The sequence below is a fragment of the Ceratotherium simum genome, chromosome 13 (assembly GCF_057802395.1).
Source record: "Ceratotherium simum simum isolate JZ-2026a chromosome 13, ASM5780239v1, whole genome shotgun sequence".
NCBI lineage: Eukaryota > Metazoa > Chordata > Mammalia > Perissodactyla > Rhinocerotidae > Ceratotherium > Ceratotherium simum.
Genome location: NC_141912.1, coordinates 45011764 through 46118909, shown reverse-complemented (window position 1 = coordinate 46118909; position 1107146 = coordinate 45011764). Strand labels below are relative to the sequence as shown.

Genomic DNA, 1107146 nt, shown 5'->3' with positions numbered 1-1107146 from the left:
AAGTACACAATTCCACTTCTTTACTGCCTTTAAGTTTTCTCTCTCTTAGAGGGAAATGTGGTAGTTTCCTCCTCTGCAATTTAGCTAGACATACACAGGAGGCTGCTACATCATGGAATGAGTTGAGTATAAACTGGTTCTTACAGCAGTTATTGTTCCCCTTTGGACATCTTGGTTTATTTTTAAGTAGAAGAAAAAATGTAGAATTAAATTAAAAAATTAAGAAATTAAATTAAAAAAGAAAGAAGTTCCTTATTTTAGGCCACATAAGGATTGCCATCCTGGATCAAACCCAGTGTACACCCCACCAGTACAGTCTCAAGGGTATTAGGAACATATTATGGGAAGTTGTGTATGTGTGTGGGGCCGGGGGCAGGGGGGTGGCGGGCAGGTGGTCCTCTCTGACATAGCTTTGGAAAAATTAGTATTGTACTTGTGAAGCGCTATTTTCTACCAGAAATTTCCACCAGAAACTTTCACTATTCATTGAGCTTTTGGCCTTCAGAGTAAGGCCAGGCCTGTCCTTAGGGAAGTCCTTAGGGAAGAGTGTGAATAAAGTGAAGAGAGAGAAAAATGGCAACTTGGCAGGCCCTTCTGGGATTTGTGGAAGAGTGATAGGAAGGTGAAGAAGGAGAACCTGAAATCCAAATCTGTATTTCTAGCGTAATGGTCTCCAAAGTACTGCGGCCTCTAAAATGAGACCCAGGAGACAGGCAGATCTTCAGTCTTAAATCCTAGATTAATTAACGGGGAAAGAAGACTTTAAATTCACCTGGAACCAAAGGACTTTTGGAAAATGGTGGTCTTCAATCTTTCCTTTTCCCCTTACCCCATTCCATGCGTCACGCAACTCCTTGACCATCAACACTTATCACAGCATCAGTGATTCTCAGTGGGATTCTCAAAAAACCAAACCAAGATGGCACAAACTATCTGGCCCTTAATTTATCAAGATGCCATATAACCTGAAAACAAAAACTAGGAGAAGAGTGTTGAATGTGAAAGAGCATGAGACTAACTGAACCCCTACATAATAAAGACCACAACAGGGCCAAGTTCAACATCCAAAAGAGACATGGAGCCCAAAAGCTATCATGTGGTTATTTAATTCTAGAAAAGGGAACTATATGAGGGTGTTGAGGGGTGTAATGCAAGGAGCAATTAAAATGTAAATTGCCCACTAGAGACTATTTTAAAATTGTTTTTTTTGGAGTACCTTGCAAGGAGCTCCAATGTCAATAATAAAAGACCCTATCAATGCATCAAGGCAGAAAGCCAACTAGATAATCAGTGGGACCACTTGACACAGAGCTACACTGGGAGATGAAATGGAGAGAACATGGAGAGGCAGTTCTTTTTTCTTTTTAACCCTGTGAAAATGAAGAAAGCCAACATGGACATCCCTACCTTCTCTTTTGAAAGACATTGTCATAAACAAGCACTCAAGCACAAATAGGACTAATGGACTGAGGGCAACAGATAGCAACAAGAAGCATCTTGAGGGGGTAGCCACTGGATAAAATTCATGGTTAAAAGACGAGAACAAGCTTCCATAAGAGGGGCTGTAAAATGCCCCATATAGGCAAGAACACAGCCTCATTGCACTCACAGAGTATTGATTCTCTGAGATACTGGCCCAAGTCTACTGTGGTCAAAAAGACCAGCCAAATGCCAGGCTTCCTCTGGAGCAGCCTTGGCCATGACACACAAAGCCTTGCACTTTTCTGGTGCAAAACCAGGGTGTGGTCACCCTGTCTGCAGTTCCAATTGACATATCCCAAGGAATATTAATGGTGGTAACAGCCACCATGTTGGGTGCCCACCCTTGGGTCTTCACATCCTAAACAGTATGTATTTGCGTTATCTGAAATTCTTACAACATTCCCATCATGTATTCTATTTTTCATTTACAGATGGGGAAACTGAGGCCCATAGCATTTAAGCAAGTTGCTTATGTTCAGAAGCCAGTAGGAGCTAGGATTTCAACCCAAAAGACTGACATCAGGTCTTAGAGGTGAGGAAGACAGACTGAAATGAAAAATAATCTTCCTCAATCTGAAAGGCAGAGCTGTAATATGATCAAACGCAAAGTGGTGAAAAGTGCTGAGAGTTGATCAGCAGGTAGAAGTGTGAACCAGGTGACACATTGTACGGGAAACCCTGAAACAGCTAGAATTAAAAATACAAATTGCTTAACAACATAAGTTGGAGGCTGTTCTGTATCAGTATGAGAAGAGCTTCCTCAGCCGCTTGTTTGTTTAAGACCTGCACAGTTCTCATTGTGTGGATGTACCTTTATTTACTGATTTATTTATAAATATTTTTAATTGAAAAGAACACACACACAGTAAAAGAAAAATCAAGCCATTCAAAAGTCATTACAGTGAAGAGAAGGTGACCTTCCCACTGCAAACAGTCTCACCTCCTCCCCAGAAGGCATCGCCATTAACAATTTCTTGTATTCCAGAAATTTTCCATGCATACACACACACCCACACACACATCCTATTGCACATGCATGTTCTTTTTTAATAAGAATACAGGATACGTGGGTATATATACATGCATCGTATTTATTTTATCAAAAATGGGAGCCTGATATTTTTTATCTTGCATTTTTTTACTTATATCTTGAAGAGCTTTCTACAACAATACGTGTTTTACATTCTTTGTAACATCTGCATAGTGTTTCACTATTTGAATATAACTTAATTCACTTAGCCAGGCTACATTTAATAGACATTTAGGGCATTTCCAGTCTTCTGCTGTTGAAATAATGTTGCAGTGAACATCCTTGCAGGTATCTTTAACATGTGTGAGAAAATATTTGTAGGATAAGTTCCTGGTGGTGTGATTATCAGATCCTGGGGATATGTATTTAATTAATTTATTTTAATTTTTTATTTTGAATAGGAAATACATTTACATGGTTCAAAAATTAAAATACTATGACAAAATAAATATTGGAAAGTCTCACCTCTCTTCCTGTCTCTCATCATTATACTTCCTTCACCATCTCTAAGTAAAGACTTCATTAGTTTCTTGTGAATCCTTCCAGACTATTCTTTGTTCAGATGCAAGAAAATGCAAATATTCTCATCTCCTTCATTCTTACCCCAAGAGTACATATTATAGGGGCCGCCCGGTGGCAGAGCAGTTAAGTGCGCGTGCTCCGCTGCGGTGGCCCAGGGTTCTCAGGTTCGGATCTCGGGCGCGCTCTGACGCACCGCTTGTCAAGCCATGCTGTGGCGGCCTCCCATGTAAAGTAGAGGAAGATGGGCACGGATGTTAGCCCAGGGCCGCTCTTCCTCAAGAAAAAAGTGGAGGATTGGCATCGGATGTTAGCTCAGTGCTAGTCCTCCTCACAAAAAAAAAAAAAAAAGTACATATTATATATGTTGTTCTACATCAGACATTTTTTACTTAAGATCCTACAGATCTTTCCGTATAAATACATATGGCTCATCTTCATTTTTTCACAGCTGCTCACTACTCCACAGTGTAGATATTTCATAACTTAATTAGTCCCCTTTTGATGGACACTAAAGTTATTTCCAAATTTTTGCTATGGCAAACAATGCTGTTATTAATAAATGAGTACATACTTCATTTTACACTCATATGAATAGATGTAGGAAAATACATATAACATGCTACCATTTGTGTAAAAAATTAAGGGAAAACAGAATTATGTATCTGTATTGGCTGGCAAATTTGTAATAATTCCTCAGAAGGATAAAACAAAAAACTAATAATAATGTTCCTTGCTGGGAAGGCTGGAAAGTGAATGGAGGGGAACAAGGTAGGAAGAAAATTTTTCTCTGTACACCTTTTTATGTTTTGTTGTTTGAATCCTGTGAATGTGCTACAGCGCTGCACACCTATTTTGAAAATTATGGAATATGTGTCAAAATCTGTTTATGACAGGTTCAGATGAACTCATAGGGATAAAATTTTAAATAGATACATTTTTAAATAGGCTGTCAGGGCATCTTTAGGCTCTTGAAGGAAAGTTATAAATGGCCACAATGCTTCTCTTCCAAATTCATCCCTTGGTGCTCTACCTGGCTTGTAGCACAATCATCAGCATCAATTTTCATGAATTTTCTCCCCAGGTGGTTAATTTAATATTTCTCACATTGTCCCCTTTTCCTGAAACTCTAGGAACATTAAAAATACCAGTTCACAGACTCTTCCTATGGAATTCAATTGAGAAATGTAATCGACAGAAAATACCTCACATCATACATAGATCCAACATCAGGTGAAGAGACAACGTAAGGCTGTGGAGAATCCCTGGGCAGCCCTGGTTGGCAAAGCCCTGTTCTCGGGCCCATGTGTGAAATAGAACCACACACTGCTTTGTGCTTCCGGCTCCACATTTCCTCCAAGGTGAATCCTCTGAAGCTGCTCTCACTTCATTCCTCTTCTCTCAACTGCTACTTATGGGAACACCCAACAGTCTCCCACCACTTGGACCTTCTGGAAATTTTAGGACCACATACTATATTCTGGTGCTGCCTTGTTAGCGTTTCTTGAACCAAGCTCCCTTTTCAAGCAGTCATGCTATGATCAGCGGGAAGCTTTGGGGGAATTCAATCCATTAAGTTTCACTGATCATTTTTCTCTCTTCTCCCAATCTTTGTTTCCCCTCCTCTCTCTTCTAAGAGAGCTTCCTGTGACGATTAGGTCCCAGTGGCTTCCCTGCCCCTCAGGCTTACAGCTCCCTTCTGTATTTGTATTACAGTTTTATTACATGTGAGTTGATTATATACTACATCACATTATATTACTTTATACCATATTTCTTTCTATAATTAGAACAAAAGGTTAAAAAGCCTTTGCTTCTTTTAGAGAGTGAACCCAAAGTTGAAGTTACAATAGATCCAAGACTCCACAGCATTCCAGGTATTCATATGATAAATATTAATATGAATAAATCATACAAATAATATGATAAATCATATGAATAGTAATTTTGCTTTTTCACATATTCATGTGATGTGAGTTGAATTATGGCCCCCAAAAAGATATGTTGGAGTCTTAACCCCCGGTACCTGTGAATGTGACCTTATTGGAAAATAGAGTCTTTGCAGATGTAATCAGGTTAAGATCAAGTCATACTGGATAACGGTGGGCCCTAATCTAATATGACTGGCATCCTTATAAGAAGATGAAAATTTGAACACCGACAGACACGGAAGGAACACAGCCACGTGAAGACAGAGGCAGAGACTGGAGTTACACTGCCACAAGCCAAGGCACACCTGGAGCCACCAGAAGCCGGAAGAGACAAGGATTCTCCCCTAAAGGCACTGGAAAAGCATAGCCCTGCCAACTGTTTGATTTTGGACTTCTGGCCTCCAGAACTGTAAGAGAATAGATTTCTGTCGTTTTAAGCCACACAGATTGTGATACTTTGTTACGGAAGCCCCAGGAAACTGATAAACCATGTAGTCGTTCATTTCTAAAAACGTCCTACATGTGCTCCTTCCATGATCTGTTTCCACATATTCCCAGTCAAAATGGAGTGTCATTCAAGCATCTTCAGAGAGGCTGTCCGCTGCATCAAAGGTGGGATGCCCTGAAGTCTGAGAGCAAGTGGCCTGTTCATGCCACCTCCCTGGCATCCCCGAGTCTCTGCCCTGAACGGGCACAGGTAATGTCCCGCCCGGGAATGCTCAGGAGATCAGAGGTCTGGCTCTATATCATTGTTCTGCACATAATCCCACGTCCAAAAGCCTCCCCAACTGTTTTGCCCTGGCTCCCGGCATTTGGAAAACGTCTTCCTTTGCTTCCCTCCACCTCGCCATGCAAGGAGTCACACGGGCTTTGTCCACCCCAAAAGCCTTTGAGCTCTACAGTGAGGAGAAAAGGGCAGAAAAGGCCCATTTTCAAAGCCATTTGCCTGGAGAGCACCTGCAGGACTTATTTGGCAGCTTCCTCCTTTAGATTTCCTTTCAGGTGATCATGGATTTGGCAGTGGGGCACTTGGCTACTCCTCAAAGAACACAAATCAAAATGCCCCGTTCTCCTACCCCTTAATTATGTCATCCGGTTACTCCCCTAGAGCCAGTGATGAAAGGAAATCTGCTGAGTGGGTGCTCAACAGGCAGTCCTAAAAGATTTAAATTGCCACTTGAAGCTGGGCTGCTGAAAGGGGTCTGTGCATGTGTGACTTAGGCGGGCGAGGACAAGACACCCTTATTCAGGGTGGGGCTGCTCAGAGCACACCCAATGGTGGAGGGTTAGGCAAATGTCTTCCTGTGGTTCACCATTCATTGCTGACCCAGAGGCTGAGGCAAAAGCCTGGGCAGTGTCAGGACTGTGGGCTGCCCCCGGGAGAGGTGTTGAGGATTCTGCTTCCTCATGCCACATGGTACCGTCTACGACCACAGACCAATCCATTCAGGACCTATTCTGAGGAGACCCAGAAAAGTCCTTTACAGCAGTCTCAGAACATTAAAAGGCTCTGCTCATGTGGGATTTAACCTTTCAGATCCTATTCTAGCCAATTGGTGCCACTCTTTAGCATCCATCTTCAGTTATGTTCCCCTACTTTCATCCCATGGAAATTTTCTGAAGAAGTGCCTGTGCCATATTGGTTACTTTAGATGGGGAGCTCTGCTTCCTCATAAAGCTCATGTTTTTATTATGTTTTCAGAATTTTTAGAGCCTCCCATTCCTCTTGGGCCATCTCCACACTTGAAGCTTCTCGACATGGCATCATATTTATTTTTCTCTGAATTTCTTGAATATATCTTCCTAAAGTCTACTACAGGCATCCTAAAAGGCACAGTGTTCCCATAGCTTTTAGCAACTCTTGAATGAGAGGGACACTTTCTCCATGGGTTTCCATGACTTTCATTTCATCAACCTTCTTTCTGTTTGAAATTAGATTCAGAGGATGTCCAGAGAGTTGCTCTCCCCCATGTTTTCACCTTTTGTGTCAGATTTGTATCCACAATGGAGAAGTGTCTTCCACACGCTTCCACTTTGGGGACTGACTATTCCCCACCCTTTCAATCACATCTGTTTCCCTGGGAACAAAGTGATCTTCAGGTATCTCTGATAAACAGTCAGTTATCTCTGTTGACATCAGGGGTACAACGTGACTAAAATATTTAGAGGAGGGTAATCCTTGAGTTAGGGGCTGGGCAGGAGTGGAGTGAGGAGTCTCTCAATTAGATTTCTCAACTGAATTACTGGTTTTTTTTTTTACCCTTAGTGAAAAAGTTGGGATTTTTAAAAACTTATTTCAGGAGGTACACTGCATTTTTCATGTACTTTTGACAGTTGGTCACATTTTGGACAGTTGCAAATCCTTATTAATCTCTGGAGAGACAAAAGAATAAGAGGTACATGACCCCCAATATGTCCCCTCTCCCAAATATTGTGGTTGCCATAGTTCAGCCTTAAATCCCATTCCTCATACATGAGGCCATCTTGTCTTTCTTAGTTATTGGGCATTGGGATCCACATGTATTAGAAAAAGTAGTCTAACTGCCATAACCAATAATTGCCAAAAATCAGTGCTTAATGAAATACAAGATTAATTTCTCATTCAAGTCACGGCCCAGCTGGAGTGACTGAGTCCTGAGTGGTCTCATGACTATTGCATTCTCCTTTGCCAGAGACTCAATGTCTCAGTCTTCCTTGCACTAGGGGTCTCTCGATTCTGGCCAACGAGAGAGAAGGTGAGTCTTTGGGGCTGCCTAGGAGAATGGTCTTTCATGATAAAAGGAAAGCATTTTTCTACTGCCTCCTTCCAAGTCCTGCTGGGGATCTGGTGTCAGCACACAAGACTTTTTTGCCAGATAATTTCAATTCTAGACTGTCTCCTGCTTCCAGGCTCTCTTCTCCCACTCCTGCTTTTACATTGCAGTCAGTTATCTTATAAAAACACCAGTCTGATCATATGACTTCTTTCTGTAAAAAAGCCTGGCTTCCCGTGCCTATAGGATACCTCCAAATGCCTACGTTCAAGGATAAGGCATCATCCATGAAAAATATGCCTGGTTCTGTGGCAGCCATCTATTGACATGTGGCCAATAAGCACGTGGATGAAAAGCCAACATGCTGAGGAATAGTCAAGCAGAGGGATGGAAGGAGCCTAGGCTCCTGGAGCATCGCTGAGCTCCTGAGCCAGTTCTACACCCTCTCATTATGGACCTCCAGACTCCTTATTATGGGAGATAATTAAGTCTCCTCTTTTGGTTGTTGTTATTTGCTGAGTTAGACCCTTCAATGTCTGGTCCCAATCTCACTAGTTAGCCTCAGTTTCCTCCCTTCATCACAATGCATCTTGCCCTCCAGCCACTACTTAAACATTCTCAGGCCTTTTCTCTTTATTTTTGCTCCTTTTCCTGCCTAGAATACTCTCCTTCTGCTTCTGTTCCAGGCACATAGATATTCATACCCCTCCTTCAAGATCCAGTTTTGATGGTTCCTCCTACATACAGCCTTCATTGCTTTCCTCCATGCGTGCTTCGTCTCCTCTGGGCACTTTGTTCTACCTCAGTGACAAGCCGAGTACACATTTTACCACGACTATTTGTTAACATTCCATCTTCTCCATGATTAGGAACCACTTGAGGTCAGGGGCAGTGTTTTACGTATTTCTGAGTTCCTGGCACCCCACACAGGACACTATATTTATTATACTATATACTAAAATTAAATTATACTGTATTTATTGACCTCTATTTATTAGGTACACTATAAGTACTTAATAAGTGTTTCTTGATTGATCACTTGGTAAAGGATTTCCTCTCAGCGATGATACCCCCACACCAGGAGCCCATCACACTGTGACCACAGCTCACATCACTTAGGCTTTCTTCTCCCCACGTTTTCTAGCTCCATGTTGTCTCATGAATTTCTGGAATGTTAGAGTTGGAAGAGACTTTAGGGTTTTCCTAAGGTTTATTACAGCAATAGCTATTGAATGAAATAAAGGATTCCAGAAACAAATATACTTGGGAAACACTGAGTTAAACAAAATTTAAACAAGTCCTTCGTTGTAGCACTTCTCAGAGCCGATAATATGCTAATATGTGCTGGAAATTTCTGAGAAAGGATATGGTGACGTATTCCTGCCCCCCACTGGGGAACCCTTTTCTCTCAAAACATTCCCTTGGACTCAGTTCTGTAGAACACACCATGAGATACTCTGATCCAGGACAAGCCCCTCATTCTACAGGTGAGAATTTACTTCCTTGGGTCACAGAGCCAAGCCAGCAGTGAGGCTGCCTGCCTCCCGGCTGTCTCTCCATCCCACTCTGGCTCCATCTTGATTTTCTGCACCACTTTCTGGCCACACCACTAATTTAGCACTTTGAATGGTTGGTCATGTATGTGCTTATGTCTAGAACTAAATTATAACTTTCTGAAAGTGAGGGGCCCTTTCAACCCTTTCTAACCTCCTCCTCACTCTGCATAGAATGAGGCATGAGGTCAATATACTCTTCCTGAAGAGTGAATGGTGAATGAATGAGTGAGAGAGGTGAAAGTTTATCACAGTGCTTTGAAAAGTGATCACATATCTTTTTGGGGACTAGAATAGATGCACCATTATTCTATGTAACACTAAAAAGGGAAATACTTTCCATGACCTCACCACAATACTTTCTCATCATCAATTGTAAGGAGTATCCTAATTTCAGGGGTGTTAGAACAAAGATAAATGTGTGTCTTAAAATTAATTAAATGTAGCAAAGACATTTACTCAAAGTAAAACTCAGTTCTACAGATAATCTTATTCCACTGGATACTCATTTCAAAATTGCTCAAAGCCTCAGGGTGGGAGAGGAGGGGACAGGGAGTGGGCAGCAGGAAAAGCATGGAGTCACAGGGGTAAAGAAGAGCAGCTAAGGGAATTCTGCCAAGGGCCAAAGTTGTGAGTGTCTTGAGGTTTTTGAGGGCGGTGGCCATTGCTGTTGGGTAGGCTCCAGCTGAAACCCAACAGGCAGGACACACAAATGGCATCAATTAATCTGAGATTGGTAATGACATGTTTGTTTTGGATTGAAGGAATGCCATTGTGGTTTCAATGCAGTGGTTGGTTGTAGTGGATGGAGGGTGGGGAAATGTGTGTCCTGGACACAGTCATGCCATGGCTGTTGGGAGCCATCCAAGAGGGTTCCAGGGTGTTTTTGGAAGTTGGGAGCTTCTTAGGTAGTTGGGAGTTTCTGGGTAAAAGCATTTTCTCAAAGAACCTCAAAGAAAAGCAGCAATCGTGTATTCTGCACCTGTGAACCAGAGGCAACTACTCACCTGCCGATGGCCGCGGGGCGTTTCCAACGGGCCCTCTCTGGTTGGTTGGTGGGAACTGCAATGCTCCAATGCTCTAGAGTTGATCTGCACTTCTTCACATCTTTTTTTTTTTTTTTTTGGAAGCCTTCTTTCTCTGACTGTGTAAACACTGGGGCCACGGGAAGTCATTTCCCCATTGCCAGAATACAGTCCAAATTCACAAGTTTGACTTTTCAAACCAGACCCATGCCCTTGGTGGTCAGGTTGGTTTTCCTTTGGCCAAACACAACCTTCTGCACTTGGAGAGGGCAGCCTGGGGTGGAAGGGCACTTACAGGGCTTATTAAAAAGGGCACCAAAGTCTTCCAGAAGAGAAAATAGCTCTTTCCAGAGAGATTTTCATGATTAAGTGCAAATGAATCTGAAACACATGGATCAAATTTCCCTGAAATTACACACAGTTTTAAAAATTAACGGGGGAAAGAGAATGGTTTTTCTGGTAACCCCAAAATATCTGAAGAAGAAACACACATACTTGTGCACATAAAATAAACCAACGATGGTGTCTGAGGCCTCCTATAAATGCAAGAGCTTGTCTTTCCTTGGTGAGTATGGCTGAGGTCTATCCTCTCATCAGCAAACGGGAGAATCTGCCTCTGGGAGCCCTTTTCAGCTGAGATGCACTGCAATTTTGAAAAAGGAGGCAGGGCAGCTGGGGAAAAAGCCCATTTTCTGTCGGTTAAGCCTCTCCATTAGTTACCTTTACCTTTATGAATGCTGTTAAGATTTGGGCTTTAACATACATAACTTTAAATCAGTTATATCCTTCATGGTTCCATGATTTGTTGGCTCCATATGTAACCTCTTGGCCCATTAAATTGGCTCCAACTCAAATCCTGTGGTTCCTTTACTTTCAGCTTTCGTTTTGCTGAGACGGGGCATAGAGCAGAGGAGGGGGCAGGCAGAAGAAATGAGAGGAAGGTAGAGAAAGAAGAAAAAACAGAATGCTTTCTACTGAAATTTCTAAATGTGGAACTCATTGTCTGTCCCGGCTTTGATGCAGAATGAAAAACTAAAAGTTTAAATATTTGTTGAAGTCTGGGTTTCTCCCTGCACCCGTCCCCCCGTTCCCTCTTGTAAAATTAAAGCTGAAGCTAGCAGTTCACGTCTAGCTCTTGAAATGTCACCAGCAACACTGCTATTATTCTGATTTTCTGGGCAACGCCCGTCGGTTCCCTGCTGCAGCTCAATTAAGCTAACTCGGCTTCTCTCGGATCTGGCCTGACAGCTGCATTGAATTTGGGTTCATTGGGTGATTTATCCAGCCTGCTGATGTACAGCCGCATGATTTAGGAGTGCAAAAAACCCTGGAATGCACCAAAAAGCAATATATGCATTATTATGAATAATAATAATAAAGATAAATGTCAGCCCCAGGTGACTCCTGTGGCCCTTGCCACTCCATTTAACATTTTAACGGTGGCATGTGGCCCCTGCGTGGCACTTGGTTCTGTCTGGTGCCTTCAAGGAGGCTAAGAAAAGGTTATTTGTCAAATGCTGGGTTGGAGTTGGAGGGGGTATTTTTAAAGCTCTAGGTCAGACCAGCCCAGCTGCATTCCTGTCCCTGTCATTGAAGGAGCTGAACTTTGTCACATTATTAAGCTGTCAGCAACGCCAGGGCGTTGTTTAGATTTCTGGTGGGAACTCCTCACACATGCTCCAGGGCTCCATGGGGATTTTATCAACACCATTGTAAAACATGCACAAATGAGCTGCGCTGGAATCGCCCTGGGAAGAGCGGGCTCCCTCGGCCTCATCAGGCAGGAATGGAAATACCAGAGCCGGGATCTTGTGCCACCCACAGGCACCCTCCCCAGTGCCCTCTGCAAACACCCACTGCATGGCAGGTCCCTTTGCTCTGCTGTGTCACTTCTCCCTCAGTGTTGATGGCTGGTGGTCCTGTGTTGGCCCCATCCAGACTGGATGCTGAGAAGCCCTGAGTTCAGATTCATGTGAAGCTGATGTGGTCCAATGGGGCTGTGGTTGAAGGCCAAGTTCAGTCCTTCAACCTCCGCATTTATCCCTCTTTCCCTTACAGTCCAGTTCTTCCCTCACCCCTGAGGGCCAGATGTTCTTGTATTGTTAGTCTTCCAGGCTGGGAGCTGGGAAACTCTAGATACAAATTAGAGAAGTTGAACTGTCAAGAATTACCAGGTGCACTGTCTCCACAAGGAAGACCTGTGCTCAAAGGGGCCTGGAATCAAAAGCTGGACTTCAAATTTTAGCTATCAGCAGCAAGACTCCAGGGAAGGGATTCGGGGCTGGGGGTTTCCAGCAGCCCTTGCATCACACCACTGTGTGCAGCCCACACTTCATGCCCGCGTGGAGCTCCTTCAAATAGTGTGTGAGGAGAGGGGTGTGGGCAAATGCTAGTCGCAATGGGACACCTGCAACGTAGCTCCAGGACCCCTCAGGTCTTCGAAAATACAGCTAGGAAAGCAGCGATCCCACCACGGCCGGCCCCACTGCTGGAAGGGAAGAGGCGAGCCCCAGGACAGCCCGGGACACTGGATCTGCCCAAATATCAGGCTAGCTTTGAGCAGTGTGAAGAAACTCTGTACCCTACCGGCTCTGTGACCTCAGGCCATGACCATCTGTACAGTGAATATAACAGTATCATGTATCGTGCAGGCTGATGTGAGGACCAGGAGAGATAATGGAAATAATGCTGAGTCTACCCCTGAAGGTAGCAGGCACGTCCGCCACTCTGTTCTCTAAAGAGAGCAGAATCTGAGCTTGGGTACTCCTCGGCACTCCTGGCTCTTTCTGCTCTGACTTGTGGCTGCTCCGTGTTCCGGGCCTGGCTGTGCCACTAACCAGCTGTGTGAACTTGGGAAACGCACTTGACCCTCTGGCCAGCAAGGAAAGTGCACTAATGACTCAGTTCTCCTCTAACTTCTGTGATTCTTTTTCAAATTGCATGATCGAAAACAGAGTTAAGGAGTCAGAGCCACTGTTCAGAATCCAGGGGCCGTACAGGGCTGAAACAATGTAGGCAGTGACACTTACACAGTGGAGCGACCCACACCTAAGTAAAAACACATGGCTGCTTCCCCTTGCCATTCCAGTGCACACCACATGTGGGTGGTCCCCGCAGGCAAGTGGAAAAGATCGTGTACCTGCTCAGAGTATTTTTTCCGTATAAGAAGAGCCCCAGATCTTTCCCCAGACCTCCCACTGCCGACAATTTGGTCCATCACCCGGCAAAGAACTCCTTAGAGATGGGAAATTTCTCCTAACAAAGCCCCTTGTTACCACCATGGGGAGCTGGCTAGCTGCTTCCACTCAATGCACCACCTCCTCGATTCAGAATGGGAAGAAAGATGATCGCACCTGCCCTGCCTAGTACTCAAAGGGCTCGGGTGATTAAGAATAATAAGTGGAAATGGACTTTTAACAATACCAATCTCCAAGAACATTACATAAAATAATATGCCTAAAGTTCTTGATACAGAGGCAGGCATGCAGTAAGAGCTCAATAATTGTTTGCTGTTATCATCATTGTTAATCTGTCTACCTTCTAGACGAGTTAGTGCTGGATGCTGAGCGGGATGCCATGAAAACATTATTTCATTTAATCCTCACAACCTGAAGGGAACAATATTATTTTGCATATTTTACAGGTGAGGAAACTGAGGCTCAAGAGGATGCTTTCTCTCAGGTCGTCCAGTAGGGGCAGAGATTCATACCCAGGCTCTCTAACTCCGAAGCCGGTGCTCTTTCACTTCTAACTAAATGAAATAGTGTGTGTGGAAGCACAATACTGTTGATAACTCTTATTAGTATTATTTCACTAAAGACCCTGGCTTCCTGGATAATCTCTATCAGTTAGAATTTGTTTGGCCACATGCAACAGGACCCTCAGCTGTCAGCGGCCCAGGTGATTAAGGCATTACATTATCTTACATAAACCCAAGAATGGAGGAAGGTGGTTCTAGGTTCAGTGGCTCTGTGAAGTTAGAACACCAAGGAGCTCCACGGATTGTATAAGACTAGAATTCCAGGAGTTCTGTGGAATCATTTCCAGGATTCTCTGATCTTCCCCTCATTGCTGCAAGATGGCTGCCAAAGGCGCAAACATCATGTCTTCACACCACAGCATCCAAAGAAGGAAGGAAGGGAGGACTCAGAAGGGCTTTTTCTCATGCATCTCCCTTTTTTTATTATAGAGAAAAATCTTTTCCAGAGGGCCCTAACAGACTTCTACTTATGTCTTATTGGCTGAATTGAGTCACTGGTTAAGGGGAAGAGAGTGGCTATAATTAAACTAGAACCACCATATCTATCCCTTGGGACCGCAAGAAGAAAATTGGAGTTCTGCTTAGCAAGGGGGAAGGGGAAAAGGCTGTTAGGTAGTTAACAATTCCTCTACATGGTTTTCAAGCCCCCGCTCCTGTCCCCACATCATAGCCCACTATCCTTCTGCAGCCCCACATTTCATTGCTCTCCCATTGGACCATGCTCTGGGCAACCAGTCTCCTCATACCCGTAAGCCACCCTCAGGCCTACTTCCATGGTTCTTCTCTTGGGGTTCCCCTGTTTACAATATCTTTCTCTCATATCTTTTGCCAGTGACAATCCTATTCCACAATAAAGGACAATCATAACTCATATTCATCCCCAATAAGTGCAGTCCATACCAGCACGGCCTTTGTGTAAACTTGGAAACACTTACAATTTGAAAGAGAGGTGCTCTAGCATGGCGGTTAAAAGCATGGACTCTAGAGCCACTTGTCAATATTTGAATCCTGCCTACTGTCTACTAGGTGTGTGACCTTGTACAAGATGCTTGGTCTTTCTGGGCCTCAGTTTCCTCATCTGTAAAGTGAGATTAATAATGGCACCTACCTCACAGGACTGTTGTAAGGGCTGAAGGGGTTCATGTAGAATGACTCGGAGCAGCGTCAGACACACAGTAAGTGCCGTTTGTGGACTCGCGCTTTATTACTCAACCATCCCTTTCATTACTTATCCTAGATCATAGGCCTGAAGGAGAACATCTAGCTCAGTCAATTCATATGGCAGTTATGGAAATCGAGGTCTAGAGAGTTGAAAACTGACTTTTTCAAGGTCATAAGGGCAATTACATACTGTTGGCAAGTCAATGAAATATGGACATTTTGATGTCAAGGGTGCTCTTTGAGAAACTTTGTGAAATGTTTCTGAGCCTCTGGATCAGGGTTTCTCAAAATCTGGGACTTCACTACCACCATCAGAATCCCCTGGGAGCTTGCTAAAAATTATAATTCTTGGACCCCATTTCAGATTCCCTGAATCAGGCTTTCAACAGGTAAGGCTCAAAACTGCTATTTGAACTAATTTCCCAGACGATTTATGGACCAAAGATTGGTACGCACTGCTGGAAGGGTTGGCATTTCCTTCAGACATAAGGCTTACATGGATAAGGCCTAGGACAGGGAGAAGGACATCTCTAAGGACCAAGGCAGAACTCCATGGAGACACAAAAGTGGGTTTAGGAAGGCACAGGGTAAGATCTCTTGGCTCTAGTTCAGTCACTGTCCATGAGAACCACGTAGGATTTTAGAGACTGAGAAGTATGGCCAATGCTATGAATTTTCATGAAGGAGTCACGTTGAGGAAGGAGAAAAGATGGGAAGGGGCAACTTACTAAGACCCGACCTATCCCTCAGTTCTCAGTCTTGGGCATTTTTCCCAGGGCTAATTCCATTTAAAATGTCATTGGGAAAGTCTGACTACTTGGAGGACAAATGGGATGAGACGCCTGTATTAGTTTTCTCTTGCTGCATAACAGGTTACCACAAGCTGAGCAGCTGAAAACGACGCACATTTATTATCCCACAGCTCCTGTGGGTCAGGAGTCTGGGCACAGCCTAGCTGGTGCCTCTGCTTCAGGATCTCTCACACGGCTTCAAACAAGGTGTCATCTGGGGCTGAGGTCTAATCTAAAGTTTCGACTGAGGAAGAGTCTGCTTCCAAGCTTACATGGTTGTTGGCAGAATTCAGTTCCTTACAAGTTGTTGGGTTGAGAATGTCACTTTCTTTTTGGCTATTAGCTGAAGGACGCTCTCAGTTCCTGGCCATATGGGCCTCTCCAACATGGCAACTCACTTCTTCAAAGCCAGAAGGAAGTGACAATCTTTTGTATCCTAATAATATAAGTGCAACTTGATCACATAACCAAATCAACATTGCCATATTCTATTGGCTAGAAGCAAGTTACTCAAGAGAAGGGGATTACACAAGGCCATGAATACCAGGACATGGGGATCATTGGGAACCTACATTTTGAAAATTTTCTCTCTCAACCAAAGTGGTTGAAACTTTGAAGAGAATTGTGGAAGATGTAAATACATTACATGGGCAAGATTATATTAATCCATATATATCATCTCTCAAATTACTTTATTATATTAGCTAGTCACCTCATATTTATCCATGAAATACTACTGATGACTGACTAGAGGTAGGCGTTTCCAGGAATACTAGATGTACAAAACAGGGGACTGCCCTCAAGAGGATTTTAGTCCAAAAGGAGAGATAAATTATTATAACACCTGCTGTTAAATTCCTATTGCAAAAATCCTCACTCGGAAGCCACCTCTGGGAGCTACAGCACAGGATCTCCTAAAGGATCCTATTAAACACAAATCTATTATCCCAGGAGGGAGAATCCAAGTGATATGTTATATCTCAGCAGGATTTGGCTGACAGTCACAGAACAGGTGTAAGTAGAAACACAACCTCAGATATGATGGCAGACTGATGGGAGCCATACTCTCCAGCTCTTGGAGGGCTATAGAAGGACCCCTCCATGAGTGGGGAGGGAGCTGTGGCAGAAAGTGCTGAAAGGGCATAGGCAGGCAATACCAAATGGACATTCTTCACCAATAATTCTGTCAGGGGTGGACTCAAGTTTCGGCCAACAAAAAGTTAGCAAAGAAAGGTGCTTGGTAAAATATTGACTCCTTTAGCCAACATCCCCACCTCCAAATGAAAGGAAGTATAAAAGGAGGGTCATTGATTGATTTTATGCATCCAACAAGTATTTATTATATGCTTTCTATGTGCAAAGCATGAGGATCTGTCTTTGCTTCTGTGCAAGTTGTTGTGGGACCCCAAGCAAGATAATTCCATGCCCCCCTTGTAACACGTGGAGAGAATCATTCTACAGCTCACACAGGAACCCTGCCAAGCAGGATAAAATATGGCCTCAATCCTCCTTTCATGGAGCACTCTGTGAGAAAACAATGAGAGAAACCAGCCTGACATTTATAAAGTGGGAGCCTCAAGTGAAAAGCACTTCTTGGAAAGAGAGCAAGAAGAAAGAGGCTGAGAAGTTTGGAAACAGAATTTGATAAAAATGCTGAAGGACTGCTCCTTTGAGGGATTTAAACATGTTCCCTGAACTCTAATTGATGTGGGAGAAACTAGGATGTAGAGATGAAAAAACCATCTATTTGAAAGGAGGCATGATGCTTGCCTCGCAGTGCCAGGCCAGGGACAGGCTGAGTCTGGGCCTGGGAGGTGGGAGGGACAGGTCTCTAGCTGAGGCTCCTGGGCAGAGTCAACTGCTTTATGAGATCCTGAAATCACGGTTGGAGGAAGAGAGGAGAGAATGTTTGCCCTGAGCTACCTCATTCTTTTTCTATTTCAAGCACCTAAATGTCTTTAGTAACATTACAAGGTGTCTATCCCACATCCAATCATTTTTTAACTTGGCCTATACTGGTCCCTCAAATTCATGACAGCTCATGGATACCCCTTATGTAAATGAAGAGTGCCAACCAGTGTCTTTGACCTGCACCAGCCTCCCACGCTTGGGGCCACTCTCCTTGGTTTTCAAGAACTCTCGAAACTCAGCTCATGCTGTAGAGCCAGCGTGGTGGAAACACTTAAAGATGGACAGCTGCACTTCTGGCATTCAGAGCTTCATGACAATTGCATCTAGAATGGACCTCTAATCCCAAGGACTCTGGAGGGAAAAATTTGAAACTTCAACAGAGCTTACAAAGCTTGAAACTCTTATCACAATACAAAACTCAGGACCAAATGAGGGGAGAAAGTGTTGCTCTATTAGTGGCAGAACAAGGTGTCTCTTTTGGGATGAATACTACCATCTTACAGAGATGCTGAGTGACAAAAATATGTAGGGGAAGGGGGAGAGACACAATCTAACTTGGTGGGGGGTCTCTTCCTGAGATTGTGTTCATGATTTTCCTTTATTTTTTAGTTTCTCTCCTAATTTTAATATTTGTGATCTTTACACTGTCAGAGAACAAAGATATGCATAACACATATGACAATTTACTGTGTTGAGTTTATGTGATATTATGGTGTGTTTTCTTTCACATTTCTGACATTCACCTCCCCATCCCAATGGTTTTCCTTCTGGAACTTGAGGACACCACGTTAAAAATTGTCAAGGTGGCATGCTATGATACACAGGTACTGGGAGGGAGAAGGGAGGGTAAGATGGCGAGAGGATACACACCCACGTCAAGTCTCCCATGCTACTTTGAAGCTATACTTACGACCTGAAGCAAATCTATCTGATTTGCAGAAAAGTTACTAGAAAATGAGGAATCTCTGAATTTTAGAGTAAGAAGCAACTTGGAGGCCCTCTGCTACAATCCATTCATCTCCAAAACCTGAAAGGGTAGATAAGTTGCACAGGTAACAACAAACAAGGAGCAAAATTAAGATACAATGCCAAATGTGTCCAGCTCCTGAGCCTGGATTTCTTCCCCATGCTGGGCCACCCCTGGGAAGCTCGGACATTGACACCATGGGGAGATTCAAGCAGCAAACACATTTCTTCTCAGGCCTCTTGAAAAGACCACTTTCTACTTGAGTATTTAAATCTCTGTCCTGTCCCTCAGTGGGTAGTATGTCCTGACATCTGTTGTGTCTCTTCTCTGGTGTCCACCCCCATATGCCCAGCTATCTTCTGGGCCCCAGTGGACAAGAAGTTGCTTGGCCAGTTGAACCGAACCCATTGGTGGCAGAGTACCTACCCATCGCTCTGTCGTAGCTTTCCCTATGGTAATCTTATAACAGCTTCTTAAACACAGAAACAAAACTAACAATGGTTAACAATAAGAATCTCAACTGAAGGAAATGTGAATATTTAAAAAGCAAAGAATATATTTTAGTTTGAAGAGCAGAGCTGATCTGGAAATAATCTGGTTTCGATATGCCTCTAGTGTAACCCTTCGAATATAAGACCCTTGCAGAACTCACTATCTCTAATTTCTTTTGTTGCAATTTTCCAATAAAATCTGGCAGTGGCCCAACTCCTCAGAGGACTAATAAGGATAAGAATGTCCCTGATTTTCCTTTAAAATGAGAAATCATTTCAACGTGAAGAGTCCAGCCCCAACTGGCACAATCCCCCTGGGTCTCTGGATTTCAGGAAAGAGACCTTGGCCTCTCTCTGGCCATCCCAACAGCCTCCCAGACTTATAATTATTTAGTCAGCAGCCCAGAATTGTGGCCTACTTAGTTTTCTCTAAAAGCACTTAAGGGCAGTTTAATGAAAGGAAAGAGCAGCAAAGAAAGGGGAAAAATGCTTTTTTTAGGAACAGAACAAAATATCATGTTTTCTTCTCTCTCTCTCTCTTTTTTCCCTTTTTGCAATATTTCTCCTCAGAGAAAATTATAGTCTTTAAAGCCAGCAATGTGCTCTGTATGTTTTGCTTATTACAGTGGTTAAAACGAGAACCATGGGTGATGGAGTATCATTATAACATTCTTGATACCCCTGATATATTTGTGCAAACATAGTTGTGGGCAATGCATGCACAACGATGAGCCCATGTTGTCTGGAGAAGTTTCTCCTTGTCTTTGTTTACTTGCATGGCCTCTTGCCTTTCTCTGGAATCCAGAGTTTATATTCCTTTTTACAGTTTCTGCCTCTTCAAACTCCATTTTCTTTAACTTATCTTCTTTTCCACCTCCCTCAAGCAACGTTGAAGTGTTTCCCTGCCAAACAATTTGCAAAATAAATGGGTCAAGTTAGAAACGGAATAAAATGGAGGCTGTAATCACAGCGTAGGATTTCTAGTCCTTACCACTTCATTCTCTTTGGTCTGTATCTGTGTCTTTCTCTATTTTCTGTTCCTGTCAGTAGGATCCCAGAAAGAGGCCCCCTTTTCCTATACAGGGGGCTAAGAACCAAAAAATAAGAAAATAAAACCATAATACCATTCAATTTACAATATTGCGTAGCACTGAACCAAATGCCGTTGGTACACAAAGGAATAACACCCTTCTCCATTCCATTCCCTGCTCTAAGAATGCTTGCAACACACAGAAAAGAAAGACATGAATCATTAATAAAGCCAGACAGGTCAAAGACCACAGGAGTTCAAAGGAATAAGGGCTCTCTGAGGGCTAGAGAAATCTGGGAAGGCTCCATGGAGGAGGTAGGCCCTGAAGGGTGGATGTGGCCCCAGAAAAGCAGTGAGAAGTGAGGATAACTTTTCAGACAGAAGGAGCAGTAAACTGTAAAGGTAGGTCAGGCAAGTCACTGTTGTTCTGTGGGTCAGTTCTACAATGGGAGGCCTGCTGGATTCTCCATAAGGGAACCTTCTAAGCAGGCATTACTTATAACCTATATTAACTAATTTGCCCACTTTGTTGGCCTCTGGTGCTAATAAGGCAAATTTCGTGAGTTTGAGCCCTCTTCTTAAAATTTTGTTTCTACTTAGTCATTGGATTCTAACTGTTTGGGGATACAAACACTTTGGGATTCTGACAAAAGTTATGGACTCTCTCCTCAGAAAAACTAACATAAACGTGAAATTATGCTTGCAATTTCAGGGGCCCCCCTGAAGCTTCTTCATGAAACTCAGGTTAAAATGCCTTCACTAAACTGTCCCTGAGGCAAAGATTGATTTTTATTCATCTTAGCAGCCCAATGCCCAGACAGAGCAGTTGGTCAATAAAGGTTCAATGAATGATGTAAGAATGAACTCTGTGTCTCCCTCATTTTTTGGCCCCCAGAGATTTCTATCAGTCCACTCTCGTTGGGCCACAGACTCAAGTTACCTGCTGATCCTGGTACCCATGTGGAAGACTCTCAGAGACTTGCTTGTTGTGGTTTCTGCCCCTATCCTGGTGTCTGAGAATTTGTTCCTTTCTTGAATCGACCTTCTCATCGTTGTTTGCCCATCCTGCCTCTTATCTCCTGAGGGCTGGGCTCTGTCTGGCGTCTAAGATGGTAGCCAACCAGTTCAAGAACTCCATGGCAATGTGCTAAAGGAGGAGAAATGGAGAAGTCTCTCATTCCTCTAGTTTCTGTCCCAGGTTAACCCTATGCATCTTCATAGTTGCTTTCTAGAGGCAATGCCTCAGTCTTCTTTTCTGATCCTGAAGTACCTCCAATGAGGAGAACTGAAGCCCAGTGGACTGGGATGTGTGTCCTGGGAAGGCTGGAGGAGAAGATACTTTGTGGTAGGAGGAAGCTGGTAGCACCTCTCTGGTCATACTCCATGTTATGAAAGATTATCCAAAATTTGGAGACAACACAAAAGATTACTGAGCTCCCTTTCAGAGTCATAGTAGAGCATTGTCTCACAACCTTTCCTAAGAGCCATCTGATTCTGTCCTGGAAATATAGCCTTTTTGACTTATTATCTACTATTAAGAGCCCAGACTTTGTAAAGTTAGATGTTAATTTTTAGGAGATTGATAGACTGCATATAATTTTTATCTGGCAGAGATGCAAACAATGTCTGCCTAGTAGAAAAGATAACTTCAATGTTACAGTTTTACTGCGCTGTAAGATATTAACTAATTTTGAATTTAAAGTTCCTATCTTTTTTCAGCAGTCTTTCTTTTATTGACTATATACGCTGCTGTCTCTTTTATTCTCTTTTAAACTAACTAGTTTTAGCATCTTGCAGGTTTCTTGACTGAGCTCAGTAAATCCTTGACTCCTATTCACCCTATATTGTGTGGGAATTATGATTTTAATTTTTTTGAAAACTCAGCTACATTCAGCTATGGGCAGAGACCAGTGTTGGAGGCATTTCAACACCCAGAGCGCTGCAGAGCGACACTTCTCAGACTCTAGTGCACACACGAATCGCCTGGGAGTCTTGTTAAAATGGAGGTTCTGATCCGGTAGTTCTGGAGTGGGGCGCTTCTCACAAGCCTCCAGGTATTGCCGGCAGTGCTGGTCTGTGGACAGCACATCAGTGAGTCTGTAGAACGCAAACAGTATTCAAAAGACTGAATGAATCTGTGGATCTATGTCTCCTTCCTGTCCCCTGCTCCCCTGTAGGCACAGCAGAACCAACCCAAGACACAGTCCTCACTACCAAAAAACTGGGTTTGGTGGGGAGTTTCTGGGAACTTTTGGGGGAGGTTTAAGAGTATGTAGAGTGGTGTGGGTAGGAGGGTGGGACAACATAAAGGAAATGAAGTGATTCATGCTCAACTGTGATTACATGAGCAGTAAATACCATCAGAGAAACCCAATCTCCCCACTGCAAAGGGGAACATCCAACTCAGAGCGCTGCTCTCCAAGCAACACAGCCTCCACCCTCTCCTGACAGGACCCGCCCAGGCTCTTCTCCAAGGAGCTCTCCAGGCTGTCAAGTGCATGGGCAGTTCTCAGCCCTCATGTTTTCTATGGCAGTTGAGCTGTATGCACCTCCTTTGGAAAGAGGAGAGGCGGGTCCCTTCTGTTTTCAGTGGGCACATTTCAACACTTTGGTGGCCTGATTCTGCACTGCTGCATGCTGTCTTACATCATGGTGCACTAGTGTTTTTAATCCTTCACATTTCTTGGAAACACACACAGATCTCAGAGACTCCAAGAAATACACAATTGGTTTAGTTCACTCCTACTCAGGGGCCTCTACCAAAACGAAGAGGAGTGTGTTCCCAGGGAGAATGGAAAGCTTTGGTTCTGGCTCTCAAAGGCCTGCTCATGGACTGGGCTGCACTGAGATGAGGAGGAAAGAGAGAGAGAGAGAAGGAGGGAAGAAGGGAGGGAGAGAGAGAGAGAGGAAGGAAGAAAGGAAGGAAAGAAGGGAGTAAGGGAGGAAGAAAGGAAGGAAGGAAGGAAGGAAAGAAGGAAGGAAGGTGGGAAGGAGGGAAGGAAGGAAGACAGAAAGGGAATTGTTCACAAAGGTAGATCTATTCCATGAAAGAGCTGTCCTACTCTGAGAGTATGTTCTGTCTTTTTGGAGGTGGTGTTAAATGTCTTCATTGAAATGATATTGGTAGCAGATGACAGGTTTTTTGTTGTTTTGTTTTTGTTTTCTGTGTCCTCATTCAGTAAAATAAAAAGTTGGCAATCCCATGTTATCCCTCCAATTTGGGGTGAAATTGTTCTACTCTGGAAAGGCACACACCCAAGAACCACTCACCCTGGACTCTCAGGCTACAGATGAGATGCCTTGAGTAACTGGGTCCTCTCTTCCAGCTGTCTGGAAAACCAGCCCTCGACTCCCATGGCTGGCAGTGTGGGAGCAGGTAACTCTCCCAGACATGGGGGATCCCATCTCCTCCCCCCTTCACCAGTCTGCTTAGAGGGAAGAAACACTTGACAAAACAGATAACAGAGCATCTCTACAATAGTTTAATATGAAGTTTGGAGACTGGGAATGAGTTAGAGTTTGAAGACCTGGGAGGGAGTCTTGGTTCTTCCACTTAAAAACTATGTGAACTTTTACAAGTGGTGTAATCTTTTTTGAAGCTGAAAAAACTTTCGGAGTTGCCAAGAGAATAAAATCAGTAACACGTATGAAGAGCCCTGTAAAACATAATATAAAAGAGCTGTGAAAACATAACCTATTGTTGCAAGATCCCTCCCTCCTACCAAATTTCCACATACCAATGAAACACTGTTGGGTTGATAGCTAAGATTTCTGGCTCACTTGTGCCCACTTTTGGTGTGGGGACAGTTAAACGATCTCAGAGACAAGCAGTCTGATTTTCAATTATTTATTAGATTTTGTTGATCTGGGGTCTGTCAGGACATCAAGGGCTATCCAGGTAATTCAAATGTATATCCAAGGTCAATAACCACTGTTTACAGAAACTGAGATAGAGAAAAGATATCTAACCTAACTAGGTAAGTCACAGCATATCAAATGCTCTGACATAATAATCCCATTTAATTCTAAAAAAACTTGAGTATTACTCTTCCCAATCATACGTGACAAACAGAGATTCTAGAGATAAAATTATTGCCCAAATTCACACCCTCAGAGTGGCTAGGACAGGATGCTATTGGAACCAACACTGACCCCTAACTCACTTGCCATGGGGGAAATTCTTTGGATAATGTACCAAGGGTCAGATTGTCCCAACTTGACCACTTATCAAGAGTGCAACTTTGGACCCATCCCTTCTGATAGATCCTATACAATTCATAGAAGAAATATAAAATCTTCTCAAATAATTTCCAGGGAAACAATTGCAAAACACAAAAACAAAATACTTTGCAATTGTAAAAATTATTATCACTAACTTTCTCTAATGAACTAACTCATCCTTAGCCAAGACTTGCTCTTTTTGCTGTCATTACAATGTAAATGCAATGTTATTTATTTTTCTTGATAGGGCTGGTAAATGGAACTGCTCTTACCTGAAGGGTTAAATAAAATATTTTTATACTACTTGTGTTGAGCATTAGCTAACTCCCTGGACTAATATTGGAGATTATCCCATCAGTGTACATTAGATGTAGCATATGCATCTGTTACTGATGCTAAACATCTAATTGGGGGAGTGGAAATGTAATATAATAAAGAGAATGTATATATGAGGAAAACTGAACTCAAAAATGCTTTAAATTACAACATGATGCCTTCCACTTTATTTAATCAAGTCCTTTCTTATAACTCAGTTAAAATGAGAGGGAAGAGAAGAGAGAGAGGGAAAGTAATACTAAAATTTATTCCTAATTTTAACTCTGAAGTATACAATAATCATAGTGATTTGGTAAAATAGTTTGGAGTTTCCAAAGCAAAAAAAGAATAGTTCTGTGTTTTTCCTGTAAGGTCTCTCTTCAAGAAGATAAATACAGAAACTTTACCTTAATCATTCTAATATTCCAACCCAGGAAAATTAAGATGTTGGTAATGTTAACATATATGCCATAGAAATAGACTTGGACCAACCTTGGTGGTTCTGGATGACAAGGGTCAGTGCCAGAGGGTTTACTGGTGTTCTCAAATACCCATAGATAAAAACAAATTCGACTGACCAAGGATTTCAGTCACATCCGGTGAGGGGACTCACGTTAGACTCAAGAGCCACATGTCTGCTTCTATATGTTAGAGTATGTTTGACTTAAAAATGGGAGGAGGAGGCAGAAAATAAGACCTAAAAAGTCCTTGATCTTGTCCATCTCACAAGCCAGCTCTCTTTCTTCCTGCATATCCCTCCTGACCCAAAGTCACCGAAAGATAGTGGACACCAGTAATGACTCTGCCTCGCATAGCAGTGGTGGAAGCCACACTCCTTTCTTGAGGGCATCCCTGTCCTCAGTACAGGGAACTTTCCACTCAAGGGAGATCTACTAAAACAGAGGTCAGCAAACTACCCCTGTTTTTTTTGAATAAAGTTATATTGTAGCCATGTTATTTGTTTATGTATTGTCTAGGGCTGTTTTTGCACTACAAAGGCAGACTTGAGTAGCGCAATTGAGACCACATGGCCCACAAAGGGTAAAATATTTACTATCTTGTCCTTTACAGAAAAGTTTGCCAACCCTTGTCCTAAAAAAAGCGCCAGCTATGGAGCACCAAGATTGGCATTTTATAAACTCCAAAACCCTGGTTCTCAACCCTTCTATAACTCCAGCACGCCTAAGGGAAAAAAAAACATATTCCCATCAGTAATACAGTCTTACTCCTGTAGGAGACGCTCCCAGTACACACATACATGAGAAAAGGACTTTCCATGAAGCTAGTGAAATTTAAGCTCCAGGGTCGCTCACTTGCCCAAGACCTCGGGAGCAGCCCCAGTGATGTGTTCACATGGTTATATGTTTTTATAATTGAAAAAATAAGAAATAGAGACCATTGTGTCTTTCCATTCCAGCTTTCCCTCCACAATCTTCTCCATGTCTTATGTGGTGCTGGAGGAATGTAGAGATTTTGTGGATCCAATTAAACAGAAGTTGAGTTGGGGAGTAGGGGATACATCTAGTTTGGATTCAATGGGATGTAGATAGAGACAGAGAGAAGCTATCTCATAGCCACTTCTCTTTATCGTGAAGTTATTGCCAATCTTCCCAAGATAGGAATGACTAGCAGGAATACCCCTATTGTCCACTGCACTGACCCATTGGTGTGACACAAAGGTGCAAGTTTAGTTGTTCTAGTGCTATATGAACATGTCCTACAGCACCCATCATTTTGTGGTTGTAAGAGAGAAAAAGTCTTGAAATACGTGAAGCCAGAAGCTAGTCTATGGGACATTCTACCCAGCCTTACAGTTCATATATGAAAAGAAACTTGATCAATTTTCCCAAATCTGACAACTGTCTTAAAATGACACTATTGAATGACACTATTAATTACAAGTTGTGATGTTGAAAAAAATTTTCGATCAGTAATAAAAAATTTTTTCAATCAACTACACTAAGGAAAAGTCAAACTATCTATTTCTTTCTGTAGAAAATATTACAACATTGCAATTAGATAAAGAGATGATCAAAGAGTATGCAGCCAACATACGTAGGAAAATCAGTATTATAGAGCGCATCAAACCGTGAATTAATAAAAATATCATGTTTTCTGGATTTTGTGATGTTTGTGGTCATCTTTTTAAAATTAGTAATATCTTGTGATTCTATCTTCATTCTAAAAAAATTATATACCCTTTTTCATAAATAGGACCCCCCAAATCAGCTTTAGACCCACAAAGCCTGGCCTACTCACATACTTAAACACACTGGTATTTTATTAAAACACATATTTTTTCTTTTCTTTTTTTGATGCTGGTCCTCATAACCCACTACATTGATGCTATGGCCTAGTAATGAGTTAGGATTCCCAGTTGAAAAACTCTTCCTTAAAAGTCTATACAAATGCACTGTTTTAAGTGAATCCCTTACTAAATGGATCATGTCTCATTCCGAGCTACCTTGCTACGATGGTCTGGATGGGATGGAAAGAGCATAAATCTTAGAGCTCAGTTGACCTGGATCTGAATCCTGACCTCACCTTTTTTGCCCTGTGTGTTCCTGAACATATTTGACTTTCCTGAGCCTCAGTTTCTTTATCCATCAAACAGGAGAAATGGTGCCAACTTCACAGGGTTGCTGTGAGGGTGAAATGAAGAACCTGATGTTCAAGGTGCAGTTCAGAACCGGGCCTACAGCAGGCCTTCAGTGCTGGTACTTCCTTCTCTTCACCATCCGCATCTCCCTGATCGCCCCCAGCGGCTCCCGCGCAGAGAGCACGGCTGGCAAAGAGACACTCAGAGGAAAGCCTCTATAATTAATGTCATATTCACTCAATTTCAGGTCTAGACAACATTTTTCTAAAACAATTGCTTCCAAGGACCAGTAATAAAAACAGAACAATGTCAGTCATCAGAACTCAGAAAGGGGAGGATAAATACTGCCTGACGGGTCCATTCTAACTTTGATCAGAAATTCTGCATTCCTCGGGGAGACTTGTAGTAAATGATTTCCACACTTCTCCATGGCTGTGAGTCCTTGCTGTGCATGGCCCTGTGTCTGAGAAACAAAAGACAGGAATGCAGGGAGAAGATGACTTTAAGACTCTCCTTTCAAGGGTCCAGAAGGCTCAGCAACTGGGGTAGCAGATATTAATTGCCCTCCAGAGATCATTGTCCTGGATATGGTGTGAGATGGGTACTCTGAAAGCTATGGGCAGCCCCAAATCTCTGAGCTAGAGTATTTGCCCAACCATCGTCCCAGGGGTCTGAAATCCCATCCATCTGCTACTTGGGGCAGCTACCTGTCGCCCTGGAGCAGCAGAGGACAATGTAGAGGGGAATTGCAACTTTCCCTGGTATTGGGTCTGTTGAAGGGGGTCTCTACTCTTCCTCGTTCCACCTCTGCTCTTGTTTCATCTGCATTCTCCCAAACTAGTTAGGAGCAGGGACAATGGAAGGCACTGGCCACAGCCACCAAAGTATCTCGACTCTGAGAGGGTGTCATTTTGGTGGAATTCCATGCAAATGGTGCCTCCTGGAAATGAGCAAAGTTGTAGTCCAGGTGCTGGCCATTTAAATCCACCCAGAGAAGTTTTTTCACATCTCCCTCCATGGAAAGAGAGACAGAGACTAGAAACAGAGAAGTGGAGAGGCTAACAAGAACAAAAAGAGAAAAAGAGATCCAGAGGGAGACACAGAGCGAGGAAGCTGGAGACAGAGGCTGAGTGGTCTTTGTTACAGTCCAGGGGAATAAACCCAGGACTCTTTAGTAAATAGAATTCAGCAAAGAAGCCAGCAGATGTTCCCATGAACACAGGGCACAGACCACCCAGCACTTAGACTCCTTCGCCAGATCCTGGCGTTTTGTCACCCGAAGGAGCTTTCTCAGTCAGCAGGAGCCCTGGGAGTCATTCTTGTCTGCCCCATGATCTTAGATTCTCATATTTGAAGGAGGACAAGACTTTGTGATCCAAAAGGAAAATCTGCATCCCCCCGCTCCCCACACACACACACCCTTCCCTCACCCTACCCTGTTTCAGTAGCTACTGATATTTAGAATAACACTACTCATGGCAAGAAGCAGCAGCTCAACCCAACGTGGCGTGCCACCTCCTGGGCAAGCTCACACACCAGGCACCCAGCCACCCATTTTAAAGTTTCCCACTATCTTCCAAAAATAGGTCTTCCTCCTGCAATTTCTCCAACTCAATCAAAACCCCTCTTCTCTCATGAGTATTCTCAGCTAAGTACAAAGGAGAATTTGATTTAACTAAATCTTACTCACATGTGAGTGACTGACCATCTTTCTCAACCTTTCCAGGAGCATTTACATTGTAAAAAAGCAACTTACGATGAAAGCAAACAAACAGAAAACCACTGTTACAGGTAGAGTTGAGTCTCTCATTGGTAGGTTACAGGTAGGGTGTCAAAGGGGAGGGAGGAATTTCAGAAAGGGTGGGAGCCTTCATGGAAGACTGAGCTCATCTCCTGGTGCTCCTTAAGTCACATCGTGAGGCCAACTGCTTACTCTACCTAGGGCTAAAGCTGCTTCAGCACCCAGCAAGTCATACCTCCCCTTGGGTCAGAAACCCGACATAACTGTTTTCTGCCATAGCCCCTAACAGGAGAGTCAGCTGATGTAAGGCAGCAGTTCTTAAAGTATGAACCCAGCAGGAGGGGCATCACCGGGGAGCTCATTAGAAATGCAAAACCTTGGACCCCTCCCCAGACCTACTGAATCAGAAACTCAGGGAGTGGGGCCCAGAAATCTCTATGTCAACAAGCCCTCCAGGGAATGCTGATGCACCTCAAGATTGAGAACCACCTGTATAGAGCCTGGTGAACTGGGAGCCTCCCTCTTCCTTCAGCTAGTTGAAATCGTGAAAAACTCAGTTAACTTCCGTGAACCTCAGTCTCCCCAAATATAAAATAACGTGATGGGATTTAATCAGTGTCCTATGGAAAAGTGGCTTCACCAGATGCTCCCTAAAAAAATTATTTTATAGCCAGATTATTCTGGGAAATCCCTTTTTAGAAATCCATAATACATATTAGCCTATTAAAGACTCCAAAAATCCAACCACGAGTAAAGAAGTCCGTTTCACTGTGTGTAACTTGGTGCTTGGGAAACACATCTGAGCATGGATCCTCTGTATTAGTCACGTCCATCAACATGCAGAACGTGAGGGTTTAGTGATCACCAGGGTCTCCTCCAGCTGTAATCTCCTGCACGTCCACTTCAGAGTGCTCCAGGGAGGCTGCTCTCTCACCTCTGGCCTGTGTCTGCTGCAGCTTAAGTAGAATCAGCTCCAATGAGCAGACGCTCTGCTCCCATAGGGCCTGCGCCGTATACCAGAGTTTACCTATGTCATGATTTATGTGCATTCACTGATTTTGTCAGTGCCGTGTACAGTCTTACCCTTCTCTGCCACCTAGAGAAAAACCACAAGGTGGAGGGGGCATTAAACAGCTTTCAGGGCAAGAGATGAGGCATGTGGGGACCGCAGGATAAATGAGGAAGACATCCTGGGAGGAGGGGTGGGGTGGTGGAGAGTGAAGCTCCTACCAGCAGGGTTAAGTCGATGACATTCCTCAGCCATCTGCAAGACTGCCAGTGTCACTTCAGTTTCTCATTTTTTGTGTGTGTGTGAGGAAGATTGGCCCTGAGCTAACATCTGCCAATCCTTCTCTTTTTTTGCTGAGGAAGACTGGCCCTGGGCTAACCTCCATGCCCATCTTCCTCCACTTTATATGGGATGCCGCCACAGCATGGCTTGACAAGCAGTGTGTCGGTGTGCGCCCGGGATCAGAACCGGCGAACCCCGGGCCTCCGCAGCGGAGCGCACGCACTTAACCACTTGCGCCACTGGGCCGGCCCCAGTTTCTCATTTCTTAACCCTGCTTATCTCAGAGGGCCGAGAAGATGAGTCACATGAGTGGAACATCCTGATCTCTGAAAGCAAGTGATGCCAATAATAATAATTACTAACTAATAATCATTAGAATGTTCTGCAATTTACAGGTATTTCTGCATATATTCTTCCTTAATCTTGGTGACAAAAAAACCTGTGAAGCAGGAATTACTTCTACCCTCATTTTACAGATAAGAAAACTGAGGTTCAATTGGGAGTTTTTCCCCAAAGTCTAGTAGCCTGTAACTGGGAATAACTGGATTAGATACTAGGGGTCTTCCACCACCGCAAGTGACAGTGGTCTCCAAGGGCACATAATCTACCCTTCTAAATCAGTTTCCATCCAAAAGCCCTCATTGGTTTGTGCAATGTTGGATTAACTTCAAGGCTGCCCACTGCAGCCCTGACAACAGCACCTTTTCTAGCAGTGTGATTGTTAAGAACATGGTTATAGAATCTATTGTTTGGGATTGAACCCCAGCTTCTCACACTAGCTGTGTGATTTGGGGTTTTGCGGGACTAATTGTGTGAAGTTTTTAGCACAGTGCCTGGCATGGTAAGTGCTCCCTGAGTGTTGGCTGCACATCCACTATCGTGCGAAGACAAATGTTAGCTGAGTTCTGGCACCAGGATGGATAATAGTAAGCAGTAGAGGGATGAAAAGTCACAGATTATGCCAAGACCAAGGAGACTAGTGACGCAAAGAACACTGGATTTGGGACTCAGGACTTTGGTTTGCCATTTAATTCCAGGTGGCCTTGAGCAAAGAACCAAAATGTTTGGTTTTCTCCTCTGCTTCTTGGGGGCTGTAGTGCCTGATTTGCTATCTATACAAGGCTGTTTGAAGGTCAGACAGGACAGGCCTGACCGCTTATAGCAGACACTGCTGTTTGCCTACCTCATAGCCACTCACCCCAACTTCTTGATAACGGAACCCTGACTTTGTTCATGTGTCTGCCTCTTCCACGTAGTCATGTAAGTGAGGGGATGTGTTCTGGTTGGTCTAAGCTCATAAAGGCCACGCCGTTCCCCCTGACAGTGACTGGTGGGAGTCAAGATATGTAACACAGTTCTGACCACTGAGATGTGAGATGAGTCCTCTGGGGACCTGGGGAAAGGTTTCCCGGATTTCCAAAAGAGGCAGAGGGGAGAAGGGCATCTCCTTCCCCTGGACGTGGCCATATCTGCATATGGTTCTGGGCCTGCTGCTGCAGAAGTCTTGCTACCATACTTCAGGGCACACTTGAGCATAAAGGCAACTCTCTGAGGACGGCAGAGCAGAGGGATGGAGAGAACCTCTTTGATAAGAAAGGGTCTTTGATAATGTCATTGAGCAACTTAATTAACTAATCCTAGGACACCCTATCTTTGAAATTGTCGTGTGAAATAGTGAGTGTATTGTCTGCTTGAGGCAGCGGGGTCAGGGTACTGTGCTGCTCGCTGCTGAGAGCACCCTAATATACCCGGTGATACATCACCGTAAAGTACTGTTTTATGTATACATGGAACTATTATCTGTACTGAATGCTCCAAACTCTCTACTTAAGCAGGAGAATATTAATAAATTACCAAGAAAAGCCAGAGTGGGTTGTAGCACTCGGGTGATAAGGCATAGATCAGTGATGCAGAATAGAATCTAGGAACAAAGCTGAGCCTGGCCTTCACAGTTTATTGCCTCCTAATGGTGTTCAGAGCTCTGCCTCCCCCATTTTTTTTTTTTTTATGGTCAACAAATGATGAGTGTCCTAAAGAAATAACGCATAATAAAGGAGCAAATTCTGCCACTTTTCCAAATCCATGTGTACTCTCCTTTGACACCCAAATTTCCAAAGCTCACATCTATTGTGGATCAGAACATAAGTAAACCAACTGAGTGAAATAACCTGGAAGTCACAAGCCCATTGCTTCCTTTTTTTAAGTGAAATGGAGAGATGCCGGCTGCACCAAGTGTTCCATTTTCTAAATAGAATGCTTTATTTGGCCACGCCAGATGTGGCCTAATTACAGAGATTCAATTGCTTCTGAAAGGAAGAGAAATTAAAATGTAAGTAGTAAAATTGCATAATTTTACTAAACTGAACATATGACAGGATTTTTTTTTCTTCTAATAGCTGTTCATCCTTACTATTCTCTCTGGTTTGATGACAAATGGTAAATGTCTTCCAAATTTTTTACAATGGTAGGATTATGTTTGTTTTACATTTTGGGTTGGGAAGTTAGGCAACTGTTCCTGGTAAAGAATTAGGATAAATTCATAGAGACAATGTCGATTGAACTTGTGACTCTCAGTAATCACAAAGCCCACATTCACTCCTGGCAGATAGTAAGTGCTCAACAAACATGTTTTAAAGAACTGAAGCACAATATTCTATTTATTCCAAGCAGAAGACCCTGAGCATCATCTAAAGGTGGCAGTTTAATATTATATGAACAGCTTTGAGATGTAAATTATAATAAATTACTAAAATAAACGTCGTAGTCATTGGAAAACCTATACTTTTTCAAAATATATGACAATGATAGTTGATGTCCATGCTGAGCCACTGGGATTCACAACCTCTAAGCACCTTAAATGGAAGCATTGTTATAAAAAGCACGGACTTTGGAATCTGCCCAACTGGGATTCTGTCCCTGGCTCCTCCGCATAGTAGTTGCATGGCCATGCGCAAGAAACTCAACCTCTACACCATAGCTTCTTTGTTGGCCATATGGATGAGGAAAATAGTGTCTACTTTATAATGTGATTGCAGGGATCGACCCAGATAATGCATGAAAAGTACTTGCCAAGGTGCCTGGAATATTAGTTCTTGTCAGAACTAATATTCCAAAATATAATATAATAAATGGATGAATGAATGAATGAATGAATGAATGAATGAATAAGCTATGTAGATGATAGCTTTCAAGTCCAATCTACGATATAGAGCCTAGTTCTGTATGACCAATTCATGGATGATACACACGGGAACTAGATTCTTTAATTAATCAGGGTATGCTTCTATTATTGTGCCTACCTTATTGGGTCATCATTATTTGTTTGCAAATTTCTCTATAGCTGGAAAGTGAAGGTCAAGCGGGCACAAATAATATTCATCTTTTTATCTCTAATATGCAGCTCAGTGTTTGACACTTAGTAAGCACTTAATAAATGTTTGTAAAATGAGTGAGTGAGAGAATAAAGAATTTTGCCTGGGGCCAGACCTGTTTTCTATAAAATAGTGAACGGTAGACAGGGAATCCATTGGTAGTTACTAAGACAAATCAAGATGAAGTCACTACAGAGAGCCCTCTCTGAAGGCTAAAAACTATAGGCTCCCACTGCTGGCCCTGCTGCCACAGGAAAACCACATCATGTGGCAATTTACACTGTGTTCTTCTAAAATCAAGAGATTCAAGACAGCCTGGCTCCTGCCGTCTTATGAACAATTCTGCCCCAACACACTGGCTACTGTTCCCTCTATTGAATTGCAACTTTTTTTTTTCCTTGGGTATCGATAAACAGCTGCAGAGTCAAATTAGTACTGCTTACTGTCAAATTAAGATGGAAAACGATCCTTTCTGTTCTTTGTTTACAGCATCTGTACTGCTTGTCCCAAACCTCCAGAGTAACTAAATGCGAACGGACGGCTTCTGACGGTGGATGCTGTCCCAGATCAAACAGAAGGCAGATTTTGTTTGTCTTCTAAAATAAACTATCTTTTCAGGTTCATGGGCTCCGAATAACAGCTATCATGTTTCGCCAGCTGGTTTTTATTCCTTTGCTAATTTTACAGCTTGGTCTTTTAGAAGGAGGGCGCTGTCTTTGTTCCATTCCTATGGTGCTGGTTCAGTGCCAGAGGAACAGAATATTCATAGAAGTTAGGAAGCCAAGAGAGAGAGGAGAGTGTGTTTGTGATTTGGATGCATGGATAATAGTGTTCTAAAAACTCATCGTAAAATAAATGGTGTTTATCATCAAAACCTAAATACTGTAGCAATCTCTAAACAATAGAGTTTTTAAAATCTTGGTCCCATCACTCAACATTTATTTTCCTTCCAGGCTCTTCCCCATTTGCATATTTGATAGGCAGACCTTCTATATATTCCTATAAGTTCCTTTCTTAACATGTTGAACAAAATCGGTGGCGTGCCACTTAGAAAAGATGGACATCACTTTGATTGATTCCACCACTTTGGGGGCATGTTTTAAAACCAGGCAAATGCATTGTCTTGCTTACACTCTTCTATCTTGTTCCTCATCCTGTTATTAAGAATCTTGCAAGTTGCCTCACTGAAATCCTGACATGCTTCTTCTCTTGCATTTTCTGGATGAGTCAAGCAACCCTCACAACAAAGGGAATGACATTGTGCTCACAGGAAGAGTTCAGGGAACCCACACTGTCTCCTGGTGATGACAATTTCTTTCATGCTTTCAAACCAGTTTCTCAATAGCTTGATCTAGAATCTCACCCAAGAACCCCATTGTGTTGATCATTCTACAGTTATTAGAATGTATCTTCTTACCCTTTTTGAAAATAGGACCAATAATTTGGGAAATTCATTTACCATTCATTTCACAAAGAGTAATTTTACATACACTATGTAATTTAATCTTCATGACGATTTTATAAGGAAAGCACCATATCACCACTTTATAAATAAACTATCACACAGAGAGGTTGATTTCTGGAACAAGAAGTGAAACCTCTTTGCCATCCTAGTCCAGAGTCTCCTGCCATCATGCTCTACCTTCCCTTCTGGAATTCAAAGCATTGGACCTGGCTTCCAAGTCATCTCTGATGTGACCCCACGCTTTCATTTCAGATTTCCACTCTTCTTCCATCTGAAGCTCCAGTTAAAGTGGGTTACTGCCTTAGCCTCCATGTCTGTGCAGTCCTACCTGCATGTTCATGCCACTCCCCGGTCCTCATCACACATCCAGGTTCCATTTAAAATATCAAGCTTCCACAAACCCTTCTCACGTGAACACACATATAGACACACAGAGCTGTTGCAATGGCTGATCAGTCATTTGACAGTGAACAGAAAGAGCACCTTGCTGGGAGGGCCTTGGGCTTTGAAGTCTTCAAAACCAATGGGCTCAAGACTCCAACTGAGGAAAGTACCTAGAGGACCCCCAGGGGCTGGAGCAGACCATCTAGGAATATGGGCTGAGCAGACATAAGGCTTCAAATACATTGCTTCGCCTTTCTTCTCTCACTCTTGCTACACCTGGAAGTGCAGTTCCCTCCATCTTCCTTAGTGAAGCAGGTACAGTAGAAAACATCAAATTCACATAGTCCCTGGCAAAGTGACAGTCTTAACCTGTCGGAATCCAGTGGGAAACTGCAGCTGGGACCTTTGCTGTTAACACAGTATGCTGGTAGTTTCCTTAATCTGTGAGAAGCTGGAGCTTCTTGTCCAGTCCACCATTCATTCCATCATTCCTTCAATAAGAAAATATTAACGACCTACCACTGAAAAAAACTAAAGAGGACAAAAAGATGGATAAGAAATGCTCCCTAAACTCAGGAGTTTATAATTTGGTGTGAAAGAGAACCTCGAAGATCACAAAACAAAACAGTAGTACAGAAGGGTCTTATCAAGCATTCAAAAACAGAACAAATACTCTCAAAGTTCAGAAGAAGGGGAGATGTTCCCACTGGGTTTAGAGACAAGTGTGAAATTGAAGAATGGGAAGGATTTTAGGAGTAAAGACAAATGTGTGAAGACAAAAGTTGCAAGATGAGTTCAGACAATGGCAGGTGGATCTAGGCTACAGCACACATTCCATGCAAATCATGGTGACCAGTCAAGGCAAGACTAAAGACATCTATGAGCACTAGGCTAATGAATTTCTACTCTTCGTATTCTTCTGGATAGATGATGGAGAGCCATTGAAAGTTTTTGAGCAGTGGAGTGACATGATGAACACAATGTTTAGGAAGGTTAATCTGGTCATTCTATGTGAAATAAAAGAACCGCACATGCCATATGCTCTAACTTCATCACAGTTGGAAATCCTTCTGAATATTCTGTGAATCTTCTCACTTCTTATTCACCTATACTCATCACAAGTTATAAGGAAGTTTGGAGTGGAGTCCCAACATCTTTTTTTTCTTGCTGTTTTCTTTATTTTTTTTTAAAGAACAGTATGTCTGTGCTAGTTCTAGTTATGAAAAAAATGACTATGGTTGAATCAGACAAGCTCCTAAAAATTGGAGGGAACTTTAAGCTGAGAACCTGGATCTGGTATAGCACAAAGTTCATCATCATCATGATCATCATCATCACCATTGTCGTCGTCATCATCACTAACAACTATTGAGCACTCACTCTCCACTAGGTCCTTGCTGAGGATTCATTTATTCCTTATAATACTATGAGGTAGAGAAAAGTGGCTGACCTTTACCTTGATCAACCCAACAGTTTGATTCTGTATTCTCTTTGGTTTATGCATAGTCCTGGCCCAGAATGGAATTTCCAACCTATGTCCTGCGACCCAACTCAGAGCTCAAACTGGGTATAATCTGGAATTCTGATTTGGTTCGATCTTTGGACCTGATCAATATTCAGATCTGGATTTCTTTCTTTCAGTCTTCAAGTATTTCTTGAGCATCTGCTTTGTGCCCAGCACTTTGGTGAACAAGATAGACATGTTTCCTGTAATCAAGGATAATTTTTGCTCGAAATGCCTGAAGGTAGAAACCTTCACCCCCCACTCATGATAACAAGGAAACCAGGGACTAAGACTTGTCTCAGATGCTAATTATTGTGGGAGCTTGGCCAAGGCTCTAAACCTCCCCGAGCCTCAGTTTCCTTGTGGTTAGAAAGACAGAATTCACCTGGAGAGTCTCAGCTCTTCATCAGAGTCTATGATTTCCAGAATTTCAAAAAGTGAATTCATGCTTCAATCAGATGCCTTCCCGTCTCCCCATCTCAGCCTTTCTGCTCTCCAGGGCTGAATGGTTTAGGCTTCAGTGGAGTGAACTTGCCACATTGGAAGCCCTTCCCCACTGAAGTTAATTGGAGTTATTCTCATCTAGGCACACCCACATCCCAAGAGGGCCTGGTAGGTCCAGCCTGGCTATTTGCTCAGTGTCACTCTGAATCTAAACTTGTTCCATTTTAACTTGACATTGTTTCTCTGTTTATTTTAGCTAATAAGCAAATCATTCACCTCATAAAAAACTCATTTTGGAGATGGAGTGGGATTCAGGAAAGAGCGATGCTGGTCATTCTTCCTGACCTCCACCATTAGCAGAAGTATATTTGATGAGAGGTGATGTCATTCCCCGAGACAGAGGCTAGACATACAGGGATAAACAAAGCTGCTATTCTCCTCTCATTGGACGAAACTATGCCAATGGATTTATGTTATGTTCTTCAGAAAAAGGAACCCAAGAACCCAATACCAGTCTCATTATACAGACACCACAAAGTCTCTTTGAATGTAGGACTCTGTTGACCTAGAATGTGCTATTAAATTAGAAACAGGATTAAATAAGGCAGTTGCAAATCACAAAGCGTTTGAGCTGTCATTCTTTTCCACCATCCTTTTCTTCCAGATGAGCATGAGACTTCCTTTGTTCAATGACATTTGGCATCTGCCAACCCAAAGCCATTTTGATTTTTCCTATTCATCTGTGATTTCAGCTCTGCATCAGAGACCTATCTTTTTCCTTTCTTCCCTACATAAAAAAAAAAAAAATGTATAAAGGAATCAAGAAGTTGACGGAAAGACTGGAACTCTTTCACTAAGAAGCAGCGGGAAAAAGTATGAAGAATGCAAAGAAGGTAACACCTTGGGCCAGCCATTATTTTTTCTGAGGCTCAGTCTCCTCCATCAGAAAATGGGGATGATAGCTACTTCCAGAGAGCTGAGGAGACTTCAACGATACACTGTATAAACACACAGCACTCTTTCCTTCACATATTTATTCACTCATTCAGTACTTAGCGAGTGCCTACTCTGTTCTACACAGGGATGACTTTTAACTCCCTCAAAAATACGAGAACACAGACCTAGCTACCAATCCTGTTAAAATGTACGCAAGAATTAGTTGCAGAAACTCAATGTTCAATAATCACTTGATCTGAGTAACCGTTTTCTCTTTATCTTCCCCCTCCCACCCTAAGCCCAAACTTCAGTGTGGAGAAAAACTTCTCTCAGTGGCCCCAACTCAACTCCTTTCTCCATAAATCTTTTTTTGAGTCCAGGAAATCAGACTGGGAAAAAGCGTCTGGAGAAAAGACACACATGAGAAAGAATGGACAACTTTTGATTGATTTGGTTCCCAGTAAAAACTTAAAGGGTAAGTTCATTCAATCCTGCAAATGTCTAGTAACTGCCTATTAGATGCACTGCTGTGCAGTGTGGGAGCTCAGAAAGAGCTGAGTTCTGGTCCCCATTCCACCACTAATTGGCTCCCTGACACAGCCAACTCCATTGCCTCTCTGGGCCTCCACCTCTATTAAGGGAGGCTGGAATAGACGGTCACTAATGACCCTTCCAGCACTAACATTTTATGACGCTGATGAGCACAGGGAAAGAAACCCAAAACTAGCTCCTGCAAAAATGAAATAGCTTTGCCATTTCTGTTCTTTATTTGACCACAGTTACTTAAATTATTTAGAACATATTTTCATGTTGAGGTCTAATTACAGAATTTTCTTTCTCTTCTTTCCTTTTTTTTTTCTCACTGTTATTGCTTCCATTTTAATCCAACTTGTTTTGTTGGTTTCCTCCGGTGGAAACTTTTAGCGCTGAGTGCATTTTTATGAGTGTCTTTAAAAGAGAGATTTAGATGCAGTCTCTCGGCCCTGGTATGGAGTTCCCTGAAATTTACAGGGAAAGAAAAATATCTAGTCACTTTGAATCTAGGTCAAACCAAATTTTAATATCCAAAGAATTTAATCAGAAGCCTAGAGTCTACATTACTCTTTTAAGATACCAGATTTGGCAAGTGTTCTGTTTTGTTATGAAGGACCCTACCCATCTCAATTCTAATGCAGTACATATTAGCATTCAAGACCTCAGGAAATCTCATTTTGCTTTAAATTTAACTCTATATGTCCTAGCATTTGTTAGATAAAGAAATCTCTGCTTCAGATGTAGTCTCATAGGTCGTATCAGATTTGTTTCTCTAGTTTATATTGAATCAAGAGTTATCAACTAAATGGTTCAACACATTCCAAAAGTGAATAACACCTCATTAATTCAGATCTCACTAATTTAGAATTTATGCACCTTGAGGGTACGTAGCCAAATCTAAACAAATTAGTAGTGTAAATGACATTTAAGGAATTTTTAATGTTCTTAAGAAGACATTAAATGCATTAAAAAATCTTTTGCATTAAAAAAGATGCTAAATACAAATGATCCTAAATTAATCTCCAAAGCTGACACAGTAGCCCTTCTTTGCACAATGTATTTTTAGCCCTTATTTGCGATACTGTTTATAATGGAAATTATTTTTTTATACATTCTACAATTCTAGCTTTTTCCCTTTTGGGTGTACTGGTGCCACAACTTAACAGAAATTAATGATATTGCTGCTATATAATACGCCATGTTGGAAAATGTGACTTGTTGGATTATACTATGAGATTTGCTTTATATGACTCACCCCATGGTAATGATGAAAGCATTTGTGGTGGCAAGAATATTTGAGGTGAGTTTGGATAAACACAGAAGGAAAGCATGTCCTCAAAGAATTGATCTAATCATCTGATTATGAGGCAAGTCAGGCCCAGAGAGGCAAAATGATTTGCCTGAGGTTCCTCAGTTCAGCAAGAAGTGGGACAAGACTTAGAAAGCATGGCTTCTGACTCTCGGGTCAGCATTTTTCACTACCCCGGTCTTTACCTTATGAAAGGAGCAGACCCCACTCCAGGTCCATCTTGCTCTTATGCTGACCCAGTGCCTTAACATCAAGATGCCACAGAATCACTTATTCAAGGTACACTGATAGCCTGCCTACAAAATTGTTCAATTCCCCCCAAAACTATGTATTTAGCCTTTAAGATTTGTTTTTGTTCCAAGGCATCTGTGGTAGCCTCATATAGACACAACTATTGGGGGTGGGTAAGATATATACATATACGTATATATGTATATATCCTGTCACATTATTTAGCCTGACCCTTCTGCCCATCTCCACCTCCTGCTCACTGGTAAACCAAGGGTAAGCAGGTATTTTAAGGAAAATATCCTGGGAGATCACCAAAGCAACCTGAATTTCTTCAAGTCGAGCTGAGAGCCACAGGCCACAGTAACCTGATTCTTGAAATGTTCACCACCGATCTTGTCAGCTGTTTTTTTTCTGGTTTGTGATTTTCAATAAGATCCCAAACAACCAACAGAAGAAAAAAAAAAGAAGAACAAGCCAAGACAAAAAAATCCCTAACCTTCCAAAACCAGCCATTTATCACAGTCATTCACACAACGACCTCAAGGGAGGTCACTGCTGCTTAAGAATTGGCGACAGTGCTGTGGTGAGCACCAAAAGGCATTTTTGGCCTAACAAACCAATTAGCCAATGATTGTATCCACTTCCTTGCTCCTTCCTGAATTTCTTAAACATGTGTTTCTTGGAATCCACCTCTTCTGCCACATAAACCCAAGTGACAAATCATCAACCCCGAAGAGCCAGTGCTCCACAACAAACCACTAGCATATGTTGCAACTGCCAGAGGGCAGGAGGGAGTGATAAGCCAGACTACCAAATTTGGTAAAAAAAAAAAAGAAAAAAAAAAAAACTATTTGTATTGGCTAAGTAGTATATTCCAAAGTGCAGAGATGGCACTTACTTATTTGCAAAATGTTCTAGGATGTGTTACAGTTAAAAGGAAACTTGGGAGAGGGAGGGTATCATCAGGGCAGGCTGGATGGCTCCCAGGGAGCAGTCTCCACAATGGTCCTCAGCCTGGCAGGTCCAGCAGTTAGATTTAACCCACTTGTACGCAGAGATGAAAGTTCAGTTTCTTATGGACAGGTGTTTGATAACCAAACGCATAGGGGGCTGATGTATAAACCAGAGGCTAATCTATTAAGTAACAATGAGGCCGACCCTCTTCTGGACCTGGCATCCTGGCATGCTCTCACCTCTCCCATCCCTGTCTGGAATGCTGTTCCCCAGACACCTGGGAAACCATCTTAAGAACCTGAAGGTGGTAAGCCAGAGAGCATGGACTCAATAAAAGCAGGAAGATGGCCTTGAAGGACCTTTGAACCCAGCCAAAATGTCCCTCTTCCCTTAGTGGGCCTGGATGACTGCTGCACATTTCCGTCTTTCGACAATTCCAAGCTGCCTGCTTCCCTTGTGTTCTCATTCTTTCCTGAAGCTCCTGGAGTCTGTAAGCAGTGGAGACAGTATTTGAAGCCATACATGTCTCTCTCTGAAGCCCGTGTACCTGGCACTTCAAAGATGTTCTTCATGTCCTCTGATATTCTGGATTTCCTCCCTTCCTTGGGTCATTTATTTTTTAACTGAGAGAGTGAAGGGCAAGGCTCTTGCTAAGCATGGCAGAGAAAAGAGGGAGAAGCGAGGAGGCAGGAGGGTCTGTGCACACTTTGAAATAACAAGATACAGACCAACTGCAGCAGTTGAGAGGACAGAGAATCCTGAGAACCAGCTTTTTTTCCAGTTAAAACAACAACAAAAATAACAACAAGAAAAGTCCACCTTTTAGGTGCTAATCTTTCTAAAATATTTTCACTGATTTGCTACCTTAGTCACTAAAGCCTAATAAACATAAGTGAGTGTTTTTTAGAGTATTAACTGTATGATGACCATAGAAAGTTATAGACATAGCTGTAGTTAGTATAAAGGATTATACTGAAATTTGGGTCTTTTCTCTGTCCCTTTTCCCTAATGTGAACCTGTTTTCTTGTGATTTCTCCTTAAGCTGAGCTGAAGTAAAAGAAATTTTAGTTCTGTGAAGATTACGAGTGATTAAGATCTGTTTAACTAGAATTTTGCAAGCACAGGGATTTATAGAGCCTGATAAATTCTAGCTTGGGGGACTGTGGCGATCATGTCATCCAACTGCCTTATTAATGAGGAAATGAGGCCAAGAGAGAAGTGACTTGCTTAAGGACGCTCAATAGATTAGTAGCAGAGCCAATATCTAAATCACATCTTTCAACTACAAATTGAATACTTTTTCCTCTTAGTGGGAGTGAAGTTGACACGTGACCAGGAAAGCCATCACACTGATGGGAGAGAAGGACATAGGGATGTCCTCACGCCTTTCTATGTCTGTGTTGAAACCTCAAATGCAAATATCAACAACTCAAAAGGTATTGGAGACACCGCTCCCTCACCCCTGTGATCTCTGGCCTTGTAGACTTAGGCAATAGATAATGTTTCTGGGTCTCTCTTTCCAGAATTGAAGGAAATGAGGATGTTGAACAAGATCTTTGTTTGGTAATGGAGCCTTGTCTATCCTGAGCACATCTCGAGACCCTCTGTAGAGAGAATGGAGAACAAAGGAAGGAAAGACCCAACATCACCCCATGGACGGGGGCTGCTGGGGTCAGGCTGGGTACAGGAGGGGAGACTGAAGAGCATAAGACAAGTGGCAACTAGTTTCAGAGTCTCTGCTGAGGCTGGGCTGTGCTGCAAGGTCTGAGGCATCACATCTGAGAGAACTGGTAAAGAGTGAGAAGATCTGAGGAGAAAAAGCCTAGAAAGATACCCAGAGTTGATGGGTTGCAGGAGTGGGAGCTTTCTAATGGCTGCCGTGGCTGCATATGACAGGAAGTGGAGGAGGGGAAGGAAACTCTGGCAATGGCTTCTCTCCCTGCCTCACCCCAGCTCTTTAGACATTGCAGATCAGAAGGGGGCAGAGGTCCAAACAATCTTTGACTCCATGCCCAGGGCAGATCCAGGTTATATGGGGCCTACAGCTAATACAATTAGATTTTAAGGAAAAAAATACAAAGTTATGTTACAAATAACAAATTTTATTGCAAATTATGTTACAAATGTGAATTTTTATTTAGAATGAGAAAAGAAATCACAAGATATTACAAAAGTTAAAAAAAAAGCCATCAAATATCACAAACATCGCAAAATCCAAACCAATACCTGTAGTATTTTTATCAGTTAACTTTCTGACACAGCTGTATAATATCGGAGGTTTTCCTACATTTTTGTTTGCGAATTCTTTTTGACGCGTCATTCTTTAGGTAATGATTTTTAAGTATTATTTTCTATGCAGAGGGGGAAAAAGGCAATTTTCTTTCTTCTAGCATGGTTGATCAAAATTTGTTTTTTGGTATTTTGGGGGAACGGTTTTGATTAGACATTGATGAAGTGACTAAATCTTCCACATATAATTTTAGGCACCTGATGATGGGGAGAACTTTCCACAGCACGGCTTCTGGCTCCACACATTCATATCTTGCTTCTTCCCCACTACTCTCATGGTACCAGTGCGAGGTGCCCTAGGACACAGTCAAAATGAGCGATGACTTCGACCCTGCACCTTTATGCCTTGATGTGGGGTGAGCCCACCCAGTGAGTATTAGGGGTATTCCTGTCATTCCTATACCGGAAGGGTTTGCAATAACCTAACCCCACACACGGAAATGATGACAAACCACACTGATACACCCCAATAAACCTGAACTTATGTACCCCCAACTCAGTTGCCCTTTATCTAGATCCCCCAAATGCCTATGGCCACTCCAATGTCACCTGACAGGAAGGGAGGTGTTGGAAGGAAAGTGAGTGGAAGAAAAGAGACATCCATCGGTCTTTAACTGACTGCGTTAAAATAGCTTACTTTTGCAAATTTTACAAAGACATATGAGCACTAGGGCCTCTCCCATGCAAATGGAGGAAAGACGTCTTGAAACTTAAGCCTCATCAGCTTCATAGTAAATCCAGGCCTTAAATCTGGAAATGCCAGACCTGTCGATAAAGTTCAATACGCCCCCACTCCCCCCAGTAGGCTGGCTCACCTGATGTCTGGACTGAGGAGCTGATCTTCTTAGGTCTGTAGTTAGGGGATGGTGGCGGGGGGGGGGTCCCAGATAATCCTTAAAGTGAATCCATATGTGGCTGGCTGAGTGGGGAACAGGGTGAGGAAGCAAGACCAGCAAACATCTATATTCACAGGTGGATTAGCATCATGGGGGAGGAGAGGAATGAGCAGCCTAGTGTGTAGTGTGGGGAGCGAGGAGGGGGAGGGAGGACAGCACAGACACACACACACACATGCACCCCCACACACACCAGCCAGCTCCAAAGGAGTGTCTGGGTCCTCACTGTGGAGACAGGGGCTGCAGTGTGAAGCTGGAGGAGAGGATTTCTTTTTTTTTTTTTTTTTTTAGGAAGATCAGCCCTGAGCTAACATCTGTGCTAATCCTCCTCTTTTTGCTGAGGAAGACCACTCTGAGCTAACATCTATTGCCAATCCTCCTCCTTTTTTTTCCCCCCGAAGCCCCAGTAGATAGTTGTATGTCATAGCTGCACATCCTTCTAGTTGCTGTATGTGGGACGCGGCCTCAGCATGGCCGGAGGAGTGGTGCGTCGGTGCGCGCCCAGTATCCGAACCCGGGCCGCCAGTAGTGGAGCGTGCGCACTTAACCACTAAGCCACGGGGCCGGCCCTGGAAGATAGGATTTCTAAAGGACTTGGTAAGTCATGGGGCATTCATGTCACCACCTGGTCGAGTCCCAGTTGATTGAAGTGTGTCACACAGAGTGGGGTAGTGGCCCTTTCACATCTGAACAGAACACAGAATGGCTTGCCACCTTGAGGGCTGGCCACTCACAGGGGAGATGGCCCTGAACATGACGACAGTATTCTCGCAGTGGGTGCAGGCAGCAGGGCAGGGGAGGGGACTCCATTGGGAGGGCCTCAAGGGGGAGAGGAAGAAGCAGAGGACACCACATGGTGACCACTGCTGGCACACAGGATACATTCTCCCAGGATCAGGTGGGGCTCTGCAGAGGACTGAGGCCTGTATGAGCAGGTGGGGGCAAAACCCAGCGAGGGTTATGCTGTTGCCATTAAGGCATGGGGAGATGTGAGTTCCATTTCCTGTACATTAGCATCTCAGCCTGGTTTCTAAGAACCCCATCTAAGCAATATTATTGATCTGATTTTGAAGATTGAGGAAAGATGTGGAGACCCTCCCCAGGCACACCAGTTAGGTGTGAGAGGGTCAGATTAGAATGAGATTCTATTTATTCCTTCATTCACTAAATATTTATTGAGCTTCCACCATGTGCCAGACACTGTTGTGGGGTAAAATAGAGAGTTCTAGCTGATAGACTGAGTAAGGAAGTGCTCCATCTCCTGGGAGCTGGTGTACGTACCAAGACAGGGACACAACACCACCTGAAGGTCAAGGGTCTGGACTTTGCAGCCAAACTGACCTGGGTTTAAACACATAGTCACCCTTTACCAGCCATGAGAACCTAAGCAAGGCTCTGGTGGTGTGGCCCTCACCTGAAAAATGGAATAATAACAATACTTGCACCCAGGGTAAATATGAGGATTAAAACGTACAATCCACAGGAGTGTTTAGCACCATTGCTGGTGCACAGGAAAGGCTTGGTGAGTGTGAGCTATTCATGGCCTCTTCATAGAATTATTCTCCCATTGTCCCCACTTGGAAGTTACACTGCAGCTCAGAGCTGTGACCCAGACCAGCGCACATGTGACTGCAGGAAAGAAAGCATAGCCTTCCGCAGGCAGCAGCAGGGGACAGCGCTGTGGCCTCAGTCACACCAGAGCATGCTGATAGCAGCTGTGGGGACCTGGCAGCCTGCTCCTCCACAGCAGAGAAGGGAAGTGACAAAGGCCATGGAGATAGAGAGCTGCACACACGAGCACGCAGATGACACCTTCTGGAGACTCACAGGAAAATCGGAGGAGGGGGTGTTTGAAGGATGGCTGGGGTGCCCGTAGTCACTGGTGGGGCAGAGCTGGAGAAGTGAGCTTTGCTGAATTCTGTTTCTCCCTCCAGGCTGGAGGCTGGGGAACTGTGGGCTACAGCAGAAGTGCCCTCCTCTAACTAGGCCTGGCAGGGAGGTGGCACTGCCTGGGGCCTGACGGGCGAGTAGGAGTTTTCTAGGTAGGACACCAGTTTCAGGAGCCACCGCTGTCCTGTATGGGAAGAGGAAGAGGCACAAGAGATGAAGTTGGAAAGTTAAGTTTGAGCCAAATAGGGAAGAGCCCCCATGCCAAACTCTACTCAATCTTGCGGTTTTGGGGGGCCTACAGGAGGTTTACAAGCCAGAAAGAAAAAGCAGATAGAACACTCAGATATGCATTTTATTAAAGGTTCCCTGTGGCAGTGTTGAGAGTAGATTGTGTAGGTGTGAGAGGTGGGGGATGGGGCGTGGGCAGTAATCAGAAAAGGTCAAAGTTAACTACAGTCTGTCCTGAGAGCTGCCCAGTGGGAACACAGGATGTGCCTTCTCCTCTCTTGGCAGGTGTTCTAACCTTTCTTTCTCCAAGGCTGGGTGTGCTAATAGCCCATCACCACTAGCCTTCTGTAGGGAGCTTCGGATTCCTCTGATTCTTCATCCTAAGGACACATGAGCCACCACATTGGCATCTAGACTTTCTAGAAGTCCACAACAAGGCCATTCCTGAAACATCTATGTTTTAGAGAATAAAAGAGCTTTGGAACTAAATAAGGTGAAAGAACACTGTATTTTGAGGCCATCTTTCTAATGTCTTAGATATCAGAGTAAGCTAGATGCGAGCATCTGGGACCCAAGCCGTGTTTTGATGCGTGGAATGATCTAAGACACCGAGAAATGATCTGAGAACATTAAGAAATGTTCCTTTATGCCCAAGTTGATTCTCGTTACCAAAATGATTTGTCCCTTAGAAGGGAAACAAGAAGAAACCATGACCTGGGCGCTTTGCCTTTTGTTTTTTATGCAGCCACAGTGTCAGAATGACATGAGAAGAGGATGGGAGAAGATGGACGCTTTTGTTGGAAGCTCAGATCCTGGAGCTCCCCTCACCCATAAGCCCCCCTCCCAGCAGTCTTACTCCTCAGCCCTCCTGTCTCCTTGCTTCCCCAGACCACACTGTGCTCCTTCTTACTTCCCCATCTTGCTTACACGCTCGGCCACATCTGAAATACTCTCCTTTCTTTTCCCCCTCATCCCATCCATCCCTCCAGGTCCAGAGCACTCTCCACATCTTTCACTGGTCACCTCTAATCTGGCCAGTCCTCGCAAAAACAACTATAGCAGTAAGGACAGTCACCCACGCTGAGCCCCCACCAGCCAGACACTACGAGCGCTTTACTCAGCTGTGCCTCATTCTACAAGGAGTAAGGAGCACCTTCCACATGCCGGGAGGACCAGCGGGAGCAGGCACAGGACAGACTGGGGTCCCTGCCCTCACGGGCCTGTGCAGTGCTTCCTATCGACACAGGGACCTGGGAGGAGGCTGTCCTGTCCATGCTAGCCGAGATAACCGAGGCTCAGCCGGCTAGAGCATCTTCTCCAAAGCCATACAGCTGCTCAGCGGGGGAGCAAGCTCTGGATGCTGGGCAGTGTGACGCATGCTCTCCAGCCCTGTGACCACAGGTCACCTCCTACAGCGCTTGTAGTGGCACCGCATCAGGCCCTGAGTGCCGACGATGTTTGCATATTGTTTGGTGTGTGTTGGACTGAGCCCCTTAACTGAGGTCACTTAAGGCAGGGACCCAATCATTTGTGTCATTGTTTCCCATAACACCTGGTGCCACACTGAGCCCAAAATACTTGGGGAATGAGGCAAGGCAGACCTTATCTGGCTCCCAAGCTCTTGTCTCACTTTTTACCCATAAATTCAGCAGCAGAGGGCGGGCCAGCTGGGATCCTGGACACTGAAACGCCTCCGGGCTGCCTTCCTGGTCTCTAGTCCCCACCGTCTTCCAATCCTCCTACAGGCTTTCGAAGGCTATGGGGGGGGGGGGTAGGTGCTAGCTAATCCACTTGATATCAAGAATCTTCTACTTGTACTATTGAATCATGCCATGTATGCCAAAGATACTGTGGCTTTTTTTTTAATTCCCAAGTAAATAATGAGTCACAAATAAGTCATATAGCACTCGTCTGTGCCAGACATTGTTCTAAAAGAGGGCTTCTCAGTCAGATGGCATTGACATCACCTGGGAACCTGTCAGGAATGCAAACTGAAGGGAGACTTGGGGTGGGGCAGGCCACCTGTGTTTTAACAAGCCCTCCAGGTGGGTCTGAGGCACCAAAGTTGAGAACGTCTGTCCTGAGGGCTTTTCATGTAGAAACTAACTCACTGAATTCCCATTCCAACCCTCTGAGGTAGGTTCTATTGTTAACTCCACTTTGGAGCTGGGGAACGGAGGCACAGGGAGGTTAGGTAACCTGCTGAAAGTCACACAGCCAATGAGGGTGGAGCCAGGATTCAAACTCGGGGAGATGCGCTTCCAATTCCTCACGGGAAGAGAGTGCTGACCTCAGGGAGTTTGGGGAGCTCATGGTGGCATCTGCCTTACCCCTGGAAAAATGTCTGGAGACAAGAGGCTGGTGCGCACAGGACAGGGCTACCCGGACACTTTGGTGGGCTAGGGGCATGCCCGTTTTCCTGGAGGTCATGTGGACCTGTGACCTGTCGCTGGCCCCAAGACAGTGAAGAATAATTTGCCTAAGTGTGTTTGAAAGTGGTGCTGTAGAAAAAACAAAGCTCTTTTAAAATCATTCTCTGCCAAGCCCTGATTGTTCCATAATGTGCTTCGCTCAGGGCCTGACAGTAATTTTCCGGGCTACACTCACATAAGTCCCATGATGAGGAGCTCAGTAGAATGCTGCCACAGCCCCTGGCCGTGGAAGGATGGCATCTATATGGCACAGGGGCCTAATTTGTCGCATAAATATGGGATCATTTTAGCTAAAGGGAAATGACTGAGAGGACAGAAAGAGCATCCAGGAAACATTCCGCCCCCCACAAAGGCTCTTCTGCCCAGCTGCGATGCTCCATCTGGGGTCCTGGGAGAGAGCTGTGGTGGCCACCATGAAATGGTAGCACATTCCTGTGGCTGATACCATGCAATTTTCTTTCAAAGTATGCTTAAAGATTTTACTAGCTTTGGGGATTGGGGTAGGAGAGGAAGAGAGACAGGGAGATAAATAGACAAAAATAGACAGAAATACAGAATAAAGATGTGAAACTGACTACAATAAATTAAGCAGAGCTGGCATAAAGATCCTTCATCTTTCTTCTGTGCTGGTCCATCTCTTGGCCTCTAAGGGACCGGGATTAACATCCCCCAAGAACCGCACTGTGTTGGGTGCTTTCCGTGTATCACTGGGCTCAATGCTCCCCACAACCTACCAGATGATATTATTGTACCCATTTTGCAAAAAGTTCAAGAGACAAAACTAGGTTTCAAACTTCCTTCTGTTCACCACCAACCCAACACTTTCTGCTACATTTACCTTATCGCAATGAGTCTTGATTCTTTTGCCTTCAAAACAGGTCCCCAGATAGAACAATAATTGGGACTTAAAAACTAAATTATAAATGCTTCTTTCACTCTTCCCCTCATTCCCATAGCTTGCTCCTGTACTTTTTTGTCTATTCTCATCTCGTGGACACATGAACGTGTCAAGTTAGTCCAGGTGGGAATGTTCATCTATCTATAAGGACATGAAATGGCATTGTTGTTAGGGTGCAAGTGTAGGTTCTCTGACCCCATCAAAAACCCGCTAATGATGACCCTCTTCCCCTGAACCATAAGGGCTCAGGGCTGTTCAACGAAGGAATATTTATTAATTTCGAAATTTTCAAATTAAGTGCTCAAGTTCAAAATGGTAGATTGGGCTTACTTTACCTCTCCTACCTCCCAAATCTCATTGAAATAACAGGAAAGAAATACAAAAGAATAAATCCATAACAAACACAAAAGGGTCCCAGCAGCAATCCATAACATTTCACAAATGCCTAGAAGACAAAGATGGGATCGTATTGATGCATAAAGCTGAGTGGAAAATTGACACCCCAAAAATACACACAAGAAGAGAACTGGCCTGGAGGTGGAGGCACCATTCCCAGCAAAGCCCTGATGAGACCCCCAAATCAGAACCTGAGCTATGAAGAATGGCGGGGGGCCTGTGGGGTCGTTAATTAAAGGCCTCTAGGAGTTTTACAGCCCCCAACTCTCCTCCACAGAGAGCAACTGGCTGCAATGGCATTTGCTGTGTAAAAAAAAAGAGAATCCATTTGCTCTTGGCTTCTGGAACATTCTCCCCTGAGGGCTCCTGTTAAGTGATGCGGATTTGGTCAAACTACTTGGCTCTGCAGCATATAATACTTTCATAATCACAATACTTTACATTCTTTGTATTGCTTTTCAGCTTTTTAAATCAACCTGCAGACAAAACTTGGAATACCTAGAATATGAATCTTATAAACCTTGAAAAGGTAAAGTAAATACTACAGCTCAGAGAAGGGAGGTAGGAGGGTGGAGAGGGGAGGTGTGCTCTCGCCCCCTGTTACAGTCTTCCACGCAAGTGGGAAGTAAGCACCTACCCTGTGTCTGGACTGTTCTGGGCCCTGAGAGGCATCAAGGAACCAAGGGACAGACATCCTCACCTCTGTGTCACTTCTGTTCTAGTGGCAAGTCAATGGATACCGCCTAAAAGTTAATGAATCACAAAATGAGGACTTAAGTATATTATTTACAACTGTGAAAGTAACCACAAGAGTGGTTGAAGATAATAGTATTATGTACAAAAATCCATGGAAGAGGAGAGAGAGTGTAAATGTGCTAAAATCCCTGTCATCGCAGGGGGAGAATGGCTGCAGATTAAATTGGACAAATTCAAGAAACAGATGCAGAGGGAATTATCTCAGCTTGTGGTAGGAATCACCAGAACAAAACGCTGACATGGTTAAGGAGTTACATCTAGGGCATGGTCCGGGACTCGGGACCGGGGGAGAGACACTTACTCTCCACTAGGCCTTGATACTTCTCAGGGGTTGGGGAGGAGATGTTTTTGTTCATGTGCACATAAATAAACATTATACATAGATAAAATGATTAAAAAAAAAAAACTTCACAAATCCTGGGAAAAATGCAAGGTAGATATTCTCATTCCTATTTTACACGTGAAGAAGCAGAAGACGGCCCTCGGTCCCATACTTGTGATTAGAAACCAGGTCTCCTACCACTGGCTCCAAATTTCCCCTACTCCCCTGAGCCTTCTCGTTTTGGATGGAGACGAGAATTGGTTGGAATAGGGTTGGAATAGGGTTGGAATTCTTGATTCATTGCAGTGGACTCTGGGCAGCTCACTGTTCATCTTTAAAAATAGGGAGAATCTGATCAGCATCCCCCAGGCTGGTGCATAACAGGCCCTCAGAAATGTCAGCTTCCTTTCTTTATATTTCTTTTTTAGCCCATCCAACATTTGGAATATTAATACCATTTGTCAATCATGTTTTCTTCTTATCATTTTATGTGATTTATCACTAATTCAGACTAAATGAATCTGGCAATTCATTGTAACGTGCAGCCTTGACCATATCAAAGGGCTTGACTCAGGGAGGTAGACAAAGTCAAGTTTAAAACATTTGGCAGGAAGACATGATTCCACTGACACAGCCAACCAGTGTACCAAGTGGGTGAGTTGATGGGCAGGCAGTGTGAGAGGTACTGGGAAGACTTTAACGTTTATCCCCCCAAATATCCCTTTCTCACTCACCATGCTGAGATGTCACCCTCAGAGTCACTCCTTTGGACTTTGAAGAATTTTGGATTTCTCTGGTCCCCTGTGCAAGTGCAAGTGTTACAACCACCTGGCAGGGGTGGCTGTCCAGCTGAACACCATCTCTGGGGACTAGACCACTGGGGAGGGGCCTGGGAACGGATAGAGAAGAAAGAGGGAGGGAAGCAGAGCAGCATTGAAGGCGGAGGCACCGTGGACGATTCCACAAGCGTCCCCAGGTTTCTTCTGCCTGTTATAACCGGAGAGAAGCAGCACTTCCTCTTGAAGGAAGGGTGATTAGCATACAAGAGTTCACAGGATCAAGCACCAACTATGTGCTAGGTAGGCACCGTGCTAATGCTTCACAGGAGTTAGCTCATTTAATCCTCACAACAACCCCACGAAGGTGTCACTATTATTATTTCCACTTCACAGATGGAGAAACTGAGACACAGAGAGGCTAAGTGTCACACCCAAGTCACATAGCTGTGTGAGAGCCAGGATCTGAGCCCAAGCAGCTCGACTCCAACGCCATGCTCTGCACCATCACGCTAGAAACACGGTTGCCACCCTGTAACACACACACACACACACACACACACACATCCTGGGAGGACTTTCAGGGAAATCCGGCTTCAAAAAATGTTAGTTGCCAAGTTCTGGCTTTTAGAGCCAGTGAAACAATGAGAAGTTTTTTTTGTTTGTGTGTTTATTGCAGTAACATTGGTTTACAACATTGTGTAAATTTCAGGTGTACATCATTATACTTCTATTTCTGCATAGATTACATCATGTTCACCACCCAAATACTAATTACAACCCATCACCACAAACATGTGCAGAATTACCCCTTTTGCCCTCCTCCCTCCCCCCTTCCCCTCTGGTAACCACCAATCCAATCTCTGTCTCTATGTGTTTGTTTATTGTTGTTATTATCTACTACTTAATGAAGGAAATCATACGGTATTTGTTTGTTGCATGTAAAAACACTTATCTGGGCCGACCCCGTGGCTTAGCAGTTAAGTGCCCGTGCTCTGCTACTGGTGGCCCGGGATCCGATCCCAGGCGCGCACTGACGCACCGCTTCTCCGGCCATGCTGAGGCCGCGTCCCACATACAGCAACAAAAAGGATGGGCAACTATGACATACAACTATCTACCGGGGCTTTGGGGGAAAAAAATAAAAATAAAAACACTTATCTGATACTGACATAGTAAATTTATTCTCTGTCACTCCAGAGGACAGAACTAGAACTGAAGGGTGGGACTTACAGGAGGCAGACAGTTGCTCAACATAAGCAGTATAATAAGAAAAATGGGCTGCTGTGGTAGGTAATGGGCTCCCTATCAGGGGAGGTATTACAGCTTGGGCAGCTCCAGGCTAGGGATGGGCTGATGGTCTGTGCCCCAAGGACAATGTTGGAAGAGATGAGAATGAAAGCCCCTCCCAGCCCTGGCAGTCAATTCAAACACAATTCTCCAGATCTGCCATGGTAAAGCAGTGCGCTGAGCCAATAGGAGAAGCACGATAAACAAGACCCGACCCAGCCTCTCAAGAGTTTACGATGTGATTCTCAGATTTTCTAATATCGTCTACATGGAGTTTCTGGGAGGAATTTAATAAAGAACAGTGAGGATTCATTCCTTTCATCTCCTAAGGGTAAGTCTGCTCTGACCTGCCCAGTCATCCTTTCTGTTCTCTGTCTGCTTCCGGAGAGAGCAATGAGGATTCAGGCTTATTTAAAAAAAAACAAAACACATGTATAATATATTCAATGTCTTTGCCTCCACAGAGGAAATGCTCTGTGTTACTGTAAATAATAATTTGCAGGTCAGCAAAGGTTGTTAAATGTCCCCGATGCTTTTTCTCACTTCCCTCCAGACTCTCGTAATTACTACTGATCTGAACCCAGCGGGCAGAGATGCACATTTCTCTGTCCAGGAAACAGCAGTAGTGTGGTACCCTCTTCCCACTGTGCGTGAAAGCCTGTATGTCTGTGTATCGAGCCCATCCTGAACCCATATCAGAGCCGTTCACGTCCCTGCGTGGAAGCAGCCACATGGATACTTGGCAAGCTGTTGCCCAAAAGGCCTAAGTCTGCGGGTCATGGCACCTGGGTTCTAAAGCTGGCTCTACCACAATCTCATGACTTCACACCCAACCTCTTGGGCTTCTGTTTCTTCATCTGTAAAGCTGAGAGCACAATCCACTCAGGCATTGCTTAACGTTCTGAGAAATGCGTCGCTAGGCAATTTCGTCATTGTGCGAACATCATAGAGTGTACTTAGACAAACCTAGACGGTATAGCCTACTGCATACCTAGGCTATATGGTACTAATCTTATGGGACCGCCGCTGTCTGAGCGGTCCATTGTTGACCAAGATGTCGTTATGCGGCATATGACTGTACTTGCTCTGACTAATACATACTGCTATGAGAATTCATGCTTTTATTCAATATTTTATTCTAAATATTTATGGATCGTCACTAAAGGCCAGGCACAGTTGTAGTGCCTGAGGAGTCATAAAAAAATAGGCAAAAGTCACTCTCTCCCTGGAACTTCACTGGGGGAAGCAGATGAACACGTGAAGAAGCCAAACACACAGAATTTCTAATGGAGATAGGCGCTGTGGCAAAAAGTAAAGCAGGAAGGGGAACAGAGACCACCGGGGAGTGACCAAGGAGGGCATCTCTAAGAGGGCACTACTGGGACTTAGCCCCAAAGGGAGTAAGGAAGGGAGCCCAGAGAACACTTAGGGGAAAAGCATTCCAGGTGGTGGGAATGGCAAGTGCAAAGGCCCTGAAGCAAGGTTGAGGCGGTGCATTCACAGACCAGGGAGGCTACTGCAAAACGAGTGGGAGGAGCGCAGTAACTGAGGTCCCACAGCAGCGGGACCAGACAGGGTAGGGCCTTGTAAGGCCTTTCACTTTGACTCTGAGTGAGGCGGGAGCCCCTGGAGGGTTTTCAGCAGAGGAATGACAGAATCTGACCTGAGTTTTAAAAGAATCTCTCCAGCTGCTGTGTTTAGAAAAGAGAATCAAATGAAATAATGTTTCCTGTGGTGTTTTGAAAAGCACGAAGTACAACATGAAGAAGAAGTACAGGAAAAAGTTCCTTTCCCCACCCCTTGAATCTTGTTGGTCCTGCAAGGACTTATCAAATAAGATACAGTGGGCGTGACGTAGGCCAGGTCCAAGCCCTGGCTTTCAAAAGACCAGCGGTGCAGGAGAGTCCAGGGCTCCACCTCCTGGGCCAGTGTTCTCTCACCGCTTCTTTGAGCACAGTTCTCTATTGTGATCTGTAAGTCCCTAGTGAGGCCAGCAAGCCCTAGAGATGCAGTGCCTTGCTCAGCTCCACCACCTACCAGCCATAGGATATTGGGCAAGTTGCATAGGCTCTCTGAGCCTAATTTATTCAAAATAATAAGTTCCACTATCCAGGACTGTTATGAAAAATAAATCAGATAATACACGTTGAGAACCTAGCACTGTATCTGGTACCCAGTTATGACTCATTTAATTATTATCTTTCCTTTGTGGTGCCCTATACCAGGCTTGACCCTAACACAGAGTGTGAGCTTCCCACTATGGTGGGATTACAGCTTTTCTTTCTTCTTGTAACTTTACCTTCTTGATAGGAATGTTCCACCTCTAGACCCTCCCATCTGGGGATGAGATCACAAAGCTAGGGGACTGTCCAGGGAGGGTGTCTACTAAGATGTGTACAGCTTGTGGGAGGGGCTGTTAAGGGAGCCCGCCTGGAACAGAATCCAAGTTTGCTGATTCCTGTTTATGGGACCCTCTGCTGGGCAAGGGCTTCCCTGGGGATGGAGAAGTATAGAGGTTTGCCAGACAGCGAATGTTTGAAGAAGGGAGGCAACCCTAGAAGCCAACAATGAGATGCAAATGCCTCGCATCCTACACCCTCCCCCCATCAGTTCCCTGAGCACTGTGAGGCCCCCAATACTTGTTTTGGAGAGAATTTCAGTCAGTGTTCAGAGGAAAGAGGAAAAAAGAAAGAAGGCCAGTAAATCAGTAACAGATTTTTCTTCCTATCAGTTGGTTTAAAGTATTAAGTCAATGTCAACCAATCTAGAATTTCTAAGTTGTAAATAAAAAATTGAATGGTAAGATTTTTATCTGAGCCACATCATGAAAGCCACTATTCAGAGTCCTGGTTTATCACACTCCTCACGTAGTCTGAACTAAGGTACGGGGGCAACACCTCACGCCAGTCCAGGAAATTCATTGGAAAGTTTTCATTTCTACCTGGCTCGGTCTACGGTACTCAGATATGGCACTCCTACTGGGTCTTCTTGTTTCCCCTCCAACTTATTTCCCTCAACAGATTTCTTGCACCCTAATGCAATGAACTAACCACACAGAAACAGTCAGACCAAAGAAGGACACTACAGGACATTGAACAGGATTAAACAGTCAATCAACATGCCCAGTACCATACTAGGTACTGTGGAGAATAACAACAACAAAAACAATAATAGTAAGGACAGTTACTATTTATTGAGCACCTATTAATGACAGGCACTGAGCTACCCACTTTTCCTATATTATTTCTAATTCTTCCAAAAAATGGACAAAGTGGTTATCTTATCTCTGTTTTATACACAAATAAACTAAAACTTAAAGAAGTTAGGTAAGTTGCTCAAAGTTGCAAAACTAGTGAGAATAAAGAACTATATGATAATTTCCTCATTCCCAAAGAGTTTTAAGAAACACTGTTATTGGTAAGAGCCAATTATCCAGGAATGTTCTCTTGTTTCTAGTCGTACGTTGACATTCATTCAGCCAATAAGTATGTATAAAGTGCTTCTATGTGTATCTGCAAATACAACATTGACAACAGAGAGAAAATATGTAGAACAACTATTTATTCGACTTTGTGGAACACAATGGAAGGTCAGAGAAAGAGGACAGTGTGCGTCAGAGAAGCCTAGGAAGTTTTCATGGAGAGAGTGAGAACTGAGTTGGGTCTTGAAAGATGAAAGAAAATTATTCAAAGGGCAATCCTAGTCAGGGAAACAGGACAGGCAAAGGCATTTAGGCACAAATAAGCGTGACAGGAGAAAGCAGGTGGAAGGAAGTAGAAATGTCATACGTGAAAGAATGAAACTGTTCCCACCCCCTACAGGGACTGGGCAAGGGAATGGCACTTGTACAGGGATTTAATTGGACTGTTGCAAATGATAATTCCAATGCTTCAAAATTCTTATTTTCAAAAGGTTTGAGAGTACTTTTAAAAGTCAAAGATTAATGGGGGGAAAAAAACTCAAACAACTAAAATTACTCTGCATTAATACTTAAATCACTAACCCTACGATGAGAGAAGCAGTCTACCAAATGATGTGGTGGCGAGGAAAGTGTTTCTGCTCCTCTTTGTGGATGGAAACTGGAATTTCTTTGAGAATTAATCTTTGTTCTCAGAAGATTCAAGCGTGTATGTGTATCTGTTCCAACAATACTCCAGAAAACTGGAAAAATAAGCAAGTGTAACTGCCCCTTGTCTTGACGTGGGAAGCTCTACAAGGACCAGATTTATTGTGCCCACATCTCCAGTGCATTAGTCTGAAGGTGTTGGAATGTCAAAGACTGCCTTGTGATGCCCTACTGTCCTACTTTCCCCTCAGCAACCTTCCAAGATGGTAGATTATTCCAGATTGAATAAATTGGACTTAGGGAAAAACTCACGTAGGGTGAGGGATGGATCCTATGATGAAAGAAACTCGTATAGGTGCATGGCATTTCTCAAAATGTAGAAATTTACACAACGAAAGTGAAAAGAAGGAAGTGCTCCGGCAAGGAGGCAGAGACCCATGGACAGAGACGGGGGGCAAGATTTGGAACTGGGATAACTTTCAAGGGGACTGTCCCAGGATGGTTTAACTTCTTGTACCCTTGCACTGGGGAAAATGAATACTTAGGCACAGTTTTAAATTATTGCCTTTTGTGGCAGAGTCTGTTAGCTGTCCTCCTTATGCTCCCCTTCCATTGTACAAAACCATTTCTGGGAAGGAACTGCTCAACAGAGGCTTCATTTCTCAGCTCTTTTTGCATCCAAGTACAACCATGTGGAATGTCATGCGGCATCTCCCAGGACCCACTGACTGCCCTCAGCATGGAAAGATCTTATTCCTTCAAATTCTCCCTGGCTTCTTTATAGGGAATCTATTGCTAAGAATATTTCCATCATTGGGATAATAATAACACACTACAATTAATAACTTACACTTTAGAGTGTTTGTGCACATGTATGACCTCATTTGATACCAACAAGAACTCTATGATGTGACTATGGCACCTACCATTGTCCCCATTTTAGAAATGAGGAAACTAAGATTCATGTGTTATCAAAATCTAAGTGGTACAGCCATAACTGAACTAAGACACAGCTGAAGAGATGCTCTGTAAGAGAGAGTTGGTGGGTCAATTCCAGCGAAATTGCTTTGCTTTGCTCCTTGCCACTGCTTCTCTCATGGTATCCAGGTTCTTTACCTTCAGAGAAACGATACAGTTCTCCCATTTTCACACGCAAATAGGCAAGACCAAGGAGCCGTGGTTCCTGTGGTTTTACTTTGAATCTCAAATCAAAATGACAACTGGAAAAGTAGAGAACAGTTCAAACTGACGTCAAAATGTTATGGCAGTTGGCTAACTCTCTGAATACAGGAGTCTTTTCTCATGTTACTTGTCCAGCTCTAGACAATGGATCCACGAAGCACCATCTCTGAGCAATTATCCAGGAATATTTCATTGCCTCCAGCCATACATTACATTCATTCAGTCAGTCAATAAATATGTATAGAAGGATGTTTCTCAACATTTTTTCATTATGACTCTCCTAAGGAGATGTTTAGACATTTTTCACCCAATTTCCCCACGAAAATTTAATGCCACAGATATACTGTGTATCTGTTTATGTACTATGACCCTTTGAAGGGCTATAAACCATTTCTAAGATTTTTTTCATGCCCCTCCCCCCAGAATCATTTTCACCACTTGGCGCATTGTCAGCTCCAATGAAAATGCATGGTTTAGAGCACTTACTATGTGTGAAGAATAAAGTGAGGAAAACAGAGTTGTTTCCTGCCCTCAAAAGCTTACAGTCCAATATGAACTAGGCTTTTTCTTGCATCATCAACAATCCTAGTAAAGGAGAGACACCAGAGGCCCTGGGTTAACTTCTGTCTAAACTGCCAAAGGCAACTTTAAGACCCTTCTCAATCCAAGAGTTTAGTGGCATTAGATCGGGTTTCAGTTCTGAGCCATCATCAGTGGGGGCTTTACAAACAAAAAAATTGCAAAGACCTGTGGTCTGTGTGGAAATGTGGTTGGGAGGAATTCACCACACATTCACGGCACAAGGAATAATTTTTGTTAAAAAAAAAAAAAAAACTGTTTATAATGAAGCACGAGACAGAATGGAACAAATTCCTCCAAAAAGTAAAAAACGGTTTTTTTCAATCACTTCCATTGAAAACCCATTCAGCAGGATTTAAATAGTCTACCCTACTCAAGATAATGTTTCACTTTCTTTAACAAGGGAAAGAATTTCAAGCTGAAAAGCCAACTGTTACTTCATTACTTTAATGGAAATCCCCATCACTTCTATGATCTACTCAATCATCGTCTTATAGGTTGAGTCACAAAAAGGTAACAAACACTAAGAAAGGGACTGAATGCAAAAGTCATTTCATTTCACTTTAGCACCTTAGAACATGTTATTTTAAATGCTTCTGGTAGGGGTGGGAGAAAAATTAAACGCATGTTATGCTCCTTCATTCAGCAAATATTTATTAAGTGCTGCTTTGTGCCAGGTACCATGTTAGGTGTTTAAAATAGGAAGTCCATTAGGGAAAGAAGTGGTACTTCTCTAGCATCTGTAGCGTGCCTGGTCTTGTACTTTATATGTGGGAGTTTCCAAATGCATTATTGGAAAATTATTACACGGGGAGCAGGAGACCTGGGTGCTAGATCCACCTCTGGCTCTGGCTGTGTGAACCTCTGTCAATTGCCTAATGCCTCTGGGACTTGATTTCCCCATCTGTAAAAATTAGGGGGCTATGCTAAATGGTAGTTCTCAACTACTGCTCTCATCTGGGGAGCTTCAAGGATATACTGACACTTGCGTCCTATCCAAGACCAACTGTCTCAGAATCTCTGGAGGCAGGACTCGGGGGGTAGGTATTTTTTAAAAGCTCTGCCCAGTAATTCTTCCAGCTTTATCTTCTTTGCTAAAGACTAAAGACAAAACCCTTGAAAGAGATTCACCTAAAAACAAGATGGCCGCTCTGACTTCCCCGCCATGGGCAATTCTCAATGAAAAGAAGAGGGTAAGGTTTGCCTCCATTACTTCCGGTTCCTGTTTGAGCATATTTGTGCTTTCCTTCTTCCTCTCCCCCATTACCATCTGTTTCCTGACTCTCTTTCTCCCCTGATCCACTAAAGTATAGTGCCTGCTATACATTTCTTGGTAAAACACATAGTAGTGTTCATTTGTAGCTAAAATAGAATCCATCTCAAGAGTTCCTGTTCTCAGGAAGGATGACCTATAACAGTAAAAGGAAAGACCCTGTACCCCCTGAGAAAGCAATTACAGGCCTCAGCAAATAGGTTGTGACACTTCTAAGAGTCGAGCAAGGCTGAAATCAAACCCTGTAGAATAGTACTTTCCCTGGCCTTGTGAAAGAGGCATATGCCCTTGACCCCCGGTGGAAAATTAGATAAAATTTCTCCAAGATTTAACCTAAAAAGCTAAGAAATTTGGAATAGAATGAGAAGTCTTCTGGTCAAAAACTTCCACCCAGTGCTCAGGCTCCCAGGCCCATCAGGGACACTTTTTACTTGACGTTTTCCAATTTGTGGACATTCCTCCAAAAAAATAGAAATTCCATTAAATTAAAATGTCCTTTTAAAGATGTCCATACACTGAAAACTCCAGGTGCCTCTGTAAAGTCCAGTTGTTTTATTTCCCTGAAGACACAGATCCGAGCTGTCTAACTTACATCCCCAATAACTTGAATCCAGAAGGTATTCAGCTAATGTTCCCTTCTCTTTCTTATGAAAGAAGTATATTTTACATTGTAGTTAAAATGGGGTATTTTTCCTTAATACCCTTTTTTCAGCCGCCAAACCAAAAACCCTTCAAGGGAAGACAAGTGCTCTCATTTAACTTTTATTCTCTATCAATTAGCAGCGTGTTTGGTACCATAATGAAAGAATGAATGAATGAATGAATAAATGAATAACTCCTATGGAGGCTTCTTCTGTAATTTTTCTCTTGTATAAACCATTCTCCCTTCTTTATTCCCCAAACTGCACTATTTTCCACCATAAGAAGACTTGGACTACTTCAAGATTAAGGAACCCTATGGCCATGCCTAAATGCCAACCATACCATTTGTACAGTGACCAAATGGCACCCTCACTGCCCTTTTTGTGTACCCCATGAAGTTGTTGCCCACAGGTGTGGGACACTACGACACCCTTATAAAGAACTTTCTGGTCTGCCTGTCCCATCTGGCCCCATGAAAGCACTCTGAAGTCTCAGTTAAGAGAAGGTTAGTTATTCATTCAGATCACATTTATTAAACTATTTTTTTAGTTTTATTTTGCAATAATTATATATTCACAGGAAGTTGCAAAAATGTACGGAGTGGTCCCATGTACCCTTCACCAAATTTCTCCAATACGCCAAACTAGTTTGCAGTTTGACGGAATAACTTTTATCAGGTATTTTTATGTGAGGAAATGGGACCTAGGGTGACCAACTGTGCTGGTTAGCCCACAACTGAGGTGGTTCCCAGAACGTGGGAGTTTCCGTTTATAAGCAAGGACAATCCCAGGCAAACTTGGATGAGTTGGTCACCCTAAAAATATCCATATAAAACTGGCCAGCAAGCAATATTTGGGGGGAATATATTCCCACCGCTCTTTCTCGTCTCTTCAAGAACTGGTTACCAACGCCCCTACTCTGCTCTCTGGCTATTAATTTCTCCTCTGTGTCCAGGTTCTCACCTCCTACTAACTGGATCTCTCTCTCCTCCCAGACCTCTGTTTTAGAATGATCCCCTCAGATTTTCCTGAGCCTCCCTTGGGCTATCAAAATTTGTATTTTCTCAATTCACACTGCTGGTCTCAACAAGATATTAGGAGAAAAGCCTTTCATTCCAGTGCAGCGAAGAGAGCCCTGGACTGCATGGTGGGAGGCAAGAGTTCTAATCTCTCTCCTGCCACCAGCTGGCTGAATGACTTTGTGCAAATCATCTTCCAGCTCTGGACTCCTTACTCTGAAAATAAGGGAATTGGTCTAAAACAGGCTCTCTCACCCTACTGACAATACTGACATTTGGGGCTGACTATTCTTTGTTGTGAGGGTAGTGCTGTGCACTTCAGCAGCATCCCTGGCCTCTACCTTATAGACGCCAGGAGCATCCCTAAGCTGTGACAACCAAACATGTCTCTGGACATTACCAAATTTCCCCTGGGGGTAAAATCACCCCTGGTTGAGGACTGGTCTAGAATATTTTAAAGTCACTTCCAGTTCTGAAAGCATTTGATATAAATTAACCCCCAGTGATTAATAGTTTCCCCTCAACCTTCCAAGAATATTTGCATTTTCAAAGTATAACCTATTTGGAAAAAAAGTCTAGAAGCATCTTCACTGAAATATTAAAAGCAGCTCTCTCTATGTTGTGGTCATAGAGGTTTAAGTTTTCTTTCTTTTTTTCTCCTCTTCCTCTTCTTTTTATTCTTTTTTTTCTTTTTTTGGTTGAGTATATATATGTATTAATATCTACATGTATCTTATGTATTACCTGAGTTATTTAAAATACTACATGTTTTTTAATCCAAATGAAATCGGTTGGTAGGTTTCCAAGCTAAAAGAGCACTAGGGAGCATGGGTTTAAACAGGAGAGATTATATTAAAACAGGATCTCACCAAGTCACATAGTTTTAAGCTATTAGACCTTTTCGTATAGTTGTATTTACTTTGAAATTTGTATGCCGTATTTATCCAAATCAGATTTTTCTGGCAAACAAACAAACAAGAGTTTTCAAAATACTTTTCACACCAAAAGCAGCCGCCCAGTTCAGGGTACCTCAGCTGGAATGAACAAAACCTCATCAGCTCTCACCTCCCAGAAGCACAGTCAACCAAAACCCATCAGCTTCTGACACTGGACCTGTCTGTCTGAGGGAGGGTCCTAGAGACCAAACTTCTTGTAAAAATCTAAAACACTTCCAAAAGCATATAGATTATCCACTTCATACAAATATGCTAAAATTTGATTGAATCATATGAAATTATTGATAGCTGACTATTTCTGACCTACAAAAGCTGCAATTTCATATGGTTTTCTCCTAATAATACTCGGTAGCTGTCAAACAGATGAAGAATCACACCCATCAGCACTGGTCCTTCCACCAGGGGCCTTGACACAGGAAGTGGGTGGAAAGGTAGAGAGAAGGGGTAGAGTTAAGGCCTGCAGGGAGGAGAGGTAGGAACCTTGGCCTCTAAATGAGTGGTAGGGGACCACGGCGGATGATGGTGTAGCCGTAGCTAACTTGACCCATGATGTCACCAGGAGGAAAAGGCTCAGAATCGTGGCTGCACCCTGTGCAGTGTGTTAAGCTCCTTGAGGGCAGAAACCATCTGCTGTTACACACATCTGTTTGTCTCACTCTGTGCCTCTCCTGCTGCGTTACACACAGCAACAACCCAGTAATCACTGCAGACTGATTATGTGAGTAGGAACATCTAAATCGTAATCCATGATGAAATGATTCAGTCTGACTTTCATTCACTCATGGATTCCTTCACCCAAAGTATATTTGCTACCTAGTACTTGCAAAGAAAAATGGTAGACAACGTGGATGCTTCACTAATTCTGTCCCAGCTCTCAATATTTCTAGCCTATGCAAATCGGGCCTAAAGAAGTAGTTTCAACACTAGAATCCAAGTGCAATGTGGTTCCATGTGAATGACTTTATCATTGAAATAAGTGAACTGGGGGGAATTCCCTCAAAGCTACGTTCATGACCCCAGTCTCTCTGACAAATGACAGTACCTGGTTAAAGTGAAGGAAAGAGTCTGCTCGGAAGAAAAAATATATTTACTTCACTAATGACTAAATCTTCTCATGCTCAGCAACTCATTTTTAATTCTCAAAAATGATGAATTTTGGGCCAGCCCTGTGGCTTAGTGGTTAAGCTCGGTGTGCTCCGCTTCAGTGGCCTGGGTTCGCAGGTTCGGATCCTGGGCACGGACCGATGCACCACTTGTCAAGCTATGCTTTGGCAGCGTCCCACATACAAAATAGGGGAAGATTGGCACAGATCTTAGCTCAGGGAAAATCTTCCTCAGCAAAAGAAAAAAAAAAAAAAACAGATGAATTTGCCCCTATTGTCAAAAATACACGGGGGCCAGCCCAGCAGCGTAGCAGTTAAGTACCCAGCGCTCTCTGCTCCAGCGGCCCAGCGTTCACAGGTTTGGATCCCGGGCATGGACCAACGCACCCCTTGCCAAGCCATGCTGTGGCAGTGTCCCATATAAAATGGAGGAAGATGGGTACGGATGTTAGCCCAGGGAGGATCTCCCTCAGCAAAAAGAGGAGTATTGGCAATGGATGTTAGTTCAGGGCTAGTCGTCCTCACAAACACACACAAAAAATACACATTAGCAACAAATGCTCCAAAAATATTCTAATATACCAAAGTCAGATTGAAGCATGAGGAGGCTAATTCTAAATCTTTTGGATTATTTTTGGGTGTTTTTTCCCTTTTACAGCATTTATGGTTTTTGAGCAGAATTCACTTGGATCTGGCTTTCCCATTAACGGAAAGTCAATTAGATTCATTCTGAATGATTAGAGCTGCTAGCTCTGATTTGAGTTCAACAGAATAAATAAATCATTCCTCAAGGGGAGGCTGTCTTTCCATTTTCTATAAGAATTTCAACAATATTCTCAAAGTCTGAAAACCTCATATGTTTGGATCATTTTCCTGTTTTGACCTGACATTTGCATTACTAATAACTTCTTCCAACATGGCTTTGACTGGCGTTAAATGACTGTCAGAAATTGGGCGGGACCATTCATAGGAGGCACAACCACACAGCAGTAGCGTGTGGTCCTGCTCCCCAGAACTCGCTGACTCTCTTGGTTACCATGATGGAAAAACCTGTAACTTCAGCTTAGTTCCATTATCTCTTCCCAAGAGAGCCTGGCCTACCATATGCTGCTTTTCTAATCTCTTCTTTAGGCATCCAAGATCTCCAGAGAAAAAAAAGACCACCGGAGGACAGAAGGAACTTCAGGACAGGGCAAGGTCAACAGGAGTTGGCAGATTTGAGTTCACATGCCACCTTTCTGCCTCCTCTGGTACCCAGAGCCAGTCATGCTCCGGTTGACCTCATCTACAATTGCAGAGGCTGAATCAGATAACCCTGCTTCAAGTCCTTATTCTCTGTAATTCTACGGCCACTCATGAAAAAATTATGCCCCTTTTCTTCTGCTCCCTCCTTCCCTTTCTTCCAATCTTTCTCTTCTCGCTCCCTCTCCCTCTCCCTGTCTCTCTCTCCTTCTTTCTTTTCCATATGGCTTGCTAAAGGCTGGCAAATACTTCCCAGCAGCCAACTAGAAGTCGTTACCAGAAGCACCACAGCTAAACAGAGGGAAATGTTTAGGTAAGCATTATAATGGGCATGGAAATAAAGAGACCACAATTCAAAGCATAAGTCATCATAGATGAGAATGCACATGTTTGGGGCTAGGTTTATGAGAAATGAACGGGATGATGCTGTGCTGGCGATTCCCTGGGCTTGTGTTTTCTTAATGCCAAGAGTGATTTATTTTCTGGTAAACAGTTGTGCTCAAGTAGGGCATCCAATTACTACAAACCTTGTTTGGTATGAAAACTAACTGCATAGAAAAATATTGCCTTAGCAAGGTTTAACTGGTTGTTAATCCAAACATGTGGCAGAGCCCGAATTCCAGGGCTCAAAATATCCTCCGCATTCTCAGCAGCATCCGAACGTCCAGAGGAGATCATAATCATCACTCTCAATGAGGCGTGACTCAGAGGTAGCATATGGAAAGAGGACATTTCCAGAAAAACCATGGTATGGAAACCAAGCCCTCTGGGGGAAGCAAGGCCTCCCTTAGGTAGAAGTTCTGCTCAGCTCCTTTGAAGTCCGAGGTTGGGCTGCTTTGGGAAGATGAAAAAAAAGTTTTTTAAATCCTCCTTTCCACACAAATCTCTTCACATACAGCTCTGTTCGCTGGGATGTTTCATCACCTTAAGAAATATATTTAAAACAGACACAAGTAAGAGTATCCTTTTATAAGTGAAGCAAAGCTCGAGGCTTTTATTTTTTTAACAAAAAAAAATTTAATTGCCTCCTTCAAATTCTCTGGGTTTGCTTCTCAGCATCCATAAGATCTAATTGTCATACTTTAAATATTTTTTGTAAGTAAAAAAACCTTGAAAGAACTCAAAAGAAAGAAAAATGAAAGGTGGGGGGAGAGAAATCTGGTCATCAAGAAAATTTAGGCTTTGTGTCAAAAAAATGTTTTAAAAAGAGAAAGAGGAGATAAGTTTAATATCCGAATCTTCCCGTTTCCCACATCTCTTTTCCATGGGGTTTCCTGCTGTGCTAATAGTTTTCAGTTGCCTCTATGAGGTGTCTGGTGACCGTGTATTCTGAGCGCTACAAATGCACCCTCGGCCTGCGTGTCCTGGAGGGTTTGTTTAAAATGCTTTTCCTGTTTCAAGGTGGTAGTTGGCAGTCGGAAAGATCCTAAACGACTTTGGAGCCATTTGAGTCGAAAGGAACGTGAAGTGTCAGCTTACCCCAGCACACAGACGAGCAGCTTTGCCACAAGGCAGCAGGCTCCTGGCTCCGTGCACTGGGTTCCCCGCCACAGGCAGGCGATACACTCAACTCCTCGAGTCATGGCGCCCCAGGGGGACTTGGCCTACAGAAATCCTCCCTCGGCCGTCCCTCCCTAGCTAGCAGGCAGATAAGTGAGCCATTCCACCCCGTTGATTCACGCAGATCACGTTAATTTAAGAATTCCAAAGATGGGGATTTCATAATCTTCCTTGGTTGTTCATTCCAATGTCTCACAACCCTTCCGCCAGGACCTGCATCTTCATCTCTAATCTCTAATCTCCCCTGATGCAATTCTAGCCTCTCCATTTTTTTCTGTCTTCACTAGAAATGAAAAACAGCCGGACACCATCTTCTGCATAATAACCCTCCATAAACTGGGAGACCATTATTAAATCACCCGGGTCCTTGTCTTCTCCGGGTTACATGACACCAGTGCCTTCAGCCTTCCCTCATACTTGCTGGCTTCTCTTTTTATTTGCATGACTCTGGGTCACTCAAATTGTTGAGGCCCATACTAGACATTTTATGAGGATTTGACTAATACTAACTAATGTGTGTGTGTGTAGGAGGGAAGTTGAGCTCACATTCCCAACAAGTTACTTTTTTACACTTTTTTATGGTGAAAGATATCAAAAAGAGTTTATATAACATATATGCACAGTTTAAAAAACAAAATAAAGTGAGAACTCATGCACCCAGCACAAGTTATTTTTTCTATTAACACTGACCTTGTGTTTAATTTTGCTTAATTTGAGAAGAGGCCGAGGGTCATTTTTGCCATTGATTACATTTTAAATTACATTTATATTTACACCCCACTGACTATATTTTAAACCAATGATGCAAGTGTAACTCTTACACATGTTTGTTATAGTCTCTTTCAAATTGGACAATATTTAGCATCAAAAATTTGATAAGATGGCCCATTCTAAAAAAGCTGAACCCAAATCAGAAAGTGTTCAAATGGGGAAGGTTTTCAGAGAGCCAAGTTTACTAACAGTCTAGTTCTCTGTTATTGAAATATTCATGTCTGAGCTCAAATACAATGTTTTCATCAGGAAATCTCAGGAAGCAGGCCACTGAATCATGTTTCCATCGGATGAAATTTGATGGTATCGTTTCCGTCATCCTAACCAATTGCCAACAATCAGACGTGCCGAGCATTCAAGTGAGTTCAAGATTCAAGCCCCATAGATTTATCGTCATGACTTTTCTACTTCTTATCAGTCAAAACAATGCTGCTTCATGAAAACATTTGAGATTAAGCAACGTTAACAAACCACTACCATTTTGTATACTTTAGGGAAAAAAGGAGTCAATGAGGTATTATTTATCATTGATCCTCAGCTCTTCATTCATAGTCAATCTGAATTTCTGCTTGAGTCAAAAGCCCAAAAGCTTCCTGGACATTAAGCCACAACTTTCAGTTCAGCTGACACGAAAGGATGTGCAGATGCTTGCTCTCAAGAGGCAGCTCGGGTTACCTCTCATCCACAGGTGGCCCATGCCCTCATCGCAGAAGAAGCCTCAGTTTACCTTCCTGGCTCTACTTCTTCCAGAACTCTCCGTGGCTAACTTTTGATGTCATGGAAAAGAATCAGAAGTAAAAGCTATGCTCTCACCAGTCTCATATCTATTTTCCCTCAAGCAGACTGAGGTCTTTCTCGTTTGTTTTTATGTTTTGGTTCGGTTTTTTCGTTTCCCTCTCCTGCCAGCTGCTTCATTCGCGTGGCTGGGACCACACCTAACCTGTTTGTGTTTACAGGTCTTCCTCTTACGACCTGATCAAGGTTTGTGACTTGGAAACAAACTTACTTTTGTTTCTTTCAAGATTCCGGATCCAAAAATTGAAACCACTGTTGAACACAGACCTCAGCTGGCTCCATCACACGTTCCCAAGAAGCCGTGCAGAGGTTGCTTCCTGCACCCAATCCCTTTATCCACTACCAACCCTTTCCCTTGGCTTTGGGTAAAATATTTTTAAACCATCTCCATGCTAACTGTGAATTTATAAAGACTATTCACTTCCTTTTTTTTTTTCTCCTAGCTAATGCCCACATTTTATTTCAGTTCCCCTTGCTAAAATTGAGAAACATGCAGGATTTTTTATTTCTCTTTGGTAGCAACTTCACTGTGGACACTTCTTGTAAGGATTTCTCTCTACCTGTCAGAACGAAGGCCAGACTATTTCCCATCCGTCTAGCTGCTCTAGGCTCCGGAATGAGGCTAGACCCACCAGGCAGGCTCTCTGCTGGATCCAAGCTAGGGATGAGCTGGGCCTACCTGTCTTGGAAAAGAGAAGGGCCACGCAGCTGACACCATTCTGGAGCATTGGGCTGGCCTTTTAAGAGGGAAAGGGAGAAAAAGAGAAAAAATAACATAGCAAAACTGATCTCAGCACTACCCGTGGAGTCATTAATGTGGTTTCTAGCAAACTGCTCATAAAATTCATGGCAGCAGCTAATTGCTACCATGTTCTTCCTCATATACTCTCATATTAAATTTGAAAGAAAGAAAGAAAAGCCCTTTCAAAGCCATATTAATCCATGCACAGCAGTGGAATGCGTGATCTAAAGTGAGCCTCTCGCGTCACCACAGCTATGTGGGCTGGCTGTCAAATGGTGGATTTCATGTCACTCACAATACAATGAACAATGCCTTTGCCAGCCGCTGGCTCTGCCTGGGCCCAGGTCCCCCAAACCCAACAGCACTAACCAGCACGGAGTGCCGTATGAGGGTGCACATGTGAGCGACAGCACATGTGCGTGAGTGTGCATATCAGCCTCCATGCTGTCTCCAGGGAATTCAAGCTAAATCTTGGCATCTATCTTTCTGCCTCCACGCCCCCGACACATATTTGCTTGAAAGTTCTCAACAGAAGAGTGGTGGCCAGTGGCCAAACTCTGGCTGCCGCCTTACCCTCACGAAGTTTTTTCACTGCGTATGCCATGCAATGTGTAAGACCAGCCTCGCCTCAAGGCAGCTCTTGCAAGGATTTAAAGAACCACAAACTCAACAAATCTATCATACTTTCTGAAATTCTCACTAGTAGAAGGCTTCTATTGGAATTAATTACTCCGAGCACTCATCGAAACTGGGCCGCTCCTCGGCTGGTCTGCACTGGTGTGGCTCTGTCAGTTTCTTACGGTCAGCTTCCAGTTTGATTGGTCATGACATCCATTCTGATTGGGTGTGGCATCCATCCAAATGGTCTTGGCATCACTTCTGATTGTTCAAGCCAGTGTCAAACTGATTGTTACATATTGTAAATGTACTAAACGCAATACATCTAGCCAAGAAACCAATATGTTCAAACAATATATCAGAATAACTGGGTGACACCAGCCAAAGGCACGGCTAGGTCTGCAATGAGCAGTTCATCTGAGAATTTCCTGCTGCTGTATGAGAATATGACCCTCTCCCAAGTATACTAGAGATGTCATTGCAAAATTGCTACAGATTAATGTTTCTTTTCCCAATCCTGCCTGAGGGCTGAGCAGGTAAGCTAAAGAGGACGGATGTCAGTCACCCTGGTGGGGAAAGACTGAGCCTGCAGCATCTTACAGTGACAACTTTCTCTCTCTCTCCTGCCCCAGCCTCATGTCCTATAGGACCCAAACACTTTTCATTGCCACCCTAGACCCATTAGGGCCCAAGCCAGCCCTAACTAAGCCAGACAGTAAATTAGAAGCCCCATTCCAATCAATGGGCATGTGTGAAATTAGTTTAAAATTAATCATATAAGCTGATGGCTCATAGGATCAAGGTGAGCATTCTGTGTCCACCAAGCCTCTGGCCTTAGCTTCATCCTCTCAGTCATTGTTCCTCCATATCCCACTGTTTCCGTGGGGACGGATGCCCTGCTCTGAACCACAGCCCACTGATGAGAGTCTCTACCCTAACAGAATATTAGTGACACCCTCTCACTTCCAGAAGTAGCTGAAGGCTTCCCCTCTTCTCCAAGTGGCTTCTTCAATTCCTCCATCCCTGTGCCACTTCCAAGAGGAAAGTTTCTAAAATCGTGGAGTCTTGGGACAGAGTTAGATCTCTGTTCTAGGCAGTGAAGCTCTGGATGGGAGGAGATGAAATGGGCATGAACATAGCCAATGTTCTCTTTCTCTTCGGTTCTTCATTTTGTGTGCATCCTCACTATCAGAGTAGTGAGAGTAAAACCAGAGATAGGCCTGGGGAAGAAGCCAAAGAGACCCGACTTTAGGACTTGGATTAGAGGAGAAAAATGGGGTTCTTACAGGTCACACACGACCCAGTCCAATGCCTCAGGGATGACACCAGATAAGGATATGGGGCTGAAGTTTGAGTTAGAAATATAGCATGTTCCCTTTGCCCCTTTCCTCAGGAGCCTGTGGCAATAATCAGCAGCTGGTGGAGTATTAGAGGTTGATAATCTTTGACAAATTTATTTCAATGAACACATCTTTCTAGCCCAGCCTCTTTCCTTATGTTCAGGAGAGTATTTACCATCCTTTTTCCCACTGGCTGGGCTTCTGCTTCTAACGGACATACGTTCCTGGATGCATAAGGCACCCACCCTCCAGACAAAGAATATTGCCTCTGCCCAAATACTCACTGCTGAGCCCTGCCCACCATATTGGCATCCTTGGATGCTTCTGTCAACACACATCCAGCCCAAGTTCAGGCATCGACGTTGTGATACACACGCAGCCATCCTCCTTGAGGGCCAGTCCCAGAGTCACCTTCACATATCCTCACATACTCCCCTCTTCTGCTGCCACATCTTGGAAGATTCAGATTGCCCTGCAGCCACAACAATGGAAGTGCTTGGTGTATGTCCAAGAGTAGAATGGTTGTCCCTGAACACTGCTACATATCTGTGACTGTGGCAGAGGGATGTAGCAAAAAAAAAGAGAAAATTATTGTGCAAATGAAATTCTCAGTGGACTGGGGTCCAAGAAATAATGTTTATGAAAGTCTGTTGAGAGACTTGCTATCTTCCCCAAAGATTTTAAGTTGTCTGCTATCCAGAAAGAAGGGTTCTCATAAATAATATAAGTCAAGTGGTCTAACCTCTACAATCTTTGTGTGTTATCTTCTGTCTAATGTTCATATAAAATAACTCGAGCCTTTATCCTCTGTAACTGGGGAATCCAGTGTGTCTCCAGCATTTCTTAGGATTTCTACAAGGTATTTACAATCTTCTAGAGCTTGCCTATACCCATCAGCCCTAAGGTCTTGTTCCTGGTTTCCCCCTAATCTCTGATTTCAGTCTGTGCTCTTCTCACCCACACCACTACCCCCAAGTGCAGATCACCCTCCTTTTATCCCCCAAGGCAAACCCAACCCTTGCCTTGTGTGGAACAGACTTTGAAAGTTCGGGGATAACACAGTGGGATTACAACAGAAGACAGGAGAAACTTAAAAGTGGATATCAGATACTAATGTTAATAAAGTTGGTAGTCTAAGCCCTTCATGAAGAACCTCTTACTGGCTGTCTCGCTCCTTGGGTCTTGATGGCTGCCATGTGGCTCCACATCTTTCACAAATCAGAGTTCCTCTCTCATCATATTTTTTCCCCAAGCCTCTGCCTACTACCTCCCTTTCCCCAATAGTGAGCCTTTAGGTTTACCCAAAAGACACCGATATTCTTATAAAAATTATGCAAAGCCATCTTAGGCCTCTCTTTGACTCAAATGCATCCATATAGATAAAACATGATGCTTAATCAAAGGCTCAATAAAGTGTTTTCTTAAAAAAAAAGAGCAGCTCCCTATTTAATAAGTCTGCCTTCCTTCTAGGAGGTGGCATGACTATAACTTTGAGAAGCAGCACCTTTCTTTTTTTGGTTCCACTGTGATAGGTTAATCCTAGGATTTATTCCAATCACTGTGGAGGGCTTTTAGTGGTCTTAGTTTTCTTAAATGTTTCCAGGTGGAGTTTAAAGGTGTCCTTGTATCTGGAGGAGAGAAGGGGAGACCTCAATTACAAACTAAGATAGCCTTTTGTTTGATGCATAAATGAAGAAAAGTGAAGATGATATCATGGACCATATTCTCCTAGGTATTCCCAAGTCTTAGTGGGATGGGTCTTAAAACTGGAGTTCAAAAGAAGAGGACTATTTTTTAGAAAGGGATACTGAATAACACAAGTCAAGGAGATAGACAGCTATGTTAAAATTCACAAACCTGTTATTGAAAATTGCTGGAGAACACATGAGGGAGGGGACAAGGACAGGAGGAAAGATGTGTTGTGGTGGGAGGAGGCTGTTGTCAGCTGGTGAGCATGGATGATGCCACCCAGATGCAGATGATGGGAGAGGCCAAGAGCAGAGCCTTTAGAAAATGCTAGAATTTGAAGGCATTATTCCATGGCCTGGCAGGTCAGGCAGGGAACATGTCTCACAGGGATTGGGAAGATCTTAAAAACGAGCGGGGAGGCAGTTATTACTGTGATGTAAAATTATCTAATAATTTCAAGTGAAACAAAAGAGGGAACTAGCTCAAGTAGGCTAAATGGTTTATTTGGGGGGTTCATTTATTTTTAGCCAATGGTACTGGTTCCTGTACCCCTTTCTAATAGCAGGGGACCTGGTGTAACTTTAAAGAAAATTCAAAGTTGGTCTGGCTTGAAGTAATTTTTGAAGACTTTATCATCCATTTGAAGCCAAAGAATCACAGAGGAGACAGACAGTGCGATGTCCCAAGTCTGTTGCAAATGTGTGCATTCTGACTAAGACTAATACAGATCTCAAGAAATCCCCTCTCTTAGCTCAATACAACACAGTCTTCTTGTGGTTTCAAAATAACCAAAATAACATTAGAACCACCCACGTCAGAGGATGGAAGCAAGAAGTGCAGGGTGGGGGGATATTGGCAGAAGGCATGGGATTGACTGGAGATATTTGGGTATCCTTGTCAGTGCTAGGGGCTTGTTAAGCTCCATTTTAGAACCAGTTGGCTTGATACTTGGGCTTTTTTCCTATTTGCAGAGGAATCCTAAACCATATAGATCCTACCTTTGGCTGAGAGAATAACACAAAGGATCTAAGACACCAAGAGATGACCTTACTTAATACATACGGAAAGCAAGCCAGCTGATAATGTCACTCAATGCAGAAAGGCAGGAGGCTAAAACACAGCCAGTTCCTGGAGCAGCTCTGATTCCATACCTGGAATGCTTAAGTGGGAAATCCCTTCATTCAACAGAAGTCAAGTGACATCTCCAGCTGGTTTTTGAAAAAAGAAAATGGTAATGCAATTGAAATAAACCAGTATTCTTGCACAGGAAGCTCTCAGAAGAGCATTTAAGAAATAGGGACAAAAGATGAACATTAAATCAAACGTGAATATACAAGTTTGTTTTAACTGGAAGAAGAGAGTCAAGAAGGTCAATGTCCTGATAGAGTGACCAGCCATTCTGGTTTGCCTGGAACTGAGGGATTCCCAGAACATGGAACTTTCCATGCTAAAACTGGGAGAGTTCTAAATAAATCAGAACAGTTGGTCACCCTGGTCCACAATGAGTGAGGCTAGTGACAAAGCAAAAGTCAAAAGAGATTTTTTTGTGTGTGGCAGGCTTGGACTGACTACACAGAGACGTCTAGGGGCTGGTTTCAAAGCCATTTATTTGAAGGATGATATAATGAAAGCAGGGCTCTCTGACTCCTACTTTGCTTTTGTTCCGTCTGGAAAGAAGAATGATCTTTGGGCCAAGAAGAATAAAATCAAAATTGGTTAGGGGTCTACCAAAGCTCAAGATGGATGTAGAATTAATAAGAGTTGATCCAGCTGCTCAAAATGAAATCAAGAGTGCTAGCCCAGGAACTTTCAACCTGAGAGAAATGGCAATAGAAACTAGCAAACCCCTGTGGACAATATTTAAAGAAGAGTTCTCAACCTTGAGTGTACTTGTTGTCCTCCTGGGAAGCTTGTTGAAGATGCAGGTCGCAGGACTCCACCTTCAGAAAGGCTTATTTGATAGGTCTCAAAGGTAGGGGTATGCATTTTCAATAAACACTCCAAGTCATTCTCTTAAAGGTGGATCTTTAATGGCCCACTCTTTGAGGAACACTCTGTTAAAGTACGTTGGTGAACAACAAGTTGGTGAGCAAATAATTGGTTAACACCAACAAGTGGTGAAGGAACAAATAAAGAAACAAAAAGACAAGAGATTTAAAAAAGAGAAAAATATATAAATGGATGTGTATATGCATGTGTATACACATATACATATTTTAATTTTCAAATAAGAAATTTCTAAGATGGATTTCACAAAATATGGCCTAATGAGTCACTTGCCAGTCTTATCAGATGCAGGGCGCTGGGTCTCTGGGAGGACAATGCAGCTGGTGGTGGCAGAGGCCAAGTTTGGTCCTCTGACGTCCAGACTCTCTAGAAACTTTTGGGCTCAGCACTATTCTGAACCATCTGTTTGAAGTCAATGTCTCTACCAAAAGAATGAGCTTTAAGGTAAAAACTGAAGACACTCTGTCAAACCAAAGCATAATACATATCACTTGGGTGTATTTTTGTCATCAGTGGGCTAGACAGTTCCAGGTACGCAAATCAGAGTCCTGGAAACCACACCACTAAAAAAAGCCTCGGCTAGAACCTCCCTGCCACCCAGACAGCCTATGTTCTAATAATGGCATTTCCTTCCTATCTGGTTGCTAATTCTCTGACATGCAAACAAAGAAGAAATGAGAAAAAAAGCAATGACCTGCCGATTAGCTCTGTAGAAAAATACCTCCCAGATTAAGATTTTTATCTCTTCTTAACTTTGGTTTCTGAAATAATAACTACCATGTGCATAGCACTTTATTCCTTAACAAAGCCTTTTCTCATATGTTATTATCTCATTTCATCCTCCCACCAGCCGCACAAAGTAGGTGGGACAAATGGTCTAATGACGCCTGGGCCCTACAGGCTGAGAAGGGGAAGAGTGCAAATAATCACAGCTGGGACTTGAACTCAGTCTCCTCATCGCAAATCTGAAACCACAGCCCTCAAACTGGACAATCATTTCCTAAATCTTTTGTGGAAAAAAACGCAGTGCAAATTACTTAATGTGCTAATTCCTCCATTGAAGAAATGGCTCAGATAGTTGTGGCTGCTCTCCTGATCACCGTTATATTTGTGTTTGCTTTTTCTGAAAATTAACTTCATTAGGTTCCCGAGTGGCAGGCGGATGCCAACACGTATCTGCAGGGAATTACAGTTCTGGGCTGGAAGGAAGCTCCGTCTTGGACGTCTTGCAAGACCCATCAAGGAACCTGATGGAAATTGAGCCTGTCGTTAATGAGACAGAGCAATTTGGCACAGAGAAAACAATCTCCTAAAATGACTGTGTCATCAACCTCGTTGTACTTCCCGCTGAAACAGAGCAGGGACCAGTTCCCAGAGGGCAGGTGCCACGCGGCTAAGCATTTACATGCTCCACGGTGCCTAGTGCAGTGTCACAGGCAGAGTGGGTGCCAAGAATGTCCGTGGAATAAACAATTCAAGATGACTACACGCTTTGTGAGATGAAAAGGGGTGCAGAGAACAGAGCCGAAGAATAATAAACTAGGGTCTGAAGTGTTCATTCCAGCTCCAGCCTTGTGGTGAGAGCATTTTTCTCTTCTTTCTCATCGATGAAACACCGTAATGAAAAAGAGGACACGCTAAGCATCTTATTTCTCAATAATCTGTACAAAATCAGCCAGAGGAAGGTAGGCAAGTAAAGCAATTAAAACAAAGTAGGTCCACAACAGAGAGAACGCAGTTCAAATTCAAAACTGAGAATCCTAGCTTGAAGAAAAAGCAGTTCAGATAACTTCTGGTGGTAAAATGGTTCTTGTGACTAACATGAGGTTGATTGTACGCTTAAGGGTTAAATGCATTACCAGCTGGTAAATGACCTTCTTGAGAGAGAAAAGGGAAGCAAGAGAGGCCAATGCTTCAGAAGTAACTTGTTTAATAAAAATAATCTCCCCCTTGCATTTCTGACAACTCTGGGCGGACAGTCACACCATCTCACCTCAGGTCACTAGACGCGGCTCTGTCAAGTCAGAGGAAATTATAGAAATCTATCATGGCTGAGTTTTCTGAACTGGTTATTACTCGTTGCTTTTTATCTTCCAAACAGTCCCTAAATTTAATTGCTTTGTTGTAATGGATTAACCTCTGAGGTCCACAGTAGCATTTATATTGTGTTCAAAGGGAAACTCACAGGTTCTGAGCCCGTTTTCTCGAGTTCACTTTATCAGACCAAAGCGTCCCCGCTCAGTTCTGGGTAACCCAACAGAGGTCATATGGTTGTCCAGACAAAGAGAAACATAAGGAGACTCTCATTTGCCCAGAAGGAATCAGTGCACACCCTCCAAGCTAATCTCAAGATGGAAGAGGAGTGGGCAATGACCCTGGGGACTGTCACTCTGCAAATAGATATTAAAAGCACAGGTTTTAGAGGAGGGGCAGACATGGGTCTTACTCTCCTGCCTCACTTATCTCTCTGTCTCTTCCAGACCATTCCCAACAGCAAGCAAACAGGTCATACTATTTACCACCTATAAAAAGTGCCTCTCTTGGCCTTCTTTTCTTTGCTATTCCTTAAAAACAAAATTCTTAAAAGTATAACTACACTCCCCTCCCTCTCTTTTCAAACTTCTCTGATCAGTCACCAACAACCTTCCACTGAGTCAGATTCAAAAGACACTCTTTGGAGTTCATCTTCATCACCTTTGTAGTGGCATTTGATACAGAGGACTGCTCCTTCCTTCTCGAAACATTGCTTCCTCCTAGAGTCCATGAAACCCACATGGAAAACCTAACTCCCCCGGTTTTTCTGCTACCTCTCTGGCCATTCCTCCCCACGTCCCTTTGCTGGTTCCATTTCGCCTACTTACCCATCAATGTCAGTGTTGTTTCCTGGGTCTTCTTCTCATTTCTCTCTACCCTCCTACCCTAGAAATTCTCATCTGTCCCTGTAGCTTTAAATGCCATCTATACACTGATGACTCTAAAATACACACCTCTAGCTTCTGACTTCTTTTCTGAACTTCAGACTAGCATATTCATAGCTTATCTGGCCCAAATCTAAATTCTTGAGTATTCACCATCTCAGAAAATGAGTCCTACCCCTCTCTTACCTCCAATCCACTGGTCAATCCTGGTGATTCTACCTCCAAAATATATCTCAAAGAAATCCACTTCTCCTTCTCTTCCTCTCCATTGGCAAAACCTAGCTCAAGCCACCAACTTAGCACAAGAGGCTCCTAACGTGTGTTGAGGCTTTCACCTGGGCTCCCTTGCCATCCACTTGTCACAGAGTAGCCAGTGACTCCCAAAGCTGCCTCACACTCTCTCTGCCTACTCCAAACTTTCTGGCCTGCTTTCTGTTCCTCAAATACACCAAGCTCATTCCCACCACAGGTCCTTTGCACTTGTTATACTCTCTGCCTGGAATGCTTTCTTCAGATCTTCTTATGCCTGGTTCCTTCTTGTCATTCTGATACTAGCTGAAATGTCACCTCAGCAGAGAGGCCTTCTTTGCTCTTCCAACTCAAAAATCAGAGAGACTTAAGTTGAGGATCTAGCTCCCCCACATCCTAGCAGTAAGGAAAACAATAAAGGGAGGGAGTAGGAGGCAAGTGTGCGAGCAATGTGGAACACTAACGTGCCCTCAGGTTGAGTTCTGGCTCTGACACTACTTGCTGAAACCAGCTCAGAGACAATTGTGGTAGCCCAGGAGAAAGGACAACCCCTTGCGCCAGGGGTATGAAGAGAAGCTGATGGATTTGAGAAACAATTTTGAGGTATAATTGAGAATACTTGGTGATATTTGTATGTGGAAGATGGGGTAGGAGTTGAGGATAACGCCCAGGTTTCTGACATGGGAACTTGAGTGGATAGTAATGTCCTTTACTGAGGTGGAAAAGAACAAACCTTGGAGGAGAAGCCTAAGAGTTCCTTTTTGGACATGATAATTTTGGGATGCCTGAGAGATACCTAAATGAAGAGTCAAGTAGGCACTTAGAGATGGGGTTGGATTGCAGAGGAGAGGTCTGAGTATTTCCACGTCTGCAGTAGGTACTTGAGATTGGGAGTTGTCAGCATAAATGGTATTTAAAATCGTGAGAAGGGAGGAAGTTGTCTAGGGAAAGAATATACAGTGAGAAGAGGACCAGGATAGAAGCCTGAGATACTCCAGCATTTAGAGGTAGTATGAAAGATGTAAATCCAATAAAAGAGATGAGCAGGAACAGCCAGAGAGAATAGGGAATCAGGCATCCTAGGAAACGGCCAAGAGAAGAGAGTTTTGAGAGGCAGGGAGCTATCAATTATCTCAAATGCTGCAGAGATCATCGGGAAAGATGTGCCCTTTGGATTTTGCACTGTGGAGGCCATTTCCAGCTTAAGCAAGAGCAGGTTTGAGCTAGTGGTAGGAGACTACAGACTCAGGTTGACTGATGAGAAATGCAGGCAGACTGTGTAGGCAATGCTTTCGAGAAGCTTGGCTATGATGGTAAACAGGACAGGGTGGAAGCTAGTGAAGGTGATGACATCCAAAGAGGGTTTCCTTTTGTTTGGGGAACTATTTACACAAGTGGGAAGCTAACAGAATGATGCAGACAAGAGAGAAAGGTTGAAGATATAGGAGAGGAATGAGATTATCAGAAGAGTGATGTCCCTGAGACCCTGAGGAATGTTGGGTCTAGAGCATAATGCAAGCTACATATGTGATTTTAAGTTTCCTAGTAACCATATTAGCAAAAGTAAAAAGGAAAGAAGCAAAATTAATTTCAATAATGTATTTCATTGTACACACCATATTCAAAATATTGTGATTTCAACATGCAATCGATATAAGCAATTATTAGTGAGCTATTTTACATTCTTTTTTCATACTAGGTATGTTACTCTTACAGCAAAATTCAATTCATGCCCGATGCATTTCAAGTTCTCAATAGACACTTGTGGCTGGTGGCTACCATATTGGATAGCCCAGGCCTAGAACACAAGTAGAGGGATTGGCCTTTGATGGAGTGAAGAACATTTTCTCCACTGAAAGATAGAAAGAAATAAGAGCACAGATGCAGGAGGGTTTGAACATTTGGTGGTAAATAGATGAGGGAGAATGGGAGGAATATTAAGACCATTTAGTACAACCATCAATACATTACTTAATCTTTCTGTCAATATACCTCTTCTCCCTTGAAATTTCCTTTGATTTCCATACTACTTTGGGAAGTCACGGGGCTTCTTGAGTCATGGAAGGTAGATAGTTTTGATATTGGAAAGCTTCCCATAATATCTAAAACAAATGCCTTTTTAAGGAATGTAAGGGCTCTTTTACACATTCTTTTCTCATATGTTTAGAGAGACAAAGCATTATGCAGTGGTAAGGCAAGTGTAAGTTCCACGTTGTGGAAGATCAGAATTTGCCACCCCAAAATCCATCTCTGTGGCTTGATTATTTTTAAGAACAAAGACTCAGAAAGAAGCTTTGACCTTCCCTCTCTAACTGCCTAAGAGGGTTTAAGATAGACGGCCTCTCCCAGGAAGGCGCTGTCACCATAGATAGCTTTAGGTGCGGCAGACAGGAAAGCAAGAAGGCACTCAGCAAGGCCCATTTTTTATCAAAGTTCTCTTTTGGGTCCCATTGTCTACAGATGGCCCAGCAAACATTTGTTTACCCAACATTTGCTTTTCCATCTTCATGTGAATTGCCTTCTGCCGCTTTGAAGTCCCAAACCACTACCCGCAAGGTCCTCCTTTGTCTTTAACTAAAGATGGTATTTAAGGTGGTGGCTTCAGCCATTTTGGCGAGTTACTCAGTTTTCCTAGGTTCCTGCCATGTATACATGTTATTAAATTTTGTTTGATTTTCTCCTGTTGTTCTGTCTCATATCAATTTAATTCTTAGACCAGCCAGAAGGACCTAGAGGGTGGAGGAATTGTCTTCCTCCCTTACAGTGTCCTAAGCTCAGCCCTGCCACTGACCTTCATCATGCTGGACACTTGATAGGGATGGTCTGAGCAACAAGCACAAGAAAGAAGAAGAAACACTATAAAATACCTAAATGCCCACATACGCAATCAATAATACTAATTAATAATAACAACGATGATAACAATACACGTAGGACCAACCACATCCTCCTAGTGTTGGCAGCTGATGACCCCCCAAACCTATTTTTCACTCATGTAAGGATCAGCGAAACCCCAAGTGTCACTCTGCCTAAGCCTTTTCCTCCTTTTCCTTCAAACCCACATGGACTTGGAGGTAAATCTAATCCACATGTTTCTGATTCATTTACACTTAACTCATCTAAATGTTGTTTTCTAACAGCTATTTGATGGCCAAGAAGTCTTTCTTAAGCTCCTTTCTTAGAAATAGGATATTGTGGTTTGCCAAGAGAAAAAAAGCTGAGCCCCAAAAGGTTTGAATTCGACTTGAAACTAAGAAATCGTGAAGTTTCGACCAAATTTGGCCTGATGCTTTCTCATTATTCCTAATAACCTTTCTCTCCCACCTGATTTTTCAACTCAGTTCAGTGATGGACAGAGAGAAAAGGCTTGAGCTAGGCAGGGTTGCTGGTCTAGGATCACATTTGAGACGAGTTAAACTAGAAAATGGGATGCCTTTGGAAAGGATACTTTTTCTGTCAAGTTATTTTCCCTCCCTTGAAATTCCCTTTACCTCCGTGGTTTACAATAAGCCTCTTGTCAGCTAAATGGCTGCTCCTTTACTCACCCCAGGGCGCTTTCCGTGTTCACAAACTGCTCCCCCTAGGGTGGGGCTATTCATGGTCCTTGGAACCACCACTTCTTTCTTCATTTCCCCTTCTCAATGAAAGCTCTGTGTCAAAGGGTTCAGGAAAACAAAACTCCCAGAGCATGAAGAATTTCATGGCCCTGCAAAGAAACAGAGGATACCTTAGATCAGATGTTAGGCTGATAAACTCACCAACTCCCTTTAACTTAAGACTTTAATTAAAATGACCCTTGTAATGGGGATTAAAAATAAACACTCATTCATGGTTTTGCTCTGGAATCCCATAACATCTACATGAATACACTTCGTCTGGTTTAATGTAGCTTCCTAAGACACACTGCCCAGATGGATTTTATTCCTGCCATTTGGAATTAAGACAAATCTTTAGCAACCCTCGCAGGCATAGAGACTCTGATCTTCCTCCATGTTTGTTTCTCTTTGGGCAGCTTCCAGACATGGGCCATTGGATGCATGGTACACTAGCAAGATGAGTTTATGAATTCTCTCTAGTGAAGGAGCGAACTGTGTAGTCTGGCGGCAGTAACTAGGACAGAATAAATGTCAAAGAATATATGTGTTGAATTAATGTGCATCAACAAAACTCAGTAAGTCTACAGACCTAGTGGAATAGAGAAGAACCATATTCATAGTGTACAAAGCAAAAGAAGAAACTGAAGGGGTAGGGAGGGGAATGGAATGAGGAGAAATGAAAAGAGAGGTACCTAATAAAGTCATTTTGCATAGCCAACCATCGGCTCATTTCCTAGAGAGCAATGAATGACCATTTCTTTTTTTTTTTTTAATTTTTTGTTTATTGCAGTAACATTGGTTTATGACATTGTAAAAATTTCAGGTGTACATCATTGTACTTCTATTTCTGCATAGATTACATCATGTTCACCACCAAAATACTAAATACAACCCATCACCACACACATGTACCGAATTATCCCTTTCACCCTCCTCCCTCCCCCCTTCCCCTCTGGTAACCACCAATCCAATCTCTGTCCCTATGTGTTTGTTCATTGTTGTTATTATCTACTACTTAATGAAGGAAATCATGCGGTATTTGACCTTCTCCCTCTGACTTATTTCACTTTGCTGAATGACCATTTCTAGAAAGTTTTACCAAGGTGACAATGGATAAGACAGGATAACCTAGGCTTTGTGAAATATACCAATATAAGACTATTTTGTTATTATCTGTCTGGAACAATGAGAGAAGACCACACTTTGGTGTGTATAAGTGGAATTTTTCCCCAGGTGACCTGATGTTCTCCCTGGAAAGAAGTTAGGATAATGGAAGAAATGAGGCACAACCGTTGGACTGGGAAAAAGGATTTTCCTATTTTTTCTCAGAGGCCAGGTGCTCACTGGACCCAGACTCCAAGACATAGATTCTCTGGATTCATTCCAGTAGTGGGAATCAGCTGTCTCCGGGAAAGTGGAAGGAGCTAGCAGCAACAGCAATGGAGAGAGGTGGCCCATTCCTGTGCAGCCAGGATGCAGGGCCACAGTTGTGATGACCTACAGGCTGAAGAAGGTACGTCTGGAGTTCCAGTATCACTAGTAAAGACCAAGAACAATCTTCCATGTCCCTGGGAATTTGAGGTGAGCAGTGAGTGCTCCATCCTGAGGCTGCAGTTGGGTCATCAACAGCAGGCACCAGGGTGAGACAGCAGAGGGGCAATCTCAGAGTATTCCGCTCTGAGCCAGAAGCAAGATAAAATGATGGAGCTTAAGCATTTTCTCAGAGCACAGCCTCCTGTAAGACTCTCAGACACAACAGAGGGACATCTTGGAGGTGACTTCTGTCCAGTAAGTATACGTGTTCTAACTGTTCATGTTCTAACAATTTGGACATTATTAAAGTAGAACTCAGTTCTTTAGAAAGCCTGGGAACATATGTAGGTGACACAGATAGTGCCTTCTTGAGGGGCCCCAGGCAACTGCTTAGTTTCCTGTCAGTGTCTTGTGCTTTAGAAGGATTCCTCTACATTTAAAACCACCTCTCTGTCCTCTTCTGCCTTCACATAGAATCTTTTCCTGAAGTAAAAGGATCAGAACTGAAGGTTGATTTGTATTTTTAAAAAGGTAAAGAAGGTAAAGCTTGTGTAATTCAAGTTCTTGATGTCCCCAGATTCTCCAGCCTAATGGGGTGATCTTTCCCTGAATTAAACAACCATGTGAGCTCCTATTCCATGTTCAAGAGGAATCCAGCTACCTCACCTGGGGTCTCCTTCTGGGATGCTCCTTGGGCGCCCCTCCAGCTCTGGCCAGCCCCTGACTCCCTATTTCCTGTTCGCTCTTCACGGAGGGCAGTTGAGCTCTTCAATCTCATCCCTTACTCTTTGCGGATAGAGACTCTGCCCACATTCCCTTCAACAACGTTCTAAAAAATCAGTTGCTGCTCATTAACTGATGGACTACAACAAAGTAAAAAGCTTCTGCACAACAAAAGAAACAATCCATAAAATGATAAAGCAACCTACAAAATGGGAAAAAATATTTGCAAATCATATATCTGTTAAGGAGTTAGTATCCAAAATATATAAAGAACTCATACAAGTCAATAGCAGAAAAACAAACAATCTGATTAAAAAATGGGCCGAGGAACTGAATAGACATTTTCCCAAAGAAGACATACAGATGGCCAACAGGTGCATGAAAAGATGCTCTACATCACCAATCATCAGGGAGATGCAAATCAAAACCACAATAAGATACCACCTCACACCTGTTAGAATGGCTATCATCAAATAGACAAGAGATAAGTGTTGGCGAGGATGTAGAGAAAAGGGAACCTTAGTGCACTGTTGGTGGGAATGTAAGGTGCAGCCACTATGGAAAACAGTATGGAGGTTCCTCAAAAAATTGAAAATAGAACTACCACCATATGATCCAGCAATTCTGCTTCTGGGTATATATCTGAAGTAAACAAAATCACTATGTTGAAGAGATATCTATAATCCCATGTTCATTGCAGCATTATTTACAACAGCCAAGACAGGGAAACAACCGAAATGTCCATCAACAGATGAATAGGTAAAGAAAATGTGATATATATAATGGGATACTAATCAACCATAAAAAAAGAAGGAAATCCTTCCATTTGTGACAACATGGATGGGCCTTGAGGGCATTATGCTAAGTGAAAAAAGTCAGACAGGGAAAGACAAATACTGTTTGATCTCACTTATATGTAGAATCTGAAAAACAAACAAACAAACAAAAAACCCACCACACTCATATAAAAATAGATCAGATTTGTGGTTACCAGAGGCAGGAGGTAAGAGGTGGGGAAAATGGATAAAGATGGTCAAAAGGTGCAAATGTCCAGTTATAAGATAAATAAGACCTGGGGTGATCCTTCCTGGGATGTAATGTACAACATGATGACTAAGTTAACACTGCTGTATGGTACATCTGCAAGTTGCTAAGAGAGTAGATCCTAAAAGTTCTCATCACAAGGAAAAAAACTTTTTTTCTGTTTTTATTTTTGTATCCATATGAGATGATGGGTGTTAACTAAACTTATTGTAGTAATCATTTCAGAATATATGTAAGTCGAGTTATTACGCTGTACACTTTAAACTTATACAGTCCTGTATGTTATTTATATATCAATAAAACTGAAAGGAAAATAAATAAAAGCCAACAGTTACAAAATTTTAAGGATACATATTTTTTATGTGAGGTAAAAATTTTTGTTTTTCACTAATATTGATAAATGTAATTTGGGCAAAATAAAGTTAAAATTAGTGATAAAAGTATGGGGGAAATATCAGTTCTTGAAATGGGACAAAAGCTTGAATCAAAATCTATCAATAAACTCTCATGAATTTTTATACATTTACATATTCCTTATGGTCATATGATTCACATAATCAGGACACTATGTTAAGCCTTGTCTTCATAAAAAAAATATATATATGTATATATATACACACACGTGCATATACACACACACCTGTAGTCAGATTAATGCCTCATTTATCTGACATTGTTAGTACATTTCCCAGATAAATAAAGCTCACCCATTTAAAGTTATACATTTTAATTGAGATCACAGAACTTTCTAAAAGAAAATATACACTACTCTAACTTCTTGAACAAAATATTCTCAACATAATGTAAACTGTAAACAGTGAGTCTTGATGGTTTTCATTATGTACATCGGTCATTTTACTGGGCCCTCAGATCCTGCTGAAGATCTCTTAGCAATCATGAGGCTATTTATTATTTTTAAACTGCATTCTAAACAGCTGAGACAGTGAGACCTCTCCTCCTCCTACAGCACCTTACATCTGGTGGCAACTTTTGCCCCCAGTATAAAACCTTAGAGTTAATCTCTAAAGACAGTAGGTGTTCTGCCTGGAAAGGATCCAGGTGTGGGGTTGAGTCTGAGGCCATATTAAAATAAATCATTCGGTAACTCTAGCCATCAGCTCCATTAGATTCTTAGTGAAACAAAAAGGCAGCTCCGCCCAGGAATAATATACACCGAGGGGCAATATCCCCAAATGAAGCCCTTTTACTTTGCCTCTTGTGGGCTCATCAGCCTGCTCCATGCTCATCATAAAGGAAGCTGGCACCCTGCCCACATACACACAGTAGGCAGCCTGTCCTATTTATGTGAGGGGCCTGTTAGGCAAACAGCCCTGTACAAAAGCAGGGGGCCCTACAACCAACGGTCACCCAACACCGAAGAAAAGCTGATTCAATAAAAGAGGAGAATCAGGTGAATAAAGAGATCAGTCATAATTCAGAGAACAGAAGTGACATTTTTAAAAAGTGTAATTAGTATTCGCAGAGTTTTAGGAAGATAATGCATTCAGAAATCAAGAACAGGCTGCTGCAAAAAAGAAGCACTCAAAGAACAAGAAAGAATTTCTGGAAATTAAAAAGTAATTTTCAAATTAAAACTGTCATATCAACAATAGAACAAAGTAGGCTAAAGACTAAGGCGGTGTCTGGAAGCCATAACTGTGCAAACATCTCATAACATAAAGCAACAAGACAAAGAGATGGAAAATGTGATAGCAAAGTTAAGAGACAAGGAGGAAAACTCTACTAAATCCAGTATATGTCCAATAAGAGTTTTCGAAGGAGTAACAGAGAAAAGGGAGAGGAGAAAATCATCAAAGAAAGGAGGGAAAAACTTCTCCTGAGCTGAGGAACGATAAGAATCTTCAGATTCTTAGAGGCCCATAAAATCTCAGGAGAAGGCCTAAAAAGATCCCACCTAGGGGTGGGAGAGATTTCAGAATATTACAAGATAAGGAGAAAAGCTTAAAAGCTTCTGAGAGAAAAAGTAGTTTTTATAAAGGCATTTGAATTTGTTGGTTAACAGTAGATGCTAGAAGTCAGTTACGCAGCACAAATACACAAATTTAGAGACCAGTAGGCACCCAGAAAATGCACCTGCGTGTCATGCAAGTAACCTGGGGGCAGACACTGCTAGTTTCTTGCCTAATATTGCTATTACCTTCTTCTTTGCTAACAGAACCCCAATTTCTTGGGGAGGGGGATATCAATGTACCCAGCTAAAATTATTCACATCACCAGACTCCCATGAAGTTAAGAGAGGCCACACGACCCAGTTCTGGCCCATGAGCATAAGCAGAAGTTGATAACTGGAACTTCCTGGATAGCTTTTTCAAAGGAACAGACTAAACAGCCTGACTTTTTCCTCCATTCGTCAGTTTGCTCTTCCCTTGCTTGCTTCTCAGAATGTAGACTTGATGCCTAGAGGCTTGCAACCATCTTGTGACCAAAAGGACCAAAGCCCACATGAGGATGTTAATAGAGAAGGATGGAAAGAGCCTGGATCCCTGATGAAAAATAAAATCCTAAAACTATTAAAAGAAATGCAGGGAAATTTTTAAAAAATCATTTTAGATAAGAAAGGGCCATTCTAAGTGTGACACAAAATGCAGAAGACAGAAAAAGAAAGATTAATAAATTTGACACATTAAAACTTAAAAATTTCTGGGGCCCGCCCCATGGGGCAAGCAGTTATGTGCGCGCACTCTGCTGCGGCAGCCGGGGGTCCGTGGGTTCGGATCCCAGACGCGCACCGACGCACTGCTTGTCAAGCCACTCTGTGGCAGCGTCCCATATAAAGTAGAGGAAGATGGGCATGAATATTGGCTCAGGGCCAGTCTTCCTCAGCAAAAAGAGGAGGATTGGCACAGATGTCAGCTCAGGGCTGATCTTCCTGACAAAAAAAAAAAAAAAATTAAAAATTTCTGCCTGGGAAAAATAACCCCACAAAAAGTCAAATAATTAAAGACAAACTGTGGGAAAAAACCCATAATTGCAACTCATATCATAAAAAGTTAATGTCCTCAATACATAATGAAAACTCTACAAATTGCTGCAGGAAAAAAACAAAAGGACTTGACTCAAATAGAAAAATAGACTAAAGATAAGAACAGTTCACAGGAGAGAGAATACAATCACCCTGATATGAAAAGATGTACAATTCATAATAAGATTAGTGCAAACTAAAACTACAGTGAAATTATATATATTCTTGTATGAGCTTGTATATTCATAAAATATTCTGGACAGGTAAATAGGAAAATTGCCCCTGGAAAGAGAAAGTGACTGAGAGATAACGACAGATGAAACATTTGCTTTTCATTGTATACCTCCTTTTCTAAGTTAAACGTTATATTTTGAGACAATTGTAGGTTCACAAGCAGTTATAAGTTATAATACAGAGAGATTTCTTGTACCCTTTACCCAGTTTCCCCCAGTGGTAACAATTTGCAAACTGATGCTACGATATCACCCGGATATTGATATTGATACAGTCAAGACACAGAGCATCTTCATCACCACCGAATCCCTCGTGTAGAGCTTTTATGGCCCGGTCCACTTCCCTCTCACCTTCAACCCCTCCCTAATGCCTAGCAACCACTGATGGACGTTTCAAGAATGTTACACAAATAGAATCATACAGTATGTAACCTTTTCGAATTGGATTTTTTCACCCAGCATAATTCTCTGGAGATTCACCCAGGTTGTTGCATGTATCAATAGTTTGTTGCTTTTATTTATTTTATTTATTTATTTATTTTTTTTTTTGAGGAAGATCAGCCCTGAGCTAACATCCAATGCCAATCCTCCTCTTTTTTGCTGAGGAAGATTGGCCCTGGCCTCACATCTGTGCCCATCTTCCTCTACTTTATATGGGACGCTGCCACAGCATGGCTTTACTAGCAGTGCATCGGTGCACGCCCAGGATCTGAACCTGCAAACCCCAGGGCCGCCAATGCGGAGAGCACGCACCCAACTGCTGCACCACCGGGCGGCCCCCAATAGTTTGTTGCTTTTAACTGCTGAATAAGTTCCATGGTTTAGGTATATATCGCAATTTAACTATTCACTCATTGAAGGATAGAGGGGTTGTTTCCAGTTTGGGGCTATTTTGAATAAAGCTGCTATAAACATTTATGTATAGGTTTTTGTGTGAACATAAATTTTTCTTTCTGTGGGATAAATGTCCAAGAGTGTCATTGATGGGTGGTATAGTAGTTAAATGTTTAGTTTTTAAACAAATTGCCAAAGTTATGGCTGCACCATTTTACATTCCCACCAGCAGTGTGAGAGTGATCTAGTTTCTCCACATCCTCTCCAGCATTTGGTGGTGTCACTATTTTTTTGTTAGCCATTCTGATATGTGTTTAGTAATATCCCATTGTGGTTTTAATTTACGTTTTCCTAACAGCTAATGATTGTTGAACAACTTTTCATGTGCTTATTTGCCATTTGTATATCCTCATTGGTGAAATGTCTTCAGCACATGTTTTAATTGGATTTTCTTTTTAGTTCAAGAGTTCTTTATATGTTCCAGATACCAGGCCTTCGTCAGACATGTAGGTTGCAAATATTTTCTCCCTGTCTGTAGCTTCTCTTTTTATCTTATTAACAGAGTCTTTTGCTGAGCAAATGTTTTGAATTTTAATGAAGTCCAATTTATCATTTTCCTTTTACGAATCATGCTCTTCATATCAAGTCTAAGAACTCTTTGCCTAGCCCTAGTTGCTAAGGTTTACATCTACATTTTTCTCTAAAAGTTTTGTGATTTTGTATTTAAGTCCATTATTCATTTGAGATATGTTTTGTGTAAGATGTGAGGTTTAGGTCAAGGTTCCTTTTTTGGAGGAGCTATGGATGTCCAATTGTTCCAACACCATATGTTTAAAAGGCTACCCTTCCTCTGTTGAATTGCTTTTGCACTTATCTCAAAAATCAGTTGGGCATATTTGTGTGGGTCTATTTCTGGGTTCCCTATTATCTTCCATTGATGTATATGTCTATCACTCCATCAGTAGTACACAGGCTGGGTTACTACAGCTATAAGATAAGTCTTTAAATCAGGTAGACTGATTCCTCCCTGTTTATTTTCAAAAGTGTTTTAGCTGTTCTAGTTCCTTTGCCTTTCCATATAAATTTTACACTTAGCCAAAAAGCCAAGAAGTAATTTCATATAAATTTTAGAATAATCTTGTCTACATCTACAAAAACCCTTCCTAGGATTTTGACAGGGATTGAGTTAAGCCTGCTTATCAATTTGGGAATAATCTGCGTCTTTACTGTGTTATCTTCTAATACACGCACATGGTATATTTCTCCATTTATTTAGATGATCTTTGATTTCTTTAATTAGTATTTTGTAGTTTTCAGCATATAAGTCCTGAACATGGTTTCGTTAGGCTTACATCTAAGTATTTCATTTAGTTTGAGTGATTTCAATGGTATTGTATTTTTTCATTTTGGCGTTCATGTACTCGTTGCTAATATATAGGAATACAACTGATGTTTGTATGCTTGTCTTGTATTCTGCAACCTTGTTGAAATCATGTATTAGTTCAAGGAGGTGTTTTTTTTAAGATTCCTTAGGATTTTGTACATAGATAATCATGTCATCTACAAATAAGTGCAGTGTTATTACTTCCCTTCCAATCTGCATGCCTTTCATTTCATTTTCTTGCCTCACTGCACTGGCTAGCACTTCCAGCACCATACTGAATAAGAGTGGAGGTTTTTGCCTTGTTCTCAATCTTAGGGGGAAAGTATTCAGTCTTTCATCATTAAGTGTAATGTCAACTCTAGGGTTTTTGAAGACGGTCTTTATCAATTTGAGGAAGTTCCCTCTATTCCTATTTTTCTGAGCATTTTTATAATGAATGAGTGTTGAACCTTGTCAAATGTTTTTTCTGGATCAATTGATACAATCGTGCGATTTTTTTCATTAGCCTGTTATTATGGTGAATTACATTAATTAATTTCAGAATATTGAAACAGCTTTGCATCCCTGGAAGGTACAAAAGACAAGGATTATTAATGCAATTTGGTTGTGTTATTTTTGAGCCTCACCCAAACTGTCCTTTCTCTGGACTCCACCACACATCCTCCCCAGCTGGAGAGGTTGCCAAGGCTGGCTGCAGTGAACACGGATCCAGGCAAAAATCACCGGGCCATGGTGCTGGCAAGTATCACAGGGCAGCCAGGATGCCAAAAAAGAGAGTACTGTGGATACATCAGGCTGAGGGGAGGAGGAGTGAGGAGATGTGCCCACTGTGCCAAGCTTGCTGCCTGCAGGGCCCAAGGAGATATCAGACTTTCGTTGGCCAACAATTCCTACTTGAGAACAATATGGCTGATTAATTCTGACTAACTTTGCCCATAAGCTTGCAAAGCATGAAGGGAGAATGCATTCAGATATTGTTGGAATGTAGTACTCATACACAGAAACTCACTTCAGCTTACTCTGCCTTGCTACATTCTAAGAATTCAGTCTACATTTTTATTTGTGTGGAATAAATTGTCCTCAAAAAAATCCCACACTTTGTCACATTGATCCAGTGCTAAGTCGTAAAAATACCCAGGGACCTCAAACATTGCTCGTAGGCTAGGATAATGCATCTGAGAGAGATGAAACTTGGAAACTATTCCTTCTAGCCCAAAGTCTGTATATCATTTAAGCTGCCTGCAAAAACAGGCAAGATATGGTGTGTGGAGGATCTTTCTCTTCTCCTAAAACCCCCAGGGAAGCCAGAAAACAGAGGCAAATCTTCATTCAGAAGCAAAGGCCATCTATAAATCTAGTTCTCTCACATGAGTCAGCCAGAGAGGAATTTATGTATGTCTAGTGAACATGGAACAACATCGTCCAGCATTTGAGATTGAAAGGGCTCCATTTGCTATTTATCTTTCCTAGATCAGTGTTTCTCAAACTTTTATCATTATATCTCCCCCTAAGAAGGATTTTTGGACATTTCTTTCCTAATCGTCCCCCTACCCCTGTGAGATTTGGATACTACAGATATATTGTATACCTGCTTATGTCAATGGGTAAGGTTGAGCTTGGAGAGCCACAAACCGTAGTAATATCTAATTCTCCCTCCCCAGTCAGGTTTTGCCCCCTTGGGAGCAATATTACCCTGTTAAGGATGCACGTCGTAGATAAATGAGTGTCTAAATTCTTCACAAAAGCAGAAGAAAGGAGGAAAGGCTGCTCCTGTGTCTTCTCCTCAGAATTGCAATGACAATTATTGTCCTTTCTCTGGGTGCAACTATTGGTATACTTTAGTCCAGAATCAAGTAAAAGGAAATTTATTACAATCAAGGAAACATCAAGGAAGTCAGTTTCGGGAAGTCTTGAAAAGCCTGGAAAGTCATAACCAGGCAGCTACTTTCTCCTCATCTCCAGTCTCTTCTGGGATCTTGAGTTCCTCCCAGAGTAGGTTCCAGGTGAAGATTCTCACCTGTTCCTCCTGGCCAGCATCATGTGTCTCCTGCACAAATCCAAATGCCTAAATCCCTCATCCACACATCCTTCCAAAGTTCCTTCACCATTATGATAAGGAAGAAGAGTAAGAGAGGGCGAGATATACGGCACCATTTGTTGCGATATTTGATGGCTGGATTCAGATGCCGTTTTTAAGGGAACCAGCTTAATGTTCCCTTAACATGGCATAAAACTCGGTGTTATGTCTCGGGCACAGAGTCCAACAGATTTTTCATACAAGAGCCATGACTTACTTATCAAGTATGTGTGCAATGTGTGAATAAAATTGGGTATCTGATTGACCCACATTAGACGCTTCTTTGATTCATTTCCACTGGACTTGGGCAGCCATAACTATGATGTCAGGTAGCAAGGAGACTGGCAGCTGAGCATGCTGGGGCACCAAGGTTTGTCAGGGAAGATAGCTGCTGAACTTGAGGGAGCCTCTAACATTCTCTTCACAAACCGGTTTAATGAGGAGTCTCAACTCACTCGGGGACAAACATGAAACAGTTTCCTTTACTGAGTATCCACCACCAACTGGGCTCTGCTGACCTTCCCTTTAACCTTGGGTGAGGCACTCTTAACCATAAAGATGATACATACCTATCCTATCAGCTTTATTATCAAAGCAGTCTCATGTTCATCTGTAAGAGTCAGTGCTTTCAATTTTAAATCTCCAATTCCATATTCAAGGGGAAGCTCTTCTCTTTCCACCTTCCCAACCTCAGGGTAGGCTATACTGGGCTCTCAAGTGGCTTGACCGGGGAATGGAGCGTGAAACACAGTCTGCTCTCACACAATGCCTCCTTCCTCTTCTCCACTCTTGTGTTGGGGTGGAGAGCAGAGGGATAGAAGCTATATATCTTCTAATGTGGCTGTTCACAGTGAGCTTTCAGACTTTTCCAGACTTCACTTTGGTTGGTCGTCATTGCTGATTTGGCTCATTGTCTATCAACTCAAAATGGTCACATGGTGATTCCAACAGCCTTGCTGATAAGGGGCTCAATTTAGAGAAGCTCCCCTAGGCATAGGTGGTCTCTTGGGAGACTAGGCCACCTCTTTCACTTGTCCTCCAGCCAATGGATTCATCTTCTTGCTCTGATTTTCCAAAACTGCTTTGGTCTCTAGCAAGACTATGGCTTCAAATCCCAATTACCCTTCCTAACCGCAAATCTGGGGTCCATGACGTGTGCAGGGTCTATTTTCCACACTTTCAGGAACTATAGAGGGGCAGTCCTTGTCTCTGCCTGGCAGCATACTGCACCACCTCTCCCCAGGGTTCTTTCTGCTTCTCTGGTCAACGTAGTATGGGTTCTCAAGCCTGGTGACTTGATGTCACATTCAGAGAATAAAATGTTCAACTTCTACTTGCTGGACTTACTTTCAAGGAGTCCACATGAAAACTTATGAGTGATTCTCTTGAGATCTTCATCCTTTAATTTCAGAGAGCGGAAACCCCCTGGGAAGGGCAACAGAGGATGGTTTGAGGGGTTCATGGCACTCCTTCAAATAGACAGTCTCATTCTACCACTTGTTGCCCTCTGAGATCTACTGGGAGAAGGGTTAGAGAGTAGTAGAAGCTATGCTTCTTGGCAAGCGCAGTGGTGGTGTCTGACCCACTAATCACAAGAAAACAGGATCTCACCCTGCTTGTTGCATGGCTTCTTTCCAAGGCTCTCGGTTCCTTCTCCCCCAACAACGATAGTTTGCAAATATGGCTTTGGGTTGTCTATGGTAACAGATATGGCCACCACTCCAGCTGACCTCAACTCCATTGCACAGTTCCATCTGGCTTGACCTCTGGGTCTCAGTGCAAATTTTTAAGAGGGGGAATCTGATTGAATCTCCTTTGGATTTTCATTACTGATTCAACCAGATGTGAACAAAAGAACAGGTCACCAGGTAAAAACACATCTTCCTAGGCCCATTCATTCATCAGAGATTATGTTTAGGATCACTGCATCATCATATCAACCAAACTGAGGAGTTTTAGAGAACAAAAGGAAGAGTTACCAATAATTCCCTAGGGAAATAGGCATAAATTGGGACTGTCCTGAGCAAATCAGGATGTATACTCACCCTACCCAGAACTTCCAAAGAAGGAAGAGTGGATAGACAGGTGTACCAGGTACATTTATGACATGGTGGAATACAAATTAGTCAAGAAGCTCCTGAGGGAAGGAAATGTGTCTTGTACATCTTTATATTTTGGAGTCTAACATGGTTTGTCAGATTGGAGGCACTTAATAAACACCTGTTGAATGAATGAAAATTTAATAAGTTCCAAGATTTTGTTGAAAAAATGTAGTTAATGTTTACAAGTGAACCTGAAACCTTTTTTCCTAAAAAAAAAAATGGAAAATGCTCAAATCATTCTCTCTGAGAGACATTTTTATAATCTTACTGATCACATTGCCTATAAAACGTGTTAAGAATTCTGAATCTTGGGACAATGCCCTTCTTGTAATTTAGCCTAAAACATACCTGCATCTTTTATTTCTAATGAAAGTCTTTCATTTGCAATGTTGGTGATCCTCAAGTTTTGACTCAGAACTTCGGCTCTTATCCACAGAGTTATGTTGGAAATTCTTTGTCAGGGACGTAAGAAGAAATTGCTGTCTCTCTTCCTCATGGTTGGACACCCTCAGCTGCAGGGTAAAACAGAACAGGAAAATGGAATATGGTTGGGGTAGTGGGACGAAAGGATACAGAAGAGAGAAAGTAAGAGAATAAAAGGCAAGAAGACACCCAAAGACAGGAGCAAGGCTACAGCCAGGAAAGAACCGACAATAACCTGTGAACATCATCTCTGAGGGGTGCCAGGTGGGTGTACCTCATGGTGTCTGTGGAAGCCCACCAACTCCCAGCTATCCTCCTTCCCGGGGATTCCTAGCTCCTCTCCCAATCTAGGCCTTTCTCAGGGATCTGCAGTCATTTCCATACACCTGTCAGAAGCCATCTCCAAGAACAACATCTTTGGAACAAGCAGAGGAACCTGCATGAAGCTCGGCTGACCACCTTGCCCCTCCCCACTCCAGTAATCAGAGCATCATTCTTCTTAAAGCTCTGTTAACACAACCATGCGCCTCTAGCTCTATTCTGGACAACATCTCTGACCCCAGAGGTAATAACAGAAATAATAACTATAGATTCTATGCAAGGAAATTTTCCTTCTTTATTTTAGAGGTGAGACCATTATTTTATTATTTATTATTTTGTTTTAAATGGGTTTATATTTGATGATTTTCTACAAACATAGGATATGATTTGTATAACAAGAGAAATAGAAAAGATACGTAAAGAAAAAATTATATCACCTACTCACCATCTCTCCTTTCACATTTTTTTTGAAGTCGCATTTTTTAATTTCTCTAAATTGTCACAGATATTGTATTTTGTTGTTGATTCTTGCATTTATGAAGGTTCAAATTGCTTTATCTTTTTTTCCTCTTAAGATTGTATCATTTTAATTAAAATATTGGCTGAGCTATGTCAGTTTCTCTGGGAGGAAAGCCCATCCCTTCCCCACTCCCCAGCTCTTGTTCCGTGAGAGAAGCTTGAACACCACGTATTTCCCCCCTCTGGGTGACAGCCGACTGCATCATAGAGGATCATAAAGCCTCAGAGGATTTAACTTGGCTTTAGAGAGTCTTCTTGAGAACTCAAACTTAATCAGGACAGGAAAATTATTACAGAGGTGTTCTTGATGGCCTACAGGATGAAGGCATGTTTGCATCCGTCAGTGACGACAGGTATACCCCACTATGTGTCACTGCCAACCTCAGGCTCCCAGCATTTCCCTGAGGCCTAGTTGCCTCAAAAGCCCAATAAACAGTCCAGGTTGTTTATTGGAGAGGGGCTCTGTCTCCCACCCACCACTTGCCGTTGCCCTGGGTGGCCTGACCACCCTTGCTTTAGGTTGGCAAAACGGCAAAGTCAGGGACATGTTTATGCAACACGCTGAATTGTCAGCTGTAAGAAGAAAACAGAGAGAAGGAGAGTCAAGAAATCAGTTAGCCTGGGCATGAAAACGTGAATGCACTTGTATTATAAAGACAATAGAAGAGTTAGAGGTTTGGTTTTGTGTTTAAGATTTTCGAATGTTTTAAACCCATGGAATACCATTTTTTAGACCGCAGGTTGGCAAACTCTGGCCTGTGGGCCAAATCTGGCCAGCCATCTGTTTTTGTAAATAAAGTTTTATTGGAACACAGTCACACCCACTTGTTTATATATTGTCTATGGCTGCTTTTGTGCTACAAGGCAGAGTTGAGTAGTTGTGACAGAGACCATATGTGACCCACAAAGCCTAAAATATTTACTATCTGGCCCTTTACAGAACAAGCTTGCCAACTCCTGTTTTAGACCAACATTGACACACAGTCGCATCTTCCTCACTAATTTAACAGGAGGACGATTATATATCAATACAAAAATAGAACACATGACCCTCCCTCATAGTTTATAAACGTGTCACTGTTTTTCTGCTCCCACAAGCATTTCCTGGAGTGGTGGTGAAGAGCAGAGAGTTTGAATCCTGCCTCCACCCGCCAGCTGTATAACTTTGGGCCAGCCCCTTAGCCTCTCATGCCTCAGCTTTCTCGTCTGTATATGGGGGTAGTGATGGTGCCTCGTTCATAAGGTTGTAATGAGGATTAAATGAATGAGTTCACGTAAAGAGTCAAGGACCAGTGCCTGGCCATAGCATGGCCTCAGTGAACCCTGGCTGCTAAGTGGTTCCTTTTCATCACATAGCCATTCCTCTACACCTAACATTCCATGAAACACACAGTTCTCAGAAAATGGGGAAGAAGGAGAAAAAGGAATAGAGGGTAGCAACCCATTTGCTATTTAGCAAGATCTAAGTACCTACCCCTAATTTGTTTTCCCTAAAAATCATTCCTAACAATCAATGAACCAGATGTACTAGAACATGGCACATACATAGTACGGCTCCTGTAAATCCAGATGAACAGTTGAAAAGAATGACTATGCTTAGTTGCATTGAAATCTGCTCAGTTCACTGTTTCTGGATCCCGTTATTACAACTCGCTCTCACGCTTCAGTGAGCTAATTGTTCCTTGGATAGAATTACCGGCCTGGGCTCAGCACCTAGCTCTTTTCAAAGTGCTTAATAAATTAGTGGCTCTCCACATGTACTTACCCACGTGCCGCAAAGTCAGACACACAGGAGCTGGGCCGACCTGGGTTTGAAAACAGGAAAGCTAATCAGGTCATTGCTCAAAGCGAGTCTAAAGAGCACGGGAGTAATTTGCCCCAAGCACCCAGTGCCGCGTTGCCCCTTGACAGAACTGCTGAATCAATTAGCCTAATTAAATGAGGTGGAAAATTACTCCTGCAAATAAGTTGCCATGAAAGGCAAGTCTTAATTTGGCCTAAGGGAAAGCAAATAGCTCTCCCCCGTGTCTTGCCAGAGTCTATGAATGGGGAATAATTGGCAATTTATGTGTGTGTGTTTTTAAGGCCACGGTACAAATATGTTTTCATTGACAAGCAGCTGAGGCTTTCCCTGGGATAAAGAGAGGGTTCTAATTAAGGGATACTGTAATTGTGTGTGTTGGCTGAAATGCCGCATGTGTATGGTGGCTGCAAATATCAGGGCCTGGGACCCACCCCACTGTGAGGAGTGGGGGCTGAGGTCAAGATGGCCCCCTGGGAGTGGCACCTAATGTCGGCCCAGTCAGCCTCTGCATCCTTCTCAGGGGATGCTTCCCCCAGCTCACTAAACCATGCAGAGAGGTTCTGAGGACGCCATTGCAAGCAACCCAGAAAAACACGCTATGAAGTTAAAAATTAAAATTAAAAAGGGCGCCTTCATTCCATGGAATCCACTGCAGGCCTTAAGAATGATGTTGAAGAAGTATATTTCTGAGTGTAGGAAAGTGATGGAAATTACTTGATAAGAAAACAACAGTTTCATGATGGTCTGTGTCAGCGTGGAATGTAGCTGCCTTGTGCTTCCACAACCCAGCATCTGACCTCCGGGACCGTCCTGGCCCCCCGCCTGCTCCCAGCCCCAGCCCCATCTGTAGGGGGGACTCTGAGACCCCTGCATGGCTGAGGAGGCTGCAGGTCCCTGGGATCCTCAGAAAGGGGCATCTACAAACGCAGCAAAACTCTCTCTCGCCCACGTTCAACTTCTCAGGATGTACAACTTTGACAAGTCTTTTTTGCCAAAAAGTCTCCTTGGGATGTCTTTCTCAAAGATCTCTTCCCCAACAGGGATGAGGGCTCAAAAGAAAGTAGGCTATGGGGAGGAAGAAAATCCCTGCTACACTTGGGTAATTTAAAAATAAAAATATTTAAATAATCACAGGATGTGAACTTCTCCTAACACCCTGTTCCTAGGTGCCAGCTTGGACCCAGAGCAGTATGGTTCTGAGCCCAAGGGGCAGTTCAGATGAGCAAGGTCAAAGTAGGATTCTTGGTCGACTTGGCTTCCTCCTCCAGGTGGGCTCAACTTGGCCCCTCCCAAACAATGCAGCCCTTAAGCCTTTACTGTTTGCCAATTTTTACTTGTGAGCCCAGCTCATCTCCACTGTGTGCTCCTGGAACACTGGGCAGGGTCTTACACTCTCCTTCCATCTAGCGGGGGACAAATGAATGATGAGCTAATGACCCCGAATGGAGGAGAATCAATAGACCTCAAGGATCCTGGAGAAGAAGATGCTTGAGGTGATGGAGGGACTCAACAAACACAATATTTCAATCAACTGAAGACTATGGCTGCATTCCCTACAGACACCAAGAAAGTTCCTACCCGTCCCTCTGTGCCATGACAGGCCTCAGTTTTGGAGATATTAAGTTTAAGAAGCAAGATAGCTTTGAGTGAAGAGCATCAGCTCTGAAACCAGCCAGAGAGAGGGAGGGTGGGAGGATGGAAGGGTGTAAGAGGAAATGGGGGACGGATTGCTAACACTAACTCCATACCTGCCACATGCTTTGCTCTTCACAGACATTACTTCATTTAAACCTCCCCCAAACCCATGGAATTTATCCTCCAAAGAGGGGCATTTTAAAGAGAGCCTTCTTTGATAAAGCTCAGAAGTCATATAATTAAATGTTCCATTTGATGGAACCCTCAGCCCATCTCCAACCCGCACTCCCATCTCTGAGCGTATTCCATCCTCAAACCCCCTCCCACCCCTAAGATGAGGCTTGGGGTTGGGTAGGAGGCAAGAAGATGTCTTCCTCATAAACTATTTGATAATTTTTTAAAGCTAACCCTTTGATGATTTTCTTTTGGTGTCGTAAAATTTAGTGTGAATGCCAAAATCTCTACCGTGGCTACCAAAACGCCAAGTCAAATTAACATGTTACCCACTATTATTCCCACTTTACAGATGAGAGTGCAGAGAGATTAAATAACTGGCCCACATTTCCAGAACTAGACTGATGGAGCCATGGCTCCAAAGCCACATGTGTTGGTTGGTGTGCGTGCTTGCTCTTCACTCCACCGCACAGCCTCACATTCCCGCGGGACTCGAGGTTGAGCAGCACAGCCCAGAGATCATCCATTCAGCCACCTCCCTACCCCACACCAGGACTCAGATCTTCTTTGAGTGTCCAGGCTCAGGAATCAGCTTGAACAAGTTCCTTAACACCTCATGCCTTAACTTCCCTGTTAGTGTCCCAGTAGCTTATTGTGTGGAATTAGTCTGAGGAATGTCTGGAAAAAAAGTGGAATGAAAAAAAGGAAATCAGAAAAGATGCTACAAGAAAAAGCTTCTTTTCTGACTGGTGCCATTTTTCTCAAACCCACATGGATTTCAAGTAGGCCAGATGTTGCCTTTTTTAGCATCACACAAGGATCAGGTAAACGGATCCATGGTACCAGTCTCTATTTTCCATTTCCTTTAAAATTATTTAAATAATGTGTGTGTGGTCAGTTGTTTAGGGGGTGGGAGAAAGTCTTGAGATCGGGGCCACAAGAAGATCTAGAGAGGAGAGTCTCTGAGAAGGGCTGAACTGGACTTTGGGGCTATTCTCAGGCTGCAGAGTTTTCACCAGGGCTTGTGGGACTCTGAAATTCCCGCTGAAGCCCTGTTTATTTTCCCTGTTCTTCATTGATGAAGTTTTCATTTGAAACCTGAAACACACGAAGCAACAGATCCTTCCATCTACACTCAAGCAGAGGGCCAGGATGAACCAGAATTGACTCTCTCTGTTCAACTTTTTAGAAATGGGGACGGGGAGGCAGTGGCAAGGGGTTTATTTTATTTTGTCAAAGGACAACAAGCTTCCACAGTTAGTCATGGCCCCATTTGATAAACACGCAGGAGACTGAACAGAACATGTAGATATCTCGTTGCTCAAGCCCTGAGGTTACTCATGGACCAAATGATTCTAGTGTTTTCTCTTCCCCTGCAAGTCTAACAAGTATTGGTTGTCCCGCACTTCTTAGCGTCTGTCAAGACTATTTTTTCAATCTGAAACATGTACCCTAATTTGAAAATGAATGGGTTTTCTTTAAAGAAATAATATTTGCCACCTTTTAAAGAGGTTTATTGCATCCCAGGCTAAGACACAGTAGCCAGAGGTTTGGATGGAGAGGGGTGGAAATGGGCTGGCTGAAAGTCTTCTCTCTGGACTCAGAGCATCTTGGCGTCCACTTTGGTCTGACTGTGACACAGGCCGTGAGACTTGGCCACTATGGAGCCACAGACATGTCTACTAAAGAATCAGCAAGAACACGAAATTCGCATCCAGACTGGTGATCAGCAAGACAGAGAGAGATAGGCAAAACAAAAAAGCACAAAACACAAAAAATATTTTTAAGCCAGAAATCTGCCCCATTCCTAAGTAAGACAACAAGGATCCAACAGCCATATCTACACTTTCACCACTCCGCAGACTAAGTCAAGCCCCCCCTAAATTATGCCTAAAAGGGATGGTGCTGCTCTGGGTCTGTTGTTCCCTCATCCCGGGAACCCAGGAGGCCCAAGATATGAGGGGTTTTCCCAGATAGCATTCTGGGGTCGTTTTTTAACCTCTGTGTCTCTGCTAAATCTGCAAGGCTCTGTGGGGTTGGGTTGGAGCCAAGGTGGAATTAAGTGGAATTGTAGAAGTTTTCCGAATAAGCAGTTCCCTGCTATTAGCAACTTCACACCTACAACTAAGGCTCAACTTTCCCCCTCCCTTCCTTAGCCAAGAAAGACATATAATAATTCTGTTGTGGGAGATAAATAGTGTGTCTATGTATTCACATGCGTGTGCAGTGGGCCGTGTATCCATATGCTCACCTACAGAGGAGAACTGTGTGGTCTTATCCTTTTCATTACCATACTGCAGAGTTGGCCAAGCCCCAAAGAAAACATGCATTGTGGATACTTATATGAGCGTTTTCAGCATGCATGAGAGTGTGTGTGTGTGTATAAATATATATAATATATATCCTTTCTCTTCATACTGACCCTCCAAAGATTTTACCAAATCTGATAACCATTCTTCTCCATTCCTATTCAAACCAGGTTTTCTGTTCTGTCTGCTTCAAATATCACAAAACAAAGGTTAATTTTTTTTAACAGCCTCAGTCACAGGACCTAGAGCTGCTGTTTCCAGCTTTCCTTGCTGGCCTTGACCTCTCTGGGATATCTCCTACCAGAATTCCCCAGAAACATGCCATCAACCAGGATGCATGGCCAGGCAGCTCGTGTTCCTTCTGGGTTATGTTATAAATTTTGGCTGAGACATTAACTCATGTCAACATGTTACTTTTAGTGACATGTTTGTCTTTTCTTTGTTAGCTTTGGTTCAAGGCCGTGAATCCATTTGGAGAAGCAAAGTTTCCAAGCCTAAGCAAAAGGCGTCTCACACGCTTCACGGACTTTGGGGTTTCTCTACGCCTGCCTCCTCCTTCCATCACTCTCCCTTCCCCCTATTTTTCTTAGAAGCCCAAGTGAAAAGGATATTTCGTGATCAAAGTGAATTCAACTGGCAGGGCATGAATGAACACAAACCGATGAGCTCCCAGTGACCTCTGTCCCTGGTCGGATCTTGATGAGATCCACCCCCGAGACCCATGTTTGCTGCCTCTGGGGGGATCGCAGCCATTTCTCCCCTTTTTCATCTGCTCTCTGCAATTCTCTTTTTATATTTTCAATGACAGCAGCGGTCTACGCTCAGGTTTTAACCCTACTGCGTCGAGTCTCTTCTCTCCTTCTTCGTTATTCAAAATATCTGTGATCTGTTTGAAGTAGGACTCTGGGGTACCTACAGCATCCCTTCCAGTTCCGAGAGTTCCAAAGCCACCTCCGCTGACCCCAGGGGGGCTGCTTTTCTGCTCACTTCCTTTTCCCCTTGAGAGAGCAATTTCCCTTGGCTGTGCTTTCATTACTTGTCGTGGAGAAGGAGGCGCCACAGCAGCCTGGCTCAAAGACGTGGCTTATCAAAGGTGAAGATGCATTATACATTCCTCAGGCCAGCTGAAGGGGGCCAGCTAGAAGCCAGTTTACAGGTAGCAAAAGGAACATGGTTTTACTGCCTCTTTCTTAAAAAAAACATTCTCTCAGGTTTTGAACAAACAGTATTAATATACAGCTTGTACAAGCATCTTAATCATCAACCTTAAATCTAAATCAGCTTTGGCTGTCTCAGAAACCCATTCACAAAGGATAAAATTTACCACTTTTAGGATACTCTAAAGAATTAGTCACAGGTTCCGAAGAAATCTACAGCAGGAGACAGCACGCAGCAGTGCCTATAAACCAGAAGTCAGCAGCTGCGATTCTAACCCCAGAACTCCTTCTGTGTGACCATGGTCAAGTTATTTAATGACTTTAGCTTTCAGTTTCCTCATCTGTAAAAGAGAAGGCGGGTGGATTAAACCTCTAAATTCCTGCAGGTTCCGAACATGTTCCCATCAAGCACACAATATCAGAATAAGCATGTATTCTCCCAAGGAAACTACTTTGAAGGAAAAATATATTTATTTGGATATACAAGTTCTGGTGTTTGTTAAAAAAAAAAAAAATTTCATTGCTTTATAGTCACACCTCGTATATTCCAGCTTCTGTTAGAAGCCTTTTATGACTCTGTCATTCATAAATTTGTCCAAACTCTTTTTTAATCCATTTACATTTCCTGTCTGTACTGCCTCTCAGGGTAATGAGTTCCATAACTTTATTACGTGCTAGGCGAGGTATTATTTCCTTGTTTGCCCTAAACTTACCTCAAGCTTCCAAACTGCCTGCTTGCCCTATATTTCAGAACTTGATGAACAAGTTCATCCATAGTCTTTGCTTTATAAACTGGAGTTGAAATCATTTCGGGCTGCTTCATAACGCAGTAGCCCATCTCACATCATTCCCTTAAACATTACAGTTACTTAGACAATAAATGTGCGTGCTGATGGCATAAGGAAGTTCTGGTTCCAAATGACTGAGAGTCAGGAGAGCCTGGAGGTCTAAGGTTGAGGCTTTAGAGTCAGGCAAACCTAGGCTCAGATTCCAGCTCTGCTGTTTGCTGTGTGGTTTCTCTGAGTCTTATTTCTTCATCTGGAAAATAGAAAACAGTACCTACCTCAGAAGTTGTGGTAAGAGATGACTAATATAATTTTTGTAATGTGCTTAACACAGGGCCAGGTCTATTGTAAATATCTCCCCAAATCTAAGGGTGGTTAGGTGATAGTTAACAAAGATCACGACACTAGATAGACTTTAATGTGCAAGGTGTTCTAGAATCATTGCTCATATCGTGAGCAGGGCCCAGATAAGTGGTTGACAAAGAACAATCTAAGCTTCAATGCCTGAGATGATGGAGAGGTATGGGTGGGAGTGATGTTCTGGACACTAGCAAGTGGGTAGAGTTTAAGGGGAGATCTTTGGCAACGGATCAATAGGAAATGTGATCTCAGCTGGAAATAAGGGGGCACCAGATCATGAACAATAAATATATACAAGGTGGTAGAGGAAACTTTTAAACCAAAAGAAGGAAGGGGAAGCCAATTATGCTCCTTCCAAGACAATGGCCTGAGTCTCAGAGAGTAGAAATTCAATTTCTTGCTCTTGCTAACCAGCTGTGAGACCTTCAGCAAATCAAAGTTATGTCTAAGTCTAGGTTTCCTTGCACATAGAATAGAATTAGTGTAGTTCACTGACTTACAAACCATACTCCTTGGAACTTGTATTAGGGAAGAGAGAAAAGAAGCAGGGATGTGGATAGGATATGAGTCTTTATCCCTAATTCAATCCAAGTAGTTATACTTGTAAGGTTCTAAGATTGGCTCATAAAGGAAAATTGCATAGAGCCAAAATTCACTCTTTAAAAACCCTTAAGTCATTCAAATGTGAAAAGTTCAAAGGAGCCAAAACCAAGTGAAGAAAAACAGGGTCACCTCTCCCGTCTCACACTTACTCTGGGGTATGCCATGATTGAGCCAAGAGGCAGGCTGAGTCTCTCTCTGGATCTCTGTCTTTGTCTCTGTCTCTCTCCCTTTTTCTCTCTCTCTCTGTTTTTCTCTCTCTCACACACACATACACATACACAAATATACACAATTAAATAAATGAATGAACTAATGCTACTACAATGAGCTTCCATTTAAGATTTAAAATTTGGTTTGTAAAAATGCTTCCCCAGCTATCAGGAAAAATAATTGATACCACTAGATTAGGTGCTGAGGTGGCTGCCACTCTGAAAAAATGAGATTCCAACAAGAAGAATGTCAGCCTTAGATTCAGGAGTCTTATTAGACGGATTTGGAGGGAATCCATTCACATAAGGGGAAATTGGGACAATTGACTTGCGCACCTAATCAGACAACCAACAGGTGTGGGAAGTGGATGGAAAACAAGCCAAAATATATAAGCATTTCTGCATGAATGCTGGAAGCCCAACAACAGCAAAAAGAAACACTTGGCATCCAGTAGATCCATAACTCGACTGGTGTCCCCACAAGCAACTGGTTACAAGAAAGGAATGCAGAAGATTCTATAAGCTATTCCCTGAAGACATCATCCCAATGTGTAGCCAGGGCCAAAAAGACCAATAAAATTCCAGGCACATCATCAGCATGATTGCTTTTTAGAAAATATATAGATACTTTATCCAACTCCTCAAGAAAAGCATGGCGCAACCCAACTAGGGTAATTTGCGTTGTTCTCATTCTCTTACCTTGGAAAGACATAACAAGCCAGGTGAGGCAACTCAGAAAACAAAGAGAGAAATCAGAGCAAAAGAAGCAAGAGGAAGAGAGTGAGGGAGAGAGAAATGAGGGACAGACTGAAGTATTTCAAAGAAGGGGGTTGAAATAATTAAAGTGATAGGAGTTTCTTCAACAGGGAACACTTGGAAGGGATGTTACCAATATCTGCAAAATATCCGCGAAATTACAAAGGAGAAAACAAGATGGCCATGCTCTTTCCCTGGTGGCTCCCTTCCTTCTTCCCACTCATAGGAGCTTAGAGAAAGTAGTATGGGGACTAACAAAAAGCACACTCTATCCACTAAAGCAACGTATATTTAAAGGATATCTCACAGGTATAATGTTCACATTTATCCACGGGAAACTCTTGGAACTTGTTATTCCATTATGAGAATCTGATAGATGTTATAAATAACTCAAGACAGGTTAGAAAAAATTATAGATAAATTTGAGAACTTGATGTAAGGAGACTGCAGCTCTTCATATATTCATATATCTTTCGCCAAAGAACAGTCAGTTTCTTAAAGGGAAAGTTGTCTTCAACCAGAAGCATGATTCTGGAGAGCATTACTCAAGTGCGTTCACATTTCTCCATTAGTTTGCTGGTTCCTGGAGGCAAGGACTAGGTCTTATACTCCTTTATGTCCATCTATAGCTCCTGTCTAGCACACTGCCTTCTATTTATTCAGCAGTCATTAATGTTTGCTAAAACAAACTTAATTCCATTAGTTCATGGCAAGAGCTGGTAAATATGGTCTCTCTACAAGCCTTCTGGGTACTTTCAATGTTCTCTTTGGATCCATAAGATTATCCCCTAACAATCTTTACGTTTCTTGTCACCTGGAGAACATTTTTTTTCTGTGATTTTTTTAACTTCTTTGCAAGATCCAACCTATCTGATTTCCCAAGCTTTCCATCTAAGCCTTTTTATAAAAGTGTGCAATTTGAATAACAAAATAAATTCAGCCTTAGCCTATTGTGATACTAGGAAATAGTACCAATCAACTTCAAAACAAATCCCAGGGTTAGTGCATCCAAATAAAACAGCAGTCAACCAACAGTTTTCTTCAGAGCATGACCATTGGTGCTGAACCTATGAAGGAAAAGGAATATCCATGAGCTGTTGGCATTTGTCATCATCCTCTTTGAAGAGCAACCAACCAGGACACAGGAGATGCAAAGTCTAAGTCCAATTCTATCAGGAAAGCATCTGTGGCCTCAGGTGAATAATTTAGCCTCTCTGGACCTCAGTTTCTTCATCTGTGAAATGCAGAGGTTACTGACTAAGGTCATAACACCCAAATCCCAGAGTTCTATCCCCTTAAATCTATGGGTTAAGAAAAATTCTTTTTATAGAATATGAGGTTTTGATCTGTATTTGGGAAGACAGATTCTCCAACTTACTCTAACTTATTATTGCTCCATAAGATATTTGGAAGCCCAGAAAAGACAGTGTGGCGGGCAAGGGAGTAAGGAGGGTTGTATAAGGCAAGAGTTTAATAATAAACCCCTCTTAAGCTCCCCTGATGCTAGAAGAAAACTGGTTTCCTGTGTGATGTGACCATACTTCATATCACATTTCCATATTCATATGTATCAATGAGACAGCCCTCCAAGAAGAACTATTCCTTCTGAGAATGTTCTTAAGGCCCATCCTCTATTCCACTATTGGATGAAAAACTCCTGGAGAGTAGAGACCTTAGGCCACAGTCCTGAAATGGTTCAAGAGGTAGAGAAGCAGAGTCCTGTGTGAAAAGAATGGGGCTAAGAGAGCTGTAAGAAGAAATGGGCTGTGGAGAAACACGAGAAGTCTTGCTGAAGAAGTCAGAGATGTGTGGCTCCTTCTAGCTGCAAACCCACAAGAAGAGAGAAGCCTGTCCTAGAAGATTCTACAATCTTCTCAGAACTCCAGTTCTTTATACCAGCACATAGGACTGAAATAAGTGAATGACATGTCAGGCAGTGCAATACCACTGGGCCAAGACAAAGAAAATGAGAACAAGAAAGGGCATGCTCTTTAAAGGCTCATGGACTAGAATGGTAGTGCTTGGCTCATGATAAATGCTGTAAGAATGTTTGTAAGTAAATAAAATAAAAATAAAAGTCCTTGTTGTTCAAAACCCATGTGAAATATGAGCCTGCCACAGACATCTTGAAATGTTTTCAGCAGTGTTATCTACAAGACTTTCTTCATGCGTATAAACAATAGGCCTGAGCTGTGACTGTGTTATGACAAGAACGAATCCTGAAAGGTTTTGTTCACTTGCCGCCAACTTCATATGAATTGAAGGCATGCTTTGCCCTGTGGCAAAAGAGGATACAACAAAGTAGAATGTGTGGTCTCTGCCCACAAGAAGATTGCAATCCAATTGTTAAGGTGAATTATACGTGTGCCCAAAGTTAAATATCCACCCAAGAGATACCATCAGACAATGTAGGAAATACCAAATGACTGATACAGACAGGAAGTGCAATAAACAAGGAGAGTGCGGAGGAGAAGGTCAGGGAAGGTTTCACGGAGAAGGGCTTTGAATTGTGAGTATGAGGGGCACAGTGGAGAGGGAAGGAGAGACTTCCAAAAAGCTGGAAGAGTGAGTATAGGCACCAACATTGGAGGAGAATGAGCAATTCAAGCAGGCTAGCATGGAGAATCACCATTTGGCAGCAGTGAGAAATAACATTGCAATGACTGGGTGGGTCAGTGCGCCAGGCTAAGCAATTTGGATTTTACCCTATAAGTAGCAGAGAATCCTTAAAAGTAAACTATGTAAGACAGGCTCTTTGTCATCCGAATTTCCCTAAGTGAGTCTAAGATATTGATCATTTCTGTCAGTGGTAGTCCTTGCTCCTAGTAGCCGTGGAAACACTATTCAGAGGTGCCCTCATCCGATGATATTTTAACAGATCTATTTCCTAAGTTTCAAGCACCCTTGCAACCTTGAATAAGACCCTAGAATTAGAAGAAATCTAAGAAGTTACCAAACTCTATTTCTCAATCAATGCAGAAATTTTTTCTACAAGACACTCAAGAGCAATGTATTCCCCCGGCTGGCACAGTACACTGCAAGTAGGAGGAGCTCAAGAAGGGTTAGTGAGTGGACAAACGAATCCAACCATTTCATGGTCATTTGGATCTCACTTGCAGGGTTGGGCAGCATTTACTCCTTAGAAAGTTCTTTCTTGGAGTTAAAGTCTGTCTCCCTATTTCTACCACCCATTGGTTCTAGCTCTGTCATCCAAAAAACATAACAAATCTACTCATTCTTCCATGTCACTGCTGTTTTGGAGACATTTACTGGGTCCAAATAAACATCTTCAGATCCTTCATAGAGCTTGAAGGAACCAACCCACTCTTGTGAATAATGCTGGATTCCCTTGTCTCCCTTTTAATTCACTGAGAAAGATGGGTTGCATAACGGGTTGGATTATAGGTTCTGCTGTGGTGGGGAGGGGAGTGTCTCCCAGAGACCAGATCCATGAGTCCCTGAACCTTTGCATGTTTCCCCGGTGTGTGTGCTCTGTCTCAACTGCAGCCGAGGCCATGTGGCCACTTTCCAATGAGCCTGATCCCTTCTCCCCACAAGCCCCTAGACTCCCATGCTGTAGAGTCTATGGATCTCTCATCCTCTCACTGCTTCCATTTCCATCAGATGGCATTTCCCCAGGGAGGAGCTTTCTCAATGTTCTGCTGGCAGCCTTTGCTGCTAGCATCTCTGTCTATTCTAAATCTCAGCCATTACCATTTAAGCCCACTTCCTCCAGCTTGGTCCCCAGCGCCTCACGCAAGCAAAAGCAGCTGGTTCCTCATCCTCCACACCATAATCCTTCAAATCCTCGAAAGCCTTCCTCGAAAGCCTAAATCACAATTTCACCAATGTCACCACACCCCTAAGCTTCGGGGAATGCTCAGCCACAAAACAACCCTTCACCTTCTAAGGCAGAGGATCATAGTCAGCATTTCTGAAAAACAAAACAGAAAATACCTAAGCTCATCATACTTAATAAACATAAAAATTGTTTCTGGAACTTTTGTTTTTTTATATACAGTAATAGTTTTTTTTAGTTATATACATATGTATCCTATATCTATACACATAAATATTCTTTATGCACTGAAATGAAATGTTAGGTGTTTTTGTTATTGTGGGTTTTGGTCAAAAGAGTTTGATAAACACAGTTTTCCACCTGCCCAAAGCTACGGCTGTCCCTAACTATGTCTGAGCCTATAGCGCTTCGTAATAGAGGGTTTCTGAAGATGGACACCACATCCATCTTGTTCACCATGGCATCCTCACTCAGTATCTGCATAAAGTAGCTGTCTATAAATATTTGCTAAATGAATGAAAACCACTCACTGGCTGGGTGACCTCTGGGACTTAGTTCTTTCATTTATAAAATGAGTTTTCAGCACTTCTTGGTGAACTCTGATCCCCTCAAACCCTACCCTATGAATCCATGACCATCTCTGGGTCCCAGAAAATGCTTTTGCAATGGCAAAGATGGGCTCTGGTAACTCCTGTCTTCCCCCAAACTCACGCTGTACGAATAACCACCTCTGGGTAGGAAGTGTGAGGATAAGCTGGTGCTGAAAATGAGCTAAGAAAAAAAAATAAGGTAAATCCTGCCCAGTGTATGTCAGGCTGTGGTTTGTACTAGATTAATGAAAGGCCCACATGGCATAGTTGTGTTTACAGTGAGCTTATAGGAGTTTTCCCTTAAGGTAGGGAAAGGGGATTGGGTTAAACAAATTATTTAGCTTTTCCTGACCTGAACCGGCAACAGTGATGGGGAGCTGTAGCTGAGGAATGGCCTTCCCAATTTCAGCCCAGATTATGCTCACCTTGAGTTCCTTTGCAACCAGATGTTGGTCTTCCATCGGGGAGGTAGAAGGCAATTCCTAGGTGCTATCTAAGAAGGTCTAAACCCCCAAATTGCTTCCTGTGGTAAAATTGTACCTTGTCCAATTGTGTAGAAGTGACTTCCAGCTACAAGGCAGCAAGTAGCTGGTATTATAGGAATTAAATAATCACCTACTTGCAAGTAAGCAAATTTGATGGCCCAGAACTAGAATCCTGTTATCTTCATTGCTATCACCCAGCTCTTCTTCCTGAAACAGAAAGACTTCATGGAGTTACATGCAGCCCACATTTACAGGAGGGTAATATCCTATAGTTCTGTTAAAAAGAAAACAGAAATCCTATCTACTGAGTCTACACAACTTCAAAAATCTAGTTTGAGTTAACATTTTACTGAATGGATTCAATGAATGACATGTTGCACTGGCATATTTGACTTTGGTCTGAAAGCAAATTAATTTTAACTACAGCTTGGGGAGTGTGGATATAATTTAGCTTAGTTTTTATGGCTGATTTTTTTCAAGTCAATCCATAGCCATTGCCAGTTTCCCTTTACTCTCTGAAGATATTTTTAGGTATGAGACTATATTAACAGGATGTATGTAATTTATTGGCAGAACTTTTCTGTCAACCCGTCAGTCATTTTTGATTCCAAATTACATGGGCCCAACTCAGGTCTGGGATGCATTCACATTAAATGATTGTGGATCATTTATTTCAGAAATGATAGGTTGGAGAAAATGTGCTTTGCACATGAGAAATGAAATCCCACAGCACATCAAGTTTCCTGTTTCCCTGAGATCCTCATTTTTCCATTTAGCCTCTATTTTAACTTTTCCTCCCTCTTACTTAAAGGTCTTGAGAGGATCCAAAGACAGACCAGGAAAGGCCTAGCCACCCACTCCCCGGCCCCAGGTTGAATAAGACCACACTCCTAGACAGTAGGAAGGAAATAATCACAAACAAAACTGACACTTTGTATCACCCTTGGGAGTTCAGCAAGGTAATGAGAGGAGGTGTGATGACCCACATTTTGCAGGCTCACCTGGATTAGGTGACTTAGCCAAGATCATACAGGAAGGAAAAGGGGAGCCAGAAGATAAACACGTGCTCTCAGGACCCTGCACTCTTTTCCTAGAAATGGTTCCCAGTGTTTGTGTGTCTCCCCATGGTTTATGTTACCGAGTGCCACACCTGTATCGATATACCAAACTCCATATCAGTCAGGGCTCAGTCAGAGAAGCACAACCTCCAGTGGTGATGTGGAGGGTGGGATAGGTTCTGTGGGTAGGCCTCACGGTCATGGAAGTGAGTTATGCAGCTTCTTTAAGTCTTTTCCTGCTGTCAGGGTGGGCAGTAGGGAGGAGAAGAAGGAGATGACGTGAGAGAGGTCAAAACAAACAGGACCGGGGTGCAGCTCTCACCGCCTCCCGTCTTGACGATGTGGGGCCCTTTCCTGCAGAGCAACTGTCATACCTGGCCCAGGAGCTGGAGAAGCTGAAGGAGGAGGGCAGTGTGGAAGCTGCCCTGGGCCAGCGAGGCCAGCCAGCAGAACAGCGCCGAGAGCGTCTGCTCATACTTTTGTTAACAAAGCTGGCATGAAAACAATTACACAGATTTGCCTTTGTGACAGTTCTTAGATACAGTCGTGTGCCGCATAATGGCGTTTCCGTCAACAATGGACTGCATATACGACAGCGGTCTCATAAGATAAGTACCATGGAGCCTAAGTGTGCAGTAGTCTATACCATCTAGGTTTGTATAAGTACACTTTATGATGTCCACACAATGACAAAATCACCTAATAATGCATTTCTTACAATGTATCCCTGTCGTTAAGAGATGCATGACTGATTTTTATTACTATTTAGATATTTAAGTTTTTAATAGAGGTATAATTTACATATTGTGAATCTTATGTGTAACTCTGATTGGTTCTGACAAATGCATACATCCACCTAATACATACCCCATCAAGATATAGCATACTTCCATTACTCCAGAAAGTTCCCTCCCAGTCAACACCCCTTCCCACTACCATCACCAGAGGTAGTCACTGTTCTAATTTCTTTGGCAATAGATTTGCTTTGCCTGTAGTAGAACTCTATATAAATGCAATCATACAGTATTTACCCTTTTTTGATATGGATTCTTTTACTTAACATAACATTTGTAAGATTGTCTATGCTGTTACATGTATCAGTAGACCATTCCTTTTTATTGCTGAGTAGTATTTCATTATGTGAATATACTGAAATTTACCCATTCACCTGCTGATGGATGTTTGGGGTGTTTTCACTTTAAGGCTATTATGAACACAGCTACTGTGATTAGTTTTGTACAAAGCCTTTGGGGGGTAGGAGGACATGTGATTTCACTTGGGTAAATACTGAAGAGTGAAATTATTAAGTCATAAGGTAGGGGTATGTTTAACTTTATTAGAAATTGCGAGGCTATTTTTCAAAGTGAGATGTTATGGGCTGAACTTCACCCCTCCAAAATTCATGTGTTGAAGTCTTAACCCCCAGTACCTCAGAATGTGACTGTATTTGGAGATAGTCTTTAAAGCAGTAATTAAGTTAAAATGAGGCCCTTAGAATGGGCCCTACTCCAATACAATTAATGTCCTCATAAGAAGAGGAGATGAGGATACAGAGACACACAGAGGGAAGACCATGTGACAATACAGGGAGAAGCTGGCTGTCTATAAGCCAAAGAGAAAGGCCTCAGAAGAAACCAATCCTGCCAACACCTTGATCTCAGACTTCTAGCCTCTAGAATTGTGAGAAAATAAATATGTGTTGTTTAAACTACTCAGTCAGCAATACTTTGTTATGGCAGTCTTAGCAGACTAAGACATGTTAATACCATTTTTATACTCCCAACAGTATTGTATGTGAGTTCTGGTTGCTCCACATGCTCGTCAACACTCAGCGTTGACAGCATTTTTATTTTTAGCCCTTCTAGTGAGTGAATAATGCACATAATTGTGATTTTCATTTGCATTTCTCTGATGACTAGTAATGTTCAGCATTATTTTGTGTGCTTATTGGCCATTCATTTACCTTCTTTTGAGAAGTGCCTGTACAAGTTTTGTCTTTATTATTTAGTTGTAGAAGTTCTTTACATATTCTGAACACAAGTCCTATAACAAATAATGCATTGCTAACATTTTCTCCAGTCTAAGACTTGCCCATTCATTTCCTTAACAGTAGCTTTTGAAGAGTAGAAGTTTTTAGTTTTAATAAACTCCAATGTATCACCTTTTTATGATTCTTATTTCCTATGCACTCTCTAAGAAATCTTTCCTTACTTCAAGGTCAAAAAGATCATCTAAAAACTTTATAGTTTTAACTTTCATGTTCATGTCTATGATCCATTTCAAACAAATTTATGTATATGGTGTGAGGTATGGAATAAGGTTCATTTTTTCCATATATGTTCCAGCACAATTTGTTGAAAAGGCAATTTTTGCCATTGGATTTATTTGGCAACTTTGTCAAAAATCAATTAACCATATACACATTAGGTTTACTTCTGGAGTTTATTCTGTTTCATTGAATTGTGAGTAAGAACAGAAAAAGCCAATCGGATAGGTTGACGTGCCAGGACAGGGCTCCCTTCAAAGGCTCTCCCACTCAGTGAAGAACACCAGCATCCATCCTGTGGCACCAGCCAGTGAGAGACATCATTACCTCTCACCTGTAGGAACATCTAGCTGCCCAGGGGCTACCTGCATGCTTACTGGCCTCTCTCCAAACCATTTTCTACACAAACATCAGATCCCGTTACCACTTAAAATCCTTCAGCAACTACTCATTTTTCTTAACATAGATCCTTAATTCTTTTCTATAGTTTGTAACAAGGCCCTTTATGGTCTCTGCTATAAGTATGCTGGACTTCTTCAGTCCCTTGTTTTCTCCTGGCATCAGGACTTTTCATACTGCTCCCTGTGTGGCTTCTCTTCCTTCCTCAGACAGCTGCTACTCCTCCTTTAGCTCAAGTATCACTTCTTCAGAGAACCCTCCTTTTACCTCTCTAGTTAGATCAATCCCTCTCTTATAGGCTCCTATAGCACCTCTGCTTTACAGCGTTCATCACAGTGGAAATTTTTCATTTTATATTTTTTATCATTTGATTAACTTCTCTCTTCCTTGTTGTCCTCTACATACCATGAGGACAAGGATTGTGTCTGGATTTTTCTCACTAATATCTCAGTACCTAGTTCAGTGCCTGACATGTAGAAGTTGCTTGGTAAATATTTGTTGGGTGAATGAATGAAAAGTAAAGAAGCTAAGGAAAAGGGAGGACATGAACTTGCTTCTCTTTCTGTTAGCCTCTCATTCCCCCACCACTTGCCACCGCCACCATGTCCAATCCATCTTCAAAATGTAGATTCTGCCTAAGTCTGATCACTTCTCACCATCACTGGCCACCAGCCTGGTCCAAGCCACCACCAATCTCAACTGGACCACTCTAAGAGCTTCCCTGCTGGCTTCCCTTGTACCCTGTGTTAGTCCATTCAGGCTGTTATAACAAAATACCACACACTGGGTAGTTTACAAACATCAGAAATTTATCTCTCACCATTCTGGAAGCTGGAAGTCCAAGATCAGGGTGCCAGCATGGTTGGGTTCTGGTGCAAGCCCTCTCCTGGCTGCAAATGGCCAACTTCTTGCTGTGTCCACACATGACGGAAGGGACTAGGAAGCTTTCTCTGGCTGCTTTTATAAGGGGACTAATCTCATTCATGTGGGTGGAGCCAAAGGCCCCACTTCCTAATACCATCACCTTAGGGGTTAGGTTTCAACATATGAATTTTGGAGGGACTCAAACATTCAGACCTAAGTTCATTTTGGAACTATCAGCATGAATCTTTTAAAATATACTCCCCACTTGACACCATGCAATGGCTCACCACAACAATCAGGGAATATTCGAACTTTTTATTACTCATCTAAGATGCTTGGCTACCATTTCCAACTCATCCCCTGCTACTGTCACCTTCAATCATCCCACTGGACATTCTTCCATTTCCTCAACACACCAAACCCAGTCCTGCCTCAGGGACTTGGCCGTTGATACGCTCTGCCTGGAGTTCACTTCCCCCATGTTGCTGTCTCCCCTCTTCAGGCCTCATCTCAAATGCCACCTCCTCAGAGAGGCCTTCCCTGACCATCCTAGTTAAATTAGTCCCCATCCCACCCCCATCCCTTTCCATTGCCTGATAACCTTTTTTCTTTTATAGGAACTTTGACTTTCTGACATACTACATCTGTCTTGTCTTATCTTCCAGGGCAGACTGTAAGCCCCACAAAGCAGACACGGACTTGTTCAACACTCCATATTGAGAACCCAGAAAAGGAGCACACAGAAGGTATTTAATAATTTATTTATTGACCAGAGAAAGGAAAGAGGAGAGAACGAGCGTTCAGGCACTGCTAGGCACATAGCAGCTGCTTAACAAATAATGTTATTATATTTCTAAAGATATGTAATTATTAAAACTATAATAAAGTGATCTTCAGGTGATTACAATTCTCAGCTTAAGACACGTAAAAGTGGAGTTTAAAAAACAAGTATAAATTATAAGCAGGTTAAAAACATCCCTATTTTCAGGCATTAATTAGATTACTCACTTTAACCTATGGTTTCCTTTTCCATTCGTTATTACAGTTTTTAAACTGGTTGTTTATTGAAATCTATATCCTGAAATTTTTCTGGAAAACAAAAACTAAGTGGTTGAAAGTCTTCAGATGAAATAATATAAAGTAATAATTTAAATAATTTAAAGTAATGATTTAAAGTAATCCTCGTCCCTGGATGTCTTGCTGTGCTACAGTTCCCATCCCTAAATTTCCATGAATATTCCTTTGTAGCTAAAACAATCATCTTATTTGATTGAACTAAAATGATCCTCTTGTTTAATAGAACTCCTTCACTGGGTGTCTATACCTTGCAATTAATCATAAAAACCTGAAAAGTACAGCTCTTCTGTTTTGTGAACTTTTTTCACTTAGCTGCATAATGTGAAAATCTTCTCACGCCAATAGACAAATATCTGAATAATGTTAAATGGCTACATATAGATTGAGTGGTTAAAACATAAAATCTAGCCAGTATTCTATAATTTGACTTTTAAGTTTCAGGGTATTGCTGTTCTCCTCATTTTACTGGAGTTTTTTCTTCTGTTTTTGATTGAAATCTCAAACTGGATTTTGATTAGAAGACAAAACCTGAAAGTTTTCCCTTAGAAAAATAGAAAACTTGAAAAGGCAAAAGACTTAGAATGAAATGATTCAAAACAGTATGGGGGCATTTTATGTGTTCATGGTGTCAATAATATACCTGTGCGGGGAGCGGGCTTTGGAACTGTACGAAAAGAGAGCTGATGTCACAGGGAGCTGCGGTCACACAGCCTGTGTCCTGCTCAGTGTGAGAAGGGAGGTGGACGGTGCCTGTCCCTTCTGCTGCCTTTGGCAGAAGACTATGCTTCTAAGAGCCCAATCGCAAAACTCGGATACTAGCTATCCCTAAATAGGATAATTGGATCTCTCTTTCTCAAATCATAGGTTTGAGAAATTCCTTACTAAAGTGTGTTTTCCCTAAAATTAATTCTATTTTTAACTTTCTTTTATAGCTGGTGCAAATGCAGCCCTGGGTACTTAACTCAGGTAAGTGTGCTTCAGGGTGGGATTGCTCATGCTTCTCTCAGCTTGCTTTTCCCCAGTTGTTACTAAGCCTTTGAATGGAATGGATTTTAAAGGTTCAGAGTGTTCGCTTAACCACATTAATTATACCAGATAAATGGAATTTCCAGAAGTTTAAGTCATTTAGGAGGGTAATGACAGGCAAAGGTCTGTGGTCTAGAAAACAGACGGAATGAAGACCAAGAAGTTTCTGGGGTGTTAGTACAAGTCACCACACCACTCTGAGCCTAACGAAAGGGTTGGAGTCAGTGTTCTCCAGTATTTCCCTAAATTCTGAGATTTTGTGCCCCAGTTGTCTGTGGAAGAATTCAAACCACTTTCCTAAAAAACTGAATCACTTATTAAGTAAATTTGCAAATTCTCACTTTTCTTGGACATGTTGAAAAAAAAAGTCATTCCTTTATGACTTCCTTTAAACTGCTGTGCAATGAGGAATTAATTTTACTTATACTTGAGCTTCAGCCCTCATGAAGAGAACATTCTCAGCACGGACGTCTCTGTGGATCAGCATAGCCTTGCTGTCATTTTAAATAATTCAATTGAGTTTAATAGCAAGTGTTTAATTTAACACATTGACTGAGATTCACCAATCCAAGGCACCATGACTAAAGACACTGTGGGAAATAACGGAAATGGATGCATTTCTGTCTTGTTTCATTCAGATGACTATCTGAATTCATCTCCCTTGCCTGAGTTAGAGAACTCTCTAGATCTTCTCTCTTCTCATTCCTGGTTGCCTTGGGCACATGTATGCATATGTGATGTGTGCTTATAGGCCTACAGAAAGCTGAACTGATGAGGATCCAGCAGGACATCAGACAGGAATTGAAGGTGAGAAAACAGAGAATTAACTTAAAGATCTTTTCAAAGTGTTGCTCACTATTTCTATAGCAAAAGAGCAATTTTAACCCCCCAAAATAAGATGAAGGCTCTGCTACCTCTCTTGTATCATAAAAATTTGGGAAGAGGAATCTTCAAAGATGGAAGAGACCTGTGTGACTGAAGCAGTCATGTTGACATTTTATGGAAGGGAAGCCTATTAGAAGACAAATCCCAGAGCCTAGGGGAAGGAGGTTTGCTGGAATTGTTGCTCAATATCAGCTAAACCTTGAGTTCTGCAAGGTCTGGTTGGGCAATGAAGGGGGCATAATGTGATAATATGGTAATGAGTTTGCAATTTACCTTTCTTGACTCAACCTGATTTCACACTTAGTGCTGATTTCACACTTAAAGTATGGAATAGGAACTTGGAAAAGAGGCAGAGAGATCTAATTTAGGGCTGATGTCCCATAGTCAGATTGGTCCCAGGTTTTAACTTTTAGAGGACACCTCCTGAGGAATTGTAATACAGACACAGGGGAAAAAACTCAAATCTAATGCTTTGTCTATGTCTTTAGAGTTGTGAAAAAAGATTTTGAAAGCAATGACATCAGTACTCAATCCAAGCAACTCAACTTAGAAATATGTCGTCCTAGGAGAATCTACACTTTTTCTTAAATCTCCATTGGTCATTTGGCCCTAGAGAATAATCATTTGTCATCTAGGTAGAAGTCAATTCCCACAGTCTCCTGCTGCAATCCATTTTTTGAAGAATGTAAATTCTATGTGGAGCTTAATTGCTTCCATCAATGTTTTTGTGAAAAAGGCAAAAACAAGAGAATATAACATGGGAATATTGCCCATGAATATCTTATAACCTGCATTTTGTTTTACTAGTAGGATTTTTTAGCATTTAATTATATAGAGTTTAATTTATATTATTTATACACATTTCAATGAATTTTCCATATGGATAATATCCTCTTTGCTTCTAGTACTTTTTTCTTAGTGGCAGATATCCTTTACATTATTACATACTTTAAATATTTACGTACGTACATGCATAATTACATACTTTGGAACTTCAGGCACTGAGCTTGCAACGTTATAATGCATTAAATGACACTTAGATAGAAAATTAAAGAGAGATTGTAAAAAATTTAATGAGAGTAGATGTTGTTTTGTTAAATGCCTAAGTGTAAGAGTAAAAACATTTTAAAACTAAGCTTAGCTTGAAGCTTCCCAGCAGCCTAGGCAAAAAGGGAAACATGATATTTGTTAATGAGACAAAGTCTTTCCCTGGTGCTAAAATATACCCATAATATTACACAGAGCCCTCTATATGAGACCTTGAAAATACAATGGATGTCTTTAGCCTGAGTTTCATAGAAGACACAAAACCTGTCTTCAATATGGCGATAAAATAAAATCTGAGGGCATATTATCCATCAAGATGGACAGGAAACTTGAGCACTAGCTTTGTTCCGATAGTGTGGGCTTGGAATAAATGAGATCCTATCATGATCCTGGGCAAAACCCAGCTCTTCCCATGGCAGTTTCCAGGGCAATAGCAATAACACAAGCAGTAAAGGTAAGATTTCCCCAGAGAAAGATGCAAGTCCCAGGAGCAGAACCCAATGCATAGATGAGGCCTGAGCTAAGTAAAGATGACTAATAGGCTTACGTGGTCAGGGATATGGGTTTCCTTCTGCTACCAAGATGCAACTTTGCAAGTCTCAAGGTATTTGTGCCTGAAAGCAGAGAGAAGAGTGTAGTGCAACCACCCAACCCAGGTGGAAGTGACAGATGGTCACTTGGCAAAATAACTGAACTTGGTTAAAACTTTGTGATTGTGAATCATAATTTTCAACACAGGAAAAACAAGCCCCTGTGATGCAGGTTGTATCACAAAACTCAACTCACTCTTTCTAAACTACTTACTCTAACTACTAACTACCAACTATTTTCTAATCTACTGCCCCTCTTTTTCCCATTTGTAACACATACTCCCAGCAACCATTACCCCTAAAACTCCTGAAATTTAACTCAATATGGATTGTCACTCAAGTGTCGTTTATCTAATCTAACAGTCTCTGTCTTTTAATTAGCATGTACAGGCCATTTATATTTAATGTAATTATTAACATGGTTGGATTTAGATCTATCATTTTATTATTTTCTGTTTGTCCTTATATTTTTTCCCCTTTTTCCTGCCTTCTTTTGGATTATTTGAACAATTTATTTGTTCACTTTTTGACTACATTTCACTGTATTTTTTTAGTGGTTGTTCTAGGGATCACACAACTAACTTTCACAAACTAAATAAAGTTAATATTTTACTTGAAGTGAGATATAGAAAACTTCAAGTAATATTTAGATGGCTTACCACCATATATGTCCCTTTACACATCCCCTTTTTGTTATAATTGACATATATATTGCATCTGCATACACCAAAATTATAATTTTTTTAACAGCCATATGTATTTTAGGGAACATAAGACAAAAATAGTCTTATAGTAGTTACCCATATATTTACCATTTCTGTTGCTCTTCTTTCATTCCTGAAATACAAAATTTTCCTCTGATAGTCTCTTCTTCTTGAAGACATTTCTTTAGCATCTTTTACAGTAGGTTTGCTGGCAAAAATTCTCTTAGTTTTCTACCACCTGAGAAGGTCTTTATTTCATCTTCATTCTCCAGGACTATGTTTTTTTAATGTATAATTCTACATTGATAGTTCCTTTCTTTCAGCACTTTGAAGATATTATTCTACTGTCTTTTGGCCTCCCATTATTTTTGATGATATATTTGCCGTCATTCGAATTTTTGTTTTCCGATATGTAATATGGTGTTTTTCTCTAGATATCGTAGAGATTTTTTCCCCTTATCTTCAGTTTCCAGCAATTTCATTAGATGTATTTGGGTTTGGTTTTCTTTGGGTTTATGTTGTTTGGGGTTTGCAGAGATCCTTGAATCTATATATTTGTATTTTCACCAAATTTTGAAAGTATTAGATTTTGTTTCTTCAAATTTTTCATACCAATCTCTATATTATCATTCCAAAACTCCATTGACATAAATTTTAAAACTTCTGATATTGTCCTAGAGCTCCGTGAGATTCTTCGCATTTTTTTCAATCATTTTTTCTGTTCTTCAGATTGGATAATTTCTATTAATCTATGTTCAAATTTACTCACTCTTTTCTCTGTCATCTCCATTTTGCTATCGAGCCTATTCAATAAATTTTATTTTGGATATTGTACTTCTAAAATGTCCATTTGATTTTTTGTGTGTGTGAGGAAGATCATCCCTGAGCTAATATCTGATGCCAATCCTCCTCTTTTTGCTGAGGAAGATTGGCCCAGAGCTAACATCCATGCCCATCTTCCTCTACTCTATATGGGACACCACCACAGCATGGCTTGACACACGGTGCATCGGTGCGCACCTGGGATCCAAACCTGCAAACCCTCGGGCTGCCAAAGCAGAGAGTGTGCACTTAACTGCTGCACCACTGGGCCAGGCCCCATTTGATTTTTTATTTGTATTTCTCGACTGATAATGTCTCTCTTTCCATTCATTTCAAAAGCGTTTACCTTTGTCCCAAAGAGCACAGCTTTAATAGTTGCTTTAATGTCTTTGCCTGATAATTCCAGCATCTAGGTCACCATATGTTTGACATCTGTAAATTGTTCTTTCCTTTGAAATTGGTCCCATTTTTGTGTTTTTTTATATGTAAATTAATTTTGGATTGCATTTTGGAAATATGAATATTGTGTTATGATACTCTGGGTCCTGTTAAAATCGTCTTGAAATGTTTCATATTCTGATTATTATACAATCAACCAGTTTAGGTTCATACTACAAGTCCTGCCTTGCTTCTTGTGGGTATTGGTTCCTGCGGCACTTCAGTTTTCGTAGCCTTTGCTCTGCTTTTTGGTTTGTCCCACTCAGAAGTTAACCTGGACCTGAGCAGTTTATGTGTTGGTTCATTTCTCAAAGACTTTTGCTATATGCTTCTTTGGCTCTGACCTACACATTCATAGCTCAGGGTGAGCCCAGGATTTTTGTTCCTTGGGGATTTTTCTCTTCCAGCATTCTCCCCTAAGGCATTTCCTCCATATCTTCTACCTCCTTGTGACTCCTCTCCCCAGTTCTTCTGGCAATAAATATGGGTTTCTCTCAGAGCTTTAGCCTCCTATGCTGTTATGTACTTCTGTGTAGTACATACGCAGTGAAGCTGCCTCAGGGGAAAGTACAAAAGAAAAGAGAAAAAAATGGATTTCTTCCACACATTTTGGACCACAGGAGCGCATCTTCCCATTTTTTTCTAAACAGAGATATGGGTTTTCTCTTGAGATTCTAGGTACCTCATCTATCACCTTGATGGTAGTATAGTTCCACAGCAGGGGCAAACCTTGTGGTGGCCAGGATAGAGAGAAGATAATAAAAGGAAGAAAGAAACGGGGATTCCCTCAAACTCTTATGCTCACCGGGGCCCCTTTTTCTGGTCCTCTGACCAGAAAGAAAGAGTTTCTGCCAGAGATTTTGCTGTTATTGCCCACTGAGCAGTCCCTCACGATTCAGGCCACCCTCACTGTCAAATCAGGGCTGTGAGACTGGTAGAAGGTAGGATCTTCAAGCTTTGTTTCCTTTTCCAATATGCCTACTATTGTTTCATTCTTCTTTCGCTGGCTTTATTGAGATATAATTGACATATAACATTGTGCAAATTTAAGGCGTATGATGTGATGATTTGTTATACATATATATTGCAAAATGATTACCACAATAAAGTTAGTTAATACATCCAACACTTCACATACAGTTATATGCCACATAACGACATTTTGGCCAATAACACATTGTATACACAATTCTGTTCCCATAAGATTAGTGTCATATAGCCTAGATGTGTAGTGGGTTATATATACCATCCAGGTTTGTGTAAGTATACTCTATGATGTTCATAGGATGAAACAGCCTAACAATGCATTTGAAGGTATCCTTGAAGAACGTATCCTTGTCATTAAGTGATGCATGACTGTTATCTTTTTTTTTTCTTTGATGTTATGAGAACTTTTAAGATCTCTTCTTAACAACTTTCAAATATACAATATAGTATTGTATATTTGTACCATGCTGTACATTAGATCCCCAGAACTTATTCTTAAAACTGGAGGTTTATATCCTTTGACTATCTTCACCCATTTTCCCCACCCCCTGCCCCTAGTAACCACCAATCTACACTCTGTTTCTATGAGTTTGATATTTTTCTATATATCACATATAACTGATATCATGCAGTATTTGTCTTTTTCAGTCTGACTTATTTTACTTAGCGTAATGCCCTCAAGCTTCATCCATGTTGTCACAAATGGAAGGATTTTCTTCTTTTTTATGGCTGAATAATATTCCACTGTATATATGTGCTACCTTTTTTTATCCATTCACCCATTGATAGACACATAGGTTGTCTTCATGTCTTGGTTATTGTAAACAATGCTGCAATGAACATGGGGATGCAGATATCTCTTTCACATAGTGATTTTATTTACTTTGGCTATATAGCTGGAAGAGGAATTGCTGGATCATATGGTAGTTCTATTTTGAATTTTTTGAGGAACCTCCATACTGTTTTCCACAATGATTGTACCAATTTACAATCCCTCGTACAGTGCACATCCTTGCCAACACTTGTTATCTCTAGTCTTTTTGATAATAGGCATTCTAACAGATATGAAGTGATATCTCATTGTGGTTTTGGTTTGCATTTTCCTGATGATTAACAATGTTGAGCACCTTTTCATGTACCTGTTGGCCATTTGTATATCTTATCTGGAAAAATGTCTATTCATGTCCTTTGACCATTTTTTAATCAGATTATTTGGTTTTTCACTATTGAGTTGTTTGAGTTCATTATACACTTTGGATATTAACCCCTTATCAGATATATGATTTGCAAATATTTTTTCTCATCTGTAGGTTGCTTTTTGATTTTGTTGGTGGTTTCCTTTTCTGTGCAGAAGCTTTTCAGTTTGATGTAGTCCCACTTGTTTATTTTTGCTTTTGTTGTTTGTGCTTTTAGTGTCATATCCAAAAAATCATTGCCAAGACAATGACAAGGAGCTTTTTCCCTATGTTTTCTTCTAGGAGTTTTATGGTCTCAGGTCTTGAATTTAAGTCTTTAATCCATTTTGAGTTAATTTTTGTGAGCGGTGTAAAAGACAGTCATCTAGTTTCATTCTTTTGCTTTAGACATGTTTTTATAATTTATTTCTAATTTAATTCCAGAGTGGTCAGAATACATACTCTGTATGATATCAGTCTTTTTATATTTATTGATACCTGTTTTGTGGCCCAGAATAGGATCAAGCTTAATTAAAGTTGCAGGTACTTGAAAAGAATTTGTCCTCTGCAGTTGTTGGGTGGGGTATTCTACAAATGTCAATTAGATAAGTTAATTGATGGTGTTAATAAAGTCTTCCATGCTTTAACTGATTTTCTCCTTGTTCTAGCAGTTACTGAAAGAGAGTGTCAAAGTCTCCAATTATAATTGTGGAATTGCCTTTTACTTTCTTAGTTCTGTAAGTTTTTTGCTTTATATTTTCTGAAGTCTTGTTATTAGGTTCACATATATTTTAAACTATAATGTTTACTTTATGAATTAACCCTGTTATTTTATTTTATTATTTTTTGTGTGTGTGAGGAAGATTAGCCCTGAGCTAACATCCATGCTAATCCTCCTCTTTTTGCCAAGGAAGACTGGCTCTGAGCTAACATCTATTGCCAATCCTCCTCCTTTTCTTCCCCAAAGCCCCAGTAGATAGTTGTGTGTCATAGTTGCACATCCTTCTAGTTGCTGTATGTGGGACGCGGCCTCAGCATGGCCGGAGGAGTGGTGCGTTGGTGCACGCCCGGGATCTGAACCCGGGCCGCCAGTAGCGGAGCGCATGCACTAACTGCTAAGCCACGGGGCCGGCCCAACCCTGTTATTTTAAAATGTCCCTCTTTGTCTCTGGAAATACTCCTTATCTTGAGTCTACATTGTCTGATATTAGTATAGTCATGCTAGCTTTTTTATGATTAGTGTGTACCTGGTATATCTTTTTACATCCTTTTACTTTTACAGTTTACATACTTTTAATATGTATGTGTTTTACGTTTAAAATTGGTTTTCTATAGACAGCATACATTTGGGTCTTTTTAATTCAATCTGATAAATTTTACCTTTTTATTGAAGTGTTTAATCTATTTACATTTAGTGTAATCATTGATGTGGTTGGACTTAAGTCTATCATCTTTTCTATTTATTTGTCTTGTCTGCTTCTGGTTCCTTTTCTCTTTTCCTGCCTTTTTTTTAGATTGGGTATATTTTAGTATTTCATTTTATCTTATCAGTTGGCTGTTTATCTATACCACTTTGTTTTTTGTTTTGTTTTTTAAGATTTATAATATGTAACTTTAATTTATCATGGTCTACCAAAAAGTATTTTATCATTTCATATCATGTCATATATTACATAAGAGCCTTACAAAATTATACTTCCATTTTCCCACCTCCTCTACTTTGTATTACTGTTATCATACATTTTACTTCTACATATGTCATAAATCTCAAAACAATGTTATTCTTTTTGCTTTGAAGCATCTACTGGCTTTTAAGGAAATTGGAGGGGAGTTCTTCTACATTTATTACATATTTAGCATTTCCAAATCTCTTTATTCTTTCTTGTAGATCTGTGACTATCTGGTATCATTTTCCTTCTGACTGAAGATTAACTTTTCTTCTACTGATGGTTTGGGGATGACAAATTCTCTGAGCTTTTGTTTATGTAAAATGTATTTTTTTTTTACCTTAATCTTTGAAAGTTATTTTTGTAGGATACAGAATTCTTGGCTGAATTTTTTTTCCTTCAGCATTTTAAAGATGCTTTTATCCTGGTTTCTAAGTTGTGTCATTTCTAGTGAGATCCCAACATACAAATTTATCCCTGTTCCCCTGTTTGTAGGGTGTCTCTTTTCTTTTATGATTTTTCCCTTTATCTTTGGGTTTCAGCATTTTGATCATGAAACGCCTAGGTTTGTGTTTATCCTGCTCCAGGTTCATTGAACTTTTTGGATCTGTAGAATCATATTTTTATCATTTTTTTTAAACCTCAACCTTAATTTCTTCAAATATTTTTCTCTCCCATTCTTTCTGTCTTTTCTTTCTGGGATTCCAATTATACATATGATAGACATTTTTGTCCCACAGATCACTGATGTTCTGTTCCTTTTGTATTTGTCTCTTTTGTGTGTGTGCTTCACTTTGGATTGTTTATTTTCTTATCTTCAGGCTCATTGCTCTTTTACTCTTCAGTGCTCAACCTGTTATTAAGCCCTTGTATTGAATTTTTCATTTCTAATATTACATTTTTTAACTCTAGAATTTCCATGTGGTTCTTCTTTTGTATGTAATTTCCATTTCTCTGTTGAGATTTACTATCTGTTTCCTCATTACTCTCATATTTCCCTTTAACTCTTTGACCATAGGTAAAATAGGAGTTTTAAAATTCTTCTCTGCCAATTTCAACTTCTCTGTCATCTAGGTTTGTTTTTCTCCTGGTTATGGATCACATCTGTTAAATGCCTACCAGTATTCATAAAAGAGCAACAAGGGAACAAAGCTCTTTCAGAGAGGAACTTACTGTCTAGTGGAAACAAGAAGGCCACAGAAGTGTAAAAAGGTTCTAAAGGCAAACCTTTCCCAACTTCATATTCTTGCCAACGATTAGCCCTTATTGGAAGCTGAATGCATAATGGGATGAGCAGAACAAAGATGTTCCATATATCCTCAGTGTTAACATAAGCACTGCCAACTACTCTTTGGCCTTAAAACATACTCCTAGAGAGAAACCAAGAAGAGAAGTATCATTTTCAAAAGTGGGACAAACAAGAGGTAGCCTAGAATCCTAAATATTGTCCCTGAAAAACTTAAATTTCACTATGTGAAATTTCATTTACCTAAAAGGTAAATTCTACTTATCATGTTGGTCAGTTGGTCAGCATTATTTATTGAGCGTCTGCTGCAGGAAGTGCATGATTTGGTTCTTGAAAAGTCATACAGACAATAGAGCATGGACAAATGAAATTCAGAAACAACTTAACATCTGATGTTTTCACCAATAGGAAATCGTGAGCATCATTTCTCATATAGAACCACACAATCTCAGAGTAGGAAGTAACTAACCTCTGAGTTAACAAAGGAGAATCTTAAGACATGAGGCATTGTCCCATTTCTGGCCATTTAAATATGACTGGTCTCCAACAGACAATGTATCAAGCACATAAAAACCATTTTGGATGGACTCAGCTGTTCCAGCTTTAACTGTCCCTGTTCCAGACTATCCCCTAGGACCAGTGCTTGATCACTCTTGACCTGCTCCTGCTGCTGCTTGATCACCCCCTGGCTCTGTACTCGAACTCTTAACAGCTGCCTTTGGCTCTTTGATTTCTGTACTCGCCTTAGGAGAAGAAAGAGCCCTGGCCTCTTAGATCTCCCACCCAGGCCAACACTACTCTCTGCCTTTCCCTACTTTCACCCGGGTTCATGCACTGAGAAGGGATTTGGCCAAGGCTTACACAGAGAGTTGATGGTAAAAATGCACCCAGAATAAGGGCAAATCTTTGTCCAGATACCTAGTTCCTCCCTCCCCCAAGACTGAAGCAGCATAGCACAAAAAATTTAGCAAGTTATCAACTTCTCCTGCTGTTTTGGGGAGAAAGAAAGGTGTTTCCAGTTCACTAGTGTTTTGAAACACCATGAGTTTTCAATGTACAAATCACTACATTTTCATTTACTTACAGTCTAAAACATACAAGGGAAAGATAAACAGCATAAAATAACTCTTTAAATGAAAAAATTTAAACTCCCATTCTATCTGCCCCTAACACCATCATTGCCACCACCACCATTCTCAACAGCAGCAACCAATTAGATGATAAAGCTTTTTTAAAAATCATATCTGTCCTCCAAGTTCTTACAATCTTACTTAAAAGAATAAATATTTTTAAAAATCCAGAGATAACCTAATCATGAATTGTTTTCAAGAGTCATTCAATTCTCAATGTTTTTAAGCTCTTGCTAAAAGCATTAAAGTTCTTATTCTTTGAAAATGAATTTGGAACATCTAAGGTTGTGTTTTGTTAAGATCAACACACCATATTATTTTGGTCAATTTTGTCTACCAGTGAAAAAGCAAAGCAATCAAACCACTGATTTAGAATTGTGTAGATACCTCCAAAAATGTACAGCAATCAAACTGATTATTTAAAGTTGCTTGGATACTCCCAAAAATGTAATCGGCAAAATTGTCTACTTTTCAATGATTGCATAAATGCAGACTTATTAAGAAAGTCCTCAGCAAAAAAAAAAAAAAAAAAAAAGTCTTCTTTTGTATCTCCTTCCTTGTAGCAGAGTACTGGTTACTAAGAATCTCAGATGAGAAGAGAAATATCTATTAAAAAATTGAATTCCTGTCTACACAATGCCAAAACATCTAGTAAGTCTGGTTAAAAAAATGTCAACCCAGATGTTTGGCACTGTATAGATAAAACATCCAGATGACTGGCTGAACTTGTGAATAAACTGCTGAAATGGACCAGACGTTCTGGCTTCTTAGGGCTTCAGGGCCCAGGGGTCCTTGGGAACATCAGGAGAAAGTAAATGTCCCCACTGGACCTTCACCACCTGCATGCCTTCCCTGGAAACTGCAGTGAGTGCGTAAGCCAGCAGGGTTTAGATTAAAAACGTCAATGATCGCCTTAGAAAAATCAAATGAAAAGTACAAGAAGGATGTAACGTGATATTTATCTGAAATCCATGTTTTGGGAAGTCACTGAGTCACATCTATCTTGAGGCATTGTGGTTGCATTTCTAAATATTCTCACCCTCAAGACTTTCTCTTTCAACCCAAGTTCTGAGCTACCCTTTCCCAACCCAGGGTGCAGTGGTTTTTTACAGGCAACAGTTAAAGCTGAAATCTAGAACTTTCTCTTTCCCCCATCACTTTGCCCCTCGCTTGCTCCCTTCTTCGTATTTCCTTTTATAGCTTTCCTTTCCTATGGTGTGCAAAGTGGGAAAGCGAGAGTAAGAATCATGCCAGGGATTCTTCTGGTACAGTGCAAGCAATGGGCAGCCCTGGCAGAAAGGCCCAATGCCAGACGCAACAGGGCAAGCAGGAGGGACAGCGGGCACAGGAAGGGACAGGGCTGCCGAGAGACGCTGCCGTCAGGAGAAGGAGACCCGTGCAGCTGCCAGCCAGCCGAGGCTCAGAGCGGCACTCAGGAGAATATTAACTGACAGGGTGGGACAGAGCCACAGAACCTGGAGTCCCCTCCAGCAGATCTCTCTAAAATGGTGCCTTGCAGGAAACTGAGGGCAGCAGGAAGCAAAGCATCTCAAAAAACATCATGTGATTACTAAGCTCTCGACTGTATTTAGAAAACAGCTTTGGCTTCTGTCAGAAAGTTCTGATATGCATTTAATCCGTTATATAATTTTTGTTTTCAGAGAGGGATTTGTTTTGTTTCTTTTTAAAAACGTCATTAAAAGATTTCCTTCATGTCAGTATTTTCTGGAGCCTTCCCTGGGACACTATTTGCTGCTCTGTAAAAGAAAAAAAAAAAGCTATGACTGTTTTCTTGTCTCCCTCCAGAGACACTTATTAAAACAATCTTCCAACTGCCACCGGAGGAGGAGTTACTGCATCTCTCATCAGGATACAATTAATACGACAAGTGAAGTGATATGAGAAAGAAAATAGAAAAAGAAGTAATTCCCAGCATCCCTGTGAGGTTGGCCCTACACTCTGCTGGGCTGGAGGAAATCAGAACAGCAAACTTGAAAGTTGTAAGAACATCAGCTACACTCCCACCCCCACCTCAAGACACCCAGGACACACCCCGATTTCGCTAATACCGAAAGATGGCAGAGACAGACAGGACAACTCAAATACAAAAACAAAGAGTATTATTTTCCTCTCTTTGGATTAAAAAAAAAAAAGATCCCTTCTCCCATTTCTAACCACCCCCATCTCTTCCTCGCCTTCCCCTCGCCTCACCCCCTCCTCTCTCAGGGATTGGCTTTATTTAAAAAACTATATTTCTGCCCAGGCATTCAAAACTGCTGAGTGCCTCAAGCAAAGGAGTAGAATAAGCATGTTTCTTACTGCTTCTTGGCAACTCTGCAGCCCAAGACCTGCTTCCAATTAGAGATCATGTGGCTTCAGTTTAGTATTATCATGAAAATGAAATTACCACTTTAGAAAAGTCAAGTTGTTTTGGAAGTGAAAACTGCAGGTCAGAGCCCACCAAAATTCCAAAAAATTTGCTCAAGAAACATCTCGTTGAAGGGTCAAGATGGCCTGGCTGATAAACATCCTGGGGTGGCGATATGCGCCACTCCACTGGCAGGCCTCCCCAGGCCCCGTCGTGAAGGTCAAGCTCATTGTCCTTCTTCAAGAAAAGGCATGCCTCTGATGGCAGATCCAAGCTCCCACTCTGCTTGCTGAGAAACAGCATCAGCTTCTCTGATCTGATCCGCTGACGTGCTTGACCCCACAGATCTCAACCTCTCACCTGGCTGGGACAGTCTCCCTTAGCTGGCTCTTCCTCTGCTAAGTCTTCCATCTCTCCTCCCCAACAAGATTGTAAATTCCTGAGAGCAAGGACCGTGTCTTTACTTTTTTGTAGCTTTGTAAATTCTTAGAACAAGAAGGAATCTAGTCCAATCTCTTCATTTTAAAGATAAGGCCTATTAACTAGTTTCTGGCAGACACGCTATGACAACCGAGTCCTCTGGCCACATCAGGGTCAGCCCGGAACCCACAGAGGGCCTTACCACCAGCACGCCCTTCAAAAGTGCTGTGGACCGGCCCTGGGAAATCTTGTGGACCAGCCCAGTGGTTAAAGCCCTTGAGATTCAGAAGGACTGGGTTCATCCTGGGGCCATCACTAGCTAGCTCTGTGACTTCAGACAAATTGCTTTATCTATTTGAGCCTTCATTAATTCATCTGTGAAGCTGGGAAAATATAAATATCTACCTCATGGTTTGCTTAGGATTGAATAAGATAGTATATGTAAAGTATTTAGTCCATGTGCACATAGTTAGTAAACACTAAATAAATGGATATTGTTTTATTATCATTATTACTTGGCATGTTTGATGGATCCCAAACAGAGGGTTTCTTTTATAGAAAACTCTACTGCTTGTTATATGAAAACATGGGTTTATCTGAAGGAAATGGCCTATATCAGCTTTCTGGAATCTTTGTTATTATGAAAGTCCAGGAACTGGAGTAAAATAACAAGGGAGTTGGGGAGAGGGTGAGTGGGTTCTTCACAAAACAACTTGAACCAACCAACCAGTAGATCAACAACTTATTGAGCACACTTTGTGTGTCAGGCACTGTGTCTGGTGCTGGACGAAATTCAGGAGATGTTCAACATGGGCTCGATCTTCAAATGCTCACCATCTAGTTGGAGATATAGAATACATAGGATGAGAACCTAAGTCCCAGCTGTGTGGAGTGTGGCTCATGGGGCTATTGACAGCAAGTACTACAGAAGTTCAGAAGAAATAATGATGGCTTCCAGGTGGGGTGGGCATGGAAAATGTCACAAAGAAGGTGGAACTTAAGGTAGGTTTTGAAGGACTGAGAAGACTCGACTAGGTGGAGATGAGGAAGCAGTGCTCCTCAGGCTAAGGGAAGAGTCTGTGCAAAGGTCCAGATGTAGGAATTTCAAGGTATGTTGGGTGAGACCAGACAGGCTAAAGTTAAAAGTACACCTATTGGCTTAGGGAACATAACATTAGAAGAGTTGCTTGGAAATGTACTGTGAAGAGCCTTGAATGCTTTGCTTATTACAAGGCCTCAGTATGATTGTTCAGAGTATGGTGCACCTTAGCACTGTGCAGTGTACAACCTAAACAACTGTACTTAGCAGTTTGGCTAACTCTTTGGACTTCATCTTGCAGGTAACCATGAGGCACTGAAGTTTTTCAGTAAGAGATCAGGAGCTGATTTTTATATACGTTGTTGGGGACAATGCACCCAACTTGGAAGAGTTTTAGAAATGGACAGCAAGTCAGTGAAACAACTGACCACCAATTTGGATGTGGAGAAGAACAGAAGCCGTGGTACTTTAAAGACTTGACTCTTTACATTCACAATCTTAGCTCCTTTGGAGTCTAAAGAATCCTGGTCCAAGTTAACAGTTTTTCAGAGCTGACTGGGGGGAAAAAAATCTCAGAATAAAACATATCCCAGTTGTCTAATGTTTATTGTGGACAGTTCTAAAATTCTCCTTAACTAATAACACAATGTCTGAAGGAGGTTAGGGGAGGAGGGGCAGCCTATGGGGCTGAGGGAGGGGAGCAGCCGTGGTACCCTCTAAACCTCCTCAGAGAGGCCGGAAATGAAGGAGCAGGTGGAAGAGAGGATTCTGTCACGGTTACTACATTTTCCTTTTCGCCGTCTTTGAGAACAATTGTTCTGTGGCCTATGTCAAAAGTAGAGACAAATCCATGATTGCGCCAAGAAAAACTCCCCCAGATGCAGCGTAACAGAGTCTAACACGAGGCGGGGGGCAAGGAGGGAGTGTATGATAAAAGAAAACAGCGGTGTGTGGTCCTCCTCACAGACGTTGGCTGTTGATGGGTGAGCTTTGGTACCAAAGGCTACTTCAAATGCCATTCAGCCCCAAGCCTTTAACTCTGCTGTCCTGGGAAGACAGCCCCACTGCACCCCGAGGCTCCCAGCCTCCCCCCGCTCTGGGATCCACGTGTCGGGCTCCCATTGAATGCCAGGGAAGACTGAAACTCAAAGGAGACCAGAGATTTTCTGCAAGCCCGCAAGGTGTGGAGCAGATGCTGGGGGTGGAGGGTGCCAAAGGGATGGAAACAGATGCCTGCGAGTTTCTGCCGTCAACACCTACTTGTAGATTCAAGTCTGAGCCGTCGTTTGCAAATGCCCGTGTAAAATAATCCATCTCCCATGACCTCAACGGAGCATGACTTGGCTGATGGGACAAAGCATCCTGAGGAGAAAAGCAGCTTGCCCAATCTTCACAGAAGACTTAAAAGATCCCAACATGGGCCCCGCTGCTCTAAGGCAGGAGGACTATATAGAGGTCGGGGATCCCACAGCCACACCAAAGGAGCCTCTTCAATCCTGCTGTTGACAGAAGGGCAGGGGAGGGGTGAGAGGGAGAGCACGGGGACGGAGGATGGCTCCTCCACACACTCTTCCCAGGCCCCTAGAAAGCATCAGGGACCGGGGTCCCCTGTCTCCTGCTCCCCCATCTACCACACTCAGGCACACCCCCAAAGTGTCATCTGTTTCCTCAGGAGACACCAGGCCCAGGCAAACCCCCTTGACCCCACAGCTTCCCATCCTCCAGCCGCACCCGGCCCAGGGCAGACCCCTAATGGGCGGGCCTCGGTGTCCCGGGAGAACCAGCCACGAAACCAGAGCGGAAAAGAAAATGACCGGGAATTGCTGACAGCAGACCCGTGTCTGTGGACTACACATGCGGGGGAAACGCGCAAACACAAACCGTGGCAGCTATCAGAGCAGGGTCCTGGGCGGCTGGCATTCCAGCGCGAGGCCACAGGGCACGGCAGCAGGGATCAGCTGTGTTTAACCGTTTTCTTGCATTTCTTGTAAGCGGTGCTCGGATCATTTCAATCAGGGCCTCGGGCTGGACTGCGGAGCGTTGCAGAGGCGCTCAGCGTGCTGTGAATTCAGGATAAGGAGAGGAACGTCATGAGGCTCCAACTGACAGTCAGCACGGCTCACTGTGACAGCTGGGGCGGCCCCAACTTCCTCTCTCCTTGCCTCCTCCTGTTTGCTGCCCTTTTCTTACACACACTGGAGATGTGTGTGTATGCATGTATACACATATGATATATAAAATACAACACAACATAGCATACATAATACATACAATATAATATATCCCTGTGTACCCGCAAGAGGTCCAGACCCTTAGACTGACTTTCTGGCCATGGTCAGTTTGACCAGCTCAGTGCTTTGATCAGAGATTTCTACCCTTCCACCGGGAGCACTTACAGTCAGTGTTCCACATGTTCTTTGTGGGTGGATTTTTTTACTCAGTTCACAAAACCAGAAGCTTCCGTGACTGTCACATGTACAGTCAATCATCAACAGGCTTCCCAGGTTGGGAAACTAGTTGGTCCCAGATCATGACTTTCGTCCAGCAGAGGCCGACTCACACTTGAGGATGGTGGAAGGGTCTCCTCTAAGTTCCGCAGGCCCATCTGCCTCCCTTTCTTGGCCGCCTCCCCCCGCCCCCACCCGCCTCTCCTGCCCGCCCATAGTGTTTTAAGAATGAGCTGTTTCTCCCCACAGTGTTAGCTTCACCCAGGTCTCTAGACGGATGCCAGCAGAAGCAAACCTCACCCTGAGCTGCCAATGCCTAACTCTCCTGGTCTTTTGTATCACTGGACATTTAGAGATAAAATTCTGACAAAAGTCTCAGATAACTCTGGGCATTCAAATCATCCATTCTGAGTTTGTGAGTCACCCAAGCTATCATCACACCCCTGAGTCACCCCCCCCTCCTATCGCTACTGTGTCTCCTGGTGGGCTTGCCTTCACCAAATTCCCTCAGGAGGTCCTATGTTTGTTCATTCATCAGCAAAAGTTGATTGAACGTGCTCTACGTGCCAGGCGCTGTTTGTTCCAGGCCCTGGGAATAAGGCCGTAAGCAAAACTGCCACAGCCTGTGCCCTCATGGATCTTATGTTCAGATAGAAGAGAAAGAAAATAAATACTCCATAACACGACAGGGGGCGATAAGTGCCAAAGATAACACCAGAACTGCTTAAGAGGATTGAGAGCAAACTGTTAAGGGGATTGGGTAGCACTGTAGCTGGTGAGGGGCCAGTCAGAAAAGCCTTTCTGAAGGGGAAATCCTTGCAGAGACAGAAGTGCAATGAGAGCGCATGCGTGACGACAGCTCTCAGTTACTTAAAAAAAACAACTCTCAATTCTCCCTGGCAATGCAAGGTAGTAATAAAAATTAAAGTCCCTCACGTTATTGCAGGACTTGATCATTTATCATGTGCTTTACACTTGCAGTTTCGTTCGCTTGTCACAACAGCTCTATGAGGTATTATTCACACTTTCAAGTTGCTGAAATAGAGGCCCAGAGAGGGAAAGGCCATTCAGAGAAAACCCAGGGGCAGGGCTGGATTAGAACCCGGGTCTCCTAATTCCCAGCCAAATGCTTCCTAGGAGAATACATCATATTGGATAATCCTAATATCAGATGTATTTTGCTTAAGACTTCAATCAAAATGACGTGCCTCAGAATTTAGAATTAATTCTACTCAGATATATGGCACTGTCTGTGTGCAGCCCTGATTCCCTTCTAGCTTGACCTAGAACATATCCACGTGGTTACAAATGGGCCATTGAGTTACTGAATTATCCTAGGTATCTCACTCTTAGATAAATAGGAGCTACATTTAATAAAAAATTCAACGAAAAGGAGATGAAGAACAGAGTGCACACACTATGTCTACTATATTGGCTGTAACTCCTGTATCCATATATGTGCATTTGCTTCCCCGTGTGTGTTAATAAGCAGATTTCTTCTGGGTTTTGGACACATGGGTCCCGACTTTCCCTGCACGTAATGGATTATAAGGTGGAAAATCACCAGTCCTATGTAACTTTGGACAAATCTTTTCCCCTCTGTGGCTTCAGTTTCCTCTTTTATAAAATAAACATTTTGAATTAGATGGTCTCCAAGTTTCTTTCCCCTTCTGGCATCTTACAATTGTATACAAACATGGATTTTTTTAATAATAAATATAGATTTAGTTAAGGATCTTAAGTAAGCCCTTTTTTCCAACAAAGGTTGGAAACCTTTCCCCAATTCTTTCCAACAAAGGTGCTCTTCCCAAGCTAAAAATCTTCCTGAGCTTTTCTGAGGGTGTGCTCATTTTTTCTAAATCAGTGTCAGTTGCTAACTAAGAAATTGAAGCAGGGTAAAGCCCTTGGGGATGAGTATGGGAATAAAAGGAAAGAACAGGAAAGGGACAGAAAACAAGAAAAGGAGAAGAAAGAAAGAGAAGATGAAGAAGAAAAAAAAGAAGTGACGGGTGGTAGGTGATGGAGCGGTGGGGGCAGGGACGGGAAATGTCCTAGAAAAGTATTTCCAGAGCTTTGTGATCTGTTTCTTGTACGTAGCATACGGGCTTCATTAATAAGAAAGTGTGTATGTGCGTGCACGTGTACTGAAGCATGTATTAATCATGCTGGTGACGAGCAGATGAAATCAATGACTCCTGAAACTTCCTCTGAAATCAACTGGAGAGACCACGTACGTGATGTTTCCTCAAACTGGCACCAACGTATTCATCCTTCATGGGCTGGTGTCCAGGACTCTTTCTTCTTATGCTTACCCCTCACTCCGGGATGCACCCCCAATTCTCTTTCCCTATCCAAGCCTATCACTGGTTCTCTCCTGCAAGAGGAAGATTTGCGTCATCTCTCTAGCCAGCTGCATCCAGGGAAAGCTTTCTCTCCTCAACTTGCACACTTTGTCTATATGCTTTGAACTTTTTATTCCACTTTCTTCTTTCTCGTTCTTTTTTTCATTGAGGTCCTTCCATTCATTTCACCTTTACCCACACCTAGAGCATCCCAAGTCTTACAGAAGCAATGTTCAAACTGGGTGTGTGTACTCCTATGGGGCCCAAAGAATTCCCAGGGGGTGCACAGGCATGACTAGTTTAAGAGAATCATGTTCCAGATCCTCAACATCCATAAATGCTCTTAAAACCAGCACCTCCAGTCTGCCATGTCTGCTTTTCACTTCCCCTTTCACAGGCACCATTTTCCTACTTGACAAAATATGGTTTATTTCTTGCCCATTCAAGTCTTGCTTTGGGGCATTACCTTGGTGAGTCAAAACCTCGGGGCCCAAACAAGAGGACAATTCAATAACGCCTTGTTCCAAAAGGAACTCCTTGACAGCAAAGCAATAGGACTTTAGAAGGAGCAGAACCTTATTACTTCCAGGACACCAATTAATGGCAGAGCTCTGTGCTTTTAACTGTGTGACTATCCAGCTATCTATGAATTAGAAATGAATAGTTGCCATAGGAACATATCAACAAGTGTATTTGAATTGAAATTTTAAGTCAGATTTTTTTCTGACAAAAAATAAGGCTGATCTGACTGATTTATCTAAACATGTGAACCACCTTTGCCAAGGGGGTTTTTTATGACTGGAAATTTTCACAAACTGAATGAGCTCTAAAGTTTTGACAAAAGATATATTTAAAGCACATACACAATATGCCAGAAATTAGAACATTTGCAATTATTAAACTTATGATTAAAAATTGTAGATGTTAGAGGATTATAAGAGAATACTATGAGAAATTATATGCCAACAAATTGGACAATCTAGAAGAAATGGATAAATTCTTAGACTTATACAACCTCCCAAAATTGAACCAAGAAGAAATGGAGAATCTGAATAGACCAATAACAAGTAAAGAGATTGAAATAGTAATCAAAAACCTCCCAAAAAATAAAAGTCCAGGACCAGATGGCTTCTCCAGTGAATTTTACCAAACATTCAAAGAAGATTTAATACCCATCCTCCTCAAACTATTCCAAAAAATAGAGGAAGATGGAACACTTCCTAAATCATTCTATGAGGCCAACATCACCCTGATACCAAAACCAGACAAAGACAATACAAAGAAAGAAAATTACAGGCCAATATCGCTGATGAACGTTGATGCAAAAATCCTCAACAAAATATTGGCAAACCGAATACAACAATACATTAAAAAGATCATACACCATGATCAAGTGGGATTTATACCAGGGACGCAGGGATGGTTCAACATCCGCAAATCAATCAACGTGATACATCACATCAACAAAACAAAGAATAAAAACCACATGATCATCTCAATAGACGCAGAGAAGGCATTTGACAAGATACAACATCCATTTATGATAAAAACTCTCAATAAAATGGGAATAGAAGGAAAGTACCTCAACATAACAAAGGCCATATATGACAAACCCACAGCTAACATCATACTCAATGGGGAAAGACTGAAAGCCATTCCTCTGAGAACAGCAACGAGGCAGGGCTGCCCACTCTCACCACTCCTGTTCAACATAGTACTGGAGGTTTTGGCCAGAGCAATTAGGCAAGAAAAAGGAATAAAAGGAATCCAAATAGGTAACGAAGAAGTGAAACTCTCACTATTTGCAGATGACATGATTGTATATGTAGAAAACCCTAAAGAATCTGTTGGAAAACTATTAGAAACAATCAACAACTACAGCAAAGTTGCAGGGTACAAAATCAATCTACAAAAATCAGTTGCATTTCTATATGCTAATAATGAACTAACAGAAAGAGAGCTCAAAAAGATAATACCATTTACAATTGCTTCAAAAAGAATAAAATACCTAGGAATAAATCTTACCAAGGAGGTGAAGGACCTATACAATGAGAACTACAAGACATTATTGAGGGAAATCCATGATGACATAAAGAAATGGAAAGATATCCCATGCACGTGGATTGGAAGAATAAACATAGTTAAAATGTCTATATTACCTAAAGCAATCTACAGATTCAATGCAATCCCAATCAGAATCCCAATGACATTCTTCACAGAAATAGAAAAAAGAATACTAAAATTTATATGGGGCAACAAAAGACCCCGAATAGCTAAAGAAATCCTAAGAAAAAAGAACAAAGCAGGAGGCATCACAATTCCTGACTTCAAAACATACTACAAAGCAATAGTAATCAAAACAGCATGGTACTGGTACAAAAACAGACACACAGATCAATGGAACAGAATTGAAAGCCCAGAAATAAAACCACACATATACGGACAGCTAATTTTCGACAAAGGTGCTAAGAACATGCAATGGAGAAAGGAAAGTCTCTTCAATAAATGGTGTTGGGAAAACTGGACAGCCACATGCAAAAGAATGAAAGTGGACCATGTGCTATCGCCATTCACAAAAATTAACTCAAAATGGATCAAAGACCTGAAGGTGAGACCTGAAACTATAAAACTCATAGAAGAAAATATAGGCAACACACTATTTGACATTGGTTTTAAAGGAATATTTTCGGATGACATGCCTACCCAGACTAGGGAAACTAAAGAAAAAATAAACAAGTGGGACTTTATCAGATTAAAGAGCTTTTATAAGACAAATGAAACCAGAATCAAGATGAACAAACAACCAACCAGCTGGGAGAGAATATTTGCAAAACATACATCTGACAAGGGGTTGATCTCCATAATATATAAAGAACTCACACAATTGAACAACAAAAAAACAACCCGATCAAAAAATGGGCAGAGGAAATGAACAGACACTTCTCCAAGGAAGATATACAGATGGCCAATAGGCACATGAAAAGATGCTCAACATCACTAATCATCAGGGAAATGCAAATCAAAACAACACTAAGATACCACCTCACGCCTGTTAGAATGGCTATAATCACCAAGATAAAAAACAACAATTGTTGGAGAGGATGTGGAGAAACAGGAACCCTCATACACAGCTGGTGGGAATGCAAATTGGTGCAGCCTCTAAGGAAAACGGTATGGAGATTCCTCAAAGAATTAAAAATAGAGATGCCCTATGATCCAGCCATCCCACTACTGGGAATCTATCCAAGGCACCTGAAATCAACAATCCAAAGAGGCTTATGCACCCCTATGTTCATTGCAGCATTATTCACCATAGCCAAGAAGTGGAAGCAACCTAAGTGTCCCTCGACTGACGATTGGATTAAGAAAATGTGGTATATATATACAATGGAATACTACTCAGCCATAAAAAAAGACAAAATCGTCCCATTTGCAACAACATGGATGGGCCTGGAGTGTATTATGTTAAGTGAAATAAGCCAGAAAGAGAAAGACAAACACTGTATGATCTCACTCATATGTGGAATATAAACCAACACATGGACAGAGAAAACTGGACTGTGGTTACCAGGGCAGTGGGGGTGGGGGGTGGGCACAAGGGGTGAAGGGAGTCATATATGTGGTGATGGACAAACAAAAATGTACAACCCAAAATTTCACAATGTTAGAAACCATTAAAACATCAATAAAAAAAATTAAAAAAAAAATTGTAGATGTTGTGGTAGACTGTATGTTCGTTTCCCTTGTTTGCTGCCTCATTCTTATAAGAGGAATATATTTGAGTCAGCCTTGGCCACGTGACATGCTTTGGCTCATGGGATGTGAGCAGAAGCGATGGACGCCATAGCTGCACAGAAGCTTTAAGAGTCACCACATGGTTCAGCCAGAACTCTCTTTTCCAGCTGCTACAGGAATGGCATGTCCAAAACACAGGTGCTGCTTCAGCCCAGATCCTAGAAGGAAGAAGACATACGGAACAGAGCCGTAGACAACCTGCCACCAAGGTATCAAGTAAGCAAGAAATAAGACTGCTCTTATAAGCCACGAAGATTTGGAGTATGTTTGTTATAGCAGCATAACCTAACAAGAACCGACCAGTATAGATATCAACTAAAAAATATCTGAAAGGGTAAATAAATTTTCAAAATTTATGGGGTAAGAGAAGGTTGCAGACCTCCATTTTAGATCAATGACCATTTTCCGTTAAGTAAGCCACCTTTCACACATTCTCCAGGTTGATTAATCAAATGTTAGATCTGAGCACTGGAGATAGAAAAATGAAGAACACATATTCCCAAACTCAAAGAAATTACAGTCTAATGCAGCAGAGATCTACAGGTAAGTTACCTCTCTGCCTGATGAGCATGACCACAGACATGGGTCCAGAGAAAAGAGGTATCACAGGAAAGGGAATGATTAAATTTTCTAAGGTAGAAGTCATTCAAGAAGAATTACTGGAGAAGATGAAATAGGGAAGGACTTTTCAGTCAGATACAAATGCATGTGTAAATTCCTAGAGATGTAAAAGGATGTGGTATGTTTACAGAAGTAGAAACATCTGGTATCGCCAGAATCCGCTTTTCAGAAGCAGTGGCAGGAGATGCAGTCTGTGGCAGACAGAGCCTAGATGCCCACCTCCAAGGTTCATACCCTTCTATGACCCTTTCCCTTTGGGAATAGAAATGGCCTATGACTTACTTCTAACCAATAAAATATGGCAAAATTGATGGCAGTGATTCTATTCCATTACATAAGACTCCTAGCAGACTCGCCCTGGGGTCTCTCCTTCCTTTGCTGGCTATGAGAAAGTAAGTTGCCAGGAAGTAAGTGGAAGCCCACGTGTCAAGAAACTGCAGGAGGCCTCTAGTAGCCAAAGGTGGCCTCAGTCCTGCAACCACAAGGAAATAAATTCTGCTAATCATCAGAGTGAGCTTAGAGATAAATTCTTCCACAGTTGAATCTCTGATGAGACCACAGCCACAGCTGATAGCTTAACTTCAGCTTGGTTGAGACTTTGAAGCAGAGAGCCAAGCTAAGTCATACCCAGACTCTTGCCACATAGAAACTGTGAAACAATAAATATGAGTTGTTTCAAGTATCTAAGTTCATGGTAATTTGTTACACAACAGCAGAAAACTAAAACACAGCTAGAGGTGCAGGAAAGGTCTGTTCTAAGTAGCTCAGATTTTATTACATGACCAAGAAGGAGTCAGGGGGATGGCTGTAAGAAGGGAAATCACACAGAGGTAAGTTTTAGGACAATCTCTCTGACAACAGGGTGGGAGAAGGATTTCAAGGGACAATGTTAGAAGCTCTCATCTTCCACAAAGCCAGGCATGCAAATGAGCATGTGACCTCAGATCAAAATATCAAGAAATATCAAGAAATGTGTATTTATTGAACATCTTCAGGATGCTCCGTCAGTGAGGAGGAATATAGAAAGAGTCACAAGGCATGGTCTCTGCCCTTGAAAAACTTTACGTCAAGTTAGGAAGCATGGTGGATATGCAGACAAAGCTCTGTTTGTTTTGTTTACTTTGTCTTATTAATTAACAATAACCAACAAGTGGGTGATACTTGAGAGGAGGGATGGATCAAAGTCTCTTCCCGCAGCAGTGGTCAGGGAGGATTCCTGTGAGAAGTGATTCTGAGGTCCCTGGTGAAAGATGGGTAGCATTTGGATGAGCAAGGGTAGTATTTAATGGCCTGTAGACAATTTCTTGTTGAGAAAAAAATACGTGTTTTGGAGAGAAGACCTAGAGCTGAGATTTTTGGCAAGGACTTTAGGGGATGAAACTTAGGTAAGCAGTTAGGAGAACTTTGGCCTTCTCCTTCTTGTTTGCCTATAGTGTTGACTACAGTTTGTAATTTGATGAAGGGCCACCCTTCATGGAAGTCTTCACGGAAGAGATGAGACACTGGCTGGTCCTAAAGGAAGGCAGGACTTAGGTAAGTACTGAGGAACAGAGAGAACTTTCTTATGGGGAGTAGGGGATTGCCATAGGTGTGGCAATGGAGTGGGGGTTCGAGGGATATAGAGAAGACCCATCTGTTAGAGAGAAGGGTTGGAGAATGTAAGGAAATAGTGAGCAAGGATAAGAAAGTTGGTCGGGGCCAAATTTTTACCTCAAAATCTTTAAGACCAATCAATATCTTTTTGGTCCTGCATGTTCTTAGCCCATCCATGATCTCATCATTCCTGGTTTATCACCTTTTAATAGCTTCCTATTATCTTTGGGATAAAATCAATACTCCTTCCCATCACCTACAAAGCACCACCTCTTCTGGCCTCTACCTGTCTCTCCAGCCTCAACTCATACCCCCAAGACCCTAAGCACTCTGAGCTCATTTCCTCAGAACCCCCAACTTCCTCTGTCCTCAGGTCCTTCACACAGCCAGGGTGCGTGGGTGGAGGAGAGTGAAGGCATATTCTAGGTAGGAGCTCCCTGAGCTCTCCTCCCCTCAGTTTGGGGTCCTTCTTTGTCATAAGCTTTCCTGGCACCTGTTTGCTTCACAGCACTTATCACTCAGTGAGAAGTGGTTGAGTGTCTGTGACTCTCATTAGAATGGGAGACCTAGTCTGTGTTGTTCACCACCACATTCTCCAGGCCCAGTGTCATGCCTGGCACAGAGCTGGCATGAAATAAACATTGGCCCAATGAGTGGGTGGATCCATGGACCCACCCTCTGCTGGAGTTTCACTCAGCACAGATGACAAGGCCTGAAGCTTGAACGTGGTGCTCCTCCCACTCACCCTGTGCTGGGCTCTGTACCCAGAGCATGAGATGAAGACACGTTACTGCAGCTTTCCACCCATTCACCTGGGACAGAAGGGCCACCAGACGCAAGTACACACCACTAACTCACAGTGAGTAAGGTGCTTTTACAGCCATCCCTCAAAACAAGGAAATGAAAAGGAAAACAGTAAGGTCTGGCTTGGCATCCCCTCACTCCTTATCTCCATGGCTGCCTAATGCTTTTATTGGCAAGTCCTCACAACAAACTTACGGGTTGTTTTTTTTTTTAATCACCATTGATAGATAAGAAACCAAGCAATTTTGATACGCCTAGGGTCACATGGCAAATAACAGTGGAACTAAAGGGTCGAACTCAAAACCACGAGATAGTCAACATATTTATTGAACAGGCATTGTTCAAATGTGAGCTCTTTGGTTTCATCCCGTGATTTCATCCCAATTGTATGTAGACTGAGAGAAACCCCAGTCTGGCAGAGGACTTAATACTCAGACTATAAGAGGATTTAGGAGTTGCTGGGGTTGATGCCAAACCTAATGCTAAGGACAGACAGTGAGTTCAGAGGAAATGAATGCCCGAGAAGGGTGACCTTTTTGAGAGAGGGAAAGAGAGGAAGGAGAGAGCTGGTAGGACTCAGGCTGGGACGCTGGGAGTCCCAGGAGGCCCCTGCGCAGGGAGAAGTGGATCAATGTTTGGTACTTTCCAAAACTCAGAAGAAGGGTGGTTTAAAAATGGGGCCACTAGACTGAGTTTGAATTCTGGCTCTAGTACATCGTATTTCACGTCTTAATCTAGTTAACCAGTACCTACCACCTGAGATTTTTACACAAATTAAATGAGGCACTTCATATAAAGCAAGGGTGGCAGACTACAGTCTGGAGGCCAAATTGAACCCACTGCCCCTTTTTGTAAATAAAGTTGTATTGGAACACAGCCATCCCCATTTGTTTACACATTGTCTGTGGCTATTTTCACACTACAGTGGTGAAGTTGAGTAACTGCACCAGAGAGCATATGGCCTGCAAAGCTGAAAATGTTTGCTTTCTGGCCCTTTACAGAAAGAGCTTTGCTGATCCCTGATAGAAAGCATTTATTACACCTTTAGTGTACTAATTTAGCACCAAATGTGTACGCATTTAGTAAAATACATTTAGTACACAGCCTGGCACAGTATAAGTGCTCAATAAATCTTAGCTCTTAGTATGTAATCCCCTCCTGTCAGAAGAAGGCTCAGAACTGCTGAGCTCGGTAGTAGAAAAGAAACAGGGTTCAAAAAGAGGATTAGGTGCCAAATGAGGGCTGTCAGGAAACCTGACCCCAGAGGAGTGCGTGCCCGGGACGCAGGAAGTTCAATTCAAGGAAATCTGGTGTCAAATCCAGTGTCACAGGTTGAGGTGGATATAGAACCAATGTTGACTGTAATCAAGAATGGAAAGCTAAGGACAGTTACTTTCCTCATGTGTGTTCCCTCATTCAGAAAATCCAGAAAGAGAGGTCTGGAGAGAAAAGCTTTTCAGAAAGGATGCCTTTGACCTTTGGGTGATGGTTGTGACAAGTTATCCAAAAGTGATAAAAACCAGCTAGCTAACCTTCATTTTAATTAAGGTTGGGGACTGTCTAGTCATTGCAGTCCGTGATTTACATTTTAGGAAAGTTAGATTTAAAATTTTCCATTTAATTTGTGTTTATAACCCAGCAAATACAAACTAGAATGTAAATAATGAAAATCAGGGCAGTGCTACTTTTGTACAATCAAATGACCATTTGGGTGTGTCTGAGGAGTGGTAGTTATTTTATATCAGAAACTCTTGAGCAAGCATGCAATTTTAACATGAAGCAGCAAAAATAATCCTGTTACTAGAATTTTTTCATTTTACCGTTTTCCTCACTCAGTGACATCTAACACAGGGATGGCAAATACTGGTCGTATGTGCTTCTACTCCTCTGTCCATGGCAGAAGTACTAATTAATCTTGGCACATTTTCCCACTGATCTCAGACTGCTTCAGAATTCTCTGGAATGCCGCGCTCTAGGAATCTCCTAGGTGGCATTCAAGATGAAATAAAATTGCCATCCCTAAATGCATGGCACATAGTAGATGCTTATTACATTGCTATGGAATGCCGAATAAATACGTGAATTAATGAAAGGACAAACAGGTAGGTGATTCAATAATGGACTTTTTTAAAGGCGGCAAACTGCTTTGTTTTTTCGTATCTTTGATCACAAGAGAAACCAAGTAAGGGTGGGGTTGGAGCAGATTGTGGGTTGTCACTGGAGAAAAACAACTTCAGCACGTCCTTGGAGCCTTGAAATAATGGTGACAACCACATCTCTAAAGAACCAAATATGGGAGGAAATGGCTGTGGAACCGACTTCTTGCAATTATCCGAAGCATGGGTCAACACAGTGAAGCCTCATTCATTTGTTCATTCAGTAAATCTTAATTTCGTCAGTCAGGACCCCAGCAGGATATAGATAATGGAGGAAACAGATAGCTTCAAATGGAGTCATTTTATGAATTTAATGAAGATACTATTACAAGGAATAGTGCAGTGCCCCGGGATCAGAAGGAGGGGGCCATTACCATCCCTGGGCCTGAGAGGAGCTGTGGATACAGTCAAGGGACTCAGTCAGCCTGTAGGCTGATGTACCCTGCTACCCACATCTATATCCAAAGGTAGGCTAGAGGGCCAGAGAGCCTGTGTCAGGCAAGTTTCTCCAGAGAAACAGAACCAAGAGATATATAGAGATGTATATGAGGAGATTTATTATAGGAATTGGCTCATGCAGCTATAGAGTTCAAGAAGTCCCACAATCTGCCATCTGCAACCTGGAGCACCAGAAAGTCGGTGGTATAAGGCCTGAGAACTGGGGGCTGCTGGTGTAAATCTTGGAATCCAAAGACCTGAGAACCAGAAGCTCCGATGTCTGAGGGCAGGAAGAGATGGACGTCCCAGCTTAAGAATAGAGAGAGAGAATTCATCCTTCTTCGGCCTTTTTGTTCCATTAGGGCCCCAAATGGATTGGATGATGCCCACCCTCATTGGTGAGAGTGGATCTCTTTACTCAGTCTACTGAATCAAATGCTAATCTCTTCCAGAAGCACCCTCAGAGACACCCCCAGAAAAAATGTTTTACCAGCTATCTGGTCAACCCCAGGCCCAATCAACGTAAACTTAACCATCACATATACTTGATACATAAACTTAACCATCACGGAGCCCATTGACACAGCTCATATAAGTCAGCTCCGAGGCACAGAGCAAGGCGGAGAAGGGTACAGAGTGCATGTGGAGGGGCACACAGACACCCAACTCAAAGCTGGGCAGCACGCTGGTGAGACCTTGTTCTAGGCGCTGAGGACTCAACAGTGAGTAAGACAAGATCTTTGCTCACAGGAAGCTGACAGTCTAATGCTGGGAAGAGAAGCACTGAACTAATGAATATATTAAAATAAGATAATTTCACATATTTTTGAAAACCCAAAGCTGGCGGTATTTTACCAATACTGTTTCTGTTACTTTTTCCTAAGTTGAAAGATGAACCATCACCAGCAGATGATACAAATGCCAACAGAGAACACTCTGCCTAACTGGCTGTTTATTCCTAAAAAAGAAAGGAGGCACAATTTTCCTATCTTGTCTTTTTATCACATGCTCACTTCCAAAGTTATTCATTCTTTGATAGTTTGAGAAAACAGATTTTTGGTTTTGGAATGGGTGCCTTGTTTAATCCTGGTTTCTGCAATCTTGGTAAGTCAAGGAGAAAGATATGTCCAGCGGGCAACACAAGAATGTTTTATTTGCGTAAGAAAAAGAAAATAGATGTATTTTTTCCTGAGTTGCAGGAATAGAGTCTTGACCATACTTTGGTGTTTAACATCCGTTCATCTCAAGAAACTTTTTATTTCCAATCTGTTCTGGATTCTATCCAAAGAGAACTGTGACATTTCTCTTCACCAGTAATGTTTCATAGCTGATTACCCTCCAGGATCTGTCTTAAAGATTGTAAAGGGAGACAGGCCAGGGGTTTTAAAGCTTTTCTTGGGAGGGATCTGAGGAAGGGGCTGGCAAGTGGTAAAGAAGAGAGATTATTTTTTTTTTCTAGAGTGTTTTTTTTTTTTTTTACCAGGATACCAAGTCCTGATCCCAAAATCGACCAGCCATGCCTGAAGTTACGAAAGTGGAGAAGGGCTGGCTGAACCTCAGAAAAATTTGCAAACAAATTCACAGTATGATGGGTTCGCAATATTGAATTAAGTCTTCAGCAATCACAAATCTTACAACACATTCCAGAACAATGAAAAAGGAGAGAGAGAAATAAAGACCCTCAAACCAGCTGACCCAGTATTTAAAGCCTTTTTAATTTAACAGAACCCATTTTTTTATGGTATCCAGGATATGTTTCTGGCTTTTCAAGCTGTCACATGATCTCCTGTCCAGATGTGCGGGTGTATATCTGGGACTGGACCAGCCAAAAACCACAGCACTTTCCTTCAGCTTGTAGCTTGTTACTGTAACTCAACCATACTCCTCTCGGCTACAGAAGCACCACGTTAATATGTGGTGTAACAACAATAACACAGGCGGGGATAAAGTTAACCAAAACATTCACATGAATCTGGAAAAGAGGAGAGGAAGGGGTGAGGCGGGAGGCGAAGGAGAGCCAACTCAGATAGGTTTATTTGTCAGCTCCACACAACACTGAAAATGAAACCTCCGAGTGCGTGGTGGTCTGAAAACTTCCCTTTTTCTCACCTACCGTGAACAGCTTTTACCCGAGTACAAGACTTCCTGGAGCTTTCTTCAGGAAATTAGCAAATGCCTCTGTTTGGAACATCAGGTTGCAGGAACCCACAGCAAGGCCAGAAAGTGCCTCAAGAACCACAGAGTACAGGGCTTCTCCTTCAAAGAAATTTCTGGAAGCCCAGCCTTTACCACAGAAGGGGCGGGAACAGGGAGCTGGGGGCAACTGTGGCTTTGCCAGTGACCTTTGGGGAACTAACTCATCAAGCTGCTCAGACAGCTTCTGGCAATCGGTTGAATTCATTAGCCTTGGTTTCTTCATGTATGAGGTGGGGACAGTAACAGAACGTGCCCTGAGGAGGTGTTTTCAGGATTCCATGAATCACCGTGAAAGAACTCAGCGCAGTGCCTGTCACACAGTGAGGGCTTTGGTTCATTCTTGAGTCCACAAATATTGACAAAGCACCTACTGTGCACCTTCTATACTAGAGGTTTGGGGACATCTGCGAACAAAACAAAAGATCCTGGCCACCAGGACCTTACCATGAGCAGGGAGAAATAAACATAATAAATAAGCCAATGAATCCACGTGTGCGAAAGTGACACAGGCTATGGCAAAAAGGGAGAGGTAAGCCGGGGCGGGGCGGTCAGGTGCAATTTAACAAGGTGATGCGGGCAGGCCCCGTGGAGAAGGTGACTAAAATTAATTAAATAGAATAAATGTTATTTACGATCTTAACTCACAAAGGACATAGATCCACCCAGCTGGCTCTTCCCCCAGATTTCTAGCCCTAACAGTTGAAAACAAGCAGCTTCATCAGAATGAATGTGAGTGGCTGGAGACTGTGGGGGGTCTTAGAGACCCCCCATTTAAGATCCTGCCCCCAGTCAGCTGGGCCCCCACGGCGGCCCACCAGCTAGAACTCTGCCTGTGACTGCTCGTGGAGTTGGAGTTGGGATGTGGCTGGCTCCAGTTCGCCTGTGGGGTTTCTCTCATCTGTAAAGCTGGGCGTTAAGCAAGTAGAGCCCCACGTCCCCTTTCATGCTGTTGACTCCCCACTAAAGAGGCGTGAAAGGTGAGAGCCAAAGATTTATTAAGGGGGGCTTTCTATTCTTTTTTTGCCTTAACTCCTACCCTCGCAGTGCCACACAATAGTTGCCAGAAGGGAAGTCTATTACGGGCCTCCCCCCCACCAACCCCTTCCGCTTCGGGGCACTCTTCTTTCTTCCTTAGAGCGTCAATCCTTCCAAAGCCTCTGTGCTCTACTCGGTTTGACTTCAGCTCGAGTGGTGAGAGGGAAGATTTATTTCCACAACTTTCTGTGCAATACGTTTCACAGAAGACGTATTGTTCCGAGCCAGATTTTCACCAAGGCGGTGGAAGAGGCAAGAAATCTCTCCCCAGAAATAATGTCACTTTTCTTCAAAATCATTGACTCTGACAAAGAAATAAAAAAAAACTTACAATCATTTCAGTTAAGTCGTACACAGATATCTATATTTTATGTATAAATATAGGTGGGTGTGTGACATAATACACATTAAATCATATAATCTCAGGGTCAGAAGGGCACGTATAGTAGAATTCCTTCTTTCACGGTAATGTACTCTGAATTACGCCTACATTAAATATAACGTGGGTTCCAGACAAGGAGAAACATCTACCATCTGCAATCCAGTGGGTCTACTGAAATTCTGCAAATGGCACCCAACAAAGCCAGGATCTTAATTCACAGCCTTAATATCACAACTTATGATAATTAAGTTAATTTAAAAACACTTTTATTTAGTTTGGTGAGTTTAAAGGTAAAGAAGTTAATAAAAGGACTCACATTGAGTTTTAGCGGTGGTTCTAAGCTCTGGCGACACATTACAATCACCTGGACCGTGGTATTTTTATTCCATACCTATAGAGAATCTATTCACAAAGTATTCCAGCATTTGCTATGCTAGGTTTATTTTTGCAACAGTAAGAAATATTCTGCTTATGAAATAATGAAAACTTGTGGCAAGAAGGCTCATATATAATTTCCCCTGATAATGTCTAAAATATAACTCACTCTTCTCTCTGCCCTATAGTCATACTCTGGTATTTTTAACTGGCCTTTGCAAAGGACTTTTTGGTTCTCCTTGATGCAATTGTGTGGTGTAGTCGAAAGAATCGTGGTCTAGGAATCAACAAACATGGTCTTCCCCTGCTCTGACACCACCTAGCTGTATGATTGTAGGTGAGTTGTTTACTTTTCTGGCCTTAGTTTGCTCTTAAATAAAATGGGCAGATTGTCCTGGGCGATCTTGAAAATCCCTTCCTTTAGAAAGAAAGCATTGCAGTTATGGAAGGAGTCAGAGATGGGAGTTTGAATCCCAGCTCAGCTACTTCCTAAACAGTTGACCGTGGGCTTGTCTCTGGTTTCAGAACAGCCATTGGTAAACACATAATGAGAAAATGAATTGAGACCCCATACATGATAGCATCTTTGCAAAATAGACACAATTAAATAGTCATTTCCATTCCATTTGGCTCCCTTCATCCCCTCAGGTCCCTTCTCTTGCCCCATGAGTTGAGGACTCAAGTAAAGTACAAAGTGGTAAAGAAACCCACCCAAGTGACAAAGGAATTTCTCCTTGGCACATTTTCCTGTCCTGTAAAATTATTTCTTTCTATCCAATTTGCCCAGTGGAGACAGAATTGCTATGCTATCAGCAGGCTTTCTATATTCAATTCACTTCCTGGAGTTGATGACCCCCTTTAGGACCCCAGTGGTGGGCATTTTGAACTATGGGGATGACATTTTGGAGGCATCCCCCACGTGGAAATATCCAAATCACATTCCATAGTCACCCACTGGTTTTTCCAGCGTTAGGTGAGCCCAGCTTCTCTCATCCACTTCCTTTAGTTGCATCAGGGTCAGGCCCTCTGAACAGCTATCCTTGGGTAAATCTGATATTCAAGTCCTTTTGTGGGAGGGAAGAGACTATTGGGAGAGGGCAGGAAGGAAAGAAGACATTTGCTTGCCATCCCCGAAAGCCCTTCCAATAGCCCAGGTGTCCTGGGAATTGGTCCAGCCCTCCACGCAGAGAGCTTTCTACCCTGAATGGAATGATCCTTTTGATTAGCCCAATGTGTCAAACCCAGGGGTAGACGAGCCAAGCATAATTCCTTGCCGCTTTTAGCCAACTTATAACCATAGAATATAACTTTGGTTTGTGGATGGGTTTGTGAGCCTGGCAATTGGAAAAACATCTAAATCTGACTTGTTCCCTGAATGAATATGATTTGGGGATGTGGGGGTGGATGGGAGAAGAGAAAAATGAACTGGAGCTGTGTGAAATTCAACAGTTTCAGTTCACAGGGCTTTGAGTTAACTTATTTCAGTTTCAGTTCATGCAGGTTTCCCTCCCTTGGAGAGAAGCTTTGACTTTCAGGTTGAAAGAAGCTAAGCGGAGCTGAAACCACATTATTTGACGTACTCTCAGGTTGAGTCGAGGAGAAGAAAGAGGTGGAAAGGTTGCCCCAGCCTCATTCCAATTCCTCCTGCAAAAACTTGCCTCTGGTTCACCTCCAGAGTTCTGTGATTCCTGGTCAAGTTTCCTCCCAGCTAGATTCAAGTGGAACTGTGAACCCAAGCTCTCATATATTTAGTTTATTCTGGAGGCCCACTCCCTGAGCCCAGGTCCAAGCTAGGAGAGCAGAGCCAGTCTGTGAGAGAGGGGCAAGACCTATCTTGAAAGACCCATCTGCCCCCAAATGTCACCCTGTTAACCTTTCTGAAATCCCCCTTGGGGCCGGGGATGGTGATCAGCAGAGAATCTGGGTTTGAACCCCACCTCCGCAATTTACTATCTGTATAATCTTGGGTGGGTTGATCACCAAACTCTTGACGAAAACATTAATGATTTTTAAAAAATTCCTAACATTTATCTTACTACCCCAAATCACATTGTTTCTCCAAGCTTGGTTAGTCAGTCAACACTTCTTGTAGAGACTTATTCATCTCTAGCCCAGTTCCCTAAAAGTGCTAAGTGGAAGTTAGTGAAAACGCTAAGATGGAGAAGTTAGTAACGGAGTAGCTAAGAAACATTTAAAGAATGGAAAACTGTTAGGCGCTTGAGAGAGATGAAGATGGGCAGAGCATGAAGTAGCTGGGTTTAGGGGAGCCCAGGAGGAAGCAGAAGGTTTATGAAGTGGAGCTGGAGGGTGTTGAGACCAACCCCATCTATGCCGCCATTTGGCCGCAGACAGGAGATACCCTCACACAAATGTGGTCAGCTCCTTGGAAAAACAAAAGGGCCCTCACTGGAGTCCATGACTGCAGCAATCTCTCTCACTCCTACCCTTTGTCTAAGGCCATCTTTCACTCCCAATTACATCCTGTCCTCTCTGAGGTCTCTGCCTGAGGAAGTGGGTCACGAGGTGGCCAATACACCTGCCCCAAGTTACGTGGCATTTCCAAATAGAAGGAATGAGGGAAAGAGGCAGACATGGAGAGAAAAAGAGAGATAATCCTCCATGGAGGGAGAATAATTGCTCCCAAGGTTGCTTTGATTTCCAGAAATTACTTATCGTGCATCCAGACACAAGTCCTGCTGCAGGTGGGTCTCCTTTAGATGGTGAACACTTGGAACGAGGAGTGATCGGGTCCAGAATAAGAGGAAGCCCTCTAATGAATACAGAGAGGTCCCAATCAGAGAGAAGGTGACTTACCAGATGTTTTAAGTAACTGGGAAGTCTACACTGCACGGTGGGAAGAAGAGCCCTAGAGAGATCCTATCAGGGATGGTTTTCTCTATAGAAGAAAAGCAGCTAAAACTTGCAAGGTCTGACCTGGGATCCAGCTCATCTCTGACAACATAAGTCATGCAAGCTGATTCCACAAGCCACACATGATGCACAGATCTTCACAGGCACATCTCAGACTACTGCCAAGTAAATCCGAGAGCTAAGCCAGCAGAGCATGCACCCCCCACCACAGGGAGGGGAAGTCTCTACCCTGCTATAGTGCCCTGCTGGACCAGGACTCAGAGAGGCCATGGATTGGGGAGAAGGAGGTGGTTTTAATGAAAATCATTGAGGCGTGGATCCCAAAATCTTAGCTTGGACCAAAAGACTCCTCTTTCTCAAAGCAAAGGTGTCAGAACTGCCTTTCCCCAAATTCCCCAAACTCCCTGTAGCAATGATTACAGATTGTCCCCCAATACCTATTCTCCCCTTCTTCCACAGCACTTAGATCCATGACTTTTGTGGGTCACCTGGCTGCCAGATGAAAGACTATACTTCCCAGCCTTCCTTGCAGTTGTATGACCATGTAACTCAGCCCTGGCCAATAGGGTTAAAGTGCTATGTGTAGCTGGCTGGGGGTGGTTTAAAAAGCAAAGTTGTGCCCTTTTTCCCTGACCTTCCCCCCAGGCTTTTTCCTTCCCACTGGCTGGAATGTAGTGATAATGGCTAGAGCTCCAGCAGCCAATGGGGACCATGAGATAACCAAGAGAAGCCACACGTAATGGAGGATTCAGATTAAAGATGCCTGAATCCCTGATGCCATGGAGTGTCGTTGTAGCCCAGGACGGACCACCTCCAAACATCCTGAATGTAAGATGTAAATAAACTTCTACCTCATTGACAACCATTGCTCACAGCTAAACTTAGTCAGAACCGATACATTCCCTTAATGGGCTTCATGTTTTCTCACTTTATTTCCTCTTCCAGTTATTCCAATTATTCAGTTAACAAAAATTAAAGTAATAATAGCTAGCATTTATAGAGTGCTCATTACGTGCCAGGCACCATTCTAAATGCTTTATGTGAATCAATTTATTTGTCACAACAACCTAAGAAGTAGGTACTACTTTTTTTCTGTTCAAGGGTATTTATTATAAGAATGTTTGCAATAGCAAAAAATAGGCAGTGACAATGTTGGTAGGGAACTGATTAAATAATTTAGTGTGTGTATGTGTATGTTAAAAGCATTATGCAGGTCTCTATATATTGCTATGGGAGCATCTCCCAGGTGTGAGGGTAAGAGAAAAAAGCAGAGTTAAAGTGTGCTTTTACAAATCAGGAAACTGAGGCATAGAGTACTTAAAGAACTTGCTCAAGGTTGTATTTCTTATAAATGGTTTGATACTTGAATCCAGATTATCTGATTTCAACTGTGAAAAGTGATAGAGGGGATGGGTTGGCCTGGGTCTCCAGCCATCAACTGAGTTCACAGTGATGGGGGAATCTATCCACTGAGCAGAAAGTTGGATCAGATGACTTCTGAGATGCATTCTAGTTCTAGAAGTTCCATAATTGCATGACTAAGAGACATTGTAAGATTTTTAGGCAACCATTGAAGATTCACTCGTGTGTGTTACACTTCTTTTCCTGAAAGACAGAGAGTGAGCTGGAACCTTGTAGATATATTTTCAATGCCTTTGTTCCAGGATGATTCTAGATTCGTGAGAAACTCAATCAGACTTGCATTTCCCCAAGTTTCTGGTTAATTAAGCCTCTTCTCCATCCACTCATGATTCATTCAGTCAAAAACAAATTAACTAAATCCTTTCCATGTTCAAGTCGCTATGCTAAATGATTAGGGAGACTTGAAAATAAAATAAAATAAAAATAACATAACGTAACATAAATAAAATAAAGAACACAATATTGTCCATGCCCCCCGAAATCTGTAAACTCTTAGCATAAAAGAGTCATATAGAAAACTCTAGGGCTTGAATTCAGAAGACCTTGGTTTAAGTCCTGGACCTTAGGAAAGTCACTTTTTCTCCTTGAGTATGAATTTCTTCATATTTGAATTGGGATTGATAACACTTGGATGAAAGGGTTGGCATGAAGATTTAGTAGCATGAGTAAAACACATTATAAATCAAGAAGCACTATAACCATGTATAATTCTTAACTGCGCCTCACAATCTACACTTCTTTTGATTACATTTTCTATATCCTTTGTTCCTCATTATGATGCTACAGGATATGTCACATGGATAATGTTACCCCATTTTACAGACAAGGAAACTGAGACCCAGAAAGAACTTGGCCAAGTTCGCACCTATCACAAAGAAGAATTGGCTCTTAGAGCAGACACCGGAAAGCTGAAATAGTGACTGTGCTGTCCCAGATAATGAAGCAACAGAGAGGAACCCTAGCAATTTTGAACACGGTCTGTTGAGCTAGGCTCTCTAAATGTGAATCTCAGATCTGCCACTGCAACCTGTGCAACTCGAGGAGAGTGGTGTAAGCTCTCTGTGCCTCAGCCTCCTCATTTATAAAATGGGGATGTAACAAGATAAGAAGAGTGATAAAGGTTGAGTGATTCTCTACGATATTTTGCTCATGTACTGATAGTTTCGCTTCCAAATCTCTCCACTTACAGATGGCACCTTTCCTAAAGGACAGATCTGTGCTTGGGTCAAAGAGCATTTAAGGCTGTCCCCTTTTGCCTGTTCTTCCTTGAGTTTGTGAGGGTCTGTCACCCACACTTGTTGCGATGGCCCAAAACCACAAAGGAAAAGGACATCACAAGAGGTCCGTTGTTTCCTCAGCCAGGGGCCAGAAACTCAGGCTGTGAGCTCATCCCGTGCAGAGAATTTCCACCTCTGAACAAGGAAGGGAAGAATCTGCTGAGCACCAGGGGCAAAGTGGGGAGGAGGGATCCAATCCCAACTCTTCAGGCCCAACTCTTGCCGTGTAAATGCTCCCTGGCTGCACACAGACACTCACGGCCGCACTGGTGTATACATTTACACTGGGTCGAAGCAGATGAATTGGTTCAATTCACTAACACTCTTGTTGAATTTGGAGCCCTGTGCGCCCAACCGCCAAGTGAAATGGCTGTCTTAGAAAGCGCCTGTGTATTGTAAAGGAACATTGCATGCATTTTAAGCAGAGATTTCCTCTGTGTGTTTATTTCCAATAGTACAAGCGCCAAAGGGTATAAGTTTGCTGCATCTCATCTGCGGTTGTTGGGACAAGATGACTGGCCTGCCTGAGGACATTGAATGATGGGCTACAAGGAGTAAATAGGAAATCAGTGGGGTTCCTCTGCTCCCCGTTGTTCAGCAAGCAGGGAGAGGAAGGGGCTAGTTTTATGCAAGAAGGAGAGCTTGGAAAATCTGAAGTGCACAGTGCTTGCCGAGGGTATATTTTATCTGAGCCATCACTGGAAAGCCTCCTGTTTGAATATTGCTTTGCAGGTTAGAATTCTTTCACATACATTCTGTCTGTCACTCGGCAGCAGGAAGGCTACTGGTCTTGTCATCTGGTTACATCCTGGAGCATGTGTAGGATGACCCGACGCTCAGGTTGTGTGCACAGCCTGACGATGGCAGGAGCTTTCACCTTGCTTAACTGATGCCACGTCCCAGGTGTGTGATCTTGGACAAGTTACTTAACCAATCTATGCATCTCTTTCCTCATGTCTCTACTTACAAGGTTGTGAGGATTAAGTGAGTTAATGTTTGTAAAGTACTTAGAATAGTGCTTAACACATAGTGAGCAGTCAATAAATATTAGTGACGATGATGATAATAATGATGATGATGATGATGGTGATGATGATAAGGGTGGTGGTGGTGATGGTGATGGTGATGATGGTGAGGATGCGTCTCTCTCCTCCTTTTTGGTAAAATAACAATAATAATAGATTCCAATCACTCGAGGTCCATGGTGTGCCATGAAGCTACCCTGATGGGCACTTTATATATAGCGTCAAAGATATATATATGTTTGACAACCTCTATGTTACAGTTGGGAAAATTGAGGCTCAGGCTGGTGAATTAACTGGCCTAAGTTCACAGCCCTAGGAAAAGGCAGAGGATTTGGATCTGTGGATCTTCGATCCATGCCTTTTCCTCCATACCCCACTGCACACATCTCCGCTTCCTCTCCTGCGCACTTTAGTCATCTTAAATACTTTCTAGAAAAAGTGGTGTATAATATAAATAAGTGAACATACAAACAGATCTTTTCAAAATTTAGTTCTTGACTGTTTTTCTTTCCTCTCTGAACTTGGTTTCACTTCTATCTTTACTTTTATACCACCTCCTACCAGCCTATGTTCCCAAGTTTCCTGTTTACAATGTCCCTCATTAGGAAAGGGTTTTGTGAAATTGAGAAGTTTCTTCTGAGACCCCAGGCTATTTCAACACTAGTTTGGAAATCCTGGGTTCAGAGGCCAAGGTATTGATTGGAAACGACAAAGTTCCGTGACTCATTCAGTGGGCCGGTAGGTATCCAGCACGTGGCATGTGCCAGGAACCGTCCTACATGTGAGAACAAAGCCCCCACACTGGCAGAGCTGCGTCAGGAGTAGGATGCACACAGCTCCGACACACAAAAGGGAAATCACGATATCGTCCCTTCTTCACTAAAGCTACCTTCTTTATACAGAAAGCCATACATTTAAAAGCATTCATGTTTTCAGGCCAGTCTGGAGTCCAGAATTTCAGAATACAGCCCTAGTTGGGAGAGACAAAGAGTTGGAAGACCCAGATTCAAGTTTGCTTTCTACTTGCCTCATCTGTAAACTTGAGCAAGGATAGCCCCTCTGATCTTCAGGTTATGTCTCTTCAAGAAAGATGATGCCCAATCCCTCCATCAGCGTGGCTTGTTGGCCTGATACTTTTAACCATCAAATAAGTTTCACATCAGCGTCTCATTTAATCATGCCAAGCCTGGCCACCCAGGTCATGTGACACACGGACTCCCTGGATCGCTCTGGAACACAATGAACTAGTAGCCGACCACCATGCACTGACCATTCGGTGACCCCAGCCCCTTGTGCAGATCAGGGCAGAGAATTTTGAGACAGGAACACCACCACCAGCAAACGCGCTGGCTGAGAATGAGTGGTGACCGAGGCCATGAGAGGAGACTGGCTAGTCCCAGACAAGGTAGCATGTGCCTCCCAACTGCTCTTTCTCACTCTCAGTTGCTGCTTAGTTTATTGATAGAAATAAATTAGCCAGCGCTATTTAAGCTAAGTGGTGTTTGTGTGCAATTTCGCTTGGTTTTCACCTACTCATCAACATCCTGAACCTGGTCCTTGTTTTGACCTTTTGGTGTAGTTCTTCAAAATAAAACATTGGCCCTCCAAATACCACTACAGGGTCTGTGTGTGGTCAGGCTGCTTCCTCCCTCAGTCCTGCTCCTAACTGAAGCAGTTTAACTCAGTCTTTGAGTGTCACCTTAAAGTCCTTAATTCACTCATTAGCTGTGTGACCTTGGGAAAGTTACCTGACTTGCCTATGCCTTGGTTTTTTCATCTCTAAAATGGGTATGATAATATTTGGGGTTCTTTTAAAGATTCAATCAAATAATGAATGTAAAGAACTTAGGACAGAAAGAACTTAAAAATGGGCCAAAAATAAAAATAAATAAAAGCCACAATAGCTAACCTTATCAGGTCGAGTCAGAAGGAAGAAAGGAGGGGGCTCAGGAGCAGCTGCAGTGTCCAACAAACCTGGAGCATTGGCCCTGTACAAAAGGACACGGTAATCTAACCTGGTTTCAAGTGCCCACCAAGACCTGGACACCTTCCAGATGTCTTGGGGTGGCTACACACTTCCTGATTTTACAGGTGAGTAAATAAACTATGGCTCAGAAACACTACCATGCTGACTTCACACAGGTAGCCCTGGAGTTTCTTGAGGAAGGGGCCACTTGGGTCTTATTTGCCGCTGTGTTCCCTGCCCTGTTACCTGGGACATAGTTGTTACGCTGTCTGCCTTACCCAGCAGCATGTCCCTCCCAGATGACCCATGTCTGGTGGGCAGGAAGTGAGATGACACCTCAGCAAGTGGGCGTGGCAATCAAGGGAGAGGGAAGTTATTAAAAACCCTAATTATCAGACTACTTCTCTGTCCCTGGGGCCTGCTCTAGGACATGAAAAGGACAGGCCAGATAGTAGCTCTTTTGTGGGGCTCTGAGGTCCAGGCCCACCTCCTCCCCATTAGGAAGAAAGTGTCACTGCCATGGAGTTGTCCAAACATCCTCCCTCTCGTGCGTACGGCCTCCTCCCTCACCCACCAGCAGGAATAATGCCTAATGCACACCTCCGGTCTTCTGCCTCTGACTCACCTCTTACCATCATCTCAACTCCCATCTGACAACACTCCTCGTGTGACCCTTTCTTGCACCTGGAATTTCCTCCTTTTCCCTTAATCTCAGGGATAAAGACTCTTGGTGGCTGCTGACTGACACCACTTCTTGGTCAAATCTTGTTCCACCCCAGGGTGTCGCTCTCCTCCTCCCCATCTGCCTCCCCTTTTCTCACCTCACCGTCCAGGCTCCACCCCTAGCCACTTCTCGAAGGGTGGGGAGGCTGAGGATGGGCCCCTGAGCTGGAAGTTGCCTGGCCCAAGCCAAAGCCGTATGGTTACCGGGGACCTTAGACACAGCCATAGTGGACAGCATTGGAGGGTGATGAGGGATCGGGCACAAATGGATGGAGCCAGCATTGGCAGAAAGTGGTCTGGAGAAGGTCTCATGGTGGAGGGCCACATGAGCTCAGTCACATACGTCAGATTTGGACAGGCTTAACTGAGTGTAGAAAGAGATGCCCGACTGAGCAAACTTGAACCAACTGTTACATCTGAAAGGGGACTGGGGGACATTGCACCAGCCTGGAAATGGTGAGACAGAGACCCAGAGGTTCCATAAGGGGATGTGACAGCTCCCCAGGGCACCCAGAATCTTGGAAAACACATGGGTTTTGAAGCCAAATAGGCATGAGTTCTAATCCTGCCTCTGCCCGTCTGAGCTGTGACAGCTGGAGCAGGTCATTTAACCTCCCCAAGCCTCAGTTTCCTTATCTGTGTAATGGAACTGTCAATACTATCTCAACAGGGTTGATGAGAGAATTAAGTGGCAAAACCTGTGTAAATCACCGAGCCCTGAGCCTGGCATTCATTCTGAGCTATGTAAATGATTCTCCACTGCCCTCAGGATCAAGTGCAAACCCCTCAATCCATGCCTGTGAGCCTTAATATAAACATATCCATTATTATAATTTAACATTATATTCAGAAATTCATTTTTGAAAATTATTTTCATTATTCACATCACAAGATATAAAGCTCAACAAAACCTTGGCCATTAGGGATGCAAATAAAAACAGGCCCAGGCCTGACCATTGCAGGGGTCAGGATGAGGTCAACATGAATTGTCACACTTATCAGTAGAGGGCAAGGGTGTGTAAAATTGCAAACCCTGGACTCAGGGGTCTCCCCAGGGTCCTCCTGGCTGTCAGATTCTAAGTCTCACTCGGGGAAGGCCTGGAGGACTAGAAGAAAGAATCTACCCCTCTGAGCCTGAATGGGATTGGGGAAAGGGGTATTGCCATGGGGTTTGTCTGCCTCACACATTTTGCGAAGTCCGGCTCTGGTCCCAGGCCATCCTGGGACAGGAGGAGGCGTGTAAAGGAAGTGGCAATGTTGGAGTGGGGGCAGCAGCAGGTTTTAGAAGCTGAGTGCTTTCTGCCAGCCCCTTCACAATAGGGCTAAAAACTGAAGTCCAAAGCACTGTCAGTATTCCAGAACACTCCGGAGTCTTCGTGGAAGTTCTCAAGCCATTAGCCAAGCTAAAACACTCTCAAACATTTAGAGGGAAAAAAATGTTGCTGTCTTTTGCTTCCAAATTACAAGCTACGAATTTTGGGACCCATATTTCACCTGCCTTCTATCTCCCCTCCCACGTGAGCCGAGCATGCAGAGGATGCTGGGTGGCTTCTGCATCCCTCACCCCAAGTTCCAGCCTTCTGGAGAACCAAGTGCCAGCCACCACAACTTCCACAGGCTGGACTGCTGAGGGGCATCCTGGTCTTGGTTAGGATGTGATTGAGAAGCTGCAGAGATTGAGAAGCAGCCAGGCCCTAGCTCTCCCTTCCCCTGCCCAGAGCATCTGTCTCCTGTCACATCTGCTTATCTGATTGACTGCAGGTCCATTTTTGCAAGAGTATGTTAAGGCCAAGCCAAGATAGCGGCAGGAAGAAGCTAGATTGCTTGCAGATCCCACAGGGGCTGCCAGCACACTCTGGTCCTGGCCATGCCTGGACCTTGGTGGGGCATCCATGATGCTGGCACCAGAGCTCAGCTGGCCTCCAGCGAAATCAGGCTCCAGGGAAATCTGAGCTTCCGTCTTCTTGGAGCTGTGTTGACACTGGGTGCATCTGTCCTGTTCACATTTGTGCCTTCAGAGGAGCATGTGAAAACAGGGAAGAGGTGCCCCAGGCAAGTCTGGAGAGGAGCCCAGAAAAACTGTGCCGAGTACGTACGAGACGCCATGCTCACAATGCCAAGTGTGGGAATACTGAGTGGCCCAGGTAGGTGGTAGCCTTGAGCTATGGATGCACCCTCCCCTATCCGCAATCTGAGCCAGCTGTCTTAATAATGCCTGTGTGTAGACATCAAGGCTGCCAGGTGAGAGTGTGGATGGCTCAGGGAAGCTTGTCCCAGCTGCTACAGACAGAGCCCAACCCAGCCCTGGGGTGCAGATAGACTAACATCATCTTTAAATGTGGAAAGACCACTCTTCTCAGTAGCTCCTTCGCTATGAGTACCAAACACCTTCTCTGTCCACTCAAGTGGTGGCCAGGATGGTAAATGATTACTCAGAGTTGAAGAAACCGTTTCAGCGAGAGTCCTGATCCCAGATCTGAAGGTGACAGAGGGATTTCCCTGAGAACAAGGTTCTCTTCCCCAGAGCTACCACTCCAGCTTCTCCCCTCTGGTCCTGTGGCTCCTGAGATGCCAGCCCCATGGCGGTTTCTGTGACAGAACTGATGTGGCAGAAGAGCCTCCAGCCTCCAGACTGTCTGGGCCCAGCTTTCCACCCATCATGTCATTGCACTGACCAGCTGGGGGAAGTGAATGCTCTCAGGATCCGTTGGCTAAGGCTTAGGCTGAGTCTTGGATGGGCGAGGTGGAGAAAGAGGTTTCCTTTTCAAATCTGATTGAATTATGTTTTTATACCATTACAGCTATAACTATTTTTATAACACTTAGAATGCACATGGGCAAAGATTCACGTTGACCACAAACAAGAACCTCATAGAAGACAGAGTAGTGACCCCCGCTACTTGGTACCTACTTAAAGGATGGCTAAGTGCCCCTTTAGACTCCTCACCCAAAACCTCTCTCGTCACCATCCAAGGAATTGCCATCTTTAGAGTTTCATTCCTTTGGGTTTAGATAGTGTCCTCTGTCAAAATATAAAATTCCTGGGCGGGATAAGACTGAGTATCAGTCTCCAGCATCTTAGCATTCATTTATCATGCTTTCATCACCCTCACCCGGCCTTCACAGGGGCCCCCTCCGTGGCTGCCCCGCCGCCGTTCCCTGCTCCCTCCCATCCATCTTCTCGTCTGCTGCCAGCAGTTGCTTTTGTGAAAAAACCACATCAGTCCTTGTCGCTTCCCTGCCTAAAAACCCTTGTTAACTGCCCTTTTCCTACAGAACTTGAACCCTTTAGAATTCGAGGCCTCCTGTGTTTGGGCCCCTACATGGAGATGGAGACCCTTCACCTCCCTCACCCACACCCTGAGCATTTCCCAGATGAGCCAGGCTCTTCCGCATCTCTCTTTCCCATGCTATTCCATTGGGCTGCGTCCACCTCTCCCGCTGAAGAACCCTACCCCACCCTTTGTGATCCACCTGAAATTTTATCTCGATCATGCTGGGTTTCACATCCCGTCTCACTCCCTCTGTGCACACTCTGTCCTGCCCTCCTCTTCGTCCCACAGACTCAGTATGGAGACCTCTACAAAGACACTCAGCACATGGCCCCATGATTATATATGAATATAACGAACATTATATTCTTTCATATATATACGAACACAGCGGATATAGTAATGTTCCTTTACCCCTTTCAACTGTGAGCTTTTATGGGCAAGAACTGTGTCTTATTCATCTGTATGTCATACATCCCACCTGGTGCATAGGCATCCTTCAACATATATATGTTCTCTTCCACTCCTGGCAGTCAGCTTGCAGATTTTTATATGGGAAAAAGGAGTGATGGGCGGAGGGTGCAGGGTAAAAGCAGTAAATATAATGTACATTGGTCTGAAGACAACAGCAATCACTGAAAGCCTGGATGAAACAGAAGAATCCTAAAGGACAAGGACCCAGAATAGGCATCACCCACCTAGTCATGCTCTCCAGGCCAGCCCAAGCTTAGCAGAGTGCTAGCCACTGACAGCTTTCAAAATCTCTCTGCCAGAGTTTACACCATTTTACCTTGATCCCTAAGTTATTTAGAAGTATGTTTAAATTTACCAATGTGTGTTATCTTTTTGTTATTAGTATCTAACTTAATTGCATTGTGGTCAGAAAATATGATCTATGTCTTTCAGATTTTTTGAAATTTAGCGACTTTTCTTTATTGTCTAATATATGGCCAATTTCTACAAATGTTTACACAGGAAAGAATCCGGACCTACAGGATACACCCTGTATGTCCACCAAATCGATCCTGTTCAGTGAGTTGTTCAAATCCTCTGCATCTGTACTAACTCCGGTCTGCTTGATCTAAGGGCATCGTGTCAACATCTCCCACCGCGACGGTGGGATTCAGTCTTTCCTCCTAGTCCACTCATCCTCTACAAACTTATCAACTCACGTTTGCTTCCAAGAGTTGTCGGCTCCAAGGAAGACAGGGTTTGCAAACTACAAAGCTTCACGTGCAGGTTAACGTTTATTGTTGAAAATTTTCACAACACCCATCATCATCTTGAGAAGAATAAGGGCGTTTCCAGTAGCTCTCACAGGTCATCTTCCCACCTTCATCATCATCATCGTTCTCCATTGCTGAACACCTGCTGTGTGAGGCTCTTCTCATTTCGCCCTGGTTTTCCCCTCAGATGCCCATGAGGAGGTGTCGTTAGTCACAGAGGGAAGAGCCTAAGTTAATGAACCAGCAGAGCTTGGAGTGGAGCCCAGGTTGGCTTGCCTCCAAAACCTATGCTTTTATGACGTTTTGTTCCATTGCTTAAATTCTTTTTATAATGATGAAATATTTCATATATACATATAATAGCATACATAACACTATACAGAAGGTATAAAGAATAACAAAACAAAATCCATGTCCCCACCACACAACCTACAACAGAGTACATTCCAAATGCTTTGAATCCACCTGCATTCACCCAGTGCCCATTCCCTTCACCTCATCTCCAGGGTAACCACTCCTGAATTTTATGCATATTTTTTCACCTTGTTTTTTTTCTCAATAGTTTTACTATGTATGTCTATACATAGGTATGTGTAATGATATATTAATGATTTGTGCATAATTCTTAACTTTATTCAAATGAGTTCATACTACACATATTCTTCTGCAACTTGGGAGATTCATCTGTATAGACATGACTAGAGGAATACATTTCATTTTCACTGCTGTATAGTATTCCACTGTGTGAATATATCACCGTTTATTTATTTCTTCTACTATTGGTGGACAAATGAGTTTGTCCCTACTTTTTGCTATAGCAGTGGTGCTATAAATATACTTATCTCTTGGTATACATACACAAAAGTGTCTCTAGAGTATAAATACTAAGAGTGTGTCTTAGTCAATTTGGGCTGCCATAAGGAAATATCATAGATTGGGTGACTTAAACAACAGAAATTTATTTCTCATAGTTCTGGAGAAAAGTCCAAAATCAAGGTGCCAGCATGGTCGGTATCTGAGAGAGCTCTCTTCCCAGCTTGTAGATAGCCACCTTCTCACTGTGTCTTCACGTGGTGGAGCAAGAGAGACAGCAAGCTCTCTTATAAGGGCGCTAACCCCATTATGAGGGCCCCACCCATATGGCCTCATCTGAACCTAATTATCTCTGAAAGGCCTCATCTCCAAATACCATTACATTGGGGATTAGGGCTTCAACATATGAATTGGGGAGGGAGGCACACTTCAGTTCATAGCAGAATGGAATTGCTGGGTCACAGTTTACGCATATCTTCAACTTTACTAGATATTGCCAAACTGTTGTCTAAAGAAGTCAACTCACAACCCTTGCTCCCGACCAGCTTCCTAGCTCAGCCATCTGCCTCCTTCAATATGCCTGCCATTAACATCCTACAGTCAGATTCAAATTTTTTCTCTCTAAGAGTTTGAGACTCTTATGTGTCATGACCTGTTTCTCTTCCCTGCCCCCTCCTTGGGCCACCCTGCCTCGTTTGTTTCCTCCCCACCTCCCCTTCCCCCCACCTTCCTCGTGATGACACTGGCAGACACATCCACACCCCACCTGTGCTCCAGGAATCTGGAGTGCTTCCAGAGGCAGAGCACAAAGGAGCGTTTGTCTCTCAAAGGCACCTGAAGAAATGGTGCCCCAACCTCCCCACAGTTAACCCCCACAAATGAGCCAAACAATTACAGAATCAGTGGGCAGGAAGATCTCAGAAGTGGAAGAGGTCCAAGGAATTGTCATCTAGGCCCCCTTCACACAGGAGGAAATGAAGGCTCAGAAGGAAAAGTGCTTTCCCCAAGGTCACCAAGCCAGAGAGGGGCAGCAGTGCAGGCACCCCCAGTCCTGTGCTGCAAGCAGAAGTTACTATCCAGGCAGTTTGTAGGGACAGCAGTGATATTATTCCATCTCTGGGCTTTGGATGCAAGCAGCTAGTCTCATCAGAGTCTAAAGAAAAAAAAAAATAAAATTGCCTAAAATGAATCACTTGTTTGGGGAATTTATTGTTGAGGGCTAATTTTGTGTCCAGCCAAAGTTAATAACTATCAATATATTATAGCAAGAGGTTTGCTTGTAGCATATGACAATTAATACCTTGTTACTCACTTTTCCTTTATTAATCAGTATTTATTGAACAGATGCTATGTGCCATAGTCTAGGCACTGGGAATACACCAGAGGGAAAAAATGGGGAAAATCCCTGCCTTCTTGGAGCTTGCTTTCTAGTGGGTGATGACAGACAATAAACAAACAAAAACAGAAAAAGACAACAAACACATAGAAGCATCGGTGTGTCTCCGTCTGTGTGTGTCAGGTGGCAGCCCACACCGTGAAGAGCAAAGCTGGGTAAGAGGGAGGACTGAGAACGGCAGCCAGCAGGGGGCGCTGGTTTTAATAAGGGTGCCGTGGGCCAGCCTCTGGGCAAGGTGGTGTCTGAGCTTCAAGCAGAGACTGAATGGTGAGAGAGGAGGCAGTGTGGTTATCAGGAGGAGCACTCCAGGCTGAGGACACAGCCCTCTCGGCATTCAGAGAAAGAGCAGGGAGACCCACGTGACTGGAGGGGGGTAAGCCAGCGGGGGCAGTAGAAGGAGATGAAGTCAGAGAGATGACAGGACCAGATCACGCGGGGCCCTGCAGGCCGTGGTGAAGCCTTTGGATCTAACCTAAGTGGGGTGAGAAACTCTATTAGTTTCCCATTGCTGCTTTAACAAATAGCTGTAAACAAACAACCTTAGTGGCTTAAAACAATATATATCTATTATCTTTCAGTTCTGGAGGTCAGAAATCTGACATGGGTCTCCCTGAAATCAAGGTGTCATGGGGGCTGGGTTTCTTTCTGGAAGCTCCAGAGGAATCCCTTTCCTCACCTTTTCTAGCTTCCAGAGACTGACCTCATTCTCCAGCTCGTGGCCCCCTTTCTCCACCTTCAAAGCAGCAACAAGGGGTCAAGTCCTTCTCACACGACATCTCTCTTCCATCCCCACAAGGCTACATCTTGCCCTTAGCAAGGCACGGTTCTCCACTCTGAGGGACTCAAGTGATTAGGTCGGTCCCACCTGGATAATCCAGGGTACCTTCCCCATATCAAGGCCCATACCCTTAATCACATCCACAAAGTCCCTTTTCCACCTGAGGTAACACATTCACAGGCTCCAGGCAATAAGCCATGGACATCATGTGGGCCATTAGTCTGCCAACCACCAAACCACTGGAGGGCTCTGAGTAGAAGAGTGCCTTGCTTTCTAAAGGGCTGCTAGGTGGGGAACAGACCATGGGAGGCAAAGGTGGAGGCAAGGAGACCGGTGAGGGAGCTACTGCCATTCCCCAGGCAGGAAGGGCAGGGGAAGTGGACAGGGCCAGTGGCGGTTGTGAGAGGTGGTCTTACTGCAGGTATATATTACAGGTAGAGCCAATCGGATTTCCTGACAGACTGGACGTGGAGGGCAACAGGAAGAAAAGAGTTGGGGTGATTCCAAGGATTTTGTTCAGAGCATCGGAGAATGGAGTTGCTGTTGGAGGGGAAGACTCTGAGAGAAACTAGGGATGGGGAGAGGTGAAATCAAGAAATACTTCCACCAACAAAAGTTAGGCTACGCATCTGCTCTGGCCCGCAGCTTTCAGGATCTTACATTACAGTTGGGAAATCAAGACACACGAGATAACACAACTGATGACTTACTGATACATCGGAACTTATTCCTACTATGAGCACTATCCCCAAAGCTGTCATCTCCAGAAGCCATAGACATTTATTCCAAGGCTGCTGCCAAAATATTCTTGGAATTCCTTTCTAGGAATTGGATTGATGTATGGACCGTACGTGAAAATCAGCCTTCTCATTTCTCCTTCAGAAGGTCAGTTTAAACATTTACTTTATTCACCAGACCTGATTCGACTTACAAAAAATTAGAACCATTTTTCCCAGGATGACAATCTGCCACCACTGAGGATATTCAAATCCCCCGCTGTGGCTGTGTCACTGGAAAAGTTGGCTACAATCTCCAGGGAGGATGAATTCTACACCTCAGAACTCTCTTCAGTGGAAAGGAGAGCCACCTTGCTCCTGGAGCTGCAGCTATCGTGCCATTAATATGGGGGGGTGGGTGCGGTCTTCTCAACAGCCCAGCACTCATCTGGATGTATAGATTCAGGTATCATATGGTTTAAAAATTGTGTTACTTTATGATAGTGGATCATCCATAAATTTCACAAGAGACATTTTTCTCTGGTTTCAATACCAGGCATATTTCTGTTTCTCCTAAGCTACTGGATTGTTCAGATCCTATGGTCCCAGTGAACATGTAACTAGTCATATTTCTTGCTTCATTCTTGGGGCTAGAAAAATCCTCTGCACCCAGTTTTCTCAATTGTAAAATGTGGGTGCTAATCATATCTTCTTAGGATAGTTTTGAGGAGGAAATCAGATATTTCATACAAAGCACTTCACACATTTTCTAAGAAACTCTTGAGAAATCCTGGCCGAGATTTATGTTAACCTCGACCCATGTGCGTGATCACATTTACTAGATCACTGCTCATCTTTTGTTTTGTCTTTCCCTGGAATAACCGACTGCTTTCAGGCTTCATCTGATTTTGTTGTTTTCTTCTGATTCTCATCTGGTTTTCCTAAAATTCCCTTTGAGTAACTTGGCTGCCCAGTTGGTTGTGGGGCTCGGGTGAGTGAGCAATGGTCTTCTTCTCCTTCCCCTCTCTTCGCCTCTCTCCTCTGACTGTCAGGCCATCCCAGAGACAGGCAACAACCTTGACCAAACCAACATCTTATAAATTATCAGCCTCCCTGCCTTCCTTCATGACTAACATACAGATGTCAACTGTTGCCTGGACTTGACCCGCATAGACCAACACAAAGATTTCACAGGCTCCGGTTGGGAAGCTTTGTCTTTGCTGATACCTGGATGTTAGGGGAGAGAGGAGAGATCTATCTGTGTGAAACTTTGGGTCTCCATCCCTTTCAGTTAAACCAACACCCAAGTTTTCCATTACCTGAGAGATATCCACGTGCTGACCCCAGGAAGACTTTTCTTCTCTCGCAGGGAATTTTAGGGACATTTTAACAGGGGGTTCCTGGAGTCTGTGGCTCATGCTTCAAGTTTGATTCACCAGTGCTCAGTTGTTTGGAATTTTAGCCCAATGGGGGACACAGTTTCGACTAGAATATCTTTTAGAAGCAGCCACCCCCTGAAATGACAGTGACTAATCATCCTTTTTCTCTGTTTGGCTGTGGGTTAGAATGGGCCCTAAGGGCAGCTTGAGGCTCCTCTCCACCCTTTCCTGCCCTTTCTCTCCTCCTCCCCTGACCCTACCCCACCCTTAAAGAAGAGTCATGACCCATAGTTGATGAGGCCTTTGTCCACATTAGATGACAAAGTAGATTTAAAAGTTTCTTGCTCTGTCCCTGGCACATAATAGGCGTTTTATTAATGTCAGGTTAATTGTTTTTCCCATCCCCACGTTTGCCCACCAAAGCCATAAAGTTCAGACCCCAGCACACCATGTGCCAACACTCAACTGGCTGTGAAGGTGCCCATCTTCTGGAGCCTTCCCCGGCCTGTTGACAGCATCGCCGTCTCAGTACAGCTGCCGATGGACCAGCCATGCCTGTCTTTCTGTCTGAGGCTCCGGGACTTTGTAGAAACTTCCAACCGCTTGATTTGACAAATGACTTTCTGAGTGGAAGGGGGTTTTACATTTAATACATATCATAAGAGACATCAGAGCTATGCTCAGGAGATCAAATAGTTTCTTCAGCTAAGAATGTAAGCATGATCCCCATTAATATCTTTCCAACAAAGGCCCTGGGCTCCCCACCCCGTCACTCTATGATCTCAGTTTATTAATACCGCAGTCCCCTCCCTCTGGTTAAGCTGCCCTCACCACAGGCTCTCATTCCAGTCTGATGTATACCCTCAATAGAACACACCTCCTTGGCAAGCATTTAATGTAAAAAAAAAATCCTCCATCATCATAAATTGTAAAATCAAACAACTGAACCCCATCTCCTGGGAAATAAAATCTGAAAAGTTAAGAAGGAAAAAGAGAGAGCTATGATTATTTTAATCTTATTCCAGATGCTCAAGTGCTCTCCCCAAACAAAACCAAAATTAAACATGAGCCCTATTCAAAGAGATGATGACCGTGCAAGTGTGTAAGACAATATTTGGCAAATAGTAGATGATCAGTTAATGTTTATTTAAAAATAAATAAGTACACACATACAAGCAGCCTGTGGATCGTGCTCAGCCAAGCCCCAGCCTGAATAGACATGATGGGTTCTTGTTACTAAAGTTCCCACACGGACTCAGGGGGCTGTGATTTTCAAAAGCGCGTTCATGCTTATTAGCTGGTTTGACTAATGCAGCATATCAAAGCTTGCACCTGGCCTTGAGAGACTGTACCTCTCTGAGGACCCTCGAAGAATGGTTCAATGCAGACACCCCACATAGACACACACAAACACTGAGAAAATCATGTTCTCACAAGATTTCGGAACCATCTAAAGATTTTGGCATCTCTGTCAGCACTACAAAAATTGCTGAGATGGGAAACGCTGATTCCTTATCAAAACTGGAGTGAATAAAACCTCTTCTTTCTCACCACCACCAAGAAAAAAGTGTCAGAAGGATACTCGCCTTGTAAGATGGATACTTAGGCCCCAGAGAAGGCCAAAAGGGAAAATGTACGAGTCAGAAAAGCTCCCTTTAAGTTAGCCAATCCAACCCCAAAATCAATGGCAAAGACATAATTCTCTAGACCTCAGTTGATGCATCTGTGAAATAGGAGCAAAGAGGTTGGCTCCATCTACCTGCCAGGATTCTTGGGAGAATAAAATTAGACGGCGTGAGAAAGATTTTTGAAAAATGGAAACTTATACCCACAAACCAGCAGCAATAGGTAAAGAATGGGTGACATGAGAACCAAGGAGAATGGTTGTTGGTGTTGAGCTAAAGGGGGCATTCCTTGTCAACATGGTACTAGGTGACGGTGTAGACTAACATCCTCTCCGTCATAAAGAACCTCGGTAAGAATCCACAGAGGTGCTGCACATCTGTTAGCTCGACCTGAAAGTGTATCCTTCAAAGAAACCATTCGACTCGCAGAGACCCTCAGAGGGGACAAGGAGCTTCCTGAGAGCTTCCTGCGTAAATTTGTCTCAAGTTCTGCCTCATTGCTCTGGGTTTCCTCCCACCACCCTCTCTGTGGTACTTCCACGAGCCTTGCAGAGTCTCATGCTGGGAAGCAAATGGCCCTTTGCCTCAGAGTCTGTCCCCTGCTGGTGGGCGCAGTGCCCGAGAGGAGGGAGGATGGCCTGCTGTGGTAGCTGGTGGCAGCCCTGGACGGGTGACTCTAGCATCTCCCAGCAGCCCCCACGCAGGGCCCTGAGCAAAAGGGTGAGGCAGGTGAAATCCTCCTGCGTGGTTTTCCCGTCTGCTTTTCAGTCCCTCCCCCCAACAAGGCCCAGACCCCCTCCAAGAAGTGCTGCCCCAGCTTGCCCCTCCTGTCAAAGCTCCTTAGACTCAGAGCCCTGAGACCCAGGAGGGACTTAGAGATCACCTCATCTGGATTCTAACCTGGGTCCCTGAGCCCCCTAAATGTCCTAGCAGACAGTCATGGCAGTGCTAGAGATATTCTCAATATTTTAAAAAACCTTTCATAAAACATACGTATGCCTGATATGAGACTGGACAGGCTAATTGTGTCTCAGGTCTCTTTTAGAATGAATGATATCAATTCATTTTGATCACTCTGGTTAGCCGGTGCTGATAAAAGTTCTGATTAGTAATTTGTAATTTAACAATGGGAGCAATTATTACTTAGTGAATGCTGTTTGTAGCATAGACAAATTTGTTTTCCAAACAAGGAGTCCATTGGGGAAAAATATAATGAAAGGGCTCTTCAGCGGCAAAAAGGCCAAAAATCACCAATCTGTCCCATTTTACAGGTGAGGAAATAGAGTCCCAGGAGTTACGTCTCTCCCAAACCCGAGCAGCTTCTCTGGGACAGAAGCAAGATTGCAAATGACAACCCCGGTGTTTTGCTTCCAGCACTGTCTGCACAAGCTGCTCGGCCACATCCTGGGTCCTGTCCCCTCTACATAGCCCAGCGAATTACCAGGTGACACCAAATAAGGAAACCAGATCTTGTTAGCCAAGTGATACACATATGTCAACTGGTCCTTCTAGAACTGTGCTATCCATTAGGTAAGATACATGTGGATGTAAAATTAAATAAAATTTAAAGTTCAGTTTGTCAGTCATACTAGCCACATTTTAAGTGCTAAAGTCATCACATGTGGCTAGTGGCTACCATATTGGACAGTGCAGATAAAGACCATTTCCGTCATTCCAGAAAGTTCTACTGGGCAGCACTGCCCTAGAAGTAGTGACTCTAATAGAGAGGAGTCTGGAGCTGTGGTTGGGCGGGGCATGGAGGTGCTTCACACGTCACCCAGGCTCTGCCTGGACTTATGGTCTGTGGGTCACTGAGGACCTGGGGACCCTGAGAGGGAAATAGCCTAAAAGACCACCTCCCTCCTGGACTGGCCCTGTGGTTTCCATAAACAGAAGCCTCTCTTGGGATTCAGCCACCCTGAATATTTACTCGTCACTCTGTCACAGGAGAAAGAGCACTAAAGTGGCAGTCAGTAGAAGGGAGTCTCAGCCGCAGTGTTGCCTTTTACGTGCTGTGTGTCTTCAGCAAGTAGCTACCCTTCTCTGGTCCTCAATTCCCCACTAGAGAAACAACCCTGTGTTCTGAAGTCCTAAAATTCCGCTCTGCCCGATCATCATTTCATTCATCTCTCTTAGGGATGTGTCTCATCTTTCTTGGGTGTGTGTGCATTTAGAGAATTTTTCATCTTAATCAAGAGAATAGTGGAGAGGGCAAGGGACATTGCCTTGGCCAATGCCAAAATACGTTGTAACGTAGAGAAAACCCTCTGAAGAGATTCTAAGGCAGCAGAGGGCCTTTGGGAAGCTGTTTTCCATGCAAGAATCCAGTAGAGGGGGGTATTGCATAGAGGCGAGTTCCTAAAGGGCTTTGCCTTAAGCTCGTTATTGTGAGTAGACAAACTGGAAGGGCGGGCAATGTGTCTTTCGTCCTTGCAGAACCCCAGATCTGCTCTCCGTACACCAAGACTTAATGAGTCACAGCCAGAAGCCTCTGTACGGGCCCAGGAAAGCCCCTGTGCTCTTTCTGTGCATTGAGCCCTGATGAATTTTCCCTTCCCACTTCCAAATTATAAAATTGAAGCTATTTTCTCAGGTGCCTTATTTAGCAGCTGTCAAAAGTTGGAACCTGGCAAGATCAACAACTTTTTAACAGCTCAAAATTCACGAATGTTCCAGGTGGGTTTTCCCCTTCTCTGCCCTCCCTCTCCTTCCTCAGAGCCAATTCGTATTCCACCACGGCTGCCTGAGACCCTGGCCGTGGGCTTCTTCTGCTAAAGAATGCCTTTAAGGAAATACAATTCCATTCCCCATTCACTTTTTCCTAACTGCCTCATTTTCCTTCCCGCTTTGACAACGGGTCTCAAATCCTCCTCCCCAGATGAAGGTTGGTCGGCAGCCAGGGTCCACAATCTCTCACCATCTTCTGAGAATAAAACTCACCCAGCCTCAGCAGACAACTGAGAGCAAAAGGTTCGTCGGAATTTCCAACTCCTGTGATTTCTCCCTTCAGTTCTTCAGAGGTAAAGATGAGGGTAAAAGATGTCAAGAAGGCCCCTGGTTGCGAGCGCCCACGGTGGGGGTGGAGGGAGGCAAGAAAGGCACGCATCCTTTGCAACTTCACAGTGAGATCTCCACCGAAGGGCTCTTGTCCTTGTAAATGTCCCATGTAAGGCGTAAGGTTTAAGAAGGTACCTGAATCCAGTCTCACCATGCCCTGGTCTTTCCATTTCTGGGAGGAGACTGGGGAGAGGTGCTGAAGACAGCGACCTCGGGCAGTGACACCTTCTGTTTAAACCAAATGCACCTGTCCTGGGGTGGGAGGCTGTGTATGGCAGCTCAGCTGCTGTCTTCGAGTAATCGGAGAGAACATATGCTGTAGGTGGAGGGAGATTTCATTCCCTGAGGCTGGTCTCTAAGCCGAATAGACAGAGGAACAAGAAACGGGGAAATTCTCAAGCAAAATTAAGGTGTATTTGCTGGTCAATCTGAGTGAGAATCCTCAAAATATTTTCTAAAGCTCTGAACTGTTTGGAGAACACAGCCACAGTATATACAGAAATAAATGGCCCATGTTCATTCGGAGAGCCTGTGTGTGTAAGGGAAAGAAGTGTCCAGGCTTTGGTGCCAGATTCAATTGGTTCAATTCCCAGCCCCATGACCATCTGCTTGGATAACCTTAAACAAGTCACCTGCATCCCAAGCATCCTGAACCACCTGAGCCTCCACTTTCTCATCTATAAGATACAATGGGACCTACTTTATAGACTTATTATTGCAAGGAATCAATGAAATAATCTGTGTAAAAGCACGCAGCACTGTGTCTGGCATGTAGTAAGCACACACCAGATGTTAGCTACTATCATTACTTTGCTAATAAAATAACACCATAACGTTCTTCTGAGTTAGAGATAGAGATGAATGAGAAAATCCTCTCTTTCCACAAGCTCTGGGAATTTCTTTAGGATTAACATTCGGATGCCTGTGTGACTGAAGACCGACCCACAAAGAAATGTCATGGGGGATTTTGATAGATGCTTCTTAAAATTTGTTTCCCATTCTACCCAGCAGCCCTTGTGTGTTTGGAGTTCTACAAGTGAAGCCATGTGGTCAGTATAAATGGCAGAGTATTAATCAACCAAAAACCAAATATTTCTCAGATCCAAGGGCAATAAAACCCTGTGAAAACACCCCACCCTCACCCCGTAAATCGAAATCAGACACAAAAAGATTGGCCCTGTCCTCATTCTAGCCCTCACTATAATATAATGACCCTACAATTTCATGCTATGGAATACTTTGGACCCCACTTAGAGCATCATAGTGGAGTACGAGGGCATTGTGCCAACAGCCCCGCATTGGGTTGGGGACAGCCCTGGTGGGGTTAAACAACACGTGCTTCAGTTCTCATCTTGGTTCCTCAGCCACGCTCAAGGTGGTGTTCGCTGGGCAACTCAGCAGCAGCAGAATTCCGGCAGGCTCTAACCCCAGCCCGGCTGCTCCTGCAAGTGAGAGTTACATCATGAGGCAAGGAGAGCCTTGAGTCTGCACAAATGAAAAAAAACAAAAAATACAAAAAGGAAGGAAGAAAGACCAAGGTTTCCAAGTTTGAAGACCTCAAGATTGGTTAGAAATTACCTATGACACATGTCCCAAGTGATCGATAACATGTTGCCACCATCATTGAAAAGCAGGGGGGCTGGTTTATTCATTCATTTCACAAACTTTGATTAAGCACCTACTATGTGCCAGGCCCAGTGCCAGACCCTGGAGGATCAAGAATGAACTGGACACAGGCCTCGCCTTCAAAGACCTCACAAGGGGACAAGGGGACGTGGGGGGAGACTGACTATGCAGGGTGACAAGTGCCAGGCGGGGTCAGCACAGTGTGCTGTGGAGCCCACAGGAGGCAGACAAGCCCCAGACTGTTAGTGACGGACAATTCTGCCGAGAATCAGGAGGCTAAGGTCCTGAGATGGGAGATTCAGCGGGGCCTGGGGCATGGGAGGACTCCTGGGGATGTGGCGGAGGAGGCAGGCTCAGGTCAGAGCATCTGAGGCCAGCGAAGATCAGAGGGGTCAGGTGCAAAGGCTCCGAGGTGTGCCAGCCAGTGTTGGGGGAGCCTAATTCCAAAGCCTTCATTCTCCTCCAACACCCACGACTTCTGTGAGGGATAACTGCACCCAGATCCACAACGCACGAAGTCATAGCACAATTAGCACTGAATTGGAAAGAACAGAATTTAGATGCTTATTCTGGAACCCAAAAAGACCTGCGGGTATCCTGTGAAGTTTGTCTCCTTGACCCTCACACGCTGAGATGAAGGCCACGTGCCAGGCTCTAAAGCTCTCTAGCGAAGCACATGCCCAGCATTCTTTGATAATCGTACCTGCCCTCCCTCCTAGAAAGTCAGGAAATCTTTCTTCACATGGCCCCTGTCATACTGTGAGCCAATGGCCTCTTGCTCGGCGTGTGTCATGAATAGGGCCTAGTATTACATATTAGCTTAATAATAACAACTTTTAAAAAACCTCATAGGAAAATAGAAAGAATGAAATGCCCCAGACATAGCCCTTAACCCCTCTCGCTAAGTCAGCACCTACGAATGTAAATGCCGGTTGTGAGCTGGTTGAGGTAGTCTACGTGCAGACCCGAAGCCAGCTCAGCCCCACACTTAGGTAGGATTTGAGAGGCGCCAAGAAACCTGCCCTCGGTGGCAGAATTCCAATAAGTTATTCATATTTTGAGTGAAGGTAGTGGGAGTTTGGGGTTTTGTTTGTTTGTTTTACCTTTTTTTTAAAGCACTGGAAAACTTCTTTAAAGTGAAATCTTGCAGAGCACCCCATATAAATCATAACAGCAAATTCTAAAATAGTGTTTACTAATATGCCAGATGTTGTAACTCATTTAGTCCAACAATAACCCTATAAAGATAGATACAATGTGCTGTTGTTGTTAATATTTTACAGATGACAAAACTGAGGCCCAGAGAGGTTAAATGACCTGCCCAACAGCACACAGCTGGTAGGTGGTGGAGATAGGTTGAAACCTGGGTGGTCTGGCTCCAGAGCCCACCCTTTACTGACCCCATTGGATGGCCCCAGTGTAGGAGGCATATAAAAGCAGCATGGCCCTGGTTGGAGCCTGGGAACTGGGTTCCCGGGATCCGTAGGGTGACCCTCAGGCACATTCGTGGAAGCTTAGGACTCCATGAAACACAGTTTTAAAGCCACTGGATTGAGACATTATCTACCAAGCAGCACTTTAAGATAACACCTCCTTCCTGGAAGGAGTAACAAATTAGTGCATTAGTAGGAAGTGGTTTTCAAAAACCAGGTTCTTAAGAGAATGGTACTTAGAACAGATAAGTGGTGACGGGGGAGATCCCAGCTGCAGGGCAGAGACACTGGCCAGGGCAGACCTGGGGTGAGGGGGGGCTGGACTGCAGCGTCTGCACAGCAGGAGGGGAGGTGCCTCCAGGACCACAAGCTCCCTGCCTTGGAGGAAAGCTGGAGATCAGGCCAACAGCAAGGTGCTCGTGAGGCCCATTTGAAAGGGCCTCAGGTCAGGCAATGTTTTGGGTACTGAGCACTGAGCTGTGGGGTACCTCCCTGGCAGAGGCATAGCGTGACTAGAATGGTGGGGGTGGGTGAGAAGGACCGTCTGACGTGAGAGCGTCAGGGCTCCCCATGAGGCGACACTCAGAGTTTTCAGTTTCTACTTGATAGAAATTTTGCAATTTTTACAACTGCAGGACAAGTAGAACCAAGACTCATATTTCACCATTTGCCTGGCAAATTTACTATATTATCAAGATTCCGACAATTGCATGCTGTTCAAGGGTGATGGGCTAGACTATCTGGCACAAGAGGCACGTCGTAATGGGGATGGCGGGACGCACACTGTCCGTACCTCGCGTCTTATGTTCGATACCAGAAGCCAGTGAATTCTGTGGGTTATGAGTCGCTGTGAACCGGGGAGCACATCACAAGTTTTGATGTCCCCATGTGTATACTTTCTGTTTTTTAATCACCTCTGAGCCACATCTTCATCTCCTGTAACTTCATGAGATGAATTACTTGAGGTTCATCATTAAAAAAAAAGGGGGGGTTGAAATTTGATTGTTTAAATGTTAGGAGTTTGAGTAAAAACTTTCAAGATAATGTAATTTAAGAGCTGATGATACACACAATTAAATCTTGATATTTTAAAGGAACAATTAAAACATCTAGTGAAACTGAAAACCAGAGCTTTGCCCTTTGGTTTCTAACTGAGGAATCGAGTCAGAAAGTGTACAGTCTCTTGTGGAAAAAATAGACACAGGGGCCAGATCTTGTCAGTGATAGATCACACCTGGCCTCATGTCAGCAATGCAAGAGATAATCGAGTATTGTTTATTGAATGAATGAATGAATGAATGATAAATACATATATGCAAACACTCAAGCAAACAGTCCACACAAGTTGAAATACAGGGCCCAATCTTACCATAGTTAAGGACTATTTCTCTATTTAAAATTTTGATGGTTTTTTTCTCCTTTTTAAATATGTGTTTGTTAATTTTAGAAATGAGTTTATACAAGAAGAGAAACTACTTTAACCTTCCTATGGCTGTATCTCGCATGTGTTCAGCATGGTCACTCAGATCCCTTGAAACTGTCCGTATTTTCAATTCTCAGAGCACCAACAGGCTGTTAAGGCCCGAGGTAAAGGTCGCGGTCTCCTGTATCTCACACCATCAGGATTTTCACTCTCTCTCAGGTGCTTTTGTGGAAGAGAAACCTGATTTCAAGAGACTGGTTCTCATTAGAAGATGATTCATTCGGATAGACTGAAACCAGCGTTTGTGGAGGTCCCTACCTATGCAGGCAGTGGGACCGACCCTTAATAGTTGTTATTTTCTTTAATCCTCCCAAGCGTCATTTTGCCCATTTCAAGAGATGAGGAATTGTGGTCAGAGAGACTCACCCAAGCCACAAAGACAGGAAGGAGCAGACCTGGGATCCCAAGTCAGGTTGAGTCCAACGCCCGTGATCTTTACATGGAGGGCTAACAGCATTAATTCGGGTGGGGATAGATAGAAATGGACACCTTAACAGGGCTAAAAGCCAAACAAGGGGTGCCAACCAGGAGGGCTTTTAGGCTGGTGGGTGGGGGTGACATTTGGGGTACCCTCCTGTTGCACCTCAATTCTCACTGTGTAGCAATTTGACCAGTCAGATGCTGCTGAGGGGGCCTCCCAACAGGGCATGAGCCCACTCTGGTCCCCCTCCAGGCCACCCTCCACACCCAGCCCGAGTGACTGAATGCAAGTCTGATGAGGTTACTCCCCTGATGAAAGCCCTTTAGCACTGCCCATTGTACTCAGAATAAAGGCCCCAATCCCCACGTGCCAGAAGGTCCTGCCTGACTGGCCCTGCCCACCCCTTCAGGCTCATCCCACTCCTCTGCCCGTGCTCTCTGCTCTCCAGGCACAGGGTATTTACCTCCTGCCTCCTGCCACAGGGCCTTTGTATGTATCCCTTTCCCTGAGGGCCCTATCCACCTTGCTCTCCACCAGGCCAATTTCTTCCTCCTTTTGCCTGTCTTGGCTTAAATGTCCCCTCCTCAGAGAAGCCCCTTGTGATGGCCAGGTTAGGCCCTCCCTCTACAGTGCATTCCAGAGCCCCCTGCATTCATCTATCGTTTCACTCATCACTGTTAGAAGGGGATCGTTATTTGCATAATTGTGTGTTGAATGTCATCTCGCATCCCACCCGGAGGAGGAGATTCGGATAAAATGACGCCTGTGAGGCAGAAACCCACCAGTCTTATTCATGACTGTATCCCCAGCACCTGCTTTAGCACCTGACATGGAGGAGATGCTCAATGCATGCTGATTCCATCCATAAGGCAATTAATCACAAAATCAGAAACTCGCTGATCTGGTTTCAGGGCTGAGGCCTAGGAACCCCCAATTATGTTTACTCTCTGATTTCCCCGAGTTTTATCAGAACCTATGTGTGAGGAGCTGGTGGAGCAAAGGTATAGCACACATGTTACAGGAAACCATTCACCACTCCATGATCCCCTCTCCCTACCACGTTTTAATAAGCTTAATAGGAGCAACAGCTAACATTTATTAAGTGCTATGTTCTCACCAGTGTGTTAAGAGATTTTCATACAACCTAAGTCTACACGGCGTGATCCCCTTTAACTTAAGTCAGATCCTGTCCTGCTCCGTTCACCTCCAGATGCTCCATCTCACTTACAGTAAAAGCCCCAATTCTAGGCAAGGCCTGTAAGGCCCAGAGGATTGGCCTCTCTCTGACCTCATCCCCTAGCACCCTCCACCCCTCCCCCTCAGCCTCAGACACACCGGCCTCCCTGCAGCTCCGCGAAAACACCTGGCAGGCAGCTCCCCTGGCCTGTGCGCCTGCTGTTCCCTACACCTGGACCCCTCTTCCCCCAGACAGACCCAGCTCTGGGTCTGGCATCTGCTTTAAATGCCGCCTTCCCTGACTCTCCTGCACTCCCTCAGCCCCTTTCTTGCTGCATTTTTCTCCATCACATACCAACATCTCACATACAACCACTATGACTTATCTATTTATTTCTAGTCTGCCTCACCCCATTGGAATGGAAGCCCCATGAGGGTAGGATTTTTGCCTGTTTTGTCCACTGCTGTGCCCCATGTTCTGGCACATACGAGGAACTCAGCAAATGGTTCCTCCACGAGTAAATGTTCTCCTTTCATTCTTACGTCAATCCCAAGGGATGCATGAGCCACCCAGACACCTTCCCTGCTGCCTGTTTCTGCCAAGGCCACCACCACCCCTGCATCTCTCTGGTCGGGTGCGAAAGAAGAGAGGCAGGAAAGTCAGGCCTCTGGACATTCTGGGTTCACACCACGGCCCCCAAAGCCTCATCCGAAACAGGGGCCCTGTTTCAATTTCCCACCTCTTTAGCCGAGGCTAAAGTGGGTTTCCTTATGCATTAGTCACTCATTTGTGGGTTGTTTTAGCGGTCGCCGCCATTTGCTGTAGATGGGGGCCCGAGGTGAGCAAGGAAGGTGGCCCTTGTGGAGCTCAGAGTTAGAAAGCCACCCCCAGTGGCCATGTTAGCCTCTTTCTGCTCAACTGTTTTCCTGCTAATTTATTTTTCTAATCTCAAATATAGATTTTGTTACCTTTCGAAATGTGGGGCATTTAAGAAAAGTAGTATTTTAAAGTGATGCTCATGGCTAGAACTGAGAGAGATTCCTTCACACCTCTTGGTCGCAACCTCCTGGGGTGAAAGGGATGCACTGGTTCCGAATAGAAAACACGCCTTTTCTTTTTGTGAGGAAGACTAGCCCTGAGCTAACATCTGTTGCCGATCCTCCTATTTTGCTGAGGAAGATTGGCCCTGGGCTAACATCCGTGCCCATCTTCCTCTACTTTATATGTGGGAAGCCTTCCACAGCGTGGCTTGATAAGCAGTGCATAAGTCGGTGCCCAAGATCTGAACCCTTGAATCCCGGGCCACCGAAGTGGAGCGCAGTAACCACTACACCACCAGGCCGGCCCCCAGAAAACACAGCATTTTTTTAAACCGGGGGAGGGTTGTGTTTCTGCACATAGGATAGGTTCTGGGCGCTGGGAGAGCAGTGAACTTGGTCATTTTTCATTTCAGATGCCGTCTCTCTGAATTCTTTCCCCCACCCACGACTGCTCAGGGTTGCTCTTACTTGCTCCAAACATGTTGCTCGTGTTCAAGGCCTTGTAGTTATCTTACAACAAATACCCACACATGCCTCCTCCTTGCCCACATCCCGCCCTGGGTCTGCTTTCCCATCCCTTCCACTAGCTCCACGGCTCTGTCGTTTCCCAAGCTGCCCCTTGTACCTAGGACAACCAATTTCTTCTGCTCCATCTAACCACTCTGCTTTCAAATCCATCCCTGTCTTTAAATCCCTCTTCATGCATCGTGGAAACCTACTGCTGTCTCACAAGGAGGCCCCTCCCTCCCGCCACCCCAGCCGGGGAGTCTGAAGAGGAATGAGTAACAGTAGAACCGAAATTAAACGTAGGTTTCAGCTACCCTGAGCGAGGCACACTTTCACCAGGTGTATCAGATCTTGCCTCGCAGGGCAGGTGGGGATCTCAGGAGCCAAACGCCAGGACCTTTAGTCCCCCACACTTACAGCCTAGACTGTCGGAGTCGGCACCTGCTCCTGAACACAGTGTGGACTTGCCCACTGCTCTGGTCAAAGGAACTGTCTGGGCACCGTGCCCCAGTTAATTCATTAATGCAGTCCTTCAGCAATGCAGCACACAGAGATGGAGAGGTTTGTTTCTTTGACTGCTGAAGGTTTTACAATCTTCAAGAATGCCCTATTCCATTGCAAGTATTTTTGCAAGGTATTATGTCTAATTGAATGGAATTCGATTTGATAAAACTCAGTTCCTTTATTTGAACTCCCACGGTATTTTTCAAAGTGGTAAAAAGAGCATTGGACTAGGATGAAGGAGAATGGGAAAGGAATCCTGTGTATTCTACTCGCTGGATGATTAGCCATAGGATGGTCACATGATCTCTCCAAGCCTCTGTCTCCCTTATCCATCATACGGGTGTGATACCAACTGCCAGGCCTACAACACAGGAGTTGCTGTATCTTATTAATCTCAGCAGCCTCGGCAATCAATGCAATGCCTGAAATATGGCAACCTTTCCAAAAACATAGATGGAATGAAAAGATTATATTTAAATTGAGAAGGTAGTGACAATGGACCTTTTTGTTGAATCAAGCATTATGGAGATGAAAGCCTCATCTCTACTTAACGAAATTCTGTGTATTTTCCAAAGCCTAATTCAAATGCAGTTTTATTCATGCAGTGGTCCATCCCCCTAACCCCAAGATAGAAAAGAGCCAAGGGGGTTAGATGGCGTCTGGGACACCAGATCACACCTTGGAGGTATAGCCCACTGGAGCAGAGTCTTGGGGGTTACCATGAGAGGAGACTCAGTGCAGGTACTGGAGTCTGGGAACCTGGGTCCTGCCAGGAAGGAAGGACAAATGAAGGAGCCAGAACCAAAAAGGACTCTGAGCCGTGGAGAGCAGAAATGGAGCAGAGTTTTAGGATATCTGAGAACAAAGTTGGGAGTTTTGGGGAGCAAGTAGAGAGGTATCAAGGGGCAAGCAGACAAGGACAGACTCACACTCTCAGTGTCTGGAATGCTCTCACACAGCTGAATCATGCTGGACAGAGAGCCTTTCTCAAATCCCACAGCACCTTGCACTTCTCAGGGCAGTGCCCACACTGCCGGTCTTTGTGGTTCTTTGAGGAAATGCATACCTTCCCTCCCCTACCAAAATATAAACCCTTGAAGGCAAGTCCAGGTCTTACTCATCTCTGTACCCCCTTCCCAGCCCACACCCAAGGACTAACCCAGTGTCTTGCATATAATCAGTATAGTAAATATTTGTTTGATGGATTAATAAAAACCTTATACTATTTGGTTTCAAATATAGCCAAATAAAACATGGTTCCAAATACTATCGAACTTTTCAAACTGGTTTACTCATCTAGTTCTATCATCTGAGTTTTGAATTTTCTCCCTTATTCTTCAGCATTTTACAGCATGCTTAGTTTTCTTGTACAACAAAATCACTGCTAACTTGACTGTGTGTTTCATACCAAATAAAGTAAGAATGGCTACCGTTTATGGAGCATTACAGAAAAATAGCTAGCTGTTGGTCAGAAACATTTGGCACCCCTTCCGGAGTATAGAGTTATTGCTAAGAGGTGGCTGCTAAGCAGGGACTACATTTCCCAGCTCTCCTTGCACCTAGGTGAGCCCATGTGTCTAGTTTTCGTCAAAGTGATGTGAAGGAGAGTGGACAAGTCTCACCTCTGAGGCCAGGGCTTTTAAGAAGCAGATAGGGCTTCTCCACTCTCTCTTCCCCCTTTGCCTCCTGGAAGTAGAGGATTTTGAGGTTCCAGGGGTTGGGGGAGTCACAAGATGGAAGCCTGAATGCCTGAATGACCACATGGAAGAAAGCCTCCTACTTTCCCCATTTAGATGGGCAAGAGGGATTTACAGTATGGAAGCCTGGATCACTGAGTCACCATGCGGAGGAAGGTCTCCTGCTTTCCCCATTTAGTCTATTACATGAGCAATAAATAAATTTTAATTATACTAAACTGTTGGAATTTGGCATTTAACTATACAACAGCTAGTGTTACCTTAACTAATACAAGTATTATGCCAGGTTCTTCACACAAATTGCTTCACTGAATGCTTGTAATAGCCCTGCATGGTAGGTACTGTCACCATCCCTCTTTCTATTTTCCAAATGAGTAAACTGAGACACGCGGGGGTTAAGTTACTTAGACATAGTGTCACAGCTAATAAGTGTTGAAGCTGGAATTTGATGGAGATTTGTCTGGCTCCAAATGCTGTGTTCCCCTCCGCCCCAGTTCTGCTACATCATCCTGTCTCCCACCCATCAATGATCTTGGACGCTGTCTTTGACATCATTTTTAAATTAGGGGTTTCTGCCCCGGTTCTGACCTATACTTTTTACAAGCAGTTGAGATATATGTCTCCCCTTTCCTTCACAGGTCTCCTTCCATCACGTGGAAGAATTATGTATTCCAAGCCCTGGAGTGTTCTACAAAGACCTTAATTTCTTCCTCACCTGTTTTGACACAATTTTTTTTTATTACCAGAATTGAATTCTTTCTCTAAGGAAATATTTAAGCTTATTACTGCTTGGCTTCTGTTTTTCACCAGTTATGAAGGATAAAGAGAGAATTCATTATGGGTTTTGAGTGGGGGGCAGGAAAGAGAGTGGGGAAAAAAGAGAAATTATATGGATTCATCAAATCCCACCTGGCCCGTGTTTGCTCCAGAAAGCTCTCTCTCGAAACCTTTGTACTAATTCTCAGGCACTTTGTTGATAAAATGTATGCCACCCACGGTCATGTCTGTGTTAGTTCTGGTTTCTTTTTCACCTTCTGACTCAGGCATAGAAAAGTTCAAATGACTTATCCAGAGTCATATAGTATCAAGGGACAGAACTGGAAAGCAAATTACAGCAACATGAAAAGGAAGAGAAAAAAAGGTCAGTATAAACTCATCTGCAAAAAGGAGCTTATAAAATGACAGGGTTTTTTGTTTTTTGACCTTTTACATATATGATGATGGTTATCCAACTTAGAAAGGAAGAGAAAAGAGTAGGCAACCCAGAATTTTTTTTCCAATAATTGAAACTAGCTCCTTTAGCTACTTAGATAGTAACCTTTCTAAAATACATATACTTGTTGCCTTCTTAAAGTGAATTAACTATCCTTAATGACTCAAGATAAACAGCAGTTATTGAACTGGATTGTTAACTGATGGATGCCTTCAGAGAATATTGAAGAAAACAAGGCTGTTGGTCACCATACTAAATGTCCTCAAAGTGGTGTGTTTTTCCTGGTTCAGTACCTCCATCAGGGCAGGGAGTTGGGTCTCTTTTGTTCAATAATGTAGTTTAAGCACCTAGACAGGTGCCTGGCACATAGTAGTTGCTCAATGAGTGCTTTGCTTTCTAATCATTCCATATCCTCTTTTTATAGCAGGTCATCTGTTGCCATCATTCCCTTTGCCCTTAACTTGCTATTTCTAATCTGCCATGGGTTGGGAAACTTAAAAACAAAAGTACATAGATAGATAAAAGAAATTGTCATGTAACTCAATAGAACTTTTAGAACTTTCTGCAGTGATGAACATTTCTCTGTGCACTGTCTACTTACCACTATGGAGCACTTGAAGTATGGCTAGTTCAGCTAAGGAACTGAATTTTAAATTTTATCTAATTGTAATGAATTTAAATTAAATTTGAATAGCTGTATGTGGCTAGTGGCAACTGTACTGGACAGCACAGGTCTTGAACAAGGTGTTAAATAAGAGTCAATAAGGACTTGTCTGAAGGCAGGGGACAGATATTGTGAAAACTCAGCAGCCTTATATATATATTTTTTTTTAGTTTACTTCTGCCCTGTTCTGAAGGGATAACAAAGCTGGTCAAAAGGCTCTTCAGTGGACCTAGACACTGAAGGTGATCTGGCTCGAGGAGGACAGTTCAGCCTTAGGGATAATGTCAAGAAGGGCAAGGGGGGCTGAAGATGAGAAGCACGAAAGCTCTGTCAGGGATGCTCCTGAGCCAGGCAAGCCTGGAGACAAAAGCCGGTCTTTTCAGGCAGAAATCCAGCGTGGTCTAGCCCTTCCATACTGGTCACTCAGGGCCAGGAGCAGGGCAGGCAGAACCTCCTGAGACGCCCAGGACCAGCTCAGCAAAGAGTACTCTCAGGCGTAGAGCACACACTTCACTTGCCACCAGCCTGGGCAATGACAGTGCGTTGATGTGGGGTTTTTGTTTTCCTAATCCCCAGACTTCTTCACAATTTTTTCCAACACAGGGCTTCAAGCAACCAGAATTGGCATAAAAACTCTTCTCTGACCCCATCCTAGGAGGCAAGGATTATTTTAGCTGGGAAGCGTCAGGGTCTATTATGTGACTAGCTATGGGGCTCTTCTGGGGTGTCTGTGTCCTGCAGAGGTGACTTGGTGGCTTTCTGAGTAGGATGGAAGATGCTCTGCTTACTGGAGGGAGTCCATCCTTTGTATCTTTGTCCCAGCTAGTCCCTGGAGCTAGAACAACCTCAGCAATTTAGACTTCAAGGATCCCAAACCAAATTCAAGGTCCATGGTGTCCAGAAATGGCATCTGCCTATCTTTATGCAGGGAGAAAGAGCTTCATCACTGGGCATTCATACATACATACCTCTTTCCTGGTTGTGGAAAACATTGCTTATATGCGACCTGCAGGCACACACCACTGACCTAGACTCCCGGTAAAATGGACAGGCTTGGCCTCAACCACGCACACTGTGGCACCGGGTGTAATTCCATAACCAAATCCGTGCAATTCTTTTGTTTTTAAAATAAAGATATACCTATATCTATGCATAGATGTAGATCCATGTATGTATGTAATATGATATGAAAGCAATAATGATCATTAAAGAAAATGTAAAAAAATATATAAACAAGAGCATCCAAAGATGCCCATCCAAAGACAACCTCAGTTAACATTTTGTTGTATTTCTCACCTGCCATTCCTTTATTCACAGAGAGATTTTCCCCTCTTAACCTAGTTGTAAGCATTTTATAATCAGTATCTGTGTTTTGTTATATCACGAGTATTTCCCTTATAATCATACAGATTTAAGAAACTTCATTTGGAATGTCTGCAGTGTTGTGCTAAGAGGAGTTCCATATTCACTGAATCATTCCCCTCTTTAAAGACATTTGCTTTCTAACATGGTCCTTTCCTAAATTATGATAGCAAATCATTCTGTGTGCAAAGCCTTGCCCCCCACGCACATCAGTTTTGGGAAACTCTCCTTAGAATAGAAGCACAGAAAAGGAATTTCTGAGTCCAGATTCATGAAGATGGGGAGCCAAGGTTCAGGGTGGACCAGCAGAGCCAAGTGTGTGAGCAGATAATCTTGACCTTCTTGGTGTTCCAGCTCCCACACACAAGACCTATTGCATTAGGATTACCTGGGCCTTTATTTAGAACCCAGCTTCCTAGGACCCACCCCAGACTTATTGAATCAGAATCTCCTGGGTGAAGCTGGGCATCTGGATTTCTAGCAGTCGCTAGGTGACTGCTTGATAATCACAGCTTCTGAGCAACAGGACTTCCAGGTGGGAGCACATTTTGGAGAATGCCTTCCTAAGCTTTCTGTTTATCTGTTGCTATTAAAACTACAGATGGGACTGGCCCAGAGGCATAGTGGTTAAGTTCGTGCACTCCCTTTTGGCAGCCCTGGGGTTTGTGGGTTCAGATCCCAGGCGCGGACCTACACACCACTCATCAAACCATGCTGTGGTGGCTCCCATATACAGAATAGAGGAAGACTGGCACAGACATTAGCTCAGGGCCAATCTTCCTCACCAAAAAAAAAAAAAAAAAACCCTGCAGACAATAGGCCTATTCCTATCCCTGTGACTTGGCAGGGGGAAAAGCTCGAAACAGCAATCAGTTCATTTCCTAGGTCCTTTTGAACTATTCACTTAAAAAATTTTTTTAATCATCCCACATAAAGACATGGAAATTGAGATCCCACTGCTTAAAAGCCCCACCTTTACCTTACATGATCTTTGAAAGTTAGCCCTTCCCCATGTGGATTTTTATTCTTTTCCTCAATATTGTCCTTGCTGAACCTGTCTACAATTTCTTCTGCCAGGATGCTGGAGTCTTATTTTCTCTTTACTGGGGAATAGGCAGAGAGTCTCATCAATTCTAATTATAAATCTCAAGGACTTCGCTGGAATTTTAGTAATAAAACGTTACACTTCCACCAAAGGAAAAGTGTTTGGGAACCACTGAAAGGGTCCTCCAAGGAGGAAAAGTGAACCTGGCTCAGACCCAGAATATGCAAGCACACTCACATACTCACCGTCTCCCTGAACCCCAGCGTGCTTCGTGGTGTTCCTTTATTAGGGAGCGATGAAATCACACAAACCAAAACTGAGAAATAGACAGAGACAGAAATCCAGTCAAAAGCAGAGACAAATTTGGAGCACACGGGACATCCGGCCAAGCTGAGTGTGATCCCAGAGGCTGCCACACAATAGAGTTAGGGAAACATCTTGCCTCCCACATCTTGGCCCCGGGTCAAAATCTCTTTCTCAAAGGAGGCTCTGAAAAGGCGTCTGAGTATTAATTTCTCTGTTGTGAGAGGTTTTAGTGCTGCTATAAATTGCTCCAGATCACAAACCGGGCCTCAGTGGAGGTGTCCCTAAGCTGCTTGAACTTGGTAAGATCTGAAAAGAAGAAACTTCCACCCATGTCAGGAGGAGGGGGAGCCAGACTATGGGCCATTTTTAATCACCTGATGTGGTTAAGAGGCAATGGCTCTGGTCCCACAAAATCACTCAACAGAAGCGAGCCTGGAGCACGTAGTGTCCTGGTAGTTGAGAGATTTTTATGGAAGCGTTTCTCAAAAGTAGGATGTATTGAGACCCAGAGACTGCGGTTCAAGGTTAAAGGGCCCAAGTCAGGGAGGGGCAATATTCAGTTGTCTGTGAGAGGCTTCCTTTTAATATTAGACAAGCAGTTGGCTGAATCCAGATGAGAAAGGTATAAAGTCAAGAGGATGGCCAGCGCGGCTGGTGACCTGGCCAGGCCACGGATGCAACTTCAAAGTAAGAAAGTTCCCTAGAGTTTGACGTTGCTGCACCCACATCTCCAACAACACTCGGGCTGGTGCGTGGCCTGGAACCATGAACCCACCCCAGGGTCCGATCTATACATCCTCCGAGATGAAGATAACACAGGCCATGGCAGAGCAGCCAGGAGCAGGTTCCTGTGATATAGCTCATTTTCTAACTTTACGTCAAGATGCCCCTTCTCTTTAGAGTGCATAAAAAAGGCAGGGAGAAGTCCCAGGATTCCTGGGATAGCCAAAGATTCCTACGGTGGTCCAGGATTCTGTGATATTCAAGCCCCTTTCCCCACCAAGGGTTTCCGATATTGATGGTTGTAGGACCTGTTGTGACTGAGACTCTCTCCCAGAGCACCGAGCCTGGCTCCATCATGGGCCCCAGACACAACGCTTTTAGTCAGGGCTGAGCAACCCTGAGATAAACTCTGTACTCCTAGGGTGAAAAGGCCATGGTTTCTTGGCCCTTCTTTTGGAATGAATCACAGAAGGAGGACCGCGCATTTGTTCTTTGTGCCTACGAGCCAATGACTCAATTCTGGCAGCAGTGTTCTTGTAAGATGACCCTTGCCGGGCCCCATGAGCAAAAGAGATAGTGAAATGCACTAATTCAGTGAGCTGACTACGGACACACCTCCCCTCAGAGTGACCTTTGTAGCCCGTATTATTGTTCCCAAATAGTCATTCTCCCCTCCACCAAAGCAGCAGCCAAGTAATGTAACATAAGCAAGTACTATAATATAAGTAAGATATGCAAGAAATGTTTATTGTTTTAAACCGTTGAGTTATCAGGGGTCTTTCTTACTGCAGCAAAAGCTAGCTAACACAGCCCCATTCCTTAATAAGCACAAGAACATGGGACATTCTTTCATCCAGCATACCTCTTTTAAACACCTACTATGTGCAATGCACTACTCAGGGATAAATGTACAAACCTTACAAATACAGAATCTGACCACAGGCCACCGTTCAGCTTTATCCCTTCTGCTACAGAAACAAATCATGTCACTCTCCTACTTAGACCCTTCAATGGTTCTCCAGATAACTCACAGTTAAAGCCCACGTCCTCCCTGATGGCCTGGAGGGCCCCACAGTGTCTGGCTCTTGTCTCCTCCTTGACCACACTTTCCACCTCCCCATCACCCATTCCCGCAGCCACCCTGGCCTCCTTGCTCTTCCTTAAATATGCCAAGCATGCTCCTCCTTAGAGCCTTTACACTTGCCCTTCTTTCTTCCTTGACTGCTCCCTCCCTCGCCTCCTTTAAGCTTTCGCTCAAATGTCACCTCCTCAGTGAAGCCTGCCCTGACCACCCCGTTTGAATTGCATCCCTCACCCATTGCTGCTCCCGCACCTCTTCCCTGCTGTAGTTCTCTCCACTGCACTTATCACCAGTCCATGTCGCAAACAGTCTGCACCGGCAGTTCTCAGAGTGTGGAGCACAAACCCCTGAAGGTCTCTGAGACACATTCAAACTATTTTCCTAATAAGACGAGGATGGTATTTGCCCTTTTCACCGTGTTGACATCTGCACTGATGGTACCAAGGCGATGCTGAGTGAAAGTGCTGGCACCTGCGCATGAATCAAGTCAGCGGCACCAAAATGTATTATTGGTCGTTGTATCCCTCATTGCCACACACTCACAATAAAAAAGGTGCTGGTTTCACTTAAGAATGTCCCTGAGGAAACCACACAAGTTATTAATTTTATTTAATCTTGATCCTTGAGTACATGCCTTTTTAATATTCCAAGAAATATGCATAAAGCCCTTCTGTCGCCTCCCAAAGTATGATAGGCATCTCAAGGGAAAGGGCTTGTGTGATTGTTTGAGTTGCGAGCTGAACTAGCTGCTTTCTCCATGGAAGACATTTTCCCTTGAAAGAATGACTGACAGACCGATTATGGTCATTCAGATCTGGGTATTTGACAGAGATTTGCTGGAAAATACCTGATGGTATTTGCTGCAAAGGATGAAATACAGGCTTTCAAGCAAAAATTAAAATTATTAAAACCTGTCTGCCCCTTCCCAATGTTTTAAGAGTTTTCTGATGAGATTGGTGATGATATTAATAAATGTGGTTTTGGTGTTGGATAATGAAAGGTGTTAACATTTGGAAGATCTGCATAACTTGGTGAACCCACACTTTCTAGATGATCAATTCATGATGCATGGGTAAAAAACACATTCAAAGTGCGAGACAGACCGACACATTGTAATGAAATAGAGTATTGATGGAGTTTCAGATTCGTCATGGCAACTAACATTTAAGAAACTACTACTTGTCGAGTTCCAGGCTAGTACCAACGACGAATATCCACAGTTAAAAGGGTATTAAATTACTCCTCCCTTTTCCAACTACATATCTGGGCGAGGCCAGACTTTCTTCATCTACTTCAGCCAAAACAACATATCAGCACAGATTGAATGCAGAAGCAGACATGAGAATCCAGCTGTCTTCCCTTTCAAAATAAAGAGATCTGCAAACATGTGAAAAATGCCACTGTTTAAATTTTTGTTTGGGAAAACATAGTAATATATTTTGTAACAATATATGCTACTTATACTAAAATGTAATGAATATATTGTTATTTTTAAATTTTCATGCATAAATATTTTTGATTTCTCAGTTTTAATTTCTAGTACTGTAAATATCAATAGCTATGACCTACATAAACAAAAGCTCTTTGAGGTCCTCAATAATTTTTAAGAACGTGAAGGGGTTCTGAGACCACAGAGTTTGAGAACTGCTGCTATATATAACTTGTTAGTTATTTTTCGTCTTCCTCTTTTAGAATGCAAACTACAATAAGGCAGGGGTTGTTTTCTGTCTTGTTCACTGCTGAGTCCCCACAGTTCAGAAGAGTACCTGGCAACAGCAGGCTCTCAGGAAAGATCTGTTGAATGAATGAAGGAATGAATGCCCCCAACCTCACCTTTCACGCACCAGGCCCTCTTAGCTCACTCTCCCGTGAACATCCCTGAGGCACAGCCCCCAAGGCTGAGCTAAGGCCCCACATCCACCCATCCATCCATCCATCCATCCATCCATCCATCCATCCATCCATCCGCTCTAAAGCATTTTCCACTTTCCTGCCCTCTCCATACCAAACCATTCTCGTCCATTCTGAACTCCCACTGCATTGACCTGTTCCACTCGTCCTGGCCCACAAGGCCAGCACTCGCCTTGTTTGTGTGCATTTCCTTTTCTTTCCACCAGACTGCAAGATCTTGGAGTGCTGTGGGTCAGGATCTTTAGTCTCTTCCTCAGCTCTAGCCACAGTGCCTAGCACTGAATAAATGCTTTTTAAATAAGTGAATGATATGCAAAATGAACATCCATTCACATGAATAGCATATTCACACACGTTCAGAAGAATTGTTTCTAACAACAGCCAATTAAAACCTTTCTCCAATGACAGCCAAGATCCCACACATTTCTCTACCGATAGCTAAGCCCTTTCCTTGCTCCTGAAGGTTCTCTAGCCAACCCTCACTAGCCAGTGCACAGACCTAGTATCAGGCTTCTGCCTTGTGGTCGAAGGTCCAGGAACTGGGCCCAGGCACTGTTCCCCTGCCTTGGTGACAACAGTAGCATTTCTGGAGCATCTGCTATATGTCAGTCACCATGGTGATAGATATATATAAACCAGGCCTCCCAGCAACCTAATAGGGAAGACCCCTAAGGAACTAGAGGCCATGTCTCATTAACTTGTGCCTCCAGCCCCTAGCACAGTGCTTGGCACGTGGTATGTGTTCAGTCAATGTTTAGAGAGTAAAATGAATGAATGAATGAATCCTACAAGAGAGGTGTTCATATTCCATTTTACAGATGAGCAAACTGAGCCTCATTGGCCACATTACCACCCCTCCACATATTCAGGGCCACTGATGGTATACACCTGGTTTTGTCCCCACAGGCCTCTCCACCCAGTTGGACAAACCTAACTTCCAGGTCACAGACCCTCCTGGTCTTGGTTCATTCCACCTTTCATTCAGCAGCAATCTCTCAGTTGCAGCCACCTGAGACCAGGCACCTCAGCCCTTCTACCCAGTCATCTTCAGCAGAACAAGCAGGCGCATTTTCAAAGTGCATTAAACATCTTACATTAAACCTCTTGATTTCAGCTGGTTGGTCTAGACCAGGGACTAATACCACCAGGGCAGGTAGCAACCCAGAGGGCAGCACACCCAGGCCAAAGGAAGCCATCCTGCTTTCAACAAGCGTGAAGCTAAGAGCGCTTCCTTCAGTCCTCCTCAGCTTCTGTTGCCGGGGGAAGAAGAGTGAAGAAGGAGGTCGGGGAAAGGCAGGCTGACCTACACACTCAAATGGCACCCAGCCTCCCCACCCTGTGGCTACAGTTTTTGCCGGAAGGTAATACATATGCGGTCTAGGCAAGTCCCGTGGCTAACGCTTTGCTTCCTGAGTGCTTCTAAGAGCTGCACTCAACCAGAGGAAACAGAGCTGGGAAGGAGCTAGGAAGGCCAAGGCTTGCTTCCTTCCCCAAAGCCCATGGCCCCCTGGCCTGGCCATAACCATCCTTTGCTCCGTTATTGCCACTTACAGCACAGGGAGCAAGTGGCTCCTTGTGCAAGCTGACCGTGCAGTGGAGAAGGAGCGGCAGGGCCCCAGGCAGGATTGGAAAGTCCGGGACATGGGCATTTTCGAGCTCTCTGGAGCTCACAGCAGGCAAAGGACAGCACCTACTTGGCAATTGGAGAAGAGATGACAAAAGGGATGGGCCCTTCCCCTGCAGCTTCGGCACAGAACAGAGTGGGTGTGGTGCCTTCACACACACAAAAAAAAATCCTTTTTAAATGATACATTTCAAAAGTAGAAAATTTGAATAATACATAAAAGCACTAAGAAGGAGATTAAAATTACCTGTGACCCCACCCATTACCTAGAATTGATTCTTGCGGATATTTTGTACAAATCCTCCAGTCTTTCTTCTATAAATATCTTTATTTTGTAACATATTCATCTCATAACGTTCATACTGTTTTGTACTCGGGTTTTCCACAAAACACTACGTGGTAAACATTTTCTTCATCACAGTAAATTAGACTTCGTTGCTTTAAAAGCATACATAGTGTCCCATCATCATCTTCAATTTATTTAAGAGTTAGTTTTTTTGTGTGTGTGTGGGGAAGATCAGCCCTGAGCTAACACCCGTGCTAATCCTCCTCTTTTTGCTGAGGAAGACCAGCTCTGAGCTAACATCTATTGCCAATCCTCCTCGTTTTTTTTCCCCCAAAGCCCCAGTAGATAGTTGTATGTCATAGCTGCACAGCCTTCTAGTTGCTGTATGTGGGATGCGGCCTCAGCACGGCCGGAGAAGCGGTGCGTCGGTGCGCGCCCGGGATCCGAACCTGGGCCACCAGTAGCGGAGCGCGCGCACTTAACCACTAAGCCACGGGGCCGGCCCTAAGCATTAGTTTTTTTTAACTATGCCCTGTTATTGAATTTTTTCACTATGCTAAGCACTATGCCGAAGATCTTGAACATAAATTGGGCACTTCAATTATTTCTTTAGGAGGATGCCTAAAAATGAAATTATTGGGTCGAAATGTACACATATTTTAAAAAAGTTTTAAACAGCCTTATGAAGGTATAATTGACATACAATAAATTGCACGTATTTAAAGTGCCCGATTTCACAATTTTGGATCTATGTATACACCCATGAAACCATCGCCATAATCAAGATAATGAACATATCCATCACCCTCAGGGGTTTCTCTGTGCCCCTTTGTAATTGTAATCCCTCGCTCCACTCCCCGCCTCCCTAGCAACCACCACTCTGCTTCCTGTCACTAGAGATTAGTTAGCATTTTCTAGGGTTATACATAAATGGAATCATACAGTATGTACTCTTTTTCCTCTGGCTTCTTTTACCTAGCATAATTATTTTGAGATTCATTCACATCATTGCACCTATCAATAGCTCATTCCTTTTTATTGCTGAGTGGTATTCCACAGCATGGCTAGAAAGGTGCACACATTTTTCACATTCTTGACGCATGCTACCAAACTGTTTGTGGAGGCTTCTTGAGGCTCTTTATCACAAAAGCATGGTGATTTGGAGTTGACCACCCCTAAAAAGCTAGGATTGGAATTCCACTCATTCCCAGTGTACCATTCTGCCTCCTGAATTGCATAGCCTCCAACACGGATTACCAGGAAAAAATGAAAATGGCCAAGAAGAAATGGAGGAGAAGAGGGGCCGGTGAGGGCAGCAGTGGGGTTGTTGGAGCCCTGATGGTTCATGCCTCAGCCCTCTGAGCCCTGAAGGAGCCTGTTCCCCAGATGCCACATTGCTAGCAATGGAGCCTGCACTGAATCAGCTTTCAATCACTGGCAGTAACAGGCGCGAATGAGCAGGGACAATATGGTTCTAAGACCACACAAACAAGGTGTGTGTGAGGTACGTCTGCTCTCCCTGTAACCATACGTGAACACTGTATTGATACAGACAAATATAACTATAAAATAGCGAAAAAAAAAAAAACACCTGTATTTGCTTTGCTACTAGACTGTAAAACCACTTGAGGGTAGATTCTGTAGGTGACTCATCTTCCTACATAGCCTCTCACTCTGGTAAATTCTCAATACACTTTTCTTGAATGCTGTTGACTACACCTTCTTTGAAATAGCTCAGCCCCTGCCCAGCACCATGGAGACAGAAATCAGGTGACCTCAGGGAAGATCGGCTGGGGGCCGGGGCCTGATACAATCGGGGAAGGATACCCCCTTCTGAGGAAGATGAACTCGAGAGTAGCTGTGATAGTTAATTTTACATTTCACACACAAACATGTTCATTAAAAAATCAGGAGGAATACTCATGACAATTACAGTCTTCATTTCTGTAACTGGTCACATGGTCATAGCTGTCTTAATGACTACCTTCTTCCACTACCCATTCTGTATTCTCTTTGCCTTCAGCAAGCACCTCGGCTGGTCATGGTTCTTTACATGGTGACCCAAACCTTCATTCCTGAAGGGTCTGGGCCATTGTAGTCCTTCCTGGATTGGGTTGTTGTAGTTTTCCGTTGACCTTAATCACGGGGCATGGTCATACTAAGAGACGCTCTAAGGGATCTCCCGTTTTCCGGACATACTCTCCCTCACCTCCATTGTGGGACACCAGTCCAGTTTCCCCTTGGTAGTCAGGACCAATCACCCCAGCCGACACCATAATTCTCTTCTTTCCCTGTTGATTCAGAGGAATGAGGAGCATAAAGTGGCCAGGTGGTGGTCTTAACTTCCTGTTCAATGGAATCGTTATTGTGTCTCTTGGTGGAAGAATTCTTTCCTCTGGAACTAAGACCTCTAGGCCACAAGAGCATAAAGTCACAGGCACAGGAAGCAAAGATGCTGCTAGTGGGTCACTAGGAGTGTAGCCTTCTCCCCACTCCCTGCCCGCAACCTCCTCTGCTTCCTTCAACATGCAGCCCTGTGTCTTCTTCTCTTCAAAGCCACTTCCAAACTCCCCAGCGGGAGTCATTCATTCCCTTGAGCCCTCCCCACACCTTGTTTTCCACTGTATTGAAATTGTTCGTTTATTCATTCAATAAGTTTATTGGGAGGCTACTGTGTGCCGAGTACCCTGGTCCTTCCCCTCGTGGAGTCCAGAGTCTAGAGAAGCAAAAGACACTGAAGACGGCTATCAGCCCATATGTTAGGAGCAATGATGGAGATGTGCCAGGGATACCACAGGCCTACTGAGTAAAGGCGCCTATCTCTCACGGATTGGTCAGGGAAGTAACAAAGGCTTTCTGGAGGGGTTGGGCCCTAAAATGAACCTTAAAGAATGAATAGGAGTTATCCAAATGCAGGAGTTACAAAGGAGGCAGGGAGCAGGGAGAAAAGGCAGAGAGGTGGTGGGGCTGGGAAGAGATGTGCAGAAGGGAGAGTCAAAACACTTACCCACCAGGAGGACTGGAGGCCAGTCAAGACAAAATGGCTGAATAATCAGTCCAGCGGTCAGGAGCATCTACTAAAGGGCAAAGCTGCTGAGGCAGGTACAAGCCAGCATACCAAGGACTTTGTGTTCCATGTTAAGTGGGCCAAAGGGAGCCACTTGAAAGTTTGAGTGACTTAGATGTATATTTTAGGCAAATCACTTGTGCTGCAGTGTGGGAGAGTGATTAAGGAGGATGAGAACAGATCAGACAGACTAGTTATGAGGGAATTTCAATAATCAACAAAAGAGGCATGAAAGACTTAAAGTAGGGGAGTATTGGCTGGGATGCAGAAATAGAGATGAGTAGGATGAATATTTTGAAGGTAAAATTGGTGATATTTGGTGTTTGATTGCAATGTGGGGCCCCGGGGGAGGAAGAGTCAACAGCGACTCTTGGGTTTCCAAAGTGACTCACATGTACATGGTATGTCACCATCAACTAGGACAGACCTGACTTATTCATGTCTCCATCCCCAGAGACCAACAGAGTTTCTAAAATATAGCCAGTGCTTAACAGTATTTCTGAATGAATGAATGAATCAGTCAAGAATAGGGCCACAGTCTTGCCTCAACGCCTATCTCCAAGGGGAAATCTGCACAGAGTGCAAAGTGAATGGAGCCCTGGAGTGGGGCAGCTGGAGTCCCTGCAGGGAAACCTTTGGTTTCAGGATGGTCCCCTGTTTCAATAGCCTGAGCTTCACAGGGGAGAGTGGTAAATGAGGACTCACCCTCAGCAAGGAATGAAGGATGCCGAATAACCACCAGCAGAGGTGACTTGCATCCTTGCCACATTCATGCTATTGACAGCTCATCAAGTCTGTGGAATAAGAATCCCAGGAGCTTGACCTAGTGAGGGAGAAAAGATTTGGAGACTTTAGTCAGCAAAAGGGAATGAACATGGACAAGATTAATGTTTAGAAAGTCATGACGAAGACACCTAAACAAGGAGATTCCAGACCACTTCTCAGTCTAAAGAGGTTATTGGAGGTCAACTGAACGGAAAATCTTCTTCCTGTAAAAGGGACCACATAGAATTGTGATCCCCTTCTGTTGAGAGGAAGTAAGATCAAAGAATACAATAGATTTTAAAAAGCGTTAAATTGATTATAGCTAATAAAGTTGCCAGAAGTTACTTGGGTATTTGGGGCACATCCTTTGCATAGGGTGGGATAATTAAGCACTTTTACCCTCCACTCTCGTCCTTTTTTGTCTTGGTTGAGAACTCCTCCATGGGCTTTATAGATCCCCACTAGGAACCTTCTAGCTGAGTGTCCTTGAACAAATTTTTAAACTCTCGTTCTTCAGATCCTTCACTGTAGAACAGGCACAGTGATACCAACCTTGGAGGACTGTTGTCGGATTGAATGAGATAATACACATACTATGTGCTCAATAAATGTCAGATTTTATTCTCAGAGGCAGAACCCTGTCATTATCTTAGAAGAAACCAATCTTTCTAAATTTCCCCACAAAAAACACATGACCACGTTTTGTAGGAATTAAGTGAGATAATGGAGAGTGAAGTGTTTTGTACACTGTGAAGAATTCTCTAAAAAATAAAATGATTGTTGTTGTGGGGGGATGAGGAAGGAAAATCAGGCCCCAGATTTCCCTGGAGATATTGAGGATTTTCACCCAGAGCCTGCAACTTATTGTCTTTGATTTAAAGCCTGTGATTCAGATTGGAGATCTGCACTCCGGACTGTTCAAGACTGAGGCTCTGGACTCCCCTCCAGGACCACCCAGGAGTCCGAGCAGCCACAGGATGCCTGCAGCTTATTGACTTAAGAATATGAGCCACTGGAATGTACTACACCTGTCTGTACTGGCTACCTAGCCTTTTAGTCCTTCAGGTGTTTAATTTAATCTGCAGAACTCTATACAGTGGGACCCTCATTCCCTCTGAGGTTATTGCTTGCTTTCATAACATCAAGCTAGGAAGTTATAAAATTGCAGAGTGTGGGAAGAACACCAAGGGCTTAACCTTGGTTTGACCATCTACCAACTGTGTGGTCTTGAACAAATCATTTCACTTCTCTAATCCTCAGTTTCCTCCCTATAAAATGGGGCTTATGATCCCTGCTTATCTCTCAAGGTTGTTATGAGGATCAAGAAAATATCTTGCACAATATAAACAATTATAAGAAATAAATATATAAAATTATTCTTATCATTTCTGCTATATTAGTTAGGGCAGGCTACATTATGTTCCAAGAACACAACAAAGAGTCATTTCTGTTTCACACAAAGTCAAATGTGGATTGAGGTGCTCTTGAGGGCAACTCTTCTCCATGCAGTGATTCAGGGATCCAGGCTCCAACCATCTTGAGATGCCAATATCTCAACATCCGGCTTCCAGGGTCACTGTGACAGAGGGAGAGAGGGCCGGTGATTCCCCTGGGATGTTATTAAAGGTCATGCCTGGCAGTGACCTGCACATCATGTCTGCCTACATCACATTGGCAGAACCCAATCATGTGGCCCCAACCTAATTGTAAGTGAAGGTGGGAAATCTAGGGGACCCCATGGACTAGTTGGGGATACCACTGTCTTTGCTACACCTGCACTAATGAATTCACATGTTTAGGAAAATGCAGGACAAAGTACAAAGACCTTAGAATCAGACATGCCTAGATTCAAATCCAAGCTTTGCTGCTTTCCAGCAGTATGAGCAGTTTGCTTAACTTTTCAGAACCCCAGTTTCCTCATCTTTAAAATGGGGATATTAATAGAACCTATCTCATAGTTTTGTTGTAAGGGTGTAGGAGAGAATGAATGTAAAGTGCTTTTTATCTGACACGTAATAGATATTTAATAAGTGGTGGCTGTTTATTTTATTTTTATTCTAATCTCCAAAACTTGAAACTGCTGCTCCACTTCTGTGAGTATTGTTGCAACTTGAGAAGGAAAAATCTTAAGCGTCTGTTGCACTTGCCAATTTCCACCCTAGAAACACTTTATTGCTAATAAAACTTGATCAAAATGACTTTCACAAAGAAGCAATCATCTAGGGATTATTCATTTATCAAATAAGCACCTTGTGCTGTGTTCCAGGTGCCAAGAACCAGAGCTCCCACTATTCCACAGAGTTCCATAGCGCAAATTAGAAAAAAGCACTTCTTCTCGGTGCATCACAATCCCATGGCCCACTGCCTGATGACCGTGGATTTTATTCACTCTTCAGCCAGGCATCCTAGTGCAGTGACCAACCTGCACACCTGTACCAGCAACCCTGCCAGTGACACATAAATAAAGAACATCTAGGCATACTCTTGAGAAGTTCACTAAGAAGCCATGGGAAGACAGATCCACAACCAACTGACTCTACTCCACTGTGGAGCAGAGAGGAGGGAGCAAATAATTGTGTGGACACAAAAGACAACAAGTTGCCCTTTCTTCCTTCTCTCCCTTCCTGTAGATGAGCCTGTCTTGGTCTGCAGTGATTTTCAGTCTTGGATGGTCCAGGCAGAGTCAAAAGGATTCAGTGCCTCTGATCTCCCTGAATGGAAGCCAGTCACAGCCCAAGACACATAAGTTTAATCACTCTAGTTTGATCTAATTGAGAAGGGCATCAGATCTTTCCTCAGGAAGCCCGGGGAACCTGTTTTCAGGTCTCTCCCCAGCTCTTTCACTAACAGGTTGTTTAACTTGGGAGAACTCACTTACTCTCCCGCTGCCTCAGTTTCCCCTCATATATAATGGGCATGGATACTAATCACAAATATGTTAAGGAGAATCAAGTAAGAACATCATGAACTTTGAAAATTATTAATGAATATAAACGCATAGAGGTTGTTATGTGATGTGTATGATTGATGAACCTCTATGGTAATCAGCAATCCTATTTTCTGTGAGATATCTTTAGAATGGACCTTTACTTATGTGTTCTTAAGACTTTTCTTCAAGTGAAGACAAAGTGGATGCTAGACTGTGAAATGTTGAGTTATAGTAAGCTACAAGTAAGAAAAGCCTATGAATGATGTGAAAGTCTTTATTTTCCTCCTATAACTAGAAGTCCATAAAGAAGGCTTTCTGGTACTGGTGCAGTGCTAGGACTGGCCGTACTCTCAGAGACCCAAGCTCTTTCTATCTTTCCTCTCAGCCATTCTTAGCTCATGCTGTCAGCTCAGGGTCATCATACCCTCCAGCATGGCCTTCCCACTCCAGGCAGGAAGAAGGAGAAGGGCAAAGGGAGCCCCCAACCCCCTTCAAGGAGCACCACTCAATTCTTCATTCGCTTCTCGTTGGCCAAACGAGTGTCACATGACAACTCCTCTCTGCAAGGAAAGCTGGGAAATGTAGGTTTTTAGCTAGGCACATGGTTCTGTAAGTAAGGAAGAAGGGAAGAATGGATATTGGGTAGACATCAAACAGTGTGGACCACAAGGTATATGTGACCAGTCAATTGAAACAAGGAATAAAGGAGTGATTATGGATGGATAATTCCCCATATCCATCATCTATATCCACAATAACACTGCCTTACCATCATGAAGCCTCAGTTACATACAACAGTAAACATCTAGAATCAGCCGGGGGTCAGCTCAGTGGCTCTGCTAAACTTGGCTGGGCATACTCACATGCCTGGGGGCTGGTTGGCTGTTGGCTGATCTAGACTGGCCTTGGCTGGGACAACTGGGATGACTCAGCTCTGCTCCTCAGCGTCTCCTCCTCCAATGGGCTATAGCTTGAGCATATTGTCACGGCAATGACAGATGCACAAGAGAGGAGGAGAAAACACACGAGGCCTCTTGAGATCTAGGTTTGGAACCAATGCACATCACTTCCACTTTATCCTGTTGGTCAAAACAAGTTAATGACTCAGCCCAGACACAGCCTCGGGGGGCAATACAAAGTCACACAGCAAATGGCATGGATTCAAGAGGGGTGAAGAATTAGGTCATTTTTACAATCTTCTGCATCTCCTCTCCATGTGCCTTCAGACCTAGGGGCTAAAAGAGGCATTAGGTGGCTAAGAAAGATTCTCTAGGCAGTCGGATTCATCACATTCACGCTCACTCACAGGTCTACTGATAGAAGAGTTACATCCAAGCGGTACGATCGCGTTATTTCTTATAGCTCATTATGGGAGTTGAATGTTTTCCCAGAAAGTAGAGAGATAATGTCAGAATTTTTAAAAGGTAGAAGAGCCAGGATGACAAAGGCTGCACCAGGGTGAGGAAGAGGAATACAAATCCTTCAGCTGCAGAAATGGCCCTTCACCTGAACTTGGCTATTCACCTAAACTTGGAACTAACGTAAAACTAAACCTGTTTCAAAGCCGCCTTCTCTGCACAGTGCTGCTATTGTGCGGTGGGTGGTACAGATTTTGCTAACCCTACAAAATCCATTTCCCTGGACACATCCTGCAAGGTTTCTATAACCACTGGTGGTAAAACACCAAAATGGAGACCATTCGTCAAATAGCGCTGTCATTCAGCCCCATTCCTCCTAGAGGCACATACTAGAGGAGAGAATTGTTCCTCTGGGGTCTCGGGCTTGTCTGTTCATGGTCTTGTAAGTCACAGCAAGGAAAGAGGGAAACATGGGAGAAAATGAAAGTGTCCAAAAGGAACAGCCAACTGTACAGAAATGGCACTTTAAGACCAGCTCAGGAGAACCCGACAAGGACCTTCTTTCTCTACAGGGGAGAAGAACAAGGACGCAGTCAGCATAAGGCTTGCACTAGGATGAAGGGGAACTGGTCGCAAGAGGCCTGAATTCTACTTTAGATAAGTGAATACCCCTCCCTGGGCCTCAGTTTCCCCAAATGAGTAGGTGGTACAGGATGGGACTGAGGTCCCTTCCAACCCATGGAGTCTGTGTTTGGGGAAAACCTGGAGGTGCCCACCTCAAGGAATTTGTATGGAGCCGTGTACGTGTCCTCCGCAAAGGGGAGAAAACGGCAGACAAGTTTGGTGTTGGGATGACTGGGGCATAGTAAGAGCTCCCAGCCCCCCAGAGCAGGCCTCTAACAAGGAGCTCTTATGAGGGGCAGAGGGTTGCGCCTGCTGTGTCCCCAAAATGGGGCTGTCAAAGAGAGGGGGAAAGGGTACTGTGAAACTGCATTTTGGAGAAGGCGGATTCAGAACACAAACTTTGCTTAAGAACTCCAGAGGAACTGAGACACAGAATGCTCTCCGTGTGTGTGTGGGCAGCATTCACAGCAGACAGCCTGAGCTCCCAGATCCAAAAAGAGTGACCACGTCCACCAGGGATAGCCGGATGGCATTTGTGAACCTGAATTGTAGTTCTAAGAGGAGAATGGATTGTTATATTCAGTAATTCGATCTAGGAGCTCAGAGCCCTTAAATTAATTGGATCCAAACATCCATTCATTGACCAAACATGACCTGATCACCCACTGTGTGTCAGCCATACCTGGAACGTCTTGTTCCCTTCCTGTCCCCATGCCCCAGATGACAAATGCCTCAACCATAGGTGGAGACCCAGCCAGGGAGACACGACAGAGCTGCAGATCAGTCCTGACCGGAAACGCAGCAGGACGGTCCCTTGTTTCCCCAGCCTCACTTCTAGACCAAATTTCCTGCCCTGAAACGCTGTCTATGGCCAGGCCAAGGAGCAAAAATAAAAGCCTTTTAAAATTAACGTGCAAGGATATGGAGCTGGTGGGAGGAGGGGGTAAAAAGGAGGATCTTAGAAGAACTCCAGCTACTTTATTCCAGCGTTTTCATTCCAGCTTAGAGATCTGGGACACATTGATTCACAATTTTATAGTTCTCATTCAGCAATGATTTATGGGTTCACCAATCTGGGCCTAATCAGTTGGAGAAGGGTTGGGTTTTCGGTCCAATAATGTTATATTTATGAGCCCGTGAAGTGCACCCTGGCTGTAGCCCTGCCTGGAGTCAATAGAACAGAACTTCTAAGATCTCAGAGAGGGGAGTTCACAGACCATTTTCTGCTCCCAGATCATGCTTAAAGCTCCCTGTACATTAAAGGCTTCTGGTGTCATCTTAAATACATCTTTAAAATGTATTTAAACTCCAAACTGCCTGCCCATAAATCTTTAACTGTGAACGGCTCCTACAGTTTTGAATGTTCCTGGTTTCGTCTGCCCGTCACTTTTTGCCCCTCTTTCTTTCTCAACTGTGGAAGTCACCAGCCCGAGGCTAGCGCTTCAGACACTGCTGGGTGCTTGCTGGATACTTCGCAGCTGCGGAGGCCAGGGCAGCCTGCGAACGTGTGCTCGGAATAGCCCGGCCAAGGCGGTGCAGAGTTCAGAGGGTTATCATGAGCTTCCGGCTCGATTTGTGGTTATTCTGGTTCAGTAACTATAAAGAAACGAGCAGGCTAGATAGACAGGAACTAGTTGAGAAGCCTGCCATGTCGGAAAGGAAATAGAGGTACTCAGATGACAGGCGTCTTTAGTTTTTCTTTGACGGGAAAGAAATTTTCCTTGTCACTCTTTGGCAGTCGTCTGTTCTCAGCCCCATCTCCGGTCAGCCCCCACCGAGTCATTTGCAGGGCGCATTCGGGTAGCAGTGCCCTGCCCCCAGCCCCATGGTGGGTGCCAGCAACAAATGTCCATTGCCAGCCTTGACCCCCTAATTCACCTTTGGAAGTCTCCTGACAAGGAGTTCACTGCCTGATTTACCCTGAGAAGAGAAAATTCTAGCAACAGAAAGACACCACTCAGAAAAGTCACAAGCACCTGAGGGACAAAGGAAGAAAGCCGCAAATTCTGGATTTCAGAGTCCAAGCCCTATAAAGGCTGCCAGATCTACCTTTAACGAGGGCCTTTTCAGTGTCCTGGGAAGATTGTTTACCATCACTGGACGAACAATCGAATGGACCATCCAGACCAGGGGTCAGCAAACGTTTTCTGCAAAGGGTCAGGCAGTAAATATTTTAGGCTTTGCGGGTCACATACGGTCTCTATCACGTATTCTTCTTTTTTCACAATGATTTAAAAATGTAAAAATCGTTCTTAGTTCCCAGGCTGAACAAGAACAGTTTCTGGGCCATAGTTTGCTGACCCCTGGTCTAGAAAACTAAAAATGTTGTTTTCATTTAAAATTTTCAATCTATTCTCTGTGTGTGTGCCCGTGTATGTTGAGTGTGTGTCCACTCTCAGGGGTCAAGGCTGTGTCAGAGGAGGCGGACTGACAGCTCCAGGCACTCTCATCCCACCGTTGCAGAGTGTCACTCACGGGGAGCCAGCAAGTGCTACAGGCGAAAGAACAAAGGACTCAGGAGACACAAGCTTCCACCCCAGCTCAACTCTGCATCTGTCCAGCACCCCTGAGCAGGCCACTGACCTTTGCCACCCTTCCTGCACAATCTGCACAGTGCAGCCGGCCAAGGCCAGAGGCTGCCCCAGCTCCCCCCACATGTGATGGTCCGTGTAGCCATCTCAAAGGCTTTTTGGAGCAAAGTGGGATGGAAGAGAAAGGAATGGATAAAACCTGTTAGATCTGTTCACTCCAGCTCAAAGCACAGCCATGTCTGAAATGACTGGAGGTGACCACTGCCCATCAGAAAACCCCGCTGCAGGAGCAGAGTCGCTCGGCGGAAGCCCTGCTCGGGGAGATCCAGGAGGAATTCTCGGCCCCGAGCGCCGGCCGTCCCTGCCATGCTCACCATGGAGACAAGCTATGCGGCCCGCGCACCGCGCCAAGAATCCGGGCAGCTGAATGAGCCATGCCATTGTGGGCAGACACCGAGGCTCCCGGAAAACAAGCACGGGCGAGGCCCGGAAGCTGCAGAGGCAGGTCATCACGACCTTCCCTCCCCGGCCGGCACCAGGCTGGCCGACCGACAGGTCTTCGTCTCCATCCAGGCAGCCCGCGGGAAGCAAGAAACAGAACCAGCACTGCCAGACTGGACCTCAGGGACTGCTCCCTCCATCAGCATTCACTCGGCGCCAGCTCCCTGCCTAATGGTGTTGGGCAGAGTGGGGATGGGGTAAACAGGATACAGGGCCTGCTCCAGAAGGGATGGCTGGGCCAGAGTTAGTGCCCTCCAGAGAGCATGCGGACAAGAGAAGCAGCACTTGGTACATTTTGGAGGAAGAATCTGGAACCAAGAGCCTAGCAAGAGAGAGAGAAACAGACAAGACAAACATGTGTATAGAAAAAGTCTAGAAGTATATACACCAAACTGTTAAAGTGGTTGTTTCTGAGAGATGGTTATACAGAAGGCTACCACTTTTTGTTATGTAATTATATTATGTTAGAATTTGTATAAGATGAATTATGCTTGAAATCAGAAAAAAAGGGTTTTTTAAGAAATAGATTTCAGAGAAATCTGAATAATCACGCCTGGTGGCCTCCCATCAGAGGCTTTGCACGTTTGCTTTGTGGAAATGGTGTGAGCCCACTGGGTACCTGGCCAGCCTCGTCAGTGGAAGCCAAGGTTGGAGTCAGCCTGCTTGCTGCTTGCTGGGGACCTTGCTTTTATTTTTTGTGAGGAGATTAGCCCCCAGCTAACATCTGTTGCCAATCCTCCTCTTTTTGCTGAGGAAGATTGGCCCTGGGCTAACATCTGTGCCCATCTTCCTCTGCTTTATATGTGGGACGCCTGCCACAGCATGGCTTGATAAGCGGTGCATAGGTCTGCGCCTGGGATCCGAACCTGCAAACCCCGGGCTGCAGAAGCAGAGCATGCGAACTTAACCACTACGCCATCGAGCCAGCCCCAGGGACCTTGCTTTATAGGAGGCTTCACAAACGCCCCTGGGACTCAGGATTCCAATGCCAGCGCCACAAAGACATGCAGAAATCCTTGCATTTTCTGGTTCTCTAAGCAGAGTTGGTTGTTTAAGTCAGGTGGCCTGAGGTGGTAAGGAGTGAGGGAAACAAAATACAATCATGGCCAAGTCACCTTGTATGTGTAATGTGGTTAACAACATTGAGCTTAAAGGACTCGGAAGTCATTGGTACTTCAGAACCATGGGGTTGGCACAATCCTCCTGGCCCCTCTGCTCCTCCACTCTTTCCTGTACCTTGTCTTGTCCTCCAACAACTCCTCTCCCTCCCGACGCCCAAAACGTACATCATTAGTGCTGTGGGCAGGGGTTAGAGGGTGAGTCCCTTGTTTTCTGGTTTATTGTTCTAGTGTCCTGGCGTTTTCTTATTTTTCAGAGACCTGTTACTTCCAGAGAGCAACTCTGCTGCCATCCTGGCGGAGAATCACCAGCCAAAGGCATTTCGACAGTCCCGGGTCTTTGACCTACTTCTGAAAGGAAGAAGTCCAAAGTCAGAGGCCGCCTCAGGTGGTAGCACAGCCAGGGCCCTGGAGACGACAGATTCCAGGCTCTGTCAGTTACCAGCTGTGTGACCATGAGCGAGTCACACGACCTCCTTGTGCCTCAATTTCCTGATCAACGAAATGGTCATTAGAACCCTAGCTCCCAACCTTGCTTACTGGGTTTCTGTGAGAAATAAATGAGATCCTGTATATAGAGCACAGAGCAGAGGGTCAGACACTGAGAGGAGCCAGGTAAATGCTGGTGCAGACGTCCTTTAGATAGAGGAGCACGGCCAAGGGCAGGTCCCAGGGCTGGTTTCCTGCTTCCCAGAGCAGCAACCCACACGGGTTAACCTACTGTTGTCCAGGCCCTAACAGCCCACCAAGAAGGCTCAGGAACCCAGCCCGTCTGCACTTGGCAACAGTCTCCCGTTGCCACACTCTCGACTGTTGAGTGGCAGATGAGAGAGCCAGGGTGCCTGTGTCCACCTGTGTCTGGGTCCAAAGGGTCAAACTCTCCTCTGCTGGCACTGGCACTGTCCATGTGGGTCTCCATGAGGCCTGCTCTTCAGTGCTCCCATGGCTGACCCAGGCTGCTGTCTGATGGACGGCTGCTTTCTGAAGTTAGACAGACCATTGCTTTGACTCAAGCTACTGCTGGCACTGGTCATTTGCCTATTTGCTGTCAGCTGCATTCCCACCCTTCTTTCCTCCGTTCTGTGCAATAGTGGGGCTGGGGCCCCACAAACCGCATTTCCCAGACTCCCTCCAACGGGCTTCCAGCTAGATTCTGGGAACGGGAAGCACTGATGGGGCTGGAAAGTGGGAAGAAGGGAAAAGCAACTCTCTCCCTTCCTCCCTCTGGTCTCTGGGTGGGGTCTCAGGCGGTAGTGACAGCACTAGTGATATCTGAGGGTGACTGCAGTGGCAGGGGCTGTGGCCTGGCAGTGTCACTCCTGGGTTCCTGCTGAAGCAGCTCAGCTCTACAGCCAGGACTTCAGCGTCACACTGGTCCTGGGTCCCCCTGGCAACTCCAGCCCAGGGCTGGTAGCACTTTCCTGCAGTTAGTCATCTTTGGGTAACCTTACCTTCCCCTGCACTGCTCCTGCAGCCCTTCCAACACCCGTTTCCAATTCCTGAATGAGATCCCCGCTGTGTGAAAAACGTGGGTGGTTTCTGTTTCCTAACCAGACCCAGACTAACGCACCATTTGAGTGACCATCCAAGATTCGTCTCTTTAAGGCGGCTTTCCACATCTCTGTCCTGGCCCACTGTGCGCTAATTTTAAAGTTTAACCTTCAGAAGGTAGCCTTGGTTTATTTCCCCCTTTTTTTGTAGGTTCTTGAATGGAACCACCTCATGTTCCTCCTGTCATCCATTCACTTCCCCTTTTTGAGCTGTGATGAAGCCACAGCAGCAACCTAAAACAAGAAGTAGGAGCGAATGCCCTTTGACCCAGCACTCACACCTCTAGGAATTTACCTAACAACATAACTACAGAAAAGCAAAACCACGTATGCCCCAGATACAGTCATGACAGCACTGCGTGAAAACTGGAAGCATAAATAGAAGATTGGTTAAGTAAATTTCGTTTCATATATAACATCTATTTTAAGTGGGAAGATTTCCATCTATTATCAATTTCAAAAACCAAACAGGCTACAGAATAGCAGGCCTAGTGTGATCACAGACAAGTAGAACTGCACACACGTGGGTGCATTTGTGCAGAGACACAGATGTTTCAAATAGCAGTTGCCAAAATACCGACAGTGGTTATCTCCTGGGGGTGGAATTTTGGGGTGGGTGTTATATTCTTCTTTGTTCTCCTCTGATTGTCTGCATTGTTACAATTGATGTGTCCCTTTCTCAAAACACTGTTTTATTTTTTAAAAGGCGGTATGCTGGGGTAACAGCAGAAGACTAAACAGACAAAAATTCCTTCCTGCGTGGAGCTGACATTCTAATGACAAAAAATAAAATAAGGCCTATAGGGGGTGGGGTGGTGGTTAGTGTGAGGCAAAAAAGCAAGAAAGGAGAATAAGAAATGCATCTGGGGAGTGGAGGGTTAGGGTTAGGGAGGGGGTGACAACTTTTAAAAGGATGGTGATGTTTGAGCAAAGACCTAAAGGAGGTGAGGGAGAGAGCCACATGGTGTATCTGGGGGAAGAGTGGGCCAGGCTGAATAGCCAGTGCAAAGGCCCTCAGGTGGGAATGTGCAGGGTGCGTAGGAGAAGCAGTAAGGGGACTTGTGTGACTGGAGTGGAAGAGAGTGGTAAGAGATGAGGTTGGGCAGATAATAGGAAACCAGATTACGTAAAACTTTGGCTCTTACTCTGAGTGAGATGGAAGCCACTGGAAAGTCTGGTGCGGAGGAGTAACCTGGTCAGAAATATTTTTAAAAGACCACTCTGGCTGTTCTATGAGAGAAGGGAAGGAGCAGGGAAGCCAGTTAGGAGCTGTTGCAGTAACTCAGGTGAGGGAGGATAGTGGCTTGGACTAGGTGGTAGTGATGGAGGTGGTGAAAAGTGGTTGGATAATGGAACTCTTGAGAAGGTAGAACCATGATTTGCTGTTGGATTGGATGTGGGCATGAGAGATAGGGAAGAGCCAAGGATCACTTCAAAGTTAGAGTGAGAGGGTTCTTAAATCACCGCCACACCCAGTGTAGAATCTTTTCTGCTGCAGCATCAGCAGTACCCTATCTGGTCTCTGCCTGAGTGCCTTCAGAAACAGGACCCTCCCTACCTCAAAAAGACGAGCTGCTGGAACTGCTGGTAAATCCTTCTTTGGCTTAAACCTGCTATTCTCTGCCACAGGTCTTATGCCGACTTGCAGCTTGCTACCTTGAACCATCGTGTGCTTGTCTCATGCTGGGCCAACCCTAATGACACCCTCAGCCTTGGGAAAAACAAGTATCAGGACAGTTTAGTGTCATTCAGAGAAGTTTCAATCTAGAACCTTCAAAACTAGATTTCCTTTTTTTCTGCCCAGTCCCTTCAAACAGATATTTTGTTTGAACTCAATTCCATCCCCACCCCCCACCCCCGACACTGTCAAATTTCCCCTGCCTGTACCTTCCGTGAGGCGAAGGCCAGTCCCGCTCCTCCCATCCCCCTTCAGCCCATCTCCAAAAACCCCAGACCAGACCCAGTTTCTGAGGCCCCCCTCACCCAGGACGGGAGCTCAGACTTTTCTCTGCTCCTCCAGATGGAATGAGTGTTATATCAGCTCCTTCCTCTGATCTCCTCAAGCTGAACCACATACATATATATATATACCTGGATTCTGATCAAAGGACTCAGTCACTGTCTCTGAATTGGGGACTTCTACACCAGTCCTCCCTGTTTTTGAAAGATTTAGGGGTTTTGGTTGTTGTTTTTAATCTTATGCAAAAGAAGTCAGTTAAAATTAGAACAAAAGACTGTTCGAATGAGCAAATGAGTGAAATCCCAATGCTGCCAGTTGCTCCAGCTGAATCCAGTTTTGTTGTTTCTTCAGCTAACAGCAGACAAAGGACGGTCACTTAGGGCCGTGGATTCTCTTCCTGGAAAAAAGAAAGGGGTCGGGCTTAGTCCCTCAGAGACTGCAGGGCAGCTCAGTCGTGAGTGTGTGACCCTCCCCCACCGGGTGTCTCCTGACACAAGGCCCAGGATGGAGGAAATAACAATACCTCATAACGGTAAGAGGGCCTCTGGCCAGCACTTTCTGGGACGCACAGCCCCCATCACATCCATGTCTGATCCTGATAGCCCCTGGCAGGGCATCACCCTCATTTGACACAGATGAGGAGACTGTGGCTCAGAGGGGTGCAATAACTCTCCCAAATCAAACCCCCAGAAGCCTGGCCTTCGTGTGACTGTCATTCTCACCACCCCTGCTGCTCTCCCCACCCCCTTCAAAGTTTTTGCACACCAGAACCTGATAATCCCTCTCTGTGAGACACTAGTCGGGGAGCCCCTGGAGGGATGGCCCTTATTCTGTGTGTCCCCCAGGTCACCAGCATTGTAGACACTAAATTAGTGTTTGTTGAATTAGTTTGAACTCCATTGAAGCTTCTTTAGAAGTGAGTGGCTAGACCTAACGCACCCTAGCTTTGAAAAACAAAAAGGACCCCGAGAGCTGCATTGAAAGTTTTGGTAAGAGGGTGAGGAATTAGGCCACTGCGGCGTGCAGACAAGCAGCAGCTCCTGGGGCACGGTGGCAACTGGAATCCAGAGCAGACAACCCCTCGGCACTACTCACTTACTACTCTGTGTGTGTCTTGAGCCAGCAGCATCAGCATCCCCTGGACCTGATTAGAAATGCAGAGTCTCAGGCCCCACCCCAGAGCCGCTGGAGCAGAATCCGAATCTTAACAAGCTCTCCTGGTGGCTCCTGCACACCAAGTGTGAGAGACACTGTGGGTGCCAGAAACCGCAGGGACCAGGTAGCTACCGGCCTCCGGGCACTGGCTGGGAGCCCCGCGAACGCTCGGGGCTGGGATTCTACTCTGGGCAGTGTAGTTTCCCACCCTTGGTTTGTTTCTGGAAAAAGAGCAGCATATTTGCTTCTGGCAAATGAGCACTTTACTAAAATTCTAATTCAAATAGGAAGGTAAGAAAAGGCCTCCTTATGGGAGGGCAGATCCTGGGGGCCACAGGCTAGTCTAGATTTCTGATCCATCTAAGTCTCAACCAGGGGACACTGGCCAAGTCTGGAGACATTCTGGGTTGTCACAATTGGGGAGGGTGGTTAACTGGCATCTGGTGAGTAGAGGCCAGGGATGCTGGCTTCCTTCTACTGCCCAGTCACTCTGCGACTCGGCTTCTGCTCCAATCCTGAGAAAAGGGGTGGATTTACCAAGTTTAGGGGGATCTGAGAGTTTTAGAGAAGAATTATGAGAACCTTTAGAAGCTTATTCTTCACAAGCATGAGCAAAGTTCACAAGCATGAGCAAAGTTGAAATATGACTTAAGGAGTAAAGGAGGGCTGGGACAAATAATGAGAACAGAAAGAGGGGGACCCTGTGCAAAGGAAGAAATGTGGCATAGAGAGGCTGACACCCAGAAAGTACATATAAAAATTTTGTTTATTACACAAAATACTTTCTTATGCATGAGAAAGACTTAAATACCCCCTTCTCCAAACACATCAGACTGTTTTCATTTCTCTATTTTCCAAACTTCTTGAAATGTGGTTAAAATGAGAAAAAATAAATTTATTTTCCCGAAAACATTTTTTAAAAGAAATGTGTAAAAGTCGCCAGACACGAGATACACCATCAACAGCTGGCAAGAGGACAGCTGGAGCTGCCGTTGAACTATTTATTGCTTTTGTAACATGCTTTGCACTTGCCTCCCCTCCACATCACTCAGAAGTCGCAGAGGTGGGATGCCAAAGGATGGTTCTCTGAACATCTTTTCCAGGGCCCCACCACCGTCTTGGAGCACTTTTCCTGCCGGGAGCTCCAGGCCTTTTCCAAAAACAAGAGAAGGACATTTGAAGGGCCAGGAGAGCCCAGAGGATTGGGGCAACCTTGAGAGAGCCTAGAAAGAGCCTCGCACGGGGGAGAGTGTGAGAAGCGCCATCATTCCAGACTGAAACGCGAGGGGAGGTGCGTTCTGCTAAGTAGGTTGAGCAGAGTCGTCCCCTCTTCTGCTGGGTTTGCTTGGCTCCTGGGTGACGGAGAGGCGGGGGTGCCTGGTGCCCTCGGGGCTCGCTTCACCGAGCGCGGCTCAGACGCACAGTCCGGGCACAGCTCCATTAGTCGGCATCTGGTGCATCGGGCGGGGGCTGGGGCTGGGGCTGAGACCCCAGGGACGAAGCCAGTTTGGTGAGGGCCCTCGCTATGGTGTCCAGGTGGCCGTTCATTGTCCGCAGCTCCACCAGGATGTCCCCCACGTTGGCTTCTAAGCTCGCAGGGGCGGTGGGCCGGGCGCAGGGCGGCGGGGAGGCGCCCGAGTCCTCCTCCCTGCCCTCCTCCCTGCCCGCTGCGCCCGGGCGCGGGGCGCGGCCCCTCTCGGGGCCCTGGGCGGGCGCCGGCCGCTCCTGCTCATCCCCTTGAACCCCGGGAGGGGTGGCCGAAGGACAGCCGGGCAGCCAGTCGACCAGGCGGGGGGCGGCCTCCGGGGAGGAGGCGACGACCGAGTAGAGGCCCGCGCGCCGAGGGGCGCCGGAGCCGGGGGGCGCAGCGGCTGCAGGGAGCGGCGGCAGCAGCGGGGGCAGCACCGAGGGGCCAGGGGAAAACTCCTGGGGCTCGCAGGAGGAGGAGGGAGACGGCAGGGCAGCCGTGGAGGGGCCTGGCTCCTCTGAGGAGAGGAACAAGGTGGTCGAAGACTGGGAGTCCGAGGTACTGGGCTCTGAATCTGTCAAGGAAGAAACGAAAAAGGGTCACTTAGGCATTTATTGAGTGCCAACTGTATGCCCGGCTCCACGCTAGGTACTAAAGGAACTGAGTAAGCAGGTGGAAATGTGTTTCCTACGCCCAGACTTGCAATCTTGTAAGGAAGAGCTGGTTATGTGAGCAGTTAATGCATCAAGAACAAAGTGGGAGGGTGTGGTGCCCACATAGGAATTCAGAGGCCGGCAGGATCATCCTGGGGTAAGGATCCACACTGAGGTCTGGAGAGGTGGCACTCCAGGCAGACAGTGAGGGGGCCAGACAGGGGCCGAAGTTGCAGCCTCTTTGGAGGACATTGGGTGAAGACTGTGAAAGGAGGGCCTTTCCTCCGCTCTTCTCAGAAGCGGAAGAGTGTTAAACAGACGGCCCCTCCACTGTCCCAGCAAAGCTGAACTCTCAGTGCGTAGTTGAAAGAGTCTGAGACCAGGAGCCAGCAGATCTTAGGGCTGATTCTCTCTCTGCCAGAGAATGCCATGGAACCTCGGGCCAGTCCCTCTGCCCCTGGAGGACTTGGCTTCATCTCCCCATCTGTACAAGAAGGTTGGGCCCGGTGACACCCCCACCCTGGGACCCTTCCAGGACTGATCACTCTGCCCTCAAAGGTCTTGGACTTGAAGTGTGGACCTAAGCTCACGGCAGGCCGCACTCAAAGACCTGGAAGCTCTTTGCAAACCTACCTTTGTTAGTTCTCCCCTAATCCTTGAGCCTCCAGGTAGAAAGTGGGCACAGCTCTTTGTGGCTGGGTATGGTAACAAGGTTCGCAGACCTCAGATCAAAGGATCCACATCAATGAGAACGACCTTAGCTCAGCTGTCTCAGCCACCCTGTTCGTTGCTTTTGGGTGGATGGTCCCAGCTCACCCTGGAAGCAGTTCTGAGTTTTACTGGAGCCAAGTCTCTGAGGCCTCTCTCCCAGTTCCAGCTAGAGGGTCTGCTCCTGGCTCCCTTCCTTATCTGTGTGGGTGCCCACTTTTCTGCCCTGTCCTTCGGGGATGCTGAGCCTTTCAAAGGCAGAACTTGTGGATTACCTCAGCCTGCTGTATGCAGGGGTAACAGGATGAAAAGAGTCCATGAGTAACACACCCCCACTGTGTGTGAGCCCGTGTGCTCTCACCGCCCGTCACAGTGAGCTCTTCCTTGATCTGCGTCTGGCTGAGACTCACAGGGGCCCTAATCATCTGGTGAGAGCTTGTTCCCTCATCCGCCCTCACTTCAGCGCCCAACAACGTTCTCACAGGGCTCACGGGCCCCAGATGTTCAGACGTCCAGTTTGTCGGGTTGGGAATTACGTCTGACGGGACCAGGGAGGCAACTGTTCCTGAGGGACAACGTTTAAGGAGAATTCCCTAGGTGGCCTGAAAGCTTCTCTGACAGAAATTTCATGGGTACTTTCTGCTGTTGGCTTTCACAGAACTGCCTCTCCTTTACCCAAACGTAATTTCCTCAGGTTTCTGTGATGATCCGTAAACCAAGAATCACAGACACTTCCAGCACATAACTCCTGTGAGCTGACAATAAAACAGAAACTCTCCAAACCGTTTGCTCTGGTTCTACATGAGAAAGATGTTAACGAGCTTCACACATCCCGCTCTTGTAGCAGATGAGGCCTTTATATTAAATCAAATCGAGACTGATGCGCAAAATGCAATAGAGGCGAGCACACAGACGTTCTAGGCCGTGCTTCTCACACCTTCACGTGCTGGCCATTCCCCTGGGACACTGCTACAGGGCATGCTGTGATTCAGTAGGTCAGGCGTGGGCCCAGACCCAGCATTTCTAGCCAGCTCCCTGGTGATGCGGGAGCTGCTGGTCTGGGGAGCACACTTCGCGTGGCAAAGGTGTAGACCAAATAGGCAAGCTTGGAGATAAGGCACAGGATTCATGATGGTAGAAACTGGAGGAACGGAACCAGCTGTCGAGAAGCAACCTGGACCCTAATATGATCATGAAGACGGTAACAGTAGTGATGCTGCCGACCCATCTCGGCTGCCAGGGCAATAACAGAGGGGCCCCGCCTGCTGTTAGTTTATCATCTCCTGCAAAGCCTTGAACCAAAGGGCACTGGCTTGAGGCGGATTGGGGGTGGGGAGAAAGATTTCTTAAAGAGGAAAGCCCTTCACTGTTGTTTCAGCTAAAACTGCAGAAGACATCAGCTTCTCAGAGCAGAGCCCAACTTGACTACAAATAGAATTGAAAAACAGAAGCATGTTTTTAACAAGTACATCCCCTCCCGGAAACTTCCCCTGGCTGTCAGGTAACTTGGTTGCAGCCCTGCTCTGCTAAAATCTGGGCTAAATGATGTACAGCTCTCTTCTGTCAGAGCGACTGATCATTTTATCCCTGATTTGGGACATAAGCTTTGAATCGATGACATGATTTTTATGCAGCTTCAGTGATTGCTATAAGATATTATCAGGATCTTGCTGATACAAACACAGCTCTTTGTGGAGGTTGGGGGCACTCAGGTGCAGAGGGTCGAGTTAATCAGACTCCTGAATTCCCTCCTTCACTCCCTCACATGGCCTCTGACCCTTATCCTGCTTTGTTAGTCTTCTGAGCGTTACCACCACCTTACATCTTATGCATTTTTTTTTTAACTAGAATGTAAGCCCTCTGAAAAGAGGGACACTGCTTATTTCATTCTCTGCTGTGTCACCAGGGCCTAAACCGTGTCTGGCACAGAGTAGTTGCTCAGTAAACACTTGTCGAATGAACTGATATAATCATCAGTCTAGAAGCACAGCTCCAAATGCAATAAAGTGATCCAGCTGCATGGTGTTTAGTCATTCGATGCTGCAATTATTTATGCAGTCTGTGCAATATTTGAGGTTTATACTAAAAAAAATCATTCCTTATTTATCTGATATGCTAATTTAACTGGTGTCCCATATTTTATCTGGCAACCTCATGGGAAGCCGACATTTCCATCCCGTTTCATAGATGAGAGAACTAGAGCAAAGACGGGCCAGGTGTTTTCATAGAATTTCAGAGTTAAAAGGAATCTCTGCTGTCATTTGGATTAACTGCTTAAGATGTGGAGGTGGAGGCCAGTGAGAGAAAGTGACTTGCTGTTTAGTGACACCGCTGAGAACAGAACAGAGAACAGAGTCTCCTGTCTCCTAGTCACCTACTCAGTCTCCCGATCATTCAGTCACGGAACGAACGTGTACCAAGGGTCTCCTGTGTGCCCCGTGCTGTTCTAGGCTCTGGAGACACAGCCGAGCCAGACAGAGTCCCCACCCTGGAGGAGCAGACAGGGCCATTGGTTCTCAGGGAGCCTTTCAGTGGATCCCAAAACCCACCTAGCGGATCAGATTGAGGCAGAAATCCAAAGGAACTATGCAGCCAATGTGCACCAGCTATTTAGTTAGCACTGTTTGCTCAGAAGGCTTGGAGCCTCACCCTCACGAAGGAGCACCAGAGGCTGGCGTGGGAACCAGGGTCACCCAACAATGAAGTCCCAACTTTCTACCACCGGCACCCCTCTCCCTCCCATCGCTACCCCCATCTCCCTCACCCATGCGACCATTTGGGGGAGACCCTACTTCTTGAGGTGGGGAAGATGAGGTTTAATTAAATTTTGGTGATTCTGGTCCCTATTCTCATCCTAGAAACATCTTTGCAAAAGTCAGTTTGGAAAAAATATATATAACTAATAAGCATTTGAGAAGTAATCATTCTCTCTAAAAATAAAAGAATTGCAAATTAAAATAATAATGAATTGAAATAATTAGGAATCATGAAATGTTATTTTTCACTGGTAAAATTTTTGAAGTGCTCTCGTGCTAGAGTTCATTGCTGACAAGACTGCCGGGAGAGAGGCCTTCTAGCACACTGTGTGTACAGAGCTGATCAGCACATCCTCCCCGGAAAGCAATTTAGAAACACGTGCTCTGCTGTTTAATGAGAAGAGGAAATTGCCAAATCGTGTTACGTGGATGAGTTCAACTGCTTTTAGGAAAATGTGTAAAAAAAAGATCGGAAGAAAATACATGAAGATGTTCAGCATGTGATGGAATTATACTTTTCCGAATTTTCAAAGATTCCTGCAGTGACCGTGCATGGGTCTGCAGTCCCTCATCACTGGCCTGTAGCAGGAAGTGGCTGCTCCCGACCAGGCCCGCAGGTCAAGGTCTTCTGACCCCTTTCCGTTCAATCTTATTGCTGAGGCAGGCTGAACCATCTCTTGGCTGGCAACTGCACCTTGAAAGGCCAACATTTCTTATCTTTTTTACACCCACTTGGCACACCTCGTCACCACCACCTACACCCACCAGCCTGGCGATTCTGCTTTCTGTGGGGGATGCCCGTGAAAGAGCTGAAGTGTGCGGCTGGCTATGGGAACCTGCGATTCATTGGCAAATAAGCCCTTCAGAGCCTCTGCCTAAAACCTGCCTCTCTCGCTGTCTCCCCTTCTCAGTAAATGACCTTCCATTTGTTCAGCCCAACACCCAGGACTAATCCTTGCCCTCTCTCTTTCCCTCACCCCCCACATCCAATCTGCCAGCGATGGTTGCAGGCTCTGCCCTCAAACTGTATCGAGCATCTGACCACTTCTCACATCTCCAGGCAGTGGCCCAGCTGTTGGTGGCTGAGCTGAGACCAGAAGACAGGTCTCCTGAGTTCCAGGTCAGTGTTTTCCCTGCCCCACCCCAAAGCCTGCTTGATCTGAATGAATCATTTAGGACTCTCCCCTGGCTCTCCCGCCTCTCCCCAGCCCCCCTGCCAGCCCTCCACCACTTGCCCGTGGAAACTGTTCTCAGAGTCGTAGCCTCTCTTTGTATGTATATTAGATAATAGCTAAATGTATTCATTAATTCATTCAACAAATATGTATTGAGCACCTACAGTATGCCCAGCAGAATGCTCCAAGGTATGCAAAGCCAGACCTAAGCCCAAACCTTATTGTGGTCAATGAGAAAATAACGAAATAATTGCACAAACAAATGTGTAATCACAACAGTGATACAGTCTAGATGCTGTAAGCATGTAGAATAGGAGAGTTTGACCTAATCAAGGAGGATTCCAGGAGAAAATGCTGCTGGAGCAGAGTTCTGGAGGATGAGTAGCTGAGTAGGAGGAGAGGGGAGAATGCTAAAGCGTGAGCACAGGCCTGTGGCAGGAGGGAGTGTTGCAAACATGTGGGCTCCCAGAGAAAGCCAGAGTGACAGGAGTGGAGAGAACTAGGAGAAGGAAGCATGAGGTGAGGAGAGTAGGGGGCAGGAGATGTAGTGTGTGATATACATACACTGCCAGTGTCACCCAATACCCATTCCTTTCTTCCTCCCAGTTTTAGCTGGTCCATGACCACTTAGAATAAAGATTACATTTTCCAGCCTCTCTTCCAACTAGCTGCAGCCATGTAACTAAATTCTGGGCAGAAAGAAGCCAGTAGAAGAGCTATGTGGACTTCCTCCTTCATGTGTTTGGGATTCTATTGCAATGGCTGGTGCTCAAGCAGCCCTAGTGGACCATGTGGTGGAAACCATAGGCTAAGGATGATAGAGCAGAGAACTGGGTCCCTGAGAATTTTGACTAACTGCTGTGCCAATCCTGGCTGGTTCAACTGCAGACTTTTCATATGAGAAAATAAAATCTTATCCATTCCAACCCCTGTCAAACCAAAACCTGATACACATGGCCTTATTGAACTTAAGGAATTTTGCCATTATCTTAAGAGCAATGGAAAATTTTGAAAAAGTTTTAAGCATTAGAGTGTGCGTGTGATATGATCAGTTTTGTATGCTGCAAAGTTCACCTGGCTGTGTCGAGCACAGTGTAGACAGTGTGGGAGCAGGAAGACTAGGTAGGAGGCTGCAGTTGCAGGTGAGAAATTACAAAATGACAATTTTTTAAGGTGGTAGCTCTGGAGATGCAGAGGAGTAGACAGATTCTAGACACAGCTGGGCCATGGGAATGTCAGGACTTATATCGGGGGGATGCAGCGGGTGGGGAAAAGGAGGCATCAGAGAAATAAGTGCCCTACCTGGCTGCTGCTTCAGGGCAAGTTTCCAGAAATTCTGGCTCCAGGAGGGGAACTTTCCCTTTCTTGTTTTCTAGAGTCTGGGTGGCCCCCTCCCAGCCCACACCCAGCCCTCCAGCATAGCTCAGCTCTGACACACCTCACCAGAGGCGGCCCTTGGGAACATTTTCCCAGGAGCCTGGAGGGAGGAGGAACGGGGTAGCCTTGGGGAAGCAGATAAGCAGAAGTCTGTGGGAAGACGATGAAACCTGTCTGCGGGAGAAGCCACATCTCTCAGCACTGCAGCGGCCCTGGGCCTTTGATGGCTCAGCCCCGGCTGGGTGGCTGCCTGCTCCTTTCAGAGCGGGCCGGGCCCACAAAGGGGAGGGTGAGTGCCTGATGAACTCAACCCGATAATATTCACTTCTTTTATTTTCCAGGAACATCATGAGACCCACAGGGCAATCTTCTGGTTTTAAGACCTGGTGAGTCAAGTCTACAAATACCTCTGACTCAGTCGGATCCCAAGTTCTCACCAGGCATCTCCCAGGAACGTGGCTCAGCAGGGGGGCTGGCGCAGGGGGAGGAGGGGAGCTGGCTCCTCTGCGGGGGTGAGAAGAGCTGGCTGCAGTGGAGACGGTGGGATTCCTGACTTGACACTGACCAGGCTCCCAGTGAGAGTGCTTACTATCTCCACGCCACGGGCGATGTTATCTCTTCTAATCTTCATGGAAAACTATCAAGTGGATTCTGGTCTTAATCCCATTTTACTGTGGAGGAAACTGAGGCTCTGCTAGGTGAAGCCCCCCGCTCACCGTCACAGAGCCGGGATATGGATCAAGGCAGCTGATGCCAAAGGCTGTTCCATGTGAAGGAGGGCGTGTGCTTTATGGAGTTTTTGCAGGCATGGGGGGTGGGGTGCTGAGAAGGAGGGCTCCACGCCAGTGGTCTACCACTTCGACATATATTAAAATCACCTGTGGAGATGGAGCTTTGCCAACACTGTTGATGGCCCCAAACAATTAAATCAGCATCCCTGGGGATGGTGCCCAGGCAGCCTACGATTTGAAAGCACCCCAGCTAGGGTTACCCAACAGAAGCAATTTTCATATGTTTGCCCATTTAATCCCAACAATGACTCTCTACCCATGTGCAAGTGGAGAAACTGAGGCTCACAGAATTTGGACAGTTTGCGCAAAGCCCACGGCTGGCGAGAGCCACATCCTGATCTGCATCTGGCCGACTCCGGGCGCCAGTGCTCAGTCACGTTGATTCCATTCTCTCTCATATCTGGGCCTCTTCTGTTTTGAAAGTGTGTGAACTTTTTAATGTAAATTTCTTTTGCAATTTGCATCTTTTTGGTTCAAGGTTAAGTGCTGTTTAGGCCAGCTGCTGAGAGCGGCATTGCAGCCTATAGCCAGAGTGGGATGGGCTGGCCCAGGGGCCACTGAGACCACAGCCTTGGCTTTATCCAGGCTCTGCTACAGCCAGTGGACCAGGCCCTCTGAAGACATGCCCAGTAGCCCTGGCCAGGATGTGCCCGCTGACTCCCAGGAAGAACTGCCCACCCACCGTCGTTCCAGCCTCTGAGGAGCCACCTCTGGGGATTGGAAGGCCCAGCCCTGGGGAAATCCTTGGTCTCTATTTCCAGTAGTGTTAGTGACTTCCTAAGGAGTGACATGGGAAAAGTCATCACCCTTTTACTTCTGTGTGAATTTTCCAGCCTCTAATTTCCTGGCGGCTGAGGGTTGAGCTCATGAGAAGGAGGGTTCACCATCATTCGAGCAAAGCAAAGCAGCTGGGCAGGGAGAAGAGCAGCCGCAGAGACTGACTCAAGCAGCCCAAAGGTGCTCCTGCCCAGAGAGGACCCTTAAAGAAGGGCAGGAAAAGAAGAGAGAGCAGGTGTCCGAACGCCCACGTTCGTAGCAGCGTTATTCACAACAGTCAAACGGCAGAGGCAGCCCAAGTGTCCGGGGATGAATGAACGGGTAAACAAAATGTATACATACAATGGAATATTATTCAGCCTTAAAAGGGAAGGAAATTTGGACACATGCTGCATGGATGAACCTTGAAGACATCATACTAAGTGAAATAAGCCAGTCTCAAAAGCCAATACACAAAATATGGTATGATTCTTCTCGTGTGAGGTTCCTGGGGTTGTCAAATTCGTAGAGACAGAAAGAAGAATCGTGGCTGCCAGGGCCTGAGGGGAGAGGCCAGTGGAGAGTTAGTGTTTAATGGGCACAGAGGCCGGTTAGGGAGAAGGAGGATGTTCTGGAGATGGACGATGGTGACGATCACCCAACAGTGCAAAGGTACTTAATGCCACAGAACTGGACACTTAACAATGGTTAAAATGGTACATGTTATGCTGTATATATTTTACCACAATAAAAAAACAGGTGGGGGAAGGTATGACACCTTAATTCACAATTTTATCCAAACATTGGAAAGAAGGTCTATATATGACATTTCTGGGACGAGGAAGAACTGATCAAGTAAATTAGTGTTGAGAACATTATGGATGAGATGTGGGTTAAAGACCCCAAGGAGACCCCTAAGGATGAGGGTCACTTCCCCAGTCCTGGACCTAAGCATTGCTGCATCATCAGATGTTTCCTCTTTCAATCACTAGGGTGAAAAATTCTAAAATAGCTTGCCTGAGACTGTGTGGACATAAGTTGGAAGAAAGTAAAGAGCCTGACACTTGTAGACCCATTCTGCTTTCAGAAGCAAAGTGATTTCAACCTTCCAAGCATTTCACAGCCAAGCTGGCTCCTCAGAGTCACACATTCTCACTAGCACCACTGGTCACAGAAAAAAGGTGGGAAGTGTTTCCATTCAAGAGCCCCACAGTCCTCAGCCAGGCTACCAGCCACCGCCACCCCGCCTTCCTTGTTCACTCTGCTCCAACTAGTCCTTGACAGTACTAGGCACATTCCCACCTCAGGGCCTTTGCACTTGCTGTTCATTCTGCCTGGAATGCTCCTCCTTCAGACATCTGCATGGCTCACTCCCTCACCTTTGCTCAAAGTCACCTTCTCAAGAAGGCTTTTCGGGGCACCCTGGTTGAAAGTGCTACCTGCACCGCACCACATCAGCTTTCTGACTCCCGGCCCTGTGCAGCAGATGTTGTGGCTGTCCCACTCATACCCCGAGGAATTAGATGTGCAAATGCATGATGCTTGGGAGATTGTGGCCTGAAAGACAGTTTAAAATAGCTGGAGTGTGGGGTGCACGGGGCTGGAAGACTCACATGAAATGGCTTAAAAGGTAATGAGGACAGATGGCTGAGGAGCTTGTCTGCTAAGCTAAGGAAGTTGAGCTTTAGCTGGCAATGGGGAGCACTGAGGGGTTTCAAGTAGGAGAGTGATAGATTTGATTTGCATTTTTACGAGATTACCCTGGCAGCCAGTGGCCGCGCTGAGGCTGAGGCCATGCGGAGGCTGAACCGGAGGGGGTGACGCTGGGGGCTAGAAGACCGAATGTGAAAGTAACATCTTGGACATTAAAGGAGCTAAAATGATGTTATGGCAGAAAGAAACACAGGAGTGAAGTCCAGCCAACCAGTATTAGAAGCAATTTTTTTTTCTAGGAATAGGTTGAATTTCAGCAGAAAGAAACTTTCCTGCCCCCATCATGGACAATCCTGTGAACGTTGGCTCCTGCCGTCTTTGGCCACCCTGGGTCTTTCACGCATCGCCATTCAGTAAAAGCAAGTGTGGGGTTTATGAGATTGTTTGTTGAGCCTCAAGCCAAGCTTTTCCACTCACTCAGGCTGCTCTGCCAACTTCTAAATTGGCTGTTTTTTACATATAGGGTGTGAAGGACGTCTCTATGTGTCTCTATGAGCATGCCCATTTGGAAGGAGACATGTGTGACTATATATAACGTCTTTATGTGACTTTTTGAAGAGATGTTTATACAACCTGTATATTCCTTGGCATGAATATTTTTGTAGTGTGGGGAAAGGGAGAGAGAGAATGAAAAAGCCATTCCCACACCATAACCAACCTTGGCTCATGAAGGAAAATTCGAAATAGATTATGTTCCTTAGCCGTGCCTCCAGGGTTGAATAGTTCCCAAATCAACCCACTTAATCCTTCCTCCTGGAGGGTCACTCACCTTCGAACTTCATTTTTTAAAACTGTCATTAAAATAATAATAATAACATGGCACAGAGCAGACCCACTGAAGCCCAGGCTCCCTGGCCCGCCCCGCCAGGAAAGAGCTCACCAAAGGGCCATCTCGCTTGTAAAAAAGCAGGCTGCTTGATGAACTTGATGGAAAGAGCCAGGTTGTAAAAGACAGCATTTTGGCTTTCACAAGGCCAGGAAGCCCGGAGCGGAGCCAGCTGGGAAGTCTGAGCGAACTCAGCGGTATTAGAACCCAGGGTCACAGGGAGCTAGGACGCCACCAGGAATGCGCAGAAGAGAGACAGTCTGGCGGGGGTCTGGAGGGACAACTGGACCCCCGGCTGCCAGCTCCTCCGACGTGAGCCAGCAGGCACAGTGGGAGGCAGCCAGGACAGCTGTACCCACCCCACGGGGCTTGCTTGGGCCCTCTTCACACACAAGGCTCCAGGACCTCTGGGGTGTGGCAGGTGGACACACGCATGTCCACTCACCAGCCCAGCTGGGGCAGCATCTCAGAGAGGAAGACTCCTGGGCTTGTTCCAGGATGCCCCCCTGCCAAGCCATCCACCCCCACTGAGGAAGGAAGCAGTGGGGCACCCCACCTGGAGAGGAGGGGGGTGATGGCCCATTTCCCAAGGCAGTAAGCAGCCAGGTGTGCCCTGAGTCAGTGGCTGAGCAGAGGAAAGGGCTCAGGACCCTCCAGGACCCTCCCTGGTCATACAGACCAAAGTGACAAAACCCAGCTCTGGACACACCTGGTAAACATGTATTCAGCGGATGACCCTGTCTCTCCAGCCTTCCAGGCAGCCCTGGGAGCAGACTCTGGCTCTGAACAACCAAGGCCTCTGGTACCCATTGCCGCTATTACCACAATCCACCCCCCGCACTTAGAAGCAAATGATCTCAAGAGATGGCAGGGCCATGTTAGATTCCCTGATTGCCCCATCCAGGCACTTTTAATACCCCGTCCTTTTTCTGAAGAATTCCTCGGAGATTAGACCTCCCAGCCTTGCCACTGTGTCTCTCCTGTGGAAATCTTTTCTAATTTGGGTCCGAGCTCTCCCTTTTCTTCATTCGTGCCATTCCTCCTAATGACAGCCCTTTGTGCCAGGCTCAATTATACACAAAGCTCAAATGAGCAACCCCAACTCTAAATTTGGCTCCATCCGTTGGAAGGGGAGGTCTTGGGCATCTTGCTTTGCCCAGAAGGAAGGATGCTGCTCCCCAAGGGGAAACAAAGCCAAGGAGGGGGAAGAAAAGATCTTTTGCAAAAACAAAAGTCTAGAATGAAGAAACAGACCAGCGCCGGCTGCCCCAGGTCACCGGGGCTCGAGGCCGATTCTGCATCTTCAGCCAGGCTCTGCCCTGCCACAGGCATGCAGAAGCACCAGAAGTGCTTTGATTTTTCCTTTTTTAAAATCGTCCTCCAGCCTGATCCTACCTATGCTCTCACTGCTGGGTCAGCAGAGGGTGAAATGAGAGCATTCGCCGGGAATTTCCTGACTTCTGTGAATTTTTCTCAAGATCTGGCAGGGAGTCAACATGATGCACTGTGACACAGGGTGTGACTTGCAGTGGCTCCCCCTCCCTTCTGGAACACCACGGAAAGCATCTCCCTGCTGAGTAACCGAGGATGAAAATCTGTAAGGCCCCCACCCCTGCCCCGACTTTCCCTCCCTATTGTCCCCAAATTAGAGGAGATAAGGGAACTACACCACCTTTAATCAGCATATTAATATTCTCCACAAGTACAGAAAGATCTTTATTTATGCGGTTCACCCCCTTTCAAAATTAAGCTCTCTTGTACGATTTTTGTTGATCTTTGTATTTTGGGTATTTGGAGAATGGGAGAGGGGATGAGAAGAGGAGTGGAGAAGAGATGAGAGCATTGCTCAGATTGGCAATGTCCTGACAAGGTCTGGGAACCTAGAACATCCCCCGAAAGTAGACTGATTAGGTAGGCAGGTGGAATTATCGCTTCATTTTTACTGATGTTGACAACCAATCCGAAAGAGTCAAACAAAGCAGATTAATTATAATTTCGTGTGTGAATTGTCTGGTTACTAGGACAGGATATCACTTGCCAGTGGAGACCAGCTATGACCAGTCTCTGCTAGTAACGGTTTATAATTACCCCAAGAGTTTGGGGGAAAGCACTTGGATCCTGACATCCTGACATCAGAAGATCCTGGAATTAAAATGAGACTGCTAACCGTCTGTGGAGCTTGGCCTCATGCCAGCTTGATGGGAACATACAGTGGAAGCATTTTGCAAACTATCAGACACACTGCAAACACAAGGGGTTGTTGATATCACCATCATTAGGGCGCATTAACAGACCAGTGTGGGACCAAAGAAGATGGAAGACTTTTATAAGTAGAGCATAGAATTTCTAATGTCCTCGTGAGTTTAGGGACAAATATCTTTATTCTTCTCTTTCAAATACAGAAAATGAAGAGCAGACACAGAGTGAGTTGCCTGGGCATTGATGAAAATGAGACCCCTTGAGCCCTCAAGTCACCACCCCCCTGCCCACGTGGCCCCCTTCACCTCGTTCTAGCCCGAGACCCTGAGGAAGAGCCGAGCGTCCGCGGTTCTAGAAAGCCTAACTTGGGAAGGAAAATCCCATTTTGAGGCAAAAGCTCCTGGAGCTCTTATACCTTCTGCCATTCTGAGGTAAAAGTAAGATAAATATTTCCCAGGGCTCTTTCAACCAAGATGAAGAAGGTGATTTTCCTCCTCTCCATCTCTCTTCTCATCGTCTCACCACCCCGCTCCCCGCAACCCTCCTCCCTTCTCACCGTCTCACCACCATCGAAAAAGACAACTCTTCAGTTACCGTCTCATTCCGGAAAAAAAATGTTTTTCTGAATTGCTGCCTTTTCACTTACTTGTGAAGGCAAAACAAGAGAATAAAATGAGCCCATTGGGTAAAAAGGAATCAAATCTTAGTGAACTATCATTTTTAAAATTTTGTTTTTAGATTTTTATTATATATTTATTGTTTTTATTATAATTTTTAAATACGTATATTTTTTTAAAACTAACAGAACCTTCCCTTTTCCTAGCCGAGCATTTATTGACTTTGCTGTTTGCTCGTGGAGGTGCGGGTCCCTGGGGCAGGCCTGCAGGGGGGACTGGGTCCTGTTGGAGCCTGGGGTTTCTCTGAGCCCCGAGCAGGCCTCTCTTACTGGCGGGCTCTGGAAACACTTTCTTTCAAACTCTCCGTGATGTAGTTCACCTACATATAAAACGAACAAAACAACACTCCTCCCTCCCACAGGCATGCGATGAAGTTTAATTATTGCAAATTGGTGAAGTGTTTTAAGGTCCTTGGATTAAAGAAGTTACATGAGAAAAAAAAATATTATTCCAGAGTGGAATTCCGCTTAGCTGTCATGTTTCCTGTGACCGCCCTCCCAGTGTCTTCCATTACTTGGAACAAGTACCGTGAGCTATGAGGTCTTCAGAAAGCCTTTAAGTAATTTCTTGGCCTGCTTTTCTTTACCTTTTAAAAAACTCTTCTGTTACTTCTGCCTTTTTTCTTCCTAATGCAGCCAAAACTTTTCCCCTCCTAATGCACATTATCAGAATAGGAGCCAGCTGGCTGGAGAAGGACCCTTTTCCACCTTGATATTTTCTCTTTGTCTCTCATCTCTGCCACTCCTTTGCTCCCCACCTGCATCTCATGGTTTTGACATGTCATACGTTTTAACAGCTTAAAATAAATTTGACTCTCCGAGCCCTTGGCTGTAAAACTTGCTTCTGCCTCTCGGACCGGTGGCCGAAACAGGGTACTGAATCGGCTCGCTGGAACCGAGCCTGATGCTGCCTTGGGATGTGGGCCACCGCCGCCGTGATGCAGCAGACGCCGGCTGCCCGAGAAGGCCCGTCCCCACTCAGGGCTTCCCGGCATCAGCGTCACACTTGGAATGTGGGAAAACACCCAGGCAGCTGCTGGGGTGGCCATGAGGCAGCGGCCAAGCATGCCCCTTGCCCTGGCCGCAGCTGTGTCCCTCAACAGGTGCTGCCTGGCGGCTGGGCATGCCGCATTTGTCACGTCCTCCTCTGGGCACACAGAAACACATCCAGATCAGGGACACACACGTGGATTCTCTCCTACTCCCCCTGCCAGTCCTGAGGCCACAGAGACACAAGACAGTCCACAGGTGACAAAAAGCACACAACACAACGTTCCCTCCACCCTCCGCCCTCAGCATGGGGCTAACTGGACAAAATAGAGCGGCCCCTCGGATAGAGGCACCATCCTGGCCTCCCTGCTTGGAAGGAAGTGTCTCCAGAGAAGGACATGGCTGACCCTCCACTGGCTGGCTCTGCACGGGGCACCAGACAACCGCCGCCACCCCACACAGTCCCCACCAGAGAATTCCGTCAAGGCCCAACTTCTCTGCTCCCCCCAAAGTGGAAGAACAAGTGAGGGAGAGGGAAAGTGGGCCTGAGCTTGGAGACAGACAGAACCAGGCACCTTCCTCCTGCCTCTGGGCCCCCTCTGTCACTCCTTCCTGCCCTACTCTCCTTCACCAGCCCCTCCCCAGCCTCACCGACATTTACTCCTCCCTCCTCTCCTGACCCTCTCCATTCCCACTCAGCCTGCCCTGGCTTCGCACCTCCCAGCAACCTGTTCTCCTCTCGGGGATAGTTATCTTGGGGTGTGTCTGTGTGTGTGTGCATGTGTGTGCCTGTGTGTGTATGTCTGTGTGCGTGTTGCCTCCTCAAGAAGATGAGTGTCAGGTCTGTGTTTTATACAGTTATACAGCAGCCCACAACAGTGTTTTACCCAACCCTGCAGAAATGAAAGCCAAACCAGGAAACATCACATGTCAAACCCTGTGTGTGTCTGTGATGAAATCTCCTCACTCAATCTCTTGTGCTTTGGGAAGAAACTTAGTCACTTGTGTCTCTCGTACCTATGTTTCACTTCTTTCTTTTACTCTGTTTTACTTGGCGTTTCCCACGGACTGTTAACTGGAGCTCCATGCTGATTCAGTTCCATGATTAAGTAATGCCAGAACATTCTGAGCTGGACAAAGTCAAATGGTTTCCTCACTGTGGGACTTCTCAGGACTGCAACATGATAAAGGGCCTGGTAATCATCCACGAGAGGGATGTAGAATTCCGGGTTTTTCAAATGTACTTAACCTTGAACCCCCTTTTGGAGGAATATTTTGTGGGACCGATACCCCTTCGGCCAATGCCACAGTAGGCGTCAGCTCTTCTCTCAAATTACGCACAGTGCCCACACTTATGGACAGGCCGACACTTAATGAAGCCCAATGCCTCTGCCTTCCTTCAAGCCAGAAGAACAGAATTAGCCTCGTCTTCCAGAACCTTGGACCGTCCCAGGCAGAAGATGCCCTTTGGCAAATGCGGGACTTGCTCAAGTCTGCTCTGGGCTGTGTTTCAGCCCGGGATAATAAGGGGGTATTCAAAGCTGTTCTTTCCACAACAAGGCCCTCAAAAAGCCACACCCCTCAGTAGTCCACCACCAGCAGTACCAGCATCAGGGCAACAAAAGCATTGCAAAGCCTGGAAAAGTACAGATCTGGCGCTGGGCTGCGAAGACTCCTTTAGTTACAACTCTCACCCCTGCTGCCCTGCAGCCTGACTTCTTGGACCAGGTCTGACTTCTTGTAAGCCCCTCTTTAGTCAACTGTCACCTCCTGGCTCCCCGGGGGCTCACTTTGGTGGTCCAGGTGACAAGGATCTGGGACCTGTGCCCTGGTTCGGAAGCCTCCACAGTGCCCTACGGCCTGGACATACATCCATGGGCCAATTTTGTTTTCTTCAAATCAGGGGGAAGAGAGAAGAGGTCTTCTAGCTTCCTGGGAATGTTGGCAACGTTGGCACTGTTGGAGAGTAGGGGGGAGTGGGGAGGGACACTGTCAGGGCCAACCCAAGGAGAGGGCCAGGGTGTTTGGAGAAGCCAGGCAGGTTCCCACAGGGCACCATCAGCATGGAAGCTTTCAGAAACAGAGCCCACATGGCAAAAGACCTTTATGCCCACTGCCATCCACAGCAGCATCGCTGGTGACAGAGTCTTTACTCCCATCATTTCATCCGCATTTCCCCCCGACACCATCCCTACGAAGAGGGGCAAGGCTATTCAAGAATCAGGCAAATGATATGCCTCTGGACAACCACGAGGGTTTCTAAGAAGCACAATGAACATCTGCAGACCAACTCACGTTTCTTTCTCTTCCTGTCCATGGGCGAGAGTACCGGGTGGGGCAGCGAAGCAAGCACAGCTCAGGAGCCACCAACACTGTGTGACAGAGTAGTCACTCTGCAGCTTAGAACCTCAGTGTGCTCTTCTGAAACAGGAGCGTAATGGTTCCCTCCTGGCTTGTCTCACAGGCGGCTTCTGCGATTCATGGCGGGGAGAAGGAGCTGAGAGAACTAAAGGACGAGTCTCTCCTCCTGTTTCCCAAAGCTTCCCATTCCTGCCACCCAGCACCTCTTCCCCACACAGATCAAACTCAGACTCCCTCTCCACCAACACACGAGGGGACAGGAGACCCAAAGTTCCCCCCGGGTAAATTCCAGTTACAGTTACACGGCAACAGTCCTCTGAACTGCCTCACCTGCGACAAACCGCATCACAGAAAAGACAGCCCACAACCCCCTTCACTTACCATTTACCCCCAACTATGCCTGGGGTCTCGTCGCCTCTGCAAAGCCCTTTCCTGGGAAGCTCTCAAAGATGGTGGCAGAGCAGGTGTGACTTTGATGTTGTCAAGATTTAACCCAAGGTGACCACACCTCCATCTTCCTAACCAGTCCTTGTGGAGTGAGAGGGCAGCAGCAGAGGGAGAAAGCAGGGAGGAGGAGACAACGGGGTGGGTTCATTCCTGCCTCTTCCCCACTCCCCCAAGCCAACCACCAGGCCAGAGCTTCCCGTTACAGACATTCTGAAGCCGGTGCCCAGCATTTTGCCCAGCATAAGTCAAACGGAAGCCCAAGACTAGAAGATGCCTTTCCCCAGACAGAAGAGCCCCCCGGAGCACCAATGTGTGGACAAAGTGCTCAGGATAAGCGCTTCCTATTTCTGTGCTGTGGCCCCTTTATCCGCCCGATTGTAACTCACAACACCTTCATCAGCCCATTCTCAGACTTTAGGATGCTAGACAAAGTCCCAGCCCTTACACCCTCTCTGTCTGCAGGGACCTGCCTGTGGTCGTTGTTCCCCGGCCTGGTACTGCCTGCTCCCCCTCCCTGAAGTCCCAGCACCGGGAAGACTCCAGGAGAACCCCAACATGTATTGTGGGGGAGTTAGGACACACTATCCAAGGACAAGAGGGGGGGGAATATAGAAGAGGGGCAGAGAGGGGAGGGGAGGGGAGGGAGAGGAGAGAAAGAAGACAAGAGGAAAAAAGAGAAAGAGAAGAGGAAAAGAAGGGAGGAACATTAGCCCAGGAAACCTTCAAAAATGAACTTTCTCCTCCCATACAGGGATGTGACCAGGGAGGCATGCCACAGAAAGAAGCACATACAAGTAAATATCAAGCTAGTTATTTTAGGGCTCGGTGGAGAATGGATGCTGGTGGTCTCGCCTTCTTCCTGGTGGGTCGGCGTTCATCCCAGGGAGGGAAACTGGGCCATCACATGTCTGGCCCCGCGGCCAGCCGAGGCGGCCAGCGCGGAACCGCAGTGGGCGGCCACACGGGCGGCGGCCCGGGCCGCACCTTGAGGCGGTCGGTCCGTATGTGTGAGCAGCACTTTGATATCTGGCCACGAAAGGGCCAGTTCTCAAAGCCCCCATTCATGGACCCTACACACAGGAGCTGCAAACAGAAAAAAATTGTTTCCCCGTCGGTCTAGAAAGGTGGGTTCCTGTTTATTAATCGAAGACCGCATAAAGAATGCATGGTCACAAATGTTCTTTCTGGGGAGCACAGAAGCTCGTGGCTGGATGCAAAAAAAAATTCCATCCGGTGATTACCTGGGACAAAACGCTGCAGCTGCGGCCCCCGTGTTAATGTTAGAAGGAAAATCCTACAAAATTCCGGGGGGCCCATTTTCAGCAGGCCGGCCCTCATTTAGGGGGTGCGGCTTTCCGTAGGTCCTGCTGCAAACAGGCCTCCTGCTGGTGGCTCTCAGGTGGTGGTGTCAGCAGCCCCCCCCCAAATCCTCCTTCTTCCTGCTAGCCTCCCCCCCACTTTGCTTCCTTTGAGTTTGTAGCAGGGAGAAACACCCAAGGGGGGTTTTTTAAAAGGTCATTGGCAATTAGCTCCCTGTGGAAATGGGGGAAAGTTGAAAGGAGGCCCTTGGAGGAGGTTCAGAGAAACTCCTTCATCAGGCAGGGCAGACTCAGACCAGGAGGGTCCCACCCTTCATCTGAGACCAGGGCTGCACTTGCCACCTACAGCAGGGACCGACCGTGAAAAGGGAATTAAGGAGCAAACTGGAGATAAGATGGAGGCTCGGGCTCTCCTTTGAAGCTTAATTAAAGCAAACCGATCAGCCTTACACTGCGCATGCTGCGGACTACCCAAATGGTGGAGATAATCGGTGACAGGGAGCGATTCCAGAGTAGGGGGAAGAGGAAGCTGGTTCAGGCTTCCAGCGCAATAGAGAAAATCTGAACTGTGATAATTAAATACAAATCATGCCTGGGGGCAACAAAATTCTTGCTCTCCCCAGATAAGGGGGAAAGAGATCAGCAGGAGAAACAGATTCAGGGCCGTCCCCATTTAATTTAGTTCTCTGGCAGATCCTGATTTCTCGGTGAGGGGATCAGACAGGCCTGTCACCAAATCACAATCGTCTCAAATATGTGCCGAGTGTACCCCATCCAGCTCCCGGACCACCAGCACGTTTTATGATTTCTTTACACTACAAATATTTGGCAGTGTTCACATCACCCAATAAAATCAACCTGGAGCTTCATCTGCAGTTCCGAGGCCTCTCCAAGTGTTTGCTGGAGCCCAGCCCAAAATAACCGCTGCTCATCTTATTCTACTATCATAGGAAAATACGTCCTCCTCCCCATGCCTGCCTACCACCATCTGTGAGGGAAGGGAAGGTCTCGATTTGGGGTGTGTGCTTGTTGCTTTTGCTGCTGATGTGGCTGCTGTTTTCCATGCACACAGACTCAGACGTGGTCAGGATGAATTGCCCGTGGGTGACAGCCAGGTCCCGTGAGCAGACTACAGGCCGTTCCTGACCTTCCGCAGACGAAGTGAGTCCAGGCCAGCCACCGAGACAGAGGCCATGCCTGCCACTTTGGGCAGCCACGAGGCAGCCTAGTGGCCTGAGTCAGAAGACCTTCCCCTCGAGCCCTTCGGCCTCACGCCCTCCACCTTCCCGCCTGGCCTGGAGAAGGAGGCCGGTGCCCATTCAGGAGGGGGAGCCGCAGGAGCAGCGAGAAAGAGGCGTCTCTGAGACAGGGGCAGAAGCCAAGGCTTAGAGGGGTCTGCCTGAAGAGGATTCGGGCAGGGCGAGCAAGGGAAGGGAAGCAGGAGGCAGCCACAGCCGTAAGTCGACACCACCATCGTCGAGGCCGCTGTTGGTTTCTGGCCACAGAAGAAGATTTCACCCCATGTTAAGACATTGACACATGTCTGCATCATCTTTCTCTTTGAAGTTAAGGTTCTTGGAGAATACAGTGTACGTTCCACTCAAAGCCATCCTGGCCTGACCTAGAGAAGGTGGTAGAGATGAGAAAGCAGAGGTATGGAGAGAAAGACGTAAATCTGGAGGAATCCAGGCAGGATTCCTCAGGCCGGACCTAAAGCTCTACAGTCCAGCGCTGCCCGGTGTCTACAAGGAGGGGTCCTGAACACCTTTCAGGAGGCCTGGAGGAATCTGCCCTTGCTTGCTGAGCACCTGTCCCCAAAACCTCCATGTCAGGGATTCGGGACCTAAACCATGGAACTTGACGAGCAGTTTCCTCCACAGGCCCACAAACTAGCTTCCAAAGCCTGGACAACACCATGAAGGATGCAGTCCTGGACAGCGGCTAAAGCACCATGTGTTTCATCCGCATCCCCCGGAGCCTGGCCTGTGGACAGAACAGGCTCTGTCGGAGCCTGTTGAGAGCTAAATTAATTGAATGTGGCTGGAAGGATCAGTTGAAGGCCCACTGTAAAGAGGTAATTAAAGAAAAAGGACTAGAACACGTTACTGTTGATGACTTGGTGGCTGAAATCACACCAAAAGGCAGAGCCCTGGTACCTGACAGTGTAAAGAAGGAACTCCTACAAAGAATAAGAACATTCCTTGCTCAGCATGCCAGCCTTTAAGATTGAATTAGATTGTGTCGTTTTGTGGTTTTATTTCTGAAAGTAACACTTGCCATAAATTAGGAATCAGTTTCCCAAAATAAAATCCTTTTTTGTATGATGGTATACAGTTTTCAGTAATGATGTATACATTGTATTGATTTTTTTCCCTAAATGTGTTATTTTAATAAATATCTCATGAATGAAAAAAAAAAAAAAAAAAAGTACCCTTCTCCAGGAATGGCGGCTAGCCCTGGGCCCCAGGGGGTGAAAACATGAAAATTAGCCCTGCTCATCATCAGACAAGACATCCCAAAGAGACTCGGACAAGGCCCCAGGGCAAAGCCAACAAAAATCAGTGTTTCTCGCAAGGCCACACCATGCTGCAAAGTGACTAAGAGCCCTCCTTCCTTTTGGTGACTACTTTGCTGATGACTTCCCCAGCTCTGCTTCTTCCTCCTGCCTTAGAGATTGCCAAGATACCTACTTCATACTGGTGTGCCATCGGGAGGAGAGTCCCGTTTCCCCGGTCCCTCCTTACAATCATTCAGTATGAGCCCAAATCTTATAAAAACCCCTCCCCATTCTTCCTCCTAAGATGCCCATGGCTCTTGGGGGTATGTTCTCCCATGCTGTAGCAAATTAATAAACCTGACTTTATTTGGCGACATGTGCATTCTTGGTAGTGGTTATCCTTTGGAAAGAGGAATGCAGGGTGAAGGGGCTGAGGCCAAGCCTTGCTTCTGACCACAGGGGCCTCTGCAAACCCAGCTTCCACAGGGATGGTACTGATGCTCTGCTGAGACATCCACCTTGTAAGCCACAACTAGTTTTCCAGAGACAGGTCACAGGCCCCAACCATGGGGACGCACGTCCTACATCTTCTTCCCATTTCTCCTGGAGGCCACATTTCCAGTATGCAGCCAGGGTTCCATGGGAGAGAAGAGGAGAGGGACCCTGAGCTCTGACATGCTTGTATTGTCTTTGTCTTATTGTTACTATATTTGTTTCATGTTGAAAATCACTTTATTTCTGTTTTCTGATTAATAAACAGGGCAAAAAATCCAAACTCTAGAAAAACATAACAAATAAACTAAAACTAACCTGAAATCCACTAACTTGTTAATCACCATGAGGATTTTGGTGACCCATCTCTATATCTCTATGTGTGAACACATGTACGCTTTCGATAGAAATGGGAGATCGTGCATACCGGTGTTTTTATATAGTGCACACCTTCTTCTCTTTTACAGTCTTTTATTCTCTTCTCCCACCTCCCCCTCTTCCATGCTGCCCCTTCAGGGAACCGACACAAGCTAACGTGCCTCCTTCCACACTGGTCTGCATTCTGCTCTCTCCACACAGTGGTGGAGCGTGATAAAAGCTCTGCTCCTGGGGAAGGCCTAGGTTTTGACAGTGGACCCTGGGGAGAGACAAAGATGGAGATCCACATGTGCAATTAAGGGATCTCTGATGAGAAGTCAGAAGACCTCCTCAACCCTTGGACGCCGGCTGTGGTGCTATAATTTTAAAGATTGTTGGGGTCAGTAGCAGGGCCATAACTGAGTGCTGCTCAGAATATACCAGTAGGACAAACAGCGCAGCCTCAGAGCCTCCTCCTCCTCCTCCCGAAACTAAACTGGATAAGGTGAAGGGGGTTTTATGTGGATCTCAACACACCCCGGTACTTCCAGTTGGTTCTCTGTGTGTGGCAGTGATTTGGGCAGGACGGTACCAAACCAGGTCATTTCCAGCCTTCTCGATGGCTCCCCTTCCCAAACACAAAACTCTCCCGGATTGGAAAGAAATCCTCAGCCCTACTGAACAGACATCCTCTCTGCTCCCACAGAGCAGCTTCTTCCTGTCTCTTTCTCTCATGCAATTATTTAAGACCTTGGCTCTCCTGCCCTTCACCTGAATGGATTCACCAAGTTCTGCCCTAGCTCTTCATGCCTGTCCATACATGCCACTTGTTCACCATCTTGCACGACATCTTCAAGACACCAAATATGATAAATGCCCACTTCATAATGTGCTGCACTCTACAGCATACAGCATACATAAAGATGGATGTCATTTTAATCAAATCTATCTTTTGAAAATTCAGACATACACAAAAGATGAATTAGATGGTCATAATTTGTTTATAAAACAATTCATGGCATAAGAAAGGAATATCCTATTTGGGGCTACAAAAATATGTGATTTGTACCCAATGTTTCAGGAGCATATTTATTGCATTAAAGAAAAGGAGGTAGGCACATCTGGGGCCCTGTCTGTCTGTGTGTGTTTCTGCATCCATAAGCCAGAGCCTCTGGTCTCTGGCCTTTTAAATCAGGACCAGGTTGCCTGCCACATACCTCTCTCCTGCCTGTCACTCACCAGAAGCAGCCCCTTGCTGGCCAGAGCTCTGTTGTGCAAGCAGGTGCTGCAGAGTTCACCCAAAAGATTTTTTTTTTTTAAACCAAAAACAAAAACTTTCCACTCAGAGCAGGCAAGCTTTACTTTTTTAAAGTAAGTGTTACTTAACAGAAGGCCTTGTAAAGCTCATAAAACCCTGGAACATCTGGTAAACGGTGTCAGTTTTACACGTTCTCCAGCACAGGGTACATGACTCTTGTTTCCACTGGCGTAATCAAGGATGCTGGTGAGTCTCCGGGCACCCTGCCCATCCTGACTTTCATGGGATGGTCCCAAGCCAGCAGGTCTGTCTCTACCTTCCACCAGCCCAGCAACAGACAACAGACAACCTCAGAGCCCAGATCCAAGAGACGAGGGAGGTGGTGGGGAGAGCAGAATCAGCCAAGGACATCACTCCTGCTGTGACAGGCACACAGGGCATGCTGGGAGCCTGGGGGAGGGGCGAAGGCTAGGGTGCTGCGTGTGACGGGCAGACCGCGTTTTTCGGGTGCCTTTAAAATACCATGAGAACCTGTGGTTTTAATATTCATTCATTTATCCTAGATGTGAAACACACTGCCTTTTGCCTGGGTTGGGTGCCAGGGGTGGGGAAGAATTACTCAAAAACATTTAATATCAACATTTCCAAAGTTGTCTGGAAATGAGGTCAGAGTCCCATCAGCAGATGCTGCTATCCTGGCAAGAAAGGACCCCGAAGGCTCCACCGTGAGATTCTGACTCTGCTGTCAGAAGACTTCCTTCTTCCCAGTCGACCTGCCTTCCCACCGCGTGACTCTCAACCCTAGGGATAGCCACAGGAGAACGACAGGGGACAAACTAAGTTATGAGCCCCCAAGCAGACGCCTCAGGAAGCAAAGCCTCACCTTTTTGCAAGCCCTCACATGCTGGCACATCCCTTTGGGATACACTGCATTTAGGGCTTGGATTGTCCCACTCTCCAGAACCCAGTAGACACAGGGCAGTGAGAACACCCAGCAAAGAGCTGAGGACTCCCTGTCAAAGGAAGACTGACTATGTGTTGCTGGGCAAGTCTCTCACTCGAGCCTCAATGTCTCCATCTGAGAAATTGTTCTGTCTTTCTCACAAGATTGATGTGAGAATCAAATAACTTAATAGACATTAATGTGGTTTGTAAGACATTCCACAAATGTTACTTAGAGTTACATGTATATAATTTCTGTCTAGTTTGCCTTTTCTATAGCCTTCATTTAAAAACCCAGCTCTGGCTAATGAATTTGACAGAAAGTCTGCTGAAAGGTTTCTGGGAAAGAAATTCTGCTGCTGATGAAATACACTTGGATTAGAGAAAGAGGTCTCTGCTATACCACCCCCCTTTCCCCATGCTTTCTGTCTTTGAAAGTGGAGCCACAGCAGCCATTCTGTCATCATGAGGCTACAAGTTCAAGAGTGAAAAGTTCTTATGTTGAAAATGGCAGGGAGGAAGCATAGAAAGGACCTGGATCCTTGATGACATCACGGAAGCAATGCCAGCAAATGCCTGCTTTTGTACTTCTTGTTATGTGAAAAAAGCAAGCCCTATTTATGTTAGCCATTGTTGATTAGGTTTCTGTTACTTGCAGCTGAACACATTTAATGGATTTAGTCCCTCTGTTATCTGTTTTCATAGGAGCTTGTATTTTCCTCTGAAGAAATTATCACAGTTATAATTACTTGATAAATTATTTAATTATTTGTTTATGTCTCTATTCCCAACTAGATTTTAAATTCTATGAGGGTAGGAACCACATCTGTCTGGTTCACCATTGAATCCGCAGCTCCCAGCTCCCAGCATATAGTAGATGCTCAGTATATATTGGTGGGGTAAATGAATAGCTCTTGTGCTGAATGGATGCTGTTCACTTTGCTTCTTATTCCCAGTAGTACTAATGTTGTGATCACTCAATTTAGTGTTTATATTCTGGCAACAGAGTGGCCTCTTTACCATTTTGCTTCCAACACTAACTCGAGTCAGATTTTTCATACCAATCAAGCCACCTCCTTTATGGAAAATAATGCCCAACACTGACCCCTTAAAGGACCCTCAGTAAATACTTGTTGAACAGAATTTGCAGCCTCTGAGACTTGTTTCCAATAAGATGAATGCATTCTGCTTTCTAAAGGCAATTTGAATCCTTTCTTCTGAACTTCAAGCCTCAGCCCCAGCTTTGAGAGTAGAACACCTGAGTAATATCCCCCACACAGTTTCCTGATTTTGCTTCGAGAAGAAGGAAGAAAGTCTTCTTAGCGAAAAATCTTCTTCCTTTTCTTGTCTCTCTCTGGGCGATGTGTGACTACTTCTAGTCTCAGCTGGAGCTAGCAACCCAAAAGCAGCCCCAGAAAAGAGAAGGAAAAAGAATTAAATCTCACCACCCACAAGGAATCAGGAGTTTACAAAATACATAGTTTCCCCGTGGCTGGCTGCGAACACAGTGTGGAGGGTGGTCTTTGCCTCCATTGCCTGTCCCTGGTCCTCCCTGTGCGAGAGGGGTGTATATTACCTTCCCCTGCGGTTAAATGCCAAGACACAAACTCCTGGAAAGGGTCCATTAGCAATTCAAAGACAGGATCTCCCACATAAGGCAGGAGGATCCTGAGTTTCAGCTTCCTGTCTCCATTCACAATGTACCTTCCAAATGGAGGGAGACGGGTTCCCTTGGGGCCATAAAGCATAACAGTCAAGAACCAGGATTCCAGACCTGGGAACTCTGCCACTTCCTGGTTATATAATCCTGGCATTTTATCCAATCTCCATAAAACTCACTCTCTGCATTGCTAAAATTGGGAAATAAATGAGATAACTCATGTAAAGTGCAAGCTTGCCACACAGTAAGCCTCAGAAAAACTTTAGATACTTTTATCCCGCCTCAACCAGAGTCAGTCACACTTACTTATTAAACCATGCTCCAGGAGTTGTTAAACAGCCCTCGAGAATTTTCCTCCTGATTGGCCAGTTCCCCCAGCCCTCTTTTGTACTGGCTATGTCGTCTCTGCGCCCATCCTCCTCTCCTAGCTCACTCTCTCTAAAGGAGCTACTCCAACTTCCGAGACGCCTCCTGCTGCTTTTAGATTTTGGATCCCAGCACCCGGCCGTCTCAGCTACAACCTGAGTTACCCTGAACTTTGCTCTCCTGTTCTCTGCCAGACAAGTTGCCTCCCCTCAGTCCATTTTCATCATCTGAAAATTAGGGATAATAATTTCTACTTGCAGAATTGTTCTAAGGATGAAAAATTAAATAATACTTGTCAAGTGCCAGGCGCACACTGGGCACTTAAATAGTCCTTAATATTGCTATTATTATTATTCAAGACACAATTTAGCAAATGCCTAAATTAATCAATCAAACAAACCAACCAACCAGAAGCAAGGACAAAAAATGCTTTTCTTTTCTTAAGGCTGAGATGCAACTTGGCAATTGGCTGGGGTCTGGAAAAGGAGCCGGCCAGCCACCCAACACCTGCTGCTTCCTGGGAAGACCCTGCTTTAAAGCCGAAGCCCCACTGGGCAGGGTCCAGAGACACCTCGCACATTACTGGCACCGCCACACAAATCAAGAAGAATGTGTGGTTGCAAATACATATACATATTTGGATTAAAAATAAAGTCCCCAGATGGACCCTCCAAGCTTGTATTTTAGAAGGAATTTTTTCTCTCTCTGTCCCTCCATGTTTGTCTCTCTCTGGCAATATTCTGGACTCTTGAAAATAGAGGTTTATTATGGAAATGCCGACAGACCCTTAAATAGAGCACTGTATTTGCAACACTGTAATTATGCCTCCATTGAAAAGCTCCAAAGAAAACATGATTTCCTTGTGCAAATAAATCAGGCATGGCTTTAAAGGCCCAGATTTAAATCATTCAAACCATAAAGAATCGTAGTCTTCCATATATAAATGGATTATAAATAATAATGACTTAAAAAAAAACTAGGCCTATACCAGGGAAACGTTGATGGACTTTTATGGCATTCATAAACTGGGACCCACATCCCCCTACCGTCCTACTGCATAAGTAGGCACCAGATTAGCTTTATTACAGTGTTGATTTGATTGGCCTAGAAATTGCCCCTGGATAAATAAGAGATCCATATCTTCTTCCGTTCACGCCTAGCACAGGACTCAGGTCTCTCTCCCTCCCTGTCTTCTTCCACCCCACCCATCCCACCGCTAACGTATTTGCTCTGCTCTGCGGCATTCCTCAGCGAGATGGTCTAAGGTTAGACCCTGCAAATAAAAATCTCAAGGTGATACTAGCTCAGATGTGTCCAGTGACTAGAGACATGCTCTCGCTGCCCACGGAAAACAACTTGTGCACTTCCCCATGTGCTCGACACACATCTCATTGCAGACATGAGGCCACCAGTCCTTCAGAACCACACCTCGACAGGCACCATGTGTGTGACATAGAACATGTGTCTGCAGCCTCAGCAAAATTTGCTCCAGATTTCGCAGCCACGGCACCAATCACTGGATAAGGGGCCATTATGTGAATCTGCAGCAGCTCCCAGCAGTAATCAGAGAAGCAGAACACAGTATTGGAGGACGGGCTTTTTTTTTTCCATCTAGATTGCGGTTTGCTTATTTTCAAACAGTTATTGATACTTCCAAATGGCAGTCACTAAATGACAGGTTTCATTTAGATGATTATCAAAAGTGAAACTAGTAAAGTTGAAGCTATAATTCTTTTTCTTAATAGCAAAGGAAAATCTGCCTTACAACTGGATAGACCTACATGTGGTTATAAATACTTATTAATACCTACAAAAACTAAAAGTGTTATATGGCATTAGTTTTTTCAACAACATAACTATATCTAGATTTTTTTCACAGATGTAATTTTCATATTTAGGGGCAAGTTCACTCCTACGAGGCTTTTCAAATCACAAATGAGAAATTAAATTGTGTTCCTTCTGATTTTCTTATCAAGTCTGTTTTATTACATTTTAATTCTTTGAAAATTGGGTAAAAGAGAGTTGCCGAAATCTACATATAACCCCTATAGACCCAGGGCCCTTGTGACCCAGTTTTGGTTCAGTACTGTATTAAAAGCAATACAACAGAAGACATAAATATGATTGAAAGCAATTTAAATCTTTTTTGTTCTTTTTAGAAAACACTAAATTTGGTAAGGAGAGGGAGACATATGTTTAATACAATAAAACAACTTTAAAACCCTTGTTATGTACAGAACTGTGTCCCCCTCAAATTCATATGTTGAAGCCCTAACCAGGAATGTGACTGTATTTACAGATGGGACCTTTGAAGAGGTAATCAAGGTTAAATGATGTCTTAGGGGTGGGCCCTAATCCAATATGACTGGCATCCTTATAAGAAGAGAAGAGCCACTTCTTATAGAGATGCATGCACACAGAGTGAGGACACAGCGAGAAGATGTCCCTCTGCCAGCCAAGGAGAGAGGCCTCAGGAGAAACCAAACCTGCCTTGATCTCAGACTTCTCAGACTTCCAGCCTCCAGAATTGTGAGAAAATAAATTTCGGTTGTTTAAGCCACCCAGTCTGTGGCAATTGTTATGGCAGCGCTAGCAAACGAATACAACCCTCTTTAGATATCTTTCACACTTATTCCCTCTCTTACACCTATCAGTGGCTCTCCTCCCAAAATCTATTTACTCCTTCTCCCTCTATGGCTCTCATACTCTCTCAGATGCCCACTTCACACCTGCTTTCTTGCTCTCTTCCTGCTCCCCTCCTCGGCTCAGCTCTTTATTATGTATATCCATGGGGCCTCCCTGGAGACATTAGCCATTTGTTTTCCTCTTATCTTATCCTTTCCAATATCAGAGATTCCAGAAAATTAAAAGCCTTCGTCCAAGAGATAGATGGGGAGAGAGGCTATGAGTGTTATTACAATCTGTCATCCTGGTTACATACTTCAAGATCATAACATAGAAGCAACTGGAACAAGAGAGAAAAAGATGAAGGTCAAAAAGACAGAAATGCAAACAGCAGCACTGCCTCCATGATGTCAAAAGTTTAGTGAAAAAGACCAATTATTTCTTGTCATGAAAAAAAAAGATTCCAAATGTTTGACTAATATGTTTGCCATGCTGAGAAAATTGACCAAAAGCTTTGACATCCTGTCCATCTGGTGGGAAATGAGTGTGAGAGTGAACTGGTTGAAATGGTGTGTTCAAGGCTCATCACCAGGCCCTTCTCCAGGAGGAAGTAGAGTGAAGTAAACCTCATCTGACCATCTCTAACAGGAATGAGAGAGAAAGAGGGAAACTGGAAATGCTCGATGCAACAAGGACAATTTTAAAAGCACCGACAGAAAGTCTGATTTTTGTTTCGGAATGAACTTGTTTACAATTGGCAACCAAAATATTTAGAAATGTAATGGGGAGGAAAGGTCACCACCAACTCCAACAAATTCTATGATTAGTCAGCAAAGTGCCTGCAAGTCTGGAGTCCAGCATCTGTGTGCAATTATGACAGTATTTACAACGCACTCTTCACCTTCGAAGCCTTTTCCTCGGCATGAACAAATGAATCCTCACAATACATTTGTCGGATAGGTGTGATGCTATCTGTCATGGAGAGAGGGGATGGGGTGGCCCAAAGAGGGCTCCTCCTTCCCCAGGCCTGAGAGATTGGCCTCCTGGGGACACAAATCCTTGGCAGACTCTGGTCAGCTAGGGCTCCCCCAGTCCTCCAAGGACATCAGATTTCCCGGCTTCCCCAGGGTGCAGGAGCCATCTAGAGAGGAGGCCACCAGCGTTTGGCTGCCACACCCCAAGAACTGAAAGACACACTTCCCCTCTCTCAGAGGTGATGCAAGCTCATTTCTGCATCCAAATGGGGATCTCTCCTCCAACCACTAGTTTTCAGAGTCTTCTTGCAACACATGCTGACTTTGCCAGTGTCAATTAGCTAAGCTATAACTGAGATTCCCAGAATTCCCTTCCCTCGGCGCTTCCAGGTTAGGGTTGGCCACAAGAGAACTTGGAGCGGGAATTTGAGAGGAGGAAGTAAAGCAGCCTCCATCACACTGGGAAGGTGGTGAAGTTTCCAAGCACCTCTGTGGCTTGCACCTGTTGCCGCTGGTCCACTGGCCCAGTTGGAGGGCAGTAGATCTGGGCCTGCAGCTCTTTCATTTCCTGTAGGATCTCCTCCACCAGCTGCTCTGAGTCCTGGGCCAGGCATGCATGCAGTTCCAAGGAAAATGGCACCTGCTTCTGCAGGTCATCCATACTGTTAAAGTCAGTGATGAGTGACACACACGATCCAGCTTGTCATCCTGAGCTTCTTGAAGGTGTGTTCCAGTTTGTTGTTGGCTCTGCTCCACCACACAGCCAAGCTTTTCTTCCCGGTTGCCAGCCCTATTGACCTGCAGTGACTTCAGGCCCACCACCAGACCCAGAAGCAACAGCCTTCCACAGACTTCTTCACCAGCTCCCACAAATGTGCGAGGTCTAATCCCTACAGAAAATCCCTTTTTTACCATGTCACTCATAGTGGCTCAGCTTCCTTGATCAAACCCTAACTGACATGCGATCACAGAGCGTCCAAACCAAATGGGGCCCCAATCAAGAGTCTCATCCCCTGGAAGCCTACAAGGCTTGTAAGATGGTGTCCACAGTCTGGATGGGCCTCCCAGTTTCCCCCATTTCTCTCTTGTAGACCTGCTTGGCCTCATTCCCTGTGACCCAGGACTCAGAAGATGTATGAATCTGCATTGTAACCCAAAAGCACATTTCCAGTCCTCTCCTCTCCCACGTAATCACTCCCATCCTACTCGTGGAGGCAAATGAAGGAACAAAGACTGGGCAACACAGTGCATCCAGCCTGTGCTCTTACAGGTCAAGTGTTTATTTAATGAAGAGCTGCCTGAGGAGTGCTCCACCCGTGTAAATCTCAGTTTCAAGTGTGAGGCTAGTTTAGGGGTGCAGTGGCTTCACTAAGCAGTCTACATATTTTCCAACAACAGCCAAATGTGAAAGAAAGACAGAAATGGTTCAGTATAACCCGCCCAAGGGGCCACCATTTATCTAAGGTGAACACAGCCATATTCCCTCAAATCCACCCCATGAGGAGCGTCGGGGGAGGCTGTGGATTGATGGATGCTGTACCGGCCATTTTCCTGTGTCCTCAGATCCGGTCCCCACCGTTTCCTGCTCTTCTCTGTATTCAAAGGTGATGGCCCTGGGAAATTACCAAGGCTCCCTTGCCCACTGCTTCCTGCTTGGTTTGGCTAACGAGAAGCATAGGCAGGAGACTGGAGAATAAGTGGGAAAGAGAAGCCAGGTGTTCACTTTCACCCCACCCCGTACTTGAGGCTGAGTCTTCCACATCCAGCACAATATCAGCTGGACTTCGGCTAGAACCAGATTCCAACAGGTAGCCCAAGATCTTGGGCTCAGGCAATGCCTGTATTCCTCCAGCCCTAGGAGGAGGAGTGGCCTTCTGCAATTGCTAATCTTGGGGTTGCCTTGCCTTTCATGGCTGCTCTTGCAACTCTTCTAAAAACCTTTGTAACTGATTTTCCATATTAAGTTTCTTCTGTTAAATTACTGAACAATTACTAAAACAATTACTAAAACAAAACATGGGTTTTGTTTTTTTCTTGAGACCCTGGCTGATACAGATGCTTTCAACCCTGGGGATTAGAACTTGCCAAAGCCGACTTCTTTCCAAGATTTCTAAGCTCCCTGGGCTAGCATCATTTTTTTTTTAATTACTTGTAGACAACAATACACAAAGTGTTACAGAAAAGGAAAACTGAATGGTAACCCTGGATATCCAGCCTTTGAGGGGGTGGGGAGTGCGAAATTGATTCAAGTCTTCCTACTAACCTAGTAAGAGCAAAAATGTACTAGAAGAGTTTCTCAAGAGATAGCAGTGGATTTCTACTCATAGTAATGGGTTTCCACACTGTCTTTTACCCAAATTTCACATCTTTCGTATAGTCACCAGCGTACGTCAAGCATCTGCTAGGACCAGGAGATTAAGATGGACAAAAATGCTACTGACCTCAAGGAACTTCCAGTCTAGTAGTCACATGTGATCACAGGTAGGCTTATTCTAGGATGAGCCCTTGCCATTAGAATAAAGGGAAGTTAACTGGCCCCACTGGACTGAATCTATGGTACTGGCTTAGACTTTCTAGTTGCAGAAAATGTGGATCACAACAGACTACAGACCTTCTCTAATCAAACCAGCCAGAAAAAGTCATCATAGACTAAAATCTTTGAAGTCACTTGGGTAGAGGTGTTCATAAACACGAGTCAGGGCTCTTCAAGTTCATCTTCACAGCAATACCCATCATTAGGGTCATTCAGATAGAAAGGGCAGCAACATGACCCCCAGGGAGGAGACCATATTCTCCCTCTGAAAGTTCGGAGCCCAGTCTTTTCCAGGGTTGGACACCAGTCATTCATTTCACTGCCCTGTGTGCTCTGACCAAGTATCAGTCTAATCTACTAAACCTTCAAGTGTTGCCTTGTCCTGCATGTTCAAAAGATCATATCTTCCCTCTTCCTTTCTCCAAGCCAGATGCTGACCCTGCTACTCTTCAAGTCTCTTCAGATCATGCCTCCACCTCCTCCTCCTTAATCAGTTGTGTGTCTTTCCTCAGCACCTAGTAGGTTCCAACAAATAGAAGGCCTTCAATAAATGTTTGCTTGTTAAATGAATGATTGCATAGATGCATGGATGATTAGTTTAGAGTGGGAAGCAACCACTGACGTGTTAACTAGGAGTTGTCTGCAAAGCACTGGTTTAGAAATCTTGCTTTAAATGCAGTAACACATCCACCCTTGATCATCATTGGAGTTGTAAGCCAGAAATAAGACTTACAAGGAATAACACTGAAACCCCATCCCTGGGCACAGACCGGGACCAGGGTGTGCAAAGGCAGACTGGCTGCTGTGACCAGACCTGCAAAACTAGTTTCGTCCAAAGATTCAGCCAATTTTAGAAAATCAAGATTTCTAAGGAAATGTTTGAAGCATTCATTTCCCAGAGTCCCCCCCATGAAGTTGGCTCAGTGTGGATCCAATATTTTAAAATCTTCCACTGGCATTTCTAGTTGCAGAAAATGTGGATCACAACAGACTACAGGCAGACAGCTCCTTCATTTCCCTTTGCCAAAGTGGCCTGTAAACCCCACACCCACAGACAAAGCCCTCTACACAGTATAAGTTAGAGACCACAGGAAGGTGTCTGTTCGTAGCTGTAAGACTCCCTTTTCCCAGACCTCAAACCTTGGTCTCTAGCTCATTAAAGATAGAAGGTAGACTCCCCTGGGGCCCAGACTTGTGCTCAGCCTACTAGAAATAATCAGGAAGCCAGAGGTGACTCAGCTCCTGCTTTAGACCCAGGATGACTTTTCTACCAGCCAGTGCTGTTGTTTTGAGGTACCCAACCATCTGGGTTCCTGATCCTGCTTGCCCTGACCTCCAAGACATGTTTGCCCCGTCCTGCCATGACTAATCCACTGGCTGGGCCTCAGGCTTGCCCTTGACCTCTGAGAGCATCAGGCTCATCATTCCTGGCCTGTAGAACCCTAGTCTCGATTCCTGCTCCATCTCTGTATGTCCAGTCCTGACAGGAGCCACCCACACCCCAACCTGTGAGTAGCTCTCCCCCAGGAGGAAAACAAAGCAAAACATCAACCAATAAAAACCCTGGCTGAAGATTAGATAGCAGATTTGCAGTGACTTGGGCGCCATGCTGAATTAACACTGAATGCCTCGTCCTCTAAGGTGAAATCACAGTGCCCAAAGACAAGCCGAAGGATGGGCTCCAACCGTCCCCTACCTTGCTGAGACAGAGTGCCAAAGACTTGACCTCTCTCTGCCTTCTAGGCAGGAAGTCTTATATGGCTCTTGCATTCCATCCAAAAGACAAAAGAGGGGGTGGATTTCTCTGAACCCTCGCCAGGTCGCATTGAGGTGGGTGTTGGGTCTTTTGAAACCGTCAGAATGAGTATGCTTCTGATTATGGGGTTCCCAAGACTCTGAGCCAGCCTTTTTTTTTAAAGCACATACATTTTCTTTCTGGACCAGAGCCACATTGCTCTGGCTATGTTAATCCCCCCAGTAGTCACAGTGCTTCCCAGGGCATCCAGGGGGTTGCTTGTTTTAGGGAAATCCTGTTAGTTTGAACTCCGTTCAAGAATGTGCCCAGTGTGCTTCAGCCCAGGAGCAAAGTGAATTTCTCCTGGGGAGTTAAAAGCAGTTGGGTAGTTGGGGCCGGAGGCAGAGATGATAGTATGTGAGTTAGCTCAGCCCTGCAGTGTTCTGACCTATGGTCTTGGAGAGGCACTTGCTACTGGAAGATTCTCAGGATGAGCCAATTAATGAAAGGGTCAGTTAATACTGATCTGGTGTGGGCCACAGTGAAGGGGGTTCTACTCCACCTCTTGTTCTAAGACCTTCCTCTCCCACCAGGTTCTCCGGGCCTCTGTGTCTGAGGCCCAGGAGTTCTCAAGGCAATGTCTTTACTGACAGGGAAATATGTTGCCCTTTCCAGACTTTTACCTTTTATTTTCTTGACCCACCAAAACTGGCCTGTCCTGTGTCTCTACACTGATAATAGGAGATGATCATTAATCTCTGTTAATGTGCTTCCCAGGGTAGCCCTTAAAAACAACTAGAGTTGGCCATTCCTATATGAAGGGAATTTAAAAGGGCCAGCTGTTTGCCTCCCTCATCCCAAGACCTCTCCACCTCTCAGTCACGGCCACCTGACATGTGGTTCACATGACACATATTATGGTGGTAAGCACATCAAAGAGGCAGTATAATACAGTGGGGAGAACAATGCCACTGAGAATCATGGGCTTCTGTCTCCCTCCTGGCTCTGCCATTAGCTAGCTATGTGATCAGGCAGTCACTTCACCTCTCTTGTCCCCTATGTGCCAGTACTTCATGAAGTTCCCAGGGAATAATGGCAGTTTACTGATTCAGTCCAGTTATGCAGGCCTGAGGACTGCCTGTAGGGGGCGTTCTCTAAATATTTGATGAACAGATGTGTTCCTGCCATGCACCAGCCTGCAGGAAAGTTAAGACCTATGATCACTTATACTTGTACGTTCATCAGATTCTTTCCCAATATGCGGTTTTGTTTAGTAGGGGGAGGGAGAGGGAGAAAGGAAGAGAAAGAGAGAGAGGGACAGAGAAAAAACGAGCCAGAACATAAACCATGCCACCAAGAAAAGAGAAAGAAAGCAGAAAGGGAAAGCAAAGGTAGCAGTGTTGAGGGGAAAATGAGCCTCCTCCACAATTTTCTCAACCCTTCCCCCCTTTCTCATAACCCAGTGAAAACGTTACCACAGGGCCTGGGGCCCAAGAGTTCATCAAGCAGATAGAGAATGCTCTGAATTTGACTCCAGACTTTGCCTCTCATTTTAGAAAAGTTATTTAGCCTTTCTATGCCTTGATTTCCTCCTATGTAAAAGGAGGTTAACATCAGTATTTACCTCAATGGGTTGCTTTGAGGACTAAAAGCACAAACGCATGTTAAGCCTTCCTCGCTAAAGACTCACTATAGCAGGCTAGTGTTAGTATTAGGAAGGAACACAGATGGCCTGACTCCAGGCAGGCATCTAGAGGAGGAAGCATTCTTTAAATAGGAGGACAAGGGCAGTGAGTGTTGCAAGGCCTCTTAAGTCACGCTACATAAAATGGGAAAATGAGCTCTGCTCAATGAACTACATTAAGGACGTGCATGAGATCTGTTTATAAGCCCCAAGTAATCCACAGGTGCCAAGTTACCAGTGCTCTGAGAGCATCCCTGGCTAAATGTCAGGTCAGACTCGTCATAGCATGAGACTCACCCCTGCACAGGAGATGCGATCCCTAGCTGCGTTCTGAAATTTCATGGTTCTTGACCAATGAGTTATTTTCAGCTAAGAATGAACGGCTAGACCAAAGCCCTTCCCAAATTAAATGGTCATCTAGAAATAAAAACAGCTGAGGCCTAGGGACACCACCTTGCTCAGAGGGAATGAGGATGGACAAGTGGGGTGTTTTCTTCTCAGGCTACAACTTGGGATTTCTATCACCAATGATAATGACGTGGACTCACAGCTAGAGCAACTGAGTGAGGTACTAGGGCAAAAAGAAGTTTGAGTGTGAAAGAAAAATGATCTAACAGAGGTTTTTCTGAAATATTCCATAGAGTTCTTTTCTCAAGAACTAATTAAATAAAATCCCAAGTCCTCACAAGGGCTTCAATGTCCTGAGTGACTGAGCCCCCTCTCTGACCTCCTCTCCCACCACTCTTGCCCTGGGTCCCCCCCAAATCATGCCAAGCTCACTCCCTGTTTAATTGGCTGCACCCTGTTTTTGGATAATTCTCCTCAGGTATTCACGGGGCTTGCTCCTTCGCTTCATTTAGGTCTCTGCCCAGACGTTACCTTATCTGCAAACCCTCCCTGACCATGCAATTTACAAGAGCATCCCAAACATCTTTCCTCCTTACTCCTTTCTCCTTATTTTTCTTCATAGTACTTAGTACCACCTCATGTATTGATATGAGAGTGGAGACTTCTTAAAGTTTTCTTATGCTCATGGTAGTATCCACATACAGTGCCTGGCACATAGTAGGTGCTCAAAAACTATTTCTTGAATGAATGTATGAGTGAATTTGTCGAGAGAGTGAATGAATGAATAGAGATGCAGTAAGGTGGCAGAACCACTAAGTGACTCCCTTAGAGAAAGCTGCATGATCGTCATCCTACACATTTTTTTTTTATGAAAGACAGAATAAAACAGAAAATTCAGCCATGACTATAATCCATTTGCATTCTTACTTAGTCCTAAACACCTGAATTCCTCTTTCAACTCTTTGTTGTGTGTAGAAGAGTGCTGGATCAGGAGGAGGAGAGTGGGATTCAGTCCTGATTCAGTTACTGCCAGATACACGATCTTGGACAAGACACACGATGACCTTGAATCTGAATCTCCTCATTTGTAAAGTATAGCTGGAGATAACGTCTTCCTCAGACGGTGGTGGGTGGTGAGATGCTGTATGCAAAAGTGTTTGGAATTGTAAAGTGCAATGTAAATGGGGCTGGCGAGTGCTAATGTTATATTGTAAAACATAGAAGGCGGCCTCCTTTTGAAAATTTGATATTTGATATGAATTGGAGGGAGGGAGGGACTGCAGTCAGGACTATCTCTAGAGGAGTGTTTTCTTAAAACTATGGGTCTTCACTCACTAGTGAGTCATGAAATCAATTTGATAGATCAAAACAAAATTTTTTTATGCAATAAATGAAAAAAATAAAAAATATCAGAGTATTTTGTAAAGCTTTTATTTTCATTTTGTGGATATATTTGTGATGTCATGATATAAAATAAATTTTTCACTGTAGATCACAGTTAAAAAGGTTGAAAATTACTGATTTAAAAGAATCTATTGTAGTCCTGATTTGGGTTGATCAAGGCCTGAATTGAAGTGGAAGCTATGAAAGAAAATTCAACAACAATAATACCTGTTATTACTACCTCATGTAATCCTCACAATAGCCCTATAGGGGAGGTGCTCTGTTATCCTGATTTCTCAGAGACTGAACGACAGGTCTTAAGTCACACAGCAAATAAGTAGAAGAGCTTGGTTCCAACCCAGTCTGCACTCTCGGTGTCTCTGTCTACCCCAGACCCTGCGGTCCTATCACTAGGCTATCTGCCTCGTCTCTAAGAGCATTGGGGGAGGTGGAAAACCAAGGAGACGAGGAGCTGGTACTGACACTGAGGCTTCAGTCCTCAGGGGCTGAGAGGATGCTTGTATAAAGGTCCAAAATGGGCACATCAGCAGAGTGAATGGGTTTGGGCAGGGGAGTGGGGAAAAACCTGAATTTGAAGTGATGGGGGGACACCAAAGTGTCTAATTTTCAAGTGAGAAGAGAACTTCAAGCCCTTGGTAGAGGTCACCGGGATTTGGGTTTGCACATCTTTGGGTCCTCCTGGGGTAAATGTGCACTTCCTATACCCTGGAAGGGCTGGCCGGCACTTCTGAACACTGCACTGGCCTCATCATGGCACCAATATCCTATTGACACGTGGATTGTGAGGGGCCGTTAGCCCTCCCCTGTGTGGACATCTGCTCATCTCCTCTAAACCGTACTCCTCCACTCAGAGGTCCTAGAACATGCTAGAGTCATTTCCTGTTCTGCAGCTTCAGCCTCTGGGGGCCTCCCAAACCTCTTCCAACTCCATCCCCTACCAGGTTGAGAAGCATTTATTGAACCTCTCACTTGTCTCTATGACCAGCTCTTCTACATCTCACCCAACTTTCTCTTGCTGCTACGTGAGCCTGGTGCTTTCAGAAAATGTGGGCACCAGACAGACTGCAGCCTTCTCAAAAAATGCTGACCAAGGACAACCACGTGTTAAGTGTCTAAACTGAATGTCACCCTCGTGCCAAAAGCAAAAATGAAGAACCGAATGTCACCTTCATACCAAAAGCAAAAGTGAAGGCTCCTATATCAACAAGGAGTCAACAGCATGTAACAAACACATTTTAAAACATTATTGCACCAACACTGGTGTGAAGCAACCTAAGCTGTTGGATGACTCCTCTCCTTCCTCAGTCCAGGTAGTCCTCAGAGGTTAGGCACATAGCTAATGATTAAGGCTGTGGGATCTGGAGTCAGAAAAATAAATAACTACAACAAAATGTATAAATGGTTAAGCTGTTAGCCTAGGCCATTCCATAACATATATGATTAGTCTGTGTGGTAGGCTGAAGAATGGTCCCCCTAGAGATATCCATGTCCTAGTTCCCAGAACCTGTGAATGTTACCTTATATAGCAAAAAATGACTTTACAGATGTTAAAGATTCTTGAGATGGGGAGATAATACTGGATTATCCAAGTGGGTCTTTTATAATCTCAAGTATCCTTATAAAGAGAGAGGCTGAGAGAGATTTGACACACACAAAAGAGGAGAAGACAATGTGATCACAGCGGCAGAGGTTGGGGCGATGTAGTTAAAGCCAAGCAATGTTGGCAGCCACCAGAAGCTAGAAGAGGTAAGGAACAGGTTCTCCCCCGGAGCCTCCAGAGAGCAGGGCCCTGCTGACACCTTGACTTTGGCCCAGCAATACTGATTTCAGACTTCTGGCCTCCAGAACTACAACAGAATAAATTTCTGTTGTTTAAGCCACTAAATTTGTGATAATTCACTACAGCAGCCATAGGAAACTAACACAGTCTGGAACACAAAGAGATGAAAATGCCTAGCACAATAAGTGGTATATAATAGACTCTCAATAACTGTTTGTTTCCTGCTTGTAGGCCTTTCTCCATCCCTTCCTTCCTTCACGCACCTTCTATTCTCTCATCCTCCTTTTTAAAACTATCTGGTCTATAAGGCACAGAAAAAGGAGCACAGGCTTCAGAGTCTCAATTCCAATTCCACCACTACTCATATCTGAGCTTAGGCTAGCCATGTAACCTCCCTCAGTTTTCACATCTGCAAAATGGGCATAATGCCACTTACTAGGTAGAGTTCCTGTGAAAAGCAAAGGAGATAATACATGTCAATTGTTATACAGTTTGTTTGCATCGCATACCCATTTATCTTGCAGATTCAACTCTCCATATTTGGGAAAAAAGAAAACGAGGGAAAGATAGTAATAGCAAAAAATAACTATTTAAATCACGCTGGTAATTAAGCCTGATGGTTTTCTCTCTAGGCATTTGCCACGGAGAGCATATGAGATGAAGGATATGAATCTACTCTTCCTTCTGGGGCCTCCGGCCTCAGGGGCTTCTGCTGAGTGCATGTTCTGACTGCAAGCCCAACATTTAAAGACATATTTTTTTATAGATCGTGGTTTCTCAACACAAGCCCGCTTCTTTATCTGGTGCCTAACCAAAAAACAGCAATATGATCCAATGTAGAGAGAAAATCACCTGAATGCATGCCAGTCCCCAACGCGGGGCCTTGCTATGGGATTTTCACCAATAATTTTAAGCATGCCTGGTGTACACCATATAGTTGACTTCAGACTGTGGACCCAGATAAGACGTGACTCTGCTGTACTGACAAGTCATTACCCCCACACACACATATGCACTTGGCTTGCCAACCACTTCCTTTCATTCCCGCCCTGAACCAACCCTCACTGAGCTCCCATAGGCACCAAAGGATACTGGCTTAATGGTCTTCCAGCACCACTGTAGTTCTGGAACAATTATCCCGCTTGTATCTTATCTTCATACATAATTCTAATGCAAAGTTGCAAAGAGGTATCAAAGCCTTTTTGGGGCATAAAGATTCCCCAAATTTGGGGAAATGTAGAAAGCACTAAAAATTCATGAGACTCATCAAATACCAAGTTACTGCTCTTTGCCCTTAGCAATTCCCTCAGAAAAGATATACATATTTATAGAACACTTCTCTTCCTACAGCATCTCCCACTTCAAAAGTGATTTTTTAAATTGCAGCAGAACTTACTGCTAAACAACCACGTCTGCCCCCCATAGCTTTTGGGGAGCTTATAAAACAGATCAGCAGCTTGATTGGAGTCATAACATAGCAAAAACCTAGTCATACCACCGAAAAAAGAAAACCTGAAATTTATCCCACCCACCTTAAAATGGGAGTCTCTCAGGGAAAAAAAAATCTCTGGCTTCTTTAAATATCTCCCTGTATTTAATTTCACTGGAAACCACGCTTCTGGCCCCTCTGTGCCTGCAGCCTTCTCATTACCTCCAGCAATTTACACTGCATGTTTTTTGAACTCTGAATTCCCGGACAGAGTCGAGTGTGGTGCGGCAAATTAGTGAATCATAAAAATTAGAGCTGGAAAAGGCCTCTGGGGTCATAGGGTTATCCTCTGCCAATTCTAGATGGTTCTCTGTGGTTTATTCCTGAGTGCTTTGTTCAAACTGGTTTTAAGTCAACAATACATCCCACAAGGAGGGGAGAAAAGAACAACAACAACAGAAATGTCTCTTGCTCATCCATTTCCCTAGCCAGCCCAACCCAGGAGAGGGTAGCCGGAGGACACCGGGAAAGGAGGCATGAATCACGGGATATGAGGGCTGGAAGGGACTTCAGAGGGCATCGGATCCAACATCGAATTTCACAAATAAGGAAAATGAGGTTCAGGGAGTTTAATGCACAAGCCCACAAGGATTAGACCCATGACAAGGAAAGCAGGGCCTGGCACATCAAAGGTACTCCACAAATATTGGTTCCATGTCCTTCACCAGATCATCTTCTGCTTTGTTTGTTGTAGGCACACATTAAACTGTGGCTTGTGAACTCCTTGAGGGTGGGGCCTCTGTTTTATTTATCTTTATATCTCCCACAGTGCCTAGATCAGGGCCTTGTGCATACAGGATGGCTCAGTAAGGGCTGGCCATGTTGAATCAAGTTACTACCAAAATGGTCTTTCTTCCTTATACAAATCTCACTAGTTTGTATCCACGTGTGTCACTGCCCCATCTTCCAGACCTAGGAACAATGGGTGTACATTACAAGAAGGTGGGTTTTGGGTTAACGTGAGCAGAGCTTTCTATGAACTACACCTGAAATGGACTGGGCTGCTGTGGCAGATGTGTTAGGCAAAGCTGGGAAGTGGCCAGAGACATGAGGAGGGGACTCAGGCATCCGACTCAGGTTTAGAGTATTGACCTCTGAATTCCCATCCCACCTTCAAGCTTTTAGACTCTATAATATAAAAGAGCTTTATTTCTAAATGCACATAAGGTTTCAACTAGTTGAATCCCTTAAAAGTCAAAGCCCTCTCAAGACAGATCCCCATAGACTTCACCCTTATAAATCAAAGACATCAAACTATGGCTCCAACCGTGGGTATGGAGAAGAGCTGTCCCCAAAGTTTTCTCCCAAATGCACCCCTTGATCTAGCTTAGAGACTTCAAAAGTTATCCTCTAATACACTTTTTAAAACCTCATTTAACATAGTCTAAAGTGGAATTAGTTCTATGAGTTAGTTTGGCAGAGAGATGAAATCACATCAAATCCATATTCATTATAGACATCGCATATGTCATCTATGAGGATGAATGGGGGCTCCCATGTGGGAGGAAGGGGACTTCAGCAGAAACACTCCAGAGTTTACAGAGACCTGTCTGCTGCCTTCCTGTTTCGCCTCCTTTTAATTGATTCATCCCCAAACGCTGGGCAGCCAGGGAGATTCGTCCATTGCAGCTGAAATCCCTTCATGTTTAATACCTCTCTTCCACTCTTCACACCAGCTAGTGATGCCTAAATAGGCCTTTGAAGACATTTTAAAATTCTTGTGTTGTTTATAAAATTAACTTATTTAAAACTGAGAGTGTCACTGTAGAAAAAATAGAAAGTGCAGATAAACAAAAGAAAAACTCCAGCCTCCTGGAGAGAATTGCTATGAATATCTAGCATGTAAGCTTCAGAGCCTCCTTTCTCCCTCTGGGTCCTCTAGAGCAATGGGAAAGAGAGTAGTCAGGGAATAACTTGATTACCAAGACTCCACTGAGAGTCAGCTGTAACTTCTGGGTCTCAATCTCACTCCTGAACACTCACCATAGGAAAGCCAAGAGTAGGGGCAAGTGGAAAAAACTTACAGAAATGACACAGGCTGTTTCAATCAAAAACACCCTCTCCCTCTTGGGAGTGGGGGACACGGAAGGGACAGGGATGGCCTTTTGTCCTAAATTATTCAGACTTCCAATAATTATAATTACATAAATATCATTTATTGAACATTTACAACATGCCAGACATCCTTCTTCTTATTGCGCTGACGTCTTCTAGAGCCTTCCCAGAGGTGTACTGGTAAAGTTTTAACAACTGGCATATTTGGGGGGAAAGCCCAGACTTGTAGCATTTGCCATTTTCTGTGGAAACACTCCTACCAATCTCAGGCTATGACCCAGAGTTGGAAAGAGATGCTCAGAACAGAGCATCATATAGTTTTTCTACCATTCAGATGTAATAGTCATAGGAACCTCAAGAACATAGATAATAGTGAAATGTAGTAACATAACTAGGAAGTGGTAATTTTTGTGTATTTATTACTTACGTTTTTAGTATAATTATTCAATGGAAAGTTTATATAGCTTAATTTTTATTAGTGGCTGAGTTTAACAACTGGCTTGCAAAATTCCTGAAAAGTAATCAGTTGGTTCCTGAAAGCCAGCACAGCTAGCTCCTGCACACCATGGAGCCTTCTTCACCAACTCTTCCTCACCTTGCTGTGTAAAGAGAACCTGATTCATGAGCTTTTGTAGGACCTGAATTTAGGTCTTGTTTTTATATCTTCCATCTTCAAGATATTCTTCTTCTCCCCCTCCTCCTCTGACCTTTGCTTCTGGCAACAGGAGAGCTTGGGGAGGGGAAGGGAAGCTAGTCTCCAGAGGGAAAGGCTTTCCATCCAATAAAGATTTGAAGAAAGAGGGAGCATTAAAGCAAGAAATGTAAGGTATGTTCAAAAGCCACGCTGTCCAACATGGTAGCCACTAGCCCCCAGTGTGGCCACCGAGCACTTGAAATGTGGTGCCTTCAGTTTGAATCGAGACGTGCTATCGTTGTAAAATACACACCAGATTTTGAAGACTTCATTCAAAAAAATATAAAATATCTCATCGATAATTTCATATTGATTATATGTTGGATGACAATATTTTGTATATGTTGAGTTAAATAAAATATATTATAAATTAATTTCACCTGCTTCTTTTTACTTTTTAAAATACATCTACCAGAAAATCTTAAATTATATATGTGGCTTGCATCCTCTTTCTATTGGACACCACCACTCTAGAGAGTTACCAGGAATCAAGGATAACCTTTGCTGGAGGTGGTATTTTGGGTTATTTAGTCCTGAGTTTCTCAAACGGGAGGCATGGCTGAAACCTGCTGGCTTGGTGGGAAGGCTGGTTCCCTTAGAGTCTTTCAGGAACTCGGGCTGACCCTGACTCATTTAGTGCCAACTATTAGGTGCAGTGAGAACAAGAGCCAGTTTGCGTTAATGCAGCACCAAAGGCACACTGCTGTGCCTTCCCACTGTCTGACTTCCTATCACGTTACTGTCCTCCAGCCCAGCCACATTCAAATGGATCTAATGAGAAACCCCTGAAGACAGCTGGAGTCAAGTTATGTCCCTGAGCAGTTATTAAACATGTGCTAGTCCTGAGCTGGGCTATGACAGAGTGGGGTTCAGGAGTACAAAAGAAATAGACCCACAGATACATGGCCAATTGATTTCTGACATAGGTGCCAAGGCATTTCAGAGAGAAAACAAATTCTTTTCAACAAATGTTACTGGAATAATTAGCTATTCTTATGCCAAAAAATGAGCCTTTATCCATACTTCACACTACATATGAAAATTAACTCAAAATAAATCATAGACCTAAAACTATAAAACTTTTAAAGAAAACATGGGGGAAAATATTTGGACCTTGGCTTAGGCAAAGATTTCTTAGATATGATACCAAATTACATCCACAAGCCAAAAAATTATAAATTGGACTTCATCAAGATTAAGAACTTCTGCTCTTCAAAAGACACCATTAAGAAAATGGAAGAGACAAGCCATAGACTGGGAGAAAATATTTGCAAATCACATATCTGATAAAAGATTTGTATTTAGAATATATAAAGAACTCTCAAAAGTCAATAGTAGCAAAGCAAACAACCCAAAACAAAAATGGGCAAATGATTTGAACAGACACTTCAGCAAAGAGGATATACAGATGAAAAGGTGCTTAACATCATTAGTTATCAGGAAAATGCAAATTTAAACCACAATGAGGTACCATTAACAACTACATACCTACTAGAATGTCTGTAAAAAAGGACTGACCATTACAAGTGATGATGAGAATACGGAACACCTAGAACTCTCATGCAATGCTGATGGAAAGGTGAAATGATACAACCATTTTGAAAAACAGTTTGGCACTTTCTTAAAAAGTTAAACATACACCTACTTCATAACTCGTCCCACACCTAGGCATTTACCCAAGAAAAATGAAAGTATATGTCTGTACAAAGACTTGCACATGAATGTTTATTGCAGATTTATTTGTAATAGCCAAAAACTGAAATCAACCTAAATGTTCATCAATAGATGAATGAATAAACAGATGTCTAATATCCATACAATGGAATACTACCGAGCAATAAAAAGGAATTAACTACATATATATATACATGCAACAACGTGGCTGGATCTCTGAATAATTACACTGAAAGAAAGAAACCAGACAAAAAATAAGAGTATATATTGTATTATTCCATTTATATAAAATTCTAGAAAATGCAGACTAATCTATAGTGACAAAAAGCAGATCAGTGGTTACTTGGGGATGAGAGTGATGGGGAGGGCCAGGAGGAAAGAATGATAAACGGGCACAAGGAGACCTTTTGGGGTGACGGATATGTTCATTAACTTGATTGTGCTGATAGTTTCACGGATGTATACATATGTCAAAACCTATCAAATTGTACACATTAAATATGTGGTTTATTGTCAATTATACCTAAAAAGAAGAAGGAAGAGGAGGAGGAGAAGAAGAAGGAGGAAGGAAGTATAAGGCATGGCCCCTGCCCTTGAGGAGCTTGCAATAGAAATTGTGTATCAAGATTCACCATGGCTTTCCCTGTAAACCAACGAATGGATGGTGGCTCCAGAGTTTCTGTAGAACAGGGGCTTAAGGATGACATTAATGAATGAAAATTGTGCCGTACTTCTAGTAACTTATCTTGAAGCTGAGTTTGTATGGCAAATGATTGGGTTTTTTGATTGTTTATGTGGGTGCTTTGTGGATGCTTATGGAGATTACGGGATAGAGGTTTATGCCTCCTTGTGCCACCCAATTAGGCTCTGCTCCTGCAGTTAACTCTCTGCTAAGAATCCTAATAAGTAAGCAAGGTTGATTCCCTTTGGGATCTGGTCCCATATGGCCCAAAACCAGGGCCAGCCCCCGGCAGCCTTCCCACCTCTCTCTAGCACCTTCTCCTGCCCCATCTTCTCTGCACTCCCTCCTGCTGCCTCATCCGAGTGTCCAGTGGGGAACTCTCTTCTCAGCTACTCTCACTGAGGGATCTGTGCCTGGAAAATGCTTGTATTGTTTCTCTCAACAGGACCTACATTTTTATAAATCTGTAGAATAAAAAGACTTGAAAGGACTCATTTCTAGAGGGGACTTTTTAGACTCTATTGGCAACTGTGAGACCTTTCCACCAAATGGGCAATTGCCTACAATCGCCCATCACCCTCTGCAATGACACAGCAGGAGACCTTTACTCTCTGGCTATTGGCCTGCCGGTGGAGGGGAGCTGAGCTAATCTCTTACCTCCCTTCACATGGAGCACTCAGGGAAGAGTAGGTGGTGGGAAAGCCCGGAATCTTTGCTGCCTGTTGGAAACCCAGTCGCATTGGCCACCACCGAAGTCCCATCTGAGATGGTGAGTTACAGGCTGAGAAATGGCAAACAAACCCAATGTCCTATAAAGCACACTTTCCAGTGAGACTCCGCCTGCCCAAGGGGGGCTTGGAATCTCTCTGGAACAGAATCCTTCTTCCCTCTAGGTAAGAATGACTGGGCCAGGGTAGCTCTAGATGGGGCTAGAGGATGAGCTGGGACCTTGACTCAGAGCTCCCTGTGTTTTGAGGTGGCACAGGTGACCCCTGGAGCCAGCCCCTCCGGAGTGTGACTCACCCAGGGCTGCCTGAGCCCCAAGTCAGAGACACAAAACAACAATGTTGTTTCTAGAGTTGTCTTAAAGGTGCTTTAATTCCTTAGAAAACTTAACATAGGATCAGGAAATCTCCGCGGGAGGAACAGTATTCTAGCCCAGCGACTTCTCTGACTCATATATGTCTACTCCTCCATCCCAGAGAGGCAGCCGTCTAGTCTTCACCTGAATGCTTCCAGTGACAGGGTTTTATTTTAAAACAAGCTCTAATTGTTAGAAAGTTCTTCCTTATATGTGCAGCTGTGAAAAAGAATGAGGAAGTTCTCTGTGTACTGATGTGGAAAAATCTCCAAGATATACTATCAGGTGAAAAAAACAAAAACTGAACAATGCTGTACAGTATACTAACTTTGAGATTTCAAAAAATGAGAAAAATAAGAATTGATATTCATATCTGCTTCTATGTGCATTAAGAAACTCTGAAAAAAATACATGAGAAACTTTAAAAAATAATAGTTACTTACAGAGGAAGGGGAGAACGAAGCAGAGAATAAGGAGAGTAATGAGAGCTAACATGTGTGAAATTTACTGCGTGCCAGGAACTGTTCCTAGTACTTTACATGTATGAACTCATTTAATCCTCACAACAACCTACATCATTATCCCCCTTTTTCAGATGAGGAAACTGAGGCTCAGAGAGGTTAAGTAACTTGCCTAAGGTCACACAGTTAGCAGGCTGTTAGCTTCTTTAAGATGAACCAACCAGCAGGTTGGTTCTCTGGGCAACCAGATCCTGCTAAATGGACCCTTTTCCGAGCATAGAAAAGGACATTCTCGAGTCTTTCTGCTGATCCTTAGATGTCCTGGGCTCCCGTTCCGTTCCCCATGCTGGTTAGTCTTCCGCAAATACACTCTAGGATATCACAGTCCTCTGAAGGGTGAGGCCCCAAACAGAATCGGGTTCTCCAGCACGCCAATCTGGTATGATTATCACCTCCCTTGTTTTGAGAACTGTATTTTTATTAATGCAGCCTACGTTTACACTTGCTTTTTTGAAATCCTCATTTCTCTGTTACAATTAACAAAACGCTCAACATTTATTCCCACATGCTTCTGCTTATTGAGCTCTTCCCCGTTCCTGACTGGTACAGCTGTTTTCTGAGCCCTTGTCTGGGATGTTAAATCTCTTCCCATTAAACTTTATCTTGTTAGTTTGTTTGACCCATTGGTCCAGCCTGACTCAGTTGGATCCTGGCTCACTTTCCCAAAATAGCCAAGATCCTTCCCAGCCTCATATAAGACAGGTTTCCATTTGGCAGATAAGGAAACCTACTCCCAGAGACTTGCTTAAGATCTCCCAAATTGTTGGTGCCAGGGGGAAAAATGAATCAGGGGCCCTTGACCTCCACTCAGTGCCCGTTCCAGGAAGCCCTGGTGTCACAGCCCGGTACCTCGGGAAGAACTCCATCCTGCAGGCATTATGTAGGCCCCAGACTGCCTCCCCAGTGTCCAGCTTCGGAGCCTTCAATAGGAGTCGGGAGAGTGCCCTGAGGTAGTCCCATAACTGAGGGTTGCAGTCGGGAAGAGAAGGCTGTCATGTGCATGGCACATGTTCAAAGTTGGCTGGTGATTATAGCGGCTTAAAACATCATGTTCTAGATTAGCTGCTTGGGGTTTTCTGAAGCTTGTGCCGAAATCAGGGATGCCGTGGGGATGACATCTTCCTTATCTGTGAAGTGATGTGATGTGCAGTTATTCAACAAGCAATCCCCAGAGACCACAAACCAAGGAACCGATCCAGGAATTCCACTCTCGACCGCCCACCCGCCTGCCAGATGTGCAGGTTGAAGTGTGTTTCCATGCTCCACGTGTCTTCTCTCCCAGAGACGAGATCAGGCAGCGATTTCAAAGATGAGTCAAAAAGGGCGGGGGGAGGGGTGCCTACCTACTCCTTATGCTGGTAGCATGTCTGATTTGGCAAAGTGGGTGGAAAAAGTGAAAACAGGGAAATTCCCCAGGATAAATTTATCTGTGGTCATGAAGACCCCAGAAAACATGGCAGGGGAGACACAAACCACGACTGGGCTGATCCAAGTGTTCCAGAACCACCGTCCGTGGGAAAAGTCAGGAAAGGACAAGGAGCAATGAGTGAATCCTCAAGAACTGAAAATGACTTTGAGATGAGGTGACGCCAATCAGACTCAAAGGCCAGGCCTCTATCAAGGTCATGGCGGGTTCATCTGAGGTGTGACGTACCTCAATAGAATGAAGCCTCAGATGCCCTCAAGATCTTCAGCTTTACTGGGTGGGGTGGAACTTATAATGAAAGCTTACTAACCTAGACCCCAAGATAGTGATCTCCAGTCCTGACCCTGCCTTACTGGAGGGGCTTTTGAATATTATGTAACCAACCTGTTCCTCTGTTTCCCCATTTGGGTGGTGACTGCTGGCAGGGTAAAGAGGCAGTACAAGAGAGATGATTAATTATCTCCACACCCCTGCCTATAAATGATGTCCTATAAATGCAGAGATGATAACATCAGGAAATTCTTCTGAATTACTTCAAGAATGACAGGGAATAAATAAGAAAATTTGTTACTGCTACTATGATAAAATTCATAAAACTGCCTATGGGAGTATGTTTTCTGAAATCCTGAAACACAATTTTTTCTCAACTATGTAACCGTCTTCACCTTGTCAAAACACTTAACAGAAAGTCCCCAGGACTCCATCATGGGAAATCAAATCCCTGGAAAAATAGAAAAGCCTGTAAAATATGCCCTTCTGACCCTAAACCAGGAGCAGGTTAATGAGGGAAGACATCTCAAGTATGTTCAGTTGTGAACTGGGTGCAGCTGGCACCCCTAAACGGATAAAACTGGTTCCAAGAATGAGTCATCCTGATTATACCCTTGGGACATCATTCATAAATATCATCTGTCCCCAGAGACTTCCAAAACACAGGAGTCATGGCAAAACACACACATATATACATGTAAGCAAGGTTTCTAACAATCAGGCCATTATTCACAGCAGAACAACCAGGCACACCCTTTATCTAAGATAAAAAGAAAATGCAAAAAGCAATCAAATGAAATCTATCTTGCCTAACCTGAAAAACGACAGTTGGATTAGAACATCATCTATGATCCATTTTCAGCAAGCCACCTTGCTGGGAGCATTTCAGCCAGCAGAAAACTTTTTTAGGCCAGCCTTCCCCTAAATGAGGAAGTGTTTCCTGCCACCTGTACCCATGTCCCCTTTTGTGGCTGTCCACCCACTCAGTCCCATCCTCAATCAAGGAGCCCAGCACCTGGTTAATTAAACTTCCTTCTTTCCTATAAAAAATCTTCTCAGGAAAATATCTCTCTTCTTTTAGGGAACAAAACGTTAATTTTAAATAAAATAAAAAGTGTCAATTTGAGCATTTCGGGCACCTGCAGGCTCCTGGAGACGGGGTAAGGTGAAGTGAAGGGGATGTGTATAATCTTCTCTCCAATTCCTGAAGGAAGAGTCTGCAGTTCCTCACTTCAAGAGATCCCTTCCTACCTCCCCCTTCATTCCTGCACAGAACAGGAAGTCTCTAAAGGACTAGCACTTCACAATGGCCCCTTGCTCCCACTGTGGCATCTTATCCAAAACAAAACTCCCCCAAGGATGCCTTTCTACAGAAACACCTGGGAAGAGTCAGCAGGCCACAGAGTGTAAGGCCAGGTGCAGAACATAGTCAGCCCTGCTGAGCCTGCAGCAGTGGGTAGAGGTTGAGAGGTTCCAGACTGTCCCCAACCCCCTGGTGTCCTTGGTAGGGCTCAGGAGCCTTCCGTGTGCACACCATAGAGAGATGCACATAGAACTCTGCCCCCACAGCGCCTCCCCACTGCCACTCTCTCCACTGCATTTCAGGAGTTAGGAAGTAAGTGGAAACCTACCCCCTCATATGAAAACCCAAGTGTGGGCATGACTCCTACACCCACATCCTGCTACAGCACCAATCTTAAAAGAGAAATGATGCCCTCCACACCCACCCTTTAGAGAGCATTAAACAAACAACTTCCCACTGGACACACATCTTCTAATTTTCCCACCCAGAAGCTGTCACCCCAAGTGGGAAAAATTCCAGCATTGATTCTGCATGATCAAAAGACTCAGGCAAAGAGAGAGGCGGAGGGAAGGAGAAAGAGGGAAAAGGAGAGAAGGAGGGAGAAACAGAGACAGAGACAGAGGTGGAAGAAGAGGGGGAGAGAGAGAGGGAGAGGGAGATTCTTATGGACCACCAGAGCTGGAAGACACTTCCTTAGAATAAGCTAGGCCAAGCCACAAATTTTTAAATTTCTTCAATGGTTATAGATCTATGCATTTTTTCATTTACTCTGAGTCAATTTTGGTAATATACTTTAATAGGAAATTTTCCATTTAAATTTTCAAATTTATGGCATAAAATTATTTCAAGATAGTCCTATCTTTATAGTTGTGTCCCTTTTTTCATGGTTTGTTCATGCCTTCTGTTCTTTCCTGCTTAATTTTGCCACAGATTTGTTTTTTCAAAGGACCAGCTTTGACGTTGTCAATTCCCTCTTGAATCCTTGTTTCTCTTTCTTTAATCCCTGTTCATACTATTATTTTCCCCTTCCTTCCATTTTCTTTACCTTTACTCTTGCATTTCTCCCCAATTCCTAAGTTGGACACTTAGCCTATTAATGTAAAGATTTCTTTCTTTTCTAGCTGTCATACCCACTGCCACCCAGACAATCACATGGCCACCGTAAGCCTCCCTTGGATCGGCTTCAGCTACAAGAGCATGGGACAAGAAACAGTGTGCCAGCAGGCCGCGATCAGACCTGTCTCTTCTCGGGGGTCCTCATGGTAATCCAAGGGCCAGTCTCTCATTTTTTAAATGACGGCATTGAGGCCAGAGAGAAAGTAGTTTGATAAAGATCTACAGCAAGTTAGCAGCAGAGCGGGAACTAGACCCTAGGTCTTGCTCTCTTTTCCATGCTGTCTTCATTGGAAAACCATGTGGAAAGTGTTTAAGCATTAACTCTTCCTCTATAGTATTATATTATCTTTGATTCTCTACTTTAGTTTCTTCATCTATCACTGGAAATATGACCCTTCTTTTGACCATCCCAGATCCCAATCTTTAGAAGAAAAGAGCTGCCCATATTTACATTGTGTGTGTCTGTGTGTGTGTGTGTGTGTGTGTGTGTGTGTGTGGTATTGCTGGGGATCATCATTAAAGAATGTCCTTGCTTATGATGGAATCTGACTGAGTCAAGATGTCTTGGTTTGCCTGAACTGTGATCTCAGCATTTATCACCCAAAATGAGTCCAAAGGTGAGTTTCTCACTGATAAGTGACTTTTAGTTCTTCAAATCATGTCAGTGGATACAGCAGGTCTCCATAGGATTTGATGGAGGGGAGGAGACATTTTGCTAGGGTTTTGATACCTTGTCAGGAAGGGCCAGAGGGAATGGACTTACATTTATTTGGGGCCAACTCAATGCCAATACTTTCATAGGCATTTTCCATAGTATATATCTTTATGGAAAGATTGTTAGTTACCAATTTAATTTATTTGCCTGTTATAGATCTATTGAGATTTTCTATTTCTTCTTGAGTTGGTTTTGGTAGTTTTTTTCTAAGAATTTATCCTTTTCATCAAAGTTGTCTGATTTATTGGTATAACACTGTTAGACCCTAAGCCAGAGCAAAATACACTTCCAGCTCTTAACCAGGGTCCTCCTAGTCACAGATGTGCAGAGTCAGAACCGAAATAATACCAGTAAACGTCATATGACCAGACCAGCTGCCCCCAGGGTTCTTGGGGAAGGGAAATCCTCTTTTCTTTTTCCCCCTTAAAAAACAGATAGACCCCAACACTTTTCCACCGTCATTCTTTCTTTAATCCCAACACTCAGAACTCTTGTGACATTAGCCAGTGGGGGCTTGGGGTTGTATGAATCATGTATGGAAATCCAAGTGGGCCCCAGCCAAGGAGACAGACAGATTTGGGTCTCTTTCCCCCAACCTTTACCATGTGGTCAAGTTGAAATAAAAAGTCCACTCTCGAGTCAAAAAAAAAAAAAAAAAGAAAGAAAATGTTCATAGCATCCTCCTGAATCCTTTTACTTTCTGTAGGATCATTAAGAATTTTGGTAACTTGTGTCTTCTCTCCCTTCATTCCTTTGTCATTGACAGGTTTGTCAATGTTACTGATCTTTTCAAAGAACCAATTTTTTGTTTCATTAAATTTCTCTATTGTTTTCCTGTTTTCTATTTCATTCATTTCCAATCTAATCTTTATTATTTCCTTCCCTCTGCTTGTTTCGAGCTTAGTTGATGCTTCATTTTCTAGTTGCTTAAGGTGTAAGTTAAGGCTATTAATTTGACATCTTTCTTCTTTTCAAAAAAAGATGCTCAAATCTATAAACTTCCCTCTAGAAGCACTTATGGAATGGTGCAGTAAGGACCTCTGAAAATCAACTCCTCCATAAAAGCAACAAGAACACTGGCAAAAATGTCAAAATCACTTTTTTTCAGAACTCCTAACAACCCAAGGAGCATTTGTGACTTTTAGGATCAGCTTTTCCATTTCTGCAAGAAAGACAGTTGGAATTCTGATAGGGATTGCATTGAATCTGTAGACCAATTCGGGGAATATGACCTTCTTGACAACACTAAGTTTTCCAATCCATGAACATGAGATATCTTTCCATTATTTAGATCTTCTTTAATTTCCTTCAACAATGTTTTGTAGTTTTCAGTATATAAGTCTTGCATTTCCTTGGTTAAATTTATTACTAAGTACTTTCTTCTTTTTGATTCTATTGTAAATGGAATTATTTTCTTAATTTCATTTTGGATTGTTCATGGCTAGTGTATAGAAATACAATTTTTGCTGGACTACTTTATGAGCTCTGAAAGGTTTTCTGTGGATTCTTTAGGATTTTCTATGTACAAGAGCATGTCATCTGTGAATAGAGATAGTTTTATTTCTTCCTTTCCAACTTGATTGCGTTTTATTTCGTTTTCATGCCTAATTGTCCTGGTGAGAACTTCCAGAGCAATGTTGAATAGAAGTGATGAGAACTTACATCCTTGTCCTGTTCCTGACTTTAGGGGTAAAGCTTTCAGTCTGTCACCATTAAGTTTTATTTTAGCTCTGGGTCTTCCATAGATGCCCTTTATCACTGGTGAGAATGTAAAATGCTGAAGCCGCTTTGGAAAATTATTTGACAGTTCCTTGAAAAGTTAAATATAGAGTTACTATATAACCCAGCAATTCCACTCTTAGGTATATACCCAAAATAATTGAAAACGTGTCCACACAAAAACCTATACATGATGTTCATAGCAGCATTATTCATAATAGCCAAAAAGTGGAAAATTCCCAAATGTCCATGAACTAATGAATGGATAATAAACAAAATGTGGTATATCCATACAATGCATTATTCAGCCATAAAAAAAAGAATGAAACACTGATGTATGCTACACGATAAATCTCAAAAACATGCAAAGTGAAAGAAGGCAGACACAAAAGGCCACATATAACATAATTCCATTTACATGAAATGTCCAAAATAGACAGTCCATAGAGATAAAAATTACATTAGTGTTTTCAAGGGAATGGGGAAGGGGACAATACAGAGTGACTAGTAATGGGTATGAGGTTTCTCTCTAGAATGATGAAATGTTGTGAAATTAGTGGTGAGGGTTGCAAAACTCTGTGAATATACTAAAAGCTACTGAGTTGTACACTTTAAAAGGGTAAATTTTATGGTATGTGAAGTATAGCTCAGTAAAGCTGTTATTCAAACAAATTTCCTTCTAAGCACTTTAGCTGCTAAACTTTGGTGATGGGTTTTTATTTTCATTCAGTTACAAATATTTTCTAATTTCTCTTGTGATTTCTTGCTTGACTCATAGGTTATTTAGACATGTGTTGTTTAGTTTCCAAATATTTGGAGGTAACCCATATTTATTTCTCTTGTTAATTTCTAATGTAACTCCATTGTGTTCAGAGAAATACTTTTATTATTCAAATGCTTTTACATTTATTGACATTTTGCTTTATGACTTAGCACATGGTCTTTCCTGGAGAATGTTCCATGTATGCCTGAAAAGAACGTGTATTCTGCTGATGTTGAGTGGAATGTTCTATAGATGCCACGTCAAGTAGATTGGTAGTATTGTTCAAGTCTTATATCCTTGCTAACTTTCTGTCTAGCTATCAATTATTGAGAATGGAATAGTAAAGCCTCCAACTACTTTTGTTGAATTATCTCTTTCTCCCTTCAATTCTGTCTGTTTTTGCTTCATATATTTGGGACTCTGTTCTTAGGTATGCATAAGTTTATAACTTTTATATCTTCCTGGTAAATTGACCCAGTTATCATTATGAAATGTCCCTCCATGTCTCTAATAATATTTTTTGTCTTGAAGTCTTCTTTGTCTGACATTAATATAGGTCTCTTATGGTTACTGTTTCTATGGCATAGCTTTTTCCATCTTTTTATTTTTAACCTATTTGAGTCTTTGAATCTAAAGTGCATATCTTGTAGATAGCACATGGTTGGATCTTGTTTTTTATCCAATCTGATAATGTCTGCCTTTTGATTGGAGTGTTTAATCCATTTACCTTTAATGCAATTACTGATATGCTTGGATTTATGTCTGCCATCTTCTTTTTGTTTTCTATGTCTCACGTTCTTTTTAATTTATCTCTTCCTCCTTTATACTTTCTTTTGTGTCAAACAGCTATGTTCTAGTGTGCCATTTTAATTCATTTGTTGGATTTTTAAATTATTTTCTTAGTGGTTACTCTAGGAATTATAGTTTATATCTTAATTTATCACAATCCACTTTGGATTAATACTCACTTAATTCCAATACAATATTGAAAATTTATTCCAATAAAACTCCATTATATCGTCCCTCCTTTTTGCTATTTTTGTCATATATGTCTTTATATGTTATAAGCCCAAAAAATAAGTTTTATAAATATTGTTTTATGTAATTATCTTTTAAATCTGATACAAGAAGTGAAAAATATATAATACAGTTTTTTATATTTACCTACCTAATTACCTTTTCCAGTGTTCTGTATTTCTTCGTGTGGATTCAAGTTATTCTCTTGAATTTCCTTTCAGCCCAAAGGATTTCCTTTAATATTTCTTGTAAGGCAGGTCTGCTAGCAATGAACTCTCTCAATATTTGTTTATCTGGGACGGTGTTTAATTCATCCTCTCTTTAGAAGGACAGTTTTTTTGGATATAGTATTCTTGGTTAACTTTTTTTTTTATAGTGTTTTAAATATGTGACTCATTGCCTTCTGACTTTCAATGTTTCTGATGGAAATTCAACTTTAATCATTATTCCTGTGTACATGATGCATGTTTTTCTCTTGCTGCTTTCAAGTTTTTCTCATTGTCTTTGTCTTTCAATAGTTGTACTCTGATGTGTCTAGGTGTAACTCTTTTTTCATATATTACTTGAGTTTGTTGAGCATCTTGGATGTTTAAATTAATCTTTTTCATCAAATTTTTTGATTTTACAACCGTTATTTCTTTAAATATTTTTTCTCTCTCTTCTCTCTTGCTTCTTCTGGGACTCACATTACACATATGTTGGTCTTCTTAATGATGTCCCACCGATCTCTGAGGCCTGTTCATTTTTTGTCATGCCATTTCCTTTCCATTATTCAGATTGGATTATTTCTGTTCATCTATCTTCAAATTTGCTGATTCTTTCTACTGCTGTCTCAAATCTGCTTTAGGGGACTCTAGTGAATTTTTCATTTATTGTAATTTTCAACCACAGAATTTCAAATTAGTTCTTTTATATAATTTATCTGTTTATTGATATTCTCTATTTGATGTGTCATCACCATACTTGCCTTTAATTCTTTAAACATGGTTTCTTTCAGTTCTTTGAACATGTTAATAATATTTGCTTTGAAGTCTTTGCTAAGTCCAAAACCCACGTTTCCTCAAAGACAGCTTATTTTGGCTGTTTTAATTATTTTTCCATGTAGGGGTCATACTTTCCTGTTTCTTTGCATGTCTTGTAATTTTTTATTTTGGAAACTGAACATTTCATTTAATATATCATAGCAACTCTGGATTCTGATTTCCTCTCCCCAAGGGTTGTCTGCTTTGTTTGTTTGCTGGCTTGCTTGCTTGCTTGCTTCGTGACTTCCTTGGACTAATTCTATAAATTTTGTCTCCCTGCTGTATGTAGCCACTGATGTATCTGCTCAGGTGTTTGGTTTTTGTTTTTGTTTTTGTTTTCCCTCTCCTTTTTTTTTCAAGTCTGGTTTCTTACACCTCATGTGCAGCCAGAGATGTATGGATAGTTGGTCACTCCTCAGTACGTGCACAACCTTGCAGACCTCGAAGATGTTATAAATGTCCACTATGGCTGTCTCACTCTTTGGATCTCCCTGTTCATTTTTGGCGTCTGCCTGTTTGTTGCTTGCCCCAGTCAGGATTGCAACCTCAGGAAGGCCTTCTCTGTTCATTTGCCACCAAGATGGTTACTGTTTCCATAGGGTTTTTCTGCACTCTACTCCAAAGCAATTCAGCTTCCTCCAGCAGCAAACTTGCTGGTTTTCATGGCTTGCCCTTCCTGGCAGAACTACTGTGCTAATGGAACTGGGGTGGGGAGTGGAGAATGGGAGCACCCGCAGGCTAAAACGCCATAGATTCCCTTTTTTATTAACCAGGGTTCAGTAGTCTGTGTTGATTAAATATTTCTCAATTTGTTGTATGTCTTTAGTTGATTTTTCAGAGTCCTAAAATGGTTGTTTGTGACAATTTTTTCCAGTTTTATTATTGCATTTGGGGAGAGTGTTTAACAAGCTTCTCATTCCACCATTCCAAAAGTTCTGTAAGTCTTCATACGGTATCTCATTTAATCTTCACAATACTGTTAGGTAATTTTATTATTATTTCCAGTTTATTGATGAGGAAACTGGGTTTCAGAGAGGTTAAATAAGTTGCTGAAAGTCATGACTCATATTTCTCAAAGGTAATGCAATGTTTTGAGGGCTGTACACCTGGATCTGAGTCTTTCCTAATTCCTCAAAGACACGTCTCTTTATATAGAGACGCCATCTTGAAGAATCCTGTAGATCTTGACAAATAAGATTAGGAATCAACACTATTGTCTTGACAGTTGAGGTAAAGTTGTCTATTTTGGTCATGATGCAGATATAAATTTTTTTTATTATGTACAACTCACATCCGAGGTGCCAAGCAAAGTGCTACCATATTTCAAATTTAATCCTTATATCAGTGCCGGGAGGGAGGGAGGCCTTGTCATGCCCATTCTGAAAATGTGGACGCTGAGGCTCAGAAACATCTTAGGTTTTAAGTGGTAGAGGTAGGAGTCAAACACAGACTTCAGACTCTAAGGCCTAGTGTTGAACATGGTTAAATGCTCCTCTTCAATTGGGATGTCATCAGCTAAAATAAAGTAGAGAATGTGGAAAGAGCCCTGAGAAAACTGATAAGAATAATGAAAGATTTAAAAATATAAATCAAGGAGAAGACTTTAATATTGGGATTATTTGATCTAGAAGGAAGCTAAAATAACAATATTTAATATAGGAAGTGATATTAATGTTTGCTAGTAAGCGCTAGATTATTATTTTCACTGAAGGAAAAAAAGCAAAACAAAACATTAGGAAGTACATTTCTATTCCATCAGGAACACCTTGCTTCTTTCAAGGGTTCATGAGATGTTCAAGTTTGTTGCCCAAAAGGTTATGTGATCTCATTCTGTAGTAACTAACTCTTTTTCAAGTCTCTTTATAGTAGACAGCTTAGGTGAAGGCAAGGGGTGATTTCCAAGGGGACTCTTTCAGCCTTGCCTGCACTTTCCAAATTAGAATGACAGGCTCCCCATCCAACCCCACCAGTACTAAGCTGTATATACTGCTCATCTCTGGTGCTTCCACAACTCTCTCTGGTTCACAGAACTAATCAAAGGAAGGCTTTTGCATGATACACCCTCCAGGCAGGGCCAAGTCCCTATTTTGAAGAAATAGGCCACTACTACCACGTGAGTTCCAATACAGAGGTGTGTAAAAGCCCCACTTGCTCCAGCATATCTCCCTGACCACCTGCCATGAAAATCCCCCACGTGGTTGAATTCTTTGAGGCAAGGCTGTGTCTCCAGAATGGGACTGATAAAACATATGCATCACGTTGGGCACATCACTTTAAATAGATGTGCACATCAGACTGGCCAACCACCCCTTTGGAAAAAGGAGTGATTCTGAGAAAATAACTCAGATCAGGGGAAATTCGATTTGTGGACACAAAGGCAGAGGTTGAGATTTTGCCTTGGTGGAGAAGTGAGTCAATGCGGACTGAGAAAGGAAAAGCTGGTGAGAGAGGAGGGCTGGTTCACATTCAGAGAGCCCTCATGTAGGCCAGTGGCACCATACATTTGTCCTTCACAACTGTCCTTCAGCCCAGCATTGACTCAGATCATCCAAAATGTATTCCTTGGGCCCAAGAGTCTGAAGTGGGGAGCTAAATTCTGTGCAACCTTGACTGCACCTCCATCAGCCAGCTGGAACCATGAGCATATGTTTTTACATTCACTTTTATATTAACTTCATTCTGCTAGAGATTTCATTAAAACCCACTTCCAGTGTTGATATGTGCAACATGAAATCCTCCAGATGAATTGGTTCTGTAGATGGTGACAACACTCTCGCCACACTCCATGGATCAAATTGCTCTTTATCCACTTGGCCGGAATGTTAAGGCAAATGCTATGAAATCAATAGCTACAGAGTGCTGGTTTTTTGGTTTTTTTTTTTTTTTCCCTGTGTAGACCCCAAAGGAGACTGACACGCAGATTAGACAAATCACTTTTCATAATCCTAAGGACTGCTGCATGATGTATCAGAGTATTAATCAAAGGCTGAGACTGGGTAAAATGTGAATTAAATTTCTTAATGGAGAGAGACATGAACTTTCTATCCTTAGATCTCTGGCTGTGGACGTCTCTAAGGCAATGAAAAATTCAGCTACCCAGTTTATAATATTCTGAAAGATATATCACCAAAGTGACACAACTTACTGTGGTTCCATTTTCTGTTTAGAGAACTCAGTTTCCGACGTGGTCAAAGGAGCTCAGGGGCTGCTGGCAGAGAATTTGCGGGTAGCTCGTGAAACTCAAGGTCCTATATGTTTGGGGTCATTTAAAGATTCCTTTCCACCAGTGTCTGGGGGCCTGTCCTGAGTCTCAACCAGACTTCAGGGTCTTAACAGTTTTTATTTAGTCCCTGGAATTGCAATGAAGTGAAATCTTTTGCTTTCTGTACCAGCAAAGCCAAGATGAGCCTAAAAGAAATTAGACTGAAAGCAAATAAGATTTAACACTCAAATGGAAAATAAGCCTGCACCATGGCCTTTTTTGAAGGCCAAACTCACACCCTCTGAAAAGTCCCTGCTATGGGTGAGTTAGGGATAAACGGCAAGAAAAAAATGAAAAGTCAGTCAAAGAGTTTGTGAAACAAAGAGATTATTTTCTTGCTCCCCACAAAGATATTTTGGGTGATGTGGCAGTGCGAAGTCAATCTGGTACAACTGTCTACCACAGGAGGAGGGGACACGACAGCAGTGGGAGATGATTCCTCCCCATCTGGGACTGTCTCAGGCTCCTTGAGGATGAATGGGGCTACAAACACGTGGAAGTTTTATAGGGCACAGTGTTTGTGTGTGGACAACTTTCTCCCAAAGGGTTAAAGCGTTTTATGAGCATTATCTGACTTATCCCCACAATCTTCTGGTAGATGGAGGAAGGGGAGGGGAAGCCAGCAGTACAGCTTGGAACACCAAACAGAAATCCACACAGCCTGTTTTAGGAAGTATCAGTGACCTGCTCAAGAGAAAGCAAACCAGTGGAAAAAGAATCAGAGGCGTTCTGCTTTCCCAAGGAGGCAGGGGCTGCAGGATTACATGCTTCCCCCAACACACCACACACACACACACACACACACACACACACACACACGAGTCTGAGCCTCCCTGTGACTCTGGTTTCTTCATTTCTAAAATAGGGATTACAGGGTATACCTCACAGGATTTTAATGAGGATTCAAGGAGATGACCTACGTAAAAAAAACTGATCCATAATAAAAGGCAATTCCCCCCTAAACTTTCCCCTTTCCCCTTCTCATTGCCATATCCATCCAGAAAATGGGCCAGTCACAGACGGAGGGGGAACATATGCGGCAGCCAGATTGGCAGTGGGAGAAGCGAAGCTTCTAACAACCCCTCAAACTGATTATATACATACACTATCCATTCTGGGCTGTTCCTTACCCATCCACACTGAAGCACCATGCTAAAATCTGTTTCGCACTTCGTCAGGCTGTCCAGCGTGCGCTGAATCACCAGCTGAACCCTCAGCCTCTTCCGCCGTGCCCATCTGCTGCTGCAGCTCGCCTCTGCTGGCGTTCACAGCGACGGGGGCAGGCGGACTCCCCCCAGCCTGGAGACCCAGGGAGATTATCGGCATCTGCGTAGTAAATCTTGAAGATCTATACCCACTCCAACACAGTGTGCTAGAGCACACCAGGTTACAAGATGCATAATTAGAGCCCATTCGGCTGACAGATTGATTGGGGTGTAGCAGAGGCCAGATAGCAGTAAATTAGGCGGCTGAACACAGCAATCTCTGGCATAACATCGGCACTAAATTGCACATCCTCTGCAGTGTTGGCCATTTCTCACAGCTTCCAAAAGTGTATCTGTTTTATGAGGTGTTTTCTGTTTAAGGTACCTCCGCATAAATACTTTTGTGGGGAGTCTGGCCTACTGGTATTCACCATTCTTTGCCCTAACTACTTCAGAATCACCCACCTAATATATATAATATATTGTCATGGGCTATTATTGGATGAACAGCCAAATTTATATGTAACAACAATGACTTCCTAGTAGGACCTAGAAATACTCTAACTAGCTAAAAAAAAAAACTAACAAGCTCATGATTTTTGTACGTATGTTCTGATTACCTGATTCTCTTAAAGTAAAATTTGGTATGAAGGAAGTTAAATTCCAGAGCGTTCTGATGGAAAAAACAAACAAATCTGAGCGGTATTCTGAGCATATTCTCATTCTAGATAGGACAGCTCACCCAGACCATGCAATGTCAGACAAATTCATTCCCAAGTGCAGGCAACAGTGTCTTTTCTCCCAGGGTCTCCTCATTCTTTTCACATTTTTTCTGCCGCTTTTTAGATTTCTGCAATTTTGAGACATTTTTCTAATCCCAAGCTCCTTTCTGTATATTAATGAGTTTCCTCCTTGCCTCTGTCGCCAAACATTCTCCAAACCAGGGGTCCTCAAGTGATTTTTTGTGTACCCCCAAAAGAATTTTTTAAAACTACATTTTTAAGATGGCATCCAAATGTTATCATCCCAGGTTTAGATGGTTATGAAGGACGTACCGTCTGGCAATTTGTGTACTCGTGCTTTAGCTGCATTTCATCAAAACCTTGTTGCAACAGATTTAGGTTATTCTATTTATGGGAAATGTCTGCCAGCTGACCTAAATGGCAAAGCAGTTCTCATTGCCAATCCAATCAGCCGAATCAGACCCACTCTCTCACAGAGAAATTCTAACTTCATTTTTCAATTCAAATAAATGTATTAATATGAGTCCCCATGGCAACTTACTCATTTCTGAATTGTGATTCTAATAGATAGATGGATGAGTGGGTAGATAGATAGTTATGGGAGATACATACACACATGGATACATACATAGAGATTTGGCATGAGCTTGTCATGGGATAAAATAGAGCTCTGTCCCCTTTCAATATTTCTCCCCAAAGCTGTCTTTGCTTTGTTCTCCTGGGATTCTTCCTTGGGAGAAATGCCTTCTCAAATTACCCCGTAATTTGGAGACACAGAGGATATTTACACCCTGGGGCAATGCTCTGTAGTGAATTGGGATGGGCAAGAGAATGCCTCTTTTTTTTTTCTTTTTTTTGTGAGGAAGATCAGCCCTGAGCTAACATCCATGCCAATCCTCCTCTATTTTTGCTGAGGAAGACCAGCCCTCAGCTAACATCTATTGCCAATCCTCCTCCTTTATTTTTTTTTTTTTCCCTTTTACTCCCCAAAGCCCCAGCAGACAGCTGCATGTCATAGTTGCTCATCCTTCCAGTCGCTGCACGTGGGACACCGCCTGGCCGGACAAGCGGTGCGTCGGTGCGTGCCCGGGATCCGAACCCGGGCCACCAGCAGTGGAGTGCGCGCACCCAACTGCTAAGCCACGGGGCTGGCCCTGAGAGTGCCTCTTATTTAAAAAGTGTGAGGAGGAGTATGGTAAAGGGATGATAGGAAAGGAAAACCAGAGGTGTGTTCCCAGGCTGGTGAGTCCCAGACTGGAAAGAGTGCAGTGGAAGTTAAGGATCTGAAAATCAATGCCATTAAAGCCAACTGCACCTGCATAACCCCTGGAAAATCTACAGGTACCCCCAGAAGGACGCATATCACAGAGCGAAAAACGGCTGTTCTTGATCAAACGCACAAGATGGGGCTCATTCTGGGGCAAGCATTGAGAAGCACCCGCTGTACCACCATAGCCGTCACAAGCAAGAAGTGTCACCTCTTCACTCATTCACTTATTCATTCAACAAACATCTTCTTTGTGTGAGGCACAGTGCTTTGTGTCCCAGAGGTCATCTTGAATGATCATTGTCAACAAAATATGGAGACTCTCACCAGCCCTCATTTGTGGTAACTTCGTATCATAACAAGACCAGGATATGTGCAGACAGCAATTGGTTACTTGGCTAGAAAAATCTGCCTATGGTATTTCCAGACACTTGAGCCATCTAGATTCCAGTTCCCAAATAAAATAAAATAAAAGAGGTAGGAGGGGGGCCTGAGGGAAAAGGTCATATCCTAAATTCATTGTTACATTGCTGGGAAGTGTGAGCGATGAAAATGGCCAGAAAATATGATCCTTCAGTGAATTGGGATCTCGCTAAAGTTTAATTGGGTCTCCTGTGAGACATTTAAATCTATGGGCAGCTATCAAGGGTGAGAACTCCACTCTAGTGGCCCTCAAATGATTTCACCTTCACTTTCATTTTAGTGGTGGAGGAAAGCCAGGACGTTTGCTAAAATATGTGAACCGTGGGTGTGTGTTTTAAGGCCTGTATGTGTGTGGTAGTCGCCACTGAGGAAATGCGGTGTTTGATGATCCCTTTCAGCATGTCGCTTACCAAAAACCAGGGCGGCCACCCTGGAGGGCCGGTCACCTTGAACACGCCCTGGATTTCTCAGTTTCCCAAAACAGAGTTTTTTTCAAGAACTATAACTTAGAAATGACCATATTCAAATTTTCTTCAAGTATGTTCAAACCTCCTTAATGCTGAAATCGAGGTGTTTCCAAATAAACAAAACTAGTTTGCAAAGCACTCCAGAGCCTCTTCACCCCAAGCCTCTTCAGAATAAACAAAATGGTAAAATGTGGTTTGTTGTTTTTTTTTCTTTTAGATCCTGCCTCATCATCATGGGTTTGGGGAGTAGAGGCAGGTAGGAAAAGCACTGGACTGGGAGGCAGGAGACTGAAGTTTTAGTCTCAGCTCTGTGGAGGGACTAGGAAAGCTCTGGAAAGAGGCTGTGAATCTCTGCCCCATGCTTCCTTGCTGTGTGATCTTGGATAAGTTACTTAACCACCCTCTGCCTCCGTTTCCTCATCTGTAGAATGAGGAGCCTCTGGGTGGGTTGTCAAGGATTCGAGGAGATAAGGCACGGGGAGTGCTTAGCCTCATGCCCGGCACACACAAGCTCAATCATATTTGCTATTACTGGTGGTGGCAGTGGGCAAGCTAGTCACTTTCTCTAGGCCTCCATTTTATTTTCTTCCGCCAATATGGAAAAAAAAAAAAGCACATTTTATTGTTTGTAAAGTGTAAGTTTTACTAAAAGGCAAATAGATCAAAGATCAGTTTCTCCCTCCATTAAATTGCAAATGTCCTGAGATCCAGGACCAGAATCTTGTTTTTGTATTCAAGGTCCCCGGCCCCCTCCATTGCCCAACAGTACCTTATACTTGGTAGGCATCAACAAATGTTTATTGAGTTGAATTATCTAAGTTTAACTTCATGATAAGGGAGTAAATGGGTGAGCCGTTTTTGTGGGGGTGTTAAAGTGAGTCTCGGAGAGTTTAGGTGAGAGTAGGTGTGTTTATTAGCGATCTAGGGACGGACAGGGGATGACTGCACACAGGTATAAACATTTCTATAATTACCGAGCCTGCTTTAACTGACCCAAAGACTTCCAAGTAACGTAAATCTCCATCTGGCAGACAGAGACGCCGTTATTAAAATTAAAAAAGAATAATAATACGGAGGCACATCTTAGCTGTCAAATGAATCAGATTTTGACATCAATCTTCCAAAGATAAGTCTGCATGGGGAGAAAATGAGTGGCATGTTTTCCATCTTGGCCCTTTCTTGCCTTTATTGAAAATATCACCTAGAAGACCGCTTTTTCACTTTAGAAAACAACGGAAAGCAAGCCTTGCTTCTGCAGGGGTTCCACCCATCTCCCCTGTGGATAATAACAAGTACAGATGAAGGGCTTTGAGACAAGCCTGGGTATCTAATACTCTACTTCAGAAACTTGAAATTAAAAACAAATCTAAACAGTGGATGTTAATTTATTTTATTTTTATTTTTAAATAAAGGAAAGAAAAAAACCACCAAGTGTTCTACCTGGCATGTGTGTGATGACTCACTTCAAGAAAATTCTAGGGGAAAAAACCCACCTCACTTTTACCTCTAGGAAATTCCCTTTTCATGGGAATGAAAATCCTGGCTCCCACGCTCTCAGATCTGGGGACGGTGGCGTGGGGAAGTGGGTCTGTCTTCCTGCCCCGAAGCTCCAAGCCCCCCGGCAAGCCAGGGCTTTCTCTCTAACCAGATCATATTTTTCGATCTGAATGATTTTATGATGGGGGCTTAAGCAACTTCCTACATTCCCGTTGTTGCTCTTAATTTCTTCTACTTGGAGTGAAACCCCTACAGGGAAGCTGTAAAGAAAATAAAATAAAGAACCAACGAAGAAAATGTTTCTCTTCTCTTTCCTCCCTAAACCCCGCTCATAAACATCCCACCCCATGTCACAAAATGTATGGCGAGCGTTAAGCCTTGGCGGTATTTTGACACGGTGCGCCGTCCCTTTCTCCTCTCCTATTCCTTTGAGGTTCATCTCGCAGCCCAGGGCTCTGTTCCCCTGCCAGCTTGGTGGGAGTGTTTAGTGACTGGAAGGCTGTGGCCTGCTCTCCCCAGAACTTCACACTTCATTTTTCCATATCCCTGGGAGCAGCAGCAAATATTTCACCAGCCTGGTTTGCCGGCTACTGCCATAAATCAGACTTAGGCCTCAAAAAATATCCAGGCCTGTCAAGGCATTAGGCTTTTATTTTCTAACTCGATCCAGTGGTAAATGAGAGCTTGTATTTTCCTTTAAAACTGTAAAGGGATTTTTAAGGATTGTCGCTGGATGGTTGCCAGCTACGAAAGATACAATACAGAGTGTAACTGGTTAGGAGAGATTTGAAAAAGTCTTAAGTATGAAAAATGGCTTTTCTTAAAGGTTTTTCAATGAAATGAGAAACGGGGCTTAAATTTCATAAAGGTTTTTTTTGAAAGACCTGAACTATTCATGAGAAAAGCATTAAGAAAGGGAAGAGTCGCGCTCTTGGAGAAATATGAGTTATATTTGTTAGGCGTGCTTTCTGCCATTTGCCCCCCTTTCTTCCTCTCTCTTTCTCTGTGTACACAGATACTTGGGCCGGTTCATTAGTCAGTTCCTGCCATCATTACTGAAGATATGACAGCAAGAACAAACAGACTGGACAGTTTTATGTGCTGTATATTAATTGCTTCATAATTTAGGCCTGCAAACCGGGACAGTGAGGCAAGTCCACTTGGAAAACCCCCTGCTTAAAATTCTAAGCAAGTTTGCAAGGTGCAAATCATGCCTATGAGATCACTTCTTAACGTCTCCCCTGGTTGAGTAATCAAATCTCAAACTCCAAATGCTGAAAGCCTTCTTGCAGATGGGAGAGCGATGAGTTAAGTAGGCAGGTATTGCACCAAAACACCACGTCCAGGAAATCCAGAAAAAGCTGCAAGGAACCAGGCTGAGTTCAGGCCCTCGGTGTAGAAAAACAACCCACTTAGATTTTGTGATGTGTCATGTTTCATTGAGGTACACATTTAATTTCAGTAAAACATAATGAAATGAGAATAAACATCATCTTTCCTCTGCCGAGTCCAAGTCACCACATATACTTGCAGCCTGGGATGGCCAGGAGGTGTGGGAAGGCAGGGAAGAAATAACTCAGGAGACGGTGATCCTCTGTTTGTGAAGGTTTAAAGTAGCATTTAAATCAGGATGAGACTGATCAAGAGGGTAACAAGGCCATGTAGACAATGTGATCTGATTTTATAACCAGAAGAGTTGGGGATGAGATGGGTGGAACTAATGGGAACACAGCAGCAATGGACCCAGGGAGTGGAAATGACAGGCATGTACCAAGGAGTGTCATAATAAGAAGAGGTAGCCTGGGCTGACTTTGCAAGGATCCCACAGACTATCCGCCCGGCTCATGTAGTGTTTCATGTACACCTCTCCCACCCAACCCCAAGCCAGTTAGTTGCGTTAAATCTTGGGTGTTCCTAAGGTGGAGCGTTGTTTTCCTGGGTGTTGCTCTTTCTTTTTGAAGCAGTGCAGAAGAATCTGAAAGCAGACTTTCTGGCCAAAAGCAGCTTGAGTGATGGTTCAAATCTCCATGCAATCCCAGAATGGATCCACTTCTAAACCTCCTCCTAACTGATCTGGTTTCATGACATCAAACCCTTCAGTGGCACACGGAGCCAAGCTGTCAGTGGCTGAAGGCTCTGCAGCCACATCCCCCACTTCCAGCTCCCACTCAGTGATCTAGAACAATGTTCTCTTCGTTCTTTCCGTTTGCTAAGCTTTGTCTTGCCTCTGGTCATTTCCCTCTGAACACTATGAAAATTATAAGGAATTCAGATTCAATGTCCACAAATAAAGTTTTATTGGGACACAGCATGTGCATTTGCTGACACACAGTATTGTCTACGGCTGCTTTCACAGTGTAATGGCACAGTTGAGTGGCTGTGACAGAGATTGTGTGGCTCACAGATATCCGGCTCTTTACAGAAAAAGCTTGCTGACCTCTGCACTGCTTCCCTTCATCAACCACACGCACCCACAGAGTCTGGCTGGCCCCTCCTCTTCCTTCAGATCTTCCTGCAGACCAACCCTCAGCTGAGTTGTTCCTGTCTTGTACACCCTGTACTTCTCTCGCATAGCGAATATTTTGTATATTGAATTCATATCTAAGTGCTTTTTTCATTCAAACTACAAAATGACAAAACTAGTAGACGAAAAATTAAAAAGCCATCAAGCAATTATAAAAAAAATTGAAAACTGGAATAATACACTCAAAATGTTCATATTGGTTATCCATAAGTAGTGATATTATGGATGAGTTTAACATATTTTTGATTTTCTGTATTTTCTAAATTTTCATAATACACATTCTTAAAATTTTCTCTAGAATGTACATGTTCTAAATTTTCTATAATGTATATTCTGTAATGTATAGATGTTATTTTTAGCGAGACTTTTACAAAACCATGTCTTGAGCAACTTTTACACACAAGGCACTGAGTTAAGCACCATGGAGAATGTAAAGATGTATAAGAAATAATCCCTGCCCTCAAGGAAATCTAAAATCTGGTAGTTTGAAAAAAAAGACACGCATAATGATAGTGACGATATGCTGATTTTGCCTATTTTGGTTGAGTATTCAAGAGAGCACTATTATTTGCTGAGGAAACATGTTTGGGTGTTATTGGGTAATGTGTACGTCTGTGTCTGTGATTCCCTAGTTTATTTCCTCTCCTCGGGGGCATCTGCTTGTTTACTATAAGTCCTTGAGGATGTCTATATCCTTTTTAAAAATGGAGTGTACGTGTTTTAGTTTACATTAAAGATATTCCGGTATAATATCATTCTTTAATTTTTACATTCTTTAAGAGTTATTAAAATTTCCCAAGACTGTTTTGGGCAATCTTCTGCTAGGTTAATTCCCAGAGCTATTGTGGGTTAGCTGCTACCGTGAATGGCATCTCATTTTCTACCATCTTTTCTAGTTGGTTCTTGCTGGTGGATGATGAACCTTGAACATGGTACCCCTGCTGAGGAAGGGAAAAAGTAAGTAAAACGATAGAGGAACCTCTTACAGACCACTGTGCCCCAAACTATGTAGTCTGAGTCAGCACTCAAGTTCTAAAAGCCTGGGGTGGGGCAGGGCGGGGTGGGGGAGCCGTCTCTATCTGTGTCACTGATCAGTGTGTTTCATGTTCTTTATAACTCAGACCACTGCCAGCCTGCTACCCATGCATCTGGCATTTCCTGACACCACATCACTGCCACACTGACTATCCAACTTCACCACACAAGAGCGCCCAAGTAACCCATTCTTTCCTTAAAAATGCCCTGCAGAGTCTAGCTGAGGCTCTAAACCACAATCTCTACCATAAATTTATTGGCAAGAAGCAGCACTGGCAGTGTCTTCTTTCTCTTTAGGTTGCATTTGTACCCTCCAAGCTCTCCTGGCCTCCAGTATCCAGTAGATTGTTCCGGGTGGAGCTTACTATTCTGGGGAACACCTACCAGTTCAATAACTCCTGGAGAAATCTGGAAGGATCTGAGCACCAGAGGTTTCAGGTCATGGCTGGTCCCTCTTGGCACCACCACCACCTGGGTTAAACCGTTTCATTGGTGTCATAACTTCCTAGTTCCCCCAGAGGTCTGCTGAGAGCGCCATTTTGGCAGGAGTAAAATGAGCTGGACAACAGGACAACTTTGTCCACATCCATGAAACGTTGGGAATAAGCTTTTGAGAGGCTTGTCAAAGACTCTAGATAATCAAAACTATCCTTAGCTGGTGTTTATGCAGGAAAAAGCAATGCTCACTCTTACTATGGCTGGGCCCAACTTCTCCCCAGTGACTTGCCTTCTAAGGACAGTTAGTCATCCCAGTTCTTTCAATAACTAGACCAATGGCTCTCAATCCCCTGGGAGCTTTAAACAAATACCAATACCTAGGCCCCACCCCAGAGAAACTGAATCAGGATTTCCCCATCTGCTATGCCTAGGGTGTCGTGTTCAGTCTCTGAGACCAAGTAGGACACTTCTGTCCATCGGGGAGAGGTGGAGGAGTGGGGTGGAGAGCTTCTCCTCTGACCCCACCTCTCTCTAACCACATCTAAGTTAAAACCACAAAGCCAAGTAAATAGGCAAGTGAGGGTTGATGCAGTGATTGGAAGGAAGGGGGAGTGCGGGGGTGGGAGGATGGAGGAAGGAGAGAAGCCGTGTTTTATTGACAGTCTTCCTCAAGTTCAGCACTCGTGCTCCACAGTGGAAGGGATCTTTGAATGCCAGCGAGAAGGACCGAGCCCCTCTGAGTCCAGGCTGGAGAGGGCTGAGCCCCGGCTAAGTCCAGGCGTTACTTCCCCTTCCTTCCTGCAGCTTCAGGCCACCCTCCCGCTCCTCCACGTGCCCCCGGCTCACACTCACTTCATCATCTGCTGCTGCCGCCTGTGCTGCTTGGGTGTTCCACCCGGCTCTGGCTGCAGCGCGCGTGAGGGAAGTAATTTCCTAAAATGCCGCAGCCTCAGCAGGCCGTTTCGGGAATGGGCAGCAGGATGGGCCACATGGCTCAGGAGAACGTGTATCCAACAAGTAGGCGTGCTGAATACTCATTCCGGGAGCACTCGGAGTGGGGCAGTTTGCTCACCAGGGGTGTTTCTAAGAAAGGAGGAAATCGGCACCGCAAGGCCTTGTCTGACACTTTCACCAAAGTTACAAAGAAACAGAAATAATTTTGCTTCCATCTCTGTTTTCCTCTTAAAATGATCTTTCTTTCCCAGCCCAGGTCCCCTTTGCTTCCTCTCCACAATAATAAATACCTTTTATTGAATGCTAGTCAGTACTAAACGCATTGTGCTAAGTGCTCTCCTCTGTAACATTCTGTTCAGAGATGAAGAAACTGGGGCCCAGTGAAATTCAGCAGCTTGCCTCAAATCACAAGGCCAGTAGCTGGCGGAGAACGATTTGGACTAAGGCCGTCTGAGACCAAAGCCAGAGCCTGCAACCACCACACCATGCCGACAGCTTTGTAGGCTACAGACCTGGGTTGTCAGTACAGTCAGAGTCGGTGTGCCAAGGACCTGACCATCATCCCCCTATTCACCAGAACACAGAGCCACTTGGGGCGACTCTGGTGGGCACAGTATAAGCTAGAATTGGAAGCACCCACTGGCTTTGGAGTCAGACGGTTACTTGACTATCCAATATTCAGTGTCCTCATCTATAAAACAGGATGATAGTACCTACTTCGTTGGGTTGTGGAGGAAATAAAATAAGATAACACAGGGGAAACATTTACTACAGGGTCAGGCATAGTGTAAGAGCTCCATAATGTAGCCATTTTGTTATTAATAGTATTATTATTAGAAATATAACCACCAAACGTTTACTGACTCATTCAATGAATATTTACAGAGGGCCCTGTACCAGTCACTGAGGTACATGGGTGAACCAAAGACAGAAGACTGCTATCAGTTGACCAGTTCATTCTCTCCCCATTTGGAAAGTCCACTACGGAAAGCAAGTCGCCATTGGAAAGCTGCCTGGAAGTTGTGGAATCATATGGCAAGTGTCTTCAAGTTCTGACAGCTTGAAGTGGCCACTTCCCTTCAACTATCTTAGAATACTGGGACCAAGGCTCAGGATGGCCTGTCCACGGACAGGAGAATTGGGGAGAGAAGGGACCAAGCCCTACTGAGCACTTTCTAGGTGTCGGACACAATGCTCCTTGCTTTCATGCAGAGCAATGCCTCCCAGTGCGTAGGATGCCCATAACTCATGATGCAGGAAATGCTTGTAGACAGCACCAGAGATGCTCTCAGATGTCATGAAGTTGTAGCATTAAGTAACATTGACTCATCATGCAAGAGAAGAAATAGTCCTGTGGTGAGAAACTTCGGCTCTGAGACAAATCAATTTGGTTTGCATTGTGTCTGTACCCGTAACTAGCTGTGAGCTTTGAGCAAGGGATTTATTCTCTCTCAGTCTTGGTGCCTTCAGCTGGAAAAGGGATGAGAATGATAGGAGTACCTCTCTCATATGATTGTGCAGGTGTTTGTGGGAATACATGTAAAGACGGACTCAACAAATTTTACCCATTTCTGTTACCCTCTATCTATCTACTTTATTACACCAAGGAGAAAGTCTCAGTTGGGTATGTTGGTAAATCTAACACTTGCTAATCTGCTCTTTAACAAAAAGAGAGCAAGCCTTGGGCCCAGAGAATTCCACAGGCAATAGTACCTTGCTAGGACTTGACAACATTGCTTGTTTTCATTGTGGGGTGTGTGTGTGTGCATGTGTGTGGGGGGGAGGGTAGCTTCTAATTGTGGTGAGTGATACTGGTTTTTCATTTCTGATGGTAAGAGAAAGCTTCCTTTTCAAATAAACATATTTCAGTAAAAAAGAAATCAACTTAAATGCAAATATTGAGGAAATAACAGGACAGGTAGCAGACGTATATGGCAAACATCTTGACTGTGGCATTCCAATGATTGAAGTTTGGAAAACAATGGCAGGGCAGCCCCCACGTCACGGCTTCCAGACTCCAGTTAGAGCTTAAGAGCAGTAGAGCCAAACTCTGAACCTGGTTCTACCTCCTTCTCAGACCTCTGCCGTTTCCCAGTATGTGCTATCAGCAGAAATACATCTTTGCTTTCCAGCCACCAATTTTTCAGACTCCAAAGAGACCACTGCACTTCAGCCATCCCCTTCTTCTACCAGGTCATGCACCACTGCTGTAGTTTCACTCCCTGGAGTTGTACCCCAGCCTTAGGGACACAGCCCAGTCCCCTTGGCAGGATCAAGCTGTTTTTCAAGTCTTCTTAGAAACACAACTACAAACTGTCTCTAGGTGTGGTCTACTTTGCACATGGCTAACCTCACTCACAGGGTATCAGTTCCAACTACTTCCTTCCTTAGACGGCAACTGTGGCACCTTGCTGTAGCTCCTCATGTTCCAACCACACATCCGAGACAGATGAGCATCTCATGAAGCGGGAGAGGCCAAAGCCACATGAAGGATTCTGTTTCCATTGTGGCTCTGATTCTGTTTCTCACCATTAGAGAACAGGTGACTCCAGGCAGACATGGTTGGATAAACAGTATTTTTTAGCACAGCTGCAGCGGTGGGTCTTAGAAGTTAGTGAACTAGGGAACCCAGGGGATAAGGGTTGGGAAGAGATGAGAATCATAGAAGAGGAGATATAAAAGTTCCCTGAAACTACACAGCCCCACTATTTTGCTTCACACACGAGGGGAATGAGGCCGAGAGGTTACTGTACCTTCCCAAGGTCTCATGCACCCCAGTCAGAACACGACCACTTCCCTTTGGGCTTCTGAACCCAACTTGACTCCGGGCCTCATTAAAAATTCTTGCCATGTCTCTTTCTTCAATGGATAATTTAAAATAGAAATAATAATAAATATAACACCTCGTTGTATATGTGTAGCACCTTTCTTCCAATAAATGGTGTTCTTTCAGCTTGCCCACCCAGGCTGCACAGAGCGGAAGTGTTTCCACTGTGGACTCTGACACTGGTTACTGACTGGAGCCCAGCTTCCAGCCCACACACACGTCCCTATCAAAAGTGTAGCTCGGGGGACAGGGCTCAAGTCCTACAGCGAGATCTGTTATTAGCTACTTCAGGGTGGTGTTAATACGGTGGAGGAATAAGTTTAGACAGCTAAAATTTTAACTATTTTTAAATTCAACTATTTTTCTTTTAACCATCTAATTCTTTGACTCTCCACAGAATAGCAGGCCCTTCTGTGTTTTTAGTAGTAGTTATTGTTGTACTGGTAGAAGTAGTAATAGTAGACTGGTAGCAGCAGTAAGTAAGTTTAGTATCATTTACTAAACTTCTACATGGAAGGCATTTTTATCCAGTATCTTATTTAATCCTCACAAAAATCTTAATCATATAGATACTATTCCACCTTCCTGATGAAACAAACTAAAGCTCAGAGAAGTAATCTGTCCGATGCAAAAAAGTAAAGTCGTCTCTTTTTGACAATAGAGTGGACTAGATTTTCAGAGAATTCCTAGGAGTACCAGGTAAGATATAAAAACATTTTTTTTAATGTATGACAGATTTGGCTAGAAAGTGAAGTAATTCATTGGGTCCCAGAAATGACCAGAAAGCCCAAATCCAAAGAGTCATCAAGTGCAGGAGTCGGCATTTCCCACACACGAGAGACAAAACCTGAAGCCCGAGATGAGTACAAGGTCAGAGCAGAGCCCACAAAGCCAAAAATATTGAAGGGCAACAATCTCCATGAATGAACTAAAAAATACCTACCCCACAGAGCAAGAAGATGGAGACACATGCCAGCTTGGCCTTAGCTCTGAGTGGAGCAGAAAAAGAAAAAACTCCCCCTCCCTATATCTAATTTCAGATCTGGACTTTTATGAGTTTGGGGCCTGAATATACACAACCATTGTGGCTGAAAGAAAACCCTGAAAATTTAGTTTAAATTGGTTCCAACTTCATGATATGCTTAGGCAGCTGGCAGAAGCAAATTCCAATCTTCTCTGGAAAGAAATACTTTTAAATGAGGCCTCAAGGAATTCCTATACATTAAGTTACAAGGAAAATAAATTATTTTTTTTAAATCACTAAACACACAAGGAAATAAGCCACCCTGAGTGAAAGTCACTAGAAACAATAAATTCTAGAATCAGATCTTCAGAGACCACAGATACTGAAACTAATCAAACATAGAATATAAAATTAGTATGTTTAATATATTCAAAATATATAAGAGGAAATTGAAAGTGTAGCAAAGAAAAAAGAGATTATCATAGTTGGCCAGATTTGAAAGAGGACCAAATGGGAATTCTAGAAATCAGGAATATGATAAATGAATTCAGAATTTCAATAGGCTGAAAGAGAAAATAGATGAACTGGAATACTGAAGAGATTACACAGACTCTATTAGTAGAGGGGGGGAAAAAAGCAATGAGGAATATGAAAACATTTAAGAAACCTGGAGAATAGGATGAGAATATTCTACAGGAAACAATAAAGAGAATGAGAAGAGGCATTATTAAAAGAGATAATGGCTGAGAATTCTCCAGAATTAATGAAAGACACCAGTGCATGGATTAAGAAAGCCCAGAGAATCTCAAGCAGGATAAATAAAGAGAAATCCATTCCTAGATATATCATAGTGAAACTGCAGAACAAAAACAAAGAGAAAATCTTAAAAGCAATCAGAGAGAATAAGCAGATTATCTAGAATGACAAGCTGACAACTGAATTCTCAAGAACAGCAAGGAAAATTAGAAGCATTAACATCAACCAACTAGCATCAAATAACTAAAAATCTAGAATTCTGAAAAAGGAAAGCTATCTTTCAAAAATAGGGAAGAGGGAGCAAAGACATCATTTCAAACTATCACAAACTGAGAGAATTTACTACCAGAACACTCTCATTGTAGGAACTTCTAAAGGACACGCATTTTAGAAAGAAGGAAATGATTCCAAAAGGTAGGTCTCAAATGTAAGAGGGTCAGTGAGCAAAGATAAAGGTAAACATGTGGTTAAATCTAGATAAACATTGATAATATAAAACATCAATAATGTCTAATTTATGGACTTTTAAAAATCAAGAGAGAATCAAAATCCTGGATAACTGCATGTAAAATTTGGAGGTGTGTAGTTAGAATTCAAGTGTTCTTTGCTTCTTTCATTGTTCAGAAAGAGCTTAAATATATTGATTAACTTTCAATTCTATTATTTTAAGTATATATGTTAAAATTTCTAGGATGACCACTAAAAGAACTGGAATACAGGAGAAAAATTAGAATTGGGTGTGGGGGGAAAGGAACCAATCAATTCAAAACAAGGAAGCAAAAGACAAAAAAAGAAAAAAGAAACACAGAAAAAGCAGGATAAATAATACTAGAAAGTACAAGACAAGATGATAGAAATGAATCCAAATATTTCACTTATTACAAATAATGTAAATGAACTAAATGCTCCAGTTAAAAGACAAAGACTACGAGACTACAGCCTGACTTGGAAGGAGTGGTTGGTTGGAGTTAAGAAGGAATAGAAATAAGTTTCAGAAGGTAACCTGAGCAGCACCATATTACATAGGGCTTCAAAAGCTTAGCTGAGGCATTTGACTTTGAGTCAACAGGCTGTGCTAGTGGGAAGCATGGGGCAGGAGACTGTTGTTCTTCATTTTAAGACTTCTATTGTTATTTGAATGAATTTTTGTTTAGCATATGCATGTATTATATTGATAAACATTTTAAAGTTAAAAAAGAAGAAAAGAAAGAATCTCAAAATAAAGAACAATCCTCCGGTTTGAAGACAGAGAGACAGAGAGAGAGAGAAAGATGAGATGAGATATTTTCCTTTATACACTTTTATATTATTTGAATTTTGGACAGTAAGTGTTATTTTTGTGATTAAAAAACACAAAAATAGGCAATGGGGTACTGTAGAATTTTAAGTCAGGAGGAACTTGAGAATGGAATATTATTTGCAGAGTAGACTGCAAGATGGATTGAGAAATCAGGAGACAAAGACTAGAGTCAGAGAAATAAGTTGGAACAACTAAAATGATTGTCTGGACTAGTGTGATAAATGTGAAATGGAAGGAAAAAACAAATCTAAAAGGAAAGAAGTGATAGAATTTGTTGACTGTTCTTGTCCCTGCAGGTCAAAGGTAGTAAGAGCAATTGAGTTCTTGAAGATGAAGGAAGAGGCAAAAATTACTTAATGAATGATGATGATAACAGTGCTTGTTCTAGTCCGTTCCTGCAGGAGGATTCACTTCTAGCCTGAGCCGGCTGCAGGGAATCTCTATTTGGAAAGCAAAAGACTCACATATTGGACGTTCCGTAGGGTTACACACAATAATGACCTCCTCCTTGATATCGTTCCTTTAAGTAATTTGGCATAGCAGAGAATGAAACACCACCATAGCCTTCAGAGCCTCCCAAAACACAAGCCAATTTGATTAGAATGAAAAAAAAACCTTCATTTGCATATTCTCCAAGGACCTTCCTTAATCGCAGTCCACAACACTGGAAGATCTGGAATGACCTTGGAATTTCAGATAAATTGTTGGAAGGAAGAGAGCAGTGCCGCGACCATGCTATGGACTCTCACATGGGGTTGGTAGGTGCACTCTGTGCCCTAGACCAGGTTCTTCCTGGAGCCCTATTATCCAGTGGTTAGACATGAGATCTTAAGCTCCAAAAGGCAAAGAACAAATTACCTGAAAATGGAAGCACCTTTATCATCATTTTTGGTGCCTCAAGAATGGTATCCAAACTGGTCATTTCCCAGGCCTTCTAGAACTCCACTTGTGTGACCTGAGCAAGTCACTTAGTCTCTCTGAGCCCTAGTTTCTAATCTGTGAAATGGGAAAGGCAATAACAGACTTCTAGAGGTTTATTATGAAGGCTAAATGGGACAATGATATAGAAATAACTTGTCACAGCGCTTGGCCAATGTACCAACTTAATACTTACTTTTAAAAATTAATTTTTCAAAGAGAAAACACAAAGAAAGTCCTTCTATTTCTGGAGAAGTGCTAGTGGAAATGTAAAGGAAAGAAGAGATATGAAAAATAGAGGAAAGGTAGAATCGACAAGACCAAATAGTGGGGATGAAAGAGATGGAATCGTCACAAATTCAGAAAATATATGCCTGGGCTATGATGGAAATTATGTTAGTGATCAAAATGAAAGATGTCAGGAGGGTAAGTCTTGTCTCTACAACAAGACTGTAAGATCTTTGAGGCAAGAAACTATGCTTCTTTGCCACAGCATTGAGCACACACCAAAAATTATTTTAGTTCTAAAAAACTAAAAGTATTTGTTGAATAAATAATGAATAAGTGAAAGAGTGAATGAATGAGAAGGGGGAAGGAGTGCGAGGGAGGGAGGACAAAGCATAATGCAAGGCAGGTGCCCTCTCCTAAGGTGAGGACAGCAGCTCTCGCATGCCAAGGAGGGAGCCACTGTGGCAGCCCTCACCGCCATTTTATCTATTCCAAAACAACACGGGATTCTGAACCTTGAGGCCATTTGTACATTATTAACCAGAATCCTTTCCGAGTAGCTAACATTGGCCTTGAGTTTCATCTCCTGCTCCCTCATAGCATTTCCTGAGGTCTGAGCCCCGAGAAATGACCCAAGGGCTAGTGGTGCGCTCAAAGAAACATGGCCTTCGTGGGCTTCGCTGTACCTGGTTACAGGTACAGAGGCACGTGCTAGCCTGAAGCTTTTGCGTCTGCACTGCTCCAGGCCTGGCTTCCACCACAAAGCCCTTCTGCTCCAGAGGCATCAACTGACTCCCACCCTGGCTCTCAGCACCGGTAAGTCAAGTGGTTTTGGAGGACCTTGTACATGGAGTCAGGACATGAAAGGAGTTATTTATTTTCCCCAAAGACAGCTTGTTCTTTTGATAAACTTCAGTTTTATTTTATTAATGCCAACAGTGGATTGTGTTTTCTCACGATTAAGCTTCTTTTTCCCCCACTCTTCAGACTTTGGCTATAAATAGGAGCTTCTTTGTTCAGTCTCCTCTGGGCAATAACTGGAAACAGAAACTGGGGGAGACACCTCATGTCTTTCTGCGTCTCTTGGTTGTTTGTCCACAAGTAGGCAGTAGCACAAACAAACAGGCTGCTTTGTTTGTGTTTTCTCTGAAATCACAATTTCCTCCACTACATGTTTATGCATTCCAGCATCTCGAGAACTTCAGGACCAAGACTGATGGTATTTTAATATTCGTTTGAACATGTGTGCTTAATGTGCTTGGTTAATTGGAGTAATTAGTAGTCTTTTCATTCCAAGGCCGTTGCTGAAATTAAAACAGGGCTGTTATTTCTTTTAATGGACTAACTGAAGAATTTTTATTTTGAAAGTGAATCAGGACTGACAGACATGAAGTTCTGCTCTGCAACAGAGAAGGAAGGGACAAGGATTCTGAGGATCTGGGGGTCTTTGGGGACAGTTTCCAGCCTCATTTACTCCCTCCAGATTTCCACCTGTCAATAATTACAATGCCCAGGGTAATATAATTTAACACCCAAACCAGGACAGTTCTGAGAATGAAATGGGGCCTCATTACTGATTTCATCAGGACAACTGTTCTAAACAGGGATTGTACTGGGCAAACCAGGAGTATGGTCACCCTACCTCATGGATGTATAGCTCTGTATATGGGACATTCACTATTTGATCCTATCTGCTCCTCACTCTCAACTATGAGGGAGGGATCATTCCTATTTAACAGATGAAGTACCTGAGGCTAGAAAGCTAAGCGACTTGCCCCAGGCCCACCAGGCAGTGGATACAACCATGCTCAACCCCAGCTCTTCTTCAGAGCCCTACTCTTTGTCCTCCACACTGACCCACATTCCTTTTGGTCAGCCAGGAATGGCCACAGGGCTGAGTGGTAGCATGTGGCATGTGCGGCAGAACCAGAAGATGGATGGGAAATGAAGGATGGCAGAGGGAAGAGCTGCATTAAGGAGTGGGCAGGATGTCCTGGCCAGGAAGACTCAGGGGCAGCGGATTGGGTTTCTGAAAGAGGCTGACCTTCTCTAGGGGCCTCAAAGACGGCTGCTCTGGTGTTTTGGCCCAGCTTCCTGCCCCTCAGGCATGGATGTGGCTCAAACGAGCTCCAGGGGTCCTGTGTGGCCAAGGGAGCTCTAATTATAAAGGCAACAGCTGTGTGACAGAATTTTCCAGAAGACAATTTTTGACAAATTCTTGGGCTGAGGGGGCTGGCCATAATGTGGCCATGGTCTGGGGGTTACTCTCTGTGTGTCACCCTCCTCTGTGACTCATCTACCAGGCAGTACCAATTCTCTCATTTCTACCCATTGCTTCTCTCCACCTCCCATCTCTCCTGCTCCCCCTCATCTTTCTTGCTTGGTGAAGGCAAACGTCCCCTGCTCTGTTTAACTAATTCCCTTTGATATCGGCATTTCTATCTTTACAATTTGGCGCCCTTGTGAAGTTCCCTTTGTACATTTCCCTGTTCCTATATTCCCATTATTCAGGTATCATCACTCAATAACCATTCGACAGCAGTAATGCTTTTCATATGGAAAGAATTCGTTTTTTATTGATGGCAAATGTTGTGATGAACTTTCATGCCCACTTGGAGCCAGAGGAGCTTTTTATTGGGTGAACCGCACTAAGATGTGGTTCCAAGAAATGTCTCTGGAGTGTAGACTGAGATGTACTTTTGGGAACAGGTCTTGTGGCCAGGGATGGGGAAGGGAGCCTTTCCCTTTATCAAAATCTCATCAATCAAAGTGTATAATAGCAACATTTTAATAGCCCTATATTTGCATCGTACTTGGTATTTTTCCAAACACTTCCCTGGAATCCTAAAATGAAGGCAAGGCAGATATTATTATTTCCACGTTACAAGTTAAGCAACATTGTAACAGGACTGACTGGCCCCAGGAACGAGGAGTCAGTTGATAAGTGGGTAAGTGTCCCACAAGAAGGACACTTTTAGCAGGTGTGAAAAGCCATCTTTGGGCATCATACATGCTCTCTGAAGATCAAGAGTCCTTCCCAGGCTAAACTCTTCTCAAGGTCCCGTTTGCCCAGTCCAGTGTAAGATCATGGCCACCGCATCCAGGCATGGTGCTCATTACAGGTGCTGCCTGTAATGCAATTAAGAGTCCTGACACCTAACCCAGATGCAGTGGGAAGCCAAGGATTATTTAGCAACATATGCCATTGGCACAGGGTGTGGCAGACAGAATGTGAATGTCATATATTGACTGTCCCAGACAGAGCCATTCTCCATTGGATCAACAGGAGAATGGAAGACATTGGGTGATGGAGGTAGTGATACTAGGTTATCCTGTCAACATTAGCCAGTTGGCTAGTTTGGACCCCAGCCCCACCCTGCACTCCTCAGAAGCCAGCCTTGGCAGCGGCCTTGGTAAAATAAGAGAATATGGGGACTAGACAGGAACTTGGAAATCATCTGGGGCTGCCACCATCACCATTTGATGAATATGGAAGCTAAAGCCTCCAGACTATGAAGGGATTTGCCCTAGTTAGCAAGGTCAGCCAGGGCAGAGCAGTGCCAAGAACCCAGGACCCTAGCCCAGCACGTGGATCTCTTCACTCAGCCTCCCACATTGAACTTTTTGAATTCACCCTACCCGACTCTTCCTCTTCCTTCTTAACCCGTTGGCTCTCCCTTATTACCTGTCTGCAGCTGGTGCTCAGGGACTCATGAGTCTATCTAAGTTTAGAAAAGGACATTTTTCTACACCTTTGGTTTCTCCATGCCCCCTCCCACCCTCTTGTCCACGTCCCTCATTATAAAGGAGCAAAGCCCCCTGAGCAACAGGTTGTGCAAGGAGCGCCTGGAGGTGGTGTGAATCAGCAGGATGTTGTAACTCTATGGGAAGCTGTGTGCTCAGTGTCCAGCTAGCACACCCACCGGGGGTGCACTATGAGATGTGTCCTGATAGCTCGGCTTCAGTTTGTCCTGGTCCCAGACACACTAGATCACTCAGGAATGCATGGGGAGGAAATGTGCTCTTGTTTCTAGACCACCAGCCTCCATTATTCATGGATGTCCCTCACCGGGTCCACAGCCTCATTGCTTGTGTTACCAATTGGCTCATATTGAATTGAAACACTCGGACTCTTTGGGGCTCAGATCTTTTGTCATTTCAGACATAACCCTCCCTGGCTCGTGTTTCAAGCGATGTTTTCTTGCTTATCCTTTTTGGCTTTCTCTAGTTCTTCGTCTGCTCTTTCTGTTTTGCTTGGCATATGAAATGTCATATTTCATTCTAAACCAACATGCTGCTCCTGTATCAATTCAATTTCAGTCACAGAAGATTGAAGAGAGGGCCTAGATCACAATGAGCTTCTATAGACTCTAAGACTGTAGGAAATTCCATCCAATGGATCTACAGCTAATTATCCATGCTAGATGCAGGGTTCTTAATTTATATTTTGCTTGGCAAACAGAGCAACTAATGGGGACTTTTCCTCCTCAACTTCCCCTCAGAAATCAGCCATCTAGTGCTATTACAACCACCATTTGGTTAACGAGGGAGCCAAAGCCACCAGCCAGAGCAGTGGTGACCCTGCTGGGCCCTGATTTCATAGCTGTTATGGTCTTTCAGCTGCTGGACTTGCTGCACTGTTCCATCTTGCCCTCTGTCCTTCCAGCATCTGTCATGATGAGTCCTCCTCAATCCACCTTTTCCAATCTGGTTCCTTCAGGTTCTCCTGATGAAGATAGCTTAAGGGTTGCTTCCTCGTACACCCATGGCCATTGCTCTTTACAGTCAAGGTGTCAAGAATTAAGCAGCTATTCTGAACCAGATACTGTGCTAGGCACTTTATATACATTATGTACATTATCTCATGTAATCTTCACCATGATCTTACATGGGAGATCTGAGAATCGAGCTCAAAGAGGGTCATGACTGCACAAGGTCAATGAAAGATTCAAATCATATCCACCTAATTTCAAAGCCTGTGCACTATCCAATATTCCACCAAGTTTTCTCAGGGAAGTGATTTCTATATAAGTGTCGCTTACCAAGCACAAGAACTTTTACCATAAGCCAGGTTTCCTCCTTTACCTTTGTATTTAGCCAATTCTTTTTCATCATACTGCTGAAGCTTACAGTCAGGGAGACCTTCAGGAACGCAGACTCAGTGACCATTTATAATGGCGACCGCATTTCAATGAACAGACACAGCTTGTGGTGGAATTACCAAACCTGAAATGACAAGCCCTCCAACTCCAGCAACATAGCCCCAAAGCATAAGCTGTTCCCAAGTGTAGCCTAGAAAATGCATTTGTAGTTTCTACTTGCACTCAAAAATCATGAACGGGCTCCAGGATCTGCAGAGATCCTCCAAAGAAGAGGATTCCAAGCACTTTGAGGAGGTGGAAAGAAAAGGTATGCTGGAACCCGCTACACCAGCTTGTGAGAGACAGTCGTGCACATCGCTTCTCAACTCTGGTTTTAGTGATGTCATATTGGTAGCTTGAACTTGGCCATGGTGGGAGTATGTACACCACAGAAATCAGCAAACTACAAATAGGGCTTTTCTTCTTTTTTTTGGCCAGCATTTGCAAGAATAGGTATCATAATGAGAAACAGCAGGGCAGCCAGTTTACCCAGTGGGCTGTGAGAGGCTCCCCCAAATCCCTCTGCTCAAGACTCATTTGCCGTGGTGTTCCCCCACCAACCAGGGCTCTACTCCCAGCCTGGGCCACTTCTCAGGACCAGACCACAGAGGCCAGTGCTCTCCCGGAAGGTTCTGGTTACCAGGCCCCCCTAGGACCCACTTGTTGACCAGGCTTTCCCTCCTGCCCTGCCCTCAAAAGTGGTAGGCAGCATCCCTTTACCCAACGAGGAAACCCCCACTTGGGAGCAGTGGCATGCCTGGCAAGGACACAGGAGGCCCCGGGTCCCATGCTGAAGAGGACAGCATCCAAGTCTGAAGCTTTCTTGCTCTCTAGATGCCTGGCTGTGAGGACCGAGCCTGCAGGAACAGTGGGAAAGTAAGGAAGAACTTGGCAGAGGCAGGAAGCTGGGTTAAATCTCAAACTACAAAGTGCCTGCGTTCAGGGAGTTCGCTTTTTCCCCTCCAGGCTCTGGGGAAGAACTGCTCTTACTTGAGGAAACCCAGGCCAGGTGTACTCCTCCCCACAGTACTGTGGAGCCTCCTCCCTCCTGACAAGGACCCCAACCTCCCTCTCACTCAGCTACCCGTTTTAGGTGAAGGATCTGAGGGGAAGAGCGGCAGACAGAAGTCAGAAAGAAAGAAGGCAGAGGAAGAGATACAGAGGATGGAGGTGAAGCCAGAAGCAGAGGAAGAGAACGGACATAGCACCTCTGCTTTGGAGACCAGAATAAGGAAGGAGGAGGGGGCGGGGCCGGGACAGGATGAGGGCAGAGGCCAATGGCACCATTTTGCACATCTCGACCGCGAAGGCTTTCTCAGCACGGATCCATTCTGCACTCAGCAGCTGGATGAACCATGAAAATACTGCTTTCGTTGAGTCACTGTCAAAAACTTTCAACAGCTTCCTGTGGCCCCAAATCACTAGCTTTGCACCTGAAGTCTCCCTTATCTGGCCCCAATCTCCCTTCTCAAACCCATCTCCTTTTTCTCCTCCGAGCTCCTCCCAAAAGAGTCCTCTTACTTCAATATTCAAGCCTTTGCTCCCACTGAGCTGTCTGCAGAGGACTATTCTAAAGTAGAAGAGACAAAAAGGCATGGCAGCCAATGCAATGCCATCCCTGATTGAATCCTAGAACTGTTTTTTAAGTAGCTGTAAAGAATATCACTGGGACATTCTGAGAAATTTAACATATTACTATTTAGTATATTTACTATAAATTTACATAGTAATATATTATTTTAATATTTAAATAATCATAAGGTAATATTATTTTATCAAAGTCTCCTGGGTGTGATCGTTGTATTTTGGGCAAACATGATGAAGTATGCAGGTGTGAAATGTTGTGTTATCTGCAACTGACTTTAAAATGGTTGAGAAAAAAATAGACAGAGTCAATGTAGTGAAATGTTAATTGGTGAATAATCTGGGTGAAGAGTATATATTGTAAAGGTCTTTTGACTTTTCTGAAGATCTGAAAGTGTTCAAAATAAAAGGTTGGATTAAAAACAAAATAACAAATAAAGCCTAAGGTAGCTCATGCCCTTCATCCTCCACTACCAAGAACTTCCACGGTCACCTCAGGATAAAATCCGAAGTCCTTCACAGCCTGCTACTGATGGTCCATGAACTGGTGCTGGCTCAATCTCCTACCACTCCCCAGCTCTCTCACTACATTCCAACCACACAACCCTCCCCATTGTTGCTAGAGCCAAGCATGGGCATTATAACTGGGTAAACAGACAATAAATGTATAATCAGATAAAGAATGTAAGACTGGTTTTGTTAGTGCAAGAAGAAAAACAAAGCATGTGCCTGCCTCAGGGCCTTTGCACTTACGGCTCCTGTTGCTTGGAACAGTTTCCTCTGGGGTTAACACTCACTCACTCAGTCACTTTCTTCAGGTTTCTATTCAAGTATGACCAGAAAGATCTTTCCTAGCAACCCTATCTATAATAGCATCCCCACCTATTCCATTACTCTCTGTGCCCTTTGTGTGTTTTTTGTTTATGCAAAGCACTTATCACAACTTGACATTATGTTATTTATTTTATTATAGGTTTACTGTTTATCTGCCCTTGTTATTATCTCCAGAGTCTAGAACAGTGGATGCCACATATTTTACATTACATAAATAAATGAGTGAATAAATGAATTGCTCTCTATATAGTACTTTGACACATATCATGCCTGAGTAGGTATTGTTGGTTACCTTTCCATGTATATGTATCTTCCATCACACCTAATTCTAGAAAGTTACTTTTTAAAAATTGATTCTCGGGCCGGCCCGGTGGCTTAGCGGTTAAGTGCACGCGCTCCGCTGCTGGCGGCCCGGGTTCGGATCCCGGGCGTGCACCGACGCACCGCTTCTCTGGCCATGCTGAGGCCGTGTCCCACATACAGCAACTAGAAGGATGTGCAGCTATGACATACAACTATCCGCTGGGGCTTTGGGGGAAAAAATAAATAAATAAAATCTTTAAAAAAAAAAAAAAATAAAAATTGATTCTTTTTTATTTACCGCTTGTCTAAGTGACTGTAAGCATAATCATTGTCATTATAAACTAACATGAAAAAGTAATTTTCCAGTTAATAAATATTCACCAATGTAAACTGTGTTCTTTCGCTAAAACAATTATAAAAGCTGCCGACAACTTTGGAAAGGAAACCAAGGTATTTGTCAGTGGCAAGACCTGACGAAAACTCTGATGGTCTAAACAACAAAAATTGACAAGCACAATTCCTCCCACAAGAACACTGGTAAATTACTTTAGATTTAATGACTTTGCCTAGGGATGATTTCAGGCATCATTTTCACAAATTCTCCCTGTGAAAGTGCATCGTAAGAGAACCCGTGTTGAAATCCTGGCTCTACCATTTATAGTTTATGGAACCCTGGGCAAGTTGCTTAACCTCTCTGAACCTCTGCTACTTCACCTGTCACATCATTACCTACCATACTTTGCAAGCCTATTGCGTTAAATAAGATCAAGTATGTGAATGCAGTTTGTAAACTATAAAGTACTGTAAAAATATAGTCTATTATTTTACCTCTGAGAAAGATTTGGAGAAAATAAACACCTCAAGTACCATTAAAAGTGTTAATAAAATAGCAATAGAACTAGGTATAAAAATGTGATTCCTCCTATACTTATTCTCTGCAACAGCACTGTCCAACAGAACTTTCCACAATAATGCAGATATTCTACATGTGCACCGTCTATGCTAGTAGCCATTAGCCACACGTGGCTATTGAGAACTTGAGACGTGGCTAGTGTGAGCAGGGAATTGCATTTTAAATTTATTTAATTTTACTTGGTTTTATTTAGATTTAAACAGTCATATGTGGCTGGAGGCTACTATATTGGATAGCCCGGCTCTAAGACATCATTTCTCCAAACGCATTTTGCAGAGAACTCCTTCTCAACCTAACCACAAAGGAATTAGGTTTTGCAAGCATCAAGAAGCCGTGCGATGGAAATCTTACGGTTTGGAGTAAAGGATAAAGTGAGGAATGGAGGGAAGACTGGAAGAGGAGAGGCGAGGATGGCTTCCTTGCCCTGTCGCCATGCTGATTTTGAAAAAGCAAATAGAACCTGCCCCTTCGGAATCCAGCGTCCCTTCTTATTTGCTGTGTGACCTTAGAAAAAATGTTTAACCTCTCTGAGCCTCAGTCTTTTAGCTATAAAATAGGAATCATAATGCCTACTTCACAGGATTATTGTGAGGATTAAATGAAACAGATTAATGATACAAAGTGTCTAACACAGTGGCCCATGCAAGGCAGGCTCTGAACTCTCTAATTCTCCCCTCCCTCTGGGAGCACGAGGAGATGGGCAGCAGCACAGGGATTCACGTTCTTGCCCTGACACCACCGTGCCGGGCTGCCTAGTATGAGCGGGGCATCCCTTGGGCTGCGTGATGCAGCCTCAAAGCAGCCCGGCTGGCGCACGCCCAGCTTCCCGCCCCCCATTCAGGCCTCCTGAAAGCCCTGACCTCACCCAGCGCTCTGCTCTGGAGATCTCCGAGGGCTTCAAAGACTGTCTCTGGATTCAACACAAACGATGTTCCTTCTGGGTATGTACACAGGTGGGGGGCAGGCCAGAGGGCGGGGCGCAACCACCTCTCAATGAGGCCGCAACACCCTCTGCTCGGCTCTCAGGAGATTGCCCGGCCAGCACTGCCATTGCCTCTGCTGTAGGGAGAAAACATGAAAGTCTAGCTCGTCCCCACACAGGCTCCCAGGTGAGGGCCTTGGTGGCTGCTGGGCAGACCTACTCCAGCTAGAAAGCAGGCGATCTCCCACTTCTCAGGCGTGGCAAACGGAAATTTTAAGCAAACTGCTTAAAAACCATCCTTTCCCCCAGGATTACCCAAAATAATCCCAATTTTAGTTATTCTGTCTCCATAAACCTTCAAAATGCCCCAGAGATCAAATGTGCAAATCTCATCTCTTCGATTGCCTCTCTCCCCTGGAAGCAGCAACCACACCATTAGACGGTGGAGCAGCGCTCAGAACACGCGATCACCGTATGTGAGGGTTTAACAACACGGGTGCCAACTCTCTGACACTCCTCCCTTGAGAGGTAGGGTCCCCTCTCTTTGAATCTAGGTGGCCTTGTGACTGCGTCGACCAATAGAGTACAGTGAAAGTGACACCATGTGACTTCTGAGGCTATGTCATCAAAGGCCACGCAGCTTGCACCAGTTAGGCTGGGACACTTGTTCTGGGAGCCCTAGCAACCACAGAAGAAGTCTAACTAATCTGAGGCCACCACACAGAGGCCCTCTAGGAGGCCGTCCTCCCTAAGACCATCCTTCGGCCGGTCCAACCCAGGCACCTGACGTGTGAGTGAGCACCTCTCCGGCCTTTCGAGTCTTCCCAGCTGAGGCCACAAACGTTTACAGTGGACACGAGCCATTCCTGCTGTGCCCGTTCAAATTCCCCATCCTCAGAACCAACGAGCATAATAAAATGTTGTTCTTTTGCACCACCAAATTCTGGGGTGATTTGTTGTTCTGTAATAGATAATGGGGCCCCAGTACATTGTCTCCATAGAGCCCAGACCTCCTGATTCCCAGCTCATCTAGGAGACTGAATTCCATAGACCGAAACGCCCTGACTGTTGGTGGACGTATGCAATTTCCAGTGTCTTGTTGATAAAAAGGAGGCAAAGGTGGACAGGCATGAAAGTTGTCTGGAGGAGAACTGGGGGCGAGGGGAGACAGGCAGGAAGGAGACATTTTATTTTTTACTTTATTATAATTCTGAACTCTGATCTTTAAAATAATTTTTTTAAATAAAAAAGAAACTGACAGCGTAGCAAGGACTTACTAATGTGATTTCAGTGGATGGCTTTATTCTGAGGTTTTCACGTTGAAATCTGCTGGTGTCTTAGGTGTTTTGTTTTAATGTTTTGCCAGCATTTTCTCTTCTGGTTACCCCATGTTCTTCAGGGTCATATGGAGCATTCAGTCCAAGAATTAAAAAAAAAAAAAGCGACCATCATGAGTTGCAGTGTGGCTGTGATGGAAAATTCTTTACATCCTTAGAGGGACTTAAACATCTATGGAACAGAAGAAAGAGCCATGGGCCAAGAGGAGGAAACAGGTTCCCCAACACGTTGCTTAAACTTGGGCAAATCATTTTCACATCTCCAGGCCTCAGTCTGGTCATTCATGAACTAGATTCAGTGATTTCTAAGGGCCCTTTTCTAACATTTTGGAAAGAAAGAAGTTAATATTTATTAAGCACTTACTTATGACAAGCACCATGCCAGCCCCTCTATATAGATTATTCTATTTAATCCTCAAAAGGAAAAAATCCTAAGAACTACCATCCCCATTTTGCAGATGAGGAAACTGAGGCACCCAGTGAGATGGAGGTTTCGGTAGCTGGGAGGTGGAGGGTGGAATTCCAGAATCAACATGACCACCTCCAGGGAACACTCACTCCCTCTCTGCCTCCACAGTGTTTCCCACACCTTGTGCCCAGAGGCTTCGAGAGTCTGCTTCTTCAGTTGCTAATCCTCCGTAGTTAGGGGGCAGGGTCCTAACTACATTCCTTTGTACTGTCATCAGCTACTTAAAGTGGCAAGAAACAATAGCCTCTTTCTCTGCTTTCCTGGAAGGGTGGCTCTTTGGACCCTGCTGAGTCTCTGAGTGACAACCAGGTAGCCCTTCCAGCCCGACTGTCCCCAGGTACCCTGGGCAAGTCTAGAGGAATCCTGCTACCCAGCTCTTTCCTGCAGATGTCCAAACTGTTGAATGATGTGAGTTTCTATTTTCCCCTTAAGCAGAGCCCCTCAAGTCTTGGTTATTTGACATACACTCAGTCTATCAGAGGACTCAAGGAAGCATATGATGACCCCTTTTACAAATACCAGGGGCTCATCTTTTCCTGCCAAACATGACCTTCTCCATCACCAGAATGCCTTCTTTGGGGGAGGGTAAGATTGGCCCTGAGCTAACATCTGTGCCAATCTTCCTCTATTTTGTATGTGGGATGCCGCCACAGCATGGCTTGATGAGCATTGTGTAGGTCCCTGCCCGGGATCCGAACCTGAGAACCCCAGGCTGCCAAAGCAGAGCACACAAACTTAACCACTATGCCACCGGGCCAGCCCGCAGGATGCCTCTTATCCTTGTGTTTTGGTGAAGAAGGGTCTCCCTGCGCAGGGATGCCTCGTGCCCAAAGTCTCTTCTCCCACACCTGTTCCTGATGCCTGAATCCTGAAATAATTACCAAATGTCGACTGAGTCCCCCTGCAGTCAGCAGTGAATGGTCGTTGAGAACTGGGAGATCTCAGGGGAATGACTGCAGAGTGGTTAAGATCATGGGCTTCAAAACCAGACAGGTTGAGTTTCAACTACATGTGGTAGTATAAAGATAACTGTAAATCCTCTGCCTTTCCTCCTAGGAAGAGTTGGAGGTCTATTTCCTTCCCCCTTGACTTCTGGGCTGACCCCTGAGACTGGCTTTGACCAATAGAATACAGTGGAAGTGACCTCACCCAGCCCCTCTTCTAAGGTGGACCTTAAAAGACATGCAGCTTCCACTTTTGTGCCTCTTAGAAGCCTGTGCTGTGGAAGAATTCTGACCACCCTGGGGCCACTCTGCCTGGAGGAAGCCCACACCAGCCCTGCAGAACCGCCCCGCTGAGCCCTGCCCCACAGAATCATACGCGATAAAACAGCTGTTGTTCTAAACCGCTAAGTCGTGGTGTAAAGTAGCGATAGATGACTGAAACAGAGTATAAACGGATTGGAGTACAAAACTCACAGAACAGACGACATATGGCGTCACTGAGAATCGGGTCAGAATGGTGAGGAAGTCTTCATAGAGGTGGGGGACCTGAACGTTTGCAGGAAGGGGTGGAGTTGGATGAGTGAAAGGACGGGAGGTGGGGGGAGGAAATTCCACAAGATCCAGCTACTCACAGGGCTCTGGGGGAATGCCCTGAACGCTGACAGGACCTCTCAATTATTTCTGCTACAGCCACCTGACTGCAGAGAACAGACCCTTAACTCTGGGGCATTAGCTTGAGTTTGGCCCCAATTAACTTACTGCAAGTAGATTTCTCCAAAGTCCTGTTTTCTCTCTGCAACTCCTATGGATTTTGTATTGCATTCCATAATTTATTCATCTTTATTTTGATACAAAAAATGGTTGAAATTACTTACCAGTTAAATTACTTAACTTCACCATACCCCAACCTCTCCAAGGAAAATAGACACTCCAGGAAGAGGGGTCACAATGAGACCTGGGACTCTGCAGCCCCAGAACACACGTGCACCCTGAGGGGAGTGTCAGCCTCACCCTCCCTTTGAGGTCAAAGATTTGGGGTTTTTCTTGCACTATCAAGTCACACATCTTCAGCAGACAAACCTGCTCTCTGGCTTCCCCACTCTTGTCTCATTCCAGCTTTAAGCTATCCCTAGATTTACAAGGGACCCAACTCAGGAGAGACCCGCCGACTTCCTCCAGATGTGGATTAAAGACTAGTCACCTGACCATCTAGTTCTCTCTCTGACCTGCGCTCCAGGGCGGCCTCCCATACAGTGCTGGAAGCTTCCCCCACAAACTCGAGTGCTCCTCGAACTTCTCTTTTTCTTAGACAATTCACACACGCGCACACACACACATCTATAGCTTATGTAGATACGTTGACACTTGGAAGCAAAATAGAGGAAAGCTTTTATTATTGTTTGCCATTTGAAAATGATTATCCGGCAGGTTGACGCGAATTGAAGGAGACAGCTGGCAGTTAGCATCCCGGGGAGCGCTCCCTAGATCTGGGTGAGCCCACCCCACCTCCCAGCTTCTCGAGGCGGGGCTGGCTGGTGCCAGACTTGGATGCCTCCCAACACAAATTAAAGGAATAAGATGCCTCCTAGATGGGAGGCAGGACGTGGGAGAGGGAGAATGCTGAGAATTTTAAAGGGATCATCACCTCAGCAGGAGACCAAACATCAGCCTCAGAAAGAGCAGCTACCCCAACAGATGGTCCCCTCCGGTTCAGAGAGTCTTGGGGCTGGGTTACCGTGCGGTTGCAGATGCTGTCTCTCCTGGGCCCCACACCCACCCCCAGCCCAGGGCCTCGGCTCCTCCCGGCAAGACAGGCTCTCTCCTCCCAGTCCTACCGGGAAATGGAGCAGAGCCTTAGTTAACATTGTGAGGCCCTAAAATGACACTATGGGAACCAAACTAACCAACTTGTACTCAAAAGTGAATCCAGAGGTGGGAACAGGGAGCAACGGTTTAATGGGTACAAGGTTTCGGCTTGGGGTAATGAAAATGTAGTGGTTGTACAACATTGAGAGTGTTCCAAATGCCCCTGAGTTGTTCAATTCAAAATTTAAAAGAAAAAATTTAAAAGAAAAAAAAGATCTCCCACAGAAGAGCAAACCTTTCTAGAATCCCATCAACTGGCCCACATTTGACTCTGGACCTCAGCCTCCTCATTTGCTAGTGGGAGGTTGTGGGGGAAGAAGCAGTTCCAACATTCTACGATTGTTCCAGTTCCTAGCAGGACAAGGACTTCAGATGATCCGAGGACAGAGAGAAAATAAGACCAGCATGCTGCCCAGTAGGCTAAAATTAACTGACCCTCCATGATCTGGATTTGGCAAGTGACTGGAACGTCTCTTATGTTCCTCCTCTGTGAGCTCGAACACATCTTATGAGACTCCTGAGAGGAGCCCATAAAAATGATTATAAGACTCAGGCCAAATCTGGGGAGCTGTAGATTTGAGTCCTGTAACTTCATTTCATTCTCAGCCACCAGCTAGCAGTCTACACTAAGTCCCCACATCAGGCAACGCAGGATTTTTCTTAATATATGATTTCAATCTTCAACAGCCCTTGCCAATTCAAAATAAGGAGAAGAGAGGATGCTGGGAGCATGTATCCTACAAAATTCAAAAAGAAAATGAAAGAGGTCCCATTTTGTTCTTCAACAAGTTGATTTGATACTTAGAAAATGATCTGTTTGGCCAAATAATATTTTTACTTTGTGTGTCTATATAAATCAGCTTTTTATTTTTAATAGAAAGCACATCACTAGTGTCTAAAATCAAACATGGTTTTGATTGAACCGGACTTACACGTATATCTGAAGTTCATTTGCTAACAATAGAACTGGCTTTCCCATTTGCCAACATCAATGTTGACCTGTTTTCACCTAAATTTTATAGATGTCAGAAAAAGAAACTGTTCACTGCTCAGTGGCATACGCTGGCCTTTTTCAGCCACACTTCTTGCATTTTTGCAGCTCCTTTAAATTCCCCTTGTCACAAAAACTAACAATAAGGTCAAATATTTCAGTAAGACATATTGAATTATTATCCAACTTTGTCAAACAGCCAAGAGCCTACGAAAGCTAACCACAAGCTGTAGAAGAGAACGGCTTAACCTCAGGCCTCCCAGCCCTGCCTCCATTGCTCAGGGAAGGATTTTTGGCACTGGGGGCACTGGGAGGGTTGGGGAGGAAGGGGGGAGGCTTACGGGTGGAATGGAACTGGACGGCTCACAATCACGTCCAAGCTCCTGTCCCTCAGGAGTGTCTCATTGCACTCGCTTGCTGCTGCAAAGAGCCAGCTTTGATTTTTCTTGGAGAGGGCTCCAGGCACCCTAACATCTCAGCCATGCCAACACCACGAGGCTGCCGAACTCTCCTGATCCCCTGGCCATATCCCTGTCCATCAAGGCTAATTTCTATGACAACATAAACTTCGCTGTGTAGCCAATAAACTCAAAACCGAAGGAACTTGATGGGGCCAGGAAGGAGAATGACAAACTGGCAAGATGTCAGGGCTGGAAATAGAGCTCGTTTCACCGGCCAGTGGTTTGGGAGGGGTAGAGATGGATTTATGTGTGTGTGCATGTGTTTTATTTGTTCTAATCACACTAATAAAGATTCCATTAATCAATAAACTGTCTCTTGCAGAGACAGGAATAAATGCAAGGCCTAGAAAGCGAGCTTCAGGTAGAACCAGAATTCTCTCTCATTTTCACTTTAACCCATAATGGCTAAGGGCACGGATCCTCTGTTATCTCAAGGGATCTAGGCAGGGTGCTTGGGCAAGAGAGAGAGAGAAGAAGGATTGGCTGCAAGGGAAGAGTTGCCTGCAAGAAGACAGCAGCCGCAGGATGGGATGTGAGGGATATCAAAAAAGTATCCCAAGAAAGGCTCCTGCCCTTTGAGCAGGGTATGTGGCTTTTGGTGGTTCCAGAAAAACTCCCTTGAAATGCAAATACACTGACTTCTCAAAGGTGAGGGTCAAGACAGTTTCACTTTATTAAAGGGGAGGTCCACAGTACAGGGTTAGTTGGTGTGGGCTTGGGGAGAGAGGAAGAGTCCATGTGAGGTCCTTCAGCGGCATGGTGGGCCTCCCAAGGAGAGGTCTGGAGGTGTGGGTAGAGAAGACCCCAAGATCCTGCTTTGAAGTTTTACTTAGGGTCAGTCATGGGCATAGCTCTCATGACGTTCTTTGAATGTGTGAGCATCCAGAGCATAAACTTATCCCAACCATTTATACTTGTCACCTTTCCCTATTGAATGCTGAAGGGTCCTATGCGCCAAATTACCTCTCATTCTCTCATCCAGACTCCAGTCCACTTGCCGCTAGGTGCAGAGCAAGCAACTGGATAAAATATATCTACAGTCTGTACCAGAAATTTGATATGTTATGCTATTATCTCTCAACATTTTTTATATTGATGGCCTCTTTTGATAAACATTAAGATCTCACATTTTTTTCTTCCTGTTCTATATTTCGATAACATAGGTATTTCTTTTGGTTTTTACTTATTCTAATATTGAATATGGTTTTCTGAAGTATGACTCGTATCCCACAGAGATTCGGATACTGCTCACCCCACTCCACCACTCTAACCCCTTTGAGAACCCCTCTAGCTCGTTTTATTAATAGACGCGTGGTTTGGCAGCCTACAGAGCACCACAGAGCCTGGGGGCGCTATCTCACTCTCTTTCTGGAACTCTCTACATGGGATCTCCGTGGTGGGGGGATTTGTCTACTCCCAGGTACTGCACTGCAGGGTAGATGTGGGGCTGACCCCACATCCTAGCTGCTGCAGACCCAGAATTGTAAGGAATTACTCATCCTTCCAGATCCAGCTCAAATGTCAGCTTCCTGCCTTGGCCAGGAGTTGCTGCCTCCTTGGGGCTCCTCTACCCTTGGTTTGCATCTCTGTTAGGGCACTGCTGCATTCTATTGTCACTTACAGGTTTATTTCTCTGTCTCTCTTAGCAGGTGGTGAGCTCCTTGAGGATAGGGGTATGCCTTGTTAGTTGTCATTCCTATCATTTTCTAGTAAGTGTTCAATCAGTACTTATTGAATGAATAAAAATGCAGCCCCTCCCTTAAGACCAGATGAGAGTTGGGGATTGTGAAGCAAAGCAATGACAACTATTCTCTCAAGCAAGGCATAGAGTGAAACTACAAATTCTTTCTCCTCTCAGCCCTCCACCTCCTTCTGCCCTGCAAATGGCTTAGCACTTTTGTCTGATAATCACCTGGCACAATGAGGTTGTCTCTATCATTAAACAGCGATCAAGCGAGTAACTACGTTGTAAGTTTTGTCTAACACTACACCTAACACTGTGTGTTCCATCATTGCCCCATTAGCATGGTTTTCCTCTTGCATCTTTTAAATTAAACAGACGTGGGTTATAGATAACCCAGATAGTAAGTAGATAAAAGGTAAAAATGAGATGAAAAGTTTATCTTTTTTCAAGATTAGCTGTCATGTTTTCATTTGTTTAGGTGGCTAGGATATCACGTAGTGAAGTCAAGAGTGTGGCCTCATCTCTACAGCCAGAGTATGAAACAGCAAATAGAAAGACCTTTGACCACAACAAGGCCATGACATCCACTCTTAGCATTAAGGGCAAGGGACCATCTTGTCCCCTAAGGGACAATCAACTTGAAGCATGTTGCCAGTGGAGAGATCATCTTTGTCCGGGATGGAATGGCACTGATGCTCTTAGACTGAAGCTCTCACTCACTGTCAGGCCTGGCATATCACTTTATCTGTTTTTTATGAAGTAACGTATAGCAAGTCTTTTTCAATGAAGTTAGCTGGAGTAAGGTATGTTAGAAATTAATTTACATGAGTATAAGAAATTTTTAACAGAATCAGTTTGCCTAAGTTTATAACAAATGAAATAGGTTCATAAAAACTAGAAAAGTACATAAGTGTTAGTGCTTAATGAAAAGATAATGAAGAAGATGCTGCTATTATGAAGAAAGGAGATGTCTCCTCCAATGAATGAGTAGGAGAACTCCTTGGAAATAGATGCCCAGCCCTTGGACATCTATCTGCCTGCATATAAATATCTCTCTACATTTCCCCTCATCTCTCTACATGGTGATCCTGCATAAGTGATTTGACCTCTCTGGGATTCCATTTCCTCATCCTCTACAAAATGGCCATTTTTGCCAATTCTCTGAGAAACAATGGACCTTATTCTCTCTCCTAATGCTGGGCAGACCGTAGCTGCACCTCTTAAAACTCCCCGTAATTTCTCCAGTCTAAAAGCCACTCCAAATTTATAGGTAAGAGTTACCGCATGGTCCGGTAACATACCATCTGGTAGGTTAGTATATTATTTCCCACACTTAAGGAGAAGGTCAAGAGGGGTTAAGTGGCTTGTTCAAGGTCACACGTTTAGTTAGTAGGGGTTAAGGATCTGGAACCCAGATCTTGTTGCCGCTTTCTGCTTCCCCCTTTCAATACACCACTCAACCCCTTAATGCAGAGTTGGCTGCATGGCTGCTACAAGAGGGAGGAGAAAATGGAAGGGCAACTCTTCCCGCTTTGATTGTATGTAAATCACCCACTTTTTAAACACCAAGCCCCCCATATATTGTGGTGGAAATGAAAGGCTTGTATGACTAAATATAGATGCCAAGTGCCTTATAAATACTTGAGTATTTTAGGAAATGAGAAATGGGAAATGAAATTGGCTATAAGCAGAAATCAAAACTATCTAAAATCTCTCTAGAAACTAATTGCTAACTTTTTGGCAATCTGAAGCATTCATGAATTTGCTTAAATAAAGAATGGCCTGACCCACATCTCTTATTGGAATGGATTAGGTTGAACAAAGATGCTTTCCAATATGCTTTTTAATGGTGGCAAGCCTTCCAGCATATTGCTCTGCCTGTAATAGGTGTTCGATAAATATTTGCAGAACGATGAAAGAAAAGAAGGCAGAGAGGGTGAGAGGAAGAGAGGTCATTTCTGTTCTCCAGGATTTCAGTAAAATAGGATATTAATTCCATATAAAGTAGATTCAAGGAAGTAGTTTGTAAAATGCTTTAAGGTAGTTGGAGAGAAGTCTACCTATTCAGTGTAAGAGGTTTAAAGGATTCAGGGCAGGGAACACTGATGCCCCAGTCCCGAGTTCCTCCAGGCCCGTGCACAAGTGCACACAGCCTTGCACACACCAGGTGTTCCATTTCAGGCTGCAGCCAGGTTTCCTGAGGCCTCCGGCTCCCCAGGTCAGCTCTCTCTACTGCACAGCATTGCCTCTTAGTGATGCCAGTTCAGGAATGGGGGGCCTGGGGCTGTCCCTTCATCAGGTGGTGAGGAGGACCCCAGAGCCAGTCCTGGAAAGGTAAGAGCTGAGGTTGACAGGAATTTCTTGGCTTGGGTCTTTCTCTCATTAGATGAGGCCAATGCTGCCAAATTAAATTCAAATTAAGTTTTCCAGTAGCAACATTTACACGAGACTCAACACACGTAAATGGAAAACCTTGGAAGAGATTACAGATTGGGGATTAGGGTTGGGGGAGGGTCAACATTTCCGTTCTGAATGTGTCAATGTGTTTTATATTTATGGTTTATGTGATATGAGGTCTCTGAGCTCCTTCAGGGAAGGAGCCCCTGGTAAGCCAATTGCCAAACTTAGCCATGATGTTCAGTAGAAAAATAGTTTATAAATTATATAGAAAAACATTACTTTCAAAGAGCAACATTTTTTAAAATGTTAAAATAGTATTTTTAAAAAACTGTTCGACTTGGGTCTTCCACTCTATTGTGATTCAAACTAATTGAAAATTTTGTTTATGCTTTTAAAAATAATCATCTTAATTACTATGAATAAGAATAATAGATACCATCTATTTTATATTTATTGTGTGCTGGACACTTTGCTAAGTACTTTCATGTCTCATTAACTCATTTACTTCTCATAACCTCCATTAAATAGATGATAAAACAGATTGTGTCTAAAGTTTTAGCTTAGGAACACAGTCTTTGGAATCAGGCAGATCTAGGCTTGAGTCTTAATAGCTGTGTAACCTTGGGCAAGTTTGAACCTCAGTTTCCTCATCAGTAAAATGGGGATAAAAATGGTACTAACTTCTTCATAGGTTGCTGGGAAGATTGAGATAAGGTCTGCGAAATATTAAGCAAAGTGCCAGGCACATAGCCAAGTGTGCAATAAAACTTAAATATTATTAATTATTATCATTATTATTCAATCATGCTACCAGGACCAAATATGACTTTTCCCCAAAAGGAAATTAAAACAATGGCCTTCAGTGCCATCCTAAGAGGTGAAGGAGGGAAATCATCTTTGGTCCCCATTCCTTTCTCCCCAGGATGTTCATACTGGTGTGATCAGGGCCAAGTGAGCTTCAAGGACAGCTCTGGAGGAAGAAAATAGGGAGAAAAGGGTAGCTAATGTGCCCTTGGTGCATTGCAGGGGAGGGAGTGGCACTTGGGGAAAGGAGGAAGGAGGGTTGAGGAGGAACAGTAACAAAGGGGACTATTGCTGGTAGGAGACTGTCTACCTGCTCCTAACACCCTTCCTTCTCCCATTCACTCCCCTGCAGGCCTCGAGAGGAAAGCCCCAAGGAGAGACCGTCAGAGACCTCTGTGTGGACCCCTCCCACGGGATACCCTGCTCTCTGGGAACTGACTTCTGGGGGCATTCTGAGGTGGCCTGAACCAGCACTGTGTCTGCTTTGTCAGCCTGGCCCCGCAGAGCCCCACACCGGCTCTGGCAGCAACCTGGGAAAGAAGAAAGCAGTATCTTGGGTGTGTGGCATATCCTAAAACAAAATAATAACTGAGAGATGTGATGGACTCTGACAGGGGAAAGAAGGGAGTGAAAAAGATGGAACAAAGATGCCATTTTAAAATTATTGGCTGACGTTCAGGATTTCACTATTTTCTATGGCAAGGAGCAAGTAAAAAATTCCTCCTATTGATGAGTATTTTTCTACAGTCATTGAAAGCCAAAGGGCTCAGGGCTTCCGACTTTCCCTCTTGGGGTACCTGTGAGCCGGTGTTCTGGATAACTTAGGAAAGGGCTGGATGGAAGGCAGGAGGCTCCAAGGCCCCCAGCAAGCCGCTCAGATGAGGGACGGGCGCAGGAGGACACACTGTGTTTTCAGTTTGGATTCTGTGATCTTTCTGCCAAACAGGGGTTTACAAAGCAAAAACCTCCAGAGAATTCTCATACTTTCTGGCTTATTCTCCTGGTGTTCATCTTAACAGGAATCAGCTGTTTGCCTTCTCACTTATACAGCATGTTGCCGAGGAGAATTTAGCATCTGGTCTGGCTATTATTAAAAACAAGAACATCCTGCTCTGTTGGGAGAACCACTGGTAATAAAAGGACAGAGATCATTTGCATTCAGGATTCCAGAGATGTGTTTCGGTTCAATATCTCCTCTCCCTCCTCCCTCTATGGCTTTCATTTTAAAATTTCCTGATGCATCCATCATTGGCATCGTGGTCTCCTTTTTCCGAAACAGAAAGACAAAGCTGACTTTTTCCTTTCCCTGGGAGGCAGGAATCATTGGAGTTGTTCAAACGCTGACCCGCTCCTGCAGTGTGATAAAGTTGAACTACCAGAGGAATTTTTTTTTTTTTTTTTTTACAACTGCGGAAATGAAAAAGTAAACAAGACTGGGACGACATCGGTATTTAGGCTCCAGCTTTTTGTTGTTGTTTTTGTCTTTTTCTTTTTTTAAGCGTTGGGCTAGGAGCCTGAAGGAACCATATAATATGAAAAACCCTGAGAGGTTTTATTAGCCAATAAAAAAACTTAGTTCCCATTAACCACTTAACTCCTTGCTAAAGTTCCACACTTCTTCCTTCTTGAATACTTCTCTCCCTCTCACGCCCATGAGGAATGAAAGTTGGTCCATCGGTCTCCCCCTGCACAACCTGAGTTCACGGTTCGTGTTCCAGAAGTTGTGGTTGAGAATTATATTCAATAATAATCTCTGTGTTTCTCATCTGTGAAACCACTAATAGGAAGATTTCGATAAGGAGTCAAATTTTCTACGCCCCCAAATCCACACACAAAAAAGATTTTTTAAGCACACTGGGAAAAAGGAGAAAGGTCACTATGATTTTCAAGATTTAAATATTAAATGACTGTTAGAGAAAACAGAACCAGACTAAGGCATTACTGGAATATGTCATGATGCCACAGAAGGCTCCTCTCCTTTGAGGGCAGAAAAATAAAGAGAAACAGAAAGCGAAACTGGTCAGAGTTGTGTCACTGTCAGAGATGGATGGAGTTATAAAAAATAAATGACCTAATTTAGGAAGGAAAAGATGTCCAAGGAGACTTAAATCATAAAACCGTTGTATTAATACTCCCACAATTATCTGTGACATGTGGTTTTGTTGTTTGCTTTTTGGTGTTTTTAAAGAATAAATTTGCACGTTTACATCAATCCATCATCCAATTGTGTTTTGGGAGTTCCTGGTACCCTATCTCTCAAACACACCCTAAGCTCTGCCACCATATCCTGTATCTCCTAATTCCACTAAGGCTGCTATGTCTCACTTCCATTTTCCACATCCAGGCTAACTCTGGTACTTATGGTTCTGCAGGAGAAATGGCCTAAGGCCTAAGGAGTACAAGGCCATGAGAGACCTGGTCGCAATTTTGTGTTCTGGTCTCATTTAATGTTGTGGAGACAAGACTAGTTCTTGAGGGGCTTGTGTGGAAGAACTTTTGCTTGCCCTTCCCCATTTTTTTTTTTTTTTTTAGCATTTTGCCATATGGTCTTGATTTCTTTATAAGAATGACAGGTGGGGGTAAATTCTTCCCTTCCTATTGGCTATGGAGTGGGACAGAATGATCTGGGACAAAAAGATAGCAATCAAGAAGTAAGCTACGTTCGCAATGTTAAAACATAAAGCAAGTTTTCCAGAAAACTCCAGTAAGTAGCCAGACATCACTGCAACAAGATAATAAGAAAACGAATTAAAATAAGTTTTAGTGAAAGTTAAGTGGGTTTCCAGAAACTTGATCCTTTTGCTTTCCAACTGGCTGAGCATGTCTGAACAGCAGGACCGGCTGAGTCACAGAAAGCTTTTGAATAAAAGCTTTACAAAAATTCATAATAACTCCTTCTTAAAGGTCAGCTTCACCGTGCTCCTGACATCTCAGGGGCCATCCAGTGTCCCTTGTCCCCTCTAAATAACCTATTTGAAGAAGAGTAATGGCTTCTGCAAGACTTGCGGGAGGAAGGTGGTGCTTTTTCGCAGAATTTGCATGAATAACAAACATCCAAGCTGTGTCAAGGAGCGCTGTGTATGTGGTGAGCTTCCTCTCTCTCCAAAAGGCTGCTCAGACACCTCTTTCCAGCCCTCCAACCTCCTGCCTCCCTCCTTCCCTCCCTTCAGGCATGCATGCACACATCACACACACACACACACTCTAGTATATTACCCTTTGCGTCTGCAGTGGATCCTTTTATTTGCTAAATTTTGATGCAGAACTTTTTTTAAAACTTCTTGTCCAAGACCTCCTGATTAAATAGCTACTGCTGGGATGCCGCTGGGAAGCCACAAAGAGGCTTATTGGAGTGCACAGGAATGGTGGCCAGGAGGGGAGAGATTCCCTTGCCTATGCTCAGAGCTCATAATTTATGTACAGAGCATCAGCTATCCATGTATCGTTCCTCCCTGGCCTTACTGAAGCACCTTCTCCAGGCCGGAGGAGAGAGCCACTGAAGGAAGAGCAGAGGCGAGGGGAGATAAATTGGAGTAACCCGGTGTCCCTAGGCCTAGTGTGCAGGCCAGCTGTCTCACCACCTGCACGTTCTCTGCACCAACACCCGGACAGCTCAGACATTGCACACTCACACACAAAGCTGTCCTTCCCAGGCCCTTAGGAACTGCCTCGAGGAGCAAATGCATGAGTTTGCCTGGGATCTCATAGGTGAGCTGGCCCACACTCACTAAAGCCATGGCTGTCAGCTTATGTGTCCCCAGAAAACTTAGAGACTATAAGAGGGCAGTTTTATCCTAAACTCCCTACCTTTCAGATGCTCCCAAACTGTTGTTTCCTAGGACTGGTCTCTAAAATGATTTTAAATAATTGGGACAGAGCGGCCAGTGGACTGGATTGCCTGCTGTTAACCTGAGTATCTAGGTGGGGTTGTTTGCTTAAATCGGACAAGCCAGTCCCTCCAGTTCTGCCGTGGATCTTGGCTGTGTCATTATTGTTAACCACCCGTTTCCAGAGGCAATGAAAACTCAGTTCATGAAGATCTGTGTGCCCTGCTCTGTCTGTCTGTGAATGAGGGCTTCCTCCACCTCCTCCCTTGCCTTTGCAGACTGTTCTCAAATCCCATAAATATAAACATGTGGCTCTTCAACTGCATCTGTAGATAATAACTTCAGGGGGCTTCCTGTTTACATGGCAATACCCATTTCCCAGCCAAATAAACTCTGCGACTGAGAGCTGAGGTGTTTATTGGGCCAGTCTCGGCCGGGATTGAGTTAGCAGGAAACACCCACTCTCGAAGAAATGTCTGATGACTAAATATTTGGGGGGCAGGGGGCACAAAGGGTCAAAAACACTGGAGAAATTGCTTTCCTCTTCTGCCTGTCTTTTCCGGCGAGAAACAGAAGCAGCCATGATAAATGTGGTCAAGCAGCTCAGGCCTAAGAGAGCCCCACAGCTGTGCTGTTCACGGCTGCACAGCCCGTGACGCTGGGAGGAGGGAAGAAGTGCAGACACGAAAGCCAGGGCCTCCCTCACAACACACCAAACCTCAGGGGGCCATCAGGCGAAGGGGCAGGAAAGGTTGATGTACGTCCACCACTGGGAGCCCCTCAGTCTTCTGCCTGGCTATCCTGTTTTAATGAGCAATGTATTCTCACACCAGCTCTGTCAATAAAGCCTGACCCGAGAATTCAGAGGGAGCCTTTAGCCCAGTGATTCTCCGTTGGGGCGATTTTGCCCTCCAGGGGAGATTTGGCAATGTCTGGAGACATTCTTCATTGTCACACCTGGGCAGGTGCTACTGGCATCGAGTAGGTAGAAGCCAGGGATGCTGCTCAACATCCTACAACGCACAGGACAGCACTCCCTGCACACACACTAAAGAATTATCCAGCCTGGAATGTCAACAGCACAGAGATCTAGCCCAATGCCCTTCCATAAACCAAGAAACTGAAATCTAGAGGTGTGAAGTGATTTGCCCTAAACCATGCTGCTGGAGAAAGCTGGAGAGGACGAGAAAACCACTATGCCCACCTCCCACGCAATGCCTTTTAAAGTCACACAGATGTTTCATTTAAAAGGATAAATATACATCCTCAAAGAGTTGCAAACAAGTTCTCTGGCCTAAGTTCACCCAAGTGCTTTTAGGATGTCTTCTAGTCTTAGAAATTAGCTATTTCCAAGATTTCTCGGAAAACAGTGTCAAAGGGGTAAGAATGAGCAGATCTTCTGAAAGGATGCCTCTAACTCTTAGTGTGATGGGGCCCACTGGCCAGGACTGAGCTTCTCTGCACCACGGTTTCCTGGTCCCTCTTTTAGAACTGTGGTAAGCCAAGGCGTACAGAAAGCGCAGGACCTAAAGAAAGCAACCACTCTACCCCAGGCCCTCAACTTCATCTCAGGGGAGGGAGTTACCAAAAATAAACAATGGCCCAGAAAAAAAAAATCTCCAAACCATAGTCATGCCCGCTAGTAGAATTTTTCTGAGGCTAGAGGTCTCCAGACCAAGGTCCGCTTTTACTCATCCTTGGGCTTTGGGTGACCTTCTTTTTAAGAACCCAAAAGAGATGTGGGAAGGAAAATAGATGATCCCCTATGGCTGGGCCGCCTGAGAGCTTGTGACTACAGCCAGGGGGGTCACTGCCGGGCCCCGTTCATGTGCCCAGAGATTAGAATCATGGAACCATCAAGGCTACTGTCCTTACACCCTGACTGGTCCCATAGCTGGAATAAGGGGCTTTACCCAAGGATGGGGGGAGCACGCCTTCCTCTAGACACAGGATGATAAGGAAGTGGGTTCATGGCTAGATTCTTTGCCCACCCATTACGAGCAGGACAAAACAAGACCCAGCGCTTACCAAGATTTTCTTTCCTCTCACCAGTAATATAAGATCTCTTCTCATCCAGCCCTGGCAAGTCCTACGGCCAGTAAGTGCCCAGGCGTAGGCAGGAGTAGGCGTCAGAGTAGAGAGGAAGCCGCGGATGAGAAAAGACCCAATGTACACACATAACAAAACCAAAAAAGCCATTTTATTGAAAATTAAAATCAAACTTCAAATTAATATTACAATCATGAGAAAAATGCCAAATAATTCAATTTACAGTTGCAACATACAATACAAATAGTCCCTTTGAAGTTAAGAATAAACTCATCCACAATCATGACCTGTGGCACAAAGCAGAATTTGTACAATATGTGCATGGAAAGCAAATCTTGGGCAACAGCAATTGGAAAAAATAAAAATGAAAAGCTTGTATTTACACAAAATGCTACAAATATTTTTGTTCCACAGAAATCTAAGAATGGTAAAGCATATCCAGAAAAATGGAATTTTATTCAGAATACCTAAGAAATTACTGTAAGTTATGGTTTTGGCTGATATATTTCAAAGTACTGCATTAAAAAGCAAACAGTTATTTGTAAACATGAAGTAAACAAACATCTAAAAAATTCTCACATAGAAAATATTTTTTTAAATGCATTATCTTTTTAAGAACAACAAATTCAAGGTTTGGAAGAGTCGTCTTTTATTTATTTTATGTATTATTGTTCTTTCAAATATCATAGATTTGATCATTGTTTGTGCTAATGCTTTGTGTTTCCATGTATTAACCTAGACTCTGAGTCAGTCCCTGTCCTGGGAATGGAGGGAACTCTTTCAGCCAGCACACACATCTCCTCCCCTCTGAATTTGCAACGATGGTCTCTAATGGTGTGGATTTCTCGGCTCATTTTTAAAAGGCCCTGGTGCGGAAGACAGTCTAAAGAGCAAACAACAGCTGATCTGTTGAGTCTCTCAGTTCCAGGCGGGATGTCATTCCACTAATCTAAAACCGAAGCCGTGGTACCTGTCCTGGAACTCTGACATAGGTTAAAATGTGTGAGACAACTGAAACAGACAGAAAAGTGGCTGTGTTGGTCACACTGTCAACTCCAGCAACGCTGATGCTACCTAAAGACTGTGCTATTTTAACCTGAAATAGAGTAGTAGTAGTAGTAAGGCTTTGCTTTGGTCTTGAAATCACAAATCATACACATGGCCCAGTGCAAATTAAGGACTTTTTAAAAAAAAAAAAAAAGATAAAAGAAAAATTTAACCTCCAGGCCAAAAAGGGGTAGCATTTGATCTGAGAAATGTGAATTACCCCGTTGGAGTGGTTGGAATGAGGGTGGAAGGAAGAAGTGCTTGAATTTTTCCCAAGAAAAAAAACTTCTAAAGTGTTTCTGGGTTGCTGCCTGCAGCCACTATAATAACATTTCAACACAAAAGCATCCCTAACGTCACTTAGTATGTGTACTGTAAACTTAAAAAAGCCCTTTTAACATTAAAAAATAATGTACAAATATAGTACCTTTATTATTAAATAGGGTACAGCTGGCACTGGCGGTAACATTTTTATGTCAATTAATTAAAATCGAAATGTGTAACCAGACACTGGCTTTTTTAAGTGCTGCTGAAACAAACACACATATTTTACACTTACAAATAAATGGACAGTGGCGTGCTTCAAGCTACCACATAGAAACAATAAATAGTATCAATTAGTACTTCCATCTTACTTAAGCAATAGAAAAGTGGCTTCTTTATCTAAGCATACTTGGTATACAACCTTCAGAAGGCAAAGTGTTTTGTTTTGTTTTGTTTTGTTTTGTTTTGCCCTCAATTTTTATTAGAAGGAGTCAGGATGAATTCCCAGGGAGGCACCCAGGCAGGAAGCACAGGTCCAACTGCCGTGTCCTGCCATGCTTGGCAGCCTACAAAGCTGGGCTTGGGAATGACTAGAGAGCAAGGGCCTCAGGGCTGGAGGCACATCTCCGCAAAGTTCTGCTGAGGGGGGCACAGAATTCAAATGAAGGGGCCCTGACCTGTGGGGGGGAGGGCAGGGATTTGCCTGGCGGTGTCATGGAATGATCCCGGCTTGGATTAAGATTCATACTTGAGAATCTGCCCCATGGCCGCCAGGAGTGGTCACAGTGCATCCTACAGGAGGGTTGTTAACTCAAATCCAGACACAGTAGCAGACGCCCAATTCCACATGGTCAGCCTTCCCGTTCCCCTCCACTGTGAGAAATATGAATGTCAGAGGTTGTACATGGGTCCCCACAGGCTGTCTGTTCTCTCAGATCAGCTCTCTGTGGAACTTCCTGCTACTTCAGATGACCCTGCTCTCAGAAGACAATGACTTAATTCTGCTCCTTTAAATGCAAATTATGCGGAGAGTTGTCAGTGGGGCTTTGGGTAGGGCAGACTTGGGTTCCCCTGACTGACTTTGGTAAGGCGGGTTGGTTAAGAATCCCTGGTGCAATTTTGCTTTCCGGTACCATGTGAATCATGACTGAGCCCTTAGCCACCTGCGTGGCTATAAGCTGACTATGTCTTCACTATGAAGCCTGGCGATTTAGAGTTTTGCTTTAACTATGAAACCACAGAACATTTTTCTGCAGTTCAATCATTCACTTGTGCTTGTCTTTTTTAATATGACAGAGTCATCACTATGTGAAAGAAATTAGGAAACCACATCACTGCAGCATTTAATGCTGATAAAGGGCAACAGAAGTGATAAAGGGCTAAGAGTTGTTTCTTAAATCCCTAATTATTGCTTTAAAAGGCAAAGCTATGTTAGAGGCAATGGAAGATCTGAAAGAACTAAACATAACATTTCCTTCACACATCACAAAAACAAGCTACATCTAAAATATTTGGAGATGGAAGTATTTTCAAAAATCACATTGTGCCTGGATGAACTGAAATTGCTTAGCAATATTTCAGATATGGCTCTAGCCCACTGAAGAAATTTGTTATTTAATAAAGAGCACTTTTAGAGACCGAAGTCAACATATCAATACACTAAGAAATGTTTCAAGGGTCCAAATGTCATTAAATAATTATAAATATATCTTTAAAGTTATATGACCATTCACGTTAGCAAGTTACCTCAGATTTTACACATATTCATAATTTAAAAAAAAAGAAAACAACACACAGCCAAACGCAAACACTATCTATACCGTTATGGCTATAATAAGGTATTGCCATTTTCAGTTTTGCATAAAAGGAGAAGGGGGGCTTGCGGGATGGGATTTCTTTTTGGTTAAATGGGAAAAGGAAAACAAAAGTATAAAAAAGTAAAATAAATCTATCCTGACCAGTATTCTTGAAGTCATTTTCTTAGAGTAGGAAAAAAAAAACCCGAACCAAACAGTTCCAATGAGTACTTGCGGAAGTCTGAAAGCCAAGTTTGGAACAGTTGTTCCGAGTGGACCGTCCCGTCATGGGAGCGTCCATTCTCCCTCTTCTCCCTTTACGTGCACCTCGACCGGCTTTGTAAGCGGGTCTGCAGCGTGCACTGGTCCATCCACAGCGCAACCGGGAGGGCGTGTGGTTTCAAAGCACAGGGAGGAAGTGGCTTTGCTCCTCCTCCTCCTGAACCTGGAGTCCACCTCTCTGAATTGGCATATGAACAGGTTATTTATGATAACAGCTCAAACAACAAAAGCAACAAAAATATCTTTTTCCTTTGTTTGTAAAAGTACATTTTAAATAGAAAACAATCTGAAACCCAGTTATGATTGTCTTTCTTGGGCCTTTTGCGTCTCAAAATCTACCCTCTTATGGTTGCAAGATCATGACTGAGTGAGTGAATGCAAAAATCTTCTAAAAAATAGGCACTTTGTAGATAGCTAATTGATATACATATATATGCACTCTCTCTATATATGTATATATCGATACATTTGGGACGTGGCTCCCAGATACCGCTGGGCCATTGCTGAGGAATTTCAATATGGTCGCCAAACAGATTCATCCATTCTGCCACTAGAATTCAAGACAGTTGGGGAACTGCTGTGGCTTCCATCAGCGTCAACACCATCATTCTGGTTAGGCAAATTTGGATTTAATAGCGTGCTGCCATTCGAGGTGGTGGTGCATGGCGGAAGCATTCTGGAAGGAGACCGGTCTCCCCCCGGCACCATGGGGAACTGATAGGATCCTGACGAAGTGCCATAGTAGAGATATGGAGTGCTGCTGGTCTGGAAGGGTCCACTCTGGCTTTGGGAAGAGCCGGGGTAGGGTGGTGGCAGGTAGGTGTGGTAGTGAGTGGTGGCGGACATACCGAGGGACATGCCTGAGGTGACTGGCGGGGTGTAAGTAAAGGTGGCTGGATAGTGCATTCGTGGGTTGGAGAAGCGGCTCTCAGTGAGGGATGAAATGCTTGGGAACTGCCTGGGGTCTGAAAAAGGGCCCAGTTCTGAAGCACCTAAAAATTATAACAGAAGATGGGGGGAAAAATCTGTAAATATCAATTAAAATAATGATAGAATTTTTACAAGAAAAAAGAAAACTTTAGCTTCCCAAAAAGGAACAGCAAGCCACAAACAGACCTTCAAAAGCACCAGCCACTACACAGTCTCTTTTTCTTTTTTCACTTAGTCTTAGCGGCATTCATCCTTAAGTTCTTTACCTCCAGAGAATCCCAAAGGGCTTTAAAAACCCAAACGTGTGCTAGGTCATATGTGTAAGCCAACCCAACACTCTGACCATATTGATTCACTCACCAGACTTTACGACTGAATCTTCATTGATCTTTTTCTCTTTTTGTTTCTCGTTGCACCTCAGATATTTGAAAGTGACATTTTTACTGAGTTGGACAAGTTTTTTTTTCTCAACCCAATATGAAGATATTCCAAAATGATCAGATTTGTTATTGGTACTCTTGGTGGGGTCCCTTCATCAATGAAGGAACTTCAAAAAGATACTCTAACATGTTCCTATCATTTCTTTTCAACTTTAAAATAATTTAAAATCTTGTTTTATTCTTCATTTTAGTAACAGATTTCAAAAACTCAAACCAGATTTCAATGTTTTCCGGAACTATCTTACTTATCTGGGGGCGTAGAGGAAGGGTCTAGCCCTTAGAAGTTCTCCCAAGGGTCATAAACTAAATAAGCAGGTTTTGAAAGTAGGGGGAAAAGGCTTAGTACCTAGGAATCACTGCATTTACAGTCTTGATGGGAGATGTAGGACCTGATTGAGGCCAGGTACCGACAGTAGCTTTTGTAAAAGGCTCACTATGCAGGAGAGATGTAAGGGGAGGGCACCTCATCATCCATTTACTGGGCCCTGTCCCACATCCTACAGAATTAGCTTCAGGCCAATTTGAACAGGTAACCTGGAGGCAAAGATGGTTTTCCCCTAAAATGTAAAGTCTTTTAACTTCTAAAGCTAACAGTATACCTCCTTTATAGATATTTCTGGTGCTTAACTTATGAAACCATGGTTATAAACCACTTCATGTGGACATTAGTTTTATGAAATGCCTAAAAACTTATAGTTGTGATCTTTAAAGACTGGGTTATGCTTTTCTAAAATTGACAGAATTGTGACAAGCCCTTTTATAATACCAGTGTTCTTAAGATTTGGCTCCTGTCTAAAATCTTCCAATTCCTTGGATCTCACATCTTTGTTTTTCCTATAGCTTTTATCTAGAAGGGAAAGCACTTAGTAATTCTCGAAGGCCTAAGGTAGTGGGTACACCAGCCCCATTTTTACTTAGCCCTTGTTCTGGGATACTACAACATTTATTAAAGAAATAATCCTAATACTTTCCTTTAAAGGTGCTGATTGAGAGTTGTTGATTTTTGTTAAAATGCACACAGCCTGGGATCTTCATAAAATGTTAGGGGTAAGTGCCATGATGTGCACTTGTAATAAAAAGTGACAATTTAAAAGCAATATATAGTTAACAAAAGTTTTCCTCACAAATTGGACAGTACAATCAGACAGCCCCGCCCAGCCCAGCCCGGCAATGAAAAGTCTCACCTGCCTGGCTCTTCTTACTGAGAGTGGAAGGCCAGAGGCAGAAGTCAGAGGTAGCAGTGTCATCATCTGTAAAATGAGGGGGATGAGCTCTAAGTTCCCTTCCAGCTCTAAGGTTCTATCACCGTGAATTCCAAGACAGAAGAAGCAACAGCCTTAGGGGAGGGGGAGGCAGAGAAGTTCCCACCCCCCATTAAGTACTTTCCCGGAATCCACAGGCCCATGAGCAGAGGGGGAAAAGCTAGTGAGCAGCTTCTAATATCAGAAGCAAACACTTTCAAGATGACAAACCAAAACTCACACAGCCTGGGCAGTTACTCTCTGCTTTTTATAAATTCCTCCATCCTCAACTGGCCTTTACCTAAGCCCTCCCAAGTACGAAATTCCAACAAGCTCAAGTTTAAAAATGTACAAGTAGTGATTATGACAGAAATCGCACATGGGAGCAGATGACAGGTAACATCGTCCCCCACACACACACTTCTGCACTGCCTTACACGATCCAGGCACTACATGGAGGCCACGGACGGTCCTCGCCTGGCCTTTTCATTGCAGGGCATCTAGGTGAACTTGAGTTGGCAGAGCTAATAGTTAAAGGCAGGTCACTTCTGTACATATTAAGTTCAATGCTCAGATCATGTGAGAGAAACCAGAATAAAGTGAGCAATTTCACACGGAAATAAGTCACACTTAACACATCAATGTTTGCCCCCCACAGAAGCACCGAGCCCATATAGATAGGCCTGTCAATGTAAAAAATGCTTCTCATGGGTATTTGTACTTAAAATATACTATAGTCATAATTAAAATTCCATATGGTTTCCCTTATTTTGATGCAGAAGCCTCATTAAAACCCTTTCTGTGGGGCCCTGCCAGTAAATTCCAATATGGTTCTGAATGTATCCCTCCACCTCCCCACCTTCTCTATTTTATTTGATACATTTTGCTGATGTTTTTATTATCCATCACATGCCAGGATCACTGTACCTTTTTGGTTTATAGATGCCAGCTAATGCAAATTGACATTCATTTTTCAATTAATGAGCTCTGGTTGTGGTTTATAGAAAACAATGCAACAAATTTCCGCTAGGTTTACAGAATTTTGACCAATCACTTCTAGTCATTTGAGACTGTAATATCTTGAGGATTAACTCCTTCTGGGTGAAAAGATTTAACATGGACTTTAAAGGGATTATACAGTAATTTTTGTAACTTAACAAAAAATAGACTTTTCTGGAATTTAGTCATTTTGTGTTACCAAGAAATGTTTCTGAAATATACAGTAATGTGCTCTGTATGAAGAAATATTAACAACTTGCTAGTATCGCATGAGATCCCTTACATAATAATCTATGATGGGGAGACAGAAGGAATCCTAAACTTAAAAAAAGAAAAAAAAAAAAAAACCATAAACCCTTTCCTAATCTTCAATTTATTTACAATAATTGTTGCAGAAGCAAATGATATAATTAAATTTTCTTTAATTGAATAGGGTTGTATCTAAACTTCTAATCTCTGTTTTGTACATGAATTCAGATTTTTTTTTTAGACTTCTTGGGTTATATTGGCATTGTGCCCTAAACTATTCATACCTGTGTCACTAGCCACATTACAAACCTAGAAAAATACATTTACAGACTTAAAACCATAGACCTAGATATTATATCAACTAAAGAAAACGTAGTATCTACTTATTAAAAGGGCCAAGAAGAAAGCCTGGAGAGTTCTGGAAGTCCCATTACCCCAATCTGATTTTATAAATGTAAAGCCAAGGCTCAGTAACTGCCCAGTGATGTGCCCTAAGCCTAGAAGGCCCCCGGAGCTAGTTTACAACTCCTGACTGCAACCTCCTGACAAAAGAAAGCCAGCACTGCCCAGAGGTCCTGGAAGCCAAGATGAACATGGCACATCCTCCCAATGGGCTGGTTCTACTCAACGTGGAGTCGGGGGGACAGTGTACAGTAAACACGAATGTGATATGGGGTAGAATCCAACACTTGAGTGAATTTGTAGACAAACAAATAAAAAATGTCTTTGACAAAATTTTGCACTTGTGAATATTTAGACTATGTCTCCAGATTCCCTAAGGCACCCACTTACCCTCCTCTGCCAGTTGGGGTACTCTGATATGGAAAAATCCAAACCCCTCATTTACTGCTTAGATCATACTGAGCTCAGCCGCTGACCAACAGGGAAGCTGAGGTCCAGGGCAGGGGAGACACTCACTCTACAAAATCATGCAGCTTGAGAGAGGCTGAGCCACAACTAGGCAGACCTCTCTGACTTCTGACCTCTTTGTAATCTTCGTCACCCTTAAGGAATCTGGTTGACAAATCACAGATACATAGATCTGCTGCCCTAAAAGTCTATTTGCCTAAATAAATTTGCCTAAAAATACTTAAGTAGGCTCCTCTGGAGCCCACGTGTTGCCCGAATGAAAGTTACGGTCCTCAGGACACTAATAACAATGCCTTTAGGTCTTGTTTTTGATCTAATCTGCTAAATAGTGAGCAACTAGTTCAGTTGCTCATGGCATAATATGAAGGAGACCGAGGTCAAGGGTCTGATTCCCTTAGGACCTGCTGGTTTCCTACAGATGCATCCCTTCCAGGGCCCTATCTGCACCCCTGGCCACAGTCAGAGAGCTTGGAAACAAATACAGCTGTCGTCAAGAGAGCTGCAAGAACCTGCTCCTTACCACAGCAGCAGGAGCAGCAGTGTTTCACAACCTAATGTACATGAAGAAGAATATATTAATAAAATGCCTGTGAAGCTCAAAAAAAAAAAATTAAATTAATGTTAAAAGTAAAAAAATCTTGCCCCTCACCCCAAGGTCTACAGGGAAAAAGGAAATAGCCTCTCTTTACTCAACCAAGTTTCTTGGGTCAGAGAAGTGGAAAGTGTGGTAGAAACAAGTGAAATCAAGATCAGGGAGAATGAAAGAGAACCTCTGACCTTTTATTCTCGTGGCCTGTGATCCCCTCTCGGCATCCTTCACGCACTGCTTTCCAATGCTAGTTATCTTGGGCCACACGGGACTCCTAACTGAAGAGTGGGCTGTTGAGGGCAGAGATCCGTCTAATGCTTGCTTGCCCCTCCTTCAGGGCTTAATAACAATAATATTTGACATTTCTAAGCCTTTCCCTGGTACTTTAACATCCATTTTTTCATTTAGTAGGCCCTCAGTAAATAATGGTTGATTGAAAATGGGCAAGGAGATCTCTAAAATGAAAGGAAATGGGCGTTTGAAAAGAATATTAGACTGGGTACTTGCCATGCAGGGCTGTCAGCTCAGAAACATTGTACCCATGTATTGATCCCTGTAAGCCTGGAATTGACACACCCCAGCTGAGGAGGAGGCTGGGGTAGAGAAAAGGAACAGGGGCCTGGAATCCAGGTGAACATAGCTGGCATGTTCAGAGTCCTCTGTCCTATGTTTTTAATGCAAAGGCATAAGGGTACAGAATGAAAAGCCAACATACTTCTCGGCAATGAGGTGTTAACTTCAAAGCTTCATTGGGGCCTTTTAAATGGCAGGAGTTACTGCTTCGACAAATCTCAAATAAAGCCCGAGTACTTTTTTATTAACCCCCTCACGGCATTCCTTCTATTGGAACACAGAACATAAGAGATCTCCAAAGAGCTGCTCTCCTCTAAGAATCTTCTTTCTCTTCTACAACATTTTGCCTGCCCCCTCTCTCACTGCTCTGTTGTATCATTTCCTATTTCACTCCTGTTCCAATAGCATTTATTTTCCATGTCACTCTTTTGGGCCCTTAGTCACTACTTTACAGGATTAGCTGTTTCTTAGCCTGTTCTCTCCAACTATAAAGTAAGCTTTGGATGGTAAAGGTTATCATTTATTTTCCTCTCATATCCCTCAGAACCTTTTACATTGTAAGAGCCTAAATATTTTTTAAATGTAGGCATATGGACAGATGGATAAATGAACGAATGAATAATTAGTTGAGGGATCAGGAACTCTGTACAGTAACTGGTACATTTTTGACACATTAAAAAAATACATATAATAAGCATTAAGCAATGCTGACATCAAACCTAAAATGTAATTCAAATACCATTCTCTACCTATAAAACCTCCTAAAACTCTGTTTAAAGAGTGCTCAAAGGTCTTCCCAAGCATCATAACATCCCTTGACCTCACGTTTCAGACAGGGGCCCACAAATGACAGTTGCCACTACTGAGCAGACGCCTCTGTTTTGCCACCAGTGTTGTTCGCAGTATCCTTAGAGCCAATATCTGCGTCTACGTCTACACTGGGAGCCACGGGGAGAAGAGATGGAGAAAAAGGGCCGGGCCAGAAACACACGGCCTGCAGGAAGGTTCATCAGCACACTCGTCTCTCTCAGGATCCTGGGGTAACTGCTGCCAAGAAGGTCATGTTATTCATTTGGAGTGGGGGGTAAAGGTAACAGAGGGTAAAACTCACAACTGTCTGAATCTCTAGACTAGTACGCAGAGCCAGTACGTCCGAGTCATCAAGAATCATAGATGACCTTTATAGATGAAGAATCAGAAGCCTGGAGACACGGGGTATCTGAGTGACATCATGAGATTAAAATGTAGTCTTTCTATCCCAGGTCAGCGTTCTGCTCTGCCTCTGCTGCCCTGACAGAGGAGGCCAGCGGGAAAATGTGGAGGATCTGCCTTGAGTTTCCTTAGACCTGCATTCTATGAAAACACACATGAAAGGGGAAAATTTTCCACTTACATAGCACCTTTTCAGGCCACACAGGTGGCAGAGCCTTAAAACCAGAGGGTGTCACCCCCTACCCAAGCACAGGTCAGCCACCTTTCACAAGCATGACAGAGCAACTCTACAATGATGGGGCGAAAATAAGGAAGAGGTTGTTGGCATATTCAGAGTCCTCTGCTCTACTTTTCCAAGGTCACGTCCCACTACTCCTCATGGTCTGAACCCTCCTCTTCATGGTAGGACATATATTGAGGATCTTCACCTCATGCTCTCCCCAGACTCACGGCCACCTCTTTTCTCTCTGCCAGACCAAGGGAAGCAAGGACTGTCTTCAAAGTGCACCACTACACAAGGACCGCCCAGGTAGACAGATGCTTATCATCTTTTCTTTACCATATACATCTTCAACATTTATGTATGTAAATTCTACCACTCCATGCATTTCAAAGTATTATCATTGGTTTTAGATAAGTATTTTCATTTTCCAACTAAATGGAAAGCAAACTAAGAACCATGTGACCCTTCTTTTAGATCCTATTTAGTACATAGCATGGTGCTGACAAAAGATGGGTGCTACAAAAAAATGTGTTAAAAGGATGAATTACTAGCATAGTCTCAAGCAGGCAACATGATGGAAGCAGAAATGCTGTGTAAACATTATTCAAAAGTCAATTTTAGACTACATGCAGAATACTACTTTGCATTTTCCACATTGAGGTTTTAAGGGATTTTACATCAATTTTCTTAATTTCCCTGAATTTGTCCCCTTACACTAAAATGACCAAGTATCTATCACTAAATTAGTTTTACTTTTAATTTCATTAGATAATAATTGGAAAAATATACCCTATATGGGAGAAATGTAATGGATCATGCTGATGGAGAAGAAACCAGCAAAATGAGAATTTGAAATCAATTTTTCTAAGATAATGAAAGGTCAGACTAGCAAACTCCATAGTTCTGCAAAAGAGAGGAAAAGTGCCTCAACTATCCAGTATAAATATTTATTTTCCGTGTTGTAATGAATTGTACTTTTCCACTGCATGCTCACAAATTCTGAGAGACCAGCTGATCCTAAGGCTAAGAAAGTATGCTATGCTGAAGGAGAGAGAGAGAGAAAAAAAATAACCTGGCAATTTTCAGAAACTTCAACCATTCCTTAAACCCACCCAATTTTGAGGATATTGTTGGAATAATATATTTCCTCTTTATGAAGGAAAAGGAGGTAGGCAGTAGAAGATGTGCGAGCGTGTGTGTGTGTGTGTGTGTGTGTGTGTGTGCATACAGGGCGGGAGAGTAAGAGAGAAGGAAGGAACCAAAAGGTTGAGGGGGAGACAGGAAAAATGAGAGAGATCTTCTTGCTAGGCCTTGATTAAGAACTTTTTAAAGGCTAGGAAGGGTGGATAGTCTTTGAAACCAGATCCTCTGCAGGAAGAAGGCCAGCACCCAGGACACCGTGTCTTTCAGAAGGGGCCACCCACGGTGCCGTGGCGGTCATATGACTGCTCTGTCACATCCTGAAGCCATTTCCAGCCCATGCACACGTCTGTGCTCCCATTTAGAGAGGATGGGCTATATTGGGAACACACATATGGAAACACTTTCAGAGAATCAGTTTCCATGAAATTCATAATGAGCCAAGTGGCTTCAGATGTGGTTGCGTTCCTCCGATTAGCCAGAAAAAAAAAAAAAAGGAAAAAAGGAGGAAAAAAGGGACAAATCCACCCTTTCAGACCTTATTTCAGTTTCAGAGAAATTAAAAACCACTAATGACTTATGGCTACCAAAACATGGAGCCACAATTAAGAGAGCAGGAACTAGGAAAAAGAAGGAAAGAGGTTTAAAAGCAATAGTCTTTCCCTCCTAAAAATAACAGCTTCAATATCAGTAATCTTATCTCAAATCAGGGGGAGGCTTTCCTGTGATGGTATCGGCTACAGTGGCGTCATGATTTTTCTGACATCCTGGCGGAATGTACCGCGCATGCGCACTTGTTGGGGGAGGACGATGCAGAGTGAGGCAGAGGCTAGAAGACCCGCTCTTATTTGATAACATATGTGGCCAATTAAGATTATTTTAAAAATTGCAACTAAATGATAAATTGTTCCTAAGTAAATCTTTCAAAAAAGCCTGAGTGCAGAGGGGACAGCCTGGTATTTTCCTGTGGTCTGTGCGAGTGGTAACTCAGACTATATTAAAAGCAGAAATTTATGAACTGGTTGAGATGTTATATATTAGACACCAAAGCCTAGCTGATAGAAGGGCATGAAATACAAGAAGGGGACAAATGGGGGAGGGTTTGTAAAGAGGGACATTGAACTGATATTAGTAAGTTAAAACATTATTTTTATATTAAAACAAAAACAGGCACATTATAGAGTAAAATTCACATGAATTTTAAGATAAAACAAGAGACTTGAAAACGCTCTCCTTGTGGGAGCTGGGATTGTTTGCGGTTATGTCAACAGCCTTGGGTGAGCAGGGGCAGTGAAGAGCCCTGGAGTTTCCTCTGCCCTTTGGGGTACTTCAGTGGAAAAATCTGAGAAGCGTTTCTTTCAAGCTTGGTAGCAAGCCTAACCCATTGTTTAGGAACGCTCTGACTCGAGGCTGCTTGATGATGGGCCGAGAACCAGCACTGGCTATTGCTTAACAGACCAGTCTTCGCTTTGCTCCAACTCTAGGAATCCTATAAGTGACTTAATACTCACACTATTCTGTGGTGTTATGAGTTTTACTAAGAGGAAAGAGTGGCTAACCAAACAACTGAGATGCAATGGCTCCCATCTGCAGAGGATCTTTACTGAAGCACTTCTACTTTGTGGCATCAAATCCTCACCACAGCCCTGTGAGGTAGACAATGTCACTGACCCCACATGATGAATGACAAACTGAAGCTCAGAGAAGTGAAACGATTTCCTCAAGTTTACAGACCAGTAAATGGTGGCCCAGGACCTGGCCCCAGAGCTGTGGGGGTCAGCTGCCACAGTCTCCTGCAGGGTGCGGGGGTTCAGTGTCATTCTCATGGGAATTCTAATAGATTGAGCATGCCTACCTGGAGGGCATGATGAAAGGGGTTTTGATCAATTTATCAAAGACAGCCCTGGGGATGGAAATGGGGATGGGATGTGCAATGGGGAGGCTGATGCGGCCACTTATTTGCCATGCTTGACTCCAGAATTCTCATATTGTCTTTACCACTGATATTCTGAGTGACCTTAAGCAAATCATGTTTATATTCCTCAGGTTCTCTCATTGGGTAAGACTCCTGTAAGCGAGAACTGGCAAAAAGTACACATCAAATAGCAAACATCTCCATCTCAAAAAGGCTTTCCTCTTACTGGTACTATTTGAACTAGTAGAGCCAGAGAAGAAAGAGACTGAAAAGATTGGGTCCAGGCTAGAAAAGACATGAGTTGAGAATCAGAATCCTGCAATTCCAGATTAACTCCACACATCCAGCTCCGGGCCCAACCAAACTCTTCTGTAAAAAGCCGCGCCTGCTGCAGTGGGAAGAGGAGGCTCAAACAGCAAATAATCACCACAGAGACCTCATTCCACCACCCCCCGAATGCTTCTATCTTCAGATAGGGCTTCAATTCTCTGCTTTTTAAAGTAGGAATAGTTCTGCTCCTCTAAATCTAGCCTCTCCGGTCTCACACTCTGCTGATAACTGAGTCTAGTGCTGATGCAAAGAGGTGCAGGGAAAGGAAGAGTCAGCTCCAGGCTGCCTCTGAGGCAGTATCACTCAAAACCTGAAGCTTGGAGCACACTTTTCTCAAATATAATTTCCCTCAAAAGGTTTAGCCTCTGGTGTGGTCCAACAGCCCCGAGGACATCCTGGATCTTGAAGCATGTGACTCAAACCTCCCAAAGCCCCAAGACCCAGAACTTGAACCGGATTACCAAAATGTTGTTCAGTCTGTCGAAGTCAGCTCCAAGAGGTACAGCCATCCCAGGCCTAGCACATATGAATCTAGATCAAAGCCACCGGGGTTAGCCTCCAACTGTGTCCCGCCAGGACCTATCCTTATCTTTGCCCTCTCTCCCCTACAGTCAGGGGTATCCACTTACCTGCTCCCCCATGCCGGCCTGGGCTGATCATGCCCTGGGATGGGTTCCTGTCCCAGGAGGAAAATATAAGAGGTTTCCTGGTTATGACAGAAGGTTGCCTTAGAATCAAGATCCACTTTTGGGTTGTATGTTCTGCCCAGATGGCCTATGGAGGTTCCTGAATCCTTCTCTTGTCCAACTTTCTGATTCCTCAGGCTTTCCTTGTTTATGACTGCCTACCTGTTCTGTGACTTCATGTCACGCTTTTTACTCAAGCTGGTGTACATTTCTAGATCTCCGTATTAGGCACACCACAAACGTTTGCTGGAATACCGTCTTGTCTCAACTTACCTTCCAGCCTGTCTCTCTCTCTACTCCTTCATGAACTCGACCATCCAGTCAAACGGGACTCTCTTCCATTTTCTGTACGACCCTCCACTTTCCCACCTTCATGCCTTGGTTGACATTATTCCCTCAGTATTCCCTTAGTATCCCCACCCCCACCCTATCTCAGTCCCTGGAAATTCTAAGCAGCCTTCAAAATCTACCTCACAATCCCCCTCTGCTTCAAAGATTCTTCTCATGTTCTTGCTTAGCCCAGAGTAACCTCTCCTTCCTCTGCACTCAGTTCTTCATTTGTGTCTAGCCTAGGAGCTACCACCACCTACGACTTCTACCAGCCTATAAATTCCTTGAGAACAGGAACTCTGTCCTACTTATCTTTAAATGCATTGTATGCAGCTCCTCTCAGAGTGACCTACAGAAAGTAATTAAATGCATGTATAAGGAAAAAGGGATGGTGGTACCAGCTTCGACCTAACTCCTTATCTCTAACTGCAGCTTCCGTGTGCCTGCTGTTTCTGCTGTCCATCTTCAGCCAACTGCTTTTCCCGACCTACTGTGCCTGCGTTTACCTGGACCTAAAGGGCTCGAGTTAGTTCCACATTCACAGCTCTGCTCTGACCACCACTTTGGGGGTGCATCTCTTGTTCTAACCTGCTCCCTGGTTTGTTCCCTAATCCTAAGAACAAAAAGTTTTTCTGGCTTTTAGAGTCCCAAGCAAAGTATCCCATCCCACATCAACACTGACTCTTAAAACTAATAATTAAATTAAAAAATAATGTCTCAAATTTATACATTGCTTTTTAAGTTGTCACTGTTTTTACATACCCCTGGTTTTACCTTCACAGAAAGCCTATGAGGTAGGCATGACAGGTACCAATTGACTGTGAAGCTTACTCAGAGAAAGGATGTACTGTCTCCAGGACGCAGCCAATCAGGGGCAGAACCGAAAGGAAACTGTTGGGTTGCCTAATCTGTGTCCCTTCATCCCCACTAGACTTGTCTCATTAGCATCTACACTTTTCATCCTAATAGAAGTCCTCATAGAGGAAAGGATGGTATTTCATTAACAATAGGGGACATTTCAATTGAATTTCTTGAAAAAGTGATGAGCAGCATGCTGTCTCACATTGGAGGTTTAGATCCAATGACGTCAGAAACTAAACTACTACCTTTTATTGAACTGAAAAACTGACTCACTTTGAAAAGAATTTCTTTTCCTTTGTTGCTAGGATTTAGCCTAAAACCATATACAGGAGTCTCTGTACTATCCTGAGACAAGGCTCCTGCTGTAACTTCCGAATCCAACGCAGTGTTACAGTAACTCGTTCCTTTGACAGTCTCAGAGTTTTTCCACTCAAGCCTTGCACACGGAATTAACTCAAAACTTCTGCAAGAAAAACGTCCCTTTTAGAGTTTGATTTGGCATCAGTTTCAAAGAGCTATTTGTATATTTTAGAATATGTAGAATTTTCCTTTGATTGAAACCTCTCTTTTAACAATGGACAAGAGATGATTTCTCTTCTGAGTGATTTAAACAAAAACAAACACATCTTAGTTACATAGAGCCTTGTTCTCAGAGTGGTTTTTTTGAGAGAAATCAAACCCTACAGATTGTTAAGCATTTGGCAAAAGCCTTCCACCAGCCAAAGCTAAATAGTGAAAATTTCCTTGTTGTAGGAGATAAACAAATACCAGAGCAAATCGGAAAAAAAGAGCACCTCCTTTCACTTTCTACTCTGCTCCATAACGTGCCCGTCTCAATACGCACACCCACTGCTTCAGAGGGTTTCCTCCGCAGTGTTTATTCCTGGCGCTATAGTAATAAACTCGCCACAAATGGACATTTTCAACATCTGTTTGTGGCTGCTCCCAGACTTCTTGTATTTCTTCGGGACATGAAGCCCTCTGTCTCCCAAGTGTAAACAGACACACCTAATTATGTATTAAGGTGTCTGAGGAGCTACTTGTTTTGATGACCAAAAAAAAGAAGAAAAGAAAAGAAGGAGAGGGCCTGGTGTGCTCAGTGTGCTGTGAGACAAACACACAGACACCAGCAGTAGCTCCTCAAACAGCGGAAGTTCTCTGCTTGCCACGGACAAAAACCAAGCCCTGTTTTTCCCAGCCTGAGAACCCTGTTCACTGAATCCACTGCAGACATGGCCTGAAACAGCTGACGCCTGGTCAAGAGAGATGGTGCCATCACAGATCCAGGACAACGTCCATTCCATGTCTTCATAAGGATTTCATTTTAGAGTGAAAAGAGGAAAGGAGCAAAGGAGGAGGAGATAATTCAGGGGTAGCTTTTTTCAGATAATAGTGGCCATGTAAAGCAATAACAAAAAGAATTTCTAATAGAAATGTAGCAGGAGAAAATGGTTCTAGAGCGTTGGACTAGCAGTGGGGGATGTGGCCTCTGGTCACGCACTGCCCCTAACGAGAAGGTGATTATGGTGGAGTCCCTTCCCTCCCTGACCCACACATTCCTTGTTGGTAAAATGATGGAATTTGACTAAATCATCTCCATGGGTTTCCAGCTCTAAAATTCTGATTCTGCTACAAAATAGACAATCTTGAGAATTCCAAAAATGCCTTTAAAAGTTCTACTAGAACCACTGTTCCTCTAAAGAAAGGGGCCCATTCATTAAAAAATAGTATAATAGTTTTTTAAAATGAGGTACATCTACTGTGCAAAAAATAGCCAGGTTTTCTCTCTAGATATAAAATACCAATTAGAACATTTAGGATATTTTTCCACAAAATAAAAACATATAATTGTTGATAGTCTCCAAGAGGCCAAAATAAAATGGGAACACTATTAGCTTTTTAAAAAAGTTTTTCATCTTTAAATTTAGCACTAAACAGGGTTAAAATTAGCTTTAGGCTCACACATTCAATGAGAGAGATGATGTGAGCTATTTCTCTTTCTTCTTTGTTCTAAATTCTTCAAGCAAATTGTTTGATCTGAACTATCTGAAGTTAAAATAAATATTTTATATCAACCTTTCCAGCTCTTGCAGGATAGGATATATTGTTGTGCATAATTTAAGTAAGTTTAAGTTTCCTTGCCCCACATATAAAAATATATACTTTGAGGCTTTAAGATTTTATGAATATGTACATTTTTAATCTCTAGAATAAAATTTAGATTTACAAAATTAGGAAGTGGATTATTTCCACTGATATTTCTGGTAGGAAGTTGGTGAATTTTACTTTATTTTGGGCACTCTGATCCACATCAAGCATGAACATTGGCTACTTAGTAAGGATTAGTGGTGTTATGTTGCCCAATTGTAGCCTGCAAAGACCAGTATGATAAAAATCCCTCTTAGGATGATACCCAGCCGGCTTTTGTAGCCAAGTCTGGCTCTGATGTGGAGACACCCATGACAAAGCATAGTGGAGAAAGCACAACTGGAGCTGAAAGACTTGGGGTTGAGTCTTGACTCTCCGACTCTTTCACTGTGTGACCTGGGTCAAGTCTCTGCATGTCTCTGTGCCCTAACTTCCTACTGGCAATATAGGGACTATAGTCACATCTATGCTCCAAAGGGCTGTTCCAGCAATTAAATGAGATAATGTTTGTGAAAGTGTTTTCTATATATTTAAAACATTATCTAAATATTATTATCATTATTAATACTAAGTTTTGCTATGCACTTATTTTTACCATCCCACTTTTGGACTTAGTTGCTATAATTCTTCCCCTTTTCCTCTGCACCTACTTTGTCTTAGTTTCTAAGGGGTGTTATTGATCTGTAAGCTTTAAGTAATTTCTGCCACCAGAAAAGCCACTGTTATAGACGACCTGAGTGTTCTGGCTCCTTTCAATTTCGTCACTATCTGGAGTTCCCGAATCAGAGAAGGAGAAGAGTTCAAGCTTCCCCCCAAGGATGCCTCATCCTTCCTGGTGGTGTCCTCAGGTTTTCTTCACATGTTCTGCGGCACTGCTCGAGTGTCCACCTCTCTTGGCTGATGAGCCTTCAGGCCAGCATCCTCTGAGACAGCAGCTGGACCTGCTGCTGGAGTCCACGTGTCACCTAATTGCACTGGGCATGGACCTCTTCACATCCGGTGTGATGCTGCGGGGAATCCAGAGTCCCAGCTCGAAGATTGCATTTGCACAAATCTCTATTCTTCCCCTGTTTCCCTCAATGCGAACCTGTTCATTTGTTATATTTGTTAGAGCTTACTTGCCACACTTTTAGGAAATTGAAGAGTTTTACCTCAATGCGAATGGCTCTAATTTGCCTTCTACATAACCTAAAGTGGTACTGTTTATTTGATTTTTATAAACTTTTAGAAAGTATTTTCAAGCTTTTAACTGGAAGTTCTATTTACAGTTTGAAATTTTACCCTTTTATTAAAATGTTGGCAGGAAGACCCTTGAGTGGGGTTCACTTTGGTGAAATAGTTTTTCTCTTCTAGGCACCAGGGAACACGGCAAAGAAGAGCAGGGTGATGCAACTGAGCCATCTGCAGGGGCCCAGGGCACAAGCTGTGGCTTTGTAAGTCCAAAGCTGACACTTCAAATACTAGCTTGGAAGTCTGCACATGGGGTGCAACAGAACCACATCTCCAGTTTTCTAGTTCTAAGGTCCTTTAATACAGGCCTAGTTATCTATGGCCTTACCCACTTTGGCAGTGATTTTCAATATTATACTGTAGTGTTGTAGAGAAAAAGAATGGTACCAACACCTAAGACTGGGGAGGACCATGAGTATGATCAAGACCACCCCCTCATCCCAAGAGGAAGGAAATTAATTATACAGGTCTGTGCCGTCAGGAGTCAGACCTCCTGGCTCCTGGGGAAAAAATACCCCTCCTTCTAGTAGAGCACACTATCTTTAAATTTTATTCCTTTTAAAAGTGACTATTTTTTTTTCCAGTGGCTTGTGTTCTGTTGTTTCTCAATCTAGTTTTGCATCCTCCTTACATTGAATCTTTGGCTTCTATTCTCCTGTACTGTTCTATTCTAAAAGACAAAGCCAGAGAGAAAGGTTAAAAACCAGGTTTGGAAACCAAAGAAACAGCCAACCTACTGTCCAGAACGCAAACCTATGAAGTTTTCAGAGTTCTTGAAATTATTCTAGATTTCCCATCCTCCGAAATGCCGACACCCTTTGAACTGTATCTTATTTTAAGTCCTTTGAGCTTCCAAAACTCAAAATAAATCCATCAAATAAATTTTAAGTAGATTAGGTCACTGAGAAATGTGCTCCTGAGACCCTGATTTCACTGCTCTCCTTCCTTCCTTAAAAAGAACTAACAAACACATGTTTGTTAACGGTCTTCAGCACGCACACCTGTGCGCCTTGGGATTCCAGGAAGAAGAGGAAGCTCATGTCCCCGGAGAGCAGGATTTGTGTTACTTTTCAAACAGGAAATGTAAGAACAGCTCGTATCTTCATAAGATCTTGAAGCCAATTTCTAGGGCCCAAATTGAAGGTTGGAGGGGAGGAAAGAATCTCTTTTTAAGGCAGGGTTAAAAGATCTGAGAAGGGAGTGACAGCTGACGACAACCGTTATACTAATAGTCTCAACTATTTAAAGCTTCCTCCTTTACCTTAGTTTGTGCTTATGAGATTCTGCTTAGAACAAGTCCCTCACCCCTTATCAACTCAAGTTCCTTCCAATTTAAGACATGCCCCAATTTCCAGTCCTCTGGGAAGACGCTGCCTGGGCGGTGACTCCACTCACAGGGAGGACGGGTGCTGGTGTCTCAAGCGGCTTCACTTTTCTCAAATGCAGGATGTTAGCTTGCAAGCCTGATGTAACCAACTACTAGCCCTTGCCCAGGGGTCTCCTCACTTCGGGGCTGCTGCCACATCTGGTATGACCAGCTAATGAACACCCGCATAGCCAGCCTGGTCACACCAATGTCTGGTTTTCATTTTATTCCATCTTAAAAGCAGTAAAAGGAATTGGTGTGTATAAAGGCTATGAAAGATATAAAAACACTATCTACATTTTAAGAGGATAAGAAGAACACATAATGCTGGTCAGTCCTGCAAACTAATTTCATCATTGCCCTTCACTGCACTGAAATCTGGGTGTGCACAGTGCCCAGGAAAGGGAGCTACTGGAAATAATCAGATGCATCAGTGAAAACAACCAAACCACACATTGCAGCTCTCAAAATGGACTTCTGGCCTGAATTTTCCAGGTTGGTGGTTCTGTATTCACCCAATAAATCAAGCAATTCCTGAAATACCACTTCACTATAGAGTGTATGAACAATGTCTAAACATTAACTAAAATCTTATAAGATGCAATATTATTCCTTTTAAAGTAAACTAACAATTTGGGGAAGCATTACTAAAATATTTTGATGATATAGGCAGAATACCCTCTCCAATCCAGAGTGTCTCCATCCCTACCACTTCCAGGCAAGCACCAGCCACCATCCTCTCACCAGGGTGACTGCCATAGCCCCCCAGCCACACTCTTGCTTCCTCCCTCATCTTTTACACAATTCTCCCCCAAACAGCCAGAGTGACCTTTTGAAAATAGAAATCGGTTCATATCACAACCCTGCTTAAAATCTGCCGGTGTCTTATCATTGCACGTCCCAGCAAATCCAACTTCTAATCCTGACCAGTAGAGGCCCTGCATGACCTGGAGCAGCCCATCTCTCCCCAGCCAGCAGCATTCTTCTTCCCATCTATGGGCCCCTGCGCTAGCTTCCCCACTGCCTGGAATGATCGTCACGGGGCTAACTCCTTGTTGTCATTGAGATCTTAGCTTAAATGTTTCCTCCTCATCACATCATCCTATTTTACTTTATCACAGTACATATCCCTAAATAATATTTTCTTATTTTCAGTTGCCTATACTTCCCCAGTAATAGCTAACATTTATTGAGTGTCAGGCATTATTCTAAGGGTTTTACTTATATTAACTATCCTTTAGTCCTCATAACAACCTTTTGAAGTTGGAGGTATTATTATTACCCCATTTTATTTATTTATTTATTTATTTTTTAAATGGCAACTTTATTCTTCCAGTTCTTTGTTTTTTTGTGAGAAAGATCGGCCCTGAGCTAACATCTGCCAATCCTCCTCTTTTTTTTTTTTTTTTTTTTGCTGAGGAAGACTGGCCCTTGGCTAACATCCGTGCCCATCTTCCTCCATTTTATGTGGGATGCCGCCACAGCATGGCCTGACAAGCAGTGCATCAGTGCGCGCCTGGGATCCGAACCAGCGAACCCCAGGCCGCCACAGCGGAGCACGCACACTTAACCACTTGCGCCACCGGGCCGACCCCAAGCCCATTTTAAAGGTGAAGAAATTGTGGTACAGACAAGCTAAGTAACATCCCCAAGATCACAAAGCTAATGAGTGAAGAAGCCTGGATTTAAACCCAGGGAGACTGAGTGTTTAATCAATATGTCATAAGCCAGTAGAAAAAGCTCCCTGAACTTTTCTGTCTTATTCACCGCGGTATCTCCAGTGGCTAGAACAGTCTCAATAAACGAGTAAATTTAATGTTGGTAATAATTTGTATGAATAAAGATTTTTATCATGTGGTCATAAAACACCATGATAGCAATGTTTCACTAAAGGGAACTTTGTTATAATTCTAATCATATTTTCTCTAAATATATCTAATTTCTTTAATATATAGAGTCTGGTTTTCTGATCCAATTTATTCTATTATTAACCAACTTCACCTGTTCTTTTGCTTTAGTAACCTTTAGCTTATAAGATTCTTATTTCTGTAGTAAGATAAATTAAACTTCGTTATAACTATTCTCAGGTAAAGAGGGTGTAGCACAGATAAGTTAAATAAAACCATGCAAGGGTATATAAAAAACCAATAAAATAAGTTCTTTAATTTTAAATTAAAGCTGGACTTTCAAAATCCGCCAGCAGACTCTGACACACATGCACATGTATCAGACTTCATCCTGAAGAGAAGTTCAGCTGTGGTCAAGTGTCAAGGTCTGAATGTGTACGTAGTTCTTTGGCATTAATTAACTTAATCTTAGACTGCTTCTCATCAGAATCAACTAAAGCACAAGACAAAGCTTTTCTTGACATCTGTAGTAGTTATTCCTATTAATTTAGTTCATAAATCAAATACTATACTCGTCTTTATTCCTATTATGGGTGGTGGTGTTTAGTTCTCTGATGTGCTGATTACTAAATCTTTCCATGATAAAACCTATCCTTTCAGGCCTTATTTTAGAATCACAGACCTTGACAGCTTTATGACGTACCTTGGAGAATATCGAGCCCAACTAACTCATTTCACAGAAGAGGGAAACTAAGACCCATAGACATTAAGTGACCTGCTCAAGAACTCAGAGGCACATCCAAAATTAGATGACAGGTTGCTCAATTCCCAACCAAGCGCTGTTTCCAACACAATGCAGTGATGCTATGAGTGTTTAATCACTGTGCCATATACCTGGGCCTTGGAAGAAATGTTTTTCTGATACACCAAATCAATTCAACACAATTTTATTGAGCAACTGCTATTTTATCAGTGTTGGGTTCAATCCTCCTTTGGGATGCGTGTCTCAATTTAAATGCTTCAATCATTTGTGAATTAAAGAGGTTGTCTGAGGTTTTACTAACCCTTCAAAGAGACAGTCACCCAACTATATCAATAATCACTTTGAATGTCAGTGGTCTAAATGCACCAATTCAGACAGAGATTGGCAGAGTAGATCAAAAAACAAGACTCAACTGTATGTTATCTACAAGAAACCCACTTTAAATATAAAGACACAGAGATTATGTGGAACAATGAGAAATCTCATTCATTGCTGGTGGGAATGCAAAATGGTACAGCCACTTTGGGAGACAGTTTGGCAGTTTCTTACAAGACTAAACATACTCTTAATGATGTTTGATCTAGCAATTGTGCTTCTTGGCATTTACCCAAAGGAGTTGAAAACTTATGTCCACACAAAACCTACACACAGATGTTTATAGATGATAAGGTCCTCACACTACTCATGAAGTGGTATAGTGTTATTGAAAGTGGACTTGGAGTAGTTGTACATGTATATGGCAAACTCTAGGGCAGCCACTAAAAATAGGTGAAAAAAAGAAGTATAACTGATATGCTAAGAAAGAAGAGAAAATGGAATCATATAAAACATTCAATTAAAACCAGAAAGGCAGAATAAGAGTGGAAGATAAAAATAGGATAAAGAACAAGGACAATAAATAGAAAACAATAACAAATGCTACCGGAAGATATTAATCCAACTATATCAATAATTACTTTGAATGTCAATGGTGTAAAAGCACCAATTGAAAGACAGATTGTCAGAGTGGACCAAAATCCAAGACCCAACTAATACTTCAAAGTACAGTACCTGTGACACCTACCAACTTCTAAGGTCAGGACACAACTTTAACTTTCTCTGTTAACTGCCCTGGGGGTCAAACTCTTTCCTTTTTGGAATCTTTTTGGCCAGCTCTCCACTGCACCTTTAAGCAACACTGAGAATGTACTGTTTTCCTAAGGTGTAGTTTGGGAGCTTACAGGTTTGTTTTTTGATGATGAGTACCACAACACTATTATCAGATGTTTTCCTCTTTTCCAAGCCTGTTTTCATTTCCTTTGTAGTTTTTATTTAGAAAGGTTCTTCTTAATTATGTATGGATTTATTGTGACCACATCAATGGGTTTACTATTGATTTATCATGAATCACTGTTCTCCTTGGCATAGGGTGGAGTCTTTAGAACCATCGTTATATTTGTTATTATTACTCCATTAACTATAGCATTATTAGTAATTCCAGCAGGGATCTGGAAGAGTGACCGTTTTGGTTGGAGAGAGAGCGGTGAACTTTGGATACAGAAACATCGGTCTTGTCCCAGTCTGCCATGCTTGGCTGCATTTCTACCTTGGTCACTTAAGGCCAAAGTCACTCTGGAAAGATATGACACTTTCCTATTTAAGAAATCCTTTGAGATATTCAGCGACAATGTTGCCTAAGCAGTATTTTATTTTAATTTACATGACTTTCATGGATATGAGATTCACGAATTTTTTGAGAGTCATATTAAAAAAAATAATTTAGACAATGTAGTCAAATGGGATCTTAGATTTGCCTGAGACCAAGTCACTTAAATTCTGACCCAGTTTAATAATATATGCCTCCATATTCACTTTTTAAGAAAACAAAGGAGTCTGAAAATGACTTTGAACTATTTGAAATAAAATGTTGTCCAAAAATGACTTTGAACAATTCAAATTAAAGTGCTGTCATTTGCCTTTTTTTGTATAGGATTTTAATTATAAAAAAGCTTTTTACTTGTTTACTTACCTCTTTCATGTATATCTTTCCAAGTTTCCCCTTATAACTATTAACAAACCTAAAAACTAACTTAAAATAATCATGCAGTTTCTCTTTCTCTTTTCTACCAGCACCAATCAATTAATATTTCCTGAGAAATCAATGCTCAATGAAGTAACAAAATAATACTAAGACATGCAGGTTTCAATAGTTCTATTTTTCCTGAAAAAAGTAAGTAGTACCTCGGCTGATATTTATTAATATCCCAAACAATCAAGAATATTTACATGTATATTCATTCTAAATGTAGTAAATAGGTGAATATACACATATGTACATGTATATGTTCTAGCATAGAGCTAACAGTGTTGCTTCACTTTAAAAGAGATAGTGGAAAATTCTATAATGTAATCACATGCTAGGACCATATTTGCGTATATGGAACATGAAATTAAGGTAAATAGCAACTGTCATTAGTCTCCTATACAGCCCCACTTCTAGATCTATTAGCCAGTTCCTAACAACAGTCATAGCATAAGTAATCCTGAAGCACACAGCACTGACTATCCAGTAGACCTTTCTGCTGCGTGCAAGTACTTCCCATGAGCATCTACATGCAGAGCATGAAACTAGGAGTTACAGGGAGAGATAGCAAAGGATTAGCAGGCCAGGTCTTTGGCCTGAGGGGAGCTTTCAATCTAGCAGAAGTGACAGAGAGATAGCAAAGGATTAGCAGGCCAGGCCCTTGGCCTAGGGGAGCTTTCAATCTAGCCGGATAAAGACAAGATCTTATATATTCCTGTCATATCTTAAGAAACAGTATGCAACCACACATGTCAACAAGCGTAATTTTTTTTTCAGTTGGAAATGTAATTGTTGAAGAGATTCAGAGTAAAAGTATAATCTGAGCAGAATGGGACTGATTTTTTTTTAAATTTCCTAACGGAGAAGGTTTTAAGTTGATTATGCATAGCGGCAAAAGAAATCTCCTGTCACTGAAATCCTGAGCATTTTTTGTATATTCTGGCATCTGCACGGGCTGGTATCATAATGTAACTGTGTCATATTTGCATTATGTCACCTCCTAAAGGGGACTGAAAGCTTCCTGAAGGCAGAGATACTGTCTTCTATTCTGTTTTTATCCATTGCCTGCTTAAGCACATTTTAAATACGTACCAAGAATTTGTGAAGCTGACTTGAAATGATTGAAATGAATTGAAGGAAGACATCCCAGGTAGGAAAGAATGCAAGAGGCTACTAATTTATGGGGTGATTATAAAAATCCAAAAAGTTCTCGACAGGCAGAAACTATTACCTGAATTAAATAAGATAAACCTAACAGGAATAACTGTAAAGTATCATTCTTGGATCTAAAAACAACTGTAGAAGTAAAAAAATGGGAGAATGCAGCTTGACAGCAAGTGGCAAATATGAGACAACAGTGTAACGTGGCTATCAAAGAACTAAGGCCATGTCAGCCTGACTAACAGAGGCCAAGGAGAAAGGAGTTTGGTTCTGGGTTCCAGGCATTAAGAGGGACACTGACAAACTGTCATGTGCCCAGAGACCACTGAGCAGGACAATGAGGTGACCTGAAATCCTATCATACAACAAGGGTTTAAAAAGAGAGGGGGATGGGGGAATATAGGAAAAATTCAGCCTAAAGAAGACAAGACTTTGTGAGAAGTGATCATTGTCAAAAGCAGATCTTTTGCTTTGTTTTAGAGGAATAGTTTTGCTTCAGTTTACAGCTTAGTTAATATAATTTCTATCATTTTCTCAGAAAAGACTTTGACACTTCATTACATGACAGCTATAATTAATGTCAGACTCTAAATTAGAAGTCAAAAATTCTATTTGATCATTTGGTTTCAAGCTGGACCTAAAGTATGTCTTGGCATTATTACTAACTGTTAGCAGCAAGTTCTGGAAACAGATGGAGTCTTGATATGTGCTCTAAATACGAAACACATTGCAAAAAGACTTGGAGATAAAAATATATACTGCTTATGCACACTCTCACTGTGCTATTTCCTGTCCTTATCAGCAATAAAAGTTTCTCTTGTTTTGCCCTTTCTTTCTTGTTCCAGGTGAACAAAATCTTCTTATTTTTCCATTTCTTCTTCCCTTTTTCCTTCTACATGCTTATCTTCGTCTTCTTTTCTATCTTGTTTCCCACTAACATCTGTTTATCGAACATTTACTGAGCACCTGCCATGTGCCCAAAATGGTGCCAGGTTATAAAGATTCAAGACTATGCAAGACACAGTCACTGTCCTCGAGAAGCTTACCTCCTACAGAAGGGGAAAGGCATGTAATCAAATTATTACACCAATGGAAAATATGGACACATTAGAGGTGTGTTCAAAGCACAGAGATGAGAAATGGATGAGTGCAGATCAAAGAGCGACTCACTTTGGGGGAAATGATGGTTGGCAAAGGGAGGCCTGAGAAGGATCAACAGGGCCCTGTCCAGCCGATGCAGAGAGCGGGGCTGGTATGGAAGTGTGAAACAGCACAGCATACTCAAGGAATGCCAGGCATTCATAAAAGGAAAGGAGCATCCTTTACGCAGGAGAGTTGAATATTTAGGCAGACAGCCAAATAGCCACGTAAATGGACTGTTATTTTTCTCTGGGTCTGTTCTGTACTTGAATTGATATGAATGACCATCTAAAGGTAAATGTTTAGGAATTTGTCTATGGGTAAAACTAAAGAAAAAATTTTTAATTAAAAAATGGACGGGGTCGGCCTGGTGGCGCAAGCGGTTAAGTGCAGGCACTCTGCTGCGGCGGCCCAGGGTTCTCCGGTTCAGATCCCGGGCGCGCACCGACGTACCACTTGGCAAGCCATGCTGTGGCGGTGGCACATATAAAGTGGAGGAAGATGGGCACGGATGTTAGCCCAGGGCCAGTCTTCCTCTGCAAAAAGAGGAGGATTGGCAGATGTTAGCTCAGGGCCAATCTTCCTCACAAAAAAATTTAAAAAATGGACCAAAGATATGGAAAACCATAATCTGGACCATTTGGTGACAATTGTTGTGACAGAGGAAGTGTTTCCCCAGGAAGCAATGCTTGAAATATTTTCTGAAAAGAAATACCACTGACAAAGGCAGAGACAAAAGGAAATGGGGTGGTGGTATTCCTAGGGGCAAGAAGAACAGTCTTGAGGTTTTTAAAAATATAACAACATACTGACAATGGAATATTATTCAGTGGTAAAAAGAAATGAGCAATCACGCCATGAAAAGATACAGAAGAACCTTAAATGCACATTGCTAAGTGAAATAATCCAGGCTGAAAAGGCTACATACTGCATGATTCCAATTATATGACATTCTGGAAAGGAAAAAAACAAAGAGACAGGAAAAAGAGCAGATCAAGGGGCAGGTGAGGAGAGTAAATAGGCGGAACACAGAGGATTTTTAGGGCAATGAAACTATTCTGTATGACTCGGTATTGGTGGATACACGGCATCATGCCTTTGGCAAAATCCAGAGAATGTACAACCCTAAGGTAAAGTATGAACTTTAGCTACTAATCATGTATCAATACTGGCTCATCCATTGTAACAAATATACCAAACAAATGCAAGATGTTAATAATAAAAGAAAGTGGTGGGCTGCAGAGCGGATGTAGGGATATAGGAACTCTGTACTTTATCTTCAATTTTTCTATAAATCTAAAACTGCTCTAAAAAATAAAATATTAATTTAAAAACAAAATTTAATTTAAAAAACAGTATGTTTCCACTTTCTTGAAGCTAATGACACAACTTAGTTTTTCCACTAGCACTTATCAGGTAAGGCGAGCTCTCTCTACTAAAAGTCCTCAGAACAACAAATCCCTGGACAGACATCATCTTCCTCCTTGCAGAACCTCTGAGACACATGGATGGGCAATTGGGAGTAATTTGCTTCCACGAGACCACTGAGGCACAACAGATTAACTGATATATCTGAGACTAGTGCAAAGAATCTTCAGTGACAACGAAACTAAAACTCAGGTTTTCCCAGTTAAATTACCTCCACCCTCTTCTCAGGTCCCAGTGAACCACAGAAGCCACTGTGTCATCAAAAAATTAGCATTAATACTTTTGGTTAGTGAGGTTCAAGCTCCCAAGTTTTCTTCTATGAAAAGAAAGGGATTGCAGCAAATCTTTCAATAAAATTTATAACTGTGTCTTTGCCATCCCTGCATAAGCATGATTCCCTTCATTACTAAATCTTCTTTCCATGTGTGGGTGGTTGTACATGCATCAAAATAAACTTTCACAAAAACAACTGGTAAGAACCAGGCATAAAATCAGGGTCAAACCATGTACGCAGGTTTCATTCTGAGCTTTGGTACCTCAGTCTGGCTACAAATAGCAGTAACTAGTCATACAACCACGTTTAGTCAACTTTGTGAGCCGGGCCAACTATCCCCAACGGATCTAGTAGGAATGGAAACCACCTCTTGGGTCCTCAGCACTAGGAACTCAAAAGTTACAGTAAACTGAGGTCCAGGTACACCCTGAACCTGGGCCCACAGCAGTAAGATAAAAACATCACCTGCTCTCGTGTCGCAAGGCAGCTTAATTTTAGAGAAAGCAACATGAATTTCAACTTAGAGAATGCAAAAATAACCCAACCAATCACAGTCGATATAATAGAGAAGAATATTGAACATTTAATTGGTAACACAGGGCCTGCCTTTGTTTAGGGTCCATTAAATTTAATAACTTCCCCCTCTGTGGCTTTAAACAGAGAACATCTTCAAAATAAGAGTGGCTCCTATTAAACTTAATCACTTGCCCGTGGCTGCTGCAGCAGAGGTGTGTCTACAAACAGGTGGCTCTTAATCAAGGAATGTCTCTGTAGTAAAAGTAGATGTACTAGTGTTTTGTTACAGTTGCCTTAACTTTCTGGTTTATTAGTATTAATTGCTGGAGTTTTCCTTTTAACCTCTCTTAAGGCGTCATTCCCTCCTGTGAGTTAAGTGTGCCCTGCTGAAATAAACGTCCATATATACTTGGCACATCACTGAAGCTGCTGGTTTCAAAACTCGACTCAGAGGACTTGAAGGAAACTCAGTTATAAGGGACATTTAAAAATGAGCTGCACTAAACACTGCACGGTTTGAAATGACATGAAACGATTCTTCCAATAGATCTTGAGTGATCAGATGGAGTTTTTCCACTGGCAATTTCTAGATTTTGTGGTAGTAATAAAATAATTTTTAGTAACTTTATTAGACTAATGCCTATTCTGCTGACCTGGGAAATACTATAGTTTAGCAACTGGAGTCATAAAAAAGGAGACATCTTTAATAGTCCTGTGCAGTTGATTAAGTGCAATTTTTTGATATTTATATTTCACTTATTTATTTACTTTTTTTGGTGAGGAAGATCGATCCTGAGCTAACATCTGTTGCCAATCTTCCTTTTTTTTGCTGAGCATGATTAGCCCTGAGCTAAGATCTGTGCCAGACTTCCTCTATTTTGTATATGGGACCCCACCCCAGCATGGCTTGATGAGCAATGCGTAGGTCCACGCCCAGGATCTGAACCAGCGAACCCCGGGCCAGGGAAACAGAGTGCGTGAACTTAACCACTATGCCACTGGGCCAGCCCTTATATTTAAATATTTTGAAAGAAGAAATTTAAGATTATTTGCTTAAACAGGAAAAAAATAAATAACCTTCAAAAAGATTACAGTTCTTAACTATTTCTCATGTAAAAAAACCCTACGAATGCAGAGAAAAATCATTCATACAACCCGTACTGGCCTCTCCCAGAGTAACTGAGGCAGACAACATGTACGACCCTTCCCTTGAATCTCTGACTTGTGTATCCTAAGTCTCTAAGAGACCTCCAGAAAGCATCAGAGAGGTCCATGGGCACAATGACCACGACCACAGAAAAATGCCTGTGTAAATCCCTGCCACCTCACGCGTGCCAAAGAGTGGTACAGACTTAGGTTAGTCTAAGCTACTTCACGCAGATGGGTGGGACAGCGAGGAGTTATCTGCAGTGAATGAACCTAGGTAGGGTCCCCGTTAGGACGCTAAGAATAGCTCACACTCTAACTACAAGTCAAAGAATCAGACTCAATAAACAGTTGTGCTTCTTTTCATAGCAGGTTAATTACAGAAAATACTTTTTGAAAGTCAGTAATTATTTATTTACATAGCATTTCGTAACGACCTCCAAAAAAGTAATTATAATCTTTGTGTCAAGCCTTACAAATGCTTTGAACATCAAAAATGTCATGAATGACAATATTACTACAATGCTAAAGGCAGGCAATGGTTTGGGTCTTTGTTAGGCTTATTGGTCCTGGCTTACCACACCTTGATCTTTTAACACAATCAGTGAGAAATAACTTTGGCTACCTCTGTACAGTGAATATTCTTTTAGGATCACATAAGACGAAATGAAATAATGTATAAAATCACTCGGGGGGTGGAGGACGCTACCTAAATATGCTACCTAAATATAAGATGAGGCCATACTTATCACAGTCAGTATGATGCGGGAGGGAACCAACCCCTCCAGGGCTTCCTCTGCACTGTAACATCTCTAGACTGGTTTCTGATAAGTCATGCTTAATTTTTATAATTCAGCTGAATACGAACTAAACTCATTACAATAAGGTACACCCTATTAGCCAATTACACGACAATAACTTATTGTTCAGTCATCAACCTACAGCTGCTGCTATTGTCCTTATTATAATATTCAAGGCTAGTTGAAGTTAAGGAAATATTTCCTGAATCTTTGGATTGCACTTATGAACTTCAAGACATCTGGTTTTGTATATTTCTTTGCAGTAAAGTAGGGATCGTGGGTGACATACCTTTATCATCTTAAATAATTTACACCTTGCTTCCATAAAGGATTCGAGGGAGACTACAGGAACTATAAAATATAATATCATTGTCATTATTGTAATTCATTAGGTTCTAGCATTGGTAGCCACACTTGAAAAATTACTCAGAAGAAAGGAACCAAAAAAGGAAGTTGTAAAAACTAGATTCTCTGAAGGTTTTTAAATAGATTAAATCAGGGTCTTTCTTTGGAATGATCTTTTAGGATGAACCGGAATTTCTTTAGAAACAGTTCTTTCTGAAAGATCTTTCTGGTTGCTTTTATTCCTATGATCCCTTTGAAAAGAACATTGTCGTGTCAGGTTACATGTAAATGTAACTTAACATTTTCTATTTTCTGACACTATAATTGAACAGTTATTTTCTCTTAGTGCTTTATTGATTTTTTGTGAATGGCTCTCAATTGCTTTTAGCTCTATAAATATTCATTATAAATCTATAGAATAACAATAATAATAACAGTAAATATTTATTGAGTACTTGTATGTGCTAGGCACTGTGTTAAGTATTTTATGAATGTCATATGAGTACTAACTCATTTAAATATTTCAAGGGTTTTTTTATTTTAAATATGCTCTGGTGATTCATTTTATAAAGCAAATAGTCCCCTTTAAAATTTTAGACTTTAATCTACTTGATTCATTTAATCTAGGGCTTACCTGTAAATTATATATAGATACACAATTTTTACTAAACAATTTTAGCTTCATAATATCAGCTACAATCTGTTTAGCACATATGGTGTGCCAGGCTGGTCCTGAGACCTTTTCATAAGGCATCTCATTTAATCCTCACAGTAACCCAAAGAGATGAATATTATATCCCTATTTTATAAATAACAAAATTAAGTTTCAGAGAAGTAAGAAACTCACCTGATATGTGTACAAGCTGGGATTCAAACCTAGGTCTGAAACCTCCAAACCTATCGTATAAGTGAGGAATTTTATTCTTTCTTACCCAAGATCATATGAGAATATTTTGTGCATCCCTTCACATAGGGAGATGAGAACTGATTTCTCTACAAAAACATGAACCGTTCTGGAAAGCATCTCAAAAAGTGAATACAGGACTGCTTGGGGATGGAGACGGAGGTTAATATTTTAGTTGACCATGTTACAGAGAAATAGCATCCTGGCCCTTAGGGACGGCTTTAGATATTTAGGACAAAAACTATGCAACTTGGCACCTCGGAACCTAGGAGACAGGCTCCTCTCCAAGGAGGTTCCCAGGACCGGTCCCCAGGGAAGTGAAATGGTGCTCACTCCAGAAGACGTGGTCCCCGAGTCCACCAGGCAGCGCTCTGGGGTGCGGGCACAGCCTCACACCCAAGAGCAAGGTCAGGTCAATCAGGGTTCCTCCGGTCCCCTGACAGTCCACATCCAGTTCTTTCTTGCTGTTTCCCTACTGCTGACAAGAGGGATTTTCTGTTCTCTTCACTTTAATGTTTATACAGAACCTCCCACCCTGGCACCATGTTACTCTGCCAGTAACAACTCATAGAATGTTTGGGGCAGGAAGAAAAAACTGGACTCAACTCAGTTTTAAACTAGTTTAAAGCAGAGGCTCATTTCTACCTTTGGCCTCAGATCAATATACGGCTGGATAATTAACCAGTTTCTGCTCCTACTGCCTCCTCTGTGAAACGGGAGGAGTTGTGTGCTATTTATTTTGCAGAAATGTTTTAAGTAATTATCAGTAAATTGACTCAAAATAATCTGGCTGTTCTATATTACACACGTAAATGAGAAACAATAGTGACGACCCATTGATGCAGCATTTTTCAGTGTTGTTTTCAAGGGTTTTCCCACTGAGTTCATATACGAGTACACCTCAGTCCGAAAATGCTGTATTAAGCATCTCTAAAGCTACAATCACTCCCTGAGGATTCTTCCTCTAGGTACTGCCAAAGGACAAACAGCAAAATCTGCTTCAGCCACAGAGGGTTGGACAGATGGAAGCCCTAGAGGACCCTAAACAGAAGCAAGTTTGCACAAATCTGTGCTGGCAAAGCGTCATTTTGGCCCTACGTAAAACAAACGGACTCAGTGTAATATACAGCAGGAATGACCAGAACTAACTCAACACCATCCAGCACTGAGCCTTTGATCCCACATCAGCCTCGCTATCCCCCTGCACCTCACTGATCCTTCCCCGTGTCTTTAATTGACGTTTGCCTAAAAGAGGCAGTCGTTCCAATCAAGGGAAATGATAACTGAAATTCTATACTCTGCACAATCCCCCCAAAATACCACGTGATTCATGAAAATAACAATGGCAGTCATAATGGAAAGTGGTAACATGGTCTTCCACAGAATGTTGCAGTTCCCCCTCCACCCCTCTTCTTTCCCTACTCACCCCTACGGGAGTCCATCTGCTGCAGAAAATGTGAAGGCACTAGGACCAGGGAGACCTTGCCTGCTATTTGCTTGAGAAACAAAGCCTTCCCTCCTCCCAAGTTGAAAGAAAGAAAGGCGTCTGAACTAATCAAAACCTGCAAGCCGGCTGGTGGAGCTTCAGCTTGTCAGTGATGCAACTCAGGAGTGAGTAACGGCTTCGAGCTTTGCAGAAAACGAGAGAGGGAGAGAAACAGAGACAGAAACACAGAGAGAAAGAAAGACAGGCATTAACCTGGCCAGGAGTCAAACAGGTGCATGGGGCCCGAACGCTGAGAAGAGTGTCTGACAAACACGGGATCCAACTGTGTGTGTCTCTGTGGTCTACGTCTTTATTCATAGGGGGGCAGTGCTGGAGTCTGTATGTCGGGGGTGTACTGCGAGATCTTCTTTCTTATTCATAGGACTCGTATGGTTGGCTGAGAGCCTTTAACGTTTTTCTACTTGTCAGTTTGAAGTCTTGGTGGACATTTCCGGCTCTCTATGAATTCTCCATGACAGAGAGAGGCAGCCAGGGTGTTTACCACATGCACGTCCACCGTGAGCCACAGGTTTTTGTGGTGCCTTTGGAATAGTGGCTGTGTGAGCACTGGGGCTGCCACAGTGAGAGCGACAGTGGTGAGCTATAGGATTCACAGAAAGGCTGCCTCCGTCTTGAGTTGGCTACTCAGAGGCCACACATTGCCTTTTAGACCCTTCCAGGCCTCACTGCCCTTCAAATGACTAGTTTCTGCTAAAGATCTTAAGTTTGCAGGTGCTCTCTTGGAACGAGCTAGCTTGGACTCCTGGGATTGAAGAGCCTTTAGAAATGGAGGGCTGTGCCCTCAATCTGTAATTTGGTTTACAGGCAGATATTAGAAAAAGAAAGGAAGACAAGCAGAGGAAGGCCTGGCATAAGACCCTCAGGAGAAGGCCCTAGTTATGAGACAGTGCCCATCAAAGAGGAGACAATTCAGCAGGACTGAAACTGGGTGGCATTAAATATCATCTTAAGAAAATTATGCCATCTCTGGTGGATTTTCAGTCTCTTGACTTAAACTGTTCAAGTCTTTGATAACCCACAATTCAGAAGACCCAGTTTGTCCCTTGTCATATTGCCCACATGCCTCTAATAGAGAATTCCTGTGAATGTAGACATGAGAGCCTTGGCCCATCCTACAACCCCAACCCCACCCCTGCAGGGGAGTGGGTTTCCAGTTAAAATGCAATCTTTACCTGAAATGCGCCTGGGCACGTCGGTGATGGCGGGAAGCCCTGTGCCCCGTGTGGAAGACAGCGGGGTGGTGGAGTGAATGGACGGGGACGTCATCTGGCTCAGGTACGAGGGGTAAGACTGGTCGTAGGACCACGGCGGGGGAGACTGGGCCTGCCTGGGGTCTGGGAAAAAGAAGAAAAGTCTTTAGCATACCAGCCACTGTGGCCTCAAAACACGCAACCCAAAACTTAGACAGGATAAAGCAGAAAAAAAATGAGAACATATAAGGACTATTTCTTTCCTACAACCCCACCCTTTCAAGCCCTGCATAGCACAAAGCTTTCTAGACTTCCAGTCTCGATGAAAGTAACAAAATAGATCATGCCTAAGGACTATTTGTCTCTCTCTCACATAAATATTTCTATTTGAGAAGACTAACAGTCATTTAGAAAACAATCTGCTTCGATTATCTTCACAAAGTTGAATTTTACTTTATTTATTTTCTGTATTTTCTAACATTACTCCAATCAACATGTTTTGCTTATTTTTCTTAAAAAAAGTTAGAAATTTTTTTGAACAATTAACTTGGTTAAAGAACAGGTAGACTCGTCTTTTACTGCTGCATATCCAGCTACTATCTTTCAGACATGCTTTTTGGTTTTTAAAGTGCATGATTCCACGCACAGTTCACTTTCTTTCCAGGCAAGGCAATGGGATGGCACTTTCTAGCATGTGGGTTAGGAGGCTAGGGGTAGAGATGGGGACAGAGAGGGCAGCGTGGAAGAAGAACAGAAAGGGGGGGAGCCCAATATATTATTCTCATGCTAAAGCTACCCCAGAAAATAACCTTTAAGAAAAAGACAAAGCTTAATTTCAAAGTCAACTATCATTAAGAACTGAAAAGCTTCACCACCATCCAGTTTCAATGTTAAACATACGAATTTCTGACAGTAAGAAAATGACCCAAAACAGGAGAACAGGGAAATGTCTTTAATCCTATAGAAATCTGTTTAAAAGATGTCACATGTTTGGAATGTGACCTAGTGTCACCTACAGTCACTATAATAATGAAAATAATGGGCAGCCACCGTGTTAGGGTTAACTGCTGGGCATTAAGGATATCTTTTGATGTATCTCTATGGAGTTTCTCGGAAGAACAACTTTGAGGCCAAGCAGATGTATCAAAAGAGCTTCAGTCTATATGAGAAAAAAAAGTAAACTGGCTGCAAATTTCCAGGGCAAAAAAGTGTGTATTTCAAACTGTTTTGTTCTTATTTGAGGGCTAATCAAACAGAAACATAAGCAAATTTTCTCTTCACGTGGTTTTTTTTGCTAATTTAAAAATTTTTTGTTAATTTTTAAAATTCTAATATACTAGGCTGTTCACAAGATGGCTTTGTATACTAGAATATCCATGGACTTTGGAATGTGGGGAATGAGGTTCAAGTTCTGAGACTTCTGCTTTGTAGCTGTGTGATCGTGGGTTACTCAGCGACTCTGAGACTCAGGTCCCTAAATTCTAAAGGACGTGGGGGAGTAATTACATCTGAATCACAGGGATGTGAAAATTACACAAGAAAACTATGAAGAGAGGGCTAGCATGGGAGGCACTCAATAAGTATTAATTCTCATCTTTTTCAAAAAAAACCTCTTGCTGACACAGAGATAGTTCCATGGTTAAAATACATGTGAACTGTAGTTAATACATTTGAAATAAGTTGAAAATTATTCCCATATCACCTATCAGCCTCTGAAAATGAAAACCTTAATTTTCAAAAACTATTAATATATTGGAACAGTCAATTCAGGTTTATCTCTAAAATAAAAATGAGTATAACAAGACATGGGTGTTTCTGAGATGATTCCTCTCTTAAAGCCTCTCAGTTTTTCTGTACAATCAAAGCCATTTAGTTTCAGCTATTTCTTGTTTATTTGTTCACTTCAGAAACAATTTATTTAAAGACTCTAAATAGGACATACTTTTCTTGAGTCAAAATAATTAAATACATCTGGATATTTATCCGATGTTTACTATATCAAGAGATACACAGAAAAATTTCATTCAATTCAATTTTAAGGAACATTTACCTGTGTTCTCAATTTGAATTAAAGTATAGTACTGTAAATGGTTAACATAAACTTTTCCTTCAGAAATCTAAAGGATACTTGATCATTAAAGTAATGAACTTTTGTGCTTTAAAATGTTCAAGGCTGAGATTGTATAGATTGGCAACATTTCAAATCTGAGTGAGTGGTCCTTGTTATATATCTGATACTGACATACTTCCTTGCTTTAACCATTAACGTAATTCACTGTTCAGAGAAATGGTAAATGATCTTCAGATGGAAATAGATGCATTTCTTACAGCCCCAGAAAGCAATCTCAGACAGGCCAAGCCTTCTCTCAAGCAACATTTTCAACAGACGAAAAGGACAAGAATCACAGCTGAATGAGCCAGGCACACACGACTCAAATTTGGATTTGAGGTCTGATCTAACTTCACCAGATGTAGTTTAACCTGTATGTCCATTCCTCTCCTGTCACCTGTTGTTACCAGTAGCACAGGGCTCCCTACCTAAAAATGGGAAAAAATACAAAGACATGTAAAGAATAACTAAAATTATTAAAGTTTAAACATATCACAAAGGAATTAGGGAACTTAACTGGGACATAAGATACAGGCTTTCAGTTCTCCTTGTGCAAAGAGGCAGCCCAGGACAGCTGGAAACGAGCAGGCTTTCTAATGAAAGGATCTGAGTTGGAGCCCCAGCTCTGTATTTATAAGCTGTGTGACCTCAGCTGCAGTCGCTAACTCTCTGAACCTTAGTTTCCTCATCTGGAAAATGAGGCAGCATACATGGTAAAGTGAATCCAGCCAAGTGGTCATGTGTACTGGCTGGGCGGACAAGCCCAGACTTGAATCAGAGCTCCCCACTGTGCTGAGCAAGTCACTTAAACTTTGTGGGCCTCAGTGGCTCATCTGTAAAATGGGAATAATGATATTAGGGTTGTGAGCATTACATGAACTAGGCCTTATCTGATAAGCTATCTGGAGCTCTTGGCACATATTAACCACATAATAAATAGAAGTGATTATTGCTATATGTAAAATGAGCATAATAATTACTATCATTTTTATTTATAAAATTAGATGAGATAAGTAAAGCATTTTGATAACTGTAAAGTACTATATTGAAACTATTACTGTTCTCTTTAGGAGCCCACATGGTAAGGCCCTGCTGTGTGACATGGGGTGTGTTTCTTAATGTTGCTAAGCTTTAAATTCCTTATCTGTAAAATGGGTATGATAACACTATCTCAGAGAGTTGTAAGAATTAAACAATATACAGTGAGTGGGGAATCAACATTATTATTCAAAAAGATTAAAAATCTGACTCTAAACTATCCAGTGTTTAGAGTGTCCAGTGTTATTCTTGAAGATTTCCAAGAGCAGACTCAGCACAATTCCGTCCATATAAAGCCTGGCACGCAGTAGGTGCTCCATAAACAACCACTGAGTGACCCTCCCAGGGTGGCTTGAGTGAATAATGGAGATTTATAATGAAATACTAATTAGTCATTCCCTAACTTCCCCCTAGGCTATAAAAGAAGTTATCAGTGCGATTTTAGCTTTTACATAAACTTCCTGACTGCCAGAATATATACTAGAACAGCCTATTAAAGGAGAGTTTTGCTTTTAGTGGAGGTCCTTCCTGAAGATATCCAAGATTAGCAAAACTAAGTTCTCACTATCCCTAAACAAGTGAGAAGATCCCTCTTTATTTCTGTCTCTCAGAGGACAGACTGCGGTCCAGCCCATCTCTTTCAAGGTCACCATCCTAAGATTCTATGATAATAATCTACTTAAGGAGAGAGAGTTACTGAAAAAAAATAAAACACAAGAACTGCCGTCTGGGGTTCACTAGATCTAGTGTAAGTAATTTTAAAAGGGGAATGCAAAGTTAAAAAAAAGGAATGGTCTCCAAACACCCCAGGCGTTCTCTACTACCCTGTGAATGAGCCATCTTCACTGTCAGCTCCACTTCTGGCCCGTGCGATCTGGCACAAATCACAAACCTACTGAAGCTTCAAGTTTCCTAATCTGTACAATGGGGATAAGTATGAAGACCTCCCTCCTAAAGTCATTATGAAGATTAAATGAGAAAATGGGGTAAAGAGCTGAGCACATAGAAAGAACCGAGTAAATGCTCACCACTATTAAAACCTCTACCTTTACTGAACCTTCATTCTGTATTTATATTTCCAACCCATAACCTCTTATTCCAGCAGACAACAATTTTTAGAAAGCTTCCTGCAGTTCTGAAGTCACTATTTGGAGAATATATCTGTGTTGGTCCTGTCAATACCCCTTATGATTATTTAACCTTAATCACATTCTTTCTTAGTCTTGGTTTCTCCCAGGCCAAGAAAGCCTAATGCGTTTAGTATATTTTCTAATACTGTACACTTTAACTTTTCACAAACTTTTAGTGGCAAAACATGGCTATAAAGTATTTTGACTTCCTAAATGCCCAATCACCAAGAAAATATAATCCTATCATAAATACACGATTACAGCATATTTGCTTTGCTGTGGACAATTATTAATGCTTACAGTAAAGATAAGTCACCTTAACCTGATCTCATAAAGGATTTCTCAACTCAACTTCCTGAAGAAACCTGAGACTTCTGAGATTCACTCTCAATTTGGATGAGTCAGAGCAGGTGACAGATGTTTTTTAGGCATCGCCAGTCAATCCTAAGGTTACTAATAGGGAAGAGGACAGGGCCTAACTCTGAGACAATCCTACTAATTAATTAGCCATTAACAAACAATAAATTGTCTTAATGTCAGGTCCCTCAGAGCTGGTATAATCCATTCCTTCACTCTACCCCATTCAGAGTTACACTGAATGGTTTGTCTTTTCGAATCTACAGAAACACGGAGGGTAGCATCGTGTTCTACCATGCCAACAAAAATAAGACTACCCTTGATTTTGTGTCTCAGAGGATAGAGGTGCCAATCATAGTCTTGATATTACATCCTGGGTGATCTGTAATCAATTATAAGCACCGACAAGTTTTCAGAGGCTAACTGAATTCTTTTTTTTTTTCCCCCCAAAGCCCCAGTAGATAGTTGTATGTCATAGCTGCACACCCTTCTAGTTGCTGTATGTGGGACGAGGCCTCAGCATGGCCGGAGAAGCGGTGCATCAGTGCGCGCCCGGGATCCGAGCCCAGGCCGCCAGTAGCGGAGCATGCGCACTTAACCGCTAAGCCACGGGGCTGGCCCTAACTGAATTCTATTTCACAGAAATTTTCAAAAGAAATGAAAACTGCTGTTGAACTTTAAATATTTTTATGCTGTTTTAAAAACTATAGTTCATTATTTTTATATAGCAATTCTCAGAAACAATATCAATATTATCGTTATTACTATATTATAGAAATTAAAATATTGACATGTTTTTTATATAGATATGACGATTTAGAAACAAAACCTTTGGTGTTGGGTTTTTTATGTGTACATACTCTTTAGTGCTCAGGAAATGTGAAATGCTAAATATCACATGAGCATTTAAATAGGACTCCACTGCTATTTCTCCCCAAACTTCTCTCCTGTCACCTAAAGAAGGGGGTCTTAAAGGGAAGTTATAATCAAATTTGATCTGTAATATAAACTTGAGAGAAAAAATCAGGTCTTTCCTGTATAATAGGCCTGCTGTACTCACAGGCAGGATGTGACTAATCAAAATGACTCAATGAGAGAGAAGAGAAATAAGCACAGGACCCCGGGCAGAGCAGAGCTCCTAAAGACCCTGGAGATGAAACCGATGAGAAGCAGCCCCCAGTCCTAACTGGGAAAGCATGCTGAGAACTACCACCAGGCACACAAGGTCAGGCTATGCGTTGAGCACCTCAGATTACAACTGCACACTTCCAGAAGAAATCGTGGTTTCCTCTGTGAGAGTAAACCAAATCTAGCTACTAAGAGTTCAGGTTAAATAAAAAGGAACTAGTCATTTGACATAAGGAATCCCTTCAGCATCATTCCACCTGAGGCAGAGTCTGTCACAGACACGGCTACTACCAAAACTCCGTGGTGTCACTCCATGTAGCTTGTATTTTAAAAAGACACCGGAAGCCCAGAGGCCTGCATACACTTAGCAGTTTCTCTCCCAACTCACTAAGTCAAGGGCAAGGCTCTTATTTAGCTGTCCCTTTCTCACCTACAAAGTGCAAATGGCGATTATTGCTACCTTAACAGGGCTTTTGAGGAGGAAACAGGAGTTTTTAGATGCTGCTCTGGTGAATCAGCAAATTATCAATTTTTATTCTGATCAACAGCTTCTGTATGCCTATGTGGCAGTGTGATGGTCTAAAACATAGGTAAGAAATAAGACATTTCTTGCCTTGAAAAAGCTTACACAAGCAGTTGGGAAAGTAAGATTAACAGATATAAAACAACAATCAATTCAAAAATGTTAAAAGCATGTATTTGTGTTTTTAAGAAAGCTCTAAAGATAGAAATGAACCGCGGAGCAGCAATGTCAGAGTGGATTTTATAAGTTCTTCTAGGGTGGTTTCCTCAGCTGAGACCACTTGGAGACTGGCTGCATCTGCTTTCCATACCATAAACCCCCAAGATATAAAAGTACAGAAGGCAACATACCCAGGGGATGCTCCAAAATGCTACCTGGGGGAGGAGCGGTCCATACGTCTCAAGTTGTCTTTGCATCAGGCAAAAATGGAGACGACCATTCATTTAAACCTGTGGACTGAGGAAAGTAAGCTCTCTTCTTTGAGTTGGACCATAGCTTCTGAAGTTCAATAATTGGCATGGGGAAAAGGAAGGAGTAGCTGTGATTTCCTAAAATGATATGGAAGGAGTGACGGGCTCAAAGAGTATCCGTACTTTCAAATGACTGAAAAGCTAAATTTCATGTCTGCACAATTGAACTCTAAACACTTGGCGTCATAATAAGAGAGGAAGGAGGAGGCAGATGGTTAGAAAAAAAGGCACCGTAGGAAAATGAACTGACTCCAGGAAAACATGTAGAAGTCTTTTCTTAATTAATAAGTTTGAGCAGGGGGGAGGAGAACAGAGTGGGCAGAGAGCCTTATAAAACCAGTGGAAGGTGTGCGTGAAACTCAGTGGTTGCTATTAGCAGACCTCCTTCTGTAAACACTTGGGTTAAGCGTGTGGGTGTGAAGAAAGGCCTGCTTTCCTAAGAATCACTCACAACAAGGTACATCATGGACACGGTGCTGAACTTCACACAGAGATGGGAGGAAACACAAGGCTTCTTCCTGTTTGTGCTGCCAGCAGGCTGCTGTGTCACGTGACCCGACAACAGCCAGTGATTCTGCCAGAGCTCAGCGTGTCCACAGTGAGCACCTGTCGTATTTGGGGACTGGGGTACAAGTAGAGAGCCCCACATTCCCACCCCTTATCCTCCACCCATTTTCTCCCCACTCAGTACTCAGATCAGGCTGTGTAAACCTCAAATATTTCTTGAGAAAACTGGAGTATTTAAAATGAACTTATATAAAGTCTGGGTTAAGATTACACCTCTCCATTGCTACCAGGGTCAGATAAAGTCAACAATCCTAACAGAGAGAGGCAGCTTTACAGTTTCCTATCCTAAACTATTTCTGTCATATTATGGTCATTCAGAACACAAATATACTCACATTCATACATACATTAATTCCCATTTCAAAACAATTTACACTAAATACGAAATGTCAAATTCTATGTCTCCCCTAATAACCCTTTTAGCTAGACTGGAGTTTTAGAACGAGCTTTCCCACTCATTTCTGGTTCTCCTGACTAATAGGAAACCCGGTCTTAAAACAAACAGGCTCCTCCAAGTGCGGGAAGAGCCCTGGATCAGAGGCTCTGGCACTAACCATGCAGTCGTGCGCCAATAATTTACCTTCTCTGAGTCTCACTGTTTTCACCTGTGAGATGAGAATATATGGGTTATCTCTAAGATGTTTTCCAGCTATGAAAGGCTATGATTCTAACTACTGAGAAAAGTGAGCTCCCTACCCTGCATCCTTTCTGGAGACAGTAGTTGCAACAGAAATTACTGAAGCCACGTTGAGCTGGTCTGGGGTGGCTCTGAAAGGTGGCTGACACGGCTGATACTCAGGGCACCTCCCATCACAGAGTGTTTTGGCTCATGTCGGCAGAGAAAACGCCAAGAGCAGGATTTTGACTCTGCCTCTTGTCCCCACCAGGGACTTTCTCAAACTGACCAACGTGGCTACCAGAATCACTTGGCAGAAGATCAACTCAACTGAATCACAGAGCTTTAGACTGAAATTTGAGAAATAAGCGGCAAACTGTGTGGATAAAACTGGATGCTATGTAGGGTGCACCAGGCATGACAGCAAGTTATATTACAACACAAACAATGGAGAAGAGGGACTTAGTAAATCTTAAGAGACAACAGAAGGGAAGAGAATGAGAAATGATGTGTATGACCTAAGACGTCATACCCCATAACAAAATGTTAAAAGAAAAACCAGAAAGAAGTTCAATTGCTCAGACAAGGTAATAAGTGCTTTTTAAGTAACACCAACTTTTGGCTGGATGGGACTCATAACTGTCTTACAGAAAATGAGGCGATCTTCTTATTTAACAGAAAAACCTAATAGAAGAAACAAGAGGCTATACCACATGTCACACCTAACCAGGCCTCAGCCTTGGCATATTCTGGACCTCAATGGTAAAGCCAGCAGAGGGAAGGAAATAAGCTACAAACAGGTAGGACCAGAACTTGAGTCCTGTGGGTGTGGTGCTGGCCAGGGGAAGTGACCCTTAGTTCAAATCACAGTATTGAAGTGGATGTAGTAAACTCAGGTTCCAATCAGGCTGATATCAACATGCAGGGGGTCAGATATGGCAGGTGGGATGTTATAGAAGGTCCCCAGGCATGGTGATTCCTGTCATCGGATGATGGTGTCCCTGGTTCTAAAAATTGTCTCCAGCTCATTCATCCATTCAAAAAACATTTATTGAGTGCCTACTCTGGTACTGCGCTACACACCAGCGATACTGATGGTGAATGAAGCAGACCTAATCCCCGCCCTCACAGAGTTGACAGTTTGGTAGGGGAGACTGACATTAATCAACTCATCATACAACTATGCTAAGTGCTAAGAAGGAGATGTCCTTGGCACCATAAGAATGTTCACTGGAGGACTCCAACTGCGCCTGGGGGTCAGGGAAGGCTTCTCTAATGATGTGATGATCAAGCCCTGAACTGAGTGGCAAGCAGAAGTCCAGTCGATAAGCAGGTGGGGTCAAGAGAGTTTTAGGCAAAGCGAACAGCATGTATCAAGTTCCTGGGATGGAGGCAGTATGGTTTTTTTGAGGAGCTGAGAAAGCCAGTGTGGTTGGATTACAAACAAAAGGCTCAAAATAGTTCAAGATGAGCCTGGAGAACAGGCAAGGAGGGGCCAGGCCATGCAGAACCTGCTGGGCCACGCTAGAGGGTTTGGTCTTGATCCTAAGTGCCGTGGAGGTCACTGAGGTCTTTTTAAGTAAGGGGTGACACAACCAGATCTGCATTTTTAAAATCTCCCTCTGACAGCATCATAATAGACACAGGCAGAAGCCCAGTGGAGGTCTCAGCACACAGGGAAGGGTGTGCAGGGAAACAGCAGCTGCAACAGACACAAGGGCAGAGTCCAGGAGCTGCACTCGGGAAACGAGGAAGCAGCCTAAGGCACTTAGCTGCCTCCACACATCATCTGACCAGGGGCATGAGGCTCCTGAGACACCTCGGCTGCATCAGACAGGCTCTGGGTAAGCAAGGTGAGCCTGGGTCACGGGCCTTGGGCTGCAGCTGTGATTCAGGCAGGCTCCACCTCTGACACGCTGGTTCAGCGGCACAGCCTGGGCATCTGTACGTTTAACAAGCTCCCCAGGTTAACGCTAATATACACGAAAGTTTGAGAACAATGGGAATAATTTTTACTGATGACAGTTAGAAAGGAAAATTACCCAACACTATTTTGATTTAATCTTCCCTATCAAGAAGAATGATCTTCAAATAGAATGAGCAGAACAAACAAGCTTAAGAGGAAATTACGGCCCAAGAGAGGTAAAGAGCTAAGGGAGAGCAACTTGCTGCTCTGAATGAATCCAAGTTTCTGCTCCCAGATCATTATATCCGATAACAGCGCAAGAATTTGTGGAGACTAGCAGGCAAAGGGCTTCTACTGGGGAGAGCAGGGTCTACCAAGCTCTTCCTTATAGTAAGTACACATGTCCCTGTAACTCCACTCACTACTCGTCTTAGCCTCGCTCTCTCGCTTCTCTTCTGCATGACGTTATTACATTATCTGAAGATTATGCCTTGGAAGTTTACTACACAATATACAGTAGTTTTACATTCTCTTACCCATTTATCTTATTCTGACAATGGCATTACCATTGGTAAAATCTAAATTTCAACTAGATTTTTGGAGCCATTGTTGGTGTTGACTTGCTTGCAGTCCACTAAAAACACATAAGTCACTTTCAACAGTCTGTGTACAATGAGCTTTCCACACTTGATCTCCACTGTGACTATCGGAAAGCAGAAGAGGTTCACTAAAAACATGTTTCCTAGGATTACTAGAGCAGTGGATTAGAAGAAAGCTCATCTATCTATTGTGTATCTTCACATCAGCAAGATAGATGCCTTATCTCTAATGTGATTTATAGCAACTGAAAAGGCCGACCAGAGAGCGGTCATTGATACGGATCATGATCAGCTTTGAGAGAGGGACACAGGGGCATATTCAAAGGCATTATAATCCTAGTTGTGTTAGCATCTTCATCAAATTCTTGAACAATTAGAAGCAACCTTTCTAAATTGGAAGGAATAGCCAGCCAACACACTGGATGAAGAATCAGAACTATAAAGTAACCCTACAAAACGGAAAGAGGAGCTGGAAGCGACATGAGGAAACTGAGGAAGGACAAAAGTACAGTGCTGCACTCGGTCAACTCCAAGACAGGACGGGGGAAGCCTGCCCTGAGCAGAGTTTTTCACGGACCGCAAGCCATAGCACGATGAGATGACAAAAAGTTACCACCGTCTTGGGCTGTATTAAGAGAGTAGTAGACCCCTCCCGCCCTGGTCAGACATAGCTAGAGGATTGTGTTTTCTCAGCGCTTGTCAGACTAGAGCACTGGGGAAGGCAGAACGAGGTATGGGATGTCCATCTGTCATCTGAGGAATGGTTGAAGGAATGGCCAAGAGCTCCCATCTACCCTCAACCTTTCCGTAAGACACTCCTACTTCCCCCTGGACTGAAACTTGGATTTCCTCAGATCTTTCCTCCTAACCTTTTCACGTGGCTGCTGCTCATTCTCCAGGGCCACAGATGAGCCAACTCCTCTTCAGAAGTTCTTCCATCTTTACCATAACCTACCAACCTCCAGAACATTCACCCACATTGGCAACTGGCTCAACATCTTCCTTGTTTCCCTGACTTGTACTGAGTCCTAGGAGAAACCGTCATTCTCACTGATGGTCCACCACACCAGAGCCCACTCCCATTCACAAACTGCAACCACTGCAGGAGATAATCACATAATTGTGCTAACAGTTCTTCCAATGATCTCGGCCCTTAGCTGGCTCCTCAATGATGCTCAACCAAAGTTATTTTCCGCCCCCCAGGCTTCACCTTGGTGACAGCTCCAAACATTTCCATCCATACTATCACACCCCCCCCCACCTGAAACCACCCTGTCAGATGTCACCTTCCTGGGACATTGATTTCTAATTTCAGCTCTGAGAGTTTCAGAAATCTCCTGGTGCCTAAGTTCTCTTATTCACTAAATAAGGTTCACAATACTCACTCTTCTGTGAAATCCGTCTTTTAAAGACTATTAGAACCAACTGTTTTTAAACAATTGAAAAGCAAGTCCTTACCAAAATTTAAAAAAGCCCTTGAAAGAATCTGATGGTCTTAACTGAGATTAATGCCATACAATTTTATTCCTGGAATACTTCTGCATATATTAAAATGAAAAAAATGGACTGAAAATACTTTTTAAACTGATAATATCTGTAATATATTGTTGTTGCTATTAATACTGCATAGTGCAATATACACCAACACTCTGTTTGAAGCCCTGGGTGCCCAACCATGATTAAACACCAAAACACACCACCAGAGCATCCACTATACCAAACTGCATGCACGGCTTGCCCCTCTCCTGGATTAGCCCTATAGGTTGAAAGTTTCATTCAAAGTTAGACTCATATTCTGATCATTTTGCCCACAGACCATTGCAAAAAGTAAAGAGGGGAGAGAAAGGTCCTTAGGCAACTAGTAAAGAGGAAAGATACATATACGTGTGTGTACACATATACATATATACATGTATGTAAAGCTAAAACTAAACATAAAACTAAAAAGAGGAAGATGACGCTTTACAAAAGAATGAGAGAAAGAAACTGAGACATCCTGTGGGCAGAGACCTAAAGACAGGCGAGAAACAGAGCAGTCTCGGGGAAGGATAAAGTGAGCCATTATGCAGGAGATGGGTTCTTCTTATCACCATTAGATATTAACTATGCATCGTCTATTCCAGATAGGAGGAAATTAGAAAGACAAGTTTTTGGAACTCAAGACATTAATTTTTCTTGGAACATTGCCCCTCTGTTTTTCTAAAAGCACAATAAAGCCAAAGCATCTTCAGTTAATAAGGGAATTCCAACAGAAGCGCAGAGACCTTTAAGAAGCTAACCTATGGATGCTGCTAACAGGTCAAGAAACAACATGACATGTTGACTGCCAGCCCTTCACAAGGTCTTACTAAGCTTTGTACTTCAAAGCCAGCCCAGGCTTCCTCATAAGGTGGTGGCCAGAGCCAGATAGAGGTGAAATTGTGTTTACACACAGGATTTATACCATTTTCTCATAAGGATTGTAACCAGCAACCTCCTCTAAAGAGACTTCTTGCTCACATATGTGCATGGCAGCAGCAAATTTACTTGGCTATCCTGCCCAAAAGATCTCAGAGGAAGAAGACAGGACAAGACTTTCCAGTAACTTCAGAAATTAAAACATAGCACCACCAAAGTAAAAGAACAATACTTCCAACAATCTGTCTTTGAGTGTGGTGATTCAGTTCCTTAAGACACAAGATGCCTACAGGTGAGCAGGACCACAGCAGTCAGAAAGCATGAGACCTCACTTAACTCCCACTTTCCAACCCCTACAATTCTCACACACACGGCACTAGTCATTCTTCCTGCTCACTCACAGTCACTGAGCCTCTCACGGGTTCATTCTCCCTTACACTCGCAGCCCCCACCACCCCACTGCATGCCCACATCACCTCCCAACTTGGTTCACAGTAAAGAATCATGTGGTCACTTGGCAGTTGAATAGGACAGTAATTTGAGACACACACTACTCAGCTGTGCTTTCCTAGTTCTGAAAGGATTATGCTAGTAAATGTTTCAGTGCAAGCACAGTGGGCTGGGGTCTCGGACAGCAAACATGTACGCAGCCCAAGCCCAGCTGGCCTAATGGGTGGAGATCCTCTTAATGTGTAAAGAAGCAACGCCTGCCAAGAGAGTACAGAATCAGGCTGAGGTTGTGTGGAAACTACTTCACTTCAGTCAATGTAACTGCTGATAAGATTATGATTATTCTACATGATGTCAGGCAAAGTGTTTTTCAAGACAGTCCTAAAAATGTTACCTTGAACATATGCTCACATAACTGTAATTTAATCACTAAAAACAATGACATTGCATTTTAAAGCATGATTCAGATACTCCTAATGCATCTCTATTATAAAAATATCATCTCTAAGGATCCTAAGTAATATCCAAAAGAGAGAAGAAAAAGAAATTCGTCCCTTAAGACACATGTCACTTAGATTGTCAGCAACATGCTCGACTTGATGGGGATGAGGGTGATTGCCTACTAAGAATCTGGAACTCACAGTCAACTATAATAGCTGAAGAGGCCTTTAACAAGTCATTTCTCGAAGAATCAAGTTCTTCCACCCGTAAAATACGTACTTTTCAGAATTGTTTTAAGGCTTTAGCAAGAACTTTATGTAAACTAATTTGTGAATGGTAAAGAGCTGCACAGATGAAAGTTGTTAGGTACTGAAATGGGAGGAAACAGAGCCATGACAGAATATGCTTCAGCCTCCCAAGGGTGCCTGGTGGCTAAGAGCATAGGACCTTGGAGCTATATAGATCTGCTTTAATTCCTGTATTTCCCACTTACTAGTTCTAAGTGGGACCTTGGGCAAGTTATTTAGCCTCTCTGACCCTCAGTGTTCATAATAATGCCACCTATCTCATAGAGCTATTGTGAGGGGTGTGTGAGTTAACCTCATTAGAACAATGTCCGGCACCTGAAACATTCATAAATGAATTGCTAATAGCAATTCAAGCAAATAGGTACTAGAAAAATATTAGGGCTAGGATAATAATGGGTCACACTTCCTGAAGAAGTCAATGACCTGTTCATTCATTCATCACCAAACCAAAGTCACCAAGCACTAGGCATTATATAACACAATGGGGACACAAAGATAAATCAAACATGGCTCTAGACTCTGAAAGTTTAAAGTTTGATGGAGGAGGCAGACATGTAAACAAATAATTGTCACCACGTGGAACAGCAGTATGGAAGCCTTAGACTCGGCTTGGGTAGGTTGGAAGAGTCCTGACAGAGATGCCAACAGGGGATCTGAATTTTCAAGAAAGAAGAGAAATGCTACCATCCTTAACTCTCTCTAACTACAATAGCTTCCTGAATGATGACCTGACTTCTACCACCGCCCTCTTATGATCCATTCTTCGCACAGCATCCAAAGCGATTTTTTAAAAACATGTGAATTAGATAATGTCATTCTCTTGCTTCACATCCTTCAATGGCACCCCACTGCGATCATAACAAAACCCAAGCTCCTCACCAGGACCTTGAAGATGCTCCATAATCTAGCCCGTGCCTGCCTTTCTGGATCATTCTCCTTGTTCACTACATTCCAGGAACTGGGGAATTCCAGGGGACTGACCTTCCTGTCCCCTGGACACACCACATTCACTGCTTCCTGAGAGCCTTTGCACAAGCTTCCCACCACCTGAAATGCTGTTCCTCACAGATCTTCAAAGCCCTTCAAAGAACCCTTTCCCAACTTTCCAACCAAAATTAGCTTCTTCCCTCCCTAAATTGCTCTCTATCGCATTACCCTATTTCATTTTCCCAAAGTGTGTATTATTATCTGAAATTATCTTGTATGTATGCTTATTTACCTACTGACTATACCTGTCACTAAAATGTAAGCTCCTCGTGAGCAGACACTAGATCTATATTGTTCACTTACATTCATGCCTAGCAGATAGTAAGCAATCAATACTTTTTGAATAAATGAATAACAGGAGAGCAGAATGCCCACCCCAAAAGTTAGGTGAATGTCCCAATACACCAAACCCAAGGGCCTGAGTTAGCCTTTTTTTTTCGTAGGTGCAGCTCACCCATCCAGAGAGTACTGAGTTGAACACAGTGATTATTTTGAGCAATGTCTCCTCACATAATATCCCTACTCCACTGCCATCATCACGTTCTGAATCACAAGAAGTAGACATCTGTGACAGACTAGGTGTCTCCTAGCACCAGAGACAGGCACCAGATGTCTGAAAGATAAAAAAAAGGTGCAGAGGAAGGAACTTCCTCAGGAAGCCGTGGGGAGGCCCTGGGCCCTCAGGCAGAACATCAGCCATGAAAGACTGCGACAGAGTGACACCATCAGACCAGCACTGCAGAGAAGCCAGCCCACGCACGGCCAGGACCTGTAGCCCTAGGAACTGCCAGAGACACTGGAGAACGCTAATATGAAACACTTAATGCTTATGACTTCCTCAATTGGTGATTTCTAATTTCATTTCGCTCTTCTGGGAGTTTGACTTGCCTTTTATGTTGGCAAGTGGGAGCACTAGTGGTGACCATACAACCATGATCATTATCTACACTTTTGGGGTAAGAGCTTGAGATATCAAGAGGTCCAAGCCAACGAGAGTCAACTGGGCCCTTTCTGTAACAAACACCTTTAACCAAAGGATTACATGACCTAAGATGCAAATGTGGCATATTGCAACGAAGTTACAAAAACCATTATACGTAAGGCTCACAAGCAGAATTTAAATTTAATCATGCAATTATGTAGATCTTAAATTGGAGTGATACGAAATAGTTTAACTATGTAGGTGATATATTGAAACGTGATGTCTGCCGTTACTGCTCATCACCAGGGAACAATGGCACCCTGGGAGAGGAAATTAGAAAGAGCAGTTAATGCCCACAAGGCAGGATATTCCAGCCCCTCTTGCACTGATTTCTTCTCATCTAAACTTTCATTCATTCAACGTTTAATGAGACACTACCACTGTGCTAGGCACAAAAGAAAACAAATCCCTGTAATAAACCCCTCAGAGAATTCACAACCTAGCAGGGCAGAACAGAGCAAATACACAGGAGCTATAAAATAAGGCAACCTCAACTAAAGCTTAGAGTATGGGTAGGCAGCCTCTAGATGCAGGTTCCAGGACTCTTTCCTGAAGAAGATAACAGTGACCTTAAAGGATAGGTGGATCTTGACAACAGACAGCGACCACCATCCATAGACTAGGCTAAGTAAGGGGGTACAGAGAGAAGAACGTATACTCAAGGAACAACAACGTCACAGTCTGGGGCACAGGATGTGGCCATGCCAGGGCCTATCTTCTTCATTAGACTTTCACTCAAGGACAGAACTTTTCTTCCCTCCCCCATACTAACTAAGACCCAATTCTCTACATGTGGTAGGCTCTAAATCAGACTTATTAAATAAATAAGAAAATTAATCCAGAGAGAAAAAGATGAAATCTATTCAATTCACGTTGAAGTTGCTGCTGCTATGAGTGTTCTTGGGTTTTCCTAAGAATTTGGGTCACGGTAGAACTCTGTACATATTCAGTTAGGGGCAGATACTTGTATTATCTCACTAACAATATGGAAGCATCCAAAGAAAGTGCACATAGCCAAGAGTAGGTTGTGGTGGCATGTATATCTGCATGTGAATCTGCAAATTTAGAAAGTTGGAGAAAGTTGTTGGGCCCAATACCTTGCGGATGTTAAAAACATGAGAAGACTGATCTGTAGATCGATTCTACCAGTGCTATAATCCCAAAATGCAGAGCTAATACTCTTGTAATATAACTCCAGAAATCTATGAGTACCTAGAAATAAACTTGTTCTCTAATTTCATTTTTAAAAATCTATCTAGTGAATATTTAAATATTATTTTTAAATGATCATGATGGAATTGCAGTATGGTATTGTATAAGAAAAGATATACTGCACTGAGTCAGAGAACTAATTCTGCTCTGCCACTGACGTGCTGTAAAACTGCAGACAAGAAGCTTAACCTTCCTGAGCCTCCGAGCAGGGAGCAAGGAGGCTGATGAGAGGCTGGCGACCAGAGGAGGGCCGAGTCTGTGGAGGTCGCCACACTCCTGTCTGCTCAGATGCTCTTCTGGCATCGCTGTGCCCCACACCTCCTCAGAGCCTCGCTCTGCACTCACATCTGGGGAGGGGGGCAGGGGGGGTGTGCTACTAAAATGTAGATCCTCTTCACAACTTTTACCAGCCTTTGGTTAATGAGATCTAAGGTAACTTCAGATTCTAAAATGTCTTCTGGTTCTATTTTATGGTGTCATCTTTAGGTTTGAGGCCAAAGCCTTGGGAAAAGCATCTTCTTAAGTGAATCAAGCAATGCAAAGGTTCCAAAGGCTGTTTAAAAGCATTAGTCATTAGCAGAACATAATGAGAAAACAGTTAAGGATTAGAATATAGAAATCAAACATTTAAAGAACCCAGAGGTTGCCAAATCATAACATATTTTTTTATGTATATTTTATTAGCCATCATAAGTCCCTTAAAAATCATGTATAAACACTTTTATATATGTATACATACGCTTCTACACACACACACAGAGTCTAATGATTACTATAAGGAAAAAGGACAGCTATTATGAACCTTAATCAATGATCTAAAGTCTGCTCCTCTAAATGCAGTAGCAGCTATAGCTATAAGCTTCAAATGCACGCGTTAGTGTGAATTTCACCCTTGCATTTTTATCAGGGACACATGTGTAGTAAACATATTAACCTTTTGATTCCTACACATCAACATTTAGAAATTTATTTAGGCTAACACGTGGCTATTCTTCACAGAGCTCTAAGGTTTTCCCTGATGCAGATATCTGGTTCTCTTCAGTGTTTACATATTTTATTTTTATAATTCTATATTATTTTTAAAATACATACTCAGGCATACCCATATATTCAGACTAATATGCATATACCCACAGAAACCTACTCTAAGTAAATATCCAAGAAGATATATACCTAATATGGGCAGGAGAGACAGAGAGGTAGATCATTTAGTTTATAAACAATTATGTTTATAAACCATTAAGGACACTCAAAACCTAAACCACTATAGACAAAAACCTAACCATTAGGAAAAAATCCATGTTGCGAGTTTATTGTACATTTTGTTTTGAGTGATTTTTCCTCTGTTCTAGTCCATTTCTGCCACCAATAGCAACTAGATGACATGGAGAGTTCCTTTCAGCTTTCAATACTTGTGATCCACAGATTAAAGATCTGTGATGATTAACACACTCTCTTGTCACCGTGACCTAAAAGCAATCAGACTAGTCCTAAAATACGATCTGTTTTTGCACAAGTGGGGCAGAAAAAAAGAAGAGCTGGGAGTCTTAATGCAGCAAATGTGAATGATTAGTCTATAATGCAATGCTGATGTTAATTTTCAGAAGAAAGGTAAAGTAAGCAGCTCACCAGAATATATAAAGAGAAATGTCGCATGAGGAACTAGAGCTAAATGTGAATCAGAAGTGCATTCTGTCTGCCCGATGAGCCGCTCATTGACCTTCCCTTATAACCACCAATTAAGGCTTCCTGTTAGCCCTGGGCAATTTTCAAGCAAACGTAATGAAATAGTTATATACATAAGAAACTTAAGCCCAAATCTGAGACGGTAACACTAATTTTCTAATAGTGAGGGTGCGATGTTATCCCCTGGACCACCTGGACACAATACAGAAACTTACAGCAAACATTCTCCCAGAGAGCAGAGTTATTACCGTTCCACCAGCGTGCACACTGACACTGCTACAGAGTCCAGCATTAGTAGAAACTTCCCCCAAATTTTACCTCAGTTATTGAATACTGGAATTTGTTTTTTATAAAAAAAGACGGTCAGTATCTTCAAGTCTTGATTCTTTGATAATAAGCCATGTCACAGCTCCAGGAGTTCTGAAGTGAACACATCTCCTCTGGTAGCCCCTCACCCCCAGCCTGCCAGAGTCTGTGCAAGTGAAACCTATGAGTCTGTCTTACCTGTAATCTGACTCTGTCCTTGTGGATTAAAAGGACTTGGTGCAGAGTTCAGGGAGGGCCGTGGGTTCTGAGGCGGGACACCTACTCTCATACTGGGATGAGGAATGCGCCCTAAATCACTGAGGCGGTCAGAGAACAAACTAGGTTTAGAGTCATCAAGCTTCTGTCTGTGCCCTGGAAACAGCAAATCATAAAATAAAAGCATATTAATTAGCTGAACAATTGATCATGCTAAATAGATATGTGAACATACATAGTGGGGGTTTAAGCCAAGGAATTATCAATACTGATATTTATAATGAAGTGTCCATACAATGCCTTCCATTTCAAATTGCTTTATAAGCATCCTCTGGTGGCAAGCATCCTAGTTCTGTCCTATAAGTGGAGAGCTGAGGGTCCCAGAGGGTGCCTCCGAGTCAAGCATCTGTAAGCAGGCTGGGATGCTGGAGCTCAAGAGGAACTCGCTGGGCACCTCCTCCAGCCTCAAAGTGAGGATGGGAAAGGTGAATGCGTACTGGGGTGTGTTTGCTTGTTTCATGAAGGAGAAACCTCCCCTGAAAGAGAGTCCATGCATGTGTCATATTGTCCCACAGTTGGGGCAGAAACAGACACAAACACATTTGTCAAAGGGAAATTTCCATGATGACCATAGTGACTTTTTCTTTTTTATGTTACAACCATACCCTACTGAGACTCTTTTCTGAAAAACGAAAACTCAAACCCAGAACCCCCTTAAGAAGAAAAAACAAAAATATAAGCAAGGAAACTCAAATTCTCAAGAGGAATCTAGATATTTTGTGAAATGCCAAAGCCTGAAAGCATATAATAAACTATGCTAAATCAGAGAAAATGCTTTTTTTATTTTAAATCTAGTACTGTGGTTTTGTAAAAGAAATTGAAAAACAGCCTTTGGGTTACCATGTGAATGTGAGAATCCATTATTTAAAAAAAAAACACAAAACTTTGTCTCTCTTCCAGTTTATTCAAGTCTATGTCCAAGGAAATTCTAGATATTAAATAAATATGCAAATTAAAATATAACCAAGGTACTAAGACTCTTTAAAAACCATCAAATCATTCTTAGCAAAGAGTATAGTATTGCCCTGGTGCAAATATAACAGAAAACCATCTGAATCTTGGTGCAACATTAGGTAAATGTAAATCTGTAGAGTGGTGCCGTAGTGAACAAGCACAATAATGCCTAATATTCAAACAGAAATATACTGTGGATTCCTTCTTCCATACTCCGTACCAGTGAGGCCTCAGTAAGTGGCCCCAACATTTTATTAAAATGTTAAGTAACTAAAGCTGATTCAAAGAAGAGCCATTAAGATGATGACTGGAATAAGAATTTGCCCTTTGAAGAAAAATTAAGGGAATTAGGACTATATCCATAAAAGAAAAAAACCTTGAAGGAGGATTATTAAGAGCCTTCAAGAATGGGAGGGTATATTCTGTGGGTAGCAGGAAAAACACCTCATCTTCCACTTCGTATAGGAGAAGAGGAAAAATCAGGATAGGGTTAAGTTGAACATTAGAATTTCCCAACTATAAGCTGTCTTCATAAGACAAATTCCTTATTTTATTTGCCCCAAAATGTATTTTCCTGTCTCCTTTTTCATTGCCTACCCAGCCCAAAGAAAACAGACAGGAAGCCAAGGCTTGGTAATATGAGTGTAGCTGTCTCCACAGCCAAACATGTTCCAACTAGGCCCATTAACTGAAATGCACCCACCACCCTATTTCCTGCCTGTGTAAGTTGGGGCATCTGCTGTAACAGAGTGACTAAGACTAGGAGAAAAATGACTAGGAAAAACTAGGGAAACTCATTGTTTGTTGATGGTTGTTTTCCCATCAACTTTTTATCCAGATTACAAGCAGACTTTAGACCTCTAAAGGACCTTCAGAAATTACCCAAACAGCTCCTAGACCCTGGCAAGTAAGGTGTTCATAGATGAAGCAACTAAGTCCAACAGAGGTAAAACAACTAGCCCGTGGTCCTCAGCTACTTACTAGCTCGGCCTGGACCAGGATACGGTTCTAGTCCTAATTTACTAAGCATTCCACTCATCATGTGGCACCATCAATGTTGGCATTCTAGCTTTCTCTTCCCTTCCTCTCCCAGGTGCAATGGAACACTGAAAATATCCAGATCGACAAAGTGAGACACCTAAGAACTAAGTCCTGTGAGGTGCCAGGGCTGGTTTTCAACACAAGCAGAAGCAGCAGCAAGGATTCAATTACAAAGTTAATAGCTCACCCATTACCCTAAACAAACTTCCATCAATACATTTTGCTGAGTCTAACTAGTTTCACGATTAGGGAATTATATAGTACTTGTCACAGTTAGATCCATGGAATCCATTCCTCAAACACATACCAAAAAAAAAGTATTGGTGTGGTGTTGACACAGCTGTAAACATTAACAAGAAAGCTTATGGAATTGTCCCTGGAAGTTATTTTTTTTAATAGGCCATATTTTTGGAATGGCAGATTCCCTGAGGGTTAAGGGAGACTACATGATCTTGCATGGTTCCTTTATACACTGGGACTTTATGTGGGCCATGGGTCACAAGGAAATTTAATAAGGTTTGCCTCTGTTTTCTACAGCCCTTTCATTAGGTTTTCATGGAGACTGTATGAGATATGAGCTCAGTATATGGATGTGTGAGCACCCTTTTATTTTCTCTTAGCCCAGAGCTTCAGGGGAGTAATAGGACGTTGTAGGCAGGAATAAAGGACTTGGAGTAGCACTAACAAGTGTGAAAAACTTAAGAGCAGGTGAAATTTTAAAAGCCTCCATGACCTTTTGGAAATTACCTTCAAAGATGAGCTACCAAGTACCTACAGACACCACAGAGGAATTCAGGGAACATCTCTCTGTGGCTGCATGTATACAAAAGATATACCCATTTTCCTTGTAGATGTCTGCCCCTTCATAGCCACCACCACAACCACAACAAAATTCTTACTGTACAAGAAAGAGCAAAGGCTGAACAGGTTCTTTGTCTTTCAACCATGACAAATACCCGCTACCGCTAAACCACATCAGGGTAACACTCACATGATGGGCAGAATGAAGATCCTCAGCACCCAAGCGATCCCTTCAGAAATTGAGAACACAGAAGACAAGGGTGCGCTGACTTAAATCAAAGACAGGGTGCTCTGCCACGGCACACAGAGAAGCAAACCTCATCCAGAGGGCCAAAGAGTGGATCTTCCAAGCAGGAGGAAGGAATAAAGAATGGAAAACTCTTGTGTTTAAGACTATGGAAAAGCTCGGTCCTGGATCTTCTTTTCTAGCTGCACTTCCTCCCTTGAGAGTGTCTCCTCCACCCTAGCTGCGTAAGAAAATCCTCTAAGGAGCTTTGAAAAATATGGATGTCCAGGCCCCACATCGGCTCAATTAAATCGGAATCTCTGGGAGTGGGTTTTGGGGAAAGTTATTTTTTTAAAGCTCACCACATGATCCGATGTGCAGCCAAGGTAGAGAACCACTGCCCAAGCTGATCTCACCGTCCCAAGCACTCAACGCCTCCCTGTTCCTGGCTGAGCCCTGACCTCTGTCCTGAGTTCCAGGTTTGTGGGTCCCACTGCCTACTTGACTCTCCCCTGGGATGCCTCAATGGTATCTTAAATGAATATATTTAAGACAGAATTCTTGATTCTTCTCTCCAAAAAACTCTATTCCTCCCTAAGAGTCCCTCCATCTCAGTAAATGGCACCAGCCACTAAGTTGCTTAAGCCAAAAACCTAGACATTTTCCTTGATTTCCCCTTATCCCTCACTCCCCACACTCAATCCATTCCCAAGTCTTGTCATTTCCATCTTGCAAGTATTATTCACTTCTCTCATTTCCATCGGCACAACCCTAGTCCAGGACCCCATCATCTCTCTCTGGGCATCTGACATCGTCTCCTTTTCATTTCCCATCCCAGAACCTTTCTACTTTCCTGAAATGCTCTCCCCCGCTCCTTTGTATAGCTCACTCCTTCTCATCCCCTAGACCTCAGGGTGAACACCACTTCCTATGAGAAGGTGGAGGTCCTGGCTGCCCACTCTACCCAGGGTAGGTTCCCTCCCTCTTGAGCACACCCTCTGTTTAGTTCCTTTACGGATAATTACACAGTCTGTAATTATCTTGTGTATTTATTTGTCTCCCCTGAAAAACTATAAGTCCCATGAGAATGAGTGCTCTGTCTTGTTTACAGCTGTACCCTCACAACCTAGTTCAGTGCCTGCCATATAGGAGGTGCTCAATAAATATTTATGCAATAAATGGACAAATGAATATTCTCTTCTTTTAGATAAATGTCTTGGTCAAGAGAAAATTTTCTGGCCCAAGATATCATATCACAACACTATCTTTACCAAAAAAAACTCTTCTCTTCTTCTTTGGCAATCTAGTGAATCCAGTGGGCAAAGCCTTTCTTTAGACACCAACCTTTACTGCTGCTTCCTATGGAATTTCCCTGAAGGACAGTCACTTAAGTGAGAGCTTGCTTTCTGGCTTTCTGAAAAAGCCCCATTTGCTCTCACCAAAATTCTTAAGCATTGTTGCAAGTCATTTAGAATCACAGAGCTGAGAAGGACAGCAGAAATCATTTAGACTCTAAATTTTAGAGCGATGTCCTTCTTTTATGGATGAAGACCCTGAGTCCCTGAGAGGGCAAGTGACTTCCCAAAGTCACATAGTTAGTGGCAGGACCAGAACTCAGGTTTTCTGATTGCTGGTCCAGGGCTCCTTTCACGCCCATTGCCAACCAGCTTATTTTAGATTCTAACGGTACAGCATCAGTCATTCAGGGGAGACCACGGTCAGAAGTGAATTTAAAACAGAAAAAAAAGTTTTCAGAACAAATTTCTTTCAAAAAGTTGAGTGTGTTTGGCTGAATATGACCTTTGTTGCAATAAATTCAGGGGCACAAGAAGAAAGCACAATCAAAAGGTCATAGCATTCACACATCCTCGGAGCAAAGGCATATGAGGCTCTGTTAAGTCACTAAGCAAGAGTCCAGCTAATCGTCCCATTCTTCCCCACCCAGCTCTTTTGGTCCAAGGGCAACTCACCCACAATGAAAACTGGTAATGCTGCCATTAGAACTTCTGCTTAAAAAATCATACATCTGAAACTGGTACGCAAAGACTCCGAAACTGTGGTATGTGAACCACGAAAATAAACTTGCCTCTGTGATGTGACTCATTTTGCCCATTTTTACAAAAGTTGATTGAGAGCTGCCTAACAACTCTGGAGAGCTATGTGGCCCCCCGCCAGAACCTCACACTCCATGCACTACATTCACAACATGATGCATTGCTCCAGTTAGACCATTCCTCCCAAAGGATGCCCAAACACACTTACAAGAGAGTGCACCTTTCAAAACCAAGGCACCTTTCACAAAGAGGGCACCATGTCATGGCCAGTCCAGCCTAATGTGGCACAGCAGGGTCATTTTGCTGATCATTAGGGCATTATGGCAGCTCATCTTTTTACAGTCGTATTTTAAATCAGTTTTAAACGCTCACTGCTTTTATTACGTATCTACTTGTATCCTGGGTATCATGAAGATACAATCTTTAAATAAAATAAATAAACTTAAAAGGCAGATCTGCAATAAAGCATCAATCAGGACTCAGCACGATGTCCACATTCAGGTCAGTTAGTCCAGCTAGTGTGTACTGGGCAGCTACCACACACGTGTCTCAGTAGGCATTGTAAGGAGGAGAGAAGAGGAAATATACAAGATAAGATAATGCCCTTGCCCTCAAGCAGTTCACAGTGTAGTAGGGAAGAAAGGCAAGCAGTTAAATATAACTGAAAAGGACGGTGGTGAGGGCAATCACTAAAATGCTATGGTTTGGGGAGCAATGGAGGAATTACGAACATGGACTATTTCAAAACATTAAGGAAGTGGTGCTTTTTGTAATTAAGTAAGAATATGCTCTTATTTTTTGGAAGGGCTCACTGACATATTTGGGGTAAAGTGTCACGATATCTGGTATTTGCTTTAAAATATTTCAGCAAAATAACAATTGAAGTGAAAATGGCAAAATATTATTAATTACAAAATACGGTGATGGGTATATGGGGTTTTATAAAATATAATCTCTTTTAATGTATGTTTGAAATTTTTCATAAGAAAAAACTTTTTAAAAAAATTAAGTGCTATAGGAAGAACAGGAGAGCAACTGATGTTGACTAGAAGGAAAGAGAAAACCCTCACTGACAAGATCATCGTGTTCCTGGAGGTGGAGTAGGACTGTGATAAGCAGAGAAGGAAGGAGGGAAGCTGGCTGGAGGACAAACGACAGAAAAATGATAATAGATACCTTGTGAGATAAGATAGTGAGAAACATATATGTGATCTTGATCTAAACAGAGGCACACTATTCTTCAAATCACTTGATACCTCTAGTTGTACAACTACACATTAATTCTTTTACACTATACAATATATACGAGAATCGGCCCTTTGAAGACAGATCTTTTTATCCCCTGACCAATAAAACGATACTCTGGTAGCCTGTGAGCCTCCTCTGCCATGTGTTCAGCCTTCCCTGGAAGAGAAGGGTGACGGGGGAGACATTAGCTAATTCTGCTGTCAGCAAGTGTGTGACAGAATGAGATCTGGTTGAATACTCTAGGGCTCAAGCCACAGGATATGACTATTCAAGAATGTTGTGACAATGATCCTTGGAGTGAAAAGGAAGAGAGCAGAGGACTTGCATCAGAACTACCATTTTTCTGAGTAAACTGGTTATACAGCAACAGAGCTGCTATTCCACAGCAGTTCTGGTGGGGGGGGGGGAGGGGATGGCGCCTTGAGTTCTAATGTCTCTACCCTGCAAGTGGTACAAGAAGGAGTGTTTGTAGGGAGGGTTTAGGGAATGATTTGACTAATTTTAGAGTCATAATTCAATTCCAAATGAAATTACTTAGAATTCTACTACTAAGGATGAGCCTTAGTATATCTCAGAGAGCTCAGTTTAGACGGTTTCCAGCAAAAGCAACATAACAGGGAAGATTACGCAGACTCAAGTGAGTTCTGAGGGAAGCCATGCAACGTCTGGAGCCTAATCCTTTATATAAGTACTGAGGCTCTGGATTAAAAACCTTGATTTTCTGCATTCCTACATATGTGTGAAAATGGAAATACTATTGAGAAAAGTGAAACTCTTCTCTGTTTACATTTGGATGACTACATTTCACTGGTGGTTCGAGAAAGCCTAAAAATCAAAGACCTATATTCTTGTAATGCTTGTAATGTTTAGTTAAGCCCTTTGCCTCTCCCTGAAGCACTAGCCCCCCCACAACCAATATAAACAGTCCCAACCAGCTTCTCCTCTAATTTCCTTATTTCTATTAATAACTTCATTTTCTAGTCTCCCAGGCTCAAAATACAGCTTACGTATATCTTTGCCACCTCTCTTTCCTAGACCCTATCATCCAGTCAAGCCCATTCCTAAAGTTTCTACAGGGATGGGCCCCTGCTTTCCATTCCCATCAGAACCACTGCTAACCTCTCAGTTGTGGCTAATACACCAGAGTATCAGCCTGGCATAATTGAAAGGGCACCAAACAGTTGTATGACCACAGGAAGGGATTTAATGGAACTTTCTGGGTCTACCAAAATTGAAGGGTTTGTTTCCGTAATTTCTAAAATCCTTTCAGTCTCTAAATCCTAACATTAATGTTACTCACCTGCTCAAAACCTTTCAATTGTCTTATACTGTCTATTGAATTAAACAGAACCCCCTGAGCCCAGAAAACCAGGACCTGGAAAGTACAGTCTAAATGTACCTGGTCACTCTCCTTTTCGATGGCGACAAGTGCGCTGCTCCCAGCCTGTGCTCTACTCACCCTGGACCATCCACGGCTCCTCAGGAATCCCTGTGCCTTTGCCCAAGCTGTCTCCTCTACTTGGAATACCCTCTCCCCATCATCTCCATTTGGCCAAATCCCTTCCCAGTCTCAACTTGGTCATCACATTGTTCTGGTCTTTTCCGTCTCTAGGGCCTCGCTGATCCTTCTGGTTTCTATCTCAGCAAGCTGAGAGCAGCTACAACTGTTTTTTGTCTTCCACATGTGGTTATACTTAAGTGTAGTAGGCATTCGGTAAGCATTTACTATGAATTGATATAAAATATTTATACATAATTTCAAACCTTATTATCTTAGATTCTCCTGGACTTGACTGTGAACTCCTTAAGGATGGGTGTCATGTCTTATGTCTAGCACATAACTTGCAGCCTAGATACAGAGAAGGCATACAACACATGTTTGTGGAATTAATAAATAAGAACATTCATAAATTTAGAATTCTCTCTCCTTTTGTCCAGTAAAAGACAGAGAGGATGAAAAAAAAAAGGCTGGTTATTGGGAAACATTTCCCACAGTAAAATTGATGAGTCTATAATCTTTGCTGGGAAAGGCTGCTGAGTCATCTTTTTTCCTAAGAGTATGCTGTCTGGTTCAGGTCAAAAACTATTTCTGGACTAGAATAATGAAATGGACTAAGAAACTGTCTTCATGTTTAAGGCCTGTAGCCCCTCTGAGCCACTGGAAATTAGCAGCCATGCAGTATGACGTGTGCACGGGGCCCCACAGCTCACCCAGGACGGCCCGTGAGAGGAGACGGCCCTAGAGCAGTGTTAGTGTGTGGCTTCAGACAGAGGACCACAGATCATAAACAAATCTCCTTCCAGGAGATTCTTCTCTGATGGTATTTCAAAAATGAACTAACAGAGCTTCTCTCTAAGGGCCCTTCTTAATATATAAACCAATTTCTAAGGGAAAAAAATATCATAATCACTACCACATACATTCAAGAGCCCCCTTTCAGCCCTTGAACAGAGTCAGGCATGCAGAATTCAGAGTATCAAGGAGGAAGAGAGGAAGAACAATTTCACCCAAGAGAGGTCTGAAGCCTTCCAGTCTCTTGGGTAAAAACATAATTATGGGAAGAAAAACATAATCTACTCAAGAGACATAATTACGTAGTTAAGCGATAGACTCCATAGAAATATTCTAGGAACTCCAGTTCAAAGAAAAAAAATGTTAAAAGCTGAATTTGCTTTCTTTTAATAATAAAAGGCTCCGGTTTAGACCAGTGAGTAAAAAGTTCACTCTCCCAAACTCATATGTAGTCATTTTTTAAATACAATTAGACGCATGAGAGAGATCATTGAAGGACAGCCTCTTTCAAAATGTAGGCTTCTAAAGGTTAAAGAATTCAAAATCTTTCAATAAATATACAAATGAAAGAACTGTGAAATATTATTTTGCATGTATATAAATGCAAGTTCCTTTATGACTTTGAGATTTTAGGCTGTGGCCAGTCACGGCAATCAGAGAATAAAGTATCTGGAAGAAAGGACGGCCCCATCAGGCTATGCCCCTATCATTCACACATCAGGAATAACTTCTAATAAACATATGCTTGGAGTATAATCTTTTTTCTTGAAATAATGGACTCAAAAAACTTGAAACACCTAAAGGAAAAGAAACTCATGGGAGGCAAGAAGAAAAACAGGATTAAAAAATTTTAAAGAAATGCCAGATGAAAGCATAAGGGAAATACACGAGAGGAGATGTAATACTTTTTGCAGGCAGGGGAACAAAGAGCTAACAGAAGCTGGCTGTGTTCACCGCCGCCCCTCTTCCGCGTCCTAACATCTCTCATCTACTCTGCCGCTTTACCTCCAAATTCTCTGGCACTTTCTTTCTAGTTCCAATCCTGCTATCCTTGACTTTGTCTGCCTGCTGTTTCCAAGGGATGCTTCTTTCCCTCTTTACTCCCATTCAAAGTAAAATTATATGAATTAGAAGTTTTCAGAGCTGGAAGAGAACACGGATTTCACCAGACTCTGTCCTTCATTTGAGAAAAGTAACTGATGCCCAGAAAAATACTGTGACTTGTTTGAAGTCATGGAAGTAGGCAGGGACAGTGGAAGCCAGTCCCCTGACCTGCCTCAGCCCTCTTTTTCATATACCAGGCTGCCATACCAGGAAAGAAAAAAAAAAGTTGAGGAAAAGAGACCTGGAAAGAACAGAATAAGAGAAAGCAGAGAAGCTTAATTCAGAGAGTTTATGACATTATATCCAGTCATTCCGACTCCGTTTTATCACAACACAGCTTATTCTCCTACTAATTACGACCCAACGTCCACAGCCATCCTGGGCTATCTGAATCTGTATCTCTCCCTTCAGTTTCTGGGAAATGAACAAAAGATCTCTTTCTCTATGTCTATCTACACTTTACTCCCAAAACTTAGTAAAACTTGAGTGTTTTAGTTGTGAAAACATTTCCTTTGCCTTTCCTTACCATAATATATTCACACACACCACAGTTTGGGGTTACTAGCATTTATAGAGACCCCACCGAGAGATGTAAAGATTTTTTTAATGGTAACGTTTTAAGCAGTGGAAATGGTAGTTTCCACAGTTGAACAAAAAACATCACTGTTTATTTGCCAACAATCCAGCTAAACATGGATGGCATTATTCTTCAAAGAGTCCAGTGACAACTAGCTTACAGACTGTCACGCAATTCCTGGATCCTGGCTGAATGTCCTTAGCATGCGATCTTCTCTGTTTCTCTTTCATTATTACAGTTTTGTGTACATGTTATGTGACCTCGTGTGTGTTTCAAGGAAAGAAAGAAAAGCTACCTAGAAGTAATTAAAAAGTGCAAAGGGCGCCTCTCTTGATATGTGCTGCTACAGCAGCAGAGCCTCATTTTCAATTTTCCCATTTCTGTAACAGGAAGAAAATGTTAAAAAGTAATAACCAAGGAAAAAGGCAGCCAGCTCCCACAGCCTGGTCTTGCTGTGCTGAATGGCAGTGAAGATCATAGAGGAAGAAAAAAGAAAAAGACAGAAAGGGGGGAAATTTCTTGCTTGAACTGGACCTACTCCAGCTGGCAAGAAGAGGTGGTTTTCTTAACGCTTGCGAAACCTGATTACTTTTTTAAAGGAATGAAGAAGAAGCAGATGTAAACATAGCCATTAAAACAGATTTAAGGTACTTAGTTTTAATCTAGTCTAAGGCCTATCCAATTGTCTGCCGCTCTGGAATTCTCTGCTTGCTAGACATTAATACGGTGCATGTCAGTGTCTTCTAAGTGGCGAATGCTGTCATCTGAGCTCTGTGGTTAGCCTCTCAGGTCAGGCATGGAAGGAATAGCAGCTTAAGCAATAATGGATGGATGTCTATTATGTGCTGTGGCTGTCAGAAGTCTGTTTTACTACATTAAAGGACTATTGTGTTTATATCTACACAACAGGTCTTAAACAGATTGTTTAAACATGATTAAACCGGAGATGTCTTTGAAATAACCCCCCTAATAAAATTCAGATGGGTAAGGAACTGAAAAACGCTGTCAACAATACATTTAAAAAAAAAAAAAATCAGTTCTCTCTAAGCTGCAAGGGTAGCACAAGATAAACTCCAAAATAAAACAGTTTACAAGTTAAACTCAAAGGATTCCCTTACATATCAGCACCCTTTTCTGAGAGAATAGCCTTTATCCATCCACCCTTCCTTAATGCTGTTGCACAATTTACTACAGTCCTGATAGACAGATAATTGCTTTATTCAGCCATGTGTAATAAAGGGAGTCTACTGTGTTAATCCCGGTTTTCTTATCTTCTGTGAACTCTGAAGAAGGAACTGAAAACTCTATCACTTCATTCCAAAATGACTGGAGTTGACTCACGTTCAGATCTGCTAAAGTGTTCTTACATTCCACTCCGTCACCAAAGGGGCCAAGTATTTTGAGTAGGATCAAGTTATTCTTATATAAAAGGGAATCTAAAGTAGTGTTAAATGGAGTTAAAAGATAGCAAGTTTTACCCTTTTTTCCAAGGCACAGCAGATTAGAAAAGCACATTCTTTTCAAACCAAGGAAGTGGGTTGGTGCTCATTTTTCAGAGTTTATCGTCACCCTCTACCTCAATTAAAGAAAACGATTGAGACACTAGCTCAATACATTTTTTTTTTAATATTCAAAAAGAACTTAAGGTGGTCAAACTTTTTCTCTTTCAAAAGCAAGTGTAAAGTTTTAACAATTTTTGTCTGCTGGCTTCATGCTGAATTATTTAATCAGTAATGACAGCTGGTGAAATTTTTCCTTTTGCAAACATGAAATGTATAAAGTATTGGCTTTTCCACATATACATGTATATAGTTATAAATTTATATTATGTCTATTACATGCATACATATATATGCACAGAGAGGGAGAGGCCAGTCGAAGGAACACTGATACTAGGAATATGAGTTCTATGTCTCTTTCCAGGTAACTGGGGATGCTATCCTCTCGAGGCCCAACATGTTTTATCCTCTATTTACACCAGGACACCACAACCCTTCTGACCAGTGAACACACCTTTCCTTGCAATGTGGAGTTCTTATCCATCAGCCTAATTAAATGTCTTTGTCTTATTTTAAAATGGCACATGGTCAAAAATCTAGGAAGCTCACTGGAAAAGAAGCAGTGCAATCTGCAAAAGTGGGGTAATCAATGAAAAAATGTCATCATTTAATTCTTTCTCTTCTGGGTCGTACCTCTTTCATGGACCTTTCACCAAGAATGTTCAGAGAAATGATATCCTTTCTGCTCCAAGGATAGGCTCTTCCCAAGAGTTAACCGGCCCAATGGCTCAACAAATCCTACTAACAACCCTTGAGACTCAACAGCAAAGCTCTGTCTAATAGAAAAGACGATTGCCCAACGTGTAGTAAGAAAGATAACGTGTGACTGAAAGTCAGGAGATGCAGGTTCTGCCACTAACGGTAAGTTGTGAACATCTCAGGCACAGAATTTTCTCTTCTGATATTTGCAAACCATACATCTGATAAGGGCTTAATCTCCAAAATATATAAAGAACTCATGCATCTCAACAACAAAAAAACTACCAACCCAATTAAAAAATGGGCAAAAGACCTGAACAGACATTTCTCCAAAGAAGATGTACAGATGGCCAACAGACACATGAAAAGATGTTCAAAATCACTAACTATCAGGGAAATGCAAACCAAAACTACAATGAGATATCACCTCACGCCCGTCAGAATGGCTATAATTAACAAGACAGGAAACAACATGTGTTGGAGAGGATGTGGAGAGAAGGGAACTCTCATACACTGCTGGTGGGAGTGCAAACCAGTGCAGCCACTATGGAAAACTGTATGGAGATTCCTCAAAAAATCAAGGTTAGAACTACCATATGATCCAGCTATTCCACTGCTGGGTATTTATCCAAAGGACTTGAAAACACCAATTTGTAAAGGTACATGCATCCCTGTGTACATTGCAGCGTTATTCACAATAGCCAAGACTTGGAACCAACCTAAGTGCCCATCAAGGGACGAAAGGATAAAGAAGCTGTGGTATATATACACAATGGAATACTACTCAGCCATAAGAAATGATGAAATCCAGCCATTTGTGACAACATGGATGGACATTGAGGGTATAATGCAAAGCGAAATAAGTCAGAGGGAGAAGGTCAAATACCGTATGATTTCCTTCATTAAGTAGTAGATAACAACAACAATAAATAAACACATAGGGACAGAGATTGGATTGGTGGTTGCTGGGGGGTGGGGGGGGAGGGAGCGGGGTGAAGGGGATGGTTCAGTACATGTGTGTGGTGATGGGTTGTAGTTGGTGTTTTGGTGGTGAACGTGATGTAATCTGTGCAGAAGTGGAGGTGTAGTGATGTACACCTGAAATTTTTACAATGTTGTAAACCAATGTTACTGCAATAAACAAAAAATTAAAAAAAAAAAAAAAGAATTTTATTTTCTGTAAAGTAAGAGACGCCCTAACTTTCAATTCTAAGAATCAGTGATGCTATGGATGCCTCTACTATCACTATGGGTTACACATATACGCACATACAACTAGTGAACTTAATGGAAGAGTTAAAAGACCAGGCTGGTATCTGACTAAAAAGGAGAATCCTGTATCTAAACCTGGGCCTGATTACACAAGGAGGGGAAAAGTTGGAGTTTGTTCCCAGCTTTGCCACTAATTTGGTTGCGGAGCTGTCGGCAAATGACCTGTCATCCCTGTGACTCAGCTCTCTTCCATGACTCACCTTCCTCATCTATCAAATGAGGATCAAGTGTCTACAGCTCAGGAGTGTTGTCAGGATGAAGTGTAATGTAAGTGAAAATGCGCTACACAGGTCAAACCACTAGGCAAATATAATATTCACTTATCAATTAAAATTTCCTAGGCACATATTATGTATCATGAACTGTGCTAACCTAGAGGGGTGCTCAGAGTATGCTTAGGAAGGCATCAAATAAATAATTACAGCAATGTGACAAACACCATAATCAAGGTGTGAACAGGCAAAGGGGAACCAAAGAATAAATGCTTCACTTCCAAGAGAGGTCAGGAAGGGCTTACAGGGATGGCATTCAAGTAAACTTAAAGGATGAATTGAATTCAGTTAAACAAATACAGAAGAAAAAGACATTCCAAGCAGAAGGAACAGCAGATACAAAGACACAGAGATTAAAAAAGTGTAGAGTGAAGCGATTTGGCATGGCTGGAGCTCAGCCACGGGGGTGTGGGAGCGAGGCAGTCGGGCAGGTTAGATGCTGAAGGGCCTTGTCCACTGTGTCACAAAGTCTGAACTTCATCTGGTAAATAACAGGGGACCACTGAGGAATTTTAAGCAAGGGTGTGCCATGAGCTGATTTACAGTTGAGGAGGAGCACTTTACTTACAGGGGAAAACAGATCTAGAAAGGAGTGCAGCTAGAGGCACAAAACCAGTTAGGAAATTATTTTTATATTACTGGCCAGTAGACAAACACTGAGAGTGTGAACCTAGCTAAAGCCATGCTGCTAGGGATGAGGGAATGCCTCTGAGACACAGAACACAGATACAGACATAGTACAGTAGAGTCATTAGATGCAAGAAGTAAGGCAGACAGAATGAATCTCAGGTTTCTAGTTTGGTCAAATGGGTGAACTGTGGGGCACTCAAAACTGGTAAAACTAGAAGGGGTTCATATTTGGGTAGAGAAGTTTGGGTGAAGTGGAGGTGAGAAATCTCAAATGCTGTGCAGGACATCAGTTTGAAGTACCTATGGGAGGCCTTCAAGTGGAGATGCCCAGGAAAGCAAACTAGAAATGAGTCTGAATTTCAGAGGAGGATGAAGATGCATTTTCAGTAGTCACAGGAACGTGAAGCCATTGGTGTTAATGACATGGCCACTCGGAGAATGGGTATAGAATGAGTGGAGGAAAGTATCAAAAAAGGAACCTAAGAAGCACAAACATTTAAGGGGTAGGTAAGGAAGAGGAGCCAGTAGAGAGATGTAGGAAGGAAAAGGAGGAGGAGCCAGTGGTGTCATGGAGACCAAGAAATAGGCAGCTCTCCTTCTGGAGGACAGAAACCAGGATCCCCTGCTCTTTTGCTGCCTCGGGGCCCAAGGGAGCCTGGCAGGAAAGCAGCCTCTCCTTCTACTCCAGGGCCAAGGGCACGAAGTTAATTCGGCCATAGTAAAGAAGCTAATTCTCCTCCACTCATTCTGTACCCATTCCCCAAGCAAACTCATTGATATCAATGGCTTCAAGCTCCTGTGACTATCAAAAATGTATCTCCAGGGGCCGGCCCTGTGGCTTAGCGGTTAAGTACACGCGCTCCGCTACTGGCGGCCCGGGGTTCGGAACCCCGGGCGCGCACCAACACACCGCTTCTCCGGCCACGCTGAGGCCGCGTCCCACATACAGCAACTAGAAAGATGTGCAACTATGACATACAACTATCTACTGGGGCTTTGGGGGAAAAAAAAGGAGGAGGATTGGCAATAGATGTTAGCTCAGTGCTGGTCTTCCTCAGCAAAAAGAGGAGGATTAGCACGATGTTAGCTCAGGGCTGATCTTCCTCCAAAAAAAAAAAAAAAAAAAGTATCTCCAGTCTCTCCTGAACTTCAGACTCATATTTCTAGTTGCTTCCTGGCACTTTTTTAATAAGAATACCTGTAATGGTGATTGCAAGTGTGTGCAGTGTCTTTGAGTTCAATCTTGGTCACGTTATTTTGAAGGAATGGGGAAGTTACCTGGCCTACAAGCCCTCCCAACAGCGCGGCAATCAGCCCTTGCTGGGCCAAGTCACAAGTCAGACTGTGGCTCGGTACCTGTCACTCACACAGACCAGAAGCAAAATTTGTTCTGGTCTAAATATCACATTGGGAATGCCAAGATCAGAGTCAAAGATAAGGAAGAGCAAAAGAAAACGTGAAGCAAAAACCTCTAAAACTAACCATCTTCCCAGCATATCTGCTGAGAAAAGTTCCTTCCCAAATCCCATGGAGCAGTATATTTGACCACTTCTTATCCTGCCATTTGCACTCCAGTAAGCTTAAGAGAAATACGGAAACAAAATAAAATAAACTCAATCCCTCTTCTCCACCCTCCCCCTTTCTGCATTCTCACTGCCATCGTCCACCAGAAAGTAACAAACCCTGAAGAATGTATATGGGAAGGGAAGAAAGGAACCCATCTGTTATGGATGGAGATATGGCAGGCATCCAATGCAAATAGCATGAGGGATATCATTTATAGAACTGCAAACTTACCTAACAAACACACATGAAAGGACTTTGGAAAGCAAGTCTGAGCCACCAAGTTGGCCTGAAGATTTTTAGACTTTTTCCTTTTCCCTTTATGAAAACTGAACCCCAGAGGTTGCCAAATTCTAGAGGAGTTTAGCATTTCCCTGGAAAAAACATGATTATCACCTCTACTGATTTTGCAATGGGCTTATTTTCTATTAATTCAAAAGTAGGTCCTGGGCTTGTCTATAATTTTATGTGCCAGTTCACAGGATAAATTTTTATTCCTTAATATTAATCTTAAAACAAACATCAATATGTATTTTACAAGTTAATTCAATGACATAATCTACTTTGTTCAACTGAATTACATTCAACTGAATATCTACAATGTGCAAAACATTATTACACTGGTACTGGGGCAGCCCAGTAGAGGAGATCAACAATTAAGACATAAAAAATCAGGGGGCGGGCACAAGGGGTGGAGGGATGTATTTATATGGTGACTGACAAACAATAATGTACAACAAAAATTTCACAATAAAAAAAAAGAACTAAAAAATGACAAAACTGTTAAAGTTCTGGAGAAGGCAGCATTTGAACTTAGACTTGAATGTTGAGTAGGCCCCAGATTAAGAGAGAAAAGAGCAGAAGACAGCTGAGGCCAAAGCAGTCACCTGACCCAAAGCACTGGGCCAGGCCAAAACTTCCATAGATCTGGAAAAGGAGCTAGGGTCAAGCTGGAGGGGTTCTGGGAGGGTAGGCGTTAATCATAAAAATAAAAGAGATTTAGTGTTAGTCTTCTGAAAGTCACCATCTATCTACCTAGCATTTAATATTCAAGAATTTCTGCCAATAAGTTTAATTACTGATATTCAAGATTCCACTCACATGCCTTCACTTCAATAAAACCTTCCCTCTACCCCAAAACTGAAGCACAACTGCTTCTGAACTTCCATGTCACTTCAGCTGCCACTTTCTTATGCCCCTTCTCATTTTGTACTACTTTTTGTCGAGATCACAGTCCTTAATTCTGTGCTTTCTCCCCTTATTAGACTGAGCTTCTCTCTGGGCCATATGTATGACTAAGTCATCTCTGAATTCCCACAGCCCTTTTTAAAGCACATATGGTAGGCATCCAGTAAGTGTTGTTGACTAAATAAGAATGAATCCAGGGGCCAGCCCCGTGGCGTGGGGGTTAATTCTGCGAGCTCCACTTCAGCAGCCCAGGTTCAGTTCCCAGGAGCAGACCTTCACCACTTGTCAGTGGCCATGCTGTGGCAGCCACCCACATACAAAATAGAGGAAGATTGGCACAGATGTTAGCTTAGGGCAAATCTTCCTCCCCAAAAACAAACAAAAAAGAATGAATCCAGAATGTGAGTCAGCAACTGATGATATCTATATGCTAGCAACCATTCTATCTAGTAAAAAAACAGCTCTCACTACAAAAACACCTAAGGTAATAAAGAAGCCTTCTAACCATCATAGATAACCAGTCACAGGTATCTTGCCTTCTTCCCCTAGGAAATGAAATGAAAAGCTGGACTTAATATCTATTCAGTACTCACTGAGTGTCTGACACTCAAGGAGACATTTTAACTTCCTAGTATTACCAACAGCCAGACTAAGATCTATAGATTCTGATAATATTTGAGCCTTATTAACAGAAAAAGAACAAATATCAACTTTTGCTTATATTCCTTCTACAGCAAAGACTAAACAGGAAGACTGGCCCCCCAAAAAAGATGAAAGGCACAATGATTCATCATAATGTACTCATTGTGTTGTGCACTTAAATATACCTATATGTGTAACATAAAAATACTGAGTAGTATTTAATATATTTACCTTAGTTCTCCCCCAATTATTCCCTAGCCATTATACAAACTGCACTCTTACTCATCTTACCTCTCACTCTAATATCGCTGTCTCTGGGGCACATGAGTACTGTGACAAGTAGTTCAGAGGAAAATTTTATAGCCAATGATGATGGGTAACAGAAAAAAATAGCAAAGCCACCTGCATCTGCATTAAGGGTTTGGCAGACAGAAGGTAATCATCCTGACCTTAAGATGTGTTTTCAGTGTTGACAAATCACGTTTCACTGGATTAAGGGAAATTTTTCTTTTCTTTTAAGAACAAAATCCCTAGGCCCAGATAATAATTCAGAACATGTACACCTGAGATGGCTGTGCTGCTGTAGCTCAGCTGGCCTCTTCCCAAGCCCCTGTTGACCACGGTGGCATTTGTGAAAAAGGCAAGAAAACATCTGACTTTCACAACTACGCTGGAGGAAGAAAACTTGACATTCATTCTCAGACATATGTGACTCCTTTCAAGAATTCCTGACTCAAAATTTCAGAGGGAAGTGGCCCTGTAATAACATCTCTTCTGAGAATAGTGCCATATGGTTTTAACAGAGGTTTATTTCCTGAACCCAAAGAGGGCTGCTGATTCTCAATCCAACAAAAATAATTATGCAGACAATTTCACTCTATTACTTTCAGTGAAACCCATTCTGTGTGGTCCACACATGCCCGCTGACACCTTCAAAGAGACTTTAAGCCATTTTTATGTACCATACCCTTAATGGGTGGAATGCAAGGTAAATTTCCTTGAAGATTAGCACCTGTCGACACGCATAAGGCACCCCCACTTTGACTACCACATGTTAACTCTCTGAGTGGGTCAAGAAAGAGGAGAGAGCCGAACAGAAATTCCAAGTTGAATAATAACTAATTATCAGTCAGATATTAAGGCAAATACACACACACACACACACACACACACAGACACCAAGAACCAGAAATACTGCATCTCCCAAAGTCAACAGCACTGCTGGGAAATTACTTCGGACACAATTGGCAGGTAGGAGGACAGGGGGAGGGTAGAGCTGGGGGTTATGGGGAACCACTCCCTTGTGTAAATTTTAGCAACATTCAACTGCTAACTTTAAAATAATCAAGAGAATAAGAAAATAAAATCCCTTCAGTGCAAAAGCTGAACAACACAAATGCTGTAAAAATAAAGATTTAAACCAAAGAATACAACCATTAAAAATACCGCTTTCAAAGAAGACCACCCTTTAAGCCTAAGAATATTCCCTTAAGAACAGAATACGCTGACGCACGCCAGGTTGCCCCTGAATCTGAATTTTATTACAGTAGTTGGCTATGAAATGAACCAGTTCTCCCTTTCAGACTATTAAAGATCACCAAGTTTGAAAATGAACCCATGAAAACTATTTTTTATTTTGCCAGCGTACTTGGCGCGTTGCAGAAAGATCTTCTTTTCCTCCCATAAGATCTTTGCCTTCCAATACCTACCCACCTCTCTTTGAATCAGTAGAGAAACAACCAAAAAAAAAGGTAAAGTTTCTCTAGATGTCCACAGGAATTTCACAAAATGGAACCAAAATCACAAATATTCTTTAAGAGAGAGAGAGACTGTAAGGAAAGCAGTGTCCAGGACCACAAGGTCAGAGCGGGAACCAGATACAAGCCGGCACAGTATTCACCACAAGGCAGGCCCAAAGGCTGCTCCAGGACTGTTTTCTTTAGACTGCCTAAAAGCCTTGCCAAGAAACAGACGGATGCTGCTGAAAGAATATCTTCCACAGCTGGGCATCTGGGTTCTATGACAGACAGCCCTGCTCCTGTGTGTGTGGCCTGTAGAACATATCGAAAGCTTGGGAGGGAGTACTTGGCAGAACAGGAGAAAACCTAAGGATGTTCTTCTTTCGGGGAGAAGAGAACGAAATTCCAACATCACACGCATCTGATTGAAACTGTGCCATTGCTGCTGACACCCCAGACTTAAATTTTGTTTCTGATGTCTACTGAATGACTGGACAGAGAACTCTCTCTGCTCGCTTCCATTTCCAGTAATACTTTTACATCTCGTTTTTGCTGTAAAAATACTAAGGCATTTTTGTTGCTGACAATCCAGGGGAATGTTTAAATAAAAAACAAACTGAAAATCTTGAAATTTCTTAAAAACAGAAACAACTGGAAACTGCCTACCCATGCATGAGAATGATGTTGTCAAACAGGTTTTGGTTGAATTTTCTTAAATTAAAAAAAAAAAAATTCTACTTATCGTTGTTTATCAGATTTATTTTCTTAAAACACTAGCAGTACCAAAGTTTTACTTTGATAGTATAGGGGCTAAAACAATAAAACAAGAATAGAGCCCTATTAAATAAAGAAAACCAGGCTCTATTGTGTGCCCTTCAAAGTAAAAAGTCAGAGCTCTATAGAGAAAAGGAAGGTAAAGCCTGGAAATTAATCGTTAATAGAGATGCCTAGCTTCTAATCTCAATGGAATAATAGGACACCATCTTCTTGTCTATTCCATTCAATTTAAATAGCTCTGAAGACACCTGAGGTGAAGGATAGAGGTACTACTTGAGTTCCGCAGAGAAAAAAACATGCACAAAACATAGACCCTGCTTTTTAAAAACTTAAAAATAGAACAATTCTCTGATTTATATCCATAAATATCACCCCAACAGCAGCATTTTTTACAAAAGCCATACATACTCCTTACAGTCAGGAATTCCTCTGATCTGGATCTGCTTTTTGATGTAACAAACCTGGTGAAGCCAATGAGTGAGAATCACTCTACTAAATTTAAAAGTTGAGGCACCTTTGCTAAAAAGAATGGGAAGACATACAGTAATCTCTACTCCCATTCCCAACTCCCAGTGTCCCCCCTTATTAAGATGGCTCCTGGGTTGGTTTTCTATTTTCCTTGGCTCTAACTGGCAAACCCAAACTGCTATACCATTTTAATTACCACAATACCATTATTTATGTAAGTTTTTGTTAAATCTCGGATTTGGGGACTTGAATCCACAAAGTCTACAAAATTCTCCCTGGTACAGGGTGGTGGAGGGAAGAAATTAAAATGAATCCATTTAATTTCTATAGAAACTTTCTGTCCTCCCAAAAGCCACAGCACCTGCAGGAGTCTTGAGCTAGCAAATGGGAGAACTACAGAGCTCGGGGCGTGTCCTCAAAGAGGTGTATTACAAAGGGGAACACGCCTGGAAGGGAGATATTTTAATGCCCAATCTCGGTGCTACAGAAGACACAATGTCTGAGCCCCAAGAGAAGCTCATAGTGACCAAGAGAAGCATTCTGGCTACCAAAGGACAATCTGATCACAGGACAACTGGAGACTCAGAAGGAGGCCAGGACATTTTTCCAGAGTGTCAGGGTCCACAATGACCTTGTCCTAGAAATCTGCAGTACTCTTGTCTGTATAACTCATCTGACATTTATCACACACTTCTTTTCTTTGTAATCTCCTCTGGCAAGTATTTCTAAGCTTCCCAGCTCTATGAAAGATCCTTGAAGGTAGATCACATCTTTATATTCCATTATGTCTCTCAAACTACAAGACGAGCTGGTTTTTAATTGACTGATTTGTCCAAAGTCTGGGCTTTTTTCTAAGTTGGGGTCTGGGCAAGGCTCAAAGCATCTGAGGCAAGAGATGGAAAGAGAGTAATGAAAATTAATCATGTCATTTGGCCATATCATTTTCTTGGATCACTTTACGTGGTCTCTACATTCAAAGACAAATACTTCCTACTTCAAAAAAAAATTCGTAAACAAAGAGCTGTTAAGTTTCTCATCATCCTAAACAGTAACAATATTTCTCTTGATTAGCACCCATGGCTTGACTAATTATTTAATACATGCAAACACAACCATCACAACCACACATCACCAGAGTGCTGCAGTTGGATTGACAGAAAAAATAATACCTACTTTTCCAGTGGCAGTGGTGGTGTGCAGTAGCTTAAATGTGTTTTTCATTGTCGAAGGGGTCTGATTTCTTTCATACGGATATTGTTAGCAGGCTGAGGACTGGTGATGGAGTTAAGATGACAGAAAATGAAGCCATGGCAGGAAAGACTGCACGAATGCTTCATGCTCCTCTAGTCAGAGATGAAAGGTGGGTGGAGCGAGCACTGGGCTTTCCGAGCTCATGTCATCGGAGAGAGATGCTCAACAATGGAGTATAAAGAGTAAAAGTTTCAAAGCATTCAGTTCTTGGAAATCTTGCCTCCTCTTCAGACTGTATGTGTTAGAAGCAGATCTTGAGGGAATTACCCACAGTGGTTTTGAGGTTTTCGAATAAAGAGGGAAAACAGGGAAATTGCACGGGCATCCTGATTGACTTCAAAAGCTGATTTTATCTGTACATTTCAGAATTGAATGAAAAAGAGGCACTTTGGCCACATTTATCCTCATTTTCTCTATAATGTTTGAATGCTGTTTTCATTTTGCTCCAAACTCTTGCTATAGAGAATGTTCTTTTCTTTAATAAGAATTATAACAACACATATTCACAAATATATATACAGACCAAACCTATAGACCTATAGAATTTCTGTGTGCTTTTCTGATATTAATTTGTACTATAAGAAGCTTATGACATGAAAATAAAATGTAAATATCAAAAAGTAAGTTTTAAATGCTAAAATCAGAACTAAACTTCCTTTTTGTTTTTCTACAAGTATTCTTTAAAAACTATCCATTCATTTATCCAATAAACACTCACTGGGCATGCACCACGTGCAAGGCCCTTTGCTAGAAACACCGAGGAATATAACCTCCCATAATACATGGTTTTTATCCTTTAGGATCTTACAAGCTGGTAGGTAAGATAATATCTATACATAAATAACTAACACAAAGCAAAATGTTTTAAGAATTGCAGAATGTCGCAGCCAGAGTGCTACAAGATTTTAGACTGCTAGACATCCCTCCTGAAGGAAAGCCTGAAGGAGCATGTACCATTTGAGCTAGAGAGGCAGGTAGGGTTTCAAAAGATGGAAATGAAATAAGCATATTCAAAGCAAAAGGCACAACATGAAAAGAGATATGCAATTGAAGAAGGGCAAGGCATGTTCAGGGAACAATAAGAACAGCTTGGTTAGAGCAGTGGTTCTCAACACAGACAGTACCAACCGCTGGGGGAGCTTCAGAAATTCGTGGAGGTGGTTTTGATGGTCACGTGAGCGGAGGTGCACGACTGCACTTCAGTGGGCAGCGGCTAAGGATGCTAGTTGTCCTGCAATGCATGGGACAGTCCTACGAAATGTAGCTTTTCCACATCCCTCATGACTTTTGTAAAACCCATCAGGCATTCAAGTAGGTGAAAAAATCTGGTTATAATTACCTGAGCGTAGAACCTAACTCTACTTAAATATAAATATAAAAGTATTCTTTTCAACAGTTTTAACACATTGGATTTTCTCAGAATAAAACTACCTAGAAATCAAGGGAAGAGCACACACTTTGTTTTGTCAGGAATTTTACCAGGAGTTGCTCAACATTTCAGAAAGTCTTCACCAAGAGTAACGTCACTGTTGGTGTCTGAGCCACTAATACACACGTGCACCAATCTCACTTTGTGCCTGTCACATGCAAGATGATTCTACACATGTTCAAGCAGCTGGCTAGTTCATTATGTTTTCTAGCATATTCTTCTCCAAGTACTTAGATACTAAAATATATAAATGTAATTTTGTCTTAAGTTCCTTTGTTTTTTCCTTTATACTACAATCATGGCATTATATTGATCTTTTCGAAATTATGTGGATAGGTATAGAAAACCTATGATTTACTGCAGGATGGTAAAGGGAGATCATTGAGTATTTGTTATGAAAAGAGGGTGTTGGCTCTAACACATTTGAGAGCTACTGGACTAGAATGTGTGTAGGAAAGTGATTGGAGATGTAAAGATAAGATGGGGCCAAGTGATCGTGGGTGGAGAGCAGCCACCTGAGAAGCCTGTCATTGATTGGGTGACATCTAGGTCACCACTGAGGGTTCCCCAACATGAAGCTCTCATGTTGACATGATCAAAGCTGAGCCTTAGGAAGACTGAGCTGCCGCACTGTGTAAAGAGAACTTTAAGAGGAAAGAGATTGGTGGCTAGAAGAATAATTAGTAATCCTGGCTTGTCACTACTGTTCCCTATATTAAGTAAGGAAGGGGTAGTTTTTACACAGATAAATTATTTAAAGATCAAAGATCAAAAGGATTTTGTGACACTAGTTTTAGAGATAAGGGAGATGGGGAAACTGAAGATGATGGTTAGGATGAAAGATAAAGATTTGGGAGTTGTTCATAAGATCAAGGTGATTGCTCACTCGATCACGCCTTAAATGAGCAAGCAAGGAAACAGAGAGAGAAAAAGCAAGTTCAGAACTTTTGGTGAAGTCCACCTGTAGGAGGAGATGGGAGTTTAAAAGATAAAGCAAAAGAGAAAGAGGAGCAGTCAGAGAGGCAGGGGGAAATCAGAATATAAGGCAGAAGCCAAAAAGAGAGGCAGAGGAGGGAATCAACAGGGTTACAGGCTGCAGAGGGCGGGGGCCGATGACTGAGAGAAAGGCTGCCAGAGGGAGACTCGGGCCCTTCTAGCAATCCTCAAGTCAGCAGTCTCAGTGAAGCCAGGGGAGCGGAAGCCAGACGGCAGGAGGCTAGGAGTGAGTGGGTGTGAGGAAGTGGAGGCGACAAGTCTCAGCGACTCTTTCAAGAAGTTTGGTGGTTAGAAAGAAGAGAAGTAAGATATTAGCTCAAAGGAGTAGTACAAAAGAGGGACATTTTAGGACAGTAAATCTGACCAAATAAACAACAAAACGTTGTGGGGAATATTTTTCAATTTCCTTATCTGTCAAATAAAGGAACTGAGCTCCAGCGGCCTTGGTTACAACTCTAAGCTCTATGATGAGCTGCTCGGATGTACCAAACTATATTGGTTCAGAAATAAAGCATCCTAACAAAGATCTGTTTCATAGAAATCGGATTTCTCTCTCTCTGAGATTTAAAGAGGGGAAAAGATAAACCGCCCACTCCTGGTAGGCTCCTTCTGTAAACTACAAAGCATTGTGATACTTGAAGGGCTCGCCAAGCCCACCCATAACAGCTGCCCGGCGTGGCGACCTGGAAAACCGCACAGCCACCCCGAGAGATGTGTCGTGGGCTGGCAAGGGCTCGGGCTCAGACGTCGATGCTGCATTCCAATCCTGACTGTGCAACCCATTGGGCTTGAGGACTTGGGCATGTTATTTAGCTTCTCCAAGCCTTTTTCCCTCATGTTTAAATGGAGATCATACCAGTACCTACAGGGTTGCAATCACAGGGTTATCATGAATATTATATAATGTAAGGTATTATGATTGGTATTCTTCATATCTCAAGATTAGAGTTACTGCTGCAATTTAATAGGTATGGAACTGAGACATGGAAAGATGAAATGGCTTTCCTAAGTTGCTACAGACACAGAATGGAAGGCAAATTTCTAAGCTAACAACGTGGGGACCATATCAACTAGACCAAAATGCTTCTTCACTAACTGAGTAGTTAGTACCAGCTCAGATCAACTAAATATTGATATACATTATACAAGGTAAGTGTGGTTCTAAAATTAGAGTCCTTTAAGAATAAGACTCTTGTGACCAATATATCTATCTGTTGCTGAATACATCATGCAAAACTCCAAAATATCATATAATTAATCATGAAAGACTAATATTTCAGAAGAATGGATTAAAAGTGGTCATGTTTCTTTTCCACTGCCCTGTTCTGGTCTCACCTTACCCAACAGCCAAGCTCAGGGTGTGGGGAGAGAGGGGCATCTGGGATCTGGTGCCAGAGAGGAACCTAACTGACTGGCACCGGGCCCACTTGAACTTGTCACAGACATTTGGCCAGTGTTCATTTCTCAGGGCTGAGAATCACAATGTTTCTGAAAGATCCCCTGGGATCATAATAGGAACTTGGAGTTTTCAGAGTATCTATGGAATGCCCACAAGAAATGGTTTGGCCAAGGCTTATAAATATGTCATAACACAGGTGACCTTTCTTTCAGAAACATGCTACTCTCCCCAGAGTCACTGGGTGAATTATAAGGAACTACAGTAGAGACAAAAGAGTCACACATAAATTCTAAAACATCTTCCACAGTTTATAAACATTTATCTTATACGGCACAAAATATGGCAAATCTTGTATACTCAAGTATCAAGGACTCTCCTTAGAGTTCTCTTGTGTCTGAAAGCAGTGAGGCAGCCATTTTGTAGACCAACGTCCCAGATACTTATGAAGGCTGCCATGGTCCCCTTGTGCAATGAGAGAGAGTGTAATTCACGTCCAGCAGAGGCTTTGTCCAGGCAACTTAAAAAACCATAAATCCAACTAAGACACAGTTAGGTTCCCAAAGCCATCAAAATGACAACTTCTGATGTTACTAGTGATATGAGGATATTCATTAGGGTAAAATGAGAAAAGTGAATGAACAGGCTATATATCACTCAATCATATGCAGATTCTGAAGGAGGAAATTCCTCCATTTCCTGCAGTGAAGTGAGTTCTGGATAATGCTGTGGCACTGGTCTCAGCTGGTTTTTCCAGCTCTGTAGAGACCAAAGTAAAGGACACAGTAATCTGGTTTGAGGCAGCTCACGTCACCCAAGGGCCGCTGTAGATACAGCTTTAGAATGCTGACGCTTCTGAAAAGGAAATAAAGGATTTGTATTTCATTTTACATTATTCTCATGTCATCATTCTAGTCCAATAAAGTGAAAAAAACCATGTTTATATTTAGGGTACTTCTTGGGTGTAGCAATCACTTAACAGTTCATTTACTCATTCTAAAACTTGACTGTTAACTACTACCTGACAGGTACTGGGCTGGGCACTTGTACACTAGGGTGAAAAGACAAAGTCCCTGATAAAGAACCTATAAACGTTCATTTGGGAGCCCAACTATCTGTTGCAAACAGTTTTCTAATTTTGAACACAATCCAAAATGAGTCCAATTCACTGTCTAGTTGGTCTTATCCAACAAATATAATAATATCTGACAAAGATAAAAACATTCCCATTAATTTGTTTATTTCCAAGATAAAGGGAAGATCTGGATGCAAATATCTCACTATATTGTCTCAAAGCAATATGATCCAGCTAAAGAAGAATAACAAACTGAGCAACCCGATTCTTGCCAGGGAGAAACTAAACTGAAAGAAAAAAGGAACAAAAATAAGAGCTAGGAGAATTAATGTTTTTATTTATTTATTTATTTGTGAAGAAGATCAGCCCTGAGCTAACATCCACGCTAATCTTCCTCTTTTTGCTGAGGAAGACCAGCTCTGAGCTAACATCTATTGCCAATCCTCCTCCTTTTTTTTTCCCCAAAGCCCCAGTAGATAGTTGTATGTCATAGTTGCACATCCTTCTAGTTGCTGTATGTGGGACAAGGCCTCAGCGTGGCCGGAGAAGCGGTGCATCGGTGCGCGCCCGGGATCCGAACCCCGGGCCGCCAGTAGCAGAGCACGCGCACTTAACCGCTAAGCCACAGGGCCTGCCCGAGAATTAATGTTTTTAAAAAGAGCATTTAAATAAATGTGAGCATCACTGTATAATTTCTTTGGTTTACTACTATGACACTTAACGCTGAGGGAATCCATCAGTTTTTAACTCCCCTGCAAAGACAAAAGGAAAAAACATATACCAAATAAAATAAAGATAAATGTGGGAAAGATTTTTTTCTCCCCAGCTAGAAAGGAAATATCTCCATCCTTTTAAAATAAGGGAACTTAAAATGGCTTCGTGTCAGCCTATTTAGCATATAGCCCACCTTACAGTGTTACTTTGCTATTTTATGTCTTAGTCAATTCACTCACTTTTTAATACGCCTGAGGATGATATAAATGCTTCTTTGTAAAGAGCTTTCCTCTTGCTTCCGTATGAAAAGATTTTATTTCTACTGGAGAGCAACGGTATGCGCTTTATTTCCTTTAGAAAGGATCAGCGTGTATTTTATTTCCTGTGCTCATAAGATCAGAAAGAAAGACAAAGAAGTGACCCAGGAACTAAACCATTTGGGAAAGACTCCTTCCCTTTAAAAGCCATTGACCAATATTTGGTGGAAAGAAATCGACTACGTCATGCTCCCATTTCAGTTCAGATACACAAGTGGCTGCTACTCTGCGAAGGTGCCTGAGCCAATGGATGTAACCCTCCCACAGGTCCAGATGGGGGTGACTTCAGCCTTGGGTTCTGGCCAGCCAGTAAAGTCAGAGCTTAAACAAGTCACTTGTTTCTTTTCTCACATGAACACAAAGAGACGAGATTACTCCACTGCTCATAAAAAGTATGCTAATTGGTGATGCTTTCCAGACATCTATGTCAAAATTAACTTGTAGCTGATGCCTACTTGCTTACGTTTCCTTCATTTCAGTTCAAATCATTTGCTCTGAAAGGGAAATGTTTACTTTTGTACACATTTTGGTTTCAACCTCCAAAACCATTGCTAGAAATTAATCTTAACCACTGAACATCTGCCTTAAAACCCAAACCCAAGTCCATCATTTTAATGACATCAATTACAAATACACTGTTTTTAAAATTGTATTGTGAATAGTGCATATCGTCACCACACAAACCATTAAAACCAGAGCCCTCGTCCTGATGAATTACTCAAAACCATAGTTCACAAATTAGTGAGCACTCATTATCTTATGCTTACAGTTAGTTTTTAGCCAATTCAAGAGTTCGTTTATTCATGTAGCTGTCTATTCTCACCTAAATCTCCAGCTGCACTGTTATGTGCTCTTCTTAGATATATATACATAGCACCTATGAGAACATCAATATCAAGGAAAAATAAGGGCAGACCTGCCCACACCCCACTAGCTTAATGTTGAACCAATGACGGTGGGCCAGCACCACCCTCTTCCTATTCCCTCTGTAAAGATCAAACCAGCACTTTCCACAGGATTAGAAATAGAAAATGCGTTACTTCACTGACATAAATAACTCTGCAGCGCACTTCATTGATTCTAAATCCTTTAATGTATCTAAACCAATTCCCTTAAGATAGACTGTCAGAAATTGAACTTTTTTTCCTTTATTTTTAATCAATGTTTCTCTGTGTGTTTTATTTATTTTCATCAATATCTTCTATTTTTATTACTTACTTGTATGAGTGTCACATGAATGGCTGGGCGGGGGGGGCTTGAATTTGACAATATTCTTTTGCAGTTGGACAAGCCAAATCTGGTCATGAGTTCTAACCACAGCTGCCCTGGGAACATATTTAAGGCTAGTAATGTGTATTGACAAGTCACATTTTTTTTAAATTGCAGCAACAGATTAATATTGCTAATTCACTTAATAAATATTACAAATTCATTTAGCAAACTATGTGATAGGCACAGAAGAATATACAGAATCCAGTAAAATATATCCCTCACAAAACAAAAAGAAAAAAAGAAAAGAAAAAGAAATGTAAGCCTAGTTCTGTCACAGCTTGGCTTCCTCCCACACATTTCCTGCCATGAAGGGTGTTGTAGTCCACCCTTAGAACAGAGCTCGGAGGAGTGCCCAGAACAGCAATGGCACATAGTAGGTACTCAATCAATACGTGTTGACTGACTGACCTAGGACTTGTTTCATGAATGTGTCCCCTTTTTGAGACACTTCTTCCTTTTGTACTTTCCTTCCCCATGATGTTAACACTGACTTTAATGGCATATAAACTCCCAAACAATAAGGTTCAATCCTGATTCTCATCACACTGGGTTGCAGAAGTACCTTTCCCGCTGGCTTCCTTGCCTCCATATGCTCCTTACCTCCTGTTCCTTGTCTGTTTCCTCCTGCTTCCCCCACCAAACTAAAATATCTCAGTTGCATCACAACCCTGGAGGTCTTCTGTAGACAGAGGTAGAATTTGCTCTAATCCCTACAATTCCACACCATCTAGAAATCCAAAGCCTTCCACTTCCAACTACCCTGCTGGGAAACCCACAGGGCCACCCTACTGCCTGCCCCATCAACCCAGACGCTTCTGAATGGCCTTTCCAGGCCCGCATCATTAGCCCAATTCTACCTATCCGGCCTGATTTTCCTCTTCTCCCCAACATTCATCCTCTGTTCCAATCTGGCGTTTCTCTTCACTTCCTCTTCACATTCCATGGTCCTTCCCTTCCCTGTGCCTTCAATGGATGTCTTCAGTTCACCCAATCATTCATATCCATTTTCTTCAGGACTCAGCTTCCTCCAAGCAATCACGTCTTTCTTTTAGAATTTCTACCACACGCTAAAGATGATAAGACTTTTACATTTATGTTGGAGTTTACAAATGACAAACTCTTATTATGCATTATCGCCTATAGTAACCATTATAGGTAGGTTTTATTACCCCCATTTTTATGTTGAAGATGCCAAGGCCCTGAGAGACAAAGTGGTTTGTCAAGGACACTCATTCATGAAGGGTCAGCACTGGGGCTCCAGTTTTGTAACTCAGAGTCCAAATGGTCCTTCCATTATGCCATAGCCCCTTCCAGTTTCTTCCCCATTTCTCTAATCCCCTTACAGAGAACACTCTGAAAGTGTGTTCATTTTCTAAATTCCTTTTACTCACCTCCTATCCTCCATTTTCTCTTAAACTTGCACCAAACGATCTTTTTAACCTATCCTTCCACGGACATTTCTCCGCCAAGACTGCCAATGGCTTCCACATTGACAAACCCAACAGCAGTTCTTGGTCAGGACAATTTGACACAGTTGGTGACATTACACTTGAACACTGAGTCCTTTGCTTCTGGGATGCCACATTCTTTTGGGCTCCTCCTACTCACCAATGCACCTGCTCAGTTTTCCTCTCTGGCTCCTCCTCCTAATTCCAATTTTCAAATGCTGGGAATTACCCTACAGCTGCATCCTTGGCCCTCTTCTCTTCTCTATTTAAAATTATTTCTTCCCCTCCCATGGCTTTAAATACCACTCCAGACTTGACCTGTAGCCTGAACTCCAGACTCACAGTCTAGATCCTACATGATCTGGGCCTTACAGCACCACTCTCTGCCCTCAACTACCTCTGTGGCTTCACAGCCGACCACTTTCCCATTCACTCACTCTGCTACAGCCACACTGGCCATCTTGCTACTCCTTAAACATGCCAAAGAGCTTAGCCTCCATGCCTTTGTTTTTGACATTCCGCTGCCTGGATCCTTCCCCGGACATGGATAGGGGGCTCACTCCCTAACTTAATCCAGGTCTCTGCTCAAACACCACCCCATCAGCAATGCCTGACCTACATAAAACAGCACCCACCACCCCTCCATGTTCTCTATCCCCTTTCCCTGCTTCATTTTTCTTTCAAGCATTTATCACTACCTGCATATTTGCATATACTACATTTGTTTGCTTATTATATGCCTCTTCCAATAGAATGCAAGCTCCATGAGGGAAAGAAATTTGTAGGTTTTGTTAAAGGCTATATCCCTAATACCTAGAAGAATGTCTGGCATATGGTAGGACTTAATAAATACTTGTTGAAGGAATGAACATGTGATAGCATCACACAACTGCATAAGTACCATTAATTGTTTAGTAATTATAGTGCTATCTCCTGGACCGTATTTTAATTCCTTCAGGGCAGAACTTTGTGCCTTATATTCCAAATTTGTATGTAGTTGGCATAGTTGTGGGCACACAGTAGGTGCTCAATACAGATTGTGGTTGCCTGATTGATTTAAGCAACGCAGAGAAATGCAGGATCAGAATTTCAAGGATATTCAACAAGTAGTTATTTTTAGGTAATTCTGTGTGTGTAGATTTTTACAAGAAAATTAACATATAGTCCCTGCCTTGTGGAAATATGTTTTATGATATTAAAAATTTTATGATATTAAAAATCGAAAATCATAATGTGTGTGGACATAAAAAGGTACAGAAATAGGGCCGGCTCCGTGGCTTAGTGGTTAAGTGTGCGCGCTCTGATGCTGGCGGCCCGGGTTCGGATCCCGGGAGCGCCCCGAAGCACCACTTCTCCGTCCAACGTGAGGCCGAGTCCCACGTACAGCAACTAGAGGGATGTGAACCTATGACATACAACTATCTACTGGGGCTTTGGGGGGAAAAAACTGAATAAATAAAAATCTTTAAAAAAAAAAAAAAAAAAAAAAAAAAAAAAAGGTACAGAAATAAATAAAAACATGTCAAGCCCTTAGGACAAGAACTCAAACTGAGATAAATTCAACTAAAAGAGTAAGGGTGGACAGTCAGAGGGAATACGGGATTTTAACTCAAGCAATGTAGATAGAGATAAGGGCTGAATAATATTCTATACAAACAGCGAAAGGGAGATTAATCAGGAGAGAGGATGGAAGAAGGTCAGCGGTAACCTCAAAGCTACAGGTTACTCTCAAGTTTCAGAAACAAAGAAGACAGCAACACATCTCTGTTGACAAGTTTGTTCTGAGAGGACGGGACATGGACCTTGAGGTTTTGCATCAGTAGCACCCACATCTCATAACAAAAACATTAACAAAATTGCAGCAGCTCTGGAATTTCAGGGTGTTGGGAGGTTCTGTAGTATTTCCAGATCATTCTTAAAATCAATCTCTCTCTCCTGCCACAGATTACTACCAATAAGTTTTATTTATAAAATGCATATGTGAGACTTGACAGGTTCACTGAACTAACTGGAAGATTCTGTCAGCAGCTGTTATTTATATATTTTTAATGGAATTTTTTGTACCAAAGAGGAAAAATTATCAAGAAATTATTTTTTGTTGACTTAATTAATTTACATGACAAAAAGGATTATCAACTGAAGAAAGTCATACTGTATTTGCCAGTTAACACATTTTGGCAGTGAATAAATATATAATTTATTTAAGTTATCATAGTTGGTTCCTCAGTAACCCGGTGTTTCTTTCTGATTTTTCAATGTTATGAAAGTGAAATATGAACTCTAGGTACTTTCATCAAGACTTTAAGACGCTTAACAAATACTCTGCATTGTCTATGAGCACTGTTATTGTGTTTAATTTCCTACCCCAGAACACATTATTGCATCTGTTTAGCTCCCATATAATCAGAGCATCTCCATTTGTCCTAGTCTATGCCTGTAAGCCTCCTTGTCTTATTAACAGGGGAAAAATGTACTTTAGAATCACCTCTGCAAACTTTTCAGAGTTTTTGACCACAAAGGTTGACTGAGCCTCTAATTTTTCCCCTCAGTCAGAGACCTTCCTCAGCCACCTCACCACTGCCCTGGCTTCTTTCTTCTGCCTTGTTCTGTGGGGCAGACTCTCCACAGAGTTGCTGTTGCTGCTTCTGTTTCTCTACTTCACTTAGCGCCCCTGACCTTAGAAGTCAGACACTAGAAAGGCTGGTTTCGTTTTCACAAGCTTTGAACAAAAAATAATAATAATTCAAATTACAATTCCAGGTAGACTAAGTAGCTTAAAGCAAAGTATCTGCCAAAGAGAATGCTTCTTATTTTCCAGATATCCTTATGAACTGAGGATGTTTTAGATTTCAGGATTTTCTAAGAATCTTGAATCTACAAACTATCATCTTTCACGTTTCTAGAACTCCAGAAATAGGAAAAGCCACCGTCTGGCATTGGATCTTCTTTCCACTTGCCCTTCACCGGACACCCGATCTCCTGTGGAGATGCGCCAGGAGAGAACAACTGGTCTACCCGCTGATTCAGCTGTCCCTCATCCACAGCCGTTTTCTGTTGGGAAGGCAGAATTATTCTCTTTCCCTTCCATTCCTGATAATGAGTGAGCAGCTACACTGAAGAGACAATCATTTTTCCTACATATATTTTTTTCTCCAATAACTGATTTAAATTGTTTTTTTCTTCACTTGTACTTGATTCCTACTTACTTTTGCAAAAAAAAAGCATATAAAAATTGGTTAACTTTTCTAGTTAGAGTAACCCGAAATTATCTTGGCTGTGGTAATACTTTTTGCACTCTTCTTTAAATTCTCAGCTGGAACCTTTTCTCTTCTTGAATTTGGTTTGAGTCACACTAAACCATTTTTAAATACGAAATGTTCAATAGAGATGTGTGACCCTGGGCAAGTCCTTTAACTTCTCAAGGCTTTTCCTCACTTGTAAAATGACATCTCCTCTGCCTACTACATAGGGTTATTGTGAAGTCAAAAGAGTTAACATAAACTTTGTAAACTACACAAATATAGAATATAATACTTTCTCAAAGGTAGGTCTGAGAATCCTAAGCTAAGGCACACAGGACCACTCCAAAGGAGAACATATGGAGATGGAGCCTCAAAGAGGTTTGAATAAGGGACCCTGAAAGCATGATTATGGCACCCCGCACAAGATATTCTTGGTCATTTAGCACACCAGACGTCACATGAGCAGCTATTAGCACACCAGACGTCACATGAGCAGCTATTAGCACACCAGACATCACATGAACCGCTATAAAACAGAATAAAGCTGAAATGAAAAAAGAGACAAGAAGAAAAGCAAAGAGCGGCTGGCCCCGTGGACGGTTAGGTGCACGCACTCCGCTACTGGTAGCCAGGGTTCGGATCCCGGGCGCGCACCGACGCACCGCTTGTCCGGCCATGCTGAGGCGGCGTCCCACACACAGCAATTAGAAGGATGTGCAACTGTGACATACAAATATCTATTGAGGTTTTGGGGAGAAAAAGGGAAAAAAAGGAGGAGGATTGGCAATAGATGTTAGCTCAAGAGCTGATCTTCCTTACAAAAAAAAAGAAGAAAAGCAAAGAAGAGAATGTACAATTAATGTAAGTTATATTCTGAGGCAGGCAACTATATAAGGAAATAATCCCGCAGGCTATAATATTTTTAAAGAAACTAGAATAGGAAATTTTATACCAATTTTTATAAACTAATTTTCAAAATGTTTATTTTTACCAAGCAGAAGATTTACCATTTTGAGATTAAGCATCAGGGTGTAGCCCAATTCCTTCTAATAATTAAAAAATGAAATCAGCTTAGAAGATATGAGCAAAAATGTATAAAATAAGAAGTAGGTATGAATATACATGCATACACACAAATATGCACTTAGGAAAAATATTAAAAGGAAATACATCAAGATGGGTTTATCTTTGGTGTTGAGTTTCAAGTGACTTTTACTTTCTTCTTTATGCTGTCTGAATTTTCTGAAATTTTTACAATAAATGTTTTTCTTACACAGTAATTAAATTAAAACATTACTGTGAGTAGATAAACTGTAGCATATCCAGACAATGGAATATTATTCAGTGTTTGAAAGAAATGAGCCATCAATCCATGAAAAGACATAGAGGAACCTTAAATGCATCTTACTAAGTGAAAGAAGCCAATCTGAGAAGGCTACATACTGTATGATTCCAACTCTACGACATTCTGGAAAAGGAGAAACAATGGAGACAGTAAAAAGATCAGGGGTTTCCAGGGGTTGGAGGGGGGATGAATAGGCAGAGCATAGAAGATTTAAGGCAATGAAACTACTCGGTATGATACTATAATGATGGGTACACATCATTATACATTTGTCCAAACCCACAGAATGTACAACACCAAGAGTGAACCCTAATGTAAAATAAGGACTTTGGATGATTATGATGTGTTAATCAATGTAGGTTCATCAACTGTAACAAATGTACCACTCTGGTGGGGGATGTTGATGATGGGGAGGCTGTGCATGTGTGGGGGCAAGTGGCATAAGAGAAATCTCTATACCTTCCTCTCAACTTTGCTGTGAACCCAAAACTGTTCTAAAAAAATTAATCTTAAAAATAAATGTTATTGGGCCGGCCCTGTGGCTTGGTGGTTAAGTGCGCGCGTTGCGATGCTGGCGGCCCGGGTTTGGATCCCGGGTGCGCATCGAGGCACCACTTCTCCGTTCATCCTGAGGCCGAGTCCCACATACAGCAACTAGAAGGATGTGCAGCTACGACAAACAACTATCCACTGGAGCTTTGGGGGGGAAAAAATAAAATAAATAAAATCTTTAAAAAAAAAAAAAATAAATAAATAAATAAATAAATGTTATTTAAAATGTAAGCAGAAACAAGGGGCAGCATTGAACATTACATATGCTTTTATTACTAGTCCCACAAATGTTGTATTTTCACCAAAAAAGTATATTTGCCACATACTCTAAACTACCAAAAATAAAAGTACTACTACTTCCCTACAATGGCAGATCATTTATCCACAGTGGCATTAAAGACTAAGGAAACAGCAAATTCCGTATAGAAGGTGAGAATATCATTTCTTGTAACTAATAATAATTCCAATTTCTCTAAGAAGAAAAGATAAGCAAGGCCCAGAGGAGTCCAAAGTTGTACTGCTGATTGTCACACGAGACTCTCTTTGCCCTGGTCCCTCACCGTGCACCCGTCCTTCACTCTTCACACTGAGCTAAGGACAAACAGAAGGACTACTATTAATATCTGAGACTCTAAGTTAGCTTAGATTTGTCTTAACCTCTGATATAAAGTTCTATAAAGTTTTCCCCCAAAATTACTCACAAATATTCAAAGCATTTGTTATCAAGCAGCAGAAAAAGAACTGACCTGAAGTCAGAAAACAGAGCTGACCGTCCTACTGTGAGGGACGTGAGGCAGCTAACGCAACCTCTTAAGGCCTCAGTTTCCTCATGTGTACAAGAGAAGTTCATGGATAGAAAGCGTCCAGCACAGAGCCTCAAAAACTCACGAACATCAGTTTTTATCCCTTACTCCACCAACACACATGCACTTTAAATTGGATGGGTTTTGTTAGACTCTATTTAGCTCTGGAACTCTTTCTTCGAATCAAAACGTACTCGGAAGCTCATTTTGTCAGGCAAAGAAGTGCTCCCCTGCTCAGGTTGAAGGGAGCATTGTAGAGAGCAAGGAAGCTTAAAGGTGCTGGTAAGGAAGTAGGTCTAGTGATTGACAGAGAGGTGGAGAGAATAGAGTGACGAGACACAGTGAGATGCAGTGGGAGATGGCAGGACTGAGTTCTCAAGGAGGGCGGAGAGCAGGTATGGTGGGGACAGAGGACTGAACACTTCGATGAGATGTGGCTGTGGACAGAGGCTGGACAACTGAAAACAAAGCATGACTTACCAATCATAAACTTGTATAAGTTATTAAAACAAAAGCTGGGACCCTGCTCATTTTCCCTACAAATTAAGCCTTTTATGTCCTGATGTGTTCAAAATAATACCGGGTACTACCCTTCGCTTTATTTCGATTTTGCTGTGGCTCTTTCAAGTTAGATTCTCAAAGTTATTTCAAAAGCACCTAGCATTCGGAGGCTCTGACACAGAGCAGCTTGCTATAAATGTTTGCCCAATTAATGCAGAAATAAAGGATGGAGATTTATATATATATTACTAAAGCTGATTTTTCTTCCTAAGGTTAACTTACTTTACTACCAAAGCCACTACCAAGAATGAAAGGGTCTAAGTATCAACATTAGAATTTCACTAATTGCTACAGGTACTTTGTAAGTGGGTAGAGGTCTTGCAATTTAAGGTCCTAATGTACAAATAATCATATTTTTTAAAGCAGTTATTTTAAATAATTTACAAACCATGAGTCTTCCAATAGCCTGGCTAAATGTGGAAGAGACCCATGTGACTACATTTTCCTGATGTGAAAACTATCAAAATCTATTCCAAGAACTGGCCAAATAGTACCAGGGATAGAACCAGGAATAGAACTCAGCCATGGTTCAGCTACAGGAGCTCTTTGCATGTAGCAAAAAAAAAAAATGGTTTTCTTCCAATAGACTCTTTGGTGCAATTTCTTCCAATTTTGAAAAGAATGAAAGGAGACATTTATAAATTAGCCAGAAATGCCACCTATTCCTTCAAACACAAGGATCTCTCCTTTCCCCATAAAATTTTTTATTTACAGCTATATTTGACTCATCCTGTTGAGTTCCTAGCATAGAGACACACAGCAAAAGTGGTAATAACCAGAGGCATCTATCTAGATCATCAGATTTCCTTCCTCTGGTCAGTTTGTGCCACAAATCTCATGCTGCAAAAGCTACATTTCATTCTTCAGTGTCAGATTTTTTCCAATTCAGTTGCAAATTGTTATTACTTATATTTCAGTTCTCCTAAAAAAAGAGAATGAAGAAGTGGTGACTGCACACATAAGGGCTTCTCCTGAGCTGCCACGGTGGTAGAAGGCTGACCCTCAGCAACAGTAGATGCTTGGTGCTGTTACAGCTCATGAAGTCCTTTCTATTAACTAACTTGTATTCAGGTGCCGCCACTGGGCTAGCATGTGACAAATTAACTACAATCAAACAGCATCTTCAGCACAGCTCCTAGAAAGCCTGGATGAAGGCAAAGGGAAAAAGCACCTCTCCCACTTGAATTATTCCAGCTACTTGGCTCTACCAAGGAACTGCTGCCATTAGGTCTCACCATATATAGAACCAATATGTAATATATTTTAAAAGGGTGAAAATATGCTCTGCAAATAATAGAATGGGCATATATCCCACATTTTCATCCACCTATGCTTTTCTAATTATAGAATCTAAAAACTCCTGCACCCCTGGCCCCAGCCAATTTCCTTGCTATGTCTGATGGGTGCCACCAATGTAGAGTTCTAAAAATACCCAAGGAGAGTCTGTGTGGGAATCCCCCGAGAAGCGATCAAAGCACAGGATCTGCCACTGACACGCTACCCAAATCATCCACTTTTGCTCCCTTTGACTCTTAGGACCTTTATAAAAACCTTTGTCCTTCTTGATTATGCTTGAGACATCGTGGCCATGTGTCCAACCTTCTATAAAGCTCTGACCACTGAAAGCTCTCACTCTGTCCATCGCAGTTTCTCTAAAGGAAAGGGAGGTTGGTTCATAAGTCTAAACTAAAGTCCTCAAGGAAGAAAGGAGCTCAGGGAAGAACAGTTTTTGTGGGTACACCCATGGGTCCTTCTGTTGCTTCAGATAAGCCAATATATGATCAGTTGCACAGCTGATTCCTCAGGGAAACACAGCTTCGGTTCATGGTATTTCAAAGGTATTACAGAAGATAGGAACAAATGCCCTTCCACTGTCCACTCGTGTAATGAAGAGGCTTTTCCTGTAACAAAGTATTCAGAAGAGGGCTTTTTTTTTTTTTTTTGAGGAAGATTAGCCCTGAGCTAACATCTGTTGCCAATCCACTTTTTGCTGAGGAAGATTGGCCCTGGGCTAACATCCATGCCCATCTTCCTCTACTTAATATGTGGGACGCCTGCCACAGCATGACTTGATAAGCGGTGCGTAGGTCTGCGCCCAGGATCCAAACCTGCAAACCCCGGGCTACCAAAGCGGAGCATGCAAACTTAACCACTACACCACCAGGCCAGCCGTGAGGCCTCCTTTTTATATTAGGAGAAAATCACACCTCTTTTCAGTTGTTTTTCCTTCCCACCATCAATTTCCTGGCCTCAAGAGCAGAAAAGAAGGGCCACTGATCCCCTTTAGGTCACCATTTCCTACGGCAAAGGCAGCTATAGTTGTGGAGAATCCTTAGAACAGGTTTTGAAAATAAATTACCTGCAGGAGGAAGGGTTGGGGGGGACCCAAATGTAGAAATCATGAAAATAACTAAATAAAGGCCAGAAGTGCCAAGGGCGCTAAGAAAACATCACAGACAAGGAAGAAAGGAGGCCAGTAAAAGGAAGTGGGTTGTGACTTCTGACCCAACCGTGGGCTGCGGGTGGCTCTGCAATGGTGATGATGCTCTGGAAAGGTAAAGTGTAGTGGCTCAAGGGTCTAAATGCACTTAATGAGCCAAGGAGCCCAGGTTATTTTGGGAGGAAAGAAAAATATGTTTTCTGAGTATTTTTCCTTCCCCTAGCTTAGCACCACACCCACTTAGCCTTCTTCCCAGTCGTGTCACCTGTTTCAAAGTCTGTTTCTTTAGTCTCTTTGATTACTTTCTTCTTTTAGAGAAAACTATATCCACTTAGTTCAAAACAAAGGATTCATCTGAGAACACTGTCTGTGCCCTTTGTTTTTCACCGTTTCATCAGTGAGCTATCACGAGTGTTTGAAGCCAACCATCTGCAGGTATGCTAATTTATTATTACAAAAGTTGCTCAGACAGGTATTTAATAAGCAAAAGAGTAGACGCAGGAATACATTTAAAAACAAAAACTCTGACACTTGGCTTCACTGAGAAAAGTTAACCCAGGATCAGGGCTCTTTGCTTCCCTGCAGCTCCAGCTCCCACGTCGAAGGGAATGGCACATTCAGTCAGCCTTTCTCCAATTTGCTCTGCTCAACGTCTTCGCTGCTCTGCCAGCTTTTAAATGCATGAAGGTTTCTGTTTTCAGAAATAAATCCTGCCTATTTCCTCTCTCCTTCCTTCTCTGTGCCGATAAATTCCTTGAGGGTGATTTTTGGATTGCATCTCTCAAGCTTCAGGTTATATGAACTTTGGTGTCACCTGGAAATGTTTTTAATTTCTCCCAGTAGGGAGGGAACAGAGAAAAATGAATTGACTTCATAAAACCCTATCTTTGTATCTGGCATACACAAGTCAAATAAACTGAGTTTTTCTAACAATAAAGCAGTCTCACCCTCACTCAGCCCCAAATTCTTAATGCATCTTTTCTGATTATCAATAACAATTTTTTTGATCATGTGGCAGATCTGTTCCTCTTTTTGGTCTTTTCTCAATTAAAGATTCTAATGGCGATTGAAGCAAGACAAATTACCCTCATCATTTATGTCTACAAACCTCTGTGACTCTGAGCTTCAGAATTATAATGGGAAACAGAAATCATGCCTTTGATTTTAAAAGCAGAGAGGTGGCGCTTTGTTGCACTTCATAAAAACACAGAGAATTGTTAAGATGGAAGGGATTTGAATGAAAAGCCCTCGAGTCAAATCCTCAGCCTTCAGTAACCCATTCTATTTAACAAATCTTATAGTCAAGAAGTTCTTCTTTAAATCTAACCTAAATCTGTCATGCTTCAGTTAAAACCTATCCTTTCTCTGACTGTACCAGAAACAAAACAGCTGGTCACCATACACAGCTTAATAACTCCTCATAATTTTGAAGTCTGTTATTAAGTCATTTTTCAGTCTCCTCTTCTTGAAGCTAAATAATCCCAAGTCTTTCAACCTATCCTTATAGGTTCAATTTTACAATCCTTTAATCATCATCAATGCTCTTTGCTAAACATTCTTAAGTTTTCCATGTTGCTCGTATGTTTTGAGACCCAGCTCACCTTTGGAATTGCTTCTCATTGTCCATAAAAGCCCAAGACTTTAGTGCATTACACACAATCCAGAGAATCTACTCGAATAGGTAACCTACTGCTTTGTTTGGGTTATCTTTAGTACAAAGCTGCTCCTTCTCTAAGAAAAACACATTCTTCGGGACCCAGTATTCTTACTGAGTGTCAGCCACAGAGAAGCCATTCCCCTCCACCTACTCCCATTCACTCTTCCTCACCTGAGCTCTTCACGGTCTTTCTCAACCCACTTTCCCTAAATTATCCTGTTATAAAATGATCTGATCGGATCCACTCATTTAAACCAAGTTGTTAACCAAAAATGTCTTAAAATGTGTTATCGTTGGCAGACAACATCTATGAAGGTCCTATCCTGAAAGCCTTAACTCAAAGAAGAATCTCAGGCACCTTGGTGAGAATCACAGGAGAGAGGTTTGGGGTCAGTGGGGATGGACACAGAGAATCCTTCTGCACTTCTCAAATTATGCCACACCAGCCTCGGGTAGAACTAGAAAACAGGCAACTTTGGGGTGTGTGATTCTAGTCAACTCTTTTCCTAACCATTTAGGCACTCCTAATGCCCGCACTTCTATCAAAATTAGATAGCAGATTCTGACACCAATCATGTTCAGGGCTTTGCACATGATGTGCCCTTTTCCCTCAAGCCTCTTCCCCACTCTTCCTAGAGCTGGCTTTTTCTCGCCCTTTGGGTCTCTGCTCTAATATCATCTCCTCAAACAGGCCTTCCCTGCACACTCTAGAACGGGTTCCTATCTGACCCCAATGCCCCATTATTCTTTATTACTAAATCAGCTCCCTTTACAGCACTTATCACAATTTGCAATTAGATGCAATTACAGATAAATATTCATTTACGTGTTTCTTGTCTGTCTTCCCCACGGAATGTAGGCTTCTCAAAGGTGGGGATTGTGTCTGCTTTGCTTTGTATGCTTGGCACCTAGCTAACAGTACACACTCAAAAATAATTTTTGAGTGACTAAACGTCCCCACTGCCAGAAACATTTATGTTTTAAAGCATATCTCTAACTGTCATAAAAAAGGCTCTATCAGCTATTATAAAGGGGGATGGTGTTTTTAGTAGTGGGACGGGGTCATGGGAAGAAGGGGTCCTTCTCAGATCCATCTTGTCTTAATCATTCAGGCAAGGCCAGCCCTCCCCATCACAGAGACAGCTGCTGCCTCTTCCAACAAATTAACTGGAAACTGTCATCAGTCCCATGGTCTTGGTCCTGCTCCTTAAAGCAGTTAATCTCGTTTCCAGTTATTCTCTCTCCTTTCAGCTTCAACATGGTCACGACACTTGTACCATTCCATCCCCCCTGTCCTGACGCTATTTCCTCCCTGCCGTTACCTTCACAGAAGTACTAGCATTATCAGAAAAATATTCAGGGGATTACGTATCAAAATATTAGCAACAGTAATCTTTGGAGATGAGATTATAGACACTCTTTATTTTCTTCTTTTAATTCTTTTTTTTTATGTTTTTTTTTAAATTTTATTTATTTTATTTTTTTTCCCCCAAAGCCCCAGTAGATAGTTGTACATCATAGCTGCACATCCTTCTAGTTGCTGTACGTGGGACGCAGCCTCAGCATGGCCGGAGAAACGGTGCGTCGGTGCATGCCCGGGATCCGAACCCGGGCCGCCAGCAGCGGAGTGCGTGCATTTAACCGCTAAGCCACGGGGCCGGCCCTAATTAATTCTTATTTTCTAATTTTTCTACCATGTACTTGTCTACATTTTCTACTTGTGTAATTTTTTTAAAGTTAACTTTTTGTTCAAGTACTAACTATTTCACTGGTTTTTGAAAGTGAGATTCTACTTAGGGTTAACTTACACAGCTTATTTTCATCTCACAAAATTCAGTGTTTTCAGCTTTGTTAAACTTTCATCTTAATGAATTCAAGACTCAGTCAACATATACATATATCTGCCTTCTGTGTGTGAGGCCTTATACTTTGGGACTTATTTACTATATAGCAAAGCTATTGCATCAATGGCTTGCTTCTTAGGTAACGCTACTTCATAACATCAAACAAGAGTACCCCGGGCCCAACACCAGGAGCTTCCACAACTTTGATGACAAAGCCGCAGAGAGTTTTAACAGTGAATAACTGAACAGGAAGAGACCTGGGCTCCTTGCCCACCTCCATAAATCATCTGCTGACTTGCAGAGTGATACACAGCAAATGAGTTTTCAAATGCCCATGCCTCGGTTTACCTGCCTGTAAAGTGCATAATGCATCCCTCAAAGGGATGTGAAGAGAATCCGTGAGGTAATGTCTAAGTGTTTGGAACTCCTTGGCAGAAAGGCGCTACATAATTACTATTTGGTATTTAAGTTGCCCTTCACGCGTGCCAAGTGCTTTATGATCATTCCTTAGGAGTTACTCGCAGGCACTCTGAAGTTGTCTTCATGTCTAATTCCACTTAAGAGATGAAGAAACTGAACTGGAAAGAAGTTTGGTGATTTGCTTAGGTCACTAAGATGGTGGTCTCAAAAAAGGAATTTCCAAGTCCTCAATTCCCTAAACCATACCTTAATACAAACTCCCTGTACAGTTGAATTCTCTCTTAAGCTACTCTGAAATAGCCCTTATGGAAAGAAAAACATTGTCACCTGTTTTGAAACAGAAACCAAAGCTCTAGAATTAGTAACCAGACCTCACCATCATCCCTCTTTTTCACACACCTCCATTTCTCCTCACTTCCAGTATAACAGCCTGTGTTTCGGTACCTTCACAATCTCTTTGAAGGGCCCATATTTTTCTACTAATAATTTCCAGGGCCAACCCTGAGGACGCATAGAGCCCAGGTTAAGTCATCCCGAGTACTGCCCAGCCAAAATACATGCTAGCACTTCTACCCAAGTTCTATCTCATGAAAACTAGTGCCCAGAAGGTAAAGAATGAGAAGATGCACATCACACGCAGAAGGTGCATATGCAGTCCAGGGTTAACAGAAAGGCAGCAAGTCCCAGCTTGCTTCAGTGTCAGCTAACCTCTTCCCCATCAGCACCTTCCTGCACGACTCCAATGAGGGGCGTGCAGAACCAACACTGGAGTCACCCCATCCACTTTGCCTAGCGACAGTTCAAACCCAGATCATGGTCTGCTAGCTCTCTTAAATCACGCTCCTCTAGTCCACACATCTGTTTTCTTCCCTCTACTTCATTCAATGACTCATTTACCATATAAAAAAAGCATCTTTTGGTTCTGAGTCCCATACTCTCATTAAAATGACAGATATTGTATGGACACCAACATCTAAGAAATGCTGCTCTAGCTGTTCAATGAGCAACAGCCAGAAGACCTCTGAAGATCAAATGTAATGATGTAGTCCTTTAAGACAAATTTGGATAGAAAGTTCCAAAGCACATTAGGGCTTGCCCAAGGCAAAACAGTGAAGTAGGGGATTTAATTTCCTTTCCCTATATGCTCCTTTCTTTGCCTTCTCCCCCTCCAGAGAACATGCCCTCCCACCTCCTCTCCACTCATTGGCCCTAGACTCTTCAGAGCCCCCCATGATGAAAGGCGCTTAGACCCATTTCCCTTCATCCATCTTCCATGAAACTACATCTGTCCTGTATTCCATTCCCTTAAATACCACTCCAACTAACCTGATAATAATGGCCTAAAAGTCTCAGCACAAAGGAAGGACTAGTCGCGTGCTCTCGGGCACTCAGAGCAGACAGACTTTCAGCAGGGTGCCTCTCATATCACATCATGCTGGCAGCCAGCGTACACAATGGCTGACATTTTCAGGAACAAAAACTGAGAGTATTCCGCTAACAGGTTCTCACTGAAGGAACTACCAAAGGATCTACATCAAGAAAAACGAAACTGAATCCAGAAGGAAGAACTGAGGTGCAAGAAGGAATGGTGAGCAATAAATCAATAAACACATAGGTAAATATAAAATAAACAGCTTAAACACTGATAATGACTAATCCAGGGAGTATAACACAAGGATAAGAATATCAGACAACAACATTAGAAGAGAGGGAGCGACTGCAGTTTACAGTATGCTAAAGTTCTTATATTATTCAAGAGGTGGGCAGAGATCATGATTAATTCTATTAAGACAAACATACACGTTAAAATGGTAAGGATAACTATCAAGAGAAAGAAAGAAACTAAATGATAATTTTCAAACCAATAGAGGAGGAAAGCTAGTACATATCTAGAACAAAACTGAATAAGAAATATTCTGTAAAAGGGAAATATTTGCAAAAGGGTTTTTATATGGAAATATAAAAACCAAAAACTTGCTCTTTAAAATTACAGAATCCTGCAGTCTTAATAGTACACCAGACCTGAAAAGCATCAGAGTCCACACCGCTATAGCTGATCCACAGCAATTCTGCGACGCTTGAAGAAGGCAACGACTGCCTTCAAGGCCCGCAGAGGCCCTGCCTGCACACTTGACTCACTGTTACTTTCTAGTGTCCAGGACTTCATCCATCGCTCTCCCTCTATCTCCCCAAACCTGCTCCCAATAAAAGATTCTACATCATTTATTTTTACCTTAATATGAATTTTAGTCTGAGTTACCTTTTCCAGAGGTGTTTGGATTTAAGCCTTAATCCTGAATTTTGATGAAGTGCTTTGTCTACTAGCAAATAGATTTTAGCCACCAGTGTGCAGTAGCAGAGAAATCTGGAGAGGAACAGGGAGCCCTTCTTTTGCTACTTAAACACCACATCCCAAATACAGTCTTCTACTTGAACTGCTGCGTATAACCTTGAATTAAGATTTTAGGTTAAAATGTTAGGTCTAAACAGCTTTTATATACTTGCTGAATTTCCAAAAGTTACTTGAACAACATGAGCAATTATTTTCCATACCCAGCTAAATAAAAACTTTTTTGAGATTCTACATAAAGACCAAACATGTGCTTTAGCTGACATCATAAATGTATCCTATAAATATGCTAGGTAGGGACAAGTATGAATACGAAGAGCAACACACTGAAGCTTTTCTCTCTGTTAATTTTAAGTATATCCTATTCTCCTCTGGTCCAGTTGTCCCTGAAGAAAATGCCATAGTAGAAACAAAATAGAAGGAAAGTAGTACTTCAGCGATCTAGCAGGAATTCTCTCTCTTGGGAAGGAAAATTCATTTTTTTAATAAATAAAACCAAAAAAAAAAAAATCTCTCTTTCAAGTCCCTAACACTGTCTTAAGAATGAGTGATTTCTGACTACACCAAGATACAAACTACTGACACATTTGGATCAAGTATACGTGTGTTTTTAAAACACATATCACTTGAAACCCTGCCATGCTATATTTAGTTGGAAGCAAATATATCAACTGGAACATATGCATGTGAAAATGTGCTCTTATTGTGAAAGCCACAGCTCCTTGTTAACACAAGTCCAATACAATGAGAAAGCACACTGAGGACTGGGAAGCCAGGGAAGAGTGCAAAGGAGGGACACGAGCATGTTTTAACGGCTGTGATAATTTGCCATGAAAGGATGTTAAGGCCATAGCTCCTTGCTGCAGCATGCCATGTGCTGCTGAATTAAATTACTGCCATGCAGTCTGCTAGCGAAGGAATGTGTAAACAGGCCATATATCCTTGCATCAGTTCCACAGAATGTTGCACAACACAAAATGCCTCTCGATGTGTCATTTCCTTCTTGGCCATCTTCCCAGCTCCTGACAGTCAGTCACCAAAAAAAAAAGTACTGAAAGAGATTTAAAACGGCTCTTCTCAAGAGCACATTCCACCAACCACCAGACACAACCTCCACCAGCACTTCTGACTCCCCACCTCTTCCATCCTCCTCAAAGAAAGGGAAAAACGGAACAGTTTTTCTAACTGTTATTAATCTCTTAAGTCAAAGATTTTCAACACCGTTTTATATACTAGTGACCAAATGATTAACATTTATGACAATCAAACTGCTGCTTGTATTTGCTGACTTGTAAAGATCAAAACACGGCATTTACCCATGACCTCCATTCCTTGAGCACTTCAGAGACAGCAGAGAACCAGGGGAAAGTCTGCAAGTCAAGAAGTTGAGGGCTTTCCTCCTAATGCTTTGCAGTAAGGACTAAAATTCAGGCATGTGGCACCAGGAGTACAGTACAAGGCCTGTCAAGGTTTTCTCAAATTGTTTTCACAGACAACAAGCACGTGAATGCAAGAAATGCGTCCAGAGGTATCAAATCACCTTTAAAAAATTCTTCTGCTATCCCTCCATCCAACACACTTTACACATCCCCCACCTTCTTTCACACGTGACCAACCTCTAAATAAGCATCCACCATCGATAAATAAGTGAAGGTCACGGGCCAGCCATCACAGAAAGCCTATTCCTTCACCCAACTAGGTTGAAGAGTAGTGGAAGACAAAAGCGAGCTGCCACTGACATCATCTGGAATGAGGAAGAGAAAATGCCCAGCCCTCCATTCTCTCCACCCTTTCCTGGGCTAGAAAACCGTCTCAGAACTGAGTAGAACAGCATGAGAGAAACATGAGCTGAGGCCCTGCCCGGACCACCCCGTTCGGTTTAAGTCTGTTACCTCAAGTTTGTTACAGTAAAACTTCGGCAACTGGAAGTGCCTCAAGAATATGGAATAATCAAATGTCCTCTGAAGCTTTAAAAACTTGTTGATGAATTGGGCACAGGTGAGAATGAGCAAACAGGGAAAGAAAACAGTTTGGCTGCAGGACCTGAGCCTAACGAGCCGAGTGCACCAGGCACTAAGGCAGTCCTAGGAGCAAACATTCCCTCCACTTCCAGAGAGCCTCTCACTCACCTGAGCGCCAGCCCCTACTGACATCACCAAAGGGGCCAAGAGGAGCGTTGCAGCCATTAACTCTAAGCCTGCAGGAAAGGAGCTGGATCACTGGGAAAGAAAGGGCAGAGCTTCTCCCTTTTCCCACCAGGCCTGGACAGGTAGCTGGTCCACTGTGAACAGCAGTGTCCCAGCAGTAAGTATACGGAGGATGGCTTTGGTCCCTCCTTAAAAGTAACTAGGATTTATGTCCCTGGGGGACAACACACAAAAACTCTTAGAAAACCACACACGTGTGTTAGCTATCAGGTCTGCAGGGTGCTGGCAAGTGAGAATTTTCAAAGCTGAGTGATATAAAGTATAAAATCCCCAGGCTTGTCCATTTGAGGATTCATAAGATACTTCTTCTACAGACGTGCCACGTTGCCAGGCAAGGCTAATAACCTGTTTATGTTCAAACATCTGATGTTCTTCTCCCATAAAGTACTCATCTGGCTCAGCTTCATACTGACCTGCTAATACCAAGCACCACAAGGTAACACCCACCCTTAATTCATCTGATAATTACCAAATTTGTTCAATTCAGAATGAAGCTACAATAAGCGACACTTGGAGTCCACCTTGTAGAACTTTAAATGTCCCCCAGATTAAAAAATCAAGAAACCTTTCAGAAGATAATACCTCGAAAAAACTATTTCTCCTGTTGCAACAATGACATTTACCATCTAAGCACCTCTGGAAGTTGAAGATGTTGGTGGTCCAATGAACGACTGTCCCCATCAATCATATCTTTATGGGGTTTCTTCTCCTTGAATCTAGGCTGCACCTGTAGCTTGCTTTAACCAATAGAACGTGGCGGAAGTAACTCCATGCCGGTTCTGAGCCTTAAGAAGCATTAAGAAGGCCTGAAAGTGCCCATTTTTGCATGGTAGGGAGCCCTGTGCTGCCATGTAAGAAGTCAGACTCTGCCAGACAGACTTCATGGAGAGACCACATGGAGAGGCCACGTGGAGAGGGAGAGGTTCTAGGACAACATGGAGAGAGAGAAAGGCCTCACTGCGCCATCATTCCAGCCAAGCCCAAACCTCCAGTCATCCGGCCAAGGCACCAGACATATGAATGGAGCCATCATGGATGTTCCAGCACCAGCCACCATCTCACTGCAGCCACGTGAAAGACCCCAAGCAAGACCACAGAAAATCCACCCAGATGAACTCCAGTCAACACACAGAATCATGAGTAATAACAAACTGGTTGTAGTTTTAAACCATTATGTTTGGGGATGGTTTGTTATTTAGCAATAGACGACAGAAAAGGCAGCAAGAGAATTAAAAGGATTCTAGCTGTGTAAGGTGATTTCCTTTTTCCATCCTCCGGAAAGCCAAAAACATCTTTTCCATTCATCCTCCTCCCTAACTCAGAACCACTACTGTAGAATATGATGTTGCTAACCAAGTTTTCACCTTCCGGTAGAAGTTCTTCAAATCAGACTGCAGGTGGAACCAAGTGCATAAAGGGAACAAAGGATCCTAATAGAAACTGATGTTTAAAAGATATCCAGGTATCCAAATGCATTACTGTTGCTGCTGCTGCTACACTGACTTCTCCTGCTGGCGAGCACACAGCAGTTACTCTTCAGAGCTAACTTACCAACAGAAGGTCAAAACGCCTTGCCTAAACACAAGACTTACAAATTTGGGATCTTAAGTATGATGTCATGTCTTAAAATGATAAGCTGGCAAAGAAAATAAATGGCATTTTGTAAAGATGTGCACCATTTTCATGTTTATGCTACTTAAGATGAAGGTTCTAATAAGTCATCGGCTATGTTCCTTTAAAGGGAAGTTTTATAACTGAGATGAATCACAACTGCAGAAGATCAAAGTTAAAAAACATCAATGATGCCATGGGGTACTTTTTAATCTTGTAATGAGTGATGATCATGTGCTCTTATGAAGTTAGTCCAACTGCCAACGCCAGATGTGTATATTAAGAAAAGAAGTTGTTTGTGAAGTGACAGCACCGGTTCAGCTGCCAGAGACAGAAAACATAGAAGGACGAACTCTTTCTGATTTCTGAGTGAAAAGCAAGTCTTGGCAGATGTGTTGATCAGCAGAGCCTCAGAGGAGGACACGGGTGCCATCGCATCCTCTCTTGGACTTTGCTGCAAACAAATTGTGTTTATCATCAGTTCTGCACAGCTTTCCTCAGGCAGCATGAGTACCTGCTCAAGGCACACTTTATAACACTTATTAGTGTCATTTACTCATGAGTAGAAATTAGTAAAGCCATCAGCAAGAAAAAAAAGTAATACACTAGAGAACAGAATCTAGATAGTATCCATTTCCTGGAAGCCTACTATAAGCAAAACTCTACAGCAAACTTCTGACACTGGAGGAAATTGATGTAATGACAGCTAACACTTAATGAGCACTTACTACATGACAGTAACTGTGCCATGCATTTTACATACATTACATCATTTAACATCTTTGCAGCAACTGATGAGGAAGATACTATTATTATTATTCGCACTTTAGCAGATGAGGAAACCGAAGCAAAGAGAAGTCGGGTAACTTGCCCACCACCACACAACTAGTAAATGGTGGAGCTGGGATTTCAATCCAGACAGTCTGTCACTAAAGCCCACACCCTTAATCACCATGGTATACTGAATAAAGACTCAACTAGTTAACCCAGAACTTGTCCTTGTTCCACTAGCTCATTCACTAGAAGTAGCCTTTTCAATATATACTCTGATGTTCAGAAGAAGGAGTGAAATTCCATTAAGAGGAATCAGTAGTGCAAAATCGTCAACTCCTTCAAATCATTACAGTAATAATCAGATGTATACTATTTCTATGACAACCACCACTTAAAGAATTATAATTTGGTGAGAGAGGAGGCTAAAAGAAATACATTAATTGTCTTCTTTTTCGCCCCTCAAGAAAGCCTTTTTCTAAAGCCCTTCTCTGCTAACAGTCAATAAAGTAAGCCACTTTGAAATCCAGAGCAAGAGTTGGCAAACTACAGCTTGTGTGCCAAATCTGACCCACCACCTGTTTTTGTAAATAAAGTTTTATTGAAACACAACCACAACCATTCATTTATATACTGGCTAGGGCTGCTTTTGAGCTACAATAGCAGAGTTAAGTACTTGTGAAGGAGATCATATAGCCTATAGAGCTGAAATTATTTACTCTCTGGCACTTCATAGAAAAAGTTTGCCAAGCCATGTTCTAGAGGATTCTCCATTTAACATTATCTATACACCAATCATTCAAAATCCTATTATACTCACACAGTTGAAGAAAACTGAAAATCCTGGGCATTTTCCAATGTAGGGGTCTCAAAATTAAATAATAATATGAGAAGAGCACTATCCTACAAACATTCAATGCCCGGGATGGCCAAAAGCAGGGCAGAAGGAAATAATCCAGGACAGAGAGTGCAGGTTGTAGGATTAAGATGTTACTGATACCAGACCCATCTGTATATCCAGACACTGAATTTGGCAAGTCACTTCATGATGTCAGAGAAATGACATCACATTTTCACAGATATTTTTGCTTCACAAGAGATGTTACTCAGGCTGATCCAGGGCAGTGGTCTGCCACTCAAGATCTGTATCTGCTTCCCCCGTCGCATCCTCAGCACCCTCAGCAGCACCCAAAGCCTGAACTCAGGTCACATGTATACCATCTGCCCTCTCTACCCCTAGCCCTCATTGCTTTCAAAGTCCTTCTCGGCCTTTAGGGCACTGCGCCTATCAACAAATTAATTCTGCCAACAACCTCTTGGGAATCAGATAATGCTATCCTCTCTTGAAAGAGAAGTGACTTTCCCAAAGGTACCCTGCCTCCTCACCTTTTGTCAAATCTTTCAGAATGGGGCAGCACCCATACTTCCCTGTTTCCTCTCCCAACCATCAACTTTTGAGTGGATGGACACATACACACACCCAGACACACAGACATACACACACACAATAATGATTTTTCCAAGAACTGAGAAAAGCAGCTGAGATCAGCGGGAAACATCTTTAAAAGAGAAGTATTAGTAGTGTTAAATGTTAAAAGACTACTACCCTGCCTTTTCAGGAACTCAAGCGTTAATTAGATAAAATGTTACAAGGTGTCTTCCATCACAAGGCATCGTCTCCGATTTATAGCAGTCCAGAAAAGTCAGGCAAAGCCCCAAACCAGGCAAGACAGCCCTGCTCTGTTCTATTCACCTGCACCGCTAACCTCTGGCCCTTATGACCAGAGACTTGGGGCAACCCAAGACCTGTGTATGGCAACCGCCTAACACGATATTCTCAAACTGAACAGACAGGGACAGCACTGACCCAACGCTGTGAACCTAGAAGAACGCCAAACACATGAAAGGAGGAGAACAGAAAAACCTCCAAGACTGGCTTTTGAGACAGGAAACCTCCCTAGTTCAGGCAAGTAATCAGCCTTTGTGAAAAGAGACAGCCGCAAGAGGAACGGAAGGCACCGTATGTTCCCACTGCTCAAAGATGTGCTACTTGCGGAGAAGCAAAACTTTACCAGCCCTTTTCTCTCAGTTTTAGGGGAAGAAAAGACATGCCACTCTCACTGCCTAGGCAGGTGTATTGCCATATAACAAATATTTCTGCCAGCTGTACCTCTACCAGAAACCAAATTAAACTCTCTCAGCACAATGGTTAGGACTCCAGTGTATTCACTCATCAAAGGCAGAAGTTCTGTATGATGTTTCCATGGGCACAGAATTTTTAATGTTGTATATATCAAATAATGTTTAATCTCTAAATACACTTAAATACTGCTATGCCAAGTTTGTTCAAATCAGTGTTGAGGGAGAAAGCAAACCTGTTTCAATTTAGATTTAGGAGGAAAATGCATATTAGCCCAAATGGATTATGTGTACTACCTTAAAACTGATGCTGGTTAAACCTTCTGGATGTCCAGACAGACAAATAAACCAAGGTGGATTTAAACCTGGTTTGACTCTATCTGTTGAAAGAAACTATCTATAACAATTACTCGAACATGACCAAACAGCGGTGTTGTAACAATCAAGCAAGTTATCATTTGCAAATAAATTCTTTGTAATTAAGCAGTGTGCTCTTTATAAAGGGAACTGAGTGGGCGAGTTAAAAAGTTAAAACACATTCTTAGACCATGGGAAACATACGCAAATGCTTTTTGACTAAGCTCAAGATTTTTCAGTCAAGTCTTTTCTTCCTCAGCTCTCATGGGTCTATTCTGCCCTGTCTATTGTGTACAGTGGATGAGCAGAATTTCTTAGGAAACAATTACAGTGACTGAATAATTATGCACTCATTTCCCAAAGTTATGTAGGCCTTAGCAGTTTTGTGGCAAAGGTTAAAAGTGTAATTTGACTTTCTACTAACTCTGAAGTTGTACTGAACGTCTGTCATAAAAACAAGCAGATAGCAAACTTTGTAAAGAAGCTATTGACATGAAAGTAGTCTTAACTTATTTGGAATCAGTTCCTCAGAGGGTCTCCACCAACTCTGTTACCATTTCCGATAGGAAGGCAAGTACTTACTTCTGGGTTCCCGGGGTCCATCCACTGTAACTTTAATAGCTCTGTGATAGGTGGCTACTTGGGGAGGATTTGTGAAGACAGTTATGGTCAAGGTGAAACTCTTGCCTGCAGATGTAAAAGGGGAAAATCCACAGTGAATATAAAAAGATAGTATTGATGATAATATAGCAGCATCGATGTCCACATTGCATTTTAGCATCTCTGAGGAGGGGATGAGACAAAGCCAAGAGTCAGGACCCCTTATTCTAAATGAGAAACCCTCTGATGGCCACTTCAGGAAGTTACTAAACTCGTTGAGTGTTAAGATCGTCATCTTCATTGCAGTGCTACACAAGGCTCCAACTCCAAATACAAAGCAGCTCAGTAGCAACAGTTGTACTAAAAACAAAAACTTGGGTCCACTTGAGGAGGGTTCTCTTCCTTTCAGTTTTCTCCAACATCAGGAACACATCCAAGCGCAGACAATTTTAGAAGTCTTTATTTAGGATTAGGTCATGACCCCATGAAAGAACAATAGTAAATCACTGTTGATTATGTTATTTATTTCACCATGGCTTTAGCATTTCATTTCTTAACTGCACTACAATAAGAAGATGAAAGAGGAAGGTTCTTATGGGAATCATTTTAACAGGAGCCAGTGTCTCCTGTCCTGGCCTTAATGTGCCTGTGGTATGATGATTTCATCATTACTGGAACAAAGTTTTTCTCCTCCCTGCCCACCCGCCTTTCACTAACATACATCTTTGCTGTTAAATCTTGAAATAACTCCCTGACGGTGACTTATTTTTTCCTAAATGTACATGACATCTCCCAATATAAATATGGATTTTTGCTTTTAGGAGAGGGTGTGCTTCATCAAAATATTACATCTGATCTTTCAAATTAAGGAGCTAAAGGTAATGAATAAAGGGGGGAAAAGACAGGGAAAGTTTGGTAGCAGATTAGGACGTCTGCTTTCTCCAGGAGAAGATACCAGACTCTGTTACACAGGCTCACTGACAGTTGTAATCAGTTAGATTTGCAACGGTTAGTCATGTCAGATAGTCAGAACTGCAAACTGTTACAAGACAGGAAAAGGTGGGTGTGAAACAGTGACTCAATAAAACATTCAGCAATCCCAGGCCAGGGTATTCATTTGGCCTGCTCCTGTAACAGACCTTTAAAAAGCTCATTTTGTTTTGCTTTGTTTTTTGGTCAGAGACTGTTTTTCCCTTTACTGAAAGCTGAGGCTATTAAATCAAAAAACAAATCTTAAACAATGTGTAGCAATGCAAAGTTTAATGCAATCTTTTCAAAGCTTAATATGGAACAGGTTATATACAAGGCTTAATGTGGAACAGGTCTTTGGCTGTCAAGTCTAGTGAATGGGTTTTCTTTCAACTCAGACCATGTAAGTTCTTAAAATATGTTTAAGACACACATCATTTGTTATTCAGTATATATATTTTTAAGTCTTTCTGGCTATACTTTTCCATGGCCAAGAGAAAAAAAAGGAAAGAAAAGACAGGAAGGGGGTGGGGGGACAGGGAAAGATGAATATTGATTAGAAACCTATTAAAATGCCAGCCAATTTATACACATTATCTCATTTAATCCTATCCAGTTAGGTTTATCACACCCATCCTACAAATGAGGAAACTGAAGCCCAGAGAGGCTTAGTAACTTAACCACACAACTAATAAGTGGAAAAAAATCAGGATCTGAACTCAGTCAGGTCTTCCAGACCCTAAAATTAATGCTCTTCTTTTTAACTTTGTCAGAGAACATTTAAAAATATTAATAGGTAATTTATTTCAACATGTGTCCCAATCAGCTCTATAAGATCAAGAAACAGTAAATATAAATATACTAATACAGTATCTCGGCCAGGATGATGAAAGCATCTATTCTTAAAGTGTTATTGATATATCATATTTCATCCACTATATATTGAATGTTACATGGATTTAAGTAATTTAATTGTCTGGTTAGGGAATAGAGAATTTATTATAAACATTAAGACTAACCAGAAGAATAAGGCAACCAGGAGTCTAAACTAGTTACAGAAAACTGAAAGTCCACAGAAATGAAGATTAGAAAGTTGAATAGGAAGTCACTGGATCCAGATCAGGACCTCAAAACAATGGAAGGTCTGGAGGAGTGAACGAGATGAATCTCTGGATTAAAAGTTAATTTACATTAAACCATTAAAAAGATGCCATTCTGGGCTGGATCAATGGTCCATGAGCCAGGACTGCATTTCTAACATTGGCTCCAAGGGCAGTGCTTGGAAGGCAGTTATCATCCATGGCTTTAATCTTAATAAATCAAGGATGTATATATATCTCAGTTGTCCTTAATGACTCTAAATGACCTGCTAGAGATACTGTCCATGAATTTCTCTAAACTGGTTCCGACAATATTTCTATTTGAGACTTTTACAACTTACTTAGGATATTGAAAGTCATCGATGCTTCTCCCAAATTCAGAGAAACACTTTGTGTAGGAACAAAAGCCAAATATAAAATTCACCTTATAAGCATAAAGTATCTAAATAGTCAAAGTGGAACCAGTTTTCTATAAAGTCTTCTAAAAAAAGGTGGGTTTTTGGGCCAGACTGGTGGCGCAAGCAGTTAAGTGTGCGCACTCCAATGCGGCGGCCTGGGGCTCGCCGGTTCGGATCCCAGGCACGCACCGACGCACTGCTTGGCAAGCCATGCTGTGGGGGCGTCCCATATAAAGTGGAGGAAGATGGGCACGGATGTTAGCCCAGAGCCAGTCTTCCTCAGCAAAAAAAGAGGAGGATTGGCAGATGTTAGCACAGGGCTGATCTCCTCACAAAAAAAAAAAAAAAAAGGTGGATTTTGTGGGGAGGAAACAAGTATTTAAGTATGACTACAGTCTTCTAAAATCAAATCCTAAGGATCAAGATGTACTTTAACAACTAAAACAAAAATCAAGGAGGGTCCTTCCAGTTCTTATTGACCCTTCAGAAGGAACATGAACATAATGTTCAAGAAACTTCCAGAAACTACCACCCAAGTAACTGGTTCTTCACCTTATAAATAATAATATATTTGCTAAGTCAAATGCTTATGTGAAAATTCATGATTTCCTTAAATTAAAAAAAAATTTCCAAATCTCATTGTTTATCACTTTCCATAAGTGATAAAAATGCAAGTTTCTACTTAAAAATGCATGCTCTTACTTAGGGAGCTGGCACTCATTCGACAACTAATTGTATCATCCTTGGCTTCATTTAGGAACTAGTTCTGCAATATGTCCTCAAGTCATATATTTTCTGAGATAAATATAGAAGCTGTCATTGAAAGACAATTACAACCTAGCCTGAGGGGCTGTCAGGAATAGTCAGGAGGGATAAGAGTGTGAGCAGGAATTGTATCCTAAATTGATAAAGTACCATGCTCTGTATACTGTAGGTGCTTAAAAACGATTATAAATTAAAAGCAGCACACGACGTCAAAAGTGAGGAAGCACATGAACAAAACTTAAGGACCAAAGTCATTTTAAACACTTCTGTTTAAAATATAAAGGAGAAAAAAGGAAAAGACAATTAAAAAACATAAGCCACCCCTAACTTAATGCAAGTTTCATTGATGCTCTACTTTTATTCCAGAGCACTTCCAAAAGTTGTGGTCATCAGGTAACTCACAATGCCAAAGTAAGTAGTGATGTGACTCCTTTATAAATCTAAAACCGTTTTTCAATTTCTGAGAGTTTATATTCCTACCAGTGAAAAGAAAAGGTATAACATTTGAGGAAATTAGCGTTTTTTAGCTTTGAATGCTACTGAAAATAGAAAATTGAAATAGCTGGGGAAAAAACACAAGGGTATTAGCGGGTTAATCCGGACTCCATGATTTAAGAGAAATGTAGAAGTGTGAAAATCACAGAGGAAGCTGGAAAGAGTCTGTTAGAAAGCAGGTCAGGTACACAGGCAAGTTAAAGCGTTTCCTACCACTGAAAAACTGACCCTTTTTTTTTTTCAAAGAGTGATATCTCTTATCAGTGTTCTCTGTCCTTTCTCTTCATTTCAGTTTGATATTACTGTTTCGTTTCATATAATGAAAATGTAGTGATATAAAAATCTATTATTAGTGATAAATCAATTTTCCTTTCTCTCTCCACTCGCTCCCCCCACCCCCAATCTAAGTCTCGAAGACAAGTCTGGACCAATTTCTCCATCCTGCCTCTGGCAGCAGACTGTAGCATTTCAGATCCTCCACCAAGTCCCGGCTGCTTCAAAGGAAAAATCCTACTTTCTTCAGTTAAGATCATAAGAAATATAGGGGGAGGGGGTCAGCTCTGTTTGGACATAATTACACTTCATCAAAAGAAGCTTTCTTCATCTTCCATGCGTGAAAAGTCTGCAAGCAGTTAAGTCTGTCTTTTTTTTTTAAATATAAAAATTGCTATTTGGGAAACCAGCCAAAACTCAGAAAGCCAATATAGTAAAACAGTGCACACCCTTTGTTTCTCTTTGAAGTTTCTTAAATAAATATGTTGAGGGTTTACAAAGTACACTATCACTCTGCCATAGCTTCTACTCAAATTGATCAGAGAAAACTTATGCAGCATCTATATCATACAAAAGCAAGACAAATGAACATGCTGGCTTGAATCTGTAAAGTATAGTGCCCGATCTTTTAAACACTAAAATTACTTTAATTAAAAACAAAGTAATATTACATAAGAAGAAAGATGCCATTCGGAGCATACAGGTAAATCATCATGTTCAAATTTTTCTTGATTCTTACTAGAAAAAAGAGAAACTTTAATTGTACTGCAGACCTGCACCAGTAACTGAGAAAAAAACAAAAAAAAAGAATGAATACACACACATACACACTTCACACCTAATCAGTCAATAGCGAGATAGGATGTGTCTTTTTTTCTTTTAATGAAAGTAAACTAAACCTGATGCAGAGATAACCCCTTTAGTTTTGATTCTACTAGAGGCTCTGAGCCTCATTTTATTCAAACAACCTTTCAGTGACAGTATCTCATTAGCATGCAACATTTTTTTTTTTTTTTAAGTTAAAAAGTACAACTTCTTGGCCCTGTTCCTAGAAAGTAAACTAAAACTACTCATCGGAAACAGCCTTGCTTGAATTTCCCTTATCAAGTTTTTACAATGGTAATAATTTGACATCAGATCCAAACTAAAGAACAATTATTGGACATGGTTTAAAAATTGATGCTTCTCATTTCCTAATTCAAACCTGAGTTGCATTAATTCTGTAGATCTTTATAATTTATTTTACCTCAGTCCTAAAGTAGTCTATTTTCTCTCTTCTTATCAAAATACTTAAAATGGAAATATTAGAGTCAATAAATAAATAAATAAACATAATAATTCTAATGAACGACTATTAAAAGTCTCTCTATAGAATAAGTAAATAAAAGCCAAAATATTGGTTTCCTTAGAGACTTCTTTTTAAAACATTAACCCCATTTATGAAACAACTACAAAAACCCTAAAAGTGATTATTTTCTATTTTATTATCTTTTTAAGGATTCCTAAGATTTGAATATGGATTCAGATGGTGGAAACACTTAAATAATGTGGAAATATTTACAGTCCTCATCATTCATCTGTCCAGGCAACTCTGTATGGTCATTCTAACATAAGTAACACATTATTCACTTATTCAACTGAAAAGCCTTCTATAAAAACCTAGGATTTTTAAATAGATTCTTATTATAAGAGTAAATTAAATCATATAGAGGTAACATATGTGACAAGTGAAGAACATTATGCCCGCTGTCCTTGCTACAACTTAGAGCAAAATTGATATTATCAGGAAATTGATCCAATGTATTCCTTTTTCTTTCCCCATTGCCACTCAATTTACTCAGTTATTTGGCTCCTCATAATTCAGAACTTGAACCTCCACTGTTCTTCTCTCCACCATATATGCTCACACTAGTGAAATTAGGAACCAGCTCTTCTGAAAACATTGTTTGAATTTTCAATACCATAAAACAAATGAAAAAGGCCTGAGCACTCAGAAAAACACTCAACTTCATCTGGACATATTTAAATAAAACCTCCAGTAATTCTGTTCAGTAGAAGGTGCTGATTTGTATACAGACTAGCCTACATTTCATCAGAGGAGTCGAATGTGTTTATTTCATTATCAATACTGTATTAAAAATCAGAGACCTACCTCGTCCACTCCGGCCCACAAATCTCAGATCGTTGAACCTTGCTACTTGGTTTTTCATAACAGCAGAGGCATTTCGGAGCTCAGCAGAATAATTTTCATCGTTACCCGCCATGACAGTAACCACAGTCCCATCTGGTACCTCTCCGAGGGCTACCACCTACATAGAACAGGAAACACAGCAGCAACAATGGCACATCAGAAAGGCTTAAAAACTGAGAATATATTCTCACTGTAAATGGTGTGTCTTATTGGGACTTAGTGCTCTGGTCCAATAATGGCAGACAGGAATGAAGCATCCGAATATGGGTGAGGATGCCACTTCAAACAGACCAATGTTGCAGGGTCCACCCATTTCAAAGGCAGGCAAAAGTTTCCTTCATTTGTTGTTGGATTCTTCACAGAATACATGTACATTTTTATTAAATCCCCATGTTAGGTTGTCCGTAGGAATTATGCCACAGAAGGAAAGCTGATGCCCCATCTGCAGATTGCGTAGTACATATTAAGGCACCGCCTGTCTGCAGCCCAAAGCACCCTGAAGTGTGGTCTCATCCAGATCACAGGCTAGAAAAAGAAAGTCTGGGGGCAGGCCCAGTGGTGTAGTGGTTAAGTCCACTGAGGCCCAGGGTTTTCGGGTTCCAATCCCAGGCGCAGACCTGCACACCGCTTGTCGGGCCATGCTGTGGCAGCACCCCATACACAAAATAGAGGAAGATGGGCACAGCTGTTAGCTCATGGCTAATCTTCCTCAGCAAAAAAAAGAGGAAGACTGGTAACGGATGTTAGCTCAGAGCTGATCTTCCTCACCAAAAAAAAAAAAAGAAAGAAAGAAAGTCTGGTCAGCTCTATGGGAGAAGACATTTAGGTGAAATCTTAGAGTTCCTGACTATATGGAAGCCTAAATATGGTGTGGTACCCAGGACTACAGTTCACCTCCTTACTTTGGACTACATATTCAGCTTTTAATCACACTGCAAAGAATTACCGAATGCCCAGTCTGCAGTGGGACACAGTGGGATATACAAAGCCATCAAGAAGCTCAAAGTCTAGGTGCAGAATAAAGACATGTTACAGGCTGAAAATGATGATTGAAAAATGAGTGGTATAGACAGAAAATACAGTCTTAGCCAAACTTCTATTCTGTCTTGTCCCACCTGCCATTTTGGAATGACACGTTTGCCTCCTTAATCATCAACAGTTAACCTGCAGCAGATTAACTCAGTCAAGTAAGGATCCAGAATAATCCATCTTTGAGGCTAATAAACATTTTCACTACTCCAAAGCTAGGGATCACACTTGTAACCAGGGTGGGCTAACTTGCAAATGGGTGCCTCTGATTAACATGGAGCCTGGTAAGGAATGTTGGTGCAGAGCCTTCACTGTCATATGTAAAACACACTACTCTTAATCCATTACCAAGACCCTGCCCCTTGATAACATCTTTTCTCTCAACTAACTTCCAGGATCCTGTATTCAGATGATTTCCATCTCTTCCTCATTAAGCTTCCAGAAGCCTTTGTGGTGACTAAACAGTGGCTCTAGCTAGAGCAGCCCACTACTCTCTGACACCACCACCCACGTGCGCTTGCCTGTCTGGCAATCATCCCACTCACCCTGCCTCTACTCCTAGTGCTACTCCCTCCTTTGTCAAGATTTCCATAAGGCAAACCCAAGCATTTAATTCTATGCTCCCAGTACAATTTGTACATACTCTCATTAAAGCAGATTTCTTATAGTGTGATAAAACACACACTAGAACAACACTTTAGGGCTGAATTTCCCCCACCCATGAACCCTACCCCAACATTCCTCCACTATACCCTCTGCTCCAGCCAGGAAAACAACCAAACAAAAACTTGTCAGTATTTTTTTCATCCTTACTTTTCTCTTAGTCTGTTTCTCAAGTCTGTTCCTTCTTTAGCACTTTGTTATTCAGTTCAAAATCCTAAAGCTTTCCTTAAATTACAGAACCCACTTCCACAGCATCCCACAGTACTCAAATGATCCTCATTTCAATGTACATATATTTATGATCTAGCTACTCTTTTTGACACACTAGCCCAAAGCTGTGAGACTCACTCCTTAGAGTCCAGATTATACTAGACCGGAAACAACATGAGGGAAGGGCATTCATCTGTCTTGTTCACTACCATATGCTCAGCTTCCAAAACAGTGCCTGGCACACAGTAAGTGTTTGATAAATATTTTTGAAATAAATAAATGAAAGAGCTCCGTAAAGAGCACCACTTCCCAGGGCCAGTGGTCTGTGAGGCTACCAGCTAAAACTCTAAGAGAGAGAACCAGTTAAAAGGTTGAGTCAGCATCCCTCGCTAGCAGCTAGGAGCCCCTGCTCCGAACTAGTTTTCTGACAACTTCTTCCATCCCAGAGGAGAGGGAATCATGCCGACTATCCTTTACCAGGGGTGTATGGCTACTCTATTCAATCCGAGAAGTCTCCCAGGTCAAGGGTAAATCCCTTGAGAACATGACTTCCTCCCTGCATACTCCATCTAGTAGCTGAAGTGGCTACTGAATATAGGTAACGCTGCATTCCTGATGGAGGCAATGTGCTTTTCAATTTTTCGAATTCACACTGCCAAAAATGTGAACATTTGAAAATACTGAAATAATTGACTATGTTTGCCAGTATTCATCTGAATGTTTGACATTTTTTACACTCAGCATATTGTGTTTTAACACCTGCTGTGTGGCTTTCTATGTCAGAGTAAATATGGAACCAGTAAGCATATTAATGAAGGCAGAAAAGTTGTACTGTTTAGAAGAGAATGAATGCACCAAAAATCAAGAGCCTCCCCGCCCCCCCACCTTTTTCCCACCTCTGTTACATATCTGCCATGATCTCACACAAGTAACTTCATCTCCCGGAACCACAGTTTTCCAATATAAATTGGAAATAATTTTTTGAAAGTCTATAAAATGTAGAAGAGACTATATAAGTATAGAGTGTAATTACAATGATGTACTTTTTGTAAGACGAGGAGGCTAACTTCTATTCCAAGTCTGCTGTGTGCTAAACATAGGCTTTTACTTATAAGCATCCTTAAACGGTTCGGTTGAATACGCGATTCTTCACTTCATGTCCTGAGATGTTTTTTGGTGTCGTTGAGAGATAAAGGATGACTGACTGCTGATGGGTTTCACTCCAGGCTGGCTAAATTTCAGAAAAAAGTAAAGAAATCTGCCCCAATATAAAGATTTTCAAGAGCTCTGGGACATTATTATTTTACTGCATATTTTTAATATAATGGATTTCTTTTGAGTTAGAAGAAAAGGAAAATTGATTCAATATGGGAAAATATGAAAGAAAAGATCCCTAAAAGTGAAATACATAAATCCATTTTTCTTTGCTTAAGCAGCATAATAATGACCATATTAAATGCTGGTATGTTTTACGGATTACATTTAATAACAAAACAAATAGGTACTCACAAATTGTGCAAGTCTTCTATGAGGTTTTGAACTTGGCCTGAAAAAAACATGCTAACTAACACGATATAGTGACAACTTTTCCTGTTATGGCTGAATTCTATTTTAATGGCTAAATATATTGTTTTTTCTGCTACCAAATCAGATTCCTAATGTTTTTCTGAGGAAAAAAAGAGGGGAGGGAGTACTGTATTTGATTTTATATCAATCAGAAGTGTAATTATATGTTTGAGGGTTTTAAACAAAACTAGATCTCTGAAGCTAAAAAGTTTCCCTTGGAGATTCTCAACTGTGTTTATCTAAAAGAAAACCAAAAGAATCAAGAAATTTTTACACATTTCATCTGTACCAAACCCAAGCAATGGAAAACATTTTAAGGGGTAGAGAGCAGTCAAAAATTGCTCTTTAACTAGTTAGGAGTAAGCACGCAATAAAAGTTGTTTCCACACTACCCAATACAAAAGTTCTGTCCTGCAAAGAATAATTTGTGATGAAATCTTAACAATTAGTTTTCTAGGTGTTTTTAAAATACAAAATTTACAAATTCAAGAAACTTCATGGGAAAGAGGGAAGTCATTTTGTGTCCTAACATTTCAGAATAGAGAAACAAGTTCCTTTATTTAGCGCACCTCACTATAACCAGCATTTAAATCACATGATACGTAGCTTTTTCAAAATAAAGTAAAAAGCTATTTAACTCTAGAAACGCTATTGAAATTTTGTTTGAGACTCCTTATGATTAGATCTGTGAATTACTCTGAAAGAGGAGCAACGGAGAATTAACTCAGACCCTGAAAATTGTTTCTGTGGTCTTATTATATGAAAATTAAAATTGCCTATGACATATCCATGGACAGAAGTCTAGTCTTAACTAATCAATTACTGCTACGGACCAATATCATTTGGCACATTGTACTTGCCGCAAAATTGAAATATAATTATTTTTCAAGATAGAATCTGATCAAATCCTTCTTTGGAATAAAAAGAGAGGTAAGGAACTAATTGCAAGAGGAAAAGTTTTATTCCTATAGTAATTATTTAAAGATAACTTTAAATAAACTATCAAAAAGTTCCACAAATATTACAGCTGATTTTTAGAATTTAACCTAGAATTCAGGAAAATCCAACTGAATTGTAGAGAAAAAAGGCAATACAATATAAAATATCATTTCGTAATTTTTAAAATACATGTCAAAGACAAATTTGATGGGAATTATTTCAATTTAAGCCAGGAATTTAGGTGCCATGTATCAAGCTGGTTTAAATCATCTAACAATGGATATTCTGGAATTTTGAAAGAAAACAAACAGCAATGCCAAAGGGGAGAAAATAATAAAAGATATCTTCCCATGACTGTTTTCAAATATAAGTTTTTTTAATTTTTTATATATTTATTTTCCATTTAAAATCATTTAGATTACCTTACTAATAAGTTTTATATATTGAATCCTAAAATTTTTAACTTTAAATAATTTTTACTGCATTTAAAGACATAACACAAAAATGTGTCTGCCTTCAGACAACTTGAAATCTATTATGATTTACATAATTTGCATAACAATTCATAGTAGGCTTAATAAGGTTTGAACAGATTTAATAACCTGTTTTCCTTTGTGTAGGTATAATTACATTCAAAAAGACACAGAGATAAAATCTGATCATTAAATATGTAAGGAAAATACAACTCACTAGTGTCAAATATTTATTAGTTGCCTACTTGTTTTTGAAGAAAAAAATGGCCAATGATGTTGAAAAAATTATTTTCAAAAAGAAATTGCTCCATCATTTTGAAACCCTACTTATGACAAATACTGAAAGGTCTCATTAAACATATAGAATTAACTATGAGTGATAGATCACATATCTAAAAATGTGTTTTCTTTCTTTAACATTGCCAGAAAAACATATGATACTAGTAAATATGCAGTCCAGTGTTCTCTAACTTAAAACAGCACAATAGTCTTGCACTACTTTTAGTTTTAAAATATACATCTGGACTTAAACTTTCCGCATAGTGTTTCAGCAGGAAGCTATTTAAAGCAACTGAGTTATGAGCCCTGAACACCAGGCTTCACGGTGGAAATGCTGACAGAGCCCTAACTAGAAGGGTGCTACTGGATACAGGGTGGACATGTTCCTCCACCACTTCTACCTGACCATCAACTATTGAGCTTAATTTGCAAACAGCTTTTTTGTCACTAGAATTATCTAGGACAGAAAAGGCCTGGGATCCTCTAATAGTATCCCTTAACTATTTTAAGCTTTCAGTGAGATACACCTGAAAGAAATGTTAAAAATATTTATTTCCATTTCCTTGACACCTGGGAGGACTGAACATTTCAAAACTGTAGAACTTTGTTAAAAATATAATGCTAATAAACAACTTTACATATTTTAAAGTGTACTAGTTGTTTTTGCATTTTTCCATGTTGAGTATAAACGAATTAAGTACTTTTGTGTAACCCCAAAACAAGATCTTTTTTTGTATAACCCCAGATCTCTACTAATAGGTTACTTCCGTCTTAATACTATAGGTTATCAATATCATTTTGAAGCACTATTTTAAATTAACATATCAAAACACAGTCTATTGAATTCATTTCTGATTCTCTACAGTGCTGAGCTCAGTGTCACAGACATAAAATACGGGCCCAATAAATACCGTATTGATTTGAATACCAGACTTCTCAACAATTGAGTTCTCTGTGTGTGTTTTTAAATATATTTACCTATCCGCTATCTACCACATAACACTATAATTTACTTTGCACATAGCTCTAAATATGATAGCCAAATTGCTAGCATCACTTTTAAAACTGAGACTTCATATTATTTCTTCATTGCAGATGTATTTGATTATGTTGCAAGAGTGAAGAAAGTCTATTGCTCTCAGGCTTTTATCTCGAAAGTAAGGTAAAGAGAGGCTGTTTTTACTAACGTTCAGATGAAAATAAAAACTGTTGTCAAAATCTAGATGTTCCAAATATCTACACCTCTTTTTCAGCAGAGACAAAACTTCTATATTGAGTGGATCTCAGCTATCATCAGCTATCTGAATTTTGTTAAACACAGGCATGGAGGTGGAAAACATTGCGAGTCAAGTTTTAGGTTAACTCTTTTTCAATTAAAATATATAATTTTATATGTCCATGTGTTGTCTACGGTTTTGTTTACTGTTTGAAAGTAAAATTACTCTGTAATTAACAAGTATAACTAATAGCAAAGAAAGCAATTTATTTTCAAAATTAATTTTAAAATGGTGGTAGTGAGAAAATCTAAAGATAACCAAAATATCTGAGAAAAGCTCAAACTAAATTGCATTCTCTTTATGCCAAAAACATCTTTTCTATTCAAAATACTAATACTCAAAATTAACTCAGCAGCATAAACCTAAGAGAATAGTTTAAGACAGTTATACCTAAAATACGTTTAGCAGAACAAACGGAATGTAAAACATCGAACATCTAAAGGATATCTTTAAAAATGTAGGCACCTATCCTTATATTTTCACATATCTTGACTTGTGGCATTGTATAGACAAAATATCTACTTATTTGCATTATTTGCTGTTTTCACTCAGGTTTTTTGTTTATGTTTTGAGGTTTTTTTGGGGGGGGAAGGTTGGTGGAAACAAATTTCTCACATAAGGCTAAATAGAAAATTCTAGGCCCTTGGACGATGAACATTGTAAAAGATATCTCTTGTATGGAAATTCAAACTTCTACAATTCACATATATTCTGAGTTTTTCATATTTCAAGGAAGAAAACATAACCTACAAAATGGGTAGTTTACAAAAGGAGAAATGGGACGGTTAAAAAAAAACACACACACATTTCTTGAGCCAACTGCAAAATGAAACTTGCCCCAGAATGCAACATCCCCTTTCCATAACAATTCATTCTGATTTCTTTTCTGATATAAGACCCAGCGAGATACCCAGCTCTAATTGACCTGGACTCCTCTTTCCACGCCACCCACACACGGAATCTGAATTGGTGCGTGGGGGGCAGGGGGCCGATCAACAAATGGGAACTGCCGGTGGCCCGTGGGAGTTTCGCCCCAGGATCCCCAATGCAGGAACTGGCACGATTCCTCCCCATTTTCCCCCTCCCTCAAGGCCTTGCTCACCCTGCTCTCCAGAGACCCCAGAACCCAGGGGACCCAGGCCCACCTTCACGAGTTCAGAGGCTACACAAGGCCGGAAGCGCCTTTCGGAGCGCGCTCTCCTCCCTGTCTGGCTCATCGCCCCCTCCATCCCCGGCGTCCAGTCCCGCGAGTGAGGACAGCCCAGGAACCCGTTTCCCCATCAACCCGCCGCGCGCTCGGCCTCGGGGGCTCCGCGTCTCCCCCTGGCGAGGGCTGCCCGGGGAAATCCTGATCGCATTACGGAGCCCCCTCGGGCTCCTGCGAGAGGCTCGGGACCTGACACCCTCAACCTGCAGCGCCGCCGCCTGCGATCCCGCCGCCGACACCCGCCCTCCAACTAACGGGCCGGGCTGGCGGAGGAGGCCGCGGGGCGCGCCGAGGGCGCTCTTAAGCCCCAGGGGTCACTCCCTCCGCGCCCAGGCCACCGGCCCGAGCCTCCCACGACCTTTCAGAAGCAGGAGGGACCCGTGGGATTTCAGTCCTCTGAAAGTCATCGTAAGACAAATCCGCACATTTCACCTCTGTTCAAGGCGGGCGAACTGAAGGCATTTCACAGGTTTCCTCATCCCTCCCAGGCGGGGCGCAGCGGGGAGCTGGTCCGGGCTGAACCGGGCGGCCCGAGCCCCCGCCCCCTCCACTGGCCCGCGCCGCCCCGCACTCGAGGGTCAGGCGCCCAGGACCGGGGCGCGCGCCGACCCCAGCGGCCCCGCCTTCCTCCGGTAACGGGAACTGGCGCGGGGCTGCAAGCCGCGCAAACGCCCCCGTCCTGTCTCCCTCTCACACTCCCCGGGTCCCTAGGTTAGCCCGGGACCCTCTTGGACACGCGTAACGCGGCCCACGGGCCGCAGCCGGCACCCGGCGCCCAGCCGCGGGCGCGAACGCCTGGCGCCGGCGCCCCACGAACAGTGGCCCCCGAGCCCGGGAGGGGCCGGGCCGCTGAGGCTCAAGCGGGTCAGAGAAGGGGTCGCCGAGACGGGTGGCGGGGCGTTCCGCGAGGAAGGAGGAAGGTGGGAGCGCGCGGAATCCAGGCGAGGGGGGCGCGGGCAGCCCGCGGTGTGGGGTCGCCGGGATGCCCGGGGAGAGGGGATGCCCCGGAGTCCAGGGGAGAATGCCGGGGATCCTCGCCCCTGGGGAGTGGGGGGCGGGGTGGAGCAAGTCGGGGTGGCGGCGCAAGGAGTGGGCACCTGGGGGCTGCTGGGGGGAGGGGAGACGGCTCAGAGGAGTGGGTTAGAACGTGGGCCGGGAGGCTGGAGGGGTGATGAACGGATGAAGGGGACAAGGGCTGCGGTGGTGGCTGTGGGCACAGGTGGGAGAGGGAAGCATCTGCGGAGGGTCACTGCGCCCTGAGCCCGCCGGGGGATCTGGAGGAAGAGGGCCAGCCAGGGGTCCCTCGGGTCAGAGCCACCAAGGTAGGAGGCCTTGGAGGCCGTCCGGGCGCCGGCCCCCGCGGGCAGAGAGACGCCGGCGGGCAGGTCCCGCGGCGCCCAGCCGGGGGCGGGGGGCGGCCGCAGCTGCTTACCTTGAAGGCCACGGGCAGGGTCTTGTTGCAGCGCCAGTGCGAGGGCAGCACGGAGCACAGGAAGTTGGGGCTGTCGGTGCGGACGAGCTCGGCCGGGTGGTCAGCGATGATCTCCACCATGGTGCGGTTGTCGTGCGGCGGCCGCAACCGGGGCACCGCGGCCGCTGCTGCCGCCGCCGCCGCCGCCGCTGCCGCCGCCGCCGCCTCTTGCTGCTGCTGTTGCTGCTGCTGCTGCTGTTGCTGCTGCTGCTGTTGCTGCTGCTGCTGCTGCTGTTGCGCAGCCACCACCGGGCTCACGTCGCTCATCTTGCCGGGCTGCAGGCTGCTGGAGGGGGGGCTGAAGCGCCGGCTGGTGCTCGGATCTACGGGAATACGCATCACAACAGCCACAAGTTAGCGAAGTGGCCGGGGGAGGGGGAGGAGGGTGGAAATGAGGGGCGAGGAGGAGGAAATTGGGGGGGGTGGAGGCGAGACGGGGGAAAGGGGATGGAGGTGATGGGGCTGAGGAGGTGAGAAATCAAGTTCGATGAAGCCGACTGCCGGGTGGAGTCTGACGGGCCCCGCGGTGGCGGTGCGGAGCAGTTGGGTTGGCGGGTGGGGAGACCCGGGAGGCGCTGATCCTGCCGGAGCCTTTGGAACACCCGGGGTGGCAGCTGCGAACCGGCGCGGGGATGTGTTTCGCCCGGCGAGGCGGGGGCTTCAGTTTGCAGCTTGGAGTGGGGTCCCTTGGGGCACCACGTCCTGGGTGCGCTGGCGCCCCCTCCCAGTTGGAGTCCGGCGGTGGAGCGGAGTGAGTTCAGCAGTCCAGCTCCGGGGTCGGCATAGCCGCGCGCCACCCGCCACCGCAGCGCCGCGCCACGCCGAGCGCAGCTCCCCAGCTGCAGGCGTCCGCGCCGCCGCCCGCCCGCGCCGCTGCCGCCGCCTCCTCCGCGGCGGCCGCCGCTCCCCCCGCGCCGGCTGCACGCTCAGATTCCTCCCGCGGCGGCTGCCAGCCCGGCCCCCGGGCTCGGCTCCTTCCTTTCCCTTCTCTTCTTCTCGCTCTCTCACCGCCACCTCCTTGCATCCACTCCCTCCTGCTCTTTGCAAAGCTCCCCTGATCCTCGCGCTTCGAGGTGCCCAGAGGTAAGTCGCGGGCAGCGGATCTTGGGGCAACGGATCTCGAGCCTGCGAATCGCAGCCGCTGCCGCCGCCCGCCGGCCGCGAGAAGGAGCCCCCCGGACGCCGCGCGCAGCTTCCGAAGCCGAGAGAGGCGGCCCCGGTCTAGGGGGAATCTCGCCTGGTTGCGTCCTCTTGCTTCTCCCCCCTCCCCCCAGGACAAGGAACCCCCTCTTGGTCGGATGAGGTTGAAGCTGAGACGCCAGAGAGCCGCCGGCTGATCTGACTGTCGTTATTTTTCGTTGTAACTTCAGGAGAGGAGGAAGGAAAATTCTTGAGCGTCTGTGCTGACTTCTCAGTACTCTTCACCCTTCCCCCACCCCACCCCCACCTCTGCCCGAGCGGCTCCCGGGGAAAAAAAAGATTTTGCAGGGTTTGGGTGCTTTTTTTGTCTTAAGTGACACAAAAAATTGGGGTGGAGGGAGCACTTGTCAAAATAGTTTTTAGAAACTCAAGTGGGTGGCTGGACACTTTTGTCGTCTATATTCAAACTTGTCGTTCCTAGAGAACAAGGATGAGTTTTTTTAAGGACTGGAAAACTGTCGGCTTGATGATTAAAATAAGTTGCAAAAACCTTGCTGGGGAAAAACCCCAGCAGTCTTCCATGAATTTCAATCTTTTATTAAGTCTATTCTGCATCTAAAACTAAGTCTAATGTCTTAACTTTCTTCCCCACCACTCCCGGGGGGGGGGAATAAAAATACAAAATAAAATATTCAAAATGATTCAATGGCTATTTATTTATGTATTTATTTCCCAACGTGGGTTAAAAAAGCGACTTTGGATCCCCCCAAAAAGTTGTGGTCGAGAGGATGAAGGAGCGCGGAAAAAAAGCGGCAGTTTTACCTAAAATGTGGTTTTTGGAGGCTGGGATTTCTAATGATTAGGTTTTTGTGGTTTATATAGACACGACTCTGGCTAAGGCGATCATTACGCTGATGAGAGTCAGAAGCACGTGGGTGTCTCCGACCAGCCTCAAACTCTGAGCCTTCAAAACAAATAAAACAATGTGCGGCGCCCACAGAAGCCGGGAAATCCGCTTGAGGCTATTGCACCCCTAAGAACGGGGCACAGGGCCGTTTCCACTCCACGTTGTGTACTGCTAAGTTCCTTGCTTACTGTCAAACGCCTTTAACCTCCCAAAGCTTGAAAACGTGTTTGCAAAAAGAATCATCAGTTGCCAAAGTTTCTAAGGTTCCTAATAGCGTAGCTGACACAGTAATAAGTGATTTTATAAAATAAATGAAAAATTATAATGCCTGGCCCTAGGAGTATTAAGGAAGCAAGATAGTTGAGTCATCACTTATCTCCCCTCATCTTATTTAAAACAATTCATACACCCATTAATCGGCGAATTTATTGCTCAGCGCAAACGCCTCTGTCACCCTGGTAGCGACCTGCCACGACCCTCCCTCTCGGTTTTTAAAGCTTTTCTTCCACTGGCTGAGCCGGCGCTCGGGGTCTGCGCCTTTGCAGGGGCCTGGGAGAACTTCGAGAGCATCGGGGGCAGAAGGGGGGCGCAGAAGAGAAGACCTGATTCCTGTCACGGACTCTGGAGCCCATTTCAAGCGCAAGATGAACTAGCAGGGATGTAGTTGCATGACTTGGAGACCAGGATTGCCCTCTAAAGAGATGCGAGGGCGACTGAGCGTCTTCCAACCGCTGGAGCAGAGGTGGGGGCCGGGGGGGCTAGGCGTGCGCCCTCGCGGGAGTAAGGATGGGGTTCAGGGGGCACTGCTCTGTCCTTCCTCTTTAGGGCTTTATTTTTACCTTCCCTTTCTCCATTCACAATTCCACTCCTCCCTTGTCCGTCTTTCCCTTTCCCGCTTTTCTCTCCACGTTCCCGCCTCTCTCCAAAATCCCCCCACAGACGCGAGCTTCGTCGCCGCGCCCCTCTCGCCTCCTCTGCCTTCCCACGGCCGCCTGCCACCCTCGGTGACGCATTCTGCATCACCCGCTATGACACCCCCTCCTCAACCTACTCCTCGCCCCTGGCCACCTGGCTTCCAGGCCCGGGCGCCGCCGGGGTGCGAGGACCCCCTTATCCCGGCGAACTTGATGCACAGCGAGGAACCAAGCTGTCTGCTGCGCGTGCGATTTTTAATTATCTTTTCGGTCACAGGGGAGAGCTCTAACCCCGGGCACCGCCGCGCCGCCTGAGCGCACGGGGGTCGACTCTTCCCGAGCTGCACGCGGCCGACCCGCCGAGGGAAGCCAGGCTTACCCATCAAAAAAAGACCAGACTGCATCCATTACTCTGCTACCTTACACACCCACTCACATGCATTCGGACGCGCACTCTCGCACATCCACACTCTGACACTTATAAATACACATACGCAACTCACACACACTCGAATCTTTTATTTCGTTCTTTTATTTTTTTGCCTTTTAGCGGGGCAGTTTTATTTTGGGCACGTTGTACCACTGTCTAACAAAGATCTCTGACTTGTTTTGTTTTTAAATGTGTGGGGGCTGCAAAGGAGGGAAGAAGTTACAGGAAGTGGATTATTTCTGTGGTCAAAGGGAGATAGAAATTCAGTAACTACCCTTGTAGGTGATATGCCGCCTTCTCTAGGGTTTTCCTTCTCCTCCCAGGAAGTCCACAGAACGGGAAACTTCCAGAAAAGACGCTAAGTAACAGGCACGATTTCAAATATGGGCGACCAGATGGGCTTTTTTGAATAAGAAATTCTAGGGCAGTTTGAATTTAAGTAATCATCTTGGGGACTTTCCTCTGTCTTTCTCTATCGCTGTTTTGTCCTTTCTTTGTTTTACTTGGTGGATAGCAAAATATGAAGGCCTCAAAGGTTGAGTACCTTGACTGGGGATTTTAGGGGCGATTTAATCAATGGTGAATTATTTATTTTAATTAATCATATCCGGTAATTCAGCTTTATAGCCTTCCTTGGGCATCCTCCCTCCATTTCACATTTCAGTGGAACTAATATAAGCAGCTCTTGGAAGTTACTAGTCTTGGATCCCTTAAAATATCCTACAGTTATTTATAATGTGGAAATGAAATTTTCCACTGAATACCCTAACAACGTTTCAGGTATCTGGCACAGCGGATTTTCAGTCTCCTTTCAAAAATATCCTCTTGCTGAACATTCACACTTTCAACTGGAACTGACTTAGCCTGGAACTGATGATGTCTTGGCTCAGAGCATTATACTTAGAGGAAGCAAACATTTTTACAGACCCCTAAACTAAACCTCTCCTGGTAATAGTAGGCACATAGGAAAACCATGAAATTTTACATATGTGTATTTTGTGCTATAGTTTGCATGATCTCGCTCTTGAGTTTAAATTTTCTTCTACCCCAAATGTTCAGAACAAATCACCACTAGATTCCTCTTCAGAGGTATTCATCTTTTCTGTTGTATATTATGGCATAAAAAACAACATACATTTTTCTGAAAATGTGGCTACTTCAGAAGATATAAGCATAATTTTCCCCTCCATCTCCTTTAACATTTAATATAACTGCTTAGTAACAACACCTGGCAATTTTGACTTTCCAGACAAAGAAAATGATATGTGAAGCAGTCAAGTTATTTATCTAGTCAAAGTACTGATCCCCCAAACTAGGAACAGAACTCATGCTTCCTACATCCAGGTTTCATCTTTTAACCCCTATACATTATTTTATATATACTTTTTCGTAATGAGAAGTGAAAAAGTCACTGTAAAATCTTAAAATAGTTTTCAATGGACCAGCTAATAAAGTGGGACAACCTTTCAGATGTGCAATGGAAAATCATAGACGTAATGATGATCCTTAAAGTTTTGAATGTGTTGTATGGGAAAACTAAACCATCTTTAGCGAGTTTTCCTTTGGACTATGATGGAGTAAAAAAGTTACCCAGCCCTTGTAGAAGTGGCACTGCCACTAGACCAGGCCCAATCTGGCCTGATGCCTATTTTTGTATACACCGCAAGTTAAGAATGGTTTTTGCATTTTTAAGTAGTTGGAAAAAATTTAAAGAAGAATAATATTTATGACACATGAAAATGATATGAAATTCAAATTTCAGTGTGCACAAATGTTTTATTGGAATACAACTATATTCATTTGAGTATGTATTATCTGTAGCTGCCTTCACCTAAAACAGCAGAATTGTGTAGTTGTGACAAAGATTATATGGCCTGCAAAGCCTAAAATATTTCATATCTGGTTTTTTACAAAAACGGTTTGTCAATCCCTGCCCTAAAATGAATGGGATGCAGGACCCTGGTGGAATGGGATAGCAGAAAGAAGTAAATATTAAAGAAGATATTGGCATGGAGTGTGTATAAGGTCCAGATTAGTCATTTAAAAGTGAAAAATGCTTCATTTAACTTATTCTTTTCTGTATAAAATGTTAATTAATTAAACTAATATTTTTCACTTAATAATTTTGGATGTGCCAAAATAGGGAGGAAAGAATGAGAAGTTCATGCTTTTTCACAAGCTCCTTAAGAACCATTGTCTTACACATCTCTGTATGTCAGCATGTTCCATTGTCCTTCAGAGTGGGAGCACATTAACTGCATAGATGAGAAAAGAGTAAAGAAACTTTCGTGTAGCCTGAACATGAAAAAAATAGGTAAGGCTTTAACAGTTTACTTTTTCTGTTTTACAGATGATTACATAAGAAACATAAATGAGCTTACCAAGAATTTTCTGGTATATGATATTTTCACAAGTCCTACACGGTATATACTTTTAAGACAGCTTAATAACTTAAGTGATCCCAAAGCCATCTGACATATTTTTTCCATTTTAATTTTTTATACAGTTAAATACTATATGATTTGTTTTAAGCTCACTAATTTTTTCCCTTTGTGAATGGACCTATAATAATTTGCATGGCTGTAACAAGAGATGAAATGTTTGTAGTGGAGGGCTTAGCATCATAAACCTTTCCTTGTTGTTCCAGTTAGCATTCCCATGGGCCATTTTCAGGCCTTTTTAGAGAGTATGGCATTGTCATTAAAAAGCTGACACTGGCCACATGATCTTTCAGAACCACACTTATGGAGCATCTGTCTAATTGCTGTTCAGGAATGCACTGACTAAAGTGACATATATTGTGTTTGACTAAAATACCAACTTACTAAATGACACTGTATTTACCTGAAGAGACCAATGTAATTTCTAAAAAGAGTCTAATTAATTGCCCAGGAGTCAGAGAAATAAAACTAATTTTCTCAAATCAGCCCTTTGGTATTTTAGTGTTGGCAACTGTCCTAGGTGGTAGCAGTAATCTTTGAGAAGTAGTGGAATGTTACATGTAAAAGTTTACAGAGGTCTGTGATGAAACATCTAAGAACACCCTAAAATTAAACATTTCCTGTAGTAATTGAACCCTTCTTTATTGATATGCTCACATATTACTTTCAAGGCACCAAGGAAGGTTGCTATCCAATTCTAATCCCATTGCCTAGGGTTCTAAAGTTCCACTTTAGACTTTGGGATGGTGGCCTGAACCATTTATCCCCTCTCCACCTCTGGCCATCAGGGTGAGAAAAGTAAATCATAATATTCTCGGTCCATCTAACAAAGTACAAAAATCAGCATTTTCTCAGTGTGAGAAATTTGTACAAACTAGAGAGGCAGGAAAAATAGAAAAGAAAAAAAATAGAAAAACAAGTGTCCAACTTGGTTCTCTTAGCTGCAATCCTAGGGGATGCCAGTTCTAGGTCACTATACTAAGTGTTTTGCTCCTCTGGATGTCACACTCAGAAACTCTTCCCCAGTGTTTTTCCCCAAGCTTTCCTGAGCTATACTTTTCTCAGAGAAAGCAATTTCTTCTTCCCATCAAGCCATGATCAAGTTCTATAAGCAATGATTCTTTTATCTTCTTTGACTTCAAATGGTTCCCCTGAATTATTTTTGTTGGGCAGGATCTATTCCTCAATCACGTTCCTACACGTCACTATTTTTCTTCCTGATCATTTTTCTTCCCTAGGTGTGCCACTTATCAACTTATTGCCTCTCAGGTCCAAATTCATGCTTTTTACCTGCTCTGTGACAATGGATCTGGGCCCTTTAAATATTTCTCCTTACCAGCTGGCATTGATGTTTTGTCAGTAGGGGGCAAAGGAGAGACATTGCAGGAGGACAGGATTTTGCTTCCTGGTTCCCTAGTGTTCACACAGCAGGTTACTACAGCCTAGCACAAGTAGCTTCTCCAGCTTCTGGCTCCTGCAGTGCACACACATGCAGCTTCCCCAGGGCCCAGCTGCTGCAGCAAGGGTCGTTTCTCCAGTGCCAGGGTCCTGCAGGGCACAGCGCCCAACAGCCCCCAGCAGCTTCCCCCAGCACCCTCCACCCTTGGCTGTTTTGTAGCAGTGTGCCTCTGGTGAGACACTTACTTGTGAACACCTTTCCCCAGCACCCTAAAGGAGAGGTCCAGCAAGTTCCACCAGTGCAACTTCTCTGCCATCCAGGGAGCCAAGGCTGTGCTCTCCTAACCAGGTCTGGATCTCAGCCCAGGGGGAGGAAGGAGGAGGACTCTTCCTTGGTTGCTCTATTTCAGTCCTGAGGGTAGTGGATGCTCTTATTCCTGTAGTCTTTAGAGTTCTCTTTACTTTTTCCTAGCCAACTCTTTGTTACTTCAATCCCTAGTTATAGTCAACAATTCTTTATATTAAACTTTCCTTGTTCAAATTACGATATGGTCTCTCTTTCCTCATTGTTCCCAGACTGATATGCTAGAGTTTTAATTTTCTGGTCCCCAAGATGCTCTTATTCACACTAGTTTCCATTTTGGTGCACTCCATTTGGGTCATTATAAGATGAGTATTTCCATTGTTACATCACATCTATTAAATGATTTATCTCTACCTGATAAGTATATACTTAGAAGGCATATATTCTTAACAGAAGAAGGTGTGGTCAATTCTTTTTTAAGTTCTTTTTTAAATATATTACTAAATGTAAATTGGTCAATATTTCCCCCCCAGAGTCCTCTTGACATCTTCCATGAAATCCTATAGTCCACACTTCAATTAAAATATACATAAATAAAATCACACGCAAAAATTCCAGAGCTGCTCTATGCCTAGATCTGATAAAAACCAGGGCCAAGGAAGGTGGATAGATATCTTGCAGGATCAGAAGAGCAAAACCCTACCCCCGAGGAGAGGAGCGGGGAGCAGGATTAGATGATGCTGCCTTATTGTACTTAAAGTCAGAGACTAGGCAATGCTATGGCTCTACAGTAAAATAAAACAGAAAAACACTGGAGGGGCCGGCCCCGCGGTGTAGTGCTTAAGTGCCGGCACTCCGCTGCTGGCTGCTCGGGTTCGGATCCCAGGCGTGCACTGACGCACCGCTTGTCAGACCATGCTGTGGTGGCGTCCCATATAAAGTGGAGGAAGATGGGCACAGATGCTAGCCCAGGGCCAATCTTCCTCAACAAAAAGAGAAGGATTGGCATGGATGTTAGCTCAGGGCTGATCTTCCTCAAAAAAAAAAAAAAAAAGAAAAACACTGGATTAAACAAAACAGACCCAGCACTGCCAATTTTCTCCCAGGTTTTAATATGTTATATACATCTTGAATCTCCATGAGAAGAACCTAGAATACACCATTTCCCAAATTTATTTAATTATTGCTTCTGAGTGGACTAAAAGGTCTTTGAACTATTTTTAGAAAATACTGAGCTAAATCAAAGTGGAAAAAAATTTGTTGGAACATTAAAGGGACCATCCAGTCTAGAAGGGAATATTGTAATATAGTAGAGAAATAAAGTTGAATAGGCTGCATATAGTTAGGTCTCAGATGGCCTTGGTACCATGATTCCTACCTTATACACATTTACAAGTGGGATAGTGTTCAGGCTGCTTCTAGAAGCCATGCTCTTTGTCCTTGTCCCACTATTCTAGCCCATTACCCTCCTTGGTCTGAACAGGAGAGTTGAAAGGAAGCTTCTCTGGCCACGGCCAGCAGTAGGGTGAGCCAGAAGCGTCCTGCAAGTGCAGGGTCGGATCCCATCTTTATTTAAAGTTTTGATACTTTGTTCATCATGGATCTTTTGGTATTAAATTTGATTTTTAAGAATATTGCATTAAAATATTATCTTAAATAACGGGCTTCTTGGAACCCCCTCAAATTTTGCACCCAAGGCCAGTGCCTCAATTCATTTCATCCTAATCCTAGCCCAGCCCTAGCTCTGAGGGTACATGTACAGAACTTACAGAGGGATTCCTAACCTCCCTGCTTCGTCACCATTTACTTTGTTCTTTTTTAAATATATTACTAAATGTAAATACAAATTACAATAATTCCATATTCTCCCACAAAAGAACACATCTTATAACTCTCAGTACCTAACTGAGGTTTCAACAGCAGATATAACAGAAGAGTTTGACATTCAATAACATGTAAAGGAAGTGTGTGTGTGTGTGTGTGTGTTTACCTGGTTATCACTCTTTGGCAAAAAATAGAGATCATCTGCTTCTTACTATGCAATTTGAAAAAGGTGACGCTGTGGCTTCTTTGTTGTTTAACTCTGTTTTAGAAGAACTATCTTCAATTTTATTTAAATAAAATATTTTGCAAACACAGTACAGTTAGGGCCTGTTATCTTTCATTTCTAGAACTATATCTTTGGTGTTAAATTAAATTCTTTTAATAAATTAAATGGATTCCCCCATGATCAAACCTTTACAAGAGTTTTGTAAGAAACAATCTCTACTGGAGCTACTGTGAAAGTAAACTTTCACGAGAGTGGAAAAAAAAGTAAGACATTTAAAAAAAGCTTATTTGGCCGGTGTTCTTTCCTCTGTCAATACAGTTCTTTTTCTATTAATTCACATCTTTGCCCAGGGAATATATTTATTTCTATTTCCTAAGTAAAACCTCTAACTTTCTATAGTTTTTGATGACCAGATTTGAGGCTTAACCATGACATGTTGATTCTTAGGCATTCTGAAATAGGGATTTCTCACATGCCTTAAAATTAAACTCCTTACTTGACTCTTCCTGGCAAGTCTTAATTAGGATTTTAACCTCAACATCTATGCCAGATTTATGTGTACATGGCTAATCAACAAATCTAAAATTCTACTGGGTGACACTATGCTCATTATTTTCAAGTAAGAAATAAATTGATGAAATGTTCCAGATCTTCATCTGATTTACTTAGTTTAAAGCTATTCTGCAAGATTGCTGAAAATGTGGGTTGCATCTAGTAGTTTCATTGAATATAGTCTTTTTTCTGTTTTTAACTTGCTTCACTGCTGTTTATCCTTATTGAAGGGTGTTATTATGGTGTGCCCATAACTGTAAACATGAAAACTAGTTGAGGTGTTACAATTTATTATATATTGTCATTTGAGATTTAATCATGGCTTCTCTGATGCTGATAGTATTGGTTTGTACAAAAATAAATACCTTTTTTCGAAAGTATCTGTGATAAAACTTGAACTGTGAAAAATATATTAATAAGGTGAGAATTACTGGAAATATGATACATAAGAACCATAACTCATCTTACAGCCAGCCTTGAAAATTGAAAGTCTTTGCATTTTCAATTTTGTTTTGCAAGCATTTACAAACTCAACCATAAAAATTCCCTCTAGGCAGAGATCTGACAAAACATTTCAGTTGAAAGCCAAACTTTCTATAGAATATTTCTTACTGTCAGTGTTAAAAATTACAAAACTGGAAGAAAAATAGTTGGAAAATTGCTTTGCACTTGTCACTGAAAAAAGAGGGGAGGCATATATCTAAAGTCTAAACAATCCATCAGTAGTTTTTATTAGATATGTATTTTAAAAATTACTTTTAATTCATTCAATTCACCTTTGAAATTATTGTACTAGGAGAAAAACCTGTGCGGCCTTGATAATTTTAACACGAGTTGCTCAATTTTCTGAACTTCTCAGTTGGAGAGTATGCAATTTGGAGCCATTGACAGAAAAAAAACTTTCAGAAGGTTTGTATTGGAGTGGAGACTTGGTCTCTTGGCTTTGAACTCCCTTCCAGGAGCAGAGCAACAGGACCACATGTGAACTATATTTCTTCTGGGCACATCTTAGAAGAGAGGGTAGAGCTGCAAATTGGGGAGTGCATTGGGACATCTTTTTAACTAACTCCCTATAAAACCTTGAACAAAGGCTCCAGACCAACATGTCCGATGGCCTCACAGAATTACCATCTGAAGATTCATTCCATAAACCCCTCAAGGTCAATATGTCCAATATACCCAGCTGATTGTTTCAAGCAGAAAGGGAGATAAGGGACAACTTTCATATTCCCAAGGCCCACAGTACACAATCCTTACTTTTTCTCCATCTTAGTTAATAATACCACTGTACACAGGATTGTGAGTTCCATAATAGTAGGGGCTATGTTTTTCTGCTTCATAAATAATCTGGAACCACACCACTGAAGAAGCCCAAGGAATACTATTTCTACTATATTCCATGCATACGCAGTGTGAATAGTGTCCTCTGGAATGGTGTAACATGGTAGCCCTAGATAGCCCCCCTAAAACCTGACAGAGAGTACATGATCAATATATATTAGTTCATCGAATGAATGAATATTCCCCCTTAAGCGGAAACTTGGGTATCATGATAAACTAATCTTCTCCATCATTTTCCACTTCTAGTCTATCACCTAATTCTACTAATGCTACTTCCTGAATATCATTTGTATCTATTTTCTTTTCATCTCCCTTACCACTGCCTTAGTTCAGGCCTCTATCATCTTGAGTCTCAACTGCAGTAGACTCCTAACTTGTCTACCTGCCTCCATTCATGCCCTTCTCAATCTGAATCCATCCTCCACATTGCCATCAGAGTTCTCTTTTTAGAATATAATTTCAATCATGTTGTTGCATTGCTTAAAACTCTTCAGTGGTTTCATATCATATATCATACAGGATAAACCCTTCACGATCTGGTCTTCTCAAGTTATCATCATAGAACCACAAGTACAGGGTTTAAAAGGTGAAACCCAAATTTGAAAACAAACACAGCTTGTGAAAAACCCCAGCCCGCACATTTCCTAATAGCCCTTGCCCCAAACTCAGCCACATTTTTCTCTCTCTCCCTCATCAGTGCTATGCCAATTTACACTTACTTCCATTATTGCACTCATCTCCTGAATTCTCTGTTTACATAAATGTCTCCCAAATAGAATGTAAGTTCCTTGAGGGCAGGGATTGGTTTTATTCATCTTTTATCTTTAGCACTTAGTATAATCTAGAATATAATAAGTGCCTATAAATATTTGTTAAAATGGGTCAATGAACAAATAAACTGACCTATGAATAAATAAACTTACTTAAAATTCTGTTTAGACTTGAATTTTCTGTCTCTTAAAATAGGAACTTTCGTGTTATTAAATTCTATGGTTCTGTCTGAAATTATCAAATATTGATGAGGATGTGGAACAACGGGAACTTTCTTACATTTTATTGAGAATATGAGCTGGGGAAAAAGACTTGGGGATAGTAGTTTGGCATTCTCTTGTAAAGCTGAAGCTGTATATGCCCTGTGACTTAGCAATTCCACACCCAAGTATCTACCCCAGTTACAAAACACATAGAAAATGACAATATTTTGTATGTTATGCTGGAGTAAAGAAATGAGAGGCTTGTGTTTGGAGGCAGTGGAGTGCAGCTCCATCCAATTCAGCCCACACTGTGTTCTGAGTGCTCAGGGATCAATATCTCAGTACTTGGGCTTTGGTGGTGGTCTTCAAACCCCGTGTACTGTGGTTTGCTGTATTATTTAAGAATATTCATTCTGCTCTAGAAAATCAGAGAAACAAATAAGGAGGATACATGAAACTAAATATAGAAGCTAGTAGCTTGTGAGACGTGTTAGACATAAAGGAAATAGAGCATATATGTGCTGAACATCAATTGGAAGGGATAGAAGGACCAAGAGCATCAAATACTCATGATACACTAAATACAAGGCATTCAATATTCTGAAGGTCTTAAATTGGCGTCCCATTGAGGACATCCATTCTGGCCCATATGTCCTCTGCCCAATAAACTCTGTAGCTGCTCATCAATCTAAATGCCAAGCTACAACTGTAGCCAGATGTACCAAAAGCAAGTGTGTATTGGTTCTAGGCACCTTCCTTCTGCAGAGCACTCTTTTGCAAATCTCAACTCCAGCTTGTAACCACACCATCAAGGGAAGGTTGATGCCATCAGAGACAGAGATGAGATATATGAACTTTGCATAATTCAGAGTTTAGGTAGTGGAATACTTCCACCCTGCTTGCACCCTATCCTAAGTATCTTAATCTACACCATCTCTAGCCCCTTGCTTCTCCCTGTGTTTTCAATTAATTCAATAAATTGCGTGATTCGAGAATCTTAATGTGGTCTGTAAGCTTTTTGTTCAGTGACAAATAGCTTGCCCTAGTGTTCTTAGAGGCTGCCTTTGCATCAAGATAATTCCCCACACAATACTGGGTTACACATACCCCTACAAGATATGAAAACTTTCCAGGAGCACAGATAGTTTTTTTGTGTGTGTGAGGAAGATCAGCCCTGAGCTAACATCTGTTGCCAATCCTCCCCTTTTTTGCCAAGGAAGATTGGCCCTGGGCTAACATCCATGCCCATCTTCCTCTACTTTATATGGGACGCTGCCACAGCATGGCTTGACAAGCGATGAGTTGGTGTGCCCCCGGAATCCGAACCCGCAAACCCTGGGCCACCGAAGTGGAGCACATGCACTTAACCACTACACCACCAGGCCGGCCCCCACAGATAGGTTTAAGAATTAATTTTCAAATCCTCAAAGTCATACATACTCCTTCCTAAAAGTGATCTGCCTGGGAATTTGCCTGGGAATTTCCCATTTTCTGTCTTCACATTTCCCTTTTCCCACTTCACAAAAGAAAGAATACCTCCTGCTCACATTCACTTCCTATTGGGCATTGCCCCAGAGCATTAAAAAATCTCCTGGCTGCCACACAGAACCTCCACGAATCAAGACACCAAAGCACCACTTCACTCAACTCCTTAAGAGATACATTTCCAAAAAAAGTCTGACTTTCGTGTTCAATAATTATTTATAAAAAATCATAATATATTTATGTTGTTTTCATCAATTGTATACTATGGCAATACTAATATTATAATAACTCAAACCAGAGGAAGTATTTTAACAGTTAGAAACTATGGATCTGGGATACTTAACAATTTCTAAATTTAATTTATGTAAGTATTTTTGCTACTGACAAATAGTCTAGCACAACTAATTGAAGACTTTAAAGCATAAAAATATACTGCATTAAGCTACTTTCTGTGGGAGAAGTGGAATAGCAGTGGGGTGAAAGGAAACAATATAAAACTTTTGACTGATGAGGATCTTGTTCATATATTTTTTAAACGGATGAATACGATCTCAAATCACTATGGTATTTACTTGCACTGAATATATCTGAAAGAGTGACATATAGGTTTTACTTTTAATTCAATAATTACATTGGAAATGGCATCCTTGGCAACTATTTAAACATATAATGAAAAATGTTACATGTTCTATCAGTCAAGTCCAGTGAAGAAAACAAAAACATTTATAGGTATTGTTTTTTAACAAAAGGAATTTAATAAAGGTATTTGCAGACTATGGAAGAGCTGAGAAGTCAACAGGGAATATGAAGCAGTCCAGAGGCTAGGAACAGCTGGATTTGGTCCCAACACAGGACTATAGGAACAACAAGAGTAGATTGTGTTACCAGAACTCAGAAAGCAGGGCCACCTAGAAGCCAGACGCATGGTGGGACCACACTGAGGATCTGGAAATCACAGAGGGAAGAGTTTTTTAGTGTAATATGGAGCCACAGAGGCAGTACAGCAACTGCTGGAGACACTACCTGAGGTTGAATGAGAAAGAGAAATTCTCTGGCTTCGCCCTCCATCTGTCCTCTAATCTCCCACTAATGCCTCCAATGGCTGGCCCTACCTGGGAGCCAGTTGGTAAGGGAGCCTGGAAAAGTAATTCCATGAAATACACAGCAGAATGTGAGTAAGGGAAGACAGACAAGTGACCGGCACAGATATGAACCTAAAATTTGGTAAGCAATATGCAAAAGAGTGAAGTTAGATCCCTACCTCACATTGTATACAAAAAGTAACTCAAAATAGATCAAAAGCATAAATGTAAAAGCTAAAACCATAAATCTCTGAGAGGAAAACATAGGTATAAATCTTTGTGACTATAGATCACAATGGTTTCTTGGATACGACATCTAAAAGACAAGCAACCAAAGAAAAACAGTAAACTGGACTTCACCAAAACTAAAATCTTTTGTGCTTCAAAGAACACTATTAAGAAAATGAAAAGACAACTGACAAAATGGGAACAAATGTTTGCAAATCATATATTTTTGATTTATATCTGATATATCAATATATCTGATAAGGGTCTAGAATCCAGAATATACCAAAAATTCTTATAACTCAACAACAACAAAAAAGGCAAACAACTCAATTTAAAAATAGGCAAAAGATCTGAATAGACATTTCTCCAAAGAAGAAGTGCAAATGACCAATAAGCACATGAAAAGATGCTCAACATCATTTGTCACTAGAGAAATGCAAATCAAAACCACCATGAGATACCACTTCATACTCACTAGGATGGCTATAATGCAAAAGCTGGACAATAACAAATGTTGGAGAAGATGTGGAGAGATTGGAACATTGCTGGTGAGGAATGTAAAATGGTGTAGCCACTGTGGAAAACAGATTGGCAGTTTCTTTAAAAGTTAAACATAAAATTATACCAGAAAACACAGCAAGTATACCTAAGAGAAAAGAAAACATATGTTCACACAAAAGCTTGTACACAGATATTCATAGCGGCATTGTTCATAACAGTCAAAATGTGTAAACTACTCAAATGTCTATCCACTGGTGAATGGATAAATAAATATGGTATATCCATTCAATGGAATATTATTTGATCATAAAAAGGAATGAAGTACTGATACATGCTACAACAAGTATGAAGATTGAAAACATTATGCTAAGTGAAAGAAACTAGACACAAAAGACCACTTATTGTATGCTTCCATTTATATGAAATGTCCAGAATACAGACAGAAAGCAGATTAGTGGTTTCCAGGGGCTGGTGGGAGGGAGTAAAGGGGAGTGACTGCTAATGAGTATGGGATTTCTTTATAGGGTAATGAAAATGTTCTGAAATTAGATAGTGGTGATCATTGTACAACCTTGTGAATATAGTAAAAAACCACTGAACTGTACACTTTAAAAAGGTGAATTTGGGGGCCGGCCCTGTAGCATAGTGATTGAGTTTGGCATGCTCTGCTTCAGTGGCCCAGGTTTGCAGGTTTGGATCCCAGGCACAGACCTACACCACTCATCAGCCATGCTGTGGCAGCGACCCACATACAAAATAGAGGAAGACTGGCAATAGATGTTAGCTCAGGGCGAAACTTCTTCAGCAAAAAAAAAAAAAAAGGTGAATTTTATGGTATGGGAATTATATCTAAATTTTTAAGAATTAAATTTTTTTAAAAAATGAATGCGTGGGCCCATTGTTTTTCAGAACTCTATTGGGGGAAAAGAGCTATAGCACTTCAGCTGGAAAATTATTCCCTAGAGAAACCTGTGGGTATGTGCTCTAGGAGAATATGTGAATATTTACAGCAGCACTGGAAACATCAACAGTAAAAGGATAAATATATTGTGGAATATTTATGCCACGGAATACTGTCAGCAGCGAAAATGAATGGACAACAGCTACACACAATATCACGGATGAATCTCAGGAACCTACTATTGTGCTAAAACAACAAATTGCTTGAGTATAAAGACATGTAGGAGAATGATCATAGCAATGCTCTTCATAATAACCAGAAAGGAAACTACCCAACCAACACCAAAAGTAGAATGGATAAGTAAATTGTGATATATTGACACAATGGAATACTATGAGCAATGAGAATGAATAAAGTTCATCTACATGTAACAATAAGGATGGAGCGCATAAAAATAACATTGGATAAAAAAGCCAGAAGAGAAAGAATGCATGTTGTATGATTCTCTTTATATAAAATTCAAAAACAGGCAAAACTAATCTACAAGGTTAGAAGTCAGGACAGTGGTTACCTCAGGCAGAAATGAGGATAGTGACTATAAGGTGGCCAACAGGGGGCTTCTGGGACGCTGACAATGCTCTGTTTCTCTGTCTCAGTGCAGGTTAATGGATATATTCTCTTGTGTAAATCCATCAAGCAGCAAACTTACGATGTGCACACTTTTCTGTATGTGTGTAATGTATCAATTAAAAGTTCAAAAAGGAAACAACCAGTTGCTAAAGAATTAGTGATGTATAATACCATTTATATAAAACTGAATAACATGCAAAATTAAATAATATATTGGAGAAACTAATATTTGGTAAAATTATAAAGAAAATCAAGGGAATGATAAAGCCCAAATTCAAGATTTGGTTACCTGTAAAGTGGATCAGAGACCAGATCAAGGTTTCACAGGTATCAATAACGTTTTATTTCATATGAGGGGTTGTAGGTATACAAGTATTCATTGTATTGCTATTCTTTACACTCAACAATATTTTATAAATATTATTTTGATACTATTCAATATCTAATAAAGGCTATTTTTAAAAATTCTATGGTTCTGAATACCAAAGTCTATAACTTAAAGCACATATATTTCCCAGTGTTGAGTCGTGCTGGAGATTGGTTTGGAAAATCTACGTCATTATTTTTAGTATCTTTAAATACTATTAATTACTCTATTGGTTGAGTCAGGATATTGGGGAAATAAAAGTTTTTAGTGAAATCCTATGTGAACCAGTTAACAAAGAAAAATCAATCAATCAATTTCCAAGTATAAACAATTACCCATTCAGAAGAATTGCATTCCCAAATTTTGTTTGCAAAAGGATTTTTGGGGGTTGGTAACACTTTCCCACAAAACAATATTATAAATATTGGTCAAATTCCCATCTGGCCTGGGAAAGCCTATTTAGCCTGCAATATAACTAAACATAATACTAAAAGTCTTATATTCTTCCACTGATTCTATGGAAAATGAAGCCCAACTTCTACCTGAGAAGTCAGGATGCCAGAACATACCAGCCACTACTTTAGCCCCAGCCTCTCAGTCAGTGATCCTTCTACTGTAATATCTAGAGACAGATTTCCATCCCGCAGTCAAGACCCCTTATCATAGGGATAGGTGAAAAGGAATCCACTGAGGCAGCAGAGAATGTGTACTCCTTTGTACAGCAGAAGAGTTGTGGGAAATAAATGTTCCATAAATCAAGAATAGTTATATTGTGGACTTCCTTGAAATTTTTCCAGAGCCGTTGAGAATTAATGAGATAGGTAGAGGGATGATTAATAAATATTAAGCCATCAGTCATTAAATATTTACTATATATCAAGGATTTTTCTAAGTGGTTTACATGCATAAACTCATACACTCCTCACAACAACTTTATGAAGTAGGTAATTTAATATTCTAGTTTTCAGATGAAGAAATTGAGTGGCAGAGTAGTGTTTCACCAAATGTCACACAACCAGTAAATGGTAAAGCCAGATGTGAACTCAGGCTACTGATTTGTAGCATCTGTCAATTTCTACATTGTAAATACTCTTGTCAGAGTTGACCTTAAGCTACCCACACCAAACACTGGGTTAGAAAGAGAGATGCACAATTGGCTCTAGCAAACTGATACGAGCCAGCTCTATTATAAAATTGAACAAAGATTTATCAGTGCTTGTCCTATATAAGAATTAGTATGCTAAAGCAAAAAGTTGTTTAAGCTCCCGTTCTTGCCCTTATGGTAGTGATAGTATGAATGGAGAGACAATATTTACAGTCATGAAGTATTGAATAGAACATATATATGCAATGTTATAAGAGGAACGATAGTTCACATTTAATTGCCAAATCAATGTTATAGATATTAGTTTAGAGATGGAAAAAATAGCAGTGGCCTCTATGGACACGTAAGGTTTAAATCATTGCAAAATCTGCATCGGTGGAGAGGAAAGCATTCTAAACAGGCATAAGAACTTGAACAAAAAGTGCTACTTAAGTGAGTTAACGTTCTTTGAAATCAGTTCAGTTTACTCAATCAGACTGCAAAGAGAAATTATAGAACCTCTCTCAATGGAAATTTTTCTAGTGACCTGGATCAGGTCAGTAGATCTGATCTGCCAAGAGGCACGAGGATGAACCAGATGACCTTTTGAAATCTTTTAACATGTATATCCTGTTTATCAATTTAAAAAAATCTGGGTTGGACATTTATATTGGGCTTCAATGTGAGGCCTTTAACATGTTTATCCTGTTTATCAATGAAATCTTTTCCAAGTTTGCTAGTTTTTATAGTCATAGCTAACTAGCCTTCCTGATCTTATGTCTCTATTGCTGCCTTTTCAGAAAGGCATTAATGACGAGAGCACTGAAATCTAATCTTTCAAAATACAATGTTCTGGTTCTGGAATGCTGAGAATCTTCCTCTGGCTAAAATATGAATTTCACATCCTTTTTTTGTTAAACTGTGAGTAATCAATCAGGTTGGTCTGTTATGGTGATGTCTAGTATGTTGTTGACAGACATCCTGAGAATTGTAAATTCTGTTCAATTGCATGGATATTTTAAAGAATGAATTAACAAATGTCAATTGACAACAACACTATCAGAAAATCAGAAAGAATGAATGAGCTAGTAGAGGAAGAGGAGCAGAAAGTGGTTTCCACACAGGCTTTTGTCTAACCAGGGAGAAGGCGAAGAAACACCACTGAAGGGCAGGCACAGAGGAGGCAGGAGTGGAAAGGCAGGGATTGCGAATGGAGACAGCTTAGAGTAGGAAAGAGGTATAAGGTGGGTCCTTTGCACTTGCAGTTCCTTATGCCTGAAGACTTTCATCCAGGATATCCGCGTTTACTGCCTCGTCCTTTCAAATGTCACTTTCTCACTGAAGTCTTCCCAGACTCTGTATGCGAAATAGCAATTCTCCCCCAATGCCCCAACTGATTTCCTTATGTCTCTTCCCCTGCTTTATTTTTCTCCATTTGTCTAACAGTTCCCCATTTGGTATATATTCACCTGTGTTTATTTGCTTATAACCTGTCTCCTGTCTTCCCCCAACTCACACATATGTTAGACAGTCAGCTCCATGAGAGCTTCTCTTTTTGTTTACTGCTGAATCCCCGGCACCTGGACCAGTGCCTTACACATAGTAGGCACTCAATAAATACTAGTTTGAACACAAATAAATGGAGAAGTGGTGATCAAAAGCAGCAGAGATGTTCTAGTTCCTTGAATAGACTGCATCTCCAACATTGATTAGCTAGATTACACATACCTCTCTTGATTATAAGGAAAATCAGAATGATTGAGTATAGAAGAAGACAGCTTAAACCCACTGCCAACTGCTGAAGAAAAACAAAAGAAATCCTTAAATCCTATCTTTGTCTTAATGACACAGTTAATGCAATGAACTTGGATCCTTACTATAAGTGGTTGTGATAACAGCCTCGTAAGTGTTTTACAATCCTAAGAAGAAAAATGTCCCTGAGCGTGGGCTACTTTTTGAAACTGCATATATTTGCCAAAATGTTTTGCAAACATTGTGGTAAAGTTATTTAAAAAAAATAATCTACATTTATGCTTTTCCAAAAAAGGACTGTTAAATAGATATTTCACTATTGATTGTTATAGTCAAGATTTTTTTTAAATGCTTCATATAACTGATTATTATCTTTTAGCATTTTATAAGAAGCTCTATAAAAATTCCTAAAATATTCACTGAGAAATATATAAAATATTAATATGTATTTAACCAACTTGGGTGAAACCATTTTAGGGCTCTTTAAAATCTTTTGTATTCTTCTGTTTAAATCTTGGTTTCAAATGACTTGCTCTGGAAGACATCCTGATATTGACTGATCTTTCATAATTCAGCTTGTGGTATATGATTTTTGCAACTCCAAGCTCGGTATGAGGCAATTTACAAAATTTGCCAGTTGCTAGGGAATAATTGTTTTCAAATTCCTGTTTATATTAGCTTCAGCTAAGGAAGAAGACAAGTTAAAAGAGGATAAGGAATGCTTAAATTGTTTTCAAGAAAGTGAAGTGGTAAAGAAACTCTTAAATGGGTAAAGAAAATTTATGGAGAGAAAGATGAGATACTATTATATACTCTCTGTATATTTTATTATATATTATATCTATATACAATATAGTATATATTATATACAGTGTATATTATATACTCTTTGAGCATAATTAACCAAGACTCATCTTGCATTATTTAATTTATTTCTCAGAGTGTAACAGAATGTTAAGTGGGACATTTCTTGATGCTCTAGAAGTAACTACTAGAACCCAAGGCACTAGGACCCAAAGCTGAAAACAAAGAGAAGTTGAGTATCCACGTTACCACTGTTTGGAATGACAAGGATGCATGAATTTTGTTTGTGCCCAGCAGGCCCTGCAGAGAGTAGCAGTACTGGAACCATTAAATGAACCAGTAGCTCATTTAAGAGCGCTGCCAGTAGGGTTGGAACTGGAAATGGCAGAAGGGAGCTGTTGGAAGAGGATGAGCTTTCACATTAGGAAAATGTATGGGTTTTTGAATGCCTGTTATTTGTTAGCCGGAAAGGCAGGGACCCCCAACAGTCAGTCACATAAACAAGATTTGCCCTCTTTTCATTATCCAATTGTTCAATTACTGGTTATAGTTTTTAAAAGCCCACATTATCCAATTTAATTCTTATGGAAATCCTGTGTGAGGTAGGAATTTTTGAAAATCATACCACTTTTTCAGATTAGGAAACTTGGGAATGGACTCAGAGAAGTTATACAGCAAGTCCAAGGTCACACAGTGAGAGAGCCAGGACTTAAACCAATTTTTTCCAGCTTCATAGGCCCTCATGTATGTATTCAGCATCTCTTACGGACAAGGCACTGTTAAATGCATTAAAGACTATATACATATGTCTAAGATGGTTCTTGCTCTTAAAGAATCTTAAGGAGGTCTCTATTTAGGAGAAGTTCTTAAGGAGTTGGGTGAGAAGACAATAAAGGTCTCATTAGTAGGAGATAATACAACAAAGAAAGCTAAACTGCTCATTAGAAATGAACAGAAATTTTGGCGGGGTTTCCCCACTGTAGAGACAATCCACAATCGAAGAGAGAGAGTAGAATGGATGGTTGAATGACTTGCCAGAGAGGCTGACACTTCTTTCTTTTCCCAGAAGTGTTTTCTCAGATATTCTTATTTTACCCTCCTAGTAAGCCTATGATTTAAGAAAAATGGATATTACCCTCATTTTACAGATGAGTAAATATGAGCTCAGATGGATTGGGTGATTCAGCTAAAATAACCTGGCACCCAGGGGAATTAACAACCAGATCTGAGCATAAAACAGGGTGTCATTCTACCACTGAATACTAGAGTGGCTTCAAATGATAGATGATAAGATTTTAATATTCATAAATTATTTCTATATATGAGATTGGAGTGGACTTCCAGTTTTCAGTGTGACATAAAAAGAGCTTGGAAATCATCTCTCATCCTCACAAAAAAGAAAAAAGCTGAACAAACTGAAAATCAACCATTCCTCTTAGACCCATCAGAGAATTGAGATAACCACTGCCCCAAGCACAGGAGAGACAGATCAACACAGACAATCACAGCTTACCAGGAAGAGAAACTATGACTGGATTCTGGTGGAACACTTAAAGTGGGTAATTCACTAACTGCTGGAGACTCAACTTGTGAAGTAGTTTGAGAGATTGAAAAAAAAACTCTTGGAGGCCCAGCCTTAGGAGAACCCCCTTACATACCTAAGTTTTACCTCCAGGAGCCCCACTAGGTTCTCAGGGTGAAGATCAGAGAAAAATACCCTGGAACTTCCTACAGGAGGATGGGGGAAAGTAGCCATTCTGAAATATGCCCAGAGCACTCTGTTCTGCTTAACTCTGTTCTGCCTTTGCTTGCTCTCAAGAGTAACTGTTTTACCAGAGCCTAACTGACCTGGGGGAAGAGAAATATCCAATTCCAGCCCCTCTAGCCTTCCACATGGGGGAAGAGAAATACGCTACTCCAGCCTTTCTAGTCTTCCAGTCCAACTTAATAGAGGGTGGGGAGGAGTGGAGAGGAAAAGATGAGAAGTACATGTGAAGGTCACAGCCCAGGGAAATATGCTTACTAAAGAACTGAAACCTAATCATCTGATTATAGGACACTTCCTCTGCCCCATACTTTACCACCTCATCCATCAGGATCTTGTATAATAACAAAAGATTACAGCTAAAGGATCTGCAAGCCTCAGACTCTACTTGAGAAGGAGTCTCTAGGAGAGACGAAAATAAGGATACTAGAGGAAATTTAGCCTCTGACAATATGGCTACAGCAACAGTAAACACAGCCTAACTCCTAGCCAGATAAACATAATACCTCACATCGAAGGCCTATCTACCTCAGTTTCTTTCACCCAATACATCATGTTCAATTTTCAACAAAAAATTACAAGGAATGCTAAAAGGTAAAAAACACAATCTGAAGAGACAAAGCAAGCATCAGAACCAGACATATAGTGGAGTTTTCGGAATTATCAGACTGGGAATTTGAAATAACTATGATTAATATGTTAAGGAGTCTAACGGAAAAAGTGGACTACAATGCAAGAATGGGTGGATAATGTAAGCAGAGAGATGGAAATGTGAAGAAAGAATCAAAAAGAAATGCTAGAAATCAAAAACACTGTAGCAGAACTGAAAAATGCCTTTGATGGGCTCATCAGTAGAAATGACAGGGACAAAGAAAGAATCACTGAGCTTGAAGATAAGCTAATAGACACTTCCAAAACTGAAAAGCAAAGAGAAAAAAAGAACGAAAAAATCAGGACAGAATATCCAAGAACTGTGGGACAATTAGAAAAAGGGTAATATTATTGTGATGGGAACGCCAGAAGAAGAAAGAGTGAAAGGAACAAAAGAAATATTTAAAGTAGTAATTGCTGAGAATTTTTCAAAATTAATGACAGACACCAAACCACGGACTAAGAAGCTCAGAGAACACCAAGCAGAATACATACCAAAAAAATCTACACCTAGGCATATCGTATTCAAACTGCAGAAATCTAAGAGAGATTGGAGCATGCATCCAAAGTGTAAAGGGTTTTTGCTTTGATTTTTTCAAATTAATATTAGAATTTCTTGGTCTCCCTTCTTTTTCTTCTGACTCCCCCATCTAAATTCTCTTCTGTTGGGAAATATGGCAAAATTGTCACAGGGGGCTGTAAAGCCTAATTATTTCCCCTTTCTATGAGGAAACTATATTTAAATATAAATAGCAAAAAATAAAGTGTTCTATTAGCTTTATCTCCCCAAATGGACTGCAAATTTCTTGAAGGCAGAGATTATGTATTATATAATTCTGAATTTCCTAGAACGTTTAGCACTGTTTATACTGTACAAGCAAACGAAATGCAAGTTGTTTTAACTGATTGGAAGCACGTGCAAAAGCCTAACTGTACTGGAACCTGGCAGCTGTGTGTTGCTGTGATGCTGAAAGCTACACTGCTGGTATTTCAAATACCAGCGGGGGCACCCGTGGTGGACAAGTTGCAGCAGAGCTTCTAGACTAAGACAGACTAGGAAGAAGGACCTGGCCATCCACTTCATAAAAACTGGCCATGAAAACCCCATGAACAGCAGCGGAGCATTGTCTGATATAGCACCGGAAGGTGAGAGGATGGCGCAAAAAGACCAGGCAGGGTTCCGCTCTGCTGTGCACAGGGTCGCTAGGAGTCGGAATCCACTCAACAGCACTAACAACAAAAAATACTGGAACCTGCAGGTTAGGACTGCAACCTGGTGAAGAGATAAGCCACCAGTCACACGGATTAAATAGTTTTGAAGCAGTATTTAAATATTTAAAAAGTAAAACTCATCTCGTCTATGATCCCATAGTATGTTGTGTGTATAGTGCAAGACCCACAATGATCTGTTTACAGATCCATTTCTCCTGTTAGACTGTAAGCTCCTCTAGGACAGAGATTACATCTTTGTTCCTCTTTTAATTGTGAGAGGCACTTAATTCATATTTGGTAAATAAAAAGTTGAGAGACACCTGATCAGAGGAAAGAGAGTCTAAAGCCATTCTATAGTAATAAAGTTACGCATTTAAAAGAAGTACCTAAATGTTATATTTCAGAGCAATTTTGAAGGAGATTTCTCCAGAAGAGAGATGTGCTCCCTTGCCCCACAAACCCAAGCTTCTCGGGGAGTCTGGATTCCACTCATTCCCCTTCCACCCGGTGACTTTCATATCTCTATTTCCATTGGTTCCTTCTCTTTTTTTCCCTAATCTAGTGTCCTCTTCATGGCGGGGAAACCCAACAGCAAAACAACCAAACCTCTTCCCATTTACCCAACTACCCTTTCCACTTCTGTCTTGTTTCCTTCCTTCCTTTAACTGCTAAATTTCTCAAAATCATCATTGTTCAATACATTCACATTCACAACCCCACCACACCATCAAGACGAGTTATGTTAATGTTAAAGAATTTCTAACTGAACTCAGAACTTATTTCTCAGTTTCTCATCAACTTTAAGTTCCCTGTGTTTTAAGATCTTTTCATAAAGCAATGATCCTTTTATGAAGTGAGTAAGCACATGCTAATTTATCTGTTTCCTGTAGTTGTTAGGAGAAAGGCAGGTTTCCAGGTTGAGGTGCTGCCAAGGAGGGCTGTCTGAGCCTCTCACAGAAGAGTTGGAGTTTGGGGTTTGGCTCCCCAACCCTCACCAGGCAACATTATCACTGTTCCAGAACTGACTCGCCCTAACTCATAAGAGATGCAGCATAAAAACCAAAATGCTGAGTCATTGATTGGCAATGAGGAAATATAACTGTTGGGTGGAATGAACCTTCCTATCAGCCTGATCATCACACTATTTGGGAAGCTTCATGGAAGCCAAAATATCTAAAGATTGCTGGTCACAACATTTCAGGGTAAGGGGAGTTAGCGACCTCATTTGAATTCTTTAATAATATTAGGACTCTGATAGCCTGACCCATTTATCTTTTCCCAGTTATCTCCACAGTATACGAACGTGCTATGCCAGTTTGTTCTAATTCTGCTTTTTCTATGCTTTGTGACCAATTAACCCCTTTTCTTATTTACATACTATTCTAATCAGGTTATAATTAAGGCTTGTTAGCTTCGACCTATGTCCCTTCCGTGATCCATCATTTGTTTATTGTACAAATTAACTTTCAGAGGTTAGTTTTATCTGTTAAGTAGTTGGGGGAATTTCTCACTGTCATCTGCTATGTGCACCTATAGATATTAAATATGCATTTCCACATATTATGTCATATTTTTTAAAGCAAGGCATACCTGGATAAATCAGCCTGATCACCCACCTACCTATTTGGCTGTAAAATAAGTCTTTAAGATCCTTTGAGACCATGACTATTGGCTTTTCCATTGTTTAGGGTATTCAAAAGAATGTCCCCCAGATCCTGAAAGTAGTTCCAAGTTAGGTTCCAAATATTTGAGCAAAGGCAACATTGCTGGAACAATGGTAGTAGACAATGACTGTATTATTGGTGTGTAACATAAAAATCACAGTCATAGACGTGTGTCCAATCACAGAGAAACTGTTGAACTAAGCATGACTGGCTCACTTCAAGTTTCATTAATATTCATGTATTATTTGTTCACTTATTTTGTAATCTATTATCATTTATTGAAGGATAAGCAGTTGCAAGGGCCAAAAGTTTAAGAAAAACTTATAAGAGAATAATTTAACATTGAGAAAATTCAATTCATAAACTTTCTCCCCATGAATTGAGAAACGACCACTATTATTTAGTTAGAATGGTTGATACCAGTGCAGGAGCACAATTTGAGAAGTGCTACTATACAACGAGTTACTGAATATGTTTGATGCAGTGAACAACAATTTTATTATTTCTCTATTATAAATGTAGAAATTGAGTAGAGAGGCAAAAATGTTTTATAGTATTTCCTTTGTAAGACTTGGAAGAAAGGATTCTCTTTGTTCAGAATTTTTAATCTTGTATGACACCCATTTCTAGAGAGAAACCAGTAGAGTTTTTGTTCTGAATAAATATATTTTACTATAATACGGAAACTGTTACTAACAAATGACTAGAATGTGGTCAAGTAGCATAGTTTGCTTGCTAGTTGGAGAAAGTCACAAGTTCTGTACAAGTTCTCAATCATTAGCAAACCTCAAAATCACCTGGAGAGATTGTGGAGCTCTGCCTCCTGAGTTTTTGATTTTGTTGGTGTGTAGTGGGGCCTAAATTTGCATTTCTAACAAGACGTACGTGCTGCAAACATACTTTGAGGACCACTGCTCTATACCCTGCAAATTTTCAGTTTAATAAGCCTTGGTTCTCTCTCTCCAATTCCTCATATTGTTTCAACAAAACTTTATCAGTTTATGCCTGTTTTACTGCATCATCTCCACTTTTTCAGTATACTCACTTTCCCACCTTACAGGGAAAATTGGGGTCAATAGGTATGAAGTATGAAGTGCCTCAAATTCTTATTCCTTTCTTCCAGTCTATCTTTTTCTTTTTTTTGCTGAGGAAGATTCGCCCCGAGCTAACATCTGTGCCAATCTTCCTCTATTTTTTATATGGGTCACGGCCACAGCATGGCCACTGACGAGTGGTGTAGGTCCATGCCCAGAACTGAACCCCAGGCTGCCGAAGCAGAGCGCACCCAACTTAACCACCAGGCCACGGGGCTGGCGCCTCCCTTTTCCATTTTAAGGCTCATCCCACTTCCTGGACTCTTGATCAAAAACTTTCCTATCTCTTCCAGGATCTAATTCCATCTTTTCATCCTAGAGATTTTGTCATTGGCCCTCTTCTATCTCAAGTGTTCAATCTTTCTCTGTTTACCAGCTTCTTTTCCAAAGCTTGTAAATAAGCTCAAGTCCTTGATCTTGAAAATCTACCCTATGACCCTAGATATTTCTCTAGCTACTCTCTTCTTCACAGGCCAAGTTCTTTGGAAAGAATAACACACTTGATTTCTCAACTTCTTATCTACTCTTCCCTTTCAAGTCACTATGACCAAGTTTCTAATCCCACCACTCTATTGAAGCTGTTTTGTCAAAGGTCATTTTGAACTGGCTAAGTCCAATTAACTCTAATTCTCATTTTTTTTTTTTTTTAAAGATTTTATTTATTTTATTTTTCCCCCCAAAGCCCCAGTGGATAGTTGTATGTCGTAGCTGCACACCCTTCCAGTTGCTGTATGCGGGACTCGGCCTCAGGATGAACGGAGAAGTGGTGCCTCGATGCGCACCCGGGATCCGAACCCGGGCCACCAGCATCGCAGCGCACGCACTTAACCACCAAGCCACAGGGCCGGCCCTCTAATTCTCATTTTATTACTATTAATCTCTCTCTTTGAAACTCTCTGATCTCCTGGTTTCTATGACACCACTACCTTCTCAGTGCTCTTTGTAGACTCTTCTTCTCCCTCTCCTATTGAATGTGGGTGTCTAGAATCCAATCTTTGACTCACTTCTCTTTGTTCTCTGTATGCTTTCTTGGGCATTTCATTGTCTCTCTTGGCTTCAGATGTGCCCACACAGATCCTTGTGAGAATGTTTCTAGGCCAAAGCTAAGAACAAGGCTAAATTCCACATCTAAGTGATGTATGTGGAATGCTGTGTGCTGTACGGTGCTTGTTCCCAAAGCTAAATCTCCATCTACTCTCTTGAACTCCTGACTTTATTCTAGCTTCTATCTTTACCATTCTGTCTGAATAGTTGACTCCTGGTTATAGCCACCTGAAATTTTGTATGGCCACTCAGTAAGCTGAGAAACCTTAGATTCATCCTTGAGTTCCATCTTTGCCTTACTTCCATCCTCATATCTTACAGTAACTAAGTCCTATAGTTATACTTCCTTAGTATTTCTCTTACCTGTCATCTTCTATCATTTCCTATTCCATGGATATAGCTCTAGCCCATACCTCTTTCCTGAATTGGTAGCTCCTTCCAATTTTTCACCCTTCCAACCTTTCTTGCTTGTTACTGTTAACTTACTAACAGGCAAATTTAATCGTGTCATTACATTTAAAAAAAACACATATGTCCAAGGCTTCCCATTTTTTATTAGATGAAGTCCAAATTCCTTAACATAATGCACAAGACTTTCTTTGATCTGACCCCTACCAATTCTCTGGCTTCCCTTCTTACATCCTATGCTCTCATCATGCTGGACAACTTGCAATTCCCTTTAACATACTGTGGCTTCGATCATGCTGCTCCTTCTGCCTAATTATCTTTCCTCAGTTTGTTCAACTATTACTCACTTTTCAAGGCTGAGTTTTTGAGTCATCTTCTCAATAGTAATAATAATAAACAACATTTATTAAGTGCTTATTATGTGCGAGGCACTTTACATACATTCTCATGTAATCCTCACAACGAGATTTTGAAGTTTATATCATCCTCGATTTATGAGGTGACAGAGGGTCAGAGAGATTGCCTTGTTGACATCTTTTTCCACCCAGTCAGCACTTAGTGCCCTCAAATGACTACTCCCTACTTTGTGTCTGTGCTATAATCTACACACAGAAAAGTGAAATAATTTATATTACAGCTGATAGTTTTGAAGGAAATGATCAACAAATTGTTTAAGGAAATGTATTAATAAGCTGCTTTGAAGGCCAGTAAGCCTTCAAAGACTGGGGCAGCTGGAGTCTAAGAAAAGAAGAAAAGATAACCAAACTACTTAGTATTAGAAATAAATAGGAACTGGTGGGCAGGCAAGACAGAGAAGGGCAGAGTAGAAAGAAGGAAAGGGGGCACTGTAGACCAACACGGCAAGTGGCAGGAGGGCTTCTAAGAATGGGCATTTACTTTTAAACTGTGTTTCTGTGATGTAAACCCCCTTTCCTCATCTCAAAACTTTAATGAAACCTGCTGTCCCCACGCAGAGCTTTGTGAAAATGCTTTTGGCTGAAATCTAGGGATAAGGCTAAGTTCCACATCTGAGTAGATGTTTGTGGAATAAGGACAGTTGGCAGCTCATCCATGAACTTTGCTAATTTAGCATACGTGGAAGTTCAGAGCAAGAGGGGACTGTGAGAACATTAGCTCCCCAGAAATACAAAGAAATCTTGTGTTCGGCATCAGCCTTGCAAAGGAGGTGGAATGGAGGCTCAAGCCAATCTTAACCTAGAGCTTAGAAGTCAGGGAGATCTCAGCTAACATCTGGGTTACATAATATCATAGCACCTTTTGCTCTTGTTTATATACCTTTTTCTCTCCTAAATTTATCAGGAAGAAGTCTTTTGGAGGGTGGAAACTCTGTGTTATTTATCATTATAACTCCAAGGCCTAAAGACTGGTGTGCTTAATGAATCCTCAATAAATGTTTGTTAAAAGAATATTTGGTGGCCAGCCAATGCTCTAGCAGTTAAGTTTGGCGCGTTCTGCTTTGGCAGCCCCAGTTCATGGGCGGAACCCTGGCTGCAGACCTACACCACTCATCAGCCACACTGTGGCGGTGACCCACATATAAAGTAGAGGAAGATTGGCACAGATGTTAGCTCAGGGCTAATCTTTCTCAAGCAGAAAACGAGGAAGATTGGCAATGGACATTAGCTCAGGGACAATCTTCCTCAGAAAAAAAAGAACAAAAGAAAATTTGTCATATTCACATATATATTGAATTCAGAAAAAATAAAATGCTCATATTTGAGATAGGATCTTGTGTGTAATTTATTCCCATGTCTAATGCATCAAAAATATAAATAGCATAAAAATTACTCAATAGCTAACTAAAAACTAGAGGACAATAAAAACTACAAATTAATGAACGTTTTCAATGTGTCAAGAACTTTTCATTTAAATCCTGATAACTCTACCGTATAGGTATTCTTATACCTATTTTATAGTGTAATATTTACACTTATTTTCTGAGAGGTTGAGTAATTTGTGCAGGGTATTATGGCTGATAAGTGGCACCAAAGGCCATATTTTTTGCACTTATACTTGACTGAATTAATGAGGTTGTTTTAAATATATTCGGGAAAGAGAAAATACAGCTTATGCTGCATCTACAAGAAGCTAAAAATAAAAATAGAATAACTTGGTCAAATCTGTTGGTATAGCTCCTTGATTACTATTTAACCATTGATCTGAGCATTCCTTAGTCAAAACAGATTTATTGCATCCAGCTTCAGAGTGTGAACTAGGAATAGGAGATTGCATTAACCATACTGTAGCTTATTTCACTCATGGCACTGATTAATTTTTGGCCCTGTTTCCATGCATAATAGAAAAATAAATGTATATGTATAATAGAATATGGAGGCAGTTATTCAAATAATTCACTCAAATAGATCCAGTTTTACATCTAAATATTTCAGTGAAAATACTTTGGGGAACTGGATGTTTCCATGTATTTGCCTTAACTGAATTCTCCACTTACTATCAGGTATTGATAGACCAAAAAAAGAAGTCATTTCTTTTTTCCTTTTTTTTTTTTTTACACAAAGGGATGTTTAGCTTTCCTCACATCTTCTTAAAACAAGACTAAAATACTCCTTGACATATGTTAGACAGGTCTAGGTGGGCCTCTATTATGTGAGCAGGATTAGAAATTAGATTATTATTATAAAGTTACAAATACAACCTTTCCTTCATTTCCATAAGAACTTACTTATGTCAAAAACATTAAAGATAATACAAACACTGTACTTAATTATTTATTTATACCTAAAACTGAATTCTTGGTCTCTTACACCCAACCAACATACTCCATCCCCAGTCTTTCCCATCTCAGTTGATGGCAAATTCATTTTTCCAGTTTCTCAGAAAACTTTAGAGTCATCCTTGATTGCTCTCTTTCTCTAGAACTCCAAATCCAATCTTTCAGGAAATTGTATTTATTTTCAAAATATACCCAGAATCCAACCATGTCTTATGGCATCTACTATAATAACTCTAGTATAAGCTACCATCATCTCTTGCCTGGGTTACTGCAATAAGACCCAATACTCTACAAACCATTTTCAACCCAGCAGCCAGAGTAATCATTTTAAAGCCTAAATCACATCATATCAATCCTGTGCTAATAGCCTCCCAGTCTCAGGCACACAGGCCTTCCACCATCTGGCCTCCTAGTTCCTCTGTGACCTCACATTATCCTATTTTCTTTCTGGGTCACTCTGCTTCAGCTAAAATTGCCTCCTGGCCATTCTTGCAACTTACCAGGCCTGTTGCCACTTCAGGGCCTTGGCATAGGTTGTTCTCACTGTCTAGAATGCTCTTTCTTTAGATATCTGCAGCTATGTCCTTCACCTTCTGCCAAATCATTATTCAAATGCCACTTTCTCAGTGAGGCCCACCCTGTTTGCCTGATTCAGAAATTACCATTCTCCCGTTCCTCCTGTGCTCTGTCTCATTCCATATCTCTTCCCTGTTGTATAATTTTTTTCCCTGTAACACTCATGGCCTTCTAACATATTATATAATTCAGGTATTTATTTTGTTTATTATCCAACTCCTCCTACTAGAATGTGAGTTTTGATGGCATGGATTTTGTCTGTTTTGTTTACTGCTATATCTGTAGTATAGATAGATACTAGAATAGTGTCAGGCACATGGTAGGCCCACAGTAAATATTTGATGAATGAATGAAATAATTAGCACCCATCACTCACATTCAGCAAATAGATCTTATCTTCAAGTGGGGGGAATGTAAAAGTTGTTTATTTCCAGTACAAGAGGTATTATATATTGGATTCCATGGGAATGGGAGCAACTAAGTTTCCATGCGTCTAGAGAGCTCACTGGTCCTTTGAAGCCCTGATATTCTATGATTGCTTTCCCATTCTGAATCTCAAAAGCATGATCATCTTCTCAGCAGCTAAGCACTAATTTTAAAAGATCCTGGATCTACAATCCAGGATCTACTACAATGAGAGGTTCCTAATAGGGTGGATCATTACAGTTCTACAAGCTGCTCAATACTGCAATTCTTAACATTTCTTCTCTCATCACTGTGTTGCTCTTCCTACTTTGAAGTATATAAATGTAATTGGAAATTATGGAAGCCAATTTGATTACACTTCAAATAATTTTGTGATGCATTCCCCTCCCGTGTATCAATGGATTTGATTAGTATATATTTTTCTCATGTCGGTCTTTCTTTTGAAATGCATAATATCAGTTGAACATCCAAGTTGGCCTAAAGCAAGAGCCCTGCATATTCACGTAATTTTTGGTAGCACAAATATGAATGCTGGAATTATTCTGTAAAACTTTAAGATCCATCTTTCAGTCATTCCTATTTTAAAGGAATAGAATCAGGGCTGCAAGGTTTTAGCTCATTTGTTTTAATCACCTCATTTTATAGATATGAAAACTGAAGCCCAATGATGTTAAGTGACTTGCCCAGGTACCACAGAGCTGAGTAATCTTTTTGGTTGGAACAACTTGTTCTAAAAATAAAGCAAGGTACCTTTGAGCTTGCAGTTGAAAAATAATTCTAAATATCAGGAAATTAATTGAATATAGCAACAATTGCAATATACAATTCTAAACAATATGCAGTTCTATCCAGTTTATTTCCATGGTTACTATATACACATTAGAAATCTAAGGCAAATATAGCAAAGGATAAAACAACTGATAAATAGGAAAAGAAATTGCCCCTACAAGCATCCTAATAAATAAGAGTCATGGATCACAAAAGAGTAAGAATTTGCAGGTCACCTGAAATGAACTGTCCCCATAGCATCCCCATGAGAAGAACCCACTTTATCACAGAGATGATTCCATATTAGGCATGGCTTCTGCTATTCTTTGGGGGAATTAGGGCCTCTTTTATTACCTAATCTAGTCATTTTTTTAAGATGCCACAAGGCCTTTTTACTTAGATATACACACTTTCTCTTTGCACTGGTGAGTCTATACGAAGGTTATTATGCCAGAGGAATGTAAACGTCTACAGTAACAATGCTTCATTTTCCTTTAACGGTTTTGTTCAAGGGATGGAGACATTTTTGTGGTGTGATGAATTCACTTGGTCTCCTGATGTGTTTTCTCCACATGCTTTGGAAATCATGTATTTTTTCAGAGAGGTGATAGTCATCAATGTCTTAATTTCAGCAACAGCTTCATTGTTTTAGCTTTGTTATAATTAAGATGCCCTAGTAGCATTGATAGTTTAGGATATTTGATATTAATCTAATGGAAAATATTTTTGACCCTTTGTGTACAGCAGCGCTCTCAAACTACAAAGTTATAGCTAAATTAAATTTTTAAAAATGGATTTTAATAGATTCCAGGAGGTAGGGACACTAGGATAACTCATGTGATTTCAAAGTTAAGGTCTCTGCCAACAGCACAATTCACGATTTCCTAAGAGTGAATTTCTGAGCTCCCTCTACCAGTCTTAACTCCGTTTCCTTTCTCCATGGCTCACTTTCATTAACTCTTATTGTGTGTGATCATATGTAGGTTAGACACCAGTAGCCTGAGAGTAAGATCTGGGTTCTATTCTGAAAAACTAGGTCAAATCTGGCCTCCATGTGATGCAGGTAAAACTCCCATGCAAGAACTACTATGGTAACATTAATTGAACATAGTCTTAATTGAAAGGATCTGCTTCTGTTATATTTCCTTAGGGTTCCTAAGGGTTGTATTTCCTTAGATGTAATATTAATTGTTGTCTTAATTTTCTCCTATTTTCTTGGTAATGTACTTGAAAGGGCTTTTCAACCATTGTATAAACCAGTCTTCGTTTGTAAGAAATTATGACAATTCTCTCTCATTGTTACTCTCCTTTACACTCTACACTTTGCCCAGCATTGAACTGAGCCCTGATTTACACATTATGGTGAGCTTTTACATCCTAAATATATTTAATCTTTTGGAACTTTAAAGGATTTGGCAAATATTGAATGAAGTGTTGGGGAGATTAAAGAGAACTAAACACAAAATTAACAGAAGACTCAACTACAATCCACTGAGGAAATAACCAAATAAGTTGCTATTTTAAACAATGTAAGCAAATAGGAGGAAGGAAGGGATTATTTCAGAACACAAATATTCATATGCAAGAAAATTACCGAAGCAGTAATGCTTAAAAAGATCTGATGAAAGGTAGTAGTTGAATCTCTAGGATATATTTTATATTTGACATTGTAGGAGTGGATGTAAGCATGGATAAACCAGGTTTCCTCCCCAAGCAGCTGAAAAGAATGTTAATAACAAGACTTCACATAATATAGTGAAAGCAACCGAAATCATTGTCTTACAACTGTATTAATTTAAAGAACTACATCTGTATTACTCAAATGTGAGAGGACAGGATGTACAATTCAATAGCGGGGGTGCAAGATTTACAAATGAGGAAGAGGCCAACATCTTAAGTAAAAATACCAGATCACCCCTAAAAGACTTTGAAATAGAAAAAGATTTCAATAATAAAAACGTGGTCTTTAAATGCCTGAGCTTCGTAAAATGAGTTGGCGGGGGTGGGGGGTGAAAATTGCAGACCATATTTTCCTACTGCATGTCCAATGACTGTGCAGGGGCTGGGTGGGGAGGGCTGGGGTGCGGGAGCCCGCGGAAGGGCTGGTGTTTCACGATCCCAGGAAGGGCTCCATGTCCACACCCCGGCCTTCGGTGCTTCGGGGGACTGGGTCTTTCTGATCTCCCCGTTTCCCTTCACCATTCTAAAAGCACAGTCCGGCTAAGACGCTGGTTCACCCCAATTCCTGGCTCAATTCCATGGGCCGATTTGTGCTCTGAAGTTGACAACAAACTTCCAGTGTCGGTCACCAACCCCTCGAAAATCCTAGCCCTCTCAGCTCCACTTCTAAAACAGCCTCCGTCCTCAGCTCATCCCCTCTCCTCTCCCAGCAGCCCCCGCCCTCAGGGACGCCGCGCGGCTCACGGTTGCCCGCCCCGGGCCCCGCGGCCCGAGGACCACAGCGGCAGACACAGCGGCCGCCCGCGAGCACCCCGACGCCCCGCCCCCCGCGAGCGTGGCGGAAGTGGCTCGCTCGGGAAAGGAGACCGCGCGCCACCTGGCTGAGCGCGCATGCGCCAGCGCCAGCGCCAGCGCCCGCGCCGCCAGTGGTGGGGGCGTCGGTAGCGCTCCCTCCTTCGTCTTCGCAACCCCCGCCTCACAGAATCGGGCTCACGCCATCTTGCGCCCCCCCCCACCCCGCCCCACCCGAGCCACCTTTTCTCTTTCGAAACTCTCAGCCCCCCACCCCGCCCCTTTCCAAGCGTGTCCCGGGCCGCAGGAGCAGAAACCGCACCATCTCCACCCCCACATTCTCCACGCGGGACGCGCAGCCGTGCCTACAAGTGTTCCTAAAGCAGAGGTTGTAGGGGGCGCGGAGGGCGGCGCGGGGCAGCGGGGAGAGGGCTGGGAACGGGAAGGCACGCCGCGCGGCGAGCCCCGCGCCTCCGGGCCCCGCCCTGGCCCCTGCCCGGGGACGGCCGCGGGGGAATAATTGGTGTTGGCGCTGGAGAGCTGAGGCGGCCGGTCGTGTGAGGCGCTGGCCCGGCGCGGCGCCCCGGCTCCCCCGCGGAGTGTGGCCTTGGCGCCTGGCTCCTCCCCGTCGGCGGGTGGGCGTGGGGCGCGGGCAGCCGGGCCGGCGGGCAGAGCCGGCGTGGCTGGGGTGTGTTAGGAGCACCTTCCGCGTGTCATCCAGGGAGTGCTTTGGGAGGAAGAATCCTTAAGGCAGGAAATTGTTGCTTTATGGGCAGGGTGGAAGAAGAGTTAAGTAGCGTTAGTAGAAGCGTAGCATCCAGAAAAAGGGCAAGATCCACTCTCTTCTCTGTGGGGTGAGCCCACCTCTGTGACCCCTGGGGAAATTACTTAGCATGTCTTTGGCTGGGTGCTCTGGTTTGTAAAATGGGGATAGTAATAGCCTAGCTCAGAATTGTGAGGATTATGTGAAGTAGCACACGTTAAATGATTACAACAGCGCCAGGCACTGATCAGTTACGTGTTAACTGTAATTAATTTTAGTCTCGATGTTTTAAGAAATTCAGAATGACTGTGACCTTGTTTTCTAAATTAAAAATCAAGGTGCTTGGTCTGACAAGCGAGAGTGGATTTATAGGGACAGTGGAATGTAATATCTGACACTCAGTCGATCCTGGACATACGTTGTTATTGTACACGTGGATAAATGAGCATAACTCCATGAGGCTGATAGAAATTTTAAACCATTTCTTTCGAAAGAAAGTAGGGTCCTTAATATGTGTGAAGGGCAGAACTTGGGAAGTGGAATTAAGTTAGCTCTGCAAAGCTTTACTTGAAGACCGAACTGAGGAGGGAACACTGATGGATGTTCCAGACAGGCTGGATTTGACTGAATGTGAGGAACAAGTTCCTGACAGTACTTTAAAAAGACAGAATGCACCTCATTGTGCCATTGCAAGTTTCTTGCTTCTGGGAATATTCAAGCAAAGATCTAGAGCAGCCCAGGTCTAGAGCAGCACTGTCCAATAGAACTTTCTGCCATGATGGAAATATTCTGTAATCTGTGCTGTCCTAATATGTTACCCTTAGACACAAGTGGCTCTTGAGCACTCGAAATGTGACTACTGCACTGAGGAACTTAATTTTTAATTTTATTTTAAGTATAAATCACCACATGTGGCTAGTGGCTACCTTATTGGATAGCATAGGTGTAGAATCTAGACTTTGAGACCCCTTCCCGTTCTTGATTTGGTTGAATTTCAAGTCAGAGAAGCCAACTCTCAGAACATTTATAGCCTTAGGGAATCATAATTATATTCAAATATTGCCTCTCATTCAAATACTGTAGTTCAAAGCATGGGTCTGTTAGTACAGCTTGACATATTAGAGCAAAGCATTTATTGACTCCTAGGTTGTACAGCTAATGCCAGATTCATTTGGAGAGCAATAACAATACTAACTGGAGTTTCTTGTAATCATTGTACTGTATTGTGACCATGGGTTTCCACTATCTTTTATCACTTTGGTTACTTTTCAGTGAAACTTTTCAATTGTTTTATTCCTGAAATTTTTTCCATTTGAAAGGTGTTTTTTTTTTTTTTAACTTTTTGCATAATAAAACAATTTGATAAATTATAGTAATAACCTTTGAGCATCAGGACATTTTAGAAGTAGTTTTGTGGTTATTGGTATTCAAAACTTTTAAAGAGATAAGTCTGAAATTTGGTGATATTTTGCACGATTGCTTTCTGTGAAATGTGTAAATCTGTTTTTTCTTTTTCAAGCAAATGTTTATAAAGTTGTTTGAAAATGAAACTTTAAAAAAAACTTTATTTATAGATGGCACCCTTAACTCTGTCTGTAAAATGGTGCCCTTGATTTCAAGACTGAAGATAATCGTTAGATCTAAAACAAAAACTTAAAGCTCATGAATTAAGTATATGCAGAGAATAGCTCATAATGTACAAGTCGAAATGGGTTGCTCTTATGTAGGGTAACTGTATACCCCACTTTTTCTGGGACCGTCATGGTCTAGAGCCTGTTTGTCCCAGCTCTAATTATTAATAGAACCCCTTCACTGTAAAAATGTCTCAGTTGGGACCACATAATAATATGGTTACCGTATTTGTAGGGTTGTTGATATTTGTAATATATAATTTTAGTAGGATTAACTATATTGCAGTCTCAAATGTACTTGCTTTAAGGTAGTGACAAAGTTATTGCTTATGTGTTTAAATAATAGATGAGCTATCTGGAATGAGGCAAGCAAGTGACCTGTCGTTTTAAGGCATTGGTAATTCAGAAATTTTTCTTTTCTCCTTATAACTGGGTAGAAAGCTTGGACAGCCTGATTTTTGGTTCTCTCTAAAAAAATGATCTGTCACTGTGGAAGGCTGCAAAGAAAGGCCATGTCAATCAAATCAGAAGATTCACTATTCTTGTTGAAAATAATAGTCGTTTTATGGTGAGGTCGAATAGTGAAATCAGTCAGAAATCTGCTTATTAAGTATTAGAATGTTAAGGAAGGATTTTGCTTATAGATCACTTCAATAGTATAGAAAAATAATTCAGCCAAATGCATTATTGTATTAATTGAATTTATACTGTAATGGATAAAATATTTTATTGAGAGTCAAACACACTTGGTTTGAATCTTTGCTTTGCTAAGGGTTAAATCAGGTAACCCATGTGATGTGTTAGGTGCGGTGTTGGGTGCATCGAATCACATAAGAAGTACTCAATGAATATTATTAGTGGCTGAGACTTAAGGTTATTGAATAATGGATCTGGAAGAGATATTAATGTTCTGAGATGCATTGTGGGTAGGTGCAAAGAGCACTTAAAACTAATTCCGAAACTCTAGGTTTAGCCCTTTTCTGCCATATTCTCTCTTTGTGATTTCAGTTAAGGTATTTAACTTTTCTGAGCCTCAGTTTCCTCATCGGTAAAATGGAATTAGTACATAACCTCTTCCCACCTCCTCCCAAGATTTTTGGAGGCCTCAGATGAGAATTATATCAATTCGTGTCTTGTTTTACAAACATTTTATTATTTAATTAGTTTTGTCTACCTATTACTTTCAGTAAAGACTGACCCTAAATCTGCAAAAATTGTTGTATATTTTAATTTGTGAAACAGCATAAAGTATAATAGGCATCATTAACCAAGATTGTTTTCTTTGACGAATAAGTCACAGCAATGGTGCTTTATTGGTCTGGTTACGTGTATTCTGTACACAAAACAACTCCATACTACTGCTGGGGGAGAACTGACATTTTCATGGGCACTTGATGTGTTCCTTCCGTTGTCCTAAGTGCTGTACCTCATTATTTATCCAAACATGTCTTTCCCACTTAATAGGTATACTGATGAGGCTTTTACTTTCTGGAACAGATCTGTCAGTTTTTTGCTTTATACTACTGCCTCTGCTAATATCTGGCTGATAGTTAATGGATATTGAGGTTAAATAAGGTAATGAATATGAAAATAGCATGCTATCTGGTGTGCATAGTATGTAGTCTTTTTTGCTGCAAAAATGCTGTGTTCATTGAATTCATAGGACAGTAAATTGAAATAATTTATGTGAGGGCACTTTATAAGTTGTAAAATACTATACAAATATAAATATTTTAAAATCTTGACATGTACTTTTGCTATTTTAAATGCTGTTGAGGTTTTATGACTGAATCCTGTATGTTTTACTTTATTCATATTATTTGCTTTTGGATCTTTAAAAGACTACTCCTAATCATAACATTCTTTCTCTGAGAATATACATGTTTACTGATAATACTTTGTGATACATTTTCAAGAAGCAATACTTTTGCTTGGATTCTTCTTCATCTTCCATCATTATCATTATCATGAATTGAGTGCTTTCCGTGTATCAGGCACTGTCCTACATGCTTTATGTACATTACTTCATGTAACTTAGGAGGCGAGTATTTTTAATCTCCATTTTAAGATGAGGGAACTGAGACGGGGAGGTGATGTGACTTGCCCAAGGTCACATGGGGTTAGAGCCTGTATTTGACTTCCAGACCCCAGCTCTTTTACTGCTAACCTGTGAGTTGGCATAGGCAGATATTTCACACCAAAGTTCACTGTGACAGACACGGTGTGGAGGTCGTGTGAGTTAATTATGATCAATTTTTATTTTATGTTCCTTGAGGGATAGTAGAAAAACTCTGGACCGGGAGTCAGGGGACCTCAGTTTTAGTCCCAGCCGTATCACTAAATAGTGATATGTCCTTGGGCAGTTCAAGAAACCCCTCTGGACTTCAGTTTCCTCACCTGAAAAATGAGGGATTTGGATGAAATTAGTGATTTTCAAACTGTAGTTCTGAACCTCAGATGTCTTTGGTCCCTCTCCCACCAATTTGCATAGATATACTTTTGTCTGTTGTAGTTGTTGATCCATCTGCCTAAAATTTACTTTTCAGCAAAGAATTCCTGAACATAACTTATAAAGTCATCAGTCTCTAAGATAACTTAATGACAAGTCTCCTGACTACTACGTGTACAACTTCTCCGTAATTCCATGTTATTTTAGTGTGTTAAAGGAGATAGGCATCTTTTACAGATGAAAAAACTAAGGTACTAAAATGGGAGAAGATTGGTGAATTTTTGTTAAAATATGTATGTAGATTGACTGAATATTTCAGGTTATCAGCTACTTGGGATCAACCCTGTTTTTTGTTAGATTTGTGACCTTCACCTAGTATTTTTACTTTCAGCTTCCTCATTGGTGGGGGGAAGTGCTTGCCTTGTAGGGTGATTTTCAAAAAAATGTGAGCTAATAAGATGAAAAACCCTTTATAAACTCTGAAATGCTTATACAAATTCACCTATTTTTTATATGTTTACAGTAAATTTCCCATTCCTTTTAGTCACATGAACTATGTTTTTAACCACATCAGATATTTTTATTGAATTGTTTATATTTAATATAGAGTTATCATAAGGTTTAATGTTTCTAAAATGTGAATCTAGACTGGAAGAGGATCTTGATGTTTAAGAAGTCTGCTCCTTTTTTGATATCCTTGTCAAATACACTTACCTCTTACTATTAGAAGTATAAGTGATTCCAAAACTTTGCACATATCTGAAAAGTTAACCATTAAGTCACTCAGTTATGTAGTATTTCATGTAAAAACAGCAGTGCTTCAGTATTGGAGAAGTAAGGTTGTCATTTTGTTGGGGTTTGGATGTTAAGTATTTTAGGATGATCTGGTAGGCACATTTGCAGTGCACTTGAAGAACCATTTTTGCAAAGAATAAAAATTTTGTTTGAAACTCTCTTTCTGTAGGAGAGTACTGGATATGAAAGCACGTGAAATAGAAACCTACGTTAATATGAGACTAAAGAAGAAAAATATAGTAATAGAACTTGGTGTGTTTCTGAGCAGTCTGTCACTGGGTTCCTATGTCTGTAGGTTAAAAAAATAATTGCTCATGTAGCCAACGAGGAAATGTAAACACACTGTTTATATCTGTCTGTCTATCTAATGGGAATTTCATAGTTGCTGGGTGTTTTGATATTCTTTTCAATTCAAATATATTTTTTGAGTGGCCCTCATGTGGTAGCCTCTGTCTTTATAACACCCTTCTGAGACAGGCAGAAATTGTTCTTGACAGATGGAGAAACTGAACTTTGGAGATTAGCTGATCCTTATTACCCAGTTCTACTATATTGATTAATTATCCTTCTTAACAAAAACCCTATGACCATGACTTTTATTTCAATTTCCTGCTTTACGACATCTGTCACAAAGCTTCTGCAGGATTTCATTTCCACTCGAATGTCTGATAGTTGTCTCAAACTTAACGTGACCCAAACTGAACTCCTGTTTTTTCCTTTCCAGTCTTCCTGATCTCAGTAAATGGTGCCACCATTCAACCAGTTGCTCAGGCCCCAAACTTCAGAGTCATCCTTGACTGCTCTTCTCTCATATCCCGTGTCTAATCCATCAGCAGGTCAGCTCTGCCTTCAAAATATGTTCCAGGAATCTGACCACTTCCCACCATCTCCACTTGTTACACTAATTCAAGCCCCTGTCATCTCATCTATACAACTTCAGTAACTTGCTAACTGGTCTCCTTGCTTGTACCTTTGCTTCTTTATGGTATATTCTCACAGCAGCTGGAATTATCTTCTTAAAACCTAAACCATTTCAAGTCACCTCCCTTTTCACAATTCTGTAATAGCTTCACATTATACTCACTAAAATTGAACCTCCTGTGGCCAACAGGGCTTTATGTCATCTCACCTCTTGCTTACTCTCATATCTTATTTTCTACTGCTTATCCCCTTTGTTCTCCTCACTCCAGCCACACTGGCCTCAGGATCTTGGTACTTGGGTGTTCTTTTTGCCTGGAGTTCTTCAGAGCCCCCTCCTGGGCTTTGTTCAGATCTATATTAAATGTCACCTTCTAGTTGAAATCAGCTTGTTAAATTGGTTTTCGAAGCGTTTGTCACTACCTCACATTATATTTATGTGCTTGTCTCCTGCATCAGAATGTGTTTCTTTTTGTCTAGCTTGGTCACTACTGTATCCCAGCTCTTACCCCAGTGTTTGGCCTGTAGTAGGTGCCCAATAAATAGTTACAAATGGGTAAACCAAAGCACAGGTGGTGCATTGGCTTTAAACAAGAGGGTGCCTTGATTGTAAGAAGAGGGAGTCGAGAAGATGCAGTGGCTTTGGTAGAGGAGAGTGGAGGGAGTTACTAAAGAAAGGCCTTTTATTTCTCTGTGAAGGAGGAGGTGCAGTCGTCTGCCAGTAGTTGGGGGAGAGATTACAGGGCAGAGGTTTATTAATAAACTAAAATAATTAGTGTGCACTAAATATATAATGTTAAACTAAAAGGATTAGTAAACTAAAACAATTAGATGTCAGAGAAAGGAGACTTCCTGATGGGTGGGTGTCTGGGAGGGGTTTTTGGAGGTCCTGAGCTTGGGTCAGGCTTTTCTAGACCACTGGTTTGGATAGGCGGAGAGAAACAAAAGGTACTGCAAGATGGGGAGAACTGTAGGGTAAAGATTCAGAAGAACCTGGGGGGGGTTCGGGAGATACTGAATGTTTGATTTGACTGCTGCAGGAAAGGAGGCTGGAGAGGTCCCGTGGGACTGATGTTAGACAAGTTTTGTCCTCCAGGCAAAGGAGAGCTGTTGGAGGCTTCTGAGGAGAGGAGTAACAAATATTTAGAATGAGCACGCTGGAGGTAATATGCAGAATTATTTAGAAAGCTGGGAGATGGGTGTAAGAGATACTGTAGTAAGGATGTTGATTAAGGTGAGATTGGAAAGGAAGGGACTGATTTAGAATTGCTTTTTAAAGAGAAAAAGTGCCAGGACCAGAGTGCCTGGATATAGACAGGGAAGGGACTGGAGAATCAAAAATGCCTTGGAGTTTTTGACTTTATGTGACTGAAGAGTAGTGTTGCTCTTATAGAACTGGGAATGGTGGACAGGGAAGCAGATTTGGTGGGAAAATATACCAGGAAATAGTATAATATATTACAGAGAAGAGTTTTTCTATCTATGAATATGAAGTCTTTGGTAATCATATTAACATGGTGGTTCTCTTGTCATTTTGATCATTAGGTGTTCCTTATGAATATTTATAGCTTCTTATCCATAGTAATTAGAATCAAACTGATTTTGGTTAGGAAGGACTTATTCCTGTTCTAGTAGTTTTTAGGAAAAATAATTGCTCAATGAATGGTGAGGCAGAATATTTCCTTAGATCATATATTGCCCTTTATGGTGCTTCATAATTTTCAAAATACTTTCACTTCTGCACCTACTTCATTTAACAGTAATCCAGTGAGAGATGGGTAATTTGGACTTGCTATTCATTTATCTGTTTTTTCTATTTAAACTGCAGTTAAATATGATGTATTTTCAGATTGTAAAATGTGTTAAATCTCAGTACAATTTTCCCATAATAATTGAGTGGGTCTGATGTTCCTCCTCCTGTCGTGTAGTATCTTCTGCATTATCTCTAAACTCATTCCATTGGGTATATCTGTTAACTTCAGAAGGCTGTAAGCTCCTAAATGGCAGGGATGTGACTGTCTTATCTTTATATTCTTTGTTATACCATTCAGTCATTTGTTTATTCACCCAACATGTACTGAGCGTCAGCCATGTCAGGCAGTATATTAGGTATCAAAATTATGGATACAACAGTGCCCTGTCCTTAAGCAGTTAGCAGTTTGAAGATGAGGAAATGGTTACACTACAGTGTGAGAAGTGCTATGATAGATAAATCTCATTTCCAGTTCTGAACTCATTTGGTGTATGGTAAGTGAATACAAATGATTTTTTAATTAGTGAAGAAAATACAATTAGCAGTTTCAGAAAAATTGCTATTGGTTTCAAAACAGTTATAAATTATATGTGAATCATCTGTTCTTTGGATTATTCATGTTACTTCAGTTTTAGCAGATAATTGAATGGACACTTGAGTTTTATACCTTCCAAAATCCACTTGAAATGGGGCATATATAAATATATTAGAATTACCATTGTGTCATCCCAAATACTTGGTATAGAAGTTTTAAAATTTTGTACATTTTAATTTTTTATTTTTTGCATTCTCAGTGATTGAATGATCATTTCATATTATTTTTCACAGCAGGAGAAATTTAGATTGTGATATAACTTGAGTTTTTTTTTTTATTACAACAAAACTAAAATGCAGTGTATAATAGTGTTGGCTTAACCATAATTGCTTCCTGCCTTTGGAGTTCTATGAAAATGAAAATGTTCTGATTATAACAGTTTTCTGTTTATATCATGTGTGATGTTCAGGTTATGAATAATTGGAATTGAGACTCTGTAGATGCTCAGAATCAGTACATAGGTCTATTTGAATTAATTTTTCTCAGCAGTGATATAATAGAAGAAATAGTAAAAAAAAATTCCACTATTTTTTAATAAATGAGTAGACAGATGGATTTCACAATCCAAATTTTGATGTTGTTTTGGGGGTGCTGTAAATAGTAATAAAGTTTTCAACTCTTTGAGGTATTTTAAGCTAATGATTTTTCATGGTATTTCTTCTTTGGTCATTTAGTCACCAAAAATATGAGCTATAAGTAGAAACCCAGTAACAATAAGTAAAAACCCAGTAACATGTTCATTACATTTTTAATTCACATTTGTGATGTATAACTTTACTACAGTTAAAAATTTTTTGTTGTTGCAGTATTTTTGAGGAAAGGGGTGTATCCTTAAATCCCACTATTTTAAATTAAAAGATGTCAGTTTTTCTTCTCTGGAACAGGGTTTTACAGGTGTGACACAGTATCGGCTATTGGCTTAATGATCAGATTTAAATATAAGTATTAATCAGAGATGAACTTACTCCTTGAGTTCACATTTAAACTGTGGCATGTTGAAATAATCTAGGTCTCCATCTGCACATCTGAATTCATTTTGTAAAATATGGCAAACAGCTGCATTTCAATTGAAAGCTAAAACAACTGCAGGACATTAACCCATTGAGAAGATTACAGTAGGTTTTCAGTCCCATGTTAACTGTATTTATTAGAGAAAATTGACTTGAGTGCTCCTGCTTTTAACCGACATTTTTTTTTTAAATGTCTGGGAGAAAGGAAATAAAGCATTGGAATGATAGGACTTTGATGTGTAAAGAAGTTAATGTCTAAAGAAGTTAATTATCTAAATCATCAAACAAAATTTGGTTACGGGAAATAATTATTTTAAAGATTCTAATGAGCTATCAGCTCATCATGTCAAGAAAAATGTTATTCACCTGTTTGATTTAAAAATTGAGTAACTTGACTGTGAAAGGATGATCGTGGTTATAATAAACTAGGATTGGGACCTTTTACCTCTTACCAATAAATACTCTTGATGTGAAACATTTGCAGTAGGAGGACAACCGAAGAAAGCTGTGGTTTTAATATGAATTTACTTTCTGAAATGTCTCCTATTCAGAGAACATTAAAGTAGGGTGACTGGATTTAAATATGAAAAAGGGGCAGATTGCTCCAGCGTTGTCTCAGGACATTTGGCTACAAGATAATCCCAGAGAAAGGCATATCTTCAAATCTGACATGAGTCCATTTAAATCATAACTGTTTTTGGAGGCTGGGTTTAATACCTCATCTTTGAGTTCAACATTTTCTCCAGGATGTCATTGATGTGTTGGGACAACAAGGGAACCATTTTCTAAGGTTCTTGAGAAAGCCAGGTGTCTTTTTTATCACTTTGTCCTGATTCTGCAGGACTGTTCCTGGAAGTCTTTGGTTTCCTGTCTATTTTGCCCGAATCTTGGACTGGCGATGTGACTTTTTTTTTTTTTTTTAGCCAGAGTTCTAAATGGTGATGCTTCTTTTCCTATATTATTTGTAGACAGAAGTACTTGTTTCAAAAGTCTTTGTGAAAAAATAGGACAAATTTAGGCCTCAAAAAAGTGATGGTCTTTCATAGCATTAGCTTCCTTATGTGTTTAAGAATTTTGGTTTTCATGCTCAATTTGAGTGAGACTTTTTTCCTTCTCTTCCTCTGCTCCTGCATTTTCTATCTAGTGGTTTTGGCCTGGCACTTTGGGCCCTCAGACTAGACAAGGGCTTATGTTGGCAGATAGTTGGTCTTGTCACAGAAGGATATTGGGATATTCCAGATCTAGCCACCCAACCAGCGTGCTGCTTGTCTTCGATCTCTGTCTTTTCAAGAGAGAAACTTCTCAAAAGCTGCATATATGGCCTGTCTCATTCAGTGGTTTGTAGTAGTTTTTTTTCAGCCTTCTTTCATGGGGCCCAGCCTTCCATCTCAGCTCTTGGTGAATGACCCTGGCTCAGGTTTCCTTTATCAATTTTAGCCTTCATTACCCACAGGAGTGGTCAGATTAGAGCTGTATTAAGAAGATAAATTTGGCAGCAATGCGGAGAACAAGAGGCGGGGAGGATGTAAGAACATAAAGTAGAATTTATTTGGCTTCTTGCAAATTATGGGGTGCAGGAGAAGGAGTCCAAGGTAGCGACTGAGATTTTGAGCTAGGGTGACTAGTAGCAGTGGAGATGCCAGTAGTAAAACAGCACTTATTTTATAAGGAAACTACTTAATATTTGTTGAATTGTATTGAGGTCTTTTAGTGAAAATATTCAAGTTTCTTAAACTTTTGTGATTGTGAAGTAAGGGTAGTCTAAATTTTTCATAAAAGCCTTTAGCAGATCAAGAAAGGGAGAATTCTTAAGGTCTTTCTGTTTATAATAATAATAGCTAACATTGTGTGCTTACTGTGTGCTCAGAACTGTTTTGAATGCTTTGTGCATGTTAGTTCATGTCACCCTCACAACAACCCTAAGAGGGTGGGATTATCATTCCCATTTTGCAGATGAGGAAACTGAAGCACAAAGAAATTAAGTAATTTGCCCAAGGTCCTAGTAAAGTAGCAGAGCTGGGATTCAAACCTAGGCAATCTGACTCCTCCTAATTAGTTTACTCAGAGTTCTCAGTACTGCTTTATTTTATTGTATGTTCTAAATTTGTTAATTCTTCTTTAGAATCTGCATGGTATTTTTATGTTAAGAAAAATTACAGTGTGGTAAAGTTTATGTAAACATAAAATAATAGCTAACTTTTATTGAGCACTTATTGTGTAATAGTTGAGGCTTTTTTCTACTTTCATTATTTTATTTTAATGTTATTTTCACTAATTCTTGTTTACCAGACTGCCACATGCATTAAATAAAATGGCATATATTAGGATTGGCATCTAGTTTTCCCATAATGCATCAGCTTAATTTTATTGGGAAAAAAGTCACATTTTAAATTGATGAGTTACTTAGCAATAAGATTATAAAATATCACAATGCTTACTTCTTTTCTACTGATTGACTTGATTTGTATTATTTATATTTTAGGCTTTGGTTCAAATGGGAATTAGATTATGCTGTGGTTTTCTAATTTTGTATCTTACAACTGTGCAGCTCTTTTTTTTAAAAGAAATCTTACTTGAAACCCTGGTATATAAAAGAAAAATCATTGTTGTTCTGGTTTTCTGGATGGAACTGGGCAGGAGGATGTATGCTTGGGGGCCAGTGGGAGCTCCCTGAAATATTGCTGGTGAACCTTAGGGCTCCCTGGAACGCATTTTGAACACCACTGAGCTCTATTAAAATACTCTAGTGAGTATTTTTCTTCTGTTACTTATTACAAAATATGTACTGAAGTGTTTATCACTTAAGTGAGTAATTTTTTGATAATGTACTTGATTAAGCAGTTTTTTTCCACCTTACTATTTCATTTTAATAGAGAACATTAAGTACGAACAAATCAGATTTACATAAAACAAATCAGAAATTTAAAATTTTCTATACTTTTTGAAGTAATTTATAATTGCTTCTGTTTTCCATGCGTTTATTTATAGCTAAGTACATTTCTTTTTATTTCTCTTTTTTATTTAGATGAATAATACTGCAGCCAGCCCAATGTCTACTACCACTTCAAGTAGTGGAAGAAGTACAGGGAAGTCTATAAGCTTTGCAGCAGATTTACAGAGTATGATGTAAGTATGTCTCTACATCTCACTTATTACTATTTTAAGTTTACTCAAGTTCATAAAAGACAATAGAAATAACAAAATTTATAAAACTTAACTTGGAAATTTGTACTTAATCAAATAAAAATGAAATAGTCTGATAACATTTTAAATAACCATATGCAGAAAGGCCAAAATTGGTTAAAAATGCTACAGTGGTACTGTATTAAAAAAATAAGTATTGGTTCATCTTTGTAAAAGAATGAACAATCACATAAATATTTTTGCTCTAATTATTATCTGCCCATATCTGTGTTATGGATTATTACTATTGTAGGTTTAGAGTTAGAAAATTTTGAGACTGATTGTATTCTTGGATAATTGAGATGTTTTCACAGAGTTCTCAAATGTCATAATAATTCTATGAGCCTAATTTAAATTAATTTTGTTTTGATAGTATTTGAATTCACTGTATTTGAGAATGTTGAGAAAAAACTTAGAACATTTAAAAAATCATACACAATCGTTAAGATTTTCCTAAGGCTCTTTTCAGCTTGACTTCTGACGACTTGCATTGAGTGAGATTGCGTATCTTGATTCGGTGGGAGGTAGCCTATTTATTAGAAATGTTTGCTGGCACATATTAGTTTTTCTTTGTTATTGGTTCAGGAAGCAATTATCTGCATAAGAGGGACAACACCTTAGAGCTCTTCTTTTCCTATGGATACATTATTCATGATATACCTGGCAATTTTAAAAGAATGTTTCTGTTGAAGGTTGCAGTGTCTTCCTCTTGTGGGCATATACGGATAGCCTTCATAGTGGATTAACTCCACTGTGTGACGATTATTGTTCAAAGGAAAACTGAGCTTGAGCATATAGCTCGTAGTTGCTTGGTGAACATATTTAAACAACACTGAAAACATTTATGTCATAGGTTTTTAAGCTTTTAGGTCTCAAGATCCCTTTGTACTCTTAATTATTGAAGACTTTAAACAGCATTTGTTTATGTGGGTTATATTTATTAATGTTTATTGTTTAGAGTATAAAACTTAGAAATAAAAAAATTATTAATCCATTTGAAAAATAATAAACCTATTATATGTTAACATAAAGAATATATACCCTAGGGGCTGGCCCCGTGGCTTAGTGGTTAAATGCCCGAGCTCCGCTGCTGGCGGCCCAGGTTCGGATCCTGGGCGTGCACCAACACACCGCTTCTCTGGCCATGCTGAGGCTGCATCCCACATACAGCAACTAGAAGGATGTGCAACTATGACGTACAACTATCTACCGGGGCTTTGGGGGAGGGGGGGGCGGAAAAAGGAGGAGGATTGGCAATAGACGTTAGCTCAGATCCGGTCTTCCTCTGGAGGAATTAGCATGGATGTTAGCCCAGGGCTGATCTTCCTCACACACACACACACACAAAGAATATATACCCTATAAAAATAATTCTATTTTAAAACCAAAAATTGGTAACACATTTTGATAAGATGAGAATAAATTAAATGTATTAATTTAGGAGTTGTATGAAGTGAGCTTATATTTTAAATTATGGAAAATTTTAAGGGTTTATCCTTGTATAAACTTTTGTATATTAGTTTTTTTTGTTTAGTAGGTTTATATTAAGAATCTTTTATGTTGTATTATGTTAATTATGTTTAAAAATATTAAACATGTTATAGAAGTTTTATAGTAAAGTGAGGAAATTCATTTTCCGGTAGAGCTGGTTCATTGATGTACCTTGTATTTTTTTTTTTTTTTTAGTTTAATTTTATTTTATTATTTTTTTTTTTTATTGATGTTTTAATGGTTTTTAACATTGTGAAATTTTGGGTTGTGCATTTTTGTTTGTCCATCACCATATATATGACTCCCTTCACCCCTTGTGCCCACCCCCCACCCCCACCCCCACCCCCACCCCCCCACTGCCCCTGATAACCACAGTACAGTTTTCTCTGTCCATGTGTTGGTTTATATTCCACATATGAGTGAGATCATACAGTGTTTGTCTTTCTCTTTCTGGCTTACTTCACTTAACCTGATACGCTCCAGGCCCATCCATGTTGTTGCAAATGGGACGATTTTGTCTTTTTTTATGGCTGAGTAGTATTCTATTGTATATATATACCACATTTTCTTAATCCAGTTGTCAGTCGAGGGACACTTAGGTTGCTTCCACTTCTTGGCTATGGTGAATAATGCTGCAATGACCATAGGGGTGCATAAGCCTCTTTGGATTGTTGATTTCAGGTTTGTTGGATAGATTCCCAGTAGTGGGATGGCTGGGTCATAGGGCATCTCTATTTTTAATTCTTTGAGGAATCTCCATACCGTTTTCCATAGAGGCTGCACCAGTTTGCATTCCCACCAGCTGTGTATGAGGGTTCCTGTTTCTCTACATCCTCTCCAACACTTGTTGTTTTTTGTCTTGGTGATTATAGCCATTCTAATGGGCGTGAGGTGGTATCTTAGTGTTGCTTTGATTTGCATTTCCCTGATGATTAGTGATGTTGAACATCTTTTCATGTGCCTATTGGCCATCTGTATATCTTCTTTGGAGAAGGGTCTGTTCATTTCCTCTGCCCATTTTTTGATCGGGTTTTTTGTTTTTTTGTTGTTCAGTTGTGTCAGTTCTTTATATATTGTGGAGATCAACCCCTTGTCAGATGTATGTTTTGCAAATATTCTCTCCCAGCTGGTTGGTTGTGTACCTTGTATTTTTAAAAACTTTTAATTTGAAAATTTCAAACTCATAAAATTGTAGAGAATAGTGTAATGAACCCCATACATCCATCATCTGGCTTTAAGAATAATTGTGTTTTGCCAGTCTTATTTAACGTTTCTCCTTGTTCTCCAACTTTCTTTTTTTTTTTTTTTTTTGTGAGGAGATCAGCCCTGTGCTAACATCCGCCAATCCTCCTCTTTTTTTGCCGAGGAAGACGGCCCTGGGCTAACATCCGTGCCCATCCTCCTCCACTTTATATGGGACGCCGCCACAGCATGGCTTGCCAAAGCAGTGCGTCGGTGCGCGCCCGGGATCCGAACCAGCGAACCCCGGGCCTCCGCAGCGGAGCGCGCGCACCCAACCGCTTGCGCCACTGGGCCGGCCCCTCCAACTTTCTTTTTTATGAAATATTTTAAAGCAAATCCCAGACATCGTATTTCAAATTGGTAGTATTTATTAAAACAATATATTTGTTGGTAGGTATAAAACATGGACTGGCTGCCTGTTTTTGAAAATAAGGTTTTATTGGACCACAGCCGCACTCATTATTTATCTGTTATCTATTGCTGCTTTCATGCTATGTGGCAGAATTGAGTATTTGTGACAGAGACCATATGGCCTGTAAAGCTGAAAATACATACTGTATGGCCTTTTATAGAAAAAGTTTGATGATCCCTGATGTAGAAACTGCTCTCTATAGGAAGACAGCTGTATTTCCTTTTGTCATTTATACTTAGGAGAGGTTCTACTTAGTGCGTTTGATAGACAGCAGGCCACTTAAGAAAACTGGGAAAAAAATAAAAGCTAAATTCAGCACTTTTCTTATTAAATACTTTTGCAAACATCTTCCCAACTAATGTGCTTAAGTTGGATTCAGAATGCAAAAGTTATTGTTGGCTATGGCTTTGGAAGAAATGTACATTTTTCTTCTATTTTAGACCTCATAGAGACGCCACTCCTAATGGTTACATTCATCATTATAATCTGAAGTTATTTTTTCCCCTTATGAATTAATTCATAGAACAAGAAAATAGGGCCAAATTGGGGAATCCTTTTTAATTTGCCAATATTTTCTATTGATGTAAGGTTTTTAGGCTTTTGGTTATATAAAATTAGAATCAATATACATTTGATCCTTGTTTATGTGATTTCAAATGAGAAAGTGCAGACTTAAGTCTCTGTTTATTTTGTGTTGTAGGAATTTCATTCTCTGAATCCCTACTCTTTTTTTTGCTGCAGTTTTATAGTTCTTCTAAGCCTGTTTGTATTGTGTTGCTGTTTTTTAATCCTCTACTGCAGCTTTTTTCCCCACCCATTCATCACTAATGAGCTGATTTTCTCTTGGCTCCCTGCTCTCTAAATAAGCAACAATATTGTAGTGTCATTTCCAGGGAATGGTTTCACTGAAAGGTCTCTAGTTGTCAGGCACAAAGGAAATTGTCATGATGTGGTATTAAATGTAGAACTGGCGGCCAGTCTCTTTTACTGTTGGAGCCTTGATAGAATTGACCATATTTTAAGTTTGGGTGGTAAATACTACCAGTGAAGCGTTCTTTAGGAAGTGCTTCTACAAATTTTAAACTAAAGGATTAGCAGTCAAATGATTGCCGGTGGATTGGGGATGACAGCAGCTTTCCCTTACCTAGTGCTTGTAACTGAGCACATTTGCTATATGCGCTTATCACAGCTCTTTGAATAACGTGCTGGAAGGGTCCAGAAGCTTTCCGTTTTAAGTTATTGAACTTAAGTAGCCTGTAAATTAGAAAGTGAAATCTTTTCAATCTACATTGCAGATATTTTAACAAACTTAAGAATTTTAATTAAGTTAAATGTACTTCAAGAGGTCTTCATTGGGCTCTCTCTTCCATGTTTTACTCATTTATGTATTTCTTGCCTTGTTATGTTTTACTTTTTCGGGTTTGTAGGCCTGGTGATGAAGCCAGCTTTCACTGCTTGGTAGTATTTGGTAATTCTCATGTGACCAAATTAAAAAAATGAAAATTTCATCCTTATTTAAAATTCACAGAGTGGAAAATTTTTAAAAATCAGTTTCTTTGTATATAATAAAATCACTCTTTTAATTATGCAGTTCTGCATGTTTTGCATTTTTTAAAATCAGCATTTATTGAGGTTTTATATGGGAGGACCTAAATGCTTCAAAATAGCCTAGCAGTACAGAAGGGTTGTGGAGAAAAATAGTTATGTAATAGGATGTGATTAATCCCACTTTAGTACAAAGAGGGAGTGGTGAACTTCTGAGGATACGCTTCCTAACTCTAGGTCTGTACTTCTGATCGCTTCCTGGAACGTCCATTTAGTATTGAACACGTCAAACTTAGTATGTCCAAAACTGAACTAATATCTCAGTAAGGTTTGCTTCTTGGGAATTTTTGGGATAAATAACAGCAACCATTTATTCATTGCTGTACTAGGCTAGGGCATAGCCGTATATGTGAAATGGTAATATTTGGCTATTATTTAGCATTATGAAGTTATGAGCTGTGGAAGAACATGTTCCCAGTTCTATCCTCACCTTAATCTGACTTTAAAGAGACCTAATATGTAAAGATGTGAATTAGTAATACCTGTTTATTGGACTGACGCAGGGTTCCTTCAAATATTGATTTTCTCTGGTGCATTTAAGTTTTTCAGGAAACTGGAGGAAAGCAAAATTCTTAAAGGTAAAGAGTGCTAACATTAATATATTACAATTTCAGAGATGCTCAAATAATCCCAGTGATGATAGCTAATGCTTGTAGAGAGCATCAGGTGTGCCAGGCACTCCCCTGAGTGCTTCCATATACCATTTCATTTAATCCTCATACAACCCTATGAGGTGGATACTGTTAGTCCCTTTTTATAGATGAAGAAATTGAGACACAGACGTTAGTAACTCACCAAAAATTGCCATTATAGTAAGTGGCAAAACCTGAATTTAAACCAGGAAGTCTAACTCCAGAGTTCATGCTCTGGACAAATTATGCTAAACTACATTTCAATCAATACAACTTTTATCTTGACTTATAAAATTTAGTTTACAAATGAAGTTTTACTGGTTTATGTGTGACAATTGTGCTATAATGAAGTAATAATGTGAAAGCTAAATAATTGTTCAGTTAATTACTGTTATTAGTAAGGATGTCTAATTTTTATAAGTAGTATTGGATTAAGTTGTTATTTTCATATTATTGTAGCATTTATTTCAATTTCCCATACCTAACCACCAAATCTTTTTAAGTGAGGCCATATCAGTGACTAGGAGAAAGTATAATTTTTTATAGAAATATACTTATATATTTCTGATATTTCATAATTTTGGATATAAACTTGGCCACATCATTGTTGAATATTTAAATATTTATGATACTTTTATATTTTATCACTATTAAATAATATTTTATTTTAATTCCTGATATTTAAATTACACTAAACTGTGGATAAACTTATCCTTGTACTTTTTGTGACATGCATCTATTTGGAATATTTTGAGATACATACTGTTTATAAATATAACAATAATGCGGAAGACTTTCAAATGATAATGTAAAATTGGTCACATTCTTTCCTGAAAGTGAGAAAATGTGTAAAAGCTGATTGAGAACATAAAAGCTCTAGGTAACTAAAGTTGGTTATACTTTTTTTCCTTTCAGAAATGAAATAAGGAAGTGTTTAAATTGCTAGATCCAACTGAATTAAATGCCTGCATTGAAAAAATGTCATTTAATAAATGTGACAACATACAATTTTGAATTTGTACTTAAATCTCTCTCTCAATTCTCTCATGAAAAGAAAATAACTAGACCTTTCATTTTAGGATAGTATGCATATAATTACCAAGGGGGAAAAACTTTTTCCCCTGTCTTAGAAATGAATTCTTAAAATTCAGGGAGACAGAGTTGTTTTTGTAGTTCTGTGTTGAAAATCTTTAGTTACATGGGGAAAAAGAGGTAAAAATTCACAGATCTGTCATTCTAAAATTGCAGTTTAGTTGTAGATTATCACACTGGAGAATGGGAATACCTGTTCTGAACTAATTTGATGGCAGAACCAGGACCTAACTGATAAGCAGTTATTTATAGTCTTCACTTATCTTTAGTGTTAATAGTCATACATTCCTCTGTGTCCCTAAGTGCTTCCCTAGACCCTGCTGAGGGTATTCTGAGTGTGTGGTTTCTCAAAGCTGAAGCTTTCTGAATTCTGAAATACATCTTTCAGATAAGGGATTGTGGACTTATGTCTACCTCATAGGGTTTATGTGAAGATTAAATGAGATATTGAATCAAAGCACATAGTATTGTTCCTGGCATATAATAAGCAATGTCCTGTTAGTTATCATCATCTTTTTAGAAGATAATTATCATCAACATATTAATTAAGTCTATAAAAATATTTCAAGTGCAGGGGGAAATGTTTACATTTTTATGGGAAGAATTTTTATTACAGAGAAAGAATGATTTGTCTGCATTATTGCATGCTGTCCAGTAGAACTTGCTGCAGTGATGGAAATTTCTGTCTCTGTGCTCTTCAGTATGACAGCCACTAACTGCATGCACCTACTGAGTACATTAAGTAAGCTAGCAACTAAGCAACAGAATTTTAAATTTTATTTTAATTAATTTAAATTTAAATAACCACCTGTAGCAAATGGCTACCATATTGAACAACACAGAAGAAATATGGAAAATAGAAATTATTCACAGAATACTTCTTTTCTGGGTTGTTTGTATTATGTTTTTATTGAAATTGAGAAAAATACATTTTGAATGTTACCTGGTTTGTTGATTTTATATTTACTTTTAACACTGTCATTGATTTACTTTTTGCATCTTTCTCTTTTTTTGAGTTATCATTGTCCCACAGTTCTTTAAAGGTTTGGGAATGTTACTTTTGGTTACTTCGCAGGTCAGATTTGGTTGGGAAGTTTAATATTACATTCATGTTCCATTTTGTAGAAAGTCTGGATAATCTTGCAGTGTGTTAGTTTCTTAAAAATGTTCTTTTGAGAATTTACATAGATTTATACTTAGTCTTTCTGAAAATCTTGTGACAATAGCTCTGAATGTATTGTATTGCATTTGATTATCATGCTGGCATATGTAATTGAATATGTAATATCATTGCGAGTTTTGGGTCCTCATTTTAATGTAGCTAGATTTGCATAATTTCTGGCAGTTATAAAGTTAGCAATATGTTACGTAGTATTTTGTCGATTCATTATTTTTATTTTTAATATGCTGAGATTTTGAAAACTTGTTATTTTTAAATGTACCAAGTTCAAAATTAATCTTTAAAAAAGATACTGGATAAAAATGGATTCTTCAGTACTGAAAATATATCAGAAAGTGGTTAGTAATTTTGGGTAGGAAATAAATTTGATATCTATGATTATGTGTTGATTGCCTCCTTACAATAAATTCTGTCAATATAGAATGTAGACAACTCCTAAAATTAAAAAGATGTAATTTTATAAAAGAATGGTAGATTCTTAATATAGAGGAATGAATCTTTTTCATTTTGACTGTTCATTGAGTCTAAGGTTCCATGACTGTTTTTAAGTTGGCCAAGGCACAGTTCTAAATCTCTCTAGATATGAGACTGATATGCAATTTTATGTTACATCCGAAGAAATGGGAAGTGACTTATTCTGTGATGTGTTTTTAATATGTTAACAGATATGTTAATGTGTGTGCTGACTTTTGTAAATATGTCTCTTTTTGACATATCTGCATAAATTCTTTTAATCTTAAGTAAAACACCATATGAGTTTTTAAAAATCCTGTAGTCGTTAGATTTTCTAACTGGCATTACATTTTTTCCTAGGACAGAATAAAGAGAGTTCACAAACCACTTTTCTAGGGAAGAGTGGTAAGAACTAATCCTTAATCTGTTATCTTTGACTGACTGCTTTCTTCCTTTACTTTTTTTTTTCCTCCCCAAAGCTCCAGTCCATGGTTGTATATCCTAGTTGTAAGTCGTTCTAGTTCTGTGTGAGCCGCTGCCACAGCATGGCAACTGACAGACGAGTGGGTGTGGTTCTGCGACTGGGAAGCAAACTCGGGCCACCAAAGTGGTGAGCGCCGAACTTTAACCACTAGGCCATCAGGGCTGGCTCCCTCCTTTACTTTTTATAGATTTCTCTGTCTTGAAAGAACCATGTTAGGACCAGTTTTTGCTGTACTAGCCTTTTGTGGCTTTCTCCTTATTCTTGTATTATGTAGGTTGGTTATGGGTGTTTAATAGGGATAACAATATACTAGTAATATGTTTCTGCTAATTATGGATTAAATTAAACTTTTTGGGCTGGCCTGGCAATCAATTAATACTTATTTCTGCAACAAAAATAACATTCTTTTTGTGTAGAGTTACTCCCAAACAGTTGAAGTTGGAGTAGAACCCATTTCTAAGCCAAACACTGATTGCGTTTTTTATTCTGCCTCTTCCAGCCTAGAATTTGGGTTTAACAGTGTCCTTTATATATCTCTAATGATTTATAAGGATGTGATCAGAGATAATGTTTTGTTTTTAATATACAATAAAACTTCACTTATCTGGAATTTGTGATAAAATATTTTAACAGGTAAATTAATATAAAGGACAATAATATCACATATAAGTGAATGATTAAGATAGCATGATACAGTGTAAATAACTGTAGATTTTGAGTCAGAAGATCTTAGTTCACTTCTGTATTGCTGGATTTTATATGTTAAGAACAAAATACCATCTCCCCTCCCCCGCCCGAAAAAATAAATCTTGGAAATGTTACGGGTAGAGGAATTGTCACATTAACATTTTATTCAAAATGATGTGTCTTTTATATTTCCTTATAGAAGCAGTTTCTGTTATTTTCTGAAAGGAAAAAAAATCGGAAAATACTGAAAGATCATAAAGAACACTTTAAACTGAGTTAAAGCAGTATTAATGCTTTGGTATTTATCTTTCCAGTTTCTTCCCAATGCATATAAAAAATAAATACTAAATCCCATATTATAACTGCTATTGTATGATTTTGGTTTTTACTTATTGTATAATATCATAAGCCCTTTCAATGTTGATAAATATATGGCATTTATCTTTATAGCTGTGATAGTTTATATTCTATTATGATATTTTTAAGCAATCTTGTTAAATACATTAAGTGGTTTCTAATTCTTCAGTGTTACATATAGGATTGTAATGAACTTCCTTGATATTTAGATATAGATCTATTTTTGCCCCCCCCTTCTCCCCTCCTTCCATCCTTCCCCTTCTCTTTCTTTCCCTCTCTCTCTAGCTTTGAGCATGTGCCTGGATATTTCATTAGGACTAATTCCTTTAAGGTTTTTGATGACCTTCCCTAAAGGCTTTAATAAGTTATAATCCCACCAATAGTATGTGTATGACTTGCCAATATTGAGTAATGTGGCATATGTATATAATATATATTGTTTACATATAATAAATTTGTTTGTATTTATATATAAATAAATACTTTTCTTTATATATATTTTAAATATGTTATCATGAAAGAATTGTTTCAGTTTAGTTTTTAATTAGTAATACATTTACACATTTAAAAATGGTTATAGTTTTACAAAAAAGTTCTCCTTCCCTGTTGCCTGGTATCTTCCCTTTGAGTAACAATTTGTGTTCCTTCTTGTATATTCTTCCCGAGTTTCTTTACCACATATATACACATATGAATATATTCTTATTTTTTCCTTTTTACACACGGAGTACCATGCTATAGATATTCTTTTGTGCTTGCTTTAAAAAAATAAAAAAGAAAATGCATCTGGAGATCTATGCATAACAACATACACAGGAGCAAGAGAGATTGTTTGTGTATGTGTTTAATTTAAAATCTTTCTAGCATTTTGTAGTTGAGGTATTGTTTGATGAACTCTGGAGCCTAAGTAAACACAAGGGAGCCTTCTATTATTCAAGGAAACTGAGGCAACTTCTAAATGAGTTACGTAAGTCAGAAGAGGGAATGAAATCTTCAAACAGATAAGCAAAAAGAAGAAAATAAAAGCTATCTGTAATCCCTTATATACTTTGGGGTGTGTGTGTATGTGTCTGACTTAATTTTTTTATATTTTTTTAAGTTCTTAGTAATTCTTTGCCATTGTTGTGCTTTTTTGGTACCCTGCCCTTTTTTTTCCCCCACTTAATATACCATGAACAATTTTCCATGTTATTAGACAGCTGTTTCATTGTATGGATGTCTATTATGTTATTAATCCCCTGATATTGAACCATTTGATTATTTCTGGTTTTTGCACTGTTACTAAAAATGATGTAATGAAGTCTTGATACCTCTTACCTTATATTAAAGTCTTAGAAGAAGAACTTTTGAAAGCTTTTTGATAGTAACTTCCTAATTTTTCCTCCAGGAAAGTTCAACTGATTTATGTTTCCATCAGCAGTTATGAGAACACCCCCCTCCATCTCTCTCTGACATTTAACAGTAGAAACATTGTGCTGTTTTACACCTTTTCTCTTGACTACTGAGTTGGAAAATGTTTTGGTCGTTTATATTTCTTCATTTGTGGATGTTTGTTCATATTCTTAGCACAATTTTACCGAGTTCTTATTTTTTCCTATAGATTATTAAGGGCTTTTAATATATTAAAGGCATTGACCTTTAATAAATAAATATGACCTTCATCATATTTCTTGATCCCTAACTCGCCCCCTTGTCTTTTGGTTTCCTTAAGGTTTGTTTATAGTGATTTCTTTTTAATATGCGAGTTTTCATTTTTAATGTAGTCAAATCAGTCCTATTCTTCTTTATTGCTTCTGCCTTTGATGGAAAGTGCTACCCTCAATTTTTGTACGTCTCATCATGTGCTTCTTATATTTCAAGATTTAGTTTCTCCAGTTTAATATTTAATCCATTATTTTGTTGTTTGGTGTGGGGGAGTGTTCTAAGTTAAAACAGTTTTACTTTACACTGGTTTGCCAGTGGTCTCACCACCACAAATTATATAAGCCCTCCTTTTCCCTCAGAATTGAAATGCTATCTTTATCAGATAATAAATTATTTTTGAGTTTTCTGCTTTGTTACCCTGAATTGTCTATTCCTTTGCCAGTACTGCATTACTTTAGTTATTATAGCTTCTTAATATGTTTTAATATTTGATATTATAGTTCAAGGTCATCTGCATAACTTTTCTTTTTAAAATATTTCTTGTCTCTTTTCCTATTTTTATTCTTCCAGATAAATTTTTAGGAATCATTTTATCAAGTTCCAAAACAAATTCTAAGGGCAAATTTTAAGCAGTTTCATTTTTCTTTTCTTTTTATGCTTTTTGCCATTTACTCAGATTTCAGACATTGGTCTGTGCAATTCATTTTACTTTTAAAGTTGATTAATGAAATAATTTTACATTTAGAAAGTTTATTTGAGTCAACACTGGATAGAAACTGACTAATGAGTGAGTTGGTTAACTAGTGTATGATTAGAGACTCTGAAGAACTTCTCAGTTTCCCTTAATATTTGTTTTTCTTGCTTGAATGTAGAATTGTGCTGGGCCTGCAGTATATAAAAATCAGCCAAACTATCCCCTCAATTTTAAATCATGCAGATATCTTGTTTTTGAATGGTGAGCATGATTGGAGACAAAAAACTAGTTTAATTTTTTTATAGATATGTAAAACAGTATTCCAACTAATGGAATTATATACAAGGGTGTCTATGCGATATAAATCACAGAGAATAAATATATGCTTCATTTTATAAATACATGAGTTCATCTAAGTGATCAAATGGATCTTATTTTGACCATTTTAATGAAAATATTTCTATTGTAGATTATGCACATTTATAACTATGTATAAACAGATTACCAGGTACAATTTAATCTTTTTTTTTTTTTGTGAGAAAGATCAGCTCTGTGCTAACATCTGCCAATCCTCCTCTTTTTTTTTTTTCCCGCTGAGGAAGACTGGCCCTGGGCTAATATCCGTGCCCATCTTCCTCCACTTTATATGGGACGCCACCGCAGCATGGCTTGCCAAGCAGTGCGTCGGTGCGCGCCCGGGATCCGAGTGGGTGAACCCCGGGCCGCTGCAGCGGAGCGCATGCACTTAACCGCTTGTGCCACCAGGCCGGCCCCAATTTAATCTTTTTTTAAACTGAAATTTCATTGTAAATATCAGATGTTGTAATCCGCTTGTACTATAGTGATGCCCTAGGGTACCATAGAGGCGTGAAGTGTACTTTACTCCTATATATAGTAAATAGTCCTACTTTGCTATGTTGTTTGAATTTACATATATATTTTTGCACAGTTTTTATGTTTTCTCTTTCCTTTGCAGCTGCTAATTTTGTTGCTCTCATTGTGCCATGGTCTGGCAGTGTTTCACCTCCCCCCTTTTTGGATACTGTTTCTAGTCTACGATAGACTAGTAATCAAATTTACTAGATTTATATCTAACATAAGAGTTCATAAGCTAGGAAAGCCTGGCACACTTTCTCTCCTGAGAAAAATCACTTGATCTTTGGTGCATAAACTTAATATCAGTTTTGGGAGTTGAGCTTACTTCTTAGTTCTTGTTTTTGGCTGTATTTTAAATAGCTGAAATTGGCAGGTAGCAGGTCAAAGTTTATTTGTAAGTCCTTTGTTTGGGACTGAATCTGTTTTCTCAACAAAACAGCGTTAGGACTTTTAGTTAGATTACTGGGTTAGTTCAGTCCATACAAAATTTTTTTTACTCATAAAAAAAGTCTGAAATAATATTTTCAGCTGTGCTCAGTTATCATTCTTACCATTTTGAAGAAGTAGGCAAGGCCACTGGCTAGAATTGAGAAGGATGGGAGGTAGGGGAGCATGGGGAGAGTGGTGAAGGTTTGTAATGGCAACAGTGGAGTTAGGAGAGAAAGCTAATTAGGAATATACTTAGTGTTGCCTAAGTTGTCAAGACTCAGCTGAGCTTGGCCCGCATCTGTAAGGGCTTGAGCAGCAAGGTTGTGTAATTTTCGATAGCAGTGCTCAGCTGCTGGGCATAGGACTGGAAAGAAAGATGACTGGATTGATGTAGGGATTTGAAGGGCTGATGTAGCAGAAGAATATTGAAATTTGAGGTGTTAGAGGTTCTGATCATGGAGGCTCGGCTGGTGGGGAGGGATGGAATAGAAAGTATGAAGGAGTTGATCAATTTGTAGAAAAACAGGAGAAGGAGAAGGGTTTGGAGATTTCAGTGAAGTAGACAGTTAAGTAGACTAGCAGGAGTAATAAAGATAGCTGAAGGAGTAGAACCTGTAACAGAAACTAGAAGTGTCAGCTTGGACATCTCCTCCAGGAAGACTTCCCTGGCCTGTCCACTCTTGCGAACTGTCTTTCTGTGGCCCTGCACCTTGTGCTACACTTTCATGAAAGTCCTCCTTTTACTGCGTCGTATATCTATTTTCTTACCTATGTCTGTCCCCGCTGTAAGCTTCACGAGTACAGGTTGTTTTAATTTTCCTGTTTTTTTCTACTGTGCCTGGTACCTCTTAGATGCCTGGTAAATGTTGAATTTAATAGAATGAATAGGAAGTTGTATTCACAGTAGGAGGTCTATCTCCATGGGAGGTGCTCAAGGTGAGAAAAGGGCAGAAGTCTTCAAAATAGAAGAGGTAGGAAATAGGGGCATGGGTGATCTATCTTCATACTGTATGTCCATGTTAGAAATTCAAATTACTGCTTTATTTTAGTCATCCTCTGATTTTTTAAGGTTTTCAGCATTTTTATTTATTTTGCTTCCTTATTATTAATTTTAGAACTGAAATTTTACCATTCCCATTATTTTCTTACTGCATTAACTTTAGTTTCTTCTTCATCTTAGCTGCATGGAAAACATTTTTAGGTGTAACATTTTGTATTTAGAGTGTCTATGATTTACTTGAAACCTCTGCTGCTTCCTTAGAAAACTGTGATATATATGTAGTGTCTGGTTTACAGAAGGAAGAATGGTCTGGTGGAGTCATACAAATATGAGAGGATCCCATTAGTTCTCTTTTTTTATATTACTGTGAGATCTTTATTATTTATAAAATTCAAATAACGGTACCCATCTCAGGATTCTTGTGTGGATTGAATCAGATTATGTGTGTAAATCATTTACATAGGAGATAGGTAGGTGTTCAGTGCAAATCTCTATATAAATGTCTGTACCTTTTAAATTAGTTTGAGTTTATGGATTATAGATAGAATTGAACCTCAACATATTTTTGTGGGACCACCTACCTGCCTTCATTCAGAAACAAAGGATTTTGGGTGGTATCAATTACTTTGAATGGAAAATCTGAGAGTCCTGAGAAATTGTTTGGGGCAGTGGTTTTATTTACTCATGAAGAAACTAAAGAGCAGAGGGATGAGGTGGTTTGCTCTAGGATGTGTATTAGGTTAGTTTTGGGTTCAGGACTGTATACCTTGTCTTCTGAATATCAGCCCAGTTTACTTTCCCAGAGCCTCTCTGCTATAAATTAGTGTTAATTTGACTATTTCTCCCTTATTCCTCTTTTTTTTTCTTTTTTATGCGAGGAAGATCAGCCCTGAGCTAACATCCGATGCTAATCCTCCTCTTTTTTTCTGAGGAAGATTGGCCCTGGGATAACATCCGTGCCCATCTTCCTCTACTTTATATGGGACGTTGCCACAGCATGGCTTGACAAGCGGTGCATCGGTGCGCACCCGGGATCTGAACCTGCGAACCCCTGGCCGCCAAAGCGGAGCGTGCGCTTAACTGCTGTGCCACCGGGCCGGCCCTATTCCTCATTTTTTAAACTACCAGCACCGACTCAGTTCTTTGTTTTACTTGTATATTTGAGATGACACTACAATGTTGACCCACTTTAAAGTGATGAGTGAGGTATCTACTTGAAGTGTTTATATTAATTCAGAGCATCACTTCTTTATGTGCCTTAATTTCTGTGATCATGTGTTATAGATTGCTGAAAGTATAAAGACTTCATTCATTTAGACACTCCTGGGATGTCCACATTTCCTGATTAGAACCACACATTTAGCTGACAAAAAGAGCTTATCCTTACAATTTTGTATTGCTTTTGTATATTTCATAAGCTTCCTTTAAAAGGCACAGTGACCTAATTACAACCACATTTCAGCAGCCAGACATTATTTTTACAAATTATTTTTTGGTTTGAAGTTAGTTTTTTTTCCTCTTATTTCAACTCCCAACAAAGTCTAACGTAGTCTAAAGCACTGCCACCCAGCTGCATAGCCAGTATGTGAACTGTTTGTCATTCGTCTTTTATGAGGTAAGTAGCTTGAGAGCCACTGTAAACCAATCCACTGTTTCCTTCATCGAGGTAGTTTTGCTGTGATAGAAGCTGAATTGAATGGTGTGCATAGGGATGCAGTTGGTTCATATTCCGCTCCTTATCTCACTGTGGACTTGTAATAAACAGTTCGTAGACTGTCACCTGTTGGCAGACCCTGTTTGGTCTAAAGGATTATTGTATGCTAATGCTTTTCATTTGTTCATTCAGCAAATGCCTTTGAGTGCCTACTGTGTGCTAGGCACTCTTCGAGGCTCTGGAAATATAGCAGTGAATAAAACAAAAAAACCCCCCAAGTCTCATGGAGCTTACTTTCTAGTTCTGTTAGAAACAACATTATCATTTCTCATTTCTCAGAAGTTCTATTGTTTTTGTAGTAAACTGTATTTTTGCAGTTTATGGTCTTGTGCACTTGAACCTTTAACATAATTGTGTGTATCTTTACATGTACTGGTAATACTACTTTTTAAAAAAATTAAACATTTTTTTAATTTAATCAACTTAATTTTTTAGTTGATTCTCCTAAGCTTTCTAGATGGAGAGTTGTATTATTCACAAATAATGGTTATTTCTATTTTAAATGAGAACTTCTAAAACATTAATAACTAAGAGTGAGGATCAGAGACCTTTTTATTCCTAATTTTATTGGAAATGCTTTTCATATTCACTAGTAAGTATGATGTTGGCTTTTGGTTTAAAATAGTTTAAATCACTTTGAGGAAGTAGTTTTATATTCCTGGATCTGAAAAAGAAAATGAAAGGGAGTTGAATTTTATCAAATGCCAAAAAAGGTAATCTTTGAAATGATTGTATGCTTTTTTGTCACATTTGATGTACTGATGTGTTATATTGTGTTAACAGATTTCCTGTCATTAAACCATGTTTACAATCTTGTTGTGGCAGTTTATTATCATTTTGTTAATGAATTATATCTCTAAAATAGAGATTAATCTAGAACCCACTTGAACCTTTGCCTTGATTGTATATATCTTTACGTAGAGTGGTAATACTACTTTTAATTACATTTTTGACTCACATCATTTTCTTTTTCCTGTGACTTATAAAACCTTTGAAAACAGTAGTTGTATATTTGAGTCACCTTCCAGTTTTACTTGAAATTAGTGTTTCTGAAGCAATGAGTTTTTATTTAGAAGGAGAAGTAGGAGTTGATTTCTAATAAAAGAGAACAGTGACAACATGAATTGATTGTGCAGCGTATGTGGATAGAACAGTGTTGAATGCTTAATAAGCAGTCCATCAGTCTTTGGTTGCCTGTCTTATATTACTGACAGATGCCCTATTTGTCAGACTGTAGAGTATTTTAGAGGTTATACTGCAGTATTAGAATTTTAATGATGGGGGCTGGCCCCGTGGCTTAGCGGTTAAGTGCACGCGCTCTGCTACTGGTGGCCCGGGTTCGGATCCCGGGCATGCACTGATGCACCGATTCTCTGGCCATGCTGAGGCCGCGTCCCACATACAGCAACTAGAAGGATGTGCAACTATGACAAAACTGTCTTCTGGGGCTATGGGGAAAAAAAAAAAAGGAGGAGGCTTGGCAATAGATGTTAGCTCAGAGCCGGTCTTCCTCTGCAAAAAGAGGAGGATTAGCATGGATGTTAGCTCAGGGCCGATCTTCCTCACACACACACAAAAAAGAATTTTAATGATGAAATATGAAGACTGGCAAATTAAATTGGTGAAAACCAATGAAACAACCTATTGCTTATAAAGAATAAATCCTCTAATGTGATGATTCTCAAATTTTAGTGTGCATTAGAATCACCTTAGAGCCTTGCTAAACCATAAGACTGTTGGGCCTCACCTCCAAGCTTTCTGATTCAGTAAATCTAGAGTGAGCCCGATAATTTGCATTTCTAGTAAATTCCCAGGTGATGCTGATGATCTAGGGACCACAGTTTGAGAGCCAGTGCACTAATGTTATCTAGCAGTGCTCCCCCGATTTATCAATCAACAGCTGATTTAATCACAGTTGTAGCAAACGGTGATTAAAAGAAAACTCAGTAGGTAAACTAAAAGCCAAGAAAGAAACTTAACGTTTTTCTTATTCCTTTTTAGTGGACTCATTAATGGAAGATTGAGGGACAAAAATCTAGAGAATTACTATTATTCTATCATTGTGACTTTAAATATTTAGAAGTAGACTGAAATACTAGTGATGTTCTTTTTTTCCCTAGAGCATTTGTCCCCAGAAATACTAAATTTAAATTTAGGTACCCCATTTGTATTACAGTCAATAACTTATAATCAGGATCCCACTGAGTATATAGAGATAAAATTTTATGATATCGGTGGAAAGATTATAAATATAAACCTCTTTATTCATAAATTCACTTATTCATAATTTACTAAGTACATATAGTATGCTATGCACTGTGGATACGTTTGCATAAATAATTATAAATTGTCATAAGGTCTGTGAAAGAAAATGTAGAGGGTACTATGAAATAGTGGAATGCGGGAACTTAATTTAGGGAAAGCCTGTCTAAAGAAGTTGATTTAGGCTGAACCTGAAGGATAGGTAGACATTTTGGCTATACAGAGTTACAGGAAGAGGGAGTATTACTACCGTTACTAAATAGGCATTGTGCAGTAATATCTTTCCACATATTATTTCATTTAGTGGCCCTGTTATTTGGATATTATTATTCCCAAATTTTAGATGAACAAACTGGAGATTAAAGAAATTAAATGACTCTTCCAAATTTACCCGGCTGTTAAGTGGTGGAGCTGGGATTTTATCAGGTCTTTCTGACTTCACAGCCAAACTTTTAACTACTATGTTACGTTAGAGAGATTTGAGAATATTTTCTTAATTATTAAAGAACATAAGTTACCTTTCTATTTTACTTTTTCGCATTTTTACACCAAGGCTCTGCTTTCTGTTTCTATAAATTAGACATAAGTAGGCCATTTAGGGGGATACACATACATGTGCAAATATACACATGCATACATACATATATATATGTATATAACTTTGAAAGTAACATGTTTGAGAGATTTTGGAATCTCTAGAAGAGCAAAAGAAGGAAATAATCTCATCATCCAGAGATAACCATATTGACATTTTGTTTCATTATTTCAGTATTTAGGCATTTATTATTTTTTTAAAATTCTAATTGTACTGTATACAAAATTACTGATAAATAGACATACAGTGTTCAAATGAAAAATACATCTGTTTTTGGAATACTAATGCACTTTTAATAGTTTCATTTCATAATATATCGACTTTACCCTTCATATAGGTAGTGAGAAGGAAGAGGGCTCACATTTTTCATGAAGTTAAATGAAAAGCCTTCTGTTGTAGTCATCTTTAGGAGTTAAATTTGCTAAATCATGCCTTAACCTTGTTGCTCTGATGGAGTGAAGTTTTTATAAGAGATATTTATAATCTAATTTCTGTTTTTCTAATTTTTAAGGACTATAAATAATTTTAAAGAATAAGACCTAATCTTGACTTATAGTTTACCATTACTTCAAGACATATTATGGCAGTAGTATCGCTAATTTTTTTATGCTGTTACTTTTCATTTACTGATTTGCATCCATTGCGTGAAGTTTGTTTGTTTTGTGAATACAGAAAAATAAACCACTTGGATTTTAGCCCTCTGTTTAAAGGACAGTCCCACAGGATTGTTTCTTTTATTTGAATTTTTTCTCACTACCATGTACATACTCCTTTGCTTTTCTAGACAGACACCAAGGATGCCAGAAGAGTTAAAAAATATGTGGAATGTAAGCCTTGCTGCATTTTATGTTTATTAACCAATTTTAAAAAATATTAAAGGTCAGATTTTGTTTTTATCTAACTTAACGTCTTGACTTTAATGATATATGCCTATTCCTTTTGGGTTCGTTATGTGTCATAGTGATTTGTGTTGAGGTATTTCTTTTGTGCACATCTACCTCCAAAAGATTTTAAATACAATTGCAGAACTTTACATTTGTAACTTGAGAAACAAGGGACCACACATTTTAAAAAGAAAATCAGAACACCATTTATAGCAGTCATACATAAATCAGTGAAATAAAATTTGTTTTAAAAAGCATGATAATTGTTCACTATAGTTTAATTTACTATAACTCTTATTTCTAAGCTGTGGAATATAAATTGAGTTTCGATATTAGCCAGATAGTGTATTATTCACCTTAATTATTCACCTTATTCACTATAAACCTTAAAATGATGTGTGTAAATAATTCTTTTGTCTTTCTTTGGTAGTAAATTTTTATTGAAAACATCTCCAGTTTTTAAATATATAAAGTATTATCTTTTTTCTTTTCCAGCTGTAAAAATTATTTAAGTATTTTTCCTTTTTTCGTATATATTTCTTTAGCATGTCTTTTTTCTGTTCCTGTTATCAAATCCCTTTTCTACATCTTTTTATTTTTTGTTTAGATAATCGTAGTTATCATTCATCTGTCCATCCACTCATACATTAATTCATTCAAGAAATTTTTATTGAATTCCTATTACATACTAGGCATTTGGCTAGATAATGTGGAAGGAAAGTAAGGGGATGAGAGAGTGAATAGGAATTCTTTTGTACCTATGCTGTCAATACTATGAAGTACGACTTTTGTGTGTCCTATCTGTCTTATGTCATGTGTTCAGCACATGAGATACAGTTTACCATTTCCATTTTACATGAGAATTTAGGTTGAGAGAGAGAAAGGATTTGCATAGAGAACATAGTTTATAAGCAACAGAGCTCTGATTTGACTCCAGGAATATCTGATTTTATACAATGTTGCCTGCCTACGTGGGAGACAGATAAATAAAGTAGTAAGTATACTTCTTGTCTGCATAGATTGTGTAGTGTACTATACATTGTGAAGATGTGTGGGGGGCTGCTCAGGAGAGGGTGTGAGGTTCTAGCTATCTTCTCATCCCTTTTCCTTTGCAACCAGAGAGGCTCCTTTAAAAATCCATTTTATTTATTGGGCTTTCTTACAGCATTTTATGTGAAAAGTGGATTTTTCAGTTAAAAGGAAAAAAGCTTCAGAGTCACTGATCTTGAATGATATATATTTACATATATATATAAGTAGAGAGATAAACAGTCGCATACACAGAAACTGAGACAGAGAGTGATAGGAGGTGAATATGAGAGAATGATGGAGATAAATATGTGAAAAGAGTTACAGATACACTACTATGGGAATACAGAGGTAGGTAAGAGAATTTTCAATTTGGAGGATGTAAGCTTGTGAAAATAATGCTATTGGAGTTCTGTTTTCAAGGATAGGTAATATTTGACACTGTAGAAATTTGGGGGGAAGGTGGCTGAGAAGATAGGAAGGGGACACTGCAAGTAAGAGCAACAGCTTGACCAGAGACCTAGAGGCAAGGATGAGGCATATGGGGCAAATAGTTTAATGTGTCTAGAGAGAGTCTTGATTGTAGGAACTACGGACCAGGCTGTTGATTGGTATCAGAATGTGGCAAACTTTGAATGCCAGACTAAGGAGTTTAGTCTTTTCCATAGGTATGCTTACACCTTTAAAATGTGTTTGAAAAGATAAAACATATGGTGTGTATTGATACTGCTTAAGAAGGATTGATTATAAGCAGCATGTAAAATGGATTGGCTGTGGGAAGACCTATTGTAGAAGTCCAGGTGAGAGGTAATGGCATAGGAATGAAGACTAGGAAACAAATATAAGTGATAATGCAAAGGCTGGATTGTTAGGTATTGGGGACTGATGGAATTAGTAGATTAGTTACCAAAGAGGATTCCATGGTTTCTATCTTGGAGGAATGGGAAGTTGATGGTGCCAAGTGGCGAGTTTGAGTGTTAAGTTTTATCGTTTGTATCTTAGTTGATTCTAAAAAGATTTGAGGAGTTTATCATAATTTTTATAGTAGAATAGGATAGAAAAAACAGGAAATCAAGATGAAGCCTAAAAGGAGTAGAGCTTGAAAATCAATCCAGAAGGTAAAAATTCACAGAGATGCATGTAATAAAGTCCCTCTCTGCTTGCTGAGATGGGACAAAAGTTTTACTGTCGAGCTTCCTAGCAATTAGGAAAGCATAGCGTTGTATACGATACTGTCTCAAAAGAAACTAGATTGACAGTCCATGATAGAACACCTGCTAATTGTTAGAAGTATATCATTTTTTGGTGCTGAGGCCTGAGAGAATTTTCTTCCACAGAAGCCTGTGGGGACTACTATTATGTAGTCAACAGTGTCCTTAACTGTATCTCTACAGTTATAATACAGTTAAGTATAACCTCGAGTATTCAGTTGAACCTTATAACATCTTTGACTTCAAACTAGGGAAACAGCACTATTAACTAAAAGCACATTTATTTATTTATTTTTAAAGAGGCTAATGGAAAGTCTGATCTTAAGATCGGACTTTCAAATTGGGCTTATTAGAACCATAAGGGTTTCATCACAGACCTCTAGGTTCCTGGTCCCTCATTACCACTTTAATCAGAGCAGCTCTACCCTTATTTGTCTTATAGATTATATTTGTATTTTAAAACTTGGTGTCTGAACAGACAGTTTCGTGGCTTATATATATTTTTTAGACCTTAAAATTTCTATTTTCATGAACAATACAACAAATTATAAATAATGTTGGAAAGGTAACACATGTATATAATTTATAAACAAATATACAGTGGTAATCATTACATGTATATATTATGTTATAAAAAAGATGACACTCACTGAGCTAGAGGGATGCATAGGCAGAGTAACTTTGAGATAAATGTTATTTCACAAAGTTTACCCTTCAAAACTACTTGATTTGCTGAAGACTTCAAAGTTTTATTGTCTGGTAAAAAACTGGCCACCCCATATCCTGTGTTACCATTTAAAGGCACAAGCATATTCTTTTGGTCTAGTGAATAGAAGTTTGACCTTGTTTTTTTTATGGTACTAAATTGTAATAACTTATATTGATATACTTAGATTTTTATTAGTACTTTGACATATTTTATCTCATTTAAATCTTAAAACATCTATGAGGCAGGGCAGGTTGGTGGGTAGTTTTTCCTCCTGTTTCACAGATGAGGAAACTAAGGCACGAAGAGGTGAAGTTATTTTTCTCAAAGCCATGCAGGAAAGGAAAAGGGCTTCAGGATGAAGTTCTTCCATTTATCTGCCCTTTTCATTACCTTTTCTACCTCTTATCACTGCCCTGCTAGTGCTTTCTTAAAGCGTGGCTCTAGGGCTGCAGAAGCAAAGATCCGAAGTAAAAGATAGATGTCAGGGATTCGGTAGAAATGAGCGTGGTTGAATGAAAGTCGGGAAGAAGAAACTGAATTTTGAATGAAAATATAAACCTTCATGCATGGAATGGTAAAAACTTTTCTTCTTGTCCACAAATTCCGATTGTTTATTAGTGGCTCCCTGAAGACCTGAGTTGAGAAGGATTGTGGTTATGCAGAGTCTCAGTGGGAAAAAATGCCTTGTACGGTGATGTCTGCTGTGGGTGGCCTTATGCTGACCAGGAAATACTATTGGAAATAATCTTCTATCCAGAATATAATAAATATGGCAGGAACACAGACTTTGGAAAAGCCTTAGGGAGCACTGTGTAGTTTAGTACTGGCAGATGATGAAGCTGAAGCTCAGAAAACTAAGTGTTTAGTCTTCTTATATCATGGTAACTCTGTAACTAGATCTTAGTTCTCCTGACTTGCAGCTTAGTGCTTTAAACGTCACACCCTACTAGAAAAAATTAGGGTGAGGTGAGAAGCTTGGAGAAAAGCAGAAAATTAAACAATGTAAAGATATCAAGAGAAATAATTTATTAAGATCGTGTCCTGTGACTAGAATTAGTCTTGCTTTGACTTTCTGATTTCCTGGTTTAATCATACTTTTTAATTAAGTTTGTTTCCTTCTTAGGGCTACCAATAGATGTTTGGGTGCTTTGAGCAAGTAGCTACTGGTCGTGAGGAACATTTTAATATACAGTCCCTTTTGTTAACGGAAATCAGTTTGCTAGATTTTGATTCAATTAGGTTCACTGGAGACATCTCTAAACTCACAGGAATGAAGCCTTCTTTATAGACGAGTACATGGCAACTGCTAAACCACCCTGCTGATAAATAGTCCTTTGTACTGCAGAGTTAAAAATTCTCTACCTTCCACTTGTTTTATTGCCTCTCTTGTCTTAGCTCTGAGTCTTGGCTTATCACATTCTTTAAGTGGCGTTCCTTTCTCCATCCACTAAGTATATTCTTCTTTTTGTCTTAAAGACCAATTCACATTTCATATTCAGGTTTTTTCCTCTAAGCCTTCCCAGCCAAGACTAAAAAGTGCTGGTTCATATATATAACTTTCTTACCCAGAAAGGTTGATACGTGTTTCTCTGTTCTTAATTTTTAGTGGATTTTAAATTTATGGTAAGCATATCTTTCTGTGGGCTCTTAATCATTTTTGGTGTGCCTAGCATAAAGCAATTAAGTGCTTAATTGATTATGTGACTATTCTAGGTGACATTCGAAGGGAAATCTACAGATATGGGCTCTCCACTGGAAGTTTGGAATCTAAGGCAGTGCTCAAATGGACAAGAATAAAAAGAAAGTTCAGAGAGAATGAAAAGAATAAAGCAGTGCATGAATGGGCTCCTGAGGGCATGTCCTTTTTAAGGGTAGAGAGCCAGAATAAGTATATGGGTAAGGGGAAATTTAGGCAGAGAAAATGAGGGAATTCTCAACTCTATAAGAAATAAAAGAAAGTTGAATGTCTGCTTAAGGCAGTCTAAGCAATCCCTTCAGAGGAGGTAAACGTGTAGCGGCTCTGTAATAGTCTAACTCTTTAGCTGCTGATTTACTAGATGTTCTTTTCTTTTGTCATATCTACTTTATACTGCCTTTTATTTCTCTAAATTAGGAAACTTGAATTACTATTTGGCCTGACAATTTTTCATGTATACAATTTTCTTCTATATTCCCTGTTTTGTTCAGTCAGTAGTCATGGAATAGAAAAAAAGACAAGAACATGCACCTGTGATTGTGAAATACTTAACAGTAAACAATTAAAATGTCAAAGAGAGGAATTAGTTGCAAAATCAAAGTCTGAAGACCTGTCGGCTTGAGGCCTCTGCTGGCTAAGATTCTAGAATGTGTTATTAAAGGCATGATTTGTGAGGCACCGTAGAGGTGAGTACTAGAAGCCAAATGGTTTTACTCAACAGTAGCCATGCCTCACAAACTCTGTGCTGTGTCAAGACTACTAGGTTGCTATCTCAGGAACATGGGACAGATACAGTGTTTTTAAACTTCAGTAAGGCATTTGACAAGTTTGTTGTGAGACGTCGTTGACAAAATGGATAAATATACACTGGTAGCTAGTTAATACAGTTGTGCAGCTCAATAATTTACAAAATGTCTCAAATTATTTATTTATTTTTTATTTTTTTTTCTGAGGAAGACCAGTCCTGAGCTAACATCTGATGCCAATCCTGCTTTTTTGCTGAGGAAGATTGGCCCTGGGCTAACATCCGTGCCCATCTTCCTCTACTTTACATGGGACGTGGCCACAGCATGGCTTGACAAGCGGTGCATTGGTGTGCGCCTCGAATCTGTACCTGCGAACACGGGGCCCCCGAAGCGGAGCGTGTGCACTTAATCGCTGTGCCACGGGGCTGGCCCCAAAAATGTCTCGAGTTATTGAAGACATTGTTTTAAAAGAGAGTTATGTACCACAGGACCCTCTTGTTCAGTCATAGTGGATAAATTGAGGGGTGAACATGAGAGCTCCCTTTAGGTTTGAAAAGTCTTTTGGAAGTGGAAGTAGGTTATACTTTGTGTCAATTTCTTCCAAGTCTCTCAGAATGAGGAATTAGGAGTAAACTACCAGGTGCTCTTCACTCAGCATCAGAAGGAACTCTGGAATGGAGATGGAGTGAAAAACTTCAGGAAGCTGGCAATATATAAACAATTTGGACACTACCCTTAATTGAATATTTTGAACAGAGCTTCTCAAACTTTGTTTTTCCTGGGGATCTTGTGAAAATGCAGATTCTGATTCAGAAAGTCCAGGGTGGGGCCTGACGTTCTGTGTTTTTATACAAGTTTTCGGGTGATACTGAACCTGCTGGTCTGTGGACCACACTGTGAGTAGTCAAATTTGGACTTCTAAGAGGATTTAAGGATTGGAAAGCTGATTCTGTGTAATAACTGCAGTGATTTTTTTCTGGTTGGATGTAGGCACTTTACATGTGTTATCTTATTTAATTTTCACAGAAAACTTTCAAGGTAGGTGGTAGTATTTTTTACAGATGAAGAAATTGAGATGCAGGGAGCTTAAGTAGCTTGCTCAAGGTTTTATAGTAATTGGTATAACTGTGATTTAAACTTAAAGGACACCAAAACCCTTGCTAGGTCTGTCATGTTTCCATGAGATTCTATGGTTTTTTTGAAACTGATTTTCCCACGTAAAAATAGTTTCTAATTGTAGGAATTTGCTCTATTTCTTAGAACTTGAGCATGTGGGGGAGAAAACCCAACATTGTTCTCAGTACCAAATTTGTTGTATGGGTTCAGGAAGAACAAGCTTTTTAAACATTAAAGCATACTGTCAACTAAGTTTTTAAAGTTGTAATATATATTCATTTTTTTCGTTGAAAAATATTGGCCAGTATAAAAAAAGAATCTTCCACAGTTCTGTTATGTAAACAGTTTTTTTAGTTGAAAAATATTGGCAAGTAAAAAAAAACAGTCTTCAATAATTCTGTTTTGTAAACGTAATGATCATTACTGTTTTGAGTTCCTCTGATGCACATGCACACCCCTGTATAATTTTAAAAAATTGAAATTGTGTTATATATAATTAGTATCCTATTTTTTCCCACTAAGCACAACTTTAATAATGATGAAGACAAAACTCTTTCTACTTGAACCCTCTCCTATTTTTCTCTTAATCACTGGCAACATCACCGTTCTCTCCTAGGCTGTAATCTCATTTTCCTTGTTCTTTGCCTCTCCCAATAACTGCTGCCAAATTCTACTGGTAGTTTCTTTGTAATATCTCTTCAATTGCCCATGTTTTTCACATCCAGGCTTGATTTTTTTTCCTACTAGATTAATGACTACTAAATCACCATATCATTCTTAAATTTATTCTCTGCTTCAGTGGTTGACTGTTCTGGCTGCACACGAAACCTTGTGTCTTTCTTTTCTCACATCTTTTGAGTGGCTTCTAATGAAGTAAGTGTGAACACTTGTGGAGTTTAAACTAAAGTCAATGGTGTATTTTACCCTGTCAGCTTGCACGTCTACCCAAATCTTTTTTTAAGTTCTTGCCTCCTTTGCTAGATAGGGAAGCAGTTTGCATGTTTCCTTTTCTAAAGTGTAGTATCTATGATTTTATAGTTGCATATGTATTCATTTAATTTTAAGAAATGATTCTACCTTATTTAGGGTTTTTAAAGTTGTTGGTTTCATCATTAAAATGTTACATATCAAATTAAATGTGGGTGCAGAATGATTGGAGAAGTCTGTTGACATTTGTAAATGCTCAAACAGCTTTCTCTTCTCCTCAGTTCTTTATTCTTTGGGAAGATGTCTCATCTACCTACCATCTCTTATGGCTTCTGGTCAGGGCATCTTTCCCCAGTGGATCCTTATAGACTGAGAAGTATAATCTCACAGCTTTATTCCTACCCTCTGCCAGAAGACAAGCAGCTAGAGCTCTTTTGTGGCTTCTCTAAGAATTTTTGTTTTGAATAATAATGGAGAAATGGTTATGGATGAAATTGAGATGAATAGTACATGTCAAAAATTTACTTCCTAGGATCATGTACATAATTTCTTTGGTAGGCAAAGAAAAAAATACCCTTATCAGTGGATCTTTGGGAATGTCAAAGATTTAAATGAATAAGAATTTAAGAAATTATAATTAGAAATTAAGACTTAGAAGTTAAGATTGTCTTGGTCACTCAGCCTAAGTGTGGGCGTGTAGGCCTTTTTAGGGAGGATAACGAGACCATGGTAATGGGAATGTTATGGATAATTATAGGAACTAGGATTTGACTACAGATCTGACTGACACCAAAGCCCATGATTGAGACCAGTATTGTTTTAATTTTATAAATAAGCAGGATTACAAATTCCTTGTGTTCAATTTTAAGAGTTTAATGCTATTTTCATATCACATGAAGTATATATTGTATGGTGTGGACATTGAATAAGATTATTGATTGTAGTAATTGATTGGTTAAGAATTATTTAATCCCTTGGAACTTTCATTTTTCAGATCAAATCTGAGCTAAATCTTATTCATTGGTGTACTCTTAAGTTTTATTTTTTCTTAATCTCTTTCCTTCTCACTGATCAGTATTACTTAAGATATACTTTGGGAGAATTTGGAGACTCAAAGATTATCTCTCTTTTTGTATTTTGTCAATATAATAACTTCAAATTATATTTCTGAGAACTAACACCTTTATGGATGAAGCTGGGGATTAGGAAGTAACTGCATTAAGGTTATATATAACACTATAAGGAAGTAATTACGAGTGAAGAAGGCTTGGATTTGAATCCCAGCTCTTCAACTGTTTGATCTTCAGCAGGTTGTATTACCTCATTTTCAGTTTCCTCATCTGTAAATAATTATAATACCCATCTCATATAAGGGAGTTGTGAGAATTAAAGGAAATAATGTTTATAGGGGTTGTAGCACAGTACCTGGCACGATAAACAGCCAACAAAGAAACGCTAACCTAGAAACAAAGTCCCTTTTCAATTAAGGTATACTCTGAAGTATATGAGTATGCTAGGCACATGTATTTTCTTAAAATATGTTAATATGAGCTTAATTAAATGAATTTAAAGTTTAAAATATTGTTTTTATTTATTTTTATTTTTATTTTTTGTGAGGAAGATCAGCCCTGAGCTAACATCCATGCTAATCCTCCTCTTTTTGCTGAGGAAGACCAGCCCTGAGCTAACATCTATTGCCAATCCTCCTCCTTTTTTTCCCCAAAGCCCCAGTAGACAGTTGTATGTCATAGTTGCACATCCTTCTAGTTGCTGTATGTGGGACGCGGCCTCAGCATGGCCGGAGAAGCGGTGCGTCGGTGTGCACCTGGGATCCGAACCCTGGCCGCCAGTAGCGGCGCGCGCACTTAACCACTAAGCCACGGGGCTGGCCCTAAAATATTAAGTTTTTAGAATAAATTGAATATATACTTAGAATAGCTATTTAAACTTAAAAGAAAAAGAAAAATATTAATATTTTTGGCTGTATTCATCTTATTGTCTATGCTTCTGACTTTATTTTTCTTATTAGTATTACTTGTTGGACACATCAACATTGGCTAGCTAACATCTCTACTGGAGGAAAGTAACAAAATGAAATTTTAAAATTTTATTTCTTGTGAATAAGCTTTACAAATGTTTAGGGGAGAGAGAGTTTGGGAATTTATCTATTTTGTATATACATTTTGTCTTTGGCTTATTTTTGGGTGTATTAAAAGTTGGCTATATTGGCTCTCAAACTTGGCTAATTTACCTGGAGAGCTTTGTTTAAAAAAATTCCCAAGACCCTCTCTTCTCCTCTCCCCTCCCCAAGACCTATTCCTCAGGTGATTCTGTTGATCAGCCAGATTTGGATTCCACTGGGCTATAACAGGTCATGTGTAACGCTGTGAATCCTTTAATGGAACATACTCAATGCTTTAAAAAAGTCTCATGGTCAAGTAATAAAGCCACTTAGTTTACTTTGAATGATACTTATGGCAATATAAGTCATCTTTAAAGAAAATTTGTTAACTATTTGTGCCATCTCAGAAACTCTAACTACTCATTAGAATATAAAATGATCATTTTTTAAATGTTTATTTACATTTAAGTTCGAGTGGGTCCTTTTTTTGTTTTTTAGAAAAATATAAATCTGATAGGCTGTTAAACATATACATTTCCTTATTCTTATCTTACTATACTTCTATGTTTTATGATACTCTGCTTAAAATATATCTCATGAAATGTGCCTCCAGAGCTGGACCTGGGCCTAGAGTGAGGCAAGCAGAGTGCCTAGGGCACGACATTTAAGGAGGCGCTGGCTTTCAGGGTTGTGCATGAGTGAGTACCTCCTTAAATGCTGCTCCCTAGCCGCCTGCTTGCCTCACTCTAGTCCCAGCCCTGCTCCAGAGAAGTAGGCTGCATATAAATTATTTTAATTTTAGTGCAGCATAATCTCTTGCATGCTTGGATGTTTTATAAAAAATTGATGACAAGATGAAAATAATATAGCCAAACCCAAATTTATATTACCCAGGAAAAAAATAAGTTAACTGTTTGAAAAAGATGTTATGATTTTATTCTTGCATGTTCAGTAATTGTCAGAACTTCAGAAATTCCAGTTCAGTAGAATCTTGGTTCACGCTGAAATATGCTTGGTTGTTTTATCTACTGGCAGCTACCTGAAATCCTTAGTGCTCTATCACAAGTTTCTTAATTTGATGTATAGTAACATTCAGCCTTTAAACTTATAGACGATCATTGCAGTAGTAAGTAGTGACTCCAGGTTTACTACATTTTTATTAATGATTTTAGAATTCTTTGAGAATTTACCTATGATTTTTCTTTTTTTTTGAGTGCTACATCTGGAAATGCTCAAAAGTTGTTTGCGTTTTTAAGAGAATAGTTTGCAGTGAAAGTATAACTTCTTTAGAGGTGAGGTTCAAGTTAACGAATGGTGAATCATAATGTGAGGAAGCATAATATTGTGAATTATTATCTGGCAAACATAACTAATGCAGGCATTAGCTGCTGAAGCCATTAATAAAGTACCACTTGCAGAAACCTAGAGAGATAGGCAGCACAGAACTTTCTCTGTAAACTCTCAGAATGTAAACTAGCATACAACTTCGTTTTTTCAGTAAGGACTAAATTCTTTAAGTTTGATATGTTTGTAGGTTCCATGATTAATGTGTGACTAGAGTATGAAAGGAGTATTTAGAATCCGTTAAAATTTGTAGGTGTGACATCATTGTCAAGTTAGGCATTTTATTTCTTCAAGTTAGAATTTATTTAAATGTACTTTTTTTCAAAATAAATTTTTATTTCTACTTAGAGTGGTGCCAAAATAAGTTTTCCTAAATAGAATTATTTAATATTCAGGTCTGTTGATAGTGTTTAAAGTAAACAAAAATAAACCATAACAACCATGGGTGGAGAAGTATCTAGATTTGTTTTTAGCTTTCTTTCTCATGGTTTCTCAGAAGTGTGTATCATATTATAAATACATTCAAAATGTTTTGCTCTGAGGATATGTAGCATTCCTATAAAGGTTAAATCAATAAAAATGATTTGGACACATTCCTAAGCATGGCTAGAACAGGTAGCCCGTTGTTTTAGGTACCCTTGAGTTTCTGGAGCAGATCATTATGGCGTAGCAAAAGAACTTAGTAAAAGTTGCTTTCTATGTGTAGATGCATCAACTTAAAAAAAGTAAGATTTTCTGGCCCTCTGGAAATGAATATTTTTAAAGTAGCCCTGTGTATATTGATTTAATGATGTGTTTTAAACTCAGTTAAAGTTTTGAAGCTTTTTTTTGTTTTCTCCGAATGCTGAAGATACACGATAATTGATAAGGAAGAGGTACGTACAGGAAAAACGCAATGGGCAAGCCTTTCTGGTCAGTTTAGAATAAATGGTAGTCTTAGGATTAACGAAAGTATCACACATTATAACTGCAAAATTAGGAATTAGATGTGATTCTTTTATGTCTTGCCAGTTTAGAAGAAAATTCTGTAGTCACTGGAATGTTATCTCTTCATTTGAGCAGTTCAGAAGGCAAGCTTTAATTTGAGCATTTATTTAAAAAAGCATATGTATTTCTACTGTGCTCAGGGTTGGCTGCTTAGTATAGTATTGTTGCTAGGTAAAGTTTTATGCATTTGTTTGCTGTTTTCTTGTTCTTTTCATATGTTTGAATATGTAAGTTTTACGTTCATATGTAAGTTTTCAGATCACACTGTTTTCACAGCTACTTTTCAAAAAATATCTTTCTGTCTGCTTGTAATTATAAGGTGATTTTTCTTAAAGAGTCCTTTAAAACAGCATTGAGGATATTAGATGTTTTTGGATCATGGAAATGCAATGAATTGACCATATATTTGGCGGAATAATGTTTAAATCAGGGTGGAAAATTTCAGTTACTTATGTTAATGTAGTTTCATTACAGAAGATCTCTTCCTGTCATTTGTACATGTAATACAGAATTACTTTGTAAATAAATACTTTATCAAAAATATTTTGTTACGTTATTTGTTGGAGTACATGATTTTATTTCGTAGTCAAGAAAATCGTTTGAACATGTCTAAGTAAAAATTTTTTACATGTATAAACATACAGAGTTTAACCATTTAACAATTAAATAATTTAGCAATTTAAGCCAAATATTTTGCTCTCTTAAAAAATATTTTTGTCTTGATATATTCTGATTTATCATTATATTTTTAAAAATAAGAATATTTATGAAAATAAAGATAAGCCTAATAATTGGCATATGGCTCAATTTTTTTCGGAGTACTTGTGAATGGTAATTTTAAGAAAATCTCCTTATGTCTTTTCTCAGGTCCTACTGGTGCACTAAAGTATTCTTCAGTATGCTTTTGCATATTATAAGGGAATGTATTATTAAATCTTTATTACTAAATCAAGGAATATGTTCTTCTCACAATACCGATTGTCCCTGTCTAGCTTAGATAATAACATTTTTAAAACAAGGTGGATACTAGTGGTAAAAATTTTTGAAAATGTTATAAGTTTTTCTCCTAAAATACAGAGAGAGAGAACATATTATGTGTATGTAGTTTTTAACAACTGGGGGAATGTGAAGAATTCTGTGTGAACGCTGGAGTTTTAATACTATTAAAAAGAAGAGTTTCTACTATGGAGAGAAGGTTGGGTTAATGATCAGAGGTTTGGATGACATTGACTTTTGTGTTTATACTGCTTTACGGATGTACTGTAGTACATTGTCTTTGTAAGTAGTATCTGCTTTATGGATCATCTTAAACGTTTTAATTTCTGTATCGAACTCTGTATTTTTAAGAGCAGTAGCAGTTTTCTCTTCATTTTGTCAAAAGCTGAATTACCTAAAAGCTTTACAAATTTCATGAGAGGTAAAAATTAATCTTACTAGATTACCTTTTGTAACCAGTTACCTTGCCTAGTGTTAGGATGCTGCTGTTTTGATGGAAGTTTTCTCGTAGATATCTTCCTATAACGTCTTAATATTTTTGAATTGGGTGTTATGGTCCTTAGTATGAAATGCTTATATACTTTTACAATTATCCATTCTATGGAAAACACAGTGATTGATATAATGTAGATTATTAGCCTAAAGAAGTTTTCTTTCTGTGGTACTATAATATTGCAGGTTTCTGTAATCTGATACAAGTTTATGAAATAAAGTGAGAATTCATTTTTCTTCAAAAAATAAATTTTTTCTGATTAAGCTGTATTTACAAAAAAATCTTATAATAAAATTATATTTGATTAAATGGAATCTGCACCCTGTATCTTTTGGATGCTCATGTATCTGTTTTCTAGGATCAAATTACACTAATACCAGTGGGTTTACACCAGTGGGTTAAAATGTTATTTGTAAAATATAGCTCTTTATTATCTTTTCTTTTCAGCTTCACAGTGAATTCACTTTGTTTAGATTCATTTAAGCAATTTTTAATCATTTGGTAGAAATAATACCTTTTTACTTAAAGATTATCCTGGAAATTTGAAGTTTAAGTTGGAAAGTTAAGTAGAGAAACTTAAAATTAATTATAATTATTTCTATCAAAACGAAACAACCAAATTAAAAATCACAAGCTTCATTTAAATTGTTTACCCAGGTTACATGGGCAATGAGTAGATATATAGAAGATATGCTTGTTTAGCTCCAAGCCAGAGTTGTTCTTTGAGATAATGTCCATAAATAGGTATCTGTTAGCAGATTAATTGCATTCATATTTGCCCTTGTGACCTGTAATAATTTGATATCAGTTTTTAATCATATAAGTTTATAACTGGAAAATAATGTTCTTGGGTTTTACAGGTAGACTTTTTGATTATTTTTATCTTGAAATTCCCAATAGATGCCTGATCTCTGTTATTGGTTTTATAGATTGACATTTCTCTGTTAGTATACATGCAAAAAGTAATTGATTATCTTTCACAAAAGAACTACAAACAATACCCAGTTAAATGATTTACAATTGTTTTTTTCCTAGTTTGCAATCATTATCCCAAGTTCTGTAGCCACTTATGTGTATGCATTCATATGCACATGCAAATGCATGTACTGTGTATTAAAATTTTGAGCCTGGGGTGATAGTTGAAAGAAATTTAAGTTGTATTTATATGACAGATATTTCATTTCTGTATAAAACTATGTTCATGTCTATATAAAGTTCCATGGAATATCACAGCATCATTATTCTAATTTTTCCAGAGAAAGACTGTGCACATGTGTGTTTTTAAACCTTATTGATGATTGTTATTGTGATTTGGCTAGCATTTTTCCTTTATTTGCTTTTTTTTCCCCTGCTTTTACTAAACCACAAAATGGATTTAGTTGTAAGATATCTGACTATAAGGAATATGTAAACAACGGTTTGGCACACTCATGGTTCATATAATTTTAGAGGAACCTATAAATGTGTATTTAAATTTTTGGGTTTTTAACTTAGTCTTTTGTGTAAATATATTTTTATGGTTGATAGTGTAATGATTTCAGTAGACACCATTGATGTAAAAAAAAAAAAGCCAGTTTAACTGAAAAGTAAAATAAAATTAATTTATTTGATTTTGTCATAAAAATTATTTGCCCTGCACAGGATATTTAGATATACCTTGTTAGGAATGTCACTTATCTAATGTAACTCTTAGCTATAATTTCTTAAGGGATAGCAATAGAAATAGTGCAGATAACAGAGTCTTTAAACTAGTTGCCACAATAATCCTAAATATATGTGTAAGAATAATGTTAACTTGGTAAATTTTCTGACATCAGTATACTAATTTAAAAATATCTTAAACATTACTAAAAATTTCGTTCATTTAATATGTCTGTATGATGCAGAATTCCTTGTTTTGTGGGCAATCGATTTAAAAAATGAAAATCATTTAATGAAGATAAACTAACATTTCTCCTCCTTTTATTAGAGCCAGAATCACACTTGATATGATTTTTGGTCCTGGACTGTATATTGGATGTTGGATTTATGAGTATCAAGAAGAACATATAGGGTATTTATGGGAGGTGTATGAATAACGAATTTTTTTTTCATGGCAAGTATTAAATGCTTATGTAGCAATTGGCCTTTAAAGGACTCTTTTAATTCTACAGCTTATCTTGTTTGGGAATTGTTTTATATATCATGGTAAATGATGAGGTTTTTATTTATTAATGGAAGAAAGCATATTTATGAAAAAATATGCTTTAGAGTTAACATCCTCTTCAACAATAATAGTAAACACCTGAAATACTTGATTGGTGTTGCTTACATCCACCCAACACTGTTCCAAACCTTGAATCCTGTGTTCTTAATAAATAGTTTAAAGGGAAGGAAATACCTAAGAATTCAACATATGCCGAAGATATTGTATACAATGTAATAAAAGAGCATTTAATCTCAACTGCTATACCGGTCTTTAAAATGTTATGTGGGAATGTATGGCCTGTTTTGTGTGTGTTTGCTGTTGAATGGACAAAAGCTTATGGTCAACTGTGGTTAACATTGTAAGGAAACTCCCTTTGAATAAGGTATAGAATTTCCCCATTATTTTTTGAATTGTAACACATTAATCGAAATACATATCCACTGAATTCCATAATCTTTGAAATGTCAATAGATTGTATTAAGGTGTATATTTTCATTATGCGAGACTTCCTTTTCTAAAGATTTGTTTTAAAATATTAAACATTTCAGGTTTCATGAAGAATTTCCATATACTTTAGACACCTTAGAATATTTTACTCTTTAGAAAATACTAAGTATTGGCATTTATTGTTATCCTTATTATAGGAGTTTAAAGACAGGTTTTTTATTTTTTTGGGCAGAATTTTATCTTCAGTGGAATTCATTGGTATAGGAGAAAAAAACAGTGCATTAAGGTAACCTGGTGGGAAGCCTCTGCCTAAATTAGCATTGGTTTTGCTAGCACCCGTTTAATAATAAGTTTTGCATGGTAAACGACTAGAAAAAATAGTTAATGCTTTGTCACATTTACAATTTTATTTGCAGGAAGGATTTTTTCATATTGAAGGTATTTATCTATTTGACCATATGTGTAGTATTTTTAAAGAGACTGTAGAGTTAGACTGTTCCATGTGAACCTTTAATGTAAAAATATCCCTGAAGATTTTTGTTAGATAATAGCATTTACAGTCTTAATGCTTTTGAGGAGCTTTTGCATGACCTCACTATTGACTTAGAATTGTCACATTTTAGTATCCTGGAACAAGAGTTAGAAGAGCATGGAAGGTTGGTATTTGTGTGCTTTGGAGAGGAATCTGAGATGTTACCCTGTTTTGCCATCAGTTTTCAAATATGCACGAGTGTATCATTAATCATAGGAAATGCAAAAATAAATAATCGAGTCCCATTGGATTTTTTTATATGAATACTTACCTTTTCCCTTTTTTGTGTATACAGTTGAGGTATTTAGGTAACCCCTAACCTTTTGCTTCAACAAAGAAGTACAGTATAAAAATATTACCACAGTTTTCATGTGAGCAGCTCTTGAGAGGAAAAAAAAAGCCCTTTAGATGAATATTTGTTGAAAAAAAAGTTGTGATACAGAATGTCTTAACTCAGCCCCAATACAGTACTTGAGGACCACCAGTGTATAAAATTGAAAGCACATGAGTTTTGAAGCACTAGAAAAGGTTTGTAATTGATTAGCGCTGCTTGAAAGTTTTGAAGTACAGTGAGTTTTGATTTGTGAATGGTTCTATTCAATAAAGATTAATTCTGTGTGTTTGATAAAATCTTAGTGCCTTCAATGAGTTAGCTTTTCCCCCCTCTGCAGTTTATTTAACCATCAAATATTTCAGCGTTCTTTTAACAAACTGGAACATTTCTATCTTACTGAATTTAACTTTAGCGTGACTGATTTAAACAAGTCCAACTATCAGTGATTAGTTCGAAGGGTGTAATTGAATAGATTAATTTTTGTTCTTTTAAAATAACTGAAATATATCATAATGTAATCGTGTGTATTTCATGCCTTCCTTTTGATTTAGAGACTATAAGGAGGTTTATACAAACTAAGAAAATATTTTTCTGCGATTTCTTTTAAATCTTTTACATTTTAGAATATTTTTAAAATGTAAAAGTGGAATCTTTAACAATTTTTCATGTAAAATTAGGGTTATTTTATTATAATTTAAAATAATTTACAATAACGAGTCTTTGGGAATTGCATTGACATTTTTAGCTTTTAATACATGTTGCAGTGATCTTCTGTATAGGTTCTTGAATTTTTAAATTGTCTCCCTGGATTTTAGAATTTAGCTCTCTTATTTTAGAAGCAAGTTACAACACTTTGTCACTATTAAATCTTGAAACTATAAAATTATTATTGATATGGACCACAACTATTATTTTGGAAATAAGTGTTCACTTATCATGTTCAGTCAGTCACTGTGGTCATTACAGAGGTTTTATGTAGAAATTTAATCAGTCAGCTGATATATTTTCGTAAATAGGTTCTTAATTGTAAGATACTCCATGAGTCACATCTATCATTTTCAAATCTTTATTTATGATGAATAACAGATTTTGAGTAGTGCAGTGTGAAAATTCTTGTTTAATTCAAGATAAATGGTATGCTGAGAGAACAAGGACACTGAAACACTTCCCCTTTCCCTCTCTCTCCCTCTCTCTCCCTCTCCCTCTCTCTCCCTCTCTCTCCCTCTCCCTCCCTCTCCCTCTCTCTCCCTCTCCCTCCCTCTCCCTCCCTCTCCTTCTCTCCCTCTCCCCCTCTCCCTCCCTCCCTCCCTCTTTCATACACACACACACACACACACACACACACACACACACACATTTCACTCATTATATTTGAGGTGAGGTAATTGGTCAGTGTGTGCTTTGTCCCTCACCTAGGAAAAGCCTAAACTTTTTAAAAACTATTTTACAAAATTGAAACACATACTTATGACATTTCATTAGGTTGTTTTGATAATCATTATATAAGAATTTGAAGCCTGAAGTGAGGTTTTTGACTTTATTTAGAATGGGGAAATGTTTGCGATGTGATGATAACCTATACATAACGTCCACTACCCACCTGTAATTAGTTCAGTGCGGTGGGTTCATCTTAAATTCTCTATCCAGGCTCTAAAGTACTATTTGGGGATGGGAGAGGGTAAATTTCACTTTTCAGAAGAGGAAGAATTAGTTATGATGTCTGAAAATCTATGACATGCCATAGCAGATGATCTTGATCCATTTAGTTCACTATTATGTCTTGTTTAGAAACCTGGTTAAGTTTTGGAAATTTTACTGTAGAAATAGTAAGGATATCACAGAAATATAAGACCCGTCATATGATAGAATAAAGAGCATTTTAACATATTTTTTGTGACAATATTAATAACTTTATTGCTAGTGCTGAAGTAGTCCTTGAAACTTGTATTGTTTCTGATCTGGTTAGAAAAATGAATCTTTGAAAAAATAGAGTAATATTGTGAAAGAGTAACTTAACTGCTTGAGATGTCTGTTTCAAGTTATCTCTCCATATAACAATAGTTTTAACCATTTTTTTTCTCATTTCTTGGGTGGGAACAGCAAAAGTTCCCGTGTATAAGCTATAATTATAATATGGGTTGTAATGCAGTCTAGTTGTATATATGTTCTGCTTCCTTAACACAGCAATTTTTAGAGTAACGCTTATTATGTACCATTAAATTTTTAAAAAATAATCTGTGATTATTATATTGTGTGTGTTATAACTAAGGGGGTCCACTTACAGATATTGAGGGGGTCACTGCAGCAATTTTACATTTTGTTTTCAGTAAAATACAAAGTACATTTCCTCACCCTTTTAAGAGAAAACTTCTTTTCTCCTTCAGGTTTAATTATTTCTCTTTGACCTAAACTAAGATTGATCCTCTGGTAGCCAGTTAAAATGTGTGGAGTAGGAGGAGTAAAGGAAACTCCAATCGTTAGTTGTAAGTTATAAAGCAAAGTTAATATGGGTATACACAGCAAAAGGATTTATTTTAAAGGATAAAAGATAATTTTATAAACTTGCCTTGTGGTTGGAACATGTTGGACATCATAAAGAAAATCTTGTAAGTGTTTAGATATTTTACTATAATACCATGTCAGCTGATGAATGTTGAAGTAGTTTACTTTTGTGTATCAACACTAACTTGAAATTAAATATTAGGGGACTATATTATGCCTGTTTTCTTTTAAAGTCCAGCATGTTTTAATAGGTATGGCTCTTTTAAATCATGCAGGGTATCCTACGGAGTTTTATTTTTCATGAGGCTAAATGGTATTCATTTTGGTAGGTCCAAGAATATGATTAAAAGAATCCTAGACGTTTCGATGGCTATGTGTTTATAACAAGTTCTACATATGGATGATAGTGTATAGATGTAAAATTAGAATTATATAGAAAAATACAATTACATGTAAGTTTTCAAAGACTTCTGTGAACTTTTTAATATCCTGGATATCCTGGGCAACTATAAAGATTTTTAAAAATGGCTGTTACATACTTATCATAATTTTATTTCAGTTGTAAATATGCACCAGTTATATAAAGTTGTTTAGAAAGAAACTTATCCAGATATCTTATGGTGCAGTTTAAAATTATAAATAGATTTCTTTTAGTTGAGCTTGTTAAAATGTTAACTGTACTGCAGGTTTATTTCTCTGTTTTACATAGTAGAGCATAATGCGAGATAATTCTGTGGTGTGTTATTTTGTAAAATTGCTTTCTTTTTGAAGTTTGCTCAAATATTGGGAGCTGCCAGAGTGAATACTTCATAATACTTCGATTAATTTAGTGTCTTATTTTATTTCAGTGAGGGTTAATCTGAATATTAAACTTTCCTTTACTATTTTAATTATCTCATTTCTATAATTTTAGAAAACATTTTGACTAATATGAGATAACTTAATTTTTTCATTTCAAGTCATTACTCTGAGAAGTAAATAAGGTACAGATGCCAAATGCAAATATGTACAGCAATTGCATTTTTCAACTTTTAGTTCGACAAAATAGCATTATTATTATGATCTTTAGTATAATGTTATCCAGAAAAGCTAGCAGTTTATCGAAGAAACATACCTTTATGTTCAACAGGTTCATCTCTTAAGGATTTTAAAATATGGTAACACTTACCCCAAAAGAAGTTTTGCTGACATGGTGTCACTGTGCTGAAGAGGCTGTTTGATGCCATAGTCCCTCCTTTTTTTTTCAGATAGAACTTGTACCCTCTCTTGTAAATTCTGCTTGCAGCCTTAAACTGAAAATACAAACCATACCCAAACCTTGTTTTAGTTTTACAGTATGCCTGGAGTACATAGACTTTATATTTATTTTTTTCTGTCAAGAAATTATGTAGCTGGTAACATGTGAAAAGCAAGGAAACAAAACAAAAAGAGAATGAGCAAATATTTGAAGGACCTACTATTACTGCATAGACTGTGGTTAGAGAGCACTCACTGACTCTGTTGGTCTCGGTGGCTGGTAGTGACCTGCGGAGATTAACCATTTAAAAACCAGAGACTTCTTGCTGTCCTCCTGGAGAAAGTTTGCACCGCACTTGTGGTTCTGTGGTTGTTTGTGAGGCGAATGAAGCATTCACACAATCCAAAAAAGCAAAAGCTTTAAAACTCCTTTTTTTTGCAAGCACTATTACTGGAGAGACAGAATCATGTGGTTTGTGACCTCACAGTACTCAAAGTAAAGTGGGACTGCCTACCACTGTGGCTTTTCCCCCCTTGCTCTTGCGCTCTCTCTCTTTCTCTCTCTCTCTCTCTCTGACAAAAGGCTTGTGGTAAGGCCCTTCCTGGCATCCAGAAGGATATAGCTTTTTAATTTTTGTGACTCATGAGGATTTGGATAGAATACAAATGCTGAAGGAGCCCAAACTCCTGTAAGGTTAAGCATTTGTAGAGCAGAACTCTGCAGTTAAGGGCTTTCCTTTCTGTCCTCCCACTCCCACTTTTTTTTTTTTTTTGCCTTCTCTTGTTTAGTTCATTATTGTGTCTGTGGAAAAGTGAGCAAAATTGGCTCAAGAGGCTATGTGAAATTCTGAACAACAGTGATGATTTACAATAATTTACATCCTTGGATTGTATCACATTCTGGGGTCTGCTTCATATTTGCTGGGTGATTGGAGTCCTTCTGCTTTTCTTTTTCTTGTCTTCTTAAACTTGTGAATCTGTAACTCATTGTAAAAAGGTTTACCTTTCTTCAGGTCTGGTTGCAAACTGCTTGCTGGGCTTGACTGTAATTGGCTGTCATGAAAGTGTTAGTCTGGGGATTCCTTTACAAATATTAAATCATGTCTGTCTAGTTTATGTGTAATCAATATTAGATGCTGACTCCTACAATAAAGATTAAATGTAATTAGTATCTTTTATATTATGCATACTGTTACCTCATGACCAGTTTGAGGATCTTATAAAAATGAATGTTGAGTTGTAACATAGTTTATTGGATGAACCTTAGTTTTCTTGATGCTTGTAATTTTATTTTTCAAGGAAATGTATTTATTTTGTGTAAGTCTTTAGTTTATTTGGATATTAACTTGAACAGAACCTTTGATAGCAAATCTTATACATATATAAAGTAAAATTCTTATATTGTAACTTAGATTGTTCAATACAAGGTTTTATAAGCTCAGAATGGAGTGGGTTAACAGAAGCTGTATTTTTTGTTTATAATGGAGGCTTTGAAATAAATTACAAAATGCTGCGTGTAGCAAGGAATAATGCACACAGACAGAGTATGTTAGTCGTCTCGATTTGCTAATTCTGATTCAGAAGAAAATTGGAAACATCTTTGGGAAACTATCTCCTTTTTTGCCCCTTTGGACATGTATGTATAGAACTCATTTTCTTATTAGGATGATTATATATCATAGGCAGAGAATTTTATATTTATGAATAGAGCTTCCTGTTTTCATCAGTTGGGAGCAAGGAGGTATTTTTCAACAAAAATTACAAAGTCGAACAGACCGATTTTCTAGGCATTTTTTGCCATTTATCCACGCCACTCTGAATTTGCATGTTAGACTTCTTCCTAGTGTGATCGTAACTAGGAGTGGCGTGAAGTAAATGACTGGGAGGGTGGGCGGAGACAGGGAATTACAAAACATTATTTGGGGTGTATAATGGGGTAAGGGCTGGGGAAACACTCAAGAGGGTGTTAGAGCCAAAATACCTCTGCATATGGTCTTCCTGGAACAGTTCATTATCTATTTTTGGTTTATATTAGATAAAGATAAATGTACAAATATGTTCATGAGTTACCTTACAAAAAGTTGCTTTGCTCAAAATGCACTGGGAGGACATGGGAATGACTTTAATCCTTTATTATTCCAATGTCCAGAGCTTCTCCGTAACAAACTTTTAGTGATAAAAAACCAGAAATACATTTTAGTGTTTTATTTTAGATATAGATTTATCATGCCTCATTGTGTGTGTAAACAGGTTTTACATTGAAAAGTAAGAGCTTTCATTTAACGTGCAATTATTCATGCAAAAGAAGAAAAGTTGTTCATTTATTCTCTCTCATAAATAAGGTATACCAATATGATCTACATCTCTAATTAATATCTACAGTAAGTTAAAGGAGGGCTTTGTCTATATAATTTGTGGAATTTCCAAACATGGTTCCGTATGCACATACAATAGCAGAACCAGGCAATGGAAAGAACTTAGGTATCTGCTGTAGTATGGTAAGTAAATGCCTTTCTGCTTTTAGAATGAGTTTTTAGTTTCTGTATGAGAATTCTCTGACATCTTGCAACCCCATCTTACAACTTTTTGCTAAATATTTTCTCCCTTAAAATTTTTTTATTAAGCGTACTTTGGCCCTCCAAATTGACTTAATATGTATTTGAATAATTTTTAACGTCTGTGTGTCTCTTAACTGCTTGTTCTCTTCTTGCAGGTGACCCTCCTGCACATAATTTTGGGTCAGGATGATCACTCTTATTGCATAAGAGTTTAATAGATATTGTTGAATATGGCCTTTCTGTTCTGTGTTAGGCCCATCAAATTCTGGCAGGAGAAAGATAGTGAAGTCATGTGCTTTAAAGTTTGTATATTTGTTATCCACATATATTTTTGTTTTCTAAATTAGAAATATATCCTCTTTGGAGCAAATATTACTTTGTGATAAAAATTTGAAAACAACAGTAATAACTGGTACACGTTTGATAACTGACAGTTTGTTTTATTAGAAATAGGTTATTACACATGAGGAAGAGAGACTGACTCAGAACAGTCACTGCAAATAAAGCTCTTGATTATGGATTCATAGTATGTTTAAAATCAGAAATGGAAAGCACAGGGTTTTTTTTGTTTTTCAAAGACCCTCAAAACTTCATCCTTTTTGGGGATGTTAGTATTTGCTAAGTGGAAATAACTAACAAGTTTAGGTCAGCCGTATAAATTACCTTTAATGCCGCAGAAATGAAATATAGCTTTGAACTTGAAATCAGTTTTAAAAAGTAGTTAGTTATCTTGCTTCTCCATTACTTGATATTTACTAAATTTGTCAACTTTGGTCGAACTTTTTATATTGTATACTGTTATGCGATATAACAGTATAATAGTGTTTTAAATGCTGCATATATCTTCATTGTTACTTTTTGAATTATTTTTTATTTTCTGAACTAATTATCCTGTTTTAATACAGTAGTTTTATTTTATCAATATCAATATTGTTCTCATTTCTATGTGTTTTTTTGGTCTTGTTTTAAACTTCTATTTTTCCTTTAATTGAAAACAGTAGGAGCAAATGGTTTGATATAGGAATTTTATAAATTATGGAAATCCTGATTTGGCTGAAAATGTTCTCACTGATTATGAGGTTTTAGCAAGGAACTTTTTCATTTATTGTTTCTACTTGGTATGTCACAATTTATTTTTTCAACAGTTTCTTTTTGGATTTGATGAATAGCTGTTTAAGCTTACATAGCATTTATTGGTCCTTATATTGATGATTTGAAAATTTTTTATATTAGTAGAATATGTATAGTTTTATTAATGTTTTAAATTGTGATGATTATTAGAGATTAAAACCACTTCCTTATTTTAATGAGGTATATGTCCATGTACACAGCTGCATGCACATGTGTGCGGTTGTGTATGTGTGTACAGGGTATTATTTTGTGGTACTTTTTTGTAATGAGAGTATTTTTTTTTTTCTTCTCAGTTTGTTTTAATTAAATTATATAAAAACCCAAAGCACCACCATGTCCATGATTGTTTGAACAACTTCGTTTGGTTAGTACTAACAGCTATCTGTCTAAATGTGAGATTACGTAGAAATTGGATTCCGAAAGAGAAAATACTCTCCCTCTCTCTCCTCGTCTCTCTTCCTCCCTCCCTTCCTCCCTTTCTCCTCCAGCCTTTTTTGGTTTCTCTTTCTCTGTTTTGACATTTCTATAGAGTCTCAAAGTAGATTCTTAAGGTTCTAGTAGGGAATATTGACATTAATCCTCATAATGAATACCTGGCAGGTTTGAAGCTCCTAACATTCAAGGCAAATCATTCCTATATCCTGATATAGTACACCTCATTTGTTAGATGGTCTTGGCATCTGATTACAGAGATTTTCTTTTAACAGTTTTTAATTCCTTCCTCTATGTTTTTACTTTAACACTAACTTCACATAACATTAATACTTTAATTATAAGGATTGCTTTCTTTTTTCCCTTTGGCTATTCTTCGAAATGCAGAGTGATCCATACTTGTTTAATATAGCTGTATAAATAATTCATGTTTTTTTTTAATTATTAGAACAATTCATCTTCTAATGCTGTCATCTTTCTAACAAGAAAATAGGCGAGAACTTGCAGAAAATATGGGAAACATGCTCATGTGACAGCTGAGGATGTGGCTAGGCTAAAGCAGGAAGCTACTACCCACAATGCAGTGTTACATATACTGCCACTTAATAAAATTTATATCAAACACGCTGCTGACAAAACCAAAGAAAAATAATATCCCAGCTATGCTAGTTAACATACTAAATATATCTAGGGAAAAGTGAAACTAATCTTTTGGGACCTTTGTACTTAGAGTATATAGAAAATGAGACTGTGGGACGTCACAGTATGCTGGAACTCTGTGGTGACCTTGCCTGGGCTGTGGGACTTGGTTGTAGATGAAACTGTCTTATAATGAGAAGATTTTGGATATTAACTGTCCTGGAAAAGGCACAGAAAGACACCCCCTTTCTTTTTCAATTGAATTGTTGCAGTGTTAAATTGGGTTAGAGGACATTGTCATCTAGTAGGAAAAATAAGTTAAATTATAAGATATTCGTCATGATTACTTAAACTTTTTAACCAGCCAGGTATATTTCTTTACATTTTGTTTTATATTGCCAGGTTGGAGGTGGGGCTTGAATCGTCCACTGAGGCATATTTCTTTTCAAAGTAATTGTTTTTCTTGCTCTTTCTTTTTATTTATGTTAATCTACCTGTAGCTTACTTGATCAGTCCATATGCTTTGCTGTAGGTAGGTTAGTCTAAAGCAAAAATGTAAACTGCTTTTATAATGTGGTTGAAAAAGATATTAAGGTATCTTCTTAAAAAAATCAGGTTTTAATATATTTAGGGTTTCTGTTTATAAATCTTAATCTTCTGTGCTCTTAAGCCTGTCAGACTTTAGCAATTTTGATGAATTTAGTACCCTAGTAATTTAGATGAATTTTGAGGTTTTATAAGGGTTTTTAAAAAACATTTTAATAAGGGAACATAATAGAGTTTTTGAGTTGATAAATAATGTATAGAAATTTTATCAGCAGAAGAATAGAAAAGACTAGTAAGTTAGTGTTACTTACGAAAGATCCTCTCTTAGTATTCCACTATATAAATTGTTACTGTTTCGGATCTGGCATGGTATATGTCATCTCATCATTTAAACATTAATATATTGTTTATCTGTCTGTATTGCTATTAAGGATGACTTGCTTAATTGTTTGAAGTATTTTCTCCTTTAGAGACTACTTATCAATAACAGCTGTGGCACTGTGGCTTTTCTCCATGGACTCATGGTGGTCTTTGGAACGACGTTCTTCAACTTTGACAGGTGAGACAGAGGCTCTCCAGTGCCACTGCTTTTGGATGAATCTAGCTGTGGTTGGAGAAAGTGCATCTTGCCAAAATATATGGGTGAGACCACACACAGCCTTTAAAATAGTTATTGTAGGCTTATTTTTAGGGATACATGTCTTGACGGTTCTTTTATTTGCATGCCAATTTCATTGCTGTGTATAGATTTTTCATTGGTTTCAGTAAAGGCGAGTGCAGATTTAGGGCTCTATTTGTTAAGCTTTGTGTATAACTTACACTGGAAAATACCCTGAGTTCAGGCATAATTAACAATATAGAAAATATATTGAAAATGAATCACTAGAATACTGATCTTTTTGTTGTTATAAATTTGACAGTATTCCCATTGGAAATCTTAATTTCTGGGTTTAGTAGTCAAAAATTGCTTCAATGTGAACATTAAGATTATATTAGGAGAGATTAGGAGAGAATGTTAAAATCTTCATATACTTTAATTACATTAATAGTAAGAAAAAATTTGTGGTTGTTGTACATATTTTTGTAATATTTATATAATAAAGCATTGTTCAAAATGTAAGTTTTATACTTTAGTAAAAGCTTGAAAGCATTGAAACAAATTGACAAAGAAGTTAGTTTCTTGATAGATAGGCATAATATGAAAGCTATCCAGTCTTTTTATGGGATGATTAAAATTTATTCAACCTAGTGAACCGTAAAATTGGGTATATGTTTAAAAAAGTATGTTTAGTCTTCTAAAACTGATTTTTTCAATGACCAGTCAAGTGCACAACTTTTATAATATGTTGTTTCTTTTTATAAAATGATATATTTGGATAATTATTCATGATTCTTATTAAGGAGTGATAACAATATTAAAGCTTAACTTCTTAAGCCCTGGCAGGTAGTTAAGTCACGAGACTTTAATGATCAATGAATGTTGGTTGGGTATAGATTTATAAAAAGTTATAACCAGCTAAGATAAGATTACAGTTTCCTTCTAGATATTCTTATAGGGAAAGCAGAATCTACCGAGATAATTGAAAATTCAATTTCCTCCTCACCGTTATCACAATACCCTTCTATTGCTGAGTGGTTCTGGCAGGAAATACTGGCGAAATTGTGTTTCTATGGCTTTTCCAGAGAACAAGTTTATGAAAAGAAGAGAGAACATGGGAGGCATAAAAAGATTGTTTAAAGAAAAGTTAGACAGTTGCCTCTCAGAAGTTGGTCATATATGTGAACCTTGATTGGATGTTATATTTTAAGAAAAGCTTAATCATTTTTAGGATGTTTGAGTAAACTCGATTATCAACTGGATATCAATACTGTGGAATAAGTTAAGTGTGATAATGCTATTGCATGTTTATAGGAAAATATCTGTATTAAAAGAGGTGCATGATGAATTATTTTCATGAAGTCAGTACTATACTTAAACAAATACATATATAAAACAAATGTGGCAAAATATTAACAATTGGTGAATCAAGGTGAAGGGTATACAGGCATTCATTTTACTGTTTTTCATCTTTAACAGTGAATTCTGAAAGGTGAAGCACTTTGTAGGAAAAGTGTACAGGGATTTGATTTCAAATTGAAATCAAATAGTTGGGGAAAATTCCTCTATTTGTATAAATAATCAGTTAAAAAAAATAAGTGAATATGAATAGCTTGGGCTGTACATAGCAATTTTAGATTATAGTTTTATTTTTTACATTTAAATTCTATTCATAGTACAACATAGCTAATTTTCACAAATTTATACATGGCAAATATAAATTGGAAATGGTAAAATATTTTTGAAAATACCAACTTGTAAAATTTTGTGTTTGTATTATAGTAACTCTAGTCTAGACCAATAAGCTAGAGATTTTTAGAGGATCAAAACAAGCATCTGTTACTACTGTGTCATTTGTTTTTCTTATTTGGATGCTTCTAAAATATATAAAAGCACCTTAAGTTCATTCACATTAAATAAATACTACTGAATTGTGCTACTTCTACTAAATCGTTTATACTATTAAATTGTACTCTTTCAAGAAGTATTCTAATAAGCAGAAGCCTGTATCTCTATATACAAATTATTAATTCTGAATTGTGTTGTACTAGTTGATACCCTACCAGGGGTCTATACATTTTTCCTACAGAAGGCCAGGTAGTAAATCTTTTTAGCTTTGTGGACCATGAGGTCCCTGTCCACTACTCAGCTCTGCAGCTGTAGTCTGAAAGCAGACAATAAGTGAAGGGACACGGCTGTGTTCCAGTAAAACTTGTACATAAAGAGGCAGCTGGCCTGCCATAGTTTTCCCACTCCTGCCACCTATACTTTATACATAGAAATTTTTGGTCCAGCAGATATCCTCTTTTATAGAATGGGCAAGAATAGTTTGAGATAATGATCAATTTTTTAATTTACATATCATAATGGAATTCTTTCTTAGTGTGTTTACAGAACTTGAGGGTCTTTTTTCTTATGTGAAAGATTACAGCTGTGGTACTTTCAACTGTCAGTTGAATTGAGTAGTATAATTTCATCTTGATCATGTAATTATTATATATCGTAAATAGTTTTATAAGCCACCCTAAAATCTTTTTAAGGATAAGGTTGGAATACAAATAAATAATCTTGATTATAGTCTATTCCCAAATTATCATAAATCTCAATATTTATCTAGTTGTTCATTATTATTAATAAGAAAGATGCTAAGGAGTTTAATGCTCAAGCATAAAATATTTAACAGAAATCATATTAGTGATTGTGATGGACTATTTTCCCTCTTTTTCATTTATATTTGAGTTTGTCTGAGTAGAAAAAGAAATTAATTATTTTTGGTATTAATTTCCAGAACATTCATTACACCCACCATTGGACATAATATCAAAGTAAATTAGTTTCCTGAGGATTCAACTACATTAGGTAGACTATGACTATTATTTATTGGATGATGATGATGATTATTACAACAACTGAGCAGGAAAAATAACCAATTTTTTTTATTGGTAAAGAGCAAAGGAACCCATATTCTGATCTGAATTTGAAACTTTTAGTGTATTAATACATAAGGTTTTAAATATATGAGCTCTATATAAATGAGATGGCTTTAAGCAAAAGTTTACAATTCATATTATTGAACACCTTATTTTACCCATGGTCATTTTAATCAATTCCAGTTATACACGTAGCTAAGGACCAGACAGTGGAAAAATTATTATATAAATCTTGTACAATTTCGTCACAAAGGAGCAGTCCTCCTTCCTTCTTTCTCCCCTGCAAATTCCCGTCATTGCCTGTGTACCCTCATTTGTGATAAAGTTCTAACAGATTGTTTTTACACCTCTCCCCTTTCCCCATTATTTGGTTATAAAACACACACATAAATCATTGTGAGGAATAAGAAGAATAGCTTGTTTGGGAAGGAAACACACAAAAATACTAATATACGGAAACTCAAAAAGCATCATCCAGGGTCATTTAATGTAAGTTCAGCCTGCCCTATGTACTTTAATAGATTTTTAAAGGTATCATTGTGTTGTAACTATTTAATAAACTCGTTGACAGGAGGAACATTTTATTAAGCATACTTTGTTTAAACAGATAAAAAGATAAGGAGAACAGATTAGTGGTTACCAGAGGAGAAGGAGGTGGGGGGAAGGTGAAAGGGATAAAGGGGCACATATATGGTGATGGATAAAAACTAGATTACTGGTGGTGAACACAATGCAGTCTATACAGAAACTAAAATAATAATGTACACCTGAAATTTACACAATATTATAAGCCAATATGACCTCAGTAAAAAAGAGGAAATATTTAATATTTGTATGGGGAAGATTTTCATCCAAAATTAATAAATTAAAAAGAGTTTTGGCATTTAAAGTTATAATGTTCATTTAATAGGAAAATGAACCTTTGAGGAATAAAACCTGGCCTAAAAATTAATGGTTAAATTAAATTTACTTATTATATTTTGCTGTCTCTTTGTACTATTTTAAATCTCTAGATTCTTGTCCTTTTTAGCTATCAATCCATTTTTTAAAAAATTAAAAATCCTGAAGATTTCATATTTCTGAAAGAATTCATGGTTTATTCAATGTAATTGATATTGATGGCAACATTGCTATGTAGTTATTTACTGAATGAAGTTTTTATAAAGTTTAGTACTGAAAATGTCAAAAAGGACTTTTTAAAAAATTAATAGACTTTATTTTTTTAGAGCAGTTTTAATTTTACAGAAAAATCGAGCAGAAAGTACAGAGAGTTCCCATATACCTACCTCCTCAGCCCTCAGTTTCACCTGTTATTATCATATTTCGTTGGTGCCTTACATTTGTCACAATTGATGACTCAATATTGATACATTATTGTTAACTAAAGTCAATAGTTTACATTAGGGATCACTCTTTATGTTGTGCAGTTCTGTAGGTTTTATCAAATGCATGATGTTATGTATTGACTATTAAAGTATCATACAGAATAGTTTTTTCTAAAAATCCCCATTAAATTTTGGCTAAATACATGTAACATAAAATTTAGTATGTTAACCATTTTAGCAACTGGTCTTTTTGCTCTCTGTATAGTATAGTCATGCGTTGCTTAATGATGGGGATACATTCTGAGAAATGTCTCCTTAGGCGATTTAGTCATTGTGTGAACATCATAGAGTGTACTTACACAAATCTAGATGGTATAGCCTACCATACACCTAAGCTAATGGTACTAACCTTATGAGACCATAGTCATGTGTGTGGTCCATTTTTGACTAAACCGTTGTTATGAGGCTCATGACTTGTCTGTTTCAGAATATTGTATAGTTGGAATCATACAAACTGTATCCTTTTCAGACTGGATTCTTTCACTTAGCAGTATTCACTTAAGGTTCCTCCATTCTTTTTTGTGGTTTAATAGCTAATTTCTTTTTACTGCTGAATAATATTTCATTATATGAATGTACCACAGTTTCTTTATCCATTCGCCTTTTGAAGGACATCTTGGTTGCTTTCAGTTTCTGGCAATTATGAATAAAGCTGCTATAAATATGAGTGCAGGTTTTTATGTGGACATAAGTTTTCAACTCATTTGAGTAAATACGTAGGAGCACAATTGCTAGATTGTTTGGTAAGACTAAGTTTCACTTTGTAAGAAACTGCCAAACTGTTGTCCAAAGTGGCCGTATCATTTTGCCTTCACACCAGTACTGAATGAGAGCTCCTGTTGCTCCACATTCTTGTCAGCATTTGCTATTCTCAGTGTTTTAGATTTCAGCCATTCTAATAGCTGTGTAGTTGTACCTTGTTTTAATTTGCAGTTCCTCAATGACAAATGATGTTGAGCATCATTTCATATGTGTCTGTTCAGATCTTTTGCCCTATTTTTAATTAAATTTTTAATTTTTGTTCAGTTTTAAGAGTTCTTTGTACATACCACATTTTGTTGATACATTCATTTGTTGATGGACGCTTGGGTTGTTTTCACCTTTTGGCTTTTGTGAATAATGCTGCAGTTGAACATTGGTGTACGAGTATCTGTTTGAGTCCCTGTTTTCAATTCTTTTGAGTATATACCTAGGAGTGGAATTGCTGGGTCATATGATAATTCTCTTGAGTTTTCTGAGTAGCCGCCAAACCAGATATATGTTTTGCAAATATTTCTCCCAATCTGTGGCTTATCATTTTAATGAAGTCCAGATTATCAGTTTTTTCTCTAATCATCCAAGGTCATCTAAATTTTCTCCTATGTTCTCTTCTAGAAATTTCATAGTTTTGAATTTTACATTTAGGTCTATGATTCATTTTAAGTTTATTTTTATGAAAGATGTAAGGTCAGTGTCTAGATTCATTTCTTTAATATTTGGAAGTTCAGTTATTCCAGCACCATTTGTTGAAAAGACTATTCGTTGGATTGTCTTGCTCCTTTGACGAAGATAAGTTGGCTATATGTGTGAGTCTGTTTCTGGGCCCTCTATTCTGTTCCATTGATGTAGATGTCTATTCTTTTGCCCATGCCACACTCTTGATTATCGTAGCTTTATTATGTTGTAATAATATAATATATCAGTTTGTTGATATTGACAAAGTAACATGCTGGGATTTTCATTAGGATTGTGTTGAATCTACAGATCCAGTTGCAAAAAACTGGCGTCTTAACAATATTGTCTTTCTGTCAGTAAACACAGAATATCTTTCCATTTATCTGGATCTTCTTTGGTCTCTTTCATCAGAGTTTTGTCGTTTATCTCATACAGATCCTCTACATATTTTGTTAGATTAATACTTAAGTGTTTATTTTTTTGTGCCAATGTAAATGGTATTTTTTTTTTAAATTTCAAATTCCAGTTATTGATTGCTGGTATATAGGAAAATAATTGACCTTTGTATATTAACCTTGTATCCTACAGCCGTGTTATTAACTGCTATTTATTTCCAGGAGTTTTTTGTTGATTCTTTTTGATTTTCTACATAGACAATCATGTCATCTGTGAACAAAGACAGCATTATTTCTTCTTTTCCAGTCTTTGTACCTTTTATTTTCTTTCCTTGGCTTATTACATTGGCCAGAACTTCCAGTATGATGTTGAATAGGAGTGGTGAAAGCGAATATCCTTGCCTCGTTACTGATTTTAGGGAGGAAAGCATCTAGTTTCTCACCATTAAGTATGACGTGAGCTGTAGGTTTTTTTTTGCAGATGTTCTTTCTCAAGTTGAGGAAGTTCCCCTCTATTTCTAGTTTGCTGAGAATTTTTATCCTGAATGGGTGTTGGATTTTGTCAGATGCTTTTTCTTAATCTATTGATAGGGGCATATAGTCTTTCTTCTTTAGTCTGTTGATGTGATGAATTATATCAGTTGATTTTCAAATGTTGAACCAGCCTTGCGTACCTGGAATAAATCCCAGTTGGTTGTGGTATATAATTCTTTTTAGACATTGTTAGATTTGATTTGCTAATACTTTGTGGAGAATTTTTTGCATCTATATTCCTGGAAGATACTGTTTTGTATTTTTCCTTACTTATAATGTCTTTGTCTGCTTTTGGTATTAGGGTAATGTTGGCCTCATAGAATGAGTTAGAAAGTGTTCTCTCTGGATTATGGAGAATTGTAGAGAATTTCTTCATTAAATGTCTGTTAGAATTTACCAGTGAAACCATCATGGCCTGGTGCTTTCTCTTTTGGAAAATTATTAATTATTGATTCTATTTTTAAAATATATATAGCCCTATTCAGATTATCTGTTTCTCCTTGTGTGAGTTTTAGTAGTTCCTGTCTTTCAAGGAATTGGTCCGTTTTTATCTAAGCTATCAAATTTGTGGGCATAGAGTTATTCATTGTATTCCTTTATTATCCTTTTAAATGTCTATGGGATAAGTAGTGATGTCCTCTTTCTCATTTCTCATTTTAGTAATTTGTGTCTTTTTTTCCCCTTAACCTGGCTAGAGGTTTGTAAATTTTTTTTTTTCAAAGAACCAGTTTTTAGTTTCATCAGTTTTTTTTCTATTGACTTCCTGTTTTCAATTTCTTTGATTTCTGCCCTAAATTTTATTATTTCTTCTGCCTACTTTGGGTTTAATTTGTCCTTTTTCTGTTTTCCTAAGGTGGAAGCTTAGATTATTAATTTTAGATCTTCATTTTTTTCCTAATATATGCATGTAATGCTATAAATTTCTCTCTAAGTGCTTCTTTTTCTGCATCCACAAATTTTGATGGGTTGTAGTTTCCTTTATATTTAATTTGAAATATTGTTAAGTTTCTCTTGTGAATTTTCTTTGACTCATGTGTTTACTGGTATAATTGGATTGATATCTACCATATTTGTGACTGTTGTCTATCATTGCCCTTGTTCTTTTTTTTTGTTTTCCTCTCTTTTTATGCCTCTCTTGGTGTTAATTAAGCATTTTATATGATTTCATTTTCTTTCCTCTCTTACCGGATCAATTACACATTTTTCTTTCTTTTTTTAAAAAGTATTTTTAGTGGTGTTCTATAGTTCAGAATATATAGTTAAAACTAAGCCAAGTCCACTTTGAAATAACACTATATAGCTGCATGGGTATTACCAAGTACCCTATAAAAGAATACTCCTTCCTTTGTAGCGTTGCTGTCATTCATTTCACTTATTTATAAGCTTTAATCACTGAATACACCATTGCTGTTATTATTTTGAACAAACTGTTATCTGTTAGATCAGTTAAGAATAAATTAAATAAAAAAATTATTTTCCCTTCATTTCTTGTTTAATGCTGTTCCTTTCTTTATATAAGTCTGTGTTTCTGACTTATTTTCCTCTCTTTGAAGAATTTCTTTTAACATTTCTTGCAAGGCAGGTTTACTGGTTATGAATTCCCTCAAGTTTTTTTTGTGTGAGAAAGTCTATTTCTCCTTCACTTTTGAAGAATAATTTTGCTGGACACAGAATTCTGTGTTGGTGTTTTTTCTTTCAATACTTTAAATATTTCATTCATCTCTCTTCTTGCTTGAATTCTTATTGTTGACTTCTATATGTAAGGTGGTTTGTTTTTTCCTTTTCTGGCTTTTTTCAAGATTTTCTGTTTGTCTTTGATTTTGTACAGTTTGAGTAGGATATGGCTGGGTGCCGATATTGTGGTATTTATACTATTTCATATTGTCTCAGCTTCCTGGATCTGTGGTTTGGTGTCTGTCCTTAATTTTGGAAAATTCCCACCCATTATTACTTCAAATATTTCTTTTTTCCTTTCCCTCTTTCTTCTTCTTTTGGTAATACCATTTACATGTATGTCACTTTTTGGGTAATTTTCCAAAAGTTCCTGAGTATTTTTATCTGTCTTTTTCACTCTTTTTTCTTTTTACCTTTCAATTTTGGAACTCTTTTGACATATTTTCAAGTTCTTTGGTTCTTTCCTCTACTATGTTCAGTCTACTGATGAGTCCATTAAAAGCGTTCTTCATTTCTTTTACAGTGGTTTGATTTTTGTTTTAACGTTTCCTTTTTTAGCATTTCTTTTTGATTTTTCTTTAGTGTTTCCATCTCGTTGCTTACATTACTCATCTGTTCTCACATGTTGTCCACTTGTTCCATTAGATCCCTTAGCATACTACTCATAGTTATAAATTCCAGTCCAATAATTTCAAAATCTCTGAGTCTGGTTCTAATGGTTGCTTTATCTCTTCAGATTGGTGTTTTGCCTAATTAGCATGCCTTGTAATTTTTTGTTGAAAGTCAGATGTGATGTATCTGGTAAAAGAAACTGAGGTAGGTAGGCCTTCAATGTGAGGTTTTTATTTTTATCTGACTAGGAGTTAGGCTGTGTTTACTGTTGCTAAAGCCATAGTGTCAGAGACTAAAATTCCCTCTAGTGTCCTTGTTTTGTTTCTCCTGTTGTCTTTGGGTTTCCCTCGAGACTGCTTCTTAAGTAGAGTCTGAGGCTTGTGGGTCTTTCAGCTATAATCTGTTATTATACAGGAAACTGATTGTCATGGTGGTATGGATGTGAGAAGGGGAAGTGTTCTATAATCCTATGATTAGTTTTTATTCTTTTAATGAGCCTCTGTCCCTGGCTGTGACCTTCATAATTACTCTTTTCTTCTCCTCTCCTATCCCCTCCACCCACATTGGGTTATACAGGAAGGCTAGAGGGGCAGAGGTTATTTCTCTTTCCCCAGATGGAAGGCTAGATGAGGCTGGAGTTGGGTATTTCCCTTCTCTCATGCTGAAGACTAATGGGTGCTGGAGTCCAGTGCTTTCCTTTCACCAGGGCAGTTATTCTTTGGTGTAATGCAAGTTGGTTAGGCTCTGGTAAATAGTTTCCTCTAAGAAGTAGCTTTTGTTCAGCAGAACAGAGTACTCTGGGGCTTTTTCAAAATGCTTACTTTCCCTCTCCCCCTGCTGGAGGGGATTTTTCTCTGATATACACCGTGAAAACCTGGTGGGGCTTTGGAAGGTTAAACACAGGAATGTATGCTGTCCCCCCTCGTCCCCCAAGGCTGGGCTGCCTTGAGTTTCTGTCTCTCTTGCTAGTCTGTGCTTAGTCTCCAGCAATTAGTGAATTACTCTTTAAATGAACCTACCAGGATCCAGACATGGGTTCTGCTTCTGGTTAGCTGTTACTCTTTCTGTTCATTTGTCTCCTCAAGTGTTTACCATGGTGGTTTGCTCTGTGACTTCAGTTCTCTGACGGATCTAAGAAGAGTGGTTGATTTTCAGTTTGTTTAGCTTTTTTCTTGTTTCGAGGAAGGGAGTGACACCTTCCAACCTTTTTACATGTCAGACTGGAAGTGGGAAGTCAGAACCTCTTTTTACAACAATTTTATATATAGCAGTGTCTTAAAACATGGAATTTAAAAGTTCAGTAATATTCATTCATTTGTTCATTCTGTATGCATTTACTAAACACTAGTGGTATGTTAGGCTCTGTGTTAGTGCTGGGAAAACAGAGTTGAATAAGGCATAGTTCACAAGTCAAATGAATGTATATTGAAGGACCTGTTTGGTTCACACAAATAAATCAATGAATATAATACTGTGTGTTAAATACTGCATAGAAGTATAAACATGTTACTAGGTAGTGGTAGAAAAGGGTAATTTCAATCAGATTGAGGGGTTCAGTGAAAGTTAGTCAGAATTGGTGAAAGTTAGTTGAATTTGAAGGACTGTTAAGAGTTGACTCAACATCTGTATGTAGGAAAGGCAAGAGGAGTGAAATCCAGAGAGAAAGAATAGTATGGTCCAAGACCACACAAAACAACATGCAGCATTTTGTGAATTGCAGTCAGTTTTAAGATGCTGGGGTAAAGGTTGGGTGAGAAGTAGCTAGAGAAGAGTCTGGAAAGGTAGATAAAGGTTAATCAGGAAGGACCTTTCTTATTTTTTAAGCTACTAAGTAGATTAAACTTTATGTTCAAAACTAAGGGGAACTGTTACTGGATTTTTAAGGAAGGAAGTAACATGATGTAAGTGTAGAATGATCCATCTGATAGCAATGTGGATGATACATTATTAGAGGGGACCAGGGTGATTTTTTAGTGGAAAGAGGGCCTGAATGAATTAAAATGATAGAAAGAAAGGGAACTCTGAAAACCACTGGTGGAAGTTGATAGTTTTATGTGGCATGCAATTCTATTTATGAACAAACTAATTGACTGAGTGGATATTTTGTTAGGCATTATTAAAATAGATTCATCTAACTGAATTTAGGTGAATGTATTTGTGAAAAGGTTTTTGTTACTTAAGAAATTCAAAACATGAGAAATCATGTACATTTTCTCTCTCTCTCATAGCACTAAATCATGAAATGAAGTAGATAGTGCATGGAAACAATAAATACTACAGTTATGTTGGAGCTGGTGTGAAAACATCATGTTATTTTGTGGTTTTTAAGGTTATTTAGAAGTACAGGTGGTAAGATAAAATGAGTTATGTTTGAGGATTGTGAAAGCTGTTGGTTTATGTTTATAGCTAAAAGCTGATATTTGTTATTTTAAATACAGGACATAGTCTAGTATTTTAGGGTTGGAAATATCTGTGAGCCATGATTAGCCACATTATTTTCCATGCTTGATACTTCAAGATAAACAATACTTCCAGATTTCTTGGACTTTCCTTGAAAAGCAAACAAACAAGCAAATGCAAAGACTTGAAGAAAAAGCCCATTCACTAGTGATTTCTGTTGAAACGTATTATGTCTTCAGAGTCTAAAGAAAATCAGGCCATGGATTTAATAGAGATGGCATCAATGCTTCTTTGCTTTCCATGTTTCAATTGGGTTTGTGTCATCAACTGTTTCTAGGAATAAAAATTTCAGCCCGTTTGTTTCTTCTGTTTGTGTTCTGTTACAGCTCAAGTGCGTTTTAATGTTAAGTATATTATAAACTGGTGACAATTTTGTATTATTGTTTGCATTTAAAAAAAAGGAAAACTAAGTGTAATGGCATTGTTTGTTCACTTTCTAAGATCGTTTTGGCATTCTTACTCATTAAAATGGTTTTCTTGGTAAGCTAAACAATTGCAAAAAATATCTTTGAAGACTTCTTTCCTATTTGTGTTTTTCTGCTTTCATTTTAAATGTTGTTTCTTTTATTTTCTCACCCCATATTCCTAATTACCTTCTTCCTTCTTGGCCTTTATTGTTAGGAACATTTTTTTTTTTAAACTCTTTGAGGTCTGTTGGTATAGCTTTGAAATAGCTTCTGCTAATAATCTGTTTAGTTTTAGGAAAATGATACTAGCCTTTTAGAGTAATGGAATACATGCAATAGCACATGTTATTGTTAATGCCAAACATAATGATAAAATAGTGGAAAAATTCTCTATAAGTTTAGCTTTTTTGGATTTAATTACATTGAAATCTGTCTCTTTTTCAGCATAATTATTATTAATTATTGAGGTAATTTATCTTTCCTTTAAATTATTTAAAATAAAATTCCTTACTATGCTAAATTATTTTTCAAAATTAGAGCTCTTTAATTTGGATGGGTGAGTAGAGAGAAGTTACTTTTATTTGTAACATTTTCCTTTAGAAAACAGTGTTAAATGTCTTTTGATCTATTCTAAGTGAAATGTAATTGTTGGATGTTAGTATTTATACGTTTAAATGGATAAAAGGATATGTTATTTTTCCACTTACCTAGCATCCAGCTCATGAGAGTGACTCTAGTCTGTCATTGATCCTGACCTGTGGTGTATGAGCAGTCAGTTCCCATGTAGCAAGCAATTTAAGCAACTTTTCTACAGTAGATAGTCAAATCCACTTGAATCAAGGGTATTCAGAATACAAAGTTAAAAAAATCGTCTGTACTTTTGATTCCTTTTTAGTGATATTAAAACAAAGTACAGTTTAATTGAACAAACTTTTATCAACTTCCTAGTAGATGCCATATATCAGTAGTATAAGTATGGGTAAACCCATGATCTTTGCTCTCAATGACATGATAATTTAAAAAGCAGACAGTCTTGCAAACATAATGCAGAACCATAGCTATGAACAGGATTTTGAGGGAGACAATTCTTGAGAGCAGTCACTTCTGCCAGGTGATGTGATATGAACTAGGAGTTTGGTAGGGATGAGAACTGATGGCAAAGGCCATTTCATGCAGAGCTGAAGGGACCATCTCCTCACCCTCCCTGCAGCAAAGCAAAACACCCAACCAATGAAACAAAAACTCAAAGCAAGAAGAAAAACAGAGGGATAAACGATAGACCAAAAAAATGAATTCCCCATTATGTTTTAATAGGTTGAAATTATGCAAAGTTGGAATGGAAAAGAGCATGAGTTATAAGGTAAAGAGAGTAAGTTTCAAGTTCCACTTATACTTGCTGTGTGATTCTAGATAAGTCACTCAATTTTTTAAGCCTCAGTTTCCTCCTTGAAGTAGATGCTGTTGGTACCCCACCTAGATCCTTTTTACCTGGGATGGGGTATCTACCTATCCCTCACCTGTGGACTTGGTGAGTGACAGCTCTCAGTTGTAACCTCCTTCACAGAATTGCTGGGAGCTGCCTTGACCAGAGATGCCTGAGATGTTATGCTCCTCACTTCCCCAGAGGGTGGGTGGGTGACCTGTAGCCAAGACTGACTTTTATGGGCTATGAGGGCTTGGCCAGGTATCAAGACAAGACAACTCCCTGGTGCCCTTTAGACTCCAGAGTTCACCCTGGGATCAGGTTGAGACTAGACTTAAGTTGCACCCATGGCTTTGTTGCCTTATCCACTTCCTTGAATTTTTTACGTGAAACACTCCCTCAGTCCCTTGCAAAGGATTCTCATCTTAGGTTTTGCTTCTCAGGAATTTGACCTAAGACACTCCCTCCCCCATTTAAAATTGTGATCAAATACACATATTTTGAAGTTTACCATTTTAACTATTTTAAAGTATACAATTCTGTGGCATTAAGTACATTCACAATGTTGTGCAACTATCTAGTTATCACTATCTAGTTCCGGAACTTTTTCATCACCCCAAAGACAACCCCATACTCATTAGGCTGTCCCTTCCTATTACTGCCCCCTTCTCCCCCCCCCCCAAAAAAAAAAAAAACAGTCACTGGCAGCACCTAGGAGTAGAATTACTGGTTCATATTGTAATTCTCTGTTTAACTTATTGAGGAATTGCCAACTGCTTTCCAAAGAGGCTGCATCACTTCATATTCCCACCAGCCATATATGAGGGGTCCAATTTCTCCACGTCCTTGCCAACATTTATTATTTTCCATTTTTTGGTTTTGTGACCAACCTAGTAAGTGTGGACACTCATGTTTAAAATTGAACTAACACTTATCCTAAGGTTATTGTGAGGATCAAATAACCTGGCAGACAAAATATTTGACATACTACAAAGCACCATACAGACGCCTTTACTTTTTGTGTTGCAATGTGCAGTTTGAACTGAAATTGGATTTAAATGATAGATCTGTTCTTAGCTTTTGTAAGACTTGCGTGGAAAGAGAATCATAAAACTCAATTGTGATAGACCATGGGGCAGGCTTTTGGTGTTAATTTTTTGGTTATCTGTTTTTACATTTAAAAGATGTTATTCTTGATATAATTTCAGTGTAAAAATAGATAGTTGGGGATCTGTTTCATTTTCAGTGCCTGTTTATTAGCAAAAGGGCCACTTTCACCACAACTTGCCATTGTTATGCTTTGTTGTGAATGATGTTTATATACTAATTTAGAAAAATAGCAAAATGTTGCTTATAGCAAATAGCAAAATAGCAAAAGATCATAAAAACACTCATGATTCTTTTTCCTAGAGGTAAAAATTTTAAATCAATCTTTTTTCTTTTAGCGTTAAATCAGTTTTTTTTTCTTTTTACATGTATTTGAGACATATATAATTGTACATATGAACGTGATTTTGTTATTTATTTTTTTTAGTTAGCATTATGATTTATCCCTTCTAAATATATTAAAAATCTCTATAACATAATTTTTAGTGATTGTATAGTATTCCTCCTTGTGGGTATTATAGCATTTTTTTTGTGTGTGTGAGGAAAATCAGCCCTGAGCTAACATCCATGCCAATCCTCCTCTTTCTGCTGAGGAAGACCAGCTCTGAGCTAACATCTATTGCCAGTCCTCCTCCTTTTTTTTTTCCCCAAAGCCCCGGAAGATAGTTGTATGTCATAGTTGCACATCCTTCTAGTTGCTGTATGTGGGACGCGGCCTCAGCATGGCCGGAGAAGCGGTGTGTCGGTGCGTGCCCGGGATCCGAACCTGGGCCGCCAGTAGCGGAGCGCACGCACTTAACCGCTAAGCCACGGGGCCGGCCCCTATTATGGCATTTTCATATGGTTGAACTTTTAATTCTCTACGTTTTTTTTTTTTTTTGTAATATACGTGCGTGTGTGTGCGTGTGCATATATTTAAAGGCTTTTTTTGTATTTGGGATCTTCAGTTATGTTAAGATGTCTTTTGTTTCAGAGGCTACCTATTTTAGAGCCTGTTACTGCTTTTGTTTTTAAATAGTCATCAGTTTAATATCATTGCTTCATACATTTCTACAAAAGATTTTTATTTATTTTGATGCTTTTTAAACTTTGGACTTTTGTGGTTTTGTGACCTTTCTGCCAGGGATAATCAAAAGCCACAAGGTTAAAATGGCCCCAATTCTTGAAGCATCATTTTTAACCTTGTAAGTAACTTTTTAAAAATCTAATTACAAACATGGAAATATTGTAAGATCAAGGTAAAGTTAAAGATAACAGGAAATTTAAAGATAAAATTGGAGATTTCAAAAGCATTTTATAAATTTTAGTACTTTGGTGGAGAGGTTTGAGAAGTATTGGTTTAGTTTGCAGTATGTGATATTTTCAAATTTTACCACTCAGATCATAAAATAATGATTATGTTTAGCCTGCGGTCATTTATTTTTCTTTTTTGAGCAGACCTAGTAGCTCTGTATGTTTTACAGTTTATTGTTGGGGACTTTTGAGTTATTTTTCATTAAGAATTAGATAACATTTTAATAAATATTCTTTACATATGTAAGATACATCTTGCAGGACTCCTTTCTGATTTTGTAGATGATTTTTTTTATATGTTACAGATGGATCAAGGCACAGATGTCTGGGATTAACTGTGAAATGTCTCCAATTCTCCTCTTGGTTCCCTATTTTCTTCTTCATTTAAGTAATTAAAACAAATTTTGTTTTTTCCTGATTTTATAACTTACACATGCACGTTGTTGAAAGGTAGAAAACAAAATTTCTTAATGGCACAGTCGTTCTTCCAGTCATCACATTTGCAGTTCTCTTCCTTGACTCCTTTCAGCTGGTTCTTGTTTCCCTCCATCCTTTCTTTCCCTTCCATGTCTCCGTGTTGGTTTATACCCTAAACTTTACTACCCCTTATAAATTATGATCTGGCTTCTCTGTCTCCAAATTTATCCACTCTAGTTCTTTTTAATTTTTATTTTTGCTACTACATTAATCTTTTCAAACCTCTTATATACTTAGATACTTTCTCTTAAGTTAAGTGCTTGGTTTAGGTAAGGGTACTAGACATCATTTCCCAAACTTGTTCCCTGCTGTCTGTCTTCTATTTTTTGCTTCTGTTCATTTCTTTGTCTGTAATGGCTTCCTTGTCTCTACTTTCTGAAGTCCTGGTTATCCTTCAAGTTAATCACAAGTCCCACCTTTTCATAAAACTTTTTAGTGAACTTAGAGTAAGAACAGCATGAGGCTGTAGAAAGGTAACAGCTTTGGAGTTTGTCAAAACTGCGTTCCAGCCCTGGCTCTGCAAATTATCAACCCTGTGACCCAAAGCAAGTTATTCAACCTGTGTGATTTTCTGCTTCTTCGTCTCTAAGATGGGCATAATTATAGTTTTATGGATATTGTGAGAATTATATTAGATAATGTTTGTAAAGTACCTAACACAAGGAAGCAGGTAAGCAATTTATGTTGAACCATTCATTCAATAAATACGTATTGGATGTCTGCTCAGTGCTGTGTTTTCTCTAGATGATGAGCTGCATAGGGAGGTAGATGTTCCAAGTTTTAAAATTTTACATACCATTTATAATTTGGAGGAGAGGAAGTATAAGGTGAGAGAAATTAGGACTGTCTTTTAAATTTTTAATAACAAGAGACAAAAGTCCCTATGCTTGAATGTTCAGAGAGCCTACTTCTAGGTATAATATAATACTGCAACTTAAAAGACTATAGACAAAGTGTTTATGAATACGTTTTTATTTCTGTTGGACCTAGGACAGCTTTAGGATGGTGTGATTTTGGGTAGACGTCAACCTCAGTGTCCTCATCTACAAGTTAGGGTTAAGAGTGTATGCCCCCCACTCTGGGACTTGTGTAAGGATCAGATTAGATAATGTATGTAAACAGATTAGCACAATGCTACCTGCTATTGCAAGTCCTCACAATAACACTATGTAGTAGGTACTATTATTTTCCTATTAAGAGATGAGGAAATGGAAGCACACAAAGGCTAAGTGACATATCCACAGTCTTGCACTTAATAATAATGGCGGCAAAAGCAGCTACCTCTCTCACTACCCACTGTGACTTTGTGGATTCTGGTCTCACCAAAATTTTGACAACGTTTTGTTTTTTTGTGAGGAAGATCAGCCCTGAGCTAACATCCATGCTAATCCTCCTCTTTTTGCTGAGGAAGACTGGCTCTGAGCTAACATCTATTGCCAATCCTCCTCCTTTTTTTTTTTTTTTTTTTTTTCACCCAAAGTCCCAGTACATAGTTGTATGTCATAGTTGCACATCCTTCTAGTTGCTGCATGTGGGACATGGCCTCAGCATGGCCGGAGAAGCGGTGCCTTGGTCCGCACCCGGGATCCGAACCTGGGCCGCCAGTAGCAGAACGCACGCAGTTAACTGCTAAGCCATGGGGCCGGCCCGAGCACGTTGTTTTTAATGCAGATCATTGTTGCACAGGGGAGTAGGCAAGAGAATCACAGTGGATTTTCCTTGACTGTTATGGTTGATGGGAAGTTGCATATCAATGTTATTTGCTGATGGTAGAGAGTTTAGAGAATCGAGAGAAAAACTATATGTCCAGAATTGCTATTAGATTGCTGAAAGATCAGATGAATTGATAATCTCATTGTGGTTCAGATTAACTTCTAAAAGAACAAGTAATATTTTTGAGAACTCTTTATTCTGCTTGGTGATACCATTGGTATAAGAGGAAAGATGCATTATCTTTGAATTTAGAAGGGTATAATTTAAACTTAATAACTGTGACTTTGAATAAACCACATAACCTCTGAGAAGCTATCCTGAAAAGTGATGATAATGTATCTTGCAAGATTATGGTAAGCTAAAATGAGATAAAGTTTAATTCCCTCTAGCATGATGCTTAGCTCATGGTAGATGTGACATTCATGCATTATCTCACTTAATTGTCAGCTGTGGAGGCTCTGTTTTTATTTCCATTTTGCAAATGAGGAAACAGAAGCTCAGAGGAAGGTCGTGTGAATTGACTAAGTTCATACAGCTAATAAGTAGTGGATCTAAGATTTGAACCCAGATGTGTCTGCTTTCTTTGCTAACTAGAATTCTGTGTAGCAGAGTTGTGTCTTAGGTGGGGTTTAGATGGGAAAGTGTTTGTGATATCTAAGGCCAGCCTTCTCCCTTTCTCTATTTTGCTTTTAGTGTAATGGTTGAGTCAAACTTCTGGGTTTGAAACTTGGCTTCACCATTTATTTGCTGTGTGACTGGGGATGAGGTACTTCACTTTCTTGGCTCTCAGAGTCCTCATTTGTAAAATTGTAAAATGGGAATAGCAAGGCATCTCTCTTTACGGGATTTTGTGATGTAATACTGTGGGATGATTTAGTATATCGAGTCGGGATTTTGTGATGTAATACTGTGGGACGATTTAGTATATCGAGTAAGCCCTCAATCGGTGTTAGCTGCTGTTATTATATGACATTAGGAACAATAGTGTCGAAAGAGTTTGGAGATCTGGGACCTGATCTAACTTCATACCTTTTAACTTTGAGTGAGACTTTCTTGAGCAACTTAACTTTTTTGAAACTTAGTGTTTTTTTCTTATCTTTAAAAAGAGATCTTAAGACCTACCTTACAGGATTTTTGTTGATGTTTAGAGGACAACATATTTAAAACAGTGCCCAGAAGAATAAATATAAAATAAATGTTAGCTTTCCCTCCCATTCCACTCCCCACTCCTGCCCCTTTTTTGAAATCTTCGCTGTCCTGGTCTTTCTCCAGAAGAGATTCCTTTGGTCCTCTGACAGTGCAGTTCAGAGCTGACTGCTGTGCTGCAAGTGTAGTACAGCCTGGGCCTGTAGACAGTCTCAGTCTCAGGTCTTCTGAGGTGGTTGTATGTCTGTTAGCTCAGTACTTGTCTTCCTTTTTGCCCACAAGTGAAAGCAGGAGTCTTTTTACTTCTCAAATAATTTTTAAATTTAAATTGAATTTGTTCAAAGGAAGGCAACTGTATTTTAATATTTGCATAAGAAATTGTTGCTGTTAAAAATATAATTCATACTTCATTCTCCTCTCTACTAGTGTTAACAGCTGACTGATATGATTTTCTTTAAAATCTTTCAGCAAGCATGTTTAGTAAATGTCTCACCCTTAGCTATGACTTACCACACCACATAATCCAGGTATGATTGATGGATGTTTTCTTATGTTTACCTGTTTTTCAGGAACTGAAGATAAGATAGGTAATTAGGCATAAATGTTTTCTAAAAAGTCTATGTAATGTGTTATCTGACTTCTCAATAAATTATCATTCTGATGATATCTCTTAAATATAATACCATTAATGATTATATAGTATTTCATGGTTTATTTTCTTAAAATTTACATGGTAGTTTTGAGAGCAAAATATTACACACCCTTTTCCTCCATTTTATGAGATCCGTGAGGCCCACCAATACACCAGGATTAAGTGACTTAAGTCCCATTGTGTATGTAATTCCCAGAACCAGGACTGGGTCTCAGATTTTAGTTGAAATTTTAATGAAAACTGCATTATTTATTTAAACGCTTCATCGTTCCAAAAGGAACTTAAAATACCTTTTAAAAGTGGAAGCAGTGTTGCAAGATATTTTAAGAAAAAGTGATAAAATGAGACTGCAAATAGAATATAAAGATAGGAAAATAGGATGGTGTTCGGGAGTCAGATTTATATGTGAAATGCACTGTTGTTTAATACTCTCGTTAAAGCTTGGATGCAGATTTGGGTTTTCAGCTTCTGAATCTCCACGCGCCACCACAAAATAATCAGTAAACCTGAGAACCTCTCACATACAACAAGGAAACTGAGCACAAAGAAATATGCATAAAGCATTCATTGCAGCCTTGCTTGTGTTATCAAAAATAAAAAACAATCCAAATATCAAATAGGGGAATGGATAAATAAGTAGAAACAAAAACATAGAATGGGTGCTATTGAGCAGTTTAAATGAACGAAGTCAATATGTATTAATATGAATGAATTTTGAAAACAAAGTTGAGTCTGAAAAGCAAACTGTAGGAGGACATGTACAGTAATGACATTACTGATGCAGCTTTTAAAAATAAAACCATACTGTTATTGTGCATAGGAGTAGTATTCTAAAACATGGATGAGAAGGATAGACACCAGCCATCGAATAGTGGTTATTTCTGAGAAGGGAAAGACAGAGAGTGAGGGAAGATAGTACAAAAGAGATTTCAACCACTATCTCAAATAATGTATTTGAAAAAAAAAAAAGTGATGGTGACTTTCTATTATATTCTCAGTAATGTTCTATCTTTAAAGTAATTCATAATTTAAAAATGTTAACATGAAAAGTTTTAACAAAAAGCAAATAGCAGTATATTATTAGAATTTAATAACATTTTTGTTCTTATTTTTACAGTTCTCTTATTTATAGTAAATTATTCTGGATTTTTATTTATGTCAGTGATTAAAAAGATTCCCTTTAAAATTTGTTTAAGTAAAGAAAAGGGTTGATATTTGAAGAACTATTTTAAGAAAATATTAAGTAAGTAGGAGTTCAGTAGTATGTTGATGTGCAAAATTGTTGAAGATGGGATATGGAAAACACGTTAGGACACATCAAGTTTTAACACTGGGTTTCCTATAAGATTAAAAGAAGTATATTTCTCATTCTTTCCTGATGCTGAGACTAGAAATTTCTCTTGTGGATCCTATAGGGAGGACAGTATATAGTTTAATGTGTATCATCTGTATCATAAATACAGAATGCACTCACAGGAATGCGTCCATACAGTGCTTTTATATTGATTGATATTTCGCACCAAAGTGCAGTTCAGAGAAGGAGAGGAAAGGTGGAAAGTTGGGTTAATGGACAGAGGATGGGCAAAAAGTTGTGCTCTAATGATTCATCTTTTTCAAAGAGTGGGTTTTAAGAGTATATTAAAGTATCCCATAGCTTGATTATTGCAAGGAATCTATGGATTTATAAACAGTACTCAGAGAATATTGAATGTAGACTTTAAAATGGTTTACCAAATATGCATGCTACTGTGTCTCGATTGTGTAAATATTTTTGTGACTTATAAAGTACAAATACATTTAAAAACATTACTGAATGCATAGTAGGTTTTGTCATCTATATTCTTCATCATTGTAGCGTAGTTATTATGTTTGAATATGTGATTTTTTTAATGTTAAGAAATCAATATTCTGACCTAAAATGGTTGGAGACCCCTGTTATTGAATTGACAAACTACATATGCTTAAGTTTCTTCTTAATAAATATTATTACTTTTAGTTCTCAGTGATAATCCCTGAAAGGTACATAGATTTCAGTCCTTCTTGGTTGCTGATTAAGCAGTGACTTACACTTTGAAGATGAGTTGAAATAGATTTGACATCATATTGTGAGAGTTGAGGAGCCAAAGTTAGATGTGCCAGATACGGGAGATGAGCTCAGGAATTACCTGATGGCAGCACTGGGATTCTCTTTAGGAAATAATATTAATAATATTAGGTAAATTCTAGTAAGAAATGGGCCCCATAATTTCAGATAAAAAAGCATGGCCATAGTCATATTAACCTGGAAACTTTTGAAAGCAGATGTAACTATTAGCTATTCTCAGCCATAAAAAGATAAAATTTTAGGAAAGCAGTGTACGGTATATATAACTCTGAATAATGTATTATTTTAGTATGCAGAATTAATGTTTAGCATTTTTTAAAAGTTACAAGATACACAAATAACTATGTGTAGTAACTTGCCACAAATAATTATTAGAATAAGTCAATTAAAGTTAGGAAGCTGCAATTTATTTTTTGGAAATAAAAAGTTGATTTAAGTTTATTAATGTTCATACACTTTTAAAAATTGTGGCTACATACATTTGTATAATGTATTGCTACATAACATTTTACATTTGTATAAATGTAAAATTTAACATTTTAACCATTTTTAAGTGTGCGGTTCAGTGGTATTAAATACATTCACATTGTTGTCTAACCATCACTACCATCCATCTCCAGAAATTTTTCATCTTCCCAAATTGAAGCTCAGCATCCATTAAACAATAACTCTGTATTCTTCCCTCCCCGTAGCCATCACCGTTCCATTTTCTCGCTCTGTGAATTTGACTGTTCGTACTTCATTTAAGTATAATCATATATTATCCATCCTTTTGTGACTGGCTTATTTCACTTATTTCACAGCATAATATCAGAATTCATCCATGTTGTAATGTGTTTCAGAATTTTTCCTTTTTAAGGCTGAATTCCATTGTATGTGTATACCACATTTTGTTTATCCATTCATCCTTTCTAAAGTGAATTAGGAAAGGTACCCTTTCTGGGCAACTTAATTAGAAAAAGACTCCCTCTCTGGGCTGAAAACCCTTGACTATATAGACTGGTGAGCAGATGGCACCTTTGGATTAAAAGAAAACCACTCGCTTCTTCTGGTGTACTTTGCCTTGCACCAGGATACACAACTGGGTAGTTGAGCCTTTATCTGCTCTCTCAGCCAGGTGCTTTTGTGCAGTATATAAATCTTCTAACTATGCTTGATAGTCCTGTTTGTTTATATATTTCCTTTGGTTAAAACCATGTGCCTTGGAATCATTGTATTTTTTATTACTTAATTTTCTTGTGTTCATTCATCATACCAATTACGTATTCTGAATATACATACAGTACGTATGGTAATTGTGCTTAGTGCTGGAGATATAGAATGGATAAAGGACCTTAGAGTGTGTTAGGTGGTAAAATGGATGAGCAAAACAACATCATAAGGATGGCAGAGGAGGGGTACTCAACTTAGCCTGAGGGGATAGCAGTGGGCTAAATATGATTTTTAAACTGAATCGTAAGATAGCAATTATAGCTAACCCTTAAAATATATCTTGCCTGGCTCATACTCTTTTAAGGCTTTATATACATTAACTCATTTACATCTCAACAACCTTATCACAGTTAACAGATAAAGAAACTGTGGCAGAGAGAGATAAGGACTTTGCTAAGATGATACAGGATTTAGTCCAATTTGGACTAAGGATTCAAATTCAGGCAGTTTGGCCCCCAAATCTATGGTCTTAACCATTTTGCTACATGTTTCTCAGGACTCGTAGAGTGGAGGGTTGGATTAGTGGAGAGGGTTGTGGTACAAGTGGTGGTAGTTGTGGGGACACTAAGGGAGATCAGTTTGGGAATTCCAAAGAGATGGAACATGGTATGCAGTATTGCAGAGGCTCGAGAGATCATTGCCCTTCTGAGGGAACTGCATGTTGTATATTTGGCACTTGGCTGGTATGTGCGAAAAATTGGTGGGCGATGAGGCTAGGAAGTAGATGGATTTAGATAATGAAAGACTTTGTATACCAGGCTTACATTATCTAGAAATCCTCCATTGCTTTGAGGGTGACGTTCTGTATATTAGTTCCCTTTGTCTACTTTTAAGTCAAAATGATTCCTCACGTCTACCTTCGTGTACATCTGTCCAAATGGGATGAGTAGAGGTGGGGTGAGGAACGTAGTAGAAGATGAGATCAAAGACATATTAGGGGGTCCATCATGTAGGGCTTTTTAATGATATAAATGGTAATAAACTTGAGGAATGGAACTCCACAAGAATTTTAATGAGTGACAGTTTTTTCATTGTACTTACAGGGTCTGAAAGTTTTAAATTTCATGAATTATTTGAATATTTTTTCCAGAAAGATTATTCAAATATTCATCTATTTTTCTTTCGAAGTTAAGTAATTATCAAAAATTTACATCATACTTTCTGTATCAATTAAATGATTTTTATATTGCTTAAAGGTCAAGATAAGCACTTTTTGTGTTTATTGTCTTATTCATGAATGATTTGCAGTTCCCCTAAATATGTCTGCTTGTTGTCCAAGAATGCCTCAGTCAAGTGTTTTTTAACTGATTGTTCTGTCATTCTTTATAATCATCTTTATTGAACTAGTCACAGACTTATCATTGTACTCTCCTCAGTGTAATTCTTGCTCATAAATTTTAGTGCTTTGAAGAAATCATTCAGTTCTTTTGAAATGACATTTAAAATGAAATCAACTTTAGTTGTTAGAAAAAGTAACAGCTGTGACTTTGTAAGCTACTGTTAGTGGCTTTGGAAGCTAGCTGGTTAGCTAGTTGTCATAATGAGGTCATTTTCCAAAAGAAGATGAAGTCATTTGCCATCTTGTTTTAGTCATAGTGGGCTCTTTCTTTGACCAAATATTTTCAAATTACACATTCCCACCCACTTATTTTCATAGTTGCTAATACTTTCATGGAATAAGATAATGATGGAACTTTTGAAAGGCAACAGTTTATACTTAACATGGTCAGTATGTGATTTGTGTTTTATACCATAGTTAGAAAAAGACCTGTATAGACTTGAAATATTATTAATTTATATTTCCTAATGGGAGAGCCAAGTACTTTGTGGTATTCTGTGTGTAACTCTCAGCGCACAGAATATTAATTCTACCAAGAATTGTGTTCTCCTGAGTGCCTGTAGGCTGTTGATCTAATCAGAGCCATGTAATCTCTACCTACTTGAAGTCCTGTTGCTTCACCATGTATTACTATATATTCTCTTCTGGTCTCAGGCCCTTACAGATCCACTTGTGATGCAGAATTTATGTGCAGTAGAGATAAGGAGTGTTGATGCAAAATAATCAATAACCATTCTATAGATAAGAGAAATAAGGTGACTTTACTTGAGCCAGAGTGAGGATTATAACCTGGGAAGGCCTTAGAAAGCGTTCCAGAGAAGCGTGGTTTGCAGTACCATCTTATATCTTTTTAGAACAAAGAACATACATTAAACACACCGAAGATACATTTTTATCAAAATTTCAAAGAGGTATTCAATTGCAAATTAGCAGGTCAAAATGACTGTGATGTCAGGAAAGGGACTAATCCGGGCATTTTACCAATAGGGCATTACCAATAGGGTGTAGGAGGGGAAGTGTGCATTCTTAAGAGAGTGTATTCTTTACCTTAATGGTTAAGCAGATGTACAATGTATGTTTGATAGGCCATAAGTCAGGCTGTTTAGTTCAAGCCAAATCAGTTTTGAACCCGAATAGTTACCCCATGTACCTCAATATGTGAAAATCTCTTGTCAGGAGTAACTATCGCAATCTTTCTCATGTAGTTTTACTGGTGCTTGAATGATCTTTTCCTCTGGGTTGTAGCCGTTATAAACCTGTACGTTTATTTTAGCCTCCGGATTCCAAACATATCAGAAGGGGTAATTCTGGATACTTAATGACTATCTGAGCCAAGGGTCCTTTTCTTTACAAAGGAAAAATAATTAGTACATTGTTGTTATACAGTAATATAAAAATAGTTATATATAATTTAGAAAGACACTTCTTTTTTTTTTTTTTTTTTTTTTTTTAAAGATTTTATTTATTCAGTTTTTTCCCCCCAAAGCCCCAGTAGATAGTTGTACGTCATAGGTTCACATCCTTCTAGTTGCTGTACGTGGGACTCGGCCTCGCGTTGGACGGAGAAGTGGTGCCTCGGGGCGCTCCCGGGATCCGAACCCGGGCCGCCAGCATCAGAGCGCGCGCACTTAACCGCTAAGCCACGGGGCCGGCCTAGAAAGACACTTCTAATAACGAAAACTATTTCTATGAGATATTAGAATTTATATTTAAAATAATAATTAATTTGAGATCAGTGGCATAAAATGGAGAGCCCCAAATTAGGTTCAGCTGCATTTAAGAATTTAATGTAAGAATCACAAAACAAGAATAAGTAAATGTTAAATAATGTCACATTGGATTAAAGAGTTTAATGTAAAGATAAAATCATAAGAAAACTTATAGAAAACAGAAATGTATCCTATCTTCAGAATATTGTAATTAAAATATAATTTTCTGATGACTAAAGTACTAATGTTAAAGTAGTAAATAGGTATCTTGTATAGGTTATCTATTGCCAAATAGTGCTGTATCACAAACAACTCCAAAATCTCTATGGCATACAATAATAAGTGTTTATTGCTCATGTGTCTAGTATGGTGAGTTAGGCAGCTTTGCTGATTTTGGATGGCCTTGGCTAGAATAACTGGTTGACTTGGTTTTACTCTTATTTATTTTATCATTCAACTGGCTAACCGAGGTATGTTCTCATGGTGATGAGAGAACTGTAATAAAGACCAGAAAATGCCATGCATTTTGGAGCCTGGCGTTGTAGTGGGTGTGCCATTACTCCCTCTTTAATCTGTTGGCCAGAGTAAATCACAAGGCCAGCTTAGGTTCAGGGGGTGGGAAATAGACATGATCTGTTTAGTGAGAGGAACTGCAAAATCACATGGAAAAAGATTCAGATATGAGGAGGGGTGAAGAATTGGAGCCCTCATTGCGGGTTACCTCACATACCCTAAAACATCAAAAACCAAAACAATGAACAATTTATTTCAATGCATAGCTTTCTTCTCTTTACATCTCATTTGATTTTATATATGTATATATATATATATGTTTTTATAGCTGGGGTTTCTTTTTTAACTATGAATTTATTTTCAGTGCTAGTAAATATATTTCCATATTATAATTTTAAAAAGCTGTAATTTTTTATATTGATTTTTGAATGTTAAATGATCCTTGCATTTCTGGAATAAACTCCACTTAGTTTTGCTATATCACTCTGTTTATATGTCTGGATAATATTTTGATGTATGTTTATTTAAACTATTTTTATTCAACTTTTAGGCTGTTTTATATATGTATGTTTGTTTGAATTTTTGTTATAGTCAACAGTGATGCAGCAAATGTCCCTGTAGCAGAATCTTTCAGCTCATTCTTTGCATAAATTCTATGATTGGAATTTCTATATGAAAAAGGTATTTCTAGGGGAAAATAATATGCATACCCATCCATGCATGTATTTGCTTGCATATACATAAAAAAATCTCCAGACAGATATACAAAATAGATGATATTGGTTGCCCCTTGGTTAGGGTTAGGGAACTGGATAGATGGTAGATGATAGGAGGAGGGAGACTTTTCAGTCTGTATTCCTTCTTATTTGTTAACTCTGACTGTTAAGTCATGTAAGTGTATTTAGTCACAAAATACATTTTTTAAACTTTTTACTTTGAAATAATTTAAGCAGTTCAGAAAAGTTGCAGAAATAGTGTAGTGAATTCATGTGTACTCTTCACCCATCTTCACCTATTGTCACAACTTACCTATCCATAGTACAATTATCAAAACCAGGGAATGACAGGTTTTTTTTTTTTTTTTTTTGGTGAGGAAATTGGCCCTGAGCTAACATCTGTTGCTCATCTTCCTCTTTTTGCTTGAGGAAGATTAGCCCTGAGCTAACATGTGTGCCCATCTTCCTCTATTTTGTATATGGGATACCGCCACAGCATAGCTTGGTGAGCGGTGCGTAGGTCCGCACCTGGGATCCGAACCTGCAAACCCTGGGCCGTGAAAGTGGAGGGCATAAACTTAACCATTATGCCACCAGGCTGGCCTCAGGGAATGATAGTTTTTATAAAGCTATTAACTAAATTACAGACTTCATTTAAATTTCACCAGTTTTTCCCTAATGGTCTTTTTCTGTTCCAGGAATGTGTCTAGCATCCCACATTGCATTTAGAGTTTCTGTCTTTTTGTCCTCCTAGTCTCTTCCAGTCTGTGACAGTTCTTCTTTCTGTGTCTTTGATGACCATGACACTTTTGATGAGTACTGGCAACCATTTTATAAAATATCTAATAGATAATTTTTTAAAGGACTCTTTATAACAACAAATTTAGAAATACGTCATAGTGATTTTTTTCCTTTCTCTAAAAAGTTGAAGTAAAACATATGGAAAAGAACACACATCATAAGTGTACAGCTCAATGAATTTTCACAAACTGAAATCACCCATAAAACCAGCATGCAGATCAAGAAACAGAAGATTGCCTTCATCTCAGAAGCATTCCCTCATGCTCCCTTACAGTCACTGATCCCTTCGCTATCCTACTTCTCAGTTCATTTTATGAAGCTAGTATTATCCTGATACCAAAACCAGAAATCACAAGAAAACTATAGAGTATTATCTCTTATGAATATAGGCACAAAAATACTAGTAAACTGAATCTAGCAGCATATAAAAAAGATTAGACACCAAGTCCAAGAGGGATTTGTCACAGGAATGTAAGGTTGGTTCAGTATCTAAAAATCAATCAATGTAATACACCGTGTCAATATAATAAAGGATGAAACAACATGATCATCTCAATAGACACAAAAATAGCATTTGACAAAATTCAACATCTTTTCAGAATAAAACACAATTGAAAAACAATATAATTTACATTCACTTTAAGGAAAATGAAATAGGCACAAATCTAACAAAACACGTACAGGACTTGTATGTTTAGAAATACAAAGCATTGATGGAAGAAATCAAAGAATGCATAAATAAATGGAGGGATATATTATGTTCATGGATTGGAAGACTCACCACGGTAAAGATGTCACTTCTCCCCACACTGATCTATATGTTTAATGCACTTGCTGTCAAAATGCCAGCAAGGATTTTGGTAGACATAGATAAGCTTATTCTAAAATGTATATGGAAAGTTATAGGCCCTAGAGTAGCTAAAACCATCTTGAATAAAGAAGAAAAAAGTGGGAGGAATCACTCTACTTGATGTTAAGGGTTACTCTATACCTGTAGTAATAAAGACTGTGGTCTTGGCTGAAGGACAGACACATAGCTGAATGGAAAAGAATAGAGAACTCAGGAACAGACTCATACCTGTGTGCCCAACTGATGTTTGACAAAGGTGCAAAAGCAAGTCGATGGAGATAATATAGTCTTTTCAATAAGTGATGCTGGAGGAATGGGACGTCCGTAGGCAAAAGAATGAACCTTGACCTAAGTCTCATACCTTATACAAAAATTAACTCAAAATTGGTCACAGACTTACCTGTAAAATGTATGACTTTCAGGAAAAAAAAAGGGATGGAATCTTTGGGACCAGGGGTGTTTATACTTGACACCATAAAAGAAAAAATTGGAAAATTGGACCTCATCAAAATTAAAATATTTTGCTCTGAAAATACTATTAGCTGGTTTAAAACATCACTCTTTCATTTAAAGAAATGTTAAAAGAAAAACAAGATGAAAACATGTAAATAGAGGAGGAATAGAAGGGAACTACTGGGGGCCGGCCTGGTGGCGTAGCAGTTAAGCGTGTGTGCTCCACTTGGGCGGCCCGGGGTTCATAGGTTGAGATCCCAGGTGTGCACCAAGGCACTGCTTGTCAAGTCATGCTGTGGCAGCGTCCCATATAAAATAGAGGAAGATGGGCACGGGTGTTAGCCCAGGGCCAATCTTCCTCAGCAAAAAAAAAGGAGGAGGATTGGCATTGGATGTTAGCTCAGGGCTAATCTTCCTCACAAAAAAAGTAAAAAAAGGGAACTTCTTCCACTTAATATAGAGCATCTACAAAAAACCCACAGCCTACATCATACTTGACGGTGAAAGACTGAAAGCTTTGTCTTTAAAATCAGGAAAAAGAATAGAATGTCTTATCTCACCAGTTCTAATGAACATTGTGCTGGAGATTCTGGCCAGGGCAATTAGGAGAAAAAAAAAATGCATCCAGAAAGAAATAAAAGGCATCCAGATTAGAGAGAAAGAAGTAAAATTCTATTTGCAGATGATATGACCTTGTAGATGGAAAATCCTAAGGAATCCACAAAACAACTGTTAGAGCTAATGAGTTCAGCAAAGTTGCAGGATACAAGATTAATATACAAAAATTGGTTGTATTTCTATGCACTAGAATGAATCTGAAAATGAAGTTAAGGAAATAATACTATGTACAATAGCATAAAAAAGAAAATATCCAGAAATAAATTTAACCAAAGACCTGCAAGACTTGTACACTGAAAACTACAAAACATTGTTGAAAGAAAGAAAACCAAAATAAATGGAGAGAGATCTTATGCTCATGTATTGGAAGACTTGTTAAAGTTGTTACTACACAAAATTGGGGTTCACTTGCCTGAAGTCCATAAATGGCCAGTTAATTACGGCATCAGCCTTTGGGAAAAGAGATCAGCTTTATTCTGCGAGATCGACCTGCAGGGTGACAGAGAGTGTGTGCCCTCAGATCTATCTCCCCAGTTCAGAATTTGGGGCAAAATTTAAGAGGTTAGAGAGAACGAGCTGGCACACGTGGGACGGGTTTTGATTGGTGGGCTTCAAGCATTTATGGTAAGGTTTTAAACATTTATGACAGGGTTCTAAACATTTATGATGAAATTCTAAACTTTTATGATAGGGCTCTAAATGTTTTTGATGAGATGGGGAAAGAATTTTAACACCGGATCTTCCTGAATGAGGGACCCCTCGCTTCTGATAAGAGTCCAACTTGCAAGTTCCAGTCGTTGGGTTCCTTGACCCATTTCAGGTCAAAATTTCTTCTTTTGCACACGCTCTGGCTATGTGACTTTGCAGATTTTTTGAAAGGCAATTTTTAATCACTCTGTTGATAGGAGATGAGGTCGGTTGAACTGGTTCTAGAGGGCCCTTGGTTACAAGGTGGCACTAGACTCCCCAACTTGATCTATTAATTTTCTCTGCCTTTTTATAGAAATGGACAGGCTGATTCTAAAATTCTTATGTAAATGCCAGAATCCGGCATGGAAATGACCTGTATTCTGGGTCAGAAGGAGCCCAGAATAGCCAAGACAATCTTGGCAAGAAGAGAGTTGGAGGTCTTATGTTTATTGATTTCAAAACTTACTATAAATCTATAGTAATCAAGACAGGGTGGTATTGGCATAAGGGCAGACATTTAGGTCGATGGAATAGAATTGAGAGTCCAGAAATAAGCCCTCAAATTTATGGTCAGTTGATTATTGACAAGAGTTCTGAAACAATTCAATAGGGAAAGATTAGCCTTTTTAACAAGCTATGCTGAGACAGTATGCAAAAGGAAGAGTTTAGACTCCTTACTCACCATACACAAAAATTAACTCAAAAGTGGACTATAGGTCTAAATGTAAGAGCCCAAACTACAAAATTCTTAGAAATCAATATAGGAGTGAATGTTCTTGACTTTGGTTTGGGTGAAGTGTTCTTAGATATGACACCAAAAAGCACAAGTGACCAAAAAAAATAGGATTTTATAAAAATTAAGACATTTTATGCTATAATGGACAACATCAAAAAAGTGAAACTAAAATCTATGCAATGGGTGAAAATTTTTCAAATCATATATCTGATAAAATACTTATATCTAGAATATATAAAGAATTCTTACAAGTCAACAATAAAGAGACAACCCAGTTAAAAAAATAGGCTAAGGAGGGGCCAGCCCGGTGGCATAGTGCTTGAGTTCATGTGCTCCACTTCGGCCGCCTGGGGTTCTTGGATCCTGGGCGCAGACCTACGCACCACTCATCAAGCCATGCTCTGAAGGCATCCTGTGTACAAAATAGAGGAAGATGGGCACAGATATTAACTCAGGGCCAATCTTCCTCAGTGAAAAGAGGCAGTTTGGCAATGGATGGTAGCTCACGGCCAGCCTTCCTCTCTCACACAAAAAAAGGCTAAGGATCTGAATAGATGGTTCTCCAAAGATTTACAAATGGCCAGTATATGCGTGAGAAGATGCTCAGATTCATTAGCCGTCAATGAAATGCAAATCAAAACCACAGTAATACACTACTTCACACCCACTAGAATGTCTATGACCAAAAAGATAACAAAATTGATGATTTGGAGAAATTGGAACTCTTTTACATTGTTGATGGAAATGTAAAATGGTGCAGTTGCTTTGGAAAACAGTTTTTTACTTCCTCAAAAGGTTAAACAGTTTTACCATGTGATTCCTTAATATCACTCCTACTGAAGGGAAATGAAGAGAAATCAAAATATTTGTCCACATAAAAATTTGTATGTGAATGTTCATAGCAGCATTCTTCATAATAGTAAAAAAGTAGAAACAGCCAAAATGTTCATAAACTGATGAATTGATAGATGTGGATTATTCATACAATGGAATACAATGGAATATTCATACAAAAAAACAACGAATTACCAATATATGCTAAAACATGGATGAACCTTGAAAACATTAAACTAAGTGAAAGAAGCTAATCACGAAAGACCTCATATTGTGTGATTAATAGTGTGAAATGTCTAGAATAGGCAAATCAATAGAAACAATACATTGGTAGTTGCCTAGGGCTGTGGGCAGGGGGCAGATGGGGTTGGGATGGGGGAATAACTACTAATGGGTACAGGGTTTATTTTTGGGTTAAGGAAAATATTCCAAATTTAGATTGTGGCGATGGTTACACAACTCTATAAATATACCAAAAGTCATTGAATGGTACGGTTAAATGTGTGAGTTATGTGGTATGTGAATTATATATCTATAAAATTGTTAAAAGTGATCAATAACCTTTGCCCTTTGAACATCTGTCTCATATGGAAGACAAATGTGTAAAGCAATTAAATTTATAGTGTGATTAGTGCAGTAAATTGAAGATACTGCTAAGCTTAAAGGTTGACTAGTTGTCTACCTGGGAGATAATTCTATGTAGACAGGATTGTCTTTGCTAAGCACACAAGCATGGGAGGGACTGATACTTTCAGGGATTGACAATTGTTCTGTTTAAGTAGAAATAAAGTGTGAGGATAATACTCAGCCTTTAGTAGACTCTCAAGTTGTAGCTGTCATGATAATTACAATGGGACACAATACTAATAACTTTAGTAATTAAAATGGTATAGTCTGAGGAACTAGTCATTCCTATATGTTAGCATTTTCTGAAATATGCTCTGAGGAAGGCCTCTCTTCAGAGTCTTCTTGACACAAAGGTGATAAAGTTAAAAATAAGTTTGAGGAAAGTGGTATTTTTGGAGCTTAACAGCGTATGTACTATAGTAAAAGCTCTGAGTAGTCCTATAGTAAAGAAGCTGTTTGATTTTGTTAACTCTAGGTTACTGAAACTTAGTTTATGCAATGTTCTTTTGTTCTCACTACATTTATTAACCTGCTTTGTAATTTGTATTTCCTGAAACAAATTTCAGTAAATGCTGCTCTAATTTCTTGATCTTGTTTACAGAAACAAAACTAAAACGCTAGATAACTAAGAAGACAGTTGAGATAGTTTCAGAAAGAAAATTATTTCAGATGACCTAGGCTGGGTTGATTAATTGAACACAGATCTTTGTTTTGAACTTCATGCCAGCCAAAGTTAAAAGAAAAGCCTATTGGTTACACGGCTCCCATTGTCTTACCTAATAAAATGAAGCACAACAGTTCTTCTTCTTCAAGAAAACAAAACTTTTTGCCTATCTTCAAAAGGATAGTGTCATGCAGAGCTTTTTGAAAGAGAAAAGTGACTATTACAACTGAAAGTGTTGTTCTGTAAAGTCACTAAGGACCCAAATAAGTAAAGCCTAAGTACATCATACCACCTTCAAAACAGCTGGTAAAAAGTTTCAGTTTTTGTGCCTTTCTTGTAGTTCACTTTAAATCCTTTTTTGAAAGTAGGCGAGCTATACATTTAATTGCTTAGAATGCGGAAAAAATTCATATGTCAATTGACTTGTATAAGAATGTGTTGTGGGCCGGCCCCGAGCCTTAGCGGTTAAGTGCGCGCGCTCCGCTACTGGCGGCCTGGGTTTGGATCCGGGTGCGCACCGACGCACCGCTTGTCCGGCCATGCTGAGGCCGAGTCCCACTTACAGCAACTAGAAGGATGTGCAGCTATGACATACCACTATCTACTGGGGCTTTGGGGGAAAAATAAATAAATAAAATTAAAAAAAAAAAAAAAGAATATGTTGTGGTTATGTTTGGGAGAATGTCTTTTAAATGACCTCCAGTTTACCTTCATTATTCATTTAAAAATATTCTAGGGAGTTTCTATTGTATATTTACATTGTATGAGGTATTTTTTTCTTTCCCGTTAGGCAGATTTACAAACCATGTGTTTAGATGCTAACCAATGGAAAAATACATCATTTATCATTAAAATTTGATTGAATTTTCATATTTTGGATGATTTACAACTGTTAATTGCAGTATTTCTCACGCTCTTCTGATTTTTATTTCTAAAAGTGTTAATTGGAGTTATAAAATATAAATTATTTGGGTCTCTGAGTTTTTGTCATTTGTCAGAACAGCATAATTATGACTACATATAATTATGAGAGATAGTCAAAGGAAAGTCTACTTTTTTCCAGTGATGTGTTTACTTGAATGATTTTATTGCTGTTTAGTTGAAAGTTTGGAAATCAAGACATTTGATTCTGTGGAAAGAGAATTATTTTTATATTGTGGTTGTTGCAACATCGATGCCAAAGAGAATAATGGCATCCTGTAACTCGTTTTGCTATTGCAACAATGTCCCCAAACCCAGTGACAACAATTATTTATTACTACCTTTTTCTTTATCATTTGGCTGGGCTTACCTCGGCAGCCCTGCTTCTCATTGCAGATGTGTGGGTAGGCTGGATTGGCTGTACTCCCTTTGACTTTCCTCTTTATTTTATGGGACTACCTAGGGAATGGTTTTTTTTTTTTGGTGATGGCAGAGCCTCAAGAGGCCCTTTTAAGATCTTGGTGTGTAACTGGCACATTTTACCACTTCTGCCCATTTTTCATTGGCAAAAAAAATTTCATGTGGCCCATTTAAAGTCAAGAGGCAGAGAAGTATACTCTACCCACAATGAAGCCATGGCAATGTTATGGATGAAAACATGGAGCCCATTATGTAACCTACCACAATTTGAGAGTTCAAAGGAGGTAGATGCTAGACACTGCACAGTGACACTAAGTGACTGAATATTAACTAAATTCCCCTAATCATCATCCCCTAATATCTCAGTTGGGTTTTTCAGGTGAATAAATATCAATTAACTGTCCCGATATACAGCAAATTAATATTAGGATCATTTAAAGCTTAAAATAAAAACATTGCACTTATATGCATGTGCAAGCATGTGTGCATATATATATTTATGTATAAATGTGATGGAGAATTAAATAAAATAGTTTTTCACTCTATGTACATAAAAGGAATAGATTGAAGAAATAGGATATTTTAGGTATCATTAATTCCTTAATAAGGGCATGAATTTTAGGTCTTAAAAATGCATATTCTCTAGACCTATTTTATAAATTAGAATCTGAGATATATGTGTGGCATAGTCATTAATACTGATTTATTAAATATGTCAACAGTTTTAGTAAAGAAGGCTTTCTGTAGTGGCTACCTCTGTTAATATTGGAAAATATATTTTTCGTCCTATGCTTTGAAGTTGCTATATGTGCCTGAATGTAGTATCTGAATATAAGGCAAATTCCCTGGGTCAGAAGAGTGAAAAGAGTTTTTAGCTACTGGAATGTGAAAACTATTAGGGATGTAGATGTCATAAAATGTTTATGCACAGTATTAATTTCATTACACGTATTTAAATCATTAAATAAATGATATTAATTTAGAAATATAATTTTCTCATTTAAATTTCATGAATCTTTTCAAGTTGTCCACATGCACCTGATTTTAGTGTCGTCATCAATGTTAGAGCTATTTTTAAGCTATCAAACACAGTTTTCCAGGGCATATGATCTTTATTCATTCTTGATTGTTTGAGGTACAGCGTAATTTAATGAAATAATTAGAAATTTGTCCTAAGCCCTAAGTACCTATTCATTATTTGTGATATCTACATGATAAGTACTTTGATCTATTTCTTTTTTAATATTAAAAGACTGTTTTTTTTGCAGAAACAGCTAACATTTTGAATTGTAAAGTAATTCTCCCAGGAATAACTGCTAAACCTGCATTGAATTTCCTTGTTACTTCTTTCTCTCTACTTTTTAAATCTTGATTTTGTCAGGTGACCTTTATAAGCTTCCAGAACTAGTATAGCATGAGGTTGATTCAGGCCAGTGTATATTTCCCAAATTCTACTTTTTGATTCAAAATAAAATATCTTGGTAGAGTGCCCTATAACATGAGAATCTTTGTTAGGATTCTAATATGAGGTAACTCTGTTTTTCTGAAAGGTAATTTTGTGAAAAAAAGAAGTTTGATATATATTTGGGCAAAAGGCATACATAAGTTCATTTTTGATCACCTTTAGGGAGATGAATTTTAACATATTTCCCTCTTCCTAAATATGCACCATTTTTCTTCCTTTAGTGTGGTCTTACCTTTAACTACTTTCAAGACATTGTTGATCAAACATAATAATTGTTGCATGCGTAATATATTTAGAACCTCCATTAAAATAAATGGTATAATTTCCATTGGATTTCTGCATGGACCACATGAATTTTATGTGGTTTTTCGTGGCCATGTGACACCATTTGTACTTTTCTGAAGAATTATTTCCAAAGACAAGAGGTAAAAATCCTAATTTGGTGTGCCTTGTATATTTAAGGATTTTTCAGAAGTCCTAGACTTAACCGTAATATGTTTAAATGTATTATCAATGTTGCTCAATGTGCAGTTTTTTCTTGCTAACCTGGAAGTTGTGGTTGCTAAGAAGACATATCCTAAGTGGTATAAAGGTTAAAAAAATTATAAAAAATATTTTAAGACCCAGTCTTACTGAAATCATGCTAGATATTACTACATCAGCCACAACAATTGTTAGTGAATTCTATTTGACAGGAGTAAGTTTAGTTTAAACATTCTCCATCCATGAACAATTAAAAGAAAATGAACAAAAATAACAGAATACGTAAGGTTATTTTTGTGACATCATAAAATAGAATTGAAAGTTGATATGAATGAAAATCTTTTAATTAAATTAATCATGATTTATTACGGTTTTATTAAAATTAAGGATCATTTAAAATAAACTGATAATGTTAGGTGTTCTGTTATGAGCTCTTTTGTATTGTGTGTATTTAATTCACTTCAAAAAATATTGCATTAATTGGAAGAATATAAATTCTCTTGCTGAAATGCACTGGTTTGAAATAATTATATATATGTCAAGGAAACTTTAATTATAGCTGTTTTCTCCTTGGCCAAATACTTAATAGGGGAATTTTCAATTCACATCAATCTAATTAAGATAAATTTTTTTCTTTTAATAGATAAGTTTATCCTATTTACATTTATTGTTCTGATATGTTTGGTCTTCTCTCACATAAAAATAGTTTTTCCTTTTTTTTCACTAGTTCCTGTGTTTTCTAAGTTTTTCTCTCCCTCCTTTCCTATTTTTTTAATTTTTAAAAAAAATTTTGCTTGAAGAACATTTCTTGGAGGGTAGGTCTTCTGGTGGTGATGAATTCCCTTAGTTTATGTTTATCTGAGAAAGTTTTTATATCTTCTTCATTTTTGAAGGATAATTTCTCTGGTTATAGAATTCTAGGTTGGTGGATTTTTTTCTTTCAACACTTTAAATATTTCACTTCTTTCTCTTCCTGCTTGTATTGTTTCTGATGAGAAAACGGTTTTTCTCCTCTTTTTCAAGATTTTCTCATTTTGTGTTTTAGTTTAATTTAGTTCTGTTGAATCTACTGATGAACCCATCATAGGATTCTTCATTTCCTTTACAGTGATGTCAGTTTCCTTTTTTATCATTTCATTTTAATTCTTTCTTAGAATTTCCAGCTCTGCTTATATTACTCATCTGTTCTTGCAAGTTGTCTGCTTTTTCCATTAGAGTCCTTAACATATTAGTCATAGGTATTTTTTGTGTGTGTGTGAGGAAGATCAGCACTGAGCTAACATCCATGTTAATCCTCCTCTTTTTTTTGCTGAGGAAGACTGGCTCTGAGCTAACATCTATTGCCAATCCTCCTCCTTTTTTTTCCCCAAAGCCCCAGTAGATAGTTGTATGTCATAGTGGCACATCCTTCTAGTTGCTTTATGTGGGATGCGGCCTCAGCATGGCCAGAGAAGTGGTGCGTTGGTGTGTGCCCGGGATCCGAACCCGGGCCACCAGTAGTGGAGCGCGCGCACTTAACCGCTAAGCCACAGGGCTGGCCCAGTCATAGTTATTTTTAATTCCCTGTCTGATAATTCCAAAATCTGTGTCATATATGTGTTTGTTTCTGATGATTGTTTTGTTTTTTCTGTGTTTGTTTTTGCCTTTTGGCATGTCTTGTAATGTTTGTTGACAGCCTGACATGTCCTGTTTGGTAATAGTTACTGAGATAAGTGGATCTTTAATATAAGGATTCGTGTCAATTTGGTTGAGAGTTGGCCTTTTTTAATGGTTATTTTACCAATCATTGATGGAGATTTCAAATTTCTCTACTGTCCTTATTTTTGTCTCATCTTGGATTTGGGCTTCACTAAGTCCTATTCCTGAGAGTAAGTCTGTTTTTTACAGCTCTTTAAGCTGCAATCCACTGCTGTGATATTGGTTATTGATTTGAGATCTTTCTTCCTTTTTAACGTAAGAATTAACACCTGTAAATTTCTCTCTGAGCACTGCTTTTGCTCCTTCCCATAAGTTTTGGTATTGAGTTCTCATTTTTGTTCTTCTTGAAATGTTTTCTAATTTTTCTTTTAGTTTCTTCTGTAATGAGTTGGCTGTTTAGGAGTGTGTTGATTAATTTCAACATATTTGTTAATTTTCCAAATTTCCATCTTCTATTAATTTCTAATTTTATTTCATTGTGGTTGGAGAAGACACTTTGTATAATGTCAGTTGTTTGAAATTTATTTAAACTTGTTTAGAGGCCTAGCATGTTGTCTATTTTGGAGAACGTTCTATAAACTCTTGAGAAGAAAGCACTTTCTTTTGTTGTTGGTTGGATTGTTCTATAGGTGTCTGCTAGGTCTAGTTGGTTTATAATGTTGTTAAAGTCTTACAATTTCTTCTTTATGGTTCTATCCACTATTGTAAGAGGAATTTTGGTCTCCCATTGTTACAGTTGAATTTTTTATTTTTCCCTTTAATTCTATCAATTTTTCCTTCCTGTATTTTCACGCTCTGTTTTTAGGTGCATTTGTGTTTATAATTGTTATCTCTTCTTAGTGAATTGACCATTTGGTCAATAGAAAATGACATTCTTTGTCCCAGTAACAAATTTTGTCTGATATTAATATAGCCCCTCTGGCCACCTTTTGGTTATTGTTTGAGATTTTCTTAAATGCCTGGAACCAAAAAAATCTCTTAAGACTTTGCCAAGCTTCTGTGTGCGTGTTGTGGTATGTCTTCATTACTCAGACAGGCAGGTTACAACGCATCCTTATCCTTCACTTCCTGCTTGTATAGACCTTCAAGTTCTGCCAGAAGTGAGAGCTTTAGACCTTCTTAGGTTTCTCTGAGCATGCAGAGAGTCCTACGTATATGTGTCATTCTTTAGGTTACCAAGAATGTTAGAGTTTTCAAAGCCCCTGTGGACATCTCATTCCTCAAGTTTCCTTTCAATCCTTTTCGTTAGTTTATGATTTGCCCCAAAAGTTATCCATCTTAGTATTGATGTTGAAACACTTCATTGTAAAATGTGTTTTCTACGAATACCCCAATCTTCTGCCAAGAGAGGCTTTTGTACTATCTGAGTTTTGGGTCACGTGACATAAAGATAAGCCTTTCGAGTGAGGTCTTCCAGAATACCACTAGACAAGTCAAATAGTTACTGGTCTTGGGAATGAGATTTGGAATGAACTTAAGCTTTGGAATGCCAATTGTTATTTTCCAACGCTAACTCTGAGTTTGGGTGCAGGGGATGGTATTAGTATAAGTTAAAAGACCATAAAGATCCCTATTCTTGCTGAGATACAGCCATTTTTCTTGCACAGATGCTCCTCTATTGCTGGAAGCATTTAGTTAATTTCCAGAATTCTGAAAAAATTGACTATGACAGTTTTTACCAATGTTTCATTGCTTTTAGAGAGGGTCAAAATTTCAAAGATACTGTCTTTGCCATTTTCACTGATGTCACTCCAGTTTGCTGATATGTATTTTTTAAAGGAATATATTTTCATCAAAGATATGGGTTTGTAATTTTAGTTTCTAATGATATCTTTGTCTTTGGTATCAGGGTAACTCTGATGTCATAATGAGTTCTGAAATATTTGCTCTATATTCTGAGTTTGTGAAGTAATATTATTTTTATAAATGTGTACTAGTCAAGTTGGTTAATTTTTGTTTTTTATTCTTCTGTGTATTTAATTTGCTTTCTAATTGGTATGTCCATTATTGAGAATTATTGTATTAAAATCTCCTACTGTTGTTGAATTGTGTTGTTTTCTTCTTGATGGTCTCCTCTGTTATGTCTCATCTGTTTTGGTGTATACATTTATACCTTTGTTATATATTGACTCTTCTATTGAAGTGAAATATCACTTTTTGTTTCTAATAGTACTTCTCTTGAAATCTATTTTGTTTGATATTAATATAGGTACTAGGTCTCTTTTTGCTTCTGTTTGTATGATATATCTAATTCCATCCTCTTACTTTCAGCATTTTCTGTCTTTGACTCTGAGGTTTGTCTTTTGTATACAGAATAGTCTTGGATCTTGTTTATTTTTCTAGTTTGATGTTTCCTACCTTTTTGATGGGTTGTTTATTGCCTTTACTTTTAATATGATTATTTATAATAGTTGATTTACATGTAGAACTTTTTTTGTTTTCTGTTTGTCTCCTGTTTTTTAATTCCTTACTTCCCCCTTTATTGCCCTCTATTGTGTTAAATAAGTAATCTTATTGTTTCGTTTTGCATCTTCACTTGATTTCTTTTTTACTATATTTTTAATAGTTATTTTCTTAGTGGTTGTTCTAGGAATTTCAATATGCATCTTAATTCATCCCAGTGTACTTCAGAGTAATATTTATTCAATTCTAATAAATATAGGAACTTTCCTCTAATCTTTTTCTCTACCATCCTTTGTTCTATTATTGTTAGATATATTACATCTCTTTGCTATAAACCCAACAATATATTATTATAATTATTGCATATTCATTCTTAAGTCTTTTACAGAAGAGGAGTATTGAGATAAAAATTTTTGTTGAATTTTTGATATTTACCCATAGTTTTACTATATCTTGCACTTTTCATTTTTTATTTGTGTTTGATTTTTTGTGTCATGTCTGCTCCATTTAGATGCAACCTCTTCCTTCAGTATTTCTTTTAAGATTAATTTACTAGCCATGAATTTTCTGTATGTTAACTTGCCTTTTCAAGCAATTTTGCTAGATATAGAATTCTTGATTGACAGTGTTTATTTTCTTTGAGCACTTTGAATATGTTATCTAACTGCCTTCTTGCCTTTATTGCTTTTGATGAGTCAGCTTTTAATCCTATTGGTGTTCCTATGTATGTGAAAAGTCACTTTTCTCTTAATGATTTTAAGATTTTCTCATTGTTACTGGCTTTTAACAGTTTGGCCATGATGTGCCTATGTATACATCTTTTTGTATTTATCTAATTCTTTAGTCATTGATATCCTTGGGTTTGTATATTGCCTTAAGGAGTTTCAGCCATTCCTTCAAATATCTATTCTTCCCTTTTTTTTCCTTCTCTTGTTGTGAGACTCTTATCACATGCATTTTTGTACATTTTGTTTCATCTCACAGATCTGTGGGGCTGTGTTCATTTTTCTTTTTTCTCTCTGTTCTTCAGAATGAGTAATCCTCATTTTTACTATCTTCAGTTTCAGTAATTCTTTATTCTGCTATGTCAAAACTGCTATTGAGTGTCTTTAGTGAATTTTGTATTTTAGTCATTGTGCTGTTAAATTCAAGTATTTCCATCTTACCATTTTTTTTTATAATGTCCATCTCTTTATTGAGGTTCTGCCTTCATTGAATTATTGTTATCATACTTTTTTTTTTTGGGGGGGGGGGTGGGGAAGATCAGCCCTGAGCTAACATCCATGCCAATCCTCCTCTTTTTGCTGAGGAAGACTAGCCCTGAGCTAACATCCGTGCTGATCTTCCTCCACTTTATGTGGGACACTGCCACAGCATGGCGTGACAGGTGGTGCGTCAGTGTGTGCCTGGGATCCGAACCCGGGCTGCCAGCAGCAGAGTATGCATACTTAACTGCTTCGCCACGGGGCCGGCCCCCCATACTTTTCTTTAATTCTTTAAATATGGCTTCTTTTAGTTCCTTGAAGTTACTTATAATTGCTGCTTTGAAGTCTTTGCCTGCTACATCTAATATAATATCTGGCACACTGAGAGAGTTTCTATTGACTGCTCTTTTTTGTGTGTGTGTTGGTCATTTGTTCTCCTTTTTTACGTTTACAGTACTAGTTTTTTGAATACTGGACTTTTTAGATAATATATTTTACAAGTCTGCATTCTGGTGTTTTCCCCATAGGAAATGTTGTCATTGTTTGTGAAGTCTATTTCCCTCAAAATGTGGGAATGCTTATATCTCTTTCCTTTTTTTTTTTATTTTTATGTAAACGCCTAGGGATCATCCCTTTATCTGCAGCGTTTCTTGTTGCTTCTAAGTTTGATTAGAAGTCATGCTGAAACATTTTTAGGTGGTAACACTTCTGCTCATTGCTGATGGATCTGTTTGTAGGTGGAGAGTATTCTCTATTCTGGCTGTTTTTAAGTCAGCTTTGTTGTTTACTTCTTTTGTTGTGTCTCGTATCTCTTCTGTGCAAGTATGTAGGCACTATAGGTCATGGATGTGTAGGTGACTCGGGTCTACTTCAGTCTCTGCTGTACATGTACACCTCTGGTCAACCTAGGATATGTGAAGAGCTTGTCAGCCTCTATTTGGCTGTCTTACCTCCTGGAACTTTCTGTTAAACACCTGGCTAGTCACTCTGTTTTAAACACAATCACAACCTGAGGTGTGCTGAGCTTCTGGTCATTCTTCTTCTAATGTCACTGAGATCACTTTACGTGATGATGCTCCAAATTAAATGAGCTCACTTTAGCACCAGCAGAAAAACTGGTGGTTTTCACAACCTCTTTTGCCCTGCTTGAACTACTATAGTGACAGGGCTTTGGCAGATGGAAGCATATCTAGGTAAGATATCACAGCGTCATGATGTTTTCCATTGAAGTTGTGTATTTTTCACAAATACATGCTTCTCAGTTTTTTGTATTCTTTTGTTTAATTTCCACAGTGCTGAAATGGTTGTTTTTGACAGTTTTGTCTAGTTTGTAAGAGAATTTCTTGGCTTCTTCACTCTCATTCCTGACACGAATTTCTGGTATCATCATCTCTTGCCTGTTTGTTAATACATCTCACTCTTCCCTCAGTTTTTGTCCTTGCTCTCCCTATATTCTCTTCTGCATGTAGCAACCATGCTTTAGATGTCCTGAATGCTTAAATGTTTTAAAACGCAAGTGGGATGATGGGTTTTTTGCTTAAAGCCCTCAACGTCTTCTTGTCTCACTCATGGTAGAAGGCAAAAAGACTTACAATGTCCATTGAGGCCTTCCATGATCTTTCTTCTGTTACCTTTCTGACCTTTTCTCCCCACATTCAGCTGTTCTTGCTATAGTAGTTTTCTTGTGGTTCCTCTGAAATACCCAGTATGTTCCTATTATAGGCCCCTTGTACTTGCTTTTTGCTCTGTCTGGAAGATTACTTTTCCTTCAGGTTCACATAGCTCACATCCTCAGTGCCTTAAGCCTCTGCTGAAATGTTACCTTCTTAGTGAAACCTTCCCTCACCACCTTATAAAATCACAGATTCCCAACCAACATTTTCCTTCACATGAACCAAATATCACTACTTCCTTTTTCTCCACAGCATTTTATACCATCTAATATATTATATGTTGACTTGTCTATTCATTGCCTGTCTACTCGACTATAAAGTAAGCTTCAATAGTGTAGAGATTTTATTTTGTTCTCTGTACCTCCAGTGTCAAAACTTATTTTTCCACAAGGTAGGTAAACATTAAATATTTATTGAATGAATGAATGGGCACAAGGTATCTGCCTTATGGCTTTTCATTCCAGGTAGAAAGACTTGGAAGGACAATGTATAAGACATTGCCCTTTTATAGTTTACATATGAATTTAGTGAGAGATAATTATAATGTGGTAAGTACAACGTTAGAGGTACATGCATAATGTTGTGTTTTCAGGGATAAATTTGGCTAAATTTTGCTTGCAGAAGTCTCGAAATGTTTCGCTCAGAGACCTTTGAACTAGGCAAAGGAGGAGTAGAATCTGCTGGGAGATAAAGGGAGACGAGGAAAGAATTGTGAAAGTGTCCGTGTCCAAGAAATGTTGATTTTATTGTGGGCATCACTGAGTGGGATGTGGGAGAGTATAGGAAGATGTAGATGGATAAGTAGATAGAGGTCATGTAATTGAGGATTGTGACTGCCATATTGAGGAGCTTAGACTTCAGTGCCAACATGGGTCTTAAGCAGTTGACTGACTGAGTTTTATGTTTTTGGAAGAAAACTATTTGAGCGTATGGAGGTTGAATCACAATAGGGATAACTGCAGGATAATGCATTTTAGAAGGCTTCTGGAGTGGTTGAAATGAGAAATGATGTCATTTTAATCTTCTGTTATTGGCAATGGGAATGAAAAAAGAGGAAGGATTTTGCATGTATAATTGAGATAGAACTCATAGGATTTGGAAGTTAAAGAGAAGAATGAGTGAAAGATTTAGTTATTTTTTCAACGGAACACGCACACTGTGTATTTTAGGTGCTAGGAACATACTAGTGAAGGAAACCTCCATCCCTGCCCTCACTGATCTTATATGCTAGAAGGAGAGACAGACTGATAAAAATAACCGTAGTTCCAAGACCCCCAGTGGATGCCTGAAACCACAGACAGTACCAAACACTATATATACTATGACTTTTTCCTATACATACATAACTATGATAAAGTTTAATTTATAAATTAGGCACAATAAGAGATTAACAGCAGTAATTAATAACAAAATAGAGCAATTATAACAATATACTGTAATAAAAGTTACCATAGATCTTAGCAACCTCAGCATATGATTTTTTTTCTTATGAAGTCGAAAACTTTTACCTTTTCAATTAAAGGAAGCACTCAGCGACTTCCCTTTGGCATATCCGAATTGCCAGCATCACTGCTCTTGCGTTTGGGGGCTGCTATTGAGTAAAATAAGGATTACTTGAATGCAAGCACTGTGATACCACAACAGTCTTATCTGATAACCAAGACGGCTACTTAGTGACTAATGGGCAGCGTGTACAGCGTGTATATGGACAAGAGGATGATTCGTGTCCCAGGTGGAATGGAATGGGACATTGTGGGATTTCATCATGCTGCTCAAAATGGTGCACAACTTAAAACTTATGAATTATTTTTGGAATTTTCCATTTAATATTTTCAGACCGTGGTTGACTACAGGTAACTGAAACCGCGGAAAATGAAACCACAGATAAAGGGGGGACTACTGTATGCAAGTAATTATACAGTATGTTGGGTTTTAATAAGTATTGTGAAGAAAAAACAGAAAAGTAGATAAAAATGTTTTGTGGAAGGGTTTTTTTTTTGGTGTAATAAGATGGCTGTGGAAGGCCTCACTGATGAGGGGACATTTGAATGGAGGCCTGAAGGAAAAGTGGGAATGAACCTTGTGAAGACTGAAATTTAATAATCACAGATTAAGAAAATAAGTGGAAAGAGAGCCTAATGAGGTAATGGCTCTGTCATGGTGGAATAAAAATCTCTGGGAAGATTCGCCATCTGTTAGGGTAAAAGACATTTTCTACCTGAGACAGTCACGTGCTGACCTACTGAGAGAAGAAGAGTTGGGAACATGCTTGAAGGTCTCAGCACTTATGCTTTTGAAAATGGCATTAGTTGTAGTGCCATTAACTGTGACAGGAAATCCATAGGGAGATGCATATTTGTGGGAAGAGAGTTTACTCAGTTATCTTGTTCTTGAGTTTGAAAGCTTGCGTAAGGATTTTGCTGCTTAGTTTGACATTTTTCACATCTCCTGTTTTTGTAAGTTCACATTTTTCTCAATGAAAGTGGTTTTATTTCTTTGAGATGTTGAACATCCATCTTCTTTACTGTTTCTGGCACAGTTTCCAGTGCAGTGGTTGGCACATCCAAAAGAGTGAATGAATGCTTTACTCACTCCTGCTAAGTAGAAATCTCTGATTAGGACTTTTTTTTTTTTGCAGTGAACATGAGTGTATTAAGATATCTGGAGTCTGCCTTGATGTTGTGAGACTTTGAACTTTGTCCTCCCAGTGGAGCGGATTGTCACCTATTTTCCCACTGTGCTGTCTTTATTCATTTCACTAGGAAGAATAGGGATAGTTGGGAGAGGGGAATAAGTTGATTATCTTCTTTAATCCGGAGTGTGGGAGAGGAGGAACTCCAGAGGTATCATTCTGGAGAATTACATTTTATATTTGTAAAATCCTTTATAGTTTATAAACTAAATGTTTATATACATGTCTAACTTGATTCTTCATTTGAACCTTATCAAAACCCCATGAGACAGGCACACTGGATGGGAATAAATACATTTTATAGAATAAAAAAAATTGAAGTTCAAAAAAGTTTAGTAATTTATCCAGTGTATTGCTGCTATTAAGTAAGAAGCCCTGAATCCACACTCAGGTCTTTTGATTTTCATGTTTAGGAGAGAGCAGATAGTGGTTTAGAACCAATCTCAAAAGGAAGACTGAAAAGATATAAGTGAAGTGTGCTGAAAAGTAGGCTTCCCTCTGATTAATTTTCAGTGAAGAGTGTTACTCATAGGTTTTAAGAAATTTTTTTACTGAAAAAATTGTACTTATTTGAGGACAGGAAAGGATCAGAGATAAAAAGATAGATGAACTTACTACAACCGCTACCTCTGAGCTCACTGTCTGGTTTAGGAAACAGATATATAAACATATCGTTATAATATGGCATGAGTAATGATTTAGTTGAGCTATAATAATAGCTTATATTTGTATAAGCCATTTTTTATTACAGCTTGCAGAATATATTAATATGTCTGTTCCTACATACCTCCTTTGGCTTCATCTTCTAGCGCTCCTCAACATGTATTCTTTGCTTCAGCTATCAAAATTATTTTGCTTTTTTAAAAATTAACCACTTCTTTACTGTCTAAACTTTATTCGGTCATCTCTTCCCAAATGCCTTCCGATACTCTTAATTCTGTATCTCTGTTGTGCCACTTATAATACTGTCCTTCAAGTATAGGTATTTTCTCTGCCCTATTGTAAGGATTTTGAGGCTTCAGAAGGTTTCCTTTTTGATTTTAGTCCCCATTATTAAGAAACTACGACTTGCAAAGCATTATAATTACATAATAATCCCTCTCTCTAAAGGCAGGCCTGGTTTGTAATTATTTGTTCAGTTGCTCCCCCCTACCTTAAAAAATGTTGCTTTCCAAGTGGTAGTTCCTTAATAAATGTCTATTGAATGAATTGTATCATTTAACTGTAGCTTTGCTACATTCCTCTGAGGTTAATCTCATTGCCCCTATTTTACAGGTAAGCAAACAGCCCTGGTGTGGAGTTAACTTATGCAAAGTCTCACAGTTGGTAAGCGTCAGAGCCTGGGTGCCACATGTATTCTTGTGCTCTAGCTGAGATAGTCCACTGTAGAAGATTATCCAGCTTTCTGGAGGTGACAGGGAGGACTTCCCTGCCAGACTATGCTGCTTTTGTCTACCCTTTGAGTGCTTTAAATTTACATGAAAGAGTAATGGAGAAAGTAAAAATGTCTTGGTATCATTACAAATTTGCAGAGGTTGGATTGAATTTTTTTCCACTTGAAATTTAGATCTTTGCAGGCCCATAATTTGGATTTAATAATTTCTTAATAACTTGAGCCTAAGAATCAAATTTTAGTTGTCAAACATAGCATCAATGTAGTGGGAAACTTTTCCAGTAAAAGGATCAGTGCAATGAGTTTGAAGAAGCTATTTAGCTCCACTTATTACTCTTCTTATGTCATTTAATGAGAAGGTAATTCCTTTTTCCTTCCTCAACATAGGCTTACTTTTCTTGAGAAAGTTAGCAAATGAAAGAAAAAAGTTGGCTGGTGAACTTTTTTCCATTTTCCTTCACAACAATTAAAAAATGTGTATAAAAACACTTTTTATAAAAGCTGGCTCATTTAGTGATGCGGGTAATATACTGTGGACAGTTTCATCTCTTTGGATGAGGAATTTATTGCAAAGGATTAGACTAGGCCAGTGACACAGCTGGGTCAGGTCTTTGCACTAGTTCTTATCTTGATGACGTCCAGTGAAGCTCACTTAAGGCTTACAGAGGTCCCTTACTGCGAGACCAGATATCCGATTGTAAGATTTATTTGGCTATCTAGTCAGCTTGGTAAGAAATTCTTTTGTTGTTCAGATGATCTTCTATATAGGTCATCCATGTGAAGATTTTCAGGAGTTTTTTGTTTTTTATAAAGTAGGAGAATTCTATGAACATCTTTGTACCATTGCTCCCCAAGAAAATGGCAAAAGCTATTAAATATTCTTATGCAGTTAATGTTAATTTACTATTGTATTGGTTCAATTAAAATATAGGGATAAAAGATAATGATCTGCATTATGAAAGACCTAAAAATTAGTGAAAACATTGACTTATCATTAAGTATACTTATAGGTTTTAAAATGATATATTATGATTGCCATTTAATCAACAATGCTACTAGAAAGCTGTCACTTAGCTTGATGTTTTTCTAAATATGTTAAAATTTTTTTAGGGCACATTGATTTCTAATAGGAATAAATTGAACGTGCAGTGACCATGGCAGCTTTGGCCATGATTTTTTAGGTAAACCACAACTAATTCATAAAGTGCTGTGGACCCTTTAATACCAAAAGTGGGCAGGCTGTCAATTTGGAAGATTCCATCTAAAACATATTCCTTCACTTGGCCCTTGAAAAACTCTACCGCAGTACCCTGCATAGAATTTAGTTTATTTACTGAAAAGAAGGAATGGTTGAGTCAACTCACAGGAGATAAATCTGTGGTAGGTGTTACAAGGCTGATTTTTAAACCACACGCCATCTCCCTCTTTTAGTTTATTTTACTTGCTAATATGTAAATTTTACTAATGAAGCCAGGTGGGCTCATTCAGAGATATTTTAGACTTCTTTTTGTTGAAGAAAAACAGTGCTTTTGTTAGAAATGACAAATTAATTTTGTCACTGAATAACTAAGTTCAAAGCTTTTAGAAGGAGATGAAGTTCTTTATTTAATATGTGTTAAGACATGAGAAAAGTAACTATCCAATGTTAATTTATTAATTAGTTAATATTTTTAAAGGTCAATTTACAATACAAATTGTAATATTCGGTGTTACCTTTCATTAGATTAACTGATAGAAATGAACCTGTTATTTCCAACATCAGCTTTCAACATCAATGTTATGCTGCCTTTAATGGAGGGGATCAGTGTATATAACATCCAGGTTTCAAGCAAGGCCCAGACGAGGCGCCAGAGTTACTAGTTTTTAAATGGCTTGATTAAAAAAGAGGAGGCTCCTATGCACTGAAATTTTCTCTTTTAAAACGGGCACATTTCCCAGCATAAATATGATACTTCTATACTAATCAGGATGGAGTCTTATCCTGCAATAGGACTTACATTTTGGGCTTTTCACCACATCATTGCTGTTTTCTACGTGGTCAAAAATAGATATAGAGTAAACCAACCCCAAAAGTCAATTACAGGCTTTTATAGTGATGTACTGTGAAAAATTTAGTCGTGTTTTTCATTATACAGAATGTTCTTTCCAAAGACATAAACAGAAAAAGCGCACATATGTTTGATTTTAAAAATAACTCTGCTTAGCTCTTTAAAATGCTGGAGACATTTTGGATACTTTTAAATGATCAGCATTATAATTACATGATAAACTCTCTATCTAAAGGCAGGCCTGGTTTGTAATTATTTATTCAATTGCTCCGCCCCACCTTAAAAAAAATTTTTTTATGAGGGATCAACATAGATATTTTGAAAGTATTTATGATGTACATTTGAATGATCTGGTAAACTCATCTTATTTTCTCATCTCTTCCCAAGATGCAAATGCTAATATGTATTATATCACTTTTGGAGCATACATGCTAATTTGCAAGTAATATATTCTAAAATGTATGGAAAATTAAAACCGTTTGTCCATTATGAATTAGTACTATGCTTAAAATATGATTTGTGAAATCTAATTGCTAGTAAAATTGCTAAAGTAATATAAAACAGTACTTAAGATTATTTTAAATTAAACTTTACATTCTTAAGGAAAGCTTATCTAAGCCTCACAGAACTTTAAAGTGAATGAAAAAATTTGTTATAATGATATTTTATCAGAAGAGATACTTTGAAACCATATAATTTAAAATGCTGTTTTTTATTAATGACTTTTTGTCATTTTCCGGCTGTAAACTGCAGTTAATTTATATTTTGGCTGTTTGAAATGTGTAAGTAAATATTCTTTATTTAGTACTTTGCTCCTATATTGAAGGCTTAATTTTCCATAGCCAGATTTCAGCCTAATGCAAGTTTTGGTGTCTTTGCTTTATTGAAATGGTTGCTTTCTTTGTTGTCAAAGTCTTTTACTTACTGACTGACGTTATAGTTATTAGTTTACTCATACTTATACAAATAACACTAGCACAGTTGTAACTGAATAACTCTTTTTAAACTTGGTAACTTCTCTCATTTTTGAGATAGTGTAAACAAGAAAATTCAAAGTTTTTTTTTTTCATATACACCTGTAGGAGGCTTTTTTGTTTGTTTTTGTTTTTTGGTGAGGGAGATTGGCTCTGAGCTAACATCTGTTGCCAATCTTCCTCTTTTTGCTTGAGGAAGATTCACCCTGAGCTAACATCTGTGCCAGTCTTCCTTTACTTTGTATGTGGGTCGCTGCTACAGCATGGCTGACGAGCGGTGTATGTCTGCACCTGGGATCCGAACCTGTGAACCCGGGCTGCTGAAGTGGAGTGTGCCAAACTTAACCACCAGGCCAGGGGGCTGGGCCCCCAGACATTTTTTATTTGACTGATTGAGAGCCATTCTTACCTTCTTTCTTTCTGGAAGAGCCTTGAGTTTGCATAGAAATCGTGAATAATCTAAGACATTTATTCTTATCAGTAATTGGTTTAGGAAGAGTCATGTGACCCAAACCTAGACTATGACATATGAGAAGTCTGAATGGCTCCTGGGAAGGTTCCCTCACTGATAAAACAAATTACCTGGAAAAGTCTGCCCCTCCACTACTGGATGAGATGCGTGAACTGCCGTAGCAGCATAATGTAGGATTCTGGGCTATGGAGCCAGGTTGCCTGTGTTAGAATCCCAGCTTTTCCTTTACTGGCTTTGTGACTGGGCAGTTTGTTTAATCTCTCTGTACCTCAATTTTTCTTATTGTAAAAATGGGGCTAATATACACATGGAACGTTAGTCATTAGAGAAAAATCATTATCATCATTAGTAATTAGGGAAATGCAAATCAAAACCACAATGAGATACCACTTCATACCCACTAGGATAGCTAAATTCAAAAAGTCAGGTAACAGCAAGTGTTGGTGAGGATGTTGAGAAATCAGACACTGCCGGGGGGAATGTAAAATGGTCCAGTTGCTTTGGAAAACAGTAAGATAGTTCCTCAAATGATTAAATGTAGAGTAAACCATGTGACCCAGCAGTTCCACCCCTAGGAAACATAGTTAACACAGAAACTTGTGCATGAATGCTTATAGCAGCATTATTCATAATAGCCAAAAGGTTGAAACAACTTGAATGTCCATCAGTGGACATATAGCAGCATTATTCATAATAGCCAAAAGGTTGAAACAACTTGAATGTCCATCAATGGATGAATAGATAAGCAAAATACAATACATCAATGCAGCAGAATATTATTCGGCCACAGAAAGGAATGAAGTACTGATACATGCCACAATATGGATGAACCTTGAAAACATGGCGAGTGAAAGAAGGCCAGTTAACAAAAGACCACATACTATATTATTCCACTCATATATGAAGATCTAGAATAGGAAAATTTATGGAGACAGAAAGTAGATAAGTGATCGCTTAGAGTTGTGGGTGGCAGTAGGTCAGGGGAGGAGGAGTGATAGCTAAAAGTTATTGGGTTTTGTTTTCAGGTGATAAAATGTTCTAAAATTCAGTGTAATGATGGTTGCACATATCTGTTGATATACTATAAGCCACTGAATTGTATACTTTAAAGGAGTGAATTATATGGCATGTGAGTTATATTTCAATAAAACTGTTAAAAAATGGGGCTAATACTAGTATCTGCCTTATAGGCTGCTGTAAGAATTAAATAAGTTAATGAATGTAAAGTTCTTAGAATAGTCCTTGGCTCATAGCAAGCACTCAGACAATGATAAGTGTGCTAAAAATTAATTATAGCCCTGCGAGGAGCTAGTCAGGAAACAGACAACATGCAGAAGAAGGAAGCTCCTAGAGTTGGAAAGGACTCTGCCTTGTTTTGGGACTACTCATGTGATAAAATAAGCCATGTGATTCAGGTCTATTTCTTGCAGCTGAAGGCATCTTATTGGTACAACACCTTTCTTCTGTGATCTTATTTATTCTTTCTCAGTGCATGTAAGCTGTCACCTTCTCTTAACTTTTATACGTAGAGGTTTTATCCTCTGTGGCCTTTGTATATGCCAATAATGTCTATATGTTTATTTTTAGTTTGTGTGTCATTACTAGATTAAAATTTCTTTGAGGACATGGGCCATGTTTTAAATTTTAATGTCCTTTACATTGCTGAGCACAGGACTGTGCTTGCTAATAGTAGGTGGCTAATCATTTGTTAATAAGAGAAAAGAAAGTGACTTTTAGGTTTTGTTGGCATAATCTAAAATTTGCTTATTTTTTAAATCTCATTTCACTTTTGCTTCTGTCTTAAGCTTGTCAGCACTTCATGACTGAAGTCTCTCTTTGCAAGTTTAATGCAACCTGAGTTCCTATTTCAATTCTGATTGAAGTGGAAGAATGTTTAAAATGCTAGTAGCTACCTGCTACAGACCTTCACCTCAATTGCTAAATAGAGTGGGACTTGTTGTTGTTTCCTGATTATAAATTTAGTACATACTCATTTAAAGAAAAAATGCAGATGTAAAATATTTTTAAAAAGTACAAAACTGGTTTTTTTTTCAGTGCTTACACTTAATTTTGATTGTGAATTAGAGGTAGCCTGGGGAGCAGTTGGAGAAAGTGGATTAACTAAAATTTAAAAATTGACTGCTTATTTAGGCTGTTTTCTGAGAGTGCATTTTAAACTGCCCACTAGTACTTGGTAATTAGGGAATCAGCAAATTATCCCTGAGTACAAAATATGTTTGCGACTTCTAGATCTCCACCCTTGCTTCAAACAGACTAATTGTTTGTGAATTATCTGTTGTTTCTTATTCATTTTAAAAGAGATATTTGTATTTCCTTATTGAGTTATAAGAACTCTATATATTAAGAGAAGGTCTTTAAACCTTTGTTTTTTGTACTGCAAAGTTTTTTTTGTTTATTATTTGAAGTAATAAATTTACATGTTTATAGTATTTATTATTTTCATTCAGAAGTTTTAAAATCTGTAGGAGTCACATGTGACAGTCTTATTTGTGGTTTTCTAGCTTCGGTGTCATGGTTGGTAAATACTTTTGGTAGGATTAGTATTAAGCCACCGTCTCATAGCTGGTGTCAAAAGCTCATTGAAGATGGTAGGCTCACATATTGCATTTTTGGTCTTTAATGCTTATTAGACCTTGAACACAGTTTTCCTAGGAATAACCCATAGGATTTAGAATGTTTTCTATCTTGGCTTGTTTTCCTGTGTTCTGATACATTATTCCTGATTTTCTTTTCTTCAGAACCCCAGCCCTACTGGCTAATGTCCATCTTGTTACTTACCACTAAATATGACTGGCATATAATAGGAGTGTAGAAAATATTTTTGAATGAATGAATAAACTTCGTGAACTGGTATAGGCGTCACCTCTTCTGGTATATCTTTTCTGACGGCACCCCCTTCTTTTTTGGGTGCCTATTTGTATTAGACCTTAGAACTTTAGTCCTTGCTAATTTACATGTTTAGGTGACTACACTGCCATTTCCAGATGTGAAATTCTATTGGAGAGAACTGTGAGCACCGAGAAACAGTGCTTATTATATGGTAGGAAATGAGTAAATTTTGAACTGAACTGATAAGCTAACTTGGCAAAAGGATGGCATAGAGACAAATGGCAAATATCTTTTTTTACCTGAATCTGTGTTGTTTCATTATTTTGGTAGAAATATGGGCTTCATAATATCAGAAACATATTCAAGTGAAAGTATGAAATTTCATTTTAAAATTGTGTGTAAATCAGTTTTGGACTAGAACAACATCAGCTGTAGAATTAAATAGGGAGCTTCCTCTCCCTATTAACTGTGATCTTGGGCAAATTACTTAACCTTTCTCAGTATAATTTCCTATCTGTAAAGTAGAACTAATGTCTATTGATGAGCATTGAAGGAGATGTCTGTAGTACAATATGTGGCACGTAGTTGAGAATCAATAAGTATTTACATGTTGTTGTCATCCAGTCTCCTTTTAATTTGGGATGTAGAGCTAAATTTGAGATGCCCCTTCATCTTCCAGTCAGCTGGATTTTTTCCTCATTTCCGTTTTCTTTATTTCTTTTCCATTTTTTCTTTATTTAAATGTAATTTATTTGAAATAGACTATTTGAGATAATGGCCTGATTGTGTTCTCTTCTGGATGATCTTTATTATCTTGGGGCCTTGTTCTTTCACTCTTAAGAACAGTTAATACCTACTAAACCTTTGGAGACCGCATAGCTTCTTGAAAGAAACACTGAAATTTATCACCAGGGTAATTCATTCCATTAATCTGGCTTTTGTCAGTGGTAAAATGAAGCTAGAACTAGCTTCACTTTACCAGTATATGAGGTATGTGAAAGTACATTGATCTTCTTAGAGAAATAATTAAGTTTTGTAAATATCAGATAGTGATATTTTATTGAAGCATATCCTTTTCTATTTGAAAAGTTTGTCTTTTCTATCACATCTATCTTTTCATTTTAATTTCCCAATTTTAGTTTACTCTTTATTAAAAGAGGATTTTTTTAGGACTTGAAAATTCTGTCACTAGATTGTGCTCTGATTGAAACTGACAGGCATAAGTTTCTTTATAGTGAACTGTATGTGGCGATTACCCACAGCAAATTTTTAATCTCACTCTGGCTTTCTGCTGACATTGAGCAGTTTTCTTGGCAGCTTTCCTTCATAGTAAGTTAGAACGCACTTAAAGAAGAGATGAATTTCAGCAATGGTTTTAGAAAAACATAATTTAGATGTTAACTATTGTTGAAAGATAAACACGAATTCTAAAGCTAAGTGTAATGAATGGAATACATACACATAGATTTCAGATCATTTGTGTATAAATTTCATACCATTTGGTAATAGATTTTGGGTTGAAAATCATTTTCTCTTAAAATTCTGAAGCCTTTCTCTCACTTATTTTCTAGCTATCATTGTTGCTCTTGACAAGTCCCATGTCATTCTGATCTGTGAGCCTTTACATGTGACCATTTTTTCCCCCCTACTCTTGACACTTTTAGGATCTTTTCTTTATCTGTTGTGTTCTGATATTTTATGATATTGTGTATGATATGGGTCTTTTTTCATCTACCTTGCTGGGTAGTTTTATCTTTCAATTCTTGGAAATTTTCTTGAATTATTTCTTTGATAATTTCTTTCTCTCTCTGCCTCTTTCTTCCCCCTCTGTATCTCCCTCTCTTTGTGTGTGTCTCTCTGTCTCTGTTTCTCTCTCTTTCCTTCCTTCCTTCCTTCTGTCCATCCATCTGTCCATCTTTCTCTTTTTCTCTTTCTCTCCTGAATTGCCATTATTCAGCTGTTGGACCTCTTGAAATGGTCCTTCAATTTTCTTACCTTTTCTATTCCATTTTTCATCCTTTACTATTTTGGTCTACTTACCAGGAGATTATCCTTAACTTCATCTTCCAAACTTTTCATTCAATTTTTAATTTTTCTAGTCATAATTTTAATTTCCAAGAGCTCTTTTTTTGTCCTCTGAATGTTTCTTCTACATATTTATTTTAAAAAAAAGCCCTCCTCTGTCTTTTTTTTGGATGTAATATGTTATCTCTGAAAGAATATTTATGATTATGTGAGGCTTTCTCTTATTCCCTTCATTTTCTCTTCATCATTTGATTTCCTTTTTATTCTCTTTGTTTTGGTTACCATCTCTTATATTAGAGGCTTTTCTTCTCATCTGGGGATTTTTAGCTGTCCATTTATATTTCAGACAGAGGCACAGAAATGTGTGTGACGTGGGCCTTTATTGTAGGATGATCAGCTGTTGGTCTGGCCATTTTCATGGGGCATCCCTCAATGATATCATTTACTGTAGATTTCTATTCTCTTAGACTGAACATTTCTCCAAAGAGGAACCTTTTAGTCTTCTGCCTAGGGTTTATAAGCTTGGCTATGAGTATTTTTGGTAGCTGAGGAGAAGAAAGAGCCTGGGGTGAGGGTGGGTGGGGATGTATCTCTCATAATTTAGTATGTAGACTTTTCCTTAATCTTCCTCTTTTCAGAATGGTGTATCAGACACTCTTCATCCTTCGCCATGCTTGATGTTCACACGCACAGAACTTCTATGGTAATTTCTCCAAAGATGAAACCTTCGTTCTTTTGCAAGAGTGGTGAAAGAATAGTGGTGTGACTTGAATGAGATTGGAAAAGGGATCTGGGGTTCTAATTGCTCCCTGTAGAAACTACAGTGTATTCTGGTTTTCAGTCCCACTGTGCATTCCTGCCTTCGGTTCCCAAACTTTGTCACGGTTCTGTAGCACAGAACGCTTGATTTTTATTACCTCTGGGCTTAGGATTTCCCTTTGTCTCCTTTCTAGCTTCCAAAGTGTTATTAACATTCTTGTCTGCTGTCATCTCCTTTCCCTTTTCCTTCGTTCATTTTATATTACTTTAGTCTTTTTTACTAAAGTTTACTTCTTTAGTTTTCGGGATAGAGCAGAGGTAAATGTATTTAAGTAGACATACCATTTCCTTCTTACAATGGAGCATGTAATGTTTGCATATAGTTTTATCTCCATGATAGAGAAAAATGAAATACAGAGAAACTAAAAGCAAAATAAAAGAACAATAATAAGTGAAGATAAATATCTCTCAAGAATGAATCAAGTCAGAGAATGAGGAAAGAATATTCGAATGTGTCAACAAACCAGTTATTTAAATGAAATATCCCTACAGCTGGGAGTGTATAACTACTATTGTTCAACTACTGTTTTGTTGCTATAGAATATTAGAAAGGATATTCTATAGTTTCTAAGTGGTAAATACCTAAGAGTGGAATTGTCAAATCATGTGGTAAGTATATGCTTAGTTTTATTAGAAACTGCCAAATTGTTTTCCTGAGAGGTTGTCCTCTATTTTACATTCCCATCAGCAGTATATGAGAGTTCTAGTTCCTGTCCATCCTCCTTGGTGCTTACTTGGCATTGCCAGAGTTTTCTTGTTTTTTTTTTACCATTCTAATAGACGTGAAGTTGTATCTCATTGTGATTTTATTTTGCATTTCTCTAGTGATTAACAATGTTGAGCGTCTTTTCATGCGCTTGTCATCCGTAAATGTTATGCCTGTTTAGACTTTTTCTTGCTTATTCATATTTTCTTTTTTTTGAGGGTTTTTTTTTGGTGAAGAAGATTAGCCCTGAGCTAACATCTGTTGCCAATCCTCCTCTTTTTGCTGAGGAAGATTGTCCCTGGGCTAACATCCATGCCCGTCTTCCTCTGCTTTCTGTGTGGGATGCCTGCCACAGCATGGCTTGATAAGCGGTGCATAGGTCCGTGCCTGAGGTTGGAACCTGCGAACCCTGGGGAACCAAAGCAGAGCCTGCAAACTTAACCACTATGCCACCAGGCCGGCTCTTATTTTTGAGTTTTGAGGGCTAATTGTATATTCCAAGGACTAGTCCTTCTGAAGTCTTTTGTCTGATAATGTGATTTGAAAGTATTTTCTCTGAGTCTGTAGCTTGTCTTTTCATTCTCTCAACAGCATCTTTTGTAGAGCAAAAGTTTTTAATTTTGATGAGGTCCAGTTTATCAATTTTTTCCTTTTATGTATCATGCCTTTGGTATTATATCTAAGAAGTCTGCCTATCTGAAGGTCACAAAGATTTTTTCCTGTTTTGTTCTAAGAGTTTCATAATTTTCTTGGTTTACATTTAAGTCTGTTTTGGATTAGTTGTATGAAAGTTGTGAAGTATGGGTTAAGATTTACTTTTTTTCTGCTTGTGAATGTCCAGTTGTTCTACGATTTGTTGACAAGTCTTTCATTTCTCCATCGAATTGCCTTTGCATCAGTTGACCATACTTGTGAGGCTCTACTTCTGGACCCTTTTTTCTGTTTCATTAATCTTTGAATCTAGCCTTTTCCCATTATCATACTATTTTGATTACTGTAGCTTTATAATAAGTCCGAAAATCTTTTAAGGTGAGTTCTCCAACTTTATTCTTTTACAAAATTGTATTGGCTATTCTTGTTTTCTTACCTTCCTTTATGAAATTTAGAATTGGTTTTTCTGTGGCTGTAAAAAGTCCTGCTGAGATTTAGTTGAGTTTGCCTTAAATATATAAATACATTTGGGGAGAATTGACATCTTAACTATCCTGAGTCTTCCAATCCATGAACATAGTCTCTTCATTTTTTTTTTTAGTTCTTTTTTTCTTTCATCAGAATTTTATAGTTCTCAGTGTACCGATTTTTCATTTATTTTCTTAGATTTATTCCTATGTATTTTATTTTTTGTGGAGATATTGTAGATGGTACTGTTTAAAAAGTTTTAGTTTTCAATTGCTCAATGCTACTGTACAGAAATCTGATTGATAGTTGTATGGTGACCTTGTATCCTGTGACTTTGCTAAACTCACGTATTAGTTCCAGGAGTTTTTTATAGGTACCTTGGATTTTCTTTGTTGACAATGGTCTGTGAATAGAGACAGTTTATTTCTTCTTTTCAGTTTTATGCCCATCCTTTCCCTCCCCTCTCCTTTAGTCTTATTGCATTGGCTAGGATTTCTTGTTGTACAGTGTTGAATACAAGTGGTGAGACGAGATATTTTGCCTTGTTCTCAGTTTTATGTGGAAAGCGTTGTCTTTCACCATGAAGTGTGATGTCAGTTATAAGTTTTTTGTAGATGTGCTTCATTTCATTGCAGATTTTTTTTTCTATTTCTAGATTGCTGAAGGTTTTTATCATGAAACAGTGTTGAATTTTGTTGAATTCTTTTTTCTGTATCAGTTGATAGAGATCATGTGACATATTTTCTTTAGTTGTTAATATGGTAGATTATATTCATTGATATTTAAATGTTGAACTTGCCTTGCATTCCTGGGATAAATCACACTTGGTTGTGATGTACTATTCTTTTTATATATTGCTGGATTCAATTTGTTAATATTTTGTTGAGGATGTTTCATCTATATTCATAAGGGATATTGATCTGGAATTTTTTTTTTGTATTGGTTTTGTTATCCAGGTAATGCTGGCCCCATAAATGCATTGGGAAGTGTTTCTTCTCTTCTGTTACTTGGGAGAAATTGTGTCGATTTGGTGTTGTGTCTTCCTATATGTTGGGTCGAGTTCCCAGTGAAATCATATGAGCCCAGAATTTTTTTTTATTTGGGAGATTTTAAAGTACACATGTTATTTCTTTAATAGCTATATATTCCGGGGTTTCAATGACCAACTACTTGTTCAGTGATTTGCTAGGACTCACTGCACTCACCATATAGTTTTACTCACAGCTATAATTTATTACAGACCAGCAAGGGAAAATGACTTAAGGAGAGTCTGGAGGCATCCAGACTCAAACTTCCAAAGTTCTCCCTACTGAGAGCAATGGACACAAACAGTATACTCTGCCAGCACTTAATTACAGTAATGCATTTGCAGTGTTTCTGCCCAAGGCAGCCTACTTAAGACTCAGAGTCCAGGGTTTTAAGGAAATGGTCCATTTCTTCTAATCTGTCAATGTTCATAGGTTTGTTTGTAGTGTTCCTTTATTATCCTTAAGCATCCGTGGGTTCTGTTGTGATAGTTCTTGCGCTTCTTCTTGCTTGAACTGGCTGGAGCATTATTAATTTTATTGTTCTTTTCAAAGAAATAGTTTTTGGTTTCATTGATTTTTCTCTATTACTTTTCTGTTTTCAATTTCATTTATTTCTGTTCTTTATTATATCTTTCACTCTGCTTGCTTTTGGTTTACTTCTCATTTCTTATGGTGGAATGCTTACATTATTGATTTAAGACTTTCTTTTCTAATATAAGCATTTAATGCTATAGATTTCCCTCTGAGTGCTGTTTTAAGTGTACCCTATGAATTTTGGTTTGTTGTATTTACATTTTCATTTAGATAAAAATATTTTTTAATTTCCTTAAGACATCCTCTTTGACCCATGGATTGTTTAGAAGTTTGTTTTACAATTTCTGATTATTTGGGAAGATCTTCCAGTTATCTTTCCTTTATTGACTTCTAATTTAATTTGCTTATGGTCAGAGAACATACTTTGTAAGATTTCAATTCTTTTATTTCTGTTAAGATTTGTTTTATGACCTTGAACATGGTCTGTATGGGTGAATTTCCGTGTGCACTTGAAAAAATGTGTATTGTTGAATGTAGTGTTCTATAAATGTCTTTCAGGTCAAGTTTTTTGATGGTGTTCGGGTCACACATATCGTGCTAGTTTTCTATCACCTTGTTCTGTTAATTACTTGAGAAAAGTGTGTTAAATTGTCCGTCTCTACATATGAATTTATCTATTTCTTCTATAAGTTCAATCAGCATTTACTTTATGTGTTTTGATGCTCTGTTGTTAGGTGCATACACGTTTAGGATTGTTATGTCTTCATGATGAAGTAATGTTCTTTATTCCTTGTAATTTTTCTTGTTTTAAAGTCTTCTTTGTACGATATTAATTTAATCACTCCTTTCTTTTGATTAGTGTTTGTATAGTACATCTTTTTTTCATCCTTTTATTTTTATCCCATCTATATCACTTTAGTTAAGGTGGGTTAAGCCTCTTTTGATGCCTGTATCTACTTTAATGGCTTAGGAAGACACTAGTCTTTTGTACCCATAAGTGAAGTAAAAAGATGTTTTAGGATTAACCAGGGATTGAGGTTGTTACTGGATTTTTATTTTAGGATGTGGTTGTAGTTAAATTGCACCACTGGACCACAGTGCCCAGGAAAGTAATAAAAAGAATCAGAAAACTCCTTCTGGGAGCAGTTACGAGGCTGTCTATCCTGAGGCTTGATTATAGGCTCTGGGTAAAACCCCTTTTAGCATGCTCCATCCCTAGGGTCCCTAATCACAATAGGCACTGTCATTTCTCAGGTTCAGGACTGGTTTGATCACTGATAATTTGAACTGCAGGCAGAGGGATAACAGCGTTATGGATAATATCTAGATATTTGGGGGGCATGGTTTTTGGTAGTAAATAGAGGTTGCATGAAACCCACGACTTTTTCTTTTTCTTTTGGTGCACTGTAATTTCTTTTGCATTACTTTTAAAGTAATTACAATAGGTCCAACTCAGAACCCAGGTCTGCCTTTATATTTTTTCTCTTCCATCTGTACTTCTCTACATTCTGTATATTTTGTGGAATTAATATTTCTTGGAACATACACTCAAATCACAAAAATATATTGTAATAAAAATATTCCTTTGTGTGTTTTTGGAAATGCAACGTTAGATTTTCAAATGCAAATCTCAGTGCTTGTACACTAATTGTATAGGGAAATAATTTCCTTGGTCTTTACTTTGTCTAGACTCTTTATCAAGGCTGTCTACAAAGTAAATTATCTTTCTTTAGATTATCTTATCCTTTCAAATGGCTTTTGTCAACCTTAAAAAATAAAATAGCCAGTTATTTTACCAGCAAAATGAATTTATTTGGGAATAGCGGAGAATTGCAATTGGTGACAAGCAGGCTGTGATGGACCATAGGCAAGTCCGAAGAGACAAAGGGAAGGTTAGCTGTTATTAGATTTTAGGAGGAAATTAAGGAGGGTTGTTTTGAGTAGAAGTTCATCGGAGAAGAACAAGAGTTAGAGGTTGTGGCGGTTTCTCCTTGGCTGCAAGCTGTGGGTAGTGAGTTGTTGCTGGAGCAGGGAGGGATCTTCTTTCCTTTTCTTTAAAACAGGAGATAAAATTCCTAGGTGAAAAGTGTCTTCCCTTGTTGAAGTAATTCTTCCTTTTTCCTGCTTCTTATGTAGGCTGCAAGGAGTTGTACGTGTGTGAGAGCTCCCCCTTCAGGGCTTCCCGACTCCATTTTAAATGGGATTTCCTTTATTTTCACACTTTAAATACCATTGATATGTTGATGACAAATTTATAACTTTAGTTCACACTTCTTTTTTAATTTCCAGAGTATTATATCCAACTGCCTACTGGACGTCTTCATTTGTATATTTAATAGTTTAAAACAGCATCCTTGATTCCCTCTACCAAACATTCTTTTCTACTTTTTTCATCTCGGTTTGATGTCAAACTCCTTAGCCTTATTTTTAATTATTCTCTTTCCCTTATGTTCTACATCTAATTTAAGATCAAGTCCTTTCGCCTGTATCTTCAAGATATGCTTAAATCAGGCTACTGTTTCCTAACTTGAGAAGTTTCTACTTAAAAGTATCTTCACTTCTTTTATGATTCTGCGGAGGATAGTGGTTAAGATCATAGACAAGGGAGCCAGACTACTTAGGTTAAAATTCTAGTTTTACAATATTCTAGTTGTGTGATCTTTGGCATGTTTTTTAACCTCTGTGTGTCTCAATTTCCTCACCTCAAAATAGGGATGTAGTACTTACCTGACTGTAGAGTCTGCCATGAGAATTAAAAAAATAATATTTATAATATTCTTAGAACAGTGCTACATATTTGTTAGTTAAAAAAATGCGTATCCCTCTCAATCTGTTCTCTAAGCAAGAGCCATGATTTATTTAAAAAAAAGAGAAATCATTCTTTATCGTTCCTATGCTCAGAAACATTTTATTGGCTTCCTATCCCAGTCAGAGTAAAAACCAGACTTCTTAATATCCCATGTGAGCTGGTCCTAGTTACCTCTCAGATCTGTCTCCTGCCTAGTTACCTCTCAGGAGTGTCTCAGCACAGTCTTACCTGTGCTCGTGCCATTCTAGCCACACTGTCTTCCTTACTGTTTCTTAAACATAACAATCACATTCCTACCTCAGACATTCTAAAACATTCTCCTCTCCCCTCACAACTCTTTATTCTCATACCCTTTAATTTTTTTCACGGCAGTTATCATTATATGGAATGATATTTAGTGGCAAATATTTTTTGTCCTTTTGTTCATTTTTTATGTTCGCAGGATGTAAGCTTCCTGAGAGCAGAGACTTTGTACGTCTTTGTATGTAATCCTTAGTGCTTAGAACAGTGCTTGCCACGTAGAAGTTCATTAAATATTTATTGAATGATTGAGTGGCTGACTGAATGAAACAAAATAAAACAAGTCCTCTACATTCATTTCCTAGACAGTGCAGTCTTGGAAATTTGGAAGTTTTTACTCATTGTCTGTTTAAAATAATCATAGATATTTACAATTGGTGGAGACATTTGAGATCATCACATTTCATTCCTTTCTTTTAAATTAAAGAGAATGAGTAGAGACAGAGTGAGGAGAAGAACCCACATCTTATGACTGTTTGTTCTTTTCAGTATAACACATTTCCTTCCTGAACCATGTGGTGATGGTGGTGGTGGAGGCTGAGATCCCCATATAGTGTTTGGTTTCATAGGAAATAATAGCATCATATTTTCCTATTATAAATCCACATTACTTTTTATTCTTACATGCTGGTAGGAGTTAAAATAAATATTACTTCTTTATTCTTAAGAGTATATGCTTTTCATAATTTGGAGAAAATTATCCATGGAACTGGTAATTTTAACTTAGTTCCAAAGTTACACTGTATTTCCTATTCTGATCTTAACTATATATAAGAAAAAATTTATTTAGATAATATTTTAATATCAACTTTTCACTTTAAAACATTGCCATTTGCTTGTCGATGAAATAGTTGTCTTTTGAAAAAAGTTTTTGAAATTTCTCAAACAGAAAAGTTCACATTTTTGCTGAATGTTACATCTTGAAGATCTGTTTTACCGTTTTAGTTGTTATACTTCATGATCAAAAGAAGTCACAATGTGAGTACCATGCTTCTGGGCCTCCCATATAGAAAGATGATTTGAAGCCATTGTGCTACACAGATTGCCAGTTGATGAGAAACGTAGATTTTTTCATGACCTGTATTCTTGCCTGAAGCTATCCTTAGTGTTTTCTGAAAGATTAATATCTCTTTTTTCCACCCTTGACCTCACAATGAAATACTTGATGTTATAGCAAAGTCCATTATAATGAGGTTCCAGTATAAATCACATTATAGTTTAGATTAATATAAAAACTATTGTTAGTTTGAAAGTTAAGGATAGTTTCCTACTTGTGGATGCTTATGTTTCAAAAGTTCACTTGTATCAATCAAAGACCTAAATGTAAGAGCTAAAATTGTAAAACTCTTAGAAGAAAACAGGGGAAAACCTTCATGACATTGAATTTGGCAATGATTTCTTGGCTATAACACCAAAAGCATAGGCAACAAAAGAAAAAGTAGATAAATTGGACTTCATCAAATTAAAAACTTTTGTGCACCAAAGAACACTATCTACAGAGTGAAAACGCAGTCCACAGAATGGAAGAAAATATTTGCAAGGCATATATATGATCAGGAGTTAATTAACATCCAGAATATATCAAGAATTCCTACAACTCAACAACAAAGAGTTGTAGGAACTCTTTTAACTTTTGCCGGGTTAAAAAATGGGCAAAGGGCTTGAATAGACAGTTCTCCCAAGAAGATATACAGATGGCCAATAAGAATATGAAAAGATGCTCAACATCACTAATCATCAGAGAAACGCAAATCAAAACCACCATGAGATACCACTTCACACCCATTAGGATGGCTGTTATCAAAAAAACAGAAAATAACAAGCCTTGGGGAGGATGTGGAGAAATTGGAATGCTTGTACGTTGCTGGTAGGAATGTAAAATGGTGCAGTTGCTGTGGAAAATGGTGTGGTGGTTCCTCAAATATTAAATATAAATTACTGTTTCTAAGGCGTTACTCCTTTCCCCTAATAATATTTGGATTAGTATCTTCAAACTTGTTTCTCAGACATGCTACTTGAGCCTTCCAGGTTTCAGAGGAGAATTTATTCTGGAGTTTGGTACTTTTGGTGAAAAGAAAGACTGTTTATATGGGTGATGTGATGCAGTTTGTCCTTTACCAATAATTTAAACTTTTCAAATATTGTAACTTTTCATAAGTAATTATGAATAGGAGTTTTTAGCTGTTTAAATGTAGCCTCACTAAAATTTCTGTATTGACTCAGGAAAATCTGTTGGAACTATATATATATCATTTTTTCCCTGTAAACAGTAATTTAAAACATTTTATTCATAATTTTGTATAAAACCTTTGATGATCTCTGTTGTAGGCTTTCTTCCTAGGGTTAATTTTAATTTCTTAATTCCCCTTCTCTCTTTCTAATATAAGGTAATTTCTGTATCATTTTTCTAAAATTGGAAAAAAATTTCCAAGGGAGATATTTTCATGTTGGGGTGGTTAGGGCAGAATTTTGCAAGATGTCTGGTTTATTTGGCTGTTATATTTTAAGAAGGGCTTTGTATAATATTGAACTATTGCTAGGGGTTTTAAGAACATGAGACTATTCAGTTTTATACAAATCTGTTGTACCCTAGAGGAGCCTCCAATCAACAGAGAACTCCTTGGAAAATTTGTTATTTCAATGAAGAAAATTATGAATTGGGTATAAAGGTAGTAACTTGATATCCAGCTGTAATTTGTTTACACTTTCAAAGTCTTCAAGTATAATAATTTTAAGTTGTTATGCTGTAGGAGTAGTGATGAAATTAGGTAAACAAAAAATGTATAGTATTTCCACCAAACATTAAAAAAAATCTCAATAATTGTTTAACTTGAAAATAAGTATTTATTCAGCCCAGTAAAAAATAAGAAACTTTAAGTCTTATACCTGCTTTTATTCAACAATGTTGATATGGCTTACTTATCAAAGGATTAAAGAATTTTAAATAATTGAACAAAACATCAGTATTTACTCAGTAATCTATTTTATCCAAGAGTTGAATATACATGGGTAACATTTTAAAAGAAAATGTTTGGGGTTTTTATAGCGTTAAAAAGAGCACTTGTTATAACATCATATAGCTGATTTAGAATTTGATGCATATGTAGTGAATATCTTTCAAGGACTGCTCTACCATTTTTTTTTTTTTTTGTGAGCTAACATACATGCCAATCCTCCTCTTTTTGCTGAGGAAGACTGGCGCTGAGGTAACATCCGTGCCCATCTTCCTCCACTTTACATGGGATGCCGCCACAGCATGGCCTGACAAGCGGTGTGTCAGTGCGCGCCCGGGATCCGAACCTGGGCCGCCAGCAGCAGAGCGCGTGCACTTAACTGGTACGCCATGGGCCCGGCCCTTGCTTAACCATTTTTTTGAACAATAAGAAGAATTTAAGATTGTGTCCATTTAATTTTCTGTTTTAGTAATGTGTCTGAGTATCACAATAAAGGACAGCTATTTTGAATGTAATTTATGGTGTCAGCAATACTGTTTTAGAAGATTTACTGGAAGGTAAAACATTGTCCTTTAGGGTAGCTGTTGGCATAGTGTAGTGGTGAAGAATGTGGGCTTAGAGTCCATCTAGGATTTGGATGGGAGTTTAGCCACTTACCAGTTGTGTGTTCTTGGAATAGTTGAGGTGTTTGGGCCTCAGTTTTCTCATATTCAAAATGTGGCTGATAATTTTATCAACAATGGAGGCTGTTTAGGAAGATTAAATGACATAATATATAAAAAGTATTTAGAACACCATCTATGTCTAGAACATAGTCACTACTCAGTACATGTAAAATATTGTTATTTTTTTTGTTGTGGTATTTTGGTGTAGAAGAATGCATGGCTCATATTTATATCTCATTCTGTGTATTACATGCTAAGGAGGCACTATTCCCTCTCAGAGTAAAAAACCCAGCTAAATCAGAAAACTGCTGTTTCATTATAAGCTAATTTATGGTTCTCCTAGGAGAAATGAGTTCAAAGGCTTTTAACCTCTACTGTGATATAGAGTCCCAAGAAGTTCATTAAAAAAATAGTTACTTTAGTGAAAATGATCATTGTGCTAATAATAAATAAAAAGTAAATAAAAATAAAAAAACTGAAACCAATAATATTTAAAATAACTTATATTTTTAAAATTCACCTCTTTTATATAACAAGAGACCATAGTTTTGATTTTACATATGATTTTTTAAAATGTTAGTATTCATCCTAGCACATTTTAGAGTGTTTGTTAATTCATTGATTCAAATAAAATGCTTTTGTGTAGGATTGTTTCTTCTCCTTGTAGTGTCATAGGTTCAGTTTTCCTGTTGGTAAATTAAATTGATCATAAAAAATTTATTTTTGTATATATATATATATAAAAACACACACATATATGAAGAGATTTGTGTGTGTGTGTGTGTGTGTGTGTGTGTATATATATATATATATATATGAAGAGATTTACTGTATGGAATTGGCTCATATGATTGTGGAGGCAGGCAAGTAAGACTGGAAGCTGCTCTAGAACCAGGAGCAGCTCATATGTCAGTTTGAAGGCTGTCATGAAGAGCCTGTGTTCAAGGTGAAGGCCATCAGGTGGGCGAGTGCTTTGTTACTTGCGGGCGAGTCAGCCTTTTGTTCCATTCAGGCCTTCACCTGATTGCATGTAGCCTACCCACATTATGAAGGGCCATCTGCTTTTTTCACTCTACTGATTTAAATGTTAATCTCATCCAACAACACCCTCACAGAAACACCCAGAATAATGTTTAAATATCTGGGCACCCCATGGCACAGTCAAGTTACACATCAAGTTAACCATCATAGAAGGGAAGCAGAAAATAATAAAAGCAAACTCTTTTGACTTGACTGACTTATTTCTCTTGAGGATCAGCTGGAAGATGACTTAGTTGTAGAGGTTACTCCTTCATATGTGCTATTGCCATGACATTGCTGTTAGTGTGTGTTTTGAAATTGTCAAATGCTTATGTACTTTGAATGTAGATATTTTGTTTTGGCTTTAGTTTTTCTTCCTCATTCTTCTTATTTTGAGAAAAAAGTAAGATATAAAAGATTTTTTGTTTTTACTTTTTGGAATATATTCCTTGCTCCCACCAGCTCCCCACCATCCCATCTGAAAACATTAACTCTATTACCGTAAAGTGCTTTATAATGTCAATGTGTTTTTTAATTTGTCTGGGCAGACAAAATATTAAATTAAGGAGTACTTAGTGTTAAGTTGCTTGGTGAAGTAGTCAGTACCATGTGTTTGTCCATCTTTTATTTCCTACCTTTGTCTCTCATTGTTCATAGCATAAAGCTGACAGGTGGCTCTGAGTATCCTGTCTCTCTGGAAAACTGGTTGTGATCTGGGAATGCAACAGATGTTTGGTCCATCTTTCCCTTACCTAATGTATAATTTTCAAATCTGAAACATAAAATGGAAAATGAAACCCAAGTATAAATATTCCTTTTCTTGAGAAGCTTGGAACCAGTCTGAAACAGCAGAAAACTAATTTCTGCTGTTGTTTCTTGGAACAGCAGTAATAATTGAAATTGCATGAATTTTATTTTTTTATGAGCAGTATCTTGTTTTATAATAACTATTTATGTATTTTTAAGGCTGAGATCTAGAATTGAGTTAAATAAGTTAAACACACTTGTGAAGGAATAAGCACACAAACTTCATGGCATTAAGGAGTTCATCAAATTAATTAACATATTACAAATACTGAATTCCTGAGAGGAGAGAATTGTTTTCATTGGAATATCTAATACAAATAATTTTAATAACTATTTTAATTCTAGAAATTCTTCTGTTGTAAAAACATCATTATAGGCTCCTTCAATCATTGAATTGCCTTTTAAATTTAATTACAGTATGAACCTATTTTTATGATGCAAGAACTTTCGCCTCTGGGAATAACTATATGGATAGAGAGTGTTGCACTGTCCTTGGTCCCTGGGTTCCTCTATTTTTAATGGGAATTTTCTTTCACTATTTCCTTTTCAGTTAATTAAATAGGCTGATGGTAGTGTAAGTGGAGAGGATTTTCAGTATTCTTTAATTTTATAAACTAAAGATCATTAAAAAGATTAAAAATTTGAAAATTTAATAAGCCTATTTTAGTGGCACATTCAGTCATTATGCAGATTTAAAACTTTGTTATTGTTATCTGTATTTGAGTAAACGAGTTTTATTATATATATATACACACACACACACACACACATATATATAGATATAAAATAGAGTCATAGTGTATACCCAGTGGTGGCAGAAAACTAAAACAATTTAGCTGCCTTAAAATAGGGTTATTTTTCTGAAACAAAGTTTATAGTTTCCTGGATTTGATATAGCTGTTGTGAAATTGTAGAAATATATGTAGGATTATTGAAAGGATAAAATTAGTTAATATATGTAAGGGGCACAGTGCTTGGTACATTGTAAGTGCTGAATAAATCTAGTGCTTATTCTTAACGTATCTGAAGATCACATTGGTATATTAAAGTCTTGTGAAGATGACAGTGTTTGGGTTAATTTTTTCTCCTTAATGAATTTATGCTCTCTTCCCAATTGTGCTAGTCAGTTTTTATGTAGACTAGGGAATGTTTTAGCTGTGTATATTTTAGTTTCACTGATAAACCATGACTATGTAAAAGGCTATATGTCCGTGTGTCTTTTGGGAGTGTATCTGACATATGGGTATAGTGAAGTTTTCATATATATTTAAAAGTATGGTAAGGATGAAATATACTAAAATTGTAGCTTTAATTCTAAAGCAATTTCTGTGGAAAAGTAGATTTTTATTATGCATTCTTAATGAAAGATCTGAGACAAACTGTCGAGATATTTTCAGGGTTGGAAAAAAAATGTACTAGCTAATCACCTATTCAGTGATGAGGAAGAAGAAGATAGAGGAAGAAAGAGAACGGTAAATTCCTGCCAGCTAATCTTTCTCCATGTGTGAAATGGATAAAAGCATTTCTAAGTTTGAATTTTAATAAATGGTAAGAAATTTAGTAGAGATCACAACTGGGATCAATATTAACAGTATGATAAATAGCTATGTGTTGGCTTTGGAATTGGACCTGAACCTTGAAAATTAAGGCATATAAGAAATTCCATAAAACGTAGATTAAATGGGGTAGCTGTAAAAAAAAAAAAAAAAAAAAAAAAAAAAATTCACCTATATGTTCTTATGGCCATGTTAGTAAAGAACATAAAAATCCCTTCTCAAAGTGTAGATTATTAAAAAATGTTTAATAATAAACTGAATACGTGGGAAGTTGTATATTTTCAAAAAGGTACATAAGTATAAGTAATTTTTTGCTGTTTCCTCATTCAAAATTTATTGTAATGTTAATGATAGACATTATAATAAATAAGAAATTTTGTTGCCTTTACTAACACTTTATAAAATCTGTTTGATATAGTTTTAAATTAACTGTTGTTTCCCTATTTGTTCTTTGTCAAATGATGATAACATATAGAGATTTAATTTTTTTTAAGATTATTTGGTGCTAAGGTGCTATATAATGGGAAGCGTCACTACTGTTTTTTTTTTAATAGTAAACTGAACGTGGGTGGTGGCAGAACCACACAGGGAGAAACATTCTTTCGGCATGTCATAGTTTGTTCTGCTCAAACCATGAAGTACTGTAGATCCTTTAATAATCCCACTGAGAGAATTTCTTGATCATAAAAAATTTATTTTTATATATATATATATATATATATATATATATATATGGGTAATGATAACATCTTTAAGTAGACTATACAATGGAAGCAGGAAAGCTTCAGAAATAGTGGATGGTAAGACTGGTGTTGATTAATTTAAGATGACATATTTACATTTTATATGACTATATATTATGTTTGACTTTGAATCCAATAAATGAATTCTAACTGAAAAGATACTACCTTTGATTCTTTGTGGAACTTGGTTCAAAAAATTTGTTTTTGATAGATTATCAGTAATATATTTTAAATTTAATATGTATATATAATATATATTTCAACTCAGATATTTAGGCATATTTTATTTTGACTTATTCATATAATTTAATCTTGATAAGTAATTCTGTTTGTAGGATTGTAACTTTTCATTTAATATCATCAAATTAAAAATATTACAGTAATGTTTTTGATTAAGAAATTCAAAATAAACTTGGAATTTTGAGCTTCAGAGTAAGTAAATAGAATTCTAAATTTGATTTTATTAAGATATTTGTGTGATAGAGTAAATGCATCCTTAAAGTTAAACGTAAAATATTTGTTGATTTTAGACTCCCCTTATTCAAAATTTGCTGAAATTTGATATAGCGTACAATTTAGTTTTATCTGTTTTAAGAGTGTGAGGTAACTAGAAGATATGATATTAAATAAAGAAAAAGTTTATTATTAATAATTTATTTAGTGTAAATTATAGGCGCTTTATAGGGTATGGTTTATCTAAGAAAAAATTTAAGTACTATAAATAATTGATGTTCTAATTCTATGACTGATATTCTTTTTTTTATCAAAGTAACATTGGTTTATAACATTATATAAATTTCAAATGTACATCGTTATATTTTGATTTCTGTGTAGACTACATCATAGTCACCATTCAAAGAGTAATGACCATCCGTCACCATACACATGTGCCCTGATTTTGGTATTCTGATTGGAATTGCTAGTCATATATGAATTTAGTGACTCATACCCTGTTAGGCTTTTATAATAGTATATTGTATCATTTCTGTTTTTTTAATTAAACTTTTTATTTTGAGATAATTACAGATTCAAATGCAGTTGTAAAAAAAATTACACAGAGAGATGCTGTTTACACTTTACCCAGTTTCCTCCAGTGGCTACATTTTGCAACATTGTAGTACAGTAGTCCCCCTTAGCCATGGTTTTACTTTCCATCGTTTTAGTTACCTGCAGTCAACCATGGGTCAAAAATATTAAATGGAAAATTCCAGAAATAAGCTGTTGATAGGTTTTAAATTGTGCACTGTTCTGAGTAGCGTGATGAAATATTTCATTGTCCCTCTCTCTCCTCAGGATGTGAATCATCCCTTTGTCCCGCGTATCCACAGTGTATACGCTACCTACTGGTCCCTTGGTAGCCATATAGGTTATCAGATCTACTGCTGTGGTATCACAGTGCTTGTGTTCAAGTAACCCTTATTTTACTTAACAATGGCCCCAAAGTGCAAGAGTAGTGATGCTGGCGATTTGGATATGCCAAAGAAAAGTCTTCAAGTGCTTCCTTTAAGTGAAAAGGTGAAAGTTCTCGACTTAATAAGGAAAGAAAAATACCATATACTGAAGTTGCTAAGATCTGTGGTAACTTTTATTACAGTATATTATTATAATTGTTCTATTTTATTATTAATTATTGTTGTTAATCTCTTACTGTGCCTAATTTATAAATTAAACTTTATCATAGGTATATATGTATAGGAGAAAACATATTACATATAGGGTTCGATACTGTCTGTGGTTTCAGGCATCCACTGGGTGTCTTGGAACTTACCCATCTCAGATAAGGGGGGACTGCTATACACTAAAACATGTAGTACATTATCACCATCAGACTATTGACTTGATAAAATCCATTCATCTTATTCAGTTTTACTTGTACTCATTTGTGTGCGTGTGTGTGTGTGTTTTTTTTTTTTTTTTTTTTGGTGAGGAAGATTGGCCCTGAGCTAACATCTGTGCCAGTCTTCCTCTGTTTTGTATATGGGTTGACGCCACAGCATGGCTTGATGAGTGGTGTATGTCCGCACCCGGGATCTGAACCTGCAAACCTGGGCTGCCGAAATGGAGCCTGCTGAACTTAATCAGTACGCCATGGCACCGGCCTCATGTGTTTGTATTTTTATTGCATACAGTTCATTTGTGTGTGCATTTTCATTACATGTAGTTCCATGTATTTATTACTACAATCAAGATCAAAACAGTTTCATTACCACATGATTCCTCGTGTTGCCTTTTTATAGCCTCCTTGCAAGTCTGTCACCCTCATCCTTATATCTCCTGGCAACTACAAATCTGTTCTTTATTTCTATGATTTTGCCATTTTAAGAAAGTTAAGTGGATTTCTACAGTATGTAATCTTTTGGTATTGACTTTTTCATGCAGCAGAGTTGCATGCAAGTTGTTGTTGCATGTGTCAGTAATTCATAGCTCCTTATTGCTGAATACTGTTTCATGGTGTGGTGTATCACAGTTTGTTTAACATTCTTGCATTGAAGGATATCTGGGTTTTTTACAGTTTTTGCCTGTTACAAATAAAGCTTCTGTGAACGTTTGTATACAGGATTTTGTATGAACATTAGTTTTAATTTCTCTGGAATAGATGCCCATAATTGCTAGGTCATGTGGTAATTGCATATTTAGTTTTTTAAAAAACTGCTAAACCATTTTCTAGAATATCTGTACTGTTTTACAATGTATGAGTGACCTATTTTTTCTATATCCTTGCCAGCCTTTGATATTGGCCCTTTTCTATTTTTGCCATTCTGACAGGGGTGTAGTGATAATCTTGGGGTTTTCATTTGTGTTTCTCTACTGGCTAATATGTTGAACATCTTTTTATGTGCTGATTTGCCGTCCATATATCTTCTTCTTTGAAATGTCCATTCATGCCTTTTGCTGTTTTCTAATTGGATTATTTGTTGTTTTACTGTTAAGCTTTGAGAGTTCTTTATAGATGTACGTACTAGTACTTTGTCAGATATGTGATTCACAAATATTTTTCTCTTAAATTTTTGTGGCTTATCTATTCATCCTCTTAACAGAGTCTTTTATAGAGCAAAAGATTTAATTTTCATGAGGTTCAATTTATCAATATTTTCTTTTGTGGAATGTGCATTTGGTATCAGGCCTAGCCCTAGATCCCCAAAATTTTCTCCTATTTTTTCCCTAAAATTTTTATGTTTTACGTTTAGTCCTGTGATCCATTTAATTTTTGTATAAGGTGTGAGGTTTAGATTGAGGTATATTTTTTTGCCTATCATGTCAAATGCTCCATTATCATTTGTTGAAAAGGCTATATACTTTCTCCATTGTATTGAATTGCATTTGTAACTATGTCAAAAATCAGTAGGCTGTATTTGTTTGTGCCTGTACCTGGGTTCTCTATTCCATTCCATGTGTCTATCCATTTAGCAGTATCACACTCTCTTGATTACTGTAGCTATATATAGTCCTTAATATCATGTAGAATGAGTCTTCCCATAAGTTTATTCATTCTTAAGATTGTTTTATTTATTCTAGGGCTGCAATAAAGAATAAGATTCCCTATGTCTACAAACAACCCTGCTTTGATTTTGATAGGTATTGCGTTAAAGCTATAGATCAATTTTGAGATAATTGACATCTTTATTATGTTGATCTTTCAGTGCATGAAGACAATATATCTCTCCATTTATTTAGGTCTTCCTTTGTTTCATTCACTAACATTTTATACTTTTCAATGTATAGCTCCTGTTCATGGTTTGTTAAGTTTATATCTAAATATTTAGTTTTATATGTAGTGATTATGATTTGTTTGAAGTATTTTAATTTATGTGTTCACATGTTCATTTTTCGCAGTTAGAAATGACTTGTTTTTGTGTGTTGATATTGTATCCTCTAATCCTTGTGAACTCATTTATTAGTTCTAGGTGGTTTTTCGGTAGATACCTTAGGATTTTCTATGTAGAAAATAATAATATCTGCTAATAGGGACACTTATTTCTTCCTTTCCGAACTGTATGCCTTTTGTTTCTTTTTCTTGCCTTATTGCAGTAGCTAGAGCTTCCAGTATTATGTTGAATAAGAGTGACGAGAGTGGACATCTCTGCCTTGTACCCAATCTTAGGGATAAAGAATTTAGTCTTCTACTATTAGGTACAGTGTTAGCTCTGAGTATTTTGTAGACACTCTATCATGTTGAGGAAATTTCCCTCTATTGCTAACTTGCTGAGAGTTTTTAATCATGAAATAATGTTGAATTTCATCTGATATTTTTTCTGCCTCAATTGATAAGATCCTATTATTTTTCTTCTTTAGCCTTTTAATATGATGGATTACATTGATTTTTTTTGAACATTGAACCAGCCATGTATACCTGGTATAAATCCCACTTGAACATGATGTATAATTGTTTACATACCTAGTTGGATTTGGATTTACTAATATTTTGTTGTTTTGGGTTTTTTTTGCGTCTAAATTCATGAGAGGAAATGATCTGTACAGTCATGCGTTGCTTAAGGGTTACGTTCTGAGAAATGCATCATTAGACGATTTTGTCATTGTTGAACATCACAGAGCGTACTTATACAAATCTATGTGGTATAGCCTACTACACACCTAGGCTATATGGTGTAGCCTGTTGCTTCTAGGCTACAAACCTGTACAGCATGTTACTGTACTGAATACTGTAGGCAATTTTAACACGATAGTATTTGTGAATCTAAACAGTAGAAAAGGGACTGTTAAAAAATAGCATAAAAGATAAAAAGTGGTACACCTGGGGCTGGCCCCATGGCGTAGCGGTTAAGTGTGCGCACTCCGCTGCTGCTGGCGGCCCGGGTTCGGATCCTGGGCACGCACCGACGCACCGCTTGTCTAAGCCATGCTGTGGCGGGGTCCCATATAAAGTGGAGGAAGATGGGCATGGATGTTAGCCCAGGGCCAGTCTTCCTCAGCAGAAAAAGAGGAGGATTGTCATCGGATGTTAGCTCACGGCTGATCTTCCTCACAAAAAAAAATAAAAAGTGGTACACCTGTATAGGGCACTTACCATGAATGGAGCTTACAGGACTGGGAGTTGCTTTGGGTGAGTGAGTGAGTGGTAAGTGAATGTGAAGGCCTAGGACATTACTGTATACTACTATAGACTTTATAAACACTATACACTTTGGCTATACTAACTTTATGAAAAAATATATTTCTGTTTTCAATAATAAATTAACCTTAGCTTACTGTCACTTTTTTATTTTATAAATTTTTAAATTTTTTTTAACTTTTTGAGTCTTTTGTAATAACATTTAGCTTAAAACACAAACAGGTTGTACAGCTGTACAAAAATATTTTCTTTCTTTATATTCTTATGGAATAAGCTTTTTTCTATTTTTAAGATTTTTAATTTTTTTTTTTTACTTTTTTAACTTTTTTGTTATAAGCCAAGACACCGACACACACATTAGTCTAGGCCCACACAGGGTCAGGATCATCAATATCACTGTCTTCCACCTCCACATCTTGTCCCAATGGAAGGTCTTCAGGGGCAACAATGCATATGAAGCTGTCATCTCCTATGATAACAATGTCTTTCTCTGGAATACCTCCTGAAGGACCTGCCTGAGGCTCTTCTTGAGGAGGTGTCACTCTTCAGAAATATGTCCATGGTGGTTTTCTTCATTTGTTTCTTTTTCTTGTCGTAGATTTGTATGTAAGCAGATAATATACCATAAACATTTCTCTTTGTTAACGAAAACCTTTTGGTGTTGGAGGTCCATGTTTTCAAACTTTTTAAGGAGCTTGTTGAGGTCTGCAAAACCTTCTGCTAAATGCTTCACTGTGAATTTTCTTGGGGGTTCTTCTTTTTCTTCTGCAGTTTTCTTTTTTCTTGCCTTTTCTCTTGCTGTGGCATTACAACGGCTGTGACGTCACTAGGCAATAGGAATATTTCAGCTCCATTATAATCTTATGGGACCACCTTCATATATGTGGTCCATCATTGACCAAAACGTCCTTATGAGGCACATGACTACAGTTATCTTTTTTTGTATTATTTTTGGTTTAGTATCAGGATAATATTAGTCTTATAAAATGAGAATCATTCCCTCCTCTTCTTTTTTCTTGAATAGATTGAAAATTGATTTTACTTCTTTTTCACGTTTTCTTGAATTCTTTACTGAAACCACTTAGGCCTTTTTTGGGGCGGAGGTAGGCAGCTTTTAAATTATGAACTCAATTTTTTTAATTGTTATAAGAAAATTCGTTTTATCTATTTCATCTTGGTTGTGTTTTGGTAGCCTTTGGTTTTTAAGGAATTGGTCCTTTTTTTAATTAAATTGTCAAATTTATAAGCATAAAGTTGATTGTAGTAGTCTCTCATTATACTTTTAATGGATGCATGGTCTGCAGTGATGTCCTTATTTTCATTCCAGATGTTTGTGATTTGTCTTTTATGTATTTTGTCAGTCTTCCTAGAGGTTTATCGATTTTATGCATTTTTTTCCCTGAGAACTAGTTGTTTTTTCTATTGATTTTTCTCTATTTTCTTATTTTCAGTTTTATGTCTTATCTTTATTATTTCCTTCCTTTTGCCTGCTTTGGGTTTATTTCCTCTTCATTTTTTCAGTTTTTTTGAGGTAAGAACTTAGGTCATTCATTTGAGACCATTCTTTTTTTCTAATAATACAAGCACATAGTACTGTCAGTTTCGTTCTCTATAGTGCTTTATCTGCATGAAACATATTTTGATGTGTTGTATTTTTATTTTGTTTCAGTTTTATGTATTTTAAATTTTTCTTTGTGACTTCGTCTTTGAACCATGGATTATTTAGAAGTGTGCTGTTTAATTTCCAAGTGTTTAGAGATTTTTTCATTTTTCTTTCTGTTATTGAATGTTAGTGTGATTCCATTATGGTTAGATGACATGATCTGTAGGATTTCATTTCTTTTAAATATGTTGAGATTTGTTTTATGGCCTAGGATATGGTCTGTCTTGGTGATGTTTCATGGGCACTGTTGTTGGGTGGAGTATTCTGTATGTTTCAATTAGACCCTGTTGGTTGTGTTGTTCAGATTTTTTATATCCTTGATAATTTTCTTAGGAATATTTTTATCATTTGCTGGGAAGGGATTGTTGAATCCCAATTACAATTGTGAATTTGTCTGTTTCTCTTTCTAGCCATGTCTGTTTTTGCTTTATGTATTTTGAGACCTTTTTTTTTGATGTGTGAACATTTGTAGCATTGTTATGTCTTCCTATTGGATTGATCCTTTTATCATTATGTAATATCTTTGTCTCAAGTAATTTTCTTTTCTCTGAAATCTACTTTATCTGATATTAATATAGCCACTTTTGCCGTTTATTGATTAATGTGTTCATGGTATGTCTTTTTTCAGCTTTTGCTTTCAAAGAATTACTTTCATGTGTTTTTATTCACTCTGCCAAACATTTTAATTGGTGAATTTTAACCATTTACATTTAAGTTAATTATTAATGTGCTATAGCTTATCACCCGTTTTATTTTTGTTTTCTGTTATTTTCCACTTTCTCATTTCTCTGTTTCTCTTTTTCTGCTTTCCTATGGGTACTTCAGCATTTTTTTAGGATTCTATCCTGATTTTTTAATAATGTTTTGGAGCGTATTTTGTATAATTTTCATAGTGGTTGCTCTGAATATTAACAATATACCTATGTGAGCTATCTTAATCCACTGGTATCAACATTTTTCACTTCAAATGATGTGTAGAAGCCTTATTTCTATTTGTCCCTTTACTTCCTCCCTTTTAAATATCATTATCTGTAGTATCAGATGGTGTTAGAGGTTTTGTTCTGATTATGAAGCATGATTTGTAAAACTTAGGGGAGTGATAGTCTATTTATATACCCATATTTCTGCTTTTTCTGTTTCTTCTTTACTTGTGCTTTAAGATTCCTTTTTTTCATTTATTTTTTCTTATACGAATGAGATATTTTGTACTTTGTGAGAAAGAACAAAAATATTTTTGGACTGTAATAAAATGTTGTAAGAACATGTCTGATTATACTGTCCTAGCTTTGAAATAATGACAATAAGAGTAAATAAGCTGTTTGCCATACTTTTTTTTAAACCTTAAGGGAAGGTCAATGTGTTGTAATTAATCTGCATATTAGTATATTTATTTATACTGATTTCTATACTAATAATAGTATCTTAATGATAATACAGACATTTTATACTTTAACATTCCCCACCAATTCATATTACAAGTGAAAGAGAGTAATATTTTCGAGTTGAGATGTCAAAAAATAGTGTAATTTTTAAAAATGGTCTTTCTTGTTTTGGGGTTTCTTAGATTAACTGGGGAGCTCTGTTACTTTGACAGTATACCTATATAAGGTGAAGGCGTTTACTTTGTAAATAGTTACACATGAATTTTGGTATCTTGAAGTAAGTTAGGAATATCTAAGTTGTTGATATTCACCTTTTCTTTGAAAGCATTTGAGTTCTGTTGAGTTTGGTAAACAGATGCTATTGACTACCCTTAATGTTCTCTGAAATGTGTTTTCTCTGCATATTCACAAATGTCTGCAATGGATAATATTTAGTCTTTATTTTAAAATATTCTATACTTAATGATCCAGATTGAAATGCTTATATACGTTTAGTGTTTTAAATGAGTAAATTAATCATTAGACAAAAGTTTCTTATTTCTTTCAGATAATGCTTTCACTATTGTCAGTTTTTTAATGCTGTCAATCAAATCACTTTCCCATTTCACATAATTTATACTTTTTCTTAATTTTTATATCATTTTTCCTGTCATTTTCTCTCCTCTATAACTGCATGGATTGGGAATGTGTGGGGTCAGATATTTAAATTTTTTTCATAAGGTGTTGTAGAAAACTCATTTCTTCCTTCTGAGCTGTTATGTACTTGGGTGGTCACTGAATCGTTTGATACTGTAGCTGTGAGCTATGCTTGCTCATTTATACATTGCTTTATTGTTTAAAATCTCTTCCTGGAGTTAATTGCTTTCAGTCTGTTGATTTTCTTTCTTTTTTTCTGTTTCACAATCAAAAGTCTTTTGAATGCTATTGTATTGGCGTGGTTGTTTACATTAGTGACTTGGTTGTTTACTTGAGTGGTAAATCATGTAGATTTAAATGGATTTGAGAAAGTTAGAAATAAATCCTCGTTAGTACCAACTTTCAGAGTTCTCTATAGTATTTTGATTTCCACATGAGAATTTAAGAGATCTTTAGGTTAAAATGATAGGGATTTTGTACCAAAGAGCATTGTCTTATTTCTGAATTTGGAGAAATTTTTGTGTGATTTATTAGACTAAAAGTCTTTCTAGTGATCTAGGAAGACTGTTTGCTAAAGAGGTTCAGGATGATTTCTTTTTTCTTTTAAACTTTTCTGTGTTACATGCATATTTAAAGATTTTTTATTTATTCATTTTTTTCCCCCCAAAGCCCCAGTAGATAGTTGTATGTCATAGGTTCACATCCTTCTAGTTGCTGTACGTGGGACTCGGCCTCGGGTTGGACGGAGAAGTGGTGCCTTGGGGCGTGCCCGGGATCCGAACCCCGGGCCGCCAGCATCAGAGCACACGCACTTAACCGCTAAGCCACGGAGCCGGCCCTACATGCATATTTAATATGAGTTCAGAATTATCTTTATAATCAGAAAGATGAATAAAACTTTTTATTTTGAAAATAAAGACAAAACTTTTTTTAAACCTAAACCTTTAATATGTTGTGGACATCTTTCTATGTCAGTACATACAGGTCTCTTTTGTTATTTTATATCTGCGTAGTTTTATTATTTATTCTAGGCAGTCTCTAGTGGTAGATATTTGGATTGTTTCCAGCTTTTAAATATTTAGCCAACACTTAATGGACTTCTTTGTTCCTAATAATTTGTTCAATTTATTATCATGGGGTATATACCTAGAAGTGAAATGACTGTTTCAACAGGATTGGTCATTTAAAGTTATGATAAATATTGTTTTATGAATGTACTCTTTTAAAACAATGACTATGAATATTGGTTTCTTTAACAGCTTTACCAACACTAATATTTATCTATTTTATCATTATCAATGTAGAATGATAGCTTATTTAACTTACATTTCTCTTAGTGAACTTGAACCGTTTTTCAAAGGTTTTGGCCGTTTATGTTGTCTTTTTTTATGAATTACAAACAGTTCATTTCTCTTTCAGGTATTGATCTTTTGCATATAAAACTTAAATGGCTGGGGCTGGCCCCGTGGCTCAGCGGTTAAGTGCGCGCGCTCCGCTACTGGTGGCCGGGGTTGGTATCCCGGGTGCACACCGACGCACCGCTTCTCCGGCCATGCTGAGATGGCATCCCATATACAGCAACTAGAAGGATGTGCAACTATGACATACAACTACCTACTGGGGCTTTGGGGAAACAAAAAGGAGGCGGGTTGGCAATAGATTTTAGCTCAGAGCTGGTCTTCCTGAGTAAAAAGAGGAGGATTAGCATGGATGTTAGCTCAGGGCTGATCTTCCTCACAAAAAAACAAAACAAAACAAGACCAAAAACTTAAATGGCTTTTTATATGTTACAGGTATTAACCCATTTTGTATTATATGTTTGTTGTCTTCTTTTTTTGTGTGTGTGTGAGGAAGATTGGCCCTGAGCTAACATCTGCCAATCCTCCTCTTTTTGCTGAGGAAGGCTGGCCCTGGGCTAACATCCACGCCAATCCTCCTCCACTTTATATGGGACACCGCCACAGCATGGCTTGCCAAGTGGTGCATCGGTGCGCGCTCGGGATCCAAACTGGCGAACCCCGGGCCACCGCAGCGGAACGCGCGCACTTAACCGCTTTCACCACTGGGCCAGCCCCTGTTTGTTGTATTCTTCATCCATCAGTTTCCTTTAGATTTAGTTGAGCACCAGAATGCGTGTGTTTAGGGGCCCTCTTGTTAGAAAAATGGTACTCAAACTCTCTAGACACATTAAGTGTGGTGAGATGCTCAAGCTAAATGAAGCATGAGGGAACTGATTCAGACTGCAGCAATAGTAGATTCATTTCTCTCTTCAGGGCGTATACTGTTTGAGTTGTGTGGCAAGCAGAATTGTTTTCTCTTTCTGACTTTCTTATTTTGCAGTTTTGGGGTGAATGGCCCTTGTATGGCTAAACTAGTATATATATATTTTTTAATTCTTTTTTTGCTTAATTTTTTTATTCTGATAAAATACATATAGCATAAAATTTATCTGAATACACTTACATTTTTAAATATACAGTTCAGTGGTATTATAGTCATGGGTTGCTTAACAATGGGGATATGTTCTGAGAAATGTATCGTTAGCAGTTTTGTCATTGTGCGAACATCGTAGACTCTACTTACACAAACCTAGATGGTAAAGCCTACTACATGCTATATGGTATAGCCTGTTGCTCCTAGGCTACAAACCTATGTAGCATTTACTGTAATGAATACTGTAGACAGTTGTAACACAATGGTAAGTATTTGTGTATCTAAACACAGAAAAGGTACAGTTAAAATATAGTATAAAAGATAAAAAGTGGTACACTTGTATAGGCCGCTTATCATGAATGGTAGGACTGAATGTTGCTCTGGGTGAGTCAGTGAGTGAGTGGTGAGTGAATGTGAAGGCCTAAGACATTACCTTACACTACTGTAGACTTTATAAACACTGTACACTTAGGCTACACTAAATTCATGAAAAAATATTTTTTTCTTCAATAATAAATTAACCTTAGCTTACTGTAACTTTCATAAACTTTTTAATTATTTTACCTTTTTAGTCTTTTGTAATAACACTTAGCTGAAAACACAAACACATTGTATGGTTGTTCTAAGATATTTTCTTTCTTTATATCCTTATTCTATAAGCTTTTTCTATTTTTAAAATTTTTAGTATTTTTTAACTTTTAGAACTTTTTTGTTAAAAACTAAGACACACACACATTAACCTAGTTCTACACAGGGTCAGAATCATCAATATCACTGTTTTCCACCTCCACATCATGTCCCACTGGAAGGTCTTCAGGGGCAACAACATGCATGGAACTGTCATCTCCTATGATAACAATATCTTCTTCTGGAATACCTCCTGAAGGACTTGAAGGTTTGCTTACATCAGCATTACCACAAACATGTGAGTAATGGATTGCGCTACAACGTTATGACGACTATGTCATCACTAGGCGATAGGAGTTTCAGCTCCGCTGTAATCTCATGAGACCACTGTTGTATATGAAGTCTGTTGTTGACTGAAACGTTATTATGCGGGGCATGACTGTAAATACATTCATAATGTTGTGCAGGTATCACCACCATCCATTTTCATAACTCTTTTCATCTTGTAAAACTGAAACTCTGTACTCATTAAACAATAATTCCCAATTCCCCCTTCCTCCCAACACATGGCAACCACCATTCTATTTTGTGTCTGTATGATTTTGACTTCTCTAAGTCCTTCATATAGGTGGAGTCATACAGTATTTGTCTTTTTGTGACTGCCTTATTCCACTTAATGTAAGGGCCTCAGAGTTTATTCACATCGTAGCATGTGTCAGAATTTCCTTCCTTTTTAAGGCTTAATAATATTTCATTGTATATATATTTCACATTTTGTTTATCCATTCAGCCTTAGATGGACACTTGAGTTGCTTCTATGTTTTACCTATTATGAATAATGCAGTTTTATCTATTATGAATAATGAACATGCATGTACAGATATTTTTTCGAGACCCTGCTTTCAGTCCTATTGGTATATACCCAGAAGTGGAATTGCTGGATCATATAATCTTATTTTTAATTTTTTGAGGAACCACCATACTGGTTTCCATAGCACTGTACCATAGACAGCTTTAGCGTCTGTAAAAGACAACTTAAGCCTCTAAAAGGAATGCAGGCCAGTTGATACCTTGATTTTAGCCCAATGAGACCCATTTCAAACTTCTGACCTGTAGAGCTATAAGATAATACATTTGTGTTGTTTTAAACCTCTCAGTTTTTGGTAATTTGTTTTAGCAGCAGTCGGAAACTAATACAGTCATTAAACCAATATCAGCAATCACCTACCTCTGGACTTTTCATTCTGTCAAAACAAACCAACCAAAACCTTATGTATTTAAATCTGTCTTGCTGGGTCTCTGTTATAAACAGCCATTTACAATTCCTAGCAGATAAGAGGAATTTCCGTCTTTATTCCTCTCTAGAACCATTGATATTATGTCAAGATTATCTGTTTTTAGACAGTTTTATTTAACTCAGCTCTAAAATTGTCTGGGCCTGTTGGGGATGTGTGTGTGTGTGTGTGTGTGTGTGTGTGTAGAGTGAGAGTTTTTTTTTAAACTACAGATTGAATTTCTTTGATAGCCATGGGTCTATTTAGGTTTACTATTTCTTTTTGATTCGTTTCATTAAGTTACAGTTTTCTAGGAAACTACCCAGTTCATATTGTTTTCAAATTTATCTCAGTAAAGTATTTATAGTATTTTCTCTTTGTGTGGTTATGTTGCCCTTTTCATTCCAAATATTGTGACTTCCTTTTCATTGATCAATCTTATGTAAACTGTTTTAAAAGAAATAGCTTTTAGTTTTTTGATACTATGTTTTTCATTGTTTTCTATTCCATTGTTTTTTGCCCTTATAACTATTTTTTTTTTGCTTTTCTTAGAACTTACGCTCTACCTCTGCAACATTTTGAGTTGAACACCAAACACATTATATTTTGTCTTCTAAAGTATGCTTTTTTCCCCTATAGCTTTCGCTGTATCCTACATGTTTTAGTATGATTCTGGCACCAATTCTGATATGTATTTTTTTTCTACATCACCAAGCCAGATCCCACAGGTTAAGGGCTCAGTCCTACAGTACTGACCGCCTCCCTTACTTCTGCCAGTCACAAGTGCAGGTTGTTACTCATGCTTCTGATTGACCAGCTATAGATGGTTCTAGTGATCCCCACCTTGGGTTTGATTACTTTGCTAGAGCGCCTCACAGAACTCAGAGGAATTCATTCTGAGGAATGAAACATGGTCCTTCCTTTAATAAGAAGCTCTTCATTAAGTAGGGAAAATGTGCTAAAAATGGTGATGTGAGATGACGGAAGAATTTTATGACATTTGCTCTGCAGGTGGTGTAAGGGAGGGTTTTCTAGAAAGAGGGAAATGCATATATATAGGCATCAAGTTACGAGAGAGAATGACTAGTTGTTTGATAGAGGCTGGATTATAAGGTGCAGGGAGAAATAAGACAAGTACAGTAAACAGGCCAAATGTGGCCTTCATAGAATTTGGACTTCATTTGTAGGTCAGAGCTTCCCCATCAATATGTCCTGCCACCCTGTAGCATGTAAATCAGTAACAGTGGTGCCAAGGTACTGATCACTTCAGCTGTTAATGAAATAAATAGGGAGGCCGTAAAGATGGGGAAATACTGCTCTAGGTGATATGGAATATTGAAGGATTTTTACTTCAAGGAATGAAATGCTCAAGATCTGAGTTTCCAGAATGATTGCTTTGGCAGCCTCATATGGATTTTGAGGCAGGGAGACCAATTACGGTTCTGTCCCCAGAAGTCCAGGTGAGACATGCCAAGGGTTTGTACTAAGTTGGTGTCAGTTGGAATGAAGAAAAGTACAAAAATTTGAAACATACTGAAGAAGTAGAATTCATGGGACTTGGTGAGTGGATGTGAGCTCAGAGGTTTAGAATGAGTTTTGGGCTTGTGAGGGGGGATGCTATTAGTCAAGAGAGGAATATAAAAGTAGTTGCAGGTTTAGAGGGTGAATTGGTGTCTTCTTTTTGAGGCAAGTGAAATTTGATATATTTTGGGACTTCCAAAATTGATAATCCAGTAATCAGTCATAATATGGTTCAAGAAGATTTAGGGACTGAAGATAAATGTTTTAGAATCATCAATTTATGGGTAGCAGTTGAAACCATTGGCCATGGATGGTTTTCTCAGGGAGAATGTGTAGAGGGAGAAAAGAAAGCTGAATAGAGACTCCAAAGTTACCAATATTTAAGGATCATTTGGAGAAAGAGAAGTTAACAAAACAGCAAATGGAATTACCAGAGAGTAGGACATAATACCAGAAGAGAGGTTTCTAAAACCTCAGAAAGAAAGATTTTCAAGGTGGAAGTTGTCAAGAGTATCAAACAAGATGATACTAAAAGGCGATAAGTACCCTTGTGTTTGGGGAAAAGGAGGTTATTTGTGGCTTTGAAGAAAATAATTTAAGTGGAGTGATAGTAGTATAAGCCAGAGTAGACTAAGGTATGTCAGTCTAACAGAAGTATCTGTGAGTTCTGGGGCAAGAGTTCAATTTGTAGCCCACTCCCCTCTGTTCTCACTCCCAGTCATGAGGGACCTTGCTTGCATGGATATGGATACTCCAGCTCACGTGTTAAAACTCCACCCATCCCTGTATGTCCTTTTGGCTATCCCTGAGACTTTAAGGTATGTAAACTGGCAGTGTAGTCAGTATTCAGGAAGATGGACCTGGGTAAGAAGTTTGCATGGGTTCTGAACCTGGACTTGGGGCATTTGACCAGGGAATTTGAGGGTCCTGGGACCTGGAATATAGTCTAGAAAGGAGAATGCAGGCTTAGGTCAAGCAAGTCCTCTTGGTTCCCGTGGACTCCTCCCAGAGTAGGATGGGCGTGGCCAGAAGAGAGCCAGAGTGGGACTCTTTAAAACACATGGTCCAGGGCAGGTTCCCTGGTTGCCTCGGTTTAAAGGGTGGTATTAGAGATGTGAAGAATTGGTCAGAAATTTGAGATAGCAAATGGATACTTTCTGGATCTAAACATCTTGTCATTCACCTTACCTTAGCTACTATTTTCCCTGGTTCTACTTTTAATCTGGTTATTATTGATACCAGCAACCATTTTATTATCTTAGTTTCAAGACTACCAGTCTTTTTGATCACCACTGTTTCTCTTTACAGCACACCTCTCTACTATCCCAACTCCAACAAATTCATTGATTTGGCCATTTTTTTTCATTTATTTTATTGAGGTCATAATAGTTTATAACATTGTGTAATTTCAGGTGCACATTATTATTATCAGTTTCTGTATAGACTGCTTCGTGCTCACGACCAATAGTCTAATTTTTATCTGTCACCATCCATATGTGCCCCGTTACCCCTTTTGCCCACCCCCTAACCCCCTTCCTCTCTGGTAACCACTAATTTGTTCTCTTTATCCACGTGTTTGTTTATCTTCCATATATAAGTGAAATCATGCAGTTTTTGTCTTTCTCTATCTGGCTTATTTCGCTTAACATCGTACCCTCGAGGTCCATCCATGTTGTTGCAAATGGGATGATTTTGTCTTTTTTATGGCTGAGTAGTATTCCATTGTGTATATATACCACATCTTCTTTATCCATTCATCAGTTGAAGGGCGCTTGGGTTGCTTCTGTGTCTTGGCTATTGTGAATAATGCTGCAGCGAACGTAGAGGTGCATAAATCTCTTTGAATAATTGTTGATTTCAAGTTCTTTGGATAAATACTCAGTAGTGGCATAATTGGATCGTATGGTATTTCTATTTTTAATTTTTTGAGAAATCTCCATACTGTTTTCCATAGTGGCTGTACCAGTTTGCATTCCCACCAGCAGTGTATGAGGGTTCTCTTTTCTCCACATCCTCTCTAACATTTGATATTTTTTGTCTTCTTAGGTATAGCCATTCTGACAGGTGTGAGGTGATAGCTCATTGTAGTTTTGATTTGCATTCCTCTAATAATTCGTGATGTTGAACATCTTTTCGTGTGCCTATTGGCCATCTTGTATATCTTCTTTGGAAAAATGTCTGTTCAGATCCTCTGCCCACTTTTTGATTGGGTTGTTTTTTTGTTGTTGAGTTGTATGAGTTCTTTATATATTTTGGAGATTGACCCCTTCTCGGATATATGATTTGCAAATATTTTCTGCCAGTTGGTGGGTTGTCTTTTTTGTTTTTTTCATGGTTTCTTTTGCCTTGCAGAAAATTTTTAGTCTGACGTAGTCACATTTGTTTATTTTTTCTTTTGTTTCCCTTGCCTGAGTAGACATAGTATTCAAAAAGATGCTGCTAAGACCCTTGATGTCAAAGAGTGTACTACCTATATTTTCTTCTAGGAGTTTTATGGTTTCAGGGCTTATATTCAAGTCTTTAATCTATTTTGAGTTAATTTTTGTGTATGGTATAAGGGTCTACTTTTCGTTCTTTTGCATGTGGCTCTCCGGTTTTCCCAGCACCATTTATTGAAGAGACTTTCCTTTCTCCATTGTATCTTCTTGGCTCTTTTGTTGAAGATTAACTGTCTATAGATGTGTGGTTTTATTTCTGGGCTTTCACTTCTGTTCCATTGATCTGTGTGTCTGTTTTTGTGCCAGTATCATGCTGTTTTGATTACTATAGTTTTGGCCTCTTTTTTATTATTTTACCATTCTTGAATTCCTTCCTCCTTCTTTTACCCACCTGTAGTCTATAGTTTGTCACTATAATCATCACAATGCAAATATCCTCAACTCTTGAGCTTCTTTTTCTTTCTCTTCTTTCTCTCTCCTCAATTGTTTTCCTCCTCTCTCCCTCCTTCCTTAGATTAAATTCAACTTTCTTCCTACTCTCTGCTTCTTGCATAGGTACAAGTCAATGTGTTTGAAGAAAACACACGATACTGACTTTTCTAATTTAAGTCATAACCACTAGCCTCAACTTGTACTTCTTTGCAAACTTTCATTCTCCTAGTCCATTCACTCTTCCATTATTTTAGACAAACCATTTCATACATTCTCCTTAAACGTTCAGCATCTTCTTCCTTATTCTAACTCTCAGTTGCTGACTTTGCTCCCTATTTCATTGAGAGGATATAACTATTCATTAGAAAATTTACACAAGTTCCCATCACCAAATATACATACCCATCTGTATCTATGCCAGCTTCCTGACTGTTACTATCTGTACTCCTATCTAAGGCCAACCCTTCCACGTAAACACTTAATTCTGTTTCCGCTCACCTCCTCAAAGACATTACACCAGAATTTCTTTGTGTTTTCTATTTCTGTTGGATCAACAGCATACAGAGTTGCATAAATTGCTCCCATCTTGAACAAACATCAGCAACAACCATAATCTTGATCCTACTTCATTCTCCCTTTACCATGCCATTTACTCTGCTCCCTTTTTAGCAGAACTCCTTAAAAGAGTTATTTGTTCTGTCTCCACTTATCTTCCCATTCTCTCTTGAATTCACTTCATTCAGATTTTTGCTTCCATTGCTCCACAAAACTGCTCTTCTCAGGGTCACCAGTAACCTCTATATTTCTAAATCTAGTGGTCATTTTTTGGTGTTCGTCTTCCTTGACCTATCAATAGCATTTGACACAGTTGATCACCTTCCTTCTTAAAAGACTTTATATACTTGCCTTCCAGAACCTCACTCCTCTGGTTTTTCTGTTACTTTATTAGTTACCTCTACTCATCTCTTGGATATTGGTTGCTTCTCATCTCCTGGGTCTCTACCTTATTTTTCTCCAAAGACCTTACCACTGTCTGACACTGTAAGTTTATTCATTCATTCATTTATTCATTCATATATTATGTTTCCCCTACTAAAATGTATTCGTCATGAAAGTGGATATTTTAGTCAGTTTTGTGCACTGCTGTATCCCTGGCATGTGGTAGGTGCTCAATAAATATTTGTTAAATGAACGAGTCTTAACATTGTGCATGAGTAGAGAGACAAATAGCTAAAAATTAATATAGTGGAGAACCAAAATTTTTTTCATTCAGCCTTGTGAGCTGTATTCAAACTCTAGCAGTCCAAGTCTAGAGTCCTGTCTCCTAATTGTTACACTATAAGGCCTCCTGTGAAGATAGTTGGTATACAGCTGGACTATAAGAAAAAGGGGTGAACTGAGCTAGACTAATAGTCTAGTTCCTGGCCAACCATTAACTTTGTTGTATAACCTTGAACAAGTTCCTTACTCTTTTGAGTTTCACTTTCTCATCTAAACAGGTAGATTGTAGGCTACATGTTATCTAAGGTCTTTCGTAACCTCAGTAGTTTTATATTGTGTAATTGTGGAATTTTATGCAAGACCAATGGACGTAAGAAGTATAGAGAATGCAGGAGATATAAAGATCATTCCTATAGTTTAAACTTGTCAAACTGAGAACATGGGGTTCTATATGTCTGATGTGCCTTGGCCACTTAGGCCATGCAGCTCTGGGTCTCTGGTTGGGTACGCAGAGAGAAGAGGTGTAGAGCATCCTGCCTGAGTGATTATGGTATACTGTTGAGAAACCTGATCAAAAAAGAAGGGGTTCTAATATGTGGAATAAGTGATTTGGGCAGGTTGTAGAAGGAGGATTTTAAAAGGCACAGGTGGGGCATTTTGTTTTGTTATGATATGAAACTGGAATCCACCAAAGATTTTTGTTATGGATAAAATGAAAGTACTGTATGAGAAAGATGAGTCCAGCATGGATGTTTTTAAGGAAAGGGAGATTGGAATTAAGTAAGCCACGTATGAAGCTGCTGTAGTAATTCCAGGAACGAAAAGGATCTGACTCTGTTTTAGCCTGGCAGCAGTGGAAATAGGGACAAGCGGATGGAAGTGAGATTGGTTAGATGTGGAGGAATCAAGGAATTAGAAAATTAAGATGATTTTGGGTTTTAGCCAGAATTATTAAGGTGGTTTTTATCAATATATTAGGAGTGATAGCAGGAGGAAGGGATCTTCTTATATGAATGGATGGACTGCAGGTCAGGATTTGGGAATTATTCAGCATAGAGGTTTTCAAACTTTTTTTTTTCCTTCAAATGAAATGTTATGTGAAGATTCACTATGTAAAAACCCATAAAAGTGAAGCTGATTTCGTTGGAGCAAGGCAGAGCTGTGTGGTAGATGGGACCAATATCTTGCTGGCTGGTCTTCCTCCTATTCTCGGAGGCACCTTATTGAATCTGAGGGCTCTGATAAGTATAGTCAGAAACCACTGAAGTAGATCATCTGTAAGTACTCTCCTAGATTGAATATTTGGTGACCTGAGAGTCTCTTATATCCAGTGAATCTTCCAGGTGGCAACATCTTCCTGTATCTTCTTGGCTTAGCAGTTAGCAAACATTTACCATTTCAGACTCTTGTCTAGGCTCCAGGGAATGGTAGAATACAAAAAAGAATAGTCTCTTTCCAGTGGAACTTAACAGTTCATTATAGAAAGCCACCATTTAAAAGACAGTAAAAAAATCATCAAATAATTATAAGTATAGTCCATAAACTTCTGTGATAGAGAAATATCAGTTGATCTGAGTTTGTAAGAAGACCTGGCCTAGTCTGAGGCAGTCGAGGAGAGGGATGGTCAAGGACGACTTCCTTGGGGAAGTTACAGCTGAGCTTGCCTGGGGATGAAAAGAGAGAGACAGAGCGGGTGGTATCTGAGGAACTGAGAACAGTCCTTCCTGGCCAGGGCAGAAGCCTCCACGTGCGACTGTAGGGGATGCAAGGTAAAACTGGACGTATAGATAAGGACCAAATCAATACTTGTCATGTTAAAGATTCTAGGCTTTATTCTGAGAGCATTGGTGATCCACTGAAAGGTTTTTTAGTGAGTGGGTAACATGACCTGATTTACGTTTCAAACAGACCAACCCCGTAGAGAGTTGGTTTCAAGTGAGGATGAGGTGGAGATGGGGGCAAGGGGAAACAGGGAGCCTACCTGGGAGACTACAGAAGTGGTTCAGGTGAGAAATGGTTAGTCTGAACAATGCTTGGTATTACTGGGGAACCGAGATGAAAACTGAATCAAGTATGTTTAGGAGGCAGAGTTAACAGGCATTGGTCATTGTTTAGCTACAGAATGTAAGGGAGAGAAAGTAACATTGATGACACCTCAGATTTTGATCTGAATAGTTGGATAAATGTTATTACCATTTATTATCTTCATGGCCTGTACCTCCTTTTTTTTTAGTTGTTTTTCATGTTGCCTTCACATGCCATTTTCTATTCCTTCTGTCCCCTCAAAGCCTCTCTTCATCACCATCTCCTCCATGCCTTCATGTCCTCTCTACATACTTAAAATGACTGCTTCTTCCTGTGTTTTAATTCAAATTGAAACCTCCCTCCAAACCATGGTGCAAAACTTCCTTCTTAGAGTCTACCATCAATAATCTCATCCTGGATTATGTTATCTTTACTTTGTAGTTTATCAGTAGTGTGTATAGTCTGTATCTTACTGTATTACATTTGATGTTGCTTTGTAATTGTTCTCTAGCTATTTTTCTATGCGTGTACATACATATATAGGATGTCCCCACTTTACATTGAAATTTCCTTCTATGTTATGAATGTTTGCACCTGAAAATCAGAGTATTAGTACCTCCTCTGTTGTCATAATTTATTCTCCAGGTCATTAAATAGAATTTTATATTATTTATAAATGTTGCATTTATATTGTTGAGAACCACTAATTGCCTGTTCTGGGTAAATACTCTAAATTGAATAGCTAAGGTATTTTAAAATAGGGAATTTGATGGGAGGAGTGGTGATAGTGTACAAGATTTTTTGAAGTTAGCTATTAAGAAATGCTTATGGATAAAATTATTTAGGCAGTCTTCCTAAATTGGACATTTGGCTGTTTTATGAAAGAGATCATTGGTTAAAATAAGTCTGATTAAGTTTTCATTAACTTTGTAAATGATTTTGAATTTACTATTAGATAAAGAGTAGCCTTAAATTTTTCTTATTGTAGATTTTGCTTTTTAAGTATGTTTAATCAAGAAGCACATAAGGCCTTTACTGTTTTCCTGTCTTCTCTTTTTTCTTTCTTTATCCTTTCTGTTATAATTATTTTGTTTTTAATATACCCTGAATCTGAAACTTTTTAACTCATTTCATAATTATCTGAAATGTTATAGTTTTGTAGAAGTTCCAAGGAGAATATCATCATTAATTCAGAGATTCTTATTGATATATTTTAGTGTCGTATGTTTATTTTTAATTTATAATTAATAAGTGAAAAGAAAAGTGAAATATTGAAAATTAATAGTATTCATTTTGATGTCTGATTTTGAAAACTTTGACTCTTTATTTTGGAAGATATATTCAAAGTGAAATTAAAAATGAATTCACATTAATCTTAAAATGACAAAGTATATAATTTATCCCATTTTAGGAAGTTGCATGAAGGTCAATTAAAATCAGGTGAAATTTCAGAAACTTTGGAAGTAACTGATGTAAAATGTTGATTAGGTATGCATTACTGTACTGTTTTTTAACACGTTAACGTAATTTGAAAATTTGAACTATGTTTTATGAGATTAACTAGTTGTAAATTAAAGTAAAACAAAATAAAACTACAATATTTTAAAAACTAAGCATAAGGCAGTTTGGTAAAGTTTCAGAACATGAATGTTTTAGTTGGACCAGATGTGAAAGACATATTATTTTAAAGGAAAATGAGGTCCACAGCTATCTGTTTGGAAATGTCTTTCAATTACAGTGGCGTCCATGAATGTTGGATTTGAATGAAGATTTGGCTAGAACTTTTCTATATCCTATTCTGTATTTCCTTTTGAATAAGAAATAGCATGTGTGAAATACATTTACTATAATCCATTCCATACTGCGTAATAAAAATTCTGTGAAGAATGATTATGCACGGTATGAAATTATCCTGATTATATGTTCTTTTCACTTGCAGCTAGCTAGTATTTTAAAGTTTATATAAATGTTATAGACTGTGTTGATATATTAATTTATTTTTCAAAATGGGAATACGGAATAGCTTACTCTTGTTATAGATAATCACATTCCATTGGTGGTGTAACTTCCTATATTTAACCAAACATGAAACATTATTCACTGAAAAGAAGTAAGAAACTTACCTGAGTGAACAAAAGCCCAAGCAATTAGAAATGAATTCTTGCATTTTAAGTTGGGAAGTTGCTGAACAACATTATTTGCATTTACCAATTCTTATATTAAGCTCTAGAATGGGCTTCAATTTTTTAAAAATGCAGGATAATTGAACCAGTTAAAAAGAATAACATTTAGTTCACATTAAAAGTAAAATGAGTGACATATTATTTATTTAAACTTAAATATTAAAATTTAAGTAAATAAAATGCCATTTAACATATATTTAATTATTATATAGGTGACTAGTCAGAAAATATTTTTATGCTTGATTTTAATAAGTTCAGTTATATTGAAATCCTCTTGTTGTTCCCATAAGGAAGTAGTATACACGTGCTTATGTGTATATGTGCACATATGACTGTTTAATTCAAATCAAGAGTATTCAAACTTTTGAATAGGTAAACATTAACTTGATTTTGTTCTTTGAATGTAGAAGATAAATAAGATCTAGAATGACCATTTGTTACAAGTACAGTAATTTTATATAAGGCTTCAGACATTTATGTACGCTCATATAATAATCTTTTACATATTTGATCCAGGCATTATATCAGTGAATGTCACAGTTTTTTCAAATTTTAAAAAGTCACATTTTACCATGAAGCTTATAAGGGTAGACCTCAAGAGCGTGGATTTTGGAACCAAACTGTCTGCCACGTAATAACTGTGTGACTTCTGGTAAGTTGCTTAACCACTCTGAGCATCATTTTCCTAATCAGTAAAGTGAAGGGTGTTTTACAATAGCCAAGACTTGGAAGCAACCTGAGTGCCCATCAAGGGACAAATGGATGAAGAAGATGTGGTATATACACACAATGGAATACTACTCAGCCATAAGAAACGATGAAATCCAGCCATTTGTGACAACATGGATGGACATTGAGGATATTATGCAAAGTGAAATAAGTCAGAGGGAAAAGGTCAAATACCATATGATCTCACTCATTAAGTACTAGGTAATAACAACAACCAAACAAACACATAGAGACAGAGATTGGATTGGTGGTTACCAGAGGGGAAGGGGGGAGGGAGGGAGGCAAAAGGGATAATTAGGCACATGTGTGTGGTGACGGACTGTAATTAGTATTTGGGTGGTGAACATGAGAACATGGTGTAATCCATGCAGAAATAGAAGTATAATGATGTACACCTGAAATTTATGCAATGTTATAAACCAATGTTACTGCAATAAACAAAACATTAAAAACAAAAAGTGAAGAGTGTTTTGACCATTAAGTTCAAAAATACAAAGTGATTACCAACAGTACCATGCATGTAATAAGTTCTATTAGCGTATAATATGTGTGAGATAATAGCCACACTTAAACAAATATGTGATTTTAGAATCTTACAAGTTTGTTAATTTTTAAAAAAATATGTCAAAAATGGGATGTGCTTTAGCTATTTAACTGGACATTTTGACTGAGTTCATTTTTTATTAATGCATTAATTCATACGTGTTTTCATTTAACATTTGGCAATTTAACTGTCATTTAATATTGATAACTTTTTAGAAATAGTAAAATATATGTGACAATTACATGGACAATATTTCATACAATAATACAATTAGAAAACAAATTTCTAGATGCTTATTATATGGAGGCTTATGGCATCTGATCAAACATGGCACTCACTATGTTCACAAATTAAGGTTTTATTAAATATTTTCTGAATTGAGTAGAAAATGTTACATAAATGTATTAGTACATAAAGGTTACATAAATGTATAGATATATTGTTAATTAATTTTTAAAACTGTGAATGTTTTATTTCCTCTCATTTTGCTTTTCATTTTTCTCTTATCGGTTGCATAGAGAAATGGTTCTTACAGTCTATGAGTTGGTGATGGGGGATATAACATTTGAGTGCCTCCCGGTGCAGATGTCTACATGGGTTGAAGCTAGGTTATGGTATTTAAGATAGAAACTGACTGACTTTCCCTGGAACAGAAAAATTCTTGTCAGTTAAGCCACAGGCTCATGTAAATCAGGCTCTGGTCTTAAAGAAACATAATGTTTAACTGATCTTTGAAAAATCTTGAGTTCAAAGTCATGCATTGCAAAAAAGGAAAACATTTCTGAATTATGAATGCTTTTTATACTGCAGACAGATAAAAGATATTCCTTTTAGGGTTAAAGATAGAAAAAACACCCATAGCAAAACAGAAAATGTGTTATAGGTTTAACAGTGGTTTCAAGTAATATGAAAAATTATGCTACTGTGAAACTACTGAAGAGTCATTATCTAACTATTGAATTACCTACAAATGTCAATCTTCAATATTTGGTAGAGTTAGTTGCTTTACCATAATGCAGGAAAAATAGTCGATTGGATTACCAAGTATTTTTGCTATATACTTTAGTCCAAAACAAGCGACTTTTTTCACTATATGCAGCCCAGGAAATGATTTTCATGTGGTTAAGGAATAAATGTGCAAAAAATAATTTTTTCATAAAATTATTTAAGGTGCTGCTGAACTGTGAAGGTTCTTGCTTTGGTAATTCCTCAGATGACCAGAGTGGGTCTCAGGTTACAGTATTTGTATGTAATTTAAGTTCGTAATGGTGTGATAAAATAGTTTAAATTCAGCTGATTTTTTTTCCTGGCAAGGAAAAACAGACATCTCTATATTAGAGGTATTCATTAGCTGTGTACATAACTGAATGCAATATAACAACAACATAAAAAATTGTTTTTTAAAATAGATGCATCTTATTATCTTTGGGTTAATAAATTGTGAAATATAAAATTGTATGCATTTCTAATTTTAAGGAGACTCTATTCCTAAGGATGACAGCAGTCTTTATAAAGCACTAGTGAAAGGTGTAATTATTTCTTAAGACTTTAAAATGTTATAAAATGACACAAATATTTGTAAAGGAAGTAACAGTACAGGAAATAAAGTGTTATAATCGGTCTGTTTGTAGCTATTCTCTTACATTTTTCTATACCCTTAATCACATGATTTAGTTCCATGTTATTCAGAGCTTAAAATAACAGATATGATTAGAAGTTAATGTGTCTACTCAAAAAGAATAGGTAACTATTTCAATAACTAAGACATTAGTGTTCCAAATGTTATAATTTCATGTAGTGTGACCTAGAGTAACTCAAGGACTATGTATATAGAATTAAAAAGTTATAGCTCTTTACATAGTCAAAAGCATTCATGTCAACTATTGTAATTAGGATCGAAGTAGCTTTCTTCAAAATTTATTTCACAACCTAAAAATAGAAGTTCTTATAAGTATCTCAGTGTTTTATAGAGGACACGGTGATTCATTGTGTGTAGCTATTCCCAAGTTCTGAAACTTGATTTGTTTTCACAAGTGAAATTTTTAGCAAATTATTACAATATATTAGAGACTGATCTTTTTTCTCTCTCTGTTTTCTTATCGTTAATTAAAAAAAAAAAAAGAAGAAAACATATTTTAACCAAAAGCTATTATAAAGTATTAGGAGGAAGCTTTCTAGTTTTAAATTGCAAGATTTGTATGTTCCAAAAGCTGGTAGTGTTTAATTCTTAACTTCTTTGCATCTGAGAACTTTATGATTATAGTAAATGAGGTAGACATTTACACTTTTATCCTCTTTTTTTATACTGTTGCTGAATACAAAATGACATTCAATTTTTATAAAAGTGATCCTATTTCAAATCAGAAAACTGCATCACTAATATATACTCCTATTTTGAAAAGCTGTTTTAAAAATATTCTTCTAGCTTTCATATCGATTAGATCATCTCTTTTTTAGGAAAGTATGATTAAGTATTATTTTGAAGTAATAATGGGCAATTCAAAGCAGCTAACCTTTCAGATGATATCTTATTTAGCAGACAAGATAAAAGATAAATTGAGAGCTTTGAGAGAATTTTAGATAATTTATAGAATTGTATTGGTGCAGTAAAATCAAATTTGTATTATTTAAACAGCATTCAAAGTACGAAGAAATTGTCTGAATGCTTTTATAAGTTCTCAGTCTAATAGATGCTAACTGTAGATGAGAAAAATATATCTTTATGTTTCTTAATTTATGATGTAATTTGCATGTTTTTTGAGATTTTGTTTAGCAGTTAGGTTCGCTTTCCAGTTTGTAAATTCAAAGAAAAGCAATTGTCTAGCAGAAATCAGATGGCTGTTAAGAGACATGGGGACAGAGCACTGTTTACATAACATATATAGGGGCTTAAAGAAACAAAGCAAAATAGTTTTACAGTCTTGACTTTCTTATTCTTTTCAGTAAACTAAAAAATATAACATAGCCAGTTTATTTTTCTCCAAGTACCCCAGAACTTTTATTTTTCTTTCTCATTCAGTTTACCTTAATTTTGTTACATTGCATTTTTAAATCTGAATTCTTCCTTATATTATTTTTATTAGTTTATAAAAGCATATATTATAAGGGACATATAAAATTTTCATCAAATCCAGTAAGCATATATTTAGTGAGTTTTTGAAAATTTGTTTTAGTTAAGCATACTTGATAAAAATGCCTGTAAAGAGGAACTGCCACAAAAAGCGGGAGCTATTTAAAAATTCCTTGGTAGTTTTATTTTCCTTTCAAATTAGTTAATTAGAAGATAGTATGGACTAATTGTTCATCAACTTTTGAATCCTTCATTTAAAAAATCTCATTAAAAGCAACAATTATCTGAAATGACCAAATGCCATTTTCTCCATTTATTTAATCATTTGTTAACTCAGTGCCAATTCAACAACTTTTTTATTGATTACATCAAAAGATTAACAAATAATCTTTCAATATTCTTAGCAGTGGTACTTAAAAATCAGTTTAAATCTGTAGCAGTATGAATTTTAATACTGTAATGAGAAATAGAGTATTGAAGAATTATTCCTAATGACAAAACTTTTTTCTCCATTGTTGAGTTTAACAGTAAATATTTATTTCAACGTTTTGTACCATGGTGTTTTCTTTCTCCTCCTCAGAAGCTGATGATGTGTTATTTTAGATAAACCATGGCAGGGAAGAGACGCTAAATCCATGTTGTTTCTTTTTACATATTTTGTAAAACAGGATTTTTTCTCTTTTGATTTATAGCATCACAGTAAATCAGTCTTCTCTGTGTTTCCCTGAATCACTTTCATATTCTCATCTTTTAGTAGTAGTTTTCACAATATTTTTAAGGAAACAAATGCGTCATAATTGTAACACATAATCTTTTGAGAAGTTATGAAAGTACAATTCTTTTGCTTAATGGTATTCAGAAAACATAATATTCTGAAAAAAGAAATTCCCTTTAGTCAATTTAAAATTAAACACTCTAATGCAAAAGGATATCTAAGGTGAAAGATGTTTGTGTAATGCTAAACATAACCAAAGAAACTGTGGTTTTAGCAAAGGTACTATTGCTCTATTTTATCAAGTGCCAGAAGTTGCATAATGAAAGTCTTTCAGTTCGTGAAAATATAAGTAAAAAAACATAAAAATACCACCCAGCTGGTAGAGATCTTCCTAATTTTTACCTGATTGTATTTCTGAAGAAATATGGCAGGGCTGTAATAAATTTTCAACATGAACTGCATTTTTGTTGCCAATTTCCATATCCTTTAAAAAGTGCTGAAGCGTGCATTTGCTATTTATGTTTGCAGTAGACTGAGTACACTTTTACTATTTGTGGTTTTAGAAATTGGAAACAACCAAACAGTGGTGCTATGGTCTAAAAAAATAAATTTTAAACAGCTGCAGGACAGTATTTTTAGAATGGTAGGAGTCCTTCTAAAGCAATATAATTGTCCCCCACCCCCTTTAAAGATGGAATATAGTCACGGATATGAAGTCAGGTTTCCATTGTCTTTTATGGATTAAATAAATGAAACTAAAAGTATGCTTTTGATCATTGTGAAACATGCTTTTAGCATCCTAGAATCAACTCTTTTTTGCTAACCTGCAATTGTTTGTTAATGTATGCTAGGTACTGGGCTCAATCACTTTATAGATATTGAACCCTCACAAAAACCCTTCCATGGATAAGAACTATCATTATCCCTATCTTACAAAACAGGAAACTGAACCTTAAAGAGAGGGTAAGTAACTTGCTCAGGATCACAAAGTGTGTAAAGAGTAGACCTGAGCTTCAGGTAAGTTCTCTCTAACTCTAGGCACACTAATCCAAGTGTTTTCAACCTTGTGTTTTGTGCAGATCCCATTGAAAGGGGAAAAGAAATTCTTGTAAACCTCAGTTTTAAAGCATTTTTATGCTAACAGTACTGAAATATGTACAAACATAAAAATCTAGATAGCAACTTCTTATTGCATTTAAATCTAGTGAAACTATAAAATCAAAACAAATTTAGAAATAAAAAACAAGTCCATAATACCAATAACAATCAAATTAATGATCTTAATTTAATGTGACAGACTTTTCACTCCTGAAAATAAATCCCCTTCTTCAGCATGACTCTGTGGTATAAGAGTTTGGTACATATTTCCAGTGGTTTGCAATCCTTTTTCACATCACGGTACAAGTAAAAATGATAGTATTCACAGGGCCGAGAAATGTAAAAGCACGAGGTTGCTCCTGACAGGAGACAGTAGTCCAGGGGGATCCTGAATGCCCCTGGCCCCAGCCAGCCACTCCAAAGGCTGAGAGAATTGAAATCTATGCACCTGTACCTAGTTGGTGGCTTTTGTTTCAAGGGACATGGGTTGAAAAGCTGTGATCACTGCTGTCTTTTTCCTTGTGAAAACTCAATTTTCTGTGGCTTTTCTTTATTCTAGTTATTATGAAATCTATGTATAGTGCATCCTGGCATTATTCGGCCATTATTTATATATTTATTCGGCCATTATTTATATATTTATTAAGTTAGCATCATTCCATGTTGCCTCTTCCCTGACTCCCCATTATTCTGCCACTAGTTCAAGAGTCTTTGGCTGCTAATTCATTGTTTTTTATTGACACAAAAATTTAATCATGCAAGAAATATTACTGAAAACATGTAAATTCCCAAGAATTAGGTCCACGGTCTTCAATTAAGAGACAGTACTCTGCTATGTACAGGTCTCTTCACAGTAGTTTAAACCTTTTAATGTACATATTTTATGACTTGGTGTGCTGGAAACGTAAATTTGCTAAGTGAGTAGTCAACCTCTTTTGGAGTAAAAATTGTTGCACAGTGTGACATTAGGTGAATACTACTCAGGATGAGATTTGGTATAAATTAGGTTGATTTAAGTCACTGTAATAAAATCATCACAGCAGATTCAGTTTAACTTTCCTTCTATTGCAACTGTATTCTTCTTGTTGCATAAACCATCGTATATTTTCTCTAGAACCAAATATGTATGCGTAAGTGCTTTGATGCCAATTTGGAGAACTGATTTTGATTGTGTATATATGTGCATATTTAACTAAAATGTTTTGCTGCATGTGCTTATAAAGGCATTAGAAAATAAACCAATTTCATTTTAAATTTAGTTATAGAGGATTGAATGACAATATTACTCTCCTCTTTTTTTGGAAAACATCATCAATACACTTGGATGATTTTCTTTAAATGTATGATTTTGGGATTTTATTTTAAATAAACAATTGGTTTAGTAAAGCAAGTACATTTATATATATGGATGAATAAATAATAGAGGTATTTTTTCTGCCTGCACCACTGACAAGACTTTTAAATACTATTTAGATTATTGATATTTTTTTTTTGTCAGCAAGGCTATAAAGCATGATTCTCCTGGGGAGAAGGGGTACATGTATAGTATGCAAAATATAGTTAATATTAGAAGGTGATTTGTTTATTTGGAAGATGGAAAAATGTATATATTATGTTTGTAATACAAACTACAAAATGTAAAGTTTGACAGAATCTTTTTGGTTGTCAAGGCATGTCAGTTGTGAAACACTAACACAGGCAATGTAAAAACCTAGAAATAAACAAGAATTTATCTGTAATTTCTAATGCGTGAAAGACTTGGAAAAGGAAGGTAAAGACCCTGATGCATAACCTGATATTTTGAATTTCTAATCTGGAACAGATATAAGATCTGTTCAATGTCTGTTTAAACAAAGACACATTTTACATATATAGATAAAATAATTAAAATTTCAAAAGCCGTATGTTAGCTTATAGGACTAAAGTTAATTTTCTTTGATGTTTCTCAAGGTCTTTTAGTCTGCACAAGGGCTCACTTTCTCCAAGAATTCTATATAATAATCTTTGAATTGAATTCCTAATATAGGTTATGACCTCCTGTGACCTACTGATAGAACTTTTCTATGGAAGCTAGTAGGAATACATTATCTTATTTAATTTTGTTGAACAAACAAGTATTTAATGAACTCCTGCTCTTTGCTAGGCCCTGGAATATAAAAATGAATTTGATACAGTGTCTTAATATTTACTTTGATATTATAGATCTTATGTTTCATGATACAATCTTGAAATATTAAAATATTTTTTATTCTTAATGAAAACAATCCTTTTTGAAATTTGGAACTGCATTTTAAAACGTATTTTATTTAGGATGTCCAACTTTTCTGATCCTGGGCTGTTTACAAACAATACATTTTATATTAGGGACCAATGTACATATGTAGGCATTTTTGGTGTGTGTGTGTGTGTGTGTGTGTGTATGAATTGGAATCAGAAGTTTCGAAGAGCAACGCTTATTCCTGACTACACATACATATATTTTGATATTTCATTTTTTAAAAACTGATGGTCATAGTCCCCTAATGAATCGTAACCTTCAGAGTTTGAAAAACACTGTCAAAGAATGTTCTTTGGAACCCTATCAATATTGTTTCTGTTTTTGTCCTGGTTTCTACAGTAAGTACCCTCATAATCTAGAAAGTCTGGCCTGGTCACAACACCTCTTTATATGGTTTAAAGAGTGAAAGAGTGGGATACATTTTCTTAAAATTTTACGTTGCTCGTATCTGCTTATATCGTAGAATACTAGAAGTCAGAAGTTTTTTTTTTTTTGGTCTTAAACCTTGTGGAATCTTATATTTCTGACTTACCATGTATGTTGTAGCTAAAATTTCTGCAGTAGACATCTAACTCAGTGTGATGTGATGAATCATAATCAACAAGTTGTGAAGTTCGTTGTAGCCTTTATTCTCAGGGCTAACCACTTTGCTCTGATTAGAAATATGAAGTCAGAAAAATACTAGATGAGTTTTGCTTTCTTGTCTGATTAAATCTTATAAAATGTGCAAAATATTTCTGTCCTTACACCTAAGATGAATAACACTTATTTAAATAATTTATTAATAAACTAAATGAGAAACACAAAAACATTACCTAATTATTCACCCTTGTTAGGATAACTTATTTGAGATATAGTCCAATATACCCTCTTTAAAAAAATAAAATTAAAGCTCAAATAAATTTAAACTTATCCTTTGTAGTAACCAAAGTTCACGTGATCTCAACTCCATTCTCATTTCAAAGCTCATAATTCTTACATTTATTCAGATTTTTGCTTTTCAAACAATTTTGTTTTAATAAAATGTTATATAAATGGGAGGTGGTTTTTTATTGTTTGGTTGTTTTTTTTTTTTTGCCCTAAACCCTGATATTTTATTCACAAAGTCAGTATCACAACCAGGAACTGTAATGCCAGGATCAAAACCTTGAGTTCTCCTTTCATCAGAAGACTAAGGGAATTTAAACTGACTACGAGTTCCAATGACTGCCTGCAAAAGATGTTAGAAATACACTGGAAATAGCAATCTCTAAGAAATCTAAATCGAAGAGATTTAGAGAATGGGAGTACTGGATTAAGAGATAGGAAAACTTATTTTTGTGATAGCTTTCCCATGAACTAATGTTGTGCTCTTAGACTTGGCAGTCTCTCTGATGAAAGTTTATTCAGTAAAATAAGTGAATATGAGATGACTTCAATAAAATATGTCAAAGATATGTAGCAGGTGTAAAATTCGATGACATGAATTAAGACACTAGATATATTAATATTTTTTGGTCTCATGACCTGAATTGTTTTAAGCTGTGGACACTGGGAGTCTGCGGAAATATCCTCTCTTCTTCTGCTAGAGTAGATGGCATAAATATTTTAAAATTGGTCTTATTGTGGAGTTGTGATTCAATAAAAACAGTATTTTCATAAAATTTGAACGTAGATAACGTCTTTCTCTCTTGAAATGCCCACTTTTATTGTGTTATTTTAAAATTTATAGTCTTTATTTTTTTTTTGTGAGTAAGGTCAGCCCTGAGCTAACATCCATGCCAGTCCTCCTCTTTTTCTGCTGAGGAAAACTGGCCCTGGGCTAACATCTGTGCCCATCTTCCTCCACTTTATATGGGATGCCGCCACAGCACGGCCTGACAAGCGGTGCATCAGTGCGCGCCTCGGATCCGAACCCGGGCCGCCAGCAGCAGAGCGTGCGCACTTAACTAATTCGCCACAGGGCCGGCCCCTAGTCTTTATTTTTTAAGAGCAGTTTTAGGTTTACAGAAAAATTGAGCTGAAAGTACAGATACCTCTTCTACCACCATCGCCACCCCCCCATTTCAATTACCATTGATGAGCCAATATTGATACATTATTATTAACTAAAGTCCTTAATTTACATTGAGGGTTCACTCTTGTTGTTGTACATTCTGTGGGTTTGGACAAATGTATGTACCATTAGAGTATCATACAGAGTAGTTACACTGCCCTAAAATTTTTCTAGGCTCCACCTATTCATCCCTTCTCTCCCCTTGAACTTCTGGTAACCACTGATCTTTTCACTGTTTCCATAGTTTTACCTTTTCCAAAATGTCATATAGTTGGAATTACACGGTATGTAGCCTTTTCAGATTGGCATCTTTTACTTAACAATATACATTTAAGGTTCTTCCATGTCTTTTTGTTGCTTGATAGCGTACTTCTTTTTATTGTTGAATAATATTCCATTGTCTGGATGTACCGCAATTTGGTTATCCAATCACTTATTGAAGAACACCTTGATTGCTTTTAAGTTTTGACAATTATGAATAAAGCTTCTATAAACATTCACGTACAGGTTTTTGTGTGGATATAAATGTTCAACTCTTTTGGTAAATACCAAGGGATATGATTTTTTAGTTTTGTGAGAAACTGTCAAACTCTTTTCCAAAGTGGCTGTATCATTTTGCGTTCCCACCAGCAATAAGTGAGAGTTCTCATTGCTCCATGTCTGCACCAGCATTTGGTGTTGTCAGTGTTCCAGATTTTGGCCATTCTAACAGGTGTATTTTATTGTTGTTTTAATTTGCAGTTTTCTGATGACGTATGATGTGGAACATCTTTTCATATGCTTATTTGCCATCCATCTGAATGTCTTCTTTGGTGAAGTGTCTGTTCAGATCTTTTTGCCTATTTTTTAGTAGAGTTATTTGTTTTCTTATTATTGATTTTAAGAATTCTTTGTATATTCTGTTTACCAGTTATATTTTATTTACCAGTCCTTTATCAGATATATGTTTTGCAGAGATTGTCTCCCAGTCTGTGGCTTGTCTCTTCATTGTCTTAAAACATTTATTTTGGAAACCGTCCCTCATAGGCTATCCAAATCTTTCCAATCTCTATTTTCATTCTGACCTAAAGGACCTACTTTTCATTTATTGAGAATGACTCAAGAAAGTGTTCTACTACTTAATTAAAGAGTGAAGTATTTTTTCACGAAGTTTCAGCACAAAGAATTGGTCTGTTTACAGAGTTAAAATATGTAAAAACATTCATGAAAGTTTAATATCAGGTTTGAAAGCACAGGGCATTTGTCATGTCCTGCTTTCAGAAATTTTGCATTGAACCCACTGATTTCTATGGCCAATTCTAATTCCTCATCCATCTTAGTTTGCACTTCTAATAGCATTTCTCAGTCTATATTCCATGAAACTTGAATATTTTTCAAAATATATATAGATTTTTTTATGTATTCAATTTTTATTCTTTAGTCACATATTTTGGGAACAATTTCATATTTTATCTCATCATTTGGAGATTTGCAATGCACATTAAAGCTTAAAAAACAAGTTTTTGTAGTAAAGAAACCTGTTTTATTTATTTAATGGAGTAGTTCCAGAAATCTTTGATGATGGAACCTTTTCTTTTGGAACATTTATGACACCTTGCACAATGCTATTGTGCAGAACATCAGTGAGGAAAATGATGCCCTGAAGCTGCATGCTCTGGGAAATTCTCTTGGCCTAGTGCCAAAGGGAAGATAAAATGTTCAATGTTTAATTTTTGCTATGAGCATAAAGGAATTTTCCTGTGATAATTTTACAAAAAATATTTTCAATTCTGTACTTACTAAAAGTGGCCAATTGTGTTACACATAGCTTGTGACATCAAGGAACATAGGGTTACTACTTAATGGCTTTCCAATCAAAATAAAACTGTTGCCCTGTTTTTGTGTAAAAAAGGGTCTCAAACTTAAGGGTTTTGATTTGTCTCACAAATTCTTTTGGAGAGAGTGTTGTTTTCTTTGGTGGTGAGGACTTCCTCTTTGATTTTATAAGATTTGACTGGTGAACATGTCTTTGGGTGGTCTTTTAGCCTGGGGGATTGATAGAAAAATCTTAGTTTACCTTTTCTGATAAATAGCCTCTGCAGTTCTGTTACTCAGACCCCATCATATGGTTTCCTCTATAGGTGTGGCCAAAGGAATAGGATCGGCACATGAGCTTTGCTGAGGCTTGGTTTTTTAAAAGGGAACCATATTTCCCTGAAATCTTGGATTGATGAGAACCTTAACCGCCCCCCCCCCATTTTTCGTTAGTTGAACTGAAATGAACCTGAAGTATATTCGCATTAGAAATTATAGTTTTCATTTTAGAGACTGATATTTCAAAGGTTTTGTTTCTGATTAAGTCTTTGAGCCTTTAGTGCCAAGTTTTGATTTATGAACATGGCAAGGAGAAAAAAAAGAATATCTTCCTTTTGGCTTTCAATTATTTCTTAAGGTGTTTTAGTGCTTTTGAAATTTACAGATTAAATTTCTACTCAGTGTTCTTTGCATTTCCTCATATGCTTATTCTCTTTCTTTGAATATATATGTATTTTTTGCTGCATAAAGTTTTCAGTATTTACAATATGTACTTAATTATTTTAATTTATAAGAGACAGTTAAGGATGGTTTGTAATTGATTGGCTTTTTAAAATTGTTATTTCTTAAAATTAAAGCAAGTAGGAAATGGAGAAAATTGTGTTTGTTTCAACCTAACTCTTTTATAACAGAGAGTGGGTACTAGAATTGCTATGTAAGAGCTCTGAGTGATACAGTAATTATCTAAAGGATTTTATTTTTCCTTCTCAGTGTTTTTAACATACATAATTTGCTTTTGCTTGATAAAATTTCATTTGTTTGGGAAAATTAAAATTAAGCGATCTCTGACATTTATTTTTTTAAAAACTTCTTTCTAAGAAAGTGCCAATGCTATTAGCCACTTTAAAGAGGATTTATTATACAGTGAACAATTTTTTCCACCCATATAATTCTGAAATATAACTCTCATATCTCTAAAAAATATGTGATCAAGTTCCTCTGTTTCCTTCCATTTCATGTATGAAGTCTTTTGTTCTCCTGCGTTCACTTATTGAATATGTTATTTTTAAGGCACTAAGCAGTGTTTTATTTTATTGTGGTTATATTTGCGTGTCTTTTGCTCCAACACATTGTAAGCTACTCTAGTGTATTTTAGTCATCTTGTTATTCTCTTTGGCATCCAGTATGCAACCTTGCATATTGTGTACATGTTTTGTATCTTTTGGATCATATTATGTGGCAAGATTAAGAAATTAAATATTCTGGTTAACAAAGACTTATCATACATTGAATATCTAATATTCAAGAAATTACAGTACAATAAGGTACATTTGATGTTCATCTTTAAACACACGCACACACACACACACACATACACACACAGGTTTTTTTTCTTAAGAAAACACTTAGAAGGCCTGCTTTCCTTCAGAATCTTTGGTATAGAACTTCAAAAGTGTTTTCTGAACACTGTTGATTGTTTAATGAGTAGAGCAAGGATTCAAATGTTGTTTCTCATTAGTTATATGAATATGGATAAGTTGCTTTCTTTTCTTGACCTTTAGTTTCCTCATCTATAAGTTGGAGAAGTACCTTCCTCATCATCATTGTATTGACAGTTATTAAATATTTCCATGTGTACAGATAATATTCTAAGTAGTTTATGTTAATCCATTTAATTCTCGTGATAATCCTATGAGGTATGGGGGGATTACATTTTACCATTTTACAGATGAAGAAATTGACATATTAAGAGGTTAAGTACCTTGTGCAGGGTCTCAGAGCTAGTAAATGAATGAACCAGATTGGAACCAAGATGATTTAACATTTCCATTACAGGCTTCTTATATTAATATAGAGAAGATAATATTTGTCAAGTATTGAGTTCTCATGATTGCACATATTAGGTTCTCAAAAGATGTTGATGCCCTTCCTTCTCTTTTTTGTGTTTGAATAACATTTATATGCTTTTTTCAATCTAGAAGTTATTTCCCCCCACTTGCCTTCATGGTAGGAAATCTGTCGACTATGTAGCTTTCATATTACCCAATGCAAATTATCTAAAATATAGATAAGTTCAGTTATATTGCTTTTTACAAAATATTTCTGTAAGTATTATATGGATCTGAAAATTATGGTAGTGGGGAGTGAGTTTTATATAAATGTTACATTTTTCCACTTATCCAGGGGGATAAAGCTTGATGTGGCTGAAATCACAGAAGTCTTATATAGGAGATCTGGGTGTTTTTTTCTAGCTCTGTCATAATTGGTTGGTAACTTTGAAAGTTATAACTGCTGGATTTTAATTTTATTACTTGTAAAATAATAGGGTAGAAGTACATAATTTCTAACATTTTTGGATCCTGTCCTGCTCCCTTTAGTTTTATGTTTCATATCAAGTTACCTTTTCATTTACTGTATGTAGAAAGCTTGCCAAAGGAAATCAGTAAATACAACTTCCATAGAAAAGTATGTTAATTATTCTTCTTGCTATTTTCTTTTGAAATGTATTTAAATGACAGCAATAGTGTAGTTTTACAGAGTTCTTTTTCATTGCTCCCATGTGAATTGCTGTTTGTTTATGAATAAAAGCTGAATGTTATAGTTTTAAATTAAAAACTCAACCTGAGAAGTGGTGATGTTGGTGTTGGAAGCCTCAGGAGGAGATTTTCTAAAGATCTCAGATGCTCAGACAGTTGCAAGATGAATGCCTGGCTACTCTAATGTCACGTCGCCCATTTTCCTACTGGGTCCTTTCTTACACCAAGGCTTCTCAGTTGTGTTTGAGGAGGTTGAGAAGAGCGTTTGCAATGAGCAAATAACCTTTACATGTCTGCCTGGATCTATGTGTGAATTTTGATTCTCTTTAAATGGTCTAGCATTTTAGTCTCATACTGTTTTGTAATTCCCTATTTCTGAGACTGCTATTTACTACAGATTTAAATCTTCCTTTTGAGAGAAGAAGTCAGGAGAGTGGCTGCAAAAGTGGTGACATAGGAGGCTACCAAAATCCCTCCTTCCCATGGACACACTGAATGTACAGCTACACACACAGAAATTCCCTCTGAAAGAAATCCAGAAACTAGCTGAGCGACTCCTACACGTGGGGCAAATGAGGAAATACCCATGTTGAAATATACGCAGTCATCTAAAGGCTGACTGCAGTCATCCCCACAGAACAGGGAAGCTGGTGGACACCTTCCCTGCTCTCTCCTTCTAGCCCACTCCACATCATCAGTATCTTTCTAGAAGGAGCTTATAGACATTTCTGGCACCCCAGCTTTTGTAGCTGCTGCCAGAGGAACAGGTATCCGGATCACCTAGATATGATAGGCAGTGAGGCATGTGTTCACGAGTCTGCAAACTAGCAAACAAAGAAGTTCTTAACAGGCTCAGGAACATCACCCCCTTCCCCCTGCCACCTTGAGGCTGTATACCCAGGCTCCATGCAGGGGAAGCAGGCAAAAATTACCCCCTCTCACTTTCTCCCTGGAGGGGACCTAACTACATACTTTCCCAGCTGCTGTCTGAGGGTCCACCTTCCAGCCATCCTGCATTTAAGTGCTGACTATGATACTCCCCTTTGGGATGCTAATAGGTCTTGGCACATCTTTGGGTACTGGTATATAATAAGAACAAAGAAATCAGCTTGAACAATCACAAAGGTTTGAGAGTCCACCAAGAACTAGGGCCTTGGCTGATTGACAGGGTACATTTACTACATGAGACCACTCTGTCAAGACAGAGAGGTGACTGTTTTCTCTCACGCACAGAGATCAACACGAGAGAGTCAAGGAAAATGAAGAAACAGGGGAATATGTCTGAAACAAAAGAACAAGAAAAGACTCCAGAAATAATTCTTAAGGAAATGGAGATAAGTGATTTACCTGATAGAGAATTCAAGATAATGGTCAGAGAAATGCTCACCGAGGTTAGGAGAATGATACGTGAATAAAGTGATAATTTCGACAAAGAGATAGAAAATACTAAAAAAATGCCAAACAGAAATTATAGAGCTGAAGAATTTAAGAACTGAACTGAAGAATTCAGTAGCCAAATAGATCCTGCAGAAGAAAGGATCAGTGAACTTGGAGACAGGGCAGTGGAATTCATCTATTCAGAGGAAGAAAAAGAAAAAAAGAATAAAAAAGAGGGAAGATAGCTTAAATGACTTATGGAACTCCATGAAGCAGACCAATATAAGTATTATAGGGGTCCCAGAAGGAGAGGAGTGAGAGAAAGGGGTAGAAAATGTCTTCTTGGAATTAATGGCTGAAACCCTCCCTACCCTGGTGAAAGAAGCAGACATTGAGATCCTGGAAGCATAAAGAATACTAGAAAACATAAAACTAAAGAGACCCACTCAAAGACACAACATAATTAAATTGTCAAAAGTTAAAGATAAGGAGAGAGTCTTAAGAGCAGGAAAAGAGAAACAACTTGTTATGTACAAAGGAACCCCACGTAAGACCATCAGCATATTTTTCAGCAGAAACTTTGCAGGCCAGAAGGGAGTGGTAAAATATATTCAAAGTGCTGAAAGAAAAAGTGTGCCAACCAAAAACACTTGACCCAGCAAAATTGTCCTTCAAGAATTGAAGGAGAGAGAAAGAGTTTTCCAGACTGTCAAAAGCTGAAGGAGTTCATCACCACTAGGCTGAACTTACAAGAAACATTAAAGGGAGGTCTTCAATCTGAAATGCAAGAACGTTAGTTAGCAACAGCAAAACATATGAAAGTATAAAAGTCATGGGTAAAGGTAAGCCTATAGTTAAATTCAGAATATTCTAATGTTGTAATAATGGTGGATATAGCACTTATAACTCTAGTATGAAGGTTAAAAGACAGTATTAAAAATAACTATAACTACAGTAATTTGTTAATAGATACCTGAGGTAAAAAGATGTAAATTGTGACATTAAGAATATAAAATGTGTATGTGGGGGAGAGTGTAAAAATGTAGAGCTTTTGTATGTGTTTGAAACTAAGTTGTCTGCTTAAAATAATTCTCTTTTAACTGTAAGATATTTTGTGTAAGCCTCATGTAACTATAAGCAAAAACCTATAGTAGATACAGAAAAGGTAAAGAGAAAGGAATCTAACCATACCACTATATGAAATCATCAAATCACAAAGAAAGAGAGCAAGAGAGGGAGAAAGGAACAAAAGGATTACAAAACAACCATAAAACAATTAACAAAATACTAATAGTAAGTCTATGTCTACTAGTAATTACTTTAAATGTAAATGGGCTAAATTCTCCAGTCATAAGACATAGAATGGTTGAATGATTAAAAAAAAAAAAAAAAAAACAGGACCCAACTAATTATGTTGCGTACAAGAGACTTGCTTCAGTTGTAAAGACACAAATAGACTGATAGTGAAGTGATGCAAAAAGATGTTCCATGCAAATAGAAACCAGAAGAAAGCACAGATAGTTAAATCAGATAAAATAGATGTTAAACCAAAGTCTGTAACAAGGGACAAAGAAGGTTATTGTATAATGATAAAGAGATCAATTCATCAAGAGGGTATAACATTTGTAAATATTTATGTAACCAACACAGGAGAACCTAAATATATAAAGCAAATATTAACAGTTCTGAACAGAGAAATATAACAGTTCTGAGCAGCAGTGCATTATTGTAGGGGACTTCAGTACCCCAGTTTCAACGATAGATCATCCAGACAGAAAATCAATATGGAAACAATGGATGTAATCTATACATTAGACCAGTTGGAATTAACAAACATTTATAGCCTATTCCACTCAACAGCATTGGAATATATATTCTTCTAAAGCACACATGGAGCATTCTCCAGGATAGAGCATCTATTTGGCATAAAACATGTCTTAATAAATTTAAGAAGATTGAAATCATGTCAAGTACCTTTTCTGACCACAACAGTATGAAACTAGAAATCAGTAGAAGAAGAAAACTGGAGATTTTACAAATCTGTGGAGACAAACATTCTCCTGAACAACCAATGAGTTAAGGAAGAAATCAAAAAAGAAATAAGAAAATATTTTGAGACAAATGAAAATGGAAACCCAACTACCAAAACTTATGGGATGCTGCAAAAGCAGTTTTAATAGAGGAGTTTATAGTGATAAATCCCTACATTAAGAAACAAGAAAGATCTCAAACAACCTAAGTCTACACCTCAAGGAACTAGAAAAAGAAGAATAAACTAAGCACAAAGTTAGTAGAAGGAAGGAAATAACAAAGAGCAGAAAGAAATGAAATAGAGACTAAAAAGACAATAGAAAAGATCAATGAAACTAAGAGCTGGTTCTTGAAAAGATGAAAGAGACAAACCTCTAGATTGACTAACCAAGGAAAAAAAGAGGTAAGATTCAAATGGATAAATTCCTAGCAATGTCCCCAGACTGAATTAAGGAGAAACAGAATGCCTAAACAAACCAGTAACAAATAAGGAGATTGAGTCAGTAATCAAAAACTTCCCACTGAAGAAAAGTCCAGTATCAAATGGCTTCACTGGTGAATTCTACCAAACATTTAAAGAAGAATTTATACCACTACATCTCACACTCTTCCAAAAAATACTAGAGAAGGGGTCACTTCCAAACTCATTTTAGGAGTCCAGCATTGCTCTCATACCAGAACCATAAAAGGACATTATAAGAAAAGAAAATTACAGACCAATATCCCTGATGAAAATAGATATAAAAATCCTCAACCAAAAAATAGCAAACCAAATTCAACAGTACATTACAAGAATCACACACCATGGGGCTGGCCAGGTGGTATAGTGGTTAAGTGCGTGTGCTCTGCTTCAATGGCCTGGGCTTCGCAGGTTCGGATCCTGGGTACGCACCGATGCACCGCTTGTCAAGCCATGCTGTGGCAGTGTCCCATATAAAGTGGAGGAAGATGGGTACAGATGTTAACCCAGGGCCAATCTTCCTCAGCAAAAAGAGGAGGATTGGCATTGGATGTTAGCTCAGAGCTGATCTTCCTCAGAAGAAAAAAAAAAACAAGAATCACACACCATGATCAAGTGGGATTTAGTACAGGAGTGCAAGGATAGTTCAACATCTGCAAATCAATCAGTGTGATACACCATGTTATCTAAGTGAAGCATAAATTCATAGATCATCTCAAGACATGCAGAAAAATCATTTGACAAAATTCAACATCATTTCGTGATAAAACCTCTCAACAAACTGGATAGAGAGGACACATACCTTAATATACTAATTTCCGTATATGACATGCCCAGAACTAACATCATACTCAATGATGAAAAGCTGAAAGCTTTTCCTCTAAGATTAGGAAGAAGATAAGGATGCCCGATCTTGCCGCTTTTATTCAACATAGTACTGAAAGTCCTAGCCAGAGCAGTTAGGCAAGAAAAAGGAATAAATGGCATCCCAATCAGAAAGGAAGAAGTGGAATTGTTTCTATTTGCATATGACATGATATTCTAATAAAGAAAACCCTAAAGAGTCCACCAAAACACTGTTAGAACTAATCAATGAATTCGCTAAAGTTGCAGAATACAAAATTAATATGCAAAAATTTGTTGCTTTCTGTACACTAACAACAAACTGTCAGCAGGAGAAATTAAGAAAACAATCCTATTTAGAATAGCATCACAAAGAATAAAATACTTAGGAATTAAATTAACAAGGTGGTGAAAGATGTGTACACTAAAAATTATAAGATATTGGTGAAGAAGTTGTAGCTCATGTAGATAAATGGGAAGATATTCCATTCTCATTGATTTCGAAGAATTAATTTTGTTAAACTGTTTCTGCTACCCAAAGCCACCTACAGATTCAATGCAATCTCTATCAAAATTCCAATGGCATTTGTCTCAGAAATAGAAAAAAAAATCCTAAAATTTGTATGGAACCACAAAAGGCTTCTGCACAGCAAAAGAAACAATCACCAAAATGAAAAGATGACTTGTGGAATGCGAGAAAATATCTGTAAATTATATATGAAGAATAATGGGTTAATATCCAAAATATGTGAGGAACTTACTCAGTAGCTTTAAAAAATTTCATTAAAAAATGGGCAGCAAAGCTGAGTAGACGTCTTTTCGAAGAAGACATATATATGGCTACTATGTACATGAAAAGGTGCTCAGCATCACTAATCATCAGGGAAATGCAAGTCAAAACCACAATGAGATATCACCTCAAAACTGTTAGAATGGTTATCATCAAAAAGACAAGAGATAATAAGTGTTGGCGAGGATGTAGAGAAAAGGGAACCCTAGTACTCTTTTGGTGGGAATGTTATTTGGTGCAGCCACACAAGGAAAACTATATGGAGGATTCTCAAAAAATTAAAAATAGAACCATCGTATCATCCGGCAATTTCGCTTCTGAGCATATACCCACAGGAAATGAACTCAGGATCTTGATGTGATATCTGCACTCCCATGTTCATTGTGACGTTATTTACAATAGCCAACATATGGAAAATACCTAAGTGTCTGTCAATGGATGAATGGATAAAGAAGATGTAGTGTGTGTGTGTATATATATGTGTGTGTGTGTGTGTGTGTGTATGTGTGTATATATATAAACACACACATACACACACGCACGCATGCAATAGAGTAGTATTCAGCCACGAGAAAGAAGTTAATCCTGCTGTTTGTGACAATATGGATTGACCTTGAGGGTATTACGCTACGTGAAATAGGTAAGGCAGAGAAAGACAAATACTGTTTAGTATTATATACATACATATTCCATATGTATAGAATCTAAAAAGGCTGACCTAATTGAAATAGAGACTAGAATGATGGTTACCAGGGGTTAGGGATGGGGGAAAATAGGGAGATGTTTGTGAAAGAGTGTAAACTTCCAGTTATAAGATGAATAAGTTCTGGCTATCTAATGTATAGCATGGTGATTATAGTTGTAATACTGTATTATATATTTGGAAGTTGCTAAGAGAGAAGATCTGAAGTGTTCTCACCACACACAAAAAATTGTAATTATGTGAAATGGAGGTTTTAGTTGATGCTTTGGTGGTAATCCTTTTGTCATATATAAGTATCACATCAGCACATTGTACACCTTAAAATTACAAAATGTTATATGCCAATTATATGTCAGTAAAGCTGGGGGAAAATTATTCCATTTGAGGACAGTAAAAACAAAAGAAAGCTTCAAGTATGGACTAAAGCAGTCTGTTACAAAGACTCAGAAGAGGAAACATCGTACAGAATTTAATAGAACTTAGTCACTAAGAACGTGTTCTACAAAGTACTTTAAGAGAGTAGATTCTACCATTTTAAAGATGTACCTTTAAAAGTACTGTATTTGTTTCATACAAAAATTTTTCCATTGGACTCTGGGAGTCAAGAGACTTGGATTCTAATTTCTAATTTATTTGTGATTGTAACTGGGCAGATGGCTTAACCTGTTTGAGATTCAGGTTTCATATTTGGGTCGAATGGAAAACACCAGAGTTTTTTTCAGCCCCACAAATAGGATTTTGTGAAATACCAAATGTCCTTGATTATAAGATGTGTGATTTAACTTTCTGAAGGTAGGATGCCTCTTAAATTGATAAGTCTCTTTAAAGTGATAGTCTTTCTCGATTTTCATAAGTAGTTTTTATTTATCAATGTCTTTTGTAATCAGTAGTGGCTCAGATTTAAGGAGAAATGGCAGTTATCTATTTTAGGGGTGTATGTTTAAAGGTAACATTTAATAATCTCAGATTAAGATTTAGTTGGAGAGTTTCACATTTTTCGTACACTTAAATATTTTCTGTAATGTATATCAATGTTATTTAAAAACAAAACAGAGAACACAATGATAATACAAATCAGACACTCCTCTTTTTTAAAAAAATTAACTATTAAACTATGAACTTGAAACATGTATTTCATGGAACCATATTACCCCAGAATTATGACTAAGAAATTTAGGTGGCAGAAAAAATACTGGAAATAGACTTGTTAGTAAACTTTGAATCTAATTTTGGCTTTGCCACCAACTTGTTTTGTTATGTTGGCCAAGTAGCTTAACTTTTCTTTTAATTTTTTTGATGACAATTAAATTATCTCCCCTTTAATTCTAAGACCCAAATGTTGTTATAAAGCTCTTCAAATATCATGTGTTTTGAAAACCTTTAAAATTTGTAAAGCTTTACACAAATGCGTGATTTTTGCTCTGTTTGTAACTTTTTTTCTTAAAAAATGCTTTAAGTTTTCTGTGTTTTTTTCTTTTCTTAGTGAAAAAAGAAAAAAGAGTAAGAATACGCCCTACCTGGAATAAAATTGAGTTTCCTTTTTCATGAATATCTTTTAAGGGAGCTAATGAAAAAATAGTGAAACATTATATGTTAAGGTCTTGTTACAGTTTTAAAGCTGATATGTTGGATTTTAAAATTAAACTTCTAATTTTGAGATATAATAGATCACAGGCAATTTTAAGAAAAAATACAGAGAGATCCTTGGTACCCTTTACCTATTTTGCCCCAATTTAACATCTTGCAAAACTGCAGTTGCATATCACAATCAGCATATTGACATTAATACAGTCAAGGTCCCCAACAATTCGTTTACCACAAAGACCTCTCCATTTGCCCTTTTATAGGCACACCCACTGTGCTGCCCCTCCCCACTAGTCTCTCTTCCGTTTCTACATTTTGTCAACTCAAGGATTTTATGTAAATAGAAGTATACAATATGTGACCTTTTGGGATAGCTTTTTTTCACTCACCGCAATTTCCTGGAGTTTTTGCGTGTGTCAGTAGTTTGTTCCTTTTTATTGTGTAACAGCATTTTATTCTACTACCACAGTTAATTTAGTCATTCATCTATTGAAAACATCTGGGTTGTTTTCAGTTTTTGGCTATTATATATAAAGCTGCTATGAACATCTGCGTATAGATTTTTGTGTATTGAATGTAAACTTTCATTTCTCTGAGATAAATGCCTAAGCATGTAGTTGCTGGGTAATATGATCATTGCATGATTAGTTTTATAAGATGCTGCCAAGCTGTTTTCCAGAGTGGCTGCACCATTCTACACTCCAATCAGCAATGTATGAGCGATCCATACATTGATGAGTGATCCAGTTTCTCCCCATTGTTGCCTGCATTTGGTGCTGTCATTGTATTTTTGTTTTAGGCATTCTGATAGGTGTGTAATGATATCTCTTTGTGACTTTCATTTGCATTTCACTAATGACTAATTATGTAGAATTTTTTTTTTTCTGGTGAGGAAGTTTGTCCCTGAGCTAACAACTGTGCCAGTATTCCTCTACTTTATATGTGAGTTGCTGCCACAGCATGGCTTGATGAGTGGTATAGGTCTGAGCCTGGGATCCAAACCCACGAACCTGGGCTGCTGAAGCGGAGCATGCCAAAATCAATCACTACGCCACTGGGCCGGCCTCTAGAATATTTTTTCATGTGCTTATTTCCATGTATTTCCTCTTTGCTGAAATGCTTGTTCACGTCTTTTGCCCATTTTATAATTAGATTGTTTTGTTTTACTGTTGAGTTTTTAGGAATTTTTTATAGATACTCCTCTTTTGTTAGATATGTGTTTCACAAATATTTTTCTCACAGTTCTGTAGCTTGTCTTTTCCTCATCTTAATAGGGTCTTTTACAGAGAAAAGTTTTTGATTTTGAATGAGGTCCAGTTTATCAAGTTTCCCTTTTATGGATTGTGTTTTTGGTGTGAAGTTTAAGAACTCTTTGACTGGCCCTAGATTCTGAAGATTTTCTCCTGTATTTATTTTTCTAAAAGTTTTATAGTTTTAGGTTTTACATAAAGCTCCATGACCCACTTTGAGTTAATTTTTATGTAGGGTATGAGGTTTAATTTGAAATTAATTTTTTTTTTGGCCAATAGATCCTCAGTTGCTTCAGCACCATTTGTTAAAAAGGCTGTCCTTCCTCCTTTGGATTGTATTTGCAACTTTGTCAAGAATCAGTTGGACATATTTTTGTGTGTATGCTTCTGGGTTTATAGTCTGTTCCGTTGATCTATGTGTGTATTTCTCTGCCAATACCATACTGTTTTATTAGTGTGGTAGGCCTTAAGATCAGATAGGTTAATTTTTTTCCACTTTATTATTTTTTAAGACTGTTTATTCTAGGGCCTGTGCCCTTCTATATAAACTTGGGAATTGGCTTCTATGCCTACAAATAACATTGCTGGGATTTTGATAGAAATTGCATAGCCCATAGATCAATTTGGGGAGAATTGACATCTTTGCTATGTTGAGTCTTGTAATCCATGAAAATGGTGTGTTTCTCCATTTCATTTAAATATTCTTTAATTTCTTTCATAAACATTTTTTAAATTTTCAGTATATAGATCCTGTACATGTTTTGTTAACTTTATACTTAGTTTATTTTCTTTGTGTAATTGTAAATATTTTAATTTTAGTTTCCACATGTTCCTTGTGGGCATATAGAATTTAATTGTTGTCTGTTAGTCTTGTATCTTGTGACCTTGCTGAAATGACTGAACGGTTCTAGGATTTCTGTAGATTTGTTGGAATTTTCTACGTAGAGAAGCATGTCATCTGCACATAGGGATGCTTTTATTTCTTCCTTTCCTATTTGTGTTCCTTTTATTTCTTTTTATTGTCAGTGCAGTGGGCAGAACTTTAGTACTATGTTGAATAAGAGTGGTGAGAGCAGACATCGTTGCTTTGTTCTTGGTCTTAGGAGGAAAGTTTTTGCTGAGAATTTTTATCATGAAATGATATTGGATTATGTCAAATGCTTTGTCTACATCAATTTACATGATCATATAATTTCCTTAGTCTGTTGATATGGGGTATTGCATTGACTGATGTACAAATATTGAATTAGCCTTGTGTACCTGGAATAAATTCCAGTGGTCATTGTGTATAATTCTTTTTATATATTGCAGGATTTGATTTGCTAATATTTTGTTGAGAGTTTTTGCATCTAAATTGATGAGAGATATTGGCCTGTAGTTTTCTTTTTTTTGTACTGTGTTGTGGTTTTGTTGTGCTTTGGTGTCTTTGTGCTATACTTTGATTTGGTATCAGAGTAATACTGGTCTTAAAATCAGTTGGCAAGTTTTTCCTCCTCTTTAATTTTCTGTAACAGTTTGTGTAAAGTTGACGTTAATTTTGCTTTAAATATTTGCTAGAATTCTCCTGTGAAACCATCTGGGCCTGAAGATTTCCTTTGTCATTTCTACTCTAGCGTTGTGTCTATACAAGTGACTTTATTTTGGTTATTATATTTTTCAGTCCTATAATTTCTTTTTTTTTACTTTTAAAAACTTATTAATTTGTTTTAAGAGAATTTTAATGGCTTGTTGAAGCATGTGTGATGGCTGCTTTAAAATCCTTGTCAGACAATTCTAACATCTAATTCATCTTGGTTTTGACATTTGTTGGTTGTTTTTTCTTATTCGTGTTGTGCTTTCCTGCTTCTTGGTATGACAGTGATGTTTCATTATATCCTGGATATTGTATTATGAGACTCTGAATCCTATTTAATCTTTTCTTTTTTTTTTAAATCAGGTAGGACTCTGTTTGAAGCGTAACATGAGGGCTGGGCGAATGTGTTTGTTCAGATTCCCGCTAGGTTCCCCTGCCTCCCGCAATATGTCAGGACCACTACAGGAAAAAAGCAGCACACTGACTCCCCATGCCTTGTGGCAGTTGAGTAGGCTGGACGTTCACCTAACCCTCTTGGGGATTTAGGTTGTAGTATCAGTTCTCTGCTGAGCCTGCTGCCCCCAGGGGAGGGATGGGGGAGTGGAGTGCCAAGTAGCTCTGCATCCTGCCGCCTCCTTTGGCTTCATTAAACCAGAGTAAGGTTAGGACTCTGCTTCCCCTTGGGCCCTGCTGACACCAGGGGAGTGGAGAATAGGAATGTTGACTAGCCCTCCTGGGCACTGTTGGGTAGGTACGGAAATTGAGCTCCCCACTGGGCGTCAGTGACGCTAAGGGAAGGAGGAAAGTGGAGCGGGGACTAGACCCCCTAGTGCGACCTTGGTCAGTCTCATTGATTCTGTGTGGGGGTTGAGGCTCAGCTTCTTCCTGGGCCCCACTAACAGCAGGATTGCCTTCTTAGTAAGTCTCATTGCTGCTGTAGGGGTGGAGGCTCTGCTTTTTGCTCCACCCCGCACATGCTACTTCATTGGGGGAATTCTAGCAACTGAGAAGAATGAGCAACAGAGAGGAATGTAAGATCAGCTCCCCACTTTGCCCACTGACAATATCCTAGCAGGGGATTTGGAGCACCCCCTGATTCTCCCTGGCAGAGGATGGAAGATCAAACTGCCTCATTCACTACCAGTGGGTGAATTAGGCTGTCTGCTTCTGTGTGTGCAGGGATGGGGTAGGGTGGGGATTTTGGGGTGGAAATTTTACTTCTCATTTGGCCTGCTGAAAGGGGAGAGTGCGGTTTTTCCATTGGTGATTGGCTGGAGTGGGGTGAGTATTGTCAAAAATGTTTTCTGTTGTTGGTCCACCCTTTTCCTGGTCCATGGCTAGGAAGGAACAGACTTTTCTTGGAGCTTTTTTCCTTCTCTACCTCTTGGTGGTTCCACGTGAAGTCTTCTGCGGTACCCTGCCTGGGATATATGGGAGGCAATAAGGAAACCCAGGGCCCTCACTGCCATGTTATTCCTCAAGTGTTGAGGTCTCGAGGCAGCCAGCCTCCTTTCCCCCCTTTCAGAAACTTCCTGTGCTTCTTTTTGTGTTATATCGAGGATTTTTTAGTTGTGAGAGGGAGGACCTGGGAGTTATGGGGCTTTCCATCTTAATAGAACCTAACGTCCCTCAAGATCTTGTTTTTGTTAGTATGGAAGCACTTAAAAATAAACTTAAATATTCTTATTATAGTGGAGTAGTATTTAGTAAAAATTTTTTCCGTGAAGATTTTCATTGATGTCTACATTGGATTGTGATTCATTATTAGCATTTTGTTTTCTAGAATTACAGACTTATTTTCTTATGAAATGAGGAATGTCTCACGTTTTTTACTGTGGTAAAATATAAATAACATAAAATTTTCAATTTTAACTATTTTTAAGTGTACGATTTGGTGGCGTTAATTATATTCACAGTGTTGTGCAACCATTATCATTACCTATTTCCAAAACTTTTTCGTTAATTAATAGATTTTTTTTTGAACTGTTTTAGGTTTACAGAAAAATAAATGGAAAGTACAGAAAGTTCCCGTGTGCCCTATTCCTTCCCTCCTTTACCCTGTTATTAGCATCTTGCATTAGTGTGGTACATTTGTTACAATTGATGAGCCACATACATTCTATGGGTTTTGGCAAATGTATAATAACATATGTCCATCATTACAGTGTCATACAGAATAGTTTCACTCTCCTAAAAATCCCCTGTGTTCGACCTATTCATCCTTCCTCCTTCCCTCCCCCCAAACTCCTAGCAACCACTTATCTTTTTACTGTGCCTAATTTAATATCATAAAATATCCTTTTCTTTTGAAGTTAATCAAAACATTTGGAGAATAAAATTCAGTTTCAGAATATTAGGTAGGTGAAATATAATGCAAAAACTGTTTTCATAAATGTTCATTTTAAATAGAGCCTGTTACTACAAACTATTCATATGTTCTTTTAAAGTATATTGCAGAGGTGCTATTTTGATTTATAGCTCATAAAAGTGGAAGCCAATCTAAACAGTTAGCATCATGCTCTGTTATGGCAATTGATGTTCATGTCTGCTCAGTTTTCTGCTATTCACCTCACTTTTTATGCCCAGTGATTCTTAGAATGCCTCATGGTCTATATTGTCTTAGGTTTGGAGCATATATTATAGATTAGCAAGAAAGGGGCCAGACTCTTGATAATGTACTTAAATACCCTTATGTGATACAAGAGGAACTAAACTCCAGAGATATAAAAGGATAATTTCTTATTTGTTTAGAGAAAACAAAACTTAACAAATATTAGACTCTTACTTTGTGACTGTAATATGTCTTCATACATTTTATATATTGACAAACCTGAGGACTAGAGAAATGGGTATTCTTGCCCATGATCTCTCAGGAACTTCATGGCAGAACTCAGATTAAAACTGTGGACTCTCAACCACTGTCCAGTATTTCAGCCAGGAAAGGCTACACATTGAAGCTCTTCTTCAGACTTCTTCCCTCTTTGATGTTGAAGCCCAGTTGCTGAAGTGATCTAGAATGAAGGATCAGAATCCAGTGGACGCAGTTTATCCCTGAGTATAAGAATTATCCGATCAGATCCCCAACCTAACCATTGTGTCATAATATGATGCTAGTAAAGTGTGTGGATGTGGTGGGTATGGGAGACACAAACATAAAAAGAAGGCAGTGGGGTAAGTAGAACAATAAAGTAGATAGTGACAGTGCAATGTGATTAATGCTGTGATAGAAGTACTTTTGGGTATACAAGGTGGGGTATCAGAGATGTCTTCCCCCCGAAAAGAGACAGCTAAACTGAATTTTGCTATTGGCATAATTAAAGGGGTCTTAATATCTCTGAAGCATCTATCTTTAGGTCTTTTGAAATATATTTGTGGCCCTTTCTGACTCTAGGCTGACAACAGTCCTCCCCAACCTACTAAGATTTCAAGCCCCAACTGGGAAAGTACAGTTATAGTTGTTGCTTTAAAACCATTAAAAAGAATCAAACTTCTATATCTACTATAAGTGAGAGATGTTTGTGATAGTGACATTTAATGAAAAATAGCTTGTTTTGTGCTGGTAAGAGCTCAGCCTTGGAATTAGGTAGAACTGATTTGATTGAATCTGGATTCTACAGTTATGTGACCACGGATAAAGGAGATAACTGCTGTAAAATAAGGACACTACCGTTTTTGTGGATTAAATGAGATTATGCTTATAAAGCTCTTAGCACAGTGCCTGGCGTATACTGAGTACTGTGTTAGCTGCTTTTATTAATAAATGAGCCTTACCTTAACTGTGTTTATAACTGTAAAAATATAATGTTAGTACATGTTACTTGGTGCTAAATTGGTGCTTAAAATAGTTGGGAAAATGTTTTATTTAAGTTTATGTAGAGTTATAATAATATTTCCAGTAGTAACCATAAATTTAAACACGTGTGAAGAAATGAGAATTAAGAGCAGTCCTATTTTGGTAAATAGATAATAAACAGTTTTTTTTTAAAGAAGACCACAAAGAATTTACCCATAGAGTTCTTCCATGTGTGGCATCAGGATGTTTAGCATTTGATTGTTTATGTGGACCCTCTCCAATACTTGGGAATCTGTATGCTTTGTGTACATCTTTAGTTCATCACATCTTAGGACCAAGAAGCTTTTGGTAAAGAAATTTCTTGTTTCATTAATTTTAGATTGCTTCTTTTATCAGTGTTGAAGGATTGCCAGTACAATTGCTCAACTACTAAATTTTTTTATGTCTTCGAACTTTTTTCCTTTTTGGAACATATTGGGTCCATGGTTAATCATTTGAAAGTTGTGATCCCTGGTTTCAGAGAGTTTAAAAGCTGAGATGAAGAAGATTGGTACAAATATATACATGGTAACTTAAGGATAATATTTTACACATAATAAAAATAAGAAAATAAATAAATGACCATATGTTATTGGAATCCCATCCCATCGCTATTAAAGAATCCAGTGAAATTTTGTGAATGCCTTACCAGGAGGGATGATTTCAGATAGTTGTCTACATTTTATAGCAGCTGAGTGATGATCTTACATTAGATTGTGATCTTACTTTTATCAGTCTTGAAGTGACTCACTGTTCAAGTTGGGGGCACTGGTTTGAAAGGTCCTCTTCAGTTATAAGCCATAAAAATGCCATCGTGGTTTGGGGTTTTGATTAAAAATAGAGTGTGCTGATTTCTGTGTAGGCGTGCTTACCATATTTGTTTACAGTTATTCAATGTTAGTATTGCTTTTATTTCTAGCAAATATTTCTTAAGTGTATTTTTGTCTTGTTTGTCTTATAAAACAGAAAAAGCAAAACTAAAGGTGTAAATTCATACACATTTTATCATGTTAAATAAGGCATTCGTTTTAGCAAATAACATCAGAGAAGTTGCATTTTTTTCTTTGCCTCTTTCTGTACTTTTTTCTTGACAAATTAGAGCCCTGAGATTAATTAAAACTTGTTGCACTTTTCATTCATATTAAAGCTGATTCTTAAAACTAACACAGCTACAAAAATGATTACTTTTTAGAATTTAAACAGTTATTATACACATGAACTGTTCTGCTGGAGATCTCACTACTCAAGATTCATAACCACTCCATTCAGATGTGACAGGACTGGGCTTATTTGGGTATCTTTGAGATTTGAAGCAAATCTGTAAGAGCCAATTTGTTGATAGTCTTCATTGGCCAGAGACAGAGGCTTTTATAGATTTGATTTGAAATATAAATTTAAAAACACCAGCAGCAAATGGGTATGCAATACTTTATTATTTATAGAGCCTTGTATGTACAGGATGTCCTCTTGATTCTATCACCAATCGGATGAAGGAGTGTTACTATCTTACAGAGCTTAATTGACCTGCCTGTGATCATAACACCTAGTAAGTGACACCACCAAGATGTTAGACTCTAGATTCCATGTTCTTTTCTATATTCCCCAAGGAAATGTCTTTAACATTAATCTTAATGAATATTGGACTCATGATATCTTAAAATTATTTTATCTGATCTTCCATTGCATTTTGGAAAAAAAATTAACAGAGAGATGTTAAGGCAGCATTCCTATGTTACTAGTCAGAAATGACAACTACAGAGGTGCTGGGGAAATGTTAGGCCCTATGGAAATGAAGGTAATTGTAGGATCCAAGTTAAGTACAAGAAAATTATATTCACATTCTGAACACAGAACCAAGTGAGAACTCCAGATTCAGAATTTTAAAGGAAAATAAAATAAAAACAAAAAGAAAACTAACTAAATCACCAGTTTTACTTGTAGTGATGTTGTACTAATGCACCTTTTAAAGGTAGTGATGATGTATTAATACACCTTTTAAAGGTTATGATAAACTGCGGAGTTGTACTTTAGTTCCGTTAAACAGAATTTCCCTGAACTCATTTCAATTACAAGGGATTTGTGAACTTAGTCAACATCAATGAACATAAACATTTCATTTGGCTGGAGAGGCCAGAAAGGTTTTTCTGCGTAAAAGAGAGGGCAAATGCTCTATATGTGGAGACTGAGGAAAGTTCGTATGCTATGATTTTGTTCTAATCAGAAAAAATTTAAGGAAATACAAAATATTTGCTAACGGCCTCCATTGCCATTAATTAAACAGGACTCATATTTGCCCCCAGTGCAGGCCTGCTTCTACAGAATTGATGAAAAAGGATTTTTTTCTGCTGCCATCAAGCCCTGGAACAGTAATTATGTCTCTGTAGCTAATACACGTATTGCCAGTATGCCCTTTAAAAAGGTAAATTTCCTACCTGAAAGTCTACCAAGAGTTGTTTTCCAAATCATAGCCTTTCCTAAATCAAAGTGAGGCAACTGTTGACTTGTGTGTGGGTACAGAGGAGTGGGAACTATCAAAGCAAGCTGCGGCTCGGGGTTCCCATTCCCATCTCCTGGGGTTGTGCCCTGTGGATCTGTTTTGAGTTGCCAGACTCAAAGTAAATAATTTTATTTAGCATCTTCTTTATATACTGGCTTAAAGCTTAACTTTGTAAATTAAAAATAAATTACATTGCAAGCAGTTTATCTTTCTTAACTGATTTTTGTCACTTTTCATATACTTTGCAGTTCTCGAAATACTAGGATGAGTCTTATTTACTATCAAAGTAAAGAGATTTTAAATATATTATTGTTCTGGTTAGAAAATATTAAAACTACATTTCACAGAAGAGTCTGTTAGAGTTAGAAAGAACCTTAGATCACTGAGATCTCTGATAAGGGAGCCATAGCAGAATAATCTGAAGAACTTTCCACAGATTTCCTCAGATCATTTGATTGGATAGTTTTGAGGTGGCTCCTGTGCATGGTACATTTTTATAAAGCTTCTGAGGAGATGATTTTGATCATTATTCATGGTGAAGAGCTACTTAAGCTCATCATTCAGCTGTTTCAAGTGAGGCTCAAAGATGTGAACTTTGAGCCTCACTCCTCTCATCTCCTACCTCAAGTCCCATGGCTTTTTCCTGCTTTACCAAAATCACCTCCTAATTTGGATATTTACACTAATACTGGAAAACCCTCTTTTTTTTTTCTCACTTGTGAGATTGTGGTCACGTGAAATGCTTAGAGACTCGACTTCCGATATCGTTAAGTAACTTCAAGATAGGGACTCAACGTAGTAATTTGTTTTAACCTCTGGGAAATGTGTTACATAGTTTTTTTAATGTAAGCACTCAGTAAGTGCTTATTAAATGAGTAAGTAATTCTCATTTGGAGTAATGTAGCATCTAGTGCCACACACACTTGGTTCATGGCCAGTGTTCAACAATATTTATTGAATAAAAGTCAGTCTTTAGGTAATCTTTTTACAATTTTAGATATAAATTCCATTTTCCTCATAATTTCTGCATAATTTAGAATAATTTTTATAATTTAGAATAATTTTTATTTTACCAGAATAATTGTTTTGTTTTGCTTTGTGTTTAACAGTAGCTTAGTTGTTGCTTCTGAAAGTATGATCATGTTTGAGTAGTAAGAAGAGTAATAGACTTAATGTTAGACCAAATTGCATCACTATCTTGGGTTTAATTTTCCTCTATCTGTAATTGAATGAAGTAGGCTAGATTGCTGCTCGAAAATTATGTGAATATATCCTATTAGCTCTGTTTCTTTTTATACATATAAAGATATATCTTGTTGTCTCTGTTTCTCTGGAGAACCCTGACTAATACAGTCTCTCTATATTTCTTTTTCATAAAATGTTTAATATAAATGGTGGTAATGCTAAGCACTTTTAAGAAATAAAACAGGAGATAGGAGACTAGAGAGTGATGAGAAGTGCCATTTCAGATAGAGTAGTGAGAGACGGCGTTTCTGAATAGATGGCATTAGAACAGAGTCCTGAAGAAAGTAAGGGAGTGAGAAATATGGATACCTTAAGGGCAGAGGGAAGTGTATGTTTATAACAGCTTCATTCATAATAAGTCAAAACTGGAAATAATCCAGATGTTCATCAGCTAGTAAATGGATAAACAACTTACGGTGCATGTATACAATGGAATACTAACCAGCAATAAATAGCGACAAATTATTGATACAACAAGGTGGATATATCTCAAAAATATTATGCTATGTGAAAAAATTCAGCCATAAAAGAATACACACTGTATGATTCCATTACGACATTCTAGAAAAGGCAAAACTATAGGAACAAAGAACAGATCAGTGGTTGACAGAGATGGAGGGGAGGATTGTCTATAAAGCACACAAAAAAACTTTTGGGAGTGGTGGAAATGTTCTCTATCTTATACTGTGGTATTCACACATCTTTATTCATTTATCAAAATTCAAACTATACATTCAAAAAGGGTGAATTTTACTGTATGGAAATTACACCTCACTAAATCTGGCTTAAAAAAATTCTTTGTAAATGACATAATATGAAATAAACCTGATGCCCACTGAAGATATGCCCTTTCTATCTTGTGACCTTTCTATCTTTGAGGATAGAGTATCTCTGTTCCAGTTTGAGAAACATGGAGCTAAGAAAATTATCACAAATAGTTAATTATGCTAATTATGCTAATTTATGAACAATTTCAGCTGTAAAGAAGTGCTGCTTAGCATTTCATAAATTGTGGAAGTCCTAGTAAGCAACAATAGTTTCTTGAGGAACACAAGTAAACAATGTTCTAATTACAAAATAAAACCAAAAGATATTGTTATTATTATGATCAGGGATATAGTTTCATATGATGTGAGAAGTGAACTTTAACTGCCAGTGTCACAATCAAAACCTGAGTCAAGCCATTGCCATGTTTCATCAAAAGTTCAGTAAATATTTATCTCAGTGTTTTTATCGTCTTCTAAATTTTCCTTGTTCCAGCCATAAAGGAAAAAAATCAGCCAAAATCACCAGTCTTTTCCTTCCTAAGACTTTTAATTGAATGCCAAAATCCCTAAAGTAATAAATGTTGAGTCTAACCAAAAGATGCAAATGATCAAGACTAAAAATACAAAGAAGCTAATTTAGCACATGAGCAAAGACAGAAAACATCAGGAAAAAAAAAATCCACCAAGTCCCCCCCGCCACCTTTATTAGCCACACTACCAGAACTTTCCCTAAAAAATTTCTTAATGTAACTGCATCCCAGTCACCCCAACAGAGTTATGGATTCTAGCAGCTTCATAGGAAAGACAGATGCTTAGTTATCATTTAATAAGCTCTTTGAGAGCAGTGGAGCCAGATGTAAAGTTCCAAGAGAAATTCCAAGAGAGCATCAGACTTTGGTATACCTGAAATATAGATTTTTTTTGTTTCTGTCACTTCTTTTCTTCTTCATTCTTGCCAAAGCATTAGGTTAGGGTAGATAAAACTAATGACTGGCTAGGCTTTACAGTGCCTACAAATCCTATCCATTCAAAGCATTTAACCCATTTAGAGAATCCTGCCCATGTAAACTACATGGTTGTATCTTTTCAGAGATCCTAATATACTCCTGGCAATTCAAAGTTAAGACTATTTTTTAACCATTTTGTTACCCTATTGGATAAATACCTAGGTGTGGAATTGCTTGGTCATTTAGTGTGTGTTTAATTGTATAAAAAAACTGCCAATGTATTTTCTAAAGTGGTTGTACAACTTACTTCCACATCAGCAGTGCATGAGAGTTCTAGTTACTTCACATCTTTGTCAGTGCTTGGTACTGTGTCTTTTCAATTTTAGCCATTCTAGTGGGTATATAATGGTACGTCAGTGTGATTTTAATTTGCATTTCCCTAATGGCTAATGATCATGTGCTTATTAGCCATTTGAATATCTTCTTTGGTGAAGTATCTGTTCAAATCCTTTGCTCAGTTTTTATTGTTGTTTTTTGTTTGTTTGTTTTTTTGGTCTTTATTATTGAGTTGTGAGATTTCTTTATATATTCCAGATACAGATCTTCATCAGGTAGTGTTTTACAAATGTTTTCCCTCAGTATGTGACTTGTTTCTTTTCCTTCTGGTGTTCCAATTTTATGTATATTAGATCATTTAATATTATCCCACTGTCCTTGGATCCTCTGTTCTCTTTCTTTCACTTTTTTTCCCTTTGTATTTCATTTGGATAATTTCTGTTCACCTGTCTTCAGGCTTACTTATTCTTTCCTTAGCTGTGTCCTTACTGCTGATAAGCCAACTAAGGAATTAATCTCTGATATTCTATTTTTTATTTCTAGCTTTTCCATTTGACTTTTTTTGTAGGTTTCATCTCTCTGCTGCAATCTCCCGTCTGTTCATGCATGTTGTGCCCGTTTCCACTAGAACCTTTAACATACTAATAATAGTTATTTTAAAGTTCATATATAATACTTCCCACTTCTAGATCATCTCTGATCCTGGATTTGTTGACCACTTTATCTTTTGACGGTTGTATTTTAGTTGCTTTTATTGTGTGTTTCTTAATTGTCATTGAATGCTATATATTGCTTATAGAGGAACAGTATATATTTTGCTAAATAGTACTTACTCCTGGTAATGGGCACACCTCCTCTTCTGTTAAGCATGGGTGGTTGAGTCAATCAGTAGTTGAGCTGGGTTTGGATTTTGTTGTTGCTGCAGTCACCTTTAGTGCACCAGGCCTTAATTTCCTCCAGTGGGGCTGATGTTACCTTGTGCTTAGTGTGGAATCTTAGTGCTAGTGGGTTTTTCTTAGTGTTCCTGCTCTTTCAGGACAGCTTTCTGCAGTTCTTGTATGCTTGCACCACAGAGTGGGCATGTCTCTCTCCATGCTCTTGCTTTTCCCCCAGCAGTAGACTGCTGTTTCTTGTTACTGGGTGTGGGATTTGTGGTCTGGGCAGGATGGAAGTTTCTCAGTGCTTCTCGTTCTACTTTTATCTTAGGTAAACCTCGTGAATATGGGCCTTGGGGGTGTGGCCTTCTCTGTGTACTGGCTCACTTTCCTACACAGTCAAACTTTGCAGACTTCTGCTAAAGTCTGGGCCCAAGAGGGTTTCCTGCTTTTCTCCTAGTAGCTTAAGCTTTTGTTTAGTATGAGATAATGTTCTGGGGAGGTGGATGAGGTTTTATATACGTGCTGCTGAGGCCCATGCTCACCCTTTAAAATTCATTAAAATTTTACCTGTTTTCTTCTTACCCATTTTTATGGTGGCCATCTCTTTCTTCAATGTTCCATCAACGGTGAAACAGTTTGTGCATCTAGTCTCTCCTGATAGGCTTTCATTACTCTATGGAATTTGTTTACTTGGTGCCTTGTAACCTCAGCTCTCTGATGGGCTCAAGAAAAGTTATGATTTTGTAGATTATCTGGAGTTTTCTCATTGCTAAGTTTGGAGCAACATTCTCTTGTGACTCTCTACTTTCTAAAGCAGAAGCAGAACTCCCCAAGAATTTTTATATATTGGGATGAATTTTTATGATAAAATATGAATCTGCAAAGGAATAATCTGTTTATGGCAGACTGCTTTGTTGCACACTCCTCAAACTGTCTGGCATATGTGTTCCCCTTCTCTGACATTGGGGGACCTTTTATGGAAAATTCAAGAAGTACTGAATCTTAGGCCAAGCAAAAAACAAAGGCAGAAAAACCCACCTTAAAACATTGGAGTCATCAGTAAGATAGACAGTTGTAGGTTGGCCACTCATTCCAAACCCCTTCCGTGTCTACCTCTGTAAAGAGGTGGCTGGAGAAGGTAAGTACACTTGATTCTTGTTATTGACAGAAGTTAGGTTCTATAAAGTTTCCAGAACACTGAACCATTGTCCCTGGGGGAAATATGTACACACAAACACACACACACACTCGCACACATACCCACCTCACACAGGCTATAATCTTAAATCCTAAAAACAACTCATCTTAGTAGATTCTATTTTCTTTATTTTACAAGAGAGAAAACAAGGTTGACTTGCCTGAGGCTGCCCCACCAACAGGTTCCAGAGTTGAGATTCAGACTCCATTCAGCTGGCCCTTGAGTAGGAGCTTCTTGCACCACATTACTCTGCATTACAGTCTCCATCCTCTGATAACCTCTGTATGAGAGCTGAAACGAGAAGGCAGAGGGTCACCTTGTTAGACGTCACCTGGGAATTTGTGAATTGGCAACTAAAACTTTTTGCAGCTCTGCATGTCCGTGAAAACACGGCAAGTATTGATTTTGGGATTGCAGATAAATTTTAGTGAGGAGATGAATTTGCAAATATGGAATTCGTGAATTATGAGGATCAACTATATTTACTTTTCTAATCTCCCTAGTAGTTAATGGTGGGTAGGTAACTGAGTTCTAGCTAATGAGAGGTAAGTAAAAGTCTACTGTAGGGCTTTTGCTTTTTTTGATAAAAGTGACGAAGTGACTGGTGCTGCATCACCCTTTGCTTTCTGATTTGAATGTTGCTGTGAGTTGGAATGTGTGGCAGTAGTCCTCTGGCGACTAGGTGATGCTAGTTGAGGATGAAAGCAGAACTGCAAGGTGGAAAGATCATGTTCCTTGGTTGTGCCTGATGAGCAGCTAAACTCATCTTAACAATCATCTACCTGCAGTCACTTTAAGTGAGAAAAATAATCCCCTCCATATTAAAGCCACTATTGGTTAAGCTAACTCTTACTTGGAACAGAATGCATTAATTGACATAGGCAGTAATTCAGTTTTTATGTAGGTTTTATTTTTTTGAAACATGGAAGCTTAACATACTTAGTGGTGGTTGATTATGCTCACCACTTCATGTATGTGATATTTATGTACTGTATTAGAGAAAAACTTTTTTTTTTTTTTTTGTGAGGAAGATCAGCCCTGAGCTAACATCCATGCTAGCCCTCCTCTTTTTGCTGAGGAAGACCGGCTCTGAGCTAACATCTATTGCCAATCCTCCTCCATTTTTTTTCCCCAAAGCCCCAGTAGATAGTTGTATGTCATAGTTGCACATCCTTCTAGTTGCAGAGAAAAGCTTCTTTTAACTGGCTTTATTCATGGCCAGGTTTAGGTAACTAATGCAAAGTTAGGTACAGTATGCTGGTGCATGTCTTTTGATAATCACAAACAACAAAGCAGTTAGCAGTGAAATGAATTGTACCAACTTGAATTTGGCTTTGGTGACATTATTACTTTGAATCATTAGTAATGCAGTGCAAAGCTTATTGTTTCCACATGTGTCTGTAGTTCATCTAGAAAGGTCAGAAATATAGGGACTAGTGCCCAAGAGTTCTATATTGATCACTGTTTTAGATACGTAATCTCCCCCACTTCTCTCCTAGTATAGATATTGGTCTGTAATTTCATAGGTCAGCAAAAGACCTTGAAACATCAGTTTTTGTACCCTACTGTCAGGTAGGTAGCAAAATAAGAAAGTAACTGTCAGCTCACAGTCTAAAGATCTCCAAGGATGGAGACAGTCTTTGGAATACACACTAGTCTTGTCCTCCCTGGGTCGTCAAGTCATCTTTTGTTTGAGTGAAATCATTTCTTCTACCCGTAGTCAGTTTCCCCTTATTTGCTCTTCATTCATTATAGGCAGTTAATTATTTTCATTATTCTTGTCATATAAAAATCATATTACTTATCACTATGAACAAGTCTCCTGATTCTCAGAGAATGAGCATCAAGGGACTTGGGGTCTGTTGCTGGATTTGTTCTTTGAACCACCTGGGCAAGTCCTCAGATAGATTGTGAACACCTTAAGGTCAGGAACCATATCTTACTCATCTTTATATCCTCACCCTCTAGCACAGGACCGTACAATAGGTAGTTTCATACCCATTTGGGAGTTGAATTATCTCTAATTTGGATATAATGTTTTAGTTTTTTAAAAAATGAGTCTCATTAATTTATAGTCAAGTCACATAATACAGAGTTATTTTGGCAAATTGTATGATCATTTGTAAATCTGTGGAATAGAGATCCTGCCTATTTTCTGTAGGATTGGGAAAAATGAAAAATGTCCATGCCCTTTGAAAGCAAAGAATGGCATTACCTTTGTCAGTTCCATGTTTGCGTTTTTGAAACGTGTTCTGAAGAGTTACACGCATTCCTATATATTTTCATGGATACTGTGGTGGTTATTAAATCTTTATTCAGTACTTGTTATGTTTAAGGGACTGTTGGAGACTCAAAAGAAACAAAATGCATAATCCTTAACCTTCCTGGTCTTACAATCTTGTTGAGAGATAAAGATATTTGAATTTAATAGTATGGAAATATAGTGCTTAAATTCAGTAGTATAAAATAAAGCATCTACTTGTATGATGCTGAAAAAAACCTGTGAGTGTGATAGTATAGTAGGTCTTCATTAATTAAATGTTTATTGATTGCCAGCTGTGATCAAGGCACCAAGACGGGTTTTGTGTGTGTTGAAAGTTAGCAGCTTAGGGGTAGAGAGGGAGGGTTAAAGTCAAACCAGACCCAATTTCTGCCTTCATGGAGCTCTGTCCATCAAGTATAGTGGCTCTTAGCTGGTATGTGCTTCCAAATGTGCTTTTGAAAATGCAGTTAGTGAGGATCTCACTCACAGTTTGTTTTAGAGAAGGGAGAATGCAGTAAGAGTTCACACAATGGAGAGATTTCTCTGGTGTCTGTGCTCTTAGAGACTTGTGTTCTAGAAGATTATTGCCCTGCATTGAAGTCAGGTCTCCTGAGTTTGGTGGAGTCAACCCGAAACTTATAATGTGCCTTTGAGCTAGCGTTCCTTCTTCTGTGGGCCAAGAGTCACTTATAGAGCCAGGACCAGGAAATACTTCCTTCTAGACACCATAACTTATCAGTTAAACGTTACCCTATTTCAGACACAGGAAAATTTGTGGACTGGGTAAAGGTTTTATAGAAGGAGCTTCTTATCAAGACCTAGAATAGAACCTTTGAGTATCTGGATTTTTCCTTGTATAACAAAAGCATTATATCTCCTACAAATTATACTTCCTTTGCTTCTATGAGTAGTTTTACTGTGTTCATGAATTTTTTTCTTTTGTGCTTACTTTAATTTCTTATTCTACTCTTCTCATTTAAACATACAAATTTTGCAGATTTTTTTTGTGTTTCAATTCAGTATTCATTTCAGGCAGTTAGGAAACTCACCATAATTCACTTACATATAAAAAATGTTTTTACCAGCTAAAACAATATTTTTAGTTTCAGATTTTGCTATGCTTGCAGAATCTATGTGTGTTGTGCTCATTCATTTTTATGGAAAATCTTTACATCTCTAGACTGTAGACATAGTACTTATATTTTCAGTCATCTAATTTTAGACTAATTTTCAAGAAAACATTTGGTCATGCATTTAAAATGTTTTCTCTTCTACTCCGAAGCTGTACTGTTGTGCTACTCCTCTGAATACTTGCCATAGATCTGTCTTTTTTTAAAGTCCCTTTTAACATTCCAGAAACTTTTAACTGCCTTGTTTGGAGACCTACCTCATACTAATAATTTTCAAAATAAACAATATAGTGAGTTTATATCTTAATTGATAAGAACATAAATGAGTCACATCTCAGCCTGACAAAGGGCTGTGTAAGAGAAACACCTTGGTATCCTTGTTAATGATCTTGGTTTTAATCATTTGAGAAGTACATGCCGTGCTTTATAACAGGCCTTATTGTACCTATATTTCAAATGATATATATATTTTTTTTGTGTGTGAGGAAGATCAGCCCTGAGCTAACATCTCCCAATCCTCCTCTTTTTGCTGAGGAAGACTGGTCCTGGGCTAACATCCGTGCCCATCTTCCTCCACTTTATATGGGACGCTGCCACAGCATGGCCTGCCAAGCGGTGCGTCAATGCGAACCCCGGGCCGCCACAGCAGAGCACGCGCACTTAACCGCTTGCGCCACCGGGCTGGCCCCTCAAATGATATTTTAAAGTTCTATTTTATTTCTCTGATGACTACAACATAAATTAATCATTTGGACCCATTTCTTAGATTGTTTTATAACCTAGAACAAATTTTTAGGATGTTGGACCATCTTGTTATTTGTGTGTATGTGTGTGTGTGAGTGTTTAAACTGTGGCTTCTTGTTTCTACTTTCAAGAATAAAGCTCAGATTAATTGTTTTTTGACAAATTCCTGACATTACTGAACTGAACTGAAATGTATTAATATTTCACATTTCAGAAACAAAAAATAAAATAATTCAAGAGCGAGACAAACCAACCAACCAACAAAAAACATAATAGGGAGAAGCTAACTAAATACAGATCTCAGTGTTAATAGCTAAACAAAGAAAAGAATTAAAATACTTTAAAAATTACAAATTTATGATAGAGTTGTAGAGTAGAAATTACAAATTTATAGTCTATTTGAAACACGAAATCACTTACTGTTCAGAAACTGTATAGACGAATTGTGGGTTATGTGTGAATCTGCAGGTTCTAACGGTCTCCATGACACCTGTCTCTGAAGAAAGTTTTATGTTTAGATATTGAGTGAGGCTAATGATGGCAGCAGATCAACGATGGTAACCTGTCTGTCAGGAGATCCTCTCCTGGGGATGACAATTCTGATCTGTACCTCAGATATCTGATGGATCTCATTGATTTTGGAGCCTTAGATGCCTAGTTAGGCAGCTGATGAAGTAATTTGGAATGCGGCTTCATGAGCAGTAGTCTGAGCAGGTGCATTCAAACATGCCCAATAATCTTTTCACCTTTGGAAAGGTGGATTCAGTGTCACTGAATCTGATATTGCTATGCATCATAGGAAAATGGGCCTGTTGCATTGCCGTCAAGTGGAGCTTGATCAAATCTGGCATACTGTCATATTTGATGGCATACTGTCCTTGAATGGTAGAGGCTTGACCACCTGCAGAGATAACTGGAGAACTGGACAGCTTGGTCATGCTCTTCAGTGGGGGTAGGAGGGTAGGGATGTAGAGGCAGAACTCACACAATTGTGTAGATTTTTTTGACATACTCTGTTATGGATTATGGAATGCAGCAATAGACATGGACGCTCAGTCGAATTGAGAGGCTTATTCCTTACCACTTGGATTGGAGCCCCTTTGCTCTGTCTTATTTCTTTGATTCTGCAGCTACTTTTCCCAGTGAGAGCGCCCCACTGACTGGCAGGGACCGTCTGCCTCAGGTGACTGGTAGTGGTGGGGTGTCTGTTGTTGTTATTTTCCCATTATCTACATATTCTTGATGCCAGGAGCTATATGATGTGTTTATATCAGGATATGACCTCTGGCTCTGCATCTTCATAGCATAAAACAGGTGAGTCAGTACAGTGAGAAATAGGAATATTTCTGGAAGCCATTCCTGTACCATAACTACTAGCAATAACTATACAAAGAAGTTACTGTTAACCACTAAATATATCACACTAACCCCAAACTAAAGGTATCCCCAGTTCATCTTTCCCTTAGCAGGATTCTAAAACTGCCTTCAGTCACTCTAAAGTCACCCAACAAGAGGGAACTGTGATGGAGGGAAGTCAGTGTGGAAGAGATAGCTTTCTTAACTGACAGTAATGAAAATGCTTTAATTATTTATTTTATTTTTTAGAAAACCATATGCCCATATATCTTAGACCCCTTCAGGGCCATGGAAAGGGTCGATACAAATGAGACCTGAAGCTTAACTTCATTAAACTTTCATGGTAAATCCACTTGTGTGTGTGTGTTAAGTGTGTGTGTAAGATAAACTTGAAAATTATTACAGGATCAAGAAAACAATGCAAATAGACAAAACAATATGAGTTTATTAATATTGTATTATGAAATAGTTAAGAGGTGCTTTCTGCTATTTATATATATATAAATATATATAGTTTGCTGAATAAGCTATGTATAAAAGCTTTGAATTGATTTGTAGTTTAAATTGTGTAATTGTGTTTATGTCTAATCTTGCACTCAGCCTTATGTTGGGTTCTATAGGGGTTATAAATATAATTCTTATCTTTAGGGAGTTTATAAGTCTTATTGCGATAATATACTTACATGGAATAATTTAAGAGTAATTTACAGCCTTATAATTACATCTAATAACTGTGTGTGTATTGTGTGTGTGAGAATCATGCTGTCCTTCCAACAATTCTCGGAGCTACCCTGAGAGAAGAGGTTGTTTCATAGCTGCAGAAACAGAATCAGCAAGTAAATCTTGGAGCTAGGACTAGAATCCATGTCATTTGCCTCTTTATCTTTTTTTTCTTAAGTTTTTAAAAAAATCTTTTCCGTCTTTTGTAAATAATGAAATGCTTTTTATGGTACTATGTTTCATAAAGTGTAATTATACTGTATTAGTTTCCTAGGGCTGCTGGCAACAAAGCACCACAAACTGGGTGACTTAAAACAAGATGAATTTATTGTCTCACAGTTCTGGAGTCTAGAAGTCCTAAGTCAGGGTGTCAGCAGGCTTGGTTCCTTCTGAAGTGTCTGAGGGAGAATCTGTTCCATGCTGCTCTCCCAGTTTCTGGTGATTGCTGGCAGTCATTGGGATTGGTGAGTTTTAGATGGATCACACCATCTCGGCCTCCACTTCACATGGTGTTCTCACTAGATCTGTCTTCACGTGGTCATCTTTTTATTGGGACACTAGTCATATTGGATTAGGGCCCACCCTACTGCAGTATGACCTTTTCCTAACTAATTACATCTACAATGACCGTATTTCCAAATAAGGTCACATTCTGAGGTACTGGGGTTTAGGGCTTCAACATTTCTTTTTTGAGGGCAACATAGTTCAACCCATAGCATAAACCTAGGCAGATTATTATTTTTGGGCAAATCTCATTTTCTTCTTTGAAATTTTGTCAGTAGATAGATTAAAGAAAACAATTTTGAATTTGGCCACAGAAGCCACATTACATTAAGTGAGCTATTAAACCTCTTGCAATAAAGACTAGATAACTCTGCCTTGTCTAACTTATAGTGTGCCTTAGAGAATCAAGTCAGATACTTTAAAAAATGCTACTACTTGCTTTTGTTTTGGTTTTTTCCATTGAAACATTAAGCACCTTTCATTTTATTGAGGCTTTAACTTGAACTGTTGATATGTAGTTATGGAGGAGCTGATTTCTACATAAAGCCCTTTTCAAAGTGTTCCATATAGGCTAGGATTAGAATTATTAGTGAGGATAGTTTTAGTGGTATTATGACTTAAATGGTTTTTGAAAGAATTTTAGATAAAAGTTATGGAAACCACCTTAGATACATAAATGTGTATACACTGTATAAAGTAATTGAAAAAGGTTATTTGAAGGATTCCTTATTCAGTAATCACTTTATTTTATTTGATAAAGAAAGAAGAATGTAGAGGTTAAAAAATGAAGATTGTAGATCAGGGACAAAGTGACTGTGTTAGGGTTTGAAATTGTAAAATAATTGTATTAGTCTTCAAAAGTTATAATTTTAGATATATAATTTTTAGAATGCTAATCGTGATCTAGGACAGTGATTCTTATCCTTGACTAAATATTAGAATTACCTTAAAAGCTTTTAAAAAAATATTTATGCCTGGATCCCTACTCAGATCAATTGAATCAGAATCTACTGGGGGTGGAGTTTTGGCCTTGGTATGTTTTTCAAATCTATATGTGATTCTGTTGTGCCGCCAGACTTGAGAATGGCTGATCTGGAATGAGTATTATATTAATGAATGATCTTTAATCTGGGATTGATATATTATAAGTGAAATGTTACGTCATATATTTATTTTTGGAAACTGATTTTTAATTGCTACCTTTAAAAATAATATGACATTTTAAAATACAAAAATTGATGTTCCTTTTTCCTAGTCTTATATTGATTGTTAAGCCTCTTTAATTATTGAGGCATTACTGATACTCCTTTCTAAAAACAATGTTATATATAAATAGAATTGAACAATAATCCTATGAAGTTGAAAGAAAGAAAAATGGTTTTACGGTTGTTTATAATAGAAAAAAATCATGTTTTCCAGATAATTGCATTTTCATTGAAAATTATTGAAAGTGGCATTCCTTTTAGTTATTAATGTTCTGTGATCACATCAGCAGAGATGAAGTTATAAGTGATGATATCTGTTAAATTCTTTACACGTGTATCTTGGCTTTAACTAGATTATCAGAATCCCACATTCCTTTTCACTAGTACCTTAGAAATTATGGAATTAAAAAGTTATAGAATTACTTAAATTTTTTTAACCAAAAAATGTTACAAATTATCCTTTCAAGTTAGTTAATCCAAAAATCTTTCTGGTCATAGGTGAAAAAAATACTTCATTATTCCAAAATATGTATGGTTTAAGAGAAGGCCTAGGTACATTTTTAGGGTGCATATTTTTTCCTCACACTCGTTTGTAATTACTATCATGGAATTGGAGCATTAAAAAATACTTGTTTCTTGTCATGCTCATAAAATTGTTAATATTTTCTTTGGATTGATAGAGGAATACTGCAAAGCTGGCATTGATTTAAACATTTTTAGAAGCAAAGAGCCCAGAAACTTTTTGAAATCATATTTAATCATGTGAGTAGCAGAACAGAAAAGAAAAAGAAAAGGGAGAGAGCATTTTGAAATTTATGCCAGTTATTGAGCCTGTGCCTTTAAATGTGTTAGGAAAGGTTATCGGAAGAAGTGTTTGCATTGAACCTTTGACTGTTCTAGAACTCAGGAAGGATGCAACAGTTTGTTAGTTAAAAAGCACTATACAAATGTTGAGGATGTCTGCATGACATTAGGGGATTGAAATCATTTTGTCGTCCTGTGATAAGACCAAGACCAGGTGGCTCTATTTTGTGGCTTAGGATGTGGGTTTCTTTGGTTCTGCTAGTCTCAGACACTAAGGGAAACAAGTTATGTATGCAAACTGAGCTGTCTTTTAAGCTCCCTGTAGCTTGGTAGTGTAATTATTGGCCATGGAATCTGTTCTATTGGCCATTTTGTGACAAGCTTTTTTCTGTTTTGTTTCTTTACGTAGAGTGTAGATGGGTCATGCTGAGGAATTACAAATATATTGTTTACTGCAAAATAGAAGTACGGGGTTTGGCTTTATTCTTATTGTGTTTGAATATCAGATGAATTATTTGCTGTAATGTATATTCTGAAAATGAAAACTGCCGTTTTGTGGGTGGAGTGGCCTGTGATGTGTATATATAAGGGAACTTTTACTGATGTTCTGTAGAATGCCTCATACTAGACTCTAATTAGTTCCATTGCCTTAAACCATGGGGTTCTTTCCTCAACACAGTGACCTTGGAATCTCAGTCTTGCCCTTTAGTCTCTCTAATTTTTTTTCTTACTTTGCTTTTATTCATTAAAAAACAACATTCTCAGTCACTTGTATATAATGCAGAATCTACTTACTCTTTATGAGAAAATTTATGGTTCAACCTATACATATTAATAGGAAGTTAGAAGAAACCAGCTTAATCAAGATTCTAATTAGTCCACTAAGTTTCTTTTTTTAGTTTCTATTTGTTTCACACTAATTTTAGTGTGCTATCCTTTTCAGACCTACCTTCCTTCTTTCTAAGACAGTCAGAGTCACACTTTCCAAATTGCAGATCAAAAACTACCTTCTCCACAGGAGTCGTTTACTCAATGTCCGTATATCAGGCACTTTGGCATTAGTTATATTTCTTAAACCTGTTGACAGTCTTGTAAGCTTTCTTCTTTATTTTTTCATTCCTTCATTGAACAGACATTCGCTAAGCATCATCCTGCAATATTTTTTAATAATAGCTTCACACATACTGTAAAATGAATTTCCACAATTTATCTAAGTTAGTCGCATACTTAAGGTGAAATTTTGCTTTTTGGTTGTCTTTACAGACCTCATAACTTTGGACCTCAATTGTCTATTTGCAAATGGCTAGGTGGAATGTGCCAAATGTAGAAAAAAAGAACTTAAGAATCATTTTTATTGTGAGCCCATTATGATCCCTGTGAAGGCAAAGAACATGTTGTTCACAGTATTTATAACACTTCCAGAATCTTTGCTCTATATAGTAGGTGTGAAGTAAATAATCTTTGAATGAATGAATGATACAGATATCAAGCTACCTGTGATTGAACCAAGTGGGCAAAACAAAAGGTATTAACCTTTAGGATTTTTCTTTATATGAAGTTAATTTTCAGTTAGAAAAGGAACTGCTTTCTCAGGTTAGACTCCATATCTCTCATGATTTTGAATAGACTGATTATTTCTGTTTTACTAGGTGTCTTTACATGACTTGCATCATAGAAAAGACAGCGATTGTCAACAATATTATTCCAGTCGTAAGCATTGATGATTAATAATTTTAAAAGTGCTTTGAGTCTTTTGCTTTTACATATAATATTGAGTTACTAAATAGGCGTCCTTTTACACACTTTGAGCCTAATTACACTGAAAAACACAGCCATCCCTCAACTTTTAAGCCATTTAATAGTAAACTTCAGGCAAAGCCTTTATGTTAAAAATAAATTGAGGGGCCAGCCCCACACCCTAGTGGTTAAATTTGGCACGCTCTACTGCGGCGGCCCAGGTTCACTCCCTGGGTGTGGACCTACACCACTCATTGGCTGCCATGCTGTGGCAGCGACAAGATACAGGAAGATTGGCAGAGGTGTTCGCTCAGGGTGAATCTTCCTCAAGCAGAAAGAAAAAAAGAGGCAGATTGGCAACAGATGTTAGCTCAGGGTGAATCATCCTGAGCAAAAAAAAAAAAAATTCAGATGAAAAAAAAAATTCAGATAAAGTTTCTAAAGTTACATGTGCCCAAAAAAAGTTAAATGAAAAGATTTAAATGAAAATATTAGATATGTCTAAAAATAGATCTTGGCTAGAGCAAAATGATTTGCTTTTAACAGTGATCACATTTGTGATTATTTGAGACAACTTTTTCCTTTTTAAATGCCTTTTAGTTCAATTAAATTTGAGTGAATTCTTGATAAAGATATTAAATGTAATCTGTAATCCTTTGCATTTCTCTTTCAGTTACCCATATGTATATACATAGTACTTACCCTAATGTGATTTTTCAGTATACATTTGCACTTCACTTTGCTTTGTGTCTGGGCACAGAGGCATATTATATAGAGATCTCACGTATAATAAAATATGACCAGAAAAATTGGCTGTAAGGTTAATTGATTTAGTACCATTATGTTTACAATAATCCCCTCATTATCCATGGGGAATACGTTCCAAGACCCCCAGTGGATGCCTGAAACCAAAGATAGTACTGAACCCTATGTATACTATGTTTTTTCCTATACATACATACCTATGCTAAAGTTTTATTTATAAATTAGGCACAGTAAGAGATTAACAACAATAATAATAAAATAGGACAATTATAACAACATACTATAATAAAATTTATAATAGATCTTAGCAATCTCAACATATGATTTTTTTCTTTTCTTTTTTCTTTTTTTTCTTTCTTGAGAGCTTTCACCTTTTCACTTAAAGGAAGCGTTTGATGGCTTCTCTTGGTGTATCTGAATTGCCAGTATCACCACTCCTGTCCTTTGGGGCCATTATTAAGTAGAATAAGGGTTACTTGAACACAAGCACTGTGATACCATGACAGTCGATCCGATAACCCAGACAATGGATATGCTGGACGAAAGGATGATTCACATTCTGGGCAGGAGGGAGCAGGACGGCACGTGATCTCATCACGCTGCTCAGAACAGGCACGCAATTTAAAACTTACAAATTGTTTATTTCTGGAGTTTTCCATTTAATATTTTTGGACTGTGTGGTTGACTGCAGGTAACAGACACCACAGAAAGTGAAACTTTGGATAAGGGGGGACTACTGTGTTTACAACTAATTTCTTAGAAACTGAAGAGGATAACACATTAGGTATCATTTTCAAACATATTAAAGATAAAGCGATCAATTTTTCAAACCAAATATCAGGAAGTATCTGACAAGTACAAATGTACTTGAAGAAAGCGGGATATATTGTCACCAGAATGTATTATCACGGTGAATTTGGCTCTAGCAATGTGAAATAAAAACTCACATTTAATTTTTCTGTAAATAAGGAAGCAAAAATTACTTCTCAGCCCAGAAAATAGTTTTGTTCAAGAAATAGGATTTGTTCTGTAAACTGCACACAATTCCTTTTATGCAATTGACTATATTAAATTTCATCTTCGCTACTAACTGACTAAAGACAGTTAGCTCCTGAAGTCATCTTTGAACCTCCATTTCTGTGTCTTACTGTAAACCAGCACTTTGACTGGAAGGACATTCTCCCCTTTGGAGTGTCCTAGAGATACTCACTGTAAATGGGATGGATGTTGAATCCTAGAGAAATAAACAGTCAAGATTTTAGAGTCCCTCTTCTTTCTAGCACCACGTTTTCCCTTGTCCCCCATGCCTAAAATAGATCCATTTAAGTTTGACACGTTGGGCTTTCATGTAAGATTTCATTTAAGGACAAGATTCTAGGGGCTGGCCCGGTGGCGTAGCAGTTAAGTTCATGTGCTCCGCTTTGGCAGCCCATGGTTCACCAGTTCAGATCCTGGGCGCGGAACACCACTCGTCAAACCATGCTGAGGTGGCATCCCACATAGAAGAACTAGAAGGATGTACAACTAGGATATACAACTATCTGCTGGGGCTTTGAGGAGAACAAAAGGAAAAAAAGAGGAAAATTGGCAACAGATGTTAGCTCAGGGCCAGTCTTCCTCAAAAAAAAAAACAACAAGATTCTAGCTGCTTAAAAAAAAGAGGGCATAGTGGTTAAGTTCATGTGTTCTGCTTCTTTGGCAGCCTGGCATTTGCAGGTTCGGATCCCGGGTGCAGACCGATGTACTGTTTGTCAAGCCGTGCTGTGGCAGTGTCCCATATAAAGTAGAGGAAGATGGGCACAGATGTTAGCCCAGGGCCAGTCTTCCTCAGCAAAAAGAGGAGGATTGGCAACAGATGTTAGCTCAGGGCTAATCTTCCTCACAAAAAAAATAGAAAGAAAAATAGTTTTAAATCACTGGGCTAGATAATCTTTAAAGTCTCTTCTTTTCCCCCCTTCTTCACTATTTCCTCAAGATAAAGAGTCTGTTATTCTGAGATGATTTTAAATATGAGATAAAATAAAATTGAATTTTTCTAGAAATTTAAATTACATGACATATCCATATTATGTCAACAAAGAACAAATAGGTGAATTATATAAAGGATTTTTATGTTTACAAGTAATCGTATGAGTACCTTTTGTGTGGTAGAGCATGATTCATGGAAATACGTGGTTAGACAGGGTGGGGTTATAGAAAAATCCCCATCTCATATTAGTAAGAAAAAACTAAACCTAATGGAGTGAGTGAACTTTTAAAACCTATTTTAATTCTGTAACTATGGACTTGGCAACTTAAACAATATAGTACTTTGTGAATGTTCAGCAATGGCTTTTGACCTGTCTTTGGTAACACACATATGCACAGTGATTTTCCATATAGTATTTAATAATGTATTATAGTTCCTATGCAGGTTTAGTCATCAGCTTCTTTTCATTTTTCCTTTATTCATTTTACTTTATTATTGAAAGTTGTTTAATGAACATCAGAAATATAGTTTAATGTCTATCTATTGTCCCTATTAAATGACTAATTCCTATTGTCCCTATTAATGTCCCTATTAAGAGCTAATTCATTCGACAAATTTTATTGTATGCCTGCCCTGCCTGAGGCATTGTTCCAGCCGCGGGGTTGTGGTAGTGACCAAGGTGAAGTTTCTGTCTTCATGAGGCTTACGTTCTAATGGCAAAAGTAAACAACAAATGAATAGACACGTGTATGTCTGTTAGTGATAAGTCCTAGGGAAAAAAATTAAGCAGGGTAAGGGGATAGAATATGATAGCAACTGACACTTTCAATATGGTGGCCAAGGAAGGCCAATCTGAAAGGTGATATTTGAGCAGAGATCTGGATACAGTTATGCCAATATCTGGGGAAAGAGCAATTTCCATCTGAGGGGTAGCGAATGTCAAAGCCTTTAAGTAGGAACATATTTGGTGTGTTCAAGGAACAATGTGAAGGCTGTTTTGTAAGGGTAGAAGGAATGAGGGCAAAGAAGCCAGACCTTGCAGGCCATGTCAGGAGTTGTGATTTATTTAAATATATATGTTTTTAATTGGAGGACTTTGATCAGGGGAGGGGACATGATTAGTTTCAAAAGGCTTACTGTAGCTGCTGTGTGGAGGAAAGATGCTAGGTGGGACAAAGGGGTAAGCGGAGAAACCAGGCAGGAGGCTATTGTAATAGCTCAGGCTAGAGATGATAGTAGCTTGGTCTAGGGCAGTAGCAGTTGGAGATGTGAAAAGTGGTTGAATTCTAGAAATATTTTGAAGGTAGCTGACAAGATTTACTAATAGATCAGATGTGGAACATAAGAAAAAGATAGAAGTCAGAGTTTATTCTAAGGCCTTTGGGCTGAAGAATTGGGTGAATGAATATATATAGACACAGTAGTTCATGTAAAAGAGAACTGGAAGTTTAAGATGTCCCAAAACGCATTGTGTGCTAACAGTTTGGAATGAGTACATAAAGAAAGGTGGGAGACCCTATAACTTAAGAGCATTGGCTCTGAAATGAGCAAACTTGGATATCACTTCACTACTTAGAGTTAGTTCTGCTATAAGCCAATGTGTTTGTTGCTAAAAAAATTACCATGCTATGCAAAAATCGCACAGTGAAAACCACAGGACTTATGGGAAAATGAGATTATGGCACAATACTCGAAAACTTGTCGGTGGCATATCAAAAAAAGATTGTAAATGTTACATGGTTGACAAATAAATACTGCAGTACATTTGGCATTTTATATTGCAAAATGTATTATTCCCTTGTGGAAGTGGGTGTGGAACGGGTTGCAAGATTGAGTTTTTGTGGAATGATGGAACGAGGCTTACTGAAATCTGAAGGAAAGTTGTAACACCAGATGTAAATGAATGGGAGTCACACTTCATGTGGTGCACTGACATGAACTGAAGTAGCTGGTAGGTATTTGAGGTGTGTGTGTTCCTACATGGCTCTGTTCAGCTGGGTGCAGTTTTCTGCATTCCCCTTCTGTTTCTTGTGGGTGAAATCACTCATAATCAAATACAAAATCTGAGTTATACTCACATTGTTCCTTAATATATCAGTTGCATTGGAATAAATTTACATTTTCAAAATAAGTGTTGGAGCAGAACTGACTGTACCATCTAGTGACCTTTGGCACGTTACTTAATCTCTTGCAGCCTTGATTTCCTCATATGTAAAATAGGGGTAATAGTATTGACCTTACAGGGTTTGGGGGAGGGTTAAGTGAATATATACTTGCAAGTTTAGAATAGAATATGGTATATATTTGTTAAAAATGCAACACTCCTATAACCTTCATTTAGAAATTGCTCCATCTGGAGAAATAAAAAAGGTAAAAATATATGTTTTTGTGATTTTTATTTCTCTAGTTAGGCATAGATGTATAAATTTAGCTTTTTATAGATGATTTAAGTCTATGCCTGTAATTCAGTTGCCACTAGCAATAATGCCTTATTTTGTTATGGGACTACATGGTAGAAAGTTAGCATGGGATTATTGCCTAATTTTCTCTATAATGATAAATTTCTTTATTAAAATAGTATAATCATTTAACTGCTAGCTAGTTGACATTGTTTCTTTCATCTTTTCTCTTTCCCTTCCTTCCATTGTTTTGGTTGAGGCCTTAATCTTTCATCTTTAGTATTATCATAATGGAATTGAATTCCTCTGTTTTCTGCCTCTTTCCCTGTCCCTGGTACTAAGATGTGCCTTCTTCCTTCACTGCCCCAATTCATCCACCTCACCTCCCAGCCATCTCCTCCTATGACATCACACACTTCAGCCATCCTGGATGATCTAATTCTTGCCTGTCTTGCTGGATGTGTTGGAAGCCTATCTTCCTGTTTCAGTACCATCCACCCTTTATGTATATCCCTCCTACAACAACAATTACACTGTATAATAATTCTTTTCCAATTTATGGCCTCATTGAAATCTAAACCCTTTGTGTTCAGACATTTTTGTATTTCTTGTTATCCCTTGGGTCTAGCACATACTAGATGTTCTATAAATATTACGGAAATAAATGAAGAAAAGAAGGAAAGAACATTGAGCCAAATGTAGATCAAGAGTTTTTAAAAATTGAACACCTGGGTTCAGTGTTAATGAGTTATTCACTTCAGCTTTTATAATTCATTGTTTAACTTAGATTTATTTGTTTCTACAACCAGGACAAAGTATTTTAAATATCTCGACAGTGTAATGTCGTGGTTGGGAACACAGTCTCTGGAGCCAGATGGCCTTGGTTAGGTCCCTGGCTCAGCCACTTACTTGCTTGGTGACCTTAGGCAATTTACCAAACTTTTTGGTGCCGTAGTTTCTTGATCTGTAAAATGAGAATAATAATGGCATTTACCTCATAGGCTTACTGTGATGTTTAAATGAACCGTTAATTGTAAAGTGTTTGGAATTGTAGCCGGCACATGATAAATAACTCGATAAATGTTAGCCATTCTTATTCTCAATTATTATGAATTGTCTTAAGAACACATGCCCCTTCCCCTTTTCTCTTAGGTACTAGGTTCCTCAAGATAGGATATTTTTTGGCTTTTCCAAGGCTTCAAGGCAAGCCTCGAAGATTCAAGGCAAGCTTCAAGGCAAGCTGGCAGATTTTTCATCAGCAATTATCTCAGCCAAGTGTTCCTGATGGTATAACTACCTGCTAAGTGTCCAGGACTTTTTCCCTTCCTTTACTCTAGAGCGTCTTGCTTCCTACCCTTCAAAAATAGGAACAAAGACACTGCAGGTCTTGATTCACAGGCTCTATAAAGTCCTTTTCCTGACTTTTTCCCCTCTGTAAAGAGGAACACAATTGATTTACAACCAAGTTCTCCTCTCTGATGACTTTTTTCAACAGCTGCTGAACACATTCCCTTCTACAGAAGGGATCCTTCTTCAGTAGATCACTATTGAATCATTGCAGCTGGCTACCTGTGTTCTTTTTGCTTCCCTTTTACAATGGTTCTTGCTTCTCAAGTAGCATCCACACATTTATTTTTGTGAACAATTTTTTTTTTCTTTTGGTGAGGAAGACTGGCCCTGAGCCAACATCTTTTGCCAATCTTCCTCTTTTTTTTTGGTTGAGGAAGATTTGCCATAAGCTAACATCTGTGCCAGTCTTCCTCTATTTTGTATGTGGTTTGCCACCACAGCGTGGCTGCCCGTGAATGCTGTAGGTCTGCGCCCGGGAGCCGAGCCTGGGCCGCTGAAGCAGAGCATGCCGAACTTAACCACTAGGCCATGGGGCCTGCCCCTTCTTATTCAGTTTTAACAGTTCTTTATATATTCTGAATACAAGTCCATCAGATACGTGATTTGCAAACATTTTTTAGCTGTTGCTTGTCTTTTCATTTCCTTAATGTTGTCTTTTGAAATGCGGAAGTTTTCTAATTTAATCAAGTCCAGTTTATCAATTTTGTCTTTTATTGCTGGTGCCTTGTGAGTTGGGTGTTTAATACATTCACATTTAATGTAAATATAGTTATGGTGAGCTTTACCCCTGATATTTTGCTGTTTCTTTTCTGTCTCATGTCTTTTTTTGTTGCTCCATGTCTCCTTTGCTATCTTCCTTTCCATTAAATAAATATTTTTCAGTTTACCATTTTAATTTCTGTGTTACTTTTTGACTATTTTAAAAAATATTTTTTGTGGTGGTTCTAGGAATTGCAATATGCATCTTATTACAGTTTACTTCAGAATAATACTATCTTAATTCTGATAAAACACAGAAACTTTGTTTATTTAATATGTATCCTTTTTTCCTCCCTTCCTTTGTTCTCTTTTCATATAGATGATGTTCATATATGTTGTAAATTTAGTACACAGTCTTATAATTGTTGCTTTTTTACAATCTTATGTCTTTTTTTTTTTGTTTTGTTTTGTTTTGTGAGGAAGATTTGCAATGAGCTAACATCCGAAACCAATCCTCCTCTTTTTGCTGAGGAAGATTGGCCCTGGGCTAACATCTGTGCCCATCTTCCTCTGTTTTATATGGGATGCCCCCACAGCATGGCTGGATAAGTGGTGCATTGGTGCGTGCCTGGGATCCGAACCTGTGAACACCAGGCCACTGAAGCGGAACACGTGCACTTAACTGCTATGCCACCAGGCCCGCCCCCACAATCTTATGTCTTTTAAAGAAGTTAAGAGGAGAAATGAGAAAAAGTATCTTTATAGAATCTTTTATATTTACTCATATATTTACTATTTTTAGCACTCTTCTTTTCTTTTGCTAGATTTGAGTTATTGTCACATGTCACTTCCCATTCTTTATTTTGTATTAACTAAAATATTTGTTATAACTAATACTAATATATAATATTAATATAATTTTATTTTCTGTAATATAGAAATATATTGATTACAATTAAATAAAAATATATTTTATTGAGATATAATTGTATAACTGTAATTTTAAGGTGTACAGGGTGTTGATTTGATACATTTATCTATTGGAATATGATTACCATTTTAGCATTAGCTATCACCTCTATCACCTCACGTAATATTATTTCTCTGTCTTTTTTTTTGGTGAGGAAGATTAGCCCTGAGCTAACATCTGTTGCCAATCCTCTTTTTCCTGAGGAAGATTGGCCCTGAGCTAACAGCGGTGCCCATCTCCCTCTATGTTATATGTGGGATGCCTGCCACAGCATGGCTCAATAAGCGGTGCATAGGTCTGCGCCCTCGATCCGAACCTGTGAACTCTGGGCCGCTGAAATGGAGCCCTCGAACTTAACCAGTACACCACCGGACTGGCCCCAATATTATTTCTTTTTTGTGGTGAGAACAGTTAAGGTCTAGTTTCTTAGCAATTTTGAAGTCTGTAATACAGTATTGTTGCCTATAATCACTGTACTGTGCATTTGCTCTTTAGGACCTATCTACTAGTTGCAATTTGGTACCCTTAAACAATATCTCCCCAATTTCCCTACTCCCTGGCCCCTGGTAACCACCATTCTACTCTGTTTTACGAGTTCAACTCTTTTGGATTCCACATATCGATGATATCATACAGTATTTGTCTTTCTATCTCTGACTTAGCTCACTTAGCATAATGCTCTCTAGGTCCATCCATGTTGTCTCAAATAGCAGGATTTCCTTCTTTCCCATAGCTATTGTATATATGTACCACATCTTCTTTATTCATTAATCCATTGATAGACACTTAGGTTGTTTCCATATCTTGACTATTGTGAATAATGCTGCAATAAATATGGGAGTGCAAGTATGTCTTTGATATCCCATTTTCATTTCCTTTGGATATATGCCCAGAAGTGGGATTGCTGTTTCTTATGGTAGGTCTATTTTTAATTTTTGGAGGGACCCCCATACTGTTTTCTATAGTGGCTGCATCCATTTACATTTCCATCAACAGTGTACTAGGTAGGTTCCCTTTTCTTCACACCCTCACCAACACTTGTAATCTCTTGTCTTCTTGATGATAGCCGTTCTAACAGGTGTGAGATGATATCTCTTGTGGTTTTGATTTGCATCTCCCTGATGATTACTGATGTTGAGCATCTTTTCATGTACCTGTTGGTTGTTTGGATCTCTTTGGAAAAATGTCTATTCAGGTCTTCTGCCCATGTTTTAATCAGATTGCTTGTTTTTTTGTTATTGATTTATATGAGTTCTTTTTATATTTTGGATATTAACCCTTGTCTGATATATAGTTTGCAAATATTTTCTCCCATCCATAGGTTGCCTTTTCATTTTGCTGATTGTTTCTTTTGTTGTGCAGAAGCTTTTTAGTTGGATGTGGTCTCACTTGTTGATCATGTCACTTCCCTTTCAAATTGAAAGACTTATCTTAGTATTTCTTATAAGGCAGGTCTGCTAGCAACATGTTCTCTCAGTCTTTGTTTGTATCTGGGGATGTCTTTATGAAAAATGATTTTGCCTGATATAGAATTTTTGGTTAATTTTTTTTTTCTTTAAGCACTTTGAACAGGACATTCCATTGCTTCTTGCCTTCATTGTTTTTTTATGGAGAGTCAGCTGTTAATCTTAATGTGAATCCCTCTGATGGGATGAGTAATTTTTCTTATGGTTCTTTAAGGTTTTCTCTGTGTCTTTGGCATATAACATGACTAGCTGTGAATCTCTTTGAGTGTATTCTCTTTGGAGTTTGTTGAGATTGGATGTGTTAATTAATACTTTTCATCCAATTTGGTTTTCAGCCATTATTTCTTTAAATATTTTTGGCTTCTTTTTCCCTTACTTCTTCTGGGACTCTGTTTACACTTATATTGGTGTACTTGCTGTTCTCTGAGGCTCTGTTAATTTCTTTTTCAGTCATTTTTTTCCTTTGTTTTTCAGTATAGTTTCTACAGATTTAAGTTCAAATTCACTGATTTTTTTTCTTTTGATAGCTCAAATCTGCTGTTGAACCTCTCTAGTGAATTGTTCATTTCAATTATTGTACTTTGCAATTCAAGAATTTTCATTGTTTTTTAATAATATTTCCGTATGATATTCTATTCTGTAAATCATTGTCATACTTTTTTTAGTTCTTTAAACATGGTGAAACATGTTTGGTTCTTTGAATGTATTTATAATAGGTACTTTGAAGTCTATCTGTTAAATCCAGCATAAGAGGACATTTTAGAGGTAGTTTCAAATGACTCCTGTTTTCCTGAGTCAGTAAGTTATACTTTCTTGTTTCTTTGTATGTCTCATAATTTCTTTAAGTTGAATACTAGATGTTTATGGTAATATTTTATGGTAATTCTAGATTCTGATTTTTTTCCTTCCCTGAGGATTGTTGTTGTTGTTATTCTGTTTGTTTGTGTGTTTGGTAATTATCTAGACTAAATCTGTTACCCAAACTGTCTGGCCACTGATGTCTCTGTTTAATGTTTTTTTTTAAAACTGTTTTTATTTGTAAGCCTGGTTTCCTAGGTGTTTTCCCTTTGTTTCTGCTTAGCTTCATCTTCAATCAGTTATCTGTCAGAGATTGTGCTCAAATAGTTTGAACCAGTAAGGCTTCCTCTTTTTGGTTATGGATCTGTGTGTGGTTTGGGGTGTGCATTCAGTGTTTAGGCTGTTTTTTAAGCTTTTCCTGGCTCTTATTTTCCACTGAGCTCTCTTGCATCTCCTCTGTCTGTTATCTCTGGTTCTGTTTTCTAAGGATGTGTGAGTGGCTTGCAATCAGTCCAGCCTCTGCTGTGCGTATATTAACCTCAGTCAATGCAGGATATTTGGCGATCTCATCTAGCCCCATGTGGCTGTCTCACCTCCCAGAATTACCTTTTAGTTACCTGCTTGCCTGCCAGTCTATTCCTTGCCTGAAAAAGACCCAATACTTCAAACTAGTGGAGGCAGTGGCCCTCCCTTTTCATGTGCCACTAAGATCACCATTTTAACTGACAAAACTTTAAATCAAGTGAGCCCCTCTTCAACAGCAGCAGCAAAACTTCCGGCTATCACTTCCTGTCTTGCCCTAAAGAACTACTACATATACAGAGCTGGGAGCTTGTCAGAAGCCCCAGGAAAAATCACCACAGACTCATGCTGTTCTTACTCTCAAAGTTCAGTGGTTTTTATGAATAACCGTTTCTCAGTTTGTTGTAAGCCTATGGTTGATTTTCTGAGTGCTGAAGTGGTTGTTTTTGACAGTTTTGTTAAGCTTTATAGTTTTTGGGAATGGCAGAGGACTTGTTGCCCTCCCATCATGCTGGAGTGAATCTGCATTAGTTATTGTAACTGAGTATGTGGTGCAGTTTGTTTTCAGACCTAAAATGATTCAAATATCACAGATAATCAGAAATTCAGGCTGGCATGGTTATCCTCACCCCCTCTCTGAATATTCTATATTTGAAAGAAAAATTCCACTGGGGAAGAAAAGGACTCCGTTAATTCACGTTTCAAACTTTTTTCTGGTTAGGACTGCAGGAGACTAAATAGCTGGGTTGAAGATCTGAACAATGGTATGGAGTATTAGAAGAAGAAAAGAACTTGGTATCAAATCACTCATTCCTCAAGGTTAGAACTTTGACACTGCCTCTTCGTTCTGAGCGTGTCCTGACCAGTCTGAGTGATTAAGTAGAACTGGGCTGAAAGTAAGCAGGTAAAGATTATAACTGTTAATTGTGTGTGTGTTTGTTTTTGCTCTTAAGACATTACTCTCCTCCCTCACCCCATCATTATCCATGGGTTACAATATTGGTATTGGTTAAGAGCTCCTCGGGATGTGGAGTCAGACGGACCTGGATTCAAACACTTAACACCTTTGTGTCCTTGTATAAATCACGTGACCTCTGTAAGTCTGTTTTCTTTTTTTGTAAGGGGATGATAATAATATCGTTTTCATATTTTCTGTGAAAATTGGATTACATCGTTTCTACTATTGTTATAGTTCTATTAATTTCTAGACCAGCACTTCCCTAGGCAACCAGTGTTGAATCATTTTGCAAAGTAAAGAAAATTTCTCTAAGAAAAACATCACTTGCTAAATTTACTTTTATGAATTTAGATGGATTGTTTTACATTCCATCTGAAAATTTATTTTTATAAATTCAGATGGGTCATTTTCCATTGGGTTGTTCTAAAACATAGTGCACTTGTATATTTGGATTTGTTTTTCTCCATGAACAATCACCAAAAAGAAATAATGAAATGCCAATCTGCTAAGTTTTTTTTATAATTTTTACTAAAAGTTTCAATTAAAATTTGGCACACTCTATTACAGATAATTTAATATGTAAAATGCATTGGTCTCAGGAAAGGTCCAGTAGTCGAAGAGTAATGTAAGAAAGCAAAAAAGAGATTTCTTTTTCTATTCTGTCTTTCATTTCCCTTGTTTTGCTGTGCACTAGGCTATCAGGTATTAGGGAAAACATTTAAAGTAGGTGAAATCCATGACCTTTTCTGCTCTTGTTAGTGGTGCAATAGATTCAGACATAGACACATTTGAAGTCATCTTTTGCAGCAATCTTGAATGGGAAAACAGGATTGTAAAAGCCTTACTGTTATCTGTCAGCCTGTTTGTGTATCAAAGTTAATGAGAGGTCTGAAGAGGCAAACAGTCTGAAGAGGCAAAACTTCCTACCTCTTAGTTTGGACTGCTTCCGTGGAATACAGAGATCCAATTTTAGAGGAGATTTGGAATTGCCAGTACTTGGGACAAGAAAATAAATCCAGCATTGTTCCAACCAGCGTGAAACATTTGGTCATTATAATTGCAATGAAAAAATACTTAACTAAAGCTGTGATTTACCTGTTCTTTATTTCACATTGCTTCTTGGGAATAATGTTTATTCCGTATACTTAGCTAGATTACAGTAAAAGTAAAAGAGTAAAGAACAGCATTCAATTTTGTTCTTTGCCCATAGTTTTATCCTGACATTTAGGTCTTACAGCAATCTGAAGATATTTTTTATATATGATGTAATGTTGGGGGTTAACTTTTTCCCCTCAAATTGCTAGTCAGTTTATTAGTACCACTAATTGAATAATCCATTCTTTCCTCATTGATTTGAGAATACATGTATTGTTCTTATATATAAATGGTGATATTGCTGTATTCTATTTTGTTTCATTTATTTATTCATTCACTGAGCAAATAGATCTTGAGTTACTACTCTGTATCAGGCGATATGTTACAAAGTGAGAGTACCTTAGTAGTTGAGACAGCCATTAAATAAATGCTTTACACATCACGTAAAATTGCTACTAAGTGTCACAAAGCAGAGGTGCTTAATGCTATGATAGCTTACTACAAAACATTTATCTATTCGTGAATGTTACACTGTTTTAAGTATAATGTATTTTGATATAATACTCTCCTCATTGTTCTTGTTCCTAGTTTCTTAGCTAGTTTTGTGTATTTCCTTTTCCAGATTAGTTTTAAAATTTATATTAGTTCCTGTTGAAATTATATTGAATTTATGGATTAACTTTGTGATAATCAACATCTTTATAATAACGAGTCTTTGCATCCAAAAGTACAATATGTTTTCATTTCTTGTATTTTTATGTATACTTATTATTTTTTTATTGTGATAAAGTACATATAAAATGTACCATTGTAACTATTTTTAAGTGTATAGTTGAGTAGTATTAAATACATTCATATTGTTGTGCAGCCATCACCACCATCTACCCACATAACTCTTTTCATCTTGTAAAACTAAAACTCTGTATCCATTAAACAATAAGTCTCTATTCTCTCCTCCTTCTGGTCCCTGGAAACTGCCATTATACTTTCTGTCTTTATGATTTTGACTAAGTTCCTCGTATAAGTGGAATCATACAGTTATCTTTTTATGACTGGCTTATTTCATTAGCATAATATCCTTAAGGTTCATCCACGTTGTAGCATATTGTAGAATTTTCTGCCTTTTTAAAGCTGAATAATATTCTATTGTATGTACATACTACGCTTTGCTTATCCATTCGTTCGTAGATGGACGCTTGGGTTGCTTCCACATTTTAGCTGTTGTAAATAATGCTATGAACATGGTTGTACAAATATCTCTTTGAGACCCTCACTTCAATTCTTTTGGGTCACATTTCTAGAAGAATGGGTAGAAGTCATTCAGGCCTGACCCCTACAACATCCTTTGCCATCTTCCATGCTCTTTCTTGTCCCCCCATTTCTAGGCTGGATGTCAACACTCAGGGTATTCTCAGGAACCACCTTTTAATGTTGGTGAGTCTCTGCCTGAATTGCTGCATCAAGCAGATATCCTGTCCTTTCCCACTCCTGTCTCCAACTGTGATGTGAAGCAGACTAAGTTAGATTCTGGGATTGTTTGTAACAGCTTCTAGCATTAATTCCCTGACTTGTATTCCTGTTGGTTTTGCTATGACCATCATTTATTTTCTTTCTGATGTTAAGGGACTTTGCTACAAGCACTCTTTTTTTTCCATCTCTGTCATAAAAGTCTACTCTATTGTTCGGAAGCCATTGAATTCTGTAATATTTTCTTTGTGTCTTTATAGTCATCTGGAGATGAACTATTTAGTCATTTTGTAATCTGTGTAGTATAGGCTATACAGAGACTTAAATATTGGCTCAAATTTTCTTTCTTAAGTATAAGTACAAAAATGTATTTTCAGAGAAATGTTTTCAAAAATAAGTCAACATATGTGTTAGCTATGCCAAGTATTTTAGGTAGGAAGTAAATTGATTTTAAATCTTCTAAAAAACAATATTTGGGGAAATAAGATTTTTTTGGTAAAAATATTATTTCTTATTCAGAATTGTTTCTACTCAAACAATGGATGCCTTATTATAATGATAGAAGTTTACCTTTGTGGAGCCTTCTGCAGGTTACATAGCAGTTTGAACTTTATATGAGTCCTATAAGGTAGGCAGGACAGGTGATTGGTTTATTTTTTTAATGAGAAATTAGGGCTCAAATAAATATTTTTATTCATTTATTAATAGAATGCACCTGGAAATAGTAATTCAAAGATCGGTATTTTTGTTTTGGCTCTCATTAGGCAAATTATCTTGGTCAAGTCACTTTTTATGGCTTTGTGAAATTGACATTTGTTAAGTGAAGCACAGGTTTCCAGAAGGTAAGCTGTGGTTCTACAAAAGACCACAAGAGAAATTGAAATAGAGAAGTTTATCACTCACAGGTCTTGGAGGAAGTACATGGCACACCTCAAGAGCCCACTTGGGAAGGTAAAGGCCGAGTACAGACAGAGAGAGAGAGACAGGACCTGGCGCACATGTCTTCCTTAGGGTCCATGGATAGAGTGCTTTGAGGTTCCTAGGCTATGGTCAGATCGGTCACTTCAAACCAAAATACTGGGGTTTTGGCAAGCTCCATGGGGGTCTTACCTAAGGGGCACATAAGGTATATAGGTGTTGGGAGGTAGGGGAGACTGTTGATCACAAGGGCTGTTGGGGAAGTGATCTAAAGAACTTACATTTGCTTGTGACTCTGCAGGCTGCCGTCTAGGCATGCATTTGCATGAGGGGGCTAGTGTCAATCTGAGGTCCCTACAGGCCACTTGGCGAAACAACATGGGTGCCTAGGCAGCAATACCATGGAGTAGCTTAGTTAAGCTCTTCATATCACTTTTTTTTTTCTGAGCTTTAATGACTTCATCTGAAAAATAAAAACAGTGTATAACTTTTTCCTCTCATAAAAATTATTGGAGAAATTACCTGAAGTCACTAAAAGTGTTTTATAAGTGTTAATATTCTTTCTTTCTTTTTTTTTTTTTTTTGTGAGGAAGATCAGCCCTGAGCTAACATCCATGCCGATCCTCCTCTTTTTGCTGAGGAAGACTGGCCCTGAGCAAACATCTATTGCCAGTCCTCCTCCTTTTTTCCCTTTTTCTCCCCAAAGCCCCAGTAGATAGTTGTATGTCATAGTTGCACATCCTTCTAGTTGCTGTATGTGGGACGCCACCTCACCATGCCCAGACCAGTGGTGTGTCAGTGCGTGCCCGGGATCCGAACCCGGGCCGCCAGTAGTGGAGCGCACGCACCTAACCACTAAGCCACGGGGCCGGACCCATGTTAATACTTTCCAACAAATGAAATATATTACTGACAAATAAAATCTAGAATCAATAGAAAGACAAAGCAAATAAAATATTTAAGAAACCATGGAAATAATATCTGTTGATTACCTCAAGTAGGATCATAATAAGCAGAAATGCCATCACACTATGTGCTTATGAAATAACATTTTACATTTTAGTGCAATTGAAATTTAGTATAATCATTTAAAAACTGTTTTATCTTCAGAAATTTTTGTGTTAAACTAATTTTTGTGACCAGTGAGTGGTGGTGATTTTAGTACCCTATTCATTTGTTCTAGTTTTATGACTCGAATGTGTAGATTGTTTCTTACTTTCAAGGATAACTTTTTGAAAAAACAAAAAGACTGAAATTTAATAGAACTATTTTTGGTTTTGGCTTGTATGTAACAATTTGACTTTAATGGCTTCTTTTATCAGAACTGATGTGTAGGATATTAATATGTGTGTTTTTATATTGACCATGTTATTAGAAACCATATATACCTGAGGTGCCATAGTTACATATAAGCTTGAAAATACTTTGTTATTCTGATTTCTGGATAAAATATGTTACTAGAAAAAGAATAGATTCCTATTTTATTGTAGACTTTGTACCATGAATCAGGCAGAACATTGAGGGGAAAAAAACATAAAATTTTTCTTTTTTGTGCTTGAGTTCATTATATCTGGAAGGATGAGACATTTAATTTTAAATCATAATACTTTAGAACATAATGCAACTTTTATTATTGTTAACCCAACATCCCTCATTTACAGATGAGGAAACTGAGATCCTCACGGGGAGAGTGACCTAGTAAGGATCATGGAGCTGATAACAATGGCATTGAGAAGAGAACTCAGGTTCTTCATTCTTAGTCCACTGCTCTCTCTTGGTACTTAGAACTTTTTTTTTTTTTAACTTTCTTTATCTAATGTAATGTATCTTCCCACTAGTGAGGCTCTTTAAAGTTCAAAGGATAAAAGATACCCACAGATGACCTCAGATGATGTGGGTTTATAGTAAAAATGCTATAGGAAGTACAGACACATAAACCCACCATCCCAGCAGCTCTAGCGCTAGGCCTTAAAAAGGACAAGAATAAACTTGTACACAAGTATTCATAATGGCATTATTTATAATAGCCAAAATGTGGGGAAAAACCCAAATGTCCATCAGCTGAATTTTATTATAAATAAAATCTGGTATAGTCATACAAAGGAATGTTATTTTGCTATAAAAACGAATGACTTACTGATAACATGGATCAGTTATCCATGTTATGGATAACTTGAAAACGTTATGCTAACTGGAAAAAATCAGACACAAAAGACTACATATTGTATAATTCCATTATGAAGTGTCCAGAATAGACAAATCTGTAGAAACAGGAAGTGGTTAGTGGTAGCCTCTGGTAGGGTAAAGGTTAGGAGAGAGGACAGAAGTGGGGAATGACTCCTGATAGGTAAGGGGTTTCTTTTTGGGATGATGAAAATGTTTTAAAATTAGATTGTGGTGATGGTTTCACAACTCTGTGAATATACTAAAAACCACTTAACTTTACACTTTAAATGGGTGAATTTTATGGTAATGTTATTTATATCTGAATAAAGCTGTTAAAAATAATCTTCGGAATACTATGATGACCTAGTTGTCATGTGGCACGTATGTTGCTCATTACTCCTTTGTGACTCGACTCCTTTCTCCTTGTTTCTCCTCATTTTTCTCTTAATTCCTCTCCATCCTTTCTTGACTTATCTGTTCAGAATTCTTCCAAAAGAGATGATCTAATTGAATGATTTGTTAATTGCCCTCAGTAGTAGACATCTTTTCTTTCTGGCATATGATATTGATTTTTCATGATAGAAAATTTCTTTTTAAATAAATTTATTAAAGTACAAATATTGGCTTAGAGAAAGTAATAAGTAACAGCCTAGTTAGAACAGAAATACCAACCCAACTTGTGAAGCTGGTAGTCAGCTGGCTGCCATTTGGTCCACACTGCTCTAGGACATGGTAAACTTTCAATAAGTGGTTCTTAGTATTACAATTCTCCTTATTTTAAAGATGAAATTATTGCTTGAATATCTACACAAAGAAACCACAAATTTGAAATGCAAGGTCACATAACTAGGAAGTTACTGACTAGGACTGGATTCCAGAACTTCATTATCCCATACTATGCCTTTTTTGTTATTGAGCACCAGTGACCAGATTGTCAAACTAAAGCTTCTTTATCCACCAAAAAGCCTGTTTAAAACATACATCATCAGTAGCAAGTAAGTGTGTTGTCTTTTACATCGCAGTTTTCATAGCAATGCAGAGAGAGTGATTTGAAGGGCTTTGTCTAGTGGAATACTAGGTCAGACAGAGTCTTTGAGCAGAGGAGTTTTCCCCCCAGTTTATGGAGATATCCTTGATATGGCACTGTATAAGTTTAAGGTGTACAGCACAATGAGTTGACTTACATATACTGAGAAATGATTACCACAGTAAGTTTAGTTAACATCCAACATCTCATATAGATAAATACACACAAAAAGAAAAAGAATGTTATTATCCTTGTGATGAGAACTCTTAGGATTTGTTAACTATAGTCATCATGGTGTACATTACATCCCTAATGCTTATTTATCTAACAGGAAGTTTGTACCTTTTGATCACCTTCCTCCAATTCCCCTTCCCCCCACCCTCCTCCTCTGGTAACCGCAAATCTGATCTCTTTTTCATTGAGTTTGGTTTTTGATTTTAGAGTCAATGTGTAAGTGCATTTATACAGTGTCTTTCTCTATCTGACTTATTTCACTTTGCATCATGTCCTCAAAGTCTATCTATGTTGTAGCAAATGGCAGGATTTCAATCTTTTTTATGAAAATAGTATTCCATTGTGTATGTGTGTGTATATGTGTATGTGTGTGTTTATATATGTATATAGGGAACTCACACACACCACACACCATAAATTCTTTACCCATTCGTTCATCGATGGACACTTAGGTTGTTTCTCTGTCTTGGCTACTGTAAATAGTGCTGCTATGAAGATGGGGGTGCAGATATCTCTTTGGCGTAGTGTTTTTGTTTCCTTTGAATATATTCCAAGAAGTGGAATTACTGGATCATATGGTGGTTCTATTTTTAATTTTTTTTTTGTTTTTGTGAGGAAGATCGGCCCTGAGCTAACATCTGCCAATCCTCCTCTTTTTGCTGAGGAAGACTGGCCCTGGGCTAACATCCATGCCCATCTTCCTCTACATTATATGGGACGCTGCCACAGCATGGCTCCACAAGCGGTGCGTTGGTGCGCGCCCGGGGTTCCGAACCAGCGAACTCCGGGCCGCCGCAGCGGAGCGCACGCACTTAACCACTTGCGCCACCGGGCCGGCCCCTATTTTTAATTTTTTGAGGAGCCTTCATACTGTTTTCCGTACTGGCTGTACCAATTTACAGTCCCACCAATAGTGCACAAGGGTTGCCTTTTCTCTACATCCTCACGAGCATTTATTATCTAGATCTTGCCTTTTTGATGGTAGCCATTCTGACAAACATGAGGTGGTATCACATTGTGGTTTTGATTTGCATTTCCCTAATGATTAGTGATGTCAAGCACCTTTTCATGTACCTCTTGGCCATTCATATATCTTCTTTGGTAAAATGTCTATTCAGGTCTTTTGCCCATTTCTTAATTGGGTTATTTGTTTTTTTGCTATTGAATTGTATGAGTTCTTTATATATTTTAGATATTAACCGCTTATCCAAATTATGGTTTCCAAATATTATTTCCTGTTTCGTAGGTTGTCTTTTTGTTTTGTTGATCATTTCTTTTGCTGTGCAGAAGCTTTTTAATTTGATGTAGTCCCACTTGTTTATTTTTGATTTCATTGCTTGTGTTTTGAGTATCGTATCCAAAAAATCATTACCAAGACCTGTGTCAAGGAGCTTTTTCCCTGTGTTTTCTTCTAGGAGTTTTATGGTTTCCAGTCTTCATTTTAGTCTTTAATTCATTTCGAGTTAATTTTTGTGAGTGGTGTAAGATAGGAGGCAAGAGTCATTCTTTTACATGTGAATATCCGATTTTTCCAGTACCATTTATTGAGAGACTGTCTTTTTCTCCACCAAGTTTTCTTGGCTTCTTTGTCAAATATTGGTTGACTGTATACGCATGGGTTTATTTCTGAGCTCTTAATTTTGTTCCATTGGTTTACGTGTCTGTTTTTATGCCAGTACCATACTGTTTTGTTTACTATGGCTTTGTGATATGGTTTGAAATTGAGAAGTGTGATGCCTCTCACTTCTGTTGTTCTTTCTCAGGATTGCTTTGGCCGTTCAAGGTCTTTTGTGGTTCCATATAAATTTTAGGATTGTTTTTTCTACTTCTCAGAAAATGCCACTGGAATCTTGATAGAGATTGCATTAAATCTTTAAATGGCTGTCAGTAGAGTGGACATTTTAACAATATTACTTCTTTCAATCCGTGAACACAGGATACCTTTCCATTTATTATGTCTTCTTCAGTTTCTTTCATCAATGTCTTGTAGTTTTCTGTGTAGAGAACTGTCACTGCCTTGGTTAAATTTATTCCGAAGTATTTTATTGTTTTTGATGCTATTGTAAATGGGATGGTTTTCTTTATTTCTTTTTCAGATAATTCATTGTTATAGCATGGAAATGCTACTTGTTTTTATATGTGAATTTAGTATCTTGCAACTTTACTGAATTTGATATAACAGTTTTTTGGTGGAGTCTTCAGGATATTCTATATATAAAACTATGTCATCTGCAAATAGAGACAATTTTACTTTTTTTCTGATTCTGATGCTTTTTATTTCTTTTTTGCCTGATTACTCTGGCTAGCACTTCAAGTACTCTGTTGAATAGGAGTAGTGAAAGTGGGCACCCTTGTCTTGTTCCTGATCTTAGAGGAAAATCTTTCAGCCTTTTATCATTGAGTATGATGTTAGTTGTGGGCTTGTCATTTATGGCCTTTATTATATTGAAGTATGTTCTTTCTATACGTAATTTATTAGGAGTTTTTATCATGAATGTATGTTTAATTTTGTCAAATGCTTTTTCTGCATCTATTGAGATGATAATATGATTTTTTTTCTTTCATTCTATTAATGTGATGTAGCACATTGATTGAAATGTGTATGTTGAACCATCCTTACATTTCAGGGATAAATCCTACTTGATCATGGTATATGATCCATTTAATGTGCTGCTGAATTCAGTTTGCTACTATTTCATTGAGAATTTTTGCATCTATATTCATTAGGGATACTGGCTTGTAGTTTTCCTTTGTTGTAGTGTTCTTTTCTGGGTTTGGTATCAGGGTAATACTGGCCTTGTAAAATGAGTTTGAGCATGTTCCCTCCTCTTTGATTCTTTAGAAGAGTTTGAGAAGAATTCACATTAACTCTCTTGTAAGTGTTTGGTAAAATTTACCAGTGGACCATCTGCTCCTGGGCTTTTCTTCGCTGGGAGACTTTTGATTACCATTTCAATCTCCTTGCTAGTAGTTTGTCTGTTCAGATTTTCTGTTTCTTCCTGATTCAGTCTTGGTAGGTTCTATGTTTCTAAGAAGTTTTCCATTTCTTCTAGGTTGTCCAGTTTATTTTTGTGTAGTTGTTCATAGTAGCTTCTTAGGATCCTTTGTATTTCAGTGGTATCAGTTGTAATGCTTCTTTTTCCATTTATAATTTTGTTGATTTGGGTCCCTTCTCTTTTTTCCTTGGTTAATCTAGCTAAAAGTCTGTCAATTTCATCTTTTCAAAGAACCAACTCTTAGTTTTTTAAATCTCTTTTATTGTTTTTCTGTTCTGTATTTCATTTATTTCAAGCAGAGGATAATTTAAGTTGCTCTTGTTAATGTTTTTTGCTCTGTAAAAATTGATAATGCAACTTAACATGCATGTATAGGAAATGTTCATCTTTTTTTAATCCTTTGCTTACTAGAGAAGTCAATGAAATGATGAATTGATAAATTTGTTTTAAATACATAGTGAAATGTGGCAAAGAATCTTTTAATAGAAAACAACAATCTTTTAATTCTAGAGACTGGACTCCTGTGAATGATTATATTTTCTAAGTTTGTCATGGTTCATGAGAGATTTTTGTGACTTCTTCCTTGAGGAAGCTCATTTGATTTTCTTGAAACTTGCAAAGCCCAGTCGCAACGATTGGGCGAGCTAGTAAAGCTATATTAATATCAGACAAAGTAGACTTCAGGATAGGAAACATGTCCAGAGATAAAGAGAGTATAATGATAAAAGGATCGGTTCATCAAGAAAGACAATAATCTTAAATATTTATGTACCTAATAAGAGCGCTTCAAAATATACAAAGCACAACTGACAAAACAGAAGGAAGAAATAAAAAATTCACATGATGATATATCTGGATTTATAAGTAGACTCTAAAGCAGTGCCTCCAGGGAAATTTATACCTCTAAATGCTTACATTAGAAAAAAGAAGAAAAAGGATGAAAATAAGTATTCTAAACCTCCACGTTAAGAAGATGGAAAAAGAGGTGTAAATTGAATCCAAAGTAAGTAGAAAAAGGAAATAATATAAGAGTGGAAATCAGTGAAATAGAAAATAGACAATAGAGAAAAATCAATGAATATAAAAGATGGTTCTTTGAAAACATCGAAAAAACTGATACACCCCTAGCTAGGTCAAGAAAAAGAGAAAACACAAATTACCACTATTCAGAATGAAAGAGAGAACATCACTGTAGATCCCACGGTCATTACAAGAAAATAAAGGAATGTTGGTAAGTTAAATAAATGGACAAATTCTCTAAAAATACAAATTACCAAACTTGATACAAGAAGAAATAGAAAAATCTCAGTAATCCTATATCAAGTAAAGATGTTGAGTTACTAATTAAAAACCCTTGCACCAAGTAAACTCCAGCCCAGATAGCTTAGTTTTGTGAAACCAGCATTATCTTGATACCCAAACCAAAATATTGCAAGAAAACTACAAATCACTATCTCTTATGTACATAAGATGCAAAAATTCTTAGGTAAATATCAGAAAATCTAATTTAACAGTATATATAAAGAATAATACATGAAGACTAAGAAGATTTTATGCAGAAATGCATATTTGTTTCAACATTAAAAAAAAATCCATCAATATATTTCTCCACAATAACAGAATAAAGGGTAAAAACCATAATCATCTTAATAGCTATAGAAGAAGCATTTGATAAAATTCAATATTTATTCATATCAAAAACTCTCAGAATACTATAAAGGGAAATATTCTTAAACTGATTGACTACGTATGAAAGCCTACATATAATATCATAATTAATGGAAACACTGAACATTTTCCCTATAAGATCAAGAACCAGGCACGGTGTTTACTTTTACCACTTCTATTTGATAGAGAGTGAAAGTCATAGAAAGTGCAGCAAAGCAAGCTGAAGAGATAAGAAACATTCCAGTTGAAAAAGAAGAAGTAAAATTGTCTTTATTCAGAAATTATGCAATCTTGTATATGGAAAATACTAAAGAAGGATTATAATAATAATTTTAAAACTACTGGACCTAATAAAAAATTTATCAAGGTCACAGGATACAAAGTTAGTAAACAAAAATTAATGTATTTCTATAACTAAGCAGTGAAGAATTAGCAAATGAAATTTATTATTCGTAGTAGCCAAGACGTTGAAGCAACCTCAATGTCAATCGATGGATGAATGGATAAAGAAAATGTGGTATATACATACAATGATATATTATTCAGCCTTAAAAATGAAGGAAATCCGGCCATTTGTGACAACATGGATGAACCTGGAGAACATTATGCTAAGTGAAATAAACCAGACACAGAAAGACAAATGCTACATGATACCACTTGTATCAGGAATTTAAAATAGTCAAACTCATAGAAGCAGAGAGCAGAATGGTGGTTGCAAGGGGCTTGGGGGAGGAAAAAACAGGGAGGTATTAGTCAAAGGGTGCAAAATTTCGGTTATGCAAGATAAATAATTCCAAGAGAACTATTGTACAGCATAGTATGTATAGTTGTAATATATGCAGTATGTAATACTGCATTGTATACTTAAAATTTTGCTAAGAGGATAGATCTTACGTTAAGTGTTCTTATCAAGCACACAAAAAATAAAGAGGGAAGGAGGAAACTTTTGGAGGTGATGGTTATGTTTATGGCATAGAGTGTGGTGATGGTTTCACAGATATGGATATATACTTATCTCCAGATTCATCAAGTTTTATGCATTAAATATGTATAGCTTTTTGTATTATCAGTCATACCTCAATAAAGTGGTTTTAAAAACGAGGAAAATGAAATTTAAAATCATTTATAGTAGCATTAAAAAGCATACAATAGGAATAAATTTAAAATATGACAACTTTCTACACTGAAAATTACAAAATATTTCTGATTGAAAAAAATAAAAGTAAATAGTCATATACCTCTTTAATTTATTGTCAGTTCTCTCCAAATTGCTTTGTAGTTTAATGCAATCCCAATCAAAATTACAGGAGGCTTTTAAAAAAATAGTAATTGACATGCCTGTTCTAAAATTTATATGAGGACAGAAAATAGCCAGAACAGTTTTTTAAAAGGATAAAATTGGAGGCTTTACACTATTTGATTTCAAAACTTTTAAAAAAGTAAAATGGTAGGGGGCTGCCCTGGTGGCGCAAGTGGTTAAGTGCGCGCGCTCTGCCGCGGAGGCCCGGGGTTCGCCGGTTCTGGTCCCGGGCACACACTGACACACTGCGTGGCAAGCCATGCTGTGGCGGCGTCCCATATAAAGTGGAGGAAGACGGGCACGGATGTTAGCCCAGGGCCAGTCTTCCTCAGTAAAAAAAAAAAAAAAAGAGGAGGATTGGCAGATGTTAGCACAGGGCTCATCTCCTCACCAAAAAAAAAAAAAAAAGTAAAACGTATAATAATCAAGGCAGTGTGGTAGTGGCAGAAGGATAGACATATACGTCAATGGGACAGAATAGAGTCTAGAAGTAGATGCGCATAAATGGCTAAGTGATTTTCTACAAAAATGCTAGGGTCATTTAATGACAAGAGGGATACCCTTTTGACAAATTGTGCTGGATTTACTGAAAATTTATATTGAAGAAAATGAATAGATAGGCCAAAGCCTGGGAGAAAGTATTTGTATACCTATGTCTGACAAAGAAATTGTATCCAGAATATGTGTGTAACTTTTACACCTCAATAATAAAAAGTTAAGCAAACCAATAAAAAATTGGCAAAAGACTTGACATTTTACAAAGGAAGGTATATGAAATGCCAATTAGCACATGAAAACTACTAAACATCATTAGTCTTCAGGAAAATATAAATTAAAACTATAGTGTGATACTATTGCACACATCCAACAGCAGCTTACTATTGTTGAGATTCTTGTCTCTTGGGTGCTGCCTGCAGCTATGGCTTTCTTCTCTTTTGCTGTATCCCCTCTCTTCCACTGTCCTTTTTTCTGTCTTGCAGTTTTTGGTACTTGAGCTTCTGTTGCTCCACTGCTTGAGCTTCCTGCTTTCCTTCTTGTGTTTCCTTACTTCTGCCTGTCCCACCTCCTGTTGAGAATAAATATAATCAGGGAATGCTCTATTGTAGAGCAAAGCTGTTATGTTGGTCTAACTTATTGTCTGCTGGCTTGTCAATAAATATATGCTTTTAGGTTAAGCATTCATCCCAATTAGGTAGGACTTGAGTATTTAGATTATCAGAGTAAGGTAAAGTGCCTGTTTCATTCATTACTTTATGCCCAGTGCCTAGACCGATACTTGTCACAATAAAATGTTCAGTAAATATTTCTTGAATGAGCGAACTTCCTCTGAAGATGAAGTTGAATGTGGCTGCTTCACCTGTAAAGGGGCATGCTATGTCATGTTCAGTATATGATTCTTACAAAATGATACTTTCAGGGAACTATGCGATTTCTTATTCTTTTTGAAGATCTAAAATAGCCTAGTACTTAAGAGCACCAACCCTGGAACTTGAATCAGCCTAAATCAGAACAGGCAATTTTACTACGTTTGTGACCTTGAGCAAATTACTTAATCTCTTAATGTTTTACTATCCTTACCTGTAAGTGAGATAACAGTATCAACCTCATAGTATTGTTGTGGGAATTAAATAGTTGAATGATGTAAAGTGCCCAGGAAGAGTACTTGGCACACAGTACAGGTGTACCTAGTTTTATTGCACATTGGTTTATTGCGCTTCACAGATATTGTGGTTTTTACAAATTGAAGGTTTGTGGCAGCCCTGCTTCGAGCAAGTCTAACAGTGCCACTTTTCCAACAGCATTTGCTCACTTCATTTCCCTGTGTCGCATTTTGGTAATTCTCACAATAGTTCTGTCTTTTTCATTATTATTATATCTATTATGGTGATCTGTGATAAGTGATCTTTGATGTCACTACTATAATTGTTTTGGGGCACCCGTATAAGATGGCGAACTTAATTGACAAATGTTGTGTATGTTCTGAGTGCTCCACCAACTGTCCATTCTCCCATCTCTCTCCCTCTCCTCGGGCATCCTTATTCCCTGAGATGCAACAATATTAAAATTAGGCCAATTAATAATCCTACAATGGCCTTTATGTGTTCAAGTGAAAGGAAGAGTCTTACATCTCTCACTTTAAGTCAAAAGCTAGAAATGATTACACTTAGTGAGGAAGACGTGTCAAAGCCGAGGCAGGCCAAAAGCCAGGCCTCTTGTGCCAAACAGTGAGCCAGGTTGTGAATGCAAAGGAAAAGTTCTTGAAGGAAATTAAAAGTGCTACTTCAGTCAACACACGAATGATGAAGAAAGTGAAACAGTCCTATTGCTGATATGGAGAAAGTTTTAGTGGTCTGGATAGAAGATCAGACCAGCCACAGCATTCCCTTAAGCCAAAACCTAATCCAGAACCAGGCCCTAACTCTCTTCAGTTCTATGAAGGCTGAGAGAAGCTGCAGAAGAAAAATTTGAAGCTAGCAGATGTTGTTTCATGAGATTTAAGGAAAGAAGCCATGTCCATAACATAAAACTGCAAGGTGAAGCAGCAAGTTCTCCAGAAGGTCTAGCTAGGGTAACTAATGAAGGTGGCTATGCTAAGCAACAGATTTTCAATATAGACAAAACAGCCTTATACTGGAAGAAGATGCCGTCTAGGACTTGCATAGCTAGAGAGGAAAAGTCCATGCCTGGCTTCAAAGCTTCAAAGGACAGGCTGACTCTCTTGTTAGGGGCTAATGCAGCTGGTGACTTTCATTTGGAGCCAGTGCTCATTTACCATTCTGAAAATCCTAGCGCCGTTAAGACTCATGCTAAATCTACTCTGCCTTTGCTCTATTAATGGAACAATGAAGCCTGGATGACAGCACATCTGTTTACAACATGGTTTACTGAATGTTTTAAGCCCACTGAGACCTACTGCTCAGAAAAAAAGATTTCTTTCAAAATATTACTGTTCATTGACAGAGCACCTGGTCATCCAATCTCTGATGGAGATGTACAAGATGAGTGTTGTTTTCATCTCTGCTAACACAACATCCATTCTGCAGCCCATGGATCAAGGAATAATTTTGACTTTCAAGTCTTATTATTTAAGAAGTACATTTCAAAGGCCATAGCTCCCATAGATCGTGATTCCTCTCTGGGTAAAGTCAATTGAAAACCTTCTGGAAAGGATTCACCATTCTAAATGCCATTAGGAACATTTGTGATTCATGGGAAGAGGTCAAAATATCGACATTAACAGGAATTTGGAATAAGCTGGTTCCAACCCTCGTGGATGACTTAGAGGGGTTCAAGATGTCAGTAGAAGAAATAACTGAAGATATGGTGGAAATAGCAAGAGAACTAGAAATAACTAATTTATCTGTCTAGAAGTGGAGCCTGAAGATGTGACTGAATTGCTGCAATCTCATGATAAAACTTTAATGGATGAGGAGTTGCTTCTTATGGAGAGCAAAGTGGTTTCTTGAAATGGAGACTACTCCTGGTGAAGATGCTGTGAGGATTGTTGAAATGACAACAAAGGATTTAGAATATTACCTCAACTTAGTTGATAAAGCAGCAGCAGGGTTTGAGAGGATTGCCTTCAATTTTGAAAGAAGTTCTACTCTGGATAAAATGCTATCAAACAGCATCACATGCTAGAGAGAAATCGTTCATGAAATGAAGAGTCAATCTATGTGGCAAACTTCATTGTTGTCTTATTTTAAGAACTTGCCACAGCCGCCCCAACCTTCACCACCCTGATCAGTCAGCAGCCATCGATATCGAGGCAAGGCCCTCTACCAGCAAAATGATTACAACTTGCTGAAGGCTCAAATGATGGTTAGCATTTTTTAGCAATGAATTATTTTTTAATTAAGGTATGTACATTGTTTTTTTAGTCATCATGCTATTGCACACTTCATAGACTATAGTATAGTGTAAACATAACTTGTATATGCACTGGGAAACCAAAAAATTACTTGCTTTATTGCGATATTTGCTTCATTGCGGTGGTCTGGAACCAAACCCGCAGTATCTCCGAGGTATACCTATATGATGGGAGGGTTCTTAGTTGTTATTATTATTACTATTATTATTATTATTATTATTGATTTTGGAGGGGAAATATCATTATTCATGTCAGATACAGAATGGAAGTCAGAATCTTAAGAGCCCATAATCTCTTTTATCAATGTAAATTTTTTTAGGCAAGCCTTTTCCCTTTTTTTCCTCCCCTACTCCTCTTTTTTAAAGAAGGAACTAAATTACAGAGGTATTTAAACATTAGAAATCACTTTGGAATCTTACAAAAACACTTTGAAGTCAGTCGAGAAAAAATATACAGTGAAGCTTTGCTCCCTGTCTGTTTCATCCTAATTTCCCTTTGTGGTAACTACTGTGTATTTTTTATTCTGAATTCCAGGCCCCTCCCTTAGAGGACAGGCATGCTCAGTGCCCTCAACCCTCACATCTCTGATGCTGTCATTCATATCTTTTTTGGGGAACCTTTAATTATCAGTCCCAGAACATCCTATAAATCTTCATTAGGAAATTCCTTCTGAACTTTTGCTGAAAAGTAGTTACTGTGCACTGTGTGTGCAGCAGCTGTTTGCCTAAGTTAAAAAAAAGTTGACCGTTTTAATTTGCTTTAAAAATATCCACTGGCACTGGTTCTCATTACAGATGTGTGGTTGTAACATTTCATTTTTAAAATGTGTATCCATCTTTTTTCAGTTCTAAAGGAGTCCAAAGAAACCATCTAAAACCTTAAAAATAACCACTAAACCTACAGTGTTTTTGGTTTTTAAAAATTCTCAAGGGAGGACATTTTTTATCTTGGACTTAAGCTTCATACAGGGTGGCCCATTTAAAAGAGGCCCTGTACACAGCCACATTATTAAATGGGAACTGTTTTAAATGGGCCACCCTGTAAATCAGGGTTTTTTTCCAATGGATATTTACTTCTTTGCACACTTGTGAGGTTAGTTCAAGTTTTCAGTTACTGTGCTTGATAAGCAGCCTTGAAATTTAAATTTGGGCACCTAGGTGATGTTGAAATGCACAAATCTGAGTTCAGAGATATTAAGAAACTTATAAGTTCATTTTTTGAGAGATCATATTTGGATCTCTGAAAATTTGGCCAGCATTCTATGCAAATCTCCTTTTCAAAACATTTTTTTAAATGGATGAAATACAAATAAACTGAAAATGGAAACTTTACCATAAACAGTAATTCAGCTTTGTACATTCTTTTACTGGAAATCTTTAAAAACAGGAAAGATGTCCACTTTTTTGGAATAGGTTAGGGTGAATAGTTCTTAATATTTTTAATCCAAAATTTGCAAAAAACACATTGTTCCTTCAATTGCCAAAAAATAAATCTGTGCTAGAAATGGTATTTTATTTGAACCATAATGTGTCTGACTCAGGTTTTGCTCTAGCCCACCCCTAAAATTTGCAGAGCAAAGAGCAAGAATTTAAATGAAGGCCCATGTACCATATGTCGTCATAAATATCCCTGAATCACAAATGAAAATAGGAGGAGAAGCAAGAAAACGGATCCTTGGCACTATTTGAAAATGGTACTTTGTAGTGCAAGAATCTTTTGCATTCATGCTGTCTGAGAGGAATATTTGAGAACTCAGCATGTCTAGCACTTAATCCTCCCAGCTCCCCAGAGCCATGTGCATTTCCCATGTCCGTAGTAACATGCCCCACAAACCTTCATGGCATTCTGATGCAGTAGCCTTTTGTTTTGAGAAATGTGAAGTTTTTCCTTAGGGCCTGAATGGTGTCAGTCCTGAGAATGGATGATTTGGGTTATGTGCCACTGATGAGTATTGATGTTGTTGTGTTTGTAACATTCAGGCTCAGGGTAGACTTCTCTCTTACCACATCTTAAGGTAATATTGTTAAACCTAAGTACAAGTTTAATTGATTGATTGTAGAAATCTCAACTTGTACTTTAAATATAAATGGAATCTGTGTCTCCAAATTTGTACCTAGTATGCCTCTACTAATTTACTACCAAAGAGGTCTTTTAATACATTTCCCCAACTCTAAGTAATTTTTGTCCAAAGAAGTTTTTCTTATCTTAGTACATTATAGGTTATTATAATCTTGGGACTATGGTTAATGGCTTGGATTAGAACCTACCACCTTGTTTTAATTCTATACATTATAGAAAATAGTACATTGGGAAAAAAGATTAGAAAAGATTCCAGATAAAGTGTGTGTATAAATTGGAAGCCTGAGAAGGAAGAACAAAATGAGGAGTTGTAACAGCTAAATACGGCCTAGATCAATCAGCTTCCTCTGGGTGAATGTAAAGAAACTCAAATTAAGAGTAAATTATTGAACCTTGCTAGGAAACTCACATTTTCAGAGATGTTCTATCACAACATAGAATGAGGATAACAAATGATCTTATAATTTGAGTCCTTCTTAATACTCTTAAAATATCCTACGTTGTATAAATCAAAGTTAAAGAAATGATTGATGTATAGTCTTAAAAATAACAAAAAAGGCAATCTAACAACTCTGTGGTAAACTTGATGTTACTGAGTTACTTTATTTTTATTGAGTGGCCTCAATCCAAAATAATGCCCCAATTATTCTTTTTTTTCCCTAAAGAAGTGAGGCTGTGCTCACATTTAAACCATTAACAGACTATTTAATGAAAATGTTAAGGCGTAACTACTGTAAGAAAGAGCTCTTGGGTAAGGTACGTATGCTTTTATTTGCTCTAGGAAAAATATGGTTTCTTTTACTTTTTAATGTGAAGCTCCATCTTGAAAAAGAAAAAAATTGACATGGATCCAAATGAATTTCCTGGTTGCTTATATTACCTCCATTTGGAAAGAAGGTGGTCTTAGTGGTCATTTTTTGGATTACTCAAAGCAAACCAGGCTTAATGTGCAGAGATATACCATATGGACGTTGAGGGCACCAGGGCCCCTACTTGCAGCAACTTAATTAATGACTCATCTGCTTCATTAAGGAAACTTTCACCTGACACCAAGATGCAACAAGACAAGTATGATTCTGTCTTTCCTGCTGCCTGTTAGCTGTCTGCCTTAACCAAAGAGCATCTGGTTTGAAGTATTGAGGAAAAAAGACAAGGAATGACTTGTTCAGTAGCCAGATCATGGAAAGAAAGTCAATTTAATTTTAACGTGACAGTTTTAATGCACGGTTCGTTTTATTTCAAACTTTATATTTTATTTGTTCCACAGAACACAGAAACTTATTGTTCCACAGTTCTGGAGGCTAAAAGTCCAAAATCACAGTGTCAGCAGAGCCATGTTCTCTCTGAAGCTCTAGGGGAGAAGCCTTCCTCATCTCTGCTAGCTTCTGTGTTTGCAGGCAATCCTTGACATTCCTTGGTTTTTAGGTGCGTCACTCCAGTCACACTGCTGTCTTCTCCCTGTGTGTCTTCACGTCGTCTTCCCTCTGTGTGTCTGTCCCTGTGTCCAAATTTCTTTTTATAAGGATACCAATCATATTGAATTAGGGCCCATCCTAATCACCTTATTGTAACTTCTTTACCTCTATAAAGAGCCTATTTCCAAATAAGGTCATATTCTGAGGTTAGGCTTTCCACATATCTTTTTTGATAACCAATGACAGTTTGTTTTTTGTTATTTTAAATGTGAATATATAATATTTCAAACATTTGTATTTAAGCTGTACAGTATAGCTTAAACAACAGCATAATGCTTAATTGCATGTTTCCTGTGTTTTGACAAAATACTGGGTTTTTTTTCAGAGTGGAACAGCTTTCTTGCATATACTAACTAGATAGTAGCTGCAATAAATGAATTCTCATCATCCTTAGATCAGCTCAAGCCCTGGCTCAGGTGCTTCTTACTCAAAGTCCTTCTTGATTATTCTAACATGTTTTCCTCTCTCCTCTCTGAACACCAGTAGCAATTATGATCAGTACCTACTAGAGTCACTCTAAATTTGTGTATTATTTGGTGGTGATGTTTGATTGTACCAGGGGTTGGCAGACTATGGCTTGAGGGCCAAATCCTGATAGCCACCTGTTTTTGTACATCACATGTAACTAAGAATGGTGTTTACGTTTTTAAATGGTGGGGAAAAAAAAATCAAAAGAATAATAATATTTTGTGACATGTAAATTCAATTTTTATGTGAAATTCAAATTTTAATGACCATTAATGAAGTTTTACTGGAACATAGCCATGCTTATTCATTTATTCATGGATTGTCAGTGGCTGCTTTGGCACTACAGTGGCAGTTGTGTAATTGCAACAGAGATTTTGTGGCCCAAAAAGCTGAAAATATTTACTGTCTGACCTTTTATAGAAGAAGTTTGCTGACCCTGGATTATACCAATAGTTTATTCCCAACCTATAAGGCTACCTCATATATTATAAGAAAAAAGTAGATAATCAGTATAATTTCATATTTGACTAAAAGGGACAATTGTGCTCATTTATTTGTATGCTCATTTACCGATGTGCTGTATGTCGTGTTTAGACTTGGTGGTGTTCATGTTTGTGTTCCTCAGCCTTTAGGAGAGGGCTTTCATCTCAATTGATGTTGAGCGAATATTGTTGAATTGAATTTATATGTAAATTAAGATGTATGTGTGTGTGTAGTAGACATTAATAACCCCTATTTGCTAATAACATACCCACGATATTTAGCTGATATAAAGAAATTTACCCCAGGTCCTCCAACATATGAATGATAAAGCTGAAAATAGAACATATATAGACTCTAAATTTCAGCCTTTCATCTTCAGTATACAATCCAAAATGAAAGAATTTAGCAAGTTGCATATGATGATTTTTCTTGTTAATTGGGTCTGAGAGTTTAGTATTCAATGTGATTTAAACTTAGAAAATACATGTGAAGTGCCCCTCCTTGTTTAATTTGAAGATATCTCCTTCTGGGGTGACTCCTTTTCAACAGTACTCCCAATTTGTTTCTTTTTCACAAAAATTAAAAACAAAACTATTTTATGAGGATAAGAGCTACCCTCTCTTCTGTCTTTGCTGTTTTAATTGTCCATGTGGTGATCTAGCCTTAAAGCTTAACTTTGTTATCAAGACGTGAGGGTAAGGCTAGTTACCAAAATAAAATTAATGATGGTGGATTTAATACTCTGTCAAAGTCCGTTATTTTGCTTTCTTTAAAATAGATCAAAAAGAGGCATTTTATTTTATTTATTTATTTTTTCCCCCCAAAACCCCAGTAGATAGTTGTCTGTCATAGCTGCACATCCTTCTATTTGCTGTACGTGGGACTCGGCCTCAGCATGGCGGGAGAAGCGGTGCATCGGTGCACGCCCGGGATCCGAACCTGGGCCGCCAGCAACGGAGTGCGTGCACTTAACCGCTAAGCCACGGGGCTGGCCCAAAAAGAGGCATTTTAAATATCAATATTTTATAAATTAAAAAAATATTTTTATAAATATAAATATTTTTCTAATTCCAAAAGTGCTGTCAAATTGTTCTTAAATTAAGTGTTTTAGCAGGCAGGCCCCGGGCTTGTGGCCCGGGGTTCAGATCCCGGGCGCGCACCGACGCACTGCTTCTCCGGCCATGCTGAGGCCACGTCCCACGTACAGCAACCAGAAGGATGTGCAACTATGACATACAACTATCTACTGGGGCTGTAGGGGAAAAAAAGGAGGAGGATTGGCGATAGATGTTGGCTCAGAGCCGGTCTTCCTCAGCAAAAAGAGGAGGATTGGCATGGATGTTAGCTCAGGGCTGATCTTCCTCACAAAAAAAAAAAAAAGCTTTTTAGACAGAAGATGTGTAAGGGCTTGAAAGTGTGTGTGATTTTAAGAAAATTGAGGTAGTTATACTGAATTAAACAGAGGTTTTTCTGTTATGTATATTCTTCTAATCTACTAAAAGTGCTGCAGACAATTTTAGTTTTCTACTTCCTCACCAGTCCTTTGCCCCACCCCCACCCCAGGTCTGGAATAGATTTTTGTAGGCTGTTGCATTTTAACAGCATAATAAAGATGACACCTATGTGAAAATATAGTAAGGGTAAACAGATTAATTTGGCATTTTCTTTTTTACAGTTAAAAAGCTTATGTATATAGAAAATAGTATTTCCTCAGTCTGGCGCTCTTTATTTTCCTCTTTCATTTCTTAAAAATGAAATCTCCCTTTCACTTAACTTTCTTCTCTTAGGGTTTAAGAACACATCTATAAATAGAAACGAGCTCTCTCAATTTAATGAAGAATTCAGTAGTACAATATGAACAATTTAATTTGAAATGTTAAATATTTGAGTCATCCAGCTGTGAAAGATATTTTGACAATCACCTAAACATAGTTTTATAGTTTTTTCAATGTTTGGAATGAGGGGCAAGGAGAGGGGGAGCTCCCTGAAGCTGAGAGAACTCGGATTGTGTATCTAATATTCTACTACCTTATCAGTACTAAGGGAAACAAATTGTTTACAGTTGTTTGAATCTTGGAAACCTCTGGGCCCCAGGGCATAGAGCATCATGCTTTGCCTTTTTTCCCTCAGAGTTGCCTAAGGTTTCTGTCTGTGAAAGCTAAGCAGAAATTCGCCAAGGAGATTGAGATATGAAATTTGTTCACAATAAAAGAAGCTTTAATTCTTACTTCTGTAGGAACCTGAGGTTATGGAAATTAGAGATCTTGGTTTTTTTGGAGTGATTTGGGAAGCCATATTTTTCTGGACTTAGATTTTTCTGGGTCTTTTCTGTTTATCGAACTCTCTGTGTATGTTGTATGAATGGTATTGGTGTCTTTAAGCTGCAAAGAAAACTTCACTTTGAATGTAATAATAATTATGTACCTAGTTAGTCATCCTGTTAACAAGTATCAATTTTCATCTCTGTGTGATATCTGTATTATAACACATCTAGTATCATGAAATTAACCCTATACTTATTGTTTTACTATTTCTGTACTAAAGCATAATTTTTACCAAGTTTTAGCCTTGGAAAATTTTTACATTAATTAGTAGAGTGCTTTCTGAACTTTGTTCCAGAGCCTCAGTGATTAATTTATGCACATGCATATGTGATTTATGCTTAAAGATGCCATGAATTTTCCCAGTTAATGCTGTTTTGATATTTGCAATTAATTTTTGAGACTTAAAAGATGAATTTCATGTGTAAACTCAGCTATTTGAGTGAATAGAGAGGAAGCCATTTATTTGCATTTGACTTGGAAGATTTTATTCACCCTTCTAGTAGATTTCTTTTTCTGTCTATTGGTATAAAGAGCATTTGACGTTCCAGTTCTCTGGATTTTTCCTCCTTAATCTTGTAAACTCAACTATTGTAGCCTTTATACGTTGGTTTACTTTTCTGCATGTTCCACACTTAATTGTCAAAAAGTCATTTGTAATTTATCCAAGTGTCATCGAGTAACCTACTTCAACCACCCTAGTTGGATATATGCTTATATGGTCTTAAATTTTTTATTTTATTTTTTATTGTGGTGGAAGTTGAATAAATTATATGAGGTCCCTTCAGTTTCTATGAAAGACAATATTATAGAGTAGTGAGGGGTTTGATTTTTGGAGTTTGCAGTTAGACTGGTGAGAGATGGAATCCCATTTCTGCCACTCATTAAATATGTGACCTTGGGTAATCTAGTAGACCTCTTCAAGCCTAGAAATGGAAATAATAATAGTACCTACCTCACAGGGTTGTTTTGCCATTTAAATCAGTCCAGTAGTATCTAGCAAATAGTAAATTCTCAGTATATATTATACATATAATCATTTTTCTCATCACTGTACTGATTCTAAATCTTATGTCCTTTCAGATTCATTGATCTTTTTTATATCTGCTGCTGTTAGAAAAATATATCATTAATCTGGTACCTTTTTGAATAATTTTTACCTGTCTCCAAAAGCATACCAACTGTAGTAAAAGTTGGAACATTATTTTCCTTATGTTGTTGTTTCATTCTGTAAACATTTATTGAGCTCCCACTATGTGCTGTTTTATTTCACAATTTTTTTTTTTTTTTTTGTGAGGGAGGTCAGCCCTGAGCTAACATCCATGCTAATCCTCCTCTTTTTTTTTGCTGAGGAAGACCGGCTCTGAGCTAACATCTATTGCCAATCCTCCTCCTTTTTTTTTTCTTCCCCAAAGCCCCAGTAGATAGTTGTATGTCATAGTTGCACATCCTTCTAGTTGCTGTATGTGGGACGCGGCCTCAGCATGGCTGGAGAAGCGGTGCGTCGGTGCGCGCCTGGGATCCGAACCCAGGCCGCCAGTAGCAGAGTGTGTGCACTTAACTGCTGAGCCACTGGGCTGGCCCTGTTTTATTTCATAAAGGTGAAAAAAGTAAGTCTCTACCATCACCCAATTACCGCTAATGCAGTATTCTTATGCTATAATTATGCATGTACAGATTTCCAAGAGTATAATTAGTTCCTCTTAGGATAGATGTTAGAGATGATTTCATGGAAGGGGAAACATTTGATCAAGACCTTAAAAGACATAATGGTATTGGACAGGTGATGAAAGGTGGTGGCAGATCGAGGGAGTACAGCAAAGCCAAAGGTGCAGAAGCAATGAAGTATGGGAAATATGTTTGAGATTACAGGAGAAAAGGAGAAATGAGGGCCTTTTTGCATCTTTGAAGTTCTGCCTATGACCTCGGCATATGACAATGTTAAGATTTCTAAGAATTCACCCTCTGATTCTCTGCCTTGGTATCTTCTGCTGCATAACCTAATGCCACCCTATGTTGTCAGCCAAAGTACTACAATTATTGACTCGTTCCTAGTAACCACTATATTCACAAGTCACATGAATTGTGGGTGTTTTTTGTCACCTAACAGGCAGCTACCTATATGCCTTAAGGTTTTCATCTGCTCTACTAGTATTTAGTGTGTGCCCACTGAAATTGCACACCATGGGGAGGACGCCTTGGAATCTGAGATCCCAGTGAAATCAGATGGAAGGTGAATCCCATCTCAATAGCTGTCCTCCTTCTTCACCTGTATGTTTTTCCGTAAGAATGTTTTCTTCTTCAAACAACTCTCCTTTTGATTCTTGCCTGCCTCCCTCTCACCCTCTCTCCCTCCTTCTTTCCTCTTTCTTTCCTTCCTTCCCTCCTGCTCTCCCTCTCTCCTTCCTTCTTTCCACAAACATATTTCGTTTCCACGTGCAGCTGGCATTTTGTCAGGTGCTGAGAATACAAATTTAAATAATACATGCTGTCTCTTCTAAAATCTAGGGAAGAAGAGATAAGTCAGTCACTATAAAGGTATGATGTAATATATACTATGATAAGTGCTATGGGAGCATTTAGGAGGGTGGATCTGTTATTTATTGCCACAATAGTGCTGCATAACAAAAAGCCATAAAACCTCAGTGGTGCAACCTCAGCATTTGTGTTTATGTGTCTAGAATAGTAGATTAGACAGCTTCACCAGTCTTGACTGGGTCTTGTCATCTGTCTGAGTGTCAGCTGACTGTCAGCTGATTCAGCTGATGGAGGATGCCTCAACTGGAACTGGAGTGACTCAGCTCTGTTCCCTGTGTCTTTAGTCTTCCAGCAGATTAGCCTGGGCACACTTTCATGGCAGTGGCAGACTGCAAGAGCACAAGTTGAAGTGCTTACGTGCACCTTAGCCTCTACTTGCTAACATCCTATGGGCCAAAGCATATAACTTGATTGAGCTCTGAGTTATAGTGTGAGGGCACTTAAAGTCACTTGACTACGGACTGGATATAGTGTGTGGGTGTGTGGTGTGTGGTTAGAGGGTGGTACCTGTTGAACTAAATTTTGAAGGAATTAGTTGAATGAAAGAAGACACAAAGACGTATTTATCAGAGGGTTCATCACATACAAAGGCCAGAAGAAGTGAAACTCATTGTGTGGTCAGCTATCTATGGTAGTTTGCTATGTCAGGCAGGAAGAAAGGATGCATGGCTGGAAATAAGGCCAGAACCAAAGGCAGAAGCCAGACTTCAAAGACTTTTATATAATAAACAAAGGAATTTGAAAGTTGTAGGATTCTTTGAGAGTTCTAAGCCTAGGTGTTAACTACTATTTTATTGATATTAATTATTATTAGTGTTTTTATTTGCTACCACAGAGCTCGTCTTTATGAAGATACTTAATAATATAAAGGCTGGTGGTTGGTAGGTACATAGATGTATGTTTTTTTAATATTTTTAGTACATTTAGAAGACTGCACTTGTTATTCATTGCAAGCTACTAGAACTACAGACTAAGCTTTTCATAGTATAACTTAGAGATTAACATGAATTTCAGTGACGGTGTGTGTAAACATCTATAAAAGATTCTTATTTATACATGCCAAAATTTTACAGTTGTGGAGTATAATCTGAAGTAAAACCAAAAGATCATTCATTATATCTATGTGTTTATTCTCAATAGAATTGTTTTTTTTTTGTGTGAGGAAGATCAGCCCTGAGCTCACATCCATGCTAATCCTCCTCTTTTTTGCTGAGGAGGACCGGCTCTGAGCTAACATCTATTGCCAATCCTCCTCCTTTTTTTTTTTTCCCCCAAAGCCCCAGTAGATAGTTGTATGTCATAGTTGCACATCCTTCTAGTTGCTGTATGTGGGTGTACGTGGGACGCGGCCTCAGCATGGCCGGAGAAGCGGTGCGTCGGTGTGTGCCCGGGATCCGAAACCGGGCCGCCAGTAGCGGAGCGCACACACTTAACCGCTAAGCCACGGGGCCGACCCAGTAGAATTGTTATATAGAATTAATTCTTAACATTGTTCTCATGTTATCACTTTTTTATCGGTGTTCTTGAGAACAGACTTAAAAAGCGTTTCTGGGCCAGCCTGATGGCGTAGCAGTTAAATTTGTGTGCTCCACTTCGTCGGCTCAGGGTTTGAAGGTTTGGATCCTGGGCATGGACCAACACATCACTCATCAAGCTATGTTGTGGCAGCATCCCGTATAAAGTAGAGGAACATGAGCATGGATGTTAGCCCAAGGCCAATCTTCCTTAGCAAAAAAGAGGAGGATTGGCAGCAGATGTTAGCTCAGGGCTAATCTTCCTCAAAAGAAAACAAAAAAAAAGCATTTCTTCTGAGCATACTAAATTCCATTTCGATTTGAGGAAAATTGTGGAGACTAGGGGTAAACTTTTTCTCAATTTTCTCAGAATAGAAGTGACTGATTATTGTTCAGTTTACATATTTTAGAAAGACAGTTGTCTTGTATGCTTCCTGATTGAAACTGAAACGCTTTGTGAAGGACCAAATGGAATGCATTATGTACTGCAACTGGAATATATTAGGTATTTTCCTGTTGGCAGTCACGAATATTTGCACAATTAATTTCTGAGTTGCTTAATTGGAAATATAACAACTTTGTACTATTTTCCATATTTTTTAATTTGCAGGTTTATTTAGTCAGTATTATAGTATATGAGACTAAAACTATTGTTTTGGGTGACAAATTAAATCCTGGAAATATAAGTACCTTAGGAGAGAAATTATTTACAACAGTGGTATTAATTATTACCAGGTGGTTTTTCTAGAATACTATTCAAGAAAATGTAATTGTTGTAATTTTGGCATGAGTTTGCTTCCTTTAAAAATTGGTGGGGAAAGGGAAATTCTGGTCATTATGTGCTGGTGAACCTGACATCAATCTCCACAAAAACTCTGGAATCTGTAGTTGGTAGCCACCTACATGAGTTCACAATTCATATCAGAGTAAAATCATTTTCTTTTCTGATCGGGTAATGCCATGACAGTAGAGTACAAAATTTCAGCAAGATGTTCTTCTGGATGAGATGGAGAATTATCGTCCTGTAGTCGACGAGACAAAGGTAGCTTGATAGTTGGTTCAGTTCCTCCCAGTCCACAGGTTGATTAGTGGGTCTGTTGTCTCAAGGATGTCTCTTAGCTACAGGGCTTTTATATTTGGCTTATAACTTGTCCAACACTTAGCTTACAGGTTGTCTTTCCTTTAGTTTATTTAAAAGTTTTGGAACCTTTTTCTTCAAATGAAATCTTGGGCAGGACCTTACTATGTAAACCAAATAGATAAATGCTGAATTTCTCTGATTCAAGTGAGGATTGGAAGTGGTGATAGTTGGAAAAATCTTTCCAACGATGTGCCATTTAAGTAGAGACCTAGATGATAAGAAGTGGGGAATCTTTAACTTGAAGAAGACTAGAGAGGGGTGCATGGTTTCTTCAAATAGTTTAGTGGTTGCCTTGGGCTGGGATGGGGATGGGGATTAACTGTAAATGAGCATGAGGCATCTTTTTGGAATGATAGAAATGTTCTAAAACTGGATTGTGGTGATGGTGGTACAACTCTGTTAGTTTACTAAAAATCACTGAATTGTACATTTTAAACATGTGAATTTTATCTTAAATGATATCTAAATAAAACTGTTTAAAAAAGATACTGTTTACCCGGAAAAAAATTTTTAGGCAAGCTTTCTTCATATTTTTGAAGACCTGTCATGTAAAAAATAGATTTGATATTTCATCTAGTTTTAGGTTGCAAAACTAAGCCCATTATGTGGAAGTTAACAAATAGAATTTCACTTACTATAAGGACTATCTTTCCAAGAGGGGGAGAGACAGGCATAGTGATACTGGGTTATGGGGTCTTTAAGAGGTTTAAATTGCATAATTCATCTAAGTATCCTAGGCACATGTAAAGCACTCAATAAATGTTTGCTGTTCAAAGAAAAATATAAAGATACAAGTATATATGTATGTACATGTGTAATAGATGTTTTATATGTGTATAAATGTGTGTGTATAATTTTGAGAAAAAGTTAAATGTGCCAAAATGTTAACAATTGGTGATTCTACGTGAAGGATGTATAGGTGTTTATTGTACTGTTATTTCAATTTTTCTATTGATTTGAAATCTTTCCAAATAAAACGTTAGGAGGGAAAATAGAGGGAGTGGTTAGGCTGACAGGGTTGTGAGAGCAGACTTTCTCAAACACTGTGTGAAAGCATAATGAGACCATTATTCAATATCTGAAATAGAGAAAACCGGATTTATTGTTTCTTATCGTAAAGGAAAGGTATATGCTGGTCCCGCACAGTCTCTCAGCGGGAAGATTGCTGACCTTGCCTCGAGTTTTCAAGAAGCATGGAGTTCAGGGATTGGTGTTGTTCTGGAAGTTGACATCATCTACAGAAGAGGTTACTGATATGAGGCTGTTGTGGATTGGTTGGCACTCAGAGGCACATTTATTGGAGTGAGGCTGTTCCCGATTGACTGAGAAGTGAGGGGCTGCTGTTGTTAGGAGATCCACAGACAAGCTTTAATACTGGTTCTGGTGACTGCTTAGCATGGCTGCAGAAAAATCCTTAATTTGTGGAAACTTGAAACATTTGCAGCTAGTGTAAAATTCAGTGCCTGACATGATATAGACCCACAATAAATATTTGTTGAATGAGTAGGGAATAAAGGAAAGAAGAACAATTGTTTGCTGTTATCACCGCCACCACCATCTCATTGTTTAAAACTGAAGAACCTTGAAGTTCTCACACTTTAGGCTGCAGCTTATTCGGAATCCTGTCACGGAAGTTCTTAGCTCATATTGGAGTTCTTTTTGCTTATGTCAGCATTTCCTAACTTGATTTTCAATGCTATATAACTAAATGGGCTTAAAAAATGATTACATGCACAGCAAATACATTGAAACCCAAGTTTCTTTACTGCGGAACTTCTCAGAGTGTCTAATATGGTAACATGCGTTGCAAATCTAGAGAAGAGTAAAATATGTTGTTTACTAAACTCATTTAACTACAGAATACTTTTTTTTACTGGACATCAGTTTGGGAAGTGTGCTGGTAAAGTATGCAACGTTTATCTGTTTTGCTAATTTTCTAAATATGTGCATAGTGTAAAATTCTCCTATCTCTGAGTGACTGTCTTACAGCATGTAATTCTGAAGCTTACTATTGCTAATGCCATGGGCAAATCTCTTAACTTTCTTAAATCTCTGATTCCCAGTCCATGAAATATGCTTGAAAATTTGGGTGAAATTTGTGATTATTGTGTGTCTATATCCAATGTTTTAGAAAGTTAATTTTTGACTGTTAAATTTCAACAATAATCAGATAGTTAAGTCCTTGTGTTATTAAATGTTTTGAGGGCCTAAGGGACTAAAATAACTTTTTGAAGTTATTACATATCTCTCTAAAAGCCTTAAAAAATTATTTATACAAAGTAATTAAACCAGGCTTCCTCTGTATTATTTTGTTAATCTTAAACTTTGATAAATGGGCATTTAAGGTTAATTTGTCTAATTTATTACCGTTTTTGCACACTTAACATGGTATTGCAGAAGAAGAGTTCTGGACTAAATAAAAGGCCCAGGTTTTGCCTCTAACTGGATTTGTGACCCTGAGATGGTTATTTCACCTCTCTGACCTTTATCTTCCTTCTTTTTAAAACAAGATGAATGGGGGCTGGCCCCATGGCTTAGCAGTTAAGTGCGTGCGCTCCGCTGCTGGCGGCCCTGTTCGGATCCCGGGCGCGCACCGATGCACCGCTTGTCCCGCCATGCTGAGGCGGCGTCCCACATACAGCAACTAGAAGGATGTGCAACTATGACGTACAATTATCTACTGGGGCCTTGGGGAGAGAAGGGAAAAAAAAGAGGAGGATTGGCAATAGATATTAGCTCAGGGCCAGTCTTCCTCAGCAAAAAGAGGAGGATTGGCATGGATGTTAGCTCAGGGCTGATCTTCCTCACCAAAAAAAAAAGATGAATGGACTAAATAATCTTTATCGTCCTTCTCTAACCTATATTCAGTGATTGGTATACTTCTCATTCATTATCTTTCCTGTTCCTCAAATAAAGAGTGCTTATAATCATTTGCTTTATGCTGCTATTCACTAGAGTTTGAATATGGGGATATTTGCTTCTTAGGAATTTAGGATATATGAGAAAAATTGCCCAATAACTTATTGGAAGAAATTCATATAGATATTATGCTATTTTTGTAACTTCCTCAGATGCATATTTTCATGCCTTGTGCTCTGATAATTCTAGATGAGCTTTCCTAGATGAGTCTTTGGTTTTTACAAAGTTTTCTGATTTATTTTTTCTCTTTCTCTTAAAACCTGTTTCTTTCACACATCAAAAATTAATAAATACTCATTTTAATATTTCATATTGCCTCCCATCCCCTATCTCACACTTCCCATTTTCTGATTCTGTTCTGTTTTCTTTCCCCAAGTCATCTTTTACACATACAAATCATTTATTTAGTAATTTATACGTATATTATTTGTTAGTTCCTTTCCTCACTGGAACACAAACTCCACTCATTTGTTATCTGTTTTGTTCGTTGATGTATCCGAAGCAACTAGAACAGTGCGTGACACATACTAGGCACTCAGTAAATATTTGTTGATTAATTATACCTATAGGTGATTTAAGTATTTACTTTTTCAAAGTTCTACTGTCTCTTAACTTTTATTTTCCTTTAAACAAATATATTTATTAATATATCTGTATTTTTTCACATAGGTATTATTAATTTTACATCATGAATGATAATTTTACAATCTTGTTTTTCTATATATCTTCAGATACTTATTTCATGGAGTATCATAAAATTCTAAAAATATTCTCAAAGTTCTTTTAAATTATATATGAATGTATACTGTAGTAAAGGGGGTGGGGAAATGGATATTGAAAAATCAAGCAAGCAATAAAAATGATCACTGCTAGAAAAACTATCGTCGTGGTGTTTATTTGATATTTTAATTTACTTATCACTTTTGCTTTCTCAGAGCCATTGTTAATTGAATTTATTTGTTCCTTTGAAAAACAGGTAGATAAAATCATAAGTTATGATGGTTAGAGGTATTAAAAATTGAAGAGTAAGGATAATTTGCATGTGTTTATGACTGTCTGATTGCCTTAAATGACTGCTCATGGTCAAACTTCTGCACTTTTTTTTTTTCCCTCTTTGGGCAGTGGGTAAATCAGTCTCAACAAATATTGGGTAAGAATGACATAAACAGTATGATGTCTGTGTTTGCATGTGCTGTCTAGTGCCAGGTTAGCTGACGAGAGTGTTAGGGCTCTAGCCTGCTATTCACTCTAATTCCAGTTAGGAGAAATTCCTGGGTATTATAGTAATACCTAGCCTATAAAAGTATAATCAAATAAGTGGTTTGAAGAGAAAAAGGAAACTTTCTTTTGGGGACAGAAAGTCACCCAGGGCCTTCTTACACCAAGCAGTAGTCACACAGTGTCCATTCCAAAGTAATGTCAATTACCTGAGGTAGAAAAACGTCCAAAAAACCAGAAGTAATAAACAAAAAAAAAGTAACTAGCTCCCAAGACCACAGCAATTACTTAACCACAGCATCCAGAATAATTTAACCACATGAGAGTTTGTAGCCAGTGGTAAGTACTGAAGGCAACGCAGCATCCAAGAAGACACACACATGGCGGTAAAGAAGCATCTCTTTGTCCTTCCTTTTATGTTTGGTTCCTGGATGCTTCATGAGCAGATCTGCTTGTGAGCCTTGTTCTTCAGGACTGGCCTAGCAGGCTCTCTCTCACAGATTCTTACCAAACTTACCCCCTTGGCTTCTTTTTCAGAATCTCTTTCTTTTCTCCAGCTGTATTGAGGTATAATGGACAAATAAAATTGTTAGATATTTAAAGTGTACAGTGTAATGACTTGATCTACATATACATTGTGAAAGGATCTCTTTAATTAAAGAATCACTTTAATTAAAACTTATTCAGTCCTTGGACTCTGTTGTTAAACAGGGTTTGAAAATTTGAAAACAAGTATTTTAGATTCAAAAGTCAACCCTGTTAAATATACTTTAAAAGAATAATATAAAATCCTGTGATAATATCTCCAAGTAAAAAACACTTTAGCCTTTTTGTTGTTGTTGTTCATTTCTTTAAGGGGCAGTAGAATGTTTCTTGGAAACTTTTCCACATATAGGACCAGGAGTAAGTTGTAGCATTATTGCTCTTCCTCTAATTGTTTTTCATTCTGTGTTACCCAATTTAAAATTTTCTTTTTTCTTAATTTCATGATTGTTACCAAATTTACTCAATTAGTAAGATTTAATTTTCTTACAGGAGTTTTCTTATAAAAGTGATTTTCTTAAAATATAATTTTCTTATAATTCTTGAAGACAGAAGTTTTTAGGATTTAAGGATTATAGCTGCTTTCATAGGCCAAAATCAAATATCTGAAAACGGATCTTTAAAATCATCTAATCCATCCCCTCCTTCATTGTTGAGGAACTGAAGTACCCAGAAAAGTTGCTTGCCCAAGGTTAGAGTACTACTCCGTGGCAGAGTGGGAACTAGAACCTGGTCCTCTAGCTTCCGGTCTAATTTCTTTTCATCACAACTGACTTCCCCTTCTTTGTAGCTGATGGCCAGGATATAGTGGGCCTTTTGGCTGCATTATTGTAGTCTTAGTTGGATGCTGACCATATAAACTGTATCTGTTTTTCTGGGCTCACATCTCTGGCCCCTCATTCAGCTGGGGGCTGTGTCTTCTCTTGAGTGGAGGCAGTGACTACACTGAGACTCAGCTGGGTAGCTACTCCTCATCCACTGACTTCATGAACTTCATCCTCAACTTCACAGCATGGAAAAGCAGTATCTCCAAATGGAGGGATAAATTCTCTATGTGCTATTTGTTTCTCTATTTTGGGACCCTAGAACTCAAATAATGAGGTGATTGTTTGAAAGTAAATTGTTATCAGAGGTTCGGGGATTCGATCGGAGACGTAAAAGACACTTTCCACTCCAAACAAATGGGCTGAAGGTATATTTTATTATATAGAGGATAGTAAAGGTGACAGTCTGCAAACAGATCAAATAGGTCAAATATTAAGAGGAAAAAACATCAGCCCGACTGGAAAGGGAAAACACCCACATCGGCTGAAGAGAAATGACACAAATCAACCGGAAAGAGAAACACCAGGTTAACCGAAAAGAGAACACATCAAATCAATTACTTCACATCAAATCAGTTACTCACAACATCCACGCCCCACTGCCGGGAGAGCCCTGTCAATCGACGCGGCTGGGCAAGGATCACACGTCCTGGGCAAGGTGTCCCTTCCACAGGTGGAACTCTCACTGGATCTCAGTCTCCAGCAGTTTTTATACCATCAGTAATTTTCAGAGTAAGCAATTACAGAGTTTGCAGAGCAAGCATTTAGTGTTCCCATGCACAAATGGTTATCAGTGGCGTACGTGCACTGAGCCCCCTGGCTAACGTCCCAGCCCAGTAGTTGCGTACGTGCATTGTTCTCTTTGGTTATCGTCCCAGCCCGGCACAGATGGCCAGTCCATCCCGTGCTACGACGCTCCAAGAGCCTTGAAATGTTACAACTTGCAACTCCCTCCGTGAGAGAAGGGCCAGTTCCCACCACGCAGAAAGCAGCCTTGTATTTCTTTTTTGTGCTGGTGGCTGTAGGTCAATGGAGCGGCCAAACATGGCTGTACTCATGTCAAGACATATTCGGCCGTGGCCGTCTCCATTAACCATAAGACACCATACGCACAGACAATGAACTTCGTACGCAAGTACATAAGGCACATCCAAGAATCCAAAATCCAATGACTACAATAATTATAAAACTATCTCGCAATAAAGGACCCAAACCCCAAGGTAACCAATCAAACAACCCCTTAGAATATGAAATGTTATTAACTTGATCTTGCAAATCATGTACAGCATCAAAGGTAACATTAGATAAGATAACACTTAGGCCTAACAAATTAGCTTGCAGAAGTCCAGACCAGCCCCCATCACAGAGGGTAGCAGAAGGCAGGGTAATAGAGAAATTATAACCAGTTCTCCGTGACTGGTCAGATATAGGCTTATACTGAGAGATTGCTTGATGTTTCTGAGACCAAATTTCTTGGCCATTCATAGTCCAGGTTATAGGTCCCACTGGTGTAGAGCAGTTGGTCCAGCAGTGCAGGGTCAAAGGTTGTCCTACGGAGACACTAGTTGGCATGTAGGTCTGCAGCAGACATGGAAGTGCAGCACAGCATAGCAAACACAGCAGGAATATCTATTCACGCAAAGAAACAGAATTTTTAGGAACATGATATAATTGTTCATTTCCTGGATACATTACTATGAGCGTTGCAGTGGGCCCTTGGGCCACTACTTCTGCGGCACGTGGAGCCGCATTGGGTGGATGTGTCACCCACACCTTTGCTCCAGGTTTCCATCCATCTGTAGACCCAAATCCTTGCATTCCTCTTTTAGTTAATTCACTTGGAGGTTGTCCTTGTGACACATTTGGAGTCAGGAGGGGAAGCACCAATAATTGTCCCACTCGTTCCCTCAGACTCTACAGTTAGTACTGTGTCACTACCATTATATAATATAAATTTTATTTCTCCTTGATAATCTGGATCAATAACTCCTCCTAGTACATCAATACCTTTTGCTGCCAGTCCAGAGCGTCCTTTTAACAAACCAAAGGTATTTTTGGGAAATTGTACCCCTATCCCAGTAGGGACTATAGACTGCCTCTTAGGGGGCAATTGAATAGAATGAACAGTAGATAAATCCAATCCAGCCGCTTCGGCCGTGGCACGAAAAGGCGGTTTAGCAGACTGAGTCAGGGGCCAATAGGTTAAGGTCATAAGCTCATGGGTGGCGGCTGCCACTTCTGTAATCTTTGCTGGTAACAACCTTGACAGAGGAGTCTCATTAGGGCCTAGTGGCCTGTTATTTAACACATTTAGAGCAGTACTTAGATGGTTGTGCCACCCCTTTAATGAGCCATGACCAAGTTTCTTCAATTGTTGTTTAAGCAATCCATTCATTCGTTCTATGAGGCCTGCAGCTTGGGGGTAATAAGGTATATGATAAATCCATTCTATATAATTTTCCTTGGTATAGGTTTGAATCAACTTACCTGTAAAGTGGGAACCGTTGTCACTCTGAATTTGCCTTGGTGTTCCATAATATAACTTGATTATATCTAATAATTTTATGGCACTCTGTTGGGTGGCCACTTTAGCTGGTATAGCCAATAAATAACCAGAATATGTATCAACAGCAGTGCAGGCATAAGTATATCCACAAGAATTTGGCAATGGTCCAATAAAATCTATTTGCCAGGTATGGGCGGGAAATAATCCCTTTTGGATATGACCTTGGTAGGGGTGTGGAACTCCCCGTTTATTTAACTGTTGGCATAACTGACATTGTTGTACTGCAGTGGCAATATCATCATGGGTGACAAGGATTCCCCTTTGTTGTGCCCACCTGTATGAAGCTTGTTCTCCCAAGTGTCCACTCTTTTCGTGGACCCATTGTGCTAAGCCTGGGTTGTGCGTTGCACGAATCTGCACCAGCTGATTAGCATGAGAATTATGCTTTCGTTCTGCAGAAATTAAAGAACTGTGAGCATCAACATGAAATACAGTAACAATTGTATTTTGACACCATAACCATATGTCTTCCCATAATTTCTTTCCCCATATTTCTTTATCATTAATTTTCCAATCATGTTTTTTCCATTGTGGCATCCACGTTTGCCAAACCTTGTGCCACTGCCCACGAATCAGTATATATATGACATTGTTGCCCCTGTTCTTGTTGAAGTGCCTGATACACTGCATAGAGTTCAGCATATTGGCTACTCATATTATCTCCGGTGGTGACAATTGTTTGTTGGGTGGATGGGTTATAGGCAACTGCTTTCCATTTCCGTGAGCTTGATATCATTTTGGCAGAACCATCTGTAAACCACGTATGGTTTTGTTGTTCTTCAGTCAATTGATCATATGAGACACCCCATTTAACAGGAGATTCTGTTATATCAGTCTTAGGTGACACAGTTGGTTCACTGCTATATTGAGACACTTGTTCATGCAATAGAGGCGGCCCCTTTGGGCCAGGTTGGGCCGGTCTTGAATATACCATTTCCATTTGATAATATTAAATTCTTGTGCTTGTCCAATTTTATGAGTAACAGGCGTGCTATGAATCCATTGCATGATGGGTATTTGGGGTCGCATAATTACCTCATGTCCCAGGGTAAGGCTTTCTGAGTCTATTAGAGCCCAGTAGCAGGCTAACAACTGTTTTTCAAAAGGACTATATCTTTCACTGGAACAGGGAAGCTTGCGACTCCAAAATCCCAGAGGATAACGTCGGGCACCTTGTTTTTGCCATAGACTCCAGCTGGCATACTGATCAATGACATCTACCTGTAACTCAATGGGTCCCGGTTTAATTGGCCATAGATCTAAAGCAGTCTGAATAGCATGCTTGGCTGCTTCAAAAGCTTCTTTTTGTTCCATTCCCCATTCAAATTCATATTTTTTCCTGGTAACTTTATATAAAGGTGCAAGGAGCCGACTTAAATGTGGAATATGTGCCCTCCAAAATCCAAATAATCCAATAAATTTTTGTGCTTCCTTTTTGTTACGAGGTGCTGCAAAATCTAATATCTTTTGTCTAGCTTTAGGTAAAATTTCTTGTTTTCCATTATTCCAAAGTACTCCCAAAAATTTAACATTTGAACTCGGGCCCTGAATTTTAGCTGGATTAGTTTTCCATCCATCCTCCTCAAGTATGTCCATTACTTTTTCTAACTGTTGTTGTACCTTTTCTTCTTCATTTCCTTGGATCATAATATCATCTATATAATGTACTATTTGGACATCATCAGAAGCAGGTACCTTTGCCAAGGTTTCAGCAACCTGTCGATGGCAGATAGTGGGACTATGCACATATCCCTGAGGAAGTCTAGTAAAGGTATATTGTTGTCCCAGCCACGTGAAAGCAAACTGTTCTTGGACACTTTTAGGTATAGGTATGGTGAAAAAGGCATTAGCCAAGTCTATGACTGCATACCAAGTGCCTGGATAACATTGCACTTTTTCTATAAGAGTAATCAAATCAGGGACGGCCGCTTGAATAGCCGGAGTCACTTTGTTTAGTTCTCTGTAATCTACAGTCATTCTCCATGTCCCATCACCTTTTTTAACAGGCCAGATAGGATTACTCCAGGCTGTAGTTACTCTGTGAAGGACTTTTACAGCCAAATAATCTTCTATGGTCTCAGATATTTCTTGCTGTCCTCCAGGGATGCGATACTGTCTTTGATTGATCACTTGCGTGGCAGGTGGAATTTCTACTTCATGATGCAAACATCCCACAATTACAGCATTAATATGAAAAGACAAAGCTCTAATAGCAAATTGGTATTGTCCATCAGCCAAATTTAATGTCAATCCTTTTAGAATATCAATCCCAATTATATATTCTGGTATTGGTACAATCATAACTAGATATGTGCGCCGGGGTAGTTGCCCAATTTGCATAGAAAGATTAGTGGTAACTGCCTGGATTTCTTTTCCTCCCAATCCAGTTATCAGAATTGATGTACCTTGAAACTTAGTTGGATTCCCATAAATAAGGGTGGCCTCTGCCCCTGTATCCACAAGTGCCTTCACACTAGTTGTAGATCCATTCTTCCAAAATATTTTAATTGGTACATGTGGTCTAATATCTTTTCTTATAGTGGCACTAATCGATACAGAGGTTTGGCCTTCCCCTCAATCACATAAGTCAGCAAGAAGAGGATCCAAGGGAGGAGGTGGTGCACTAGGTGCAGTAGGCACTGGGTTGGAAGCATTCTCTATACTGTCCCTTCTGTTCACTTGTTTTACATTCAGCCCTTTTTCTTTATATAGTTTCCATAATTCTCTAGTGTCAACTCCATCAATCTGGTCTTTAGGTACTCCTGCCTGAAGTAGGGCCAAAAACATATCACCTCGAGTTATTTTATCTTTTTTAAAGAATGTTTCTCTTTTTTCTCTTCTTGGAGAGTTTTCAGTTGTCTGCCAGTCTCCCAAGTCTGCTAGCTGCATAATCTTATCTGCAAGTGTTGATATAGGGCTTTCAGTTTCATTCATGAGAAGGGTTGTAATTATTTGTTTGTATGCCGGAGGTGCAGTTTTTATCAACCTGTTTCGCACCTGGACACTTAAAGTCATTTCATTTAAAGCTTCACCACACCCCAGAAACACAGCCCGCTTCATGGTTTCTTCTCTCATCTTTTGAACACAATCTTTTAAAGTATACCAGGGTCTATTAGTGTCTGGCCACATATCATCCGTGGGGTATTTATCTTGAGCTCCTTTTACTGCAAGAGCCAATAAAGTCGTACCATCAGTGTCTTGTCCACGATCATTTGGGGGGTGAGCATTCATGCTCCAATCTCTGAAAGCTCCCGTATTACTGGATCATTGGACAAAATTACAAATTTAAAAGCATCTCCTGCATCCAGATTAATTCCTGTAGCGCCCATATCATATAGGCGAACAACCCAGGTTATGATGGCTTCTCCAGCCTTTTGTGTAGCCGGGCTAAAATGTCAGAAATTTCTTGCTGGTTAAAATCCTCAATCACATCTTTCCTTACAGGATGATTACCATCCATTTCCATCCGCCGACGGCGAAGAGGACGATGCCTCTGTGCGTTTGGGCGGTTTTTCCTCTTCCTCATAATCAGTTTCAGAATCATCATCCCAGATATCACCATCCCATGTGTCCGGGTCCCACTTAGGACCGGCCGATGCTATGGCCATATGAACTTTTCGTTCATTTACCTTTCCTCTCCTCTTTCTATATTTATATTTGGCAACTCTTACAGCAGCCTTTTCTGCTATAGCTTGGTAGTTACGAGCCTGATCTCCCAGTGCATGATATTGACATTGAATCATAGCCAAGCGAGACTGCAAATCTGAATTCTCTTTTTCCAAGAGTGCCTTCTCTTTCTGTATCTTATCCCTATCTTCTATAGCCCGACGATAAGCAGTCAACAAACACCAACCTCGCCGTGCCAAAAGAAACATCATCTTTCTTTTTCCTTTCCACCGTCTGCAAAGCTTTGGTCACATCCAACGGTTCAAATTGTCGCAGACGAGCATCCCAAGCTTCACATAACCCTGACCTCTGAGCCCACTCCCCAGCCAGAGTGCAAAGGAGGGTCCTCCCATCCTGGAATTTCTTCCACCTTGGCTTCAGTTACCTTTCGTTTGAATAGGAAAGGCATCTCCTTAATCGAATCCTGCTCACAGCGCCAATTATGTTATCAGAGGTTCGGGATTCGATCGGAGGCGTAAAGACACTTTCCACTCCAAACAAATGGGCTGAAGGTATATTTTATTATATAGAGGATAGTAAAGGTGACAGTCTGCAAACAGATCAAATAGGTCAAATATTAAGAGGAAAAAACATCAGCCCGACTGGAAAGGGAAAACACCCACATCGGCTGAAGAGAAATGACACAAATCAACCGGAAAGAGAAACACCAGGTTAACCGAAAAGAGAACACATCAAATCAATTACTTCACATCAAATCAGTTACTCACAACATCCACGCCCCACTGCCGGGAGAGCCCTGTCAATCGACGCGGCTGGGCAAGGATCACACGTCCTGGGCAAGGTGTCCCTTCCACAGGTGGAACTCTCACTGGATCTCAGTCTCCAGCAGTTTTTATACCATCAGTAATTTTCAGAGTAAGCAATTACAGAGTTTGCAGAGCAAGCATTTAGTGTTCCCATGCACAAATGGTTATCAGTGGCGTACGTGCACTGAGCCCCCTGGCTAACGTCCCAGCCCAGTAGTTGCGTACGTGCATTGTTCTCTTTGGTTATCGTCCCAGCCCGGCACAGATGGCCAGTCCATCCCGTGCTACGACGCTCCAAGAGCCTTGAAATGTTACAACTTGCAACTCCCTCCGTGAGAGAAGGGCCAGTTCCCACCACGCAGAAAGCAGCCTTGTATTTCTTTTTTGTGCTGGTGGCTGTAGGTCAATGGAGCGGCCAAACATGGCTGTACTCATGTCAAGACATAAATATACAAGTTTTATTCATTATTCATTTATTCCATTGTCTTTTTTTTGAAAAAAGTAATTCATGACCCATTAGTATTAATTAAGCTGATTTATTTTTCATTTATTCGAAAAATCCCTTAGCCCCAAGCAAACTGGAAGTGTTGGTAATGCTAATAAAAATATATATATTTTAATCAGAGCAAAATAGTTTTCTCATGTCAATAAATAAAATAATACTTATTTGAAAAATACCATTTGTTTCATTTTTACCTCCATTGAAATCTCTTTTGTGTTTGTTTTATACTATGCTTTTGTACTAGTATGATATATATTTGTATAACTTAAAAAGAGATAAATATATACATATTATATGTGCTTGCTCAAAAAATGTGTTTTTCTTAACAGTTAAAGACATTAAAAGAATTTGGAGTTGATTGCCTTTCACAGCTGGGGATAAGTGGATGTAAGGAGCGTGGGTCTATGGAAGCATCATCATATATGTATATATATTTACATAGGATCTGGAGGTTAGCAAAAGATTTTGGTACATGAATATGCTTTAGAATTTACAGAGACATTAAAAGTTATCGCTGGGGCTGGCCCCGTGGCTTAGCGGTTAAGTGCGCATGCTCCGCTACTGGCGGCCCGGGTTCGGATCCCGAGCGCGCACCGACGCACCGCTTCTCCCGCCATGCTGAGGCCACGTCCCACATACAGCAACTAGAAGGATGTGCAGCTATGACATACAGCTATCTACTGGGGCTTTGGGGGGAAAAAAAAAAAAAGAAGGAGGATTGGCAATAGATGTTGGCTCAGAGCCGGTCTTCCTCAGCAAAAAGAGGAGGATTAGCACGGATGTTAGCTCAGGGCTGATCTTCCTCACACACACAAAAAGTAAATAAAAAGTTATCACTATACTTTGGAAGCATGTCGGCATAGAGTACTAACCAAAGATGTCAAATAGGGGCTCAACATAGAGTAAGATGGCAAATATCCGTCACCTGATGTTAGAAACTACTGAAGTAGAATTTTGTTGTTTCTTGAGACCACGTAGTGACTACAGTAATATTCAGGGTATATTTTTAAAAATTTGTTTTCTTGTTTCAGAAATGCCTCGGTTTTTTTTTCTGTTTTATTCTGCACTTTCTATTAATAAATGTTTTTACTTTAATAGATGTCTATTTAAAGGATATCCCTCAATTTTAGGCTGTGTTGAGCATACACATAACACATAAAAATACTGAAAGGCTTAGTTGTAAGTTCTGCAGGCTTTTTGGAACAGTATCCCATGGTTTTGTTCTGCATACATCCTCCTATATCTAAGTATATGTGTACAGAACAAGGAGTGTAACTTCACCTCATGAGTAGTCATGCTTATTTCATACTTCCATTATGCACTTGACAAGGGAATTGCAGAGTTAGCTGCCCTAGTGCTCACTGAGACATTTGATCCTGGGATTGAATAAAACTAAACTTGTTTGGGTGAGAAGGTAGGGTATAAGTGGCTCTGCCACTGCCATTATTAAGAGGAGCCCGGCAGGATTGCTCTGGACTTACTGCTTGTTGTGACCATAGTTATCACAGTTCCAGTCCTTCCTAAAATAGAGGTTTGTGTGTTATAGCAATGAAGCTACTGCAGGAGGCCAGGAGAGGGACAGCCTTTTCAGGAAAGTTTCCTGAAAGACCTTTAGTGGAGGCTCGTCTAGCAGTACTGGTGTGGTTACAGGCACCTAGGCAGTAGGTGAAGGCATTGAGTATCAGACTCTATTGGTTAGGACTAGACCCAGGACAAGTCACTCAAGGCATCAGTTAGTGGTAAGATAGGTCTTTAACAGAAAAAAAACTAAAAAATTTGTATAAATATCAATTACTTGGATTTTGTCTTTAAGTGACTTAAAAATATTATATACATTGCAAAGCAGAAAGGAAGTGACTGTGGCTAGGTATAGTGGTTTTCATTTCTATTTTCCAAAAACCACTAGGACAATGTGTAGCTTTCTGTGTGTGGGGAAAAAATTGGCAGAAATAATGTGAGAAAAACTGTGGGATTAAAGCTCAAGTAGTACAACCCTGAAAATTAAAATAATATACTCATCAAATTCCATCACTAGTTATATGTCTTTAGCTGGTTTTAGATACTTGACGTGTTTATGCTAATGAAGACTGTTCAGTGGGAAAGTTTTAACTTTCTCATAAAAGCTTGAGGTAAAACTTGATAATTATTTGTACGTTTTATTAATATAAGAAGTATTTTTAAAATATTCTTTTTACTAGAGGTGTGAATTGAATTCATTGTTTTGAGTCAATTATTTCACTTTGATAACTTTGTACTTTTTCTATAGTGAGATTTGAGGTAACTTAATGGAAGGGAAACTGTTCAGGCAATCCAAAGAATTAAATACTGAATATATCAGTAAACATAGAAGATTTTTGCCATTGTGGAGTTTACTCTCTAATGTGGGCTTTTTATTCTCTTTTGGTTCTGTTTGTTTGTTTGTCCTTGCACCAGTAACACACTATCTTAATTACTACAGCTTTATATAAGTCTTATAGGAAATAGCCTCCCACCTTGTACTTCAAAAGTGTCTTGACTATTCTTGGCTCTCTCATATACAGTTTAGAACCAATTTATGTTTCTTTTTTAATTGCATTTTCTGCCTTTGTGTGTTTTTTTCTCCGGGTTTATTCAGATATAATTGACATATAATGTGTAAATTTAAGGGGTACAACATGTTGATGTGGTACATTTATTTATTGCAAAATGATTACCACTATAGCTTCAGCTAACACCTCCATCACATCATATAATTACTATTTCTTTACGATTTACTCTTAGCAACTTTCAAGTTATAATACAATATTATTAATTTTAATCACCATGCTATACATTACATCCCCAGAACTTATTCATCTTATAACTACAAGTTTGTACCCTTTAAGCAACATTTCCCCATTTCCCCCACCCCAGTACTGCTAGCCACCACTCTGCTCTGTTTCTATGCCTTCGTTCTGTCTTTGTGTTTATGATAGTTGTAGATTGATCTTATAGTTGAAAAACTTCCTAACTTCTTTAATTAATAGAAATAATTTATATCACAGTTATTTTTGGTTTTCTGTGTAGATACTCAGATTATATGTGAATAAGACCAGTTTTTTCTTTTCCAATGCTTGTCTGGTTTAAACCTTTTCTTGCCTTAATATTCTGGCTATAATCTTACGTATTCTATTAACTAATAGTGGTGATAGTGGGAATCCTTATATTGGTCTGAACTTCAAAAGGTATGAATGCTTACGAGTATGTTGTTTCCTATAAGGTTTTTGGTAGATTCCCTTTATCAGATTAAAGAAAATCCCTTTTAATCCTATTTTGCCAAAATCTTTGTCATGAGTTCTTGTTGAGTGGTTTTCCTGTATCTCTCGAGATGATGATATGGTTTTTCTCTTTTCATATTTTAAGTAGTTAATTATATTAATAGATTTATGTTCTGTTCTTGCCTTCCTGAGTGTTATATTAGGGTTCTCCAGAGAAACAGAACCAATAGGATGAGTGTGTGTGCATATAAAAGAGATTTACTATAAGAAATTGGCTCACACAATTATGGAAGCTGAGAAGTCCTAAGATCTGCGCTTGGCAAGCTAGAGACCCAGGAGTGCCAATGGTAGGGTTCCAGTCCAAGTCCAAATACCTGAGGAGCAGGAGAGCTGGTGATGTAAGTTCATTCTAGTCTGAGTCCAAAAGCCTGAGATCCGGAAGAGCCCGTGGTCTAAGTTCTTTTACCAGTATGAAAGCCGGAGACTTCCAGGGTTCCAGTCCAAGGTGGTGACACAGAAGGCTTCTGAGCTTACCTCCTCCCATGAACACACTGAATCTACAGCTATACACAGAAAAATTCCCTCTGAACAAAATCTGGAAACTAGCTGAGCGACTCCTACACATTGGGCAGATGACAGAAAAAAGCGACTTTGACATGAGTAGAAAAGACTGAGACACGCTCTTGCCGTAAACACCACCTGGCACAGTGACATAGAGTAAGGAAGGAGCTCCCAACTCCCGGCTTCTCTCTGAAGAGCAAAGGGTTGGACTCAATATTCAGTGCCGCAGATTTTAAGACTTCCACCTGAGGGATAGGCTCCCAAAACATCTAACTCTGAAAGCCACTGGAGCTTCATCCCCTAGACCCACAAGACTATAGCAAAGAAAGAGACATTTCTTAACAGGTTTGCAAGGACTTGCCCTGGCTGTCTCCCCACAGCTCAGTTCAGAGGTAGCAGACAGAAATGCCTATCTTCTAGTCTTTCCTTGAAAGAGGCCTATTTACATATCTTAAAAGCTGCAGCTTGCAACCAAGCCTATAGGGTCAACTAATATTTGACAACGGGGCTGAGAATACTCAATGGAGAAAGACAGTCTCTTCAATAAATGGTGCTGGGAAAATTGGATATCCGTATGTAAAGGAATGAAACTTGCCACCTGTCTTACACCACTCACAAAATTAACTTGAAATGGATTAAAGACTTAAATATAAGACCTGAAACCATGAAACTCTTAGATGAAAACATAGGAAAACAAAGCTCCTTGACATAGGTCTTAATGATGTTTTGGATATGACACCTAAAGCACAAGCAATGGCAACAACAAAAAATAAACAAGTGGGACTACATCAAACTAAAAATCTTCTACACAGCAAAAGAAACCATCAACAAAGTGAAAAGACAACCTAAGGAATGGGAAAAAATATTTGCAAATCATATATCTGATAAGGGGTTAATATCCAAAATGTATAAAGAATTCATACAACTCAATAGCAAGAAAACAAATAATCCAACTAAAAAATAGGCAAAGGACCTGAATAGACATTTTCCAAAGAAGATATACAAATGACCAGCAGGTACATCAAGAGATACTCAATATCTTTAGTCATTCAGGAAATGCAAATCAAAACCACAATGATATGTCCCCTCATGCCTCTTAGAATGGCCATCATCAAAAAGATAAGAAATAACAAGTGTTGGCGAGGATTTGGAGAAAAGGGAACCCTTGTGCGCTGTTGGTGGGAATGCAAATTGGTACAGCCACTATGGAAAACAGTATGGAGGTCCCTCAAGAAATTAAAAATAGAACTATCATATGATCCAGCAATTCCACTTCTGGGAATATATCCAAAGGAAACAAAAACACTGACTTGAAAAGATATCTGCATCCTCATGTTCATTGCAGCATTATTTACAATAGCCAAGACATGGAAACAACCTAAGTGTTTATAGATGGATGAATGGATAATGGAATATTATTCAGCCATAAAAAATGAGGAAATCCTACCATTTGCCACAACATGGGTGGACCTTGAAGCCATTATGCTAAGTGAAATAAGTCAGACAAAGATAGACAAATACTGTATGATCTCACTTATATTTGGAATTTAAAAAACAAACAAAACCCTACCAAACTCATAAAAAAAGAGATCAGATTTATGGTTACCAGAGGCAGATGATCAGGAGAAAGGGAATTGGAGGAAGGTGGTCAAAAGGTACAAACTTCCAGTTATAAGGTAAATAAGTACAGTTGTCCCCCCTTATCTGTGCTTTCACTTTCTGCTGTTTCAGTTACCCATGGTCTGAAAATATTAAATGGAGAATTCCAGAAATAAACAATTTATAAGTTTTAAATTTCACGGCATTCTGAGTAGCATGATGACATCTCATGCTGTCCTGTTTTATCTCGCCAGGACATGAATCATCCCTTTGTTCAGTGGATCCACACTGTATACACTACCCACTCGTTAGTCACTTAGTAGCCATCTTGGTTATCAGATTGACTGTTGTAATATCACAGTGCTGGTGTTCATGTGATGCTGGTAATTCGGATATGCCAAAGAGAAGCTGTAAAATGCTTCCTTTAAGTGAAAAGGTGAAAGTTCTCAACTTAATAAGAAAAGAAAAAAAAATCATATGCTGAGGTTGCTGAGATATATGGTAACTTTTATTACAGTGTTTTGTTATAATTGTTCTATTTCATTAGTAGTTATTGTTGTTAATCTCTTACTATGCCTGATTTTTAAATTAAACCTTATCATAGGTATATATGTATAGTTTATAGGTTCAGTACTATCTGCGGTTTCAGGCATCCACTGGGAGTCTTGGAATGTATCCCTCAAGGGTAAGGGAGGACTACTGTACTAGCTATGTAATATACAACGTGATGACTATAGTTAACCCTGCTGTGTGATAAATAGGAAAGTTGTTTAGAGAGTAGATCCTAAAAGTTCACATCACATGGAGAAGATGTTTTTCTCTTTCATTATATCTGTATGAGGTGAATGTTAACCTGCTGTGGTAATCATTTCACAGTATATGTAAATCAAACCATCATACTGTACACCTTAAACTTATACAGTGATGTACGTCAATTATTTCTCAGTAAAACTGGGGTGCAAATGCAGCCTGAAGGTCAGGCTCCTAATTTAGCAACATCTTCAAGATCTCCCTCTGTCCCACTTCAGGTTGCCAGTATCTTAATGAAAGGAGTTTATGCACACAACTGGTGATCCAGCTTTTGCGACTGCTGTCCAGAGGACCCACCCTTTGATCCCCTGGCTCTGGTGGCCAGCAGTGCTTATGTTCCTGGGTCCCATGGGACTGTAGCAAACAAACAGTTTTTACTTGGCTGTCCTCTCAGGCTTTAGCTTAGAGGCAGCAGTGGGAGATGGCCATCTCCCATTCTTTCCCTGAAAGAGGCCTATTTACATGTCTTAAAACCTACAGGTTCAGGGTTGGGTTTCTAATTTGTCACATATCTAGGAGCTGACCGTGAACCTCCCCAAAGACTGGGGATGCCTGTGGACACCATCTCTGCGTTCTCCCTCTGGCCGGCTCCAGGTCACCATTGTCTCCCTGGAACGAGTTTGTGCACACATCTGGTGACCCAGCTTTTGTATCTGCTACCCAAGGGACACGCCCCTTGATCACCTGGCCAACAGTGCTTGATTTCCAGATCCCACAGGACTGTAGCAAACAAACAAACACTTCTCAACCAGCTGCTCCCCCAGAGCTCAGCACAGAGGGAACAGAGAGAAATATCCATCTCCCAGTTTTTCCCTGAAAGTGGCTTATTTGCATACTTTAAAAGATACTGCATAAGGATCCAGCTTCCAATAAACCTATGTCTAGTTGCTGACTGAGATCCTCTTCTTTGGGACACTGACAGGTCTTGGCACATTCTCAACTATTGGGAGCCTCTAAGAACAAACAAGGCAGCTTGGCCAATCACAAAGTTTTAAGAGACAACCAAGAGTTAGGGCTGAACGATAAGGTTCATCTTCTACACAAGACCACTCCATCAAGACAGGGAGAGGTGGCTGTTTTATCTAATGCACAGAAATCAACACAGAGAGTCAAGGAAAATCAGGAAACAAAAGAATATCGTCCAAACAAAAGAACAATATAAAATTCAAGAAACTGAGATAAGTGATTCACCTGATAAAGAGTTCAAAATAACAGTCATAAAGATGCTTACCGAGGCCAGGAGAACAACACATGAACAAAATGAGAATTTTAACAGAGAGAAAATATAAAAAAGTACCAGACAGAAGTCACAGAACTAAAGAATACAATATCTGAACTGGAAAATTCAATAGAGGGGTTCAACAGCAGACTGGATGAAGTGAAAGAAAGGGTCAGCGAGGGCCGGCCCTGTGGCTTAGCAGTTAAGTGCGCGCGCTCCGCTACTGGCGGCCCGGGTTCGGATCCCGGGCGTGCACCGACACACCGCTTCTCCAGCCATGCTGAGGCTGCGTCCCACGTACAGCAACTAGAAGGATGTGCAACTACGACATACAACTATCTACTGGGGCTTTGGGGGAAAAACAGGAGGAGGATTGGCAATAGATGTTAGCTCAGAGCCGGTCTTCCTCAACAAAAAGAGGAGGATTAGCATGGATGTTAGCTCAGGGCTGATCTTCCTCACAAAAAAAAAAATAAAAGGGTCAGCAAACTTGCAGAAAGTCTGCGTAATTAATTCAATCAGAGAGGAAAAAAAGGAACGAGTGAAAAAGAGTGTAGATAGCTTAAGGGACTTATGGGACATCATCAAGCCAACAAATATTTGCACTATAAAGGTCCCAGATGGAGAAGAGAGAGACAAAGGGGTTAGAAATCTTATTTGAGGAAATAATGGCTGGGAACTTCCCTAACCTGGAGAAAGAAACAGATATCTAGATCCAGGACACCCATAGAGTTCCAAACAAGATGAATCCAAAGAGACCCACACTGAGACACATTATAATTAAATTGTCAAAGGTTCAAGACAAGGAGAGAATCTTAAAAGCATCCAGCGAAGAACAACTTATGTACAAGAGAACCCTCATAAAGTTAACAGCAGATTTTTCAGCAGAAACTGCAAGCCAGAAGGGAGTGGCATGATATATTCTAAGTGCTGAAGAAAAAATCCGGCAACCAAGAGTAGTTGACCCAGCAAAGTTGTCCTTTGGAATTGAAGGAGAGAGAAAGAGTTTTCCAGACAAGCCAAAAGCTGAAGGAGTTCATAACCACTAGATCAGCCTTATAAGAAAGGTGAAAGGGACTTCTTCAAACTGAAATGAAAGGATGCTCATTAGTAACAGGAAAACATATGCAAGTACAAAACCCACTGGTTAAATTCAGAATACTCAGAATGTTTTAATGGTGGTGAGTAAATCACTTATACATCTAGTATGAAGGTCAAAAAACAAAAGCAATAAAAAAATTACAATTATTTGTAAGATACACAAGGTAAAAAGATGTACATTATAAAATTAAAAACATAAAACATGGCAGGGAGGAGGGTAAAAATACAATATGAAAGCCTGAGAAGCCATTCAGCTGATAGTGTAAGTCCCAGCCCAAGGTTAAAGCCAATAGAAGACGGATGTCCCAACTTGAGGATAGGCAGAGAGTGAATTCTTCCTTACTCTGCCTCTTGATTTATTCAGGCCTTCAAGAGATTGGATGAGGCCCACCCACTCAGGAGAGGGCAGTCTTCCTTACTAAATCTGCCAATTCAGATGTTAATCTCATTCAGAAATACCTTCCCAGACATATCCAAGTTAATGTTTAACGAAATATTTGGGCACCCCAAGGCCTAGTCAAGTTGAGACATAAAATTAACCATACCCCATGTTGACATGGCTCCCATATGCATCTCCTTAAACTATACTTAATCTCCAAATAAAGATGATAACAGGGTCATAATTTTGCCTAACATGATGCAATTATCCAACATACAGCTGAAAATGCACTAACACCTTCCCTGGAAGATGAGGTTAAGTCCTTGAGTGACGTTTGTACTTCTCCTTGATATCCCTAACTTAAATATTATGATGTAAAATTATTAATACTTAATTAAATATTATGATATAAATCCTATACATCTTATATGATAAGGGAATAAGAGAGGGAAGGAGAAAAAGATATTTGCCTAACACACACACACACACACACACACACACACACAAACACAAACACATAGGCATAAGGAAATACTCATGACAATTACAATCTTTGTTTTTGTAACTGGTTATGTGGTCATAGCTGCTATTAATAACTACGTTTTTCTATTACCCGTTCTGTATTCACTTTGCCTTCAGCAAGCACCGCAGCTGGTTGTGGTTCTTTACCTGGTTCTTCACCCAAACCTTCATTCCTGAAGAATCTGGGCCATTAGTGGTCCTTCTTGGATTGGGTTATCGTAGTTTTCTATTGACCTGAATCACACGTATTGGTCATACTAAGAGAAGCCCTAAGGGATCTCCTGTTTTCCAGACATACTCTTCCTTACCTCCTCTGTGGAGTACCAGTCCAGTTTTCACTTGGTAGTCAGGATCACTCACCCTAGCCAGCACAGTAACTTCCTCTTTGCTTGTTGATTCAGAAGCATGAGGAATCCAAAGTGACCAAGCAGCAATGTTAAGTTCCATTTCAGTGGAATAATTGTGTCAATGGAATAAATGTGAAAGCATTCTTCCCTCTTGAATTAAGACCTCTAGGCCAACAGATCATAAGATCCTGGGAACAGAAAGCGAAACTTCTGCAAGTGGGTCTTTAGGGGTAATAATGAGTGGTGCCACTCCCATTCCACCTTTTTATTTGTGAACCCATGAATCTTATCTGGGGGGGAAACAGCACCATATACTGGATGCTGATTCATAGGATATATAATGTTCTAGAGAACTTTGCCCCAGCTCTACAAGGTATTGTCACCTAGCTGGCACTGTAATTGAGTCTTTGAAAGGCCATTCCATCATTCTATCAAACTAGCTACTTCATGATGGTGGGGAACATGTTAAGACCAGTGAATTCCATGAGCATGGGCCAAGTGCATCTCTTCTTTTGCTGTGAAGTGAGTTTCTTGATCAGAAACAATGCTGTGTGGAGTAACATGACAGTGGATAAGCATTCTGTAAGTCCATAGATGGTAGTTTTGGCAGAAGCATGGCGTGCAGGGATGGCAAATCCATATCCAGAGTAAGTATCTCTTCCAGTAAGAACAGTATACTTTCACGATAGTAGTTGTCTAACGTAATCAACCCGTTACTAGGTAGCTGGCTGATCACCCTGGGGAATGGTGCCATATCAGGGAGCCATTGTTAATCTCTGCTGCTGATAGGTAGTTACTCACCTGTGGCCATAACAATGTTGGCTTTGGTGACTGGAAGTCCATGTTGTTGAGCCCTGCATATCCTCCATCCCTCCCACCACGGCCCCTTTGTTCATGAACCCATTGGGCGATGACAGTGTGATTGGGGAAAAAAGCTGATGGTATCCACTTGATTAAAATCCTTCTTTGCCAGGTCACCCATGAGCATTCACATGGGACGCAAGTATCTTCATGTTTTTTTGCCCGTTCAGAGAGATCTGTCCACTTACCTCTTCCCCGGATTTCCTTCTCAATTTTCCAATCATGTTCCTTTCATATCCTGTGCCATTCAACGAACTATTCGCCATAGCCTGTGAATCAGTATATAATTGCACACCTGACCATTTCTTATTTCAAATAAAGTCAACCATTAGGTGCACTGCTAAAATTTCAGCCCACTGGGAGGATTTGCTTTCACCACTGTCTTTCAGGGATGTTCCAGAAGGGGACTGTAGAAATGCAGCTATTCACTTTTGGGTAGTGCCTGCATATCATGCAGAACCATATGTAAACCAGACTTGAGTCTTCTCTTCTTCTAACTGATCATAGAGAGCTCCCCATAAGGCCATCGGTGCAGGGTAGGAGAGAGAGTGAATTCTGTTTTACTCTACGTTTTGTACTCTTCAGGCCTTTTGTTTTATTTATGTTTTTTTATGTTTGTGTACATGAGTAAAATTTATCTGTAATTTTCCTTTCTTTTACAGTCCTTTTCTCGTTTTGATACCAAGGTTAGACTAGCCTAAATAAATGAGTTAAGGATTGTCTCTCTTTTTCATTCTCTGTAAGAGTGGTGTAAAATTAGAATAACCTGTTCTTTGTATGTTTGGTAGAACATTACAGATGAGGTAAGCTTGTTTTATTTTATTTTATCTCCTGCTGATTCAATTTCTTTAAAATTTATAGACCTATTCAGGTTTTTTGTTTCTTTGGGTCAGTTTTGGGCATTTCTATTTTTCTAGAAATTGATCCATTTCAACACAGTATCAACATTTTTGGCATAACATTATCATGATATTCTCTTATTATTCATGCTGCACTGTGGGTAATTTCCTCAGATCTGCTATCCTGAACACTAATTATCTTATTAGCTGAATCTAGTCTGCTTTTAAATTAGTTTTTTTCATCCATTTTTATAATTGTGGTAAAATATACATAACTGAAATTTACCATTTTAGCTATTTTTAAGTGTACAATTCTCTGGCATTAACAGTGTCGTTAACTGCACATTTACAGTGTTGTGCAACCATCATCACTTTCCATATTCCTGAAGTTTTCATCATCCCAGACAGAAACTCTACACATTAAGCAAAAACTCTTCAATCCCCTGATGAAGGGGGTTCTACTTTCTGTCTCTCTGAATTTACTCATTCCAGATACCTCATATAGGTATCCCACATCATACAATATTTGTCCTTTGTATCTGGCTTATTTTACTTAGCATAGTATTTTCAAAGTTCATTCATGTGGTATGTATGTATCAGATATGTATCCGAACTTGTATCAGAAGAACATGTATCAGAACTTTTTTCCTTTTTATGGCTGGATAATATTTCATTGTATGTATATACACACACCACATTTTGTTTATCCATTCTGTTGACGGACACTTTGGTTGTTTCTACCTTTTGGCAATTATGAATAATGTAGCTATGAACATTGTTGTACAAGTCTGTCTGAATCCCTGTTTTCAGTTATTTTTGGTATATACCTAGGAGTGGACTTGCTGGGTCATATGCTAATCATATGTTTAACATTTTCAGGAACCACCCAATTGTTTTCCACAGTGGCTGCACCATTTTGCATTCCAAGCGGCAAAGTACATTTCTAGTTTCTCCACATGCTAGCCAACGCTTATTATTTTCCATTTTGTTGGTAATAGCCATTCTTGTGGGTGTGAAGTGATATCTCCATGTGGTTTGTGCATTTCCCTAGTGACTAATGATCTTGAGCATCTTTTTAGTTGCTCTTGGCCATTTGTATATCTTCATTGGAGAAACATCTATTCAAGTATATTGCACATTTTTCAGTTGGGTAGTTTGTTGCTGTGTTGTAGGAGTTCTTTATATATTCTGGTTATTTATCTGATAAATGATTTTCAAATTTTTTTTCCATTCTGTGGGTTGTCTTTTAGCTCTCTTAATAGTGTCCTTTGATGTATAAAAGGGTTTAATTTTGATGATATCCAATTTATTTTTCTTTTGCTGCCTGAGCTTTTCATGTCATACTTAAGAAACCATTGCCAAATCAAAGATCATGAACATTTCCCTCTCTGTTTTATTTTAAGAGTTTTATAGTTTTAGCTCTTTAACTTAGGTCTTGGATCTATTTTGAGTTTATTTTTATATATGATGTAAGATAGGAGTCCAGTTTCATTCTTTTGCATGTAGATATCTTGTTTTCCTGCACCAATTGTTGAAAAGACTGTCCTTTCCAAATTGGATGTTCTTGCCACCCTTATCAAAAATCAGTTGACCATATATATAAGGTTTATTTCTAGGCTCTGTATTCTATTCCTTTTGTCTATCTTCACGCCGGTACCACGGTTTTTTCTCTTCCACTCGTAGCCTTGGGTGAGATAGGCAAAGTGCCTTCTGTGGAGTAGGTGTTTTCCTAGTTCACACACCGAAAGTGTCACCATCTTGGTGTTACTTTTTCAACTTCATATTAGGTTCCTTGAACTAACCTCCTACCTTGCTGGAGATCACAGCATTTTTTCCTATACTTTGAATACTGTGCTAGTTGAAATCCAGGCTAAAGGATGCTATGAAGAAGTATATGCCTTCAGAATAAACTTTGATCCAGCACTCTCTTATCTTGTAGAACTGTATTTACTCATCTTGTTTAACTTCTGTTTTGTCTTCTCTACTGCTAGTTAAAGCATGCTTTAAATATAGGTTTTTAATATAGTGTTGTGTATTTGCAAATGTTCTTTACCAGGAAGGGATTCTCCACACATCTAGGCCATCATATGAAAGTTGAGAAGACTTTTAAAATCAATTTTGTAATCCATTCTTGATAATCTGCTTATATATAGTTAGAAATTATAACTTATGGCATTTACCTAAATTTTTCTTAACAACTTTCATTTTAGTTACATTATATGCTTTTATAATTTTCTATATGGCTATTATTATGTTACTGTATTGTAATTTGGGTATGGTAGCATGATTTTTTGGTTGCCAATATTGTGAATTGGTTGTTAATATTTTGCATTTTGAAACAGTAAATGCCCTTAAAAATGAGTACAAATAAAGGGTTAGCATAGATAACACTGCACTTTTCTTTGAAAGTTGCAACTTGTGTAGGAGAGATGTCCATGAAAAACTATACAGCCACTCCGTTATTTGAGAGAACAATTTGTACTTTATTAAATAGATTATTATAATAAATATCTTTCTCTTTTTGCCTTTCTTAGTTTTACAGTCTTTAATATTGGTGTGTTTAATTTTTTTTTTACAGGTTTTCTTTAGGGGATGCTAGGAGGCCTCTTCACGAAACAGCAGTTTTGATAGAAGATGTGGTACACACTCAGTTAATTAATCTGGTAAGAGCATGTTATTTGATACCTCTTCTCTGCATTCTGCTTATATTGGGATTGCAGCCCAGCACTTTTTTTTTAAAGATTATATTTACATTTAGAATTCTTTTTGTCAGCCCTATTGAGGTCTAATTTACATATAACAAAATTTCACCAGTTTAAGTGCATAATTCATTGTTTTGACAACTGAATATTGTCATGTGCCTACCAATACAGTCGTGATATAGAACATTTCTATCATCCAAAAAAGTTCCCTTATGTCCCTTTGTAATCAATTCTTTCACCCAGCCCCTGACCTCTGGCAACATCCATCTGTTTTCTGTCTCTATGTCAACATAGTTTTTCGAGAACCCTTTTAAAAACTTTTTTATTTTGAATTTTGGACTTATAAAAGAATTGCAGAAAGAGTACAGAGACTTCCCAGATACCCTTCAGCTTCCTCTGTTAACATCTTAAATAACCATGGTACAATTATCAAAACCAGGAAATAACATTGGTACAATACCATTAATAAAATTACCAACCTTATTTGAATTTCATCAGTTTTCTCATTAATGTCCCTTTTCTGTTCCAGGAGCCAATCCAGGATAACACATTGTAGTTAGTTATCATGTCTTTGTAGTCTTCTCCTATCTATGATAGTTCGTCAGTCTGCTTGTCTTTCATGACCTTGTCGCTTTTGAAAAGTACTAGACAGTTATTTTGTAGAATGTCCTTCTTTTTCAATTGGTCTGATGTTTTCTTATGATTAGAATGTGGCTATTCATTTTTGTCAAGAATACCACAGAAGTGGTGGGTCCTTCTTTGTGTATCGTATCAACAGCTTCATGTTCTTGATGTTTTATTTGTGATCTTAACCCTGATATGATAACTTGGTTAAGGTGGTATATGCTGAATTTTTCCACTGTAATGAAATTACTATTTTTTTTTCATTTTATTCTTAATAAATATCTTAGGGGAGATATTTTGTGACTGTGCAAATATTCTCTTTCCTTGAAAATTTTTGCCTATTAATTTTAACATTCATCAGTGGATCTTGTCTGAGACAGTTATTACTGTGCTATTTGCCTAGTAGTAGTTTTCTGTTTCCTTCTTTTCTTTTATATTTTTAACTGCAATTATTCTTAAAGGAATAGTTATCTTTTATCACCATTTATTTATACAAGTTTTAATGTATATACATATGAGCTAATGTATATTTAAATTTTATTCTTAGGATCATTATGCAATAATATCATTATCTATATTTATTGCTCAAGTAGTTCCAGTGTTGGCCATTAGGAACACTTTCATATCCTTTCCCCATTTTTCTGTCAAGTTCTTGGTCTTATCTCCCATATATATTAGGAATATCAATCTTTTGTGGTATATGATATAAATATATTTTTCCACTGTGTCAGTTATCTTTTGACTTTGTTTTTATGGCCTTTTTTGGGCATATGAGTATTTTTATTTTAACATAGTCAAGTGCATAAATCTTTTATTGCCTTTGGATTTTGAATCATTGTTGGAACCAAGTTTAAAGAGAAATTCATCCATGTTGCCTTCTAGTACTTGTATGATTTCTTTTTTAACATTTAGATCTCTAGTCTATTTGTAGTTTATTCTTGTTATTGTGTGAGATATGGATCTATTTTTATCTTTTTCCAAATGATTACCCAGTTATATCATCACCATTTGTTAAAAAGTCCATATTTTCCCTAATGAGTTGAGATGTCTCCTTTATCATATACTAAATTAGCATATGTATTGAGATCTATTTCTGATTTTATATTCTATACCAATGGTTTATTTGTCTATGCATGTACTAATATGACATTTTTAATTATAAAGGTTTTGTGGTATATTTTAAAGAAGGTTACAGCTAGACTCCTTTTGTAATTTTTCTTTCTGTGTTCCTAGTTATTCTTGTATGTTTATTTTTCCATATGAATGTTAGTATTAAATTTTCTAGTTCCATAAAATAGTTTCTTGGCACTTTTATTGAAATTGCATGAATTTATAAGTTAATTTAGAGAGAACTGCATCTTACAAATGTTTAATCAATCTAAGCATAGGGAATGTCTTTACATTTTCTCAAGACTACTTTATGTCTTTCCTGAGTGTTTTAACATTTTTCTTCACTAGACTTCACATACTTCTTGTTAGATTTATTCCTAAGTATTTAATCTTCTTTTCTGTTATTGCAAATGGCCTTTCTCTATAATTGCATAATGGCTGAAAACATCTGAAATTTACTGAAATACATAAATCTACAGATTCAAGAAGCTGAGAAAACTCCAAACAAGATAAACCCAAAGAAATCTATGTTCAAACTGCTGAATACTAAAGGTATAATATAAATCTTAAAAGCACCTAGATTCATTACCATAGGGGATCAATGGTTTGAAAGACAGCAGAATTTTCATTACAAAACATGGAGACTAGCAGGAAATGGCACAGTGATTTTAAGTACTAGATAGAGAATTCTCAGTTGGCAGTTATTTTTCTCTGACTCCTTGTTCACATGGCCTTTTTTCCTTTGTTTCTTTGTCTCCATGTGTCCTCCCTTCTTACAAAAACGTCAGATATTTACTAGTTAGTGCTACTGTTATCATATGTATTAAATCTGTGCATGCTATTATCTACACATTACAGTGTTGTAGCTTTTCCATTAAAGAACCATACGTCTTTTAAAGAAATAAAGAGATAAAAGAAAGTATATATAATCTTGCACATTGACCCACACATTTACCATTTTCCATGCTCATCATTCTTTCTTATAGATCTGAGTTGCCATTTAAATTACATCCTTCAACCTGAAGAACTTGAACATTTTTTGTGGTACAGATGTGCCAGTGATGAATTCTCTTAAGTTTCTTTCATCTGAATGTGTGTTTTTTTCACCTTTGAGATATATCTTTTCTATAGGTGAAATTCTAGTTGTAATGTTTTCCCTTTAGCTGTCTGAAGTGCCACTCGAATATTTTCCAGCATGCATTAGTTTCTGATGATAGGTAAGCTGCTATTCTCTTGTTCCCCTGTATATAACATGTTGTCTTTCTCTGGCTGATTCCAAGATTTTCTCTTTATCATTGGGTCTCAGCAGTTTGATGTGCCTAGGACTCATTTTCTTCATGATTATCTTGCTTGCAAGTTTGTTGATCTTCTTGGTTCCGTAGACTAATATTTTCCACCAATTTGCAGAAGTTTTCAGCCATTATTTTTTTCCTGTGTCTTTCATTCTAGGATTTCAATTATATGTGTGTTGGACCACTTGTTATTTTTTCACAGGTCTCTGAGGGCCTCTAAATTTTCTTCAAACTTTATTCCTCACTCTGTTTTGTTGTTGTTTTGTTTGGCTTTGGTAGTTTCTGTAAGTTCACTGATTCTTCTGTAATCTTTAATCTGCTATTTAGTCAATCTAGTATATTTTTCATTTTAGTCATAATATTTTCTATTATACTATTTGAAAATGTATCTTATTGGGTTATAATACCCCTTTTTGAATTTCAGATGCACTTTTTTATATTGTTCTTCCATTTTAAATATAGAAGTTGGAACATTATTTGATGATGACCATTGCAATAGAATAAACAAGAAATGGCTTATCTTGTCTTTACTGATAAAGAGCCTCTTATTACAATGTATGCTTACCTCTCCTTACCCATGTAATATTTTGATACTAGTTTTGATTTCTATTTGTGAGATTGACCCTGTCCAGATATCAATAAGTGTGAAGTTGAATGAGAGACATTGCTAGAGGAAGGCGTTGCTGTTTTCTCTTTGCCATATCAAGGCAGGTATCAGAGTGAGTTCTTCAGATGAAAGAAAGACTAATCGAGAAATGGTTTTAAATAGTTTGTATTTTTTCACCATTGAATATTATATAGCCATTACAAATTGTGTGTGTGTGTGTTTTTTATGCTCTGTTCTGTAATTCTGTACCCATTTACCTATTAAGACCCATTTTTTCCTTTGTTTTTTTCCATGTTTCTTGAGATATTATTGATATATAACATGGTGTAAATTTAAGGTGTTTAATGAGATGATTTATGTTTATGTTATATATATGTTATAATATTTGTTATTGTGAAATGATTACCACAATAAGGTTAATTAACACATCCATTACCTCACATATTCAACATTTTTGTGTGTGTGTGGGGGAAACATTTAATATCTACAATTTTAGCAACTTTCAAGTATACGATACAGTGTTCTTAACTATATTCACCATGCTATACATTAGATCATTAGAACTGATTCATCGTATAATTAGAAGTTTATATGCTTTGACCGTGTTCTCCCATTTCTCTCACCCCCACCCTCTATGAGTTTGCTTTTTTTAGATCCGCAAGTAATGAGATAATACAGTATATATCTTTCTCTTTCTGACTTATTGCACTTAGCATGGATTCACACTGCTTTTGTGTCTAGGATAGGAAGTACTGTTGGAAGATAAAAACTATGAAACTCACTGCCAGATTCTTATATTCTGAATTCTGATTTCTCTTTCGAGTCTACCTGCTACAATTTACTTTTCAGAATCCTTGGATAGTTGTCACATGCATTCTCTCCGAGGTTTTACATTATACTCAATGAGAGAAGCAGTGTGCTTACTCCATCTTAACTGGCAAAATATTTGATTTTAATCATTTTCCTAAACATTGTTGGATCACCTGAGTCAATGAATGCACTTTATTTTCATTAAAAAAATCTTCATTGAGATATACTTGATACATAACATTATATTAGTTTCAGAGGTACAGCATAATGATTCGATATTTGTATATATTGCAAAATGATCACCATAATGAATCTAGTGCATCAGAATAGTAGTACATTTTTATCATAGCATATTTGTTCCATAATGTTACCTAAGGAATTCCTATTTCTGATATTGATATAAAGTAAAAGTACATTGCTTCCAAGTAGAGATTCATTTGCAACAAAGTGAAGTAGTTTACTCCAGATTTAAGCTTCTCTTAAAGAGAACTTGCTTGTTTAGTTACCTTTGATGGTAGTCTCCCGATATTCTTGAAGCTTAGACATCTAGTTCTCTTAGTTTTAACCTGCATGTCAGAGACCTCTTTTGATAGTTTTTATTTTTATTTATTTATTTTATTTATTTATTTTTTGTGAGTAAGATCAGTTCTGAGCTAACATCCATGCCAATCCTCCTATTTTTGCTGAGGAAGACCGGCTCTGAGCTAACATCTATTGCCAATCCTCCTCCTTTTTTGTCCCCAAAGCCCCAGTAGATAGTTGTATGTCATAGTTGCATATCCTTCTAGTTGCTGTATGTGGGACGCGGCCTCAGCATGGCTGGAGAAGCGGTGCATGCCCGGGATCCAAACCTGGGCCGCCAGTAGCGGAGCGCGCGTGCACTTAACTGCTAAGCCATGGGGCCGGCCCTTTTGAGTTTTTTAAACTATTTTTATTTATTGTTTGAAACTTCCACATTGTGTCTTTAGCCACACAATCTAAAATGATATGTAAATGGTTCTCAAGTGTCCTTTCCACATGAAAGTTCAATTTTTAACAATGCCCTGAAAACAAAAGTGTAAACGAGACCATCATTTAATTCCTAGAGTGCCGTATACTGTTTCAAACTGTTTCCTGCTTTAGTAGATTATTGGGTTTTCTTTATTTCGTTTATTCATTTTATTTATTCATTCATTCAGTAAACCTTTATTGAGTGACACTAATGTAGCTGTGGTTCTAGTGGTACAAAGGTGAATAAGAAATTATCTCTGCCCCTGAGGAATTTATGGTTTTCTCATGGATATAGACACATAGAAATTAATTTTAAAATATCATGATAACTGGTGATGCTAATATGCACAGAGAGAGATGGGAATTTTGATAGCAAATATCCAGTCTGGAACTCTTCATGTATGTGTATATACATGTCTATATAAAAACATGTTAAATCTTTCGTAGGAGTCAACATATTTATTAAATTGAATCGAAGAAAGTATGCATCAGAATAGAGGTTATAAACTATTGACCTATGTGTAGATATAGCATAGCAATATGTTTTATTTCATTTGCACTAAATTTTTAAAGATATGAATTTAGTTGCCAACATTTAAAAATTAGGTCACTTTTACATAAAAAAAATTTAGAATTTCTGACTTCTCTTGAAACATTGAAATTGGAATGTTTGGCAACCTGAATTTTAGCATGGAACTCTAAGCTCAGTAGCTGCTTCTACCTGTAGACTATGCACAGGCTGGTTTTTAACTGGCTGGCTTCATTTACTTAGGAAAGTATTCAGTATTGATGGAGTCATGCAGCATATTGTTGCCATATTTCCCATATCCCTTCCCAATTTCAGTTTTTCAAGAAAACATACTTCCTAATTTTGAAGGAAAGTGATGCTATTTTAAAATGCTATTGTACTTTCCCTCAGAAGCTGTGGAAACAGTTGTTATGTACGTCACAGAAGTTCATAGACAAAAATAATAAAGATGACGTTTCCTATGTGATTTACTTTTTTTTCCCCCGGTAACTTGGTGCTGTTAATGAAAGAGTGATCAATTGAAGGTAATACAAAAATTGTAGAAGCAACAGGAAGCATTTAGATTCTTGTTACTGCCTATTTAGAAGAGAGGAAAGTGATTCCCATCACAATCTCCATTGTGCTATGTCTCCTGTCAAAAAGCACCTTTAACTACTGGTGTAAGTGAGCTAGGTCTTCAGCAGCTAACTTGTTCTTCTTTTCCCAACTGAAGGCCCTTAATACCTTAACCTGAAACTTAAAGGGAAAATAAATGTGGAAGTTCAGCACTATTGCCAATATCCCTTGGCTCTTCTTGATGTCTCCTCTAAACTCTTTCACGCAAACCAGAAGGCACAGAGCTGATATCTATTGAGGCTGTACAGCAATTCTTCGGTTATACCAATCCGCTAAGTCATGATGGGGCCTGTAAAAATCCAGATTCTCCTTAAGTATAGAGTTAGTGTCGGTTGTCAAGTTGGCTAAGAAGTATTTGCACAACGTATGAAAGATTCTTTGTCCATACTCTTCCCAAGGGATTCTTTTTCAGGAAGGCTTTGGTAGGGCTGAAGAATCTGTATTTTTAATAAGCACTCAAGATCTTTGTAATCCAAGTGGTCCAAGGACTAAATTTGAGAACCACTAGCTTAGACTGGTGGGTTGTAACCAAGTCTGGGCAACACAATTGCCAGTGTTTTTTAAAGAGTAAAAACATGATCTGAACTTCAGGTGGACAAGATGAGACTACTCCTTGAAACTGTTAAGTAACAATACAAAGTTTGACTCTAGCTTAATGAATCCGTTGTTTGCTTTACAACCTAATACATCTGAATTTTAATTTTCTCCTTCAAAACAGACTTCCTTAAGATACCATAGAATTGTTTCAATAATGCTAACATTACTCAAAGCGTTCATGTGTGTGTGTTTACCCTTTTGGTCGGTCTTGATTGTTAAAGTCAATAAAATCATTCAGAAACAAGTCAGATGAATGGGGTGGTTGATTATACTTGTATTATATCATCTGTTCCAAGGTATTTAGTAGTAGTTCTCAACTTGAAGTTCACATCAGAGCCATCTGCCAGGCTTTTAAAAAAACAAACAAAAAAAGAAACAAAAAACACAACTACCAGACCCTATTCCTTATCTGCTCAAACAAAATTTCTGGAGTGAGTACCCCTAAAAGAAGAATCCCGGCTGACTCTGATGAGGAGCTCTGGGTATGAGCCACTGTATTTTAAAGTGTTTGTGTATGAGTTGGCCTGCTTCACTGAGCTTCTTAAAGATGTGTGTTCCTAGGCATGTGCCTCTTAATGCTTAAAAATGCTTGGTGAAAATCAGATGGAGTAATACAGACATTGTATTAAAAAAGTGATTGGAATAGTTTATATGCATAACTCAGATATATATTTACATAATGCTATTTTGTTCATTTTGGAGACTTAGAGAACTAATATAGGACAATTATAGATATAAATACAATTTTTTTTAACGGTTTTATTTATTTATTTATTTATTTTGTGAGGAAGATCAGCCCTGAGCTAACATCCATGCTAATCCTCCTCTTTTTGCTGAGGAAGACTGGCTCTGAGCTAACATCTATTGCCAATCCTCCTCCTTTATTTCCCCAAAGCCCCAGTGGATAGTTGTATGTCATAGTTGTACATCCTTCTAGTTGCTGTATGTGGGACACGGCCTCAGCATGGCCGGAGAAGCGGTGCGTCGGTGCGTGCCCGGGATCCGAACCCGGGCCCCCAGCAGCGGAGCGCGTGCACTTAACCCCTAAGCCACGGGGCCGGCGTCGATATAAATACAATTTTAATCATCAAATTTATACCTAATAATATAGCAATCGGGAGAATTATTCATTTAATCCAAAAATTTAACCTCTGGACCAAATATCCACCTCAGAATATCAATACCGTCTTTCAAGAGCCATTGCTTGTTTCAGTCAGCGTTTTTGAAATCCGTCTTTGATCTGTTTGTATCTTCAGCATTTCACTGTGTAAGGTAGCAAGTTCCACAAGGTTAACACCTGATGTATATTGTGCTGTCCCTTTTGTCCCAAAGCATTTTTTTCAATGTCAATTTGCATGCTCTCCGTGGCTGCTCAGAATTTGTTTCTCCTTTCTTCTGTGGACTGTTCTAGCTATTCTCTCTTGACATTACTGATATTAGAACAGTGCCCGCGCTCCACTACTGACGGCCCGGGTTCGGATCCCAGGCGCACACCGACGCACCGCTTCTCCGGCCGTGCTGAGGCCGTGTCCCACATACAGCAACTAGAAGGATGTGCAACTAGGACATACAACTATCTACTGGGGCTTTGGGGAAGAAAAAAAACGAGTAGGACTGGCAATAGATGTTAGCTCAGAGCCAGTCTTCGTCAGGAAAAAGAGGAAGATTAGCACGGATGTTAGCTCAGGGCTGATCTCCCTCAGCAAAAAAAAAAAAAAGATGTAAGCTATCGTTATAAAAAAAAGAAGAACTGAATACAGTGCCTTAAAGCAGGTAAGCTGTGTTTTCGGCAAGGCTTATGTGGTATACTTTGATTCTTCTTTTAAATGCCTTTCTTGTTCAATCAGTCAGCACAGATTTTTGTTGAACATTGACTGTGTATCTAGCACTAATAATGATGGACATTTTTTGGATCATTTTGGCAGCAGTTGCATATTGTTTCATTTGGGAAATATTACAGTAGGACTGGCAATAGACTAAATCTGGAAATTTTTCCTTAAATCTCTTCTTTTGTCTCCAGTTTCTTTGACCTGTTATTCCCATTTGAGACCTTTGCCCTCTCATCCTACCCCTGATTCTAACTCGGTACTTCAGCCAGGCCTACCCTCCATTCTAAGTGATTTCACCTAACTCAACTCTATTCCACTGCTTAGGTTGTGACTGGCTTAGGCCCCAGCTAACTGTTCTTCACTGGAGTTCTGCATGAAGATTATAGAATATGTTAAGTAATAAAAATATATAGTTTAAAATCTATATAAAGCTTTTGATTTTATTCAAGAACAAGTTAGAATATTAAAATCATAGGATTTTAAAGTTAAATTACACTTCAGAAATTAAGTTAAATAAGTTTGAACCAAATGAAATTGCCATTTTTATATATCATAAATGGTTGAATATTGACAATTTTATGTGATTCAGTGCAATACAGATTAGAAATTGTCACTGGAGAGAGTCTTCAAAGGTCTTAATGTCCATATTTTGTAAAATGACAATGCTAATATTCACTTTCTGCAGTGATTATAAAGGGTCATAAAAATTAGGTATAATGTATATACAGGACTTAGTGAAGTTCCTGGGACATGGTTTTCTTTCTCTAAATTATAGTAATGCTAGTACTAAATGGTTACTGTTAATGATTAATCCTGATAACAGGGCTATTTAATGACATGATTTAGTTTAGAAATGGATTGAAAAATCTGTTGAAATGCTCTTTCAGATTTACCAGAGAGATGCAAACGTTTTCATGTCCTAGGCGTCTGTCTCCTCCCCTCCCCAGGTTGAGCTACAATTTCTGCCAATTGGAAATTGTGTGATTGAGTTCCTATTATGATGCTGTCAATAATAATATCCTTTCGAGTTCAAAAACTGTCATGATTTCTGATGGCTATATAGCTGATTTCATATTTTTATTCATTCAAAGTTAAATATCAGAAGAGTCTCTTCGTTTTATGCGTAGAATATAATTATCTGCCATTCCATTTCAAAATCATATTGGATTTTCACTATATTAATATTCACTATATTAATCTACCAGGCAACTAGTAAGCTATTCAATCTTCTGTACTATGTTTTCACATCAGAATCAATGTTTCAGGCTTATTCTGATCATCTTTAAATATGAAAATTAATAACAAATTTATATGTGTGAAGAGTGATTGCTTTAATTTCCCATCTGGATTAAAAGCATGCACTGAACTATCCATCCCCACCCCCACCCCCCTTCTTACTTCTAATGCTTTTTAATTTGGCACTTAATCTCTCTGGTAGCAGGAGCTCATGCAAGGTACTGTTCAATCTTCATTACCACTTCTGTGAGCCTCTCACTTATGCCACCTCAGTAATGGTTTATGAGTATGTTTTAAAATAGTAATAAAGTTTCCTGTGTGGAACTTCAATTATAAGGGTTATCAAAATAAGACAAACTAATATAATTTGTGATTGCATAAAATAAAGGAAGTAGAGGTACCATGGGGACCTAATGAATCACAGAATGGAAACAGTCTTCTAGCTAACTAAACATTGAGACTTTGTACTACGTCAAACCATGTATGTGTAACTCAGCAAACCGGAACACACTCTGTGTTTACATGAATTGGAGAAAGGAGTTCATAAATACCATCTGGGAAAAAAATTCTTGGCCTATTTTGTCTGTTCCTACTGTGGAGTAAATGAAGTACCACATATTTAGCATAAACAGACTGAAAACACACCTGCTTTGTGGAAAACACACGTGCACATGTAAACATACAGAGTGGTTCAAAATATAAAACATTGTATGTCACTAAGATCTGATTACTTTTCTTCATTTTTCCTTACAACTTTATTTTCTTATAAATGTACTATGGAAAATTCACTAATTGTTTTGGACGGTGCTTCTGTCTTATTGATTGCTCTTAATGTTTTCTATTTAATTAGTCTTATTTTTTTCTCATATATTACCACCTCATGCCTGAAGAAATACTATTGTATCTCCTCTTTTTAAAAAATAATAAGTTTGTATTGCAGTTGATAGAAATTTAGTTTTTAATCTGTGACACAAAATGGGCATATTCTAAGTAGAATGCCTCTTTAGCTACATTTCCCTGCCAATTGCCCTGGGTAGTTTCCTACAGGCATAACCTAGAGGACCAATTGGGAGGGAATTTCCAGTCCTTTCCCCACTCTTTGCATGTCTTCTTTTTTTTCTGCTGCGGTATATCCCACTAATAGTCAACTCTTCAAGGTAAGAGAATCTCGGGGTATAGATTGTTTACAGTTCAGTGAGTTATAAGTAATGTCTCATGTTACTTGGTTTTCTTAGCACAGATATAAAATGGTATTTTTCCACCTTTCCATGTGTGTCAAGGCTTTTTCTTTAGGGTTCTTCATTTTTTTCCTGCTTGTCTGCTAGGATCCTATCATCTGACTTAAGCTAAGCCCTGCTAGCTACTGTACTTGAATCCTGTGCCAAGCTTGAATTTCTGACCTGTGCTGCAAGTTTCAGTTCTGGCTGAAACTTCTTACAAATGCCTAATGCATAGTTTCCAAGAATTTCACATTTACCAGAGAGATGCAGACCTTTCATAAAATCTCACTCTCCAGATTGAGTTGCATTACTTAATTAAAGTAGATAGAGATTTGTACCAACTGCAAAATGTGTGACTGAACTGATATTATAATGCTGTCAGTAATATCCTTTTGGTAATATTCATTTTGAGTAAAGTTCAAAAACTATCATGATTTCTGATGACAGTATAGCTACTTTCATTTCTCTAGTCACTCAAAGTTAAATATCAGGAAAATCTCTTTGTTTTATGCACATAGTGTAATTGTCTACCATTCCACTTAAAAATCATACTGGATTTTCACTATATGAATCTTTCAGGCAACTAGTAAGCCATTCAATCTGTTGAATTATGTTTTCATGTGTGAGTCAGTTTTCAGTTATTCTAATAGTCTTTAATTATGAAAATTAACCAAGAATAAACTTATATGTGTTAGGAGTGATTGTCTAATCTCTCATCTGGATTAGCAGATGTGAGTTCTCCCTTCCTCCCTCTCTCTCTGTTCTTACTTCTAATGCCTTTTAATTTGGCAAATGTCTCCCAAGTACTCTATTCTCATTCATCAAATCTTATGTTCTCTTCTGTTTCTGAACCAAGAGATTGTTTTTAAACTCCTGTGCTCCAGTACCTTTTCCAAGATCTCTGGAAGTCTTTTATATATTCATAAATCTATATCTTCTTTTCTCAATGTTGCTGTTACTCTTGATTAGTGTGGAGATTATGCAGAAAAGAAAAAAATAAAAGGAAATATCTACTATGTACCAGGCAGTCTGCTAGAGATTTTGTAGGTATTATTTTATTGTACATATATAGGCCATTTTCCATGTTTAAAAAAATAGCTATGATTTCTATATAGCTTTTTAACTTACAGATTTAAACCTAGTTGGACATTGCCTTATTTGTTATATAGATATAATTAGAAGCCTTTATTTGTTTCTCAGATACTAGTATTATATATTATTGCACACTTGAGGAATATATAATAATTCTTTTTTAAAATATGTTTTTTATCCCTTCAGATATCTGCATCCATTCTGATGTTTTATTAGGGATATTATTTTGCTACATTGTGATAGGGAACAATTTGTTTATGCTGATAATTTCAAATGTTTCTAGTTATTTTCATATCTTTTGAATTTATAAATCACATTCTTAGTTTCCCAAGAATGTATTAACTATCCTGAGATACTTCTTTAGAGTAAGTTCTTCTGAAATTATAACTGATGTATATAATCTGAAATTCAAAAGATATTATTTATATTTGAAGCACTGATATAAAATTGACTTCAAATTTTTAAAGTGAATGGAAAGAGAAATAAAGTCCATTAAATAAATGTCTCAATTAGAAAAGGCTTAAGAAAACACCTTAAGAATGTTTTGAAGCTAATTTTGAAAATGATGTTTTATTATCAGTAAAATTTTACTGACTTTGCACTTCTAATCCAGCTAAGACTTTGAAAGTAAGCTGTAAAAGGCAGTAGATACTATAAAAATCACACTTATTACTCAATGTGTTTAATGTAAAAATTCATTTCTGTTTTTCTTTTTTGCAGTAGAGTAGAAGCAGCAGATTGGTGAGGACCAAGGCAATTAGTTACTAAGCAGGCACTGAGAAGCAGCAGCAAGAAGTTGTTAGAGTGTCAGAGCCAAGAGAAAATAATTGCTAAAAAACAGATACACAAGGGCCCGGCCTGGCCCCGTGGCCTAGTGGTTAAGTTTGGGGCACTCCACTTCGGTGGCCCTGATTCAGTTCCCAGGCACAGACCTATACCACTTGTCAGTGGCCATGTTGTGACAGTGACCTACATACAAAATAGAGGAAGCTTGGCACAGATGTTAGGGCGAATCTTCCTCAGAAAACCGAACAAATACACAAAATTATAGGTACCCAGTTGGTCTAGGAGTACAATTTATACAGTATGTTCCAGAAAGTGTGTATTGTAATATCTAAAGTTTCTTGATAAAGTTCTTTGGTTGCAGAGACCATCATCCTTATTTATTAGAAAGTATGATGATTGATATTCGCAGTAAAAGTTTGAAACAATTAGAAAACGTTGATACGTTCAGGATACTCTTTAGAAAGTGAAGATGGTGTGTGATACACTTAGAAAGATGTCTCTCAATAATACTGTTTAATCTTTTTTTTTTCTAATCTGGAAATTTAGTTATATATAGTATAGCATATATTTCTTAAAAGACCAAAATCTTTCTTTTCCAAAACTTTGTGTAAAGATTCCTTGATTTAGCAAATGTCCTTAAGAAAATAAACTATTTTATTTTTAAACTTCCACTCTATGCACACTTTGACAGAATGGTATCTCTTATAACAAACGTTTAACTTAGCATTTACAGTAAACCTAGAGAGTTAGAATATATTATCTTCATTGTATAGGCTTGGAAACTGAAGAACAGAAAAATTAAGGAACTTGCCCAAAGTCATACAGTTTGTGAATAGTAGATGTGGAATTCAAGTAATTTCTTCTTTAGAGACTTTGGAGAGTCTTTGGGATGATAAATGCTGATTGTTTTATGGATACTTATCTGACTGAGTTTGCTATGTATCTGTAAGGTCCCTTCTAGTTTTGAGTGTTCTCTGGTTCTCTGAAGTGGAGAGTATTGTTTTCAGAATAGAATTTATATTTTTTGAAGATTTTGTAGAGAATAGTGAACAAAAAGAAGTGATTGAACAAGAGAAGCCCCAAGAAAGGTCAGCAGAATCTTCCCTTGGTGTGGAAAATACAAATTCAAGTTCAAGTCTCTGATAAAGATTTATCATACTTTAAGTTTGTAAAGAGAAAAAGTAACGTTCTTCAACATGAGAGATGGTCTTAGCCAGCAGAACATCTTAGGCATGATGGGTAATTTTATAACATGAAAGTAGGCATCATTTGATAGACCTCTGCACAAAGATAGTGAAATATATAAGAAAGAATTTAAAAACACTTGAAAAAGGCATTTAAAATATTGTGAACTTTTCTAGAAATCTGTATTGCTGCTTGCATTGGTAATAGGCTTCAAGAAGAAAAGTTTTAGTAAAGCCTTTTTACTTGAGGGCTGAAGTTGCTCCTTAAAGTTTCCCCTTGAAGACTGTTTTGTTAAGAAGATTACTAGACTTCAAATAAGATTTGATGATAATATGAGAAGTAAAATGCCTAATAGTTTTTCTGACAAATTTCTTATGGTCCACTTAATAAAAAGAGTAATAATTTTTTCAATCTCTTCTCTTATTATAACTTTTACTCCCATCATGAAAGTCTCAGGTTTATTCTGTCAATCATGTTGTCTGTAGCAGGTTTAAAGAAATCAAATATTGTTCTTTTTGCTAAATATGTAAGCATTTGATTTCGTTAATAAGAATAAGTTGCTTTGGGTGCCTTATGTTTACTAGGATTTTAAATAGTTTAAATATTTTAAATTATTTTTCCGTTTAAAAGCATTAATTTTCTTCTAAATAACTTAGTATTTTCTGTCATGTTGGGTATAAAATAAAGGCACTGCATTTTCCTATAAATCAGAGATCAGGTGGTGATATAGTTAATACTTTCAAATGTCTCTCTTGTGGAAATGAAGAAAATACTGGAATTCAGGGTTTTTTCCCCTAACACGTCTAATTTATTTGTTTTCTTTTTATGCTAGTCGGGAAATGAGACTTCCTTGTAAACAAAATTTATTTATCTATGTCGGTATTAAAGAACTAATGACTACTCTCTCCAAAAGAGGGAATGATAATTAATAAATTATCCTTTTATTTACACTTGAATTTCAAAACCAATTGTTTCTGTTTTTTTAGCTAAGTCTTTATGCTTAGATAATAAGCCACCTAGTAACCATTAAAACTATGTTTAGAGTTCAGAATGGATTTGAATGATGTTGTCAGGAGGAAAATACCTATTTTCACATGTCAGATAAATTGTGCAGTATTTGCATGTTATGCCAAGAAAACAAAATTTAGCCATTGGTTTATATGAAATCACCTCTGATGAAGCCATGTAGATTTCCAATTGGAGTATAAACAATTTCTTAAATATATACTGGAGAAAAGGGATGAAAAAGAAGGTTGGGACTAGATTTTCAATGTCATTGAATTTCAAACTGAGGAATTTATATGTAATTCTGTAGATTGCTGAGGGCATTGAAAATTTTAGAATCTGGCATAGACAGGAAAATGGATAGAAGAACGTGGCTACTTTATATATGATAGTAAAAGACTCAAGATGCCACTTCTGGAGAGGCCTGTTAGAGGAAGGATATTGAAGTATTTAGGCAAGAGTTATTACCAGCTCTAAGCTAGATGATGACAGGTTCTGAACTATATTTGCTATCTATAAACAATAGTCCATCATGGGTGTAAATTAAAATCTGTATCCGGAAAAGTAAAAATTCAAAATGATATAACAATCAAATCCACCATGACAGCTCTCAGTGTTTATCCGAGTGAAAAACTGGTAGAAGTACTGAGTTAGTACATTTAGATGTATCAATTTGGCGTATTTTCACTTACTAATCATTGTTCTAAATGTGACTCTCCTGCTTACTTTTGCAAAACCCACAAGAGCTTGTCAACCATCATTTGGGAAATGCTGATAGAGTGGAAGGTTTTTGGAGACAAACATCCCTGGGTTTGAATCTTGGCTTCAAGATTATGCAACCTTGAGCATATTTCTTAATTTCTCTGAGTCTTGGTTTACTCATCTGTAAGAATTTACTTACCTCATAGGCATTATAAAGATAATGTATTGCAAGTAACCTAGCACTGATAAACACTGTCTCTCAATGAAAACATGATTTAATTAATGGCAACCAAAAATTTGAAGCCTAAATCTATATATATGGAGTAACACAGTGTCAAGGGCAAAGACACTACCAAGCCAGAAAGAGAGCTTGAAGAGGCATATGCTGTATGTATTTCTGGGACCTCTTTCCAGCCTTTGAATGTCACACTATATGCAGTTCTATCTTTATTTCTCCTACTTCTACTTCTCATTCTTGATATGCTTACATATCTTAAAATGCTTAGGTATCATTTTAGATAATTTATTATATATGAATTTCCCTGTTCCTTCCTTGTCTCTTCCCTTCTGACTTGATGTCCCTGAGAAGAAACCTGCAGACACAGAATGGTCTAAATTGCCTTTGTTAATTCATTTCAATCCTGGGGCTTGGAAAGTTTTTCCATAAACTTCATGCTTTCTCATTTTATGACTATAATTTGAATACAACTTAACTATCAGTGAAACAAGAGCACAGTATTAATTAAAAGCATTTATTTTTCTCTGGTAAATCCTTGGATGCTCTCCTAAATGATTTTTCAAGTCCCAACATTTTGTGTTTTAGTGATGACTACTATGTTTAGTTTTGTTCCTTTCCCACAAATGATGACTTTCAGAATATTGTATGAAAAATTTTCCCAACATGCTTGAAAAACACATAGAAAGATTTAATAAATAGATAGTGATGTGGAGTTTGAGAGATAGAACAGAGAAATGGATAAATGGGTGGGTGAGAGAGAGTTCAGTAGATAAAAGAGAGAGTTCAAGCCCCCAAAATGACCACTGTGCTGAAATGACTGTAGATTTGTTAAGTTATTATTATGGGGCCTAAGTTAGGTATTTACTATGAATATACTTTGTAAAATATGAGGCACTATTTTAATGTTAACTTTTCCTTTTATTATTTTTGATAATAATAACTACCTTTTAAAAACCTGTTTTAAAAGGCTTTACCCTGAAGAGTCTATAGAGAAAGGTTTTTACCTGAAATACTGGTATAGTTAATAGATGCTATATTTAGTATTAGTATTAGCATTCACATGTTAGGAGTAACCTCTAGGTACCAGACTTTTGGGAGAATCGATCATCCTTTCCAAGTTCATGTGTTCTGTATTTTTTGTGAATTGACCCTTTAAGCGTTTTAAGTTCTAATACCTTGACATTTACATAGGAAACTCTGTTCAGGGGAAAGCTTAAAATTCAGTACCCTTTATTAATCATCTAGCATTATTATTTTGAAAAATAATTCTTTTCGACCAACTAAAATCATGCAACGTAATACTTCCAGACTTATACCTGTGGTGTGTTTAGCACCATTCTTCAAAATATGAACTCTTAAAAGTAGAATTATTTGCTGTGCTTTATATAGCTGAAGTAACAAAACACTGTAACTTCTAATAATCAGCTTAATCTGGTTTTTAACTTTTGATGGATTTGGAACAGGAACTTTTGTTTGAAAGAAAGATTGGCTTGTTAACTGAATTATGCTATTATAAGTAAATGTGGTCACAGCTGCTTTTGATTTCTTTGTTACACACCTGATTGGAAACAAGTTTTTAAAAATATTTTTCCATTTCTTACACTGACACCTAGTGTTCACTATTCCTGATATCTCAAATATTGAGTTTTAGTTATTAATAGCTATGGAACTAGAATTACATTAAACATTTTTTAAGCAGTGCACCTGTTCACAGATCAATAACTCCTATTTTCAACACCAGTGAGACGCAGTTTTTTTAGTTATGTATATGACACCATTATGAATCAATTGCTTGAAGCTGTTTTGAACACTGCAAAACTCAAAGAAGCACAGAGTTTTAGAGGTGGAAGGAACTTGAGGGAGTTTTTAAAACCCCAGTGCTTTGTTATGTACACAGGTCCTTCAAGTCACAAGTCAAAGTAGATGAATTTGTTTATGTGAGCTTGGTTCCTGGGTGATAGAGATAACAAATCACATTTAATCATGGAAGCTTTGAAGATCTGATATTACTAGTTGGCCACAAATGAAGCAAGATTGAGTTGTTTCTAATTTTTGAAATGGGTGACCTTGTGAATGTTATATATTTACTGTTTCCTGTGAATTCCTAAGGATGATTTAAGTGCTCCAGTTTTTCTAGTAATGAAGTTTAAAGATCTAGATTAGTATCAGATTATCTGTAATTAAGTGAAAATGTATATATACATTGGAGAAAATTTATTTATGCAGTAAGCAACTGTTAAACCAGAAATCTAAGTAGCCAAAGCGTATAATGAAATTTATTCATTTCATTTTTTTTGTGTGTGAGGAAGATTGGCCCTGGACTAACATCCATGCCCATCTTCCTCTACTTTATATGGGACGCCACTACAGCATGGCTCAACAGGCGGTGCGGTGCGTTGGTGCGCACCCGGGATCCGAACCGGCAAACCCCGGGCTGCCACAGTGGAGTGCACGCACTTAACCGCTTGCGCCACCGGGCCGGCCCCTATTCATTTCATTTTTTATATCTTTCATTAAAGTGGGGAGTGATATTATTATATTAGTAAGATGAAAATTTTTAACTAAGATTGAACATTTAATTTCTTTAAATATTTACAAAATCAGTGATAAAGACTAAATTGCAAGTCATTTCTAACAGAATTGCTGAAAACTTCAGATTATTCGAATATCCAAATCTATCTTTCAATGGAATATGATTTTCTCATACCTAAAAATCAAACATTTTAAATATAGGAGATAATCATAATTGCTATTTATTTTTAATAGTAGTTATGGAGTTTTTAATCTAAGAACTCAGAAAGGAGAACTCTATCTCATAAGCTGTTGTTTCATAATTCATGTAATATCATTTCCCAAGACGAGCAGAAAATTTTATCATTCTTTCTTTGATCCATTCAATAAGCATTTATTTATCATGTGCTATTGATATACACTATTTTAGATGCAGGAGGTAAGTGTCTAATAAGGTCTTTATTCATACTATTTTGGTTAAAAGGAAAGATAATAATAGAGAAATGTAGAAGAAAATTAGAAAAGAATTTTGATGACCATTTCTTAATTTTTAATAATTTCTAGTGTATTTCTCACATGATCCTATTTTGGGTTGACTTTCAGTATATTTTTGAATTAATATTTTCAGGATTATCAAGTTCCCCCAAGAATCAACCAACTTCTTAGAAAAGAGGTGCCCAATCTCTTTAGTTACATCTCTAGCACATGTAACATAAAAGGTCTGAAAGGAATTTGTCAGATATAAAAAAATGAATAATAAAGTAAGTAACAATTGTGGAGTACATAGTTTTTCCTTGGCTTTAATGGGTTGAAACTTGTACTTCTGAATGTCAACATACATGTATGTTAAATAAAAATTGGAGCAGTAGTAAGTAATGAACATGATACTGTGATTCTGTCTAGATAGATATTCCAGAACATTTAATCAAATATTTAAGTCTTCCTGTTGTAAGGCAGGACAGAGGAAAATTTCAAATCATATTTTTTCCCAGGCATCTAAAGAAAATACATATATTTCGCACTTTTTTTTTATTTACAAGTTCATTGGCTTCCATTTTATTCAGATTACTTATTTAATTTAGAAGCCCAAATAAAATTAAAGAAAGGCATCACACTTATATGTAATTGAGTTAAAGTTCACCTGGGTTTTTTTCCTTTCTGTTCCAGGTGCAAAAATTGGCTGAAACTGCTGAGGCAGGCAGTTATTTTATAATAGTTTCTGGTTTAATGTTTTATCAGGCCCAAGAGTAAAATATTTTGTGGCTACTGCAGTTTTATATTGCTACTTTTAAGGTAGAACCCTGTTAAAAATAGTATATAATTAGGTGGATTCTGATATCATATAAGTAAAATCCTGTCTGCTCAATTATACTGTATATACAACACGTAGAGTTAGATTGGGTGGGATTGTTAGCTGCGCAGGGGTCCATCATTCATTCATTCATCAAAGATTTATTGATAAATATGCCAAGCATTGTCTTTGGCATTGGAGATACAATGATACCTAAAGCCTCTGCCCTCATGGAGCTTATATTTCTGTGTGCAAGAAAGATAATAAATAAGTGAATAAATAATATCAGGTGGTATTAACTGGTATGAAGAAAATAATGCAGGATAAGGAAAGGGAGAGGTAAAGTTAGATTACTTCAGAGGAGATGATATTTGAGCAAAAAATTAAATAACGTGAAGTAAAATACCCTGCATAGATCTAGGGGAAGAGCATTCCAGACTGAGAGAACAGGGAGTGTAAATGCTCTGAAACTGGAACGTGCTCCAGAAACTGAGAAATATCAGTGTGTTCGGAGTAGAGTGAGTAAGTGGTCAGATGGTAGGAGATGAAGTGTAAAAGGTAGACGGGGGCCAGATTATGTAGGCCTTGTATTTCTCTCTCTGTGTCACTTCACTTTGACTTTATACAGGACAAAGATTTTAAAAAGGTTTGATTTACATTGATAGGTAAATCATGTTAAGGAGTTGAATTTTGTTCTAAATCCAATAGGAAACCACTCAAGTTTTTAAATAGAGTGATTTGTGCTCTGACTTAAGGTTTTTTAAAAATTTATCTTTTTAGAATTTATTTGAAAAGACTTTGAAGCAAAAGCACATCAGTTTCAAAAATATCTCTGTCCAAGAGAAGTAAACTCACTTATTCTTTTTTTCACCATTCCAGTGGTTTCTATGTGTACAGTACAATATTTTCAACCCCGTGCACATTATTGTGCAACAGATCCCCGAACCTCCTGCATGACTTAAAGTTTTTAAAAGATCATTCTGCTACTTTGTGGTGATTAGGCTGTAGGAGTTTCGGAGTTTAAGTAGGGAAAGTAGCTAAGAGGCTTCTGCGGTGGTTTGTGGTAGCTGGCATTGGTGTGGTGGTGAGAAGTGGTCCAATCTGGCTTTATTTTGAAGGTGGCACTGACAGGGCTTACTAACGGAGTGGGTATTAGATGTGAAGGTGTGGAAGAAATCAAGGATGACCTCTAGAATTTGTATCTGAGCAGCTAGATAAATGGTGTTTTTGCAGCAGAAAGTTAGCATTTGATGTTAATTGTGTTAAAGTTGAGAAGCATGTAAGACATCTAAGTGGAGGATTTGAATAGGCAGTTTAATATATGACTTGAATTCATGAGAGAGGTTTGTGCTAAAGATAAAAATTTTGGAGTCATTGGCATATAAATGGGATTTAAAGTCATAAGATAGTATGAGATCACTTAGGAAGAGAAGAGAGAAGACTGGAGAATGGCCCCTGGAGGTACTCCACCAGTCACAGGTTGAAGAAAGAAGACACAGGAGAGGAGATGAGTGATGGTAGGTGCATGTGGTATCCTGGTAGCCAAATGAAGAGGGTGTTTCAAATCCTGTTGAGAAGTTGACTAAAATGAGGACAGAGAGTTGATTATTGAATTTGATAGGATTTGGCAAGAGTAGTTTTAGTTCAGTGGTGAGGACAAAAAGTCTTTTTAGCATTAATCACAAAGAGACTGGGAGATGAGAAAGTGAAGACAGAAATGATAGTCAATCTTTTAAGGAATTTTTGCTCTACAAGTTGTGTGAACACGTGTACAGGATTGCTCAGGAAGTCCTGGTTTATGCCCATCATCCCAGCATAGTTATTATCAGCACTCCTTGTACTGTCAAAGATCTGAGAGAGGATATGCTATCATGGGAGGATTTTATTGAACCTGATAAGTGTTATTCTAATGAATCTAGTAACATAATTGTTATGGTATAGACTTTAAATTCTGGGAATGTGAAGAATTCTAAAAGGACAAAGCAACTGTGCCCCAATTAAGATACTTTTGTTGTGTATTTCCCATTTCTGAACATGATTCACACATGTGCTCTTTCACATGTATATTTTAACTACAACTTTCCAAGAAATCCACAGGTTAGTGAAGATTATACTTACTTTGCCTTTGTTAAGTAAACGTCTTTAGTGTAACATGTACACAGAGGAATGTGTAAATCGTAAGCATTTGCAGCTTGATGGATTTTCACAAAGTGAGTGCATCCGTGTAACCAGCATACAGCCCGGTAAACAGTGCATGACCAGCACCCTGGAGCCCCCCTCATGCTTCCTTCTAGATACTACCTGCCTTCTAGATAACCACTTTTATGACTTCTTTTTGTTGTTGTTTACTTTTTAATTTGAAATAATTACAGACTCACAAAATGTTGCAAAAGTAGTACAGAGAATTCCCATGAACCCTCACCCAGCTTCTCCTGATGGTAACGTCTTACACAACTAGAGTACATTATCAAAACTAGGAAGTTGACGTTAGTACAATACTATTAACTAGGATTTTTCCAGTTTTTACAAGTGCATATGTAGTTCTATGAAATTTTATCACATGTGGAGATTTGTATAACCACCACCACAGTCAAGTTACAGAATTTCTCCAACACCACAAAGAAACCCCCTCATGCTCCTTTTATACTTGCGCAGCTCTCTCACAACCCTCTTCCCTGTACCCTAGCAACCACTAATCTGTTCTTCATCTCGTAATTTTTGAAATTGAATTATGTAGCATGTGACTTTTTGAGATTGACTTAGTAAATTGAGCATAAAGATCTTGAGATCCATCCAAGTTGTTTCTAGGTATCAACAGTATGTTCTTTTTTATATCTTAGTAGTATTCCTTTTTATGGATGTACCACAGTTTGTTATTCATTCACCTGTTGAAGGACATTTGAATTGTTTGCATACAGGTTTTTTGTGGATATAAATTTTCATTTCTCTAGGATAAATGCCATGGATTTGTGATTGCTGGGTTGTATGGCAGGTGCATTTTAGATTCAATAGTTAGAATCTTCCTGAAAAAATGTAAAAGAAACTGCCAAACTGTTTCCCAGAGTGGCTTATCCCTTTGCATTCACATTAGCAATATAGGAAAGATCCAGTTTCTGTATATCCTCACCAGCGTTTGGTGTTGCCAGTATTTTTTATTTTAGTCATTCTTATCAGTGTGTAATAGTATCTCTTTGTGGTTTTGATTTGCACTTCCCAAATAGCTAATGATGTTAAACATATTTTTGTTCCTTATTTACCATAGGTATATCTTCTTCGATGAAGCATTCAAGTCTTTTGCCCATTTTTAGTTGGAATGTTGGTTTTCTTACTACTGAGTTTAAAGAGTTCTTTATTTGTTCTGGGTACAGGTCCTTTGTTGGATATGTAATATGCAAATATTTTATCCCAGTCTGTCTTGACTTTTTGTTTCCTGGACGGAATATTCTGACTTCTAAAGCTATAAATATAGTTTTGCTCATGTTTGCACTTTATATAAATGAAATCTTACAGTGTATATTTTTCTGAGTCTAGCTTCTTTTACTCAACATCATTTTTGTGAGATTCATCATGTTATGTGTAACAATAGTTTATTCTCATACTAGATAGCATTCCATTGTATACATTTGCCATCATTTATTTATCTATTTTACTTTTAATAGACATTTGGGTTATTCCAATTTAGAACTATTATTAATAATGCTTCAATGAATATTCTTGAACAAGTATTTTGATGAACATATGCACACATTTTTGTTGGGTATACTTATGAACAGAATTTCTCTGTCATATTGTATGCAAAAGTTCAAGTTTAATAAATATTGACAAATAGTTTTCCAGAGTGGTTATGTCAGTTTACACTGCTGTCAACAGTGTATGAGACTTCTGGTTACTCCACATCCTTGCCATCACATAGTACTTTCTTTCTTTTTTATTTCATTTGTTCTGATGGGTGTGTATATTGCAATATGGGTTTTTTGTTGTTGTTGTAAAATATATTCAACATAATATTTACCATCTTAACCATTTTTAAGTGTACAATTCAGTGTGTTAATATTTAACTCTCCATTGACATTATTTAATATAGTAGGATTTGCTTTTCTAATACTTTTTTAACGTAAGGTAGGTTATTCTACAAAATGATTAGGCTATTATTTTATTTTATAATTTAGACATTCTCAAAACAAAATCTGATTTTAAGCCATTCATTTGACTCAACTATATTGAAATCTGAATGTCTTGTATTGGACATTAGGGATACAATGATAGCTAAAACCTTCAAAGAGTTCACAATCCCACACTAGAGTCCAATTTGTATTATGATCATTGTATTAGTGTGTAATATATGTAATAGAAGACATTTAAGCTATAAAATGGGCCTTATAATTAGTTACCACGGTGTAGACTGTATCTATTAGGGAAAGTATTCTTTTGGAACTTTGATTTTCAGTGTTTAGTAAAAAAGAAAAATGATAGCTGTAGAGAGACAGGGTGGTTTGTTTCACTTATTGTAAAATCTATTGAGATATTAATTCTTTAAGTGTAAATACTACTGAATAAATTGCTATGGAATATTATATCAAGAATTTTTTAAAAGTTAATTTAACTTAAAATTTGCTTGAAATAAACCTTGAAGAGTATGTGATTTGCACTGCAGTACTAAATATAACATCTAGGGCAGCTTGAGAAGTTGGTCATTTTAAGAATCTACTTCTGCTGTTAAACAGGTGATTTCACTATAATTAAAGTTTTTAAATGCAAATATAAAATTAAAATTATGCCTTTTTATAATCCTATGCATATTGGAAATAATGGCTTCAGGGGCTGTTGGAAGTGTTATCATCTGTGTTACACTGAGACCTGATCTCTCATTTGCTAAAATAATGACTCTATCAAACTAGACTTCATAGTCATTTAGGTAATTGGTAATTCTGTATAGGAAAGGGACTTGTTATATCAATTGTGGGAATGAATGAAACAGAAATGCTCACGTCTTTCACAAATATGTACTCTTGTTCATGTTTAGAACTTGATGATTTTCTCTATAAAGCCTTATCTAACTCCTCTGGGGTCAACTTTGGGGATGGATTTCAGAGATCCAGAGTTACAGCTCTTGACATATCTATCAAGCCTCTTTGACTAGAGACTTTCTTTTGTCAACCTTGGAGGATTTAGACTTGATATTACATTGTGTGGGGTCAGTTTACTTTACAACATGTGTTGTAAATACTTCCCTGTCCTTATACTGAACAAGATCATAGATCCTTTCTACCTATAATAGTCTGTGACTTGGTTTCTTTTCTCATGAACTCAGATACGTGAAGCAGAAAACATCCATTTCTTGTGTTAGAGATAATGGTAAGATTTTTATTAAATGACCTCTATTTCTACTTAACGTCTGTGTCAGAGTAGATTTACCTTTTATAAAATCTTGATTGAAGTGTAAAAGAGAGGGAAAAATGCCAGAAATTAATATCTGAATGGCAGAACTTAATATCTCTCTATATCTGTCATATATAAAATGTTCCATTTATGCTTTCCCCTTTCTTCAATATCAATACAGTATTCTAAAAATATTTCTTAAAGTAGCCGCTGAGTTTATTTTATATCTGAAATTTAATAACGGTTCTCATTCTCCAGAAATAGGACTAATCCAAAATGGCAGGCAACTCAGAAATCATTTGTACTTAATTTTCGGATGCAGTTTTAGACATCTGTTTAGATAGGAATGCATCTGATATTTTCTGCTTTTTTTTCTGAAAACAAAGTTATGAAAGCATAATAATAAGGACTGACCCAGGAAAAGCTAAAAGGCTGTTTAGTTCTGTACTGCTGGTCCATAACTTCATCTAGCCAAAGTCAGTAATCTGGTCTTTACAAATGCATGAGCTAGAACTTAAACAATATAAGTTATGGAAAAACAGAGTCATTGTATTGAAAACTTGAAATCAAAATGTTTAAATTTTATTTAATATATTAGCCAATCAAGTTTTAAACTTAAATGTTTAGTAATTTTTCTCTCTCACTGAGATTGGTATACATTGATCTCTCTGTCTTCTCACCTCCTCTGGCACCTATCTTCATTTTGTTTTTTACACATGCTCATTGTAATATATGTAAAACTGAGGAAGAAAGTAAAGTCCTCTGAATTTGACCTGATATCCATTCTGAGATAATAATTATCAACATTTTGATGACCATCCTTTTGCACTTCTCCTTATCTACATGTAAAGACATAAAAATTTATAATTTTAGGGGCTGGCCAGGTGGTGTAGTGGTTAAGTTGGCACGCTCCACTTCGGAAGCCCGGGGTTCGCAGGTTCAGATTCCGGGCGCGGACCTTTGCACCACTTATCAAGCCACGCTGTGGCGGGAGTCCCACATATAAAGTAAAGGAAGATGGGCATGGATGTGAGCTCAGGGCCCATCTTCCTCAGCAAACAGAGGAGGATTGGCAATACATGTTAGCTCAGGGCTAATCTTCCTCACCAAAAAAAATAGATAAATAAAAAATAAATTTAAAAAATCTATAATTTTAAAGAAATAAATTATATGTAAAGCTGTGGCCACTTTTTTTTTGCTTACTCTCCCTTTCCTTCCTACCAAGTACCTACTGTTAACAACCTGGTATATAGCTTTCCATACCCTTCTTGCTAAATACACAGAGAAAAGTTACAACTGTAAAAGTGGTCTTTTGTCCTTGTTTTACACAATTGAGATCATATGACTTAAATTATATATGGTTTTCTGCTCCTTGCTTTTCATATTTAACATCATGTTACTACCTCATTTCTTTTTCATTGTTTTATAACATCCCAGGGTATGGAATTACCATGTTTTGTTCAACTATTGAATTATTGATGGACATTCACTTCTAATGTTTTGCTGGTTCAGACAAACAATGCTACAGCAGGTATCCTTGTAGTAACACATATCCTTTTGTGCCAGATGCCCAGAGTGGAATTGCTGAACACAAGTATGTGTTAATAGATGTTACTAGATATCTCTTCAGAAATACTCTAAGGGTTTTATTTGAACTAGTATTGTTTGCTGTTAGGAGTTGCGACCACCCTGTAATTTTGCCTGTCTGATGATTTATAATGATGCCTCACTGCTACATTGATTTGCATTTTCCTTTCTGTTGGTGCAGCACAAGAACTTTCCACACATCTTCAGCTACTTTAATTTGTTGCTCTGTGAATAGCCTGTTTATAGCTCTCATCCATTTTTCTATTAGGTGTTTTTTGTATTTTGTTATTCGTTTGAATTATTATGGCTCATTTGGAAATTGTTTTACCATTGCTCTATTTAGAATAGTATTTGCTGTCGTTCTCATTAATTAGTCTTTATTATATCTAAGTGGGTTGCTATTATTTTGATATAACTTAGAGGTTTTATTAGGAAGGACTCCTGAATTTGATCAAATTTTCTTTCATTATCTATACATATGATTCTTTTTTCCTCTAATCTTTTTATGTTTCATATCGGTAGATTTTCTGAAATTTTATTGAAAATTTTGAAATTTTGAAAGTTGAAATTTTCTTGCATTCCTGAAACTATCATAGTATATAATTCGTTCAATATATTGGCAAATTCTATTTGTTAATATTTTATTTAGTATTTTTATGATTTTTTTCTTAGCATCTTTATTAGATATTAATTTTTAAGGTTTTCCTGATTTCACAAAATGAGCCATTATATCTGTGAGTCTGGAATAGTTTAATTAAAATTGGAATGATCTGTTCTTTAAACGTTAGATTGAAATAATATGTAAAAGCTTTTTTGATGCTGGGGTCTTTTAAAATGGCTGATCTTTTTATTTATTTATTATTTTTTTGTTTTTGTTTTAAATTTTTTGTTTATTGCAGTAACATTGGTTTATAACATTGTATAAATTTCAGGTGTACATCATTATACTTCTATTTCTGCATAGATTACATCATGTTTACCACCCAAATACTAATTACAACCCATCACCACACACATGTGCCAAATTGTCACTTTCGCCCTCCTCCTTCTCCCCTTCCTCTCTGGTAACCACCAATCCAATCTCTGTCTCTATGTGTTTGTTTATTTTTGTTATTATCTACTACTTAATGAAGGAAATCATACGGTATCTGACCTTCTCCCTCTGACTTATTTCACTTTGCATAATACCCTCAATGTCCATCCATGTTGTCACAAATGGCTGGATTTCATCGTTTCTTATGGCTGAGTAGTATTCCATTGTGTATATATACCACATCTTCTTTATCCATTCGTCCGTTGATGGGCACTTAGGTTGCTTCCAAGTCTTGGCTATTGTGAATAACGCTGCAATGAACACAGGGGTGCATGTATCTTTACACATTGGTATTTTCAAGTTCTTTGGATAAATACCCAGCAGTGGAATAGCTGGATCATATGGTAGTTCTATCCTTGATTTTTTGAGGAATCTCCATGCTGTTTTCCATAGTGGCTGCACCAGTTTGCACTCCCACCAGCAGTGTATGAGAGTTCCCTTCTCTCCACATCCTCTCCAACATTTGTTGTTTCCTGTCTTGTTAATTATAGCCATTCTGACAGGCATGAGGTGATATTTCATTGTAGTTTTGATTTGAATTTCCCTGATAGTTAATGATTTTGAACATCTTTTCATGTGTCTGTTGGCCATCTGTATATCTTCTTTGGAGAAATGTCTGTTCAGGTCTTTTGCCCATTTTTTAATTGGGTTGGTAGTTTTTTTGTTGTAGAGATGCATGAGTTCTGATTAAGCCCTTATCAGATGTATGGTTTGCAAATATGTTCTCCCAATTGTTAGGTTGTCTTTTCGTTGATGGCCAGCTTTGTTCTTTTTTCTCAGGATTCCTTTAGCTATTCGGGGTCTTTTGTTGTTCCATATAAATTTTAGGGTTCTTTGTTCTATTTCTGTGAAAAATGTTGTTGGAACTTTGATAGGGACTGCATTCAATCTATAGATTGCTTTAGGAAGTATGGACATCTTAACTATGTTAATTCTTCCAATCCAAGAGCATGGAATATCTTTCCATTTCTTTGTGTCTTCTTCAATTTCTTTCAGCAATGTTTTATAGTTTTCCGTGTACAGCTCTTTCACCTCTTTGGTTAAGTTTATTCCTAGGTATTTTATTCTTTTTGTTGCAATTGTAAATGGGATGGTATTCTTAATTTCTCTTTCTGCTACTTCGTTGTTAGTGTATAGAAATGCAACTGATTTTTGTATGTTGATTTTGTATCCTGCAACTTTACCATATTCGTTTATTACTTCTAAAAATTTTCTGGTGGATTCTTTAGGGTTTTCTACATATAAAATCATGTCATCTGCAAATAGTGACAGTTTCACTTCTTCCTTTCCAATTTGGATCCCTTTTATTTCTTTCTCTTGCCTGATGGCTCTGGCTAGGACTTCCAGTACTGTGTTAAATAGGAGTGGTGACAGTGGGCATCCTTGTCTGGTTCCTGTTCTTAGAGGGATAGCTTTCAGTTTTTCACCATTGAGGATGGTATTAGCTGTGGGTTTCTCATATATGGCCTTCATTATGTTGAGGTACTTTCATTCTATACCCATTTTATTCAGAGTTTTTATCATAAATGGATGCTGTATCTTGTCAAATGCTTCCTCTGCATCTATTGAGATGATCATGTGATTTTTATTCTTTATTTTATTAATGTGGTGTATTACGTGGATTGATTTGCGAATGTTAAACCATCCCTGCATACCTGGAATAAATCCCACTTGATCATGGTGTATAATCTTTTTAACGTATTGTTGTATGTGATTTGCTAGTATTTTGTTGAGGATTTTTGCATCGATGTTCATCAGTGATATTGGCCTGTAATTTTCTTTTTTTATGTTGTCCTTGTCTGGTTTTGGTATCAGGGTAATGTCGGCTTCGTAGAATGAGTTAGGGAGCTCCCCCCCCCCCCCAATTTTTTGGAAGAGTTTGCGAAGGATAGGTATTAAGTCTTCTTTGAATGTTTGGTAGAATTCCCCAGGGAAGCCGTCTGGTCCTGGACTTTTATTTTTGGGGAGGTTTTTGATTACTGTTTCGATATCCTTACTGGTGATTGGTCTATTCAAATTCTCTACTTCTTCTTGATCCAGTTTTGGAAGGTTGTATGATTCTAAGATTTTATCCATTTCTTCCAGATTGTGAAATTGGTTGGCATATAGCTTTTCATAGTATTCTCTTATAATCTTTTGTATTTCTGAGGTGTCTGTTGCAATTTCTCCTCTTTCATTTCTGATTTTACTTATTTGTGCCTTCTCTCTTTTTTTCTTGGTGAGCCTAGCTAAAAGTTTGTCAGTTTTGTTTATCTTTTCAAAGAACCAGCTCTTGGTTTTTTAAATTTTTTCTGTTGTTTTTTGGTCTCTATTTCATTTATTTCTGCTCTGATTTTTATTATTTCCCTTCTTCTACTGATTTTGTGCTTTGTTTGTTCTTCTTTTTCCAGTACCTTTAGGTGCATTGTTAGATTGTTTATTTGAGATTTTTCTTGTTTGTTGAGATAGGCCTGTATTGCTATAAACTTCCCTCTTAGAACCGCTTTTGCTGTATCCCATAAATTCTGGCATGTCGTATTTTCATTTTCATTTGTTTCCAGGTATTTTTTGATTTCTTCGTTGACCCAATTGTTGTTCAGTAGTATTTTGTTTAATCTCCACGTATTTGTGGCTTTTCTGATTTTCTTGCTATAGTTGATTTCTAGTTTCATACCATTGTGGTCAGAAAAGATGCTTGGTATTATTTCAATCTTCTTAAATTTATGGAGTCTTGTTTTGTGGCCTAATATGTGATCAATCCTGGAGAATGTTCCATGTGCATTTGAAAAAAACGTGTATTCTTCAGTTTTTGGATGGAATGCTCTGTATATATCTACTAGGTCCATCTGTTCTAGTGTGTCATTTAAGGCCAATGTTTCCTTATTGATCTGTTTGGATGATCTATCTGTTGGTGTAAGTGGAGTGTTCAAGTCCCCTACTATTATTGTGTTACTCTCTATTTCTGTTTTTATGTCTGTTAATAATTGCTTTATATATTTAGGTGCACCTACATTGGGTGCGTAGATAATTTTCAAGTGTTATAGCCTCTTGAGGGATTGTTCCCTTGATCATTATGTAATGCCCTTCTTTGTCTCTTTTTACAGTTTTTGTTTTAAAGTCTATTTTGTCTGATATGAGTACTGCTACCCCAGCTTTCTTTTCATTGCTATTTGCGTGGAGTATCTTTTTCCATCCCTTCACTTTCAGTTTGTGAGTGTCTTTAGGTCTGAAGTGTGTCTCTTGTATGCAGCATATATATATGGGTCTTGTTTTTTTATCCAGTCAGCCACCCTATGCCTTTTAACTGGAGCATTTAGTCCATTGACGTTTAAAGTAGCTATTGATAAGTATGTACTTACTGCCATTTTTTAACTTTTTTTTCCTCAGTGTTTTAGTAGTCCTTCTCTGTTCCTTTCTTCTTCTATGCAGAATTGATGGTCTCTTTAGTTTGACCTCTGTTTGAAAGCTCTACTCTTTAACTCCGCTCCTCCCTCCTTTTATGTCTCTTTTTTGTGCATTTGTATCCATTACCTTCTTGTCATGGAAATAGATAATTTTTCCTATTTGTGGTCTTCTCTTTTCCCCTTAAATCAGTCCATTTAACATTTCTTGTAATACTGGTTTCTTGGTGACAAACTCCTTTAATTTTTGCTTGTCTGGGAAATTTTTGATCTCTCCTTCCATTTTGAATGATAACCTTGCTCGGTAGAGTATTGTTGGCTGTAAGTTTTTTCCTTTTAGCACTTTAAATATATCATGCCACTCTCTTCTAGCCTGTAAGGTTTCTGCTGAGAAGTCAGCTGATAGCCTTATGGGGTTTCCTTTGTATGTAACTCGACTTTCTCTTGCGGCTTTTAGGATTCTCTCTTTATCTTTAATTCTGGACATTTTGATTATGATGTGTCTTGGTGTGGGCCTCTTTGGGTTTATCTTGTTTGGGGATCTCTGTGCTTCCTGTACCTGGATGTCTGTTTCCTTCCTTAGGTTAGGGAAGTTTTCATCTATTATTTCTTGAAATAGATTCTCTGCCCCGTTGTCTCGCTCTTCTCCTTCCGGGACACCTATAACACGGATGTTAGTGCGCTTGATGTTGTCCCAGAGGTCCCTTAGACTGTCCTCACTCTTTTTAATTCTTTTCTCTTTTACCTGTTCAGCTTGGGTAATTTCTTCTAGTCTTTCTTCCAGCTCACAGATGCGTTCTTCTGTATCCTCTACTCTGCTTTTGAGTCCCTCTAGTGAATTTTTCTTTTCCAGTATTATATTCTTCGTTTCTGATTGGTTCTTTTATATATCTTCCATTTCTTTGTTGACATTCTCACTGAGTTCATCTATTCTTCTCCCCAGATTAGTGAGCATCCTTAACACTCTTTGTTTGAACTCTCTGTCAGGTAGGTTGCTCATTTCTGTTTCACTTAGTTCCTTTTCTGGGGTTTTGTCCTGTTGCCTTACTTGGGATGTATTCCTTTGCCTCCTCATTTTGCCTCTTTCCCTGTGCTTGTGTCTACGTATTAGGTAGGTCAGCTACGTCTCCTTCTCTTGGATAGGTGACCTTATGTAAGTGATGCCTTAAGAGGCCTGCAGTGTGCTTTCCTCAGTTCTCAATGTTCCAGGGGTGACCCCTATGTGGGCTACGTGTGTCCTTCTGTTGTGGCCTGTTTGCTCTCCCTGTAGGTGTCCCGGGAGGCCGAGTAATGCTCCTGGCCAGCTGTTGTAATGCTCAGCTGCTTGTAGTTGTTGTGGGCCCTTCAGTCTCTTTATCAGGTGTGGGGAGCCCCAGCACAGTTGGCTGCAAGTTCTAATACCACATTTGTGTTGCAGTATTTCTTTTAATTGAGTAGTCCCCCAGCGTGGCAGGTTGTTAGGCTCAGGGCCTTACAATTGCTATAAGTCTCCAGCCTTTAGGTCTCTTGTCAGCTCTCTGAGGATTGCAGCTGGGTGGTTCTGGCCTCAGGCACAGGAACACCCAATTGTTTCAAGCTTTGGAAGTTGGGGCAAACCCCCTATGTGGGTCTTTGAGAAGCACAAGTCTTCTGCAGCTGACAAGCCCTGCCACCCACAGGTCCACACACAGTCAACACAGTCCTGCCCTGTGTGTGCGCCCCAACCTCCTGAAGCGAACCCAGTCTCTCCACGGTGGGAGCCCCACACACTCCACCACTGCCCCAAATCTCCACCCGCTCCTGGTACACGCCCTGCCCCACTGAAGCCGGCTCAGTTGCCAGGCTGCAGAGAATCCAGTCACCAATCTATGCAGGCCCACAAGTTGCCTGAGGGCTTGTTGTTGTGTGGGGCCAGTCTCTAGGGTGGGCTGCCTGCCCTGGCTGAGCTGGATTAAATCGGTGCTCTAGCAGGTGGGGCAAACCCTAGGCTAGCAGGCCCCAGGAAGAACTCCAATGGCGTCCGCGTCAGCACGCCCACACCAGGCCACAACAATGGCCACCGCCAATGTCCCAGTCCCTGGAGTGGTCTCACCTCTCACCGAGATGCACTCAGGGCCTATTAGGTGAGTCTCTTTTCACCAAAGCACTCTGCACCTTTCTTTCTGGTGATTTTAGGTTGCTTTCTGAAACGGGTGAGTTTGCGTGTGGGCCCTTTAAGAGCCGGTTTTAATTTCTTTGTGAACCAGCTTTTCTGGGGGTACTCCCCAATGTTTTAGTAGCAGGCAAAGTCAGATATTATGCCACTCGTCTCAATTGTGCTGGGTCCACAAAATGCCCACAGCGGGGTCGCTCCCCTGCTCAGGGCCCTGCTCCCCCAGGGCGGGCTGTGTACCTTTGGGCTGCTCCCCGGCGGCCGTGAGGCACTGCGGCTTGTGAAGGTGGCGTTTTTTCTCTCCAGAAGGGAGTTTCTGCCTCTTTTACCTCAATTAGGATTGTCCGTTGTTGCAGGAGTTCCTCTTATCCAGTTTTTAGTTCTGTCTCAGGGGTAATTTTTCCACGAGTAGTTGTAAATTGGCTGTGTCCACGAGAGGAGGTGAGTTCAGAGTCTGCTTAGGCCGCCATCTTGACTTCCAATCTAAAATGGCTGATCTTTATTAAAGTTCTCAGGCTCTTCTAAGGTAATTGGTCTGGTCATGATTTCTAAGGTTAAATTTTATAATTTATGTTTTGCCAGGAAAACTTTTGTTTTTCTTTAGGTTTTCAGATTTGTTGCAGTGGCAGCAATTAATAGTTCCTTAACCATGCATCCATTCTCATTTTCTTGCCTAGCAACAGAACTCCTGTTTTTGCCACAGCCCTGCCCAAAACAGAAGACCATTTTCCTGCCACCCTTGCAGTCAGATATTATCAGGTGACAAGTCTTTGAGATTTAGGAGAAGCCTGCTTAAAAGGAGCTGCCTTTACTCCTTCTTTCGATCTAAAACTCAGAAGTAGTGGCTGGAGCTCCAGCAGCCACCCTGTTTTAAAAATGACTCGAGGATGAAAGCCATGCACTGGGATGGCAGAGCAGAGTGTGGGTTGTGGATGACACTCTAGAGCTATCATAGCAGCACTAGACTACCTACTTGGGGATCTTTTTTTTTTTTTTGCATGAGAGAAAAATAAGCTTCCGTTTTGCTTAAAATGCTGTTATTTTAGGTTGTTCTTTGATATGCAGCCTGTTCTTTGATATGAGCCTAGTCCTGACTAATACAGTAGCCAAAGAGTTACATTTAGTACAAGAATATTTATTCCTTGCTACCCAAATCTATTCAGTTCTTGAACTCAGATAATTAGAATTCAGACAGGATGTTCTGATAACTCAGGGTACTGTGCTATCAGAATCTGCTTGTTTCTAAGTTTGTGATAGTGAGAGCTTTATCAGAAAGTTTATCCTAATTGATTTTGTTTTTACGTTTGGATTATTGAAGTTTAAAGAAATAATTGTTTTCCTTTCTTCCGTAACTGTAGATTAGTTATTTCTTATATTGCCTATGTTTGTTCTCTTTCTTTTATTCATTAATTAATCTCCAAAAGACTTTATCAATTTTAGTAGTCTTCTAAAAGAATCAGCACTTGGATTGATGTTTTTTCTGTGTTTTTCTTTGATTAATTTCTTCTTTTATCTTTGTCTCTCTTTCTGGTTTATTTTGGTTTATTTTATTGTTCTTTGTTCCCTAATTTCTTAAGATTAGAGCTAAGTTCACTAATGTTTTTATTTTTTACCAGTAACTAGATTTGTGGCTATTAATTTTCTCATAATTACAGTTTTAACTCTGACCCCATAGCCTCCTATTTTCATTTACTATCCGTGTAATTTTCAGTAAGAGGTGATTTCTTCTTTGCTCCATGGAGAGTGTGCCAAGTATGTGAGTGCTTTTACAATCATTTTTTATTTCTAATTTTGTAGCATTCTGAACAGAGAATATAGCCTTTGCGTTTTGTATATTTAACAGTTGTTCAAATTGTGTGTATAGTCAAACACATAGTCACTTTTCATTTCTGTTTTGTAAACATAAGAAAAATTAAGATTCTTCATTCAAGAGATGTAAGAATGGATGGAGATATGTATGTGTGTGCACTTATGTACAAATACAAACATAAAATACACACATGCTTGTAATTTCAGCTTATCTATATCTTTACTTACTTTATTCTAGTAGATTTGGCCAGTTCTAAGGGAGATGTATTGAAAACTACCACTTCACTAATCTCTTGAATTTCTAAGATTTTATATTATATAATTAGCTTCTGTCTCATTTGAATATACAGGTTTATATCTGTTATATCTTCATAAATTACTTCTATTATTACATAATCTGTATTTCCAATATTAATATTGTCATCTGTTATCTTAACTTATCCACGTTTTCCTGATATTTCTTCATTTATTTGTTAAAGAATACTTGTTTTAAATAACATGTACATTTATTTTTAAAGCAAATCTGACAATCTCTTTTTTAATGAGAGGATTCAGATATTTCAAATTTTCTTTAACCTATTTTTTCTTACATTTTATGATTATTTTTACATTTTCTCTATTTTTCCTTATTTGTTAATTTTGTCATGTTACCATTCACCTCTTTTTTTCTGCTTGTTAATTTTTGAGTTTTCCTATACTTTTACATTCAAATAATAGTTACTTTTTCTTTCTTGGCACTAACCATCAAGCATATTTTTCTGCCATTACGTAAAAACAAAATACCAACTGTTGCTCTCCCATTAAGATGCTTTATTCTTCTGCCTCTCCCCATAAGATGAGACTTTAAGAATGCTTTTCTTTCTCTGTACTACCTTCCCCATGGAACATTTGGAACACTTTTACATCTCTATTTCTCTGAAGTCCTACATTTTATTGAGATAGTTAAGTATTTTTAATTCCATATTATTTACTGGCAGTATATTTCTTCTATTTCAAGAATCTTTTTTTTTTTTTTTTTGTGAGGAAGATCAGCTCTGAGCTAACATCCATGCCAATCCTCCTCTTTTTGCTGAGGAAGACCGGCCCTGAGCTAACATCTATTGCCAATCCTCCTCCTTTTTTTTTTTCCCCCTTTTTTCTCCCCAAAGCCCCAGTAGACAGTTGTATGTCATAGTTGCACATCCTTCTAGTTGCTGTATGTGGGACGCGGCCTCAGCATGGCTGTGCAAGCAGTGCATCGGTGCCTGCCCAGTATCTGAACCCTGGCCGCCAGTAGCGGAGCGCGTGCACTTAACTGCTAAGCCACGGGGCCGGCCCCTCAAGAATCTTTAGTAGTCTCCTCATCAATATCTAATTAGATTTAATCATATTTAATCAATTATGGCAAAGTTTCTTTTTAAATTTTTTTTTCTTTTCTAGTTTTATTAAGATATAATAGACATATAGCACTGTTTAGGTTTAAGGTGAACATATATTGTGAAGTGATTACCACAATAAGTGTAGTTAACATCTGTCATCTCATGTAGATACAACAAAGAAGAAACATATTTTTAAAGTTTATTTTTAAATAGACTTTATTTTTTAGAGCAGTTTTAGATTCACAGCAAAATTGAACAGAAAGTACGGATTTCCCATGTACACCCTGCCCCCCGCATTTATAGCCTGTCCCATTGTCAACATCACCCACTAGAGTGGTACATTTGTTACAACTGATGAACCTATATTGACACATCATTATCACCCAGACCCATAGTTTACTTTAGGGTTCTCTCTTGGTATTGTACGTTCCATTGCTTTGAACAAATGTGTGATGACATGTATCCACCATTTAGGTGTTCCTATGTTGGATGCATAAATATTTACATTTATCAGTTTATACCATCAATCTTGTTGGATTGATCCTTTATCATTATATAAGACCTTCTTTGTCTCTTATTACAGATTTGGCTTAAAGTCTATTTTGTCTGATGTAAAGTATAGCTACCACTGTTTTCTTTTGGTTTCCGTTCGCATAGAATATCTTTTCCCATACCTTCACTTACAGTCTCTGTATGTCCTTACATCTGAAGTGAGTCTCTTGTAGGCAACATATAGTTGGCTCTTGTTTTTCCACTCAGCCACTCTATGTCTTTTGATTAGAGAATTTAGTCCATTTAAATTTAAAGTAATTATTGATAGATATGGACCTACTATTGCCATTTTGTTAATTGTTTTCTGGCTGTTTTGTACTTTCTTTGTGCATTACTTCTCTTACTCTCTTCCTTTGTGATTTGATGATTTTCTACTAAGATATGCTTAGATTCCTTTCTCTTTATTTTTTATGTACCTACTATACGTTTTTGCTTTGTGGTTTCCATGAGACTTATATGAAATTTCTTATAGTTGGAACAGTCTATTTTAAGCTGATAACAACTTAATCTAGAATGCTTACTAAAGCTCTACATTTTTATACTCCCACCCTTATTTTATATTTTTAATGTCACAATTTTCATTTCCTTGCCTTGTATATCCATTAACACAATGTTGTAGTTATAGTTATATTTAATACTTCTGTCCTTTAACCTTCACACTATTTTACAAGTGATTTACCCACTACTATTAAAACATTTGAGTATACTGAATTTACTTATATATTTACCTTTATCAGCGAGATTTATATTTTCATGTTTTCCTTTTGCTAATTAGCATTCTTTTATTTCAGCTTGAAGAAGACCCTTTAACATTTCTTGTAAGGCTGGTCTAGTGATTATGAATTCCTTCAACTTTTGCTTGTCTGGAAAACTCTAAAGAGTTCTCTCCTTCAATTCTGAATGACAACTTTGCTGTATAGAGTTTCTTGGTTGCCACATTTTTTCTTTCAGCACTTTGAATATATCATGACACTCCTTTCTGGCCTGCAAAGTTTTTGCTGAAAAATCTGCTGACAGTCTTATAGGGGTTTTTATGTAATGTACTAGTTTATTTTCTCTTGTTACTTTTAAAAGAGTCTCTCCTTTTCTTTAACTTTTGACAATTTAATTATAGTGTGTCTCAGTGTGGGTCTCTATGGATTCATTATATATATATAATGAATATATTCAATATATTCATTGTATTGAATATAATACCCCTTTCTCTCTCACTTCTCCTTCTGGGACTCCTATAATGCAAATATTCATCTGCTTGATGGTGTCTCATAAGTCCCTTAAGCTATCTTCCACTCTTTTTCATTCTTTTTGCCTCTTTGATTGAATTAATTCCACTGCCCTGTCTTAAGTTCTCTGATCCTTTCTTCTGCTTCATCTAGTCTGCTGTTGAACCTTTCTAATGCATTTTTCAGTTCACTCATTATATTCTTCAGCTCTGTGATTTCTGTCTTGTACTTTTCTTATATTTTCTATCTCTTTGTTAAAATTCTCACTTTGTTCATGCATTGTTCTCCTGACCTCAACAAGCGACTTTATGACCATTAATTTGAACTCTTTGTCAGGTTAATCATTTATCTTGTTTCATTAAGGTTTGTTTCTGGAGTTTTATCTTTTCCTTTTGTTTGGAACATATTTCTTTATTTCTTCATTTTTCTTGATTCTCTGTGCTGATTTCTGCACATTAGATAAAAGAGCCACTCTCCCAGTCTTGATGGAGCAGTCTTGTGTAGGAGATGAAACTTATCATTTAACCTGGCCCTAACTCTTGGTTGTCTCTCAAACCTTTGTGATTTTCTAAGCTGCTTTCTTTGTTCTTAATGTCTCCCAGTAGTTGAGAGTGTGCCAAGACCTATTTCAATGTAGGTAATTTCTTATTCATCCGGTGTGTAGGAGTTGCTCGTCTAGTTTCTAGATTTCTTTCAGAGGGAATTACTCCATGTGTAGCAGTAGATTCTTGTGTCCATGGAAGGAGCTGAGTTCAGGAGCCTCCTATGTTGCTATTTTGGACAAAACTCCTTGTATATCCTCTTTGGTGAGGTTAAGGTCTTTGGCCCATTTTTTAATCAGGGTGTTTGTTTTCTTATTATTGAATTTTAAGAGTTCTTTGTATACTTCAAATAACAGTCCTTTATCTGATATGTCTTTTGCAAATATTTTCTCCCAGTCTGTGGCTTGTCTTTTCATTTTCTTGACAGTGTCTTTCACAGAGCCGAAATTTTTAATTTCAGTGAAGGCCAGTTTTTCAGTTATATGGATTTTGCCTTTGATACTGCATCTAAAAAGTCATTGCCAAACCCAAGGTCATCTAGATTTTCTCTTATGTTATCTTCAAGGAGTTTTAGAATTTTGCATTTTACATTTAGGTCTGTGATCCATTTTGAGTAAATTTTTGACAAGAGTGTAAGGTCTGTGTATAAATTCACTCTCTTGCGTAATAATATCCAGTTCCAGCATCATTTGTTGAAAAGACTATATTTGTTCCATTTGATTGCCTTTTCCCTTTGTCAAACATATTTGACAATATAGTTAAATATATTTTTGTAAGTCTATTTTTTGGCTCTCTATTCTGTTCCATTAATCTATTTGTCTTTTATTTTGCTAATACTACACTATCTTGATTACTGAAGCTGTATAGTAAGTCATGAAATCGGGTAGTGTCAATCCTCTGACATTGTTCTTCTCCTTTAATATTGTATTGGCTTATTCTGGTTCTTTTTTCTTTTTTTTTTTTGTGAGAAAGATTAGCCCTGAGCTAACATCCGATGCCAGTCCTTCTCCTTTTTGCTGAGGAAGATTGACCCTGGGCTAACATCTATGCCCATCTTCCTCTACTTTATATGGGACACTGCCACAGCCTGGCTTGGCAAGCAGTGCGTTGGTGCGCGCCTGGGATCCGAACCTGCGAAACCCTGGCTGCCGTAGTAGAGTGCGCACAGTTAACTGCTCCGCCACCTGGCCAGCTCCTGGTTCTTTTTTTCATATAATGTAGAATCAGTTTGTGGATATCCAGAAAATATCTTGCTGGGATTTTGATTGAGATTGTATTGAATGTATAAATCAAGTTGGAAGAACTGACATCTTGACAATATTGAGTCTTCCTATCCATGAACATGGAATATCTGTCCATTTGTTTAGTTCTTGTTTGATTTTGTTCATCAGGGTTTTGTAGTTTTTCTCATATAGATGTTGTACTTATTTTGTTAGCTTTATACCCAACTATTTTGTTTTTTGTGGGTGGTAATGTAAATGGCAATGTGTTTTTTTTTTTTTTTTTTTTTTTTTTTTTTTTTTTTAAAGATTTTATTTATTCATTTTTTTTTCCCCCCAAAGCCCCAGTAGATAGTTGCATGTCATAGGTTCACATCCTTCTAGTTGCTGTACGTGGGACTCGGCCTCGGGTTGGACGGAGAAGTGGTGCCTTGGGGCGCGCCCGGGATCCGAACCCCGGCCTCCAGCATCAGAGCGCGCGCACTTAACCGCTAAGCCACGGAGCCGGCCAGGCAATGTGTTTTAATTTCAAATTCTACTTGTTCGTTGTTGGTCTATAGGAAAGTTGTTGACTTTGTGTATTAACCTTGTATCTTGAAACCTTGCTATAATCACTTTTTAGTTCCAGGAGACTTTTTCTAGATTCTTTAGGATTATCTACATAGATGATCATTTCATCTGTGAATAATAACTGTTTTATTTCTTGATTTTTATCCCTTTTACATCTTTTTCTTGTTTTATTGCATTAGCAATGACTTTCAGTACTATGTTGAAAAGTAGTGGTGAGAGGGAACATCCTTGCCTTGTTCCTAATCTTAGTGGGAAAGCTTCTAGTTTCTCACGATTAAGTATAATGCTAGGTGTAGGATTTTTGTAGATATTCTTTATCAAGTTGAGGAAGCTTCCTCTATTCCTCATTTACTGAGAGTTTTTTTTTTTTTTTTATCGTCAATGAGTGTTGGATTTTGTCAAATGCCTTTTCTGCATCTATTGATATGATCATGTGATTTTTCTTCTTTAGTCTGTTGATGTGATGGATTACATTAATGATTTTGAATGTTGAACCAGCATTGGATACCTGGGATTAATTCCATTTGTCATGGTGTGTAATTCTTTTCATACATTGTTGGATTCAATTTGCTATTTTTCTGGAGGGAAGGGAATTTTGCACCTATGTTCAGGAGAAATATTGGTCTATAATTTTATTTTCTTGTAATGTCTTTGTCTGGTTTTATATTTAGGTAATGCTGGCCTCATAGAATGAAGTAGACAGTATTCCCTTTGCTTATATCTTCTGTGAGAAATTGTAAAGAGATTGTATTGGTATAATTTCTTCCTAAAGTGTTTGGTAGAATTCACCAGTGAACCCATTTAGTCTGGTCCTTTACGTTTGAGAACTTTATTAATTATTGATTCCATTTCTGTAATACGTATAAGGGCTATTCAGATTTTCTATTTTTGTGTGTGAGGTTTGGCAGATTGTATCTTTAAAGGAATTGGTCTATTTCATCTATGTTATCACCTTTGTGGGCATTGAGTTGTTCCTGGTATTCCTTTATTATCCTTTTAATGTCTGTGGGATCTGTAGTGATGTTCTCTCTTTCATTTTTGATATTTGTAATTTGTGTCCTCTTATTTGTAAATTTTTAAAAATTATCCCGGTTAAAGTCTTACTGATTTTATTGATCAAAATTTTAAAAGAACCAACTTTTGCTTTCATTGATTTTTTTTCTCCTCAGTTTCCCTGAATTCCATTTTACTGAGTTAAATATGCTTAATTCCAATTTATTATTGGCAATATGTTTCTTCTATTTCAAGAATCTTTAATAGTCTTCTCATAAATGTCTAATTAGATTTAATCATATTTAATCAATTCCAGCAAAGTTCATTTTTTGCCCCTATTTTCTCTTCTTCTACTTCAATTCAGATGTCTCTGTTCTAATTAATTTGTTACTTGGCTAGAGTTTAGTCCTGAGTTTATCACTTAGATAGGGTAATGTGAGAAATATATTTGCTTGTTTTGCATATTATAAATATTTTCCTTTATCTGTGGAAAAATAAAATAGTGGTTTTGAAGATGAATCTATATCTATCACCGTATACTCTGTGTCTAAATATTTAAAAGTTATGACTCAATCTAATTGTTACATGAAATATGTTCCATCCTCTACCTTGACAAATATCTTTCAAACAACTTGGATTGCCAGGTTCAAAATTAGAATGTGACTTTATAGAATTTCATATTGGAAAGTTGTGACAGCCTCCAGTACATCCCCATTTTCTCCCTGAACCCTAACTCCATGGTGAAGAGTCTCTCATACTTGTTTGTGGATACCCAGCCCTCACATCCAGCCTCAGGCTTACGGGTGCACACACTCATAGAATGGTCTGACCTTAAGAAGATATACCCTGTAAGAGCCCACTCATATCTTGGAAGTAGTAGGTTTGAAACTGAGCAGGAAATTTTAAGGTTCTAGGGTGTGGACACAGGCTCTGAGTGGACCTGCCCCTCTGTCCCCATGGACTCTGCCCTCCATGGAATTCATCTTAACTTTGCTGATGAAAATACTGATTCTTTTTTTCTTAATAAGTCTCTGCTGTTCCTCCATTTGTCACCCAAATGATTGCCCCAGGGGTCCCTGTTGCTTTCTTGTCTTTGAGTTTGGAGCCTCCTAGGAATTGCTTCTATCTTTTGGGAAGTCCTCTCTTTCTTATGTTTTGAATTTTGGTTTTTCTCAACCAATCTTCCATTCATCTAATTCTGTTGAATTTCTGTCTTTTAGGATTCCTCAAAGTTTTGGCCCACTAATGTAATTCTTTATTTTCCAGTGTTGTTTTTGATGTATTTTTTTCCCCCCAAATACATACTTTTTAAATTTCATGAAATTTTAGGCAAAAAGAAAAGTTGAAGCATGGGAATTTTTTATTTTGATCTATCTTTCTTTATCTTTGTGTTCATTGCACTTTTCTACTGATAATAGGACACTTTTCTACTGATAATAGGACATTTTATTACATAAGTAAAAAGAGTTTTTTTTTTTTTCAATTTGTTTTTAGCATCTCCCATGCCACCATGGCAGTTGGCCCTGCGGAAATCCAGGAGTTTATTCATTTATTCTATGAACATTTCTCCCATATCTACTATAAGCAAAATCCTACACTAGGTACTATATAGGATGACTTGTACCTTACCAGAGAGGTTACAGTCCAGTAGTGGATGTGATAAATTCTGAAATGAATATACTACTAAAGGAAGATGTAATGTTGTGTGAGATGTTACAGTGATTCAAAGAGGGAGCAATTAGTTCTTCCTCTAAGAATCGGGGAAAGTCTCATGAAGGAAACAGTTTTTATGCTGGACTTGGAATTAGTGATGTGTGATCTTGTACAGATTGTAAATAATTATGGAGTTAGATAGTAGAAGGTATAGGTAGGAGGATAGTTTGAGAAAAACAAGTAGTTCATTTTCAGGGGAATATAGCATACATGGAGCAACAAAGGGAAATAAAAATTTAAAAGCTACCAGACTACATTTAATAGAAATGGAGAGTCTTTTAAAGTTTTGAGCTTATTTTTCAGTTGCTGTTTTTAGATGATAACCTAATATCAGTACATGGAATAGTTTGGGGTAGAGACACTACTGCTGGGGGCCCTGCTAGGAACTGGGCATCTAGACTACCAGGGCTTAATGATAGGTTGGAAGGCTACCGGACACAGAGTGGAAGGGTAGCATATGTAACGGGGAGCAAACCTTTCATTCTGAGCTGATCGTGTTACTCAGTAGGCTGCAACTTAATCATTTTGACAGGAAAAAAGAGCTAATAATAAAAAGTATTGATTTAAATTTTAATAATGTTTGGCCATGTATGCTGGATATAACATTATTCACTCTATTATAAAAGTAAATAAGCATTTTGATGCTAAAGAGTCTTTCACTTTGCTGGTCAGTGTAAGTTGAGAAGAGCCTATTTGTTCCACAGAAAACATCAGAATCTCTACCCAAGTTGTTTTTTCCTTCATACAGCATATTCTTTATGATATCAGACATAGTAACAGGAAGAACATCTCCATCTGGTAATCATTACCTGTAGCTTGTATGTGTCTTCTGGAAGTTAACTTTTAATGTTAAACAAAGGAAGCTGATCAAAACCAGCTGTAAAACCTTTGCATAGTTCATATTTTATATAGTCAGCGTTAGGTTACCATTCACATGACTGCATGTCTGAAGTTTAAAAAATTATAATAAGGTAAATCTTTTCCTTTTATTAAAATTAATGTAATCCTGATTTTATAGTTAACACAACTTTAATTGTTTCCCTGTTTGGCAGGAAAATTTAATGCAATTGGCATCACTATGTATGTATGTTATACACCTTGGAGAAATAATGGCTCATTTGTTGGCTATATGTGCCACAATTAATATATTTTGGATGCAGTCAAAATAAAAACAGTAAGTTGAACTATAATTTTATAATTTAAAATTATGGGTTTAGTAAATGTAGAAACTTGCCAGCTAAACATGTAACAGTCCATTAACTATATTATGTGAACTAATTATATAGATATTGAAAATTACTCTAGTAATACCCCCCTTAACACATGGCATTTATTATAATCCTGGGTACATGCAAACATAGTAATTTTAGATCATTACTATTTATGATAAGAAATGACTCAAAGAATTTTAAATCAAGAAGAGTTTCTTTTTCTTCCCTTAATTGAATTTAGAAGAATGATGAAATTTGGAAGAATCAGAACATTCTAGGCAGTGTTTTGAATACTGTTGGTACACTGTGTGTGTTAAATAATAATAGTTTCTTCTGCCTGGAACTTGCAGTTGTTATATAAATATCAATTTTGAAATCACAAGGAAGCACATGAATTTATAACAGCACACGCTTTTGAAAGATCTATAACAATGGTATTGAGGATGTGCTCTCGTGAGATGAAATTTCGTAACGAGAAAATGCCCCAGATGATGTCATGACTCAGGCATAACAATCTAGGCAGAAGACAGTAAGCATTTCTCTCCTAAAGAAATATTTTGAAACTCAGTGGTTGTTTTGCAAGTGATTAACACTGTTTTGTTGGAAATGTTCTAGTCTGGAGAAGCCTAAGTATTGCTCACAAATACCCTGTAGGCGGCAAAGCCCCGGACAGTTCTGACTGTCCAAGTGTAGTACAATATCAAGTGTGACCGTATCTGGTATCAGTGCCAACTGTTGTAAGGTGCTTTTCTCAGTCTTTGGTTAATATTAAGCTTTAGGAAGCATTCTAAAGTGGACAAGCATGTAAATGTGAAGTAATTAATAGTAAACATTAATAATTTTTAAAATATGGTAATTTTTGTTTGCATTTCTGCAAATAGTGGCATATTCTGTTTTTGCAGTTGTATGCTGAAAAGGCACTGAACCATGTTATCATCTGAGAATTGACAAGTATTCTTTAGGCGGGAGATTTAGAGAATGTTTTACCTTAATCATAGCATTTGTATTGGAACATTTAAGTCAATTTAAGATATGTTCATGTTTAACAAAAATAATTTAGAGCACCTAGCACATGCTGCAAACTCAGTATGTGTATGTTTATTAAATTATTTATTGTACAAAGAAGGCTTAGTTAGTTAAATTTAGCACTTTTTCTTATATATATAGAATATATATAAAAATACAAGCATGTATGTAATATATGTAAATATACATATTTGTATATATAAAATTAGCACAAAAAATGCCCCGATTTATAGTTGCTCAGTTCAGGGAGCTTTGACAATTCTACACTCCCATGTAGAAGGGAGTGTAGAGGAATAACATATCCATTGCTTTAGAGAAGTCTTCTTTCCAGTCACAACTTCCTCACTGCCCCCAGGTGATTTCTGTCGCCATAGATTAGCTTGTCCATCCTTCGCTTTCATAAAAATGAAATCAGAGAGTGTACTCTTTTGTGTCTAGCTTCCTTGGATTTGTTAGTCTTTTTATTTTATATGTTCTAGTGGATATGCAGTGTTACCTCACTGTGGTTTTTATTTCTATTTTCTTAATGCCAAGTGATATTTAACACTTTTGTGTATGTGTGTGCTTTTATTGCCATTCATTCATCTCACTTTGTGATGTGTCTATTCAATTTTTTTGCCAATTTTATTGGGGTTTTTGTACTTTCCATGTTTTGTCCGATAAATCTTTGTGTACCCCAAGGTCATGAAGATTCTCTCGTAGGTTTTCTTCTGGTATTTTTATTGTTACGGATTTTATGCTTAAGTCTGTGATCCACATCAAATTAATTTTTATATATGGAATGTGATAAATATTGAAGCTTATTTTTTCTATCCACTTGTTTCTGCAACATTTGTTACCCAGGTTGCAGCCACTTTTTTGGTATTGGATAAAGGACCATGTGAGTTTTAAAGTTTTGTACAGTTCCTCAACATTTCTATTCTCCTAGCTCCTTTGAATTTAATTGTAGTTTGCCCACTAGTGAATCCACTAAACTATACCCACCGTAGCCTTTCAACAAGTTGGTGTCACCATGCATTCTAGTTTTCTATTCTCTTTCATAAAGTATACTCATAGACCAGTTACTTCTGTTTGTCGGTATGGAGTGATCTTTGGTGAATTGCACCTTTGGTGAACTTCTAACTTACACCTCTCCTCACAATCTCACTTTGTCTGTTTCTCCTACTCTTCTCAAAGCTGAGTGTAAAGACATGGACCACAGTACTTCACAAAACAAGCTATAAGATCTTAAGTATTTTCTAAAACTAGTTAACAGAGTTTTTAGAACGTGATACCCCTAACATATTATAAGTATGGTATTGTAATGTAATGGTTGAAACCCAATGGCTTTTCTATATAAGATTTTTTAGGGTTCTGTGTTCATTTTAGGAACCCATTTTGATGACTCTCATCAGTGAAGTCATTAGAAGATTGATTTTTAGTTTTTCAAATTAAATAATCTATTTTGTTGAAGAGTCTATTTTCACCCCAGACTGACTTATAAACTAGAAGGCCCATTTATTAATTTGAGCTTTTTATGGGGGATGTCTTCGTTACGCTTTTTTTATATTTTCCAGCTTTCCATGATAAACACGTATTGCTTTGATAACCAGGAAAGAAAGAGTAGCCATTAACAATGTCCGAGAGTGGAATGTGTTCTTTAAACTTTTGACAATGCCAAATTAATTAACAGGATATATTTGAATATCAGGGTATTTTGGTTAATGAATTTTGAAGTTAATATAAATAGAAGATGGAGGAAATTGAGCTTCTAGAATGCTTTCAGTTGGTGTGTTTAGTTATATTCTTTGAACTATATAGATCTGTATATTTAAGTAATACTGCATGTGGAATACCCACACATCTTCTCTGTAGATAATGGAGACTGTCTGCCAAAGTATCAGCTAAAATGTTGGTTATAAGTATAGGTAATGGACAAAAAACAGACTGTAGGGGAAAAAGTAATTCCTTTCAAATTTGTATTTGGGGAAATAAACAGTAGTAGAGAGCAGCAGGACAGGGGAACAAATGATACCATTGTTTCATAGACTCTAAAATGATTTTTTTTTAAGCTTTTTAACTTTCTTATATTTGAATGTGTAGTGACACAGCTGTTACTGCTTGAGTACTTCTGGTAAATTAGAGAGAGGGTCAGTACTCACATTTGAAGGGTGCTGGTCCATGTCTGGGATTAAAACCCAGGAAATGATTGTGGAGCAGCCGTGGTAACACAGAGTAACGTGAGTACCAATGACTGTGTCAAAGAGAGATTCAGAAGAGTCAGAATTCTGAGTTAGTGCTTCTCAAACTATTTCAAGTAAAGGTCCAGTTTTGTTTTTCATTGTTTTGGTGTTTTTTGTTTTTTTTTTTTTAAACTTCACCACCTTTATAAAATACAAAAAAAAAGAATTATAGCAATATCAAAATGTTATAAAAGTTTCTAAACACTCTCATTTTCTGTTCTTATCTTGTTGATAATAGTTTATGGTTTGGCCCTGGTCATTGCCCACATTTTGAGTGGCACTGATAAGAAAGCATTGTATCAGTTTGATTGGCAGTATATTGTGTTTTTTTTAGTGCTAAAATAATGGTGATCTTATACTTGATGGTGTTAGAAGTTTGATGAAATATTTGGTATATATTGCTTAATTTCTCTAAAAGCAGAGTTTCTGGAGTCAGACTGCCTAGTTAACTTTGGGGCAAGTCCTGTATCCTTTCTAAGCCTCAGTCTCCTCAGTATAAAATGGGGATAATATTAGCCCCTACCTCATAGCATTGTTGTGATGATTAAATAAGAAAACTCATGGAAATTGCTTGGCAGGACATAGTAAGAATGTCATATAAATTAAAGCATATTGTCATTATTACTCAGACTTTTTATCTTAGGAACTCAATGACAGGCTACTGTGGAGAGATGATTAGCATGCCAGGTCTGGTTGGGGAAGGTCACTGGAGCTTACCTCTTCTTATAGAGCTGGCTGTCAAGGACCAATAAACTCAGCTTTAATTCAGGGAATACCAGCTGCCTGTGCATTTCTTTTGCTAGGTCTGGGCATCAGGAATCTCTGTCAAATTGAAGGAGGGATGTCTGTGTGGGTTGAAGTAGGTCTTTAATAAGCAACTGATACAAAGTCAAGGCCTACCTCCCCCGAGAAAGGGATCTGATAAAAGCTAAGATGGGTCATGAGGATTCAGTTTCGAGACACTGATGTTTAAGACAGGACTCTAATCCCAAAAGAAAACTAGAGTGCAAGCTAGTAACCAGGACATTTACCCAGTCAGAAGGTGTGACGTTACATGACAGAGTTCTGGGAAAGCTGTGTTTTGGTTGACATGTATTCACATATACATTCATATGTTCTTATATATTCATGTAAGAATTTACTGTGCACATTGGATATCAGACTAAGACAACAGATTGTCTTTTGCCCTTTCTGGCTGCTGACTCATTCTCATTGGCTCCATGCCTACAAAAGACTGAGTTTACAGGTTAATGGTCTTTAATGGATATGGTGGAGAAAGCAAAGAGGGAGATAATGAAGAGTTATTTGATTAGGTAGGTTCCTCACCTGCGACTTCTGCAGCTTTTTAAAAATGTTTCTGACAAATAATTTAAAAATGTAGATTAGATCTTGATGTTGGCCTAGGGAATCCTCAATTCACTGTCCTATGGGATGAAATAAAACTTGGGGTCTCAGATGTCTCTTAACCATGGTTTCATTGTTTCTCTCTCTCAATAAACTTGAAACTCTTACCAAACAGGAAGCTGCCTGAAATGAAGATACATACCTTTCTTCTTTTTCTTCGTTTTACATTTTCCAAAAGAGTAGGCAGAGACAAAATACTGAGAAACTTCTTTTTCAGTCTAGGGTTTATTATTACTCTCTATTGTATTTATTTTAAGTATGGTGAACCTAAAGATTATGGTAAGAATAAAGGGCAGAAGAAGACTTACAAGGAATAGGAAATTTGTTTTGTGGCTCAGATGCTTGTTGCTTATACATCTGCCTTATTTTCTGCGATTTCCTTGGTGGTTTTGAACTCAGTGATATGGGCTGCTTGCTTCCATTTTGAGATGAAAGGATTTCATTTTCCCAGCTGTTGTTCATGCATGCAGCCTCTTCATCAGAAACTTATATCTCTGAACACTGAGTAAGAATATTGGATCCTGTAGTTTATAGACTGGCTTTGGGGTGGTCTGAAAAGATCAGAAATCTACTTTTTGATCTGAAAGCTCTATAAATTCTCATAAATTTCAACGTGTTTTAACTCCAGTCTGGATAGTGAATGTTCTTTGGATAACATGGGTTTATTGGATAGCAATAGTCTTTTCCCCCTTAAATTTCCAGAATATATGAAGTAAATAATGATATGCTGTTTATTGGATTCATAGCCAGTGAAAATGAGGAGATTTTCTTCTATGTATTGGGAAGCTTCAAAGCAGGCTCTGTTAGAAGTCCTTTGGGGGATGGACCATGATGTATTCATACATGACATTAATCTGTTACTCTGCCACATGTGGCCACTTTGTTGCATACTTCTGCTGAAGTGAACAGAGCCATTTCCGTCTCCCAGCAGTTACAAATGCTACTACCAGTAGCCACTGGTGGTCTCCTCTCTAGGCATATTTAAACTGCTGGAATGGAGTTAATGTGTTTTTCCTTCATGTCAGAGAAGTTACCTAAGAACTGTGGGGGAGAAGGTAGCTCAATATTACCATTCAAATATTTTTCAAAAAATCAAACCAATTCAGTGACTTAAAAAAAAAAAAAGAGTTCTCTACAAAATATCATTTGTTAAACTGTGGATTTTTAGTGGTTTCCTTTCACTCTACTCATATATCTCAGATTCTTTTTGTATAATGCTGAAGCAGTTAATCTTTAAAACGCTTAACAGAAACTTTCTAGGAAATATGGAGGCAACTACAAGTATACTGTTTCCTTCCATTAGTTTACATATACTTATATGAATCCTACTTACACTTTTTTCCCTCCAAAACTTCCTAACCCAAGCCAAATATGCTGTGCCAATTTATACAGGCCTATAAATCTAAGTAGTATTAGGACCACAGAGCCATCCTTTTTTCTTACTCTCTTCCTGCAGCTATAAAATTAGTCCATGTGGTGATATCTGGATTTCAATACCGTTTCCTCCTGTCTCCTCCCGTCCTAACGTGTGCTGTTAATACCTAAACACAGCTTGTGTCCTGTCACTCCCCCTGCTCACAGTCATGGAATGTTGTTTAACACCTTCTGCTTTGGTTCTTAGAATACCTTTTGTTTGTGCTCGCATTGTGGTAGTCACAATTTGCTACCTTGTTTTATTAGCTTTATAATTTTTTTGGTGAGAGGATCCATATTTCTCTTTATCCCCTGGCTTTTAATTCAGAGTTTTATATTCACATATTTTATATTGACCCTCTGCTGTGCTCTAGGCTGTAAAGTACCTTGAGGAATCATAGATGAAAGCTATGAAATATACTCCTAAGAAGCTTGAATTGCTTTGATGCTCCATTTAATGTTGGTTGGTTATAATGTTTTCTAGTATCTTATGTTATACTGCTGAGGAGTTCGTCTAAGAATTATAATTTTATAATATTCACCATCATGCTCTGATTTATGCTTTTAAAAATAGAATTTATTACAGTTTAGATTTATAATTTTTATGTTAATTTTTTGCCATGTTGCCTGCGTTGCTTTACTTTGTAAGTTATTTTGTAATAAATAGGTTTAACTCTTCACAAAAGTGCTACAACTTTGAGTTTATCATGGGTTGGATCAAATGATTAGCTTAAAAGAGGCATCTGTATCCTTTACTGTATCAGACTTCAGTGTAATGATAGGTAAGTTGTATATTCATATAAAAATTAGCTTGCTTTGTATTTGGGAGTAGATTGATTCTGGGTACTGTCCAAATTGTTTAAGAAAATTTGGATATGGAGTATCACTTTCATTTTAACATTGTGTAGATGTTCATATAACACATTATCACCCAATTGAATCCCCTTCAATTTGAATTTGGGTCCTTGCAAAAAAAAAAAACCCCTGATGGATAAAAAGCTGACTGTGTCACAATTGATTTTGGAAATTAACTCTGAATTTAACAACTCAGAACAATGGGTGCCTTTTTCCAAGATAGCGTGGCTAGAATTCTTTTAAACATGAATATCATTTAAAATATTATTCTAATGTTGATTTATATATTCATATATAATGGATTTTTAAAACTATTATACACATACATCATTGCAAAACCTTAAAATAATAAAAATTATGGATCGACATTGTAATAAATTCTAGTTTTAAAAACATAAACAATCCCTAATTTCTGAATAGGGTGTGTTCCAATGCAGTATACCAAAAGTTGATTCCATACCATGTAAAAAGTACTATGCCAAATGCTGCAGGAAAGCAAAAGCAAAAATGAGCAAAATACAGATCCTACCCTCCTGATGCTTCCTGTCTCATTTCTATGACACATCATAAATTAAAGTGCCATAAAAAAAAAATGCTGAGATATTGCACCAAGGGAGAGATCAGATCTACTTAAAAGATCAAAAACAGCTTTATAAAGCTCTTTATAAAGCACGTGGAATTTTGGGGTGAGTCTTGAAGGATAAATAGTATTTCAAGTGGAAAGATGGATAAGTGGAGAGGGCAGGCATTCAAGGCCAAGAGGAACAGATAAGTGTGAACATGTGCATTTGGGCAACTTCAGGAACTAGTAAATAGTGAATAGTGAGTTTGGCTGGAGCTAAGAATGATGGGGGGAGAAAAGGGTACTGAAACTGGAGAGGGAGCTGAAGTCATACTATAGAGCAGTGTCTCTCAATGACAGTTATGCCCTCCTTCTACTGAGAAGGGTTAGAACCTTAGAAGAAGAGAAAATAAATTTAAATGTATGTGTGAAGTTTCAAAAAGTCCCACAGGTACTTCTCATACGGCTTTCAGGGGGATATGCTCCCTAAAAGCGAAAGCCGCTATGTAGAACATAATTTAACAGCTTATTCTTGACACTATATTAAGTACTTTGCATCCATTATTCTAATCACAATTCATAGATTAGAATTCATAATTCGAGTCACAAGCTTGTGCATAGCATATTCCCTAGAATACAGAAGACTTTCAGTAAATATTTATTGAGTGAATAAAGGAGTTAAAAAGTGAATGTAAATGTAGTTATTATTGTTCCAGTTTGCCAGATGAGGTAAGTAAGGTTGAAAACGTTAAGTGTCAGAGATCCATGCTAAACTGCAAAAAAATGTGCATAATCTTCAAAAATGGTGGGCTACTGCAAGGGTTTGTTTTATGTTTGGAGGATCTTATCTCCTCATCTGGATTATTTTTATTTCATCTAATTATCCATCTTGCTTCCAGACTTGTTTTTTACTCCTTCCAATAACAGAGTTTAAAACTGAATCCTATTCCTGTCAAAATAATCCACTAATTCACATTAAAATTAAAAGATAAAACCTCATCATTTTCCAATATTTGTTCACAATTCTAAAATGATATTTATTTATTTATTTATTTATTTATTTATTTATTTAGTGAGGAAGATCAGCCCTGAGCTAACATCTGTGCTAATCCTCCTCTTTTTTTTTTGCTGAGGAAGACCGGCCCTGAGCTAACATCTATTGCCAATCCTCCTCCTTTTTTTTCCCCTTTTCTCCCCAAAGCCCCAGTAGGTAGTTGTATGTCCTAGTTGCACATCCTTCTAGTTGCTGTATGTGGGATGTGGCCTCAGCATGGCTGGACAAGCAGTGCGTCGATGCGTGCCCGGGATCTGAACCCGGGCCGCCAGTAGCGGAGCGTGCGCACTTAACCACTAAGCCATGGGGCCAGCCCCTAAAATGATACTTTTAACTTAGATAACTAATTTAGGTTACTTTCTAATTGGATTATTTCATGTACGTAACTAAAATTAAGTGAACATTGTCAGGCTTTTCAGGCAATATTCAAGTAAAATATTTCTAGGTAGGAACTATCACAGTGACATTTAAGTTCTGTGTAGAACCGCCTCTGCTGTCAGTTTACTTAAACAGTTCTTTTTTCTAGATTTTTCTTTGTTTTTGATCCTACTGATTAGCTAAAGTCATATTTTTTCTCCCCACTGTTGCTTTCCCAGCAGTTTGGAAGCCTTTCACAAATCATCTTTTACAAGTGGTAACACCCAATAATTAAACTTTGTATTCTAGGCCTTGCTAAATCTTTGGTTATCGGTTGTCTAAACCTTCTTTTATTATTCCCAAATAAGAGATATATGGCTACTGAAAACACAAGTAAGTTATACTGAGCAGCAAAATAAATACTGTCATCCCTTCCTCCCCTACCCCCCCATCACTTCCTCCCTCTCCCCTTCCATAGAATTTTAAAGCTTAAAGGTTTGGCATTTCACTTTGGAAGGTTAGCTTTTGTGGCATCACAGTACCTTTTACAATTCAATTTATTTTTTTTTAAGAAAAAAATCTTGGTTTTTCTAAATGAACATTCCTAAAAATTTGACTGTATTTAATTTAATGTAGTTTTAGATATGCTTGGAGAGACGGTAAAAGACTAATACAAACATATCTTCAAATTATGTAATATGGTACAAAAATCTGATTGATCTCTAGGAAGAATTGTTGGGTCTGTAGTAAGAAGGATTTTAAATGTAAAAATCTTGTCAAAAGAAATGAGTTAAATTTTTTTGTTGTTTTTTTCCTGATTTAGAATGCTAAGTAGCACTTTTCAGGCATTCCCATTTAATAATTTAAATAACAACAGCTTTTTTTTAGAGTTAATTTCTGTGTTTCCCTAAGATGTCTGTTTTACATTAATATATTCTTTGGATTTTAGAAAGGGGATAGTATTTAATTTATTTTACAGCTTTATCAGATACTTCCAATACATCACTCAGTTCTATGTTTATAATAACTTAGGTACCACTAGTATATTTTTGTCTACTAAGTCCAACATCTGAGCCTCCTCAGAGATACTTTCTGTTGACTGCTCTTTTTACTAGGTGTGGGCCATATTTTCCTCTTAATAGTTAGCTGGTGATTATCAGTTTTCTTTAAATGCTGTGAGGCAATAAGGCTTCCACATTTGCTTAGGGATTTGTGCGTGTAGTAATGCACACATTAAAAGGTCAGACAGGGGACCAGCCTGGTGGCACAGTGGTTAAGTTCACATGCTCCTCTTCAGTGGCCCGGGGTTTGCAGGTTTGGATCCCGGGGGCAGACGTATGCACTGCTCATCAAGCCATGCTGTGGCGGCTTGCCATATACAAAATAGAGGAAGATGGGCACAGATGTTAGCTCAGGGCTAATCTTCTTCAGCAAAAAGAGGAAGATTTGCTAGGGATGTTAGCTCAGGGCTGCTCTTCCTCACCAAAAAAAAAAAAAGGTCAGACAGTTTACGAAGTCTGTCTTTGCTTTCACTTCCTCACAGTCAGCTGTGGATGCACAGAGCCTTTGGTATACTATGGATGAGTAAATAGCTGGGGTCCTTTCTGGGCTTTTTAAGCGTGTGGATAACCCTGTGCATGTATAAGCCTTCCAGATCCCCCGGAATATGTTGATGCTTTTCAAAACTCCCTATTGCTGTCTTGTTCTATAGATCTCCATTTTAAATTTTTGGTTGGTTTTTGCTTGCCACGTTTGCAAACTTACACAGCTCTGATGCCAGTATTCCTGATTATTTGCCACCAATTGCTATTGTTTTTGACAGTGCCCTGGGAAGGAGGCTTTTCCACAGAGCTCCAAGTCAGGTGGTCCTCCTCTAGCAGCAGCAAGGCTACTGCTATACTGTGCCTTGGAACTGGTGGTGGGAGGGGAAGAGAGCTAGTTGATGGTTGCAGCTCAAATTATATGTCACACACCCTGCTACTTTTACCACCATTCAGTCATTTTTCTTAGCTAAGTGCTTTTCAATTTGTTGTATGCTTTCCAGAGTTTAGAAATGTTTGTTCTCAATAATTTTGCCAGTTTTTTTTTTTTCTTTTAGGGCGATTGTGTGTCCTGGTTCTCACTCCATCATTCCTCAAGTCCTGTTGATTGTTTTTAATATTAGGAAATATTAAGGTCCCTTAGAATGAAGTTGGAAAAGAATGTTGTGAAACTTTTTATCTGCCTAGTTTCACTTTGTATTATAAAGGCTAATTTAAAAAAATTTATTGGGTAAAATAAATAGCAAGTAAGTTAATTTGCAATCAAATTTTGTAATCAGAGCTAGGTGTGGGAGAACGGCAGGCTCTTCATGAAATTTGTTTTAGAGAGGTTTTCACCAAGAATATCATTATAGGGGCCGGCCCAGTGGCACAAGCGGTTGGGTGTGCGTGCTCCGCTGCAGCGGCCCGGGGTTCACCGGTTTGGATCCTGGGCGCGCACCGACACACCACTTGTTGAGCCATGCTGTGGCGGCGTCCCATGTAGAGTGGAGGAAGATGGGCATGGATGTTGGCCCAGGGCCAGTCTTCCTCAGCAAAAAAAAAAAAGAGAGAGAGAGAGGATTGGCAGATGTTAGCTCAGGGCCGATCTTCCTCACAAAAAAAAAAGAATATCATTATAATCTACAGAAGAATAACTAATAGAATTGATTGTTGCATGCTGATTATAGGAAAATTGTGCAGAAATATTTCCCAGTGCCTTCTCAAGAAGAGTATAAAGGGATAACAAACTACATCAGAAATTAACCTGTAGTTTGAATATATAGTGTAGTTTGCCTCAAAGAATGAAATATTGATCTCTGAAATATTAAATAATGCACACCTAAATTTTTGAGATTCTAAGCTATGTACATGTCTCTTGGTATCCAAGTGTAATATAAGAAAGGTTGATTATTTTAATATCAATAACAACAATAATTGCTATTCATTTACTTATACACCCATTCATTCACCAAATATTGAGAACCTACTATATGCCAAACACTGTTCCAGGTGCCTGGGATATATTATTTGCAAACAAAACAAATAATAATTCTCACCTTCTTGGAGCTTACGTTCTAGTGGAACAACAGTTTTTGGAGTGCTTGCTATGTGCCAGTGTTTTAGGCATTTTACATATATTAATTCATTTAATCTTCAGCATAATCCTTAGATAGGCACTATCGCATTTTCCACATAAAGAAACTGAAGGAAAGATATATTAAATAATTTGTTCAACGTCACAGAGATTGGGGAATGGTAGAATTGAGATTTAAACAATCCAAGCAGACTGGCTTCAGCATCCATGCTTTTAACTACTCATCTGTATTGTCACTTGAGCAAATTCACATCATCAAGTAAACTCAAAAGCACGTAGAATCCAGTCAGGTAACTTAAATGAGTGTTGCAACAGGGGAGTGTTGGAACATTGAATAGTAGGGATTGTGGCAAACACTGCTATTCAGCTGCAATGAATTGTTGCCATGTAGACCTAGAACCACACCATGCGTCTCTCGATTGTCACACTGTGGCAGCTGCGTGTTGCTGGGATGCTGAAAGCTCTGCCGCTGGTATTTCAAATACCAGCAGGGTCACCCATGGGGGACAGGTTGTAGCAGAGTTTCCAGACTATGACAGAATAGGAATAAGGACCTGGCCACTGACTTCTGAAAAAATTAGCCATGAAAACCCTGTGAATAGCAGCAGAGCATTGTCTAATATAGCGCTGGAAGGTGAGAGGATGGCACAAAAAGACCAGGCAGGGTTCTGCTCTGCTGTGCACAGGGTCGCTAGGAGTCGGAATCCACTCCATGGCACTAACTACAGAGACTTAGTATTATCTTATTTTTTTCAAGAGAAGTTGGAAGTCTGGATTTTTATATGAAATCTCCTGATTTTTAAATGTTGCAAAATAATTAAAAATTTCAACAACTCTGTACAAGCCAAATAAAACATATTCAGAGGCTGGATTTGAAGCAAAGGCTGCCGTTTTGCATACTTTACTCACGTTTTAAATACCATCTATATTATGGTGGGTCTGAGCCTCTCTCCTCAGTCTTAGACACTTATGGGCGCTTCAGATATGCATCTGAAACCAAACTCTTTGGCTTACCCCTCAAATTCCTGTCTGCCTGCAAATATTTTATTTCTCATGTGGGGATACTGCCTTCTGTCCAGTTAATAAAACAAAAACCATAAAGTTATCCTTGACTTCTTAATTTCTCTCCCTCCCTCCTTCTCCTCACTCTCTGTCTGCCCCCGCCTCACTCACTCACTCACTCACTCACACACTCACATGCACACATATACCTTTGTCTTGCCTTCTGCCTTGCTTATGCTTTCTTCTGCCTAGAATGCTCTTTTCCTCTTTCATACTCTTCTCCCCACCCTTCCTTTTCTGGTCTGTCTTACCCTTATTAAAATATGACCTCCCTAAGGGTGAGGACCACATTTTAGTCATCTTTGCATTCCTAGTCTTTGGTTTACTGTCCAGTATACCTGAGATCCTCTCAGGAGTTTGGGGTAAGATATAGTCTATGGATTTGTTTCTCCTGACAGTAGGACTAAGGTAATGTCTGTTAGTAATAATGGGGCATTTTCTAAGAGCTGTATTTATGTAGAGGTTTTGTTTTGCTATTGCTTTAAATTTGGTTAAATAAGAGTGTCTGCGTCAAAGGTGTTTAATTATATTGACAGTCATCATCTACTGAGAAATGCAGTCTATACAAAATCTGCCATTTGTATGATTGGATTTTTTTGCAAAGCTATTGAGAGAGATTCATGCTGTAGTTTGGAAATTATATTCACCACATTCCTAGAGAACCTTTCAGTGAAACTTGGTATGCATGTATATCTGTTTAACAATCTTTCTTAGCTCTTATCACCTCTGATAAACAAAATTCTCATGCCCTTCTTTAACATTAATTTAAATTTCAGAATGAAATATGACAAAAACAAATCATAACATTCTTATTTTTAATATGCTTTTTCAAACTCATAACTCCCTAATGGCATAATTCTCTCACCCTATTAATTATTCCATTTCAGAAAATGTTTTAAATATTCTGACTCACCTCAAAAAAGCTTTTTGTTCACCTCCCTATTATAACTAAAACTATCATTCCATCAGGCAATACCACCAAATACCTAGGCCATTCTCTCTGATTTCTCAAAAGATCTTATTGTCTGGTTCATTGTCCTGCTGTCCGTCACACTCCTGTGATAATTCTTGGTCATTTCCTTGGCCACATACATGGTCCTTCCAGTACCCTGATCTTTCGCTGTCTTCATTTCCTCTCCTCCAATGATGCTGTCCTCCAGCTTGCTTCAGCCATGACTTCCCATGGTCAGACCCGAGACTTTGCTGTTAACAATAACTGCAACCTCTCCACAGCTTCAATTTAAAGTATTCTACTCTCCAGTCACCACCTCCCCTTATCCCTCACTTAATTTTAGATTTCATGGTCAGTAATTATAATCATTCCCTTGCAAATGTGCTTAATTCCGTTTGCCTTTTCCCCTTAGTCTTGTTCACCTGGCAAAGCCCAATGCTGGTTAAATTCTACTTTCCACCAGCTTTGAGCCTGCACCCATGCAGCTAAATATCACTGGAGAAAAACATACACTTGTGCTGATTGGTCTCACGTTAAATTCATGACCACTAACTTCAAATGAGTTTTTGCTGGTGCCCTGTGAGATATGTATATATATAATGTAATATATCTGTAATATAGAATACACTATATGTAAATATATATAATGTATAAAATATAGTATGTGTAAACATTTGTATATATATCTTTCCATCTATTTCATTCACTCTCCCAGTCTCCTGGATGAAGTATTCTACCTTTTTTTTCCTTTTAGTCTCTAACAACTTCTTTCCCATCCTCATTCTCAACTTAGAGCCCTCTTTCTACTTCTTTGAGAAAGTTGAAGTAAATAGATCAGGGCTTCCACCTTCTTCTTCCACATCTACTCTTTATTCCTGCGTGTATGCACACATACGTGCCTTCTATCCTATTTCCATGGCTTAACTATCCATTCTCCAGTCTAAAGCCAACCGCACCACTTGTGCTTTAAATTCCATCCCTCTCACCCACACAAGGACACCAGCACTTCTTTCTTCTGCGTCATCACTTTCCCACTCTGCTGGATTATTATCCACATAAAAATATGCTCTCATTTCTCCTGTCTGAAAACTCCCCCTTTTCTTTTTGACCTTCTTTCTCCAGCTGCTTTCCTTAATAGCAAAATTCCTCAGAAGAGTTGTTTATATGGGCCATCTCCAGTTTCTGCTTCCCTTTTTCTAACAGTCCAATGCTTGCTCTTTTATTTTATATTTTATTCTCCTTTCTTTCATAGTAAGAACCTACTTACCAAAAACCTCAATATATTTACTTATTTGTTCGGTCCTCTAATACATAAAAAATAGTTGCAGGATTGCTATACCAGTGCCTCTACCAAAACAAACCCACTTAGTAAAGTTCAGGACTGAACACTTTCTAATTAAGAGTAAAACCAAGGGGCTGGCCTGGTGGTGTAGTGGTTAAGTTCATGCGCTCTGCTTTGGCAGCCCAGGGTTTGCAGGTTCAGATCCCAGATGCAGATCTACACACTGCTTGTCGAGCCACACGATGGTGGCATCCCATATACAAAGTAGAGGAAGATTGGCACAGATGTTTGCTCAGGGACTATCTTCCTCAAGCAAAAAGAGGATGATTGCCAACAGATGTTAGCTCAGGGCCAACCTTCCTCACACACACAAAAAAGAACGAAACCAAGGCAAGGATGCTCCTTTCACTCTGTGTCTTAACCATGTTGTATTGGATACCCTAGCCATTGCAATAGGGTAAGATAAAAAATAAAAGGCATAGCAAATGAAAAGAAAAACAAAACTGTCTTTATTTGCAGACAACATAATTATGTACATAAAAATCTTATAGAATTTGTTTTAAAAGTTTCTGGAATTAATAAGTAAATCTAGCAAGGTCAAGGACACAATGTCAATCTACAAAAAGCAATCATGTTCTTACATAATAGCAATGAAATTAGAATTTTACAAACAACTTTAAAATAGCATTAAAAACATAAAGTACCTTGGGATAAATTTAACAAAATACGTGTAAGACCTGTATACCAAAACCTACAAAATATTGCTAAGTTAAAGAAGACCTAAATATATTGACAGAGATCCTTTGTGGATTGGAAGAATCAACATTGTTGGGCATCATTTCCCCAAAATTGAGATATAGATTCATTGCAACCCCAATTAAAAGCCCAGCAGGCTATTTTGGAGACATTGACAAGCTGATTCTAAAATTTATATGAAAATGCAGAAGACTTAGAATAGCCAAAACACTTCTGAAAAAGAACAAGTTAGAGGATTTACTTTGTTTCAAGACTACAGTAAAAAACAGTGTGTGTGGTATCGGCATAAGGTTAGACATATAGATCAATGGAACAGAATAAGAAATGCAGATATAGAGCCACATATATATTCAATTGAATTTCAGCAAGTTGACAGGGTAGGTAATTTAATGTGGAAAGGATAGTGTTTTTAACAAGTGGTGCTGAAACAGCTGGATATCCATGTAGAAAAATAATGACTCTCAACCCATCTTTCATACTTTATATAAGCATTAACATAAAAACTAGATGTATAAAAATTCTAGAAAAAACATAAGAGAAAACCTTTATAACATGAGGGTAGACAGAAATTTCATAGGTAGAACACAAAAAGCAAGAACAATAAAAGAAAAAAAAATGATAAATTGAACTTCACCAACATTAAGAACTTCTGACTCTTTGAAAGGTACTGTTAAGAAAATAGAAAGGCAAATTATAGACAGAAAATACTTGTAATACATATATCTGTCAAAGGATTTGTATTTAGAATATTTAAGGTACTCTTACCAAATAAAAAGGTTGAAAATGCCTATTGTTGATGAGGATGAAGAGCTGGTAGGAATGTAAAATGGTAGAAGCACTTTGGAAATCAGTTCTGCATTTTCTTACAAACTTACCCTAGGACTCTGCAATTCCACTATATATTTACCCAAGAGAAATGAAAAGCCAAGAGAAAAATAAAATGCCTGCACAACTACTTTTACATGATGGTTTTAAACAGCTTTATTCATAATAGCCCCAAATTGGAAACAACTCAAGTATCTATCAAAAGTTCAATGGATAAATTGTAGAATGTTCATACAGTGGAGTACTACATTAGAATAAAAAAGAATGAACTAAAGATACCACAGATAACATAGATGAATCTCAAAAAACATTATGCTGAATGAAAGACTCCATACAAGAATACATGGTGTATGATTCCATTCATATGGTGTTCTAAAACAGAGAAATCTGATCTATAGTAACAGAAGACCTATCAGTAGTTGACTGGGGTAGGAGTGATTGACTGCAAAGGGGCATCTTGGGTTTGGGGGTTATGGAAATGTCCTAGATCTTGATTCTGGTGGTTAGTGCAAGGGTGTATATATTTGTCAACACTCATCAAATTTTATACTTAAAAACAGGCATTTTATTATATGTAAATTATACCTTAGTAAAGTTGATTTTTTTTCAAGTGAATTTGGGTATTTTTTCCTACTGAATGTTGTTATCAATGAGTATCTAGTTCCATTCATTTCTGTCCCTCCTTCTGCAGCCACACATGTTCTTATTGATTCAATGTGATTTTTTGAATACATAAAACATTAAAATGACTCAAAGGTCAAAAATATATTAAAGAGTTTTTTCAGGAAAATCCCATTGTTTTCTTTTCATATTTATGTTTATATACAACGTACACATACATATAGTCATGTGCCACATAATGACGTTTTGGTCAACAATGGACCGCATATATGATGGTGGTCACACACGATATATAGGTTTGTAGTAAGCTTTACCATCTAGGTTTGTGTAAATATACTCTATGATGTTCGCACAATGGCGAAATCCTCTAACTATGCATTTCTCAGAAAGTGTCCCTGTCAATAAGTGATGCATGACTATATTTACATATATACAAACATACATATGTATATATATATGTATGCATACATATAAAATATATATTATATAAATGATATAGATATCTTCACAAAGATAGTATTCGTTTTGTTTTTGGTGAGGAATATTAGCTCTGAGCTAACATCTGTTGCAAATCTTCTTCTTTTTGCTTGAGGAAGATTGTCCCTGAGCAAACATCTGTGCCAGTCTTCCTCTATTTTATATGTGGGATGCCACCACAACATGGCTTGATGAACGATGTGTAGGTCTGTGCCAGGGATCTGAACCTGTGAACCCTGGGCTGCCAAAGTGGAGCATGGGAACTTAACCACTACGCGACTGGGCCAGCCCCAAGATAGTATTCTTTATATACCCTTTGACCTTTGTTGTTTTTTTTTTTTACACTTAGCAATATATACTGAAAATGACTCCATGTCAATTCATAGAGATATTCTTCATTCTTTTTTTCCACAGCCAAATAGTGCTACATTGTGCAACTGTACCACAGTTCATTCAGCCAGTCACTATTGAGTGGGCATTTAGTTAGTTTCCATTATTTTGGTATTTACAATATTTTATATACAAAGTAAGCTACAGTGAATAACTTTGGGCATAAGTTTCTTGCATATTGTTGGAGTTGTATCTTTAGGATCAATTTTCAAAATGGGTTTGCTGGGTAAATCAATGTGTTAGTCTCGTTAGATGTTGCCAAATTTCCCTCCACTGGGCTTGTGCCATTTTACTCTCTTACTAGCAATGTCCGAGAGTGCCTGTTTCTCAATCCTGGATGATGACGTCAAGCTTTTGAGTTTTTTTTTTTCATTTTATAGGTAAGAAGTGGTATCTCAGTGCAGTTTTCATTTGTTTTTCTCTGATTTCAAGCAAGATTGAAATCAATGTTTAAAGGCTTATTGTGTATCTATTTTTATGAACTGTCAGCATCTTTTGCCTATTTTTCCAGTAACTTCTTTTTTAGGTTTTTTTTTGTTTTTTTTTGTTGTTGTTGTTGAGGAAGATTAGCCCTGAGCTAACATCTGTTGCCAATCATCCTCTTTTTGCTGAGGAAGATTGGCCCTGGGCTAGCATCCGTGCCCATCTCCCTCTACTGGATCTGTGGGATGCCTGCCACAGCATGGCTTGATAAGTGGTTCGTAGGTCCTATCCTTGGGATCCGAACCCGTGAACCCCGGGCCACTGAAGCGGAGCGCGTGAAATCAACCACTGTGCCACTGGGCCGGCCCATTAGCCCTTTTTTGTATTATATATTATAAACATTTTTCCCAGTTTGTCATTTGTGTTTGGTTTTGTTAATAGTGATTTTTGCATGCAAAAGATTTTTGTTTTCATATAGTCAAATGTATCTATCTTTTCCTTTATTGCATCTGCATTTTAAAATCACAGTTTGGAAGCATTTCTCTGTACCCTGGTTGTAAAAAATTCACTCATATCTTTTTTTTTCTTTTTTCTTTTTTTTGTGAGGAAGATCAGCCCTGAGCTAACATCTGTGCTAATCCTCCTCTTTTTGCTGAGGAAGACTGGCTCTGAGCTAACATCTATTGCCAATCCTCCTCCTTTTTTTTCCCCCAAAGCCCCAGTAGATAGTTGTATGTCATAGTTGCACATCCTTCTAGTTGCTGTATGTGGGATGCGGCCTCACCATGGCCCGACAAGCGGTGCGTCGGTGTGCGCCCAGATCTGAACCCAGGCCGCCAGTAGCGGAGCGCACGCACTTAACCACTAAGCCACGGGGCCAGCCCCTCATATCTTTTAAAGTATCGTATGGTTTTATTTTTTTACACTTATATCTCTGATCCATTTGGAGTTTATTCCAATTTTATCTTTTTCCAAATGGCTATCCATTTGTCCCAACTCTGTTTATTAAATGGAGGTTAATAATCTCTGCCTTACCCCTAGTGATTTGAAATACCATTAAAAAGAATAACATACTGAATTTCCATATACATTTGGATCATTTCTGGACTTTCTATTTTATTATGCTAGCCTGGCTGTTCATACGCTAGTACCACACTTTTTTAGTTATAGAGACTTTACAGTATGTTTTAATAATCTAGGTAGGACTAGTTTCCCGTCGTTCTTTTTCTCCTTCAAAGTTTTTTTTTTTTTTTTTGTGAGGAAGATCCACCCTGTGCCAACATCTGCCAGTCCTCTTCTTCTTCTTCTTCTTTTGCTGAGGAAGATTGGCCCTGGGCTAACATCCGTGCCCATCTTCCTCCACTTTATATGGGACGCCGCCACAGCATGGCTTGCCAAGCGGTGCATTGGTGCGTGCCTGGGATCCGAACCGGCGAACCCCGGGCTGCCGCAGCAGAGCGTGTGCACTTAACCGCTTGTGCCACCGGGCTGGCCCCACTCTCTTTCAAAGTTTTTATTGCTATTTTTGCGTGTTTATTTTTCTACATGAGTTTTAGAATAAACTTTTCTGTCTCCAGATAAAAACATATTGGTGTTTTTATTGGGATCTCCTTGACTTGATAAATTATGTAAGGTAAATTGGCGTATTTATGCTATTGAGTCATCCTATCTAAGAATAAGGGATGTCTTTTTCATATGTTCAAGTTGATAATGGTTTTCAGGAGTTTTTAAAAAGTTTTCCTCACGTAAGGTTTGCACGTTTTTTTTTGTGATGTATATTTATAACATATTTTCTTTTCTTCCTTGGAAAGGATATTTTTTTCCATTATCTCTTCAGTTATTGTTTATGTATAGAAAAGTTTTTGATTTTTGTATTTTAATTTTATATATTTGAGCTATGTTAATGAATTATTTTATTGTTTGAATCCAATTTCCATTAGACTCTGCCAGTCGGATTTCTCCCTCCCCAGTCCTCTGCAACTGTTCTTATTGAGATATAAGAAAACTTCATGTTGCTGAGGCTGGTGGTGATTCTGTCTTCATCTTACTCGACCTTTCAGTAGTGTTTGATGTAGTTATACATTCTCTCCTCAGTGAAACATTGTTTTCATTTGGCTTCTGAGGGACTACACTTGCTTATTTTCCATTGCCTCGCTTTCCTCAGCCTCCTTTCCTAGCTGTTCTTCTCAATCTGGAATTCCCCAAATGTCAGTCCCTAGCACTTTTTTGCTTTTTCTCCACTCCCTCCTGGGTGTTCTTTTCTAGGATCTGGCTTTAAATACCGGATATATGCTGATAAGTCCCAAATGTATATCTCCAGCCCAGACCCCTTAACTGGTCTGCAGATTTGTGTGACCAGCTTACAATAGCCTTTGTAACTAGTCTCTCTGCTTCTGATCTGTCCTCCCTAGAGTTTACTCTCAATAGAGCAGACAGAATGATCATTTTAGATGTTAAGTCAGATAATGTCACTCCTCTGATCAAAACCCTCCAGTGTTTTCTCACCTCACTCAGTTTGAAAGCCAGCATCTTCACACTCACCTGTCAGGCCCTACAAGATCTAGTCTCCCACTACATCTGCGACCTGATCTCCTACCACTTTGACTCTTACTTGTTGCATTCCTGCCCCATGGGCCTTCTTACTCCTCCGTGAACATGCCAGGGAAGCTTTTGCCCCTGGGCCTTTGTACTTGCCACTCCCTTTGCCTAGAACATTCTTTCCCTAGATGCCTGTCTTGCTTCCTCACTTTCTACAGATCACCTTCTCAATGGATTCTTCCCTGACTACTCCATTAAAAGTATCAGTTTCTCTCCTCCTTCCCACTGGCACTTATGATCACCTGTCATCTTTCTGTCTTTTCCTTATTTATGTATCTCCTTCTCCTGACTAGAATATGGTTCTAAGGCGATAAAGATGGTTTGAGACTGTTTTCCTTTCCTTTCTCTTCACACTGCTGTATCCTCAGCTCCTCAAATATTTCCTAACACATAGCCAGTGACCAATAAATATTTGGGTTCTTACTGCAAAGCATCAAGACTGCTCTCTCCTGTGGCTCATACACTGTTTGAGAAGGCAGTTCTCAGTGATGATAGCATTATAGACATAAGAATATAACCACCTAGACAGACAGCTTTAAATGACGCAGTGGTTTGGTTTGGTTTTGTTTAAATACAGACGTTGGGTCTCTCTGATAAAATTCATTTATTTAAAGAAAAATATTAAAGAAGAAAAATAGCAAGTTCTATTTTTCCAGAATTACTGGTGGTTCCACTGTTAAAAAAGAAAGAAATGAAAAAAGCTAAAAACTGTGTTTACATGTACATATTCTATACACACATACATGCTTACACATATTAGAAGTTTACTGCCTTATTAAGTATAACTACATGACTACATTCCATAAACAAGGTAGTTGGGGTTATGACAGCATTTTAGAAGAATTTAGAGGATTTAATACTTTGATGTTTTTGGCTTACAAAGGCAGTGTGTTCCCCCAACAAAAAAAAATAGAGTTCCTGAATTGCTGAGGAGGAAGCAGTTTCATTTCTTATAACAGTGGTTCTCAAAGTGTGGTCCCCACAGACCACTGATGGGCTCCTAGGAGTCTCTGGGTGGTCTGCCAGCTGGTTTCTTCTATGGTTTGTAATATGACAGTGTCTGTAGTCTGTTTTATGTCGTGGATTAATAATTTACTTAATGACGTTTCTAAAGTATTTTCTCAGATGCCATTTTTCCCATGACTAATGATGAGGTTTCTTTTCAGTGGCAAGTGGGTATAAGTGGAGTTGGTGGTCCACTCGTTCTTTTTTCCTCTCGTGAAATAATCCATAATGTGAAAATGAGAACTGCTACCTTAGAGATATCAGCTGTTTTTATGATTATTAAAGCTTTGAGAAGGCCTTTGCTGGCAGTTTGAAACACTAAAATTATGTTTTTTATGCTGAAATCCAGGTTTGCAGGCTTTAAAATGACTCTTCAGTTGGCCAGAGGGTGGTGGCTCTATTTTCATACTAGAAGAGATCACGTCCAAGAACCTAAGACCTAAGATAATACTTTCAGTTGACAGCATTGGGTCACCTGTCCTGAAACCCAGCAAGCCTGGATTTATTCCTGACTCCATCACCTAGTAACTATGAGACTTTGATCAAGTATTTTCCAATATTTACCATTGATAAAATATTAAAGTATTTATTATACCATATTTATGTTCCTAGAACAGTGTCTGACACATTCGTTCATTCAACAAAATTATTTTGACTGTCTACTCTCATGCTGGGTGCTGGGGATACATAAGCGGGTAACATGTGATTCCTGACCTCAAGTCATTTTGCACGTAACTGGTAGAGATAGGAAAGGAAATCTACCCTTCTAGTTCAGTGCCCTCATTTGTTCAGTAGTGTTCTGGGCATTCTGAGAACAGGAAATTGGGAAAGGTTTCCTAGAGGATATGAAGTGTGAGCTGAGTTCTGAAGATTGAGTAGGAATTAGCTAAACAAAATTGGAAAGATTATTCTAGCCTGATGGAAGAGTAGATTCACAGACATACCAGCAGGACTTGTATGGAGAGCTTTTGGTCTGGTAGCAGTGAACAATGCCTAGAGGGATGGGTAAGAGATGAAGATAGAGACTTGTTTTGGACAGGGACTTAAGAAATCAATAAATGGATACTGCCACTGCCACTACCACTACCACTGTTTTACTATTAGTGTTGTCATTTTAGATGGCTGGATGAGTGAATGGGAATTGTAGCAGCTCCACTTAAATGAATTAAATGGTTTATCTTACTTTGTTGCAAATATAAGTAGAGGGAAAAATGTCTTTTTCTTTCTTTTTTTTCTTTCTTTTTTTTTTTTTTTTTTGGTGAGGAAGATTGGCCCTAAGCTAACATCTGTTGCCGATCTTCCTCTTTTTACTTGGGGAAGATTGTCCCTGAGCTAACATCTATGCCAGTCTTTCTCCATTTTGTATGTGAGTTGCCGCCACAGCATGGCTTGATGAGCAGTATATAGTTTCACACCGGGAGTCAGAACCCGTGAACCCTGGGCTGCCAAAGCAGAGCGCACAAACTCAACCACTGTGCCACTGGGCCAGCCCCCAAAATGTCTTTTTCTTGACTCACATACCTGAAATTAATAAATTCTGTTTCTGAATTGCATATTTCTGAGTTTTTCATTTTTTAGAAAAGCAGTGAGTGGTTCTTGAGAGACTTTGGAAGACTGAGTCATTTGTAGCTTCAATATGTTATGTCAATTTTCTTCAGTGAGTAAAAGCTAAATTTCAATGTCCAGTGTGACTCATCAATTACAGATTTGAAGTTAGCAAATGCTGAATGAATGTGATTTTATCAAATAGTAGTTATGCATAGCTATAATCAAGTCATGTTTATTTATGAACTTCTTTATGTTTGTCTTCAGCCTTTGAGATGCGGGGATGGTCTCTCACATGGGATAGGCTCCTTAAAGGCAGGCTGAGACTTTTTGCTTTCGTTTTTCCATTCTCTTTTATTTGTAACTCTAAATAACGTCTAACCTAGTATTCTGTGCAGAGAATAAACCAAGCATTCAGAATTTTGTCAGAAAGGGATTTTTAATCTACGTATAAGTCTGATTATTGCTCCCTGTGTGAATTTTGCCTGAGGAAGAGAAGGAACTAACAACATGAAAACTGCTTACTGCTCTTTGTGTGTGTGTGTTGTTGTTTCTTTCATTTTCATGAATGGAGAATAAAAGGAAATTAAATAGGAATTGATTAAGTTAAAGATTTTACATTCTCTTTGTAATCTGCCTTGGGTTTTTTTTTGTTTTTGTTTTTTTGTTTGTTTTTAGATGTACAGCTCCCAGAACAGTGTGCATTTTAGGGGATAGTCTAAATAATCAATGAGACAGAAAAGATCCTTTTTACATGGGCTGAATACCAAACTGTTTTAAATATTTAGAAAAGAAGAACGATGCCATTTTGTAAAATCCTTTTTTGAGCAAAATGTTGAAAAAGGGATAATTCTTTAATTAAAATCATTATATGTCTGTAGTTTCTCCTAATAATACCGTATATGGAGTGCCTGCTCTGTCCAGGCTTATAGCAGGCACCCTCACCATGTGTAGGCACTTCGCATACGTTTACCACTATAAGCAGGGATTAGACTAAATGTATTTTTAAGTAAGTTTGACTTTTTAAAAGTCTTTTAATAATGAAATTTAATTCAAATTTTGTATTCTATACCATAATGTATCTGTGTCTATTTCACTGCAAATATAATGTTGTAATTACTTACTGTTTAATATAGTCGACACTTCTGGAAGTCGACACTTCTGGAAGATGTGCTGCACATTTATTCTTCACCTTCTCTTACCCTAAAGCATGGCCTGCATACCATGCTATCTTTATACCCTTCTGGGAGAAGCCCATGATCATCTTATAATAACCCTAAGGAGTAGTTCTTATTATCTCATATTTTAAATGAGGAAACTGGGGCCCAGAAATACAAAGTTACTGAGTCCTGAGACTATGCAGGTATCTTTATAATGTCACATTGGCATGAGACTATTTTACCTGGTTTCAGGACTTATGACTAGTGAGGATTTAGATGTTTAGATTTAAAAAAAGGTGCAGGATAAGAATAAGGGCATGTTTTCTCTGTATTTTCAGTGTTCTTGGAAGTTTTCATTTCATAAGCAGTTTTTTTGATTTAGGAAGTCTGCCATTTACTGTTCATTAATTTTGAAGGTTTATAAAGAAATGCATCTGAGTTAAACTTTGAACTTACTGACTTGTAAATTAATAAAATATTGCAAATCTATTAAAACCTTATCTGTTATTGATCATGTAAGTAAGGAACTATAAAGTAGATATCCAGGAGACCTGAGTTTAGCTTTACATACGGATACCACTTTTCTTTAAAATAATTAGTTTTTTAAATCAACATTTACTAGTACTTTGCATTAGGTGTTTGCTTACTTTTGATGAGTACACAAGGGGTTAGTTAAAAGGAAAATTGTTGAAGATAGTATGCACATATTGGTTTATAGTTTTATTATGTTTTATAGTATCTTGTGGAGTTATATCTTAAAAAGTTCTAAAATACTGTATAGTAAATCAGTATACCTCGTACATTACTTCATCTCCATTAATAGTACTTCCCATGTTACCAGTTTTATCCTTGAATAAGCTTATTGATGAAATATCAAGAAATTCTGTTCAGTCTACCTCCAAAATATATCTCCCACTCATCTACTACTTTGCATTTCCAGTAGCATCAAACACTACCCATTTCTCTTTTAGAGTACCACAGTAGTAACCTGTCTTCCTGCCTCTTTATTTTGTCCTGTTTCAATCCATTCTCCTCACAGCAGCAAAAGAGTTCTTAAAATGTGGTCAGACCTTGCCATTTTTCTGTTTAGTTCTCTGTTTACCCAGGACAATGTGGTTTTAGCCAGTTTTCCAGGTGATGTTATTAGTAATGCCCTCATTCACACTCACAGAGAGTACTAATTTGGAGAAATCATGTGGTCAACCAACTTAAAGCTCTTGAGTGGTTTCCATTGCACCTAGAATCAATTCAGACTTCTTATCATAGCCAATGCTATCCTGCATGAGTTGAATACTGCCCTTTTCTCTGTCCTTATTTATTCATTCTTGTTTTTCTTTAACTTGCAATTTCCTATTCAAGACAAGTTTGCTATCTGAGGGTCTTTGCACGTGTTCTTCCTTCTGCCTGTGTACTGCTCTCTACTACTCCTTTCCGCCCCGTGAGTGCCCTTTGAATGGCTAGAGCCCTGTAATCCCTGAGGTCTCAAGTATCAGCTAAAATGTCACCCAGTAAGAGAGGCATTCCTTGACACCACTGTCTGATGCAGATGCCTCTCCTGTCATAGGTTCTATTTCATCAACCCAATTTTTTCTTTATATCATTTATTTTGACTTGTAAATTTTTCATTTATTGATTTATTTCTTCCCTATCATAATGGAAGCTCCTTGAAGGCAGGGATCGTGGCTGTTTTGTTCAATATGATACCCTAGCTCCTAGTACAGTGCATAGTGTATAGTAGGCACTCAGTAAATATTTGTTGAATGAATGAATGAGGACAAATTGAAAGCCAGAGCTTGCTTTAGTCTTGCTTTTATAGGACAAGAGTCAAAACAGCCACCTGTTCTCTGTTGAGATTTCTTTGCTAAAATCATTTAACTTGCTTTTGAAGTAGAAGAAATTATTTGCACATCAAGAGCTTGATGCTCAATTTATTGACCGCACATATAAAGGAGGGGAAAATCTCTCAAGAGAGGAGAGGGAGAATAATTAATTTACATATAGCAACTCAAAGCTTATGGCTCGTTGTGGGTTTGTATTCTGAATTTCCTTATCGCTGTCGATATATTTAATTAATTATACATCTTAAAGTTGTGGGGCTTCCCTGTCATTCAACAGGATTATTGGTAATCAGTATCATCTAGTTCATTATTTGAGAGCACATGAGACTACGGTGGAAATACAATATTTAGTGTGTTCCTTAAGCATATGAATTTCTATTTGAAAAGGTGTTTTGTTTTGTTTTGGGAGCTTCTAGTCAGTATTTGTAAGGGTAAAAGTATTAGGAGAATATAGGACTTTGCAAGTGTATACTTTGCAAGTAAATGTCAAAAGTTCTGAATGCTGTTTTAATAAGATAGTTTATAAAGTCATATCAAAACTTCTGAATAGCTAATGTAACTAATCGTGTGTTTTTCCCAATTGTTCTTTATCTGCATGTACTTGTGTGGATTGCATATTTGAAGTTTATGTTGAGTTTTGAATGCTGCTTTTTTTGTTTTGTTTTACAGCATAGCATTTTTTTCTGACACAACATAGTTTTCATATTTTCCTCATGATACTGTAGACCAGGGGCCAGCAAACGATGGCCTGTGAGACAAATCTGACCCTTTGCCTATATTTGTAAACAGAGTTTTATTGGAACACAGCCATGCTTATTCATTTATAAATTGTGTTATGGCTGTTTTCATGCTGCAATGGCAGAGTTGAGTAGATGCGACAGAAAGTGTATGGCCTGCAAAGCTGAAAATACGTACTATTGACCCCTTTACATAAAAAGTTTGCTGACCTGTGTTGCAGACCATATGAAGGCAGTGGCTGTGTCTGATCTGTTCATCACTGTTCATCCTCTTAGGGCCCTGCTGGAGTCTGACCAACTCCAAAATTCTATTGCTGGTTAAAAAAGCTGAAAGCCTTTATTCTTATTTCCATAACCATTGTACCAAATTTGGAATATCTTATAAATTTTATTCAAGTATGGCAAAGATAAATCCTACTTGTCTAATAAAATTTTCTTAGTTGTGCATGTCAGAGTTTTTTTTTTTTAAGTAAACTGATGAAAACAAATTTCAGAGCAAAAACTAAGTTCTATTTAATATTACAGAAATACTCATAAATCAGTCCTAGTAAGTAGTTATTATTTCTTCCTACAATTTTGACATTTGCTATTTTATTATTGATTTTTGTTTGAAGTCTTTCACACCTTAGTAAAGTAGATTTGAAATGTTTAGACAAGGCCCATCCACATATTAAAACATTTTTCTCCCCAGAGGAAGTATAGTAATTTATTCTTCTAGAGGTGTTGTGACTTAAATGCATCTTTGTCTTCCTGTTTCTTGATCCAATGTAATTAAATAATAGATTTTATTTCATAACTTTTCAAAAGGAATAAAGAGGAAATTATGTTCAGCAGACTTGTTTATTTTTTTCCATGCCCTTCTAAAGTTTAAACGGGGTCCTTTCTCTTTGCACTAAAGGGAAGTGAAATAGCCCTTTCAAATCAATGTTTTTGGGAAATGAATGTTAATTAAAAAATATACTTTAAAGAGCAGAAACATAATTTTTTCCTGGAAATATCTGATGGTTAAATCTAAGTTAGCCGCTACTCTGAAAATAATGCTAAGATTTTTCATAACTACTCAGTCACTTAAAAATCAGTGCCATAAAAATGTATATACACAGTGAAAGTGTAACTTAACTAGTTGTCAACTTAGTCCTTATCAACTAAGTTTTAGTTTCTATACCAAGAGAAATGTTTACACCCTTAAAAACCATCTCTTCAAATTGTATTTGTATATCTTATGTGCTATATTCATTTATCTTGTCTATGTTGAGAAATAGTTTTCTCTTAGCATTATAAAAAATAATTGCAGATTTAGAGTAAAGAAGTCCTGGTGCCGCAGAAAAAATAGCAACCAGGGGATTCTTTCATATTTGCGTAGTATGTGTAGCTATTTGTGTATATTTTAAAGCCAAAAGTGAACTCAGGTACTTGCCCAACCAATATTATTCAGTGTTTTAGGTACAGTGAAGTAGAAATTATTAATTTTTTACTGTTTTTATCCTGGTGAAATATTCATTTCTGATTATTATGAAAAATGGTATTTAAAAAATGCAGTAGCATAATATAGATCAGCTACCCTAATCATCGGGCATTTCATTTTCATTAACTTTTCCCATACCCGTCTGCGTATGAGCTATTGGTGGGTATTATACATACAGTTCTTTCATTTTACTACCTGCCATATATGATTTTTAACACTAGCAAAACCTGTGTAAAGAAGAAAGTACTTAGATTTTGGGAAGGCCTTGAAGAATTAATTTGAGTACCCTCCAAACAAGCCAGCTAGCAGTTCCTCTGTCAAGCCCAGGAAGCCAAATTTTAGACTGTACGCATTACAGTCATGTGCCGCATAACGATGTTTTGGTCACTGATAGACCACATATAAGACAGTGGTCCGGTAAGATTAGTACCATGTAGCCTGAGTGTGTTGTAGGCTGTACCATCTAGGTTTGTGTAAGTGCACTCTATGGTGTTCTCATGATGACGAAGTCACCTAATGCACGTCTCAGAACTCCAGTGGTTAAGTGATATGTGACTGTGTGTAAGTTATGGTCCTTATCTCATAATTCTTTGATTTTCAGCATAAACTTTAATTGATTTTTTTAAGCGTAAACTTGTTTAACTTATTTAAAGTTTTTATAATAATCATAATATCTGTTGCCATTTATTTTATGTCTTAACTGAAAAATAAGCACAGTCTATAAACTGTGTGAGATTAGGAGCTGTGTTTTGACTTTTTTCTTGTTGTCATTGTTTTGCTTGCTTGCTTTCTTTGCTTTGCTTCTGATTAGCCATAATTTCCAGTTCCGAGCCCAGTGATTGGCCTATACTAGGTGCTCAGTAAATATATATTGAACAAACCAGGGACCAGTGTTCAATTAAAAATAATAGATTTTTAACCTCCATGCTTACTTCTTTGTTTTAGCCTCATCTACAAGACTTTAGGTTGAAGATTTGTCCTTCTATGGCTTCTCTTTTAAATGTTTTTTTTTTTTTTTTCTTCCTCACTTGTTTTTAACATCCCTGCAAGATAACTGTTATTATTTCTGAATTTGTCTGTTGGTTTCTTTTGGTGAGTTAGTACGGTCTCACTTATGTTAGTTATTGGCCACATTCCTATGGAGCTAACACTAGGATCCAGCAGTCCTCAGCCTTCCTACTCTAGTCCCTGTTCCCCTGCACCAGTGGGACAACTTCTCATTTTATGTGGCTTTTGCCAAATTGCTTAACTACCATTTCACTTCATTCTAACACACATTAATGGAGAGTCTGCATTCTGGAAGGAAAGCCGTCTTCTTGTAAAGAGATCTTTACAAGATAGAGTGATAAATGAGAAGCTGGATGAAGTCCAACAAGGTACCCAGGAGCGCAATGGAAAAGGGGTGATGAGGTCTGTGCTTGAGTTAGAGGAGACCTCAGAGAGGCTGTGGCACCTCACTTGCATTTTCAAAGGTGTGGGGGTCTGTCTTCTCTATGCTGCTTGCTTTCTCAGAATGTGACTGTGTGAGTGTTGTTGAATGGTTGTACCATTTTATCCTGATATGACTGAATCTCTTAAGAATTTCCTGGTTTTGGTTTTAGTAACAAATCTAAAACATTTTCTTTACTTACCAAATTATCAGTAGACTCTTTTTTCCTTTTCTTATATAGATTATTTCGCCTTACCCCTAACCAAGAATGAGTCATCCCTAAGCAATATCTTAGGCTTTTATAGCGCTTCATAGTTCTCCAGGTGCCTGCACCACATTATTTCATTTGATCCTCACAATAACCTGGGAGTGTAACAAGATCTATACTATATCACTTTCTTGAGCCCTTTTTAATAACCTTTTTAATTCCTGAGTGGAATATGGAACTAACATCTGAGCCTAGGAAACCTCACTTTTCATTTAGTTTTACATATACTATAATCTAATTTGGTAAATACTGTATACAACATTTATTGGTTTTCCTATGCAAGCAATGTTTGGATACAAATTTGAATAAGGATTACTTTCTCTGACAGACAGAGGGGGAAGTATATACAAATTATCTCTGTTCATCATATAATAAAAGCATAGAGCAGATTGGAAACGGATAGAGACCAATCTCTTTTACACATTAGTAATTGCATTGCTTTAATCCCATTTTGCAACTATCTTTGGCTTTCAAATGCATCGGGAACTATTGGGTAGGATACTGGAATAATTAACTATATCACCTGTTGGTTTGTGTACCACGGTAAACATTAGGGTAAAGACATTAATGCTAAATAGTAGTTCAACCTCATACTTCCTTCCACACTCATACAGTTAATTGGATTGGTTGCTATTTCCACAGATATGACTAAGTGGATTTCCCTTTCACAGTTGACTCCCATCTGTACCTCACCAAGTTGTACTATGTCTTCTTGTGATTCTTCTTTTTTGTTTCTTCTCTCATTAAGGCATGTGCTTAATTGTGGAGCCAAAAGTAAACTATACCTAGGGTTAAATACTAAAATCAGAAAGTAAAAGCCAAAAGGATCTTTGGAGCTCATTTGGTGTCCACCTGTCTTTAGTTGCTACTTGAAGAGCCTGAGGACCAGAAAGATCAACCATTCTTTTAAAAACTTGAGCTTCAAAATGTATGTACATTAACACAGGCATTATATCTCACTCTGAGGTGACTCTACACGAGAAATTATTAGAGAAGCTATTAGTTCTTTTCTTTTTTTTTGTGAGGAAGATCAGCCCTGAGCTAGCATCCGTGCTAATCCTCCTCTTTTTGCTGAGGAAGACTGGCTCTGAGCTAACATCTATTGCCAATCCTCCTCCTTTTTTTTTTTTTCCTCAAAGCCCCAGTAGATAGTTGTATGTCATAGTTGCACATCCTTCTAGTTGCTGTATGTGGGACGTGGTCTCAGCATGGCCGGAGAAGCGATGCGTCGGTGTGCACCGGGATCCGAACCTGGGCCACCAGTAGCGGAGCACACGCACTTAACTGCTAAGCCATGGGGCCAGCCCGAGAAGCTATTGGTTCTATATCAAAAGAAGCCCATGTGGTTTTTCTCTTTAAGTTTAGATGAGAGTTACTTTCTTAAAGCTTATAAGAGAGAGATTCTTGTGATATACACACGTGTGTATGTGTAGGTATATACAAACATACATATATATAATTATCCATGCAAATTAATTACATCCTAAATGTGTTTATGGTAAAATGTCATTAGTACTAAATAATGGTCCAATAATAGCCTTTAATCTTTGTGAATACTAGAAGTTATAAACTTTTTAATGATGACTCTGAAACTCAATTTCTCATTTCTAAATAAATGTAGGTAGCATTTATTCAGGGCTTGCTATGTGCTGCGTGACATTATCTCACTTAAACTTCAAACCATAGGCATTTAAAAAAATTTTATGAGAGGAAAAAGGTCAAGATGGCTTTTGAAACTATTTTAAAGTAATGATTTTTTAAAGCTTCTTGATTAAACTACTGTTGAAATCACTTTGTATAGTGCTATGTGTGGAGATGATCTACTGAGTTAGTCTGACCATAAGATGGAGGTAATAATCTAAATGTTCTGGAACACTCTTCAGGATACACAGTACTGACAGAGGAAACCGTACCTTCACTGAGTTTCATAGCAGGCCCTTGCCCTCCTTGTGAGTGGATTAGGTTCTGAGACCCAGCATCAGAAGCTGCAATTCTAAAATTGTGAAGTTCGCACTTTATCCATATATTTTCTCAACAAAAAGACAAAATTATAAAATTGCTTTTGCCAAAAACAAGGGTGATAGTAACAGAGATAAAATTAGAAATCAGTTTTTCTCATTCCTCATAATTATTCTTGAGCAATACTTTATTCTTTCCATTTAGTAATTTTTTTCAGTCATTACGTTGGTCTGTGTGTGGTCTGTGTAATTCAGTGCTTTTAACACCCTGATCTAACCATGAAGATTTAGTACAGGACCTAATGTTTAATCCTAAACATTTTAGGGTGAAATGAAATCAGGTTATCATGTGAAAATTAGGCAGAGTTCCAAAAAAACGTAATTAACTCAGTCTTCTTACCTGTTGGATTCTTGTCCTTTGAAGAAGTAAGTGATGGCTACGACTTTTTCAGTGGATGCCTTTTTAGAAATGTGAACAGAAGGGAGTGTGGAGGGAGGCACAGGGGTGCCAAGAAATGAGCAGAGAAAAAAAGAGGCATTATTAAATGTAGATAAGGAAAGTACAAATTTTGTAGGCTACCCCAAATTTATATGCTACTAAAATTTTAAGAAATGCACATGAAATGTACATCCTTGGATTTTAAGCTGTTTCATTTCTCAGTTATTGAGTAACCGAAAGATAGCTGTGTATAATGTTGAACAAATTCAAGATCTGCTGCCATCCGGGGCCGGCCCCGTGGCGTAGCGATTAAGTGCGTGCTCCGCTGCTGGCAGCCCAGGTTCGGATCCTGGGCGCACACCGACGCATCGCTTGTCAGGCCATGCTGTGGCGGCGTCCCACATAAAGTGGAGGAAGATCGGCCTGGATGTTAGCACAGGGCCAGTCTTCCTCAGCAAAAAGAGGAGGATTGGCATGGATGTTAGCTCAGGGCTGATCTTCCTCACAAAAAAAAAAAGATCTGCTGCCATCTTTCAACAATTTTAATTGTATTTTAGTTTAAATAGTTAAATAGTAGTTTCAGTAGTTAAATAGTAAATAGTTAAATTTTAAATAGTATTAAGTATAGTTAATAGTTAATAAACTATAATCTAGTTTATTACTTTAATTTCCACTTTAAAGAATTTCCAAAATATCCTTTTGCTTACTTTCAAAACTTGAGGTGTTTAGACTTGAAAGTAGCTTATGAATAACTTATATGCAAAATAGTTTAAAAGAAAACTTTCAAATGGTGGTTGTTCTCCTAATTTCACATTTAAATAAGAGTAACCAAAGAATTAGTTCTTTGTCAAGGTTGCTGTTCTCATACAATAAATACAGTCATTGTTTATTGGACATTTTTTAAGCTTTGCAGGCTCATATTGATTGTGGCTTGGTAATTCTTTAAAGTATTTGTATAAATAGAAATGAATTCTTTGAGCCATGAGATACTGGTAATTATAGCCTTATCATATTTTTTAGAACTTGACTTAACTGTGTTTGACTTCCTATTCTAAAAAGAAGAGTTAAAATGAAACTCTAAGAAGTTAGGCACATCTTTTATCAATTTATATACTTGTTTATGTTTCAAATGTCTAAAACAGTGAAAGACCAGTCACCAACAAAGAATAAGGAGATCATATGATAGGAAAATACCAAGTCAAATATCTTACATTTACAGTGTTCTGAATGTTAACTGTATTTAGTTACAAATTCATTTCCTTTCAGACACTTGCTTAGTTCTCAGTCCTTAGCTGTGTCTGCATGAAGCAACTGGCTCAGATGTTTTGATCCAAACCTTTTTTTTGGCAACCATTTGTTTGCCAGCAATGAAAATGTTTTGAAAGGCAAATAAATGTTTTTGTGGCTAGACTTTTCTATGCAATGTAAGGCTTGATTTACTGATCATACCTTCCTGTATTCTGAATAAGAAATTAACCTTGGAGAGCAAGATGAATGGCTTGATACTAAGCATTCATTATTTAGTGCCAGTTTTGTGTACCTGGACGTCTCTCATAGTTTTGTTGTGAGAGTTAAATGAGATAATATGTAGACGGCATGAAGCATAGGGGCATACATTCAATAAATGTTAGCATAAAAAAAGGAATATCAGCTTCTGTTTAAACATGGGTGGTACCTGTGCCAATCTGCAAACATTCTCAAAACCCCACTAAATGACAGCAAAATAATTTTAAAAGACATAAACCTCTAAAGACCGAGAAACTGGGAAGAGATTAAATAGCAGATGAGAGATGCCAACAAATTATGGAAGCTTAAAAGTGGATAGAAATGCTAAAGGTTTAACAGACCTGAGAAAAATGAAACCTCAGAACGTGGAAAAGATCAGGATTGACAGTATCTCCAAAGAAAGAAGTCTTCAGTGGATGAAAAACAGGAGGATTGGTGGAAAGTAAAGGAGCAGTTTTATCCCAATACCCTATCAAAGGAGCAGTCAACTACCCCTTTGCCATTCTGGCAAAATAGTAAAGATTTACTCCCTAAAGAGGTTGAATTAAAGAAGTCTCGTATAAGAGATCCCAAGCACAGAGACCACCAAAATTCAATTAATAGACATTCTAGAAAGGACCCAGAAACAGAAGGAAAGAAATTTTCAGAGTAATTCAAGAAAATTTCCCGTACTTGAAGGACAAGAATTTATAAGTTACAGTATCCCTGTGAGTCCCAGGAAAATATATGAAGACCCTCATCAAGTCACAGCACCATGAAATTTCTTAATTTCAAGTAGAAAGAGAACAATAGTAAAAGTTTTTCAGAGAGGGAAAAATGTCATATAAAGGCTTAGGAATCAAAAGACAACTAACTTCTCTACAGCAACATTTTAAGCTAGAAGACAGTGAAGCAATGCCTTTAAATTTCTGAGGGAAAATGATTTTTAATTTCAAATTCTATACCCAATCAGAGTATCAATTTAATATGAGGATGGCATAAATAAGTTTTCAGATATGCAGGATCTTAAGAAATTTATTTCCCACTTGCATTTTCTCAGGAAACTATCAGTGGATTTTCAGCTGCAGCCCACCACTGTGGGAGGGGAAATAGATATTGCAGTTTGAGTTCATTCTTGTTAATTGCCGGTTTAAAAACATATACATATCAGTATTCTTCAGAGGAACATAAGAGAATCCAGAGTCCTTACAGTGTATCATTCATAATATCTCAGATAAAATCCCAGATTCTTTAAAATATAAAGTAACAGGAAAACATGACCCATACCCAAGAGAAAAGACAAAATGGAGACTGACTCCAAGATGACTGAGATGTTGAAATTAATAGAGAGAGATTTTTAAAGCAGCTATTACAACTGTGCTCAAGAATGATAAAGGAAACTTCCAGAGAATGTGCTGTACCAAAATAAGGAAGTAGATTAAGAAAGAGCAAGAAGGGGGATCAAGAAAACAAGAATCCAAAATGGAATTGTTGAAGAAAGTCTGGAGGGCTCCAGGTAAGATGTCTGGAGAGGGAAAACAAAAACCAAAACAATGAAATTGAAAGAAATTCTTATGTTTCAAGTCTTTCAAAGAGTTTGAAATGAAATGGTATTAGGGTCACAAAAAATTAAGCAAAAAAACAAAGCAAGAAAATTATTACCTACAAGAAAAAATTTTTTTTTAATTATAAAAAAAAATTTTATCATAGTGGCCAAGCTGTAATAGTATTTACATAGTCATAATAATATAAACACTGGAAATTAATTTAACAAAAAATTATATTTTATAAATAAAATCAAGAGAGGAGGAAGGAGATGGCTAAATATAGGCATCTGAGAACACTAAATGTTCATCTTCCACAGTAAGAAATCAATTGATAGTATTTAAAGCTGAAAAATAAAACAAGCATTATAAGCATGTTTCAAATATGGAGGTAAAGCTAAGAGAAGGACAACCTAAAAAATTTGAAAGTAGTTGCCCTGGAAGCAGAAGTACAGATTCAAAAGAAGTATGGCAAGATATTCCTGTCTATCACTATAAAAATTATAGTGTTATTTGACTTTTAATGTTATATCCATTATAACATTAGAATTAGAATTAAATATTGGAATTAAATTAGAATTAAATATTTGTAACACACATAGCACAGTGCCTGGTACAAATTAGGTACTCAATAAGTGGTAGCTATTATTACTGCTAAGATTATTTACTCTCCTACTAGTCATTAAAATTATTGGTTACTCATTTCTAATGGAAAAGAAACATATACCTACAAATCTAGAAAAGTTATTTGATGGATTGTTTTTTTGTTGTTTTTTATTTAATTTAATTTAATTAGTTAATTTATTTATTATTTTGCTGAGGAAGATTAGCCCTGAGGTAACATCTGTGTCCGTCTTCCTTTACTTTATATGTGGTTCGCCGCTACAGTGTGGCTGACTAGTGGTGCAGGTCTGCGCCTGGGATCTGAACCCACGAACCTGGGCTGCCAATGTGGAATGCACTGAACTTAACCACTATGCCGCGGGGCCGGCCCCTGTTTGATGTTTTAAAGGTTATACAGAGGAGAGGCAAAGTATAGTTCCAGTCCAAGTCCAAAGATGTGAGAACCAAGAGGTGGTTCAGTCCAAGTGAGAAGACTGGAAAAGACGACTGTCCCAGTTCAAGGCAGTCAGCCTTTTTGTTCTTTTCAGGTCTTCAGCTGACTGGTTGAGGCCCACGCATGTTAGGAAGGGCCATCTACTTTACTCATGTACCATTTCAGATGTTAATCTCATCCAGAAATACCCTCACAATCACACCCAGAATAATATTTGACCAAATGTCTGGGCACCCCATAGCCCAATCAAGGTGACACATAAGATTAATTAACCGTCACAAGTACACAAAGGCATAATAAAGATAGAACTGAAATTATTGGAGCTTAAATGTAGACTAATAGAGAAAAACAAGAAATATAATGAGAATGAAGGTAGAGGGAATGATCTATGAGTCAGTCAGGCTTTAAAGACCACATTGAAGTTAGATAATAATGAATTGTCATGGATCCTGGCACAAGAATTGTGGACATGATGTTTGAGGAAGATCATTTTAGCACTTAAATCTAGGATGTATCACAATTTGGAGGCACTGAAATTTAAAAGCCAATAAACAAAAATCCCCAAAGGCCTGGATTAGGATGAATATTGTGGAAGTAGAGAACAAATTCCAGACCCTGAGAGATTAAAACAAACAACAAAATCAATAGAAGTTGATGAAAATACAATAGAGTGAGAAAAAAAATTGAGTTTGAATGTTAGTGTCATTGATAGCAATAAGAAATTGAGAAAAAATTTATTTGTTGGATCAAAGATGAGGCATTTAAGATGACATATAAAGTTTAAAGTGTACCTTTTAATGCTCAATGTCCAAAATATTTAAAATGCAAACATGAATTTTAATATACTAGGGGAAAATTTTGTCCTTTAAAGAATTGTTACAAGTTTAATATTAGTTTTCGTTTACTTTGAAGAATAGAAATAATATCAGAAAGAACAAATGCTGTAAATGAGTTGCTATTGTGGTAGAATAATGATGTCTTTTAGCAAAATATTTTTCTAAGTTGCAAACAAGTCTCCATAAGGTTACTATTACCATACTTTTGTCCATATAGTTAAGAAAATTACCTTTGTATACTCGTTCAACTAGTGATTGGTCTTAAAATATTCCTCTGCTCTGCCATTTCTTGCATATTTTATAATGCAATTACATGTATACTACTTTCATTGTAATGAAGAAGATTGTAAAATGTACTGTTATTTCATATTATTTTAATTACTGCCAGAAATATTTGCCTTGCTGCAGTGAATAATGAAGTAGAACTTCCATTTATTTTCAAGGATTAAGAAATTGAGGAATTTCTTAAGGTATTAGGAATATTTTGTGATTTACCAATCCTGAGCTCAGCATCCTGTGGAACTGGACTGCCAAGCTGCTAACCTGTTTATTAAGCTTGTGCTGTTAAAGAGGAATTTCTTTACTTTTTCTTTACTCTTTCTGGTAGGCATAGGCAAAATTTCTAGAAGCAAGCCAATAGGTAATGCACACTAGTGCGATCACTGTAATTAGCTGTTAGGGTTGCTCTCCTCACTTGGTAGAGAAGACGAGGTCAGAGTTTGGGAGAGGCAGTTTTGGAGCATGGGACACATCAGGGCCAGATCGGCTTGATGAGGTAAAACATTGATAACTTTCAGTCCCAAGGATTCACGTCATGGGAGTCCAAGGCATACTAGAGAGTGCTAGCGGTGCTAGTGCTAGTAGGAGTAGTAGGTTAGGTGAGGGAGATTAGTAAATCGGGTAGATGAAAACGAAAGATAAAATTTTCCTGCTAATTGTGACAACATAACCATGACATAAATTCCAGATCCCTACAATAGGTATGTACAGGTTTTGAAGCAGTGTTTTAAAATACATAACTCTTCCGTCTTTATTTTCCATTTTCTTTCTTTTCCAAGTTAATCTGTTTGTAAACTGACATTCTGGAGAGTGTTATAAATACAGATTATTTCTATGTAGTGTGGATAAACAATTGGTTAATTGGGAAACTATTTAGGGGCATTTATTTATCCTGATCCTTTCTTAACATGAGTAAAATTACTTATATCTGTATAGTACTTTATAATTTCAAATCGTCACCATCCTTCATTTAAGAAAATACAAAGTTATCTGACATTGTTGCCTCCTGTTTCTCTGTATGTGTCCAGATAAATGGATATGGAGACCATATTGTTCCCCACGCTGATTGCATGTACTTTAGACTATGACAGAAATGTTTTTATTTGAAAAAACACGTGTACACATATTTCCCTGACAGTCTTCCATTTTTTAGAAAAATATGTTCAAATTTTTCCTGCTGAAAACTGTTAGTTTCTTTCTGGGTAGATACATCATCTTTTTAAAAACCTTTCCCCCAAGATTTCTTTTTAAATGGTTCACAGTTAAATTTAAATTTCTATATTTAGGTAGAATTATGTTTATATACAAACCACCAGTATCCAGGAAATCCAGTGGTAAGGCTGACACATAGGGAGTTTATAGTCTATTTTGTAGTCTGTGTATTTAGACAAGGTTTGAAGCTTACTTAGCAAAATCGCTTAAACATTCAAGCAGAATTTCTTTAGTACAAATGCACTATTTGATTTCTTATAATTGTTGAGATAACAGTGTGTCACTTTTTAAAGATTAATTTTCAGGACTATGTATTAGATTTATTCCTTTCAAAGAACGATGCATTCAGGAACTGCTTTTATATGTAAATATTTTTATAATATTGAATAAAGTTGGTTTGGTGCAATCACCATGGGTTGATCAAATTTGGAAGAAGTTACAGGCACATTTTTGTAGTGTTTTCTCCAGCATCTTTATTTTTTTCAGCTGGATGTATTTTATGTTCCTTCCAACTAATCAAAATAAGAGACTGATTTTGCCTGTGCCAAAAAATAGAACTATCGTTTTTCACATTCTTTTATTTTCCAGGTCATTTTCAAGTAAGATTGTGTTTCTAGGACTTCTGAATTCCAGAAAACTCTCAACTTTGTAGATATAAGGGCCCAGATGAACATTTCAGGGGGAATCTAACTTTTCATGCAGTATGTTTTGTGTTCTGCATTCCAGATACAGTTAACTTTTTGTGTGCATGTGATTAGTGTGGAAAGAAATTAATGTAGTCCAGTATTATGATTTATGGACTGAATCCTTTGCCCACTAAAGACTTGCCAAAACTAAAACTATTTTTTTTCCTTTGGATATTAGAAACAGCTACTGTTTTTGTTGATCTTTTAAAGTTCTGAATGGGCCTATTTCAAATCATACCAGCATGGGAGCTCAGATTAATAATATGCTTATTCAACTAGTGATACTGAGTGAAACCATTGCTCACATGGATATGAGGATAAAATTTCATAAAATTATTTTCAGGTGCATTAATGCATTTCTGGAAGCTGCACGTGATTTTTCTTTTGCATGAAAGAAATCAAGGATTTCTGTTTATTGTATCAGTTACAGGTGGGCTTATAAGTTAATTTAATTGCACTTTTTTATGCTTTAAAACATAAGACATATTGCTTTTAAAAGCAGTAATGTGATTGCTGGATTATTCCCAAAGGCTTTTAACTCTTAGTATATCTATCTCTCTTGAAACATCATGACTGTAGTATATTTAATTTAGATTATTGAAAAAAATTCCTAAATTTTTTTGGTGTTAGTTACAGCAAGCTGCTGAAGTTGCTCGGCTTCGGGGAGCAAGGGTAATCTCTGATGAAGATCTTCTGTTTTTGATGCGCAAAGATAAGGTAATATAAAAAAATTTCATTGTATTAAAATGCCATGTTTGATGCTTAATTACACTTATGTAAGGAAATTACGCATCCTTGTTACATAGCTTTCAAATTGGAATTATAACTATTGAACTAATGTTTTAGTCTTTGTAGTTTGCACAACAAAATAGTTTCCTACAGGAGAATCGATATTTATTTTCACATGGGCAAGAGCACTTATGTAAAACTATGCTAACAACTAATTCTCAGTTATCCTTACATACCTATTTAGACATTTTCATTGCTGCATAATATTCACTGTGTATCGACTGTGTGCATTATTCTGATAAGTGGGATATAACTGAATGGCGTATTTTTTTTTCCTAATTTTATGCAGGATTACAGGCTTTCATAGAGTAATTTTTTAACTTGAAATACGAGGTTTATTCTGTGACACTGGTTTATAGGAAAAAGCAAAGCAATCAGGATGAATATTCAAAGAGTATAAATATATATACCATAATGTCTAGATTTTTTAATAAAGATCTCCTTTCTTACTCTTCGAACTCAGGTATTAAAATATTTAAGCTGCTATTTAAAAGTCTAATTTTGTCATAACTATCTTTTATGAGTAGCAAGTTGAAAATATTTTATAATATTTACATGTTTTTAATAAAAGCTTCATCTGCAAGTTACATGTAAAGAACTAACTGAATATCCGTAACACAGTGTGTTATGGCAGATGCCCTCCCGAGTGAGCAAGCAGTGCTCGGTTCCTGATGTTCCTTCCCCGTCTCCCCGTTGCTTGTTCCTGGCCTGTTCATGCACTCACCCACTGCTCTTCCCCCAGTGCTGTATGCTTGCAGCTCTGAGTTTATCAGAAGGCATCCCATCTGACCTTTTGAGTAACCTTTTAACATCCTTTCTACTATCCAGTTACTTTATATTTGTAAACCCTTGCATTCTGATTGACTGAAGGTTGACTAAACTTGGATCAAGTATTTTCTCTGCCTTATGCGGTGAGATTCAGGGTTCTACAAACTGCACTTTGACCAGTCTACCATTAAATTATATAAATTTTTAGTTCATTAACTCTTAGATGGTATAAGGAATGTAAAGAAAGAGAAAAGAAATGTCTTCACTATCAAGAAGCTATAATCTGGTTTAGGAAATCTGTAAGATTAATTAGTTAAAGAAGCATTTTAAGACTCAAAGAATTTTAAGGTTGTGTAATTTGATGGAGAGACTGTATGAGTTGTTGAAGGCTGCATGTTCTGCCTAGGGTGAGAATCATGCAGTCATAGGTAGAATGGACCAAATGCAAGGGAACTAAGCAGGATGCTCGTTCAGTAGTCAAGGCAAAATATGATTACTACGGTGGCTCTGGAAGTGGAGAAGGAAGAATTCAGAAAGATAGTGAAGAGTAAAATATGCGAGATTTGGTGATTTGATTATACTCGGAGGCCTAAGGAGAAACAGGCGCTCTACTGCAGTGGCACCGTGAGGAAGGAGCCTGAAGGTGCTGTTGGTGGAAATGAGGACCTTGAGCCAAGATTGTCTCTGAAGGCAGCTGGAGAACAATAGAGTTAGCGTTAGCACTTCACAGAATCTGTCCAGTCAGTTTTTCCTTTTCACTGACAGAGGTAAAGAGGCTAGCATAAAAATAGTCCACACTGACACTCTTTCCTGCCTTTTGGACAAGTCAAAATTTAAAATCATATTGAAACTTCGGGAACATACACTAATTGACAATGCCCTTCTGTCCAGAAGGACTCTTAATCAGAATCTTTTTTATCAATCGAGAACATAGCTGTAGTATCAATAGTTGCCAGTGTTCTCATCTTTCTCCTCAAGATGATAATTTTGTTTACATGCTGACATGTTCCAAACAGAATTTAAAGTAGTTTACATAGGTATAATATGAGACGAAGTAAAATTTAAAGTACTGAATGGAATCAGAGCAAAGAGAACAGAAGGGTAGCAAACGACTCGTATACAGGTATATGTTTTTTCTCTTATTAATTCCAGTTTATATTCAAACAGTATTTATTGACCGCCTACTATGTTTTACGTATTGCACCAGGCAACTTCATGCATTCTTTCATTTATTCCTCACAACAGTCCTGTAAGGTTGGTACTTTCCTTACTTTGTAAATAAAGAAACTGAGATTCAAAGGTTATATGTTCTACCTCTGGCCCTACTAAACTCTAGTGGTAAGACTTTTTAACCTCAGTTTCCCTACATATAAAAAGGAGATGATTATATTTGTCTACATCTCAGGGCTATTGCAAATATCAATATGTCTGTAAAAGAACTTTGTAAAATGCAATATATTTCAGCTATTATTAGGAATCTTAAACCTGAAGGCCAAGAACCAGTAATAATACATTCTAAGTGTAAGCACACAACAAATTAAAAAGTATTATCAGTTACTTTTAAAGTTACGCAGTATTATGGTCTTCTAATAAACCTAAAGAAAGCCATCAAGACCCAACTATCATTCGTCAGCTTTGAGTTTCATAAAAAAATATTTTTCAGATTATAGAATGTTTTCTAGAAATATAAAACATAAACCAACTTGTCTAAATAAAAGATTTTCAGAGACTACAAAACAATAAAAAGGAGAGTGCTTGGCTTTTTAGAGCAGTTGTTACGCACTCCTCGTCTAGATGTTTATAAATCATTTTAAAAAATAAAATTTGGGGGCTGGCCTGGTGGCATAGCGATTAAGTGCGCGTGCTCTGCTTCGGGGTCCCAGGGATTTACAGGTTCAGATCCTGGGTGTGCACCAACGCACCACCTGTCAAGCCATGCTGTGGCAGCGTCCCATATAAAGTAGAGGAAGATGAGCATGGATGTTAGCTCAAGGCCAATATTCCTCAGCAAAAAAGAGTATTGGTATTGGATGTTAGCTCAGGGCTGATCTTCCTCACAAAAAAATAAATAAATAAAATAAAATAAAATTTGGTCTTGAATGTGTACAAAATTCTATAAAGTCAGTATAGTCAGCTTAGTGTGGAAAACGTGATATTTATCACAATCTTCAGAAAAAATTTAAAACTTTATAAGATAAGAAAAGTTGTGATTCTGGAGCAGCTTGGTACTTGCAAAGGAAAAGTGCTTTTAAAAATGCTTGTGTTTTATCTTTTATGTTTAATTTGATAACTACATTTTTATTTCATAGTATTATGCTGAGAATTGCTATTTTTTCCCCAATGATCCTGGGGTACATGTGTATTAAATTTAGTTATTGTTGTAGTCTTTAATTAGTAAAGTGAATATATGTATGAAGTTTTATTTACTTATTTCATATTTTTAATAGAAAAAACTTAGAAGACTGCTAAAATACATGTTTTTCCGAGACTACAAATCAAAGATTATCAAAGGCATAGACGAGGATGATCTTCTGGAAGGTAATCTAAACAAAATACTAAACTAAAAGCGGTATGATGCATGTATGCTGGATGACACGTTTATGCAATGTTAATATAGATATTCACATCACAGTAAAATATATATACTTCCATTAAATTATGTAGTTTAGAAATTATCCAAATATTTATTTTGTTGGGAAGTTAAATCTTGTGGTTTTCTATTTGTGTGACTTCATAGTAATCTGGAATTTCAGTTCTTTCTTTTGGTAATATGTCCTGCTTTACATCAGAATATCATAAAACTAAGAAAACTTTGTTGATTCAAAACACAATTGATTTTAGCAAGTGTAATTTTTCTGTCATGGATGTAGGAAACCAGAACTATTATAAAATATCTTTGAAATGGACATGAATGAGTTTTTATTAATTTATTATTGAAAGTATCTGATATGTTTTCTGATGTAAAGTCACCTCATTTTGATGTGTTATTTTGTGCTATTCTAACAAAAAGCCTAACAGAGTAGAAAATTTTCATTTTCTCATTTTCCAACTCAATTCCTCATTTTAGGATATTTAGAAAAAATATTAATGTTGCAAAATTAAACAATGCTAAGCTGAAAATAGATAATTACTAAACGATACTTACTGAATCAAAGTAAATATGTTGTATTTTTAGAAATAACTCATTTATTTTTTATTGATACAGTCATTGTATAGTGGCATTCATTGCTAATACATGCATTGATAAATAAAATAACTAAACAAACTCTACCGGATTAAGGACAATTCCAGGAAACTATTCAAAACCAAATGAAGAGTTAACAAACTTTGAAAGAGAAAGAGTTATTTGCATTTCCCTTCAACAAATCAGCAAGTCTAATAACCGTGCAAAAAAAATTTCTGATCAAATGTTTTACTCAGTGTTGCCTATTTAATATTCCTGCAATTCTCATAGAATTTAATTCCTGGAAAATAGTTCTCCAGATAAATTTAAATCCCTCCTTTTATGGAATGCGTAAAGAATATAAACTTGGAGCAAGACAGATCTGAATTCCAGTCAATCTCAGTTCTCTGCTTTCTCTCTGTGTGACCTTGAGAGTCAATTTTCTCATTTATCAGTCAGAAATTATATCACTTACCATGTGGAGTTTTTATGAGAGTTCAACATAATGTATGAAAAGCACCTGATACCTTCCTGTCACTGAATAACGATAGCTGTTAATACCATGCTTTGAACACCAAGAAGCTCGGAGTGGTGAGACTAGTGTTGAATTATACTAAAACCATCAGTCAGTTGAATGCCCTCTCCTCCTTATTTATTTCAAATTTCTCCTCTATCCTCATTTAAATTTTCTAATTTTGTGTCATATATAAAGTTTTAAAATATTTCATCAAATTTATAAGATAAAATACTCAGGTAAAATACATCTAATACTGAGGTGGGACTTGTAGAATGGCCATGTGAGGAGTGTGTAGGCTCTTTCCCCAGTGAAACACATGTAACTTGTGAAAATTTTTAAAAATGATAATGTAAAGTCTCTGGAAATTGTCCTAAGGGTGTACAGCAAATGTAGAAACATATAATCAAGCAAATCAACTAAATCGCATTAAGAACAGTCAGAATCTACTGCATTTGAGCCATGACTTGCTCCCCTCTTCCCTTCTCATCCTAGCTCAATATGATAGAAGCTTTACTGTGGGCAAATGTGGCCAAGAACGCTGGATACCTGCTTCTCCAGTTCCCGGTCTAGAGCAGCAGTTTCACTCCCGGAGAGACAGGAGGTCAGCATTTCTCATGTCCAGCTCCATGTTGCAGAAGCTCTATTCTAGGCAGGCACAACTGAAAGTACTGGAGTTTCCACTCATCTTCCATTCATAGAGAAGAGAAGCTCTACCCTAGACATGGCAGACTGAGAATATTGGGCCCTGATTGCCCTACTCTAGCTTGCTCATAGGAAGTAAAGCTCCACACCAGAAGGGACAAGTCTAGAAGACAAGAGGCTGCCATCCCTGCCCAGCTCACCACTCTTAGATCCAGGAGAGTCTCTCCAGGAGAAGCTGATCGCTCGCTGTTCCCAACCCCAGCTCCAGGACAGTGGTGGAAAAGTTCAGTCCAGAAGGAGAGGCAGGCCTTAATAACAGAGAACTCTGCAGCTCTCCCTATGGAGACTGACTGTTTGGAACAGAGCATGTAGAAGTTCATACCTAAAGGTATTGTAAAAAACAATGGAGATCCTGGTGGTGAGCAGTTAAGAGGAAGCCAGAAGCTCCGTGATGCTAACAACAACAAGCAAGACAGTGCTTCAGCTAAAAGTTTAACAGAGGAAACAAAGGAAAGAGATGACTAAGAAGAGTCCTCCTGGTGTCAGAGGAAAACTTAAGGGCTGATAATAACTTGACTCTGCAGAAGAGCCCAACATTACTTACATTGATCTGTGAAGCAATTTATGCCCAAGAGTATTGTTAAAATCGATAGAGCAATCAGCCAACAATTAGTGGAAGCTGACAGCTGTGTGTTATACCAATAGAGTCAGACCAGCCAGAAACTTAACAGAGAGATCAGGAAAAGTTACAGCCAAAGAGAATCTTACTAAAACCACAGTCATCCCTGGTGATTGAGGAGACTGCGCGCTCAAGTCTGTGCCCTCTGAGGAGCAATATCTGAGGCTACACACTGCAAGGGAAAGAGACTTTATTGAACTAGTCCAGCCAAGTCACTAAATAAACAACGAAATAAGCAAACAATGACAACAAGCCCCAGGAAGGGGAAAGAATTATTATCTAGAGTTGCTACAGCATATTATGTAGAATTTCCATTTTCAACAACAACTAAATACCAGACATGCAAAGAAACAGTTATTTGTGATCCATAAAAAGGTGGGGGGGAGTGAAGCATACAACACAAACTGCCTTTGAGGAGGCCCAGATGTTGGACTTAGCACAAAAACTTCAAAGTAGCTTTTTTAATATGTTCAAAGAACTAAAAGAAACAATGTTTAAAGAACAAAGGGAAGATATGATTACAGTGTCTCACAAAATGGAGATATCAATAAGGAGACAGAAATTATAAAAAATAGAAATACAATTTCTGGAGTTGAAAGGTACAATGGCAGATAAAATATTCAGGAAGGGGGCTCAGTAGTGGCTTTGAACTGACAGAAGAATGTGTCAGTGAACTCGAAGACAGATTGCTAAGGATTATGCAGTCTGTAGAACAAAGAGAAGAAGGAATGAAGACAAATTAACAGAGCTTCAGAGAAATATGAGGCACCATTAAGTGAGCCAATATACACATAATGGGACTGCCAGAAAGAAAGGAAAGAAAAAAAGAAGCAGAAAAAATATTCAAAGAAATAATGACTGAAAACTTCCCAACTTTGATGAAAATTATTAATCTATACATCTAAGCAGCTCAACAAGTTCCAAGTAGGATAAACACATAGAAAGCCCCATTGAGATGCATTCTAGTAATGGACAGCGTAATGAAGTTTTGGTCAACAATGGACCACGTATATGATGGTAGTCGCATAAGATTATAATGGAGCTGAAAAACCCCTATCACCTAGTGACATCATAGCCATTGTAACATCATGGCACAATGCATTACTTACACATTTGCTGTGATGCTGGTGTAAACGTACTGTGCTGCCAGTCATATCAAAGCATAGCACGTACAGTTATATACAGTACATAATACTTGATAATAAACAACTGTTACTGGTTTATATATTTGCTATAGTATACCTTTTATCGTTATTTTAGAGTATACTCTTTCTATTTATTAAAAAAAAAAAGGTTTACCATAAAACAGTATGCCCTGTTACACCTGCAGCAACCTCATACATCTTATGTTTACTGCATCTCTTGATTGCATCATTTTATCTTATGTTTGATTTAACCTTGTGTTGTTTTGTTCATCGTGGCTCCTAAGCATACAAAATCCACTGCTGATGTTTCCAGTAAGAGGCCACATCGCATGATTGACATGGAAACAAAATTAAAGTGATTAAGGTCTATGAAGTTGGAAAATCAGTGATGGTTATTGCTCACCAGTCAGGCATGTTCCATTCCACCATAGCTACAACTGTGAAGAACAAGAACAAAGTGACAGAAGCTGTTGAAGGATCTGCTTCATTGAAGGCAATGAGACTAACAAAGTTTTGAGAAAGGCCTATATCAGTTCCTTGGAGGAACTTTTAATGACCTGGATTGAAGACCAGACACAGAAGCATATCCCTCTCAGCACCATGACGATCACAGCCAAAGCAAAAAGGTTGTGATGTTGAAAGAAAAGACTTGACTCAACTAAAATGTGAAATTTACTGCTAGCTCTGGTGGTTTAAACAATTCAGGAATCGTTATTCATTACATAATGGGAGAGTAAGTGGTGGTCTGCAAGTGCTGATGTGAAGGCAGCTGAAGAATTTTTGGAAACTCCAGATAAGCTGATTGTGGAGGAAAATTATTTGCCAGAGCAAATATTCAATATGGATGAAAACTCCCTATTCTGAAAACGGATGCCTGAAAGGACTTTCATCCAGAAGAAGGCCAAGTAATGCCAGATTTCAAGGCGTTTAAGGACAGGATGACAGTCTTGCTTGGGGGCAATGTTACAGGCTATGAATTGAAACTGTTTGTGATCTGGCACAGTGAGAACCCGGGGCCTTCAAGCATATCAGTAAGCACACACTGCCAGTGTACTACAGGAGCAGTAAGAAGTCATGAATGACCCAGCTCCTCTTCCAAGATGCCCTCCTGAATTGCTATGCAGGCAAAATGGAGAACTACTGTTTAGAGAATAACATACCTTTCAAGATTTTGCTTCTTGTTGATAATGCTCCCGGACATCCTCCTTTTATTGATGATCTTCATCCCAATGTGAAAGCAGTGTTTCTCCCTGCAAACAGCACTTTTTTGATCCAACCAATGGATCAAGGAGTTTTAGCAGCTTTTAAGGCCTACTACCTGAGGAGGACCTTTGCCCAGGCTATTGCGGCAACTGAGAAAGACACTGATGCAGTTCTGGAAGGATTACAACATCTATAACTGCATCAAGAATCTTACTTGGGCTTGGGGTCATGTCACCAAGGAGTGTATGAATGGCATCTGGAAGAACACATTCTAGAGGTTCATCCATGACTTCAAAGGATTTGCCAAGAATGAATAGGTTGCAAAAATCAACAAGACTGTGGTTGAGATGGCGAACAACTTGAACCTGGGTTTGAATGAGGATGACATTGAGGAGCTCCTAGTGGTGTTTCTTGAAGAATTGACTACTGGGAACTTGGTGGACTTGGAAGAGGAATGCATAGCTGAACAGGAAGCAAGAGAAAAGGAAACTACAGGAGGAGGAGAAGAAGAACCCCCAAGAAAATTCACAGTGAAGGGTTTAGCAGAAGCTGTTGTAAACTTCAGGAAACTCCTCAAAAAGTTTGCAAACATGGACCCTTACACCAAAAGATTTTCTTTAATAGAGAGGGATGTTCATGGTGCATTATCTGCTTACGAGCAAATCTATGATGAAAAAAAGAAACAAACCAAGCAAAACCAAAGAGAATTGATTGCATCATTTTATCTTATGTTTGATAAGATGGACATGGACATATTTCTGAAGAGAGTGACACCTCCTCAAGAACAGCCTCAGGCAGGTCCTTCAGGAGGTATTCCAGAAGAAGAAGACATTGTTATCATAGGAGATGACAGCTCCATGTGTGTCATTTTCCCTGAAGACCTTCCAGTGGGATGAGATGTGGAGGTAGAAGACAGTGATATTGATGATCCTGACCCTGTGTAGGTCTAGACTAAGGTGTGTGTTTGTGTCCTAGCTTTTAACAAAAAAGTTTAAAAAGTAAAAAAAATTTAAAAATAAAAAAAACTTATGGAACAAGGATATAAAGAAATAATGTGTTTTTGTACAGCTGTACAATGTGTTTGTGTTTTAAGCTAAGTTATTACAAAAGAGTCAAAAAATAAAAAATTAAAGTTTATAAAGTAAAAATGTCACAGTAAGCTAAGGTTAATTCATTATTGAAGAAAGAAAAATATTTTTTATAAATTTAGTGTAACCTAAGTGTACAGTGTTTATGAAGTCTACAGTAGCATACAGTAATGTCCTAGGTCTTCACATTCACTCACCACTCACTCACTGACTCACCCAGAACTTCCAGTCCTGCAAGCTCCATTCATGGTAAGCACTCTTTATAGGTGTACCATTTTTTTATCTTTTATACCATATTTTTACTGTACCTTTTCTATGTTTAGATACACAAATACTTACCATTGTGTTACAGTTGCCTACAGTATTCAGTTCAGTAACATGCCATTCAGCTTTGTAGCCTAGGAGCAATAGGCTACGCCATATAGCCTAGGTGTGTAGTAGGCTATACCATCTAGGTTTGTGTAAGTGCACTCTATGATGTTCGCACAACAAAATTGCCTAACGATGCATTTCTCAGAATGTACCCCCATCATTAAGCAACACATGACTATTTAGTAAAAATGTTCAAAGACAAAGACAAAGAGAAAATCATGAAATCTGCAGGAGAAAAGTACCTCATCACATACAATGGGACCCCAACAATATTAACAGCTTACTTCTCATAAACAATATAGATCAGATAGCAGTGAGATGACATATTCAATGTGCTGAAAGAAAATATAGTTAACCAAGAAACATATCCAGCTAAACTATCTTTTAAAAATAAGGCAAAATAAATATATTCTCAAATAAACAAAAACTGGGGGAATTTCTTGCTAGTGACCAATATAAAAAATACTAAAGGACTTTCTTCAGGCTGAAAGCAAGGTGCACCAGAAAATAATTTGAATCCACACCCACACAAAAAAAGCAAAGAGCACCTGTAAAGCTAATTACGTCAATAAATTTAAGAAGCAATATAATTGCATATTTCTTTTCCTTTCTTCTTTTAACTGATTTAAAAAGCAGTTGTATGGCCAGCCCGGTGACGTAATGGTTAAGTTTGCATGCTCTGCTTTAGCGGCCCGGGGTTCGCAGGTTTGGATCCCGGGCATGGACCTGTACACCGCTTATCAAGCCATGCTGTGGCATGCGTCCCACATATAAAGTAGAGGAAGGTGGGCACGAATGTTTGCCCAGGGCCAGTCTTCCTCAGCAAAAAGAGCAGATTTGCAACAGATGTTAGCTCAGGGCTATTCTCCCTCACCAAAAAAAAGAAAAAAAAAGAAGCAATCATATAAAACAATATATATAATTGTAATGGTAGGTCTATAACATATAGTTATGTAATATATTTGACAGTAACAGCGTAAGTGAGATGAGTGGTAACAAAGCTGTATTGGAGTAAGGAGTGATACAAGATTGTAGCTGAGATTACAAAAAGAAATAGAAATGGTAAATAAGATGGTTAATGTAACCAGTTCTTTAAATATTTACTTTCTCTCGGGTAAAGAGATAAACTACTGAAACTGAATTAAGGAGAAATAGAAAATCTGAGTAGACCTATAGCAAGTAAAGAGTTTGAATTAGTAATTTTAAAGCTTTTCACAAAGAAAAACCCAGGCCCAGGTGACTTCACTGATGAATTTTACCAAATATTTAAAGATCTACGAATTCTTTCCCAACTCATTCTGCAAGATCTGTATTACCCCAATATGAACACCAAACAAAGACATCACAAGGAAAGACAACTACAGACTAGTGTCTTTTTGAATATAGATGTAAAAATTTTCAACAGAATACTACTAAACCAAACCCAGCAACATCTAAAAAGGATTATATACCATGACTAAATGGGATGTATCACAGGAATGGAAAATTGATTTAAACTTAGAAAACCATTTGTGTAATACATCATATTAATAGAATAGAAGACAAAAGACACATGATCATCTCACTAAATGTAGAAAAATCATTTGAAAAAAATCCAAGTCTTTGAGGAGAGGAACACTCAACAAATTAGGAAGAGAAGGGGACTTTCCTGGTCTGATAAAGGTCATTGCTGTGAACTGAATGTTTGTGTTCTCCTAAAATTCTTTTTTTTTGGTCAGGAAGATTGGCCCTGAGCTAACATCCGTTGCCAATCTTCCTCTTTTTTGCTTGAGGAAGATTGTCACTGAGCTAACATCTGTGCCGATCTTTCTCTGTTTTACACATGGGACACTGCCACAGCATGGCTTGATGAGTGGTGTGTAGGTCCACACCCAGGATCCAAACCTGCTAACCCTGGGCTGCCAAAGCGGAGCACGCGAACTTAACCACTAGGCAACCGGCCCCTAAAATTCTTTGTTGAAGCCTAATCCCCAGTGTGATGGTATTTTGAGATAGAGCCTTTGTAAAGTAAGTAACTCATGAGGGAGGAGCCTTCATGAATGGGATTAGTGCCCGCCTAAGAAGAGACATAAGAGAGCTTGCTTTCGATCTCTGCTCTCCACCATGTGAGGATACGAGAAGATGGCCATCTGCAAACCAGGAAGTAGGCTCTCACCAGACACCAGATCTGCCAGCACCTGATCTTGGACTTCCCAGCCTCCAGAACTATGAGAAATAAATACTTGTTTTTTAACCCATCCAGTGTATGGTATATTTATTATAGCAACCCAAACTGACCAAGACAGCCATCTATGGAAAACCCACAGCTAACATCATACTTAATGGTGAAAGATTGTATGCTTTCATCCTCAGATGTTTGGGTTGTTTTTATTTTGTATATAAGCATGTAATTTATCACATTAAAAAAGAATCTAGGGGCCAGCCCTGGTGGCCTAGTGGTTAAGTTTGGTGCACTCTGCTTCAGCAGCCCAGGTTTCGTTCCTGGGTGCAGACCTACACCACTCGTCTGTTAGTGGCCACGCTGTGGTGGCGGCTCACATACAAAAAGAGGAAGATTGGCAATGGATGTTAGCTCAGGGTGAATCTTCCTCAGAAAAAAGCAGAACAAAAAGACAATAATCTAGTTCTTCCTCACTCACTAATTCACACTGATAGTCTTATGCATTAAACTGTTTTAATTACCTATTGTAATATTACATTCTTTCCTGACTTTTTGCAATAATTTTCTCAGAGTTATATTTTACTTGTAAATAACTATGATAGTTTTATTTCTTAAGAGAAAAAGAGTAAGATCTTATCCCTTTAGGTTTCAAATGTATTGCCACAGTAATGTACATAATATTCTCTTCTATTAATTCCATGTCTCAATCCTGATGTTATTTATTTATGTCTTTGTTTTTATTTATTTTCTTAATTAGGCTTGCCATAGCAGTATTCTTTTTCCAAATCTGAGGACTCTTCCTTTTTTTGGTCAGGAATTTCAATCAGTTCATTCACTCTTATTTGGTAATTGATAATTTGGTTTTATTCTCTCAATCTTATTTGTAACATGAATAAATGATTTAATTCTGCATGACTTACACTTTTGTTTTGGATGCAAGGATTCTCATTGTAAAGATTATTTTCAGAGAATTCCAATTCTGAATTTCATATGCAGTATTTAATTCATGTAATGATTGGTGCTGATATAAACTGATTAAGCATGTTTCTTTTTTTTTCCTTCCCTTATCTTCATGAAGACAAATTGATTGGCAGCAATAATGCGAGCAAAAGACAAAAAACTACTCAAGACTTTCTCAACTCTATTGACCAAACAGGAGAACTCTTGGCAATGTTTGAAGATGATGAAATTGATGAAGTTAAACAAGAAAGAATGGAGGTATAGTACATCCTTCTCTTTTTATCTAGTAGAATAACCATTGCAATGCCAGTGCTATTCGATTCTATTCTTATGTTCTTTAAATGTTGTCTGAAATTCCCAAATCGGTGATTTCACGTCTGAAGGCAGCATTGTTCAGTGGAGTAGTCTTGGAGAGGGTGTCAAACTCTGCCTTCAGCATTGACTTTGGCAGATGATTTCAGTTTTCTGTTTCACTGTTCCCTCCTTTGAATATTTCCCCAAGCTTCCTTCTGTATCTTACTTTTACTGATACTATTTTATTCTGTAAAAGCTAATTTATAAATAAATATTTACTTATTTTTTCTCCAAACCATTCAGTTGTCTTTGTGGGCAAAGGTAATTCCTGCTGCTTTTGTTTTGGCATATAGCATGAAGAGCTGTTTTTCAGACTCTAGTTGTAGGCTATGGTTGGACTCACTAGCTAAGGTAGTATCCAGGGCAATTACATGCTTTATATCACTCTAACACAAAGTTAGTGACATGTGTTTGGATTCCCTGGATATGTTTTAACAATGAATATGAAAATTGTATACCTTCTATTTACCTTAGCTATCTATTCATAAAAGTGTTTCCTTAAATACTTCTGGAAAAATAAAAGTAATGATTGATTTCATTTGAGTGCCTTCCAAAATAAAAGGCATTATTCTTGTCATTCATCTTCTTATTGTACTTTACATGTAAAAAAATCATTTTTCTCTTCTCTTTAAATTGGGCAAGAGAGGTAATTCCAGAATTCTAAAAGATCGTGCTAAGTGCCTACTTTATCATAGTCTCTATGCATGCTAAAAGTACAATTATTTTATGTTAAATTTTGGTGGAAGTCCAATAGACATACATGCTTTATAAACTTTAACAACCTTCTTTAAAGAATTACTGTGCTTAGATCATGAACTATGATCTAAAGGCAATATTCTTCTTAGGTATCAATTACCTTAGAAATGTGTGGTTATCTTGGTTTGGGGCAACTGCAAATGGTTTTAGTTCAACTTTGCCTCGGGCCAGAAACATGCTAAGTTGTCCAAAGCAGATGATAAACATATATTTCTGATGTCATTATGGCCTAAACAGGATATGATTGTTTAGTGGCATGGTTTCACTTATGATGCATTACACAGAGAGCAGATATTGTTTACGCTTTATTTTAAAAACATTTTTATATTACACAAATGGGCATTAAGAAAGAGTCATTAAGGAAGGACTCTACATAAAACATAAGTAAAATGGAACAAGTAGCTTTTCAATTTTGATGGGAAAATCTCTGTCAACCAAGCCCATTGCCCAGAAAGACATTCCACAATCAAGGAGAAGAGAAGAAATGGAGCATGTTGTAACACTAAACTCACAATAGCAGGCTACTGTAGGCCTGGAAAAATGATGAGTCAGAAAGGTACAAGTTAACGTCAATAAGATATCTGGAAATGCAGGCTGGAAAAAGGTTGGGAACATATGCTGTTTATATACCTCTTCCCTGTAGTTATATCTTATATTACATAGTAGTAAATAGGATAATAAAATATCAATAATTGATAAAAAATAGTTACAATGAAAATCAGCTTCATCTGTACAAAAAATTAGATTGGCAGTTTCTCTAAGCTTTATACCGTAAATAAAATCTTCTCTAACCAAGATAACAAAGAGTAGTTTTGATATTCTACTCATCCAAATAATAGAGTTTAACTGAATAAAAAGTGCTGAACTTGTAGACATAACTGTAGACAGTAGAAAGTGGAACCGTTACTAGCATAGGCCTTGCCTGCTTCTAATTTGACAGGTTATAGTTTCAAGCATAAACCACAACTGTGGCAGTCCATATGAAACCACTTTGGACCGACAGACTGCAATCTCTTGCTTTAAAGTGCAGTAGAATAATCAGTCCTGGCATCACTCGGTGATTTAATTTTCCTCTAAGCATCACTTACGGCTGCAGGAACTTTGTTTACTACCTTCTCCCTAAAATGTATGAAAATGCTATAGACCTACCAACAAAGCTTATTATTGTTTTTCTTTCTTTCTTTCTTTTTTCATTTAAATGTAATTTAGAAGAGAAAAATTTTTACAAACATAAAAACTGACTTGGGACCCTAGCTTTTTCTCAAAACATTAAGCAAGCATACAAAAAACTGAGTTCTTCCCTGTTGTTTTCAGCTGATTTCTATGTGTGCCTGGCTTTGTGTTTCACTCATAATTTACTTCGTTACTATTAAGTATTATATGACTTGAAATATAAAAAATTTCTGAATTTTTACATCCATTTCTACTTGCTAGTTCATCGTCATGTCTGTAAACTAACTCTTAACCTATTTATTTTTCCCCAGCCCCAAAGTTTTAACACTTGGATATATGTATTTTAGAGATCTATGATCCATGATCTCTGAAGATCCTTCTAAATTATTAAATAATATTCAAAATTGCTTTAGTGTATTTAGGGGACTGGGAAAGAGAAGCAGGGAAATGGTAATTATACTAATACCTAAAAATATAATTCCCTTCCACCTCATCCCCTCCTACCCCTACCCCAGAATGACACAGGTGTGTTTTACTGTTGATCCTGTTTCTTACGTTCTAATTTTTTGAGATCTAATCATCTCAATGTGACTGTGTCAACCAAAGGCCAAGAAAGGGTCACTAAAAGCTGCGAATAGTTTTGGATTTTCTTAACAGAGGAGCTGTGGTCACTCACAAAAGAGCCTTGCCTAAGACACAGCTGCTGTACTGAGGAGGAACCTGAGTAGCTCAAGTTTATCATGGATCAAGTGAAATATCTGGTCTAATAAGTGACTAGGTTTGTGAAGGGGATGTAACCAATGAATGCTTAAAACATTGGCTGAACTCTACCTTCTGACTAATCTTCAAACTGGTGAAAGTAAACAAGAGAACAAAGATTAGAGCTCACTAGAGAGAGCAGCCTTTAAAAAGATTGAGGTGCTGAAAATCTCCAGTGACTGTTTATCTTGTGTTTTTAGGTCAGAGGCCTAATACTGGAATCTAGAGAGAAGGCAGAATGGAATACATAATATTTAAAGCAGCTTAAAATTTTTTTTAATTGGCTTTAAATTGGATAAGGTCCTAGGTGGCCATCTGAATTTACCCTGAAGTGACTGGCCATAGACTTTAAAACAGAAAGTTTCTCACAAAGTAATGATCAGAGAAATCAGATATACCATTCAGTTACGCCCCAAGTGTAGTGAGGTTATGATCCCTGAGGGTTTTGAATCCCAGTGTTACAGTTTTTGGAGCTAAGTAGTCTGGAAAACTCATTGAAGAAGCCACAGAGGTAGGGGGCCGTAGAAGTTCTCCATCTTCTCCTAGTTTTGAAGTGTGTTCTTTCTACTATTCCCCTTTTCTACCTATCATGACTTTTTTTAATTGTAAAGGAAAGTAACATAAAATGCCTTTAATAAGACTAAGAGTTTCAGAATAATATCTTAGATAAGATTTATCATAAAAGAAAAAAGCTAATCCTAGTAAGATAGATGTCTACAGATACGAAAAAAAATTGAAAAGATTGAGTTAAAAAGATGAAATCCATAAAATGGTTTAAAGTTTAAATATAGATGGGATTAGGAAATAAAGAATTTATATACTATAAAGATATTGTTTATATACATATATACATACATGATATGTAGAAATATGCATTACGTTTACATACATACATATACTATGCCCATATGTGTGTTCATCGTATAAGAATAGAAATACAATTTTACAGGATGTTTTTAACTGTGAAATTAAAAGAACATTCAGAGGTATATCAGACAAGCTCAAATGCTGGTGGTAGCAGTATTAGTTCAGAGAGAAGAGAATTCAAAGGGAAAAGCTTAAAAAAGGAACAAAGCCAGTAGTTTTATGTTACTAAAAGATGCTGCCCATGTTGAAGATAGTAAATACAATATGTTAATCATCAAATTCCAGAGAATTGAAATATACCAAGCCAAAGCTTCCAGTAGTTCGGAGAGAGGTCAGAGAAATGCATTTGTTGTAGAGACTGGAACACACCATTCTCAGTATTTAGCATATTGACTTGGCGGAAAAAGTTTTACTAATAAAATTTTAAGTTTATCTAATAGATGCATATAAAACACTTTATAAATGATTAGCGGTTTAAAAATCTTATCCAGGTAGCTCCAGGGATTCCATGGTGCTCCTTAGGGAAGGTGAGGAGAGGTTTGGTGGCATTCTAGCCTCCATTCTCCCCCACACCTTCTTCAACCAGAAGAACTTCTTTGATTGTACATAATGGATCTATATATCATCAATAAAGAAAGAATTTCACTGTATTTTAAATTGAAAATCATTACAAAACACCACTATTCAACTGCCCATGAGAAGTCTTTCTCCCTCACAAACAGTCAACAAATTCCAAAATGCAGGAATTTATAGAGCATATTACCTTACCCAAGCAGAAAAAGAAAACCTGAAAATAATAACAGAGGTTAAATAAACAAAACCGTAACGGATTGAAAATTAAAAGAGGAAAAAACCAAATAAACTGCAGAAACAGCTAATGGACCAACAACAAATAAATTTAAAATTACTACCACAGACTTTTTAGATAATAGCAATGAGAATAGTCCATATAAAATTTAATAAGTATGGACAAAGCTTTATTTAAAATAGAGGCAACTTTTTCGCTTTTAAATCTTTCATTATTAAATTGGGAAAAATGAAAATAAACACGCAACTGAAATTAAAAATTTTACATCAAAATAAACAGAAAACAAGGAAAATGAAGGTATAAAAATTAAAGCATAAATAAAGTTAGAAAACAGTAAGAAATTCTTTGCAAAAATAAGAACAAAATGGTGGAATGAATCTATGATAAGTCTAAATAAGAAAAACAAAAAGAAAAGACAGCTCCTAAAAATTAGCAATAAGTAAGGATATAGCTGTATACTGGAGAAATCAATTCTCATATGATTCTCTTCTAATATATTTGTAAATCTTCGTGGAATGGGTATTTTTCTAAGAAAATATAAATGATTAGTTTTACTCAACAAGAAGTAGAAAACCTGGATAATCAGTAACCTTGGAAGAAATGCTAAATGTTTTTAAAGAATTATGTCCTCAAAAGTCTCTGAATCCAAACCAGTTTATGGGAAATCTCTTTTAAACATTCATAAAGCAGTTAATTATCATGCTATATAAACTATCTCAAAGCATAGGAAAAAAGGAAAACTCATTACATTTTACAAAGTATAGTGTAATCTTGCTTGAGTATAAACGCAAGAATCTTAAAATATTAGCAATTTTAATTTGGCAATATATATAATGAGGAATGTACCATGACCAAATGGGATTTTTTCATGAGTTCAAGAATGCTTCAGTATTAGAAAATATATTACTATTGTACACCAAATAACTGTCAGAGAAAAAAAGCCACATGATCGGTTTAGTAGATGATAAAAAGACATTTGACAAAATTCGTTTCCTATTATCTTTAGAAATTCTCAGTAAACTAGGAATAGTAAAGTGTCTCCATATCATGATAAAGAATATCTCACTGCAGTGAACAGACATCATTATAGTTTTAAAAATATTAATAGGGTTCCGTTAAATTCTAGAGGGCCCACTGTTATCACTTTTATTTGCCAGAGTTTAGGAAGCACTAGCCAGTGCAGTAAAAAGCATCGCTATTGGCAGGAGACAAAAATTATCATTATGTACAGATGATATAATTTTTTAGTAGGTAATCCTTGAGAATCAATCTAAAAACCATCAAGAACCGATTAAAGTCTTCATTAAATCATATAGATACTTTAAAAATCAATAGTTTCTCCCGTATTTCAGTAATAGTACATAAAAATAAGGTGCCCTGTGGGGGACAAGGGGAAGAGTGGTTTATTTTCAAATAAATTTATGAAATCCTAAATTTAAAAATTTAAGAGGTTTCTCTTAGGCTTTTCAGAGTCTTTTGTATGCAAATATATATTGTGAATTTTTCAAGAGAAGAAATAGAATCTCTTAAAATCTTCTGAAAGGTTACTCAGAGCCCAGTTTGGGGAAGAAAATCACAAAAGAAATGACTGTTAAATATGATCACATAAAAATTATGTAATTTCTGTATGTCAAAAAAAAGACAAAAGTAAAAGGCAAACTAGTGTAAAAATATGACAAAATATTAATATCACTTATTTATGTAGATCATTTAATCAATAGGAAAATAACATTCCAGCAGAAAAATTGGCAAAGGATATGAATAGACAAATCACAGAAGAAGAAATAAAAATAACTAATAAGCATACAAAATATCTGCTTACTTGCAATGAACCCCTGTCATTTTTGCTTATAAAATGGTCAAGGGTAAGATGGGATTGGGTACACATTAACTGTTGGTGGAAGTGAAGATTGGTAAAAACCAGAAACAATTTAAAAATATCAATTAGAGGCATTAAAAGCATCCATATACTTCCTAGTAAACCTACATTTGGTAATATGTCTAAGATACAATCAGAAATTTTGATCATACGTACATTCACATGTACAAGGCTGTTCATCACAATGTTATTTATAATAGTGAAAATGGGATGAGAGAACCCTATTTACCCAATGATCCCAATGATAAGGGAATATATATATATTCAGATTTCTAGGAAGTTTTCCTTAAGAGACAGCATGGTAGATTGAGTGGAAATCATTTTCTTTGGATTCAAGCAAATCGTGCACCCATTCTTCCGTTCTTTAATTCATTCAGGATTTATTTGTTGAGATTCTTTTATAAGTCAGTCACTGTACTAGATCCTGAGATTATGATTATAAGAAAGACAAAAATATGGTTTCTGCCTCACAATACTATAGTAATAACTGGCAAATAAAAGGATAACTGAGTGCTCTGATAAGGGGAATACAGGCTTAATAAATGGTTGGTATTCTTCTTATTATTACTATAGTTGGTCTTGAATTTTGAACCACTAGATTACTCGTTGTGTAATGTAGCCATGTATTTTCTATTTCACTTGCTATTTTATTTGAAATTTAGTTTCAAATGAGGTAAAGCACATTACTTCTTTAAGAAATTTTTATAACTAACCTCAGACAGGGCCATAGAATTAGCTTCAGTGTGGTTTGCTGAAGAGGGTACAAAATAAAGTAGAATAGAACTAGGGTAAGTTTTAAAACCTGAAACAGTGTAATATATCAGGGTTAGTTCCTGAAAAAGATTTATCAGGAAAACACATTACTATGTCTGTTTATTCTTTCGAAGGTAATTTTGTTCGTAATTTAAAAATACTCTATGAAATCATTCTTCAGAGAATATTAGTAGAAATACCTCCAAAAAAACCTTTGGTAATTCTAGCTATACAGAGCAAAATTAATGTAATTTAGTATTTGTTTTTCTGGCCTAGAAACTGCAGAACAGGGAGTATTATGTGACTTTAGGAGACCCAAAGGTGGGCATAATGTATAGCTCTGAAACTGATTTCCGTTTGTGACTCTATAGACTCTATCAAATTACTTTTTATCCATACCTGTAGCTGTCTTCTGATTATGTAATGGTAAAGATCTGTATATTTGTTACCGTAAAAGACTTGTCTAAACTTGGGAAAAGTGTCTTCTGGAGAAGACGTTTTTCAATTAATGACATGAAAAGTAAGTTACAGATCTTATACAACTAGAACATTCCCTAACTCTTACCCAGGTCCTTATCATTCTACAGCTTAATACATCAGATTTGACAGATGGTTCTCAAGGGATTCTTTTAGGCTTTTGTTAACATGTGAACTATGGGCTCTAACAGAGGGCTCGAACAGACTTCTGCTTTGATTAGAGCGCCCCACATACTGGGTGTGAAACTGAAAGTGGTTGGTGTTTTTGTTGTTGTTTTTTAGTTGTTCTCAAACATTACAGGATATTTAATCTCTTGGGTTATTGCTTTGCTATAGAAAAGTTTTAGAGCAAAATTAGTCAAATTACTATCTTTATGATAAAAATTTTAGTATCACTCCCATTTTGTCTCCTACCCTCAGACTTATTTAGAATTTTTTACAATTAGTCTCTGGGTGAAATTTAAAAGATTTCTTCTCCCTGCCCCTTTCTCTAGTCTACTGGGAAGCAAAATACATGGTGACAGCATTGAAACAATACTCATAGTAATCGTATTTTCCCTAATCCAAATCAGGACTGACGATTTGATGTCCACAAGTATCTTTTGTTATGGGGAGAGACTATTTTAAATCAGGACTTGGTAGTAAAATATGGGAACAATGATTGCCATTCACTTCCACCTTCCCCACATCCAGGAGTTTCAACCTTAGTGAAGCAGAGAACCATTTCTTAGGGTAAAGCTACACACCAGCACTGCAAACTAAACACTCATGTCTACCAGTGGTAATGTGTGTGCGCAGGTCTCACTGGGCTGCTGTGTTTAGCCTTGCATAAATGGACATTTGACTAACACATCTGATTATACTGTTCAATTTAGTTTTTTATAGAATCAATCAATATTTTCTTTCTCAGATAATTTCAATTTGTTCTTTTTAAAATGAAAACCTTCTCTTTTGAAAGATACATCTCAAGGGTTTTCTTAGAGATCAGTCCACCAACTTGTTTATAAAACACCTTGGCACAGAAGAGTTTTGAAATATCATCGAATTTAAGAACACCACAAGATTTACCACTAATTTACATTTAATGTTTATAGTTCTCAAATTGTGGTTGTTGTAATAACCAAAATATTTTTGCCCTGAATATTTTGTGGATTATATTTCCCTATTCTTTCTCCTTCACCCACATTCCCCACAGTAGGTGGGCAGATTGTTGTTACATAGTCTGGCTTTTATTTATCTTTATTGATTTAATCTCAATAAGTTAGTACTTCTAAATATGAAAATAAATGTATTCTCTGGCAAGATTTTTGTCTTTTTAATGCTATAGTTTATTTAGTGGAATTAACAGATCATTGCTTGTTTAGTATAGATCATTTCCCTTTGTTCCTTTATTTGCATCCATGCTGAGGAGCTGCCTTTAGTTCACTACTTATTGTTGCCATCACTTTATGGTAAATCATGCTGATCAAGCTGTTTAATGCAATTAGACTTCTTTCTAGATTATTGTGTTCCTCATTTAAAAATAAGGATTCTGAATTAAGCTCTAAATATTTAGTAATCAGTGTAATCCATTGCATTTGGAGGTCTGCTGGGAACTGTCTTTTCATAAGCATCATTCCAAAAGGCAGATGAGATCTTGCCAGGCTTCTGCTTTTCATGACTGTCCATTTTCTACACAAGAGTCTTAACTCCTTAGATTAATACATCTTTTATAATCTGGTCCCAACCAGCCTTTTCATCTTCATCTCTCACTGTTCCTGCTCCCCATCTGTTACCATATTCTCTCCCAAAATGTGCATGTATACACACACACGCACACACACACACACGCGCGTGCGCACGCAACTTAAAGAATCCCCTTGGACTTGTAGTTCCCTAAATAGGCATTCTCTTTTCTTCCCTTCCCCTGAGCCTTCTCCATCTGGCAGCATCTCAGTTCAGATATTTTAGTACGTGATAGATTATACTTGGTTGTGTTTACTTACTTTAACTTACTAAATAAGCTCCTTGAGAGCGTGGACTTATTTTATTTATTTTCATATCTTCTGTACCTAGCACAGTGCCTAAAACATTATAAACTTTAAGTAAATATTTGTCCAAATTAGGCAAATAAAATAGGTGTAATTTTATAGCTGATATATTGAATATTATTAATCTATCCTTTGGATGATTTGAATTGTTTTTTCTGTTTTTCTTAAAGAATGCAGTATCCAGGTATATAAAATCAGTCATTTCTTCTGACTCACATAGGATTGCAAAAAGGATATTGTAATTAGTTATGTTCCTTTATGAACCTTTTGTATCAGGAGTTCTTCGACAAATCTTTTACAGGTGCTTTCCAGTTGCTAATGGTTTTCATTGCTTGAATAACTTCCTGTTCAAATTATAGTAGTGGCTTTTCCATAGTTCCAGCTATAGAAGTTCTCCTAACCACATTGCTTCAGTATTGACTTGTAATGTCCCAGATGTGTTTACAGGCTGATACTGAGCATCAATTCTAGTTTCAGTTAGCAGATTTTTTTTCAAATGGACCAATACCATCTGTGACTATTGGTTCTTTCTATCTAGTTGCCAATTCAGAACATTTGGCAATAAATGTTACATACTTTTTCTCATGTATTTGCTATTATACAGTTTTATAATTTAGCATCTTCAAATAATAACATATTCATTTTTATGATCCATTAAATACCTCTTCTGGACAATTCTTTTAGTTATTGGCTGATTTATACTTAGAAAATAGTTTGAATATGCATGTGCCTTAAGTTACTGTTAAATTTTTGTGGCACAGAAATTTTGCATCTCAGCTCATTCTACTCTATACAATAGGAAACTTGTTTCACTTAGTCCTTCTAACACTAAGGAACAATTTACAAACAGATCACCAGATTCACCAAAGTTACTTTTGCATCTATCTGCCTCATGTACTATATTGACAGACTGTGGGGTTGCCATCACTCCTATGGGGCTCTTATATTTAGTTACAAAGGGTAGTGTTTTGCCGTACTTCCCCAATTAATATCATACCTATGTAGTAAACTTTTTTGTGTGATGTTTAATTTTTTAAAGTAACTAAGTAATAATTTGGATATTTTATCTTTTTCTTTTAAAATGTTTATTAAATCTTAATTTTAAATACCCTTACTTTTAAAAATCCTTGAAGAGAGGACATCTATTTCTTGTGGTTATTCTGTATCCTAAGAAGAAGACAGTCATTAATAATGGGTTTATTGAACTACTCTCAAATATGGGGAAGCTGTCAATACAGAAGTGACCACCTTTGGGAAAATACACTCTAGAAAAATCCAGAATCACTGGGGTAATTGTTTTTATTTTGAAAAAATACCTTACTATATAAAAGCTCTACCAGAGCTTTTAAATAATTTAAAATTAGACTTTATTTACCAAAATTCAGTACATACACAAATATCTTCCTACGGTATTCCTTCACTGTAGAAATTATCCAAGTGAGAGAGAGACTGAAAAGAGGAGAGGAACAGAGACAGGAGAGGAAGGGAGAGAGGGGTAGAGAGAGAGAAAGAGAGGAGGAAAAAGGAAAGAAGGAAGGAAGGAAAAAGGGAGGAAAGGAGGGAGAGAGGGGAAAGAATTGAAACCTTTTTTCCTAGAGAGTAGCTCTGTGTAGTTTCCATTATCAATCTAGGTTTAGTGGGAAGATATTTGAATCTTGGAAGACTTGTTCCAAGTCTTGTAATGACTTCATTACAATCAATAGAATAAAATAAAATAGGCTGATAAGACAATTATCACTCTTCTTTACAAAAAAAAATGTTTCAAGTGAAATTTTGGGGAATTTTTCCCATCATCTTAAGCAGTTCTTATTGATAACCCATCATATGGTTTTGAAGTAGAAAATGCAGTACATTATTTATATAATTAAACATTGCTTAAACTTTTTCTGTGAATCATAGAAACTCATTATGAAGGTTTAATTTTTAATTTATTGTAACCAAAGAGTGATGAGTTATCATGGTAGCTTGGATATTATTTCTTTGGGATATCAATCATCTCAAACTCATCAACTGTTCTAAAAAATTCTTCTACTAGGGTCTCATGGCATTATTTTAAATCATTTCGTCCACTTGTATGGGACTTGGATACTTTCATATATAATGGTTGTAGGCCAGCTGGTTATATTTGGGATTTATTCAAAGAATTATGGATTCTCTGAGGCAAGAGACAGCTATAAGAAAATTTATAAATCATTTGTAATACATTTTAATAATATTGAATCTCATCTCCCAGCCCTCCCCCCAGAAACCAAACCAAAGCTAGGGAAAAAAATCACATTTTATTTAAGCTAGAAAATATATTTTGTTTAATTTGTACCAAGAATTATTCAATGTTTACTTGGATGTAGAGAAATAGACTATCTCTTATATTCGTGGGAACATAAGTTGACACAGCTTTCTGCAGAGAAGTGTGGCAATATCTATCAAACACATTAAAAACAAACCTACATGTCCTTTGATCTAGAAATTGCATTTTTAGGTACTATCCTAAAGAAATATTTGAACAAAGACTTTTTTAAAAAATCAAATGTGTTTATTGTTTTTTTAATAACAAAATTTTGTTTAACAATGGAAATATTAAAATTGTGAAGTTTCTTCTTAGTGTAGCTTTTGATATAGCCCATAGATTTTAAAAATATATACTACTTCTATTATTTAAATAATTATTTTGTAACTATTCTTTAATTGCACTTTTGAATTGCCTTTTGGTCTAATTTATTTAGGAGAATATTTAAGATATATGTTTTCCAGGTGGCTGGATATTTTGTTTGTTTCTGCCTCTGTTAGGTGTTTTAGTTGCTTTGTTGCATAATAGTCAGATTGTTAGATGTATCATTTTTAGCTTAAGGAATGTTATTAGAATTTACTTGGTGTCCTAATATGTGGTGACTTTTTGTAAATGATCCATGGACAGGGTAGGAAGATTTTTATGTATCTATTAGATTGTCATTATTTATAGTATTCATTTCCTTTTTATCATTAGTCTACAAACTTTTTTTTTTTTTTTGGTGAGGAAGATTTGCTCTGAGCTAACATCTGTTGCCAATCTTCCTCTTTTTTTGCTTGAGGAAGATTAGCCCTGAGCTGACATCTGTGCCAGTCTTCCTCTATTTTGTATGTGGGTCGCCACCTCAGCATGGTTTGACAAGTGGTGTAGGTCTGCACCTGGGATCTGAACCCGTGAACACAGGCCACCGAAGCAGAGCGCACTGGACTCAACAACGACACCTTGGGGCCAGCCCCCTGCAAACTTTTTTTGATTACAGACCCTTGTCAGGAAACATCTGGGAGCTCACACTTAGACTTGACCTACCAAAACCCCAATCCTGGTTAAATCCAATTCTTTGCTTATTTTATAGCTACATTATGTCTATTCCCCAGTAGCAGAAGATGGCTAGAGAACACAATCAAGCTGACTAGTCTCACTTCAGATTTATAACTAAGAACCTCAAATAGCCCTTAGTGCTGCCCAACAATTTTAGAACGTCCTAGAGCACCCCTTCTCCCACTGACCTTAATAACTGTCTAAACCTTCCTTTCATCAGACCTCTAGTACTTCTCTTGTTCTTGCTTAGCTGTCACTTTGTTTCCTGTTTCACTGAGAAAAGAGAAGCAATCAGAAATGTACTTCCACAAGTTCTACCACAGCACCAATACACTTTGCTAATTTCTCTTAGAACAGAAAAATGCTGTTATTTCCCCTGCCTTAAAACAAACAAAAGCACTTCCAACTGCATTTTTCTGCTCTCCTTTAGAGTAGAACTTCCCAAACGAGATTGCATTTGCTGTCCTCCATTCTCTTTAGAACTCACTTGAATCACATTTTCATCCCCACCACCCTATAGAAATTGCTCTTTTTAAAGTCACTAATAACTTTCATTGTTGCCAAATACATTGATCAACTCTCCATTTTTCTCCAGATATCAGCGCTCAGTGGCTCTGAACTAGACTAGCACATTGCCACTTGCAGACTTTTTTACTTAGTTCTCTAGCCCTTTCATTTCCTCAGATTTCTGCTCAAATATCATGTCATCAGACATATCTGCCTCAACCATGCAGTGGATAGGTGCTGTGGACTGAATCGTGTCCCCTCATAAATACATATGGTGAAGCCCTAACCTCTAATGTGATGGTATTTGGAGATGGGGCCTTTGGGAGATAGTTAGGTTTAGATGAGGTCATAAGAGTGAGGCCTTCATAACTGGATTAGTGCAGTTAAAAGAAGAGGAAGAGACACCAGAGCTCACTCTCTGCCATGTGGGGACACAATGAGAAGGCAGCTAGCTGTCTGCAAGCCAAGAAGAGAGCCCTCACCAGAACCTGACCCTGCTAGCACTCTGATCTTGGACTTACAGACTCCAGAATTGTGAGAAATAAATTTCTGTTGTTTAAGCCACCTTGTCTATGGTATTTTGTAATGGCAGCCCGAGCAGACTAAGACAAAAGGAATACCTCTCCTACCCAGTCCTTCTCTGTGCACTCACTCTACTATCTTTTGTTCATAGCACTTACCATCTTCGATCTTTTCTGTGCTTGTTTATTGTCTGTCTTCCCCCACTGGAATGTGAGTTCCAGGAGAGCAAGCACTTTGTCTGTTTCATTTGCTACCAGATCTCCAGTGCCCAGAACAGTGTGTAGCTGTATAGCAGGTGCTCAATAAATACATGTTGCATCAACAAACAAATTAATAATAATGAAAATATTTCCAAACATCTATAAATCATAGATGTTTCATCATGGAAAGCACTTATTTTCTTACTACTTTTTACCTGTAAAGGGATACATAAATTGTGTTTATTTAAAAAAAAAAATATCTGTTAGTAACATTCAATGGCTATCACAGAAAAGTTCAGCAAATTTATAACACTTGTCTTTTAAATAGAAAAATCATTCATCTTCAAGTTCTATAACCCTTTTAATTACTTTGCTTGGAGATGATCTGTGAAGCTGTGGATAGTATAAAAGATTTTTATGTTCATTCTAATCTGAATTCCAAGTATTGCAAAGATTCTACTACTGGTGATCTTTTTAAAAAGTTGACGCAATGAAGACATCCTCCTGTACCAGGTAAGGTGAAAGAAATTGCAACATTGTCAAACTAAACAAGCGCATGACTACACCACGGTCAGCCTGTCTGTGTGCAACCACTGCTCTCCTTCAGGATGTTTTACGCGTCACGTGTAATTATTGGACATAGGGACTGATGGGGGGTGGCAGTGTCAGTCCACGTAAAATGTATTTAACTTTTTAATTAAAAATAAATATAAATAGGTGTTTCACTATTTCTTTTACACCCCAATAGATCATTTTAGATACCTCCCCACATTTTTTTTCCTACTTAATCAAATAGAAACCAAGAAGTATATTAAAAGTAAGTCTAACTGCTGTGACGTTTCTGTAAATATCTCCTTTAATGTGCAAACAGTTTTTCTGTCTATCGTCCAGTTCGCCTGCATTAGGAGGGAGAAGTTAAAGAGTTTTCTTCATTGTTGATGGACCCTTCATCAGTAGAAACTGGCTCTGTTGCTCCAGTTAATACCTAGGCTTGTTATAAGTTTGCCTGTCTTTACTTTTAATCTTTCTGAGCCAATCTGTTTAGGTGTAACTGTTGTTAACAGCATATATAGTGGAGTTTTGTGTTTTGCCCCAAAGCTTAAGTTTTTTTCTTTAATTTCTTTCAATTGATAAAAGTACCCTATTTACCTTTATTGACATAGCAGGTATGTTTTTGTCTTGCTTTATTCTTCTATTTTTTATTTTTCCGTGCTCATTTTCTTTAATTATCTTTTATCTGTCATTTCAGAGTCTGCCTGCATTTAAATCTTTTAGTGGTTATTTTTAAATTCTGAGGAAACTAACTCGATATGTCTCAATTTATCAACTTTGAAAATGAATTAGTATTTTTTTCATTTGATAAATATGCTTTGAGTACCCACTGGCTGTCAGCTACTATACTATATTGTGGAGTAGTGTCCACAATATACTTCTTTCCTTGACAAAATTTGTGATATACGAGAGGAATAGGCATAGTAGTAATAATGGCGGAGTCCTATATAGGACTTCCTACATGCCAGACACTGTGCTAAACCCTAACATACATATTAGCTCCTGTGGCAGTCCACCCCTGAGGTGGGTCCTATTACTATCCCGCCTTTGCAGATGAGGACCCTGATGCACGGAGATTTAGGTGACTTGCCTAGGGGCAGAGGTACAAAAAGAAAGTGCTGGTAAGGAAGCTCATGAGTCATGCACTATCTGAAAAAAGAAAGTAGAGGGGAAGTTTCATATGGCTTCTAATCTGGCTTTATCTTGAAGAAATTCCTTGAGTTTTATTGTCTATGATAACTAGCCACCCTAATTTCAAGACTGATAAAGATATTTTGCTTTATTTTTGCTTTTCTTTGGCCATTTCAGGTATTTTTCTGAATAGAATCACATATTTAAAAAGATAATGGCTTTATCATATTTGGTTTACAGATGTGAAACCTCATTATCTTAAATCCACAATTTTCAAAGCCTTAGTTGATAAGAGATGACTGTATCTTCTTTCAAAATTTTTAAAAAACACATGAAGGGCCAAGGACACTCAGTTATTTACATATTGATGTGAATCAGATTGCTTAGCTCTTAGTCATTAGCTGAAAAGAACTTTCTTTAAAGAATTTTGGTCAGCCAGGAGTAGAAGTAAAGTAGTTTTGAACCTTAGAACAGAGAACATTAAGTGATGTACTATATTATGTGCCTGTGGGAAAGAGAAAATTTGAGAGAGAGATGCTAGGAAGTTGAGATTTTGGAAATAAAGTGAGAAGATGTCAAACACCAACTTTGTGTTTTCAGAACTTGGCATAATACTGGACCATGTGGAAAGAGGTCAAAATTCTCTTAATTAATTATGCCCCTCCGATCCTTACATAAACTGAGTGCGTATGGGTTAAAGAGGTTTTTTTTAGATTACTTGGGAACATAACCACCATTTAAGACAGTATTCCTATGAGAAGATGCATTCTGAATTTAAAACAAACTTATGGGATATAATATATATATGATAATATATATTGGGGGATTCTGTATTTTAGTTTTAAATGTGAATTTTTATATGTTCACAAATTTTCAATGAGACAGAGCTGCTTGTCATCTCTAGAAACTCTTTTATCAAGTTTGTTTTCTCTGGAAGCAGAAAACTACTGGTATTAGAGACCAGTACTAAGTAAAAATTTGACACTTCTGCCTGATTTCTTGACAGGTTATTTAGGAAGATCGTGTTTCCTACTGAGTAAAGGACTCCATGATTGCATTTAGGCCTTATGTAATTTATGTCCGAGCTAGTGGCAATGTCCTGATGGTAAATTAAAGGTGTATATTAATTCCACGCACTGTTAAATAGATGAAGTGTTGGTTACATATAAGAAAGAGGTCAGTTTTTTCAGGATAAAACAAAGTTGTCATGGGAGTTATACTTCAATAGGAGTTACCATGGTTCTTTCTGTGATTGCTGTACAGACTGAACAGAGATGATGGATTCATGGAGAGACTAGGGATGATAAATAAGCTAAATTTAGGGGCCGGCCCGGTGGCGCCAGCGGTTAAGTGGGTTAAGTGCGCACACTCCGCTGCAGCGGCCCGGGGTTAGCTGGTTCGGATCCCGGGCACGCACCGACGCACTGCTTGTCAAGCCATGCTGTGGCAGCGTCCCATATAAAGTAGAGGAAGATGGGCATGGACATTAGCCTAGGGCTGGTCTTCCTCAGCAAAAAGAGGAGGATTGGCAGATGTTAGCTCAGGGCCAATCTTTCTCACAAAAAAAAAAAAAAAAGCTAAATTTATAAATTCATTTATAATCCATTTGAAAGTTTAGAAAAATAGTTAACTACATACAGACAAATTTCTCATGTTTTAAGGAAGTATACCTTCTAAGCAACCCAAGGATGGAAGTACAGCTGGGCCTCAGGAACTACAACTCAGATATCAATGAAATCAATTTTTTGTTCTCTCTTTCTGATCTCTGCTTCTCTCTCTACATAGGCTTAATTTTTCTCTCCCTGTTGGACTGCGTTTTTCACTTAGTAGATAATTGCTACCAGCAGGTGCCCCCAGATTAGCTTCATCACCAGAGAGAGGCAGACCCAACTCTCTGGATTTCCAATTTCAAATCCCAGGAAATGGCTTCTGATTAACCCAGTTTGTGTCAGTGTCCAGGCCTGGACCTGGCAGTGTGGCTGAAAGGCAGGGCCATGCTGTGTCACTCTCATAGAAGGCTTGTAGGGTGACTTTGCAGTGATGAGGCAGCAGGAGTGGGCAGACAGTGCCTTAGCTGCTTATTACACCAGACCGCCCCTCCGTCCATCACTCATCATTTATAGCATGCCCATATATATTTATAGCATGCCCATATATATTTATAGCATGCCCATATATATTTATAGCATGCCCATATATATTTTAGAGTTGATTTTGAGACTATCAGTGTTTTACTTCAGAATTGATTTTCATAATCTAAATCTAATTTCCTTTTATAAGCTATAGGGGATACTGTACAGCATCTTAGACTTCAAGGAAAATGGCTAATGAAAGAGTAAATAAAAATCACACTAAAGTTCACAGAATGACAGAGAGAGAAAGTAAAATATGCCTCAGTCAATCTTGTTCTCTTAAAAACTATCCTCACTAAAACTGTAAAACATTTCAACAAAACATTTCCTTAAATATATTATTTTAAATACTATATTACTTAAGCAAATATTTAAATACTATATTAGTTTCTCTGCATACTTGACTTGAATTTAATTCTACCTGTCTGCCAAATATCTTGAAACTCCAAATCATTTTCATTTGCCAGGTTAAATGTTTATTTTGTTTTCCCACATAATATGCTCTTTACAGTGTCACAAGCATACCAAATCTGATTTCTTTTTAATAGGGATGTGGTTGAGTTTTTTCTTTCTTCAGTTAATGGTATAGGATATGCTTTTCTTAAGGACTATGTAAAGGTATGTTCACATTCCCCACCTACAGAAGGTGCCTGCTACCTTTGTTAGCTGTTGGAAAATAATACATTAACTTTCTTAAAGGAAATTCAAGATGTGCCCACTAAATTTACCTACGTTTTTGAAGCCTCACTATTATTTTCTTATAATCAGAATACCAAAGACTTTTCTTGTGCTGTAGAATGTCTAGTTTTACCTAACAAGCGACTCTATATAGACTAGTACAATGAAAATGTTTTAGGCTACAGTGATTTACAAATAACTGACATCACTGGATTATGAGGTTTCCCTTTTCTTCTGCTCATCTGTGTTATGTGACTCAAACATCCATTTGAAACTTTTGTTCTTATTTTCAGAGGATATTTACATGCCTTTGAATATTACCATCTCTTAGATATACTTCTCTAAAAAAAACTGTTTGCTTAATAGCTTTCAGTGCATATCTTATTTTAAAAAGACAGGTTTAATATTCACCTCCATATGAATTGCATAACGGTTTTTACTTTTTGCAAAGTTCACTAGTGCATCTTCTTAGGTTTCTTGTATGGGACCTAATTCCCTACAGTAAGGAGCATCTTGAGGAGGAGCTATTTGAAGCCATGGTGGTAGTGATCTTCCTATCCTTAACTTCCCTGAAAAAAAGTACCTGGAATTCGTTTTTCTTTCTCCATATATTATGAAAGTGCAGATTCTTATGAACACCCCAGCCTTTCTTCCATTATCAGTGTCACAAGGCCTCTTGATTTCCTAAACCCTTCTGTGTGAGAGGTGGGAGGCAGAGAGAAATTTGGTACAGTAGATTAAATAGCTGTATCGTCGTTACAGGTGAAGCAGTTTGCACTCACTTTTACAGTTTTAAAATATCTGGCTGTTCCCCAGAAGTTAGGAACCTGATGACTTCTCTCAGTGATATTTCTTCTATATAAGAATCATTGCACATAAACTGAGACTGTTTTCCAATGTGAACTTGAACAGGTTGTCTGGTCTCTTAAGTCTTAGGACCCATGGCTCTCAAATGTTTCTAAAGGCTTCAGGACTTCCCTAAGATACAGGATGCCCACAGGACCACAGAGTGTCAGAGCTTTATTAAAGAAGAGAGAACTCAGTCACAGTGGAATGAACAACTTAACCTAGAGATTCCCCTCTTGTGTTAGATGCAAAACCAAGACCTCAAGTACAGGTCTTCTGATTTCCAGGTCAGCATTCTCCTCACTAGTCACTCCAGTCTTTCTCTGATTGTCTAGAATGTCTCTCTCTCAATATATAAGAATATTTCAGAGCTTTAGATTATGATTAAAAGTCAGTTGTTACTGTTCAGCACTGTTGATTTAGAATATATGGAGATTGGGTTGGAATTGTCTTCACCCTATAACGTACCCTATCTGTTCCTTTTCAAATATATCTTGAATGTCATCTTGCTTTTTGTTTGTATCTTTTTATCAAAATAAAACAGTGCATAAATGTAGAACCTCTTGAGAAGTATGCAATGTTTGCATTTTTTGCAATTTTAAGTTTTTTATTAAAAAGTGAAGCAGTATTTTTCTGATATTATAGCCTGCCTGTTGATTAAAATCCACCCTGCATTTATTTATATCCAGCTCTGAAGATGTTCTCTGTTACTTTCAAGTTCCTTGTTCTCAGGATTGCTTCAGCCCTCACCACCCTGGGTCTGCTTCAATCATCTTTTCTGTCTTTGGTGAAATTTGAGATTGATGGCTTTTCATTGGCTATATCTAGGATTCCAGTAAGGGATTAAAATAGAACAGGTCAAAAGTAATGTCCCCATCCTGCCAGCCAGTGTTTATGCAAAATGCGTAGATGAGAATGGCGAGGCATTTAAGCACCCGTTGGAGCGACTCGTCTGTCAAGCCCCTTTTCATATCACTCACCTTTGTTGAGTTGCTGTTATGCTAACCCTAACATATGAATAAATTAAATGCAACCAAATCTGTCTCTTCCTAGACTAGAGTGTCTCAATCTTTTTGGAGCTAGGATAATATTGGTTATTTGTTTGACTTAATGTTGTCCTCTCCTTATCCCCTGAAAGCACTGTGTGAAAAAATAAATTTTTTTCATTTTTACATTAAAAAATATGTAAAATACATTGCATTTTAAAAAAATGTTGGTGAGTAATATGATGGGAGAGCATCCTCACTTAAGCTCCTTTGAGGCTCCCATGACTGCAGAAAATCAAGTCTGGAAATCAGTATGATACAAATGTAATGACTTTTTACACATAAGTCATTATACACAAATGTAATGACTTTTATATCTCAATCGTATACCAACATGATAGAGACAGCCACCCAATATCCATTTTCTTCTTCTTCCTTTGTAACAAAACTCTGATTTATAGCTGGTTATATTGCCATCCAGACAAAATACCACATTCCTCTTCTTAGCTTGCTGCTAGGTTTGATTGTATGACTGAGTTGTGGCCAGTGAAATGTAAGCATAAATATTCTTTTGGACTTCGTATTAGTTTTTCTAAAATAGAAGGAATACACCCTTTTTCTTCTCTTCCTACAATTGATGGCTTTATGCAGATGTGATATCTGGAGATTTAGAAGCCATTCTGAATCATGAAAAGAAAGCCGCAGCCTATACAACATTATATGTCAGTTATATCTCCATAAAGCCGGGGGTGGAGGGTGAGGGAATTAATAAATAAATAACTTTTAAAACTTGGGGAGGGAAAATAGCCACAACTTAGAAATGGCAGAGCAGATGCTGGAGGAGACTGAGATCCTCATAACTTCAGCAAGTGGTTATGTCAAGCCTGAACTGCTTATCTCCAGAATTCATTTATATGAGGAAAAATAAACTTCTATCTTGCTTAAGCAACTATAATTTGGGATCAGATTCTATGCAGCCAAAAACATTTTAACTAGTAAAAGCTGTGAGTGAACCCCCTAGACTGAGAAAATTGAGAATATACTTCTAGAACTAATTAGTGTCTTAGGGTAGACCAGTTCTGATATAAAAATTTTTGGTTAGTCATAAATGGAAGGCATTTGATAGTTCCAATCTATTTGACAATGATTGGATTCTGTTTTGCCTGATGCTAGTAGAAATTCAGGTTCTCTCATACAGTCTATTTCTAGTCTGTGCCAGTGAAATGAACTCGTAAGTTGTGAAACAAACTTTCTGTGTGCCACATGATAAGAGCAGGTAATTCTTAGCTGTCCTGTGAACTCATCACTTTTAATGTGTCAAGGAAGCTGTAGAGATGGCTCATCCTAGCCCTCTAACACAAGCTTCTGTGTCTCTCACTGTCAGTCCCAAAGCTCCACTTTGGACAAGGCTAAGGCCTTTTACATAGGACATTTATTTTTTTCCCCTTTGTTAATTTTTTCCCCGTTAATTGACAAATTAAGTATATTTTTTATATTGAAGGAATATTTTGTCATGCAGCTATGATTTTCAAAGGGCTGTCATACCCATAGGACAAGTGTTAATGTCTTCTGTTTTAACCTAAGTCTCATATTAATTTAAAGAGTTTTGTTTATCAAAACTTATCAACATCAAAAGGTTGAAGAAATCATTCAGCATTTATTAGTATGTTTTCTGTGTCTTAAATTCCAGAGGAAAATAGGGGAAAGGATTTGATTTTAGATTTTTGTTTGTTTGTTTGTTAATCAAAATATCCATCCTGCTGCTTAAGAAATTAAAATACTGTGCTATAGAAAATAAGTACCATCTGGGCTGTGTGTTTTTCTACCTCCTCTAAAGAACACTATGCAAAGGAGAGTATGCAAATTAACAGGGCATGCTTCATTTAACTATACTTATGGGATACCTGATGTGGTACAATAGGAATAGTATTTAAAAGTTGTGTATAAATCAAATTGTAGTTTATTTCATCATACTGTAAATGTACCAGGAAAACACCAATATAAAAATTCTAAGAGGATTGCTTTTGTGCTATGAAGAATCTTAATGTATTATTTTGGCAAGGTCATATTTTCATTGTGTGGATTTTCATCACTTATTTCAATGTTGCGTATGTGTTGTTGTTTTAATTCACCTGCAACGTTTGGTCAATCTGGTTATGAAACCTATTGCACAGTGATCATCAGGCTTGTTGGACTGCTCTGACTGGCTAATTAAACTCTGCTCTCCTCACTTCCACCCTCTGCTCCTCCCACGTGGAGCCTTTTTGTTGCTTCTTACTCTTTGGAAGAGGGTGACCTTCCCAGACAGATGAGACCATGCTTATGTCACAATAGTATGATCCCACTTCAAACCTACAAACTAACAACACACAGACGCTTTATACATATTCTCAAAGTCTTTAGCCAATGTATTTGTTCCCTTATAAAGTCTTTATTATAGAATGACAAAATATTTTTTATCTATTACCAAACTTTTTGCAGTATGCCTGTCTTCTTTCTGATGTTCTCTTTAGACTGCATGATGTTATGACTGGGACATCAGCTTTGAGGTCAGACAGAACTAGGTGTTCAAATCACGGTTCCATCCCTTATCTTGTCCATGATATCCTTGTTACCCTAGACAAGTTACTTAATGTTTCTGAATCTCAGATTCCTCAACGGGGCTCACACCTTAGAACTGTTGGGAGGATTTGTGATAACATATGTAATGTACCTAGCTTAATGCCCAGCACATGTGTGTTTAAGAAATAGCAGCTGTCTTTGACAAAATCTTCTTTAAAAAAATGTATAGTATGGCTAAATTCCTATAGATACACATACAAATGGAATTTAGTTTAGATACAATTTATTTCATAGTGACTACAATCAGAAGTGAAGAATTTACTGCATATATGAGGTATCAAGTTATTGGAATATCTATCTAACATTGACTGCTATCCTCCAATAAAATGACTCAGAAAATGTAGTGTGTATCTTCAGAAGGCACTATGTAAGATAATTCGGTAACATTTGTTACAGAATCTTATATCTTATTAAATACCTTATTCATGTCAGAATGCATTTCTAAATCTTATCAAAACTGCACATAGCTCAAGTTTTAGGGTTTTCAGTTCTGTAAAAACTAAACCAGTTTCTTATCAGCACTACTAAAGAGCATTTCAGGTAGAATTTTTTAGATTATTACAAATCTTATAGGTTTCTAGAGTTATAACATGTAGTAGTAATGTCCAATTGAAATCCTGGGGTAAAATTTTACTTGGGTAAAATTTTCTTGGGTAATTCTATCTGTATTCAGATAGAAAATTTCATATTTGAGTAAGGAGTTTTGTTATAAGAGTCAGTGGTATAGTGGAAGGAGCACTGGTTTTGGAGTAGGAATCTTAAATCTTTCTAGCAATATGTTGACGAAAAGTCACAGAAATTCTCATCCAAGCATCTAACACACCTGATCCTGCTTGGCATCGGAGATCAGCAGGGATAAGGAGTATGTGGGTGGTGATGCTGGGTGAAGAGTACACAGGAACTCTCTCTACTGTTTTTGCAAACTTTCTGTTAATTAAAATTATTTCAAAATATGTTTTTTAAAAAAGCCACAGAGAGTCAGGGAGCTTCAATTTCTTTTCTATAAAATGGAGATGATAATAGTAGCTGACCTTCCTACCTCACACAGTTGTTGAGAGGATCAAAAAGTAAGGCAATATACATAAAACTCAAAAATGCTGCTCTTCTCTGCTATGATTCCTCCTCCTTGACTTCACCCATTTTACCACCTCTGATCTTCCTTTCTTCTTGCTGCCAAAGTTGTCCTTTGCTTCTTTAAAGATTTTGTGGTTATTTATTCAAGGTGAAACCCTGCCTCACATCACCAGGTTATTAAAACAGTCCTCCCTTCTTCGTGTTTCTTTGTAATCCATTCCACACTCTTCGTGGCATGACTTCTTTAAGGTTTCTTACTTAAGAATGAGGCCTAATGGCCACTGACATTTAATCAAATAGCAGTTATAATACATTTACTCATAAGTAAAGGCTGATTAAAATTTGGGCACTGACATCTGAGGATGGGAATTTCATCATCAAATATCTTAACAGAAACCATTTTGTTAAATAACCATAATTATAGGTTTCGCATTTATGATTCCAGGGGATTTTGCTATTCTGCGTTCTTTGAAGCCCAAGAGGCTGTTGTAGTGTTCAGGCTACTTGAAATACTGAATCTAAATAAAGCCAGGGCTGCTTCAGGAGATAAGTCCCTGCAGGACTTTATCTATTGAAGATCTTGAACGCATAATTATTTTAAAAATGCTTTCTGTTTTTGTTTATTTTTTGAATTAGGTAGACTTGTTAAAGATGAGAGTTGAAAATAGACATTAATTTTCTGAATGTATAGACAATGCTGCTTTTTTCTGTTAATTAGGAATTTTCGTTTATTACGTTTGAAACAGAAGCGATTTTGATAGCTATAATTACTATTGTATTCTCATTATGGTCATATTTGGTCAAGTCTGTTGTCTTCAGTGATTGAATCTTGGCATACTTAGGAAATCACGTTCTTCCTTTTGTTTTGTGTTAACTCGTGCCTTCAGCTAGATCAGTCTCTGTGGCAGATTTTTATTGATGAACTTACTCATTTCTGACTCATGAAAACAACTCAGCCAGTTATGAGAAAAGAAACTTCAGTTTTAAAATGATTAAGAGCATTCTGTTTAGTGGAATAAACAATTTAATTTGGTTTGTTTTGTTTCTAATCTTAACTCAGATGGTGTCCAGTTGTAAAAGCCTATTTTTCTTCTGTAATATATTCCCTTGAGAATTTTTCCTAGACTGGTGACTTCATTTCTTCACTCGTATATAATGTAATAGACTTCATTATTCATCTTTTCATAGTTTCATCTTTCTTTTTGAATTTTTAAAGCATGTGTGATTCAGATTTACTGTTAAACATGTTTTTTGATATCCCCATTTATTTCAAAATTTGTTTACAGCAGTATTTTCCTTCAAATGAAAATTCTAAATGAAGAATTAACCTTCTTACTGGGACACCTTCTTAATTTACTATATGAAGAGCCACTTTTTAAAATATTTTATAAACACTGAGATTGAAACTATCAACATAAATTATGAATGGTGAAGACTATAAACTGCTCTTTCTAATCCATCATTGAGCCAATTATCTCTGCTACTGCTAAACATTTCTGGCAACAATGGTGTACCTTTCAGATAGGGTGTAAGATTCTGATGAGAGGGAGGGCAGGTCCTATTGTATTGGCTCAGGAGGGTTAAAAGTAGCAGTGTTTGTTCTGGTCCGTGTTTTAGGGGCACTCTGGTATGTGATCCACAGATAAGCCTGTCACTTTTGCAACAGACCATGATGTCAGAACCAAGGAGGGATTTAATGGAAATGACACAACATGATTACGTTTTAAAAGCTCACTCTGACTGATATATGGGGATTAGTTGTTCCTTCAGTACCGTGGTCGTCCTGTGAATCTCACGTTTGAAATGGCCTCTGTTTTGAAACCAGATATAGAGAGACAGTGCTTGTTCCTTGAAGGGCAGGCCGCATAGGATAGCATGGTGGTTTTCAGATGCTCTCCTGCAATTTTTAATGTTTCGTTGAGAAATACCTTGCAGAGGAGAAGGAAAATTGGAGGGCTCTAAGTCTCCTTCTCTCACCTCTATCAAAGCATCTCTGCTGTTGGCAGTTTCATTTATGAGAGTTCATAGTAAAAAGAGCATAGAGGGGAGTAAGATAGACCTGGTTTCAGATTGCAGTACTTGCCTAGCAACCTTAGACAAGTTACCTAACATATCTGAGCCATCACTTCTTCATTTTAAAAATAGGAATCAGGGGCTGGCCCGGTGGCGCAAGCGGTTAAGTGCGCATGCTCCGCTGCGGCGGCCTGGCGTTTGCCAGTTCAGATCCCGGGCGCACACTGACGCACCCCTTGTCAGGCCATGCTGTGGCGGCGTCCCATATAAAGTGGAAAAAGATGGGCATGGATGTTAGCCCAGAGCCAGTCTTCCTCAGCAAAATGAGGAGGATTGGCAGATGTTAGCTCAGGGCCGATCTTCCTCTCAAAAAAAAAAAAAATAGGAATCATATCTGCCAATTGAGATTATTGGAAGAATTAAAAGAGATAATGTAAAAGACCAAGCATGGTACCTAACACAAAGTAGCGCGTCAACCAACATTAATCCTCTTTCCCTTAGACTAGTGGTTCTCAGTTGGGTATGATTTTGCCCCATAGGGGACATTTGGCAATGTTGGAGACATTTTTGGTTTTCACACCCGAGTGTGTGCTATCGGCATTTAGTGGGTAGAGGTCAGGGATGCTGCTACACATCCTACAGTGCGCAGGACAGTCCCCACAACAAAGAACTATTCAGCCCAAATGGTCAGTAGTGCCAAGATTGAGAAACTCTGCCTTCGAGGTATTAACTTTTCTGTATAGAGAATATGGAAAAAATACATACGTGGGTTCATTCCATCAGTATTTATGAAACACTTACTGTGTGTCAAGCTCTGTAGCAGCTTTGAGGATTTAGCAGTGAATAAAATAGACAGAGTTTCTGCCATCAGGGAGCTGACATTCTAGCTGGGGAGAAGTAGACAGTAAACAAATAAATAAATAATATTGTGGCAAATAAATAATATTATTGTGGCAGATGGTAGTAAGAGCTATGAAGAAAAATGAAGCAGGGTAATGGATAGAGAGTGACCTGGGGGCAGCTGCTATTTTAGGTAGAGTGACATCAACAGCTTCTCTGATAAGGGGCCCTGAAGGAAGTGAGGAAGTAAGCCAGAGAGTGATGTGGGGTTAAGATATTCTGGACCAGAGGTGTAGCAAATGCAGAGGCCCTGGGGTGGGAATGTGTTTGTCATTTTCAAGAAACATTAGGATAGGCCAGTGTGGCTGGAGTGGAGTAAGTGAGAAGGAGAGTGATAGGAGATGGCATCAAAGAGGTAATAGGGAACCAGATTATGTAGGGATTTATAGGCCATTCTGAGGATTTTGGCTTTTATTCTACATGTGATGAGAAACTATGCCATCATAAATGGCATCCAATTTTCATCTTTTAAAAGACTGCTCTGTCTGTTATGATGCACATAGACTGGCAGAGTTGAGAGTAGGAAGGAGGAAGAGTGGAAGCAGGAAGACGCATTAGGAGATTATTGCAATAATCCAGGAGAGAGAGGATGGTGATGGCCTGGACCAGAGTAGTAGTAGCGAAGGTGGGAGGTGATAGAAAGCAGTTCATTCCAGATATATTTTAAAGGTAGAGCTGATGGAACTTGCTTAGAGGGAATTAATTGATGAATTAATCTAAGATAAAAATTTTATTTTCACATGTTAAAAAAAACTTTATTGAAAAAACTCAGTTGTATTACGTAGGAACAACAAAGGGAGATTCCAAGCAGGGCCCGCCCTTGTTCTGGCCAGAGTTCCATATATCCGTGAAGAGGACAGTGAGAGCTGTGCTGTACTGACAGGCTTCTCCCTTCACAGGGTTTTCTTTTAAAGGGGCCAAACTTTCCCACTATGTAAGTGAAGCCAGCCTCCGTTTGGTATGCATGTTGCACTGCTTGAGAATTTGGTCTTGGCTAAATCAAAATGGAAAGGTCTACAGCTCTAACTCAACGTTAAAGAGAAAGTATGAACTAAATTTTATGCGGTAGTGGCTTTATAAACATATTTTCCAGGCAATGTTGTAAAATTTTACCCTAAATGACCAAAATATTTAACTATATCCTTGTATGTTTGCTAGACTTTAAAGCCATCTGGGCTCATCTGGATATTACATAAACCTATGAGAATTTTTAGGGATATTATTCAGAATACCTAAGGAGTTTACACATATTAACCTCGTATGTTCACTTTTGGATAAACAGCCAAATAAAAACCACAAAAAAGGATTACAGCATCCTCAATCAGGAAAATAAAAAAGAGGTCAATCTTCTATTACTTTAAAGAACTAATTGAGACAAAAACTCACATGGTTTTTTATATTATTTTTCAACTTAGTTATTACAGACCATGTTTACAGTTTTAGCAAAACATTGGTGAAAAATAGTACTAGCTACATGAGAATTTGCAACGAAACACGGAGTTAGGTTGTATGATACTAGGTTATTAAAAAAAAAAAAATACGTTTCTTAGCACACATTTCATCCCAGGACAGGAAATATTTTATTGTGTTTAATTTTCCCCACTACTAGCTTAGTAAATTCAGATTTAAAAATTTTAAATGGACATTAAACCAATTTTAAATGTACTATTTTGATTTTAAGAACAACTATATTTTCTTTATATAACCAATTCATGTTGATTCTTGATAGTTTAAATATATAGAAAACATTGATTAATATATTTAGACCCATAAGGTATAGACCAAAAAAAAATCCAATATTTTGAAACAACTCTATTATGAACTAATACCACAAATATCCTTTTGTGTATTTCTTGATCACTGATGCTTTGTACTTGCTGAGAATTACTCACTTATTTTTAGCACAAAATTCCTTTTAAATCCCTTGAACATTCTCCTAGAGTCAACAGCTATTTCTTTAGGAACCTTCATATGATTACTGTAATACATTCTTAATACCTTGGACTTATAAAATTGGTGTATTATAAAAGTCACTCTGGGGGAACAAATTAGCACCAATGGAGACCTTATTTTTTAGGCTATGAAATAGAAAATATACTCTATTTTTATTCTATTATATAATTCAGAGAAAATTCTGGGTCAAACTTAAGTGAACTTTTGATTTCAAGATTACATCAGTTCGGGTTCTGAGTTGATTAGTAAATATTGCAGTAGCATTCTGCTTTCTCCCTCCCTCCCTCTCTCTTTCTCTTGCTGAGAACATGTACCCTAACCTATGCTGTTTCTCTGTGATTTTCTACCTCTTGAGTAACTGCTTTGATTATTTTTATGTATGTGGACATTTATTTAGTGATCTCCTGTAAGTCAAGCAAAATTAACTCAAAAGGAAAGACTTCTTTACTTTTAAAAATCTTTTCTTTTCTGATTGTAATTCACTTAAGAAAAAAAGGAAACATTACTGAAATGTGTGACTGAAAAATGAAAAGTTCCCTATATTACCCCCAGAGATAAATACTATTAAAAGTATAACATATATGCTTCCAGAGGTTTACACACACGAATGTGTGTGTGTTCAAATATAAGTGGGATCAAAGTTCATACATTATGGTTGGCAACCTGCTTTTTCAGTTGATGATACATTCTCACAGATGTCATCTTTGATGAGAGACAAAAGTAGCACGCATAGAAAAGTGCAGGGGTATAATACTATCTAGAAGAACAAATATGTTTCGGAAGAGAGAAATCAATGTGACCCGGGATCTTCAGGGAAAACCTCCTGGAGGAGGTGGTACCTATGCTGAAAAGGAAGGAGTTAAATGACCATGTGCATGGAGGAGGGCATGGCCAACATAGTAATGAGGGAGGGGCAGGGGACAACAAAACATGGCAGATGTGACAAAGGGTGACCTGACTGAAGCAAAGAATATGTTAAGTTTTAGTGAGAACAACATCTGCCTTCATAGAATGGGCCAGATTATGGCTACAATTGGAATCCAGGCATTTGAGCTTGAAGTTGATGCAGTAATCAACTGAGAGCCATTTGTTCAAGTTTATGAGTCAAAGGAATGAAAGTGGTATGGGGATGGAGGAGGGCCTACTGTGGTGAGGTCTTGCTATATGCCAAGGCCTTTTCTCTGTGTTTTTATTTCAAGTAGTTGTACCCAGATGGGTTGGGAGAGTTAAAATATTTGGAAGGAACCAGCCAGGAACCTGTTGCAGTACTCCAAGCCCAATATGATGAGCTTTGCAGTGGCGTAAAGTCAGGGAAATCTACCAGATGTTTTGAGGTAGACTCACTTGAACCTTGCAGAGAGGAATCTATTAAATTACAAAGTGACCCAGGAAGCAAAACGAGCACTCACCTGGGTATCAGGTGCCTCTGCAACAATCCAGGTAAATCCTTTAACTTTTCTGGACCTCAACTTTGTCTACAGTGAGTTGTGGATATAGTTAGAAACTGGGGATATAGTTTCTTCAGCATTCTATGCTGTTTACTGATCTGTTAGTATCCTTCTGTACACGGACCACAACATACATGAACATGCATAAACATTCCGTAATCCACATGTTGTCATGTTGCTGGATGCTGCTGCCAACCACTCCATTTGAAGTTTTCAAGTTCGGCAGCCAGTTCCTGTCTAACATGAAGTAGTTGGTAGATTACCATGGGCATTTTGCCTTTACATGTAGGAAGGGCTTTGCGTTTCAACTGTAAGACTTCTAAGAGTAATCAAAATGAGACTTTTCTAAAATCCAAGGCGGAAGTGAGAGCAGATAAACTTTCATCTTGGTTTAAAAGTTATGTTCTGTGATTCTGTGTTGCTAAAGAAAAATAAATGTCATGTGTCTTGAGAAGATGCCAAGAGATATGCCAGCACATAGCTTTTGTAACCTTTAAAATGCTTCGGTGAAAGCATGCAGAGAATTTAAAAGAAACTACATGCTGTTTAAGTAATCCAGCCTCAGACCTCTAACTGATATAGGCAGGGGCAAGGGGTGATTGTCATTGTTGAAAGTATTTTTCAAAGACGCAAGCAGTTTCATGTTAATTGAAATCAAAACTTTTCACTGAAAATTTCGATTAACAAATATATGCTAAGAGTCCGTTGTGTTCAAGGTATCGAACAAGCAAACAACTTATACTAGGTATTGCATCTGTAGGGATATTTGCTTCCCTGTTTTCATTTAGGTAGAGCCTAGAAAATGGGTTCATGTGGCATGGAATTCTGCCTTCTAAGTTTGTTACAATAACCAGAAAAAGCTATAACTTCTTGGTAGTGAGATGAGTGATTATTAGCATAACTGTACTCTTTTATCTTTTTAAAAAGCTATTCCAATTAAATTTTAAAATATTGTTGGGGGGCCGGCCCGGTGGCGCAAGCAGTTAAGTGCGCGTGCTCTGCTGAGGCCGCCCGGGGTTTGCCGGTTCGGATCCCAGGCGCACACCAACGCACTGCTTGTTGAGCCATGCCGTGGTGGGGTCCCATGTAAAGTAGAGGAAGGTGGGCATGCATGTTAGCCCAGGACCAGTCTTCCTCAGGAAAAAAAAAAAAAAGAGGAGGATTTGCATCAGATGTTAGCTCAGGGCTGATCTTCCTCACAAAAAAAGATAAATAAAATAAATAAAATAAAATGTTGTTGGGTGTTTGGAAAATTTTAGGAGTAATTCTTTCAAAAGTAATTTTTCCATGTATTCCCCTCTGTGATAATACTGTGTGCTATATTGTAACACTGTTAAGGTTCAGTTTCAGAAAAGCCTCTGAGTATGTAGTATATTTTTACGTGTGTTCAAGAGCACTGTTGATACCTAAAGAAACCAAGGAGTGGCTAGAAAACAGATTAAGCAGAAAACAAACTGAACTTGCAGATACAAGAGCATGACTAATCCAAGAATGACGTTACATTCATGCGGCTGTCTGAGATCAGGAGAGCACTATGTAATTTGAGAATGTTCATATGAACAGAAGCTATGATTAACATGCTATGATTATTCAGTGATGTACCTCAGAGTAGATCATTTAGGACCCTATTTTACTTCTAGCTTTGCCTATTTATTAACTATATGCTTTAAAAATTTTTTTTACTTCTCTAAATCTGTGTCCTCAGCTGTAAAATGGAACTATTAAAAGGGTTTATCCTAAAGGTTATTGTGCTACTCTGTGTAAAGAGTAGGCATTGTTATTTCTAATCATGCTGTTTTACTAGGATTACGATTCCCCCTGCCCCCACCCCTACCCTGTATCTTTTCCCAGCAATTTCTTTTACTACCAGGAATAGAAAAGGGCTGCCAACGTGCACTTTAGTGTGGATGGGAATGGGTGATCTGAACAGAGGCAGAAAGGAAAGTGGAATTAGGACAATACAGAAAACAAGAGCCAAACTTATTTAATAGTTGGCCAATGTCTTGATTTATGAATCTTTGGCTTAAAAAACTGCCTAGCCTCTCTGGAATTCGTACAATTTGATTACAAATATTTCTAAATAGGTTCTTGGACCCAATTCCAACATGTCTGTGGGGGGAGCCTTCCCCACATCAACAAGCAGTTCTCGGTCGCCAGCAGGGTGTCCAAGAATTCAACTCAGTTCAACTCAATTCTGACACTATCTACTTGGAGACAGCATCAGATTCCACATGTTAAGAGTTCAGTCCTACAAGATTGCTCCCCACTTCGGATGCCACTGGCAAGCCCATGTTGGTACCTGTGCTTCTGACCCACAGGCTACAGATTGGAGGTTTCCATGACCTACCTCCTCCTTGGGTTTCAGATGCGAGTTGCAAGGCCAGGTTGTTACCTGTACTTTTGACCGACTGGCTGTAAATCAAGAGGTTTCCAAGACCTTTACCTCAGCTTTGATTAACTTGCTCAAGTGGCTCACAGAAGTCAGAGAAACATTTTACTTACTAGATCACCTATTTATTGCAAAAGATTATAACTCAGGAAGAGCTAGACAGAAAGGATGCATGAGGCAAGGTATGGGGAAAGGGCTCGGAGCTTCTTTGCCCTTTCCAGGCATGCCACTAATCCCAGCACCTCCATATGTTCATCATCCTGGAAGCTCTTCGAATCTTGTCTTTGTGGGTTTTTATTGAGGCTTCATTATATAATCATGACTGATTAAATCATTGGTGTTGGTGATTGAACTCCATCTCCAGTCCCTCTCCCCTCCCCGAGGTCGGGGGGGTGGGACTGAAAGTTCACCCTTTAATCACATGGTTGCCTCCACTGGCAACCAGCCTCCATCCTTGAGTGCTTTCCACAAGTCACCTCATTAAAATAACAAAAGAGGGGCCAGCCCCGTGGCTTAGCAGTTAAATGCTCACACTACTGGCAGCCTGGGTTCGGATCCCGGGCGTGCACCGATGCACCGCTTGTCCGGCCATGCTGTGGCGGCGTCCCACATACAGCAACTAGAAGGATGTGCAACTGTGACGTACAACTATCTACTGGGCCTTTGGGGAGAAAAAGGGGAAAAAAGGAGGAGGATTGGCAATAGATGTTAGCTCAGGGCCAGTCTTCCTCAGCGAAAAAAAAAAGAGGATTGGCATGGATGTTAGCTCGGGGCTAATCTTCCTCACACACACAAAAAATTAACAAAAGACACCTTTTCACTCTCCACACTTAGAAAATTCCAAGGGTTTTGGGAGCTCTGTGCCAGAAATGGGGATGAAGACCAAGTATATATTTCTTATTATAAATTGCAGTATATCAATTATAGTTCCTGATTTTAAATCAGCACACAGGGATTTATATGCATTTCTTTTGCCTCAGTCTATCCATCCATCTATCTGCCCAGTCATTCAGCTAGCCAGCAGACGTTTACTGAGGCCCAGGTAAATCCAAGCTAAGCATTGGCCAACACTGAGATTACGGAAGCGAAACATAGTTACTATCTTTAAAGATAGCATAGTCCATGAAGGTTAGATATTTACTGCCTTTCCCAGTATTTAAGGTGATAGTATATGGACAGGAGATGATGCAATCAGGTGCTAAATGATTTGGATCCTTTTATAAGGTGAAATTTGTCCCTTTCTTTTGGTTATTTGAAACACTTCAAGAGAAAGGAGTAAACAAAAATTAGCATGATGAGCATATCTGAATCATTCTCAACATCCTCAAGTCCCACATAGTGTCTCTGATTTCATCTTGAGCTCACTTAACCACGTGGCGCATAGCATGCATGCACTGTGTCATGGAATATTCAAGCACATTCGTATTAGTACGAGTGCTTCCCAACCTTTTTCATGTCATGGCACACATAGAAAATGATAATATTTTTATGCCACACCAAGGTAAATGGATAAGGCAACTTGTGGCCAGATACCAGCCTGGGAGTTCTGTTGCCACAGGCTTGTGTGACGTCCAGAAGGTGGAGGGGAAACCGTATCTCTGAACACCTGGGATGTGTTTGCAGCACGCCCATGCACTATCAGGTACATCACAGTTCATGTACTCTGCACTAGATTATGCCCAGGTTGTGCCTTCTGTGCTGACCAAGGGCCTCACTAAATTCGTTTTCTCATGAACAGTTCGGGCAGGTTAATTGTAGTGTCTCCATGAAACGTTGTAGAGAGACAATGTACATAGAGTTCAGAGGATTCCAAAGAAAAATATTGGAGTAAAAAATTACTATAGGTTAGAGACAGCTTTTTATAATGAAAATAGGCTTGCTCAGGAATTGGGAGTCCTGGGCTTCAGTTCTAACTTAGTCACTTTTGGCAAATCACTTCTCTCTGAACCTCAATTTCCTTATCTTTAAAATGAGAGGGATTGAACATGATGAGCTTTAAGCTGCCCTCTAGCTCTAATATGCTATGGTTTTGTACTGCCTATAAATCTTTGCTGTTGAGTCAACTGCTTTGCACTGAGTGTTTGCTGTGTGCTAGGCACTGCGTAAATGGCTTCCTATGCATGCCCTAGGGCCAGCTTTATGGGGCTCCTGAGATCAAAGGTTACTGCTTGGAAGCTAGACGAATTGAAATCAAACCAAGATGCTTAATGAATAAAAAAGAATAGATGCTGAAGAGAGTGTCTGAAAGGAATGAAGCTAGCTGCAATAATTTACAGGCCTTCAGTGTCTTTTACCTGTAATCAGATGATAGGCTTTGCGGTTCAGTCTTCCAACTAGCTAAAAACCTCACTTAGTTAAAGCTGGCAACCCTGGCAACCTTAACCTCTTAGGATAAGTTTTCCTAACTTTCATTTCCAGAGATACTTATTACAGATACGTCAACTATCTAAGCATACATACAGAAGCCAAATATTGATTGTCCAACTTGGTGGAAGAAAAGTTAGTGTTAAGACTCCTGTTAGGAACTTTCTTTTTCCGTAGTTATCCACGTCCTTTCTGTCTAGCATGTGTTGAGTGGATGAGGCTCCCTGGCTGGAGAGTAGCAGAGAAGACCTGTAGGAATGCACAGATAATCAAGGACTGGCTGCAGTATGGTGATAGTCATTTGCCCTGATCAAAGACTAAAACGGTAGCATTTGTTCATTCTACCAGTGTTTTATTGCTTATTTACCATATGTCAGATATTTTCTAGGAGCTAGAAATTCAAATCTGACAGACAGACCAATAGACAGACAGACAGACATACTACATACATTAAGAATACAGTGTTATCAGGGCCGGCCCTGTGGCTTGGTGGTTAAGTGCGCGCGCTGCGATGCTGGTGGCCCGGGTTCGGATCCCGGGTGCGCATCGAGGCGCCACTTCTCCGTTCATCCTGGGGCCGGGTCCCACATGCAGCAACTGGAGGGATGTGCAGCTACGACATACAACTATCCACTGGGGCTTTGGGGGGGAAAAATAAAATAAATAAAATCTTTAAAAAAAAAAAAAAAAAAGAATACAGTGTTATCAATCTTAGAGGTTTTTTTAATAAACACATTAGTTAACTGATTTGTTATGTACAAAACACATAAATTCTCACTTTCTTGCTTCCTATTTTCCATTGGCAAACATTTATTGAGTCATGTGTCAGACACATTAAAAAGAAGGATAAAACTAAACCGTGCATTCATATATCAAAAAATACTTCTAAGTACATAAAACTTCACCCAATAATATACCCTTAAGGAAACATGATGTTCCGGATGCGTGCGCAAGAGGGTACATATGCACATATGTATGTGTGTGTGTGTGTGTGTATATATAAGTACACACACACATATGAGAACATATGACACATATAAGTATGTGTGTGTGTGTAATATTTACTTGTATATGTTCAAAAAGGATACTTGAACCTAGAGGGTAAATAAACAAGAGAAGTCTGGGTTTGTGTCAGTGCATATGTATGTTTGTGAGTATGTGTTGGGAGATTAGAAAGGAAAGGAGGGAGGGAAAGGAGGAAAAGAAGGAAGAGGAAGAGGAGTCTGTGGTCTTGGAAGGAGCCACAGTAATAAATTTTACCTTAGCTCCCCCTGCCCCATCTATCTTTTCTGTACTGAGCTGCAGCTAGTGCACCATTATTAATTCCATGAACTGATTTATCATTGGAATTAAGTTGACCACATACCCAAATCAAACAAAATGAAAAAAGAATAATTTCAGTTTAAAAAAATATAAAAATATCTACAGACGTTGGAAGTGGTACTTATGTACTCCAACAACTGTGATAAAGAAAACTTGCTGAAAGTCCTTCCAAAGCAGAAAAAAATTTAAAATCTCAGGAAATTTTTTCCTTTACTGGCCAGAAACTCATTCCAAGAAGTACCAGCCTGTCTCATTTCAAAATGCTTCCCTTGCCAAGGAAGCGGAAGTGGTCATATTCTTTCCCACCAAACTATGGGTGAATTATAATTATCCTACCTCTTGTGGGACAATGAAGCAGCAAACATCTGCTATACTGACTCCAAAAACCCACGAATGAAACTATACCAAGCTGTGAATCATACCTGGACTCAGATTAAAGGATTTGTGTTGTGTTTACCTTTTTCTTTATTTTCTTTGCAATTTAAAATATGCATTTGTTAGCTCTGGCTCCATGTTCTAACTGAGGGGAAATATATGGATTCCATTCATTGACTCCTATTTTAACATTGAAAAATCCCAGCTTTAAGGCAGATGGACAATAATAGTTAATAACAATTTTTGTTTGTTATCATTTCCTCACAATTTTCTTTTTCTTGAAAAGGATGGTACAGTTAAGAAAGTTTAGAAGTGCACAATCTAAGAAGTGAAGCCATTTAGGTTTTTCTTCCACTATAATGACAATAACAGGGGACTGGAAAATGGTATTTTAAACTTTATTTCCAAAAGAAACAAACTTCAAAACTACTGTTACTTACCATAATTTTATGTATTATGGTATTTATGGTGGTACTAAACTGTTTATCTAGAGTAAGGAAAGGAAAATGGAATTTCAATTCTAAGTTTTAGCTGTGAAATATATATACTAGTCTACTAACTTTAAAAAAAAATTTTGTCTTTTTATCATTGTCTATTAGAGAGCAGAAAGACAAACTCGAATTATGGATTCAGCTCAATATGCAGAATTCTGTGAAAGTCGACAATTAAGTTTCTGTAAGTAAGCATTTAACTTTGCTTCATTATATGTTTAAGGGATTATGTGTTACAGATATACTAAAGTATGACACAATCTCTGTTCCTTAGAAATTGGTGAATTTAATATATGCATAGTTATAACTGTTACAGAAACAGCCTCTGCATTGTAGGGGAGCCTATAAAAGATTTTACCCCACTCTACTGTTTTGCAGTTAATAGTATTAAGAGGTTTTAAAGGGTGCTAGTTAATACATAGCCATTTAACTATTCACATTACTTTTAGTCAGAAAAATCCCATTTTTCTTAATATTCCCATTTTAATTTCTTTTCCAGTTTCTTAGTCATGTTTACACTATTGCTGATTGTACTTGACCCATAATGGACTCTAGTAGTAGTCATGACATTTTAAAACCCCTAATATTAATAAATAACAAACTTTCCATTTATTTATGCATACTCATATTACCACAAAGAAACATATCAATAGTCTCTTCCATTTTTGCCTGTGACCTCCTGCTATGGCACGCATTCAGTGTTAGCCAAATTCATTAATCCATGCTCTTGTAATACTGATAACCTAATGGTAAAATTAGTACTGTCCTGTCCCTGCACACAGGCTTACTAAAAGTACATAAAGGCTCATGATAAATCGTGGGCTGGATTTGTAGCAAAACATCCTTACAGCAACAGTTCAGTGATGACTAAGACTCTCGGGGTAAAGGTCAAAGAGTAAGTGGGATGAAAAGTCCGGTTAAAATCTGACCAAGTAGCACATGACCCTGGTCTGAGGGATTATAGACACAATGGTGTCTTTAAACGAAAAGCTATTATGTGGTCACAGTAACAATGTATCTGATTTGGAAAAAGAAAATGAGAGCTTCATTTATAGATCATAAAGTGCAAATAAATGACACATTTCAAATAGTGTCCCATGTAAATGTCAGTAAAATATAGGAAAACATGTTTTGGAAGATTTTTTTCCTAACTAAATATACTTTGCAGTCTGACTAACAATTTGGCATCATACATCTGTGAAGCATTAAGTAAATGACACTTCAGATCATGGCAATTTCAGCAAATGAGAGGTTTTTGTATTGTAATTTTTAGGTTTAAAAATGGCATTCAAGTCTTTTATAAGTATAAATCTCCAGTTTATAAAGTAACATTTAGTGCTATTGAACTATTTTTTAAAATCATATTTTAAATTTAATTCACTTAAAGAAACAGAAGTACAGTCACTGAAGTATCCTAACACCCCTTTTGTTTGAAAGCCAGATTTTTAATAGCTCAATTTTTTGTTTGTAACCCAAAAATAAACTGTAGTAGATTAAAAATTAATACTTTCCCTTTCTGCATAAAATAATTGTAGTATAAACACTATATTATGCTTATTTTTTTTTCTTCTAAAGAAGAGGAATTTGGGCATTTAAAAATATTTTTTATATGGTGCCCATAGGTGCTTCATTATGAAACCTTAGTGGGAGAATCTGTTTTATAGGCCAAAATGCTGTGGCTGGAAATGCTTAATCCAAGTGGTTCAGCAAATTCAGAACTGATACCACACGGTCAGAAGGTTAGGCTCTTTTCATTCCTCTCCTTCTGATAGATTACCAGGATATGGGAATTGTGATCCAGCCATATGTGTCATCTTCAATATTTGATCATAGCATTCACTAATTGGGACTACTGGTACATTTTAAAATAGCAAGTCTTTAACTTTATAGGCTGAGAGTAATATGTAGAATTGGGACACTGATCACATTCACCAGTCTTTTGTTTTTATATTTACATAAGTCCAGATAGTCAGTTCCCTTAAAGTATTTTAAAATCTAATATTAGTATCAATTCACAAAGCTTTAATTTAGTTTTAATTTGTTAAATCTTTTTCCAATCCTTTCCTTTCAACCTTTTATTTTATATGTGGATTTTGTAAACAAATATCTAGATTTTCTTTTTAGTTAATTTGAGAGTCTCTTTGTATTTCAATTGATGAATTTTATTTACATGTATTTAATTACTTATACTTTTGGGTTTATATACACCATCTTATTTTGTGTTTTAAATTTACTGTGCTTTTTTATTTGTTTTTCCTCCTCCTTTTCTTTGTTCTGTTGGATTAATTGGGTTTTCTTCATTCCATTTTTCCTCAACCAGTTTGTATATTATATACTCTATTTCTATTATTTTAGTTGCTATCCCTAATTTTTTTAATATACATCCCTGACTTAAAATTTTTAAACTTGGTAAGTACCTAAACTTTCCTTCTCAACCTAAACCTAATTTTATTTTTCCCAAGGCTCTGTAGGGGCTTAAAGCACTCATTTTTGTCTTAAAAATGGCTTTATTTGTCCCTATTTGATAGGTTAGTTGGGTCGGAAATTGTAGGCTGATAGTTATTTGTTAAAGCATGATGATTCTTTTGTCTTTTAGCCTCTGTTTTTGGTAAGAATTATGCTGTCTACTTGTTGTGTATTTTGCCTGTGGGAGAAACTAAGAGAATGAAGGTATTGCCTCCATGCCCTCTAGTATATGGGGAAATGAACAGGCTGGCAATCAGTAACTGACCAATAAATATGTACAAAAGGAAAGAAAGAAGGACCCTCTACTATAAAAGATTCCAGGGAAAACCATGCCCTTTGAGGAAGGCTATTTTCAACTAACCTAAAGAAAAGTGATTTTGAAGAGACTGAAGTTGCAGAAGAATTTCATCGGAGTGGCATGAACATTACAGGGGGCCCTGAGGGAAGGATCAGGAATGGAAAGACTGGTGAGAAGGAATGAGGTAGAAATAATGAAATAGTATGCAGGGATGAGAGAATGGAATATTCAGAGAAACTTGAATTTTGCCAGTGTTCATTGATGAGAAAGATTAAAAAAGTATACAAGAATTAACTAACCTTAAATTTCCATATGAAATTATTGTGTAAAGTCATTTTAATTCCAGCACAGACTGAAAACCCAGGTAGTGTCAGCTGATAATCCAAGAACTTTTCACCTTTGTTTGAGATTCTCTTTACATTTGTTGATCAGTTTCCAAGATTACCCTTTCTCCTGACATATCGAGAAGATGGGTGAAGGAGAAGGAACTCATTCATTCTGATGCCCCCCACCTCTTGATGGAAACAAACTGTCTTGACCAGGAGTATCTGTGCCTCTTTTGCTGGAACCAACAATACCCTGGAAGGGTCCAGCTCTGAAGCAATCCTTTTTCAGGTGACATGGAGGGAATTAGCTCAAAGAATCTTCACGTGTTGCTGATATAGCAGTAACCTAAATAGTTTTATGGTACCTCTGTGCATCTTCATGATGTATAGAAAAGTTTGGATTCTACCCTTTTATTAGAGAAATATCTTTCATTCATTCATTCAATGATTCATTTCTTCTAGAAATTTTTATTGTGAGTCTGCTCATGCCAGGCACTATTCTAGGGCTGGGGACACAATGGTAGACACATGGTCCTTGCCCCTTCATTCATAAATCTAGTGCATAAAATCTAGTGAGGCAGCTACTAATTCTGTTGCTGAGGTGGACAGTTCTGATGGAATACTAGGAACTATCCTTTCCCTCACTTTTAAAATAAATTGTTTAGAGCATAGTCACAAGATATCTGTTTCTGTGTTCCTAACAATCTGTCAAATGGAGAAGTGAATAAGGCACATTTTATTGATCTTGCCAAATTGCTGCCTGTTAACTTCAACTTCAGGCGTATTCCACAGATGTTAAACAAGTGTTTGTGAGCTCTTGCAGCTTACCAGTTAGATGGAATGTTGCCTGTCAGAGAGTATTTGGAAGATTGGTTACTTTAGGGAGATAGCTTTAAGGGGGATTATCATAATTCTGCCACAGTTGACAGCTTTGGATATGTGCTTCGATAGCAGGACTTAATGTCTTCTATGATTTATTTAAAAGAAAACTCTTCTGTATGTGGAATCTATGAAGACTGTATCTATAAAGATCAAAACATCATGCTTTGAGTTACTGTTAAGTGTTTTATGGACCTGTGGGACCAGATTAATCAAAAGAATAATCAGTGGATTTTTTTAAATAGATTATGTTATAGATACGATAAAATCTTCACTATCAATCTTTTCCCTCTAGGTTACTGGCTAAATTAGTAATACCTAATGAAGGCCTTATATCACGTTAGACTCTGCTTAGCACTGTGGCAGTTTAGAGATATTTAACGGAAGGTTCCACATGTGCTTGGTACTGTTAGGTATGCAGAGAGACCTGGTGGTTGCCCACAAAGAACTTATAATATGGTTTGCGAAATTATAAGCAGACATGAAAGGATATCTGCTGATATAAGTATTCAATAAATGACTAGAGTGGGGAAGTATCTCTCTGGCCTGTCTGGGCAGGTTCATATGAATGAAGAAGAGTGATGAGAGGGCATTCCATGCAGGGAAAGGAGCAAGAGTGAACATGGAGAGGATTATCCTCAAGGCCAGGTGACATGTGAATAGGGAACAATATAAAGGCAAGTTGGAATCAGACTGGATGGTTTTAAGAGTCAGGCTTAAGAATTTAGACATCTCTGTAATAAGGAAAATGTAACCACAGTCTTAGATCAGGCCAGATATCAGTTTATTCTCTTTAATTCTAAATTCGCAACTTTGAGCCTCTTCTAGTAATAGACATGTTTTGAAAGGTATTAAAAATACGATTTCTGTATGTTCCGTTTTTCATCACAGGTTCTTTCTTGCAGGATTTTCTTTCCACAAGAATAAAGTAAAGTAACATCAAGCAAGTAACTCTTCTGACTATTGCTATAACATAATCTATGGCCAGTGGTAACTTATTCTGACGCAGTGTGAGAAATGCTAAACATTAGAGGTTTAGTTTACTATGTCATGTAGCATAGATACAAAATAAATGACCCAAATGTAGAACGGATTTCTTGGGGCCAGACTATCTAGACACTAATAAAACTTTGAAAACATTGCATTTTATATGCGTTATTTTTCATATGCAATTTTCAAGAGACATATTTTTCATTTTGTGATAGTAACATGCAGTATTAAAACACTTCAAAAATTAAATTTTCTATGCTTGTTTTTTTAATAGCCAAAAAAGCCTCCAAATTTCGAGACTGGTTGGACTGCAGTAGCATGGAGATAAAACCCGATGCTGGCGCTATGGAAATTTTAGCATATTTAGCACATGAAACTGTGGCACAGGTAAGAATTCTAATCTGTCATATGAGACCATACGTGACTGGCCATATAGGCTTTCTCCTATCCCTGTCCATGATCAATTCTTCTTCCACCTGCTGCTCTACCAGGAATGAGAACAGCCATGAACTTTCTTCTATGACAATCTGATCATTTTCTGAAATTTAGTTCATTTGTGTTTCTTTGCATCCTCAGCTTTGGTGGGTATTAGGATAATAGTGACTGTTTCTTGCAACTTTATCCTAATCAGAAATGGAATGCCTGCTTACTTTTTCTCAACATTGAATTCTAAGTACACATCTGCCTTGTTTAGAGATTATTTTTGAACTTTGAAAAATACCTTTCTACATATGTACAATCTACTGACTGCTTGCCAAAATCTGAGTCTGGAATCACTGCCCTTTAACAGTTTCTCAAAGCATGGTCCTTAGACCACAAGCATTAGCATCTCCTTCGTTCTTGTTTGAATTGTAAATTCCTAAGCTACCCCTGAGAGCAGACCTACTGAATTAGAATCTCAGGGCTTGGAGCCCAGAAATCTGTTTTTTAAAATGCATCCCTAGTGGTTATGAAATAAAGTTTGAGGACTACTCCCCAAAAGGTCAGAATATATCATTTCTATTCATGGGTGGGTCCATTTACCAGTCAGTGAAGGCATGTATGTGCCCATGTTCACAATACAGATTTTGAGGCAGACACTATTATCAATAACATTTGGAATGTCCTGCTCTTAGTTCTGCCACTTTGGTGACATTGATGATTATCTCCAGCTATATGGCTTGATTTTCATTGCTCTGATCTTTCAGTTAGTGGATCTGGCTCTTCTTGTGAGGCAGGACATGGTAGCCAAGGCAGGAGACCCCTTCAGCCACGCCATTTCTGCAACCTTCATTCAGTATCACAACTCTGCTGAGGTAAGTATCAAAAAATCTCTTTGACACATCTGTGGATTTTTTCTCATTTCTGGTATTTACATTAGTAGTTCTCTTGAAAAAGATTATGTAGGAGTTTATAGCCCTCAGAGACTCTTAGTACATTCAACATTCAAATAAATATTTATTGAGCACCTACTGCATGCTGGGCCCTAACAATCCACAGATACGGTGATTTTTTTCCCCTCAGTGAGAGAGGGATAGTTGCAGAGCATGTCTCATTCCCATGGGAGGTCAACAACTGGTTTAGGTAACTGAATAACATTGAAAAAAGTTACTTATTTCTTTGTACCTCAAAGATGAGAAGATTATTATTAATAAGTCATGACATTTATTGATAATTTTACTTTCCAGTTATTGATCCGTCTCTAAACATGACTTCAAAAAGCATGGCTCCATTCATCCTTCGTGTTTAGCTTGGCCCTACGCTGTGAAGATCACATCCTTTGTGATCCAGTTTATGTTGCTGAGATCCCTACCTAGGAGGACTGCAAAGTCTTCTGGCCAACTTTAAGGATTTGTGTAATGACAGTGTACCACTTCTGGTATAAAAAATATTCTTTGTAAGCAGCAAGTGACAAAAAACCAGAAATGTAGTATTTATTTGATGAATTTGCTAATACTTGACCTTTTTTACTGACATAAACAGCAATTTCATATAATTCAATCCAGTAACCATAGAGAAGACGGCAAGGAGGTTAGGTTAACATCTACATGTGTAATTGTGAAGTGAGCTTTGGTTCAAGTTGGGTGAAATATATAATCTGAAAATGTCTAATCCCCTTTGAGAATCTGACAAAAACTATAAACCCTTTCTCCATAAACATATTCACAAATCTTGCATACAATTTTAGGGTGTTCAGAGACCCTGTGAATCCATTCTATGGATCTAAGGGATCTATGAACTTTATGGACCCTAAGTTTAAGTATTTCTTCTATAGGATACTTAGAAAATATATATGGGTATATGCCTTTATAGCAACTTATTACAAGCCAAGAGTTTGACATCTTTTTGTGCTTTTTGGAGAATCAGATTGGCTTGGAATCCAAGTAGAAATTAAAATGTTTGTGCCCATTAAAAATCCATTTTTTTCTTGGTAAAGGTCACACATCATTATCAGTCAACATACTTTAAAAGTCTCTAAAGCTTACCCAGTTGATTAAACACTAGTTGTTTTCTTTATGTTACAAACCCAAATTATGATGTCAAAGAACACCCTTTAAAATGTCTTTGATATATGTTCACTTTATGAATATGTGTATAAGTATGCTTTTCATTAACATCAGACAAATTTGTTGTAACATTTCTAATTGAAGAAATTTACAGTGAACATAACAAGCCTAGTTTTCCCTTAACATTCAAGGGATTGCTTGCATGGCTAGGAAAACTCTTTATTTCCCCCCCTGTCTTGGTTCTCCAGGGTGGCCACGCTGCCCTGGGCAACTGCTCAGCAACCACAGCCGCTGTTCCCAGCTACCCAGCAGTTAAGAAAAATGGCCTATGTGTGCTGGATTTCCTGGGCTCTCTGGGAGGTGGGAGCATGAGTGTCGGAAAGCATCCTGACTAAATATGTTAGTACAAGCCTCAAGCTTTTCCCTGGCCTGCCAGACACCCCTCCTCTTATGCGACTGGTGGTCAAAATGAACATTCAGAGGGACTGGAAGTCTTCCTGCCCTTTATTACCTGACAAAACACAAAGAGAATGGTCATTCTAAAGTGGGAATCTTACTCATCAACTACAAATCAGCAACCACATCAAGGGCCTGCTTTCAGGACTTGACCAACTTGGGTACAAAGGGGGACTCTGGAGACTGGTATCATCTGTATTCAGGGAGATAAAACATTCTGTAAAACAAACAAGGAAATAAATGAACAAGCAAACAAATCAAGATAGCATATACTAATTTCTAAATGAGTGGCAAAGACAGAAAGTGCAGAGGTAAAAAACAAAAAATTCCCTAATTACAATCAGAGAAGACTTCAGAGAAGAAGCTGGGTGTTGAAGGAAAGATAGGACTGCTTTGATAAGATGATAAAAGTGGGGAGAATACTCCAGGCCTCAGAGGCAGCATAAGTAAAATTGTACAAGGGAAAAAAAAAATCTCTGATTAAAATATCCAAGCAAAGGATTCATTGAGGATGGGTAATAGAAAGTTTGATTAGAAAGTTAAGGCCTTAGACTCTTAGTTATTAAGGAAGAATTGAAGATTTCTTGGCTAAAATGTGATGAGTTCAAAAGGGCATTTTAAGAAGCTCCAAATGGAGGTGCTATGTGCAGTGGATTGGAACTGGAAACTCAAGGCATGGAGTTAAGACACAGTGCATTCTGTTTTACTAATTATCATTGTTGAGCACTAACCATATAGGGAATTGAGCTAGTTAAGCTTGGGTTTCTCATATTAGATCAGCAAGTTTAATATTAATTCAAGTTAATTTTCTGGGTTTTTTTTCCTAGCATATGATTTATGCACAGGAAGAGTGATCCCTAGGAGTTATCTTGTTTTTCCTAAGGACAACTCATGCCAGATTTGCTTATTCCTTCTTATTTGATAATGTTTCTAGGCAAGCAGATCAAAGAAATACTCTTGAAACCAATATCTGAGTTTCAGCAAAACATTTTACAAAGTTTAGCATAATTTTTAAATACATTATAGAGAATTGTAGGTCAGTAGATAATATGGTTAGTGCAGTTGATAGAATGAAGAAAATGTAGATTAATAATACCATATATGAAAAACACTTAATAGACTTATTTGCCTATAAATTTCTTAGGAGCCAAATTGTGATGTTACTGATAAGGAAACTTTTTTAGTTTTATTTTATAGGCACCATCCTATAGGATGGATATTGACACAGTGGAGGATGTCTAAAGGGGAGTAATCAGGGGGTGAAGGAACCTGAGAACATATCTCATAATAGGTGCTTGAAGGAACTTGAGGTGTTTGACCTATAGCAGAGAAGAGGCTGTGAAATGTAACAGTCTTTAAATATTTGAATTGCTTCCACATGGAAGAGAGAACAGACTTGTAGTCATAGCCAAAGGAACCCAGATAGATATGAGAGATACTATCAAAGAAAGAAGGAACTAGATGTCAGAGGAGTTAGAGGTATCTACATGGACCCTAAGACATTGAGTTTGAGTTACTGGGAGAAGGCTGGTCACCACTGATACGAATAATGTCTGGAAGGCATCTAGTTTGGGGGAAGGTTTAGAGGTTCCTTTTGAAACATGTAAGTTTGAAATGCTAACAGAACTTCCAAGTGGAAATGTCTGTATCTGACAAAATCAGCAGAAATTTTGGAAGCTGTATCTGAGGAATCCTGCTTTTATCTAAATGATTAGATTAAAAATTAACATAGTTAGGCCCTTAAGGGCAAGATGGGGTCATCATTTCTATGGACTGGATAATAATAAATTGTGTTCTTATATTTGTAAGCTTCAAATAGTATTAAATTCATGAGATATTAAAATAGAATGCTGGTAGAAGCCCTGGTCACTTGATTTCAAAGCCACATCTCTTTGGGCAGGGGTCTTGCCTGAAGTCCTACCCAGACTCCCCTGAGAACACACCTCCTCCTACACCAACAGCTCCATCATCTGGATCACAGCACTCAGGGAAAACCACATCAGGATCCCTAGGGAATGGGAGCGCTGGACAAGAGTCAGCTAAAACCAAGCAAAAGAAAAGAAAAAAGGTCTGTGATAATTTTTTTTTCTTTTTCTTTTTTTGGTGCAGAGTGGAGAAGGTCTTAATTGAGTTCTTTTCAGAAGTATGGAAAATGTGCTCTGTTTTTCTCATTATTCAAATTTTTAGAGGCAGCCAGTTTGCACTTAACAGTGCTTAATGACTTCTACTTTAACTTTTTTAACGGCTTTTTTCTAGATAAAGCAAGATATTGATTTTTTCTAATATTTTATTATAAAAATTTGCAAACATACAAAAAGTTAAAAGAATTATATAGTGAACACCATTTATCTGCCATCTAGATTCCACAATTAACATTTTATTTACTGTTTATTTATTACATTAATGTTTATTATATCTATGCATGTAATTGTTCCTTTAGTCATCCATTAATTTGTCTTTTTTTTTTGATACATTGCAAAGTAAGCTGTAAACAGTACACTTCATGCCTCAACACTTCATTATGTATAATTTGTTTATGGTTCTATTTTTTAAGGTAAAATTTATACACAGTGAACCACTCAATTCTTAAGTATATAACTTGGTGAATTTTGACAAATGTATAAACCTGTTATTTTCTAAACCCTTCTCAAGATATAAAACATTACCGTCAGTTCAGAAAGTTCATTCATGCCACCTCGCAGTCAGTTCCCGCCATCCTCCTCAGAAGAGCAACCACTGTTCTGATTTTTTCATCATAGATTAGTTTTTTCTATTCTAGAACTTCATATAAAGAAAATATAGTATATTCACTCTTTTGTGTGAAATTTCTTTCATTCAGGATATTTTTGAAATTTATGTTTTTCAATATAAGTATAATTTATTCCTCTTTATTCCATTGTTCGAATATATCTGTTTATGTATTCTCATTTTGGTGGACACCTAGGCTGTTTCCAGTTTTTGAGGTATTATGAATAAACCTGTTATGAGCATTTTTATACAAGTCTTTGTGGACAAATGCCTTTGTTTCTCTTAGGTAAATAACTAGGAATGAAATTACTGGGTCATAGAGTAGGTATGTGTCTGGTTTTTAAAGAAACTCCAAGATTTTTTTTCCCAAAATGGTTGTATCTTTTTATACTTCCACCAGCAATATATGAGAGTTCCAGTTGCTCCACGTGCTCGAGGACATGCTTGTCATTGTTTTCACTTTTAACCATTCTAATGGATAAGTGACTCATTATAGTTTGAATTTGCATTTCCCTGATGACTAATGATGTTGAACATTTTTTCATGTGCTAATCAGCCATTCATATATCTTCCTCAGGGAAGAGTCTCTTCAAATCCTATACCCAATTTTTTTGAGGGAGGGTTGTCTTTTATTACCAATTTGTAGGAGTTCTTTATATATCCTTTGTAGCAATCCTTTGTCAAATGTATGTTTTTCACATATTTTCTCTTGGTTTGTGGCTTACCTATTCATTGTCTTAATGGTGTATTTTGATGAGCAGAAGTTTTGAGCTTCTAATGAAGTCTAATTTATCCAGTTTCTTCTTTTATGTTTATTACTTTCTGTGTCCTGTCTAAGAAACCTTTGGCTACTCCCGAGTCATGATGATATTCTCCTATGTTTTCTTCTGGAAACTTCATAGCTTTAGCTTTTATGTTTAGTTCTATTAATCAAGTCACATTAACTTTCGTGTATTTTATGAGGTATTTCGTGTATTTCATTTTTTTACACATGAATATCTAGTTATTGCAGAACCATTTGTTGAAGACTCTTTTCTCCCATTGGATTGCTTTGGCAGCTTTGTTGAAAATCAAATGGCTGTAAGATCTATCAATCTTGTTGAAAGCTATTAAATTAGAGTCATTTTACAGCAAAGTTTTCCTGAATAAAGTATTAACCCAGTCTAAGTCTGAATTCTCCTAAATTCGAAATTAGTGACATCAGAATTAATTATGTCCCACTTCAAAGCTATTAATTATTTCTCTATTTACTCATCCATATCTTTCTACATTCAAACTCTTGCTATATTTTGATTTTTACTAACTGGAAACATAAGCTATAGTAGTAACATGGTACAATTCATTCTACATAAATAATAAAGCCTCTATTATATACCAGCTATGTGTATAGGAGCCAGGAAATTTGATGTATAGCCGTATTCTGATGCTATCATTATAATCTTGGGCACACCCTTTATCTTCACTCTCTCATCTATAAAATAAGGTAGGAGTTGAGAAAGTTTAGAATAGCTGATAACTTGTGTTCCTTCCAGATTTGATAATGTGTGAATCCTTGAATTCACTAGTTCTCTCTTGTCTTCCCCTTAAATACCTTTTCTAGTGTTTATTTCCTCAGTTAAAGCTTTTCCTAATTATTTAGAACTACCATTTTAACATTTAACATCTTAAACTTTGAAATGAGGAAATTAACTCTATTATATACTATAACCTTTGGCCTGACCCACCTTCATCTGAAGAGAAATCTTCTATAAGTACGAAGCTCTGGGAGAGCTGTCTGTACAACAGTGAGGAGAGAGACACTTGCCTGGCCAGTCAGATTATATGTCAACCTTTGTGGTCAGTAAGTGACAGAAGTATTAATAATAGTGGTACTAACCTGTCATTTGCTCTCATCTGAGATACGTGTTACTCCTCTGTAAGACTTAATATTTCAAGTTTAACAAAAGATCTAGTCCACTGTTACAGATGTGTAAAGAATAAGAGGCAATTATCTGAGATTCCAGGTCCTTGGCAAAGGGAAAGCTGATAAAGGAGAGGATACTTTTATCTTGACAAGAACTTTGAAGTTGGGAAGAAAAGAGTCAGGACAGGTACAAGCCTTTGTAAGAGATCGAGGGGTAACAGAAGTTTCAATATAACTTCCTTATACCACATTTGAGAGTTCAAACTGCTGAGAGGTTTTATTCAGTGCAAGCCCGCAAGGACAAGCAGAGGGACAATACTCAAATCCAGGAAGTATGTGGGACTCCCTATGATACTTCAGCTTCCAGTACCCAGCCTCAGTTTTTGGATGAAGAGACGTGAATAAAGATGAAATGGAAGAATACAAGAATGGAGTATGAATGCAACCAAGAGGAGGAGGAACTGACCTACGAAGAACTGTACCAAGCAGCTTGTACTTTACTTAAGGAAGTAAAGAGTTTAGTCCCCACAGAGATTTTGACACCCACTGGACAACAGAACTCAATATTTTGTCAAATATGTGTGTTCTTTTTAAAAAAATTTAAAGAATATCTAAAATGTGGGTACATTCAGAGTAGGAAAGATGAATTGATACATAAATCTAATACTCTCCATATGTGTTCACAGCAGATGTAAGATTTTTCAATATTAGATAACAAATATATAAATTTAATGCTAATTCTTCTGATACAATTTTGAAGAATATTATAAAAATGTTAGAGTCACTGCTAAATTAAAAATTCTAAACTTGGTATGAATTTTGAATTTGAACAGATGATATGTACCTTGGTAAGGTACTGTATCTTGACAGAAATGTGAAGTTATTTGTTGAGGTGGAAACAATACTGAGAATACAACATTTTAGATTTAAAGATTCCCTTCCTAAGAACTCAATGGGCAAGTCAAGAAAGTATGAAAGTGAACATGGTAACTTGATGCTAATGTTTGCAGTTGCTTAATTATAGCAGATAAACCTGAAATTGGCCAAGTGGAAAATCGAATGACATTCTTCACAAAATTGAATATTTTTCTTTTTGTATAAGTTAACTTCATCTTTTTGGCAAAGATAACATGATTCAACCAGGCTGGCTTACTTGTCTCCATATCTTACAATAGCAATCACAGGTAGTTTCTAACTTATGCTTCCTACTTCAGTGCTCTCAAATCCTATTTGTTTGCCATGCCAGAGGTTCTGAGCGATTTTGACCAAAATGTTCTATACCAAAACCAAATATATTGGGGAAAGTAGAGGAAGAGTAGAATCTCTATTGACCGTGGAGAAAAGAAATGAAAAATAAATCCAGTTTGTAGGGAGAGAGGAGATGCCATAGAAGGATACACAGGAAGGACTTTCCACTCCACTTAGTGTGCAGGATATTGACCCTCTTGATGTCCCTTTTTTGTATTTCCACTGGAAAACTTACTTTAGATTCCAAATCCAGCTAAATATTTGCATTCATTTCCACAAATGGATAGAATGCCTCAACTTACTTCACAAGCATTTGTTAAATCGAGAAGGTTAATGTCTATATTAGTCATATTCATATTTTGGAGCTGATTTGACTCACAGAAGAGTCTTTACCCTTATCTGGTACCTTATAATTGCATTTATTTTAATATATTCCAACTGGGACAAAGTATTTGGAATGAGAATTGAGACAGCATTCAAAAAAAAAATCCTGTGCACTTTTGTATTAGTGCCAAAGTGAGGGGTTAAGATAACTTAATCCATGTTATTGTGGGCATAGCAGATGTGTTATTTAGGGTATTGTTGGAATGAAATTGAGAAAGATACCCTAGAGTAAATTCCTATTTGGCTTATTTCAAATCTTGTTAAAATAGTAAAAATAATCAAGATCTGTTTTGTTTTATATTTTAAGTCTTTTTTTAGGTTCAGCTTGGATAATTAGCAGTGCTCTCGTTTCGTAGGAATTTTTACATTATGTTACTAGTTTGTAATAGGAAAAGCATGCACAAGGTACCAAAAGTATTATTTTAAAAATACCGAAGGATATACAGTAAAAAATGTCTTCTCTAACTCCTGTCCTCCAGCTACCCATTTATCCTCCAAGAGATAAGCACTGTTACTGATTTTTGGTGTACCCCTGCAGAAGTGTTCTGTGCTTCAATGAGTGTAAATGTACAGCCTTCTTTTTTTTTTAAACAAGTGGAACCATAATGCCACCCAGTTGGATACCCTGCGTTTTTTCACACAATATATCTTAGAGGTAGCTCCATAGGAGTATGTCTGTAACTACTTCATTCTTTTTGGTGGTTGCTGTGGTTTCTGTTTCGTTGAATAGGTGTATCATAATTTATTTCAGTGTTCCCTCATTGATGAACGTTTAGTTTATCAATCCAAATAGTGCTGCAGTGAATATCCGTATGTATATATATAGTATGTGTGTAATATATCTGTAGGATAAATTCTTAGAGGTGAAGTTGCTGGGTCAAAAATGATTGTGCTGGGCCAGCTGGGTGGCGTAGCGGTGAAGCTCGTGTGCTCCACTTCGGCAGCCCGGGGTTCGCAGGCTCGAATCCCGGGCACGAACCGATGCACCTCTCATCAAGCCATGTGTGGCGGCATCCCATATACAACATAGAGGAAGATGGGCACAAATGTTAGCTCAGAGCCAATCTTCCTCACAAAAGAAAAATGGTTCTGCTTTTTCATCTTGATAAGATTTTACTAAATTGCTGTCTATAGAGGTTGTACTAGTTATACCCCTACAAGGAATTATGAGAGTGGTAATTATAGTAATTATCAGAGAAACCGATAATCTTAATTGAATGACTTCTGAATGACTTCTAGTCATAGTGATACACAGCTACTATTTCTTTCTCTTGACTCTTTGGTGTTGATACCCTGGCATCTGGTATCCACTGCACTTAAAATAAATTAGCTTATTTCAGAACATGGAGGTTCCATTTTTAACTCTTAATTTAAATAATAACTTAATGCTATTAATAGCTAACGTGTACTGTTCTAAATGGTTTAGATATATCAACTCATTTAATTTTCAGAAAAATCCTATAAAGCAAGTGTAATTATTATCCCAATTTTACAGATGAGGACACTGAAGTGCAGAGATATTAAATAACTTGACAGAGCTGGTAACTGCTAGGGCTGGGATCTGGACCCAGGTAGTTGGGAAGCCAGAGCCTGCAACTAAACCACGAAAGTATAATGCCCCTATTGAGCATTTTAATGTTTTTTTTAAAAAAATCACACTACACACATTTCTTGAGTTGGTATTCATACTCTCATTGCAAATAATCTTTCTCTTTCTTATATCTTTTTGTACTTTCAAACCTGCCTTTTACAGATGAGGCAGATTAAAATAGAAGATTCTTGTTTTATTTTGTTTTTGCCCTGAGGACACCTAGAAAATTAAGAACCAAGTTGAAATGATCTTTTATGACAGTCCCCAGTACTATAAATATATAGCAGTTTTACATTTTTCTTTTTAAAATTGATGACCCTCAAGTTATTTCAGAAATATGCCCAACAAACTCTCAAGATTTATAATAATAAATGTTTAAATGTTTTTTAAAAAAATAGCTTCCTGTGCTTCTTTTAGCAAGCCCCCCTGACACTTTTCCTCTGCACGCAAGTGGCTGTATTCTCCTGTACCTTGACATGCAGGCCTAGGTGAAATATTGTGGGCATAAAACTTGCATTTGGTAGGTCTGCTAGGAAGGGGTCATGTAAAAGTCATCTTTGATTTGTTAATGGGATTTTTTTTAGATGTAGTATATGGCAGCAGTGATGTGTATCCTAAGGGAAAAAAACATCCATTTTATAAAAGTTTATTTTCATATTTTATACACTGCAGTTCTGTTGTGTGTTTTTGATTTAGTAACAATTTATGTGTTTTTCTGTCGCAGAACACTGCGGCCTGTGGTGTTGAGGCCCACAGCGATGCCATCCAGCCCTGCCACATCAGAGAGGCCGTTCGACGCTACGGCCACAAGATTGGCCCCCTTTCCCCGTTCACAGTACGTAATAACAGAGTTATAAAAAGTTATATTTATAATCTGAAAGAATTTTGATTTTCAAGTGGTCAAATGAAGAAGCAATGGAATTGTTGAAAGCAATTTGTGGTGACTGTAATTTTGTTGTATAAAAGTGGCATAATTCTCTTGGGAAATAAAAGTTAGTCATTTTTGTCTCTTTTTGGAAGGACAATTTTTTTCTACAAAATATTATTTTCTTTCAATTACAAATTATGCTTTTTTGTTGGGGCTTATATTTTCTATTTTTCAAAGCTTGAGTTTATAAAACTTTTTTGTCAAATTATATGTATCCAGATATTGCCAGAAGCACTTTATATTTTAAAATTGGTTAGATTGGCAATACCACTTCTATCAGATGTCCTGCTCCTAAACATACTTTGAGTTGGAAGAAGAAGAAATGATTTCTTTACTCGCTTTGAAGAAGGCTGAAATGCAGACAGTCTTTCACATCTTCAAATGGTTTTAAAACTTATAATCAGGGTTTTTTTGTGCTTTTTTTTTTAATGGAGAATTAAAGACTTTATATTTCAGCAGCCTAAAGAAAGTACATGTGTGTGTGTGTGTGTGTATTAATTAAATGCTCACTTTGTGGCCCTTTTTTTTTTTAAATCTTTATGTTAATAGAACTTTCTCCAAGTCCTTCTCTGTTTATAAGGAATTGGTTTGATTTTCATAAAGTGAGGTTTGATTTATATGACTGAGAAATAGTAGAGTGTACCTTTTTTTAAATATTGCTTTCTGCTTTAACATACTAAAGCAGAATATATATGTATAGCATTATACATACGTACGTAAGTATAACATAGTATGTGTTTTTTCCTAAGAGTAGATTTTACTATTGATTGATAGAAGTCATGATTTCGTCTACATTATATCATCTCCTTTTTTACTGTGTTTTAGTTAAAGAGAGTAGTTTCTTTCCTTTCTTTGTTCTCATTAGTTTTTGTTCATTGTATGGATTCTCGGTGTGACAACAAGAATGTGTCAGAAGCTTTTTACATGTGTCTCCAAGCATTTTGTAATGGTGATGATTGTTTTCACTTTTGTTTAATATTTAAAACTTTCTAATGTATTATAAGAACATGATTTTAATACTACTGATTAAAGCAATATCCTTTTGCATGAATGTTTTTAGATTATTATAGTTGAAAGAATGAAATCAAGTATCTCTTGTTTTATTTTTTCCTACGTGATAGATAAGACTATTTTAAGCAATAAGCCAAAAGGAAGATGAGATTTAGAAAAATAGGAGATGATTGGAAGAATTTAGAAACCAATTGAAATTGAAAGAATCAACTTATAACACAGGATTAAAAAGATCAAATCCATAGATAAGATCCAAATAATGACTTAATAGGTTGAGCAATGGAGTGGAGAGAGAAGAAATAGGAGGCAGTGTTGACAATAATCTAGATATAATTAAGAGTAGCAAGGGGAACCAGGATTTTTGCAAAGTAACCTAAAATGGTAACTAAAAGTAACGGATAAAATTACATGAAGGAAAATGTATCTAAGGCAAGGGAAAAATCTCCTAATCATGAAGTCTGTGATATTTCCTCATGAGGAAGTGGTGGCAGTGGTGGCTGCTTCATTTTTCAAGTTTTTGTTTTTAAGTAGACTAGACAGATCACTTGAGAACTATCTTGGTTGATGACATTATTTGTGTGTGTGTGCATGTGTGTGTATTCATATTCAGCCAGCCCCGGTGGTCTAGTGGTTACGATTTGAGCTCTCATTGCCACAGTCCGGTTCTCTTCCCAGCCAGGGAACCACACCACCCATCTGTCATTGTCATACTGTGGCAGCCATTTGTTGCTGTGATGCTGAAGGCTATGCCACTGGTATTTCAAATACCAGCAGGGTCACCCATGGTGGACAGGTTTCAGCAGAGCTTCCAGACTAAGACAGACTAGGAAGAAAGATCTGGCTACCCACTTCTGAAAAGATTAGCCATGAAAACCCAATGAACAGCAGTGGAGCATTGGCTGTTATAGCACCAGAAGGTGAAAGGATGGTGCAGATAAGACAGGGCAGAGGAGCCGGCCCTGTGGCGCAGGTGGTTGGGTACGTGCGCTCTGCTGCGGTGGCCCGGGTTTAGCGGTTCAGATCCTGGGCGCACACTGACGCACCGCCTGTCAAAGCCATGCTGTGGCGTCGTCACATGTAGGGTGGAGGAGGATGGGCATGGATGTTAGCCCAGGGCCAGTCTTCCTCAGCAAAAAGGGGAGGATTGGCAGATGTTAGCTCAGAGCCAATCTTCCTCACAAAAAAAAAAAAAAAAAGACAGGGCAGGGTTCCACTCTGCTGTACGCAGGGTGCTAGGAGTCAGAATTGACTCAACGGCACTAACAACAAATGTATATATTCATTCCCCCATGTCTAACCTGGTACTCTATTATTCATCTATTGTTGCTTTTATAATCTGATTGTAGTATATGGTCAGAAAATGTAGTTAAAACTAAGTTCAGATAAAGTTTAAACTAATTTTTATCTAATAAACATATAATCTATATGCTTTTTAAAACTAATGATGCAATTTTAAAATGCTTAATTTAAATAGATCTGGAAAATACAACAAATAAGCCATGACCTAGAAGGTTCACTTAGCCACTACCAAAGCAGACAGGCAAAATCAACAGCAGGTGGTAAAGAACTCCACCAGACAGGGGTACTAAGTTTTTATAACTCATCAGAAAGGACCCACTTTGAAAGGTCTGCTCCATTTCCTAGAGCTACAAGAATTTGCGCAGGACTGAATATGCCTACTCCACTTTATATCATGAGTAATATGATGAGGGAGACACAATGTCATGGCATATATTACAATACATAAATCTGCCTTTTAAAGTTAAAAATTCTCTTTAAAGTGGGATAGATTTGCAGAGTGTATGCTAACAATGGGCCACCTTGCCCTGGCTCCCACATACCTTCAACTGCTGGAAGGAGGTGCTCCTGATGTTGGGTGATGCTGATGTTCAGTTCCCTGATGACCAGTCCCTGAGGGGATACTTTATGCTGCAGTAGGGACACTTTGCTACCTATGCTTTGAGCTGCAGCTCCTAAGAGGAGAAGGAAGCATGTGGGCTGCCCCTATAGTAACTGTAGATTGAGACCTAAATTTTCATATGGAAAGGCTGAGCTAACTTACATCCAATGTAAAATTTCCTTTGTAAGCTAAAATTCCCATGAACAGCTAGTTTATATTTATGAACCATAGCGATTTTGTCCTTGCACCATGTCATTCTGAATCTAGAGTGCTTGTCTGATGTATACATAAATGTGACGTCTAACTTAGAATATCCATAACTTGATTCGTGTAGAGCCAATAATTTGAAATTAATTTGGAGAATTAAAATAACAACCAATAGTTATATGGAAACTAAATCCCAACATCAATCAATAAACCAATAAAATTCTGGCTTTAGTGAGGCATCATTCTGTTTTCTAGTGTATGACTTATGAAATAATTTTATACAAAATCACAACATGATCAATTTCAGGAATACAATTCATTGTGTAAAAAATTATAAGTGACGGGGCCAGCCCTGTGGCCTAGTGGTTAAGTTCAATATGCTCCACTTTGGCAGCCTGGGTTTGGTTATCCGGGCATGGACTTACACCACTCATCAGCGGCCATGCTGTGGCAGCAACCCACATACCAAATAGAGGAAGATTGGCACAGATGTTAGCTCAGGGCGAATCTTCCTCAGGGAAAAAAAAAAAATGTGAGTTCTTCACCTTGGGAATTAGTTGAAATGATAGAAGAAAGGAGTGATTAAAGCCACACTAGGTGGAAGAGAGGACAATGCTTTGCACTGAGTAGCTGCTGGAGGAGAGGGAAGGGGGAGGGCAGCAGAGACATCAGTTGCCTGCCACTCCTGAGTGCTGTGGAGACACTTAGAAACCACATCCCCACTCAGCTGGTGATGACAGTACTGTCTTTGTCATGTTGGTTTTAATTAGTGATTTCTTTCTTTTCTGTATTCTCACGTATTCTCAATCCTATGCAGAACATCAGAGAAAGCATCATATCTAGAAGATTTAAGTAATTTTCCTGAGGTTAAGCTATTAATTAGATTAAATGATGGAACCAAGGCTAAAATTCAGACCTTCCAACTCCCATCTCCAAAATCTTTCTCCTAAAATACACACTTTTGCAACTGTCCCCACCCCTATATACTTGATGTTCTGTACACACATGCTAAAGAACATTTAAAGAGACTAATTTGACCTTTAGCTTATTGTTTATTTTTCCTAAATAATTCTGAAAATAGCTTCAGAGTCTATGATTTGTAGTAGTAATTTTAGAGTAGTCACACACCCTGGAATGTCCTACGTAATTTTGATGCTTGTCATCTTATGTTGTCCTTTTACTCACAGCAGGTGGTATCACGTGTGGCTGTGTTGTGTGGTGATTAAGACTGTTCATCCTAGAGTCAAATGGCCAGGGTTCAGATCCCAGCTTTGCCACCTACTAGCTAAGTAGCCTTAAGGAAGTTTTTTAACCTCCCTGTGGCTCAGTTTCCTCATCTGTAAAATGGGTATAATAATAGAATATACCTCATGAAGAATTTAAGGAGTACTATAAACTTGACATGTGGTGAGCTCTTAATAAATTATATTAATAATAGCCGAAGTAGGAGGAGCAGTAGCAGCTGTAGTATATTTTCTAAAAGGGATTAGGTAAGAAGGATACAGACAGGGCCGGCCCCGTGGCTTAGCGGTTAAGTGCGCGCTCCGCTACTGGCGACCCGGGTTCGGATCCTGGGCGCACACTGACGCACTGCTTCTCCGCCCATGGTGAGGCCGCGTCCCACATACAGCAACTAGAAGGATGTGCAACTATGACGTACAACTATCTACTGGGGCTTTGGGGGGAAAAAGAAAAAAAGAAGGATACAGACAGACTAAAGTAGAAACCATTCCCCATACTACCCAACCACACAGACACACACACACGCACACAGGCCTCACTTTATAATCCCAGAAGAAACTAAAACGTGAATCATAGTGTGATTTCTTTACATACTAATACTTTATACTGTTAAAATTTAAATACCATTTAATGATTATTGTTGCTGAAAATAAATGTTCATTTTTACTTTTTGGATTAATAATGGTTGAAGAACATTAATGGTCTTTTATCACCGTAGTCACCTTAAAAACTAAGGTCTCTATCTGAAGTGTGCATAGTTATCACTCGATTTTTGCACGCTAGCTAGAGTTTACACACTAGCTCTTAAGAAACAGAAATCTAAAGAACAAATGACATGGCCTCAGATTTATAAAGCTTCATCAAATTCAGTTTATATGAGTTTATATATTTGTATAAGTTATTGAAAACAAGTTTTCAGAGACTGATGAGTATATCAAAGTTGGTTATAATTTTTTTTAAATTATTACTAGCCACATTTCCCTCAGTTTTTAAAATTTCTTCATTTTATTGATTATGAAAGTAGTGCTAATATTTTAGAAAGTATAGAAAAGTAAAGGATAAAATAAAATTTACGTTAAGAAGGGCATCTGGGCCCAAAAAAAAAGGTGTAGCAAAAGCTGTAAATGAATTGTCATATCAGAAAATTAACTGGCATTTAATTGTTTGCAGAGTATTTTCTTCTCACAGCCTAAAAAGTCAAGTGCTTTTGGTAATGGTTTTTAAAAAAATATTCTTAGAATTTACTTGTGCAAGTTTAGAAGTAAAAAGCATTTTCAAATTTTGTGAATGAGGTGGACTTTTATAGTTAGAGCATTTTGTTTTTTCTCTCAGAGAGGATACTCCAAAGAGTAACCCAATGTACTGGCTGTCTGTCACATAGAGGATAGTCAGACATTTGTTTTATCTAGATCCTCACTTTTATAAGCAGTGGGGGGTGCCCATGGTTACCTATTCCAAAGCTCAATCCCAGCTCTCAATGGGAAGTGCTGTAAATGGCTGATTTAAACCAGGTCTGTAATTTTGAAAGCCAGAGAAAGGAAACTGTGTACATAGAGTGAGATGACATAATCCCGTGTGCAGTGCCTAAATCTGTTTTAATTTCTCCTGAGTGATAGTTATAGTAGAAAGATATATTAACCCTCTGAGCTTGTATGTTATCAGGTGGCTTTCTATTGAACTAGAATAGTGAGACAATAAAATTGTTCGTGTAAGCATGGTCATTAACCTAAATAATACCTTAAGTGCGTCCCTAGAAGTGTGTTGCTTCAGTATCCACTCAGCTGTCTACAATTCGGAGACAGAATCACCGTATTTTAAAGCTGGCTAAGCCTTGAGAAAGCCTTAGTCTCAGTCTCAGAGAAGCTTTGCAGTGTACCCAGAGGCACCATGTAAGTGAGTGACAGAGCTGACCCTAACGTCCAGCCTCTTGGCCCTCGGTTTTCTGCTCTTCCACCATGGCCAGTCACTTTGATGTGTATATAGTGCTAGGGATGCTCTCATGTCATTGATTCTCCAGGAATGTTTGCAATAGACAAATAGGGATAGAAAATATGAAATTTTCTTTAAGACTTCCTCATATTAAACTTTTAAAAACAAAAGTGGCATAGCAGATTGCTTTGAGTATTTTGATCTGGAATTTCACATTCATGAACAATTCTTATGTCGTGAGTGCATTAGATTAGTCTGCATTTTATGTGTTCAACCTGGAAAGTTAAATGTCACAAAATAGTAGAAAAATTTTGAAATGTAAATACCAAGTAGAAATTGGGTAGGAATTCTTACATGTTTGTGTTTTGACTGGAAGTAAAAATTTTCTCAATAAATTTTTGTAAGTACTAAATCTATCATTATAAATTGGAGCCAAGTACCTCTTTATAGTTGTGGGCCACTGATTCTCAGAAAAAAAATTAACATGTGGCATATTTATCATATAAGAATAACCTAACAATAAGTGTTCTCTAGAAAAAAATGTAAAACTTTAAATTTAATAGTTTTTAATTTTAAAATAAGGTAGGGGAAGGAATTTGTTACAAAATTTATTAGATCAAATTATATGAAATTGCAGTTTCTCTAGGTCAAAAAAAATTGAAAATCAGAAATTTTATATGGTTCAACTAATAGTGTTCAATTTAGGATTAATTAGGGAAAGAATGTTTGAAATGTGGAAATAAAGAAGTTGGAAGAGTTTGGGAGGGAAAATCATTAGAATCTGAGACAAGTGTTAGTTGATCAAATAATAACATAATATTTTAAAAGAATCTTTTCACCTGCATTATGTTATTTATTCTTACAACAGAGCAAGAAGAGTGTTATTATCCCCACTTTATAGATAAGAAGACTGAGATTTAGAGAAAAATTAAGTAACCAACTTAAGGTTACATAATAAGTACCAGAGTTCTATCTGTAAGTACAGGAGCTAAATACTCTGTGGTTCACTGGGACCATGGGCTTCAATGAATTCTCACTAATCCTACGCATTAAACTTCCTCTTTGCAGACTGGCCTCTGTTCTTAACTCTTTTAAGTGGTCTTATCCTGACAATATGAGATAGCATTTCCTAAACTATGTTGAGCAGAAGACAAGTGTTCCAAGAGGTATTAAAACATGTTCCACAAGAAAAGAGTTTCTTTATCAAATATTTCAGAAAATCTGTATGTTGTATCTAGAAGATCCACTCTTAAAATCTCATTCGGTTAAGAACAGTGAAGATGTTTTGAAATCAACGTTATGGGTGACAGTTGTAATATTATATCCATCATAGTGTCCACTTTATTTCCATATGTTATTTACGCAGCATTGAGAAGTTTTGATTCACAAATACAGCAGTTTTTAATAATGTTCTACACAGACCTGCAATAGTCTTAGTTCAAAAGAGAAATAGTAAGAATTTTTTGCTCAAAAGTTGTTTCACTAACAGTATCTAACAAGTGCTCACATTTTTAAACTGATAATGTTTAGACGGAATCAATATATGGATTTCTTATCCAGCATAACTCTTCATGGTTTTCTGGAAAATATTTTTTAAAGTATTTTAAAACATTGTAAGCTACTCAAACATGTCATAAAGAAAATCTCAGAGCCAGCCTTGATGGCCCAGCAGTTAAAGTTCTGCACCCTCCAATTCAGCAGCCTGGGTTCAGTTCCTGGGTACAGAACCACACCATTCGTCTGTCAGTAGCTATGCTGTGACAGTGGCTCACATAGAAGAACCAGAAGAACTTACAACTATACACAACTATGTACTGGGGCTTTGGAGGGGGGAAAGGAAGAAAAAAAAAGGAGGAAGATGTTAGCTTCGGGCAAATCTTCCCCTGTAAAAAAAAAGAAAAGAGAGAGAGAGAAAAGAAAATCTCAGTTACCTGTAGACCCTTCTCTGACAAATATTTGCTTAAAGTTTCAGGGTCAAATTTGTTTTCCTTTGCCTGTTGAATCCAAATTTGGTGAACTTCATTACTGATACATTTTCTACTGTTGTAAGCATAGCATCATAACTCTGTATTGCCAAATAGAACTGGCACAATCATGTTATATTGTAAAACTGTTTAATGTTTTCTTAAATCATCAGGCAGAATGGGGGGAGAAGGGAAGAGAGATATTATCTCATTTGAACTTTCTGCAGTAATACCTTAAATTGGGGCAGCCAGTGAATTTGTTTATAAGGAATTATCCAGGGCCTGGCCCCTTGGCAACAAGTGGTTAAAGTTCCACGTGCTCCACTTCAGCATCCCAGGTTCACAGGTTCGGATCCCAGGCACGAACCTACTCTACTCACTAGCCATGCTGTGGCAGTGTCCCACATACAAAATAGAGGAAGATTGGCACAGATGTTACCTCAGGGCTAATCTTCCTCAAGCCAAAAAAAAAAAAAAAAAAAAAGGAGGAGGGTTGGCAATGGATGTTAGCTCAGGGCGAATCTTCCTCAGCAAAAAAAAAGCAATTATCCAGTTCCATTTTGAAAAATTATCCAGTTCCATTTTGAAAAATTCTGGTATTATTAACAACTGGTTTGTTTTCACAGTAAACAGTGACCATTGAAACACATTTTGCTTTTTTTCTGCCTTCACTTTATATCACCTGTGAAGACCTCACATTTAGTTCACATGGGGTATACATGCTAAGGTGATGTACTCACCTGCACAGTTTTATATAGTGCAGTTATTTGGGCTGCTTTAAATATCAAAAAAAAAAAAAACGAACAAGCCAAAATTCCAAGACTTAACTTCCTAATCAACAAAACATTTATAAGAAGTTGAAATATCAACCATGAGATGACAGAACCTTTATTTTGACTAGCACAAAAATTGTAAATGGACATTCAAATCAAACATCTGTGAAGCCCCTAGAAATCCTTCTAAGAATCCTGGAATTTTCAGGAACATAGTGTGAAAAGGAAGGAATCAGTCTTCTCTGATGGGGGGCGTGGTTAAAGTAGAAATGAAAGATGATAGCCCTAATCAGCCCTGTGTATTTTCTCCAAGTTTGTATCCTTCAAAGTCTTTTTAAATTTGAAGTAGTTCAAGAAGGTAATGAATCTCTATTCATTGTAAGAGGCAGGCTGTATCTTGGAGAATAGAGGAATAATTTGAACTTGAGTGCAAGGAAAAAGGAGTAATTAACAACAAAGAGAAACTTTTTGAGCAGAATATTCTAAAAGGACCAAATCTTGAGATTTGAATGTGTTATTATAGTTTCTAGGTTTTTGCAGTCTTCTGCGGGAATGGAGATAGGATGGAAAAATATTTTGAGTGACTCCCAAAAGGAAATTATTTTTTTCTTAAAAAAAAAAAAAAATCACAGGATTCGTTTAACTCATAAATTCATGAAAGCAGCGAAAGGATTAGTTGGGAGAAACTAAACTAAGTTGAGATATTTCTAAACTTAAAAGTTGTGCTCTAAAAATGGCAATAAATTTCTTTTGTCTATGAATAAACAAGAAGATTGTAAATATTGTTAGACGTGTAACTCAGTCAGTATATTAAATTGCTCATGTTTACCTAGCAAATATACTATTTAAATTTTTAAATATTATATATCTAAACTAGGTGAATATTAGAAAAGAACACATTAGTTTTATTAAAATAGATTCTTTATTAACATTCATAAGCGTGTTTTAAGTGAGACGTTTGTGTACTGTTTTATTGACAATGTGACAGAAATCCCCTCCAGACAGCCGTGATGAAAGCTTGTTGAACTGGAGATGATTTACTTTTTGATGATTTCTTAAATAGTGTTATATACTTTAGTCTCACAAATATAATCATTGAACTGTCATTTAATTTACTGATGTAGTTGCAAAGTTAATCCCACAACATAATAAGTAGATTGTTTTAAGTGGAAAAGTTACACCTTCCAAAAATGAAACTGATACCTTGCTCTTATTGTGCCCAACATATATTTAAGGCTATAGCCAAGGTAGGAAAAATATGCAGGAAAAAATAATTACGCCTTGTTTTCCTGGCTGGCGTTTTAATTATGATTTGATTTAAACTAAATCCCCTAGGCTGTGTATGCACAGATCAAATATTCCATCCCCACACACCGCCTCTGCATGACCCCAAGCTGTGAGAAGAGAAAATCCATAGCCCATATGTCAGTCAGATGTTCATTCTTGCCCTGGCACCTGGATAGGCTCTCCCACCAGATTGGAGTGCACTTTCAGTTCTGGGCATATACCCAATTCGGAGTAGGCTCTCCAGATCTGGAAATATTTTGGTTGATTAGTTGGCAGAGGTCATGAGGGCAGAGCCCAATGTCAGGCTCTGAATTTGCCCAGGTGCATTCAAGGTAACAGCTGGGCAGCCGTGCCCTGGTGGAAATACCAGGGAGGGAGTATTTGAGTTGACTCTCTGGCTCCCGAAGTTCACAGCCTGACCTACAGTTTCCTGTCAATTCCAATTCAAACACTTGTGCAGATTTTATAGTTTCCAGTAAAGAAGTTAGAGACTACATTTCTGGCTCTGATTTAATTCTACATTCCTCATCTAACCTAAAACACCCACTCTCATATTCTAGACTAATTAGGTAAGAGCCTAATAAGTAAATAAGTTATAGTTGACAAGCATTCTTCATCCAAGCACAGTTCAAAGCACAGGCCTTCCTGATAGGGTGAAAGCACACTTCACATACAAGGGACAGCACTTGCTTTCGGAGTGTGGACTAGATAATAACAATCCATTTGCGGAATCCATATTTGTACAATTGAGCTACACATGATTTAGAAGTGCAAGGACTGGTGTTAACATCCCTACATGTCCTGAGATCCTTACAGCTCTGATATCTCCGTTTATTAATTCAATAAACATGTGCCAAACATTGAGGTAGAAATATGTGGAAATGGGGGTATGATGTATGGAGATAAGTAACTAGATGTTCCAATACAACAAAGGAGACGTGCATATAAGCAGTGCAGTGTGATGGGCATTGTAACTGAAGAGTGGACAGAGCGCCTCAGGTACAGAGAACAAGGGCACAGTCTGCCTGAGGAAGTCCAGGAAGCTTTGTACAGTCATTTACACTTGAACTGAGTTTATGAGACAGAGATGAGGGAAATGAGTAAGAATATTTTTTCTTGTGGTTTTTTTTTTTAATTTTTGAGGAAGATTAGCCCTGAGCTAGCATCTGTTGCCAATCCTCCTCTTTTTGCTGAGGAAGACTGGCCCTGGGCTAACATCCCTGCCCATCTTCCTCTACTTTATATGGGACGCCACCACAGCATGGCTTGATAGGCAGTGCATAGGTCCATGCCTGGGATCCGAACCTGCAAACCCCAGGCCACCAAAGCGGAGTGCATGAACTTAACTACTACACCACCGGGCCGGCCCCATGAGTAAGAATTTGGAAAAGATAATTCAGGCAGAAAGAAGAGCAGGAATAAAATGGGGAAAAAAAGATAGCTGTATGACCACAGTATGGCTGCTCAGGACAAGGTGAGGACCTGAGTGTAGAATACTTTGAGAGGACACGGAAGCATCAAAGGTAGGGCGAGGACATTTTGAGAAGAACTTTAACCTTCAAGCCAGTGTGTAGGCCAGCAGTTATCTATCTGGGGAATCTGGGGAATTCTGGCTGTCATCTGCAGAAACCCCAGATTACTTTTTTTACAGGTATTCTGCAAATAATAAAGTGTTTTCTCTAAATAAAACATAAATTTTTATCTCTGATATGTAGTGGGTTCTCAGTAAGATTTTGTTTGGAAAATTTCTTTTTAAACAACTGATGTGGTCATCAGGGAGCTATTTTAGAGGTTTTGAGCAAGGGGTTGATATGAACAGATCTGTGTTGTAGAAAAATAACTCGGATGATGGTGTAGTGGAGGAACTAGAGGTAAGAGAGATAATAGGCAGAGAGACCTCTGCAGGTGGCTGCTGCAGTATTGCAGGCAAGAGGCCAGAAAAGCCTCTGCTGAGGCAATGACATTGAGGACCGAGAAGATAGAATGTATTCAAGAGATATTTGGCATAAAGAATAAGTAGAACAAGACCCTGAATGAAAGAAGACTAAAATATCACAAGTTTGTAGTTTGGGTCAATGCGTAAAGCAGATAATTAAAAATATTCTCAAGAATAAGTTCAGGGCCGGCCCTGTGGCTTGGTGGTTAAGTGCGCGCGCTGCGATGCTGGCGGCCCGGGTTCGGATCCCGGGTGCGCATGGAGGCACCACTTCTCTGTCCATCCTGAGGCCGAGTCCCACATACAGCAACTAGAAGGGTGTGCAGCTGCGACATACAACTATCTACTGGGGCTTTGGGGGCAAAAAAATAAAATAAAATCTTAAAAAAAAAAAAAAAAAAAAGAATAAGTTCAGTGCTCAGATGCTTACAAAGAATTTGCATGAAGTTTAAGATTGAACGAGAAGACTAGTTTCAAGGGGATTTCCTGGGGAGGAGGGGTGGGGGGAGGGCACTCAATGCATAGATCACCTGAACTTAAAAAAAACAGACATTCTAGCTTTCTTTTTGAACTTCTGGGAGTGTTTATGTATATGACCAGAAAGTCCCACATATTATTATCCTGTTTTGATGAACAAATTGACTTTCTAAGCCATTAATGAATTTGGTCATGCATTCCTGAAAGATGACTATAATCTAACCAGATTTCAGACCTTGTTTCATCATTAAAGCCATGCCTGCAATAGCTTTGTGCTAGTGTAAGTTCCAGGGCATCATTTTTCTAAACTTGGATTAATGGCTGTCATCTCTTTGTGAACCCGTTGTCTCCACCACCACACACCCCCACACATAAACTCTAAGGAAAGTAATGGGAGCAACACTGACTCAGCAACCAGATTTTAGAGGACCGATGGAAGGATAAGTTGTTACATTTTTTGCTCTGTTTAAAGGAAATCCAGTCTTCCCAATTGTAGTGATGCTCCTAAGTGGAGACGCGCTCTGTGCAGTTCATCATCACCCACACAATTATTCCACCTCAACAGGCACTTCCAGTCCATGAGAAGCTCAGTCTCAATTTCAGACATTTTGCCCTTCCCTGCTAAGAGTCCCTCCTTTAGATTTATGAAAGAAAACATTTCTTTCTGTGAAAGGTTTTTGTACACCCGCATCTGGAAGTGTTTATTTCAGTGGCATGTAAGCTATCTGTGGATTTAGCTAGCACCAGACCCCCTTTTGTATACTCCTGCCTTAAAAGTTTTATAAATGATCTTACTGAATTTGTGCCAGTGTGCACATGGTTTGGCTGATTGCTGCGTATATCCTTTACCTGCCAGTCACCTTTGATTTATGTTCCTTCTGCTAAGCTTTTACCTTCCAGAAATGGTGCCACTGAACTGTCCTCTAAATCATCTTATTGGTTAAATTACTCCAAGATGAGTTGGTATGTTTTTGGTTGCCTATAGACAGATGAATTTATGTTTTTCTGCCCTTACCCACTTCTAGTAAAGCCACTTACAGAGGAGGATTGGACTTGTTATGTCATCGATCTCTTCATTCCAAATGAATACCATCTGAAACACCATGCCAAGTCAAGACTAAAGTGACAAAGAAGTGTTCTTTGGCATCCACTTCTGTTATGAGACCTTCTTTGGCAAACAAGTTTGGGCCTTGAACTGAATCTGATGTGGGGACCTTTCATTTCTCAGAAAAGGGGAAATAAAATCTCAAACAAAATAAGTAAACTTCAGAAAGACAGAGACTTTATAGGCTTTACATAGCTTTACTAACTTGTGAGTTTTATGATGTTTCCTGGAGAAAAGCAGGTGGCTTGGCAGTTATTTAAAATGTTGGCTATTTGTGGTAGTGGTTTCGAGGGGTTTCATATTTCTAAAGAGAGATCCTGAAGAGCTAATTCTTGAGTGTTTAACAAATGATGCATCATTTTGAACTAATTTTCTAGGAGTTCATTGGTCATTGAGCATGCTGTTTAACTTGATGTTGCAGGTTCCCAGCTATCACCATTGGGGGTAACCTTAATACTTAAAGTGAATTTGCTAATGAGGAAGCCAATATTGTGCTGATAGAGTGTGGCATTGCTGATATAATTTTTAAAGTGGCTTTTAGATACTCAAATATCTCATTTAAACAAGCTTTGCCAAGAATTGCTCTTTTTCTGTTCTATATGATGATAGAGGAGTATTTTTAAATTTCATGATTGTACTTGAAATGGTGTGGAAGCATTTAAAATACTTGGATTACACAGATCTTGGTATCATAGTTCACAAACTATTGTAAGCAAAGCGTAGAACTTCTAGGCTGCTTGACTGTGATCCTACCAAACCTGGAGGTATTTATTCCAAAAGACTCAGGAGATTTCATTTATACTCCTGAAAATTGATGTGGAACTCCCTGTGTTCTACCAAGGTGAAAAGTGTCTCAGGGTGTGTCAGTCATATTTGCATTGTTTAGTCAGTCATGGTACCGACATGCTTTTCAGAGAAACATCACATGTAGGACTGCTGTTAGAAAATCAGCACCAGAGATGAGCTGTATGAGCACTGTATTTCCATTAAGATGTCACTTTTATTAAAACATATATATCTTTTAAGTATAAATAATTTACATATGTGTATGTGTATATATGTGTGTGTGTGTGTGTCTGTACACACATACATATAGTCTTATTTAAAAGGATTGTCTTAATTTACCCCAAAATTTTACTGATAGTGTTTCATGTAAATCGCCATTTAACATTCTACTGTCTTTGGTGGTTTTTCAAAGGTTTTGAGTCAGATGACTTGCCTGAGCCTCAGTTTCATCATTTGTAAAAATTAGCAATTTTGAGTAAGTATTAGTAATAACACTTGAGAGCTCCTGGCACAGTGCCTAAAATATAGAACGTGCTCAAAAAAATGTGAACAGAATGTTTTCTTAAAATCATTATCATCTAATAGAATTCAGAAGTAGAGATGACAAGGCTAGTTTGCCAACAACACCCTTCTCAGAATTGCAAAGGGAGACAGCCTGACAAAGGAGTGTGGGAGGCAGACTCGGACCCACTGATTGGCTTTGTAGCCTTCAGAAAATTCCCTAGTGTTTTTGTATCCATTTCATATGTATAAAATGAGTAATAACGTGTTCTTCATAGTTTCGGAGTATCTTGAGATCCATGAATGCTGGACTTCTTTCCTGCCCCACGTTTCTGCCCTTGTGTGGGCAAACAGGCCCATGCTGAGGACCATTTTACTTCCGGTAGTGGTGGTATTACTTACCACATATGGGAAGTGAGGCTTAGATGCAGAAAGAGTATGGTAAAAAGATGAAAAGCTACAGAAATTGTGGGCTGCAAAAAGTGACTGCCAAAAGCTTTTCCAGGAATGAGAGCTTGGAGAGGTTGGAAGCTTTAGATTGAAAGGAAAGAATGAGAGATGTAGTGCATTGCAAACTGGCTTTAATTATAAGTTTCCAACTTGAGAATCAGGGAAGGACCCTTGCCCGAAAAGGTTCCTGCTCCTGCTTTCACTGATTCCTAAACTTCTACTAGCGGAGCATTGTCCTCTCTTAAAATATATTTTGTATGCGTGAAAATTTAATGTTTCAAACCTCTGGGTGAGAGGATCTATAATTCAACAAAATTGTTTGGTGGTGATACTTTAAGTTGGTGACTAGTATGATCCTTGATCCATTCTCTTAGTCCATTTCAGCAGGATCTTATTAAGTTATTCAAGACAAATGAGAATTTATACTGTTTCCAGAAATCGCCTAAGAATTTAATTGTGAAATCTCTATTCCCACGTTATTCCAGCATCTGACAGTTATACACTTTACTTCCAACCTAAATTGAAAATTTTTCTTTATTTCTCCTCGGTGAAAAGAAAAATACTATGATGTTATATGAACAAACTCTCTGGGGCCCCTCCTAATTTTGATAGCAGTATTTCTCACATATTTGCTTGGGAGAATTTTGTCACTGTCTCCACTTTAATCTCGAGATGGCTTCTGAACACCCATGCTTCTTTTAGAGGTCAGAGTCTAGAAAAAGAGTCCTTTTCAGACTTGGACAGATCTGGGCTCCTGGGCTCAGGGAGTTCCTGGTGATGCAGGACATGGTAGGAGGATTCCAGATCCCATCTCTTTCTCACTTCCTTGACCTTCTCTGAACTGGTTTCTCCTTTTGAATCAAGCCCTGAACTTTGACCCACTTCCTCCAAGATATTTTGTATTTCCTGGTCTGATCCAAACCTGATGAGGACCTATCCTCAGGTAGACCAAGGAACCATGTTTTGGTTGGTTGGTTTGTTTTGGTGAGGAAGATTAGCCCTGAGCTAACATCTGTGCCCATCTTCCTCTATTTTATATGTGGGACGCCTGCCATGGCATGGCTTGATAAGTGGTGCGTAGGTCCACACCCGGGATCCGCACCTGTGAACACTGGGCCGCTGAAGCGGAATGCGTGAACTTAACCACTATGCCACCAGGCTGGCCCCCAAGGGACCATATTTTAATCATCTTGGAATCTCCCTCAGCAAAATACAATACTTTATGCCTATTTGGAGCTCAACATAAAAGATGGATGAATGGATGGGCAGATGGACAGAATGGTGGTATGAAGTGAGAACAGCCTTCTAATGGACAAAATCCAATTTTAATCTCCCTGATCAGTTTTAGGCCCTTGAGCTTGGCACGCCCTATATAAATGGACACTCCACTCCCTATGTGTGATTGCTTCATTATTACTATCCAGCATTAAGTATTGATTCCTCTGGAATCTAAGGCAAAATAATGCCTGAGTTACCACGTGAGTGATATCTGTTTTAAAATGAATATGTTCAGTGGGTAGTTATGTACCAACCATATCGAAGAATCCTTAGCATATTCGGAAAAGTATGCAGTCAGCCCCTGGCATCATGCTGGAAACATAATTGGATCTAACATAGAACTATTTCATTGATTGACCTTTGCGCGCAGCACCCTGGTCGACACTGATGAGCAAAGCTCCACACACTCAACCAATAAGGAGGAACTTTGCTATCAGTTGTAAGGCTCCAAGGATTGTCTTTTAACGTCACTCTTCAATCATTTTGCAGAGTGATATTTAGGAAATTAGATGATGATATATAAAACATCCAATCCTCATGGTTATTTTTATCACAGAAACCAATCTTGTTTACATAATTGCTCCTGATAGCAAGGTTTTTTTTTTTTAATATACAGGAGAGCAGTGTCCACTACTGGGCCCTGGAAGTAGCCTTGTTATAGAAAATTATTCCTTGTAATGGTACTTGATCAAGTCAGATTGTACTCCTATGGCTGTTCAACTGAAAACACTTAATGAGGACTATAGCTGATAGTTAATAAACATCTGTTATTAAAATGACAACAATTATAAATATGAAACTATACTATACTGTGGTAGGGGTGGCACTGAATCATCACTCTCCATTGAGGAAGATTTTGTCTGAAAAATTTTAGGCACCAGAAATAACCACTTAGAAAACAAGATTTGAAGAGCCCGAGATAGCAGAATTATTTGGACATTAAGACACGTCTATTTGTTAGATGGTTATGTATTCTCGTGGACGCAACCTATTTTTTCTGATAAAAGTGCTTTTGTTAGTGGGATGCTCCTGTACAGTTTCAGACACATTTTTATGATACATTTTTATGCCTGACCATCAATTAGGAAAAGAGTCTAGACATCTTGTTTTCAAATTTGGAAGAACTATTTTCTTCTTGAATAACAACTTTACATGCTGCCGTGAGATATGTCAGGTTCCCACAGAGACTATAGTTATCTGCATTCTTAGTGAGGAGCTTTCCTCTCACCCCATTAAGAAATAAATTCCCAACATATAATAATTTGTCCTATATGGATAAATAAAATCACTGAACAGCCGCAATTTGAAGATGGGACTTCACATGTTTCCTCACTATAAGAGAACTTGTCTTTCTTTTTATGCCAAAGAAAAGCAGACGTCCACAGGGGTGCTGCAATTCTACTTTCCTTAGGAAAAATGGAAGAATTCTCAGGATAATTAACAAAGGAAAAATAATGCAAAGGAATGTGTCCTGATGTACACTGTCAGCTGGAAGGATGGTAATTCTGCTCCATAGGCAGATACAGATAAGACTTGAGAAGGAAAAGAGAAAAAATCACCTCTCCCATGTATAGTCAGGAAACCCAGTTCTCTGAGGCCTGTGTCTTTTTCCTGAAGGGGATGTTTGGTTTGCCTCTTCTCACTGGCCAGGGAAATCAGAACCTCTAATGGGCAAGGAAGAATAAAGGTCATGAGTAATTCACATATTTTGTTAGGAAGAAGTCATTTTCCAGTCAATCAGCAATAGTTTTCAATTCCTGGTATGTAGTTAGTGCCATGTTAGACACAGGAGAAGAGAGGAAGGAAAACAGTGAACATCTGCTGAGCTTCAGCACCTAACACAGTAACTGGCACACAGAGAGCCAGGATTCATTTCCTTCTCTGTTAACTACCAGCACCAACACCTGGGAACAGAAAGGGAGCTTGAAGTTGAATTCTGGGGAGGGCAACAGTAACTCACTCTGTAAATAAATATTAAACTTTATTTCATTGATTGCAGGTGCTTTAGGAATTCAGAGGCAGGGGGAAACACAACAGCTAGAGTAATCAGGAATCTCCACCAGTGATTTTTGTGGGGCAGCAGTACTGTCTTAGACCCAGGTGGGAAGGACTCCTGCCCTAGGCCCCATGCTGTGTGGGGTACCTCCTATCACAAGCACTGCTCAGGCCCCATTTCTCCACACTGTGCTCTTAATCAAAAGGCAAGTGCTGATGAATGGGTAAAGAAAATGTAGTACATACATACAGTGGACTATTATTCAACCACATAAAGGAATGAAGTTCTGATACATGCTACAACATGGATGAACCTGGAAAACATTATGCTAAGTGAAATAAGCCAGACACAAAAGGACAAATGTTGTATAGTTTTACTTATGTGAAATATCTAGAATAGGCAAATTCATAGAGATGGAAAGTAGATTAGAAGTTTCCAGGGATGGGAGAGAGGAGGAGTTATTGCTTAAAGGGTACAGAGTTTTTGTTTGGAGTGATAAAAATTTTTTGGAAATAGATAGTGGTGATAGTTGCACAATATTGTGAATGTAATTAATGCCACTGAATTGTACACTTAAAAATGGTGAAAAGGGAAAATTTTATGTTATATATATTTTACGCTCCTCCCACCCCCTCACCCCCCACCCCCCCCAGAAAAGCCAACTGCTGGCAAATGCCATGAAGCTCTGCATTGTGCTACCACCTGAGTCTTGAGTGGACACTGCTTAAGGAAGAGGAAGGGGAGGATTTGAGCTGCAGAAGATTTCAAGTAAGAGAAAAGGCACATTAACTCATCAAATCGTTCTCTTCATGTTCTAACTCAAAGTTCCAAATATACTCACAAATTAACACAGTATCCACAACAGTTACACATGGTGGCTGAAAACAGTAACAACTCACAGCAGTCTTAAAAATTTGTATATACATAGGTCTGGACGTAAAGTGCATGAAACGTAAGAGTCATTCTTTATATTGGCATCTAGATGGGCATTAAGCATTAGAATTGCAAATGGATTTATTTTTTATAAAAATATTTAGTGATTCCATTAAATTTTCAAAAAATTAAAATAAAAAGTTTTAGCTTTATTTAAATAATTTAAAAGCGTCTCAAGGGCGAGACCATCACAATGGTATTAACACAGCTGGCAAAGGAAAAAGATATATCTGCCAGAATTTTGGCAAAAATTCCAGAAGTATTTTTTGTGCTTTGAGCAATTTTGAATTTTGAATCTTTTGAATTTGTTACTAGAAGTTGTGGTCACAACTCTGCCACTAATGGTGACATTCTTTGGAACAATTTGAAGGTTATTTATGATATTTTCTGGGTCTGCCCAAAGAAAGAACATCTTAATGAAATAGATATCAAATTTGACCTTGCAACCACTATCAAACACATGATGGGAATGCTGACTCACAACAGTTAAAGTGACTAGATTTAATTTTGAGAAGATACAAGATCAACTAAAAGGAGTTAGAACAACAGAAATTTCTCAAATAAAGAATAAACCAACGTCTTTGGAGGAAAATAAAATCAATTCTAAATTGTGCTATCCGAAGTTTCTTGATATGAACTATTGCTTGTTATAAATAGTTAGCAAAAACTTACAAAAAAAAAATGTCTAAATTTGGCTATTTCACTTATAAAAGAAGTTAACTTTTTTTTAATTTAAGAGAAAATAATTTTTCTAAATCGAAGGAAAATTTGAACAAGGAAATGAAAACATTTGCCTAATTATGAAGAAATTTCACAAACAAATAATCTTAAAACTAATTTCTATAGAGAATATTTTCTGTTCGTTATAGATCAAGGTGTATTATTCTAAGAAAACCATTTCAATGGATCTCTTATTTGTTTTGCTGTTGTTATTTCTGGAAAAGTTACTTAAATTCTATGGATGAGTGAGGGGATATGCGTTGTTTGAAAAAGTTTCAATTTTATCATTTAATTTTAATTTAGAAAATGAGAACAATATTTATTAATTCTGAAATATAAACTACAAGAGGTAAACAGTTGTCTGCAGCAGGATATGCGGCGGAGCAACCTGGGGAGAAGTTCTCAGACCGGGAGGGGAGGAGAGGCTGTAAGAACAGAAGCTGATAGGAGAAGTTGGGAGGCAGGGGAGGTGGGGCTTCAGTGAGGCCTCCTCAGCCCTAAGATGCAGGGTCTGGGGAGAGGAGAAGGCAGTGGAAGGGAGGCTCTGCGGACAGGCAGAGAGATGAGCATGATCACAGGCCCGCAGAGGACAGTGAGGGAACAGGCCCAGTTGGAGCAAAGCAGATGAGCTCTGGAGTGGAGGGGGGCATAGGCTGCACCAGAAATCCCGGCAGCAGTCTTCCTCTGAAACACTTTAAGCCCTTTGGTATGTACTGCCCAGATGCTTTCTAAAAGGGCTGTGCCAGTTTACTCTCCCACCAGCAACTTGTGAGAGTTCAGATTCCGCTGTTTTCATGCTAGTAGTATTGTAAGTTTTAATCTTCATTAAAAGCTTAATAATTTGATAATGTGCCAACATTTCTGAAATGTAGCATTGCAATAAAACTAAAACCATCTCTGTTTTTAAAGTGTGTCTTGGGGACTCACCGTGCTCTCTGCCTTTGGTATGGTGGGAAGAGCTCTGGGCCAGGTGTCAGAGCCCTTGCCTCCCAGTGGTTAGGAGCCTCTCTCCATCTGTAATGTAAGTCATAGTATAAGTCCTGCTTAGTCCCAATGCGGTTAAGAAGCTTAAAGGAGATGATAAAAGTGAACATTCATAATAGCAACATTCTAGATAAATGTCAAGTTGAAGATAATTTGCATATATTATATTAGTATAGCATATGGTTGACTTAACCTGAGTACGTGCTTCATAGGCTTGTGTGAGACTTAAAGAAAAGATACATCATTTCTGATTCCAGTTTTTAAAAATCGAAATTTGAGGTGACAGGAAGGACTAAAAAGGCAATCCTGAAGTTCATCTAGAAAATCAAATATTTAAGTATAGCCAGGAAAATTCTCAAAAAGTATAATCGGGGGAGGAGGGAGTATTAATTAGCCAGGCCAAATATTACAACATATTACAAAGCTATAGTAATTCACAGTTTGATGTTGGTACATAAATAGATTAATTGAGCAGCCTAGAAAGACAAGAAATATACCCAAATGTGGATGGTGAATTTAACATAGGATAAAGATGAAAAAAAGTCTCCAAAATATGTTGGTAACCAAAACAAAAGAAAAACTCAGATATAGAGCAAGAGAAAGGTACATTGTGTTATTATTTATACTAAGAGGGGTAATCGAGGAGAATATCTATATATACATATATGTCTGTGTCTATACATGCATATACACATATGCTTGTGTATGCATAGAATTATCTGGAAGGACACGTATGAAACTGGCAAAAGAGGTTGTTGATGAATGAGTTCAGAGATGAGAGGGAGGCTTACTCTTATTATCCTTTGCTATAGTTTGTGGAGTTTTTAAACCAATTTCAAGTATCACCTATTTTTTAATATTTTAAAGAAAATATTAGCTCAGAGTAATGCAGACCCAGTGGGATGTTCTACAAACCAAACATCTTGGCGATTTTTTTTAGCTTTTCCCTCAGGTATTTTAGTGCCCTGGTATCTAAAATATCAGGAGTTGTATAAACCTGCCTTTCTGCAATTCTTTGCATAGTCCTGGGCACGGAGTTGGCTTGCAGTAAAGACTTTCTGGAGCATGAAGGTAACTTTCCTTTACTACTGAATGGGTCTAATTTAGGAAGCAGGATTGCATAGTTGGCAGTCCTCGTAAATACCTTCCCCATAGTACCGGTGTAAAATATCAAACTTTTGGCAGCCAGGCAAGTTCCATGAATTCATGTGTAGTGTTTCTTTTCTGTTTAGACTTGAGATCCAATGCCCAGTGCCTAGCTTTTAAAAATTATCTTTCTGAAAATCTTGCTACGTTTTTGCACTGGTTAACATGAGGCCCTTGGCTTCATAGAGAGCTGTTAAATTTCTTCATTTGGAAACTCACTGCACTAGATTTCAGCAGGGATATGTGTTCCTTGCTGCTCGTTCAAATTCTTATTGTTTTGGTCCTCCACAGTCCTTAACTCTACCACAGGCAGAGCCACTGCATCAAAACTTATCTTCAAAAAGTAAACTAACCAAGTTTCATCTTTTTTTAACTTAACACTGAAGAAAATATAGATAAACATATATTACCAATAATTTTATCAAATCAGGAATTTTGCAGGCCTGTGAAGTCAGCATCTCACGAAACGGAGACAGCCATATTATATATATATGATCATCTTGAAAAATATCACCTCCGAAAACAATAATGCCTATAACAACCACCTACAAATCAGAATATAATGATTTAACTGCTGGCCTTTTGGCCAGCCATCATCATTAATGGTAGTATAGACTGTAATAACTAATGGAATGATGGTGGTTTATGAATTACAAGAGAATCACAGTAAGCTATTGTATGCTTTCAAGATTAGCAGCAGTATTCATTATCTATTGTATTGTATCTATTATATCTGTAACAAATAACCCCAGAACTTAATGTCTTAAAACAACAGTAATCATTTATTATTTAATGATCTCTGTGGGCCAGGAATTTGGGAGCATTGTGGTTGGGCAGTTCTGGCTTGTGGTTTCCCATGAGGTTGCACTCAAGTGTTCACTGAGACTGGACCATCCACTTTTAAGGTCGTTCACTTAACGTGGGTAACAGATTAGTGCCGGCCGTTCGCTGGGGATCTCAGTTCTCCATGAGACTACTTTAGTGTTATTGCATGGCAGCTGGCTTATTCCAGAACCAGCAATCCAAGAGAGCAAGGTGGGAACCACAGTGCCTTCTGTGACCTAGCCCCAAAGATCACGTAACGGTTATTTCACCAACCGTGGGAAGGAACTACACAAGGCATGAATACCAGGAGGCAAGAATTATTGAGGACCATCTTGGAAGCTGGCTACCAGAGCAGCTCAAGCAGGATATAGTCTTTAGGAAAAGAACAATTTGGGCTCGGTAAAAAAACGCAATGCAAGGTCAGGAGGTTCATCTCTTCTCCATAAGTACAAATGCTGAAGATTAGGCTATATTACATCCAATAACTGGCAATTTTACAGGAGGAAATTCTATTGAATAAAGGACCACAGCCAAGAACCACTGAAAGTAGTTCAGTTTTTTCCCCCCACTAAATCTTTTTTTTTTTTTTTAAAGATTTTATTTATTTTATTTTTTCCCTCCAAAGCCCCAGTAGATAGCTGTATGTCATAGCTGCACATCCTTCTAGTTGCTGTATGTGGGACTCGGCCTCAGGATGGACGGAGAAGTGGTGCCTCGATGCGCACCCGGGATCCGAACCCGGGCCACCAGCATTGCAGCGCGCGCACTTAACCACCAAGCCACAGGGCCGGCCCCCCCCCACTAAATCTTAAGTGAACATTTTTCTGACATTAGATTTCTATAGGATGACTAGTAGACTGTAGGGTAATTCAGCCATTGTTTTTAAAAATCTGTTTTGGCAAATAAACCTGAAAGAGTTGAGGTTAACTCCTACTCCTTCAAAAAGTACTGAGGGGCCTGTGTGTGTCCTCTCTGTAGAGAGAAGGCCTCCCTTGTCCACGTCTAGCCCAGACCCCACGCTAACTGATCTGCCTGGCCTTCAGTTTATCCTCTTGAGTAGGACCTTGGGCTGAGGCAACACAACTGGGATTTGAAATTTTGACTCCAGAAAGTCTGCATTTTTTAAACCTTAGCCATTCTCTGATTTTAAAATTAATAACATTTTAAGTTATATACTCAACAGTAGATTTAGCATTAAATGAGATAACGTACATAAGATGCTTTGGCACAGTGCCCTAAAGAGAATCAGGATTCAATAAATGAGATGGTATCACAACCATTCTAATTGTGTCATCATTATCACTGTCATACAGTTGACCTTCTGTCTAGCTATACTATACACTGATTTCAAGGTATCCTGAGTTTTCTAACCTGTTTTTAAAAAGTGGGAGCGGCAACTCTTTCTCACTTCTACCCTAGAGGAATTTTATACATATAAATGAAAGAATATATGAAAATTACTTAGAGAAAAGCAAAATAGGAAAGAGATGCTTTTAAAAGGCCACTAGAGGGGCCGGCCCAGTGGCGTAGTGGTTAAGTTTGTGGGCTCCACTTTGGCAGCCTGGGGTTCACACCTTCGGATCCTGGGTGCGGACCTACGCACCACTTATCAAGCCATGCTGTCGCAGACGTCCCGCATATAAAGTAGAGAAAGATGGGCACGGATCTTAGCCCAGGGCCAGTCTTCCTCAGCAAAAAGAGGATTGGCAACAGATGTTAGCTCAGGGCTAATCTTCCTCACCAAAAAAAAAAAAAAGGCCACTAGAATAAGATCTAGAAGAGGTTCAATGTCTTCAGGTAACCAGCTTACATTAGAATTTAAGACTAGATGATCTTTTTTTTTTTTTTTAAATTTTTTGTTTATTGCAGTAACATTGGTTTATAACATTGTAAAAATTTCAGGTGTACATCATTGTACTTCTATTTCTGCATAGATTACATCATGTTCACCACCAAAATACTAATTACAACCCATCACCACACACATGTACCCAATTATCCCTTTCACCCTCCTCCCTCCCCCCTTCCCCTCTGGTAACCACCAATCCAATCTCTGTCCCTATGTGTTTGTTTATTGTTGTTATTATCTACTACTTAATGAAGGAAATCATACGGTATTTGACCTTCTCCCTCTGACTTATTTCACTTTGCATCATGCCCTCAATGTCCATCCATGTTGTCACAAATGGCTGGATTTCATCGTTTCTTATGGCTGAGTAGTATTCCATTGTGTATATATACCACAGCTTTTTTATCCATTCGTCCCTTGATGGGCACTTAGGTTGCTTCCAAGTCTTGGCTATCGTGAATAAGGCTGCAATGAACACAGGGGTGCATGTACCTTTGCAAATTGGTGTTTTCATGTTCTTTGGATAAATACCCAACAGTGGAATAGCTGGATCATATGGTAGTTCTATCGTTGATTTTTGAGGAATCTCCATACTGTTTTCCATAGTGGCTGCACCAGTTTGCACTCCCACCAGCAGTGTATGAGAGTTCCCTTCTCTCCACAACCTCTCCAACACATGTTGTTTCCTGTCTTGTTAATTATAGCCATTCTGACGGGCGTGAGGTGATATCTCATTGTAGTTTTGATTTGCATTTCCCTGATAGTTAGTGATTTTGAACATCTTTTCATGTGTCTGTTGGCCATCTGTATATCTTCTTTGGAGAAATGTCTGTTCAGGTCTTTTGCCCATTTTTAATTGGGTTGGTAGTTTTTGTTGTTGAGATGCATGAGTTCTTTATATATTTTGGAGATTAAGCCCTTATCAGATGTATGGTTTGCAAATATCTTCTCCCAATTGTTAGGTTGTCTTTTCGTTTTGTTGATGGTTTCCTTTGCTGTGCAGAAGCTTTTAGTTTGATGTAGTCCCATTTGTTTATTTTTTCTATTGTTTCTCTTGCCCGGTCAGATGTGGTGTTTGAAAAGATGTTGCTAAGACTGATGTCGAAGAGCGTACTGCCTATGTTTTCTTCTAGAACTTTCACAGTTTCAGGTCTTACATTCAAGTCTTTAATCCATTTGGAGTTAATTTTTGTGTATGGTGTAAGGTAAGGGTCTACTTTCATTTTTGCATATGGCTATCCAGTTTTCCCAACACCATTTGTTGAAGAGACTTTCTTTTCCCCATTGTATGTTCTTGGCTCCTTTGTCAAAGATTAGCTGTCCATAGATGTGTGGGTTTATTTCTGGGCTTTCGATTCTATTCCATTGATCTGTGTGTCTGTTTTTGTGCCAGTACCATGCTGTTTTGGTTACTATACCTTTGTAGTATATTTTGAAATCAGGGAGTGTGATACCTCCAGCTTTGTTCTTTTTTCTCAGGATTCCTTTAGCTATTCGGGTCTTTTGTTGTTCCATATAAATTTTAGGATTCTTTGTTCTATTTCTGTGAAAAATGTTGTTGGAACTTTGATAGGGATTGCATTGAATCTATAGATGGCTTTAGGAAGTATGGACATCTTAACTATGTTAATTCTTCCAATCCAAGAGCACGGAATATCTTTCCATTTCTTTGTGTCTTCTTCAATTTCTTTCAGAAATGTTTTATAGTTTTCAGTGTACAGATCTTTCACCTCTTTGGTTAAGTTTATTCCTAGGTATTTTATTCTTTTTGTTGCAATTGTAAATGGGATGGTATTCTTAATTTCTCTTTCTGCTACTTCGTTGTTAGTGTACAGAAATGTAACTGATTTTTGTATGTTGATTTTGTATCCTGCAACTTTACCATATTCGTTTATTACTTCTAAAAGTTTTCTGGTGGATTCTTTAGGGTTTTCTATATATAAAATCATGTCATCTGCAAATAGTGACAGTTTCACTTCTTCCTTTCCAATTTGGATCCCTTTTATTTCTTTCTCTTGCCTGATTGCTCTGGCTAGGACTTCCAATACTATGTTAAATAGGAGTGGTGACAGTGGGCATCCTTGTCTGGTTCCTGTTCTTAGAGGGATAGCTTTCAGTTTTTCCCCATTGAGGATGATATTAGCTGTGGGTTTCTCATATATGGTCTTTATTATGTTGAGGTACTTTCCTTCTATACCCATTTTATTCAGAGTTTTTATCATAAATGGATGCTGGATCTTGTCAAATGCTTTCTCTGCATCTATTGAGATGATCATGTGATTTTTGTTCTTCATTTTATTAATGTGGTGTATTACGTTGATTGATTTGCGAATGTTAAACCATCCCTGCATCCCTGGAATAAATCCCACTTGATCATGGTGTATAATCTTTTTAACGTATTGTTGTATGCGATTTGCTAGTATTTTGTTGAGGATTTTCACATCGATGTTCATCAGTGATATTGGCCTGTAATTTTCTTTTTTGTGTTGTCCTTGTCTGGTTTTGGTATCAGGGTAATGTCAGCTTCAGAGAATGAGTTAGGAGCTTCCCCCTCCTCAATTTTTGGAAGAGTTTGAGAAGGATAGGTATTAAGTCTTCTTTGAATGTTTGGTAGAATTCACCAGGGAAGCCGTCTGGTCCTGGACTTTTATTTTTGGGGAGGTTTTTGATTACTGTTTCGATCTCCTTACTGGTGATTGGTCTATTCAAATTCTCTACTTCTTCTTGATCCAGTTTTGGAAGGTTGTATGATTCTAAGAATTTATCCATTTCTTCCAGATTGTCGAATTGGTTGGCATATAGTTTTTCATAGTATTCTCTTATAATCTTTTGTATTTCTGAGGTGTCTGTTGTAACCACTCCTCTTTCATTTCTGATTTTACTTATTTGTGCCTTCTCTCTTTTTTTCTTGGTGAGTCTAGCTAAAGGTTTGTCTATTTTGTTGATCTTTTCAAAGAACCAGCTCTTGGTTTTATTAATTTTTCTATTGTTTTTGGTCTCTATTTCATTTATTTCTGCTCTGATTTTTATTATTTCCCTTCTTCTACTGATTTTGGGCTTTGTTTGTTCTTCTTTTTCCAGTTCCTTTAGGTGCATTGTTAGATTGTTTATTTGAGATTTTTCTTGTTTGTTGAGATAGGCCTGTATTGCTATAAACTTCCCTCTTAGAACCACTTTTGCTGTATCCCATAAATTCTGGCATGTCGTAATATCATTTTCATTTGTCTCCAGGTATTTTTTGATTTCTTCTTTGATTTCTTCATTAACCCAGTCGTTGTTCAGTAGCATTTTGTTTAATCTCCATGTATTTGTGGCTTTTCTGATTTTCTTCCTATAGTTGATTTCTAGTTTCATACCTTTGTGGTCAGAAAAGATGCTTGGTATTATTTCAGTCTTCTTAAATTTATGTAGACTTGTTTTGTGGCCTAATATGTGATCAATCCTGGAGAACGTTCCATGTGCATTTGAAAAGAACGTGTATTCTTCGGTTTTTGGATGGAATGCTCTGTATATATCTACTAGGTCCATCTGTTCTAGTGTGTCGTTTAAGGCCAATGTTTCCTTATTGATCTTCTGTTTGGATGATCTATCCGTTGGTGTAAGTGGAGTGTTAAAGTCCCCTACTATTATTGTGTTACTGTCTATTTCTGTTTTTATGTCTGTTAATAATTGCTTTATATATTTAGGTGCACCTACATTGGGTGCGTAGATATTTACAAGTGTTATATCCTCTTGTTGGATTGTTCCCTTGATCATTATGTAATGCCCTTCTTTGTCTCGTTTTACAGTTTTTGTTTTAAAGTCTATTTTGTCTGATATGAGTACTGCTACCCCAGCTTTCTTTTCATTGCCATTTGCGTGGAGTATCTTTTTCCATCCCTTCACTTTCAGTTTGTGAGTGTCTTTAGGTCTGAAGTGTGTCTCTTGTATGCAGCATATATATGGGTCTTGTTTTTTTATCCAGTCAGCCACCCTATGCCTTTTAATTGGAGCATTTAGTCCATTGACATTTAAAGTAGCTATTGATAAGTATGTACTTACTGCCATTTTTTAACTTTTTTTTTTTTTCCTCAGTGTTTTAGTAGTCCTTCTCTGTTCCTTACTTCTTCTATACAGAATTGATGGTCACTTTAGTTTGACCTCTGTCTGAAAGCTGTACTCTTTAACTACCCTCCTCCCTCCTTTTATGTTTTTGATATCATATCCAACCTCTTTTTTGTGCATTTGTATCCATTATGTTCTAATCGTGGAAATAGATAATTTTTCCTATTTGTGGTCTTCTCTTTTCCCCTTAAATCAGTCCCTTTAACATTTCTTGTAACACTGGTTTCTTGGTGACAAACTCCTTTAATTTTTGCTTATCTGGGAAAATTTTGATCTCTCCTTCCATTTTGAACGATAACCTTGCTGGGTAGAGTATTCTTGGCTGTAAGTTTTTTCCTTTTAGCACTTTAAATATATCATGCCATTCTCTTCTAGCCTGTAAGGTTTCTGCTGAGAAGTCAGCTGATAGCCTTATGGGGTTTCCTTTGTATGTAACTTGACATTCTCTTGCGGCTTTTAGGATTCTCTCTTTATCTTTAATTCTGGACATTTTGATTATGATGTGTCTTGGTGTGGGCCTCTTTGGGTTTATCTTGTTTGGGGCTCTCTGTGCCTCCTGTACCTGGATGTCTGTTTCCTTCCTTAGGTTAGGGAAGTTTTCATCTATTATTTCTTGAAATAGATTCTCTGCCCCCTTGTCTCGCTCTTCTCCTTCCGGGACACCTATAACACGGATGTTAGTGCGCTTGATGTTGTCCCAGAGGTCCCTTAGACTGTCCTCACTCTTTTTAATTCTTTTCTCTTTTACCTGTTCACCTTGGGTAATTTCTTCTAGTCTTTCTTCCAGCTCACAGATCCGTTCTTCTGTATCCTCTACTCTGCTTTTGAGTCCCTCTAATGAGTTTTTCATTTCCAGTATTGTATTCTTCATTTCTGATTGGTTCTTTTTATATCTTCCATTTCTTTGTTGACATTCTCACTGAGTCCATCTATTCTTCTCCCCAGATCAGTGAGCATCCTTAACACTCTTAGTTTGAACTCTCTGTCGGGTAGGTTGCTCATTTCTGTTTCACTAAGTTCCTTTTCTGGGGTTTTGTCCTGTTCCCTTACTTGGAATGTATTCTTTTGCCTCTTCATTTTGCCTCTTTCCCTGTGCTTGTGTCTACGTATTAGGTAGGTCAGCTACGTCTCCTGCTCTTGGATAGGTGACCTTATGTAAGTGATGGCTTAGGAGGCTTCCAGTGTGCTTCCCTGAGTTCTCAATGTTCCAGGGGTGACCCCTATGTGGGCTACGTGTATCCTTCTGCTGTGGCCTGTTTGCTCTCCCTGTAGGCGCCCAGGGAGGCTGAGTTATGCTCCTGGCCAGCTGTTGTAATGCTCAGCTGCTTGTAGTTGTTGTGGGCCCTTCAGTCTCTTTATCAGGTGTGGGGAGCCCCAGCACAGTTGGCTGCAAGTTCTAATACCACATTTGTGTTGCAGTATTTCTTTTAAGTGAGTAGGCCCCCAGCGTGGCAGGTTGTTAGGCTCAGGGCCTTACAATTGCTGTAAGCCTCTAGCCTATTAGGTCTCTTGTCAGCTCTCTGAGGATTGCAGCTGGGTGGGGCTGGCCTCAGGCACAGGAGCACCCAATTGTTTCAGGTTTTGGAAGGTGGAGCAAACCTCCTATGTGGGTCTTTGAGAAGCACAAGTCTTCTGCGGCTGAGAAGCCCTGCCGCCCACAGGTCCACACACACAGTCAACACAGTCCTGCCCCGTGTGAGCACCCCGACCTCCCCAAGTGGACCCAGTCTCTCCAGGGCGGGAGCCCCACACACTCTGCCACCGCCCGACACTCTCCACCCGCTCCTTGTGCACACCCTGCCCCGCTCAAGTCAGCTCAGTTGCCAGGCTGCAGAGAATCCAGTCACCAATCTATGCAGGCCCACACGTTGCCTGAGGGCTTGTTGTTGGGTGGGGCTAGTCTCTAGGGTGGGCTGCCTGCCCTGGCTGAGCTGGATTAGATCGGCGCTCTAGCGGGTGGAGCAGACCCTGGGCTAGCAGGCCTCAGGGAGAACTCCAATGGCCTCTGTGTCAGCACGCTCACACCAGGCCACAACAATGGCCGCCGCCAATGTCCCAGTCCCTGGAGAGGTCTCACCCCTCACCGAGATGCACTCAGGGCCTATTAGGTGAGTCTCTTGTCACCGAAGCACTGTGCACCTTTCTTTCTGGTGATTTTAGGATGCTTTCTGGAACTGGTGAGTTTGTGCGCGGGCCCTTTAAGAGCCAGTTTTAGTTTCTTTGTGAACCGGGTTTTCTGGGGGTGCTACCCAATGCTTTAGTAGCAGGCAAAGTCAGATATTATGCCACTGGTGTCGATTGTGCTGGGTCCACAAAATGCCCACAGCGGGGGCGCTCCCCGGCTCAGGACCCCGCGCCTCCAGGGAGGCTGCGTACCTGAAGCTGGCGGCTTGTGAAGGTGGCGTTTTTCCTCTCCGGAAGGGAGTCTCTGCCTCTTCCACCCCAGTTAGGATTGTCCGTTGTTGCAGGAGTTCCTCTTATCCAGTTTTCAGTTCTGTCTCAGGGGTAATTTTTCCACGAGTAGTTGTAAATTGGCTGTGTCCACGGGAGGAGGTGAGTTCAGAGTCTGCCTACGCCGCCATCTTTTTTTTTTTTTTTTTTAAAGATTTTATTTATTTTATTTTTCCCCCCAAAGCCCCAGTGGATAGTTGTATGTCGTAGCTGCACATCCTTCTAGTTGCTGTATGCGGGACTCGGCCTCAGGATGAACGGAGAAGTGGTGCCTCGATGCGCACCCGGGATCCGAACCCGGGCCACCAGCATCACAGCGTGCGCACTTAACCACCAAGCCACAGGGCCGGCCCTACGCCGCCATCTTGACTCAGACTAGATGATCTTAAAGATCCTTTCCATCACTAATCATCTTAATTGATTTTGTGTTTTATCTCACAACAACCCTATGGAGTAAGTGTTATCTTTGGGCAAGTTACTTAACCTCTGTGATTCGGTTGCCTCATGTAGAAAATGTGACTAACAATAGTGCCTTCTCATGGGCTTGTGAAGGATTAAATGAAAGATGATGATTTTGCAGACGAGAAAGCTGAGATTCATGAAAGTTAGTTACTTTTTCTGAGGACACACAGTCGTAGAGCTGGAACTTGAATTCAGGTCTTCTATTAAACTGCATTATTTACACATATATCTTTCAAACCTTGTTATATATCTATTTTTGGAATATATAATTGATTTTCACAGCATTTAAACAGCTAGACCCCCAGTCATACCCTGCCAAGGTTGTTTTACAGAAAAAGGTAAGGAATGAGAAGATGGGATGTTCTTTGTCCCAGGATTCTGAATGTCCGTGGGACATATGGCAATGCCTCTTCACAGGTAAATCCCTCCAGGGCATCACCACCTAGGAACGTGGGAGAGAATTCTACTTAGTTCCCAGGGACTCTTTTTGGCTTCTCAGTTCTGCTGACACTGCCTGTAAATCACTCATTTTACCTGAGCTTAACAGTGTCTCCACATTTCCTACTTATTTGGATAAAGAGAATGAATTTCATTTTACACTGTACAGCCTTTTAAAGCAGTAAATAATGGTTTGATCTTAAAATAGATTCTTTGTTCTCCAGTTTTTCCATTAATTGTGATTCTGCTTTGGGTGAATGCACAAAAAGTAAAATCTCATTGTCTTTAGTGCAGTTAGTGCCTCAGGATGGGCCATGGCCCTGGATAATGCAAATATCATTTTAGCCCTTTTAAAAGATAGGTGAAACTAGAAGGTAATTTGACTAGTTTTATTGTTCTTATTGTTTGCTTTGTTTTCAAATATAAACAGAGCATTATTTCTCTGAGGCTGTGTCTTTCGAAACAAAATGTCCTTGAAGATCTCTGCAATTCCAAACAGTACTGCCTTTACTCAAAATATTTTTGGAATTACTCTCTAGTAATTATCCTCAGAGTTTACAACACATTCTTTTGAAAAGACTCAGTGCTGACAAATCAATTATATTATTTTATTACCACATCATATAGTTGTAGATTCAGACCACTACTGACATAAATATAGAAAAATGTGGAATGGTTGTCTCATGGCTCAATTCAGTGGCTGTGTGTAGTGAAACTAAATTGATGCAGAAAAGTAAAGAAATGTTAAAGAAAAATTTTTAAGAACTGACTGGTAATAATTGATTATTACCATTTCTGGATGTCATTGGCACATTTCCATTGTATCAACATCATTAAGAGTATTTATCTTCATACACTCTAAGTTTACCTAGTGGAAAAGTTAAATAAAAAGTTCTATAAGAACTTTTTTTAACAAAATAGTGTTCAATTATTATATTGTTCAATTTTTATATTTTATTTTTAAATGTTATAAAAATGTATTATTTTATTGCCCTATAAAATGCACAAGCTTATTAACTTGGTTTTCTTGGTCTGTTTCTGAGAACATTTTATCAAAATGGATATTTTGAATCTTATAAAGATGTAATACTGTACTAAATTAGACTATAAATAATTAATTTGGAAAACAAATACATTTTTATTATTTTTCTAGAATGCCTTTATATGTAGGCAACTTTTAGGAAGTGAGATGCCTTCTGTGTGCACATATGGTATCTTTGGGCACACAGGCCTCTGCTGTACATAAATAATTGAGTCAACATTTGTCCAAATTTAAGTGTTGGTTTTTGTGTTTGTACTTATCCTTTTGTATACTTATGCACATTCTGTGTTTGTTCAGAAGATGTCTCTTTAGTTTTTATCCTGTATGGATAAATTGATTTGTGATAAAACTAAGAGGAAAGAGAAAAGTATGGAGTCAGAAAAATGGAGCTGAATTCTTGAAAGACATTTCAGTAGAAGGAAAGAAATTAAATTTCTGGCTGCTAACACTTGGCACAAAGGGTTCGATTTAATGAAGCTGCGTGGTGTGGTGAAAAGACCAAAAGTCAAGAGGCTTGGGCTTAAAAACCATTAATCTCTCTGAAGGACCTCAGACAAATCACTTGACCTCTGTGAGCTTTTGTTTCCTCATCTGTAAAATGAGACTTCTGACAACATGGTTGCTAAAACCTCTTCCAGTTATAACATTTCGTCATTCTAATTCTGAATGTACTGATTCAGATCTTCTTTTCCTTCTGTATTATTTGCATGCAGACTACCTAAATATCCACAAATGTTTAACTTCCAGACTTTGTATTAGTCAGCTCAAGCTGCCATAACAGAATACTATAGCCTGGGCAGCTTAAACAGCAGATGTTTCTTTTCTCACGGTTTCTGGAGGCTGGGAAGTCCAAAATAAAAGTGCTGGCCAATTCGATTCCTGGTGAAAACTCTCTTCCTGGCTTGCACTCTCCTCACATGATCTTTCTTCAGTAGGAGAGCATGGGGAAGAGATCTCTCTCTTCCTTCTTATAAAGCCACCCATCCCATCAGGTTAGGACCCCATCCTTATGAGCTCATTTAACCTTAATTACTTCCTAAAAGCTCTGTCTCCAAATACAGTCACACTGGGTGTTACGGCTCAACGTAGGAATTTAGGGGGACACAGTTTAATCCATAGCAGTTCCCCTAGATATTTCACTCTAGACCCACTCTTCGTTCTGGTGGTTTGTACTCACTCTCCTCCTTTTTAGGTTAAAAAGAAAAAACCTAAAATTTCATGAGCTTCCAAAGTCAATCAGAGAAATAATAAGTATACTATCAACAAATCTGTAAAAGAAATAGATGTGGAAATAACATTTTGATGAAACTTTTCCCCATCATTTTTATTATGGAAACTTTGTAACATAAAACACACAACTTACAGAAAAGTTGATAAAAGTTTACAATGAATACCCATATACCCACCACCTGTATCCACAGTTAATATTTTACTCTTCTTGTTTTTTCACAAATCTATCCATCCTCCATTCATCCGTCAGCTATGTTTTTTTTTGATGCATTTCAAAGTAAGTTGTAGACATTAGTATTTAGCATGCATATTATTAACTAAAGTAAATTTTTTTTCTTTTAAGATAAAGTTTTCATACAATGAAATGCACAAATCTTAAGTGTACCATTCTGATGAAAATTTTTTAAAGATTTTATTTATTCAGTTTTTTCCCCCCAAAGCCCCAGTAGATAGTTGTATGTCATAGGTTCACATCCTTCTAGTTGCTGTACGTGGGACTCGGCCTCACGTTGGACGGAGAAGTGGTGCCTCGGGGCGCTCCCGGGATCCGAACCCGGGCCGCCAGCATCAGAGCGCGCGCACTTAACCGCTAAGCCACGGAGCCGGCCCTGATGAAAATTTTTTAGATCACCATTTTAAACCTTGCTATATTCTATGTACATGATAATTGAAAGAGTTATGTTGTAAGAAAAGGGACACTGTTCCAATAGTAGAAGGTAACTTATGCTAGTTGTTGAAAGCAAAGCACCATTATTTAAATCACTGAAAAAGAGAGCTAGGAAGTGGTAGAATGAAGAGAAATGTCCAAATTCTTTAAAAAAAAAAAAAAAAAGGCAAATTTGGCAGATGATTGGGAAAAGACGGGTTATAGGCATTTGGGTACTTTGTACATACATGTATACATAACTTGCTTTCTGCTTTTGCTTTGCTTTGTAAATTTGAGGGTAGAGAAATGGGAAAAAGGTAGTGTTTTTCTTCTCTACTGTCATCCCTAGAAATTCTTTCTCAGCTAACGGAGAGAATCTCACGTGGTTCCTGACACACAGCTATTATCTTGTTAAAGATTGATAGATAAGGGAGTGAGAGAGGAGTGAGTGAAAACAATGAATGACTGTCCTTGGCAGTCAGAGGGTCTTTCTAGAGACTCCTTAACTGGTGGTCATGAGATAATTATCACATATCAATACTTCTAATGGATCGTGCACTGGGATCTCCAGAAGTGTTAGAGCAAGAGATTCCAGGCAGGTTAGAGAGGGCTTTCTCATTCATAGGTATGCGTAAGTGGTTGAGATTTCTTTGCATTTATATATATAATATAACATGGTTATATAATATAGCTTTACATTATATACATATTTAAATATGTGTTTGTATTTATATATGCAGGCACACCAATGTTGTCTGAGCATATTAGGAGTATTTGTCAGCCTGCCTCTTTTGCTAGTCCCTGAATTAGTTGTAGATTTCTCAGAACAGTTGCAATTTAAAGTCTCGCTAAATCCACTGGAGTCTTAGTTGCTCCTAGTGGTTTATATCTCAGCTCTTTGTTCACTGCTCAGAGTTCACCACTGGCCTAATGAGTCATCCCAGCATTTAGCAGCATCCATGGCTGTTTTTCTCCAGAGTCACTTGAAGTGAACTCCTGAGCACTGGAAGGAGTTGTTTGTGCGGGTGACAGTTTTAAAGAAAGGCTTTTTTGGTATTGCCACAGTCCTTGGGGTGTGATATGCTATTTGTCTTTTCCAGCAGGCACACTTAAGGGGAAAAAAATGGCAAACTAACGTGTTCTCGTTGTTGAGAATTGCTTACTTTTGATGTTTGGACAAGAGCCGGCACTACTGGGGACGGTCTGCCTTTTTAAACACTGCTCACGCCATCCACAAGGACACCTAGTCTCATCAGCACTCCCGTCCTGCTGTGGGCAGGCGCACACTGTCAGTGCAGATAGGTAATAGAAATGTCAGTGAGATTTGGCGCTTTCATTCAGAGCAATCTAGAGTAACAGAGAGGAGCCAGGATCAGCAGTTGGTCCACTATCTGGGGCAGTATAGATCCCAAGGCAGTCATTGTCACAGGAGCTCAGCCTGGAGGCAAAAGCATGGGGGTCAGGGATTGCAGCAGTCTGTCTGCAGTTGTGGAGCTCAGCCAAAAACTAGCAGTGAGGATCTGTGACTAGGTGACAAGGAACCCACTCTGTCGGGAGGTTGGGGCAAACAGGAAATGCAGGAAGATGTTGCTTGTGGTGAAGTACAAGAACACAGGCAGCACTGAGGGGCTCCAAAGAAGGGGGGACAGGCAGGAGTCAGTAGGTACAGGAACACCCAGGGGCAGAAATGACGTCTGAAAGAATCCCAGCAGCTGAACAGAGTCAGTGGAATGACAGGGTGGACAGGGCAGGGTCTAAGCAGAGAAGGCTACCTCCTCACAGATGATTTTCTTGTGAGATGCAACTTCATCTAGGCAGGCAGGTGGTGACATCATCCTTAAAAGGCTGAAATGGATGGTTCCATGCTTAGAGTTTTTTCTTTAAAAAGCATAATTATTGGGGCAAGAAAAAACTGTTTTGAACTTGGTTTTTAAATTTTACTTTACATTTTCCTGGGGTTTAGTTCTATTTGCTTGTAGTACGGTCCAAATACCTACTTCAAAGCAAACATTCTAACAAGAACTTGTTAAAAGGAAGGGAAACCAGCTCCTGTGGCTTCTTGTACACCAGCTATGGAGGCCCTCACAGAACCAGGTTTGTGACTTGAGTGTAAATGAATCCGAAACCTACAAATTAGATTTCCCTTGAAATACACATGGGTTTAAAACCTTAACGGGAAAAGAACTTGGCAAATCAAATCCGACCATATTCAGTAAAACCTCACTAATTTGCACTAATGACCAAGAGACCCATTGAGAATTACTGAATTTTTGTATGTTAGCATGGGAACAAATACCAAAACAGGGGTGAGGGGATGAGTGGGTATGGAGGGAGAGTGGGAGGGGGAAAATCAAAGTTCCACCATCAAACAAACATGCTTTCTGGTACAATGAAGAATGTACTTGAACGGTTACTGGAACGAAACTCAATAGTTTAATGAGTGCCTTGCTGTGGTGCGCCTGCCCGCTGGGGAGGCAGCCATGTCATACAGCCTGCTGAAGCCAGCAACTAATATGCACTTAGGTAAAGAGGCCTTTGCTTTATTGAAAGTTGGGGGGTTGTGGTTTTTGCAGGGGTGTGAACCAATGAGATTCTACCATGTGTCATGCACGTTTGTTACGGGCTTGCACATGCAGGCTGTGATTGTAAATCAGCATTGGAGATGGGATTGCTCGTTACCACTTAAAAAAAAAAAGCAAGAACTTGCTAGAAGAGATACAGCAAAGGAGGTTGGAATTCTGACTAGCTGAATCTTCCTTAGATGTTAGTGAATCATATTAGTGGTAGAAGATATTTAATTTAAATTGTTCTGAATTGAAGATGGACTATTTAGTAGCCCTTGATTGTGACATGAATTACATTAATAATAAAGGTTTCATCTTCCTTTATAAGCAGGTATCGAAAAAATTCTTTGAAGATTTGATTATCTGTGGCCCAAATTTCAGTAATTATAATGACTGTGTTTAATTCATTTCACTTGAGAAATAGGATACTTTTTTCCAATTGTTACTGTTTTAACGATTGCAGTTAAAGTATAGCAATGATGCTTTCTTTCACTTTCTTCTCCATAATACCTGAGAATATCTAGGGTTTGGATATTCTTTATAACTGAGGAGTATCTCTTAACTAAATGTGCTGTTCCTCTGACTTAAGAACAGCCCCTGGTAATGATTTGTATTTATACTGATTTCAGTTGCTCCTTCCTACTTGCCTTCCTGCGAGCTAACGTTTTGCCAGCTGAAGAATAATTTAGAACTTCCACTCAAGCAGCCATTGAAGGCTATGGGGAATAATAAATATGTGTAGCCAGAGCTTTCTCTAGGACATAATTTGAGCAAATGGTTTCAGGTCTTGTGGTGTTGCTCCTGGACCAGAAAAGGAGTTGTCAACGCAGCTGGAGCACAAAAAGACTGAACCTCATTTGACTTACCCTGGAGCCTTCTGCTTTCATCATTTTTAATCTTTTGTTTCTTCCCAACTCCCCAATTAAATAATAAAATGCGATTCATGCAGACCTTTTGTGCCATCTCCACTTCAAGTCAAGGAGTAGAGAAGTAAGGAAATTTGAGGGGTTTGTTCATTAGCATCCCCCATAGGAACTGTACCAGAACTGTTGACTCTTCTCAAGCCCCCATTTTGCCTCCATGGCTCAGGCAGGCGATCTGCTTTGCTTTAAAAAAAAAATCCAAGGTCAGTGTAGGCTTTCTAAATTATTTTCTTCTTCACTTCAGAATTTCTGTAGTTTAAATTCCTTTTCTGTCTCTTGGACCTGTTTCTGAAGAAGAAGTACTCATTGCTTTGTCAAGCAGGGTGCCTGAACTCCCCTTCCTCACCAAGGCTCTCTCACTCTGCTCTCTTCCTTCTCTCTGTACATGAAAAGATTCAGGTCTCCTCTGTCTTGAGTTGTGTCCTGTACAGTTCAGTTTACTGTTGCTATCACTGCCCTTTTACAACAGAACCCCTTAGAAGGTTGGAGAACATTCTGCTTCCTATGTGTGATGGACTCCAAGTCTTTACCTCTAATGCTCTACATGATCTTGCCCTGAAGGCCTCTCCTAACTTATCTCCAACTCCCCACCCTCTTGCTCATTCTGCTGTAGTCACACTGGCCTCTCTCCTGTGCCTCAAATGCTCCACTTAGACTCTTACCTCACAGCATTCCCACAGGCAGTTCTCTCTATCTAGATTCTCTTGTGTCCTATCTCTGCATGGCTTACTCCCTCATTTCCTCTAGGTCTCTCTGATCAAATGTTACCTTAGCTGACAGGCCTTCCCTGAACCCTTACGTATAACAATAACTCCATCCCCTCTTCAAGGTCCCCATCGGCTTTTCCCATAAGACTTGTCAGCTCTACCATACTGTGTATTTAGTTGTTGGTTTGTTGTATATTTCTCCCGCTATAATGTGTTGCATGAGGGCATGGACTTTGCCTGTTTTGCTCAGAGATGCATTCCCAACACCTAGAAGAGTGACTGGTGAGTAGTGGTCACTTGGTAAATAATTAATGAAGGCTTGGGTGAAAGATACAATATAGATACATAGAAATATTCTACAGATATATACTGAAGCTTTCTCTGGTTAACTTTGATATTGTGTTTTTTGTTTTTAGTTAATGATTTTTCAGTTTTTTCTTTGAGGGAAGTTTTTAAAACAGATTTTAAGTGTAGTGTTGCTCTCTGGCTAAAGGTTCTTATTACTTCATAACAGGTATCATACAGTCAAATCTTGGTTGAGACTCATTTCTTAATTTAGTTTAGAATTAAGATTTTCACAATAAGAGAGTATGCCTTCAAGGAGATAAGCTGTGCATCATCAAGGTGTTTTTCAGAATTTTTGAAATTAAATTTTTTTTTCTTAGGAAGATCCACCCTGAGCTAACATCTGTTGCCAACCTTCCTCTTTTTGCTTGAGGAAGAGTCACCCTGAGCTAACATCTGTGCCAGTCTTCCTCCATTTTGTATGTGGGTTGCCACCACAGCATGGCCACCAACAAGTAGTGTAGGTCCATGTCTGGGACCCAAACCTGTGCCGCTGAAGCAGGGCACTCCGAACTTAACCACTAGGCCACAGGACTGGCCCTGAAATTAAATTTTTAATCAAGTTCAAGGTTTTCTTTTTTTTTTTAATTCGCTCTTTCAATAAGTCTTTATTGAACTTTTAGGCAATAATATTTTAACAAATATAGAAGAGAAAGGCCTTGCCCATAAGACATTTACAGCCCAGTTGAAAGAGACAGTATAGAATTATATAATTTCATTATAATGTTTAATTACTGTGATCATTCTTCACAGGATGAAATGGGAGCAAGTGGTGGGTAATTCACCTAGTTCTAGGATTCAGAGAAGGCTTTATAGGGGAAGGATTGCCTGAGCTGAATTTTGAAGGATAGGAAGAGTTTAGCTAAGCAGAGAAGGAAGACATGCAGGGGAACATGAGCAAAAGTAGCATTCTAAGGAGGTGTGAAAAGCATTGCATGGTCGGGAGGTGACCAACAATTTGAAATGATTAAAGCATGAAGTGCTTGGTGGGGATAGCTGGAGATGAGAAGAAAAGGAGAAGGGGGGCTGAGGCATGGAGAATGCCGTATTTAGGAGCTTGAACTTAATCCTTGATGGGGTATCGTTGAAGAGCCTTTAAGCTGGGAAGTGAACATCAGAGATAAAAGGAATATTGTCGTACTTTAAACTTTTTGGTGGTTTTGAAACTTTACCATATAACTTGTTCTTCAGTCAAAATCTTACATATTAGCTTAATATCAAAATCAGATCAAAGCAGATCTGCCCAGTTGAATTTGGGGTGGAAAACTCAGAAACTTCCCACCTTGGCCTCCTCCTCACTCTTCTCCTAGCCCCTTTTGTCGACTCCCACGACATCTTCACAGAACCTCCAGGGCTTTTCTGAGCACACTTTTAAAAAATAACCCTTTCAGTTTATAGACTAGAAAACTGTGACTCCAAAAGTTAGAGTATCTCAATGAATTAATAGCAGAGCCCAGAATAGAACCAGATCTCTTGATTCCCAATTTAGGGCTTTTCTTCAGTATAACCTACTATCTGGAGAAAGATTTACTCTTTCATACAACAGAAATTCCTCACTCCTATTATGCAGGTGAAATATATGAGATAAAGAAAAAAAATTGTCCAAGTGAGAGTAAATTTTCTATATTTAGTACATGCCTATTAATCTTTATACAGTATTTTTAACACATTCTTCTAGAATTGGATCCTAGTTCATACAGTTTCTTTGCCTTTTCATGCTGAGAGAGTACCAAGTTATCCCTCAACTTGAATTTTTAGGAATTAAATACATGAAATTTTCTGTTAAGGCCTCTTGTTAATGGAATCCCTTCCCATTAAGTCTTGACAGTGCCTGGGTCTACTGACTTTGTCTAAATAGTATCTCGTGGCCGAAGCCTGTTACAATGGCAAAAGCAGTGGAATAAGAGTCAGGAGACCTGGTTCTGCTCCCAGTCCAGCCATTAACTGGCTGAATAACATTTGGAAAAGTCACTCAAGCTCGACTGTACAATGAGAAGGTTGAACTAAATTACCTCAAAGGCCCATTCCAGCTCCTACAGTCTGTGATTCTAATTACAGCATATGTTGTGTTTTATCTTTTAGAGTGCTGAAGTTTTATAGACTGCCATAAGCTCTCATTTTTGGTGGTCCTAATGACTCAAGATAGTTGGGTACATGAAGCAATTGATTGTGAATATCTCAAAAGAGAAGTGGCATTTACTCATCAGGGCAAAGAATATATGCTAATGAAATGTGTTAATTTATTTGCAACCATATTGCCATACCGAACTTGGGTATTGAGTGGCTTCTCTGAAATTCTACTAATACATTCCCCATGACCTTATCAGGGGGCAGCTCAGCCTTGGACAGCCCACTTAGCAGATAGGAGGATGTTTATGAAGAGCTCTGCTTATGTCAGTGAAAATCATGGTATATGAACTTTAAGGACTCTCAGAATTATAGAAGTCCTTCAGAGTCCTTTTCTGAACTCCCCAGTCTGTATTTGATTCCCCGATCTCATTTTTCTGCAGAAGCCCTTCCTCAATGTGCTATTTAAAGTCCTTCACATTAAGCCCTATTACTTTGAGAGTAAGTGTGATATAACAAACAATGACATTATTATATTGTAAGGACAAGAAATAGGGGGTGAGTTATAAAGCAGAACATTTTTATTTACACAGCAGTGTTTTAATAAGCAGTAAAATTTTGGAAGAGAACTAGAAAAATAGTTAAAAGATAAATGGACTTATGTTTCAATGTTATGATTTTTCACATACACTCAAGTTCATTTTTACTTTTTATTAAAGCCTTGAATTTCGGACAGGACCCTAGGAGAGTTGCTGGCATCCTTTGGTCAACACATTTGTCAGGGTATTTTCTTTTTTTCAATGTCCTTCTATGGTTCTATTAAGCAATAACCTCATTAGCAACACATTCTGAGTGGTATAGTATGATAGCTTTACTACAAAGGGGTTCTGTATTTCAGTTGCCAGGATATAACACACTTATGACAGGGGAGAAAAAGAAAACTTGCTATGAAGGGGAAGCTTAGACATTATTTACTCTAAATATTGGAGCTTTCCATTTGAAAGTTTACAGAGGCTGAAGAATTGTTGAATTTGGAGATTTCAAAATAAAAATCTCCAGCAAACTCTAAAAATGTTTCCACCTTGAAAACAAGTCCTATTCCCTCCTGCGAGCCCTTGCCTTACATAGCTTTGGATTAGCCTATAAGTTATTTTCATCACAAATACCTTTCACTAAGAGACACAGTATCACCCTCTTCTGGAGTGAAACAAATAAAACATTCTGGTTCAGGCCAGGCAATTTGAGAACAGACTGACAGTTGTGTTGAGTTAGGTGGATTTTTTTACCTCTTTATATCAAGTCTGTTTTTTAGGCTACATCAGGTTAGAGCAATGTAGCCTCTGGAAAGCCCAATCCAAATTAACCCTGGCAGTCTTCCAGAAGTGCTGGGAACTGGCAAATTTAAATCATTTTCAACTCCAAATTCTTTTTTTCTTTTACCTTTGGCTTTATGTCATCATATATGAGTTAAAACTATGGAAAAACATGTTAGTACTGATTTTACCTCTTTCGGGGCCCTTGACTTGGTCTACATAGGCAGAATGTATTACAACCGACGTCATTGTTCAGAGAAGGGTTATATATGGCAAAGAGATCATTACATCTCAGACGACCATAGAAATAGGCTCTGTTCACACAGTTAAAGAGAATTCTATGCGTAAATGCTTTCTCTAGTCTGTATTCATGTACTTGGCACTCTCTAGCATGCCAATATGTAGGAGTGTGGTGTTTTAGCCAGCTGTGGGTGAATGGGGTAAGACCCAGGGATAAAGACTAAGCTGTAGCTAAACTCAATATATAAAGCTGAACCATATGAAATTGCCATATTTGTAAGTCAAAACTGATTGAATGTCAACAGTTTCATATGATTCGACCTAATAATTATTTTGATCTGTTATCAATTAGCAGTTACCCTTCCATTTACCTTGGTTCCCAGCATATAGATTCACCTAAATTGACAAGACATTTCTGAAACAAAGAAACTCAAAAAAATCCAGAAGGTTCTCTGTGCCTCAGTTTCTTCATCTATAAAATGGGGGTGGTAATGGTACCTGCCTAGTAGAGTTATTGTGAAGATTAAATGTAAAGGGCTTAGAATAGTGCTTGGCACATAGTAAGCACTCAGGAAGTGTAACCATTATTAACATTGTCATCATTATCAGCATCAAATTTGTTTGTTCAACAAATATTTATTGGCATCTGACTACATGGCAGGGTAAGTGTCAGGTCTTCTGACCAAAATTCTGAACAGATTATGTTCCCTACCCTAAGGAGCCTATAAGAAAGTATATGGACAATTGTAATGTAGCATAGTAAGTGCTACTGTAGGGTCAGCCGGTGCTGTGGACACGCATAGGTGAAGCCTAACTTTGTCTTAACCATCAGGGAAGGCTTCTTGGAGGAAGTATCATCTAAACTGAAACCTAAAGGACTAGCCAAACAAGAAGAACCAGAAAGATGAGTCTCATCAGCATGATTATGAAGTAGAGAGGCCTGAGGAAGAGAGGGCGTGATGTGTTCTGAGACCTGCAGGTACTTAAATGTGGCAGAAGCAGGGGACAAAACTGAGATCACTACCTCCCTCCTGCTTTGCATTTGTTACCGCATATGTCAGCAGTTTTCGTCTGGTGCCGCTAAAGCAGAACTGTATGTGATTTCTACCAATAGGATCAAGAGCTTACTGCCGGTTGCCAATTCAGATAGCTTGAGAGTTGCTTACCAAGGGATTCTAACTATAATGTTTGTGTCCTATACAGAAGTGGCTATTCTACAAAGGTATTTTTATATAGCAGAGGTCCTAGGTAGGAAATATGGACTAAAAAAATCTGGCCTTTGCAATAAAAAAGAACTTTTAAAGAAAATCTGTTCATAATGCCACATAATAATAGCAATAATAATGTGATTGTAGAAGCCAGATTACCTATTTATCTGAATAATCAAAGGGTACATTCTTTAAGAATAAAACCAGTTAACATGGAGCTAAACATGGACATTAAAAGTCAACCTGATTGATCCGGATTTTTTTTCTCTAGAGCAGAGTAAACCAGTGAATGCAAAAGATTACAGCTGTCAGATCCCTCCTAGCAAGGCTGCTCCCCCAAGTAGAACATCCCTTCCTTCAGCAAACCCATATGTGTTCAGAGGATATGTTTTCCTTTCTGCTTTTTTCCTGTTACTAAGGTGGAACTAGCATGCCCATTATGCTGTTTTATGTTTGATAAGATATTAAAAGTGATCCTTACATTTCTATTGTATTTTCAGAACATCTGCAAAAAAGATTAAAAAGGTAAACAGTGTGGAAGAAGCAAAATATAGACAATACAAATGAAAAAGATAATTTACCAATTAATGTTGCATTGAGAATCTGAATATTTAATAGAGGGATAGTTCTTTGAATCTAAAAAGACTGCTTACTGTTCAACCTAAATGTTTTGGGTTAGTTTATGATATAGAAAATTGATTGAATTGAAATGTATATCTTTCTCCCATATAATAACCTACCTAATTCTAAATCATAAAGGCTAAAGTCCCCATGATTTCTTTATTACAGATTTTATTCTCATTTATGAGTTCCATGTTAAACTGTTAAATCAACAGAATCATCACCTTAGCCTTAAATTAGCATAGCACACCATTAGGGAAAGCAATGCTATACATTTAATTGCTGTTTTTAAAAGTTACGTCATGTTGTCATGGCCTACATTTGTGCTCATATGTTACAAAGTTTAATTTATAACGAGTTTGTTTAATTTACAACAAGCTTCTGGGCTACTTCCTGTTGTCCATTAGCTCCCTCAAAGCCCAACTCTTTGGTAATAGCTGTGGCTATTGCTATGTGAATATTTGAAATACAGTGAAACTAAAGTGATATAGGATGAGAGGACACATGTTAGAGAACTGGAAAAAATATAAAAATGGTGCAGCGTGAAATGTCAAACCACATTTTAGGCCACTTTTACTGTATTTCCATAAATGCATGTGGGAATTATGTTGCAAATACTTGAAACTGTTTGTTTTCATTTTTGGCCTGATTTTCTAGCATTGAAGAAACCATGTCTAATGATCTTGAGTATTCTTAAAGAAAAAGAAATTATATTTTACATAATGGTTTGCATGTGTGAGTTCCCTCTGGCAGAAGCACTATAATTAGTGTGTCATCTCTCAGGGAAGAGACTATCTGTCTTAAAGATGCAATGGCCACATTTGGCTGCTGGAGCTGAGTGCAGAACATTGTGATTTTGTTAAAAAGAGAAACACCATCTCTCTTCACTTTTTCGTTCCCTCTCCTTCCTGCTTCTTTGGCTCAAGCAGAAGAAGCAAAGGACAGCTGAGTACAAACAGTTTTCTTCCTTCCTCATTCAGCAAACCGTGGAGAAAGATCTTGGCTTCTTGACATTAATAACTTTGCTTCAACTCTACTTGGAACTATTTGGGCAGCTTTTCAAAAATGAAAAAGGTACAGTAAAAGAGGACTGAACTTCCTATTTTACTCGTAAAGTAGCAGATTCAGCAGAGGCTCACTCTCCTCTGGGAATCACTGTATTCTTCCCTGGAGACCCGAGATTGTAGAATATTATTTCCTTGCACAGCCTCCACTGAAACTGTTAAAAGACAATCAGCTTGAGTAGACGTAGTGGCAGACAGTAAGAAGCTTTTCAGGCTTGTTATTAAATAAGAGTGATGGTGATGTAAATGCTTGGCTGCCTGTTAGACAGTCAGCACTGTCCCTGATCAGAGGAAGGGGGGAAAACCTAAAGGCTATCCTTGAACCAAAATAGAAAAAGAAAAACATGTGAGCACATATATAACAGATGTGTATAATATATGAATGTATCTGATATCTATCTGCATTATACACACTGGTTACAAAATCCTGCATGCCCATCTCTGTCATAGTAGCCTTTGCTGTATATTAACTTTTGATTCCCAGCAATATTTGAGGAAATGGAATTGACCAGGGGTCAAATACAGCACATTTCAAGTCAATACCTGTGGCTGCACAGTAGGAGGAGTGGAAGGATTTGAAGAAAAGATGACAGTTTCATTAGGAGAGCAAAAGAAGAAAAACTGTGCCTTCTGATTCTGTTTTGCGTTAGTTTGCATTCGTTTCTGAGTATACTAGAGACAGGATGTCTGCCACCCCTTATCTATTGCAGTGTGGGCCATAAAGCCTGGGAGATGAAAAACTGCTGCCTCAGTAGAAGCATCTGCCAATCAAAACTGGCCAGTCCAAGAGATGGGGCTCAAGCCCATCAGCACCTCCCTTCTCCACAGCAGAGACCCAGCAGAGTTAAGTGAGCAGGGTTATATGACCCTCCCTAGAAAGTGCAACATGTTTATGTACAATTCCATGTGATGGAAAGAGCCTAAGCTTTGAAATCAGAAAACATGAGTTCCTCATTTGGGTTTGACTGTTCTTTGATAACCTAACTGCTAGTTGCAGAACTGAATGGAAAAGAATGAACTCTATGGTTGTTTTTATTGTAACGTGTACCTCATCAAGAACACATTTTGTGCTTTCTCCTTTTCATTTTTATCTTCTAGATAGGGAAATACTGTGTTTTATCTCTGAGAGTTTTCTTGGAACTTAAGCCATAGAGCTAATCCTGTTTCATAAGATAGACCTTCAGGTATTTGAAGACAGCTATCATGTTTCCAGATTTTGTTAGAAAATCTTTAAAAGATAAAAGAATTATCTAAATGATAAATAAGTTTCTGTTTATCTTTTATATGAATAATATTTTTAAATTACATTTTAGATATATTTAAAATGCTTGCATTTTTGCTGTAGTGTGCTTTTGGTCATGAGCAGGGACTGGAACATAGCACAGAGAGAGGCCAACAGAAGCTGGGTCTACAAGAGGAGTCAAGAAAAGAAAGGAGGACTCTAGCTGGGGAGGTAGCAAATGGGGGCAAGGAGAGGAACCTTCCACAGAGGGAGGCTGTTCAGTGACATTGACCCCACTAAGCTGTCCCGTTCCGGAAGCAAGTTCAACAGAGGAGCAGAATGACTCACAGTATCTACTGTTCAGTATTAGTTTTTCCTGATTGACTGATTGCTTCTTTTCAAAGTAGATGGTAAAGGATCACTCTGACTGCTGTGAAGAGAGTGTCCTATAGGCCAGAAGAGAAGCAGGGAGACCAGGTAGGAGGTTATTATAAGAGTCTGTGCCGTGTATTTTGCTTTGGGAAAAGCAGTTGCTGGTGCAGTGTATTTTGCTTTGGGAAAGTTGATTTCAGCCAGTCCTTTTTTGCCTGTCACCATTCCTGCATTCATTTTTATTCCCCTGTTTGGGGGCCACCTCTGTTTTTACCTTTGTAATTTGCACTATGTGCATTTCCAAGCACTGAGCATAGTGTAACTATTCATGTGTTTAAATGACTGCATGCCATGCCAGTGATGGCTGTGTCTTGTTCATTCTTCTATCTCCAGTGCACAGCCCAAGGTTAGGTATAGGGTAAGCACTCAGCATATATTTATTACATGCATGCATTTACTGAGTGCAGGTTTCCTATGGTGACTGTAGAGCTTCCCAAGAGTATCAGTGAGCCCAAGGCCAGTATGATAAAGAGCTTGGGAACATGGTCTCTGGAGCAACCACTGAGCTCACATCATGACTCTACCACTTAGTAGATGTGTGACCTTGGGCAAGTTATATAGCCTTCCTAATAGCACCCACCTCATGGAGTTCTTGTAAGAATTAAATGTGTTAATACAAGTAAAGTGCTTAGAGAGTGCCTGGCACAGAGTAAACACAGTCTGTTAGCCTTTATAATTATCATAGAGAAACAAAAGCTTATTTCTCTGTAATCTCCAGAAGAGAGAGCCGTTAGGTAAAATACTTTCTACAGTCACTGGGACATTATTTAGAAATGTTAAAGATGTCAATTTAAAACTTTTAATTTAGAATTATTTTGGACCAGATGATGAAATGGAACCTCCTAAAGGTGAAGTTAAATTGTTGCATAAGTGATATAAATGCTTCAATACACCTTCCTTCTGCTCTTGTCTAAGGTCACCTCACAAAGACAAATATGTAAGAAGTAGCATTCATTTTATGCAAAGTAACCAATAGTTTTGTGGGAGAGCAAGACTATTTGTGTGCTGATAGTCTTTTTTGTTTAATCAAACACTGAAAGATAGAAGACAATAGAGAATTTAACATAGCTGTTCTTCCATGAAAATAATCTGTTCTCAACATTAGAAGAATGGGTAAATATAGCATAAATTTTTTTAATGTATTTATTGTCTTCTAATGTTCATAAATGCTGTTTCTTGTGTAGGGGTTTGGAAGGAAGGTAGGGAAAGGAAGCAGAGGCATGGGAAAAGAGAGGGTTCCTTCTCCATTCAGTTTTTCAAAGGATTAAATCCTTCAATAACCTTACAGTCAAAAGATGTTAAGTAAAAATGTAAAATGGAAGCCTTGCTGAAATTCGACCCCTAAAGCCATTTTGAGGTGGGTGCCATGTTATATGTTCACAGCTCCGTGGCGTAGCTTTCAGTGTCATTAATGAAGCTGAGCAGGGTCTGAGCCTGTCACAGCCAAGCGTAGGGCATAATTAGGGGCAAAACAGAAGAATGGAATTAGTTGAAAGGTAAAAGAAAGCAAAACGGAAAAGGTGGCTATAGTGGGGAGTTTGTCTACTGTCACCAATAATTACTTTTCCTCAGGTGCTCATTCTCCTAATTCTGGCTTAAATGCCTTTAAATAGTTGATTCTGAGCCTCTTCCTTCCTCTCTACAATACAATAAAAATTAGAAGTGAAAGTCTTTTGAGTTTCCCAATGGCTGGAAAATACAAGATATGGTATCATTACCATGAATTGGTCTTCAAATGTCTGAGGATGATGGATTTTCCGTTTCCTTTGGCACCCAAATTTATAGGAAATGACTTTGGGGCCCCTCTTCTATAAACAAGGAGTCAATCTTCATCCCTTTGGCAGTTTAAGTTCCTGGAAAAGGCCTGACAAGTCAAAATGGTGTGAGTCAGTTTTGAATTTTCCCATAGAAACAGTGTTCAGTAGGAGTTTATATTCTTGACCAAGGGCTTGATGCCCAGCTTTTTATAGAAATAACTCCAGACACCAAGATTTCATCAACTAAATCAATTAAAGAAGGTACTCTAGTGTTTCATAACTTAAGACTTTTATGTATTTTTACTATAAGGTCATACCATATGGAATGTTTTTAAAGTTTTTTTCCTATCACATTTTTATTTTAAGGAACTAGAAGGTGACAATATGTCTATATTAGTATGGAAATTTAAAAAGCTAATGGGGAACATTTTGACACGTTTCTTCAAGGAGATATAGGGCTACTCAATGATGACTCTTTGATAAAGAAAACAAACTTTTTCTCATTGCTAATTCCACTATAGCCAGCACAAGTTTTAGAAAATGAGAATTTTGGTAGATCAGTTTGAGGTTGGATTCATTTCCTCATATATTTCCTTATAAATCTGTCTGTGCTGCCAGCTATAACTGCGTTGGATACTAACAAAAGCATGCTCGTTGCTGTGAGTCACATCTGTGTCCCTCCAAGATTGCCTGTTTACTGATGAAAGGGAATCTCTTGTATCCTGAGGTTCTACTCATCCCACCCAGTTTGTAAAACTCTTTTTATTCCTTACGTATTGGTGTGGCTTTATTCTACTCCTTATTTAGGTAAATTTTATATACAAATGCTTCAAAAAATATATCTAAAAAGCCTCGTGGAAAGGTATTATTGAGAATTATTGGAATTATTCCAATGAGGAAAACTAAGCTATTCCCTTCGTGTGGTCTCTGCACATGGAAAAATCCTCAAGTCCTTGGTGCTTATATCTACAGTTCCATCCCGTGAACCAAATTCAGTGTCCACGCACACCATCTGTCAGTGGTCACAGACTTGTCATTAGATCTCGAGCTCTGCAAAAAGAGAAGACTTAGTCTATGGGTGTGATTCCTACACTAGCAAATCTTGAGCAGAATCTGTATCTCCAGATGAATCAGTAGCTTATTATAAATCTCACGTGTGACTATGCAAGAGGTAACCAAAAGCCACGATAAGTGGTGGCTTCACAGCACTTATGTGTGTTTCGTACACATACACAAATACAGATACATTAGATACGATAGATACATAGATAGATAGATAGATAGATAGATAGATAGATAGATAGATAGATAGATAGGAAGAAAGAAAGAAAGAAAGAGAGAGAGAGAGAAAGAGAGAGAGAAAGAAAGAAAGAAAAGAAAGAAAGAAAGAAAAGAACTGTGAAAAAACAATACCAAAATAAACCCAGCTTCCCCAGACTGACTGACAGAGCAAAATAATTGAGAAAAGAGAGTTCAGCATTTCAGTCATAAATTACCAAGAGTCATTTCTATCTGAGAGTGTTTTTGTCTTGCTAACCACAGAGAACAGTTGGAGCGAGTGGATCATTTTATTTCGATTGCTTCTCCGGCGCTGGCCCTGAGGGACAGACTTGATGATCTAATAGGTCTTTTCCATCCCTAATATCTATAATTTTGGCTATTCTGTGGCAGCTTCTTATTGCTTAAAATAAGCCATCTTAATTCAAAAAACATACATCTGGATTTGACCTGCCTAATATATGTCAAAAAGTCTGTGTCCCTTCAAAGCCTCACCAGGGACTCTCTGAGAGACGAAGGAAACTGAAAAGAAGCAAGAAAAAAAGAGCAGAGAAGTGGGGAGACTATGAGTCAAATAATTTTCCGTTTATTTAAATTTTTATTTTTCAATGATGAGATTGTCCCTTAGGCCTCTTTAAATCTTTTTCATTTTTTAAAAATCTAATCTAAACATTAATACATTCTTACTTTGGTAATTTTTGAAAATTGTTGATTCTGTTTCTTGGAATTTCTCCTACCATTAACTAGCATTTTGTTTCTCAGATTTTGGTCATCATCTCTGACCAATTCTTGGCCTCAGATCCACTTTGCAACTTCTCAGACTTAAATGTCTAAAGAGGAAGTGGTGTCTATGCATTGCTCTGAATGTCAGCCAGTGGTGGTCCTCAGGCCAGGTGTGTTGGGAGCATTATTACAAATGCATAATAATTGTCTTCTCCCCAGCTAACTACATTGCCAACACTATGAGTTAGCTTTTATAAATGTATACATATGCAGCCTCTGTAGTTGTACTTGAGGTCATACATCTGCTTGATCTACTGGAACACCTATTCTTTATTCTTCCTGCACAGTGATTTTCATTTAATATGTAGGTCTTATAAGCTGTTGTCAGTTAATATTTTCTCCTGCACTTATTTAGTTACATCCTGAGATTACTCTTACAGACAGGAAGAACAGAGGACCATGTTTGTGTGTCTTATTGTCCATCAGTCTGACTCTGTCTTCCTCCAAGACTAATTCAGCCTGAATGCTGAACTGCTTTTTCTGACCCTTTCTCCAGGTCCTCACGATTATAGGCAGATCAAACCAGGATAAAAGTTGGAATTCATTGGGAGTTCTTATCCCTACAGTTGTCCTCTAAAGAAGGATCATATATGTTGCCACAAATAGTAGGATTTTGTACATTTATTCACTCAACAAATATTTGGTGACCACATACTGTATTCCAGGCATTTCAGTAAATTTCATTAAAGTAATTCTATCTATGGTACCCAATGCTTCAGCTATAACTCAGCCTCTAATATCACATTTGAGTTGGAATTAGTCACAAAGGAACAAGAAAGTCATCTCTCATCACTTCTGTTCTCCTTCAAAGGAAGGTCAGGTGGAATGCAATAGTGGAAAGTGTGCTGGGTTGGGTGTTAGATGTCCTGGCTTCTAGTCCTGCCTCTGTCACTGCACTCTGAGATTTAGACGAGTCATTTACCCTCTTTGAGCCACCGTTTTCTCATTTAAAATGAGCATAGTAATCCCACCTGCTTTCCAGCATTATGGTGAGGTTCGCATGAGATAATGCTTATAGAAGTACCGTGTCAACAGTAAACCACTGTGCAAACATGCGCGTAACGTGTTGTTGATGCCAGCTGAAACTAAATGATGGGGCTAAAGCAAGGAAAGTGTCTCAAGAGCAAGCAGTTCGGACTTCTTAATACCATCAGTCTCTAATAGAAAAGATTTGCTTAAAGCTGGTGGATAGGAAAATCCTGATTAGAAAAGGCCAGTTGCAGAGATGCACACAATAAATGTACACAGAATATAACACAAGGGATGAAGGCAGCAGGGAATTAAACACAGAAAGAACCTAAAAGACAAATAGGGTTTGATTATTTTTTTTTTCTTTATCAGTGGTTCTCCTCCCTGACTGGACATTGGAATTGATGCCTGGGCTCCACTTCCAGTAATTAATTGGTCTGGGGGTGCCAGACTGGGGGTGCCATCCGGGCCTCAGGATATTTTAAGATTCCCAGGTGGTTCTAATGTATAGTCAGCCAGTGTTGAGAAAAATCACTGTACTAGAGAGATCAAAAAAAGACCTCCAAAATCTAGTTATAAAGATAGAATTTGTGGACAAAAAGAGATAATTGTCAATAGTAGAAGAATATATGTGTCTAATGAATGTAGAGAAAATTAGTGGGACCCATAGGCCTCCCACAACAGTCTTATGGTAGTTTAGGCTGACATCTCGCCAAGTGAAAAGTAAGAGTAGAAGAAAAGATGGAGGGAGTTACACAGATCTTCCCATAATTGTTAAAGTTTCTGTTGGAAAATGAGTTTCCAGCCAGTAATATGATAGCTATGGAGTGAGTCAAGTGGCAATAGGTATACGTAAACATGAGTATTAAGTGTTATTTTCACAATTCTTGTTCCCTGTAGTAAATATTTATGTAATGGCTAATCTGAGTTGTTATAACTAATCATGGTTGGTTCCTTTTTAATGTGCAGACACGTTGATTGTGACCAGACTTGTAGTCTCAGGTCATTTACAGAAATGCCAAAAAAAAAAAAAGTCTTTCCACAAGAAAGACAGTGGCATTTTATGTTTAGCAAAATAACTGTATCAGCAATTGGAAAAGTATATAGTAGTTAGCACAGTCCCAAAATAAAATGCAAGAAACAAAGTATTAGCCTTTCATTGTGGTGCTCAGGGTCCAATTCCCAGAGCATTGTCCTGATTTATGCCCAAGGGTTCAATCTGATCCTAATGTCAGTTACCAAGAAAAAGTCACATTTATGTGTTTTCAAGTTCTGTTTTTAAACACAGAAAAAACCAAGAAAGTCAAAGAAACTGTAATGCTAAAAACTCCATTCCTGGTGTGGAAAGTTATTCTTTACTCTTCAAAAAATATTTTCAATTGGGAAAAGACAAAAATGTTCAGAAAAGTCAGGCCTCCCATGTTCTCTCCAAAGACCCTTCTCAGTTTCCCTGCAATATACACGTCTCTCTCCGTCTTACCTCCTTTCCCCACTTTTTCCCTTCTAAAAGCTCTCTTTGTTTCTTTTGTTGTCTGCTCCACATGGTTTATTGAAGGGCTCTGAAGTTCCTTCCCAAGGCTGTCTGGTGTCTCTGCTACTCCTGAGCCTCTTGTCACTCTCTGTGGTTAGCGTGTTGGGATATTTAGAAGTATCAGAGATCAGTGAACTCAACTCCTTGTATCCTTAACTAGCCTTTTACATTAAGTTAAGGAAAAGTTCATGATTGTCAAATCTAAAGTTACAGTGCAGAAAGGGAGCAAAGTTGGAAAGCAAAGTGATGAAAAGCACTAAGGGTCAGAGATGTTCCCAAAACCGTTTTCAAAGCCTGCTACTTCATACACCCTTATCAAAAGACAGTTCTCCTGAATTAGATTTCAGGCTTTCTGCAGAGAAATACCATTTCAAAGCTTCTTACGGATAGCTGATCACTTCCAGTGATAGCGTATGAATGAATGGCTTAGATCTACTACATTGTGAGTCCCTGGAAATGCTGTTTTATGCCTCAGGTATCTGTTTTCTTCCCACCTGGTGCCTAGCCCAGAGCTGGGTACATAGAAGGCATTCAATAAATGTTTGCCAAATTGAATTGATTTTAGAAATATATACACTTTTTACCTTGGTTTTTTAACAAAATAATTCTAGCCATATAATTTTTCTATTCAACTAGACCTTTCTAATGAAAACATAGTATGCTGCATGTAGAAAACCAACAACTTGGAAACTTACTAAGTGTTGTTTTCCACTTCCTAGCACTGTTCAAGTCCACATATTCTTCCTGCCTATGATGTACAAATCCTGACCATTCCCAGAAAAGCATATTTGTGTTTTTGTTTTGTTTTACTGAAGTATAATTTATATACAATAAAATTCGCTTTTTTAAAGTATATGGTTTGATGTGTCTTGACAAATATATAGTCATATAAACACCATCACAGTTAAGATATAGAGCATTTCCATTGCTGCAAAAAAAATGTCTTCATGCTCCTTTGTAATCATTCTTCTTCCCCCTCCCAAGCTCTGTTAACCGCTGATCTGTTTTCTGACCCTATAGTTTTGCCTTTTCTAGAATGTCGTATAAATGGAATCATACAAATGTGCCTCTTTGAGTCTGACTTCTTTCATTTAGCATACTGCATTTGAAATTCATCCATGTTGTTGCATGTATCAATAGTTCATTCTTTATCTATGTTAATACACATTTTGGGTCATTTCCAATTTGAGGCAGTTATGAATAAAGTTTATGTAAAGATTCACATGTAAATCTTTATGTGGTCATATTTTCATTTCTCTTGAGTAATTTTGAAGAAGTCCAGTTTGTCAAGTTTTTTCTTTCTGTGTAAGTATGTTAGTGTTGTTTATTATAAGGTCACAAAAGTTGTCTCCTCTTTGTTCTTCTAGAAGTTGGTTTCTAATGTTTGGGTCTGTGATTCATTTCTAGTTAATGTTTGTATATGGTGTGAGGTAAGGATCAAGGTTCTTTGTTTTTGTTTCTATTTTTGCATAGGGAATGTTCAATTGTTTCAGCTTTGTCTGTTGAAAAGACTGTCCTTTCACCCATTGAATTATCTTGGCACCTTTACTGAAAATGAATGCACCACATCCATGTGGGTTCATTTTGGGGCTCTCGCATCCGTTCCGTTGATCTGCATCTTTATCAATGCCATTACCGCACTGACTTGATTACTTTAGCTTTATACTAAGTTTTGAAATCAGGTAGTGTACATCCTCCAACTTATTCATTTTTAAAGTTTTTTGGCTGTTCAAGGTCCTTTGCATTTTCATTTAGAATCAGCTTGTCACTTTCCACAGAAAAGCCTGGTGCGATTAGAAAGGAAGTGCATTGAATCTATAGATAAGTTTGTGGAGAATATCTTAATATTGTCTTCTGATCTATGAACACAGTATATCTCTTCATTTATTTAGATCTTCTTAAGTTTTTCTCATCAACATTTGGTAGTTTTTATTGTACTGGTCTTACATGTATTTTGATAAAATTTTCCCTAGGAAGATCGTGTTTTTTCATGCTTTTGTAATTTCTTAATTTGAGTTTCTACTTGTTCATCCTATGTAAATAAAATTGATTTTTATGTTGACCTCATATTCTGCCACTTTGCTAAACTCAGTAGTTGTACTATTTTGTAGATTCTTTGTTTTCTATGTAGACAATTGTATTGTCTGTGAATAGAGGCAGCTTTATTTCAGTTGTTCCAATCTGTATGCCTTTTATTTCTGTTTTCTTGACTTATTTCACTGGTATTGATGGTAAATAGGAACGGTGACAGTGGGACATCTTGCTTTATTTCTGATCTTATGGGGAAAGTGTTTAGACTTTCACAATTAAGATTAATAGTAGCTGTGGGTTTGTTATAGAGGTCCTTTATCAGATTGAGGCGTACCATTGTTTTTAGTCTTTTTCTGTGTATGTGTATATGCCTCATTTTGGAATTTCTAATGCTTTTTCATGTATATCATTAGGGTGCTAATATAATAATACAACTTATAATAATTTCTGCCACCAAGAAGGTCTTTGGTTATCACACCAAAGTGTGTCTGTCCTGAAATTAGACTTTTGTTTTTTACTATTTCTAAAATTTCTAGTAATATTGAATACTTTCTTATCTAATCCACCTTGTCATCTAGGTGGCCACAATGTCCACAGGTAACAATTCCCTTCCACATAACGTTCCTTTTCAAAAGTCAGTGGAATTGAGTCTTTTTCATTGAGCAGTGTTTCTTTGTTGCCACCAAAAGCAAGTGACATCATTGAGCATTTGGTATGATTCATATTGACGTGGGCATTTGTTCATAGTCACTGCCATAACCTTGTGCTGCTGCTGTATGGTAATGTGATAAGTGGTCTCCTCCTGTCTTACAGGAGACTGGATAAACGGGCCTGTCTGTCACTGTCCAGGCCTGTCTGTCACCACACAGTGATCATATTCCCCTGTTGTCAAAGCACAGACCATCAAACCCCCCTTACATCACTGGCATTAAAAAAAATAATTTTTCTTATCTTTATATATCATCTAAGTATTTGTTGTGCTTATATATATATTTTTAATTAGATATGTGAAGGCATGAATAGCCTTTGAGTGGTTTATGGCTGGTAATATCTCTCTCACTCTCTTCCCATTCATTTCCTTATATTGAAATATTCCCAAGGCAATTGCGCAGCACCGACCAGACTCGTGATCTCATGTCCTGACAGGTTTGTTATTAAACTGATACCAGTTACCTGTTTTTATAGAAGCAGCAGAACTTTCACATTTATTTCTAAGCTTAAGCTACTTTAGATAAGACTTTAACCACCCATGGCCTAGCATTCTCAGCAGTTACTAAAACCCGCAGTGTCTCTTGTTGAGAGAGTTCGTATTAGTTGCTACGGGTAATAAATGAGCTCTCTATAAGACCTCAACATTAAAGAAGTAGCAGGTCACGCATAATGTGTGATGTACTTTGAGATCCTCATAAAAGTACTATTTGTATGTTGCTATATCTAAGTCAGGATTGCAAATAAGTGCCCCAAATACACACCGTCTCTTCCTGCCAGATGACTTTACAGTGGTGATGACGTCAGTGCCTGTTTCCTCTTGGCATGTAGACGAGTGTGAGACCTCTGAAATTCAGTTAATTTTCCTTTTTTGATTTGAAACTATGGCTCTGTCACTCACATAGGACTGAGCAGAGCTGTGACCATTATTCTTGGAAAGGTTGTCTTTGATAGCTTTGTGTGTGCATGAGTGTGCGTGTGTGTGCATACACATATGCATACACATATACGTCTGAGTAACTTTCTCCCTTTCCCCACCCCCTAACCCAAAGCAAGACTCCTAGTAACAAGAACCATGACTGTTTCACTGGCTCCTCAGAGCCCACTGTGTGCCTTTCACACAGGATATACACAAGAAATATTGGAAGAAGATAGGATGTTCTCAGTGTTATCATTATCTTGCCAGGGTTCTCCTTTTCAGTGTGATTTCAGTTGTGCCTCCACCCTCCGCTGCTACCATTCATAGTCCATGTGAACTTCGCTGTCTCCAGGGCTCCCTGCCTTACTTCATCCCGGCCTCTGAATGTCTCCTTATCAGAGAGGCAACACTCCCCCCATCTCTCTCTGTCCCCTCACCCTGCCTTGTTTTCATAGCACGTATCACCACTGTCATATTGTGTGTTTCTTTATCGACTCTCTTACCCCACTAGAAAGTGAGATTTAATGTATTCATGATGCATTCCTAGCACTTGAAACAGTGCATGGCACATCATAAGCACTCAATATATACTTGTGAATAAATGAATACACAAATGAAAGCCAGGGGGCCATTTTTAAACCTGTGGACCTGAGTTCCCCAAGAGCTTTGTAGTTAGAATAGGACATCCCCAGACACAAAGGCACGTTAAGCCTTGTCTATAGAGAGGATAACTGATACATCTTGATATGTTTTCAACTGTATGTAGATACTGTTGTGATTCATAAAAGTCATTTAGACACATCATTGAAGGATTTTGATCATTACTTATTTTCTCAAGTCAGTTGCTACCAGAAGTAAAACTCTCCTGCAAGTATTTTTAATTGTTTTTTATATTTCCTCATACACAAATTCTGTGCACCATAATATATATTTTTAATATTCCCTTATACATTATAAAGATGGGATTACTGATCCTAGGGTTTACTAGGCCAAAAATAAAGTAACTTGATCTTAGTTACTTAGGTTAGCCTTAAAGCAAAAAGACTGTGGTTTGATGGCCATTATCAAGAACTTAGCTTTTAAAATATCTCAGACTTCTTCCTTTAAAGGCTGATAACTTCATGTTCTCTTTTCTTGTACTTTCACACGGTGTTTGAAATGAAAATGCCACGGTCTTGAGAATATCACTGTAAGTTTTTTCCTTTCTAGATTTATTATTTAGGAAAGGCTTACTTACAAGTATACTTTAGGGCCTGTCTTTGTTGCAAGTGGCTGTGGCACCCTGTACTTGCCGTAACAGGCAACAAGAGAAAATTTCCTGGCCGGGTGGAAGCAGAACTGATCTCATTTGACCCTCTCAGCCTAGAAAATTAGTGATCGTACCATTGCAAAAGCAGCTGTTTCTACTTTCTTGACTGATTTAGGTTTTTGAGGGCTTCCACAGTGACCTTAGTTTCCAGACTGCAGTCATGCCCTGTGTAACGACATTTCGGTCACCAACGGACCGCATATACAACAGTGACGTAAAATTATAATGGAACTGAAAAATTCCTACTACCTAGTGATGTCGTAGCCATCGTAATGTCACAGCACAATACATTACTTACGTGTTTGTGGTGATGCTGTAAACAAATCTACTGCACTGCCAGTCGTATAAAATTATAGCCCATACAATTATATACGGTACATAATACTTGATACTGATAATAAACTACGTTACTGGTTTATGTATTTACTTTACTTTTTATTGTTATTTTAGAGTGTACTCTTTCTACTTATTTTAAAAAAAAAGTTTACTGTAATATAGGATGCTGTGTTAGGCCAGCAGCAGCCTCATATATCTCATGTTTACCGTGTCTCTTGGTTGCATCATTTTATCTTGTGCTTGATTTAATCTCGTGTTATTTTGTTTATCATATGCCCTACGCATACAAAATCCACCATCTTGAGTGATTGACCTGATATGAATTTAAAAGTGATTAAGGACCACAAAGATGAAAATTCAGTGATGGTTATTGCTCACCAGTCAGGCATGTCCCATTCCACCATAGCTACAATCTTCAAGAACCATAACAAAGTGACGGAAGCTGTTAAAGGATCTGCTTCATTAAAGGCAACGAGACTGACAAAAATTCGAGAAGGGCCTATATCAGACATAGAGAACCTTCTGGTGACCTGGATTCAAGACCAGACACACAAGTGTATCCCTCTCAGCACCATGACAGTCACAGCCAAAGCCAAAAGTTTGTTTGCAATGTCGAAAGAAAAGGCTGGACCTAACTACGATGTTCACTTTGCTCTGGGTAGTTTAAATAATTCAGGAATCATTAGTCATTACATATTGCAAAAGCAAGTGGTGAGTCTGCAAGTGCTGATGTGAAGGCAGCTGAAGAACTTTTGAAACCTCTGGGTAAGCTGATTGTGGAGGAAAATTGCTTGCCAGAGCAAATACTCAATATGGATGAGGCCTCCCTATTCTGAAAATGGGTGCCTGAAAGGACTTTCATCCAGAAGAAGGCCAAGTCAGTGCCAGGTTTCAAGACTTTTAAGGACAGGGTAACAGTCTTGCCTGGGGGCAATGTTGCAAGCTAGAAATTGAAACCCTTTGTGATCTGGCACAGTGAGAACCCAGGGCCTTCAAGCATATCAGTAAGCACACACTGCCAGTGTACTACAGGAGCAGTAAGAAGTCATGGATGACCCAGCTTCTCTTCCAAGATGCCCTCCTGAATTGCTGTACCAGCGAAATGGAGAAGTTCTGTTTGGAGAATAACATACATTTCAGGATTTTGCTTATTGTTGACAATGCTCCTGGTCATCCTCCGTTTTTCGGTAATATCCTTTCCAATATCAAAGCAGTGTTTTCCCTCCAAACACCACTTTTTTGTGTGTGTGTGTGTGAGGATATCAGCCCTGAGCTAACATCTGATGCCAATCCTCCTCTTTTGTTGCTGATGAAGACTGGCCCTGGGCTAACACCCATGCCCATCTTCCTCCACTTTATATGGGAGGCCACCACAGCATGGCTTGCCAAGCAGCGTCAGTGCGCACCCAGGATCCAAACCGGTGAACCCCGGGCCACCACAGCAAAGCGCGCGCATTTAACTGCTTGTGCCACCGGGCCGGCCCCCAAACACCACTTTTTTGATCCAACTAACATAACAGATGAAGGAGTTATAGCAGCTTTTAAGGCCTACTGCCTGAGGAGGACCTTTGCCCAGGCTATTGCTGCAACTGAGAAAGACACTGATGCAATTCTAGAAGGATTACAACATCTGTGACTGCATCAAGAATCTTGCTTGGGCTTGGGGTGATGTCACCAAGGAGTATATGAATGGCATTTGGAAGAACACATTCTAGAGGTTCATCCATGACTTCAAAGGATTTGCAAAGATGAGAAGGTGGCAAGAATCAACAGGGCTGTGGTTGAGATGGCAAACAACTTTAACCTGGGTGTGAATGAGGATGACATTGAGGAGCTCCTAGAGGTGGTTCCTGAGGAATTGACTACTGGGGAGTTGGTGTTCTTGGAAGAGCTTAGCTGAACAGGAAGCAAGAGAAAAGGAAACTATAGGAGGAGGAGAAGAAGAACCCCCAAGAAAATTCACAGTGAAGGGTTTAGCAGAAGCTGTTGTAAACTTCAGCAAACTCCTCAAAAAGTTTGCAAACATGGACCATAACACCAAAAGATTTTCATTAATAGAGAGGGAAGTTCACAGTGCATTATCTGCTTACAAGCAAATCTATGATGAAAAAAAGAAACAAACCAAGCAAACTACCATGGACATATTTCTGAAGAGAGTGACACCTCCTCAAGAACAGCCTCAGGCAGGTCCTTCAGGAGGTATTCCGGAAGAAGAAGACATTGTTATCATAGGAGATGACAGCTCCATGTGTGTTGTTGCCCCTGAAGACCTTCCAGTGGGACTAGATGTGGAGGTAGAAGACAGTGATATTGATGATCCTGACCCTGTGTAGGTCTAGACTAATGTGTGTGTTCATGTCTTAGTTTTTAACAAAAGTTTTAAAAAGTAAAAAAAAAAATTTTAATTTAAAAATAGAAAAAAAATTCTATGATATAAAGAATGAAAGTGTTTTTGTACAGCTGTACAATGTGTTTGTGTTTTAAGCTAAGTGTTATCACAAAAGAGTCAAAAAAATTTTAAATTAAAAAGTTTATAAAGTAAAAAAGTTAGAGTAAGCTAAGGTTAATTTATTATAGAAGAAAAAAGTATTTTTTATAAATTTAGTGTAACTTAAGTGTACAGTGTTTATGAAGTCTACAGTAGCATACAGTAATGTCCTAGGCCTTCACATTCACTCACCACTCACTCACTGACTCACCCAAAGCAACTTCCAGTCCTGCAAGCTCCATTCATGTTAAGTGCCCTATACAGGTGTACCATTTTTTATCTTTTATACCATATGTTTACTGTACCTTTTCTATGTTTAGATACACCATTGTGTTATAGTTGCCTACAGTATTCAGTTAAGCAACATGCTGTACTGTTTGTACAGTACAAACCTTGTCCTAGGTTTGTAGCCTAGGAGCAATAGGCTATACCATATAGCCTAGGGTGTGTAGTAGTCTATATACCATCTAGGTTTGTGTAAGTACTCTCTGTGATGATCAGACAACAATTAAATCGCCTAAGGACATGTTTCTCACAATGTATCCACATTGTTAAGCAACACATGACTATATCTGGTTAAATCCCACGAGTAGACTAAGCCATGCTTCTTCCATACCACGCAAATCTATACAAGAAAATAGTAAAAGTGGGTCGATTACCATCTGTATTAGTTTTCTAAGACTGCTGTAACAAAGTATCACAAACTGGGTGGCTTTAAACAATCGAAATTTATTATCTCACAGTTCTAGAGGCTAAAAGTCCAAAATCAAGTTGTCAGCAGGGCTGGTTCCTTCTGAGGGCTCTGAGGGAGAATCTCTTCCATGCCTCGCCTAGCTTTTGGCGATGACCAGTAAGCCTTGGTGTTCTTTGGTTTGTAAATGCATCATTCCAATCTGTGCTTCTGTCTTTACATGGCATTCTCCCTGTGTGTCTGTATCTCTTCTTAAAAGGACACCAATCATATTGGATTAAGGCCCACCTTAATGACTTCGTCTTAACCTGATTACATCTGTAAAGACCCCATTTTCAAGTAAGGTCACAGTCACTGCTGCTGGGAGTTAGGACTTCAACTTATCTTTTTGGAGGACACAATTTACAAATGACACCATCCAATTACCATTTTATCAGAATGGTATAATAAATAAATTTTGTAAATAAAATTTGCCCCAGCATAAGATCCGTAGAAATGACCTTGCCAATGTTATTATGGTGAAACAAATGACCAAAAAAAAAAAAAAGGAAAGAAAAGAAAAGAAATTCAACATGGCACATTAAAGTAAGAGGTAAACAAATTTACCATCATTACATCTCCATTATTAATAAATATTATCAACATTTTTGAAAACTGTAATTACAACCTAACTCTAGAACCCTGAAGTAATGAAATACCTTCCCTCCACCTTCTCATTTAGAGTAGAGGTTGGTCTTTGATATCTTCGTATCTTACCTTTCTGCACCTAGCGGAGAACTGTCAGGTGGCCTAGTGATCTCAGACTCCAGATTGGAGATTTTAGAAGCTTGTCACTCAGCCTAGTCAAGGCACCAGCTCCCTCAACTTCCCTCTGCCCTTGAATGCCAGGACCCTGCCATTCCCTGCCACAGCCTACCTGGATGGCTCACCCATGCTCTAGGGCAAGGCCAATGATTCCCAACTATTTTGAGTAAGAGGACTTTATTTCACTTTATGAATACCTACCCCTTACCCCGTGATAGCAGTTGGACCATCCTTTATTTAAGAAAAGCTACTCTGCATTTTGTTTTATTAATTACACGTATATTTGAAAATAATTAATATATGTTTGAGAAATAAAAATTCTCAATTTGAAATAAATTACTTTGCAAATATGTGTTCATATATATTGTTTTTGTTTTTTACATGAGGACTATCCAAACTTGAATAGTCTTTACTCATTTACCAAATGTTTATTGAGCATCTAAATGTAAGGCATTATGGGAGCTATAATAATGGCTAAAGTAGAGTTTAAAAGGTAGAAGTTATTAATTAATATAATGAATTATACTAACATTTACAAATAGAAATATATCTTATTAGAGAATTATAATCAAAGTGCCCTCAGAGTCGAGAATATGCCTTTCAGTGAACATACATTTGTTAAAAGTTAAAATTCTCCAAGCATATTATTTGGTTATATGTTGTTATAATTATAACTGGATTAAAAATACATATTGAATACGGGTACAAACACCTCTACTTATACAGGGCTTTGCATTTTACTGAATACTTTAATGTACGTTATCGTAGCCAAAACTCCCAAATCTCTCTTCTCCAAAGTTAGATTGTAACATCATGTTTTAAGGTATTACAACCTTACTTGACTTTCTTTCATTAAAAGTTGGACTCTTTGGGCCGGCCCCGTGGCTTGGCGGTTAAGTGCGCACGCTCTGCTGCTGGCGGCCTGGGTTTGGATCCCGGGCGCGCACCGATGCACCGTTTCTCCGGCCATGCTGAGGCTGCGTCCCACATACAGCAACTAGAAGGATGTGCAGCTATGACATACAGCTATCTACTGGGGGGAAAAAAATAAATAAATATGGGGGGAAAAAATAAATACATAAAATCTTTAAAAGTTGGACTCTTTAATATCACTATATACTTATGTTTACATGAAGAATTGGGAAGAAGTCATAGAGTCTCCATATGTTCATTTCAGCCTGGGTGGCTAAATGGCTTACAACAGTCAATGCATGAAAATGGCCTACAGTGAATAAATTAGGAAAATCACAAAAGGAAACCACTGTAGGAAATAGTTTTACACATGTAATTGCTGAAATCCTCTAGTGAATGTGTCAATCTGTACTAACTAAATAAATTTGTTTATAGACATGTTCTGTATTAGCTTCCACTCTTTCACAGCCCTTTGCCAAACAAAATCCCACTAGAAGTAGGATGTTCACACCCGAGTAGGAGTTTCTTGGATAAATATTTTTACTATATGGAGACCAAAACCACTTCTACAAATTTCAGACTTTGATTGAAATACTATATTTCTCTAGCTTTTTTCCTCCCATCTTTTCTCCTGGCAACTACTCATGCATTAGCTTAACTCCTCTCACCTCCCATGGCTGTGGTGAACTAGAGGCTGGCTGCCTGCACAGGGGGCCAGTGGACCCTGAGAGTGAGGGGACCAGCCTACTCAATTGCTGCCACCACCACATGGACTAGACAGGCAGGGAAAGGTTCATTTGCAAAATAGCTTTCCCTCCCCTCTCCTAAAACCTAGTTGAAATGATTCATTGAATTAATTTCAGTGTAGAGATTATACGTCCTGAGGCTATACTTTATAGAATGCCTGCTTATATTTCATTTGAGTGCTACATGAATAGAATACATAAAGGTAGAATTCATTCAGCCCTTTCTCAAGAAATCATGGTAAGAGTTATTCAAATATAACAGCCACATTCTTTCATAAGGATGACTCTGATCTCATCTTTTGCCAACAAGTTTGGAATGAGAATCTCAATTGACTTCTTAATTCTTTAGTCTAGAATTGGTGCTGACATAGGCCTTCTAAAAATCTATTTTTAAAATTTGGATAGTGACTAATAAAACAAGATGTTAAAGTGTTTTTAATAGTAATAACTTTTGTTAAAGTGAAATTAAGAACATTTCTTTTTAATGTGCTAAACCTAAATCTTCTCACAGTTTTTGCAAGACAATATGACCAGTAAACAGTAGACTTGAACAATGGTATGATAGTGGTAATCTGGGCCAGTGCAGTATCCTAGAGACTGTGACCCAAATAGCCCTCCATTTAGGGTAAACTAAAATCATACCCAATAAAATGAGCACTGACACTGCTATATAAATAATACATCTGAGTTGGGATGGTCCCATACCCCAGGAGATTTAGTCATTTAATATGATAGCTCTATTCAAATTAATGTTTCACACTGGAGAACGCACTGGTTATTTATGATATTTTGGAGGTAAATTTTCAAAATGGCTAAGGCAGATTGTAAATGTCTGTGGCAAATCTGATTAACACAACTCTGTTATGGAAATGTAGGTATATAATATGTACAAGGCAAAAGAATATGTTCATAGTGCCTCAAGAACACCTAATTAGGAAAAGAGACACAAAGGCATGAAGGAGGCATGCCTGTCCTTGTCAGCACACAACAGTTCAATTTTGAATAAATACCAAGAGGGAGTATTCCAATTTTTTTAATACTTTTTTTTTTGCTGAGGAAGATTTGCCCTGAGCTAACATCCATTGCCAATCCTCCTCTTTTTTTTTTTTTTTTTTTTTTTGCTTGAGGGAGATTAGCCCTGAGCTAACATCTGTGCCAGTCTTCCTCTATTTTGTATGTAGGACACCGCCTTAGCATGACTGGTGAGTGGAGTAGGTCCGCGCCCAGGATCCAAACCCACAAACCCGGGCCACCAAAGCAGAGCTCACAGAACTTGAACCACTCGGCCACGGGGCCAGGCCTTAATACTTTTTTTTAGAACAATTTTAGGTTCACAGAAAAGTTGAGCAGAAGGTACAGATCTTTTTTCTAAGTACCCCTTGCCCCACACATGCATAGCCTCCTGCATTATCCGCATCACCCACCAGAATGGAGCATTTGTTATATTTGATGAAGCTGCAATGACACATCATTGCCACCCAAAGTCCATAATTTACCTTAGGGTTCACTCGGTGTTGAATATTCTAGTGGTTTGGACAAATGTATAATGATGTGTATCCACCACTATCATACAGAGTAGTTTCACTGCCCTGAAAATCCTCTGTGTTTTGCTTATTCATCCCTTCTTCACCCCTATCACCTGGCAACCACTGATCTCTTACTGTCTCTATGGTTTTTCCTTTTCTAGAATGTTATTCACTTGGAATCATACAGTGTGTAGCCTTTTCAGATTGCCTTATTTCGCTCAGTAATATGCATTTAAGTTTCTTCTATGTCTTTTCATGGGTTAATATCTCATTTCTTTTTAGCATTGAATAATAATTCATTGTTTGAATGTACCACAGTTTATTTATCCCTTCACCTACTGAAGGACATCTTGGTTGGTCAAAGTTTTGGCAAGTAGGTATAAAGCTGCTATAAATATCCATGTGCAGATTTTGTGTGGAAATAAGTTTTCAACTCCTTTGGGTAAATACCAAGTAGTGCAATTGCTGGATTGTATGGTAAAAGTATGTTTAGTTTCATGAGAATTTCACATCAAGTTTTTGAGCTTAAGTTTTTCATCATATTCCTTTATTATCCTTTTAGTGTCCATAGGATCTGTAGTGATGTCTCCTCTTTCATTTCTGATATTAGTAATTTGAGTTCTCTCTCTTTTTTTCTTAACCTGGCTAGAGGCTTATCAATTTTATTGATCTTTTCAAAGAACTAGCTTTTGGTTTTGCTGATTTTTTTTCCCTATTGGTTTCCTGTTTTCAATTTCATTGATTTCTGCTCTAATTTTTATTATTTCTATTCTTCTACTTACTTTGTTGTTTTTATTTTATTTTATTTTTATTTATTTATTTATTTTTAATTTTTTGTTTATTGCAGTAACATTGGTTTATAACATTGTAAAAATTTCAGGTGTACATCATTATACTTCTATTTCTGCATAGATTACATCATGTTCACCACCAAAATACTAATTACAACCCATCACCACACACATGTACCAAATTATCCCTTTCACCCTCCTCCCTCCCCCCTTCTCCTCTGGTAACCACCAATCCAATCTCTGTCCCTATGTGTTTGTTTATTGTTATTATCTACTACTTAATGAAGGAAATCATACGGTATTTGAGCTTCTCCCTCTGACTTATTTCACTTTGCATTATACCCTCAATGTCCTCCATGTTGTCACAAATGGCTGGATTTCATCGTTTCTTATGGCTGAGTAGTAGTCCATTGTGTATATATACCACACCTTCTTTATCCATTCGTCCCTTGATGGGCACTTAGGTTGCTTCCAAGTCTTGGCTATTGTGAATAACGCTGCAATGAACACAGGGGTGCATGTACCTTTACAAATTGGTGTTTTCAAGTTCTTTGGATAAATACCCAACAGTGGAATAGCTGGATCATATGGTAGTTCTATCCTTGATTTTTTGAGGAATCTCCGTACTGTTTTCCATAGTACACTGGCTACACCAGTTTGCACTCCCACCAGCAGTGTATGAGAGTTCCCTTCTCTCCACATCCTCTCCAACACATGTTGTTTCCTGTCTTCTTAATTATAGCCATTCTGACGGGCATGAGGTGATATCTCATTGTAGTTTTGATGTGCATTTCCCTGATAGTTAGTGATTTTGAACATCTTTTCATGTGTCTGTTGGCCATCTGTATATCTTCTTTGGAGAAATGTCTGTTCAGGTCTTTTGCCCATTTTTTAATTGGGTTGGTAGTTTTTTTGTTGTTGAGATGCATGAGTTCTTTATATATTTTGGAGATTAAGCCCTTATCAGAAGTATGGTTTGCAAATATCTTCTCCTTACTTTGGATTTAATTAGCACTTTTTTTCTAGTTTCCTGCTGTGGAAGCTTAGATGAATGACTTTAGATCTTTCTTATTTTCTAATACGTGCATTTAATGCTATAAATTTCCCTCTAAACATTGCTTTTGCTGCATCCCACAAATTTTGATAAATTATGTTTTCATTTTTACTTAGTTCAAAATATTTTTTAATTTCTCTTGAGATTTCTTCTTTGACCCATGTGTTATTTAGAAATATGTTGTTTAATTTATAAGTTTTTTGGAATTTTTCACCTATCTTTCCATTATTGATTTCTAGTTTAATTCCATTGTGGTCTGAAAACAGACATTGTATGATTTCTTTTCTTTTAAATTTGTTAGAGTGTGTTTTATGGTCCCAAATATGGTCTATCTTGGTGAATGTTCCATATGACCTTGAGAAGACTGTGTAATCCGCTGTTGTTCAATGAAGTAGTCCATAGACGTCCATTATGTCCAGTTGATTTATGATGTTGTTGAGTTCCACTATGTCCTTACTGATTTTCTGCCTGCTGGATCTGTCCATTTCTGATAGAGGAGTGTTGAAGTCTCCAACTATAATAGTGGATTCATCTATTTCTCCTTGCAGTTCTGTCAGTTTTTGCCTCACGTATTTTGATGCTCTGTTGTTAAACATATATCTGTTAAGAATTGTTATATCTTCTTGGAAAGTTGACCCCTGATCATTATGTAATGGCCCTCTTTATCCTTGATAGCTTTCTTGCCACAAAGTCTGCTCTTTCTGAAATTAATATAGCTACTCCTAGTTTCTTTTGATTAGTGTTATATTAATCATGGAATGTCTTTCTCCCCATTTACTTTTAATCTATATGGGTCTTTATATTTAAAGTGGATTTGTTATAGACAACATATAGTTGAGTCTTGTTTTTTGATCCACTCTGATAGTCTTTGTCTTTTGATTGGTGCATTTAGACCATTGGCATATCAAAGTGATTATTGTTATATTTGGATTAATATCTACTATATTTCTTCCTCTTTTTTATTTGTTGCCCTTGTTCTTTGTTCTCATTATTGTCCTCCACTCTTTTTCTGCCTTTTGTGATATTAATTGAGCATTTTATATGATTCCATCTTCTCTCCTTTCTTAGCATATCAGTTATACTCTTTTTTACTTTTTTTAGTGGTTGCCCTAGAGTTTGCAATATACATTTACAGCTAATGAAAGTCCACTTTCCATTAACACTTTGCCACTTCACAGATAGTGTGAGTACCTTGTAAGAACAAAATAATCCTAATTCCTCCCTCCTGTCCCTTGTATCATTGCTGTCATTCATTTCACTTGTATGTAAGTATACATAAGCACGTGTATAATCAAATACGTTGTTGCTATTATTTTGAACAAACTGTCATCTATTAGATCAACTAAGAATAAAAGTTTTTATCTTCACTTCTACCTTCTCTGATACTCTTCCTTTCTTTATGTAGTTCCAAGTTTCTGACATATATAATTTTCCTTCTCTCTAAAGAACTTCTTTTAACAATTCCTGCAAAGCAGGGCTGCTGGCAAAAATTCCCTCAATTTTTGTTTTTCTGAGAAAGTGTTTATTTCTTCTTCAGTTTCAAAGGATTATATCACAGGGTACAGAATTCTAGGTTGGTATTCTTTTTCTCTCAACATTTTAAGTATTTCATTCTACTCTTTTCTTGCTTACATGATTTCTGAAAAGTCAGATGTAATTCTTGTCTTTGCTCCTCTGTAAGGTGTTTTTTTCTCTGGCATCTTTCAAGTTTTATCTTTAATTTTCTTAGTTTGAATATGATATCTCTAGGTGTGTTGGGGGTTTTTTTGGTTTTTGGGTTTTGTGTTTTTTTGCGTTTATCCTGCTTGGTGTTCTCTGAGCCCCCTGGATCTGTGATTTGATGTCTGGCATTAATTTGGGGAAATTCTCAGTCATTATTTTTTTAAATATTTCTTCTTTTCTCTTTTTCTTCTGCTTCTGGTATTCCCATTATGCATATGTTACACTATTTATAGCTGTCCCACAGTTCTTAGACCTTCTGTTCTGTCTTTTCCAGTCTTTTTACTCTTTGCTTTTAAGTTTTGGAGGTTTCTAGTGAGATATCCTCAAGCTCAGAGTTTCTTTCTTCAGCCATATCCAGTCTACTAATAAGCCCATCAAAGGCATTCATTTCTGTTAGTGTTTTTTACCTCTAGTATTTCTTTTTGAGTTTTTCTTAGAATTTCCATCTCTTTGTTTACATTGCCCATCTGTTCTTGCATGCTGTCTACTTTATCCATTAGAGCCCTTAGCATCTTAATCATAGTTGTTTTAAATTCTTGGTCTGTTAGTTCAAAAATGCCTGTTATACATGGGTCTGTTTCTGATGCTTGCTCTGTCTCTTAAAACTGTTTTTTTCCTTTTGGTATGCCTTGTAATTTTCTCTTGATAGCGAGACATGATGCACTGGGTAAAAGGAACTGCCAAAATAGACCTTTATTAATGTGGAGGTAAGATGTGAGGGGAAGGGAAGCATTCTATGCTATTATGATTAGGTCTCAGTCTTTTAGTGAGCCTGTGCCTCTGGACTGTGAACTTTATAAGGGCTTCTTAGTTCCCCACCTCCCTGTTAGGTGGCACAGGATGGCTATAATAGGCTGAAATTGGGTATTTCCCTTTTCCTAGGTCAGTTAAGCTCTTATAAAACCCAGCAGGTTAAATAGTTTCTCCTGAGGGCAGACCTTGTTAAGAACAGAATGCTTTGGGGTATTTCAAAGTGTTTTCCCCCCTCCCTCCCCGAAGCATGAGGAGATTTTTCTATGATATTCACTGTGAGAACCTGATAGAGCTCCAAGAGGTAAAACAAAGGTGTGGGCCCATTTCCGTATCCCCCATGAGTGAGTCCCCCTGGAGTTTTATCTCCCAGATTTGTCCATATTGAGCTTCTAGTAATTTGTCAATTACAGTTCAGGGTTCCCTACCACAGCACTGGTTCCTGCAGGGGTTTCTTCTTGTAGATTTGTGCTCCAGTAAGTTGTGATTCTCTATATTCGCCTGTCTGTCTCTCTGATTTTGAGGGCAGTGGTTTGCCCTGTGACCTCACTTCTCTTTTAGATCTCTTTTGATTTTTCAGTTTGGTCAGCTCTTTAATTTTTCTTAAGGTAGAGTGGCAACTTCCAAGCTTCTTACATGCCAGACCAGAAACCAGAAGTCCTCTGATTATTCCAATTTAATATAAAGAGTTTATATCAGGCCCTAAAGTAGTGATTCAAAAGAATTAGTTGAATGCTTATATAACATGAGCATTTCTTAGCTAAATTTTGTTAAACCTTTAAGTGGTAGCTAGTGTGGGTTGGTGTCTTAGATTTAATATTTATTGTGACAAGCATAACCTCTTATCTGGTGTTTGGGAGCAAGATAAGTCAAGCTTTCTCTCCTCCGGGTCTTACCTAGAACACTCTTTTGTTCTGCTACCCATTCCCTTCCCATACCCAACTCAGTCTTAGTTGAGTGTCTTTTCCTTCAAGAAGCCTTCTTGATCACCACCACCCACTCCTACTGCCCTTTTATATGAACTCATTATACTCTATTCTCATTTTTTAACTCCCATCACTTTTGTCATTTCTCATTCAATATATCTCCTCCATTAGACTATTCAACATGAAGGGCAGGAGTGATCACTGCTGTGTCCACTTCACCTTGCACTCTATATTGTTGAATGAATGAATGAATGAATGAATGACAGTGGGTTCATACAGAAATATACCTTCTCAGGTGGCTACCATATGTGATTGATATTATTAACTACTGTGTCCTCCTTGTTCTGTGTCATAATTTTTAGTATATATTGTCTTGAAAGAATTCTTAAGAACTTTAATTATAATGAATTTACTATCCTAAATTGGTGCCTTGACCATTGGTAAACAGCTGTTGCTGTCCATGTTCTTATTCCATGTGTTGTGTTTTTTGATGTAGCAAAGGCCATTGAGGCAGTATTTTTCTTTTTCTTTTTATCTTGTATCATTGTTGAAGACTGAAAATACAATTGAGTAACATTGCCACACAACCAAGATTGTAAAAAAAAATTATTTTATACTATTTACTGTAAACTTCACTATTGTAATTTTCAGTAACAGAATATTTGAACTTAAAATGTTTAGACACAATAAAACAACTTAACAATGTTGTTTTAGATGACTTGGATTCTCTTTTTCTGGCAAACAAGGCAGTTGGCTTTATTGATGTAAAAGTTTTTACTCCTGGCAGATAACAGTGAGGAGAAGCCCAGAAATGCTCCCAGTGGGAACTGAGAACTACTATCAGAGTAACTATTTGCTTTGCAGCATTGCTTATGGTTAAATTATTAAAGCACTAATTTATTTTTCTTAATAATTGCTGCTGCTGGTTATCTTGTGAAGTGATAAATGTGTGGTCTAAGCCTAATTTTTAGGAGCTGAGAATATCCGTGCTCTATGGTGAACACGTTAGCATTTCTCATTGTTGTCCAGAGGAAGCCGAGCTACTTGCTAGTCAAATGCATCTGTTCATTCGATGATTATTTCCTTAACACCTACTTATTTGCCGTGCTTTGGGTTATGACCTGGACCTACAGAGATGAATAAATTATCAAGTTCCCTGCCTTCTAAAGACTATTGGTCAAGCCAGAGAAATGAAAATTAACTGTTGTTAGACCTGAGCCCCCCGAAATGGAGATTTCATTTACTAACACTTGCCAATTTGGCACTGTTTACACATACGAGTTTGCAGCTTAGAATAATTTTAGACATCTATGTTTTGATTGTTTATAATATAAGGTAGCTGAAGAAAAGTTTAATATTATTGGCATTGTTATTATTAGCCATAGATGTATTTAAGTACATACAATATCATGGAAAGAATAATTTATACATAAAAGTGGTACACTTTTAGTCATAGAAAATTGGTAAAAATAACATTCACAAAAAACGTTTTTTTCTAAGATAAAATGTTTGTATCAGCCACTTATTTTGCTTAACAATAACAAAATTAATACATCTCATAATTTGATTGAGATGACTTGGGCGATTAGAAATGGTAATTTTTAATAACTAAATTTTAATTGAGAGATTCTTATATTCAGAATGCTGAAATAACTTGTCAATAAAAAGAATATGACACAGACTTAGAGAAAAACATGCATAAAAGGACAAGTTCCTCAAGATTTATAGACTCCCAGTTACTTGGAATAGAATGAGAGTTAATGCTATGTCTTTTTTCTCATTCTGCCAGCCAGAGAAGACCTCTTATTTAAAGGGCAGGGCTCCCTCCACTGTTCTTAAATCAAGGCTCTGCTGTCTGACAAACTGCCCTCCGTCATTTTCACAGGATATTTATAACATTGGGAAGTATACAAAAAAGGAAGATGTTTAATGAGGAGCTCTGCATGTTACAGTGCTATACATCATATGGTTCAATTTATTCTCTGAAATATCAGAGTTAGAATAAAATTATCAAAAGGGGGAAAGTCACATGGCATTGGTACAAACAAGATGTGCCTATTTGTATTTATGTTTGCTAATGAAATTCAGCCATGATTTTCACTTTGATTTTAACAGTCTTAGACCACCATTCAGTTTTATTCATTGTAATTAAATCTCTCGCCCACACGCAAACACAAGGGCAGCAGGAAAAGGGGCCATATTTTATCTTTTAAAAAGCTATTACATAGCTTTGATATGAAGCTCCAGACCTTCAAAGATTTGTAGTATTAAAGCAGAACAATATGTCTCTCAGGGCACAGTCACCTCCTTAGGCAAATGGAGGGGCTGGGAGAGGGCTTGAACTCTGAATCCAGCGGCCCCACAGTGGACAGGGCTGAATGTGGGCGTATGGGGGCAACAGAATTTGAGACAACTTGGTGTAGTCTCCAACTTTGCTGCCAAAAGAGAGGTAGCAAAAGGCCAGATAACTGTAAAACTTAGGAGTGAAGTGGAACAGAGAGCAGGACTAATTTAGCTGTCTTTTGAAACAGCATTCATACATGAAGATGTACGTACCTTCCCAATCCCAACTCACCTGAGTATTCCAATAAATCAAACGCTTAGGTTAACTTCATCAGTAAGGACTAGTGAAGGCCTATTGCTTTCAGTTTACTCCACTACCTCCCTACCTTTTCCTCCCCAAAGCCAAGCCAGTGGCTGTAGGACCACTGCACTCTGTGCCCTCTTTATCCCCGTGGAGCAGAAAAAAGCATTTGGGAAACCGCCAGGGCGGCTCGCGGGGCCCACAAATCATCCAAAATGCAGAGGGTCTACCCTACACTTAGTTAATTGGGAGTTAACAGTAGTTTGGGAGAAGGTGAATGTATGCTCCAAATCTTTTTATTGTCCTCTTTCTACTAGATTTAACCCAAATTGGCCAACTCCAAACAGATCCAGGCAGGCCACGTTATTTGCTTAGCCCTAAATCAGACACTGAGCACAGCCATAGTAAGACTTCAGTGGGAACACATGGTGTGTCACCCCCTTGAAGCTCCTAAAGATGCATACTTTTGCCACAGAACCTTTCAGCCAGGTTTATCCTAATTATTTTGATATTTCATCCATTTATCAGAATTATTATTTTGGGCACTCAGGGAAATTAAGTGATTCTCCAACGGAGAGCTAATCATACAGCAGAAGAGCCAGCAGTAAAACTATAAGCTCATAATGGCCTGCCCTGTTCTAACTATTCAGCTGTACTGTTTTGGACATCATTAAATCTCTCCCTTCCCCCCAGTCTCTTCACTTTTGTTCTGCTCCCAGGGGCTCCAGAAAAACAATTTCTTTCCCTGTATCTGTTTTCCCCATTAAGGTCAGAGAAGCTAAACGCACAGCTTTGGGCAGAATGGGAACCATCCATAAAGAGCCCTAGACTGAGTCTGGAATCCTGGGCTCTCCCCATGTGAGCATGGGTAGGTCACTCTCTCTGGGCATTAGTTTTTTTCATCTGTTAAGTTAAGAATTGGACTAGAGGAGTTCCCAAAGATACTTTCCAATTCCAAAATCCTATTGTTCCTTGATTCTAGGTGTAAGCAAAGGGTTTGTTCAGCGTGGTTCAGTAGGCTTAGTTTCCAAATTCCTCTTTCATTATGAAATTAAATGTGGTGTAGCAGTCTGAAGGACTGTGCTCCTTAGCAGTGGCATCCCAGCATCTGGGAAGGAAAAAAGCAATGACTAGTCTACAGATGGCCCGCAAGTGAGAAATGTGATACAGGTAACCCATCTGCTGTCTGGGTAAAAGGCGTGGTCTGAAAACCTTGATTTCTCTTTCTTCTGTATTAAATTAAATGCCAATATTAGGATTTCCATTATGAAATTTTGTTGACAGTATAATCATGATAGATTCTGAAAGGGTTCCTTTTATTGACAAAACCATTTTTGGGTCCTGTTAATGGTATAGTCATCCACTCTGCCACCTTTCTCAGCCCTCACTATGCATCCGAATCACCTAGATTGCTTTTAAAACATTCCAAAGCCTAAAATCCACTCAGACCAATTGACTTTGAAGAAATGGAGCCGAAGAATCTGTTATTTTTTAAAGCTCCCCAAATCATGCACAGCATTTTCATTATATATGATTTTTAAAATTAGTCTAGAAAATAAGCGCTAATTGAGAATGCCTCCAAGCTGAAGATGATTTAAATTCAAGTCCCATCTCTGCACTCTGGAGTATTGTACAGGCTAATCTAGTTTCAATTTGAAGTGAAATTTTAATTTACCCTTTAAGTGATGTTTAACAAGAACTGAGTTTGTTAGGACTAGGAGAATATGTATGTCTATAGTAATCTGGGTGGAATAAATTATGCCAGATTTCAGAGGTTTTTGTTTTCTTTGGCTTAATGTAAGACAATGTGGTATAATGAAAAGAATACAGGCCCTGGGTTTTGAATCCTAAATCTATTGCTCACTAGACATGTCACTTTAAAAAGGAGAATAATAAGACCTTTCTTACTAGTTGTGGTAAGGCTAAATTAGATATGGACATGAAACTACTTCATAAACCATAAAACCGGGTAGCATTTTCTCATCTTTGCCCCTCCCTGCTTTAAAAAATATACACATCTCATGCCCTTTTAAATGTTATTTGAAATTAAATATTATGATTAAAAGCAAAAAAGCAAACAAAAAGCCTGCCTTGTTTTGTCCCTCCTTCCTTCGGTTGAGAATGACCTCTCAATGCGTTTTCCTTGTGGTAGTTCAACAATTAACATTAAATTGGAAGCTTCGTGACTGCAGGGACTGTGTTACTTATCTTTGTGTCCTTTGCACCACCAAGCACATAGTGGTTTACACAGTTAGAACTCAGTAAAGATTTGCTAAAATCAAATTACACAGATTTATAGGAATTCAGACAATGGAACCAAAATCTTCTGTCTTAGGCCTTTGACAAATGAAGCATTTGTGAATTTGGGACCTGCTGCAATGAAATTCTTCTTTTTTTCTAGCTTTATTGAGGAATAATTGAAAAATATAATTGTATATATTTAAAGTGTACAAGGTAGTGATTTGATATACATATGCATTGTGGAATGATTAACAAAATCAAGATAATTAACATATCCATCACCTCACATAGTGACTCTTTTTTTGTCGGCAACTTTCAAGTATACACTACTATATTATTAACTATAGTCACCATGCTGTACATTATATTCTCAGAGCTTGTTCTTCTTGTAACTGAAAGTTTGTACCCTCTGACCTACTTCTCCCCATTCCCTCTCCCCACAGCTCTGGTAACCAGTGTTCTATTCTCTGTTTCTATGAAATTACCTTTTTTTTTCTTTTTTAGATTCCACATTCAAGTGATAACATGCAGTATTGGTCTTTCCCTGTCTGGCTTATTTCACTTAGCATTATGCCCTCCAGGTTCATCCATGTTGTCCACATTGGCAGGATTTCCTCCTATTTTATGACTGAATAATATTCCATTGTGTATATATATACCACATATTCTTTATCCATTCATCCATCAAAGGACATTTAGATAGTTTCCATATTTTGGCTACTGTGATTAATACTGCAAAGAACATAGGAGTGCAGATATCTCCATATACTGATTTCATTTCCTTTCAATATATACCCAGGAGTGGAATTTCTGGATCATGTGGTAGTTCTGTTTTTAATTTTTTACACAACTGCTATACTGTTTTCCACAGTGGCTATACCAATTTGCATTCCCACCAACAGTGTATAAGGGTTCCCTTTTCTCCATATCCTTGCCAACATTTGTTATCTATTGTCTTTTTGATAATAGCCATCCTAACAGATGTGAGATGATATTTCATTGTGGTTTTGATTTGCATTTTCCTTATGATTAGTGATGTTGAGCCCCTTTTCATGTACCTATTGGCCATTTGTATGTCTTCTTTGGGAAAATATCTACTCAGGTCCTTTGCCCATTTTTTAATTGGATTCTTTGCTTTTTTTCCTATTGAATTGTATGAGTTCTTTATATATTTTGGATATTAACCTCTTATCAGATATATGGTTTGCAAATATTTATCCCATTCTGTAGGTTGCCTTTTCAATTTATTAATTGTTTCCTTTGCTATGCAGGAGCTGTTTAGTTTGACATAGTCCACTTGTTTATTTTGGCTTTTGTTGCCTTTGCTTTTGGTGCCCTATCCAAAAAATCATTGCCAAGACCAATGTCTAGGAGTTTACTCTGTATGTTTACTTCTAGGAGTTTTACACTTTCCGATCTTACATTCAAGTTTTTAATCCATTTTGTGTTGATTTTTGTGTATGGTGTAAGATAGGGAACCAGTTTCATTCTTTTGCATGTGGCTGTCCAATTTTCCCAACACCATTTATTGAAGAGACTATCCTTTCCCCAAGTATATTTTTGGCTCCTTTGTCAAAAATTAATTGACCATATATGTGTGGGTTTATTTCTGGGCTCTCTATTCTGTTGCATTGATCTGTGTGTCTCTTTTTATGCCAATACCATACTATTGTGATTACTATAGTTTTGTAATCTAGTTTGAAGTCAGGAAGTGTGATACATCCAGCTTTGTTCTTCTTTCTCAAGATTGCTTTTGAATATTCAGGTCTTTTTTGGTTCTATACGAACTTTAGGATTGTGTTTTCTATTTCTGTGAAAAATACTATTGGAATTTTGATAGGATTGAATTTAATCTGTAGATTGTTTTGGGTAGTATGGACATTTTAACAATATTAATTCTTCCAATCCAAGAATGCAGGATATCTTTCCATTTATTTGTGTCTTCCTCAGTTTATTTTACCAATGTCTTCTAATTTTCAGTGTATAGGTCTTTTATTTACCTGGTTAAATTTTTCTTAATTGTTTTATTGTTTTCATTGGTATTATAAATAGGGTTGCTTTCTTAATTTCTTTCAGATAGTTCATTGTTAGTGTATAGAAACACAACTGATTTTTGTGTGTTGATTTTGTATCCTACAGTTTACTGAATTTATTCATTAGTTTTAACAGTTTTTTGGTGGAGTCTTTAGGGTTTTCTATGTATCAGATCATGTCATCTGCAAACAGAGATTTTTTTTATTTCTTCCTTTCTGATTTGGATGCCCTTTATTTCTTTTTCCTGCCTGATTGCTCTGTCTAGGACTTCCAGTACTATGTTGAATAGAAGTGGCAAGAGTGGACATCCTTGTCTTGTTTCTGATCTTAGAGGAAAGGCTTTTAAGTTTTCACCATTAAGTATGATGTTAGCTGTGGACTCATCATATATGGCCTTTATTGTGTTGAGGCACATTCCTTCCATGCCTAGTTTGTTGAAAGTTTTTATCATAAAAGGGTGTTACCTTTTGTCAAGTGCTTTTTCTGCATCTATCGAAATGATCATATGATGTTTACCTTTCGTTCTGTTAATGTGATGTATCATGTTGATTGATTTGCATATGTTGAACCATCCTTGAATCACAAGGACAAATCCCACTTGATCATAGTATATGAATTCAGTTTGTTCATATTTTGTGGAGGATTTTTGCATCTGTATTTATCAGGGATATTGGCCTGTGTGGTACTGTGATTTATAATAAGAAATATGTATTTAGTCTTCATCCCTGTTTCTGACACAGAGCTCCTAAAATCCTCTGGATTTCCTGTGATGAGAGCTATAGCGGTGTCTGTTGTTATGTTAATGAGGTGACTTTGGGACCTCACCTAAGGATGGAGGTTGGTTGCCAGTGGAGCCAACCCGTGTGATTAGTGGGTTGGAACTTTCAGTCCTACCCCTTGACCTGCAGGGAGGGGAGAAGAACTGGAGATTGAGTTCAGTCACCAAGAGCCAATGATTTAACCAATAATGTCTATGTAATGAAGCCTCCAAAAAAACCCAAAAGGATGGAGTTCAGAGAGCTTCCAGGTTGGCGAACATGTGGAGATTCAGGTGAGAGGCATGCTCAGAGAGAGCATGGGAGGCCTTTGCCCTTTCCCAGTACCATGCCCTATGCTTCTCTTCTGTCTGGCTTTTCATATCCTGTTATAATAAACCAGTAATCTGTTAAGTAAAATGTGTCTCTGAATTCTGTGAGCCACTCTAGCAAATTAATCGAACCTGAGGAGGAGGTTATGGGAACCTCGAGTCTATAGCTGGTCAGTCAGAAGCACAGGCGATAACCTCGACTTGCAATTGGCATCTAATGTGGGGTGGAGGTGCAACAGTCTTGTAGGATTGAGCCCTTAATCTGTGGGATCTGCTGCTATCTCCAGGTAGATAGTGTCAGAATTGAGTTGAGTTGTAGGACACCCAGCTGATGTCCAAGAATTGCTTGTTGGTGTGGGGGAAAAAAACCCACATTGGAATTGGTGACCAGAGTCTTAACCTGTAATTTTCTTTTCTTGTAATGTCCTTGTTTGGCTTTGGTATCAGGGCAATGCTGGCCTCATAAAATGAGTTTGGAAGTGTTCTCTCCTCTTCAGTTTTTTGGAAGAGTTTGAGAAGGATTGGTATTAATTCTTCTTTAAATGTTTGGTAGAATTCACCAGTGAAGCCATCTTGTCTTGAGCTTTTATTTGTTGGAAGATTTTTGACCACTGATTCAATCTCCTTGCTCATTATTGGTCTGTTCATATTTTCTATTCCTTCATGATTCAGTCTTCATAAGTTATATGTTTCTAGGAATTTATCCATGTCTTCTGGGTAATCTAATTTGTTGACATGTAATTGTTCATAGTAGTCTCTTATGATCCTTTGTATTTCTGTGGTATCTGTTGTAAGGTCTCTTCTTTTATCTATAATTTTATTTATTTGAGTCATCTCTCCTTTTTTCTTAGTCTAGCTAAAGGTTTGTCAGTTTTATTTATCTTTTCAGAAAACCAACTCAGTTTCATTCATCTTTTCTATTGTCTTTCTAGTCTCCATTTCATTTATTTCTGCTCTAATTTTTATTATTTTCTTCCTTCTGCTAACTTTGGGCTTTGTTCTTTTTTTCTAGTTCCTTGAGGTGTAAGGTTAGGTTGTTTATTTGAAACCTTTCTTTTTTCTTAATGTAGGCATTTATCGCTATAAACTTTCCTCTTAGAACTGCTTTTGCTGCATCCCTTAAGTTTTGGTATATTGTGTTTCCTTCTTTGTTTGTCTCAAGGTATCTTTTTATGCCCCTTTTGATTTTTCTTTGATCCATGGGTGGTTCAGCAGTATGTTGTTTAATTTTTACATGCTTGTGAATTTTCCAGCTTTCCTCCTGTTATTGACTTCTGGTTTCATACCATTGTGTTCAGAAAAAACACTTGATAAGATTTTAATCTTCTTAAATTTGTTAAGCCTTGTTTTGTGACCTAACATATGATCTATCCTGGAGAATGTTCTCTGTGCACTTGAGAAGAATGTGTATTCTGCTGCTGTTGGATGGAATGCTCTGTATTGTCTATCAGGTCCATTTGGTCCAAAGTGTAGGTCAAGTCCATTATTTCCTTATTGATGTTCTGTCTGGATGATCTATCCATTGTTGAATGTGGGATATTGAAGTCCCCTACTAGTAATGTATTGATGTCTATTTTTGCCTTCAGATCTGTTAATAACTGTTTAATATAATTAGGTGCTCTGAGATTGGGTGCATATTTATTTATAATTGTTATAGCCTCTTGATGAATTGACCCCTTAATCATTATATAATGACCTTCTTTATCTCTTGTTACAGCTTTTGACTCCAAGTCTATTTTTTTCTGATATAAATATAGCTACCTCTGTTCTCTTTTGTTTTGCATTTGCATGGAATATCTTTTTTCATCCCTTCACTTTCAGCCTATTTGTGTCTTTCAAGCTTAAATGAATCTCTTGTGGCAGCATATAGTTAGGTCTTGTCTTTTTTTTTTTTTTTTCATTCAGGCACTCTATGTCTTTTAATTGGAAAATTTAAACTATTTACATTTAGAGTAGTTGTTGATAGGTAAGGACTTACTGTTGCCATTTTGTTAAAGTGTTCTCTGATTGTTTTGTTCCTTTGTTCCTTTCCTCATCTCTTGCTGTCTTTCTCTGAGAATTTATGATTTCTTTGTAGTGGTATGTGCTGATTGTTTTCTCTTTATCATTTGTGTATCTATTATGGATTTTTGCTTTGTGATAACTATGAGGCTTTTATAATATATCTTATAACCATCCATTTTAAGCCAATAACACCTTAACTTCAATTGCATAAAAAAGTTCTACACATTTACTTGTCCCCCCACACACTTTATGTTGTTGTCACAATTTACATCTTTTTATATTGTGTATCCGTTAACAAAACATTGTAGCTATAGTCATTTTTAACATTCTTGTCTTTCAACCCTGTATGCTAGAGTCCAAAATGACTTACATACTATCATTGCAGTATTAGAGTATTTTGAATTTGTTTATATATTTATGTTTATCGGTGAATTTTATACTTTTATATGTTTTCACATTACTAATTAGTGTCCTTTTGTTTCATCTTGAAGAACTCTCTTTAGCATTTCTTGTAAGGTGGTTCTAGTAGTGATAAATTCCCTCAGCTTTTGTTTGTCTGGGAAAGTCTTTATCTCTACCCAGGAACTAGTTTCCTGGGTAAAATACTCTTGATTGGAAGTTTTTTCTTTGAACACTTTGAATGTATCATCCCACTCTCTTCTAGTCTGCAAGGTTTCTTCTGAGATATCTGCTGATGGCCTTATTGGGATTCACTGTTATGTGATGACTCCTTTTAAAAAACTCTTGTCACTTTCAAAATTCTCTCCTTGTCTTTGATTTTTAAGAGTTTGATTATACTTTATCTCGGTGAAGATCTCTTTGAGTTAAATCTGTTTGGGGATCTTTGATCTTCATGAATCTGGATGGCTGTATCTCTCCCCAGATTTCAGAAGTTTTCAGCATTATTTCTTTAAATAAGTTTTCTGACCCTCTCTCTCTCTCTTCTTCTAGGACTCCCATAAAGCAACTATTGTTTCACATAATGGTGTCCCTTGATTCACAGAGGCTTTGTTCATTCTGTTTCATTATTATTTATTTTTTCTCCTCTTAATGGATGGATAATATCAAGAGATCTGTCTTCAATTTTGCAGATACTTTCTTCTGCTTGATTGAGCTGTTATTGAAGCTCTCTGTTGCATTTTTCATTTCATTTATTGTATCCTTAAGCTCCACAATTTCTGTTTGGTTCTTTTTTATGATTTCTGTCTCTGTTGAACTTCTCATTTTGTTCATGCATTGTTTTCCTGAGTTCATTGAGTTGTGTGTCCACGTTCTCTTGAATCTCATTGCACTTCCTTAAAATAATTATTTTGAATTCTTTTTCCAATAACTCACAGATCTCCATTTCTTTGGGGTCAGTTACTGGAAAATTATCGAAATCCTTTGGTGCTGTCAAGTTTCCTTTCTTTTTCATGTTTCTAGTGGCTTTGCATTGATGTTTGCGCATTTGAGGGAGCATTCATCATTTCTAGCCTTTCCAGACTGACTTTGGTGGGGAAAGACTTTCACCTGAAGGTGGCTGTGGGGGCTCTGGCTGGGTAGGGTGCAGCATCTCTGATTCTGGGGAAAGCACAGCGGTATAGTCTGTGTGAAGCTCCATCAGCTGAGGTCAATATTGGCCAAGACTAAGGGGGTCTTTGGTGGCCAAGACTGCAGAGGTCCTGAAAGTGCCAGTGGTATCTAGGGCTCTTGGGGTCTTTGGTGGCAGAGGCTGCTAGGGTCTTCCTGTTCTCCTTTTTTCCCTGTTGGAGGAAGTTCTAGCCAAGGGGATCCCTCTTGGCACCAGATCTGGTGCACTGGCACTCAGAGTAGCAATGGAGCCAGGTTTCTGGGATCAGGCACATGTGGAACTACCATGGCACCAGGGTCCTGGGGCACAGTTATGCTTGCTGTGATGGAAATGCCAGTGTCTAAAGTGCAGGTATGTACACGTCTCCTGAGGAACTGGAGTCTGGGTCTGTGGGGCTCACCACAGTGATTTGGGCACCAGGGCAGGGAGATGCAACCGTGGCACAGGCTGTGGGATGACAGGGTCCAGCAGTGGCTTGGGCCTAGGGTGCAGGGTGCAGCAGCAACATGTCCTGGGGATAGTGGGCCACAGTCCTGACTCTGGCCTCAGGGAGTAGGGTACAGAGCAGCAGCAGCTCGGCCTCGGTGATGCCAGGTCTGAGCCACGACTCAGGACCCAAGGGGTGAGGCACAGAGCTGCAGCAGTGCAGCCTAGTGATGGCAAGTCAGTGCCATGACTTAGGACCTGGGGGTGGGACAGAGAGCAGCAGCAGCACAGCCCTGTGATAGCAGGTCAAAGCCTCGACTTAGGACCCATGGAGCAGTCACAGAATAGCAGCAGCTTGGCCCCAGTAATAGTGGGTCAAAGCCGCAACTTAGAACCCCAGAGGCAGGGCACAGAGAGCAGCAGCAGCTCTGGTCTCATAGATGGTAAGTCCCTGTGGTGTCCCAGTCCCAGCGAGTGGGGCGCAGTGTCACCTGGGGCTCCTGGGGCAGATGCTCCTGCAGCAACAGCTCCAGCCCCCGTGAGGAGACGCAGCAGTGGGGCTCCAGGCAGCTCCATTAGCTGGGTTCGTGCTGGTGCAGACTATGGGGGTCCTCGGTAGCAAAGACTACAAATGTCCACAGCAGTGACGAGGCTTCCGGGGTTCTCCTTTACCCGTGGAGTGAAATCCCTGCAAGGGGGTCCCTCTTTGCACTGAGCTCCTCTGGACTAAGGGAGGGGGCAATGCAGGGAAAATGCTCCCTACGCTTTTCTGTGTGGCTGTGCTCGGTTTTTGAGCTCTGCAGGGTTTCTGCTGCTGCTTTGTTGTAGTTCAGAGCTTTCCCAAAGCTGTTTTTGTCTGTTTGTAGTTGTTTATTTATTGGTTTTGTGGGGGAGACAAGCTTTGGGACCTCCTAGCCTGCCATCTTGCTGATGTCAGTCCCTACAATGAAATTCTTCTTTTATTTTATTTAAAGTCTGAGAAAGCAGAAAAAATCAGGAAAGGTAAAAGTGAAAATAAAATATAAGTTTGAACTGGGGGTAGGGGTGGTTTTATCTATAGTTAAAGCTTCATGAATTAGGCTATTGGCACAAATAACACACACAATCATATTCAACTTGGAACTACCGGGTATATTTTGTAGCATATTTGTCTTCTTTTGCTTTAAATATTAATTTGGGGCTGGCCCCGTGGCTTAGCGGTTAAGTGCGTGCGCTCCGCTACTGGCGGCCCAGGTTCAGATCCCGGGCACGCACCGACGCACCGCTTCTCTGGCCATGCTGAAGCCGCGTCCCACATACAGCAACTAGAAGGATGTGCAACTATGACATACAACTATCTACGGGGGCTTTGGGAAAAAAAAAAAAGAGGAGGAGGATTGGCAATAGATGTTAGCTCAGAGCCGGTCTTCCTCAGCAAAAAGAGGAGGATTAGCATGGATGTTAGCTCAGGGCTGATCTTACTCACAAATAAATAAATAAATAAATAAATAAATAAATAAATAAATAAATAAATAAATAAATAAAAACTGTTTAAAAAAATAAATATTAATTTGTATTCCTTAAAATGTGCAACTTACGATGACCCATAAAAAAAACAGAAGGAAAACAGTTAGAGATTTAAATGTATTCTCTAGCTTGTCGGTTGTCCATACTCAAATAAGAAAAAAAAGTCACATTTTAGGAGTACACATGAGTTAATTTCCCCACCAATGCCCAATGCAGTAGGTAGAATCTGTGTCTGCTTATTTAGGTAGACTGAGATTCTGGTAACAGGTTTAATTTGGAGCTGAATGAATAAAAGAATGTCAAAAATTGGGAGCTAGCCTGATCCTCAATTTAAAAAAAAAAGCCTAGGAGCTACAATTGGTCCTTAAAAAAAACTAAATATCATCTGTGCTGGTAACTTTGAGAGATGCTAGAATATCTGAGCTTTTCAACAAATTCACATAGAAGCAATTAGTATTTGGGAACAGAGCTTTGTCACATCAGCAATAAAGCTTAAGTGGTATATGGCATGTAGGAGCTGGTTTTGGGGGGAAGTCTGATTGTGTTATTGGCTAATGTATACTTTTCAGTAGTTGGGGGAGGTCCTGACTGTTTCTGGTCAAGGTCTGGGTTTTACTAACAGTGTCTGTGAAGACATAGAACCAGGAATCAGTCATTGGATCTGACAGTAGAGAGAAGTGGGATACAAAGTGTTTTGTGAGAATGTGGCCTCTGGAAGGCCCTCACGCCAAGCAATGTTTAAATTTAGTTTCAGCATTCACAACACAAATAGAAATTCACAGTTGACACAAAGATGAGTTGTCTTCATCTGTCTTCCTTTCAAGTTGCTTACCCTGGAAAGGATGCCAAATTTGGGACATTCCCGTGATCGCCCTACATAGACAACATATATCCTTTATACATCAAAAGGAAAGAGCAGTGACTCACGGTGGAGGACCCTAGGGGATTGGTTTGCTGAAATTGCTCTTCACTAATTACACATGCTTATTTGTTCCTTTTTTATTTTAGAGTTATAATAAGAAGAACTTATTCCAGAAATCTGGGTCAGCTCTAAACTTAGGTTTTCTCATTAAACTTGGTTACTTGAGGATCTGTGTTATTAAACAAACCTGTAATCTTTTCGTGGTTTGCAAACAATAGATAAATCATCTGTGAAGGTCAACTGATCTTTGAAAAGTGACCTTTTCAGTGCTAGAGAGAACCATTTTATATTGCCCATCCTGGAAAGATTTAACTGGGTAATTTCTCAGGTGGGCTTAGCCAAGACTCAGTCTTCTCGTGAGCCAAAACTTCTTTTTCAAGCAAGGCTCACTTCAATCACTTACCTTTATGAGGAATCCAGCTTTGCTCCCAGGTCCATTTATGTCCATGTAAACGATCTCTATGCTTTAAATATTATGTTAAGTTAAAGGTTGTCACTGTGGTTGTCAAATTTAAAATATCAAGGTCAAGAAGCTGAAAGTATTCCTTTGGCCTAAGCCTCTGTAAGGCCGCCGTGGTGGTGGGGGCTGTTTCAAGGCCTGAGGCTCCCCCGCCTGTGGTTGTGGGAAGACACTCTATCCATTCCTGCAAGTTATTTGTGGCTCTCTGAGGAACTCATTTAACACTGTTCTCCAGTGCACGATCTTAGGAGGTAAAGTTGGAATTTTCTAGTCCTTGTTAGAATGTGTGCTTCAATCCAGAAGTGTCCTATGGCTTAAAAAGTTTGACGGTCAGGAACACGCTCACAGAGACCCCTGAGGAATGAAACTTGGAACGTGCCACTGTCTTCTCATCGTTGATATGCTGATCTGGAGTGAACCTTGGAGCAGCACAACGAACCGATGAAATTTCAGCTGGGGCTCAAAGCCTGACAACCATAGTAAATCCTGTGTAAGCAGGATACTTGGAGGGAAGGTTGTGAAGTTAATTGAATTTTATGATTAACAGAAAGTTATCCAGAAAACCATTTTGTTTCACCTCATCTTCGTGGAAGTGTTTCTAAAAAGCTTGGGTCCACTTTACTTTTTTTTAGTATAATTAAAATTGTAGTTTAATCATTTTTTTAGAATTAAACGCTTCAGCACCTCCATAGCATTATCCTAATCATAAAAGCTTATTCTGTATTTCCTATAGTATGACTGTCGGAGGTAAATTTGTTGGACTGAAAGTATACAGACTCCAGAACAGCCCCAGAGTTATTAGCTTAAAGGAAAAGATCCCTGGTATGAGATTTTGTTATTTTTTCCATTTTTCTGAAAATAGATTGTAGAAAAATTCCATCTAATTGAGGGTTATGAATTCTCTGAATGTGACTGTTCCTGGTTTAAGTAATGAAAAATATGGTGGTGAAAAGGAGAATTTTATTCCTAAGTCTTGGATTTTAGTTCAGCTTTGCTCTGTTTATTATGAGACTCAGGACCAGTCACAGAGGCCCTGTATAGCCCAGTTCTTCCAACTCTGAAATGCAGACTATATCTCTTGAGATGGAAAATCACGCAGTTCTACTTTCTTTACTGGGATATATTATATTATTGCAATTAGTATCCATTTTCCCATTTTCTTCTATGGGAATACTTTATCCCATCATGAATATCCATATATACATCTGTATGTACATGTATGTATGTATATAAAATAATGTAAGATTCTAGTTTTCTATAATGTACAGAACTCCTTAGAGATCACCATATTTTAGGGAGGAGGAAAGGTGTCTATTAGTGTCTGTTCCCATAGCTTTTCACTGAGACTATAAATTAGGCCTGGGAAAGCTTTAATGAGTCAGTAATTTATAGACTATTAAGATACTTAGTTATAAGTGATTCTTGAGCATGTCCACTAGAGAACACATGTTTATAGAGGACAGAGAGATTCAGCACAATGTCTTTGGCCTAATCAAGCCTAATCAATTAACAAAATGGGATGTCTTATTTTGCATATCTCCCACTCCCCCAAAATAGATCCCTAACCACTTGTTACCCACACTGACTTTTTAAGAGACAGAGTGGTTCTATAGCTTTGCCACCAGAAATGTTCAAATTAAGCACCCTATTAGATTGTAGCCAGCAGAGTCTACGTAACGGGAAGAATGCTCTGGTTGCTTCTTTGCCTCCTTTCCTGGTTTGACTTGATGTGATAATTCATTGCAGATTTCTTTTTCTTTGACAGAGTGCCTACCGCAGGAATGGGATGGCTTTTCTGGCCTGCTGATGTGACTGTGACTGCAACAACAGGAAAGGCAATGTTATATTAAGGTGATTTCTTTTCCCTCCTTGGACAAAATAAAATACAAGTTTACCTTCTCCGTATCCTTGGGAGTGGGTTGGTTTGTTGTGACTATCAACTGGCTGACTCCAGCTCTTTTCCAGCCCCCTCAACACTTAGTCTTGTTTACTAGAAGGGCCGTTTAGCTAATTAATGGCAGGATGTTTGGGATAGTGTGTAGGTGGACAAGAATGCAGATCACACAATTTTGAAATTTTAATTTGGAGTGGATTCACTGCCCTCAGCTCACATGTCTTAAAAGCAGTGTCTTTTTTTTTTTTTTTTCACTGTTTAGTCTATGTTTTATTTGATGTATTTTGTAATCCAGGTTTGAGACAAAGGAAACAAAATTAAAAGGACAGTCAGTTTCCCCCTTGCTCTATCCCACCAACTTTACTTTCCAACATCTGCTGACTGTATCTACATGCATTTTAGAGACAAATATCCATTTTATAAACTCGCGCTAATCAAAGACCTAATTGACCTGGTGAGCTGTCTGTTCCCATCTTCTCTTCTTTTCACCCTGCTTAGAGGATATGTGTCATTTTCATGCCCTTTTCCCAACTTCCTGCGTGTCTGCCTATCATGTGTGCTCTCCTCACATAGACCCTCTTCCCCCGTCTTCATTTCTCTCCTTTCCCTATCCCTCCAGTCCCCAGGCCCACCCTCACACACAGGCTGTGCCCATTTAGAAGCAAAGTAATCAGAATCAATAGGAGGGGAGCCGGTGGCTTGCTTCCTCCCGGCCAAGCACCAGCACGCCTCGACTGGATGTGCGGACTGGGATTTCCTGCTGGTAGCAGCTGAGCTACCCTTCTGGCATCTATACTTTCTCAGTGAATGAGGAACTGTAACTCTTGGAAACAAACCAAAATATAGCAGATGTAATTATGCAGTTCCTGATTAAACTTGAATTGCAAAAAAGGAAGTTATTTCTTTAATTCTGTAGGAGTTTTATGTAATTTTACTTTTATCGTGGTTTTTATACACACTGAATCAGCCTTTGTAAAGAATTAATAAAAACAGAAATGAGAAGCATGAAAGATTTTCCTCTTGTGACCAAATCATTGTGAGGCTCAGTTAATATGATTGTGCCATATTATTCACATTTGTTAACTATCATTTACCTGTTCTATGTTAGTTCTTCTGGAAAAAATCTTCATGTCAAGAACAAAAAAACGCAGATATATAATATCAAAAAATTGCCAAAGGGTTTTGATGTTCCATCTGTGCTTGTTGAAATGTATGATTAAACTTTTCTTTTTATCATCATTCTTATTTTTCTTGGCGTCCCTAATCATGGAAAATTATAAGCTTGCAGTAAACATCCTAACTTTTAAAACGACAGCATTTATTGTATTTAGTTTCGATCTGCCAGGCTTAGAGATGTATAAAATTTTCAGAGGCTAATTTTTCACATCAAAATTCCTTCTCTCCCACATTATATATTTTAAAGTATGCACAAGGCAGAAAATATAGGGTTTGGGTTTTTTCCCTTCATTTTATTCTACCTGATCTCCTTATAGTCCCAGAGAAGGAAGACTCAATGTACATTTCTCTCAGAAATATGACAGGTCTGTGTTTTTGTTGGTCTGGCATATGTTTGTCTATCTTGAACAGTCTGACAGGTAATTATTTATAAAATCTGGTTTTGCCCAGTAAGTCCATATAATAACCTTTCACTTTTCATCATAAGCCAGTGAGCTGAATTTAGAATAAAACAAGGTCATTTATGTCTGTCTCAAATCGGCCTAGATGTCCTCATAATTGCTCAATATTAATATTTTTAATTCTTTTTTTTTCTTTTCTACACTTAGGTCCTTTCTCTGACTCTTTCCACAACACTAAATTTGAGCTGAAATAAAATTTCCTTAAGCAGTGAGTGCAGAAAAAAAAGAAAATTTATAAAAGGAAAGTTTCAGAAAATGTGACTTCAATAAATTGCTCTCTCAAGGTTAAAATGTTATGTAGAATCATCAATGTTAAGAGCAGAAGATGGTCTTAAAGATCATTAAAAACAACCACTCATTTTACAGATGAAGAAACATGGCCTAGAGAGGGAAACTGACTTTCCAAATGTCACTCAATAATGGCAGTGACACATGAGAGACCAGATCCATGGTCCCTAATTCTCAGTCTAGTTATAATTACGTAACACAGTCTAATTATACTCCATCCTACTGGATTTGCGTGAGACATTACGAAGACATGTTGGGGTTTTATGGCATGTTTATCTTAGACAGTTACGTAAATTTGTTCTAAAAAGATTCTAATTATGGATACATCTTAAAGCATGAGTGTTACATTAGAATCTTCTTCAAAGGGACTGTGGTATTAATTAAATAATGTTATATGTCAATTATGCATCAATTTAAAAAAAAGAGGCCTACGAGCAAGGGAGAGGAGATTTAACATACTCTGAGCACCTGCTTTGTGTCAGGAACCTTACCTCTGATACTTCGTTTATCCTCACAATGACTTCATGCAGTGGATGCTATAAAACAAAACAAAAAAACCCACGTCAGGCTCAACTCTAAATCAAATGTGAGTACACAAAACAGTTTCTATTTTTGTAGCCTTGTGTTTTGGAGACTGAATTTGAAAATAAATAAATAAAACCAACAAATAAATAAGCAAATAAATAGCCTCTTTTGTGGGCAATTGACATTACCTCATAGATCTGAGGGTAAAGGAAACAGAATTATTTCTCCCTTCACCTAAATTTGGAAATGCAACTTTCTGAACATGCCATTTTGAGGCTGTCATTGACCTTCCTGCCTTTGCATATTGCAATAGTTGAGATTCAAAAATAATGTTCCAAGTTTAGAACCAAGAGTTTTTATTTAAAAACCATCAGAAGAACAAATATTTTTTTAAATGGTGTATATAATTCCTGTATCTAGGGAGAATTCTTCATTTATTACTGTTTGTTTCTTTAAAATAAACAATCCGCATTTAATGCTTTTACCACGTAGAAGACAAATAAACACAACTGGTGATTCTTGGTCTGGAAGAAAACAAGTTTACTTCTCTAGAAATTATAAAGTTTAATTTTATGAAAAGTTTTTTATGTAGTTCCCAGATCAGGTATTTCTTTCCAGTTCATATAACCCCTTGTGTAACACTGAATTACTACAGAGAAAGTATTCCCTCATCTGCCCTCCTGGAATTTAGATAGAACCTTCCCAGCCTGCATTTAAAATTCTACCATCAACCATGTATACATCTCATAAAATATTTTACAGTTTCCTGTATGCTCTGGCTCAACATTTCATAGTGCATAAACACTTCTGCAAATAATATAAGGGCATCGAGTTGAATATGTCATAACAGTGGCCCCCACATAAAGCTGATTCTCCAGCAATTTATTTTCTTATTTTTATCTTCTTATTTGAAATCCACGATGAAACTTTCTGTGCTTTTATTGTACAGTTGTGGGGGGTGGTGCGCGCAGGGGCTCTAGCAGTTTTAGTGGGGCTGTGGTCGTTAAAGCAGAGACTTTCTGCAGAGGGCATCAAGCCAAGCTTAAACAACAAAACCATGCCTGCAGGAACTGGATGTAAATGTGATGGTTAAATAAGGGCCAGATGCCTTTAAAAACTCCAATATTAAAAAGTCATATCTCTTAAAGTAAGTCTCTAATGTTGTGAGTAGGATAGTGATACCATAGCACTTAAAAAAAGAAAGAAACAAAGAAAGAGACTTGCATTTGTTTTCTGGAAGAAAATATCAAATATTCAAGCTGTCATAAGTCATGAGAATTTTGGCAATTGAAGCATATTTTAAAACAATCAATTCCTACAAAGTCACAAGAAACGCACATACAATATTTCATTGTTGGAAACCACTGTAATTCTGTATAGAGCATTATATTCCTGTTCCCGTTTCTGTTCATCACCACCCACTATTTCCTACTCCCATTTTTTTCCAAGGGAAAATAAAAATAGAAAAAGATATAGGAAAAATCAAGATGATTACATATATAATTTTACTAATACCAGGTAACAATTTATTATCAAAAATGATATATCGTATCAGCCTTTTAATAATAAGTTTGACATGATAATCATAGCACACCATGTGCCACCCTGTGTGCTAAGCACTTTGTGTGGGTTAGCTCGTTAAACACCCACAACTCCACTAGGAGATGTGCACTGTTGTTCTCCTTTTTGCCCACAGGCAGTGGAGAGGAAACAGGAGCAGAGGTTCAGTGTCTTGTGCAGAGGTACCCAAGATGGAGCTGGCATTTGTACCCAGCACTTTGACCCCAAAGCTCATGCTCTTAACCACTGTTATATGGCAGGGACTGTACTAAAGTAAAGATTTCTGATAACATAGTACCGGGATTTGCTGCCCTAAACCCAGAAGCACTTCTCAGTACCAAACAACTTGATTATAAGAAAATTTCCTTTTAACTTAACCTTCCTTCTCTAAGGCCAAGTATTATATATTTAATAGAATATCATATAATGTATAATAGAATATAATTATATAGAATGATGCCAAGTCCTCTGTAATGTCTTAAATCTTAAGATAAATACATATAATCAATGCACATACTAAGAATCTCTATAGAGATTATGAGAAAAACTTCCTCAAAGATCTATGTGTACAAAGCCTCTCCTTTGTGAAGACCAGATTTCTCCAGAAGCCTCTAATTACACAGGCTACTATTTTATGCTTTCGCAAAAGGCATTTATCTCATGTTATAAAATAATCCCCATCTTTTTTACATGGTTTGCATGGCAGATACAGAAGTACCTATGGCAATTCCTTGAAACTTTATACAAATCCCCCTTTTAGGTGTTTGCTTGTTAATTATGGTATAGACATTGTTTCTCCTAGCCCAGGATGTTTGTGTGTGTGCTTGGGAGGGGTGGTGGACAGAGAGAAAGAAGAAAGTGGAAAGAAAGTTGCTGAGCACAATCTGAATTAGAAATGATGATTTTCCTCTCGCATCAGGAGTTGGCAGCTTCTTTAATTCAGCCCTAGGTCTGTTCTGCCTCAGGACAAGTCACTTCCTGATTTATGTCCTTTAAGGTCCCAAGGAGCAGCACCAGCCTGTGGTACTGCATAACTGCAGCATTTTTTTTTCTGAATGGCATTGATCTACATCTTCAACCACTTTACTTGGAGAAGTTAGTTTACCTGCCAGTACACTGTCCACTTCTCATCTCTCCTCCCTGACATGTATGTGCCAGTCAGCCAGGCATCCCTAAGCAGCAGTGACTACTGCAGCTGGTGGGTTAGCTTGCCACACTTCCATAGATTTGGCCGGTGAAGAGACAATGAGCCCAAATGGGTTTAGGCAGTTTATTACTTAGCAGCAGCATAAGCAAGATCAGCATAGTGTCAACTTTCCATGTTCCTAATCCCCCCAGGAAGATACCAAACCAAAGGGGCCAGATGACAGACAACATGAGTGGTGGGTCGCTGTGTCATGGAGGCACCAACTCTAAACTACAACCAAGTAATTTTTTAGCTTGCATCCATACCCAAAAGGAGGTCGAGTGGAAAGTCCCATGCCTCACCAGAACTAGGGAGACGGGAAACTACCTTGTGGCAGCTCCTCCCAAGACTGGCTATCTTGCCACATCTCTTGGATGACGGGAGACTGTGGTGGAATGTGGCTTATGTGGAGACATGCAAGGTCACTAGGGTGCCTTTCCCCTGCGATATGTAGAGTGATGTGTGTTTCTGCTGACAGTATGAAAAATCAATCAGCCTCTTTCCTAGGTTTTCATGGTGGCATCCTTCCTTAGTTCTTTCCTGTAAAGATTCCTGCATGCTTCAATGTGCAGTACCCTCTGCTTTCTCTCATGTCTTTATTCCACTGTTGGTCCCTGTACTTCCTATTTTGTGTCCTTAGTTGTCTCTCCATGTCTTTGTAACCTACACTAGATTAAGAATCTCTTGAGGACAAGTCTTGAATTTATACCTCTTTGTAATCACCACATGCACATATTGGATATTCAATAAACATTTGTTGGTTGGTTGATAGAAATCATTTATTTAAACATGAGCACTGAATCCTTTTTCTTTTTTGGTTAAGTCTCTGTTAAATCTCTTATTGATGCTTGTTTTACTTTTTTGGCTACAAATCTCATGAATTGTAGATGGTCACAACCTTTTTCTTAAAGACAAGTACAGTGTCTCAGAGAAACCAACTCAAAACATGCCATGCATCAGGCTTCTTGTGGCCTGTATGAGTAGGTCACTGTGACTTCAGTCTTGTTTGAAGGGGTTAATGACCTCAGAAAGAGAGGTAACCTCAATCACATTAGTACTACCTCAGACCTAAGAACCTTGGTGTCCCACCTGAATCTATACAAACTTGAAAAAGAGTCATAGACTTACTCGCTATTTTTGTATATAATACCATCTTTGAAAGCCTGCTGGTTCTCCCACTAGTTTACTCTAAAGACGATGAGCTGTTTTAGGATGAGATTTCCTTAAAGGTAATGGAAATAACATGTCCACTGAACTTAAAGCAAATATGAAAATCTATGTAGATTGAAAATAATGAGATTTTGTGAACTGGAAGCAACAGTTTATCACCCAAAAGTAGCTTGCAATTAAAGTGTCTGTTTTCTCTATCTCTGTTCGTTCATTCATTCATTCAAAAAAAATTTTTTTTTAGCGCCTATGAAAGCCAAGCAAGCAACGTGGAATCTACAGTTCCCAAACAGTGAGTCAGGGAGCTGTGGGGAACTGTGGAATTCTGGAAGGGGCTCAGGAGGCCACCCAGATGAAATTATCTGTAGGTTAAATAAACGTGTTTTGCCCTTATAGCTGCCACTCTTTAAATATATACATACAGGCCATTGTGATTTATAAAACATAAATTCATTTAAAAGTGATACTAAAATCCTGGTTAGCGTTTTCAAATTACTTATTTTTTCATTGAAGAGGTAGCAAAAGTACAAGTTATAGAATACATGAGTCAGTGAATTTATGTTAAAAAGTGATTCTCAAGCGCAAAAAAAAGATAACATTCCTTTCTGTGCTTTTACTGTAACTGTTGTCCCCTCAGTTCTTCAGTGGTGAGTAGATTGTGCCTTCTGCAGGTTTTGAGCTTCTTTAACTTAGATTTAAGGGTATTTTTTTCCTTTGACATAAAGTATCACCTGAACTTTTTTCATCTCTCTTATTTTGGGAAAAATTTATGATCTTTTTAACATTAGGAAGTTTTGCTTTTCCTGACATTTTATTACTTTGCATATTTGAAACATTTCAATCCCAGACAATAAATATTATGTGATTATTGTTTTCACATGGACTGGCTATTTCCTCCTGTTTTTTCTAACCCCTTTCCCAGCTAATAATACTCAAAAATTTATTAATAGTAAACTGTGCCATTAAGCTTTTCCAGAATCATGTACAATGAAAATTGAAAGAGGGGCAGGTTTGAGAGAGGAGGGGTAGTAGTAGTGAAAAATAAATTGAGATATGTGGTTTTCATTCAGTTGGATTTCAAATGTGTCTAGTTCAGTTGAAATGAAGATTATATTTTTTCTGTAAATCATTTTTATAAACTGTCATAACCAGTTATCATATTAAATGGTATCTTTTTATATCATTATTGAAGCTAAGTGGACCTCAACAAAGTACATGGATGTTTGCTGAGTTCACCATGAGTGCTCAGTGTTTAAGAGCGCCCACCTTCAAAAGCTGTCTTCATGGCTCCCTCACCTTCTTCAAGTCTTTTCTCAAATATCACTTTCTCAATTAAGGCCTTCTGGAACCACCCTTTAAATACTGACACCCTGACCTCTGCCCTAGCATACCATATGCCCCTTCCCTGCTTTCTTTTTTCACCCTAACACTTACATACCATTTCATAGACTTATTTATTTTGTTTATTGTCTCCTCCCTCTTGAATGTAGACTGTCTGAGATTAAGGATTTGTGGTCTGTTTTGTCTGCTGTTATATCCTGAGCACTTAGAGCAGGGCCTGACACATAGTGCATGTAAGTCAGTATTTTACTAAATGAATGAAGGAGTGATCAGTCCTTAATTCTGCAGATCCTTGCAATACTCAATCCATATCATTGTACTCTGGTTCTTCTCAAGCCTTTAACTCCAGCCTCTGTTTCCTCTCAGTCCTGTCCTGGCTTGTCGTCTTACTCAGTGCCTCGACTGTAAGCTTCCCCTTGACTTTCCAAAGTCCTCTGAACTTCTTTAACTGTGTTCCTCAATATAACTCTTTTTTTAAATGTTTTTACATTTTAGTACTTCCTAAATCACAAAATTCAACAGAATAAGAAATTTGGCCACCACAAGCAAGAGTTAGTTATGATGTAGTTAGGTTTTCATTAATATTATATCAAATTTTTTGATTTATCTATTTCACTACTTATTCAAATTTTCTTTTTCCCACGACTCCAGGTTAGCAATTTTTTTAATGCATTTATTTATTAATATGTTGCAGTAGTTTTTATAGACAGGAAACATAGAATATATATATATTTTTTAATTAGTTTAATGTGGTATAGCTTATGTACAGTAATAACTTCTTTTTAGATGTGCAGTACAATTCAAAGACTTCTGACAAACTCAGTTGCCTAACCACCATCACAATCAGGAGACATGAATGCCAGAAAGTTCTCCCATGTTCCTTTGTAACTAATCCCCCACCCACCACTAACTCCTAGCAACCACTGATCTGATTTCTGTCTCTCTAGTTTTACCTTTTCCAGAATCGCATATAAAATGGAATAATTCTGTATGAATTTGGATTTAAAGTGTTTTTTGTGTCTGACTTCTCTCACTTAGCATAATGCTTTTGAGATTCATCCGTGTTGTTGTGTGTATCAGTAGTTTGTTTCATTTTATTTCTGAGTAATATTCCATCACATGGATGCACCATAATTGGTTTATCCATTCACTATTGAATGGACATTTCGATTGTTTCCACATTCTGGCTATTAAGAATAAAGCTGCTGTGAACATGGATGGACAGAGCTTTGTGAGGACTTTTGTGTTTATTTATATTGAGTAAACACCTACGAGTAGGATTACTGGGTCATATTGCAAGTGAATATTTAATTTTATAAGAAATGGCCAAAGTGTTTTCCAAAGTAACGGTACCATTTGGCATTCCCACCAGAAATATGAGATGTCTAGTTGCCCCATCTTTGCCGGCATCTGTCATGATCCATTCTGTTATTTGTTGTTTTGTTTTGTTTTAATTTTAGCCATCCTAATAGGGGGATAGTACTATCTGATTGTGGTTTTACTTTGTTTTTCTCTGGTGACTAAGGATATTAACTGTTTTTCATATGCTCATTTGCCATCTGTATATTTTTTTTGTTGAAGTGTTTGTTCAAATCTTTTGTCCATTTAAAAAAATTGGTTGTTTGTCTTCTTATTACAATATAAGAGTCCTTTATATATTCTAGATACAGAAATATGTTTTTCACATATTTTCTCTGAGTTTAGGGCTTGGCTTTTCTTAAAGTCAAGAAGTTGGAAGAGCTGAAGTTTTTGACTTTGAAGAAGTCTAGTTTATCAATTTTTATTCTCTTATGGCTCACACTTTGTGTGTCTTACCTAAGAAATCTTGATTTAACCCAAGCTCACAAAGGTTTTCTCCAGTGTTTACTTCTTGATATTTTAAATTTGAACTTTTACTTTTAGGTCTTTGATTCATTTTGAGTTTATTTTTGTATATGGTGCAAAGTAAGAGTTGAGGTTCCTTTTTTTTTTCCTGCATATGAATGTCTGATTGTTCCAACACCATTTGTTAAGAAGACTATCCCTTCTTCATTGAATTTCCTCGACATCTTTGTCTAAAATCTATTGACCGTATATGTATGGTTCCATTTTGGATCCTATTTCATTCCACTGATCTGTATGTTAATAGGTATGCTAGTACCTCACTGTCTTGATTACTCAGTCATGAAATCAGGTCTTATGAATCCTTCAGCTTTTCTTTTTCAAGATCATTTTCTATTCTAGATTCTTTGTTTCTAGGTTCTTTTCTAGATTTCGCCTGTTTCTACAAAACACTTGCTGGGATTTTGACTGGAATTACTTTGATCTATAGCTCAATTTGGAGAGAACTGATACCTTATCTGTATTTAGCCTTCTAATCAATGAATGTGATATAGTTCTTTATTTACTTAGGTCTTTTCTAATCTTCCTCATTAATGTTTTATAGTTTTCAGAATATAAATCTAGTACATATTTTGTTAGGTTTATCCATGGATACTTCATGTTTGATGCTATAAGAAAGATTTAAAAATTTTTCTATTTTCAGTTCATTGCTAATATTTAGAAATAAAATCAGTTTTTGATTGTGAACCTTTTGTTCTGCAACTTTGCTTTATCTCGCTTATTAGCTATCATAGCTTGTTTTTTTGTTCTGTTTTGCATATTCTTTGGAATTTTTTACATAGATAATCTTGGTATTTGAAAATAGGCAGTTTTGTTTCTTTCTAATCTGTATGCTTTTTATTTCTTCTTCTTACCTTATTGCAGTGACTAGGATCTCCAGTACACTGTTGAACCGGAGTGATGAGAACAGACATCCTTGCCTTTTTCTTGATTTTATGGGGAAAACATTCAGTCATTCCCTATTAAATATGATGTTAGCCACTTTGGATAACATGTTGGCAGTTTCCTTTCCTTTTTCCTGATTTTAAGGGTAAAGTGTTCAGTCTTTCACCATTAAATTAGCTATAAGATGTTCTTAGATGCTCTTTATGACATTGAGGGAAGTTCCTTTCTATTCTTAGTTTGCTGAGTGTTTTTATAATGAATGGATGTTGAATTTTATCAAATGGTTTTTCTTCATCCTTGGAGATGATCATATAGTTTTTATTTTTTTGGTGGTACATTGCATTGATTGATTTTTGAATGTTGAACCAGACTTCCATTACTGAGATAAATGCCACTTGGTCTTGATGTATTAATCTCACTATATTTTGCTGGACTTGATTTACTAATATTTGTTAAGTATTTTTGCATCTGTATTCATGAAAGATATTGAACTGGAATTTTCTTGTAATATCTTTTTTCTGGTTTTTGCATCCGATGATACTGGCCTTATAAAATGAGTAGGGAATTACTCTTTCCTTTTTTATTTTCTGGAAGAGTTTCTGTAGAATGAGTATTATTTCTTTCTTTTAAGTTCAGTAGAACTTGCCACTAAGGCTATCAGGGACTGAAGTTTTCTTTGTAGGAAAGTCTTTAGCTATGAGTAACCTTAGATGTAAGGCTATTTGGGTTATCTATTTCTCTTTGAGAGAACTTTGGTAGTTTGTATCTTTCAAGGTATTTGTCCTTCATCTAACTTAACAATTTAATTGACATAAAGTTGTTTGTGAAATTTCCTTATTATTTTTTACATAGCTGTTGGATCTATGGTGATGCTTCTCTTTTTAATTCCCGATATTGGCAACTTATTTCTTCTTTTTTTCTCAGTCTGAATAGACTTTATCAGTGTACTGATTTTTCAAAGAATCAGCCTTTGGTTTCATTGATTCTTCTTTATTTTTTTCCTGTTTTCAGAGTCAGTCTGCTTTTATCTTTATTATTTCCTTCTTTCTGCTTGCTTTGGGTTTAATTCACTCTTCTTTTTCTTTGATTTTAGATCTTTCTTTTCTGTAAGCATTTTGATGCTATCTGTTTCCCTCAAAGTACTGCTTTAGATATATCTCAAAATCTTTGATATGTGTTGTGTTTTCATTTTCTTTCAATTCAGAATATTTTCTGATTTTCTCTTTGACCCATGGCTTATTTAGAAATGTGTTGATTAGTTTCCAAATATTTGAGAATATTCTAGATATCTTCCTGTTATTAAATTTTAGTTTAATTTTTTAATAGAGAACATACTTTGTGTGATTACAGTTCTTTTAGGTTTGTTAAAGTTTGCTTTCTGGCCCAGAATATGTGCATGTGCACTTGAAAACATGTACATTGTGCTGTTGTTGGGCATAGTATTGTGTAAATGTCAATTAGGTCAACTTTGTTGATAGTATTTTTCAGTTCTTCTATATCCTTACTGATTTTCTACTTTTTATTCTTTTATTTTTTTTTATATTTATTTTTTTTGTGAGCAAGATCAGCCCTGAGCTAACATCCATGCTAATCCTCCTCTTTTTGCTGAGGAAGACCGGCTCTGAGCTAACATCTATTGCCAGTCCTCCTCCTTTTTTTCCCCAAAGCCCCAGCAGATAGTTGTATGTTATGGTTGCACATCCTTCTAGTTGCTGTATGTGGGACGCGGCCTCAGCATGGCTGGAGAAGCGATGCGTCGGTGTGCACCCGGGATCTGAACCCGGGCCGCCAGTAGCAGAGCGCGTGTGCACTTAACCACTAAGCCACGGGGCTGGTCCTCTACTTTTTGAAAATCAATTACTGAGAGAGGAGTGTTGAAGTTGTCAACTAAAATTATGGCTTTGTGTATTACTCTTTTAAGGTTTATTAGTTTTTGTTTGGTATATTTGGAAGTTCTGTTCTTAGTTGCATACACATTTTGGAATTACATGTCACCTTGATTAAATGTTCCTTTAGCATTATATAATGTCCCTCTTTATCACTGGGACTACTTCATATTCTGAAAAGCAGACACATTACTTTCTGATAGTCCAATACTGGTCTGATATTAATAAAGCCACTTTGCCTTTCTTTTGATTAGTGTTTGTATGGTATATATTTTAACATTCTTTTTCTTTTAATGTATCTGTTTCTTTATATTTAAAGTGTCTTTCTCATTGACAGCCTATAATTGGGTCTTGTTTTTTTCACCCAGTTTTACAATCTCTGCCTTCTTATTGAGCTGTTTAGACTATTTACATTTAATGTAATTATTGATATGCTTTCATATAAATTTGCAGTCTTGTCTTCATTATAACTTATTAATTTGTATTCCTTGGTTTTAACTTATTTTTATCATTAAATTCTTTAACTTGTTCTTTATAATTCTTTTAAACTAATTACCTAAAAAGATATACAGTTATTGTAAACAAATAAACAAAAACCTAGAAGATACAGAAAAGCACAAAGAATACAATCCACAGTCCTTTAACATTGAGACTAAACAGTAATGACATTTTAATACCCACACACAAAAAAATATCTTCATATAGTACATACATCTTTATAGCCTATTGTTAAACTTTCCCATGCTATTTTTTTTTTTTTTTTTTACTGTTGAGTATTTTATACTGTGGCTAATTCATTATTAACTTAATCATATCCTATTATTGGATATTTTGATATTTCCAAAGTTTTGCCATTATAGAACATACTTTATTTCCTGTACTTATCAAATTATTTTCTTTGTCTTTTGGCGTCTGTCATTTTGGTTGCCAGCATTATTGTTGACCCCTATGAAAGTAATGTGTCTGCTTTTCTCTGGCTACTTTTGAGATTTTTTTTCTTTCATTTTTCAGCAGTTATAGTATGATATGCCTACATGTAGTTTTCTTTGTATTTATCTGTCTTGGAGTTTATAGAACTTCTTGAATCTGTGGCTTCAATTTTTTTTAACATTCTTAGCCACTTTTCTTCAAATATTGCATCTTGTCTTCTAGGACTTTAATTACGTGTATGTCACACTTTTCATCGTATACAATATGTCTCCTATATTCTTTTCGTATTTCCCATCTCTTTTTCTCTCCGCTTCAATCTGGATATTTTCTACTGACCCATCTTATCCTTTATTAATCTTCTCTTTTGCTGCATCTAAAATTCTATTAAACTCATCTATTGAATTATTAATTTCAGTTTTTTATTTTTATTTTTCAGTTATACAATCACCATTTGATTCTCTTTTTAAAAACATTCTAGTTCAAGTCCCTTTCTGATTACCCCAGTGTCTGGTTTGCTTATGGATCTGTGTCTATTGCCTGGGTTTTTTCCTCTTGGTTTTCAGTCACTTGGTTCTGTATCCTTCTATGCCTAGGAGTTTTTTATTGAATGCCAGACATTGAATACGAAGAAAGTGTAAAAACTCTGGATGATAATTTCTTCCAGAGAGGATTTAATTTTCTGACAGGTAGATTGGGGGGATAGTCAGATCAAGGTTGATCTGCTTCTGCTTTGCTCTTATATTCCTAGGAAGTATCTCTACAACCTCAGCTAAGAGCCTATATTATTTACCAGACCCTGCAACCTTGGTAAGCCTTGAAACCCAGCCTCTGACACCCCTGCCCCACAAGGTGGGTGAAATTTCTGCTCACCTCTTTAGCCTCCTAGCTGCTGCTCTCACTCCACACGTGTGCAGCTTTGGAGTTGACATACACTTCAGTGCAAATTGCATGCAGAATTATAGGCTCACTTCTCTGCACTTTCCTCCTGTCTGAGATCTCAGTCCCTTGGCTACCTTGGCAGCGCCAATCTCCAACCTTTGCCTCCCCAGCCCAGTGAGACTGCCACAGCCCTAGACTGCTGCTTCCTGCGTGACTACTCTTCCTCTCACATTTAATTGGCAAATTCCAAGAGGAAAAAAAATGAACTTTCCTTTTGTTCAATTTCTTGGTCTCTCAAATCCTGACGACGCTTGGCTTTTTTCTGATACCTCAGATAAAGTGTGTCCCCCTAAAGATGTCCACTTCCAAATCCCTAGAACCTGTGAGAGTGTTACATTACATAAAAAAAAGGGAATTAAAGTTGATAAAAAACTGACTTTAAGGTAGGGAGATTATCCAGGTAAGCCCAGTCTAATCACATGCCCTCTTAAAAACAGAAGAGGGAGGCAGAAAAGTAGGTAAGAGAGATGTGACATGAGAAGGACTTGACATTGCTGGCTTTGAAGATGGAGTAAGGGTGCCATGAGCCAAGGAATGTGGTGGCCTCTAAAATGGCCCTTAGTTTACAGCCATCAGGAAAATGAAGACCTCAGTCCTACAGCCAAGGGACTGAACATTCCTGACAATCTGAACCTGCAGGAAACTGGTTCTCTCCTACAACCTTTAGAGAAGGCAGCCTCCCAACACCTTGATTTTAGTCCATGAGAACCATACCAAACTTCTGACCTATAGAACTGTCAGATAATATATTCGTGTTGTTTAAGCCACTAAATTTGTGGTAATTTGTAACAGCAACATAGAAAACTATGACACAAATGTTTTGTATTTTATCCAGTTTTTATAATTGTTCTCAGGTTAAGGATTAGTCTCTCACAGCTGGATCTGTCAGTCAGAGTTCAGTCACAGTGTCAGAACCACTGCGTGTTATGGGGTAAAGATTTTATTGTAGAAATCAGATCTTACGTAGTTGTGAGAGGAGCTGGGAAAATGAAAGCCTAGGAAGGAAGTTGGAGGAGCAGAGAAAAAGTCGCCAACCCATCAACTTGAGAAGCAAAGCACAGCTACCTGCCAAAAGCGGCTGCAGCGTGATGGCTCCTAGGAGGGTCTGCAGGAGGCCGTGCTTCTGTGTGACTGCCCCCTCTGTGGGGCCACCACCAAGTCTCTGGTAGTAAGCTTGGAGCCACTGTTGGTAAACAGCATCTTCAGTCGGGAAGAAGAGCTGCACGTAGAGTGGAGGAAAGTGAGGACAAGCTAGAACTGCCAGCACTTCTGTGTCTGCCTGTAACTGCATCTAACCACAGTGAACTTCATAGATTAATAACTACTTCACTTCTATCTTCCAAATCTTGCATAAATTTCTCTTTTGGCCAATTCTGATTCAGAACCATATAGGGAAGGGGATTCTGGAAAAGTAGTTTCAGTTTCACCAAGTTGACACAGTACCAACAACCACAGTCTACCCTTTGTCAACTCGACACCCATTCATACCTCTTTTAACTGTATTAAAAAACTCTCCAAATAAAGACAATAGCAAATGCTTCCACCTAACGTGATGCATGCTAATTCTGTCTTCCGAAAAGGATATAAATACCTTTGTGGTCTTTCTCCCCAAAACCCATAACCTCAGTCAAATCATGAGAAAAGCATCAAACAGATCTCAGCTGAGGGACATTCTACAAACACCTGACCAGTACTCATCAAAACCATCAAGGTCATCAAAAACAAGGAAAGTCTAGGAAACTATCATAGCCGAGAGGAGCCTAGGGAGACATGATATAAATATATTGTCATGTTCTAGATGTGATTCTGGAACAGAAAAAGGATATTAGGTAAAAACTAAAGAAATCTGAATAAACTGTGGACTTTAGTGAATAATAGTGTATCCCTTATTGTGACAAATATACCATACTAATGTAAAATGTTAATAATAGAAGAAATTGGGTGGGTGGTATATGTGAACTTTGTATTTTCTTCACAATTTTTCTGTAAACGTAAAAAGTTAATTTTTTTCTAAAAGGGTGTAAAGTCCCATATGACACATCCATTTTGAGGGTGATGTTTTTTGTTCTTTTCTCTGGGTTATACTCCCCCTTTGATATCCTGTAACTTAAAAACTGAGATATATGACTAACCACTATTAATACCCCTTATGTTAAATAATAAGAAAATGAGAGAGGGGAAAATATAAAGAAAAAGAATTGTTTAATACCTGAACAAGTATGCTGTATTCATATTAAAGTAAGGAAGAAATATTCCTAACCTTGAATGTCGTCATTTCTGTGACTAGCTAGTATCATAATGGTCATACTAGCATCTCTAACTTCCTTCTTCCACTAGCAAGCCATATTCCCTTACCCCTCAGTAAACACCTCAGCTGGTGTGGTTCCTTGCCTAATGGGATGATCCTGCCTATTTCTGTTTCAGTTATCTTTTGCTGTATAACAAACCACCCCAAAACTTAGTGGCTTAGAACAACAATGATTTCTTACTTCTCAGGATTCTGGGCATTGGGGATTCAGGCAGACCTTGACTGCGTAGTTCTTACGCTCCACGTGGCATCATTTGGTAGTTCCTTGGCTGCATTCAGTGGGCAGCCAAGCTGGACCAGGTCATCGATTTGGAGATTTGGAGTCTCAGCCTTTTGTTTGTGACAAGCTTTGGCTTCCTCACAGCCTGGTAGTTTCAGAGTAGTTGGACTTAAAAGGCAACTGGCTTCTGAAAGAGACATAAGAGAAACTGCCAGTCCTCTTAAGCTGTGGCTCAGAAGTCCCACAACATCACTTCTGCTATATTTTGCAGTCAAAGCTAGTCACAAGGCCAGTCCAGATTAAAGGAGAGGGGAAAGAGACTCTGCCTCTTGGTAAGAGCAACAGCAAAGAATTTGTGTCTATTTGTAATCTGCTAAACTGGCTGTGGAAATCTCTATTTCCTTTAAGGTAAATCCCTAGAATTGGCATTGCTGCATCAAAGGTATTCCTCTTTTAAAAACTTGACACATATCCAAATGGCCCCCCATTCAGGTTTTACAAGTTTGCATTCTCATTAGCAATGTTTGCAAATCAGTTTCTCTGTGCCTTCACCAACACTGGATATCATCACCCTTTTTAATCTTTTCTGCTTTAAAGAAGGGGAAAGTCTGACCATTGTATTCATTTGCATTTTTGAATGCAATTGAAGTTGAGCATTTTTTATGTGTTTATTGGCCATGCATAGATGTTCTTTTTTGAGTTGCCTAATGTTGTACTTTGCCCATTCTTCTCTTGGGCTATTCCTGGTTTGAGTGTTGATATTGGTCTGAAATCTGGGTTATTAAAGTTTAATTGACCTTAGACAACCCTACAAGGTTTTTAAATGTTATGAATTACTCTCACCCAAAATAATCTATCTTCATTTCCGTTAGTTTATTCTTTATTTCCCTAGATCATATCACCTTTTTCAGTCCTTTCCTTTCTCAGAGTCACGATATTAGAAGTGCACATCACCTCATTTTTCACTTGAGGCTGTTGGCACCAAAAGAGGGAAGGTTTTGTCTAGAGATTCTGAAGGTGAAGGAGTCTGCTCAGTTTGGATCCATAGGACCAGTCTTTTGGCTTCTAGTCAAAACTACACCAACAATGCATTTAACTCCTTCACTGCAAGGTGTGTGTCCGCCTTGGGTCTGGCACTAAGAAATTCTATCTACCGATAACTCCTGCCTCATGAGTAACTTGGATCCTGGATTCCCCCTGCCGCTAACAGGCAATGTGTCATTTGATAAAATGCTTTAACTTTGGGGCCTTGGATTCCCCATCTATTAAGTGGGAGCGTTGAACTTTGTCTAGATGACTCTAAGGCACACTTTTTACTCTTGAAGTCTCTTACTTAAGAGGGACTTTTATAGAGTATGGATTAGGGGAAACCAACATAGGTAGAAGTCAGACCTTTAAGAAATTTGTTTCAGCCTAGAATGTCTATTTTTGAAGGAAACTTAATCAAAGCTTTTTTAAAATAGTTTTTAATTATAGGTTCGAAACTTTGTGTTATTTGTAATACCTTTTTAGAAGCATGAAAATAGCATTTCTCTCTGTACCAACTTTGTGCTTTTCCATTTGGTAAACACTGATTTTATTTCTCTCTGTGCCTGTAGGAGTAAACCACGCTAACTCAGGACTTCCTGTTTACCTCCTGGTCATGCATATCGTAGAGGGCAACAGGCCTGCTCTCAAAATAAGCTTCCTTGGTTTAATTCTGCATTTTCTGGTCAGGCAACCAGCCTGTCAATACTTGAACAATGAAACAATTTGGCTGCTGAAGTCCTGTTCTGATATTCCCCCTTCAAATTGTCGGTGGAAAGGAAAGTCATTTAATGTAATAGTAGGGATAATATAATAGTAGGATTTATATTTAAATGGGAGCATCACACAGTACCTTTCATTTGAGAATGTCAAAGCATTTTTAACTCTTAAACTTGGAATGTGTCCTATGGAAGAGCGTAAAAACAGTAAATAACCTGATTTCCTCTGGAGATTCGCAGTGCTCTAAATATCTGTTTTTTAAGGAAGAAAATTGAGTTTTATGTGTATTGAGTGACTAAAGTGTAAGCTTAGAAATATGTTTCCATCATAGTTTATTCTGCTTAGCATAAATCATCAGAGCCAAACAGAACTTACCATTTATTGGAGATTTTTCAGTTGTATTATACTCATGTCAGACACACCTTCGTACAAGTCCCTCCAGGTCAATAGTTAGAAACTCTGCTTCTTCCATCCCCTTCTCCACTCAACACTTACGGAAATATATGCTAATTGGAAGAGAAACAGCCTACCCAGCTTTAACAGTGTTAGACGACTCTTAACACAAGATTAATGAGATAGAAGTTTAGGGAAAAATAACATTTCTCAAACAGCAAGAGTGTAGATGCCAAGTAAAAGCCAACAACCCTCCCGGATCAGTCAAATTCCAGTTTGCTTTCCCTTGACTTCAGTTAAAGAAAAGAGGAAATCCTGTACATCCAACCTTGCTCTGGCCATTGTTGCCACCCTCAGGCTCGGTGTAGCTGGCTCTCCTACCTTCCCTGAGGCCTCTGCTCAGCAGTCATCATTGTGCAAAACAAGACCACAGATCAGGGTTTAGAATAAGACTCTGCACATTGCTTGCTAAGGTGGCTTGCAAGAAAGCATGACAGGCACAGACATACTGCAGGTGGCTGCCTGTATTCATGACTGGCCTTTGTAGATGTGATTTCTATCCATAAAAGACTGCATTTTAGACAATAATTAAAGTCACAGATATTGGCAAGAAGTTACGCTTGTGAATATTCTACATTGTTGATGTGTGATTGAACCATGGTTGGCAAACATCAAGAGCTATCAGAGGCTGTCTATCAGAGAACAGGATTCGCTTAGAGGGAGAAAAGCCTAGGGATCTTATTCATTTGCTGAGCCCATAATTGGTGTACTGTGTGACATATCTGTATTATTGGGAGTGGAGAGCTGATTTCCTCTTAGATTTCTACTTCTTACAAGATCCAAAGGCAGCCTTCACCTCTAGCTCATGCTCAGCTCCTTATAAGCACCCTAAATTCCTCCAGTACTGACCAATCACACTGGAAATAGATTTTACACTTTTTGTGTGTGTGTGTGTGTGAGGAAGATCAGCCCTGAGCTAACATCCATGCCAATCCTCCTCTTTTTGCTGAGGAAGACCAGCCCTGAGCTAACATCCATTACCAATCCTCCTCCTTTTTTTCCCCAAAGCACCAGTAGATAATTGTGTGTCATAGTTGCACATCCTTCTAGTTGCTGTACGTGGGATGCCGCCTCAGCATGGCCGGACAAGCGGTGCGTCGGTGCGCGCCCAGGATCTGAACCCGGGCCGCCAGTAGCGGAACGTGCGCACTTAACCACTAAGCCAGGGGGCCGGCCCCAGATTTTACACTTTTAAAAAGTGATGTTCTTTTACACCTAGTACCCAGATCTTAGTTTCTAAATATTGTCCGCTGATATTCAGTCTCCTTGGAGAAAGTGCTGATTCCAGGGAATCAGGGAAAGATACCTGGAAAAATGAGCCTGGAATATCCTAATTCACCAGAAAATAAGGAATTGCTCAAAAACGGGAACTTGAAGAGGCTCCCACTGGCCAAATCTGGGATAATTTGATCATCCAAATAAATAATGCTAGTAATAGGTTGTCAACCATAAAATAAATAAATATCCTTGAGTCCATACAATATAAATAAGTAAATAAATAGAAGAGAAAGTGAAAGCTCTTCTTTGCCATAGAATGCCAATTAAAAACTATAGACGGAATCATGTCGTTAAAAGATCATCAACAGGAGAGAAAGACTGATAAGGAGTAGATGTTTACATAGTCTCAAATTATCTCCCCACAAATAACTTAATTACAAAGGAAAACCAGTAACAGGAAAAAAACCTAATGCTCTTTCATTCATTGTAAATATTGTTAATTAAAATATATTTTTATTGTTTTGGTTCACTAATGGTTAAGCTCTTCTTTTGCTTAAATTTTTCCTTTCTTCAGGCCATGCTATTAAATAAGAAACGCAGTCAGAAATTCATTTATAACAGTTCAAAGAATATCGCCAATGATGACAAATCCTTTGATAAAATATACTTTGGGTAAATGCCTAATTCAGCAATTTTTGTTCAGACTCAATCCAGAAATTGTTCTTCCCTCCAAAAGCCAGAACAGGCTGACCCTGCCACACAACAGAGACGTGCAGAGCTTGGAGCACTTGGATCAGAGGGAGCCTGAGAGCTACAGCACCATGTGGGCAGAGGTGGCTGTTCCAGGTTGGCACCAGAACTCCATCTGTTCCTTCCCCAGTAAAGATTCTGGCCTTCTTTATTTCCCCTTTTGTTGTCTATATAGGACCAGAAACACTGTTTTCAGTTACTGTGATGGTTAGGTGTCTGAGGCAGGCAGGATGCTGATGTCCAGAGAGGGCAGACGGGGTAAACAGGATGCCTAGATAATGCTGGCTCAGCTGGGCCCCCGGCCACCTCGTCATGCGATGAACTGCTCGAGCATTCCAGGGAGACGGGACAGGCACCTCGAAGACTGCATTCAGACGTTAAAATACACACCCACAAAACAGCCATCCCAGACCTCTAATCTTACTTTATGACCAAGCTGTAATTACATTACAGCAATTACTTGAATATTACATTTTTATTACTGTTATGTCATTATGTCTACTAGGAAAAAAATATGCCTACTTTAACCAATAAAATTCTTAATGACTCATTTAAGCTGTGTCTACATGAAACCCCTGACTTTAACATTTTGGTCAAAATAATTTCTAGGGCCTGGGGGAAGAAGAAGGTTAATCTCCATCACTATAATTGCCCAGAAAGCAGGAAAATTTCCATTTGTAGATGTACTTCTAGAGATTAAAAAGTTCTAGCCAAGGCTCATCAGAAAGTTATGATGGTTACATTTCAGAGCTCTCTTTATAAAACATCAATTCTTTATCATATTTTGATCAGTTCAACTACTAACAAAGTCGAGCTGAGACTCAGGACACATCCACGTCTCCATCCTCCGAGAGCAGGGAGGCACATCTCATTTACTTCCAAAATGGCTAGTGGGCCCAACTGTAGAAAGAGTCTGCAGAGGCCAGCTTGGCCAGTTTTTCAGCCCTTTCTCTGGAGGCCAGGGCTTTATTTGGAACTCACTAAGGACACTCCACAAATAGAGTTACTGTTGTGTGGTGCTTGTGTTTTTTAATCAGTATGTTTTACTTCGTTACCTCTCTTTAGGTAGTGCCTCGTTCTCTGTGGGCCTTATCTTCTCTTGCTGAAAAATTCCAGGCTGTCAGACTCAGTGCATCTACCCTAACCTAACCGCTTCCCAACTTCACCCAAACCATGTCCCTTTCCCAAGCAGCGCAGGCCCAGACAAGCGGGGGATGCTGCTTGTCTCGGAAATAATTCTGTAGTTTGAGAGCCAGAATTCAGGCCCTTGAATTTTGGGAATTCACCAGATGAGCTGACTGAATCAAAATATCCAGATTGAACTACTTTTGAATTTTTTTCACACACGTATTTTACCCCCAAATATTCTGTGCGTCAAACAAACACTTTGCTACGAGAAAATGAAGTGGCTAAGAGGTTTTGCTTCCCCGAGGTGAACCAAGCCCAAGGTTTGCTTTCTGCTTCATTTTTTTAAAAAATCCTTTTGATTACAATGTTATAAACCAATGTTACTGCAATAAACAAAAAATTTAAAAAAAAAAATCCTTTTGGCAAATACATGTCCTCTCTATTACTATGTAAAATTCAGTGCCTAATTCTAAAGTTATGTGCATCTGCTGGACATATATGCTGTTAAACATTCACGACTGCCTACAAATGTGAAAAGTATTACCAGGGCTATTTTTAACATTGTTTTGGCAAGGCTGTTGCTGTGAAAAAAAAAATTCCTATAGAATCTTAATGAGAAAACTGAATGATTCTTTGAAATGTGGTTGTGATTCTCTGACTTATTAAGTGGTGATGTCACTGGTGCTGAGCAGCAAGAAACAGTAGAATTACTCATTTGCCAGCACGCTCTAGAGACACACCAGAAGAGAAATGAAACTCATCTTGAACGCGGTCTCTGCTGAACTGCACCTCCCCCCGCAGCTCGGAGGATCACATATGTACAGGACACGTCGCGCACACTTGGTTTATCATCTCTGTGAGCCTGCGTCGTGGGAGGGTGTGCTGTTTGCATGTGCTTTTTATAGAACTTGATGTGCCCAGTGGCCTTTTTTCTGTTCGTTGCCCACATTTGTCTTACAGAAAACAACTACCTTGCTCCAGCTGTTGAAGAAAGACAGGGGTTTCCTCCAGCTCACCTGAGTCCCCTCTGTCGCTTAATTAGCAAGTGGCAAGAAGTTCAAAGAAGTCTGGCAGGACAGGAGAATGTGTCTTGTGAAGGAGGCCTTTCTCATGCCCTCGCACCCTCCCCATCCCTCAACTCTCTTCAGACCTCCTTGCCACCCATTTTGAATCCTACTTGTCCTGTCCTAAGTGGGCACAGGCCCTACTGGAACGAGGTGTCAGGCTGTTTGGCTCTGTGCAGTAGGTGGGTCTGGACAGGGTTGTACAGACTGTGCGCTGCACAAAGGCACCAGGCCAGAGGGGCACACGTGCGGCTAGCTTCCAACTTGTTCTCCACTTGCCAAGCCTTGTGTCCTGACACAGGAGCTATGTCAGCCAAGAGCAAGGTCCATTCAGAGGGACCTTGTTGTTTCTAATTTCTCTACCTAGAGGAGCACACTTTTGTAATTCTGCCCTGGGAGGACACGTTTTTCTGGCTTGTACAAAGTCACTGTGTATGTGTACAGGAGCCCTGGGACTTGCCCTGGAGGAATCGGGACACGGCATCCTGAAGGGGCAGAGTTCTGCAGCTGAAATGTTGGCTGGATCAGCAGTGAATATAAGAGATGTCGTTGCTTCTATGGAAAAAGTGCTACAGAATAAGTTCTTTCATCCTACACAGCAAGTCTGGATGGTTTCAAAGTTCCAGGGCCAGCCATAGCTTCAGGAGGAATCATGTTCATTCAGCCCGAAGCCTGCAGAACTAGTATAGAGAAAACCACGTTCCATTCAAATTAGGGGCCATTTTCAGTCTGCATTTGGGGGAAATGGAACGTGAGGGGTGGCCCAGCTGTTCTCTTTAAATCTTCCATTGAATCATGGGATCACTGGAGTTTAGAGCAGGAAGAAGCCTTGAGCCCTGTAAGATCCAGTCCCACTTTCCGAGTTGGGCCCAGGAACTTGAGGCACTGCCCCCAGAGGTGGTAGGTATCTTCTCAGCCGCAGGAGCCTGCCTCTCCCTCCTATTCTTCCCCCATCCTGATGCTCTAGATCTTTTGGGAAGAGGATTTTGGTTCTTAGGCATGGACCCACTGATGCTCTGCTCCCTTCTACAAGTCATTTGAGAAAGGCCTCGCTACCATTAATGACCCAGTGATGTCCACCATTCGCACAGAATGATGTGTTGGCTCAAATCCTCTTCATTGGCCATCCATGATTGCCATAGGCTTCCAAAGGAACTCAGAGTCATCAACCTATAGTCTTAGCTACCCCAGTCCCAGCAAGCCTGGCATGACATCCATTCTCACTGGTGCTAGAGGATTCTGCATTTCATCGTCGGCTTCCTGGGGGTCCTTTCCAGTCCACTGAGATGATGCAAGGACACATCCTGTCAAACCCCGCCTCCCCGGGACACTCTTGTTTCCTGCTCCTTTATCCTCTGACTGAGATCCAGCTTCAGCTTGGTGGGGAAGGTTCCCCCCAAAGCCAAGCCTCCTGACTATTGCCTCTGCAGAGACTCCTGCTGGGCCCCACTCAGCAGCTCAGACTTGTGCACAGATATCCCAGCCCAGAGCCCTTTACCACACCGCCTTGGACAGTGATTGGACTAGTGCCCATCTTCCATGGAGACAGCCCTACACCCCTGTTAGTTGTGCTAACTCCAGCACCATGTATTTGTCAATTTCTTCCTTCTGCCCATCAGCCTCCAGTGGAGTCCTAGACGCCTTGCAGCAGAGCCTACACTGGAGATGGCACGTGGTATTTGAACCCACTGGGAAATTTCTTTGTCCTTGCAAGAAGGATGTTGATTTGGCAGGTTAATTTGGTAAATCTATAAATCAAGAATGGGGATTGTGACTTCACAAACTGTTATATTTATGATGCTGCATATTAGTTTACCAGATTCCACAGAAAGAATTCACTTGTTACAATAATATTTTTATAAATCTCAGATAAACATTGGCTTTCCTTTCAGAGACTGCCTCTTATAAACTAATGTTACCTTATTCTTGTAATATTACAAACCCACCTAAGACCTGACCAAGACACCATTTGATGTGCCATTCCATCCTCCTGCCCAAGAGTGTGGCCCTGGGAAGAGCCCCTCAGGATGGCCTTCATACTGCTGCTCTCTGTGACCAATTGCATGTGCCGCTGCCATCACCTCAGGTATTGACCTTGGCCTTCGTCATGGCCGACGTCACCATTAGTTGTGACTGATTAAGTTTTGGCAAAATCTCTACAAGCTCTGTATCAGTTAGCTATTGCCACATAACGAACACTCCAAAACTCAGGAGTTTAAACCAATAGGCATTTATTGTTGCTGATGAGTTCAGAGGTCCTCTAGTCTCAGCTGGCTTACTCGGCTGGCATCTGTGATTGGTAGGTGACTCTGCTATTCTTGGCTGGACACTTGGGGCTCAGGTGGCTGTGTCTGGTTTAGGATGGCCGCGGCTAAGACAGCTGGGCTCTTCTCCATGTAGTCTCACCCTCCAGCCCGAGGCTGTTCACATAGAAGTGGCAGATTCTGTGAGAGAGGGGAAGCACGCCAGGCCTCTTGAGCCCCAGGCTCAGAACTGGTACAGTGTCGGGCCAGCCCTGGTGGCCTAGTGGTTAAGTTCGGCACACTCTGCTTCAGTGGCCTGGGTTTGGTTCCCAGGTGCAGACCTATACCACTCATCTGTCAGTGGCCATGCTGTGGTGGCAGCTCACGTACAAAAAGAGAAAGATTGGTGGGGCCGGCCCAGTGGCGTAGTGGTTGAGATCGCATGCTCTGCTTTGGCATCCCATATACAAAGTAGAGAAAGATTGGCACAGGTGTTAGCTCAGGGACAATCTTCCTCAAGCAACAAGAGAAAAATTGGCAACAGATTTTAGCTCAGGGCGAATCTTCCTCACCAAAAAAAAAGAAAAAGAAAGATTGGCAGCAGATGTTAGCTCAGGGCGAATCTTCCTCAGCAAAAAAAAAAAAAAAAGAAAGAAAGAAAAAGAGAACTGATACAGTGTCATTTCTGCCACATTCTGTTGGCCAAAACAAATCACAAAGCCTGCCGAGGTTCAAGGGGTTGGAAAACAGGCTCTTCTGCCTCTTTATGAGAGGAACTGCAAAGTGACATTGCAAAGCATGTGGGCAGGGAAGGGCGACAAAGTGTGGATATTTTTGCAATCAATCTACCAAGGCTTTGTTAACAGCTTTTATTTTCCTCATTTTAAATCTAAGTGACTGACTAAATGTCTTTGTAATGTTAAGCTTTCTCTTGCATTATTTTACATAATATGCTCAACCTGAGGCTTTCCAGCTAGGGAAACTAGAGGCTCTAAGAGGTTCAATTGCTTGCCAAGAGCTAGTAAATGACAGCATAGGACTAGAATCCAGGTCTTCTGATAGCGAGTTCAGAGCCATTTCCAATATTCCACTCAGATGATCCCCTTTGGCCTAAAGGCATGCATTTAAAAATAGTTTCCTCCAAAGAAAGGGGCAATTTGTGGCCACTTGTGACTCACTTCCACCCCACCTCACGGCCTCCCAACCCCCCTTCTCCCCCTCCCCACCTATCGTCATGACAGCGTCTCCAGATTACTTGGTAGTGCTATTGGGGATCACTACTGGGGCCAAGCTTGGCTTGGATGAGAAGGAGCTGATCCTGCTGTTATGGAAAGTTGTGGAGCTTGCCAACAGGAAGGTGGGACAGTTGCACAAAGTACTAGTTAGACAGGATCAGTTGGAGCTGACGGAGGATTGTAAGGAAGAGGCTAAGATGGGCACCAAAAGCCTGTCCTCAGCAGCTGGACCAAGCCCTCCAACAGTTCAACCAGTCAGTGAGCAGTGAACTGAGTATTGGGGTGGGAACCCCTTCCATCTCTGTACAGACGGGCAGCTTCCTATCAGGCAAATCCTGCTTCTGAGGCTTCCAAGAAGAATGTATTATTGCCTGAATGCTTCTGTTCCTTTTTTGCTCTTCAAAAAGAATTTAAGAAGTGTTGCCCTCGTTCACCTGATATTGATAAAATGGATGTTGCAGCAATGACAGAGTGGGGGTGGGGCTTACTGATCCAAATGGAGCCTGACCCCGTGCTCTTGGTCTCCGCATCTCCTTAGCAGAGTGTTGGAACCCCCTGAGCCAGATAACCCCAGCAAGAAGCTGCACGCTGCATGCCCTCAGACACGCCGTCCAGACTAAGTGATTCCATGACGCTTGCTTGCTTTAATGCTCTTACTTCTCGTTAAATCCTGGTCTACCAGCCGGCCACAACTTAGCACTTGTGTCTGTTTCCACTGTCACACTGCAGTCTCTGGCTGCATATCCCAATCTCAGATCTGTCGCTTGCACCTTGAATCCATCTCCCCCTTCTCTTGATGTCTGCTTGATATCTCAGGCTTGTTGGTTTTTTCCCAGGACTGTAGCCCTCATCCAGTTTTTATGGAACCAGCTGGTGACCTCACGTGCTTCTCAACTGTGCTGCAAACCATTTAAATGCAGCCACCAGCCCTGGAGTTTTAATAAGAAACTTGACCTGGAGCTCCTGGTTCTGTAGCAACTTGGTGGCAGCTCAGTACCTGCTAAAGTGTTGCTTCCCCCCTGGCCCCACAGAAGGATTGTAAAAGGTTGGCTTTGAGAGTGGGCAGAGGCTGTCACACGCGAGCTCTGGGGCCCACAGGGGACTGCCTTTCTCAAGCCGGCCTCCTTTTTGTCTTTCCCTGACTTGTTTGTTCTGACATCTCTCACTGAGGGCTGTATGCGCAAGACAAGCAGCGACACGAGCAGGGAGGCCAGGTCCGGGGTGAAGAGAAGAGGTTGGGGAGGTGCCCAGAAGTTGCCCCAGACTGTTCTTCACCTCACACAGACACTACTCGGCTGCCCAGCTCCACTCCGAAAACTTGAAGGGATGGCCATGGACAGCCTGAATCTGACTCACAAACTCCGCCTTTGCACTTCTTTTGCCAAAAGCAGATCTCGGGTAGCAGAACTTTGTCTTTCAGGAGTCTCTTTGGGAAATCAAGACTGAATGATGACACTTGGCAAGTCTGAAAAGAAGACTCCAAGCTTCTCCCTCACTGCTCCCAGATTCTCTGCAATGGTGCAGACAGAGCGAGGGAGTGAGAACGGCTGGTTTATTTGAAGTTTCCCCGGGGGGTGTAAAAAACAAACAAACAAAAACACACACACACAGCTTGACACTCAATAAATAAACCATTTGCAGTAACCTAAGACAAAGCGTTCCTGGGAGCTTCTGAGCCCCTTCTGTTTGTCGCTGCTCTCCAATTAGCCGCGAACGCCTGCGGATTGTGCTAACGCAGCACGGGGCCCCCGTGCCAAACACCTTCTCAGGTTTTCTCCCCTCTGCATTTTGCTAATCCCTGGATGAAACATAATCGCAGAGAAATGTTCAAGGTTGGACACAACAGGGAGGAACTCAGCGTTGGCTCCCACCCAGTGGAAATAACATGCCACTGGACTCAACGAGGCAGGATGTGAAACACATCCACTGTCTCCAGCCCTCACTAGCAACGGCCTGTTGCTCTCTGCAAAAGCCCCAGATTTCCTCAAGCTGTTCACTCTGCTCCAAAGTTTCATCACCTGAGATATGTTTTATACGAGATAAATAGGCAGGGAGATCAGCGAGCAAAAATTACAATCAGGAAAAGAATGGAAAGAGAATTAAGTCATTTATTTCCCTCTAGGGCAAAATAAAAGTAACACAAGTATTTATATGTAATAAATGTATAATTATATGTAATAATTAAACTCCAGCAACTTGCAGTCATAATTCTTTTTCACTGTCTCTCCAACCAGAGGAAAGCATTTCTCCCTATTGTGGTTTCAAGTTAAGATTTCTGACTTAGAAGTTCCAGGTTTCACAGACTCCTGTCATCTGTGTTCTGATGATGGTATAGGAAAGGAAATCAGAGAATGGGACAGAATTTTCTGTAGTGAAAAGAGAGAGAAAGCTGTCTAAAAGTACTTACAATATTACACATATTATCTAAAATATACATGCATATGCATATATATTTATTTATAACTCATTTAATCTTTACAACAACCCTATGAGACTGATGCTGCTGTTATTTTACAGATGAAAATATGGGGTGCAGAGAGGGTTAAGGCCACCCAGATTGAACCAGGGAGTGAATTGGAGATCCCCAGGTGATCGTTGACTTGCTCTGGACCTCTTCCCTTTCCTCTAAAACCAGCAACTGCTCTCTAGCCCCCAGGCCGTGCAGCCAAATATGGCCTCTGGCCCCGGCACTGGCTCCTCTGGCTGTTACCAGTGTCTGCAAACAGCAGTCACTCCGCCTTCCTGCAGATCATCCAAGAGCCTCTGAAACAGCCTTTCTTCCTTGAGTCCTCAATGTGCCAAGCGCTGTGCGTCACAGCAGCAGCACAGGGAGGATGCAGTTTCTGCAGTGTTTCCTCGGTCAAGTAATGTGTAGTCCTACTCGGTATAGATTTACTATTAACTGTGTGATTTTCTCACCCCTACTACCTAACAGAGTTTGCTGAACTTCCCCGGACATGGAGGCAACATGAAGTAGTGAGAACCTCCTGGGCTTTGAGTTCTGGTTGTGGTCCTGGTCAGCTGTGTGCTCTTGGGTGTGTCACTTGACCTCTCTGACCTTCAGTTTCCTCATCCATGTAATGGAGGTGGTCATTCCTACCTGGCAGGCTTTGAGGTAATGCCAGAAATGCAGCCGGCACAGATCACGCACTCAGGGAGTGGACTCTGCTATCACACCATCTTAGTTTTCACCAGCGTATCTCTAACTCTCTTGTTTATTCTGAAGATTTTTTTCCTACCACAGTAAGTAATCACCAAAAGCCAAATGTTCCATCCACTCCCTGTTTTTTGGTTGTTTTTTGTTTTACGTCTGATGACTCCTTCCAGAAAAGTATTTTGCCTGTCTCCTGGGTTAGTGTATTCTTTGAAAGCCTTTGGCAAAGGGGAGCACACTTCTACTAAAATGCCGCCAGCGAAGGGAGTGGAGGGAGGCCCAGTAATAGCACTTCTATCTGGAAAGCCTTTTCCAGACAGAAAGTGCTTGCTCACCTGCTGCCTCAGTTCATCCCAGAGCAATCCTGAGAAGTGATCAGAGCCGAGACTGTCAGCCCATTTTACAAATGAGGAAACTGAGGTTCACAGAGATTGTGCGGCTTGCCAGGGGCCACACAGCCAATATGTGAAGCCAGATCTCTAAAGCAGGTCTCCAACTCCACATCAGCGCTCCTTCCACCACAAGGAGCCTCTTCTGGGAGAAGTCCTTTTTCTTATTGCAAATCAAAGAGGGAGGGTTTTTGGCTATGGCCTAGGCTGTGGGAGCAGGGCAGCAGGTGGCCCAGGCCTGCCTTGCTTCCTGCACTTGCTGGAAGGCTTTTGCTATAGCTTCCTTTTCCAGGAACACAGAGAGTTAGGGCCTCTGTGTCTATACTCAGCAGTGGAATTCATCCACATCTGAAGTCATTGCAAATCCAGAGTCTTATCCACCAGCCCAACCTCACTCAAGTCTCCACTTGTTACTGTATGTGAAGGGTTGCATGAGTAATAATCCTGTTTGAGCCTTAGTCTCCTCATCAGTTAGTTGGGGATGATAAGACCTACTTCTCATTGTTGGGATGACGTATTCTCATACGTCAGCAATTTCCACATTGTGGGCATCTTATGTAGGTGTATTATATGTCAGGAATTATTCTTGGTACTGGGGATAAGCAGTGAACGAGACAGAAGGGGACCTTCCTCTTGTGGAGCTTGCTTGCTACAGGGGGAAGGTCAATATAAACAAACTAAAAATGAACAAGATAAGTTCCCAATAGTAATAACTGCTATGGGCATATATGATTGGGTATATAAATGAATATTTAAAAAACTATTCAAACTGAAAGAAATAATCATTTATGAAGTTGGTGATACATTCACATAGAGAAAAGAATTACTTCAGGTCATTTTTAAAACACAGTATTTTGATTATACATCGCTAGTAAGATATGTTCCCAGGACAAAGAGAACCACAAAGAAATCTTAAACTTCATTCAGTAGCCTTATTATCATTTTTAATTCACATTAGAAAATTAATATGTGTTCATAATTATTTTTTCTCTTAAAAAATAATATTTTCTGGGGCCGGCCTGGTGGCACAGTGGTTAAGTTCACACGCTGCAGTTCAGCAGCCCAGGGTTCGCAGGTTTGGATCCCAGGCGCAGACCTACGCACTGCTCATTAAGCCATGCTGTGGCAGCATCCCATATATAAAATAGAAGAAGATGGGCACAGATGTTAGCTCAGGGCCAATCTTCCTCAGGAAAAAAAAAAATTCTAGCTCTGCCCATTGAAAAGGCTAAGAAGCTGACAACCCAGTGACAGTAACTTCCTAGTTTTATGGTCTGTAAATGTGATTTCCTATCAAAAGGAATCAAAGATTTATGGAAAAATGGTTGATTCCAGATCTAGGACAAGAGATACACAAGATCAGCCTTGGATATCTTGTACAAGAGAGCAAGGAAACTATTAAAATAAGACTAATTTTAATGAGTCTACTCAATAGGACACAGGACATAGGAGAGTCTACTTGAAGGAGCTCCTGTTGGCCTAAGGATAATTTGAACATCAAAGAGATCAAAACACATCAAATATATATAATAAATTTTATCCATGAGCTCAAAACAATTCTAAAACAAAAATTCACATGTTACCTTTTTCAGGCTACTGAGCCACCAACTCATTATTCTGAAAATTGCTTTTAAAAAATGGGAAGAATTAAGCATTTATCCCATCTTTGCTGTATTAACTGTATTTTGGAGTAACCAAATTATTGTTAGGGGAAAGTTTTTCTTTGTAGAAGAATTTCAAGTAATATATGCAAGAAAGACTTCTGGAGGTATAAAAATCACCAATTTGCAACTCTCAATGAAATAATGTATCTAACAACAATCATCGAAGGTTGCTGGAATCATGGGATGAAAGGTTGATGGGCTACTTTACAATGGAAGGGTCAGGCTGGCACGACCTGAACCCCCCAGTCGATCTTAGCATCACGAAAGGAGGGACAGCTGAACATTGTGTGTTTCATGATGCGATGTACTCCTCTGAGGTATTGCCAAACAAACTTAAATCTGATCCTAACTGAGCCTGGAGCTCTAACTACCAGTGTACAGGAAATCCAGGGGACAGAGGAAAAAATCAAACAATACCATGAGGAAGCAATCAGCCAAAATCAGTTCAAATAACCTGATTTCGCCATCAAATCAATGGCATTAAAATGGTGATGGGGGGTGGGGGGGGTGGGGGAACAACCTAAGTGTCCATCAATGGGTGAATGGATAAAGAAACTATGGAATACTATTCAACCATAAAAACAGAATGAAATCTTGCCATTTGAGACAACATGGATGGACCTCAAGGGCATTATGCTGTCAGTCAGACAGAGAAAGACAGATACTATATGATCTCTCTTATATGTAGAATCTAAATTAACTAAATAAAACCAAGCTCTTAGATGCAGAAAACAGATTGGTGATTGCCAGAGGTGGGGGGGTGGGGGGGACCACCAGATCCCAGAGATTAACTGGTCCGCGGGGCTGGGAAATGGATGGGACAACAAAAGGGACATGACAAAGATTGGCAGGGTCCAGGGTGAGAGGAAAGAAATAGACTCATTACCTGGAGACTGTGCATGATTGTTCCAGCATGACTAATGCCCCAAGATGCTGTTCAGCCCCATCCTAATTGCATCTACTGTAATGGCACAGGACACCCATAAGCTTCCCAAACAGATGTGACCCACAGAAGGGGTATATCCTGGAAGTGAAGGCCCCTGGCACCTTCCTTTACATGGGACTGAATGCCCAAGGAATTTTCCCTAAGCAAGGACAGTGGTAAAACACACACTCTTATACTTAGATTATACTTATATTTACACTTATACTCATACTTAGCATGAAACAGCCACTCCAAGACCTAGAGGCACCAATCAGTCAACTGAGATCCCTGCATCTCAAGCCCTCAGTCCCGGGATAGACAATCCAATGGGCTCAGCTTGGGTAAAGAGGCTACTCTGTGTCTCTCTTCTGTGGCCAGGGGGCTGGAGTCACGTGGCCTCGTGGCCTCTCCCTTAAGGGTTATGGGGGCATGTGCTCTCATTTCTTCCCACTCCAAAACCTGTTCTTCTCTAAGTCTTCCCCCCTTCTGGTGGAGGTCATGAGTGACCCCACACTGCCAAATCCACTTGTCACTTCTCTCTCCTTTCTGTCGGAGCCTCTCAGCAGCTTGTGGCACAGTGGACCACTCCTCCTTTTTCCTACTCTCTTCTCTCGACATCAGTGACACCATCCTTGCCTGGTTTTCCTACAACCTCAGTTGCTATTCCTTCTCAGTCGCCTTTGCTGGCTTTTTCTCCTCTGATCACACATTTAGTGTTGAGATGCCCAAAGTTTGGTCCTAGAGCTTCTCTTCCCACAGTCTCTCCCTAGAAGATCACATCTAGTCTTATGGCTTTGAATACCATCTCTTTGCCAGGGACTCCCACATTCATATGCCAAACCATGGCTTCTCCAATGAGCATTAAACTGCTATAGCCAGCTGCCTCCATGACATCTTCATTTGGAAATCTAATTCCATATCCACATGGCCAAAAGAGCACTCTTTACCAAAGAGTTATCAAGTTTATGCCAGAAACGTGTTCTTCCCAATTTCAGTAAATGGCCCCAACATACACCCAGGTGCTCAAACTCAAAATGTAAGGAGTCATTCCCAATCATCCTCTTTCCCCCAATGCCCATATCCAATACATCAAGCCAAAATATATCCCTTATTCGTCCACTTCTTTCCATCTCCACAGCAACAGCCCTAATTCAAGACCCCATTACTTCTGAACTGAGCTCCTGCAATCTTCTCTTTAACTTCCTGCTGCCACATCTACCTCCCTACAGAGAGAGCATGGCTGGCTCCCCCCTTCACTCACATCTCAGCTCAATGTCACCTCCTCAGAGAGTCCTTCCCTGACTTCGAGTAGCTGCCCTCCACTGACCCACTCAATCTCTGCCACGTCACACTATTTTACTTTCTTTATTTCATTCAACATTATCTTGTTAATTTACTTGGTTGTTTTGTCTCCTTTCACCAACCTATAAATTCTATGAGAGCAGGGACCATGTGTCCCGCACTCCTAGCACAGTACCAGGCATTCAATAAATACTTATTGGATGAATGCATCCACAAACTTATACGTAGCTGGGGTCAGTCTTACTGTTCCTAAAGAAGATGGTTTACGAGTAGAAGACAGGACTGAGTAGAGCACAGAGGGGATCCTTAGTCCAGGCTGGGTGTCTATGGAAGAAAAACTGGATTTGAGGATCCGGGAGAGGTGACAGCAATAACAATGCCTTCCATTCTATGGCACTTTCCCAGGTACTATCTTACTTGGCTGTCACACCCCCTCCTAAGAGAGAGCAAGGGTAACCCCTCATTTTTCTCATTTTTTTTTGCCAGTGAGGGGATCAGGAGGGGTGAAGTAAATTCCCAAGGTCACACAGCCAGTTAGTAGGGTTTGGGTCTGGAGCCCAGATCTTCAGTCTCCCAGTTCACTGCTCCTTTGTGACCACCTACTACACACTGTCCTACTCTTGGGCCTCTGGGAAAGCTGAGCAGCAAACCGCCTGAGTGGTGAGACCTCTGTCCTCCACACTCTGGGCGGCTCCCCAGTTTCAGGACCGGGCAGGCTTAGGAAGGTGCCGGTTCCTCACCACAGGAGCCCTCTGGACCGACTTCTGTTTTCTCGGTCCCATTGCACACCTGCTCGGGATCTCATTGCATAATTACCCCAAGCTTCCTATGAGATCTTTGAGCCACAAAAAGCACATTAGATGATCTGGTCCAAACTTCTCATTCTACGAATGAGGCAACTGAGACCCCAAGAGGGGTGTGACTTGCCAAAAGTCACATGGGGAATTAGTGGCAGAGCTGGGGTACAACAGAAAAATAAAGTGAATAATACACCCACGGCCCAGCTCTGTCGGATTTTTACATTTTTCAAAAATTGGCTACAGTTTTTGTGTTTAAAATAAAACATCAGGACACAGTTGAAGGTCTCTGGGTACCCTCCCCAATTCCATTCCTCTCTCCTCCTCCCCAGATGTTACCACCATCCTGGATTTGGTGTTTTTCATTCCCGCGTGTTTGTATACTTTTACAGCCTATGTGTATATCCATCAACAGTACCTAGAATCATTTTGTATGTTTTTAAACTTGATATAGACAACATTGTACTGTACAAGTCCTTCTGCAACTTGCTATGTTCTTGAAATTTAACCATGATGAATGCGGCTGGTTCATTCATTTAACAACTCAGATCCATAATTTATTTATCTTTTCATTGATGGACATTTAAGCTCTTTCTTTTTTTTCACCGTTACAAATAATATTGCCATAAGCATTTTGGGGACACGATTTTTCTGTTCTCCTGTCAATGGACTCTTCTCCCAGCGTGTTGCTCTCTGCCAGCGCTGCAGTGTCTCCTGGACATGCAGCCCAGGGCTTCTGTAGGGACTTTGCCCCAGAGGAATCGCTGGGCTGCAGGATATGCGCGGCTTCAGCTTTCCTAGATATTGCCAATTTGCTCTCCAGAAGTAGTTGTACCAATTTACACTCCCACCCAGCTCAGTAATCTTTCCATCGTGCCAAGCTGCTGCCTGATCCCGCTTTCAATTCTTTCTAATTTATGAAAGGAAAATATAAAAGAGGTGCTATTACCTTATTAAAAACTCCAGCTTCCTTTCCCTGCAGAAAGGAGAGGAGAAAAGAAGGGCAATTGCATACTGGATTAGGGGCTGGCATGCATTCATCAACTTTATAGTAGCTCCGGCTTGGAATTCGGGTCTCCTGAGGGGGGAGAGCGGGGCCGCTGGAAACAAGAGACACTTTCAGCACGGCCTCCTCCAGGAACGCAGATATAATTTACTCTAAGGTACAGAAACGTTTGCACTTACAGCCTCCCTGGTTCCAATCAGGACATGAAGGGAAAGTGCCAAGACACCAGAGAATAAGCCAGTTCTCATAAACTTTCCAGCCAAACTCTGCAAACTCTGGACCGTAGAATCGAGCCTGGTAATGAACTTGAGCACTCAGGCCAGGTCAGCTCTGAGCTCTTTTGAACAGTGACTGGCAGCCCCCCTCCCTGCTGGGGAGGGCCCTCACGTCTTCCCCTCGCTGTGCCACCCTGAGTCCCTGTGCCAACTGCACAGATCCGTGTCATGTGTCTGCCCCGGACTGGGCCGCCTCTTCCCCTGGGGCTTTATTGGAGAGAAATGCATTGGCCTCAAAGGCCTATGGGATTCCCGGGATCTCTAGTCTCCTCTGAATCCTCCTCCTCCGCAGTCTAGACTCATCTCTCCCTCTCAGCCTCCATGGCACTGTGCTCATCACTGTCACGGTGCTTAGTACTTAGTTGGGCTGCCTCGATCCAGACATGTGAATGGATCTGTTGTCCCCAAAGCCTGTGGTCCCCACCCTGCTGCCCTGCCCAGTATGTGCCCACTGGTTTGCTCTGGGAGGAAAAAAGGAAAAGAAAGACAAAAACCCCAAACAACAGCGAATCAGGCCCTTCCTTATGCTCCCTCTCCGCCTTTCCGTCACGTGCTGTGGCTCTTGTCACTCCACAGTGATTATCTGCTGCAGTTTGTGTAGCAAATAAAGATAGTCAAGTTTTCTCAACTATCTTCCCAACGAGGTTGTGTGTCCCCTGAGAGCAGGGCCCACGCGGGGGGCAAGTGTTCAGGGGACTGAACAGCGCACAGTAGGTGTGCACCAAACTGAGCGGCATTGAAATTTCATTTTCAGTTTCCGATTTGACCCAGTTCCTCATGTCTAATTAGCTCCAGGTATCTCTTTATTGGTGAGACGAGAACAGAAGAGTGAGCTCATTAAAGTCTGGGGTAGGAGGAGAAGGTCAGAGCCTCGAGGCTGCCCCAAGTGCAGACTGGAGATGAGAATGCCTGAGGGGAGGAAGAGAGAGACCCATTTTAATTGGAACGCTTGTCTTATTTTCCTTTTCTTCTTCTTGTTTTTAAGTTTCAGTCTTGGATACTAGAAATTACAGGCTCCTTCAGCATCGCCTCTGCGGTTGGAAAAAATGCTCATTTCACTTTTAAAACAAACAATGGAAAGTTCCTTTTAAAGGAAAAATCTTATTAGCCCAAGTCCAAGGAAATCTGCAGAGAGTTTCAGTCCGATCTGCAGGGATCGACCACAGGGCAGAGGTGGCCCCCCAGGAGGCAGCCCTGAGGGAGGATCTGTCTGACCTCCCCGCTCAAGGGCTCCCCTTCTCAGGAGAAGCACCCACCCACCCCTCCCTGCGGGCCAAGCAAACAGAAGACCTCACAGAGAACAAACACAGGAGGAAACCACGCAGACATGAAAGGGAGGAGAATATCCTTTACCCAAATAAACAGCCAGAGGAAGATGCAGAGGGAAGCGAATCCCATCAGACAAAGCCACAAATTAAGATCACAAGAGACTGGGCTTGGGAGTTGGGCTCTGTCTGTAAAACATCTTCCAGGAAGCTGCCCTTGGGCAACCCTGTCATCTTGCTGGTCCCTCTGCTCATGCTGGGCCTTGAGTGGCCCTGCAGTGGGCATCTGGACATGGTGCTGAGTCATAAGTGACATTGGGAAGTTGGAGGGAGCCTGAGAGGGGTGGGGTGGGGGTGAGAGGCCACAGTTTAGGGTCAGTGATGTGTAAGAGGGACCATGTAGAGGAGGGGACGTAGCCGTTCACAAAATCCCGGGCAGCACCAGGCAAGAAAAAAGAGGCCTGGTCCCCGAGCTCCCTCTCTGTCCCTGACAGAGCCCTCTCCACACACAAGCCAGGCTCCAAGCCTCCACAAAGACTCACGTGTGGCTATACCCCTGGGATTCAAAATGGGTAAGCTCTGCTCAAGCCGCTCTTCCCTCTCCCCATCACACCCTTTGACAGGGCCGGCAGTCGGGATACTGTGTGGCCAGTCTCAGGAGCAGACCGCCTCCTCTGAGATGCCAGCTCGACTTGTATATGGAAACAGTGTGAAGGCACTCTGATGCCACCTGAAGGCTCACCTGGTCTTGTTTAAATGTCCCGATGCTAGGACATATGGAGACAGGAGATGCTGGAGAGGGAGAAACTGGTCCAGCCACACTGCAAAGCAATCTGGCAGTATTTAAAGAAAACCAAGTATGTGTTCGGTAAGGGGACATGTACAAGAAGGTTCAGTGGCATTACTTTGGTGATGGAGAGTTAAGGGGAACCCTAAGTGTTTAACCCTGGAGGAATGATAGGTAAAATGAGGCGGATGCAGCCTGTGGACACAACGCAGATACTGTGCATCAAGACTTGGGGGGGGGGACCGCTAAGAGCAGTATGTGGGACGTTCCCTCTTTCCATGCTGACATCAGAAAGTAAGAAAGCATTGAAATTAGTGAGACAGCCATCCAAATTAAGAAGTTAGAAAAAGAACATAATAAACCCAAAGAAAGTAGAAAGAAGGAAATGATAAAACTTAAGGCAGAAATTAATGAAACAGAAAATGGATAATAGAATCAGCAAAGTCAAAAGTTGGTTCTTTAAAAAGACAAACCTCTTGCAAGATTAATCAAGAAAAAGAAGACACTAGAGCACACAATTTTAGGAATGAAAAATGGAACATTCCAACATATACTATAGAGATTAAATAGATAAGAGGATGTTATGAACAGCTTTATGTTAGCAAATTTAAAAATCTAGATGAAATGAAATAGATAAATTCCTAGAAAAATACAACCTTCCAAAGTGACTCAAGCAGAAATAATCTGAGTAATCCTATAATTATTAAAGAAATTGAATATAGTTTAAAATCATTTTTAAAAGAAAACATCAGTCCAGAAGGCTTTAGAGTGAGTTCTATAAGTCATTTAAAGAATTGATAATTCCAATATAAACAAAGGAATAGAGTAAGAGAAATTTATTCCCCCCTCTCTAATTTATTGAGGAGGCTAAGAGGACGCCCAAGTCAGATATGATAGTACAAGAAAGGAAAATTACAGGACAATCTCACTCCTGAACATAGATGCATGGATCCCAAATAAAAGATTAGCAATCAAGTCCAGAAATACATTTAAAAACATAATACATCCTGACCACGTAGAAAGCTATTAATTACACAATTATATTAACAAAATAAAGTAGAAAGACCCTTGTGATCATCTCAATGGTTTTTAAAACCATGAATTCCTTAGAAAGCATTAGGTAAAATTCAAAAATTCATAATGAGAAAACAACAGCTTTTTGCAAACTAGGAATAGAGAAACTCTTCTTAAACCTGATAAAGAACATCTACAAAGAACCTACAGAAATCCCAGGTGCCCTTTGAAATCCCAGAAGGTCTCCCTTTAAGATCAGAAAAACATGGAGGTGTCCACTCTCACTACTGCTAGTCAACACTGTCCCAGTCATCACCATGAAACAGGAGAAAGAAATGAAATGACAGGGCTGGAAAAAACCAAAATTATCATTATTTGCAGGTGATTTGGCTTTCCATATAGAAAACCCAAAGTAATCTAGAGATAAATTATTATAATTAATGAAATAGATTTTTAAGATGATATGTATCAATTTCCTTTCTATACACTAGCAATAATCAGACATCATAATAAAAACACCATTTACAATAGCTACAAAAATATAAAATATCCAGAAATAAATCTACCAAAGATTTTCAAGTCCTCTGTAAATAAAGTTATAGACATGTATTAAGACACAAAAACCTAATTAAATTAAGAGTATATGCACTTAGATAGGGAGATTCTATATCCTAAAGATGTCAGTTTGCTCCCAAGTTGATATATAGAGTCATTGCAATTCCAAGTGAAATCTCACTAGATGTGTGTACATGGCAGTGATTGAGGGGGAGAATATGGGGGAGGGGAGGACTAAACAAGCTGATTCTAAAATTTATATGGAAGAACAAAGGGTCAAAAATAATCTGAAGGTGGGGAGACTTGTCCTACCAAATATCAAAACTTATAATAAAGCTGTAAAAATTAAGATAGTGTGGTATTGGGACAAGAAGAGAGAAAGAGACCAATGGACGAGAATAGTGAGCCCAGGACGAACCTAGAACAAAACAGGCATTGCAGGATGGACTCATCAACATAACTAAGATGATTTGTTATCTATGTGGGACAAAAACAAAATTGGATCCTTACCTCACACCCTACATAGAAATAAAAATTTTAAAAATTCCACGTGGATTAAAAACCTGTGAAAGGCAAACGTTTACATCTTTAGAATACAATGGGGGAAGTTATCTGTATGATCTCAGAGCAGAGAAGAAATTCTTTAACAAGTTATGTAAGTGCAAACTATAAAGGGTAATATTACAAACTTGACTACATTAAAATTAAGATACCATAGAGAGTTGAATTAGGCAACAGTAAGAAACAATGAACTAAATGCACGTACATGGATATTTCTCAAAGCATGGTGTTGAGTGGAAAAATATGGAACAGCAAAAATTATAGTATATTTCCATTTATGCAAATTAAAAAAATATACACAAAACATTATATATTTTACTAGGATACAAACAAATTTAAGTATATCCATCCAACACATTAGAGTGAGTACCTATTGGAAATAAATGAAAATGTGAGTCAGAGAGAAAGAGGAAATGGAATAAAATAGAATGAGAGAAGGGTCTCACTCAGGCTGGTGGAGATAGTGCACTGGGAATTAGGGCATATGATTACCTCTATTCTGCTCCTGAAGTCCAACAGAGAAAACAAAACAAACAAAAAGTTGCCAATATTACCTCAACCAGGAATCCCTGAACTTGACATTCAAGGCTGTTTCATTCTTGTTCCTGATATCCAGGACAATTTCACAAAATGTCCCAAAATCCCATTATCTTGAATAAGCACCACTTTATCATCACTAGGTATTTTAGGTTGAGTTTCCCAGAAGCAGAACCTGAGACAAGGATTCTACGTGCAAGTGTTTTATTGAGGGAGTGAAGAAGGCCGGACAGAGGAAGAAGCTAGGCAGAGAAATGGATTCTGCTAAAGTCTAGTCTCAGTCCGATCCCATGGGGAGCCCTGGGATATGAGTGATACCAAAAAGTTATGCCCCTTACAGGCAAAGAGACTGGCCTTTTTATCCCGGTATCAGTCAGGGCTACTGCAGGTCACATCCAGGGGCAGGTGTAACTTCCCAGGCATTTCCAGGCAAGGCGATTCCTAATTGGGGGCATCTTTGAGGCTGGCTACCACAGTCTTCCATGTAGCCCCCCAAGTTCACACTCCCTGCCACCTGCAAAACACACCACCTTCCAAGGTTCCCAAAAATCTCATCCCATTACAGCATCAGCTCCACGTCCAGGATCTCATCATCTAAATCAGGTCCAGGTGCAAATGAGGCTCCTTGAGTGTATTTCCTTAGGTAAGCTCCTTGAATACAGACAAGTTATCCCTCCCAACATATGATGTTGGAACATGGACAGGATAACTGCTATAGGCACTCCTGTTCAGAAAGGGGAAAAATGAGAGTACAAAGACATCACTGGCCCATGGGATTTCTGAAGTCCAGTAGAGAAAATGTTAGAAGTTCCTTGATAAACATTCAGTCCTACTTCTGCCAGGAAATAATTTTCCATGGCTCTTAAGTCTACCTCCTGGGCTCTTAGTTCGACCCTCTGGGGCGCTTGGTTTCATCCTTTGAGTCATCCTTTACTTTTTTTCCTTGGTTTGCTTCCTGCCAGTAGAATTTTGGAAGTCCAAACCTCTATTTATTCTGTATTGTCTCTGTCCCTTTCAGTCCAATCTGGAGATCTTTTTGTGAATATAATTATCTTTAAAAATTTGTGGTTTTCCTATGAATGTTTTTGGGGTTTTCTCCATTAGACAAAAGCCACACACAAATGTCTTTGAGATAAGCCCTTCTCTACCTTGGGCTTCTAATGCAATGGCTAAGCTTACTCATAAGCTTCTTAGAAAGCCTATTGTTTGATTGAGAGGATCTGTGAAACATATCCTCAAACACTTGAGAGCACCTTGTGTCTAGTTGAATGATATTATTAGGCACCCTCTTTGATCTTCTGAGGTCTTAAAGGATTTTACAGCCACATCCTCAGCTTTATTTTTGGACCGTGCTTTCCTGGCAATGCCCTTGATTTGATCTTTAGTTGAAAGCTATTTCTTAATTTTATCATCATTTGCCATCTGGAGTTGCTGGGAAGCTTCTAAATCAGAAAGTCTTGGTTTCTTTTTGTTTCATAGTCTTTCCTTTAGCTCATCTCTCGCCTGTTGCCTTTTAGTTCAAGCAGTAAGAACCAGGGAAACTTTTAGCACTTTGGCTGGAAGAATCCTTAGCTAGCTCACCCAGTTCATTGGATGCATTTTCTATTTCCCTATAACTACAGGTCACACTGTTGCTAAACTTTCTGCCACTGCATATCATTACCCAGTTTCTAATACATGTTCCTTATTTCCCTTTAAGCCCACACCAGCAGCCTGCTCAACGTCCAGGATGTTCAAGGCACTTTAGACCTTTCATTTACACTCTCTTCCATGTCCTTCTAGCTTCTACTCACTTCTAGAACCAAAACCACTCCCAGATTTGTAGGTATTTGTTATGGTAGCCCCCTTTTCCAGATACCAAAAATCTGTATTAGTTATTGATTGCTGTGTAACAAATTACCCCCAAACATTTATTATCATACAACTTCTGTGGTCCAGGAATTCAGGAGGAGTTTGCTGAGAGATGCTGGCTCAGGGCCTCTCATGTAGTTATTGTCAGGATATTAGCAGAAGTTGAAGTCATTAGAAGGCTTGTCTGGGACTGGAGGACCTATTTCCAAGATGACTCACTCACATGGGTGTTGGCAGGAGGCCTCCTTTCTCACCAGATGGCCCTCTTCATAGGCAGCTTGAGTGTCATCCCCATATGGCAGCTGGCTTCGCCCAGAGCGAGTGATTCAAGAGAGCGTAATCTTACGTTTGAACAAGGATCATTCTGGTTGCTGTGTGGAGAATAGACTGCAGGGAGCCAAGGATAGAAAAGCAGAACTGAAGACGCTAATAAAACAATGCAAGCAAGAGATGATGGTGGCTTGGACCAGCAAGGACGCAGCGGAGATGGTGAGAAGTGCTCCAATCCTGGATATATTTCAATCTTTTGCAGGCAGAGCTGATACGATTTGCTAATAGATTGGATAAGGAGCCTGAGAGAAGGTCAGGAAGAGCAACAAGACTTTGGTCTAAGCAAACTGAAGGAATGGAATCGCCGCTAATTGAGATGGCCACCCTCCGGGCGCTTTAGGAATCTTGATTATCTGTATTTTACAAAGGAGCAAAGTGAAATTTTTGCTGTTTAAATAACTTGCCAAAGGTCTCCCAGATAGTAAGTGATGTAGCTGGTTCTTAACTATTGTCCACTGTGCCAGGAATATATTGGATGGAATCACTTGGCAACATACTTCACTAAAAGCAACTGGCAGTTGCCACTGTTGCCTCCAGACGGCCGGCTTAGCTGCAGAGCAGGGCACAGAGGGAGATTCACCCCTATAGAACATGTGTGGGGCCACAGTGCTCACTGTCTGGGCCCCTGCTCTCCTGGGACCCGGGCCAGGGTCTGGTGCTGGATATGAGTCATGCTGATGTGAAAGCTTCCAAACATGCACTGAACCCTCTAGAGAGAAGGCAAAGGTCAGGGGAAACCTGTCCCCTGAGTGCCACCAGGCTGCCTGCTTTCCAGCTGGAGGATGTTAGCACCACGTTAGGAATTCACCATCAGGGCCAGCTCTGGAGTGCAAAGCTGCTACTGGCTTTGCCCTAGAAGATGCCAAGGGCAGGAGCCTGCAACAGTCATTTCTGCAGCTGTCCACATCTGGACATCAGGGGAGGTGGGGCTAAGCATTTTCTATAGTCTGGATTCCTTTCCAGACAACTTGGCTTTTCTTTTTCTTCTCTAACTCAATTTTCACCCTCACCTCCTAAGCTACATTCCAGTTCCTGAGGAGGAGAAGGAAGAAAATTCCGAGCGGCTGCCCTGGGGAGGAAGGGATCCTGTTTCCAAACTGGTCCCCATTTGCTCTGTCCTTGCTTGAGAATCCCTTTACAGTTTTTGGGATTAAAATGTTTTCCTTTTTCTCCTTCTTTTCCTTCTCTTTCTCTACAGGTGGGTATGTAATGGATGCTTTATATACCTGGCAAAATTTGTGGATAAGCCCCAAAGGAAACAGTGAATTTGTTTCATCTTGTATTAAAGAAAAAAAAACCCTCTAAGGGGGGAAAGAAACAATATTTCAGTGGTTTCACTTGGGGCCTGATTAGGGGGAGTTTCCTGGGGGGGACCTGGAGTGGGGGGCCTCAGAGTATCCTGCTGACTGGGAGGAGGTCTGGGTGTCACCAGCTTTTCATTTCAAATAGAAAACACAGGAACCCAAAGGAAGATTTGAAGTGTGGACCACAGGTCTATGGGACACTGAGACACGAGGAGCCCGAGGGACGGTGTCCAGCCTCCTTGGGGATGGAAGAAATGCAAGTTAAAACAAGTCATCATTTTTCACCTATCAAATCTGAGGATTTTTTTGAAATGATAAATCCAGCATTGGTGAAGATGTAATTGACAGGCGTTCCCATGGCAGGTGGGAAGATAAATTGTCACAACTCTTAGCAAGCAGTTTGTACCAAAAGCCTTTAAAACACGTCCACGCTTTGAACCCGCAATTCCTCAACTACAGATGTATTGTAAAGAAATGGTCCTGGATGTGCACAGGGCTTTGGCTGAAAGAATGCTTGCAGCGGCTTTGCTTATTTGAGGAAAAACGTTGGAAACAATTACAGGAAATTGGTTAATAAATCATGCATCCAAATGCTGACATTAAAACATGTATGATAGAAGAATATTTACTGATATAGGAAAATAGGCATCTTGTATTGTCAAATGAGAAAGAAGACACAAGAAAAGGAGGTGTGTAAGATAGATGATCATAGATAGATAGATGATAGATAGATAGATGTATCTCCAACAACAGCCTAGCAAAATGACTAAGAACTCCAACTCGATATTCACATAACCTGGGTGACCTAACTTACCCCCTGAAAGCCTCAGCCCCCCCCCCCCCACGAAATGGGATCAAAGGCACTTCCTCATGCCCAGTGGTCAGGAGGGTGTACCCCAGAAGGCTTCAGGCCGTGGTTTTGGTCAGCGCTGGATCGGAAGAGCACATCCCCGAGGTTCCTCTTTTGACTCTGCACTGCCAGGCCCAGTCCCTTCCAGGCGGCATTAATTCACACAGTGCAGGAACTCTTCCCATGGAGCACCCGTAGGCAGGTGCCAAGCCAGTCACCGCAGGGGTGGAGACAGTAAGTGCCTGCCTGAGCCAGAAGGTCTCCACTGTGCCCAGGACCACCACGTTCCTTCACCCCAGTGGGCTCACCTGCCTGGAATGCCACCCTCCTTCATCTTCTCTTCTCACTGCCCCCATCCTCCTCAGCCTTCCAGGCCCAGCTCAAGCTTCCCCGCCTTCGAGAAGTCTCCTTAGGTTCTGGTCTCTTCCTGTACTGTATCCTTCCAGCCCTGCTGAGCAGGCTGAATACAACCACACCCACCCCTTAGGATGTTCTTCAACTCTTCAGCCTCCAACCCAATAAATAAACCTGGCACCAGGCTTGCTACACGTATGCCTGCAACAAGTCACCTGACCTCTCCAGGCCTCCCTGTCTCATCTGTGAAATGGGGATAATCACATTGCCTTGCCAGTTGTTGTAGGCTTTAGAAATAAAACCTGCACAGCAGGCACAACTCAATAGCAGTTCCTCTCTAAATAGTTTGAATCTATTATGATTCAAAGCCAGACGTCTCTTTTCTTGTGTAATTCACCCTCCCTGTCTGTAGGAGAGTGAGCAGGTGTGAACGGAGGACCAAGGAGCTAGCCATGGGAGTACAGTGCATGATCTTTGGCATGTGGACCTCTGGGAGGTTCAAGGATTTTCTGCTTCCTTCCTGGTTCTCAGCTGAGAGTACTTGAGGGGTTTCCCAACTTGCTGCGTGATTTAACCATTTCATGCAGGTTTCTGTTCTCCTTTGGAAAGTGTGTTTCACATCCAATGCCCTGAATTTGAATAAAACTCTCCAGTACTTTCCAGGTTTTGAAAAAACTGCTCGATCACAGAATTTCCCACCTTGGATGAGTCAGCTGAGGAAGCGGCATTGGCAGGACCACCTGTATTTCAGGCACAAATAAGGATCCAGCATGTGTCTCCTGAAGGACTCACCAAGGAGACCACAGATGTACCAACAACCATCCAAGCCGTGGTCCGAGGCAGCCAGAGGACCACTCCGGGGGGAAGCAGTTACAGGTGGCTTCCAAGGTCAGGACCTGAGTGACACAAGGAATATAGGCTTGAGCCACGAGAGTGTGCTGTGAGGGTCACTTAGAGGCCTAATAATCTCCCAAGCTGGGTTGTGCCATGTCCAGAATTAGAGCTTCATTCCACTGGATTCCTCTCGCTCTCTAAACACGCATTTACTCCGGGTTGGGTAATCATTCAGCTAACTGTGCTTACTTGCACTAAGATGTTGCTGAGAAAGACCAACAACTCAACTGAGAAGTGGCAGAAGGGTATGAACAGCGAGTTCACAGAGAGAAAATAAAGGGCCCCTAAACATCTAAAGAAATGGTCAATGTCACTCATAATAAGAGAAATGCATGTTAAAACTCCATTAAGATACCATTTCTCACCTACAGGATGGCAAACATGCAAATGTTTGACAACACACCTTGAGGTGTGCCAGTTGTTAAGTTGTTGACTCGCAGCTCCACGCTCACCCTTCTCTCTTCTGCTTTGTGACGCTGGGGCTGGGACCCTGCAAACCGCATCTCTGCTGTGCCAGCTGCTCCCTTTTATGCTCTGCCATTAGGGGGCGCTAGAAGGAGACTGCAAGGTTGGAGGAGGGAGAAAGAACTCATGCCTTCCTATGTTGTTTCCTGTCTGCTTCATGCTTCTTTACTCTTTTTGAGAAGATCACCCTGGCCTTTGATGGATAGAACTAGTAAAGCTGGTGAAAGCACAAAATGGTACAGACCTTATGTAGAGCAATTTAACAGTATCTAACTACATTACAAATTCAGTTACCATTTGGCCCAGTAATCAATCCCTCTTCATTCTAAATGGCGTGTGTCCAAGATCATCTATTGCAGCATTGTTTGGATTAGCAAAAAGTGTCCATTTATAGGGGATTGGCTAGATAAACTGGTATATCCACACGATGGATACTCTGCAGTGATAAAAAAGAATGAGAAAAACTTATATTGTTAAGTAAACAAAGCACAGTGCATAATGATGAATATAGTGTTCTGCTTTTATGCAACAAACAGGGTAAGATTAGAAAAGATATTTATATTTGCTTACTGTTGCGTATCGAAACCGTGGGAGGACACTCAAGAAACGGGTAAGAGCAGTTCCCTAGATGGTTAGAGCAGGGGAACTGGGAGACAATTTCCTGCATGTCTTCTGCTCAGAGGCCCCACAGTGTTTGTTATAGATTATCTTTTCAAGGATGTCTGTGTAGAAACAGCCTTAGAAGATAGAGATAGTGTCTCCCTCCAGAGCAAAAAACAAGTTTGTTTGCTATCCGATAAAATTAAGATAATCTCTCCCTCCAGGGCAAAGATTGGGCAGGTTTGTTCTCAGCCTGATACAAAAGATTGGGGCTTCCTAAGCTCGGGATTCTTCCAGTGTGAGCAAACCCACCACGTGAGCAGCATCCGCCTGGGTCGCTCGACGTGGCCCCCATGGAATTGCGGGCACAGGAAACCGATGTGAACATTGGGCTCACACTGCCGGCTGTGCCATGAGTAATGAAGTCCTTTGTCTCTTACCTAATTGTCGCCTATCTTCTGCCAGTACCCAGGAAAAAGCGGCGAGCTTACTTGTTAGCTTGCAAAGAGGGTAAAATCTTAGACCCTTCCCAGTTCTTGATGGGGAAGAGGAAATGAGATCTATGAGATGGAGTAGCATGAGACTTCTCATTGTATATCTTCATATTGTTGTGTTTTGAACCACATGATTGTATTACCTATTCAATTATAAATAACATTTAATTTGAAATAAAAATGTTACTCTTGTATGTGAGTCATGAAACTTTAGAATTCTGGCCCCAGCAAGGGCATTAGAGGGCATCAGTTATGACCCTGGGCTCCTACAGTGGAGGAGACCAAGGTCAAGGGACACGAAATGACACACCCAGCTAGTTACTGGCAGATCCTGGATGACCCAGACTTCCTGACCTCCAGTCCAGTGTTCTTGCCCGTACCCAGGCTGCATCAGGGGAGACTGAGATATAAGTGAGATACGGATGTTGAAAACAGAGATGAAGACCGTGATTTTGATTTCACAGTTTAGCCTAGAACTAACCCTACCTGAAATTATCCCACCAGTCTCCCCAGGAGCTCTCAGCATTTTGCCCTTACTGTAACATCTACTGCAGAAGATAGTCTTATAGTAAACTGCCTCAAATTATGCTCAGAAGCAAACAAAACATTTAAAAGTGCGTGCTGATATGCTAGTCCACCCTGAAAGACTTACCCATCCTGTTAGAAGCAACTATGGAGAAAAGACAGATTCAAGGCTTCCTGGAATTTCCCAAAATTCCTAATAAATCAGTGGCAGCATGAAATGGAAAAGAGAAATGTAGGATACAGGGGTTTGGATGGTGGGGGCTCCTGTAGGAAGATGTTTAGAGGCCAAAATGGGGTCTATCTGGTCAAGAATCATATCTGTCCCTTCAAAGGCAGGGTAGCTATAGAATGTGTCTAATAAAGGTTTGTCAAATCAATAAGTGAGAGAAGTAAGTATTGCTATCACTCAGGTAAATTTCTAGATGCAGTAATATCAGGTTTGCTAATACCTGAGAGCCAGAGAAGGACCACACCCTTGTCCCTGTGGCTGTGGAGCTTGATATGGTGTGGAGAAAAGGGTACACGATGGGCCCTGAGAAGATGCCTCTTCAGTCAGGCCAGCTCTACCTGATTCCATCCATCCATCCATCCATCCATCCATCCATCCATCCATCCATGTATCCATCCATGAATCCATCAGTCCATCCATTGATCATCTATCTATCCATCTGTCTTCTAGGAGCTTTGAGTTTGGGTGCAGGGGGAGATGCACAGAGATCATTGGAATACAGTCAGAAAAGTGCTGAAGAGTACTAATACCTAACACAGATATGTATGAGGTGGAAGGGTAATGGAAAATGTTGTTTGCCTATTACCATCTCTTTCTCCCTCACCAAGCAGTGAGCTCCTTAAAGGTAGTGAACTGAGCTGCACTACTTTCTGTATCCTCGGGACTCATGATAGCACGTGGTAAATCAACATTTGTTCAATAAAAGAATGAGCATGCGTGTTAGAGAGTATCAGTCAGAATGAATTAAATTATGCTGTGGTGGCCAATAAAACCAAAATCTCAGAGGCTTAGAACAAACAACAAAAGGTTGATTTCTTGCTCATGAAACATGCCTTCACTTGGCCAGGAGCTCTAAATTGTCGTCATGCTGGACTCGAGCTGATGGAGCAGCCATCATCTGGAAGGGTGCCTGTCGTCATGGCAGAGGGAGAAATGGAGAACTGATGCACTGCCCAGGAGTACCCACATCACCTCTACTAACGTTTCATTGACCAAAGCAAGTCACTAGGCTGCACTCCAAGGAGGAGGAGAACAATTCCGCCGTGTGCTCAGGAGGTCGGGAAGTATTTGTTGTTGAATAGTGCTCATATCTACCACAGTCTGCCCTTCTGCTCACAAAATATTTGATTCCCTCTCATCCCATAAAAAGTGAGTCCTCTCCTCCCTGAGGAAGACAATTGGAAAGTCCCCTGCACACCTCTGGTGGAGGTCCGGTTCTATTTGTGGCTTTTCCTGATCTGGATGCCCGTGGCACATCTGCTCCACACCCCCAAGGCGCAAGGGGGTGCAGGGGAGAATGGCACTCCAGTCCTGAACCGAGAACAGAGGGAAACGAGCAGACACTGAAGTCCCGCCTTGAGGGCACCTATCCTCCAACGGGATTGTTTTCTGTTTAAGCCCTGATTTCACCATCTGCGAGCAGCTCCCATTGTCTGTTGCTGTCTGTGACCTCTGGATCAGCCCTCTGGAATGTTCTTTGTCTTTCATTATCGTCTTTGACCAAGGCAGAAGTGAGCTTCGGAGATATGTCTCCCGTGGGGGCTGAGTGGCTTCTCAGAGCCCGCGCTGTCTGCGGTGGCTGTCACCGTGGCAGAGGGAAAACTCAGGCGCGGAGAGTCACGCGCTGGCTCTTAATGCCTCCACTCAGAAGTGACGTGCCCCTCTTCGGTTCACATTTTTTTGGCCAGAGCATCTCACATGTAATGAAATGTCATCCTCCCATGTGCCTGGAAGGAGAATTGGAAATCCCAGGTCAGTGACATTTGCGTTGAGCCAGTTTCATCTGGCTCTGGAGGTCAGGCCAGCCCTCCAAAAAATGGCATTTGGTTAATTTAGAGACGGTGCCGAGAGGGGCAGCTTTGACCAAGAGGAAGTGGGAGAAGCGAGAAGGAAGCCTGAACGTGGGACCCATTCCCTTAGGCCACAAGACGAAGCTGAGAAGGGTGAGTCCCAGGGGGAGTGGACCAGGACCTGCGTGCCCCCACCCCCGAGGCCAGTATGAAAGGTTCTGCTGTGTAAGGCTGCGGGGTGGAGTTCTGGAAAATAAAAGGAGGCCATCTGCTCGGTAGGAAGGCTGTGGAACTCATGGAGGACCCACAGCGTGTCTTAAGTGACACAACAGAGGCCCATGAGTCAGGAAGCTACAGAGTTCAGAGTGTCCCCGATATCTTGAGGCTGGTGTCACCACCTCTCCCAGCCACGTTCCCCCTCACCTGCCCCGGCTCTGGAAGTCACGGGGGCACCAAGGGGCACCTGGATGGCAATTCTTCTGGGCCTACTGCATGTGAACTAACAGGAAATAAACGGAGTTTATAAAAACTCTCAGTTACAGACTTTCTTAAAGAAATCAAATGCTGTCTAAAGAAATACGGTTTATTCCTCCTGAGGACGAAAAGGAACCTGACATAGGCTATTGGCAAGGGGCGTGCTGAGTGCTTCCACCGGGGCAGCAAGGAAGAACGAGGCGGAATTGGCACATCAATTGGTTACATGTAAACGATGTGTCTAAAGTACTTAAAAGCCATTTGTTCTCTTAAGTGGGTTAAACATTCCCCCTATCTTTTCTTCTCCATCTTTCTGCAGTCAGTGAAACAGGCAAGCTCCCGCCTGGCCCCCGGCCCAGTTACCCCAACTGGGGGTCTCACCCATAGTGGGGCTACCCTGCTAATAAGCATCATGTTTTCTAGGCTGGCTTTTGCACCTTGCCCGGAACTGTCTTAAATCGTACACTATTTCTGTAATCAGCAGCAAACACAGACGTCTGAGGCTCCTGGTCTTGATTTTCAGAAAATGTAAGGCATCGTGTCACGTGGAGGAGACCCTTCCTGTTGGGAAAGATGGCAGGCAGTCGAAGCCTTTCTGGAGCAAGGAGGCACCATTTGCAGGTGAAGGTGCTGAGGAAGGAGGCTGGGGTCCCCAGGGATACATTTTTGCGGCTTAAGATCCTTCTCTAAGCCCTGGGTTCAAGGAGCTGTGCTCCCAATGGCCCCAGGAAAAGCCTTCTTGTGGCAGCAACCCCTCTACGTCTGAGCCGTATGTTTGCGTGAAGACTATCGCAGGAGAATTAATTGCATTGAGAGAGTAATGTATGCTGTGTTTGTCCCTCTCTTGCGGTTAGGAAGTCTCTGTGTTCCTGCAACTCTGGGGGGCTCGTGGTGCAGGCTGGGAGTAAAGGCTGCTTGGGGACAAGCCATCTTCTAGGACTTTGCCTTCCAGAAGCTAGAGCAGTTTAAGGGGAATCACACGGTGGGGAGAGGAGGACTCCATACAGAGGAGCCTGTGGAGTTCCCCTAGTCAGTAGGACCTGCAGCCACCCCAGGGAGGTGACAGGAAGGCCCAGAGGCCACCGGTGCACATGAGTGATGTGAGGTGGGAAGAGGGTGACCCACCGTCCCAGTTTGCCCAGAACTGAAGGCGTCCCCAGGACAAAGGACTTTCAGTACTAAAACTGGGAAAGTCTTAGGCAAACCAGGACAAGTTGGTCACCCTGGGTGGGGCAGAGGTCTCAACTGACCCCAGTTTGAGAGCCTCCTGCTCTGACCCATGACCAAGAGGAGCTGAAGGTGAACCTGCCCCATAAGCTCCCTGATTCTTGTGCCATCCCAGGACAGGGGCCCCTCAAGTGGCAGTGGGGGCTCAAGGTCAGACTTACTTTGATTTAAAGCAAATAATGGAATTTGGTGTTTCTTCTATGCCAAGAGCTGTCTACTCGTCTCTTCCTATCTCTATGTCAAGATTTCCCCCTCTCTCCTCCCCCTACATTAGACCAAATGAGATCTCCTGGTGGCTTAGTGGCCAACAGAATGACCAGGGAGAGACCTGAGCATCTGGCTTCCCTCTTAGCCCCAAGCCTGGAACCTGGATTTTTGTGTTAGAGAGGCACCACCCTCCAACTTCCCCACCCCATCCTTGAGGGCGAGGGGAAGCCCCCCACAGCAGTGAGGGAGTGGGGGATTCGGGTCTCTCTCCGAAGCTGGCAGCATCTCCCGTCCGAGGGGCCCTGCCTCACAAACAATCGGACAGGAGGGAATTCCTTGGCAGCTGTGGCTTGCTCAGATACTCGGCCGGTCTGCAGAGCGTGCCAGCACTCAGAACAGAAATGAGCAGAAATCACTTCAGTGTGTGCGGTTTGTTTTCTGTGCTTGCTCTGACACTCACAGGCTGCAGCGGGGGCACTGAGCTGTCAGAAGGCATTAAGGCACCGGCCAGGCATCCCCACGCTCTGGGGAAGCTGCCCACCCAGCTCTCCCTCACGGAAATTGCCAGCACCCCACTGTCTGGCCAAGGCCAGGAGAGGGAGACCACGATGGCACTCAGCCCCCTGGAATGCCAGCTGGGACAATGACTGTGACGGTGTCCTGTCAGGGAGCTCTTTAGATACAAATCCCCACAAATGCCATTGAATCTCCCCCAAGACTTGCAAGGTGGCGTAACCCCGGTGTCACTGAGGCCACCTGCCCCGTAAGATGCAGACCTGATAGGCTGGAAGCCCTTCCCTGGCACATCCAGTGCCCGCCCAAGACTGCTGGGACTGCTCGGAGACTCCCGTGGACCCTGCCTCCTCGGCTCTGCTGCTGGCTTCCGCTGAACTGTCCGTTCCTCTGTGTCTTGTTGCTCTTCCTCTGCCACCTCCCCAGCACTGACCCAGAAGTGGGGTGACCCTTTTCCCTGACCCCCCAAGCCTCTGTATACAATCAGGCCTGAAAACTGGGTATAGAGATTTTTCTGGAGATTCGGGACAACAGCAAGAAGCACGCATCTCACTCCAAGCTGCAGAGAAAATAAACAGTGGACTTGGAAGTTCTCAACAAGTCCCTGGGCTATTTCCTCCCCCTCAGCTTCAGGTCCAGGTTGCTCCAGCCCTCTGTCGCCTAATCCCCCTGCCTTTCCGCCACTGCCAACTCCTGGTCCCTTCTTCTACAGACTGGGATGGTTCTCTATTCCTCCTCTTCCTCCAGCATCCCCTGAGGGACCCCTCCCACTCGCAAATGTCCTATCTGTGCATTTTCCTAAACCAAGATTGTTCTTTTCCTAAGTGAAACTGATGCAGGTTGTGGTGAAATAGTACTGTTCTTCCTCTGAAAGTATCATTCTTTAGGGATGTGGACATTTGGGCTCAGACAGGCTAAGTAACTTAGTCAAGGTCACACAGTGGCTAAGAAGCAGAGGTGGGATCGCATTGGGATCTGTGGGACTCATCTTTGGGACTCAGTCCAGGTGGACCCTCCTTGGAGAGGCTTCTCTGACCTCCCCATCCAAAGAAGCCCCCAGACCCTCCCTACCTCCTCACCTCACCATATTTTCTTCAAGGAACTTGCCCAAAATTTCTCCGTTTATTCATTTATTATTTATGGTCTGCCCCTGCCCCCAGCAGGAGAGAGTGGGCCGTGTCTGTCCTGTTCTCCCCAAGTCCCCAGGGCCCGGATTGGTGCTCACACACAGCAGGCGCTCACCAAACATTTGGTGAAGGACTGAATGAAGGGGACAGACTCTGAACACCAGCAAAGGCCATCTTTGTCCATCCCCGCGTCCCTCTCTCTGCAGCCCCAACCACCTCAATGGCCATATTTCTGCTCCCATTTCTCTGTGAAAAATTGCTTCAGGAGAAGTCACATCTCAACCAGATGTCACCCGACAGGAGTCCGGGACAGAGCCCGCGGCCCTCCCCCGTGGGCCTCGCTGTCCAGGCTTGGACCCCAGCCTGTTAAGCCCTGCCCGCTGACCCCGCCCCGGGATTCCACCTCCTCTTCTGCTCACCCACCTCAAGGCTCCAGGGAAACAAAACTAGTTCTGCCTGAGGACCAGGCCCAGACCCAACCCTGGACCCCGGGGCTCCTGGTCCCGTGTGCCACACGCTGGCCATCATTGGGCCTCGGTTAAATTCCTCTTCTGTCAAACAGATCCCGCCAATCAGTCCCTCTAACGCCCTGCAGGGATTCCGAGGGATCAATGAAATATGAAATCAGAAGCACCTCCTGCTTCTCAGATGATAAGCACCGCCGGCAGGGAGAGATTCACCGCCATAGAGCTGACCCATGTGGGGCAAATTGCTTTGTCTGGCAGATTTTTGTGTGGGTGCGAGGTGTAGAGTTTGAAGAAAAAACACAGCTTGTTGCATCGAGCTATTATGGGATTTTCTCTGTAGAAGCAGACAGTCTCTGTGCAGCCCTGAAATGTTTTGACAGCTCAGGCAAAGCCTCAGGAAAACCTGAGGCCAGAGCGTGCCAAGGAGATGCTTATCGCTCGCTCCCCACACCCCCATCGGTCGTCCTGGGAGCTTCCCCCGCTGGCTTCTCGGCAGGCCCAGCCACCACCCTGCCGGCGAGGACCAGCCGCACACGGCCCAGTTATGAATCAGGCTTGTCCTCCCTTTCTGATGCGGGAAAATGGGATGATGAATTCATTTCCATCACCACACTGCCCATAAGTCATGGCTTGAAGGGCGTTTTTTTTTCTTTTGGAGTTTCCAATGACAAAGATTTCATTATCCGAAGCAATAATTTTTAACCAGAGCAATGCAAGATTTCACTCTACCTGAATTAGGCCCATATGTGAGCAGGAAGCCGGGAGAACGTGGGTGTCTGGAGGGGCGGGGGCAGGGGATGGGGAAGGGGAGGGAGAGGGGAAGGGCTGGCCTCCTTCTGTGCTCTCGCCCCCTCCCCCATTCTCTCCCTTTTCTTTCCGTATGGGTGTTCACTTTGTTCTCATCTCCCTCCTCTTGAGCCAACCCACCTCCTGTGCTCTGCACCCGCTGTGATCCTCTCCCGAAGAGGCTAACCCCCCTCGCAGTGACAGCAGCCACGCCCGGGATGACATTCTCTGTCTGTCTCTTCTGCCTGCCGGTTCTCCCCTCCCTTGCTCCAAATCCCCTTCCCACAACATTGGAGCCGAAGAAGGGCAGAGTTACCTGTCTTAACCCTTCTCCCGATGACAGGAATCCTCAGCATTATTTTCAAGTGGAGCCAAAGGACTTTCCTTCTAAATGGAAAAGCAATCCCAAAACCCCTGCAGGAGAAAAGATGCCCAGGGCTGGCTCACTGTGAGGCTCTGGATGTGCCACCTCCTGCCAGGCCCCGTCAGCCTCCATGTTCATTTTCACACTAAGGCCTTATCTCTCCAAACCCAAAGCCTAAAGTTGGAGGAGGCATAAATAAGAATCTAAGGAGGGAAATGTGGGGCCCTTCTACAGCAGCTAAGGAGGAGCGGGGACGGGGCCCTCTGCTCTCAGCCCTCCTGGAAAACAGCATTTTTCTTTCAGGGTTTCCTTTGGGGGCTGGCCTGGCCTGAGAAGCCTGAGATCCCTGCCAAGAAGGGCTTACCCGGGGCTAGGATTGGGGTGCCTCTGGCATACCCACCGTCCACATCCCAACCCCATGGAGCCTCCCTGCTCCACCTTCCCGGCCATCACAACCCTGCAGGCAAACGCTTTCCTGCTAAAGATGCTGCCTCCATCGGTCCAGGGACAGGCCCAGGTCAAATTGCCTGTTCGACAAGCCCAAGGTGAAACCCTGCTGTCAGATCTGAGGGGGCCACATGCAGCAGGTCTGTGTTTAAACAGCAACTGTTATTTATTGAGTACTGACCAAGCGCAAAAGATGAAATAAATACATAAGATGCAGTTCACTTTCTCAAAGAGCGAATGCAAAGCATGGCTGACGCTGGATTTTCTGAGCTACTAAAACAGCAGTTTCAGGTGACTGACCTACATCCACGCCTGGATGGAGTAAATAACACGGACGAAGCCCAGACAGTTACTTCAGTTCAGGGGAGGGAGGAGGCTGGAGTGAGGGGTCTTCGTGGAAGATGTGGTGCTCAGTAAACGAAAGCAGAGGAAAGGGCCTGTGGGGGGGACTGCAGGGGCATGGATGTGGAGGTAGTGATGATCCTGGAGGGTCCAAGAGAGTGACAAGCAGAGGAACAGCGTGTCCTCAGGAGGCGTGGGAGTGATTGTAGGGAGTTGGGGGCCCAACAATTGAGCTTGGAAGCCCAAGCTGAAGATCCGGGCCTCACAGTAGTCCCCAGCTAGCCACAAAGGATGTGCCTTGAGGCCTCCTCTGTTCCCCCAGTTCTCAGCCACCACTGTTACATATCATTAACTCTAAATGCAGTTACAGTGTGCCCGGGGACAAAGAGAGAGGAGGAGAGGGGCTGGGAGGGGTGGCGCCTGCCCTGGGCCAGACCTGCTGCATGTGGCCCCCTCAGATCTGACGCCTCTAGCGCACTCACGGGTGAAGAGAGGCCCTTGTAGCCCCCACCCTTGGCCCCATTACAGGCCAGTCCCAAATTCCTGCCTTGACAGTGTCGCCAACAACCTCATGTCATGAATCTGGAATTCTGGGTAGGCGCTGGGAGGTAGAAATGACGTGTGTATGCCGGGGTGCTGTGTGATTTGGAGGCAGTGGAAAAAGGTTTTTTTTTTCTTTTAATTTTTTAATTAAAAAAAATTTTTAAGGTAAAATTCACATAGCACAAAATTAACCATTTTAAAGTGTACAGTTCAGTGGCATTTCGTACATTCATGATGTTGTGCATCTACTACTTCTATCTAGTTTCAACTTCTATCTAGTTCCAAAACGTTTTCATCACCCCAAAAGCAAACCCTGTACCCAGTAAGCTGTTCCTCCCTATTCTCCTCCCCCCAGCCCCTGGCAACCACTGATCTGCTTTCTGTCTCTATGGATTTATCTCTGGACATTTCCTATAAATGGAGTCATACAATATGTGACCTTTAGTGTCTGGCTTCTTTCACTTAGCACAATGTTTTCGAGGTTCATCCGTGTTGTGGCTGTGTCAGTGCTTCATTTTATGGCTGAATAGTATTCCATTCTATGGCTAGACCGCATTTTGTTTATCCGTTCATTTGTCAATGGACTTGTTTTCCCACCTTTGGCTACTGTGAATGATGCTGCTATGAACATGTGTGTACAAGTATTTGTTTGAGCCCTGCTGTTAATTCTTATATGCCAAGGAGTGGAATTGCTGGGTCATATAATAATGCTATGTTTAACTTTTTGAGGAACCACCGAGTGTTTTCCACAGGGACTGCGTCATTTACATTCCCACCAGTGGAAAGCTTCTGAGAATCCTCAGACAGACAGCAGACGGCAGAGGATTCATCTGGGAGTTTTGTGTGATGTGGGGGAGGCCGAGATGGGGCTCCTACCTGTTGCTCCCAGGGCACCCAAGTTCCCCGCCCTCAGCGCCCAGCACAGTGTGGGCCCAGAGTCTGAGGTGTGAAGGAACGGGGAGGGAGGAGGCCTAGCAAGGCGGTCATGACGTAAAGGTTCTGGGGCCCAGAGTGTTGAGCCACCCTGCAAATCCAGGCCCAGGGCCGGAGCCTGGGTGTCTTCCCCCTCGGGCTCCTCCACGGGTAGCAGTCTGGGGAGCCGGACGCCTCTGCAGATCCCATTACTGGGGGCCGGGCTGCAACATGAAATGGAGAAAATGTAAAACATGAGGGAACATGCTGTAAATCACTTATTGGCAGCGCCTCGCCTCCCAGCCACGCCCGCTCTGAGTGCGATGCCGTAGCCGCTCAGGATTTCCTCACGGCCTGGACCAGGCTTTCCCCTCGGGGGCCAAGATCCCGACCTGAGAACTGAAACCCTGTGAGGAAAACACCTCGGCCTGACTCATCCTGCCCTCCAGCCGGGAGCATCACCGACCCCCCTGCTGGCTCCGCGCCCGCCCCGGGCCTTGAGAAACCCCTGCCCTCCAGCCTGCACTTCCCCGGTTTGTGAAATGACGCCGCCTGGGCTTGACTAACTCCGGGCTCTCCAGCGTATTCCAGATGTCTCTTTGATTCACAGAATTTCCCGCAGTCCTGGCTCTCCTCACTGGTCCCAGGGGGGGAATTGGGAAACAGAGAAAAGAAGTGACCGGTTCAGTGAGGCCCCACGGACAGAACGTGGGGGGCCAGTGTCTGCAGCGAGCTTCCCCAGGGCCCTGCCGTTCTGGGCTGGGCCGGGGGCGGGGGGGGGCCGGGGGCGCCTGGGACTGTAGGATTCCAGAGACAACGGGCATTCCCTCAAACGTGCAATGCAGAGTGTGGCTCCTTGGAAGCAACACCCAGATTAAAAATCTAAGAAGGAGAGCAAGATGATGGGCTGTCTGTCGGCGTTCTAAAAGGACTCCCCTCGGGCTGCCTTTAAATACTTTGTGTCCAGTGGATTGTACTCCACACACTTGTGCAGTGTCATGTGTATTGTCTGAAGTGGATGTTAATATGTATAGCTTTTTTTTTTTCTTTTGCTGAGGAAGATTCGCTCTGAGCTAACATCTGTGCCCATCTTCCTCTACTTTTTGTATGTGGGTTGCCACCACAGCATGGCTGACGAGTGGTGAAGGTCCACATCCGGGATCCGAACCCGTGAACCCGGGCCACCAAAGTGAAGCATGCTGAACTTAACCACTATGCCACGGGGCCAGCCCCAACGTATATAGATAGCTTTGATTCAACTGGGTAGACTTCCTCAGTCCCTCTTGGAAGCTGTCCCCTTCAGCTCAGCCTGAGTTGGCCACCAAAGCAAGCCCTGAGCAAGAGTGGGGAGCAGGAAGAGAGAGAGGATGGGAGCTGGGGGCCGAGAGGCCCTGTGGATGATAGCTGAGCTCTGGCTAGCAGGAAGGCCAGTGATGGAGGGGTTAAGAAACACTGTGTGCCCTCCAGCGAGCCCTTCTCATCTCTCCTTTCCTCCTCTCCATAGTGAGGACAGCAGACCAGGTGATCTCTGAGTCTCTCCAGCTCTGATGTTCTAGGCTGTGAGTCTTCATGGAGCAGCTGCATATTCATGACGCTCCAGGCAGGCCAGTCCCAGCCAGAGCTAAGATGCACAAGCAAGTCCCCCTCCGACCCCTAAAAAGCAATGATGGTGTCGTGGTCCACACACAGCTGAGCGGACCACTCAATCCCCCATCTCATCTCTCCTCTTTGTTCTGAGAGGAACCATGCAAGTGTTTCCCTTTTAAGTGCAAGAGGAATCAAATGCTGTCCTGCCTCTAAATACCACTTAGCAAAGCAGGGATCCAGAGGTGTCAAAAAGACTATTGTTACAAGGAAGTAGAAGGTCAGTGTATCCAACCACTCCGTTCCTGTGTACCGAATACATCACCTACAACAGCTGTGCCGTGTGGGAAACGTTGGGGTAATCCGCTGTCTCTCCTCACTGGGCAGCAAGTTTACCTGTAATGCTTCTTCAGTCTTACTGCACGCAGCAGTCTCATCTCCCCAGATTCATGCTTTTTAGTCAGAGTCCTTTCATCATTAACCTGTAGTGCTGGGCACACAGTGGATGCTTAATAAATGTGTGTGGATTTGTTTCCAAGAGCTGCCCAGAAAAGGAAGACCAGTTTCAGTCACCTGTGGCTGCAAAATAAACCACCCACAACTTAGCAGCTTAAAACAACAACGATTTACTCTTTCTCATGAATCTGTGGGTTGGCGGGGCTCACTCGGCAGCTGCATTCACCTGGGAGCTGGAATGTCCAGAGCCTCTCTCCTATGGCCTTGCATCATTCAGTGGTCTAGACTGGACTTCCTTACAGCATGGTGGCTGGGCTCCAATAGAGACCATTCTGAGAAGACAAGCCCAATGTGCAAGCACTTATCCAGCCTCTGCTTGCATCACACTTGCTGATGTCCCATTGGCCCAAGCAAGCCACGTGGCCAACCCAAGAGTCAATGTGGGAGGGACCACACAAGAGCGTGAATGCTCAAAGATGTGGTCCATTGGAAGCCACCAATGCAATAATCTACCACAGCTAGTGAATCCCCCCTGGTGAGGGCAGAGCCATGGTACCCTGAGCCATTCTTCATTCTCCCAGGGAGCTGGAAGCCAGGTCTCTCAGCAGACACAAACATTTCCTATAGGACGTGAAGAAGACAAGTCACCTACTCTCAAGGTGGGGGGAAAGTTCCTTGAGTCGCATCACGGTCATGCTTGAATCTAGCAAAAAGCATGCTGGGATTTCTTTTCAGATCCTAGAGGATAAGCGGGGCCTGTCAGTTGCATGCATGCATTCATTCTTTAATTCATTCATTCATTCACTGAACACAGTGCCTGAGCACTGCCATTATGGGGCACTCAGGGGATCCAGGTGTATCAGGGCAACCCCTGCTAACAACAGTAACATGTGCATGTCCTCCCACATCCTTGTGGGCCATGGGGACCACCTTTTTCTCAGTGGGGAGCAACAGTGTCATGCAGTAGTTAAGAGCATGGACCCTGCTGGCAGATGGCTGGGCTTCAGGTTCCAGCTCTGCCACGCACCAGCTCTGTGAACTGGGCACCCTACTCGACCTTCCTGAGCCACGGTTCCTTCATCTGAATTCTCTTGAGGGTTCAATTCCTTAGTCCCTGTAAAGCACTCAGAATAGCACCTGGCATGAAATAAGCACCAGGCAAGCACTTGCTAATATTATTCATGCTGAATACTTACAGAAAGAACTTTCTTTTAAATTACAAAAATAATATATACATGATGTAAAAAGAAACAAACCAACCTTGCAATATGGAAAAAGAGAAAACTCAGAGCCATAATCCCACCATCCAAAGAGAAGCCTACTAACTGCATGGCGTGTGCACTGAAATATGTACACATGTCCCTTCTCTTCCCAAAAAATGGTCTCAAGCTATTCATACTGTTCATAGCCTGTCAATTAAAACTGAACAATATATCAAAAATGTTGGCCATAAATATCATTCTACAATTTGATCTTACTGGCTGCATTGTTTGACCAATCCCTTCTTGTGAAACATTTATATCATTTGTGATTTTTCACAAATAATGCTGTGATGAATATTCTCATGTATGTCCCTGTTTATGTCTTAAGAATAAACTCCTAGAAGAGGAAATGCTGGGTTCAGAGGGCAAGCCCAGTTTTAGGGTTGTTTGATTCAGATATTGCTGGACTGGCCTGGAAGGAATGAACGTTTCTAGAAGGCACAGCAGCAGAGGAACACGTCATGTCCTCCCATGTCCTGGTCGGCCCTGGGGATCACCTTTTTCTCACTGGAGAGCTACAGTGTCAGCCTCAAGAGCCATGATACCCTGAGCTGGGACATCCTGCTGTGGTGTGGCCTCCCCTCAGCAGCAAGCAAGGCCAGAGCCACCTTCAGAGCCCCAGGAGCCTGTGCCTGCCCGTAACCACTAACATGCCTTAGGTTTCCACTTGACTCTCCAGCGACCCTCTCTACACACCGGATTTCCCTGGCTTTAGGATCTACTCTCCGTCAGGTGACCCCAGATCCACATGTCCTGCTCTGGTGCTCATCTCTGGCCTGGATCTGTATCTCTGCCTGGCTGTCCCACGTGGTCCTCAAACTGGCTCGGCCTAAACCAACCTCCTCGCCTTTCCCATAACCTGCTCCTGCAAGCTGTTTGAGCAGGTGCGCAGGCTTCAGAAGTCAGGCAGCCTGGGTTTAACTCCTGGCTCTGCCATTTTCCAGCCAGGTAACTGTGGGCAAGTGACTTGCAGTTTTTCTCAGCTGCAGAACAGGGATTGTCATCCTGGCCTCTCAGGGCAATGAGAATTCAATGGGGTGACTTCAGATCCTGGCACAGAGTAAATACTTAATAAATGGAAACAAGAGCAATGTTGATTATTATTTTTATTGTTACTACCTAGTGCTCCAATTGGAAACCTCCTCGCCATTCTCCCTCCTCCCAGGGTCTCTGCTCTTCCAGAAACCCAGGAAGTAAACCTCAGAAATGGCCCCGGAAGCCCTGCCCGCTGCCCTGCTCCACGCGCACACAAGCTCTAATGAGCTGGGTGACCCGGCAGATCACTTCCTCTGCTTTCTCTCTCTGGACCCTGCTTCCGCATCTGTAAAGTCATCTCCAAGGACCCTGCAGCAGCAGGAAAATGCTGCGATTTCCATCCCTTCGCTGCTTCTCTGCCCCAGGGAACTCAGGAGCCTGGTTTCATCACTCAGGCAGGCAGATTCTGAGCGGGAGAGGACTGAGATGACAGCTGCAGAGATAACGCCTCTTTTTCTCTCCTAAACCGTCAAACCCTCCCCGAGATTTCTGGACTACTGTCCTTTGGCTGGCTTGGAAATTTATTAGCTCTACCAATATTTTCTTTCGTAGTTCTGTAAAGCAAGCTCAAACTCGGCGAGTGCTGCCTATGCAAAGACCTTAAACCACATGTTTATTTTCCTAAGCTATAAAAAGTTTATAGGGGGAGCTGGACTCCTTGTCCAACACCATGCTCAGAATTGCTACTGCATTCCACGGGAGGACAGAGGGCTCTGTGTCCAGGGGGACGGGCAGGAAGTAGGTGGAGCAAGGCTGTCCAGCCCCCAGTGGATAGGGCACAGGGCGTGGGACAGGACAAGGGAGCTGCAGACTCATGAGGGGGCAGCGGGGAGGAAGCATGGGGAGAGGATCGAATGTGGGAGCAGCGTGCAGCACAGCAGCAGGCTCAGAACGCGGAAGGCGTGCATCATCCTAGTGCTCTGCTCAAGTCCCTCTCCTGTCGAGGCAGCTTTGAGGTCACGGAGGCAGCAGAAACCCTGGGGCTGGCGCTGGCTGAAGCCCCCCTTCTGACACAGTCCCTTTATTCTAGGATATGGAGTCAGAGACACTGGACTGTGGAATAAACCACCAAGTGTAGACACCTTCCCTTAGTGGCTCTCTAGTTTCCTACTGACCTCAGCCCATATATTTACTCATTTCCAACTCGCCCAGAGCCTTAAGTGGACATCTTAAGTGGCTCTTGGACCCCAGCATCTACAACGCCTCCTGCCAAGACCTATAAGTCTCGCTGAGTCTGGGTCCTTAGACCTCCAGGCCCATCTCCTGCTCTGCCCCATCCTGGGACCTCACAGGAGTCACGTCACAGGAGGAAGGAAGCAGGTGGAGGCGTGTGAAGGCCCTCAAACCTCACTCCAACTGCACGGATTTGAGCACTGGATGGAGGCTGTCTGGGTGCCCTTCAAATTCTCTTCCACCCCTGAAATCCTATGATTCTTAGGAAAAGAAGGAAACCGCCATTTGCTCAGAGCAGGGATTCTCAACTTTCCCAAGCGCAACGCTTCTTCTCTATTACAAATATTTCATGATGCTCCTTTACTATCCTGAAATGAAAGAAGGTAATATGTATCTACACACAAAATTTTAGAAGGTCAACATCTTAACTCCAATAGAAAGAAAGCAATTTATGATAAATTAATAGGTATTACCATATGCAAATGCCCAGGGGCAACTACTCTGGAAGCTCTGATGAAGCATGGCCACACCTGCGAATGGACAACCCTCTTCCCCCACCGCCCCCCACCCCAGGCCGGCAACACCACTAATGCAGACGGATGTTGGTGGGTCATATTGGGATTCAAAGACCACCAGCAGCATTTCTATCTGGGACAAATTTTAGCTAAATCATGAACACTGCTGAAGTACAATCTTATCTTAATTGATGCACTGGTTGCATTCCTGGGAAAATTCAATGTATTCTAAAACCATGCAAAAATAATGGTATTGGGTTCTGGTATAAGATAATAAAAGCAGGTTTTTCACCTCCAGGAATGACTGTCCAAGCTGGACATTTGACAGTCGTGCAGGCTGTGGGACAATTCATTTTGTAGCACAGTCTTAGGAATGGCAGAGTGTCAGGCACCCACCTACTAAACGCCAGTTGTGGCCCCCTGGCTGGTGGTACCACCCTATTCAGAATGGCTGAACTGGACTCTCTGCCTGGGGCTTTGAGAGGCAGGAGGTGGGGACACTGGGCATCCCAGGGTTACCTGCAGGATTGGCCGGGACGTGACTCTGGTTTGCTGGAGTGGACGTGGTGGCACCTGTTGGGCCACTGAGGACTTCCCCTGACCACGCCGCACCCCCAGCTTCGTCTCTCACGTGGTCCTCGGCCTCTACCCCGGCCCCACCATCTCAGGTCTCATTTAGCTTCGCACGTTTATAAACCAGGCAGGTGGCAGCACTGAGGGTGCAGTAGTGGGCTTGTCTCAAGTGAGATGCTTTCAGAAGAGCCTGGACACCCTCACTTTTGGACCAGACACGGCCTACGTGTGCTTTTTGCAGTGGTTCTGTCACCCCCGCCCCCCAACCTACCCACAGAGGCTCTTATAATCAGGAAGCTGAACCAGAAAGAAAAGAGCCTGTGACTGGGCAAGTTGCTTAACCTTTCTGTGCCTCAGTTTCCTCATTGGTAAATGGGAATAATATTATAGGGATAATATTAACCTCATAAGCTTGCTGTGAGAATTAAATTAGATAATACTGATGAAAGAGCTTTTCAAATTGGAAGCACAAATGTAGAGCATTACTACTCTTTCACTTTTCAGTATTAATAACACTGGTACATTGAGCCCATCTGAGAAACATCCAACATGCGCTGACCACAGCCCATCCTTTGGCCTCAGAGGAAGAAGGTGCCTAGAGTCTCTCACCGCCTGGCCTGGCCTGCCGCATGTTCTGCTCGCGCCCAGGGGCTGGCAGGCAGGAGACGCTCCCCACCTGTGGGAGCTGGGGGGGGTCTGCCAACAGAAAGCCCAGGGCAGTCAATGAGGCCACTGTGGGGGAGCTGGCTGTTCTGGAACACGAGCGTCTGCCCAGAAGATGGCACAGTGGCAATGGCAGCCGAACACCAAACAATGACAATGGCTTTTTTTACAGCTTTACAGGGTACAAAGACTTGGAGTCTATTTCTTCCTTCAATTCTCACTACAACCCTCCAAGGGAGGCAGGCAGATCTAAAATCAGACCCATTTTACTGGGTAGGAAACTGAGGAGTTTAATGATTTCTGACACCCCAGGTAGGGTGTCATAGGCCTTGCCTCCCTGACCAGTGCTCTCTCTGCCCTGGAGCACAATGCCTCACCTGTGGGAATTCTAGACTGTTGCCATGACTGAGGGACACCGGGGACAGCAAAGTGAGAATCTCAGTGGGCGCTGCTAATGACAAGGCAGCCTTTTCCAGTTGCTGCCGGACGGGCGTGGGTGGAGAAGGGGAGAGGAAAATTGGTCCCCAGGCGGTGAGATCCCTGGGAGAGGGGCCACCGACAGAAAGGAGCTTGGTTTTCCTGTTTGGAAGCTTGACTGTATTGAGTCCCTTCCAGGGCTGGGGCGTTTTATATACCTGATGAGGTGGGTATTGCTCTCTCTGATTTATAGTTGGGGACACGCAGGTCCCGGGTGGGTAAGTAACATGCCCAGAGTCACACAGCTAACAACCGACAGGGCGCAGATTTGAACGCAAGTTTATCACTTGCCAAGATGTTTGCTCTTTCGCACCATTCCGTGCAGACTCCCGACTTTAAAGGGATGTGAGCTAAGGAGACCCCTGAGGCCTCCAACTCAGCGGTGCTTGCTGGCGTGTTCAGGGTGGGAGGCGGTCACTTTGGGTCAGCACATCTCAGATTTTCAAGGTACATGTCTGTCCCTAACACAGAGGTGGAGACTCGTGGTGAACCCAGAAGTTCTGGAGGCATATCCAAACAACCATCCTCACGTTAAATGCATTTAACATGTCATGTTGTATCCCAAAAATTCCTCTCAAGTTTCCTTCTACTCCATAATGCATCCATATCTCCTTTCATATACAAATGTTTGAAAGACATAACACTTGAGTACAATTGATTTTGTGGGGGCCATCCTTATTGATCCAGGAACCAGTGCCGTGTCCTCGGGCAGTTTTATCGATAGTACCCATCCTAATGGGTGTGAGGTATGTGATTGAGTTTTACATGTGCTTCTGTATTGAGGCTTTAAAGAGCACGGTTTAGTAGTAGGTCTGATGACCTAATAGTGAAGTAGTGCTGGGAGTAAATATTTCCTGATGTGCACAACTGTAACATGAAAGTGTCTGTGATTTCTGCTGATGGTAGAGACAGCGTGTACAGGGAATGCTAACGGGTGGGAGGTGGGTGAAATGGGTGAAGGTGATGAAAAGGTACAAACTTCCAGTTATGAAATAAATAGATCCTGAGGATGTAATGTACAGCATGGTGACTAGTTAATAATACTGTATCGTATATTTGAGAGTTGCTAAAAGAGTAGATCTTAAAAGTTCTCATCACAAGAAAAAAAATTTTGTAACTATGTATGGTGAAGGATGTTAACTAGACTATTGTGGTGATCATTTCGCTATATGTACAAATGTCGAATTATTATGTTGTACACTTGAAACTCATATAATGTTGAATCTCAGTTATATCTCAACAACAAAAAAGGGGAATGCTAAATTTCAGTTTGAGGTGAGTAAAAATAAAAATGTACTTTTCCTCTTATCCAAATTCGTGGACCCCTTGAAATCTTAACCCCAGGTTAGGAAAACCTGTAGGAGAGAGACATCCCTGGGGGAGAGTCCTGGAATCCTGACAGATGAAGCTAAAGGAAAAGGTCTGACAGATTTGTGGGCCCACCTTCCAGCCATCCTGGTGATGTGGCAGAGGGACCCGACGGGTGAATGTCCTCCCCTTTACCCTGAGTCCATCCTACGTCATCGGATGAACTCAAGCCATGATGAGAGTCACTGAACAAGATTTGCAAACCCACCGTGTTCACACACTCTGTGCTCTGCGGTCCCTCGCTGCCCATCCCCACCTCTCAGCCTTGACCTCTAAGTGCTCCTGAGAATGTCACCTTCTGAGTCACACGATCTCTTCTGGGAACTCCTCGCTGCAGAGGAGGTGAGGGGTTGCTCTGTCCGGAGGGCCAACTGTCGGTACCACTCCACCGTGAGAAATGAGGCTCAGACCAGGAAGGGCCTTTCAAAGCCCCAGAAGTCAACCACCCCGCCCTCCCAGCCACATCTTGAAGCATTTTTACTATCAAGAAGAATCTGCATGCAAATTTCAGAATCCGTCTGCCAGTTCTCTTTGCAAAGAGTGTTGGAACTGTGGCATGAAAGAAAATCCAGAGAGACAGGGTAATGGGTGTGGACGATTGCTAATGGGACCCTCAAGTCCCTGGGCTGTCAGCCCTGTCTCCCTTAAGTACACGTTTGGAGTTCAAGTTCAGCAAGGTGGAGGTGTGTCCTGATTTGTTGATTTTTGGGGAAAAAAAAGAAAGAAAGAACATAAAAAACCAGATCTCTCATCTCGTGGAGCCGTTGTTTAAAAAAAATCAATATTTTAACCATTCATATATTCAGTGAGGGCAAGAGCTCATTTTCAAACGCTAGATTGTAGGAATGTTATGAACAATTTTCCTCATATGCTAAAAATTATTTCTTTGTGTTCTGCTACACACAATATGTATTTGGAAAGAAAGGGTGACACTGCTTGTGAACGGGAGGATATTTCTTTACAACTTCTGTTACTGGTTTTTTACAACAGTTTTTTCCTCCTCAAGATGGACTATGTCAAGGTGGAAAATTAAACTGAAAATTGTGATGGTAATACACCTGGGATGTCTGACTTGACAGTTTGGGAGTCAAAATATAACCCCCCAGAGTTGTCTCAAAGGGCAGTGCTTGAGGCTCCAGTATGTTGAGTTTCTCTCTCAAGTTCCTCCCTCCCTTCACCTCCCTTCCCTCCATGTCAAGGAAACTCCAGTATGTCAGTCTGGCTGTTGTCATTGGAACCTAGCTATGTAGGGAATTAGAGAGTGACTCTGCCTGTGGCTACTGCCTTAATACAGGAAGCACTGTGGCCGTCAATGACGGTCCTGAGCTCTGATCACTGCCGCTCCACCAGTTTTATTTCAGGAGATTGCTGGAGGTCCCTGGATTATAGTCTGGGCTTTAGATTCATCCTCACTAATGTCCATGACTTGAAATCTCTGGGAAGAGAGACTGAGGTTTCATTCTAGTTTCTCCCAGAAGGCCCCTGAGTTCCTTATGCAAATTTGCTCACATCTTCCCAGTGAGTTTCAAGTCAGTCATGTGCAAGCTTTCAGAGTGATCAGTTTGCTACACATGGTGTCTCAGTTATCTTTTGCTACATTACAAGCCACCCCATAGTGGCTTAACCTAGTGGCTTAAAACAAGAGCCATTTATTTGCTCATGATTCTACCGTCTGGAGGCTCCATTGATGCTGAATAAATCAAGAAAGCCTCACTCACATGCCTGGCCTTTCAGCTGCTGTGGCTGGAACAGCCCAGAGCTGATGGAACCTTTGTCTGTGGAGGGTAGTCTGACTTACATGGGGTGGCTCAGCATTTCAGGATGCCAAAGCTGCCAGGACTCCCTTCCACAAGGTCAGATTCAGGGAAGGAGGAAAAGACCCTCCCTCTCAGTGCCCATAAGGGATGGAAAGGATTATTATATTCGTTGTATTTGCAGACAGTCTACCCCAGTTAGAATAAGTCCTACGCCTGGACAATTTTCTAGAAATGACAGTTGCACTCCAGACCGGCAGGTTCCACGAGAGGAGGGTGAAAGGAGGCATCGAGGGCTGCTCCTGGATGTTTATTGAGGGCAGGACACAGGGACAATTGTGGGGCGAGGTGGGGGACAGGGAAGAACACCACTGTTGCTCCGAAAGGCAGGATCTCTGGAACCGCTCTTCAGGAGGTGCTCATGCCCATCCCACAAGCTGGCTCAGGGAGTGGCTTTAGAAAGCCTCAGCAAAACTAGAACTGAAAACAAAATCTCTCAAAGGCTGTGGAGACCATTTCATGCAGTGTGAGTTATTGTCAGCATTGTAAGTAGTTAATGGAAACACAATTTTGGTTAGTAGGTGATTCGGCCTGATCAAAGGCGAGAGTGGCCGTAGGTCCCCCAACTCTTCCAGGCCTGCAGTGAGCTGGAAACACCAGCAGGCAGATTGTGTGGCAAACTGGTTTTTGGCCAATCAGTCTGTTATCTGCAGAGCACTTATAGTTTACAATGCGCTTTCTCATTACTTATTTAATGTGGCTGATTTAAATCCATCTCAAAAACTGGTATCTCAAGCTCTAAGTTCATGATATTTTCGTTTACCCCCAGCCACTATTTGTCCTAATCAAGACAAGCAGAGGGAGCCTGGGCTGGAATTTGAACTCATCTGGGTGTGTCTGGGAAGCTCAGGGCAGGGTCACCAGAAGCGTTTGTATCCAAAGGCACAAGGAGCCCCTGAAGAGCACAGCCCCAGAGGCAAGGCAGCCACGTGGGGCCGACTTGCCCAGTGAAAGAACACCTGTCAGCGTCAGAGGGAAGCCGCGACTCTGAAGAGAGTTTGATCTTGAAATCTGTGACTCTGGTTTGTAACCTCTGAGACGCACATGAACTCATTTCTGGGACCTAAGAAGATAGAAGCTGAGGACAAACAGAAGATGTTTCATTAACAAAATCTGGAAGCAGCACAGCAGCGGGAACCTTTGTCAGTCCCCAAACAAGAGGGGGCCCTTCCCCATAGACCACAGGCTGTGTCTATAGGGACAACCCCCAGAAATACTTGGGGGGCTGAGATCCTTCCTGAGCAAACAGAGGCGAGAGCCAGTGAAACATGGGTTCTTACTCTTAATGTGCCTCCCTCTGTGCTTATAGCCTGGGGAAACTGGGATCCCAGGGGAAAATAATTAGCCCTGGGAAAGCTATGTGAATAAAATCACATTTACTGATTGTTGTCTGGGATATGGACCTCAGTCTCTGTTCAGTTTTTGAGATACCCAAAAGGAAAGTGAGAAAACACACTATTCACTTGAGTGATGGCTCACCATGGACTTACCAGGGAGCTAAGGGATCCCATTAAGACATGTATGCACCCCCCTGAAGACAAGGAAATTCTGGAAGTTAGAGCAAGACACCAGACCTCAGGAGTCCCGCTGGTATTTCTCATGCCCTTGTGTGCTGTCAGGTGACTTGGAAATTCACTTCTTTGGTTCAAAGTAGTTGGGAAAATACATCTAAAAGCAATTTTTCAGTGGATGACTCCAACATTTTCTACAAATTCAGTGGTTCCCAAATAATGTGAGGCCGGAAGTTAAAATTCATTAATGGACATGAACTTAGAGCAAATATCAGTTCAGCAGACTGAACTTTCAGGTTAAGTCCTGGTTCTGCCGCAGGCTCTTGCAAGTGCCTGTGGGTGTTTTGGGTAAAGCTTTCGTGCTGCTTTTCAAAGAAAAGCAGGGGTCCTCCGCCAGGGTCCTGCAGCATGAGGCGTGTGGTTCAGAGACCTCTAAAACTGTCGTGTTTCAGGATGCTCATGAGCCAGTCTTTTCAAGTAACTTTTTGTTGCAGAGCCTCTGGCCCAGCAACTGGCAGGATTTGCAGATTTGCTGAGCTCTAGGGCACTGCTCTTCTCACTTCCCGTGCACACTCCAGTGAGCAACAGAGACAGAATCAAAACCCCATGGTCAGGCTTTGAGCAGAGCCCAGCTGTGCACCCTGAATCAGCCCAAGCTGCTCTCTGCAACTAGAAGCCAAACCAAACCCAAATGCTAGTTTTCAAAGTTCGCCACTGACCAAACCAAAGATTTTTCCAAAAGCCCAGCAAACCTAGTTTGAAAAAGTAGTTGGACCTGTATAAATTTTTAAAAATGAAAATGAAAACCTAAACTGGAACAAACACAAAGCATAAAAGTGCTCTCCAAGTTGGACAGTTACTTTACTTGGTTCAGGTGTCTGATAAATCTAAGGGCATAGTTGGTGTTAAGCTATAGAATTCAGCCAGAGGAAGCCTGTTTTTTATAATAATAGCTATCTCCCAGGCAGTTATGTGCCTTCGTGCTTTTATTCGTTCCATTCTCCCAATACCTGCAACACAATTTCCACTTTGGTCCCATCTTACAGAGGAAGAAACTAGGGTACAGGGAGGTGAGGAACTTACCCTTGACTGGCTGAGCCACTGGAGCTGGGATCTGACGGCTTCGCTGAATCTCCCCTTGTGACAGAGGCAGACTGTGAAACTGTGCAAGTGGGACCATCACAGAGCAAGAGGCTCCTTAGTGGAAACATTGGCACTGAGGAAGCTTTCATCATATGTGGAATATGAAATGATATTTTTATTACCCAGTCATTGATATGGGTTTTTAAATTAGGCAGCTCAGGAAATAGCACCTTATAATTTTGTAGCACATGTTTAAACAGATTTGGCACCTTGGAAGACCCCTAAGCTCCCATGAGCAGGCCACAGGCCCTGCTCTGGAGCTCCCGGGCATCTCCAGGAGGTGCTGCTCCACCTCTGCTCCATCCTGCTCCTCTGCCTGCTGTCTCTGGCTGTCCATTGTCTCCACCCGCCCTACCTCTTGGTAAGGAGGCTTAAGGAGGACTATCATTGGATCATCCTTGCATTTGCCTTGGGCAATGCCATTCAGAACTTCCCCAGCTCCATCCAGCAGCCCATGGGTCCTGCCTAGGGTCCAGGGAGCCCCTCCCAGGGGACAGCTCAGGGGAGGTGCCTAAACCCCTGGGCCAGATGGAGCCTCTGATAGTACTTATCCTGAGGAACTCAAAGCATGTCCCTGCCTTTGTCGACTCCAAGGGCACACCCCCGGGTGATCGGTAACAGCCATGCTGTATTCACCTTGGAGAAGGAGAGAGGATTCCTTGGTGAGGCAGGTGGATGAGGATGAGCAGAACTGTTCCTGGGCACGCACGAGCCCAGGACCTCCAGACATACGTGGGTGAGGAGGATGAGGTCCTTCACTCATGCTAGCAGGGACTCAGAGCCAGGAGAATTTGGTTATTAATGTTGGCGGGGCTTTATTTGCACCCTGTATTTGTAAGTGTGGGCTAAACTCTTGCAACAAATAGACCCAAACTGTACTGTTTCAACACAGTGCAAGTTTATTTCTTGCTCACATAAATAGTTCTGGATAGCTGTTCAGAAAGACAGGGTGGTTCTCTTCCATGTCATTCAGGGAACCAGGCTCCTTGTATCTCATGGCTCTGTCATCCTCTAGGCCATTGTCCATCCAGTTGATGGATGGAGAAAACCATGGTGGATCACACATGGGAGACTTTATGCCCAGGCCTGGAAGTGGGCCCTTACATCCTCTCATAATCCATTGGCTAAAACTCAACCATGTGACACATCTTCCCAGCAGGAGAAGCTGGGAAATGGATTATTTGTGTGCCCAGGAAGAAAGAGAGAAAGGATTTTTCTGGGCAGCTGTCACACCCCTACAGATTGGTGAGACCTCCTGCAACCATTTGGAAGTTACTTTATAAAGAATCTAAGGGAAAACAAAAGATCAAGAGAGAGATTTAAAAATGATTACTGACCACAGTGAACTAAGTAAATGTCAGGTTACAGGTTAAAATGACTAGCCCAACTTAAAGAATCCATCTAATCTAGCCTGAGAAAGTCATCCTAAATCTTTCATGCAAAAACTGTTAGTGGCTGCTTTATGTGTAATAATTGACCATTAAAATAAGTTCTCATTCATAGGGGAAAGATAAACTGAATCTCGGGTATAGCCATCCCTTTAATAATGATATCTCAGTGACTAGGTAATAACCTAAAAAAAATGCTTAAGTTAAATGGAAAAGCAGGACAGAAAGTTGTATATACAGTATGATGGCTGTTGTGTAACACTAAAAAAAAAAAAAAAAAACTCCCTGCAGAGAGAAAAGGCAGGAATAAATATATCAAAATAATAGTAATAGTTGTCTTTGGATAGGGAAGCTCTACCCCTAGCATGCATTGTTTTGTAATGGGGATAGGTTATAGAAGAGAGAATCAAATGCCCTAAGAGGCCCGCCCTGCCCTTGTCTGTCCCAAATCAGACTTTTCTTGCATGTTCTCTTTCTCCCCTTCATGCTCCAGAGGGTCGATCTGGATTAGACATCACTGTCCTGTCTCCCCTGGTGCAGTGGAATGTTCATGCTTGCCAGTTCACCTACCGCTGACCCAGCAGGAGTCCCAGCATCCTCATCTTCCACTGTCAGGAAACAGGAGAGAGGCCCTTGCTCACAGGACCACATGGCAGGGTTTCCTGGGCTGGGAGGCTCCAGGTTACGGTTGGTGTTTTCATTGTGAGATCTGTTCCTGAGCCCTAGCTCTGCTCGTATCAGCCGCTCTTCACCTATCAGCCCCTAACGCCAGTCCTTGCCAGGGTCCGGTGTTAATGTATGTGTTATGTGTTAATGTTGTGTGTTCATGTATTTGTGTACACATGCAAACATACACCCTTGTGCTAACAGGTGTCAAAGACTGAACAGAAATTAAGATCTGCAACCAGAAAACTTTTCTATTTTCTACTCTCATCAATGGCTGACTTATATTAAGGTCTGAGGGCTTTGGGTCATTATTATTATCTATGAACAAATAGAAGACATTTAAGCTGAGACTTGAAGGATGAAGGAGAAAGAACCAGTGGTGTGTGTCTGTGAAAGGCTTGAGATGGGTGCGGGTGTCTGGGAGGAGGGGATTCAGCTGGATCCCAGGGAAGACAGAGTGGAGTGCAGAGGGGAACATGAGAGGGAGTTGCGGGAAGCAAGGGTTGGATCATGTAAGGTCTTAAAGGTCACAGTGAGAAGTTTGGCTTTTTAATTCTAACTACAATGGGAAGCCACTAAGCAGTTTTATGCAGAGAAGTGCATAAAATGCGTCATGAGCTGAATTATGTTTTGAGAAGAAAGGCAGCTCCTGGGGCAGCTGTGTGGAGGATGGATTGGCAGAAAGGCTGGGAGGGAAGAAAAGTGAGTGGAGATAGTGGAGGCCATCTTGGAGGTGACTGAGGTTGTCCAGACAGAAGATGCTGGTGACTTGGAGGGGGGACAGCGGCAGTCTCTGGATTCAAGAATATTTTGGGCCCGGGAGTTACACTTCCCGGGCTTCCTGATGGACTGGAGCTGAGGATGAGCAAGTGTCTAAAATTTTCAGTAGAACATTAAATTCAGGACAGACCCTGAGTGATTCCCTGTCACTTTTCCTTTTGGTATCGTTTTCAAAATATCATGTCCCAAACTGGAAAGCAGATTCCTCCTTTGAACAGCGAAGATATCTGCATGGTAGTGGTAGTCAGACTCAGGTCAGGTTTGGAGAGACTAACACCGCAGGGCAGACTGGAGAACCAAGGCGGCAGCGACTTCTCTTGAGAATTCTGCAAAGCCACCCTGCAGATGTGCGGCGAGCACAGCCATGTGTGTAGGAAGGGCGAGGACTGGCCCAGGGGCCACTGCCGCGACAAGTCCTTGTCTCCAACTTCGTTCCCATTTTTGAGCTCAGCAAAACCCTAAATGCATTTGGGCCCCAAACTCCCTTTCTTCTGCATGGAAGTCCCTACATATTTCAGGGAAATCTGTAACCGATTTGTGAGCAATCTGCCTACCCTGGAGCAACTTTGTCACAAAATCTGTATTTTCGCATTCTTGTTGAAACCACTGATGTGTCCGCCCCCGCCCCCCCCAGCACACTCCCGCCCCACCAATCAGGGCCTCTTTCCACAGATGTAACTGTTGCAGAATGGATGCCAAACCCGGCAACTGGTTATCTCCAAAATAATTTCCATCTTCCATGGGGCCATGTGCTCCAGGGGAGTAGTTAGGAGAAGGTATACTGTAAATCAGAACAGCTTATTTTCAGAAGCCACGTTTTAGAAACTTGATAGCAGCTCTGTGTTCTTGATAACCGTACCCCTTGGAGGGCTGCAAACAGTCTCTGTTGATGCTGGACTGGATGCTTCCAGATTAGCTGGTTGGATCAGTCAAATGGCTCAAGCCCCTTTCCTTATATTTTGGGCTCATGGAAACCCCAAATGCTCTCCCCCCACCCCTTCCCTCTGGGTTGAAATTCTGTGTATTTTAGATAAATTTTATCCATCTGTTTCTGATTCATTTACCCCAACTCATCATGATATTTGTTTTGCAAGAGATATTCAACAACTGAAAAGTTATTTTCAAGTTCTTCGTAGAGAAAGACATGTCTTCTCATGTACAAAGAGAATGTCTGATCTTGTAAAAGTAGCTGAATCCCTAAAATATAGTCAATCAAGAAGCGAAGATGGTGAGACTAGAGGTTCAGAATCTGACTGCGTGTCCACCCTCTATTTTTGCTAACTGCCAATTGTCGAAGAATCAGGAGGGGACCCACTCATGGGGCATTCGGCATGTAGGGTTGGGGAGGGGGAAAGGAGACAGAAGATGCTTCCCAAGTGCTGGCCCTGGAGTCACATGCTGAAGGAAGCGGACACCAGCAAAGGTGCTGGGGGTGACAACATGGTGTGAGGTGACTCCTAGTAGAAAGGAGAGTGATGCCAGCTGAGGACAATCCATGAGACCCCAAGCCCGACCCCACAGGAACAACGATGATATGAGATGGTTCCTCTGATTGTTGACAGACACCGTGCCTCATTTTAGGAAGGGTTTGAGGCTGCTTGTAATAACTGGTCCGGACTCCACAATACAGGTGGTGTGCTGGAAGGGCAGCGTCCTCCTGCGTTGGAGGAGGATCTCTGCGCAGCCGGGCCCCCTTTTCAGTGGTGGGAGCTCAGTGGGCCCCAAGATCACGGCAGTGAGCAAGTCGAGGAAGATGACCCCAAGAGAAAGGAGGCACGCAAGCCCCTTGGTGGGCCGGATGCAGGAGCCCAGCCGCTCTGAAGGGAGAGGGCGTGAGCACGAGCACTGGCTTGGGCGGCTGGTCGTTTCCGTGGTGGTAATGGGGTTTTTGTGGCCATCTGCCTCTCCCACCAATGGCCCCAACCTTCTGCTGCCCCTCTGCATCTGGCTGTGGCCACAGCCAAGGGTACAAGGGTCCAGCTCCTGTCACCACCAGCGTGTCGGGCAGGCCGGGGCTGAGGCTCGGGGAAACACCGAAGCAGAGGCAGAGGCAGGCGCCATCTGGGAACAATTAGAGGCTGACTTATCCCGAGGCCTCTATAAACCATCCATCAGGGAGGCGAGGAGAAAAAACACAGCTTTCTTTCCCTTTTTATTTATTTATTCTCTGCTTTGTTTATAGTGACAGTGGTCAGTTTCCCTGAAAGGAAATCACTGAAAATTACAGGGTGTTTGGTTGGACTTTTTAAAAATTAATTTCCTCTATTTTTGCATGAATTTGATTTGCTCTCATTCCCTTCCACTAACTCGTGCTTAGTGAAAAATCTCTTTTGATTTGTTCCTAATGTGGAAAATGTTGGCAGTTCCACATGGCGATTGGAAAATATCCGAGGAGCACAAACCAGGTAGAGCTTTCCGCTGGCTTCCCAGAGTGGGGAGATGGTGTCTCCAAGGGGAGGCCGTGGACAGAGCCCCTCACCCGGCCTTTGCCTCTGCGTCCGGGAAGCCTCTCCTCCAGCTCATCCCTCAGTCCTCCAGTCAAACCCCTGACTCAAAAGCTTGCTTTGTTTCTCCCCCTCTCACAGCTCCCTTCCCTTTCTATTTCTAGTCAAATTATCTTTCCAAAAGAATAACCCCCATTAGAGACCCACTTCTGCAGGGTGCTGTCCCCAGACTGGAAATTCACTGTTCTGGAATTAGCTCAAGGTGCTGCCTCCTGAGCTGGGACAGCTTCTACAGGCCAAAAGTATAAGGTCTTCAGGGTTCAAAACAGGTCCCCCGTCTTACTTCACCACAAAAGCAAGACCCCCGGACGGGGGCATCGAAGGACGCAGGGGCCTCTAAGGCAAGTGCCAGGAGCTGGGGCGAGAGCTCCCGAGGGACGTTCAGAAAACCTGGTTCCAGATCCAATTCTGGATGACTACCTCCCAAAGCTTCAGTTCCTTAATGAACATCATCCTTGCTGCTGTTACTACTGTCCCTTCTGTTCGGAGGCTGTCCTGTGCCACCCGGGTGCTGAGCTCCGTGCTCACCTTGCCTTACTTCAGCCTCATAACAACCCCAAGGGTAGGCATTTTTATCCCCATTCTACAGATGAGGAAACTGAGGCTCTGGGAAGTTAGATTGTTTTTTGGGAATTGAAACCTTGGACTGAAACCCAGATTCTAAAGCAAGTGCTCGTAACCACCACCGTTTCATTCTGCCCACCTCCCACTAATAAGAGCTAATAGTTCTGAGCATGTACACCATTCTACGTGTCTTATGTGGCTGAAGTCCTTTAGCCTCTCAAAGCCCTTTGAGACAGACTGCCAGGAAGGGGTGGACCGGGACTTGGATGTGGGCAGTGAGCCCAGAGTGCACACACCAACCACGGTGCCAAGCAGCAAGGTGTAGATGAAAAATGTTTCACTCGGATTGTTATTTGAAGAACAAGGGTAGTCCACCCTGAGCAGCACCCAAGGGGCTCAGGGTCCAATTCTGGAAGCACCGAAGGGCCCTGTCAAGGGCTTTTCTGCAGAGGGCAGTTTAAACAAGATACTCACATGACCCGGTTCTCAGCTCACTCTTGGAAGCTCCGTCCTTGGCGCTCACGCCCCAAAGCGAGTCTGAGCAGCGCCTTCATGACTGCTTTGCTCATTTCCTCAAGCTTCCTCTTTGGCAATGGTTGAGCTCCTGTGGAAATGAGCTGTGGGCCCCTGTGGGCTGAGGGAGATCCACAGAGGTGCTTCCGGGCCCTGGGAGCTGCTGCCTCCCCAGGCAGACATCCTGCTCCTGGACCCCGGTCACAGGGCCCACCAACTGCCCACTGAATTTCAAGTCTCATCTGGACAGCCACCTCCTCCTGTCACTCAAAGAGAGAGCATTTTAGTCTGGTCCGAGCATTTCTCTCCAGTTTTTCTGGCCATCTCATTGTGGTGGCTCAGTCCACACTTGTTCCCAAGGCCAAGCATGGTTTGGTCAGTTACAGGGACATGACACAGACACCCCAGTAAAACCTGGGCCCTGGAACAAGACCCCGCCTGGGCTGGGACAATGCTGGACTGTGGGGGTCCCTGCCCCATTTGTGGGAGCTGGAGTCTGCTCTGGCCTTAGTGAGCATGACAATGTTTGGGCACAGGTAGCCCAGGTGCACAGTGCCCATCGCTGTGCAGGAGGGAGGCATGTGGGCTTTAGCCAGACAGTGCCAGGCAATCCACTTGCTGTGTGGCCTCTAGCAAGTTACTGAGCCTCTCTAGGCCTCAGTGTCCTCGCCTGTAACATGGGGCTAATAAGAACTACTGTCTGTTTAACCAACACTTACATTGTGCTCGCTCTGTGCCAGGCACCATTCTCTCTGCTCTACACACAGTCGCTTGTTTAGCCTCATATCAACAATATGAGGTAGGAGCTGTTGTTATCCCCATTTGCAGCTGAGAACACTGAGGTCCGAGAGGTTCAGTAACTTGACCAAAGATGCCTAGCATGAGGATGGCTCACAGGTGCTCAGTAAATGGTAGTTCTTTCCACGTAAAAGTGTTGTCTGGACACGGCAGGACGTGGCAGGGCAGGGGTAGACTTTATTCCCAGAGCTGAGCAGGAGGCAGGGACGAGCTCAAAGTTCTGGCACTGGAGAAGGGCCAAGAAAGAGCAAGGCGGTGCCAGAGCTGGGATGCAGATGGGCAGGGGGTGTGGAAGACACAGCCCCAGCCCAGGAGACAGACGGGGGCTAGAGCTGAGCTGGCAGCCGGGGCCCAGGGGAGGAGGGTTGCAGAGGTGGGAGCAGGCCAGGTTGAGGGCAGGGTTCAGAGCCCCACATGCTATTTGTCTATTTCCAGTTGCTGAGTGACACCAAACAAAGGTTGAGTTAGCAAATCTTCAGCAAGGAAAATGTCCATTTCCTCCTTGTTTCTCTTATTTACTCAGGACTAAAAGAGGAAAGTGTTTATTTTCAAAATGTACTACTAGCCCTCCACACTGAAATGCAGACTGCAGCTGCAACCTTTTCTCTTTCTTCCTCTCCCCTTTCTTGGAGACAAGTGGTGAGGAGTCCTTGGTTTTCCTGTTATATATTTTATTTCTATCCTTTAAATAGCTACCCTAAACATGCAAACAACACATCCTGACCTAACAAAGTCTGAAGGTAATCAGTATCCCTTCCCTCCTCCCTAACAAAACGAGGGCCTTGAAAGGCTTTCCCTCTGATTACCACCCTCATCTTCTGTTACTATTTTCTAGTATGTTTTTGTTTTTAACTCCTGCTTCAAATCAGTTATTATTACTATTTTAAAAATCAATAATAATTTAGAATTAGTCAATATTTACCAGTTTCTTTGCTCACCATTTTTTTCTTGCATCTCCTTTTTTCGTTAAGGATTCAATTTCCCGTTTCCTGGAGTTTGTCCTTTAGATCTTTGAGTGAGGGTCTGTGAGCTGTAAATTCTCTTAGTCTGTGCATTACTGGAAAACTCTATATTTTACTTCCTTGAATGATAGTTGATATACACATTGGATTTTAGGTGGGGTTATTTCCCTTCAACACATTTAGGATATTACTGCATGTTTTCTGGGTTCCATTGTTGCTGATGAGAAGTCTACCATCAGTCTGTTATTCCTTTAAAGGTGATCTGCTTTTCCTTTCTAGTTGCTTTTGTTATATTTTCTTTGTCTTTATTGTTCTAGGGGGTGGGTTTATTTTTATCTAGCTTGCTTGTAACTCTGAACATGCATGTCTTTAACAAATTCTAGAAATATTTGAGCAATTATCTCCAAATATTTTCCCCCGTTATCTGAGTTGACTTTCTCTACAGCTCCTATTATATGTGTGGCATCTATCTTCCGTGACTCTTCACCTCTTTTTCATATTTTCATCTCCTTGTGTTTCTGTGCTTCAATTGGAGTAATTTCCTCAACCCTATTTCCCAGTTCATCAATTCTCTCTTCAACTATATCTAATCTGCTGTTTAACCAGCCTATTGAGGTTTTCTTATTTTTTTTGTTTTTTTTTTTAATGAGTGTATCTTTTTATTTCTTGAAGTTCCATTTGTATCAACACTGAGAGTGATTTTTTTCTTAGTGACTGTCTTATATTTTTGATATGTTGTTAGCAGGTGATAATAGATGTTGATGGTTGTGTATAATTCAGGAAGGGAGAATGATATTCTTGAGTTTAAGAGGTTGGTTCATTGACTTTCTTACTTCTAGATCTTAGAGTTTCAAATAAAATTTTGCCTGTGCTGGACTCACTGCCCATAAGCACACCTTTCTAGTGTGCCTCCCCATACTACAAAGTCAGGGAGGCTAAAAACTACACTTCCAAGACACCTTTTCAGCCAGAGTTCTGGATGACAGCTAAGTTCTGCCAATTGGGTGCAGAAATGAGACAGAAGCCTACTTTCAGGTGCTTTCAGCTGCTTTCTGCTGGTAAGAAAGGTCATGAAGATACAGGATCCACTTCCATTTACACAGTTTTGAAAAGGCAGTTGAAGCACTGTGCCAACTGAACACAGCTTTCCAGTGTCCAATCACTAGCTTCTTGGGTGTTAAGGAACAATATTGGTGATGGTGACAGCTTCCTGGTCTTACTGAGATGGTTCCTGATCTCCACCTGACCTCCTACCCTCCCCACCTTCCTGATTGGCAGGTCATTTCTGCAGTGTTCTGGGAGTCTTTTCTGGTGGTCCAGCTGAGAGCCTGCCCCTCCAACCATCCCAGTGATTTCATAAGCAACTACTTCATGGTATTAAATCCTATTCCACTTAAAATACACTGTTCAGTTTTGTTTTCCTGCACTGAACCCTGCATACCACATTATTATATCAGAAATAGGTCTCTTTACAAATAGAATAAGCCCAAACATCTTTTAGAATACAGCAATGGAAAGAGCAGGTGCTCTGGAGTTAGCCAGCCATATCTGGGTTGAATCCCTCTCCTCCACTGTCTGGCTTCATGGCCTGGGGAAAGTAACTCATCCTCTCTGAGCTTTAGTTTTTTTCTTCTGTAAAGTGGGGTTACAATATCTCATTCATAGGGTTGTTAAAAAATAAAATGAATTAGTTTATGGATCATTCCTTGCACAGAAAAGAAACTTAACAAGATTTAGAAAGAAATGTTGAGATAATATTTCTCCAAGGCAAAGTTTTAAGATGAATAAAACTTTAAAAGTACAAATTTGCATAATCTTAACCTAATATTTCTCATTTTTGTTCTTTTCTCTCTTTTACCTTTTTAGCAATCTTTAAAGTGAGGCCTTCTAGTTCTTTCTCCAATTCACCTGTTTGGTGTTAAAACCTCTCAAAATGACCAACTCTTGCTATAAATATTTGTGCTTAGCAAAGCACTGTTTTCCAACTGCCAACTCTCAAACTACCTTAGCCCCAGTTCTCTAAGACATAGTGGAAACAGGCTAGATGCTGGAGACAGAGTTAATCACAGCCAGAATCTCTCAGATCTCATGTGCCAAATCCCACTGGACTCACCAAAATCTCTTTGGGAGAATAAATCACTCCAAATTTGCTTTTGTGTAATTTCAAAATAAATGCCAAGCATGGAACTTTCTTTTATACACAATGGATTTCTCTTCCTCTCTTTCCTTTACATGGACCGCAGGTACAGAGTGTCGCCCTCAGTGCACAGCACCTGTCATCTGTCAGTCTGCAGGGTCGAGCCCCTGTTCCATTGATTCCCCATTTTCTGCCCTCATTCGTCTCTCCTCTCCTCATAGGCAGCCACTCTGATGTGCTTCATATGTATCCTTGAACTTGTATACGTACTTCTAAATCCTTAGTATGGTGTGTAAGTGTGCAAATATTTACTTTGTATAAATGGTATGGTCCTATGAACCTCATTCTGTTTCTTAGTTTTCTTCCCCCCACTAAACACCATGTTCTTAAGATACATCCATGTCGCACGATGCTTCTCTACTACACAGTGCTCCATAGTGTGCATTCACCCCATTTTACTTGTCCACACCAAGGTTTCCTCCATCTCCCGCTTCCACACATAGTCTGTGGTGAACACGCTCATGCATTTCCCTTATGGACCCGGAGGATGAATTCATTGGGCTACACTTGCGGGAGTGGGGCTGCTGAGACATGGGGCATAAACACACTTCATTGACTGTTGCCAGGTTGCTTTTCAGCATAAGTGTACCTATCTGCATTTCCACCAGTAGTTAACAAGTTCCTATTTCCGCAGATCCGTGCAACCTTGGCATTATCCAACTTTTCAATTTTGATGTCCCAGTGTGTGTAAAGTAATACATTATTGTTGATTCTATGTGAATTTCTCTGAGTTCCAATTAGTTTGAGCATCTCTCCACATGCTTCTTTAGCCATTTGGGTCTGCCTTTTTTGCAAATTGCCAATTCACATCCTTTGCCCATTTTTTTCTATTTGAGTGTACTTTGTAATATACATTAATGTTTGGTAAGGCAAATCTGTCCTTTTTGCTCATTTTTTGTTGACATAATTCTTTGTGGACTTCTATGTTTCCATCAAAATTTTAGAATAAGTGTATTGAGTTTCTCAAAAGATGCAATGGATTTTTATATTAGGATTGTATTGAATTTGTAGATCATTTAGGGGAGATATTTCAACCATATAATGTTATGGCATCCCATCTAAGTGTGTAGAGTATCTTTCCCCATTATTTAGATTTTTTTTTTGGTATCTCTTAGAAGAACTTTAACTTTCTTCCATGGTGTGTTCTTTAAATTAAGTCCTGGATACTTCAGTTTTTCTGTTAATAAGAATAATTTTATTTTTTATTACATTTTTAGTTGTTTGTTGCCAGTTTAGAAAAAATGCTATTAGTTGATTTTTTTGTAAGTTAAAATCTTGTATCTAGCAACCTTGCTAAACATCCTTATCAGTTCTATGAGTTTGCTGATTACTTTGGGGCTTTTCTTATTTCCAGGTAAGGACAGCTATTTCTTCCCTGCTAATCTTCATATCTTTTCTTATTGTTGTGTTGTTCCATTGTGGATTTTTTTTGAGGGGGGTGTACCTATAGTTTTTGCCAGGACGAATACTTCTCTAGATCGAAGCAGCACTGAGATCTCTATTTTGTTCTTGTATTAAAGGGGATCTCTAAAGTTTCTCCGTTAAATATGATGTTTACTCTAGCTTTTTGATATATATGACCTTTATCAGGTTGAGGAAGTGCACAACTATTTCTAGTTTGTAAAGAGATTGTCTTAGTGCTTTCAGTCTGCTATAACAAAATACCATAGACTGGGTGGCTTATAAACAACAGAAATTTAGTTCTCACAGTTCTGGAGAGTGGAAGCCCAAGATCAGGGTGCCAGTATGGTCGGGTTCTGGTGAGGCCCTCTTCTGGATTGCAGGCTCCTGACTTCTCACTTTGTCCTCAAGCATGGAAGGGGCATGGGGTGTCTCTGGAGCCTTTCTTATAAAGACACTAATCCCATTGATGAGGGCAGAGCTCTGTGACCTAATCATCTCCCAGGTCCCACCTCCTAATACCATCCCCTTGGGGGTTAGGATTTCAACACGTGAGTTTGGAAGGGATACAAACATTCAGTCTATGGAAGAAATTTTGTTTTCTGATCACACGTAAGTGTTGAAAGTGCTTCTTTTGCATCTAGAAATGAGGTGATAATGTGATTCCTTTTCTCCTTAACCCATGAATGTGAGGAATTATATTGATGAATTTTCTGGTTTTGGACTATCCTTTTCTTCATGGGATATGGGGATAATTGGGATTATGTGTTGTTGTTTTTTTAAATAAGATGTTGAATGGGGTGAGCTGATATTTTATTTGGAATTAAAAAAATTTAACTTCCTTGCTGAACACATTCTTTGAAAATTTGTACTGGAAATAGAGTTTCAAGCCACAAAACTGTACATCATGGTTCTTGCTCAACTTGGAGAAATCATAGATAAGGATCTGGCAGAGAATTAAGAATAGTAAAGGACATCAGTGTTACAGTAAAATAAAGACATTTACTTTATTAATTGGACTTATTCTCTTTGAGAGAGAAAAGCTGGTATAGTCTGAATGTTTATGTGTGCCTGTGTGTGTGTGTGTGTGTGTGTGTGTGTGTACGTCTCCCAATTCATATGTTGAAATCTTAATCCCCAAGGTGATGGTATTAGGAGGTGGGGATTTGGGAGATGATTAGGTCATGAGGGTGGAGCCCTCATGAATGGGATTAGTGCCCTTATAAAAGAGGCCCAAGAGCACTCTTGCCCCTTCTGCTATGTGAGGTTATAACAACAAAAAGACTGCCATCTGTGACCCGGGAAGTGAGCTTCACCAGACACTGAGTCTGCTAGTGCCTTGGTCTTGGACTTCCCAGCCTCCAGAACTGGGGGAAATAAATTTTTGTTGTTTATAAGCAACCTAGTCTATGGTACTTTTGTTGTAGCAACCCGAATGGACTAAGACAAAGTTAATGAGAGAAAAAAGCTAAGGAGAGAAAATCTCTGAGGTCACCAAATTTTCTTTTTTCCAACTATGACTTTAAATAATCAGTTTCATGATTTTCTGTCAAACTTTCCTTCCATTTCATTCAGTGCTTCATTTTTTTATCTTCCTCAAAGATCTAGCAAGATTGCCAAGAAGTTCCAACTTTTCCCACATGTTCTAGATGACAGGTTCCTGGTGAGGCAGAGGGATAAACTCTTCATTCCCAGGATCTCCAGGGGCCTGGGCAGTCTCCACCTGCCCTGGCCTTCGAGGCTCATCAGACCTATGGAATCCTCTCTGGTCCCAGGTCAGTGGGAGAGGATGGAGCCAGCAAAGCAGGACCTTGTCTTTTCTTCTTTTGTGAAAGCAACCCTTTTCCCTGGAGGAGGGAAGCCCTCCCTGGCCATTGCCGGCTGCTCCGTGCAGTGTGTCCTCAGGGTCGGTGGTGGAGAGAGGCAAACTGCTTCCTCTGAGGAGCGAGGACGTTGAACAGTAGGTGAGCATGTGGTCCTGCTCATCCGCTCTATTCTAAAGAAAAGGCAGGACCATAATTCAGAAATCTTATTTTCATTGGAATGTAACTAAGACCTTTATAATCTCTCAGTGGAAAATAGATATTTTTCTCCTGAATTTCTCTGATCTCCCCATGTCCCCAGCTTTCCCAGGACTGGGTCCCACTGACCCTGCTGCGTCAACCTCTCAGAAGTGACAGGAGGTGCTTAGGAAGCCGGAGTGGGTCACTGTGTGAAAATCAACTTCCAGTGCATCTCCTCCTACGTGGAGAATCTGCAGACTCTCCCTCAGCAAAAGGAGCCGCATATTGTTACACTAGTAACAGGTCCACCAAGCACTGTCCAGGGCCACTTACTAAGTGTCAGACACTTACACAGCATCCCACTGTGCTGGGAGTGTTGAGTCATGATCTAATTTAATTAATTGACCTACCTGATAGGCAGGCCTTATGATCCCCATTTTATAGATGGTGCAGCTACAGCTCAGCAAGGTTAAATAACTCACCCAAGGTCATACTGCTGTGCGTGGCGGGGCCTGGATTTAAACCTGGCCATAAGCCTGTTTTACTGCCTCCTGTAAGCTTTTAAGCAACCCGATGGAGTTGTGCAGACATCTCAGAAGAGGGAGCACCAGAAAACAAGTCCAGAAACCTGGAGTCTTGTCCTACCTCTGCCCCCGCCTGGCTGTGGGACTCTGAACTGTGGTTCCTTCATCTATCCAGTAAGCAGGCTGCATAGATGACTTTTAAAGGCCCTTCTAGCAGTGCTTTTAGGGCCAAGAAAACATCACATGCTATTTCACACTAAATTCCAGCAAATTCCTCACACCCAGAACGAAGTGGCCCACATGGAAGAGACTCCAATTAACAGCTTTGTTGGTCTGGGGTGTGGACGAGCGACTTCACGGGGCAAACAAGCCAAAACCATCCCCACAGGCAAGGACCACCAACGGGCTCTCCAAACCCGTGTTCTGAGTGGCAGGCCATGATGGAAATCTGCAATTAGCTGTTTTAATCCCTGAAATAGCTTTGCTACTGTTGTATACAGTCATGTAGGAAAAGAAAAAGCCAGGGGCCACCACAGCAAGGTCAGGGGGGAGCTGGAGATTCAGGGCTCTGAGCACCAACCTTCTATTTGAGTTGTGTGTGGTTGCAAATAATGTTCTGATTTCCAGCGAGCTGACAGCTGGGATGAACGGCTGCTTAACCTGATTAGATATGCCTCAGCCACAGACTCTGGGGCCCTAGACAATTGCTCATTTGAAATGCATGCCACTGGCACCCGACTGAAAGAATAAAGGGCAGCCTCAAACAGACAACACATTCTTGGATGCAAACCTTATGGTTTCTACACAGCAAGAAAGGTTTATAACCGCCTGGGGTTCCTTTTCACTGAATATTCTTTGTTGAAGTGTGTTTAGAACAACTTGTAACTTTAGCACTTTACTGTAATTGCAGCTTGTCATTTAGGACCTAGTGGTATGTGGGGAACCCCGGAGGCAGGGAGGGGGGCACCCAAGAGCTACTGAGTTCCCGTGTTGAATCCACTCTGTGTTCCCTCTGACCCTGGGGTAGCTCCCAACTTTTCCCGTCAGGACCCCGGTGTGGCCAAGCAGCTCTGCTGTCTTCCTGCTGGTTATCAGGACAGCACAGCATTGATTTTACCGCCAGCTAGACTTGCTGCCCAAAGGATGTCTCCTGGTTGATGCACAGTTCTAGCAGTGGTTCTTGGTAGCACAAGGCCCCTTGAGGCGTTTCTGGGAACCATGTCAGTGCTGTTGCAGTATCCAGTGTGGCCTCATGGGAGGATCATGGGAGGGGTCAGAGGAAATTCTTCTTTGAGGATTTTTGGGTTTTTTGGTGAGGAAGTTTGTCCCTGAGCTAACATCTGTGCCAATCTTCCTCTATTTTGTATGTGGGATGCCGCTGCAGCATGGCTTGATGAGTGGTGTGTAGGTCTGCACCTGGGATCCAAACTTGGGAACCCTGGGCAACCGAAGCAGAGTGCATGAACCTAACCACTATGCCACTGGGCAATCCCCTTCTTTGAGGATTTTTATGGTGCATTTAAATGTAAGCACAAAATATTATGGTCTGAGCAAAAACTCTTGGCCTGGTATTGAGAACAGCACCTCTTTAGAGCTCCCTCCTGGAAGGACAACCTTTCCCCTCCGCTCATCTCTCAGGGAAGCACTGTGGCCTGAGGTCCATGTGTAAAATGGAGGTACGCGTCACAACCACAGGAGCAGCAGGGAATCTGTTCCCTCACAAGCCACACGTCAGAGCCAAGAACACATACCGAGGCATGTCAGTCATCCTTCTACACCTTGAAATGTTTTTCAAAAGTTGAAACCTACTCAAATACTAACTATAAACTATGAATCCTAAATCTTCCTCTTTGCTTCTCTCCAAATGATAGATTTTTCCAAGTCTTTTAATAGGCCTCCCTGCTTCCCCTCTAACCACAGTGGTAAAGACCATGGATGGGAGTATCTAACTTGGATGCATGGAGTATGGTGTATCTAACTTGGACCCATGGAGTATGGAGTATCTAACTTGGACGCACAGAGTATGGAGTATCTAACTTGGACCCATGGAGTATGGAGTATCTAACTTGGACCTGTGGAGGATGGAGTGTCTAACTAGGACGCACAGAGTATGGAGTATCTAACTTGGACACATGGAGTATGGAGTATCTAACTAGGACACACGGAGTATAGAGTGTCTAACTAGGATGCACGGAGTATGGAGTATCTAACTAGGATGCATAGAGTATGGAGTATCTAACTAGGATGCACGGAGTATGGAGTATCTAACTTGGAGGCACGGAGTACGGAGTATCTAACTTGGACGCATGAAGTATGGAGTATCTAACTAGGATGCACGGAGTATGGAGTATCTAACTAGGATGCACAGAGTATGGAGTATCTAACTAGGACGCACAGAGTATGGAGTATCTAACTTGGACCCATGGAGTATGGAGAATCTAACTTGGACGCATGGAGTATGGAGTATCTAACTAGGATGCACGGAGTATGGAATATCTAACTTGGACCCGTGGAGTATGGAGTATCTAACTTGGACGCGTGGAGTATGGAGTATCTAACTTGGACGCACGGAGTATGGAGTATCTAACTAGGATGCATGGAGTATCTAACTTGGACGCATGGAGTATGGAGTATCTAACTTGGACACACGGAGTATGGAGTATCTAACTTGGACCCATGGAGTATGGAGAATCTAACTTGGACCCATGGAGTATGGAGTATCTAACTATGATGCACGGAGTATGGAGTATCTAACTTGGACCCATGGAATATGGAGATCTAACTTGGGTTGGAATACCTCCTCAGTGTGAGCCTCCGTTTCCTCATTAGTTAATTGGGAATGGTATGAATATCTCCTCACAGGACTGTTGTGAGATTAAATGAGAGGTGTGTGTAAAGCACTTAGCAGAGGACCTGACTCATACGATAGGCTGAGTGAATCTGGACTGTCATTACTATCATCAACACTCCATCCTCCACCCAATCATCAACTTTGACTTTGCTTGAACCCCTCTTTGATCTCCTTCCTGGTTTAAGTTCCCCCCACGGAGGCATTATTCCACCCTGTACTGTAATTGTTTGGGTACTTATCTTATTCGCTTTATTAGAGTCATCCGCTCCTTAACGGCAGGAATTGGGTCTAATTCATCTGTGCATTCTGTGCAGTGCCTCTCACACAGAATGTGCTAATTATATGTCAACCCCTGCTCCAAAACCCTCCAAGCTGCTCTGGAGCCCTCTGATTGAGGTCCAGCTCCTATCTTGATGTCTGAGGGTCTTCAATTAGAGCCCCACCTGTGCCTTGAATTCCTACTGCCTCACACATTTGCTCATGCTGTTGATGTTGCTTAAACCCCCCCACCTCTATCTCTTGAACTCTTATTCATCCCTCAAAGCCCAGCTAAAACACACATTCTCAGTGACATATCCCAGAAGACAACAGTCAGATGGGCTTCTTCCTGCCTCTCATCTCCTAGAAAATTTGACTTTAGAGGTCAGCAAATTTTTTTCTGTAAAGGGCCAGATAGTAAATATCTTTGGCTTTGTGGGCCATATGGTCTTTGTCACAATTACACAACTCTGCAAAAGGAGCCATAAATAATACATAAATAAATGGCTGTGTTTTAATAAAACTTTATAAAAATAGGTGGCAGGCCAGATTTGGCCTACAGGCTGTAGGTTGCCAACGTCTGCTCTGATCTTTTATGGTATTAATCATAGGCTGCCTTTATATTATGGTCATTTGAGGTCAAATCTCCCCTCAACTTTTAGAATGAAAATTCCTTGATGGCAAGGGAAGTCTTTTTCTGTTGCCATCACTCATAATAGGCACTTAGAAATTACTTGTTAGATATCTGAAGAAAGACCAGAAGAGTGAGGTAGGTGAGAGAGCTTGGGGTGAGGGTGAGAGAGAGATACCCAGAGAAGGGCACACACAGGGGACACAGAGAGAGAATCAGAAAGACAAAGAGATACAGAGACAGAAGCAAAGACAGATAGACTAGATGAAAAACCGGCAAGAGAGCCCACAGCAGAATCTTCCCAGTGCAAAGGCGTAGAGATTAAAAACAGAGTGTTGTGGGCTGAATTGTGTCCCTCCAAAATTCACATGTTGAAGTCCTAACTCCCAGTACCTCAGAATGACTGTGTTTGGAGAGAGGGCCTTTTAAAGAAATAATTAAGTTAAAATGAGGCTGTTAGGGTGGGCCCTTATCCTATCTGACTGGTGTGATTATAAGAAGAGGAAATTTGGACGCACAAACACCAGGGCTGCGCACACACAGAAAGATGACCATGTCCAGACATGGTGAGAAGACAGCCGTCTGCAAGCCAAGGAGAGAGGCCTCAGGAGAAACCAGACCTGCTGGCACCTTGATCTTGGACTTCCAGCCTCCAGAATTGTGAGAAAATAAATTTCTGTTGGTTAAGCCACCCAGTCTGGGGTATTTTGCTATTGCAGCTCTAGCAAACTACACAGAGAAAGGCCGATTAGAAAAACAGAAAAGGAAGGCCCAGTAAATGTTAATGATTTCAGATATTTTGCCTGTTATTTCTCAATAACTACAGCTTTCTGAAGACATTAGGGTTTTACTCTGTTGGGAGGTGAGGGTAGGGGGAGTGAAGAATGGATTTGGTTTCCAAGTCCTGGGTTTCACGTTTTAGCTCCAGGCTTGCATTTCTAACACTGTCAAATCCTGATGATTCTGACGAGTGCTATCCTGGCCAGCTGCCCCACAGTTTTCCAGAAACATTTCTTGCATGTCCACTCAAACTTAATCGCCTAAATACCTCCCATTTCTCATGGACTTTTGAAGGGTTTTGTTTGCTTTGTAGAGTTTAAGGAAAGCATTTGATTTTTCTCCCCTTGTAAAAACTCCAGTTGGAAGAAATAATTTTATTTTCCCCTCTAGGTTTATTTTGTTTAGCTAAAGCCATTAGAAATAGCTTCAGTTTTACATTTTTCTTGTCTGCTTGCAAAGTGTGTTGACATGGTGGTTGAATTTCAGTGGTTTGGATTGTTTTAAATGACTTCTGTGTTTTTGTTCCTGAATCCTCAAATAGTGGTTGCTATCTAGGTGACCAGGTGAACAAGTTAATTAGTAATAGGTATTTTCACTAAGTGTAGGTTTAAATGTGTATACTGAAGTTGAAAACCTGGGGTTCCCGTAGATACAAGACAACTTGTGTACCAAGAGACCCAGCGGCCAATATTTCCTCTCCTTCCTCAGTAGACTCTGAGACCTCACAAAGTCAAATCTTTGGGGCACATGCTTTGGCCTCCATCGCTGGAGAGCACGGCCTCTGCTAGGTCAGTAATGAAAACCACCTGGAAGGATCTGACAGAGTTGCATTTCCCTGGATCCCATCTTCTGGCAAATGGTGCCATAGGAGGTTTCCACTTGACTAGTATACTTTTGAGGTGCTCATACAGATTTCTGGACTTCGTTACATTTTCTTAGCAATCCTCTGGAGTTAGGTGCTGTTTTTGTTATCATCATCCCCATTATATGGATAAAGAAACTGAGGATCAAAGAGGCTGTCAAAAGCTGCCTTATGTGTCAGTTCTCTTTTATGACTGTGCCTTGCCGATCAAGAGTCTGCTGGCAGAGTCACTATGGACAGGACCTGGGTTCTTTGACTCCTTGATGTCCCCTCTTGGTACCTTATAATATTAGAAACAGCATTATGCGTTATGACTTTCAATAGTACTTGCAGTTTAACAAGACATTTACCAAAATTAACAAAATCCCCAGCTGAGGGATTTGAGGGATCAGCAACAAAAAGGCAGTACGGGAGAAACTTTTTTGACATCAAACTTTCCTAAAGGCACTCCTGAAATCACAGGACAACGTGGCCGCTAATCCTGCTCCTGCACAGAAACCTGTTCCTTTGTCAGACAAACATGCCCTGAGGTGCACTCACTTCCCTAATAAAACTCTGAGATGGATGGGGAGGGAGAGCTCCCCAGGGGAAGGCCCTCCTCCCCAAACAGAGACGATCTCTCTGCCAAACCAGGAAACCCTCGCTCCGTGCTGGTGGGATCGCCTGGCGTGCTCCGCCGGGCTGCCGAGGAGGGCTGTCTCCCGAAGTCGGTGTGCAGGAAACAGCAGTTAGGACTGATCCCCAAGAGGAAAGTAGGTTTTGAGGGACGAGAATCAAGACTGGGAGAGGTAAGAACTCCGTACCCACCAGGAGAGTCTCCCCACTTTTGCCAGTTTTGGGGTATCTGGAGCTCAATTTTGTTGAAGAAACCAAGCATTTATACGCACACATCAAATCAAGAGAACAGCCTCTGACTTCTTGCCGTGAAAAGAGACTGCTGCCTTAAGCATTCATTCTGAATTGGCACAGTTCCCTTATCAACTTGGAAAGCTGCCCTCTCCTGACAAGGTCCCTCCACCGACAGAGCCCCAGTCCTCTGGCCCGGATTCCGGCCCCCGCCCCAGCCGCCTTCACACCTGCAGCTCCCTGATTTAATGAGGGCTGTCAGGGATTATCAAGTCATGAACTCGCTTGCATCCGCCAGACTCGCATGAATGTGGCGTTTTGTTCAGCTACCTCTCGCTTCGTGTTTCTTGGAGCCAACACACAGGGAAAAGGCAATGAGTGAGGAGCTATTTTGGGCCAGGGTCTAATATTTGAATACTGCATGATGAAATAGTGGGCCTATCAAGTCTGTTTTTTTTGGTAACTTTCTTTTCTCTCCCTCTTCCTGCCACCTCAGCTCGCCCCACTCCCACCCTCAGCCTGGCCTCCCAAACCCCGTGGTGCCCTTGCCGGTGGGCTGGTGACTCTGCAACCGGTGAGTCACAGCTCGGGAAGCGAAACGGAAAATTGCTGCTGCTGCTGCAAATCCCCCGATGAATGGTCACCGGAAGCTGGACCTGGGAAGCAGGGGCTGTTGGCCAACATCTGAGCTTCCTGAGCTGGGCAGATTTAGAGTCCGACCCACACCGAATCCTTCTTGATCCAAGTTAATTTTCTGAGGGAAATCCGACGGGGAAAGGCCTTCTAATTTAGTGGTGTTTTGAGGCTTATAAAACATTGATCAATAGCAGAAGAAAATAGTTTGAATATTCAATTGCTTTCAGTTGACAAGATTTTGATCGCAAGGAGTTAGAAATTTTCAGTGAGGCCCTCCTCCAGGGAGAAGGCTGAGAGCACTAGTGGGCCAGCCTTTGGCCTTCAGGCAGGATTCCCTTTGTTACAACCATAGTAACTGCTGTTAGTAACAACAATTATGAGGAATTATTCTTTGCCTGTTTTCTAGCTATCACCCCAGAGAAACCCAGAGCCCTTGGCTGCTGTTGGAGAAGAGAACACTGGGATCATTTCCACCACCCTTCCTCCCCCCTTTACAGCCAGCTTGAAAAAGCCTTGAGTGGGCCTGTACAGTTCACAGGGTTCTTCCAAATATATTTTAGGCAGAAGAAAAATCCTACCTTGGTTTAAAATTTCTCTCCAGCATTAACATTATTTATCTATCTATACTAAGAGGAAGTATTCCTTTTCAAAATAGACTAGCATCTGGAACCTCTGAAAGACGTCTGTAGACTGAAAAATCCACAGAAGATGGAAAACAAAAGGTAAGTCTGCCTGGAGGTTCACAGGTGAGGGGTTTAGAAGAGAAGGAAAGAGACCACTGTTGAGTTGGTGACCATTAAAACAGGGTCAGAGCAAGACAGTGTTCAACAAAGTAGCTGTTTGTGGCTGTAAAGAACTATTCTGATCTGGGTGCACCACAAACCATGGGAGCATTCAACTCAGAGGCCCTTCGAAGGATTAAAACATGAGCCCTGAACTTTGAGGTCCTCCTCCGACAGGCAGAGGCTGTTGGCTGCGACGCGCATCGCATCACGCTTGATCCTTGGACAGCCTGAGGGAGCTGCCTCCTCGCTCTCCAGCATGGGCCTGGCCTCTTGACTCTGAGTTGGGGCCCTGGTGTCCGGGTACGAATGAGTGTGGCCGTGCGCAGCTGCACGCTGTGGCTTAGACTTTGTGATTGCTGTGGATGGAGTTGAGTTTACTGTGGTGTCCTGTAACCAAGACTGGTCGGCCATTCCGGAAACCTGAGGGTAAAAATAGCTGCAGGGCCGCCAGCCCCTGGCCAGTGCCACCACGGTGGAGAGGAATGGCAAAGCTGGAAAGTGCTGACTTTTGTGATCTTTTCTTCCTTCCGGTGGTGGGAGGTTCTCAGAATAAGAAGATCTGGGCTTTGGATTCCCCCAAGGGTTTCTCGGTGCTTCCCAGGCCTGCTGAGTCAATGCACTCTGGCCCGGGTGAGCTTTCAAGAAGGGCTGTTGGTTTCTGAGAGAGGAGGCGTGCAGAGTGAGCCAACTTAGGCTCAGCAGCAGGGGAGGTAACCGCTGAGGGCGCCCACTGGTTGTTGTCGACCTCCTATGGCTCCAACATCCTGTCACGGAGGGTTCACAGCCTCCCCACCACCTTCCAAAGTAGACTCCTCAGGCCCAAAGCCTCTTCTTGCTCCATTGTTCTTGCCTCTTGCCAATTCTGCCTCTGAACATTGCCATTTCTTGACTAGCATCTTCACCCCGTGTTCTTCCTCTCCTGTCTCTCCAAGAAATCTGGTTAACTGACGAGTCCATGGTCCAGTTCCTGTCCCTTTGCTACCATCCCACGTGCCAATTCCCATTGCCATTTCATCTTAACCCTGAATCCCTCTGTACCGTATTCTCCACATTTTTCATGCAAATGTGCATTGCAAAAACGCCCTGGGACCCCCTCAGAGATGGAAACATAACCTTTCTACACATGGTCCACAGAGAAGCTGGACTGACTTGGACTGAGAGGAACATGCATTTGAACTAAATGTACATCTAAGTTCTACAATGTCTCCAGAAGGGTGAAAATCTTATTATTTTAAAGCTCCCATAGTAGTTTCAACTTGGCATACCAAAGTTGAGGTGGTATCAGCCCTTTGATATCCTGGTTTAATAACTTGATGAGAATAATTCTAATTACTAAGTTACTTTTTCAAATTAAAGGTATTTCTGAGGTGAGTAGGTTTCTAAAATACTTGGTTGAGTCTTAAGTTTTCTTGGACCTTGCCAAACTCAATTCATTCCTCTTATCGCTGTGCTCATGCAGAACTTGATTTTTTAAATTAAATTTTTAAAATTTATTTTGTGTGTGTGTGTATGTGTGTGTGTGAGCACTTAGATGCTTGCTTCTAGGCTGCTCTGTGAACTCCCTTTGAAAGGGAAAGATTCATTCAGTTCTGCATCTCCAGTGCCCTTATGAAATGGTTATTGAATTAGATAGGATTACATGGAGTAAAGATTCTTCTGGGAAATCCTGTTTATGTTATTAATTTGCTTGGCAAGTTCGTTCTTTCTAGATAGCAATAAGGTATAACTCATTGCCAGCCCCTGTCCAAATTTAAAATTTCACTTGAGTGAGGCTCCACTACCTTTCCAGTCTTTATTCAATCAGGTCTTTATTTCTCCCCAAGTGTTCCCAGGAGGACTGCAGCCTGCAGGCTGGCTCCATTGCCTGGAGTGTGGCAAGAGGTAGGTGTTTGGCTGGTTGTCTTCACTCAAACCCAAAGGCCTCATCCTGAGCACTTGACCCAAGTCAGCCACTTGGTCTCAGAGGGCAAGGTGAAGTTGGAAGGGCCCATCTGGTACCCATGGGGGGACGATATCCGTGGGCTTTGGCACCAGACCCAACTGGTATAAAGCCTGGCTCCAGCACTTTCTAAGTGTATGGTCTTGGTCAGTTCAGTTACTCTCACTGAGATTCAGTCTCCTTTTCTGTAAAATGAAGAAAATAGCATCTTACCTGTAAGAATGCCCAAAGAATTGGGTTCTAAGTGTGCACAATGGTTATTGCAGTGGTTGGTAGCTGTTGATAGCAGGAAAATCTTTTCAAGATGTACTTGCCTCACCATGTTGAGTCCCACCATCTTTACGAGGTCAACACTTTGAGTTTCAGAGTCAGAGGCCAAGGAGATGCTGAAGAATCCAGAGGCCAGGTCTAGTGTGCAGCAGGGAGTCTTGGCCAAGAAGAAGTTTGAAAAGAATAGTAGTGGTAGTAAAGAAGATGAACTGAGTGCTCACTCTGAACCAAGCACTATCCTAAACATTTTACGTGAAACATTTTATTTAGTCCTCACAACTCCCATTTTTTTCAGCTTTATTGAGGTATAATTGACAAATAAAATTGTAAGATATTTAAAGTGTACATCGTGATGATTTGATATATTATACATTGTGAAAGGACCCCTCCCATCTAGTTAATTAACACATCCGTCACCTCACATATTCATATGTGTGAGTGTGTGTGTGTGTCTAAGAACATTTAAGTTCTGCTTCCTTAGCAAATTGCATTTATACAGTACAGTGTTATCAACTGTAGTCACCATATTTTACATTAGATTCTCAGACTTATTCATCTTATAGCTGAAAGTTTGCACCTTTTTACCAACCGCTCCCTATTTCCCCCACCCCCAGCTCCTGGCGACCACTTTTCCACTCTGTTTCTACAAGTTTGACTTTTTTTTTTAGATTCCACCTATAAGGAATAGCATGCAGTATTTGTCTTTCTCTGTCTGGCTTATTTCACTTAGCAGAATGTCCTCAGGGTCCATCCATGTTATTGCAAATGCAGGACTCACAATTCCCATTTTACAGATTAAAAGCTAAAGCTCAGAGAAGCTAAGTAACATGTCCCAGTTCACCCAGTTAGCTGAAGTCAAGTCAGCTCCAGATAAGAGCCAGGCATTGCTCCCAGGGGGGGCTCCTAAAACTTTCAGTCTCACTGCCTCAGCGGGACCCCCTCGGGGTAAAGGGAAGAACAAGCCATTGGAGATGGGGAGAGGTGAACGGAACCACACTTCTGATAAGGAGACCAAAGCCTACAGAGATGAAAGGAAAGCTTTGTCCCTTCTTGTGACTGGTTGGGGCAAAGCTGAGACCATCCCAGTCCTTCCACGTGGGGTCAACTATACAGGAGGCATCAGCCCACTTCCCCGGATCCTTGGCATCCTCTTCCTGACTCATGCCGAACAAGCTCTCGGGGCGGGGGTGGGAGGAGGAAAACTGACAAAACCAGTGATAGAAAAGCCCCAGATTGGAACATTTAGCTTCGTTCAGGACCAACTATAAACCGCACCTCTGCCTGCCAAGCCCTAATCGTCATCCCCATGGCACAGTCCCTTCTTAGTCACTGTCTGCCCCTCCAGAGGGGCTTGTAAGACAATTACAAGAATCCAGCGATAATCTCTCCCTATTTACATCTTTCAGTTTTTATTTCCCGGGTTTTCCAGAATTTGCTCTCATTAAACCTCTAAGCCCAAAGCCAGCCGAACAGGCTTTTCGGCAAATGTTATTGTCTTCCTCTGCCTGGTTCTATTACTTGGATCAAAGTCCCATTGCAGTTCCTGGGGTTTGTGTCAGCTTCAGAAGGATCAGAGGGAGAGAGACTAGGCCCTGGGAAGTGAACAGCCTTGGAGCTGAGAGTGAGCCAGCTACCAGCTCCATTGGCATTTTATGTTGGAGTTGGAGTTGGAAGGCTTAGGCCAAGAAGGGGCTGCTTGCTGGGCAGAGGCGACCTACACCCGGGGGCATAGTCCAGTGAGGCTGTACCCTGAGGTCTGGGGGCAAGGCCAAATCTGGTCACAGTCCATCACAGCTGGACGATTGGCACAGCATACGGAATGGAAGTTAGAGCATGACTTCCAGAAGGGGCCTTGTTTTTTTTTTTAAGATTTTATTTATTTATTTTTTTTTCCCCCAAAGCCCCAGTAGATAGTTGTGTGTCATAGCTGCACATCCTTCTAGTTGCTGTATGTGGGACGCGGCCTCAGCATGGCCAGAGAAGCAGCGCGTCGGTGCGAGCCCGGGATCCGAACCCGGGTCGCCAGCAGTGGAGCGCGCTCACTTAACCACCAAGCCACGGGGCCGGCCCAGGGGCCTTGTTTAAATTCTCAACCCCAGCACTCTCCATCTAGCCCTCACAGCATGTGTGGATACATACGCACGTATACACACATGCATACACGGACACACGCACTCTGCGTGAAGAGGGAAGACTGGGAAATTCTTGGTCAGAGGGGAGTTCTGGGATGATGAGGACTTAAAGACACCACTTCTTTGAAAGGCTGCTCCTGGCTCTCTGAGGTCAGAACTTGGTTGGGACTGAGGGAGAGTACTCAGACCTATGGGTTATGGAAGGACTATGAGATCCCTTTGGTGTCTTTCCTCAACATCCCTGAGAACCGCTCTCTCTTCTATTGGTGTCTCAGCACATTGGTCCTTCTACACATGTCCCTGAAAGGTTGGATGCTAGGGGAGAGGGTTCTAATTTTCCCTCCTGGGTTTCACATACCACACCCAGACCTTGATCTTTTATAGGTTTAGCAAAATACACCCTCTGCAAAAAGTGATTGTAATTGAGGAGTAAATCCCACACTGGTGTAGAAGTTAAGGATGCAAACTGTAGAAGATGCTGGAAAAGAGACCCCAGTCAGGCTGAAGGATACCTTTCTGTCACATGACAGTCTGGAGGTGAGTGGCCCAGGCCAGCAGGGAAGCTGTGCTTCACACGATCACTCAGCACCCAGACTCCTTCCATCTTGTTGCTCTGGAGAGTCGTCCTCATCCACGTGGCCAGAACTGGGTCACCGCCATGTCAGCATCCTTGCTCACAGACAGCAAGGTGGAGCAGAAATGGAGGGCAATTTATTTTCACATAAGCAAGTGATACAGAATTTACATACCTCGGTTCTGCTCAGGTTTCACTGGTGAGAATTGAGTTACATGGCCACACCCAGCTGCTAGGGAGGCTGAACAATGTGGTTTCTACTTAGGTGAACATCTGCTGCTGCAGGAATTAAGGTTTTTGAATGGAAATGTAAATGTGAGCTCGTCATTTAGAGCACTGTACAATGAGAATTCATTCTTCAAATAATGACTCTGAGACACTCCTGGATCCCCATCTATCTATCTATCTATCACCTACCTTCACTGAGAATATGGTGGAAAGCTTGGCAGGAAAATAGACTCAAGATTAAAACATCAAGTAAACTAACCATTTGTTCATTCATTCAACAAACATTTATCAAGTTCCTACTCTGAGCCAGGTGCTGTGCTGGGCATTGAGATACACAGATATGTGGAAGGCACGTTCCCTGACTCTGAATAACCTTGTCTGTGGTTTCTAAACTTGCCAATCCACCCTAACGCCCAGAGAACCTGTTTTTAAACTGACCTCAAATGATGCTTCTTAGCCAGCTCTGTTTAATTGAAGGGTGTCCTAAGATTGCAAGCTAATTAAAAACGATTACTGTTTGCAGCTACTTATCTTCTTAATGACCTGCAACAACAACAAATGCAGAAATACATTGACTGCTGATGTTAATGTGATTATAACTGTCACCCCTAATCTTGAATTTTCACTTTTGAGGCCCATCTAATCAGCATCACTGTGCTCATTTACTGGCTCTATAATAAGCCAATGTTATAAAATTGAATTTTAAAAATTACTGCTTTTGCGGGGCTGGCCCAGTGGTGTAGCGGTTAAGTTCGTGTGCTCCACTGCGGCAGCCCAGGGTTCACAGGTTCAGATCCCAGGCAAGGACGAACGCACTGCTTGTCAAGCCATCCTGTGGCGGTGTCCCATATAAAGTAGAGGAAGATGGGCACAGATGTTAGCCCAGGGTCAATCTTCTCAGCAAAAAGAGGAGGATTGGCATCAGATGTTAGCTCAAGGTTAGTCTTGCTCAAAAAAAAAAAAAAAAGTACCACTTTTGGTAATTGCTTTTTCTTTTGACAAAACTACTGAAAAGATTTGAAGATCAGTGGAATTAAGTTTCTATAGATTCTTGCAATGCAGAGGCTCTGCGGCTCCCTGATTCTCTGTGACATCTTGTGGGATTGGGATATGATGTGGGACCACTGAGAGGCAAAACAGCACAAAACGGGGGAGAGAGGTCTGAAAGGTGGGCTTAGCTTGACAGTTTGCTGAGAGTCCTAATCAAGAACTGTCGGGCCTGGGAGTGGGTGAATCTTTGGTTTCTCTCACGCATCTTTGGTGCAGAAGCTCACGGGGTAGGAGTCAGAAGTCTGACGGGGCTTGGAAAACCCCAGGGCCAGGGATCCACATCTCCTGCAGCTGCCAGATTTATTGTTGAAGGAAAATGATTTTCCTCTCAAATATGTGCATGCAACCCCACAGCTGCCTTGCTCATGGGCTGTAGCAATGGCCTCAGCAGCCCCCTACTCCTCACCAGGCACCCCCAGAGTGACTGCCAAGAGAGTCTGGCCTAAAGCAGCCAACTAGTGCATTGTCAACACATTGTCACTCTCCTAAGACTCTAGAGCTGGAGTGGGTTTGCTGTGTTTCAAAGTCATTAGTGTCTTTTCACAGCCATCAACCTTCAAACCCCAGAGGGATGTGACAGATTACCTAGCACAGCCTCTGGGGTTTGCAGAGTGGCCAAGGAGATGCCCAAGGTCACACAGCGAGTTAGTAGCTATGTCCAACTTTAAACCCTGGATTCCAACATCCCATCTTCCGTTCTTTCCAACATGACAGCGATCTCGGTTAGCACACATATGCATGTGGTTTAATGAGCAATAACAATAACAGTGACAGGCCTATTGCCAGAGTTCTGTGAACCCTCCATATCATTTTATTCACGCCTAGATGAGGCGCTCATCCTGCCAACAGCCTTACAGAGTGGATGGGGCAGGGATGAGCTGCACAGCTTTGGCAGAGGCAGGGTCCTGGAGGCTGAGAGCATGAAAGCCTGAGCATCAGCACACATGTGGCCAAGACGTATCCATGATTTGAACCAGCTCTCCTGGCCCCGTCCAGCGTGCTCCCCATTTCACGGCTCGGCTTCCCTACTGGCAAGGTGCCACCACCTCTTCAGGTCTTGGTCTGCTTGTTTGCTAACCGAAGAGAGAAAAGAAAACAAGATGAAACATTGACAGTGTCTCCAAGACATCAGCAGCCATAGGCTCGTAACCAGGGCTGAAAGGCACAGCAAGATCCCCCAGTGCAAGGCCCACGGATGGCGCCTGTGTCCCAGCTCATCACCAGCTCGCCTAGTCTTTGTGGAGTGCTCACTATGTGCTAGGTGCTGCCAGGCACTTGGGGAAGCACAAAGCAAGGCCTCTACCCTCTAGGAAAGAGAAATAAGACTGAGAAAGAAGAGTTAGAGTAGTTGCGTACTGTGTTAAGCACCTTCAAGTATTATCTCATTTAATTCTTACAGCTGCATTCTAAGGCACGTCTAATTGTCCCCCTTTGACGAAATCTCAGGCCCAGGGAGGTTAAGCAATGCCTGAGGTCATACAACTAGTAAGTGGCCAAACTGAAGTTGGGACCTAGGTCTGTCTGAATTCATGAGCTTTCCGGCCTAGCATTGGGTCTGGTATATAGTAGGTGCTCAATAAATGTGTTGAGTAAATGAATGGGCAGAGTGACGTAAGACCACGCAGAGGAGAGAAGCATGAGTTGGTGGTTCATGGTGCAGTGGATAGAAATTGTGGTCATCACTAAGAGGTGGTTTACACTGTGGAAAACACTGTGGATCCTGTGGTCCTAGGGAGGAACACAGGGATGGCTTATCACAGCCACCAAGAGGAAGGCCAGCCTTCCTGGCCAGGGAGGACACAGCTGGAGAAGGCTGTATTTCTCTGCTCTAGGCCTTGCCCACGGGGCAAGGCACCCATGTTCATTTTCATGGTCATCACTCAGGAGTGGAGGTGGCTGCCTTGTCTACCCCCCACCTTCACCACCCGTCACCTGAGAGGGAAGTCACGGTGTGCTCAGCAGTCACACCCAGGACTCTCCCCACCCTGCTCTTACTGCCCATGCCTGTCTTTCCAGAGATGACGTAAGAAATTAGCAACCTGAGAAGAGGCGCCCGAGTGGCCCTGGCCCACCTTCGAGGAGGCTTGATGCTCGGGGCTGGGCGCCGACAGCTGGCTTAGCTGAGACACATCTCCAAACCACGGACCTCCGTTGCCATGGCGTGAACTGTCTCTGAGCCTCCTCTTGGGGCAGCCATGGCCTGACATTGTGGTTCCTAAATGGCTGACAGATTCTTCTGTGCACTCTGGAGAGTCACAGGAGGATTATAACTGTCTGCCCCATCCTATTACCCCTCCAGCTGCCTGTGCCCCTGGAGAATCCCTTTCCAGTGTATAGGGATGTCATCATCACAGCCACATTAGAAAAATTTGTAAGTGACATTTTCAGAACTGGAGCGTGACTGATGTGTGTGTGTAAGTATGTGTGTGTGTGTGACTATAAGCCAGGAACGTATCGAATATATCCCTCCTGCCTCCCGGGGTAGGTTTTCAGGTGGCGGGAGAAAGGGCTGAAGCAATGAATGAAATCTCCTGAAGATCCTGTCCACTTCTCGGTCCTGGCCGTGGTGCACTTTTTCTTTCTTGAAACTCCCTGTCCCCGATCCCCCAGTATGAAAGGAATCTAAGAGATCTAAGAGGGCCCATCAGGAAAGGCGCATCTGGAGACCAGCCTTGTAGGCGTGCCACGGCCAGCACAGCTGGGCCTGGCTGGCCGCAGCGTGCTCCACCTCCCCTCCTGTCCCGAGTACCCCAGAATGCCAGCCGTTCCTGCCCCTGTGACCTCTCCCCAGCCAACCCCTCCTGCGCTCCATGAGTGTCAGAAGCATCCATGTGTTGGACGCCCTCTCTCACTCAGGAACTTCATTAGACCTGACAGGTCCAGCTGAGCCTCGTTCAATTGCTGCAGACGAGCCTCTGGGTGTGCACTGTCTCCAGGGAGGCTTGTGGGGATCCGCGTCCATGTTGGTCTCATTCCAGGATTGTGGGGTCCCTCCATGAGTCTGGTGGGGCTGCCAAAAAGAGCTCTGAAGCTGGAGGGAGACTCTTGTTTGAAGAGAGCAGGCCACATCGCCATGGCTGGGTGACACCCTTCCTCCACCTGAGCACACCCCACATCACTGGAGACGTCACTCCTTGGGAAGAGCTTGCACCTTCCCAGACTTACAGCCTGGGTCTCTTTGGAGGAGTGAGGTGGTGAAGCGGATTATCACTGATTTGGGAGCAATTTCCTTTCCCAGAGACCTAGGGAGCAGGCTAGAGTGCTGTCCCCAGGTCCTCTCTCTGCCATCCGTGACGCCTGCTGTACTTACAGCTGTGCACAGCACCCTGGGCTCGAAGTCAGGGGCCTGTCTCCACTCCCAGCTAAGACGTAGACTCCATCTCTGTCTCCTCTGGCCTATCCCTGGGGAAGGCAACAGCCTGGAAAAAATCACCGATCCTATTCCCTTGACTATTTTCTACATTTTATGAAAAACTGTGGTTATGATTCAACCCCAAACAATGACCAAAAGAAATCAGAATATTGCTTTGTTTAAAAAAATATATAAAATCTGGATTGTGTTATTTTAATTTAAATTCTCCCTTAAATTGGTTTCTACCATCTATTGTTCATTTTTCATATTAGGAGCCCCCTCTGTTATGGTAGATGGCATGGCCACTATTAAAAATATACAACCACTCATTATACATTATAAATTAAAATCCTGACTTATATACTACATTCCACATCTCCATTATTGAAGGAGTCATACAAAATTATTTATTGGAATGTCATATTTAATTAATCAGCCTAACTTTATTAATTGTGTTCACCTTCAGCCCAAATATCATTTAGTCATACTCAGGATTCAATGGATTGAAAGAATATAAACATTCATTATATTTTTCATTGTTGTCAAACAATAAACATTTTCTTTCTTTTTTTAAAAAAAAATCAAATAGCTTTTTTTTTCTTGGAGTAGATACTCTTTGTTGTTGTTTCAGAGGGGATATAAATCAGTCTGGGCCCCAGCAGGAAGCAGATGGCACACTCAATTTGGGTCATTTGAGGAGAGTTTGATCAAGGGACTCCTAGGGAGGACCGCCAGGGACAGTGCCGCAACCAAAGGCTAGTAGCAGTGGGGAGTCCTCAGCGACCCAGGCCCCAGCGGAGGGAGGTTTGGAGAGAGAACTGTGTGGAAGAACAGGCCCTGGGTGGGGATCAGTCAAGCAGTAACTCCCAGCAGGGAGGGAGCCTGGCTACGATCACTTTGACCTCAGACTCCTTCCTTTCTCTGACCTCTTGCTGATCCTGCAATCTGCCAAAGCCAGTTGGCAGGCTGAGCACACTGGAGCCCTTTGATGGGCCCACACAGATCTGCCTTGAGGGGACCAAGAGGAGCAGAGCGGAGCAGAGAGCGGATCTGCAGGGGCAAACAGAAGATGCATCATATTTTTGTCTCCATAACACCTTCTGCTGCTTGGTCATAGTTTCCCGTATTTAGCTTTATATGCTGTCCCCAAATTAATCATCACAGAAACTCTTTTTTTCTTGAAAAGCTCAGGAAAGAATTGGTATTTTTGTTAGGATATCATTTATTAAAGCCGAATCTCTAAAAATGTTATTTTCAAAATGTTCAACTATTGCTATTCGTAATTTCTGTTAAAACAAATATCCAAACCTGGACACAATTTCCAATCTGCTTTTCCAGCTCTTACACTGCAGGCTGCCTCTTGAGGTGTCCACATTCTTCTGGATTTTATTATTTAAATTCTAAGCTCTTCAAATGTATTATTTAATCCCTAATAATGTTTTATTTGAAGAACGGTAGTAAATAGAAAGTTTATGGAAGAAAGATTTAAAGTGATTTATTTTATTTACATCTTCCATCACATCTTCAAAGATAACTGAACACAGTGACTTAGACTACACCAAATTAAAACATCTGGAAAATTTTCTAAAATTTTGGTTGAAATCTCCGATATGCTCCATAGCATTATACCGATACTCTGTACAAAATCCAATGAGATTTTCATGTAAATATAGCTCAGTGGAAAATTCTTTTCTCCAGCATTGATGATAAACTTAGATATATAATTTCAAATGTTACTACTTCCAGTACTATAAGATGAACAAAATCTATTAAACTGTCTTCAAAGACTTAAATTTTACATATAAGTAAATAACTACACTTCCATTTGAAACAGTTGAAGTTTTGTCACCAATTGTTGACATTTTATTGCTTTGATGTATATGTTTTCTAAAAAACAATTTTCATGTTTTAGCACATAGATGTTTTATAACAAGCAGGACCATAAATCTAGATTATAATAATATGCCCATATTTAAATTATTGTTTTTTGAAGTTTATTAAATATTTCATATCTGAAAATACTCAGTTTTTTTTAACTAGCCACTTGATATTGTTACAGAGTCTAACAGTACTTTCTAAATGTTATTTGTTTCTTCCTTGACAGTCACTGATAAAGCTTTTTTCAGAAATTTTGATGATTTCAAATGCTGTTTTATATAAAATTGACTCATGATAATCTTTTCTTCGTTGATGATTGCAAACTTTCTTTATTTGCACCATGAGCTTCACTGGAACAAGATTGCCATTCTGATAACTTAGTTAAGTGTCCAGCACTTTCAACTTTTAATGATATGATTATTGAGCACTGTTTGCATCCCACATTTGCATTACTAGCAAAATAAGCTAGTCGTGTTTTTGTCAAAATAATCAAGTTATAAATTGTTTTTCATTCCAGAAATGTAAATTATTTGGTTTATTTTGGACCAATACTTCTACAGTATCACAGACATTCTGTTTGGTTTGTTGCATGGCATTGGGAGATGTTCCAGGCTACAGTTGATGATTAATATCATATCTTCTTTGTTTTCCTGCAGAGTCAGAAGATTAACATTTATGATACTTTAAAAGGAACATTAAGAAACTTATCTCAACTTTGATATTTCTTCATTCTGAGTGTTCAGAGTTTTGTTTGTTTTTAAGTGAAAACGTATCATTAGTGGAACCAGCAAGATTATCAGATTGATGCAAAGAAAATTAGAGTAAGCAAACTATTTACACTGACTGAAAGGAAGAATGTTTGAATATGATTGCTAATTTAGATACATAGCTGATTAATATCCCACAGAGTAATAACAGTGTAACTTCAGAGTTATAATTCTAGATCAATAGTAAGTAGTCTTTTTCCTGTTGTCTTGCTCTATATCCTGTTTCTGTAATAAACCTGTGCTGTGATTATAACCTGCTATTAGGTTTTGTGAGTTCTTCTAGCAAATCAGCAAACTTGAAGATGGTCTTGAGCCCCGTGAAACAATTCTTTTAAAGAATCTCAGAACTTTCAAAAGTAAGAAAGTTTTGTAGTTTGCTATGTTAAAAATAATCAAAAGCCTGAAAAAATTAGCACAAAGCACAGAGTCATTCTGAAATATGGAACCTCTGCTATCCAGGTAAAGAAAACTCTCTCACTACCACTTTTTAAGAGCAGACTGAGTAATTTGTCACTTTAGTAGAGAGAAAACAAAATTCTGACTTTTGCATTAATATAATATTTGGCAGTAAATGCTTAACAAGTTTCTTTTAAAAAAAAATCTTATGAATAAACTCGTAAAACTTAGCCAGCTCTGGCAAAATTTTACATTTTCATTGCCTATTTTGAGACTCATTATTTGTAGGTATTATAATTCATGGCAAATAAAATTCTCTTTTCATAAAGCTTCCACTGCTTCCTATATTCATAGAGGTTTTATCCGTCACCATCCTCTTTCACACTCTGGAACAACCAAACTCTTTATTTTAGGACAAAATTCCTTTTTTTTTTCCCTTAATAAGCAAAAACACCACCCACTACCTTGCAAAAACAGACATATTTCTCTGTCACTATTACTCCTGGTATAGTCTCAATCACCCATGTTAATTATAACTTTTTCCAAAGTAGGCCAGTCTGTTCCCTGGTGAGACCTGGAAGGTTTCTTTTTTTTTTTTTTTTTTGGTCCATTTGTGTGAATTTGTGACCCTGGTTTACATATAACAGATTATCATGATTGTTAGGTAAGCAACAGAGATGAAAGAGACAAGTTATATTTTAGAGTTGAGTTTGTTTGACTAAGAGATTCTAGATGAATCTCATACATGCTTTAATGCTGGAAAGTTTGTCTAAGATGTTTATATCCTCTGGATGTAGACATGCCTGGACATATTTGGGAGCTGTTGAAGCAGCTGTATTCACATGAGAGGCCAAGAAGCCTCTGGAAGGAATTCTCCAAACAGAAGATGTTTGCAACCAGTTTTCTATCTCACACCTGAAGCAATGTGGATCAATATGACAGTGATCCCCAAAGAGGTGAAGTAGATGGACACCTCTACTGAATTAGTTAGGACCGCTCTGGCTAAAAGCAACAGAAATCATGACTAAACCGTGGTTAACATAAATTAAGGAGAATTTTTTCCTTCATAAAGCAAGAAGTCCAGATGAGGCAGTTCCTAATATTAGTTCACGGATTCAAGGATTCCAAAGCTGAGGTCTCTGCAATTTCCTTGGCCTTTCCCTTGCAGTCACAATATGGCTGCTAAACTTCCAGCCACTGAGTCCAAATTCTAGCCAGAAATTAGAAAATAAGAATAAAGAGCAAAGAAGAGGGGGCAATACTAGTTTCAGAAAAGTAAAATTATTCCCCCAAATCCCCAGTAGACTTATGCTATGGTTTATCAGTCAGAATGATAACATTTGGACATGTTAGCTGGGCAAATGGCTCCCCTGCTAAAATTAGGATTCTATTCATAAGAAAGAAGTTATGAAGGATATTGGATATGTGCATCTGTCAGAAAAACAGAACCCAATTTATGCAGTTCAAGCAGAAAGGAAGTTGATACAGAGAATTGAGTGCTTACAAGACTGTTGAAATGGCTCAAGCAGGGAAGAGAAGGGAAGGCTGGTGCTGGCTCTGAGGTTCACAGCTAGATTTCAGGACACCAGGAAGTTACTCCCACAGGAAACCACTACTAATTCTAGAGCTACTAGCTGCTAGAACTACCTGTAACACTGAGGCAGGTGATTCACAGGGGAAAAGCCAGAGGTGACTGCAAAACCCCACAACTGCCAACACCAATGTGTCTTCCCACCACTGTTGGAGGAAAAACATGGCCTGTGTTTCCCTTCTGCCTTCCAATGCTCAGATGAGTGCCTTTCATTGGGGAATCTAAACCAGAAGCCAGCTGGCAATGGATTCTGGGAAATGTAGTTCCAGGCTTCCAGCCCCTGCATTACAGAGATGGGGGTCTGAATGGTGGTGAGTACCAACAGTCAATTTGGCACAGTAGGCAACTAGCAGTGTTTACTATATCCATGCCGAGTGGAGGCATCAGAATCTCTCTGTGTGTGTGGAAGGATTGGAAATCCCTCCCTGTGCTCCTAAGCTCCTCAGGGAAGAGAGGTAGAGGTCCATATGCCTGACGCAAGGACAATGGGTTATCTCCAGAGGGGCAGGGAAATTCTTAAAATAATTTGAATTTGTGCAACTCAAATCATCCTCCCCTCTTGCATTCTCCTTTACCCAGAGCCCTCTAGCACAAGTGACCTGGCCCTGGGCCGGAGTTCCAAAGAAAGGAGATTGGGAGAGAAAAATGATTGTCACAGAGTAAGGCTGATCACCGTGGGGCTGTTGAGAGGGTAAAGATGTTTTGCTAACATTAGGCCATCAGCACTCAGAACAGAGACAGACTGAGTGTGTGTTGGAAGCTGCAGCAATCTGGGAACTACTGGCCAATGTTGGGAGGAGAAGAGGCCTTAGTGAAGGAGCCACTGAGTCACCACAGTCTGTCTGGAGCAGTGGCCTTGGAGCCAGAGACCTACATGGCCAAGACACAGAAGATGTCTCAGGGTGGCCAGGATGACTGTGACTGAGGAGGTGGGGAGGGATCCGGGGCAGGGTGGTCACTGTTCTGAGCTACTGAAATACTGTTTTATTACTCTTACTGTGGCCTTACTGGCCCCCTCCCAAAGATAAGGGGCAAACCTCACCATCCAAGAGCCCGACCATATGAAACTTATTACATGAACAGTGATGAGCTGCTCCTGGCAGAAAACTAGATCCTCTAGATGGGAGGGACGCAAGTGTCGAGGGGGAGTGCTGCCCCTTCCCTCCCGATGTGGACTGCCAGCAGCTGAGCTTCACTGTCGCCCTCTCTGCTCTGAAAATATGAATATATTTAAAGGGGATTTGAGAAATGCTTGGTTGGCAGTTGCAGGGATTTCCACAGAAGGGCTCCATGGAGCCAAAGGCACCACGGGCCTCTGTCCTTTCCTTCAGAACATTGGAATGGTCGCTACAGGAGCTGCAGTTGACCTCAGCGGCTGGGGAGGTTTGCAGAACATGAGTAGCTCTTTTTAGGTAATATGGAGTAAGTAAGACCAGTGGCTTTGGAGCCAACCCCTAAAGGGGATGTGAACTCGTCAGAGGAGCCAAAGCGGAGGTTTTTAGAACAAGGGTGATGTCACAGCTGACTGGAATTCACCTCAGTTCCATGGTCGTCCGGTCACAATTCTGAGTTGTGGCTGGAGTACAGCCTCGGCTGGGAGCCAGAGAGGGAGCGGGAGGGAGGGAGAGAGGAAGGGCCAGGCGGAGGGAGGGAAGGAGCAACCAGAAAGCTAAGGAGGGGTAAGAAGTGACACGCAGGAGCCTGGGCAGAGCCTGGGGCTGGCGTCCTGGCTTCCATCCCTGGAGCCAGCTGTTGAGGCTCAGAGGGGTGACAGCTGTCCCGCAGAGAGGAAAGCCCAGATCCAGGGTGATTCCTGAGGCTATGGGGGGGGGGGTTGCTGACTTCTGGCCGAGGAGCTTCTGGCAGTCAGGGTGGACAGAGCTGGCAGTCGCCACCAAGGATGTTGCCATGGGGTTTGTGAGGAAAGGGCCTACCTCTGCTGATGGCTCCCTCTCCCTTCTGGGGAAACTAGGGGGTCTTGGGCCCTCCTATGCCTCTTCTTGGAAAGGCTTGGGGGCCTCAAATGGACCCAGGTCTGCTGGCGCAGACTGCCTCTCCCAAGTCAAGAGACTGGCTGATTCATAGCTGAGCTGAAGCAGGAAACGTCAAAGGAGACGAGGCCCCTTCAACGCTGTGTGCCCCCCGGGTAGGTGGGGTGGGGTGGGCCCCAGTTGGAGGAAGGAGCGAGAGCTCCGGACGGGACCCACTACCGGCACTCTTCACGAGCCCCCGCAGCTGGCGGCATTTGGATTCCACTTGAGAAAATTTGGAGTCGTCCAGGGTTGACCTTCAGCAAACCACAGGGTGACCCAGGGACCACAGGGCTGGGACTGGGGAGCAGGGACAAGCTGGGTCAGAGAATTTGCATAGCCTTAAAAGAGCAGCCTGTCACAGTGGGGACTGCAGGGGAGGAGTCAGGCGGGGCGGGCGGGTGAGGACTCGAGGCGCTCTGGGGTAGTGGGGAGAGTGGATGACGGGACCCAGCTGAATACGCTGCTGTGGGCAGAGGGCGGGACTGGGGGCATGCTTCCAGAAAACCTCAGCATCCGTGTGAAAACAGATGCTGATCCTGACAGCTGGATACCCCACAACTGGTCTCTCCATTCAACAAATAGTAAGCACCTACTGCGTGCAGAGCCTAGTCTAGATGTTGGGGGAACCACAGTGAGCACAACAGACCAAGTTCATGAATAAACAGAGCAGTGTCCCGTGGGTGCGAGGAAGCAGACCCCTCCTGACCCGCCGGTCAGGGCCAGAGTCACCGCCGTTCTGCGACACCGGGTGCCCTGCTGTGTGTGGTTCACGTGCACTCTCAGACTTCAGCGTCACACCTGCCCCTGACGCGGGTTTGGAGTCCTTGTTTTGGGGCTGAGGAAAGGGAGGCTCAGAGAGAGAGCGGTTAGAGTAACACGCCCAAGGTGCACAGCTGCTCACTGGAGAGCTGGCAGCCCGTGCTGGACCTTAGTTTAACAACTCTAGCCCCAGAGTCCGGTCTCACTTGGACAAGGAGGTAAAAACCAGGCTCACAGAACCACTCTTCTGTCCTCCCACCTCTTTTCTAGAACTCATTGTTATATCTTTCCAATAAGTGACTAAGCCTTTGGGGCATATTTGCAAGTGCTCAGTCTCACGTTAGCCTTGTTTAGGAGTTACTACTACTACTAATAATAGTAATATTGATATGTACTCTCTGACCTTGAGGAGATTCTACTCTACTGGCAACTCTGATTGCACACCTGTGAATTAACCTGAGGCTGGTTACAAAGCAACCAACCCCCACAGATGGAAAATGAAAAACACCTCTGCTAAGGGACACCAAATAATAGGGCATCACGGTAGAGCTGAGGCAATCAGGGAAGGCTCCCTGGAGGAGGTGGGTTTTAAAGAGAATTTTAGAAGCTATGATCTACCCAATTGTTGGAGATGCAACAAGACTGCATTCTGAGAAGGTGTGAACTAGTCACAAAAGAAGGGAGGATCTGGGGAGCAGGGGAAGAGGAGGGGGTGGTGGAGTAGGGACAGAATTTGAGTTTACTTTGAGCAGTTGGTCTTCAGAAGAGAGTAACCAGAGATGTGGTTGGAGAAACTGTGCAGTTGCACGTGGAGGAGAGCCGTGAGTTCCGGGGAGACCTGGAGAGCGCCCTGGGGGTTAAAGACCCTCCTCTGATGGGTTGTTGCCGTGGTCACGCCCATCAGCGTTAAACGCTGGCTCACTCTTTCTCGTCAGACCTCGATGCACTCAGCCCCACAGCCCTAAATGTGGGGTGGTTCAAAACTCTACTCAATGATGCACCTGACAGGTGAGAACTTGTGCCTTGTCTGCACAAGCCTGCAAAACCTTGTGAAGAAACGATTTCAAGTTATGACTGTGGGCACCTGTCTTTGCATATGCTCAGAAGTCCCCCTTCAGCCCAGTGACATGCTGGCAAAAGTTCCTGGCTCTCCATGGAGAGAAGCCCTGATTTGTAGTGGTTGCCAATTTCTGCAGTGTAAATCCTCCCACTGTGGCGTATTTCAGCCGCCACTGTGAAGTCCCCGGAAGCAGAGTTGGAACGAGATGCCCACAATAGGCTGGCACCAGCCGGCTGCAGCATACACGCCTGTGCCTTCCCATCTGCCTGCTAACTCCCACCCCTCTTCCAATTCTGGCCTGTCCTCACCACTCCCCACTGCCACCCAGACCAGGTCAGAGGCTCCCAGAGCCCACAGCAACTCTGCAATTGTCCTGCATAGCATCCATCGTAAGTGCGATGACGCGTTTATCCATGTGATTCTGATACTGTCTGCCGCCCCACTGGATTATAAACTTCATGAAGACAGGCTGTGTCTGTCTGTCCTGAAGGACAGGGCCAATGTGCAGTTGTGAAATGGAGGAACAAATGAATGAAGGAATCACACGCATTCTTTCTGTATTTAACAGGGTCACTTTGACTCCCACCTCTGGGACCACTGGCCCATTGCATGACATTAGAGACCCTCAGGGGGGCCACGTAGAGATGTGGGCAGAGAGGGATCATGGAAACAGGAGTAGGAGAGGCGATGGGAGTGGGCGTGGCTGGTGAGAACAGGTAGGAAAGAGGACAGTGACCTTCCTTAGCAAATGAGTAGAGCTTATCCAATCTTGGCCCTGAACTTCTTTACACAGGAACAAAGGAGCCCGAGGAAATGCTAAGCTGTGTATGCAGCAATCACTCTTGGTTGTTTTGGTTTGACAGGAGATCTGAAGCTGCCTCTACCTGATACAGAAGCCATGTGAAAAGAAAGTTCCTGCATCACACCCCTCTATCTGGTTTGAATGCTATTGTATGAGGATGTGATATCTGGAGATGTGGCTGCCATCTTGTGACAATGTGGAGACCCATTGCAGTCAGGCTGAGAGAGCAGAGTGGGATGGTGGGAAAAGCCTGGGTCTCGATGACATCACTGAGCCACTACAGCCTGGGACCACCTCTCTGGGCTTCTTGTACTGTAAGATAATTAAATGTCTTTATAGGTTAAGCTTTTCAAAATGTGGGTGTCCTGTAACGTACAGCCAGGACCATTCCTAACTGACACATCCCATTAAGTGGAATCAAATGCCTCCATCACTTAGGAGAGGCTTCCTCATGATGCCTCGTTTGCATCATAGGGCCCTTCTCGATGGGCAGGCACTGGAGTGGGATGGAGCCTGCACCTCTGGGTAGCAGAATGGAGGCAGGAGGAGAAAGAGGGGGAGGCTGGACGTGAGGCTGCTCCGCCAGCTCACAGGAGGCCGCAGGCGTCCGTCTTACCCCTTCTCTCTGAAACAGTGAATCGTGTGGGGTGTGGGCTGGTGAGGAAACGGACAGGAGAGGAGAGAGGGGAGCAGGGATCTTGGCGTCAGGCCCCCAGTTGAGACGTGGCCTGGCACGCAGGGATGAAGGGGACAGCTCAGCTCCAGTGAGATCAAGCCAGGGAGGGTGCTTGTGAAGGGGGTGCTGGAGCCCCGCCAGCCGCATGGAACAGAGTGTGGGCCACCTAGAGACCCTGTGGCAGTCCAGAGGGAGCTGGGGATGTTCCTTCAGTTCTCTGGGGTGGGAGCCGGTACAGCCTCTTCTCTTGTGGCCCTCCTTATGCTGTGTCCCAGGGTTTACTTGTTCGTCTGTACTGCTAAATTGGGAGTCGGCCGCTCGGGAACAGAGACGCTCACAGTTACTGCGTGGATGAAAGGATTCTATTTTGTCACTATGATTGGGGGACCAGTATACCCCTCAACTGGTGTGACTTGTGATGGTAACCACGGCATCTCTTCAGCTCGTGTTGTATTCCAGGAATAGTGCAATGTAGACAGCCAGTGCCTGCGTATGTGTAAGTGTGTGTGTACATATTTGTGCATGTGCATGTGTGCAAAGCTGTACGTGTATTTGAGTCTGTATGCACATTTGTGTGCATATGTGCATGTGCATGTGTGTGTAAGGTGGGGAATGATGCTATAATCAGTTACCATCTCTTCTCCATCCTTTGTCTTAGAGATCATTTTTTAGCCCATCCACGGAATTCCAGCTGCTGGTCAACAAATACTATCAAAAAAACTAAAAAAAAAAAAAAAAGTCTGCTTGCCACTGGTTACATGAAAACACGCTGACACGTTATATTTTCCAATGGTGGAGTCATTTGTGTTAATCTGTGTGTGGCAGAGTCGATGTATTTCTGCCACTTATACTATTTGAGGTGAAAATACCAATTTATTTGAGCAAAGTTACGCTGACAAAAGGGAGCCACATGTTTATGGCACATAATGTCACCAGTCAGGGCTGTGACACTCAGCAGGCCAGGCTCTGGGACCAGCTGTGGAGCAGGTGGGGCTTTATTTAAACTGAAGGCAGAGAGATTGGAAGCATGAAAAGAACTGGACCGCTTGTGCCTTTGAAGTGATGAGGAATGCGGGAGGCCTGAAGGAGCCAGCGAGGCTCCTCCGGCTGACGTCCAGCGAGGAACTGGATTCTGCCAATGACCCAAATGCTCCTGGAGGCGAACCTCCCCCGGGGCGTCCAGATAAGCCTAAACAATGGACTTTGGCCTTATGAGACCCCAGGCTGAGCCACGCCATGCAGGACTTCTGACCTATAGGACTGGAGATAAGAAATGGAGTTGCTTCAAGCCACAAAGTTTGTGGTGATTTGTTACAGCAGCAATGGGAACCGATACATCCTCCCTGCTGGCTTCACAGAGCCCTGGGTGGCAGCCCACGTCCTGGCTGGTTCCTTATCCTCTCTTCATTGGGAAAAAATGCTACCTGCCCTCCATTCTCTGCTCCTTGGTCCTGGGCCTGGGAACCAAGAATCTAACTCCTGCTAATCTGCAAACGGCAGTGACACGGATGTCTTCCGGCTGAGCGTTTGGAGTGGACTGAACTGGCGACTTCCAGGCATTCGCAGGAGTCGAGGGTGATGGTGCAAGCCAAGCCAACAGGGCTGACTCCTATCCTGACTCTGCTTCCGCTTACAAATCTCACATCGGATGTGACTTCTGAGGGATCCAGGCGCAGGAAATTGCCCACAGGCTGAGTGAGGAGCCCTTTCGGGCCGACTCAGCCAGGGTCTTACGGGATTTGAACCCAAGGCTCCAGGGCGTCTAGGACTGGGACAGGAAACCACAAAACCAGCATCCCCTCAGCATCCAGCCAGGGCACACCTGCCAGTAAACGCCCCCTTCTGCTAGGTGGTGATTGCTTTTGTTTCCTGGAAGTCGCCTCATCAAAAGCTCTAATGGTCTCCTCTCTTCCTCCTCCGGGGAGACCACCAACCTGAAAGACAGAGATCTATGTGGCCTGCGCTGGCTCGCAATCCCACCTGTGCAGGCTCATAGGCATAGCCACTCAGTTTTCATCCAAGTCGCCAATGAAGATAACAGGGGGGCAGCTTTGCTGGAATGTTTGGTTCCAGCATTCTAGAATGTGGTTCTTCACCAGCAAGTGCCCTCCAGGGTAACTGCACCTCCTTGAATACAGTTGTTCAACCAGTTACTCTCCTGCCCAATTGGATTGGCACGTGGGCAGAGGGCTCAGTCTGGTCCAGAAACACAATTTCTCCTGTCTCTTACTGATACGCTCATCCTGGGACCCCATCGAGGGAGGCGACGTGGATGGGCTGATATAATTGCACCCAGTGGATCAGGCTCCTCTCCAGGAGACACTCACCAGAGAGAAAGGGTGGTGTAGTGGTTAGGCCCAGGCTGGGGAGCTGGGCCACCTGGGTATGAATGCCGGCTCTGCCACCCGCGGGCCGTGTGGCACTTACTGGCAAGCTGTGGAACTGCTCTCCGTCTCAGTAGCCTCATCTACAGAGTAGAAGTAATCACGGTGCCCATTTCATAAAGTGGTGACGAGGATGGAAGGAGCACACGAAGCTCAGGTGTGAGCCATTTTTATTACTACCTGCTTCTCCAGGTATTGGCAAAGCCCTCACCTTAATAACCCACATTCTAGAACCCTGGCCCCAGGGGCTCCAGTTCATGGTTGTTATCTTCTCTGGCTAAATAATACAGGAGGGTCCATGTTCCTGCTGGTGGCCGTCGTTATACTCAGGGGCTATAGCGGTTATTTAAAACACAAAAATGCACCATTTCTCCAGGCTGGGAACAATGACAGAGACACATCTGGACAGCAAACAGATGTTTTCAGACCTTGGGCAGAGGGAGGCTGTTTGGTGTCAATGTACTAGAACGCAAACTCCACGCAGGGGCAGTCTGGCCCTCTTTGTTCTCCCCAGTGTCCAGCACACTGCCCAGTATATACTTGGTGCTTGATCCACATTTTCTGAATGAATCAATGAATGAACTGAGAAATAGAACACAATAAAAGACAAGGGCTTTGGAATCTTTCAATGGAAAGCCCATGTCTTACTGTGATTCTTTCTGAGAGGTTGAATTTGTTGGTAGAGCTTGTCTCAGACCTGTTGGAGCCTCTTTTTCAGGGGTGCCAGACCATTTTGGAAATACCACCCATTGGGCTACCCAGCATCCACAGGTGCCTCCCCACTGAGCCTGGCTCTGAGCCTTGGGTCTGTGTCTCCATAGCCGAGCTTTGGAGAGAGAGGTGCTCAGGGGTCCAGCCGTCCTCCAGGAGGAGGCGGCCTGTCTGCCTGAGTCCAGGGCAGCGGCCTGTTGTCAAACCTTGTGGTGGAGAAGGGACAGTTGATCTGTGCGGGACCTTGGCCCTCGGAGGCGCCAACTCCACCCTGGGTGATTTTTGTGGAGCTTAACTTACATTTGGAAGCCAGGAGACGTGGGTGACTAATGGCTCCAACGTGAAGGGTGGGGAGGGAATTTGCATCCAGGGAGGGTGCGCCTCTGTGGGTTGGATTAAGGCAGTTGAGCAGTCTAATAATAGGCTTTCCAACAGGTAAACTTGTGAGGCCCGTTCAATCCGCCCAGACTTCTGGTGCCTGGATGGACTCATCTTTCCAGTGCCCCGGGCAGGTTTCCATAAAGGCGCCTTCCTTCCGGAATTCAAATGCTGGGTTTGCTGTCACCTGTGGGCGAGGGCCGCTGCTCCGTTTGAGGCTCCCAGCACAGCCCAGGACAGAGGCTTGGCCCTGACCTCTTTGAGATGAGAGCATCTTTGTGAGCAGGGCTGTTGGGCTAGCGTTCCGCCCCGAGCCTCTTTCTCCAGCCCCGCTTGTCTGCTTGCCCTTTATAGCGCAGCTCTTGCAGCTGCTGGGAAAACTCTGCGTCCACCCATGTGGAAATAAAGGATCACATAAGGCCGTCACAGATTTTGTTAGGAAGTCTGGAGCAAACATGAGCTTCCCTCCAGTTTCCTCCTCTCAGAAAAACTCACCAGCCTCCATCGAGTCCTTCCTGTCCCCACCCCAGCACTTGTTAACTCTTGCATTTGTCCCTCCTTTCTGTTTTTCCTGCCACCCTACTCCAAGGACATGACCATTTCTCTCCCGTAACAGCCTCAGGGAGGACTCCCTGCTTCCACACTTGCTCCCGTAATCCATTCTCTTCACAGCAGCCAGAGGATATTTTTAAAATGCAAACCTGGTCATGATGCTCCCCTTTAAAAAATCCTCCAAGGGCTTCTCATTGCCTCAAGAATAAAAATCCAAATCTTTAACCCAGCCAGTAAGGTCCTGCATAGTTTGGCCCTTGCTCCAGCCCCGCTTTGAAAAAAAATCTCATCATACTCCTTGCTTTGTCTTCATGCACAAATCTGAGTTTTCAGTTGTATAATGGTGGGATTGTTTGAGTAGAGAGCAGGTAGAGCACTTTGTGTGGCCGTGTCGGTTGTGCACTGCACAGTTCCGGGGTGCGGCGGGTCATTTACATAGATTAGGATGTGACTGGACACCTGGAATTATGGAGTGCATAACCTGTACAACCATACACAGCGGCCCATTGTGTTAGCAGCTCCTGGCAGAGTACCTGGCACTTGGTAGGTGCTCATTAAATACCGGTTGGATAAATAT

At 39.8% G+C, this 1107146-nt stretch overlaps 2 protein-coding genes, 1 long non-coding RNA gene and 1 pseudogene across 11 annotated transcripts; 3 read left to right on the top strand and 1 right to left on the bottom strand.

The window, feature by feature from the left end:
* Positions 1 to 54103: 54103 nt before the first annotated feature.
* LOC147915713 (uncharacterized) lies at positions 54104 to 132909 on the top strand. The gene is made up of 5 exons (XR_015553904.1): positions 54104 to 54207; positions 116317 to 116397; positions 117661 to 117694; positions 118506 to 118561; positions 132574 to 132909. It is a non-coding gene; the product is annotated as an uncharacterized LOC147915713 (long non-coding RNA).
* Positions 132910 to 212479: 79570 nt separating this feature from the next.
* RUNX2 (RUNX family transcription factor 2) lies at positions 212480 to 442729 on the bottom strand. Of its 3 annotated transcripts, XM_087438673.1 has the most exons (7): positions 441881 to 442729; positions 432767 to 432923; positions 426597 to 426701; positions 372633 to 372806; positions 353204 to 353365; positions 323361 to 323426; positions 317549 to 321798 (listed from the first exon to the last, which is right to left on the bottom strand). In XM_087438673.1, exons 1-7 carry the CDS (start codon positions 442256 to 442258, stop codon positions 321320 to 321322), a joined length of 1521 nt encoding a protein of 506 aa, XP_087294799.1. In that variant the 5' UTR covers positions 442259 to 442729; the 3' UTR covers positions 317549 to 321319. The 3 variants fall into 3 exon arrangements, with proteins under 3 accessions (XP_087294798.1, XP_087294799.1, XP_014638135.2); XM_087438672.1 differs by lacking the exons at positions 317549 to 321798; positions 323361 to 323426 and adding an exon at positions 212480 to 213705; XM_014782649.2 differs by lacking the exon at positions 323361 to 323426.
* On the top strand, positions 233830 to 234207 carry LOC147915712 (transcription and mRNA export factor ENY2 pseudogene; annotated as a pseudogene).
* A 35528-nt stretch (positions 442730 to 478257) lies between the features above and the next one.
* SUPT3H (SPT3 homolog, SAGA and STAGA complex component) lies at positions 478258 to 1027302 on the top strand. Of its 7 annotated transcripts, none has more exons than XM_087438676.1 (13): positions 478260 to 478427; positions 490979 to 491079; positions 747092 to 747176; positions 833215 to 833301; positions 836589 to 836679; positions 846190 to 846329; positions 883867 to 883942; positions 888992 to 889104; positions 889905 to 890012; positions 893560 to 893727; positions 900258 to 900368; positions 989470 to 989555; positions 1026686 to 1027302. In XM_087438676.1, the coding sequence occupies exons 2-12, from the start codon at positions 490979 to 490981 to the stop codon at positions 989509 to 989511; spliced, it is 1122 nt and encodes a 373-aa protein (XP_087294802.1). In that variant the 5' UTR covers positions 478260 to 478427; the 3' UTR covers positions 989512 to 989555; positions 1026686 to 1027302. The 7 variants fall into 7 exon arrangements, with proteins under 7 accessions (XP_087294800.1, XP_087294802.1, XP_087294801.1 ...); XM_087438675.1 differs by lacking the exon at positions 1026686 to 1027302 and adding an exon at positions 1010505 to 1021868; XM_087438677.1 differs by lacking the exon at positions 1026686 to 1027302 and adding an exon at positions 1003633 to 1004010.
* Positions 1027303 to 1107146: the final 79844 nt, after the last annotated feature.

What these genes read in the sequence shown, in the direction of transcription:
- RUNX2 (XM_087438672.1), bottom strand. Translation starts at nt 442,258, where the DNA reads ATGCGTATTCCCGTAGATCCGAGCACCAGCCGGCGCTTCAGCCCCCCC. An exon ending in CCCTGCCCGTGGCCTTCAAG is followed by an intron (nt 432,924 to 441,880) that starts GTAAGCAGCTGC and finishes TGTTCTATGTAG; the next exon opens with GTGGTAGCCCTCGGAGAGGT. An exon ending in TGTGGGCCGGAGTGGACGAG is followed by an intron (nt 426,702 to 432,766) that starts GTAGGTCTCTGA and finishes TTACATCTGCAG; the next exon opens with GCAAGAGTTTCACCTTGACC.
- SUPT3H (XM_087438674.1), top strand. Translation starts at nt 490,979, where the DNA reads ATGAATAATACTGCAGCCAGCCCAATGTCTACTACCACTTCAAGTAGT. An exon ending in AGCAAAAGAAAAGAAAAAAG is followed by an intron (nt 893,728 to 900,257) that starts GTCTGTGATAAT and finishes TTTCTGTCGCAG; the next exon opens with AACACTGCGGCCTGTGGTGT. An exon ending in GCCCCCTTTCCCCGTTCACA is followed by an intron (nt 900,369 to 919,956) that starts GTACGTAATAAC and finishes CACCCCCCCCAG; the next exon opens with AAAAGCCAACTGCTGGCAAA.